The following is a 1,018,208-nucleotide window of genomic DNA, read 5'->3' as shown; positions in this document are numbered from 1 at the left end:
GGTCAGGGATCTCTCTCTCTCCCTCTCAGGTCAGGGATCTCTCTCTCTCCTCTCAGGTCAGGGATCTCTCTCTCTCCCTCTCAGGTCAGGGATCTCTCTCTCTCCCTCTCAGGTCAGGGATCTCTCTCTCTCTCTCTCTCTCTCTCTCTCTCAGGTCAGGGATCTCTCTCTCTCTCTCAGGTCAGGGATCTCTCTCTCCTCTCTCTCTCTCAGGTCAGGGATCTCTCCTCTCAGGTCAGGGATCTCTCTCTCTCTCCTCCTCTCAGGTCAGGATCTCTCTCTCTCTCTCTCTCTCAGGTCAGGGATCTCTCCTCTCTCTCTCTCTCTCTCAGGTCAGGGATCTCTCTCTCTCAGGTCAGGGATCTCTCTCTCTCTCTCCTCCTCTCAGGTCAGGGATCTCTCTCTCTCTCTCTCTCTTCTCTCTCTCTAGGTCAGGGATCTCTCTCTCTCTCTCAGGTCAGGGATCTCCTCTCTCTCTCTTCTCTTCCCAGGTCAGGGATCTCTCTCTCTCTCTCTCTCTCAGGTCAGGGATCTCTCTCTCTCTCTCTCTCTCTCTCAGGTCAGGGATCTCTCTCTCTCTTCTCTCCAGGTCAGGGATCTCTCGCTCTCTCTCTCTCTCTCTCAGGTCAGGATCTCTCTCTCTCTCAGGTCAGGGATCTCTCTCTCTCTCTCCTCTCTCCTCTCAGGTCAGGGATCTCTCTCTCTCTCTCTCTCAGGTCAGGGATCTCTCTCTCTCTCTCTCTCTCTCTCAGGTCAGGGATCTCTCTCTCTCTCTCTCTCAGGTCAGGGATCTCTCTCTCTCTCTCAGGTCAGGGATCTCTCTCTCTCTCTCTCTCTCTCTCTCTCTCTCTCTCTCAGGTCAGGGATTCCCTCTCTCTCTCTCTCTCTCAGGTCAGGGATCTCTCTCTCTCTCTCTCTCTCAGGTCAGGGATCTCTCTCTCTCTCTCTCTCTAGGTCAGGGATCTCTCTCTCTCTCTCAGGTCAGGGATCTCTCTCTCTCTCTCTCTCTCTCGGTCAGGGATCTCTCTCTCTCTCAGGTCAGGGATCTCTCTCTCTCTCTCTCAGGTCAGGGATCTCTCTCTCTCTCTCTCTCTCTCTCAGGTCAGGGATCTCTCTCTCTCTCTCTCAAGTCAGGGATCTCTCTCTCTCTCTCTCTCTCTCAGGTCAGGGATCTCTCTCTCTCTCTCTCAGGTCAGGGATCTCTCTCTCTCAGGTCAGGGATCTCTCTCTCTCAGGTCAGGGATCTCTCTATCTATCTCTCTCTCTCTCTCGGGTCAGGGATCTCTCTCTCTCTCTCTCTCTCTCTCTCTCTCTCTCTCTCAGGTCAGGGATCTCTCTCTCTCTCTCTCAGGTCAGGGATCTCTCTCTCTCTCTCCCCCTGAATTAATTACAAGGCTGTAGAGAACAGTGCGCCATTGCAAACTTGTATTCTGAGGTTTTATTTACATTATTTTAATATAGTCAGTCATGAACTAAAGTGGGCCAGTAAGGCATGAAACTCCAGGGCTGAAAATGAGTCCCACTCCGGCCCTGGTTCAGGGTGATGAGCTGTGTTGCTTTTACGCCAAATATAATGTTTTGCATTGTTGCCAAAAAGTTCGATTTTGGTTTCATCTGCCCAGAGCACCTTCATCCACATGGTTGGCGTGTCTCCCAGGTGGCTTGTGGCAAACTTTAAACGACACTTTTTATGGATATCTTTAAGAAATGACTTTCTTCTTGCCACTCTTCCATAAAGGCCAGATTTGTGCAGTATACGACTGATTGTTGTCCTATGGACAGAGTCTCCCACCTCAGCTGTAGATCTCTGCAGTTCATCCAGAGTGATCATGGGCCTCTTGGCTGCATCTCTGATCAGTCTTCTCCTTGTATGAGCTGAAAGTTTAGAGGGACAGCCAGGTCTTCGTAGATTTGCAGTGGTCTGATGCTCCTTCCATTTCAATATTATCGCTTGCACAGTGCTCCTTGGGATGTTTAAAGCTTGGGAAATCTTTTTGTATCCAAATCCGGCTTTAAACTTCTCCACAACAGTATCTCGGACCTGCCTGGTGTGTTCCTTGTTCTTCATGATGCTCTCTGCGCTTTAAAACTGACCTCTGAGACTATCACAGTGCAGGTGCATTTATACGGAGACTTGATTACACACAGGTGGATTCTATTTATCATCATTAGTCATTTCGGTCAACATTGGATCATTCAGAGATCCTCACTGAACTTCTGGAGAGAGTTTGCTGCACTGAAAGTAAAGGGGCTGAATAATTTTGCATGCCCAATTTTTCAGTTTTTTATTTGTTAACAAAGTTTGAAATATCCAATAAATTTGTTCCACTTCATGATTATGTCCCACTTGTTGTTGTTTCTTCACAAAAAATTACAGTTTTATATCTTTATGTTTGAAGCCTGAAATGTGGCAAAAGGTCGCAAAGTTCAAGGGGTCCGAATACTTTCGCAAGGCACTGTAGTTTGATGTTTTCCAGTGAGGGATTTGGTTGGACCTCTGTTAGAGAGGGCCCAGCAATGGGGGAGGTACAGGGCATGTCAAATATTGGGCCAAGGGGTGGGAATAAAGGAGGGGACCTTCCCTTATTGGTAATCTAAGTAGCTTTGGCATGACATTGGGTTAATTTATTCTGGATCTGGGGGGTATTGGTGTGACTTGGGCTTGGAACATTTATTCTGGATCTGGGCAGGGGTGGGGTAAATTGAATTTGGTCCATTTATTCTAGATCTGGGCAGGGAAGGTGTGATGTGAGATTGGGTCTATTTATTCTGAAATTGGCTGATATTGGTGTTGTGTGGGATTGAGTCCATTTAGGCCTCATACACACTGCTGCTGCTAAACTCACGTTTTTGTGGGTTTTGGCATTTTTTTTTTTTTTGCCCCTGAACTTCCCTCTATGTTATTGATAGAAAAAAAAAAGAGAGAAAGGAGAAAATGGAACTTTAAAGGTAGCCACCTATTACCCCGTGGAGACAAAAAACTCAAGTGTTTGATAAAAGGTCTTTACATTTTATTGAAACATCATTAAAAAATGAATTACATAAAATCAATACATAGAGCATATATATCTTCCCATTGTAAGGCAAACTCTCTTCTAGATAGTAAGAGAGATATCTGGAGAAATACCCGTAGTATAAACGTATGGCATATATAAATATCAAAATGACTGGATTTTACGGGTATCTCCGAGGAGCACAGTATCGCTACGTGTTTCGCTTGTAGCTTCTTCAGGGAATCCTGTCAATACTACCAGCTTCCAAGGGGAAGAAGGAGAGTATGGAGCATCTGGAGCCATACGATGGAGTAACAAAATAAGGGGGGGACCCGTACACACCTGTCCTGACCAAAAGGAGGGCCGAGAACCCACACCCCACAGATGTCACTCTGGTATCTCTAAAATTCAGGGGTCTCCGTCACGAGCCAATAACACCTATTTCGCAGGTGCTGATCACTCATGCAGCCCTCCTCCAAAGAGAAGGGTCCAAGTGATGTCCAAACCTTTTTTTTTTTCCTATCAATTACATATGGGGATGTGGAGCCACAATTTATTGAATCTTGTCTTACACAATTTTTTTCCCCCCCTCTATGTTATACTATGTGTACATGGACAAATAGATGTTTACAGCACTTTAGTAGCAGGCAAATTTAGAGAAAATTTTCTGAACTGCCTAAAATCACATTTAGGAGAGGGAATTGTGACTAGGCATGCGACGGTATCAGATTTTCATGCTGCGATTAATTGATTAGGGTTTTGCCACGGTATACGGTATTATCACGATATTCAATTATTAAACTTAAATTATTAAATTTCTACCTCACTTCAATTTCATTGCTGAATTTAGGGACTTTGGTTCACTTTTGCACATTATTATATAGTCAGTCAGTACAGACTCTGTGAACCAGGTCTAAAATAAGCCATCAAGCAGTGTCTGGCCTACCTGGTGATGACTGGTCCTGGCGCTCGGCTCCGATCCGATGGCCTGGTCATTAGGGGCTAAATCCTTTCTCTCTCTCTCTCTCTCTCTCTCTCTCTCTCTCTCTCTCTCTCTCTCGTCAGGCAGACTTGACAGAGAAACACGGTATTTTAAAAATGCCACAACAACAATGCCGTGGGTATGCAATACCGCAATATATCGAATTACCGAAAACCGGCATATATCTAATTGTGACTACCATAATAACATGTAAATGCCTAAGCCCTAGGAAAGTTTAGCACTGTAACGGATCAACCGGCACCCTGACTGGGTACCTCCATTAACGGATGCTACTAGTGCTTCCCGAGGGCTCCAAGCACTCCACAAGACACGGTAACCACTTCAGACCCCACAAACCGCCGCAGCTTGGTTAGGGTCTCGCCGTCTCCTACCCACCCTGGACCTACGAGAAGGCTCCAGGTTCCCGTGGGTGACCCTCTCTTTCCCCAGAGAGTGAAGCAGGAACAATCTCTTACACAATCTCTTACAAGAGCTTAGTGATTATCCAAGGGAGTATGGAGGACATAGCAATCCCTTGTAGCCGATTCCCCCAATGAGAGACAGGACTCTAGATTGAGGGTGAACTAACTCAAACTTTATTGGTACAGCTGCTCTTTTATACAGTTTTCCCCAACAAGGTTACCGCCCAGGTGGGCCTTGTTGTGGAGAGGCCCTGACATTCACAATCCAATGAAAACCGTTTTACACTCCCATACAGTATACGCAAAAAGATATACAATGTGGGACAATCCCCCCTCCCCTAAGCAGCCAGTCCATATACACATATACATCCCATAATACGTTTCTCTTAAGGCAGACAGAACAATGTGAGGTCATTAACATTTAACAATGAGACAGGGGCAATCCTCATTCCGTCCCAATACACAAACAATAGGGAAGTCTGCGAATGACAGTCTGTGTGTCTCTCTCACAGACAAGCATGGAATACACTGTGTAAGGTGGTATTAAATCTTCATATCTATATGAAGATATTGCTAACAAATATTGAAGCAATATAAACCATTAAATTATCTGTCTTTCACTCATAGTGACGGTTAGTACCGTCACAAGCACTTCAAGGTTTATTCATTTCAATAGCCAGAATAAATAAAATTCCGGCTAATTAAATAAATAAACACCGAAATGCCGCTAAACTCTGCTGAACTCGCCTAATTTGGTTTGGAAAAACACAGCCTAAGGCTGGCCATACATTATAAAATGTTCTTATCTAATTTTCCTTTATATTTACCAAAACCATATAATAGGAGGGCAAACCTAAACACTTTCAATGTGTTTGCCATCAGGCATTCCCTTGCACTACATAGTTGAAGATAAATCTAAAGAAAGTTGAATAAGAAAATTGTATAGTTTATTGCCAGCTTAAGTGAGTTTTTTTTTTAAGCTGATTTTCTCATTTCAAGAGAAACAGCGTTTACAATAAACCAGTGTGCATGAGGCCTTATTCTAGATCTGGGCAGATGTGGTATGACTTGAAATTGGGTTCATGAATTTTGGATATAATATAATATAAGATAATATAATATAATAAAATATAAATCTGGGCAAGAGATAAGTGATATGGGATCGGGGTGACGAGGGATTGAGTCCATGAATTTTGGATGTGCACAGGAGTGGTTTGATCTGGAATGTGCCCATTTATTGTGAATCTGGGCAGACATGGTGTGACATGAGATTGGGCCTATTTATTCTGAATCTGGCGGACAAAGGATTGGGTCGGGTTGATGTGACGTGGAATTGGGTCTTTTAAGGGTCCAAGTACACGGGACGTTAGAAAAAACGTCCTGCAAAGCTATTTCTGACGCCGGGAAAAAGCAGCTGTTAAACGTGCTTTCAGTAGCTTTTTACATTTGCGTTATTGCACGTTTGGCCACGTTGCTTTTAGCAGCGTTTTTCTGCCTCCATTCAAAATCAATGGTTCCCTATGGGAGCCTATTGATTTGAATGGAAGTCTTTGATTGCATGTATTATTTACTTGTTAACCTAAAAAAAAATTAAGTGTCACTTACTACCGCTCACAACAAAACTTAACCTCATCCCAACCCATAAACTTCAACAAAACTCATTACACTAGTCTTTGACCCGAGGTAAAATTTATACTTACACAACCATAAATACCACCACAGTAATATTTGTGGTGAAAAAACTAACACAGTAATATTTTATTACAATAAAAGCTTTGACTTCTATGTATGTTGCATTAAACTACGGTTATCAAAACACCAACATGCCAAAGTGAAACATTCAGCATAGATGGTGTTGCCATATGGGTTTAGGCGTAATCTCTTACCGTGTTGTGAGGATGAGGGGTTTATGTATAAAACTCCATCAGTAATTGTAAATATATATTAATAAAAGTAAATGTACCCATTTTTGATTACAAACTCATACTTGGGAATCTAGTGGAGATAGATTTGCGTAAGCCAGACGGACTGGTTTTAGGAATCCAAGGTAACACATTCCTTTGAAAGGCCAGCTGGCTGTTGACGTGTAAACACATAAAGTGAATACCTTGTTATCTAGTCTGTGTGAATTTGATTTTTCGTATTGCCGGGAGGGAGCCAGTGAATGAACCTTATGGTGGCACCCTGCAATCTCATCTCTGGGTGTTAGACATCCTGATGCCAATAGACGAGGATGAATAGACTGACATCCCCGCCCTGAGTGGTATCCCTCCATATCAAAAGACTCTCATTAAGATATGCAATGAGGATAAGCCATCTGGGGAGGGGTAGACCACATGTCTCTAGAATAAAGATTGCATATCTTAAGTAGCAATTTCAGAGCCACTCCGCAGTTATGAATAATGGCCCCCACCAACATAGAGGAGTGGTTAGAAAGAGGCGTAACTATGGGAGGGGGAAATGGTCCAATCTGGGAAGAGATACGCCCACAGGAAGTGACAAGCAAGATAGCTGAACCAATGAGAATGGCCCTATACAAGGCTATGGGATATGGGTCTATATTAGGTTCGGTGAGACAGGGTGACTTCCTGTTTGGCATGGGAGAGCTAGAGCCATCACTAGAGGTAATTATGGATTAAGGAGTAAGGGTACATTGTATATTTTATTTGTGTCGGTCATAGGGTGTGTATATGAGTCTATACTCTATATATTGTATTTGTTCAGTTAAACTAGGGATATTTTACATTGTGTAGTATGTACAATAGTGATTATTGTTGTAAATTACGTAGGCTGTGCAAACCTTATACGAATAAATAATTGTTGTGTTAAAGTTTTCACACAGTCATAGAACTCTCATTATTAACCCAAATATTGTCTGAGATAAATTAACTCTCATAGATTTTTGGTAACATAATTGGCAACCATGAAGCATTGATCAGTCTGAAAATATTTGATACAGCAAATACTAAGATTTGTGTAAGGTTATAGAGCTGGGTTTAAACTGAGACAGTTTCCCGATAGTCCAAGATTTGTGTAAGGTTATAGAGCTGGGTTTAAACTGAGGCAGTTTCCCAGTAGTCTGAAAGCCACAACAATTAATCTAGGAAAAACAATGAAAAATTGTTTTAGTGGGTATTAGAAAAGGATACACCACAGAGTTTTTTTTAAGGAAAAAATTCCCATGAGTGTGTTTATATATATCAGATGAACTTTTTACATACCGGTCAATGTAATTGGGAGGATATATCTTTAACGGGAAAATTTTGTTTTTATTGTTTGTTTTGTTCTGTGTAAGCTTACCAAGCATTTCTTGCGGTGGCTACATGAATTAAGTTGTTATTTGAAAACCACCGAAAGGGTGTCGTTTTTATTGTTGAGTTTTGAAAAATCTCACAATTTCTGGTTTTTATTTTTAAAGACACAAAGGTAGCTTGTTGCAGGCTTCCTCTGTGGTCTTTTGTTGGAAAAAGGTTCAACAAATCGGTTGTTTTTAAAAGTTTTTTCTGCAATTTTTAATATTTTGGTTTTTATTTTTAAAGACACAAAGGTAGCTTGTTGCAGGCTTCCTCTGTGGTCTTTTGTTGGAAAAAGGTTCAACAAATCGGTTGTTTTTAAAAGTTTTTTCTGCAATTTTTAATATTTTGGTTTTTGTTTTTAAAGACACAAAGGTAGCTTGTTGCAGGCTTCCTCTGGTGTGCTGTTGTTGAGGAAAAAGTTCAACAAATTGGTGTTCTTGGTTTTAATAGTTTTTATTCAATTTTTTTAAATATTTTGGTCTTTTGTTATTTGTCTTTGAACTATTTTGGTTTTTGTTTTCAAGACACAAAGGACTAGCTTGATCCAGGCGTTCTCTTGTGTTCTTTGTTGACAAGTTTCAACAAGTCTTAGTCGGTTTTAATCTTTTATTATTTTTTTTTTAATCTTTGTATCATTATTTTTTTTTTTGTTGTTTGTGTTTTTAATAACAAACAAACTTGATAAGCTGGTCTTGTCTTGTGTTTGGGTAAGTTGATGAAAAAGTTCAACAAGTTTTGGTAGGCTTTGTTCATCACGGTGGTCTGTTTACCTTTCTATTGTCTACCTAGAGGCTGGTTTCTGGGGAACTCCCTACTGGCTACGTGCTCTATTGTATGTGACCTATTGTGTTCCGGGTGGAGACTCAGACAAGAGGCTATAGATTATTGTGCTAATTATCTGTATGTCTCCAAGATTCTAGAAGTTACATTTTAAATTTTCAAACCTGTTTTTCTCGGTTTGGGTTTCTATCTATTTATTTTTGTTTTTCTCTCTTCTTAAGAATATTATTTTCCTGCTCCCTTTCTTTCTTCTTCTTTCTCCTACTTGCCTTTACTCTAAGTGACTGTATAGTACAGGGGAAAGGTGACTTTATTTTTAGCATACCAATTGTGCATACTTTCTAGGGAATATGGCGGCCATGCCCAGTTTAGAAAGTTTTGTAGCAACTTATACTCTTAAACGTAAGAGTAATGATTTTGTCGGTGATGCTAAAATTAAAGAATCTCCTTGGGCCTATGTCCAGGAGTTATGTGAAGAACAAGTAAACACCACCAAAAATAATATAAAGCCCAAAAGTCTAGCCATAGCAGGCATGTATGCTGCTTGCATGGCTATGAATGCTAAAATATCTCAATCATTAGACAGAAACTTGTGCTATGCTGAGCAACTCAGGGGTGTATAGAGAGGTGTATATATATATATATACCTAAAAACATACACACCAAACAAAGGTAATGGATCCTAGGCTAGGTACTAGGAGTTCATGGTATTATTCTTTTTTATGTTTCTCTTTATTTCAAAAAGGGTAAAAATTTGACAAAACAGACTTGCTGTGTCTGTTTTCGTTTAGGCCATAGTTAAATTACATGTAAGTTTTTTTCCATGTCTTATTTCCGAATGTATGGTTCTTTTCTCTACCCCCTATCCATAACGTATTGCATTCAATCTCAATGAATGGGTGTGTCTGTGTGATGTAATGGATAGGTATGAACTGTCTATGAGTAAACCAACATTTTTTTTCCAGGGGTCTGAACAGACCATGGGTCAATGACCATCAATAAGAATTGTGATCACAATAACGCGCATGCTTTCGTTTTTAATTTCTTTTGTAATGAGCTCAGTACTGGTACCAAAGAGTTTCTAAAATTTTCAAAAAAAAAAAACTGTGCACAGATAGGCGATCTCAATCATTAGAACATGCAGAAACTGTAGGAATTTTTTTTGTTGTTGTCTCTCTTTTGTCGTTTCCGGGGGATTGGAGTGAAGGGTCATTCACTCTGATACTCAGAAACTACATAACACATTATTTGGTACCTTATGGCATCTTATATTTTGTGTTTTGTAGAGTATATGTGGGGGTGTCTATACCTGTTTTTTTTTTTTTCTTTGATGTACCGTTATTAAGAACCTCTCATAGAGGTTGAGTAAGGTGTTATTAATCATCTCTTAGTCTTGTATTTTAGGAACAATACACAAACCAACATCGGTGGACAAGGCAGACATGTCCCAGACATGACAATATTGTTTAGTAATAAAAATAACACAGAGGACCGTATAGCATGTTTTTTTTATGCGTGCTTTAAGGAGAAGCCTCTGAATTGGAGTAATTACATTCAAAAACATATATACATATATTTTTTTTTTTTTGGAGTCTATTTCATAAACCAGAGTTTCTCTCTGTACGTTTTTTTTTTTGTTTCTCAAAGCCTGAATTACACAGGGGCTGTTTTGTTTTTTCAAAGTCTGACTTACACAGTCATGTTAAAAGAATGCTAATTGATATGGTAATTCCCTACAATACAGGGAGTGTCTTTTTCAATAACTGCAAAGGGTACAAGCATTTTGTTTTTTTGTTTTTTGAACAAACATACCACTTCATTTCTCTGTAAAAAGAGAACGGTGTAAGGCAATGGTAATGTTGAGCCAGCACCAAATCTGTACGGTTTTAATTTTAATTTTTTTTTATCTTTATTTTTTTTAAATTTTTTTTTTTATCTTTAATTTTTATATAGTTGTTTATTATTGATTTTATTTTTAATTTTTTTATTCTAATTTTTTTTGGTAACTATTTCTCTTTCTTTCCTTTATCCCCTTAATTTGTAGGGTGATTCCATATTTTTGGATTTTGCTAAAAAAAAAAAAAAAAGAGGGGAGTATGGGGAACATTATAGTGAGAACAGTGAAATATTGGTATAGCATATCAAAGCTTCCATAGAGCATTGTGTTTATGGGCCAGTTCACAACAGTTTTGTATCCCTTCCACCATGGAATAATTGTGTTGTATACATTTATTGAAGCTCCCTCTTGTCATTTAGCTATTACCAACTATGGCAATAGGAACGATAACACCAGGTTTTGGGCAACAGTCACTCAACAATTGTTTTTTTTTTGTACATGGTACACAAAGTCCGCTCTACAGCTCAAATATGTGGCAGTCATCACATGTAGTCAGTTTTTTTTGTTTCTCTTTCTCTCCAAATTAAAATCATTTGTCAATTTTCTTGGGTGCCATGATTAAGTTCAAAGAGCATCGCTTGCATATCATATAGATATACTAGGACTGGTGAGACTCATAGTGATTGGCAAATAGCTGACATGATATAGTACATTTGTACTTAAAAGTAATGTAATTTAGTTTAGTGATTCCCGAAGCCACGAGTAACTGGTGACATCACACTTATCTGCATTTTGACATTACGTTATTTTGTCTGCTTGGTTGACACTGCCTACTCTGTTCGGAGCCTGCTAAAGGAATGACCTCTGTCTCACAGCCTGCCAAAAGGCATGACTCCTACTGTAGCTACATACGCTAGCAAAGGACAAAACTACGGCCACAATTGTGTGGCACCAGCGAAGAGCCCATCGGGGTTTGGATAACTGAACACAGTTTCAGTAAACAGAGTCAGTGGTGAGTTGCCGGTAGCAACAGAACCCCCCTGGAGACTTGAAGGGTCACACACCACACAGTGGTAACCAGCAGAAGGCAGGGCAGAGTTATCTGCAGGCATATGACAATGGATGAATAAAGGGGGTGATGAAAATCTAGAAGCACCTGGCTGAAGGGGGTAACCATTCAAATTGATAAAAAAACATTTCAAGGAAAAAGGGTCTCACTATTAGGTCACAGTAAATCTATAGCAAGGCTAAACAAAGGTCCTTACTACTCATAATTACCAGATAAGCAGTCAGTTGAATGCATATGTCTGAAAAGTACACGTGTTTCTCTCCCTACCTGTGTCCACAATAATAAAGTATAATCACAGAAAGCCAGGAAAGCTGGTCCATAGCCTTATACGGAATATGCTTTCTCCATTTGGAATCTCCATGGAAGGCCGTCCCAGAAGCAAGAGCAACAGGACCAGATTTGCATTATGGACTTTCATACTATTATTATTGGACTATTGAGAACTCTTATCCTCATTTTGTTTTTTTGTGTGTGGTTTGGACTCTTAGTATTTTTTTTTTATTTTTTTTTTTTCTCCTTCCATCATTATGGAGGTATTGCATCCAGAACAAGTAATGAACTGCTGACACAGAGATCCAGGAATGTGGGGCTGTAGAGACGGAGAGTTTATAGTTTTTTTTCCAACTAGTTTTATTTCAGATAGAGTGACAAATGCTCAAAAGGAGATTACACCTAAACCATCATGTTATGTGGGGCCTTTGCTTTCTGCAGGCCCCAAGCGGGCATCTGTTGCCATATGGGTTTAGGCGTAATCTCTTACCGTGTTGTGAGGATGAGGGGTTTATGTATAAAACTCCATCAGTAATTGTAAATATATATTAATAAAAGTAAATGTACCCATTTTTGATTACAAACTCATACTTGGGAATCTAGTGGAGATAGATTTGCGTAAGCCAGACGGACTGGTTTTAGGAATCCAAGGTAACACATTCCTTTGAAAGGCCAGCTGGCTGTTGACGTGTAAACACATAAAGTGAATACCTTGTTATCTAGTCTGTGTGAATTTGATTTTTCGTATTGCCGGGAGGGAGCCAGTGAATGAACCTTATGGTGGCACCCTGCAATCTCATCTCTGGGTGTTAGACATCCTGATGCCAATAGACGAGGATGAATAGACTGACATCCCCGCCCTGAGTGGTATCCCTCCATATCAAAAGACTCTCATTAAGATATGCAATGAGGATAAGCCATCTGGGGAGGGGTAGACCACATGTCTCTAGAATAAAGATTGCATATCTTAAGTAGCAATTTCAGAGCCACTCCGCAGTTATGAATAATGGCCCCCACCAACATAGAGGAGTGGTTAGAAAGAGGCGTAACTATGGGAGGGGGAAATGGTCCAATCTGGGAAGAGATACGCCCACAGGAAGTGACAAGCAAGATAGCTGAACCAATGAGAATGGCCCTATACAAGGCTATGGGATATGGGTCTATATTAGGTTCGGTGAGACAGGGTGACTTCCTGTTTGGCATGGGAGAGCTAGAGCCATCACTAGAGGTAATTATGGATTAAGGAGTAAGGGTACATTGTATATTTTATTTGTGTCGGTCATAGGGTGTGTATATGAGTCTATACTCTATATATTGTATTTGTTCAGTTAAACTAGGGATATTTTACATTGTGTAGTATGTACAATAGTGATTATTGTTGTAAATTACGTAGGCTGTGCAAACCTTATACGAATAAATAATTGTTGTGTTAAAGTTTTCACACAGTCATAGAACTCTCATTATTAACCCAAATATTGTCTGAGATAAATTAACTCTCATAGATTTTTGGTAACAGATGGCCTGTAGTATTAACAGTGTACCATTCACCTCCCAACACATACTTTAACTTTCACTGCTCTGTCCCTTCCAGCTGTTACCTCACTGCAGCCATGAAATTGTCAGCACCAACCTCATGCTATACCACGCCACCCCCACCGAGATCTAGAAAAAATTGACCCAATTCAACATAACCCACCCTCTGCTCAGATGCAGAATAAATAGACCCAATTCAACCTAACCCATCTCCTGCTCAGATGCAGAATAATTAGACCCAATTCAACATAACCCATCTCCTGCTCAGATGCAGAATAAATGGACCCAATTCAACATAACCCACCCCCTGCTCAGATGCAGAATAAATGGACCCAATTCAACATAAGCCATCACCTGCTCAGATGCAGAAAAAAAAGGACCCAATTCAACATAACCCACCCCCTGCTCAGATGCAGAATAAGGCTCCATGTACACGGGACGCTGGGAATGGCCGTTTAGGAGCAGTTGGGCGTTTTTTTCAGAAGCCCCTGAACAAAGCTCCATGTTATCTTATCTGTCCATGTACACGTGGTCGTTTACAGTCATTTGCAGGCAGTTGCGTTCAGGGACTTTTTTTAGAACGCAATTATTTGCATTCGAACGTGTGTTTCCCGACGTTTCAAACGCAGAAACGCGGCCGAACGTGACTAAACGTGACTGAACGTGATGAACCTACGTTCAGCCACGTTATAAGTTTTTTTTCTTCCATTCAAAATCAATGGTTCGCTATGGGAGCCTATTGATTTGAATGGAAGTCGCACCGCAAGTCGGATCCGACTTGCGGCGCGACCTGCACTGTGAGAATCTTGAGGAGGAACTCCACGCCAAAAATGGGAAAAAAACTGCATGGGGTTCCCCCCCAGGTTCCAAACAGCCGACAGCCGACAGCAAAAGAGCAGAAGACCGGAGAGGAGAAGAAAAGAAGAGAGGACAGCAGAAGAGGGGACAGCAAAAGAGCAGAAGACCCCGGAGAGAAGAACACAAGAAGAGCGGACAGCAGAAGAGCAGAAGACCCCGGAGAGGAGAAGACAAGAAGAGCGGACAGCAAAAGAGCAGAAGACCCCGGAGAGGAGAAGACCCCGGAGAGGATGAAGATTTTTAATAAACTTTCCAAAACGTCTCCTGTCGTTATTTCCATACACTGCCTTTTATGTGGTGAATGAGTAGGGGTACAGTGTACCAAATACTTATTCACATAAGGAGGGGGTCCGGGATCTGGGGGGCCCCCTTGTTAAAGGGGGCTTCCAGATTCCGATAAGCCCCCTGCCCGCAGACCCCCACAACCACCGGCCAGGGTTGTGGGGATGAGGCCCTTGTCCTCATCAACATGGGGGCAAGGTGCTTTGAGGTGGGGGGTGCAGAGCTCCCCCTGCCCCAAAGCACCAACACCCCCCCATGTTGAGGGCATGTGGCCTGGTGTGGTCCAGGGGGGGTGGGGCCGCTCGCTCGTCCCCTCCCCTTTCCTGGCCTGCCGGGCTGCATGCTCGGATAAGGGTCTGGTATGGATTTTGGGGGGGACCCCACGCCGTTTTTTCGGCGTGGGGCTACCCTCAAATTCCATACCGGACCCGAAGGGCCTGGTTTGGAACCTGGGGGGGAACCCCACGCAGTTTTTTTCCCATTTTTGGCGTGGAGTTCCCCCTCAAGATTCTCACAGTGCAGGTCGCGCCGCAAGTCGGATCCTACTTGCGGTGCGACTTCCATTCAAATCAATAGGCTCCCATAGCGAACCATTGATTTTGAATGGAAGAAAAAAAACTTATAACGTGGCTGAACGTAGGTTCATCACGTTTAGTCACGTTCGGCCGCATTTCTGCGTTTGAAACGTCGGGAAACACACGTTCGAACGCAAATAATTGCGTTCTAAAAAAAGTCCCTGAACGCAACTGCCTGCAAATGACTGTAAACGACCACGTGTACATGGACAGATAAGATAACATGGAGCTTTGTTCAGGGGCTTCTGAAAAAAACGCCCAACTGCTCCTAAACGGCCATTCCCAGCGTCCCGTGTACATGGAGCCTTATTCTGCATCTGAGCAGGGGGTGGGTTATGTTGAATTGGGTCCTTTTTTTTCTGCATCTGAGCAGGTGATGGCTTATGTTGAATTGGGTCCATTTATTCTGCATCTGAGCAGGGGGTGGGTTATGTTGAATTGGGTCCATTTATTCTGCATCTGAGCAGGAGATGGGTTATGTTGAATTGGGTCTAATTATTCTGCATCTGAGCAGGAGATGGGTTAGGTTGAATTGGGTCTATTTATTCTGCATCTGAGCAGAGGGTGGGTTATGTTGAATTGGGTCAATTTTTTCTAGATCTCGGTGGGGGTGGCGTGGTATAGCATGAGGTTGGTGCTGACAATTTCATGGCTGCAGTGAGGTAACAGCTGGAAGGGACAGAGCAGTGAAAGTTAAAGGATGTGTTGGGAGGTGAATGGTACACTGTTAATACTACAGGCCATCTATGCTGAATGTTTCACTTTGGCATGTTGGTGTTTTGATAACCGTAGTTTAATGCATCATACATAGAAGTCAAAGCTTTTATTGTAATAAAATATTACTGTGTTAGTTTTTTCACCACTAATATTACTGTGGTGGTATTTATGGTTGTGTAAGTATAAATTTTACCTCGGGTCAAAGACTAGTGTAATGAGTTTTGTTGAAGTTTATGGGTTGGGATGAGGTTAAGTTTTGTTGTGAGCGGTAGTAAGTGACACTTAATTTTTTTTTAGGTTAACAAGTAAATAATACATGCAATCAAAGCTACAGTATTTGTTGAATTGTGTGGCCCTTTGCCAGAAACAATCAGACTAATTGTCATTCCTTAGGGTGGGGATTGGCAACAGGTCAACCATAGATGCTGTGTAGACTACAACCATAGTAACATAGTAGTTAAGGTTTATGAAAGACAATAATACATCCAGTTCAACCTGTGTAGGTGTGTGTGTCAGTGACTGTAATCATTTCCCAAATCCCTGTATATTGTGCTCTTTGAGATGCACGTCCAAGACCCGTTGATACCACCAATTGTGGAAGAGAGTTCCACATTCTTACCGGCCTGCCAGTGAAAAACCCCTTACGCAGCTTACGACTAAACCGTTTCTCCTCCAATCTTATTGTGTGGCCCCGTGTCCTCTTACACTCCCTGAGACTGAATAGTTTTTATCCTATGCTGGGATCACCATTAAGGTATTTGTAATTTCAATATCACGTTCCCTCTCATGCATCTGTTCTCCAGGGAAAATACATTTAGTGCTTATAGTCGCTCTTCTTCCTCCAATCCCCTAATTCGTTTTGTTGCCCTTCTTTGGACTCTCTCCAGCACATCCCTTCTGAGGATTGGTGACCAGAGCTGGACAGAATACTCCGGATGTGGCCAGGACCAGAGTCTTGTAAGGTGGCAGGATTATAATTTTATCTCTGGTGTATTTCCCCTTTTTTATGCATGCTAATATTCTGCTGGCTTTGGCAGCTGCAGCTTAACATTGCATGCTATTGCTCAGTCTGTCTTCTACTAGAACCTCCAGATCTTTCTTCATCCTTGATTCCCCCAGAGGTCCCCCCCCCTCCCAGTGAGTAGTTTGTGCTTGTTTTTAGCCCCCAACTGCATTACTTTAAATTTCTCCACATTTGCCATGTGGTTGCCCACTCCATTATTTTGTTCAGGTCTTTCTGTAAGATTTCTATATCCTCATGTGAAGTTATTGCTTATTTTTGTGTTGTCCGCAAAAACTGAGATTGAGCTATTTATCCCAGCCTCTATATCATTTATGAATAAATTAAACAGAATTGGTCCCAGGACAGAAACTTGGGGAACCCCACTTACCACTCCAGACCAGTCTGAGTACACGTTATTTATCACCACCCTTTGGACGCACCCCTGTAACCGGTTTTCTATCCAAGAACCCTGTTGTACTAGCCAACAGCTCCTGTCCCTGCCCAGCTTCTCGCAAACCCAAGATCAGAACAGCAATAGGCATTGAAGAGCTGAGGAAAGTCCTAGGCAACTCCTTCTCTCTGATGTGTCAAAAGACAGAGGCGAGGAGAGACCAGGGGAGATTTCCCGAACTCTGCTGCGTGAAATCAGTTGAGTGAATTTTACAGATAGACGAGGGGAATTTGTGCTATGGTTGATTCTAGTTCAGGGGTTAGATGTTTGTACTAGAAGGGGGTTTTGCTTGTGGGAGAGAGATTTGTTTTAAAGAGGAACTCCAGGCACCTATAAAAAAAAAAGGTCAGCAGCTACAAAAAGTGTAGCTGCTTACTTTTAAAAAAAGCCACTCACCTTTCCCACGATTCCGCGGTGAGCTCACCACAGCCGTCTTCTCCCTCCGTCCTCCCTCAGCGGCGCCGTCATCTTCACCATGGGCACCACTGCGTATGTGCGAGTCGCGGAGGCATCCTGTATTGATGGATGCAGTCTTCTCGGACCTGTCAGTGTCCCAGAAGACTGCAGGGGGGAGGGAGGAAGAACTTGGGAGGAAGTGGGAGCAGGTACCTGTCAAAATCTGCTACCTGCTCCACTCCCCGCTCCTCAAAAGTGCTAATTGTGCAAGAGGAGCAGGGAACGAGTCCTTAAAGAGGAACTTCCCTTTTTGGGTGGAGTTCTGCTTTAATTACCACTGACCCCTCTACTCTGCATTACATACTACTGACCTCTGAGTTAATGGCCACTGCTGAATCCTGTATTACATACTACTGACCTCTGCAGCCTGCCTTACCTATTACTGATCCCTGTTCTCTGCTTTACATACTACTGACCTCTGCACTCTGCATTTCTACTGACGCTTGCCAGTATGGAGGACATAGCAATCCCTTGTAGCCGATTCCCCCAATGAGAGACAGGACTCTAGATTGAGGGTGAACTAACTCAAACTTTATTGGTACAGCTGCTCTTTTATACAGTTTTCCCCAACAATGTTACCGCCCAGGTGGACCTTGTTGTGGAGAGGCCCTGACATTCACAATCCAATGAAAACCGTTTTACACTCCCATACAGTATACGCAAAAAGATATACAATGTGGGACAATCCCCCCTCCCCTAAGCAGCCAGTCCATATACACATATACATCCCATAATACGTTTCTCTTAAGGCAGACAGAACAATGTGAGGTCATTAACATTTAACAATGAGACAGGGGCAATCCTCATTCCGTCCCAATACACAAACAATAGGGAAGTCTGCGAATGACAGTCTGTGTGTCTCTCTCACAGACAAGCATGGAATACACTGTGTAAGGTGGTATTAAATCTTCATATTTCTATATGAAGATATTGCTAACAAATATTGAAGCAATATAAACCATTAAATTATCTGTCTTTCACTCATAGTGACGGTTAGTACCGTCACAAGCACTTCAAGGTTTATTCATTTCAATAGCCAGAATAAATAAAATTCCGGCTAATTAAATAAATAAACACCGAAATGCCGCTAAACTCTGCTGAACTCGCCTAATTTGGTTTGGAAAAACACAGCCTAAGGCTGGCCATACATTATAAAATGTTCTTATCTAATTTTCCTTTATATTTACCAAAACCATATAATAGGAGGGCAAACCTAAACACTTTCAATGTGTTTGCCATCAGGCATTCCCTTGCACTACATAGTTGAAGATAAATCTAAAGAAAGTTGAATAAGAAAATTGTATAGTTTATTGCCAGCTTAAGTGAGTTTTTTTTTTAAGCTGATTTTCTCATTTCAAGAGAAACAGCGTTTACAATAAACCAGTGTGCATGAGGCCTTATTCTAGATCTGGGCAGATGTGGTATGACTTGAAATTGGGTTCATGAATTTTGGATATAATATAATATAAGATAATATAATATAATAAAATATAAATCTGGGCAAGAGATAAGTGATATGGGATCGGGGTGACGAGGGATTGAGTCCATGAATTTTGGATGTGCACAGGAGTGGTTTGATCTGGAATGTGCCCATTTATTGTGAATCTGGGCAGACATGGTGTGACATGAGATTGGGCCTATTTATTCTGAATCTGGCGGACAAAGGATTGGGTCGGGTTGATGTGACGTGGAATTGGGTCTTTTAAGGGTCCAAGTACACGGGACGTTAGAAAAAACGTCCTGCAAAGCTATTTCTGACGCCGGGAAAAAGCAGCTGTTAAACGTGCTTTCAGTAGCTTTTTACATTTGCGTTATTGCACGTTTGGCCACGTTGCTTTTAGCAGCGTTTTTCTGCCTCCATTCAAAATCAATGGTTCCCTATGGGAGCCTATTGATTTGAATGGAAGTCTTTGATTGCATGTATTATTTACTTGTTAACCTAAAAAAAAATTAAGTGTCACCCATAAACTTCAACAAAACTCATTACACTAGTCTTTGACCCGAGGTAAAATTTATACTTACACAACCATAAATACCACCACAGTAATATTAGTGGTGAAAAAACTAACACAGTAATATTTTATTACAATAAAAGCTTTGACTTCTATGTATGTTGCATTAAACTACGGTTATCAAAACACCAACATGCCAAAGTGAAACATTCAGCATAGATGGCCTGTAGTATTAACAGTGTACCATTCACCTCCCAACACATCCTTTAACTTTCACTGCTCTGTCCCTTCCAGCTGTTACCTCACTGCAGCAATGAAATTGTCAGCACCAACCTCATGCTATACCACGCCACCCCCACCGAGATCTAGAAAAAATTGACCCAATTCAACATAACCCACCCTCTGCTCAGATGCAGAATAAATAGACCCAATTCAACCTAACCCATCTCCTGCTCAGATGCAGAATAATTAGACCCAATTCAACATAACCCATCTCCTGCTCAGATGCAGAATAATTAGACCCAATTCAACATAACCCATCTCCTGCTCAGATGCAGAATAAATGGACCCAATTCAACATAACCCACCCCCTGCTCAGATGCAGAATAAATGGACCCAATTCAACATAAGCCATCACCTGCTCAGATGCAGAAAAAAAAGGACCCAATTCAACATAACCCACCCCCTGCTCAGATGCAGAATAAGGCTCCATGTACACGGGACGCTGGGAATGGCCGTTTAGGAGCAGTTGGGCGTTTTTTTCAGAAGCCCCTGAACAAAGCTCCATGTTATCTTATCTGTCCATGTACACGTGGTCGTTTACAGTCATTTGCAGGCAGTTGCGTTCAGGGACTTTTTTTAGAACGCAATTATTTGCATTCGAACGTGTGTTTCCCGACGTTTCAAACGCAGAAACGCGGCCGAACGTGACTAAACGTGACTGAACGTGATGAACCTACGTTCAGCCACGTTATAAGTTTTTTTTCTTCCATTCAAAATCAATGGTTCGCTATGGGAGCCTATTGATTTGAATGGAAGTCGCACCGCAAGTCGGATCCGACTTGCGGCGCGACCTGCACTGTGAGAATCTTGAGGGGGAACTCCACGCCAAAAATGGGAAAAAAACTGCATGGGGTTCCCCCCCAGGTTCCAAACAGCCGACAGCCGACAGCAAAAGAGCAGAAGACCGGAGAGGAGAAGAAAAGAAGAGAGGACAGCAGAAGAGGGGACAGCAAAAGAGCAGAAGACCCCGGAGAGAAGAACACAAGAAGAGCGGACAGCAAAAGAGCAGAAGACCCCGGAGAGGAGAAGACAAGAAGAGCGGACAGCAAAAGAGCAGAAGACCCCGGAGAGGAGAAGACCCCGGAGAGGATGAAGATTTTTAATAAACTTTCCAAAACGTCTCCTGTCGTTATTTCCATACACTGCCTTTTATGTGGTGAATGAGTAGGGGTACAGTGTACCCAATACTTATTCACATAAGGAGGGGGTCCGGGATCTGGGGGGCCCCCTTGTTAAAGGGGGCTTCCAGATTCCGATAAGCCCCCTGCCCGCAGACCCCCACAACCACCGGCCAGGGTTGTGGGGATGAGGCCCTTGTCCTCATCAACATGGGGGCAAGGTGCTTTGAGGTGGGGGGTGCAGAGCTCCCCCTGCCCCAAAGCACCAACACCCTCTCATGTTGAGGGCATGTGGCCTGGTGTGGTCCAGGGGGGGTGGGGCCGCTCGCTCGTCCCCTCCCCTTTCCTGGCCTGCCGGGCTGCATGCTCGGATAAGGGTCTGGTATGGATTTTCGGCGTGGGGCTACCCTCAAATTCCATACCGGACCCGAAGGGCCTGGTTTGGAACCTGGGGGGGAACCCCACGCAGTTTTTTTCCCATTTTTGGCGTGGAGTTCCCCCTCAAGATTCTCACAGTGCAGGTCGCGCCGCAAGTCGGATCCTACTTGCGGTGCGACTTCCATTCAAATCAATAGGCTCCCATAGCGAACCATTGATTTTGAATGGAAGAAAAAAAACTTATAACGTGGCTGAACGTAGGTTCATCACGTTTAGTCACGTTCGGCCGCATTTCTGCGTTTGAAACGTCGGGAAACACACGTTCGAACGCAAATAATTGCGTTCTAAAAAAAGTCCCTGAACGCAACTGCCTGCAAATGACTGTAAACGACCACGTGTACATGGACAGATGAGATAACATGGAGCTTTGTTCAGGGGCTTCTGAAAAAAAACGCCCAACTGCTCCTAAACGGCCATTCCCAGCGTCCCGTGTACATGGAGCCTTATTCTGCATCTGAGCAGGGGGTGGGTTATGTTGAATTGGGTCCTTTTTTTTCTGCATCTGAGCAGGTGATGGCTTATGTTGAATTGGGTCCATTTATTCTGCATCTGAGCAGGGGGTGGGTTATGTTGAATTGGGTCCATTTATTCTGCATCTGAGCAGGAGATGGGTTATGTTGAATTGGGTCTAATTATTCTGCATCTGAGCAGGAGATGGGTTAGGTTGAATTGGGTCTATTTATTCTGCATCTGAGCAGAGGGTGGGTTATGTTGAATTGGGTCAATTTTTTCTAGATCTCGGTGGGGGTGGCGTGGTATAGCATGAGGTTGGTGCTGACAATTTCATGGCTGCAGTGAGGTAACAGCTGGAAGGGACAGAGCAGTGAAAGTTAAAGGATGTGTTGGGAGGTGAATGGTACACTGTTAATACTACAGGCCATCTATGCTGAATGTTTCACTTTGGCATGTTGGTGTTTTGATAACCGTAGTTTAATGCATCATACATAGAAGTCAAAGCTTTTATTGTAATAAAATATTACTGTGTTAGTTTTTTCACCACTAATATTACTGTGGTGGTATTTATGGTTGTGTAAGTATAAATTTTACCTCGGGTCAAAGACTAGTGTAATGAGTTTTGTTGAAGTTTATGGGTTGGGATGAGGTTAAGTTTTGTTGTGAGCGGTAGTAAGTGACACTTAATTTTTTTTTAGGTTAACAAGTAAATAATACATGCAATCAAAGCTACAGTATTTGTTGAATTGTGTGGCCCTTTGCCAGAAACAATCAGACTAATTGTCATTCCTTAGGGTGGGGATTGGCAACAGGTCAACCATAGATGCTGTGTAGACTACAACCATAGTAACATAGTAGTTAAGGTTTATGAAAGACAATAATACATCCAGTTCAACCTGTGTAGGTGTGTGTGTCAGTGACTGTAATCATTTCCCAAATCCCTGTATATTGTGCTCTTTGAGATGCACGTCCAAGACCCGTTGATACCACCAATTGTGGAAGAGAGTTCCACATTCTTACCGGCCTGCCAGTGAAAAACCCCTTACGCAGCTTACAACTAAACCGCTTCTCCTCCAATCTTATTGTGTGGCCCCTTGTCCTCTTACACTCCCTGAGACTGAATAGTTTTTATCCTATGCTGGGATCACCATTAAGGTATTTGTAATTTCAATATCACGTTCCCTCTCATGCATCTGTTCTCCAGGGAAAATACATTTAGTGCTTATAGTCGCTCTTCTTGCTCCAATCCCCTAATTCGTTTTGTTGCCCTTCTTTGGACTCTCTCCAGCACATCCCTTCTGAGGATTGGTGACCAGAGCTGGACAGAATACTCCGGATGTGGCCAGGACCAGAGTCTTGTAAGGTGGCAGGATTATAATTTTATCTCTGGTGTATATCCCCTTTTTTATGCATGCTAATATTCTGCTGGCTTTGGCAGCTGCAGCTTAACATTGCATGCTATTGCTCAGTCTGTCTTCTACTAGAACCTCCAGATCTTTCTTCATCCTTGATTCCCCCAGAGGTCCCCCCCCTCCCAGTGAGTAGTTTGTGCTTGTTTTTTGCCCCCAACTGCATTACTTTAAATTTCTCCACATTTGCCATGTGGTTGCCCACTCCATTATTTTGTTCAGGTCTTTCTGTAAGATTTCTATATCCTCATGTGAAGTTATTGCTTATTTTTGTGTTGTCCGCAAAAACTGAGATTGAGCTATTTATCCCAGCCTCTATATCATTTATGAATAAATTAAACAGAATTGGTCCCAGGACAGAAACTTGGGGAACCCCACTTACCACTCGAGACCAGTCTGAGTACACGTTATTTATCACCACCCTTTGGACGCACCCCTGTAACCGGTTTTCTATCCAAGAACCCTGTTGTACTAGCCAACAGCTCCTGTCCCTGCCCAGCTCCTCGCAAACCCAAGATCAGAACAGCAATAGGCATTGAAGAGCTGAGGAAAGTCCTAGGCAACTCCTTCTCTCTGATGTGTCAAAAGACAGAGGCGAGGAGAGACCAGGGGAGATTTCCCGAACTCTGCTGCGTGAAATCAGTTGAGTGAATTTTACAGATAGACGAGGGGAATTTGTGCTATGGTTGATTCTAGTTCAGGGGTTAGATGTTTGTACTAGAAGGGGGTTTTGCTTGTGGGAGAGAGATTTGTTTTAAAGAGGAACTCCAGGCACCTATAAAAAAAATAGGTCAGCAGCTACAAAAAGTGTAGCTGCTTACTTTTAAAAAAAGCCACTCACCTTTCCCACGATTCCGCGGTGAGCTCACCACAGCCGTCTTCTCCCTCCGTCCTCCCTCAGCGGCGCCGTCATCTTCACCATGGGCACCACTGCGTATGTGCGAGTCGCGGAGGCATCCTGTATTGATGGATGCAGTCTTCTCGGACCTGTCAGTGTCCCAGAAGACTGCAGGGGGGAGGGAGGAAGAACTTGGGAGGAAGTGGGAGCAGGTACCTGTCAAAATCTGCTACCTGCTCCACTCCCCGCTCCTCAAAAGTGCTAATTGTGCAAGAGGAGCAGGGAACGAGTCCTTAAAGAGGAACTTCCCTTTTTGGGTGGAGTTCTGCTTTAATTACCACTGACCTCTCTACTCTGCATTACATACTACTGACCTCTGAGTTAATGGCCACTGCTGAATCCTGTATTACATACTACTGACCTCTGCAGCCTGCCTTACCTATTACTGATCCCTGTTCTCTGCTTTACTACTGACCTCTGCACTCTGCATTTCTACTGACGCTTGCCCTTTGCTTTACTTAATACTGACCTCTGCACTGGGCATAACATACTATGGACCGCTGCACTCTGCATCACACACTACTGACCACTTCTGAATCCTGTGTTACATACTTCTGACCTTTGCACCCTGCCCAACATATTATTGACCCTCACTCTCTGTTTTACATACTACTGACCTTTTAAACTCGGTTTTACAAACTCCTGACCCCTGCCCACTGCATTACATGTGAATGACCCCTGCACTCTATATTACTTTTATACTGACCCCGAAACTTCAAACCTTCCTTACCTTTAAAGCAGGCATGTCCAACCTGCGGCCCGGGGGCCGCATGCGGCCCAGAACCACAGGCAATGCGGCCCATTGCCCCATGACAATTTATTTTTTTTTTGCTGGGGAGGAAGGAAGTTGAGTCAGGGGCACGGCCACAGAGGCTGCCATGGAGGGGATCATCCACTAGTTGTGGTAAATTAGTGCTGGGGGGACTTTAGCACGGGAAGGGCAAAGCGGCGTTTTATTACTTATATACCTTAACTAAAGTATATATTTTATATGCGGCCTGAGAAAATTTCTCTACACTCAATGTGGCCCAGAGAAGCCAAAAGGTTGGACACCCATGTTTTAAAGGAACCTTGCTAGGTCAACCTGGTAATCTTTGAGCTTTTCAAAGTTGTTCAGGTAGATCTCCGCCAATCCAGGGTTGCCTACCTAGGCCTTAGTGAGACGAGTCATGGTTGAGTGGCATCACGGCTGCACATTGGCAGTCTGCTATTGTCCCCTGGCCTACCAGCATCTGTTCCTGTGCCTTCTTTCTGGGTCTAGGCGTGTATGCGTCTGTCCATCTATGCAGATTTCATATATTAGCAAAGGAATTGCAAGCTCTGTGGGTGTGGGAATGTTGATTTTGGTGTAGGAGTACACAGTGCTGATTCAAGCAGGATGGCGGTATTGTCACATCTCTTTACGTCTTATCCTTGAAAACCATCCTAATCCCCGGGGGCTCTCTGGGACTCGGAGATAACTCTTCAAGAAAAAGGAATCTTTCCAGTTCAATATAATGTTTACTGTAGACTTTTTCCCTGTCTGTCCCTGAAGGAAGAAAACAGATTTGCCGGAAAGAAAAGTATATATATTTTTCTTTGAGTCGGCGGAGGATGCATATAAATGAGGTTCTGTAATGAGGCTTTTCAGCACTTGTATTATTGGTTGACTAGTCTATGGCTGACAGATTAATCCCTGCTACAAAAATGCAGGATATACCAGATATAATTATCAGAGATAAAATAGCTATAAAATCCTCAGGATTTCACACAGCTGCTTTTTCAGTACGTCTCGCTGGAATCAGAGAGCAAAACTCTGTTCTTTAAAAAAAAAAAAAAAAAAACCTTTGCTAATGGTAGAGATGGTTAGATATTTAAAAATAACATATTAGAAAATTGTCTGCATTTTATGAAGCCAGGGGAGGGCTGTTCATATGCAAATGAGCTATTTACCAAAACCAGCCTGCCAGCAACTAAGGACATCGTCTACCCTGCTTTGAAGGAGTCTTCCAGGCAGACTGCTAAATGCACAGTTGAAATACATATATGTTCACTTTGGAATCCTAGAAAGGATTTCTTACTCTGCTTGGCCAGTCTTGAGATTCACATGTTCCTGCTACACTGCATAGCTTCACCACTCCTGCCCAGATCCAGAAAAAAGGGATGAGACAAACCATTTAACACTGACAGTGATGCTTCCACTGAACAGCTTTTATTTATTTATGTAAAACCTTTATCCAAAATTTGAATAAAAAAAATGTTTGCTGGAACTGCTTAAAACTTAAGTGTTTCGCTGTAGTTTGGTTTGGTTAGTCCATCTAACACTCCCCTCCCCCAAACTGACAATGCCGCTGTCCAAAGGCCTTTCTGTTGCTTCTTTATCCTGAGTGGGGTCGCTCTAACACACTAGGTGTGTTTACTGGTCAGATCACAAGGTGAAAACAAGTAGGAAAACAGCCCATAAAAAATTAATGCAGCCACCACATCTAATAATTGGTAAGCTGAAATATATTTATTTTTATTTTTGGTTTACTACCGCTTTGAGCATATTCCACCCCTTTGTAAAAAAAAAAAATATATATACAGTGGGTACGGAAAGTTTTCAGACCCCCTTAAATTTTTCACTCTTTGTTATATTGCAGCCATTTGCTAAAATCATTTAAGTTCGTTCTTCTTCCTCGTGAATGTACACATAGCACCCCATACTGACAGAAAAACACAGAATTGTTGACATTGTTGCAGATTTATTAAAAAAGAAAAACTGAAATATCACATGGTCCTAAGTATTCAGACCCTTTGCTGTGACACTCATATATTTAACTCAGGTGCTTTCCATTTCTTCTGATCATCCTTGAGATGGTTCTACACCTTCATTTGAGTCCAGCTGTGTTTGATTAAACTGATTAAATTGATTAGGAAAGCCACACACCTGTCTATATAAGACCTTCCAGATCACAATGCATGTCAGAGCAAATGAGAATCATGAGGTCAAAGGAACTGCCTGAAGAGCTCAGAGACAGAATTGTGGCAAGGCACAGATCTGGCCAAGGTTACAAAAAGATTTCTGCTGCACTTAAGGTTCCTAAGAGCACAGTGGCCTCCATAATCCTCAAATGGAAGACGTTTGGGACGACCAGAACCCTTCCTAGAGCTGGCCGTTGTTGTGCAGCGTGGTATAAAATTTGACTATTTTTAATTTATTACTAAAAGGCGATGTCTTAACTATCAATAGAATTATGACGCAGTGCCTCCAGCCGATTACGGCAAATAATTTAATAACTAAGAAAAACCCAATCAATTTTGTTCAGACCTCCTATAATATACCACAACAATTTTCCTGAGCCCTTGGCGCTTACGGTGAATTCTTACCAATATATAAATATCTCCCAATTAAATCAATAAATATAATTTATTAAGATACGAGTATAATTATATATTTACATACAAAACTAAATTTACTGGTGATTAATATTCCACACACAATATCAAAATACGTTGCACAGATACAATGTGATTAGAATTACATTTTTTTTTTTAAACCAGACACAGAATTTAATATAACCCGATAAAAGTAAAATTAACTGTGAATTAAAATATTAAAAACAAAATGCCTGACCACTCTTAAGGCAGTTTCTTACTTTCCGCGGCCGTAGGAAAGAAAGGAACTTATCTTAAAGAGCCATACCCTATTATACCCAACACACTTAAATCCAGCCTTAACTCTAGACAAACACTTGAAATTCATAAAATCAATTGATTCAGTGAAAAAGAAAAATTAACATATAGAGTTGCTCTTCCCAATGTAAATGACCATATATGTATAATTTCAGACAATGTCATACAATTCCTATTATCTTGGGAGTAAATGGGTTAAATTATTAAGTCTATCTCTCACCACTCCTTCCATGGAAAATGTTCAAAGTAAAGTAGTTCGTCTCTCAGCAGGAGATCAGCCAATGGGCAGTGGTCAAAATGGCAGCAGTCTTTTCCTGTGTCCTTCCTTAGGCGTGTTTTTTTAGGATTTTTTTTTTTTCCGCGTTCTTGCTTTCCCAGGGGTCCTTATTTATATGATCAGAAACTATTGATTGAAATGACCACTCCCCAACCAATATTGACTGTCTTCTCAGTGGTAGTTTCCAGAAGTGGGCAGTGACTGGTCATTTGTCACCTGCCCATTGGTTAACAGTTAGTTGCATCATTGCAAATGGGATTGTCCTATAATGTGATGTGGAAGTTGCTATAAACCATATATGAATTATATTTTTGGGGATTTGGTGATTTCTGCTTTTTATAACATTTAAATATTTTGATCCAAGATTATGTTTTCTGCTGGTAGTGTCATTATTAATAGCTGTATTCATTTCCTGTAGGGATAATTCCATAATCCTTGTGTAATATTATTTTAAGTACAAGAGATTTATGCTAGTGTAGTTTATAGCATCATTGAACATTATTTGTGATTTGGTGGGTGAGCCATCTCTATTGATGAATTATTCTTGTGAAACACTATCCCCTACATATAACAACAAAGTTCAATATATGGTGATAACTGGATACACACACATGCACATACACACACAGATATATTAATACACGTGCGTGTACACACATACCCATACATGTACACACATATATCCACATACGCACATGTACATATGTACCATACACATATACATGCATATACCTACACACCCACACGCACATATATACATATATGTGTATATATACATATATATATATATATATATATATATATATATATATATATAAATATATATAAACATATCTACATACACAGATGCACACATCCTAGTCACCATTTTGTTGAAGAGGCTTATGTATTCAGCTGAGTCAATACTATTGCGTCTTAGGAAGAGTTAGTTTTCACCCTAGAACAATGGGGACCGTCTATTGCTTTGTTTCTTCTGTTGAATAAGTTTCTTCTTCAAACTTTGATTTTCAGGTTTTTATCACCTCTCTTTGTATAAAACCTTGAGAAATGGGGACGTTTTTGTATGGCCAATTGTCTCTGACTAATTACACAAACCTGTCTTAATTTGCACTGTTGAAGGTTTGGTCAATACTATTGTGTGTGTGTGGCCAGTTTTTTTTTTTTTTTTTTTTTTACAGAGGTTGATGTGTCAGGCTGAGGTCAGTGTAAGTGTCGCAAGTATATTTCATCATTTTAAATTTTCATATATCGATAACCTGACACCGTCCGGCCAAACTGAGCTATCGGGGGAGAAGAGCCTTGGTGAGAGAGGTAAAGAAGAACCCAAAGATCACTGTGGCTGAGCTCCAGAGATGCAGTCAGGAGATGGGAGAAAGTTGTAGAAAGTCAACCATCACTGCAGCCCTCCACCAGTCTGGGCTTTATGGCAGAGTGGCCCGACGGAAGCCTCTCCTCAGTGTAAGACACATGAAAGCCTGCATGGAGTTTGCTAAAAAAAATACCTGAAGGACTCCTAGATGGTGAGAAATAAGATTCTCTGGTCTGATGAGACCAAAATAGAACTTTTTGGCCTTAATTCTAAGCGGTATGTGTGGAGAAAACCAGGCACTGCTCATCACCTGTCCAATACAGTCCCAACAGTGAAGCATGGTGGTGGCAGCATCATGCTGTGGGGGTGTTTTTCAGCTGCAGGGACAGGACGACTGGTTGCAATCGAGGGAAAGATGAATGCGGCTAAGTACAGGGATATCCTGGACAAAAACTTTCTCCAGAGTGCTCTGGACCTCAGACTGGGCCGAAGGTTTACCTTCCAAAAAGACAATGACCCTAAGCACACAGCTAAAATAACGAAGGAGTGGCTTCACAACAACTCCGTGACTGTTCTTGAATGGCCCAGCCAGAGTCTGACTTAAACCCAATTGAGCATCTCTGGAGAGACCTAAAAATGGCTGTCCACCAACGTTTACCATCCAACCTGACAGAACTGGAGAGGATCTGCAAGGAGGAATGGCAGAGGATCCCCAAATCCAGGTGTGAAAGACTTGTTGCATCTTTCCCAAAAAGACTCCTGGCTGTATTAGATCAAAAGGGGGCTTCTACTAAATACCGAGCAAAGGGTCTGAATACTTAGGACCATATGATATTTCAGTTTTTCTTTTTTAATAAATTTGCAACAATGTCAACAATTCTGTGTTTTTTTGTCAGTATGGGGTGCTATGTGTACATTCATGAGGAAGAAGAATGAACTTAAATGATTTTAGCAAATGGCTGCAATATAACAAAGAGTGAAAAATTTAAGGGGGTCTGAATACTTTCCGTACCCACTGTATAAATAATAATTAACATATATATATATATATATATATATATACAGTTCTCAGCATAAATGAGTACACCCCTTTTGAAAAGTAAGATTTTAATCAATCTCAATGAACACAAGAATAATTTTCAAAAGGTTGACAAAACTGAGTTTTATAGAACATTTGTTTAGCTAATTACATAAAAGTAAAGTTAATAATATAACTTAAATTACAAAATCTTCAGTTTTACTCAAATTAGTTGCAAAAATGAGACATGGTGGTGGCAGTGTCCTTCTGTGGGGCTGCATGAGTGCTGCTGGTGTCGGGGAGCTGTATTTCATTAATGGTATCATGAATTCACATACAGTATCTCACAAAAGTGAGTACACCCCTTACACTTTTGTAAATATTTTAGTATACCTTTTTATGTGACAACACTGAAGGAATGACACTTTGCTACAATGTAAAGTAGTGAGTGTACAGCTCCTTTCACACGGTCCGCTGTCCGGTGCAGACCGTTCTCTGCTCAGCGGGGATCGATCTGCCGATCTCCGCTGAGCAGGCGGATGACAGCTCCGTCTCCGCACTGTGTGCGGAGAGGGAGGTATCAGAGCCCCGCTGCTCTCTATGGGGAATCAGATGAGAACGGACCGCCTGTCCGTTCTCATCCGATCCCCTGGACGGATGGAAATTCCATCTGTCCGGATTTCACGGACAGGATTGGATGCGAATGGCAGCAGGTGTCAGCGGACGTGTCACCGCTGACATCCGCTGCCCCATAGAGATGCATGGAGGATCCGTTCAGGTCCGCTTAAAAAACTGACAGGCGGATCTGATCGGATCGTTCGTGTGAAAGGACCCTACAGCTTGTACAACAGTGCACATTTGCTGTCCCCTCCAAAATAACTCCGCACACAGCCATTAATGTTTAAACTGCTGGCAACAAAAGTAAGTACACCCCTAAATGAAAATGTCCAATCTCAGCACAAAGTATCAATATTTTTTTTGTGGCCCCTATTATTTTCCAACACTGCCTTAACCCTCTTGGGCTCACCACCTTCCGTTTTGAGGATTCCCCACAGATGCTTAATAGGATTTAGGTCTGGAGACATGCTTGGTCAGTCCATCATCTTTACCCTCAGCTTCTTAAGCAAGTCAGTGGTCATCTTGGAGGTGTGTTTGGGGTCGTTATCATTTGGGAATCATGCTCTGCTTCAGTATGTCACAGTACATGTTGGCATTCATGGTTCCCTCAATGAACTGTAGCTCCCCAGTGCCGGCAGATCTCATGCAGCCCAAGACCATGAAACTCCCACCAACATGCTTGACTGTAGGCAAGACACAATTGTCTTTGTACTCCTCACCAAGTTGCCGCCATACACACTTGACACCATCTGAACAAAATAAGTTTATCTTGGTCTCATCAGACCACATGACATGGTTCCAGTAATCCATGTCCTTAGTCTGCTTGTCTTCAGCAAACTGTTTGCGGGCTTTCTTGTGCATCATCTTTAGAAGAGACTTCCTTCTGGGATGACAGCCATGCAGACCAATTTGATGCAGTGTGTGGCATATGGTCTGAGCACTGACAGGGCTGGAAGAGCTGCAGATCCCTCTGTCAGTCACTTACCATACACAAAACCTCCAATTATACATTGGAAGGAGGCACATAACACTCTTGAGTCCAGTACACACTCCATGCATAGGGTAGAATATCTTCCATCCGCTTATCAATAGATAGACTCCGGAATGGGGGACATTATTTTTCTTTTAGAATGTAGTAAAAGCTGTAGGCTGCAAAAAAGTTCCCTCCTGAGAAATTTGAGCATTCAGAGAAAAGCTGAACCAAAACTTGCTGCAAACTTCTCATTCAGTTAAGTTTTATTACTATTGCATTCAGATATTTGTATTAAAAGCAGACCTTACGGTAAAATTAAGTTCTGCTTAAAATGCCCAGGACGACAACTCCTTTTCAGATCACCCTGTTAGGTGGTGTACATTGTACCTGTAAAGTGTTTACAGATTCTGTAATATATATATTTCCCTTACCCCCATCTTACGCATTACTGGGTGTAATGCTACCATTCTTCCGGGAAGATTATTGGGGAATGCTGAGCAGGCAAAATCTCATAAGAAAACTCTCTAGTCTAGTCTTTTACCCAAGAGGAACTCTTAAAATAATTTCCAGGTCTCGGGGGAACTTCTTTTAAAAATAATTTTATTGACAAGAACACCCCTTACATTGGTGGCCAGTGGGAAAAATGCTCCCCTAACATTAATGGTCAGTGGGAAGAATGCCCCTTACATAGGTGGGCAGTGGGAAGAATGCCTCTTACATTGTGTGAAGAGGTGGTCAGGCTGCAACCCTTACAGACACCTAAAAAAATAATTTGGGGTATGCTGTTGGATCTGCAAAGTGGCATTGGCACAAAATTAGGCAAGCTTCATTAGGTTAGAGGTCAATCCGCTACAGCTCAAGGAACCCCAAGCAATGTCTGGAGGAACCCTAGGGCTCTATAGAACCCTGGTTCAAAATGGCTGCTACTGTCCATTGCAAGAACGTTTTCTTGTGGGATTTTAACTGCTCCGTATTCCCCAGGATCTTGATGGAAGGAATGTGATCTCAAACTTGTCTAGGCACCGCAAGTGGAAGATTGGAGTGAGGGAAGTATAAAACTAACTTTTTTTCTTCACAAGTGCAATTACTAATAGGTGATATGTGAATAGGGGGGAGGCCAGATCTTTTAGTTAGACCTTCCACTTTACTGCAAGGTCCATTTTAAGCCCCCATTCACACCAGAAGCGCAACAATGCTCAAGATAAAGAATGCCATTCTAATTGTGCCCGTTCACTCTGTCATGTGAAGCTCAAAAAAGTACACGAGCTTTAAAATTATAATATAAATACACATATTTACATTTATACACACATATTTTTATTTATATAATGTATAAAATGTTAATATAAATACTCTTATTTATATTTCATGTCTTCTGCCACTTGCCTTGACTCTGGTAATGGGCATCACTGGGGTTCTAGAGGTTTTTGTGGGTAAGGTTGATGCCCAGGAGTAAAAATATCCACATCCAGCATGGACACTGAGGTTGCTAGGAGGGGGAAGACCAGTGTTTAGTTGCAAAGATGTGCAAAAAATTCGCCAGAATATTTGTGTCATGTGTTTTCAGGCGTTTCCATTGAAGTCTATATGGCCAAAAATTCTGCCCGAAAAAAGCTCTTGTCATTTTTGCATAATAAGCTGCAACAGGACACTGATGTGTAAATAGATGCTATTGTATGTAAAGGGCATCATCATGTTGAGCGTTGTCCTGCTTCACCAAACAAATTGCTCGGAAGTGAACGGGTCATAGTGACTTAGTGACCCAGTCATAAGTTCTTATTTGAATACTTGTCCTGGCTCAGTGACTGAATACTAAGCGAACATGACGAGTATGCCATTAAAGGGATTTAGGGCTAGTTTGGTGCTCATTCTCTGAGGATCTACAACACCATGCATTTGTTACCGGTTGGTAACTTCACAAATCTGCATAAGTCAATCCCTGAAATGTAATGAGTTTTAGCAACACTATAATTTTTTTAGAAAAGCTCCACTTTTTATCATTAAAAAGCTGCCCTTGAACTCCAGTGGGTATTTTTGTCTAGGCTGAGATGATGTCATCAGTCTGCTGCAGACAGGAGGAAGCGTTTTGTCAGTCTCCTCTTCCCCAGTGAATTAACTGTAACATTGTAGGTTTGCAGCAAAGTGACAGGCGATCACAGCCAAGAACTTCACCGGCACCATGATTTTATACGATTGCGTCATCTCTCAGACGACATCTCCGTCCAAGAAGTAGATGTTGATCCTGGATGATGGCTGAAGAAAGATGGTGCTGTCCTTCTAGAGAGAGAAGCATATGAAGGCATTTAGGCCACTTAAGGTGCTCAGATCTAGAAACAAGTCAGGTGATTTATTACATATAGGTTGGAGGCATCCATGTATCCAGAAAGTTGTGTATACTCATGAAGACAAAAGGGCGCTGTACACCACTAGCTCTGCAGGTAATATGGAGAGTGAATGGCCTCAAGCTCCTCCTAAGCCACGCTCCTGACATGTTTCATCCTGCCCCTGATTAAGCTCTGGGGCGGGGCGAAACGTGCCAGTGTGTGGCTTATCGGGGGGAGGCTGAGGCCATCCACTCTCTCTTTATCACCTTAAGAGCTGGTGTGTGGCATCCTTTTACCTTCACCAGATGAAGGCATTGTCAGGGGAAGTACCGTCATTTCTGTGAGGGATAATAAATACCTGGAAGTGTTAAACCTGGAGCATGAACAAATAAATCTGATGCCGGTCCATATTTATCTGACTGTGTTAGTTGAATGGGTATGCGATTCTGTGTCTCAAGCATTTAGATTTTCAGCCTCCTGGGTATTATATTCATTAGAAGTGTGTGTGTGGAATAGATCTGATTTATGTAAATAATCTCATCAAAGGATATTCGTGTTTCATTTTCTTTCAAAGTATATTTCTCATTAATGTTGTGCATAGGGCGAGACATAATGGTTATATCACTGCAAGGGTTATCCTGATAACAATGGACCCTTCACAGTCTCTAATGATGTGAAACATCCCTACTGCTTCCATAGCCAGAGATGATACGATCTTTAGCCCAGCTGAGGAAGCTCAGAGCAGAATTTTTTTTTTTCTTTAATTCATACATGAAAAAAAGTAACATTTTCAAATACCGGTAATTATTTGTCTCCGGGAAATTTGAAAATGAAAAGCGGTTGAAATATAGAGGGCCCAAAATCATCAGCCAGCCACTTGTAAAAGTAAATAGTCCTTGTTGGTCTAGTTTTCTTCAGCAAACCTAAAGACAAACAATCCTTAGTCCTGGTATAATTAAGACCAAAAAAAATGTCTCACCGCCAGTATACTTGTCTCACATTTGGGTTTAGGGTTCCCATCTTTTTCGGGGGTACAAGACAAGCCGCAAGAGTTCAATAAACAAAGTCTTGAATGTCAGCCCACAGAATCACCTGTGGACTTCTCCACTCAATGTTACAGACAAGTTCTGCCTCCTTAATGCTACTCTCTCTTTCATTCATCGACTGACACAGCGCTCCATAAATCATAACTACTGGGTTATATTGCCTCCTCCAGGAGTAGGACTAGGCAGAACAAAAAACACCTGGCTACGCCCATGGGCCGTTCTCCGCTCTGTATATAACCCCCCCCCCCCCCTCTGCTCTAGGTAATCCATTTTAATCTGTCTAGTCAGGACTAAGGACCTAAGCTCCCAGCTGGGTTCTCTGGTCCTAGCAATTTTTTCTCTCCTTCCTTACATCTTTTTTGTTTTTTTTTCTCTTGGGAGATCTACAATCAACTACTGGGCATGGCGACGGGCTGGATAATCTAGATCCAGTGGTCCCCTCAGCAAAGCCATTAAACGTGTGCAGAGACTGCCGCTACGTGCTAGGTTGGCTGCGACACAGCCTCACAAACAGAGGCTGGCCCGCTAGTTAAACGTCTTGCAGGGTCGCATACGACCGGGTTTGGTCTGAGTCGCAGCAGTCTCTTGGCCGACAGCTCCCCTATTTAGGTGGCGAGGATTCTGACTGAAGCGTTTCCAACAACATGGAAGGGTAAGTACAGTCCTCCCTCTCCCCTTTTGGAAGTTTTTTTGGATGCAGGTTCCCTCTTCCCATCCTTAAATCTCTCAGTGAGCTGAGCTTCCCCCACTCCCTTTCCCCCCTGTCTAGACCTGGAGTCTGGTTGGGGTCCCAGGGCAGAGAAAGAGGCAGAGACCCCTGGGGTCTTCCCCGCCTTCCCCACTCTGTAGGGGCCTGGAATGGTGTGTGACCTGCCCTGGTAGTCTAGAGGAGTGCCAGTGTAGGAGACTCCTAGGTGCATTCCCTACTGTTTGCAGTGTGGGTGTAGCGTAGGAGGTCCCTGTGCAGAGACCGGTGCAGAGTGTGCAGCGGTGCAGCGCCTCCCCTAATGGGTGTCCTGCCTTCGGGGGGGTCCCCTTGCAGAGGTTGCAGAGGGTGCAAGGAAGATCCTGGCAGCATGCTTCAGCGTTTGTAGTTGATGGTGGCCATTTTCCCTTAGTCTGGCTAGGCTCCGGTTGGCGGCCATGTTTGTGTAGCCCAATGATGTCACGTCGTGGGAATGCTATAGCTCCTCCTCTTCCTCCTCAGTTTCCTCTTCCTGTGCCTGGGACATATGAACAGGGATGGCGTCCATGATGATGCTGGGTTCAAATTCTTGGCAATCCTGTGGTCGGTAGGGTGAGTCCTTGGGGGTCCCTGTTATCTATCTGCTGATAGGTACCCTGAGCCTTAAGGGGATCCTTTAGTGGTGCCAAGAGATCGTTTTGTATTGCAAGGTCTTCCTTTCCTTATGGAGCCTCAGGGTCACATCTCCCCCACTGACCCCCTCATAGAGGTGGCAGGTCCTTTCGAACCCCAGCTTCCCATGGTTGCACTGATGGCGGTCCTGCAGTCCTTAGTGTCACGGGTGAAAGTGGCGTGTGGGCAAAGGCCCAGGAGGAAGCGTCCCCTGCATTCCCCAGCTCAGTCTATCTTATCTGATTCTGAACCAAATTATTGGACAACTATGTGGCAAATGAAGCTTAATGTTGATAAATGTAAAGTTATGCACTTTGGGGCTAAGAATATGCATGCATCATACATACTAGGGGGAGTAGAACTGGGGGAATCTATAGCGGAGAAGGATCTGGGTGTTCTGGTAGAGCCTAAGCTTAATAATAGCATGCAATGCCAAGCTGTGGTTTCTAAAGCAAGCAAAGTCCTTTCTTGTATTAGGAGAGGCATGGACTCCAGAGAGAGTAATCTCATTTTGCCCCTGTACAAATCATTCGTAAGACCTCATCTGGAATATGCAGTTCAGTTTTGGTCATTAGTTCTCAAAAAGGATATTGGGGAACTGGAGAAAGTGCAGAGAAGGGCAACCAAACTGATAAGAGGCATGGAGGAGCTCAGGTATGAGGAAAGATTATTCTCTCTTGAGAAGAGGAGATTAAGGGGGGGGGGGGATATGATCAACATGTATAAATGCATAAAGGGTCCATATAGTGAACTTGGTGTTGAGTTATTCACTTTAAGGTCAACACAGAGGACAAGTGGGCACTCTTTATGTCTAGAGGAAAACAGATTTAGTCTCCGAATACGGAAAGGTTTCTTCACCGGAAGAGCTGTGAAAATGTGGAATAGACTTCCTCCAGAGGTGGTTCTGGCTAGCTCACTAGATTCCATAAAAAAGGCCGGAATTCTTTCCTAGGTGTACATAAAATAAATGAGTACGAATATTTATAGGTATAGTTGATCCAGGGAATATCCGATTGCCTCTCAGGGGATCAGAAAGGATTTTTTTTCCCTGCTGTAGCAAATTGGATCATGCTTTGCTGGGGTTTTTCGCTTTCCTCTGGATCAACTGCGGGTATAAGATTGTGTATATGGGATTCTATGGTTGGGTTTTCTTTACTGTTTTTTGTTTTTTATTGGTTGAGCTTGTGTGTCTTTTTTCAACCTGACTAACTATGAACCTGATGCCGCCATGGACGCGGCCTGTCCAGGGGGACTTAATATCACACCTCCAAAATCCATCCGATAGGATGATTCTTCTATGGTCGCAGCAGTGAATGAAAAAGTGCTGGTAGACGCACTTATCACTGCAGTGCATGAGACTTTAAAAATGGAGGATGGCTGATGCAGCCATGGACGGCTGCAGTATATTTGTGATGCAGTGTTAATATGGTTCCTGTGCTGTCCAAACTGTCTGTTTCAGGGGTGGCGATTAGGTGCGTGCTGTGGCTTAAGAATTGTTCCGCAGATCAAGCCTCTAAGAAAGCTCTCATTGATCTGCCCTTTCAAGGTGATTGCCTGTTTGGGGCTACCCAGGATGACATTAAGGGTATCACGGGGGGGGGGAAGAGTACCTTCCTGCTACAGTCAAGGAAAAGGAAGGAGCCTCGTCACAGACAGGGGCCCTCCTTCTCAGCCCATAGAAAATTATTTTGTGCCTCTGGGACAGAGAATAAGAGAAATGGATCTTTTAAATCTTCCCAGGGAGGTTCCAAGCAACCTTGGTCTGGTAAGCCTAGAGCTACCATAGCTTCTCCAGACCAGCAGACAAAACCCCTTCAGCATGAAGGTCTGCCCTCTCTCATTTTTGGAGTAGGGGGGACATCTTCGCTGGTTTCTGGCCCCGTGGACTTCTTTCGTAAGCGTTAAGGAGATCCGCAAAATGTTTCTTTTGGGGGTACCCAGAAAGGGGGGCAAAGTTTGTTCTTTTCAGCTTTTTTATGTCCTGAGTCTCCTTGTGGGGATTTAATTCCTTCAAAGGTTGAGTGATGTCCAAACTACCTAAGGTCCCCCCCCCCCCCCATCCCTGTCCAGGGAATTGATTTACCTAGGTCTGATTTTAATTCTGGTCTAATTCAATATCGCAAGTTTGCAAGGTGACCTTCACAAAATTCTATAAGGTAGATACTTTGGCATCTGCGGATGCTTCTTTTGGCTGCAGGGTTTTGCAGGCTGCTGTTTAAGAGGGGCTGTTCCCTCTTGAGGGGTGTTTTTCTTTAAACTTTTATTTTTTCAGATGGGGTTCCTGTGACCTGGTTAATGCTCCGGTGTCCTGGTTAAGAGCACTTCTCTTTTATGCTTGGGTTATTTTTCCCACCCCATTATTTTCCTTTTGCCACTGTCTGGAGTTCTTCCATGGACACCGCACCCACCCCTCTATGGAGTTTTGATACTTCTAATACTGCTTGCTACTAAACTGATTACCTAGAGAAGAGAGGGGGGTTATATACCAAGCTGAGGATGGCCCATGGGCATAGCCAGGTGTTTTTTGTTCTGCCTAGTCCTACTCATGGGGAATATAACACAGTAGATATGATTTATGGGGCACTGTGTCCGTCGATGAACTCAGAGAAATGGATTTTACAGTAAGTACAAAAATCCCATTTTTTAAGCTTCCCTTGTTAACCCCTTTGGAATTAAAAGTTCTGTAATCAGGGTTTGGACACTGTTTCCCACTCAGTCTCTCAGAGCCCCTGAATTCTGGGTCCCAAACATGGATTTATCAATCCAAAGAGTACTGAAATCATTCCTCTCCTGTTTGACCGGACTACCCCAGAACCCCTCACCCTATATGAAAGAGAACCCCTGAGTACGAAAAATGTCTCTCACACTCTTCCTTAAAGGACCACTGCCCTAATAGTGGGGAAATATATCCCCTGCCAAGGACCCATCTCTGGTGTAACGTACAGGTTAATAGCTAATTTTGTCTAGTACACAAGAGAAACCATTTTTCTTACGCTCCGGCTGTGGACTGACCCATAGCATTATCACATCCAGTGCTGGGCTATGGACCCTACTTTGGTCTTGATGTCAGGACCCAGACTGCTGAAGCTTAGAGAAGAAGCTGTTGGGAAGGGCAGAAAGCTGGGAACTTTTTTTTATTTTCTTCCCTTAGACCAAAACAGACAATTAACCCTTGCAGTGCATGCACATCCTCACTGCAAGAGATGATTTTTTGAGCTTCCCCTGTGCTTGGGTTTCAATCTGTCTCCTCTGCTCTCTTAACTTCTTTCTGCTGCGTTATAGCCGGACCTTAATTGCTGGGAGGGCGTCCATGTACATCCTCCCATGCATGAGCTGCCTGCGCGGTCCATTAGACTCGGCTGATCACAGATCAAAGTAAGGGGCCAGTCCTAGCCCCTTACCACATGGTCATCTGTCAGCCAATCACAGCTGATTACATGATGTAAACAGCAGCAGGCGATTAGCAGCGTGAGGAGAAAAAAAAGCAGATCGCCGGCTGCTGTCAGGACATTGGTCCCGAAGGGGGGAGGAACACCTGTGCCCACCAGTGCCAATCAGTGCTACCTATCAGTGTCACCTACCAGTGCCCATCAGTGCCATCTATCAGTGCCCACTATTAGTACCCTTCAGTGCTGCCAATCGGTGCCACCCACCAGTGCCGCCTTATCAGTGCCACCTATCAGTGCCCATGAGTGCCACCTATCAGTGCCATCTATTAGTGCCCTTCAGTGCCACCTTATCAGTGCCCTTTTAAGTGCAGCCTATCAGTGCCCTTCGGTGCAGCCTATCAGTGCCCATAAGGGCCCATCAGTGCCGCCTCATCAGTGCACATTAATGAAGGAGAAAAATTACCTGTTGGCAAAATTTTATAACAAACTTTAAAAATGTTTTTTGTTTTTTTTCGTTTTTAAAATTTTCAGTCTTTTTTTGTTCATTTAGCAAAAAATAAAAACCCCAGTAGTGATTAAATACCACTAAAAGAAAGCTCTATTTGTTTGAAAAAAAAATGATACATTTCATTTGGGTACAGCGTTGCATGGCTGCACAAGTGTCATTCAAAGTGCGACAGCGCTGAAAGCGGAGAATTGGCCTGGGCAGCAAGGGGGTTTAAGGGGCCATTAGGCAAGTGGTTAAAGTGTTTCTAAAGCCTTGAAGTGGTTGTTAAGCCACTATGTGATCTTTACATCATCCCCTCTGTTAAATTACAAACTTAGAGCCTGTCTCCTATCGGCGATCACGTGACTCCCGTCTCTCTTCTCTCCCTGTCTGATGTCTCCAGGGGGCGGGGCCAAGTACTTCCTCTGATGTCAGCTGGGGAGGAGGGGAGGAAAGAAGGAGAGAGCCCGGAGTCACGTGACTGTCAAGCAGCGCTGTGAAAATAGGTGGAAATCTGTTTTTTTTTTTTAAATAAAGCACAGGCACTAGGATACAGTTTGTAATCAGAGGGGGATGATGTAAAGATCACATAGTTTTGTAGCAGCTGGGAGGGGAGCAGAGCGGCACTAGTGAGCTGACAGGCAGGGAGGGGAGGGGGGAGGAGGACAGAGGGAGATGGAGGAGAGCTGCAGATAGCTGCGGATGGAGACACGTATGCTGACCACTGTTTCAGGGCTCAGCAGCCATGATACACCGTGGTCAGTTTACAGTGAGGAGGGTAGAAACTGGTAGGATCAGCCAGGTATTTTAGGTGATACGGGGGGGGGGGGGGGGCAATTTACACAGCATATTACACAGCACATGCTTTAACAGGATGTGTTTGTTTTTTGTTTTTTTGGTTAACAAATGCTTTAAGGTTTTTCACCCTAATGCCTTCTATGCATTTAGATGAAAAACCTTCTGTGCTGGAGCTTTCCCTCCTTTTTCTTACCGGAGCCTGATCTGATCCAGAGATGTGCATGAGTGCAGCGGCTCTCAGCACTGTCTCGCTCCTCATTGGGCAGATTTATGGGCTCCCGCTGCTGTCAATCAAATGTGACACGGGAGCAGGGGACAAAACCGAGTCCCGCTGTCTGTATCAATGGATGCAGCAGCAGGGCTCAAGAGTGAGCACAGAGCAGGTAAGTATAACATGTTTGTTTTCATTTTTTTTTTTTAAAAAGGTTTGGAACCACTTTAAAGTGGAGTTCCACCCAAGAGTGGAACTTCCGCTTTAGGTAGTCCTAACCCCCTGACATGCCACATTTGGCATGTCATTTTTTTGGGGGGGGAGCGGGTAACTAGTTTTGACAGGTACCCGCTCCCACTTCCACTCGGAGCAACGCGGCGCCCTGAAAGGAAGTTCCCCTCTCCCCCCTCCCTCCCTGCAATCTTCTGGGACATGTTAGAGGTCCCAGAAGATTGCCAGCCAATCAAGATGCGCAGCGCAACTCGCGCATGCGCAGTGCGTACCCGGCTGTGAAGCCGCAAACTGTCACAGCCGGGTGCCCACACCAGTGATGCCGAGACCAGAGGGAGAGGATCGAGGCTTTGGGCGGTCGCATCGCTGGACCGTGGGACAGGTGAGTGTGTGTTTATTAACCACTTAAGCCCCGGAAGATTTTACCCCTATTCCGACCAGGGGGTATTTTGCGATTCGGCACTGCGTGACTTTAACGGACAATTGCGCGGTCGTGCGACGCTGTACCTAAACGAATTTGGCGTCCTTTTTTTCCCACAAACACAGCTTTCTTTTGGTGGTATTTGATCACCTGTGCGATTTTTTGATCACGCGCTATAAACAAAAAAAGAGCGTCAATTTTGCAAAAATAACAATATTTTTCACATTTTTTTATATGAAATTCCCCCCAAAAAAAATGTAAAAATCAAAATTTTTTAACATTTTCGGCCAATTTGTTTTATGCCACCTATGTTTGGTAAAAAAAATCGCAAAAAGCGTATTTTGATTGGTTTGCGCAAAAGTTATCGCGTCTACTAACAAAGGGAAAGATTTTTGTCATTTTTGTTGTTTTTTTTTTTAACGCGTAATGGCGGCGATCTGCGATTTTTTTTGCGGTACTGCGACATTGCGGCGGACAGATCGGACCCTTGACTGACATTTTTGACACTTTTGGGGTTACCAGTGACATTTCTACAGTAATCAGTGCTATATATATGCACTGTTACTGTAAAAATACACTGGTAGTGAAGGGGTTAACTTTATTTGGGAGGGAGGGGCTGTGTGTGTCCCTAGGGGCGTGCTTTCTACTGTGATTGGCTGTGGCTTCAGCTCTAAGGACACTGATCAACGGATCTACATAGTAGATCCATGTGATCAGTGTCTTTGCAGCGAGGAGAATGACAGGCAGCTTGTTTACACAAGCTGCCTGACATTCTCCCTCTCCCCCGCCGATCGCCGAGTGGCCGGCGGACATCGGGTCCGCTGGTCACACGCGCGGGGGGGTCCGTGACCACGCGGGAGCGGGAGCGCGCCTCCGGGGGCGCGCGCTCGCTCCCTAGACCCTCACAAGCAAGCAACGTAGCCCTACGTTAGTTTGCCTGTGAGGGGCTGACCGCCGACGTAGATAGTCGTGCGGCGGTCGGCAAGTGGTTAAAAGTCAGCAGATACACTTTTTGTAGCTGCTGACTTTTAATAAAAACAGAAAAGGCTGGAACTCCGCTTTAAGTAATTCGGGAGTAATGTAGGTGAGAACATTCCTCTTTAGGTAGCCTTGCTGTACAAAGGGGGGGGAAATGGGAGATGTGGCATTAGAGAAACCAATCTGTAAGCCTAGTTTTTCTTCCATCGTGTGCATTTGCTGTTTAAAGCTTATGAGAAGATTTCCCCTATTACCTACCATCAGTGTGTGCAGCACGATATTCAACGGGATATACCACAGCCTAACATTTACATCACATGACTGTGCTTGTAAAATTTGCTCAGTGCTTTGCTTGCTTTGGGACCCCAAGGTACCTCTTCATTTCAATCAATGAAAAAAAAGTAATTGGGGAAGAGCTTGGTCACATGACCTGCCAGTCATGTGACTGGCCTCTTCTCCAATCACAGAGTGTTCTCTGTAGCATAATGCAGAGGGCACTATGTAAGGTACTACTGGCTCCACACCATAGCCTACATGATATGAGTTACTCATACCATGCAGGCCCAGCATGAAGTAAACACTAATTGGTCCAGAGCAGATGGCATTAATTACTTTCCATGATGACTGGGCCCCTAAATCACCCTAGAAAAGTCAAGAAATTGTTACAATTTTCTTAGACCTTGATTTGCAAATCCCATTTCCTGAGACTATAACATTTACCAAATTCACCTCTTCTCATACTTTATTTATGTCTAAATAGAAGAGTAAGAGCCTCGTCTGTCCTCTCACACACCTTCCTCTCTGCTTTGTAAAAGCTACCTTGCCAACCTGGAAGCTTCTTAAGCTGTTGTCCATGCAGCTGTCTCCATTAGAACTTCTCCCCTCCTGGCTAGGTGAAGCAATTCCTGCAAAATGTGATGTATGCTGCAGACATCCAATTTCTACCGCTGATAATCACAGATCAGAAAATGGCTTTGGGCACTGCAGGGACCAGAAGGGGAGGAAGATTTAACGAATGCTTGAATGAATGGAAATGCACAAAAATGCATGCAGGTGTGTATTGCAATTCATGGCAATTTGCAGTTTTCAGTGTTTTCTTAGATTTTTATGGAAACCCATAGGTGTGAATCCAGGCTGAGAGTGGCCATACAGGGAGTGCAGAATTATTAGGCAAATGAGTATTTTTGAGGATTCATTTTATTATTGAACAACAACCATGTTCTCAATGAACCCAAAAAACTCATTAATATCAAAGCTGACTATTTTTGGAAGTAGTTTTTAGTTTGTTTTTAGTTTTAGCTATTTTAGGGGGATATCTGCGTGAGCAGGTGACTATTACTGTGCATAATTATTAGGCAACTTAACAAAAATCAAATATACAGTAAACCCATTTCATTATTTATTTTTACCAGTGAAACCAATATAACATCTCAACATTCACAAATATACATTTCTGACATTCAAAAACAAAACAAAAACAAATCGGTGACCAATATAGCCACCTTTCTTTGCAAGGACACTCAAAAGCCTGCCATCCATGGATTCTGTCAGCGTTTTGATCTGTTCACCATCAACATTGCGTGCAGCAGCAACCACAGCCTCCCAGACACTGTTCAGAGAGGTGTACTGTTTTCCCTCCTTGTAAATCTCACATTTGATGATGGACCACAGGTTCTCAATGGGGTTCAGATCAGGTGAACAAGGAGGCCATGTCATTAGCTTTTCTTCTTTTATACCCTTTCTTGCCAGCCACGCTGTGGAGTACTTGGACGCGTGTGATGGAGCATTGTCCTGCATGAAAATCATGTTTTTCTTGAAGGATGCAGACTTCTTCCTGTACCACTGCTTGAAGAAGGTGTCTTCCAGAAACTCGCAGTAGGACTGGGAGTTGAGCTTGACTCCATCCTCAACCCGAAAAGGCCCCACAAGCTCATCTTTGATGATACCAGCCCAAACCAGTACTCCACCTCCACCTTGCTGGCGTCTGAGTCGGACTGGATCTCTCTGCCCTTTACCAATCCAGCCACGGGCCCATCCATCTGGCCCATCAAGACTCACTCTCATTTCATCAGTCCATAAAACCTTTGAAAAATCAGTCTTGAGATATTTCTTGGCCCAGTCTTGACGTTTCAGCTTGTGTGTCTTGTTCAGTGGTGGTCGTCTTTCAGCCTTTCTTACCTTGGCCATGTCTCTGAGTATTGCACACCTTGTGCTTTTGGGCACTCCAGTGATGTTGCAGCTCTGAAATATGGCCAAACTGGTGGCAAGTGGCATCTTGGCAGCTGCACGCTTGACTTTTCTCAGTTCATGGGCTGTTATTTTGCAATTTTAAAAATGCTGCATCCCTCTGCAAGATATCTCACTATTTTTGACTTGTCTGAGCCTGTCAAGTCCTTCTTTTGACCCATTTTGACCAAGGAAAGGAAGTTGCCTAATAATTATGCACACCTGATATAGGGTGTTGATGTCATTAGACCACACCCCTTCTCATTACAGAGATGCACATCACCTAATATGCTTAATTGGTAGTAGGCTTTCGAGCCTATACAGCTTGGAGTAAGACAACATGCATAAAGAGGATGATGTGGTCAAAATACTCATTTGCCTAATAATTCTGCACTCCCTGTAGATAGGTAGGGAGATGCTTTTTTTCTATGTAGTGTTTGATGGTATGATCCAGACTTTCTCAACATTTTTACTTCAGAAGAACCCTTGAAATAATTTTCGGGCCTCAGGGAACCCATGCTAAAAGTTATATCTACAGCTTATATTACATTAATGTGATCAATAAGTAAGTTGTAAATATAAACATAAAAGCAAAAAAAAAAAAATGAATAGAAAACAAACCAGTGAAATTCCTCCTTTACGTTGGTGATCAGTGGAAATGTACCAGATACATTGATGGTTAATGCAGAAGGGCTACCCTTTTGGTGGTCAGCAGAAAATGGCCTCTTACATTTATGGTCAGTGGAAAAAGGAACTATTCACCCTAGAAAAGTAAAGACATTTCTACAATTTTCTTAGATCTTGAATTGCAAATCTCAGTACCTGAGAATATGAAATTTACTGAATTCACCTCCTCTCATAGTGTATTTATGCCTAAATATAAGAGTAAGAGCCTCACCTTTTCCCTCACACACCTTCCTCTCCACTTTGTAAAAGCTACCTTGCCAACCTAGAAGCTTCTAAAGATGTTGTCCAAGGTCTCCATTAGAACTTCTCCCCTTCTAGCTAGGTGAAGCAATTCCTGCAAAATGTGATGTATGCTGCAGACATCCAACTTCTCCCGCTGATAATCACAGATCAGAAAATTACTTGGGGCACTACAGGGCTAGTTACCCAAACATTGATGGTTAATAAAGAAGGGATACCCTTTTGGTGGTCAGCAGAAAAGGGCCTCCTACATTTATGGTCAGTGGAAAAAAGAAACTGCTCCCCCAAGTGTCTACCAATATGAATAGTTTCTTTTTTCCACTGACCATAAATGTAGGAGGCCCTTTTCTGCTGACCACCAAAAGGGTATCCCTTCTTTATTAACCATCAATGTTTGGGTAACTAGCCCTGTAGTGCCCCAAGTAATTTTCTGATCTGTGATTATCAGCGGGAGAAGTTGGATGTCTGCAGCATACATCACATTTTGCAGGAATTGCTTCACCTAGCTAGAAGGGGAGAAGTTCTAATGGAGACCTTGGACAACATCTTAAGAAGCTTCTAGGCTGGCAAGGTAGCTTTTACAAAGCGGAGAGGAAGGTGTGTGAGGGAACAGGTGAGGCTCTTGCCTTATCCTAAGGTCTGTAAATGTAAGGGGACCTTCTCTGCTGATCAACAATGTAACCGAGGCCCTTCTCCACTGATCCTTGATGAAAAATGGCACCAACTTGAGGTATGGGAAGAGGTTCTACTAAATGTACCTAGTTACTTATGTTAAAGGGCATTCTTCCCCCAAGTGTCTACCAATATGAATAATGTCCTTTAAGATAAGTGACTAGGTACATTTAGTAGAACCTCTTCCCCTACCTCTAGTTGGTGCCATTTTGCATCAAGGATTAGCGGAGAAGGGCCTCGGTTACATTGTTGATCAGCAGAGAAGGTCCCCTTACATTTACAGACCTTAGGATAAGGGCCCCCCATATTGGATTACGTTTGGAGGAAGAATGTCCTTTACATTAGCGGTTAATTACATTAGTGAAAAAGCCCTTTCCCATTCAACATTGGAGGTCCGTGAAAAAGTGGTTCTAAAAACTGAGGGTCAGTGGAGAAGTGGCCAGTTGCTAGACCTGAGCACCAGAGGTGTCTTTGAGACTTTCAGATTAATCTCTGGGGGGGCCGCATGTGGATCTAAAAAGTGGACACGAGCTGACAGTTGGCTAATTGTACTGCAGGGAGTTATTTTGTGTTTAAATTACTGATGACTGGTGTACTTTAGAGCTGAACTCCAGGATAAGCAAACATGGTTTATGTACATTTGTTATGCGTATTCTTATTTGAATATCGGTGTGCTTTTGTGTATTTCTTCCAGATTTGTGCAGTATTCCAGTGTGAGACTTTTCCTATGCGCAGGAGCTTCCTGTAATAAAGACCACTCACTGCTGCTCTTTTTCCTTCTGCAGGGTGACTGGTTTTATCCCCAGCTCTTCTGTAGTATACTGCAGACAGCTTGTAATGGGTGGAGCCTGTTGAGCCCCTCCTACATCTCTGCACAGGATATGTACAGCACAGTGATGATATTACTGCTACTTTTCCAAGGTAACATCTTGTCTTGCAAGGACATTGGTACACACAAAGTGGATTTAAATCCCTTGTGGTTGAGATATACAGTAAAACCTTGGAATTTGAGTAACTTGGTTTGTGAGCGTTTTGCAAGACAAGCAAGTAAATTTTGACTTGATAAACAAGCAATGTCTTGATATACAAGTAGAGTCATGTCACAACTGAGTATAAAGGAGAAGAGAGGTGCCTTTAAGTGTAACAATATGGTTATATTTAATAGAGGTACAACATTTAGCAACTCACATGGTTGATAATTAAAACAGGCGCATCTAAGAATGCAGGCATCCGGGGTAAGGCTGTCCACAAAGACCGTCCTCCTCACCACCATCAACGTCATCCCTTCCAAGCTGCACTCAACAAGCGATTCAAGTTTTGCTTTCGGATCGCTCTACTGCAGGGTATTCTTCCCGCTCATGACTCCAGACTGACAGCAGTGAGAGCCAGTATTGAGGAGGATGGTCTATGTGGACAGTTTTACCCCAGTTGCCTGCATTTTTTGATGTGCCTCTTTTAATCATCAACCATGTGGATTGCCAAATGTTGAACCTTCATTAAATGTAACCATATTGCTACACTTAGAGGCGCCTCTCTTCTCTTTTATACTCTATAGCTCCTGCTGGATTTTGTTTCTAATCCCCTTGTGGAGGCGCCATTTGTGGATGGACATTTTATGGTTACACAACCTTTCACATTCCTATAATCTATTTAAATGGACTATAAACTGAAGGATTTATGAAAAAATGGTTGTGGAACAAATCATCTGCGTTTCCATTATTTCTTATGGGGAAATTTGCTTTTAATATGAGTGCTTTGTATTACAAGCATGTTTCCGTAACGTCTTTCTTATGACGAAACGTTGGCGATCCCAGACATAAACGTCCACACGCCCCCCAACGAAGCCGGCTGTTTATCCATATGCTGATCTGGAGACTTGCGGGACGCCGCGGTTAGATCCATGACCGGCACATACTACATGCCTGTTTTTGTCTTTTAAATTGTAAGTAGTTTTTTTAATAAATTTACCTATTGGTTTACGGGATTATGCTATGGGCCTCTGTTTCTTTCTACATATGGCTTTACGTTCAATGGAGTATATGAGAAGTTCCAAGTGTGCCACATATTAATGTGATCGGTTTAACAACACACCGGAAACGGCTTTCGGCTTTTGGAGTCTTTCGAAGCACCTGAGCTTGATATCGGTTGACCTACTGGTTTACTACTAGCTGGGAGAGGCTGTCTCATTAAATTGAGCAGCCACGGAATTTCGGTAAGCTGCTTGTTATACCTGAGCACAAGGGTGTCCCCTTCCTACACTTTTCCCTGGTGTCACTGGAAGAAAGTTATTTTGCACGTGGATTCACATCTCTGCACTTGATATTGGGACTATTCATTTGGACATTATCCCCTCTCCTTTTTTGTTTCTTTATATGAGCTTTTCAGCTATATAATTGTATACTGATTTCAGCGCTGCACTTTTTGGTTTTTATTGTATTTTTTGAATCACTGTTAGTTGATTTTGTGCCAGCTGCTCACTATTGTTCTTAATCATTTGGTTTTCTGTCACATCTAGCGCGGAAATTTCTCTTCTATTTATATTACATGTTTCCGTAACGAATTATGCTTGCAATCCAAGGTTTTACTGTATTTTGGTTTTGGTCCCGGAAGTTTGGCTTTAAGGTAGGATTAGAGGCAAAACTTTTTTTTTTTCCCAGTTTGTGTAACGTGAGGGTTATAATCCGTTTTAGTTTTGTTTTTTGCCATCTGTGTCCCATTGGGGGGATTATTTTTCAATTCCTGTCCCAAAGAAAAAACAGAAAGCGAAAAGAATTCCCTCCAAAACCAGGAAGTCCTCGGTTGACCAGAACTAGTTTCCCCATTGGAAGATTTCCCTCCTATTCCTGTTCTGGTGATAACGGTAAACAGGACAAATGGAGAGGAGGGTGAATCTCCCTAAAACAAAGACAGACAGTAATAAAAATCTCACACGTGTTCTGATCCCTCTTTACTTCCCAAAACTAAAAAAAGAAACGTGCCCTAAGTTTTACTTTAATGGTCTTCACTTACCTGGAAGTGCTCCAGTAAGGTGTCCTGCCCATCGGTATTTGTTAAAGCCAACTCAGAGACATTAGTCCTATTTACCTACAGTACATATACATGTGAGTAGCGTGATAAGGCTACAGTGTGAAAATCTGTCTGGAAGTGGTTAGGACTAGATTCAATGTTCTTGTTCTTCTTTGTACACAAAGGGCCAGTTTACTGTCTTTCAGACTTGGGGGGGTGCAGACTATGGCCAGTGGGAGTAGAAAAAGTCTTGGCGTCAGTGGGAGTAAAAATGTCTCAGGCTTGGCCGGTCAGTGAGAGTAAAAAAATTACGCAGTACTAAGCAGGAACACGGATCTCTGTCTTTCCCCAGTCAGAGCATCCCACACACAGTTAGCAAGCACTTCCAGGGAACACATTTAACCCTTTGATTGCCCATGATAACCCCTTCCCTGCCAATGTCATTAGTACAGCAACAGTGCATTTTTTTTTTTAGCCCTGATTACTGTAATAATGTCACTGGTCCCTAAAAAAAAAAAGTTTCAAAAGTGTCAGTGTTCTGATTTGTCCGTCGCAGTCCCGCTCTAAGTCGCTGATTGCCGCCATTACTAGTATAAAAAATAATAAATAAAAATTCCATCGTTTGTAGATGTTATATCTTTTCCGCAAAAAAAAACAATCAATATACGCTTATTAGGATATTTTTTTAACAAAATGATGTGGCAGAATACATATTTGCCTAAACTGATGAAGAAATTTGATTTTTTTTTACCTTTTTTTTTATTGGATATGCTTTATAGCAGAAAGTAAAAAAAAAAAAAATATATATATATATATATATATATATATATATATATATTTTTTTTTTTTTCAAAATAGTTTTTTTTTTGTTTATAGCGCAAAAAAAAAAAAACTGCAGAGGTGATCAAATACCACAAAAAGAAAACTAACTCTATTTGTGGGGAAAAAAAGGACATCAATTTTATTTGGGTTTCACGTCTGTGCAATTATATTTGGGTTTCACGTCTGTGCAATTGTCAGTTAAAGTAAAGCAGTGCCGTATTGCAAAGAATGGACTGGTCATTATCCCGGGCTGAAGTGATTAACATCTTATGTGCTTTTGGCCATTATAATTTTTACCCTATCAGGTAAGAGGCGCGATGATTATTTTTAGCCGGTGGTAAATCTCTTTACACCTGGGCTGAAAGAACACATGCTAATGGACATTTATATATGCACCAGTGGCGGCCGGTTCGTTAGGGGCGCAGGGGCGCCGCCCCCCCTATCCATGTGTCCGGCCCCCTAATCTGCATGCAGGGGCGCCGGACGCATGGAGTTCAATGGGGATTTTTTTTTTTTGCATCACCCGATTAGAGCCAGAGGCTCTAATCGGGCGATGCAAAGGGTGGACCCGGGGGGCAGAGCAGAGCGTCCCGAGCCCACCCATTGTGTGACAATAGCGAATGAAAATTCGCTATTGTCAAACCGATCCTTCTCCTGGCCAATCAGGAAGCTCGTCCGATACGCACTTCCTGATTGGCCGCAAGGCAAACCCCATGCCGTTGGCCGAGGAGGAGGCGGGAGCGGAAGGACTGGAGGAGATGTGCCGCCGGGACCGAGGAGAAGTTGCCATTCGGGGAACTGAGGAGAAGCCGATCGCTGCCGCTGCTGCTCCAGGTAAGTAAGGGGGCACGCACGCTGATCTCTGCATTGGGGGAATGTGCGCTGGCCACTACATTGGGGGCACACACGCTGATCTCTGCATTGGGGGCATGTATGCTGGTCACTGCATTGGGGGCATGTATGCTGGTCACTACATTGGGGGCATGTACGCTGGTCACTACATTGGTGGCACATTGGGGGCATGTACGCTGGTCACTGCATTGGGGGCATGTACGCTGGTCACTGCATTCGGGGCATGTACGCTGGTCACTGCATTCGGGGCATGTACGCTGGTCACTGCATTCGGGGCATGTACGCTGGTCACTGCATTGGGGGCATGCACGCTGATCTCTGCATTGAAGGGGGCATGTACGCTGGTCACTGCATTGAAGAGGGCATGTACGCTGGTCACTGCATTGAAGAGGGCATGTACGCTGGTCACTGCATTGAAGGGGGCATGTACACTGGTCACTGCATTGAAAGGGGGCATGCTGGTCACTGTGCATTGAAAGGGGGCACGCTGGTCACTGTGCATTGAAAAGGGGCACGCTGGTCTCTCTGCATTGAAAGGCGGCACGCTGGTCTCTCTGCACACTATACCTTAATTACTGAAGGCCCCTTTCACACTTTTGCGACCTCAAAGTCATGCAATTTTTTTACAGCGTTTTTTGCTGCAAAGCAATGCCTATTACATTTTTCTGTTTGCGCCCCCCCAAAAAATTTTGAGCACCAGCCGCCACTGATATGCACCGTGTCTGTTTGCGGATTAGTAGTTACTGTTATACACGGCTAAGTGTTGGATGTATATCCTCAATTTATTGAATGCGGTTTCATATTGCATTTTTTTGGCACTTCATTTGCTGTTTCACATTGGAATGAGCATTTTTAAATATTTGCTGTCTCATATTGCACTTTATAGTTTTCTGTTTCATATTGCACCCTTTGCACTTTATTTGCTGTCTTATATTTCAATTTTTTGTCACAATATTCGTTAGATCATAGCGCTGCTTTGACATATATATAATTGCATAACCAGCCTATGAGCTAAGAAATTACAATGGTTTTCTTTGTTCAGATACATGGTCCTTTGTCTGCAGGTGCTTCAGCATGGGTACTACAACCACTCTTGTCCATGCTGCGGGTTTAGTCACTGACATGCCTCCTTTAGTTACCTCCCTGCTTCCAGCCATCTGTTTTTTTTTAGTGGTTCAGGTGCTACACCAATCCCCACCTATTTTAGCATCCCCCACATGTCCCTAATGTTATGTATGCTGGAAGTTGTAATTTGAAAGCAGTCATGCAGTCTGTAGCAGAAGAGGGAAGGGAGCCTTCTGCCTGGGGGGCAAAAACAATCTAGTGTTGATTTTTTTTTTTATAGCAGGTACATATTCACATCATCCAGCACCAGCTTCCTTTGCTGCACCTAGCGTTGGGTCACCTGACTTGAGCTGCAAAGAAAGTCGTGTTGGAAGCCTTTTCTTCACCAGATGCTTCGATCTCAGGTCTGTATGGGAAGAGTGTAGCTATATAATACCCCCAATGTGTCACTGACTGGAAGTCCCCCTCTCAGGTTTGTATGGGTGCAGGTAGCTATAGACTACCACCCTATGTGTCACTAACTGTGGATCCTGCTCTGATCTCAGGTCTGAATAGCGAGTGGGTAGCTATATAGCACCTTCCATGTGTCACTGACCGCAGGTTCTGCTCAGATTATTATCTTAAGTGGTGAACTACCTACACTCAGAGCCACCAGCCCAACATGTTTTATTAGGATTGGCCTGGGATGCAATTGCCTCGGTCGGTAGGTAGGGCTGTGGCAGTTTGAGTTTGCACATCCCCTATTTCTGAAGTTTTTAAAAAACAGCCAATGCACAAAAGAACCATGGGAGACTATATTTAACCACTTTAATACCGGGCACTTTCACCCCCTTCCTGCCCAGGCCAATATTTAGCTTTCAGCGCTGTCGCACTTTGAATGACATTTGCACAGTTATGCAACACTGTACCCAAATGAATTTTTCTTTCTTTTAACCGCTTGCCGACTGCCGCACGACTATTTACTGCGGCGGTCAGCCCCTCACAGGCAAAGCGACGTAGTACTAGGTCGCTAGCCTGTGAGGGTCTAGGGAGCGAGCGAGCGCGCGCCGCCGGAGGCGCGCTCACGGACCCCCCCCGTGCGTGTGACTGGCGGACCCGATGTCCGCCAGTCACTCGCGATCGTCCGTTAGAGCAGGAGAAAGGCAGGCGGCAAATTGGCCGAAACAAATTGGCCGAAAATTTAAAAAAATTTGATTTTTTTAATTTTTTTGGGTAATTTCATATAAAAAAATGTGAAAAATATTGTTATTTTTGCAAAATTTACGCTCTTTTTTTGTTTATAGCGCATGATCAAAAAATCGCACAGGTGATCAAATACCACCAAAAGAAAGCTCTGTTTGTGGGGAAAAAAAGGGCATCAAATTCGTTTAGGTACAGCTTCGCACGACCGCGCAATTGTCCGTTAAAGTCACGCAGTGACGAATTGCAAAATAGGTCCTGGTCAGGAAAGGGAAAAATCGTCCGGGGCTTTAGTGGCTAACAGAGATTTCTTTTAGTGGTATTTAATCACCATGGGGTTTTTTAGTTTCTGGTATAAAGTTTTGCAAATAAGTAATTTTTCTTCTTCACAATGTACGCTGATGAGGCTGTACTGACGGGCACTGATAGTAGGGCTGCACTGATAATCAGGGCACTGATTATCCGTGTAAACAATCTACTGACAGGCTTGCCGCTCATTGGCAATCCTTTCCTCACACAGGGCTCAATTCACTAAAGAATATCTCATGAGATAATTTAATCACGTAACACATTTATTCCAATTATCTCATAAGATGCTAAAAATGTCAATCCACTATCCCCTTATGAGTTCTTTACCTCACAAACCAACATAACTCATAAAATGGTGGTAAAGTCAATTCACTAAAGGAAATAAATTAGTTAAATAAGTAGTGGTCCAGGCATGCAATTTGTTCTGCACTCCTATGACCCGTTTTTAGCAGAGAGAGGGCTGAAGTCTGCTCTCTGCGGACGTCACAGATGTCGGTCCAGGCACCCAACTTAGCCTCTCAGCGAGCCGCTGAGAGCCTGAGCTTTCCGCTTCCCGCCCCTCCACAGTTCGGCGCTTCAATGACCGAGGAGAGGGCAGAGCTGAGTACTGCTGACTCTGCTCAGGGAACTGTCAGAACCGAGCGATCGGCGGTGTTCAATCGCTCGGTTCTCAGTGCAGAGGCGCCAGGGGACCGATGCTGCATCCACCTAGGTAAGTATAAACAAGGAAAAAAGGAAACCCCTTACTTCTCTTTCAAGGAATGTAAAAATACAATTTGGAGTAGTCTCTACCTTTTTTGGATCCGTTTCTCAACAGTAATGCATAGAAACCTAAATATAGAAAAAAACAGAATCATGGGGGCTGATTTACTTGAAGAGGAGCTCTAGGCTTCTTTGTGCTGCAGTTCCGCTGACACAGAAGGTTTTTGCCTTCATGCATTCTATGTAAAGAAACCTTCAGCCTTTACAACCACTGAGTTTTATAGTATGGCTGGAGTCCAAATGTAACCACTTCCTGTGCAGTGTACGTGTATATACATCCAGGACAGGAAGTGATTATAACAGAATCATGGCTGAAGATTTTTCAACGGGTGATCAGCTTTCAGGTAAAAGTGATCCAAGCAGCTCCACAGGTGCTTAATCACTTTTACAGGGCTTAGAAAGGGGTGTTCACTTCCACCCAACACAGTTCCAAGGCTTTACCCCCTTCCACCAGGGAGCTCGGGACCTCTGCAAGTTCTTAGGTTGGCTGCCCACAGTGGAGAGGGAGGAACATACATTTCTCCCTCTCTTCTATGACAAATAAAGCCAGAAGCAACAAGGATTTTGTTACTACCAGTTTTGGTTCAATGTTTACCTGGCCATTACCAGCCAGGGAAGCAGCTGATAAAACCAATCTCCATTTCGTAGGATGAGGCGGAGGGCAGAGGAGGGATCAAGGGTCTAATAGAGACCCCTGATCTCTCAATAAGTACCTGTCACTGCCCAAGCTATCACAAGAAAAATTGGGTGCAGCTAGTGTATGGTAGCCAGCTTCTAACTTCAGCTTGTTCAATTAACCCCTTCCCCCCACTAAGGATAAAACAAATCTTAATGCCCCAAGCACAATTTTGCAACTTTGACGTGTTACTAAAACTGTACATATAATCACAACTGCTTTATGCATCCAGGTGGATTATACCTAGCTTTATTTTTAGGACAAATTGGGCCTTCATTTGGTGGTAAAAGGTAATAGATCGCTCCTTATTTTCATTGGTCTTTTTTATTATCAAAGAAAAACTGGCCCAAAACAGTAAAAAAATATATATTTAAAAAAAAAATGTATCTGTATATTTTTTGTTACTTTCATAACTACTTGGAATCTACACTTTTTAGTGATACTATTTTTACTTGATTGTACTTTCATAACCTACTATCAAAAAAACACAAAAAAACACAAAATAAATTCTCCTGCTCCTGACAATCACAATGATATGTGTATTTTATTTGTACCTGTAGTAGGGCCCAGAAACAATAGTGCATATTTTGCTTTTTGTTATATGCTAAAACATACGGAGATCGACCATAACCGACACTGATACTAATTTAAAATAAATAAATACATTTTAAAGTACTTACAAAAACATACTATGACCTTTGGCCCTAACCTTGACCCGAATACAACCTAAGCACTGATCTAGATCAAACCTTGATCTAGGTATTTTTTTTTTTGTTTGTTTTTTTACACACAGTTAGGCTCCTTTCACACGGAGCGGATTTCTGTCATCCGCTCCGTGTGCCCGCATATCATCCCATCCGTTTGCGGATGATCTGCGGACATAATGTAAGTATATGGCATTGCGGATGTCAGCGGATGACACCGCTGACATCTGATTTTCCTTCCTTTCCGTTTTTTACACGGAAGGAAAAATGGGGTTCTGTTCCATTCGTAAAAACGGAACAGAACTGAAAGGAGGAAAATCGGGTGTCAGCGGATGGTATTCCGCTGACACCCGCAGTGCCATTCACTTACATTATGTCCGCAAATCATCCGCAAACGGATGGGATGATTTGCGGACACACGGAGCGGCCGTGTGAAAGGACCCTAATTCATCTCTCTCTGCAAGGAGAGAGGGAAAGATACAATAATATCTTTCCTCTCCATTCATAAAAAGAGAAACACAGGGGCGGGCTTCACAGTGACCAATCAGAGGCTATCACAGTGATCAGGTAACCCACAATCAGGATTTCCGGTTTCAGATCATCAGTACGGGACCCTCGGCTCTCGACAAGACCCAGATCTCTAAGCTGGGAATGCGCTGTGCGGTGCGCTCTCCGCACAAAGACAGATATACATATTAGTGGCCCCATGCCAGTCCAGTAGGGCCTCATACGTACTGTTGGCGGGAAGGGGTTAATCTTTGATTTAGTTGCTATGCAGAGCTGCACCAGGTTTTGCATTCTCCAATTTTAGTAAATCATCCCCTATATACAGTGGGTATAGAAAAGAATCATCCCCCTTTAAAATAATCACATTTTCTTGCTTTGCAGGCTGAAATGAAGACACACAGTTTTTCTTTTATGCAGCTGTTTTTGCTAATGCAACTTATAACATCCAAGTAAAAGATAAAACACCAACATGTCAGAAAAAAAAAAAAAAAAATCACGGAGCTGGAAAAAGGATCACCCCCTTGTGTCTGTATTTTGTTGAACCACCTTTTGCTTTACCAAAGCTTTTAGTCTGTTGGAATATGTCTCTACTAGCTTTTCACAACTAGACTTTGCAATATTTGCACCCTCTTCTTTGCAGAACTGCTCAAGTTCAGTTAAATTTGATGGTGACCATTTGTGGACTGCAGTGTTTTTGTCATTTTACAGATTTTTAATGTGGTTTAAGTCTGGACTCTGACTAGGCCATGCAAGGACATTTACCTTTTTCTCCTTTAACCACATTGTGGTCACTTTGCTGTGTGCTTTAGGTCATTGTTATGTTGGAAGGTAAACCTTCTTGCCATTGACAACTTTCTGTCAGAGAGCAGATTTTCCTCAAGAATTTTATGGTATTTTGCCCCATTCATTTTTCCTTCTATCCTGACAAGTGCTCCAGTCCCTTCTGCAGGGAAACACCCCCATAACAGGATATTACCCCTTTCCATGCTTTACTGTAGGAATGATGTTAGTTGGATAGTGAGCTGTATTGGATTTCTGCCAGATATATTGTTTGGTGTTGAGGCCAAATTATTCAATTTTAGTCTAATCTGACCACCTTAAATGCACCTTGAAGATTCTGAGGCCACATGGAAAAAAGGTGTGCTGGTCAAATGAGGCTAACATTGAATTATTTGGCCTTAACACCAAATTATATGCCTGGTGGAAATCCAATACAGCTCATTATCCAAATAACACCATTCCTACAGTAAAGCATGGAGAGGGGTAATATCATGTTATGGGGTGTTTCCCTGCAGCAGGGACTGGAGCACTTGTCAGGATAGAAGGAAACATGGATGGCGCAAAATAATATAAAATTAGTGAGGAAAATCTGCTGCCCTCTGCCAGAAAGTTGTCAATGGCAAGAAGGTTTACCTTACAACATGACAATGACCCAAAGCACACAGCAAAAATGACCACACGGTGGTTAAAGGAGAAAAAGATAAATGTCCTTGCATGGCCTAGTCAGAGTTCAGGCTTAAACCCCATTCAAAATTTTTGAGAAAACTTAAAGACTGCAGTCCACAAATGGTCACCATCAAATTTAACTGAACTTGAGCAGTTCTTCAAAGAAGAGTGGGCAAATATTGCAAAGTCTAGATATGCAAAGTTTGTAGAGACATATCCCAACCGATTAAAGGCTGTAATTTAAAGCAAAAAGTGTTCCAACAAAATACTGACATAAGGGGGGTGATCCTTTTTCCAACTCAGTAATTCTGTTTTTGAATTTTTTTTTCTAACATGTTAGATCTTTCACTTGGATGTTATAAGTTGCACTAGTAAATACAGCTGGATAAAACAAAAACTGTGTCTGTCTTCACTTCAGACCACAAAGCTACAAAATGTGATTATTTTTAAAGGGGGGTGATTCTTTTCTATACCCGCTGTATCTGTGAAACTGTGAGATTAGCAGGGCTGGCCTTGGGAAGTCAATACTAAGAGATTAGACTGGACTATTAGGACTGGATCAGACAGCGCCAGTATCTAGAACAGCCTTTCCCAACCAAGGAACCGTGGAACTCCTAACACTGTCTGATCCGTCCTGACAGTCTAGTCCAGTCTAATCTCTCAGTATTAAAGCAGAACTTTACCCATAACAATGTGCTAAAAAATTCTTTAGCAAGGAAAATACATTCCACAATAATAATTATGCTACCTAAATTAGTGTGTGCTTATAAATTGCCACCAGCATTGGCTCCTGTTTCTTCTTGTCAGAGCCCAGGGCCCCAGCAGTAAATCATAAAGTGAAACTAAAACCATTGATTTAACTGTTTCAAATACCAGTTACATTTATGGAATGCCAGGATTGCTAACTGTCACACTTGTGTGTCCTCAACCAAACTGTCAAACCATCAAACGATTGGAGTCATAACTGATCACATGTGCAGCACCTTGGCAGTTGCAGATCAAACAGAAGCAGCTTCATTGGCTGTAAAGGAATAGGAGGGTTTAGTTCTGCTTTAAGGCTGTCAGCAGATTGGCCTCTACAAACTCCGCAGTGCCTAAAAATGGAGAGCAACTGAGCATGTGCAAAGCAGGGTGAAACAATGTATTACTGGATTTTAAACTGTATAGACTCTTATTTTTAATGTTTTACATAGCTATACCTGTAAAAGGGACTTAATTTTCTGACTTAAGTTTCACTTTAAGTTCCCATTACCAAGACCCAACCTCCAGAGGTTACTAGGGGTTCCTTAACCTTTTGCCGACTGCTCCACGTAGATATTCTGTGGCAGGGCGGCTTGGCTCATGTAGATCTATGTGATTATGCGCACGTGGTTTCCTGAGTTAGACACAGCGGGAGCCAGACCGTGGGAGGCGAGGGCTCGATCGCCACCAGCCTCCCGCTACCTTCAGGATACTGACAGGAGAACCGCCTGCTTATGTAAACAAAGCAGACAGGTTTTCTGTCAGAGAAGCAGGGAAAGATCGTGTGATTCAGCTAAGCTGAATTACCGATCTCTCCCTGCCTCTTTCCAACCCATCCCCCCACACAGTAAGCACATTTAACCCCTTGATCACCCCCAGTGTTAACCTCTTCCCTGCCAGTGTCATTTATACAGTAACAGTGCATATTATTTAGCACTGATTACTGTATTAATCTCACTGGTCCCCACAAAATGTCAAAAATGTCAGTTAGGGGTCCGATCTGTCTGCCGCAATGTCGCAATCCCAATAAAAATCGCTGATCGCCACCATTACTAAAAAAAATGTAAAAAAATAAATAAAAAGTCCATAAAACTATCCCATAGATATGTAAACGCGATAACTTTTGCACAAACCAATTAATATACGCTTTTTGGGATTTTTTTTAAACAAAAATATGTAGCAGAAAACAAATTGGCCTAAATTAATAAAAAAGTTTGATTATTTACATTTCTTTATTGGGAATGTTTTATAGCAGAAATTAAAAAATATTGTGTTTTTTTTCAAAATTGACGCTCTTTTTTTTATTTATAGCGCAAAACCTAAAAACCGCACAGGTGATCAAATACCACCAAAAGAAAACTCTATTTGTGGGGGGAAAAAATGACAATTTTATTTGGGTACAGCATCGCATGACTGCGCAATTGTTAGTTAAAGTAGCACAGTGCCGAATCACAAAAAATGGCCTCATCATTGGGGGGTAAAACCTTCCGGCGCTGAAGTGGTTAACCAAAAAGCAATATCTACCTCTCAGAAGTTCCCACTGACACCAGTGATTTTTTTTATTAGCTTTCTGTAAGAGGAGATTTTTTTCCAACTATCACAAACGAGTCTTCTTCCCAGTAACCATCACGCTAATAATGTACAGTGTGTTGTAGATATGATAATCTCTGTCAGGGATGCCCTGAGCCCTGGAGGGTTATTTTAAGGGTTCCTCCATGTTAAAATATTTGAGAATGGCAGATCCAGAATATGCCCATTCATCCGTCTGAATGTAATAATCAGAACAGGCTCAGATAGAGCTGCGAGCTTTGATTGGATACAATTATCTCTAGAGTATCCTCCAGGGCTGTGAGCTTTTTACAGTATACACAGTGTTCTGATTGGTTATTATCAGGGCAGGGTCATACAGCATTGGGACTTATAATAATGAATAGAGTCACCGGAATTTTGGCGGCGAAAACATATATATCATATTTTGCCAAGAAGAGAAAAAGGTGCCGAAAACGCATGTGATTGTGCCAAGATTTTACTGCGCTTATGGGGTGTTTTTCATAGATCATGTGACTCAAAAACCACATTAACCACTTAAGCCCCGGAAGATTTTACCCCCTTCCTGACCAGGGGGTTTTTTGCGATTTTTTACTGCGTGACTTTAACGGACAATTGCGCGGTCGTGCGACGCTGTACCTAAACGAATTTGACGTCCTTTTTTTCCCACAAACAGAGCTTTCTTTTGGTGGTATTTGATCACCTGTGCGATTTTTACTTTTTGCGCTATAAACAAAAAAAGAGCGTAAATTTTGCAAAAACAACAATATTTTTCACATTTTTTTTATATGAAATTCCCCCCCCAAAAAAATGTAAAAATCTAAATTTTTTAACATTTTTGGCCAATTTGTTTTCTGCTACATATGTTTGGTAAAAAAAAAAATCGCAAAAAGCGTGTTTTGATTGGTTTGCGCAAAAGTTATTGCGTTTACTAACTAAGGGAAAGATTTCTGTAATTTTTGGTGTATTTTTTTTTTAACGCGTAATGGCGGCGATCTGCAATTTTTTTTGCGGTACTGCGACATTTCGGCGGACAGATCGGACCCTTGACTGACATTTTTTACACTTTTGGGGTTACCAGTGACATTACTGCAGTAATCAGTGCTATACATATGCACTGTTACTGCAAAATGACACTGGTAGTGAAGGGGTTAACTTTATTTGAGAGGGAGGGGTGGTGTGTGTCCCTAGGGGCGTGATTCTTACTGTGATTGGCTGTGGCTTGAAGTGTAGGAACAGTGATCAACGGTCCTACATAGTAGAACCGTATGATCACTGTTTCTACACAGGGGAGAATGACAGGCGGCTTGTTTACATCAGCCGCTTGACTTTCTCCCTCTGCACCGACGATCGGCGAGTGACCGGTGGACATCGGGTCCGCCGGTCACACGCACGGACTTGCTGGGGAACGAGCCGGGGCGGGAGCGCGCCTCCGGGGGTGCGCGCTCGCCCACTATTGGCTCCAAAGCAAGTGACAGGCTAGTGACGTATATATATGTCACTTTGCCTGGCCGGGGCTGACTGCCGACGTATATCGTCGTGCGGCGGTCGGCAACCGGTTAAAAACGTAACATGGGTGCGTTATTGATGTGCTCATGCTGCATTTTCAATGCATTTCAACGGGAAGGTGTGTTTTTTTTTTTAAACTGACCAAAAATGCAGCATGCAAGGTTTTTAACACCACAACGGAAGCGCAACGGACCAGTGTGAAGACATACAAAGAATTTAAATCGGTCCGTGTTTCTTGAGCTTTTCTTATGCTATAAGTGCCAATAATGGCCAACAATAAGTTCTTATTCATTTAAATTCATGATATTAAAATGTCAAATACAATTATATATAAAAATCTATTAATATCATTTTTGGTTTTTCGGCCAAGTGCATCCTGCATTTTCAGTTTCCTTGCCAAAATTTCCATTCGGTGCACCTCTAATAATGGGTATTATTAGAATAGGATGACACATGCTGGTGTCTATTAGCTTTATAGATAAATGTGCATGCTGGTCTGGTATTTAGAAAAATAATGGAAAACTGTGCTACTTCTTTTACTGTTTAGTTTTATTTTTCAGATAAGATTAAAAAAAAAAGAAAAAAAAAAAGAAAAAAAGGAATTTGATAAAGAAAATTCTTTACACGTACACAGCAATGACATTACGATCCATTTAAAAAGTAAAACCGCACACACACAAGTCCCTTTTAGTGGTCTTTTCATACTCTTTCTTAGAATTGACATTAAAAAAAAAAAAAAAAAAAAATGTTAAAATAAAACAAACCTCCTTAGATTGGTGGGTGTTTGGCAAATGGCAGCTTTGTCTCTGAAATGCCATGGAGATAACAAACATCACTAATCGCCTCACTGATTTTGTTTTTGTAGTTTTTCAATGTGGCAAAAATAAAACGTTTTAAGCATTTCCAGAAATTCAGCAGACACCGCGAACGGGTCTGTCTCATGGTTCACACACTGGGGGCACGCAGTGTTTAACATTTTTGCACAAAACTGTATACGGTTACACTGTATCGGTTAATAATGCACTAAATGGTGGAATTGTGGTTTTCGCTTGGTGGATCTGCCTGCCATCTGTACAGTCTGAGGTATATCAGGGTCCTGCTGCTGAAGGGAAGCCATAACAAAAACTGATCAAGTCCACAATATTTCATTCAGTGTATTATTAAAATACAGTATAGTTTTTTAGTGACATAGTATTCAATAATTTGCCCCATTACCGTGACGTAACTTGCCTATACCTGATAAGGAACGCAGCAGAGGACCTTTTTCAAGATGCAAAAGATGAGATGATGTGCAGATTCTGATGGCTCTGGCAGAAAGATGTCTTCCCTCAGACTGTTCATTGTAATGTGTGCTAAAGTGTCTCTTTGCATATCCCCTTCTGATTCTCATCACCAGATTATCCATAAACACTTTAGTGTTCTCTTTAAAGCGTTTGAAAAGGCAATGCAAAAAAAAAAACCTAGCCTACCTGCTGTGTCCAATGATATTGCACTGAGCAGCCTCAATCCTCCACTTCAGGGGTTCCCTACCAGCGCTCCTGGCTCCTCCTCTTCTTGGTGTGCCACCATAGGAAGCCACTTTCTATGGCTGCACACCTGCAGGCTTGATTCCTAAACTGTGCTGCCCGCGTCTATAGATAGAGACAGCGTGACTTTGCCCTCCCCTGACTCCCTCGTCACAATATTTGACTGAGAGCCATCAACCACGCCTGTGAGAGCAGGGAGAAGAAGACAGAGCCTCTACAGATGGGAACTGAGTTAGATCGATAAAGGACTCAGGTTAGTATAAGGAGGGGGGTGAGGGGCGATACACACCCTGAAACATTTTTTACCTTAGGCCTCTTTCACATGGCCGTTCAGTTTTTTTGTTCGGCTCCGGTGATTTTTTTTTTTCACGGAGCGGATGACACTTGTGTCATCCGCTCCGTATGTCCGCATATCATCCCATCCGTTTGCGGATGATATACGGACATAATGTTTGTCTATGGGCATTGCGGATGTCAGCGGATGACACCGCTGACATCCGATTTTGCATCCGTTCCGTTTTTTAAACGGAACAAAAATAGGGTTCTGTTCCGTTCCAAAAAACGGAACAGAACTGAAAGGACGAAAATCGGATGTCAGCGGATGGTCATCCGCTGACATCCGCAATCCCATAGACATTCATTATGTCCGTATATCATCAGCAAAAAAATAGGATGATATGCGGAATGCCTGTGTGAAAGGGCCCTTACTGCACGGAATGCAATAAAGTGATTGTAAAGTCTCGTTTTTTGTTTTTTTAATAACAAACATTTTATACTTCTCTGCTCTGTGCAGTTGGTTTTGAACAGAGCAGCCTGGATCCTCCTCCTCTCGGGATCCTCTGCTGGCTCCTTCCTCCCTTTGAGTGCCCCCACAGCAAGCAGTTTGCTATGGGGGCACCCGAGCCGAATCACAGCTCTGTGTATCCATTCAGACACGGAGCTGCAGTTTGGCCCCGCCCCATCTCTCTCTCTCTCCTGATTGGCAGCAGTGGGAGCCAATGGCACTGCTGCTGTATCTTAGCCAATGAGGAGGGGAGTCCTGGATGGCTGAGACAGTCATGGACCTCACTGGATTGAGATGGGGCTCAGGTAAGCATGAAGGGGGGTGCTGCACACAAACATTTTTTTTTATCTTAATGCATAAAATGCATTAAGATAAAAAACCTTCTGACTTTACAACCCCTTTAATATAAAAAAAAAAATCTTTAAGGCTTTAAACCACTCAAAAGGAAGAAGAAAATGGAATTTGAAGCTGTTCCTTTATAGTGACCAGACCTTTTTAATTTTTGTGCTGACTTATAAGGTAAAAAAAAATGTAAAATAAAATTGTACTAATTGTACTGATTCTTAAGCTTGCCATACACTAGTAGAATTTTGTTCAATATTTTTTTTCTGAGCATTCGATTTTCTGTTTATTACTTGGGTTAAGTCGAAGATGGCTTTCAGACATAGTGAGAAAATTCGAAGGTGCAGAATGAAATTTTCTCTCTCGAGAAAATGCATTTCTAACAGTGAATATGGTTTTCATGTGTGAAATTCCATTTATTCGTAAATCAAATGGTAAAAGCAAATTACATTTTGAAGTACTTTTGAACATCATTCCTCAAGTCACTGATAGCATTTTCGAATGTACTGATGAGATTTTTTTGTATAAACATTAGTTTGAAAATCTACCTGTATATGGTGTGCTTTAAAAAGAGCTGTGCATTCCTGTGCTGTAACAGAGAGCTTCTAGACCCAGGCACCCAGAACACTTGTTCCCGGGTTTTCTAATAATGGCCCTGAGCCAGCTTTGCAGGAATCATTAACATTATCCAGGGCATAAAAAATTGAGATAAAATTGCCTTTTATCTGTTAACCCAGTGGGTTGCTAATCTTATTTTAATAAACTGGATGATTTTAATGCTACACTTGGTGGATGCCCCCTTTCTCCCTTTTTGTTTCATTACAGAGGCTTCTTTCTACTCTGGGGTGGCTTCCCTAAGTGAGCCTATGGATAGCATTACAGGACTAATTTTTCAAGTTGGACTTTAATAGACTTGGGCTGCTTGTCCTATTAGCACCATTATCTCTTTTTAATTATCCAGAATATGACAAACATATTTTATCTTCCCTGAACTTCTGAGATAATTTATATTTTGTGGATCAATTCTCACAACGCTGTTAGTAAAATTTTTCTATACACAACTTCTTGAGAAGACCTTGGGGAATATGGCAATTATACTTAGAATAAACTGAGTCTTTGTGTTTGCCAGTACGTCACAGTCAGCCACAGAGAAGAGTACAGATAGCATATTAGTACTCTGTGTATTAGGGTAACACAGCAGGATAGAGAAAAGAGAACAAAGAGATGAAAAACCGCGAAGAAAAGAGATGATTAGGTCAGAAAGCGGCTTCATTCACTTTTCACTATGTACAAGTGTCTCAGCATTTCAATGCAAGTGCTTAAGGTGCACCCTAGCAAAGCCCCGCGTATGGATTAGTAGAATTTTTATTTGCTGCTACTTATAAATTACTGGAGGGAAAGTTTGGGACAGAAACACAAAACATGGAGACTTACTGATAAATACTGAGGTTAGAAAGACCATAGATGGCAGATGTCTCACCAGAAAATACCAAACTATGGTCACCCTAACATTAAAAATTTTTTCAAAGGTACTATTGGAATACCAGCTGGAAAATCTTCTTAAAGAGGAAGTAAACCCTCCTCTGCAAGTTGTACCTATAGGTAAGCCTATGATAAGGCTTACCTATAGGTACTGTAAATATCTCCTAAACATGTACCGTTTAGGAGATATTTACTTTACATGCAGCCAGTGACGTCACTGGCGCATGCACTCTGAAGGAACGGCCGTTTGTGCCGTTCCTTCAGAGCCCCGTGCCGTGACCGTCAGCTCCCACGCGCGTGTGCGGGAGTGATGTCACCGCAGCTCCGGTCAATCAGATGGCCGGATGCCGTGATCCCGGAAGACGGGCGACTGGACATGTCCAGTCGCCCGTCATAGAGGTAAGCGGGCGGCATGGCGGGGGCTCGTTCTAAGGTATTTCATAATGAGCTAGTATGCGGTGCATACTAGCTCATTATGTCTTTCTCTTTCAGGGTGAAAAAATAAATAAAAACATTTTTTTCGGTTTACAACCTCTTTAAGGCCCCTTAGACATGGGGCAGGCTCGCTCCGCTGGAATCCACCTGGTCAACGGGCAATCTGCCTGCTGATCCCTGATGAGCAAGCAGATGGCTGGTCTGTGTGTCTCCCCCCTCCCCAATTATGCAGAGCGAACACGGACACAGCCCACTCTCCTCTGTAGGTGGTTGGATGTAAACAGACCGCCTGGCTGTTTACATCCGCATGCCATCCGATCCGCCAGATTTTTAGTGCAGTGGTTCTCAATTCCGGTCCTCGGGACCCACCAACAGGCCAGGTTTGCAAGATAACTAAATTACATCACAGGTGATCTCATTTGCTGCTCAGTGATTGCAGTATTCTAGTCTGCATCCCCCAAGGTAATACTTAAAATCTGGCCTGTTAGTGGGTCCCGAGGACCGGAATTGAGAACCACTGTTTTAGTGGACGGGATCAGATCGGGTGTTGATGGACATATTTCTGTTGACACCTGCTGCTTCATAGAGGGTCTGATTGGGTTCACCTGAAAAACTGACATGTGAAAGGGGCTTAAGGGTTCAGTTCCTAAGAAAGTTCTGAAAGGGCCAAGGGTAAGAACCATTGCATGTAAATATTGTCTATGGCCTCCAATTAGGTAGAGCTTAACTGCAGAGTAAAATGGGTAGGAATAAAACCAATACTGGTGGGATGGTCTGCAGAATGAGCCTCTGACCACATAGCTTAGGTCAACCCAACATTCGATCAAAGGAATTATTGGAGAACAAGTTTGGAAATCTGACTAAGAGATATAGAGCTGATTTGGCAGCCAGAGGTATTAATTTAGGAAATTCGGAAAGGGTACAAAGTCAGAACCATTACATGTAATTATGGTTTATGGCCTCCCTTATGAAGAGCTATTTTGCAGAGTAAAATGGGTAGGACTAAAGCTAATACAGGGATGGTCTGCAGAACGCCACCTTCCATAGCTATGGTCAACCCATTATTAGATCGTAGAAACTGTTGAGACCACAAGTTGGTAAATCTGACTGAGAGATATGGAACTCAATTGGCAATCAGATTTATTATTTTTTTAAGAGAGTTCAGAAAGGGTTCAAAATCAGGACTGTCACATATAATTATTGTCTATGGCCTCCCTTAGGTGGAGCTAATTTGCAGAGTAAAATTGGTAGGACTAAAACCAACACTGGAATGGTCTGCAGAATGGGCTACTGGCTATTCAGCCGTGAAGAGGTCTAATATTATCATGTGAAAGAAAACTACTAATCAGACCAAATAAAAAATATAGATTCATATTTACATCTTTTTATAGCCCCAATAACTATAGGGATGTTTTATAAAAGCCCCAGAAATACTGGTGCTGGAAGCATTTTCCAGGTTGGGTTAAATGTGCTGGTTTAAAAATGGAAGCAAAAGTGTTCCCACAGCAGCCCCACCTGTCCTCTCCTGTAATTTTCCTGAAATGTTGGAATAAATGTACCTGAATGTGATTAATGAAATCCTTCAATCATGGTCTTTTCAGAGGAAGAATTGATAGAATGTAGGTGCTGATGCTGTAGCTGTTGTTTGTTATGTTATGTAATGTAATCGGCAATGAGGAGGACTTTCATTATCGCCCCTTTTTCATAATACAGAGCTAGGTGCACAAGATGTGCCTGCTTATTCCTGGCGGTATGTGCCCTCACGCTTCATATCTTAAGGAGTCCAGATTAACACTCTTTAAATTATCACAGAGCCTGAGATGGTGTCACTTCTTCACCCTATTGCAGTTATGTGTGAAGGCTTATAACTTCCTTGAGATCACACTCTATATCTTCTACTAAGGCAGAAGGTTCTGCAGTTGCATTAAGTCAATAAATATCCAGACAGCTCTTTTATCAGAGAGGAGAAGACATCTTTCTGGACTGTTGCACATAAACATGACAGCTAGGCTACATACATAGCACCAGCCAGTGTACAATCAATATAGCTCACTTGGAGAGCCCCTGAATTGCAGCGTTCCTTACACATGTACAGGCCAAAGACGTTACAGGAATGTAAATCACAGCAGAAAAGCAAAAATACACATTTTTAAATAGAAATACTCTTTCGTTTTTATTTTATATATCTGGTACGATTAGCCCCTTTACCTCCTTGACAAGTTCTTTTGATATTGTGTATTCCTTCCCAGTAGACTGGCAGGACAACTGGAGACCACAAATGGTCAGAGGTGCCCCCTGTGACTGGTCAGCTCTTGTGCTTACAAAGAGGACACTGACCTTCTACATAGAATTTCACCTCTATTGTATTTCTGGTCAGTGGACTGTGAAATTATTTAAAGTGACACCGATCTTGCACTGTCCCCACAGAGAGCTGGAAATGACAGTGTCCTAAGAGCGGACCAGTTCACTGACACCAGGGACCGTTCTGAGCTTCTCTGAACCTCCCACCACCCACACTGGCAGGAGGTAAAAGGGTTAGTACGTTACCTTGTCATTAACCCCTTCAGGAGTGGACAGGGTTAAAGTCATTGCTTTGTGGCGTTCAAGGTGCGGTCACTTTTATATTTTGGTACAAAAGGCACAATTTGTCTTGTGAGCTATTTAGCAGCCATGTTGCCATTTTACGGCTCGACTGAGGAACCAAAAGCAGCCACGCATGGGTTGTGTGGCTTCTAGAAGAAATCTGGAGGTTTGCCTCCTGCGAGATGAAGCCAATCATCTTCAGAAGGTTTATACATATTCATTTTTAAAGTGCATTCTGCATTTAAGAGAAAACAAAGCTATTTGTTGGATGCCGTTCCCCGTATGTGCAGTCTGCACACTCTCCATCCATGGAGCGTCATACATTCTATAGACGTTATGCATAAATACAAGGTTTATTCACAATGGAAGCGTTTTCAGCCTCATCCATGAGTACAGTAATCTAAAGAGGCCTGATAGACATGTATCTCTCCAGACTAGTTTTCCACTATAATTATGATATTGCAAAGAGGCCAGGCACCGATCACCAACAGGTCTTGGTTTCTCACCCACCTCTTCTCAAAGGAACACTGACTTTATTTTTACATATTCACCAATTATCTTTGCGCTCGCTCCCACTCCCCACTAAAGATAAGATGACTGGGAAAAGAGCGCTAATTATAACAGACCTTTTACCTGTATCACAGCTGATGCTGAGGGGGTTAATGACAACATTTTTCCATTAAAACACAATTCTCTTTTTACCAATAAACAAATACCAGTCATTTTGATAAATATCTCTGCATATTTATATATGTATATATATATAGATTCTACTCGTAATAAAATTCATTTTATTTTCTTTGTTAAATTCATCTGCGAAAGCATCTTCATCTGTCTGGAGTCCTGGAATAAAGGCAGAGTGGGCAGGGTCCAAATTCACATCACATTCTACATTGAACGTTACTGTATGGAAAAAGAACATGGTTACTCCCTCCTCCACACATTTTGGCTTTGCAAACCTTTCTCTCATAAGTTGTTTGTCCAAGCTCATAAATTATTTTCTCTTCCACCAGTTCTGAAATGTTTTGTTCTCATTATTTTGTGAGCAGTTTTTAATTTTTTATTTTTTGCATGCATCGCAGGAAGTCACAAAACCAGAACGCAAAAGAAAGTCTCTGACATTCTTCCCTTTTTTGGAAGTTTTTTGAAAAATCTTTTAATGCTCAAATTTTTCTTTTCTCCCTTTTCCGGCTCCTTTCCGGATGTTGTTTGGCTGTAACTAGACAGGACAGCGGCGTCCCTTTCACATTGGCATGTTTAGCCTTGTGAGAGTTTTATATGACTAAAGACACAGGCCAGATCTCACAACAGACCCAACCCTTGCCAATCCTCCTTTCTGACAAGTTTTTTTTTTTTCAATTCAATGTGTTTTAGATAAACATACTGAAAACGATATGTTCTATAGACACCACAACCTGATATGAAGAGAGAACACGCTGTGATTTCTCTATATGGCAACAATCTTCATCCACAGACATTCGACACACAGGCACACGCGCACACGGCTGCTGTTGTACATGAAGTTTACAGTTCCTTGGCTGTACATGGCTGTGTTTTGGCCATGTGGTGTTTTGTTTTTTTTTTTTTGTTTTTTATAAATAAAGATGGGAGGACTTTGAAAAAATAAATTACAAGAAAAAAAAAATAAATGAAGCTCCCAGAAACATAAAAATGAAATAAATAACATACAAGTCTTTTTTTTTTTTTTTGTTCTTTTTTTTTTTTCACTTTAGTATTTTAAGGCTCTCTCAGAGTGTTGGTAGGATAGATCACAGGGGCTCTGAGCTGGGTCCACACAGATCGAGAAGAGAGCCCTAGAACTGATAGCTGGAGGTCACTAGACTTTCTTGTTCGTTGGTTTGTGTACATGTTTTTCATGTTTTATTTTGCCATTGCTGGCAAACAGAAAAAGTTAAGTGTGCTTTATATTACAGTTGAGGAGAAAGTTAGCATTGTCCAGCTTAGGGTAGAATGATAGCAGCTCTCTGTCATATGCTGATGCTTCTGCTCCAGCTTTCACTCTTGACGTTTGCTGCTTCTACCCTTTACATAATTATATTTCTACACATCAATGGCAATGTACATTTTGCCTTTGCTGATTTTGTTTTGTCAGTTCACATCTGTATTTGCTTTGATTACATAGATATGAATACTCGGTGTTATTTTACACATAATACTCCTTGTCCTTATTTTTCTGCTTCTTGTGGCCGCTCTTCGAGCTATGTTGTTTCTCCTTCACAAGGGCCCCATTGCTCTGAGCGGAGTTGCTGATGTAATTCCTTGTCTCGTCCACCTGGTAGGACCCCTCGTCCCTGTTTCTGTACTTGTACATGGCATACAGGAGAATCAGGATGCAGAGAGCAGCGGCTGCCACAATGCCGACGACCATTCCCGTCGTGCTGCTGGACTCCCGGACCACCTCAGAAGCCCCCGGGACCCGTCTGCTTCCCGGCATCGTAGGGTTTGCTGTGGGCACATTACGGAACATGGGGGATGTTATTAGCGGACTCCTGAGCTTTGTGCTGTCTAGCTCGTAGGCAGTGGGCAACGGTAGCAAGACTATATCGGGCTGGGGTTTGAGCTCATGGTTATTCATTTTGCCGGCTGGCACCATGGGCACCATCCCAGATGAAGACGTGGAGTGTATCAGCTCAGGGGGCAAACTTGTGGTAGAAGTCCTACCAGGTTCGGAGGCTTTGTTAGGTCTAAAGTCCTTTGATCCCCATTTGGGCGCCTGTGATTTGAAGCCACCATCGAAGAATGATGTGGAAAGGCTCTTATCTGTTACCAAGGAGAGGGTGGTGTAAAAATCTTCGTCATCGGTAGGGGGCAGGTTAGAGTCAAAGGTTTCCCCTGAGCCATACCCCGATATCACCAAGCCATCATCATCATCACAACCATCGCTGCCTTGGTCCGACAAGCAAGGTAACCCCGCCTCAGGGGTCACAGACAGGGAATCTTTGGTGGTCTCAAATATGGTGAGGAGTGGTCGGAAGGTAGGGGGGAGAGTGATGGAAGGTGTATGTGTAGCTATTGAAGGGATATCTAAGGGATCCTCTACTAAGACAGGTATAACTAATTCACCTCCTAGAAAGAAAAACACAACAAAAGGGAAGGAGAGATAGAAAAAACATAATTAGTAAGTATCATCACAAGTGTTTTTAAGCATGCATAGATGATTAATGGTCTGATGCCTTATCCCACCTATGTTCATAAGACCGTCTTTGCCTAGCAGTTCCTTTACTCAAATAACCCTAGCCATTTTTTTATTGTTTCAAGTTTCTTACTAGTCTACCATTGCCTGATCTTAACCTAAACACGTTTTATTTATGAAGAGCTTTGGTTTTCATCCTGCAGGTCCTTTTCTGAAGTTCTACAATGACCCAACTAAGACAATGTATGTCAAATCAAGTGTACAGCATGGCAGAGATTGTACTACATGCTTGTATTACCTGCCTAATTCTAAACTGTAAAAATACACCAATCAGCTACGAACATTGTCTTCACTCATTCTCCAGGGTAGCGATACAACAATCCCCTGCCTACATTGTGACCCCCTCCTTGGTGCACTGTCCTTCTTTGCCTTGTCCTTAGCTGTAATATTATATGAATCAGATACCTACATTGTACCCCATCCTTGTAATCTCTGCCTTGTCCTGCCTTAGTAATACATTGATCATCTAACTAAATTGTGCCCTAGCCTTGTGTTCTCTTCCACATCCCCAATACATCATTCAGCCACCTACATATTGCCCCATACTTAGATTATCTGCCTAGTCTCTGCTGTAGTAATACATTGATAAGCTACCTACATTGTGCCTGTGTTGTGTCCTGTCCTTGTGATCTTTGCCTCATCTAAATTATCACCTACATAACATCTGTACTAATTCTTGGCTAATTTTATGGTTTTATTTATTTATTTTCTTAAAAACATGGACATTTTACAATCATGATAAAATGAGAAAAAAAAAATGACACAATGTAGAAAAATCCCCCCCCCCCCCGAAAATGAAAATATTAACAGAAAATAAAGAAATCTCTGAAATAAAAGCACAGCAAATGCAAATAAATCACATATTTGAATAAAAGAATACCACAAAGAAATAATAATACAAAAGCTCAGAAACAAAACTGTAACTTAAGAAACAAAGTAGAAACTGAAAAGAAGGAAAATTAAAGATCCCCAACCAAAGAGTGTAAAAATGAGAACCAAAAATACCACGGGACAAAAAAAAAAAAAAATAAAAAAATGGAAGATCAGAAGTAAAAAAAAAAAAATACATTACTGTTCAGTTGACTTACATCCACATATTGCCCGCATGTTTTTTGGCATGTAAAAAAAAAGTTTACAGAACAAAGTTGTATAAGAATGTCAAATCGATACATTCTTCTCATTTGTTTTCCTAATACTTTAACCAAAAATGAAATCAGATGATTTTTTTTTTTTTTTTTTTTAATATAATCTGGAGTCATCATTTAGCTATACTTGTTTTTTGTTTTAAAGACAAATGACACAAGTAAGGTGACAAACACAGGACTCACAGCACAAAAACACAAAGAGAAACTCCTGCACCGTAACTTGATCACACACGACTCTTTTCTCTGTGGCTCGAATTCTCTGTGTAACAATTTATTTAAATTTTTTTAATAATTTGATCTTGTTAGTATTTATTTAATCTTAATGGAAAAATAAATAAATAGAGCAAAGTGAACTAAATCTCGTTGTTACTTTTTGTTGGACAGAAGGTTGAATGCTGGAATAACGCTCCCAACTGGGAGATTTTTGTGCCTAGTCATACTAGATTTGTAATTTTTTTTAACTGAATATAAAATTGTCATATCTATAAGGAGTTGATTGTTTTGGGGGAAAATATAAACATCTAATGGATGGAATAAAGAGGGTGAGAGGAGGGGGAGGGGTGAAAAGTAAGGGTACTGGGAGAGGTCAAATCTATGAGGACACTAGACATTGGATGAGAATGAGTAGGCCGAGGGTGTGAGTCAGTTGCCATGTCCATGATAAGGCGTTACGTAGTGATCTAGCAGCTTTTGAGCTTCTGGCTGTAAGGAAGGGACAGGCAATATACAGAACAAAAAAAAAATTAAAAGAAAAAAAAAAAACAAAATGAACATTTGCATGCCCATCTAGAAAAAGAAAAAGCAGTCTAAACACTGACAGATATTACAAACCCTAAACTGCAACTTGTTCGTCATGCAAATCTCCTTCACCTTTTTTTAATCACCCACCCAAAATGAGCAAGATCCACATCAAACAAAAGCAAGAAAAATATTAGACAGCATTATCTTAAAAAATAAAAAAAAAAAAACAACCCAAAAAGTTTTTTTTTTCTTCTACTAAAAAAATTATAGAAGTGAAAAATATGAGAGCGAGGTTAACATGAATAGCAGAGCGAAACCAGTTCACAGCAGACGGGGCTTTAGGTTCAAGATGTTGGCTCATCCTTGGAACAATTTTAGCTGCGGGTCAGAGAGAAAGGTGTGTGAAGCAATGGAGGACTCTTATTGGATTGACACCTGGCACACCCACTATGGTCCTAACACAGCACGGATCACTGAGTCGAGGCAGCTAAAGTTGTTCCTAGATAGAATGTGTTAGAATTTAAAAAAAAAAAAAAATGACAGCATATTTTTCGCAGCTCAATTTAAAAGCAGGGAAGGGCAGAATTTTTGAAACAGACCAAGCATCAAATAAAGGACATTATATTGGAGAAGAGTTACACCGACAGATTAAAACCACAAGGGGAGGTAGGAAAACATTCTCATCTCACAAGGGAGAAAGTCCTTTGATGCCAGAACATAAGGAATGCTAACACAGTTTTCCAAATGATGCACACACAGACTGCGTTGGTGCGGAGCTTGTCCACCTGGATTTCTTGGTGTTGCTTTTTATGGGCATGTTGCGTTCAGTGCAACCTAACTCTTGGAAGTGCCCTTGTGTGTCCATCTATTGGCTTATTTAATTAGGATGTGCAATTTGCAGTTACCTATAGCAGCCAGACTTAATCCTTCATTGATATGAAACCTGATTGCTATGGGTTACTGCTCTCGCTGTTTAATTTGCACTGCTTTATTGAATTGACCTGTATATCCTGCAATATCGTTTAGCTGTACACCAACCAGTGGCTTTTCTGACCAATCAAAGTTAATGATCAGATGTATGAATGTAGTTTTAAGCTGCACCTTTTAATGCGTAATTTCTGGAATCCAAACCAATGGGGGAGGGGAGGGAGGGGGGGTGAGGATTAAACTATGGATCACACAGAAGTGCTGTCTGTTTGTGCATGACAAATAAACAGGAGAAGAAAAAAATGAAAATATATTGGTTTATATCGACAGTGGGTCAGTTTTTGGCTGCAGGATGTCGATGCATGCTTAAAGTTGCATTTAGGGAAAGTATACAAAAAATAAAGAATAAAACTCCAGCAAGCTTGGGGAGGGAGGCAGCGAGGAAAGAGAAAAGGAGGTAGGTGAATGAAAGCAGCACCAAGCACCACATCGCTGGATGTTTTCCGACAGTTTGCGCTTTGCTTAATAAGCTTAAGATGTGTTTAGTCACCCACGGCAAGCAATTGGTCATCATCTTGAAACATTTTGTGCCGTGGCTAGCTGCACATCGTTGATCTGTGCACTTATTAAGGAAGCCCTTTTGTCTTGCTATTCATCAGCTGCAAAGTAGCTGTTTTTAATTGAGCCTCTTTCTCCGTCATAGCTTCTAGTAGCCCACGTACTGCCTGCCACCGGGTTCTGGGTGGGAAGGATTTTATCGTACGGTTTTTGTAGCTGCTACCTCTGCAGAGAATGTCTGATATACACTGTGGTGCTGACAGCTCATCTAATGCTCTGTAATCCTATAATCCTGCTGCTTGATGGTCTGTTACGGAGCTGAGCTCATCAGACAAGCGGCATGGCTCTACAGTGCTGAGAAACTCTCTTCTGTTCTAAGATATCACCTGCGATTTTCAGGGATCCCATGCACTACAATTTTGATAGTTCCAGCAACATGGTCCATTGTCTTGTAGGGGAGCTGAAAGATCCCCCAAATCCTGCAATCGAAAGGGTGTACTGAACTAGCAATCTGCAAACTCCTTTTGGAGAAGTTTGTAAAGAATAACTGTCCCTGCATCATCAGTCGAGATATGATGCTGCTTGTGTGTATAGGCCTGGCACAGTATAGCTGGAAAGCAGCTTTATAATAAAACTGGCAAGCCAGCCAATAACCAAAGGCCTAATTCAATAAATCCACAATGTCAGCGTGGCAACCTGTGGCAGTTCACCCATTCATAGCTTACTATAATCAGACAAGTAAAAATAATAAATCTGATTACCATTGGTTACTACATTTGTATGTCAGCACTGCACATAACAGTATTATTTTGGGTTTGGAGCTTTTTATAAAAACTACTTTTTCAGATAGGGGCAGCAAAAGGATTGTGTAGTGTAAGATACGAATGCTGAGAAAATAGCCTCAGTTCTTCCTTGCACCTCACTGAAAACACAGCAAAACTGCAGCTGTCAGCCAACAGAGTGCTGAAGCAATCATAAATATTCTTTCTGGGGGCGCACATAGATGTAAATAGGCCCTAAAAAGTAGAAAATGATGCAGAAAGTAGTTAACAAGAGGCAGTAAATTGGCTGGTTTAATTTTGTATAAATGCTGCTTTCATTCACAGGACAGAGGGGTCAGCCATGGACACAGGAGCCTTTAATCAAATGTACCCACCAGCTGCCATTACAGAGCACCAGAGACATACTGAGATATTCCCCATCTCTATTAAAGCTTTGCATCATTAACACATTCTTGGTAAAGTGCCAGCTCCTTTGTCACCAGGGGCCCCTGTCTTGAGATTCCACAAATGGTGAACAGAGGACTCACAGCCATAATCTGCAGACGTTTCCCTCCTCCACACAATGTCAGTGAGCGCATTACCTGGGGCTTCTTCATCCAGAGATGTCCCCTCAGGGCTCCCTCGTGCAATCTGGGTCAGTGGCTAATTTTAAACAATTGGATGCCACACACTGCACATTCCACAAATATTAAAACGTCACAACCCTCATTCTGCCTGTTAACCATTTACACGGCACGTATAGCCCAGATCCCAACAATGGCATATAGCACGGGCAGCCCAGATCCCAACAAAGGCACATGGGCTACATATGTTGAGATCTATGCTGAATGTGCCAAGATCCCAACAATGGCACACACAGCTCAGATCCCAACAATGACATGTGGCACGTGCAGCCCGGATCCCAACAATGGCAAATGGCACATACAGCCCAGATCTCAACAAAGGCACATGGCACATTCAGCCCAGATCTCAACAAAGGCACACGGTATATACATCCCAGATCCCAACAATGGCACACAGCACACACAACCGAGATCCCAACAATTGCATGTGGCACATACAACCCTGATCCCAACAATGGCACATGAAGCCCAGATCTCAACAAAAGCACACGACATGTACAGCCCAGATCCCAACAATGGCACACGGCACATCCAGCCCAGATCTCAACAGTGGCCTAGAATTCCCTATACCGCATAATTCAATAAACACCAGACCTCCTGGAGGAGAGAAGTTCTCTATAGTTTATGGCAACTAATGAAATGTTTCCTTTACCACCTCCTATTAAAAAAATGATGTCTGGTTGCTATGGTCAGCATAGAGAATTTAACTCTGTTTGTAATTATAAGATTCTGACTTATATAGGATTTAGAGTTGAGGCTGCTAATAACTCTGAAAACTCATAATTCAACAATGCTGACTGTAACAAAAGTCCATGGGCTCCCTATGCTATCCTGTCATTAGCTCTTTCTCACTGCATTCCCCAAGTGGATCCATGAAGAAGATGTATAGAACATTGTGCCTATGCAATATTTGCATTGCATAATGAATTCCCATTGAGTCTAAGCAAGGCCACTCCAAACTTCTCTTAGTGGACCTATAGTTTTTACCAAAATTGGTGCGTGCTGAAAATTACCGTTACAGGAAGTGTATCGAATTTAGATCCCTATGCAAGTCTTTTTAAAGGGTCTTTTAATACAAATAATCAATCAGTTTACTTGTTGCCATGGGAAAACTGGGCACAACTGTCAAACATTATCTGCTGTAATGCATTTCATGCTAAATGTAGAGTTACACAGAATGTTATGAAAATAGTTATCCCATATTACCAATATAGTTAATCCAGGTTGAATGCCACAAAATGTAACCAAATTTAAATATAAATACAGTTACCACTTTTTAAATACCTAAGTGGAATGCCACAAATAAACTTGAAGCCCAGCTGTGCCTGTACTGCAAGGGTTAATTGCACATTTAAGATGTCGCAGTTGGGCATTAACCAGTAACTTCAATTTCAAGGTCATGAATATATTGATGGAATTCCAATTGGGGTAGCTATATTTATGGCATTTAAATTGGAGTAACTAATCATGACTTCAAATTGGGGTAACTATATTTGTGACATTCTAAAAGGAATAACTAATTTCACGGAATTCAAACCTCTGGGTAACTATAGTACTGTGCAGAAAAGCTGTAAAGTAAGACATGCTTTCAAAAATATATATTTTAATTGTTTAGCAATTTACAAAATGCAAAGTGAGTGAACAGAAGAAAAATCTAAATCAAATCAATATTTGGTGTGACTACCACTTGACTTCAAACCAGCATCAATTCTTCTAGGTACACTTGTACACAGTTTTTGAAGGAACTCTGCAGCTAAGTTGTTCCAAACGTTTTAGAGAACTAACCATAAATCATCTGTGGATGTCAACTGCCCCAGATCCTTCTGATTCTTCATGTAATCCCAGACAGAGTCCCATGATGTTGAGATCAGTGCTCTGTGGGGGCCAAACTATCACTTCCGGGACATGTTCTTTACACTGAAGATGGTTCTTGATGACATTTGCTGTATGTTTGAAATTGTTATCCTAATACAGAAAAAACATTGATTGGGCAACGTTAAGGACTGTAGACACAGTGGCTGGCCAAGGAAACTTAATTCAGCAGATGAAAGACATATCATGCTCACTTCTCTTCCACATCCGAAGATGTCCAGCAGTGCCATCAGCACAGAACTGGAGGAAACCAGTGGAATAGAGAAGTCTGGCCAGAAGTGGTTTTCATGGATGATTTGCAGACAAAAATCCATACCTCTGATGTGGAAACAAGGCTAAGGACTATACTATGCACGGAAACATAGGAACTGGGGAGCAGAAAAATGGCAGCAGGTGCTCTGGACTGATGAGTTAAAATCTGAAATATTTGGCTGTAGCAGGAGGCAGTTTGTTCGCCGAAGGGCTGAAGAGCAGCACGATAATGAGCATTTGTAGGCAACAGTGAAGCATGGTGGAGGTTCCCTACAAGTTTGGGGGCTGCAGTTTTGCAAATGGAGTTTGGTCAGGATCAATGGTCAGGATTTGGTCAGGATCGATGGTGTCTTCAATGCTGAGAAATACAGGCAGATACAGTCAGGTCCATAAATAGTCAGGTCCATAAATATTGGGACATCGACACAATTCTAATCTTTTTGGCTCTATACCTCACCACAATGGATTTGAAATGAAACCAACACAATGTGCTTTAACTGCAGACTTTCAGCTTTAATTTGAGGGTATTTACATCCAAATCAGGAATTACAACAGTTTGTATATGTGCCTCACACTTTTTTTAAGGGACCAAAAGTAATGGGACAATTGGCTGCTCAGCTGTTTCATGGCCAGGTGTGTGTTATTCCCTCATTATCCCATTTACAAGGAGCAGATAAAAGGTCCAGAGTTAATTTCAAGTGTGCTATTTGCATTTGGAATCTGTTGCTGTAAACTCTCAATATGAGATCTAAAGAGCTGTCACTAGCAGTGAAGCAAGTCATCATTAGGCAGAAAAAACAAAACAAACCCATCAGAGAGATAGCAAAAACATTAGGTGTAGCCAAATCAACTGTTTAGAACATCCTTAAAAAGAAAGAACGCACCGGTGAGCTCAGCAACACCAAAAGACCCGGAAGACCACGGAAAACACTGTGGTGGATGACCGAAGAATTCTTTCCCTGGTGAAGAAAACACCCTTCACAGCAGTTGGACAGATCAACAACACTCTCCAGGAGGTAGGTGTATGTGTGTCAAAGTCAACAATCAAGAGAAGACTTCACCAGAGTGAATATAGAGGGTTCACCACAAGATGTAAACCATTGGTGAGCCTAAAAAACAGGAAGGCCAGATTAGAGTTTGCCAAACAACATCTAAAAAAGCCTTCACAGTTTTGGAACAACATCCTATGGACAGATGAGACCAAGATCAACTTGTAACAGAGTGATGGGAAGAGAAGAGTATGGAGAAGGAAAGGAACTGCTCATGATCCAAAGCATACCACCTCATCAGTGAAGCATGGTGGTGGTAGTGTCATGGCGTGGGCATGTATGGCTGCCAATGGAACTGGCTCTTTTGCATTTATTGATGATGTGACTGCTGACAAAAGCAGCAGGATGAATTCTGAAGTGTTTTGGGCAATATTATCTGCTCATATTCAGCCAAATGCTTCAGAACTCATTGGACGGCGCTTCACAGTGCAGATGGACAATGACCCGAAGCATACTGCGAAAGCAACCAAAGAGTTTTTTAAAGGGAAAGAAGTGGAATGTTATGCAATGGCCAAGTCAATCACCTGACCTGAATCTGATTGAGCATGCATTTCACTTGGTGAAGACAAAACTGAAGGGAAAATGCCCCAAGAACAAGCAGGAACTGAAGACAGTTGCAGTAGAGGCCTGGCAGAGCATCACCAGGGATGAAACCCAGCATCTGGTGATGTCTATGTGTTCCAGACTTCAGGCTGTTATTGACTGCAAAGGATTTGCATCCAAGTATTAAAAAGTGAAAGTTGGATTTATGATTGTTAATCTGTCCCATTACTTTTGGTCCCTTAAAAAGTGGGAGGCACAGATACAAACTGTTGTAATGCCTACACCTTTCACCTGATTTGGATGTAAATATACTCAAATTAAAGCTGAAAGTCTGCAGTTAAAGCACATCTTGTTTAATTTCAAATCCATTGTGGTGGTGTATAGAGCCAAAAAGATTAGAATGGTGTCGAGGTCCCAATATTTATGGACCTGACTGTATTTCTCCATTATGCCATACTACTACCAGAGAGCTGTGTGATTGGCTCCAAATGTATTCTGCAGCACAAAAAAAGGACCCCAAACATACAGCCAATGTCTTTAAGAACGATGTAAAGAAAAACAAGGAGTCCTGGAAGTGATAGTTTGTCTCCCCCCCCCCCCCCCCATCCACAGAGCCTTGAACCCAACATCATGGCTTCTCCAAGATGTTTAGAACAACCTACCTGCAGAGTTCTTTCAAAAACTGTGTGTAAGTGTACTTAGAAAAAGGCAAAGGGGGGTCACTCCAAATATTGATTTGGATTTCTATTCTTTTCATTTACTTTCCATTTTGTTAATTGATGAAAATAAACTATTAACACTTGTATTTTGAAAGCATTCTTATTTGACAGCATTTATTCACACCTACCTAAATCTTTTGCACACCGAATATTTGTGGAAGTCAAATTGGGGGTAATAATATTTAAATTGGGGTATAAATACCCCAATGTGAACAGTCCTAATTCAAAGTGGGCAGTACCGCCATATATCTGTACAGGCCTAAATTAACTAAAATATGTAACAAAATGCTGCCCTTCCTTACAAGTTGCATTCCTCTGCAGTATTGGTGTGTTAGTTCTAAATAGACATTGAAGGTTTCTCTGTAGATTAATGCACCTTGCAAAAGGGCTGCGGTAAATTCCTTGCCGCAGCTGACTGCGTCCAAGGCATACAGGCCTAAGATTTCATGCTACAAAAAAAATGTTTCTTTGTAAAAGGGAATTTTAGGTGAACATCAAGAATACACTGAGAGCTTTTATAACATTTTTCTTGGCCATTTCTTTTTTTTTTTTTGCTAAAAAGGAGCTTTGAATTGATTAATTACCCAGATTCCTAATGAGAAAAATCTATAAGTGCTTTGATTTAGTTGTTGTCAGTAAAGAATGCATATTTAATAGCCGTACCGACCCACTCAGGACACACAAAAACCGAGACTTTAGAAAGAAGAAAGGACCCAGCGACAGTGGGTTTAGTGGAAGGCTTGAAAAGCCTAATTAACTTTCCGCCATCGCCTGAAATCTGGGCCATAACAAATGAAAGGATTTCTACGGTTTGAAGTCAACGTGAACTTTCTTCATGAGTAGCTTCTTGCCTCCTCCCCACCCGCCAGTTTCATTAAAAAAAAATAACATCTCAATTAGCAGAACGGTCTTCCAAGCTGCTGTATGAAAATCTCTGCTCTTTATTTTTAGTGGTGCAGGCACGGGAACCACTTGCATTTCCATTTAACACTTGGGGCTGCTTTAATCTTCAAACAGCTGCCTGTTTAAGCCAGATGTGCTGCAGGCTCCGATTCTTCACAGTGTGTTTTACAAGCTGCTGAAGTCAAATGGAAGCAATTTCCCAACGCTAAGTCCTGTCTTCCTTTCTAAATTAACTCGCTGAACCGGGTGTAAATTTCTTGTCACATGAAATACAGACTTTTCTCTGTGTTTGATGGGTCAGGCTCCTGTGGATTTTCGGGTTTGTTTTTAATGTTAGCTCTGTTTTCTTCTGGTCAGTGCTGATGCTTGGCTGTAGGGAAAAATCTATCGTAGAGTGTGGTTTCTTAGGGTGGCCACTGAGGTTGGACCTATAACTGGCATACACTATGTTAACAAAAGTATGTAGACCCCCTCAAATGATTGAGTTAAAGTATAGCTATAGGCAGCATTTTTTTTTTTTCATTTTGGATAGAGTAGAGATAGATTAGAAAACCTGTCAGTTTTTATTGCGGTCTGTGCCCCTATTCGGGAAATTCACTCAATTTGTCCTGTTTACCATTATCAATAAAAGTGAAAGTAAAAGAAAATTACAAATTTCGGGTTGTCCACGAAAAAGTAATAGAGGGGAAATCTTCCAATGAGGACACTAATTCTGGTGACCTGGGGGTCCCCAAGGAATTCCCTTAATATGCAATGATTCCTTTCACTTCCTGTTTGGATATGGGACACAAAATCATACAGGGGTTATAATCCTCACTTACTCTGTCCAAATTGGAAAAAGAAAAAAAGTTTTGCCTCAAGTTCTACTTTAACTACTTCAGCCCCAGGGGGTTTCACCCCCCCCACCCCAATGACTAGGCCATTTTTGGAGATATGGCACTGCCTTATTTTAACCGACACTGTACCCAATCCAAGTTGATGTCCTTTTTTCCCCCACAAATAGAGCTTGCTTTTGGGGGTATTTGTTCATCTCTGTAGTTTTATTTTTTTGTGCTATAAGCAAAAAAAGTGACAATTTGAAAATCTATATTTTTTTAATTTCTGCTATAAAACATATCCAATAAAAACATTTAAAAAATCTAATTACTTCATAAATTTAGGCCAATATGTATTCTGCTACATATTTTTGGCAAAAAAAATCCCAATAAGCGTATATTGATTTGTTTGCGCAAACTATGAATATTTGTATGGATTTTTTTTTTTTACATTTTTTATTTTTACTAGTAATGGCGGGGATCAGCGACTTAAAGTGGGATTGCGGCGGACAAATTGGAAACCTGACACTTCTGACACTTTTTTGGGGACCATTGACATTATTACAGCGATCATGCTAAAAAATATGCACTGTTACTGTACTTATGACACTGGCAGGGAAGGGGTTAACATCAGGGGTGATCAAAGGATTAAATGTGTTCCCTGGGAGTGCTTTCTAACTGTATGGGTGTTGCTTTGACTGGGGGAAGACCGATATCGGTGTTCCTGCTTAGCAGGAACACAAGATCTCTGTCTTCCTCCCTTTCAGAATGGTGATCTGCCTTGTTTAAATAGGCAGACCGCCGTTCTGTGTCTCTCAGGAATGATCGCAGGTGGCCAGCGGACAATGGATTGGTTCCCCCTGTAGCCAATCAGCGCACGACCGCGCCTCCGGCAGTGCGTGTGTGTTCCCTGGAGCCCCTGCACGAAAAGATGTACAGGTACATGATTTTGTGCAGGGGAGCCGACTTTTTCTATACCACCAGACAATGTAAATTATCCTTTTACCTATTCTAGAAAACCGGTTTACCTTTAACCTTGTATAGAGCCATGGTTGTTGTAAACCCATCACACCCTTAAGTTGATGCCTCTGCTACATCTTCTTTTCAAGGGATACCAAACTGCCTAGCACACAGATCAGAACTCTTATACAGGGTATGGCCAGATCCTGGAATTTTTTCATTACAACATATAGAGTGACCGTTTTCTCGTCAAGGTCTATAGAGAGACAAAAAATTTGAGCCTTTAGTTCAGGGTTTCTCAACCAGGGTTCCGCCAAAGGTTGCTAGGGGTTCCTTGAACAATGACCAAGGAGCATTCTGCCCGCTGACCATCAAATTAATGTACCATGAGCTGTGGATGTAGTCATTTTTTTTGCAGAGGCCGGAAAGTTATTTCAAGGGTTCCTCTAGGTTGAAAAAGCCTGTTCCAGTTTGTAGGTTTCTCCAGGTATTTTGCAACCCCTCCAAATATGACTACAACTAATCATTACTTTCTATTGCATACTTTTTGAAGTACTACACCACTGGAGACTTCCCTGTTTTTCTTCCTCCATACCTCCTCTTTTGCTCTCCAAATCTAAATGTAGCCAACCAGAGTATCTCTGGTTGTTCTTCCTCCATGCCTCCTCTCGTTCATTCATTACATCTTAGAAAAACCCATATTAATGGTGCTCTGTATGTGGTTGAGGCATTAGAAAATTGGCCCCTACCAGATCTTTCATTCATTTCTAGAGCCTGCATCAGGCAGTGTTTTGTTTACTGCATCACCAGTAAAATGATTGTTCAGTTTTCTATCGGAGGAATTGCAACACTAAGCAATTTTCCAGCAGGCAGTGCAGTTTTATCATATCCAAGAGCTCATCAATTAACCGTTAACCATGCCATAATCTGACTAGAAATGTTCCATAGCGGCCACATTGAATTCCTTTTAACATTTTATCCTTGTAGCTACCCAGCGCCAAAGCCTGACTGTTTCCCTTTCTGTTGTGTGAAGCCAAAACCTCATTGCTGTGTACACCTGCAGGCTGTATTGTTAGCGCAGGCTTCCTTCTTCCACAGCACCTGACCGAACCACAGAAGCCAAACGAGGACACAGCTGACACAGGGCGACATCTTAAAACGATGACAAATAGGGGGATTTGCAATGGTTCAGTAAATCCCACCAAGCTCCATGTTTCTGCCTCCAGGCTGTTTTAATGTATTTTCTGATGAGGTGTTGCTCTATTTGGATGCTGACAGTCTAAATAATGCAAAAAATGATTGCGTACGAAATTTCACTTTTTCTTCTGTTTATTAATGTGGGCAGAGGGTCATACACTGCATGTTGTGATCCACAGATATGGAACTGGTTCTGTCTTGACAAGTATGTCTTTATTGGGCTGTCTGCAAATTGGAGAGCCTAGGTGTGCAAAGAGGAAAACGCTAACAGCAGAATGCAAAAAGTCCAGATTTAGGTTTATTTAGACACTTACATCATAAAAAGGGCAACAAATAGCACAAAAGGCTGATCAGTAAACAGCAGGGTTTCTCAATTAGGGTTCCTCGAGAAGTTGCTAGGGGTTCCTTAAGCAGTGAGCAATTTCTGCCTCTCACAAAAGTTTCCACTAACACCACTGAACCTTTTTTTTTTTTTGCGATCTGTAAGGTGGTAATTCTTCCAATGACCATCACACTAATGTATAATGTAACTTTTAGCCGGATTTCCCTAACACCAGGAAGTTATTTTAAGAGTTTCTCTTTGGGAAAAAAACTGGATTTTTGACTTACCGTAAAATCCTTTTCTCTGAAGTTCATTGACAGACGCAGCTCCATATTCTTCTTGACCATTGGGTTATGCTGCCCCCTACAGGATAAGGACATTCGGCAGCAAAAACTTTACCACACCCATGGGGCAGTCCCTGCAGGCATACACCCACACACTCTGCTATAGCCTTCAGTTTTGTTGCAAGCAGTGTTTAGAAGAAAAAACCATCCCACTCATAATTAGAGGGGTGGGTGCTGTGTCTGTCAATGAACTTCAGAGAAAAGGATTTTAAGGTAAGTCAAAAATCCAGTTTTCTTTTATCGTTCATTGACAGACGCAGCTCCATATTCTTCTTGACCATTGGGACGTCCCAAAGCAGTATTTGCATGGAGGGGTGGGAAAAACAACGCAGAGAAAGAACGTAATTCCCCAAAGGCTAAACTTCGCCAACCAGGTAACATGGAGCTTAACCAAGAACAACTGTAGCTCACCTAGAAAAAACATACACCCTTAAAGAGAATATTTTCTCTTTCAAACAGCAGCCTGCAAAACCTTGCGGCCAAAGAAGCATCCGAGGATGCCAACATGTCTACTTTATGCACACAAAGTAGTTCACAAAAGTCTACAGACGATCAAGTTGCTGCCTTGCAAACTTGCATTACTGACGCCTGATGGCGAAAAGCCCAAGAAGCACTCAGCGCCCTATTAGAATGCGCCTTCACAGGGAAAGGTGGAACCTGACCCTTCAGTGAATAAGCCTGTACCACCGTCTGCCTGATCCATCTGGATATGGTCGCAGCAGATGCAGCCAATCCCTTTCAAGGTGGTTCGGTGAGGACAAAGGGAGAGTCTGATTTTCTGAACGATTCAGTACCCAACAGGTAAACTCTAATTGCCTGAACCACATCTAAAGAATGCAAAGCAATTTCTTTGGGATGCTTGGGCTTAGGACAGAGTGAAGGCAGCACAACATATTCATTAAGATGAAAATCAGAAACCACCTTAGGAAGAAACGACTGATTTGGTCGAAGTACCACTTGTATAAAGTGTGAATCAAGGCATGCGCAGCTAAAGGACATTGGAAAAACACAGCCAAAGCTGACACTTGGGCTTTGATTGTGCCCAAAGCCAACCGCTGCTTAACCCCTTTTTGAGGAAAGGTCAAAATCCTAGCCACCAAAAAAAAAAAAAAAAAGGCGAGGATGTACCTTCAGCGACTCACATCATGAGATGTACGATTTCCACGTACGATGATAGATCTTCCTGAAAGTAGACTTCCTGGCCTTCAACAGTGTAGGAATCACGGAGTCAGAAAGACCCCTATCCTTCAATACCTGCCTCTCAACAGCCACGCCATTAAAGCCAGCGACTGTAAAGCAGGATGGAAGATCAGCCATTGAGACAGCAGATCTTCCCTGAGAGGAATTCTCCAAGGAGCATCGGCGACCAACCTTACCAGATCTGCGTACCAAGACTGACGAGGCCAGTCTGGGGCCACTAGAATGACCGGAATCCCTTCCACCTCTATTCTGCGCAGAATCCTCGGCAGAAGTTTCAGATGAAGGAACGCATAGATCAGCTGATACTGACCCCAAGGAGCCACAAGGGCATCTGTGGCGTCAGCCAGAGGATCCAGCGACCTGGCTACAAACCTCTGAACCTTCTTGTGTAGTCGAGAAGCAAACAGGTCGACATCAGATGTCCCCCACCAGACACACAGGGGGTGAAACACCTTCGGGTGCAGGGACCACTCCTCTTGAGCCAACACTTGACGACTCAGGTAATCCGCTGTCAGTTTTCCACACCTGGGATATGCACTGCAGAAAGGGCCAGAACAAACTTCCGACCATTCCAGGATCTCGACCACCTCCCGGGCCGCCAATCTTGGTGCCCCCTTGATGACTGATGTAAGCCACGGCTGTGGCATTGTCCGACTGAATCCGGACTGGACAACCCTGTACATGATTTGTCCAGTGACCCAGGCAAATCTTTATCGATCTGAGTTCCAGAATATTGACCGGAAGTCTGGATTCTTCCACTGTCCAGAACCCCTGGACACACAGCTTCCCTATCACTCCTCCCCAGCCGGCCAGGCTGACCACTCAATCATATTGGCCAAGGACTTTGGATCTTTGTTCCATTTGACAAGAATTTCCCTTTGTAAGGGTCTCGTGTGGAACTGAGCAAACGGAACCGCCTCAAAGGTTGACACCATCAGACCCAAGGCCCACATGCAAATCCACGAGAGGACACATTGTTGGATAATAGCAAACAAATCGCTCCCTGCAACTTTTGCAGCTTGTCATGGGGAATAAAAACCCTCGCCAAAGCAGAGTCTGGAGTCAGGCCCAGATGATCCAGTTTTAAGGATGGTAGCAGGACAGATTTTTTTAAATTGATGTTCCAACCAAACTTTTGCAGAGTCCAGGTAACCCAGTACCATAATCCCCCCGTTGTCGCAGCAATGCCAATACCGGAGCCAACACTTCGGTGAAGACCCTGGGGGCGGATGCGAGACCAAAGGGTAACGCCACAAATTCAAAATTCTCCTCTCCTACAGCGAAGCGAAGAAAACGCTGGTGTCCAGCGTAACTAGGGATGTGTAGATACGCGTCCTTGATATATATATATATATGGAGGCCAAAAAGTCTCCTTGGTGTAGAGACGCCACTACCATACGAATGGACTCCATTCAAAACTTCTGTACCTGTACAAAGTGGTTCAGAGCCTTGAGGTCCAGTATTGGGCGTACTTTGCCTTCTTTCCTGGGCACAGTGAACAGGTTGGAAAAGAACCCCCCCTAAAAGCGTTCCCGAGAAGGAACCGGCACAATCACCCCTACTGCCTCTTGTAGATCCCTTAACTGGTCTGGAGATAGGTGTAGATTGGACGGGGAAGAACCTGTCCGGCGTTCGAGGCTGGAATTCGATCTTGTAACCCGATCTAATCAGTTCGTGGACCCATTTGTCCTGAATCAAGAAAGTCCATGGTTCCGGAAAGAAGCGAAGACGTCCCTCCACCCCAGAAATGGGTGAGGGCGGCCCTTCGTGTAGACGAGGATTTGTCCACAGATTTAGATTGGCCTGTTCTCGGCTTACCCGACCATGTCTTCTTGGGACCCCCCAGAAGACATGAATGGCTTAGATCCTTTATCTTGCGACCCGGAGGTATGACAGGGCCGCCTATGAGCAGTAAGTTAAGGCCCCTGTCTATTACGTGGTGCCTTGCCCTTGGATTGGGGAAGAAGAGTACTCTTCCCACCCGTAAGGCCTTTGATCAACTCATCCAGGGAGGATCCAAACAACCTGTCCCCCGTAAAGGGAAGGTCAGAAAGAGCCTTTTTGGAGGCCTGGTCTGCAGACCAGCTTTTTAGCCACACCATACGCCTAATGGCAATCCCCACCACAGACACTCTGACTACCAGTGGAGCCGCATCCAGCAACGCATCACATATATACAGAAGGGCCTGGACCATTTGGTCCATTAGTTCTATCAGGCCCGGTGAGAGCTGCTCCATTTTCAAGTCACCTTTTAGCAACTTTGCCCATTCTGTGATGGTCTGTGACACCAGAGTGATCACAAAGACCGGTTTTAGTATTGAGCCCCCTAACACATGCAAATGGCGGGACAGAGACTCAATCCGTCTATCCACGGGGTCTGGTAATACCAGGGACTCCTCCTCCACCGGGACCACAGTAGACTTGTTTAGTCTGGAAACCGGATGATCCAGCTTTGGTGGCACGGTCCACCTAGTGGAAACCGCGTCCGCGAAGGGGTAGCGCCTTTTAAAACGTTTAGGTACCATTAACATTTGTTTGATGCACCCCCACTGTTCATTGACAATGTTGTCAAAAAGTTCCGGACAGGAAAAAAACAGACAGGGAAAAACCTTGCCCGCCTTCTGGGACACCTGCGTCCCTGACGCTGTAGAATCATCTGCCGTTTTTAAGGTTTCCCGCACTGACACACTAAGTACCTCCACCAGCGCGCTTTCCTGCGCTCCTGCCGACGAGGATATATCCTCATCGGCATCAGACTAGGATGGCAACTACATCAGCCATCCTAGAGTCCAGTAACCCCCGGCAGGACCACTCATCACCATAGAACCAGGCTTCTTGTTTGGCTTTTGTCCGGTAAGAGTCTAGGGAGCACGAGTGTGTCAGAGTGCCTTCTGTATTTCTGGGAACTTTTCTACCTGGCTGCATGACCTTTGGAGCGGTCATATTCATATATGCCCTTAACGTTTAACTTCTGGTAAGAGGTCAAGCTGGTGGTGGGACTTTGCACCTTCCAATCACAGTTCACCTTTCCCCAAGCTGGAAGTTTTTGTCACCATTTTTTGCACTTTATTTATGGACTTATAATATGGACGTTTATTGCACATTGGTGTATCACTAGTCACCTTCTGGACATTTTTTGTTTTACACGATTTGCATACGTTTTCATTTTTTTGCATTATTATTGCATTTTTGGTTTATTTGTTTATAACGGCAACCATAGTTTATGTAGAAACAAGGCTTAATAAATAGGTCTATGTTGGGACGATCAGGTTTGAACATACTTTATAGCCAGCTACATTTGTAAAGCCTATACTATCTCATTAAGTAAGCCCAGTTTGAGTAGGTTGGTGTTTGTGCTCATTAATGTTTGTACTCATTGATCTCTGTAGGATGATCTACAAACTGCTTCTGGAAGATATAAAGTGGGAACACTGAAAAAGAGAAACACAGTAGCAGACACATCAGTGTATCTGCCCATATACCAGTATACAATACACTCAAAAGACACTTTATAAACAGGATTCCTCAACATTCATCTTCCCTATAAAGCCATTCATAACAAAACCTGGATGTCCATCTCACCACACACCATCAATACATGAAAGATCTTGAGTAAAGAGAATGGGTGATCAAATCTTGAAATCCAATATTTGCTCCCTCTTCAGAGGAGCACTAGTGTCAAATCCATCACTACTGCCCCTGTGGATGCTGGGAAGCCCAGTAGGTCCAGAAATACAACCAGGACAATTGCTATCGCACTTGGCAAAGTGACAGCTTACATAGGTGTAGACACTGGGGCTGTTGTATAAAAACTGGGGACAACAAAAAAGGTTTGGAACTCAAAACAACCAATAAGATTCTTCTTTTCAGTCTAACATTCCCTAAAAATAAGAGTGCTTGAATCTGACCGGTTGATGGGGTAACATAGCTAGTTTGGTCTCCATTTTTATACATCAGACCCAGTGGCGGATTATGGCAGTAAAGGGCCGCTCCTTTGTGGAATCTCTGCTGGGACTAGGGTGATGGAGAGAAAGGTAGATGGATGAAACTTCTGAACAGAGAGGGAAATACAAGGCACACCTTCTATAAAGCTTTTCTGCTCAGCGTAGCAGTTTACTGAGATGACCAGACACGAAAACACAGAGACATAGAGACACCATGCGGCACGTGACACAGCATGCAATGCTGATAACCTGCAGTGAGCCTGCAGCACTGACACTGACCTTGTGCTGCAGGCCTCACTGACATAAGAAGGGTTATTTCCAGCTCACAACTGACACATGAACAGCATGCTCCAAACTGGGATGATCACTGGTCAGATAATGGACACACGAGTGGCAATAAAATTTGCTGTAATGCCATCTGCATTGTTTACTTTGAGGTGGGCAGGGCAGGCTGGAGTCTGGCATTCCTAAATGAACCCAGCATGCCAACATACCTAAGCTGTTACTCCAGAGAGAGCTAGTTACTGGCCAATGCCTGCTTTATGGCAGCAAGCCTTTCTTTTTGCGATAATGGGAGGGGGGGGGGGACTTGATCCTAACTGAATAATATAGCAAAGTATAAGTGCAATCAGTCTTGAAAGCATGGTTCTCCACAAATGGGCAGCTGTCTCTATGCATTCTTTTTGGTTGACCAATCCAAGTGCCAGCTTTACTTCAAGGGGAGACATGTTCAAAGAGAAGTCCCCTGCTGCGATCACTCTTCCTTCTTGGTCAAAAAGTGAAAGCAGTGCAAGTATTGTAAACACCTTCCTTCATGGAAGAAGGATCAAGGTGACTGCTTGTACCAATATGTTTGACAGGTTAAAAAAAAAAAATTCTTCCTTGATAGCAGACTTGTCAGTTAACAGCAATAAGTACTGTCCCATAGGAAAGAACTTTGCAGTCGATTTCTTATTTGATCTCTGCAAGTAATGCCTGAATCAGAAGCATCGCCTGCAATGATTTGCCTGCATATCTCCTAGCTAAGCCACAGAGACCCAAACTGTGCCGCAGACAGCCACTGCCTAGAAGGCCTCAGGTCTACTCTGAATGACAACTATATGGGAGTTGTCCCTGTGCTATGAATTGTGAATTCTAGTATTCCAAGATAAGAGTTCACTTTGAGCATAATTTTACCTTTCATACATCTGACATTGCTCAGCAGGATGCTGAGATAAAAGATTTTGTACGGGATGTACATTACCAGATGTTTCTGCTATTCATGTACAAGGTTTTGTGCTTAGTCTATTGTGGCGCCTACCTTACAATTTAGGACTTCTATGAAAAAAAGTATTAAAGTATGCAAGCTGTATGTGTCTCCTCTGCTGGTAAATTGAACTATTGAAAGAGTAAATAGGTATAATGGTCTCTATTGTGGTATTCGTATATATCTAGGCCATTGTGCAGCTAGTAGTAGTTAATCACATGTAACTGGACTTTGTTTTGTAATGCTATAGACAGAACAGGCTCAGTTGAATGTCACTAACTTCTACTAAATGTAATCTGTTGTCACCTGCATGCCAGTGAAATCACCTGCATGTTTGAATTGAGTGTGGTGGGTTCAGCAATGTTGTGTCCTTTTTAGTATATCTTTTAATCAATGGTTTGCTGTGTACAAAAATGTGAATTATCTATCCCACGCTACTTCTGATATAAAAAGATGCATTTACAAGTGGCTGCAAACAGTAAAATTACATTCGCACAACCTGCATATAAAGATAATAATCAATGATACACTGCTGCGCCTAGCTAATTGACAACTAATATCAAAATAAAACAAAACACCAATAAGTGAACATAATGTTACTAATCACCCAATATGTCAGGGGTCTCCAACCTTTCCAAGCAAAGGACCAGTTTATTGTCCTTTAAACTTTAGGGGGGACAAACTGTGGCCAGTGGAATTAGAAAAATGTCTCGGTGTCAGTGGGAGTAAACTATGCCCCAGACATGGTGGTCAGTGGAAGCAGGAATAGTGCCCCAATATTGGTGTCGGTGGAAGGAATAGTGCCCCATCATTGGTGTGCATGGAAGGAATAGTGTCTTGTATTAGTGGAGAAATAGTTCCCTATCATTGGTGTCAGTGGGGGTAAGCATCCCAGGGGCCGGATAAATGCAACCAAAGGGCTGCATCTGGCCCGTGGGCCACAGTTTGGGGACCACTGCAATATGTGATCCCAACTCTTATCAGGAGTAGTAAATAAAAGACCTTTTATATATGATCAGTATACAAAAAAAACAATCAAAAAATATATATTACATGTATACCATAAACGGCACTGGTGTAAGTGGTAATTATTTTGCACATATGTATGTAATACGTTTTTTGTATACTGATCATATTTATAAGTTCTTTTATTTACTACTCATGATAAGAGTTGACATCACATATTGGATGATTAGTAGTATAATCTTTACTTATTGGTGTTTATTTTTTATTTGGATATTAGCTGCAAATTAGGTAGGCGCAGCAGTGTCACATTGATTATTACCTTTATACAATGGTTGGCTATGTGTGGTGGTTTCTTCAAATTGGGTATAATTAGGGCATTGAATCCGATTGGCTACGGTGTGACTTTTTTTGTTTTATTCGATCAAATGTGTACAATTGCAGTGTGTATGTATACCCTTTTAATGTTGCTATCATTTTATATGTATGCTGAAATTTCTACCGTGGTGTACGATGGTTGTTCTTCCCAACAAGAAAACCTGCGTCTTAAACACTAAAATCTGACCCCATGAGATAAAGGCAGGCAACACCAGTTGTGTTCTATTTGTGCATTCATCTTCCATTGTAAAGGTACTTCGCATCCATCGATCGATGCAATGTACAGAACCTCCCTAAATGACAGAGTAACTTGTAGGGGGGGAATTCTATATCTTGATTTGTGGTTCTCGTAACAAAGAAATGAGTAACCATGCACAAACTTTGAGTGCTTGTGGAAAATATATCTGTCTTCACACAGTGATTCGCAATGCTCAAGGGAGCCCAGTCCTAGGTCCATCAGGGGTACATCGAGATGGCTAGATAAACTTGGTACAGATAGATTAACCCCAAAGGTTTCTACTGTTGCATATGTCCCATGGGTGGATTTATTACTCAGCTGAAGGAAACATACTTATTCAAAAGTATTTGCTTCATAGAGGAGATATTTTCTTAGACATCAATTAGTTTCTTTGTAAAGGGATATTTATTTAGAAAACAATCTGTGACAATAGAAGCCTTTGGGCTTTTTCCATCTGTACGGAGTTTTAAGGGTAAGGATTTGAAGCTCTAATTTTGAAGAAAAAACATTTGCTAAGAGGACATTTCGGTCTGGGAGCTCCCTGGGCACTCCGGAAGATGATTGCAGCTTCTCCCACATGCCTCGGTATTGGCTTTTGTCTTCTGAGGTCAGTTTTTAGTCTGGCTTCACACACGTGCATTGTGGAATTTTTTAAGAGGGCAACGCAATGCATATGCAGAATAACTGCCGATGCATTTGCAGTAGTGCACCACACTGGACATAGTATGTGTTGCTGCATTGCTGAAAACGCTGTACGCGATTCTTTTCATGCGCTAAGGTGCACTGCTATTCCATTAAAAGTCACTGTGCTACCATACGACAGTGTACCCTAAAGTAAAGAACAAAAAAAAAAATGCACAAGTGTTTTGGGGGGACTGCCAGGTTTTTAATGCTATTTGGGGTTTAGTTTAAGAGAGTTATCCTCACTCAATATCCCGGTGGCAAAGTTTTGATAGAACATACACTTTGGGGTAGAGATTGCATAGTTGTACCTCCATCGAAACAGCATGTAAACTCATTACGAGAGAATGGGGCAAAAGCTAAAAGTCTAATGTTCTCAGGCTATGTGTATATATATATATATATATATATATATACATACATACGAATGTTATTGAAAACACATTATTATATGCCTAAATATATTTTGGTCATGACTGATCTTGATTATACGTTTTAAAGACTCTGCCTGTACTATCTTTAGATAAAGGGAACAGACAGAGATGACAGGCTCCAGCCACTTGGGGGCCCTAAAATCCTTAACTGGGTGGAGTGGGAAGAAAGCAACGGACAGAAGCAAGAGTAGTTGGGGGGGGGGGCAGAGCGCTATATATACACACACGTCTATCTTATAAGGGATTTCTAGGGCCTGTTCATTGTTCTTTTCTAGCTGCATTTGGTGTGATGGCAAGACAAAATTTTGTTGCCTCTGTTCAGAAAAAGACTCAATATAGATTGTTTTTGATTACGGCTGACTTGGTAAAGCAATCAAAATGAAAATCAAGCGATGGGTTGTAAGGAAAACAAACTTTTAAGATGTGAACAGTTTCTGACATCCACAGACATGGATAATAATAAAAACTGGAATGGAAAAAAAAAAATCACCAAAAAAAGCATGCGGTACAATGTGAAGTGGATCAACATGAAAATGTTGTGTAAATATATACAGAGCTTGTATATATTTATTCCATACAGGTAAATATTTACCTATGTACAGGTACAGTTACTTTAGATTTTTGGTGGTATTGGCAGGGGTGGACAGACAGAGAGGTTAGCACTGACTCAACCTGCCCATTCGCAGCATGCCCTATATTCCTGCTAGTCCCCGATCCCCTGTGGACTGTGCCTGGACCGCCAAATGCTGGAGGCCACTCTGACCCGACTCTCCCTCATTGTCAAGGGTTATTTCCTATAACAATTCCTGGTATGTGTAGAAACTGAGGAGGCCCTGGAAGCACACAGATCTCTGTTGACTGCAGTTCTTCAAATAAAATTCCCTTCAAACCAAAAAATATATACTTCTAAAAATGTATGTCACTGTAATAGCTACATTTTCCTGCAATTTTGTCCTACCTGATCCTATCTCTTAAATTCATCCAACTTTCCCACAATGGAGGGGAATTTTCCCAGACTACTTTATTTCAGTTTCTCCCGTACCAGTGACATTGCCCCACAAAAGTTTGTGTGGCCACGTCTTCCACAATGGTGAGATTCCGCTGTGGAAGTCTCTGCCCCTCCTACAATGGTGGCATTTCCCTGCAATTCTCTGTCTCCACCTTTCCCGCATTGGTGAAATTTCCCCAGGGCAGTTTGTGTCCCCCACCTTTCCTGCAATAGTGAGATTTCCAAACGGTAGTTTGAGCCTCCACTGTAATGGGGAGATCAGCTCGTAGTATTTCGTGTTTCTGCCCCCCCCCCAGTTTGTGTCTCCATCCCTGCAGTGGTAAAATTCCTCTGCATGCAATTGTCTGCGTCTCCACCTCATTTGCAATAGTGAAATTTCCCTGCCATAGTTTGTGTCCCCCTCACCCCTTAAGCAATGGCAAAATTCCCCCACAATTGTCTGTATGTTCACCTCTTCTGCAATGGCGAAATTTCCTAGTGCCTGTTTGTGTCTCCATCCCTTCTGTAATGGCGAGATTTACCAATGGTAATTTGTGTCTCTGCCCCCTAACACAATTATGAAATATCCCTGCAATAGTTTGTGCCTCCACCTCTCTTGCAATGGTGAAATCGTCCCAGGGCAGTTTGTGTCTCCACTTCTCCTGTAATGGTGAGATTCCCTCATTGTAGTTGTGTGTGCCCCTCCTGCAATGGTTAGATTGCCCCTCCTGCGTTAATGCAATTTCCCTGCCATATTTTGTGTCCCCACTCCTCCCACCATAGTCTGTGTTTCCAACTCTCCCGCAATGGTGAAATTTCCCTGCGATAGTTTGTGTCTCCATCTCTCTTGCAATGTTGAAGTTTCCCAAGGCCATTTGTCTCCACCCCTCCTGTAATTAGCTTTTTCTGCAGTAGTGCCTTTCTGCGCCTTTACTCAATGGTAAGCTTTCCTCGCAATTGGAAATCTGTAAAATAATGTTGTGGGTGGATAAACTCAATGATGACTATTCAAATCTGAAAGCCTTTGGTGGTGTTTATCTTTATCTTTAAATGTTGACCCTTAAAAAAATCTTGTCTTTCCTGAAAGAAGGTACAGAACGTGTGGTGAATCAGATGTGATTATGTTGTACTGATTAGTTCTTCCTGCCATGAATAGACGCATACTGAATCTGTGCGCATTTCCCGGGGTTTACATCTCAGAGTGGCCGCCAACACTTGCCGGTCGGTGCAGGAACAGCAGTGCTGAACTCCCTATACAATGCTATCGCAGGCTGTCCAGCTAAATTTTTTTTTTATTTTTTTTTTTAGAAGAAGAAAAAAAAGTGTTCAAACCCTCTCCTCGTATACACGTTCCAGCATTTATGGCGTTTTAATGTCTGTGGCCCGTTCATACAGACATTACGACACATATCTATTTAGCACATACACAGATCTGTATGGCCGAAACCCCCAGAACAGAGATGAGTTTCAGTAAGGAAAGCAGAGAATAAAATGTGTTCACAGCAGCTCCAAAAAAAAAAAAAAAAAATGTACATCTAACTGTTCCCACAATCCCCCGGAGAGGAAAGAGCCGCGTCCTGCTATTCCCACATAGGTGATTGTTATTACTCCGCTCCACGGGACAAGCGCACCTTGTCAGATATTCCCTACTCTTATCATAGACTTCTCTATAATATAAAGGCAACTGCATGCACCTTAGGAAAAAACAAAACTCTATTATTGTAATAAAAATGATCAAGCAGAAAGTACACTGACCTGACGTACCTGTGCCAGTATCACATTCTGCTGCATCTTCGTCATCACTACCAATAGAACATTCTGCCGATGACACGATATCATCTGTTGGCTGTGGGGACAAAACAATGCTTAAAGTAGATGTAAACTCCAAACAGGGGACATTTAGATTTCTGTGTCATAAGCAATTGCTATTTTTTTTTTTTTTAAAGTTGACATCATTGTCTTCCATACTTGCACTTTTTTTTTATTGACCAGTACCTGCTCCCACTTCGTCAATTCTCGCCTGGTGTTCTTGGCCCGTCCCCTGCAGCCTCCGGAGATACATCCCAGGGGGGCTGTAGGACCAATCTCACAGCAAAGCCATGCACGTGCATACTTGTGGAGTCAGCTCTAAGACATCAGGAAGTCACCATTGACTCACAAATTTAAGATGTTGGCTCCGGAGAGTGTAAAACCCCATGAACTATTGGCTGCGGGAAAGACAGCACTGGACTCTTATCGACTATTAACACAGTATTGAAACCAAAAATAAAGATTTATTATATTGCAGCTTAAAAATTGTGGCTGCAATAGTTTTTATTTTTCATGCTTTTTTTTTTTATTGTGTTACTAGTCGGATTATCATGTGAAAATAAAAACTCTAATGCAGCCTCCACATGTAAGAATTGGTAAAATGCATCATATTCCACTGATCTACTACTGCAGCTCCTTGCAGTCTACATGCACCCAGCAATGGCTGTGTGGAATTTTTCAGGCTGGGTCTCCTGTCGGTGGCGGCAGTTGATCATGTCTGTGTAATGTGTGTTGCAACAGCCCCTTGTAGTCTCCATCTGAAGCCCAGGTGACAATACAGGTGCACAACTGGGAGAAAAGGACAGAGTGTGGTCACCCGAGTGTGGTCACCCTAAAACAGAAAGTGCCTCAGCTAGGACCTTATTATTTTTAAAGCATTTTTTCAGGCACTTTTTAAAACCTTACAAGTCAACAGGTACAAGTACTGTAGCTGTTGACTTTTAATAAGACACTTACCTGTCCAGGGATCCAGCGCTGTACTCACACGGGCTGGTCCTTCTTTGGTCTTCAGGTCCCTGAGCCGCCAAGGCTTCACAGTCTGCTCCCTACTGCACATGCACGAGCCACTCTCCGCTGTGTAAATGGTCCTGGGTACATGTCAAATTTAAATACCCACTACCAAAGAGAGAGGGGGGGGGGGGAGGAAGAATGGAACTTAAGTTTTTTAGTGAAGTTCTGTTTTATTAAAAGCAGCAGGATTTAAAAATATATAAAATGACAATGTTAAAAGCTTATATAAAAATTGGATTTAGGTATAATTTATTCCTATTGAAAAGGTTAAACATCTGATCTGCCCCCCCCCCCCAAAAGTTTCTTACTATTTCCTCCAGGGAATAGCCTAGCATTATTGTATCCTGGCACGCTGAATTACTTTTATCATACCCATTTAGATAGACCATCCTGATTATTCCAGCCCCTTTTTTCACCCCTTAAACCCCCCTTCCTCCTCAACTGATTATTTTTCTTACAATCAGACAGCCGGGTGATTTATGGCGGTTGCCGATTTGGCTGGTGGTGTAGAAAAGCGCTCTGTTGTGACCCGCCTCCTCCCAGGCTAAAGTATGTTCTTGTAGGACAAGCATTTACCCTGAAGGTAATCGCTTTATATAAATGTGCATTAACGAGGCCTGCTGCAATTACCACTTTAGTGGCTTCTTGTAATATAAGAAGAAAAACATCTCTTTTACTATTCACATTATGGCATTAAACGCTCCTCCGGCTTCGGCGTTATTAGTCTGCATTCACTGTTAATTCCCTAGAAGAATATCACAGCGATACCCTGGCCGCTTTTTATCTGAGCACATAGCCAACTGCAAGCTGTGTTAATCAGTCACCCACTGCAAGAATGGCCGTGCAGAGTACTAATCAGTCAGCCTCTGCAAAAATATGAACTAAGTGTACCCTGCAATAACCAAGCAGATGCAAAATTAACCAGCCACACTCAACAATAACCAGGCACACCTTAGAACAACCAACTGCAATCTGCGACGAATCAACAACCGTTTAGAACCAACCACACTTCGAAAAATCTAAAATTTGCAACCCTGTGATTAACCAATCACACTCCACAATACAGCAACTCACTACCCTATAGAACAATCAACTGCACCCTGTGATAACCCCCCACCTTCTGCAACAGCCATTCATACTTTGTGATAACTGCACCCTAACCACTTCTACAACAACTGACCACTGACCGCACGCTGCAAAACCAGCCACCTTCTACGACGACTAACTGCACTCTCCAAAACCAGTCACCACCTACAACCAACCATACTCTCCAAAACCAGTCACCTTCTACAACCAACCATACTCTCCAAAACCAGTCACCTTCTACAACTGCCCACCCTCTAGAACAGAAGTGTCCAACCTGTGGTCGAAGACGGTTTGTGAATGTGGTCCAACACAAATTGTAAACCTACTGAAAAATGTAGATTTTTGGGAATTGTTTGTAAAAATGTGTTTACACTTCGCGTACATATGAGGCCGAAGAAATCTTTGACAGTGTATCTTTACTGGACTTTTATCTTCCCAAGAAAAACATCCCACTCTTCACAATCAGGCCTTATTCATGTCATAGGTTTTCATCAGCACCTATATTTGTGAGCAACTATTTTCAAGAATGAAGCACATGAAGTGCAAAATTACAACCAAAATATGAGCACCTTGAGAATTGCTACTATACCCATCCAACCAGATAATGTTGCGTTCATCAAAAACTGTCAATTATCACATTAGTTGTATGTTGCCCTCTTTTACTATATATATATATATATTATAAAAATATTACAAAAAAATGAAGTTTTTTTTTACTGCCCAACTTTTTCTGGTCAGCTATCCTTATTGTTTATGTGTGGCCCAAGATAATTTCTCTTCTTCAAATGTGGCCCAGAAAGGTAAAAAGGTTGGACACTCCTGATCTAGAATGTCCATTCTTTTTCTTTTTATAAATTATTAATCGTTCAGGGAATTCAATTTAATATAGAACAGAAGGAAAGGAAAGAACATACAACAGCTCCATATGATCAAATAAGACAATATAAAACACAACTAATAATGCAGAGTATACACAAATAAAAGGGCAGGTGACAGAGCCCGTATAAAAGCGCACTAGTAATGACTAGGAGCTGGGAACCTTCAGCAATAAAACTTGAATTTCTGAGGTTTGGATTTTATAATTCTGTAGGTAAATCATACAGCAGGTAAATCACAGAAAAGACTCACCCCAAGGTGAGGGGGGGGGGGGGGTTATAGAAAGGGAAAACAAAAAAAAAGAGGGCGGAGGAATGAAGAGGGGACAAATCAAATTAAAGAAATGAAATGTTCTCGCTCTCAGAAAATGCCATGTACCGGGTTAAAGAATCCAGACATTTGCCACAAGAGCAAGTTGTGGTTAAGAAGCAAGAAAGGTTTGATCTCTGTAAAAGAAATAGGAATTCCACACTTTCCAGTAGTTGTCCTTTTTCCTTCATAATTATAGTGAGGTTTTCCATTTCCTGAATCTCCTCAACCCTTGCCTTCCAATGGGCTATGGTCAGGAGGCTTGAGCTTTTCCACAATGCTGGAAAAATGAGATATCTGACTTGCTGTAAAACCCATTTCTCTGATGTTCATTGACGGACACAGCTTCTGATCTTCTTACCCCATTTGGTTATACTGCCCCCTACAGGAGTAGGATACTAGGCAGAAAAAAAAAAGTCTGGCTACACGATGGGCAGTCTCAGGGGGTTTACTCCCTCTCTATGCTATTGGTACACAGTTTTGTTACAAGCAGTGTCAGAAGAATTACAACTCCACAGAGGGGTAGGTACTGTGTCGATGAACATCAGAGAAATGTATTTTACGGTAAGTCAAAAATCCCATTTTCTCTTTCGTTCACTAATGGACACAGTTCCTGATCTTAACCAATTTGGACTTCCCAAAATAGTGTTAAACATAAGGGGTGGAAAAAAGCAAAAAAGAATTCCCAAGGCTAAACTATAGCCAACCAGGTAAACACAAGCTCAACCAAAACACTGGAGCCCACCTAAAAAAAAAAAAAACAATATATCCTTAAAGAGGACCAGGTCCTCTAAACAGCAGCCTGTAAAACCTTGCTGCAAAAAATAAAAGCACCCGCAGATGCCAACACATCCACTTTATAGAACTTTGTTTAAGTGTGCACCGGCGACCAGGTGGCCGCCTTGCAAACCTGCATCACTGAAGCCAGGTGATGAAAGGCCCAGGAGGCACCAAGCGCCTGAGTAGAGTGCGCCTTGACAGGGAAAGGAGGAACCTGACCCTTGATGGAATAGGCTCGAATCACCGTCTGGTCTGATCCATCTGGAAATGGTCGCAGAGGAAGTGGACAATCCTTTCCGAGGCCCATCTGTGAGCACAAATAGTGAGTCTGACCTTCTAAAAGACTCCGTATCTGCCAGGTATAGCCTAATTGCCCGGACCACATCCAAGGCATGCAAAGCAATTTCCTTCTGATGTTTTAGCCTGGGGCACAGGGAAGGCAACACAATGTCTTTATTCAAATGAAAATCTGAAACAACCTGAGAAAGGAACGACGGACAGGGGCGAAGAACCACCTTATCTCTGTGAACCACCAAGGTGAACGACCGGATAACACCGTCAATTCAGACACCTTGCCCGCAGAAGTGATAGCCACCAAAAAGGTCACCTTCTTAAACAGCGAAAGCAGGGGAATCTACCGAAGATTCTCAAAAGGAGGCTTCTGGAGGATTGAGAGCACTAAAATGAGGTCCCAAGGCGGCAACGGAGAACGGACTAAGTGCCAAACTCCCTGAAGAATAGTACACACCAGGGAGTGTGTGGCCAATGGTTGTTGAAAGAAGACCGCCAAGGCCGACACCTGACCCTTGACAATACTCAAGCCCAGTTTCTGCTCAACCCCATATCCCCCCCCCCCCCCCCCCCGTTGAAGGAAGGCCAAGATCAGAGCCACCAAAAAAGAGCAAGGATGAACCCCAAGAGACTCACACCACACGATGTACGTCCTCCACGTACAATGGTAGATCTTCCTAGGAGTAGATTTTCTAGCTTTGAACAGCGTTGGAATCACTGACTCTTACAAGCCTCTATCCTTTAGCACCTGGCGTTTACAGCCACGCTATCAAAGCCAACAACTGTGAAGCAGGATGGAAGATTGGCCCTTGGGACAGCAGATCCTCCCTGAGAGGAAGCTTCCAAGGAACATTGGCGACCAGCTACACCAGATCGGAGTACCAAGCCCAGCGAGGTCAGTCCAGGGCCACTAAGATGACCAGAATCCCTTCTGCCTTGATCCGGGGTAGAAGTCTTGGCAGAAGCTTGAGAGGAGGGAAAGGGTAAATCAGATGATACTGACCCCATGGGGCCACAAGCATGTCTGTGGCATCCGCCAGAGGATTCTGGGACCGTGCCACAAACCTCTGCACCTTTCTGTTGAGCCAAGACGCTAACACATCCACCTTAGGGATGCCCCACTGGAGACACCACTGATGAAACACCTCCGGATGAAGGGACCACTCCCCTTGGTCCAACCTCTTCTGACTGAGGTAATCTGCCTGCCAGTTTTCTCCCCTCCAGAATGTGCACGGCGGAGAGGACTGGAACAAAATGTTCTGCCCACCTTAGAATGCCGGCTACCTCCAGAGCCACCAGGACACTTCTTGTTTCCCCCTAGTGATAGACATAAGCCATGGCCCTGGCATTGTCTGATTGAATGTGCACTGGACATCCCTGAAGATTATCTGTCCAATATTCCAGGCACAGTCTGATCGCTAGGAATTACAGGGCATTGATCTGTAGTTTGGACTCTTCCAGTGTCCATGTCCAGACCCCCTGAGCAGGATTTTTGCAGAGGACGCCACCCCACCAGACTGGCATCCGAGATGATCACTGTCCAATACAAGCAGAGGAAGAAGGATTTGCTCAGCTGAATCGCTGGAGAATGAAGCCAGGGGCCGGACCAATCCTACCAGGAAATTTACCGGTAGGCCAGCACAGCCGCCTGCCCTGGGGCTGCTTTGAGGGCAGCAGCGCTCATAAATATATGGCTGTGGCCAGGCTAACATGTCAACTGACCATGCGCCGCCGCAACTAGGGAAAGCCCCATACATGCTCGGCCGTTCTTGGGCAGGCGGGCGCATGCGCAGTGACATAATGGCACTGGGCAGCGCCATTTTTAAATGTAAGGCAGCAGTGGTGTTCTGTCCGCACCTCATCACAGCCTAGTATGATCCCTCTGCCTCCTCCTGTACCATGTCGGCAGCCCCTGCATCTCCTGTACTATGTTGGCAGCCCCTGCCTCCTCCTGTACCATGTTGGCAGCCCCTGCATCTCCTGTACCATGTCGGCAGCCCCTGCATCTCCTGTACCATGTCGGCAGCCCTTGCATCTCCTGTACCAAGTCCACAGCTCCTGCATCTCCTGTACCATGCCTGCAGCCCCTGCATCCCCTGTACCATGTCCACAGCGTCTCACCATCTCCTCCTGTACTGTGTCTGCAGCCTCTAACCATCACCTCCTGTACCGTGTCTGCAGCCTCTGAAAAGCTCCTCCTGTACCGTGTCTGCAGCCTCTGAACATCTCCTCCTGTACCGTGTCTGCAGCCTCTGAACATCTCCTCCTGTACCGTGTCTGCAGCCTCTGAACATCTCCTCCTGTACCGTGTCTGCAGCCTCTGACCATGTCCTCCTGTACCATGCCTGCAGCCTCTGACATGTCCTCCTGTACGCCTGCACTTTTACCACTTTTAACCAGCATTTGCTCTTGTAAAGCCCTATATGCTTTCATATATGTCTTATCTAGATATAATACATTCTTCAAATGTGGTTTAAAATGCATGGTTTTCCCTTTTATGAACAAGAAAATAATTACGTTATGCTGTTGGGCTGGTTTTTTATTCCCAGTCCAGCCCTGAATGAAGCCACCATATCAGGGACTCCCTTTTTCCCCGACTCAGCCGGATCTGATTGTCCAGAGACTGTGGATTCTTGTCCCATTTGCCCAGAATCTCCCTTTGCACCTCTTATGGAACTTTGCAAACAGAACCGCCTCGAAGGTAGACCCCATCGGGCCCAGCACCTGCATGCAAGTCTGGAGGGATGACCATCTGCTGGGAGCAAGAGACAAATTGCAGCCTGCAGTTTCTGAAGTTTGTCCAGAAGAAATAGCACTCTGGCTAAGGCCGAGTCCAGAGTCAGACCCAGATAGTCTAGCTCTGTGGACGGAACCAGAGCAGAGTTCATATGGTGATCTCCAGGTTTCCACCAGAGCAGTAGGAGACTCTGCTTGCAGAAGGAGGTCATCCAAGTAGCCCAGTACCACAATACTTTGCGGACGTAACAATAATAATCCTCTCCCACAGCAAAGCGGAGGAAGTGCTGGTGACTGGCGCATATTGGAATGTGAAGGTAAGCGTCCTTGATGTCGATAGAGGCAAGAAAATCCCCCTGATGCAGGGATGCCACCACCTTGCGAATGTACTCCAGTCTGAACTTCTGCACCCCTACAAACCAGTTCAGCTCCTTGAGATCCAGAATTGGACGCACCTTGCTTTCCTTTCTAGGAATTGTAAACAGGATGGAGTAAAACCCCTGAAAACCTTCCGATGTCAGAACCGGGACAATCACCCCTTGAAGTAACAGGTCTTGCACCGCCCCAAAAAGACCCTGTAAGCAGTCAAGCGACAGGCGCAAGTTGGAAGGAAAGAATATTTCCGGAGGGTAGGAACGAAACACGATCTTGTAGCCAGACAGTATTATTTCATGGACCCACTTGTCTTGTACCAGGGAAGTCCCTGGGTTCAGAAACCAGCAAAGACGTCCCCCCACCCGAGATACGGGTGAGGGCGCACCTTCATGCTGAAGGAGCCCTGTCCGCGGGTCTGGAGAAGCCCACTCTCGACTTGCCAGACCAATTTTGCTTGGATCCACCAGAGGAGGCCCTGAAAGGCTTCAATCCCTTATCAGTCACCCCTGAGGGATGAAACAACTTCTTATGAGCCAAGAAAGATGACCCACATCTACGACAAGGGTCCCTTCCCTTACTAGCCTCCAGAAGAAAGGTACTCTTCCCCCCCTGCGAGACCCCTAATGATGTCATCCAGGGAAGCTCCAAACAGGCAATCTCCTTGAAAAAGAAGATCAGTCAAGGCCTTTTTAGAAGTTTGACTCACAGACCAGCATTTGAGCCAAAAAATACATCAAAGGACCATTGCGGAAACAGAGAGCCTAGCAACTAGGGGAGCCGCATCCAAAGAGGCATCACAGATAAACTGCAGCCCCTGGATCAACTGGTTCGCCAGCTCAGAAACGGCAGGTGGGGGGAGCTGCTCCCCCTCCAGGTCATGGCGTAAAAGCTTACCCCTCTCGGTCAGAGTTTGCAACACCAGGGCAATGGTGAATACCGAACTCTGTGCCGAACCAGCCACGGTGTACATATTGCGAGCCACAGCCTCTGCCTTCCTGTCAGCTGGGTCCTTAACCACTTACCACCCAGCCACCATACTTATACTGCGGCAGGTCAGCTCTGTCCCACAAAACGACTTACATGTACGTCTTTTACCTGGGCAGCTAGTGGGGGCGCGAGCACAGATTGCCCACAAGGGGAGCCAATCAGCAGGTTCAGTGGTCGCGATGTCTGCCGAGAACCCGCGATCGCTCCCTGTGGAGTCAGTGATGAACACAGGGATCCTGTGTTTCTCCTACTTAGGAACACAGGTCTCTGTGTTCATCCAGCAAGCCCATCCACCACACAGTTAGAAAGCACCTCCTAGGGACACATTTAACCCTTTGATCGCCCCTGGTGTTAACCCCTTCCCTTCCAGTGTTATTAGTACAGTAACAGTGCATATTTTTAGCACTGATTACTGTAGTAATATCACTGCTCCCCCCAAAATTGTCAAAAATGTCAGATAAGTGTCTGATCTGTCTGCCGCAATGTCGCAGTCCCGCTTAAAAATCACTGATCACCATCATCACTAGTTAAAAAAAGAACAATTACAAATCTTTCCCTGTAGACGCGATAATTTTGCACAAACCAATCAATATACACGTATTGGGATTTTTTTAAACCAAAAATATGTAGCAGAATACATATTGGTCTAAAATGGTGAAAAAAATCTATTTAAAAAAAAAAATTTATTGGGAATGTTTTATAGTAGAAAGTAATATATATATATATATATATATATATATATATATATATATATATATATATATATATATATATTTTCAGAATTGTCGCACTTTTTTGTTTATAGCGCAGAAAAGAAAAAAAAAAGCAGAGGTGCTCAAATGCCACCAATAGAACGCTCTATTTGTGGAAAAAAAAGGACATGAATTTTATTTGGGTACAGCGCAATTGTCAGTTAAAATAATGCAGTGCTGCATCTCAAAAAATGGCCTGGTCATTAAGAGGGTAAAACCTTCTGTTCCAGAAGTGGTTAAAGGCCAGAGACTCTTCAGCTGCAATTATGGTTGCCTTGCTCAAGCTAGAAACCGGAGGGTCCACCTCCAGTGGAACAGTCCACTTTTTATGAAGGGACTCCTCAGAGGTACTGCATAGCAAATCGCTTAGGGACCACAAGGGGACGTTTTGGTTGTTTCCACTCTTTAGCGACAATTCTGTCAAAATAGGAGGGGAAAGGAAACGCCTTTGCCGCTTTGGATGGCTTGTGAGTGCCAAAGGGAGCCTGCACCCCTGTCACTGCGGCAGCTGTGTCCTCCAACTTTAAGGCTCAAGCACAGATAATCAGTGTGTCTTCCAGCACCTTTTCATGCGTGGTTGCAGAAAAAAATTAAACTCACTATCTGAGGATTCAGGGCGCCTGGTCGCAGACCGAGCAGGGTGACCTATGTCCGTGATGGCCGAATCAGATTCAGGATCTGAAGAGACAGATGAGGCAGGGGCAGGCAGGGGGTGCTTTTTGCTAGGACTAGGACTGCCATCAGTGCATCAATGGATAGTTGAGACCCAGGGGGCCCCACAGCCTCTGAGAGGGGATCATGTGGGGAAATGTGCTCCAATGACTCCATGAGTCAATAGGGGGACCCCACAAAAAGTGTAAAAACTCTGCTAAGGTACACCCTCTACGGCAGCACCATCCGGTCGCCAGTAACAGAGCACCAATCGATCCTCAGCAGAGTGGGAGAGGACCACACCAGACTCACCACCCAACAGAAACAGGCACCTGCAGGTACCAGGATAATCTGCACTCCACGTGCGGTGATCAGGAAATGAAATGAACAAGGAGTCAGCACAGGGGGTAAGGAGGGGCTCCCACCACTGAAATCGCCACCCAGAGGACTCCATTGTCATGGCCACCGCTATTTTCAATAGCAAACCACTGCAAAATGGCCACTGGACTACACCAACAAGGCCGCTGTGCAATAAGCACACAGGCTACAAGAAAATGATGCCACCACAGGGCTCCCAGGGACCTAGGAGGGATCCCTAGGCCTCAGAAAATGGCACAGGCAGGAAGGGGGGAGGGTCCTGGCAGGAGCCCCCACCAGGTAAACCCCTCCCCCTCCAAGTCAATCGCCCCATCGTGGGGGGGGGGGCGGCACTCCCCCTGCCCCTATCACAGCACCCTGCCCCCACCCCAGGAGGTGGACAGCCACAGCATAAATGAAGGATGGGGGGGGCGAGATTGCTCACAGGGACCACCAAACCGATAAGGGGGGTGCCTAACTGGAAGGAGGGGAACCTGGGGGGTTCGACTGTCCCATGGAGGGGCCCACGTCCACCCCAAACACTCCAGGGGGAGAGGGGGGGGACAGTTACTTACATACCAGGAACCAGGCGGGCACCACTCCAGACAGAACCACCTCTCCATCGAAATAGGGAGCTGTTGACCAGGAGGAACGCTGCGACTCGGGCCAAGACCCGGTCGTATGTGCCCTCGTAAGGTGTTTAACTCGCAGGCCGGGGGGCCATGTCATGGCCGACCTAGCGTGGATCTGAATTCTGGGCGCGCTCTCTGGCCAGACTGGGGTGACCACTGGATCTAGATTATTCAGCCCATTGCCCAGTCCAGGCAGTTGATTTTAGATCTCACAGGAAAAAAATCTATCTAAAATGAAAAAATTGCCAGGACCAGAGATCCCAGCTAGGAACTAGGTCCTTACTTCTGACTAGGCAGAAAAAAAATGAGTACCTATAGCAGAGAGAGGGAGTATACCCCCTGGGACTGCCCATGAGCGTAGCCAGACATTTTTTTTCTGCCTCGTGTCCTACTTCTGTAGGGGGCAGTATAACACAATGATTAAGATGATCAGGACCTGTGTCCTTCAATGAACGAAAGAGAAATAGGACCACCATCTGTCTGCTTTTGGTGGACAGGATAGGATGCTGTTGTTAGCAGAAGTTTAAGTAGAGAATTTTTACATTTCTTATAAAATAAAGAAGTATCATTCAAGAGGTAAGCAACTGGGTTTTTGTTACAGGTCACTCCTGTTAGAGCCTTGATTATGTTTTCTACCTCATCCCAGAAGTCATTACATTTCGGACAGTTCCAGAAGATATGGCGGAGTGTCCCCTCAGACTTCCAATCACATTCTGATATAACTGCACTCTACAATATCCCGTCACCTAGAATGATCATCCACACTCCATGATAACACAGAAAACTCAATAACGCATTAAGCTTTGCCAAAAACAAACATATTCATAACAGCACTTAAGATAACCTGCTATACTCATGAATGAGACCTGTACTTTGGCACACTCTGGGGTACCCACCACACTCGGCAATTGAGAAATGTCAGATAAATGTATAGAGTGGTAAACCTACTCCATGAGAATACAATGCACAAAGTGAGTTTTTGCTGCTAGTAAGAGGCAAACAGCCTCAGGAAACGAGGTGACCTCCAGGCCCCCAGCCCTTCATTCTGCTCTGGCAGTTATTACACACAATCTAAATGACACGTATGATGTATAGCCTGCAATAGAGTTGGATAATATACTTATGATGAGAGTAGAGACATCCCAGAGGTCTGTCACTGCTGTAAATAAACAAGAATCCAGATTAACCCTGGATGTCCAGAGTCTAAAGCAAAGCATACCCAAACTCTGTGGTGACCTGAGCATGTTGTAATCACTGCGCCAGCACTCCAGTGCTATGTACTTACTGGAACAGATTTTATATCTTCCTCGGTGACCCGAAGGACACAACATTCATATTTGCAGCTGAATCTTTTCTGTGCAGACCTGCCATATGCCGCTCTAATGCCCAGACCAGATTCTATCCCTCTGCTTCACAACAAAACAATCCTGCGTACCCGTTTATGTCTACAAATATTTACCAAGCACCACCTGCTGTGCATTTAATTATTTTTTTTCATTTTTATCACCTGTTCCCAAAGTAGATTTCCAAGCAGTCACTTACTGAAGTAAACCAGCATGTTTTAGTAAATATGGAACCTAAGCAAAAAATTATTTGAGGTTTTAGTCCCTTGTGCCTCTCAGAAGTATGTCCGAGGATGGATTACTGCTCTGTACGTACATCTGCAGAAATGGGAAGGCATCTGGTACTCCCTGCAGTCATAATTTCCCTCCCTGACCCAGCTAGGGGAACACATTGTCTCCTTTATTCTTAAAGTGATGTTAAAGCCTTTTTTTTTTTTTAAATAACAAACATGTTATACTTACCTGCTTTGTGCAATGGTTTTGCACAGAGCAGCCCAGATCCTCCTCTTCTCAGGTACCATGCTGATGCTCCTGGCTCCTCCATCTTGCTGGGTGTCCCCACAGCAAGCAGCTTGTTCTCAGGCACCCAAGCAGGCGTGCTCCCGACCCACGGCTCTGTGTGTCCATTCACACACGGAGCCTTGGCTCCGGCTGTCCCCTCTGTCTCCTGATTGGCTCACAGGCTGTGATTGACCACAGCGGGAGTCAATGGCTCTCATTGACATCACTGGATCAAGAGGGGGCTCAGATAAGCATCATGGGGGCTGGGAGGCTGCTGCAAACAGGTTTTTTACCTTCATTCATAGAATTTAAGGTAAAGGGCAGACCAGATGAGTTGCTTGGCTTTAGTCTTTTCATGTGTTTAGGTTCACATGCTCAAATGGTAGCCCCCATACTTTAACTCTTCAGTGTCCCCACAGATATGTTAAATGGCCCATCAATATTTCCAACCATCCTGATCCTAATAGATTTCCTCTATCTGCAGGTAGTCTGACCTCCCCATCTTTTACTAATATTATTTATCACTTTAGGGCAAGGTCTCCCTACTGAGGAGCTTTGCTTCATTAGGAAATACACTGGTATTTAAAAATGTATGTATATTAAGTATATTAAGGTTTCAGTAATGGCCCCTCTTTTATGTCATTTCTGCCTACTGAATACACCCAAGTTAACACATAAAACTCCACAAGCCTGCCATGCACCGTTACAACAACTTTCGCACCTTCTTTGGACGAAGTCCAATCAATCAATAGATTATCTTCAGAAAATCTTTGTTGTTGAGCCTTCCAAAACTGGAACAATATTCTAAGAGAAATTTGACTAAAGTTTTACACAGATGACCCACTTTCTGGTATTTACTCTGTCATCCAGAATTCTGTCTTATTACATGAATTCATCTGAAAGTTGTCAGAAAAGGTAAAGCCAGGACTCCTGAAGTGCTAGAGGACTCTCACTGAAACACAGGGGTTGATTTACTAAAGGCAAATAGATTTTTGAAAGTGAAGCTGCTCAAGAGCTTAGTAAATGAGGTAAAGCTTCACTTTACACAAAAAAACCCAATCACATGCAAGGTAAATAAAATAAAACAATAACATTTTTGCTTGCATATGATTGAATGATGGAAGACGGCAGAGTTCTCCCTCATTTACTAAATGCTGGTGTAACTGCGCTTGCAAAGTGCAAAGTCTATTTGCCTTTAGTAAATCAACCCCGCAGTTTCCAGCAGGGTAAAATTGCATCCATGTTACACATTCTGTCTAGGATTACTGGCTCTTTTATATAGGGCCACGATTGGCATTTTCCCCAGGGTCTCTGCAGGCCTACCAACAGATTTGCTAGTGCTAAAGTTTGGATTGCAAGGCAGCATTGTCTCACTACTGGTGATGTAGGGAGTTTAATTGTTCTGCATTATAGAATTCCCAACATGTCCCTTAACCTGATCAACCTCTTACTATTCTTTAACTTTTATGACTGGTAAAATTTACAGTGTATGTCTAAGAGATGCAAAAAATCTTCTATAAATTCTAAACCAACGGACACTACAGTATCTCATAAAAAGGAGTACTCCCCTCACATTTTTGTAAATATTTTATTATATATTTCATGTGACAACACTGAAGAAATTACACTTTGCTACAATGTAAAGTAGTGAGTGTACAGCTTGTATAACAGTGTAAATTTGCTGTCCCCTCAAAATGACTCAACACACAGCCATTAATGTCTAAACTGCTGGCAACAAAAGTGAGTACACCCCTAAGTGACAATGTCCAATTAGGCCCAAAGTGTCAGTATTTTGTGTGGCCATCATTATTTTCCAGGACTGCCTTAACCCTCTTGGGCATGGAGTTCACCAGAGCTAACACAGGTTGCCACTGGAGTCCTCTTCCACTCTTCCATGACGACATCACAGAGCTGGTGGATGTTAGAGACCTTGCGCTCCTCCACCTTCCGTTTGAGGATGCCCCACAGATGCTTAGTAGGGTTTAGGTCTGGAGACATGCTTGGCCACCTTTACCCTCAGCTTCTTTAGCAAGGCAGTGCTCGTCTTGGAGGTGTGTTTGGGGGTCATTATGTTGGAATACTGCCCTGCGGCCCAGTCTCCGAAGGGAGGGGATCATGCTCTGCTTCAGTATGTCACAGTACATGTTGGCATTCATGGTTCCCTCAAAGAACTGTAGCTCCCCAGTGGCGGCAGCACTCATGCAGCCCCAGACCATGACACTCCCACCACGATGCTTGACTGTAGGCAGGACACACTTGTCTTTGTACTCCTTGCGGTCTTTCTTGTGCATCATCTTTAGAAGAGACTTCCTTCTGGGATGACAGCTATGCAGACCAATTTAATGCAGTGTGCAGTGTATGGTCTGAGCGCTGACAGGCTGAATCCCCACCCCTTCAACCTCTGCAGCAATGCTGACAGCACTCATACGTCTATTTCCCAAAGACAACCTCTGGATAGGACGCTGAGCACATGCACTCAACTTCTTTGGTTGACCATGGCGAGGCCTGTTCTGAGTGGAACCTGTCTTGTTAAACCGCTGTATGGTCTTGGCCACCGTGCTGCAGATCAGTTTCAAGGTCTTAGCAATTTTCTTACAGCCTAGGCAATCTTTATGTAGAGCAACAATTCTTTTTTTTCAAATCCTCAAACAGTTCTTTGCCATGAGGTGCCATGTTGAACTTCCAGTAACCAGTATGAGAGAGTGAGAGAGATAAAATCCAATTTAACACACCTGCTACCCATTGATACCCTCAGACCTTGTAACACTAATGAGTCGCATGACACCGGGGAGGTGGGTGTACTCGTTTTCTTGCCAGCTGTTTAGACATTAATGGCTGTGTGTTGAGTTATTTTGAGGGGATAGCAAATTTACACTGTTATACAAGCTGCACACTCACTACTTTACATTGTAGCAAAGTGTAATTTCTCCAGTGTTGTCACATGAAAAGATATAATAAAATATTTTCAAAAATGTGAGGGGTGTACTCACTTTCGTGAGATACTGTGTGTGTGTGTGTTAGTGTGTGTATATATATATATTATATATATATATATATATATATATATATATATATAAATACACACACACACATACATACACATACATACATACACATACACACACACACATACACACACACACACACACACACACCAGTTAATATTGGCTAAACTTGCATGTTTTTACTATAGAGAGGGAGTGTTGCAGACACCACTTATCTGGTGTTTTTAATAGTGTGATCCAGGAGGAGGATTGGGCAAAGGTATAAACAACATCTTTGGGTCCGACGGAAAATGGCTAATTGGGTCAACATTCACTTATTTGTAGGCATCTTACAGAGTGAGGGACCCAGTACCCATTTAACTGCACCAAATTGTGTCTAAGCAACTCTTGCTCTGTATCTTTCTTAAGATGTACCTTATATGAGCAAATTTATAAAGGGTTGAATTTCAGATTCACTTCCTAATTTGTGTCAAAGTAAAAAAACAAGCATTCACCCCACAGCAAGGAGACCACAAAATATCTAGATTTTACCATTCCACATGCAACATTCACCTTACTTTTTAAAAACCAATGTTTGTTGATTTTACTTGTAGAATCAAAGTTTTTCCTAATGATCCCCCCACAGGGACTCATACTACCAGACCGCATTTGCCATACAGTTGTCCAAATCTTCTTTTAGCATCTGCCCTCTGAAACATTTGTGGGTGTGTTTTAGGGCGTATTCACAACTTTCTTGAATAGCGGTGGGAAGTGCAGCTCATTTACCACTTGCCGACCGCCGCACGACTACGTCGGTGGTCAGCCCCTCACAGGCAGAGTAAGGTAGGGCTACGTCGCTAGCCTGTGAGGGTCTAGGGAGGGAGGGAGTGCGCGCTCCCGCGTGGTCACGGACCCCCCGCGCGTGTGACCGGCGGACCCGATGTCCACCGGTCACTCGCGATAGTCGGGTGGAGAGGGAGAAAGGCAGGCGGCTGATGTAAACAAGCCGCCTGTCATTCTCCCGTGTAGGAATGGTGATCATACGGTTCTACTATGTGGAACCGTTGATCACTGTTCCTACACCTCAAGCCACAGCCAATCACAGTTAGAATCACGCCCCTAGGGACACACATAACCCCTCCCTCTCAAAAAAAGGTAACCCCTTCACTGCCAGTGTAATTTTACAGTAACAGTGCATATGTATAGCACTAATTACTGTAGAAATGTCACTGGTAACCCCAAAAGTGTCAAAAATGTCAGTCAAGGGTCCGATCTGTCCGCCGAAATGTCGCAGTCCCGCAAAAAAAAAAAAAAAAAATTGCAGATCGCCGCCATTACGCATTAAAAAAAAAAAAAAAAAAACAACAACAAAAATGACAAAAATCTTTCCATTTGTTAGTAAACGCAATAACTTTTGCGCAAACCAATCAAAATATGCTTTTTGTGATTTTTTTACCAAACCTATGGTAAAAAAAAAAAAAATTGGCCCAAAATGTTAAAAAAATTTGATTTTTACTTTTTTTTTTGGGGGGGGGGAAATTTCATATAAAAAAATGTGAAAAATATTGTTATTTTTGCAAAATTGACGTTTTTTTTGTTTATAGCGCAAAAAGTAAAAATCGCACAGGTGATCAAATACCACCAAAAGAAAGCTCTGTTTGTGGGAAAAAAAGGACGTCAAATTAGTTTGGGTACAGCGTTGCACGACCGCGCAATTGTCCGTTAAATTCACGCAGTGCCGAATCGCAAAATAGGCCCTGATCAGGAAGGGGGTAAAATCTTCCAGGGCTTAAGTGGTTAAAAGGTCAAAATAAATGGGATGCTTTACTGCAAAATCGAATAATATTCCACCTAATGGATGCTATTGTTTGTATGGCAACAATCCACAAAGGTCTGGATCTGCTGTGATTCTCCATTTTTTTTACAATGAGACCTCTAAATATGGTGCTTCACATGATATTTCCTGAACTGATTATTGGCTCAATTTACCTCCAGACATGTTAAGCCTTCTCCATGCAGTTGCTTTGTTTGCAGTATTGATAGGGATATACAAAATGTTTATCATGTTGCGGGTTAAAGTTAAGCATCTGGGATCGGCAAGGAATTAGCTGCATTATGAGAGGCTCATAATGTGTCCTGGGCTCTGGCAGAAGCAGCCATCTCTCATTTTAATGCAGCATGCGAGCCGCCAGAAGTTATCAGCAGCCCTCCTGAAAGCGGCAGATAAATCTGAACCTCCCAAGCCTGGTGTCAGGGGCTGATTTGTGTTCTGCCAGCGGTGACTTATGTCTTCTTTAATTCACTCTCTCGCCATTCACTCCTTCGTTAAGTTTTATCCTCCTCGCTTTTTTATAGAGAATACACAAAGGAGGCTCGATTAGCCGTAACTCACACGGGGTGCGGGGAAAAGCGCTCATTATATTCTAGGTGGAACAGCACAGGCATTGAATGGATGAGACATTCCGCCTGTTACACTAGTCTACATTACAGCATTTTATCCTCATTATTTGGATGTGTCAGCCCATAATACATACGTTGCACCTTTGTTATTCAGAGCAACTCAGAATCCTGCTAGCTTTTACCTGAAATTAATTTTGGGTATTCAATACAGTTTTCCATTCACCAAAGGGACAAGAATGGAGCGCCATACCAAAACTGGGATTCTAAAGCTAGCCATAAATCAGTAGAATTTTTTGCAAAAATTTTCGCTTTTCGGAACTTTGTTTTTCTAATAGTTAGTGGGGTCAAATCAGCATTCATTTTCCACAGTAGTGTTTAACATAATTTGAAGGCACAGGATGGAAATGTTTACTTGAATGAATAAAATTCTAATTGTGAATGTAATTTACATTCAGGAAAAAATCATACATATTGTAATAAAAGTGGTTTCGATAAAATTTTATTTAAAAGTTTGTAAACATACCTGGCAATGAGCAGAATTTCAATCAAGGAAAGTATTTGTACTGGTTGACATATTCTACAATAGTAATCTCTAAAAAGATACTCCATGTCTGTATTCTAGGTTTACGTTACTCTCCAGTAAAGAACCCCCTGTATTTATTTAACCCTTTTGCTGCCACGACCTGCCCCACTTTTAAATCTAGGTTGCCAGGACATTTTTGTAATTCTTCAATGTTTTTTTTTTTATTTTTTTCCTTACAGCTTTTAATGTCTATGAAAAGCCATACATTTTCTGAAAGCACAGGACCAATAGAATAAAAGGAAGGAGGTACTGCTACATGATATTTGCGCAAATCTAGACAATATTTTTACTAAAAATGCACGAAAATCATTGTTAGTGGCTACATACATGGCAAAAATGTACTAAATTCCTATTAAATATAAAAGTTAAAACTGTATTGAATTAATAAATTACATTTTTAAATTTAATTTGTGCCTTTTTTTGAAATGGTGAAAACTGAAGGTGCACAAAATTTTAAATAAAAAACAATTTACTCTCAAAATCTGGAGGGTTAACATTTTTCCCTTACAGCTTTCAGAATTTGTAAAAGACTCCCCAAACCATACATTTTCTTAAGGCACATGCATGACCTGCAGAATAAGAAAAAAAAGTGCTACTGGTTTTTATGCCCTGCAATAGTTGTGCAAATGTTAATCCAATTGCTATTTTTTCCAAAAAATACACTAAAATCATTATTCGTGCACACAAACACAACATAACTTTCAAAATTCCTGCTAAATTGCTACTAAGGCCTTATTCACACGGGGCATACTAAAGTGTATGCCCATGGAGAGCCCTATTTACCCGCATGGGGATGCATGGGTATTCTGTGCATCCCAGTGCAGGCAGTCCTATTCATGTCAGTTGGGATGCAGCAGCTGCACAAGCGCAGCTGCTGCTTCGAATCTGACATCCGTGTGGGTGTGGTTGCACAACCCTGAGCACAGACTGTTTGAGCTCAGGTACATGCACATTGACCCACATGGTAGTTAAAGGCATATTTCTCCTGTGGATGACAGGAGTGCAGTTCATTCTGCACTCCTGTGACCCGTTTTCAGCAGCCCACTGTCAGCTGACATCACAGAGCTGGTCCAGGCTCGGGCAAGATTCCGACCATATGGTTAAGATCCGCCCACATGCCTGGACTGGCAGCCTGAGCCAGCCACTCCTGTCTCCTCCACAGCCCAGTAAGTGCAGGGGGTGGGGGGCAGAGCAGAGAGCGGTGACTGACAGCCACCAGCTCTCTGCTCAGGGAGCTTTGAGAACTGAGCAATCAGCGGTGTTTGATCGCTCGGCTCTCAATGTTAGAGCCCAATTTCCATACTTCTCTTTTAAATTAGGAGCAGCAGCTGTGTTTGAGCAGTTGCTTCATCTCAAATGACATCAATGAGACAGCACAGGGATGCATGGGACACCTGTGCAGGTAAACACGGCCTTTCAGGTGCATACACTGTAGTATATTGACATGTTTTTTTCTAAGGTTGCAGCTTTACTAATTAGTTTCCAGCGCACTTCTTTTATATATCACATTTATACACTGTAGTATACCCTATGTGACAAGTCCTTACAATATTTATTTTTTATGTTCTTTTAATTTTTGTACAAGTTTATTTTTTAATATTTAGTCATTTTTATTTTACTTTTTATTTTGGGGGGCTTCAGTGAGATATATCAGGTCTCTTTTTTGAGACAGATAAAGGAACTGTGCACATCACATGGCCTCTGTCTTTTCAGCCTCCGCATCATTATGGGGGTGGGGACTGCCCTAAAGCCGGTGGGAAGGTGATGGCTGCAGGGTAACCACAGGGACTGGGGTTGGGGGGGGGGGTGTGAATCGCAGTGCAGAGGGGTACATCCTAAGAGAAAAAGGCAAAGAAAAGCAGTGGGAGGTGGAAAGGCTGGGAGATCCAGGGAAGCAGGCATTTTAGGCAAATAGTAGTTACCATGAGCATATAGCAGGAATGCAGGTCCGTACGGACCTTGCAGCAAAAGGATTAATTGTACCAACATAGGCGATAACATTTGAGAAAAGTAAGGAAAGAGAAAGAACGGACTCCGAAGAAAGATAGATATTATAAGTAGGACATGAGAAGGGAATCTGCCAGAGAGTGAGCTTTGGTCTCTCTCTGGATCAACAGTATATATACTGAGTAGTTTGATGGGTCACATAGATGGTCATTGATCAAAGTCCCTAAGGTAGGTTCAGTCCAGGAGTTACAAACTTGCTAACTTTTACGTAGTTTGTTGTTAAAGAGGTTGTAAACTCTTTTTTTTTTTTTTTTTTTCCCCCACCCTGCAAGAGAAAGACATAATGAGCTAGTATGCATCGCATACTAGCTCATTATGCAATACTTACCTTAGAACGAGCCCCCGCCGTGCCGCTCACTCACCTCTATGACGGGCGACATGTCCAGTCGCCCGTCTTCCGGGATCGCGGCATCCGGCCATCTGATTGGCCGGAGCCGCGGTGACGTCGCTCCCGCCCACACGCGCGGGAGCCGACAGTCACGGCACGGGGCTCTGAAGGAACGGCACGATCGGCCGTTCCTTCAGAGTGCATGCGCCAGTGACGTCACTGGCTGCATGTAAGGTAAATATCTCCTAAACGGTACATGTTTAGGAGATATTTACAGTACCTTTAGGTAAGCCTTATCATAGGCTTACCTATAGGTACAACTTGTAGTGGAGGGTTTACTTCCTCTTTAAGGATTGCAGACATAATACCTGTTTATTACATCTGGGGTTCCATTCGAAAAGAAGGTCTGGACAAATCATTTCTGAAGTTTACTACCACTTTAAAATAAAACATGTTTATTCCAATAAAACAGTTCATTATGTCCTGCACATAGAGCCAACGCATTTAGGGAGGAATGAGGGCTCCCCTTTCCATCAGGGTTTAAAACCTATTGATGAAGGTGGACTTGTGGTGGAGAAAATAATTAGAGTGAGTAGGCATGCCCCCCACAGCAGCTGGTTACAGATAATTTTCCTTTCACGCCCCAAGAGGTGCAGCCTTCCAGGCTGTCATTCTCCTGAATATATTTAATGATGCCCATGCATCACCCGTCTTCTTGCAAGTCACGGTGGAAGATTGAGTGTCCCTTGCAGTAAGGAGGGTAGTTAAAGAAATCCTTATAGTGTCAGATCGGTGCTATGACATATACAAATAAATGTGAACGTGCATCAACTCATAATTACAAAAAATCAGCGTAAAGCAAGATATTAGTTATATGAACAAGTCGGATAAAGTGCATCAAAACAAAATCAATAACAAAGTGAATAAAAATCCCACGTCTATAAATGATGAAAAAAAAAAAAAAGGAATCATATACTGTGCCTTGCGAAAGTATTCGGCCCCCTTGAACTTTGCGACCTTTTGCCACATTTCAGGCTTCAAACAAAGATATAAAACTGTAATTTTTTGTGAAGAATCAACAACAAGTGGGATACAATCATGAAGTGGAACGAAATGTATTGGATATTTCAAACTTTAACAAATAAAAAACTGAAAAATTGGGTGTGCAAAATTTTTCAGCCCCTTTACTTTCAGTGCAGCAAACTCTCTCCAGAAGTTCAGTGAGGATCTCTGAATGATCCAATGTTGACCTAAATGACTAATGATGATAAATAGAATCCACCTGTGTGTAATCAAGCCTCTGTATAAATGCACCTGCACTGTGATAGTCTCAGAGGTCCGTTTAAAGCGCAGAGAGCATCATGAAGAACAAGGAACACACCAGGCAGGTCCGAGATACTGTTGTGGAGAAGTTTAAAGCTGGATTTGGATACAAAAAGATTTCCCAAGCTTTAAACATCCCAAGGAGTACTGTGCAAGTGATAATATTGAAATGGAAGGAGTATCAGACCACTGCAAATCTAGGAAGACCTGGCCGTCCCGTTAAACTTTCAGCTCATACAAGGAGAAGACTGATCAGAGATGCAGCCAAGAGGCCCATGATCACTCTGGATGAACTTCAGAGATCTACAGCTGAGGTGGGAGACTCTGTCCATAGGACAACAATCCGTCGTATACTGCACAAATCTGGCCTTTATGAAGAGTGGCAAGAAGAAAGCCATTTCTTAAAGATATCCATAAAAAGTGTAGTTTAAAGTTTGCCACAAGCCACCTGGGAGACACACCAAACATGTGGAAGAAGGTGCTCTGGTCAGATGAAACCAAAATCTAACTTTTTGGCAACAATGCAAAACGTTATGTTTGGCGTAAAAGCAACACCGCTCATCACCCTGAACACACCAACCCCACTGTCAAACATGGTGGTGGCAGCATCATGGTTTGGGCCTGCTTTTCTTCAGCAAGGACAGGGAAGATGGTTAAAATTGATGGGAAGATGGATGGAGCCAAATACAGGACCATTCTGGAAGAAAACCTGATGGAGTCTGCAAAAGACCTGAGACTGGGACGGAGATTTGTCTTCCAACAAGACAATGATGCAAAACAAAGCAAAATCTACAATGGAATGGTTCACAAATAAACATATCCAGGTGTTAGAATGGCCAAGTCAAAGTCCAGAACTGAATCCAATCGAGAATCTGTGGAAAGAACTGAAAACTGCTGTTCACAAACGCTCTCCATCCAACCTCACTGAGCTTGAGCTGTTTTGCAAGGAGGAATGGGCAAAAATTTCAGTCTCTCCATGTGCAAAACTGATAGAGACATACCCCAAGCGACTTACAGCTGTAATCGCAGCAAAAGTTGGCGCTACAAAGTATTAACTTAAGGGGGCTGAATAATTTTGCACGCCCAATTTTTCAGTTTTTTATTTGTTAAAAAAGTTTGAAATATCCAATAAATTTCGTTCCACTTCATGATTGTGTCCCACTTGTTGTTGATTCTTTACAAAAAATTACAGTTTTATATCTTTATGTTTGAAGCCTGAAATGTAGCAAAAGGTCGAAAAGTTCAAGGGGGCCGAATACTTTTGCAAAGCACTGCAAGTGCAAACACAGCAAAACAAATTTTGAGAAGATGTGTTCAAAAGTCAATATAATGTAAATAAACTTATGAAAAATTTTGAAAAAATATATTTTTAGAAGTCCATATTCATCGGGAGTAAAGTTATCCAGTGATAAAGGGGTCACCAGTGTGGAGTGCCAGCAACCACTATCCACCACCAAGTGCAATGGCTGCTCGCCTTAAACATAGGATGGCTGCTTGTTCAAATGAGGCAATCTTATTGAAATGATTCACTCTGTGGCATGTAGTAATCCGCTCATGTAAAACAAATATAGCATCTCCATGGTGTAGTATGTAAAGACTAGTTTAATAAAAATAGTAGTAACTTACACAGTAGCACAGATATGCAGGTACAATTTCCAAGCAGGACCGAGGGGACCCCGGATACACAGCGTAGTATTTCCAAGAAAGTCACGTGTTTGTGATGCAAAGCTTCGGGAGGAGCCGGGCGACGTCACTTTTGGTCTACGGCCGAGACCGGAAGTTCATAAGTACTACGGTCCCCCTCGGTCCTGCTTGGAAATTGTACCTGCATATCTGTGCTACTGTGTAAGTTACTACTATTTTTATTAAACTAATATTTACATACTACACTATGAAGATGCCTTATTTGTTTTACATGAGTGGATTACTACATGCCACGGAGTGAATCCTTTCAATAAGATTGCCTCATCATGTTTGAGGTGAGCAGCCATTGTACTTGTTGTTTGATAGTGGTTGCTGGGACTCCGCACTGGTGACACCTTTATCACTGGATAACTTTACTCACGATGCATATGGACTTCTGAATATATATTTTTTTTCATAAGTTTATTCACATTATATTATGGATTTTTGAACACATCTTCCCAAAAATTGTTTTGCTGTGTTTGCTCTTATTTGATCCTTATTTTTCTTTATTTGTACACGTGGGATTTTTATTTTGATGCACTTTATCCGACTTGTTCATATACCTAATATCTTGCTTCACACTGATTTTATATAATTATTATGAGTTGATGTACTTTCACATTTATTTGTATATGCTTTCAGGATAGTATATGTCATAGCCCCGATCTGACACTATTTATTCTAGTACTCCTATTGTATGTGGTGACACTACAGGGATTGGCTGCAATTGTCTTTTCACTTCTTTATTTAGTTAATGTGCGATCCTTTTTTTTTTTTTTACCTGCCACTATTAGGTAGCGCATTGGTTTTATTTCCATTTCTGTAAAGGAATCCTTTTATATGCTGGAAGGCTTCTACCAATTCGGTGCACAAGAAATGTGGATAATTCATAGGCACTCTGGCAAGAACAGGACAAGTTTATCTTTTCTCTGCACCTGTACACTGGAAAAGAGAAAAGACAACTGCTGGAGCTCAACAATTGTCCAGAAAATGGGACATGACTGGAAAATATTCTGATCAATGCCCATGGAAGATCATGAAGGAATTCAGATTTTACTGGACAAAGGGGACATAACCTGTGTCTTGTCACTGGCCAAGGAATGTATAGTACATAACAATGGCTCATCTGCCTGTAGGTGTTCAGTAAAATCATATACAGGGATGTCCACTTCTATAAATATCATGTAATAAATATACATGGAGCTGTCAAACGGCTCAATATTTTCAGATCAAAGAATGTAGAATGATGAGGAAATATGATTAAGAATCTTGTTGATTAGCTCAGTTAAGCAGAGGCCTCTGTTAGATGTGATGCTAATTATGTTTTACTCTAATACCAGGGGATTGTCTTCTCCATTACTAAAATGTGGCTGCTGCAAGATTAGATACATTGCAGCATTATTTGGGCTGTGGAGTTTGTTCTGTAATAGCCAAAGAATTATCCAAGTAAGCAGGACTTTGACGTACCGGAATGCTTGGGGAAACGGAAGACATGACAATACACACAGGGAATGCGCAACAAAATGCTAATAATGTGATTCAATGACACAAACAAGTCTGTTGATTCAAGTGTAGTATGAATGGTATTAGGGATCCTTAAAAATGACTTTTGTTCTATGACATGTAGCACAATTCCCAGCATAGGTGCTGGCTGTGGGTCCCCCTGGGTCACCGGGTGCAACAAAAGTACCTTTGAACAGGTTTCTTCAAGTGTGAGCACTGAGACAATGACCAGTTCAGTATCTTTAGGGTTTTTAGGTTTATTTAGGAACTTGGATGGGAGAAGGGATGAGTGGGATAATCCAACAACTGATTTATGCACAATTAGGCAGGGACTCTAGAAAATACTGCTTGACGCTGGTTAACGCTGGCTGAATGCCTGTTAACGCTGACTTGACACTGTGACTTTGCCTTTGACTATCAAAGTTCTTTTTAGCTCCCTGAGGTACTCCTTCCTGAGGTAGCTGACTGTACACTTTGACTGCACTGCTGAACGCTTCAGGGCCCACACAGGCGCCCCCTTTCACTTCCCTATCTTCAGGGCTTTAAGACTTGGCACCCCCTTTCACTGCCACAACTACTGGGTAACTGGCTCCTGGATCCCCTTGACCATCTAGAGTGGTCCCCTTTCCTAGGCAGACCCCTGGGCAGATCTTAAGTACTCATGATACGGTTTTTCCTGAAGACTTCTGCCCAGCAGCTCCACTCGGTCAGCAACACTTTGGATCCCTCTCTGCAGCACAGCTCAACCTCTGGTCCCCTTAGGCCGACTGCCTGGACCACCTTCACTCTCTGACAGGAGAGTCACCTCCTCCTGGGACTGATGCTCCCGCCAAAAGACGCTCTGTCACATGCTCCCCACAGATTTATATACAATCCCAGAGTGCAATGCGGTAAACCCTGCCCACTGAGAGTCATAAACCCTGGTGTGCTATTGGCTAGGTTTCCTCCACTGACCAACACGATCCCTCATTGGACACAGTGGGGAGACTCCCCAGACTCAACAGACACACCAGGAAACATGTGATAGCTAGCTAACAATTCAGGCCCCCTGATAAGCAGACAGGGCCACATATACAGAGTGTTACATCTTCTCTACAGTGTTTGGAACTTTTCCTACTTACCAAAGAGGACCAAACATCATTTGTGTTTCGGTTCTGTTTGCTGATCTGTTAAACCCTTTTGCTGCCACCACCATAAGGCTTACAGCACAGCCCCTTAACCACTTGAAGACCAGGCAATTTTCTGGCACGTTTTGTCTTCATATGAAAATATGGGGGGGGGGTTTTTGCTAGAAAATTAGTGAGAACCCCCAACATCATTTATATTTTTGAAAGCAGAGGCTCTTGAGAATAAATTTGTGGGTTTTGCCTTTTTGTTTTACATCACACGTCAAGGGGAAATAAAAACCCTCCCTTGCAGTGGGGCTATCCCCTGCACGGGTTAAAGTGTTACTAAACTCAGGCCCTGCATTCACTATATCTGGTCTCCCACAGTACACAGAACAAAGGAATACAAATATTTTAGTAAATATAAACTGCTAAATACATTTCTCATCAGCAGCATAGAGCAGTCTTGTGACTTCTATCAGTTTCTGGTTAAAACTTGTAGGAGGAGTTTTCATTCTGCACTAACTGTCCTATCAGGATGCAGGATCCCCGACCCTCTGTCTGGACAGCACTGATCACATGCACTATCCAAGAGAAGAAGAAAAAAACCCTCTAGCAATACACACCAAACTGAGCATGTGCAGCGTTTCCCTTGGCTCTGTATTATCAGGAAATATATTGGGGACAGTGGAAGGAGGAGGAGAGGACCAGAGGAAAGAATCAAACAGCCTTTTTACACAATGCAGGGGATTAATCCCTTAGGTTCCACAGTGAGTATAACCAGCATGCTTTAATGCATATGCAGACTGATTTTACTGATTTGTGGGTTTAGTAACACTTTAAATGCTCCTTTTGACCTAGGTTACCAAAAAAGGCAGTTTTACTTACCTAATCCCTTCTACCCTGGTGCTCTCCTGTTCTCTCCTACACTCCAATAGTGGACAGTCCTCTGACGTCCTCAAGTCCAATGCAGTGCTATAGACCATGCACCTTACTTGATGACATCAGAGGCACCTTGTAATTTTTTTTACTCCCACTAATTACTAACCCTTAGGATCCTTTCACACTATCCACTGTCCAGCGCGGTCCGTCCTCTGCTCAGCGGGGATCAATCCCCGCTGAGCAGGCAGGTGACAGCTCCATCTCCGCTCTGTGTGCAGAGACAGAGCAGTCAAATCCCCGCTGTCCTCTATGGGGGAATCGGATGAGACGGGACCGCCTGTCTGTTCTCATCCGATCCGATCCACTGGACGGATGGAAAATAGGGTTTCCTTCCAACCCGGATTTCACAGACAGGATCGGAATCGGATAGCAGCGGGTGTCAGCTGAGATGTCTCCGCTGACATCCGCTGCCCGCCCCATAGGGTTGCATGGAGGATCCGATTCGGTCCACCTAAAAAACTGACAGGCGGATCTGATCGGATCGTTCCTGTGAAAGGACCCTTAGACATTATCTACTCCCACTGATGCTAGGGCATTTTCTAATCCCACTAGCAACAGTGTGGCCCTCCTAAGGACAGTAAACAGGTCCTTTGTTTAGAAAGTCTGAAGATCCCCGAAATTGATACTAAACATCTGCAACAGCGTTTCTCAACTAGGGTTCCTCCAGAGATTGCTAGGGCTTCCTTGATCATTGAGCAGTTTCTGCCTCACAGGAGGGTAACAAATTGCAAGAGTGACCTTTTTAGCCATCTGTAAAGGGGGATTATTCCTAATGACCGCCAATGTAAAGGTTTGTTTTTTTCCCAGTGACCATCGCACTAATACACTGTGAGCTGTAGATATAGTCATCATAAACAGGGGCTCCCGGAGACCAAAAAGTTATTTCATTGGTTGCTCCATATTAAAAAATGTAGAAGCTGATCTGGAAATTGCTTAAAAAGTCTGACAAAAGCTAATTAGAATGTGCAGTCGGCCATGTGCAAGAAGGCTAAAACTGTGACATGCTGCAGTATTGAGTATTATATGTATAAAAGTGAGATAACACTGCAGCAGCCTAGGCAGAGATATATACAGCAGTGATGTATTACAGGAGGAGGTGGCACACTGCGTACAGTGAGATGATGGGCCCGGTGACAAGTGCACCGTGTTCTATCTCCCTGTCCATCTCCCAGTTCTCAGAGAACCTCCGACAGATAAGGAGTGTTATTACAATGCCAGAAATTGCACCGTTATTAATCCCCTGACACGCTGCTGCTTCTAGCACTCGGCCAGTCCGGTCCCCTGAGAATTCCACATCCACCGATAACGGCAAAATCAACAAACTCCCAGAGAGATGGTAATGGCCTGCAGTACACGCTCAGACACAGCACAATTGTCACTGCAATCGTGATTTTTGTACAAATGTCTCTTCTCTCAGCATTGCCGCAAAGGTGGCTTATCCGCTTTCAATTTAGTTTTTTTTTTTTTATTTTAAACAATGTAATTTAAAATTGGTTTCCCCCAAAAAAATTGAATTAAAAAATTATATTTAAGGTTTGTTCACACCTTAGCATATCCCTAATGCGTGGGATTCTGCATGTTTCAACACAGCGTGCTAGGTGCATTGCCTTTCTCAATGCCCCCCCTTCCCCCCCATTGCACCTGCCCAGCATAACGTGTGGTAATGCAATGATCTGTGCACCTCCAAAAAAAAGTGCATGTGGTACCTTTATGTTAGCATACATTATTGCAAAGGGCCATATAGATTTAGCACAATTCTATGGGTGTGAAAGGACCCTTACAGTTTTCAACAAAATATTCCCATTGCATATTGACAGCAATTGTCCATATATGCTGCAATGTAATTGACCCAAACTGTCCAGCTCCAACCTTCTGGGAGTGTTTGGGAATAGCTCAGCTGTATTAAAAACAGGCAAGAAAAAAGTGGTTTCTGGATTACTGACAAAAGGGAGTGCAGTGTACTGGAGCACAATAGTAACGTCTGGATTAAATGCTGAAGAATGAGTATCTAGACCAAGGGTCAGCAGCCTCTTTCAGATTAAGTGTCAATTTTAAAGCTTCAGACAACCAGCATGACAATGAAGAATAGTGTGGTAGATCTCCGAATGGTCCCGATTTCTGTTCCTTAAGACCTCAGATCAGCACCAGTTCCTGCACATTCAGACCCTCCTGTCACCCTCCATTCCTACATATTCACACCTCAGATCACCTCAATTCCTGCACCATCACACCTAAGATCAGCCCCAATTCCTATTCCTTCAGACCTTAGATCAACCCCAATTCCTGTAACTGCACAGCCCCAAGTCTTGCACCACCTTTCTTGTTAAATGAAGAAATATATTGTAAAACCCTTGCATTTCTGATGGATGGTGCAGGACCATTGTGTTTCTGGTGGGCCCACACTTGTATTTGAGGAGAGATGGCACCTGAACGTCAGTGATGTCAGATAAGTCTCTCTGAAATATCAATGAGGTGGGTGGGCAACAGGCACAGAGGGGGCAGGCTAGGCTTTTTAACAGACAGCCTAGAAAGCCGTTGATTACAGCCTGTGGCAGTGGTGCTGTATTTGTAGGGCAGGGACCAGTTCGAGCCTGTGCACATTCTACATAATTATCTTCTGGGTGCAACTAGAAATGATGCTGTGCTACCCTGGCACATGTATTAGGTTGCCTATCCCTAAGCCAGACTGTGCTTCCTATATACAAAAGATGCCGAGGCTTCTTTTCAGCTCTTTTTGGATTGTTCTTTTAATTTAAATGGATAATGTTATGATGTGAAAATGTGTTGGTATCATTATGGGATACCTAAAAGTTTTCTATTGCTCATAAAACAGAGTATCAATCATTTTTTTTTCCTGATTGCCTATCTCTGTTTTGTAGATTGCACCCGTCCATTTACTGTACAATGCAATAAAGACGTATTCAGAACTCCCAGAATCTAAAGTGTATGTAAAGCCATAACTTTTTTTTTTTTTAGCTTTGGATTGAGTAGAGATGTTTTAAAGGAGAATTATGGCCAAAACTTTTCGTTTTGCACTGCTGTGACCCCTTTTCAGCTGACAACAAGCTAAAGTCACTCAGTCACTGACGTCGGCAAGTCCGGATGCCTGGCCTCTCAGCTGTGCTTCTGGGACACAGACAGCTGCTCCCTTCCCAGCCCCATGCTCCAGTGAGCGCTGGAGGGGCAGAGCCAGTGATTGACAGTCACCACTCTCTGTTTAGAGCGGAGGGGAGAAATGAGGGATCAGCAGGGTTTAATCGCACAGTTCAAAGTGCAGATGCAGCAGGGGATCAATGCTACATCCACCTAGGGGAGTATAAGGATTTTTTTTTTTGTTAACCCTATACTTATCTTTTAAAACCCCTGCTAGTTTTTTTAACGTTGTGTCTCATTGGAGAGATTTCCCTTTTTGTCCTGGAGATGCAGCAAGAAGTCAAAGGAAATCTTTCTTTCTGTAAAAAGTTCTCTACAGCCTGAGTTAGTGAGTCTTATTTACAGAGAGCCATGTCTTCCCAACAGCAGATCAAATCACAACCTTCATTTTCTCCTCCAGACTGGCTGTGGGGCACAGCTATAACACCAATCCATATCAGTGTGGGCTCTTCCTGCACCAACTCCACCGCTAGCCTCACTCTCTGCAGCATCCATCACCTGTGGCCAGGCGGGAGCTGATAACATTATCTGTAGGATTTACCCAGCTGTGTAAAGCAAGGTCACCTTTGCAACTATGGGTAGTGCTGAGGCCTGGAAACTGGCACAGTAGCCTACATTTGTCCTAACTGGTATCTGATATACGAGGTGTCAATTTAATTCCCAGAATGGACTATGAAAAAAAATGTTTGTGCAGGAGCACTGTTGTGGTGGAGAATCCACTTGTCAGGCCAGAGTACAGGTCATTTCCTCTGAACGAACAGATTCCCATAACCTTTTCAGAATTTCCAAGTACTGTCAACCAAGTAATGTTGGTTGACCGTTGTACCACGTTCTTTGAATTCGTAGTGATAAAAAAAAAAAACAGCATGAGCATACAAGGGTTCTCACTCTGTCCACATTTGTCTCTGTCCCATGCTTTTTTGGCTGCCCATTTCTTGCGTCACCGGGGAGAGCTTCCTGCCTCTCCTTAATCCCTTTCAAAAACACTTGATTTCTTTGTGAATTTTCACCAAGTCTGTTGTAACAGAGCCTGCACTCACTCACTTGCACTTTTGACAATTTTCACACAAAATTTGATATTCATTTTCTGCTCCATATTCAGTTCACTCATTTTCTGCCAACAGCGCAACGCACACGTGATATTTCTACTACTACTATGTAAAGATGTAAAGAGTCAACTATTCTTTGACTCAAGCGAGTGCCTATAATATGTCAGAACACGCTCAAGTGCGAATGGCTCTGTGACTCACCACCATAGTGCTATGCTGCGGTTATTCAGGGAATTAAATTGTTACACCCCGCAACAAGCAATGTGCAACATGACCTATGGAAGAGCACAGATTCCATATGCACAGTTCTCTAAACTGCAACTAATCCCAAACCACTGCCCATCCTCCAAAGTCTTATAAAGGGAAATATTCTGTGCTGAACTGTAACAGTCAAATCCTAGGAGTGGGTCCAGGTCTAGGAAAATCTGAACTTTCGTGAACCTACCAGGCTCTCCTACAAACATGTCACCCAATAAGCACAACGTTTCGAAAATATTGAGTACTTCACCCATGTTAAGTTTACACCAACACCCAGTACCTGCCTCAAATGACTGTGATAAGGCTTGATTATATGACATATCTATATGAAAGCAGTTGCGTCTGAAATTAAAATCAAGGAAGGCATCACAGAAAACAGCTTAACAGTACTTCTACTGAGAATGTAGTCAGGCTGGCGAGGAAAGACGTAGGTGATTCTGGATATCCTCAGTCAGGAAATGAGGCAGGCTCTATATTATTATTTGATTTCAGGTTCTTATATAGCGCTGTCAATTTACGCAGCGCTTTACAAATACATTGCACATTCACATCAGTCCCTGCCCTCAAGGAGCTTACAATCCAAGGTCCCTAACTCACATTCATAGTAGCAGCTTCTAATGCACAGTGTGAGAAGCTCACAGTCTGCAGTGAAACCTGATTTTGCAATTTCAAGGGGAGCCTTTTCAACTGTGCAGGACTGGGCTAGATGTCAGATTTAAATAAGCCGCAACCCAAGCCATTGCTTCGTTCCTCTAATGTCGCCTGCCTCATACCACATCTGGACCACTACAAGATAAACCCAGTACAACAACTTTGTCTTCACTGCAACATTCTACCAAACTAGGTGTGGACAAAAGTAATTTCTAAACTATTACTGAAAAATCAGGATCTACGCCATACTATGCTTTTTCCTGTACATAAGATTTTTATAGGTCATAAGATGTGATTATGGGCTCCTTTCCAGACATTTATAGACTGTCACCTTGTGAAATCTGCCTGTTTACGGTATGCAGATAATGGGATTTTTGACTTGCCGTAAAATCCATTTCTCTGATGTTCATTGACAGATACAGCTCTTCATCTTCATGACCGTAGGGTTATACTGCCCTCTACAGAAATAGGACACTAGGCAGAGAAAAAAAAGCTTGAGCAAGGGATTGCTATGGTCCTCCATACTCCCTTAGAGAATCACTGAGCTCTTTTAAGAGCTTGTGTAGAGCTTGTTCTGCTGCACTCTCTGGGGAAAGAGAGGTTCACCCACAGGAACCTGGAGCCTTGTCGTAGGTCCAGGGTGGGTAGGAGATTGCGAGACCCTAACCAAGCTGCGGCGGTTCGTGGAATCTGAAGTGGTTACAGTGTCTGGTGGAGTGCTTGGAGTCCTCGGAAAGCACTAGGAGCATCTTTCAACGGAGGCACCCGGTCCGGGGTGCCCTGTTCCGTTACACCGGACACCCCTGGAGACGACGTGTCCAATGATTCAGACAAAGCCTGATCGCTCGGAGCTCCAGTACATTGATCGGTAGCCTGGACTCTTCCAGAGTCCAAACCCCCTGAGCAAGGTCTGTGCCGAGGATGCCTCCCCACCCGGATAGGCTGGAATCCGTGGTAACAACTGTCCAGTACAGGGGAAGAAATTATTTTCCCTGAAGAAGTGCCGAAGAACGAAGCCACAAACCAGGGACCCCTTCTTGCTACGGCTCAGCAGGATCAGATTGTCTAGAGAGGATCCTTGTTCCATTTCACCAGAATCTCCTTTTGCAGAGATCTCCTGTGAAAGTGTGCAAACAGAACCGCCTCAATTGTAGACACCATCAGGCCCAACACCCAAGCCCACAGAGATGACCGTCTGCTGGACTGCAGAAACAAATTGCCTCCTGCAACTTATGAAGTTTTTCCAGAGGAAGAAACACTCTGGCCGAGGCCGAGTCAGACCCAGATAGTGCAGACTCGTGGACTTAACAAGAGCAACTCAAAAATCCAACTGAGTAATCTCCAAGTTGGCCAACAGAGCAGTCAAAGACTCTGGTCGCAAAAGCTGATCGTTCATATACTCCAGTATCGCGATACCCGCTGACGCAGTAATGCTAGAACCGGGACCAACACTTTTGTGAAGACCCGAGGAGCGGAAGCGAGATGAAAGAGTAACGCCAAGAATTGGTAATCCTCCTCGCCCATGGCAAAGCGGAGGACGTGCTGATAAGCAACCCCAATGGGGATGTGAAGGTAGGTCCTTGCTGTCGATGGAGGTGAGAATCTCCTTGATGTAGGGACACCACCACTGTGCGAATGGATTCCATTTGGAACTTCTGTAGCCGCACAAAGCAGTTTAGCGCCTTGAGGTCCAGAACCTTACCCCCCTTCCTGGAAACCGTAAACAGGGTTTCGTAAAAACCTTGCAAACGTTTGGACTTCGGTACCTGCAACAATCACCCCTTGAAGTAGCAAGTCTTGCACTGCCCCATAGAGATCCTTTAAGCGATCTGGGGATAAGTGCAGGTTGTAAGGGAAGAACCTTTCCGGAGGATAAGACCGAAACTCGATCTTGTAGCCGAAGCGAATAACATTTAGATCCCTTGTCTGGAGACCCTGAGGAATGAAAAGACCACTTGTGAGCAGAAAAGGAGGGTCCTCCTCTGCGATAGGACTCCTTACCCTTGGAAGCCTGAGGGAGAAGAGTATTTTTCCCTGTGAGGCCTTTGATGAGGTCATCAAAGGAAGCTCCAAACAGGGGATCCCCACGAATGGAAGATTGGACAAGGCCCTCACAGGGTGCATGGACGCCGACCCTGAAGGGCAGCCCGCATCAACGGCAGAGTCTGGATCTGATGAGACAGAGGAGACAGGTAAAGGCGGGGGACGCTTTTTGTTGGCCCGTTTGCCCAGGACCAAATCCACTTTGGACACCAGGGACTCCGGGATCGCCATCAGTGCAGTCACTTGTGGAGCCCGGGATGGCCTGACAGCCTCTGAGAGGGGATCAGGTAGTGAAACATGCTTCAGGGACCCCATGAATTGAGAGGGGAACCCACACAAAAAAAAGTGTAAAAACATTGCAAGGGACACCCCGCCGCGCTGTCGGCACAACAAGACTCAGCACAGCACTACCGCTGCAATAGCAGAAAGAGGGAGTGAAAACCCCACAAAGCACTCACAACCACTATTCAGGTACTCACAGCCCGGACTATCTGCACACTATTCGGCGATCAGGAAGAGGAATATCTCTGTATCAGCACTAGAGGTTAAGGAAGGCTTCCCACCGCTTAATCACTGCCCATCTGATTCCAAAAACCTAGCCGCCGCTAATTGCAATGGGAAACCATAGGAAAATTGCTGCAGAGGCTACACAAACATGGCCGCCGATCTGTAGCACACAAGGCTACAAGAAAATAGCGGCACCACGCGGCTCCCAGGGCCGGGAAAAAAACTTTCCCACTGGGCCCATTTCCCACCCGAGGAGCGATCGCTTGGTCGCCGCGGCGTACCCCCCCCCCCCCCCCCCCCCGCAGCACCCTATTCAACCTGTATTCAATCAATTCAAGGCACACAGATCTTTAGAGCAATGATCCATTGTTAACTGGATACATACTTCTACAGTTACCTCAATGCATTAAGGCCTCGTGCGCACAGCTATTTCGCTCTTGTGCATGATGCTCCGGCATTAAGCTGCGGCTGAAGGGCACAGGTGCAGTGTTCAGCCCTGCTGCTGGCAGCTTTTCAAACTGAGTGTCTGGCAGCTACCATGCCTGCATGGTGCACTAAGTGAAGGTGCACGGAATGCAAATTTTGGTGCCGAAGACGAAAATGCAGGATACACTTGGCCGAAAATTGAAAATGAAAGTTTTTAAAAAAATATTTATTTATAGAATTGTATTATATTCAACTTTTTTATATCATGAATTTAAATAAATATGAATTTGTCGGCGGCCATTATTGGCACTTTTAGCGCAAGAAAATCTCAAGAAAAATGAATCCCTTTAAATGTAGTTCTTCACACTGGTCCGTCGCAGTTAAAAAAAAAAAACACACCTCCCCATTGAAATTAATTCAAAACGCAGCAAGAACACATTAATAACGCACCTGTGTTACATTTTTGATGTGGTTTTTGAGTCACATGACCTATAAAGATTAAAAAAACCAAGTGTGTGGTAAAATTGCCGGCAAAATCGTGTGCTTTTCCGGTGTCATTATCGGTATCTTTTTCTCTTATCGGAAAAATACTGGTGACACCATTTTCACCGGATATGTTTCGGTGGCCGAAATTTTGGTGCATCTCTAGCACTTACTGGTAAGTACATGTACAGAAGTGCCCAGAATGCACCTCAGACAAAACCAAAGAAGATTCCCAGCTCAATTTACCAAACAGTCTGCAACCAACCAAACTATCCTGTCTAACATTATGCGTTAAAAACAGGGGTTTAGTTTGCACATATTTTCAAATCCATGTGTAAGCTGCAGAGCCACTTCATGGCACCCCAGTATTATCTGCAGTCCTAACTCTAAATTTTGAGAGCCTCCACAGTGGAAGCACATGTATTATAATAGATAGGCAGAGGACAGGTGAACCGGGAGGGCGCCCACTACTTAAAAGGCACAGGGGCATACTGGACACCCAGCATATAGCACAATGGCAGGGAAGGTGTCCAGTGTATCCCCTCACCAGTATTCCAACATTACAAACAAATGGCCACTTCACCCCACTTATAACTGGCCCTTACAGCAAGGACATATGGAAATGCGACACATGTCAAACAAAACCAAAGAAAATTTCCAGCTCAACTTATTGACCAGCCTGCAACCAACCAAAATATCCTAACAGTATGCGTTAAAAACAGGGGTTTAGCTTGCACACATTTGCAGTCTGCGTTCTGGGCATTTGTCTCTGGGCGCATACGGCCACAGCTAAACGCCAAGTGTGCATGAGCTCTAAACTGTATGTAAAGCCAATATCTATATATATTTTTTTGTATTTTCAGTGTCAAACCTCACTGTAAACCATTTTCTTGAGCAAATGGTTTCTGATCAAATGGGTGCAAAGTTTCTTACCTGAAGGTTGTGCCAGTAAAAGCACTCCACCGCCTCTCAATTAACTACAAGGTTGTCAGCCTGTTTTGCACACTCCTTCAGTTTGCTGTTGGGCTACCTATCAGGGCTAACTAGTCATTCTGATGGCCAAGGTAACGATCTTGCACATCAGGATAACAATTCTGCTGCTAATTGCGCAATGGTGGCTTTGTGTTGTCAGTCTGCAACAGAAAGCAATGTTACTGATCGGTATGTATGTATGCATGTATATCACATTCAGTCATATTCGACTCTCAGCAAAACTACATGCCACCTCACTGGGCATCACGTCTGATACACTTGAATGCTTTTTTAAATCAAATTTTCTTGGCAAATTTTTAAGGTAGGATGCCAGGTCTTTTCTTATCCCTTTACAATCGCTCAACTTGAGACTGACACGCAGTATGTGACAAACACGTGCATATCCAATTTGTACACACATACTGGCGCCAATTTAGACAGGAGATAATTAACCTACCAGCAAGACTTTAGAGGGTGGAAGGAACCTGGAATAAATGGAGAAATCCCATGCAAGCACAGACAATGCAAACTCCAAGCAGATGATCTCCTGGCCGAGACCCACACCAAGTACACAAATTGTTAGCATCTAACCATTAAGCCACTGTACAACCCTGTTGCTGACAGGATCTCCAGATTAAAGTGGACTTTAATACTAGTGTTCGCGTAATAGTGCCCTGTCCCCACTCTTTCTAGGCAAGAATGACGCTTGCCTCCTCCGCCCACCCTGTGGAACATCTGCACAAGCATAGGTTTCCACAAAGCTCTGCGCATGCTTGGGTCTCTCCTTGGTCCATTATGGAAATCCTGAACCATTGCGCTCGTGTGGAAAATCTCCTGCTCAAGCAGAGATATGTTGAAGGCCGAGCAAAGCCCCTTCAACACATCTGTGTTCACAACATAATCATGGCACCAGAGGGGGCGGAGCCAGTATAGAGAGGACTATAGTTCCTTTTTAAAAACTCTGCAACAAATTTACAAAAAAATGTACCTATTCTTTTACATCTCATTGTATACAATGCCAAGCATACTTAAAAAAAACAAACAAAAAAAATGATTTGGGGTTTACATACACTTTAAGTCTCCATTCACACTAGTACGACTTGTCAGGCGACTTGGTCAGCCTGACAAGTCACGCACTGTCGCGGTCCATTGACTGCTACAGGAACCGTTCTAATAGGAGCGACACAAGTCGCTCCGGCCTAGAAAAAGGGTCCTGTACTACTTCGGGGCGACCTGGAGCGACTTGCATAGACATTCATTTTATGAAGTCTGTGCAAGTTGTGTCGAAGTCGCGGTGCACGCGACTTCACAGGTCGCCCCCGAAGTCGTGCCGCTTCAGTGTGAACCGTCACTTACAAGTGCAATGTAAAAAAGTAACCAAAAACTGTACTGGTAAGATGATTTCTGATTGGATTTTAGGGGCTGGAGCACAATATGGCTCTTACCACTCAGTTACATATTACGTGTCTTACATTTTGTATTTTCAGAGACACGCAAGTGGCACCATAGTTCATATCCTACAGTCTGACACACTGTTCCTGGTATAAACATTAATGGACCTGCGTATACATACTTTTAAATATCCACTTAAATTTAGGGTTAGCCTGAGCAACAACATCTGCCAACCAAGCATTGTTTAATACAAATGTTGATTCTCTGCAACATACATTAATTATCCTTTGTGTGACGTGTAAGGCAACTGTGAGGAGTCTGGTTATAAAACCCCACCACAAGAGACGGTATGAGACTACACCTTGGCGCACTTATCCACTGTCCGCGGCTCCTGAATGAAGACGCTGCCTATTATCTGCTCTTCAGCAGGGGGACGAACTCAGGAATTATGACTTTAATATCTCTGAAGATGAGGCTGTTTGTTTTGTGCAGACACAGGGCACAGCGAGCAAAACCTCTCTACGAGCAGTCCTTAAATACTTTATTAAATCAACCGACACACAGGGAAAAGTCCCTGTCCACATATGGGGCCAGGAGAATCATTCCAGAACCTAGAAAAGATGGGTTCCCTCTCTGTCCACATACAGAGGCTGGCACAGGTCTTGCATAGCTAGGGCAGTGAGGCCCTTAGGTCCTAAAGGAGAGACATTTGAAGCCCTTGAGGTGATAGAACATAGTCTATTCTCTGTATATTCAGAGACCAGGTTAGGCTTTCTGTAACTTGCAGAAATTAGGAGCTTAGGCTGTACAGAGCCCGAGAGAGGAATTCTGAGCCCATGGAAGAGAGATATCACTCTTGTTCCCTCTCTGTAAGATGAGGCCAGCAGACGATAGGAGCATAGGCTCTACAGCAAAAGGCAGATAGGAACTTATTCCATTTTTTTATACACAGAGAGCAGGTGAGGTGATTGTAGAGCCTAAACTCCTGAGTTTAGGCTTTACAGAGGCTGGTAGAGACTTTCAAAGTCCTGCAGGAAATAGGAACTCTTCCTTTTCTGCATATAGAGAAACCAGTAGAGGCATAGCTTGCACACACACAAAAAAAAAAAAGTCGAGGCCAGGGTAAGCATTCTAAATCCTGCGGGATATAGGAACCCAGTACTTTTTTTGCAATTAAGTGACCTGAAGGAAATCAAAGCTTAAAATGTTACTAAACCCACAACAGTAAAATCAGTCTGTATATGCAGTAAGGAAGCATGCTTGATATACTCATTGTGAAACCTAAGGGGTTATTCCTCTGCATCGTGTATAAAGGCTGTTTAATCTTGTATGAACAGATCCTCTTTTTCTTCCACTGACTCCAGAACAGGTCCGGATAAGACAGTTACTAGAGTCAGGCTGCACATGCTCAGTTTGGTGTGTATTGCTAGAGAGAGGTATCTTTTTTTTTTCCTTGGGAGAGTGCATGTGATCAGCAAAGGGCCAAACAACACTGTCCAGACAGAGGGTCAGTGGTTCTAAATCCTGACAGTACAGCTCAGTGCAGTATGAAAACTCCTCCTACAAACTTTAACCAGGAACTGATAGAAGTCACAAGACTGCTATTTACTGCTGATGAGAAAAGGTATTTAGCAGTTTATATTTACCTAAATAATTGCATTTACGTGTTCTGTGTACTGTGGGAGACCAGATATAGTGAATGCATGGTCCTGGATTTAGTAACACTAAGCACTACAGAGGGAATCTGAGCCTTAAAGAAAATAGAAACTCAGTCCCTTCTCCATACATACACAAAGACCAGAAGAGACATTCCATAATCTGCAGAAGATAGAAGCTTAACTGGCAAGTTCACCTTCGGGAACATATTACATGTTCCACCCATTTTTAGGGTGGAACATGTAACATGTTCCCATTGCTGCATGTGTATAAATGAACTACAAGCCCTGACATCCTTTATGGCTGTCAGCTTGTAGTTCTCAATGAACTACCATGGCGCTGTTGAGTCCCTCTTTGCCATAAAAATGAACATGTCCACCGCATTTGTGAAGAAGACTTCAGGGCGCTCAAGAAAGTCCAGCAAGCGCCAGGACCGTCTCCTACAGTTGATTCAGCTATGGCATCGGGGCACCACCAGTGTAGAGCTTGCTCATGAATGGCAACAGGCAGATGCGAGTACATCTGCATGCACAGTGAGGCAAAGACCTTTAGAGAATAGCCTGGTGTCAAGAAGAGAAAAGAAGCCAATTCTCTCTAGGGAAAACATCAGGGACAGACTGATAATCAGCAAATGGTACAGGTATTTCGGGAGCCGATCATGACAGTTCATACGAAATTACAAGGGACATACCTGAAAATCTCGTACGATAACAGAACAAACTATTTTTGTTTAATCATTACAGTATTCTTCCGTAAAAAATTGCGTGACGAAGACCGCACAAGCTTGGAAACTAAAGAATACAATACATTACATCATTGTGGGAAGTTGTATTCTGTCTTATGAGAATTTTCATAACTCTAGTAACCTAATAATTTGATACAAGCATGTTGGCCCTGCGCTACTGTCAGGATACTTGGGCCATGGAGGGGGAGCCCACAACTGCAGGAATGCCTGACCACCTCTACGGGAACAGGTACAAAGAGGACAGTCGGGTCTGACTCTCGTCCATGTGTGTGTTCACCGGACCCAACCGCCCAACTTGGAAGCTGTCATTAGCCTGGCACTGCTGTACCAATAAATATCGCCTTATCGATAATTCATTTGCATTGTTATTCTCGTGGGTGATTGTGTAGGCAGGGCCCCAGTGCACTGCATTGCCTGGGGCCCTTTAATGCTCTTAAGATGGCACTGGCTATAAGTATAGCACCCACACTCATACTACAGACTGGCCTCATGTATAGACTGGTCTGACTTGCATCTCTGACTTATGTAAAATCTTTTAAAAAAAAAATGTATTAAAAAAAACAAAAAAAAAAACAAAATGGATGTGTTGCAAGTAGAAATCCACTTCCACCAATCAATTTCCCAAGGAGCCTTGCACATGATGTGTGCATGGGGCAGTGAGTGGAGAGTGTCACTTCCTCTTCCTGCAGATGGAGGAATGACACTCCCAACTGTCACTAGCCTTGACTTATGAAAGACATTTAAAGATGTTGAAGTGTTATTGGCAGCACATATTCTGTTGAGCCAATTGATTTAGTAATTCTACAAATTGATTATATGATCTGTGGGAACAGATTTCGTTGAGAGAATCATCTGCTTTTGGCAACCACAAGTATGTAAATATCTTCTGACATTGTAGCACTGGATCTGATGTCTCATCCTGTATGGAGCAGTTTGGGGTCACTTATAATTATTGGGTATGGTACACAGTAGTTGTATAATATGGATAATTAGCATTTTGGAATCTCTCAAATCATTTGCATTGTTAGAGCATCATCAATCTGCCATGCTGTGGATATAGCCATTTCTCTACAAGTGTGCACATGGTAGAACTACTGCATGGCCATCAGCCACTAGTGATATCGGGGAATGTATGATGTTTGGCACACAGACAGGTCACAGATTTGTATGGAGTGTCATGTGAACTGCAGTTTCATTAAAATGGCCATATGCAAGAAATGTCACATGACCAGCCGTATCTGACACACCACAATCGAAATTGAGTGTTGTATATTTATATAATTCTGCATTACTCCTCTAGAACAGTCAAGAGCTGCTGCACCGATGCCATGCTGTAAGCATATATAGATCCTACATCCTATCAATATGAATGACTGCTCACAAGTACACCTCAGTCTTTCCTGGGGAGCCTAGCCAATGATACATGTGGAGCTCTTTTGAAAAGTACACCTCTAACTAGGCTTCATTAATTATCAGAATAATGTCAGTACAGCACACCCCTACCCTGATGCAGAGCACAGCCAACACAGGAGTCAGGCACTCCAGATCACCCCCTATAGTGAGCTCAGGACACTTCTACATTTTCACATTACCACTGATACAGGGGAGATCCCCCTCTTATCTTCCTAACCTGTGGCTCAAACACAGCAGGGTCCAAGACTAATGAAATCAAACATATCATTAGCACACATATGGACATCATGCTGGGTTTGAAAGGTACGGTAGTTACAGACAGAACATAACGAGTCCCTCATCAATAACCCCGGAGGAAGAGGCTCTCCTGACATAGATGTGTTTTATTTAATCTTGCTCTCTGAAAGACTTGCAGTAGAAGTCAATTACAGGCTCGCCTAGCCGGTTTTATTGAACACCGAGAGTGACTGGCGGAGCGCGTTCTGCTGGAGCGCAGAGTATAAATCTAACTTTTAATTGAATAAGAGTAATTATAGCAGAGTGGGGATACAGAGCATTTGCAGGTGGTGTGCGATGCAGTATGAATGCAAGTCGGTTCTAGATTTAATGTGCAATGCTAAGCCCAATTTAGGCAACCTTCATTCTGCAATTAATCCTTCCTGTTCCCAATGTTGTGCACGACCCCATTTGGTTCCAACATTCTGCTCAGCCTCAAATCCAACCCCATCTGGCTCCGAACAATTTTTAAATGCACAAGACCCCTGTTTCACTGATATCACTCTTCACAGCCATCCCACTCAATACATTCTGCACACCCCCAGCAAACCCTATTCAACTCCAACACAGTATGGCTTCCCTGACCCCCTTTGGCTCCCAACCCTTTCTCTGGCCCCTCTGATTCTCATCTTTGTCAATGCTCTGCCTGGCCCCCATTTGGCTCCCAATGTTCTACAAGGCCTCACCGATCCCCAATGCTCTGCCAGGCACCTCCAATCTCCATCCTGTTCCCAATCATCTGCATGGCCAAACCTAACCCCATCCAGCTTATAGAGCTTGACCCCCATTAGCCCTGATGACCCCCATTCTGCTTTCAATATCCTGCATGGCCCCCATCCCCCTCTGCACAGCCCCTCAAACCCATATCTAACTTCTTATGCTCTGCCTGGCTCCTCCAATCCTCAGCCCGTTCCAAATTATCTAAATGGTCCCACCTAACCCCACCCTGCTTTTAAAGCCCTACCCAGCTGCACCACCCCACAGCCCTGCTGATCTCCATCCATCTGCCAACACTTTGGCTGGCCCCAACAAACACAATCTGGCTCCCAACACTCTGCTATAACTCACTGACCCCCCCAGCCAACCCTGCACAGCTTTGCTGACCCCATCCAGCTTCCATAGCTCTGCCCAGCCCCACAAAACCCCTGTCTGGCTTCCACTGATTTACCTGGCCCCACTGATCCCTACCAAGCTCCAACAATATACCTAGCCCCACTGACCCTCATGTGTCTCCTAAAGCTCTGCTTGGTCCAAAGATTCCCCCTCATCCAGATTCTAATACTCGGTATGACCTCACCAATTACTATACTGCTCTGAATGTTTCGACCAGGCTGCAGCACAATGTTCTGCACAGTCTTGCCGTGTATTACCCCAGTCCAACACAGAGCAAGAGTAACAGTTGGTAGAATATGACAGAAAAAAAAAATGTTTTGCGCAGTGCAGCAATGGTATTGTTGCAAAGGTTATCACTATTATTTACAGACAAGACACGGATTACTTGGTACAGTTTTCATGAACTGACTGCTAGCTTTTGTGTGACTTCTATAGCGCTGCACAGAAATGTGACACTGATTTAATGCCAATATTTACAGAGCTGCATCACAGACACTCTGTGTTGAAGTCGTCTTTAATGTACATCATGACAAAATATGTCTGCTCTTTAATATCTGAGCATCTAAAACAGATTTCCTCTGAATTGCTCAAAATAGAATGAATATTCACTTGCTAATACCCCATGGGCCTTCCAAGCCTGAAGCCTCTCAATGAATATAGATATTCCATACTACAAAGTGAAACGCCACGACTGGAGCGTCATACAGAGCCTACCAGACCGTGCACATCTGGCTTACTGATTAATTTACATTTCACTTTAGAAATTACAAATCTCTACAGAATACACGTCTGAACGAGAAAAAGATGGACTTGCACTTCATAGCCTAATTGAACACTGCTTTTCATGTTTACAGTACAGATTAAAAAATGAACACAAGAATCTAATTGGTTAATGGCAAAAACACAGATAACCTACAATTCCAAACACGGGGCTCACTCACATGTTCCCATCACCGCTCCCAGGTGCCTCGCCCCTCTCCAGCCAGGAGTGCTGGCAACAATGTGGGTTCTACCACCTCCACTCGTGACATGCATATAAAACGCAATGCGTACAATGCTTACCATGCAGACAAACATATTTATTCAAGCAGCTGAGATATTCCACTCATGTCCTCTAGGAGAAATTTCAGGGGTTTAATTGTATAGCGCAGGGGTCTCCAAACTTTCAAAACTAAGGGCCAGTTTTCAGCCCTCCAAACTTTTAGCAGGGCCAGACTGTGGCTAGTGGGAGTAGAAAATGCCATGCATCAGTTGGAGTGAACAAGGCCATAGGCTTGGTGGTCAGTGGGAGTAAAAAAATGACATCATTGGTGTCAGTGAGGAATAGCGCCCTATCATTGGTGTCAGTGGGAAAAACGTTTCCTCATCTTTGGTGTCAGTGGGAGAAATAGTACCCCATTGTTGGTGTCAGTTGGAGGAATATTACACCACTGCTGGTATCAGTGGGAGAAATAGTGCTCCGTCTTTGGTGTCAGTGGGAGGAATAATGTTCCGTATCTGGTGTCAATGAAAGAAATAAAGCCTTGTATCAGTGGAAGGAATAGTGCCCCAAAGGCCAGATAAACGCAAGGAAAGGGCCACATCTGGCCCGTGGGCTGCAGTTCAGAGACCCCTGGTATAGGGGGTGAAAAGTATCACACTGAGTACGTGGGGTGGAGTGGCTCTGTTGCTGCTTGAACGGTAAAGCTTCCCTTAGTGCATGGGAAGCAGTGTGCAGCTCAACGTTTTTTGTGCATGCATGCATACCCAGATGAGGTGAAGTATGTAATCTTCCTGATTGCACCATTATTATCACTAGTATTACTAGCTGTTGGCACCCATAGCAGGCCTGTGCAGCTCTGAATTCTGTCATTTTCACACCTCAGGAGCTTCCTATGTGACTACTATCCCATGATTTGTCAGTTACCTACTGGAAGCAATGTAATGTGAGGAGAACACATGGGAAATCTGAGTCCTGTGGCGAGAGGCTGCTACATAATGCCGCTCAACATTTTATCCCAATAAGAATTACTTCCAACCAAATACGTTGCTTATGAGACTGATGCCAGGACCTTCGTGTGGAACTACTGATAACAGGAAGAAACCAACATTTTCCCAAGGACCTATTTATCCAGGTCAGGACTAGCTAGTAGTAGTCAGCCACATGTAACTAGATTCTCCAATGTTAAAGACATTTTGTAGTGTCAGGAACATACCCCAGCAAGCATATGCATAAGACACCTTAAAGCATGGGTGTCCAGAAATTTTCTCGGGCCGCATATAAAATATAGTTAAGGTATATAAGTGATAAAACGCCCCCCCCCCCCCAAGCACTAATTTAACACAACTAGAGGATGATCCTTTCCAAGGCAGTCTCTGCCTACAGTTAGTTGGAAGCCGCTGTGGCCGTTTACCCGACCCGACTTCCTTCTTCCCCATCAAAAAAAAAATAAAAAATTGTCAGGGGGCAGTGGGCCGCATTGCCTGGGGCTCTGGGCCGCAGGTTGGACATGCCTGCCTTAAAGGATAAGTTCACCTTTAAAAAAAATGATAAATACACATCTTTCTGCTGGTAAAAAAAAAAATGAATTTTTTTTTTAAATTAGGAGCCTGTAAAGCATTGCACCCACAATCAGAAGATCCTGGGTGCAACCTCAGGCTTCTGCAGAATGGCAGTGTAGCTGTCTGTCTGATGAATGAATGAGGCGGCCAGCTGGGTGGAGCCTCGTTCGGCCGTGGGTTTTTTTTTTTTTCTTAACTGTGACAGTGGGTGAGGGGAGAAGATTCCCAGCCTGCTGTCACAGTGGGGACTCGGGGGGTAGCTCAGTTAAGCCTCGTACACACTAGTAGTTTTTTTTTCCTTCACCCCAGCAGGGCTGAATGAAAAAAAATCAGATCCAATGTTAGTACAGGGATCTCCCCTGCTGTGCTATTGTGTTCTGACATGGTGACTGGTGACAGGCTCCACCCCACCAGAACACTCTGGTCAGCACTCTCAGCCACTAACTCCAGTACACACAGGCTGAATGTCAGCCGGTCTCTACTGAACCGGCCAGTGCCGCCTGACATTCGGCCCGCGTGTACTAGGCTTAAGTGACATGTTACACCCTAAATATGGGTGTAACATGTTACTAAAGGTGAACTTATCTTTTAATCCAATCACCATGAAATGTTTCAAGGCAGATATTGATTGTCCACACCTTCAGCTGTGTGAATTGAATAATTAACACATATGCACACTTATTGACATCAAGAATAGGATTGCATAACCAGAACAGGTTAGTTCCACAACTTTCACACCACCCATCCTGTTCTTTGACAATCAACATTTGCCTTGACACATTCAATGGTAATTGGTTTAGGTGGTCTATGTTACCTGTGTTGACTAATGCTGGAACACATTCCCTAAACCGATGAGACACTTATTAGAACTAAAGTGAACAGGGAAAAAAAAAAAAAAAGTCCAGTATTATAAAACAAGTTGAATGTACCCACTGCTAGCTATGCCTGCTAATGGCATTCATAGAGACCATTGTCTGGAAAAATATTTATGCAAGTGCTTTATTGGCTGCAGACGGCTCAGCTAAAAATCCTCTTTAATTACAACTCTTTTAAGAAACAAGCCTTGGCCTTTCCGTGGTCATTTAGCAAATGTTCTACAATTCACAGAGAGTGAGGCAGATCTGGCATTTACCATGGATCCTGGAGACGACCGGTTCCTTCTCGTCGTGGTAGTTGCCAACGTTGTTGTGGTCTCCATGATAGTAGTGGAAAGTTCCGGAGGCATAGAAGTGGTTGGTGTCGTCCCGATAGATGGAACCTCTCCCACCAGCCTCACACTGCCGCTGATGTTGATGTGGGGATTGTGCTCGGCAGCCATGTTTAGAACCTTAAGGCCGTTGTAATAGATGCCTGAAAGCTGCCCTTGGAACGGCCTTCCCCTGTCCTTTCCGCCAATCGATATCGTTGCTTGAGTGTTGAAGATTGTCAGTGGGCGTCCTAAAGAAACAGTGCAAGGAAGAAATATTAGGTGACTCACGTTTGTTCTGCCAACATAGAGAAAGACTAGATATTCCACCTTTAATTGGGCAAACCGCTATTAGGTTGTGTCTTAGAAAACCAACATCTGCCAAGCACACAATAATCTACTTTACATAATCCCATCGCTGATGGTTTTCCGGTGAGCCAGACCTTTGCTGATAGAGAAACTAAACACAAGCTGCAATTTAATAAAAAAGTCAAACTATTGTTTCAAATATAGAAGGCACAGAACTAAATTAGCCTGAACTCTGGACAAACAGTTAACACAGATAAAATCCATATATAGGAGCGGTTTTACCTGCCAAAGGATTGGTATTTCTCTTCATCCAATGCAGTGAAAGAGCAGCAGGATACTAATTAGGTCATCACTCTACTCACTCCAATCTCTCCCCCCTGCCAGCATTTTTCTTCTCAAAATATTTGCATGCAACACACCTGATTGGCTCCTATTCCTGCCCAACCCTTTCCCAGAGTGATGCTGTATAAAGGATTTCAAGAAGATCATACCAGGTAAAATTCAGATGCTTACACTTGTTGCTTTGACAAAAACTTGTAAGCATTTATTTTTAGATTTGAATAAAGGAGGAAGAATTAGAAGCCCTGCCAAGTTTTTATTGTTTTCTATGTACCTGCTGTGTAGATTCATGCTCTCTTTTTGCCTGAGATAGAAAGTATTGGGATATCCCAAATTTAAGGCTGGGTTCAAACTGTGTGTGGAGCGGCTGGCAGCAGGTGGTCCGGTGTATTTTTGGCTGAATTCAGACCTGAAGCAGACCAGAAGACGCACAGGACCCTTCTGCAAACCACACCGCATCTGTCCTGGAGCTGTGTGAACCGGCTCCGTTGAGAGCCGGTCACAGTCTCCTGACATGCGAATTGGATGCAGGGGTGAACTCAGCCTAATGGTTTTCTCTCACTTGTCTCTCTAGGAGAGAAGTGAATGAAAATCTCTACAACAGGATGCAGACAGCAAAAATAAACCTGCAAAAAGGTCTAATGAGTGAGCAAGAGCAAAGATCAAAATATTTTAATAATAGTAATAAGCAATAATAAGTAAACCTCCAACCCATTTTGGATGCTCAAAGACTTCCATTTTCTACAGGGATACACGACATACAGAAATGGTTGCAAAAATATACATTCCTAGGTTAGTCAATTTTTAATATTAACTATGGAGACCCATATGTTTCTATTTTTCCAACTGGACAGAGTACAAGCGGTCCCCGGGTTACAAACATCTGACTTACAAACGACTCCTACTTACAATAGGAGGTAGACACTAGGAAGTGAGGAGAAATCTCCCCCTAGGAAGGGAAATTCTCTCCTGTAAGAGCTCTCATGGGAAAAAGGCGTATCCGCTGAAGCTTTATCACCAATCCTTCTTTCCACAACAACCCAAAATTTTCAAAATCCAGTTGTCATAGGGACAAATCATAGGTGAAATCTTCTGAACAGGGGCACAGACAGCAAAACAAATGGTACAGGGGTGTTAACCCTTCCCTATGTATCCAAAAAAACGTAAAAATTATTCTTTTGGCTGAAACTACACTTAAAAAAATTACCTGTTCTGACTTACAAACAAATTCGACTTAACTAACCTACAGACCCTATCTTGTTTGTAACCTGGGGACCGCCTGTATAATAGTTTAGTCTGAAAGAAGTGGATCACATTGAAATTAGTTATATATATGAAATAGTGTATGTATGTGTGTATATATATATATATATATAATGTATGAAATTTAATATACACTGATCAGCCATAACATTATGACCACCCACCATAACCTGTTTATCCATGGATTCCATTATGTATGCTGTGGTGTTTGGCACCAAACCATCAGTAGACAGATCCTTTACGTCCTGTAAATCAGGAGGTGCAGCCTCCATGGATTGGACTTGTTTTTTCAGCACATCCCACAAATGCTCGATTGGATAGAGATTTGGAGAATTTGAAGCCCAAGTAAACACCTCAAACTCCTAGTTGTGTTCCTCAAACCTACTCTTGAATTCATCAGGCCAAGCCACCTTCTTCCATTGCTCCATGGCCCTGCTTACAGCAACAGTTTCAGCTACAGTAGCTCTTCTATTGGATCGAGCTACATGGGTCAGCCTTTCAATTTCAGCTACAGTAGCTCTTCCATTGGATCAGACTACACGGGCCAGCCTTTGCTCCCCACATCAATGAGCCTTGGCTTTCCATGACCCTGTCCATGGTTTGCCGGTTTTCTTTCCTTGGCCCACTTTTGGTAGGTCTTGACCTTTGCAGACCGGGAACATCCCACAGGAGTTGCAGTTCTGGAGTTGCTCTGACCCATCCATTCCTTTAGCAATTCCAATTTGCCCTTGTCAGAGTTGCTCAAATTCTTATGCTTGCCCAATTTTTCTGTTTTCAACAAGTCAACTTCAGGGACAACATTTTCACTTGTTGCCCAATATATCCCACCCACTTTCAGATGCCATTGTCATGAGATAATCAATGTGGTCAGTGGTCATAATGTTATGGCTGATCGGTGTATAGAAATTTATATTTTTACAACCATTTTTTATCTGTTTTGTAGCTCTGAAGTAGGGGAGAAGAATTAAAAAGAAGAATTTCAGGCATGGTATATGTTTATAGTTACATTGATCCAGCTTGGACAGTGGCTAAGTGGTTAGCACTTCCAACTGGAAGCACTTGGGTCGTTGATTGGAATCCCAACCACGGCACTACCTGCCTTGAGTTTGCATGATTTCCCTGTGCCTGCGTGGGTTTCCTCCTACACTCCAAACACATGCTAATAAGTCAATTGGCCCTAGTATGTGTATTAATATGAGTTAGGGACCTTAGATTGTAAGCTCCTTGAGGGCGGGGACTGATGTGAATGAGCAATATAGATGCAAAGCACTGTGTAAATTGTTGGTGCATATAAATACTTGTAATAAATATAGTTATCCATATACCACACCTGATAAATGTCCCTGGAAGCTGAGAATACCATTACCTCAGTGATCTCCACTAGCTTCCAGGTACTGAGCTGAGTGGCTGGACTACTGCATTGCGAATAAGTTCCCATTCACACCGGTGCAGCTTTGAAATCGCGACACTTCAACGCGATTTCAAAGCTGCACATCAGTGCGATTTCCATTGCCGATGTCATTGCGGCTTGCGACTTCATACAACAGAAGTTTATGCAAGTCGTAATGAAAGTGGCAAAAAGTAGTGCAGGAACCTTATTTAAAGTTGCTACGACATGAGTCGCAGCTATTTGAACGGTTCCATTGCCAACAATGGGGTGCGAATTGTCATGCGATCTGGAACTGTCGAATCTCATGACAAATCGCACCGGTGTGAACAAAGGCTAAAGGTGGTCGACTGCTTGGCACGGATGTCATTCAGAGAATGCTTTGCATTTTCTGAATGAATGCAAAGCATTCTCTGACTGGACAAGATAAAGTGGCGGGGCGGTGATGGGACCGGAAAGCTAAAGGAGAGCCTTGAAGTTGCGGTGTCTACTTCAGAGCTTTCCAGCAACTACCCATGATAGATGCAGTACATAGATACATTAATCCAAGCTACCAATGTAACTATATAAAATACACCATGCCTGGAACTTCCTTGTTAAAAAAAAAAAGGATAAAAAATGTTGGACCCTTTGATCTTTGGTCTGGTGCTCCTATTAGACTTTTTACAAGTGGATCCTAAAGTGTTACTAAACCCACAACAGTAAAATCGGTGTGTATATGCAGTAAAGCATGCTTGTTATACTCACTGTAGAATCTAAGGGCCCAGGGTTATTCCTCTGAATTGTGTAAAAAGGCTGTTTGATCCTGTCTCCTCTGATCCTCCCCCTCTTTTACTGCCCCCAATCTGTTGATAGAACAGAGTCTTGGGGGCACTCTGCACATGCTCAGTTTGGTGCGTATTGCTAGAGAGTTTTTTTTTTCTTCTTGGGAGTTTGCATGTGATCAGCACAGGGCCAATCAGCACTGTCCAGACAGAGGGTCAGGGAACAATGAAAACTCCTCCGACAAGCTTTAACCAGTGCTCGGCTGGACACTGATAGAAGTCACAGGACTGCTATAAACAGCCGATGAGAAAAGGTATCAGTTTATATTACTAAAATAATTGCATTTCCACGTTCTGTGTACTGTGGGAGACCAGATATAGTGAATGCAGGCTCCTGGGTTTAGTAACACTTTAGACTTTGGGTCCCCTAGTTCAGTAGTAAGCTATTCTTGTTCAGGGCAACTTCACCCGAAAACCTGCTCCCTGTGATTTTCATTAACAATGATCCACTGTTAAATCAAATCCTGCACCATATTTATAAAATGTACTGGACTATAGAAAAAATACATTGACAGGGGTTTTAACCCTTACCTACTCCATCCGAGAAAAAAAAAAAAAAAAAAAAAAAAAAAGCATTCCCTATATACTGTATATGCTGTATATAAGCTTTTATGCCTGGAGTTTAGCTTTAAATATAATTGCCTCTTGTTCATCCTTTCCTCACAACAGATCAATGAGCAACGTCACAACCGTACCCCATTACAAGCTCTCTCGCTGGTTCAGACCTTCTTCACTCTATGACCACACACAGGAGCCAAACAAAAAATAGCCTCCCAACATTTTTCTGAAATAATGGGGATATCCCACATGGTTATTTTAGATAGAGAGGTGCTTAGTTCTTTATTTCTTATTTTTTTTGTAGTTTGGATACAAACGGTCCAACTTTGTCATACCTCCATACAATGTTGTCCCCACAAGATATCACACAAATAGGACTAATTCAAACATGAGAACATGGCGATTACATTACATATTAAAATTGAATTTGGGTTTTGCAGGTAATGTGTCATTAAAGCCAGTAGATGCCATTAATCTTGGTAATCTCATTAGGCCACTTTCTACCACGAACACAGCGAGCCATTAAACATGTCGCTGCAGTCACTTTGCTGTGCTCCTCAGAGGTATTGACCCCTAAATCATGTCGCTGACATTAGTACACCTCGCTCCTAGGAAACATCTAGAAGTCATTTACTCCGCGCCGCTGTCTGTAAACTTGATAACACTTCGGCCAAGATTCATTAACAGATCATGCATCACACAGACTCTGATCAATAGCTTGCATTGACCTTAGAGTGCCCAGCACCCACGCAGCCAAATACATTTTATGTTATCGCTCCTTTCTGCTGATTTAACCTGGAGACATTTGGCACTTTGAAAAAAAAAATGGCAGGAAGTAGGAAGGAAAGAAGTGATTTTCAGAAAATAATAAAAAACATTGGAGCTAATAATCAAGATTGGAAACACAAAAACAGTAATAGAACCTTTCACAAAGATGGTGTGCTCAGCACTGCTATTCAATGGCCCAGGCTGAGGGTCTGCTACCATGGTGCCATCCTGTAGAAGAAGTACATACTTAAAAGGCACAAATCTTCTATTAATAATATCCAGTGCTTTAAAATACTGGTCTCATTGATCAAGTGGACTTGCTTAGGTGAGGTTGTTGCACCCGTCTCAAGGGGAAGGGTTACTGAGACAAGTCCAACTATACAAGAAGAGGTAGAAGCACCACACTAATGGTCAGTCCAGAGTCCAGAGTGATGTTTTATTAGATACTCAGCAGAAAAAAAGGGCGAACATGTTTCAGGGTTTAGATACTTCCCATCAGGGTTACAAAATAGGAATAAAGATATGCTTTCTTGTGTTGTAGCCCTGATGAAGAGACAGCATCAAAACCACCCTGAAACGTGTTGTAATTTTTAGATGGATTAGCTCATAAATCATAATTTTGGTCGATTTGACCGTTCTTTTGGCCTTCTTACTGCTTCTCGTACAGTTTATCCTGTAGAAGACTCTGGTAAAGTTGGCTGTGGAGTTCAGGCATAGAGACAATTGAGCTGTTATTTTTAATGCCGTCGGTAAACTAGAGTTCTAAATCCTTATCTAACTGTGCATCATCACCCAACAAAAATGTGGGCTGGACGCCAAACAGGAGACTGCTAACACTTAAGAGTTATATAGGGCTGAAACAACTAATCAATTAATCGACAACTAATTGATTATGAAAATAGTTGTCAACTATTTTCATAATCGATTAGTGGGTCTGCACACAGAATGCATTATTTGTTTACAAATCCTTAATTACAGAGCAGCACACATACAGCTCAATACACCGTCCATGTCAGTAAGTGCCTAAGAACTTGGTAATGTATGAGGAGCAATGCCTCATGGGACATGTAGTCCTGGGCAGGAAGTGAGTGGTTCTATAGGGAAAAAGTTATTTTTTTACCTTGCTGCAGGGGCACTCTAGAATATGCTTTGCAGCTTACTATTGGGGCACTCTGAAGGCAGGAGGAGCCAGAAGTGTTGGTGGGGGACCCCAGAAGAGGGCTGCTCTGTACAAAACCATTACACAGAACAGGTAAGAATAACATGTTTGTTGTTTAAAAAAAAAATAATAATTTTAAAGACTGTGTGCAGGGAAGATCAGCATCTTCACCCAGAGAAGGTGGAGGCTGATAGACTAGAGGTAATACAAGCATACCCCCAACTGTCCCTAATTTTGAGGGATTGTCCCCGATTCAGAACAAAGTCCCTCTTTCCTCCTCATTTGTCCCTCATTTTTGTTTGATCTATATAGTTGTATATAAAATGCACTATTTCTTTTTCAAAAAGTGTTTCCCAGTGCTAAACCTTTCAGCCGATTTCTAAATTGCTGTACTTTTAAGTTTCAAAAGCCAATATAAAGGAATAGTCGTTTTAAAAAAGAAGCACTTATGGGTTTAAGTAATCCTTTTTTTGAATTCCCCTTTAAGGTGTGTGGCAGGGTGTGTGTCCTATACCTGCATACTTTTGCTAATAGGTGTCCCTCGTTCTCATCTCAAAAAGTTGTGAGGTATGTATAAGGCATTACAATTACATTTAAAGTAAACTTTTACCAGTATTGTTCATATATTTATATTCTACCTAAATATAAAAGATTAATATCTCCCTTCTACCCTTTATATAGCATCATGTCTGACTCCTAGTTAAAATGCCCATATATCCTACTTCTGGGTGTATCTATTATTATATATAAGTAATATTTATTATTACTTTCACTATTTCACAGTCTAAATGAACCCCATATAGTAGCAATTATCTGCTCTTTTTGTACTATAAAGGGCTAATTTAAATTTTTTTAACCCCATTATGACAGGTGATGCAAAAAGAAAAAGCATGTTACTGCTACTAAACATCTTAGGCCTGGTTCACACCTATGCGTTTTTTGGTGCTTTTTGCAGAAACACACTACAGTTCATTTAACATGGTTTCCTATGGGACACGTTCACATCTATGCTTTTTTCAGCCGCTGCATATTTGGAAAGGGTCAAGGAATTTTTCAACACAAAACAGTGCTTTTTTTGGTTCAATAGACTTCAATGGAGAAGCTGCAGAAAAGCATGTAGAGCGTTTTTGAGGCGATTTGCATTTTTTTTTTTATCTACCCAACAACAAATTGGCTAAAAACAAAAGCTTAAAAAAATGCAAAATGCAAATCGCAGCAAAATCGTGTGTGCAAAAATGCACTGCAGGAACAGCTCAAAAGCAAACTGCATATGTGTGAACCGAGCCTTATGCTGGCCATAAACGTATCGATTTTCGGATGAGAATATGCATACAAAAAAATCTTTGTACATTCGCTGAATGAAAGTAGTTTGAAAATTTCACTTGCTTTTAACATTCAGTTTTAAAATGAATGTGTACCGTAATTTTTGAACGAAAACCACATACACTGTCTGAAATTTCCTTTGACCAAGAGCTTTTCTATTCTGCTCCTTCTAATTTTCCCATCACTGTGGTACAAAACAAACGGTGATTTGACCCCACTAACGATTAGAAAATGTTCTTAAAATGAAATGTTTTTGGAAGGAAGACATTGTTTTTGTATGGCCAGCGTAAGTGACGGCAGGCGCAGGGAGCTTTTATCAAGCCACCGGCCTATGACAAGGGAGTCTGTCATACATAATATATTACACTTCTGTCGGAAAAACGGCAACACAGTCTTTCATTTTTTTTTTTTTTTTTTCTTTAAATATTGATATTTACCAGATTCAACCTCTAATAGTATATACAGTACATCTCTTCCGTCTGTTATTCTCAGAGTGGATTAGAGATTTTTCTCCCTAACCATACAGAGTTGGTTATTTATATTTACCACTGCATATAGATATTGAAAAATAAACTGCCTTTTTTTTTTAAACTTTCCATATTAACTAAATTATACACCACACTTCTTTAAGGTTATTATCAGATTAATCAAAACAATAAATCGGCCAACTAATCAATTATGAAAATAATCATTAGTTGCAGCCCTAGAGTTATAGCCAGTGTGTTTCACCCAGCTTCTGCATATTCTTTAAAAAGTGTTACTAAACCCACATCAGTAGAATCTGTAGTATGCACTTAAGCATGCTTGTTATATTCACTGTGGAACCTAAGGTGTTAAAAGGCTGTTTGATCCTGTCTTTTCTGATCTTCCTCTTCTTTCACAGCCTGCAAAGTCTAACAGAACAAAGCCTTGGGACCAAGCTGCACATGCTCAGTTTGGTGTGTATTGCTAAAGATGTTTTCCTTTTCCTTGGGAGGGTGCATGTGATCAGCACAGGGCCAATCAGCACTGTCTAGACAGAGGGTCAGGAATCCTGCAGCCTCATAGGACAATCGGGGGGGATGAAAATTCCACCTACAAGCTTTAACCTGTGCTCTGCTGGACACTGATAGAAGTCACAAGACTGCTATATACTGCTAATGAGAAAAGGTATTTAGCAATTTATCTTTACTGAAACAATTGCATTTCCATGTTATGTGTACTGTGTGAGACCAGATATAGTGAATGCAGGCTTCTGGGATAAGTAACACTTTAACTTTAGTTTGGAGTAAGGGATTAGAACGCCTGTTAGGTGTTTATTGCTACCTTTGCCCCCCATTAGGGAGATTCTCCCTATTTTTCCAGTTTAGTGTTATCAAAAGTGAAAGGTTAAAAAGAATCCCAAATTTTGGGTTCTACCCATAGGAGGAAAATAGAGGGGAAAGCTTCCAATGGGGACACTAGTTCTGGTGACCTGGCGGGGGGAGATCTCCTCTCACCTCCTGCGTTGGCTATGGGACAGGAAGTGAAGGAAAATCTCCCCAATTGGGCACAGATGGAAAAAAAAGGCAACCAACAGGGGGGTTATATCTCACCCTTACTCTGTCCAAAATGGAAAAAAAAAAACTGGATTTTTGACTTACCGTAAAATCCTTTTCTCTTAAACCTCATTGATGGATGCAGTCTGATGCATATCAGTAGGGTTATGCTGCCCCTACAGGAGTAGGATACTAGGCAGAAAAAAAATCTGGCTACGCCTATGGGCAGTCCCAGGGGGTATACCCTCTCTCTTCTTGTATAGGATGTCAGTTTTGTGTCAAAGCAGTGTCAGAGAAATAATACCAACCCAACTCAAAATAGAGGGGCGGGTACTGCGTCCATCAATGAACTTCAGAGAAAAGGATTTTACGGTAAGTCAAAAATTCAGTTTTCTCGATCGTTCATTGACGGATGCAGTCTCTGATGCATATCAGTAGGGACGTCCCAAAGCAGTGCCATAAAATGAGGGGTGGGAACAGCAGAAAATTAAGTCCACTATGCTAAACATAGCCAACCATGCAACATAGGACTCGTCAGAACAAAAGAGGAGGTTCACCTGAAAAAAACATTAAACACCCTCAAGGAAGGCTAAAAAGCCTCAAACAGCAGCCTGCAAAACTTTGCGGCCAAAAGAGGCATCTGCAGATGCCAGCACATCCACTCTATTAAATGTTGTGAAGGTATGACCAGACGACCAGGAAGCCGCCTTGAAAACCTGAAGCACAGATGCCTGATGGCGAAAAGCCCAGGAAGCACTAAGCACCCGAGTAGAATGCGCAATAACAGCGAAAGGAGGAACCTGACCCCTAATTGAATAAGCCTGCACCACTGTCTGTCTGATCCATCTGGAAATAGTCGCAGCAGACGCAGGCAGCCCTTTCTTTGTGCAAATTCCTTAGGATGTTTTGGCTTAGGACACAAAGAGGGTAACACGATGTCCTCATTTAAGTGAAAACTGGAAACCACCTTGGAAGGAAGGACGGATCCGGACCAAGTACCACTTTATCCCTGTGGACCACCAGATAGGGAGAACGACAAGAGAATGTCACCTGTTCTGACACCCTGCGTTCAGAAGTAATAGCCACCAAGAAGGCCACCTTCTGGGAGAAGTTAAGCAGGGGAATCTCTTGAATACTTTCAAAAGGAGGTTTCTGAAGAACCGACTGCATCAAATTAAGGTCCCAAGGTGGTAATGGAGGTCGCACCAGAGGTGCCAAATGTCGCACCCCCTGGATGAAGTTACGCACCAGGGAATGGGTAGCTAATGGCCTTTGGAAGAAAATTGCCAAGGCCAAAACCTGACCCTTGATAGTACTCAAGGCAAATTTTTGATCAACTCCCCTTGAAGGAAGGCCAAAATCCGAGCCATTGAGTAAGCACGAGGGGGGAGCCCCAAGAGACTCACACCTCGCAATATACGACTTCCACGTACGATGATAAATCTTCCTAGAATTCGCTTTAAGTAAAGTGGGAATCATTGAAACAATGAGACAATTCTCTGTCCTTCAGCAGCTGGCTTTCAACAGCCAAGCCGTCAAAGCCAGTGACCATAAAGCAGGATGGAAGATTGGCCCCTGAGACAGTAAATCCTCCCTGAGAGGAAGCCTCCAAGGTGAGTCTGCAACTAGCCTGACCAGGTCGGCGTACCAAGCTCAGCGAGGCCAGTCCGGAGCCACAAGAATGACCGGAATCCCTTCCACTTCGATCCCGCGAAGAAGTCTTGGCAGCAACTTGGGAAAGGCATACATCAGCTGATACTGACCCCACGGGGCCACCAGTGCCTCTGCGGCGTCTGCCAGAGGGTCCCGGGAGCTGGCCACAAACCTCTACACTTTTCTGTTGATCTGAGACACCAACAGATCCACATCTGGAGTACCCCAAAGAAGGCACAACTGCCGGAACACTTCCAGGTGGAGAGACCATTCCCCTGCATCCAAGGCCTGTCGGCTGAGATAATCTGCCTGCCAATTTTCCACTCCTGGAATGTGAACAGTGGAGAGAGCTGGGCCAAAGCGTTCGGCCCACCGAAGGATGCCTGCCAGCCACTTCCAAAGCCGCAAGGACACTTTTGGTGCCCCCTTGGTGATTGACATCAGTCACGGCCGTGGTATTGTCCGATTGAATGCGCACTGGACAACCCTGCTTGGTCCAGGGAACTAGGCAAAGCCTGATCGCTCTCAGCTCCAGAACATTGATCGGTAACCTGGAGTCTTCAAGGGACCATACTCCCTGAGCAGACAACCTGCCGAGAACCCCTCCCTACCCGACAGACTGGTATCCGTGGTGACAATCATCCAAAACACAGGGAGGAAGGATTTTCCTAGCTTGAGCATCGGGGACCAAATACACCATACCAGGGACTCCCTGGTCACCTGGATCTGGCTGTCCAGGGAACTTGGATTCTTGTTCCGTATGAGAAGGATTTTCTTCTGGAGAATCCTCGTGTGGAACTGAGCAAAGGAGATCGCCTTGAAGGACGACACCGTCACTCCCAGAACTCTCATACAGGGCTGAAGGGACGACCATTTTCTGAACAGCAACAGCGGTCTGGAATTTTTTACGTTTTTCCGGAGGAAGAAACACCCTGGCTTGTATGCAACCTGGCGAGACGTTTAACTTGCGGGGCCAGTCCCCGTCCGGTGGGACTATGCCGCGGCCAACCCAGCGTGGAGCTAAGGTCTGCACGTGCTCGTTGGCTGGCTGGGGTAACCACTGGATCTATACTGTACATCCAGCCCATCGCCCAGATCCAGCATAGTTGCCTGTAGATCTCACAGGAAAAAAATCCAGAGAAAAAGCTAACTAAAAAAAATTATCTAGAAAAAACTTTGCCAGGACCAGAGATCCCAGCAAGGAACTAGGTCCTTACTCCTGGCTAGGCAGATTAAACTGACATCCTATGCAGGAAGAGAGAGGGTATACCCCCCTGGGACTGCCCATAGGTGTAGCCAGAACTTTTTTCTGCCTAGTGTCCTACTCCTGTAGGGGGCAGCATAACCCTACTGATATGCATCAGAGACTGCGTCCGTCAATGAACGATAGAGAAAAAAATTGCCTACAGTTCTACCTTAAACACCGGCTTTACACGGTTATCCATGCTGCAGGTAATACATTGTAACACTAACCCGAAAAGAAAGAAGAAGGCTGCAGACAAACTGCAATCTATGGGTGGACAGGAATCAATTGGATTTAAAGTAGTTTCATCCTGATGTAAGATCAGACAGTATGCACCCTGTTCAATCTGAGCTGGTTTCTCTTTTAGAATATTTCAGGGAGCGGTAATACACTGTATACTTTATTACAACCAGTGAAAAAACTATTTCCACTTTCTGTCAGGGCTACTAAATTTTTAATTACCACTCCTGACAATATATTGATATTTACTGTTGAACAAAATCCCACATTAAAATTCAGTATACGGCTTGCACAACCTTGTAAACAAACTGCTCACCTGAGAATGGTTTTCAGAAACAGTTTAGTATATTAGCTGAATGAGCAAGAGACATGTAGAAAGCGTCTGTGTTGCCCATGCTTACCAGTCAGGTGCCTCTGGCTCTACTCATCCTGCAGTAGAAAATAGGAGCTGGAATCCGATTATTGTGAAAAACTCAGAGGTTTTCTCACAGCTTCGTTAACCTGATTCTTTCTACCTAAGCCTGTTCGCCACAGATAAGTTGTGATAAGGGTGATCATTCTGTGCTACGGATAACCAATAATTTTCCTGGTCTACACTCAGCATTCAGACACATCAGTAACATCTAGAGCAGCTTTTCTCAACCATCAAGATGGAGGAATCCTTGAAATAATTTTCAGGCCTCAGGGAACTCCTGCCTATGATTACTAGATCCACAGCTCCTGGTACATTAGGGAGATAGAAGAATAAATGAAAGAACAAGGAATGGGGTGTATGTAGTGTATTTGACCTCCAGGCTTGACCTCCACGCCCACTACCCAAAAGTGCAGGATCATGTGTATATATATATATATATATATACACATACACACACACATATACATACATACACACACACACACACACACACACACGGTATCTCACAAAAGTGAGTACATCCCTCACATTTTTGTAAATATTTTATCTTTTCATGTCACTACACTGAAGAAATGACACTTTGCTACAATGTAAAGTAGTGAGTGTACAGCTTGTATAACAATGTAAATTTGCTGTCCCCTCAAAATAACTCCACACACAGCCATTAATGTCTAAACCACTGGCAACAAAAGTGAGTACAGCCGAGTCACAATGTCCAAACTAGGCTCAAAGTGTCAAATTTTTGTGTGGCCACCATTATTTTCTAGCACTTCCTTAACCCTCTTGGGCATGGAGTTCACCAGAGCTTCACAGGTTGCCACTGGAGTCCTCTTCCATTCCTCCATGATGACATCACAGAGCTGGTGGATGTTAGAGACCTTGCGCTCCTCCACCTTCCGTTTGAGGATGCCCCACTGATGCTCAATAGGGTTTAGGTCTGGAGACATGCTTGGCCAGTCCATCACCTTTACCCTCAGCTTCTTTAGCAAGGCAGTGGTCATCTTGGAGGTGTGTTGGGGGTCGTTATGTTGGAATACTGCCCTGCAGCCCAGTCTCCGAAGGGAGGGGATCATGTTCTGCTTCAAAATGTCACACATGTTGGCATTCATGGTTCCCTCAATGAATTGTAGCTCCCCAGTGCTGGCAGCACTCATGCAGCCCCAGACACTCCCACCACCATGCTTGACTGTAGGCAACACACACTTGTCCTTGTACTCTCCACCTGGTTGCCGCCACACACGATTGACACCATCTGAACTAAATAAGTTTATCTTGGTCTCATCAGACCACAGAACATGGTTCCAGTAATCCATGTCCTTAGTCTGCTTGTCTTCAGCAAACTGTTTGCAGGCTTTTTTGTGCGCCATCTTTAGAAGATGCTTCTTTCTGGGACGACAGCCATGTAGACCAATTTGATGCAGTGTGTGGTGTATGGTCTGCGCACTGACAGGCTGATCCCCCCCCACCCCATCAACCTCTGCAGCAATGCTGGCAGCACTCATGTGTCTATTTCGCAAAGACAACCTCTGGATAGGACGCTGAGCACATGCACTCAACTTCTTTGGTCGACCATGGTGAGGCCTGTCCTAAGTGGAACCTGTCCTGTTAAACCACTGTATGGTCTTGGCAACCATGCTGCAGCTCAATTTCAGGGTCTTGGCAATCTTTTTCTAGCCTAGACCATCTTTATGTAGAGCAACAATTCTTTTTTTCAGATCCAGAGAGAGTTCTTTGCCATGAGGTGCCATGTTGAACTTCCAGTGACCAATATGAGAGAGTGAGAGTGATAACACCAAATTTAACAAACCCGCTCCCCATTCACACCTGAGACCTTGTAACACTAACGAGTCACATGACAGCGGGGAGGGAAAATGGCTAAATGGGCCCAATTTGAACATTTTGTTAGGGGTGTACTCCCTTTTATTGCCAGCGGTTTAGACATTAATGGCTGTGTGTTGAGTTATTTTGAGGGAACAGCAATTTTATTCTGTTACACAAGCTGTACACTCACTACTTTATATTATAGCAAAGTGTTATATCTTCAGTGTTGTCACATGAAAAGATATAAAAATATTTACAAAAATGTGAGGGGTGTACTCATTTTTGTGAGATACTGTACATGAACCTGCGCACAGCAGCTGCCCTGTAGCAGTATATCTGCTATAGATCGGTCGGCAACTGATTAAGGAACCCATAGCAACCTCTAGAGTAGCAACACAGAGGAACCCTTAAAATAACTTTCCAGTCTCAGGGAACCCCTGCTAAAAATGACTGTAGCCGCATCTCATGATACATTAGCGTGGTGGTCTTTACACTTGTGATTAGCTAGATATATAGAGCAAAGGAGTTAGTAAAAATGTATCTGAGATGCATACATTTCTCATTGCTCAAGGAAACCTTAGCAACCTCTGGGGGAACCCTGATTGAGAAAGGCTGATCTAGCGGTACTCAAAATATATTGTACATACACACAATATTCTCTCTGCAGTTCCTGTGCTGTCACCCTGTGTGTGTTGGATGCTCAGTGACAGTAGTACATGGAAACCGTATCTTTTTTTATTCCAATGGTCATAACACAGACTGTATATTCAGGAAGCCTGAAAGGACAACCACACCAGACTAGGTCTGAAAAGATCTACTGTGAGGACAGGGTTCAGGACTGCATCTAGGTACATGAGTCATCTGGTCTACATGACCAAGAAAGAGGATGCAGTTACTGAGCGACCACCAATCAAGCAGCTGCCTACAGCACAGACAATCTTCAGACATTCAAAACAGATCTCTTAAAGCAGCAACCCCCAACTTTCCACCCTGAGAATAAATCACGTTCTTGGTACCTTTTGCCACGCCAGTTCCCACTCTCTTGAACTCAGGATTCAGAAGTCTTGTGCCATCTTCCATTCCTGAGATACTGAGCCCTGAAAGACAGGGACCCCCGGTATGGATAAAAAACATCTGCCGCCAAATTTCTGGAGGAAATCTAAGCCATCCTCCTACCACGGGCGATGTTTGGAAAAATGCAGAGGCTCAGTCAGCAAACATTGCTTGCAAATGAGAAATGCAGTGTAGATGGGATTGCTGCTTTAAATGAGTAATGGGATCCTATCCACCAGCGGTGATTGGCAGGCAGGGATCCACAGCACAGTGAGGGCTTGGTACCACTGTACAGGGATCTTTTGGCTTGAGGCAATGTAAATAACATACGTGGTAAAAATAACTCCACCACGAATATCACTTGCACAGCAGGATGTTGGATCAGTAATGTACAGCACCGACACTTTACTGGGATCATGCTTGCAGGCAACGTGCAAAGAAATGAGACTTCTGGGTCATTTAATAAGGTTAAAGTTATTTTTCTGCAAAGATTCACATATTAAGAATATCTAAGGAAAAAGTGTCCGTGTTCCGTGGCAACCAGATGCTTCCTTGCGGTGACAGGGACACTTTACATCAATCAGAATGTATGGATTTCATGAATAAAGTGACCAATGCTGTATATTGATCCTGGCTCATTCTTCTGTTGAGCCTGCCCATTGCCTCTTTTTGCCACAGGTATAAAATTGAAGGAGTTGTAAATATACATAACCAGAATGCGGTCTTCCTCTGCCAGCCATTTCTGCCCATAGCAAAGCATTGTGGGAGGAGGACAGTGCCTGTATGCACACGTATGACGGCGGGGTGCTTCTTTTTCCTGTTATAGGAAGGTCACATGACGTTCAGGCAATGAGCTACCATCGGGGGGATGGTGAAATGAGAGCAGAACAGAACCAGCTCTGAACTTTACTGCATCCACTCAATTCCTCAATCATTACAATTTGGTCCTACAAACCTCCTGATGAAAACACACAGGGGATGCCTCTATGGAAGTGACTCAAAGTGGCCACACTGAGACAAATACACTTTACCAAGTAAATTCAGAGCTGGCCTGTCCTCTGCAGACTCATGCAAACTAGTTTGGAAAGACAGAAAAAAAGGCGTTTAAAGAGGCCGCGATTGGTCCTGGCGACCAGACCTAAGGAACAACTAAATATACAAGAGATGCTGGACCCTCAATTTACATGACCCTGTGGTCCCCAGAAAGCCAAATCTAACAAACTCTGACCCGGAAACCACTAATTTTCATGTCCTGAACAATAAAATGCAACTTAGAGCTCCAACTGTGAGAATGTTGAGAGTCAATTGTCGAAGTAAGGATTTGTTGCTATATTTAGATTCCCCCAGCAGGAGGAATAGGAACATTGGGGGCCTGAGGAGCGAACTCAACCTACTTCCCCTTTCATTTAGTAGGGACAAATTCTTGTAGCCTAAAGAAAATGTACCATGCAAAGTGTGCTCGTGCCTAGTTAATTGTGACACACCTTTCCCCTTCTAAAATCAGCTTCCATATGGGGTCTTGGCATTCAGTCACAAAATCTCAGAACCGTAAAGAAGTTGGTGCTAGAACCTGGGTCCCAGGTATGAAAGAGGGAGCGGATAGCTATATAATTCCCAGGATGTATCACTAACCTGCTCTGATCAGTGTCTGATGAAGCATCTCCGCTCCAGGCCACCAGCCCAACGTATCCTAATAGTACTGACCCAAGGGGGAAAATGCCCCCTTACTTCCCAGGCAAGTCAACCCCAATTTCCCACCACTATTGCCTTACATCCAACTAGCTCAGTGTAGACAATCTTTTCTAGACCTAGCTAGAGACAGACGGACACAAACGATACACAGAGGTTTCTCTAGATCAGATCTGCAGAAGTATTTAAACAACTTGATCGTGACATTTCCCAACGCCTCTTGCAGCTGTCTTTTCAGAGACACTAATAATAAACCCGTTAATAATTCAGCACAAGATGGATGATCAGATGCCGCATCTGCACAGCCTCTCTGTGAAGGAATCTTAGGTATCATGCATCAACCACCATTAAACAAAGGCAGATCAATGGAAGACAAGTCCATGCTACAACATTAAACATCCGCGCCGCAACACAATTCAGTGTTAAAGGGACGTAACCACCAGGCCGGGTTGTGATTGGCTGAGAGTTTAAAGTTATGTGCCTTTTTCTGACTAGTCTGTGCATTTGCTGCTTATGAGCAAGCTCGGTGCTGGAAATTAATTATCTCATGGTTAACACAGTAACTGACATTTATTCCTCCATAATGAAATTGCGGGTTATGAGCCTGTTTTGTAGATTTATGGAGAAGTTCTGGTGATTCATTTAAACGATGCTCCTCGATGACTATCCAATAAATGTTACTTTAATCAGCATTTAAACTCCCTGTTAAATATGGCAACCGCATTACCTTCTGGAAAGTATTAAGGTTTATTATCGATGACGGATTTTAAAAGGCCACTTATATAGTCCCTTTAACTGTTATTTTAAAAATGATGCCTGCGGATGGCAATTGGGTATCATTCCATGATGGGCATGCAGCAGGGGGGACATGCATGAAACACAGCCAGTTACAGAGTTACCTTTATCCTGCTGACCGTCATCCGGATTCCGGGGCAATTTATAGGACAGTTTCGGTTTTTGGTGGAGTTCGGTGTTCCCTTGAGGTTTAAAAGACAGTGTTAATAAGAATTATAATTGGATTTGACCTCACAACAATTATTTGTTTTATGTAGATGCCTTATTTTATCTCATGTTCGATTTAAAGCAGTTTTACAATTTTACTTAACACTAAGTTATGGTCAGGCAGTTTGCAGTGTTTATTGTGTATTTATCAACATGTTTATTTCTTCTTTTTTTTCACTTGTGCAAAAACTCCCTTAAAAAACGAATTAAAATGCATTAGTTCATCAACAATTTAAGTATCAGCTGCATAGTTTACATAAAACGGAGGACAAATCCAAGTGAGGGTACCATAATGTGCGGCACATTTGCACTGTGGTCTGTTACCATTCCCCCAGAGTGGCACCCCAACACAAATATACAGAGTAAATCTAAGCACCTGTTCAGCACTGCACAGCGCACAGATACTGTGTGTTACACACTGCCCAAAGGAAGGATTCTACAGACTGGGGGCTATACAGATTATGCATAGCCTTAAAGCAGGGATATCCTGACTTTCTAAACAAAGGATCAGTTTACTGTTCTTTAGACTTTAGTAAGGCTGGATTGTGGCCAGTGGAGGTAGAAAATGCCTTAGACTTGGTGGTCAACGGGGGTAAAAAAAAAACAAAAAAAATGACATAACACCTGTGGGTGTTGGAGGAGAAATAGTGCCCCATTATTGGTGTCAGTTGAAGAAATAGTGCCTCATCACTGGTGTCGGTGGGAGGAATGGTGCCCCCTCATTGGTGTCAGTGGGAGGAATACGGTCCCCATCATTGGTGTCTTTGGGGGGAATACGGTCCCCATCATTGGTGTCTTTGGGGGGAATAGGGACCCCATCATTGGTGTCTGTGGGGGGGAATAGGGTCCCCATCATTGGTGTCTGTGGGGGGGAATAGGGCCCCCATCATTGGTGTCTGTGGGGGGGAATAGGGCCCCCATCATTGGTGTCTGTGGGGGGGGAATAGGGCCCCCATCATTGGTGTCTGTGGGGGGGAATAGGGTCCCCCATCATTGGTGTCAGTGGGAGGAATGGTGCCCCATCATTGGTGTCAGTTGGAGGAATGGTGCCCCATCACTGGTGTCAGTGGGAGGAATGGTGCCCCCTCATTGGTGTCAGTCGGAGGAATAGTGTCCCCGTCACTGGTGTGAGTGGGAGAAATGGTGCCCCTTCACTGGTGTCTGTGGGAGGAATAGGGTCCCCATCATTGGTGTCTGTTGGAGGAATGGGGTTCCCATCATTGGTGTCTGTTGGAGGAATGGGGGTCACCATCATCGGTGTCTGTGGGGGGAATGGGGGTGCCCATCATGGGTGTCTGTGGGGGGAATGGGGGTCCCCATCATTGGTGTCTGTGGGGGGAATGGGGGTCCCCATCATTGGTGTCTGTGGGGGGAATAGTGCCCCATCCTTGGTGTCAGTGGGAGGAATAGTGCCCCATCCTTGGTGTCAGTTTGAGGAATAATGCCCCATCCTTGGTGTCAGTTCGAGGAATAATCCCTCATCATTGGTGTCAGTGGGAGGAATAACGCTCCTCTATTGGTATTAGTTGTAGGAATCGTGTCCCCATCACTAGTATTAGTTGGAGGAATAGTGCCCCATTGTTGGTGTCAGGTTGTCATTTTTATCAAACTGACTGATGCCTCAAAAGGAAAAAAAATATTTTTAAAGGGAGCTTCTGTGGTTCTGGTCTCCACTCCTAATTTACCTGATCATCTCCAAATGCACGCTTAATTCCCAGGGCTCTCCCTGGTCACCTTACTTGACTAGCAGGAGAGAAGGGCAATTGTTTGTGAGCTGCGTGACTACAGAGTGACAGAGGCCGGACCGCTGCCTTTATCCCCCAGGAATTTTTAGAAAACGATGCTGTGACAGACGCGTGCAAGTCACTGTCAAAGTCACTTAGAAAGAAAGCAGCTAGAAGCCGACCATACTGCAGGGAGCAGACAATGACTGACAGCCAGGAGAATGACTTGAAGCACCACATACTGATCCTACCGAGGACAATTCCTCCTCTTGTCTGGGAGCAGCAAACTTCAAACGGACACTGGAATTCTATATGAAAACTGCAGCTAAATTGTGCCAGAAGGAATAGTCATATCTGAAAATCTTTAGCCTCACCTGTACTACAGAGGTTTGTGGAACCAGGACTATGGAAGGTCGATCAGACAAAATATAAAAGGTCACGGTCAAGAAGTACTTCACTCTGTTGTGATGGAGCTACCATTGAAACATTTTTATAAATGTGCTCATCTTAGAACATGAAGCCCTGTCCTGTTTCACACTAAAATCTCCCCAACTACCACAGCAACAAATGTAAAATATTCCTCATCCCACTATCCTGTACATGAGCCAAGCAAAAGTCCCTGGCAACAGGAGTGCCAGCTGAAACCTTGGATTCAAACTATGACATTCAGTCAGAAGATTGGGGATTGGATACAAATTTATACTGCAAGTCATTCCAAATATACATTTTTTTTCTCCTACAGTGATGTGTAATCTGTCCTGTATGGTCTGCCACCTAAAAATGTTTTTTTCATTTTAAGTGGCAAACAAAGATACTGGACATATTAAAAACACAGATAAGGCTTGATTCACAAAGCTTTAAAATGTAATTCCAGGTAGAAATAAAAAAAGCAGTCTAAGGCCGGCCATACACAAAATGGAATTTCTTTCCTGCAAAATTTGCTAGATTTCCCCATCAACACCAACAGTGTTGATGTGGGAATACCTCCTGCCAGGCAATTGTCTTCTAATGGCATGAGAGGGTGGGGGCAGCCATCCCTGCTGGAAAAGGCAGTGATTATTGAATGAGTGACTGCTAAATAGCATGTTCTGAGGACTCGTTGGGGTATGCATTGGCGGAGCTAGACTTTTAAAACGGGCGTGGCAAAGGGGTGGCAAGGTATTATTTTGGGGGTCAATATACAAAGTGTTCAATTACACTAAAAATAAGTTATTTTCCACAAAATGTATATAGATTAAATTAAAGTATGTTTATTAGACCAGGGTGAGGTGAGGTCCTGTCCCCCATTTAGACCTCCCCCCGTACAGTAGGCAAGGGTAAGGTAAGGTCCCGTCCCCCATATAGATCACTATAGATCCCCCTTGCAGCTTGCCAGGGTGAGGTGAGGTCCCGTCTTCCATATAGATCCCCTCATCTATATGGGGGAGAGGACCTCACCTCACCCTGGTCTACTGTAAGGGGGGGATCTATATGGGGGACCTCACCTCACCCTGGCCTGCTGTAAGGGGGGAGATCTATATGGGGGACGGAACCTCACCTCACCCTGGGCCTGCTGTAAGGGGGGATCTATATGGGACCTCACCTCACCCTGGCCTGCTGTAAGAGGGATCTATATGGGGGTCCTCCCCTCACCCTGGCCTGCTAAGGGGATGTATATGGGGGACCTCACCTCACCCTGGCCTGCTGTAAGGGGGGATCTATATGGGGGACCGGGTCCTTCTTTGCTGAGCCTGAATAATTGATGGTGATTGGACTCCTGTCGTCCGACTCCTCCTCCGCTCCTTGCCGTGCTGGCTTCTTCGATTGCTCACTGCCTGGTTCTCTCCCGTGCTGCGCTGGGCGGTCGCTGCACAGGCTAGTCCCTCCCCCAGACAGTCCCTCTCAGTCTCCGCACCGCACAACTCCCCCACCAGTCTACAGTGGGCGGCGCCAACAGGATTGGGTTCGGGAGCTGAGCGGCAAGGGGCAGAGAGCAGCAGACGCGGTGGCCATGGCAGGATGTTTTCAGAGGGGTGGCAACAGGGGTGGCAAGGACTTTGGGGTGGCAATTTCCACCCCAGCTAGCCCTCTGGCTCCACCACTGGGGGTATGGTAAGATCAGCTCCCTCCTCACTTTACCAGATATTTGAAGATCATTTCCGAGTGTATGGACTTGACATCATTCATGATACATAGGCTGTACCTGCTACATGCAAGTCTTTTCTCCCCTTCTCCGTTTATACTGCAGCAGTACATCAGCCCTATGGGCGGCAAGCAAAGAACAGTGTAATTTATCCATTTTGCACCTCTATACTGGCCTATTGTTCTCTTTAATTCTCAGAAATGTACTGGCTTTACTAATCAACATCTGCCCACAGTGATAGAACGCATAGCCATACATAGGACTCTTGTTCAATCTGCTGCACGAATCAAGGGCTATTAGCTCTATCAACCCAAGTATTGCTCAAACATGTGATCTATGTTGGGCAGTAGGAGATGCTAAGCGGAGCCCGGGGCCTTTGTCAACTACACACTTCGGCATTTAATTTATTTCATAGACGCAATGCGGGGTACAGCACCAATTTGTGTACTACACATAGATATTATTTTCCAGACGTTAATATAGTGATGTTGATTTTAATTGTTTTGGTAATGGGACGTAAATTGTGATATACTGTGTTGTTTACATTCGTTATTATACATTTAATTGATATTCTTTTGATACATGCTTTCAAACCCACTCCCTGCAGCAGCTTTACTCCCATAAGTAAATTAATTGTATTGGTTAGCAGGCAAAACACCCAATAGTTTTATAGGCATTTGAAATGTGGTAAAAAAAAAAAAAATACTATTTATACCCCTTGTTCTCTGTTTTTGTAGCAATTATTTCCAGCGGCTATAGCAGTCGCTAGCGATAATAGCAGATAAAACCCTGCAAGCTCATGAACCCAAGTTGGTTGATCTTGGTTGAACTTGGTACATTCAGCCTACCCATACACGGTTCCTAAGTAGCTGAATCTGGTTTGGTATCAGCCCCTTTAGTCCCTTGCAGGGTCAGGTGTACAGAGATGGGCTTTCAGCATTGAAATCTCACTACCACTCACTAAGAAATGGAAGAAAAGTGCAGCAACCCATAGTAACCAGACTTCAGCTCACAGCCGTAAGATGAGTGATGACTGAATAGCTGCTATGGGTTACTGCACTTATTGCCCCTTGTCTTGTCCAATAACCCACAGCAGCTCCATTTTACCTATTACTGAATGACAGAGTGCTGGCCGGTGATTTCTTATTGGCTTCTGTGGGTTACTATAGATGAACACAGAGAAGAACAGGGGTACCCCCCTGTACAACAGATTGTTTTGTCTGCAGGAGCCTGAATACACCCAGACTATGATGTCACTAACACAAAGCTATGAAGTGTTATTTCCCAGAACCACTGTGCGCTGTGCCGCAGCCTGCTGAGATCCGTCTGCTGCTTTTGTTTGGAGCTCAGATTGATTCACAGCTAATTATGACAATTATCACCAACTCCGCTGTGTTCTCAAAGTGAAGCACAGGTGGCCCCATCACTCCCGCTGCCCTTGTAGCTTCAAGTCTGAAATGATCCACTCAGATCTTGCCGGAAATCCATGCCTTCATTCACACCAATTCTTCCACGTAATCCAATTGCCCTTTCATGTAAAATAGTTCTTCCAGGAGCTGTACATGGTCTCTCCCTTCCATCAACACACAGACACATACACACTGACCTCTCAAAATACATTGACACCAGGACTAGGGTTGCCACCTCATCCCTTTAAACTAGGACACATATTATTTGCACAGGTTCTGAGGCTAATATAATGCACATAAGGTACTAAGTGAATTTAATTATCATCTTAATCAGCCACAGAACCTGTGTAATTATGGTGTGTCCTGGTTTAAAGGGATGAGGTGGCAACCCTAACCAGGACACTCCCACCTCTTGTCAAATAAACCCATACTAGCTCATCATGACCCCAACAAATACACTGACACCATGGCTTGCAGACCACTCGGAATACACCAACACAAGGACACAATGACCCCTCTTAATACACTGTTACCAGGACACACTAACCCCTCCAAATACACTTACACCCTTCCCTCAACCTAATACAACGTCAACACACACACGACCTTTCCAAATATACTGACTCCAGGACACACTAACCTCTTGATACATCGACACCAGGACTCACTGACCCCTCTGAATACCCCAACACCAGGATATACTGACCTCTCCCCTTCTCTGTATACAACACCAGGACACACAGACACCTACCTAATACTCTGACATTAGGACATACAGACCCTCAGAATACACTGACACAGGACACACTGAACCCTCCTAGTACACTGATATTAGGTCATTCTCCCTTGTAAAGGGAATGGCCATTTCAGTCGCCCTTATTTCCCTGTACACTTTGCAACACATCCCAGCAGAATAGCTGCTCCCAGAGATCTGCACTTGTTATGTACCTAGCAGTGGTCGGTGTGATCTCTCATGGTGGCCACGTTTAATCTCAGGATTAGTCAGTAGTTCACAGTCTGCCTTGAACAGATCATTGGCTTCCGAGAAGCTTTTAAAGTGAAGAGCAAAGAGGTTCTTTGATAGCGGTAATAGTATTCAGCTTGTCAGATCACAGGCAGAAGAACAATGTACGAGCAGAGGAGGAGAGTGTGGCAGTAATAAGCCGGCTGTGCCTACTGTTGTATGCAGTGCCAGGATGTTACCGTCATCCTACTCTGCTCATTAAGAAATTGAAACCTGAATGGGGAGCAGAGCAAATCTCCTGCTCTTGTAAATGTATACCTTCTGGCAAGAGAGACACCGGAAGGCCAGGCATGTATCTGTTTGGGAACAGCATTATCTTGTTTCAGTATGTGTGCTCAGGATCCTTAAGCAGTAATAGAAGGATCAAATTTTGGATGGTTCAGCAGGGACCGGCCAAGACTCGATCCATGTATGGGCAGGCTGGTTGTACTGAAGTCGATCCATCAATTGACCTCAGTAAAACCAGCCTGTCATATTAATGGCATGCAACTACTGCCAGAAGGAGCTATAGCAGTAATCATTGTGTTCTCCCGTCCGGGACGGCTCCCCTCCCCATCCCCTGGCAGAACACAATAGCGATGCGGGAGGGATTACCCCATCAACACTGATTGTGTTGATGTGGGAATCAAGTAATTTTCTTTGGTTGCAGGAAAGAAAATTGAATCATCTATGGCATGCCTTAAATTGTCCATTGTGGCCAGAATAACAGGTGCTTATTTTGAGGGTTAAGGCAGGCTCTTCAGTACAAGAAGTGTGATCAGGAGGTGCTGGATTAGGTTCTACTGTGCAGCGAAGTCTTATAATGTAGTGTACTATATCGAGGGGGTTCTTAAACACAAACGGGCCTTGCAGACTTGGGTAAAGTCAAGGATATGTAGTAAACTAGGAGCACCACATCAATGGTTTTGGAGTCTGAAAATATTTTATCACTAAAAAAAAAAAAGGGGGATATAATACGCCAATACCTCTCGGTCGCTGTAAGTGTCGCCTTCATCAGGGTTAAAATTTTGTTTATGATGAAATGGGGAACTTGAATGGCTTAGGGAACCTTGGCCTAAGATAGACTTTTACTAGTGGTTGGTATTACCAGCTGCTGAAGCCTGACCACAATATTACTTAAGAGCTCTACAATTTATTTGAATCCACCATTTCATCAAAGACAAATCTTTAGGCCTTGGTGAAGGAGGCCACCTAATTCCAATACCATTAATGTGGTGCTCCTGTTTTCCTACACCTCATGGTTATGCTGTGTCTTGGCGAGTATTATATAGATATAAAAATAGCTAGGACAAGCAATAAACATTATTTGCAAAACTTACGATTTTTATTGCTCATGCCTTATAGCATCAGGAAAATAGAATTACACTTTACATAGCACCAACCTATCTGCAGAGGTTTCCTTCAATAAACCTGATTAGCACAGAATATTTAGGGACAGGTGATCTAACAGGTATATTTATTTCTCAGTCTGAGGGACAGAATGGAGCTTGTCCTTTTAGCATCCCCTACATAAAAAGCAAGAAGTAACAGACATCTTTGTGCAAAGACAGAAGATCTTGTTTAGTCAGTACTCCATTGCCAGCCGCCGAACTTAAGGAAAAAGTCAGGCTCATACACTGCATAAGGCACATTTGGTTGGAGGAAATCAGCCCCACATAGCTGTATGTTGGATGGAAGAAAAAGTTAGTACATTGTTAGATGATTATTGCTGTTGTATGCCTGCTGACTGCTCAGAATCTACGCTCACCAAGGACAGGACAACATTTGTGGGCCACTATTAAAAAAAAAAAAAGGGAAAGAATGAGCTGTAAAAGATTAATAACCATTTGCACCAACCAGAAAACAAACATTCTGCAGCGTTTAGACTACTGAAAACATTTACAATTCAACATCTTACTGGTTGATATAGGTTACTGGTCACCATTGGATTTTGGACCGATTCATTAAGTAATCCTAGGTATACACTATATGGTCAAGAGGTATGAGGACCCCTCCAAATGGGATATATGAGGACCCCTCCAAATGGGATAAACTGGAACACCTTTTGTAATCCAGATCTTCTCATCCAACATCATTACCTGACACTTCACAAATTCTACACAGACATATTTCAAAATCTTGTGGAAAGGCTTCCTAGAAGAGTGGAGGCTGGTAAGGGCAACTCCTAATAGCCATGGTTTTGAAATTGAATGTCCAACAAGGTCATATTGGTTTGATGGTCAGGTGTCCCTAGAGCTTTGGTCTTATAATGTATATTTTGTGTCACTTTGTCACTTGTCAGCCATTGTCACTTGTTTCCAGCCCTCACTGCTCTGTGAGTGCTCCTATTGCTTAGCTACCCAGGGCATACTGCTTTCTTCTAGAAACGCGTGTCAGAATCTGAGCCTGTACCATCCAAAGTGCTTCCATGAGAATTCCATTCACATAAACCAAAAATTACTAATTTCTGCCTGGAGGATGCAATTACACATGGTACAGAGAGGCGCTTAGTATAAGAGCAGTATGTAGCTCCTTGTCTGTATGAAGCCCTTATTCCAATGTGGAACTAACAAATCCAGAATTCCCACACAGTGACAGCTGGAGAGTTCCAAAATGCCATGCTTCACTGCTACAGAAGAGTCATCTCGTTTTCCAGTGAAGGCAGCCGTGTAATGAGAATAAGATTATTCCCTGGGAGGGGATTTCCTGGATTTGAAGCCCATTCTTCCAATGCTCAGCATTCGCTGCCCGTTACATTCTGTGAATAAAGTTCAGTCAGCAAATTCTAGAACCACTGATCTCCTTCCAAGTGTGAACTTTACTGCTTTCCGGAACGAGTGCCAGCACCATCACCCGGGAGCAGTTACCGGACCTGATTTCCGGACCTTTACATCTTCAAGTATGAAATCAATAGTGTCTGATTTACTTTAGGTTATAAGTCCTTCAATGTGGTGTGCCTGCTACCTCATGGTGCTGCTGTCTCATTCTATGTGTCCCATCCCCATGGAAACCCCAGAATGATGTACAGATCACCCCATTAGGTTCCTACAAGCTGTTTTATTCAAAACACTACACTGGTGTTGTCTGGTTACCTCCACCCCCATGGGAACCCCAGTATGGTGTACAGCTGACCCTATTAGGTTCCTACAAGCTGCATACTCTAATACGCAACACTGGTTTTGTGCGGTTACCTCCAGGGTAGTACTCGTTCACAGGCCAGTTATCCACTTGTAGGGTTGCGTTGCCTCCATTCCGGGTGTATTTTACCACGTGATATTTACCATCATTCACCGGGGTACTCTCTTCCCGGATAGAGATGTCCATCAAACCGATGTTAAAGGTCACACCAACTTTGCCTTGTTCCTGTGGAGAGAGAGAGAGAGAGGGAGAGGGATTAGTAACATGAATGGGAGGAATTAGAATACGTATTTAAGGATTTATGCAGGCATGATCCAAATTTACCTTCAAACCTCCCCTCTATGTATCGTGCACCAGCATTATCTTTTTGCTTTTCCTATTTCCTGTAGCAAGGAACAGAATTTACTGCTCCCTGTGACAGTAACACCTAGTCTTGTAAAATTCTTGCAGGGGCAGCTGTTGGGTGATCACTAGCTATTAATGCAGCCATGTCCCCAAAAATACATCCCCCAAAGCCCTATCTGTACACCTAGTATGTGTGGAGAGGCTGTTGGGAGTCAAGACAGCAGCATTGCTTTGTTGAGGGGAAAAAGAAAAGGGCTGTATGTGAAGAGGGACAGAAGGGGCACAGTATGGCGAGACTCTGTAGTCAAGCAGAGAGAACTGGGTAAGGACTGCCAACATTCCTTGAGATCTCAATGCAGCAGGGGTAGTGTTGTCAACTCACTACAGGAAGTTAAGGACTCCCTGGATTTCTGGCAGATGAAGTATTTTTTTCTGTACTTTTAGAGACAAAACAAGGTAAGTGTTCACATATTGCAGAGATATATTGTATTTTTTTATGGCCACACACACTGTATGTCACACTGAACACAATATGTAAAGTAGTACTGGTATCTGAGTGTTACAATTGCTGACCTGAAAAACAATGTCCACCTCTACTATATCCTGCTACAATCTGGCATAGCATACAGACATCTACTCTCTCAGCTTATTGGTGCTCCGGGCCTTTGCGGCCTTCTGTTACTTTAGTCAGAAGATACTATCTCTGTGTGCTCATTGAACTGGGCTTTCCTTGACCTCCAGACATGCATATTCACAGCCGGAGAGGAGGAAGGACCCTCCCCTTTGAAGATTGTCCCCCTTATGACATGTACTTTTGTCTTCATGTTCTTCTGATTACTTTGTAGCCCCCTTCCCCATAGATTGAGCCAGGAAATATTCTTCAGAAATATTCTGCTTGTTCGATTTTGTTGTACAAAGTGGATGGAAAGCCAATGTAGTGGCAACTGAGCTTATTCATTGGAACAATTGTGAGGTGACTCTTAGGAGTTGAAGCTGGTCATCTACAAAAGTCTCAGATGAAAGCAAATTGTTCTACTATAAAAGAACAATTGGCTAAAGTTACAGGAATTGAGTGCAGTCTTTATGGTATTCAATGGAATGACATTATCCGTATCAGTTGAGCACCCGGCCTGAGATGGCTACAGTCCTGAAAAAACCTTTACATATCAAAAACATCCTAAGAATCTTGGCTGAATTTAAAAACAAGGCCAGGTTCGGACCTTTACAGCGCATTACTGCAGGCACGTTAGCTTGCATTGTGCCCTGTTAATACGCGTTTTGGAAAAACAGCTAAGTATGGGCTTTTAACTTATCACAACGAACCTTTTATCACACCTGCTTTTTTTTTTTTTTAATTAAGCGCACTGCGCTTAATTATGTACATTATGCGTACAATGTACAGACAGTTCACAGGTTTACATTCTGGTGTACTAATAATGCACATCTGTTATGGTGCCTTTAAAAATAAATGGCAGAGCACTACAGTCCACAATGTACGCATTACCATAATGCAAAGGTTTAAGTTTAGCCCTAAACTATTGATTTTAGGACTGTACTGGCGGTCAGTGTATTTGGTGGATGGCAATAGGTCCGTTTTGGTTATATTTTAATGTATTTAATCTGTTTGCTGCCCATATTTTGTCCTGTTTGGCACAATGAGATGTACAAAGTTCATTCACCCATAACAGATTAATTCAGATTACCCTATTCAAGTTAGGTGATGTTGCTTAATAAAAACATGTCAGAAGAGGGTCACTTTCTGAAGATGCCAGCTGTCTGGCCATCTCTGCTGGAAATGTTCTATATCCATGACCTTGATCAAGCATGTAGCAAGTGAGGTCAGAAGCAGGTAGCCATAGGATGAGAATGGAGCTGCTGATCTGAATACTTGTTTCAGGTCAGCGACTCAAAGTTGTGAAGTTACTAAATTAGTATTACATCCAGTCAACTAGCATAAGGAGGGGTCCCGCAGTTGGAGCCCCTGTATTTTACCCAAAATTGCTAACTCTTTCAACAGCCCTGCTAAAATACATGGAGCTATTGCAAAAAAGCAAAGGCCTTGCTCGGGGACTTTGCTGCCACAGAAGAGTTAAGAATAAGAAGTCCCCGAGCCGACAGCCAATCTCGCATAGTAAAAATCTGAATATATTTAATTCCAATTGAGTATAAATGTTACAGTTTCTTCCTCTGCCTCTGCTCCTGTTACTGCTGCCAGGGGACCAATCCAGCGCCACTTGCCTATGTGATTCAGGAGACATCTGGGATGCGGCACAGACAACGCTGTGGATCACAGAAATGCAAATATGTTCAGACCTCGAAGACTTTACTATCAAGCATGGAAGGATTGAAGGTGCTTCCTTAAGGAGAGCCAAATCTGTGCTAAGAACAGCGTATCGTTCTATTATCACAATCCTATGTCCGTCCCCCCCAACTGAAGATCATCCATAATATCTCTCCACACTCCATCTTAGCTATGGCTACTCACACTACAAGTGCTACAACACCAGTGCTTGCATCGTGTATGGCAAATTTGCTTTTATAACACTTTCCAAGGTATGTAACCAATCCAGTTTTATTAGTCTTCCAACTCTAAGCTGGTGATTAGTCACTTCAAACCATTACCTTAAATCATGGTAAATAAGCTTATCATTGACAATGTAAGACAGGTCCTCTTCAATGTCATCAGCTGCCTGATGGTTTGACAAATGTATCTCCCTGAATCAGATCTTATTCACTTTGACCTGAGAGCTAGGCTCATATTAAGTCTTGGCCTTAGGCCAGAGGGGCGAAAACACTGGAGCAGTTAGCAGGGTGGTAAGAGGTACAATTCACCACAGAGACCTGTAACCCTGTCACTCCTCATGAAAGTAATTCTGCATGTAAGAGCAGAGACGTATTCCCCAGGCATTAGAGGAAGATTAGATATGATTACATGAAATTTGTCAGCCTTGTGATCTGCACCCATCAAGCCACCCACACATCGAACATCACTGCAAAAGGCTCTAAGTGCTCTTCTCAGCCATCAGTCGAAAAGTGACAGAGACAGAGAGGGGCACAACCAATAGTTCCACACAGAGCACTAAGGGGCACAATAGTCCTATGCAGGACACAAAGTGGCATTGTCAGTCCCATGCCGCACACAGAGTAGCACCAACAGTCCCATACAGAACAACGAGTGCTACCGGAATCTGACACCGAGCACCGACAGTTCCACACACAGTGACACCATCAGTCCCACACAGAACACCGAGCGGCTCCAACAGTCCCACACAAAACACAGAGCCTCACCTGAGAGTTCCTCACAGCATTAATGGTCACCTGAGAGTCCCACATGGGACACAGAGCAGCACAGACAGTCACAAAACAGGCAGAAAAATGCGGCACTTGACCATCCCACACTGGGCAGAGAAAGGTGACACCTCAGAGCCACACACTGAGCAGAGCAAGGTGGCACCTGGGAGTCACACGCCAAACAGAGAAAGGCAGCATATACAGCTAACTAGTGCAATGCTCTATCAAATTCTTTCTAAAATGCAAATTAACCTAAATGTTAAGCACAAACCCAGCAATCGTATATCAGAATACTTTAAACCTCTAAATATGAAAACAGTATATACCAGAGCTTCCAAACCAATGCTGATCAGTGCTAATAGGCAATCTTTAGTGCAAAAACTTCAAACCACACTGATTAATTATAGTGACTTAATATAATAAACATTGTCCTGGGTAAACAGATGTGGCACCTGGGAGTCACAGACTGGGCAGAGAAAGCCAGCACCTGAGAGTCACAGACCATGTAGAGAGAGGCAGCGCCTGAGAGTCGCATACCATGTAGAGAGAGGCAGCGCCTGAGAGTCACATACCATGTAAAGAGAGGCGGCCCCTGAGAGTCACATACCATGTAGAGAGAGGCGGCTCCTTGGAGTCACATACCATGTAGAGAGAGGCAGCGCCTCAGAGTCACATACCATGTAGAGAGAGGCAGCGCCTGAGAGTCACATACCATGTAGAGAGAGGCAGCGCCTGAGAGTCACATACCATGTAGAGAGAGGCAGCGCCTGAGAGTCACATACCATGTAGAGAGAGGCGGCTCCTGGGAGTCACATACCATGTAGAGAGGCGGCACCTGAGAGTCACATACCATGTAGAGAGGCGGCACCTGAGAGTCACATACCATGTAGAGAGGCGGCACCTGAGAGTCACATACCATGTAGAGAGGCGGCACCTGAGAGTCACATACCATGAAGAGAGGCGGCACCTGAGAGTCACATACCATGTAGAGAGGCGGCACCTGAGAGTCACATACCATGTAGAGAGAGGAGGCACCTGAGAGTCACATAACATGTAGAGAGAGGCGGTACCGGAGAGTCACATACCATGTGGAGAGAGCAGGCACCTGAAAACCACATATAAGCCATAGAATGGCAGTGCTTCGTAACAGCAAGTCAGAGATGAGCAGGACCTCAGAATTCCAGTAGAACAGGCGGGACAGGTAATGGCAGCCATTCCAAAAGAAGTCAACAAAAGCATGTGTGCCTGTACCCAGGGGCGTAACTACAGGGGTTGCAGGGGTTGCGATTGCTACCGGGCCCCATGCTCCAGGGGGCCCAGTAGCAAACCAGTGGGTGAACTTCCAGGATTGCAAAAGTCACACTTGCGACCGGGCCCTGGCATTGCACCACTGTGGGGAGGCCCCAAGATTGCAGGAAGGGAGCCCACTGCAGAACTTGTGAAAAGATCCTGCTGCGGGACCGTAATAAAAGGCCATGCAACGAGAGTAAAGAGCCCCAGGATTAGTGGGAAGAGCCCTGGGCTTGAAGGGAAGGGCCCCGGCCAGGGATCTGGGGGGGCCCTTCATGTTTTCTTGCATCGGGGCCCTGAAGGCTCTAGTTACGCCTCTGCCTGTACCCATTAGTGGATCTGCCATTTCCAAGCTGTCAGGGCAATTAACAGCAAGGTATGTGCTCAGTGGGTAGGTGAAGCTGTGTCATAACACAAACCTCCATTATATATCATCAGTTAATCACAAATATAATGTTTTGAGCATCCTGCTACCCCATTCAGTCCGTGCAAAATAATTATTCTACGTTAGGAAATTCTGAGCAAAAAACAATATATTTAAAATATAAGGTAAAATTGAATGTATTCTTTTATCCAGCACGTTCTCTTCCACAGAGGAAACTGCTCTCTGCTAATTCCTTATCTTCAGTCCAGGTGTCACCAACCAGAACATGATCAACTGCTTACAACATATAACTTCACTGTCATTACCCAGTACAAAGCCCCCTTTTAGGAAGGGTTCCACTTGCAGTGTTGAACCTTGCTCTCCATCATGGTTATTCTGCAGTTTTGCTGCCATCTTCATGCACGTGTAAAGAACTTTGGGCCCCTCATCACATCTCTGTCGGTTTTCAGCCCTTGTACAGAGCCTGGCCGCAATCCAATTCTCATTAAGCCTATAAGCTCAGGCAGGACCCGGGTGCATCCCGCGGTTTATCACTGACAGCTCAGTCATTAAAGAGAGCTTGTCACAGCATCATGATGAATCTGCTTGTAATTAGGCACTTTTAGGCTAATCAATTTCAATTTCTACTCTCACTGCAACACAGAGAATCCATCAAAGGCTCTGCTCTCATGATAGACACATGAGTACCATAAGAAAAAGACAAACATGACGGGGTCAGCATATATGAATGGGAAGAAGGAAAGTGGGCAAACACATGGCAGTCAGTTCATATGGATGGGGGGGGGGGAACGAGGGTAAGCACACACATGATGGTCAGTGTATACGGACGAAAAAAGGAGGGTGGGCAGACACATGGTAGTCAGTATATATAGATGGGGAGAAAGAATGAGCAGACACATATGGCAGTCACAGTATATGGATGGGGAGAAGGAGTGTGGACAAACACATGGAAGCCAGTGGACATGGATGGGGAGAAGGAGAGTGGGCAAAGACATGGAGGTCTGATTATGGCAAGGAGGGAAAAGGGTAGGCAGAAACATGTCAGAAGATCACAAAGGATAGTTGGTAAATCCTTGATGAAAACTAGGCTGGGTGAGGATGCAATGCAGGTAATATTGTATCCAGAGCTGGACTGGGAACACAGTTTTATACACGGCGAGTGCAGGGATTGTCCTCAGAGCCTCTTCCTACAGATGGGTCACAAATCAATAGCAGCGGCCGAGTGATAAATTATCTGCTGCCTCTGGAGCAACTTGATAAATAGCAGTGTGTAGTATTGACAGGTTATGAGTGGATGAACTCTGGAAGCTGAAGGCATCCATACACTGATCATTTCTCATTTTTATCATCACTGCCAACAGAAATATTACAGACCCTTCAAGAGATGCCCAAGCTATAAAACTGGAAGCAAGGCTTTTAAACATAGTTCTCATCTCCAGCTTCTGCTCTCTTCTAGCACACAAAATGTAATACCCCTTCCCCTCTTTCATCGGGCACACTGACATAGTGCCCCCCCCCTTTCTTTTCGTGTCTCCTGGCATGCGTAGTCTTCCAATCTCCCCTGGCAACTATACTTGCGCCCCCCCCCCCCCCTTTGCTCTCTTCTGGCACACACACATAGTACCCCCTCGCTCTCCTGGTACACACAATGTCCCCTTTCCATTCCCACCCTCCTCTTTCATTCTCCCCGGCCCACAATTTTTCTTTACCTCTTCTGCTCTCTGCTTGCACTCACATAGTCCTTCTCCAACTTTGTAGCTCTCTAACAGCCCTCCTGTCCCCCTCTCACTCTCTTCTGGCATACACAAACATAGTCCTCTCTCTCCAACTCTCCCCTGGCACACTCACTAGGGATCGACCGATTATCGGCAAGGCTGATATATTGAGGGTCGATGTGCACTTTCCCTGCTATATCGGTATCGGCACCGGAACTGGCCAATATTGCCGATATTTTTGTGACGTCATTCTGCCTTCTTAGGCTGCCTCCCTTGCCTTGGACAGCCTTGACTGGAGTTGGGACAAGTCTCGCAGGAGTGTATCAACGCCATACACCCACCCACAGCAGCCCGGTGCCAGCCAGCCAGCCACCCACAGGCCCTGTACCAGCCAGCCACAGGCACTGACTGTACCAACCAGCCACCCACAAGCCCTGTACCAGCCAGCCACCCACATCCCCTGTGCCAGCCACCCACCCACCACAGGGTGCCAGCCACGTACCACAGGGTGCCAAACAGCCAGCCACCCCCCCACCACAGGGTGCCAGACAGCCAGCCACCCACAGGCCCTGTACCAGACAGCCAGCCCCCCACAGACCCTATACCAGCCAGCCGCCCACAGGCCCTGTACCAGCCAGCCACACACCACAGGGTGCCAGCCAGCCACCCACCACAGGGTGCCAGCCAGGACCTGGTACCTAGTTTTGACAAGTACCCATTCTCACGTTACCTAGGCAATCTGAGTGGAAGTTCTCCTCTCCCCCTCCCTCCCTGCAGTCTTCTGGGACATGTTTCAAGTTCAAGAAGCCGCAAGCTGTCACACCCGGGTGCTCACAGTTGGGATGCTGGCACCAGGAAGAGAAGGGATGGCTTGGGTGAGCACATCACTGGATCTTTGGACAGGTGAGTGAGTTTTTATTAAAAGTCAGCAGCTACAGTTTTTGTAGCTGCTGACTTTTAATAAACACAAAACCACTAGAGCTCCTCTTAACTCATGTAGGATAGGAAAGGGATATCCAGAGTGCCACCCACCTCTTTCTAGACTTATATACTGAAGGAGCACTGAGGCAAGAAATTATCCATTTTCTCCCCCACACTCAACTCTTAGACAACCATAGTTGTCCAGAGAGTGATGCTTCAGATTGCCCCTCACATAGTCTGCCATGAAATGAGAGCCATGCCAAATCCTGAAACTTTAAATTATTTTTCTCCAGATTAATCAAAGGCAGGCCCTCCCTCATAACAGGGCCTGGGCAAATCCTTCAAGGCGTGGCTCGCTAAAGACAGATTCAACAATCATCCTCTCCAAGGACCTTCTAGGAAGAGACTTAATTATCTCCACCATCACTCACCACTGCCAAAGCATTTTCAGGCACACATCAATGCAAGCTGGGGGCTTACCATGTCAGACCCTCAGTCTTTTCATTGGCCCACCATTTTCCCAGTGTCGCAGAAAAGGACTAAACCAGGACTGAAAATAACAACCCACCCAGCATGTTACCAAAATAAAGGAGTTGTAAAGTCAGAAGGTTTTTTTATCTTAATGCATTCTATGCATTAAGATAAAAAGCCTTCTGTGTGCAACAGCTTCCCCAGCACCCCCTAATACTTACCTGAGCGAGCCCCATCTTTGTCCAGCGATGTCCACAGGTCCCTCAGCCGCCCAGGACTCTCTCCTGATTGCTTAAGACATAGCCAAGGCGCCATTGGCTCCCGCAGCTGTCAAAGTCAGTTAGCCATTTAGGAGAGAGAGGGGGCGGGGCTGAACGGCAGCACCGTGTCTGAATGGACACACAGAGCTGCAGCTCGGCTGCCCCATAGCAAGCTGCTTCTTGTGGGGGCACTCGACAGGGAGGGAGGATCCAGGAGCAGCAATGAGGGACCCAAGAAAAGGAGGATCCAGGCTGCTCTGTACAAAACCAACTGCACAGAGAAGATAATAAGTATAATGTGTTTAAAAAAAAAAAGTGACTTTACCATCATTTTAATTTCAGAAACATCAGAGAAAGGAATACAACTTGGTTGACCATACCTATGCCACCTATTCTTTTAACGAGGTTCAGTCTGTTTCTCCATAACAGTTGAAACAAACAGCTGTAGATCTTCGCAAAGCTGACATACAGAAATAACAGAATCAGGAATGTATTAATCAGGTCAATCCTTTCCCATAACATTAGCATCTTGTAGCCTGCTTACCCAATTTGCATGGCCAAAATCACTGGGACCAAATTGGATGCCTAAAACCTAATTTCCTATCAGGACGCTGGCAAGGTGTCGGGAAGCTTGAAGCCTTCACCCTCCTCTCCCATCTAAAAATCCTCACTCTTATCCTGATTGATCTTTGAGCCAGATGCTTCAGCATACTGCATCATCACCGAGAACACTTTATCTGCCTCCTCCGTTCCAGAAAAGGAAACAGAAATCATCAGCATAGGCCACAACCCACAGAGGAGGTCATCAGCAATGTCCAAAGGCACTTCACACAATGGCCTGCTCTCTAACCTCCTGATAAAGGGATCAACTTCAAACGCATAGAGAAGAGGCCTCAAAGAACACCTCTGATGCTCACTCGAGCAAACTATTCACAGACACGAAGCTTTCAGCGTAATCCAAAAAGTGCTCTCCTACGCTCAAGTGGTATGTTTTAAGGCCAATTTGTATTGACTCCTCATCTGCACCAATTACCCCTGAGTACACTGGGTATCCTTATATGTTCTGCAAACATGTTCTTGTTGTTTTGAAGCTTTCAGACCCTTTCTACAAGGTCTTCAGCCATTTGGAGACATGGAGTGTAAGCTTATCTGGTGTAGACTGATTTGTCAGAAAATCTTTACTTTCCTTTCAGAATCAACATTTTCTATGGGACACTATACTACAAAATACACCCACAAATGCGGGTCATTGATTGTAACCAATATTTGGTAATTTGCACACACAAAAAAGTATTTTTCCTAACAAATGCATTAAAGACCATGTTGCAAAAATGAATACAACCCAATGAAAGTCAACTACAGGTGAGTTTAATTATTCATTAAACAGGTGTACAGAAGACAGTTGATTATAAAAGGAAGTTACTTCACAAAGAAAGCCCCTTCCCATTTAATGCTGTTGGCAATGGCACCACATGGAAGAGAAATGTCACAAGGCCTGAAAAAGAAAATAATTTCTTTACAGAAAAGGCCTCTTTCACACGGCTGTTCAGTTTTTTTGTTCCGCTCCGGTGTTTTTTTTTCGTTTTTTTTTCACGGAGCGGATGACACTTGATATTCCGTATGTCCGCATATCATCCCATCCATTTGCGGATGATATACGCACATAATGTATGTCTATGGGCATTGCGGATGTCAGCGGATGACACCGCTGACATCCGATTTTGCATCCGTTCCGTTTTTTAAACGGAACAAAAGGTTTTGGCTACTCAAAAGACCAGGCCCTATTTTGCGATTTGCCACTGCGTTAGTTTAACGGACTATTGTGCGGTCATGCGACGCTGTGCCCAAACGAAATTGACGTCCTTTTTTTCTCACAAATAGAGCTTTCTTTTGGTGGTATTTGATCACCTGTGCAATTTTTATTTTTTGTGCTATAAACAAAAAAAGAGCGACAATTTTGAAGAAATTACAATATTTTTCACATTCTTTGATATATGAAATTCTCAAAAAAAAAAAATGTAAAAATCAAAATTTAACATTTTAGGGCAATTTGTTTTCTGCTACATATTTTTGGTAAAAAAAAAAAAAAAAATCGCAATAAGCCTATTTTGATTGGTTTGCACAAAAGTTATTGCGTTTACTAACTACAGGAAAGATTTATGTCATTTTTATATTTTTTTTTTTTACCAAATGGCGGTGATCTGCCATTTTTTTTTTTGCGGGACTGCGACAATGCGGCGGACAGATCGGACCCCTGACATTTATGACACTTTTGGGGGTACCAGTGACATTACTACAGTAATCAGTGCTAAAAATATGCACTGTTACTGTAAAAATGACACTGGCAGGGAAGGGGTTAACATTACTGGTGATCAGTGGGTTAAATGTGTCCCTTGGGGCATGATTCTGTCAGGGGGCGTGGCTTGTGAAGTAATCACAGAGACATGCAATCCTTTATAGCAGGATCACATAGCCTCTGTGATTACTTCAGGGAGAATGACAGACGGCTGTGTTTACATTGGCCATCTGTCCTCTCTCTGCTACGGGAGATTGCGAGTGGCCGGTGGCTGGCTCCCCAGCTAACGGCGCGCGCTTGCCCCCTAGAGTCTCCTGAGCAAGCAACGTAACATAACGTCGCTTTGCCCAGGAGCGGCTGCCTGCCGCAGTAAAAATGCGGCAGGCGGTCGTTATGCGGTTAACAAAGATGGAACTGCAACCATCTCACAGAGACGTCTAGGCCATCCACGGATGTTAACACCTCGACAGGAGCATCTTCAGATGAGAGGGGTTGAAGAAAATCACTATGCAAGTTCACTGCAGTTAGCTAAAGTAGTAGAAGGCCAAACTGGGGTGATTTTCTCCCTTGACACAATACGGCGTATACTGCAGAGGAATGGCATGCATTGGTGTAGTCCATGAAGGAAGCCTCTCTTCTCTCATGCACAAAAAAGCCCACCTAGTATTTGCCAGGGCCCATGCTGAAAAAGAATAAGACTATTGGGACTCTGTAGTCTGCAGTGATGAGACCAAGATACAGTATCTCACAAAAGTGAGTACACCCCTCACATTTTTGTAAATATTTTATTATCTTTACTCTATACATCTTTTCATGTGACAAAACTGAAGAAATGACACTTTGCTACAATGTAAAGTAGTGAGTGTACAGCTTGTATATCAGTGTAAATTTGCTGTCCCCTCAAAATAAATCAACACACAGCCATTTATGTCTAAACCACTGGCAACAAGATTGAGTACACGCCTAAGTGAATATGTTCAAATTGGGCCCAAAGTGTCAATATTGTGATGACCACCATTATTTTCCAGCACTGCCTTAATCCTCTTGGGCATGGAGTTCACCAGAGCTTTACAGGTTGCCACTGGAATACTCTTTCACTCCTCCGTGACATCACAGAGCTAGTGGATGTTAGAGACCTTGCACTCCTCCACCTTCCATTTGAGGAAGCCGCACAGATGCTTAATAGGTTTTAGGTTTGAAGACACCCATGGCCAGTCGATCACCTTTACCCTCAGCTTCTTTAGCAAGGCAGTGGGTCGTCTTGGAGATGTGTTTGCAGTCGTTATACTGCCCTGTAGCTCAGTCTCCAAACGGAGGGGTTCATGCTCTGCTTCAGTATGTCACAGTACATGTTTGCATTCATGGTTCCCTCACTGAACTGTAGCTCCCCAGTGCCGGCAGCACTCATGCAGCCCCAGACCATGACACTCTCTCCACCATGCTTGACTGTAGGCTAGACATACTTGTCTTTGTGCTCATCATCTGGTTGCTACCACACATGCTTGACACCATCTGAACCAAGCACGTTTATCTTGGTCTCATCAGACGACAGGACATAGTTCCAGCAATCCATGTCCTTAGTCTGCTGGTCTTCAGCAAACTGTTTGCAGGCTTTCTTGTGCATCATATTTAGAAGAGGCTTTCTTCTGGGACGACAGCCATGCAGACCAATTTGATGCAGTGTGCGGCATATGGTCTGAGCACTGACAGGCTGACCCCTTCAACCTCTGCAGCAATGCTGGCAGGACTCATATGTCTATTTCCCAAAGACAACCTCGGGATATGACGCTGAGCACGTGCACTTAACTTCTTTGGTCGACCATGGCGAGGTCTGTTCTGAGTGGAACCCATCCTGTTAAACCACTGTATGGCCTTGGCCACTGTGCTGCAGCTCACTTTCAGGGTCTTGACAATCTTATATCCTGGGCCATCTTTATGTAGAGCAACAATTCTTTTTTCAGATTCTTAGAGAGTTCTTTGTCATGAGGTACCATGTTAAATTTCCACTGACCAATATGAGAGAGTGATACACCAAATTGAACCCACATGCTTCCCATTCACACCTGAGACCTTGTAAAACTACCGAGTCACATGAGACTGGGGAGGGAAAATGGCTAATTGGGCCCAATTTGGGCATTTTCACATAGGGGTGTACTCACTTTTGTTGCCAGCAGTTTAGACATTTATGGCTGTGCTTTATGATATTTTGAGGGGGCAGCAAATTTACACTGTTATACAAGCTGTACACTCACTACTTTATATATTGTAGCAAAGTGTCATTTCTTCAGTGTTGTCACATGAAAAGATATAATAAAATATTTACAAAAATGTGAGGGGTGTACTCACTTTTGTGAGCTACTGTAAATGTTTTTGGAACTGATGGCTTCAAAACTATATGGAGTTGCACAGGTGAGCAGTACAAAGAAAATGCATGGTGCCTGCAGTAAAACATGGAGGTGGCAGTGTCCTCCTGTGGGGCTGCATGAGTGCTGCTGGTGTCGGGAGCTGTATTGCATTGATGATATTGTGAATGCACAGATGTACTGCTCTAAATTGAAAAAAGATACTATCATCACTCCGTGCCCTTGATTGTCGTGCACTTTTCCAACATGACATTGATCCAAAACACACATCTAAGGCCACTGTTGCATTTCTGAAGAAGAACAGGGTTAAAGTGATTCAGTGTCCCTGGCTAGCTCCAGTGGACACTCCTTTTTTCTACGGAGGCCTGTCTCACTGTTTTCTTCTAATATTCGTTATGGTGTAGATGTCTTAGTATTTAGTTCCCTTGGGTCTCCGTTGTGTCTGGCCGGCTAGCCGATTCCCCTGTGGGGGTTCTGCCGAATAGCTGTGACGGACATAATGTCTTGAGGTTTTTTTCTTCGTTTGGCCAAAATGGCACACTCCCCACATAGACAGAAATGACCCTCTCATGGATATTTATGTTTATCGTTTTACATCCAGGTTGTAATGTAAGCCGATTGTGCCTCCTTTCTGTTTCTACTATCTGGAACTTTGTTTGGTTTCTACCTTTGCTCTGTGTGTATTTGTACGGTTATAAATTTGTTAAATAAAGATTATTTAAAAAAAAAAAAAAAGTGATTCAGTGATTATGTACATCAGTGTGTGTTCCAGGCTGCCATCTGAGGCCAGGAGCGTGATTTGCTTGGCGGTGTATGGCACAATAGACCAACGAGATTAAAATAAAAACTACATAACGATCCCTCAGAGTATACTATACAGTGCTGGGACTAAATATGGGAAGCCCTTGCTGCTTATTTTCTACTGTATATTTCTAAAAGATGTGCATACAGCAATTGATTTACTAGGAACATGGCTCTATAAGAAAGTACTCCTTATTTTTCTCCCTGTAACGGAACCGTGACCCACTCTGTTTGTGGGCTTCCGTCCAAATACTGCTTCCTCCAGTCTGAACATAGATATCAAATATTCTAGCTGCCCCCATACAAAACTAGATGGAACTTAGCTTGTATAGAACTGGAACCTACTACTTTATTGAACAGTCTCACACACAATATATACAGCACAGGGAAACATCCCACTCCTGATCAAATTACCACACCAGGTCAGGTGCCTGATTACATTATCATATGCAGATGAAATTGTGTACAGAAATGTAATTACATATGTAAAGAACAACCAACACAAACAGTATTCTACTTTTCCACCAGTAACTAATAGATGACAGTAATTCAATCAACCGGAGCCACTTAACTAGCCATCCTCGAGCTCCTGAAATACAATACGCATTATCATAAGTGTAAACACAGAACCCACAGTAGATAACAGTTGAGTAAATCAGCATATTCAACAATGTATGGAAGACAGGTGGTTGAGCTGATATTAGCATCTGCTATGAGTCTGACTGTGTGAAGCAGTCTCTTATTGGCACTAGGCAGCTAGGCCTGTAACATGGAACAGAGGCCAGTGTGATTAGCTCTTTCAATAAACCTGTTCAGAATCAAACAGACCAGGAATAGTCTTCATATATTTCTTGAGATATATGGTTAGTAAATATTACCGTCCCATTTGAAGTAATCCAAACCATAGTCTCAGTGGCCATTAAGTAGTTGTCCATTTTCCCGGTCACCCTGTGTCCCTAATAGACACCGGGTGACTTACACATAAGAGGGGCCTAGGGGGCTTGGAGAGGGACTTCCCCAACCTCTCTAAGGTAAGCTGTGTTCCACAGGCCCCCCAACCAAAGTAACTCCCGTCATACTCCCCGTCCTAATTATGGGAGAAGCCTTTGGCTCCATGTTGTGGGAGGGTCAGCAATTAGGCTAAAAGTATGTGTATATATAGGCTGAATTATCAGTTATTATCTGGCTCTGATGAAGAAGGGTTACCTTCAAAACATGTCAGCCAGCAGGGACCCTGGTAAGGTCCTCCTTGAGCTAGAGGTTTTGGCAAAGTTGGGTGTTTGCAGCCACTTGCAGTGTCTTGAACTTACTACCTACACTTGTGAGTAGTTTTTTTTTTTTTTTTTTAATCATCTTTAATATATGTTGGGTAATGCACTAGGCCAGTGCACCCTCTGTTTTCATTTTTCACTATATAAATGTATAAAAGACAAAAAATGGTGAGCCATGAAATAATATTGCACACATACAAAGTTTTGTATGTCTCTTATTATATAGACTATACATAGAGAGCAGATTCTGTCCAGTGCCAGTTAGCAGGTACTGCAGAATAAATCTATAAATAAATGATTCCTGTCACTATCCATAGCCTGGGATTATCTGTTATGTGCAGGGAATGACATTGTAGCAGTATTATTACACATCTGTGTCTGGGATATTTCCTCCCTATCAGAGAATCGATGTGTGTGAAGTGTGTGACATTCCTGCTCATGTCGCAGCATTAAAAATTCACTGTGTGCGTTTCCAGGTCTCCCCACGCTGGAGCCGGCTGCAGCCGCACATCCCTCCGGCCTGGAGATCTATTTTAGATCTGTCTGTCAGCCGACCTTGTGCTACAGTATCAGCCCAAACATGGCATCTGCAGAGCCGGATATCACAAATCTCTCAGGGGAAGCAAGCGAGCCCATCCGACATCAAACCGTGACCGCCGCACTGACTCATCCTTCTGTCAGCGCTCGCTATTGCTGCGGGCTGCACCCAAGGACAATACAGAACTATTAATGGTGGTTCTACGAGAACACGACTGGTCAGAAATAAACCACTGATGTTGTCCAGAGCAATCACAGAAGTTTAATCTTCCACTGTCAACTATGTCCAGGAATGAGACACAATGTTATGTGACTGCACAGTACTCGGAGAGGGACAATAAACTCAGTGAGGGGACCCTATACTGACAATCTCTCCACAACACCTTCAACTGCCTTTGTCCTGGATGCAATCCGATTGTGCAAAGTGCAAATACCAACCATAATGTGAGAGGTGCAGCAAGTTTAGAACAACCAATCAGAAAAATATGCAGTTCTGAAAATGAATGAACATACTTCGGACGCTGCAGGTCACGTTCTACATCATCGATCAGCGCTGAATTCACCAATGAGAAGAAACTTATCTGAGCTGCAGTTGCACACAATTGTTATTATAGATTTCTGTATCTCGGGCATATTCCATAGCACAGTACAAATCTTTTTCTGCATTAGAGCTTACACTCCAATGTCCCCACTACTCTGGCATATACACTGATCAGCCTTACATTATGACCACTGATAGGTAAAGGGAATATCTCGTTACAATGACATCTGAAAATTGGTGGGATATATTGGGCAGCAAGTGAACACGTTGTTCATGAAGTTGATGTGGTGAAAGCAGAAAAAAATAGACATAGCAGTTTGTTGTGTATGGGGTTGTGAAGCCCATGGTGACCCATGTCCACAGCCAAAAGCTGCTATAATGTTTACATGAACATCAGAACTAGACTATGGAGCAATGGAAGAAGGTGGCCTGGTCTGATGAATCCCGTTTTCTTTTACATCATTGGAATGTTGGAATTATGTTTTATGTAAATGTTATATAGTCATGCTTAATTGAATGATTGGAGTTATGCTTTAAACTTTTTAATTTTACTGAAAATCTCTCACTTTGTAACAGACATTTTTGTTGCCGAGGATGTCAATTTTCTCCCATTGTTTCTGAGTTCTGAGAATATATTTTGGTTGCACAATATTTTGCTTTTCTGAAATATTTATTTACGGAGTTTGCTTTCCTGTTATGTATACATCGGTCTCCTACTATATATATATATATATATATATATATATATATATATATATATTTATTATGTCCATTGTGCTTAAATATATGTATATTCTGGGAAACTAATGTTACATCCCCTTTATGAACTGTATATAAACTGTCCTTACCAGAATTTCGTTGAATACAGACTGAAAGACCATACCTGTCTGGATGTCTTTTTCCGAGTGCTCGTAAATTCTTTACAGATTGAAGGGAGGCTGGCCAGCAGAAATGTACCTACTACCAAGGGGTATTACCTTTCAGATTTAGTCCCCCCAGTCAGAATACAATAGTGCAGTGGGAGAGATCCACACATCAACATTACTAGTGTTTAACCGTAGGTCTGTCTGGTTTTTTTTCCATTCAACCCGCAGGTTGCATGAAAAGAGAAAAGAAAAAACCTGTGTGCATACACAGCTTAACACTATGATGCCAGCTTGGGGGACGCCAGGTCAGCAACTAGCATGTTTTCACTTGAAAGGCTTAAAGGAATACATAACAAAACACAGGAAGAACACAGCCTTGGTGGCAGTGCCATCTTAAGAGCATTAAAGGGCCCCAGGCAATGCAATGCACGGGGCCCCCGCCTAAACACTCTCCCAGGAGAATAAAAATGCAAATTAATCGATAAGGCGATATTTATTAGTACAGCAGTGCCAGGCTAATGGCAGCTTCCAAGTTCGGCGGCAGGGTCCGGTGAGTGCACACACACACACACACAGAGATGAGTCAGACTCGACTGTCCTGTGTGTGCCTGTTCCCATGGAGGCGGACAGGCATTCCTGCAGTTGTTGGCTCCCCCTCAATGGCCCAAGTGGCCTGACAGAAGCACAGGGCCGACAGGCACTTGCCACCTGCTAAGTTCGGCGGCAGGATGCACACGGGAATCGGGACTAATACTTGGCTGGGGCTGGCGTGCCCATTCGGTAAGATGGCCCTGCTTGGTGGGTATTGTATCCAGACCCCCAGTGAAGGTCCTCAGCCTGCCTGCATACATAACTTCATGGTTGGATAATTAAAGGAAGAATGGGTCTTGTAGCTTCTAACAACCTGTGAGATTTTTCCCTTTCACCGCAAACCAAAAGGACAAAGCTGATTGGCTGTTATCTGGGCCACAGACAGTGAACCCTAGATCACACAGAAAGAGTTTATCACTTACCACCCGTCCTTCACAATAAGCGTACAGGGGCGGCTCCATCTCTATGGGCCTCACACATGACACAAGGCGCCCACCAGCCTCTGCATACAGATCCCACAGCTGCAATTCCACCTTGTTAATTAAGCTAATAAAATGTTATCACATCCCCAGCACATTTCTTTTGTCGCTGTCATCATTTACATAATATATATTATACACAATCATCCTCACTTCTCTGCACCTTATTAGAACAGTAATTCACTATTCAGGGACTAATACCAAGTTTAAGCCTATAAGCAGTATTTAATCCAACTCAAACATAAATTATCTCCATTATATGTATTGTTCGATTTCAGTCCTAATACAACTAATGCAAGTCAGCGCTCTGTGCTATACCAGCTTAAGGTGGAAGAGTCAGTGCTCCATGGGCTCCCAGTCTTTATACTATACAAAGTGAGACAAGCTCAGCTTTCAGCAAGTTTGCACCAGATGGCCTTAAATCCTAACATCCCATAAAGTGGCACAGGTCAGATCTTGGTTCCTAAATCCCATAAGGCAACCCAGATCAGCTCTCCGTGCTTCTACCACATAAGGCAGCACAGGCTGGCTCTCAGTCCATAAAACCACATAAGGGAGCACAGGTAATGTAGGCTTTCCGATCTTATACCATGTAAGGCTGCACAGGATGGCTTTTAGTCCATACACCCCATAAGTTGGCACAGGTCAGATCTTGGTCCTTAAATCCCATAAGATGACATAGATCAGCTCTCAGTGCTTGCATCTCATAAGGCAGAACAGGTCGGCTCTTGGTTCTTACACCACAAAAGGTGACAAATGTCAGTTCTGTCTTTAAACCACATAAGGCAGCACAGGTTGGCTCTCGGTCCTTATTTAAGGCAAACATGCACAGGATTTTAGCCCTTACACCACACATGTAGAAATTGTGTCCTTATACCACACATGACAACACAGGTCAGCTCTCAGTCCGTATACCAAGCACAGTATGGCTTTTATTCCTTACACCTCGTAAGGCAGCAAGGGTCAGATCTTGGTCCTTAAACCCCCTAAGGCAATAGAGCTCAGTGCTTTTTTCACATAGGGCAGCACAGGTTGGCTCTCAGTCCCTATACCAGTCAAGGTTGCACAAGATGCCTTTTAGTCCTTGCACTCTATCAGACAGCATAGGTCAGATCTTGGTTCTTAAACCCCATAAGGTGACACGGTTCAGCTCTCAGTGCTTGCACCACATAAGGTGGCGCAGATCAGCTCTCGGTTCCTACACCACAAAAGGCGGCACAGGTCAGTTCTGCCCTGAATCCACATATGACAGCACAGATTGGCTCTTGGTCCTTAAATAAGGCATATATGCATAGGATGTCAAATATGCACAGAATGGCTTTTAGCCCTTGCACCACACATTTCCGAATTTAGTCCTTTTACCACAGGCCCTCTCTCTATCCTTATACTACAAAATGTCAATACAGCTTAGCTCTCAGTTCTTATACCAGTTGGTGGCACAATCAAGCTCTCAGCCCTTAAATTACATATGTCAGCACAGGTCATCTCTGTCCTTATGTCACACAAGGCGCCACAGCTTGTCTCTCAATCCTTATACCACATAAGAGGACACAGGCTGGCTCTCGGGTCCTTAAACTACATAAGGAGGGACAGTTTGGCTCTCAGTCTTTATACTGTGTAAGGTTGTAAAGGCCAACTTAGTCTAGTGTTTCTCAACCTTCAAGGAACCCCCTGGCAAAAAGTTTGAGATCTCGAGGAACCCCTGAAATAATGTTCACATCTACAGCTCACAGAACATTGGTATGATCAACATGCTTTTAAAAGTAACAATTATTTTTTAGAAATAGCATAAAAAAAAAAAAAAAAAAATATTAAACCTAGTTAATGTGAAACGTGTGCTTTCTTTTTCTACAGAGATGCTCCATTCTGGGTCCAACTTAAGATAAACAGTGTGTGTGCGTGTGTGTGAGGGAGGGATGGAGTGAGGGAGGGATGGAGTGAGGGAGGGATGGAGGGAGGGACAGCGGGGCAGAGTACAGGGATTCAGGAGGGCACACTAAATGAGGGGGAAGCAGAGCACATTATATGTGGGAACGGGGCATATTAAGTGAGGCAGGTTACATTACGCGGGGAGGCTTTCTTCTTCTTTTACTCGCTTCTTAGGTGGCTTTCATAAGTCCTCTAGTGGCACGCTGTTCTTCGCTGTCCAATCCTGTCCATCCCAGGTGATGTCACATACAAGCACCTGGGGTGGGGAGGAGGGGCCGGCGGGGAACAGCTCGCTAAAGCCAATAGTATGTCAGTCGCTTCCCTGCCTATTTCTCCATGTATCCATGCAATCTACCTGTCCGCTGCCTGCAACTCACAAGTAGATCACCATGGAACCCAAACCCCAGTTGAGAAATACTGTCTTAGTTCTTACACCATATATAGGTCAGGTTTCAACCTTACCCCACACAGGGTAGCGCAGCTTAGGCCATTCTGGGCAGCACAGTGGTGTAGTGGTTAGCACATTCACCTAGCAGCAAGAGGGCCGGTGGTTCGAATCCCAACCACGACACTACCTGCCTGGAGTTTGCATGTTCTCCCTGTGCCTGCGTGGGTTTCCTCCAGGTACTCCGGTTTCCTCCCACACTCCAAAGACATGCTGGTAGGTTAATTGGATCCTGTATAAAAAAAAATTGGCCCTACTATGTATGTATGAATGTGAGTTAGGGACCTTAGATTGTACGCTCCTTGAGGGTAGGGACTGATGTGAATGTGTAATGTATATGTAAAGCGCTGCGTAAATTGACAGCGCTATATAAGAACCTGAAATAAATAAAATAAAAAATTGTCTACAACATAGGTTAAAGAAAAAAAAAAAACAGAAAGAGAGGCGCCTCGGAGTGTAGACTCTAAGATAATTTTATGTTGAATAAAATAATCTAACTCACATGGGTATATGTAATACAAGCTTTTCAGGTGAAGTATCACCTAAGAGACGTTCTGAAGTGTAGGGGCTGTATGTGCCCGTGCTGGAGCCGTGTCTGGCACTGATCATGCTGAATCTAGCCAGCCATGTCTGTGAAGAGGGAAACAGCCAGGACCAAGGGATGGATCGCACGCTGGAAGGCAGCATTCACCTCTGACATCACTAGTCCGCGACGCGTTTTGGAGCATGCGCACTAGGGGGGGACACTACAATGTGCGCTCTTTTTTTAGTACAGACATAGGGTGTCTGGCAGTCCTTATACCATGTAGAATGGTTCAGGCTGGCTCTCAATCCTTATACTATACAAGGTTCCACTGGTTGGCTGTCTGTCCTTAAAGCAGCACAGAGCAGATCTTTGGTCATATACAATGCATGATGGCACAGGTCAACTCTCAGTCCTTCTACCACACAAGGTGGTACAGAACAATTCCCCATCTCCATGTAAGTCAGCACAATTAAACTCTTAATCATTTTTTCTGTGTAAACAGCTTTGACCAAAGGGTAGCGGAAGTCACCTCCACATATCTGTACAACAGACATTTGCAGCCTGTTCCCAAGAACAGCACAGGTCACAGCTACATTCCATTTATAGTCTTAGCTGGCACAAGTGAGCAGTGAGATTTTTTGCAGGCAGAGCGAATAGCAGCTTCATGTGACACAAACAGCAGCTGTATATACCCCGCTCTCCTCGTCTGTAAAGTAATGCAAGCAGCAGGAAGACCCCCAGGAGAGCCTGCCTCCTCCAGCTTCTGTGAAAATCAATTCCTGTCTCTTAGAAAGTGCGTTTGAGACTTTGAAGTTGATAGATGCATGCCGGCCACGTCTGAGAGCCAGGCTGGAGCCGCTGTCTAGATGCCAATTATCCTAGAGGGCCAAGGAGTCAGAGTGACACTCCGGGGTCATCCAGGCACACACTCCAATTCAAAGCCCTGCTCTCTGTTTAATGGAAACACCTTTCCAAGGGGCTCAGACATATGAACTGCTTCAATTCAATTACCATCACAGGGCAGGAAGGAGGGGGAGCCGTGGATGGAACCGGTGGATGTTGTCGGATGGAGCAGACATGAAGGGAAAAAAAAAAAAGAGTGAGGGGGATTCTGGAATAAGATGGAATGGGGAGCGACCAAGATGCAGCATTATGCCAACTGACTGCTAACCAGTCCATTGCCCATAACATAAGACCCCCGAAACACGTTGACTGAATTTTTTACAAATTTTAGAAGTAAAAGATTTATTCTTAAAGATAAGCTTCAGTCTGGAGCTACAAATACTGTAACTGCTGACTTTTAAAAAAAGACATCTGTCCAGTGATCCAGCTTTTCCCTCACCCAGGCCGGGCTCTTTGCCAGTCTTCTGGTCCATGGCATGTTTACCGTAAGAAGCTGGCTATGATTCTATGTGGCTTCACTACTGGCTCCCCCACTGCGCATGTATGAGCCACACTGCTAACTAAATGGTCCTGCAGCCTCCTGGGACCTTTGACATGTCTCAAGAGGTTGCGGGTGGGGGAGAGAAATTCTGCTCCAATCACCTAGGCGGACGCAGCAGAAGTTTGTATCTGAGTGTATCTTTCAAAACCAGGCACCCCTTCTTGGTGAACCTCCACTTTAACTATCCCATTCTTTGACTCTTTGTTTAAAGCATTCCTTACCTGCAACAAGAGACAATTCACAAAACTTCATCATAATGCCATCATGGCCAATAGGGACAACAGAGCAGTTGGAGGTCAAGATGGCAGATTAAAAATGACAAAGTTATTGGGGATTCTTTTTTCCATATTGCCTTGTCTTAAAGAGGAAGTAAAGTCAAAAAAAAAATCCGAGAAAAAAAAAGCCCTGTAAAGAGAAAGGCATAATGAGCTAGTATGCATCGCATACTAGCTCATTATGTAGTACTTACCTTAAAACGAAGCCCCCGCCGTGCCGCCACCTCAGCGACAGGACGGCGACATTTCCTGCCGTCCCGCTTCCGGGTTCGCGTCCTCCGGCCATCTGATTGGCCGGAGGTGCGATTACATCACTCCCGCGCATGCGCGCGGGAGCCACCGTTCACGGCACTGAGCTCTGAAGGAACGGCACGGGTGGCCGTTCCCTCAGAGCGCCTGCGCCGATGACGTCATCGGCAGTTTGCGCTGTAAATATCTCCTAAACGGTGCAAGTTTGGGAGATATTTATAGCACCTATAGGTAAGCCTTAATATAGGCTTACCTATAGGTAAAAGCTATACAAGAGGGTTTACAACCTCTTTAAAGTGGTTGTGAACCTTAGACATGAAATATGAACAAAGCATATCTTACTATAGTGTTTACTTGTCTCAATTAGGAGTACAAAGTGTCATTTCCATCTACTGCTTCCTTCCTCTGCTATCAGCATAAGTCACTTTTGACAAGTTTTCCTGACACTAGAACTGCACGATTCTGGATAAAATGAGAATCACGATTGTTTTGCTTAGAATAATTCGAATTTTTGAAAGACCGCTGTGCAAATACAGTGTGACATAAGATGTGCAATGACATCCATTTTATTCTCTAGAATCTCTTCTAAAAAAAAAAAAATTTTCTCTAGCGCTCATTGACAGACGTAGTCCTCGGTGATACACCACCTTCGGGTTATGTTGCCTCCACAGGAGCAGGACTAGACAGGAAATTAAAAAGCTCTGGCCACACCCTAGGGGCAGTCCCAGAGGGTATATCCTCTCTCTCTCTGCCTCAGCAAATCAGTTATTTTCTGTCTAGTTAGGAGTAAGGACCTAGATACCTTGCTGGGATCTTAGGTCCTGGCAAGAATTTTTTCTTAAAGGATTTTTTAGACAGCTTTTTTTCTCCAGTGTTCCTGTGAGATCTTCAAGCAAGAAGCTGAACTGGGCGACGGGCTGGATGTTGAGATCCGGTGGTCACCCCAGTTCAGCCTACGAGCGCGTGCAGGCCATAGCTCCGCGCTGGGTCGGCCGCGACAAAGTCCCATTAAAGGACTGTCCACGCGAGTTAAACGTCTCGCTGAAACGCCAAAGACCATGAGTCACGGCGTCCGTATCGGTCGACAGCCCTCCCGCCCCGGTGGAGAGGGGTACTGTCAGGAGTTGGTGCCCGCCTGGTTCCGGTATGGTGAGTAGTATGTTCCCCCTTTTCCCCTGACGGGTCTTGTGGTGAACGCGGGCCCCTCTCTGTATGGTAAGATAGAGTCCCTCTCTATCCTATAACATGACACAGATCCTCCTACTTTGAGTGTGATTTTATGTGCAAAAAGCCAGGAGGCTTGGTTTGGGAGCTAACAATCTAATTGTATACATGTTAAAAAGATGTAATCTGTGGCATTCTGGGAATCTTACGGTGTTAAGAATAAGCTACCTACCAGTCAGAAGCCACGGACATGTAGACTGCCTTCCTAATCAGATCTCCAGCTATTAGCAGGCCTCCCGAATGGCCATGCGGTCCGCCAGGGCCGGTACCGCCAACCACGCCATATCCCCATGCAGAGAGAGTGTTGTGTGCCCTGCAGCACACCGCTATTCAGTACAGGCCGCCGCCATTTTTTTTGCTGGATCGCACGAGCCGCCATTTTGGCGTAGCCTCGTGTCTCCAGCATGGGGGCGGCCATGTTTGAGGTGATCCAAACACCTCGTGGAGCTTGGGGGAGGCGCCGGAAGGCGTGCAGAGGGGCGGAGCCGCCTCCTTTCTTCCTGGGCAGCCAGCCAAAAGACTTCCTGTTTGTCAAGACAGCGCTGTAACCTGTTGCAGTTAAACTCTGAGCATCAAGTGGTGAGCCTGGGGGTCTATCTCTCTCTCTCTCGATCGATAGGGATCCCTAGCAGGTAACACTAAGGGGCTTTTGTGGCGCTGGGGGTCTGAAAAAAAAAAAAAAAAAAAGAAAAAGTTTTTTATTTTTGAATCATATTTTCCAGGAAGTGACTGGAATTATCATGGACCCTGCCACACAGATTCCCCCACCTGTTTCCCTCGAGGGGGCCACGGGACCCGCCGGTGCACAGAGTATAGAGTCATTTACAGCAATTTTGGAGTCTATGGTGGCTCGGGTGGAGGCGGCCTGTCAGGGACGGGGGTCAAGGAAGCGACCCCCGCCTACCCCTATACTATCTGACACCTCTGACTCTGATTCAGAGATGGTCACTGCAGTTGCAGGTTCCTCTGCAAGGGCTGTTATCCCAGGTAAAGCCCCCTCGACAGTGAGGAGGACGCTTCTTCTCCTGCTATAATTCAGGAAGAAGCATTGGTGGACGCACTAGTTGTTGGCAGTGCAGGAAACCTTAAAACTTGAGGCTTTACCGGCAGAGGCAACTGAAACAGAGATTCCTTTTGGTACTAATAAGCCCATCAAAACGGTGAAGGTTTTTCCTGTACCTAAGTGTTTCGGTAATCAGATTAAAGGAGAATGGGAGCATTCTAAACGTACCTTTACTATTTCCAAGCGTATTGCTAGACGCTATCCGTTTGAGGAATCCATCATTAAGAAATGGACGGTACCACCAGTGGTGGATCCACCTATTTCCAGGCTGAATAAAGCCACGGTTATTCCAGTGGAGGACACTTCGTCCTTTAAGGATCCGGTGGATCGAAAGATGGAAGCAGAGTCCCGCACCATCTTCTCTCTGATAGGGTCAGCATTTAGACCAGTAATTGTTATTGGTCTAGTTTCCCAGACACTTACGGAATGGGCGAAAATGGTACGCCAAGATCTTAGGGGAAAAGATATTCCCCAGGAGACATCTGATTTGATGGAACAGATTATACAAGGGCTACAGTTTATCTGTGACGCAGCCTTGGACACTACTCCCTTATTAGGGCATGCATCTAAGTCAGCGGTGATCCTCAGACGTGTGCTGTGGTTAAAATGCTGGTCAGCTGACCTAGGTTCCAAAAAGACCTTGACAAATCTCCCCTTTCAGGGGAATCGTCTATTTGGGGCCAACCTAGATGAAATCATTAAGGATGCCACTGGGGGCAAGAGCACTTTTTTGCCACAGGCTGCTAAAGCTAAGGGACCTCGCAACAAGCGAGGACCTTTCTTTACCGCCCATAAAGGGCGCCCGGCTGGTACTAGCGGGAAAGGCAAGACTCCTCCAGGAGGGTTCAAGAAGGGCTGGTCGGACAAGCAAAGGACCAACCCAGCCAAACCCGAAGCAAAGGAGTACACAGCCTGAAGGTGCGCCCCCACCCGGTTTCAGGGTGGGGGGACGTTTTCACCGGTATTCAGGACATTAGATCGAGCATCTACCACTACTACCGGTGCGATTCTTCCCTTCCAACATTTAAGTACTACAGGAAGCGGTAGTTACCGTTCCCTGAATAGATCTTTTCCTTTACCTTTTCCTAAGATTAGTCCCGATACCTCACAGGAATCGGATCTGGTTGACCAGATAGGCCAAGTAGCCTCTAGTCGGGTGACTTCGGTCCCTGAGGTTCAACCAGAAAAGATCACCTTTCCTGATAACTATCAGGTATCTGATAAATGTGTGGGAACAGAAAACGACCAGACTTTCTTTGATGGTCGGGGCCAGATACCTCTAGGGACGCCTGGTTCAGATTCTATCAGCGCCAGTGGTCCTAGAAATTCTAGACTGGCCTCCTCAAGCCGGCCTGGCCGACTTGGACATGTTAGTCGTAGACGTTCCGTGGGAACTTCGTCTCAGGGAGTGTCTGTGGTCTCAAGGACCAATTTACCATCATGCTTTACAGTCGCTGGGTTTAATGGCCTGGCCATTGAGACCCAAGTACTGAAGGACAGAGGTTTGTCTACTTCAGTCATTCCTACCCTTATTAAAGCAAGGAAAGCGACTTCCAGCAAAGTCTATTATCACACATGGAAGACTTATATTGCGTGGTGCGAATCTTTAGGATTTCCTCCACGTACCTATTCGGTGACTCGAATATTGGCCTTTTTGCAACAAGGGGTTGAGCAGAAGCTAGCCTTGAGCACCATCAAGGGTCAAGTTTCAGCATTAGCAATCTTCTTTCAGAAGCCTTTAGCTACCAAATCCTTGGTGCGGAATTTCATCCAGGGGGTGCGGCACCTGGCTCCTCCAGTCCGCGCGCCCTTACCGCCCTGGGATCTTAATTTGGTTTTGTCGGTTCTACAGAAACCTCCCTTTGAAAACATCAGGGAGATTCCCTTGCTTACTTTATCCCAGAAGGTGGCCTTCTTGGTGGCTATTACTTCTGCTCGCAGGGTGTCAGAACTGGCTGCATTATCATGCCAGTCCCCATACCTAGTGATTCATAGGGATAAGGTAGTACTTCATCCTAAGCCATCCTTTCTTCCTAAGGTGGTTTCAGATTTTCATCTGAATGAAGATATTGTACTACCTTCCTTGTGTCCTCAGCCCAAGCATCATCGGGAACATGCGTTGCATTCCTTGGATGTGGTTCGGGCAATCAGGGTATACCTGAAAGCTACGGAATCTTTCCGTAAGACGGATTCACTTTTTGTGATCACGGATGGCCCCAGAAAGGGTTTGCCTGCATCTGCCGCGACCATTGCCAAATGGATTAGACAAACGGTGGTACAGGCTTATTCTATTAAGGGTCAGAGTCCTCCGTTCCCTGTTAGGGCGCACTCCACTCGAGCGCTCAGTACTTCCTGGGCCTTTCGCCATCAGGCGTCAGTGGTCCAGGTATGTAAGGCGGCCACCTGGTCGTCGGTACATACCTTTACAAAATTCTATAAAATTGATGTGACGGCATCGGCGGATGCCTCATTTGGCCGCAAGGTTTTGCAGGCCGCAATTTGAGGAGACCGGTGGTCTACCTCGAGGGTTTTTTTTTCTGTTTGAAAAAAAAAAAAAAAAAAAAAATTTTTCTCTTTTTTGTTGAGTTTCATCATTAAGGATGAGCATTGTAAACTTCTAGTTGGCACCGGTTGGGCCTTCTAGATTGGTATTTGATTTCATTTTCCCACCCCTCAGTTGTGATACTGCTCTGGGACGTCCCGAAGGTGGTGTATCACCGAGGACTACGTCTGTCAATGAGCGCTAGAGAAAAATGGATTTTTGTAAAATCTTACCGTAAAATCCTTTTCTCTTAGCTCATTGACAGACGTAGTCCCCGCCCCTCTGTTTTTTGAGTTGGGTTAAAATCTCTAAAGACTGCTTTTTCACATAACTGATTTGCTGAGGCAGAGAGAGAGAGGATATACCCTCTGGGACTGCCCCTAGGGTGTGGCCAGAGCTTTTTAATTTCCTGTCTAGTCCTGCTCAGGCAACATAACCCGAAGGTGGTGTATCACCGAGGACTACGTCTGTCAATGAGCTAAGAGAAAAGGATTTTACGGTAAGATTTTACAAAAATCCATTTATATTATATTATATATTTATATATATTTTTTTTTTCACACACACACACATATATATTCACACACACACATACATATGTTTGGGGGGGTTCTATATAATTTTCTAGCAAAAAATACTGATTTTAAATTGTAAGCAATAAGTGTCAGAAAAAGGCTTATGCTGGCCGTAAATGATAAATGTAGAGATTTTCATTTAGAAATTTTCATTTTCAGAAAATTTTTTGATTTTCTAATCGTTAGTGGTGTCCACTTGATGTCCGTTTTTGACTGCAGTGATGGGAAAATTTGATGGTGCAGAAACAAAAACTTTTCTCGATAAATACATTTTCAGGCAATGTACGCTCAGAAATTACATTTATTTTAAAACTGAATGTTAAAAGCAAAAGACAATTTTCAAATGACATTTGTCCATTTATTGTATGTTTTTCATACAAATGTTCTACGAACATTCTCGTCCAAAAATCTATACGGGTATGGCCATCATTAGTCAAGTGGTCAAACTGATCTCATTTGCAGACCGAAGTTCATCCCTTTGATCTAAAAGAACCAAATGATACAAGGTTTCTTTTTATTTCAACACTGAGCAATGTTGTAATAAACTTGCCTGCCTTTTTTTTCAAAAGCTCTGAGCAGAGAAGGGCTCTGCACTTGTTTAACATGAATCGTGGAAATGCCGGATTAAGATCGTGAGACGGTTTGAACTGGGATCATGATTTTTTTAACGCTTAATCATGCAGCTCTACCTGACACCAAGAGAAAAAGGTGACAGGGGAGGGATCTCCAGCTGATTGACAGCCTCAGCTCTTTTCCTGTGTGAGGGAAAGGGGGGGGGGGCTTCAGCTCTTAGAGTGCAACTTCAGCTCTCTGCCCCCTTTTGTCCCGGTTCACACTTATGCGATGCGGGAAACCTGTGAATCTACTGCGGGTTCCTGCATCGCATTCCCAGCGCAGGCAGTTCACAATGCCATATGCAAATCACTGGGGGTGTCAATTCAAAGTTAACGACACCCCCAAATCAGTTCACAAATCGCAGTGCTTCAGCACTTCAGTTCCCTTTGTTGTCCTATTTTAATTTGCTTTTATGTTTCTTCTATCCTTTATTCCTGAATTCATATACTCACCCGCCCAGCCAAACCAATGTTTTCCTGGTGTGACCTGCCCAAAATTGGGGTCTCGCACTGCTATCTTGCTCAGTGACATTATCGGGAGCTGAACTTCTGAGTTCAGGCAGTCAGCCCCCTAGTGACATGCGCCTGCCATGCAGTATGGATGCCAATGGCTCCTGGGATTTACTGTGTGACATGCAGGAGGAAGAAGGCGGCAGGCTGGATCGAAAAAAAAAAGAAATGGGGTAGCCATTTACCCTGTGGAGGGTGGAGAAATGCAGTAGGGGAAGACTATTTATTTTAATGTACAGGTCTGCTATAAATTAGAGCTTTCCAGTGGCCTAATGAACACTGGGTGTTATAAAAAACGCAAGTAGCTTTAGCTGTAGAAAGCTGCGGTAAAAAAAAAAAAAAAAAAACACCTTTTTTTTTAGCCCTTTTTAGTGTTTTTGCATTGGCGTTAAGCGTTTTTTAGCTTTTTTTTTTTAGCAAAACTATACTCCCACGTATGGCTCAAAAATACCAAAAAGCCTAGTTTTTGAGCTTTTTTCAGCGTTTTACATGAAATCCCAAAACTAGTGGGTTTGAAAAGGAGTTTTACAGCTGGAAAAGCTCATCAAACCCACTAGTTCTGGGTTTTTTCCAAAAAACTCCCCTGCCCATAAGTGCTGATAAAAGCCTGTGTGTGCATGGACACATAGGATAACATGCTGGGGAGTTTATTGGCTGCAGAAAAAAATTCCTGAAGCCAAATACAGTAGCTGTAAAAATGTCCAGTGTGCATTTGGCCTAAAGCTCAACTCCAGGCAAACAGATACATACACAGAACAAAATACATAAAGAAAGGAGTTGTTTTAGCTGCTACGAGATTTTTATTGCTGTCCATACATTCCTGAGTTTTACACAGCTCTGTCAACTAGCACAGCTAGATGACACCGCTTACAGTAAAGCTGGGTACACACTATACATTTGTTTTTTTTTTGTTCAATCTAGCTGGCTGAAGGAATACAAAAAAAAAAAGTACTAACACAAGAGATGTTAGTGCAGCGATCTCCCTCACTGAAAGCTTGCCAGATGATGGTTTTCCAGCATGCCTGCCCATCAGAAACTGGTCGTAAGACCAGCTTCTGTAGAACAGGCAGCTGTACACACGGGCTGGAAGTCGGGCAGTTCCTGCTAAATTGACTGTTTTCGGACAATTTTCAACCTGCGTGTATCAAGCTTAAAATAAATTTGGTGGTGTCATCTCTCCATTCCCAGCCTGGTGACTGGAAAGTAAAGGCAAAGAAGAGTGTAGGCGCTACAACCTTCCCAAATAAAAGCTCCGCCCAGTGCTCAGACCTTGATGCTGCCAACACCTCCACCGTACCAGAGTAAAGCCTCGTACACACGATCAGATTATTAGACGATTATTCGCCCGTTCTTTGTTGCAGCTAGTCTCATATGGAAAGTGAAGAGGTTACTTTCATACGAACATTTTCTTACGACAGAATTCAACTTCAGAAGTGATGTCATGTGTTGAATTGTTTTGTATGTATTCTTTCGTTTCCGAGCATGCGTAGTCTTGCTCTTACGATTTTTTTTTGGATGAAAACTGTACTAATTAAACCAAAATTGGACGTTGTGTTCACATAAGATAAAAATTTTATAGCCGGCACATCCAGTTTTTGTTGTACGAAAATTCATAATCAGCTGTCAAAAGCACCATACTAACGATGCGAAAATCATCAGATCGTTCGGATGAAATTTTACTTCCAATTTTCTTATGTGTAAGGGCCTTATGAAAAAGGGATGGTCAGCCCTCAGGATGACATCCAAAAAAATGTTATTTCTTTATTCAATGTACAATGCTGTAAAACAGCCTACGCTTTTTGGACATTAGTCCTTTGTCATGGCTGATAAAAAACAAAATAACTAGTGGAAGTAGGTTAAAGGAGCGCCCGACGTCAAAAATAAGAATCCATCTTGGATCAAAAGATCACTAGGGGCGTACCTCAAGGTAGCAGCCCAGACCCTCTAAAAGGGTCCATTGCTACATTTCCATTCAGTTCGGGCCAAATTGATTGGGAGCAAATTTCCCCAAGCGGCCCTCTTATCTACCACTCAGAGACCCTCTACTGAGTAGGCCAGTCCAGCACAGTCATCAAGTTTTTAAAAAACAAAGTAAGTAACACTTAAATAGTATATAAAAAAGGTCACATGATTAACCAACACAGGCAAACTAAAAATGCAAAAGGGAGAAAATGAAGGGAAGATCTAGGTATATGAAAAACCAGGCATATAAAAAGTGAGACCACAATAGCATGCATAGATTATATTATGTCAAGCACAGATCATCATTATGTCAGTGGGTGCTTCATAAAGATTATACTGGCTGGACATTAAATTAATAAGAATCATTAAAAAAAAACACATCCAAAAAAAAATGTTGAAAAATTAGGCATATGAAAAGCGACCCACAGTAGCATGTGTGATTTACAATCTCAACAGGACGTGCAAAAAAACATTGCAGAAAATGTAGACATATGAAAAGCCAGGATTATAAAAAAAGTGAACCACAATAACATGCATAGTATATTGTTCAAAACAGAAAATAGTTACATTAGTGAGCGCTTCATAAAGAGGATACTGCCGACACTAAATTAATAAAGATCTGTGATCAGTCCCTGTGGGGTACTATGAGGTACTATTCCTCCCACTGACACCAATAATGGGGCACTATTCCTCCCACTGACACCAATGATGGGGAACTATTCCTCCCACTGACACCAATAATGGGGCACTATTCCTCCCACTGACACCAATAATGGGGCACTATTCCTCCCACTGACACCAATGATGGGGAACTATTCCTCCCACTGACACCAATGATGGGGAACTATTCCTCCCACTGACACCAATGATGGTGAACTATTCCTCCCACTGACACCAATGATGGGGAACTATTCCTCCCACTGACACCAATGATGGGGAACTATTCCTCCCACTGACACCAATAATGGGGCACTTTTCCTCCCACTGACACTAACGATGGGGCACTATTCCTCCCACTGACACCAACAATGGGGCACTATTCCTCCCACTGACCCCAACAATGGGGCACTATTCCTCCCACTGACACCAATAATGGGAAACTATTCCTCCCACTGACACCAATAATGGGACACTATTCCTCCCACTGACACCAACAATGGGGCACTATTCCTCCTACTGACACCAATGATGGGGCACTATTCCTCCCGCTGACACCAATGATGGGGCACTATTCATCCTACTGACACCAATGATGGGGCACTATTCATCCTACTGACACCAACGATGGGGCACTATTCCTCCCACTAATAGGGGCACTACTTCTCTTCCTATTGACCACCAACCCTGAGGACATATTTATTCTCACTGATGCCAGGCCCGTGACATTTTCTGCCCCTGCTGGCCACAAACTGACCCTCCTTGAAAGAGGAAGTAAAGTCTTAAAAACATTTTTTCTTTTTTTTAACCTGCAAAGTAAATACATAATGTGCTAGTATGCAACTTTTTTTTTGCCACAGAAGAAACACATAAAACTGCACAGTATATTAATTGTGGTTGGGATCGGTATTTCTAGTCCCATGTGATAAATGTGAAGTACAATACGTGGGCTGTACCATACGGTCCTTACACACACACATCTCAGAACATTACTGTGACAGTTTGAATACCAATGCCAGAAATATCTCCAATGTGTGGAAACACTTCAGAGATGTACATGGGGGAGATTTGTCCTCTTTTTCATTTTGTGGTATAGAGCGGATTTTACCTGCAGACATCACAGAGAGTTATTTACTGGATACACAGGCTGCAGACCCGCACCCCACAGGGACTTATCACAGATGGGTTGTAGATCTTTATTCATTCAGTGTCAGGCAGTGTCATCTTTATGAAGCACCCATTAATTTATTTTTATTATTTTATTTCAGGTTCTTATATAGCGCTGTCAATTTAGGCAGCGCTTTACATATACATTGCACATTCACATCAGTCTCTGCCCTCAAGGAGCTTACAATCTAAGGTCCCTAACTCACATTCATACACAGTAGGGCCAATTTTATACAGGATCCAATTAACCTACCAGCATGTCTTTGGAGTGTGAGAGGAAACCGGAGTACCCGGAGGAAACCCACGCAGGCACAGGGAGAACATGCAAACTCCAGGCAGGTAGTGTCATGGTTGGGATTCGAACCAGCCACCCTCTTGCTGCTAGGTGAAAGTGCTAACCACTACACCACTGTGCCACCCATAATGTAATGATTTTATGTTTTGAAACATTATAAACTATGTGCGATATTGTGGGTTGCTTTTTATATGCCTGGCTTTTCATAGGTCTACATTTTCTGTGATGTGTTTTCTTGCACGTCATGTTGGGATTATAAACCACACATGCTACTGTGGGTCCCTTTTCATATGCCTAGTTTTTCATATACTTATTTTTTTTTTACATGACACTTTATTTAATGTCCAGGCAGTATCATCTTTATGAAGCACCCACTGATGTAATGATGTTCTGTTTTGAGAGAATATAAACTATGCATGCTACTGTGGATCGCTTTTTATATGCCTTGCGTTTCATATGCTTACAAATTATTTATATTCTTTATGTGTTTCTTAATCCATTCTTATTAATTTAGTGTCTAGGCAGTACTATCATCTTTATGAAGCAGCCACTATTTTTATGATGTTCTATTTCGGAATAATATAATCCATGCATGCTATTGTGGGTCACTTTTTATGCCTTTATCTTCTGTGAATGTATTGAGTCATGTCAGGTTTTTCCTCTTGCATTTTTAATTTACCGGTGTTGGTTAATCATGTGAACTTCTTATATACGATTTAAGTGTTACTTATTTTGTTTTTTAACAGCCATGACTAAAGGACCAACGTTCGAAACCCGTAGGCAGTTTTACAGCATTGTACATTTAATAAAGAAATACTATTTTTTTATGTCATCCTGAGTGCCGACCATCCCTTTTCTCTACTCTGGAAAGTGAAGGACGTTATCTCCCTGCTCTCTCTCCCATCAGCATGTTCCTTGTCAGAACATTTGCATGCAGCACACTTGACTGGCTCCCAGTTCTGCCTTCTTCCCACCACAGTCTGAGCTCTGCTGTACAGGGATTACAAGAGGCGGATACCAGGTCAGATTCAGGTGCTTACACTGCTTGCATTTCAAAAAGACATGTAAAGATGTATTAAGGAATACAAAGGCTGCACTGACGCCTGGAGTTCAGCTTAACCACTTGCCGACCGCTTACCGCATATATACTGCGGCAGTGTGGCTCTCCCAGGCAAACCGACGTAGGTATACGTCAGTCGCCTGGTGGCAGCTAGGGGGCGCGCTCCAGCTCCTGATCATCAGCGGGGAAGCCGATGCAGCAGGCAGGCAGCTCTGATTGCCGCCTGACACCCGCAATCGTTCCGCGCTGAGAGAGGACGGTCGGCTGTTGTAAACACAGCTGACCGTTCTTCTCCCTGCAATGATCATAGAGCCCCTGTGATCCTGCTATATAGGATCACGTCTCTATGGTCATTTCAGAAGCCACCCCCCCCCCCCCAGTTAGAATCACTCCCCTAGGCTCACATTTAACCCCTTGATCACCCACAGAGTTAACCCCTTCCCTGCCAATTTGTCCGCCGAAATGTCAGAGTCAAAAAAAAAAAAAAAACAACACACACAACATAAATCTTTCCCGTAGTTAGTAAACGTGATAACTTTTGCGCAAAACAATCAAAATAAGCTTATTGCAATTTGTTTTACCAAAAATATGTAGCAGAAAACAAATTGGCCTAAAATTTAAAAAAAAATATATATTTTTAATTTTTTTTGGTGAATGTCATAGCAGAATGTGAAAAATATTGTTTTTTTTTTTTGCAAAATTGTCGCTTTTTTTTATTTGTAGCGCAAAAAATAAAAATTGCAGAGGTGATCAAATACCACCAAAAGAAAGCTCTATTTGTAGGAAAATAAAGGGACGTAAATTTTGTCTGGGTACAGTGTCGCACGACCGCGCAATTGACCGTTAAAGTAACGCAGTGCCGAATCGAAAAATAGGGCCTGGTCAGGAAGGGGGCAAATCCTTCCAGTCTTAAAGTGATTAAGACACACAGGCTGCCATTAATAGCCTCCTGAAAATACTAGTTGCATGGCTGTCATTTTAAACCTTAACCTTTAATACTTTGACGCCGCAGACCCTGCAAGTATACAAGTGAAGTCAAGCCCAGCAATTCCATCAAAGGCTTTTGAATTATCCAAAGAAATGTATGTACAGCCACTATAGTCCTGGTGACCACTACATAAGGCGGCTGTGAAAGGGCCATATTTCCGGGCTGAGGAGCAGCGCTCTGTACAGACCCTGACCGTCATAAGCTCTTGTTGCTGTCTTGTTAAACAATCTCGCACTGATTGCCTGGCACAAACAGCCCGGCCGGTGCTGGTCTGCGTCTCGCTGTTTAAGGACTGGCATGTTCTGCTCAAACAAATTACACCCTTTCAGCCGCTCGGCAGGGGGAGCGGGGGAGTGATTGGAGATTACCGGCAGCGGCTCCACATCCCAGACTATCCGAACAAATTTAACGAATTCGATGCCATACACCAGCCAGACACGGCTAATACTATACCCTAAGCTTAATGACTGGTCAACTGGCTTCTCAAGTAAGTATGCTATTCCACCGGCACAATGCCAGGGGCAAAGGAAAAGGACTTGGCATGGCTTAATATAAGAGTCTGCCAACCTTCTGTGCCCACATTGGTGGAGAGACTGCGGCATGATGCCAACCTTTCCGGCATACTCATACAATATTCTGCCTGTATGTGGAGGAGGTCTTACACAGCACGAGTGCAGTACCAAATAAACATATTCCCACCTAACCAACTGTCCCCTGGATCCTGTTCACTCGCAACTACTACGGTCATCCTCTTTTCTATCCTATACACCCTCACTCACATCTTCAATATATCCCTCTCTACAGGCTATTTCCCCACCCCTATAAAGCATGCATAGATCACTCCCATACTCAAAAAGCCCTCACTGGACCCCACCAACCTAAACAACTTAAGACCCATCTCATTGCTCCCATTCACCTCTAAACTTTTAGAATGCTTAGTCCACAACCATCTTCGCTCCTACCTCACTTACCCCTTACAGTCTGACTTTCACACACAGCCCTACTAAAACTCACTAAAGATTCACACACAGCCCTACTAAAACTCACTAAAGATTTACTAACTGCTAAAACCAATGGCCACTACTCTATACTTCATTACTACTAGACCTCTCTGCGGCCTTGGATACTGTTGACCACCTGCTCCTTCACAATAAACTCCAACTTCCTTGGCCTCCAAGATTCTGCTCTATCCTGGTTCTCTTACCTATCACAGCGCTCCTTCATTATTACCTTCAACTCTGTCTCCTCCTCTACATTTCCCCTTTCTGTAGGGGCTCTGTTCCTGGGCCGATTCTCTTCTCTATCCATACCTTCTCCCTTGGTCACTTGATAACCTCCCACAGCTTCCAATACCATTTCTACACCGATGAGACCCAAATCTATCACTCTACTCCTCACCTCACTCCTTCAGTCTCGTCTCGCATTACTAACTTACTGACATATCAGCATGGATGTTGCACCACTTCCATAAACTAAATCTCTGTAAAACCGAGTTGATGATAATCTCCCACCTGTGCCCCCCTCCATGACTTTTCCATTAAAAACAATTAAAAACAATAATGCAACCATCAATCGCTCCTCTCACACCAGAGTACTAGGTGTAATCCTAGACTCTGAGCTGTCCTTTCGGCCCCAAATCCAACAGTTGGAAAAAAAAAAAAAATAGCCCCTTTCTAACGAATGAAACCAGCAAGCTCCTCATTCACTCCCTTGTTATCTTTCATCTTGACTATTGCAACTCTCTTCTCATAGGCCTACCTCTCCATAGGCTATCCCCTCCTCAGGCTATCATGAATGCTGCTGCCAGACTCCGCTACCTTATCAACCGCTCAGTGTCTGCTACCCCTCTCCGCCAATCCCTACACTGGCTTCCAACTGCCCAGCAAAAGAAATTCAAAATACTAACTACAACATATGAAGCCATTCACAACTCTACCCCTGAGCTACATCACCAATGTTGTCGCCAAATATCACCCAAACCATCCTCTCAGCTCCTCTCAAGACCTCCTGCTTTCTAGCTCTCTTGTCTCCACCTGCCATGCTCATATCCAGAACTTCTCCAAAGCCTCTCCCATCTTCTGGAACTATCTATCTTAATCTGTGCTGCTATCTCTCAATCTCTTCAGGGAGACCTATCATGCTTCCAACTAATCTTTTATCACTTCCATCAGCTCACCGCCCACAGTTATAACCTTTTGTACCACTTGCTCCAACCTCTTAGATCATTAGCTTCCATGAGCAGAGCCCTCTTAACACTCTTGTATTTTTATTGTATTGTAACCATACTGTCTCTCTTTCATATTGTAAAGCGCTGCGTAAACTGTTGGCGCTATGTAAATCTTGTGTAATATTAATATTAATTTTCCCAGCAGAGGTTTATGCGGTTCTCCATTATTCTTAGCCAGCAATGGTGATGAGATAGCACCAAGCTTCTCTGCCAATGGGGAACTAACAAAACATTTGCTGATCATATCTTTGGTGGGCTGGATCCCTCAAGATTCAAATGCCCACATACATGGCACACATTAAGAGATCCAAAAACAGAAAAATATAGGAGTACTCAATAATGACGTGTTTTTATTTTTCTGAGTATAGAATGCAAGCATGAGTACATCTCAGCGATGGTGGTTCCTATACTTCTATCCTGACAGGAGATGGAGGGAGTCACCTTTGCCTAGAACCTTTTGTGCAGTGGCTCCCTAACCTCAATCATCAGGTACTACAACCAGGTCATATTTTAAGGATTTCTTTCACCTTGCAGAGGTCCTTTAAATCAATGTCAATGGTTTGGCATTTAGGACAGCTATTTTATGTAAGCAAAATTCCCAAAACATGACACGTTGGAGGTACGGAGGACAGAGTTTGGGAACCAAGCCTTCGAGGGTCAGTCCACTTGTATCTGACATACAGATCATCAGGGTAGTTGGTGAAGTTGGAACAAATAATCAGAGGTTCAAATCAGGAAGCTGCTTATCTATCTTCCTAGGGGATGACATGTCATGAGACAGGTCAACGTTCTGAGCCGCAGAGCAGGATTTCAGCACTCTTGAAGACCCCTGGCTTTCATCGCTGCGATACGCGCCAGTTTCCAGAGACTCTGAGCCAGGCACGCGGATGCTGGAAACGCTGTGTAAAGCTACGTGGGTGTCTGTGGACACTTTAATACAAATATTTGTTCAATCGGCAGTTCCTGAATAGAGCGAGATATTAATCAAGCTGGGAGCCGCTGCAGGGCAGGTTTTAAAAAAACCCATTACCACTATGAAAAAAAGTATTAATTTCCTCAGCCCGCAGCAATGCAAAGTGACAGAGAAAACCTACAGAGTGCCTACAGAGAGATTACAGCGGGGAGGGATCACAGTGCCGTGAGGGGGAGGGGGGGGGGGCGACTTCACAAAACATCAGAGTAATCTGCTGTCAGGACCTCCAAAGGGTTAAACTGGCCAGAGGACACAGAACAGGTTAACTGTGGCAAAGCCAGATCAGGATTGTTACCGCACATAAAAAACAAAAATATATAACTGCAATCTATAAATACTGAAGAGTATTAATTATTAATCAACCAACTGCTGAATCCTCATTTAAATCCCTCACCATGGAATAAGAGGAAGTGCAGAAGTAGACGAGTATGTACAATGATTACCCCACACTGGGGCCGAAGTGACGAACGTAAACCGACAGACACGTCTAGAGAGCCGGACAAAATGTCATCCAAGAGACAGAAGACTATACAGCTGGAATGGGGCCCAGCAGCCCGGGGGGGGGGGGGGGGGGTCACACTTCTATATGAGATAATGGATCAAAACATCATCTGCTCCCCCAAAGGACTTGTTCACACCATGTCCATTGATTTGCCTTTTTCTGCACACCACTGCATATGTATGATGTGAATAAGGCACATTGGGAGGAAGATGCTTTTCCACTTTTCTGCCATTACTCCCTTTTGTTAATGAATTGCGCCAAATTTCAGGATAAATTCCCTTGCCTCGCCCCCTCCCGCAGCCCCTTGGGACAAATCACATGTCCCAGGAGGCTGTAGGACCATTCACTCACGCATGCATAGTGGGGAGCTGGTTGCGGGAAGACCTCACTGGATTCCAGGCATCCAATTTTTAAAAGTACAGTAAAACCTTGGATTGCGAGCAGAATTCGTTCCGGAAACATGCTTATAATCCAAAGCACTCGTATATCAAAGCAAATTTCCCCAGAAGAAATAATGGAAACTCAGATGATTTTTTCCACAACCATTTATTCATAAGTCCTTCAGTTAATAGTCCATATAAAAATATTATAGCAATGTGATAGGTTGTGTAACCATAAAATGTCCATCCACAAATGGCGCCTCCACAAGGGGATTAGAAGCAAAATCCAGCAGGAGCTACAGAGTATAAAAGAGAAGAGAGGCGCCTCTCAGTGTAGCAATATGGTTACATTTAATGAAGGTTCAACATAAACCATCCTCCTCACCGCCGGCTCTCACCGCTGTCAGTCTGCAGTCATTACTGGGAAGACTACCCTGCAGTAGAGCGATCTGAAAGGGAGGCTTGAATCGCTCATGAAGGGCACCGTGGAATGGATGACATCGATGGCGGTGTAGAGGACGGTCTATGTGGACAGCTTTACCCCGGATCTCTGCATACTTAGATGTGCCTGTTTTAATCATCAACCATGCGAGTTGCTAAATGTTGTACCTTCATTAAAATGTACCCATATTGCTACACTGAGGCTCCATTCACATATAGGCATCTCAGATCGCGGGCAGAACTGCCGCGATTCTGCCCATGATCCCAAACCATTGCGAGATGCCCGTGCGATTCCCGTGACTTGCAAAGGCACCCCAAAACGCAGCTCAATTTTGCCACGATTGTCGCCCAAAGAATCGTGGTAAAATCATGCAAACAGAATCGTGGAACGCCTGTCAACCAAAAAAAGTACCAGGAACTTATTTTGGGCGACAGGCGTCTCGCGATTCTGTTTGCGCAATTGGTTGGGCAACAATCACAGCAAAATCGCGTTGTGTTTGGTGTGCCATTGCATGTCATGGGAATTGCACGGGTGTCCCGCGACTTGCAGTGGTTCAGGATCGCGGGCAGAGATCCAAGACGCTTATATGTGAATGGAGACTTAGAGGCGCCTCTCTTCTCTTTTATACTCAGTTGTGATGTTATTTATAAAAAAAATTTGCTGGTCTTGCAAAACTCTCTCAAACCAAGTTACTCTAAAACCAACGTTTTACTGGATTGCAGTGGCGGCCTGTCGATTGGGGGAGCAGGGGCACCGCCCCCCCCCCCTATCCATGCATCCGGCCCCCTAATCTACATGCAGGAAACCAGACGCAGCATGGATTCTAATGGGTTTTTTTTTTTTTTTTTTGAAGCATGTGATTAGAGCCAGGGGAAGCGGTATGGTGTGCGAGCTGGTGTGGTCTGGGGAGGAGGGAGTTGGTATGGGGTGCGAGCTGGTGTGGTCTGGGGAGGAGGGAGTTGGTATGGGGTGCGAACTGGTGTGGTCCGGGGAGATGGTGGTATGGTGTGCGAGCTGGTGTGGTCCGAGGGGGGAGGGGTGTTATGGTTTGCGAGCTGGTGCGGTCTGGGGAGATGGTGGTATGGTGTGTGATCTGGTGTGGTCCGGGGAGGTGGGGGGTGGTATGGTGTGCGATATGAAGCACATAACACACTGAAGCCTCTGTCCCTCCTTCCCATTGTAATTAGAAAAGAAAAGGGGGGGGGGGGTGTGACAAACAGTTGGTAAATAGTAAATAAATAGCAATGCATAAAAACACATTTGATAACACATGTAAATGCACACGTGGAATCATAAAACAGTACAGTGAAAAAGCTAGTAATGTTGAGAGCAAATTTTTATTTAAAAAAAAAAAAAAAAAAAAAGAATTCATTAACCGAAAGTAAAAAAACAAAGAAGATTTCAGAATTACAATTCACATGTGGTGAAACATGTTCGTCAATGACACAGTAAGATCATAACACATTATAGCGTATGGATATTGAATTAGGAGTGGATTGTATTAGTGGATCTCAATAAACTATACAATATTGGTTCATAATTAGCAAAAATGACATATAAAATCAGACATGTAAATGCATAAATTATAGTAAAAGAATTGCATCCTAACAGGCTTGACGCGTTTAAAAATCAGCAGCTACAGTAAACTGAGGTTACTCTTTCAATTTTAAGGATACTGTATAAAGATTGCAGGAAATGGAAGAGCCAACAATATAATCACTGCTATATCCATAATATATTTAAATGAATATGCAGTCGTTCTGCCTTAAATGAGTATTAAACCCTCAGCATTTTTTGCATTGAATACAATAAAAACATTTACCAGTAAATTATTTAAAATGGTTACCCTAGTACTTGCACTAAAATCTTTCAATGCTGCTGGCTCTTGCTCTCAGTGCTCCTTCCCTGAACTTCTGTTCTTCACAGAAAAGTGTCAACAGTGGACAGTGTAGTCTCCAGCCAGCCTTTTAGCTTGTATGAGGAGTAGGGGGGGGGGGGGGTGCTTTGCCCTGCTAGGTTATGGTTCTGTGTGTTTGTATTGACGCACACAGTGCAGAAAGACAACTCTAGTCCTTGCATAGAAGAGCGGCTCCTTAGAAAGTTAAAAGAGAAAGGAGTCACTCTGAAACAGGAAACTTGGGGCAGTGGTCATGGCACCAACTTAAACTGGAACACAGGCAAGGATTAAAAGATGAAGAAGCTGCATATTCCATAAATGATTAAATAAGTTGCCGAAAGTGCTTAAAACATTGAAGTTTTAATATCACTTTAACCTCAAAACTGACTGGAACTTTTATTTAAAGATGATCAAATAGATGGTTAAGAAGTTAAGAGTTTTACCCGTCGTTTTTTTTATTCCTGAGTAAGGAAAGGGGGTAGATTGGGTAATATGATGTAAGAATAGAAAGATATAAGAGAAGGGAAATTTTCAAAGGGAGATCAGCTACTTGCGCCTGAGGAAGTTTATTATAGAAGAAACATGTAGGTGGTTATGGTGGTTTTCCTACACTGACCTAATCATTTATTTATTTTTTTTACTGTTTTATGAGCTTTAAAATTACTTCAAAAATAAGACTTATACAATTTTTAATAAGATCTCCACTGTACACACATCTCCCTCTCCTTAAGGAGAAGTACAGCCAAAGCTTGTTTGGCACAGCAGTGACTGAAAGTCACCAGCTCTCAAGCTCTGCGAACCGAGCGATCAGCAGTCTTTGATTGCTCTGTTCTCAGCCCAAGAGCCATGGGGGCAGATGCAGCATAGGACTGATGCTGCATCCACCTAGGTATATATGATTTTTGAAAAAAAAAAAAAGCCCAACTTCTCTTTTAACACTCCATGTCCACAGGTACACTCAACACTTCCCTCATTCAACCTTGCTACTGGGGTTGCACTGTGCCAATACTAAGCATTTACACAAGTATATGTACTCATGCAAATGCTCCAGTACTAAAACTGATACCTTCCGGTCCGGTTTGCAGTGCGATTCCAATGCAAATTATAGTGTACGAGATTAAAATGCACTTGAACTGGACTGAAGTCGCACAGATTTTTTTTTTCAAATCACACTGCAAACAAGGTGTAAAAACTCACTGAAACGCACATGAAAACTGATGTCTCTGCAAGTGAAATCTGTGCAGTTTTCCTATCAGTTTTCATGCATGTATGGTGTTATTAAACCCTAAAAAACGACATTACAAAAAAGGTATGGGTAATTGGTTTCGGGGAGTATCAGTACTCGGTCTTCAAAAACTGGTATCTCTGCATCCCTACCTGCTACTATAGAGAAGGTTTGCTAAACTTGTTTCTAACACCTACCTAACCAAAAAAAGATGATGCAGAACTGAGTGTACCATTGAGTCTGCCCTATTGTTTTTTGTTTTAGTATAGATCTACATTTGTCCCAAGCATGTCTGAAGCCATTTACGGTTGACTGGCTCACTAACTCTGCTGGAAGTTTATTCTAAGCATTATCTACCTTTTAGCAAAATAATACTTTCTAAGATTAGTTTTGAACTTTCCTCCAGTTAGTTTGAGGTCATGTCCCTGTGTTCTTGATTTTGATTTCATATTGAAAAAAACTGCCCTCCTGAACCTTATTCACCACCTTGATGTATTTAAAGGTTTCAGTTATGTCTCCCTTTTCCCTTCTTTCCCCCAGACTGTACATATTAAGTTCCTGAAGTCTCTCCTGATGTGTTGGCTGGTACAGCTGGTGGGTACAGATGGTGGGTACTGTTGGTGGGTATTGGTGGCTGGCATTGCTAACTGGTACTGCTGGTGGGTACTGTTGGCTGGTACTGCTGGTGAGCACTGCTGGTACAGCTTGTGGGTATTGCTGGTGGGTACTGTTGGCTGGAATTGCTGATGGGTATTGCTGGCTGGTTCCTGACCCACCATTCCTAGAGCATCAGTGTGACAGGAGCCGGTGCTAGAGGAAGCATGCAGCTGCAGTAGAGAGCAGAGCCGATGCTTCCTGTATTGCTCCTGTCACAGGAGTACATTTGGCATCACTTCGCCAGTGACAAGAGCTGGCACTATACAGGAAGCATCGGCTCTGCTTCCTCTAGTGCTGGCTCCATTCTTCACAGTGATGCTCGGGGATGGTGGGTCGGGAGCCGACCCCGCCATCCCAGAGCAGGAGGTGGTGCTGAGATCCTGTTGGGGGGGCACAGTATGATGTTGGGGGGACATGGCCCCCTCTTGTGCCCCCTAGTGACACCACTTCTCACTAAAGATCTATATAGGGGGATCAGAACCTGCTTCCTCCTGCTCGTGATCCCTCTGGTGATGCATCCTAGAATTCTATTGGCTTTCCCAACTGCCTGGTCACACGGTTTGCTCATTTTCCAACCTTTTGTCCCCTGGACCCTTTTCCCTCTCAAATACTGTACTGCGGTCACCCTCTTGCTCTATTCTACACTTTCTAACTCACATCTTCAATCTCTCCCTCTCTTCTGGCATCTTCCCCAGCTCTCTAAAAGATGCAAAAGACACTCCCATACTTAAAAAGCCTTCTTTTGACCCCCTCCAATCTTAAACTATGCCCCATCTCCTTGCTCCCGTTTTCCTCTAAACTCTTTGAACGCCCGGTCTACAACCGACTAAGTGACCACCTCTTTAAGAATAACCTTCTTGATCCCCTTTAGTTTGGATTTCGCCCTCAACACTCCACAGAAACTGCTCTCCTAAACTCACAAATGATTTACTAAACCCAATGGTCCTACTCTTGGACCTTTTGGCTGCCTTTGATACCGTTGACCACCCCCTCCTCCTCAAAAAACGTTACTCCTTTGGTCTCCATGTCTGTACTCTTAGTTGGTTCTCATCCTATCTATCCCATCACACCTTCAGTGTCAATTACAATTCTACTTCCTCCTCTCCCTTTTTTTCGTTGGGGTCCCCCAAGTTTCTGCACTTGGACCTCACCTACTCTCGATCTTCACCTCCTCCCTGGGTCCACTGATAGCCCTCCATTGCTTTCAATATCATTTGTACACTGACGGCACCCAAATCTATCTCTCTACCCCTCAACTCACTCCATCAGTCTCCTCACACATCACTAATTTACTGACTGTCATATCAGTCTAGTTGTCACTCCACAACCATCAACACGTCCCCCCATGCACACGTCCCCCCATGCCAGGGTGATAGGTATACTTCTGGACTCTGAATTCTCCTTTTGACCCCATATCCTATCACTGTTCAAAGCTTTTAGCCCCAAAACCTCTAAATACGCCCCTTCCTAACCAATGACACCACAAAGCTTCTAACTCACTCACTGATTATCTCTCGCCTTGACTACTGCAACCTCCTCCTCCTCATTTGATTACCTTTAAATAGGCTATCCCACCCCCATTTTAAGTCCATCATAATTGCTGTTGCCAGACACATCCACCTTACCAGCCGTTTAGTGTCTGCTACCCCTCTCTGCCAAACCCTTCATTGGCTGCCACTGACCCAAAAAATCAAATTCAAAATAATAGCAATAACTTACACTGCCATCCGCAACTTGGCTCTCTGCTTCATCACTAACCTAGTCTCAAAATACCAAGCTAAGTGTTCTCTTCGTTCCTCCCAAGACCTCCTGTTATCTAGCTTCTTTGTCACCTCCTCCCATGATTACCTTCAGGACTTTTCCTGAGCCTCTCCCCATCCTATGGAACTTCCTACTTCACCTGTATTAAGTTACCAGCTCACCAATGTCCAACAAGTGATAAGATACCCTGATAAGATAAGATACCCTGAATATACACTGTGACACAAGTATGAATTAGACCAATTTATGGGGCTTGGAGGCCTTGTAATGGGGACAGCCCAATGACCCCATATATACCACTATAAATGCCCTCCCTTTTTGGACAGGGGCACAGGAAATGTGTGAGATATTCTAGTTTGAAGGGAAAGATAATAATGGATGCAGCAAGGTTTTTTAATGAAAAGTGAAATTTTCATCTCATGAAAGTTGTTGCACAAGTTATGCTGAATAAAGTACATCTGTGGCTAGGGTGGATGATGGATGATAAAGTGGCACTTCCAAGCTCTCCGACGTGTGCAAAGTCGATTGCTAAAGATTCTAGACACCACAAAGGGCCAAACCACTCCACTATGAGAAAAGCAACCATTCATGGTCACACTCATACTCCTATTGGTCAAAAAGTGTGATTAGTCCCTTGTTGGTCAACAGGGAGAAAAGGAGGGCTTTCACAGGGTCACTTGCAATGGTTTCTCCAAAACTGTAGTAGTCGTTTTTTCCAGTGCTAATGTATATTCTTCAACCTCCACCATAAATCTACAAAGCTTTCTCACTATAAAATTCTACCACAAATCTCCCACTGGTTTTCCACCTCTGAATTCTTAATCTACTTTTAATCCTCCAGTCTGTCGCTTCAAGCTACATCTTCCACAACCCTGGGTGTCTGACAACACAATCCCCTCCCGTCAGAGACACATTTGAAGGGACACCAGAAATGTCCCCTGAAGCACAGTGAGCTAGGCGGGAAAAGGTTACAATGTCCCATCAGGCTCCAAACAGATGCTTTTTGTGTATAAATCACACACAGCACAGAAGGCTCATAATTAGAAAATGCATAATGATACATAAATTACTACAGCAGCATAAGCAAATACAGCGAGACAAAAGCATTCCCTATAGACCAACATGGTTAAAAAAGAAACAAATATAGAGAACATATATACATAGAGCACTACACCCCCAACATGACTGACCACTCAACATGATCATAATACAATTCTATTACACCTCTTCAGTCTTCAAGTCACTCCACAGATTTTCAATGGGGTTTAAGTCTGGGCTCTGACCAGGTCATGCAAGGACATTTTCCTTTTTTATCCTTTAACCACTGTGTGGTCATTTTTGCTGTGTGCTATGGGTCATTGTCAAGTTGGAAGGTAAACCTTCTTCCCATTGACAACTTTCTGGCAGAAGGCAGCAGATTTTCCTCAATAATTTGACGGCATTTTACCCCATCTATTTTTCCTGACAAGTGCTCCAGTCCCTGCTGCAGAGAAACACCCCCATAAACAGGATTTTACTACCTCTATGCTTTACTGTAGGAATGGTGTTTTTTGGATAGTGAGCTTTATTGGATTTCCGCCAGACATATCATTTGGTGCTGAGGCCAAATCATTAAATTTTAGTCTCATCCGACCATAACACATTTTTTTCAATGTGGTCTCAGAGTATTCAAGGTGCGTTTTGGCAAAGCTCAGTCATGACTGCATGTGGCCTTTCTTGAGGAGTGGCTTTTTTTGCAAACCCTCCCATGGAAGCCACATTTGTGAAGAATTTGTGATATTGTTGTCACATGCACACAATGACCACTCTTTGTAATAAATTCCTGAAACTACTTCAGAGTTGCTGTAGACCTCTTGGTAGCCTCTCTGACTAGTTTCCTCCTGGCTCATTCATCCAGTTTGGAGCAATGTCCTCATCCAGGGAGGGATTATGTTGTACTAAATACCTTCCACTTCTTAATAGACTTCACTGTTCTTTTAGGCATTAAAAAAGCCTTTGTATCCATCTCCTGACTTGTTCCTGCCCACAACTTTATCCTGGACATCCCAGTGACAGTGCCTTGCCAACCATAGTTATTTGTTTGCTTCAGTTGCACTGAAATGCTCCAAGAATGCTCTTTTCATGCTGAGCTAATCAAAATGACCACAGCTGATCACAGCTGAAAGTCAAATGGCTGTGTGTGCCATTAAGAAGGTAATTAGCTACACCTGATTGAGTTTAGAAGTCATTTTAGGAGGGGGTGATACTTTTTTCCAATACAGTGATTGTTTTTGAATTTTTTTCAGACATGTTGGTGTTGTATCTTTCACTTGGATGTTCTAAGGCTACATTTACACCTGAGCGTAGCGTTTTCGCGCATTTTTTTACTGCGATTTACAGGCGTTTTTACAGGCGTTTTTAGATTGAATAGAGACCAATGGAAAATGCCTGTAATCTGCCCAAAAAGAAGCTCATGTACTTTTTTGAGCGTTGGGCGTTTTGCTTACAGCGTCAAAACACTCAGATGTGAACAGGGGCCATTGAAATGAATAGGATTTGTCTTGTTGGGCGTTTTGAGAGCTGATCCTAGAGCAGAAAAACTCCCCAAAAACGCCCCAAAACGCCTACATGTGAACGGAGCCTTAGTTGCACTGAGTAAAAACAACTGGATAAAACAAAAACTGTGCCTTTCTTAATTTTAAACTGCAAAGCAACACAATTTAATTATTTTAAAGGGGGGGGGGGTATTATTTTCTATACCCACTGTAAATTAATAGGAAGAAGTCTGATTCTTGTACTGTAGAGGAGATTACAGAAGTGACAGGTGATGAGATGGTGAAGAATTACCAGGACAGGAAGTAACATAGTAGAAGACGATATTGTGAATTGTTGGAAGGGTTACCTTTTTTAAACACAGCAAGCTGAAGAAATGTTTTTTTAGGGCTGGTGTGAGTCACCAGTTGGGGTTGTTATACTTAAACGCTTAGACTGGAAACCTATTACATATTATTGTCCTCACAATACGCTGTTGATTTTCAAGATGTGTGACAAATTCTGGACGTTTGTACTAATTTTATAGAGAAGTTGGTAGAAGCAATTTACCTTCAAATTATTTTATTTTTCAATTGTTTTTCTACATAGGTCATCTGCTATCCCTTCCCAAGACCCTTTACACACTATCCCAAGAAAGATTGCATTGGTGAACCTTTGTGTGAGATATGGACTCACAGAGCCAGAGAGCTCTCAGGATCAGTACAAATCAGGGCAGCTCTTCTCTTTGCTCACTATACCTGCCAGACAGATTCCCAGTCTATAAACAGCCATTTACAGTGCCTTGAAAAAAGTATTCATACCCCTTGACATTTTCCACATTTTGTCACGTTACAGCCAAAAACGCAAATGTATTTTATTGGGATTTTTTGTGATAGACCGACACAAAGTCGCACATAATTGTAAATGAAAGGTGTTGAATGATAAATGGTTTTCAATTTTTTTTACAAATAAAGATCTGAAAAATGTGTGGCGTGCATTTGTATTCAGCCCCCGAGTCAATACTTTCTAGAACCACCTTTTGCTGCAATTACACCTGCGAGTCTTTTTGGGTATGTCTCTACCAGCTTTACACATCTACAAAAGTTTTGGGAAGGACACAAATTCATTTTCACAAAGTCTGCTGCTTTTTTATATCTTTTTTTAGATGTTACTATGGGATACTGAAGTATAATTACATGCATTTCATACAGTAAGTGTCAAAGGTATTTATTGACAATTACATTAAGTTTATGCAAAGAGTCAATACTTGCAGTGTTGACCCTTCTTTTTCAAGTCCTCTGCAATTCTCCCTGGCATGCTGTTAATCCACTTTTGGGGCCACGTTCTGACTGTCAGCCCATTCTTTCATAATCAATGCTTGGAGTTTGTCAGAATTTGTGGGGTTCTCTTTTTTTTTGTTCATCCGCCTCTTGAGAATTGACCACAAGTTCTCATCGGGATGAAGGTCTGGGGAGTTTCCTGGTCATGGACCCAAAATTTTGATGTTTTGTTCCCCAAGCCACTTAGTTATCACTTTTGTCTAATGGCAAGGTTCTCCATCATGCTGGAAAAGGCATTGATCCTCACCAAACTGTTCTTGGACGGTTGGGAGAAGTTGCTTGGGAGGATGTTTTTGTACCATTCTTTATTCATGGCTGGGGTCTTAGGCAAAACTGTGAGTGAGCCCACTCCCTTGGCTAAGAAGCAACCCCAAACATGAATGGTGTCAGGATGCTTTCCTGTTGGCATGACACAGGACTGATGGTAGCACTCACCTTTTCTTCTCTGGACAAGGTTTTTTCCTGGATGCCCTAACCGATCGGAAAGGGGATTCATCAGAGAAAATTACTTTCCTCCAGTTCTCAGCAGTCCATCCTGAGAGACCGACCTCCATTGTTCACAATGCAGCAGGGCAGCCACTCGGCATGGGACCCAGAACAGAAGAAGGTGGAGATCACTGGAGTAGCTTTGTCTATACCAGCGATTTCCAACTTCCTGGGACATCAGCCAGCTATAGTATATACAGTTATGTTGATCCAAGCTGGACTAATGCAACTATGTATAAAAAAAGAAAAAAAATCTATACCTGGAATTCTTCTTTAACCACTTCCAGACAGCCTGACGCATATATACTGCTGCAGGGTGGCCCCGCTGTGTAAAATCACGTACACGTACGTCATTTTATGCACGAGATCTGGGGTACCTGAGCACCGCCGGAGCCCCACTCCCACTGTGATTGGACACAGCAGGAGCCAATCAGTGTATCTGGCGGCCGCAATGGCCACTGGGACCTGCCTATCGTTCCAAGGAGAGGCAGAACGACCGTCTGCCTATGTAAACAGGACAGACCGCTGTTCTGTCACAGGAAAATGGAGATCTTGTGTTTTTGCTAAGCACAAACACGGGTCTCTGTCTTTCTACAGTGCAACCATCCCCCACCTAGTTAGAAAGCACTCCCTAGAAGCACACTTAGCCCTTTGATCCCCCCAGATGTTAACCCCTTCCCTGCCAGTGTCATTTATACAGTGACCATGCATTTTTTTTTTAGCACCGTTCACTGTATTGGCGTCACTGGTCCCCAAAAAATTGCTGATCGCCGCCATTATTAGTAAAAAAAAAAAAAGTCCAAAAATCTATCCCATAACTTTTGTGCAAACTAAGCAAACTAATCAATATTCGCTTATTGGGATTTTTTTTACCAAAAACATGTAGCGGAATACATATTGGCCTAAATTGATGAAGAAATTTGATTTTTTTTACTGGATGAGTTTTATAGCAGAAAGTAAAAATATATTTTTTTTTTCAAAATTGTTGGCCTTTTTTGGTTTATAGTGCAAAAAATAAAAACCGCAGAGGTGATCAAAGACCACCAAAAGAAAGCGCCATTTGTGGGGAAATAAAGGACAATTTTATTTGGGTACAGCGTCACACGACTGCGCAACTGTCAGTTCAAGCAATGCAGTACCGTATCGCATGGTCTGGTCATAAAGGGAGTAAAACCTTCCAGGGCTGAAGTGGTTAAAGCACAATGTCAGTCTCTCAATCAACCATGACTATTTGCAATCCTTATGCTGCCATCATTAGTAAATAGATAAAAAGCATATCATATTCACTTATTTTAAACTTTTTCTTCCTGAAACAGCTACTTCCTGATTTCCAGACCTAGACAAATGACATCCCAGGAGTCTTCAAGGGGGGTTGTCTCAACCAAGCACACCTTCCTGCTTGCATGCCTGAGATAAGGGCAGATAGATCCCAGGCCCCTTTCTCACGAGCGTCATTTGTTCAGTTCAGTCTGGGTAGAAAGGCCCCCGCTGACATATGAGGATTTGAGGACTGTTAAAGCTGAACTTCACTATTGCAATCAACAAAGACTATTTTTAATTCTTATGCTGCTAGCATTAATACATAGATAGTAAGGTTTATTTATTTACTTGTTTTAAGCTTTTTCTTTTACATTTCTTTGGTTACTGCCTGGTTTCTGGCCTAGGCAAATTACGTCATTCATCCCAGGAGCCTTCATTGGAGGAGGGGCTTTCTCAGCTTAGCACACCCTCTATCCTGTATGCTTGAGCTAAGGGCAGATGGAATCTAGGAAGTAAATGCTACATTAATTATCTGCCCTTACTAAAGATGGCCACTGCTAGGGGGGTGTTTTTTTTAATTGATTTCTTAACAAAAAAAAAAAAGCATGGAGACATGAATAGACAGGGGAGAGTTTGCTTTGAATATTAAAAATGAATTAAATTGTGTTTTTGACTTGTGATGCAGTGCAGTTCTGCTTTAGGGAAATAGAAAATGAATTACACACACCAACGGAACCCAATGAACTTCAGGGTGGAACAAAAAATACCCCCCCTCCCCCTGCACTGCAAGGGTTAAATGCTGGTTATGTCTAGGGGTGCCAGAATAAGGACATATACTTATACTGGAAAGTGCAGTGCAGCCTCCTCTTTAAGTCACTCACTTCTGAGTCGCAGACTACCCCCTCCTTCCCCTCTTCCCACATGCAACGCAGGGACCACCTACGGGCCAACGTTTTTTTGTAGAGGAGGACAGATCTGAAGCCTGTTGGAACAGGGAAAAGGGTAAGTAATAGAGCCTCTGCCCCTATGAGTCACCCCAATACAAGGGTGTATTTGTGTTCCAGCCCTGAGTCCAGCTTCAATATTTTCTGCACCATTTGGACTCACCCCTTCAATCTCACAGCATAATAATCTATGAAATTCCCAGACAACCTCCATAAATCGATTTACTACTGGTATGTGAGAAATAGCATAAGCAGAAGGGTGGCTCAGCTCTTTGGAAGCGTTCTAAACATGAAAGGGCCAATGATGTGCCTGAGCTGTCCACCCACCATCATGCAGAGGAAAAACAGAATTACATGTTCAAAAGGTCGAGTAATTGGAGTAATACCATACAAACCTTCATTTCCGATTCTTATTGCTTTTATTTTTATTTTTTTGATGAAGTTAATGAGGGCATTGGAAAAGTCTACAGGTGAATCAGAAGCCCCCTTTAATTCAGAAGCTGTACCAGGATGATGTGACTCGGTACTGCTGATATAATAATGCGTCTCTAGAGGAGCGGAGTGCCTGTTCGGAGCTGTCACTGGCCTCATCTCACGCATGAAGAACTAATGTCATGGATGAGGCGAACAGAAAATGCCGACAAGCAGCCATTAATCTTACTCAGGGGGAGCCAGCCACTCACTGGCAGGTAGGAACACAATACAACATCTGTTCTGCTGGCAGGCCTGTCACATGTGTCCCCGTACATGCCCTCCACGTGAGCCCTGCCAGTTACACGCAACGCGTCAGGCCGGCTCCCGCCTGACAGGCTCATCAATTAACACTTACACAGGCCAGACTTTCTGTGTGCGGACATGTAGAACACAACACCTATCTCGTATAGCTGTATTCCTTGCCATGCCCATACCAGCCAATTCCTCCTTCCACATGCATTAGAAAGTGCTGGTTCCAGCAGATACTGCCCACTCAGAAAGGAACCAGCTTCCTATTCCTACAAGTACCCATCTAAGGGCTTGCTCCCACTATAGCACATGTGGTTATGAATGCTGTAAATGCGTATGCACATTGTGATTTGTTCTTGAAGGGTTAGTCCACCATTTTACAAGAAATGAAAAGGTTAGGCAACTCACAACACCCTCCTTACCCCTCTGGTCCTCGATGAACGTACCTTAGGTGATTCCCATCTTCAGAAAACCTCTCCAACTTTAACAGTCCAGAAATTTAAAAACACCACTACACATCGTTGGGGGGTGGGTGTTTATCAGCATGACGCAAGCAATGGTGAGCACCCATTGGTCAGCGCTGGTTATGTAACCCCCACACTGAATAATGAGGATATCCAGCATCCTGGAAGAAAGGAGCCTCAAAAGTATTCTCATCGGTTAGTATGCTCACGTGGCCAGCACTGACCAATGAACGATCACAGTTACTTGCCTTACAGTATGCTTTGACACATCCTCCAGAGCCGTTTAGTGACAAATGACTCCCCATTCACACTTCGAGATTTGGAATCGCCTTGATTCCAGCAAGACATGCAACACACGTTCGAGTGCCATTTTGACTGAATGCAAAACGGAATTGCTCAGCAATCAGGGCAAAACGCGCCTTTAAAAATCACTTGAAGCTTGTCGCTCATAAAAAAGGAGGGCTTTTTTTTGGGTAACAAACAATTATAGGGCAGCCCATTCAAATGAACATGGACAAAAAACAGAATCATGTGTAGCACTTCCCCCTTGAGGACTGCCAGATTTCACTTTTTCATGTCCCCCTGAGTTACCATTAACAACCTTGATATGCACAGTCTCTCGCTCCTTCTTGGCTTGCTCCAGTAACCAGTCCGGGGTATGTTTTTGTGTTTTATTATAAATTAGGGATGGGAGAAGGGAATAATGAGATACTCCAAATTAACTATTCACAATGTTGGAGGACCTCTATCTTTAGATACAGCCAGGCTGTTGATTCACCCTGCCACCAAGGTGAACTTAGTTTTGAGTCTCTTTCTTAAGATGACTTGATGTGTTATCTTCAGGAAACTCTCCTCAGTATCCTCTCTCTCTTGACTGCCAACGCCCGTCCACTGACTATCCTACTCCTGGGTTGGCCCCCTCAGGTCAGGCCCCTTTACACGAGCCCCTGTACTCACGATACTGTTTTTCCAGGGTCTCCAGTGTCTCCCATCCAGTCAGCTCTCCTGGACCTTTGGGTTCAGCTCCGTTCCTCTGGCCCTCAGGACGACCTCCTGCGACCACATGCCGCTGCTACAGAGGAGGAGACAGACGCCCCCTTCCCTCCAGGACTCTGCTCTCCAACCAAAGACCCCTTAGCACATGTGCTCCTGGCTTTTATACAGTAACCCAGAATGCACTTGCCACTGCCAATCACCAGGACTGTATCAAAGCCTATGCATTCAAAAACTATACTTTCTCACTAGCACCTACCTAGGAGGGTGCCACACTTGTAAGAATTGCGCTTTAAAAATTGTGAGTGGGAACGCTTGTTCCCGCTATGCACAATGTAGATGGGGCCCCAAAGTGCTGATTATACTGGCTGGAGAGGAAGGAAGGGGGACACATCATGTACATGCAGTTCTAGTAACCATTGTTTAAAGCTATTTTTTCCATTCTACATTGTATTCTGCTCATCATATCTGGGTTGTACAAGGCTAGATACATTTGTTCAGTTTTTTTTTTGTATTGCAAACCTGTATTGTCTGAAAATACTTAATAAAAGATTAAACAAAAATGTACATGCAGTGGAGACCGGAGGAGTGGGGAGAGTGCAATCAGTTTGTTCACCTTTTAATGTTTTTGTAAAAAGATGAACTAACCCTTTAAAAGGACACGCACAATGAAATGATGTTATCACTATGTTGATGGCAGTCACCTACTGAAATACTTGCACAAGAGCTGGAAGCAGCCAGGATTCTTTTCTGCGCTGTGTGGTGTTGGGCATGGACCCACAGTGAAGAACTCAATTGGGGCTGAATGTAATTATTTTAGTAGATGGTTGCAACGGAGGGGCTGAGGGGAAACATAAAAAAACATCTTCACTAACCCACTGTGTGGCAGACTTGGCCGAGCTGGAGGATGAGTACTGGGAGGACGTGCTGGAATCCTGCAAATTAAATCTAACTTCCATTCGTCTATCTAGATACTGGCCCCATCATAGCACTTTGTGCCCCAGATGTGGTGAGACCTGCGGCAATTTTTTTACCATTTGATATGGTCATGCCCTATCATCCAAGGCTACAGGTCACAGGTGGTCGGGTTTCTACATAATTGAATGGGCTTCCTGTTAAATCTTTGCCCTATATAATGTCTTCTGGGCCTCCAACCCAATGCGAAGAGCGACAAACATCTCCATATTTTCTTGCAACAAACACTTTCCATGGCTAGAATGTTAATTGCTCAGGTTTGGCTCAGGGCATCGCCACCAACAGTCCAAGATTTGGTGGCTTCCTTTAATCTTACACTGCCATATAAGAAAATCATTTACATTCATAGAGGGTGCCCAGCTAAATAACATATGATTTGGGATAGATGGTTAGATCAAGCCTCTATATGTACAGATGAGGAGTCTGTAGATACGCGAGTGTCAACTTCCTGCTGCCTATATTTAATCTAAGGTATTACGAGACATGGGCTATGTATAAATTGGTACTATCGCTGACTGTTTCACTGCCAATGCGCTACTGTAATATATGGATCTCGGTGTTATGTGCCAAGTCTTCTTTTATTTGACTGCATTGCTGGAGTACGTTACTGCTATTTTATACAATTCCCTGTTTCTGTATGGGAATCATCCTTTTTGAAGTAATCTGTAATGGTGTTTATTGTACTGATTTTTTTTTATGCTTCACTCCTAATTAAGAGTTTGTTTTTAATAAAAAAAAAAAAAAAAACCCACACAACATCTTTACTAAGGGCCTATTTACACCATTTGCACTGAGCAGCCTCACCCAACGCATTCTCCATGCATGGACAAGGCAATCTGCCCTGAATTCAGTTTGCATCACTGTGCTGCAATGGTGTGCAGTAAAAGTTGGAGATGCTGCATTTTTATGCAACCAATCGTGTTGTGACACACGACGCCCCATTGCACTGTGGTGCATAAAGATAAATAAATCGTATTTTTGACATTTTAAGGGGGAAAAAAGTAAACCTTGTGATGCATGGTTACAATGCATCAGCACCACTTTCTTCACAGCGCACACCGGCTGCTGTGTTATAATGTGGCCACAGGTGTGAATGAACCCTAAAAGAAAATTTGTTCTTCCATTTTACCACAGTGCACAGATACGAATGTGGTCCTTCTGACCCAATTTTCCTTATTGCGTAGTTACGTAGTTAATCTAGTTGAAAAAAGTCCATCCAGTTCAACCAACATAGAAAAAAAAAAAAACACACACACACACAAATATAAAACCTCCATAAGTCCTTGTTCAATCCTATACCCACAGTTGATCCAGAGGAAGGCAAAAACACCCCAATAAAGCATGATCCACTTTGCTGCAGCGGGGGAAAAATACACCTTCCAGATTCCCCAAGAGTAGGTCAGGTATTCCCTGGATCAACTTTCCTATAAATGTTAGTACCCAGTTATATTATGTACATTTAGGAAAATATCCAGAACTTTTTTCAAACAATCCACTGTGCTAGCCAGAACCAGCTAGGAGGGAGTCTATTCCACATTTTCCCAGCTCTTACTGTGAAGAAACCTTTCTATATTTGGAGATGAAATCTCTTTTCCTACAAACATAAAGAGTACCCCTTTGTCCTCTGATGACCTTAAAGCGGAGTTCCACACAAAAGTTGAACTTCCGCTCATTTGCTTCATTCCCCCCCCCCTGTTTTTGACAGGTACCCTTCCCTACTTCCCGAAGACGGCGCCGCAACGCTGTTCCTCAGAAGCTTGGCCCCCTCCTCTTTCCAACGCTGCCGAGCCAATCCGAATGCGGAGCGTGCTTCGCGCATGCGCAGTAGGGACCCGCCCATGAAGCCGCAAGGCTTCACTGCCAGGGTTTCCTTACTGGCAATGGCGGCGGCAGCACCTGACAGCCGATGGAAACATTGGCTGCGGTGCCGACATCGCTGGACTCCAGGACAGATAAGTGTCCTAATATTAAAAGTCAGCAGTTACAGTATGTGTAGCTGCTGACTTTTAATTTTTGGAGGGGGAGACTGGAACACCACTTTAAGGTTGAGTTCACTATATGGACTTGTCAAGAGAGAATACATTCAGTTCCTCTAATCCTCATAGCTGAGCTCCTCCATGCCTCTGATCAGTGTAGTTGCCCTTCTCTGCACTTTCTCCAGTTCCCCCGATATCCCTTTGTATATTACAGATGAGGTCTTACTAATGCTTTATACAGGTGCAAAATGATACCTCTCTCTCTGGAGTCCATACCTCTCTTAATATAAGAACGGATTTTGATCGCTTTGGAAACCGCAGCTTGGCATAGCATGCGAATATTAAGCTTATGGTCTACCAGAACACCCAGATCCTTCTCCATTGATTTCCCCAGTTGTACTTCCCACGAAAACGTGTGCAATTATAAATATCCATAGTTTGAATGAGCCTCAAGTTTCAGTTGCAACATTTGTAGTATTTTCCAACATTACACTTCCATTAAAAATCTGCTAGTTCGTTGTCTATTATCGAAACACCTCCCGTTAACACCCTGTTTAAGTCTGGGGTTTTTCTTTAGGGCCAATTCACACTCACCCTCAGCCAAATTGCAAAGCAGCTGCAGCAATTCAGGACTCAAGCCGCTCTGAGCTGCCAGCAGTGTGGTGCACGATTCAGTGAGCTGCACTGTCCCCCTTCATTTGTACAGTCTTTATTTGAAGTGCACAAAAAGTTCACTTCATTCACTGCAATGTTTTGCGGCACTTTGCGCTGCCCTACATTGCAGTGCGAATTGGGCAAGTGCACTCCGCTAAAATGCAGCATGTCAGCATTACATCACAGCACGCTGCAGCGCTAGGCTGTGTTGTAGTGTAAACGGGACATCTTAGATTGTAAGCTCTAATGAGCAGGGCCCTCTTATTCTAAATTGTATTGTAACTGTAATGTCTGCCTTCATTTTGTAAAGTGCTGAGCAAACTGCTGGCACTATATAAATCCTGTATAATAATAATAATAACTATAAGACGCAATTGTTTCCTGTGTGTCCCTGCGATGGCAGACGGTTTACTATGTGTAGAATGTCAGTCACTGCATATAGCGTGAATTGGCCCTGAAACTTCTAACAGCAGGTAGTGGAGAGAATGTGGACCAAAATAAGGATGGTCCCAGGACTGTGAACTTCTTACATTGATTATAGAGAATTGAAAAGACCTTAAGATGAAGTACAGGAGATGGATCTAAAACAGGCAATAATAAATGGCAGACCGTGGTCCAGGCCTGGACTGAGTGACGGTGCAATTTGGACCACTGTGGCTGTGCTACTTTTCAGCTTAGGAGTGTCTCTCTGTTTTTCACAGACACCCTGTAATCTCCAGATTCCAACCCCAAAGAACGCACGGCAGTGCTAGCAAGCAATCACCAGCTTGTTAACATGAAAATTTAGGTGGCGCCTTCGCCCCTTCTAGAGCTGCGATACCTCCTGAACTAAGGAAAAGGAAGCTGTGATGGGAAGGGGGCACTGCATTGTAAAGGGAGGGGGGGCTGTGGTAAGAATGTGAAAAAAGGGGGGGGGGGATGTGACATGGAAGAGGATATGTATGCCACCTGTGCTTTTAAGACGGTGGGAGCTGTGATGTGAAGGGGGGACTAAGGACACTGATATAAGGGAGGGACCGTGATGTGAAGGGGAGGGCAGAGGACACGGACATAAAGGGGAGACTATGATGTAAAAGTAGGTGGGGAAGGGAGGGGCCGTGATGTGAAAGATCTGAGTCATAGAATAGCATAGGAGAGGGTCAAAACCCCTGTCTGCTTGTTTTTTTGTTTGCCATCTGTGGCCCATTGGGAGGGAATTACCTTTATTTCCTTTCCAAAAGTCATAACAGGAAGTGAGTATAACTCCTCCCTTACACAACTGTCACTGGAACTGGTGTCCCCATTGGAAGATGTACCTGCATTTATTCAGTAACAATTCCAACATTTTAGGATTTTCCCTCACCTGACAAATTGATGTCAGTGGATGTATTTTAGCTTCATACATTTTTCATCTTAATGTATGTAAGAAAGATCCACTTACTATGTGAAGCTGTAGGAAATCCATTAGCCCGGTCGCGCTGTCAATGCGCACAAGGATTCCGTCTTTCACCGTAGTGCTGAATCCCACCGCGAGTCGGTCAGTGCGTGTGCTGGGCCTGTCGTTATGAGGCCAGGTGTACAGGATAAGCCCTCCGCTCTTCCCAAATATGTACGTCGCCCCAGCTGTAAGGAAACAAAAGGGTAGATTGTCAGATGACCCCCGAGGGTCCGGTATCCACACCCAGAAGGATGCTAAACATATACACATATTTTATATATATATATATATATATATATATATATATATATATATATACATATATATATATATATACATATATATATATATACATATATATATATATATATATATATATATATATATATATATATATATATATATATATATATATATATATATATATATATATATATATATATATATATATAATAATGTTTGTAGATCACTAGCCAAGTGCAGCTTGGAGTTTAGCTTGTAGCTTTCCATTTGTTAGATTAGGCTTTTTATTCTAATAAACCCCCAACATTCTGCAATGGGAAAAGTGACACCTTTTTTGGGAAGGACACCCCTTCTGGTCCACGCAGACCAAGATTAATCCGTAAAGGGCGCATTTTTTTTTTTATTTCAGATGCCTTTGGAGATTTTATTTTCTGTAGCATCACTAAAAGAACAGGTTGAATTTTTTAAACACTATTTTTAATGACGCATCTTATAGTCTAATCACTTGCCACGGATCTGGCCTTACTTTACAGTATAACTAAAAGGAAAACATTTTTTTTTTTTTTTTGTGTTTGACTGATGTTCTAATCCTTTATTGCTGTCTGTCCCCCATTAAGAATATTTACCCTCTCTATTTTTCCTGTGTACCATTATTGAAAGTTACACTAAATCCCAAAAATTTGGGTTGTCCCCAGAAAAGTAATAGAGGGGAAATCTTCTAATGGAGACACTAGTTCTGGTGACCTCGGGGGTCCCCAAGGAATTACATTAATTTGCAGAGATTTCCACTCACTTCCTGTTTGGCTATGGGACAGGAAGTGAAGGTAAATCCCCTGAAATGGGACACAGATGGTGAAAAAAAAAAATCTGAACAGCAGATAATTTATAACTCTCCCTTGCTCTATCAAAAATGAAAAAAAAAGTTTTGCCTATAGTTCTACCTTAAAGGTAACTCACTTTCGTGGGGGAAAAAAATAGCAAAGAAAAATGAATATAGCATATACAATTGCGACACAAGTCACATTGTAATTGAATGTTATTAAAAATTACCTTTCCTTTTCAATCTGCAGCCGCTGTAATTTTCTAAAAATGCAATGCAATATGGCTACCTGGAGGTGTTCTATACACAGAATGTATACTGACCACACCCCCAGAAACATCATTGGCTCACTGGTTTTCCCAGAAGTCTGCCTAAGATACAAGTCAGATTTCTGGCATCCCCTGCAACACAAATGTCATTTTTGGTGAGATACTCCCAATAGGAACACGTCTAAACGGATGCAGGCCCAGTAGATTTCCTCATTAGTGTCCTGCAGCTGCACAGCTGACAGATAATTATGAAACCACTCCCATTAGACCCACTTAGCGCAGGGTCACAGAGGAACACACAGGGATTTCTTAAGAATAACAAAAAGGTAGGAATTTGCAACAAAGGTTGTTATAATCCTTGCAATGTACAGAGATCACCCAGAGGGGAATTTTTTTTTCTCAACAACAGTGGAGTTACGCTTTAACATAAAAATATAGTCTATTTCTATTGATTAACATCAAAAGGAGAGTCAGGTTGCACTCACACTATAGAAGCACATGAATGCACGCAAAGCTGCACTATTTTCTGTGTGTTCACAATATGCACAAAATCGTGTGTTGTGCTTGTGGTGTTAAAGGCACCCCAAACGCGGCAAGCAACATGAACTTGCTGGTAAGTGTGTGAAGCATGGCGCTAGAAAAGGTGCATGAGCTGCTTTGCTGTACTTCTCATGCCTAGGATAGCCCATTAAAATGAATGGTTTGCCCCATGTGTTTAACAGGACAATGCACAAATAAAGTACATGTGAGCTTTTAATTTCAATGCCCTACTCCTGTCAAAGTAGCTTACATACCATTTTGAGCTCAGCATTTTTTTTTTTAACTGCGTCTTTTTTGCTGCACTGGGGTCCCATTAATAATAAAAGGCACCACAAGCACGACAAGCTGACTTTGCGTGTTTTAGTAACATGCTCGATTTTCTGCACGTTCCCAAAACGCTATAGTGTGACTGCAGCCTGATAGTTATGGGTGAACACTGACCAAAGTGGTAAAATATTTGGATTTGTGCAATTTCCAGTTCACGATAATTTACGTATATACTATGTAACATTTATTAGATATCTGTCAGACCTGAAAAGGGGCCAGCGACGATCGTCTAATAATTGCATACAAGCAGCTATTCGTTTTGCTCCGGATATCCTATTGGATTGGTAATTTCTCTATAAGGACTACCCAACTGTGTTCCATATAATATATTTTGCATTTGTGTATCTTTGGATATAAAAACACATTTAGCTCAAGTTTCCTGTCTCAGCGGTGTATTAAAGTCAGATCCTCGGCAGTGTACTCAGCGATAAACCTTCTATTTATTCCCTAATCCTGCTCATCGCCAAGGATAATGATCCGCGTGTCAACATATTCACACCTGGGGAGGGAAGATGAGCGACTGCAGGTGACGGACAAGATTAAAGGTGACAAGTATTAACCCCGAGACTGCCAGACTAATCTGGGGGAGGCAAGCAGCTCAGTACTATCACCTGTGAATTACGGGAAGATTTATATTCATATTGCGGTGGAATTGGAGGCAGGCAGGGATCCAATGCTAATCCTTCCACAAGTGGATTATCCAGGCTGCCTGCCGAGCAAAAATGTACTGACTTCCCGTAACCGTCTCCCCTCTACCTGATAAAGCCGGAGAGGAAACCTCAGCCGTGTAGCGGATCAGACGGGGAAGCTGTCACATTGTTCGCTCCCTGCCAGGTCAAGAAACAGTTTTATTATCTGAAAAGAATCCAACATTAGCCATGAAGATTGGGGGTTTGCAGCCGAAAGAAAATGGACGGCACCAGCCATTTTATTTCGCATTTTTCAAAAAATGGGCGGTCATTAAATACATGAGGGGCACGTTAAATATGTATCAAGCTGTAGTTACAAATCTGAAGAAGCATCGCTTTAGGCCCCTTTCACACGGGCGATCCAATCCGATCCACCTGTCAGTTTTTCAGGCGGACCTAAACGGATGCTTCATGCATCCCTATGGGGCAGCGGGTGTCAGCGGAGACATCTGACACCCGCTGCTATCTGATCCAATCCTGTCCGTGAAATCCGGACACATGGAAACCCTATTTTCCATCCGTCTGGCGGATCGGATGAGGACAGACAGGCAGTCCATTCTCATCCAATCTCCCCATAGAGGGCAGCGAGGATCTGACAGCTCCATCTCTGCACACAGAGCGGAGACAGAGCTGTCATCCGCCTGCTCAGTGGGGATCGGCAGATCCCCACTGAGCAGAACTGACTCCATCGGGCGGTGCGCCCGTGTGAAAGGGGCCTTAAGGTATTTGTAGTAGTATGATGCTGTTTGATGGGGGTCAATAGACTGCAGCTTGGCTTATAAATGAGTAAAGGGGAACTCCACTTAGCACCATCTGAATCTAAACTGACAATGTTTAACAGAACCTCAACACAATTTCACAACAGCCCTTTCTATGGAAACAATAAAACACCTCCTGGTAAAAGGGTCCCAATCTCCTCGGAAAATGCTTAAAGACAAAAAACATACATGTTCCAACATGGCACAGCTGTTCGCGTTGGGGGTCAGGAACAGACTACTCTCCCGTTAACGGTCGTACAGCAGAGGGTCTACTTCAGGTCAACTAATTAGCATATTCACATTCTTTCCATGATTAGACCCCAGGGCACGATGAGTAAAGGCAACTCAGAAAATTAAAGGCTGCCATTACCAATCTCCTACTCCATCTGAAAATACGTATTTTCAAACTCTTGCTGCTCCTGTGGCTTCAATACTTTGAATCATAGAGCAGGAACGAGTATGCTGGGGACTTTAACTCGTTTCCAACTTTCCGAATGTGCACACTACTTCTGGGTTACTAACTCAGAGTTCTGAAGGTAAAGGGTCGGTATAACACCCAGGAAACTGGCATTTTCAGGAGGTGATTGGGAATCGCCATATTTTTTTCATACCAGGTTTTATTTCAAGAGCTCTAGACATCCTAGGAATTAGAAACTAAAGTTTTCATTTAAAGGTAGGTCTATGGCATTGTTTACATTCCTCTTTTGGCTTCTTTATCGAACATCTGCATCATTCGGTCCTATGAGCTTCTATGGAGTTTGTAGATGGATGGGCTCTTATTCAGCCCCCCAGAGGTCTACAGGACTGGAGCTTGTAGATGAATGGGCTCCTATCCCACCCCATAGAAATATATAGTGCAGAAGCTTATAGATAGATGGGCTCCTATACAGCCCTATAGAACTCTACAGGACTGGTGCTTGCAGATCGATCAGCTCCTATCCAGCCACAAACATCTAAAAGGGGTGGAGCTTGTAGATGAATCGGCTCCTATCCAGCCCCATGGACATCTTCAGGGATGCAGATTGTAGATGGGTCGGCTCCTATTTAGCTCCCTAGAAGTCTAACAAGCTATAGTTGTAGATGGATCAGCTCCTAGCCAGCCCCACAGAAGTCTACAGGGCTGAATTATATATAGGCAAAGGGTTTAACAAGCTGCCAAAGGGATATGAACAATGTGACAGGCCTCCAAGCAAGATTTAGCCAAGTATAGCAATTTGAGTGAGGGGAAGGGAGGGTGAATAGACTTACTTGGGGGGGGGGGGGGGGGGTGGGGGCAAAAAGGTAAGGAATATTTGTGGAAAACTGTTTTCCATTTGGAATTTTGGTCTTTTAACCGGTTCTCTTACACTTCTTTGCTGTACTGCCTATCCGTCAGGGTGTCCCTGGCCCTGGGAGTTGGAGGAATTTGCCCCAGTACTTAGGCAGGTCATTCAATTGAATGTCAATGGGCTGCCATTGCATGGCAATGGGCCAAAAAATGCACATGACCTTTCTATTCAATTCACACCACAATTTATGGTAGGTGGATTCTGGTGCATTTCCTTCTACTCCTCTGTGGGCATTGGGTGTCATTCAAACACATAAGTATAAATGGTAGACATTGCGAAGAAGCCTTGATGTGGCAGTGCAGCTTCAGGTATACATACAATGTATGCAACACTTTTTTTTTTTTTAACCTAAAACAGAATTTTGGCGCAGGTTAGTTGGGGGATTTTGTATTGTTCAGAAGAAGTTTTTCCATCAAACAATTTTTTTTTTTAACCTTTACATGTTATTACCAAAGGCATTACCTGCTTATAGCCAAGAGCTCATCTATAGAACACTCCCATATTAATCCTGCATTGTTGGTATCACCTGGAGCTGGATCTATGACGCACATTTCATGTAACGAGACCAATTTGCTGATAAATCAGCTGCAATGTATACGTGTTATTTGTCGCAGACCAATCAGAACTCTGTACCGTTTTCACGTTTCTATAATGGGCTTGGGAATGGCGCTTCACCATCACTGCCGGGGTAATGGGTTAAATGAAACGATTTCACGTTTGCAAAAGCTCGCTCGCTGACAGGAAAAGCTTTTTCTAGGAACTTGTAAAATAATTATTGTAAACTGCCGCATAATCTACGGTATCATCTCAGCGACTCCCACAGCTCCCCGACAATATCCGATGCTGTCAGCCAAACTCCAACATTTTATCAGCTCGCTGCCTCAAAGGCTTCCCGTGTTTGAAGTTAATTAATCAGTAATTCTGATGTGCTAACTGAAGAGATGGGAAGAGAGAGGGAAAGACAAAAGACGAAGGGAGAGAGATAACAGGATCACTACACAGAGGGGTGCAAGGGCCCCTCCAAAAGAAGCTGCACTGTAAGATATTCGGGATACAAGTCTAGGAGGAGGGGGTGGTTGGGTAAAATCACAGGATAAGAGTCTAGGAGGTGGGGGGGCTGAGATAGATCACAGGATACGAGTCTAGGAGGAGGGCCAGAACAGATCACACACACACGAAGATGTTTGAGCAAATATATTCAAAGAAACAAAAAAAAAAGTTCAGAACTGAAGGAGATTAGAAGCTCACATTGCTGCCATTCACGTGTGGCTCCAGGGTCACTGCTTGAGAAAATCCACCATACAATTACAGAATAGCCAATCAATGTCTGATGTATCTCCTGCAAGTTGTCCAATTCTGATCATTTGAGCACTGATCAGCCGAATTCACGGAGAGTCACACGGTGCCTTCTTCCCCACTGTTGGGTGCTGTGACTTCCACCATAACCTGCTATCTGCAAATTTAGGAAAAGGGACATACAGTATCTGGAATGAAAAATGGACTGCTAATCACAAACTAGTTTGCTCATATGTATTCTTAAACGGAATACTGAAGGAATGCTTTGCCTAGGCTGAAAGTATGTCATCAGTTTGCTGCAGGAAGGACTGCAGCATTGCACAAGTCACAAGGTAGGTGATAGGCTGTAGCAGGGGCATTTGTGAACACAGGCAGGAACTGCACAGGCACCAGGATTAGCAGGATTGTGTTATTTTCGAGTTGACATCTCAGTCCAAAAACGTGAACCAGGATGCTAGCTGAACAAAAATAATGCCGTCCTTCTTAAAGAGAAAAGAGGATGAAGGCATCTTGAGCCTCAAAAGCAGACAAATCCAGCCTCAAAAGCAGGCAGCATCTTCTGTGTTGCCTTTTTGGCTATTTCTCTCCCCCCCCCCTTTTCTAATTTTTTTCCTCTTTTTTTTTTTAGAGAATCTTTATTTCTTATTTAATTTATATATTTTTTTTTGCATTTTTATCATACTATTGAGGGGTTATTCCCTATTTTGACCACTAGATGTCATTATATTGGTCTTATGATCATTACGCATGGTCAGTCTCGAATTATCAATATCTGTGAATATATGTCTGTTATTTATATCGGATTTTCCCTTCTATATCCGGTGGTCGGACTGTAGAGCTTCCTGTGTTTCTGGTTGCTTCCTACCGGAAGTGAAGTTACGATTATTCAGCATATGAAAGGCATGTTGGTGTCTCGTAGCCACACCTCAGATGACGGCTGATTGGCCGAAACGCGTCAGTTGGGCACGCTGACACGCACATGCTGAATAACCGGGACCTTTGAATGTACACTGCCTGTATTTTATCTACATTTTGTAAGTACATTTGCAAATACATTTTTAATGGTGTTTGAACCTACTGCACTATGAGATTTCCTTTGTCCCTCTCGGTTGACCTCTGAGTGGAAGCTGGTGACTTATCTCAGAGTTTAAATATTCCTTTGGAGTGGTCTAAGCTGCATCTGGGACTGATTTACCATTTTGGCTGATTCCCTGCCTTCACTTGCTACATGCTTCCTTGTATCTTCACTCTGATAAGGAGATTGGGAGATCACATTGTGGTGGTGTGTGCTATCAGATGCATTGAAGGTGGTGGATGTCTTCTATCAAGCGCTGCTTATGAACTTTTTTGTATTATTTTTATGTTTTTGTCTATGTATTTCAGCCAGCTGCTTGAACCCCCTTGTTGTGTACTTTTTTGGTTTCTATAGGGGTTTTTATTTGTTTTTAGCGTGGATATATTTATATTTTAGTTATTTATTTTTGGCTATTCCACAGTGCTCTGGGAATCCCTTGCTGCGCCATATTTAGGCATGTATGGATCTATAAAAATGACATGGAAACAGAGAAGTTTAATGATGGATAAGTGATACAAAGAAAAAGGTTAAAATAGACTAACACCCGGCTGCGGTACCCTCGAGCCTTGATCATGCCCCGTTAGTGCTGGCCGACCCGTCCCTGGCAGCCCTTCCCCGGCCCGGCCCTTAGGCCCCTTTCCGTAGGGTGTCTTTGACTTTCAGATGGACAGGAGGACCCCATGGGAGCGCGGCGCTGGCGGTGCTCCAGATTCCGGCAGGTACGACCTTCTTCCCCCCTTCTTTTTTCTCCTTCCCTAGGCCTTTTCTCTACCCCCTCATTCTCCCTCTCTTCTCCTTTTTGTCTTCCTCTTCTTGGTATCCCCTATCTCTTTGACTCTTCTATTTGTTCTCCCTCCCCACATACAGCCCACTCTACCTCAAGTGGGCGACTGTGAATGTGTTGGGCGGACTGCCGGAGTTAGCCATGTTGTGTCTCCCTCTTCCCAGGCCCCTCCGACCATAGAGCTGGCCTGGGGGTTGTGCTGCTCTTCCGTGGGGTCCTGCTTTGTTGCTATGTACCCCCCCTCTGTCCGATTAAGGTGGTTGAGGGTGCCGGGCGCGGCGTCGGGTGGGGGCGCCGCACTGGGGGTGGTCTGATGGAGGCTGTTGCCCCCCTCCCCCTGTGGTGTGCCTCAGCCTGGAGCTCCCCCGGGCTGTGTCTCACATCTCCTGGGACTCAAGGATGATCAAGGTTGACTGTGGCGCGTGGCACTCGGCAGGCCGCCCTCTATTTTCTGCTGAATGCTGGTTCTTGCACTGTATTATGTTGATAATTGCTGCTCCTTTTTCACTGTGTTATGTACCACATTGCACTTTTCTACCCCCTGGGTTGTGGCACTGTTTGGCTAACACCCCTCCCTCGCACTTTTGTCGTAGTTGTCTCATTATTTATCTGTTCCCTTGTTAAAACTAAATAAAGATTCATTAAAAAAAAAATATATATATATATATATATATATATACACACACACTATAACCAGCTTTATAGAGTGTGACCTAGGTAAAACTTGGGGCGATGTGCAAAGCTGAAGAGGAATCTCTTACTTAGATCCGCAAGGGGTGCTGTATCACTGTACTTATCCAGAATGTAATGCACACATAAATCGAAAGAACTCCGCTTTCCCCGCTTAGTCCCTCAGTGGGCGGGGTGAAACACCTCAGGGGGTGCGGTTTGACAGATATGTAGGATGAGGCCGCTCCTTACTCTCGGGTTACACTGGCTGGTCGGAAGAGCGGTGTCCCTTCTATTTAAGCTGGATTTATATTCCAAAGTTAAAAATATCTGGAAAATGTTCAAATTAGCAACTAATCACAAGTTGGTTAGTTCATTTGCACTATAACAGGTTGCTGCAGGAAGTCTCCACAGGCCTTGAGAAAGTAAAGAACATTAAAGTGGACCTTTTAACTACACAGTCTGAGGTTTCAGACTGGACATATTGAGCGTCAAACTAGGCAGTGACTGCTGTGCTGTCTTTTTTGGGTATCCCACAGTGATCCTTTGGAATCCTTGGTCATGTCCCACAGTGATCCTGTTAACTTCAGGCACATCGTGATCTATAAAAAACACTGAAACATTCTACCATTTAGTGCTCTGGAAATCCACTGTCATGTGGTGCTCAACTTTGTATTAACCTATAAAATGACATGGAAATATTACAGTTTTAGCGCTCCAAGAATCCTTTGTCATGTGGTGTTCAGCCTCATCCTGACCTATAAAATAGCATTATAAATCATTCCTGACGAAAAAGCAGTACAAAAGTAAAAGGTGTCCAAAAACAGGTTAAAAAAGGCTTTAATTTCAAAACAAAAAAACAATTGAGGCAACAAAAAGCTGTACTAATAAGATAATATCGGTGTATTTGTCTCCAGCAAGACAAAAAGGTTACTCTACCGAGAAAAGGTTGTCACAAAAATGTGGCATTCTGGCCTCATCTAATCCAGCCGGTGAAATAAAGCAGTGTTGGTCTGATTTCAGTAATATTATAGAGGTCATATTCCAGTTGTTTCATACATAAATCCCACAGCAGTAGTGTGTGTATATTACATATGAAATAAAACACACACACATACTCTTATATATGGGGATAATGGGGAAAAATGAAAACCACCTATTACATTTTGTGACTTGGACCCAGCTGCTTCCAGTCATCGTTCTTCTTTCGACATTGGTACCTCGGATTGTATCTTCTCACTCATTAAAGCTGTAACGTTGTCCTCCAGGAATCTGCCGCCTCTTTCCACAGTCCTGAAATCTGCGTCCCCCTCCCGAACAACCTCTCCCCCCACCTTCAGATGTCCACAGAAAAACCTTGACACTTATTTCCCCCTGGTATCTTCTGGCAGTGTCACCATGACGACGACGGACCACCTGAGAAGATAAATAAGCCTTAAACTTTCCTTTCAAAGCAGCTTCCAGCTGTTCCAAACTTTGCCATTTATCTCTTCAGAGTCTCAATTAGAGCAATTTCTTTTTTTGGCCTGATTTTTTTTTCTCTCCTCCCACCAAAAGACGCTCTCTGGGTCCACCTGACGAAAAGGAGTTCTTGCTTCATTAGACGCCGACAGATCCAGCGCACAGCAAATTACCTCTAATCATTACCTTCTTCACACATCAAGCCCTCAGTCTGTCAAACTCATCTGCGGCTCTCCCAGCTACCTGCTTTGGCCAAGTGTCAAGACACAAAACAAGTGACATCACCCGGCAGATGATCTCTGGATACTGAAATGCAAAATTTGACAGGTCCCTCCTAAGGAGTGCTCGTCTTCATAGGCCTTTGTGCTCAGAGCTGCTCAGAGATCAGAGCTCTGGATAACACAATGTATCAGCACCTTGGACAGTTCCCTGTTCTCAGCACAGTCTCTCCACTGAGGACACCTTATATGGTTCCAATGACCTCGGGTCAGTCCCTAAACAGAAGGCACCCAATACCATTCACCTGTGCTCAGCACATGCCTTCTACAGAGAGCACCTTATACAGTTCATGTCTTCAGCACAGTCTCTTAACAGAGGGCTCCTTAAATAAATCCATTGTACTCATCGCAGTCCCTCAACAAAGGCATCCTATACCATGCACCTATCCTTCGTAAAGTCTCTCTGCAGAGAGCACCTTGGACAGTTCCTATGTCCTCAGCGCAGTCCCTCCACTAAGAGCACCTCGGACAGTTCCCAAGTCCTTAGCATAGACCCTTCCTAGAGGGCACCTTAGACAGCTTCAGTGTCCTCAACACAGTTCCTCATCAAAGAGCACCTTGGACAGTCCATGTTTCTACAACAAAGTTCCTCAAGGGGGCACCTTGGGCAGTTGATAGGTCTTCAGAACAGTTCCTTCTAAGAGCATCTTGGACAGTTCCTGCCTCCTCAGAACAGCCTCTCCACAGGGAGCACCTTGGATAGTTCTTGTGTCCACAGTACATTCCCTCCACAGAAAGACCCTTGGACATTTTACATGCACTCAGCAGAGTCTCTCCAAGAGAGCATGCCTCGGACATTTCCTGTGTCTGGCACAGTCTCTCTACAGAAAGTTCCTTGGACAGTTCCCATGTCCACAGCACAGTCCTTCCAAAGAGGACCTTGGACAGTTCCGGTGGTACCTTAGATCAGCCTTTTTCAACCAGGGTGCCCAGGCACTCTGGTGTGCCTTGAGGTTTCCTCAGGGGTGCCTCAGCAAAATGCCCCAAAAATTTCCCAAAATTTGTATACAAGGCATCGGATGAAGCCTGCCTTTTACGTTACACAAAGTCACAGGTTTTCATTGTGCATCGTTACGACCCTCTAGCTGCCGACCTGCTAATGACCAATGACATCATCAGTTGATAAGGAGAACATCAGTCGCCTGTGTAGCATGTTTGTTTGACCCTCTCCTGCTTCTCTCCATACGTTTTGGGGTCATATTGAGTGATGGAGAAAAACGGAGGAAAAACGAGAAACATTGGAATACTAGTTTAACCACTTGCCGACTGCCTAACGCCGATCTACGTCGGCAGTCAGCCCCTCACAGGCAAAGTGACTTAGGGCTACGTCACTAGCCTGTGAGGGTCTAGGGAGCGAGCGCGCGCCCCCGGAGGCGCGCTCCCGCTCCCGCGTGGTCACGGACCCCCCCGCGCGTGTGACCGGCGGACCCGATGTCCGCCGGTCACTCGGCGATCGGCGGGGGAGAGGGAGAATGTCAGGCAGCTTGTGTAAACAAGCCACCTGTCATTCTCCTTGCTGTTAGGATACTGATCACTCGGATCTAGTATGTAGATCCGTTGATCAGTGTCCATACAGCTCAAGCCCCAGCCAATCACAGTAGAAAGCACGCCCCTAGGGATACACACAGCCCCTCCCTCCCAAATAAAGTTAACCCCTTCACTACCAGTGTATTTTTACAGTAACAGTGCATATATATAGCACTGATTACTGTAGAAATGTCACTGGTAACCCCAAAAGTGTCAAAAATGTCAGTCAAGGGTCCGATCTGTCCGCCCCAATGTCGCAGTACCGCAAAAAAAAAAAATCGCAGATCGCCGCCATTACACGTTAAAAAAAAAAAAACAACAAAAATGACAGAAATCTTTCCCTTTGTTAGTAAACGCGATAACTTTTGCGCAAACCAATCAAAATACGCTTTTTGCGATTTTTTTTACCAAACATAGGTAGCATAAAACAAAATTGGCCGAAAAAGTAAAAAAATTTTGATTTTTAAATTTTTTTTGGGGGGAATTTCATATAAAAAAAAATGTGAAAAATATTGCTATTTTTGCAAAATTGACGCTCTTTTTTTGTTTATAGCGCGTGATCAAAAAATCGCACAGGTGATCAAATACCACCAAAAGAAAGCTCTGTTTGTGGGAAAAAAAGGACACCAAATTCGTTTAGGTACATCGTCGCACGACCGCGCAATTGTCCGTTAAAGTCACGCAGTGCCGAATCGCAAAATACCCCCTGGTCGGAATGGGGGTAAAATCTTCCGGGGCTTAAGTGGTTAATACCAACTTGGCACTTTTCCACTGCAAGTAACGGCTCGGCTCTACTCGGCCCTGCTTGGCCTGGTTTGCTTTTCCACTGCTGGTACCGCATGGTACGGTGTTGGAACGGTTTGGTACGGTACGGTATGGTTTGCTTTTCCACTAAAGTAGTACTAAAGTTAAGTGGGTGGGATAACAACGGGGTGGGTGGGATTCTCTGACCAATCAGTGGCTAGTAGTGACTGCATGCAAAGGATTGTGGGATATGGTACCAGTTTGGTACCTGTTGGAACCACAATCGAGTAGGTACTGTTTTTTCAGAGCCGTACCGTACCGTTCGGTTCCATGGAGTGGAAAAGCGCCGCCGTACCGTACCGAACCGTTCCTACACTATACCATGCGGTACCAGCAGTGGAAAAGAACAAAAGCGTGCCGAACCGTTCGGTTCCATGCAGTGGAAAAGCGCCATAACGTTGGGCATCCTGCGTGTGTATGCTGCTGCATTATGTAAAACTATTAGAATAGTTTTTTACATTTTAGGATGGGATGCCTTAAGATTGTCCTTAATTTTAAAGGGTGCCTCGAGACTGTCCATAATTTCTGGGGTGTGCCTCGACTGAAAAAAGGTTGAGAAAACACTGCCTTAGACTGTATTCATGTGCTTAGCTCAGCCCCTCAGGAAACCGTACTCTGGACAGTTCTCATGGCCTTAGCACAGTCACTTCAGAAAGGGCACCTTGGACAGTTACTGTGTCCTCAGCACAGTACCCGTCCCCCCACAAAGAGAAGTTTCTCTATGTTCCATGCCCTTAGCATGGTCTTCCCTCAGAGGGTGCCTTGGACAGTTTCAGTGTCCTTAGCAAAGTCTCTTTACAGACAGCACATTAGACAGTTCCTATGTTCTTATTGCAGTAGCTCCACACAGAGCGAGCTAGAAAGCTCATGGATAGAAAACGGAAATTTGTCACAAACCTGCACAGCTCAAAACAGAGGATGTTAAAAAATAAAAATAAAAAATAGGGGATGAGTAAGAGCAAACGTCATTCAAAACGCAAAATACGTACACATGCAAATAAAGGACTCTTGAGAAACGTAGAATTCAAAGCGGATTACTCGTCTATGAAAAATCATGACTGACATTGACAGAGAAACTGATCAGTGAAGCTAGAATATTTAATCTGTTTTCACCCTCTGAAGATAATTCAACCATATAAACACAAATATCCATGCACATCTCTGGTACCTGGGAGCGCTTTTTTAAAATCTGGCACCAGTTCACACTTATTTCTGGAACACACAAGGTTCTTTTGCAGAGAATGTGTTTTTTTGGTAACAGTCTATGCAGAATCTGCACATCACGAACTGACCACATGCAAGCGCATCGCTAACTTGCAGCAATGGATAGCCTTATAAAGACTCAAGTCCATGATCAGCAAATCAAGAGCATCATGCACAGCAATGTACACAATGTACAGACTATTGCCAGCAGCTCAGAAGCAAAGTCCTTGCACCATCCTTGTTACATTTTACGCACCTTTTTTTCTGTCTACAACACAGAATACAATATGCACATAAAGAAGGGAATGTGAGTGAACTGTGCGTCTCCAGCACGGCTGCAACGACTCATCAACAGTATCCGTTCACCACCTTTCTATGACACCTGGCGTTTTACTTTAGAGGCAGGAGTTGTACTTAAGAGGCAGAAAGATAACCCGTGTGCTTCATCCAGGCAGCTGCTAAAAAGGAACATCGGCGCTTCTATCGGCAGGGGTTCTTTACAGTAAAAGCGTTTGGATTCTCCTCTGCATGAGGTGGTAATATTCCACAGCACGTCTATATATTTCAAGTGGTTGGACGCTTCAATGCCGGTAACAGCATCTCCACCGTCAGTTGTTAGATCAAAAGAAATGACAAAAGCAGCAGTTTACTGATGGAATCCAAGCGTTTCCTAATCCAGCCTTTGAGGGTGAATTAAAAACTGCTTCACAAATGTTATCTACTTTATTTTATCTAATTGTATCCAGCAAAATGTAATACAATAAAAATGGACTATGTATGTGAGAACCTGGCAGACTAAAAGATGAATTTTGCGCCATTGACGCCATTACATTTTATAGGATATTGAAGTACATAGCGAGGCTGCATGTGTCCTTAATTAGGTCACATTGAACTTTCCACATATAACTAATTTTTGTGATGAAATCAAATCTTACCTCAGTAAGAATTCAAAATTCCCACATACCGGTGCATCGGCTGTGGGATCCCAATACCGGTGCCTCGGCTGCCCCACCCCAATACCGGTGCCTCGGCTGCCCCACCCCAATACCGGTGCCTCGGCTGCCCCAACCCAATACCGGTGCCTCGGCTGCCCCAACCCAATACCGGTGCCTCGGCTGCCCCAACCCAATACCGGTGCCTCGGCTGCCCCACCCCAATACCGGTGCCTCGGCTGCCCCACCCCAATACCGGTGCCTCGGCTGCCCCACCCCAATACCGGTGCCTCGGCTGCCCCAACCCAATACCGGTGCCTCGGCTGCCCCAACCCAATACCGGTGCCTCGGCTGCCCCAACCCAATACCTATGCCTCGGCTGCCCCAACCCAATATCGGTGCCTTGGCTGCCCCACCCCAACACGGGTGCCTCGGCTGCCCCACCCCAACACGGGTGCCTCGGCTGCGCCACCACAATACCGGAGCTTCGGCTGCCCCACCCCAATACCGGTGCCTCGGCTGCCCCACCCCAATACAGGTGCCTGCCTGCCCCATCCCAATACTGGTGCCTCGGCTGCCCCATCCCAATACTGATGCATGAAGTTTTGCAGAGTTAGAACATGATTTGCGATAAGTGTGCTAGCTGTTGCACCTCCCATAGGGAACTATACTTTCTATGGATTATGCTTGCTGCACTCATTCAAAAAAGGAGCATTTTTATTTGGACTATTGTAACTGAGCGGCAGCTCCAGGCTGGACAACGTACCTGTATGTTGCAGCCTCTCTTTCGGGTTTGGGGCACGCATGTACCCACCCCCTGCCTACCGGTGCTGTAATCAGACACAGCATAAGTTTGGCAGCGGATTTCAAAATTGTTACGAAAAATACAAAACTTCGTAAACTGAACAGCAATCTGGAAAAACCAGATAGTTAGTAAAGTAAAAACCAGACAGAGAGAAAAGTAAAAGCAACACACATTACACATAGTTAGGCACACAGTTAACCCTTTGAGTCCTCAGATATGTTAACCCCTTGACAACCAATGTCAGTACATTAGTACAGGGAAAGTGTCCAGTATTAACACGGATCACTGTATTAGTGTAACTATTGATGTCAGTGTACCTCCCCGCCAGCATCAGCTAGTGCCAGAATGGCTGCCACACTATCACAGTCCCATTATAAGTCGCTGATCACTGCCATTACCAGTATAGTGTCATAGCAGCATAAATTCCAGTATATATACACACACACACCATAGTTTGTAGACGCTATGACTTTCGCACAAACCAATTAATATACACTTATTGAGTTTTGTTTTTTTTTTACTAAAGACATGTAGCAGAATACATTTTGGCCTAAATTTTTGAAGAAATTCATTTTGATTTTTTTTATTTATTGGATGGATTTTATAACAGAAAGTAGAAAATATTTTTTGTTCTTTTTTTTCCAAAATATTTGGTCTTTTTTTCCATTTATATTGCAAAAAATAAAAAAAAACAAAAAGAAAAAAACCCAGTGGGGATCAAATAACAAAAAAAGAAGGCTCTATTTGTGTAAAAAAAAATAAATATACAAATTTAATTTCAATACAGTGTTGATGGATCACGCAACTGCCAGTTAAAGTTGCGCAGTGCTGAAAAGTAAAAAATCGGTCTGGTCAAGAAAGGGGGTAAAATCTTGGAGCTCAAGTGGTTAAAACTGACAACTGGGTGTGTCACATACAAAATACACTCATCCATTTGCAGCTATATGAACCAACGGTTGCGGCCTAGGCGTGTCCTACATTTTGGTTGACATATGGCTTGGTAGGTGAAAACTAACTACAATTTAGGTCACGCCTGCAATGTCAGGGCTCCCTGCTGTGGGCTGACTGAAAACAGCACAATGCAAATTATGACAATGCAGCAATTAGTATAAAGGGGAAGCTTCACTGTCACCCTATTAAAAGAGGTGGACCTGTAAGCCCTCAGCTGCCAGGATTCCAGGTACATTACTGACAATGCTTGCCATGTTTAGAGAAATGAGCAAAGACGTATTTAACAACTGACAAGGCTTTATTGCATAATATATTTTTAGTTTTTCACCATAGTTCAATTTTAAGCTGCTCGTACCTGTGCCAATTTGATAGAACGATTAAACGTTCTGGTCCACTTTTTGTTGAAATTGCAAAGCAGCTGCAGGCAAAGTGGAAGTTTAGATTTACATGCAAGGACATGGTATGGAAATTGCCCCGATCACGCGAAGCATACAAACTACTGCTTTCAATTAAATCACCATTGTTTTTTTTCCTCACCAAAGTTCCTCCTCAGGGTTTTGGACAGTGCCTGTGTCCACAGCACAGTCTCTATGGAGGGCACCTTGGATATTTCCCATGTCCAAAGCACAGTTCCTCTACAGAGGGCACTGTGGACATTTCCTGTGCCCTCAACACAGTCCCTGTATAGAGAATGCCTTGGACAGTCCTTGTTATCCCAACACTCCCTCCATAGAGAGCTCTTTGGACAGTTCTTGTTATCTCTCAACACAGTCCCTCCACAAAGTGCACCTTGGAAAGATACTGTGTCTTTAGCACATTCCCTCTCCAGGAGGCACAGAGGAAAAATGACCAGGTGTATGGCCAGCTTTAGTGATGAAGGTAAATCTCACGAGTATTTAAATTTCTCCTTACTGTTCAATCATATCACTGTTGTAAAGATGTCTATGAAGCTCTGAAGATACTTCAGGGCCTTTACAGATATGGGGTTGAGAAGGATTTCGAGCCTATGGTCTATGTGACTGTTCGGCAGATTAGCCCCGTACTTCCTGTCCAAATGACCATGCAGGAAGTGAGGGAAACCTCTTCAATGTGAACATAAAACATTTTGAATTCCACTTCAGTAGTTCTTGAAATAGCCCTGCTATATATCTACAGCTACCTATCTTTAGCCCTGTCCATTTCACAGTAGGCAGTACGATGGCCTTCCAACACTGAGGTCCATGGTCCTATTCTAGTTGGGAAACCATCACTATATTGTGCATTTGATCTCCTCTGAAGGCTTCAGTTTCCACCCACAACTTAAAAAACGTACTCTGGTATCCGACACCTGTGCTTTTAAAGCCACAGTAAGGGCCCTAGAGTGTGAGCTCCTCTGGATCGCAGGAAGATGGTTTCTGGAGGTGTCAGTGTAAAATCTAAGATTGCTATAAATAGGAACATAAACATCACTTATTCTCCATCTCAGCACTAGAAGTCCACGCTCCTCCCTCGTTGATATCGACAGCTGCCCCCAATTTATGGCTCTAATTTTTCCCTCTTCAGCCATTCACATCCCGGCACACCTTGTACACAGTGGCAGATTCACAAGGCTTCTCAGCGGAAAAACCCATACAAACTATACATAATTTTAATGTAAGCAACTATAATAAAAGGTTATTGTAAACAAGGAGCATACAAGATAAAGACATCACTAAGGTGTTTTTTTTTTTTAACAAGTCCAAGATATGAACAAACAAAACCCTGACCACAAACTACAGAAATAGCATGAACAAAGCACAGCTCTATGTATACCTCGCACATACCATATATCTAGTAATAGGTAACTGCCTGCCCAGTACACCACCCAAAAACAAAAAAGCTGTATATTCTGCAGTATCTATTGAAGACTTCTGCTCCTTTTCAAATAACAGATCAACTGCCATTCAAAGTTGCAACGTGGAAAATTGTTTAAAAAAGTGCATGTAGTCTGTAAACATGGTACACCACTAAATACCATGGACGGACCACCCAAAGGTCCCTGCATACGATGCCACTTACTTTGCAGAGGTTAGGCACTCTGTATGGAAGGGCTCTCTACTATGTAAATACAAATTTCATGGCCTCCACTCCGCCTCACCTTCAGTACATCACCAGGCAAAAATCAGAGAGTTTACACTGAAACATTCTTTACAATGTATTTTCTTTTTGACTCATTATGAGATAATTTTACATATTCGTAAATCTCCCTCTAGTGGTCATGTTGTATGTCAGACAGTGCAGTAACTACCCTGCTGAACAGCCTGAGTGTAACTGGTGTAGGGAAGGAGTGCTGGTGTCAGGAAGGGAACACCAGCAGACTAAATGGCTCTTCTGGACGGTGTCCTGTGCATAAGCATAGGCTAATTCATGTTCCTTTACATGCACGTAGGAAATGTGCACATGTACATGCTCGTGCACATCTGTTGCTTGCATTGGCGCCAGGCAGACAATTTAAACTGAGCCTGTGCTATGTTTTAGTGTGGTCTTGTCTACAGCGTTCCCTTCCATACCTACAACCTGTTACTCTGCATCTGGCTACTGTTACCGACCCAGCTTGTCTTTACTCCTTACATCCACCTTGCACTGACCCGGGCCTGCCTTTGACATTGATTCTGCCTGTGCCCCTTGCTGCTGTTTTACTGATCTGTTACCGACTTGACCTGTATTCTGACTTTGCTCTTGCTTTGCTTCTCCCATTTGGATGTAAATACCCTCAAATTAAACCTGAGAGTGTGCACTTTCAGTCCATATCTGTTAAATAACTATAGCTTGAATACGTTTTAATACCTGAAAAAACTAATTCTGCATGTGTCCAAATATGTATGGGGGCCTAACTGTATGTACTGTACATATATATATATACGGTTTTCATTTACAAATACATATACCTGGGCTCAAAACTTTTACCATTGGTTTGGGGCTCTGTCCTTTACACATTAAATATAAACTGAATATCCACCTGGAGACTGCAATGTTTTTGGATAGATCAATAAAACAGCCACTGAGGAGGGCTTGCAAGCGGGAAACACAGGCTATGTGATGGACAAGTATGGTGGCCGTGCTTTGCCAGTCTTTGCAGTAAAGCCAAGGAAAGAACACAGCAGTATATTAAGGTGCCTTTACTAAACCAGAATGCTGCGTATACAAACTATTTACAGTTACAGGAATACAAGGCATACAGTGTTACAAATATGAATATAGACACCATCTATCCTTTGCAATATTATGTACACTAAAAGTCTGTTATTGCTGGTCCATGATTTCCGTAGCAAACAGGATTCCAGGCAGTTTAGGAGATCACAGTAAAACAGGTTCCCGAATTCTCAGCAGTCGCTCTCTCTTTCATAATGTAGCTTCTAGTGCTATCCCTTGTCCCCCTTTCAGCTTGGGCTGTGGCCCTTAATCTTGGAAAGTGCTATTCCCACATGGGTGTAGCCATTTCCAATTGGGTTCCTACAATATTGTCTACGAGGGTCACATTTCTGTCTTCAAACTCTAGATGGCAGAACAATTCCAAAAATGCTATATGTCAAATAAGCCAAAAGGGTCAGGCTATTGTCAATCCTATTGACAGAACCACAGTGAAGCTTAGGTTCAGTGACAGGGCTCCTCTAAAACAGCTACAAAATTTGCACTCTCAGCCAACAGTTTTTACTGCCCCCATTTTTACCCAAAAAGTATCTATTTTCTCCTTGTATTAAAGAACAGAAAAACTAGTTTTGTGCAAAAACTGCTTGATTTAACAATGGTTGGACCGATGTTTCTGAAAATTAAAACACATTTTCATATATTTTCTCTCTCTCTGAATACATACACACACACACACACACACACACACACACACACACACACACAGCCATGGCCAAACGTTTTGAGATTGACACATTATGTTTCACAAAATCTGCTGCTTTAGTGTTTTTAGATCTTTTTGTCAGATGTTACTATGGTATACTGAAGTATAATTACAATCATTTCATAAATGTCAAAGGCTTTTATTGACAACTACTTTAAGTTTATGCAAAGAGTCAATATTTGCAGTGTTGATCCTACTTTTTTCAAGACCTCTGCAATTCGCCCTGGCATGCTGTCAATCAACTTCAGGGCCACATCCTGACCGATGGCAGCCCATTCTTGCATAATCAATGCTTGAAGTTGGTCAGAATTTGTGGGGGGGGTTTTTTGTTCACCCGTATCTTGAGGATTGACTGCAAATTCTCAATGGGATTAAGGTCTGGGGGAATTTCCTGGCCATGGACCCAAAGTTTAGATGTTGTGTTCCTCAAACCACTTAGTTATCACTTTTGCCTTATGGCAAGGTGCTCCATCATGCTGGAAAAGGCATTGTTTCTCACCAAACTGTTCTTTGATGGTTGGGAGAAGTTTCTCTCGGAGGATGTTTTTGTACCTTTCTTTATTCATGGCGGTGTTCTTAGGCATTATTGTGAGTCCACTCCCTTGGCTGAGAAGCAACCCCACCCCACACACAAATTGTCTCAGGACGCTTTACTGTTGGCATGACACAGGACTGATGGTAGCGATCACATTTTTTTCTCTGGACAAGGTTTTTTTTCCAGATGCCCCAAACAATCAGAAAAAGGGATTCATCAGAGAAAATTATTTTACCCCGTCCTCAGCAGTCCAATCCCTGTTCCTTTTGCAGAATATCAGTCTGTCCCTGATTTTGTTTCTGGAGAGAAGTGGCTTCTTTGCTGCCCCTCTTGACACCAGGCCATCCTCCAACAGTCTTCTCACTGGGTGTGCAGATGCACTCATACCTGCCTGCTGCCATTCCTAAGCAAGCTCTGCACTGGTGGTGCCCCGAACCCACAGCTGAATCATCTGTAGGAGACGGTCCTGGCGCTTGCTGGACTTTCTTGGGCGCCCTGAAGCCTTCTTCACAAATGCAGTGGATTTTTTATGGGATGAAGTTCATTTTCTTGGCAAAGAGGGACTTTGCAATGAATTTCAATTCATCTGATCACTTTTCATGACATTCTGGAGTATATGCGAATTGCCATAATAAATCCTTAGGCAGCAGACTTTGTGAAAATTAATAAGTGTGTCATTCTCAAAACCTTTGGCCACAGCCACACACACACACACACACACACACTACAATGCAAGTGTTTTAGGCAGGTGGGAAAAAATGCTCTAATGAAAGAATGCTTTTAAAAGTATATTTATATATTTTTTAATTGTTTATTTTTTATCAATTTACAAAAGTCAGGTGTATGATCAACCAATTATACCAAGCAAGTACTTATGATCATCAATTTTATATATATATATATATATACACACATACACACATACACACATACACATACACACACATTTTTCATTTTATTTTATGCAAGACATGCCGCTTTGTGGGGACTATGACCACAGGCTATACAGGTGTTTTTCTTTTTTGTTGCTAAAAATATTCACATTAAAACTGATGGAATTCATACACATCTGAAAAAGTTAAAATCTCTAAACCCCCCCCCCCCCCCCCCCCGGAAAGAAGCCATTGAACATTACCGTCCTGCAGCTTGTAGCATTTAATACGTTGTAACTGCTGCGGTTACAGAACGGCGTGTGGCTCGGGCTGGAGGAAGATTTGAAGAGATAGGTGCCCAGGCACCCGCATACGCTGGTATTTGAAGATGCCAACTCCATTTAAGAAGATGGTCGGAGATGAGGGCACCTGCCGCGATGGAGAGATACTAGTGTACGATGGACATGTAGCTCCTGGCAAAGCAGCGCAATCTCCCGGCTACCTCCACCAGCCCCATTTGTAATGCAGAATTAGCTAAATCCAGCATGAAAACAAATAAGCCCGACTAATCCCCTTATCTGCCGGCAGACAATGCGCGGAGCGGCACAGCCACCTCTCCCGCCGCTGTAGGTTTGAGGGACGTTCCTTCCCACACATGTGGCCCGAAATCTCTTCCGCTGAGCTTTGTCCACTGTCTAATTACTTTATTGTATTATTTTCTTCAATTAAAACTGTTTGTTTAGCATAATCGTCTTCCGCTATTCACTGATCTTTGTAAATGGGATGAAGAGACTTTTTCCACAAAGAAGCCGGCTGCTTTTGGCGGGCTGAGTGCGTGTAAACGGAGGCGTCGTGTGACGCAGAGCCCTAATGCGAGTTAAAAGCTGTGCGCAGAACTTTGTTTCTGATAAACAGGCAAGCACCGTGTGCGGCTAACCTCAGGAGTAACCGTGAACAATGCAACATGGATTACGGCAACATTGTAACAGGTGCTGAATGAACTCCTTTGCGGCAACAACTGTGATTCTGCTGAGTCTGTGGAACAAGGAATAAGAGAAACCCAAACAGGAATTTCCAGTGGAGAGCGAGGTGATTGGTCGAATTCTGATCTGTGTGTACCACAGAAGGTGATCGGTCCTGCAAGAAAACCAGCGTTCCATTAGCCGCCACTGCGCATTGCTGCAGCTTTGATCAATGTATTCCAATGGGGGGGGGGTGTCTGAACAGTGGGAGCATAGTGGGAGAGAGCTCTACATCCACATCACTTGTATGGATGCAGGAATTACATTTGTTTTTCCCCCATTCAAACTAGCGGTTTGAACGGAAAAAAAAAAAAAAAAAAGCTCTCTATGCTTCTCTATTTAATGCAGGAAGATCTGCTAGAAGAGGCTTGCAGAGTGCTGTGCATAGCTTCTTGAAAACATCAAAAACCTCACAGCACCCTGCCTCAGTATTCCTCTTAAGAGTCTTAAAGGAGCTGTAAAGTCAGAAGGTTTTTTATCTTAAAGCATTCTATGCATTAAGACAAAAAGCCTTCTGTGTGAAGCTGCCCCTCCAGCCCCCACTAATACTTACCTGAGCCCCATATCTGTTCAGCGATGTCCAGGAGTCCCTCTCAAGTGGCTGAAATACAGCAGCGGCGCCATTGGCTCCCACGGCTGTCAAATACAGTTAGCCAACCAGGAGAGAGAGAAAAATAGGGTTCTGTTCCGTTCCAAAAAACGGAACAGAACTGAAAGGACACAAATCGGATGTCAGCGGATGGTCATCCGCTGACATCCGTAATCCCATTGACATGCATTATGTCCGTATATCACCCGCAAACGGATGGGGTGATATACGGACATACGGAGCGGCCGTGTGAAAGAGCCCTTAAGGAGTTATAAGTCAGAAGAGGAGATGCTCAGAGTTGTATAAAGTACTCGAAACCCATACTTGAGTAAAAGTACAAGTGCTCGATCAAAAAGTGACTTGAGTAGAAGTAGAAGTACTCGGTCAAAAAGTGACTTGAGTAGAAGTGCTAAAGTATTCAACATTTTTTGTACTTAAGTATTGCAAGTAGTTTTTTTTTTTAATTTTGCTACTCAAGTACTGAAAGTAAAAGTACAAGTACTGTGTTACGTAGTTATTAAAGAAAGAAGTTAAAAGTTTGAACATCATATTGTTTTTTATTATTTCAAATGCAGCTTTTATTTATACATACAGTAGCATTTATTTTCGTATGCGCTGATAATACACATGTTTTGAGCTTCATGAAACCTGCCATCTACTGTTCTGGCAGTGGTAATTTTTATAATTGTAACGAGTAACTATGCAGCACAAAAAAAAAATATCGGAGTAGAAGTATTGAAATCATTGAAAAAATGTAGTGAAGTAAAAGTGGAAGTAGGAGAAAAAAATTCTACTTCAGGAAAGTACAGATACCGCCTTTCGGTACTTAAGTACAGTAGTGAAGTAGTTCTACTTAGTTACTATACATCTCTGGAGATGCTGATATCTAAACATTTTTAACCTTAATGCAAGGTATGCTGTAAAAGAAGAACATGTTTAGGCTTTAGAACCACTTTAACCACTTTCAGACCGGAGGATTTGGCTGCTCAATGACCAGGCCCTATTTTGCGATTCGCCCTGCGTGACTTTAACGGACAATTGCGCAGTCGTGCGACGCTGTACCCAAACTAAATTGACGTCTCCTTTTTTTCCCACAAATAGAGCTTTCTTTTGGTGGTATTTCATCACCTGTGCGATTTTATTTTTTGGGCTATAAACAAAATAAAGAGCGACAATTTTGAAAAAATAATATATTTTTCACATTTTTTTATATGAAATTTAAAAAAAAAAATGCAAAAATCAAAATGATTCAACATTTTAGGCCAATTTGTTTTCTGCTACATATTTTTGGGAAAAAAAAAACCGCAATAAGCGTATTTTGATTGGTTTGCGCAAAAGTTATTGCGTTTACTAACTACGGGGAAGATTTATGTCACTTTCATAGTTTTTTTTTTTTTTTTTAACTAGTAATGGCGGCGATCTGCGATTTTTTTTGCAGGACTGCGACATTGTGGCGGGCAGATCGGACCCCTGACATTTTTGACACTTTTGGGGGGACCAGTGACATTACTACAGTAATCAGTGCTAAAAATATGCACTGTTACTGAAATGACGACACTGGCAGGGAAGGGGTTAACTGTACTGGTGATTAAGGGGTTAAATGTGTCCCTAGGGGCGTGATTCTAACTGTCAGGGGGCGTGGCTTGTGAAGTAATCACAGAGACATGCGATCCTATATAGCAGGATCACATAGCCTCTGTGATCACTACAGGGAGAATGACAGACGGCTGTGTTTACATCAGCCATCTGTCTTTCTCCCTCAGCTGCGGGAGATCGCGAATGGCCGGCGGCCATCGGAGCCGCCGGTCACACGCACTCGCCACCTAGAGTCTCCTGAGAGAGCGACGTAGTACTACGTTGCTTTGCCCAGGAGCGGCTGCCTGCTGCAGTTAAACTGCGGCGGGCGGTCATTAAGTGGTTAAGGGCTCATGTACACAGGGCAGCTGAAAACCTTTTCTGAATGCTGAAAACCGATGGTGAAAAAAATCCATTTTACAGCTTTTACATACTGAGTTTATCAGCAGTGATGAGCATTTGAGGTTAAAAGAATTTTTTAAAGATAACCACAGGAGACCCTCCCAAACGCCCACATTGCATGAAAAACAAGTACATTATTAAATTGATTGCAAAGTCTGTTGCAAATAACAAACATGTCATACCTACCTCCTCTATGCAGTTGGTTTTGCACAGAGCAGTCCTGATCCTCCTCTTCTCGGGTCCCTCGCTGCCACTCCTGGCCCCTCCCTCCTGTTGATTGCCCCCACAGCAAGCAGCTTGCTATGGGGGCACCCGAACCGAGCCACAGTTCCCTGTGTCCATTCAGACACAGATCCGTGACCCAGCCCGACTTTCTGTCCTCATTAGCCGACTGACTTTGATTGACAGCAGCTGGAGCCAATGAGAAGGGAAGTCCCGGGCAGCCCAGACACTTCTGCAACATTGCTGGATCTAGAGGGACCTCAGGTAAATATTAGGGGGGCTGCAGCTCACTGGAGGCATTTTCATCTTAATGCATAAAATACATTAAGATAAAAAACCTTCTGACTTTACAATCCCTTTAACCATTTCAGCCATTCTGTGAGAGAAGAGAGAGCAGTGTGCTTGTACGTAGATAGCTATCGTATTTTATGTGTTTTCACTATAGATCCCATCATGAGCATGTGTGAGGAAATGCTCCTGATGTTGCCGAGGCTCCCAAGATGTAGAAAATTGTGTGAGAGTTTGTCACAGGCAACAGCATGTGGTAAAATTTGAGTTTTGTCAACATTTTCATATGTTAAAAAATTATCAGAAATATTTTCCCCCTTTAAAAATGCTTATAAAAGCAAATGCGCATAAAAACGCGGTTTACCACTGTTACAAGCATTTGGCGTTTGAAATGCCAGTAAACTACAGTCCTGAACGTGATTTTTCCGCTTTAAAAAAACAAAATGCCTGTGACCTCAACTGCCTCTAAAGTAACTACTATAAATGAGTGTACATACAAACATAAGATACCATAGAGGAAAGTTCAGGGGCTGCTGAGAAAAACTTCAGTTTAGCAGCGGTAGTGTAAGCCCTGAAGCAAAGAGTGGGAGATGTTATGCAATATCAAAAATGCCCTTGATGGCCAAATGTCTGTCTGGAGGAGTGGGCGATCCTTGGCAGCCACATTTGCATTCAGACCACCACAGACAACACCTACTGCTGAGCCTCCATGACTGGAAGAACTGACATCCAAAGAGTGAAGGGGACGGGCCAGGAACAGTCAAGGTGAGGAGGAAAAGGGTTACATGGTGCTTGATGTGCTCCAGCCAGGAAATGAGGTGGGCAAGGGACAGTCAAGGTGAGGAGGAAAAGGGTTACATGGTGCTTGATGTGCTCCAGCCAGGAAATGAGGTGGGCAAGGGACAGTCAAGGTGAGGAGGAAAGGGTTGCATGGTGCTGGATGTGCTCCAGCCAGGAAATGAGGTGGGCAAGGGACAGTCAAGGTGAGGAGGAAAGGGTTGCATGGTGCTGGATGTGCTCCAGCCAGGAAATGAGGTGGGCAAGGGACAGTCAAGGTGAGGAGGAAAGGGTTGCATGGTGCTGGATGTGCTCCAGCCAGGAAATGAGGTGTGCCAGGAACAGTCAAGGTGAGGAGAAAAAGGGTTACATGGTGCTTGATGTGCTCCAGCCAGGAAATTAGGTGGGCCAGGGACAGTCAAGGTGAGGAGGAAAAGGTTGCATGGTGCTTGATGTGCTCCAGCCAGGAAATGAGGTGGGCAAGGGACAGTCAAGCTGAGGAGGAAAGGGTTGCATTGTGCTTGATGTGCTCCAGCCAGGAGATGAGGTGTGCCAGGAACAGTCAAGGTGAGGAGAAAAAGGGCTACATGGTGCTTGATTTGCTCCAGCCAGGAAATGAGGTGGGCCAGGGACAGTCAAGGTGAGGAGGAAAAGGGTTGCATGGTGCTGGATGTGCTCCAGCCAAGAAATGAGGTGGGTGGGCCAGGGACAGTCAAGGTGAGGAGGAAAAGGTTGCATGGTGCTTGATGTGCTCCAGCCAGGAAATTAGGTGGGCTCTGTCTGATTGCTGGAGCTTTCAATGTACACTGTGAAAAGCCAACAGTATGCAGTTACATAGGTTGTCTAGTTGAAAAAAACACAAGTCCATCTAGTACAACCAATTAAAGAAAAAAAAGATTCAATTACATCTATGTAGCACTGCCCCCGTAAGGACTGCCAGAATCACACTTTCCGGGTCCCCCTGGGCTACCGGCATACAGTTATTTTGTTCTCCTTCCTCCGGCTCGTTTCAATAATCAGTCCAGGGGTATTTGGTTGTTTTGTGTTTTAATATAAATTAGGGATAGGAGAAGGGAATAGTGGGATACTCTGAATTAACTATGCACAATGTTGGAGGACTTCTATCTTCATGTAAAGCCAGGCTGTTGATTCACCCTGCCACTAAAGGTGAATTAGAATGAAGTCTCTTTCCTACGACTTGGTGAACCTTTGATTGTCTCCAGGACACTCTCCTCAGCATCCTCTCTCTCGTTACTGCCTGACTATCCTGCACGTGGGGTGGCCCCCCTCACGTCAGGCCCCTTGACACGAGTCCCTGTACTCACAATACTGTTTTTTCCAGGGTCTCCCCCTCAGTCAGCTCTCCTGCACCTATGGGTTCAGCTCCTCTGGCCCTCAGGACAACCTCCTGCGACCGCATGCCACTACTACAGAGTAGGAGGCAGCCGCCCCCTCCCTCCGGGACTCTCCACCTGTCCAGCCTAAAACCTCGCAGCACAGGTGCTCCTGGCTTTTATACAGTATTCCAGAATGCACTGAGGCAACTTGCCACTGCCAATCACCAGGACTGTAGCAAAGCCTATGCATTCATTTGTCAGGTTTCCTCTCACTGTCCAACATGCCTCCCTATTGGACCAGTGTGAAACACTCTCTAAACACAATGAATCACATACTGAGCAGACCTTACAAACAGATCCTGCTCTTTCGTAAGCAAATTTAGATTTGTCTGCAGCCCCTCTAATAAGCAGACAGAGCCAAGAACTATACTCTCTCACTAGCACCTACCTAGGAGGCTGCTACATATATACAGTACATTATTATTATTATTATTATTATACAGGATTTATATAGTGCCAACAGTTTGCACAGCGCTTTACAATGTGAGGGAAGACAATACAGTTACAATACAATTCAAAAACAGGAGGAACTAGAGGGCCCTGCTCGTTAGAGCTTACAATCTAGAATAATAAATGCCATTTGATCCAGATGTGAAAATAAATTAAATTTATTTTAATTTTTTTTTTATAAACAAGATTTGCACTTGAATTTGTCTTCATATCAGTCTCCTGCAATCTCCCGTACAGCACTGGGGAGCCAATCATGGCTCTTCAGCTTTGTACATTGCTATCATTCTAACACTATACCTACAGGAGGGCAGATTGTACATAGTAAAGTTGAGTAAAGACACCAATCCATTCAATTTAGCTGATCCTGTCCACTCCTTCACTGTCCAATCACAGGCTGGCCAGTATAAAAGTCTACTGTGAGGTCCAGGACCAGTGCTGTGTCTGGCAGGGGTGATAGGATCAGAGAACTGGATGAACAGAATTAAAAATCCTTGCCATGTATGTATTTCACTTGTGTGTTTAACGGTTTACCTCAAATTCCTCTTTAAATGGACTCAGGGGAGACGCAGCACTTTGAGGAGTCCGGTGACTTGTGCTGGTAGATTGCCCGCACAGATTTCAGTCCTGACATCATCAGATTTACAGCTTCAATCTCATACAGACTGGTGCACCGATTCCCTGATGCTGGGAAAGAGACGGAGGAAAATGTCTCTACATTAAGAATTGATATCTCAGCCAGAGGAAGATGCTATAAAACCGATGACCGTTATACGCCGCAATGGCCTATTGTAACGCCCCAAGAGCTTAAACCATTCTCGGTTTTGCTTTAAGACAGCTAGATACACACTGCACTGATTTTCACAGATCTTTACCTGCTTCTGTTCTACCGATACCAAAAAAGTCCATTAGGGACACACTGAATACCTAATGGAAGCTCCTGACTTCTCTAGAATCACAATAGTAAACATATTAAAAAAACAAACCCACTCAAAATCTTTTGCCTTTCCTGTACAATTCTCCAAGATGAAAAACCCAGTGCAGCAAAGGCACCGCAGGGAATGCCATGTTCTTTATGGCTTGTTGCCGGTGATTGGCCCTCAAGCTCTGCATGAGGCAGGTGGGTAAGAATACTTGTAAATTCTACTCACACACTAAACAAGGTTACCATAGTTTTAAGAAGTAGAAGGTGGATTATTTAAAGTAGCAGGTGATTCTGGGAGTACTTGTCTGGGTGGGCAGCAGCTGGCCCTGGGAGTCTCAATTTGGGGAGGGAAAAGATGGGAGGTCAGCTGACAGCCTGTGAGTCCCAGTCCTGGGGAGGGAAAAGATGGGAGGGCAACTGGCAGGCTTGGGACTCCCATTGTTGTTGAAACAACAGTAGGTGGCCCTTGGCATTTCAATCTGGGGGTTAAATAAAGGGGGAGAGGCAGCAGGTGGCCCTAGGAGTCCCAGTTCAGGGGATGGAAAGGCAGGCAGCCCTAGAAAACTAGTCTAGCATGGGAAGCTGGTGGCCTGGGAGTCCCAGTCCTGGGGAGGGAAAAGGTGGGAGGGAAACTGACCGCCTTAGGTTTCCCAGTCTGGGTGGAACAGTAGGTGGTCCATGGTATTCCAATCTTGAGGTAAAAGGATGGAGAGGCAGCAGGTGGCCCTAGGGGTCCAGTTTAGGAATTAGAAGATCGAAGGGCAGCTAGCGGCCCTGGGGGTCCCAGTCTGAGTGAACAGCAGATGGTCTCGGGTAACGAATTTGGTGGTGGTAGGCAAGTCTGGGGGAAGTAGCGGTAGGCAAAAGCAACCCCAAGAATCCGAATCGGGGCGGGGGACAGACAGCGGCTAGTTCTGGGAGTTCTAGTCCAGGACAAGGGGATGGGGGAAAAGGGCAGCCCCAGGAGTACCAACCTAGGGAAGGAGGGCAACCCCAAAACCAACCAGCTGATTAGCACTGAGCTCTCACAATTTCCCAGTACAGAAGTCAGAATCATTTGGGTACATTGTCTCCAGGGATCCATCCAGCCCATACACACACACCATTCAGCCTGGACAAGAGCAGACAATGAACTCAACAACCTTCTGCAGCTTTATCTTTCCAGAATCCTTCAGTGCTTTCCAAAAACATTTCACTTCATGTGAAAGGAGCCAAACATCATTGCTGCCTGGGATATAACAAAGACTGTGCTGCAGCGTCCATCATCCAATTGCAGGGCAGCACGCCACAGACATACCGACTAGATCCAGCACAGAATCACAGAAATTTAGGAGGGACATGGTGATACATTTCATACAATGCCAATTGCAGTGTTGGGGTAGTTACTCAAAAAATGTAACTAGTTACTTCTTTAAATTGTAACGAGATTACTTTACTAGTTACTGCATTTGAAAAGTAACTTCACTACTTATTACTTTACTTTCCTCTTTCTTAATTGACCGTGTAGAAGAAGATACATGACACTCTTTCTGCATAGAGTTTATTGTATAAACACAGGCTTTGGGAAACATGAGAACAAAAGTTGGAAAAACAGAATAAAACATAAAGTGCAACAAAAATTCATAAACTTCATCCCTCTCTATTCCTCGAAATAACGATTGTATCGCACGGCTTGGGTAACGCAGGAAAGCGCGTTCCTATAGCCTAGTAAAGTAGTGTAGTTACCTCCTATAGCCTAGTAAAGTAGTGTAGTTACCTCCTATAGCCTAGTAAAGTAGTGTAGTTACCTCCTATAGCCTAGTAAAGTAGTGTAGTTACCAATATTAGTATTGTAACTAGTTACATTACTTAGTTACCAAAAAAAGTAATGTAGTTACTGTAATCAGTTACTTTGTAACTAGTTACCCCCAACACTGGCCAATTGGTACAAATACAATTCTTGATGGAGACGACCTTCCATTGTCAGCCAGTTGAAGAATTAATTTCCAGACAGCCCTTTAATGCATACCAGGGAAGGGCTTTTATGATCTCCCTGCTGTGTTACATAAGAAGGATACACAGACTCAGTGCCATTAACCTACCCCCTTCGCTCTAAGGACCACATACTGTAAAGCGAATGGCAGCACATTTTAAACCTGAACCTTTCCTGGCCCATGGGTTCATAGATTAGCCACTATTGCAAGCCTGATTTCAACTTTCAGCTGGCCAGTGGTTCAGTGTAAATGCAGATTTGGGTCATATCGGTTGAGCCAAAAATAACTTTCAAGACTTCTAAATGCAGACACGGGAGGACAGAGAGGAATGCTGTCCTCATACCACGTATGGACCCCACTTTTAGCTTCTTCCTATAGCAAACAAACATAAGGAGTGTGTCCGGCAGAAATGCCCAGAACTGGCTACACAAAATGTGGCGGCCCCTTACCAGGTGTCACCCAGCAGAGCAAACTCCATCAATAATGTCTTTACCCTAATAAGAGCCATGGTTTGATTTCTGGCTGTTCATAGCGCTCACCTATCAATAAATGACACATTAACACAGAGCTCCATCCAAGGACAAAGAGATAAAACATGAATAGACCATTAAATCATAAAAATAACAAAATCAGCATTTGCTGCAATATTCAACTTCAATCCAGAGGTTTCCTCCACAGTACTTTGTTCTGCCACTAGATGTCTTCAGTTTGATGTCCAGTATCATTCAAACCTGTTTCCACTGAGCTCAAGTTGTGTTGGATTTTTCCCAGCTCAGGATTGGACAGTGAAAGGAGAAGAAGCACAGTGATGAGATTTTCTCTCTTTCTCTGTCTTCTCTCCTCAAATCAGCATGCTTCTTATTAGCACATGAACCATTTGGCTCCTTGTGCTGCTTTCTTCCTCGGACAATGAAGCCCTGTTGTACAGGGACTGTAGAAGACAGATTTCAGATGTCATATTTATATTGAAATAAAGAAATAAAATTAATGATTACAAAGCTGCATTCATTTGTGTCTTTTATATCTGCCTGAAGTTCATCTTTAATAATGCATGCTGAGAGGTGGTTACGGCCTGTCTATTCGGCGCTCTCGGGATGTTTCGCACTACGAGCCGCACAAAAGGAGATTGAAGGAAGAAGTAAATAAAAATAATCGGCTCATCGGCGTGTAATTATGAATGCAAGATTGCTGCATGTATCACAGAGGAGCCCCGGGTCTAATTACTGCCGAGGAGCGCTCATCGCGCCAGAGGCGATCTCGCCATCCAAGCCTCAGCATCCCCCCCCCCCCACCCCTGGTCAATCCTGAGACCTCTCCAGACATGTGACATCCATTAACCCTTCGCTCAGACATGACACGGGACGCTGCCAGCAAGTGGCTATTAACGGCGAAAAGAGAGGTTGGTGCATCGGGAAAAATATTAGCCTGACAAAATGTTAAATTATCCAGAAAATCTCCTCACTCTCCAATCCTGAGCAGTCCCTAATGATGTTGTTACTTTATCAAAGGAGATAAATAGCGGTTTGGAAGAGAAAAAAAAAAGGGGGGGCGACTGGCAGCAGGGGGCGCCACTGTCCGCTGCTTATATTAACCCCTTTGCCATCTCAGCACAGAACACATGGGTTTCTATTCAATGGCCTAAATGGACAAACCGATCGTGGGGAGCTAATTAACGACTTCTACAGAAGCTGCAATTACCCGATAATTATTCACACACGCTGACAAAGTGATAGACAGCCGTGTGTACAACAACCCGCCGGGGGAGGGCGGCTTAGACTATGTGAAGGCTGGAGCACCCCCAGGGGACCGGCCCTCAAATTCTAAGTTCTTGGTGCCGGAACGATCTCCAGACAAAACACAGCGCTACGTCAGCCTGTCATTATCAGCTCCGAAGTTCAATGACAAGTGGAGTGTGCACACCAGTGATAGTGGGACAGTCATGTACACTGGTGATGGGGACACCAGTGATAGAGGGATAGTCATGTACACTGGTGATGGGTACACCAGTGATAGTGGGGCAGTCATGTACACTGGTGATGGGCACACCAGTGATAGTGGGACAGTCATGTACACTGGTGATGGGCACACCAGTGATAGAGAGACAGTCATGTACACTGGCGATGGGCACACCAGTGATAGAGGGACAGTCATGTACGCTGGTGATCGGCACACCAGTGATAGTGGGGCAGTCATGTACACTGGTGATGGGTACACCAGTGATAGTGGGACAGTCATGTACACCGGTGATGGGTACACCAGTGATAGAGGGACAGTCATGTACACCGGTGATGGGCATACCAGTGATAGAGGGACAGTCATATACACTGGTGATGGGCACACCAGTGATAGTGGGACAGTCATGTACACTGGTGATGGGCACACCAGTGATAGATGGACAGTCATGTACACTGGTGATGGGCACACCAGTGATAGAGAGACAGTCATGTACACTGGTGATGGGCACACCAGTGATAGAGGGACAGTCATGTACACCGGTGATGGGCACACCAGTGATAGAGGGACAGTCATGTACACCGGTGATGGGTACACCAGTGATAGAGGGACAGTCATGTACACCGGTGATGGGTACACCAGTGATAGAGGGACAGTCATGTACACCGGTGATGGGCACACCAGTGATAGAGGGACAGTCATGTACACCGGTGATGGGCATACCAGTGATAGAGGGACAGTCATATACACTGGTGATGGGCACACCAGTGATAGTGGGACAGTCATGTACACTGGTGATGGGCACACCAGTGACAGTGGGACAGTCATGTACACTGGTGATGGGCACACCAGTGATAGTGGGACAGTCATGTACACTGGTGATGGGTGCACCAGTGACAGAAGGGCAAATAGAGTATGCACAGCAACAGAGGAACATCGGGGACAGGGAGCCAGGCAGTGTGCGCACAAGCAACAGAGGGACAATTGGACTGTTAGCACCACAAAACACAGTGACAGCCTTGTACACGGGTAACAAGGGGGTAGGCGGCATGCGCACAAGCAACAGAGGGACATCTAAAGCGTGCACACAAGCGATACAGGGACAGTGGTAACTGACCTGCAGACTGGTGACAAGGGGGTAGGCAGAGTGAGCACTGGCAACAAAGTGGACATCAGAGCTGAAGTGTGCACACCGTTGACACAGGGACAGCAGTGACAGCCCTGTAGACCGGTGACAAAGGGGTAGGAGGCATGCGCACTGATGACAGAAGGACAATTTTTGTGTGCTCACCAGTAAGGGGAGTAATGTGAAGGTGTAGGCAGAGTGCACATAGGCAACATAGTTGAAGTGTGCGCACCGGTGACAGAGGGACAGGTGGCAAATGTAGCAAGATCTGTGAAACATAACAGATCTGTGAAATGGTGAGGGGGTAGTTGGCGTGCACAGTGGCAACAGAAAGACAATTGGGGTGTGAACAACCATGATAAGGGGACAGCCCTGTAAACCAGTGACAATGGGGTAGGTAGAGTTCGCACTGACAACAGAGTGGACACTAGAGTTAGAGAGTGTGCACACCAGCAACAGAGGGACAGCGGTGAAAGCCCTGTTGACTTGACCAGTGGCAAGGGGGCAGGCAGCATGTACACTGGCGACAAAGACCACTGGAGTGTGTGCCAGAAACATAGTGACAGCCCTGTAGACTAGTAACAAGGGGGTAGATGGCATTCACTCTGGCAACAGAGGGACAGCTGAAGCCCTGCAGACCAGTGACAAGGGGGTAGGCAGATTATGCACTGGCAACAGAGTGGACATCAGAGCTGGGGTGTGCACACTGGTGACAGCCCTGTGGACCAGTGACAAGGGGGCAGGAGGCATGTGCACTAGCGACAGAAGGACAGTTTGAGTGGGTTCACTAATAAGGGGAGTAATGTGATGGATAACTGCATATCCATCAGGATTTCAGAACTTCCCTACACATACTGTAATATATATATATATATATATATATATATATATACATACACACACACCTCTCTATGTCCGAATATTAAGTGTACTCCAACATTACCAGGTACACAGGCAGCCAGCATGGTGCCGAAACCCGGGAAAAGAAAACGATCTCCAGACAAATCACAGCACAATTTCAGCCTGTCATTATCGGCTCTGGCTTTCATTGACATTCATAGACTGCGGGGATAACAACGTATCACCAACGTACATGATATCAAACGTGAGACCACGAGGAGGACAATCTGCCAGCCGGTGACATTACACTCTATACATCACCAAACCTCCACCTGCTGGGCTTCTCCTCCATAATTACATGCAGATTACAGTGGAGCCACCGCTCACAATCCACAGGGGAAGAATCCTAATTACAGGAAAAACTCTGTGAAAACACTTTACAATGGGACTGGGTGTCCATTCCTGCGGCATCGATACAAAAAGATTGCGTTTTCTAATGGAACATGGTCCGTTCTACACCCATACCTTACTCCCCTCCTTTCACCATAGATTTAGATGGTCAGCCCTTTTTCTCCTGCACCCCATAGCCTTCAGATTGTCAGATCTTCACCTCCTGTCCCCCCTAAGCCTTTAGAATGTTAGCTCTTCACCTCCTGTCTCTATAACCTATAGCTTGTCAGCTCTACTCCTCCTGTCCCAAAAAGCCTTTAGATTGTTAGTACTTCACCTCCCATCCCTATATAGCCTTTCGATTGGCAACTTTTCACCTCCTACCCTCCAATAGCCTTTAGATTCTAAGGTCTTCTCCTTTCGTTTTCCACTGCCTTTAAATTGTGGGCTCCCCACCTTGCCTCCTGATTCCAAGTTCATTTATCCTCCTGACCTCCATAGGTTTTTAGATTGTAAGCTCATCCTCATCCCCCCACAGCCTTTATATTGTAAGCCTCCCCAGGCAGGGGGCTCCTTTCTTTAATTTGTGACACAATTTCCAGACTGCCAAGCCTGTAGCTCAAGTAGACCTTTTTTAAGATTGTTTAAAAGGATTGTGCACCAAAAGCGGTGTTTTAGTTTTGTGTGGATTCTGGTGGACAGCATGGCACTCTGATATTTTATAATACAATAATGAGATCTCTCTGCTATAGCTTCAGGAGCTGCTCCTCTCCACCTTAGACTTATTTATTACAGGTACTTATATAGCGCTGTCAATTTATGCAATTTACATTCATATCATACATTCACATCAGTTCCTGCCCTCAAGGAGCTTACGATCTAAAGTCCCTAACTCACATTCATACATACAGCTGTGGGCAAAATTTTTGAGAAAGACACAAATATTAATTTTCACAAGGTCTGCTGCTTCAGTGTGTTAAGATCTTTTTGTCAGATGTCACTATGGTATACTAAAGTATAATTACAAGCATTACATAAGTATTAAAGGCTTTAATTGACAATTACATAAAGTTTATGCAAAGAGTCAATATTTGCAGTGTTGACCGTTATTTTTCAAGACCTCTGCAATTCGTCCTGGCATGTTGTCAATCACCTTCTGGGCCACATCTTGACTGATGATTCGCCCTGGCATGCTGTCAATCACCTTCTGGGCCACATCTTGACTGATGGCAGCCCTTTTTTGCATAATCAATGCTTTGAGTTGGTCAGAATTTGTGTTTTCTTCTTCTTTTTGTTCACCCGCCTCTTGAGGATTGACCACAATTCTCAATGGGATTAAGGTCTTGGGAGTTTCCTTGCCATGGACCCAAAATTTTGATGTTTTGTTCCCCAAGCCACTTGGTTATCACTTTTGCCTTATGGCAAGGTGCTCCATCATGCTGGAAAAGGCATTGTTCCTCACCAAACTTTTTTTGGATGGTTGGGACAAGTTGCTCTCAGAGGATGTTTTGTACCATTCTTTATTCATGGCTGTGTTAGACAAAATTTTTATAACATTTTGGTATATGCAAATTGCCATAATAAAAACTGAGGCAGCAGACTTTAAAAAAAAATTAATATTTGTGTCATTCTCAAAACTTCTGGCCATGGCTGTACACATACTAGGGCCAACTTAGACAGGACTTTCAGGTTTTCCTGCTCAGGGACTCAAGTGCATCTGATCACCAGAGTCCACAAGAGATACAGGAAGCCATTAGGACAGTTTGACTTTCTGGTATCCACAAAATTTAAAAATTTTGGTTCTGGGTGGAGCGACCTGTTAAAGGCACTGTAAAAACGCAAGACGCAGTTCGGGACGAGGTGATTGGCTGGCATTGGTTGCTCTGGATAACTTCAATTTACACAATAATTTTATAAAGCAAATTTAGCATTGAAATCAGCCCCACCACGATTTAAAAGAATAAATGGCAGATCCGTAGACTGCCTCACTCTTCCACCATTCTCAAAATGATGACAACATGTCATCTCTATCCAGCTGCCTCATTATACGTATAGAATGTTTCAGTTTACACACCACATTATACTTCGCAGCGACGCCTCATGCAGGAGACATTCCCAGACCCATACATAGTTCAGCTCCTCCGCGCTATACTCATTACCCAAATAGAGCTAATTATTTCAGAGAGGAATACTGCAGAATACTGATTCTCTCCTGGTGCTCCCAGCAATCCCAGATGTGACTCCCATCTACCCCACAACAGGGGGCGCAGACGAACCGAAACATGAGGAGAGGGGTTACAGATGAATAGGGGGTAGAGAGAGGAGGAGAGGGGGGTAATAGAGTAAGAATGCAAAGAAAGGATAAAGAAACTGGGTAACAGAGGAAGAGACAGTAGAGAGAGGAGAAGCAAGGGCAGCAGAAAGAGGAGAATGAGACAGAGACCAGAGGAAGAGACAACAAAGAGGGAAAAAAAAAAGAGAGGGTAACAGATGAGGGGGCAGAGAAAGGACAGGGAGAAAGGAGTGTAACAGAGAAAGAGGGTGGAGGTGGAAAGGGGGCAACATATAAAAATTGGGTAAAGAGAGGAGAGAGGGTAACAGAGGAAGAGAAAGCAGAGACAGGAGAAGAGAGGTAAAAGGGGAAGAGAACACAGAGAGAGGAGGAAGAGAGTAGGAAAGGTGTAACTGAGTAAAAGATTCCTAAGAAAGGAGAGGGGGTAAGGGGGTGCAAAGAGAGAGGAGAAGGGGTAACAGGAAGAGAAAGCACACAGAGAGAGGAGGAAGGGAGTGCATAGTGACAGACGGAGGGGTAAGAGGAAGAGTAAGGGCACAGAAGAAGGAGGAGAGGGGGGGGGGGTAACAGAGAAACAATGTGCACAGAGAGAGAAGGAGGAGTGGGGGGTAACTGGAGGGAGAGAGAGCAGGCAGAGGGGGGGGGAGGAGGAGAGAGCACACGAAGAGAGAGGAGGAGAAGGGGTAACAGACGAGGAGAGAGCGCACAGAGAGAGGAAGAGAAGGGGTAACAGAGGAAGAGAGAGCACACAGAGAGAGGAGGAGAAGGGGTAACAGAGGAAGAGAGAGCGCACAGAGAGGAGGAGGAGAAGGGGTAACAGAGGAAGAGAGAGCGCACAGAGAGGAGGAGGAGAAGGGGTAACAGAGGAAGAGAGAGCGCACAGAGAGAGGAGGAGAAGGGGTAACAGAGGAAGAGAGAGCGCACATAGAGAGGAGGAGAAGGGGTAACAGAAGAAGAGAGAGCACACAGAGAGAGGAGGAGAAGGGGTAAAAGAGGAAGAGGGTGCACAGAGAGGAGGAGAAGGGGTAACAGAGGAGGAGAGAGCGCACAGAGGGGAGGAGAAGGGGTAACGGGAGAAGAGAGCGCACAGAGGGGAGGAGAAGGGGTAACGGGAGAAGAGAGCGCGCAGAGAGAGGAAAAGAAGGGGTAAAAAAAAGAGTAGGAGAGAGCGCGCAGAGGGGAGGGGGAGGAGGAGAAGAAGGGGTAAAATAGGAGGAGAGAGCGCACAGAGAGAAAAGGAGAAGGGGTAACAGAGGAGGAGATAGCGTGCAGAGACAGGAGGAGATGGGGTAAAAGAGGAGGAAAGAGTGTGCAGAGAGTGGAGGAGAAGGGCTAAGAGAGGAGGAGAGATTGCGCAGAGAGAGGAGGAGAAGGGGTAAAAGAGGAGGAAAGATCATGCAGAGGAGAAGGGGTAAAAGTGGAGGAGAGATTGCGCAGAGAGCAGAGGAGAAGGGATAAAAATTGAGGAGAGATTGCGCAGAGAGCAGAGGAGAAGGGATAGAAATGGAGGAGAGATTGCGAAGAGGGGAGGAAAAGGGGTAACAGAGGAGGAGAGAGCGTGCAGAGAGGAAGAGGAGTTAGGGTAACAAAGGAAGAGAGAGCGGAGAGAGGCAGAAGAAACTGGGTAATAGAGGAAGAGAGAGCACACAGATAGAGGAGGAGGAGAAGAGAGGGTAGTAGGGAAAGAGCACTGATAGAAGAAGAAAGCAGCTCATGCGAGAGAAAAGTTAGCAGAAACAGATGAGAAAGAGTCACCATATGGAGTGGGGAGGAGGAGGAACAAAAGTGTAAATGACAAAAATATCAGAGGGAGCAGAAAATGGAAAGAACATGGAGTAAAAATAGCTGAATATCGTATTGTTGCTCAAAATCAATAATCTAAAAATAAAGTGTGCCAGGAAGCAAAAGAGCCAAAAAAGTGACCCATCTTCTTCCATGCCAACTTCCACCCCATCAAAACAAAGCTGAATATTTTAAAGAAAATGCCTGACCCAATCGTGGGGGAGAGTAAAAGTAAGCATCAGACATCCGATACCCACACTGCCATCCTCAGCACCCCTCCCACATTTACACACATAACTACCCCCCTTTGTGATGTGCGCAACACTCTGATTGGTCAAGAGCGCCTGCGCTCTCACAGGTGGTACTTGATGCATTTTGGGAGGGGGGCAGAATATCAGACAGGGCAGCTGCAGATGCAAGTGACAAGGTGGAATAAGAAAAAACGTATTTGAATAAATAAAAAAAAAAAAAAAAAAAAAATAAACACCTGCCCCGATGGGTTTCTAAATCTTACAGTTAAAAACAGCAAAAAAAAAAAAAACGATTAAAAAAAAAATATATATAACTGGTATACTTTCAATGAAGGGTTTTTGGCAAATAAATGAAAACATATATAAAATGTACATTTATAAACTATATATTTAAAAACTATAATTTTCTATATATGTATTTAAATTTTACTAGCGCCTCCTAAATCATCATCCATAAATATTATTACCCATCTACCGGAGACACTAGATGGGTTGCTGCTCTCATCGGCTCCGTCATCTTTTTAATTATGCATCGGATCCATAATAATTGCATAAACACATCATTATTCATTAGATCCACGCTGTAATGAGCGCTGTTCTATTGAGGGGGGATAGGATGCAGCCTATCACTGGTCTATCAGACGTTTCACATCTCCCGAATTCTGCTACAGTTTTGACGGCTAAGACGTTAATGAAGACCAAATGAAATGAGTAAAACTGATGTATTCTGTTTCTGTCCAGTGAAAGAATTGAGAGATACAATATATTGCACCATCCAGTAACACAGGGCTCGAGTATCTCCACGAATGGAGTCACAATGATATTTCACAAAGTTATTAATTATTAAGTAAAAGAGGATTTTTATTAAAGTGAGATGTATTTAAAGGAAGCGAGCCGTTTAGATCTCCTATCTGTATACAATGAAGGAGATTAATTCAAACCAAACAAGAACACTGTGAATTCCAACTACTAATCCAATACAAAGACAAACAGTGATCCCGCATAACTGTCACACTGCAGACGGCGGATATCCAGAGATCACACTGCTACCGATATCAGCCCACCGCATAGAACTCACTGTATAGAAATACAACATATATTGTCCTTCACTCTATTGGGATACAGAGTATAGATACAGCCCTTCCCCATCTAGGAATACAGAATTGAGATACAGAGTATACAGCAATTCCCCATATAGGGCTACAGAATCGAGATACAGAGTATACAGCAATTCCCCATATAGGGCTACAGAATCGAGATACAGAGTATACAGCAATTCTCCATATAGGGATACAGAGTATACAGCAATTCCCCATATAGGGATACAGAGTATACTGCCCTTCCCCATATAGGGATAGAGTATACTGCCCTACCCCATATAGGGATAGAGTATACTGCCCTACCCCATATAGGGATAGAGTATACTGCCCTACCCCATATAGGGATAGAGTATACTGCCCTACCCCATATAGGGATAGAGTATACTGCCCTACCCCATATAGGGATAGAGTATACTGCCCTACCCCATATAGGGATAGAGTATACTGCCCTACCCCATATAGGTATAAACATATACTGCCCTTCCCCATAAAGGGATAGAGTATACTGCCCTACCCCATATAGGTATAAACATATACTGCCCTTCCCCATATAGGGATAGAGTATACTGCCCTATTCCATATAGGTATAAACATATACTGCCCTTCCCCATATAGGGATAGAGTATACTGCCATTCCCCATATAGGGATAGAGTATACTGCCCTTCCCCATATAGGTATAAACATATACTGCCCTTCCCCATACAGGGATACAGAGTATACTGCCCTTCCCCATATAGGGATACAGGGTATACAGCCCTTCCCCCATATAGGGATACAGGGTATACAGCCCTTCCCCATATAGGGATACAGGGTATACAGCCCTTCCCCATATAGAGATACAGGGTATACTGCTTTCACTGTATAGAAATACAACATGTATTGCCCTTCACTCTAATATGATACATAGTATACTGCCCTTCTCCATATATGAATACAGAGAACACTGTCCTTCCCCATATAGGGGAATTTACTGCCCTACCCTGAATAGGTATACAGATATCCTTCCACTTTTAGACAGAGTATACTGCCCTTTCCCCTTTAGGGATATAACGCATACTGCCCTTCCTTGTATAGGGATACAGAGTATACTGCCCTTTCCCCTTTAGGGATACAAAGTATACTGCCCTTCCTTGTATAGGGATACAGAGTATACTGTCCTTCCCTCTATAGATATACAGAGTATACTGTCCTTCCCTCTATAGGGATACAGAGTATACTGTCCTTCCCATTATAGGATACAACGTATACTGCCCTTCACCATATAGAGATACAAAATATACTGCCCTTCACTGAATAGAGATACAAATTATAGTACGCTGTTCTTCAGTGTATAGGTAGTCACGGTATTTTAAATAATGATATGAAGTATTCTGCCCAGAATATAGTAAAGTTCAGTGTAGAGGGATAAAGAATATTCTACCCTTTACTGTATACTGTCCTTCATTACATAGGAATATCTAGCATACGATCCTCTAATATATAGGGTCACAGAATATACTGCCCCTCGCTGTAAAGGGATGCAAATTATATTGCTTTTCACTGTAAAACACACATAAGGCTACACACAGAACAGGGGATGGTTGGACAGTCATTTGCAGAAGATATAAGAAGGGTTAAGAAAATAAATCCGGCTTCTGTCCTACTCTCCACCACTTATCATTAATGTCACCTACTTCCTCCAATGTATAGATTAGATACAGTCCAATCCTCACCTATACATCCTCTACCTGTAGGTCTATTTCCTCCTCATATTCTACCTCCTGGGTCCTCATATAAAGAGCCCATAACAGCACAGAGACCCTGATCACACCTTCCTCTGTACTGTACCCCAATACCCATAATCCAGACCTGCACCGTCTGTCATCAATTCATCTGTAACTATACATTCCTGATCACATATAATATTTACCCCCCCCCCCCCAAAATCACCTATACATACAGCTAGGAAGAATACAGTTACAGCCGTTTCAGACCCAACCTGTCCACTGCCATCCATACATGTCCCCCCCTGCCCCCCCATACCTGTATATTCCGTCCCCTCTACCCTGTCACACTCCCTGAATTCTTCATCAGTCCATCTTATCTCCTGGATTTCCTTTATGCCTTTCCAGCTACCAATACCGCACAGGTAACCCCAGCTTTTCCTCTGACACCCCCCCCCCCTTCCACCTTAATCAAGCTATCCTTCTTGTCCCATTTGACACCCCCTGACTATCATTACCTGATTCACATTCCCTGACTCCTCTAATACCCCTCTCACCTGTCTCCCTGATACCCCCTAGCCTCCCCAGACCTATCCCTCTGACACCCCTTTGCCTGTCCCTCTAATACCTCCTCATCTATCCCTTCAATACCCCCCTGTCTACTCTTACCTGTCCATCTTACCACCCCCCCCCACAATCTATCCCTCACCTGCCCCTCTCACCTGTCTCTTTATTACCCCCTATCCCTTCTCTCCTCACCTGTCCCTCAAACACCTCCTGTCTCCTCTAATACCCTGTCTCCCCTCAACTGTTACTCTTCTCATACTCCCTGCCCCCCATCTCCCCCACTTGTCCCTCTCTGACACACCATCCCTTATATCCTTCTCTGACAGCCCCTCAAAAACCCTTTGTCTCCCCTCACCTGTTCCTCTGACAACCCCCCATCCCCAATTCCTCTTCTTAAACCCCCTAACACCCCCCACCCCATCTCCCTGCACCTGCCCTACTCTGGCTCTCACCTGTCCCTCTAACTCCCCCTCTGACAACCCCCTCTCCTGTCCCCCCTCTCACAACCCCCTCTCTCTTTACCTGTCCCTCTGACAACCCCCCCCCCCCCAACATCTCCTCTCACCTGCCCCCTTCTGACACCCAACTATAACCCTATAACCTCATAAATGTCCCTCTGACATCCCCCTGTCTCCCTCCTCACCTGTCTCCCTCTGACACCCCCTCTCCCGCCTCACCTGTCCCCCTCATGACACCTCTGTCTGCCCTCACCTGTCCCTCTGACACCCAACTAAAACCCCATGAATGTCCATCTAACACCCCCCTCTCTCTCTCCTTACCTGTTTCCCATTAACATCCCCCACACACCTGTCTCTCTGATACCCCCTTTATCCCTCCTCACCTGTCTTCCTCTGACACCCAACTATAACCTCATAAATGTCTCTCTAGCATCCCCCTCATCTGTTCCTCTGACACCCCCCTGTCCCCCTTCTCACACCCCTGCCTTCCCCTTACCTGTTCCCCTCTGACACCCCTGTCTCCCCCCTCACCTGTCCCCCTCTGACACCCCTGTCCCCCTCTGACACCTCTGTCTCCCCCTCACCTGTCCCCCTTCTCACCTGTCCATTGCCATACTCACCGTGTCCCCCTCGCAGGGCTCCCGGTGTTCGGTAGATGGAGACAGGTTGGTGGCAGAAGGTCCCGGCCAGAGCGCTGCAGCCCCACAGCACGATCCAGAGGCGGCAGCAGCCGGAGCCCTCAGCGGGGCTCATGGTGAGAATCAGCCGCTCATCCTCCCGGAGAGCCGCACTCCGCTCTGCGCTGATCGCTGCTGCCCGCGGGGCGGGGACATGCAGAACAGGGACAGAGCGCAGCCAATCACAGAGCACACAACCACGCCTTCTCCCATTAACCATTTCTCTGCCCGCCTGTCAGCTAGGTGAACGACCAGCAAGGAATATAGAATGCTGGGGAGGAGAGGGTTAACTCCTACCCAACATTAACCCTGTGCGGAGGGAGTACTCTACAGCAGAGGGCCGGGCTTGAGAGTTAGGCGAAGATGAGGGGGCGTGTCTCAGGTGCAGTGACAGGTATGCAGGTGTCCGCGCAGGTGGTGTGTTCCGACTTAGGAGGTTCCAGGTGCAGAATGCAGCCCGGGATCAGTGCAGGGGGTCAGCCCGCGGAGCCCGGGATCAGTGCAGGAGGAAGGGCCCGTGGAGCCCGGCCCGGGATCAGTGCAGGTAGATGGGTCCGAGGAGCCTGGGATCAGTGCAAGAGGAAGCGCCCATGGAGCCCGGGATCAGTGCAGGTAGATGGGTCCGAGGAGCCCGGGATCAGTGCAAGAGGAAGCGCCCATGGAGCCCGGGATCAGTGCAGGTAGATGGGTCCGAGGAGCCCGGGATCAGTGAAAGAGGAAGCGCCCATGGAGCCCGGGATCAGTGCAGGTAGATGGGTCCGAGGAGCCCGGGATCAGTGCAAGAGGAAGCGCCCACGGAGCCCAGGATCAGTGCAGGTAGATGGGTCCGAGGAGCCCGGGATCAGTGCAGAGGGACATGCCCAAGGAGCCCGGGATCAGTGCAGGGGGATGGGCTCGCAGAGCCCACGATCAGTGCAGGGGAGTCGGCCCGCGGAGCCAGCGATCAGTGCATGGGAGTGGGCCCGCGGAGCCAGCGATCAGTGCCGGGGGGTGGGCCTGCAGGGCCCACGATCAGTGCAGGGGGGGTGGGCCTGCAGAGCCCGGGATCAGTGCAAGGGGGTGGGCCCGCGGAGCCCACGATCAGTGCAGGGGGGTGGGCCTTCGGAGCCCAGGATCAGTGCAAGGGGGTGGGCCCGAGGAGCCCACGATCAGTGCAGGGGGGTGGTCCCGCGGAGCCCGGGATCACTGCAGGGGGATGAAGATGTCAGCAAAGAACATAGAAGTGTTCTGTGGGGTCGGCAGATCAGATCACAGGTCTGGAAATTTAGTGTGGGCAGCAGGTGTACGGGGGCTCAGACAGTGCAGGTAGGCGGAGTGTGGAGGGCTTCCGACAGTGCAGGTAGGCGGAGTGTGGAGGGCTTCCGACAGTGCAGGTAGGCGGAGTGTGGAGGGCTCAGACAGTGTAGGTGGGTGGAGTGTGGAGGGCTTAGGCAGTGTAGGTGGGTGGAGTGTGAAGGGCTCAGGCAGTGTAGGTGGGTGGAGTGTGAAGGGCTCAGGCAGTGCAGGAGTGTGAAGGGTTAAGGCAGTGCAGGTCGGCAGTGTGGAGGGCTCAGGCAGTGCAGGTTAGGGGAGTGTGAAGGGCTCAGGCAGTGCAGGTCAGCGTAATGTGGAGGGCTTAGGTAGTGCAGGTGGGCAGAGTGTGGAGGGCTCAGACAGTGCAGGTGGATGGAGTGTGGAGGGCTCAGGCAGTGCAGGGGGATGGAGTGTGGAGGACTCAGGCAGTGCAGTTGCCCAGGGCTTGGAGGGCTCAGGCAGTACAGTTGGGCAGAGTGTGGAGGGCTCAGGCAGTGCAGGTGGGCAGAGTGTGGAGGGCTCAGGCAGTTAAGCTGGGCAGAGGGCTCAGGCAGTGCAGGTGGGCAGAGTGTGGAGGGCTCATGCAGTACAGGTGGGCAGAGTGTGGAGGGCTCAGGCAGTGCAGGTGGGCGGAGTGGAGGGCTCATGCAGTACAGGTGGGCAGAGTGTGGAGGTTTTAGGCAGTACAGGTGGACGGAGTGTGGAGGGCTTAGGCAGTGCAAGTGGGCAGCGTGTGGAGGGCTCAGGCAGTACAGGTGGGCAGAGTGTGGAGGGCTCAGGCAGTACAGGTGGGCAGAGTGTGGAGGGCTCAGGCAGTGCAGGTGGGCAGAGTGTGGACTTCTCAGGCAGTACAGGTGGGCAGAGTGTGGAGGGCTCAGGCAGTACAGGTGGGCAGAGTGTGGAGGGCTCAGGCAGTGCAGGTGGGCAGAGTATGGACTTCTCGGGCAGTACAGGTGGGCGGAGTGTGGAGGGCTCAGGCAGTAAAGGTGGGCAGAGTCTGGAGAGCTCAGGCAGTGCAGGTGGGCAGAGTGTGGAGGGCTCAGGCAGTGCAGTTGCGCGGAGTGTGAACGGCTCAGGCAATACAGGTGGGCAGAGGGTGGAGGGCTCAGGCAGTGCAGGTGGGCGGAGGGTGGAGGGCTCAGGCAGTGCAGTTGCGCAGAGTGGGGAGGGCTCAGGCAGTACAGGTGGGTGGAGTGTGGAGGGCTCAGGCAGTGCAGGTGTGCCGAGTGTGGAGGGCTCAGGCAGTACAGGTGGGTGGAGTGTGGAGGGCTCAGGCAGTGCTGGTGGGCAAAGTGTGGAGGGCTCAGGCAGGGCAGGTGGGCAGAGTGTGGAGGGCTCAGGCATTGTATAAAAAGAATTGAATGAAGAGCTGACATCAGACATCCCATAAACTGAAAAGCAAAACATATTTTTTGGAAACCTTTTCAGGAGCCCCAAAATCCAGCACGACCTATGACCTGAGCTGTGGGAGTGAGGTGCCTTAACAAGCCTAAAGGAAGGTGTATTGTGTGATAGGGGGGCTGTCCTGGCTGGTGGGGAGAGAGATACTTGGTGTTTAGGTTTAGAAAAGGGGAGACACCCCCTGCCCAGGCTGAGGAGAAAGGTAGGCATCTCTTTAGCAGGAAGGTGGGGGGAGGTTGTAGATGTTGGAAGAGGGATTCTCTATTGTGTACAGGTTGAGAGGCCCTGTCCAGGTCAACAGATAATGTGACAGACCTAGCCAGGGCAGAGGCTTTTGGAAAGAACTGGGAGCAAGCCTCTTGCCTACTAACTATGGGCCCTGGCATTAAAGGCAACACTACTCTCTGGAAGGTGTATGCCTGGGGAATCCGCGGGACTGAGAGCAAAGGAGATCGTTTTCCCATCCTGACTGGGAGCTGACAGGAGGGGGGGAGATGGGGAGATGCACAGAGGAAAGCTGCAGTGACGGAGACACGTATCCTGACTACTTTCTGATAGCACAGCAGCCATGATAAATGTGGTCTGCTCTTGGGGGGGGGGGGGGAGAGTCAGGAACAGGCAATATCAACCAGGTAATGTGGGAAATACAAAGGGGTAATTGAAAAACAAAAGCACTATGCTACAGCTTGCACAATAATGGGACAGGAGCATCATTTTCTTAGGGGGGGGGGGGTAACAACTACTTTAAGGATCCTCTATGATGGGATTAGCCATGAGTCAGCTGTACCTCAGCTGTACCTCATTATCGAAAACAATTTTGTGAGGTTTTGAGTAAATATGTGGGTTCAAGTGTATAAACAGCCTGTATTCTTATTCAATAAAAAGTTCCAGTTTTTCACCTAAACTAGTCCCGTCTACTTCTTGGTTGCAATATGCGGCTCGCATATCTGATATCTATGTTCAGACTGGAGGAGGTGGCATACTGACGGAAGCAGTCAAGCATGGGATGGTTCTGTCATAGAGGGGTGCTGCCCTATGTCCAGGTGGTGGGTACCCTCTGTCCAGGTTGGGGGTTGGGATTCTCTGCTATGTCCGGGTTTGGGGAAGGGGTGCTCTGTAAGGTCCAGGTTGGGGGTGGGGATTCTTTGTTATGTCCGGGTTGAGGGGGAGGGGGGGGGTTGCTCTGTTGGATCCAGGTTTGGGTTTGGAAAGCCCTGTCCAGGTTTGGGAAGGTATGCTTCTCTATGTCCGAATTGGGGGTGCTCTTTGCCAAGGTTAGGGGAGGAAGGCTGTGTTACATTCAGGTCGGGGAAGGGATATTCTGTTATGTTCAGATTGGCGGCTGGGATGCTCTGTTATGTCTAGGTTGGGGACCCTGTACAGGTTGGGGGTTGGGATGCTCTATTATGTCCAGGCCGGGTGGGGGGCTCTGTTTTGTCCAGGTAGGGAAAGGATATTCCGTTATGTTACGATAAGGAGAGGGATGCTCTGTTATTTCCAGGTTGGGGAGGCCCTATCCAGGTTGGTGGTTGGGACGCTCTGTTATGTCCTGGTTGGGATGCTCTGTTAAGTCCAGGTTGAGGGGTGTCCCCTGCCCAGGTTGGAATCTGCAGAACCTCCAGGATGGGCAGGAGAATCTCTGCTTATGACTGTAGCCGGATGCAGCCCAGCTATGAGTCTCTTTGGTGTCATATCAGTTTTACATTATTATGACAGGTTCACTTTGACATGAAATTAGATGGTTGTGGTCTCTCTGCTTGCCCCACCGCCGGCTTCTGCAGATCAGGACACACAATTCCCAAAAAATGCTCGTTCCACATGAACACAGTGACTTTCCCCTGAGCTGCCATCTTTCCTCTGCTGGCACCTCTTCTGGGCGCCCATCCCGAGTGTTTATCCCCTTCAATGCTGCGGCACACTTTGGACTCCTTCCCTCCAATATTTCAGTTCCTCTCATTTTCCCGAGACATAAATATTTCTATGAAGGAATTTAGATGAAGAGGAAGGAAGGCAAGTGCCAAAATGTTCTGGTGGGACGGCAGCCAAAATCTTGCACGCCTCACAAACATCAGCGCTAATTATAACCAGTAAATTCCAATCCTGCACCGCTATTAGCACCTCCACGGCTCGCCGGCGAATCTCCCATAAAACAAGATGGCTCATCTATACTACAACCTCATCATTTCATTAGAGGAAAGGAGAGTAAAATATACGGTGCCCCCGTTTACTCTGAAGTACCAAGAGCCAACCTGTCCACCCAGCCCCACTGGAGCGCTTCGCAGGAAGATTAACCGGACATTTGTCCGCTCCTGCCGCAGTTTATACTCGGCCTGTTGGCCTCTCATGCCGTTGGCCGTGCCAGGTGACTGCGGACAATGCTTTGCCGTTTAATGGCTGCACAAAATAAAATAAAAAAAAGCAGAACGACAGGCAGGCTCCATTTTGGCATCCAGGTCAAGAAGTGTCCGTCTGTCACATTGGACGCTGTGCCGAGCGAGCCTGTCTCGACTGATGGGGTCTATTTATAAGAACAGTGCAGTGGTGATGAGGTCAAATAAGCCCTGCGCCTCATAACTTAGAGTGTGGCGAGGCCAGCTCCAATATACAAACTTGCATTTTATTTTTGCCTTGTCTGTTCAGCTCTGAATACCTGTGGGTATATTCAGCACTAGAACTGAAGGGAAAGCCGGGCCTGCTGAGGGGAGTCACAAGACTCTCTTTAGGGGGGAATTACAATGTTACCATTGCTGTCCTAATCACAGAGAAAGATCTCAATCTGTCACAGATGCAATGGGCCATCTCATGTGAATTGTTAGCTTTTCTGCCAATTAAGAATCTACCAACCAAATTCAGTGAAGGCGCTCCTTATTCAAATAATCTGAATTTCTGTATTATTTTTGGCTACTGACCTCTATATTCTTCGCCAATCCTTACGCCCTGTCTTCCTGACCTGTACGCTCTGCTCCCATCCTTAAGCCCTGTTATGCCATGTACTCTCTGCTCCCATCCTTATGCCCTGTCCTTCTGGCCTGTACGCTCTACCCCTATCCTTAAACCCTGTCCTTCTGTCCTGTATGCTCTGCTCCCATCCTTACACCTCATCCTCCTGTCCTGTATGCTCTGCTCCCATCCTTATACCTCGTCCTTCTGTCCTGTATGCTCTGTTCCCATCTTTACACCTAGTCCTCCTTACCTGTATGCTCCCATCCTTACACCTCATCCTCCTGACCTGTATGCTCTGCTCCCATCCTTCTTCCCCATCTCCTTTCTGCTATATTTGCTCCTAGGCTCACATCCCGTCCTCCTGTCCTGAACATTCTGCTCCTACCCTCACATCCTGTCCTGAACACTCTGCTCCTACCCTCACATCCTGTCCTGAACACTCTGCTCCTACCCTCACATCCTGTCCTGAACACTCTGCTCCTACCCTCACATCCTGTCCTGAACACTCTGCACCTAGCCTCATATCCCGTCCTCCTGTCCAAAATACTCTGCTCCTACCCTCACAAAATGTCCTCCTGTCCTAAACACTCTGCTCCTAGCCTCACATCCTGTCCTCCTGTCCTAAACACTCTGTTCCTACCATCACATCCCATCCTCCTTTCCTAAACACTCTGCCCCTAGCCTCACATCCTCCTGTCCTAAACACTCTGCTCCTAGCCTCACATCCTCCTGTCCTAAACACTCTGCTCCTAGCCTCACATCCTTTTCTCCTGTACTGAACACTTTGCTCTAGCCTCACATCCCGTCCTCCTGTCCTAAACACTCTGCTCCTAGCCTCACATCCCATCCTCCTGTCCTGGACACTCTGCTCCTTGCCTCACATCCCGTCCTCCTGTCCTGCACACTCTTCTCCTAGCCTCACATCCTGTCCTCCTGTCTGCTCTGCTCCCATCCTCATACTTCTTCCTTCTGTCCGCTCTGCCCCTAAGCTTATGCCCTGTATGTGAATATGCTCTGCTCCCATCCTCACACTCCTTCCTCCTGTCCGCTCTGCCCCTATCTTTATGGCCTGTCCTCCTGTCCTGCACCCTCTGCTCCTATCCTCACACCTCTTCCTTCTGTTCACTTTGCCCTTATCCTGACGCCCTGTCCTGCACAGACATCGCACCCACTCTGCAGCAGTAAGAATATTTATTCTGAATTGTTTATTTATACACACTGCGACTCCTGACGCCTGAAAGCTGAGATTTCAGGTTTATAAATACATTTCTCAGCTTCCTGCATATTCCCACTTCTTTTCACGGACATGTGAAGAAATCTGTGCAAGGTACGGATCTCCCCTGATGAGCCAACTGCGCCGTACCAACTGAGGGAACTAATGGAGCGCCCAGGATCTGCAGATGGTGGACAGACATCAGGAATGGCTCCACCTGGCTGTATCCTACAGACCTTACTCATCTATGGATTGGGTGCATTTTTAAGAAAAGCTCCACCTTTCATTTTTAGAAAGCCGCCATCGGGCTTGAGTCAGTGCTAAACTGGCCCACTTTGGACTCTGCGTGTGAATAAGCCCCTCCAGTTGATTTGCCCTGCATGTGAATAAGTCCCCCTTTTTTACTTTTTTTTTTTAATTTGCCCCTTTGATTGGCTTGCTCTGGATCCTGTATATAAATACGCACTTCTGAATTACTTAACCCTGTATATCGAAGGAAGGGGGGCATCTCTGATTGCCTCACCCCGGATGTGGCATGTGCTATAAATATGCCCCTCTGACTGTTTTTTCACTGGACCCAGCAAGTGAATAAGCCCCTTCCCTTCATTGCTTCATCCTGAACCCCACATATGAATTTGCCCCTCTGATTTGTTTGCCTGAACCCTACATGAAAATATGCCCTTTTGATTGGCATACCCTGGACCCTGCATGTGAACAGGCTCCTCTGATTGGCTCACCCTGGAGCTGGCATAGGAATACACGCCTTTGATTAGGTTGACCTGTACCCTGCGTGTGAATATGACCATTTGATGGGCTCACCATTGAACCTAATGTAAATATACCCCTCTGATGAAGTCACCTGGGACACTGCATATGAAGCCCCCTCCTCCCTTATCAGCCTGCTATGGACCCCACATGTGGCTATGCCTATCTGAATGGTTTGTCTTGGACCAAGCATGTAAATAACCCCCCCCCCCCCAACCAACCCCATTGCCTCTTTGTTACCCCATATATGGATACACTCCTTTGATCGGATTGCCTGAACCCTGAATACAATGATGCCCCCCATGATTAGCTCACCCTGAACCCCGCCTGTTAATACATCTTTTCAATTGACTTGACCTGAACCTCTTCCATGTGAAAACCCATCCTCTGACTGGCTCACCCTGGACACTGCATATGCATTGACCCATCTGACTGGCTCATTCTGGACCTCACATGTGAATAAGTCCCTTTTGATTGGCTCGCCCTGGTCCTTTGATGTGACTGATTTGTCTGCATATGCATAAGCAACCCCATAATGACTTATGCTGAACCCTAAAATATGAATATGCCTTACTGCTTGACTTGCCATGGACCTAGCATAACAAATACAACCCTCTAACTAGCTCGCCCTGGATCTTGCATGTGATTATGCCCCTTTGATGGGCTCATCCTGGACCTTTAATATTAATATGTCCTTCAGACTAGCTAACCTTGGACCCTACATGTGAATGCACCCCTCTGAATGACCCATCCTGGTCCCCACATATGAAAAAGCCCCTTTTATTTGGACCTTCATTGTGACTAGTTTGCCTGCATGTGAATAAGAAACCTTTTAATGCCTATGCTGGACCTCACATGTATATACGCCCCTCCACCTGTCTTACCCTGGACCCAGCATAAAAACATGGCCTTCTGACTGGCTCAACCTGGACCCTGCATGTGAATATGCCACTCTGACTAGCTCACCCTGGACTCTGCATCTGAATACGTCCCTCTGATTGGCCTGCCTTGGACCCTACATGTAAATATGCCTTTCTGGCTCGCCCTAGACCCTAAATGTGAACACACCCCTCTTACTGGCTCGCCCTGGACCCTGCATGTGAATATGCCTCTCTGATTGGCTCACCCTATAATTAAAAGCAAAGTAAAATCCATTTTGTTTAACAAAAGCGGCACAGTGTCTGACCCAGCGTGTAATAATCCCGGGAAGTGAATGTGATCTATTGATCTGTATGCATCTCCCAGGAGATGATATCCACACAGAGGATATTAACCCCTTCTGCGTCCTACCTTCCCTGGACTCCCCTGACCCTGCGCCTTCTCTGGATTAAATGACTTTCTATATCAGCCTTTCTCAACCTTTTCAACACAGAGGAACACTTGAAATACATTTCTGGTCTCGGGGAAGCCCTGCTAAAAATTAAAAATCTACAACTCATGACACATTAGTGTGACAGTCAGTGGGAAGAATGCTCCTTACTCTTGTCGTCATTGGGAAGAATTACCCCCTTACAGAGAGATAAAAAGAACAATGGTGTCATTGGGAACTTATCTGAGAGGCAGAAATTGCCCATTGCTCAAGGAACCCCTAGCAACCTCAGGAGGAACTCTAGGGTTCCACGGAAACCTGGTTGGGAAACCCTGTTCTATATGAACGCTGAAAAAAAAAAGCAACGGCATCAGGTGCTGGAAATAATATAAAAATTCCCACAGAAATTCCCAGCAATGCTGCCTGAAAATACAACCCCCAACATCCTCTAGGAGCACGCAGATTGCCACTACATGGCGTCCCATGCATGGACTGTACATTTGTGTAACATGCGTCACACAGCATATGTCAGGCAGGGTTGACACACAACCTAAGGAAGTCATTAGTAAACATTTTCCAGCATGCCGGACAAAGCTCCAAGGAGCCCCACTGGTATCTACAATAGTCGCATAACAAAACCGCAGAAGAGCTGTGACCCCTGCCTTCATTAGAAACAAAAGACTTTGTACTGTGCCACTGAGGGCCCATTCACATCATTGCTATAGAAAACATGCACTTTCCTGTGCACAATGCATTGCATTAAAAGGACACAATGCATTGCATTAAAACGCAACGCAGAATGCATTTTACATGTGCTTTCTTCCTTCGGGGACATAGGAAATATGTGGAATGTGTCACGCAGAGAAACGCACTCTCCCAGGGAGGCCCCCACAACATAACGTTCATAGCACTGCGATTGAAGTGATAACATTTCATTGGTTAAAACCATGCTTGAATGTGAAAACACCCCTTGCCCAGGACCCTCAATATAAATAAGCCCCTTATATTAGCTTGCCCTGGATGTGAATATGCCCCACCGATTGGCACAGACTGGACTTCACATGAAAATAACCCCCTACCCCCCTGTATCTGGTCCTCTTGGACTCTACATGTAAATACATGCCTCTGATTAGCTCACCCTGGACCCCACATGTGAATAAGCCCCTCTGGCTCACCCTTGACCCCCCACATGTGAATAAGACCCCTCCTTCATACCTAATGGCATGACATAGACTATGCATGTGAACACATCCCTCTGAATTTTTGCCCTGGACCTTAGTATTAACACGGCACTCTGATAGGGTCGCTCTGGATCCTGCATTTGAATAAGCCCTCTTTATTGACTTTTCCTTGACCCTCAGTGTAAATAAGACCCTATACTGGCTCTTCCTGGATCTTCAATGTGAATATGCTCCTTTAATCAGCATGCCCTGGACCCTCAATGTAAATATGCCCCTCTGACTGGCTTGTCCTGGACCCTGCATGTGAATAAGAATCACCCCCCACTACCAGCAATGGTTCCGCCTGGACCTTCATTGTGAATACGCCCCTCTGATTGGATAACTCTGGAAAGTAGTAAAATAAAGTCACTTATTTTATTACTTTTTTTTATTATTCGTCCTGACTTCGCTTTGTTTAGTCCATACGCTACTAGGCTGGTATCTGTGGATGCTGCTTACTTAGAGTGTGGTGTAGTCTAGTAAGGCAGCACAGTGCCACCCCCCCCTTCCCAGCCACTCAGTGGGTCAGCTGCCATCTGTATGGTTATACCATGCCCCGCTGTGGCACCCGAGGCTGCAGCGAGCAGCTGGCAGATGTTGCGGCACCCCCTCCCTTAATCGTTAATTACCCCCAACGAGTGGAGATTCAAAGATTTCTGTCACCGCGACCTTGAAAGCAGCTCAGTTTAACACTCATATAACGGGCTTACTCCAGGTGACACCCTGTCCATCTGTAATGCCTCTTCTGTACCCAGGGTGCACACAGCAGCAGTGAAAATGTATTACAAAGGCTAAGTATTAGTGTGAGAAGCCTCAGGTAGAAGCAGGAATACTGGACAGTATGGATTCCATTGCAGTAATGATATTTTCACAGTTTCACTGCCCAGAAATTGGCAGCATCAATCTGAAGGTTCTCAGATGGGTCTTTTGCTTTGCAAAAGATCCCTTTAACCACTTAGCTTCCTGTACTGGTGAAAGCCAAAAGTGACCCAACTTCAGCCACCCTCCAGAACAAATTGTGCTTTATATATGAGATCCGTTCTCACCTCTAAAGCAGTCCTACGATGGATGTCAAATGTGGCCGCACATAGGTCAACATGTTGATATTTACGCCATACAGAGGAAATGGCTGTTTAATGTCCGGACCCCATCCAATGCTCCCAGTAGGGGGTAATGTAGGGATACCCTAAGAAGCAATATGGCGCCGGGCCAAGGGGTAGGCAGAAGAGGCAGCCTCCTTGGGCACTTCAGCAGAAGGGCAGGATCTGCAACCTATGCTGCTGAAGTAGTTCATAACTCATGGGCCGGGGGTGCTCTTTGGCCCCCCAAAGGATCTTGTACACACACTGATATAACAGAGACCCAGCAGGGCAAATGTCTACCACCTGTCATTCTCAGAATAATAGACAATCCCACATATAGTACACAATAGGCTAAATGCGGAGGATCTTTGCAGCACTGTGATCACGGATTCCCTTACTATCAGAACTGTTTCTGGATCATGGGTTCCCTTAGTGCCAGGACTCTGTCTGGATCATGGGTTCTCTTACTACCAGGACTATATTTGGATAATGGATTCCCTTACTACCAGGAGTGTATCTGTATCCCGGGTTCCTTTACTACCAGGACTACATTTGGATCATGGGTTCCCTTATTACCAGGACTATATTTGGATCATGGGTTCCCTTACTACCAGAACTATATTTAGATTATGGATTCCCTGACTACCAGGACTATATTTGGATCATGGGTTCCCTTACTACCAGGGCTGTATCTGGATCACAGGTTCCCTTACTACCAGGATTATATTTTGATCACGGGTTCCCTTACTACCTTGACTATATTTGGATCATGGGTTCCCTTATTACCAGGACTATATTGGGATCATGGGTTCCCTGACTACCAGGACTATATTTGGGTCATGGGTACTACCAGGAATTTTTTTTGGCTTCAGTTTTTCACTGCAATTTAAATACATACTAGTGGAGTACCCATCATCCAATCTCAATGGCCTTGAGCATGTGTTCATGCTGACACTTATACATCGGGAAACAGTGAACTTCCTCAGGGACGGATGTGAATGGCTTAATGAAATCTGCCGCACTACATAAATGAATGAAATTTTACAGATCTATACTACGCTCACCCAAGAAACCATCCGCCAACTGCCATCCCCCGTCCAGGAGAACTCCACCCGAGAGAAGACCTCACTATTGACCCAGCACAGCAGCTGTGCTGAAGGACACCGGCTACGGAAACGGCCGATTCCAGAGAGCAGAAATGAATCACCGGCTCGGAATTAGAAGGGAGAATTCCGCTGGGGCTTCGAGTGGTTTTCACAAACCGCAGGGCCAGGACATGTGTGAAGGGCAAGCGCTCTGGGTCAACGCCCAGCCGCCAGCCTCACCCGTTAACTCTTCTAACGGAGGGCGACTTAGGACATCATCCGGCAGCTTTCAGCCAGGCACCGTCTGGGGTGGCTCGTCTCAGCAGATAAACGCTCGACATTGTAGGAAAGTGTTAAGAACAATGTTCCACAACAAACAGAGGATGAATAATTGATTGAGATAAAATATTTATATTCCACCAGGTAACCTAAAACCAAAATGTGGATTCAGCGTCCCATCATGCTTTGCGGCTTTCCCCGTTAAATCCATTCTTACCTCCTCCTTCATCCTCTCTGGTGTGTGTGGAGGTAGCTCCGCCCTCAACGCTGCGCAGCCAGAGAACTGTTTGCCGGGTTGCTCCAACTTCCATGCAATGCATCTGACATGGGGAGATCCATTGCCGCCAGCTCCTCGTTCAATAAATTATAAGCTGATTATATCTCAGACTGTTCACACCTCCAGTGTCAATACTTCCCTGTGTCTAACGTGTAAGCGAGGCAAAGAACTGTCTAAGTGACAGATTGATAATCTCCATCAGTGACCAGCGATGTGGCCTGCACTCTCGGACAATGACAGAATCGTCACTCTGTATCAGAAGTCTTCCCATCACCTTCAGCTGGAAATATCGGGAAATTTTGAGAGAAACATAGAAGGACCAGCACAGTCAATAAAAAAAAAAAAATTACTGTTCCAGTCCCCAGAAGCTTACAGTCTACTGTAAATGGAGAAAAAGAGACCTGAGGAGGAAGCACTGGTGTGCTACAAAAGGCCAGCCACACCTGAGTATAAAACGTATCAGAACCCAGGAACAAAACATTTTCTGCAGCTTACCCGTCCATAAAGTGGAGCTCCACCCAAAAGGGGAAGCTCTGCTTGTTTGCTTCCTCCTCCCCCCCCCCCCCCCCGCTGCCACATTTGGCAAAATCAGGGAACCGCTCCCACTTCCGGGTAAGATTGCCGCAATCATTGTGTGGCGATCTACGCAATATCTGGCCCCTCCTTCTTCCCCATGCTGCCTTCTGGGAGGCACACAGGTTCCAGAAGACAGCGGGGGCTATTCACAAAGCGCAGCGTGAATCGCACATGTGCAGTAGGAAACAAGCTGTGAAGCCACAAGGCTTCACTTCCTGTTTCCCTTAGTGAAGATGCTGGTGCCTGCACCCATAGCCGATGGGCGGGTTGGCTTTGGGTGCCGACATCTCTGGATCCCTGCACAGGTAATGGTCCTTATATTAAAAGTCAGTCGCTACAGGATTTGTAACTGCTGACTAATTTATTTCCCCCCAGGCTGTAACTCCTCTTTAGGCGGGCCATATACTAGTTTCTTTCAAAAACATTCAGTTGGTTCTTTTAATCATTAGTGGGGTAAAATCGATGTTCCTTTTCGATCACAGTGATGAGAAAATTTGAAGGAGCAGGATGGAAATTTTTTTCTCAAATTTCTAACAGTGGTGAGATTTTTGTTTGGGACACAAAAATTTGAAGTACTTTCAAACAATATTCGTCCAGTAAATAAATGTACAAACGTTTGTTTGAAAATCCACTAGTGCAGGGGTCTCCAAACTAGGGCCCTTTGCTTGCCTCTATCTGGCCCTTCCACTGATATGAGACACTATTCTGCCAACTGACATCAACAATGGGGCACCATATCTCCCACTGACACTAATGATGGGGCATGGTTTCTCCTAATGATACCAATAATGGGGCACTATTCCTCCCACTGATACCAACTATGGTGCACAATTCCTCCCACTGACACCAATGATGGGGCACTATTCCTCCCACTGAAACCAACGATGGGGCATCGTTCCTCCCAAAGATACCAATGACGGGCACTATTTTTCCCACTGATACCAACGATGAGGCATCATTCCTCCCAAGGGAACCAATGACAGGGCACTAATCTTCCCACTGACACCAATGATGGGGCACTATTCCTCCCATTAAAACCAATGATGGGGCACTATTCTTCCCACTGATACCAACGATGGGGCACTATTCCTCCCACTTTTTCCAATTATGGGTCACTATTCCTCCCAATGATACTAATGATGGGGCACTATTCCTCCCACTGACACCAATGATGGGGCACTATTCCTCCTACTGAAACCAATGATGGGGCACTATTTTTTCCACTGATACCAACGATGGGGCACTACTCCTTCCACTGATACCAATGATGAGTCACTAATCCTCCCACTGACACCAATTATGGGGCATTATTCCTTCCACTGAAACCAATGATAGGGCACTATTCCTCCCAATGATACCAACAATAGAGCACTATTCCTCCCACTGTCACCAACGATGGGGCACTATTCCTCCCACTGAAACCAACGATAGGGCACTATTCATCCCAAGGATACTAATGATGGGGCACTATTCCTCCCACTGACACCAATGATGGGGCACTATTCCTCCTACTGAAACCAATGATGGGGCACTATTCTTCCCACTGATACCAACGATGGGGCACTACTCCTCCCACTGATACCAATGATGGGTCACTAATTCTCCCACTGACACCAATTATGGGGCATTATTCCTTCCACTGAAACCAACGATAGGGCACTATTCCTCCCAATGATACCAACAATAGAGCGCTATTCTTCTTCCCACTGTCACCAACGATGGAGCACTATTCCTCCCACTGAAACCAACGATAGGGCACTATTCCTCCCACTGACACCAATAATGGGGCACTATTCCTCCCAATGATACCAATGATGGGGCACTATTCCTCCCAATGATGCCAATGATGGGGCACTATTCCTCCCACTGAAACCAATGATAGGGCACTATTCCTCCCAATGATAGCAATGATGGGGCACTATTGCTCCCGCTAATACCAAATTTCCACCCCCACTGACTACAGTTCAGGCCCCCCTAAAATCTAAAGGACAGAAAACTGACCCTTTGCTTAGAAAGTTTGAAGACCCCTGTACTAGTGTATAGTCAGCTTTAGATGTGGTTGCTGCATTTGATTTTTTTTTTTTTTTTTTTTTTTTTACCTTTCTTTTCACCTGGTGATCCTGCCAGTCACTTCCTGTCCTAGGGCGACAACGCTCACTCACCACACTGTATCTAAGGAGATACAGTTTAATAGTAGGGTGCTTTGGAATTATGCCATCATCCCTATTATTACTCCAAATCAAACACCCTTCCTTATATTGTATCTAAGGAGGAGCAGCGTTACCACTAAATAGCACTTTCCCCTATTCTTTCTCAATAACATAGAGGGGAGCTGTTTTGTAGTTCACAAAGATAACTGGGTTGGCTGATAATTTTGTTTGAGATTTTAGTTTAGTGCACAAAAAGTTAAAATCATACTGGTTTTCCAGCAGGATCAACAGGTATTTTCTTTACCCCCCTCGCTATGCATTCTGGGCTCTGCTTTCCCATCTGCAGGCATAGCGGGTGCCACTGGATAGAGGGTAGGGAGGAGAGTGGAAACACATGTGCTCTCTTACCCTTCTTGTTGTCGCACGTCACCTCCGGGTCCCCATTGACAGTATCTCCGGCCATCAAGGCCGGGAAAGAATGTAATGCAGTGCGTGCGATGTGCGTGTCATTACATTCAGCGGAGTACAGGGGAAACATTGGGGGTTTTTTAGACCCTGATGTCTCATTAAAAAGAACCTGTTACCAAATAAAAACCTTCACACAGGAATCTTTTTGTCAGCTATGTGATGGGAAAAAAAAAGTTAGGTAAAAAAAAGCACATAAAATCCCCTCCCCCCAAAAAGTGGAGGCCCCCAAACCAGGGGAGGACTGGGCCAGGGGGCAGGGGGGAAAATGCCCCCTGGGCCACTCTGATGTCCTGTAAAAAGGCTGCACCACTTCTGCCACAGATATGCCTAGAGGATTCCTGGTGAAGAGAAGTAAAAAGTCTCTGCCACTGACCTACTGAGTGTGGATAAAGAAGTGCGGGATGGTGTAAACTGTGTCTGAGCAGAACCAGTTCTATGCCCCACTTGAGACTCTCCTCCCCTGGCCAGCCCAAACCAAGCTGTCAAAGGTCCCCCCAACCGCCTCCTGCTGGCCAGGTTTGGAACCCAGATTCAGCCGGTGATTAGAGAGTACCTGGAGCAGGGCTTCAGCCTGGAATGGGGGTCAGGAGGAGGACGGGAAGAGGGAGAGTAGGAGGGGGGCCAAGTCGCTGCACAATGGGCCTCTGGTTTGTACTTGCCCCCTGGTCTGAAGGTTGCCAGTCTGCCCCTGCCCCAAACGTGGCAGGGAGCCTATGCCTGAAAACGTAGATTGCGATGCACACGTTACACATCACCGCGCACGCCGGAATGAGAGCAATAGTTCTAGCACCAGGCCTCCTTCATAACAATAAAGTGATGACCTATAGGGGGTTTTAAAGCATCGCCTATGGACAATATAGGGTACTTTAGTTTGTTGCCATTTCACGGGCGCACAAAAATTTAAGGTTTGACATGTTAAGTATCTATTTATTTGATGCAACCTCATCTGCACTTATAAAATGTGGGTGCACCCCAAAAATTGGGTATGGCATATTGTCACGTTTTCGTGCCCCCAAAAATTAACTTTTGATGTGTTTTTTTACTAAAATTTTGTATTTCCTACACCTTTGCGGTAATATTGTCATAACATAAAAAATTGCAACTACCACTATTTAATTCTCTAGGGTGTCTGCTTTCAGAAATTATATAATGTTTGGGAGTTTTATGTAATCTTCAGGCCAAAAATGATTTTTTAAACGTGTGCAAAAAAACGCAAAAATGGCTCTGGCTGTAAAAGGGATAAAGGATAAGTTTAGCTTCAGGAACATTTTATATGTTCCACTCGTAAGATTTGTTAGTTAAAAAAAAAAAAAACTGGCTCCCAATTTTTTTAGCTGGCTCCTGGATTCAAAGCAAATATGTCAATCCCTGACTTACAGAATATGTACTCAGTTCAGAAAAAAAAAAGAAAAATGGCATATCTAAAGCCTGGGAAGCTACAATATATGACATTTTTGTTTTTGAGTTTAGATAGGCTTTAAAGCTGAAGTTTATTCTGCCTATTTTTTATCCTTGAGTTCAGCTTGAACCATCACAACAACCAAATACCTGTATATGGGCAGATCTTACACTACGGTGGAATTTTAGGACGCAGTTGGTCGCAGTCTAGTCTTCCTTCCACCAATATAGAAATATGAGCCCTATTTTGTTATTTTTTTGTCTTGTGTTTTTTTGACTTTAATAAATTTCAAGTCAAAAAAGATTTAAAGAACTAGAGTAAATTTTTACATTTTTAGATAGAGTTAATGAGGATTTTACCCCTGTTTTTTTGTCATCCGTGTCCAATTGGTTAAATATTTCTTCTCTTCCTGTCCCATAGCTAAAACAGGAAGTGAGAGAAAATCCATTCAGAATAGGAGAATCCCTGGTTGTCACCAGAACTAGTGTCACTATTGGAAGATTTCCCCTCTATTCCTGTTCTGGCGACAACCCACGATTTGGGATTTTCGTTCACATTCGCTCAGTAAACAGGAATCTCTCTAATAGGAGCACAGACATCAATACAAACTTGACAGGAATTCCAATCTCTCTCCACTCCATATCCAAATACAAAAAAATACTTTTGCCCTTAGATATACTTTAATTATATACAGTGCATCCGGAAAGTTTTAACAGCGCTTCACTTTTTCCACATTTTGTTACAGCCTTATTCCAAAATGCAATAAATTCATTATTTTCCTTAAAATTCTACAAACAATACCCCATAATGACAACGTGAAAGAAGTTTTTTTGAAATATTTGCAAATTTATTAAAAATAAAAGAAATCCCATGTAATCACAGTCTTTGCCATGGCATTCAAAATTTAGCTCAGGTGCATCCTGTTTCCACTGATCATCCTTGAGATATTTCTACAACTTTATTGGAGTCCACCTCAGGTCAATTCAGTTGACTGGACATGATTTGGAAAGGAACACACTTGTCCCAAAGCTAACAGTGCAGGTCAGAGCACAAACCAAACCATGAAGTTAAAGGAATTGTCTGTAGACCTCCGAGACAGGATTGTATCAAGGCACAGATCTAGGGAAGGATACAGAAAGATTTCTGCAGCATTGAAGGTCCCAATGAGCACAGTGGCCTCCATCATCTGTAAATGGAAGCAGTTTGGAACCACCAGGACTCTTCCTAGAATGGGCCGCCCGGCCAAACTGAGCAATCGGGGGAGAAGGGCATTAGTCAGGGAGGTTACCAAGAACCCGATGGTCACTCTGACAGAGCTCCAGCGTTTTTCTGTGAAGAGAGGAGAACCTTCCAGAAGAACAACCATCTCTGCTAGACTCCACCAATCAGGCCTGTATGGTAGAATGGCCAGACGGAAGCCACTCCTCAGTGAAACGTACATGACAGCCCCCCAGGAATTTGCCAAAAGGCGCCTGGAGGACTCTCAGACCATGAGAAATAGAATTTGCTGTTCTGATTAAACTGGGATTCAACTCTTTGGCCTGAATGCCAAGCGTCATGTCTGGAGGAAACCAGGCACTGCTCATCACCTGGCCAATACCATCCCTATAGTGAAGCATGGTGGTGGCAGCATCATGTTGTAGGGATGTTTTTCAGTGGCAAGAACTGGGAGACTAGTCAGAGAAAATTGAGGGAAAGGTGAATGCAGCAATGTGCAGAGACATCCTTGATAAAAACCTGCTCCAGATCGCTCTGGACCTCAGACTAGGGCAAAGGCTCATCTTCTAACAGGAAAAAGACGCTAAGCACACAGCCAAGATAACAACAGAGTGGCTACAGGACAACTCTGTGAATGTTCTTGAGTGGCCCAGCCAGAGCCCAGACTTGAACCCGATTGCACATCTCTGGAGAGATCTGAAAATGGCTGTATACCGACGCACCCCATCCAACCTGGAGCTTGAGAGGTCCTGCAATAAAGAATGGGAGAAACTGCCCAAAAATAGGTGTGCCAAGCATGTAGCATCATACTCAAAAAGACTTGAGGCTGTAAATGTTGCCAAAGGCTATGAATATCAATGTACATTTAATTGTTTTTGTTTTTTATTTTTAATAAATCTTTTTTCACATTGTCATTATGAGGTAGTGTTTGTAGAATTTTGAGGAAAAAAAAGAATTTAATCCATTTTGGAATAAAGCTGTAACATAACAAAATGTGGAAAAAGTGAAGCATTGTTAATACTTTCTGTATCCACTGTACGTAATCAATTTAATTAAATGCAATTTCATATCTAATATTTTTCATTAATACATTTTTGTATTTTTTTTAAATAATTACATTTTAATAATAAATGTAATTAAATCAATTTAATAAAAATCAGCTGGAACAGTTCAGACTGTCAGAAAAAACACTGAGCACGTATCAAGCACAATATCCAAAGCATATTAATCATGAACTAATCCCGTCTTACTCCAGCCTGCCAAGACACAGCGACCACAGCACTCCGATTAATCCAAATGCTGGATGCCGAGAGCCGCTGGCGGCCCGCAGATACCGGACTGTGCCAATGTAGCCCCCAGGCCAGGAATGACAGCACTGCAAGGGATTTAATAGGTAACATGAAGGGTTAATGAAAGTGTCATGATTAAAACAAGTGTGAAACCCAACTAATTACATGTTGTCCCTGTAGTGTCACAGTTACTGATCTGTGATAATGGATCATTCACACAATAGCGACATGTCAACACAATATTATCCGCTGCTTATGCAGAAGTCAATTTTCACTTTGTTGTGCCTTAAAACCACACACAGCATGTGTAAGAATTCATAGGGGATCTGAAGAGAGGAGCATAGGTGGCACATAGTTAGCGGAAGATGACACAATGTCACCTCCAGAGGATGTATGTGGAGTTCCTCATTCAATACACCAGGCAATGGCTGCCAGCTAATGGCCTAAGAGATTGTTGCAGGAGGGTAAGCCAGGCAGAAAGGAGGTGAGAAGTGCCAGGCAGAGGTTCCTTGGGAAAGGGGGTGAAAGGTGCAAGGCAGGAGGTCCTTTGGAAAAGGGGTAGGAAGTGGCAAGCATGAGGTCCTTCAAAGAGAAAGTGAGAGGTGCCAGGCAGGAGGTCCTTGGGAAAAGGGGTGGGAGGTACGAAGCAAGAGGTCTTTGGGAAAAGGGGTTAGAGATGCCATACTGGAGTGCCTTAAAAAAAGAAGGTTAGAGGTGCCAAGCAGGAGGTGCTTCAAAGAGGGGGAGAGAGATGCCAGGTCTTTGGAAAGGGGGTTGAGAGGTGCCAAGCATAAGGCCCACAGGAAAAGGGTGAGAAGTGCTAGGCAGAAGAGCATTGAGGGGGGAGGTAAGAGGTGCTGTGCAAGAGGTTTTTGAGTAAAGGGGTTCACAGGTGCCAAGCAGGAATTCCTTGGGAAAGGAGTGAAAAGTGACAGGCAGGAGGTCCTTGGGAAGAGGGATAAGAGGATTTAGGCAGGAGGTCCTTGGGGGAAGCGGTTGAGAGGTGCAAGGTAGGATGTCCTTGGTAAAAGGGCTGAAAGGTGCCAGGCATGAGGTCCTTGAGAAACGGGGTTAGAAGTGCCAGGCTGGGGGTATGTGGGAAAGGGAGTGAGAGGTGCCAAGAAAGAGGTCTGTGGGAAAGGGGTGAGAGGTGCCAAGCAGGAATTCTTTGGGAAAGGAGTGAAAAGTAACAGGCAGAAGGTCCTTGGGAAGAGGGATAAGAGGATTTAGGCAGAAGGTCCTTGGGGAAGCGGTTGAGAGGTGCAAGGCAGGAGGTCCTTGGTAAAAGGGCTGAAAGGTGCCAGGCAGGAGGTCCTTGAGGGTTTAAAGTGCCAGGCTGGGGGTATGTGGGAAAGGTAGTGAGAGGTGCCAAGAAAGAGGTCTGTGGGAAAGGAGTGAGAGGTGCCAGGTGTAATTGGGCACCATTATCACTCACAATCCGTTTAGGCAACCCATGAGATGCAAAAATGCTCTCCAACCCCTCAATTACAGTTGATGATGTAGCTTTAGTGAGAACTACCACCTCTTGCCACCTTGAATAATAGTCCACAACAACTAAAAGATGGTGTCCAGATGGAATGTCGCACAGATCAATGGCTAAATCTTCCCATGGTCCCTCAGGTAGAACAGTGTGAGTTACTGGTTCTGGTTTAGGTTTGCTGCCCACCAACTGACATGCTCGACATGAAGAAACCAAACGTTCCACATCCTTGTCAATTCCTGGCCACCAGACTTTCTCCCGTAATCTTTGTTTGGTGCGTACAATGCCTTGATGGCCCTCATGGGCTAAATGTAATGTACGTTTCCGTAAGTCTTTAGGCATCACAATACGATTGCCACGTAGAACTAGTTGTCCTGCAATACTCAGCTCTTGTTTGATTCTGTGATAGCTTGGGTCACAATCCACCCAAACCCCTTGATGACAATTCTTCAACCTCCCGCGGTGTCAATGCCTGAGGCATGGCGTTAGTAGCCACAAAACGAATGTACTCTTCTGCCAGGTTATGAACAGGTGCAGAAGACCGAGGCAATCTGGAAAGTGCATCTGCCGCATTAGTCGGTCCAGGTCTGTACCGCACTGTAAAGCGATATGGTAACAATCTGAGAACCCATCTCTCAATTCTGGCGGATGGTTTTGAGCGTGGCGAATATATCACTTCCAGAGGCTTGTGGTCTGTGATGATTTCAAAATCAAGGCCGTAGAGATAGGTGTGAAACCTTTCACATCCCCAAACAACAGCCAAAGCTTCTTTCTCGGTCTGAGAATAATGTCTCTCTACATCAGTGAGGGATCTGCTTGCATACTGAATAGGCCTGTAATCGCCTGTGCATTGTCTCTGAACCAAGATGGCGCCTAACCCCACAGGGCTAGCATCGACAATAACCTGGGTGTGTGCAGTAGGATTGAAATAAGCCAAAGTTGTGGCGCAAGTCAGCCGTCTCTTAAGTTCATCAAATGCACCTTGTTCCAAAAAGCCCCACTTCCAAGGGACTGCTTTGCGAGTCAACACTCTCAAAGGTTCACTGACAGTCGCCATATCTGGAATAAACTTGGCACAGTAATTCACTAGCCCAAGAAAACTGCGTACTTCTGCAGGGTTTTCAGGATTTCTGGCATCAGACACAGCTTTAATTTTACAGTCCTCCGGACCAATGCCCCTGTCAGACAGCACATGGCCCATAAAAGTCATTTTATTCATTTGAAATGTGCATTTCTTCTCATTTAATGTCAACCCTTTCTCCTTCAAGCGATTTAGCACTGCACGGAGACGTTCATCGTGCTCCTGTGTGTTTGTTCCCCACACAATTATATCATCAGAAATGTTATGCGTGCCTTCACAACCATGTAGCACTTGCTGAATCACATGTTGATAGGCCTCCGGTGCGGACGATACGCCAAACATCAACCTCTTGTATCTAAAAAGACCTTTATGGCTTGCAAATGTAGTGATGACTTTAGATGCTGGGGTCAATTCAATCTGATGATAACCCCATTTCAAATTCAGTTTACTGAAGACACTTGACCCATTCATTGCATGTAGAACATCTTCAATAGTGGGAATTGGATGTCTCTCTCTCTGCACAGCTTGGTTAGCACATCTCATGTCCACACAAATCCGAATATCTGTGCCCTTTGGTACAACAACTAACGGCGATACCCACGGAGTGGGCCCTTCCACAGGTTCAATAATGTCAAGGTCTAGCAGCTCTGCCAGTTTGTGCTCAACAGGTGATCTCAGGCTATAAGGAAGTCTGCGTACTGGCTGTGCAATAGGCTTTACATGTGGATCAATGTGAAGCAATCTTTAAATTCCTCTTTCAATGCAGAAATAGCAGGAGACACCATATTCACTCTTGCGCTGCCTACATCACGGCCAATCTGTAACACCCCTAGTGCCATTGCGGTTTGACGACCAAGCAGAGGCGACCCTGTGCCATCTACAACATAGAATTCGGTCTGCAATGGAGGACCAGTCTCATGTGTTTGAACAGAGGTATAAAATTTGCCTTTAAGTTGTAGTGGTGTACTGGAGCCATAAGTATAAATCTGTTTAGTGGTGTTACACAATTTAAGGTGATTTTCTCTGCCATTAAGACTGTGCCAAGAAGCCAAGTCCATAACATTGCATGTAGCTCCAGAGTCAATCAACACTGACACATCTGTATTTCCAATCTTAATGGTTAATGTCCCGGCTTGCAGAGAACACAGGGAGAATATAAATTCACAGTCAGGAGCACTCACTTTATCCTCAGCTATAACATTTACTTGTGCAGATTGTCCTTTGGTTTTGTTATCTCTGGTTGTACTTCTACACACAGCTGCAAAATGACCTGTCTTTCCACAAGCATAGCACATTTTATTCTGTACCACAGTGAAGTCCTGACTTGTGTGCCCCGCCCTGCCACATTTATTGCAGGTGATATGTAAAGTCCTCTGTGGAAAACTCTCTTTTCTACTCCAGATATTCCTATTATTATAGGTAGGTTTGGAGACTGTATTGACAGATGCAGTGTTCTTGGTTTCAATATGCAGAGCCTGGAGCTCAGACAGTTCAATGGCTCTTGCAATCTCCTGCAGACTAGTAAGTGTGAGACTAGGTTCTCTCAATAATCTCCTCCTGAGGTGCACAGATGTGCATTTCTCTATGACCTGATCTCTGATTATCTCCTCAGTTACAGTCCCAAAATCACAAGACTTTGCCAGATATTTCAGCCTAGTCACATAACTGTCTGTGGTTTCTCCCAGTTCTTGCACAGCCTGTCTAAACTTATATCTTTCATAGGGAATATTTTTCTTTGGCTCAAAGTACTCACTCAGTCTATTCATGGCTGTCTCATAGTCTGAATCTTCCCCTGTTGCTCCCAGGGTTTCAAAAATGTCCTGAACTTGAGGTCCAGCTAGATGCAGCAGCATGGCTCTCTTCTGAGCAGGTGCAGTCACTCCTGTGGCTATAACATAGAGCTGAAATCCCTTCTTCCACTTGTCCCAGCGCTGTGAGAGACTAGTGTGGTCTCCAGACACATCAAACGGTCCGATAGCCGGTAAATCCAGAAAGCTAGCCATCCTCGTCGCCAAAATGTAGTGTATTAACACATACAGGCTTGTACAGGTTGCTTCTTTATTCACTGCACATCAGCATGCAACTAAACTTCAGCCACACCCAGCTCCCAGACATATACATAATTGTAACATTTTGCAGACAGCAACTTAACCCATTGCTTACCATACTACACCAGGCAGCAGAGCCTTGAGAGAGGAGGTGAGCAGTGCCAGGCAGGAGGTCCTTGGGAAAGAGGTGGAAGACAGGAGGTCCTTAAGAAAAGGGATGAGAGGTGCCAAGCAGGAGGTCCTTGGGAAAGAGATTAAGAGGTGTCATGCAAGATGTCCTTCCTTGGAAAAGTGCTTAGAAGTGCACGGCAGGAGGGCCTCGAGAGAGCTGCCAGGCATGAAGTCCTTGGGAAAGGGGGTAAAAGGTGCCTGGTAGAAGGTCCTTCAAAAAGTGTGTGAGAGGTGCCAGGCAGGAGGTCCTTGGGAAAGCAGTTAAGAGGTGTAAGGCAGGATGTCCTTGGAGAATGGGTTAGAAGTGCCAGGCAGGAAGTCCTTGGGAAAGAAGGTGAAATGCTAGACAGGAGGCCCTTCAAAAAGTAGGTGAGAGGTAACAGGCAGGTCCTTGGGAAAAGGGCTACGATTTGATTGCAAACACATTTTATGGATGTGGTGTGCTTACATTATTACATTTTTATTATTGTATTAGCAGGTTGTTACACTGTGTAGGGGTTAAGCACCTAAAAATGTTTTATTGTTGCCTAAAAATTGGGCTGCTAATAGTGGTGTGTAGACCTTTATTGCTAACTAAATGGTCCAAAGACAGGCCACATAATTGCCTCTTGTTTTCTTGTTCCACTGGTTAGTTATATTCTTTTATAAAAAAAAAAAAAAATTAAAAAAACAATCTAAAGGAATGACCTCCTCTGAGTACCAGCACTGGAAATCAATATGGCGGCTTTACAGCAGAAAAATTATCAGCAGAATTTGGGCAAAAAATGTTTTCTTGATAACTTTGTTGGATCTTCCCTTGGCTTTCCAGACCCACCACCTCTCACCCTAAGCCTCCACACTGTTACCACCTGGCACCAGAAGGCAGCTCCTTCCCAGGGGCTTCCCATGCTGAGCTGCTGCTCCAGCACCGTGCTCCATCCTCAGCACCCTCCATCACAGGGCAACAGCTGGCTGGGTGTCAGTCATCCTGAAATATATTCCAGCCTCCGGACACGGGTGATGTGAGCGCACGCAGCATCTGAGCCACGCGAACAGCTGAAGGACAAAGGACGCAGCCAGTTAGATATTTCTCTGTGCTTAGCCCTTTATGCGCCCCTTCCCTCATCCACATCCCCAGGCCCTGACCCAGATTTGCAGGGCAGTCCATCGCTCTCTGCCAGTGTGTCTGCTCAAGGAGCAGCAGAGAATTGTGGGAGATCATGTGAGAAAATGGAATCTTATATAATAACTGTCTTGTGTCCGCCTGGGGGGATTACAGCTCACTTGTATTAATAAATATTAATTTGTAATACATCCCGCAGATCCAGCGAGCAGCTGTTCTGACTGTAGTGCTGCGAACAGGAGTCCTGCAGCGTCTGTGGACATGGGCGATGATGAAGAGGGGGGAATCATTTGCGTACGTGGAATGATCAATTTGGCTAACTTTTTTATACATTTTTATTACTCGCAGTCTGGTCATCCAGATATCTGTTATCAGTACAAATGGATTATTAAAAATTACAACCCACCAATACTTTGTGGATAGGGCTGCCACCTTTTGATCCATGGAAAACCAACTGATTTAAATGCAAGCAGTGTAAGTATCTAAATCTAACTTGATTTAAGCCTCTTGCAGTCCCCCGTACAGCAAAGCTCAGACTGAGGCAGGGAAAAGCAGTACAAGGAGCCAATCAAAAAATGAACATGCTCATAGGAAGAGAGAGCAGAGTGACAGAAAGGTGAACTCATCAGTGTGCTGTTTCTTTATTCAATGTCCAATCACATGGTGGGGGAGCGACCGCGGGTGCCCGGCGGCCTCGATGCCGGACCTGCAGATCAGCTTCCCCGGTGGAGAATGTGTGCGCGCGCCCCCACTCGCGGTCCGGCGAAGCGACATACAGGTATGTCATTTCACGGGAATGATCTGACCTGCCGCTGTATATGAACGGCGGCTGGTCAGCAAGTGGTTAATGTCTAATGGGGTGCAGCAGCTGCACAGACACAGCCGCTGCTCCCAAATTGACATCCATGTGGGTTGCAGGTGCATGTTCTCGTACTCACTCTGTGTTCTTAGACATGCACTCACACCTTCATGAATCATGCCTATTTAGAAAAAGGGACTGTGTCTGTGCAGCTGCTGCTTCCCAATGGACATGAATAGGAGTACTTGTGCATCCCGTACAGACAGACATAGCCCTTGACCCAGTTGCAGTACAAATAAGCTGCTGCATCCAATAAACATGAAGGGGGCTGCCTGCACATGGATGCATGGAACACCTGTGCATTCCATGCAGGAAAGTAGGGCTCTTCACATGGATTGCATGCACGGGGATGCACAGAACACCTGTGCATATCTTTTAGCTAAACAGGGTCATTTGCACGGATGTATGCTTAGATATGCCAATGTGAACAAGGTCTTACTGCCCCCGACTGCCCAGATAAACCCAGAAATGCAGCCACCATACGTTGCGAAAAAAATTAAATGGCATGGCGTACTTGGCAGGCGGTACCACTGCCAAACTTGTCCCATGCAGGTGTATAGGGCCGCATTTTGAAGGTTAAAACAGGTAGTGAAAAGGCACCCTCTGAAAAGCGTTTCAACTCAGACTGTTTTTAGGAGGGGGTGGCAATAATGGCTGCACATGTAAACGAGTCGTTACTGAGGATGGTGAGATCGGTATGGACACCCCGGCCTCACTGCCGCTCCTTACTGAGTGCCACCCGAGGCCGTCACCAGTGCCATCTTAAGAGCATTAAAGGGCCCCGGGCAATGCAGTGCACTGGGGCCCTGCCTACACAACCACCCACTAGAATAAAAATGCAAATTATCGATAAGGCGATATTTATTGGTACAGCAGTGCCAGGCTAATGACAGCTTTCAAGTGGGGCGGCTGGGTCTGGTGAACACACACATGGACAGGAGTCAGACTCGACTGTCCTGTGTGTGCCTGTTCCCTTGGAGGCGGACAGGCATTCCTGCAGTTGTGGGCTCCCCCTCCACGCCCAAGTGGCCTGACAGCAGCGCAGGGCCGACAGGCGCTTGCCACCTGCTAAGTTCAGCGGCAGAATGCACACGGGAATGGGGACTAATGCTTGGCTGGGGCTGGGTCACTGGCAGGTGGGGCCGCCCGGGCAAGTGGGGCTCCCGGGCAACTGTCCAGCGTGCCCATTCGGTAAGATGGCCCTGGCCGTCACCTCATGTTGCCTCATAGGAAGCAAGCCCCTCACCCAACACCCACCAGGATAGAACTTCACCTCATATACTCTTCATTAAGAAACATCAATGCCAATTGGCAGGAAGGAGTTTATAAATCAAAAATTGCCAGATCCCTTGAAGGGCGAATGCAACCCTCCCCCCATGTGAACTTTAGAGTTCTCTGACAATTGCCTCTGATCTACAGAAAGGAGTTTGCTAATGAAACCTCCTCCATTAACCGTCAGACCACCCTGAGTCATGATATAACCATTGTACGAGGTCTGTGGGCGAGATTTTGAAATTAATGAATGACGGTAAATGGCGCCAGCTTGATTCGAGTGTCATTTAGAGGAGATGAATATTAAAGAGGAAAGAAGAGGCGATAAGGCCCCCCGATGGCTCCTATCTCACGGCCTCTCATGAATACAGGTGTTACACGGAAAACACATTTGCATAGCGGTTTCTTTCGCTCCACTGGTTAGAAAAAGACCCTCCGACGGCTGAGTGCTCGGCCTGAAATCAAATCGGCAAATCTTTTTATTTGTGCATTTAAGAATGAAGAGAAAATGGCATGTAGGACTCTGTTCGCTCCTTTAGAGAGAGAAAAAAATATGATTTCAAATTTCAATTAAAATGAAATGAGCAAAAGAGATTATCACTCTACAGCAGGCTTGGGCTGCAGCAATAGGCCTCTTTCATAGTCATGGCAACCGGCGCTCATTGTCATGGCGACCGCGCTGTTACATGTAATTCTCTGTGTGTGAGGGAAACTGATAAAGGCCACAATCGATAGCCAATAACCAGACAACATCGCTTTCCCTGCGCGGGCAGAAAACATGGACGCAGCTTGGCCGCCAGATGAAATAGGTCTATTCTGTCCTCTGATAGAAGACCGGACAGATAAGTGGATGGAAGCCGTGCTCAGAAAACAGCGAGGAGACCCGACATACAAAAAATAACTTTTACTAACAAGACGAGAGGCCATGGATTGAAAGTTTATCTCTTAAAATGGTTTAGATGCAATGCAAATGCAAACTGCCAATGTTCTCGGTTTCTGTTCTTATTCTGTATGTATGGACTCTGCTCAGTACTACTTCTCTTTTCCTGTATGCTGGGTGTAATTCTCAGTATTTGTTCTTTTTCTATATGTATGGACTCTTCACAGTACCACTTCTCTTGTCCTGTATGCTGGGCGTATTCTCAGTATCTGTTCTTATTCTGTATGTATGGACTCTGCACAGTATCACTTCTCTTGTTTTATATGCTGGGTGTAATTCTCGGTATCTGTTCTTTTTCTGTATGTATGGACTCTGCATAGTACTACTTCTCTTGTTCTGTATGTTGGGTGTGATTTTCGGTATCTGCTCTTATTCTATATGTATGGACTCTGCATAGTACTACTAGTTCTCTTGTCCTGTATGCTGGATGTAATTCTCAGTATCTGTTCTTTTTCTGTATGTATGGACTCTGCACAGTACTACTTCTCTTGTTTTGTATGTTGGGTGTAATTTTCGGTATCTGTTTTTATTCTGTATGTATGGACTCTGCATAGTACCACTTCTCTGTCCAAGCTTTTCCTGTATTGAACATGTATGCTGTCTATGCTCCTTATGTGCTGATTGAGTGATATGGGCACAGGTATCTTACCAGCCTGGGGTCCTCGTGACACACACTAATGGTGGGCTTTCTTAGTTGTAATATACAATCCTCTGCAACATCTTGTCAACCTAGGCACCTGTTAATCAGTAGAACTTCACGATCAGCTAGTTTCTGTGTGGACATTGGAGGATAAGCATGCATACCAACCCCTCACGGGCATATATATGTATGTGAATTGGAATACAGCCTATGAAGAAGGACGTGACTGCTAATTAGTCCGAAACATGTCAGGCTATTTGTATTTTCCATCACTATTGTTCAACATGTAATCTATGCTCTAACTATTTATATACATGTTTATGGTCTCCTTACATGTGACATAATCTGTATTGTGTACTTGCATCAAGTTTTTATTAATTTGAATAAAATTTCACTTTTTATATATGGTATTTGTCAATTCAGTCCATGAGGGGGCAACAAGGCCTATGGCCTTTCTCTTTTTTTCTATGACTTGTCCTGTATGCTGGGTGTAATTTTTCATCCTATATGCCGGGTCCTTATTCTGTATGTATGGACTCTGCACAGTATTACTTCTCTTGTCCTGTATGCTGGTTGTATTTCTCAGGATCTGTTCTGATTCTGTATTTATGGACTCTGCACAGTATTACTTCTCTTATCCTGTATGCTGATTGTAATTCTCAATATCCGTCCTTATTCTCTATGTATGGACTCTGCACAGTATTACTTCTCGTATCCTGTATGCTGATTGTAATTCTCAATATCTATCCTTATTCTCTATGTATGGACTCTGCACAGTATTACTTCACTTGTTTAAACAATATGAAATAAAACTGGATTGCGGAGCGACTTGCAGCAGGAGGTCTGGTGCGTCCCGTTAACTCTTTCAGGTCAGAATTCGGACCTGAAACGAACCAGAAGACGCACATGCATTTCCTGCAAACCGCTCTGCAGCTTTTCCCCGGAACTGTGTAAATTGGCTCCATTGAGAGCCGGTTACAGGCTCCTGACATGTGGGGAAACCCTCATCCAATTCGCACCAGTGTGAACCCAGCGTAAGACAATTAAAAAACTGAAAAAGAAAAAAAGTCTGAGACAGTTAAAAAAGAAGGGTACTGCAATGTTAAAAGCACAGCACAAGGTATAAACTCATTTAGTGCAGCATTTGCATGATAAACAGATGCAGATTTTTTTTTTTTTTTTTTTTTTAATGATAAAATGGAGATGAGCATTGTCTATGAACAGCACTGCTCCAGATCAGAATACTCAATGCAGATGTGTAGGGAGCCAGTTTATAGCCAGTTTAGTGAATTCGTTTTTTTTTTTGTTTTTTTTTGTGCAACCAGCAGGTTAAAGGAAAGAAAAAAACTGACTTGATTCCTCCCTCCGAACATTCAAGGCGGTTAGGGGAATCCTCCCCACTGAGCTATTTTATTCTCACACTGGCAAAAATCTGACAGGGCGGTTGTACATAAGAAAAACCTATACATGGAACAAAATTCGGCCAGTCCATGCTGAACCAGCCAAATCTCCATCCATGAATGGTTGGCTTTAGTTCTGCCTCTCCACCACCCCACAACATGTCCGGTCTTCAAAACCTTGGAGCACTAATGGTAATTCCTACTGGTTCAGTCTCTTGGATATGTATTACATTATGTGAGGACAAATGTACGGCTTTTTGGGTATTTACCCTTTTATTCTATGAATACTTAATGTTTTGTTTGTTTTGTTGTATGCAAAAAGACAAAACCTTTAGGGTCCTTTCACACCTGTCCGTTCCGCTGACGTACTCCGTTCTGCTCAGCGTGGGATCGATCCACCGATCCCCGCTGAGCAGGCGGATGACAGCTCCGTCTCCGCTCTGTGTGTTGAGACAGAGCTGTCAGATCCCGCTGTCCTCTATGGGGGAATCGGATGAGAACGGACCACCTGTCCTCTCTCATCCGATCTGCCAGACGGATAGAAAATAGGGTTTCCATCCGTCCAGTTTTGACAGACAAGATAGGATCGGATGTCCACTGATCTACTGAGTGACACCGTCCACTGATCTACTGAGTGACACCGTCCACTGATCTACTGAGTGACACCGTCCACAGATCTACTGAGTGACACTGTCCACAGATTTACTGAGTGACACCGCTCACTGATCTACTGAGTGATACTGTCCACTGATCTACTGAGTGATACTGTCCACTGATCTACTGAGTGACACCGTCCACTGATTTACTGAGTGACACTGTCCACTGATCTACTGAGTGAAACTGTCCATTGATCTACTGAGTGACACTGCCCACTGATCTACTGAGTGACACTGTCCACTGATTTACTGAGTGACACTGTCCACTGATCTACTGAGTGACAACTTCCACTGATCTACTGAGTGACACTGTCCACTGATCTACTGAGTGACACTGTCCACTGATCTACTGAGTGACAACTTCCACTGATCTACTGAGTGACACTGTCCACTGATCTACTGAGTGACACTGTCCACTGATCTACTGAGTGACAACTTCCACTGATCTACTGAGTGACACTGTCCACTGATCTACTGAGTGACACTGTCCACTGATCTACTGAGTGACACTGTCCACTGATCTACTGAGTGATACTGTTCACTGATCTACTGAGTGACACTGTCCACTGATCTAATGAGTGACACTGTCCACTGATCTACTGAGTGACACTGTCCACTGATCTACTGAGTGACACTGTTCACTGATCTACTGAGTGATACTGTCCACTGATCTACTGAGTGACACTGTTCACTGATCTACTAAGTGACACTGTCCACTGATCTACTGAGTGACACTGTCCACTGATCTACTGAGTGAAACTGTCCACTGATCTACTGAGTGACACTGTTCACTGATCTACTGAGTGAAACTCATAGGTGTGCGCAGCCTATTGCATTAGGGTGTGCACCCTAAAGTTTAAATACACATGCATGTGTTTGCCTACATGTACATGGCCCCGATACATTACTCTCCCTGCTGGCAAAGTGAAATAGAAGTGTGTGGCACTTCTCTTATGGCAGAGCAGGTCCGAGGGAGATCTTTCCCATCTCCTCACTGGCAAACAGAGAGATAATGCTAATGTGCCCTAGGTGATTAGGGTGTGCCCAGGCACACCCGGCACACCCTGTGTGCACGCCTATGGTGACACTGTTCACTGATCTACTGAGTGATACTGTCCACTGATCTACTGAGTGACACTGTCCACTAATCTACTGAGTAAGGCTCGGTTCACACTGATGCGATGCGGGAAGGCTGCGAATTCGCAGCCTGTTCCCGCATCGCACACGCACCCCCGGCAGTTCACACTGCCATATGCGATCCGCTGGGGGTGTCAATGTAATCTTAACGACACCCCCAGTTTGATCGCATATCGCAGTGCGATCGTGCAGTTCGCACAGGATCGGATCGCACAAGTGTGAACCGCTGTGCGATCCGATCCTGATGCGGCAGCAAAAATGCCTCCTGTGCGTGTTTGCTGCGGGTGCGATGCGAATTTAGCCATACAAACTGTATGGCTAAACTCGCACCGCACAGCTGATCGCATGTCATGTCGGAGCAGTGCGCTCCGACATGACATGCGAACCCCGCACACGCAGTAGTGTGAACCGGGGCTTATACTGTCCACTGATCTACTGAGTGACACTGTCCACTGATCTACAGAGTGATACTGTCCACTGATCTACAGAGTGATACTGTGCACTGATCTACTGTGTGATACTGTCCACTGATCTACTGAGTGATACTGTCCACTGATCTACTGAGTGATACTGTCCACTGATCTACTGAGTGATACTGTCCACTGATCTAGTGAGTGACACTGCCCACTGATCTACTGAGTGACACTGCCCACTGATCTACTGAGTGACACTGTTCACTGATCTACTGAGTGATACTGTCCACTGATCTACTGAGTGACAACTTCCACAGATCTACTGAGTGACACCATCCACTGATCTACAGAGTGACACTGTTCACTGATCTACTGAGTGACACCGCCCACTGATCTACTGAGTGACACTGTTCATTGATCTATTGAGTGACACTTTCGACTGATCTACTGAGTGACACTGTCCACTGATCTACTGAGTGACACTGTCCACTGATCTACTGAGTGACACCATCCACTGATCTACTGATAAAAAGTGGCAACCCTAGCCATCATGCCAGAAGAAAGGAGCGGCACTTTATGTGGAGATTTCAAGCCTCACCCCCACAGTGGATTTGGAGGGGCGCTGCCAGGAAGGAAGAAGAGCACACAGAAGCAAGCCTTCATAAAGATCAGCTTTCTGCCTCACTTCTGCCTTGCTTGCAGCGTCTGTCCTAATCCACTACAGAAGGCATGAAATCACTATTATCAAAACTTTTATTTTTACCATCCTATGGCTTCTCTATGTATTTTTTACGATTCCCTCTCTGGGCAAAGGGCTTGGAGTGTATAGTAGATGGAAAACTTCTCTCTGGGGAGGGGGGCACCGAACTGAGTCTTTGCCCCGGGTGAAAAAATGTCTAATTTTGCCACTGGATGGGACTGTAACCTACCTTGTGTGATGGGACCATTCCCTGTCTTGTGAGATGGGACCGTTTTCTGTCTTGTCTGATGAGACCTTTCTCTGTGTTGTGTGATGGGACCCTTCTCTGTGTTGTGTGATGGGACCCTTCTCTGTGTTGTGTGATGGGACCCTTCTCTGTGTTGTGTGATGGGACCTTTCTCTGTGTTGTGTGATGGGACCCTTCTCTGTGTTGTGTGATGGGACCTTTCTCAGTGTTGTGTGTTGGGACCCTTCCCTGTGTTGTGTAATGGGACCGTTCTCTGTGTTGTGTGATGGGACCGTTCTCTGTGTTGTGTGATGGGACCGTTATCTGTGTTGTGTGATGGGACCCTTCTCTGTGTTGTGTGATGGGACCCTTCTCTGTGTTGTGTGATGGGACCGTTCTCTGTGTTGTGTGATGGGACCGTTCTCTATGTTGTGTAAACAGACTGTTCTCTATCTTGTGTGATGGGACCATTTTATGTCTTGACTGATGGGACTGTTCCCTATGTTGTGTGATGGGACTGTTCTCTATCTTGTGTGATGGGACCCTTCTCTGTGTTGTGTGATGGGACCCTTCTCTTTGTTGTGTGATGGGACCGTTCTCTGTGTTGTGTGATGGGACCTTTCTCTGTGTTGTGGGATGGGACCGTTCTCTGTGTTGTGTGATGGGACCGTTCTCTGTGTTGTGTGATGGGACCCTTCTCTGTGTTGTGTGATGGGACCCTTCTCTGTGTTGTGTGATGGGACACTTCTCTGTGTTGTGTGATGGGACCCTTCTCTGTGTTGTGTGATGGGACCCTTCTCTGTGTTGTGTGATGGGACCCTTCTCTGTGTTGTGTGATGGGACCCTTCTCTGTGTTGTGTGATGGGACCGTTCTCAGTGTTGTGTGATGGAACCGTTCTCTGTGTTGTGTGATGGGACCCTTCTCTGTGTTGTGTGATGGGACCCTTCTCTGTGTTGTGTGATGGGACATTTCTCTATGTTGTGTAATGGGACCGTTCTCTGTGTTGTGTAATGGGACCGTTCTGTGTGTTGTGTAATGGGACCGTTCTGTGTGTTGTGTAATGGGACTGTTCGCTATCTTTTGTGATAGGATTGTTTCCTATCTTGTGTGTTGAGTTTATTTTCTATCTTTTGTAATGGAATGGTCCTCAGTATTTTTGTAAAGGGATCATCCTTTATCTTGTGTGATGGGACTGTCCTCTATCTTTTGTAATGGGACCATTCTGCATCTTGTGTGTTGGGTCTGTTCTGTATTGTGTGTGAGGAGGCTGCTCTCTATCTTGTGTAATGGGGTTGTTATATATCAGGCTCTCTATCAGCCTCTGATCTTCTCATTTATTTCGTTTTTTTGAACAAACATCCCCCTCGCCTACTCTGCTGCACTGTAAATATTGTAACTGAATTATGCTTGTTTGTTCAGCTCATTACCACAAGCCATGATAAGCTTTTTAATTACAAAATTAGCTTCACCAAATCAATCGTACTCAGTTAATGAAGTGAGGTGGTTTGGGGAGAACAGTAAAACTTCTATAGATTAACATTTAACTCTTCCACTCCTGGATGAAGAGATGGAGCCATATTGTGAAAAACACATCTGCGGTACTACAGGGCGTGCAGGAACAACACATCAAAAACAAAATTCAAAACATGGTTTTTATGAGAATATTAGTGGCCACACTTTTATCGATAGGATTATTTCATTGATTATTTGATGCAAATAATTTTTCAAATAAAACCTGCAGTTACACACAGTCACTGTGGGTGCCCCGGGACTTGCATCGACCCTACTGTGAGAACGATGAACCTGTTGTGGCTCATCCCAGGGCACCCACAGTGACTCCAGACATTATCCAACATGATAATGTTTAATAAACCCCCCTTTGGATTTACTGCTACACTTAGTTCGGCGCACCTTGCGTTTTTTTTTGCTTTCTCTACTAGAGAGTTTTTTCACTGTAAAGCCCCTTTCACGTGGCTCTGTTCCGTCGACGGAGTCCGTTCTGCTCAGCGGGGATCGAGCCGCCGATCCCCGCTGAGCAGGCGGATGACAGCTCTGTCTCTGCAAACAGAGCTGTCAGATCCCCGCTGTCCTCTATAGGGGAATCGGATGAGAACGGACAGGCAGACAGATGGAAAATAGGGTTGTCATCCGTCCGGATTTGACGGACAGGATCGGATCGGATGGCAGCGGTGACATCTCTGCTGACACCCGCTGACATCCAATCCGATCCTGTCCTTCAAATCCGGATGGATGGAAACCCTATTTTCCATCCGTCTGGCGGATCGGATGAGAACGGACAGGCGGTCCGTTCTCATTCGATTCCCCCATAGAGGACAGCGGGGATCTGATAGCTCCATCTCCGCACACAGATTGGAGACACAGTTGCCATTTGCCTGCTCATCGGGGATTGGCGGATCGATGCCCCGCTAAGCAGAACGGACTCTGTCGACAGAACGGAGCCGCGTGAAAGGGGCCTAAGGGAAGCTGCCACAAGTGTTGCAATATTATTTAATGGACTGTATGGACTCTTATACATAATGTATCACATAAGGACTTCCTTTTTTGATTGTTTTAATCATTGCTGCTTTATGATCCTGGTGTGGTTTTGACCCTTTCCTCTGGCATTTCTTTTCTCTGATTGGCCCTGTGCTGATCACATGCACCCTCCACTAAAAACAAAAACCCTCTCCAGCAATAGACATCAAACTGAGCATGTGCACAGTGCCACCAAGGCTCTTTTCTATCAGGAGATGGTTTGAGGACTGTGGAAGAAGCGAAGGATCAGAGAAGACAGGATCAAACAGACTTTTTTTTTTTACACAATGCAGAGGATTAACCCCTTAGCTTCCACAGTGAGTATAACCAGCATGCTTTACTGTATATACACACTAATTTTACTGTTGTGGGTTTAGTAACACTTTAAGGTTTACTTATTTCATAATTTTTGTATTATCTCAGACTTTGTTAGTCTAAGTCATGTTACCCGTCTTCATTGGTAGATCACTATGTATGGCGCTCTGTTAATGCCATCGTAGCCCTGATGAAGTAGAAAGACTCGTGAAAATGTACAAACTTTCTGGATTGCTCTCTTTTAAAGCAGTGTTAATCCCAAAAGCAAACTTTCTTTTATTGCAGCTTACCGTTTCTCACCTGTGATGGCTGCATTTGTTTTCATTTTTAGGCTTTTTTTCTTCTATTTTCATCTGGTGAACCAGCCAGTAAGAGCCGGTTCACACTGCCATGACTTGTCAGATGACTTGGTCGTCTGACAAGTAGCGCTCCATTCTGTGCAATGGAATCGTTCTAATCAGAGCGACTCAAGTCGCTCCGACTTAGAAAAAGGTTCCTGCACTACTTGGGGACGAAGTCGGAGCGGCTTGCATTGACTTCTATTAGAGAAGTCGTTTGCAAGCCGCGATGAAGTCGTGCTGCGTGGGCAGCTTCAAAGTCGGGGCGACTTTGAGTCGCCCCGGTGTGAACCGGCTCTCTTTTCAAAAGATCAAGCTCTCTAGCAGAATGTATCAGTTTACAGAGATGAGATTAACCATTTACTGCTGACAGGGGTGCTTACAGCAATCAGCTTTTATTTATGTAAAATTTAGGCTTCAATTTGTTAGTGTATCTAAATCACACTGACAATGTTGCTGGCCAATTGTACCCCTTGTGCAGCTTCATCCAGAGTGGGGGGTACTCGAATATAGGAGGTGTGTTACTGGCCAAATCACCAGGTGAAAAAAAAAAAAGCAGAACAATTATAGCTGTTGTACCAAATAGGATAATCTTTTATGTCAATGGATTTTAATTATTTATGATGTATTGTATTTACAGATTTTTTAAAATGTATTCTTTTGGATTAATAAAAGTATATTTTGTATATAAAAGATAAAGAAAAAAAAGTGCAAAGCTTAGATATATAAAACACTAAACATTTTTCATAAAGTGATTTAAAAAAAAAAAAAAAAAAAAAGTTCATATACAAGTGTCAGTCTTGACTAGTGATAGATTGCCAAGGCTGACATTTATATATGAACCTGTTTTTATTATTTATTTACATCATTTTATTATATCATTTTTGGTGTAATGTATCTATAATTATCTAACCTTTTACTTCTACACTCTTTTTTCTTTATTTGTTTTCTAAGGTTCGGCCATACTTTACCTTTAGGATTCATTCACATATAGGCGTCTTGGATCGCGGGCAGAATTGCCGCGATTCTGCCCATGATCCCTAACAATTGCAAGTTGCGGGATGCCCGTGCGATTCCCGTGACTTGCAATGGCATCCCAAAGGCAGTAACATTTTGCCACGATTGTCACCCGACAAATCATGGTAAAATCTCACAAACAGAGTCACGGGATGCCTGTTGCCCAAAAAAAGTACAAGAACTTTTGGGTGACAGCCATCCCGCGATTCTGTTTGCACGATTTTACCGCAATTCGTCGAGCGGCAATCGCAGCGAACTCGTGCTGCGTTTGGGGTGCCATTGCAAGTCACGAGAATCGCACGGGCTTCCCACAACTTGCAATGGTTCGGGATCGCAGGCAGAATTGCGGCAATTCTGACCGCAATCAAAGACGCCTATATGTGAATGGAGCCTTAGTGCTAGTAGCTGTTTTTTTTCCACAAAGCGCTGCACGTTGTTTATAGAAGATGGTTTTTTGGTATGCCTTTTGTGATGCGTGCGATGCAAGATATACTGGGAGGTCAACACCACCACTTCACCAAGTATAGTTCCATCCTAACTTGTCTTGTTATCAAAGGTCGGCAGTCTAGAGCAATCTTTTTCAACCAGGGTGCCTTAAAATTTCTTCAAGGGTGCCTTAGCAAAATGCCTAAAAATTGATCAAAAATTGTATACAAGTCAGCAGGTTGATTAAGCCTGCCTTTTAGTTACACAAAGCCATGAATTTTTATTATGCACCATTACGACTTTGTAGACACTGGCATCTTTACAACTAATGACATTTATCAGTTAATAAGGAGGATGTCTGTTGCCTCCACAGCATCCTTGTTTAACCTTCCTCTGCCTCTCTCCCTTAGCACTGGGGTAACATTAGCTGACTGATGGAGAGAAATTGAGGGAGACGAGAAACATTGGAATACTAGTCAGAACCAGTTTGCAAAAGTGTATTTGCTTTGGAAGAATAAATCACCTGTAAGATTAGGTGTCCTACGTGTGGATGTTGCTGCATTATGTTACGATATTAGAATAGTTTTTACATTTGAAAATGGGGGGCCTAAAGTCTGTCCATAATTTTAAAGGGTGCCTTGAGATTGTTTATAATTTTAAAGGGTGCCTCAACAGAAAAAAGGTTGAGAATTTACTGGTCTAGAGTCGAAGAGTTGACATGACATGTACCCGCTTATACTGTGCACTCCTGTACTTCCACCTGTAAGACTTTGATATTACATTTTTAGCACTTCAAGAGGGAAATGGGGCCCGATTTGAATAAATTAGAAAAATATCGCCTTATAGTGGAATCAACAGTCGCCTTTACAGCCAAACAAGGGAGCGGCACGCGGCGACGTTCTCCACCAGCTGTTCAGTATTGAGGAGATTCTCACGTGAGGGAGCCAAGTGCCCTCAGCTCATGATAAAAGAAGGAATAATGGCTGGCAGGCCTCCTTTATGCTAGCCGTGTCCTCCTCTCCCTAGAGATGGATCCGGCTTTTCTCTTTCGCTCACAGATGAATGACCCTGAGCATCTGTTAATGGCTCCATTTCACACTCTGGGAGATCTGTGCAGAGCTCTATCAAACCCTTCAGTCATCCATGAACGTTCTGCTATTTACTGCTACTGTATAATGCAGCCCGCGATCTGCTTCTGTCTGTCCATCCTACAAGCCACTTGTGTGCTGGGTGTCGGTGAACATCAGGAGCTTGGTCCTTAGTGCACTGAGGTGGTGAAGCAGGATCCAGGGTTCCATGCCCAGTCCCATCCCCAGTGATTTGATGGGGCTAAGGAGCAACTCCTGCGGAGCAGAAATTAGAATTGCATTGCGCTTCGGTGTCAGCATATGGAATGCTATTTCGGGGCAATGAAACCAACATCAGGAGCTTCCGGCAATACTGAAGCAGCAGAGGGAGAGGAGAGGAGCAGATCAGTCATTATAACCTATTTCAAATACTTGAAGCATTCCTGAATACTTTGCCATGAAAAAACCAAGGGCTGTTAGCGAGGGCCAGGTGGAGAATATGAAGACTATCATGTAGTAACACAACCCCAACATGTCCCAGTTTTGGACTCCAAATCTCTCTCTATTCCTTTTCTGAATGCCAAATTTCTCTCTCTCCTGGGGACCAAACCCCTGTTTTACTCTTTTAGTCCCCAATTTTTTTTCAGTCCCTGTTTTAATCTCAGCCCCTCTTTTAGACCAAAACCCTTCTTTTATCTCCTCTAGACCCCAACCCTCTGTATCCTTCTGAATCCTAACTCCTCTATCCTTTTTCTGAACACCAAGTCCTATTTGTCCCTCTTCTTGATTCTGAACTTCACATTCCTCTATGGGACCCAAATTGGAATCTTCCCTGCCCTGCTAATGTATTCTAACAGACGGCACCTGCAGGAGGTTCAGCAGGCCATCTATGCTGGGTATAATATTTGCTACGATTCCTTTGACTTGGCCAAACTTTGCGTTGTGGGTGACTCTGTCAACACCAAACAAACTTCAATTAGGAAATTGATGGAGCCGAGTGGAAAAAAGTTGGCTGAACAGTGACTGATTGGGTTTGATTTACTAAGATTGGAGTATGCAAAATCTGGTGCACCTTTGCATAGAAACCAATCAGCTTCCAGGTTTTACTGTCAACGCTTAATTGAACAACCTGTAGTTAGAAGCTGATTGGCTACTATGCACAGCTGCATCAGACTTTTCACTCTCTAGGTTTAGTAAATCAACCCCTTTGAGTATTCTGACAGCTGCAGGTAATAGCTGTCAGCGGGAGATTCGTCCATCCATGCTGTTTAGCATGGATGGGGAAATCTATGGATTTCTCTCGTTCAGCCCGCTGAACTGAACAAAAGAAGTCTCTACATGAATTGCCAAATTAACTGTTCTTCTTTAAGGTCCAAATTAAAGATTTATATAAATAAACAAACTAGTCAGCCCCCCCCAAAAGCATTTACATTAGACCTATATTTACATACAATTCCATAAGATTGCACATTCTATTTTTACTCTTTTAAATGAAAACTAGTGATAGAATTTGGTTACTATGTAATGCGGTGTAGACTAGATGGCATGTCATCGGTGTTTGTGTACTCTCTCTGATGGTATAGAATGGTTGGCGTTCCACGGTGTTTGTGTACTCTCTCTGATGGTATAGAATGGATGGCGTGCCACGGTGTTTGTGTGCTCTCTCTGATGGTATAGAATGGATGGATTGCCGCAGTGTTTGTGTACTCTCTCTGATGGTATAGAATGGTTGGCGTGCCACTGTGTTTTTGTACTCTCTCTGATGGTATAGAATGGTTGGCGTGCTGCGGTGTTTGTGTACTCTCTCTGATGGTATAGAATGGATGGATTGCCGCGGTGTTTGTGTACTCTCTCTGATGGTATAGAATGGTTGGCGTTCCCCGGTGTTTGTGTGCTCTCTCTGATGGTATAGAATGGATGGATTGCCGCTGTGTTTGTGTACTCTTTCTGATGGTATAGAATGGATGGATTGCCGCGGTGTTTGTGTACTCTCTCTGATGGTATAGAATGGATGGCGTTCCGCGGTGTTTGTGTACTCTCTCTGGTGGTATAGAATGGATGGCGTGCTGCGGTGTTTGTGTACTCTCTCTAAAGGTATAGAATGGATGGCGTGCTGCAGTGTTTGTGTACTCTTTCTGATGGTATAGAATGGATGGCGTGCTGCGGTGTTTGTGTACTCTCTCTAAAGGTATAGAATGGATGGATTGCCGCGGTGTTTGTGTACTCTCTCTGGTGGTATAGAATGGATGGCGTGCTGCAGTGTTTGTGTACTCTCTCTGATGATATAGAATGTATGGCGTGCCGCGGTGTTTGTGTACTCTCTCTGGTGGTATAGAATGGATGGTGTGCTGCGGTGTTTGTGTACTCTCTCTGGTGGTATAGAATGGATGGCGTGCTGCGGTGTTTGTGTACTCTCTCTGGTGGTATAGAATGGATGGCGTGCTGCGGTGTTTGTGTACTCCCTCTGATGGTATAGAATGTATGGCATGCTGCGGTGTTTGTGTACTCTCTCTAAAGGTATAGAATGGATGGCGTGCCGCGGTGTTTGTGTACTCTTTCTGATGGTGTAGAATAGATGGCATGTCGACGGTGTTTGTGTACTTGTTCATCATTCAGTGAGCTGAGTAAATTATCAGCTGCTGCTGAGGGGTCACCACGCTCCTGACACCACATCTCACGCCTCGTTTACCGGACAAATGAAGTATCTTTCATGAAGACACTAGCACAAGATATAGAGTTGCAGCTCGGCAATCACCGTCTTCTCTCAGGAAAATGCTCAGTCCCATAAGAAGAGAAATCAACTGACAGGGTGACCACAAACAGGCAAATTTGAAGGTTTGAGAGATCTGCACATCCTTGCTTGAATCCCACCTCACAACCTTTTCCATCTAAGTAGATGCAGAGTATGTACAATGTTACCTCAACAAAGTGAAGAACTGGCCTCTGCAGGATACCCTGCACACCAGAAATTTTCTGCAAGGAAAAAAGAGCATTTCCTACTCCAGAAAGCTTCCACTATTATTATTATTAGTATGTAGTAGTAGTATAATTAACGATCAGTTTAGGATAAGCTGGTTCGGAGGGCCCTGCTCATTAGATCTTTTAAACTAAAAGGGAAGGGCAAGTGATACAAAGTGATAATAACTGTTGATAGAAGAGCTGATGGAGAAAGTAGAAGCACAGCTTGCAGTGGTCTCCTGGTAATGTTTGACCCAGTTTATCTACGGCTTGAACCCGCTGGCAAACTGTTTTGTACCCTCACACCAGTCCTAAGTGGCCTACACAAAGCCTTGACCCCAAATCTACCTAACACCTTTGAGATGAATTGGAACACTGGTTGTGAGCCAGGTCTTCTCATCCAATGTCAGTACCTGACCTCGGAGATTAGCAAAAACTCCCTCAGACACTTTTCGAAATCTTGTGGAAAGCTTTCCCGGAAGATTGGAGGCTGGTATAGCTGCAAAGGGGGGGAAATAATAATGCCCATGATTTTGGAATTGAATGTCCAACAAGCTCCCATAGGTAAGATAATCAGGTGTCCACAGGACAGCAGTAAACATGTATATCCAGAAGCCCTCCAAATGGATTTAGGACCTTAGGAAGGAGGCTGCTTAGTGAGAGTATGGTGCCACCACAAACTCAGACATCAATTTATGTTCACCAGCACTCCCAGAAACTTGCAAACAAAGTTTAATGCTTCCTAATAGAAAAATCAACACGTTGGAGCCTCCTTGATGAATGTTGCCTGATAAAAGATTCCGAAACTTTGTTTTTTCTACACATGAATATTAAAGACGCTCTTTGACAAGTTCTGGGGTATGCTGGTGAACATATTTGTGATATCTGACACAAGACAATGGTGGCACAGAAGGTCTAGATTGGCCAGGTACAGTGTGTCATAGGTGCCCAAGGTAGACTACAATCTGCTGGCACCCCAGCGATAGAGCATGCGCACATCTTGCGCAACAATGGCCATCAGAGGGCCAGGCAATCTGATGCATTGCTAAAAAGCCATCCTTAGTCTATGTCCACCATGCATCACAGCATCAGCCACCACTGAAAAGCGATAACAGAAAACAGCAAGACAGGATGTGAACTCTACATCGCCTTGTATCCTGATGTTTATCCTCCTGCCGGAGAGAAGAATCTGTATCATCAACTCCCAGCTGCTCAAACATCCCGTGTCACACAAGGAATCCTGCCAGGGCGGGAGCCAGGCCCTATAATTACTCTTAGGGGTCCTCTCCTCCCTCGGCCCAGGTCTGCTGAGGTGAAAACTGCTGGAGGGACAGCCACCAGCCGCTAATGACTTCCTGCGGGCAGCAAATACCATCACACAAAGATGCTAATGAACAAAGGCAATCTACATATAATCACAAAGTGCGCTTTCCCAGCATGAGATCCGCTCTGCTCTTCTACTCCTTGCAACGCTTCCAGATGGCAATCAGAGAAACTGTACAAAGAATGTACAACACGGCAATTGCGGACATGCCCTACAATGGTGGCCAATCACGGAAAACATCTGTTGCTTCATCTTTTTTTTTCCTCCGTTAAACCATACTATGATCCCGGTTGTAGAAGGAAAGCTGGTTGATTACCATTTAATGTTGTACATTGTAGACATGAAAAAAATGTGCACACTATGTAAGTGGACCTGTCATGTTTTATAAGAGTCATTAGTAAACAGAGCATCAATTTCCTAGGAACAACCCTCATTATAAAGCCCTGAGGTGTCTTTCTGACAAGCCGAATGGAGGTTTTGCTTTCAAAATGTTCTCTTGCAGTATATGCTGAGGACAGACGATCCTAATGCCTCGTACACACACAACGATTATCGGCCGACCGATCGGCCGACTTTTGTCCAGTGTTGTTGTGTTGGTTGAAATGTGCTCTAGACTGCACACAAATTTTCTCGGCCAACAAAAATCTACTTCAGAATTGATGTCATGTGATGGTTTACTTTCCGTGTGTTTTTTCATCTCTGAGCATGCCCAGTCTTGCTCATCAGATTTTTGTCTGCAGAAATCTGTACTGACTGACGGAAAATCGGCCATTGTGGTGACGGCCAACAAACATTTTATAGCCTGCACACCAGATTTTTTTCGGCCGAAAAGTCGGAGTCGGTTGTCGGAAGCATCATACCAACAAGCCGAAAATCGGCCGATCGGACGTTGGCCGAAAATCGACGCGTGTGTACGGGGCATTATTTATTTAATAAAGGAGAATTTTCTGCAAGCAGGTATGTACACATAGAGGCATTACCTATCAACCCAACCAACAGAAACCAATGTATTCCAAAGGATGGACACACAACAAATCAAGAACTCTTCCTTTAAATTCAATACATGCACATTTGATGAATCGAACAGGTACAAATGCCTTAGCCTAAAAATGAATCATCCTGGACATTTCAGGTTAACCATAGAAGCCCCGAAGGACTAGGCATCCCAAACCTTCTATGCCATCAGGAGACAGCAGTACCACCTACAGCGGAACCACTTACAAAGCAGCATCCCTAACTCATACCACCAAAAACCCTACTGACCAACAAGGACCAGTTCAAACCATGTGGTCTGCAACAACCATTCTTTAGCACTTATACCATCCAAAGCTTTCAACAATGTGGTATGACAAAACTGTAAATAAAGGACATAATAAACAATCCCAAAGAAAAATATGTCAGGGAATGGAGAAATGAAATTAAAAAAAACTCCAATAAACAAATTGCTCACTATAGTCTCACTACAGACAGACTACTCAGTGGCTCCATACCTGGAGATGCAATGAGATCCCAAAGACAGACAGCTCCTAAGGCTGTACAGATTGCCCACAGCATGGAAATAGAATCCCGATGGCACAGACAGACCTACAAGCACAAGGAGAATAGACTGCACCGGTTCTGTGACTAGGAACCCTAGAGGATAAGACCCCCTTTCTGCTACCGGGCCCCAAGTTTCCAATGAGGGAGATTAATTTCCAGAGACTTTTCCCTCTCATCCAGGATTTTACTTCTATAGAAGTGAAAAGGAAACTCCACATTCTAAAGAAAGAAGAGGAGGCAACTGTGAAAACTGCACTTTATGTTACAGCATGTCAATGACTGAGAGGCTCATGAGGAATTATAAACTTATAAATACATTATGTGGATCCCCCCTCCACTCCATCCTACTTTATATTATACATTAACCTGTAACATACCTGGAACCACCACCTATATAATTATTAATAAAATATTATCCCTTACCCTGATAAGGTCTTTGAACTTGTACCCTGTCTACCCCTACCAATTCAACCGATAATAACTCCTTTATAGCTTCAATAATGCTAAAATAAATTTGGCCTTGCCAATAAAGCTTATCTGAACTGAAATGGTGAGAGAGAGAGAGACTGAGATCCAAAGGGAAAGGTCCTACAAGGAGACAGATAGATCCTACAAGGAGACAGAAAGATCCCACAGGGAAACAGGGATATCCTATAAGGAGAGAGGTATCCTAGAGTGAGAGAGGAGAGATCCTACAGTGAAAGAGGAGAAATCTTACAAGGGAAGAAGAAAGATCCTACAAGTAGCGAGGAGAAATCCTACAAAGTAGAGAAAGAGATAATACAAGGAAATCCTACAGGGAGAGAGAGAGAGAGAGAGAGAGAGAGAGAGAGAGAACCTATATGGAAGGGAGAGTGAAAGCCTATGAGAATGGAAGATAGGGATTCTAGAGGGAGATAGAGAGATCTTGCAAGTAAAAAGAAAGATCCTACAAGGAAACAGAAAAATCCTGCAGAGCAGAGACATAGGGAAATTCTATAGGGGGAGAGAGAGATCCTACAGGGAGAGAGGGGGAGATATTACAGGGAAAGTGAGAGATCCTTCAAAGAGAAAGCAAGAGATCCTACGAGTAGAGAAAGAGATAATTACAGGGACACAGGGGAATCTTACAGGAAGAGAGATCCTACAGGGAGAGGGAAAGATCTTACAAGGAGAGAGAGATCCTACAAGGAGACAGAAAGATCCTACAGGGGGAGAAAAGGTGAGAGAGAGAGAGATCCTACAAGGACACAAGGAAATGCTACAGGGAGAAAGAGATCTTACAAGGAGACAAAAAGATCCTGTAGGGACATAGGGAAATCCTATACAAAGAGAGAGATACTACAGGGAGACAGAGATTCTACAGCGAGTGAGATATTACAAGGAGCGAGAGATCCTACAAGGAGACAAAGATCCTACAGGGGCATAGGGAGATCCCACAGGTAGACTGAGAGGTCTTACAGCGAGGAAGGAGGAGAGAGAGAGAAAAAAGGGCAATGATACAAAGAGAGAAAGAGAAACCCAAAAAGGAAGGCAGAGTGAGATCCTTTAGGGAGAGATCCTACAAGAAAAGAAGCATGAGACACTACAAAGAGACAGAGAGATCTTATAAGGATAGATAGATCCCACAGGATAGACCAGGCAGGCTGTGGATTGTGTTCTGTGTTGACAACAGGTTGATTATCATACAAGCTTTATGAAGAAAAGGTGTGTGGTAAAATGTACAGTTATCTGAGGGCACCCAAACTTCCCTGTAGCCAGGTCTTGTGTTTATTTTAGATGTACTTGAAGTCCTTTTAGATATGACCCCAGCACCAACACAAGTATCTCCATTGATAAACAAGAAGACATACAGTATTTTTCTGCAGGAGAAGCAAATGACACTTTAGTGCCAACACATAGAAAGTAATAACAACATAGTGTGAGTTTACAAAGTCCCAAGTAAAGCCAAATTATAGCATTCCATAAAATATGGCAGAGATGGGGTTAAAACCGTCCAGATGTTTTTTCTTTGCAATCAGATTATTTGCTTTATGATTGATAATGCAGAGAGATTTCTCCTTTAATGGCAGTAACCTCTGGGTCAATCACAAATGATATTAAAGCTTCTGGCTGGCGGGCAGCCATGGTGGGTCAAGGCGGGGGTGGCCTCCTCCTGCACAGATATTACAAAAGTGGCAGGAGGTGGTATGTACAGCCTGCGTTTGTGACAAGAAGTGACATTATGACAGATTGCCTGCCCAGTTCCATGTCAGCCATCACCCTGATCACCTCTGTAATGTAATCTCCCAAAAGCAGGACATCGCCACAAACCAGGGCCGAGCAATCCCCATCAAAGGAGCAGACAGCCCGTCTCTGTGTCAACTACGACTATGGGAATCCTCCAAAATCCATCGAAGCGGCTGATGGGATTGTTCTCATCAGACCAAACTAAACTAGAGTGCAGCACTGTTCACAGTAATCAATTAGTCCCAAAACTGGACTGAAAGTGCTCAAAACAATCTATTGTAGATCCTAAAAGCTGTAGTGTTCTATGTATGAAGTGTAATAGAATTGTACTATGACCATGTCCAGTGGTCAGTCATGTTAGGGAGTGTAGTGTTCTATGTATAGAGTGTAATAAAATTGTATTATGATCATGTTAAGTGGTCGGTCATGTTGGAGGAGTGGTGTTCTATGTATAGAGTGTAATAGAATTGTATTATGATCATGTTTAGTGGTCGGTCATGTTGGAGGTGTGGTGTTCTATGTATAGAGTGTAATAGAATTTTATTATGACCATGTCCAGTGATCAGTCATGTTGGGGGGTGTAGTGTTCTATGCATGAAGTGTAATTGAATTGTATTATGATCATGTTTAGTGGTCGGTCATGTTGGAGGAGTGGTGTTCTATGTATAGAGTGTAATAGAATTGCATTATGATCATGTTTAGTGGTCGGTCATGTTGGAGGAGTGGTGTTCTATGTACATAGTGTAATAGAATTGTATTATGACCATGTCCAGTGGTCAGTCATGTTGGTGGTTAGGCCTCATGCACACAGGACATTTTTTTTTAACTCTCCTAGAAGCCTTTCTCCTGGCAGCAGCATTTTTTGCAAAAAAAAAATGCCTGCGCTTGTAAAGATGTCCAACACTTTTTTCAAGTGTTTAGGCACATTTACATGTGTTGAGTGCCTGGGTGTTATTTCATTTCATTTGCCAGAATAATCATTTATTCTGGCCATCTAAATGGATTACTGTTTAATCACTAAATGCGCTTAGCAATAACACTTGTTTAGACGCGTTTGTAAGCGTCAAGCATTTTTTCTGCCCAAACTCTGCTGCTGCTCCTGGATGCACTGGCAGTGGGGTTTTTTTTCTGCTACTAACTGCTGCTAAAAGCCTAAGGCCCCTTTCACACTTGCGGACCATTCAGATCCGCCTGTCAGTTTTTCAGGCGGATCTGAACGGATGCCCCATGCATCTCTATGGGGCATCGGATGTCAGCGGAGACATGTCCGCGGACATCCGATCCTTTCTGTCAAATCTTGATGGATGGAAACCCTATTTTTCATCCGTCTATCGGATCGGATGAGAACGGACAGGCGGTCTGTTGTTATCCGATTCCCCCATAGAGAAGAGCGCGGAGACAAAGCTGCCATCCGCCTGCTCAGCGGGGGATCGGCGGATCGATCCCCCACTGAGAAAAACAGAGTCCGCCAACAGATCGGCGAGTGTGAAAGGGGCCTTAGTGTACAGTGCATGGACACATAGGCTAATATACAGGGGAGGTTAGAGGAATGGAAAAACTGCCAGACGCCCCCAGGAGCAGCTGTAAAAACGCCCAGTGTGCATGAGACCTTAGTGTTCTATGTATAGAGTGTAATAGACATGTATTATGATCATGTCCAGAGGTGAGCCATGTTGGAGGTGTAGTGTCCTATGTATAGAGTCATGTCATGTGGTAGGCCATGTTGGAGGTGTAGTGTCCTATGTACAGAGCCATATCCAGAGGTCAGTTGTGTTGGAGGTGTAGTGTCCTTTGTATAGAGTCATGTCCAGTGGTGGGCCATGTTGGAGGTGTAGTGTCCTATGTACAGTCATATTCAGAGGTCAGTCGTGTTGGAGGTTTAGTGTCCTTTAAATAAAGTCATGTCCATTGGTGGGTCATGTTGGAGGTAAAGTGTCCTTTGTATAGAGTTATGTCCAGTGGTGGGCCATGCTGAAGGTGTAGTGTCCTGCTGTAAATATAAAATCATGTCCAGTGGTGGGCTATGCTGGAGATGTAGTGTTCTATTCTATGTACAGAGTAATATCCAGTGATGGGTCATGTTGGAGGTGTATTGTCCCATGTATAGAGTCATGTCCAGTGGTGGGCCATGTTGGAGGTGTAGTGTCCTATCTATAGAGTCATGTCCATTGGTGGGTCATGTTGGAGGTGTAGTGTCCTATGTATAGAGTGGTGTCCAGTGGTGGGTCATGTTGGAGGTGTAGTGTCCTATGTATAGCGTCATGTCCAGAGGTTGGTTATGTTGGAGGTGTAGTGTCCTATGTATAGCAGTATGTCCAGAGGTTGGTAATCTTGGAGGTGTAGTGTCCTATGTATAAAGTCATGTTGGAGCTGTAGTGTCCTTTGTACAGAGTCAAATAGTATTGGGGGTGTAGTGTCCTATGTACAGTCATATTCAGAGGTCAGTTGTGTTGAAGGTTTAGTGTCCTTTGTATAAAGTAATGTCCATTGGTGGATCATGTTGGAGGTATAGTGTCCTATGTATAGAGTTATGTCAAGTGATGGGCCATGGTGGGGGTGTAATATGCTTTGTATAGAGTTATGTCCAGTGGTGGGCCATGCCGAAGGTGTAGTGTCCTGCTGTATGTATATAATCATGTCAAGTGGTGGGCCATGTTGGAGATGTAGTGTTCTATGTACAGAGTAATATCCAGTGATGGGTCATGTTGGAGGTGTATTGTCCCATGTATAGAGTCATGTCCAGTGGTGGGCCATGTTGGAGTTGGAGTGTCCTACTACTGTATGTATAGAGTCAAGTCCAGTGGTTGACCATGTTGGAGGTGTAGTGTCCTATGTATAGAGTGGTGTCCAGTGGTGGGTCATGTTGGAGGTGTAGTGTCCTATGTATAGCATCATGTCCAGAGTTTGGTTATGTTGGAGGTGTAGTGTCCTATGTATAGAGTGGTGTCCAGTGGTGGGTCATGTTGGAGGTGTAGTGTCCTATGTATAGCGGTATGTCCAGAGGTCATTAATGTTCGAGGTGTAGTGTCCTATGTATAGTCATGTTGGAGTTGTAGTGTCCTTTGTACAGAGCCAAATAGTGGGTCGTGTTGGGGGTGTAGTATTCCATGTATAGAGTGTAAAAGAATTGTATTATAATCATGCCCGTGGTGGGTCATGTTGAGAGGATCACTTACGAGTACTCATGTAGGAGAAGCAGTATCTTTGACCTGGTGTACAGTATTAGAGGTCATAGAATTGGAGTTGTACAGACGGTGTGAGCTCTGGATGAGGCTGTGTTTGTTACACATACCGCGGAGTGGTTAATTTGTACATTTACGATACTCGACGCGCAGCGGGTCTTGCCTGGATCTTATTCCCAGGACTGTAATGTAAATGAAATGTTTTGTCAGCGTTCCTTCACGTAAAGCAGAATACCTTCAAACATTTACCCTAACAGATGGTCCTCCTCCGTCCCATAAACTCCCTTATTAGCTCATTTCCCTGCCGCTGTCAGCACATTTGTCATACAGGGAATAGGCAGCGCTCAGAGGAGAGTGCAGGAGAGACCGCTGCCCGCATTGCTCTGCCAGGGAGAATTCCTGCACCGCTCACTCTGCCCAGATCTCTGGAATATTCAATGAGCGTTCACAGTGAGAAGCCAGGGCAAGAAGGCAAAGCCTCAACTATCCTCTTCTCTCTATTAGACACAATGCTTCTCTGCAGAAGATTGCATCCACCCTCAACATTACAGCACCCAGTCCTCTGAGGTTTAAAGAGATATTTTCTTATTAGAGCACAGTGACCTCTCTGCAGAGCATTGCACACACTCTCCCTATCACAGTAGTTTCCTTCTTGCACACCATTGCACCCACTCTCTGTAATGGAGTACAGTGGTCTCCCTGAAAGTACTGCATCCCCTCTGTTTTTTTTTTCAGAAGTCTCCTCTCTGCAGAACATTGCTCCCACCCTGCTTATTACAGCAAAGTCCTCTCTTTGCAGAGAATGGCACCCACACTTTCTAGTACAGTACAACATCCTCCCTAAAGATCACTGCACCCACTCAACCACAGAACAGTGTCCTTCTTGAAGAGCATTGCACCTGCTCTGTGAAATATAGTACAATGTCCTTTCTGCAGAGCATCTCTTCCACTCTGTGTATTATATTAACATGTCCATTCTGTGGATCATTCCACCCACTCTGTATTATAGTACAATGTCCCTTCTCCAGAGCATTGCACCTGCTCTGCTTATTACAGCACAGGTGCCTCTTTGCAGTGCACTGCACCCACTCTATCACAGCACAGTCCACTCTCTGAAGAGCATTGCACCCACTCTGCGTATTATAGTAACACATCCCTTCTGCAAAGCATTGCACCTACTCTTCTTATGGTACAGTTTCCTCTCTGTAGAGCTTTGCACCCATTCTGTGTTTTAGAGTATACTGTCCTCTCTGCAGAGAATTGCACCTACTCTTCTTACGACTGTACAGTTTGCTCTCTGTAGAGCTTTGCACCCATTCTGTGTTTTAGAGTATACTGTCCTCTCTGCAGAGCATTGATCCACCTCAGTTTATTAAAGTACCATGTATGCAGAACATTGCCTGTGACAATAGAGTTTCCTCTCTCGCTTTGCAGACATCTTCTACCCTTTCTGCACCCACTCACCCATCACAGTGCCCCCCCCCCCCCCCTGCTGAAGATCATTGCACCCGCTTTCTGTATAAAAGCCCAGTGTTACACTTGAAGGTGCTCTGAAAGAGCTGTGAAGGTTTAATTGCTCTCCAACATCTGGGTGCAGAGGGAAGTTTATGGCACAGATGTGATGCTCAAACAGCAGGAGGGAAACTAGCTGAGGAGACATAAATCATCTACATCCCCAAGGTCACCAACGTCTGCACATAACGGGATTTCAGAGCCAAACATGGCTGCCGCACCGGAGCTGCCGGTGACCTGGGAAATTCTGTATTAACGGTTATCCTGCTAAGGATGTCTGATCTAGGACATGTTATATACTGTACATCTCCCATGGGAGTTCTATGTCACGTTCTGAATAATCCTAGAGTGTGTCGTTTTCCAAACTTTGCTGCTCTCCAAGCGCTTCCATTGATGTCAATGTAAATGCGCTGCAAATGTAGTGCAAACGCCTCTATGACATTCGCAGCATGTTTGAGAAGCGTTTTTGGAAGCGTTACTAGCTGGGATGATAATACAACAATCTATACAATAAAAACAGTAGGAGCGTGGGTCAAGCATTTTTTAACGCGATGCAAAGTCAAAAACGCACTTTCGGGCTTCATGTAAACTAACCTTCCCTGGACACCGGCCGCAGAAAAACGCTAAACCCTGCAAAAACAACTGTAAACTGGTACCGTGCTTTACACTACATGTGGGTACCAATGACATAGGCAGAGGAAGATGGAGAGTCCTAAACGATTTCAGGGACTTAGGTGCTAATTTGAGGAGTAGGACCTCCAAGGTAGTATTTTCAGAAATACTACCTGTACCTCGAGCCACACCAGAGAGGCAGATTAGGGAAGTTAACAAGTGGCTGAGGAGCTGGTGTAGTAAGGAGGGTTTTGGGTTCCTGGAGAACTGGGCTGACTTCTCAGTCGGCCACCGGCTCTTTGGTAGGAAAGGATTGCACCTAAATGGGGAGGGTGCAGCCGTACTGGGTGAGAGGATGGCCATAAAGTTAGAAGGGCTTTTAAACTAGGTGATAAGGGGGAGGGTACAGATGTAGAATTGGCCAGCGGGGAGCAAGATTCAGAGGGCACAAATGGGGACATTAGTGGTAGGGTGTTTAAAGTACCTAAATCCAAGGTGGGTATGGGGAAAAATCACAAGAGCAGCCTAAAAACAACATCAAACGAGGATATATGCAACCGGTCAAAATTATGAGGTTTGTATACCAATGCCAGAAGCCTGGCTAACAAGATGGGAGAGCTGGAGCTGCTGATGTTTGAGGAGGACTTTGATTTTGTGGGGATAACAGAGACTTGGTTCGACAACTCTCATGACTGGATGGCGACCATTCAGGGGTACCCCCTTTATCGCAGAGATAGAGAAGGTAAAAAAGGAGGAGGGGTATGTCTGTATATTAAGAACAGTGTACAGGTAAATGTGAGGGATGATAGTAATAATGGAGCTATGGATGAGGCAGAATCCCTATGGGTAGAACTTAAAGGGGAAGGCACTATAGGGAGGGTAATATTGGGCGTATTATACATATAAGTCGCGCTAAATATTAGATGGAGATGTGAAGTCCATAAAAGTCCAAAACAATATTATTGATAAATTCCAGGACCAAACTCCCTTAAGGGTATGTGCTTACCAGATGAAGGTAAGAAAAAGGCAGTCTCGCTGCGTGGAAACTTGTCACCTTGACAGTAGATCCAAGCTTCTATGATCGATCAACTCAGTGGACATGGGATCATGAAAAGCAAAAAAAGTACCGCAATAGCGTAAAACCCAACAAACAAATTATGACTATCACCAAAGGTGTGGGTAAATGAAAATTGTGATGTGATATGACCTCCACCACAATAAATGAAATAAATAAATCATGCAAAAATATAGGGAACTTAGGGTGAATAACCCCTACCAGAGAGGTTAAGGGTTGATGCCTTGAGTGATTAATGTGTATCGGTTGGAGTAGCCTCTTACCAAACAGAAAAAATAATGACACAGTGAAGAAAACGTTGAAAAAAAGGTAATCGTGCTGAACCACCACCAGCTGAATTCGCCTCTTACCCTGGATAGATATAGATTAGCCAAAGTGCACTAAACAAATCCAGTGTACCACTCAGGAGCCAGCAATTTCACACCTGTGAGAGTTGCCTCTTACCACATATGAAGTTGTATCAAGCCTGTAGGGTAAATCAAGTGGCCAAAGACCGACCCCAAATTGAATCCAAGCCTGTGTGTATACGAATAACCAGGGGATCCGACCAGAGGTGTAGGTAACTGGGTCTCAGAAGTTTCAGCAATATAGGATATCACCACCTTGATGCCAGTTAACTCCTTCCATACTGACAGGAATAACGGGGACAATGAGGATACAATCAGTACGCTGGTAAACCTCCTCTTGATGACACCCTGCTGTCATCAAGAGGAGGTTTACCAGCGTACTGATTGTATCCTCATTGTCCCCGTTATTCCTGTCAGTATGGAAGGAGTTAACTGGCATCAAGGTGGTGATATCCTATATTGCTGAAACTTCTGAGACCCAGTTACCTACACCTCTGGTCGGATCCCCTGGTTATTCGTATACACACAGGCTTGGATTCAATTTGGGGTCGGTCTTTGGCCACTTGATTTACCCTACAGGCTTGATACAACTTCATATGTGGTAAGAGGCAACTCTCACAGGTGTGAAATTGCTGGCTCCTGAGTGGTACACTGGATTTGTTTAGTGCACTTTGGCTAATCTATATCTATCCAGGGTAAGAGGCGAATTCAGCTGGTGGTGGTTCAGCACGATTACCTTTTTTTCAACGTTTTCTTCACTGTGTCATTATTTTTTCTGTTTGGTAAGAGGCTACTCCAACCGATACACATTAATCACTCAAGGCATCAACCCTTAACCTCTCTGGTAGGGGTTATTCACCCTAAGTTCCCTATATTTTTGCATGATTTATTTATTTCATTTATTGTGGTGGAGGTCATATCACATCACAATTTTCATTTACCCACACCTTTGGTGATAGTCATAATTTGTTTGTTGGGTTTTACGCTATTGCGGTACTTTTTTTGCTTTTCATGATCCCATGTCCACTGAGTTGATCGATCATAGAAGCTTGGATCTACTGTCAAGGTGACAAGTTTCCACGCAGCGAGACTGCCTTTTTCTTACCTTCATCTGGTAAGCACATACCCTTAAGGGAGTTTGGTCCTGGAATTTATCAATAATATTGTTTTGGACTTTTATGGACTTCACATCTCCATCTAATATTTAGCGCGACTTATATGTATAATATTTATTAGGGTGTGGTCACACTTGAAGTTGCTGCTGTTCTAATTTATCTGTTCCTTTAGCGCGGTTATTATTCCCTTATTCCACAATATTGGGCGTATGTTATAGGCCCCCCAACCAGAGGGAGGAGGGGGTGGCGGACCTCCTTTTACAGATAGGATTGGCAGCAAGGATGGGAAATGTCATTATAATGGGGGACTTTAATTATCCAGATATAGACTGGGCAGAAGGAACCGTGCATTCAGCCAAGGCTCAGCAGTTCCTAAATGTTTTGCAGGACAATTTCATGGGTCAGATGGTGAACGCACTGACGAGAATCAATGCGGTACTTGACCTACTGATTACCAACAATACAGACCTGCTTAGGGATATAGAAATACGGGGCAACTTAGGAAACAGTGACCATAGGTCAATAAGTTTCAGTATTAATTATAGTAATAGGAAACACAAGGGTAATATAAGGACACTGAATTTCAAAAGAGCCAATTTCCCAAAACTGCGCTCTCTGCTAGAAAATATCATATGGGATAGAACCCTGGGAACAAAGAACATGGAGGAAAAATAGGAGTGCTTCAAGAGCATACTAAACAAAGGGATTGGCCAGTGCATTCCAAAGGGAAATACATTTAAAAGAGCAAAACTAAACCCTGGGTGGCCAAACTCCAACATAAAAATGCATATTAATACTAAAGAAAAGGCCTTCAAAAAAATACAAGGCTGAGGGGTCATTTGCAGCATTCAAGCATTACAAAGAGTGTAATAAGAAATGTAAAGGCGAAATCAGGGCGGCAAAAATATAACACGAGAGACATATAGCGGACGAGAGTAAAAAGAACCCCAAAAAATTCTTTAAGTATATAAACAGTAAGAAACCGAGGCCAGAACACATTGGCCCCATAAAAGACGACGAAGGAAATTTGGCCACAGAGGACAGGGAAAAGGCGAAAGGGTTAAATCATTTCTTCTCTTCAGTCTTCACAAAAGAATCGGGGGGCTACACTAACCCAGCTTGCAATGCTAAACTAAATAATACACCTCAGGAAGTACCCCATGGCTAACAGAAGATAGACTTAGAACTAAATTAGAGAAACTTAACATAAATAAATCACGGGATCGGGAGGCTTGCACCCGAGGGTTCTTAAAGAGCTCAGCCAGGTGATTGCCAGACCATTATTCTTGATCTTTAGGGATAGTCTACTGATGGGTATGGTGTCAGCTGATTGGAAAAAAGCCAACTCGGTACCAATATTTAAAAAAGGGCCGAGATATATCCCAGGTAACTATAGGCCAGTCAGCCTAACATCAGTAGTCTGCAAGATTTTGGAGGGGATGTTAAGAGACTATATACAAGACTTTAGTAATGAAAATGGTATTATTAGTAGTAATTAGCATGGATTCATGAAAAATCATTCTTGCCAAACCAATCTATTAACCTCCTACGATGAAGTGAGCTGCCACCTAGATAAAGGTAAGCCTGTGGATGTGGTGTATCTGGACATTGCAAAGGCCTTTGACACCGTTCCCCACAAACGCTTACTGTACAAACTAAGGAATGTAGGTATGGACCATAGGGTGAGTACCTGGATAGAGAACTGGCTCCAGGGGAGATTCCAGAGGGTGGTGATTAATGGAAAGTGGGGTCCCCCAAGGTTCTGTCCTGGGACCAATCCTGTTTAATTTATTCATAAATGATCTAGAGTAAGGGATATCTAGTACAATCTCTGTATTTGCAGATGATTCTAAATTAAGCATGCCAATATCTTCTATATAGGATGTGGAAACCTTACAAGCGGACCTGAACAAAATAATGGGGTGGGCAACTACATGGCAGATGAGGTTTAATGTTGAGAAATGTAAAGTAATGCACTTGGGCGTCAGAAACACGAAAGGGGATTCACTCCAGAAATAAAGAAATTATTCTACCACTCTACAAAACTCTGGTCTGGCCACATCTGGAGTATGCTGTCCAGTTCTGGGCACCGGTCCTCAGGAAGGAGGAATTAGGGAAATGGAGGGCATCGGCTATGAGGAAAGACTACAAGCACTGAACTTATTCTCTCTGGAGAAGAGACGACCGAGGGGGGATATGATATCCATGTACAAATACTGTACTGGCGACCCTAGCATAAGGAACAAACTTTCTAGAGAAAGGGAATACAATAAGACATGTGGCCACTCACTAAAACTAGAGGAAAAACGGTTTAACCTTAAAATACGTAAGGGGTTCTTCACTGTCAGAGCAGTAAGGATGTGGAATTCTCTTCCACAAGCAGTGGTATCAGCAGGGAGCATCGATAGTTTAAAAAACTATTAGATGGGCACCTTAAAGACCACAACATACAGGGGTATACAATGCACGGTTAACAGCAAACACACACACACATCATAGGTTGAACTGGATGGACTGATATCTTTTTTCAACCTCACAAACTATGTAACTATGTATGTAACTCATTTTTGCTGTGGTCAGCAGTCTTTTGCCAAAATATTCCTCTCCTGAGCTAGATTCTTCCGGGTTCAGGAGAGGGAGGTTACCCTCCTCTAAACGCGGCTGCTCCTAAACTCTGCTATGCAAGTGCAATTGCTCCATATCTTAGTAAACAAGCAAAAATTCTGTTTTTTCTTTCATTTTCCTTGCACGTGATTGGGTATTCTTTGCAAAGTGAATGTTTACCTCATTTACTAATGTAGCACCCTACTAGATAGGTGCTAGAGAGAGCGAAAGTATAGTTTTTGGTTCTGTCTGCCTATCAGCAGGAAAATCTATATTGCTTTCTGCTTAACAGAGAGCAGGATATGTCAGTTAGGTCTGCTTATGGTGCTCAGTGTGTGATTCATTTGGTCTGGGGAGTGTTCCCCACTGGTCCAATGGGGAGGCACATTGGACAGTGGAAGAAACCTGACCAATGGGTACACAGGCTTTGATACAGCCCCAGTGATTGGCGCAGACTGCTGTCTCGGTGCGTTGTGCGGTGTGGTATAAAAGCCAGGAGCACATGTGCTCTGGGTCTTTGGCTGGTGAGCAGAGTCCCAGAAGGAGGGTGACGGCTGTCTCCGCCTCTGCATTGGTGGCACGTGGTCACAGGCAGTCGGCCTGGTGAACCAGAAGGAAGGAGCTGAACCCAGAGGTCCAGGAGAGCTGACTAGAGGGGTTGAGAAACTGGAGAACCTGGAAAAACAGTATCGTGAGTACAGGGGGTCGTGTCTAGGGGCCTGACCTGTGAGGGGGCACCCCGGAGTAGAGTCGTCATAGGACGGGTGTCAGCTGGTGGAATGAAAGGGGGTGCTAGACGAGTACCCTGATAATAGTTGCTCAATCAAGTCCTAACTTCAGAGACTTTACCTTAAATTCATCTAGTAGCAAAGGTAAATCTGCAGCTTGGCTGCATCCACAGATAGGAGTCCTCATCAACTGTGAATAGTTCAATTCTGGAGTATCCCACTCTTTCTCTTCTCCCATCCCTATTTAAAATAAAACAGCAAAAAAACAACTACAAGCCCTAGTGGTAAGTGCTGCATGCAGTTGCTAACGGTAACCCAGAGGGATCCTAAAAGGTGAAGAATTCAGCAGTCCTCAAGGGGGCAGTGCTACGCTAAGCTCTGGAGAAACGGCACTTTGCAAAGTGCACAGTCTATTTGCCTTTATTAAATCAACCCCATAGCCTTTTATTAAGTTGCCTTTAGGGGCTTTGGCAATAAAACTCCAAAAAAGCTCCTAAACGGCAGCCAGTGTACATGAAGCCTTAATGCGTCTTAAAGCGCTAGGTGCATTACCAGGCGCTCAAATTTCTTTTACACGTCTAAATGAACCCTAAAAGGTACAAAAGGGAACATCATCACTTTTCCTTTATAACATTACAGCTATTCTAGAGAAAATCTGATGGACAGAAGAGTGACGGAGAGGGAACTATACATCTCCATCAGACCTAGAGAGGCGAAGGGCTGCAGTATGCAACTCTTAGGGTTTCGTAAATGCCTGCTGGTCTGTCCACAGCTATTCAGTGGATGACACTGTAGCACATTGCTTTCTTCACATAATGACCTCCTCTGATGGATTCCCAGCAGTCCAGGAATATATTTTATTGACTCCATTAAGAATTCTCTTTTTTCTTCTATGCTTTGCTCACAAGGACAGACTGGCGACATCTGCCATACTAGCCATAAAGAGGCCAGCAGCGGCGGCCCCCCCCTCGTAGCCACATTATCCTCTCCGACACCAAAGCGGCAGTTTGCTTTTTATCACTCGAAGAGTCGTCCTGGCAGGAGATAGAACTTTCTAAGTGTCTGCACTGCAGAACTTTGCAGGGCCCCGGCAGATGAAGAACCCCCCCCCACATAACTGCCGCTGCCAAAGACATCTCACTCATTCCCCATACATGAGGACACTGGTGATATATCCCCAGGTATCTCATAGATAGATAGATAGATAGATAGATAGATAGATAGATAGATAGATAGATAGATAGATAGATAGATAGATAGATAGATAGATAGATAGATAGATAGATAGATAGATAGATAGATAGATAGATAGATAGATAGATAGATAGATAGATAGATGCCTGTGTAAAAGGGCCTACAAAAAAAACAGATGTTGACTGATGTAAACTGAACTGAATTAAACTGAAGTACAAACCGATGTAAAGTGAACTGAAGACGTGCAAAATGAAGATGAGCAAACTGATGTAAAATGTGACTATTTGGATGATGCCCATGTGAAAGGGGCCTAACTTGCTGGAATCTATTGGCCCTTAGCCCAGGCATAGGAGGATGTGCTTAGCTGAGAAAACCTCTCTTCCCCTCCTGAAGACTCCTGGCATGTATGACATCATATGCCCAGACCTGGAAATCATGAAGTAACTGAAAAAATGTATATAAGAATAGTTTATGATATACTTTTGAAATCTATTTATTATTGCATTCTAGCATTAATTAAGGATTAAAAATAGTCAGTGTTGATTGAGAGAGTGAAGTCCACCTATTAGCGAGTCGATATATTCCTCGCCCACCTCCTGTATTTACGCCAACAATTGGGGCCACGGTCGCCATTTGACGAATACTTACATCACATCTAATTACAAACGGTCCGACCAGCTCCCTTCCTTTACCCACCCACAGCTTGTCAATTATTATCCCTGATCTTAATATTAATACCTGGTCCCTTAATGGTATCTCGGATGTAGAGGACCTGATAGTAGGTCCTGCAGTTAAGTCGTTCCGCTCCCTACAGCTTGAATTGAACCTCCCAGCTCAGGACCATTACAAATATATGCAGATCCACCATTTCCTCCAAAAGACATCCAACACCACTCTAACCCTCCCATGGAATATTGCTCCATTCTTCACAGCACGGGTCCCTAAAATGAAATTTATTTTACAACGCCTTCCAGGATAAAACCACTTTTGTTAAAACCACTCCATACCTGCAATGGGAAAGAGACTTTGGTGCACAATTCCATGCCTTGGAATGGCAAAGAGCACTGACCACGACATACGCGGCCACCAAATGTGCAGGTTTGTGGGAACTGACCCACAAGCTTAACTTGCGGTGGTATCTTACTCCCCAATGTATAGCAAAGTTTTCGCCACGTTCATCTCCACTATGCTGGAGGGGATGAGATGAACCTGGCTCCCTCTTCCATATGTCCCCGATTGTCGAAATACTGGAGGGATGTCTCAAACTTCATGACTCATTCCGATTGACCCCCTCCACTGGCACTTTGCTCCCTAGGCATAGAAAAGATACCCAGACACCTCAAAACAGTGTTCACCCACATTTTGCTAGCATCACGTTTAGTTCTCCTTAGACATTGGAAACGATCTGACCCCCCTGGAATTGCTGAGACCATCCAAACTATCCAAACCCACGCTAGGTACGAACTAATGTTTGCTTCATCTGTTAATAAATATCAGACTGCCTCCCTAATTTGGAAACCCTGGACCACTAAATACCCTTCTGGTACTGCCTGTTACAATCCATGACAGACGAGTGACATTTACACCCTTTCCCTCCCCGTTACTTGTTTCCGACAGTTTAGGGGCGGTATTTCTCAGGTCATCTCTTGGTTTGTAAGACAGACACGCTTGCTTGCCGTGAATCTATCCAAGCTTTTTCCGGCGGGTGCCTCCCTGACCATAGGTGAGAGATCGGGGAGGACGTTGGACGGGCTCTTTGGTACTATTTCACTATGTGTTTTTATTAAGTATGATGTCACTTTCTAATTCTGTGTAGTAATGCTGGTGTCTGAGTTTTCAATCGCTGTATTTATGCGACTTGACATTTCCCTAATGTTTGGTTCATCTGTTATTTCTGATTTCAAAACCCAATAAACATGAATGAAACGAGAGAGTGAAGTCCCCCTTTATGATAAAGATAATATACTGTATATTGAAATATATATTGAGATTGACAAATAATTAATATATATTGAAATAGATAGATAGATAGATAGATAGATAGATAGATAGATAGATAGATAGATAGATAGATAGATAGATAGATAGATAGATAGATAGATATGGTGACATACAGTTGGACAGATAAACATATATATATATATATATATATATATATATATATTGAGATACATACTATAGATATTAGATAGATAAGTAGATAGATAAATATAAATATATATATATATATATATATATATATATATATATATATATATATTAAATTACATGTTACTTGGGATGGATAGATATTGAGATCTATGATATATAGATGATAAATAGATAGATAACGATTAGCAGCGCTTTCTCTGGAAATAACGGCTCTTTTAGTGGGTAAGGGGTTAATGCGATGGGTTTAACCTCTGCCTTCGGAAAGAGTTTAATAGTTTGCGATTTCTCCGCTATGGTTCAATTATCAGACGTCTTTTCAGCAATAACACTGGGGGACTCTCCCTTCTCTGCGGGTCAAATCCATTAAGAGGATGAAAGCGGCTGGAAGAGACAGCGCCATCTGACCCTGCGCTCCGCCAGAGCTTGTTAGGAAGGAGATTAATTATCCCGCTCGGAAAGATCAGCTCTGACAAGATGAGTGTGGAGATCCCGAGCAGAAATTCCGCGAAAACGCCGCGCTTCACCCTTTACTGGAGCCGCACTCATCTCCCGCTCACACTGCCCCAAACCGAAACCAGGTGAAGCCTGGTGGGTGCACCGTATGTTGGGTCCACAACAATGTCACCCCAACCAACTACAGGTGGACAGTCCTGACACCTGCTAACAATACCCAAGTTCTTTGGTAGAGGGCAACTTTATCTGAGGGAGAAATACTTCCAAGAATTGAACATTCTAACATCAAAATGTTTTCGAAAAAGGTTCAACATTTTGCCATGTAAACAACGTACGCCAATTTTGCTTGGAAAAGAAAATTAAGACTTTGTTTACTAGCAGAGCGCTGACATTGAGATCACATGACTGTTGTCTAACATTACTGACATTGTTACTGCATTAATTTGTTTTCTATTATTTCCGCTTATTAAAGTTATAACAGAAGAAGCAATACACATAAAGTGCAAATACGGAAAACATTCCAGTAAACAATTGTACAAAAATTCCACCCTTCATAAAAGGCATTAGAGACAACAGCAAAATAATAAGGTATGACTTAGATACTGAAATAGCTGAGGACCCTTTCGTAATGAGTAGAGTATAATCCTGTTATGTAAAGACGTTTCAACAGTAACTAAAACTTCAACGGAGCAATCGGAACAATGGCATAGCCGTGCTAAAAAAAAAAAAAAAAAATGGGAATGAATAGCCACAGCCTAAGTTAGGGAGAAGAGCTCATCCAGAGCTTTAATAATCCAAAAAGATGGTAGAAACAAAAGAAATAAAAGAATAAAGTCCAAGAACAGAAGAAATGAGACAGAAGATAAGGGGATAGAGCAGGGATCCTCAAACTACAGCCTTCCAGGTGTTGCGGAACTACATATCCCATGAGGCATTGTAAAACTCTGACATTCACAGACATAACTAGGCATGATGGGAATTGTAGTTCCTGAACAACTGGAGGGCCATAGTTTGAAGACCCCTGGGATAGAGAATAACTATTGTTCTAGGAAGCAGGAAGTCATTTGAGGTGGAGGGAAGTGGGAATTTGTCATGCGTATCATTAGGAATCGCTGTCGGCTTTTCATTAATGAGCGTGCTAGGGACCTGATTTTTGACCTCCTTAAAACTGAGGAGAGGGGTTTTCCAGGACTGCGCGAGGGTTTGCTTTTTTGGCCATAAAAATCTGAGTGATAATGGTTCATTCCCAACAAGTAGCATCTACGATTGGTTTATGTAAGAGTTCTTCCCAGGGATCCTTTCCGTAAATTGACATGGAGGATCGTATTTACCAGCATGTATACCTTTATCCCTAGCCTCTGTACCTTGGGACAAGTCCACCACATGTGTTTCATATCACCCAAATCTAGGCAACCCTAAAAAACAGACGGGTGCGAAGGTAGACATTTTGCAATCCTTGCTGGTGTAAATTACCAACGGGACATAACTTTGAAGGAGTTTCAGGGCAAGTACATTTCAGGAAGATTTAAACAAGGCCGCTCACATTTTACGCCAGTCCTCAGGGGGCAAAGCAAAACCAAAGTCCTGTTTCTGCTTAGAGCAGTAAAAGAGGGTTTGCATTGCGGTGTTACTTAGCATAGAAGAATATAGCATGGAGACTTGGCCCCAGGTTGTAGGACAGGTGTGACATCTGGTCTCAAAAGGTGGTAGATAATTGTGGGTGCTCATGTTGTTTAGTCAGAGATTCCATGAAGTGACAGATTTGAAGCCAACGAAAGCTCCGACTTGGGAGGAATTGGATACGGAGGAATTGGAATGAACAGATTCCCTAAACAGTTAGCAAAGAACAGACCATTGTAAGGCCCTTTAGGGTCCACCAGTAAAAGCTCTGAGGGCTCTCCATCTAGGGAGGGAAGAGGGGACAATTAGGAAGTGGCAAAGCTGGAGGTGTGGGGATGTTAAACATGCAGAATATTTAATAGAATCCCTTACCCTAAGGATGTGGGTCAGAACCAGGTTTAAAGATTTGGGACAGTTTGCAGGTGGGGTCCCAGGTATAGAGGAAAAAGGAATTAGATTGGTATCCAGATTAGAGTCCATAATGGTGCTGGCTTGCCTGTGTGTACCTGGACTTTAGGAGCAATCTGAGTCGCCTTGTAATAATAGGCGAAATCAGAAACTTCCAAACCTCCCATAGGTGTATATGTAGCACCCTCCTAGGTAGGTGCTAGTGAGAAAGTATAGTTTTGAGCTCTGTCTGTTTACCAGAGGGGCTGCAGGTAAATCTATATTGTTCTCTGCCTACCAGAGAGCAGGATTGGTTAGTAGGGTCTGCTCAATGTGCTCAGTATGCAATTTATTATGTCTAGAGAGTGTCTCACACTGGTCCAATAGGATGGCATGTTGGACAGTGGGAGGAAGCCTGACGAATGGATGCATAGGCTTTGATACAGTCCTGGTGATTGCCTCAGTGCATTCTGGGATACTGTATAAAAGCCGGGAGCACATGTGCTGCAAGGTCTTTGGCTGGAGAGCAGATTCCTGGAGGGAAGGGGGCGGCTGCCTCCTCCTCTGTAGCAGTGGCATAGGGTCGCAGGAGGTCATCCTGAAGGCCAGAGGAATGGATGAGAGAAGCTAAATCCGGAGGTCTAGGAGAGCTGACTGAGGGAGAGACACTGGAGACCCTTGGACCACAGTATCGTGAGTACAGGGATTCCTGTCAAGGGGCCTGACCTGCGGGGGGCCACCCCATGTGTAGCATAGTCAGTGGACGGGTGTCAGCAGTGAAGAAAAAGAGGATTTTAGTGAGAGTGTCCTGAAGATAATTGCTAGTCCACCAAGTCGTCTTAGAAAAAGAGACTAAATTCCCAATTTCACCCATAGTGGCAGGGTGAATCAATCAATAGCCTGGCTGTACCTAAAGATAGGAGTACTCAACCGTTTGTGCATAGTTAATTTGGAGTATCCCACTATTCCCTTCTCCTATCCCTAATTTATAATAAAAACAAAACAACCAAAAAAAACCCTGGACTGATTAATGGAACGAGCAAAGGAAAGAAACAGAAAGAACCTAGAAACTGACAATATGGTGTGCTGGTAACTTGGGGCACCCGTAAAGTAGAAATTGGCAGTCCTTACAGGGGCAGTGCTACATATATAAAAGAGATCAGTTCAGCCGTGGTCTAGTGCTATACCATATCATTTTTAAATAAGCCGCTGTAAAATATAAAGGACATGAGAAGGAACAGAGACAGTAAGGACAGCTGACAATGCTAATCACATGAATGTCATCTAATGGATTTCTGATATGTTATGGCATTAACTTGTTTTCTAATGGAGTGCCGACATCAGAATACCCGTCACATGACTGTATTATAACAAAATATTGACATGGTGATCACATGACTTTGTTTACTAGCACAGCACTGACATGGCAATCACATGACTTTGTTTACTAGCACAGGACTGACATGGCAATCACATGACTTTGTTTACTAGCACAGCACTGACATGGCAATCACATGGCTTTGTTTACTAGCACAGGACTGACATGGCAATCACATGACTTTGTTTACTAGCACAGCACTGACATGGCAATCACATGACTTTGTTTACTAGCACAGCACTGACATGGCAATCACATGACTTTGTTTACTAGCACAGCACTGACATGGCATTCATATGACTTTGTTTACTAGCACAGGACTGACATGGCAATCACATGACTTTGTTTACTAGCACAGCACTGACATGGCAATCACATGACTGTACTTTGACAGTGTGCTAATATGGAGATCACATGACTGTATTCTAATACAGCGTCAACACTGTGATCACATGACTTTATATTCTGAGTGTGGACATGGCAATCACATGACTTTATTTACTAACAGTGTACCGACACTGTGATCACATGAATTTGCCTTCTTAAAGATCGGTGATATGGTAGTTGCGTGACTTTCTATTCGAACAGAGTGCTGACACGGCCATCACATGACTATGTTTTCCAACAGATCATGACACGGCAATCGCACAACAGAGTGTAGACAGATTCATCACATGGCTGATCACACGTTGATAAACAAAGCCACGCCTTGAAAACTGCCACTGTGATTCTTGCTAGGTGTACTCTAATTTTTTTCTCCATTTATATGAAAGCCTAGTATTAGGTGTAGGGTTATTGTTTATGTACAGAATGTTGTCAATATACTGTATATGTTTACAGGATTACATCTCCAGAACATCCTCAGAAATGTAATTTCATGCTTGTGTGATCGGTTCACTGATTTTCCCAGATATCTGCACTGCCATAAAAATCAAGTTTATGGCATCCCCTGCAATTGGCATTTCAGTTTTGATGACATATTCCCCAAGGGTTAAATACTTCTACAGGGATGTAAACAGGACATAACACTGAGAGTGCACAAGGTGATAATGAACCAGACCGTCCCATTCAGAATCATTCTGCACAAGACGGCTATTTATTCAGAGCAGAAAAAGGTAGGAATCGGATATGAAGTTTGTTATAATCCCTGCTTCTTTTTTTTATTCTTAACAAAAGTGGAGTTACAATTTAAGCCTCTGTGATGAATGCGAATGTGAGACATCAGAAAATGGAGGCAGAGACCAAAAGCTTGCATGGGGAAGATGAACAGTTTGCTTAGAGGCTGAAGGTTGCAGAAAGGGAAGTTGAAAGGCTGTTTGAAAAGGCTGTCCAGCAGCCAGGGAGGCAGAGAGGTTCAGCCGACAGGAATCTCATTGAGTGGAGCGCAGTGCCGGAACTTGGTCCATCCCCAGGACATATTCACTGGATGAATGGATGGGACTGGAAGTATGTTGTGTGATCACAGCAATACCAAATGGCAACCCTATCCGGGGACAAAACTGGGGACAGACTTGGTTCAGGAAAAAGTCTCCTCAGTCCAGTGACTGTCCCCGAAAACAGGGGATGTCTGGTCACCCTAATTTAATGGGGCTGTTATGGGGACACTGATTTAAGGGGGACTCTGATGAGGACTTTGATGGGGACCCTGATATAAGGGGGAATTCTGACTGATGGAGACTGTCATGTAAGGGGGCTCTGATGAGGACCCTGATGTAAAGGGGGGACTCTGATGGGGACCTTAATATAAGGGGGGGAATCTGATGGAGACCCTCATATAAGGGGGACTTTGATAGGGATGCAGATATCAGGGGACCCTGATGTAAGCGAGGACTTTGATGGGGACCATCATATAAGGGGGACTTTGATGGAGACTCTGATACAAGAGGGCTCTGATGAGGACCATAATGTAAGGGTAACTCTGATGGGGACTTTCATGTAAGGGGGGCTCTACTGAGGACTTTGATGAGGACCTTGTTGTAAGTGGGACTTTGATGTGGACTCCAATATTTGGGGCCTCCAATTGGGACCCTGATGTAAGGGGGGAATCTAATGGGAACACTGATGTAAGAGGGGACTCTGATGTGGACCATAATTTAAGGGGGACTTTCATGGGGACTCAGATATAAGGGGACACTGATGTAAATGGGGACTCTGCTGGCGACCCTAATGTTAGGGTGGACTCTGATGTAAGCGGGGACACTGATGGGGACCCTCATGTAGATGGGGGACTGTGATGTAAGGGGGGACTCTGGTTGGGATCATCATGTAAGGGAACTCTGATGTAAGCGGGGACACTGATGGGGACCCTCATATAAGGGTGACTTCAATAGGGATGCAGATATAAGGGAACACTGATGTAAGGGGGGGACTCTGATGGGGACCCTCATGTAGACGGGGGACTGTGATGTAAGGGGGGACTCTGTTGGGGATTATCATGTAAGGAGAACTCTGATGGGGACCCTGATGTAAGGAGAAATTCTGTATGATGGAGACTCTCATGTAAGGGGACTTTGACATGGACTCTAAAAATAGGAGGCTCTGATTGGGACCCTGATGTAAGGGGGGAATCTGATGGGGACACTGATGTAAGATGGGACCTTAATTTAAGTGGGGCTTTCATGGGGATTCTGATAGAAGGGGACACTGATGTCAAGGGGGATTCTGATGGTCCCCTTCATGTAAGGGGGAGTTCTGGTGGGGATCCCCATGCAAGGGGAGACTGCGATGTAAGGGGGGGGGACTCTGGTGGGAACCATCAAGTACATTTTATTTCTATAGAGATCCCCCCCCCCATACAGAAAAGTTTGACTTTTAAACTTCTATAACCCTCCCCCCCATCTAATAAGCACCCAGAAACATTAGCTAGTGATCAGCCTTCCGCCATTGAACATTCTTAATCGAAAACTGCGCCTTCCAATAAGAGGCGTGTCAGTGCGTTGGATGGGATGGAATGTGACGGATGCGGAATATTTGGCCACATTGGAAGATTTTTCTTGTCCTCATACGGTGAGGATTCCTATAAAACGAGACACAATATATAAATGAACAATAAGTTCGTATTCCACCGCATCCAACAACCAACAAAACATCTCCAAGTGAGTGGCGGGCACAACGCGTTCAATGCACTGTCAGGGCAGAGGAAGGTTAACAGCACGAGCGCCTGAATTTCATGTACGGTTCTGCCAGGCGTGAATAATGTGCCGCAGACGTCACTCGCCTTTCCATATGTACAGAAATTCACTAGTAAAACTGCCGCCAGTCATCAGCCGCTGAGCACGCAGGGTGCCAGGAGTGAGGGGACGCTGGGTACACTCTCTGCCGTTTCACTGCCAGAGAGAGAGAGAGAGAGCGATGGGATCTGCCATGGGTGGCATTGCCCCCTCCTAAATATTAGTGAGAGGAAGGGGGAGACGAGGGAGCAGCTAACATTCCCTGCTAATAAACATCCAGCACTGTCAGGGTTAATAAAAAGTAAGTGCGCCTCGCTCTGCCGGCCCAGCTGTCCTGACCAATGACGGAAATCCGAGCTGAAGGCAATGCGGGAGGAACGGCCACAGCCAGGAGGAGAGCAGTCATCACCAATCTGAGATCAGATGGAAAAGAGCCTGGCACTGCACCAGAGGGCACAGGGATTAACCCCTTAACTGCCTGGCTCTGCACCAGATGGCACCGGAATTAACCCCTTCACTGCCTGGAACCACACCGGAGGGCACCAGGATTAACTCCTTCACTGCCTGGCACTGCACCAGAGGGCACAGGGATTAACCCCTTCACTGCCTGGCCACTGCATCAGAGGGCACAGGGAATAACCCCTTCACTGCACAAGATGGCACAGGGATTAACCCCTTCACTGCCTGGCACTGCACCAGAGGGCACAGGGATTAACCCCTTCACTGCCTGGCCACTGCACCAGAAGGCACAGGGAATAACCCCTTCACTGCACAAGATGGCACAGGGATTAACCCCTTCACTGAAAAAGATGGCACAGGGATTAACCCCTTCACTGCCTAGCATCGCACCAGAGGGCACAGGGATTAACCCCTTCACTGCCTGGCACAGAACCAGAGGGCACCGGGATTAACCCCTTCATTGCCTGGCACTGCACCAGAGGGCACCGGGATTAACCCCTTCCCTGCCTGCCACTGCACCAGAGGACACTGAGATTAACCCCTTCACTGCCTGGCACCACACCAGAGGGCACAGGGATTAAGCTCTTCACTTCCTGGCACCACACCAGAGAGCTCAGGGATTGACCCCTTTACTGCCTGGCAACACACAGGAGGGCACATTATCTCCTTTACTGTCTGGCACAACACCAGAGGGCTCAGGGATTAACCCCATGTACTGCCTGGCACAACACCAGAGGGTTCAGGGATTAACCCCTTCACTGCCTGGCACAACACCAGAGGGCTCAAGAATTAACCCGTTCACTGCCTGGCACAACACCAGGGGGCTCAGGGATTAACCCCTTCACCGCCTAGCACCACACAGGAAGGCACTGGGATTAACCTCTTCACTGCCTTGCAGAACACAGGAAGGCACATTAACAGCTTCATTGCCTGGCACTGCACCAGAGGGCACAGGGAATAACCCCTTCACTGCCTGGAACCATACCAGAGAACTCATACCAGAGGGTTTAGGGAATAAAACCCATCACTGCCTAGCACCACACAGAGGGCACATTAACCCCTTCACTGCCTGGCACCACACCGAGGTCACAGGGATGAACCCTTTCATTGCCTGGCACTGAACCAGAGGGCACAGGAATGAATCCCTTCACTGACTGGCACCACACCAGAAGGCACATGGATTCATCTCTTCACTGCCTGGCACCACACAGGGGGGCACAGGGATTAACCCCTTCAATGCTTGGCAAATACCAGAGACCAGAGGGATTAACCTCATTACTGCCTGACACCACACTGGAGGGCACAGGGATTAACCCCTTCACTGCCTGGCACCACACCAGAGGGCACAGGGATTAACCTCTTCACTGCCTGGCACCACACCAGAGAGCTCAGGGATTGACCCCTTCACTGCCTGGCAACACACAGGAGGGCACATTATCTCCTTTACTGCCTGGCACAACACCAGAGGGCTCAGGGATTAACCCCATTTACTGCCTGGCACAACACCAGAGGGTTCATCAATTAACCCCTTCACTGCCTGGCACAACACCAGAGGGCTCAATAATTAACCCCTTCACTGCCTAGCACCACACAGGAGGGCACTGGGATTAACCCATTCACTGCCTGGCAGTGCACCAGAGGGCACAGGAAATAACCCCTTCACTACCTGGCAGTGCACCAGAGGGCACAGGTATTAACCCCTTCACTATGTGTCAGTACAACAGAGGGCAAAAAATAACCACTTTACTGCCTTGCACTGCAAAAATGAGCACACACATAACCCCTTTACTGCACACATATTAACCTCTTCACTGCCTGGCACCACACCAGAGGGCACACAGATTAACCCCTTCACTACCTGCAACTGCATCAGAGGGCACACAGACAGACCCCTTTACTGCTTGGTAGCAAATAGAAGGCACATATTAATCCCTGTCTGGCTTCTGAACGGACGGAGTAACCCCTTAACTGCCTGAAACTAAACACCAAAGAGTACAGAAATGGGGAGAGACAATATCAGAGCTGACATAGTAGAGGAAAGAACCCAGCCATACTTTCTGTCACTAAACACTGTATGAAGTTCAGACAAATGGGGTACATGAGGAAGGAAAATTCACTGGGACTTCTCATGACTATAAAGGGCAGAAAAGTGCTACAACTCACAGCAGCCAATCAGAATTCAGATCACCTCTGTTTACAGTAGAAAAAACGGAAAGCTGTGTTCTGGTTGGTTGCTAAGATTTATTGCACTTTCTGATTCTGCAGCTTCTATTATTTCACTGTGATGAGGGCGGTCATGCAGTTTTTTTTAACTAAAATTAGGATCAAAGTCCACCATATAATCCAATAATGTTCATTATAATTTCTACTGCAACTGAGTCTACTGTGTGCGATAAGAGAAAATCCCGCAGCCCCCCCCATCAACAGAATAAATGTCTGAATAAAACATTACATAGCTATGCGTGTGTGCTGCAAACAATTTTCTTCTCTTGCACCTTTATCTTACAAAATTTCTACATGTTGCTGATAATGCTCTTTATTCCTCCCACCTGCTAAAGATTGTCAGCAATGATCTCTGCGCTCAGTGATAGGAATGGTGTCACTCTCAGACAGGACAACGCACAAAGGATGCATATACCAGGGACACACCGCCATCATGTGGTGACATGACGTTACTGCCTGATCACAGATCCTGCAATATTGCCATGATAGCAGAATCTAAAGCAGGGGTCTGCAAACTTTCTAAAGAAAGGGCCAGTTTACTGTCCTTCAGGCTTTAGAGGGCCGGAGTGTGGGTAGTGGGAGTAAAAAAATGTGCCCCATCATTGGTTCAGATTGCCTCTCGGGGGATCAGGAAGGAATTTTTTTCCCCTGCTGTAGCAAATTGGATCATGCTTTGCTGGGGGTTTTCTCCTTCCTCTGGATCAACTGCAGGTATAGGATTGTGTATATGGGATTGTATGGTTGGGTTTTCATTACTGGTTTTTTTTTTTCATTGGTTGAGCCAGATGGACTTTTTTCCAACCTGACTAACTATGTAACTATATGTGTAAGTGGGAGGAATAGTGCCCCATCATTGGTGTCAGTGGGAGGAATGGAGTACCATCATTGGTGTCAGTGGAAGGAATAGTGCCCCATCATTGGTGTCAGTGGGAGGAATAGTGTCCCATTATTGATGTCAGTGGGAGGAATAGTGCCCCATCATTGGTGTCAATGGGAGGAATAGTACCCCATTATTGATGTCAGTGGGAGGAATAGTGATCCATCATTGAGAGGTATAGTGCTCCATCATTGGTGTCATTGGGAGGAATAACGCCCCACTATTGGTATCATTGGGAGGAATAATGCCCCACTATTGGTGTCAGTGGGAGGAATAGTGCTCCATCATTGGTGTCATTGGGAGGAATAATGCCCCACTATTGGTGTCAGTGGGAGGAATAGTGCCTCATCATTGAGAAGTATAGTGCTCCATTATTGGTGTCAGTGGGATCTTGCTTTGTGCACTGGTGAGCAGTCGTGTTGGAACAAGAAAGGGCCACCCCCAAACTGTTCATAAAAAATAGGAGCACAAAATGGTCCAAAATGTCTTGGTATGCTGACACCTTAAGAGTTCCCTTCACTGGAACTAAGGGGAAAGTCCAACCTCTGAAAAAAACAACCCCACACCATAATCCCCCCTCCACCAAATGATTTGGACCAGTGCAAAAAGCAAGGTCCATAAAGACATGGATGAGCGAGTTTGGGATGGAGAAACTTGACTGGCCTGCACAGAGTCCTGACCTTAACCCGATAGAGCACCTTTGGGAGGAATAGGAGTGGAGACTGCAAGCGAGATCAGTGCCTGACCTTACTTATGCGCTTCTGGAAGAATGGTCAAACATTTCCATAGACACACTCCTAAACCTTGTGGACAACCTTCTCAGAAGAGTTGAAGCTGTTATAGCTGCAAAGGGCTGGCCAACTCAATATTGAACCCTACGGACTAAGACTGGGATGTCATTAAAGATCATGTGTGTGTAAAGGCAGGTGTCCCAATACTTTTGGTAATATAGTGTATTTTACCTGACACAATCCCACAACCAGACTGGAGACTGACACCCTCCAGCTGGCCGGAGTCACATGACCGGTCGCACAGCGGCGGGCAGTCCATTGGAGCGCGGTGCCGGCTGGCACTGGGAGAGAACAAGGCTGCAGGGAACTTGTTTTCTGCAGTGGTTTAATTAAATATTATAAATAATTAAACTCCCTCCAACTAGCGAACAATTCAGACCGCAAACGACCTCTTGAGTTCTCCTGACCTTCTCTGCTGCATCCGCCATGATTTAACCCCCGAAGAGATGGTACGGCAATTCTTACAGCAGGAATCCTTCTATGGACAGGAATGTTACATTGTGACAGTGCTGAGACCTGCATTCTGGGGTCAGACCAAAAACAGTGATTTATATATGGGACATGAAGATTTGTAAAAGTAACACACAGATTCACCACCCCCCCCCCCCACCCCTCCTGCTTGTACTATAAGGAGGATGACAACACTACTGCATAGAGCCTGAAGTCAAATATCTGGCATTCCCCGTATCGGTGGCGGAAAAAGATCCTCTAGCACCCAAGAAGAAAAGAACACCCCCCCCCATGAGCTACTTCTTTAGCAGCACTGGTTGCAGGTCCTGCCCTTTTGCACTCCCAATTGCTGAATGGCCCAAGGCAGCCACCTTATATGCCTAGCCCTTGGTCCGGTCCTGTCCTTGGATTCCCTACCAATGGATTTCTTTTCACCCCAAACCAACACCCCCGTCAGTATTTTTTTCACTCGATAAGTGCTGATCTGTGTATTCTGACAGCAGGCGAGTCACAAAGACACAACGGGGAGGATTCCCCTATCTAGACTGAATGTGTAGATGGCAGAATCAGGTCAGTGTTGAATTAACAAACTGAACCATGTACAGCCAGCTTTAGTTAACAGCAGCAGATTAAAATCAGGTCTCCTACACTGCCAGGGCTGTACTGTGTGTGTCAGAGCTGTTTAAATTCCGTAACTGGATGGACAGAGATGCAAATTCTTCTGCATTTTTTCTGTGTGGTCAGCGATTTATCTGGACTTCAGACTTTAACCAACATGAACCAGAAGGAAGAATACATAATAAGGACCTGAGAGCCTCAAGCCTTCCCTGACAAAGATAGGCAGTACTTTTGAAACGCATCAGTCATGATGTAACGGCTTTTGCTTGAGTGGTGTCACAATGAATAGAATGTGAAATCCCTGGTGTTCCTGCCAGTTCCTCTACTTTCCTATTATTAACTGACCACACTAAGCAGAAGAGCACACCGTGGTCAATATTCTAGCTGTGCTGGGAACTCAGCCTGCTCTCTTCCAATGATCAGACTTGTCCTGACACGCCTCCACTCCACAGCTATTCATTGGGAAGCTTGGTGTGCTGCTGCTTCTCACCCCAGCTCTTATGCAGCTGAGAACAAAGGGGATGTGATTACTTATAAAAAAAGAAAAAAGTATTTATGTTTTTTTTTATTTATTTTTTTTATCTATACAAAAATGTTTTGCCTTTCATTTCTTTTTTAAACTGAATGAGTTGTTTACAAGCTGATCATTTACAATCACTTTAACCAGGGCTTTTTTTCAGCTGGAACTTGGTTGAACTCAGTTTGGCTCAGGCCCTCTGCTCCCAGCTCACCAATATTACTTGTGTAGCGCCCTCCTAGGTAGGTGCTAGGAAAAAGGATCCATTTGCTCCTTCTGCTTATCAGGGGAGCCTGATCTGTTAGGTTGCCTGTTGCGTGTCTCCAGGTGTGATTCACTGGGTCTGCATCCAATAAGAGAGCTTGTTGGATAGTGGAGGAAACCTAGCCAGTGACACGTCATGTTTTTTGGCAGTCCCACTTGGATGGCATTCCTGCAGTGCATCCTGGGATTTACCATAAATACGGAGGGGACATGTGACAGGGCGTCTTTGGCAGGAAGCAGAGTACCAGGAGGAGGTGGATGGCTGTCTCTCCTCCTGCAGTGTGTGCGGAAAGTGGTCTTAGGCGGTCAGCCTAGTTAACCAGGTGTGGAGCTGAGCTGCAGAGGATCCACAGTAGCTGACAGTGGAGCTGCTGGCAGAGTCTCTTGGGAAAAACAGTGTCCATGAGTACCAGGAGGTTTGCCTAAGGGTCTGCCCAGGAAGGGGGACCACTCCAGAGAAGTCCAGGGGATCAAGGAGCTAGCTCACACAGGAAGTGTTACAGTAAAGGGGGTGCCGTGTTGTTGACCCTGAAGTATAGGAACAAAGGGGGTGCCAGGAAGGGCCCTGAAGATTGTTCTGCAGTGCAGTACAGTTTACCTCAGACAGTTAATTTCTTACTACTTCACTGCTACTGACAAGGTGAAGCAGTGGCCTAGCCGCACTCAGCATTATTTAGTTGTCCCAGCTAATTGTGCATAGTAATACAAGTTGGAGTATCCCACTCATTCCCTTCTCTCATCCTAGTTCTCAATAAAAACACAAAAACCAAAACCCCTGGACTGTTTCCTGACTGAGCCAAAATCACTTGGAAAATGTTGAACTGTCATGCTGTTGCTAATGGTAACCCATGGGAACCCGTAACCAGCAGCTCCCAAGGGAGTAGTGCTGCACTTGTAAACACAGAAGTCTGGCTTCTGTGTTTACAAGTGACAGTTTGTCTCCCAGCGGCTCCCACAGATCTGATCTCCTGAGTGGCATCCACTGAGTGAAGGATGGGGACAATGGAGATGCAGGTGCCGCACTAACTACAGTGTGTGGGGAGGTTCTAGAGCCAACTGGGTGCTTCAGCTTAATACAACAACAAAAGTAAGACATGTGGAAGAAAGTGGCGCCTTTGAGGAGGTGGGGAGCAAATGGGGCAGGGAAGGGGTTGCATGCAGAGGTCCAAGCTGAATAGGTTTGAAAGTGAGATGTGGATTGGGGGGGGTGGGGGGGTTGCAGAGGTAAGCAATCGTGGAAAAGGCTAAACTCAGCACTCTGTAAGTCTCTATGCAGCGCATCACTGAACTCTGTACTTTGTATGTAGCGCACCCCTGAACTCTGCACTCTGTGTGTAACCCCCCCTTTAATGCCCTCCCACTGTTCGTGAAATTTGACCACACCCACTATTTGATGCTGCTCGGAGTTGATAAAGTTTAGGGGGCCGTGGTTGAGTTCCTGTACCTATTTTCTGAGAAAAAAGGCTCTGACTTTAACAAACAATCATTGATGCGACAATCTCAACTGCTGAGTGGAAGCACGGACCGATGCATTGTGTATATACATTCTATGACTGGATAAGTGGAGGGCCGATCTGTATCAGTGCCGCTGGGGCACAGTATACATTGATCAGCCATAACAATATGACCACTGACAGGTAAAGTGAATAACATTGATTATCTCATTACAATGGCATCTGAAAGTGGGCAGGATATATTAGGCAGCAATTAAACATGTTGTCCCTGAAGTTGATGTGTTAAAAGCAGAAAAAAAAGGGCATCGCAGTTTGTTGTGTATGGGGCTGTGTAGCCGCAGACCAGTCGGGGTGCCCATGCTGACCTGTGTCCACAGCCAAAAGAGCCTACAATGGGCACATGACCATCAGAACTGGACCACAGAGAAATGGAAGAAGGTGGCCTGGTCTGATGAATCACATTTTCTTTCACGTCATGTGGATGGCCGAGTGTGTGTGTCACTTACCTGGGAAAGAGCGACAAGGAGTATGGGAAGAAGTCAAGTCGGCAGAGGCAGTGTGATGCCTTGGCCAATGTTCTGCTGGGAAGTCTTGGGTTCTGCCATACATGTGGATTTTACTTGACACGTACCACCTACCTAAACGAGTCTGGTCTAGATCTTCATCCATCGAGTATCTGTGGGATGTGCTGGAAAAAGCAGTCCGATCCATGGAGACCACCACCACCAACTTACAGGACTTAAAGGATGGGCTATTGATGTATTGATGCCAGATACCACAGCATACCCTCCAGAGGTCTAGTGGAGTCCATGCCACGACAGGTCAAGGATGTTATGGAGGCAAAATTGGGACTTACTCAATTTTAGGTGGGTGGTCATAAAGTTATGGCTGATCAGTATATTTCATAGTAATTCAAAAACAAGGATAATATCTGCGCTTGGTGACTAAAATAATGTATCAAGACCAATAAATAAAAGGCTGCTAGCACCAATAGGTATGATTGTAACCCATAGAAACACTATAAAATAAAGAGAGGTGCAGCGCCAAAATATAAAAAACTCAGTCCAATCAAGGAAAAGTTAAAATAGGAGAAACAGAGATAATCCCCACACCAGATGCCATGAGTTCTCCAATGTGTAAGTTCTCAACCGCATCGAGATTGGATGATCAGGCTATAATATGTATAGGCCACTTCTCAATGCCAGGCAGATAAACCCAAATGAGTGAACAGGCCAACCTCAGGAGTAAAGGAACTTAGATAGTGTAGTAGATCCCGAAACAGTTTACTGAATAAAAAACCTCGAAACACTCACGTGTAAACAGATCAATTCATGAATATAGACTGGTGTACAATGATGGCCGCGGTGTGGCGTACTTGCATTGTGTCTTGGCGTATTACACGTTTCGTCATCAATTAGACATCGTCGGAGGTGATGATGTCTATTTGATGACGAAATGCGTGAGTGTATTAAGGTTTTTTATTCAATAAACTGTTTTGGAACTACTACACTATATGAGTTCCTTTACTCCTGAGGTTGGCCTATTCACTCATTTGGGTTTGTCTGCCTGGCATTGGAGAAGTGGCCTATACATATTAGCCTGACCATCCAATCTCGATGCGGTTGAGAACTTACACAGTGGAGAACTCATGAGCTACATATCTATTTGACCACTCTATAATTTGAGGGTCAATTACCTCTGGTAAGCAGGTTTTTCCTCTAGACACAGTGGTGAAATGTGCCTTCAGCAGTCACGGCATCTGGTGTGGGGATTATCTGTGTTTCTCCTATATGAACCTTCCTTGATTGGACTGAGTTTTTTATATTTTGGTGCTGCACCCCTCTTTGTTTTATAGTGTTTCATAGTAATTGCTTCTCCTAGGAAAGGTGCCTAGTACTTTTCCCATTGTGATATATTTCTGCTCTTCTGTAATGTGAACATACAGTCAGGGCTGCTGTTAGAGATCACGGGGCCCGATACAGCCTACCAGGCACCCCCCCCCCCCGAATATATCAAGACAATATTTTCACTAAAAATACACTAAAATCATTATTAACGGACACAAACATAACAGAGAAGACGTGTAAATTAGCCCTTTTAATTGTTTTTTACATTTAAAAAAAAATGATAATTTTTTTTTAAAAAGGTTTACAATTATTTTATTTTTAATTTACCATTTTTTTAAATGTTTTATTACAATGTTTAATTATTATTATTTTTTATTTACAATTTGCTATTTTTTTTACAATTTGCTGTGGGAGGAGAAGCAATTACAGGAACGATGCCCTGTGTCTGTGTCTCTCTCCGCAGCAGCTGAAAGCTGTAAGGAGGGGAAGGAACTGTCTTTCAGCTGCTGCAGAGAGCCACACAGGTCTTCCTTCTGTAATTGCCCCTCTGCCCGACTGCACCGATTCCCCATGCTTTGGCAATGGTGGTCCCCCCCCCCCCCTATAAGCGGCCCTGCATACAGTATATACATACAGTCATTACATGAATGACGCTGTGACATCATATGGCTCATAGCATTACATGTGTACAACAAAGAGAAGGAGTAGCAGGTAGGTACATGACATTCAGCAAAATACCAGTAATGATCACTTACCTGCACAAAGCCAGTCCTGTAGGGGTGTAATCACTTACCTTGCCAATGAAAGACACCCCTCCCCCCTCTCCCAGATTGCCAGCTTCTCAGGGTCCCCCTTCCCCCTCATTGGATACCTCAATGTACTCGATACAATGTCATAATACAGGTTGACACTTTTCCAGAGTCCCCTCCCCGTATTACTCTATAACTCTGTACATCAACATACTCAATTGTGTGTTATATTACAGACTGCCACCTTTCCATGGTGCCATGGATACCTTTGCACATCCTTGTACCTGATACCATTTCATATATCAGCTGAACTTAGCAAGTTAGAAGTCCTCATTTAGAGCAGATATGTATTTCTAAAGAATAATGAAATTCACATCTCCAAATAAGCTTGTACAAGTACCCGAATCTGCCTTCATATTAGCTTCATTCGATCCCCTGTTCTGCAGGACTCTGTCATAGGGATAGTCAGCCAACCAGGGTCCACTGCTTTGCCTACTGCTTTCAATGTAACACTGACAGAAGGGGAGAGCTCAGGGATTGCCTTATCAGTGTGTCACTTTTTTTGTACAAATTGGGAGGCTTGGGTGGACCCTGAACTAGAATGTATGAAAAATTGCAGGTAAAAGCACAGAAAAATCAAGTATTTTAAATGCTTACTTGCCACATTTTTCATCTCCATAAATATATATATATATTTTTGCAATTTCATCATTTGCAATGTGCCTCTAAACTTGCTAAGGAATTGACACTCCAGGAAAAGCCCATTCCCTAGCACAACCCCCTCCTTATGCATCAAAGCCATCTCTTCATCTAGGAGTGTCTAATTACTGTCAGTGCTGTCCCAGCTCCTCTGCACCTCCCCTCATCTGTAACATCTGGGGAGTAGCAAAGGGATATACTAAAGTGTCATTTGAGTAACAGCTTTGAGTCTGCTGATATTGCATTCAAGATGGCAGGACCCAGGAGCAGGTTTAGGGCAATTGGATATCTGTACAAGGGGGAATGTACTAATTCTACATATAGTCTTATAGGAAGATTGTTGATGAAATAAATGTATTGGCAACAGGGTTTCTTTAACTACAGTGTAGCCTCCAGGGTAGTCCAGAGCCTGGCTGTACTGTTTGGTAGGTGCACTGTCTGGATCACTAGATTAGCTGAACAAACTGAAAATATATTGGTAGATAAAAACTAGGGAGATTCCCCTTCTTCCCTACTGGCGAGATTCACACTCTCTTCCTGTCTGTGTCCCCAATGGGGAGAGTCACCATCTCTTCCTGTGTCCCCACTGGGGAGAGTCACCATCTCTTCCTGTCTGTGTCCCCTTTTGGATGAGTCACCCCTCTTATCCTGTCTGTGTCCCCACTAGGGAGATTCACCCTCTTTGTGACCCTGCTGGGGAGATTCACCCTATCCTTCTGTCACTGTCCCCAATAGTGAGATTAACCCTCAGTTCCTGTCTGTGTCTGCTCTTTATTGAGTCACCCTCTCCTTCTGTCACTGTCCCCACTAGGGAGATTTACCCTCTCTTCCCTTCTGTGTCCCAGCTGGGGAGATTCACCCTTTCTTTCTGTCACTGTCCCCAGTAGGGAGATTCACCTGATTCACCCTCAGTTCCTGTTTGTGTCCCCTCTGGGGTGAGTCACCCTCTCTTCATGTCTGTGACCCCACTGGGGAGATTCAAGCTCCCCTTCTGTCATTGTCCCCACTAGGGAGATTAACCTTTTCTTCCTGTCTGTGTCCCCACTGGAGAGATTCATCATCTCTTCCTGTCTGTGCCCCTAATGGGGGGAGTCGCCCTCTCTTCCTGTCTGTGTCCCCAATGGGGAGAGTCACCATCTCTTCCTGTGTCCCCACAGGGGAGAGTTACCATCTCTTCCTGTGTCCCCACTGAGGAGAGTTACCATGTCTTCCTGCCTGTGTCCCCACTGGGGAGAGTCACCCTCTCTTCCTGTCTGTGTCCCCAATGGGGAGAGTCACCCTCTCTTCCTGTCTGTGTCCCCAATGGGGAGAGTCACCCTCTCTTCCTGTCTGTGTCACCAATGGGGAGAGTCACCATCTCTTCCTGTGTCCCCACTGGGGAGAGTCACCATCTCTTCCTGTGTCCCCACTGGGGAGAGTTACCATCTCTTCCTGTCTGTGTCCCAGCTGAGGAGAATCACCCCCTTCTTCTGTCATTGACCCCACTAGGTAGATTTATCCTTTGTTCCTGTCTGTGTCCCCTCTGGGGCGAGTCACCATATCTTCCTGTCTGTGTTCCCTCTGGGGACAATCATCCTCTCTTCCTGTCTGTGTTCCCACTAGGGAGATTCACCCTCTCTCCCTGTCAGTGTCCTCACTGGGGGAATTCACTCTTTCTTCCTGTCTTGAACACAGACCGTAAATAGAAAACTTCCCAAATGGGACATCCCCAGAAATTGAACCCTGACAGGGGGTTCTAATCCTTACCAGGTTTATCTGGTTCTCCACAATAAACTGACATTTTATAATTTTGTGGTGGTACTTACGGTCGTTGCACTGGGGACCTGAGTAGGACGTCATGGAACAATCACAAGTGAATCCCTCCCACTGCTGCATGCAGACGCCTTGGTTGGCACAGGAGTCCTCATGACAGGTGGTGGTGGGACCTGAGAAGAAGCAGGGAAGAGCAGGATTAACATCACAGAAGAAACATCCTTCTCCATCTACCAAACAGTCCCAATCTCCAATTCACGGCATGCAACACAGACATGTGCCGATCATGCAGGGGGGCCAAGGAGTCAGACATGCACAGAACAGACCCTCCCTTAGACCCAGACCTCGGGGGCGGGGTCTGTGTACCAAACCTCTGCGGGACTCCACGACAGCGGCAGCTAGAAAATAACAGCGTGTTATAGACAAAACCACACAGAGCACTCCAGGAGCACCCCTCCCCGCCCACCTGGTGTCAGATCCACACAGCGCAGGAGCCGACACCCTCCCAAATTCACATGTGCCCATCTTTATGTTTCTGAAGACTTAAATACAGCATAAAACAAATACAACATAAACCATTCCCAGAATTGTAACACTTTTTTCCAGCATTAATTGAAGTTGCAGATGCAGATAAATTGCTATTAAAAAACAGAGAAAACATTTTCATATATACCCGCGGATTTTCAGGCGCCAATTTGACAGATATAAACATTCCAAAATATTTTTTTTAAAAATCACATAAAAAAGCTTGTAAATGCTCCTCCTGTGTGGTGTGGGGTATTGTGGCCCATTTGACTACGGCTCCCATTATGGCTACCTTAACCTCCGGAATATTTACCCCTCTTCATGACCAGGCAATTTTTTGCGATATGGCACTGCGGTACTTTAACTGACAATTGCGCGGTCGTACAACACTGTTTCCCTCACAAATAGAGCTTTCTTTTGATGGTATTCGATCTCCTTTTTTATTTTTGCCGCTATAAACAAAAAAAGTCCAATATTTTTTACGTTCTGCTATAAAACTTATCCAATACAAAAAGGCAGAAAATCGAATTTCTTCATCAAATTAGGCCAATCTGTAATCTGCTTCATGATTTGGTAAAAAAATCCCAATAAGCATATATTGATTGGTTTGCGCAAAAATTATAGAGTCTACAAACTATGGGATATATTTATATATTTTTTTTATTTTATTTTTACTAGTAATGGCACCAATCAGCGAATTATAGTGGGACTGCGATATTGTGGCAGACAAATTGGACACTAACTGACACTTTATGGGAACCAGTCACACTAATACAGTGATCAGTGCTAAAAATATGCACTGTTACTGTACTAATGACACTGTCTGGGAAGGGGTTAACATCAGGGGCGCTCAAAGGATTAACTGTGTTTTCTCACTGTGTGGGAGGTGCTTTTACTAGGGGAAGGCATTGATCCATATCTCTGCTTTGCAGGAACACAGGATCCATTCCTTCCCTACTGACAGAAGGGCAATCTGCCTTGTGTACGTAGGCAAATCGCCATTCTGGCTCTCTGCTTAACGACTGGCAGGTGCTGGCCGACACTGAATCCATGGTACCTGCAGATCAGTTCTTGCTGTGTCTAATTACAGTGGGAACTAGTCACTGGCGGCACACATGTGCTTCCCAGATTCAGAAGTGCAGGATCACGTACTAGGTTCATGATTCTGCGCAGGAGAGCCATCTTGCCACCGTATATATACAGTATACGGTCGCCAAGAGGTTAAAGACTACATCATATACAGTGAGGGAAAAAATTATTTGATCCCCTGCTGATTTTGTATGTTTGCCAACTGCCAAAGAAATGATCAGTCTATAATTTTAATGTAAGGTTTATTTTACCAGTGAGAGACAGAATAACAACAAAAATATCCAGAAAAACACATATCAAAAAAGTTATACATTGATTTGCATTTTAATGAGTGAAATAAGTATTTGACCCCTTTGCAAAACATGCGAAGTGGCAAAATCTTTGTTGGTAATCACAGAGGTCAGATGTTTCTTGTAGTTGGTCTCCAGGTTTGCACACAGCTCAGGGGGGATTTTGTCCCACTCCTCTTTGCATATCCTCTCCAAGTCATTAAAGCGGATGTTCCACCCAAAAGTGGACAAATTTGGCACCTTTCAGAGGGGAGGGGGGAACGGGTACCTGATCTTGACAGGTACCCTTCCCCACTTCCAGGAGACGGTGCCGCTGTGCTGTCCCTCAGATGTTTGGCCCCCTCCTCCTTCCCCCACCGCCGTGCCAATCCGAATGCGCAGTGGGCTTTGCGCATGTGCATTTAGGACCCGCCCATAAAGCCGCAAGGCTTCACTGCCGGGTTCCCTCACCGGCAATGCCGGTGGTAGCACCCAACAGCCGATGGCAACATTGGCTGCGGTGCCGACATTGCTAGACTCCAGGACAGGTAATTGTCCTAGTATTAAAAGTTAGCAGCTACAGTATGTGTAGCTGCTGGCTTTTAATTTTTGGAGGGGGAGAGGGGAGGCTGGAACACCGCTTTAAGGTTTCAGGGCTGACAATTGGTATCTCGAATCTTCAGCTCCCTCTACATATTTTCTATAGGATTAAGGTCCGGAGATTGGCTAGGCCACTCCAGGACCTTAATGTGCTTCTTCTTGAGCTACTCCTTTGTTGCTTTGGCCGTGTGTTTTGGGTCATTGTCATGCTGGAATACCCATCCACGACCCATTTTTAATGCCCTGGCTGAGGGAAGGAGGTCCTCACCCAAGATTTGATGGTGCATGGCCCCGTCCATCGTCTCTTTGATTCGGGGAAGTTGTCCTTTCCCTTTAGCAGAAAAACACCCCTAAAGCATAATGTTTCCACCTCCACGTTTGACAGTGGGGATGGTGTTCTTGGGGTCGTAGGCAGCATTCCTCCTCCTCCAAACATGGCGAATTGTGTTGATGCCAAAGAGCTTGATTTTGGTCTCATCTGACCACAACACTTTCACCCAGTTCTTCTCTGAATCATTCAGATTTTCATTAGCATATTTCGGATGGGCCTGTACATGTGCTTTCTTGAGCAGGGGGACCTTCACGACGTAGTGTGTTCCCAATTGTTTTCTTGGTGACTATGCTCTCAGCTGCCTTGAGATCATTGACAAGATTCTCCTGTGTAGTTCTGGGCTGATTCCTCACCATTCTCATGATCATTGAAGCTCCACAAGGTGAGATCTTGGATGGAGGCCCAGACCAAGGGAGATTGACAGTTATTTTGTGTTTCTTCCATTTGCGAATAATCGCACCAACTGTTGTCACCCTCTCACCAAGCTGCTTGACGATGGCCTTGTAGCCCATTCCAGCCTTGTGTAAGTAACAATCTTGTCCTTGATATCCTCGGACAGATCTTTGGTCTTGGCCATGGTGGAGAGACTGAAATCTTATTGATTGATTGCTTCTATGGACAGGTGTATTTTATACAGGTAACAAGCTGAGATTAGGAGCACTCCCCTTAAGAGAGTGCTCCTAATCTCAGCTTGTTACCAGTATAGAAGACACCTGGGACCCAAAAATCTTGCTGATTGATAGGGGATTAAATACATAATTCATTCATTATAATGCAAATCAATTTATATCTTTTGTGAAATGTGTTTTTCTGGATATTTTTGTTGTTATTCTGTCTCTCACTGTTAAAATAAACCAACCATTAAAACTATAGACTGATAATTTCTTTGTCAGTGGGCAAACGTACAAAATCAGCAGGGGATCAAATACTTTTTTCCCTCACTATATACTCCAATAAGCTTTAAAGTGTATGTCCACTTTTGCAGCCAAATTAGGATAATACCTATTTTATATTTGTTACATGTTTCCATGTACATAACGTGAAAAAATATTTTTAAAATGCTTACCTTTTTACTTGCTAAAACGTTTTTTTTTTTCTAGCTTTCTCTTGCTATGCAGGGGTTAAAGCGGACCTTCACCCCCCCCCCCCCCCCTCATCTCAACCATCCTCTCCCAGATTTTTTATATTGCTGTTTTTAAGTAACCCTCCACTACATTCCAGGAGTCTTTGGGTCACACAGCTTTATCAAGAGGCTGCCTGCTAGAATCAGAAAAAGACAGCTGTCCCTTGATAATGCGCCTCGGCACACACACACGTCATCAGGGGCTGACTGCAAGAACCTGGAAGATACAGCTGGCTCCCGTGAGATGTGATATGAGAAGATGAAGGTGGCATGGGACGGGGACAAATCACCTTTTCAAATGAGTTTTATTTACAAAGTTTTTATTTTTTTTTCCTTTATATATTTACAATTAATTGTAGTTATTTAATACTACCAAAATAAATCTTTTTCTGTCCAAAAATAAATAAATACATTTTATATATATATATATATATATATATATATATATATATATATATACACACATACACAAATCTCATTCATGTACAATGTTGCATGACCAAGTAATTGTCAATCAAACTATCCAAGCCCTGAAAACTGACCTGTGGTTAAAATATGAGAACTTCTTTTTCCTATACATATAGTTATATATTAGTTGGGTCAGGGTGGGATAAGGTCTCTCCCTTTGAATGGCAGTATGGCTTTGGTCTATTATATGGTTGGATATTTGTTCTATAGATATACTCCTTCCATTTCTCCTGATGAAGTAGATCTGTAACTGGGGAAATTCCATAGATTTTCTATTGGATTCAAGTCAGATGATTGGCTGGGCCATTCTAGCAGCTTTATTTTCTCTTTATTTGAAATCAATTGAGGGTTTCCTTGGCTTTGTGTTTGGGATGATTGTCTTGCTGAAATGTCCACCCTCGTTTCATCTTCATCATCCTAGTAGATGACAACAGATTTTTTTGAAGAATGGCTTGGTACATTTTTCTATTGCTTCTTCCTTCAATGACCTGACGTTTGCCAGTACCGTATGCTGAAAGTCCCACACCATGATGTTCCCACGTCCAAACCTCACTGTTGGTATTGGGGTGTTTTTGGGGTGATGTGCCATTTGACATCCAAACATGGTGTGTATTATGGCATCCAAAGAGTTCAATTTTGGTCTTATCTGACCAGACTATATTCTCCCCGTATTTCACAGGCTTGTCTAAATGTTGTACAGCAAACTTTTTTTATGTTAGAGTAGGGCCAATTTTTTTTTTTAATACAGGATCCAATTAACCTACCAGCATGTCTTTGGAGTGTGGGAGGAAACCAGAGTATCCGGAGGAAACCCACGCAGGCACAGGGAGAACATGCAAACTCCAGGCAGGTAGTGTCATGGTTGGGATTCGAACCAGTGACCCTCTTGCTGCTAGGTGAAAGTGCTAACCACTACACCACTGTGCCGCCCATTGTACAGCAAACTTTAAACAAGCTTTTAGATGCTTTTTCTTCAGCAATGGAGTCTTGCGTGGTGAGCGTGCGTACAGGCCATGATGGTTCAGTGCATTACTTATTGTTTTCTTGAAAAAAATTGCACCTGCCAATTCCAGGTCTTTCTGAAGCTCTCCACAAGTGATCCTTGGCTCTTGGATAACTCTTCTGATAATTCTTTTCACTTCTCTGTCAGAAATCTTGCAAGGAGCACCTGGTCGTGGCCGGTTTATGGTGAAATGATGTTCTTTCCACTTCCGGATTATGACCCCAACAGTGCTAACTGGAACATTCAGAAGTTTAGAAATCCTTCTGTAAACAATGCCATCAGTATCTTTTGCAACGATAAGGTGGCAAAGGTCTTGAGAGAGCTCTTTGCTTTTACCTATCATGAGATGTTTCTTGTGTGACACCTTGGTAATGAGACAACTTTTCATAGGCCATCAGTTGAGACTGAACCGGCTCATATTAATTTGCACTGACAAGGAGCAGGATTGCTTTCTAATTACTAATAGATTTAAGCTGGTGTCTTGGCTTTCATTTACTTTTTGCACCTCCCTTTTTTCATGTATTCAATATTTTTTTTTCCCTGTGTCATTCCATTTTATTACACCTAACTTAATTTCTAATGGTATTTGTTTTGGTTCTTTGTATGTATGGATTGCATGGGTTGTTACTGACATCTGTGGTAAAAAGTTCATGTAAATAGCAACTTTAAAAATATATTTACCTAGAAAAATGGTGACGTGTTCAATACTTATTTTACCTGCTGTATTTTAGGGCCTCGTGCACACAGGCCACAGGTGTTTCCCTGTAAACGTTTATGTCCTTTATAAGAGCAGTTGCACTAATTTTTCCCAGAGCTTAGTAAATATGCTAAAGCTCTTCTGATTTTCATCATCCAATCATGTGCTAGCAAAAAGTGCTGTTTTATTTTCTTTGCACCTGATTGGGTATTCTTTACAAAGTGAAGCTTCACCACATTTACTAAGAACAATGAGTGCAACTACGCTTGCAAAGCGCAAGCGTAGAGCTGAAAGCACCACATTAGGATTCCCCGGAGGCAACGAAGCCCGCACTAAAGAAACCAAATGTCAGACACTGACGAAAAGGTTCACACCAGTGAGTGTGTGGCCGAAAGGTCATTGGAAAAAGACCGCCAAAACCCAATACCTGTCCCTTGATAGTACTCAAGGCCAATTTTTGTTCAACCCCCCGTTGAAGGAAGGTTAAGATCCGATCCACCGAGAAAGAGCGAGGATGAACCCCAAGAGACTCACACCACGCAAAAGTATGTCTTCCACGTACGATGGTAGATCTTCCCAGAGGCAGATTTCCTAGCTTTTAACAGCACAGGAATCACAGATTCAACAAACCTCCACCCTTCAGCACCTGGCGTTCAAAATCCAAGCCGTTAAAGCCAGTGACTGTAAAACAGGATGGAAGATTGGTCCTTAGGACGCAGATCCTCCCTGAGAGGAAGTCCCCAAGGAGCAACGGTGACCAACCGTACCAGATCGGCATACCAAGACCGGCGAGGCCAGTCTAGAGACACTAGAATGACTGGAATCCCTTCTGCCTGAATCCTGCACAGGAGTCGTGGCAGAGGTTTGAGAAAGCTGGAATTAGTCAGCCCACCTTAGAATGCCAGCTACTTACCGAGCCGCCAGGACACTTCATGTGCCCCCTTGGTGATTGACATAGACCACGGCCATGGCATCGTCCGAATAAATTCATACCGGACACCCCTGAAGACGATTATCCAATGAGCCAGACAAAGTCTGATCGCTCGGAGTTCCAGTGCACTAATCGGCAGTCTGGGCTCTGAAAGAGTCCAGACCCCCTGAGCAAGTCTGTGCTGAGGACACCTCCCACCCGGACAGGCTGGTATCTGCGGAGACAAACGTCCAGGACAGGAGGAGAAGGATTTGCCCTTTTGAAGTGCAAAGAGTGAAGCAACTTCTAGAGACTGTGGATCCTTGACCAATTTCACCAGAATCTCTTTAGCATTGATCTTGTGTGGAAATGTGAAAACAGACCACCGCGAGGGTGGACACCATCAGGCCCAAAACACGCATGCAAGCCCGGAGGGATGACCGCCTGCTAAACAACAGAAGCTGAATTGCCAAGTCCAGAGACAGACCCAGATAGGCCATTTTTTTTAACAGAACCAAAGCAGACTCCTGAATGTTCAGGATCCCATCGAACTCCCTCAGAGTTCGCAGAGCAATCTCCAGCAGTCCATTAGAACAGTCGGAGACTCCGCTTGCAGAAGAAGATTGTCCAGGTACCCCCTAGTACCGTGATCCCCCGCTAACTCAAACAATGCCAGCACCGGGGGTGCGGAGGAGAGACCAAAGGTCAGCACCACAAACTGATATTGCTCCTCATCCACGGCAAAACGGAGGAAGCGCTAGCGACCAGCACATGTTAGAATGTGCAGGTAGGCATCCTTGATGACGATAGATGCGAGAAGAAATCCACCTGATGTAGGGATGCCACTACCATGTGAATGGACTCCATGCAGAGCTTCTGTACTCGCATGAAGCAGCTTAGCGCCTTTAAGTCCAGAATTGGATGTATCTTGCCTTCCTTCCTGAGGACTGTAAAGAGGTTTGAGTAAAAAAACCCTTGAAAACGTTCCAAAGTCGAAACCGGAACAATCACCATTTGAAATAAAAAGTCTTGCACTGCCCCAAAGAGACCCTGTAAGTGATCTGGGGACAAGTGCAGGTTGGAAGGAAAAAAACCTTTCCGGAGGACAAGACCGAACTCGATCTTGTAGCCTGACTAAATAACTTTGTGGACCCACTTGTCCTGTACCAGGGAGGTCCATGGATCTGGAAACCAGCGAAGACGCCCCCCCACCCCAGATATGCATGAGGGCACCCATTAATGCAGAGGCAGCTTTGTACACAGGTCTGGAAGAACCTGCTCGGGGCTTGCCAGACCAGGTCCTCTTGGAACCTCTGGTGGAGGCCCCGACTCTTAATCTCTTGTCTTGAGAACCTGAGAGATGAAGAGGCAACTTAGGAGCCGAGGAGAATGGCCCAGGTTTGACAGGGCTCCTTGCCCTTGGTAGCCTGCGGAAGAAGATTACTCTCCCCCCCCCCCCCCCCCGCGAAACCCTTAACAATGTTATCCAAGGAGGCTCCAAGCAGGCGATCCCCTACATGAGGAAGATCAGATAAGGCCAACTTAGAAGTCTAGTGCGCAGACCAGCATTTCAGCCAGACAGTACGCCAAAGGACCACTGCTGATACAGACAACTTAGAAATCAAAGGAGCCACATCAAAATAAGCATTTCAGCCCTCAGGGTGCGTGGATGCAGACCCATTAGTGTCGCTATATACTGAGCTCACCCCGAAAATATAACAATAAGGGGAGGCTGCCGACTGCAATCCCGCAAAGGGGACGCTGGCCACGGGTCACAAATGGACCACCTATTGGACTCCGCAAAAAACAAGGGGATCGCCCTCCGAGCGTTCCATAGAGGACATAATAGGACATAGTCCCCTTAAAAGAGGCCACCCGCCATGACGCAGACGCGCAGGCAGGGTACCCTTGGTAAAATAAGGCAAAGGAAGAGCAGGGGCTTCAGCTACATGCTCTGGGACTCCCCCCCCCCCCCCAACGGACCTAGTAGTCCGCAGACCATGGCCTAGGGAGGCAGTGGCTTCAGGCATCCTCACAGGGGCCACCTCCCATTCCGATGAGTAGGCTGCTTACATTTTTGGCCGGAGGCACGTACCCGCGGATGGTAAAAACATCTGCTCCTCCAGCCCAACAACTGCCGCAGGGAGCCCAGAGGACATCCCTGCCCTAGTCACCAACCCCCAGGTGGCAGGGAACTCTGCTCAACCCCCCCGCTGCGCACCCGGGAAAAAACGGCCAGCAGCAACTACAACCAACCCATGTAGCAATGTCAGCTCATCACCTCACCCAGGGGGGTGCAGGGTTGAAAGACCCAAAGTGAGCGAAAGTTTAGAGGGGCTGGGGGGAAGGAATGGGAACCCGGGGGTCCGACCATCTCAGGGACCCTCCAGGGGTAGTGGGGAGACAGCTACTTACTACACCAGTAACAAGGTGGGCACTGCTCCGGACAGAACACCGATACACCTGTAACAAGGTGGGCACTGCTCCAGACAGGACAACGCTCCATCGTAATGTGGGTGCCTGGAGAAAACGCTGCACCTCAGGCCGAAGCCAGTTCGTATGCGTCCTCGCGAGCCGTTTAACTCGCAGGTCAGCCCCTGTCCAGTGGGGCTATGTCGCGGCCGACCTAGTGCGGAGCTGCAGTCAGCACGTGCTTGCTGGCCAGACTGGGGAGACCCTAAGGATCTAAATTATCCAGTTTGTCGCCCAGTCCGGTACATGACTGCAGTTTTCACAGGAGCAAAATAATAAAAAGAGGAAAAAAATTCCATTTAACTTGAAAATATTGCCAGGACCAGCGAAGAACTAGGTCCTTACTCCTAACTAGGCAGGAAAAAAACTGAGTGTCTATAGCTGAGAGTGGGTGTATACCCCCTAGGACTGCACATATGTGTGGTCATTCTTTTTCATGCCTAGTGTTCTACTCCTGTAGGGGGCAGTATAACCCAATGGTTAACCACTTTACGTCTGCCTGCAGTAATATTACTGCGGCAGAGTGGCTCGTTATCGTCTGACGACGTAGTACTACGTCGTCAGACACTCCCCTTTCTCGGCGGCGCACGCTCTTCCCCGATCGCCGGGGATCTAGTGTGGAGATCCGCCTGCTTGTGTAAACACAAGCGGGCGGATCTCTTAAGTGACAGGCAGGGTCAGATTGCAGAGTTCAGCATAGCTGAACCCTGGATCTGTCCTTGTGTCACTCAGTCACCTCCCCCCACACACGTCAGTAGGCACCAGGCATACATTAACCCCTCCCTCTCCAATAAAATTAACCCCTTCCCTGCCAGTGTCATTTTTACAGTAACAGTGCATATATATAGCACTGATTACTGCAGTAATGTCACTGGTACCCCCAAAAGTGTCAAAAATGTCAGTCAAGGGTCCGATCTGTCCGCCGCAATGTTGCAGTCCCGCAAAAAAATCGCAGATCGCCGCCATTACGCGTTAAAAAAAAAAACCACCAAAAATGACAGAAATCTTTCCCTTTGTTAGTAAACGCAATAACTTTTGCGCAAACCAATCAAAATACGCTTATTGTGAATTTTTTTACCAAACATAGGTAGCAGAAAACAAATTGGCCAAAAATTTAAAAAAATTATGATTTTTACATTTTTTTGGGGGGAATTTCATATAAAAATGTGAAAAATATTGTTGTTTTTTCAAAATTTGCGCTCTTTTTTTGCTTATAGCGCAAAAAGTAAAAATCGCACAGGTGATCAAATACCACCAAAAGAAAGCTCTGTTTGTGGGAAAAAAAGGATGTAAATTTCGTTTGGGTATGGCGTCGCACGACTGCGCAATTGTCAGTTAAAGTCGCACAGCGCCGAATCGCAAAAAGTGGCCCAGACGTAAGACAGCAAAATCCTCCGGTGGTAAAGTGGTTAAGAAGAATCAGGAGCTGTGTCTGTCAATGAACGAAAGAGAAATGCTGTTTTTTTCTCCTTGCATTTGACTGGGTATTCATTGTAAATTGAACCTTTAGCTCATTTACTAAGCTCTTGAGTAACTGTAGTTGCAAAGTGTACAGTCTATTTGCCTTTAGTAAACCCACCCCTATGTGTCCATTCAGTATAGGTGTTTAGAGGAGAAAAAAAAACATCAACAGCACATTAAGCGCCGGTTCACACTGCAGCGACGCTACTTCGCACCGCGACCTCCGAGGTCGCGGTGCGAGCAGCGCGCCGCGACCTCGGAGCGGCCGCCACGGACTTCATAACATTGAAGTCTATGGCGGTCGCCTCCGGGTCGCCCCAAAGAAGCTCCGGACCCTTTTTCTAGGTCGGAGCGACTTGTGTCGCTCCTATTAGAACGGGTCCGCAGCTTCCCTATGGGAGGCGACCTGCGGCGACCTGTGAGGTGACCAGGTCACCTCACAGGTCGCCCTAGTGTGAACCGGCACTAAGGAGGGGAGTTTTTGGGTAGAAAAAACAGTTGACACTCCTAAATGTGTAAACATGTCTAAACGCACCCAAACGCTAGATGCTAGACATGGTTAACACGTGAGTATTCCTTCCAATGGCCAAAATAAACGTTCCTAAAGGTGCGTGCAATACGAGGCTTTAGGAGCGTTTTTCAAGCTGCTTTTTCCTGCCAGAAGTAAAAGGCAAAAAAGGAAAACTTCAAACGCCCCAAGTGCATGCAAAAGTATTGTGAAGATAAAGATATTATACAGTATATTGACATAGATATTGAGATAGAAAGATGGAACTGCTCCTTCACTAGCTGAGCCAATGAGATGTGGATCCTGGAGTTAGAGACTGAGATTCTGCGGCATTCCCTCTGGGGCCTCTTTTTACTTCAGTCTCATGGTGGAGGAGATTGGACACGTCTACGTACATAATGGATCCTGTCCGCACCGTTATTTGGTAGGGTGATACCAATTACTCAGCATTTCGCAGCCATTGGACCTTTTCCAGAGCCAGGTACAATATGTATTACTCAGGGAAGCTATTAAAATCTAAATGAAAAAGGTTTGTCGCTGTGTCATCATATATGCCTTCCTCGGGGGAGGGGTTGAATGGTCTCCGCCTGTGAGGGACCAACATAAGTCACATGTGCCATATTATGGTTTCCATTGTGTAAAGAAAAGAGCAAGGTGATCTGAGTGAGAAGCTTTAGATGGAAGCACAGCAGGCTAGCGCACCAGTTTTGAGGGAAGGGATGCCATTCGTAGGGAAGGTGACTGCCCCGGAAGTAGCAGGCTGGCTTAAACCTGAAGCTTCACACACAGACACTCTACTTCGGACACATTCTATAACAACCGGATAAGGAATCAGACTCTATATTGCATAGAAGAATCACAAATTCGGCATTCTGGCAACCTCCTGTCATCATATGTCTCCTCCTCAGCCATGTCATACATTCATTATATAAAAACATTTTTATCCCACTGTAAGATACAAACACCCTCATTGGCTGGCCGGTGCCCCTGGATCCCTCCCCTGGCCCCCTAATCCCTCCCCAGCTCCCCACAAATCAGCCATTGTGCATCATGCTGTAATAGATGAGACAAGGTGCCAGGCACACGATGTACACAGGAAGGCATGCAGAGGGACATTGTTGGGTGATGGTCAGTACTGCCTTGTGTCCCCAATCCCAGGGACCCATTGCACCAATTATCACTATTTACACCTTCAGGAATCCAAGATCCCAAAACTAAAAAGGGGCACTCCGCCCATAACTGACAATGAAGTTTGGTGTAGATGCTGCTGCATAAATAACCTCTTGCAGACCTGGCAGCATCTTCTCCTCTCCATTCACCTGCAAAAGATTTTTGTGAAGGTTTTCAGTGAATGCAGCAAGAGGGCTAAAACTACCCAACTTGCATTCACAATGGTGGGGGCGGAGTCTAAACTTCCAGATTGTAGGTGGAATTCTTGCGAGGATCCTGCTTTATTATGCCATTGTTAGGACATTGCAGGCCCCCAATGAAAGCCATTCATTAAGCCATTATCTTTTATTGCTGAAAATATTCACTTAATGCATAGAGCTTTTTTATAATTTTGCTTTTTGTTTTTTTTTTTACATTTTTACTTAATATGTAGAATTTTAAAGGTATTTAAATTAATTAAAAATTGAAATTTTATATACATCTTTTACATTTTAATTGTATTGCTGAAAACAAAGATCACCACAGCTTAGTGAATATAGCCTTTCCTAATCATTTTGTTTTTCTTTAAATAAACATTTTTCATTTGAGATAAACTGTAACATTTAATTTTTTTAAATTTAATTGCTGAGATTTTAAATATATTTTAAAAAAAGAAGTAAAAAGTGTGTGTGTATATATACATAGATTCTATCTATCTATCTATCTATCTATCTATCTATCTATCTATCTATCTATCTATCTATCTATCTATCTATCTATCTATCTATCTATCTATCTATCTATCGTTTTTTTTCTCAGAAAAAAGGTGCTGGAACTCAACCACAACCCCCCCTAAACCCCCTCCCCCCCCCAAACTGGTCAAAATTTCACTAACAGTGAGAGGGTTTTAAAGGGGCATCAAATACCAGGAGTACATTATGTACAGAGTGCAGAGTTCAGTGGGGTTACATGATTATATTTAAAATCTCAGCAATTAAATTAAAAAAATTAAATGTTACAATTTATTTCAAACGAAAAAACGGAATTTTTGTAAAATCTTACCTGTAAAATTCCTTTCTCTGAGTCCTCCGACAGTCGCCGCCTCTTCATATTCGTCACATATGGGGTATTAGACTTTGCTCCGAAGGAGTAGCTAGGCAACAGAATATGTTAACAATAAAGCTTTAACATATCCCACCCTCAAGGGGTGGTCCCCTCAGTCAATACCCTCCTACTTCCTGCAACCATATCTCAGTTTTAGTGGAATAGCAGTAGAGTATACATTCAAACCCCAAAAGAGGGGCGGGGGCGGCGACTGTCGGAGGACTCAGAGAAAGGAATTTTACAGGTAAGATTTTACAAAAATTCCGTTTTCTCTTACGTCCTCCGACAGTCGCCGCCTCTTCATATTCGTCACATATGGGGACGTCCCAAAGCAGTGCAAACATGAGGGGTGGGAAACGCATCCGCGCCGAAAGGCAACGCAGTCTCCACATCAAAGAAAGGAACCTTACCAAAGGAAGGAAACCAGCTGGGCAACAGCAAAAATAAGTGCTCAACAGGAGCAACAACCCAGGAAAAGACAAAAAACCAGGGGATACAAAACTTATCCCAACAGCCAGGAGTCCCCAACAAGGGACCCTAGGGAACAGCCGCACTAAGAACCTTGCGGCCAAAGGAAGCATCCGCCGATGCCTGAACATCTACTTTGTAGAATTTTGTGAAAGTGTGCACGGTCGACCAAGTCGCCGCCTTACACACCTGGGCTACAGAAGCCCCATGACGACAGGCCCAAGACGTACTCAGAGATCTAGTAGAGTGCGCCTTCACAGGCACAGGGGGAACCTTCCCCTGCAAGGCATAAGCCTGTTCAATGGTCTGCCTGATCCATTTGGCAATGGTAGAGGCGGAAGCCGCCATGCCCTTCCGAGGACCCTCTGGAAGAACAAACAAGGAGTCCGTCTTTCGAAAAGACTCAGTCGATTTAAGGTAAACCCTAATCGCTCGAACAACATCCAGAGAATGCAATCTCACCTCCTTAGGATGTTTAGGCTTCGTGCACAACGAAGGCAAAACAATATCCTCGTTAAGATGGAATTCCGAAACTCGTTTCGGCAGAAAAGAAGGATTAGGTCGCAAGACCACCTTATCCAAATGAACAACCAGGTACGGAGACTTGCAGGACAAAGCCGCCAGTTCCGACACTCTGCGAGCCGAAGTGATCGCCACCAAAAAGGCGACCTTTTTGGACAACATAGACAACGAGATCTCCCTGATCTGTTCAAAAGGAGCACGTTGTAACACAGACAGGACTAGATTCAAGTCCCAAGGGGGCAAGGGATCCCTCCTAGGAGGAACCAGATGCCGCACACCCTGAATAAAAGTGCCAACCAAGGAGTTGGAAGCTACGGGACGTTGAAACAGAACGGCCAGCGCAGACACCTGACCCTTTATCGTAGCCAGCGCCAAACGCTGATCGACACCCGTCTGAAGGAAAGACAGCACACGGGAAACCGAGTACGTGCGGGGTGAAAACCCCCTGGACTCACACCAGGCAAAATAGGCCTTCCAAGTACGGTAATAAACCTTTCCCGAGGAAGACTTCCTCGCGTTGATCAAGGTATGAACAACCTCTGGAGAGAGACCCTTCTCCTTCAGGACCTCGGTCTCAACAGCCAGGCCGTCAAAGCCAGCGACTGTAAAGCAGGATGGTAAATCGGTCCTTGAGACAGTAGATCGTCCCGAAGAGGCAGACGCCAGGGGGCGTCGACCGCCAGATTCACGAGGTCTGCGTACCAGGACCGGCGAGGCCAGTCCGGTGCCACAAGAATCACCGTGCTGCGTTCCGAGTGTAACCTGCGAAGGAACCGGGACAGCAACTGAATCGGTGGAAACGCGTACATCAGCCTGTACTGATGCCACGGGGCCACTAACGCGTCCGACGCGTCCGCCCGAGGGTCGCGCGTCCTTGCCACGAACCTCTTCACCTTGTAGTTGAGGCGAGACGCGAACAGGTCCACATCTGGAAGACCCCACTTCGCGCACAACATCTGGAAGACAGCCGGGTGGAGAGACCATTCCCCCTGATCCAGGGTCTGGCGACTCAGATAGTCCGCCTGCCAGTTCTCCACTCCCGGAATGTGAACCGCCGTTATCGCCGGGACATGAGTCTCGGCCCAAGACAGAATGTCGGCCACCTCTCGAGCCGCTCGGGCACTCCTGGTGCCCCCTTGGTGGTTGATGTAGGCCACCGCCGTGGCATTGTCCGTCTGCACCCGAACCGGGCAGCCCTGCAGCCGGTCCGTCCAGCGATGAAGACAGAGCCTTATCGCACGCAATTCCAGAATGTTGATCGGGAGGGAAGACTCCCCCTCCGACCAGGTCCCCTGGGCGGACAGAACGCCCAGAACACCACCCCAGCCCGACAGGCTGGCATCCGTGGTGATTATCGTCCACGAGATCGGACGAAACGACTTGCCCCCGGACACCAACGGGGACTGGAGCCACCACAGGAGGTTTTCCCTGGTGCGATGACTCAACGAGATCTGAAGATCCAGGGATTGAGGTCGCCCGTCCCACTTGGACAAGATCTCCGCTTGGAGACCCCGCGTGTGAAACTGCGCGAAAGGAATCGCCTCGAAAGCCGAGACCATCAATCCCAGACATCTCATACACGTCCGCAGAGACGAGTTCGGAACGTCCCTGAGGGACCTGACTTCCTCCTGAAGAGTCCTGAGTTTGTCTTCCGGCAGGAAGACCTTCGCCTGCACCGAGTCCAGTATCATTCCCAGATAGGGAAGACGAACCGACGGACTCAGAGTCGACTTTGGAACATTTATCGTCCAACCGAACTCCTGCAGAGTTTGCATCGTGACAGACAGGTCCTTCTCCAGACCCTGACTGGTCGCAGACCGAATCAGAATGTCGTCCAGATACCCCAGGACAGAAATGCCCTGGGCTCTCAATAATGCCAGAACCGGTGCAAGCACCTTGGTGAAGACCCGCGGAGCCGAGGCGAGCCCAAAGGGCAACGCCACGAACTGGTAGTGATCCTCCGCAATGGCAAATCGAAGGTATCTCTGATGACCCTCGAATATGGGGATGTGAAGATACGCATCCTTCAAATCGATGGAGGCCATGAATTCCCCCGGAACCAGGGCAGCCACCACCGAGCGCAGGGATTCCATGCGGAACTTGCGAACCCGCACAGAGCGGTTCAGAGCTTTCAAGTCCAGAATTGGACGAACCTTGCCCTCCTTTCTGGGCACAGTGAACAGATTGGAATAAAACCCCCGAAATCTGTCCCGATGAGGCACCGGAACCACCACTCCCTGAGCCCTCAGGTCCCGCACCGCCAGGTGCAGATCCCGCAGGCGCTCTGGAGACAGTTGTAGATTTGAGGGAAAAAATCTGCTCTCTGGCCGAGAGAGAAACTCGATCTTGTAACCAGATCGAACGATTTCCAGAACCCATCTGTCCCGCACACGGGCCAACCAGGGCTGAAGAAAACCGAGCAAGCGTCCCCCCACCCCAAAACTGGGTGAGGGCGCCCCTTCAGGCCGAACTGTTATGGGCCGCAGGTCCGGATTGGCCGGACTTCTGTTTTCCAGACCAGGGCTTCTTCTGAGAGCCCTGGCCCTTGAACGGTTTGCCCTTGTAGTGCGGCCGAAAGGCACGAAAGGACCCCTGAGGGGGCCGAAAATTAGCATGCTTCTTCCCAGAAGCCCCCTTAGCCTTGGGGAAATTGGGCAAGAGAGTGCTCTTACCCCCAGTAATCCCCTTAATCAACACATCCAGGGACTCCCCAAAAAGGCGAGACCCATCATAAGGCAGATTGGCTAAGGTTTTACGTGAAGATTGGTCCACCGACCAACATTTCAACCAAACCAGGCGGCGAGACAACACCGCCACGCTGTGCACACGCGCGGCCAACGGAATCAGGTCCAGGTCCGCATCACACAGATACATGACACCCTGGTGGATCTGATCCACCATATCCAGGGTCGCCGCTGAGGCCGAATCGGCCACTAGGACGCGCCTAAGCATCTGCGTCCAACTTGCGATCGCCTGGGCCGCCATGAGAGAAGCAAACAGAGCCTTAAGCATAGAACCCGTAACAGAATAAGTATGACGGGCAAGAGACTCCAGTCTCCTATCCGTGGCATCACGGAAAATAGGGGATCCCTCTGCAGGGATCGCAGTGGCTTTGTTCAAAACCGCAATAGCATGATCTACTGGCGGAGGCACACACCACCGTTCATCAGTGGCAGGCGAGAAAGGATAACGCAGCTTAAATTTACTTGGTACCGCAAAAGGCTTGCGCAAATCGCGCCATTGGTCCTTAACAGCGCGCTGAAAATCAGCATTGCAGGGAAAGACCTGCGGCGTCCTGCGTTTTCTCTGCGTCCCATAAGCCGCCAAGGCAGCTGGGGGACACACCTCGTCCTGCAAACGTAGCGTCTGCTTAATGGAAGCAATCAACTCATCCATGATTGCAAGCTCTTCAGGCGAGCCAGGGGGAGAATTATCAACCCCCTCAACTTCAGCCTCTACCTCAGACCCCACTAGATCCAGAGAGGAGCGGGACCCCGATAGGGGGGTCCCCGCCAGAACAGCCCCATCACCTTCACCCTCAGAATCAGAGGACAGAGCAACTCTGGGCCGTTTAGTAGATTGAGCAGCCACCAGCATTTGCACCTGTGCAGCAAGGCCAGCCACAATAGTGGCCAAATCCCCCCCTGGGGGGGAAACAGCGGTCCCCTGGCTTTCCACCAAGACTGTGGGAAATTTGCCCTCCTGAGAATCCATTGCCCCTGTATGCCAGACAACCAAGGGTTAACTGCCCCCTTACAGCAAGCGCGGCAAGCGCAGCCCACCGCACCACACTCAGGCACAATGAGACCCCCACAGGGAATATACAGACTGAATACAGGCAATGGAACACAGGAATAGAAGGATAAAACCTGAGGAGACTCCGCTGCTGCTGCTGCCTCGATCGGTGCTTCCAGGAGAGAGGAAGTGATGCTGCCAGGGCGCTCTATGTAAGCCTATGGAGGCTACAAGAAAATGGCCGCCGTGCATGTAAACCATGCGGCCGGAGCGGGCGCCGGTAAAATGGCGCCGTTTGGCGCCGAAATCGCCGCTCCACAGTGCATAAAATCACACACAATATCATCCCATAATATGGATACATGTTAGATCGCCGCAGCGATCGCTGTATATGCCCCAACATGCCATTAAAAACATGCCCCACAGCACACAGCTCCTCACACTGCCCAGCCTGACATACTCAGTGTCATACAGCTCCCCCCCCCCCCTTGCAGCCCACAGCATGCAGCCGAGAGATAGGGAGACAAGCAGTGTGATTAAAGGCAGGTTACACAGTCCCAGACTGAGACCCCCCCAGACAGACAGGTCCCCACATAGATACACTTACCTCACATGGCGTGGGGAACCCGCACAGGCGAACAAGCCGCTGCACATGAGGCAGGGAGAGTCGCTACTCAAGACGCACACAATGGCGGTTCAGAAACCGCACAGCGTCCGGTGAGGTAGCCACCTCACCAATCATCCCTGCACCGAACAGGGATGGGTCGTTCACCGTGCCAGGAGCGTTACCTGGCTGAACGCTCGATGGCAGACTGGGAAGCCACTGACCCACGACCTGCGACCAGGGGGATCAGCCCGAGACCCAGTCCGCATGATCCTCTTCGTCCGAAGAACTAACTAATGCTGACAAAAATAACAGCTAAGTAAAGGTAGAGAGAAAACTCAAACAAAATATCAAAAAGAAGAAAGAGTCTGGGACAAAAAGTCCCAGCACAGAGAGAGCCAGCCACTCCTGACAAGCTAGACATTAAAACTGAGATATGGTTGCAGGAAGTAGGAGGGTATTGACTGAGGGGACCACCCCTTGAGGGTGGGATATGTTAAAGCTTTATTGTTAACATATTCTGTTGCCTAGCTACTCCTTCGGAGCAAAGTCTAATACCCCATATGTGACGAATATGAAGAGGCGGCGACTGTCGGAGGACGTAAGAGAAATGTTTATTTTACATTTACAAAAATGTTTTAAATTAATTTTAAAAAATTGTAAAATGATCAATGTGACCTTTTAAATATATTTTACATTTTAATTTAAAAATACCAATCATCATAGCTTAATGAATAGAGCCTTTTACCAATTTGCTATTTTTTACATAAACATTTTCCACTTAAAATATAGTTTAAGTATTAATTTAATTGCCAAAAAATGTAAATATATGTGTGTTAAATTCATTAAAAAAATATTTTAAAAGATCAATATGAAAATGTATTTATGTTACATTTCTTTTCTGAAAATAAATTATATTTTAAATATTTATTTCATAGCTGAAATGTTAAATAAGTTCATAAAAATATTTTAAAATATCCACATTAAATTTTAGGTAGGTTACATTTCTTCGCTAAAAGATGACAGCTTTGTGAGGAGAGCCTTTTAACATTATTTTACTTTTCTATACACTAACATTTTTCTTTTAAAATATATTTCAAATTTTAATATCATAGCTGTAATTGTAAATATATTTACATTTACAAAAATGTAAATATATTTTAAATATATCAGTTTTAAATGTTAGTTTTGTTTTAAATTTAAACAAACTTGCTGAAAAAATTGATTATCACAGTTTAGTGAATAGAGCATTTTAGCACCATTTTGTTTTTACATATTAATTTTTCACTTAAAACATAATTTTAATTCTATTGTATTGCTGAAATTTGAAATATATTTCAAATAATTAAAAAATATATTTTAAATATGTTTTTTTTTTAATTTTGAATATATTTTAAATTGAATTGCTGAAAATAATGATCATCGCAAGCAATTAAGCATTTTATCAGTTTGCTTTTTTTTTTACATAAAAATGTTTCCCCTAATACGTTTTTTAAATTCAAATTGCTGACATTTTAAATATATTGTAAATTAATTTTAAATAATGGTAAAATATTGATATGAAATTTTAAATATATTTAACATTTATTTTTATTTTTTTCTTTATTAAAAATTTAAAGGAGACATAAAGTAACAAAAGCAAGTAATTGCATTATCAACAATATATAGACAAAGAATATTTAGTAAGCATACAGGATAAAGTGGTTCAGGTTTGTACATAGGCACAATGTAAATTTTAATTTTAGTGTTGAAAGTAACAGTCGTCACAGATTAGTGAACAGAGCCTTTAACTATTTTGCTCTTCTTTACATAAACAATTTTCACTTAAAATATATTTTAAATAATCATTTAATTGCTAAAATGTTAAATATATTTGATAAACATATTTTAAAATATCAGCATGAAATTTTAGGTATTTTAACAACATTTTGCTTTTCTTTACATAAAATAATTTCACATAAAATACATTTTTAAATACATTGCAATTAATGTTTTTATGTGAAGTCTGCATCAGAAATTAAAAAAAAATCCCATTTTGCAAAAAAATTTTGCATAAATGTCACGATTTGTGTGCCATTTAATTTAAATTATTGTATATATTTTATGTGCACAGAATAAGTGCTTTAGTGCGCCAAACAGTAACACGGCGCAGGACTGGTAATTAATCTGGATTATCTTCGGATTTGCATTTATTACAATCTAAGATGTAATTTTGTACTTTGCTTCTCACTGATTTGGCATCTATGTCCCTTTATTATAATACAATTTTGCCTGTAATGATCCTGCACCCCTTCTTCCTGCAGTACTGACCATTCCCCACATACACAGCAGCCAAACAAACAGCCAGAGCAGCCCACAGTCCCATTCCAGTGACAATGGCACCCCCTGGCTGCTGTGTGACTGTATTACAAAGGATGAAGCAGGTTAGAAGATGGCAGACTACCTTGTAGATTAGCTTTGGTCAAAGCATCTTTGTTAGCCAAGGAACAAAAACAAAGCAGATGTTAGTACAGCAGTGATTTACGAGGTACCCATACTCCTCATGCCCCACACACCCCTCAACAACCACCAGCAGATGGTAGAGCAGCCAGCGAGTCCTGCGCACAAGCAAAGCTCACAGTGCAACAAGCGAGCTGCCCTTTCAGAGGAGGAATGTTGGCACCCCGAAACCTAGAACTGTCACCTCGTCGCCTGGATCATAGGAGCCCCGGGGAGTATAGAAACACAAATACATTTTATAGTTTTCATTGCTACATCTGCTTCCCAAGCTAGAACATCGTACAACCAGAGAAGAACCTTCCACCCCTTCCAGGGTGTCACTGAAGAAAGGGTACCCGGAGTACCTTACTGCCAGTTACCTGAACCCTCTAGTCATTCTGCATGCAGCGCTTTCAAGGCTGCCAACACTTTCATCCATGGCTCTTCTTGGCTTTGTGTATCTAAACTTAGTGGTAGAGTAACTACACTCACCGGCCACTTTATTAGGTACATCTATTCAATTGCTTGGTAACACAAGTAGCTAATCAGCCAATCACATGGCAGCAACTCAATGCATTTAGGCATCTAGACACAGTGAAGACTTGCTAGAGTTCAAATCGAGCATCAGAATTGGGAAGAAAGGGAATTTAAGTGACTTTGAACTAGGGATCGACCGATTATCGGCACGGCCGATATATCGAGGGCCGATATGCACTTTCCCCGATATATCGGAATCAGGTTACTGATATCGCCAATATTTCGGGAAAGTGCTTGTACCGGAGTGATGCCTGCAGCTAGAGGCATCAAACGGGTACCGGAGTCCATAGCCGACGGTCGGCTGTCTTGTAATGACAACCGATGCGGCTGAGAAGCCGCTCGACTGTCATTACAAGGAGCGGGAGGGGACGTCCCCCCCCCCTCCCGCCGTCTTCTGCGGCTCACCCGGGTCTCCCGTCCCACCGGGCCTGCAGGGCCGCCGAAGACCTGATCAAAGCTGCATTTGGCTCTGATCGGGTCTCCATGCAAAAACCAGGAAGTGATGTCATGACATCACTTCCAGGTACTCGGCGCTAGATTAAAAAAAATGACAGCATTCAAAACAGCCAAACTTGAAGTTTTGAATGCTTTTAGGTGCAGAGGAGGGGTTTGGGGTCTTTGAGACCCCCAGATCGAGTACCTGTCAAGAAAAAAAAATAAAACAAAAATATTTTTTTAAATGTACAAAAATATCGGTGGATATCGGCCGATAACGATATGCATTGGCCAAAATATCGGTATTGGCAAGGAAAAACCAATATCGGTCGATCACTACTTTGAACATGGCATGGTTGTTGGTACCAGGTGGGCTGGTCTGAGTATTTCAAAAACTGCTGATCTACTGGGATTTTCACACACAACCATCTCTCGGGTTTACAGAGAATGATCCGAAAATGAGAAAATATCCAGTGAGCGGCAGTTGTGTGGAGGAAAATGCCTTGTTAATGTCAGAGGTCAGAGGAGAATGTACAAACTGGTTCCAGATGATAGAAAGGCAACAGTAAGTCAAATAACCACTCGTTAAACTCAAGGCATGCAGAATACCATCTCTAAATGCACAACGCATTAAACCTAGAAGCAGATGGCCTACAGCAGCAGAAGACCACACTGGGTGCCACTCCTGTCAGCTAAGAACAGGAAACTGAGGCTACAATTTGCACAGGATCACCAAAATTGGACAATAGAAGATTGGAGAAACGTTGCCTGGTCTGATGAGTCTCGATTTCAGCTGCAACATTCAGATGGTAGGGCCAGAATTTGTCGTAAACAACATCAAAGCATGGATCCATCCTGCCTTGTATCGATGGTTCAGGCTGGTGGTGGTGGTGTAATGATGTGGGGGATATTTTCTTGGCACACTTTCGGCCCCTTAGTACCAATTGTGCATCTTTTAAACACTACATCCTTCCTGGGTATTGTTGCTGACCATGTCCATCCCTTTATGACTACAGTGTCCCCATCTTCTGATGGCTCCTTCCAGCAGGATAATGCACCATGTCACAAAGCTCCAATCATCTCACCACTGGTTTCTTCACCATGACAATGAGGTCACTGTACTCCAATGGCCTCCACACTCACCACATCTCATCCAATAGAGCACCTTTGGGATGTGGTGGAATGGAAGATTGGCATCGTGAATGTGCAGCCGACAAATCTGCAGCAACTGCGTGATGCTATGATGTCACTATGGAGCAAAATCTCTGAGGAAAGTTTCCAACACCTTGTTGAATCTATGCCACAAAGAATGAAGGCAGTTCTGAAGACAAAAGTGGGTCCAACCCGGTACTAGCAAAGTGTACCTAATAATGTGGCCGATGAGTGAATATACCCAATGTTGATGTGCTAGAATTATTTAGAACCTTGTCCATTGTGAACACTACTAATTTATGAAAATCAAATGAAAGTTGAACCTTTTTTTTCAGATTTGGACGGAGTGCAAAATGGCGTAAACATCTCCCCAACTTTAGTTTTTCTCTATGTCCCCATTAGGGAGATTTTCCCACTTCCTGTCCTGGTGATTAACAGAAAGACATATCATCCTAACAGAAATTGAGGGGAAATCTTTCAGTAGGGACACCTGATCATAGGTAGGATTTCCTCACTTTCGGTTGTATTTGTGTGACAAGAAAAAAGTAGAAATCTTCCTAACGGGGACAACAATAAAAACTTGACAGAGGTTGTAACCTCATCACCACAACATTTAAAAAAGGAAAAACAATTTTCTGAATGTCCATTTTAATAAAATAAACTTGACATGCAGAAAAGGGAAGACGCTGATAGTCGGTGGTGGACACAAATAACATTTTCGGGGATGTTTCCTAAAAAGTTTGCCACGGTCTCGTAAGCCTAACCGTGGGATTCTAGAAGATGTCTACCCTTCACTCTGCCTGGATTCTGTATACATTCAAGGCCATCTCCATTATAATAACCTGCCCACATTGTACAACTTTCCTGCAACTAACTATGTCTACGAATATTTCTTCAGTCCACTGTGTGGTCACCTGGGTAGTCAGACTTTTATGTGGAGACCCAATAGAGCCCACGAAGAGTAAAGTGTCTGAGAACCAAAAAAAGGTAAAATTCTACAAGGCAGTATAGGGAAAAGACTGATTGGGTACAAAATAACCAGTCAATTATAACCTGGATAAACAAATTGACAACCACATCCTATCGTAGCCATATAACCCCAGACAGAGGACCTCAGATATTCTGGAAGCTGAGAAAACCAGTCAAAGGAACCCAAAAATAGTGAAATGAGGTAGATTGATGAGAATGAGACATTTTGGGAAGAAGTGAGATGTCAGTGAGTGAGGACTGCTGATCCATCACTGGTTTACCACTGCAGTACTCAGCACCACCCAATACCCCTTATTACATTTTAGGCGAGCACCAATGATTTGAATCTCTCATCAGCATCTTAAATCTCTCAGTGACTCCAGTGTTAAGATTTTCCTGTGATAGTTTCTGTCTTTGATCCTCCCACAATGATGGGATTTCCCCACAATAATTTGTGTCTCTGCCCCTCTCACATAAGCGAGATTTCTCAAAATAGTGTGTGCCTTCATCCCTTCCAAAACATTTTAATTTCCCATCATAAGTTTGTATCTCTGCTCCTCCTATTGTCAGGACCGGGATCTGAACTCACAACCTCTGCTGCATCCAACAATGGCTCTTCCTGCTGAGGGACCAGAGATGCTGGACAGCATCATATTTGATCCCTTGGATAATCTTGCCTTGTACCTTGTTTTAGTGAATCTTGAAATACTTGGTCCTCCCTTAAACTTCCTATGTAAGCCATGCCTTTACTACTCCTGTTTGCCAGATTATTGTGCTCTCTCCAGCTGATATCTTGCTCCTTGCGTACCTGCAGCTGTCTTTTTTAGCTTGTTCCTTGACTACGCTTCCGCTTGATCCCAACCTGCAACCATTCATCAATGAACTTTGGCTTGTTCCTCAACTACACTTCCCACTTGTTACCAACCTTTGGTTTTGTTTACTGACTACACTTCTGCTCACCTCCTGGTGGGGCGATCCTGAGGATTGTGACCCTCTACTATCAAGCAGCAAAACCCATCTCCATCATCAGGAGCTCTCGTGAATACCTCCAGGGTACCCCTCCAGCTGGTCAGTGGGAGCCTCTCTACTGCTATAGTTACGGGTCTCCGACCACTGATAGGGACACCCATGTTAGATTTTCCTGTATTTGTCTGTGTCTCTGCCCCTCCTATAATGGTGAGTATTTACCTGCAGTAGTTAGCATCTCTGCCCCTCCCACAATGGTGAGATGTCTCTGCAGTAGTTTGCATCTCTGCCCCTCCCTCAGTGGTGGGACTTCCCCACAATAGTTTGTGTCTCTGCCCCTCTCATGTTAGATTTTCCTGTAGATATCTGTGTCTCTGCCCCTCCCACAGTTGTGAGATTTCCTCATGTAGTTTGTGTCTCTGCCCCTCCTATGTTAGATTTTCCTGTAGATGTCTGGGTCTCTGCCCTGCCTACAATGGTGGGATTTTTCTGCAGTAGTTTGTGTCTCTGCCCCTCCCACAATGGTGAGATTTCCTTGCAGTAGTTTGTGTTTCTGCCCCTCCCACAATGGTGAGATTTCTCTTCAGTAGTTTGTGTCTCTGCCCCACCCATGTTAGATTTTCCTGTAGTTGTCTGTGTTTCTGCCCTCCCACAGTTGTGAGATTTTCCTGCAGTCGTTTGTGTTTTCACCCCTCCCACAATAGTGAGATTTCTATGCCGTAGTTTGTGTTTCTGTCCCTCCCACAATGGTGAGATTTCCATGCAGTAGTTTGTGTCTCTGCCCCTCCCACAATAGTGAGATTCTCCTGCGTAGCTGGATTCCCTAATTTCTTTTTATCCTACAATATGAAGAATCTATGGGGGAGAGGACACCACTATTTGGCTGTGCAAAGGTTTCAGCAGTTGGGTAGAAGTGAAATTTCCAGTGACAGGTCTCGTCATTGGAGTAAACATGGGATATAAGAAGCTGACATGGGATTCCGCTTCTCCAGCAAAGCGTCAGTCTTGGGTGCTGTCAACCTTATAATTAACTAAAATAATAAAATAACAAATGCAAAATAAAGAAAATTATTGTAAAAGTGCACAGATTACAAATTATATCGGAAAGTTGGAAAAAAAAACAAACAAAAAACAAAAATATGAAGGAGTCAGCGGGGCAAAAAAATTATTCAAAAGATCAGCATTTATTGCACTGGCAGTGATGGTGGTACAGGGTAGCCAGGTATAAGTCACATGTTGCCGGAAACATTAACATTGTGCAAATTATCCAACTGAAAATATTTCACAGTATTTGCCACAAAGTCTTCACATTCTTATCTGGCTCACTTTGGGCACCATAAAGAAAATTGGCATGTCGTGCAAACGTTATATAAAATGTGGACATGGGCACACCTCTCATATCTGATTTGGCCTCTTCTACAGGCAACGTGTGCCAAACAACCCAAAATTTTCACAGTAAAATAAAATGAAAATGGCTCTGATCATTTCTAATTCAAGAATTTGCAGGATTTTATTTCCAAAGCTGGCTGGCAACTTTAGCATTAAAAAAAACATATATATAGAAAAATAAAGATACTCCAGAATTCTGTTCTAAATGAGGATGTTGTCAGGAAAACAGGAGGGTCAGTGGCTGTCAGGGTGTCTCCGATTGGTCAGGACGTCTCCGATTGGTCAGGACTTAGAGGATAGTGGAGCAGTTCACCGTGATGGAGGAAGATAAGGGTGAAAAGGGCCGTGGTGAGGATCAGAGTGAAGAAATATGATGGGGTAGAGGTGCAGGACAGGGATGCGGATGGGAATGTGATGGAGGCGTCAAGGGATGAATTGAGGGGTTCCAAGTAACTAGCGTTGCTCTCGATGTAGATGGGAGGGTAATGTGGCTTTGTACCTTCACATCCACGTTCGATCTGCCCACTGCTGTGCAAAGCATCATTGATCAAGTCTGGGAGGCGTCCATTGAGGTCCACAGAGGCCAAGCAGCCTTGGAAGCCTTCCCGAGAGGCCACCAGTTTTGGCAAGTTGCTGTTCATGCTCTGCGGCAAACCAGCAATGTATAGGTCACCTAGCAAGAACAAAGACAATAAAAGAAAACTTGTCAGGAAAAACTCATCTGGAAAATAGTTACAACATTGTGCTATGCACCTTTGGTATTTTTTTTTATACCAACAACGAAGTTTAAAGCTCATTTTCCAGCAGCTCAACAGATCTGCAGCAGGGGAAGACGTGGGCACCGAATATAACGCTTCTATCATATCAGGAAAACTACAAATAATATAAAGCAAAGCAACAGACAGATTTACTGTGGGTGTAGGGTAGTGCAGAATCAGATGTACTAATTGGAGTACCCAAGCTTGTGACTCCAATCTTCCCATCAGTGTCAATGATGTACAGTAGCTTCCAAACCCAGGTTACCACAGAAAAACTAAAGAAGCCAGATCTGACCGGTATAAATATATATATATATATATATATATATATATATATATATATATATATATATATATATATATGAGAAACTCAAACGTAGAAGACAGAAGAAACTTCTGATTTCTAAAAGTCTGTTAATTGTTTAGGAGGAAACCAATTTCCAACACCTTTTGGGGGCTGCTTCTTTTATCAGGGCTGATTGCAGAGTATATCTTGTATGAGAATTGTATCTCATCTCATTAGATCATGTAGTGAGTATGCTGTGAATATTTTGAACAGACTGCAGACTTGCTGGAAAGAGAAAACGAATAGAAAAGAAAAAACAAGGTACATTTATAGGTAACGTTGTTCCAGGTAATATCCGATTGCCTCTCGGGGGATTAGAAATACATTTTTTCCCCTGCTGTAGCAAATTGGATCATGTTTTCTTGGGGTGTTTTTGCCTTCCTCAGGGTCAACTGTGGGTAAAGGATTGTGTATATAGGACTGTAACTAACTGGAATTTTGAATTACCGTAAAATCCTTTTCTCTTAAGTTCATTGACGGACACAGTCTCTGATGCATATCAGCAAGGTTATACTGCCCCCTACAGTTAAAAACACTACTGATATGCATCAGAGACTGTGTCCGTCAATGAACTTAAGAGAAAAGGATTTTACGGTAAGTCAAAATTCCAGTTATTTCCAATCCTATATACACAATCCTATCCCTGCAGTTGATCCAGAGGAAGGTAAAAGCACCCCAGCAAAGCATGATCCAATTTGCTCCAGCAGGGGAAAAAATTTATTTCTGATCCCCCGAGAGGCAGTCCGTCAATGAATGATAGAGAAAACTGGATTTTTGACTTACCGTAGAATCCTTTTCTCTTAAGTTCATTGACGGATGCAGTCTCTGATGCATATCAGTAGGATTTTAATCTGTAGAGGGCAGTATAATCCTACTGATATGCATCAGAGACTGCGTCCGTCAATGAACAATAGAGAAATATTTTTAGTTCCCTCTTTTTTCAAACAGGCTAACTAACTATATAACTATGTAAGGTACTAGATATGAATTTATGATAAAGCACTCAGATCATAACATGGCACAGTGACTCCAGGGAGGTTGTTATTTTGTTTAATTAAATTTTTTAATAATATATCGATTTCAAAAGAATAATACTTATTGATTTTGCGTTGGTAATTCTGTATCTTTGGTGTTTTTTGCAGATTTTTTCCTCAATATTTAATAATATTTTTTGACTCTGTTATTTCATCTGTATTTTTAGCAGTTTTTTTTTAGTCCCAATATATAATATAAACATCATGTTTACTATTTTTCAAGAAAAGATTTCATGATCAGGTTTAAATAAGTTTTATCAAATGCCATCTGTATAAAATAAATGTTATGGATTTTTAGGTTGATACTGTGATATTGATTGGACCAATAAATGATTTATATTCTATTTATAATCTTTGCTTATGTAGCCATGTTTTCATTAGGTTTTTTTGGTGCCCTAAAATATGCTGGCTTTTTTACATTATTCTGTTGTGATCTTATATCGTTTGTAAAAGATTTTGGACTACTGGACTTTTAGTCCCGGTTCACATTGATGTGGCTGCGCCGATCGCATGTAATATCGGAGCGCACTGCTCCTTCATTACATGCGATCGGCTGTGCGGTGCGAGTTTAGCCATACACTTTGTATGGCTAAATTCGCACCGCACCCGCAGCAAACACGCACAGGACCCTTTTTTGCAGCAGCATCAGGATCGGATCGCACAGCGGTTCACACTTGTGCGATCCGATTGTGTGCGAACTGCAAGATTGCACTGCGATATGCGATCAAACTGGGGGTGTCGTTAAGATTACATTGACACCCCCAGCATATCGCATATGGCAGTGTGAACTGCCGAGGGTGCGTATGCGATGCGGGAACAGGCTGCGAATTTGCAGCCTTCCCGCATCGCATAAGTGTGAACCGAGCCTTATAAATGACACGTTTATTATTTTCAAGAAAGTATTTTATGATTAGCATGATTTTAATATTTTTTTTTAAATTGTAGTCCATTTATAATGATTTTTGTTATTATTTTTATATGTGAGTTGATACTTTCTAATACTGATTGGATCAATATAGGATTTTATATATTCAATATTTATGTACCTATATTTTTATGTTCGTTTTGTAGCCCTGAGGAAGGGGGAGTTTGTTTGAACCCTAAAATACGCTGGAAATGTTAGAATTTTATATTGGTAACATATCATTATTAGAAGTTTTTGGATTCTCTGACCTTATGTTTGAAACTCTCCTTAGACAGTTTTTACACAAGAATTAAAATTAGGCTCACAATGTAAGGATCACAAGGAGAATCAAGGAGCAAGTTAAGGCCAGCCATAGACTCTACTTCAGCAGGAACTGGCCGAGATTCGAACCGTGTATGGGCAGGCTGAATGTACCAAGTTATCTATCAATCAACTTGAATGAAGAAATGTTATCAGCATACCAAAGATTTATTCGGAAGGGTCCAAAGCTTTATTCACATGGTCACAGGGTACACATAGGCGACGTTTCGAGCCACGCATTTCCCCTTTGTCAGGAAAGTGACAAAGTGCAACACACACCACCAAGTATTTATTACACAATCCAATCTTTAGAGCCTTGCATACCATTTCAGATGACAATGTGTACATTATAAGATGCTTCACGGCTAATGTAACAAAATGAGAGCAAGACCTGTGACATTACCCATAATCCTTAATTACTTGTACTACAAACTTCAGTTGTCTCTTACCTTTCAGATCAAGGTTTCTAGCTCCATTTATGATCTGTGTGACGGACTTGGCATCCACCTTCAGTGTGTGCGTATTACTGTTGTCTCGGGTAACGACCACATGATGCCACTGATTGTCATTCAGGGGCCTGTCACTGTTCCCCTTGATGACATTTGGGCCATTTCCAAGATCAAACACATAGTGGATGTACCTGAGGAGAGATGACACATGAGTTCTCATTTGTGCTGGATCCCAAACCCTACGGAGTTCCCATCTCGGCCAGACCCCCAACCCTACAGAGTTCCCATCTCTGCCAGACCCTCATCCTACAACCTCTGCTGGGCCCCTAACCCTACAAAGTTCCCACCTCTGTGAGCCCCCAACCCTAAAGAGTTCCTATTTCTCCCAGACCTCCAACCCTACAGAATTATTATCTATGTTGGACCCCTACTCCTTTAGAGTTTCCACCTCTGCTGGACCCTGAACCCTAGAGAGTTCCCACTTCTGCCAGGCCCCTAGCTCTACACCTCTTCAGAAAGTTGCCTCCACCAAACTGCCAAAATGCTGGTGATAGAAGAACCAAATACACTGTCTACATTACCCACTGAGACCAAAAGGCTGTCTGGTTTAACAATAAGACATTGTTTTTAAAGAAACCTGCCAACCAAATCATCTTGTGTTTGCGTTACCCAGTTTCTGCCATGTTCCCCGGGAAGTTATAAAATAAAAATCTGGAGGTTGGTGAAATCAACATCAAGTAAAGTGGCTTCTGAGATTATGAACTTAAGTTCAAAATTTTGACCAAAAAAATGACTGAACCTACACAAAGGAAGAGAGAGCACTACAAGTCAATTAATGTGCCACTTTTACAGCTCTACACTAATCTTGGGAATCCTTTTTTCTCAAGTTACAAATTTGGAAAGCTATATACCGTATTTTTCGCCGTATAAGATGCACTTTTTCTTCCACAAAACTGGGGGGGGAAAAGTTGGTGCGTCTTATACGACAAATACACATTTTGCCTGCATTAAAACTGCCCCTAAATTTGTGTGGTGCTTGCTCGCATGTACTGCGGGCTTTGGAGACTTCTTTGACCCTCCCTGCACGGCCAGGCTGTGTGTGTTCGGGCTTCCCTCTCTCTCCTATAGCGTGCCTTGCCCCCCCCTCCCGAAAGTCTAACCACGTGCTGCCCGGCACCATGTCAACGCTCTGCTGAGCTTACCGGTACCTTTCCCTCCATCAGCCTCCTAATGTCTCCCCGGGCAGTCTCAATCCTTGCTGGGCAGTGTGGGCACAATCGCGCCGCTTCTGTGCATATCTCCCGGGCACTGTATCAATCTATGCTGCCCTGAAATGTCCGCACGTCTGCCCCTCCGGCTCCATACGTTCCGCCTCCTCGGCCAATGTTTACTGTGTGCTGTCCGTGCTCTGCTCCGCCCCGCTCCTACTTGATTTGATGCCCGTGTTACTTTCACTGTTTACTGACTTTATGGTTGACATAAAATTGTTCTTAAACTGCTGTTAACTTTATACAGTTGATATAAAATATTTTACTACAGTATTTGGTTCAGAGTCTTTTTTTTCTAGATTTTCCTGCTTTAAAATTGGGTGTGTCTTATATTCCGGAGCGTCTTATACGGCGAAAAATATGGTATGTAAGAAATGTGACTAAAATATATGAAAACAGCTAAATTTGAAGGATTATTAACATCAGGTCAGAAAACTTAAATTTGTTTCCTAAACTAGCTTTTAAAAAAAGATCAAATTGTGAAGATAAAATAAATATGGAGAAAACAATTAGGCAAAGCGTCCTGAACCTTTATAAACTGGCCCAGGGTGGATTATACCATTTAGCAGCAATGTTTATGGTCAGTGTTTTTTCACTGTGACTGCGCTGCCTGTTGAAGTCCTGCTGGCAGGTTGTTATTTCTGGATTCTGGTCTACAGTTAGGACCTTTAACATACAGTCAGGATTCTTCTGAGTATGCATATTCCGCTGCCTCTGTGTTGGGTTATCGGAGGCAATTTGGATATTGTGCATCACATCTGCCTTCAAACTTATGAGGTGATACTGAAAGACTCAAAAAGGAACTCTGAGTTTTCAAAATCTTCTGAGCGGTTTCCTTTAGCAGTATACGGTTACAGTGCATCCGGAAAGTATTCACAGCGCTTCACTTTTTCCACATTTTGTTATGTTACAGCCTTATTCCAAAATGGATAAAATTCATTATTTTCCTCAAAATTCTACAAACAATACCCATAATGACAATGTGAAAGAAGTTTGTTTGAAATCTTTGCAAATGTATTAAAAATAAAAAATGAAAGAAATCACACAAGTATTCACAGCCTTTGCCATGGCATTCAAAATTGAGCTCAGGTACACCCGGTTTCCACTGATCATACTTGAGATATTTCTACAACTTGATTGGAGTCCACCTGTGTTAAACTCAGTTGATTGGACATGATTTGGAAAGGCACACACCTGCCTGTATAAGGTCCCATAGTTAACAGTGCATGTTGGAGCACAAACCAGGCTATGAAGTCCAAGGAATTGTCTGTAGAACTCAGAGACAGGATTGTATGGAGACACAGATCTGGGGAAGTGTACTGAAACATTTATGCAGCATTGAAGGTCCAAATGAGCACAGTGGCCTCCATCATTCGTAAATAAAGGGAGTTTGGAACCACCTGGACTCTTCCTAGAGCAGGCCACGGGGCCAAACTGAGCAATCGGGGGGGAGAAGTGCCTTAGCCAGGGAGGTGACCAAGAACCCGATGGTCACTCCGACAGAGCTTCAGCATTTCTCTGTAAAGAGAGGAGAACATTCCAGAAGAACAACCATCTCTGCAGCGCTCCACCAATCAGGCCTGTATCGTAGAGTGGCCAGACAGAAGCCACTCCACAGTAAAAGGCACATGACAGCCCACCTGGAGTTTGTCAAAAAGAACCTGAAGATTCTCTGGTCTGATGAAACAAAGATTGAACTCTTTGGCCTCATGTCATGTCTGGAGGAAACCAGGCACCATTCATCACCTGGCAAATATCATCCCTACAGTGAAGCATGGCAGTGGCAGGAACATGCTGTGGGGATGTTTTTCAGTGGCAGGAACTGGGAGACTAGTCAGAATCAAGGAAAATGAATGCAGCAATATACAGAGACTCCCTTGATGAAAACCTGCTCCAGAGCGCTCTGGACCTCAGACTGGGGCGAAATTTTATCTTGCAACAGGACAACGACCCTAAGCACACAGCCAAGATAACAAAGGAGTAGCTATGGAACAACTCTGAATGTCCTTGAATGGCCCAGCCAGAGCCCATAATTGAACCCGATTGAACGTCTCTGGAGAGATCTGAAAATGCCTGTGAACATACGATGCCCATCCAACCTGATGGGGTTTGAGAAGTCCTGCAAAGAAGAATGGGAGAAACTGCCCAAAAATAGGTGTGCCAAGCTTGTAGCATCATACTCAAAAAGACTTGAGGCTGTAATTGGTGCCAAAGGTGCTTCAACAAAGTATTGAGCAAAGGCTGTGAATACTTATGTACATGGGATTTTTTTTCATTTTTTATTGTTATAATTGTTAAATTGGCAAAGATTTCAAGCAAACTTCTTTCACGCTGTCATTATGGGGTATTTTGAGGAAAATAATGAATTGAATCCATTTTGGAATAAGGCTGTGAATACTTTCCGGATGCACTGTATCTTCACCTGACCATCATATCTTCACACAGATACAGTAACCCATCTGTCCAATCATACACATTATATGAACAACAACAAAGGGAAAGCAGTTATTACAATTTTGAAATATGTGATAATTCACTTTCTTCCAAAATTGTAAGTGAAAGTTATAATTTTAAGGTTTTTACTTAATTTATCGTTAAAGTGTATCTATAAACAAAAGTCTAATTAGTTTAACTCATTTTGGATAAAGTAGGGAATGGATAAAAACCCTATTTTTTAATTTTTTTTATTTTGCCATGTCCACTTTTTTTCTTTTTCAATTTTTTTATTTAAAGAATACAATACAGACAACAAGCAAATATGCAGATTCATGAAACAACAGGTTTGTCATCACAACACAAAAGTGCGGGGAACCAAAAGCGGACAGTATGAGTAAATATAAAAAGGTGGGCCGCTACTTTAAATTACATTTATGAAGAGAAAACGCTATTCCCAGGGCCTCCGTGTAAGGGAGGCAAACTTACCCTGGGAAGGACGTCTTCAAAGTCAAACCAGCAAACCAACTAGTGAAGGAGAACAGGGGAACCGTCCTCCAAGTGGGCAGACGCCTGAGCCTGAGTGCATCCTGAGATTTTGTATCATTTTATGGTAACCAGAGTGAAAAAAGGAAAGATGCTATAGGAAAGATAGAAAGAAGGATTGAAAGGAGGGAAAGGCAAGGGGGGAGGAGGGAAAAAAAAAGGGTGCTAAATCCCCCCATCCCCCACGCCAACCAGGACGGGATGAGAGGAATTCTCGAAGGGATCGGACTGGTCAGGCCATGTCCACTTTTGAAGATTTTCCTTCTGGTCCCACAGACACTGCAGGAAGTAAGTGAGAATACACTTAAACTGGTCATACACTAGCCGAAAAATCGTTCAAACTCATTTTCGAAAAACGAAAAATCGTCCGTGAAAGCAGACGATCGTGCCATCATGTACTGACCGAATTTTGAAAGATAAATCGTTCAATGGACGTTTTTCATTCAGTTTGTCACAGTTGGGCCGAGAAGCACATTAACCTTTCAATTTATCGTTCATTCGGCAGAATTTTCCAAACTGTTAATTAGATTTTTCGGATCTGAAAAGTTAAAAACGATTTTCCATTTGTGCCCATTAACTGGACAAAAAACGAACGATCGGACCAAATGACAGATTTTCAAATGATTTTTCGGCTAGTGTATGGCCAGCATTAGATGGTAGCAGATGTCCCTGTTTAAAGATTTTCCCTCTATTTCTGTGGAAAACTTAGAATTTTCCATCACTTTCTATTCCATTGACAATGGTGACCAGGACAAATAGAGGGATAAATCTTCCGCGTGGGACAAAGACACCCGACGGGGGTCTAAACTTTATTCACTCTATTCAAATGCTATTAAAAAAAAAAAAAAAATTGTCCTGTGATATATTTTAAATTCATATTTTACCCTTGATTCAAAAGTCTATAATTGTCTCCTACTGTCTCCCCAAAAATGTCCCCTTATATATTTATGAGCCTACCTGACCCCTTCTCAACCTCACATTTGACCCCCATAGTCACTTCCTGATGATTCTTATATCCCAAAACTGCCAACATAAAATTTCTTTCACTCCTTAACTGCCCTAATGACTTCCTGAAGCCTAAAATCAGCCCAATGACCTTTTCACCTGATGCACTAGCGCACCCATTAGTTCTCCTTGTACCCCACAGCCCCCCACAAGACCTCTGCTCCTACCCCTTCACCAGCTCCACTGCGATGAAATCATTGCCGTCCCCGCTGTTGAACAAGATGAAGCCGTCGGCCGAGATGGTCTTGAATTGGAAGAAGAGGTGCATGGAGGTGTAAGCCTGAAGGGTGGAAAGGGTCAGGTAGCTGGGCTTGGTCTTGAAGGTGACAGGGTCAGCAATGATGGGGCGCAGGCCAAACCGTGCTTTCAGTTCGCAGTAGTCGATATCACCATTCTTGCACAGGTCGATGTACAGCAAGCCATTAAACATTAAGCTTTGGAGATGCCCGATAAACTTGGAGGGCACGGCCGAAGCAAATCTCTTTTCCGTCATGGAGCCGGTCTCAATGTTGTGGAATTCCAAGCGGGTGTGGTCACCCGCCATAGTACCTGGGTAACAGGACCAAAACCAACAGTGTCAGGTGATAATACTGGTGACTGTGCCTGCATATAACGGAGAAAGCATTCTAGTGGATTTGATACATTTTGATGCAATAATTGTAAGTGTCATTACAAACACAGTGGCTTTCAATGTCAACACAGATTATGCTCTAAACTGTAATACAGGCCTGCCCTCTGCTGGTGGAAATTAAGAATGCATTCCAGCAAAACAACACAATGTAACAATTTTTATTAGTTTCCCTATTGAAACTGTTCTAGATCCCACACTGGAAGCAACAAACCTATTTTTTAAACAGCAACATAATACGAATATGCATAGAACAATCAAATAGCTAATTCCACCCTCCCAGAGACCCACCCTCATCATCTTCCCTCACCTTCCAACAGATCTGCCCTCACCATCTTCCCACATACCCCCCTCAGCATCTTCCCACATACCCCTCTCATCGTCTTCCCTCACCTTTCCACAGACCTGCCCTCACCATCTTCCTACAGACCCCCCTCAGCATCTTCCCACATACCCCTCTCATATTCTTCCCTCACCTTTCCACAGACCTGCCCTCACCATCTTCCCACAGACCCACCCGCATAATCTTCCCTCACCTTCCCACAGACCTGCCCTCACCATCATCCTACAGACCCCCCTCAGCATCTTCCCACATACCCCTCTCATCATCTTCCCTCACCTTTCCACAGACCTGCCCTCACCATCTTCCTACAGACCCCCCTCAGCATCTTCCCACATACCCCTCTCATATTCTTCCCTCACCTTTCCACAGACCTGCCCTCACCATCTTCCCACAGACCCACCAACATCATCTTCCCTCGCCTTCCCACAGACCTGCCCTCACCATCTTCCCACAGACCCACCCACATCATCTTCCCTCACTTTCCCACAGACCTGCCCTCCCCATCATCCTACAGACCCCCCTCAGCATCTTCCCACATACCCCTCTCATCATCTTCCCTCACCTTCCCACAGACCCACCCTCATCTTCCCTCACCTTCACACAGACCCGCCCTCACCATCTTTCCACAGACCCACCCTCATCGTCTTCCTATAGACCCACTCTTATCATCTTCCCTCATTTTCCCACAGACCCACCCTGATCATTTTCCCAATGAGCCCCCTTCATCATCTTCTACCATTTTCCTACATACCTACCATCATCATCTTCCCACGGACCTACCATCATCATCTTTCCACAGACCCACCCTCATCATCTTCCCACAAACCCCCTTCTCTTCTATACTTTGACCTACCCTCACCTTCTTCCCAAAGACCCATCGTCAACATCTTCCCTCACTGTCATCGTACAAACCCCCAACAGCATCTTCCCATATACTCCTCTCAAAATCTTCCCTCGCCTTCCTACAGACATGCCCTCACCACCTTCCCACAGACCCACCCTCATCTTCTTCCTATAGACCCACTCTCATCATCTTCCCAATGAGCCACCCTCATAATCTTCCCTCATTTTACCACAGTCCCACCCTCATAATTTTCCCTCATGGACCCACCCTCATCATCTTTCTATAGACCCACCCTCATCTTCCTTCATTAGCCCATAGACCCACTCTCATCATCTTCCCATAGACCTGCTCTCATTATTCCCCCCCCCCAACTTCCCATAGACCTGCTCCTATCATCTTCTTTCATCTTCCCACAGACCCATCCTTACCATCTTTCCTCACCTTCCCAAAGACCCACCCTCATCATCTTCCCATAGACCCATCCTTACCATCTTTCCTCACCTTCCCAAAGACCCACCCTCATCATCTTCCCACAGACCCATCCTTACCATCTTTACTCACCTTCCCAAAGACCCACCCTCATCATCTTCCCACAGACCCATCCTTACCATCTTTCCTCACCTTCCCAAAGACCCACCCTCATCATCTTCCCACAGACCCATCCTTACCATCTTTACTCACCTTCCCAAAGACCCACCCTCATCATCTTCCCATAGACCCATCCTTACCATCTTCCCTCACCTTCCCAAAGACCCACCCTCATCATCTTCCCATAGACCCACCCTTACCATCTTCCCTCACCTTCCCAAAGACCCACCCTCATCATCTTCCCATAGACCCACCCTTACCATCTTTCCTCACCTTCCCAAAGACCCACCCTCATCATCTTCCCACAGACCCATTCTTACCATCTTTCCTCACCTTCCCAAAGACCCACCCTCATCATCTTCCCATAGACCCACCCTTACCATCTTCCCACACCTTCCCAAAGACCCACCCTCATCATCTTCCCATAGACCCACCCTTACCATCTTTCCTCACCTTCCTAAAGACCCACCCTCATCATCTTCCCACAGACCCATCCTTACCATCTTCCCTCACCTTCCCAAAGACCCACCCTCATCATCTTCCCATAGACCCACCCTTACCATCTTCCCTCACCTTCCCAAAGACCCACCCTCATCATCTTCCCACAGACCCAACCTTACCATCTTTCCTCACCTTCCCAAAGACCCACCCTCATCATCTTCCCATAGACCCACCCTTACCATCTTTCCTCACCTTCCCAAAGACCCACCCACATCATCTTCCCATAGACCCACCCTTACCATCTTCCCTCACCTTCCCAAAGACCCACACACATCATCTTCCCATAGACCCACCCTTACCATCTTCCCTCACCTTCCCAAAGACCCACACAGCTCACCTTCTGCTACATCATCATCCACGGTCAGTTTTAGGGTCTTCCCTCGCCGGACCACTCTCACTGTGTGCCACTCATTATCATTCAGCTTCTGCCCCGCATACAGAGTCTCTGGCCCCTTACCTAACATATGGTGGGAGAGACATGTTACCATCAGAAGACACAACATACATGAGCTACAAAATGTCAGGACAGCTCACACCAGTGCAGATCACCCCTGAACGTTATCACCAGGCAGTGCTAGGATCTTTAGTGAGCTCCTGACTGTACACTATCAGAAGTGTGCAAGTTGCTGCGATCTACAATGTGCACAGATCAGTGACTAAATATTATAAGTGCTGGGATCTACGTGGAGGGATCTGACTGAATAATATGATGACAGAATTTATAATGTAGAGGGATCTAATCAGATATTGTAAAGCTGTTTACAATGCACAGAGATCTGTTATGATCTTATAATCAGGACAGGATCATACAGCGCTGGATTCTTTATCTGCTGAAACAATTGAACACACACGTATAACATAAGTCAAAGTTTTACATTTCTCAGTGATAAACATTTGATACTTTTACCATTGTTACAGTTTCCAAAATTCAGAGCCACCGCCTGCAGAACAATGTAGAGATGTACCATGCAACACAGGAGATTCTCACATCTTCACCCCAGGCAGAAGGGCTGTATACAGAGCATGTAAATATACTGTACCTGCAATCCACACAGGTGTCACCTCCTATAGATCTAAGGCCCTCAAGACTCTCAAGACCCTAAAAATGATTTTTTCCTTCTATTTATGAAAATATTTGCAGGGCAGAAACTGCATCTACATTCGTTTAGTGCGAAAAATAAGCAAAATTGAATGTTACTAGGCTGTCTTTTTTCAACCAGACTAACTATGTAAGGAAAATACCACATTATGACCACTAGATGGAGCTGACAATCACAGTAAATAAGTATATATTTCCCATGATCATCTGCTCCATCTAGTGGCCATAATGTGGTATTTTCCTAATTCATGCAATTATTTATTAGAAACATTTGATTTTGCAGGCATTCATACAAAATGGAAGTACGTGCAGTTTCACAGGCCGAACAGCTCTGTATTTTTTTCATAAATACACCTCAAAGTGTTTCTGTCACAAATAATGTACTTATAAGTACACTCAATCATTTTGCTTGATAGAACTGTGCCACAGCATCATACATGGCTGTTGTTAGATATGTCAAAACTTATATGAAGCAAGTCAGAGGATAAGCGTGACAGCCTGCTGGTATTTTCAGCAGGGGGTCAGCAATGGCATATGTATGTAATGAATTGTTTTCTCATAGTTCAAGATGTTTAAAGGATTGTTTTCTTGTTCAATTTAAAATAGAAAAGAGGATAATAGGATGTACTAAGATGGAGATGTCACCAAGGTGGATTTGCTAAAAGCAAATGAACTATGCACTTTGGAAGTGCAGTTGGTCCAGAGCTTAGTGAATGAGTGGGAGATTTCCTGACTTCTATCATCCGAATACGCCCATGCAAAAATGCTGTTTTTTTTAATTTTCCTTGCACGTGATTGGGTATTCTTTGCACAGTGAAGCATCACCTCATTTACTAAGCTCTGGAGCAACTTGCAAAGTGCACCATCTATTTGCCTTTAGTAAATCCACTACCTAATGTAAGCATCCTTCTCCATTTACCCAGAAGAGAGCTCTTTTTTTTAGCCTTGAGAGTTCATCTGCCCATTGACTGGTCTTTGCAGAAGGTCTTTCCGTCAAGGAGCTTTAAGATCAACTGACAGACAATGCAGACCGAGTGCACAGAGAATGCATCAAGTTTGATCTGATTGCATGGCCTGTGACATGACCACAACATTAGTCTGAGTGCTGAGGAGGTTACACATCTTTATGAATATGATGCTCAGCCACAAGCGTCATCGAGTCTTCTATTATGAACTGGGCCAAGTGTCAACTGCTAAAAACATATTTCCATACCTACCCAGAATTATGGTATGATCCAACACAGCGTCTCTCAACTTTTACCAGGGAAGGAACCTGTGAAATAACGCTTGGGTCTCAGAGAACCCCTACCAATAGTTATAGTATTTAAAGCTCATGGTTCACTGGCATGATGGTCACTGGGAAGACTTCTCTTTACATTTGTGCTCATTGGTAGGAATGCCCTATATACAGATAGCTATAAAGATCATTGGTGCCTACAATTACTTATCTGAGAAGGCAGAAATTGCTCAAAGAACCCCTTGCAACCTCTGGAGGACTCTGGCTGATCTAATATTCCATAGGTAAAACTTTACTAGCACTATTAAAGCTTGTAAATGTTGTGTTAGGCAAGGACAAGCTAGGTTGGAATCAAATTGCAAAGAATGCTGAGGCATACATACTTTATATGGTTGATTTAATAAAACTGGAGAGTGCAAAATCTGGTGCAGCTGTGCTTGGCAGCCAATCAGCTTCTAACTTCAGCATGTTGAATTAAGCTTTGAAAATAGAACCTGGAGGCTGATTGGTTTCTGTGCAGAGCTGCACCAGATTTTTCACTCTCCAGCTTGAGTAAATCAACAGTTATTTGTCATACTGAGGGTAGGAGAAAGTATTTACAAAAATTTCACATGAATGAGGAGCTCATAGAAGATGACTTTCCTGAAAATAGGACGCTCTGTCCAAGGGCTATGTCAAAGAAAACAATGATAAATAATACAGAGATTTTTTACATCATCAATGGGCTTTGTGATGACAACTTGCCACTTCTTCAGGAAAGGTGTGGAACGCCAAGTGCAGTAATGTAACAAATATTGTAACAGAAGTCTAGCAATACACAACAGACCAGGTGGAAAGGCAACCTGTCCGTAAGCATTCACAAGTTGTAACAGCAAGCGACAGCAGAATGGTGGCACAAAAGGTGCAGACAGCATCTGTCTCGATGAGCGGAATATGGCCTGGACAGCCCGTACTTAACCAGGGAGGCTTCCGGGAAGGATGGTGTGTTCCTGCACTTTCTCTACTCCTCCAGACCCTTTCTCTGATGCTAAGCACTGTCCCTGACAGACGGGTGACCTGTCCCTGCTCGAGCCACTCACAAAATGAGCACCAACCAGGGAGCCAGGGTCTTAAAGTGGAGTTCCACCCTAAATTTATACTTACCTCCATCTTCTCGCTCCGGGTCACCTGAAAAACAAATGGATAATCGCAATTTTTTTTTTTTTTTTACTTACCTCGTATAGAAGAAAATATACTCACCTTACTTCCTTCTTCCTCCCCTCGGCGGCCACGGCGATTCGTCACTTCCTGGCTTTGCAATGATTCCTGGGAGTTGAACGTCATCGCTCCCAGGAATCAATGCGCCTGCACCGGCCCCGACGTCAGTTCCAGTGTGCGCGCGTCATTCCCTTCTAAACAGCTTCTGGGCATGCCCAGAAGCTGTGGAGGGATGACGCGCGCGCACCGGAAGTGACGGCGGGGCCGGTGCAGTGCATCGTGGGACCAAAGAAGACGGAAGAGGACGCAGAAGAGGATGCGCTGGCTTCAAGCTGCCCACACCTGAGATGGCAGCGCTGGACAATACCTTTTCAAGGTAAGTATTTCTCCTAAAAGGTAAGTGCAACCCGGGACAGATCAGAGGCTAGCCATTGTGGAATGTACTAGCCCTGACTGTCCCGGGGGTATTTTTATTTAAAAAAAGTATTCCCAGGGTGGAACGCCACTTTAAGTTAGACTCTGCCTCTCCAGGATGGCCACCAAAGACACTTGGGTGGCAGCATCCAATCAGATAGCTTCCTCCCTGTGACCGAGGAAACCATAGAAGAGCTATGTTCCCCTCGACTACTCCCCCATCTGTGTTGCTGCTGTGGACATTGCCACCTGCAGTGGAGAATATAGACATAACTTGCCTACACACTCTAGAAGTGCAGTTGCTCAAGAATTAATAAATGAGAATAAGCTCTGCTGACTTACAATATCCAATCATGTGTTAGCAATAATGCTGGTTTTTTTTTCTTGCATATGATTGTGTATTTGTAAAGTGAAGCTTCACTTCATTTACTGAGCTCTGGAGCAACTGCACTTGCAGAGTGCAAATGTACTTGCCTTTAGTAAATCAACCCCATTGGATTACAAAGACTGATCTGTACCATCATGAAGACAGTGAGAGAATACTGTACAATGTAATAGATATTGGGAGGATCTATAGAAATTATGAACTGTTATGTTATTCTGGAAATTGCAACTAAACAATGACACTGTTTCCAGTTTTGGTTTTATCATGGAAAGTTTGATGGTCTCACACTTAAGAGCCTATGATGAAGATCATGGCTGGAGATGATAGATCTCATCTATGAAGGGGTATTACAACATCCACTAGACCAGTGATGGCGAAGCTTGGCACCCCAGATGTTTTGGAACTACATTTCCCATGATGCTCAACCACACTGCAGAGGGCATAGGGTGCCAAGGTTCGCCATCATTGCACTAGACCATTGGAAAGGTGTTCAGGAATATCTCCAGGTGCACTTAATGAATATGTGATCCTATTAATATTTTTCGAAGGAAGGCAGAGGCGGACTGGCCCGGGGGGAAAGGAGGCATTCTCCCCCCAGGCCGCTGTAATTCCCATTAAAAAGGCCGCTCTGTCGCCAGCTGGAACTGCGCATGTGCAGTTCCGGAGCTGGCCGAGTCTACTGTTCGGCCGGTGTCAGAGAGGAGCAGCCAGGAACGCTCGTGCTGCGAGTTTCTTTGTGTCCTGTGACAGGGAGTCACAGGGCTGAGTCTGTGTTCCATACACTGCACACACAGCACAGCCCCCTCCAGAAAAGCTCTGCCTCCTCCCGCCCCTCTCTCAATGTGCCCGCCCACACTCGGGGAAGTCTGTGTGTCCGAGGTCTGTGAAGAGGATTGTGTGGGCGGGAAGTTTGAACTGACAGCCACATCGTAAGCCTGAAGCCGTGCATTGCATTCAAGTAAGTGAGCTGTGACCGATCTCTCCCCCCCCCCCCCCCCTCCTGCTCTCTCCCAAATCCCTCTCCCTTCTCCTATTTCCTTATCTGCAGCTAAGGAGTTCTATTTCACCAGCCTGTGCAGTATCTGCTCCTGTGTAGTGTGATTTGGCTGCAGTGCTGCTGGTGTCCCCACAGTCTTCCTCCATGTTTCCCCCAGTCTCATAGACTTCTATTAGGCTGTACATTTAACTGCTTGCTTACCAGCCACTGCAGTTTTTCTCTATTACACGAAACGACATACCTGTATGTTGTTTAGTGTAATAGACAGCAGGGGCATGTGCCGATTGGCCAGAGAGGAAGCCAATCAGCAGGTACGGCGGACGCAATGTCCGCCGGCAACCTGCGATTGCCCCCCCCCCCCCCATGCAGACAGAACTGCGGGCTGCCTATGTAAACAAGGCAGTATGCCATTCTGTCAGTAATGAACACTGGGATCTTGTGTTCCTGCTATTTAGGAACACAGGTCTCTGTGTTCATCTAGTGAGTCCATCCCCCACACAGGTAGAAAGCACACCCTAGGGACACGCTTAACCCTTTGATTGCCCCTGGTGTTACCCCTTCCCTGCCAGTGTCTTTATTACAGTAACAGTGCATATTTATAGCACTGATTACTGCAGTAATGTCACTGGTCCCCCCAAAAATGTCAGTCAGGGGTCCGATCTGTCCACTGCAATGTCGCAGTCCCGCAAAAAAAAATCACAGATTGCCGCCATTACTAGTAAAAAAAACTAAAAGAAATACAAATTACAAATCTATCCCCTTGTAGATGCGATAACTTTTTGCGCAAACCAATCAAAAACATATAGCAGAATACATATTGGCCTAAAATGATGAAAAAATTTAGATTTTTTTAATTTTTTTTATTGGGAATGTTTTACAGCAGAAAGTAAAAAATATTGTTGTTTTTTTGCAGAATGGTCGCTCTTTTTTGTGTGTTTATAGCGCAAAAAAAAAAAAAACCTGCACAGGTGATCAAATACCACCAAAAGAAAGCTTTGTTTTGTGGGGGGAAGGACATAAATTTTATTTGGGGACTGCACAATTGTCAGGTAAAGTAGCACAGTGCCATATCGCAAAAAAATGGCCTGGTCCTTAAGGGGGTAAAACTGTCTTTAAGTGGTTAAAATGAACAAAAAGAGCTGCAACTTTGATGCACTTTCTAAAAAGAACAGCAGGAAAAACGCACAACCTAAAATAAATCTATGGGACTGCAGCTAAGGAAAACTGAGTACACCAGCACTGCAGCCAAACTACAGCGCACCGTGCCCAAAGGATTGTATGCATTTGCAGCAGGCACTGCCACTCCACTGAAGAGAACCATGCTCGGGTCACTTTTCAGAGGCATTTGGCAGTCAGTGAGGAGGGGATATCACATTTCCTCACTGCCTGTTTTAACCTCCTAAATGTTAATCTCCCCAGGCAATGACGTAGTTCACTTCCAACTCACACCTTATTGCCATCATTTTCTGTAGGTATTAGATGTGCTCTTGCCCTATTTTGTGCACATATAATACATAAAGAGAGTTCTGGATATAAGGTGGAGTTCAAAGTGACATTTTACACCTAATTGGAGCACATAACAGAAGATTTGGGGATTTTCTTAAAGGGGTTGTAAAGGTTCCAATTGTTAATAAAAACCTACTGGCTCCTTCATCGGGTGCCACCATAGAGAGACGTGGGGGTACACCTTGCCGGCGCGTTCCCAAGTCCCACTGCTGCATCCATTGACACAGACTCGGCCCCGCCCCCCGCTCCCATGTCACTGGTTTTGATTGACAGCTGCGGGAGCCAATGGTTTCAGTCAATGGCTATCAATCTATCCAATGAGGACAGAAACAGCCGCTGGAGCCGCTGGGCTTGTGCACATCACTGGATTGGCTCAGAAAAAGGAGAGGCTCTGGGGGCAACTGCAGCAAACAAGGGTTTCACCTTATTGCATAGAATGTGTAAGGCAGCTGGTCCGACAGAAGCTGGCTTTTTGGCCGGCCTCTGTCAGACGAGCATACTGCAAAACCAGCAGCCAACAAGCTCCCGATCAGCGGGCGCTCTCCTCCAATGGGTGAGAGCGCTGACCGGAGTGATCTGGCGGGGGGTGGGCTGTCCTCCTGTCGGAACACAAATGAACATCAGGGGTGATCACTGTACTAACAATGGATAGTTAGTACAGCGGCTGTGGCTCTGATAGGAGCTGACAAATTATTTTAGTTCAACTTGCTGGGTTGAATGAAAAAAACGATGTAGCTCCGCAGGAGGGAAGAGACCCAGAGGTCGAAGCTGCAGCAGGCTAATTGCCACCTAATCAGTGAGGTAAGGTCCTCACTATTATTTGTTTGCTTTATAATGTCTGGGATGGGAGCCGAGTCGCTGCACAATGGGCCTCTGGGTTGTATTTGCCCCCTGGGCCAAAAGTTGCCAGTCCTCCCCTGAAGGAAGGCATCTGTTAGGGGATACAAGCGTGTATGGCAGTTGATGGCCAGGGAACAGAAAAAAACGAGGCCCAATTCCCAGTTTCCAGGCCCAAAGCTTACTCCAACTCTTCTCTTAGACCAGCCTTTTTCAACCAGGGTGCCTTGGTAAAATGGCTAAAAATTGCTCAAAAATTGTATCCAAGCCAGTGAGTGGACCAAGCCTGCCCATTAGTTACACAAAGCCACAGGTTTTCATTGTGCATCATTACAACCTTCTAGCCGCCAGCGTCCTAACAACCAATTATGTCATTGGTTGATAAGGACGACATTGGTCTCCTGCACAGTATCCTTGTTTGTCCCTCCCCTGCCCCTCTCCATGAGCACTGGGGTCACATTAGCTGACTGAGGAAGAGAAACATTGGAATACTAGTCAGTACGGGTGTGCAAAGGCGTGTATTTGATTTGGAAGAATAAATCACCTCTAACAATGGATGTCCTACATGTGTGGATGTTGCTGCATTAAAACTAATAGTTTTTGCTTTTTTACATTGTAGAATGGGGTGTCTCCAGATTGTGCAGAATTTTAAAGGGTGCCTTGACTGAATAAAAGGTTGAGAAATACTTTTTTAGACACCCGAGAATACTGGGCCTACACCAGTAGTAATTAGCGCTCTTCTTGCTTACTGAGCTGTAAACTAAGCACTTGAATTAAAGCTGATATCAGATTAAAGACTGTTATCCTATACCTCAAAGCAATTTAGCCTTCTCTTTTTTCCAGACATGAACAAAATAATGCTCTTATTATATTGCATCCTTTATCAACCTTTTTAACATGGAGGAGCCCTTGAAATAACTTTCTTGGATCAGGGAACCCCTACTAATAATTACTACATCTAAAGTTCATGATACAGTAGCGTGATGATCAGTGGGAAGAATGCTCCTTACACAAAGCTAAAAAGAGCATTTGTGTCAGTGGGACCATATCTGAGAGGCAGAAGTTGCTCGTTGCTCATAGCTCTAGAAATCTCTGGAGGAACCCTGGTTGAAAAAGGCTGTTATTTAGAAATGTCAATCTATTACCCAACAGATACCTCAAAGCCAACAGACTATCATGACTGTCAAAATAAAGTCTAATTGTACAGAACTGGGCTGTGCATGTCTGATTAGGTCTGAAGATGCCCACAGACACCCCAAGGGCAACCTGCTGTCAAAATGTGGATGTTCCCACTTTTAGAATCTGAAAAGAAAATGATTAAAGTGGTTGTAAACCCTTACATATACCCAGTGAAGTGAACAACCTCAGATGATAAACCGACATTAAAGAAATCCTCCTACATAGGTTTTACTTGTTTATCTGCAGACCTCTATTCCCTACACCCCTTCAAAGAGGCAGAAAAGTGCTCAAATCCTTCTTCATCTGTTAGTATCACAGAGGAGGGGCCGGAGAGACTGCGGTTACACTGTGTGAGAGCTGATTGGAGGAAAGGCACACACCCCCCTCCTCAGAGCAGAAGAACTGTGTTGTAAATAGACAAGCTGCGTGCTGAGCTCTATTCCCCCCCCCCCCCCACACACACACACAAATTTTATCCCATGTGTTAGGAAAACTTCTCAGAAGTGACTTATGCTGATAACAGAGGATGGAAACAGCAGAGAGAAACGACACTTAGAGCTTTGGAGAGAGAAGTAAACACTACAGATATATGTGCTTTGCTCAGATTCCATGATTGAGGTTTACAACCACTTTAGATATCAGTACAGTGGACAATCCCTGCACTAAGAATTAAAGTTGAACCCCAAGTCTAAACTTTTATTAGTTCTGGACAGAGCAGGAGAGGTTAGAACCTATGTCAGGTGTTACTGTTGCTTGTGCTTGCATTGGGAAGACTTTCATTTTGATTATCACTTGGACAGGAAGTAAAGAGATATTTCTGCAAAGATGGTAATAGAAAAAAGGCACGCTGGTCCTTGCAGTAATAATTTCAGTAGTGCCACATATCCTCAGCAGCTACTGGCACTGCTTTAATGAAAAAAATGATGACACAGCAGGCAGAGTTATGGAATAGAGGCTTTTTCATACTCTAGAGTAAGGTTTTGGCTGGAGTTCCACTTACATAATAACAGTCTACATAGTGCCTTGTGTGCCTTTATCTGCAGGTAGGACAGTCCAATTCATGTCTACAGGGACACAGCGGCTGTGCAGGTAGTCCCCGAACTCACAGGGTCTTCATTTAGGGACACGCACCCACATGGATGACTAATTGGGAGCAGCACCTGTGCCTGTGCAGCTGATGTGTCCCAATACACATGAATGGGGCTGCCGACACATGGATGCATGGAACACCTGGGCATCCTGTGCGTGCAAACATGGCCATTTGCAAGAATGTACCACTTAAAGCAGAACTTTACCAATCATAACTAAATATATAATAATGTTTAGCAAGGAACATACATTACACATTCATAATTACGCTACCAAAGTTCAACATGTCTTACTTACCTGCTCTATGCAGTTGGTTTTGCACAGAGTAGCTCAGATCCGCCTCTTCTTGGATACCTCGCCGGAGCTCCTGGCCCTTGCTTGCTATGGGGGCACCCGAGCCGAGCTACAGCTTTGTGTGTCCATTCAGACACGGAGCTGCGGTTCGGCCTCGCTCCTCTCTCTCCTGATTAGCTAACTGACTTTGATTGACAGCCATAGGAGCCAATGGCGCCATGGCTGTGTTCTAGCCAATCAGGAGGGAGAGTCTCAGACAGCCGACATCTTTGGATAGTGATGGGGCTCAGGTAAGTAAGGAGCCCCACACTCCTAAACCTTGTGGACAGCCTTCCCAGAAGAGTTGAAGCTGTTAAAACTGCAAAGGGTGGACCAACTCAATATTGAACCCTACGGACTAAGACTGGGATGCCATTAAAGTTCATGTGGGTGTAAAGGCAGGCGTCCCAATACTTTTGGTAAATAGATCACCCAGAGGGGGAGTGTTTTTTTCTCAACAAAAGTGGAGTGAACTCTTTAACCACTTGCAGACTGCCCCCACACAGATTTACTGCGGCAGGGCGTCTCGGCTGCGCATAATGACATAGATCTACGTGATTATGTACACGCGGTCTCAGCGGCAAACAACTGGGTGGGCTCAGGGTGCAGTGCTCTGCGCCCTGAGCCCATCCTTTTTTTGAATCAGGTGCTTCAAAAAAAAAAAAAACCCCTATTGGCATCCATGCGTCCGGCGCCCTGCATGTAGATTAGGGGGCTGGACGCATGGATAAAGGGGGCAGCGCCTCTGCGCCCCCAATGGACTGCGGTGGCCGATAAAGCCGCTGGCAATATTCATCACTGTTTTCCACCAGTGGGGGGTCTAACCGAGAAGACAGTGGCTCAGCAGGAGGGATTCCCCTATCAGCACTGTCTGTATTGATGGGGGAATCAAGCCAATTTCTTTCCTGCAACCCGTAGTTGCAAGAAAGAAATTTGCACTGTGTATGGCCGGCCTTAGTAAGTCAGGATAGCCGTGTCATGATGTGAAAAGAGCAGTGGGGGAGGGGTGGGGCAAGGCCTTAGCCATGACAGCTACATTGCCAACCCCATCTGCAGATATCACCCAAATCATCCTCTCCACTACTCTCAAGACATCTTGCTCTCTAGCTCACTTGTTGCCTCCTCCCATGCTCGCCTTCAGGGCTTTTCCAGAATCTCTCCCATCCTCTGGAACTCCCTACCCCAGTATGTCCTATCTTTCCCTACCCAGTCCGCCTATAGGCGGACTGAAAACTCATTTATTCAGGGAAGCCTCCCCCACCTCCACCTTCACCTAAAAATCTGTACTTGAGGCACCTCCATTAGATCATCTCCTGCAGCCAACTCCACCTTCCTTTAGATCAGGGGTGGGGAACCTTTTTTCTGCCAAGGGCCATTTGTGTATTTATAAAATCATTCGGGGGTCGTACAAAATTATCAACTTAAAAATTAGCCCATTATATTTGGTCAAACATTTAATTAACTCACCCCTAATGTGATGGCTGGAACTGCTTCTCTTTGGTGAGGTGTGTGATGTTAGCTGGTATTGATGATGTTGCTACTGGCAACTGGTTTTCCAGGTTTGCCTTGGTCAGTCTGGAGCGCAGTCGACTTTTTGTGGTGGTAAGTTTTGAAAAGAACTGCTGGTGGGTACAGCTGGCTGGTACTGCTGGCTCAGGCTGGTACTGCTGGCTTGTACTGTGCTGTGGGTACTGCTGGCTCAGACTGGTACTGCTGTGGGTACTGCTGGCTGGTACTGCTATGGGTACTGCTGGCTCAGGCTGGTACTGCTGTGGGTACTGCTGGCTCAGGCTGGTACTGTGCTGTGGGTACTGCTGGCTGGTACTGCTGGCTCAGGCGGGTACTGCTGTGGGTACTGCTGTCTCAGGCTGGGACTGCTGGCTGGTATTGCTGTGGGTACTGCTGGCTGGTACTGTTGTGGGTACTGCTGACTCTGCCAGGTACTGCTGTGGGCACTGCTGGCTCTGGCTGGTACTGCTGTGGGTACTGCTGGTTCTGCTGTGGGTACTGCTGGCTCTGGCTGGTACTGCTGTGGGTACTGCTGGTTATGCTGTGGGTATTGCTGGCTCTGGCTGGTACTGCTGTGGGTACTGCTGGTTCTGGCTGGTACTGCTGTGGGTACTGCTGGCTCTGGCTGGTACTGTTGTGAGTACTGCTGGCTATGGCTGGTACCACTGTGGGTACTGCTGGCTCTGGGTGATACTGCTGGCTAGTACTGTGCTGTAGGTACTGCTGGCTGGTACTGTTGTGGGTACTGCTGACTCTGGCTGGTACTGCTGGCTCTGGCTGGTACTGCTGTGGGTACTGCTGGTTCTGCTGTGGGTACTGCTGGCTCTGGCTGGTACTGCTGTGGGTACTGCTGGTTCTGCTGTGGGTATTGCTGTGGGTACTGCTGGCTCTGGCTGGTACTGCTGGCTCTGGCTGGTACTGTTGTCAGTACTGCTGGCTCTGGCTGGTATCGCTGTGGGTACTGCATACGGCCCCCAAACCATAGGTTCCCCACCCCTGCTTTAGATTGTAAGCTCTATGAGCAGGGCCCTCATTTTCTTTCTGTATTGAAGTGTGTTGTAACTGTACTGTGCCCCTTTATATTGTAAAGCCCTGTGCAAACAGTTGGCACTATATAATGACAGTATGTAAGGGGCATGACATGAAGATGCCAAGACTGTGAGTTCTACCTAGACTTCCACCAAGATTAGTGGTAAGAGTTTGTGTGCCACTGTGAGACGTTGTGTAAAATTCTTGGAATTCTTTCCGCCATTTTTGTCTGAGTTTAATGTTGTTTCAGTTTAATATTTTGGCAATACAGACGAAACGTCATTTGGATAATATTTTTGTTGCTGGTATGTGACTCGTACCTTGAAGTTGTGGGAACAGAGAGATAATCTGAATGTACATATGAATATCTCTATGATTAAAAGTCCAGAGCACCCTACGCCCCCTTACACGAGATGTCAAGAGCCCCCCACCATCAGAAGTCATAAATCACCCACCCTTCCTTACATCACAATGCACCCCCTTACCTTGTGCTGCTGCCAGGAAGAAGATGCAGGTGGATCTGGGAAGAAGAAAGTACAGGGTCTGGAAGAGGACCAGAGGTGGCCTGGAGTCAGCTTTCAGAGTCTTCTCAATGCTGAGACTAGGGGAGACAGAGACAAGGTGGTCTTGCGGCTGCACAGAGAGGTGCAGGATCTGAAGGAGGAGTTCTGCCCTCCTCTATGCTGCGGACTACTGAGAAGGGGGGGTGTGCAACAACGAGCCTTTCTGCAGCTGCACATAGAAGCGCTGGATCTGGCAAAGGAGTTCTGTCCTCTCTGCTACCAACTACTGAGTTTTGTCCTCTCTGCTGCCAACTACAGAGACAAGGGGGTGCTGCAGCTACAGGAGAGGTCAGAGGGCCACATGAAATGGCCTGGGGGGCCGCATTCGGCCTGCGGGCCTTGTGTTTGACACCTGTGGATTAAAACCTTCAATTTAGTCTTGCACAGTTGTACCGGCTCCTCTCCTGGACTGAAATAGCTTCCTCTGATTTCACTGCACACTGTGAGCTTCTCACAACATGCATTAGAAGCTGCAGCAAGTCAGATATTCCTGGCAGGTGGAAATTATCTTGCTCTTTCCTCCCCAGCCTGACTGTCCCTGGTCCACACTTTCATTGAGCCCCCAATCACACCGCTGTGACTTGTCATGTGATTTTACAGGTCCAAATCGCATGACAAGTTGCACCCTATGGTAGGCAATGGAACTGTTAAAATCTGTTCAAAATTAGACACCTTGTCTATTTTACTCACTGAGGTGTGACAATAAAGAATTGGAAGATTTAGAGCCGCCGCAGTCCTTTTGCTTGGAACTGTTCAAATCGGTGCGACACCAACTTTGCAGTGCCACACCAATTTGAAAAAGTATTTCCTGCACTACTTTTGGCGATTTCAGGTCGCATTTGCAGAGAAATCTGTGCATAAATTCGCACATATGTCAGTCAAGTCGCACTGACATACGGCTTTCAAACTGTGCAATTTCAAGTGAATTCTCACGATCTCAGCATCACATGTGGGTGTTACCTAGGGGGGTCTGCGTGCAAAGGCCAGTCTGCCTAGGACCGCCAAATTCTCCAATAGGACACCCACCTATCAAGGCATTTTAATATTTGCATAACTCCTGCTTCTTCCACCGGGACAGAAGGCTCTTGAGAGGAGTACTGAGGCAGGGGGCTGTGATGTTTTCAGGAAGCTATGTACAGCACTCTGCTGGCCTCCCCTTTCAGTCACAAGCTCCCTGCAATGCATTGAGAAGCACAAAGACCCAGTGATGGCTTTCTTCGAAAAAACATTGGTTTGTTCTGATAAAAAGTACTGACTGACTGTGATATGCTGGGTGCTATTTATTAGAACGAGAAAAGGTGCTGCATGCAGCAATACCTATGCAGTAAAAGAAACACAAAAAGGGACTAGAGCTGGCTGTACATGGGTCAGTATTCTTCTGCTGGCTGAATGGAAAAAACTGACCCATTTCCCCTTCCATATATGTTTCACTGTGTCTTCGTATTGTGACATCGAGACTCTCAGAATATACCAATGAACACTGCAGCTGATTGGTTGCATGAGCTGATTGAATGCTGGTTTTCCAGCTGGACTGTTCAATAGAAGCCGGTCTAATGACTGGCTTCTGTTGAACAGACCAGGCTATGCACAGATTGAAGTTCAGCTGGTTCAGTAGTCCCATCCACACACTCGATGTAGATGGGGGAATCCTCCTGCTGAGCTATTCTGACAGCGAGGAGACTCCACGCAGTTAGAATACACTGATCAGTGCTGTCGGCTATAGCTGGTGGGGAAAATCCAAGAGGAAGACTGTTTATTGGTAGATCAACTCCTGTACAACCACCTTGCCCAGACATGGATTGAAATTTGGCTGGTCCCTGCTGAACTGGCAGAAATTTGATCCATGTATGTTCAGCTTTACTCAGTCACAACCATAACAATCTGACTTTTCACTTTTGCCATTGTGACCATGATACAAGGCAGACCCCCTGGGATCCCTATTCCTCTACCCGTATTCCTTTCCCTGACATCTTCTTCTGTTCTCCATATTTCTTAACTATGTTTCAATTAGAATACCATCCTTTTATTCACCTATAGCCATTAGGAATCCATCATAATCAACCTTAAGCCCGTGTGTAGTTGACGTTAAAGTACGCTAAATAATGGATATTTATTCGGCATATTCCTCTGCTTAACCTCTTTATTAACCCTTCATTTTTTTTCAGGCGGACCTGATCGGGCAACCCATTCTACTCCATGGGGAGACGGATGACATGTCCGCTGACACCCACCAGGTATTCGATCCGACAAGATCCGCTGAAAACAGACATGCTGTCTGTTTTAATCCAATCTCCCCATAGAGGAGAGCGGGACTCTGAAGGGTCAGGGATGAAGTTGTGGAAAAGTTTAAAGCAGGGTTAGGTTATAAAACAATATTCCAAGTGTTAAAAATCTCACAGAGCACTGTTCAATCCATGATCCAAAAATATAAAATGTATGGCACAACTGCAAACCTACCAAGACATGGCCGCCCACCTAAACTGACAGGCCAGGCAAGGAGAGTATGAGGCTGGGTTCACACTATTACGAATTGGATGCGGGTTTCCCCGCATCCAATTCGTATGTCAGGAGATTGTTACCGGCTCTCTATGGAGCCGATTCACATATCTCCCGAGCAGCTCAGGAGCAAATTGTACGGGAGTCCTGTGGGTCTTCTGGTCCGTTTCAGGTCTGAATTCAGCCAAAAAAAATCGAACTGAAATTGGACCTGAAACAGTGAGCAGGGATGCACCGACCCCTGCTGTGAGCCGCCTCATGTGCCAATGTGAACCCAGCCTTAATTGGAGAAGCAGCCAAGAGGCCCATGGTAACTCTGGAGGAGCTGCAGAGATCCACAGCTCAGGTGGGAAAATCTGTCCACAGGACAACTATTATTTGTGCACTTTACAAATCTGAACTTTATGAAAGAGTGGCAAGAAGAAAGCCATTGTTAAAAGAAAGCCATAAGAAATCCCATTTGCAGTTTGGGAGAAGCCATGTGGGGGAAACATATGGAAGAAGGTGCTCTAGTCAGATGAGACCAAAATTGAACTTTTTGGCCTAAAAGCTAAATGCTATGTGTGGTGGAAAACTAACACTGCACATCACCCTGAACACGCCATCCCAACTGTGAAACATGGTGGTGGCAGCTTTATGTTGTGGGGATGCTTTTCTTCAGCAGGGATAGGGAAGCTGGTCAGAGCTAATTGGAAGATAGATGGAGCCAATTACAGGATAATCTTAGAAGAAAACCTGTTAGACTCTGCAAAAGACTTGAAACTGGGGCAGAGGTTCACCTTCCAGCTGGACAACGACCCTAAGCATACAGCCAGAGCTACAATGGAATGGTTTAGATCAAAGCATATTCATGTGTTAGAATGGCCCAGCCAAAGTCCAGACCTAAATCCAATTGAGAATCTGTGGCAAGAATTGAAAATTGCTGTTCACAGACGCTCTCCATCCAATCTGACAGAGCTTGAGCTATTTTGCAAAGAAGAATGGGCAAAAATGCAACTCTCTAGATGTGCAAAGCTGGTAAAACCAAGTACCCGCTCCCCCCAAAAACGTGCCAAATGTAGCAGCGGAGGGGACGGGGACGGGGGGACAGACAAACAGAGCTTGTAAAAATGTGCTATGGTCCATAAGGAGTGAACAAGTATGAGTGGCTAAAAGACCCACCATGCATTATGTTTAGACCCACCTAGCTGTTAAGGCCCGTTCAAGCGGGGCGATTACTTGAGTGCCCTATACAGGGCTGTGTTTTGCCGTCACGGGGATGTACAGGTGTTGTATGCATCCCCGTACTGGTGTCCCAATATGACATCTGGGAAGGTGCAGGTCCCTGAACTTCCCCTGTGCACCCCCATGTCATATTGGGACACAGTGGCTCTGTCTGAGCAGTTGCATGGACAATGGAACATTGGTACGGGGAAAGCATGCAACATCTGTGATGGCAAAACACAGCCCTGTATAGGGAACGCAAGTAATCGCCCTGCTTGAACGAGGCCTAAATGTGATTTCATGTTTATACCTTTCCAATTGCAAGTCTCAGGCCTTCCTCTACTATAGTATATAAACCCCTGTATGTGATGTGTGTATTTCAGCTGTATTTGTACATTGAAATTGATTATTATTATTATAAAAGCCTGCTGGTGACTGTCAGGATTTGCAGTGATGACGACTCGAATTACCTTTAAATGTCTGGAAGACAAATGATATAAAAAGGATTTAGAACTGTCACAATACGTCGTCGTTCTAATACCAAAACGCAGAATCCTGATGAAGGGAAAATAACTCCTCCTGAGATGAACGCCGCTTGTTTTTGAAATACTGAAGACTGGATTTTGTGTAATACTAAATAGAATGATAACTGAATCCTAAAATTATACTAAAAAAGTATAAATTCCAGACAGGTAAAAAACAAAAAAAAAAAAACACCCCAATCCATGCAGGTGTATTCATGAACCACTTGCCGACCGAATAACTTGCATATATGGCGGCAATGTTGCACTGCTGCGCCAGATGACGTATCTAGTATGTGATCTGACACTTTCAGTTAGTGGGCGCACTATACAAAGCGGGAGCTGATTGGTGGGTACCTTGGACTCCTTCGGTACAGCGGGAGAACGGTGGTCTGCCTATGTAAACAAGGCAGATGGCCGTTCTGTCAGTAGGGAAGACATGGATCTTGTGTTCCTGCAAAGCAGTGACATGGATCAATGACTTCCCCTAGCAAAAGCAGCACACAAAGTACACTAAAACACCAGCTAGGAACAGATTTAACCCTTTGATTACACCTGATGTTAACCCCTTCCCTGCCAGTGTCATTAGTACAGTGATAGTGCATATTTATTTAGCACTGATCACTGTATTAGTGTCACTGGTCCCCAAAAAAGTGTCAGAAGTCCGACTGTCCGCTGCAATATTGCAGTCCCACTATAAGTCGCTGATTGCCGCCATTACTAGTAAAAAAATAAAATAAACTACATAAAAATATCCCATAGTTTGTAGACGCTATAACTTTTGCGCAAACCAAGCAATATACGCTTATTGGGATTTTTTTACCACAATTATGTAGCAGAATACATATTCACCTAAATTGATGAAGACATTTGATTTTTTAAAATTTTTTATTGGATGTTTTATAGCAGCAACTAAAAAATATATATTTTTTTAAAATTGTCAGGTTTTTTTTGTAAATAGAGTAAAAAATAAAGACCACAGAGGTGATCGAATACTACCAAAAGAAAGCTCTATTTGCGGGGGAAAAAGGACATCAATTTTATTTGGGAACAGTGTTGCACGACCACGCAATTATCAGTTAAAGTAACACAGTGTCGTATTGCAAAAAATGGCCTGGTCATGAAGAGGGGTAAAACTTCCGCAGTGGTTAAAGCTTCGATTTTGACTTCCCTGGATGCTAATGACATTTTTAAATAAAACCCAAAATTACATTTTTATTACATTCCTTATTTTAGACCCAGTGGTGTCATCAGCGCTTCTCTATAAAATGCAGGCAGATCATGGCTGGTGGGAGGAGCCTTCAGCCCCGATAACAAGCAGTGGGCGGGCTCTTGGAAGGCGTTATGCAAAATATCTTGATGGGTGGATGACAGGAGGAGGGGGTGTTCCTAGGCAGGTTGTATTTTAATGCAGACCACCCCACATCCTCTATGAGCCTCAATGATTGGAAAAACTGAAATCCAGTGAATAAAAGGGTGGGCCAGGGACGGCCAGCCTGGGGGGGAAAGCCCTAGATGATGCTGGACGTCTTTCAATAAGGAAATGAGGCGGACTCTGATTTGCTGCAGCTTCTAATGCACAATGTGAGAAACAGCAGCTCCAGGACAGTGCCTTGAAAAAGTATTCATACCACATTTTGTCATGTTACAACCAAAAACGTAAATGTATTTTATTGGGGATTTTATTTGACAGACCAACACAGAGTGGCACATAATTGTGAAGTGGAAGGAAAATGTTAAATGGTTTTCAAAATTTTTTACAAATAAATATCTGAAAAGTGTGACGTGCATTTGTATTCAGCCCCTTTTACTTTGATACCCCTAACTAAAATCTAGTGGAACCAATTGCCTTCAGAAGTAACTTTAGTAAATAGAGTCCACCTGTGTGTAATTTAATCTCAGTATAAATACAGCTGTTCTGTGAAGCCCTCAGAGGTTTGTTAGAGAGCCTTAGTGAACAAACAGCATCATGAAGGCCAAGGAACACACCAGACAGGTCAGGGATAAAGTTGTGGAGAAGTTTAAAGCAGGGTTAGGTTATAAAAAAATATCCCAATCTTTGAACATCTCAAGAAGCATCATTCAATCCATCATCCGAAAATGGAAAGAGTATGGCACAACTGCAAACCTACCAAGACATGGCTGTCCACCTAAACTGACAGGCCGAGCAAGGAAAGCATTAATCAGAGAAGCAGCTAAAGCTGGATACACACTATCCAACTTTTGTGGTTAGATTTCCTTCAGATTTACCTTTTCTATGTAGCGCAAGGGCCTGCCTGATTGCATACAAATTGAAAGTGTTTAGGTCTGACCTCATATTATATGGTTTTGGTAAGTCTAAAGGAAAAAGTCTTCAGAAAATCTTATAGTGTGTATGGCCCATAAGAGGGAACTCTGGAGGAGCTGCAGAGATCCACAGCTCAGGAGGGAGAATCTGTCCACAGGACAACTATAAGGCCCCTTTCACGTCGGTGGACTCAGTTTTTCTCAGCGGGTGATTGATCCGCCAATCCCCCGCTGAGCAGGCGGATGGCTGCTCTGTCTCTGAGCTGTGTGCGGAGACAGAGCTGTCAGGTCCCCGCTATTCTCTATGGGGGAATTGGATGGGAACGGACCATCTGTCTGTTCTCATCCGATCCCATCCGATCAGATCTGCTGGACGGATGGAAAATAGGGTTTCCATCCGTCAAAATTTTACGGATCGGATCAGATGGCAGCGGACATGTCTTCGCTGACATCCGATGCCCCATAGAGATGCATGGGGAATCAGTTCAGATCCGCCAAAAAAATGGAAAGACAGATCTAAATGGTCAGCCTGTGTAAAAGGGGCCTTAGTCGTGCACTCCACAAATCTGCCCTTTATGGAAGAGTGGCAAGAAGAAAGTCATTGTTGAAAGAAAGCCATAAGAAGTTTCATTTGCAGTTTGCTACAAGCCATGTGGGGGACACAGAAAACATATGGAAGAAGGTGCTCTGGTCAAATAGGACAGAAACAAACACTGCACATCACCCTGAACACACCATCCCCACCGTGAAACATGGTGGTGGCAGCATCTTGTTGTGGGGATGCTTTTCTTCAGCAGGGACAGCGAAGCTGGTCAGAGCTGATGGGAAGATGAATGAGCCAACTACATGGCAATCTTAGAAGAAAACCTGTTAGGCCCCTTTCACACAGGCTTTCCGCTGCCCGTCACTTTTTCAGGCGGACCTGATCGGATGCTCCATGCAGCCCTATGGAGCAGCGGAGGACAGCAGTAACATGTCCGCTGACACCCGCTACTATTCGACCGGATCCTGTCTGTGAAATCCAGACGGATGGAAACCCTTTTTCCATCCGTCTGGAGGATCGGATCAGATGAAAACAGACCACCTGTCCGTTTTCACCCGATCCTATCCTCCAGACGGATGGAAAATAGGGACAGGATCGGATAGCAGTGGGTGTCAGCAGAGAGGTCACCGCTGACATCCGCTGCTCCATAAGGGTGCATGGAGCATCCGATCAGGTCCACCTGAAAAACTGACAGATGGACCTGATTGGAAAGCCTGTGTGAAAGGGGCCTTGGAGTTTGCAAAAGATTTGAGACTGGGGCGGAGGTTCACTTTCAAGCAGGACAACAACCCCTAAACATACAGCCAGAGCTACAATGGAATGGGTTAAAGCAAAGCATATTCATGTGTTAGAATGGCCCAGTCAAAGTACAGACCTAAATCCAATTGAGAATCTGTGGTAAGACTTGAAAATTGCTGTTCAAACGCTCTCCATCCAATCTGACAGAGCTTGAGCAATTTTTCAAAGAAGAATGGGCAAAAATGTCTAGATGTGCAAAGCTGGTAGAGACATCCCCAAAAAGACTTGCAGCTGTAATTGCAGGGAAAGGTGGTGCACTCATAGTAAATGAGTATACAGGCATATCTACAACCTCTCCAGCATATACAGGTGGGCAGTGGTGTGGCAGCTTGCTATGGGGGCACCCGAGCTGAGCCGCTGCTCTGTGTCCATTCAGACACGAAGACATGGCTCAACGCAGCTTCCTCTCTCTCCTCATTGGCTCACTGGACTTTGATTGACAGCAGCGTAAGCTAATGGTGACTGCTGCTGTCTCAGCAAATTAGGAGGGAGGTTGCTGAACCAATGAGGCTCTGGTGTGACATCCCTGGATCGAGATGTGGCTCAGGTAAGTATCAGGGGTGCTAATGCACACTGAAGTTTTTTTTTAACCTAAAGCGGTTGTAAACCACTGGATGATTTTTTTTTTTTTAACCTGAAAGATAATGTCATGATGTGCTAGTATGTATCGCATACTAGCACATTATGTGAAACTTACCTGAAAACATCACATTGCTGGAGACCGCTTCCATCTTCACCTGTCTTGCTTCCCGGGTTCGCGGGCTCCGGCTCTTTGACTGTCCGGAGCCACGATGACATCACTCCCGCGCATGTGTGTGTGGCAGCCTCCGTTTATGGCACAAGTCTCTGAAGGAACGGCACAGGTTTTGCATAGAGCAGCTCCCATCCTCTTCTTTTCGGGCCCCTGCCAGCGCTCCTGGCTCCTCTCCTTCGAGCAGTGCCCCCTCAGAGAAAGCTGTTTGCCCTGAGGGCACCGCTGCAAGCTTGCTTCTGAGCCACTGCTCTATGCGTCCATAAGACACAGAACTGCGGCTTGGCCCTGCTCTCTCCTCATTGGCTCATTGGCTCACTGGCTGTGGGTCCTGAGGCAGACAAGGCTATCGTGAACATTGCTTGATCAATGGAGGAGGCGCTGCACACATAGAATGCATTAAGATAACAAGTCTTTAGAACCATTAACATTTTTTTATTTATTTTATTTTTATTTGTACACTGTTTCCTAAATTTTATATATAATTTTTTAAATCACTTTTATTGCTGTCACAATGAATGTAAATTGCCCTTGTGAGAGCAATAGGCAGTGATAGGTACTCTTTCTATTAGACCCCAGATGTCTCCTTTGCCCTTACAAGCATCTGATCACACCAAGATCAGTGTGTTCAGTGCTTTACCAATTTAAAAATACCAAAAGTGAGGAAACTGCTCGCCACTTCCAGTTTCCTACACCAAAAAGATTATCAGGGACCTTCCCCTACTCCACGATCTCTGTGGTAAGCCGGCAAAACTTCCGGGCTTTCATTCTGGGCTTGTCGCTGGAACGGGAAAGCTCTGGAGAGAAGCTCCAGCGGGATGGCTGACCCCTTTGCCACCTGTAAAAGCCATCCAGCGGTTAATTAGCCACTAGCATGGCTTTTACATAACTGCCTCCCACCGGCAAAAAAAAAAAAAAAAAAAAACGATAACGGGATGAAGCCTGTGGCTGCAGGAATTATCCCGGTACAACCACCTAAACGTACATGGGCATGATTTGGCATACATGGGCATGATTTGGCATTAAGTGGATAGTCATGTTTACACGTGTATACATGCATAATTGCAATACAGGCAGTTACTTGTGTTTAGATATTTTTAATCCCTTTAGTACCACGCTATAGCGAAAAGACTACAGCGAGGTCCATAGATGTTCTCCCAGAACCCTGCTACCTGCATGCCCCCTGGGCCATGATTTGGGCATGCTTTGTGACTGCTGTGTCCTTCGGACACAGCTGATCACAGATTGGGGTAAAGGGCCAATCAAAGCAGCCCTTCACCATGTGATCAGCTGTGTCCAATCACAGCTGATCACATGTAAACAGACTTGCCGGTTATTGGCAGATCTTTCCTCACGAGCTGTGTCTGTTTGTGGAAAGGAGTGCCACACATTGTTTACACTGATAATCAGGCAGTGATCATGAGCACAGCCCCATTAGTGCAACCTCATCAGTGCACATCAGTAAAGAAGAAAAATTACCTATTTGCTAAATTTTATTCCAGGAACTAAGAAAACTTTTTTTTTTTTTTTTCAAAATTCTCAGTCTTTTTTCATTTGTTTAGCAAAAAATGAAAAACCCATGGTGATTAAATACCACCAGAAGAAAGCTCTATTTGGCTCAAAATAAATGATAAAAATGTTATTTCCGTATAGTGTTGCATGACCACGAAATTGTCATTCAAAGTGTGGCAGCGTTAAAGGTGAAAATTGGCCTGGGCAGGAAGAGGTTGAAAGCCGAGTACTGAAGTGGTAGACACAGAAAGATGTGTATGCATTTATAATCCCACCCCCCCCCCCCCCCCAACCCCACTTGACCCTCCCTTCTAGATTGTAAGCTCCAACAAGTAAGGCCCTCTAGTTCCTCCTGTATTGTATTGAATTGTATTGTATCTGTATTGTCTTCCCTCAGATTGTAAAGCGCTGCACAAACTGTTGGCGCTATATAAATCCTGTATAATAATAATAATAATAATAATAAAGTAAGGATTGTCCTAATGAACACATATATGTAAGATTTGGATATTTCCTTTTTTTTTAAAGTAAAAGTACCTTTTTTATTTCAATTTCCGTGCTGCTTCTGGTTACAGCAGCCTAGGCAAATTACATATTCATGAGATCCCTAAAGACTCATGGGGATATTGGTGTCATAGATCCCAGGAGTCTTCGGGCGTCCTAAGCTTCCATCATTGCAGTATTACTGCTCAGGCGTAAGACCAGTAGGTGCATGCTGGGTAGGCAGCTGCAAAAAAGCCCATGGCCGGGACCAGAACTTCTGCAGGAGAGATTATTAAGAATCACAAGGATGTTTTTATTAAAATTTGGGTTTGGGGGGACTGTAGCCCCTCGTTAATTTATGCACTTACAAGCATGCATAACACACATGTTTATACGCATAAGCCATGGAGCGCATGTTCTTAGACACAGATTTTTGGATTCTGTGTTAATGATCTGAAAATAATGCAGGTGCCATCACATCCAGAATTAAAAAACCCTTGTATATGCGTTTTTTTTTTACGACGGTGTGAATGAGGCCTTAGGCCAGTTATATGTATATGTATGAATTTACTGATGTTTATACTCAGAAGAAAAAAATTCCTAAGTAAAATGTTCTGTGAAGGCCCCTCTGTTGAAACGGACCGGTTTCTTTTTTCAAACAGTTAACTATGTAACTTTGTGTCAATGTATGCAAGTGTATACAAGTGTAAAATTCTTTTTCGTTGCCTGTATTGCACTAAATGCATATATACGCACATAAACATGCATACAGGCGTGTAAACGCACAAATTACTGCACTCGGATTTCAGAAAGGGGAAGCCACCAGTGACCCCAATCTCTATCCGAGGAGTGGATGTGGAAGTAGTAGAGGGTTACAAGAATCTGGGGGTGCATGGGCGTCCGTAAGTGGGGGCAATTGCCCCCCCCGGAAATTTCCTGGCTTCCTCTAAGAGGGTAATCTATGGGGACCCTGCTCTAAAGGGGGATCTATGGGGATCATGGCCTCCTCTAAAGGAGGGTCATATTGGCTATATATATATATATATATATTTTTTTTTTTTGGCAGAGACCCTAGAGATTAAAAAGGCGGTCATTGCAATATTTTATGTCACACTGTATTTGCGCAGAGGTCTTTCAAATGCAATATTTTGGGAAAAAATACACTTCAATTAATTTAAAAAAAACTAAACAATAAAGTTAGCCTAATATATGTATATATATATATATATATACAGTGCCTTGCGAAAGTATTCGGCCCCCTTGAACTTTGCGACCTTTTGCCACATTTCAGGCTTCAAACATAAAGATATAAAACTGTAATTTTTTTGTGAAGAATCAACAACAAGTGAGACACAATCATGAAGTGGAACCAAATTTATTGGATATTTCAAACTTTGTTAACAAATAAAAAACTGAAAAATTGGGTGTGCAAAATTATTCAGACTCCTTAAGTTAATACTTTGTAGCGCCACCTTTTGCTGCGATTACAGCTGTAAGTCGCTTGGGGTATGTCTCTATCAGTTTTGCACATCGAGAGACTGAAATTTTTGCCCATTCCTCCTTGCAAAACAGCTCGAGCTCAGTGAGGTTGGATGGAGAGCGTTTGTGAACAGCAGTTTTCAGTTCTTTCCACAGATTCTCGATTGGATCCAGGTCTGGACTTTGACTTGGCCATTCTAACACCTGGATATGTTTATTTGTGAACCATTCCATTGTAGATTTTGCTTTCTGTTTTGGATCGTTGTCTTGTTGGAAGACAAATCTCTGTCCCAGTCTCAGGTCTTTTGCAGACTCCATCAGGTTTTCTTCCAGAATGGTCCTGTATTTGGCTCCATCCCAGGGGCGGACATACAGGGGTCGCCATGGCGACCGGGCCCCATGCTGCAGGTGGCCCGAGAGGGCCCCCTGTATGTATAGAAAGGATGAGCGGCAAGCGCAGCTGAGACCGGAGCTCCCCGATCCTCAGCGAGTTACACTCAACAGCTACTGCCAGCTTGTCTCTCTCCCCAGCTGCGGCTGCCTGCGTGGTGAGTGCAGAGAGCAGAGACGAGCAAGAGACGAGCACTGAACCCGCCCCTCCCTGTGTGTTTCCTGTACAGCACACAGAGGAGAGGAGGCAGGACCAGCTCTCTCCACTCTGCAGAGTCTGCAACAGCGCCGATCTGAGGTCTGTGATATGTATAACTAATATAATACTAACTTGCTAGGGGGTGAAGATGGAGGGGGGGGGGGGTGTGTATGGAGATGGAGGGGTGTATGTAAAACTCCTACCACCCCACCCCACCCCCTGTCATCTTCATCCCCACTGTCCTCTTCCTACCATCCCATCATCCCTGTCATCTTCATCCCCACTGTCCTCTTCCTACCATCCCACACCTGTCATCTTCATCCCCACTGTACTCTTCCTACCATCCCACCCCTGTCATCTTCATCCCCACTGTCCTCTTCCTACCATCCCACCCCTGTCATCTTCATCCCCACTGTCCTTTTCCTACCATCCCACCCCTGTCATCTTCATCCCCACTGTACTCTTCCTACCATCCCACCCCCTGTCATCTTCATCCCCACTGTCCTCTTCCTACCATCCCATCCCTGTCATCTTCATCCCCACTGTCCTCTTCCTACCATCCCACCCCCTGTCATCTTCATCCCCACTGTCCTCTTCCTACCATCCCATCCCTGTCATCTTCATCCCCACTGTCCTCTTCCTACCATCCCACCCCTGTCATCTTCATCCCCACTGTCCTCTTCCTACCATCCCATCCCTGTCATCTTCGTCCCCACTGTCCTCTTCCTACCATCCCATCCCTGTCATCTTCGTCCCCACTGTCCTCTTCCTACCATCCCACCCCCTGTCATCTTCATCCCCACTGTCCTCTTCCTACCATCCCATCCCTGTCATCTTCATCCCCAATGTCCTCTTCCTACCATCCCACCCCTGTCATCTTCATCCCCACTGTCCTCTTCCTACCATCCCATCCCTGTCATCTTCATCCCCAATGTCCTCTTCCTACCATCCCACCCGTCAACTTCATCCCCCTGTCATCTTCCCACCATCCCACCCGTCATCTTCATCCCCAATGTCCTCTTCCTACCATCCCATCCCTGTCATCTTCATCCCCACTGTCCTCTTCCTACAATCCCACCCCTGTCATCTTCATCCCCACTGTCCTCTTCCTACCATCCCATCCCTGTCACCTTCATCCCCACTGTCCTCTTCCTACCATCCCTGTCATCTTCATGCCCACTGTCCTCTTCCTACCATCCCACCCCTGTCATCTTCATCCCCAATGTCCTCTTCCTACCATCCCATCCCTGTCATCTTCATCCCCACTGTCCTCTTCCTACCATCCATATTGTAAAAAAAAAAAAAAAAATTAATAGAGCAAATGCTAGAAAAATTTAATTAAAAAAAAAAAAAAAACTACTGACACCAATGGCAGAACTACCACACAAACATTGCACTTGCGACCGGCCCTGGCGTTTCGCCACCAGGCTGGGAGGGAAGGGCCTCGTCTGGGGGGCCCTTTATGGTTTCTTGCATCGGGGCCCTGGAGGTTCTAGTTACGCCACTGCTCCATCCATCTTCCCATCAATTTTAACCATCTTCCCTGTCCCCGCTGAAGAAAGGCAGGCCCAAACCATGATGCTGCCACCACCATGTTTGACAGTGGGGATGGTGTGATCAGGGTGATGAGCTCTGTTGCTTTTACACCTCAACATAACGTTTTGCATTGTTGCCAAAAAGTTAGATTTTGGTTTCATCTGACCAGAGCACCTTCTTCCACATGTTTGGTGTGTCTCCCAGGTGGCTTGTGGCAAACTTTAAACGACACTTTTTATGGATATCTTTAAGAAATGGCTTTCTTCTTGCCACTCTTCCATAAAGGCCAGATTTGTGCAGTATACGACTGATTGTTGTCCTATGGACAGAGTCTCCCACCTCAGCTGTAGATCTCTGCAGTTCATCCAGAGTGATCATGGGCCTTTCGGCTGCATCTCTGATCAGTCTTCTCCTTGAATGAGCTGAAAGTTTAGAGGGACGGCCAGGTCTTCATAGATTTGCGTGGTCTGATACTCCTTCCATTTCAATATTATCGCTTGCACAGTGCTCCTTGGGATGTTTAAAGCTTGGGAAGTCTTTTTGTATCCAAATCCGGCTTTAAACTTCTCCACAACAGTATCTCGGACCTGCCTGGTGTGTTCCTTGTTCTTCATGATGCTCTTTGCGATTTAAACGGACCTCTGAGACTATCACAGTGCAGTGCATTTATACGGAGACTTGATTACACACAGGTGGATTCTATTTATCACCATTTAGGTCAACATTGGATCATTCAGAGATCCTCACTGAACTTCTGGAGAGAGTTTGCTGCACTGAAAGTAAAGGGCCTGAATAATTTTGCACGCCCAATTTTTCAGTTTTTTATTTGTTAACAAAGTTTGAAATATCCAATAAATGTTGTTGTTTATGGTGAAGATAAATCCCACATAACCACTGAGGCATGTATGGTCAAATCTTAAGTGAGTAAGGGCATAGTACACCAGGTGACAAGTCCTTCATCAAAAGCCCTGGAGTTTACACTTCCTCCTCCCCAGCTCTGCTTCCCATCTCTGCACTAGTGGGAATGGAAGGCTCTGCAAGAAAAGTGGAGATTAAACTTCTGCCAGATGAAGTGTTAACAGACTGGAGATTGCACTGTGTGTAGGAAGGCAAGCCAAAACACCTGTGAGGCAGCCACACAAAGTAACAAAAAGTCAGCTCCACCTGCAAACCCAGTAGCACAAAAATGGTCACAACACATCACACTCAAGATGCAAAGTATAACATTAAACCTTACGCCTAAAAGACAGACTTGTGTTAAGGCTGTACATTTTCCATGAGACAGACCTCTCTCTGAGGCTTTTATACTCAGATCCCAATTGAGTCAGGACAAAGTATACCAGATGACCAGTCCTCCATCCAGAGCTTAGGAGTTTACACTTCACCTTCTCCGCTGTGCTCTAGTGGGAATTGTAAGCTCTGAGACAGGTGGAGCAAAAATGATTACTACTCAGACCCCTGTGTAGTATAACATAAAACCTTAGGATCAAAAAGGCAGACTTGTGCTAAGGTGGTAAATTTACCATGAGACCAACCCCTCCACTGGAGGTTTGTATAGTCAGATCCCAAGTGAGTGAAGACAAAGAATACTAGGTAACCAGTCCTCCATCAAGATTTTAGGAACTTACACTTCATCCTTCCCAACTCTCTAGTGAGAATGAAAGGTTTCTGTGAGACAGGTGGAGATTAAACTTCTAAAAAACAACAACAAGAGAGGGGCGCACCGACCTAGTACATTACCACTAAAATCCTCCAGGAGGGCTCAGATCTACTCTGGATTCTGATGAATATCATTCTGCCTACACTGACCCCCTATAATCAAGGGGTCGGTGCTTTCTGGTAAGCCTTTTCACACATTGGGTGTCCATGTGGTGAAGGGATTGAAGATCTGTTTATGTGTGGAAGAATCCTTTAGAGACTGCACTGAAGCCTGTTGGTGCATGGGACTTTATATGCGATTTTTTTCACTCATTGCTGTTGCACTTTATATTTATTCACTTATCGTTAAGACCCCGTTCACACTGGGGCGACGCTACTTGCCGGGGCGACCTCACAGGTCGCGGTGCGCAGCTCGCACCGCGACCTCGGAGCGGCCGGCACGGACTTCATATCATTGAAGTCAATGCAGGTCGCTCCAGGTCGCCCCAAAGAAGCTCCAGACCCTTTTTCTAAGTCGGAGCGACTTGTGTCGCTCCTATTAGAACGGGTCCACAGCTACTCTATGGCAGGCGACCTGTCAGGCGACCAGGTCGCCTGACAGGTCGCCCCAGTGTGAACGGAGTCTTATGCACTTTATATTTATATTTATCAATTGCTGTAGCACTTTTTTATAATTCATATATTTATTAATATCTGTCAATGGTTCACAATATTTGATAAATTATATTACACTTAGTGCACTTTAGATGAGCGCGGCTCTGTACAACTTAATAGGTGTATTTATACCATAAGTATGGGGGAGCTGCTGAACACAGAAGCGGAGGCGGGACTAACTGCTTAGCTGGGAGGAGGCGGGACGGAGGTCGAGCATAATTGTAATAATGCAGAGCTAGCTGATTAAATTTTTTCTCTACCTCCGTCCCATCTCCTCCCACCTAAGCAATCCGTCCCGCCTCCTCTCAGACCCGAGGATGTTTTCTCTTCGTCCCGCCTCCTCTCAGCTAAGCAACCAGTCCTGAATTCTCCCGATTGGCCAATCCGGGCCTGGGTGTCACCCTCCCCCCGGTGGACACCCTGGTGCGGTCCTCCCCCTCTGCACCCCCCTTGTGACGCCCCTGCACAGAAGGATTTTTATCTTAATGCATACAATGCATTAAGATAAATAAAACCTTCTGACTTTACAACTCCTTTAAAGACGAAGTCTTTTCCTGACACTTGTTGCTTACAAGTTAAAATCAGTATTTTTTGCTAGAAAATTACTTAGAACCCCCAAACATTATATATATATATATTTTTTGGCAGAGACCCTAGAGATTAAAATGGCGGTTATTGCAATATTTTATGTCACACTGTATTTGCGCAGAGGTCTTTCAAATGCAATATTTTGGGAAAAAATACACTTCAATTAATTTAAAAAAACTTAACAATAAAGTTAGCCTAATTTTTTGTATAATATGAAAGATAATGTTACGCCTGAGAATCGAGATCTTTATTCTAAGCAAAAAAAATTGTGATTCTCATTTTATCCAGAATCATGCAGCTCTAGTTGGAGAAGAGAATGTTGTTCAAGTTACGTTCAATCTTGAACAACTCCTCCCACCTACTCCACAATACGCTGGACGGTCTGCGGAGTATCAGTGACAGATTGTTACAATTATGATGCACCACAGAGTGACATAGAAAATCATTTTTGCCTGTGCCGATTCAGTTATATAATTCTTCTCTGTGAGGGCTGGAGGTGAAGATTTTATTCCATGATCAGGATTTTGTGCTGTTTTGTTATAGTATGTTAGTATTGTGTTGGTTATTATTTGGGGTGTTGTTAGATAAAGTGGTGTAATTTTGCATTCGGTAGTTTGATTGTCTGTTAATTTAATCTGTTGTATTTATTCTATGTTGTATTTTAATTATATGGATATTTTACTTGTAGTGTAGTTGTAATTTGTTTTATTTGGTGCTAATGGCTGCTTGTGCTAATTTTGTTGTGTTTTTGTATTTTGTTCAGTTTATTGTTGTGTTCTTGTGTTGTATTTGTTAACCACTTGCCGACCGCCACCCGACTATATACTGCGGCGGTCAGCCCCTCCCAGGCAAAGTGACGTACCGGTATGTCACTAGCCTGGGAGCCAATAGGGGGTGGGAGCTCGTTCCCTAAGAAGCCCGCGCGTGTGATCGGCGGACCTGATGTCCGCCGGTCACTCGCGATCGTCGGGTGGAGAGGGAGAAAGGCAGGCGGCTAATGTAAACAGCCGCCTGTCATTCTCCCCTGTGTAAAAGCAAAGATCATATGGTCCTGCTATGTAGGACCGTTGATCTCTGCTGTTACACACACAGCCACATCCAATCACAGTTAGAAGCACGACCCTAGGGACACAAGTTAACCCCTTCCCTCCCAGTGTCATTTTTACAGTAACAGTGCATATGTATAGCACTGATTACTGTAGTAATGTCACTGGTAACCCCAAAAGTGTCAAAAATGTCAGTCAAGGGTCCGATCTGTCTGCCGCAATGTCGCAGTCCTGCAAAAAAAAATCGCAGATCGCTGCCATTACTCATTAAAAAAAAAAAAACAATAAAAATTACAAAAATCTTTCCCTTAGTTAGTAAACGCAATAACGTTTGCACAAACCAATCAAAATACGCTTTTTGCAATTTTTTTTACCAAACATATGTAGCAGAAAACAAATTGGCTTAAAATGTTAAAAAATTTTGATTTTTAAATTTTTTTGGAGGGGAATTTCATATAAAAAAAATGTGAAAAATATTGTTATTTTTGCAAAATTGACGCTCTTTTTTTGTTTATAGCGCATGATCAAAAAATCGCACAGTTGATCAAATACCACCAAAAGAAAGCTCTGTTTGTGGGAAAAAAAGGACGTCAATTTCATTTGGGTACAGCGTCGCACGACCGAGCAATTGTCCGTTAAAGTCACGCAGTGCCGAATCGCAAAATAGGCCCTGGTCAGGAAGGGGGTAAAATCTTCCGGGGCTTAAGTGGTTAAGTGTATCTGTGTCACAACAATTTCCCAATTTCTCTTTGGGATTATTAAAATATTCTGTATTAAAACATACAATTTTCTTTTTTTATTCAACGGCTCTGTACTCGTCTCTCTATTACTCATCCTTACACCGCTGTGTGTGTGGTTCCATAGACAACAATGCACCTGTATCCAGATCAGTGAAAAATGTTGCAGTTTGACATGACTTCAGGAAAATGAAATCTGTGGTTGCTACACACCAACCTCCCACACCCAAGAAAAAAAAAAATCTAATTTTGCAGTTTATCAATCCTTATACACTGAACAAAATTATAAAAGCAACACTTTTGTTTTTGCCCCCATTATTCATGAGCAGAACTCAAAGATCTAAGACTTTTTCTGAGTACACAAAAGGCCTATTTCTCCCAAATATTATTCACAAATCTCTCTAAATCTGTGTTAGTGAGCACTTCTCCTTTGCCAAGATAATCCATCCACCTCACAGGTGTGACATATCAAGATGATGATTAGACTGCATGATTATTGCACAGGTGTGCCTTAGGCTGGCAACAAAAAAAAGGCCACTCTAAGGCTACATTCACACCTGAACGTAGCGTTTTTGCGCATTTTTTACAGCGATTTTTACTGCAATTTACAGACGTTTTTACAGGCGTTTTTAAATTGAATAGAGACCAATGGAAAACGCCTGTAATCTGCCCAAAAAGAAGCTCATGTACTTTTTTGAGCGTTGGGCGTTTTGCTCACAGCGTCAAAACGCTCAGATGTGAACAGGGGCCATTAAAATGAATAGGATTTTTCTTGTTGGGCGTTTTGAGAGCTGATCCTAGAGCAGAAAAACTCCCCAAAAACCGCCCCAAAACGCCTACATGTGAACGGAGCTTAAATTGTGCAATTTTACTGCATTGGGCCGGGGGGGTCCGAGAACCAGTCAGTATCTGGTGTGACCACCATTTGCCTCATGCAGTGGAACACATCTCCTTGGCATAGAGTTGATCAGGTTGGTGATTGTGGCCCTGTGAAATGTTGGTCCACTCCTCTTCAATGGCTGTGCGAAGTTGCTGGATATTGGCAGGACCTGGAACATGCTGTCGTATACGCCGATCCAGAGCATCTCTAACAAGCTCATTGGGTGACATGTCCGGTGAGTATGCTGGCCATGCAAGAACTGGGATGTTTTCAGCTTCCCGGAATTGTGTACAGATCCTTGCAACATGGGGCCGTGCATTATCATGTTGCAACATGAGGCGATGGTCATGGATGAATGGCACAACGATGGGCCTCGGGATCTTGTCACGGTATCTCTGTGCAATCAAAATGCCATCAATAAAATGCACCTGTGTTTGTTGTCCATAACATACGCCTGCCCATACCATAACCCCACCGCCATGGGCCACTCCATCCACAGCGTTGACATCAACAAACCGCTCTCCCACACAACGCCATACACGCTGTCTGCCATCTGCCCTGTACAGGAAAAAACGGATTCATGCATGAAGAGAACACCTATCCAAAGTGCCAGACTCCATCCAATGTGAGCATTTGCCCACTCCAGTCGGTTATAACGACAAACTGCAGTCAGGTGGAGACCCCGATGAGGACATCGAGCATGCAGATGAGTTTCCCTGAGACGGTTTCTGACACTTTGTGCAGAAATTCTTTGGTTATGTAAACCGATTGTTGCAGCAGCTGTCCGGGTGGCTGGTCTCAGACAATCTTGGAGGTGAAGATGCTGGATGTTGAGGTCCTGGGCTGGTGTGGTTACACGTGGTCTGCGGTTGTGGGGACGGTTGGATGTACTGTCAAATTCTCTGAAATGCCTTTGGAGACGGCTTATGATAGAGAAATTAACATTTAATTCACGGGCAACAGCTCTGGTGGACATTCCTGCAGTCAGCATGCCAATTGCACGCTCCCTCAAAACTTGCGATATCTGTGGCATTGTGCTGTGTGATAAAACTGCACATTTTAGAGTGGCCTTTTATTGTGGCCAGCCTAAGGCACACCTGTGCAATAATCATGCTGTCTAATCAGCATCTTGATATGCCACACCAGTGAGGTGGATGGATTACCTCAGCAAAGGAGAAGTGATCACTAACACAGATTTAGACAGATTTGTGCACAATATTTGTGTACATAGAAAAAGTCTTAGATCTTTGAGTTCAGCACATGAAAAATGGGGGCAAAAACAAAAGTGTTGCGTTTATAATTTTGTTCAGTGTATATGGTGTACCCTTGCATTTTACCTGGTGATCCTGCTGGTGACACACTTCCTGCCCTAGGGTGACAACACTTACTGTACTGCATCCTATGGAGGAGCAGTGTTGTCACCATAAGGCTCGGTTCACACCTATGCTGTTTGCTTTTGATCTGTTTCTGCAGTGCTTTTTGCTGTGTGTTTTGGGTTTTTGCACATGCAATTTTACAGGTATTTTGCCGCTATTTGCTTTTTTGCATTTTTAGCCTTTTTTTCTTGGCTAGGTAGATTAAAAAACCCAAATAGCGGCAAAATCATGGCATAAATGCATTACATACTTTTCTGCAGCTTCTACATTGAAGTCTAGTGATGTCGCGAACCTAAAATTCGCCGTTCGCGAACGGCGAACGCGAACATCGGCAAATGTTCGCGAACCGGCGAACCGGGCGAACCGCCATAGACTTCAATAGGCAGGCGAATTTTAAAACACACAGGGACTCTTTCTGGCCACAATAGTGATGGAAAAGTTGTTTCAAGGGGACTAACACCTGGACTGTGGCATGCCGGAGAGGGATCACGCAAAAAAAAGTTCTTAAAAATTATAATTTTTTGATAGAGAGCCAATTATTGGAAAAATTAAAAAAAAATAAAAATAAAAAATTTCTTTGGATTTAGCATCTGGGGGGTCTAAAAAGTGTACCTGTGAAGTTTCAGCTCTGTAGCATGTCCAGAACCCCTAAAAAACAGCATTTTTCTTATATTTTCAGGAATATGGCTTCTCTGCGGCTGGCTTTTTCTCTTGCAGGCATTTATCGGGCATTTTTTTAGGCAGGCATGTCATTTTTTGTATTTAGTGTCTGGGGGGTCTAAAAAGTGTACCTGTCAATTTTCAGCTCTGTAGCATGTCCAGAACCCCTAAAAAACAGCATTTTTCTTATATTTTCAGGAATATGGCTTCTCTGCGGCTGGCTTTTTCTCTTGCAGGCATTTATCGGGCATTTTTTTAGGCAGGCATGTCATTTTTTGTATTTAGTGTCTGGGGGGTCTAAAAAGTGTACCTGTCAATTTTCAGCTCTGTAGCATGTCCAGAACCCCTAAAAAACAGCATTTTTCTTATATTTTCAGGAATACGGCTTCTCTGCGGCTGGCTTTTTCTCTTGCAGGCATTTAGCGGGCATTTTTTTAGGCAGGCATGTCATTTTTTGTATTTAGTGTCTGGGGGGTCTAAAAAGTGTACCTGTCAGTTTCAGCTCTGTAGCATGTCCAGAACCCCTAAAAAACAGCATTTTTCTTATATTTTCAGTAATACGGCTTCTCTGCGGCTGTCTTTTTCTCTTGCAGGCATTTATCGGGCATTTTTTTAGGCAGGCATGTCATTTTTTGTATTTAGTGTCTGGGGGGTCTAAAAAGTGTACCTGTCAAGTTTCAGCTCTGTAGCATGTCCAGAACCCCTAAAAAACAGCATTTTTCTTATATTTTCAGGAATACGGCTTCTCTGCGGCTGTCTTTTTCTCTTGCAGGCATTTATCGGGCATTTTTTTAGGCAGGCATGTCATTTTTTGTATTTAGTGTCTGGGGGGTCTAAAAAGTGTACCTGTCAAGTTTCAGCTCTGTAGCATGTCCAGAACCCCTAAAAAACAGCATTTTTCTTATATTTTCAGGAATACGGCTTCTCTGCGGCTGTCTTTTTCTCTTGCAGGCATTTATCGGGCATTTTTTTAGGCAGGCATGTCATTTTTTGTATTTAGTGTCTGGGGGGTCTAAAAAGTGTACCTGTCAAGTTTCAGCTCTGTAGCATGTCCAGAACCCCTAAAAAACAGCATTTTTCTTATATTTTCAGGAATACGGCTTCTCTGCGGCTGTCTTTTTCTCTTGCAGGCATTTATCGGGCATTTTTTTAGGCAGGCATGTCATTTTTTGTATTTAGTGTCTGGGGGGTCTAAAAAGTGTACCTGTCAAGTTTCAGCTCTGTAGCATGTCCAGAACCCCTAAAAAAAAGCATTTTTCTTATATTTTCAGGAATACGGCTTCTCTGCGGCTGGCTTTTTCTCTTGCAGGCATATATATCAGTGGTGGGTGGGCAGTGGCACAGTACACTCTCTGTGGACCTGGCAGCAGTCACTGGCACCCAGGCAACTGCAATTTAAAAAATATATATATATTTTTTTTACTTTGCAAGCTGCTGTGCCACTTTATATATCAGTGGTGGGTGGGCAGTGGCACAGTACACTCTCTGTGGACCTGACAGCAGTCACTGGCACCCAGGCAACTGCAATTTAAAAAAATATATATTTTTTTTTTACTTTGCAAGCTGCTGTGCCACCTTATATATCAGTGGTGGGTGGGCAGTGGCACAGTACACTCTCTGTGGACCTGACAGCAGTCACTGGCACCCAGGCAACTGCAATTTTAAAAAAATATATTTTATTTTACTTTGCAAGCTGCTGTGCCACCTTATATATCAGTGGTGGGTGGGCACACAGTGGCACTGCAGTGGGCACAGTACACTCTGTGGACCTGACAGTCACTGGCAGCCCAGGCAACTGCAATAATAAAAAATATTTTTTTTTTCAATTTATTGCAACAAGATGCTGTGCCAACGTATATATATCAGTGGTGGGCAGTGCACTGCAGTGGGTACAGTGCACTCTGTGGACCTGACACAGCACTCACTGCAATTATGACAGAGGAAAAAAAAATATTTTTTAAAATGCCAGGTACTGTGCCTGTGCCACCCGAAATGAGTGTGGTGTGCACACAGTACAGTCTGTGGTAGGTCTGTGGCCTCTCACACACAGCGGGCAGGCAACTGCAGTGTACAATAGATATATATATATATATATATATAAAGAAAAAAATCTATTACCTTACCAGCCCTTAAAAGGGCTTTTGGGGACACTATATATATATATATATATGTATATATATATAAATAAAAAAATCCTCAATTACCAGCCCTTAAAAGGGCTTTTGGGGACACTAGATAGATATAGATATATATATATATGAAGAAACAACTCAATTACCAGCCCTTAAAAGGGCTTTTGGGGACGCTAGGTATATATATATATATATATATATATATAAAAAAAAAAAAAAAACACAAATACCAGCCCTTAGAAGGGCTTTTTGGGGTGCTGATATTACAGCAGTAGTGGACCAAGAACACTGCAAGACCAGGAACACTGACTAACTGTCCCTAGCTTAACAGCAGCAGCAGCAGCAGCTCTCCCTACTCTCACTACACACACTGCTTCAGAATGATCTAAGATGGATGCTGCCCTTGCTTATTTATAGGAGGTGGGAGGGTGTGGGAGGGAGGTACGCTGATTGGCTGGAAATGTGTCTGCTGACTGTAAAGTTCAGGGTCAAAGTTTGCCTCAATGATGTCTTATGGGGGGCGGACCGAACATCGCATATGTTCGCCGGCAGCGGCGAACGCGAACATGCTAAGTTCGCCGGCGAACAGTTCTATACATCTCTATTGAAGTCTATTAAATCAAAAAAGCACCATTTTGCTTTTAAAAAAGTCCTTGAACCTTAAAAGAAAGCAGCGACTGAAAAAAGCATAGATGTGAACGTGTCCCATAGGAAACCATGGTAAATAAACTGTAGTGTGTTTCAGAAAAAAGCACCAAAAAAAAACGCATAGGTGTGAACCAAGCCTTTGTGCTCATTTATACTTGCTTTGCTGTTTGAAGCATGATTACCATGCGTTCAGATTGCTTTTCAGACAGCATTGTATCACCTCCTCATTGCCTGTTTTAACCCCTTAAATACTGAACTGCTCTGCAACCATGCGCGTTGTGCACAGTTGTGGGGCGGCTGCAGTGCGGCCCCATTCACTTGAATGGTACAACATGCCAAGCACAACATGGGGTATAAATCCTACTTGGGCCACAAAGCAAAGCAGGGAGGATGTGGCATGAAAACTCCTCTGGCTGCTGCCCTAGTAGAAAAAATTGGTGTGATTGAGGGGCAGGGACAAACTAGTGCAGGGACATTTCATCTATTGTAGGAGGGGCAGATACACAAACTACTGTGGGAAATCTCATCATTGTGGGAGGGGCAGAGACACAAACTACTGCAGGAAATCTCATCATTGTGGGAGGGGCAGAGACACAAACTTCTGGAGGAAATCTAACCATTGTGGGAGGGGCAGAGACACAAACTACTGCAGGAAATCTCCTCATTGTGGGAGGGGCAGAGAAAAAAAACTACTGCAGGAAATCCCTCCATTGTGGGAGAGGCAGACACACAAACTACTATGGAAATCTCAGCATTAAGGGAGAGGCAGAGACACAAACTACTGTGGGAAATGTCACCATTGTAAGAGGGGAAGAGACACAAACTACTATGGAAAAAATCTCATTATTGTGGGAGGGGCAGAGACACAAATTACTGGAGGAAATCTTACCATTGTGGGAGGGGCAGAGACACAAACTACTGAAGGAAATCTCACTATTGTGGCAGGGGCAGAGACACAAACTACTGGAGGAAATCTCACGATTGTGGGAGGTGCAGAGACACAAACTACTGGAGGAAATCGTATCATTGTTGGAGGGGCAGAGAAACAAACTATTGCGGGAAATCCCACCATTGTGGGAGGGGCAGAGACATAAACTACTGTGGGAAAGGTCACCTTTGAGGGAGGGGCAAAGACACAAACTACTGGAGGAAATCTCACCACTGGAGTCAAAGAGAGAAAAGAGGATTTGGGCAGTGTGGAATCCTGCAGAAGGGAACCAGCAATGGATTAGCAATCCTTATTTCAGTGGTGATGTCAGGTCACCTGCGAAACCAAGTAACGGGGAGTGCACCATGTAGCTGACTGCTGAGGGTCGATGGCTCAGAGAAGCAGCTACACAGGGTCGCAACAATGGTCCTGGACAGGGAGCTAGAGCATACGATTCCCCAGGGCGTGGAGTCTAGGAGCCAGCAGGTTTTCACCAGGATCTCTGATGGTGAGGATGGACTTGGCTGCAGCTGACTCCAGGTCGCAGCCCCCAGGGTCTCCCAGCTCACGCTCACAGCTGGCTCTGGTGGATGGGGAGGAAGAAGCAGTCCAGGGCAACAAGGGATAGTCAGGAGAACAAGCCAAAGGTTGGGGCAACAAGCAGACAGGGACAGTCAGAAGAACAAGCCAGAGGTCAGGGCAACAAGCAGACAGGGATGGTCAGACAAACAAGCTAAAGTCGGTACACAGGGATCAGATGTAGAGCACACGGCAAGAATCAGTCACGGAAGCTTTCACACATTTGTTGCAGTGCGTGGGTTAAAATAGTGTTGGGGTGGGGTGAGCCATGCTGAGAGAAGATTACTTAACCACTTGCCGACCGCCGCACGACTATTTACTGCAGCGGTCAGCCCCTACTGGGCAAAGCAACGTAGTACTACGTCGCTCGCCAACGAGCCTCTAGGGGGCGAGCACGCCCCACCGGAGGCGCGTTCTGGGCCCCCGCTCGGTCACTAACATCCCCGCGCGAGTGACCGGCGGTTCCGATGTCCGGCCACTCGCGATCCCCCGCTGGAGAGGGAGAAAGGCAGGCGGCTAATGTAAACAAAGCCGTCTGTCATTCTCCCTGGTCTAACTGCAGAGACTACACGATCCTGCTATGTAGGATCGTATGTCTCTGTGGTTACACCACAAGCCATGCCCCTTGACAGTTAGAATCACCCCCCTAGGGACACATTTAACCCACTGATCACCAATAAAGTTAACCCCTTCCCTGCCAGTGTCATTTTTACAGTAACAGTGTCACTGGTACCCCCAAGTGTCAAAAATGTCAGTCAAGGGTCCGATCTGTCCGCTGCAATGTCGCAGTCCCGCAAAAAAAATTGCAGATCACCGCCATTACTAGTTATAAAAAAACAATAAAAATGACATAAATCTTTGCCGTAGTTAGTAAACGCAATAACTTTTGCGCAAACCAATCAAAATACGCTTATTGCAATTTTTTTCACCAAAAATATGTAGCAGAAAACAAATTGGCCTAAAATGTTAAAAAATTTTGATTTTTACATTTTTTTGGGGAATTTCATATAAAAAATTTTGAAAAATATTGTTATTTTTTCAAAATTGTCGCTCTTTATTTGTTTATAGCGCAAAAAGTAAAAATCGCACCGGTGATCAAATACCACCAAAAGAAAGCTCTGTTTGTGGGAAAAAAAGGACGTCAATTTAGTTTGGATACATCATCGCACGACCGCGCAATTGTCCGTTAAAGTCACGGAGTGCCGAATCGCAAAATAGGCCCTGGTCTTTGAGCAGCCAAATCCTCCGGGGCTTACGTGGTTAAACACACAGGTGTGAGAGCACGGTCCCTAAAGCCTATACACAGACCAGAGAGATAAGCAGACAGGGCATGAAAAATTACTGCAGATTCATGACAGTACCCCCCCCTCCTCTTACGAGGCCTTCCCCTCCCCCGCTTGGACCTATGCTTAGAGGGGAACCTCAAATGAAACCTCCTCAAAAGATGAGGCACAAAGACATCAGATGTAGAGATCCAAGACCTCTCCTCAGGACCAAAAGCTTTCCAATGCACGAGGTACTGAAGAATGCCTGTACAGAGATGGGAATTTGACTAACTTTGTACTCCTGATTATCCTCAGAGACCAGAACCGAGGTAGGGAAGGGAAACATGAAAGGTGTTTGAGATCTTGAGGCTTTTAGATCTGAAGTTTAAAACAAACCAGATTTAACTTAGAAATAATAGTAAACGGGTCAGTGAATCTTGGGGCACATTTCAGAGAAGGAATTTGGAGCTTGATGTTCCTGGTGGAAAGCCAGACTTTATCTCCTGGCTTTAAAGAAGGCGGCTTACGCCTGCGACAGTCAGCAAAACCTTTGAATTTGTCGGAAGCTGCCTGGAGGGAATCATGAACGTCACCCCAAGTAGAATTGAATGATTCTTGAACCATAGCCAAAGCTGGAATGTCCGAAGAACAATTCATAAGAAGAGGGAGCTGAGACTGTCTTCCATAAACTGTGAGAAAGGGTGTCTTCTGAGAAGTGATGTTTCCAGGGATTATTGTGAGAGAATTCTGCCCACGGGAGTAGAGAGGACCAATCATGATGATGAGCAGAGACTAAAGTGCAGGGAAAGACCTCTAACTCCTGATTCACCCTCTCAGTCTGTGCATTGGATTGAGGGTGGTAAGAAGAGGAAAAATCCAAGATAATATTGAGGGATTTGCAAAAGGTTCTCTAAAAGAGAGATGTGAATTAAAAACCCCTGTCAAAAACAATGTGGGAAGAAACCCCATGGAGGTGGAAGATTTTTCGAACAAAAATGGGAAACAGAGCAGGAGCAGAAGGAAGACCATGAATAAGAACAAAACCAGGGCTCCTAAGGAATGGGCAAGGGCATGAGAAGACCAGCAGGAGCTTGCGTGGAGGATTTAGACTGGGCACAGACATGACAAGCCTTAACGTAGTCTTTGACATCTGAACAGAGGTAATTTGAGTACCTGTCATTAGAGTACCCGAGTACCTGTCATCAGAGTACCCGAGTACCTGTCATCTGAGTACCGGAGTAACTGTCATCTGAGTACCCGAGTACCTGTTATCAGAGTACCTGTCATCAGAGTACCTGAGTACCTGTCACCAGCCCATCAGAGTACCCGAGTACCTCTCTGTATCCCATCAGAGTACCCAAGTACCTGTCTCCAGCCCAGAGTACCTCTCTGCAGCCCATCAGAGTACCTGAGAACATGTCATCAGCGTACCCAAGTACCTGTCACCAGCCCATCAGAGTACCCGTGTACCTGTCATCAGAGTACCCGAGTTCCTGTCTCCAGCCCTTCAGAGTACCTATCTGCAGCCCATCAGAATACGTGAGTACCTGTCTTCAGCCCATCAGGGTATCTGAGTACCTATCTGCAGCCCAATAGAGTACCTGAGTACCTGTCTTCTGCCCATCAAAGTATCCAAGTACCTGTCTCCAGCCCATCAGAGTACCCGAATACCTCTCTACAGCCCATCATAGTACTCGAGTACCTCTCTGTAGCCCATCAGAGTACCAGAGTACCTGTCTCCAGCCCAGAGTAGCCAAGTACCTGTCTCCAGCCCAGAGTACACGAGTACCTGTCTCCAGCCCAGAGTACACGAGTACCTGTCTCCAGCCCAGAGTACCTATCTGCAGCCCATCAGATTACCCGAGTACTTGTCTCTAGCCCATCAGAATACCCAAGTACTGTACCTCTCTGAAGCTCATCAGAGTACCCGAGTACCTTTCTAAAGCCGATCAGTGTACCTGAGTACCTGTCTGCAGCGCATCAGAGTACCTGAGTACCTGACTGCAGCCCATGCCTCCTAGATTATGTGTTGGGGTGTTTGCTTTCCAAAATGGGGGGTTTCCATTATCCTGGTGTTCCAGGGCTTTCAAAAGTGTGATTGGTTGTAATGCAATTATATGTGTAATTTATGCTCCTAGAACACCTGACAGTGCTCCTTGCATGTTGGGCCTCTGTATGTGGCTATGCTGTGACAAAGTCTCACATATGTGTTATCACCATCACCATACTCAGAAGGAGTCGCAGAATGTATTTTGGGGTGTCATTTTTGCTATGTACATGCTATGTGTTGGAAATATCTTATAAATTGACAACTCTGTGTAAAAAAAAAAAAATGCGTTTTCATTTTCTTTCCACATTTTCCAAAAACTTGTGGAAAAAAATGACATGTTCAAAAGACTCATCATGCCTCATAGAATATACTTTGGGGTGTTTGCTTTCCAAAATGGGGTCATTATGTGGGGGTGTCCATTGTCCTGGTGCTCCAGGGTCTTCAAAAGTGTGATAGGTCGTTAGGAAATTATATATGTAATTTATGCTCCTAGAACACCTGACAGTGCTCCTTGAATGTTGGGCCTCTGTATGTGGCCAGGCTGTGTAAAAGTCTCACACATGTAGTATTGCCATACTCAGGAGGAGTAGCAGAATGTATTTTGGGGTGTAATTGCAAGTATGCATATACTGTGTGTGAGAAATAACTTGTTATGACAATTTTGTGTATAAAGAAAAAAAAATGTATTTCTTAATTTTCCCAAGAATTGTGGGGAAAAAATTACAACTTCAAAAAACTCACCATGCCTCTTACTAAATACCCTGGAATGTCTACTTTCTAAAAAGGGGTCATTTGGGAGGTATTTGTACTGTCCTGACATTTCAGGGCCTCAAGAAATGAGATAGGCCGTCGGTACATCAGGTGTGATTAGGTGTGATCAATTTTCAATGATTGGCACCATAGCTTGTAGACTCTATAACTTTTACACAGACTAAATAATAACCATTAATTTGGGTTATTTTTACCAAAGATATGTAGTAGTATCAATTTTGGCCCAAATTTATGAAAAAAAAAATTACTTATTTGCAAAACTTTATAATAAAAATTAAAACAAAATGTTTTTTTTTTCAAAATTTTCACTCTTTTTTCACTTATATCGCAAAAATTAAAAAACCCAGTGGTGATTAAATACTACCAAAAGAAATCTATATTTGTGTGAAAAAAGTGATAAAAAATTTGATTGGGTACAGCGTTGCATGACTGAGTAATTATCATTCAAATTGTGAGAGCGCTGAAAGCTGAAAATTGGTCTGGGCAGGAATGGGGTGTAACTGCTCTGTATGGAAGTGGTTAAAGTAACATCTTTCTTGGCAACAAAAGAACCCTGCTCTCGCAGGCGAAGAGGATTTCCGGATGAATCCTTTTCTAGATTTTCAGCAACATATTCAGACATGGCCTGGGTCTCTGGGAAGGACAAGGGGGTATGTACAAAAAAGGACCTGTGAGGAGGAAGCACCTCAGCTGATTTTTTGCAGAACACATCCCGAAAATTGCTATAGCAGGAAGAGCAGAAGATACTGATGTAGTGGCAACAGGAAGTCTCTCCTTTGGGGCAACCTTGAGTAGGCAGGACAAGAAACAAGAGGAACCCCAAGCCAGGATCTGCCCAGAAGTCCAGTCACCGCGTGGAGAATAGAGCTGTAACCAAGGAAGGCCCAATACAATAGGGGTTGAGGCCTTACGTGGGATAAAGAAGTATATTCACTCCTGGTGGAGTACCCCTATCGACATCTTAACAGGGAAGGTCTGGAAGCGGATAGGGCCCCCTGGAAGAACAGAGCCATCAATTGCCGAGACCACCAGCGGAGTGGTGAGAGGCGAAAGGGAAAGTTCCATAGAAGATGCAGTTACCCAGTCCATAAAATTGCCAGCGGCTCCGAAATCCAGATATGCCAAGACCAAATAAGAAGAAGCCCCAACATGGAGGAACACAGAAAGAAGGAGGCGAGAAGGTGAAGGTGATATTTCTGGATCCAATATTCCACCTTCCAGATGTATTAGACCCGAGCGTTTCCCGGACGAAGTGAGCAGGTGTCAGGAAAATTACCTTTGCCCCACAATAGAAAGACAGGCCCAGAGTTCTGAGCCTAGCATGTTCCTTGAAAGATAGTCTGGTCCGGCCCAGCTGCATATATTTCTAAGCTGGCAGGGATGCTCCACGGGTCAAAGAGAGGGGAGCTCAGGCTGACTAAGGACCAAGGAGTGCTGACATCTTTTTTTCTAGGGTCCTCTCCTGAAAGCGAATATGGATCTTATTACACAAGGAGATGACATCGTCCAGATCAGCGGGGATGGTTCTTCATCCTTCACTCTGTCAGAGAGGCCATGTAAAAACGTTGCAATTAAGGCCTCATTGATTCAGCCCATCTCAGCATTTAGTATACGAAAATGAAGAGCATATTGTCCCACTGAAGTAGACTCTTGGCGGAGAGGTAAAAGGGCGCTGGCGGCTGAAGAGACACGACCTGGTTCCTCGAAGATATTCCAAAAAAGTTTCAAGAAGTTACACAGGCTAGAAACCACTGGATCATTCTTCTCCCACAGAGGGGCAGCCCAGGCTAAAGCCTCACCGGACAGGAGGGAAAAAATATAGGCCACCTTTGCCCAATCAGACGCAAAGATTTGGTGCTGGAGTTAAAAATGTATGGTGTACTGGCAAAGGAACCCCCTGCAGGCCCCATAGTTCCACTCCTACTGTCTGGGTTCCATGAGATGACAGATGCATAATTAGAATTCTGATTGGTTGCTATAGGGCAGTGCACTCTGCATGTACGGGGCCCATTCACATCTTACTAATGTGGTGCATTGTGGGTACATTACAGCAACACGTTATGCTTGTTAGCATGTCTTCAGTGGCACAAAAGATTAACCAATAGCACTATAAATTGCAGAGCACAACACGTGGTAACACATTACTGTGCGTCATGATGCACTCTGTTTAAAAAAAAAACACACAATGCATTTACGATTTTTTGTCTACTCTAATGCTTTTGGCAGCTCAAACTGCTTGCTATGGGGCAGTCATGCAAGTGCGCTCCAGAACCACATTCTATGTGTTTATTGACGCACATGGTTCGGAACCACCCGCTCTCCTTACTGGCTATGATTGACAGTGGCAGGGGCCAATAGCTTCTGCTGGTGCCTCTGAGCCAGTGAGGAGAGAGAGGGAGAGAAGTGATGCTGCTCTCTTGCACATCACTGGATCGAGATAAGGTTTCGGTAAATATTAGGGGGGCTGGTGGGGGGGAGCTGCACTCAGAAGGTGTTTTAACCTTAGAATGCTTAGAATGCATTAGGGTAAAAAAACCTTATGCCTTTAGAACCATTTTAAATCAGCACACTTTAAAGAGTAACATAACACACATTAACATGTGTTGTGTTAATGCAATGCACTGGAACAGATGTCTGTGAATAGGCCCATAGGATTCCCCTTACATATGGGTATGGCAGGCTGACAAGTGTAAGCACCGACCAGGAGAAACCTGCACCTGCTGTAAGATGGAACTGGCAAAGAAATCTGATTAAGGGTCCATGCACACTACTGCGCTGTATCAAGCTTCACATTAATGTGCTTTGCCTAAATGCATTTTGATGGGCTGCCTAACATGCCAAAAAAAGGTGCATGTGGCATTTTTGACAGGGCACCGCACGCTGTCAGCAAGATGGGGTCATTTTAGAATTAATTTGTTTTGGTGTATTAGGCAGAATGAATGGTTCTGCGCACACAATACCGTGAACTGACCCTCACAGTTTCGCAATCTATTGCAATGCGTTAACGTGTACTACTTGGTGAGAGTTGACATGCGTTAGCCCATTCATACATGCTGAGTTAGTAGATTGTCCCAGAGGTGGAGGACAGCAGGAATAGCTAGATTTCAGATAACTGGGTTCCTCCTGACCTCACAGCAGCATTACAACACTGTACAGAATGGCCCTCATGGCATCCATGACACCAGCCCCTCACAGCTAGGTTGTTAAAGTAGATGCCTCCCTATGAGTCTCCTTCTCCTTGACACCTGGCAGTAATATATTTTCATTTTCACCACCTTCTGTGTCTATTATCCAGCTTCTAGGAAGCGGGCAGAGATATCACCAATGAGAATATCATGCTGGAGAAAATCTCTCACAAATAAATACAATTCCAAAACTGAAAGTTTTGATGTTATGAAAGTTATCAAAAGTAGACAACTTGAGGGGGTGGAGAAAAAAAAAACCCACAAAAAGCTTAAAAAGGGACATTAAAGAAAGCAAAATCTAACCAATTCCACCACCTCGAGAGGAGCGTTTTCTCCACCTGATTTTCACCACGTTCAGTACAATATCTGTCCAATATTCTATACAAAGTCTTTATAAAGTTTAAGGGTTTCTGCAGAACAGATTTTGCTGGATTATTTTGGTGACAAAGCATAATAGTCACTAATAGATTAAGTGGCAAGTTCCTTTGTCACCATTGGGGGTACCTTAATGGCTGACTATCCCTCCGCTGCGCCATTAAAACTCTCTACAAGATGCTCAGTGACTGTACCTTCTAAACATCTCACACTCACACAGAACTGTGCAGTATGGGAAAAGTGCTGTTCAGAGCTACTACACAAAATCGAATGAGTGCTCTAATGCACCTCACATGCAAAAAAAATGGACGCTGTGGTGCAATATAGTACAGCTGAATTATTAATGTACCTCGAGGGGCTAATTAAAACTACATTACCAAAAAACTTTATTGTGAATGGGACAGAATTACAACCTGAGAGTCAAGAATGGAGCACCACACCCTAGAGTAGGACAAAGGGCTTGGAATAATGATAGAGGTGGAGGTTGAACCTAAGGTGTGCAGAGAAGAACAAATAATATAGTGTGAATAGGAATACTCTGCAAGAGCATATTATGTCAGCCTAGGCAGTAAGCACCATTTAAATGTGTCAAAGTGTGAGAGTCACTTATCAAAGTACATAAGCACTTTTGATCCAAGTACGCTACCACTGAGCCTGCTAGCCACAGGCCAGGACCTGAGCTTCGATACCCATACTGTCATGAAGATGTAGAAACATGGACACCTATTTGGATGTAGCTAGGTCACATTTTTGGAAAGAGTGTGGAAACCTATCTGGATGTAGTGTGGAAACCTATTTGGAAGTAGCGTAGACATCTATTTGGATGTACCTTAGACATCTATCTGAATGTAACATAGACCTCTGACTGGATGTGAAAATGGACTTGGAAATTGAGTGGATATCATTTATGTATTGTGGACATCTATTTGGATGTAGGGTGGACATCTTTTTGGAAGTAGGGTGGACATCTATTTGGATGTAGGGAGGACTTCTATTTGGATGTAGGGTTGACTTCTATTTGGATGTAGGGTGGACTTCTATTTGAATGTATTGTGGACATCTATTTGGATGTAGGGTGGACATCTGTCTGGTTGTATTGTGGAATTTTATTTGGATGTAGTGTGGACATCTTTTTGGAAGTAGGGTGGACATCTATTTGGATGTAGGGTGGACATCTATTTGGATGTAGGGAGGACATCTATTTGGATGTAGGGGGATATCTATTTGGATGTAGGGGGATATCTATTTGGATGTAGGGGGACATCTATTTGGATGTAGGGAGGACATCTATTTGGATGTAGGGTGGACATCTATTTGGAAGTAGGGTGGACATCTATTTGGATGTAAGGAGGGCATCTATTTGGATGCAGGGAGGACACCTTTTTAGATGTAGGGTGGACATCTGTCTGGATTCATTGTGGACATCTATTTGGATGTAGTGTGGACACCTTTTTGGATTTAGGGTGGACATCCATTTGGAAGTAGTGTGGACATCAATTTGGATGAAGCGTTGGCATCTATTTGGATGCAGGTGAACATCTGTCTGGATTTAATGTGGATATCTATTTGGATGTAGCGTGGACATCCATTTGGATATAGGGTGGACATCTATTTTTATGTAGCATGGATACCTATTCGGATGTATTGTGCACATCTATTTGGAAGTATTGTGAACACTTATTCGATGTAGCATGGACATTTATTTGGATGTAGTGTGAACACCAATTTACATGAAGCGTTTACATCTATTTGGATGTAGGATGGATATCTATTTGGATGTATTGTAGACGTCTATTTGGATATAGTGTGGAGATCTAATTTTTATGAAGAGTGGACATCTGTAACGGAGCTCCAATACCCAGCCTAGGTATCTCCGCTGTATAATCTTTGAAGCTAAGGAAGTACTAAAATATCCAAGGCAAAATCCTCCCCAGTAACTGGACGACACACAGTTCTGGGAGTCAACTAGAATGAACTGTTTATTGAAAACACAAACACAAGAGAGATCTACACTCTGGGAAAACCCCTCCCTCTTCGAGCCATTCCACACACAAACATACACATCCCATAATAAGCTTATTTAAGGCAGACAGGAACAATAGGACAATGGAATGCAGTTATTCAACAATAACAAACCCCACCCCACTAGCAAGGGTCTATGAAACATTTCAGCCATATTCTAGCAATCTGCAATACATCCCCACACATCTCCTGAGGGACATTGCTCAGAAATATTATGGTCCCAAGTGAAAGAGTCCCTCACTCTTTCAACACAAACCACACTCTCAGTGTCCATTCCGCTACAACATCTAGTTCAATGTATTATGGACATCAATTTGGATGTAGGATGGACATCTATTTGGGTATAGCACGACACCTATTTGGATATATTGTGCACATCTATTTGGATGCATTGTGCACATCAATTTGGATGAAGCGTGGACATCTATTTGGATGTCGGATGGACATCAATTTGGATATAGTATGGACATCAATTTGGATATAGCATGGACATCTATTTGGATATAGCATGGATATTTATTTGGATGTAGGGTGGACATCTATCAGGATGTAGGGTAGACATCTATTTGGGTGTAGCGTGGATATTTATTTGGATATAGGGTGGACATCTATTTTCTGCAGCATGTACACCTATTTCGATGTACTGTGCACAATCTAAAAACCCAGGTCCCAAAAAGTTGTGGTGCTGTGTAAAATCTACATAAAAACAGAATGCAATGAAGGATATATCCAGGTTTTGAAAAAGCATATGCTCTCATCCAGACGATGACTTTTTTAGGGAAGGCCTTGCATATTGCAGCAGAACAATGCTAAACCGCATACTGCTTCTATGACAACAGTATGGCTTCATAGTAGAAGATTCTGGCTGTCTAACTGGACTACCTGCAGTCTTTATCTTTAACCAATTGAAAATATTTGGTGCCTCTTGAAATGAAAACTATTACAAAGAAGACATAGGACTGTTGAGCAGTAAGAAGCCTATATCAGGCAAGAATAGGACAACATTCCTCTCCAGAAACTCCAGCAACTGGTCTCCTTAGTCCCCAGATGTTTACAAAGTGTTTTTCAAAGAGGGGAGGCTACACTGTGGTAAGCATGGCCCTGACTCAAGCTTTTTGAGATGTGTTGCTTCCATCAATTTCAAAAATACCTTATTTTTTTGTTCTAATGGTACATTTTCTCAGTTTAAACATTTGATATGTCTTCTATTTTCTATTGTGAATAAAACATGGGTTTGTGAGATTCGAAAATCATTGCATTCTATTTTTATGTAGATTTTACACATCATTCCAACTTTTTTGGAATTGGTGTTGTATTTCAAACTGACCACGCTAGGCTACGTAATTTTGAAATTGATGGCATCAACATGTCTCAAAAACATGTTTAGCACAGTGTAGCATACCCTCTTCTTTTACCAAAACTTTGTAAACATTTGGGAACTGAGGAGACCAGGTTCTAGATTTTTGGGAGAAGAATGTTGTCCCATTGTTGTCTGAGCATAGGCTGCTCCAAAACCTAGATATATATTTCAGCATTCATGGTGTCTTTCCAGATGTCCAAGCTGCAAACAGGTACATGAATGTGGGGCAAGCATGAGTGTGGACCTCTACGTATACAGACACTCCACCCTGCTACTGTGCTTCTCCCCAGCAGCTGCACCTGTCAGGCAGCACAGTGGTGGGGACTTTTGTTTCCTGGAGGTGGAGCCTGATGGGGATTTACCGACACTAGTTCCCCATCGAGTCTGCTCCCCTTGTGATTCACAGCAGACAGTGGGCAGATCCTTAGCAAACAGACAGCCTGCTATTGGCTATAGAATCCACCCACTGCCTGCTGTCAATTACAAGAGCAGACCTGGTGAGGAACTAGTGTCTCAGCTTCACCATCAGGCTGGACCCACTGCAGCTCCACTAGTTGCTAGGAGGCTGAGAGGGTAGGCTAAGAGAGGGTAGTGGCGTCATATATGTCACTCTGCTACACTTTGTACAGAGACAGGCACTCTGAACTTTGCCTGTCTTTGTATGGCGACTTTGAGTTAGTCTTACTTATCTCTAGGTTCATTATCTACAAACTGGAATCTAAATATGCCATATGTGTTGGTTAGGTTACCGAAACGGGTGGAAGGGATTTTAGAATCTGGTACAGGCAATTTTAAAGGACCGTAGCACCAGAAAATGGTCTGTGATGCTTTAATGAGATCCCTCCTCTATGTTTTAATGGGATAAATACTGTATAATATTTGGTGCTCCATCCAGTCCAAGGACTGACACAAAAAAAAAAGAAGAAAAGTATTTAAAGCTTCAGCAGACAACTCGCTATTACCACCACAAGAAATCTCTAAAAATCAGCCAAATTGGGAAGCTGATAGATTTTTTTCTCTTTTTCCTATTGCAGTGGTTTTTGTTTCGTCTTCAGAAATAGAGATTTGAACCCAATTGGAGTCTCAAACCTTTCTATTTTATTATAATTTTGTATCCCGTATTGTATAGTTTGAGGCTGTTTTTGCTTGGAAATTACTTAAAATGCCTACTTCCTTTTACTGAAAAAGCTGCTTCCTGCCCCCCACCCCTCCAGTGCTCTGTGCTTGCAAAGCTAAGTAGCAGCCACTCCCCTTATTTAAAACATCCTTATATAGACTTGTATTGTAGAGGAAGAAAAAGGTGTGTAACATACCAGAGAAGAGGTATGTCTGACCAGACAGAGAATGTCTCTGGCCAGTTTTGTAACCTAGTGCTGATTACTCAGTCCACTTGGTTTAACTCAGATGCTTATTAAACAGCACAGTCTTAATAAAGCTGAATTCTGTGCACAAAAGCGGTCATTGAAATATATTTTTTAGTAGCCACACCTTTGCAAACTCAGATATTACCATATAAAAGTAGCAGTGAAATCACTGTGCTATACATAGCTTCTGCAGAGAGAAGCTGTGGGAGGGGCCCAGCAGGCTCCACCCACTACAGGCTGCCTGCAGAAAACTACAGGAGAGGGTGGGGACAAGATCAGTCACTCTGCACAAGGAAAGTAAGCAGCAGTGACCAGTCTTTATTACAGGAAGCTCCTGCACAGAGGGAACGTTTCACACTGCAAATGTCTGAATGTCCTAGTATATAATATTGCTAGATACATATATAAAGTACCTTGAGCACCCTCACTGTGCATGAGAAGTGCTGTACAGTATTAAAAAAAAAATCGACATGGGACGGGTGGCTATTTGCCTTTGTCTTCGGTCTATTTTTCTCTTGGACTCTTTTCTTTCTGGCTTTTTCCTTCTTTTTTCTGTTTTCCTGATTTTCTGCATGGTTAATTCTCTTTCTACCCATAGAGATGTGGGCTGTTCTTCTCTTCCTTTTCCTTTTGCTCTTCTGCTTTTCCGTTTCTTTATTCTCTTGGGGGTCTGGCTGCTGGAAGGGTGTGTTCTTGGCTCAGGCTCCGGAACCCTGGTTTGGGTTTTCTGCTAGGGGCCAAGGATGCTTTCTACTATTTGGCCGTTGGTGGGAGCCGGTTAGTTTCCCCTTCTGGGAAGGGAGGCTGGGGGGGGCTTCGCCCTTTCGTGGACACAGTTTGTGCCCATTGGGGGTGTCTGGGGGGGGGGGGAGCCCTCTGCTGGCTGATATCTTATTGGAGTTTGGTGAGTCTTCTGGACTCTTGATGTGTCTCCTGTGGAGGGGACTACGGCTGTTGCGATTTCATGTATTTTGCTGTTTATTTTTATCACTGTCTGCCTGGTTGCTAATACTGTCTGGAGCCATATTTTGTTATGTATTGTCCGGGTATGGAGTGCCTTTTCGCAGGCCAACCCCTTTTCTCTTGCCTATGTTTTCTACATTTTCTATTTATGCTGTATTACTGCAATATGTTGTTTAAAAAACTATTGAATACTAAAAAAAAAAAAATCAAAACTTATGACTTTCTGATATCTTACTACCTGGCAGTACAATACTTTCATCCTATAATAAAATCCGGCAATACGATAGTTCCATCCTATTAAACAATCTGCTACTACAATACTTCCATCCTATCACCCAATTTGGTGGTAAAATATTTCTATCCTATGACCCAATCCGGCAGTACAATACTTTAACCTTATCTCCCAGTCCAGAAATTAAATAATTGCTTCCTTTCAGGCAATCTGGCTGTATAATACTTCCATCCTATCACCCAATCCCCATTCCGACGGTACATTATTTCAATCTTATCACCCAATCTGGTGGTAAAATACTTCCATCCTATCACCCAATCTGTTGGTAAAATACTTCCATCCTATCGCCTAATCTGGTGGTACAATACTTCCATCCTATCACCCAATCTGTTGGTAAAATACTTCCATCCTATCACCCAATCTGTTGGTAAAATACTTTCATCCTTTCACCTAATCTGGTGGGACAATACTTCTATCCTGCCACCTAATCCAGTGGTACAATACATCTATCCTATCACCCAATCCGGTGGTACAATTCTTTCATTCTATCACCCAATCCAGCAGTACAATACTTCCATCCTGACACCCAATCTAACAGTACAATACTTCCAGCCTGTCACCCAATCTAACAGTACAATAGTTCCATTCTATCACCCAATCAAGTGGTACATGTAGTATCCCATCACCTAGTACCTAGGTGCTGGTGGCCATCGTCCCTGTTGTATAGATGTATACACTAATCACGTTTGATATATGTTTTTGCGACCTTTATATACGAACTTACATACTATAATTTTGAACCTACATAGGTAAATCCACATGGTCTAAGTGTTTGACCCCCGAAGAAGGGTTATCACCCGAAACGCGTCGGATATTCCAGTCATATATACCTCTGATTTCCATCTTATATTTTCTTTCTAGGACCATGTTTTATGAGCCGTGATTCATATGTATTCTTTTTTATATATGCTTGTTGATTGTAAAATATATATTTTTTAAACTGTATACAATAAAGGTTATATTTTTTGATAAATTGTATTTGCTTTTTGGGTGTACGGTCACTATAAAGTCCAAACTCCACTGGGGGATTTTTCTCTTTATCTAATCAAGTGGTACAATACTTCCATTCTATTGCCCAATCCAGCGGTACAATTATTCCATCCTATCACCTAATCCGATACAATACCTCCATCCTATCATACAATCCAGAAGGCTGGCCAGTTCATGCAGAATCATGCAATGACGATATGCTGAATCATCAGACATTAGCGGTAGCCCAGTGTAAAGTGAACCCATGATCTCCAAGTCTCAGTTTCCTTTAGATTGTGAGCTACTGTGGCTGGGTCCCTCTTAGCTTCTTTTATGGTTTGATACAGGCATGTCCAACTTGCGGCCCGGAACCCCAGGCAATGCGGGCCACTGCCCCCTGACAATTTTAAATTAAATTTCTAATGTCCTGCTACAACCATAGCATGATTACAATGGCACATCCAAACTTTGGCATGCAGCAGATTGGATGCATAACCTGCAGGGTACGGTGATATCCGTTCTCTTTGAAAATAAAGATACAAAAGACAACTTCCAATGTCTCTCTCACTTTGGTGAAAGCTAAAATCTCCTGGATTGTGACTGAGGGAAATGAAGCAAGCATTTTAAATTATAACAAACCATTTGGGACCCTGGGGCTCAATACCAACAAGCAGTGTTAACCCATTTATTAATGGAAATCCAGATGGATGCTGGATAAGGGGGGCTCTGAAATATTTCCATTTTTCATATTTTACCCTTCCTTTCCTTGACTTTTGTCTGACCTGTCATGATACATTCCTGATTATTTTATCCTGATCTGTACTTAACAGTTTTAATGAAGATTACTAGAGGGCCTCAAGATATTGACTACATCAATCGATATAACTTGGTCGCCAAGATCTGAACGAACCTGTAAGGACTCATTCACAAGAGTGGCCAGGGGGTGGTAAAAGCAGATGTTTGAGCCATGGTTTTACTGCCCTCCAACCGACCACCCACATAAATGCTGCAGCTCAGGGCTGTATACATACCATAGCAAAAATGAAATGGCATGTTGCATTTGGTAAGCGGTAAAGCTGCTGAACACGACCCATTAAAGAGGGTCCTGTGGCAAATGTCAGGCAACTGTGTACAATGCAACTCAGGGGGTATTTTAAGAACAGAGGCAATATATTATCCCCTCACCACCTCTCAAATACCCTTTGAAAAGTAATCCACTGTTGTTCGTTTTTCATAGGGGAGGCAATGTGAATGAGCCCTAGCTCTATTCCAAGACATGTTTTTTTATGACATTTATGCTTATGTTGCCTAAAATATGTCTCTATACTGTGTCTTTAAATTTTTAACAATAATAAAAATAAAAAAAAAAGATACAAAAGACATCTGTGCAATCGCAGAAATCAGCGCACACTGCCAGTTCTAGACTTGGCTTCTCTCACCCGAAAGGGAGGACAGCGATGGTCTCAGTATGCAGAGTTTTTATATCTGACATTTCTCCCGCTTCTGTTTCCTGGACAGAAAAGGTATGAGATACAAACCCAGCTCGGTCCATGACTATTTCACACCATTCCTGTCAGTATTTGGCCACTGTCTCCATTTTTATTTCTGATCTGAAATGGGCAAAGAGCAGTGTTCTCAATCAGGGTGCCAAAGAATTCTAGGGTGCCATCTGGGTTCCCCCAGGGAGCCGCAAGCATGGAGCCCAGTTTGCCCTTGATCAGTGTTTTGAGTTGCCATGGTGCAGGCGGGCGGCTTGCCTTCACCATGGCAACGTGTGACTCTGCTCTAATCAAAGGCATTCAGGAGAACACAGAAGTCTGCCACCTACATACCTCCTGGCATATGCAGCACTGCTGAAGCCAAAGAGTAGGGCTTGGTTGTGAAGAGGAGTCTGTTTGATTGGGGAAATCTGTGATGGGATGACCCTGATGTGATGGGGGGACTCATATATAGGGGAGCCTCTCATGTTATGGGGAGGACTCATGTATAGGGAGCCCCTGAAGTGATGGGGGGGCTCATGTATAAGGGAGCCTCACAAGGGATAAGGGCATCTGATGTGATGGGGACTCATGTTTAGGGGGGGCCCTGGTGTGATGGGGGCCTCTGGTGTAATTGGGGGACTCATATAAAGGGGGGATTCTGATGTGATGGGGCCTCTGATGTGATGGGGAGACTCATTTATAGGGGAGCCTCACATGTGAGAAGGGCCTCTGATGTGATGGGGAACTCATGTACAGGGGAGCCTCTCATGTGATGGGGGATTCATGTATAGGAGTGCCCCTGATGTGATGGGGGCCTCTGGTGTGATGGGGGAACTCATGTAAAGGGGGATTCTGATGTGATGGGGGCCTCTGATGTGAAACAGGGGCTATCGATGTGATGGGAGGAATCAATGTTCCAGGCTTGGACTTTCCATTGATAAGTAACATTTCGGTTTTTTACATTATACTTTGGAGTGCCTTGAGATTTTGCATAATTTAAAATGGGGCCATGATTCAAAAAGGTTGAGTAACGCTGACAGGAGAGATGAGACTAAAGGTGACCACACACAGAACAACTTTAACCATCAGCTGAATCGAGGATGACTAAAGATTATAAGGTCCTGCTAGTCTAGGTTCGCATATGTACAAATGCATCTGCGTGCGTGTAGCGGATACAGCAGATCATTCATTTGAATGTGCTGCCGCACCCGCAAGAAACGCAGGGAAAGAAGTCCCCAACCTTTCTTTTTTTTTAAATGTGCCAGAGGGAACTGGAATTAATAGCATCCCCATGCATCTGCTAAAGAGCAGCGCATTTCTGTGATGGTTGGGGACGTCATGATTATGCACGTGTTCCCGACACATAAATGTGAACCTAATGTAGCACCCTCCTAGGTAGGTGCTAGAAAGAAAGTATATTTTTGAGCTCAGTCTGCTTACCAGAAGCGCTGCAGGTAAATCTATATTGTTCTTTGCCTACCAGAGAGCAGGATCTGTTAGTGAGGTCTGCTCATTGTGCTCAGGTGATACTCGTTCTGTCTGCAGAGTGTTTCACACTGGTCCAATAGGGAGGCACATTGGACAGTGGGAGAAAAGCTGACAAATGAGTGCACAGGCGTTTGATCCAGCCTTGGTGATTTGGCAGAGGAAAAGTGCCTCAGTGCATGGTGGGATACTGTATAAAAGCCAGGAGCACATGTGATTGGGGTCTTTTGGCTGGATAGCGGAGTCCTGGAGGGAGGGGTGGCTGCTTCCTCCTCTGTAGAGGGGTCGTGAGGCCTCAGGTAGTCGACCTGAGGGCCTAGAGAGGAACTGAACCCGGAGGTCCTGTGCTGGCTGAAAGGGGAGACACTGGAGGATCTGATTCTGCAGTACAGTGAGTACAGTTCTGTGTTAAGTTGCCTGACCTGAGGGGGGCTACCCCTGCAGCTAGAAGAGTCAGTGGATGGGGGTGTCAGTAAAGGGGGTGCTAGTGAGTGTCCCGAAGACAATATAGGTTCACTAAGTCTATTGCTGGAGAAAAAAGAGCAAGGAGACTTAAGCCTTTCCATACATGTGGCAGTATGGATTAAGCAATGCAGCTGCTTCCACAAGCAAACTGGTGAGGCCAAGTGAGAGTTGTCCTTATCCATTGTGAATAGTTACAGTTGGAGTATCCCACTATTCCCTTCTCCCATCCAAGTTCCAAAATAAACACTAAAAACCAATACCCTTGGACTGTTTATTGTGTGACGAGCCATCGGGAGTACGGAGGGACATGTGAACTGTTCCCTAAGTGACTGTGTGCTGGTAAACAAAGGAGGCCAGAAAAGTCATCTTACAGTAGGACCTAAGGGGACAGTGCTACACTAGACTAGGGCTTGGTTTACATGTGCTTTGTTTCCATGGATGTCCATTAACACACCTATCACATTAAGATGCGTTATTGATGCATCGTGTTAAATAACCCTTTTCAGAAGCCTCCTGTGTGTTGCGTTTCAATTTTTTGGATTCTTGTACTCTTTATCATAGCTAGTAAAACTTTTTAAATGCCACAGGGACATTTGTGAGGCATTTGTAGTGCAATGACATTGACTTAAATGGAGGCCTTTGTGTAGCGGTAAAGGCAACGGGCACATTTTGGCGTGACGGAATGCAAAGCAGCACAAATGTGACCACATGAGCAACACTGTCCTCTGCAATGCATGCAATTGACACAAAGCATTAAGGTGTTTGAGTCTTCAAAAGCGCAGAAGAAACGCCTGCTTTTGATGTTAATGTAAAGCCTTAGGGTTAAGAAATGAATGAGAGTGATCAGGTGAGTACCAATGTCGCATTGGTCATGAATTTTCCTGATGCGTAGCCAGTATAGGAGATAGCAATATTTTGATGTCACCTCAGCAGTCCAGCGTGACTATTTAGGTTCAGGCAGCACTTGAGCCATTAATACAAAGCCTGCAGGCTTTGGTGTCACAGATCACAGGATGATACAATCATATCATTCCTCAGCTTGCTCCAGCCAGTCACCTCTGGCACTATCTCCTCCATTTTACTCTCTGCACAGGTTCCTCATACAAAATGGCTGAACATTCCATTAGTTGTCACCATGGCAACTGAGCCACAGACTCCTTGCCGGTTGCAGTGTCACGGTAAGAGCTTCTTTTTGCAGGTGACATTACACTGGGCCAACAAGCGGCAAATGACACGTAGAAGAAACAACGCTGCGTAGCCGACATTGCATCTTCTTTTAATATTCCAGCAAAGGATTTATCTTTTTCAACAGTCTTTTGGCTGCTAGATTGGTGATACTTCATCTGATGCAGAATGTAATCTTCACCAATTCCACCCCTCCCCTTCCAAACCAGCATTAGGGACAGCAAAGTGGCCCCTGTATAAAGTTGCCACCTCTTCTATGACAAAATGAAGGCTAATGGTTTATTTCCTATCAATCACAATGCCAAGGCCCAGGCATAGCTGCCACCAAGCCACTAAAAATTACAATTGTTGGTTTTTATAGTAAAAATTTTATGAGGTGAGTATTTTTTTCCAAACTAGGTTGCCATGGGTCTATACATCATTACTACCCATTCCTGAGCCCTGTCACACCATCCTCTGATTGGTGGTGTACAGGCTGTACTCTGGTGAATGGCTCACCAGGCCCTCCAGAGACTCATGCCTTGCCATTCATGTCCAGCCTGTGGACTGATTGGTCATTCAGGATCTGGGTGTTCCACTGTGGGTGATGGCTATCAAACATTTAATAGAAATTTATCAGAGGCTTATGTGAGTTCCATTGATTACATTTATTGGCTGAATGTTTGATGAGATGAAACACGGCATATAATTCACCGCCTACAAGCTGTCCACAGAAGACCTGGCTCGCAATGAGAGGGAGCGATCTTCCGCCACATTCTCTGAACAATTATATACAATGCGTACGAAGCAAACCAGTAAATAAGCTAAAGTATATCATACACCATATGGCCAAAGGTTTGCTCACCCCTGGTCATCACACCTACAGTTTATGAATATGATGAAAAACCTATTCTGAAACCTGCCCCCCCCCCCTTTTTAAATATAACAGCCTCCACTCTTTTGGAAAGACTTTACATAAGATTTTAGAATGTTTCTGTGGAAGTTTGTGCCCATTTGTGAGGTCAGGTACTGATGATGAAATAAGAAGACCCGGCTCGCAATTGGTGTTAAAATTCTTCTCAAAGGTGTTCAGTAGGGTTGAGGTCAGGGCTCTGTGCAGGACATTCAAGTTCCTTCACACCAATCTGGTCACACTGTGTCAATGTAGCTGCTCCAAACTGGTCAAACCATGTCTTTATGGCGCGGTCCTAACTGGTCAAACCATGTCAAAATAATATTGAAACAGAAAAAGGTCTTCCTCAACTTGTTACCATAAGGTTGGAAGTGCACAGTTGTCTAAATTGTCTTTGTATAACTATGATATTAACACTACCAGGCCTGGACTGGGACAAAAAATAGGCCTGGGCATTTTAGACTGAGCAGCCCATTTTCTTTTTGTTTTAAACCAAATTACAAATAATGACAACTACCGGTTTCTAGATGTCTTTTAGTTATATTTAGCCTGCTTCAGTCACTGTGGGCAGGGAAGATAATTCTCACAAACTTTCTATGAAAGGTGGACCAAGGCCCCTGCAGGCTTATTGGAAGGCAGCATACCAGCACAGCAATAGAGAAGAAGAATAAAGACAGTAACTGGCTACGCCCATAGTGTATCCTAAGAGCATTGCGTATCCTACATGAAGTGCGTAGCCTGACACATCTTTATTCATCTTCTGATGGGTTGCTTTGGCTACCAGTCTACTGTCCCTCCCTGAACGCCAGCATCCTCTACTGTGCGCTGGGATCTCTATGAGCACCACAAGAGGTTACACACTGCAGAGGGAGGATTCCTTGAGCAGAGTAAGTTCCTGCCTGTGTCAAAGTACCTCCCTGGAGGCTTGCACCAGACCCGATATGGTATTGCTTATAGGAAACTACCACTGTGCCACAGCATCATGTTCCGAAGTGAGGCAGAAAGGAGGACCAGTCCGGAAAGACTCAGTCTTGTTCGTTCAGTGTCACTCCCCAGGAGCCCATATAGCTTGCGGCAGACCAACGGGTGAGAGCCAGGTGCATGATATATGCGATATAATGGCATATCTTATGTCGCGGTTCTCACCCTCTGGAGCTCTCTGTCACATTAACCAGCTTCTGTTAGGACATGCGGCCCTAGTCCACCGGGCAAATGTCCCATGGTGCTCTATGGCCAGTCCAGGCCTGAACACAACCCTTCAATGGAAATACCTGAGCTGAACATTGGGAGGGGAGTTCACATATATTTGGTCATATCCTGCTCTTTTTGTACACAGTAATTGTACTGTACATCTTCATAGTTGAAAGCGGTAACTTTAGACAACCACACAGTTTTGGGGGTTTCCAGTATCTGGGGAGCAAACAAGCGAGAAGATCGACAAAGCCTGAAAACTAAAATCCTTTCCATTGTGCACAGGAAATACTTTCTGTAGAGTGCTTTATAAATCTGCTCTGCCAACCTCACGTGCAGAGAGGAGGGACGGTGCAGGATGAGGCTGGTGCCAAGCAAATATACTGCTTGGGCAGGTTTCTAACTTACGTAATTAACTCTTACCTTGGGCACTGGGCATCCATCTTCCATATTTTCATTGAACATAGACAGAATGGACACTGATGGAGAGATATTTTGCAAAACCCAGCTGACTTTCTGTCAGATAGTCACTAAAAGAATACTGAAAACTCATTCGTTGCTACTAAAAACTACTGCTTCTCCTTGTATGTATTATTGGGCATTTTACCTTGTATGTATTATTTAGTAGTAAGTCCAAGATAGAGACGTAACTAAAACCAAGGGTCCCCAGTGGTGGAAATGCGATCTTTGCGACTCTGGTAGTTCTGCTATTGGTGTGAGTAGTTGTTTATTTTTGCTGGGTTTTTTTCTTCTTTTTTTCGTTTACCATTTTATTTATTCTTTTTTTTACAAAAAGGACCCCCTTTGGGGGATTTTTGTGAAACATAAGGGGTCTAAACAGTCCCCTGATGTCTCAGGGAAAGGGACTGAAGACAGATACATCAGTTGCTTTCTGTACAGCTTTACAGAATGAATGGACAGGAATAGCTCGGTACAGAGCTTCCCGTTCATTCATAAACAGAGGCATAGTAAACACAGTATAAAGTAAAAAAAAAAAAAGTCAGTCAGTGATCGGTACAGATCACTGACTATTTATTAAGATAAGGAAGTGGCTGGTAAATTACACATTTACCAGCCCCTTCCCCACTCTCAAATCTGACAGATCCCCAGCAGCAGCCCGTAGGTGGTGGGAGGGGGAAACCCAGCAGCGCTGTGGGGGAAGGGCCAGGGAAGCACACAGGGGCCCGGGGAAGTAGGACAGGGATAGGGAGGCGGCGGGAGCAGCATGTAGAGGAACCGATGCCCTCCATTTGTCTCCTGCACCCACTGAATGTTTGAGGGTGGGAGGGGAGGAGAAGCTGGCATTCAGCGATTACATGGAGGGATTGGTTCCTCTACATGCCACCACTGCCCTCCTATCCAGACATACAAGGTGCCTGTATGTACGCCCCTGGTCCAAGACAATAGCCATGGACATTCAAGCAGCTTTGAACTTTCAAGTGAAGAATTTATTACCTCCTTTGAATGCCGGCCGGGAGGGGTGCGTTTTGATACTCTCTGGTGGTGCATATCCACCAGCACCTTGAGACTCGTGTCCCCTACCATTTGTACAGCTCTTGGCTTTTTGATACAACTAGACATGATTATCATCATTTTGCCACTTTCTGAGGCATAGGCAGGGGTTTTGCTGTCTCGTGGGGAGCTCCAAATGTGACCCCCTGCAAGCCAGTTCATTTCTCTCACTCGCCCAGGGTTGTGCGAGGACCCCTTTGGGATGACTCTGAATTTATGGAAGTGTTTTGGTCAACAGATATCTATCAAATATAGGACATCACATACCCCTTGAGGAAGATCGTATAGGTCGAAACATGTCGGGGTACCACCTCGTTGATTATGATTGTTCATTGATTTTTGTCTATGTTTTTATCAGTTGTGCCATCAACCATGATGGATTCACATTTGTAACCAGAGCTCATATTTTACTACATGCACAATTTTATGATTAATATTTTAAATTATTCTATAATAAAGATGAATTAATTTTTAATAACAGCTGCAGTTGACTAATTTTGCTGCCTGAAAACCCCTGGGGCATTTTCTCTCTTTTCTTTGCATACAAGTTGGGGTGTTGTTTTTTTCTCCCCTTTTTAGGAAGTGAAGGGAAATCTCCACAATGGGACACAGATGGCAAAACAAAATCTGACAGGGGTTATAACCCTCCCTTGCTCTATCCAAAAAGGAAAAAAACGGAATTTTTGTAAAATCTTACCTGTAAAATTCCTTTCTCTGAGTCCTCCGACAGTCGCCGCCCCTTCATATTCGTCACCAATGGGTTATTGACCTTTGCTCCGTAGGAGTGGCTAGACAACAGAATATGTTAATATCAAAGCTTTTAGCATTCCCCACCCCCAGGGGGTGGTCCCCTCAGTCAATACCCTCCTGCTTCCTGCATTCCAACCTCAGTTTCAGTAGCATAGCAGTAGAGTACATAAACAAAACCCCAAAAGAGGGGCGGGGGCGGCGACTGTCGGAGGACTCAGAGAAAGGAATTTTACAGGTAAGATTTTACAAAAATTCAGTTTTCTCTTACGTCCTCCAACAGTCGCCGCCCCTTCATATTCGTCACCAATGGGACGTCCCAAAGCAGTGTAGACATGAGGGGTGGGAAAAAAAGCAGCCGTGCCTAAGGCAACGCAATACCCACATCAGAGAAAGGAACCTTACCAAAGGAAGGAAACCAACTGGGCAACATGAAAAAAACTTGCTCAACAGGAGCAACAACCCAGGAAAGAACAAGTAACCCAGAGGTAAAAATACCCCAACAGCCAAGGACCCAAACCAGGGACCCTAAGGCACTGCCGCACTAAGAACTTTGCGGCCAAAGGAAGCATCCGCCGATGCCTGAACATCCACCTTGTAGAATTTTGAAAAGGTGTGAACGGACAACCAAGTCGCCGCCTTACACACCTTGGCCACAGAAGCCGATGATGACAGGCCCAAGACGTACTCAGAGATCTTGTAGAGTGCGCCTTCACAGGCATGGGGGAACTTTCCCCTTCAAAGCATAGGCCTGCTCAATGGTCTGTCTGATCCATTTGGCGATGGTAGAAGCCGATGCCGCCATGCCCTTCCGAGGTCCCTCTGGAAGGACAAATAGAGAATCCGTCTTGCGAAAGGATTCAGTCGATAACAGGTAAACCCTGATCGCCCGAACAACATCCAAGGAATGCAAAGCCACTTCCTTTGGATGTTTAGGCTTTGCGCAAAGCGAAGGCAGAACAATGTCCTCATTGAGGTGAAATTCCCGAGATCCTCTTCGGAAGGAAAGACGGGTTAGGACGCAAGACCACCTTATCCAAATGAACCACCAAATACGGAGATCTGCAGGACAAGGCAGCCAGCTCCGACACCCTACGAGCCAAGGTGATTGCCACCAAAAAGGCGACCTTCTTGGACAACATAGACAACGAGATCTCCCTGATTTTTTCAAAGGGAGCATGTTGCAACACGGACAGAACAAGATTCAAGTCCCATGGAGGCAAAGGCTCCCTCCTAGGAGGGACCAGATGCCGCACCCCTTGAACAAAAGTGCCAACTAAAGAATTAGACGCCACAGGGCGCTGAAAGAGAACAGCCAGAGCAGAAATCTGACCCTTAATCGTGGCCAACGCCAAACGCTGGTCCACGCCCGTTTGAAGAAAAGCCAACACCCTTGATACCGAGTATGAACGAGGGGAAAACCCCCTGGACTCACACCAGGCAAAATAGGCCTTCCAAGTACGGTAGTAAACCTTCCCCGAAGAGGACTTTCTAGCCTTAATCAAGGTGTGAATGACCTCAGGGGATAGACCCCTATCCTTCAGGATCTGGGTTTCAACAGCCAGGCCGTCAAAGCCAGCGACTGTAAAGCAGGATGGAATATCGGTCCTTGAGACAGGAGATCGTCTCGAAGAGGCAGACGCCACGGAGCGTCGACCGCCAGATTCACGAGGTCTGCGTACCAAGACCGGCAAGGCCAGTCCGGTGCCACCAGAATCACCGTTTTCGGTTCCAAGGCCAACCTCCAAAGGAACCTGGACAGCAGCTGAATCGGTGGAAAGGCATACATCAGACGATACTGATGCCAGGGCTCCACCAACGCGTCTGAGGTGTCTGCCCGAGGATCGCGCGTTCTTGCCACGAACCTTTCCACCTTGTTGTTCAGACGAGACGCGAACAGGTCCACATCTGGGGACCCCCACTTCTCGCACAACATCCGAAAGACATCCGGGTGAAGGGACCATTCTCCCTGGTCCAGGGTCTGGCGGCTCAGAAATTCTGCCTGCCAGTTTTCCACCCCCGGAATGTGAACAGCAGATATCGCCGGGACGTGCGTCTCGGCCCAAAACAGAATGTCGGCTACTTCCCGAGCCGCTCGGGCACTCCTGGTGCCCCCTTGGTGGTTAATGTAGGCCACCGCTGTGGCATTGTCCGTCTGCACCCGAACTGGACGGCCCTGCAGCCTGTCCGACCAACGCCGAAGGCAGAGATTTATTGCTCGCAATTCCAGAATGTTGATCGGAAGGGAGGACTCCTCCTCCGACCAAGTTCCCTGGGCAGACAGAACGCCCAGAACACCACCTCAGCCCGACAGGCTGGCATCCGTGGTGATCACAGTCCACGAGCAAGGGCGAAAGGACTTGCCCCCCGACACCGCCGGGGACTGGAGCCACCACAGAAGGTCCCTTCTGGTGCGATGACTCAACGAAATCTGGAGAACTAGAGATTGCGGTCGTCCGTCCCACCTGGCCAGAATCTTGCTTTGCAGACCCCGTGTGTGAAACTGGGCAAAGGGTATCGCCTCGAAAGCCGAGACCATCAGTCCCAGACACCTCATGCACGTCCGGAGGGACGAGCACTGAACGTCCCTGAGGAACCCGACTTCTTCTTGAAGCTTCCGGAGCTTGTCCTCCGGCAGGAAGACCTTCACCTGAACAGAGTCCAGGATCATTCCCAGGTAAGACGAACCGACGGACACAGCGTCGACAATTTATCGTCCAACCGAACTCTTGCAGAGTCCGCATCGTGACGGACAGGTCGTCCACCAGGCCCTGACTGGTCGCAGACCGAACCAGAATGTCGTCCAGATACCCCAGGATCGAGATGCCCTGGGCTCTCAACAAAGCCAGAACCGGCGCAAGCACCTTGGTGAAAACCCGCGGAGCCGAGGCGAGACCAAAGGGCAACGCCACGAATTGGTAGTGATCCTCCGCAATGGCGAATCGAAGGTACTGCTGGTGACCCTCGAAAATGGGAATGTGAAGGTACGCATCCTTCAAGTCGATGGAGGCCATGAATTCCCCCGGAACCAGGGCAGCCACCACCGAGCGCAGGGATTCCATGCGGAACTTGCGAACCCGCACAAAGCGGTTCAGAGCTTTCAAGTCCAGGATCGGACGTACCTTGCCCTCCTTTCTGGGCACAGTGAACAGATTTGAATAGAACCCCCGAAATCTGTCCCGTTGAGGCACCGGAATCACCACTCCCTGAGCCCGCAGGTCCCGCACCGCCAGGTGCAGATCCCGTAAGTGCTCCGGAGACAGCTGAAGATTTGAGGGAAAAAATCTGCCTGTCAGCCGAGAGAGAAACTCGATCTTGTATCCAGATCGAACGATTTCCTGAACCCACCTGTCCCGAACGCAGGCCAGCCAGGGTTGAAGAAAACCGAGCAAACGTCCCCCCACCCCAGAACTGGGTGAGGGCGCCCCTTCAGGCTGCATTGTTATGGGCAGCGGACCCGGACTGGCCGGACTTCTGCTTACCTGCCCACGGCTTCTTCTGGGAGCCTTGTCCCTTGAAGGGCTTACCCTTATAGTGCGACCGAAAGGCACGAAAGGACCCCTGAGAGGGCCTAAACGAAGCATTCTTCTTACCGCGAACAAACTTAGACTTGTGAGACTGGGGCAAAAGAGTACTCTTACCCCCAGAAACACCCTTGATCAGAGTATCCAAGGATTCGCCAAAAAGGCGAGAGCCCGCGTAAGGCAAATTAGCCAAAGTCTTGCGAGAAGATCAACAGACCAATATTTCAGCCAGATCAGGCGGCGGTTCAACACCGCCACACTCTGCAGACGCGCAGCCAAAGGGACCATATCTAGGTCCGCATCACACAAATACATGACACCCTGATGAATCTGATCCACCATAGCCAACGTCGACGGCGAAGCAGAGTCAGCCACCAGAGCGCGCCTGAGCACCTGCGTCCAATCGGCAATAGCCTGGGCTGCCATAATAGAAGCAAAAATAGGCTTCAGCATAGAGCCCGCAACCATATAAGAGTGACGGGCCAGAGACTCCAATCTCCTGTCCGTGGGGTCCCGGGAAACCGGGGTATCCTCAGCAGGAATCGCAGTGGATTTATTCAAAATCGCCACCGCGTGATCCACCTGAGGTGGCACACACCAACGCTCATCAGCAGCCAGTGTAAAAGGATAATGCAGCTTGAACCTACTCGGCACAGCAAAAGGTTTCTTTATGTTGCGCCATTGCTCCTCAACAGCGCGCTGAAATTCCGTAGAGCAAGGAAAAACCTGCAACATTTTGCGTCTTCTCTGTGTCCCATAAGAGGACATCAAAGCAGGAGGACATGGTTCATCCTGCAAATGCAGCGTTTGTTTGATAGAAGCAACCAACTCATCTATGATTGCAAGCTCTTCGGACGAGCCAGGGGGAGAATTATCAACCCCTTCCACCTCAGCCTCCCCTTCAGACCCCGCCAGGTCTAAAGAAGAACGAGACCCTGAGAAGGGCACACCAGCCATAGCATCCCCATCGCCCTCTGAATCAGAGGAAATGGACACCCTGGGCCTTTTCGTGGAACGATCAGCCACCAGCATCTGCACCTGAGCAGCAAGGTTAGCCACAATAGCAGCCAGATCAGCCCCCTCAGGGGAAGCAGCAGCAGCCCCCTGGCCCCCAACCAAGGAGGGAGGAAACTTGCTTTCCTGAGAATCCATGCCCCAGTAACTTAGGAAAAAAAGAAGTACTGCCCCTTTAAGGCCGCGGCGATCGCCCACCGCACTCACAGAAACACACTGACCCACCGGGCTATGAATACAAAGGCAAGGAATACAGGAATGGAAGGTAAAACCTGGAGAGGTCACACAGGCTGCTGCTTCATCGATCGCTGTCCTCAGAGCAAAAGGAAGTGATGCGAGACTGACCGCCCACATAAAGCCTATGTAAGGCTACACAAACATGGCCGCCGGCCGAGGCTATAGAGGTAGAAAACACTGACATGTGGCCCTCGCGATTGCCACCAAAATGGCGGCGTTTGGCGCCAAAACGGCGCTCTAACCACACAGGGTCGGTCACCACAAAAATGTCACAAAAAAATGGCGGACCGCAGTAGCGGTCGCTGCACAGTATGCCCACAACATGTCTTACACAAGCATGTCCTTCACAGCACACAGCATGTCACACAGCCTGTTACACAGAGCAGAGCAGGAGAGCCCCCCCCCCCCCTTGCAGCCCACAGAGAGCAGCTATACTGCAGGGAGCTCAGCATTATGCACAGACATGCAGGGTCCCACAGTCCCAGACTGACACCCAAGACAGACAGGTCCCCACACAGAAATACACTTACCATCCGGATGGCGTGGGGAGCCTGCACAATCGATCAAACCGCTGCACCAAGGACAGGGAGAGTCGCAGCCAGGACGCAGTGGAATTGCGGTGCGAAACCGCATGGCGTCCAGTGAGGTAGCCACCTCACCGCAGCATCCCTGCAGCGGACAGGGATGGGTCGTTCATACTTGCCAGGGAAACCTAGCTGAACGCTCGATGGCAGGCTGGGAAGCCACTGGCCCTGAACCCCGGATAACCAGGGAGGCCAGCCCGAGACCCAGCACCGCACGATCATCTTCATCAGAAGACCTGACTAGAGCTGAAAATAAACAGCTAAGTAAAGAAAGAGATTAAAAATTCCAAATAAAATCAAAAAGAGAAAAGAAGCTGAGACTAAAAAGCCCCAGCACAGGAAACGTCTAACCTACTCCTGAGCTAGACAAATGAAACTGAGGTTGGAATGCAGGAAGCAGGAGGGTATTGACTGAGGGGACCACCCCCTGGGGGTGGGGAATGCTAAAAGCTTTGATATTAACATATTCTGTTGTCTAGCCAATCCTACGGAGCAAAGGTCAATAACCCATTGGTGACGAATATGAAGGGGCGGCGACTGTCGGAGGACGTAAGAGAAAAAATGTTTTGCCTATAGTTCTACTTTAGAGCGTCTTTAAATCCAGACAGCATGGATTAAGGAAAGACAGAAGTTGTCAAACAAATCTGATTTATTTTTATGAGGAGGTAAGTAAAACCTTGGACAGAGGGGTAGCTGTGGATGTAGTATACTTGGATTTTGCAAAAGCATTTGGCACAGTTCCCCACACAAGGCTAATGTGTAAGGTAAAGTCCACAGGCAATGGATAGAAAACTGTCTGAAAGATCAAATTCAGAGAGTAGTGGTTAATGATTCTTACTGGAATGGTCTAAGGCAGGGGTGTCAAGCTCAATTTCATTGCATGCAGCATCAGCATCAGCATCATGGTGGTCATTAAAGGACCAGATGTATCTGTAATATCAGATGTCCAGAACACCCCACCCCCTTAAATCAGATGTCAAAAGCCACCCCACTATCAGAAGTTAAGAGTACCCCAACCTCCTTAAAGTGCACTCCCTTACCTTGTGCTGCTTCCATTCAAGGGGATGCCACAGCTGCAGAAGAGGTGCGAGGATCACATAAAATGGCCTGGTGGGCCAGATTCAGCCCCCAGGTCTTGTGTTTGACACATGTGGTCTAGGGTTATCAGTGGGGTACCCCAAGGTTCAGTCTGGTGAACCAGAGTGTGGGGCTGAATCCAGAGGTCCAGGAAAGCTGACTGGTGGAGTTGGAGGCAACAGTGACTCTGGAAAAACAGTGTCCGTGAGTACAGAGGAACTTGCCCGGGGGTCTGCCCAGGAAGGGGACCACTTCAGAGGATAGAGTCAGTGGATGGGTGTCAGCACACACAGTGAGAGAGAAAGGGTGTGCCAAGTTTAGAACCCTAAAGAGAATTGCAAGCAGGAACACCTAAAATATCTTCACTTCAGTGGCAGAGTGAAGCAGCGGCCTTGCCGCATCCTAAAGCCAGTTGTCCTCAACACTGTGAATAGTTATTAGATGGAGTATCCCACTCATCCCTTCTCCTATCCAAGTTCTGAGGTTCTGAATAAAACTACAAAACAACATCCCCTGGACTGATTATTGACTGAGCCCAGGACTTAAAGTGATACGTTTCTGCAACCAGTTGCTACGGGTAACCCAGGGAATCCAGAAAGTGTTAAATCCAGCAGTCCTCTAGGGGGCAGTGCTACATTTTAAAATTATATAGTATCTGGGATTAAAAGTACCATTTTAGTCTTGGCAGATGACACCAAGCTATGAAGTGGAATAACTTCCTTACAGGATGTCTCCAGCTTACAAGCCGATCTCAATGCACGGTTTCATTGGGCAGCTGTGTGGCAAATGAGGATTAATGTTGATAAATTTAAAGTTATGCACTTGGGGGCTAAGAATATGCATGCATCATACATACTAGGGAGAGTAGAATGGCGGAGAAGGATCTGGGAGTTTTGGTATATCCTAAGCTGAATAATATCATGCAATGCCAAGCTGCGGTTTCCAAAGCGAGCAAAATCTTTTCTTGTATTGTGAGAGGTATGGACTCCAGAGAGAGAGATATCATTTTGCCCCTGTACTAATCATTAGTAAGACCTCATCTGGAATATGCAATTCAGTTTTGGGCTCCAGTTCACACAAAGGATTTTTTTATCCTGCTGGAGCAAATTTATAATGCTTTATTGGGTTTTTTTTGTTGCCTTCCTCTGTATCAACTGTGGGTATAAGATTGTATATATATATATATATACGAGTGTGTGTGTGTGTGTGTGTGTGTGTATTTATTTGTTTTTTTCCTCTTCTATTGGTTGAACTAGATAGACTAACTATGTAACTATGAAAAATCCCTCATTACATGCTTTAAAGTGTGCTCACAAAGCCACTAAAGTATTCATTTTTATGTAAAGTGAAATATACCTGGTTGATCCTGCCTTCAGCTGTCCCACCCATCTTATGTGTCCCCACTACGGGCTTAGATTGTATAGACCAGTTGGTGTCCTCTATGGAACATGTTTCAGTTCCCTTCTAAGCTCTACATTTCCTCCTTTTTCTTATCTGTGCAGCCCACATAGCTATAGAGTCACACACGTGGGCGTGTACACACTGGTAAATTACACTAACCCCCCCCATCCCTCCTCCATGTCCTCCTATTGCTAAATACTATGGGGGTGTGATGGGTAGTGTGTTGATTGATTACATACACTAAGAGATTCACAAAAACTCTAGTTTTAATATAAATCAGTACTAAATATATCAAATATAATTGCTAATACCTGTAAAGTAAAAAAAGAGCCTTGGATGCAGATGCAGTCTGAACAAAATAAAAACTAGTGTCAGTCAAAATGTGATTTTTGACTTACCATAAAATCCATTTCCCTACCTTCCTACCTATGTTCCTTCTAACTGGCAGCTTCCTATGAATATGTCTGCTTAGAGGAAACGTGTTAGAAACGTCATTAATGCCATCAGTTTCTGTATTCCATGCCTATGTCCATTGGATGCTTGTAAGTGTATCTTTGGCTTTTTATTAATAAAAGCTTTTAGCAGTTTTACACTATGTTGGTTTTGTCTGTCTTTTTCCATGCATGACTGTGAGAGATTCACGGCTTCCATTTGGGACGCTCTGGCCACCTTCCTGAACATCCGGTGTTCCAGCCAATTTTTGGGGGAATTTACAGTAATACCAGCTTGTATGGCCCATATACTATAGGGTATTTTGGGTCCATACCCTCCGGTGAGCGCATTTATTGATCTTTGGTGGGGGGGATTCCTGTCACGGTTCACCGTCACCTATGAATTTGGATGCACATGCTTTCTTTTTTCACTTGGGACTTATCATATGAACTTTCTATTTATTGCATTTATTGTGGCAACACATTTGATTACTATAAGTAATCCCTGATTTAATGGGCCTGAACCACTGTCTTTCTGATCTATTTGGAAATGGTCGCAGAGGAAGCGGACAACCCTTTTTTAGGTCCATCCATAAGCACAAATAGAGAGTCTGACTTTCGTAGCTGCCAAGTACACCCTAATTGCCCAGACCACATCCATGGCATGCAAGGCAATTTCTTTCGCATGTTTAGGCCTGGAACACAGGGAAGGCAACACAATGTCTTCATTCAAATGAAAGTCAGAGACAACCTTAGGAAAGGACGGACGGGGCAAACAACCACCTTATCCCTGTTAATCACCAGATAAAGTGAACAACAGGATAACGCCGCCAGTTCCGACACCCTGTACACAGAAATAATAGCCACTAAAAAGGCCACCTTCTGGGACAACGTAAGCAGGGGAATCTCCCAAATATTTTCAAAAGGAGGCTATTGCAGAGCTGAAAGCACCAAATTAAGATCCCAAGGCGGCAACGGAGCCCACCATGGAGGAACCAAATGTCAGACACCCTGAAGAAAGGTACGCACCAGGAAGTGTGTGGCCAAAGGTTGTTGGAAGAAGACTGCCAAGGCAGACACCTGACCCTTGATGGTACTCAAGGCCAATTTCTGTTCAACCCACTTGGAAGGAAGATTAAAATCTGAGCCACCGAGAAGGAGCGAGGAGAAACCCCAAGAGACTCACACCACGCAATGTAAGTATTCCACGTACGAAGGTAGATCTTCCAAGAAGTAGATTTCCTGGCTTTCAACAGGGTAGGAATCACTGATTTAGATAAACCACTATCCTTCGGCACCTGGAGTTTAACAGCCAAGCCGTCAAAGCCAGCGACTGTAAAGCAGGAAGAAGACTGGCCCTTGGGACAGAAGATCCTCCCTGAGAGGAAGCGTACCAAGCCTGGCTAGGCCAGTCCAGAGCCACTAAGATGACCGGAATCCCTTCTGCCTCAATCCTGCACAGAAGTCTGGGCAGCAGCTTGAGAGGAGGGAAGGCGTAAATCAGCTGATACTGACCCCATGGGACCACCAGCACGTCTGTGGCGTGTGCCAGAAGATCCCTTGACCGAGCTACAAACCTCTGCTCCTTTCTGTTGAGCCGAGGCGTCAACAGATCAATCCTCGGGGGTGCCCCACCGAAAACACAGCTGATAAAATATCTCCGGATAAAGGGACCACTCCCCATGGTTCAACGCCTGCCGACTGAAATAATCCACCTGCCAATTTTCTACCCCAGGAATATGTACGGTGGAGAGGGCTGGAACGAACCATTCTGCCCACCTTAGAATGCTGGATACCTCCAGAGCTGCCAGGACACTTCTTGTGTCCCTTGATGATTGACATAAGCCACGACTGTGGCATTGTCCGATTGAATGCGCACTGGACAACCCTGAAGACAATCCGTCCAATGATCCAGACACAGTCTGATTGCTCCAAGGCATTGATCAGTAGTCTGGACTCTTCCAGCGTCCAGTTTCCCTGAGCAGAATGCTTGCTGAGGACATTTCCCTAGCCGGACAGGCTGGCATCCGTAGTGACCACTGTCCAATACAAGGGGAGGAAGGATTTTCCCAGCCGATGTGCCGGAGAACGAAGCCACCGTATCAAGGACTTCCTCCCTCCCTTATTCCCTGACTCAGCCGGGTCTGATTTTCCAGAGACTAGGGAGTCTTGTCCCATTTGGTCAGAATCTCCCTTTGCAGGGACCTCATTTGGAACTGTGCAAACGGAACCGCCTTGAAGGTAGACAACATCAGGCCCAGTATCCGCATGCAAGTCCAGAGGAACGACCATCTGTTGGATAGCAGGAGACGAATTGCAGCCTGAAATTTTTGGAGTTTGTCCAGAGGAAAGAGCACTCTGGCTAAGACCGAGTCAGGCCCAGATAGTCCAGCTTTATTTACGGAACCAGAGCAGACTTCTGAAAGTTCAGAATTTAGCCGAACTCCCGCAGAGTTAGTATTGTGATCTCCAGGTTGTCCACCAGAGAGCGAGACTCCTCTCATAGAAGGAGATCATCCAAGTAGCCCAGTTCTGGAGCAAACACTTTTGTGAAGACCCGAGGAGCAGAGGTGAGACCAAAGGGTAAAACCACAAACTGATAATGCTACTCTCCAACAGCAAAGGAGAGAAAATGCTGGTGACTGGCACATAATGGAATGAGAAGGTAGGCATCCTTGATATCGATAGAGGCGAGGAAATTCCCCCTGATGCAGGGATACCACCATAGTTCGAATGGACTCCATTCTGAACGTCTGTATCGGCACAGAGCAGTTTAACCCCTTCCGATCCAGGATTGGATGCGCTTTGACTTCCTTCCTGGGGACTGTGAACAGGTTTGAGTAAAAACCCTGAAAACGTTCCGAAGTTGGAACCGGGACAATTACCCCTTGAAGGAACAGGTCTTCTACCACCCCAAACAGGCCCTATAAGCGGTCTGGGGACAGATGCAAATTGGAAGAAAAAACCTTGCTGGGGGACAAGAGCAAAATTGGATCTTGTAGCTGGACCGAATTTCTTTGTGGACCCACTTGTCTTGCACTAGGGAAGTCCACGGGTCCGGAAACCAGCGAAGTTGTCCCCCCACCCCGACATGGGTGAGAGCCCATGCTGAAGGAGCCCTGTCCACGGGTCTGGAGAAGCCCGATAGTTTGGATCCTCCTGAAGAGGCCCTGAAAGGCTTCAAGCCCTTGTCAGTCGACCCTGAGGGACGAAAAAACTTTTTATGAGCTAAGAAGGAGGGCCACGTCTACGATGAGGTTCCTTGCCCTTAGTAGCCTTCATAAAAAAAGTACTCTTCCCCCCCTGTGAGACATCCAGGATAGCTCCAAACAGGCGATCTCCTTGGAAAGGAAGATCAGTCAAGGCCATTTTTGAAGTCTGATCCGCAGACCAGCACTTAAGTCAAAGACACGCCCAAGGACCACTGACAAAACAGAGAGGCGAGCTATCAGGGGGGCCACATCCAAAGGAGGCATCACAGATAAACTGCAACCCCTGGACCAGCTGATCCCCCAGCTCGGCAAAGGCAGGGGGGGAGCTGTTCCCCCTCCAGGTCACAGCGTAAGAGCTTAGCCCACTCGGTCAGAGTTTGCGACACTAGGGAAATGGTGAATACTGGCCTCATTGCCGAACCAGCCAGAGTGTACATATGGCAGGCCACAGCCTCTGCCTTCCGGTCAGCCAGATTCTTAAAGGCCAGGGACTCTTCAACGAGAATCATGGTTGCCTTGTTTAATCTGGAAACCAGAGGGTCCACCACCGATGGCACTGTCCACTTCTTAAGGGGCTCCTCATAGGCGTAATGCCCAGTAAAGCGCTTAGGGACCCCAAAGGGACGCTTTGGTGGCCCCCCACTTTTTAGCAACAATTCTGTCAAAATAGGCAGAGAAAGGAATCGCTTTTACCGCTCTGGGTGCCTTGTGACTGCCAAAGGGTACCTGCGCCTCCGTCGCAGCTGCAGCTGTGTCCTCCATCTTCAGGGTCTCACACACAGATCCAATCAGTGCATCCCCCAGCGCCTTTTCGTGCGCGGTCGCAGACGTGGAGGAATCATCCTATCAGATGATTCCAGGCGCGTGGTTGCAGTCCCAGCAGGGTGACCCACGTCCATGGCGGCCGAATCAGATTCCGGATCTGATGAGGCAGATGAGGCAGGGGAAGGTGGAGGGCGCTTTCTGCTAGCCCATCGCCCACAAGCCACCTCTACCTGGGACACAAGGGACTCCAGGACCGCCGTCAGTGCATTGATAGATGGGTGGGGCCTGGAGGGCCCCGCAGCCTCAGAGAGGGGATCAGGTGGGGAAATATGCTCCAAAGACACTGCTAAGGGACAACCCCCACCGCGCTGGCAGCACCACCCGTTCGCCAGGCACAAAGCACCAGCTATCCTCAGCAGAGAGGGAGAGGACCCCACCAAACTCACCACTCGCAGAGACAAGCACCTGCAGTCACCAGGATAATTTTCAGTACACATGTGGCGATCAGGAAGTAAAATGCACCAGGGGATGAGGAGGGGCTCCCACCGCCAAAATCGCCGCCCACAACGCTCCACTGTCATGGCCGCCGCTATTTGCAAACCACAGCAAAATGGTCGCCGGACTACACAAACATGGCCGCCGTGTAAAGAACACACAGGCTACAACAAAATGAAGGCCAGAGGCATACATACAGGGACCGAGGATTGGGAGACCAGGCCTCAAGGACAGATCCAGGCAGGCCGGGAAGCCCTGGCAGGAGCCCCCGTCAGGTACAACCCCCCCCCCCCGATTGTCCGGTTGCCGGCGGCGCATCCCCCCGGCCCCCATCGCCAATTAGCGCCTTGGCCCCACCCCAGGAAAGTGGCCAGACCACGCAAACAACCCCCTCCTTGCCTGCGGGAAGCAGTGGAACCCGGGGTTTTGACCGTCCCAAGGAGGGGCCCACGTCCACCCCAAAACCCTCCAAGGGAAGAGGGGGGAAAAGCTACTCACCATAACACGAACCAGGTGGGCATCGCTCAAGACAGAACCCCTCTCCATCGAAATGGGGGGGGAGGGGGTGTTGGCTAGGAGGAACGCTGCAACTTGGGCCAAGTCCCGATCGTATGCGACCTCGTGAGGCGTTTAACTCGCATGCCAGCCAGACTGGGGTGACCACTGGATCTAGTTATCCAGCCCGTCGCCCAGTCTGGCAGGTGATTGTAGGTCTCACAGGAAAAATCCAACAGAAAAAAATTCCTATCTAAAAAATTTGCCAGGACCAGAGATCCCAGCAAGGAATCAGGTCCATACTCCTGACTAGGCAGAAAAAAAAACTTAGTGGCTATAGCAGAGAGAGGGTGTATACCCCCTGGGACTGTCTATGAGTGTAGCGAGAATTTTTTTCTGCCTAGTGTCCTACTCCTTTAGGGGGGCAGTATAATCCAGTGGTTATGAATACCAGGAGCTGTGTCCGTCAATGAACGAAAGAGAAATATACATTTGCCTTTCAATGAAGATTTAGAGGGAGCTATAAAACAGTTTTTTTATTTTGTCATCTGAATTGCTCTTTTGAAACTTTTTTTTTTTTTTTAGTCTTGTGACTGGCATTGCACCAATCAGGGCTGGCCAGACTCAGATTCACACTGTAGGGAGCATACATCACCAGAATAATAGAAGCCCTTCTCAGGGATATTTTCCTGCAAATGCCAAAGAACAGGGAGAGATCATGTGACCACACAACAGCGATGGAGGAATAAGGGACTTAAAGCGGAGTTCCGGGCACAGATGTCATTTTTTAATAAACATACCCCCGGGACAGTCAGGGCTAGCACATTCCACAATGGCTAGCCTCTGATCTGTCCCGGTTCGCACTTACCTTTTAGAAGAAATACTTACTTATAAAATTTCTTCCACAGCGTTTCCATCTCTCTTGTGGGCAGCTGAAGCCGGCGCGGTCCTCTTCTGTGTCTTCTTCCGCGTCTTCTTGTCCCAGAATGCGCCGCACCGGCCCCTCTCGTCACTTCCGGCGCGGCGCCGCATTCCTCCACAGCTTCTGGGCATGCCCAGAAGCTGTTTAGCAGGCGAATGCGGCGTCGCCCGGAAATGACGAGCGGGGCCGGTGCCATCGCATTGATTCCTGGGAGCTGTGACGTTCAGCTCCCAGGAATCATAGCGAGGCAGGAAGTGACGGGGTGAGCCGCGGCTCCGAGGGAGGAAGTACTCTGAGGTGAGTATCTTCGATCTTCAATTGCAAGGTAAGTAAACAAAAAAAAAAAAAATAACTATCCAATTCCTTTTCAGGTGAGGCATACCTAGCGGAGGGGCACAAAAAAAAATATTGTTTTTGTGCCCGGAACTCCGCTTTAAGAGGATAAAAGACAAAAACAAATACAGTGGCATGATATATATGATTTTTGTGAATGAACTATGACAAGTAACACTTCTCTGTTTAGTATCACTTTAAGTCATCATTAAATGTTGTATTATTGAATATAAAGTTGTGTTAATTGGTGCCTTCTATATCTTCCTAGAATTTAGCTTTAAAGTTGTTAATTGCCTTCCCTTATCGGAGAAACCTCTCTCATTCTTCCGTTAAATTTCCTTAAAAGGTAGCTCCAAGAAATGAGCCTTCAGGTTTGATGGGTCATGGAAAAATAAATTACATCCTGGATTCCTCTATCCCTTATAGACTCCAAGGGTAGGCGATAGCTCCCCAGCTCCACCTAACTCTGTCAGGACAAATAATCGGAGGGTCTGGCAGTGATCCCCTTAATCTGACCATGAATGAGTCTTCTCCCAGCAGGGACGCCTTCCCTGCCAGGAGATTACAATGGGGTTGAGTTACAAAAGGCAAATAGACTGTGCACTTTGCAAAGTGCACTTGCTCTCTGCAAGTTCAATTGCTCCAGAGCTTAGTAAATGAGGTAAAGCTTCACTTTGCAAAGAGCACCCAATCACGTGCAAGGAAAACAAAAATAACAGCATTTTTGCTTGCACGATTCTGAATTACTAAGCTCTGGAGCAACTGCACTTGTAGAGTTCAACTGCACTTTATAAAGTGCACAGTCTATTTGCCTTTAGTAAATCAACCCCATAGTCTTGGCAGGAGGGATTTCTGCTGTCAGCACTTTGTGTGTTGATCAGGGAATTGTGTGAATTTATTTTCTGCAATCCGTGCTTGAATGAAAGAAATTTGCACTGTCCATGGTCTGCATAAGGACCTAAAGACCATACAATATGCAAGCTCCAAAATACACTGTACACAGGGCATGCACACCAATCCTACACCAGGCAACGCCATTAGTAACTTAGAAAAAATACATTGGAAAAAAGTCACTACTTCCAAATAATGTGAACACATTAAAGGGTCCACTTAAATCTGAAACAGATCAGAAAGAAATCCCCAACCATACTTCTTGTGTTCTTGCATACTGGAATATTGTTGATCTGTGGTGGCAATCTGAATTTGTATGGAATACTTACAGAAAGATAACAAGCAGGGCCAGCCTTTGGGGTGTGCGAGCTGTGTGGCCACACAGGGTGCCATGGGCAACAGGGGCGCCGTGCGGCCATCACAGCTCGCAAATGATCAAGCCGCACAGCGGGAGGTAAGCAGCAACCACGGCTTGGACAGGGTCACAGACCGCCGCTGTGCTGCTGTCTCCTACTGCTGCAGGGCTGAGCTGTGTATCACACACAGCTCAGCCTCAGAGCCGCCGCCGCCGCCGTCAGATCCCCCTCCTCCTCTCTGCAGGGACGCCAGAGGAGAAAGATTGTCAGCTCCTCCTCCTCCCACCCCTTCTCCTCCTGGGTCTGCCCAGCCCACACTCCCTGGGAATGTGTGGGCGGAAAGTTTAAACAGAAGAAAAAAAGAAAAGCTGCAGACAGCCTGAGCCTCGTTCCTGGGGTAAGTATGCTCTCTCTCCTGCCTTAGTTTATAAAACAAATGTAAGGGGGGCTCTGTGTGTGTGGGGGGTCTCTGATGTAAGGAGGGCTCTGTGTGGGGGGTCTCTGATGTAAGGGGGGCTCTGTGGGGGTCTCTGATGTAAGAAGCGGCTCTGTGGCGGTCTCTGTTGTAAGCGGGGGCTCTGTGAGGGGTCTCTGAATTAAGGGGAGGTTCTGTGGGGGGGGGGTCTCTGATGTATGAGGATGGGCTCTGTGGGGTGTCTCTGATGTAAGGGGGGCTCTGTAGGGGTCTCTGATGTAAGGGAGGACTCTGTGGGGATCTCTAATGTAAGGGGGGTCTCTGATGTAAGGGGGGCTCTGTGAAGGTATCTGATGTAAGGGGGGGCTCTGATGTAAAGGGGGCTCTGATGTAAGGGGGCCTCTGTGAGGGTCTCTGATGTAAGGGGTCTCTGATGTAAAGGGGGCTCTGTGGGGGGGTCTTTGATGTAAGGGGGGCTCCGTGGGGGGGTCTCTAATGTAAGGGGGGCTAAATTATTAGTGATCATAAAAAAGAAAAGTCCAATTAAGTGCAAATAAGGTGCAAGAAAATGTGCAAAAAAAGTGCAAATAAATATTTATGGTGACAAATCTTCAATGCAAGGTTTGCGCCAAAAAAGCACCCTATGTGCTGCTTCCCCAATCACCCCAAACTGACTCACCAGACTTAAATAAAAGCCTATGTATTTTATGGAATCACACTATGTTGATTCATTTTTTGCACATTGTAGAGGTTATGAATATTTAAATTGTTATTTATTTAGTAGTGGTATATGACATGTAAACTGTAGTAGCCATGCAGATTTAATTATTAATTTTGCACTGTGCACTTTTTACAACAGAAACAGATTTGGGTGATATATTTATATATCATTTTAGGGTAAATACGTATTTTTACGCTGATTTATTCCCTGTTTTTATCTTGCTGCTGCACCCACTTGCAGTCAATTAGCAGCAATTATACTCTTAAATAGTTTTTACATAGATACAGCCATGTTTAGGGGGGCAAGGGGTGAGGATGTGGGTGGGGGGCGCCACAGGATTAGCTCGCATAGGGCGCCTGAACACCTTAGGGTCCTTTCACACAAACGATCCGATCAGATCCGCCTGTCAGTTTTTTAGTTGGATCTGATCGGATCCTCCATGCATCCCTATGGGGCAGCGGATGTCAGCGGAGACATATCCGCTGACAACCGCTGCTATCCGATTACGATCCTGTCCGTGAAATCCGGACGGATGGAAACCCTATTTTCCATCCGTCCAGTGGATGGGATTGGATGAGAACCGACAGGCGGTCTGTGCTCATCCGATTCCCCCATAGAGAACAGCGGGGACCTGACAGCTCCCTCTCTGCACACAGAATGGAGACGGAGCTGTCATCTGCCTGCTCAACGGGGATCGGCGGATCAATCCCCCGCTGAGCAGCACGGAGTCCACCGACGGAGGCAGACCATGTGAAAGGAGCCTAAGGCCGGCCCTGATAACAAGCACCTGTTACCTTGATATGTTTTGAAATAACTGCAATCATTCAGGAAAGAGTAGAAAATTTCCACCACACTGCATCATAGACTGGGTTTGTGAGGACATCTGTGTTGGCAGATCTACCTTCCTGTCACTATAAGTGACAGAGCGATCCAAGGCCAAAATAAACCAAAGTACACAGGTAAACCTAAGTATTTTTCAGCCAGGAGGACGGGAACTACCACAGATTATGCGAGCGCGCGCCGCCGGAGGCACGCTCCCGCGCGGTCACGGACCCCCCCGCGCGTGTGACCAGCGGACCCGATGTCTGCCGGTCACTCGGCGATCGTCTGTGGAGAGGGAGAAAGGCAGGCGGCTAGTGTAAACAAGCCGCCTGTCATTCTCCCCTGTGTAGAAACAGTGATCATACGATTCTACTATGTAGGACCGTTGATCACTGTTCCTACAGCTCAAGCCACAGCCAATCACAGTTAGAATCACGCCCCTAGGGACACACACCACCCCTCCCTCTCCAAAAAAGTTAACCCCTTCACTACCAGTGTCCTTTTACAGTAACAGTGCATATGTATAGAACTGATTACTGTAGAAATGTCACTGGTAACCCCAAAAGTGTAAAAAATGTCAGTCAAGGGTCCGATCTGTCCGCCCCAATGTCGCAGTCCCGCAAAAAAAATCGCAGATTGCACCATTACGCGTTAAAAAAAAAAAAAAAAAATGACAAAAATCTTTCCCTTTGTTAGTAAACGCGATAACTTTTGTGCAAATCAATCAAAATACGCTTTTTGCGATTTTTTTTACCAAACATATGTAGCATAAAACAAATTGGCCGAAAATGTTAAAAAAATTAGATTTTTTTAACATTATTTTTGCAAAATTGTCACTCTTTTTTTGTTTTTAGCGCATGATCAAAAAATCGCACACAAATACCACCAAAAGAAAGCTCTGTTTGTGGGAAAAAAAGGGCGTCAAATTCGTTTAGGTACATCATCGCACGACCGCGCAATTGTCCGTTAAATTCACGCAGTGCCGAATCGCAAAATACCCCCTGGTCAGGAAGGGGGTAAAATCTTCCGGGGCTTAAGTGGTTAAATGTGTCAATCTGCAATCATTCCCTGGCAGTATGATGTTCCCCACCTCGACTTGAAGTTTGGGTGCAATATTTGTGTTCCCTTGGAAGGACAGATGTGCAGGGGAGGAACCCTTATATTCATCTGCCCCATGTACAAAAGAGCTGTCCTACAGAGAGAACCAGCATTGCCTAGCAAGTACTGATCTGTCCTCGCAGATCAAGGGTGGGCAAGAGGGGCAGCAGCCAAGGGTGCAGTGGTAGTGGTGGGGGGGGTGGGCCAACCCTCACCACACATAAGCTCCAGATCAGTGGCTAGCAACCATCAGGCTGGTCTGATAGCTACTATTGTCACACCATGCTGCAGTGTGACCCGAGCAAGGGGGTAGAATTAGTGCAGAGTGGTACACCCCATTCTATCACATGCATTAGGAGTGGGAGAAGGGGCGCAGTTCCTCATCCTTGCCCTGGGTGGTGAACCAGCCAGTCCCTGTAGTGTTGCAGATCATGTGGCAAAGTTTCGGTCTGTGTGCTCAGCTCTTCATTGGTCATCGGCCATCAAATACGGGGCGTCCCTTGTTCCTGGGCTGCATGAGCTTCTGGTCTCAGAAGCAAATATTGAAACAATGAATAACCCAATTACCTATGAATCCCAATTGGGTTGTAAAGAAAGCCAATGCTTGCTAAATGATTCTCTCTGCTCAAAGAAAGTCCTGCAAATGGCTCCAAGTCCTCACATAATGTTAATAATCAATGGACTTACAGCTCCATAGAAAGAGTCTTGCTGAGATGTCTATGAAGGTTCTCAGGTTATGGTAGCAGTTGGTCACGTTCAACTGGACTTCAACATGTAATGTTGAAGATGTTTTGTAACTTCTCCAAGTCACTTCTTCAGTTCCAGTGAGTGTCAGGATAAATGTTAGTGTGTCTTCCTTGCATGAAATAAAACTGAAGAAAAAGCTTGAAGAAGCTATAAAACATCTTCAACACTACAGAACAAGTCCAGTTGAATGTGACCAATTACTGGTACAGTCATGCCAAGGTTCAACCAGAATGATGCCACTTGTAGCTATGATTAGGCCAGTTCTGGTTGTAACGGATTATCGGGACTGTTTTTACAGAGCTGTATGTCCATGTATTAATAAAATTTCATGAAGACTTGGACCTGTATGCAGGACATTGGTCAAAATTTTGCTTCTGGAATTCACCTCTGCACTGTGCCGACAGGGAGGCTTGGAGACAGGGCTGCTCTGAGGTGTCCTCCAGCCTCCAATAGCTTCACATTGCCCGCCATATACATTAAAAAGGGTTACACACTTATTGTTGTCAACAGTTCAACTAATTATATTCATTCCCTAGAGAGGCTCAGTATAAGGAGCCATCACTGCTTGTGATATCACAGCAAATCACAGGGCAATGGTGATGTCACAGGATGCTTCCAGTGTTGCTGGTGATGTCACTGGAAATGACGGTGTTGGCTCTGGTAATGATGGTCATTGTAATGGTGATGTCATAGATGGCATAGTTGGAACGATGGGTGAAAGTGGCAGAGAACAAAGACAAATTGGGCACCATTTACTAGAGATGGTTGTGATGGTATTTCATTCACCAGTAACAAGTTCCCCTGCACCTCCTGGATCTACAACTTTATGAAATGGCTGCTGTGTGTTGCTTGCCATCCATAACATGGTGTGAACTTCTTACTTGTTGTTCTCAGTCCTGGCCTGCAGGCATTGTGCTTTCTACACTATACAGTGCAGACCGGCTGAATGTAAACAGAATAAAGTATAAACTGATCAGGGTCTGTGAGGGCAGCTGTCATAGCTCAGGGGAAAAAAAGTTCAAAATAAGCATCTAGATGACTGATGCCTCTGGATGTATTAAAAAAGAAAATGTGTTTTAAGACTACCATGGTTTAAGTCTTTATATCATGACCTCAAGCCTACTAACTGAACCTACTTATTTTCCTGTAAGCTGTAACTTTTTATAGGTCATACACTCCGCCTTCACCCCAGGGAAAGACGGGGGCGTCCAGCATGCGACTTCACCGCGAAGCCAACTGAATGACGTCTAACTGGGGAAATTACAGTATATTACAGTTTGAAAGGGTCACATATGCAAAATCACAATTTAGATAAATGGCCTCAGAAGGAACATTTGCTCGCCATCATGCACACGTCGCTTGGACAGCCTGGACACAAAGGATTTTGTGGCACTTAAAGTGGTGTCCCACTGGCTCCTGTACAGCCCCTAATAATTGCTAAAAGCAGATACATCACAAAGTATGTTCATCAAAATTCTAACGGGGTAGAAGGTACCACATTCATTGCGTTCCTATACTCATCCTCTCTAATTACCTCCATCTACCTGCTACTCTCCTTATCTTCCCTTAGTACCTTCATTTACCTCCCATCCTTATTCTCCTTTATTACCTCCATCCACCTACTATCCTCATCCTCCCTTATTACCTTCATTCACCTCCCATCCTGATTCTCCTTTATTACCTCCGTCTACCTACTATCCTCATCCTCCTTATTACCTTCATTCACCTCCCATCCTCATTCTCCTTTATTACCTCCATCCACCTACTACCCTCATCCTCCCTGATAACCTTCATTCACCTCCCATCTTCATGCTCTCTCATTACCTCCATCTACCTACTATCCTCATCCTCCCTCATTACCTTCATCCACCTCCCATCTTCAGTCTCCAATATTACCTCCATTCACCTACTATCCTCATCCTCCCTTAATAACTCCATCCCCTTTACATCTTTGTCCTCTCTCATTACCTCCATCCACCTACTATCCTCATCCTCTCTCATTACCTTTATCCCCTTTCCATTTTCATCTTCTATCATTACCTCCATCCACCTCTCGTCTTCATCCTCCCTCATTACCCCCATCCCCTTTCCATCTTCGTCATCCCTGATTACCTCCATCCACCTCCAATCTTCATCCTCCATCATTACCTACATCCAGCACCTATCTTCTTCCTCCCTCAATACCTTATTCCCTTATCCCCCAGCCATCCCCTTCCCATCTTCATCCTTGATCATAACCTTCATTACCTTTCTATACTCATCCTCATCATTACTTTATTAATCATCCTTATTACCTCCATTTACCCCTCAACCTCCTCCATCCTCCCTCATTACCTCCATCCACCTCGCATCTACATCTATTGTTACTACCTTCCCCTTCCCAACTTCTTCCTCCATCATTAAAGCGGATCTTTACCCATATTAATGTGATAAAAAATAATGTTCTTTAGCAAGGAACATACATTCCACATTATTAATTATGCTACCAAAATTAGTGTGTGCTGTAAATTGCCTCCAGCATTCCTGCCATTTTGCTGAAGCCCAGAGCCCCTGAACAGCAGTAAATCATAAAGCGGAACTAAACCAAGTTACGTTCCTGGAATGCCCGGAGATTGCTAACTGTCACATTTTCTTGTTTCTTAACATTCTATTAATGGATTTTAAACAGTATAGGCACTTACTGTATTTAATGGTTTATGTAGCTATACCTGCGAAAGGGGCCAGCCTGAAGTGATCTAGCAGGACTTAATTTTCTGACTAAAGTTCCACTTTAACTCTATCCACCTCCCTTCCTTGCCCTCCCTCATTACCTCCATCCACTTCCCAACCTTATCCTCCATCATTAACTCCATCCACCTCCTATCCTCATCCCCCTGTTCATTTCCTCCATGTCTCTGATACCCTAAGGACCCATTCTTACTTCTCTGTACCATGCGTTGCATTAACAACTTGCCGACCGCAATACGTATATATACTGTATACGCTGCGGTTTGCAAGTGGTTTACCGGAATTATGGCTGAAGATATCAGCCATAACCCTGGTACCGTTTTTTTCAGCCGACGGCTGGCCTTCTCCTAAAACTGGCCCGAGGGGCGCAAGAGCTGATGGGACAGTTTCCGAAGCAGCTGGAGGGGACATGACCCCCCGCTGCTCGCTGGTGTTTCTAGGGCTTATCATTTCCTTTTATCCTGAGAAACAATCCGGTGAGGCCACCTGCAAAGAGTTAATACTCTTTGATTAACTATGACCTTTGAGGACTGGAGTGACGTAATGACCACTTTTAGTCCAGGCTGGAAGAAAATTATTATTATTATTTTTTAAAGCGAAAGATAAAAAACATTTTTTCTTTGATCTTTTTCTTTTAAAGGTAAAGAATAGATTTGGGGTCTTTTTGACCCCCCCGGTCTCTCCATTAAGAGGACCTGTCATACTTATGTCTTTTACAATGGATGTTTACATTCCTTGTGTTGGAAGGCAATATGGTTTAATATCATATATTTCTGGAGTTTTACTGCCTGGTTGATGCCATTTGGCCTATGTTGGAAATTGCTGTTTTGGAATACCAGTTCAGAAAGTTTACCCAGCAGGGTGTTTGTGATAAGGAGTCATAAATGGAGATTCATATCCTAACAGGATGTAACCGCAAAGGGCGCCTGATGTGATGTCTGGGGGATAAGACCTGCTGGGGAGGTGCGAATTAAAATGACAGATTTTCTGAGTTACACCAAAATCAAAGGCCAGATGTTAATGGAAGATGACCCTGGTCAAAAGCAGTGATTCATGGACTAATGCTGCCCCTAGTGGAGACTACAGCATGCTTCCTGGAAGATGAACAGGAGAAGAATATACTTTCTGGTGATTAGTAAGGGCGGCCGCTTATGGATTTTCATTGGACAGAGAACAGAGGCAGGCGGGCAGAGGGTGTTTGTGTGGGTGGTGTCTGAGTATGATTTATAATGTAATGGCCAGCTAGAGTTCTTCCTCTTTCTCCTGGAGCCCAGCTCATCTACAGAACACAGAGGACGACCATACATAAAGTATCATCTATATTTCTTTGTTTTATATGCTCTGTAGTATTATTTTTGTGTTTTATTTTAGCATCTCTGCTTTCTTTGGAAATAAATGCTCATTTAGAGCCCATTCACATTGAGGCGACACGACTTCGGGTGGCGACCTGTGAAGTCACGTGCACCGATGTGCACCGCGACTTCGGCGTGACTTGCAGAGACTTCACATAATGGAAGTCTATGCAGGTCGCCCCAAAGTAGTACAGGACCCTTTTTCTAAGTCGGAGTGACTTGTGTCGCTCCTATTAGAACGGGTCCTGTACTACTCAATGGACCGCGACATACCGCGACTTGTCAGGCTGACAAGTCGCATGACAAGTCGCGTAATGTGAATGGGCTCTTAAGCAGTGCGTTTATTTCTTTAGCTTACATTGTTTTTATATCATCACCCCTAATATTATTAGAGCTTTGATAGACTAGCTAACTATAGGAATAGACCAGATAATACATATTTATAGAAAATATAGGAGATCCAAAAGCACCCAACATTTATTTCATTTGGCACCCCAGAAGTGATAAAAAAAAAATGAAAAAGGGACAGTGTCAAAATAAAAAGTAAAATAAATAATTTTTTTTTAAGTGCCCCCATCCCCCCATGCTTGCACGCAGAAGCAAATAAATACGCAAGTTGCGCACACATATGTAAACGGTATTCAAACCACACATGTGAGGCATCGCCACAAATGCTAGAGCGAGAGCAATAATTCTAGTCCTAGACCTTCTATGTAACTCAAAATAGGTAGCCTGTAAAAGCATTTAAAGCGTTGCCTATGGAGATGTTTAAGTATCGTGCTTTGTCGCCATTCAACAAGCATGCACAATTTTTAAGGGTGACATGTTAGATATCTATTCACTCGGCGTAAAATCTTTTACATTATACAAAAAATAGTTTTTGGGTTTTTTTTTTAATTCTTTAAAGTGTATTTTTTTGAAAGAAAAATACATACACAAAACCACAACGCAAATACCGTGTGACATAAAAAAATTGCAACAATCGCCATTTTAAATGTATAATGTTTGGGAGTTGTAAGTCATTTTCTAGCAAAAATACTGATTTAAACTTGTAAACAAAAAGTGCCAGAAAAAGCCTGGTCAGCAAGTGGTTAATGCACATACAGTACAGTGGTGATCAAAAGTTTGGGCACCCCAGGTAAAAATTTGTATTAATGTGCATAAAGAAGCCAAGGAAAGATGGAAAAATCTCCGAAAGGCATCAAATTACAGATTAGACATTCTTATAATATGTCAACAAAAGTTAAGGCCCGTACACACGTACCGATCGTCATCATACAAACGTCGGCGGACGAAAGATCTGCCGATTGTACGCGTGTTAGTATGGTGCCTCCGACAGCTGTCTGCGCACAATCCGCGGACAAAAGTCTTTCTTGCAAACATGAAAATTTTTGTCTGCGGACACCAGAACGGACGATTGTTCGCCTGTCAGTACAGAATTCGGCCGACAGACCGCAGATTTGCAAGACTGGGCATGCTCAGAAAATAAAAAACACAGGGAAAGTTAACCATTACATGACATCACTTCTGCAGTCAGCTGAAGTCTGCAGACAAAATTCTTGTGCTGTCCTTGTGCTGTCTTTGCACTTTTCAACAGACACCGACATCCCGGGGAGAAAAGACGAACATTTGTATGACGACGATCTGCGTGTGTGTACGGGGCTTTAGATTTTATTTCCATCTTACAGAGAACAAAAAAATGGCGTCTGCAAAAGTTTGGGCACCCTGCAGAGTTAATATCTTGTACTGCCCCCTTTGGCAAGTATCACAGCTAGTAAACGCTTTTTGTAGCCAGCCAAGAGTCTTCCAATTCTTGTTTGAGGTATCTTTGCCCATTCTTCCTTACAAAAGTCTTCCAGCTCTTTGAGATTTCTGGGCTGTCTGTCACGCACTGCTCTTTTAAGGTCTATCCATAGATTTGTTGAGGTCAGGAGATTGTGAAGGCCATGGCAAAACCTTCAGTTTATGCCTCTTGATGTAATCCCCCGTGGATTTCGAGGTGTGTTTAGGATCCTTATCTATTTGTAGAAGCCATCCTCTCTTTAACTTCAGCTTTTTCACAGGTGGCATCAAGTTACCATCCAAGATTTGCTGAAATTTTATTGAATCCATTTTTCCTTCTACTCGTGAGATGTTCCCTGTGCAACTGCCTGCAATACAACCCCAAAGCATGATTGATCCACCCCCATGCTTAACAGTTGGACAGAGGTTCTTTTCATTAAATTCCGTGCCCCTTCTTCTCCAAGCGTACCTTTGCTCATTCCGGCCAAAAAGTTCAATTTTAACCTCATCGGTCCACAGAACTTGTTTCCAAAATGCATCAGGCTTGTCTATATCTTCCTTTGCAAAGTTCAAATGCTGATTTTTGTGGTGAGGACGTAGAAGAGGTTTTCTTCTGATGACTCTTCCATGAAGACCATATTTGTACAAGTATCTCTTTATAGTGGAATAGTGTATCACAACTCCAGTGTCTGCCAGATCTTTCTGGAGGGATCGTGCAGTCAAACGTGGGTTTTGAATTGTTTTTCTCACAATCCTGCGAGCTGTTCTGTCTGATATTTTTCTTGGTCTTCCAGATCTTGCCTTAACTTCCAGTGTTCCTGATGACTGCCATTTCTTAATTACATTCCGAACAGAGGATATTGACATCTGAAAACGCTTTGCTATCTTCTTATAGCCTTCTACAGCTTTGTGAGCGTCAACTATTTTCAGTTTCAGTTTTCTAGGCAACTGCTTAGAAGATCCCTTGGTGCTGATTGTTGGGGCAAGGTCAGATGAGTCTGGGCATTTAAAACCTTTGAGATTGACATCACCTGGTCTTCCCAGACGATGATTGAGAACAATCCATGACACTGGCAGGTCTCAGCCTTGCAAAGGGGGCAGTGCATGCTATAAATTCTGCAGGGTGCCCAAACTTTTGCAGACGTTTTCTGTAATTTTGAAAGTGTCAATGATGGAAAAAAAATCTAACTTTTGTTGACATATTATAAGGATGTCTAATCTGTAATTTGTAATTTGGCTTCTTTATGCACATTAATACAAATTTTTACCTGGGGTGCCCAAACTTTCGATCACCACTGTATGTTAGCTTGTTGTATTCTCAATGAATGTACTCTGCCAATGAATAGGAATGGGCCAAAAAACAGACATGCCTCAAAAAACGAAAAGCAGAAGTGCCTTACCGTGTGTTGCAATAGAACCCATGAGAGTCAGAGCTGCCTTTCCTTAGGGCAGGGGTGTCAAACTCAATTTAATCGCGGGCCGCAACAGCATTATGATTGCCTTCAAAAGGGCCGGTTGCATCTGTAAGACTAGATGTCCAGAGCATCCCCTATTCCTACATAAGACGTCAAGAGCCTCTCCACCATCAGAAATTGAGTCCCCCACCCTCCCTTACATCACAGTGTACCCCCCTTATCTTGTGCTGCTGCTGGGAAGAAGCTGTAGGCATTGCTGGAAAGCAAAAAGTACAGGGTCTGGAGGAGGACCAGATGAGGGCTGGAGCTCTCCTGCAGCTGTAGGATGCAGGAGAGGTGCAAGGGCCACGTGAAATGGTCTAGCGGGCCCGGATGCAGCCCGCGGGCCATGTGTCAAGTTGCAATGGTTTGACATAATTGTTTGGAAAATGAGGACATTACATTTTTTCTTTCACAAATTACTATCACCATTGCAGTACAGCATTATCATATGACTGGTGTGGTGGTGATCACTTAAACATTTGTTTTATTTTATTTTGTAACTTTTTTTTGTTTTTTACATGCTATTATTAGAGTAGTCCAGTGGCACCATAGACCTAGTCTGGGAAGAGGGGGAGGGGTGGGGGGAGGTTGTTCGTTTACTCGTATCTACTGGGGGGGGTGTAGAGTCCCTCTACTATATGACAACAGGGTGATCAAGATTTTTTTTTTTTACACTGTTATTGCTTATATACATTGATGATCACAATTATAAGCAATATTTTTAACTGTCATGTATGACTTTTTTTCATGACAGTTTGCTTATTATTGTGATGCTGTGATTGGCTACAGCTGTGGGCCAATCACAGCATCACAAAAGTAAGCACACCATGGAAGCCATTCATGGCTGTTTTGCTTACATGTAATCATGCGATCACTATAAATGTTCATACCGACCACATGATACCACAACCGAGTACTGAGCACTGTGATCAGCTGTATCCACTGGACACAGCATCCATAGGATCGTGCCGCTGCGCACCGCGAGGGTGTCAGTAAGTTGCTTAGCCTGCAGCTGTTACTCTGCCACAGTAAATGTACTGTGGGCGGGCGACAATTAGTTAAAGTGGAATTAAACTCCCATCTATTGTTTGTACCTATAGGTAAGCCTATATAAGAGCCCAGGCCGAGGTTGTCACTTCACCATCGGACACCAGCATGGATGTGTAGTTACTACCGCTTTAATAAACAAGCTAAAATTGGCTCCAGTTTTAGTAAAATCTTCCCCAATGTGTGTAAAAGGGATTGTAAAGTCTCAAGATTTTTCACCCTAATGCATTATAATCCATTAGGTGAAAAACCTTCTTTGTTGCAGCTGCCCCCCCAGAGCCCCCCCTTTTTCTTACCTGAGCCCACCTGTTCTAGCGATGTGCTTGAATCCAGCAGCTCCAGCCGCTGTCTCTGTCCTTATTGGATAGATTGACAGCAGCAGGAGCCATTGGCTCCCACTGCTGTTCATCAAATCCAATGACACAGGAGCGGGGGTGGGGCTGAGTCCTGCCTTCTGTGTCAATAGATGCAGCAGCAGGACTCGGGAGCACGCTCGCACAGGTGCACCCATAGAAAGAGGCTCTCTGTGGGGGCACCTGATGAAGGAGAAAAGCCAGGAGCACGGCCGGGCAGCTAAGAAGAGGAGGTTCGGGGCTGCTCTGTGCAAAACCCTTGCACAGAGCAGGCAAGTATAAAATGTTCGCTATTTTTATTTTAAAAAATCTGAACCTTTACAACTCCTTTAATGTGCCAAGAAGAAGCAGACTGGCTTATCTACTCCCCTAGTCTCTGCCCAATATTCCTCAGTAGTGTCAGAGTTTCCATCTCCCCAACAGAGCGTGCAAACATCACTAAGCCTTTGATATATTTGCAGGGTCGCAGATGGGGGGGGGGGACCACTGGTCCTCTTGTAGGGGGCCCCGAGCACACAGGGGGGCCCACACAGGGTTGGGGGATTAGTGACAGACAACAATTGTGTCTCTCTTCCTCTAGCAGATGAAAGCTGCTCTCTCCCCCCTGGCCCTGCTGCCAGCTTTCAGCTGCTAGAGGAAGAGAGACACAATTTTCCTCTGTAAATAACCCCCCTCCCTGACCATAAAAACTGAGGGCACATGTGACAGGGCGTCTTTGGTGGGAAGCAGAGTCCCAGGAGGAGGGTGACGGCTGTCTTTTCTTCTGCAGTCTGAGGAAAGTGGTCACAGGCAGTTGGCTTAGTGAGCCAGGTGTGGAGCTTGAGCCTTGAAGGTCCTGGAGAAGCTGACAGTGGAGCTGCAGGCAGAGCCACCTGGCAAAAACAGTGTCCATGAGTACCAGGGGGCTTTATCAAGGGGTCTGCCCAGGAAGGGGGACCACTCTAGTGAGGTCAGTGGACAGAAGGTCAGCTCACACAGTTAGTGAGTAAAGGGGGTGCCAAGTAGAACCCTGAAGAGTAATCTACCAAGTAGTTCACCTTTCAAATACTTCACTTCAGTGGCAAGGTGAAGCAGCGGCCTTGCTGCATTCAGCATAGCTAGAAGTCCTAAAGTTTGGCATAGTTTACCGAGTTGAGTATCCCACTCATCCCTTCTCCCATCCCATCATAAAATAAAAACAACAAAAACCAAATCCCCTGGACTGTTTACTGACTGAGCCAAGAATTCATAAGTTGTTGCTATGGGTAACCCAGGGGAATCCACTTTAAGCAGTGTAGTTCTACACAAGGAAAAGAGGATCACGTTTTGGCTCCAAACTTTTCTGGCACAAGACTGAGATTGGCTGCAATCCTCTTTATCTCTTCAGTCAGCCAGAAAAGGACAATGAAGACCTAACAAAGGACGCGTGGTGTTTACTCACACCTGCAGATCTATGAGTCAGACAACGCTGGAAGGACGCAGAGAACTCCGCATAGAAGAGCTTTCACGAGTCATGATTTCAGTGAGTCAGCTCCTTCATTACACTGCAACATAAGCAGAACTCTTATCCTACACTGATGGCTTCACACAAGGGTGAAACAATCTGCCTCAGAAGAGCTTTTTCTGCAGCTTGGAGATACATTCCCATTGTTTTAAAACTTGTTGATCCTGCCAGTAGATCCTTTTATTTGTTTCATTTCCTGTAATGGAGTGACAACTTTGTTCAATCTGCGGTGAAATCACACGGCAACATTACCACGTGATGGAATTTAAGTAATAGACAAATTAAACCCCAACGCCAGCTAACACTTTTTAAGCAGTTACAGCACCACGTTTAGGGTCCATTTGTATTTTTTCTGCACATTACAATGGTATTAAACTCAAAAGAAAACAAAAATAATATGATATTGCAGCTTAAAAATTCTTAGGTGTGATGGCTGCATTAGTTTCCTTTTTTTAGGCTTTCTTTTACGTTCACCCAGTGATCCACCCAGTAAGTTTGTTGTTTTTCAACAGAACATGCTCTCCTGCAGAAGTTATCAGTTCAGGGATGAGAAACTATTTACCGCCGGCAGGGGTGCTTTACAATGGTCAGCTTTCATTTATGTAAAATCTTTATCTGAAATGGGAAAAAAACAGTTTGCTGTAAATTCTTGTGTATCTGCAGTGTTAACCGGGATTTGCCTTCAATTTATTATTGTATTTCAATCTGCTAGTCCATCTTAGTTTGGGTTCACACTTGATTCGCATGCGGCTCACAGCAGGGGTTCGGTGCATCTCTGTTTCAGGGATGAATCAGGCCCAAATATTTGCCTGAATTCTGACCTGAAACAGAGCCAAAGTCGCACAGCACCCTTGTGCAATCCACTCCACAGCCGCCACGGAGATGTGTAAACCAGCTCCATTGAGAGCCGGTCACAGTCTCTGGTCATGCGAATTGGATGTTGGGAAATCCGCATCCAATTTGCATAAATGTGAACCCAGCCAAACACTCTCCTCCCTCCAGACTGACAATGCTGATATCCAAATGTGCCTCCTGTGCTAATTTATCCAGAGTGGGGTGGCACTAAAATGCAGGAGGTGTGTTACTGGCAAGACTTGGTAAGCTGCAATATATTACATTTTTGGTTTTGGATTTAATACCGTTTTAAGGCTACAGCAGAGCTTGCCACCCCTCTAAAAAATTATCTAAGGGGGCTTCGCTTTTCAGAGATGTTTGACATTGTTTTAACTTTGTACATGCTACACCACCGCATTACACATAGCTGCATGGCTATTGCGGTGTGACCCCATTCACTTGAACGGGTCGTGTGGTGGGCAGCGGTATTGCCCAGTCAGCCTGACATGGAGTATAACTGTGGCCTTGATACTGTAAATGTACAACCCTATCTGCCTTTGCAAGGGGTGGGGGAATGAAAATGCGTCTCAACTGCCTGTTTTTACAGCCCCTTAACAGAGCCTCAGAACGTGGTAATTATGCTCAGTGTTAGGGCAGCCTAAGCGCAAGAAATGGACTGCAAATGCAATTCACCACACTATGATGATTGGCAGCATGTTGCAGCATGTTTCTATGCATGCTTTAGTGCTTTGGGGTGTCATTCCCTAACCCTCAGGACCCATTTATATGTTTGCATTGAGGTAACTACCGCATGCTTTTGCGGTGCATGCATTTTTATCCTCGCTTCTTAATGGATCTACTGCACCGCAGAGAAGCACAATTGTGCTGGCCTACCGATTGGCCTATGTGATGATGCACGTTACTCTGTGCTGACACACATTAACCTTGCACTGGGTCAACCTGAGAAAAAGAATGTCCCACTCTACTGGTATTTTTACCAGTGCAACACACCAGTGTGAACCACTCCCATTCACATACCTTGGTTTTCACGGGTCCTTATGTTGGCATGTATTGAGAAAAATGTGCCAACACAAGATATGAATGGACTGTGTAGTGCCCAAGGTGCAGCCAGCACTGGGCACAGTTTTCTGGTCTGAGCTATGTTTAGTAGATACGTCACTCTATAATGTCACCCTGGATTAAATGATAAGAGTGGCAATTAATCTCAAACAGTCAAACACCCTACTAATAAGTATGTAGTAACGAACAATCACAGAGAACACTGTGCCATGATTGGCTTCACTATAACAGTGTGAAGATTATACTCTAGAGCAGCGGTCTTCAAACTGCAGCCCCCGGGCCGAGTGTGGTCCTTTTCTAGCCTTTAACGAGCCCTTGAGGCACTATTCCTGCGACAGACACTAACAGTGGGGTGCAATTACTGCCACAGACTCCAATGATGGAGCATTATTCCTCCCACTGACTCCAATCATGGAGCACTATTCCTCTCACTGACTCCAATGATGGAGCACTATTCCTCTCACTGACTCCAATGATGGAGCACTATTCCTCTCACTGACTCCAATGATGGAGCACTATTCCTCTCACTGACTCCAATGATGGGGCACTATTCCTCTCACTGACTCCAATGATGGGGCACTATTCCTCTCACTGACTCCAATTATGGAGCACTATTCCTTCCATTGACTCCAATGATGGGGTCTAGTTATTTCCACTGATATCAATGATGGGGCACAATTCCTCCCACTGACACCAACAACGAGGCACTATTCCTCCCACTGAAAACAAACAATGGGGCACTATTCCTCCCACTGACACCAACGATGGGGCACTATTCCTCCCACTGACACCAATGATGGGGCACTATTCCTCCTACTGACACCAATGATGGGGCACTATTTCTCCCACTGACATTAACAATGAGGCACTATTCCTCCCACTGAAAAAACAATGGGGCACTATTCTTCCCACTGACACCAACGATGGGGCACTATTCCTCCTACTGACATCAATGATGGGGCACTATTCCTCCTACTGACACCAACGATGGGGTAGAGTTATTTCCACTGACACCAACAATGGGGCACTACTCCTCCCACTGACACCAACGTTGGGGCACTATTCCTCCCACTGACTCCAATGGTGGGGAAGAGTTATTTCCACTGACACCAATGGTGGGGCATTACTCCCCTTTCTACTGACCACAGGTGCAATGTAACTTGTATTTATTCCCCCTGACCACCATGCCTGAGACACCTTCTACCCCCACTGGCAACAGACCATGCCCCACCCAAAGTCTGAAGAACAGTAGACTGGCCCCCTGTTCAGAAAGTTTGGAGAACTCTGTCCAAGAGAGTCATCCCTTCCATGTGTATTGTTACTCTCAGAAATCAATTGCAGTTCATTTAATAGAATCCTTAATGAGATGCTAAAAAAATTGCCTTGGTTGTAGACTGGTTAATTTGAAGGAGATTTTATCAAAGATTTAGCGACATGTAGAATGTAGAAGCAAATTTACCATTAGTGTCATGCACTGTGCATTTGTCTGATCTTAGGAAGATAGTCATTGCATCCCATGATTTGTACATTGGACAGTAGCAGATAACATTCCTTTATTCGAGTGTCTGCAGAAAAAGGTTTTCAACAACCTGGAAATAATTTTGGCTTGTTAAAACTGTCATCAGTTCATCGGATTTTTATCAAATCTTTTTTTTTTTTTTAAAAACTGCCAGCTTTAATAAGCACCGACAGCTGCATCTGTTGTAGAACCTAAAGGGTGGATGTGCCAGGCTCGGCAGCCTCTAAAGGCAGAGTTGCCAAGAGAGCCCCAGCACTAAGCTAGGTGCAGTCTAGATATTGGCCAGCAGGTGGAGACAGAGTACACATGTTCTGCTGTATACATTACTCATATACTGTAAGTAAGGTGATTATTCCCGGTTACCTGCAAGACTGTGCAAGAATATCAGCCAACCCTATATTGTATCCAACTGCAATCCATAATATCAATATGCCATCAGATTATGACATCACATATTATCCTGGCACTATACCTCAAAGTATATTCTGTTGGGTCTAATCCTGAAATTCTTCACATAACTCAAGTTTAGGGATGTCAATCTAGAACTTAATTTTTCGACTCCTTGATCTAACAATTACGAACACTGGAAATGTATTATTCAGCCAAAATTATTACCGGGTGACAAATGGGAGGATGACAGACGAATCTGATAGGATGATGAGAGACGAATAAAGAAAAGGTTTTATTATACTTTGACATTTCACATTTCAAATCTTCCACTAATATTCACTACAGTAAGGACAAAACAATTGAGATGCAATAAAGGAAGGTCTGAAAAGTAGTAAATGACGCCACTACATGGCACTAGAGGTCATAGCAGGTCTGGTGTGGCGCACAAGTGTTCAAGATAGCTCTGGTCTGGTACACAGGAGTCACAGCGGCTCTGGTCCGGCACACAGAGATCTTTGGTATACCAGCAGATTGCTCCACCCTTGCCTGACAGATTTTTTATGCAGATCCAAAAGTAAGAATAAATGCCAGAACTTTCGTCCTCTATAGACGTCAAACAAAATTTCCACCCACAGCATCGGCTGATTCATCAAAGTCGTATTTCAGCAGAATGCAAATAATTACACTCATCTTTGTGTTCAAAATTTTCCACTTCACACTGGTGGGAAAGGAAAAGGTCACAGATGGACCACAATCTACATAATGTGCCCAATCTTCCCATTGATGAAAGAGAAATAGGAGTGACAAGAGATATGATAAGGATTTGGGATACTGGGACCATCTCCACATCTAACATAGCTTTCCTGAGACCTACATTTAACACGGCTCCCACAGGACCAACGCCACATCTAACATAGCATTCCCTGAGACCTACATACAGCACTCCTTCCATAGGACCAACTCCAAATCTAATATGGCTCCCACAGTACCAATTCCACATCTAACACAGTTCCTCTGGGACCAACTCTACATCTAACACGGTTCCCCTGGGACCAACTGCACATCTAACACGGTTTCCCCCCTGGGACCAACTCCATGTTCTAACACAGTTCCCCGCAGGACCAACTTCACATCTTACACAGTTCCCCCTCGCCACCAACTGCACATCTAACAGTTTCCCAAGGGACCAACTCCACATCCAACAGGGTTCCCCTAGGAGCAAACTCCACGTTTAACACAGTTCAACCTAGGAGCCAACTCCACGTTTAACACGGTTTCCCAGGTACCAACACCACATTAACTTGGCTACCATAGGACCAACTCTACACCTAACATGGCTCCCATAGTACCAACTAACACCACTCCCATGGGACCAACTCAACATCTTATACAGTTCCCACAGAACCAATACCACATCTGACACAGCTTCTATAGCAACAACTCCATGTCGAGCATGGCCATGGGAAAAACTCCTATCAAGACTCCCCCTGGACAAACTGCACATCTTAACATAGCACTCTTGGGACCAATTCTACACATAACATGGTTTCCAAGGGACAAACTCCACATCTAATGCCCACCCCTGGGACCAAGTCCACATCTAATATGGGTTCCCCCTGAAATACAGCTCCCTCGGTACCAGGGCATCTAACTCTACATATACTCCTGGCATCATCTGGCAACTCTACATCTAACGCAACTACTTCTGCACCACATCCAAGTCTAACATGGCTACTCTGGGAACGACTCCACATTTAACACGACTGCTTCGGGACAATTTCCTCATCTAACATCAATCTCCCGGGACCAACTACACATCTAACATGACTTCTACAGGACCAACTCCACATCTAACAAGTCTCCCCCGTAACCCACTCTACATTTACCTTGACTCCTTTGTGACAATTTCCTCATCTAACACAACTCTCCTGGGAACAACTCCACACCTACCGTGGCCTTAACAGGATCAATTCCACATCTAACAAGATTTCCTCATTATCAAGTTCACATTTAACATGACTGCCCCTGGGATAAACTCGACATCTAACACAGCTGCTCTGGGAACGACTCCACATCTAACACGGCAACCTTGGGAATGACTCCAAATCTAACGTATTCCCTGGGACCAAGTCTATATTCAACATGTCTTCCACTGGACCAGCTCTCTTTCAACAAGGCTACTCTAGGAACAACTACACATCAAACATGTCTTCCCTTGAACGGACTACACATCAAAAACATCTTCTCTGGGACTGACTCTTCTGAGGAAATAAAATATTTTAGAGGTTCTTAAGAAGAAATCTGACAGGAGATGGTGCAGATTTAAAGTATAACTAAAGGAAAAACTTTTTTTTGCTTTGGATAGGTTGAGGATGGATTAGAATACCTATCATTGCTGTCTGTGTCCCCGTTAGGGAGATTCATCCTCTCTACTTTTCTTGTTTACCATTATCATTGAAAGTGAAAGTAAAAGAAAATCCTAACTTTTGGGTTGTCACCAGAAAAGTAACAGAGGGGAAATATTCCAATGGGGACACTAGTTCTGATGACCTGGGGGTCCTCAAAGAATTCCCTTAATTTGCAGGGATTTTCCTCTAACTTCCTGTTTGGCTATGGGACAGGAAGTGAAGGAAAATCTCCGCAATGGCACATAGATGGCGAGAAAAAATCTCACAGGGATTACAACCCTATCTTACCCTATACAAAATGAATAAAGTTTTGCCTATAATTCTACTTTAGGTTCAGGCTTAGAATAAAACAGATTAGTACTGCACATTGGTTTATGCATGAAGATTAATACTAGCTGGATTATTATCCTTGTGATCACACAACCAGGAAGAAAAAACATTCCTCTGCAAGAGAATCCATCACTACCTCATAATCCCCCCATTCAGGTGGGCCTGGGGTAAATTATCTGTTTTGTTTCTTTAGTGAAACATGCCCTAGTCCTCCAAGAATTGATCGTGGCTGCTTGTGGCCTACTGAAGACACAGGGGGGACCATGGCTCATTCTTTCACCACTCCACCATCTTATCCCCAGGCAGACAAAAGCATCAGTAAAGACGCCACTCAGAAACCAGCTTTAAGTGTTTCTCACCCAAACAAAGTCTGAGATCTTCCATGGTACCTGAAATTTTATTCTGTGTGTGTTTACCACTCTGATGGTCCAAGATGGCTTCCTGCTATGTCTCCAGATTCTCCAAAGTTGCAGATCACCTCACTAACTGTAACCCATTAATTCACAAATTAATATAAATTCCAGCAGCCCTGCCCATTTATAATGCCAATCAATGCAAACTGGTGAAAAAACACTCTCCACCTTAATAAATAAGAGAAGCAAGGACTGTGGTTGGTGTGCTGTTGTCCTCTTTGCTCAGTAAATAACTCCAATTTATTGCGTCAGATTGCTAGGATGGTTTCTTTTGAAGTGCTACAGACAAAAGAATGTGATGAAAGGGTCTGAAAAATGGGGGCAAGGCCTGATGAACGAGCGGATTCCGGGTGCCCGAGTGGAGGGTGTGAAATTGATCCCTGCACAGTGTGTGATTGGTCACTCGGCCATTACCAGACGCCTGCTGCACGAGCGGCAATTAGAGGCGTTTTCCCTCCATGCAGAGATAATGGTGCTTTGATCTCTCATAAAAGCTACCATTTGAATTCCTCAGCTGGCAGAAAGAAGCAACGATTTGTGTCGCCATCACAGCTGAGCACAGGACCGCCATTATCCTCATCATTAGTACAAGTGCAGCGTCTGTGCTGATGTAGCAATCACCAGGGGTATCACTCTCCCACTATTACTCTCTAACGTCATAGTTTTATCAATGCTGAGGAATGCTCCGCCGTGCTGAAAAAACGGCAATCATCCCACTAATCATCGACCAGATACCTACATATTCTAATATGTGAGCACTGGTGAGACCAGCCAGAGAGTAAAATAACAGAATCACTGCCTTAAAATAAAAAAAGACTTTAACAGGGGCTGATGTGGCTGACCTCCTCCTGAAAATGCTAAACGCCTGGCCGTCTGTGATTTTAGTACTTCATGAAACAGTGAACAAGGTCGATCATTCAGAACAGTATAGTCAGATCTGTAAACCTTTTTTGGATGAGTGGCTGCAAAATTGCTGAAACCAGTGGATCAGCCAGGAAAATGGTAAATAACAAATGAGGAAAGTGGAAAGATAGCACTGGACCTGTAGGTTTATAGCTGCCAAACAAGCTGCTGATTAGGCCTGTGCTTTTAAATCACACTGGAATAAATACAATTGTAGGTCCAGTTCACTTCTGGTTTGTTTAGTCAAGCCCTGATGAAGGGGGCACTTAGACCCCCAAAATGCGTTTGCCATTTCTTGAATTTTACCCCCGGCCTTTAATGGAATAAAGTTGTATCTGGACCTCCTAGCAGTGGTGTGGCGCTAAAATTTCAACCATTCTTACATTACACTACAAGCCAAGGAAATGGTGTTTTGAGATTCCATGCTTCCTCTGTACAGACTTCAAGATTTACCAATACAGGTAAATCTGAGGTTGATGTCAGTTTGCAACTGCTAGAAATGTGATGCATCAATATGCCCTTGGGGTATATGAGATTTTAGAGCAATAAGGTGCAGCTAAAAGAGTTACAGATAGTGCCAGAACTGCAGTTTTTATGGTGTTTTGAAATGAGTAGGATAGGATTGCTATCTGTTTCCCCATGAGGTAGATTTCCCCACAGCTCCTGTCAAGGTGACATCCTGCCACCCAAGAACAACACAAACACCCCAAGGACTGGTAGATATTCTGCACTACTCCCTCTGAGTCCAACTAGTGTGTTAATATAGACAGTCTTAAATATAATCACAGCATATGCCAGATAGACATGGTCAGACATTTTGCAAGCCCAGCACTACCTGCTCACATTTTACTGCCCCTGTCTAACTCAGGGGTCTCCAAACTATGGCCCTCCAGTTGTTCAGGAACTACAATTCCCATCAATTCCTAGTCATGGCTGTGAATGTCAGAGTTTTACAAAGCCTCATGGGACGTGTAGTTCTGCAACAGCTGGAGGGCTGTAGTTTGGGGATCCCTGGACTCTAACTGAACACCCATACAGATCTGCATGAGCTGGCAGATAGGGGAATGTTCCTCCTCTGAATCATTCAGCTGTTTGTGTTATAATTAAAACTGCATATTTAGATCCGTCTTGGTGAAAGGCTGGTGTTTAGCTTCAAGTATGCAACCTGCTGGCTGCAATGCTAAATCTTCTTAGGTGATGTTTCACATTGCGGACCTTTGTCACCAATATTGTCATTGCTACACAGTCTTTAGTGGCAAAACAGCATCTGTCATACTAGAGCAGGGGGTCTTAACCTCGGGTCCATGTACCCTTTTGTGGTCCATCAATAGGTTTCTAGGGGCCCGTGAGGATTAGGTAAAAAATAACATTTACATTCAATATACAGCCCTCCCCCTCAATGGTTTCCCATCAAAAGAAATTTAAAAAAAACGTATAGAGCCTACTACTAAGCGTGTCTTGACTCATTGTTGGCCCATGTTTACCATTTGAATTTTAATCCTTGAATGAATGAATATATCAACACAGTGATAAATAACAATCTTAAATATGGTGATATTCCAAGTGAGTAAATAAAATAAATCAAATGTCCAAAAGAAATCAAAAGTGACAAGTGATGAAACGTTGTGATCCTTGACTTATTAAATACAAAAACTCATATAGTGATGTGAATTCAAAAGTCCACAAAAACTCTTCACCAAAATGTTGAAAAGGTAAAGTAAGTTGCCAGTGCTCTGTGATTGAAGATCCCGCCACCACCACACTATCCTTCTTACCAGATGAATGAATTAGGAAGGCAGAGAAAACTCTGATGATAGTGTTGGGGAGAAGAAAATAATCAATTAATCCACCCTGTGATATGGTGCAGGATTAGCCTCTTACCAAATGGCAGATGGAATCAGCACAGAGAATATGGAGCAGACAATGCCTCTTCACTGTATCTGTAACTGGCAGCTGTGTTTCACTTTCACTAAGAATCCGTCCTCCTATTAGCTCTCCAAGATGAGCATTATGGTGATAGAAAATAAACGGACCATAGTGTAATATCCCCGAGGTAAATTTATTCAAAATAAAGTGTTGCACTTACATTAGGGATGGAAACATTTGCGGCAGTACAGAAACGATACACCTGACTCGGCTGCAGACCGAGCGGTGTTGGACGTTCGTGGCGGCGCGACACGCCTCCTCTCTAACGACGTTTCTTCCAAACAGGCTTCTGCTGAGATAGGAGGGACGTGCGCGCCGCCACCTCCGTCCTCTTGAAGCTCAGGAGTATGACCACTTCCGGTGTCCGCAGTGCATGTGCGGAAGTGCTCACTCATAACGAAAATGAGCTGATTATCCATTGAAACCCAATCATTTCTTTCCTTCGGTACTCGATACTTATTGGAACGATAATCAAGGTGTATATCTATATGTGGGCTTTTAATATGCGCATGCAGTATAAAAGGGACACCGGAAATGTACAATCCTCCCACTTCCTGTGCCACCATAAAACCTATGCATGAAACAAAATCGGAAGTGTGGGGAATGTGAATATTGGACCAATCACGGTCCATATAAATGCAAAATAAATGATGTATGTCTAAAAACATAATATTACATAATACAGTTTAAAAACTATTTAACATAATTAAAATTAATATTAAATATATATGACTAACATTTATTTGCTGATAATAAAATATTAAAATTTTTTTTAAAATTTTAAATGTACAATATTTGAATTATTAAAATCATAATAAAATGTGTAAAATATTAAAATGTCTTAAATCAGTGTATTGAGACTGAACAAGGAGTTAATTGTTATTAATATCTGCATTGATGTCCCATTCCACGTTGTGTCCCCAAGGTCTAAAGCACTTCATTTCGTAGATCCAGAAGGTTTCCCTTCTTGAAATGGATCTCTTCAGGTTACTCCCTCTCCAATGGGGTACATATTTTTCAATCACTATAATTCGTAAATTCTTGGGATTTTTATGGTGACATTTTGAAAAGTGTACAGATACACTGTGTCCAGTGAACCCTTTTCTTATGTTGGAGAGGTGTTCCCCTATTCGAATGCTGGCAGTGCGTATAGTTCTCCCAATGTATTGTTGCCCGCAACTACATTGGAGGAGATAAATCACCCCCTTCGTATGGCAGGTGATGAACTCCTTAATCTTATACTCTTTTCCAGTGGCGGTAGATGAGAACTTGTTAGTACGTATAGTCTTTGCTCCTTTGCAGATTTGGCAATTTTTGCATGGAAAATAGCCTTTCATATCTGGAAAGAATTTTGGTACTAACGGTTTTTCAATAGGATTATTTGCAATGAGGTTTTTCAAATTCCTCGCTTTTCTATAGATGATATCTGGTTTCTCAGGGAGAGAAGGCCCTAATACTTTGTCTCCTTGTAAAATACTCCAGTGTTTTTTGAAGACATGATTGAGCCATCTGTAGTTTTGGGAAAATTGTGTGACAAAGGCATATTCGAATTTAGGCTGGGAAGTTTGATCAGTCGTTTTGGTCAAGACGAGATCTTCTTGTGTTTGTTGACCTATCAACTCAATTTCTTGGTCAAGTATCTGTGGCATGTAACCTTTTTCTAAAAATCTTTGTTTTAAAACGTTGGCTTGTTCTTTAAAATCCGACTCATTTGTGCAGTTGCGTCTAATTCGCTTGAATTGTCCCTTAGGGACCGATCTGAGCCACTTCGGGTGGTGGCAACTGTCCATGGTGATAAAACCGTTTTTGTCGGTCGGTTTAAAATATGTTTTTGTAATAAAACCTGCGCCATGTCTTAAAATTACTAGATCTAAAAAGTTAACCGCTGTGGGGCTGGATTCGTAAGAAAATCTGATTCCCCAGCTATTGCAGTTTAGCTGGTCCATAAAAACTTTCAATGATTGGTTACTCCCTTTCCAGATAAAAATTGCATCATCAATGTAGCGTCTCCAAAACACTAGTTCCTTGGCTCTGTGGGAAAAGATATTTCGATCCTCCCACAGAGCCATAAAGAGATTCGCCACACTGGGGGCAAATTTGGCCCCCATCGCAACTCCGGTACGTTGGAGATAAAACCTTTGATCGTAATAAAAGTAGTTATGTTCCATGCCAAAGGTTAAAAGGTTTAAAATAAACTCTTTATGTGCCACTGATATATCTTGATTGGTGTCCAAGAAAGTGCTTACCGCCTCATATCCCATCTCGTGTGGGATGATTGTGTATAAAGACGCCACGTCAGCAGTCACGAGTAGTACATCTCCTTCAATATTTAATTGTCTTATTTCTTGGATGCACTGCGTGGTGTCTTTTAGGTAAGCTGGGGTTTCTTGGACCAAGGGTTGCAAGAAGTGGTCTATATATTTCCCGATCCTGGAAGTGACAGAATCTATCCCACTCACAATGGGTCTTCCAGGAGGTTTCGTCAAGTTTTTGTGAACTTTCGGGAGATAGTAAATAATGGGCAATTTTGGGGAAAGTGGTATTAAAAATTCCTTTTCTTTCTTATTTAAAATCCCATCTTCGAAACCTTGTTTGATAATCCTTTCCAATTTCTTCTTATATGAATAAGTGGGGTCTTTCTTTAAAATAGCATACGTATTAGTATCCGCTAGGAGATTATTCATTTCTTCTAGATAATCTTCTTTTTTTAGCAGTACTATTCCTCCCCCTTTATCGGCTGGCCGAATGACGAGATCTTTGTTATCACACAAAGTCTTGATCCCCTTTTTCAAATCTATTTGGGGTTTATGTTGTATCACCTTTTTCTCAAGTTCGTTCAGCACAGTATCTCTAAACACTGTGATGTTGTTGCTCTGTGCCCCAGGCGGGTTAAACAGAGAAGCATTTCTCAGGTTAGTAGAGTGTGTAGAACTGGTTTGATACGAAACATAATTCCTTTCACTGGCCTTGGATAGGAAATGTCTTTTGACATTCAATTTTCTTACAAATTTTTGGATGTCTATGAAGGTTTCGAATTTATTGAGCGATTGTTTAGGGGCATATTTAAGACCTTTGCCTAGCGTGTGTTTTTCACTTTCTGTGAGTTCTACCCCACTCAAATTGAATATACCCATCTCATCTTGATTCTTCTTCTTTTTAGTTTTACCACCTCTGCAACCTCTTGTTATCTTTTTCTTTTGTTTTTCTTTGGGCCCTGTCCTAAAAAACTCCGCTTTTTTGAATTAATAGGAGTTCTGGACGAAGGCTCATCTCTCGAGTCTTCTCTATTTTCATATCCTTCGTACCTCAATGGTTCAAACCTCGTATTGGTGTTATACTGGTGAGACCTGGGAGTATGAGGTGTATCAGGATAGTTGCCCATGTAATCCAATCTGACCCTTCTGGGAGATCTCGATCTTGAACGTTCCCGTTTTCTTTCCCAAGGTTTCGAAGATGGGATTTTAAATAAGAAAGAAAAGGAATTTTCAATACCACTTTCCCCAAAATTGCCCATTATTTACTATCTCCCGAAAGTTCACAAAAACTTGACGAAACCTCCTGGAAGACCCATTGTGAGTGGGATAGATTCTGTCACTTCCAGGATCGGGAAATATATAGACCACTTCTTGCAACCCTTGGTCCAAGAAACCCCAGCTTACCTAAAAGACACCACGCAGTGCATCCAAGAAATAAGACAATTAAATATTGAAGGAGATGTACTACTCGTGACTGCTGACGTGGCGTCTTTATACACAATCATCCCACACGAGATGGGATATGAGGCGGTAAGCACTTTCTTGGACACCAATCAAGATATATCAGTGGCACATAAAGAGTTTATTTTAAACCTTTTAACCTTTGGCATGGAACATAACTACTTTTATTACGATCAAAGGTTTTATCTCCAACGTACCGGAGTTGCGATGGGGGCCAAATTTGCCCCCAGTGTGGCGAATCTCTTTATGGCTCTGTGGGAGGATCGAAATATCTTTTCCCACAGAGCCAAGGAACTAGTGTTTTGGAGACGCTACATTGATGATGCAATTTTTATCTGGAAAGGGAGTAACCAATCATTGAAAGTTTTTATGGACCAGCTAAACTGCAATAGCTGGGGAATCAGATTTTCTTACGAATCCAGCCCCACAGCGGTTAACTTTTTAGATCTAGTAATTTTAAGACATGGCGCAGGTTTTATTACAAAAACATATTTTAAACCGACCGACAAAAACGGTTTTATCACCATGGACAGTTGCCACCACCCGAAGTGGCTCAGATCGGTCCCTAAGGGACAATTCAAGCGAATTAGACGCAACTGCACAAATGAGTCGGATTTTAAAGAACAAGCCAACGTTTTAAAACAAAGATTTTTAGAAAAAGGTTACATGCCACAGATACTTGACCAAGAAATTGAGTTGATAGGTCAACAAACACAAGAAGATCTCGTCTTGACCAAAACGACTGATCAAACTTCCCAGCCTAAATTCGAATATGCCTTTGTCACACAATTTTCCCAAAACTACAGATGGCTCAATCATGTCTTCAAAAAACACTGGAGTATTTTACAAGGAGACAAAGTATTAGGGCCTTCTCTCCCTGAGAAACCAGATATCATCTATAGAAAAGCGAGGAATTTGAAAAACCTCATTGCAAATAATCCTATTGAAAAACCGTTAGTACCAAAATTCTTTCCAGATATGAAAGGCTATTTTCCATGCAAAAATTGCCAAATCTGCAAAGGAGCAAAGACTATACGTACTAACAAGTTCTCATCTACCGCCACTGGAAAAGAGTATAAGATTAAGGAGTTCATCACCTGCCATACGAAGGGGGTGATTTATCTCCTCCAATGTAGTTGCGGGCAACAATACATTGGGAGAACTATACGCACTGCCAGCATTCGAATAGGGGAACACCTCTCCAACATAAGAAAAGGGTTCACTGGACACAGTGTATCTGTACACTTTTCAAAATGTCACCATAAAAATCCCAAGAATTTACGAATTATAGTGATTGAAAAATATGTACCCCATTGGAGAGGGAGTAACCTGAAGAGATCCATTTCAAGAAGGGAAACCTTCTGGATCTACGAAATGAAGTGCTTTAGACCTTGGGGACACAACGTGGAATGGGACATCAATGCCCATATTAATAACAATTAACTCCTTGTTCAGTCTCAATACACTGATTTAAGACATTTTAATATTTTACACATTTTATTATGATTTTAATAATTCAAATATTGTACATTTAAAATTTTAAAAAAAAAATTTAATATTTTATTATCAGCAAATAAATGTTAGTCATATATATTTAATATTAATTTTAATTATGTTAAATAGTTTTTAAACTGTATTATGTAATATTATGTTTTTAGACATACATCATTTATTTTGCATTTATATGGACCGTGATTGGTCCAATATTCACATTCCCCACACTTCCGATTTTGTTTCATGCATAGGTTTTATGGTGGCACAGGAAGTGGGAGGATTGTACATTTCCGGTGTCCCTTTTATACTGCATGCGCATATTAAAAGCCCACATATAGATATACACCTTGATTATCGTTCCAATAAGTATCGAGTACCGAAGGAAAGAAATGATTGGGTTTCAATGGATAATCAGCTCATTTTCGTTATGAGTGAGCACTTCCGCACATGCACTGCGGACACCGGAAGTGGTCATACTCCTGAGCTTCAAGAGGACGGAGGTGGCGGCGCGCACGTCCCTCCTATCTCAGCAGAAGCCTGTTTGGAAGAAACGTCGTTAGAGAGGAGGCGTGTCGCGCCGCCACGAACGTCCAACACCGCTCGGTCTGCAGCCGAGTCAGGTGTATCGTTTCTGTACTGCCGCAAATGTTTCCATCCCTAATGTAAGTGCAACACTTTATTTTGAATAAATTTACCTCGGGGATATTACACTATGGTCCGTTTATTTTCTATCACCATAATGCTCATCTTGGAGAGCTAATAGGAGGACGGATTCTTAGTGAAAGTGAAACACAGCTGCCAGTTACAGATACAGTGAAGAGGCATTGTCTGCTCCATATTCTCTGTGCTGATTCCATCTGCCATTTGGTAAGAGGCTAATCCTGCACCATATCACAGGGTGGATTAATTGATTATTTTCTTCTCCCCAACACTATCATCAGAGTTTTCTCTGCCTTCCTAATTCATTCATCTGGTAAGAAGGATAGTGTGGTGGTGGCGGGATCTTCAATCACAGAGCACTGGCAACTTACTTTACCTTTTCAACATTTTGGTGAAGAGTTTTTGTGGACTTTTGAATTCACATCACTATATGAGTTTTTGTATTTAATAAGTCAAGGATCACAACGTTTCATCACTTGTCACTTTTGATTTCTTTTGGACATTTGATTTATTTTATTTACTCACTTGGAATATCACCATATTTAAGATTGTTATTTATCACTGTGTTGATATATTCATTCATTCATTCATTGTTAGCGCACCTATTTTACACACAATTTTCACTAAGGCACAGTTCAGGTTGCAGCTATCATTTATATCAGCGCACCCCTATTTTACACCAATTTTAATCCTTGTTCTCTGCACCGCTGTCATCATGTACCACTCCACAATAGCAAGTGAGAATTATCATTTTCTAGTAGTAGTAGTAGATTTGAGCATAACAAAAAAGTTTTTTTTAATTTGCATAAGATTATTATTTTTCATTTTTGTAATGAGAGGCCATTACTTTTTGCATGAAAAGGGGTGAGTTTTTTGTTAAAGCAGAACTTTACCCATAACAACTTTTAACTCTTTAACAAGGAACATACATTCCACATTAATAATTATGCTACCAAAATTAGTGTGTGCTGTAAATTGCCTCCTGTGTTGTTCCTGTTTCTTCTTGCCGGAGGCTGCCATCTTGCTGAAGCTCTGAACAGCAGTAAATCTTTAGGCTGTCAGCAGAGCGGCCTCTAGTGGCTCTGATTTTTAGCACAGTTCCAAAAAATGCCCAAAATGAGCATGTGCAGAACAGAGTGAAGCAAGGTATTACTGCATTTTAAACAGTATAGGCACTAACAGTATTTTTAATGTTTTACATAGCTATACCTGAAAAAGGTAGCCAGCCTGAAGTAATCTAGCAGGACTCAATTTTCTGGCTAAAGTTCCACCTTAGGAGGGACAAATGAATCCAAGTTAAGTATCTGCATAGGGTGTATTACACCCCTATGAGGCTTCATATGATGTGCTCAACCCAAGATCCACAGTGTCCTCGATATTGCACTCATCTGGGTTCCTACCTACACGTTTTGGGACTGTCCGGGTATTGCAAAATTCTGGTCAGATGTTTTTAAATTGACTAATTTTAGTAAAACTTATCAAGTGTGTTAACTGAAGAACAGGTCACAGCCCTACAAATATGGGAAACAGATGGCTGATGCTGAAAAGCCCATTAAGCACTAACCAATATAGTGCTTTGGCGGGAAAATAAAGAGAATCCCTGTCCTTGACCAAAGGCTTTAATAAGTTGCTGAATTCACCTGGAGATAGTGGAATGTGAAGTGCCGCCTGGTGGGAGCTTCAGGAATGACAACCTGTTAGACAGACCAATAGGGCTATAGCTGAGAGACAGACTCTCAAACAGCTGGCTCTCTTTAACATAGATTTGGAAACCCTGGTTGTTTGTCCTTTATTGTTTTTATTACCTGGTGGCAATTGTAGGCTGCATTCTGTGTCAACCATGTAAAAATGTCCCCTTATTCCTGTCTTTGTGCAAATCATTTATAAATAAAGAATATATTTAAAAAAAAAAAAACAGTTTGTTCTTCACCCAACCAACAGAGGTAAAATCACCTTAGGATGTTTTAGAGCAGGACAGAATATGACAGAACAAGGAGGAAACCAACTTGGGAAGAGAATAGGTCTTGGACCTCAGGACAACCTTGTCTCTGTGCAGCAGAATAAGGGGTTCTTTTTAGGACAAGGCCACAAAGAAGTTATGGCACAGAGGTAAGCAAACTTACAAGTAAGGGTAGACAGAGGTATATACCAGGTGGAAAGGAAGGTTTCTGAAGGACAAAAGAAACCAGGTGAGATCCCACAGTGTCATTAGGGGATGTACATGGGAAATACATGAGTGATAACTGGTATAAAGGTCTTCACTAAGGAAAAGAAACAAAAAGGGACACAATTTGACCCTTGATAACACCTGTGTCCAGACATTGATTCAGACAAGACTAGGGAGAGACAGAGCTTGCCCAAAAGAGTACTTCCTGGAATGGAATGTCCTTGTTTTGCACCTTAAAAAATAGGCATTTCAGGTGTGATAGTACACTTTGTATGAACCAATTTCCTAGGTTTAGCATAGGCCCTTATTTTTCAGGACCTCAAAAAGTTAGATCGTTAAGGCCAGCGACTAAAAAACAGGGTACTAAATTTGTTTTTGGAACAGAAAATCTGGACAATTAGGGGAGCCCATAGAGTGTCTGCCAAGGGTTGGACAAAGTCTGTGTACTACATCTGCCTGAGCCAGTTCAGTTTAATTAGAATCACCGGAATACCCTCCTTCTCGATCCTGCAGGTATAAAAAAAAGTTTCAGAGAATGAAAGATCAGGATCAACTTATCCCACAGCATCCACTGCAAAGGCTAGAGAATCTCTAGGCCTAGAGACAAGCCTGCTCAGTTTTTTGTTAAACCTGGAAGCAAGTAGGTCCATGTCTGGCATCTTAACCCCCTGCCCCCACCCATAGCAGAGGTCTGGAAACACCTCAGGGTGAAGAGACTATTCTCTGGGGGTCCAGATGATGACAACTGAAGAAGTAAATCCGTTAATCTTCTATGCTTGGGAGGAGCACAGTGGACAGGACTGGACTGTGAAGTTCCACCTAAGCAAGAATCTTGTCTTACAGAACCCTGGTTGGATGACCCTACAGTTGAGAGGTCAAACGATCAAAGCATAACTGAATCGCTCTGAGCTCCAGAACATTTATCGAGCATGATCTTTCTCCTGAGACCAAGACCCTAGCACCAAGTTAGTATCAAGAACTCCTCCCAACAGGCTGGCAAAGATCATGAGAGCCTTCCAAACTCTTGGAAGGAATGATACTCCGACTCCAGTCCTAAACTCTAGATCCCCCAGGTCCGGGCAAGTCTGATTTTGTGGGTCAGGCGTATGCAATGGGCAGAGACTGAGCCTGCTTGTCCCTTACTGTCAGTGTGTTAGTATGTTAAGCTACAAATTAGCATTTGAAACTGCTTTGGAAATGATCCAAAATTCTCATGCAAAAAAGTGGAGGGTTGGTTGGCTCCTGGAGTGCAGAGTCTGGAGATTGACCAGGAGAAGGAAAAAAAACTTGGACAGGGACATATCCAGCATCAGGCCCAGATACTCCAAGTGTTGAAACAGTTCCAGTCTGTGCTGAGAGTTCTCTCAGAAGTTGGTTCTCCAGATATCGAACTATGAGGATGCCCTGAGAGGGAAGCAGAGCAAGAACAGGGATTAGTACCATGGTGAAGACCTGAGCTGCAGGGGACAGACCAAAAATTGAAAATGCTGTGTGTTCACAGCAAACTGCAGGTAGCATTGATGCACCAGGAGGATGGGGACATGCAAGTGGCCATCCTTGATGTTCACAAAGGCACAAGATCACCCAGATGAAAGGAAGCAATGTCTGACTTAGTAGATTCCATGCAGGAGTTGGTACCCAATAGAAAGTGTGGAGAACCTTTAGATCCAGTATTGTGATAACGCTACCAGGGAATTGTGAACAGGTTTGATTAGAAAACCTGAAGATGTTCTCCTCTGGAACAATAGCTATGACCCCTTAAGAGGTGAACGGTGCCAGAGAGTGGTGGTCCGCCAAACATGTCAGAAATGTAATGTTGACAACATGAAGCAGGGCGGGGTAGGGTTTAAAATTTTAGTGTAATGCCCCCAGATACCATATTCTGGACCAAGAGCAAAAAGTGTCCTGGGTCCAAGCAGCCTTAAAGGCCAACAGCCTACCCCTTCACTCTGAAAATGGGGGCGCCACCTCAATGTAAGGAGGACTCAATTGCAGGTTTGGAGTATTTGAGAGTGCAACATTTGCGCTGGAACCAAGCTCCAGGCTTGGCTCTGGTACCTACCGAGGTAGAAATGAAAGGTACTTTTCCCAGCCTCAGAGGTAGGGGGTTGCTAAGGTTTGGCAAACTTGCTGTGGCAAAAGGGTGCTCTTGTCAATAGAGTTGCCCTTGGTAAAGTTGTCTAGGGATACGCCAAGAGGCATTCTCCACAGAAGTGTTATGCAGTCCAACATTCGAGCCAAAGCATGTGTACAGATAGGAGACCTCAACTGGATGTTGGGCTTATATCATCCACAAGCCGAGCAACATAGGAGTGATGGAGGAATGAAGAATCAGATAGGACAGATTCAGAATCCCTAGATTTATCCTTGGATCAGATGCCCAGGATTTGGCAGCCTTGAAAGGCTGCAGGGCATGGAAGAAGGAGTCTTTAAAACTGGGACAAATGTCAAAGGCACAGTCAGACAGACGGCTAAAACCACTATGGGAAGGGCCCTCTTCGCAAGCAAAGGAGGAGGGAGAGGAGTAAACAACAGAGCACAGAATGGTAAATTTGGTGATGCAGACAGAGATTGCTCCAGGACAAGACAAGTGCAATCTGTGTCAATAAGAGCCAAAATGTTACCTTTAAGCCAAAATGTTACCTTTAAGCGTAGGTGTTCTGTCCACATACTGAACCCCCCCCCCCCCCCATGTACTCACTAATCCAGAAGAATAACATCTACTTACCATCCTTTGCTGAGTGAGCAGATGCAACTGTAGGAAAATCAGAGACAGATCTGGAGGAAAGGGTGAAGTGGTATGCTTTTGAGTTTTCCAATAATTCTGCAAAACTGCAGATAAATCCTCCATGCAGAAGAGGGGACCAGGCCTGAGAAAGCTAAGATGATTTCTAGGACTGCATGGACTGCAGCAGGCATCAGTGAGTTGTGTTATCAGAGTCATAACCCTTATTAACAACGCAAACCAACCAAAACAGAGGATCATAAACTGGAAAGGCCCACAGGGCTGCTACCGTTGCACTCATGATCCACCATACTAACAGTAAAGAAGTGAGATAGTACCAGCAAGGGTTACTCACGAACCAGATGCAGAATAGGAGGGATTAATGGTTGACTGTAGCAAGGAAACTGAAGGCCGCTCCAAGGCCACCATACAGACAATATGTGCAAGTAAGATAGTACCAGCAAAGGTTATTCATGGGCCAACTGCAGAGCAGGAGAGGTAAATGGCCAAGGCACTGTAGACATCAGTAAGGAGCAAAGGGCCAAAGCCTTGTGAGAAGCCATCAGATGTTCACGACAGGAGTGGGCGAGGAAGGGGTGTGCACCCTGTAGATGCCATAAGGAGGTTTGCGACCAATTATAAAAGTGTTGTAGCCCAGCCTTTAGGGTATGTCAATTTTTTGTGTTGCCACCATTTTAGATTTGTGCACAACAGATAAAAAAGTGTCACTGCCCTTTAGAAGAGGTGTCCGCAACATATGAATGTTTCCCTGCTCACCATGTTCCTGCCAACCCTGTAGGGAAAGTCACTGGCTCTATAGTCTGGTAACCAAGGTCCCTAGAACCCTTCTGCCGTGGTGGTCTGGATGACCAACAATACAGTATTAGACAGCACCAATGCAAGACTAGGATGCACAATCAGACAATCTTTGCTGATCCGATGAGTATACCCCCTAAGGAGTCTTCAGAAATAGGGTTCAGCCAGATGGCCCTAGACCTGTAAAGTGCTCTGCGGCTGACTCAAACGCTACACACCATGGCGGAAAATTCTTGCTAGAAGAACCTTGATAAAAATAAAAAAGTAAAGAAAAGGTTTTTCTTCTCTCAGGGGAGGGAACACGTCCACTCCCCTAGGACACTAGCAAAAAACTAAAGCATGCTGAGAGTGGGAGGAGTAGTGTTAATTGTGACATCAAATTTCAATTTAGTTTTAGTTATAGTCTTTTGACTAAAATGCCATTTTAGTTTTAGTTGTATTTTAGTCTTTTGACTAAAATGCCATTTTAGTTTTAGTCAAGTTTTAGTCAACGGAGTTGTTTTAATTTTGGTCGTATTTTAGTCGACTAAAATGTAATGTGTTTAGCTACATTTTAATGCATTATTTCTTTAGAACTGCCAAACATTATATACGCCTGGAGTAAAAATCGAATAAAATGTTTATTATTTATGGTATTAGGGTTTGAACATGCACTACAGACACAGATTTAGCCGTTGTGATATAAATTCAATTTAGTTTCAGTCATAATCTTTTAACTAAAATGCCATTTTAGTTTTAGTTGTATTTTAGTCTTTTGACTAAAATGTCATTTTAGTTTTAGTCGTATTTTAGTCATCTGAATTGTTTTAGTTTTAGTTGTATTTTAGTCTAGTAAAATAGTATTAATTTAGTAGACAAAAATATTTTACAATTAACACTGGGGAGTGGCTATGCTAGGCTGTCTTAGCAGCTTTGTTTACCAGTGTCCAATCTCTTTGAAGGTAGCAACATAACCTAATGCAGCGGAAATACTTCATCCGGAGTCCCTTAATGTACGATTGAGAAAATTATTTCTTTTTTGTAATTATTTTTTATGTGAAATATAGCGCCTGAAAAGTCCCAAAACTTCTTCACAAATGGTCTTTTTAGATTTTAGAAGGGATGTGGTGTCTTGACAATTTGCCAGTCATATATATCTAAGAGTATATACTAAGAATCTGACAGCATCCCACATCCATGGTGAGAGTGCAGTTTCAGGTCAACATCTAAACAGCAACCCACCATGACCAATTAGAACTCATTGGTCAGTATTTTGTCTGCCCTGAGGTGACATCTGATAGTCTGTTACAAGGTATTCAACTTTCACTGTTCTTTGCACTTTTCAGCTCTTTTCAAATTTACACAGCGTCCAAGATCCTACAGGCTTTTTAAATGTCACTGGCGTCAGCTAGCGGAATGTGTTAGTATGTACCTAAACATAAACAAAATCTGTTGTAGCACGTGTTCCTATAATGTCAAATCCCCTTTCAAATTTGCTGCTATCGAATAAATCATGACATCATCACGTATGCCGCTGGTCGGGCGGTGTTGCAGGTATTGTGTTGGATGTAATACGCTTAATACAAGTCCTGTGAGTCTCTAAATAAACCCTTCGCTACTGGGCCATGGGGTTTTTATTCTTTCAATATGGCACCTATTGAATTGTGGAACTATTGGAGCCCTTTGAGAATGTGTTGGGAACCATTTAATGGTGTCATTTGCCAGATGTTAGACCGTTGGTTTATTCAGTTCAGGCTATATTGACCTCCTATAACAGGGATTCTCAACCAGGGTTATGTGGAACCCTAGGGTTCCTCCAGAGGTGGTAAGGGGGTTCCTTGAGCTGTGGTTGATTGACCTCCCATGCCACAGTGCCTCCATGGTTCTAGGTTCAGCGCCACATGCCAGAACAAGTGGTATGACACGATAAACATTTAGCTGTCTATGGAGTTTTGATCACCACTGTAAGGATTTAATTCTTTCTACCAACCACCAATGTAAGGGGCATGCTTCCCACTCATCCCAGATCAATCCAATTTTGCAGGGGTACCCTGAGACCTGAAAATATTGCAAGGGTTCCTCTAGGGCAGTGGCGGCTGGTGCTCCATGGGCCAGGGGGGGGCTCTAGATGGACCACACCATACCCCCCCCCCCCGGACCACACCAGCCCACACACCCGTTGCCGGCTTACTCCCCCCTCACCCCGGACATGTGGAAAGGTGGAAGCAGCAGCGGCGGCGGCTTCCCTCTCAGTCTTCTGCGTCTCCTCCCTTCTCCTCCTTGGCCAATGGCATGGCTTCTCCTTTCGGCCAATCGGGTCTCAGGACCCGCTTCCTGATTGGCCAGGAGGAGGATTCGTGTGAGAATAGCAAATATTAATTCGCTATTGTCACACAACTGGGTGGGCTCAGGGCACAGTGCTCTGCGCCCTGAGCCCACCCTTTTCTTGAAGCCTATTAGAGCCTCTGGCTTTAATCACGTGCTTAAAAACAAAATAAAAACCCATTGGAATCCACGCGCCTGGCGCCCTGCATGTAGATTAGGGGGCCAGGACGCATGGATAGGGGGGGCAGCGCCCCTGCACCCCCAATGCACCAGCCACCACTGCTCTAGGGTAAAAAGGTTGAGAAAGACGGTCCTATAACTAGAGGTCTGCTACTCTCTGGTAAGGAGTTTGCACATTTGAAGGCGGTGGAGCACTTAGCAAGGCACTAAACAAAGTAAAATAAATGTCACAGCACCAGCTTTGGATGTTTTGTGGACTATGATTTTTTGGTGACTTTTAATTGCATATTTATTCAGGCACATGAGCATTTTATTCACTTTATATGGTATATGTTATTTATTATCTATTTATTTTCACATGGTTTTAAAGCTTATGCATTTGTATTTATTTTAAAGTGGTTCTAAATACAGTTTTTTTTTTTACCTTCATGCATTTTAGGCATGAAGGTAAAAAACCTTCTGAGTGCAGCATCCCCCCCCCCCCCCCCAGTTCAATCAATTCCCTGGAAAGGAATAGGCGGGACCTTAGGTAGTTTGGACATCAACTGAACCCTTGCAGGAATTAAATCCGCACAGAGTTGTATAAAGTACTCGAGACCCATACTTGAGTAAAAGTACAAGTGCTCGATCAAAAAGTGACTTGAGTAGAAGTGGAAGTGCTCGATCAAAAAGTGACTTGAGTAGAAGTGGAAGTGCTCTATCAAAAAGTGACTTGAGTAGAAGTACTAAAGAATTCAACATTTTTTGTACTTAAAGCGGAGTTCCAGCCATTTACTCACCTGTCCAACGGTCCAGCGATGCGGCCACCGGAAGCCTCGATCCTCTCCCTCGGCGCCGGCATCACTGCTGTGGGCACCCGGCTGTTACAGTTTGCGGCTTCACAGCCGGGTACCCACTGCGCATGCGCGAGTCGCGCTGCGCGCCGTGATTGGCCGGCAATCTTCTGGGACCTCTGACGTGTCCCAGAAGATTGCAGGGAGGGAGGGGGAGAGGAGAACTTCCGCTCAGGGCGCCGCGGCGCTCCGAGCGGAAGTGGGAGCGGGTACCTGTCAAAACTAGGTACCCGCTCCCCCCCCCCAAAAAATGACATGCCAAATGTGGCATGTCGGGGGGTCAGGACTCCCTAAAGCGGAAGTTCCACTTTTGGGTGGAACTCCGCTTTAAGTATTGCAAGTAGTTTTTTTAAAAAATGTTGCTACTCAAGTACTGAAAGTAAAAGTACCAGTAGTTTTGAAAAAAAAATTGCTACTCAAGTACTGAAAGTAAAGGTACATGTACTGTGTTATGTAGTTATTAAAGAAAGAAGTCAAAAGTTTGAACATCATATTGCTTTTTATTATTTCAAATGCAGCTTTTATTTATACATACAGTAGCATTTATTTTCGTATGCGCTGATAATACACATGTTTTGAGCTTCATGAAACCTGCCATCTACTGTTCTGGCAGTGGTAATTTTTATAATTGTAACGAGTAACTATGCAGCACAAAAAAAAAAAATATCGGAGTAGAAGTATTGAAATCATCGAAAAAATGTAGTGAAGTAAAAGTGGAAGTAGGAGAAAAAAATTCTACTCTAGGAAAGTACAGATACCGCCTTTCGATACTTAAGTACAGTACTGAAGTAGTTCTACTTAGTTACTATACATCTCTGAATCCGCACAAGGAGACTCAGGATCTAAAAAACCTGAAAAGAACAAACTTTGCCCCCCTTTCTGGGTACCCCCAAAATAAACATTTTGTGGATCTCCTTGACGCTCACAAAAGAAGTCCACGGGGCCAGAAACCAGTGAAGATGTCCCCCCACCCCAATAATGTGAGGGCAGACCTTCATGCTGAAGGGGTCTTGTCTGCTGGTCCTAGCTCTAGGCTTACCAGGCCAAAGTTGTTTGGAACCTCCAAAGGAAGATTTAAATTATCTATTTCCCTTATTCCCAGAAGCACAAAATAATTTTCTATGGGCTGAGAAGGACAAGGCCCCTTCCCTTTCCTTGACTGTGGCAGGAAGGTACTCCCCCCCCCCCCCCCCCCCCCCCATGATACCCTAATGATGCCATCTAGGGAAGCCTCAAACAGGCAATCGCCTTGAAAGCAAACAACAAAGAGAAGGGCGCACCGACCTAGTGTATTACCACTAAAAGTGTTTATTAAAATTATAAGAAGAATATATATTATACTCACAAAACAGGTGTGGGTATCAGACACATTAACATAATCAACATGAGATCTCCAAGGTAGCCATGGCACTGCGTGGTGCTGGATAGCATGCAGTGAACCGCATAAGTCTGCTAGGGCTAGGCTGATGCATTTCGAGGGCGAGCCCTCTTCCTCAGAGCCAAGAAGTGCTGCTACTTTGATTTGCCTTTAAAGGGCAGATCAATGAGAGCTTTCTTAGAGGCTTGTTCTGCGGACAAGGAATCAATGCGACGGCACCGGCCCCGCTCGTCACTTCCGGGCGACGCCGCATTCCCCTGCTAAACAGCTTCTGGGCATGCCCAGAAGCTGTTTAGGAATGCGGCACCGCACCGGAAGGCGCATTCTGGGACAAGAAGACGCGGAAGAAGACACAGAAGAGGACCGCGCCGGCTTCAGCTGCCCACAAGAGAGATGGAAACGCTGTGGAAGAAATTTTATAAGTAAGTATTTCTTCTAAAAGGTAAGTGCGAACCGGGACAGATCAGAGGCTAGCCATTGTGGAATGTGCTGGCCCTGACTGTCCCGGGGGTATGTTTGTTAAAAAATGACTTCTGTGCCCGGAACTCCGCTTTAAGCCACAGCAAGTGCCTAATCACCACCGCTGAAACAGAAAATTTGGACAGCACAGAAGCTGTATCCAAAGCTGCATCACAAATAAACTGCAGCACATGTACCAACTTGTCCGCTAAATCAACATAAGCAGCGGGGACCTGCTCACTCCCCAGGCCCTGGCGCAAAAGCTTGGCCCATTCAGTTAGGGACTAGGACAACAGGGCTGAGGCAAACACTGGTCGCAATGCCGAACCAGCCACAGTAAACATGCTGCGTGCCACAGCCTCCGCTTTCCTGTCAGCCGGGTCCTTAAAGGATGGGGATTCCTCTACTGGGATAATGGTTGCTTTATTCAACCTGAAAACAGCAGGGTCCATCACTGGTGAACTAGTCCACTTTTTTTAAAGAGACTACTGAAAAGGGTAACTTACAGCAAAATGTTTGGGGACCACAAAGGGTCATTTTGGTTGTTCCCATTCCTTACAGGAAAACCTGTCAAAATAAGGCACATAAGGAAACACCTTTGGAGTACGAAGTGACTTATGCGTACCAAAGGACACAGACAGGAGGAAGAGGAGGAGCTTCAGCATCCCCACGAGGCCTCGTCGTCTCCAGTGTCTCCTAGACTAAGGGAAAATGGCCCCGTGACATCATTGAGCTGCACAAACATGGCCGTCAACCCGGAGACCAGCCAAACTCCAGACTAAGGGAAAATGGCCCGTCATATCATCGGGCTACACAAACATGGCCGCCAACCGAAAAACCAGCCAGAGTAAGGGAAAATGGCCACCATCAGCTGCAAACGCTGAGGCATGCTGCCAGGATCTTCCCTACGCCCTCTGCAATGCTGCACCTTCTGCAAAGGTACCCCCCCGAAGGTAGGACACACGTTAGGGGGGACTCCGCTGTGCACTCTGCACCGGTCTCTGCACTGGGACCCCCTTCACTATACTTACACTGCAAACGGTAGGGCATGCACCTTGGGGGTCTCCCACACTGGGATCCCTCCAGACTACCAGGGCAGGACACACACTATCCCAGGACCCTTACAGAGTGAGGATAGCGGCGGAGACCCCGGTGGTCTCCACTGCATTCTCTGCCCTGGGACCCCCACCAGACTCCAGGTCCAGACAGGGGGAAAAGGGAGTGGGGGAAGCCCAGCTCACTGAGGGATTTAAGGATGGGAGGAGGGAACCTGCAGGCAGGTCCGACCGTCCCTGGAGGTTACCCACATCCACCCCAAAAAAATACCAAAAGGGAAAGGGGGACCATACTTACCCTTTTATGTTACGGGTAACACTCCAGACAGAATCCTCACCACCGAAATAGGGGAGCTTTCGGCCAAAGGGACCGCTGCGACTCAGACCCAAGCCAGGTCGTATGCGACCCTGCGAGGCGTTTAACTCGTGGGCTAGCCTCTGTGCGTGAGGCTATGTCGTGGCTGACCTAGAGAGTAGCTGCGGTTTGCACGTACTTGCTGGCTGGCTGGGGGGGCCACTGGATCTAGATTATCCAGCCTGTCGCTCAGCCCGGCAGTTGATTGTAGATCTCCAGAGAGAAAAATCAAAAAAGACGTAAGGAAGGGGAAAAAATTGCTAGGACCAGATATCCCAGCTGGGAGCCTAGGTCCTTACTCCTGACTAGACAGATTAAAACTGATTACCTAGAGCAGAGGGGGGTTATATACCAGCTGGGGACGGCCCATGGGCGTAGCCAGGTATTTTTGTTCTGACTAGTCCTACTCCTGGAGGAGACAATATAACCCAGTAGTTATGATTTATGGAGCGCTGTGTCCGTCAATGAATGAAAGAGAAATACCTTTTCTCATCAGCAGTATATAGCAGTCTAGTGAATTCCATCAGTGTCCAGCAGAGCACTGGTTAAAGCTTGCAGGAGTTTTCATTTTCCCCTGATTGTCCAATGCGGCTGCAGGACCGCTGACCCTCTGTCTGGTAAGTGCTGATTGGCCCTGTGCTGATCACATGCACCCTCCCAGACAGGATCAAACAGCCTTTTTACACAATGCAAAGGAATAACCCTTTGGGTTCTACAGTGAGTATAACAAGCATGCTTTACTGTATATACAAACTGATTTTACTGTTGTGGGTTTAGTAACACTATCTGTTATGTTATCATTAAATTTTTTAGTCAATTGTCACATATATTTTTGTATCAATTTTTATTTATTAGCTATTTAAAGTTATTACCTTATGTTTGCATGATTTAAAGAGACGTTCATTTTTATACATTCAATTAAATCCCACCTGGTGATCATACCAGTAAGGTATTCTTTTCATAGGGTGACAACACTTACTGAATTCAGCTGCAGTGTTGTCACCCTTTTACTGCACACTTCCTAGCTGGCCAACAATGCAGTACACATTTTAAAACAGTGATGTTTATGCATTAGTGGAGTGCACACATCCGCAAGAAGCCCATACAAAGAGCCTACAGGATGTGCGCAGCACAGAGAGAGAATACAAGGACAAAGTAACAAAGAATACAATCCTGTTTTACGTAAAGAAAGCATTCTTTTGTTAAAGTTTAGTTCTGCTTTAAAGCTGTACTTTAGGCACATATAAAATAATCTCCCTGGTATCAGCCTCTTGTAGTAAACAAACAGCAGAGCTCAGACTGTGGGAGGGAGAAACAGCACAAGAAGCCAATCAACTGAGCTGCAGTGCCCATCTGCCAGCAAGGAACATGCTGATAAAAAGAGAAGAGTGACAGAGAGATTAGCTCCTTATCTGCTGTTTTTTTCCTTCACTGTCCAATCACATGCTGGGGAGGGGAGGAGACAAGAGTTGTAAGTGTTATTATAACAATTGCATTTTTGTTATAATTTGGTTATTGGCAGGGCCATCTTACCGAATGGGCACGCTGGACAGTTGGCCGGGGGGGCCCCACTTGCCCAGCGACCCAGCCAAGCGTTAGTCCCAATTCCCGTGTGCATCCCGCCACCAAACTTAGCAGGTGGCAAGTGCCTATCGGCCCTGCGCTGCTGTCAGGCCACTTGGGCCATGGAGGGGGAGTCCACAACTGCAGGAATGCCTGTCCACCTCCACGGGAACAGGCACTCACTGGACAGTTGAGTTTGACTCCCGTCTGTGTGTGTTCACCGGACCCAGCCGCCGAACTTGGAAGCTGTCATTAGCCTGGCACTGCTGTACCAATAGATATCGCCTTATCAATAATTTGCATTTTTATTCTCGTGGGTGATTGTGTAGGCAGCGCCCCAGTGCACTGCATTGCCGGAGGCCTATAATGCTCTTAAGATGGCACTGGTTATTGGTGTACTATATATCTACATTTTTTGCACGCGGCTGTTTAAATTTCATTGAAAAAGCACTGACATTTACTATTTTTATTTTGCAAGTGTTATTAAGTGTTATTAAGAAAAAAAATCAAATCTTCTCTCTTGCCAGACTGGACTGTGCTGTGTGACAGAGCTGTGTAAATCTCAGGACTGTACGAACAGAATCTTTTGGCAGGTAAAGTAGCTCCATTATCTGTGTTTCAAGTGTGTATTTATCAGTTTGCCCCAGGTTCAGCTTTACTGACTGTTGCTAAGAAAGACGGGATGCTACAGTGGTGCAATGCATTCTATTGGATGCAGTGGGAGGAACATAATTAGGGGAACAGGTGAGTGACACCATATAGGATTTTGTAATGTTTTTTAATGGATCAGAAGGGCCAAGTAAAGTGGAATACAAAGTGTGATAATCTCAGATGACGATCATAAACAGAAGAATTCATATAATCCCTTGAAAACGTCAGGACAAGAAAAAAAAAAAGGCCTGTAAAAAAAGGCCCAGATAGACAAAATGTAATCAAAAAAGAATTTCAAACACGCTGCACATTTATGCAGTGGCGACCTCTCCTTTCGTTGCCATTCAGAAACAGGTTTATTACTGGCTAGTATGGCTGATTGCTGAGGAATGTTGTATTGTTTACTTAAGGATATTTTTACAAAACTTTTACAGAGCCATTCATCCTGTGAAACGGCATGTACATTCATTCTGTGGGACTGCAGGCAAAATCAAATGTTATTGGATCATTTTATCTCAAAGTTGAATGTACAAACCAGGAGAATTCCAAATTATGGCCACTAGATGGAGCTGGTGATCATAGGAAATATATTCTTATCTACTATGATCTCCAGCTCCATATAGTGGCCAAAGTTCAGTGTTTTCCTGATTTCATGCACTTTCAAATGGCAAATAACTCAAATAAATACACTCTTTACTGAATTGCCCCTCCTTGGGGCACCTGCCTATTGGGCTGTCATTTTCTCTTACGTAGTTGCCTTGATGATGCATTAAAACTATAGGAGGTGCACTCATGTATGCAATTTAGACATCTGCTTTTATTGCCATTCAGAAACAGGTTTAATACATTGGGGTTCATTTACTAAAACTGCACTGTGCAAACTCTGGTGTCGCTCTGCAAAGAAACCAATCAGCTTCCAGGTTTTATTGTCAAAGCTTAATTGAACAAGCTGAAAGTAGAAGCTAATTTGTTTCTATGCACAGCTGCACCAGATTCTGAGTGCTCCAGTTTTAGTAAATCTCCACATTATATATGCTGGCTATTATGGCTGATCACTGGGGAATTTTGTTTTGTTCACTGAATTGCACCTCCCTGGGTTACTTTCCTCTTGCACTTTATCCTACTGTAGTTGCAATAATGGTGCAATAAAACTATAGGAGGTGTACACGTGTATCCAGCTGAGACCTCTGTTTTTATCACCATTCAGAAACAGGTTTAATTTATTCTCTATGCCAGGGGTCTTCAAACTATGGCCCTCCAGTTGTTCAGGAACTACAATTCCCATCATGCCTAGTCATGTCTGGGAATCTCAGAGTTTTAAAATGCCTCATGGGATGTGTAGTTCCACAACAGCTGGAGGGCCGTGCTTTGAGGATCCCTGCTCTATGCTGACTAATACAGCTGATTTCTGGGGCATTTTGTATCACTCACTTAGTGAATTGCCCCTCGTCTGTTGGACTATCGATTTATCTTACAGTAGTTGCACTGATGGTGCAATAAACCTGTAGGTCTGTGTGTATCCACTTAGCTTTACCCATTTATAGCTTGCAGGATTGATACACAAACAGGAGCTCTGACACTCTTATAAGAAGATAAACACTTACCTGCATTGTTCTGCAGTTACCAGTGAGGACTATCACTTACCTGCAGATCAGAAGTTATACAAGCTCGCTCTCCCTAAAGCCCCCCCCCTTTCCCAATTTAATTAAAAAAACAAAAAAAAACAAGGGGATCTAAGCCCCTCAAATTTCAGATCAGGAAAATTAATTTTATCATCACACAAGTCATGCAACACTGACCGGGAGTTTGATTCTGCTGCAAACACACAAATCCCCGCAGTTAGCAGTTTGGACACTAGGTGGCAGTCTGACTACACAGATACATCTAAGCAGAACCAAAGCCCCCTCCACGCAGTGCTGAATAGTAATTCTTCCTTCCACCCAAAACTGAACCCAGAGAAATTGAACAGCAATATGCAAATTAAAGAAGCCCAGATCCAATCAAACAACAAGAGAGCGAGATAGAACAAAATGAGAGTTGAGGGTATAAAACTTACTGGAGTTACAGTTTATCCTGATACAGTCTAGATGGGGAAAAAAATAAAATGAAAGATGAATTTGTATCCTTCAAGGTTACAGCTGCAGTCATCCAAAAACAGTGAGGTCCACCCTTCCGGGGACAGACACACGCAACAACAGTGGCCATTTTATATCTCTACCTGTTCTGAGAGGAGGGGAGCGCAGTGGGAGGGGCAAGTGTGTGTGTGTGTGGGTCAGAAGACACACGGTCCCAACGGCACCATGAATAGGATGGTGTTTGCTTTACAGAGTAATAAAATGTTTAGGAAAGGTGCGCCATAAAATGTTATCTATGGGGGACCACAGTGACGGGTACAGCTGCTATGGCTGCCATGTACCTGGTACCTCGCCGTACAGAAATATGAGAGATCTGCAATCTATAAAATGGCCACGTACAAACAGCAAACCGCACGAACACATTGCTCCAGAACCCCCAGTCACCTTCAGGGGGGGACTTTTCAAGGTTATGGAGGGATTAGGGTCTCCTGCTGCACTGCGTTTGGTCCTACAAGGCTCGGCTGTGTCCCTTCCTGACAGTCTGCTACCTCCTAATGGGAGCTCTCCGGAGGGAACATCTGAATCGTGGATGTTATGTCGCTCCCTCCACCTGTCTGAGATAATTCTCCTCACTTGGGAATAATTACAACCAAATCGTTTCATGCTGATCAGAATTCAATTTAACCATTTACATCTGAAGGGAGCCAGAGGAAAGCGGCATTGAGGGTACCTCCAGTGTAATGTGACACATGTAGGATTTCTGCACCTTCGAGAGCTCCTTCAATACAAAGCTCCTTCCTTTAGGATATCCCTATACCTTCCTATAGGATATCCCTACAGTATACCTTCCCTAGAGAACCAACAAAGACTATTTCTATCTCCAACAGTGGGCTGCCAAAGGTTTGGGGAACACGGCTATTCCTGATGGAATATTGTGGCTCTGAGCTGTTTCGTGCGATTTGGTTTGCTATGTGTCGTCAACCGCAACAGAAAAGTGGGAGCAAACAGCCTCAGAGAACCGGTGAGACCAGCAAATAGCAGGGACATGGGACTTAAAGGGCATTAAACACAAAAAGGTGGGGCAATGGGGCCTGAAACCAAAAAAAAAAAAAAGGAGCATCCATGAGATGCAAGGTCAGAATCTCTGACTTTAGGGTTGATAAGGTTAGGGTTGGGATATGGAAAGAAAGAAATGAGAGAGGTAAAAAAAAAAAGGGGAAAGGATGGGGAAAGAAGAAGGAGACAAAAATTAAAGGAACGTAGGAACAAAATAAAGAAAAAATGATGGCTCTCCAACAAAAATGTCTGTGGCTGGTTCTTCCTATAGACAACAGCATTGTGGCAGAGTGAAAAGCGACCTTGCAGCAGTCTATAGGAGACCGTTGGGTGCACACAGTTGGGTGGACAGAGAAAGTGGAGAGGTTCTGACTATCCATCCTAGGTGCAAGCTCCATATGAAGACTTGTGTTGGGTGCTGGATGGTGGCAGGACTTTTTGTACACCCCTAAAAGCTGCTCAACACGCTCTGTTCTCAAGGCTGTTTGCTGTACGGGCCGCAGGCTTCAGGCCTTTGAAGGGTAGTGAGTGCCATCTTTTGAAATAACATGACGGATGGAACAAGATTAATCAACTTAAAAAAAAAAAAAAAACACAGAGGGACAGAAGTACGGCCAGCACAAACATTGACACGACACGAAAAGCACTTGAGGCGAAAAAGACAGAGGCGACCCAACACTGTCTCCAATTTATTTCCAGCATCACCATGTCTAATAATCAAAAGGACCCAATTTTGTAAGGGCCACTATTGAGCGACCTTATGACAATTGTCCATAATGCTCTTTTAGAGAGACTACAGAGACCCTGCAGACTGTGTTGGGTGGGGAAAAGGACAAGGGTGGCAATGAAGTGAAAAACATGATAAATGGGAAGAAATTGTATTAGAAGAAGTAAGGAGATGAAGGAGTGATAAAATCAGGAATTCTCCCAACACCATTTTCTTAACGACCCCGCTCCCAAAATTCTAAACAGACAAGGCAGCAATTTTCAGCCACTGCCAAAGATTTGACAATGGCTTTAAATGTCCACCATTGTACGACTTTATCAGAAGGAGCCATTGGGTGAAATGGGGTACAGTATAGGGAGGACATCGTTTCAATTCCATTTTAGCCCTGGCAGCATTGGAAACGCTGCCAGAGCATTGTTGGATGTATGGCAGAGTGGTGGAGAAAAATGAGACAACTTCCCAGAAACCTCAGCAGTTTGTGGGTGAAGAGGAACATGCAGCAATAAAACAACAGACATTAGTGCGGCCAAAGGGAGCAAACAGAAAGACATGGATGCCCTGCCCGCCCACAGAGAGGAAGGATCATACGATACCTAAGTTAACCGTTAGCTTAACTTTCCCTCCATCCAGCTCCAGCCGCAGCGTGTCAGCTGACTCCCGAGATGTTGTGGCCACCAGTAGCCCGTAGGCTCGCTGAGACTTGAAACGGAAGGAAACATCTTCAGCTTCTGTGTGCATCACCACTGGCATGACAATCTTCATGTACATGCTGCCATCATAACTGAGGACGGAGGCCTCTGGAGAAGAAAAAAGAGACAAAGGAGATGTAAAGTTCATACTAGATCTGGATCCTTCAACAACCCAACATTTCTCTTCTGCTCCACCAACATACCAGGGATGAACAGTTACTGAACACAGCTGGACCATCTATATCAGTTGTCTCCAAACTGTGGCCAATTGCTTGCCTTTATACGGCCCTTGGGACACTATTCTTCCCACTGATACAAGGCACTATTGCTCCCTCTGACACTAACCATTGGGTATCATTCCTCCCACTGACACATATGATGGAACATAAATTCTTCCTCTGACACCATTGATAGGCCACTATTCGTTTTAGTAACATGATGGGGCACTATTCCTCCCACTGACACCAATGATGGGGCACTATTCCTCCCACTGACACCAATGATGGGACACTATTCCTCCCACTGACACCAATGATGGGACACTATTCCTCCCACTGACACCAATGATGGGATACTATTTCTCCTACTGGCACCAATGATGGGACACTATTTCTCCTACTGACACCAATGATGGGACACTATTTCTCCCACTGACACCAATGATGGGACACTATTCCTCCCACTGACACCAATGATGGGACACTATTTCTTCTACTGACACCAACAATGGGGCACTATTTCTCCCATTGACACCAACAATGGGGCACTATTCCTCCCTCTAGTACCAATGATGGGGCACTATTCCTACCACTGACACCAACGCTGGGGCACTATTTCTCCCACTTACACCAATGATCAGACACTATTAGCCCATAGGCTCGCTGAGACTTGAACATCTCCTACACAGGTTGAACTGGATGGACTGTTGTCTTTATTCAACCTCACCTACTATGTAACTATTCCTCTCACTGACACCAACAATGGGGCACTATATCTCCCACTGTCACCAATAATGGGGCACTATTACTCCCATTAATATCAATGCTGTGGCACTATTTCTCCCCCTCATAACCACATGGGTGCTGTGTAATGTTTTTATTTTCACTGACCACCAAGCCTAAAGCATTATCTACTCCCACTGGTCACAATCCGGCCCTGCTAAAGTCTGGAGGATGGTAAACTGGCCCTTTGTTTAGAAAGTTTGGAGATCCCTGATCTACAAGAACACAACATAATCAATTGATCAGACTTAACCACTTGAGGTACATCTGAGGGGTCTTGGTGTACTTCTGCTGAATATCTGAAAGCCTTACTGGCTGTAATACTATCCACCTCTCCAGTGCCCAACCAGTCCCATGTAATAATTCAATTCAAACACCAGATGTCCTCAATCTTCTGGGTTATACGATGCTGAGCTGAAGACTGAGGACATCCTGTGAGTGCAGACTGTCATGAATACTATAACAGAACGTTCTAAGCCCAACCAAGTTTACACTCTATATTCATGTGCTGGAAAAGATAGAGCACATCTTTCTCCAAGATATAACATAGCATTCATATACCACTGTATTGAACTCCAGTATAAGGTAAATAAAAGACAGGCTTCAACTCAAATCCCCGCCCATTGGTCATGCCCCTCTGACATGTTTCACCCATACTGGGCTTAATCGTAGAGGTTGAGCTTAAACCTGGCTTTCATTTACCTCACCCTGGAGATGAATACAGTGTGTGGCAGATTGTCATGGACACGCCCCCTTAGGGGGCATTACCATGGTGTCCTGATCTCACAGCGAACCAAAACAAAAAGCAGTGCTGATGGTTAAAAATACCATGATGGAGGAGGAGCATTGGGCGACAGGAGAGAGTTATGCTGAAAGGTAAAAAACACATGTTGCTATTGTTAATCTCGTTGTGAAAATACTAGATTCCAGGCTGTCTCTGGATTATGCACATTCTAATAATCATGCGTCGGGGGGGGGGGGGGGGGGGGGAGGGGTCAGAACACTGGTTGCAAGACTGAGCAGCTGCTGAATGATACCAAGGAGCTTTTCCATATTCAAGCTCAGCACAGTTATGCTGGTACAGAAAAAGGGTCCTTCGGAAACTGTTACCCCAAGCCTGGAAGACAATTGTCTAAAATGGCTTTGTATGAAGTCATATGAAAAGTACCGCTCACTGGTGTAACTCCCTTGTCCTAAAAAAGGGTTACAATCTCAATTAGGTTTTTGGCTGGGCTGTAGTTAGCTCAGACTGCTTCAGGGGCAGACTGGCAACTTTCGGCCCAGGGGGTAAGTACAAACCAGAGGCCCATGGTGCAGCCATACAGATTGTATGGCTGAATTTACATCTTATTCGGACACAACTCACACAGGACCCTTTTTTGGGTCCGCACCAGAATCGGATCGCATGGGTGTTCACACCTATGCGATCCGATTCATGTCTGAACTGACAGTTCACACTGCGATATGCGAACTGATCTGGGGGTGTCGTTAACTTTGTATTAACACCCCCAGCGATTCGCATATGGCAGTGGGAACTGCCTGCGAGCTGAATGCAATGTGGGAACCCGCAGTGGATTCGCAGGGTCCTCGCATCACATATATGTGAACTAGCACTTAGTATATGAGGCAAAGCACATGCAAACTTGTGTGTGTAAATGGATTTCCACTACCCTAATATCCAATCAATATAAAATAAACAAAGACATTTCAAACTTTGAAAAAACACTTTTGCGCTACTTACAAATATTAATTTCTAGGAAAGGGAACACTACCAAACTGATGTATCATATGGAGTTTAAATATAAATCAGTGTCACACAGCAGCCCCTGGTGGTCAGACATGGTAATACACACAGAGAGCTCTATCCTTTAGATTAGCCATGAAGGTCATTGCATGGGAGGAAGAGCGATCCTTTAATATGATGATGTCATTCTCCTGACACCTCTCTGCCTATTACCAACATCGCTCTCCTCGTGTCATCCTGCCAGTCAGCCTCCTCTGACGGAGAGAGAAATCCAGTACACGCTTTATCTGATAGAGTCAGATTATCTGTAAACTCAAATATTAGGTTACATCAACCTGGAGTATGTCTGCCACCTCTTGCGGGCTCCGCATTCTCTCTACCTGCGACCAATGGAGCCGGTAGGAACCAATCACAAACCTCTGTCTGATTTCCCACCTTCGCTATGGTCCAGATGGAGCACACATGGTTGGCTGCCATTCAAGGCACCCCATAGCAATTGTTGGGGATTGTCACACAGACTTTAGATGAAGCCCATGGTGGGAATTGTGACCAGCAAGAATATCTTTTAGGCCCTTGTCATGTAGCAGCTCACACACATTAGAGTGTACTTTGTGCGTTGTGTTAGGGCAGATGCAATGGAGTGCCGTGTGTTACGCTAATCCATGGTAAAATTCCGTACACACCTACCTTTACCAAGTACTAGACCCACATGGTACTACAGTGAGGGAAAAAAGTATTTGATCCCCTGCTGATTTTGTACGTTTGCCCACTGACAAAGAAATGATCCGTCTATAATTTTAATGGTAGGTTTATTTTACCAGTGAGACACAGAATAACAAAAACTTTTTAGAAAAAACGCATTTCAAAAAAGTTATAAATTGATTTGCATTTTAATGAGTGAAATAAGTATTTGATCCCTTATCAATCAGCAGAATTTATTGCTCCCTGGTGTCTTCTATACAGGTAACAAGCTGAGATAAGGAGCACTCTCCTAAGTGTCGGTTCACACTAATCCGACTTGTCAGGCGATAGCTTCCAATGCTGTGCAATGGAACAGTTCTAATCAGAGCGACTCAAGTCACTTCGACTTAGAAAAAAGGTTCCTGCACTATTTTTTGGCAAAGTCGGAGCGACTTGCATTGACTTCTATTATGAGAAGTCGTTTGCAAGCTGTGCTGAAGTCGCGCTGCATGGGCGATTTCAAAGTCGCCCGAAGTCGGGTCGACTTTGAGTCGGATTAGTGTGAACCGACTCTTAAGGGGAGTGCTCCTAATCTCAGCTTGTTAAATGTATAAAAGAAACCTGTCCACAGAAGAAATCAATCAATCAGATTCCAATCTCTCCACCATGGCCAAGACCAAAGATCTGTCCAAGGATGTCAGGGACAAGATTGTAGACTTACACAAGGCTGGAATGGGCTACAAAACCATCGCCAAGCAGCTTGGTGAGAGGGTGACAATAGTTGGTGCGATTATTCGCAAATGGAAGAAACACAAAATAACTGTCATTCTCTCTCAGTATGCAACATCTCACCTTGTGGAGTTTCAAGGTTCATGAGAATGGTGAGGATCCAGCCCAGATCTTGTCAATGATCTCAAGGCAGCCGGGACCATAGTCACCAAGCAAACAATTGGTAACACACTACGCTGTGAAGGACTGAAATCCTGCATCACCCTCAAAGTCCCCCTGCTTAAGAAAGCACATGTGTAGGCCCGTCTGAAGTTTGCTAATGAACATCTGAATGATTCAGAGGAGAATTGGGTGAAAGTGTTGTGGTCAGATGAGACCAAAATCGAGCTCTTTGGCATTAAGTCGACTCACCTTGTTTGGGTGAATGCTGCCTATGTCTCCAAGAACACCATCCCCACCACAAACATGGAGGTGGAAACATTATGCTTTGCGGGTGTTTGATGTGGTGAAGTTGTCCTGTCCCCTTAGCAGAAAAAGAGATGATGGACGGGGCCACGTACCGTCAAATCTTGGGTGGGAACCTCCTTCCCTCAGCCAGGACATTGAAAATGGGTTCGTGGATGGGTATTTAAGCATGACAATGACCCAAAACACACAGCTAAGGCAAAAAATGAACAGCTCAAGAAGAAGCACATTAAGGTCCTGGATTGGCCTAGCCAGTCTCTAGACCTTAATTCCATAGAAAATATGTGGAGGGAGCTGAAGGTTTGACTTATCGAACACCAGCCCTGAAACCTTAATGACTTGGAGAGGATCTGCATAGATGAGTGGGACAAAATCCCTCCTGACCTCTGATTGCCAACAAGGGTTTGGCCACCAAGTACTAAGTCATGTTTTGCAAAGGGGTCAAAAACGTATTTCATTTATTAGAATGCAAATTCATTTATAACTTTTTAAGTGCGTTTTTCTGGATATTTTTGTTGTTCTTCTGTCTCTCACTGTTAAAATAAACCGACCATTAAAATTATAGACTGATCATTTCTTCGTCAGTGGCCAAACATACAAAATCAGCAGGGATCAAATACTTTTTTCCCTCACTGTACACAAAGCCCTGCAAACACTATACACACACACACACACAGCACTATACCCCTTTCTAAAACAAAAAAAGACCAAAAACATTGAAAAAAAAACCCAAAAAAACATTTTCTTAGTTTTAGTTAGAAATTTTTGCAAAAAAAGTAATTTTTCTTCTTCACTGATGTGAAGGGCACTGATAGGCATCATGGATGGGCACTGATGGGTGGCACTGATAAGCTGCACTGATGAAGAGGCACTGATTATTAGTGTAAATGTGCTTTTCAGAATTGCTGGTTAATGGCTCTCCTTTCCTCACGTTGTGACAGCCCGTGCAGAAAGTACTGTCATTAAACAGCAAGTCTGTTTACAATGTGATCAGCTGTGAATGGCCACAGCTGATCACATGGTAAAGGGCTACTGTGATTAGCCCTTTACCTCAAATTGTGATCAGCAGTTCTTGAAGGACACCGAGATCACAGAGTGTGCCCGATGCTCTCCCCGAGGGTGGAGTTTAGGGAGGACATCAATAGGTGCCCTCCCAGAACTAGGCGACGGCACGGCCGGCAACCAGCTGTCCGGCACCTGGAACTGCATGTCCGGGGCATCGGAAAATATAAATTTTCTATGCCTGAGAATAGGCTGCCAAAAGCCAAGGTGCTAGGATGCAATTTCTAGTCCAGGGCTTGACAAACCCCAGGTGCCAGGACGCCATGGTGACTAGAAATTGCGTCCTGGTGCCTGGGCTTGTCCCCATTGGCGGGGGGGGGTTCTGATAGGACATCAATAGACACCCTCTCAGAACTAGCCCACCGCACGGCCGGCAACTAGCTGTCCGGCACCTGGAACTGCATGTCTGGGACATCTGCAATAGAAATTTTCTACGCCTGAGAAAGGGCTGCAAAAAGCCAAGGTGCTAGAATGCAAATTTCTAGTCCAGGGCTCGAAAGACTCCAGGCGCCAGGTCGCCACGGCGACTAGAAATTGCGTCCTGGCGCCTGGGCTTGTCCTCATGGGTAAGGTTCTGGGAGGACATCAATAGACACCCTCTCAGAACTAGCCAACCGCACGGCCGGCAACCAGCTGTCCGGTGTTCCGTGAGAATTACCTACCCGTGAGAAAAACCTACCCCTCGTCACTTCCGGTACTCCGCACTGTATGTAATGCAGCGGGTACATTAAAACAGCTGTGCTGAAATACGAGTGATCTCCGCTCCTGTCCCGGTCACTTCCCTGCTCTTGGATAGTAAATATAAAAGCGGCGGCGGCTGTATGAAAACATAAATCACTGAGCCGAAAGCCGCTTTTATATTTACTTGCCGAGAGCAGGGAAGTGACCGGGACAGGAGCGGGGATGACTCGTATGTCAGCACAGCTGTTTTAGGTAAGTGCCGCGCCGGTAGGTTTTTTTCACGGTACACCGTGATCGTTTTATACTAGTGCGCATGCGCACTAGTAAGCTCCTCTGTTCTGCCATTAGGTATCCGGCGCTCTGAGCATGCGCACTGCTGCGCTGCTCAGATGCTTCTGGCCGGAAGTGACGAGGGGTAGGTAATTCTCACAGGGTAGGTAATTCTCACGGAACACCGGCACCTGAAACTGCATGTCCGGGGTATCGGGCAATATAAATTTTCTATGCCTTGAGAATAGGCTGCCAAAAGCCAAGGTGTCGGGATGCAGTTTCTAGTCCAGGGCTCGAAAAACTTCAGGTGCCAGGTCGCCATGGTGACTAGAAATTGCGTACTGGCGCCTGGGCTTTTCAGCCCATTCACTGCCGGGGTTGCAGGCTGTAGCGTTCTGAGAGTGTCTCTCTTATGCAGCCTAGAGCGTGCGCTGATAGCTCCCCCCCTCCCCCTCCCCTCCACACAGACGGTAGAGGAGACAGAGCTGGTCAGCTTCTCCTTCTACCCCCCCCCCTCCTGGTCAGCTCCTCCTCCTGTGTTGTGATCCCAGGTGCACATGGAGCCACCAGGGCAGGGGAGGACTGGGCCAGGGGGCAGGGAGGCAATTGCCCCCTGGGCCGCTCTGATGACCCGTAAAAAGGCTGCACTGCTTCTGCCACAGACATGCCTAAAGGATTCCTGGTGAAGAGAAGTAAAAAGTCCCTCTTACTGACCTACTGGGTGCGGGTTGAAGACAAGGACAGAACGCAGGTCTCCCCCCCCCCCCCCCCCCAGCATGGATGGTGTAAACTGTTTCTGAGCAGAGGCCGGTTCCATGCCCAACTGGAGACTCTTCACCCCCGGCCAGCTCTGACCAAGCTGTTCCAGCTCCCCCTAAACACCCCCTGCTGGCCAGGTCGGGAACCCAGATTCACCCGGTAAGTAGAGAGTATCCGGAGCAGGGCTTCAGCTTGGAATGGGGGTCAGGTAGAGGACAGGAAGAGGGAGAGTGGGAGGGGGGCCGAGTTGCTGCACCATGGGCCTCTGGTTTGTACTTGCCCCCTGGGCCGAAAGTTGCCAGTCTGCCCCTGCACCAGGGCCAGTCAGATTGTGGCTTCAGCAGAGAGCAGAGGCAGAAATACAGTAGCTACATATATCCTGGAGGGGGTGAGAGTAAGATACTGATCCTTACAATCTGTCTCTCCTTGCAAACCTCATGCCTCTTATCTGTGCTACAGTTTTGTTTCTCCTATACCTCTGTTATCTGCAACAGACTCTCTTGCAGTTAACCCTCTCCTTGGATGCTAGGGGAGGACTGTGCACATCTACTCTGCTTCATTTAGGTGCTGCTTACCTAAATTATTAACTTTTTACAGCTTAACATCTGCAGCCTTTTGCTTCTGGTATGAATGGCATTTGTGCCTGCTTGTATATCTGGATAACCCTTCATAGATACCTGGGACTATATGGCTAATGCTGCCTTCTGACATATGAAGAAAAGTGTCATTTCTGATTATAGATCAGTCTGGATTTTATTGTCCATCCTGCTGACTACATTTAAGACTGACTGATATTTTTTTTGTTTTTTTTCTTTTTTGTGTGTGTGTGTGTGTTTCCCCCCCCCCTCCAATACTCCACCCACCGATGCACACACACACACACACATACACCTTCTGTGTGTATGTGAAGGTGTGCAGGACAGGTGACAAATTATAGTACATGCACACTAAAGGCTGGGAAATTGGTGAATTTACACACTACCTCTCCCCTTGACAATTGCACTAATGTCCCCTCTGCTGCTCTGAGTCTCTGAAAAAGACTGCCACTCCTCTGAAAAGCAATCCACACACAGATTTATTTTCAGACACAATTGACAGTCAGTGAGGAGGCGATTTGTCACCAATAATGCTGAAGTACGGATCCTTTTATTTGAATGGGTTGTGTTCAGTAGTAGTGGGTTTAATTCTTGAGAGTAGGTGCATAAATGATGACAAGCTTATAGGGGATTCAGTGCATTACTTTGCCCAGGGGGTCCCATGATGCCACTAAGATGGCCCTGGGTGTGTGGGCCGGAAGTTTAATGCCCAACAGCCAGAAAAGGAAAAAAAAAAAAAAAAAAAAAACCTGGCTCCTAGATTCAAAGCAAATTTGTCAAGCCCAGTTCTAGTCGCAATGGCGACCTGGTGCCTGGGATTTGTCGAGCCCTGCACACACACAATACTATGCACACACACACACAGTGCTACACACACACATACACACAGTACTATATACACAATACTATACATACACACAGTACTATATACACAATACTATACATACATACAGTACCATACACACATACGCACACACATAATACTATGCACACACACACACAATACTATGCACACACACACACAGTACTACACATAGACACATACACACAGTACTATATACACAATACTATACATACATACACACAGTACCATACACACATACGCACACACACAATACTATACCAAAATATTTACTATACACAAACACAGTACTATATAGGCACTATACTATATACATACAGAAATAGTACTATACACACAAAACTACACACATATAGTAATACACACACTCTACACAGCACTATACACACATGCACAGTACTATACACACACACACACATTGCCACACACACACATACTCATATTACCACACACACACACACACATTGCTACACACACACAGTACTACACAGACACACACACACATTGCTATAGACACACACACACACATTACTATATATACACACACACACACACACACACACACACACACATTTCTACACACACACACACACACACACATTTCTACACACACACATTTCTACACACACAGTACTGCACACACAAACATTACTACACACACACACACACACAGTACTGCACGCACGCACACACATTACTATACACACACACACACACACACACAGTACTGCACGCACACACACACATTACTATACACACACACATACACACATTACTACACACACAAACACACATTACTAGACACACACACACACACACACACATTACTATACACACACACACACACACACACACAAACAAACACATTACTACACACACAAACACACACACACACATTACTACACACACACAGTACTACACATACACACACCAATATAGTAATATACCATACACAAAATTATTCACACAGTACTATACACACAGCTCACACTGGAGACGCACACTTCATGGGGGTGTTTGTAGAAGAAGATACAGTAAATGTTAGCTGTAGCCCAGGGATATGAGTCGGTGCGGGGGAAGGAGGAGAGGGGGGCGGCAGTGGGGGTTCCTGTCTCCGGCCCACTGAAAATGTCACCAGAACATTTACACACAGCGATAACACCAGCATCCATGAAAGCTACACAAACCCAGATCACAATCTATGCCGCACAAATTTTAAATTCCCCCTCACCGGGTGTGCATTTCACAGTAAAGGTAATGACCCCTATTCACTGTGTACCAGATTAGCGTAGAACCAGGTGTATCGGTTATATATTATGACCCCTACAACCGAGAAAGAGAAACTACATTTATACCAAAATATCCAATTACAAATGGGTGTACTTGTATGCTGCTATGTTGTGCTATTGAGTGCTTTAAGACTACAGAACTTACAAAGCGGATCGCTCGCACCTATACACACTCTCCAAATGTGTATCAATGTGCAATATTGTATTCAAAAATAGTGCCGCACTCCCCAATGCTAATGTGCTAGTATCCCTTTATATCTGTTTGCGTAGCAACTTTCAGAATTAGAATATCATATCAAACCATATATAACATTAACAAAACAAAACAAAACATATATTGTTAAAAAAAACTTCATAAATAAATAAAATAAAAAAACGCATTTTGAAAAGACCGATATGTATTCTGCTACATATTTTTGGTGAAAAAAAAAAATCCTAATAAGCGCATATTGATTGGTTTGCGCAAAAGTTATACAGTCTACAAACGATGGGATATATACTGGAATTTGTACTTATTTATTTTTATATTTGTAACGGCGGCGATCAGCGACTTATAGCAGGACTGCCATATTGTGGCAGATAATTGGACACTAACTGACACTTTTGATACTTTGTGGGAACCAGTGACAATAATACAACGATCAATGCTAAAAATCTGCATTGTCACTGTACGAATAACACTGGCTGAAGGGGGTTAAACATCTAGGGTGCTCAAAGGGTTAAATGTGTGCCTAACCAGTGTTTTTGTGTAAACTGTGTGCTGCTTTTACTAAGCTGAAAGATGGATTTTATTCCCTGCTTCGCAGAAACACAAAATCCATCACTTTCCCAGTCAGAATGGAGCTCAGCCTTGTTTACAAAGCTCCGTTCTGTATTGGCAGACATCCATTGCCTGGCATCTGCTGTGAATAATCATAGCAGAAGAAACCTGCCAGGGCACGTGCCTGCCCCCTAGGCAGAAGTGCAGAATCACATTATATATATATATATATATATATATATATATATATATATATATATACGTGATTGTGGACAGAATGGCCGGCCTGTAGCTGTATATTTGCTATAAGGCGGTCCTTAAGTGGATAAAGTAACATTGTTTCTTTGTATCTCTCTCTGAACAATGTTTATAAACAATGTTACTTCATGGCTCTCTATCTCCTGTCTGATTATCTGATATCGGTAATGGAATTTTTTGCACTCGAACATGTCCTTGCATCTAAGAGAGGGGGGAATATTGACCCCCAACTCCTTAGATTAGAGACTAAATGGATAGTCACCTAAGAAGCCACGAGATCCCCGGGTTTGAACAAATGCATTAGCTATAAAACCTTCCTGTAATAATTTCATTTATATAAAAATGAGATGATTTTTGTCTGTAGTCACCTCTATGGAATCCACTGATGCCAGGATCTGCTGTCCTGACGTCCTTGGATTCAGAAAGATGAAAGAGATAAGAATAGCCATAGTCTTTCTGTATCTGGCCTCTATCTTTTTGTTTTGTTTTGTTTGTCGTTTTCTGTTTTCTATTTGATGCTTGTAAACACTGGTGCAAGTTTTTTTTGCATTTAATTGCAGGGTTATGCCTCTTACACAAGATCAGATAATCGGGCGACTTATCGTTCGCTTTTTGTTGCATGATACTAGTATCGAATTCAACACTGTGTACTAAATGTATGATTTTTTTCGTAGGATTTTGGAAAAGCTTGCTGGTTGCATAGCTACGTATCAGATATTGCAAAACAAAAACAATGGCAGCCAGGCTTTTTCCGGGTTATTTTCGTGTTTCTGATCATGCGTGGTCTTTGTCTATCAATTTTTAGCGAAAGCATACTGTACTGATTAAACGATTGTCATTCGCTAGGCTATCGTACGACAAAGGTTTTCGTGTTTGTCCGTTTGGATTTTGTTGGACGAAATGTCGTGATCGGCTGTCGACAGCTGTGTACTACCGTTCAGATTATCGTGCGATCAATACGAAAGCAATTTTTTTTGTATGATTATCTGATCGTGTGCAGGACGCATTGCAATCCTGTATGGATTATATTATAGTTGATTGGTGCAACCCTCCCATTGGGGGCAGAGGGCACCCAGTGATTCAGCAGGGGGTTCTAGGAGGGGGGTTTCCATGCAGCTGTGGTTCTGTAAAGAGAACGCTAAGCCTATTGCATCAGCATGCACTACAGGAGCTTACACTCTAATGTCCCCACCAAAGTCACATACTATTATTATACATTTCTATAGCTCTGACATATTCTGCAGCGCTGTACAGAAAACACTGAACCAATCACTTCAGTCTCTGGACCAGAGGAGCGTACACTCAAATGTCCTCACCACAGTCACATACTATTGTTATACATTTATATAGCTGTGACATATACCGAAGCGCTGTGCAGAGAACGCTAAGCCTATTGCATCAGCCTGCACTAGAGGAGTTTACACTCAGTCTCTACCACAGTCACATACTATTATTATATATTTATATAGCGCTGACATATTCTGCAGTGCTGTACAGAGAACACTGAGCCTGTTGTATCAGCCTGCACTACAGGAGCTTACACTCTAATGTCCCCACCAAAGTCACACACTATTATTATACATCTATATAGCTCTGACATATACTGCAGTGCTGTACAGAAAATACTGAACCAATCACTTCAGTCTCTGCACCAGAGGAGCTTATGCTCTAATATCCCACCACAGTCACATACTATTATTATACATTTATATAGCTCTGACATATTCTGCAGTGCTGTACAGAGAACACTGAGCCTGTTGCATCAGCCTGCACTACAGGAGCTTACGCTCTAAAATCCCCACCAAAGTCACATACTATTATTATACATCTATTTAGCTCTGACATATACCGCAGTGCTGTACACTGCAGCGCTGTACAGCAAATACAGAACTGATCACTTCAGTTTCTGCACCAGAGGAGCTAACGCTCTAATACCCCACCACAGTCACATATTATTATTATTATTATTATACATTTACATAGCTCTCAAACATATACTGTAGTGCAGTGTAGTACAGAGAACACTGAGCCTGTTGCATCAGCCCGCACCAAAGGAGCGTGCATTCTAATGTCTATACCCCAGTCAGACACAATTATTGTACATTTATATAGCTCTGACATATACTGTAGTGCTGTACAGAGAACACTGAGCCTATTGCATCAGACCGCACCAAAGGAGCTTGCACTCTAATGTCTCCACCCCAATCACATGCACACTTTAGACAACACGTCAGGATTATTCATTTAGCACAGTAAAGCTGCCTCCCCCATTACAACCAATCAGGCTCCACTTTCCGGAACTCTGCTGGATATCAGATTTATGATTGGTTGTTTTGGGTTTTGCACTTTGCTTGCTTCCTTACTCGGTGGTAGGACCAGAGTTGGGTATGGCAGAGCCCTCCGGCTCTCTCATAGATGTGGGAACAATATTTATTGGGGCATGAAATGACGGTCAGGAAGGTGCAGTGTGTACTGACATAGCCATAATGGCGGTGCGGTGAGGATAATGCAGACGGTGGCTCCGGGACGCTCAGGCGATGTGTGGAGACGGATTAGAAAAGGTTTCTCATTCTCTGGATAAACTCCTCTGAGATTATTACAAGCGCACGGGGTTATGCTCTTAAATCTCTAATCTTTCAATTGCTTTGTGCACAGAGAGCCCCACGACTCTGATTAACTCTCGCACTGTAGAGCCGCTGCCGCCTGGATTAAGGCTGGTTGCAGGCTCTGCTCCCTGCTGGCAGATAAAGGGTTAAACGTGCAATAAATCATGCTTTTCCAGAGCACAGGATTACAGGAAATCCCCAATTCAAGAGGTTTTCTAATTACAAAAGGTTTTATATGTAAATTAGAGGAGGAGAGCGCCCTCCGCTGGCAGAGAGATAAATACACAGAGTGGAACCAACCAGAGTGGAAGAAAATAGGGCCCTTTGCATAGAACTTCATGAAGTCAAGTGGGAGATGACTGAAGCAACAAAGATCAACATCACACCAGACTAATGAATGGAAGATTTTTGGGGATCCCAGATTCAGGGGTGGTAGATTGAGTGGACCCTAAATGGGATGAAAGATCTTGCGTTCCACATTCAGGGGTAGAAGATAAGATATACAGTACCTCAATTTCAGGACTAGAAGGTCCAACAGACCCCAGGCCAGGGTTAAAAGATTGGAGTTGGGGGGGGGGCAGACTAAGGGATAGCAGATCTAGAGGTCCCCAAGTTCAGGATTGGAAGATACAGGGGACAGCATATTCATCAGGAAAGGTCTAGAGACCTCAAGATTCAGAAGAAGTTTCAGGGGACCCCAGACTCAGCGATTGGTGGGGGGGGGGGGGGTAACTTGGGGACCCTAGATTTAAGAGTAGAAGATCTGATAGGTCCCAGATTTAGAAGTTAAAGATTCAAAGGGGCCCTGGAAATCCAAGGGGCCTCATATTCAGGAGGAGAAGATCCAAGGAAATCTAGATTCAGAAATAGAAAAATCAGACGAGTCCCAGATTCAGGGGGTGGGAGATCACATTAACCCATGATTCAAGGTTTGAAGATCTGGAGGACTTTGAAACTAAGGAAAGAAACCATATGCAATTCAATATTTATGGGCAAGAAGATCTGGGCCGCCTCAGATTCAAAGCAGAAGCTTCAGGGGCCCCAGACTCAGTGGTGAGAGACTTTTGGATTCAAGGGCGGAAGATCGGATAGGTCCCAGATTTAGAAGAGGGAGAACCAAGGGGCTGCTGATTCAAAAGTGGAGGATCCATTAGACTTCAGTTTGATGAGTGTAAAATCCTAGGGGCCTTATATTTCAGGAATAGAAGGTCTGAAAACCCCCAGATTTAGGGGTGGAAGTTTCAAGGCACTACAGATTCAGTGGTGGGAGAACTGGGGGGACCCTAGATTCAAGTGTGGAGGAGCTGATCCAAGAGGCCCCTGCATTTAACATAACAGATGTGATGTTGTGGTTGCTCCCCCAAGGGAAAATGGCCATTGCCTATAAGGCCCAGACTCGCTAGGTAAACTGGCCTGCACATGGGATATTAGAGGCTGTTGTGGTTGCTCTCCAAAAGGAAAATGGCAACCGTTTTTTTATTTATTTATTTATTTAAACTGACAACACTTTGATTGTTAAACTTGAGAGGTGCCCCCATCCTCACCTTGAAAAAGTATGTCACGTTGACTACTCTTAGCCACATTATAGGCCTTGTAGGCGGTGGCCATTTTCCCTTGGGAGAGCAACCACAACATCACATCTGTTATGCTAAATGCTCAGTCCTCTAATATCCCATAATGCGGGCCAGTTTATCCAGCGAGTCTACCTGGTGCATATGAGCAGCTTGATTTTTGTGCTTTTCTAGTGCCTATGAGGGTTTCCCAAAGGCCAGTTGGGGGCTCATTATTTGCCCCTTACTTTCTAACTGGACTTATGTCGCAGAGCTGATGGAAGAACAAAAGTTTTTATCAGAAAACTTTATAAGACTTCAGAGGTCCTGGAGTAGTGGTTTGTTTTGCGTAGACCTGTATTGTGCTTGCAATTTAGCCTCATCTACTACTTTGGTTGTAATGATGTCTTACAGTCCCATTGCTACTGTTATTATTTCTGGTTTTTGTTTGCAATGAATCACAACAGGATAAATATAGATCTGATAGGTAGGTGTGTAGTTGAATCAAAGATAAAACTGGATAATTAGTATGCAGAGGTGGGGGTGGGGGGGGGGGGTTAAGTTTTCTCCTTCACTGATGTGTGCTGACGAGGCTACACTGATGGGCACTGATAAGCTGCACTGATGAGGTGGCACTGATGAGAAGGCACTAATATGTAGCACTGATAGGCGGTACTGATGGACAGCCTTTTTGGGCACTGAAGGGCAGCCTTTTTGGGAACTTATGGGCAGGAATGATGGGCAGTACTGATGGGTGGCACTGACGAGGAGGCACTGACAGGCATCACTGATGGGCACTGAAAGGCAGCACTGATTGGCATCACTGGTGAACACTGATTGGCATCAATCGTGGGCACTGGCAGGAATCGCAAATAGGACTGCACTGATAATCAATGCACTGATCACAATGATGACAATCCTGTCAGCACCATAACCGGCACTTGGTAGTAGTAGTAGTTGAGGTTGAATAAAGACAATAGTCCATCCAGTTCAACCTGTGTCAGTGTGAATCATTTCCCATACCACTAAATGTTTTTATCCTTGAGATGTATGTCCAAGAGTCTTTTAACCACATCCCGCCCGCCCTATAGCAGATTGACGGCGGGATTGTGGTTGTATTATCCTGACCGGACGTCATATGACGGCGGCAGGATCGGTGATGCGAGGTGTCAGTCTGACTCCCTGCATCTCTGATCTCGGTAAAGAGCCTCCAATCACGGCTGGTCACATAGTAAACAGGAAGAGCCGTTGATCGGCTTTCCTCAGTACGTGCCTGACAGGCACGAGTAAAGGAGCGCCGATCGGCGGCTCCCCTGACAGGGGGGGGGGGTCGGCACTGGTAATCAGATCATTGGGTACCACTAGAACCATCAGGGATGCCCACCCATGACCCCAGGGATGCCCACCCATGACCCCAGGGATGCCCACTATGGCCACCAGGGATGGCAATCAGGGCTCAGGGAGCCCCCCATTGCCCTCACCATCAGTGCTGCCTGCCAGTGCCCTCCCTATCAGTGCTGCCCACCAGTGCCCATCATTGCCATCTATCAGTGTCGCCCACCAGTGCCCATTATTGCCCACCAGTGCCGCCTATCAGTGGCCATTAGTGCCCATCAGTGCCGCCCGTCAGTGCCGATCAGTGCCGCCTATCAGTGCCCATCAGTGCCGCCTATCAGTGCCCATTAGTGCCCATCAGTGCCACCTATCAGTGCCCATCAATGCCGCCTATCAGTGCCCAGCAGTGCCGCCTATCAGTGCCCACCAATGCTGCATATCAGTGCTACCTATCAGTGCCACATATCAGTGCCTAACAGTGCCGCCTATCAGTGCCGCCTATCAGTGCCACCTCATCAGTGCCTGTCAGTGCAGTCTCATCAGTGCTCATCAGTGCAGGAAAAAACGTATTTATTTACAAAATTGTATAACATAAACAAAAAATCTTTTTTTTTTTTTTTTTCAAACTTTTCGGTCTTTTTTTATTTGTTTAGCAAAAAGGAAAAAATCCAGAGGTGATCAAATACCACCAAAAGAAAGCTCTATTTGTGGGGGGAAAATGACATAAATTTGGTGTAGGTACAGTGTTGCATGACCTCGCAATTGTCATTCAAAATGCAACAGAGCTAAAAGGGGAAAATTGGCCTGGGCAGGAAGGGGGTGAAAGTGTCCTGTATTGAAGTGGTTAAAAGTAGCCATACTTCCTGCAGTTACTACCGTGTGTGGCAGAGAATTCCACAGTCTTGTAGCCCTTACTGTAAAGAATCCCCTGCGTAGCCTGCGAGGTTAAAATGCTTCTTCCTATTTACACTGTGATAAGATGTGATTGGACACAGCCGATCACATGGTAAAGAGCCTACATCATAGGCTCTTTACCATGATCAGAGATGCTGGTGTGTCTAAGCAACACACACTGCACCAGTGATCGCCACCCTGAGTGCCCCTGGGGGTGCGCACGAGTGGCTTGTTCTGAAGGACATCACATGATGTCCATCCAAACGCCCGCCCTGCCATCATTTTGCTATAGGAAAGCTGTCTTTGAACTCCAATCTGTGACTTTGCCAAGGCTGAGATGATGTCATCAGTTTACTGCAGGTAGCAGGAAGAATATCCTCAGTCTTTTCTCCCCCAATGATCCGACTACAACATTGTAACTCTGCAGCAAATTAGAAGGTGGGAAGCCACAGCAGTTTACAAAGTTGGTTATTTTGCTGGCCTGCCATAATAAGCGCAGTGAGTTCTTCAATCTTTGATTTACAATTCCAGACACCTGGGTTTTATTCCTACCAGGATGCTATCAGCATGGAGTTTGTGTGCTGTTCATGAAGGGTTCCTCCCACAGACCAAAAGCTTTGTAGATAATACAAATTTAGGCTTTCATCTGCTTTGCCGAAAACTGAGAAAGCGGGATGGTGAGAGAGCACCTTGGTAAAGAAAACCTCAACAAAGGCTACAGAAACAGCAGAAATACCCCTGGGTGTGTCCAGGAGCCCCAAAAAAGGACAAAAATACTGAACTTCCCAAATGTATTCAAAAACTGCTTGGAAAATCCCGAACCTGGTTTGGAGGCCATCAAAGTAGTAAAAGGTGTTCACAGAATGGATGATACATGAGTCAGCCTACCCCTCAACCTGTGCAGATAACATTATGGTGTGGGGGGGGTCCATAATCTGTATTGAGAGACAAGCGTTCCTAATGCTGCTCCTTCATCACTATTCACATGGTGTCGGCCCCCGAAAGATTCTCCGGAGTGATTGCATCCAACAGACATTATTCCCCTCTCTAGTCGCTCATCCAGACATAAATCTTGGCTGGTGCGTTGGGCCCGTGAACTGGGGGGGGGGGTTAAACTCTCTGCAGCATGGCTCCGCCGATATCCAGATGAGATCATGCTGCGGTCTTCGCTCCGGCCTCCATGTGCATCTTATCAGCTTATCATTCACGTTCCCTCCGGGGGCCACTGGATTAGAATGGAGTGAAGAGACGCGGCTGGCTGCTTTGTGAAATTAATTGGAAAATTGCCGCCTAGGGACTTGGTACCGGGCTGGCAACATCCCGTGGCAATGTGTCCGTAGTGACCGGGGGCCTGTCCTGCACAGCATCCTGGGAGTTGGGGTGCACCAGGGGGGGGGGGGGAGACGGCCTGGAGAAGCCGCATTGGCACCATTTTTATATTCATTCTCGGTATCAGATTGGAGATATAAGTCTCAGGAACTACTGGGAACTTGTCCATGCATGTTTTACACCATTATTGGTCAATCCCCAGACCTCCTCTATCAACTATAAACGACAACAAACACAAGGGCGCACCGGCCTAGTGCATTATCTCTTAGACAGGTTTATTAAAATAATAGATTAAAAATACTCACAAACGAGTTTCTTGATAAAAAGCACATCAAATAGATATAAAATCCTCAGCAACAAGATCGGGATTGAATCGTCCCCTGAAGCTGTGCAGGCTTACGCGTTTCGAGGCAGCGCCTCTTCTTCAGAGCTCTGTCTGTTGCTGAGGATTTTATATCTATTTGATGTGCTTTTTATCAAGAAACTCGTTTGTGAGTATTTTTAATCTATTATTTTAATAAACCTGTCTAAGAGATAATGCACTAGGCCGGTGCGCCCTTGGGTTTGTTGTCGTTTATAGTGTTTTCCGGACCACCCTGGTCCAGCGAGGGGCTGCAAGGCTGAAGTATTATCAAGTTGCCGTGTCATCTGTTCTCATCTACAAGCCTACAGTCAGGTTGGATAAGAGGATTGCACCACTCAGAGCGCAGGGAATAGGTGCTGCATCAACAGTACATTTGCTTGTTTTTCTCCTCTATCAACTGCCCACCCGCGGTAGTTTAAAGGCATATGAAAGCAAAGATGAACAGCTGAGCACACAAGGTGGCTTTACCTGCCAAAGGAGTTGTATCCTGTCCATCCAGTCCTGTAATTTACACAGCTCTGTCAGACTGCAGAGACAAGTTGGTGACTTAATATTTCTCTTTTGCAGATATGAAATACAATGCTTCCCCACCCACAGCCTGTGAGTGGACATTGAAGAAACAGAGGCAGACTGTTGGGCTCATCCCTCTGCTCTCTCTACCCATCAGTGCACAGGCATACAGCACACCTAAGACTGACCATAGATGGTTCGAATATCGGCCGGTAGATTTGAATGATGTATGGGCAGGCTGAATGTACAGAATTGATGAATCAACTAGGGTACAACCAGCCTGCTAGATTTTACATGCGATTATTGCTTGGAGATGTTATTGCCAGAAGCAATAATCACTGTCTTCACCCAGAGGGTATGGCTTCCCCCGCTGGGAGAATATAATGGCTCGGCAGGAGGGATTACCTCATCAACAGTGTATTTGCATGAAAGAAATGTCCATATGTGGCCTGCATAACTGGCTCATAGTTTTGCTCTTCCCTCTCCCAGTCTTCCCTCTGCCAGTTTGTTCCATCTCAGTGCTTCTGATCTCATGCAGCCTCTTTACAGCCACTTCCTGTCTACATGCACTCCAGCGATGACTGCATGGCAATTCTCAGGATATACATTATATTGTCAAAAGTATTGGGACGCCTGCCTTTACACACACATCAACTTTAATGGCATCCCAGTCTTAGTCCGTAGGGTTCAATATTGAGTTGGCCCACCCTTTGCAGCTATAAAAGCTTCAACTCTTCTGGGAAGGCTGTCCACAAGGTTTAGGAGTGTGTCTATGGGAATGTTTGACCATTCTTCCAGAAGCGCATTTGTGAGGTCAAGCACTAATGTTGGATGAGAAGGCCTGGCTCGCAGTCTCCGCTCTAATTTATCCCAAAGGTGTTCTATCAGGTTGAGGTCAGGACTCTGTGCAGGCCAGTCAAGTTCCTCCACCCCAAACTCGCTCATCCATGTCTTTATGGATCTTGCTTTGTGCACTGGTGCGCAGTCATGTTGGAACAGGAAGGGGCCATCCCCAAACTGTTCTCACAAAGTTGGGAGCATGAAAATGTCCAAAATGTCTGGAGATACACCATGATGTAATGTTTTTCATCCACTCTGTGGACGTGGAGTGACGTGTAGGTGTGCAGCCTCAGGTCCCCGGCTGTGTCGGTGGTTTCCCGCACTTCCAGAATCTCCAGCGCTTTCGTCTCACTAGATGTGCGGGCTCCTTCATCAGGAATAGCTAGGGGCTGTCGTTCTGCCTCTCTCCACAATCATCAGCCGGTGCCGTTGAACATTGAGTCCACTGGGAGTCCGCTGGGCTCCTGCTGTGGGTGATCACAGAGGGAGCAAGCCGCCAGCGCCACATGTGCACACCCTACTCAGAGTGGGATCACGTATATACACTGCTCAGAAGAATTGAAGAAACATTTTTAAATCTGAGTAGAGCATCAAGTCAGTTTAACTTCTGGGATATTGATCTGGTCAGATAAGTGGCAGAGGGGGTTGTTAATCAGTTTTAGCGGCTTTGGTGTTAATTAAATTAAAAACAGCTGCACTAGATGGGCAACAATTAGAAGGCCTCCAAAACAGGAATGGTTTTACAGGTGGCGGCCACTGACATTTTCTTTTCCCTACTCATCTTTTCTAATGGTTTTTCACTAGTTCTGCATTTGGCTAGGGTCAGTGTCACTACTGGTATCATGAGGCGATACCTGGACCCTATAGAGGTTGCACAGGCAGTCCAACTCCTCCAGGATGGCGCATCAATACGTGCCATTGTCAGAAGGTTTGCTGTGTCTCCAAGCACAATCTTAAGAGCATGGAGGAGATTCCAGGAGACAGGCAGTTACTCTAGGAGAGCTGGACAGGGCTGTAGAAGGTCCTTAACCATCAGCAGGACCGGTGTCTGCTCCTTTGTGCAAGGAGGAACAGGAGGAGCACTGCCAGAGCCCTACAATATGACCTCCAGCAGGTCACTAGTGTGAATGTCTCTGACCAAACAATCTGAAACAGACTTCATGAGGGTATCCTGAGGGCCCAATGTCCTCTAGTGGGCCCTGTGCCTACTGCCTGGCACTGTGGAGCTTGATAGGCATTTGCCATTGAACACCAGAATTGGCAGGTCTACCACCGGCACCCTGTGCTTTTCACAGATGAGAGCAGATTCACCCTGAGCTAATGTGACAGATGTGAAAGGGTCTGGAGAACCCGTGGAGAATGTTATGCTGCCTGTAAAATCATTCAGCATGACCAGTTTGGTGGTGGGTTAGTGATGGTCTGGGGAGGCATATCCATGGAGGGACACACAGACCTCTACTGGTTAGACAATGGCATCCTAACTGCCATTAGGTATCAGGATGAAATCTTTGGACCCATTGCCAGACCCCACGCTGGTGCAGGGGGTCCTGGGTTCTTCCTGGTGCATGACAATGCCCGGCCTCATGTGGCGAGACTATGCAGCCAGTTCCTAGAGAATGAAGGAATTGATACCATTGAATGGCCCCCATGCTCGCCTGACCTAAATCTTACAGAACACCTCTGGGATGTTCTGTTTCGGTCCATCCGACGCCACCAGGTTGAACCTCAGTCTGCTCAGTGATGCCCTGGTCCAGATCAGGAAGGAAAAACCCCAGGACACCATCTGTTGTCTCATTAGGAGCATGCCCCGACGTTGTCAGGCATGCATACAAGCACGTGGGGGCCATACAACTACTGAGGACCATTTTGATTTGCTGCAATGAAATTTCAGCAAAATGGACTAGCCTGCTGCATAATTTTTTCCCTTTGATTTTCCAGGTGTCTTTGAATTCAGCCCTCTGTAGAGTGATAATTTAATTTCCATCAGAAAATGTGGCACCCTTTTTGTTCCTAACACAGTACCCAGTCCATATCAGTATGGATATGCAGCATGATATTTTTCCCCATTGAGATCTGATGTGTTTTCAAAGTGTTCCTTTCATTTTTTTGAGCAGTGTATATGTTTTCTAGTGCACAGGTGCCACACTGTAGCAGAAAAAACTGTTATGGGTGGACCTGAACTGGTTAAATAAGGCATTTCGATAATTTTTACATTAAATAAATACAGTGGCATAATCTTTACATATAAATAGAAGCAATAATGGCAATAAAACATTGTATGTTTAATATCACTTTAATGCCAGATGGTATATTATGAAGTCACCAGCTGAAGTATATGCCAGGATACCAGTGATAGTATCCACACAGACAGCAGTATAGTGTCAATAGCACCTAACCCCCCGCCCCTTCTCTGAAATTTTTCATACAATGATTTGTGACATATGGCAGACAATTCTCTACACCTTCTCTGGATGGGAAATGAATTAGGGATGGTCATGTTCCTGGCTGTGGCAGGCAAAGTGTTAATTCTGTAAAATGAAGGGACCCCAGCTGGTGAAGGAGCCCTGATAATCAGAAGACTGGTGAGGACACTTCCTGAGTGTCAGCAGATAGAGATTGCATTCCGCACACAACGTCTCTCCTATTATCCCCGATTATTAACCGAAGAGACTCGGCGGGGGTCACACATGGAATATGGCAATGAGCTCACCAGATGTGTTCAGTACTGCATTCCACCACCAGGGGGCTGAACTACAATATATCCATATAGTATATAAGAAAAATAATTTTGGAATAAAAAAACATGCTGAAATGAGCAACATAATTCCGTTTTTGCTTTCACCCCCTCCCTGTGTACTGTAATGAGCAGCCAGACTATGCAACATTGCCCCTTTTCCCATAAGATCATGCTGTTTGATAAAGGACATATGCAGGAACAGAGCAGGGAAGCTGCCACTTCACCATGGGAGCTGATACTTTCCCTTTACCTGGTTCAGACCTGTGCATATTTCACATGCCAATCTGTAGGAGTGAACACAAGTGTAACAAACGTTTAAAGACCTGCACATGTTTCTATCAGTTATATGGGGACATTAGAGAGGGTTAGGGGTTCTGTTTGTTAAATAATAATTTTCATCACGTTTACTGTAAAACAAGAATGGAGCTCTGTAACTTACAACACGGAGTTCTCCAATTCAGAAAAGCAAGACAGAGTGTCAACATTAAGTCAAAAGACTGAAAGGACTTTATTGGTAATTCTGCACCCTCCAGCTACCTTTACTAAACTCATTGTCCTGTTTGCCCGCATTCTCCACCAAATTGTTTCTGTTGTACAGGACAAAGTTCTATTCCGCTGGACCCCATTCCACCCCGCGAGACGCTCTGCTTATATTCCAGGACAACAGAGGTAACCTGAGCTGATGGAGCACTGAAAGGCATAGATTAAAAGCACAGGAGGAAGCTCAGAAGTAAAAAAAAAATTGAATAGTGAAAGTTCCAGGAGAGTGCACAATAATGTACATTCTAGATTTACATCAACCAGTCAGGCCATTCTAGGAGCCAATAAGGCCAGTGCTGGAGACAGGCCAATCCAGGGGACAGTCCAGCAATCCAGGAGCCAGTCAGGCTAACCTAGGAGACAGTCAAGCCAATCTAGAAGACTGGTTAATCTAAGAGAACAAGAGAACGTCAGTCCAAGCTAAGAACCAGTCAGGTTTACCTAGGAGCCAGTGAGTCCAATCTAAGAGCAAGTTTGGCCAATTTAGGAGACAGGCTAATACTGGAACCAATTTGGCCAAACCCTGGGACCCAGTGAGACCAATCTATGAGACAGGTTAATTTAAGAGCCTGTCAGGCTAATCAAGGAGACTTTCAGGACAATGTAAGAACCAGTCAGGCCAATCTAGGAGACAGTCTGGCAAATGTAACATTTGCCTGACAGTCTCCTATATTTAACTGTCACCCTGAGAAAAGAGGTCCTCTGTGGCCCCTAAAATGTTGGTGGTATTTGTCATTTACTGCTTTTTTTTGTATGACTTTTGCAATTTGACCTTATTAAAATGATGGGGTGTACCTGTTGAGGGCTCGCGACGTTATTGAAGAGCAAATGTAACAGGCAGTCAGGCCAATCTAGGAGAAAGTCAGGCCAATCAAGGAGCCAGTCAGGCCAAGGTAGGAGACATTCAGGCCAAGGTGGGAGACAGTCAGGCCAATCCAGGAGACAGTCGGGCAAAGGTTCTGTCGGGCAAAGGTAGGAGACAGTCAGGCCAAGGTGGGAGACAGTCAGGCCAAGGTGGGAGACAGTCAGGCCAAGGTGGGAGACAGTCGGGCCAAGGTAGGAGACAGTCAGGCCAAGGTGGGAGACAGTCAGGCCAAGGTGGGAGACAGTCAGGCCAATCCAGGAGCCAGTCAGGCCAAGATAGGAGACAGTCGAGCCAAGGTAGGAGACAGTCAGGCCAAGGTAGGAGACAGTCAGGCCAAGGTAGGGACAGTCAGGCCAAGGTAGGACACAGTCAGGCCAAGGTAGGACACAGTCAGGCCAAGGTGGGAGACAGACCAATCCAGGAGCGAGTCAGGCCAAGATAGGAGCCAGTCAGGCCGACCTAGGAGCCAGTCAGGCCAAAAGAGGAGCTAGTCAGGCCAACATAGGAGCCAACAGGTAAAGCGTTGTTCCACCAACAATATTATAACAAGCTGAACTTTACAGACAGAAGCATCAACCAGGAAAATAAAAAATCAGAGCAACAAATAACCATGGGCTAATTCAGTTGTTCACACAAGAAATCTTCTCAGACTACGCAAACATCCGAAGACATTGAGCGTTCCCTCACATATAGCACGTGAACGTACCAAAAGAAAGATCAAAAATTTAGGACCAAAAAAATAAATACATAATAAATAAACAAACAAAAATGAAGTAATTTTAAAATGTAAATGAATAAAAAAATGCTGTAATAATTTGTGTTGTTTATATTTTCCTGTAGTTCAGCTCTGATAAGTCCTAAAGCTGGTCATAGGTGGTTCGAATGTCGGCTGGTTCACCATGTATAGGCAGGCTGAATGTACCCAAGTTGATCAATCGATCTATCAACTTGGGTACAACCAGCCTGTCAGATTTTACATGTGATTGTTGCTAGCGGCTATAGCCACTAGCAGTAATCACTGTGTTCTCTAGGCAGGAATGGCTACCCCAGCCGCCCCCCTCCCCACCAAAAGAACACAATAATAGCTCAGCAGGAGAGATTCCCCCAACAACACTGATTGTGTTGATGGGGGAATCAAGCAGTTTTCCTTCCTGCAACCCATGGTTGCAGGAAAGAAAATCGCATAATCTATGGCTGGCTTAAAGAACTCTCTGGGACCAAACTCTTTCACTTTTTATAAAATTACAATGGGCTAAATTCACAAAGCTAACACAACAGGATAAGCATTCTTATTTTCAAAAGTGACAGTCATTTTCAGTTGAGTCGGATGAGATTTCAAAGTTTCTGTTACATGGCTACAATTGGGGTCTTTACCCATGTGTTAAAGCTTTGTAAATTGAGCCCAATGTATTTTTCTCTTTTTAGAGTAAGAAAACATCAGGATCAGTTGAACACAATGCTTGTCCCTTGCCAGCAAGAAGTGTGTATGTCAATATAAAGTGCCTTGAAAAAGTATTCATACTCCTTGAAATTTTCCTTATTTTGTCAGGCTACAACCAAAAATGTAAATGTATTTTATTGGGATTTTATGTGATAGACCAACACAAAGTGGCACATAATTGTGAAGTGGAAGGAAAATAATAAATGTTTTTTCTAAATGTTTTACAAATAAATACCTGAAAAGTGTGACATGCATTTGTATTCAGCCTCCTTTACTCTGATTTCCCTCACTAAAATCTAGTGGAACCAATTGCCTTCAGAAGTCACCTAATTAGTAAATAGACAATCTTAGCGTACAAACAGCATCAAGAAGGCCAAGGAACACACCAGACAGGTCAGGGATAAAGTTGTGGAGAAATTTAAAGCATGGTTAGGTTATAAAAAAATATGACACAACTGCAAACCTACAAAGACATGGCTGTCCACCTAAACTGACAGGCTGGGCAAGGAGAGCATTCATCAGAGAAGCAGCCAAGAGGCTCATGGGAACTCTGGAGGAGCTGCAGAGATCCACAGCTCAGGTGGGAGAATCTGTCCACAGGACAACTATTAGTCGTGTTCTCCACAAATCTGTCCTTTATGGAAGAGTGGTAAGAAGAAAGCCATTGGTAAAAGGAAGCCATTCCAAGTCCTGTTTGTAGTTTGTGAGAAGCTAGGTGGGGACACAGCAAACATGTGGAAGAAGGAGCTCTGGTCAGATGAGACAAAAATTTAACTTTTTGGCCTAAAAGCAAAACTGCTATATGTGGCGGAATACTAACACTGCACATTACCCTGAACACACTGTAAAGCATGCTGGTGGCAGCGTCATGTTGTGGAGATGCTTTTCTTTAGCAGGGACAGGGAAGCTGGTCAGAGTTGATGGGAAGATGGATGGAGCCAAATACAGGGCAATCTTTGAAGAAAACCTGTTAGAGTCTGCAAAAGACTTGAGACTGGGGCAGAGGTTCACCTTCCAGCAGGACAACAACCCTAAAGATACAGCCAGAGCTACAATGGAATGGTTTAGAGCAGGCATGTCCAAACTGCGGCCCGGGGGCCACATGAGGGCCAGAACCACAGACAATGCGGCCCACTGCCCCCTGACAATTTTTTTTGTTGCTGGGGAGGAAGGAAGTTGGGTCGGGGGCACGGCCACAGCAGCTTCCAACTAACGGTAGGCAAAGGTTGCCTCAGAGGTTGGAAGGCGAGCATGTGCAGTGTTTCTGACTCCTACCACCATTACCACTTCAAATCATTGAAGTGGTCATGGTGGTTAGAGTGTTCCTTTATTATCTCTCAGAAGAAGTAAACCTCTGTATACTGATTCCATTTCATTTGATCCTCCTCTAGTTGTGCTAAATTAGTGTGGGGGGTGCAGCGGCACGGGAAGGGCGCGGCGGCATTTTATTACTTGTATACCTTAACTGTAGTATATATTTTATATGCGGCCCGAGAAAATTTCTCTACACTCAATGTGGCCCAGAGAAGCCAAAAGCTTGGACACCCATGGTTTAGAACATATTTATGTGTTAGAATGGCAGAGTCGAAGTCCAGTCCTAAATCCAATTGAGAATCTGTGGCAAGACCTGAAAACTTGCTGTTCACAGACGTTCTCCATCCAATCTGACAGAGCTTGAGCAATTATGCAAAGAAGAATGGGCAAAAATGTCCCTCTCTAGATGTGAAAAGCTGGTAGAGACATCCCAAAAAGACTTGCAGGTGTAATTGCAACGAAAGGAGGTTCTACAAAGTATTGAATCAGGGGGGTGAATACAAATGCAGCCACACTTTTCACATATTTATTTCTAATACCTTTTGAAAACCATTTATCATTTTCCTTCCACTTCACAATTCTGCGCCACTTTGTGTTGGTCTATCACATAAAATTCCAATAAAATACATTTAAGTTTTTGGTTGAAAGATGACAAAATGTGGAGAATTTTAGGGGGTATGAATACTTTTTCAAGGCATTGTACAGCCCAAATATCTTCCACAATAGGGACAATTCAGTTTTGGGTGGATCTCAGCAGGTTGAGTAACCGGCCAGCTTCTAATATCTTTCCAATCTTCCCAGTTTTGCCACCGGTCGTGGTCACAGTAAAGCCCAACAAGGAGTCTCATATTCTGTAAGAATGAAGAAATCTAAAATCTTGTAGTGGGGGTGGCAGGGGACAAAGTTAGGGACATTTAATCCATGTAATATTAATAAATGCTCACCCCTCTCACAGGTGCGGCCCCAGTGCCCGGTGCCAGTGCAGTCACACACAAAGCGGTTCCAGCCATCCCGGCAGGCGGCGTTGTTTTTACACGGGTAACTATCACACTGCTTGCCGCTTACACGGTTACAGAAGGATTTCACACCGGCGGCATTCTGCGCCTCCGCCAGCTGACGAATGTTCTTGCTGCGACCGTCAATGAATAGGTCGCGGATGCAGCCCACGTAACCGTAGTTCAACATGGCTGTCCACAACTCGGTGGGTAGAATGAGTCCGGCACGGTTCTCGGGGAGGCCCCCCAGGTACATGTCCCCTTCCAGGTCCAGAATCTCGCTCTCCCCGCTGGCGGTGAATACAGCGCGATTACTGTTCACGGAGATGGTGCCTGTAAAGAGAGAAACCAGTAAGACATTTAAAGCCAATGGAAGAGGCTTATCCATACAAAGCAGTGACGGGTGGAGAATATAGAATCCTCCTAATATATATACTTCAAAAACCAGGAACTCTCTAGAATACCATCAGTGATTAGTAGATGGGGGGGGGGGGGACTGCTTCAGGGACCAAACCACAAAAACAAATCTGATATTGTGAGGAATCTAAAGCAGAAACCCACAACAGTTATATATGAGGGGTGTCCGATATGATTAATTACATAGGGGATCTTCTCTAGATTCTCTCTAGAACCCCCACTATATGATCTGCTGCGGGGGACTGTTCTAGAGCTCTCCACTATATGATCTGATGGGGGGGGCTGATCTAGAACACCCCTCATTAATCTGCTGGTAAGGATTGCTCTAATACACCCGCGATATTAATTGCAGAGGGGGACTGCTCTAGAACCCTCACTATATGATTTGCTGAGGAGTATGCTCCAGAACCCTCACTATATGATTTGCTGAGGAGTATGCTCTATAACCCTCAATATATGATTTGCTGAGGGGGCCACTCTAGAACCCTCACTATATGATTTGCTGAGGGGTAAGCTCTAGAACCCTCACTATATGATTTACTGAGGGATATGCTCTAAAACCCTCCTTATATGATTTGCTGAGGGGTATGATCTTGAACCCTCATTATATGATTTGCTGAGGGGGATGCTCTAGAACCCTCACTATATGATTTGCTGAGGGGTATGCTCTAGAACCTTCACTATATGATTTGCTTAGGGGTATGCTCTAGAACCCCCACTATATGATTTGCTGTGGGGACTGCTATAGAACCCCCAAATGATTTGCTGAGGGGGCTGCTTTAGAACTTTTTCCATATGATTTGGTAAGGAAGGGGCTGCTGTAGAACCCCCACTATATGGCCTACTGAGGGGGATGGTAGTAGAACCCTCCACTTTAGAATTTGCTGGGGGGAGGGGGGATGCTCTAGAACCCCACTACATGATTTGATTAGGGGACTGCTCTAGAAACCCCCACTATATGATTTACCGAGGGAGGCTGCTCTACTTTTCCTTGTAGTGGCATTGAGTCAACCATCACACAGAGGTACATGCCTTCCTTTAGCAAATAACATCCATGGTCAGATACAGTTTAGGGGTTTCCACCTTCATCTAATTTATGTAACGAATGCCCTCATTGGGGTATTTACTTTCCTTGCTCTGCGGATAATTCAATCAATCTTAATGATGGAGTGCGAGCAATCTCCGCACAACGCAAATGTCAAGAGCGTTTTCATTAGAAAGGTTAATACAACAGGGACGCAGGAGGATTGAAGAGCGCGGCTTTTCGCAGCTTCAGCCAACTGCAATGGGCGGACAGGCCAGCAGACACCATGTGCTGCACAGGACTATGCCCAGCTCCGCCATTAATGGCAATTACTTACACCTCCAGATATAGAATATCCAGATATATTTCTGGAATGAGCAGCATACAATATGAAATTGAAAGTTGGATAGGTGGCAAAACGACAGATGACTGGATAGATAGACAGACAGGCAGATGACTGGACAGACAGATAGATAGACAGATAGACGGACAGGCAGATGACTGGACAGACAGACAGACAGACAGATGACTGGACAGACAGACAGACAGATGACTAGACAGACAGGCAGATTACTGGACAGGCAGACAGATAGATAGACAGATCGATTGATAGATTGATGTATAGATTAGAAAGCTTAGATGGACAGATAGATAGACAGATTGATTGATAGATTGATGTATAGATTAGAAAGCTTAGATGGACAGATAGATAGATAGATAGATAGATAGATAGATAGATAGATAGATAGATAGATAGATAGATAGATAGATAGATAGATAGATAGATAGATAGATAGATAGATAGATAGATAGATAGATAGATAGACAGACAGACAGATGACTGGACAGACAGACAGACGACTGGACAGACAAACACACAGATAGACAGACAGATCATTATATAAAGAGACTGATAGATTGATGTATGGATTAGAAAGATTAGATGGACAGATAGACAGACAGACGACTGGACAGACAGACAGACAGACGACTAGACAGACAGACAGACGACTAGACAGACAGATAGACAGGCAAACAGATAGATAGACAGATAGTTTGATGTATAGATTAGAAAGCTTAGATGGATAGATAGATAGATAGATAGATAGATAGATAGATAGATAGATAGATAGATAGATAGATAGATAGATAGATAGATAGATAGATAGATAGATAGATAGATAGATAGATAGATAGATAGATAGATAGATAGATAGATAGATAGATAGATAGACAGATGACTGGACAGACAGACAGACAGATGACTGGACAGACAAACACACAGATAGACAGACAGATCATTATATAAAGAGACTGATAGATTGATGTATGGATTAGAAAGATTAGATGGACAGACAGACAGACAGACAGACAGACAGACAGACAGACAGACAGACAGACAGACAGATAGATAGATAGATAGATAGATAGATAGATAGATAGATAGATAGATAGATAGATAGATAGATAGATAGATAGATAGATAGATAGATAGATAGATAGATGTATAGATTAGAAAGATTAGATGGATGGATAGATGGATTTTAGGTGTAACTCTGTAAGTTCTACACACTCCGCCTTCTCCAGGAAAGTCATAATAAAACAGCCTTCAGCTTTCCTGCAGATATAGAAGTAGTGAAGAATTGATACAAAGTTGATGTAAACAATTGGTAGAGAAGTCACAATGTTCTTCGATTGCCTACAATCCCTCTATGTGTATAAAATCAGCGTTAGAGGAAAGTGTGCTCCTCCACCCTCGGAATCATTGTTTGGACAATACGGCACCGTAGGATATTCTACAGTTCTGTGATAATGGTGAGAAAAAGGCAATAAACAAAGGAAGACGGACAGTTAGAACCCGGTGGAGGTCTTTCCAGTAAAGAAAGCCGCGGTGTCAGTGGGTCCAGGGACATCACACTGCTGTAGGAAGCGGTACTCGCTGACAGCTTGGCTTTCATTGTAATTTCACAGCAATTAGGAAACTGAAGAGAACGGGTCGGGCAGACCAGAGACAGAAGACAATCAGAAGAGACAAAAGGGTCACCGTGACTGAATTCAGTACTTATATCTGCTGGTGGATACTTTCTTAACTCAAAACTGTTAGGGCTCTTTCATGATACAGGTGGCCAGGAAGCAAAAAAACACAGGTGGCTGAGCTGCAGTATTACCGCCCCCTGACTGCCCACCTAAATTTTATCATTACATATGATGCTGTCACAATACATTGCTTTCTGTCTGTGGCAATTTTAACAAAGCAAGCAGAGTTTGACAAGCGCCACTACATGTCAATCATTACCATTAAAGCCAAATGGAGTGCACCGCAACAGTGAGCCAAATGCTTGGCTCACAGTTGCGGTGCGTCTTTTTTTTTTTAACACAAAATTCCCCTTAGCCTGGAGACAGAAAGCAATCAGATAATAAGTGAGTCAACAAGTCTATATTCAATGGTTAAATCTGCTGGTACCATGTTTCCCCCGAAAATAAGACCTATCCCGAAAATAAGACCTTTTTCAATTTTCTATGATTGCTGCAATATAAGCCCTACACAAAAAATAAGCTTTAGTTGAAACCCTTGTAAAATCATGTAATCTGTGCTGTAAAAGTATTATATAATGTCCCGTGTGTGTCTGTATGTAACATGATTGTAGAAAATACCTTACAGCACTGATGGGCGCTCATGTGACCCGCCGGAGCTCTCCTCCTCCTCCCAGCTGACGTCAATGGCCCCTCCCCCTGCAGTGCTCGGAGCAGGGCTGAAAGAAAAGCTCAGACGGGTCGTGTGAGCGCCCAGCAACGCTGTAAATAAGGTATTTTCTATAACATTACATAAAGAGACACACTGGACATTATATAATACAAAAAAAATAAAATAAAATAAACGCAAAACATAAATTGCTGCAAAATTAATGTGTGCAAAAAACGCAAAATGCAAAGCAGAATTCACTGTGTAACACACCAATCGCAAACTGTATAAATGTGAATCGAGCCTTATGGCACCTTCAAATGGGCAGCCAAGGGGGCAATAAAAACAGGGGGTTGAGACGTAGTCCTCACCCTGACCACTAACCTAAACTCTGCTATTACTGTCAGATGGGGGCTGTGCATGTACCGCGGCCGTGATACTTTGTGGCCATGGCAATTTTACCTCCGCAGAGTTTGACAGGCAAAATGCGCACATTTAAGTCAATGGGAGCACCCCATGACAGCGAGCGAAATGATTGGCTCCTTGCTGCAGTGCAGTTTCTTAAAAGGGCAGTTCATCTTTTGTAACATATTACACTCATATTCAGGGCGTAACATGTTATAAATGCACTGTACCCTGCACAACCCCCCCACCCCCCATTGTGATCTGCCCGCCCAGCCGTGTCATTTATTAACAGTGTTCTGGGAATGTGAAAACTACAAATACTGACAGCCTTTGTGGCTGACGGCTTGTAGTTCTCAAGCACTGTGGTAGTTCATTGATGCTTCCTGGTAATGTGAAACTGCCTGCCAGTATGGTGTACAGACAGACAGCCTACATTTACAGTCCTGACAGTTCTGATGATCGCAGGTGCAATGCTTTCCAGGTGCCTACAAAAAACAAAAAAATTATAAATGCATATTTTTTTTTTTTAGCTGCAAAAAAAGTGCAATTATTTTTTTTATATCCTTCATCCTATTTATCCTTTTAGTGCCGGTTCACATTTGTGCGATGCGGGAACGCTGCGAATATACAGCGTGTTCCCGCATCGCATCCGCACCCCTGGCAGTTCACACTGCCATATGCGATACGCTGGGGGTGTCAATTATAAGTTAACGACACCCCCAGATCAGATCTCAGATCGCAGTGCGATCTGAAAGTTCGTACAGAATCAGATCGCACTAGTGTGAACCACCATGCGATCCGATTCTTCTGCGGACCAAAAAAAGGGTCCTGTGCGTCTTTAAGTGTGACTGCGGTGTGAATTCAGCCATACAAACTGTATGGCTGAATTTGCACCGCACAGACATCGCATGTAATTTTAGGAGCAGTGCGCTCCGAATTACATGCGATCTCTGTGATCGCACAAATGTGAACTGGCATTTAGGGTCCATTCACACTTGTATGGCTTCAAAATTGCACCCACCTTGGAGTGCAACATTGAGGCAACTTTGAAAGGGTGCAACTTGGATACGACTTTGGCTTTGACCAGTGATAATGGACAACTGTTGCATGTAAAACATTCAGGTATGACTTTCATGCACCTTTTGAGGGTTAAAATTGAAGTCTATGGCCCTCAAGTTGTATGAAGGCCGGACCAAAGTAGTGCATGAAGTACTTTGAAGTCGCAGCAACTGATTGTTGTTTAAAAAAAAACTGAGACTTTACAAACATGTTATACTTCCCTGCTCTGTGAAGTGGTTTTGCACCCCAAATCCTCATCTTTTCAGGTCCCTCTTTTAAGCTCCTGGCCCCTCCCTCCTGTTGAGTGCCCCCACAGTAAGCAGCTTGCTATGTGGACACCCAACCTGAGCTGCAGCTCTATCTGTCCATTCAAACACGGCGCTGTCATTTGGCCCCATCCCCTCTCTCTCTCCCGACTGGCTGACTGACTTTAATTGACAGCTGCGGGAGCCAATGGCACCGCTTCTTTGTTTCAGCAAATCAGGAGGGAGAGTCCTGGACATCCGAGGGACTCGTGGACATCGCTGGACAGAGATTGGGTTTAGGTCAGTATTAGGGGGCTGAGAGGGGCTGCTACACCCAGAAGGTTTTTTATCTGAATGCATAGAATGCATTCAGATAAAATACCTTCTGACTTTACAACTCATTCAAGTTGCACAGATATGAATGGTTATCATTGGAAAACATGGGGAATGACTTGTCATGTGACTTTGATGTCCAAAGTTTCATGACAACTCATGATAAGTGTGAACGGAGCCTAATACACATTCTCCTTGGGATAAAAAACAAAACAAAAAACAGACGTTCAGGGGGTGGCAGGATTGCCTTCTGAACACCTGACAGCCGCTGCCATACCGCCCTCTGAAAAGTGATCCAATGCAAATCGGCCCAATTGGAAGAAAAAAGCAGCGTTAGCAGGCCAAATGAAGATATGCAAACTCATTCCATCCTTCAATGAAGAGCAGAAGGTCCTTTTTCTAAAATCCAACATCAGGACACCAATATGTGTATGAGTGGACATTTTTTGTATCAATCCCATCTTATCTATGTGGGATGACGTACAGCGGTGCTTTATAAGACACCGAAAACATAAATCACAAAGGAAAAGGCATCCGTTCTGGCAGCCGTTGCTGCATTTTCCAATGTTATGGGCGCAGTTACATTTTTCAGATCTTCATCTCCATCCCTGCGTTCTCCCATGATGCACTGGTTGTCTATTGTCTGCAGTTCTATAAACTTGCACACAAAACATAACATATAATTCCAGCACTACGTGTACGTGATCTGTCTGGCTCAGTTTGGTAGCAACGATCACAGAACGCAGCAGAGAAATTGTATGGATGTGTCATTAATGACACCTGAGGTTCTTGCATGCACATGGCTGGAGGACAAAACCACAGCTGGTGAAGGACCAAACCACACGTCTGATGACAGGGTCCTGAGGCTGCGTGGCTCCAAAACGTTGCTATCTGCTGTAACTATGTGATCGCCGATTAAGGCCCCTTTCACACTATGAGTCCGTCGGACGGACTCCGTTTTTCTCAGCGGGGGATCGATCCGCCGATCCCCCCGCTGAGCAGGAGAATGACAGCTGTTCTCCGCGCTGTGTGCAGAGACACAGCTGTCAGAGCCCCATACATCTCTATGGGGGAATCGGATGGGAACGGACCCTTCGGTCCATTCTCATCCGATCCCATCTGATCCGATCCGCTGGACGGATGGAAAAAAGGGTTTCCATCCTTCTAGATTTGACGGATCGGATGTCAGCGGACATGTCTCCGCTGACATCCGTTGCCCCATAGGGATGCATGGGGGGACCGTTCAGATCCGCCAAAAAAAAACGGACAGGCGGATCTGAACGGTCCACCTTTGTGAAAGAGCCCTATAGCTCTGGACCCACTCTGGAGATCCTTGGTGTGCTGGTGACATTTTTTGCTCAAACCACACCTGGACACATAATAGAGATTAGATCATCCCTCTAAATGTTTTAGAGTTTTGTTTTTCTACTAAATTGGGGTCCCTCCACCCCCCTCAGCTCCTCCTTACCTGATCTGCCATCACGCTGGATGTCCACGTGGCACCACTCGCCGTCGTTCGCCTTCTTGTTGGTGGCTTTCACCTTGATGGTGCCGGAACCCATATCCAGCAGGAGGTAGAGGTGACCATCCAACAGCTCCACTGCAAAGAAGTCCACTTTGGTGTTTTTCTGGCTGCGGACATCCTTGCGGTCCTGTGGCTTGCCGTGGGTAAAGAGAATGAGGCCGTTGGGCTCGGTGGTGCGGAAGTCGAAGGAGATGGATCCCATGCGTTTGGTGTTCCATTTAGGCAGGCTGATGTAGGCCTCGGGGCTCTCGAAGCTGATCGGGTCCAGCGTGGCCACGTTCTCACACTTGAAGACCACGTCACCATTGAGCTTCATTTTGGTGTCTCCTATTCGGGCCAGGCGGGACAGCTCAAGGCGGATGTCGTTATTCTTATAAACAACCTACCACACGGGAAGAAAGGTCAAAGGTTAGGAATAACACCAAGAGAACAGAAGACAGTAACAAAAATTGAGTCTGGGTTCAGTTTTATGTTACTTTCCTTTTCAGGTTCATACATGCTCAGACTATCTTTTTTTTACTATAAAGATACAATTGTTTTGGTACAAGTAACACAGTGGCTAAGTGGTTAGCATTTCACCTAGCAGCACTCGGGTTGCCGGTTCGAATCTCAACCACAGCACTACCTGTCTGGAGTTTGCATATTCTCCCTGTACCTGTGTGGGTTTCCTTCCCACACTCCAAAGACATGCTGGTAGGTTATTTGGCCCTAGTTTTAATGTGAGTTAGGGACCCGTAATTTATAAGCTCCTTGAGGGCAGGGATGTGACTGAACAGTACAATGTAAAGCGCTTTGTAAATTGACAGTGCTATATATGTACCTGTAATAAATAAATGTTTTAATACATTAAACAGGATTCCCAGATCGCTATGGCTGAGCTAATGAGATGGCACAGCAGATGCTTATAGCTTTGAGCCTCTGTTTGTCGGATTAGAATTCCAACAGGAAAAATCAGCACGCGCATATCCTCAGCAGACACAGCTTTGCTTTTGGCGGTCTACAACGTTCACTTTAATCTTCTGCACCTGGTTGACCAGCTATGCAATGGTTAGTATCTGCAATCTGAGGCTGTGTAAAATGCATTCAATGTGTTCACTGGCCCCAGCTCTGCCCTCTCTCTCTCTCTCTCTCTCTGCCCACTGGTGCTCTTCTCACATATACACTGTAACAAAAAGAGGGATGTACACCACAGAATCACGTGACAAGAGCCTTCAGTCCTACCAGCACTGTGGAAAACCTGCTGAATTTGGCTGCAAGGGATTCTCTAATGTTCAGACTATGGGCGCTGCCTTTGCTGGTCATGAGTTCACTGGCTGGGTCATGTTTGAAGGTCGGGGATCCACCAAGTGGTGACATGATATCAGGAAGACAACCCTGGAGCCTACAATGGTTGCTCCCACATTTCTGTCCTAAAAGGTTCCCTTCAATATATTCTGAGTGGGCAGTCCTTAGCATAGTCGTAATGGAAAAATCCCGGCAGAACCCTAATTGGTTGTATGGTTGCCTAGAAAGGCCCTTTACGTGGTTCATCAGAATTACAGACACTCAAGAAACAAATGCTATCTCCATAAAGTAAAGCCTCATACACACGGTCAGATTATCAGATGAAGATTCGTCCGTTTTTTGTTGCATGCTAGTCTCATATGGAAAGTGAAGAGATTACTTTCATACCAAAATTCCCTTATAACAGAATTCTACTTCAGAAGTGATGTCATGTGTTGAATTATTTTGTATGTATTCTTTCGTTTCCCAGCATGTGTAGTCTTGCTCTTACGATTTTTTTCGGACTAAAACTGTACTAATTAAACGAAAATCGGACGTTGTGTTCACGTACGATAAAAATTTTGCACATCCCGTTTTTGTCATCCAAAAATTTGTAATCGGCTGTCGAAAGCACTATACTAACAATCCAAAAATTGGCAGATCGTTCGTCGGACGAAATTTACTTCCGGTTTTCTTATCGTGTGTACGGGCCTTAAGAGTACGGAGTCCAATGTCTCCAATGTGTGAAGCCTTCTGCAGCTTTAGTGTTATCACATGGTACACACTGATAACTCCATGTAATTGTGTTGTAGGGTAAAACATAATTTTGGCCACACACACTGCAATCTTCTTGTACAATCTCTTCTAGATCTTCAAATTGCTGAGTAATAAGCAGGCCACCTGACCAGGGCCGTCTTTAAGGTGGGGCAAAATGGGCAGCTTCCTAGGGCCCAGTCATTGCTGGGGGGCCCAAAGCAGCTGCACTTTGAGCCCGTACCATAGGTGCAACTATCAGACGGACATTTAGAGGGTCACCCCCCCCCCCCATGGAGGGTGCCAAGCCGCGTGCAGCACAATTCTGGAATAGAGTGTGGAGGAGAAGGCAGGCACCACAGCACACTGTATCCCTCCGTCTGCCCTTTTAGCCATGCCCACCCATGCCATCACCGCCTACACTGGTTGCTCCCACTGTATCATTCCCTCTACTCTTCTAACCACGCCCACCCGTGCCATCGCCGCCTACACTGGCCGCTCCCACTGTATCACTCCCACTACTCTTCTAACCACGCCCACCCATGCCGCCACTGCCTACACTGGCCGCTCCAACTGTATCCCTCCCACTACTCTTCTAACCACGCCCACCCATGCCATCACTGCCTACACTGGCCGCTCCCACTGTATCACTCCCACTACTCTTCTAACCACGCCCACCCATGCCGCCACTGCCTACGCTGGCCAAGAAAATGTTTGCCCAGGGTCCAATTAATATTAAAGATGGTCCTGCACCTGACTGCATATAAACTGAATGGACTTGGTTTCCGAAACTGGATCAGATTCTACTGTGTGGCCAGCTGCGATGTTGATTATATATTTTTTTTATTGCATTAAAAAATGTTACAATAACCCTTTCACCACCAAGGTCAAAACAAACCTTAGGCTCCTTTCACACAGCCGCTCCGTGTGAAAGGTCTGCTGCGGGACTTTTTTTTTTTTTTTTCCACGGAGCGGATGACATTTCTGTCATCCGCTCCGTGTGCCCGCATATCATCCCATCCGTTTGCGGACGATATGCGTACATAATGTAAGTATATGGCACTGCGGATGTCAGCGGATGACACCGCTGACATCCGATTTTCCTTCCTTTCCGTTTTTTACACGGAAGGAAAAATGGGGTTCTGTTCCATTCGTAAAAACGGAACAGAACTGACAGGAGGAAAATCGGGTGTCAGCGGATGGTATTCCGCGGATACCCGCAGTGCCATTCACTTACATTATGTCCGCAAATCATCCGCAAACGGATTGGATGATTTGCGGACACACAGAGCGGCCGTGTGAAAGGAGCCTTAGTAAAACTGTACATATCTACTTAGTGTATCCAGGTGATTTATTTTGTTTTTTTATCGGGCAGATTAGGCTTTCACTTGGTGCTAAATAGTAATGTTATGAGATGTCCTGACTTTTTTTTTTATTACCAAATGAAAACTGGCCCAAAATAGTAAAAAAAAATGTTTTTTATAATTTAACAGTATATTTTTATACAATTACCATCATCTATCATCAAATAAATCTGCAAAATAAATTCTACTAATCCTGACGATAATGGTGATACCACATATGAACGACGTATCTGTTCTTTGTACCCATAGTAGAGCCAAGAAACAATAGTGTGCATTTTGTTTTGTTTTCTGTCCTTAGGCCTGGTTCACATCTATGCTTTTTTTACTGCTTTTTTTTTTTTTTTGCAGAAATACACTCCAGTCCATATAACATGGTTTTCCTATGGGACACGTTTACATCTATGCTTTTTTCAGCTGCTGCGTTTTTGGAAAGGGTCAGGGACATTTTTTAAATTGCAAAACGGTGCATTTTTGGTTCAATAGACTTCAATGAGGAAGAAGCAGAATAGAATGTAGTGTGTTTTTTGCCACAATTTTATCGTGATTTGCGATTTTTAGTCTGCCCAACAACAAATTGGCCAAAAAAACCCAAAAGCATAAAAAATGCAAAACACGAGAAAACACATGTGGAAAATTTAGTGCAAACACTAAATATAAAATATTTTTTCCTACCTTAAACACACTGACCTTAACACTACCACTGACTGGCACTTAACTGAAAATAAGTGCCGGTTCACACTCGTGCACTGCGAATTCGCAGTGAATTCTGTGCAGATATCGCACCCTGTTCATGCGAACCGCTGCAGGTGTGTATATTAAGTTAATCCCCCCCAAAATCGGTTCACAAAATGAATGCAGTGCGATTTGCAGAATCGGAACACATGGGTGTGAACACCCATGCTATCCGATTCTGGTGTGTCCTGCACAGCTTTGGTGCGATTTGAGGCTATACAGAATATGGCTCAAATCACACTACTGAAGAATAATGTTCACAATCGCATGCGGTTCCTGCACTGCATAGTGTCAACCGGCACTAACTGACACTAGGGCCCCTTTCACACCAGAGGACCTGATTAGGTCCGCCTGTCTGTTCTTCAGCCAGGCCCAATCGGTCCACACATTGTTCACTATGAAGCAGCAGATATCAGCGGATAGGTGTCCGCTGTCACCCACCAGCATCCTATCCGAACCAATAAAAACAGGCGGATGGGGATACGTTCGCCATTCCGTTCGGCGGATCAGATCAGATGACAATCGGATGGGAATGGACATGCAGTCAGTTTCCATCCAACCGCCCATAGAGAGCAGCAGAGCGGACATGGACCTGTCATCCGCCTGCTCAGCGGGGATCAGCGGAGAGATCCCCTGCAGGTGCATCTGCTTGGACGGATTCCCCCCCATGTAAAAAGGGGCCTAAAGCTGGATACACACTATACAACTTTTGTTGTTAGATTTCCTTTAGATTTACCTTCAACTATGTAGTGCAAGTGCCTGCCTGATTGCATACAAATTGAAAGTGTTTAGGTTTGACCTCATAATATATGGTTTTGGTACATCTAAAGTAAAAAATCTAAAGAAAATTGCATAGTGTGTATCCAGCTTAAGGGCTCTTTCACACGGGCGGTCCGATCAGATCCGCCTGTCAGTTTTTTAGGCGGATCTGATCGGATCCTCCATGCAGCTCTATGGGGCAGCGGGTGTCAGCGGAGACACCTCCCCTGACACCCGCTGCCATCCGCATCCGATCCTGTGCGTGAAATCTGGACGGATGGAAACCCTATTTTTCCATCCGTTCAGTAATCGGAGCGGATCTGATGAGAGCGGACAAGCGGTCCGCTCTCATCCGATCCCCCATAGAGGGCAGCGGGTGCTGAGACACCTCCCTCTCCGCTCTGCAAGCGGAGACGGAGCTGTCATCCGCCTGGCTCAGCGGGGATCGCGGATCGATCCCCGCTGAGCAACACGGATCCGCCTACGGAGCGGACCGTGTGAAAGAGCCCAAACACTTACCTTCACTAAGCTAGATTAAGCCCTGATCTAATTAGGGCTCATGCACACCGGCGGATACATTTCTTAACGCCTTTAACTCCTGGCAGCTTAGAAAATTAGCCTAAAGCCCTGTATTGCATATGCATTTAGGGGTGTCAAGATATTTTTTTCTGCCGAAAAAGCTCCTCTCCTGAATGCGCTGCTGAATTTTTTTTCCAGCCTGCAATTGCTCCTTTTCTAATAAACCTCTAAAGCAGGGGTCTCCAAACTAAACAAAAGTCCAGTTTATTGTCCTTCAGACTTTAGGAGGACCGGATTTTGGCCAGTGGGGGCAGAAAATGTTCCCGACCCAGCATCAGTGAGAATAAATATGGCCTCAGGGTTGGTGGTCAGTAGGAGGAGGAGTAGTGCCCCTATTAGTAGGAGGAATAGTATCCCATCATTGGTGTCAGTGGAGGAAATAATGTCCCCTTGTTGGTGTCAGTGGGAGGAATAATGCATCATACCAGATGGAGAGATAGTGCCCTGAGGGTCAGATAAAGGCAAGCAAGGGGCCACATCTGGCCCTCGGGCCACAGCTTGGAGACCCCTGCTCTAAAGGCTTATGTGTGCACACACAGGCATTCACAGGTATATTAGAAGAGGAGTGTTTATAGGCTGAAAAAAACCCCAGGAAAAGCTTTTGGGCAGAAAAAATGCAAAGCGAGCATAAACACTAGACATATTTGCATGCCTATGAGTTAATGCATTCTACCTTAGACAAACTAGGCATTCAACGCACATTTTGAACACCTGAAAAACTGCAGCTGGATGACCATCTACTATAACCTGAGCTGCAGTGTACCTGCATGTCCCCAGAGACGAAGGCAGTGATTGGCTGTAAGAGGAAATGTAGCCCCCAGTCCCCTCCTCCACTCTTCCTATATAAGGACCACTGTATCATGTTTGATTCTGAAACAAGAACTGTCTATGTTCTACCCAGCACCCAGATTTTTAATTCGATTCATATTGCAGTGCAGATGAGAATGTGATTGGCTGTGGGAGGCAGCACAGACAATTCTAAATACCAACAGCATGATTTTCAGCCATGCTAACAGCCACAGTAGAGAGACCATTCTTAAATCACAATTGCAAACAGAAGGAGCAGTGCTACTACCCATGCAGCTCACCAATAAACGAGCTCCTGGGTGCCCCATCCACAGCCGTTTAACTGAGAACATATGAACAAAGATGATCTGCGCACTGGTAGTTGCTCTTAAAAAAATCTTCATCTTTATTCAGGAACTACAGAACACAACTGCCAATTAGATCGGTTGATGCGTTTCAGCCTATAAGGCCTTAGTCATTACTAAGGCCTTATAGGCTGAAACACGTCAACTGATCTTATCATGATCTTGTCATGACTAAGGCCTTATAGGCTGAAACATGTCAACTGATCTTATCCTGATCTTGTCATGACTAAGGCCTTATAGGCTGAAACGCATCAACTGATCTTATCATAAGCTTGTCATGACTAAGGCCTTACAGGCTGAAACGCGTCAACTGATCTTATGATCTTGTCATGACTAAGGCCTTACAGGTTGAAACGCGTCAACTGATCTTATCATGATCTTGTCATGACTAAGGCCTTATAGGCTGAAACGTGTCAACTGATCTTATCATGATCTTTCATGACTAAGGCCTTATAGGCTGAAACGCGTCAACTGATCTTATCATGATCTTGTCATGACTAAGGCCTTATAGGCTGCAACGCGTCAAATGATCTTATCATGATCTTGTCATGACTAAGGCCTTATAGGCTGAAACATGTCAACAGATCTTATCATGATTTTGTCACGACTAAGGCCTTATAGGCTGAAACGTGTCAACTGATCTTATCATGATCTTGTCATGACTAAGGCCTTATAGGCTGAAACGTGTCAACTGATCTTATCATGATCTTGTCATGACTAAGGCCTTATAGGCTGAAACGCGTCAACTTATCTTATCATGATCTTGTCATGACTAAGGCCTTATAGGCTGAAACGTGTCAACTGATCTTATCATGATCTTGTCATGACTAAGGCCTTATAGGCTGAAACGCGTCAACTGATCTTATCATGATCTTGTCATGAATAAGGCCTTACAGGCTGAAACGCGTCAACTGATCCTATCAGCAGCTGTGTTCTGTGGTTCCTGAATAAAGATGAAGATTTTTTTTAAGAGCAACTACTGGTGTGCGGATCATCTTGCTACATTTTTAGATCACACATTCCTGGAACAGACCATCCTGCAACGGTGTTAAAGAAAAATGTTACATTTTGGGTCAATGTTGACTGTTCTTTTTGATATTTTTAGGTTATTAAACTTATATTTTATATATAGTCTCTTCTTTTTCACTCGCTGAATATATGCATACAATCTTTGTTCATAACTAAACATTTGCTACATGAAGGACTCCCAGAGCACTGCAGGTTAGCTAATTACAAACCCACAGATGCATCCTTTAGGCTGGCATTGTCTGATTGAAATATCTGATAAGGGTGAAGTCACTGCTCTGACTTTTTTTGTTTGTATCTGTTATAAGTATTGAGATACTTCAGATAAGTATTCTAATAATTTTTAAACAACAGACTTTTTAAATCAGGGAGCAAAAAGGGCCTAAACATAGGCAAAAAGCCTAAATATAATAAATATACAATATTTCATATTTACTGAACAAAAAAAATGAAAGAATGGCCTTGTTTAGTTCCTTACGAGACCAAAGAAAGAACACATAAAAACAATCAAAAATATACTCCAGTATTTTATCCAAACATCGCTTCATTACTCCACCTTGTACTGAAAATCCCCTTAATTGTGGAATTCTAACATTTTAAGAACACTAACCGCTGAGTCTTGTGAATGTGCAGCTTAGGCACTCCCAACTGTGCCCATTGTAAGAAACATTATTGTATCAGGAGATATAAATTTATATTAATGATAGAGTGTGCAAATCAAGCTAGATGATCTTCTCCTATGAACTAAGATATAAGGATTGATTTACTAAAGGCAAATAGACTGTGCACTCTGCAAGGGCAGTTGCTCTAGAGCTTAGTAAATGAGGTAAAGCTTCACTTTGCAAAGAATACCCAGTCATGTGCAACGGAAAGTAAAAGAATGCATTTTGCTTGCATATGATTGGATGATGGAGGCCAGCAGAGCTTTTGCAAAGTGCACAGTTTATTTGCCTTTAATAAATCAACCCCATAGAGTAATTGCGCTGCCTCACCAACCGCCAAAAAACGCTTCCCAGTTCAGCCCTCTCTAAACTGACCTGACATTAAAACTGCACTTTCCATTCTTGCCAGCAGGTGTCAGTCCGCACCACTTTGTACTCAGAATGGCTGTAGATCCATTGTACACATGTAGAGCTGCTCTGGATCTATTGTACACACATAGATCTGCTATGGATCTATTGTACACACATAGACCTGCGCTGGATCAATTGTACACACATAGACCTGCGCTGGATCAATTGTACACACATAGACCTGCTATGGATTTATTGTACACACATAGACCTGCTCTTGATCTATTGTACACACATAGACCTGCTCTTGATCTATTGTACACACATAGACCTGCTCTGGATCTATTGTACACACATAAAGCTGCTCTGGATCTATTGCACACACATAGACCTGCTCTAGATCCATTGTACATACATAGAACCGCCCTGGATATATTGTATACACATAGAACGGGTCTGGATCTATTGTATACACATAGAACTGTTGTTTTTTTATATACACATAGAAGTTCTCTGGATCTATTGTACAAACATAGACCTGCTCTAGATCTACTGTACACACATATAACTGCTCTGGATTCATTGTACACACATAAAGCTAATCTGGATCAATTTTACAAACATAAAAACTGCTCTGGATTCATTGTACGCACATAGAGCTGCTCTGGATCTACTGTACACACATATATCTGCTCTGGATCCATTGTACACACATAGAGCTAATCTGGATCAATTTTACAGACATAAAAACTGCCCTGGATTCACTGTACACACAAAGAGCTGCTCTGGCTCTGCTGTACACACATAGAGCTGCTCTGGATCTATTGTATACACATATAACTGCTCTGGATCTATTGTACACACATGTAACTTCTCTGGATCTATTGTATACACATATAACTGCTCTGGATCCATTGTATACACATAGAACTGCTCTGGATCCATTGTACACACATAGAGATTCTCTGGATCTATTGTACACATATAGAACTGTTCTGGATCCATTGTATACACATAGAACTGCTCTGTATCTATTGTATACACATAGAGCTGCTCTGGCTCTGCTGTACACACATAGAGCTTCTTTGGATCTATTGTATACACATAGAGCTGCTCTGGATTTATTGTATACACATGTAACTGCTCTGGATCTATTGTACACACATATAACTTCTCTGGATCTATTGTATACACATATAACTGCTCTGGATCTATTGTATACACATAGAGCTTCTCTGGATCTATTGTATACACATATAACTGCTCTGGATCCATTGTGTACACATACAACTTCTCTGTATCTATTGTATACACATATAACTGCTCTGGTTCCATTGTAGACACATAGAGCTTCTTTGGATCTATTGTATACACATAGAACTGCTCTGGATCCATTGTAGACACACAGAGCTTCTTTGGATCTATTGTATACACATATAACTGCTCTGGATCTATTGTATACACATAGAACTGCTCTGGATCTATTGTATACACATAGAACTGCTCTGGAACAAGGTGTATAGGAGCCCAACGATCCCCGATCAAAACCCCCTTAGCTGTAGGCAGCTTGATAGCTGGGTCAATGAGCTGAGATCATGCTCCCCGCACAGAAATCTCATGGACACATATAAAGGGCATGTGGGAATTAAAGCCCACATATACATCGCATAGGCTGTAAGAGGTTAAGGGCAGGGATCGATGTGAATGTACAGACGCATGTAAAGCGCTGTGTAAATTGTCGGCGCTTTAATAAGTAAACCAAACAAAAAATGTGACTTCATTCCCTTCAGGCAGCTTCCATCTTCATAGAAAGCCCCAGGTGTGGTCTGGGCAACTAAAGAAGAAAATCTATGAAATATTATCGTTCCCCTGTGTGCATCCTGGTCACCCGTCACGTCCTGCACACCGGAAAAACGTTCCTAGAAAAGGGTATAATTAAGGGGCAGCTCTCCCTGTCCTCGTCCTGTGATTCAGACACCTTTTAAAGGTCACTGCGCTCTCTGCGCGGCACTTAAAGTGCTGCAATCAGCAAATATTTTTATCTACTTTTACATCCTAAGGCGGAAAAGTCAAAAGGACCTTGGAATACATCCATTACTGTATCAACCCCCAACATCCGAGCTTCACAATGAAAGAGTGCGTCACCGAACCAAGCGTTCGGGAGGAGACTGCATACTCCTCCAGAACCAGAACCAGGGATAACTCCCAGCATGGACAGAGACCTTCCCGTGCTCTGCTCCTGCATGAGCTGCACTGTGCAAAGTGCAAACACAAATATATCTTAAGAGACCACATAACCACAAGACTTAAAAAAAAAAAATCACTAACCAGTTTACCTGCAAGTGAGTACACCCCTCACATTTTTGTAAATATTTTATTATAACTTTTCATGTGACAACACTGAAGAAATGACACTTTGCTGCAATGTAAAGTAGTGAGTGTACAGCTTGTATAACAGTGTAAATTTGCTGTCCCCCCAAAATAACTCCACACACAGCCATTAATGTCTAAACGAAAGTGAGTACACCCCTAAGTGAAAATATCTAAATTGGGCCAAAGTGTCAATATTTTGTGTGGCCACCATTATTTTCCAGCACTGACCTAACCCTCTTTTGTGCATGGAGTTCACCAGAGCTTCACAGGTTGCCACTGGAGTCCTCTTCCACTCCTTCATGATGACATCACAGAGCTGGTGGATGTTAGAGATCTTGCGCTCCTGCACCTTCCGTTTGAGGATGCCCAACAGATGCTCAATAGGGTTTAGGTCTGGAGTCATGCTTGGCCAGTCCATCACCTTTACCCTCAGCTTCTTTAGCAAGGCAGTGGTCGTCTTGGAGGTGTGTTTGGGGTCATTATGTTGGAATACTGCCCTGCGGTCCAGTCTCCGAAGGGAGGGGATCATGCTCTGCTTCAGTATGTCACAGTACATGTTGGCATTCATGGTTCCCTCAATGAACTGTATCTCCCCAGTGCCGGCAGCACTCATGCAGCCCCAGACCATGACACTCCCACCACCATGCTTGACTGTAGGCAAGACACACTTGTCTTTGTACTGCTCACCTGGTTGCTGCCACACACGCCTAACACCATCTGAGCCAAATAAGTTTCTCTTGGTCTCATCAGACCACAGGACATGGTTCCAGCAATCCATGTCCTTAGTCTGCTGGTCTTCAGAAAACTGTTTGCGGGCTTTCTTGTGCATCATCTTTAGAAGAGGCTTCCTTCTGGGATTACAGCCATGCAGACTAATTTGATGCAGTGTGCGGCGTATGGTCTGAGCACTGACAGGCTGACCCCCCACCCCTTCAACCTCTGCAGCAATGCTGGCAGCACTCATACGTCTATTTCCCAAAGACAACCTCTGGATATGATTCTGAGCATGTGCACTCAACTTCTTTGGTCGACCATGGCAAGGCCTGTTCTGAGTGGAACCTGTCCTGGTAAACAGCTGTATGGTCTTGACCACTATGCTGCAGCTCAGTTTCAGAGTCTTGGCAATCTTCTTATAGCCTAGGCCAGGGATTCCCAAACTACAGCCCTGCAGCTGTTGCAGAACTACACATCCTATTAGGCATTGTAAAACTCTGACATTCACATACATGACTAGGCATGATGGGAATTGTAGTTCCTGAACAACTGCAGGGCCGTAGTTTGGGAATCCCTGGCCTAGGCCATCTTTATATAGAGCACCAATTCTTTTTTCAGATCCTCGGGGAGTTCTTTGCCATGTTGAACGTCCAGTGACCAGTATGAGAGAGATAACACCATATTTAACACACCTGCTCCCCATTCACACTTGAAACCGTGTAACACTAACAAGTCCCATGACACCGGGGAGGGAAAATGACTAATTAAGGCCCAATTTGGACATTTTCACTTAGGGGTGGACTCACTTTTCTTGCCAGCCGTTTAGACATTAATGGCTGTGTGTTGAGTTATTTTTAGGGGACAGTAATTTACACTGTTAGGGCTCTTTCACACACTGTGTCCGTCAAACTGACTCCGCTTTTCTCAGCGGGAGATCGATCCGCTGATCCCCCGCTGAGTAGAAGGATGACAGCTGTGTCTCCGCGCTGTGTGCGGAGACACAGCTGTCAGTTCCCCATGCATCTCTATGGGGGAAATGGGATGGGAGCGGACTGTCGGTTCCGTTCTCATCCGATCCCATCCGCTGGACGAATGGAAAATAGGGTTTCTATTCGTCCAGATTTGACGGATCGGATTGGGTCGGATATCAGCGGACATGTCTCCGCTGACATCCGATGCCCCATAGGAATGCATGGGGGGACCGTTCAGTTCCGCCAAAAAAACGAACAGGCGGATCTGAATGGTCCGCCTGTGTGAAAGGGGCCTTATACAAGCTGTACACTCACTACTTTACATTGTAGCAAAGTATAATTTCTTCAGTGTTGTCACATGAAAACTTATAATAAAATATTTACAAAAACGTGATGGGGTGTACTTACTTTTGTGAGATACTGTAGATAGATAGATAGATAGATAGATAGATAGATAGATAGATAGATAGATAGATAGATAGATAGATAGATAGATAGATAGATAGATAGATAGATAGATAGATAGATAGATAGATAGATAGATTGATTGATTGATTTCTGGCCTTTTAACGAGGCAGGACAACGTTTTTTTTTTTTTTAACAATCGCAAGGGAGGACAAATTAATCGGCGTAGCAGACATTTCCCAGAGATATCCCTTTAAGCTGATTGGATCATCTGAATCGGAGACAAAAATCTTATTTTCAGATCACCTTCCGCCAGACCTTCAAGAAGTATACTCACTTTTGTGAGATACTGCATATCTTAAGAGACCACATAGCCGCAAGACTTAAAAACGAAATAACTAATCAGTTTACCTATAAAATTAAATTAAAAAGAAACAACTGCGCTAATCCTAACAAATAATATATAAGCAGCAACTTCAAGTGTGACTAGCACCCCAAAGATCAAATAATATTAAAAAGTCGCGCTATTTAATCAGTTTACCTGTATTTGGTATAACATCTTTACTCTATGTCTGCCACAGCCATAACATTATCCACATGGTAATCTCGGCTTGTGTTCCACACCTCACAAAAAGCAAGAAAAAAAAAAGCCAGAAAGCGAGGCGTGGAACACAAGCCGGGATTACTATGTGGATTTATGTTCCCTCAAGGCTTTCTTTTGTTTTCTGAGTACCTGGGTCCTGGGGAAAGGACACATATCTGAGTAAATTGGTCTACCAGAGGAGAAGGTTATCGGTGATGGTCGTTTTCTAAGAGACCTTTAACCTATTGCTTGCATGACTCTGTACCAAAGGCATAAAGAGTCCACATGTTCCGGTAAGCGCTCCTGAGTCTATTGTGGTGGCAGCTACACTGGTGGAGATTTACCTGCTCTTTTACTTGGAATTACACTTGGTGTATTTGGTGGACTTGGTGGACATACACTAGGAGATCAACATTCCCACTCTTTGGACACTTTCTTTACTAATTGGACTTTACAATTGCACTTTAATATACGTTTTTAATTTGTTTTGGAATATTACATTTATACTGTTTTTGTGCGAGCTGTCTCCAAATTGTGGAGGTGGTCACTACTCATTGAGATGTACAGTGACCCTCCACATTGGATAGGACATTGATACTCAGCTCCTTGATGACTTTGCATATTAACATTTTTTTGCACAGTATGCACTAAGCACTTTTCTATTTATTAACTTATCATCTTTAAATGTAAAAGGGTGACTTCAGATTCAGGAATAGTATTCCTGGTTCGGAAGTGCAATGGGAGATCTATATTTCCTATTATGCGATGATACATATCACATTCGTTTTGATGTTTACACTATATGCATTCAGCACTTTTTCAAGTGGTTACACTTTAATTGTTATATAAGTGGTAGGAATCTGACTTTATAAATTTTGAGCGCGGCACATATAAGGATTATATAAGTTAGTAACAATATTGTTGTATTGGAGTGCCTGCCGCCTCTTTTCTTCTTCCTTAGTAAGCCCAGAAATCCATTCTGAACCTCTTACACAGCAGCCTGAAAAAACTTGCGGCCAAGGGAAGCATCCGCAGATGCCAACACATCCACTTGGTAAAAGATTGTAAAAATGTGCCCCGACGACCAGGTGTCCGCCTTGCAAAACTTCATCACTGACGCCTAATGGCGGAAGGCCCAGGAGGCACTAAGCGCCCTAGTAGAGTGCGCCTGGACAGGGAAAGGAGGAACCTGACCCCTGATGGAAGGGGCCTGAACCACCGTCTCTCTGAGCCATCTAAAAATGGTCGCAGAAGACCCTTTGTGAGGTCCATCCGTGAGCACAAATACAGTCTGACTTCCTAAAAGCTTTGGTAGGTGCCAGGTACACCCTAATTGCCCGGACCACATCCAAGGCATGCAAGGCAATTTCCTTTGGATGTTTAGGCCTGGGACAAAGGGAAGGCAACACAATGTCTTCATTCAAATGCAAATCAGAGACCACCTTAGGAAGGAATGACAGACAGGAGCGAAGCCCCATCTTATCCCTGTGAATTACCAGATAAGGTGAACCACAGGATAACGCCGCCAGATCCGACACCCTGCGTGCAGAGGTGATAGCCACCAAAAAGTCCCCTGTCTGTGACAGCAAAGAAAGGGAAAGCTCCCAAAGATTCTCAAAAGAAGACTTCTGGAGAACCAAAAGTACCAAATTGAGGTCCCAAGGCGGCAAAGGAGATCACGCTGGAGGGACCAAGTGCTGAACACACTAAAGAGAGGTACGCACCAGAGATGTAGCCAAGGGTCATTGGAAGAAAAAAAAAATGCCAGGGCCGACCCCTGGCCCTTGATAGTACTCAAGGCCAACTGCTGTTCAACCCCCGTTGAAGGAAGGTCAAGATCCGAGCCAACGAAAAAGAGCGAGGAGGAACCCCAAGGGGAAAAAACCACGCAATATACGATGGTAGATCTTCAAAGAAGTAGATATGCTGGCTTTTAACAGCATAGGAATCACTGATTCAGACAATCCCCTATCCTTCAGCACCTGGCTTTCAACAGCCAAGCCGTCAAAGCCAGCCAATTTAAAGAAGGCTGGAAGATTGGCCTTTGGGACAGCAGATCCTCCCTGAGAGGAAGCCTCCAAGGAAACTCCGGCAACCAGCGCACCACGGCAGTGTACCAGGCCCGGCGGCACCAGTCCAGGCCATCAAAATGACCGGAATACCTTCTGCCTGGAGCCTGTAGAGGTCTTGGCAGAAGCTTGAGAGGAGCGAAGGCGTAAATCAGACGATACTGACCCTACTGGCCACCAGCGAATCTGAGGCGTCCGCCGGAGGATCCCGTGCCACGAACCTCTGCACATTTCTGTTGAGCCCAGACGCCAACAGATCCACTGCGGGGATATTCCACCAGAGACACAACTGAGGAAACACTTCTGGATGAAGAGACCATTCCCCCTGGTCAAACGCCCGCTGACTGAGGTAATCTTCCTGCCAATGTTCAACTCCAGGAAAGTGAATGACAGGGAGGGCTGTAATGAAGTGTTCTGCACACCTAAGAATGCTCTCTACCTCCAGAGCCGTCAGAACACATTGTCTGATTGAATGCCCACTGGACAGCCTTGTAGGCGATCCATCCAATGTTCCAGGCACAGCCTGATCACACGTAACTCAGGACATTGAACAGTAGTCTGGATTCTTCCAGGGTCCAGACCCCCTGAACAGAACTTCTGCCGAGGACGCCTCCCCACCCAGACAGGCTGGCATCCGTGGTGACCACTGTCCAATACAAGGATTTTGCTGTTGTAGACGTGGAGGAATAATCCTCACTATCTGAGCGAGTGGTTGCAGACCCATCAGGGTGACCCACATCCGCGCCGGCCGAATCAGATTCAGGATCCGATGAGACAGGGGAAGGCGGGGGGTGCTTTTTGCTAGCCCATCGCCTAATAGCCACCTCCACCCAAAACACAAGGGACTCCAGGACCACCGTCAGTGCATGGATGGATGATTTGGACCCAGAGGGCCCTGCAGCCTCAGAGAGGATATCACTGCTCCAGACAGATCCTCCTCCCCATTGAAATGGGGGGCTGTCAGCCAGGAGGAACGCTGCGACACAGGCAGAGGCCAGGTCGTATGCGACCTCGTGAGACCTTTAACTCGCAGGACCTGCCCCTGTCCAGTGTGGCTATGTCGCGGCCGACCTAGCGTGGAGCTGAGGCCTGCGCACGCTCCCTGGCAAGACTGGGGTGACCACTGGATCTAGATTATCCAGACCATTACCTAATCCAGCAGTTGATTGCAGCTCTCACAGAAAAAATCCAGGAGGAAAATATTTTCCATCTAAAAAATTTTTTGCCAGGACCAAAGATCCCAGCAAGGAACTAGGTCCTTACTCCTGACTAGGCAAAAAAATGAGTGGCTATAGCTGGGAGAGGAAGTATACCCCCTGGGGACTGCCCATGGGTGTAGCCAGAATTTTTTTCTACCTAGTGTCCTACTCCTGTAGGGGGCAGTATAACTTCAATGGTTAAGAATAGCAGAAGTTGTGTCCGTCAATGAACGAAAGAGAAATATTATTTCTTTAAATTCCACCAAAAGTATAATCATAAATCTTCATGGTCATGCTACATATACACTCACCGGACATTTTATTAGGTACACCTTGCTAGTACTGGGTCGGACCCCCTTTTGCCTTCAGAACTGCCTTCATTCTTGGTGGAATAGATCCAACAAGGTGTTGGAAACATTCCTCAGAGATTTTGGTCCACAGTGACATAACATCACGCAGTTTCTGCAGATTTGTCGGCTGCACATCCATGATGCCAATCTCCCATTCCACCACATCCCAAAGGTGCTCTATTGGATGAGATGTGGTGAGTGTGGAGGCCATTGGAGTACAGTGACCTCATTGTCATGGTGAAGAAACCAGTGGTGAGATGATTGGAGCTTTGTGACATGGTGCATTATCCTGCTGGAAGGAGCCATCAGAAGATGGGGACACTGTAGTCATAAAGGGATGGACATGGTCAGCAACAATACTCAGGTAGGCCGTGGTGTTTAAATCATATTCAATTGGTACTAAGGGGCCCAAAGTGTGCCAAGAAAATATCCCCCACAGCCCACACCATTACACCACCACCACCAACCTGAACCGGTGATACAAGGCAGGATGGATCCATGTTTTCATGTTGTTTCCGCCAAATTCTGACCCTACCATCGGAATGTCACAGCTAAAATCAAGATTTATCAGACCAGCTAATGTTTTTTCTAATCTTCTATTGTCCAATTTTGGTGAGCCTATGCAAATTGTAGCCTCAGTTTTCTGTTCTTAGCTGACAGAAGTGTCACCTGGTGTGGTCTTCTGCTGCTGTAGCCCATCTTCTTTAAGGTTCCATATGTTGTGCATTCAGAGATGGTTTTCTGCATACCTTGGATGTAACAAGTGGTTATTTGAGTTATTGTTGCCTTTCTATCATCTGGAACCAGTCTGCCCGTTATCCTTTGACCTCTGACATCAACAAGACATTTTCCTCCACACAACTCACGGGATATTTTCTCTTTATCAGACCATTCTCTGTAAAGCCGAGAGATTATTGTGTGTGTGAAAATCCCAGCAGATCGTGAGTTTTTAAAATACTCAGACCAGTCCATCTGCCACCAACAACCATGCCACGTTCAAAGTCACTTAAATCCCCTTTCTTCCCCATTCTGATGCTCGGTTTGAACTTAAACAAGTCGTCATCACCACATCTAGATGCATAAATGCATTGAGTTGCTGCCATGTGATTGGCTGATTAGCAATTTGCGTTACCAAGCACTTGAATAGGTGTACCTAATAAAGTGGCCGGTGAGTGTATGTGCAGATATTTTGTACAAAATAAAGGCTGTTAATCTGCTGAGATCTGCCAATGTCTTCAGTATGGGAATAAGTTCCCACAGTAAACCCAGGTCAGGGCTACTGCCTGTCTTTTAGCAGAAGCAGTTCAATTATGGCATCACCAGCATCCTTATTGCCTAATCTTGGCAGGCCATAACTATGCTTTATTTACAGCCCCATCTAATGGCCAAAAGGGGAAAGCACACAAGGAATTATCAAGGTGCAGGTAGGGATACAGCTGAGCTATAACATAATCATACACGTGACTGTGCTGCGGAGGTGTACGATTATACTAAAAAGTCCATAGGTCCAAAAATATCAATGGCAGCTTCTCAATGAGACCTAAGTGATCTCTGCAATATATAAAGGAAACAGCAGAGGGTGCCAACTAAGTGGAGTATATAGGAAAAGCATTTATTAAGAGTAACAATTGGCAGCTTTTCAGGTGCATAAGGATAAGAGCATATCATCCACCCAGTGCGGTTCACTGTTGAGCCTCAGTGTGTCTTCAGAAGCCAGGAAGCAGATACAGCTGTCAGGAGCTGTGTAGCACACCAGAAACAAAACTGTAAATCCTGGAGCCACCATGGAGCGCAAGCCAAGCGTAACTGCTTACTGCCCGCCCACCGTCAAATGACGGCGGAGTGGTGCAGCTATTGTTCTGGGACCAGAACGGCCTCTCTTGCGCGTCCGCGGGGGCACGCAGTGCGGCGATCGTGGCGTGAACCCAATCTTGGTAAAGAGCCAATGACATTGCTCTTTACCCATGTGATCGGCTGTGTCCAATCACAGGCGGTCACATGTAAATGAGGAAGTGCCGTTTATCTGCTCTCCTCGCCTCACACTGTCCTCACAGGGGAGACCAGGACAGGTAATCAGGGCACTGATCATCAGTGCCCTGATTACAAAAAAGTGAAAAACAGTGCCAATCAGTGTCCACCATCAATGTCCACAGTGCCCATCATCAGTGCCCACAATCAGTGCCCATAGTGCTGACAGTCAGTGCCTGCTCATCTAAGCACTGATGGGCACTGACTGGCAGCACTATGGGAACTGATGGTGCTGCCCATCAGTGTCCATCAGTCCTGCCCGTCAGTGATCATCAGTGCCGCCCATCAGTGCCACCTCTCAGTGCCCATCAGTGCCTCCTATCAGTGCTGCCTATCAGTGCTCATCAGTGCCGCCTATCAGTGCCCATCAGTGCGGCATATTAGTATCTCCTCATCAGTGCCACCTCATCAGTGCTCATAGCAGAATACATATTGGATATTGGCCTGAAGAAATTAGATTTTTTACATTTTTTTATTGGCTGTAATTTATAACAAAGTAAAAAATATTGTTCTTTTTTTTTTCAAAATTGTCAGCCTTTTATTGTTTACTGTGCAAAAAATAAAAATTGCAGAGCTGATAAAACACTAGCAAAAGAAAGCTCTATTTGTGGGGAAAAAAGGACATCAATTTTATTTGGGTACAGCGTCGCACGACCGCGCAATTGTCAGTTAAAGCAATGCAGTGGTGAATCACAAAAAATGGCCTGGTCAGAAAAGGGGAAAAAAACCCTCCAGGGCTGAAGTGATTAATTCGTTGTATTTGGTGATTTAAAAAGCTTCTAGGGAGGCACAGATATGTCGGCCGCCCAAAATTATCATCTGAAAAGTACACACGATTTTGCAAAGATTTTACACAGGTGTGTTTTTTTTATGTGCTTTTGCTACATTTTCAATGCATTTCAATGGGGAGGTGCGTTACACTGCAACAGAAGCGCAACAGACCAGTGTGAAGACATTGATAGAATTTAAAGGGATACGTTTTTCTTGAGCTTTTCTAGGACTTTTTTCAATGCTAAATCGCTTCAATAATTAAAAGAGGAAGTAAACTCTCCCTTTTTTTCCGTTTTTTTCTTCCCTGGAAAGTAAAGGCATAATGTGCTAGAATGCATCGCATACTAGCACATTATGTGACACCTACTTTCAAACTAAGCCCTCGTCATCCCCGCTGGCGGTCGCATCCATCTTCAGCCATCTTCCTTCCTGGTCTGCGGACTCCGGCTATGCTACTGGCCGGGAGCCGCGTGAGGTCACTCCCGCGTATGCGCGCGGGAGCTGCCGTTTTACGGCACAGGGCTCTGAAGAAACGGCACGGGTGGCCGTTTCTTCAGAGTGCATGCGCCGATGACATCATCGGCTGCATGAAACGTAAATATCTCTTAAACGGTGCAAGTTTAGGACATATTTACAGTACCTATAGGTAAGCCTTATTAACCACTACTGGACCGAAAGGATTTGCCCCCTTAATGACCAGGCCATATTTTGCGATTCGGCACTGCGTTACTTTAACGGACAATTGCGCGGTCCTGCGACACTGTACCTTAATAAAATTGATGTCCTTTTTTCCCACAAATAGAGCTTTCTTTTGGTGGTATTTGATCACCCGTGAGATTTTTATTTTTTACTCTATAAACAAAAAAAGAGCGACAATTGTGAAAAAAAAAAAAAAAAACAATATTTTTCACTTTCTGCTATATAACATTGCCCAAAAATTTTTAAAAATCAAAGTTTTTTTTTTTAACATTTTAGGCCAATTTGTTTTCTGCTACATATTTTTATTAAAAAAAAAAAAAATCGCAATAAGCATATTTTGATTGGTTTGCGTAAAAGTTATCGTGTCTACAAACTACGGGAAAGATTTATGTCATTCTTATTGTTTTTTTGTTTTTTTTAACTAGTAATGGCGGTGATTTTTAGCGGGACTGCGACATTGCGGCGGACAGATCGGACCCCTGAATGACATTTTTTACACTTTTGGGGGGACCAGTGACATTACTACAGTAATCAGTGCTAAAAATATGCACTGTTACTGTACTAATGACACTGGCGGGGAAGGGGTTAACACTGTGGGTGATCAAGGGGTTAAATGTGAGCCTAGGGGGGTGATTCTAACTGTATGGGGGCAGGGCTTGTGAAATGACCATAGAGACCTGTGATCCTATATAGAAGGATCACAGGTGCTCTGTGATCATTTCAGAGAGAAGAACGGTCAGCTGTGTTTACAACAGCTGACCGTTCTTCACTCTCAGCGGGGAGCGATCGTGGGTGCAAGGCGGCAATCAGAGTCGCATGCCCTGTGTATCGGATTCCCTGCTGCCGAGTGGGGGCAGGGACCGCGGTGGCGCACGCTCGCCCCCTAGCTGCAGGCGCGCGACTGACGTACCACTTTAAAAAGTCAAAAATAATACAGTTATATATTAAAAATATATATATTTAAAAAACAAAAAACGGTCCATTTCAGTTTCCAGCCAAGAGCATCCTGAATTTTCGGTTTTGGTCCAGAATTTTCATTGAAGTACGCCACTGACAGCTTCTCCAGGAAAAAACATCTTCATTGTATCCGTCTACCAGTCCGGAGTTATTCTTCAATCCCCTGAGATAAGCAGCCGTGCGGGAGCATCGACAAGTTTCGGAAACTTTAATTATATTTAATTGTAATTGATTTTACATTTCACAGCTAGAAATATTTAACAAGTTCTCCTTTAACGGAATGTGCGTGTGGGGGGGGGATGGGTAAACAGAGATGGAACAAAAAGGACATAAAATAGACATTATTCCGCAGCCCGCAGGTGCCAGCAATCCAAATAAATGTATAGCAATTAGCGGGATTAAAACAGATTGAAATAGCAGCTGAAGGCAGACGCGGTGTCGGGGTTATTAGAACGTTATGGCGATGGAGGCAATTAATCATATGCTCGCGGCGGTCATGTGTTGCATCGCCGATATGGCGGGTATGGTGCCGGATTAACCCTGCCAGGACCGGAGAATCACAAAGAACCGTGAGCGGAGTACCCCCCACATACTGGCAGTCTACTATCACAGCTCTGGGAAGAGGATCAATCTCTACACGTCCATACAAAGGGAGATGAGGATAAAGAGTCACAAAAAAATGGTTATCCTTAATAAAAAATAAAATGGTGATATTTCCACTTGCTGACCAGGCCTTTTCTGGAACTTTTTGTTTCAAAGTTTAAATCAGTATTTTTGCTAGAAAATTACTTAGAACCCCCCAAATATTTTATATATATATATATATATATATATATATATACACACACACACACATATATATATATATATATATATATATACATACACATATCTATATATATAGATATATATATATATATATATATATATATATACATACACATATATATACTGTATATATATATATTTTTTTAAACAGAGAATAAAATGGCGATCGTTGCAATATTTTACTTCACACAGTATTTGAGCAGTGCTCTTTCAAACGCAATTTTTTGAAAATAATACACTTTAATGACTTTAATAAAAAAAAGACAATATTTACCCCCATTTTATTTATATAATGTGAAAGAAGATGTTACACCGAGTAAATAGATACCGAACCTGCCTTGTTCTAAAATTAGGCACACTCACACTCTTGCCCAAGATTCTTTATCTGATACAGGCTCTGCCTATTCTCTTGCCTACCTCCTTCTTCAAACGCATAAATGCCCTTTTTCAGGCATTTAAATGGTCCCACCAGAGACCGCACCTACAACTTTGGCTACTTCATCTCCCTAAAATTCAGGGAGGGGTAGGCTTACCAGATGTGCGGGCTTATTACAGAGCTGCTCATCTCACTAGAATAGTCGACTGGCACTGTCACTCTGAGGCTAAACACTGGGTGGCCATGGAAATGGAGGATTCAGGGGGCACAGCAAGAAGCTGGCCGTGGATTACCAACCGTTGCCTAAAATTGGGCATGCTCATGGAATAACGTCAAAATATGGTACTTAAAAATCTCCATAGGCGACACTTACAAAATGTTTACAGGTTACCTGTTTAGAGTTACAGAGGAGCTAGAATTATTGCTCTCGCTCTAACGTTCGCAGTGATGCCTCACATGTGGTTTGAACACTGTGTACGTATGTTTGCGCGGCTTACATATGCATTTGTTTCTGCACACGAGCACGGAGGGGTGGGACACTTTATATTTTTTAATTTTTTGTTTATTTTACTTTTTGATTTTTACACTGTCCCTTTATTTTTTTGATCACTTTTATTCCTATTACAAGAAATGTAAACATCCCTTGTAATATAAATAAGAATGACAGGTCCTCTTTATTGAGAGATCTGAGGTCAAAAAGACCCCAAATCTCTTCCTTACCTTTAAAAGCCCAGTTCTAGGTCAAAAAAACTGTCCTAAGGCAGGGTGGTCGAAAGTGCCTGTATGGTGACTATTTTCCCTCTGACTAGAAGTTTTGACTATTCCAAGAAACTCACCCCTGCTCAATTCTGATTGTCCTCAGTTTGCTGTGCAGATGGATGGTGCTTGCAGTCAGCTCTTGATTGCTGTATAACAGGGTTTAAATTTCATAGAGCGGCACACATCCTTGAAATGTGGAAACACTTTATTTTCCACAATTAAAAGTCACATGTACATTCTAACGCTAAGCACTATACCAGGAGCAATCGGTGGTTAGTCTGGCCTTCCTCTTCATAGGAGGTCAAGGCTCCGGTGAGTTCTTTCTGATAGTTTAGTCCGCTGTACATTCCAGGATTCAAGATCCTTTTGCTAGAATGGAAAACTTCAAGAACAAATGGAAGGGTGTGCAAGGGCACCTTTCTGAAGGACAAACAGCCATGGTCCTTTTCAATCCCTTCATCATCCGCTACAGGAGTCTGGTTGATGGGAGCCGCCCCCCCCCCCCCCTCCAGGCTAGTGTGGGGACTCGGGTGGCCAAATGTGTGCACAAATGGTAATGTCTATTATTTGAGATCCAGGGGTGCCAGCTACAGTAAAACAGTTACTTTTGGTGCTTTAGACATCACTCTCCAGAATATTTCTTCATCCTGACCAGAATAGCACATTCCCCTCAGAAGGTGGATGTCCTCTCTGATTACATCAATGTTATATGACTGCAATGGGGAATTATTCTAAGTCCTCCCTCAGAGAGATTTAAAGGCTTTTATTCTCCTCCGTGTCCCATACAAAGAAGACCGGTGTTGAATTTAAAGAAACGGAGTCTCGTGTGAGATGTACATTTCCAGTTCGTTGGTCCTACTTTAAGAGCTATCCACCTCACCGATGACCATTATAAAGGTTCTAATCTCTGTGTAGCCCCTCTGAGGAAACAGGGGTGCTTCAGTTCCACCATTACTTAGATGATATTCTACTGTTGACTCAGAGTCCAGATGACCTATTAGTTCAAAAGGGGATCCTTCTGGCCAGCCTTAGAAGTTTTGGCTGGATGGGAGGTGTCAAGACAGTTGGAGCAGACCTGACTAGTCATTGATATGGAGCCCCAGTTCAATGATCAGGCGAGCAATTTTTCTCATCCTTTTTGAGTGGGCCAAGCAGTTGTCCGCTTCCCAATGCAGGGGTCACTTGGAAAAGATGTCTTGCACCCCTATGCTAACCTGGGCACACTGGATTCTCTGGACGTGCAATGAATTTTCTTTTTGCAATACAAAAGGCAGCTGATTCAAAGTGCTTTTTCCCAGATGAGTTGGAGCCTCTGGTGATGGCTATGTCAGGGGACCCTCACTTGATCCCTTCCAGTAGGCTCATTATCTGGGACCATTGTCACCACTGATGCCAGCACTTGGTTCCCAAAGAATGAGTCTTTATTCGGAAGATCTTGTCCATATCACTCAGGTATGGGGCAACACTCAGCTGTCTGTTTGCATCACCATCTATTCACAAGGTGCCTCTCTTCCTACCCTCACCCGTTGGTGGAGGACGTGGATGCCCTCACTCACCCAGGAAATAGTCACCTAACAGGTGCCTTTCCTCTACTGCCTTTGGTCATGAAATTCCAGGGGAGACTGTTGTCCGAGGGTCTCACTATGATAGCAAGCATGCAGATTGGCCCACAGGCCTTGGGTTTACCCTAGCCATGGAATCTAGGTAAGACCAGGCACTTCAGCTACCCGTGTTTCCACAACACCTGTCCCATAATGGCCTGTAAATGGGGGGGGGGGGGGATTGGAGGACTTGGGCCTTCTTCTAGATGTGGTTAAATCCTGGCAAGGTTCCAGAAAAGACATTAACAAATCTGTTTACTCCAAAGTCTGGAACAGATTCACAGCCTGAGCAGAATTTTGATCCTTGCAACCCGGAGGTTGCTATCAATTGAATTGTTGCTCAGCTTAATCCTGTAAGGGCTCATTTCAGCTTTCACCAGGGAAAATGAGCATGTGAGCTGCCAGGGGAATGCTTCATGAGGTCAGTCCTGAGAATTTGCCCTGAGGAGGAATAACGTTCCCCAGTAGGTTTTTATTCTGGTCCTGGCTTTCTTGCCAGGACTCTGTCTAAATAATCAGGCAGTGTCCCTCGATAACTTTAGGTGATAACTTCAAGGGGCAGAATATTGGCTCTGCAAACACTTGGAGCTACAGAGTCCTACATTTTATTCCTTCCGGCTAAATTGGGGCCTATTCTCCTCAAGCACTTCTGTTCCCAAGGTGGCTTCTGTTTTCATCTTACAAACAAAGTGGCGGTTCTATCCTTTCCGGCAGAGACAGTACCTAACCTACACTGGATGTACCAGTGTGTCTAAAATGCCTACCTTCAAGCAACTTCCTAGGTAAAATCCTCCAGAAGGCTGATTGTGTTTCCATCAGGCAAGTTCAGAGAAGGAACCTACAGCAAAACCTTCTCATTTTGAATAGTCAAGGTCATCCAGAAAACTTACAGTGCGGCCAGGCAAGAGCCTCCAGAAATGCTATTTGCTCATTCAGCTAGGTGAATTTCTACATCTTTAAATGTGGGTATTTGCCTATAGAGCCCTCTGCAGAACAGCAGGCTGGTCCGGGAGGGGGGGGGGGGGGTCACTTGCCTACGGTGCTACAGGGAAGATCCAGGGGCTTGTACATCAATGCACTTCATTGGAATGACGGTCTAGGCTTCCGTGTCCATTGTAGTAAAGTTTGATTATACCCCACCCTGTTTAGCTTGCTATTTATCATATGTATGCTGCCATGTTGGCGACATGAAAAACTGGATTTTTGTAAGAATTTACCGTAAAATCCTTTTCTCTGAAGTCCATTGACAGATGTAGCTCTTATGCTTCTTAACCATTGCAACTGATTAGTTCAGGGTACAAGATCGAATTTCGGTCTCGTCCAGCAGACAGACCGACCGAATGGATTCCATCCGAAACTTCTGCACCCGCACAAAACGGTTCAGAGACTTGAGGTCCATTAATGGATGCACCTTGCCCTCTTTTCTGGGCACAGTGAACAGGTTTGAATAGCTCGTAATCATTCCTGCGGTGGAACCGGTACAATCACTCCTTGTGCTAAGAGGTCCTGCACTGCCTCCTGGAGATCCCGCAAGCGATCTGGAGACAGATGAAGATTTGAGGGAAAGAATATGTCTGCTGGACGAGACCGAAATTCGATCTTGTACCCTGAACGAATCAGTTCCAATGGTTAAGAAGCATAAGAGCTGCATCTGTCAATGGACAATAGAGAAATGGAAAATTGTATCAAATACGTACTGTAATTTTCCTTTCCTGGCGCCAATACATGGCAGCATACAGCATATCACTGCTGAGCACTTACAATCTCACAGATAAAAAGAAGCGTGTATACACATTCCAAAAAGGCTGCGGCTGTTAGCGTTATCCCAGGCAGTCGGGACGTTGTGACGTAAGCACGCTAACAGCCGCGGCCTTCTTGGAATGTGTATACACGCTTCTTTTTATCTGTGACATTGTAAGTGCGCCACTTTAAATAAACCATCAGCTTGTTTAGATATACTGCACCATTGTAGTTATTTTGTATTCTGAGGGAATCTTGGATCCTGGGACTCGAGAGGTTTTTCGGTGTTTCACATTTCATTTCCATGGATCGGGACAGATACTTTGAGGTTTTTCCTGGATCATTCCCCATTTCTTTATATTCATGCTGGTGTTGACTTTTCTAGAACTTGAGAGTCCGCACTATCTGGTAAGCAGATTACTTGTATGCACGTGGTGTTTGGTGACACAATTTCATCCATATTGTCACTCACTGGTGTGTGGAGGATTCTCTCATTTATTCTTCATATGGACTTTTTATGAACTTGTACTGTTGAATATTCAGTTTATTGGCGCTGCATTTTTGTTTACAATATTTTATAGTGTGTTATCAACTTATTGTGCTGGCTGCCTATTTTGCCCCCCTTTTTTTCTAAGCTCAGATATCTTTGAAATTTTTTAAAGCTAAAATAAAGTTGGAAATGATAAAACAAGTAAAATAAAATAGGAATATCAATGCATAATAAATAAAATAGTAAATAAAGCTAAAATAAAGTTGGAAATGTTATAACAAGTAAAATAAAATAACAAATTAAATAGGAATATTAATGCATAATAAATAAAATAGTAAATAAAGCTAAAATAAAGTAAGAAATGTTATAAAAAGTAAAATAAAATAGCAAATAAAATATGAATATTAATGCATAATACATAAAATAGTAAATAAAGCTAAAATAAAGTAAGAAATGTTATAAAAAGTAAAATAAAATAGCAAATAAAATAGGAATATTAATGCATAATACATAAAATAGTAAATAAAGCTAAAATAAAGTAAGAAATGTTATAAAAAGTAAAATAAAATAGCAAATAAAATATGAATATTAATGCATAATAAATAAAATAGTAAATAAATCTAAATTAAAGTTGGAAATGTTATAACATACAAAATAAAAAACAAATAAAATAGGAATATTAATGCATAATTAAAAAAATAGTAAATAAAGCTAAAATAAAGTTGGAACTGTTAGAACAAGTAAAATAAAATAGCAAATAAAATAGGAATAATAATACATAAGTAAAAGTCTGCTCCTGGGGAGAGCAGATATAGTGAATGCAGGCTCCAGGGGAGACCAGATATAGTGAATGCAGGCTCCTGGGGAGACCAGATACAGAGAATGCAGTCTCCTGTGGAGACCAGATATAGTGAATGCAGGATCCTGGGTTTAGTAACACTTTAAAAGAAAAAATATGATGTTGTTTTATAAGGTGAGTTACCACTGAGAAAAAAAAAAAATCATTGAGGGTCACTTACCTCTTTTAGGCAGCCCATGAAGTTGTTGCTGACAGGGGATCCCGGTAAGTCAGCCGTGCTCGGACTCCCCCCAACATAGAAGAAATCGTCGGAGCCCAGCATGGTGTAATCTTCCTGGGTGTAGCCGGTTGTGGTCAGGATCCCATCCACCGATATGGTCACCTTACAAGGAAAGAAGGGGACATGGCGTCATTCTCCTCATTACTGCACATGGCGAGCTCCAGACTGCAAATCTCTAATTACCACAATGAGGCCTGAGGTCTAGATATCCAATCACATCATCGGAAGCGGCTCGGGAATCGCAGGTGTCACATCTACAGACCAAACATGGTTACCCGGAGCCCTTCCAGACCCAGCGCCTCAGCATTTCATGTTCTGAAGGTCAATGTGGCCCTCTGGAGAGAGATTGTGGCCCCTGGGAGGGACACACTGTGCAAGAGATACCAAAGCCTAGACACCCACAGCATATACGATTTGCATAGCTGATGACCCCCCACCCAGCCCTAAAAACTCACCCCACATCCCTGGAAGTGTAAATCCTCATTAGTACCGACATTTGTTGTGTAATGCTTCGGAGGCCATAGGCAGAACATGAAATGCTGCCATGCGTGTGAACAGCCTGCTGAGCACAGCACCTACAGCCTCGATCATGTACGGTGTTGGCGAGATGCTTCCACTCCGCCAAGTAACAATGTCTCCAGCTATACCATACGGGCTCATTACAATCCTTGTGATAAACACGACATTGAATAATTTCACCTGCTAACAGTGTCAATCCACAAGAAGTAGAAGGACAAAGGAAGGGGCATCCCTATCAGCGTAAATAAGTGTGAACCTAACTTGATATCAGCCTCTTGCAATTCCAGTACAGCAGGGTGACATGTGCACTTATCTTCTAAGAAAATGAGTTTTTTTGGATAAACCCCACGTGTATGAGACCGAACAGGGAACACATAGCGTACAAGGATTGCTCAGATATGCCCTTTCCTGGCTGGAGGGCTTCAAACCAGATTTTGTCTCCTAATTTAGCATGGAAGGATGTTTATGAATAATAATAAAAGATGGGAATAGAATTCCAAAGCGTTTCGGTGGCTCGAACTCCCCCCTTCATCAGGGCTGTGAAACATACAGTGTTTAAAAAGGATGTAAATACAGTAAAAACATAAGTCAAGCATACAGTGTTTAAGAGGATGTAAAAAGAGCTGTGCAGATATGTCAGTAGGTCACATATTTGCAGTTATTTTTACACCAAGAAAGAAACAAGGTGAACACCTAGTCATGAAAAACAACTTCTTATTTATATTATTATATATTATCTCGTTTCTCAGCCCAGATGAAGGGGAAGTTAGAGACCCCAAAACGAGTTGAGCCACCAAAATTAATTGGCCTTACTTACGATTAATAAAATTTTACTGGACTTGTTACTAACTTGTGGTGCTCTCATCCTTTACACTGTGAGCTATGTCAGGGAACCCTAGAGACATCCCATATGACTGGGAGGCGACTCCTAGAGGTAGAAATCACCCATAAAAATTACTTATCTTTGGGTCCGGCGCTCCAACAGCACACCTTTTGTAAATCGAGAGTCTCTGTGGAACTGACTCTCCAATTGTCCTGGGGCGGACACTGTGGCACTGAAAAGGACACCTCCGAGAGGAGTCACCAAGAGGCCTCCACATACCATGTCCACCTCTCTTCCCCTGGCGGTGTAAGGTGCTGTGTTCAGTTGCTGACACGTAGTTCTCTTTGCTGAAAGCCTGGATGGGACTCATTCTTAGATACAAGCTTATACATCCTACAAACAGCCATAACTTTTATAACAGATCCTCCACCATTGGTACCACCACCACCTGCCCCAAACTAACCAATAAGAAAAGCAGAGACACATCTGGTCTTTATTGCCAGACCCAGCTGAGCCTGACTGCAATAAAAGGGAGAAAAAGGTTCTCAAACCCAAACCGCTACCAGAAAGTGAGAGAAAACCAAAAACACGCATGCCTGGAGGGCCGACCCCCACCCCTTCTACACCTCCCAGTCTGGAGACCTGAACCAGCCAACCAGGTGACTGACGATGACACATGGAGTGAGGAGTTACTGGGTTAGTTGGTTAGAGGTGATGGGTGAGAGGGAAGGCTGGAGGGCTGACTGGTGGGGGATCACAAACCTTTCCAACAGTGCCGCTAATAGGTGATGTTTTCCAGACTACCAAGTAGCAGCACAGAGAAGTTAGAGATCTTGTAATTATAATATAGGGTACCTTTACTGCAATGTTCAGGATTCATGAATTCATAATAAAATTGCCTAAAAAAATTGTATTAAGAGAAATTCATCATCTCTTCAATGTCCAGCCAAGGGCAAGGATTGGCCACATGGTCTTGTACCCTCGAAGAAGTCAATTCAACTCAAACATACATTGTTACCAATCTTTAAGCCCTGATAAAGGGGGTAAGTTTGGATCTTGAAATTTATTGACTTTCTCTTTTGATCCTCTACCTGACACTACACTGGAATAAAATTGTATCAGGACTATTAATTAGTGGTGTGGCACAGATAACCTGTACAAACACCATAAACATACTAGTGGATAGTAATACCAGTAGGACAATACTAGGGTCCAGAGCTTCCTACATACTTTCCCAAGTGCCCAGATCCTCTGACAAGAGCCATCAAAGAACAAAGGAAGGGAAATACTCCTGTCTCTGGGAAAACAATCCATATTTTGTCATTCCATCGTTCCCATTTTGGGATGTCAGTTAAACTGAGTATCCCAGCAAAGGATAATCCAACATTCTAAGCAAACTTTAAGAGTACTCATTAAGAGTGCTCATTAGTTATTTGGTACTTAGTATATGCTGCTTGCTAACGTCTAATGTTGTTTGTTCTAGATCACTCGGTATCTCCCCCCCCCCCCACTCCTTCCCCATTCCCTTTACTTGCCTAGGTTGTTCTCTTATGGGATTTCTACCATAGTCTTCCATTACTTTACCATGGGGCTTACTCCCCTGCCCCTATCCCCTCACCACCGAGAGGGGTGCTGTGTTATTTTCTTCTATCTTGTCGATGGGTTCGCCAGGCGCACCCGCAAGACTATCTCATCCCCCCCCCCCCCCCCCGATGTTCCCTTTGAATCCTGTGAGACGCCTTAAAGGTGCTACTTATGGTTTTGGATATTTGCGTATGTGTATTCTGATTTCCCTGTAAGTACGCCTATTTTGTTTGACATGTTATATGCTTTGTTTTGAAAAACAATAAAAATTTTTTTTTTTTTTTTTTTTTAAAGAAGAGTGCTCATTATTTGGAGAAAATATCCTGATCATTCAAACAATACTGGACTTATTAAGTTTTAAGTAGAAACTTAGAAAATTTACTTTTCTGGTTGGGTACTAAGATGTTTGTGGTCAGCTTGGGCATTGTTGGCCATGATAGATACATAAGACCAGCTCACAGGCACAGCATCCCTGGAAGTCATCACCCGTTATTGGTCTTGGAGGAAAAGCATAAGACATGGCTGCTAGCTCGTCTGAACCAAGAGGACACCAGCTCTACTGTAAAATGCTTAACTGCTGTATAATCTGACAAAAGGGGGAAGTCCACTTGGCCTATCATTGAGCCAAAGTCCTCAATATTAGCCTAAATGGACGCTCACATTGCAATATTTCCATGATGTAGTTTAATGAAGCGTAAGCTGGGAGCTCCCACATACATTGGTTCCAGTTTCGCCTTTCAACACTAAGCACGTGGCACTGTGAACTTCCCTTGAGAAGTTTCAGAATGCATGAAAGCTTGGAAATAATATCAGACCTTCCGAGGACCTCCATCAAGTGTAGAACAATCTGGGAACTAAGACTCATACGCTCCAAATCAGAAAGGTAAGCAGTCTATACCCCTATAATGGGGCATTTTGGAGGGTCTGTGTTATATGCTCAGCACTGCTCATATGAGCAGCACTGATAGCAGGGTGAATATCCCTGTCCTAAAGGGATGTTAGATAAAAATGCAGAAAACATGTCCTATTCATGAACTCTGGGAGCAGTGCTAGGAACATTGAGAAAACTGTGCTTTGTAAATTTATGAGCAGCTATACAGTCTACCACGGTCCCAACTAAAAACGAGATCCGCAGTGAAATCACAGTGAACCATAAGATGAGGATTTTGGCAGCTGAGAAAGTCCACTGCTGTCCACCACTACTACACCACTTGGGGTTCTGTCTACATTTGGCATTGTAGTGTAGATTGTTCTAATGGAAACACCTGTCAACTCAGAAAGGAATTCCTCACACTTCCTGTTGTATTTCTGGGGCAGGATATAAAGCACACTTTTAGACCCCATTCACACTGGGGCAACGCTACTTCCCGGGGCGACCTGTGAAGTCGCGGCGCGCTGCTCGCACCGCGACCTCGGAGCGGCCGGCACGGACTTCATATCAAAGAAGCTCCGGACCCTTTTTCTAAGTCGGAGCGACTTGTGTCGCTCCTATTAGAACGGGTCCACAGCTTCTCTATGGAAGGCGACCTACGGCGACCTGTCAGGCGACCAGGTCGCCTGACAGGTCGCCCCAGTGTGAACGGGCTCTTAATCTCAATCTTTTTACCCATTAAGAGCCTATGAAATAACTTTCACGTCTTGGGGAATACCAGCTAAAACAAACTGAAAAATACCACTTACAGTGGTGGTCTAAATGCCCCAATTCCAGGCAGCTAAAAAGATTATTGGTGTCATGCTGATAGCTCAGTAATCTGCAAACTGAGGCCCGCGGACAGATGTTGCCTTTTGCATGCCTTTATCTGGCCCTTGGGGCACCATTCCATCCACTGACACCAATGATGGGGCACCATTGCTCCCACTGATACAAGTGGTGGGGCACCATTCCTCCCATAGACACCAAAGATGGGGCACCATTACTCCCACTGACATCAATAATAGGGCACCATTGCTCCCACTGACACCAATGATGGGGCACCATTGCTCCCACTGATACCAGCTATGGGGCACCATTCCTCCCATAGACACCAAAGATGGGGCACCATTACTCCCACTGACATTAATGATGGGGCACCATTACTCCCACTGACACCAATGATGGGGCACCATTCCTCCCGCTAACACCAATAATGAGGCACTATTCCTCCTACTGACATCAGTGATGGGGCATCATTATTCCCACTGACACCAATGATGGGGCACCATTCCCCCCACTGATACCTATGATGGGGCACTATTCCCCCTACTGATATCAATGATAAAGCACCATTCCTCCCACTGACACCAATGATGGAGAGCTATTCCTCCCACTGACACCAATGATGGGGCATCATTACTCTCACTGACACCAATGATGGGGCATCATTACTCCCACTGACACCAATGATGGTGCAGTATTCCTCTCACCGATAACAATGATGGGGCACTATTCCTTTCTTGAACACCAACAATGGGACATTATTCCCCTCACTAGAACAAATGATGTAGCATTGTTTACTCCCACTGACGCTGGGGTATTTTCTACTCCCACTAGCTACAGTCTGGCCCCCCTAAAGCCTGAAGGACTGTAAACTGGCCCTTTGTTTAGAAAGCTTTACAAAGTGTTGTTGGTCCTGGAACTATGAAGGCACTATCAGATTAGAGGTCAATCAACCACAGCTCAAGGAACCCCTAGCAATCTCTTGAGTAACCCTATGCAGGAAGATCTCTGCTGGCTTATTACATCACACTAACAGCAGCTACACTGGTTTTCTCTAAGTTGATAATAAAAAAAATCACAAAATCGGTTGATAACTGGCAGCCCCATGATGGTAAGATGAAGAATGGGGTTGAGGGATGGCCAGGGGTAACCTCAGTAACGGTGTAACGTGTGACTCCCCCGGCAGCCACCAGAACTCCAGCCTTCCTGATAACATGGAGACACAACAGCATGCAGAGAGTGAAATGAAAAGTGTTGGGGTGGCTTGAGTGGCTTTTAAGACAGGGTGCCATCACCCCCACCCCCGAGAGACAGAAAGACCAGGAACCGCCAGACATGAGCGCAAATAAATAAATCTAGAACAATCGTACAAATGTGATGGGGTGGTGATGATATGATTGGGGCACAGGCTGCTGGTGACTGTCAATGAATACACGGAACTCCAAGGGTGGGGGGGGGGGGGGAGGAATATGATCTATACGTGTCCTGTGCCTATATAGATCACAAGCCGGCCGAGTGTGGCTCTCTAGCTGCAAGGGAACTATAAGTCCCAGCTGTCGGCTACAAACTGCCTGGCCAGAGATGGACAACACTGGGGAGTCATTTATTTATTTCTGTCGTGGCGGAGGAGGGAGAGGGATCAGAGGAGGGAACAACACGCTGTGAAGAGAGAAAGAGAGAGAGAAAAGAAAAAAAAAAGGAAACACACCGCAAATCCAGAAAATTAATTTGACAAATAAGAATGATATCTACCAGACAATGTAGTTTGTTTACCATAGCGTGTCCAATGCCTGAGCGCTTTGCGGAAAAGTGGGGAAAAAAGCAAATTGAATAAACTGTGAACAGAAGGGTCGTCAAAATCCAAAAAACGCAACAAAAAATCAGAACATAAAAAACAGATAAAACAAAGATGGTCTGTTAGAGGGTGTTAGTACAGTCTGGAAAGGAGCTGGTTAGTAGCAATGACACAATACATGAATGATTCAGGGTTACCCCTCCATACTCCGCACAGACCTCACAATCCTCCCCTGTCTACCGCACACTCTCCGTCACGCTCTGTGACTCATCCACGCGTGCTCATGACTTTCCCCCTCCCGCATGTCATACTTACGTTCTCCGCTTGGGAAGCGGTGTAATCCCAGAATGAGTCACCGCAACACAAAGAGATTAAACATTATAAGCAAGAAAGTGACACGAGAACTGTCCTCTGTGACGTCACTGTCGTCGTTCCGTGTGTCCAATATCAAATTCTTCTTATAAATTAATAAAAAAAAAAGCTTGAGATGCTGGCGCTTGAGACATCGGCTCTACCGGCTTATTCATTACAAACGTTGCCGGATATTTTACAGTGTAAACTGGATGGCCCTACCAGCGTATTCATTACAAACGTGCCCAGTAATGTTGGAATGAATAGTGAATGGCCTTGCCGACCTATTCGTGTTCAGTACTTTTGGAATGTAAATTGGATGGCCCTACAGGCCTACTCATTACAAACGTGGCTGGTAATTTTGCATTGTAAACTGGATGGCCCTAAATGCTCATTCATTACAAACGTGGCCAGTAATTTTGGAATGTAAATTGGATAGCCCTACAGACTTATTCATTACAAACGTGGCCGGTAATGTTGGAATGTATATTGGATGGCCCTATAGGCCTACTCATTACAAACGTGGCCGGTAATTTTAGAGTGTAAGATGGATGACCTATAGGCTTATTTATTACAAATGTGGCTGGCATTTTTGGGATTTAAATTGGATGGCCCTATAGGCTTATTTAATACAAATGTGGCCAGTAATGTTGGAAGGTATATTGGATAGCCTTACTAACTTATCCATTACAAATGTGGTCAGTACTCTTGGAATGTACTGTATATTGGCTGGCCCTATAGGCTTTTTCATTACAAACGTGGCTGGTAACTTTGGAATGTAAATTGGATGGCTCTACCAACTTATTCATTACAAACGTGGCCTGTAATTTTGGAATGTGAACTGGATAGTTCTATAGGCTCACTCATTACAAACATGGCCAGTCATTTTGTAATGTAAATTGGATGACCCTACAGGCTTATTCATTACAAATGTGGTTGGGAAATTTGCAGTGCAAACTGGATGGCCCTACCGACTTATTCATTACAAACATGGCCGGTAATTTTGGAATGGGAATTGAAGGGACTATAAGCATATTCCTTACAAATATGGCCGGTGATTTTTGAGTGTCAAATGGATATCCCTATAGCCTTATTACAAACGTGGCCAGCAACTTTGAAATGCAAGTTGGATGAGCATACTGCCCTGTTCATTGCTAACGTGGCCGATAATTTTAGAGTGTAAATAGGATAGTCCTACCACCTTATTCATTACAAACGTGGACAGTAACTTTAGAGTGTAAATAGGATAGTCCTACCGCCCTGTTCATTACTAACGTGGCCGGTAATTTTAGAGTGTAAATAGGATAGTCCTACCGCCTTATTCATTACAAACGTGGACAGTAATTTTAGAGTGTAAATTGGATTACCCTATAGGCTTATTCATTACAAATGTGGCCAGTAATTTTGGAATATGCATTGGATAGTCCTATAGGCTCACTCATTACAAACGTGGCTAGAAATCCTGGAATGTAAATTGGATCGCCCGATAGGCTTATTCATTACAAATGTGCCGGTAATTTTGGAATGTGCATTGGATAGTCCTATAGGTTCACTCATTACAAAGGTGGCTAGAAATTCTGGAATGTGAATTGGATTGCGCAACCAGCTTATTTATTACAACCGTGGCTGGTAATTTTACAGTGTAAAAAAGATGGTATATGTATTACAAATGTGGCCAGCAAATTTAGAGCATAATTTGTACTGCCCTACTGGCTTATTCATTATATACTTGATTTGTTCAGTCATTTTAGAATGTAAATGAAATAGTCCTATTGACTGTTTCAGTACAAACGTGGCCGGTAATTTTTGAGTGAAATTTGTATGGCCCTATTGGCTTATTGGTCACAAACGTAGCCGGTAATTTTGGAATGTAAGTTGTGTTACTTTACCAGCTTATTCATTACAAATGTGGCCAGTAACTTTGGACTGTAAATTGTATCTAAACTACTAATTTGCTAGATTTTATTCCATATTTCATGACCAAGGTTCCCAGGATCAGGGACAGGTTTCAGATCTGCTCTTATCGCATTTATACAGGAAATATTATAAAAGAATGCGATGGTATCAGATTGCAAAGGGCCGCGCAGTGTGCGAATCTCTCCGCTCTCTAGAAGCCAAGATCTTGTGATAACCGCAATCTCTGAAGCCCCTGCGTGTGTGTATATTATCCGCTCCATCTCCTGGGATGTGTGAATAAACCGCGTACGGATTCTATGACACGTATAAAGCTGAGATGTGTATGACTTTCCTCCATCACTATGTGTTTATATGAATTTGCAGAGCTTCGAATTCTACATCGAATAAAACTTTTGATGGGATATTGTTCCCCTACAAATTTTTGCTGTATATTAATATATGGATCTGTATGGGTCTATATGGGATCTTAAAGGGACAATACCTAAATGGAAGAACCAGTGTCTATTTCTGACTACAGCGCCCCAGTCACATGACCACGGATGTCTGAAGTTGCACGCTTGTTGTATGACATAGTACGATAATAGGCTGTTTTTTAACCTCTCGTCCCTTTTCCCGATTTTTCCTTGCCATCCCTCACCTTACTTAGCAGAATGCCCCTCCAGGGGAGACGAGAGATCCCTCTTACCTGGCGTAGGTTCCGAGTCACCTTGACCTCATGCCACTCATTGTCATTAAACTTTTCGTTGGCTGGCTCTACGATGGCCTCGAAAGCGCCGGAGCCCAGGTTGATGACCAGGGACACGGCTCCACCCTTTAGCGCCAGGTTGACGTAGTCGGCCGACTTGCCCGTGTGCAGGATGAGCCCGTTCCTCTGGCGGGTTTTGAAGGACAGGGTGATCTCGTCGCTGCTGCTCTGGATGGGGTTCTGCGACAGGTCGTAGCACAGGTACTCCGAGCCGCGGAAGGTGGCCACGTTCTCTTCTCGGGCTGCGGGAGAAGAAGAAATACAAAGTGTTTATAGGGGGGAAAATCAGCAACAGAAATCTGGATCCGCTCTGTCGTCTGATCAAGAACAAGATGAAGAATTCTATATATACAAAGGGATACGAATACTGGCCTGAAATTGAAGCTGAAAAATGCTCCTCAGAAGTTTAAACTCATACTGACAGCTCAGCGATTTATAGTCTGCAGCTCATTTACTTCCACAGGACAACTAAGGGCTCTACAGGGTCTGATGCAGCTAATTTACTTCCACAGGACAGCTAGGGACTCTGCAGGGTCTGATGCAGCTCATTCACTTCAACAGGATCGGATGCAGCTCATTCCCTTTTACACAACAGCTGAGGGCTCTGCAGGGTCTGATGCAGCTTATTCAATTCTACAGGACGGCTAAGGGCTCTGTAGGGTCTGATGCAGCCCACTCACTTACACGGTACAGTTATGGGCTCTGCAGAGTCTGATGCAGCTCATTTACTTCTACAGGACAGCTAGGGGCTTGGCAGGGTCAGATGCAATTTGATCACCTCTGCAGGAGAGCTCAAGGCTCTGCAGGGTCTGATGCAGCTCATTCACTTCTATAGGACACCTAAGGGCTCTGTGGGGTCTGATGCAGCTCATTCACTTTTACAGGACAGATAAGGGTTCTGCATGGTCTGATGCAGCTCATTCACATCTACAGGACAGCTAAGGGCTCTGTATGGTCTGACACAGCTCATTCACATCTACAGGACAGCTAAGGGCTCTGCATGGTCTAATGCAGCTCATTTACTTCTATAGGACAGCTGAGAGCTCTGCAGAGTCTGATGCAGCTCATTCACTTTTATACAACAGCTGAGGGCTCTGTAGGGTCTGATGCAGCTCATTCACTTATATAGGAGCGCTAAAGGCTTTGCAGCGTCTGATGCAGCATATTCACTTCTACAGGACAACAGAGAGTTCTGCAGGGTCTGATGCAGCCTATTCACTTACACAGAAAAACTAGGGGCTCTTACAGGACAACTAAGGGCTCTGCATGGTCTGACATAGCTCCTTTACTTCTACAAGACAGCTGAGGGCTCTGCAGGGTCTGATGCAGCTCATTCACCTTTACACGACAGCTGTGGGCTCTGCAGGGTCTAATGCAGCTCATTCACTTCTACAGGACAGCAAAAGGCTCTGCAGGGTCTGATCCAGCATATTCACTTCTACAGGACAACAGAGGGCTCTGCAGGGTCTGATGCAGCCCATTAACTTACACAGGACAACCATGGGCTCTGAAGAGTCTGACGCAGCTCATTTACTTCAATAGGACAGCGAGGGACTCTGCAGGGTCTGATGCAGCTCATTCGCTTATACAGGAGAGCTAAGGGCTCTGCAGTGTCTGATGCAGCCCATTCATTTCTACAGGAGAGCTAAGGGCTCTGCAGGGTCTGATGCAGCCCATTTATTTCTACAGGAGAGCTAAGGGCTCTGCAGGATCTGATGCAGCCCATTCGCTTATACAGGAGAGCTAAGGGCTCTGCAGGGTCTGATGCAGCCCATTTCCTTCTACAGGAGAACTAAGGGCTCTGCAGGGTCTGAGCTCCGATCTGATATCAGCTGTAGTGGTATGAACCTGAGCTGCCACAGATATCTTTTCAGTATGGCGGCACCTCTTTATAAACCTCTGACTAGTCCCACGATGTAAATAGAAAGCATTTAAATGCTCAGTCTTTCATCAAACTGATATTTCACCACCCAGGTTTAACCAGCCAATAGCTTCTTATGTCTCACAAGAAGGAGGATTTTTTTTCACCTGCCATGACCAGTGAAAGGGGCTGGTATTTTTATTCTGCATTACAGAAAAGGAGGCAAGAGGAGTGAGACTTCTTTAATGTATTCAAAATAACTATGGCAAATGGCCTGCTATGGCATGGCAATGTCGACGCAGTTATCACACTGCTACAGTCCTCATGAGTAAAAGTATCCAGGAGGTGCTACACCACCACAATTATGAGACCAATAGGGGGGGTCTCACTTTATGTTCTTCATTCCTGTGCTTACTAAATGCTGAAATATATGTTCCCTTTAATGTGTACTTGAAATACACAGTGAAGTGAGCCGCCTGGTAGAGAATATCACTCTGAAGTATTATCACCCCCTGCCAATTCACACCTCGTGCCATGTGTTATGCACAGTACACAGTCCCCCAGCCAGCTATAGCGCCCCTCCCAGTCAGGAAAGCATTCAGGACTGCACACAGTTGTTGCTAGATCCATCCTGAGGATTTCAGACATCGCAACCACTGCGAGACGCACAGGGATGGCGGGAGGCATCTGGAACAGAGAAGACAATCTAACAAAATGTCGCACACATTCGTGCAGGTTTGACTGTTTCCCCGTACTTTCTGTAATAAAGTAATTCCTAAGATCCTCAGCTTCATCTAGTGGTCAAAATTCGGTATATTTTGTCATTGAGGTATTTCAGAAAACTACACTGCATTTTGGCCACTAGATGGAGCTGACGACCATAAGAATAAATCTATTACAGAAAATACGGGGAAACGCAGTCCAGCCTGCATGAATGTGTGCGACATTCATCCAGCGAATGTTTTATAAACAGACCCCCATGGTTTCAGGAGGCGGTCAGCACAATTTAGAAATCAGCAAACAAGAATCATCTGCCTCTGGATTAATGAGAACGAGTCCCCAATCCTGGAACAGTGGGACATGCAACATGGGGGATAAAATGGGGTCCAAACTATTTTTTTTACTAATTGTGGACACAGAGCGTGCTACACACACCTAAAAACACATAATAAAAAGTACAAATAGTCCTTGTGTCCTGCTATCACTTGCACCTCCACCTGCCAGCATTTCCAGGCTGTAAAAATTACAGCCAGGAATCGCTGCATAAATACAGTCGCTGCAGGAGCTGTTGCAGTAAAAACAGACTGACACCATGTTTATAAACATTGCTCAGAGGGAGATAGTACAATCACATGGCTCCCTCCTCTGTTTTTCGTGAACAGCACACAGAGAGGGAGCCATGTGACTGTACTAACAGCACACAGAGGAGGGAGCCATGTGACTGTACTAACAGCACACAGAGGAGGGAGCCATGTGACTGTACTGACATCACACAGAGAGGGAGCTATGTGACTGTACTGACATCACACAGAGAGGGAGCTATGTGACTGTACTGACATCACACAGAGAGGGAGCCATGTGACTGTACTGACATCACACAGAGAGGGAGCCATGTGACTGTACTGACATCACACAGAGAGGGAGCCATGTGACTGTACTAACAGCACACAGAGGAGGGAGCCATGTGACTGTACTGACATCACACAGAGAGGGAGCCATGTGACTGTACTGACATCACACAGAGAGGGAGCTATGTGACTGTACTGACATCACACAGAGAGGGAGATATGTGACTGTACTAACAGCACACAGAGGAGGGAGCCATGTGACTGTACTAACAGCACACAGAGGAGGGAGCCATGTGACTGTACCAACAGCACACAGAGAGGGAGCCATGTGACTGTACTGACAGCTCACAAAGAGGGAGCCATGTGACTGTACTGACAGCTTACAGAGAGGGAGCCATGTTACTGTACTGACAACCCAGAAAGGAGGGAGCCATGTGACTGTCCTGACAGCACACAGAGAGGGAGCCATGTGACTGTACTGACATCACACAGAGAGGGAGCTATGTGACTGTACTGACATCACACAGAGAGGGAGATATGTGACTGTACTAACAGCATACAGAGGAGGGAGCCATGTGACTGTACTAACAGCACACAGAGGGAGCCATGTGACTGTACCAACAGCACACAGAGAGGGAGCCATGTGACTGTACTGACAGCTCACAAAGAGGGAGCCATGTGACTGTACTGACAGCTTACAGAGTGGGAGCCATGTTACTGTACTGACAGCCCAGAGAGGAGGGAGCCATGTGACTGTCCTGACAGCACACAGAGGAGGGAGCCATGTGACTGTACTGACAGTGCACAGAGAGAGAGCAGTGTGACTGTACAGGCAAAACACATGAGAGGGAGCCATGTGACTGTACTAACAGCACACAGAGGAGGGAGACTGTACTGACAGCATACAGAGGGGGGAGCCATGTGACTGTACAGGCAGAACACATGAGAGGGAGCCATGTGACTTTACGGGCAGAACACAGCTCAAGCTTAGGTATGTCAGACATTCGAAGGGTGAAATTGCAGTGACTTCGATAATGATCTATTACAGAGGATGCCAATGGTGACCACTTCCTGAAAATGTCAGTTGACTGGCTGTTTTGCTGTACTGCGAAGCACAAACATTTTACCATCTTTTAATTTGCCTATAGCTAGCCATATAGTAGTCAACTTTTGAAAAAACATTCATATGAACATTCATTTGAAAATTCTCAGTACATTCGATAACTTGACGAATGTCGTTCAAAAGTCCTTCGAAATTTATTTTGCATTCAATAATCAATTTTGGAGTGAATTGATTTTCCCGAAAAAAAAAAAAAAATAACACATTTTCTAAGTTTGTGTTCGGCCACAGTAACGAGAAAAAATTCAAATGTGCAAGATAGAAATTTTTCTTGACTGAACACAAGGAAGAGCGTATTCATTCCAAAATCGAATGTTAAACCCAGGAGCCTGCATTCACTATATCTGGCCTCCCCAGGGTCCTGCATTCACTATATCTGGCCTCCCCAGGGTCCTGCAGTCACTATATCTGGCCTCCCCAGGGTCCTGCATTCACTTTATCTGGTCTCCCCAGGACCCTGCATTCACTATATCTGGTCTCCCCAGGAGCCTGCATTCACTATATCTGGTCTCCCCAGGGTCCTGCATTCACTATATCTGGCCTCCCCAGGAGCCTGCAGTCACTATATCTGGTCTCCCCAGGGTCCTGCATTCACTATATCTGGCCTCCCCAGGAGCCTGCATTCACTATATCTTGTCTCCCTAGGAAACTGCATTCACTATATCTGGTCTCCCCAGGAGCCTGCATTCACTATATCTGGTCTCCCCAGGACCCTGCATTCACTATATCTGGTCTCCCCAGGAGCCTGCATTCACTATATCTGGCCTCCCCAGGGTCCTGCATTCACTATATCTGGCCTCCCCAGGGTCCTGCATTCACTATATCTGGTCTCCCCAGGAGCCTGCATTCACTATATCTGGTCTCCCCAGGGTCCTGCATTCACTATATCTGGCCTCCCCAGGAGCCTGCAGTCACTATATCTGGTCTCCCCAGGGTCCTGCATTCACTATATCTGGCCTCCCCAGGAGCCTGCATTCACTATATCTTGTCTCCCTAGGAGACTGCATTCACTATATCTGGTCTCCCCACGAGCCTGCATTCACTATATCTGGTCTCCCCAGGACCCTGCATTCACTATATCTGGTCTCCCCAGGAGCCTGCATTCACTATATCTGGCCTCCCCAGGGTCCTGCATTCACTATATCTGGTCTCCCCAGGAGCCTGCATTCACTATATCTGGTCTCCCCAGGACCCTTCATTCACTATATCTGGCCTCCCCAGGTTCCTGCATTCACTATATCTGGTTTTCCCAGGAGCTTACATTCACTATATCTGACCTCCCTAAGAACCTGTATTCACTGTATCTGGTCTCCCCAGGAGCCTGCATTCACTATAGCTGGTCTCCCCAGAAGCCTGCATTCACTATAGCTGGTCTCCCCAGGAGCATGCATTCACTATATTTGGTCTCCCCAGGAGCCTGCATTCACTATATCTGGTCTCCCCAGGAGTCTGCACTCACTATATCTGGTCTCCCACAGAACATGGAAATGCAATTATTTTAGTAAATATAAACTGCTAAATACCTTTTCTCAACAGCAGCATATAGCAGCCTTGTGACTTCTATTAGTGTCTGGTTAAAGCTTGTAGGAGGAGTTTTAATTCTACTCTAATTATCCTATGAGGCTGCATGACACCTGACCTTATCTTGACAGTGCTGAATGGTCCTGTGCTGATCACATGCACTTTCCCAAAGAAAAAAAAAAAAAAAAAAAACTCTCCAGCAAATACACACCAAACTGAGCATGTGCAGAGTGCCCCCAAGGCTCTGTACTATCAGCAGATAGATTAGGGACAGTGAAAGAAGGGGAGGATCAGAGAAGACAGGATCAAACTGCCTTTTTACACAATGCAGAGGATTAACTCCTTAGGTTCCACAGTGAGTATAACAGGCATGCTTTACTGCATATACAGACTGGTTTTACTGTTGTGGGTTTAGTAACACTTTAAAAGCAATCAACATTTTGATGATCTTTTGAATGACATTGGTGGAGTCATTGAATGTACAGAGAATTTGCATATGAACGTTTATGCAAAAATTTCAAACGATCTATTAGCATATAGGCAAGGACGTCCAACTGAGAGTTCAGCAATGGTTGCCTCTCTGTTCGTCTATCTTTTAAGAATTCCTTAAACAGCCAAGGTGCTGCGGTGCCTCCAAGCCAGCGATCTATGAAGGTACATCTGACATCTCTCCGATCGTGTAACCTGCGTTGTAGACAGCGAGCCGACACAATCCCAGGAGCCGCGGCTGAGTCTATGCCAGTTAAAGTGTGAGATTACATCGAGTGTCCCGGGGGAGCGCTCTCAGGAAATCTGACACTTTATACAATTGGCCTCTCCGCACAGAAACATGCAGCCAACCGGCCCTGTGGGAGCCGGACGAGGAGAAGGGGGGGCGTACAGCGCTATCGAGTCTCCCCTCAGGCACAGTGGAAATAAATAGACTGAACGGGGACATGAAATGCCGCGCCGCCCTTCCCCTCCGCACATGATTACACCAGTAATACTAGGGTGAGCTCGCTGCACGGAGATCATAAATATTTATGGAGGACAATCGCCACCAACTTCAATAAATACGAGCCCTCAGCCCGCAAAGGTCGCTTCTCGTCATTCAACGGGTCAATCGTTCTACAGGATGTTATAGACCCACTTCACACATACACTTTATTGTCAAAAGTATTGGGACACCTGCCTTTACATGCACATGACTTTTAATGGCCTCCTAGTCTTAGTGCGTAGGGTTCAATATTGAGTTGGCCCACCCTTTGCAGCTATAACAACTTCAACTCTTCTGAGAAGGCTGTCCACAAGGTTTAGGAGTGTGTCTATGGGAATGTTTGACCATTCTTCCAGAAGCACATTTGTGAGGTCAGACACTACTGTAATGTTGGAAGAGAAGGCCTAGCTTGCAGTCTGCGCCCTAATTCATCCCAAAGGTGTTCTATCGAGTTGAGGTCAGGACTCTGTGCAAGCCAGTTCAAGTTCCTCCACCACAAACTCCCTCATTCATGTCTTTATGGACCTTGATTTGTACACTGGTCCAAATTATTTGGTTGGGGGGGGGGGGGGGGATTATAGTAGAGGTGCATATCTTCACTGGACTCACATTTAGATTCGAATATAATTATCCTGTCAACGATTCGATTAGATTCCGCGATGCATCATGAAAAAAATTCAAGCAATCAGACCAACTCCATTTTTTTATTTTATCTGCTCTAAAAAAATAAAAATAATAAAAAAAGGACACTCCCTGCATGTAGCAAAGTCTGAACACAACAGACAACAACAGTATTTATTTAGAACAGTAAATAATAAATGGCACAGCCCCCTTTACATTCCAAAGCCCCCCTGCACATTAAACAGCCCCTTTACCTTCCACAGCCCCCCATTTAGTTTACACAGCCCCTCCATTTACATTACAAAGTCCATTTACATTACACTGCCCCCATTTACATTACACAGCCCCCCATCTAAAATACACAGCCCCCCATTTACATGATACATCCCATTTACGTAACACAGCCCCCCATTTACATTACACAGCCCCCACCATTTACATTAGAAAGCCCCCATCTACATTACACAGCCCCCTCCATTTACATGATACAGCCCATTTACATTACACCACCCATTTACATTAAACAACCCCCATTTACATGATACAGTCCATTTACATTACACCACCCATTTACATTACACAACCCCCCCCCCCATTTACATTACACAGCCCCCCATTTACTTTACATATCCCCCCCCATTTACATGATACAGCCTATTTACATTACACATTTGACACATACATTACACAGTCCCCCCATTTTCATTACACAGCTCCCCCCCCCCCATGAAGAATGGTCAAACATTCCCATAGACACACTCCTAAACCTTGTGGACATCCTTCCCAGAAGAGTTGAAGCTGTAATAGCTGCAAAGGGTGAACCTCACTGAGTAAGACTGGGATGCCATTAAAGTTCATGGATGCCATTAAAGTTCATGTGCATGTAAAGGCAGGTGTCCCAATACTTGTGACAATATAGATTTATTTATGGAATGTACTGTAAAACACGGCACTCTTGTGGGGTGGCCTAATTTACAATGGTGCCCCAATGCACAGCACACCAGGTGCCAATGAACCCACACGGCACACATACGGTACTTCCTGCATTCAGACAGATTTTGCGAAAGTGTTTTGCATGTATACAATGTGCGCCAAATTCATGTACCCATCTGGCGCGCGATGTGCCACTTTCAGAACGCATGCGACACCCTTTCGCAAAATCCGTCTCTGTACACCAAAAGAATGTTGGCCTTAGTTAGCTCCACCTTCATAAGATATAAACTGTTGGTATTTTATTTCGGATCTGGCAAAAGGTGTTGTGCCGCAATATAGAAGTGCAGTCAATTAGAGCTACCTGAGCTTTACACAGGAGTCGCTGTCAGAACCAAAATTGTCGGCAATGTTTTTTGAATTAGGCACAACACATTCACTAGAAAAGTGATGCAGCAGCTTTATTAAAGCAGAGCTACACCCAAAAAGGGGAAGTTCTGCTTTAAGGACTCCTCCTCCTGCTCCTGTTTTGTGCAATGGAGCTTTTGGGGAGGAGGAAGGGAGCGGGTACCTGATTTTGACAGGTATCCGCTCTCATTTATGCTCCGACCGCCTAGGCAATCGGAAGCAGCAAATTACGTAGCTGTTCACTTTTAAATTTTACACAGGAGACTGGAGCTCCTCTTTAAATTCCCCCCACAGTGCATTGTGGTGCGCTACATAAGACAAAAAAATGTACATTAACACCTATGGATTTTGGCGCATTTTTTTTTTCTTTTGTTTTTTTTCTAGCATGGTCACATACCAGAGTTGTATAAAGTACTCAAAACCCATACTTGAGTAAAAGTACAAGTGCTCGATCAAAAAGTGACTTGAGTAGAAGTACTAAAGTATTCAACATTTTTTGTACTTAAGTATTGCAAGTAGTTTTTTTTTTAATTTTGCTACTCAAGTACTGAAAGTAAAAGTACAAGTACTGTGTTATGTAGTTATTAAAGAAAGAAGTCAAAAGTTTGAACATCATATTGTTTTTATTATTTCAAATGCAGCTTTTATTTATACATACAGTAGCATTTATTTTCGTATGCGCTGATAATACACATGTTTTGAGCTTCATGAAACCTGCCATCTACTGTTCTGGCAGCGGTAATTTTTATAATTGTAACGAGTAACTATGCAGCACAAAAAAAAAAAAATATCGGAGTAGAAGTATTGAAATCATTGAAAAAATGTAGTGAAGTAAAAGTGGAAGTAGGAGAAAAAAATTCTACTCCAGGAAAGTAAAGATACCACCTTTCGGTACTTAAGTACAGTAGTGAAGTAGTTCTACTTAGTTACTATACATCTCTGTCACATACTCTACACACACTACACTACAAATGCCAGAACATTCGTATGGAAATTCTCAGCAGTACATTCAATGACAACAAATGCTCAAAAGTGCTTCAAAATGTTTGCTTTTAGCACTCAATTTTTTCAAATTTCTTGAATAAAAAACACTAGAGATGCACCAAAATTTCGGCAGCCAAAACATAGCGGTCGAAAATGTTGTTTTCAGCATTTTGCCAATAGAGAAAAGGGTGCCGATAAAAGGCGCAGAAAACAAACACAATTTTGCCGTGATTTTGCTACTATTTTACTGTGCTTATGGTGTGTTTTTCTAAGGTCATGTGACTCAAAAACTATCAAAAAACGGAACACGGATGCGTTATTGATGTGTTCTTGCTGCATTTTTAATGCATTTCAACGGGGAGGTGCGTTTTTGAAGCATTTTTTTTTTAACACACCAAAAATACAGCAAGCAAGATTTTTTAACACCACAATGAAAGTCCTACCCACCAGTGTGAAGACATAGATTTAGGTGTGCTTCTGTCGTGGTCAGAGGTCAGGCTCAGAGGTGCAGATGCAGGGTGCGTGCGTTTTATAATGTGGGGCTATTAGAGTGTGACAATGGCAGTGATTCTAAAAAGGCAAATCCTCCCCAGGATAAAACAGCATAATAATCCCCTTCTTGTGTTCACTTTATCTATGGAGGAGCGGTGTTGTCCCTAGCCTAGAACATGACGTGTGAACACAGTCCCTTCTCCTAATCTCCAGAACATAGGTGTTCTGTAGTTCACAATGATGGCTGGGAACAATGTATAAGAGAGCAGCACAGGAAGTAAACGGACTGTTGAAATTCTGGCAGGATCTACAGAAATATTTCTTTGCTCCAATAGAACAGGGTTTTTTTTTAACACCACAATGGAAGTGCAATGGACCAGGGTGAAGAAATACGTAGAATTTAAAGGGATACATTTTTCTTGAGCTTTTCTTGCGCTGAAGGTACCAATAATCCCCAACAATAAATTCATATTAATTTAAATTCATGAAATTAAATAAAAAGTCGAATACAATACAATCATATATAATTTTATATTTTTTTTAAATTGTAGTTTTTAGTTTGGGTTTCCGCCAAGTACATCCTGCATTTTTGGCTTCGGTACAAAATTTTCCTTTCGGTGCACCTCTACAAATCACATCCACCGTTAGAAATTATATAACTGGACTGTTCAATTTTTCATTTTAAATAATAATTAAAATGCTTCAAGTAAATAAAAACAAAAATAATAAATAATATTTGGAAAAATAACCCACAGCGTCTGGACTTATATTATAAGCATTCCCTGCAAATGTGAGGTTTGTCTTTGGCAATACTCATAGACTCTCCTATACATAATGGATGCTGAGATTGCAGTCTTCCTCATTATAAAACAGACTGGTCATGTGATTAGAGTGATGACTACCGGTAGGATGCCCTAGGTTGCTATAAGTTTCCCGCATTTTCTACAATGTATGTATATTTTTTTAAATACTCTGTTTTATAAAGACATTAATCTATTGTTTTTAACATAAAATTTATTATACATTTGCTCCGCCCTCTTCCCCCATTAATTTTTCCTGAAGGGCAGCCAGAGAAAGAAACTTCCCCGGCGGATGTGATTGATCCTTCCTGACCCCCGATGTCCCCATTTGACTATTACCATTATATTTTGAACTTTCGCAAACTGGAGATAAAATAATTCAACAATCTTCATAAATGTGTGCTGGCAGTCCAATCTGTCATCGCCTACACAAACCATAAGGCTGCCTTTAGCGGGAGGAAGGGGGCTTGACTCCCGAAACGCGTTAGCGGTCCTGACTTCAAGGACATGTTCCTGTATATGCATGGTGGATTCTTGTAACACGCTTTTATTATCTTCATGTTTGTGAGTATGCATTTGGCATTTTTATTAAAATTTTTAAGTGTACCACGGGTAATGCACTAGGTGTTTGCGCCTCCTTTCTCTCTCTTTTTTATGTGCCTTTAGCGGGAACTCGCGTTCCTGCTCGCATTTATTCTGCGCATTTTTCACGTGTTAACATGCATCGCGCATAAGTCAGCCCATTCAACTTGACGTGCGACAAATGCCCCAAAGACGCTCCTGTACTTTTTTTTTTTGAGCAGAGCATGGCGCTTTTTTGCTCGCTTTTTGGTGCATTTGCAACACATTTGTCATGCGACAAAACATGCAGAAAACGCTCACCCGCTACCTGCGCTTGGGGTGCCATACACAGTTAATGGCAACTCAAGCGTTTGAAGTGCGTTTCCTAAGCGCACGTTCTCTGTGCGGTTCACTAGGTGATTGGAAATGTGGAGATGTGAATGGGCCACATTATAAATTATAAAGGCCAGATTGGTGTGGGGTTGCTGATCAGCGCTCTGGCGGATGTAGGTGCTATAAAGTCAACTCAGTTCTGACTCAGCAATGGCCTCCCGCTTAGACTCATCTGGTCACAATGTCATTATCACAAGGTGCTACAATTCACTCATTGATGAATATTCTTGGACTGAAAGGCGATACCCAGAAACAAATGGATCCTTCATCAAATCAAGCCCAACCTTTGCAATGGTGTAACAATGGCTAGAGCAGTCCATGAGTCTGCTATGGGACCTTGGGTTGGGAGGGGGCCCCATTAGGAAGGCTGCAGTGTAGAAGAGCTGACCTTAGATGTACGGGATCCTCAGCATTGTTGCTACTCACAGATCCCTTTTGTTATATCTGTTTTTTGTTTTTCATATTTTAGCTCAGTTCACACCTATGCAGGTTGTGATGGTGTTCACACGTTTCTGCGCTTGTTGGGTGCATCTCGTTTAGGGCAGCCCATTCATGTCAATGAGCTACCCTGCGTGGCTCCAAAACCTTGCACTTTTCCTGATGTGATCCTTTGCAACCAGTCCCCCATAGCCTGCTCCATAGGCGGCACCCCCCTCAGCATACAATACATGGTAACTGTACATGTCACTGTATTGCACATGATGGCACCGAGGCTCTGCCCACACACTGGAGTTTTGGGAAGGAGAGGACAGCACCGTAGCTGGCCTGAGTGGTGGTATATGGTAAGTACTACAGAGTTTTGGACTTACAGAATACATTATGTTAGGATCATGTGACAGTGTTGTCACAGTTGACATTGCCAGGTGCCACAGGGAAAAGTGGCGGGCGAAGCCCCATCAGAATTTTGATCCATTATTTGAAGTTAGGTCACTTAGCCTTTCACTAGAAGCCCAGATGACAAGGCTGAAGAAAGCTTAATTGGGATATAACATTAGAAGAACCAATTCCTTATAAAAAGGCAACTATGTTTGGAGAAGATGAAGAGAAAAGAAGAAGACAATCGGTTACAATCACATAAATAATGAACATTTGGCTGTGAGAATGTAAGGCCAAACAGAAGCGAGATTCTCCTGGAGAAACACCATAAATGTGGTCACCGGGAGCTGACATCGACTTGAAGGCACTTAATAATAACAATAGGTGATACTGGGAGAGACAATTATCTGGCGGCTGGAAAAAGCTCCAGCGGAATCCGGAGACAATCTAGAAGACGCTTTACTACACAATGATGACTTGGTGCTGCGTTAATGGCTAATCGAACATGGCGGAGTGTAAAGCCGAAAACACACTGGGGAATTGAGGATAGAAACAATGTTTCAGCTGGGAGGAAGTAAAGGGACACCACCAGAAATGGAAAAGGAAATTCTGAGTATTTCACACACAATGGGCATTCAGAGATGAAGAGAAGATGGCAATCATGGGTGGTCCCACATTCAAGGCCACAGTTCTCCAACTACTCTGTTTATTAAAGAACCTGGTAGGAGGAGCTTTAACCCACAATGGCCAACCAGGTTTTAGCTTACAGCATTCTCAACAGTGAAGAATGGGATCTGATTGGCTAATATCAGTGCACATTGTGAGAAGTGGGTTTGAAGGCCATATGGTAACACTCTCAAAAAAAACCTGCGTGTGTTTTGGTGAGGTCAAGAGACAGCCACATAGGACCCCCTCATAGATCTGAGGCTGTTGTTAGTAAAGGAACTGATATTAAAATATAAAGTCAGCATTTTTCTCCAGAAATGGTGTCATGGTCCTAATATAAGGTAGTTGATGTCCTACTGGGTACACGGATGTCCAAAGTTCCAGGAGTTGCCGCTTTTTCCGACGTCCATCTCTCTTACAACAAAGAGCAAAGAGTCGGGACCGGCAGCACCAAATGATCTCCTCCATCATATAATATTTATTTTTAGGGGAAAGTGGAGGTGATCATAAAATACAATATAGAACATCAGGAACCAATGAAGACAAAATATAGCAGATTCAACTTTAGCTTTAAATATTACATTAAAAAAAGAGCTGCTCGGGGTGATTTCACTCTGGCACAGAGATCTGTCGCATTGTCAGCGGGTGTCAGGGCTTTTATCACACGCTATCTTCAATGTGATAGTATTTTCACCTCGCTGTGATCATTTACCACTATGATGGCTTAAATTGTGCCTGAGGTTTAAAGTTTGCCTTGAGTTCAAACTAAGGGTTATCATTAAGGGTCAGGTCCAGGTTAAAGGTTAGGGGGCTATACTGAGGGTAAGCTGGAATTGTCATCAGATGTTTTTGTATTAAGTGCAACATGCTGAGTAATGTATCAGAGTTACACTTCCAAAAATTGTAATACCTCTCACAGACAATGCTTTCATTTGCTTTTCTCGCCAGAAGTATGGCACCATCTTTTTTCAGGCATCGTTCTAGTTCACCATCTACTTCCTGGACAGAGATTCTGGCTCAGAAATGGTGCTTGCACAGTTCATGCTCACAAATGTCTGACACAGATCAGTCTCAGCTGCAAGCTCACACATTGCTACAAAGTTACAATGTTGCAGCTTGACCACTGGAGGATGGGGGAAGATAGACTGAGTAAATGCTTCTTCTTGCCCGCAGCAAACTGATGACATTATCTCAGGCCTAGGCAAAGTCACTGATTGGAGCTTAAGGTCTCTTGGTAGCCAGGATTATTAGGCCCTACAGTAGCCAGTAACAATAGATCCCCTTCAGCAACAATAGATCCCTCTAGCAACAACAGATCCCCCAGCAACAATAGGAGCCCTGCAACAAATTACCTCCCCAGCAACAATATATCTACGCCAGAAACAGTAGACCCCTGCCAGCAACAAAAGGTCTCCCAGAGCAGCCATCATAAATAGATCCTTCAGTAGCCAGCAACAATATATCTCCTTCAGCAACAATAGATCCCCCTGCAACAATAGGACCCCCTATAACAATAGGACCCCTGCTAAAAAAAATACCCTCAGCAACAATAGATCCACCCTAGGAACAATAGACCCCTGCCAGCAGCAACAGACCTCCCAAAATAGCCATCGTTAATAGACCATCCAGTAGCCAGCAACAATAGATCCCCCAGCAACAATCAGGCCCCTGCAACAAAATACACCCCCTCCCCATAAACAATAGACCATGCCAGCAATAAAAGATCTGCCAGCAACCAGAATTATTAGACCCTCCAGTAGCCAGCAACAATAGACCTCTCCAGCAACAATAGGACTCCTGCAACAATATACCACAACCATCAAATATAGATCGACCCCAGGAACAATAGACTCTGCCAGCAACAAAAGATCTCCCAGCAGCCAGCATTAATTGACTGTCCTGTAGCCATCAAAAATAGAACCCTCTCTCAACAGTAGATCCCGCCAGCACCATAAGACCACCCCAGCAACCATAGACCCTTCCTTCAACAATAGATCCTACCCTAGTGACAATAGATCTCCCACCAACCACCATTGATGGACCCTCCCGCACATCCCTGCACCCCTTGCTATTACATATATTCAGTTCTGGAGATGCTGGAACTGCGTTACCCCAGGTTCCCATTGAATAGAAGCTCTAGTGATGACTGTTTATGTATCACCTTTGACCCAGGTTACAGTGGGGCTCTATGTCGGCCCCCCTGGATAGATGATTTATTTGAGCTGATCTATGGACTGATAGTTTGGGATATGGGTTATGTTTATTTTTTCAAGGATAATAATTATTGAATTTTGTGTAAAGTATACAATAAACATGTATTACAGGATAACAAAATTCCCTCTAATCCATTTTACAGCAAGGAGTGGAATATAAGATGAATATAGCGTGTACGGTATATAGTACTTCTAATAATACATACATAATGGGGTATTACAGAGGGAGTGATGTATGGAGAACCTCCACTGCTGATAGTCCAATCAGGAAGTTTGAGTTAAATGAATCCAGGGGGCCATAATATTTCAAAGCGTTGAGGTTTATTCAATTTTTTCATTGATCAGTTTGTATAGTATAATGAAAGGCAGGAGTGTTCCTAGGTAATTATTGGCCATTTTTTCCATCCTATTTTTATGATGCCCCCACCTCCTTATGCAAGATAGCTGGCACAGCCACCAATGGAACTGTGGCCTAGCCACCAGCACCCTAGCAACTAATGACAAGGTGCAAGCAATGTGCAGGTGGCTAAGGCCATACAAATGCCATTGGATGTTATGGTGCAGGTGGGTGCCACTCCACACTTTGAGACTGTCACCAATATACACACCCCCTTTATGGATTGCCACTAAATTTTTGCAGCTCCACCTTTGGTTGCTAAGATTCCAGCAAAGCAACCAATGATGCTGTGGACTGCCTGCCAGCATCCTAGCAACCAATGACACTGTGGCCCAACTGCCAGTGCCAATGATGCTATGCATCTGTGCATTATTGACTGTTAGGGAGCAGGCAGCTGGGATTTGCAATGTCATAGGTTATGGTGCAGGTCCGTTTTTGCCACCCCCCCCCCCTTTTTGTTGCTAGGATGCCATCACAATAAAAAGTGATGCTGTGGCCTGCCTGCTAGCATCCTAGCCACCAATGACACCATGGCCCGATTGCCAGTGCCCTAGCCCTTCCTTCCCTTCCTTTTGGGTTCTAGGAAGCTGGCACAGCAACCAATGATGTCGTGGCCCAACCACGAGCGCCCGAGCAACAAATCACAATGTGCAAGCAATGTGCAAGTGGCTAGGCCCAACAATCGCGATTGGTTGCTATGTTGCCCGGGGCGCCTGTTTTTGCTGCCCCACACTTTTTAGACTGTCACCATCAAACACATCCCCTTTATGGATGGCACTTCATTTTTGCAGTTCCCCCCTTTAGTTGCTAAGATGCCAGCAAAGCAACCAATGATGCTGTGGGCTGCTGTCACCATCGTAGCAACCAAGATACCATGGCCCGACTACCAGTGCCAATGATGCTGTGCATCTGCGCATCATTGGCTGTTGGGGAGCAAGCAGCTAGGCTGTGCAATGTCATTTGTTATGTTGCAGGTCCATTTTTGACACCGGACTGTCAGTGCCCTAGTCCCCCCCCCCCCCTCCCTTTGGGTGCAAAGGAAACTGGCACAGCAACTAATGATGCTGTGGCCCAACCACCAGCACCCTAATGTGCAGGTGTCTAGACCAAACAAATGTGATTGGTTGTTATTTTGCCTGGGGGACCTGTTTCTGCCACCCCACGCTTCCAGGCTGCCACCATACCTAAACACCCTGTTTTTAGCTGCCACTCTATTTTTGCAGCCCCACTTTGCTTCTTTGGATGGTGGTACAACAGCCAATGATGCTGTGGCCCAGCCACCAGCTTCCTAGAAACCAATGAGAGCCTCTGTGCGTCATTGGCTGTTAGGATGCAGGTGGCTGGGCTATACAATGTCATTCGTTTTTGACCCCCCGCCCCCCTTTTTGTTTAAGGATCTTTTTTTTTTTGCACTATAGGTTGTGTGTTGTGTTATCATACAGTGTGGGAATGGGGATTCCTTGGACCTTTTTAACCCTTTGGAGGTGCAATACACATGAAGATCCCACCACCCTCACTGTACGATGACCAGGACAAAGTTTTTCCTTATTTATAAGACTTTAGTGAGGAATATAAACCAAATGCCATCAACATTAAATGCGGAACGTGGCCTACGCACCCACTAAAATCTGCAAAAATAAAAACATGTGAAAAATGTGATTAGGGGGCTCAGAGCTGCAATCTCGCCCCGGGCTGATAACCGATAACCAGAAAAAAAATTGCGGAACAAAACATTTCCCCAATCTGCATCTCATTCCTGCTGACGCCACATAAGAGACATTTCTACACGGTCAGGTGACACGGTGGTGAAAAACCACAAATCACACAGCGCAGCCAGAAAAATAATGATCTGCCGTCTGTGAATGGAAGAAGTAATTCCTGGAGGATGGAATCAGATTGGAACCGTGCCGACTTGTGGGAGCCAAGACAGCGGCAATGTCACCGGCTTCGCAAAGGAAAGGTCCAGACTGCTTGTGTCCTTGAGGAGGACATGTGCAGTACCCGGACGTGGCCAGCAGAGGTCCCCCTGCGGTGAGATTTGTCGAAGCCCAGCTGTCAGCTAGCACAAAAGCGAAGGATCCAAAATAATTCTAAAAATAAGTCAAGCATGACTACTATGAGCAGCCGCAGCTCATCTGGGCGGCTCTGAGCGCGGCTTAAAGGAACATGAAGCAATTTTTGTAGATTCTGTAGAAGAATATGAATGTCTGGGGAGAAGGGGGGGGGGGGGGGTAAGTGAAAATGTCTTCAAATTATCACTGGATGAATTTATTGTTCAGAAGCAGCTGCGGCGATGTCTTCGCCAAGAAATTCCCGTTTACATTTAGAATATTTCTGGTACATCGTTCAGGGTCTGTACATTAACCTCCAAATTACTGACACAAGCAGTGATAGTACATACCGTCTGGAATCCACTCCTAAGTATAAACCCTGCAGTCTCAGGTTCCCTAGCAGACAGTAAGCTCTTGGGATCAGAACGTCTACACTCAGGTAGGTATGTTCTGTGGATTGCTGTACCACTCTTTCCACAGCGTGCTCAATGTCATGGCGCTTATCAGAAATAAAAGCACACAATGTCTTTCCTGCCCTGCTGAGAATTTTACCTGCTTGCCTTTGCCTGGTCTGAACACTGCCGGGGCCTAGAGACAACACTGAGCCTGCCATATACTTGAGGATATCCATATACTGGGGCCTGCCCATAAACCTGAGGATATCCATATACTGGGGCCTGCCAATACACCTGAGGATATCCATATATTGGGGCCTGCCCATACACCTGAGGATATCCATATACTGGGGCCTGCCAATACACCTGAGAATATCCATATATTGGGGCCTGCCAATACACCTGAGGATACCCACATACTGGGGCCTGCCCATACACCTGAGGATATCCATATACTGGGGCCTGCCAATACACCTGAGGATATCCATATACTGGGGCCTGCTCATATACCTGAGGATATCCATATACTGGGGCCTGCTCATATACCTGAGGATATCCACATACTGGGGCCTGCTCATACACCTGAGGACATCCATATACTGGGGCCTGCCAATACACCTGAGGATATCCATATACTGGGGCCTGCTCATACACCTGAGGACATCCATATACTGGGGCCTGCCCATACACCTGAGGATATCCATATACTGGGGCCTGCCAATACACCTGAGGATATCCATATACTGGGGCCTGCCAATACACCTGAGGATATCCATATACTGGGGCCTGCCAATACACCTGAGGATATTCATATACTGGGGCCTGCCCATACACCTGAGGATATTCATATACTGGGGCCTGCCCATACACCTGAGGACAGCAGTATACTGGAGCCTGCCCACACACCTGAGGATATCATTATACTGTGGCCTGCCCATACACCTGAGGATATCCATATATTGGGGCCTGCCAATACACCTGAGGATACCCACATACTGGGAACTGCCCATACACCTAAGGATATTCATATACTGGGGCCTGCCCATAGACCTGAGGATACCAATATAGTGGAGCCTGCCCAAACACCTGAGGATACCCACATACTGGAGCCTGCCCATGCACCTGAGCATAGCTGTATACTGGAGCCTGCCCATACACCTGAAGATAGCAGTATGCTGGAGCCTGCCCATACACCGGAGGATAGCAGTATACTGGAGCCTGTCCATACACCTGAGAATAGCAGTATACTGGAGCCTGCCCATACACCAGAGGATAGCAGTATACTGGAGCCTGCCCATACACTTTAGGATAGCTGTATACTGGAGCCTGCCCATTCACCTGAGGATAGCTGTATACCGGAGCCTGCCCACACATTTGAGGCTACCCGCAAGCTGAAGCCTGCACCAACACACAAGGATACATGTACACCTGAGGATATGCATATATCAGAGGCATCCCTCACACCTGAGGATATCCATATACCAGAGCCTGCCGATACACCTGAGAATACCTGTATACTTGAGTCTACCCACACACCTGAAGATACCAATATAATGGAGCATGCCCATACACCAGAGGATACCCACATACTGGGGCCTGTCCAAACATTTGAGGATGTCCATATAGTGAAGCCTACACATACACCTGGGGATACCTGTTCAATGAAGGCTGCTCACACATTTCAGGATGTCCAGATACTACAGCCTGTCCATACTCCCGACAATGCCGGTATACTGGAGCACACCCATACATCTGTTCGCATACTGAGGCCTGCTGATACCTGTGGATCTTCTAAAAGCATGGATTAGACAATGCTGGGGCCAGGAGACAACACTGAGCCTAACCATACACCTAAAGACATCCATAAACTGAAACATGCCAATACACCTGAGGATACCAATATATTGGAACTTGCCTATACACCTGAGAATACCGACATGCTGGAATGTGCCCATACACCTGAGGATATCCACATACTGGGGCCTTACTATACACCTGAGCATACCTACACATTGAAGCCCACCCACACACCTGAAGGTAACCATATACTGAGAATAGCCACATACTGGAGCTTTCCCAATAACCCAAAGAAACCCATAAACCAGAGCATGCCCATACACATGAAGATACAGCAGCTCATCTGTACACTGGAGGCTGACCATGCACCTGCGGTTGCCCATACACCAAAGGCTTAACATGCACATGAGCCTTCCTGTACACTGGGGGCTGTCCATGCATATGAGCCTGCGCATATTTTGGAGAATGACCATGCGTCTGGAACATCAGATGCTGTTTTGGAAACTATCCATTTTTCAAACAAAAGACAATCGCTGGGATGAGAGCAATCTGCAGCCATCAGCCATCCACAGACTCATTTGTTTCTCAGCTTTAAATGACCAAACAATTGGAATCGTGGAGGAAATTGATCAAACCCTCTACAATGCCAGCTCAAGTAATTACGGATTGATTTCCACCCCTAATTTTTGCTAACAACCAGAAAATTATCAAAAACAGCAGGGACCAATTGCTATGAGGGATACATCTCCATACAGTTATATTTCCAGTCAAAAAACTACATTCTTACGCAGTCAGGTTGAGAAAGCCAAATGTACGTTGAATTCAACCAAAAGGCAAATATACAAACGAAATAAAAGAAACCTGCATCATGAGAAGCCCAAATCTGCAGGTGATCAAGAGGAAGGTCGAAAACCCTTATAAAGGATGAAGCAATTTGCTTTGACCAGAAATTTTATGTAGCTATTCCTGATCCCCAATAGGCAATCAGATATTCCCTGGATCAATGATCTACAGTGTTACTTCCTATAAACATTAGAAGGAATTGTATTTTGTGCATTAGGAAAAGCACTCCACATCGCTTGAAGCAGTCTACCTAGAACCAGCTCCTGAGGAAGACTATTCAATATTTTTAAACTGTTACTGTAAAGAACCCTTTCCATTAGCAGAGGTTAAACCTCTTTCCCTCCAGGTGCTGAGAGTGCCCCCATTTGTCTTTTGTGAACAACTTTTCACTGATCTTACATTTAGGCCCCTTTCACACAGGCGGACTGTTCAGATCTGTTTTTTGGCGGATCTGAACGGTCCCCCCATGCATCTCTATGGGGGATCGGATGTCAGCGGAGACATGTCCGCTGACATCCAATCTGATCCATCAAATCTGGACGGATGGAAACCCTATTTTCCATCCTTCCAGTGGATCGGATCGGATGAGAACGGACCGACGGTCCGCTCCCATCCGATTTCCCCCATAGAGATGAATGGGGAACTGACAGCTGTGTCTCCGAACACAGCGCGGAGACACAGCTGTCATCCTCCTGCTCAGCAGGGGATCAGCGGCTCGATCCTCCGCTGAGAAAAACGGAATCTGTCTGACGGACGGATAGTGTGAAAGGGGCCTTACACTATACAGCTCATAGTATGTGGACCCTCCCCTAAATTATGAGGTTCAGGTGGTTTTATTACTAGACTAATATTAATACTAGAGCATACAAACATTTAGATTTGTAGTAATTGTTCGGAGAAGACCTTTCCTATTCCATCATGACTGTGCCTGTGCCCGCAGCAAGCTCCATAAAGTCATGGTTTAACCAGTCTGGAACATCTCCATAAAGTCATGGTTTGATCAGTTTGGACCAGCACCATAAAGACATGGTTTGATCAGTCTGGACCAGTTTCATAAAGCTATGGCTTGACCAGTTGGGACCAGCTTCATAAAGAAATTGTTTGCCCAGTTTTATAAAGACTTGGTTTTACCAGCTTGGACCAGCTCCAAAATGACACGATCTGACCAGTCTGGATCAGCTTCATAAAGACATAGTTTGACCAGCTTGGACCATCCCAAAAAAGACATGGTTTGGTGAGGATGGTGTGGAGGAACTCAACTGGCCTTCACAGAAACCTTACCTTATCTCTACTGAACACTGTTAGAATGAATTGGAAAGTTGATTGCGAGCCAAGTCTTCTCCAGTATCAGTACCTGACCACACAAATGATCACAAATTCCCACAAACACACCAAAAAATGTTGTTGTAAAGCCTCCAGAAGAGTGGAAGGAGGGTAACTCCATATTACAAGTCATTCTGTGGAATGGAAAGTCCAACAAACTAACATACAGAAGGTATGATGGTCAGTAGTATACAGAGTGTACACCAATATGTCAAAACATGAACATCACTAGTAGGGAAAGTGAATAGCATTGATTATCTCCTTACAATGGCATCCAAAAGTCGGTGGAATAGATTAGGCAGCAAGTAAACATGTTGTTCATGAAGTTGATCTGTTAAAAACATACAAAACGTTTATTGCAAGCGCCTACAATGGAGAAGTAAGCATCAAAACTGGACCTCGGAGCAATGGAAAAAGGTGGCTTAGTCTGATGAATCATGTTTTCTTTTACATGTGGATGTGCGTCACTTACCTGGGGACTAGATGGCACCATAATGAAGTATGGGAAGAAGGTAAGTCAGCGGAGGCAATGTGATGCTTCGGGCAATGTTCTGCTGGGAAACCTTGGCTCCTGCCATTCATGCGGATGTTACTTGACACTACCCCCTTCCTAAATATTGTTGGTGACCAAGTACACCCCTTCGTAGAAACAGTATTTCCTGATGGCAGTGTCCTCTTTCAGCAGGATTATGCGCCCTGCCACACTGCAAAAATGGTTCAAGAATTGGTTTGAGGAACACAACAACGAGTTTAAGGTATTAACTTGGCCTCCAAATTCTCCAGATCTCAATCTAATAGAGTATCTGTGGGATGTGCTGGAAAAACAAGTCCGATCCATGGAGGCCCCACCTCACAACTTACAGGACTTAGAGGATCTGCTACTGACGGCTTGGTGGTAGATAGCACAGCATACCTTCAGAGATCTATTGGAGTCCATCCCTTGACGAGTTTGCAACTCCCTGCAACAATCTTCTGTGCAACTATCAATCTCTTCGGGTCTCTACAATTTCTTTAAGGCTTTGATATTGTTATAGGTTACAGATTTGTTATTACGGTGTGTTCCTCTTTATTTCCAAGTAGTGGGAGGTTCAGCTGGCCTCAATAATCTACTTACTAAGTTTTATACTTTATCCCGTAGGTCTGTTGGCTTTCTAGAGTAAAAAATAATCTATACTGGTAGAGATACATATCCTTAGAATATGTAAGCATTGTATACTTTCTCGATACACAGACTAGCAGAAAGTATTTGGTACTTTTGCTTTATCATAGCAATTTTTTTCGCAACCCTTATAGCAATATGTATTCCGACATCTTGACACATGAGCCCCTTGTGGTTCCCGGGGGGGGGGGGGGGGTCTCCATCTAGCCACAGGAATAGCGCTGAAGTTATTGAGTCAACTATGCAAGTAAGATTCTGGAGTGTGGAAAGCAGTGTATATGTACATGTACTCCTTTGCTTTTATGTATCCTAAAAAATGTATGTTTTCATTTGAAATAGATTTACTTAAGCTCCTGAAGAATCGATAATATGTTGAGAAACATGGAAATACATTAAGGACACGTGGTACCCCAGTATCTTGAGGATTGACATATGCCGATGTATTATACAACTGCATCAAATACTATATATATTACATATGATATTCTATCCTCTGAGGAATCCACAATCTGTCCAAGAGTAATTTTTAAGATTCTTTCTTTTATTACGATTGTACCTTTTATACAACATTTTTAATGTAGACCAAAAAATTGTATACATTTTATATATTTACGTGACTATAAAGTCCATTATTTTCTCTTGAGTTTCAAAATGCATTATCTCTAGGATGTGGCACGGTTAAAATGTAGGTGCTGACCAGCCACCAAGGGCGCCGAACTCACCCATACTATTCAAATTTGGTGGCAGATAGCACAGCATACCTTCCGAGATCCGTGTCCATGCCTAGACAAATATGGACTGGTTTGGCAGCAAAAGAGGGACCTACTCAATATTAATAATTGTGTCTTCATAATGTTGTGGCTGACCAATTTATATCTTTATACATGGTGATGATATCTCCCTTAACTGCCTCTTCTTAAGAATCAATAAATTCAGTTCAGTTAATCTTTCCCTATAGCGGAGCTTCTCCATTTTTTGTGAAGTGGTGCCCAAAATCGAACGATATATTTCACGTAAAGTCTTACTGATTCTTTTTATAGGAAAAGAGTATATATCTCTCTCTGGACTATATGCGTCTTTGAATACAAAAACGTACTGTGTCTGTAGTGTAGAGTGTTAGCTCCTCTGGTGCAGAAGCTGCTGTGACTGGCCAAGTGTGCAACACTATAGTATATGTCAGAGCTATATAAATATATAATAATGATAGTATGACTGTGGTGGGAACATTCGAATGTAAGCTCCTCTGGTGCAGACATTAATGTGACTGTCTTTGTACAGCACTGGAGAATATGTTGGAGCTATACAAGTATGTACTAGTGATGTGTGACTGGGATGGTGTAAGCTCCTTTGGTGCACAGACTGATGTCACTGGCTCAGTGTTTCTTTGTACAGCACTGCGGAATATGTTAGAGCTATATGTATGTACAGTATTTCACAAAACTGAGTACACCCCCCACATTTTTGTAAATATTTTATTATATCTTTTAATGTGACAACACTGAAGAAAATGACACATTGCTACAATGTAAAGTAGTGAGTGTACAGCTTGTATAAGGCTCTTGTACTTTTTTGGAGCGTATTGCGTCCCGCGATTTTGTTTGCGCGATGTTGCCGCGATTCGGCGGGCGTAAATCGCGGCAACATCGCTCTGCGTTTGGGGGGCTATTGCAAATCAACGGGCAACGCTAGGCGTCCCGCGATTTGCAATAAATCTCCGAATCGCGGGCGGAACCGCGGCGGTTCTGCCCGCGATTATACGCTGACATGTGAATGCAGCCTAACAGTGTAAATTTCCTGTCCCCTCAAAATAACTCAACACACAACCATTAATGTCTAAACCATTGCAACAAAAGTGAGTACACCCCTAACTAAAAATGTCCAAATTGGGCCCAAGGTGTCAATATTTTGTGTGGCCACCATTATTTACAGCACTGCCTTAACCCTCTTGGGCATGGAGTTCACCAGAGCTTCACAGGTTGCCACTGGAGTCCTCTTCTACTCCTTCATGACGACATCACTGAGCTGGTGGATGTTAGAGACCTTGCGCTCCTCCACCTTCCGTTTGAGGATGCCCCACAGATGCTCAATAGGGTTTAGGTCTGGAGACATGCTTGGCCCGTCCATACCTCAGCTTTTTTAGCAAGGCAGTGGTCATCTTGGAGGTGTGTTTGGGGTTGTTATGTTGTAATACTGTCCTGCTGCCCAGTCTCCGAAGGAAGGGGATTATGCTCTGCTTCAGTATGTCACAGTAAATGTTGGCATTCATGGTTCCCTCAATGAACTGTAGCTCCCCAGTGCTGGCAGCACTCATGCAACCCCAGACCATGACATACCCACCACCATGCTTGACTGTAGGCAAGACACACCTGTCTTTGTACTCCTAACCAGGTTGCCACCACACATGCTTGACACCATCTGAACAAAATACGTTTATCTTGGTCTCATCAGACCACAGGACATGGTTCCAGTAATCCATGTCCTTTAGTCTGCTTGTCTTCAGCAAACTATTAGCGGGCTTCCTCGTGCATCATCTTTTGAAGAGGCTTCCTTCTGGGACGGCAGCCATGCAGACCAATTTGATGCAGTGTGCAGCGTATGGTCTCAGCCCTGCCAGGCTGACCCCCCAGCCCTTCAACCTCTGCAGCAATGCTGGCAGCACTCATACGTCTATTTCCCAAAGACAACCTCTGGATATGATGCTGAGCAGGTGCACTAAACTTCTTTGGTCGACCATGGCGAGGCCTGTTCTGAGTGGAACCTGTCCTGTTAAACCACTGTATGGTCTTGGCCACCATGCTGCAGCTCAGTTTCAGAGTCTTGGCAATCTTCTTATAGCCTAGGCCATCTTTATGTAGAGCAACAATTATTTTTTTCAGATTCTCAGAGAGTTCTTTGCCATGAGGTGCCATGTTGAACTTCCAGTGACCAGTATGAGAGATTGAGGGCAATAACACCAAATTTAATACACATGGGACCTTGTAACACTAACTAGTCACATGACACCGGAGAGGAAAAAATGGCTAAATGGGCCCAATTTTGACATTTTCACTCAGGATTGTACTCACTTTTGTTGCCAGTGGTTTTGAGGGGACAGCAAATTTACACTGTTATACAAGCTGTACACTCACTACTTTACATTGTAGCAAAGTGTAATTTCTTCAGTATTGTCACATGAAAAGATAGAATAAAATATTTACAAAAATGTGAGGGGTGTACTCACTTTTGTTAGACATTGTATAGAAATGGGGGCCAGTTCACACTGGAATGCGCTGTGTTCCGTGTGTGTTTCCCACACTGTGTTCAAAATGCACTGCAGTTGCAATCTGCAGCGGGTGTCAGTGTTAACTTAAGAACACCCCAAATGCAGGTCGCAAACATGGTGCGTTTGCCTTCACCGGATCGCATGGTACAGTAACACCATGAAATCCAGTTGCTGTGCGTTTCTGTCAGAGCTTAATAATAATACTGAGTTGTATTTGTGGTGGGGACATTAGAGGGTAAGCTCCTCTGCTGCAGAGATTGATGTGGCTGGCTCAGTGTTTTGACCCATCCAATCCTCCTGCAGCACAGCCGATAAGAGGCAGACATGTAATAGGTACAATAATGATCTTTCTAAAGTCTAATAACGCATCATTGCCGCATCAGTAATTAAACAAAGAGAAGAATGGGCTGGAGAGAGAATATGGATTTCCTGTGATCAGCCTAAAGTCTCTGCTGTATTTCACGGGTCAGTGGCTGTCCCTCTGGAATACTTATCCTGTGATGTCTCTGAGGGGTCATCTGCCCCCCTTCTTACTCCATTGTGTTAAGGCAGAGCTCCAGGCGAAGCAGCAAACGCATGAAGATATGCAGACTTGAACAAACCTTTACCGCTGTCTCCATTTTGTTTCTGACTGCATTGGTTAACCAAAGAATATTATCCAGGTTGCATATTTTAAATAAAACTCACAATTACCTGGTTTTGTAGATTTATGTGTTTTTTTGCCACTGATACTTGCCAATACACACAATGCTGTCTGAAGTCACAATGAATCCTCTCTCATCTACTTGGAGGAGCTATAGAAGAGATTTACCAAATGCTCATAACTTGACATTATATCCATATCCCAATAAGGGATTGTCAGATCCATTTCCAGGGACACCCTGCTGCTGAACCAAATGTATCAAAGGCCACAAAAAAATGGTAAAAGGGACAAAACAATACATTGAGGTTTTGGGGCTGGTTCACTTGTTGGAAATATGTGAAAAGGTTTAAATAAAATAAATGTTGCATCAATGTGAGATCCCGATTTTGTCATACTGAATATCTATTTCCCATAAATCTGAAGGCACCTCTTCCTGCCCTCCACAACAGACAGCTCACATTTCCAGAAGTGAAAGTTCTGCTGTTACGATAAAGGATGGTATGTTAAATATAAAATAGCTGAAATATCACTGAAATAACGCGTGGGAAAAAAATTGGTGCAATAAACATTTTCATGAAATAAAAAAAATGATTCTTTTGTGATTGAACCCTACTGTCTCCAAAGGGAGCAATAAGAGTCTTCCAGAATTTCTCCTTCCATCTAAATGATCACTAACATGATAAAACCAACATGTAGAAAGTCAGGAACATGTTAGGTCCCCAGATCTGTACACCAGACCCATTTCCAGGAACAAAACATGAGATAGGATTAGCGCCTGCAACCCCAGGTAAGGTGAGTGATGTTGTCCTCCAACTCAAGTTCCAGACTTCTTGCTTCTCTGGAAGGTGTAGATGCTAGGACACAACTGAAAGGACTATTCTCTCCTTTCTGCATGTATACGGTAAATACCGGGCTCACTTTATATTGTCAACAAGACAAAATACCTCCTGGGCATGAGTGTGGTGGTACCACCCTTGAAACACATAAGTCAGTTGGATCTAGAAAATTTCCCTTCCAAGCTGAGTAAAAACACGGAGCGGTCAAGACAACTTTGTTATCTTGATGAGCTTTGTCTGTTTTATTGTCTTGTAAGTAGATACCGTATATGCTTATTTTTACAACAAATGGTTATGGGGTAATGCGTAGGCTGGTGCACCCTCTTTTTCTTGTGTTGTTTCGCTATATATTGTGAATGATTCAACCTAAACAGAGGGGACTGTGGAGCAGATATAGATCCCCAGAGGCCACGCAATGACATCATCAACCCATCTTCTGATGACATCTGCTCAATATGCGATGACTTCACCTGATCATCAGAAGACATGATCTTACCATCTGATTACATCATCTGCCCATCATTCAGCTATCATCTGACAGCATCACCCATACATCATCTGATAATATTTGCCCAATATCAGATGACATCATCTGCATATCATAGCTATCATCAATGACATGATCCACCCATCACCTAATCACATCTTCCGCCCAATATCTGATGACATCATCTGCCCACCATTCACCCATCATCTGATGACAGCATCTGTCCATCATCTGATGACACCACTAGCCCATCATCTGATGGCACCATCTGCCATTATATGATTACAACGTCAACCTATTATCTGAGGACATCGTCAACCCATCATCTGAGGACACCGTCAACCCATCATCTGAGGACACCGTCAACCTATCATCTGAGGACACCATCAACCCATCATCTGATGACATCATCAACCCATCATCTGAGGACACCGTCAACCTATCATCTGAGGACACCATCAACCCATCATCTGATGATGACACCGTCAACCCATCATCTGAGGACACGCTAACCCATCATCTGAGGACACCTTCAACCCATCATCTGATGACACCATCAACCCATCATCTGATGACACCATCAACCCATCATCTGATGACACCATCAACCCATCATCTGATGATATCATCAACCCATCATCTGATGACATCATCCACCCATCATTTGAAGATATAATTTGCCCATTATCCAAAAACACTCAGTATAAGCAAACATGAATTTAAATTCTGTTTGGAAGTTATGAATGGATTTACCAAAAAGCAATGCCATCAATTACATCATTTGCTAATCATCATCCACCTATGTTCTGATGGCATCATTTGCCCATCTGATGATATAATCTGCCTGTTATCAAATTACATTGGACCGGCACAAGCAAAATCCTGTAAATTCTGTTAGGAAGTTCTTGAAAAATCAGCCAAAAATCAATGGGATAAAACAAGTAAAATGTTACTTGCTGTTGTTTCTGTTAATCGGAGGGACAATCAATATCTGGTGATGAGCATTCATATTTACAGCTGTTTACTGACACGCGATGTCTTCAGATCAATACCAACAAGAAAACCTGAAACCACAAAGGAAAAAACAAAACCCAGAACAACCAAATCCTATCAGTGAGTAAGCGTAACATGAAAACAATGGGATGAATTTCTGTTAGCCAATATCCCAACTCCCCTATGAAAACCAGGAGAAAATATGTCACTGTACATGCTGGGAAATGACCCCGGAAAAGTAACATGACGATTGATGGAATCACACAACTTCCCTTCTGAATCCTTGTGTACAAAGTGATAAATATTTGTTATGTTGCAAAACTTTAGGCTTTTTATCTCCTTTACAAGCTTTTCTTTCATATGTTATCTTACTTGTTACTTTCACTGAAAGCTACATATAAAGAAAATTAAGTAACAGTGTATACTTTTTCCTGACCACCTCATGCTGTGGTCAGCTGTGGACAGCTAAGTAGTTGGTAACCTCCGATGTAAGGATCGTGATTCCACCCGTAATTGCTACAACATTAGAAATGATTGTACTTCTATGGGGCTAGCCTGCTAATTACATTAAACAAGAAGGCACACTTACCCTGTAGGCCAAAATCAGAGATGGGTCTAAGGGCTCTTTCACACGGGCGATCCGATCAGTTTTTAGGCGGATCTGATCGGATCCTCCATGCAGCTCTATGGGGCAGCGGATGTCAGCGGAGACACCTCCGCTGGCACCCGCTGCCATCCGCATCCGATCCTGTGCGTGAAATCTGGACGGATGGAAACCCTATTTTTCTATCCGTTCAGTAATCGGATCGGATCGGATCTGATGAGAGCGGACATGTAAAAGGTGTGGAAACCTTGCCCCTTATATTTCAAGCCATCACAGCAGGGTGTTGGGAACAATTTTCAAGTTTTCAGTATTTTTAACTCAGCGGTCCCCCAAGTTATTTAGATACTGGTCTACTATTGGGAATACCATTTTCCATATGAACTCCAGAACCTAAACTATGTCTGTTGGGATTGTTAGCGAATGAGGGACTGCCCCTGAGATTCAACCCCTTTTCTTCCAGTGCTGTTCCTAGCATAAAAATTGATAGTTTAGAGATGAATTGCCTAATCACCCAGTCCTATAAAAGAAGAGGGTGTCCACCCAAATTACAAAAAGTATGGGATGCTTGGCTTGGTACCCCAGGTCTGGCACCAGTAACTCTAATCCAAGATAGACAGTGTTGCATGACCACGCAATTTCCAGTTAAAGTAACAAAGTGCCGAATAGCAAAAAATGGACTAGTCGTGAAGGGGGGTAAATCTTCTGGAGCTGGCAACCAGCAACCATAAGGATCTGTGTTCAACATTTTTCTTATTATACAGGATTTATACAGTGCCAACAGTTTGCGCAGCGCTTTACATTACAAAGTGGAGATGAATAGTACTTTAAAAGCTTTAATAAAGCTTGCTGAAAGCTCTGCAAATGTTTTTTCAAAGTTTCCTGTTCACATTGCTCTTATTACAAGCTGAAACCTGTTTGAAAGAGGCCAACATGTCATTTGAAAGGCTTTGCCACTCCCCCAAATGCTTCCATTGACGTCAATGTAAACGCATTGCAAGCACACTGCAAACGTGTCATAAACGCCCCTAATGCGTATACAGCACATTTGAGATGTGTTTAAAATGCGTTACTAGCTGAGATGACAAAAGAAAAATCCATACGATAAAAAAACCGCCACAGAGGGTCCGTGTCTGGCAAGAATTTTTTTTAACGGGATGCAAACACATTAAAAGCATGTCAAAAACGCACCATCAACACGTCTTGATGGGGTGTGTTAATGGGCGCTCAATTTTCTTTGCACGTCTAAATGAGGCCGTCGATGTTAACATGCTGCAAATGCGCCACAATCGCCCCTATGGCATTTACAGTGTGTTTTAGATGCGTTTATAAAGCCTTACTAGCCAAGATGATAGCACAAGAATCGCCTCAATAGAAAACCAACACAGAGGAGGTAACTGGAAAGTAGGGTTGTACTGATACCGGAATATTATCGGCCAGTACGGGTACCGATACCTTTGCAGTGCGCTTTGAGCCTATACAAAATGAATGGGCTCAAATCGCACTGCAAAGCGTTACTTGCGATTTGAACAGGAATGCAGTATGAATCCTGTTCAAATCATATGCGGTTTCCCAACTGCTCCTGTGTGAACCCAGGCTGAAATCACTATGACAAGCTTGGGTTCACACAGGAGAGGTCCAGGAAACCGTATGTGATTCGGACAGGAATCACACCGCATTCCTGCAATTTTTTGCAGTGTAATTTGAGCTCAGTCATTTTGTATGGGCTCAAATCGCACCGCACAGTATCAGTTTCAGCTATTGGAGCATTTTCACGAGCACTTGTGAAAATACTCGGTATCAGTGCAACTCTACTGGAAAGCATTATTAAGCATGACGTAGAGCGTATGATAATCATATGATAATTAATCGTATGATAATCGCAATCTTGATTCACTTCCCCATTTGATCTCAATCCCGAATTTTGATGATCCTCAGTGTTATATGTGTCTGGGTAAGACACATAGCCAGACATTCCAAGTCTCTGGCATGTGAGTTGCAGCTGTCTGACACCCGGGCGATATCCCGGCTGTCTGTGTCAGAACTTAGTTGACAGAACGGAGCCGATGCTTCCCGTGTAGTTCCGACTCCGTTTTGTCATAGGCGGAGTGATATCAAAAGCACTCCGCCTGTCAGAGGAGACTGAGGAGAGCTGAGCTACAGGAAGCATCGGCTCTGCGCCACTCCTCACACTTCGCCAGCAGTACCCACCAGCTAGCAGTACCCACCAGCTAGCAGTACCCACCAGCCAGCAGTAACCACAGCAGTACCAACCAGCCAGCAGTACCCACCAGCCAGCAGTACCCACAGCAGTACCAACCAGCCAGCAGTACCTACCAGCCAGCAGTACCCACAGCAGTGCCAACCAGCAGTACCCACAGCAGTACCCACCAGCCAGCAGTACCCACCAGCCAGCAGGACCCACAGCAGTACCAACCAGCCAACCAGCAGTACCAACAGCAGTACCCACCAGCCAGCAGTACCTACTAGCCAGCAGTACCCACATCAGTACCAGCCAGCAGTACCCACCAGTTGTGGAGTACCCAGGGGTAATCCATGACAGAGGAGGGGGGTAATAATAGTCACAGCTTTATTTCAAATGGTTAATAAAAAAAAAAAAATATATATATATATATATATATATATCTTTAAAATAAAAAGGATTTTGAGAATCGTGAGAGAATCGTGATCTTCATTCTAAGCAAACAAAAAGTGATTCTCATTTTTGCCAGAATCGTGCAGCTCTAGCATGACGCAAATGCACCAAAAACGCATCAATAACACATCCTAACGCAACAGGCACGTTAATGGGCATCAATGGTATCTAAAATTTCAAAGCATGTGTAAACAACCTCAAAGGCATCCCATGAAAATGAGTGAGCTGCCAACGCATCAAAACGTTCCAGAAATCGGACGTGACCAAAATTGTTTTTCAACACATCGCGCCGCAACATCGTTGCCTTATAGGAAACAAATGGCACCACACCCAGCAATTCACATAACGTGTGTTACTGCGCACCGCGCTAATGTTCGCCATGACGCACGAATGTAAATGGGCCTTTGATCTTAAACATGATGCATAACCACCTGCAGCAGATTTGCATTACAGTGGCTCGAGAAACATCGGAGCGCAGAAATCCAGCGTATTTATTGACCCACAAAGCGGAGTATTGGTAGGCTTTGAGTATTGGAAGAAGCCGCCGCCTGTCCTTCGGTGCCGCACAACTTCTGGAAAAAATAAAAAAAGGTGTTTAAAGATGGTGAGGCGCATCTTCCGCAGGCGCAAAGGGTTAACGCTGATGAGAACGCAGTGTCACCATAATAAGCGAGGATCAATCTGCATTTAAACATTTCCTTTCAGACTTCCAGCTGCAGTATGAAAGGTGCGGGCTGGGGGGAGGGCGCGGCGCTCAGTCCTCCGCTTCCTGCTGCGAGGAGACTCTTTATTCTACTTTGTATAGAGGCACGGCGAAGCGTCAGCACTTCCAGCAGCTGTGAGAGCGATTTGGTGCAGTTAGCGACAATTTGTTACAATTATGTATATTAATCATAGCTGTTCCTGAAGAAAAAAAAAATAGAAAAGGAGGGGGGGAGGGGAGCGGGCGAGGGGGAGGAGAGCAGGCGAGGGAGGGTGGCCTGGCAGGGAGGGAGATGCAGTGGCGAGGAAAGAGCGAAGCACAAACACAAAGAGCCCGGGAATGATTCTCTTGTTTCGGATGTCATTTATCTTCGCCGTACTGTGCTGACATCACCAATGACGCAGCGCCGTGTACGGACACACAACACCGTGAGCTCGCCGGCAAAGGAAAGGTGGGATTTGTGCAAGGAGCCGAAACGAGGACACGATTTCCATCAGAAGCACCGCGGGGCTGATGAGGGTGGAGGCGGCTGAGTGCACCGAGAAGACGTAACGCCTATGGAGAAGACACGTAACAGTCCTTATAGGACCAACAATCATACGACAGTCAGTCAAGGGCCAAATCTAATATACCTGGCGGTTTCTTATGTCCTGGAGACCAAAACGCACCCACCACATCTCCAACCTCTGCTGCCACCCATCTCAGAGGTTCCCCAATCCAATTCTTACATTCTTTATAATATAAAACAAAAAATAAAAAACACAGCAAGAATGGAGGGAACCCTCATAACGGGTACATCGGGTGTGCAGGGATGGTGCGAACCACTTATAATGGGCCCATCAGATGGACAGACTCGGGGACTCAGCATAGAATGGTGGGAGCCCCTCATAATGTACACAGCAGGTGTACAGATCTGTGGTCTCATTCAATGATGACAGAAGTTGTGATGGGTGCAGCAGATGTGCAGACCTGGGAACTCAGCACAGGGATGGTGGAAACCTCTCATACTAGGCACAGTAGGAGCCCCTCATAATGTGCACAGTAGGAGTAGTGCAAGGATGGTAGATCCAACTTATAATGGGTACATCAGATGTACAAACCTACGAGCTCAGACCAGGGATGGTGAGAACCGCTCATAATGGGCACAGCAGGTGTACATAGCTGGGAACTCAGTGCAAGGATGATGGAAATCCCTCATAAGGGGCACATCAGAAGTAAAGACACAGTAACTCAGCACAGGAATGGTGAGAACCTCATTATTGGCACAGCAGGTGTACACACCAAGGATCCCTACGCAGGGATGGTGGGAAGCCCTCATAATGGGCACATCTGGTGTACAGATCTGGGATCTCATTCAATGATGATTGGAGCCCATTATAAAGGGTGCAGCAGGTGTGCAGTACTGAGAACTCAGAACAGGAATGGTGGAAACCCCTCAAAATGGGCACGTTGGGTGTGCAGACCCAGGAACTCAGTGTAGTGATGGTGGGAACCCCTCATAATGGACAGAATAGGTGTGCAGACCTTGGAACAAAGCACAGGGATGGTGGGAACACCTCATAGAGGGAGCATTGGGTGTGCAGACCTGGAAACCCAGTCAAGAGATGGTGGGAATCCCTCATAATGGATACAGTAGTTGTGCAGACCTGGGAACTCAGCTTGGGGATGGTTGGAACTAGTGATCGACTGATATGGTTTTTCGTTGCCGATACTGATACCGATATTTTGGCTATAGCATATCGGTACAGGCCAATATTGGTCGATGTTTTTGTACATTTAAAATTTTGCAAAATAAACATAACTTTTGACACAAATCTGTTACTGAACATGTCAATGTTTCTTTATTAACATTTTTAACATTAAGGGCTCGTTCTTCACACCTTAACTGCATGAAAACTGATAGGAAAAATTCAATTGCAGGGACGTTTCACATCATCTGATTGTGCATTAATGCATAATAAACTTTTAAATCACTACTGCAGTGCAGTCAGTGCAAAACTGCTAGAAAAAAAGCTAGGCAACAGCTAGACAGTGGTTTGGATTGGAGTCAGTGGACTACCGCTGCAGCAGGGCACTCACTGGAACTACTGCAGTCAGTACACACTGCTAGAAAAAAAGTGAGGCAACAGCTACACAGTGGATTGGACTGGAGTCAGTGGACTACCGCTGCAGTAGGGCACTCACTGCAATAATTTTAAACCACTACTGCACTTCTGCAGTGACTGCAGTAGTGATTTAAAATTATTGCAGCAGTGAGTGGCGCACTACTGCAGCGGTAGTCCACTGACTAGCTTTTTTCTAGTAGTTTTGCACTGACTGCAGCGCAGCGCAGTCAGTGCAAAACTGCTAGAAAAAAAAGCTAGACAAAAGCTAGACAGTGGAATGGAGTGGACTGGACAGACACTACTACTACTACACTTCCAATACTCCCAGTTAAGTAGAACAATATCATAGTGCAGAAAGCATAACATTTCAGCATGTTCACCAAGTTAAACGGCTTCTTTTCTTTTCATAAATTGCTGCCATTTCACTAAAAACACGCTTACTTGGTACAGAGGAAGGAGGAGCAGAAAGGTATCTTCTAGCATGAGAAGCAAGTCTTTTGTATCGTGCCTCATTTTCTTTCCACCACTGAAGTGGATCACTTCTTCTGTCAATTACTGGTTCCTTCAAATAGAGATGAAGTTCATCATCCAGGCTCATTATTGCAGATTCTGAAAAATCCTCCGCATGAAGCCCCAATAAAACACTGAACATGGCATCTATTTGACCACAATTAATTTTATCTTCTGTCCATTGTCTTTTTGGACATATTTTTCCTGCATCCTGCTCTTCCACATCAGAAACCTTCTCTTCTTGACTTTTTTTTTTTCGTCAGGAAGTGGAACCTCCTGCACCTTCTGTTGAATATCTTCTGTCAGCCATTGTTTTGCCTTGGCCAATACATCATCAGTAGAGAAAGGATGGTTCTTGTATCGAGGATCCAAAAGACTTGCCAGCACAACATTTTTATTTTCTTCATGCTTCTCAAAACGTTTGGTGAGGCTGTCCCTCATGGCCTGCCTACATGCTTTATTGCCACGTGTGTTGGGTCCTTCATTCTGTTGAAGAAGCATCTTCAGCACTCTCACACATGGGATGACAGAGGACACAGATGAGTCGTAATGACTCACCTCTAGTGTCACTTCCTCAATGGGTAGGAGGGTCTCAATGATGTTGGCTACTATGTCCCACTGATCAGCAGTAGGACGAGAATGTCCTCCAAGTCCATATTCACCAGAATATATGGTGAGAGCTCCCTTCTGCTCCAGCATCCTTTGCAGCATGTGTAGCATTGATTTCCATCGTGTTGGAACATCCTGTATCAAGTTGTTTTTGGGTAGGCCAAGGTCTTCCTGAATGCACCTCAGTCGCTGTTTGGCAAGGATAGAATGGTGGAAATGGCCTACAAACTTCTTCAGCATGCTAATAATGTCAAGCAAAGCTTTCTGGTTTGACAGACCATCATTTATCTCAAGCAGCAGTAAGGGTGCCAGACCAATGGCCAGAGTACTAAATGAAATAAAATTACATACAAGGTGGCGAGCAACAGGCATAGGCAACTGATAATGTCCATAGGGTGGTCATATAGACCAGGGGTCTTCAAACTACGGCCCTCCAGTTGTTCAGGAACTACAATTCCCATCATGCCTCGTCATGTCTGTGAATATCAGAGTTTTACAATGCCTCATGGGATGATTAGTTCCGCAACAGCTGGAGGGCCGTAGTTTGAGGATCCCTGATATAGACTACCCTTAAATTCCTTTGGATGTATCCGCAAACAGTCTTTTGTTCAGGGCCAGCCTAGTGGGGAGCGGAAGACATCTCTAAACATGTAAAGGAACAGAGAAAAAACAGGTGCCTCTTGAGTAAAGACTGTAAAAGTTTATTGAACAAAGTTCTTTAAAAACTTACATGTACTGTAGGTAAATGAAAGCAGTTTTTGAGCCTCGGACCCTGCCTCCCACGTCACTTCCTGCCGGACAGGAACCAGAGACCAGCGAGCACAGCCGACCCACAGACAGTGGCCCCATGCCGTTTTAGGACACCGGTCCTTCCCAAAAACTGCTTTCATTTACCTACATGTAAGTTTTTAAAGAACTTTGCTCAATAAACTTTTACAGTCTTTACTCAAGAGGCACCTGTTTTCTCTCTGTTCCGTTAGAGTACTAAATGAGAATTTAATAAATAATCAGTAGAATAAGAAAGCTAACACGTTTCAGGGGCACATACCCCCTTCATCAGGGCTACAACACAAGTGAGAACATGTAAAGGTTCATATGAGATAATAACAGTCATGGTAAAACAAAATAACAGGTTTATATCTAACATGAGTATCATTTCATTATAACTTTTACAAGTTCTAACTTGTGCTGTAGCCCTGATGAAGGGGGATGTGCCACAGAAACCTGTTAGCTTTCCTATTCTACTGATTACTAAATAAAATACCATTTCCGACTCTGACCAATGGTGTGGAGCCCCTACTGCATGGGTCTCCAAAATTTTAAATAAAGGGCCAGTTTACTGTTGTCCATATATTAGGGGGGCCAAACTGTGGCCAGCGAAAGTAGAAAATGTCCTGGAGTCAGTGGGAGTAAACAATGCCTCATCATTGGTATTAGGGATGGAACAGTGTCCCACCATTGATGTCAGTGGGAAGAATAGTGTTCCATCATTGTTATCAGTGGGAGGAATAGTGCCCCATCATTGGTGCCAATGGGAGGAATAGTGCCCCATCATTGATGTCAGTGGGAGGAATAGTGCCCCATTATTGGTGTCAGTGGGGATAATAATGCTCCATCATTGATGTCAGTGGGAGGAATATTGTCACTGGTGTCAATAGGAAGAATAGTGTCCAACCATTGATGTCAGTGGGAAGAATAGTGTTCCATCATTGTTATCAGTGGGTGGAATAACTGCCCATCATTGGTGCCAGTGGAAGGAATGGTGCCCCTTCATTGATGTCAGTGGGAGGAATAGTGCTCCATCATTGATGTCAGTGGGAGGAATAGTGTCCCATCATCGGTGTTAATGGGAAAAATAGTGTCCCATCAATGGAGTCAATGGGAGGAATGGTGCCCCATTTTTGGTGTCATTGGGTGAGATAGTATGCCATCATTGGTGCCAGTAAGTGGAACAGTGTCACATCATTGGTATCATTGAGGTAAATAGTGCCCCATCTTTGGGGTCAGTGACAGGAGCTGTGCCCCACTGTTGCTGACAGTGGGAGGAATATTGCCCCACGGGCCGGATAAAAGCAAACAAAGGGCCACATCCGGACCCCAAGCCACAGTTTGGGGACCACTGCCCCACTGCTTCTTACATAATAGGACACATTTGGTACATCTGGTACAGGAAACTGCTGAATTCTAGAATAAAGAACGATTAGAAGAAGATAAAAAGAAAAGAAAAAAAGCTTAAAAACTTTCAATTACTATTAAAAAAACAAAAAACTTCAGCCTGCAAGAGTAAACAGGAAGTGAATTTGGAGAGATCTCGGAGATACAATATGTTACATTAATCATAAAGATTTCCTATTCAACACACACAATCAATTCTGTAGATTTAATCTGTAACTAGGTGACATTTAGTTTTCTCTGTGGACTGTGTATTATAAACAACTGTCATTTTTACTATAAAATATTTTTTTTCCCTTTTTTAACCCCTCCTTTGTTACATCTCAGGACTTCTACTCCCCTGCATCCTCTTTGCAGCCATTTCCTGTCTATATGGCTGCAGGGTGATTCTAAAGAGTGGGTTTCTTGGTGGTGTGTTGAAACACCGGAAACAGAATGCCTGCACAAGGACCTTCATGGCAGGATCATCAGGGATTTTGTTGACGAAAGCTGCAGATCTACAAGGATTGAACATATTAGGAATCAGTTTGGAAAACATCTGGATGGGTTTCTATATAATTGCACAAATGATATGGGTGAAATTTTCTCCCAAGTTGACAGTCCGTGCCACCATCACAAATCTCCAGAGTTGTATAAAGTACTCGAAACCCATACTTGAGTAAAAGTACAAGGGCTCGATCAAAAAGTGACTTGAGTAGAAGTACTAAAGTATTCAACATTTTTTGTACTTAAGTATTGCAAGTAGTTTTTTTTTAAATTTTGCTACTCAAGTACTGAAAGTAAAAGTACAAGTACTGTGTTATGTAGTTATTAAAGAAAGAAGTCAAAAGTTTGAACATCATATTGTTTTTTATTATTTCAAATGCAGCTTTTATTTATACATACAGTAGCTTTTATTTTCGTATACGCTGATAATACACATGTTTTGAGCTTCATGAAACCTGCCATCTACTGTTCTGGCAGTGGTAATTTTTACAATTGTAACGAGTAACTATGCAGCACAAAAAAAAAATATCGGAAGAAGTATTGAAATCATTGAAAAAATGTAGTGAAGTAAAAGTGGAAGTAGGAGAAAAAAAATTATACTCTAGGAAAGTACAGATACCGCCTTTCGGTACTTAAGTACAGTAGTGAAGTAGTTCTACTTAGTTACCATACATCTCTGCAAATCTCATTATACAAGTGACTCTAATGGGACCAATAATAATAGAATCCACACATCAAATTCTTCTAAAATACCCATCCATAGTTTTTAATGAAAAAATAATAAAAAATAAATAATATAAAAATTATTTGAAACAAACAATCATTAAATATTTGAAGAAACTTTTTTTCTTTTTAGCACCTCCTAGCTTCTACTGTGTGTTAGTTATGTTCATAGTTCTGGGGCCAACACCACTTCGCAAAGCCAGTGGCATGACACCAATGATTTTGTAAGCCGCCTGAATGGCATTCTAACCACTATGAGGGGGGTATTCTACCACTGACCACCAATGTAAGGAACATTCTTCCCACTGACAACTACTGTAGGAAGCATTCATCCACTGGCCACCAATGTAAAGGCCATTTTTCCCCTGACCACCAATGTAAGGAGAATTCTTCTTATGGACCACCAAACTAAGAAACATTCTTCCCACTGACCACCAATTATTTTTAGCAAAGACTCTGGAGAATAAAATAAATTTTTTTGTCACGCGGAATTTGCGCAGCGGTCTTTAAAACGCAATTTTTTTGGAAAAGTTATAAAAAATCACATTTCACTGCATTTAAAAAATACTAAATAGTAAAGTTAGCCCATTTTTTTTGTATATTGTAAAATATGATGTCACGCCAGTAAATAGATACCCAACATGTTACGGTTTAAAACTGCGCACACCCGTGGGATGGCGACAAACTACGGTCAATAGAAATCTCAATAGGCGACGCTTTCAATTTTTTAACGGTTACCAGTTTAGAGTTAGAGTGTACCTCTTTTTTTAAATTATTGCTCACTCTTTGACGATCGCGGCAATACCTCACATGTGTGGTTTGAACAGTGATTTCATTCGCGGCTCGACTTCCATATGCGTTTTCTTTCGTGCGTGAGCTAACGGCGACGGTGCGGCTAAAACATTTTTTTTCCTATTTATTTATTTATTTTTTTTAACTTTTTCATAGGTTTTAAAAAAAATAAAATAAAATCTGATCACTTTTATTGCTGTCACAAGCAATGTAAACATCCCTTGCGACAGTTAAATGCAGTGACAGGTACTCTTTGTGGAGGGATCGAAGGTCTAAAAGACACCAAACCCCTCTCGACTACACTTCCATGTACTCAAAACACCGCAAACGGCATTTTTGAATACACTGTTTTTTTTTAATTTGCCGCCTTTAGCAGCTGAGTAACCCGGACGTGACGTCATGGACGCCGCCTCCGGGTTACGTCATTGGAGACCCGATCGAAGCCGCTTCCGGCTTTGATCGGGACTCCATCCAGCTGGAGGACGTGCCGGCTGGGTGCTCGGGTCTCCCGGTGGGACAGGAGACCCGGGCAAAGGCGCAAAAGGCGGCGGGAGGGGGGGTACGTCCCCTCCCGCTCGCCGGGATAACGACCGAGCGGCTCCCGAGCCGCATCGGTCGTTACCGCCGGAAAGTTGACCGCCGGCTCTAAACAATGGTATCGGGGTGATGCCTCTAGCTAGAGGCATCACCCTGGTATAACAGCGCAAAATCTGCCGACGTACCCCTACGTCGCTTTACGGTAAGTGGTTAAGGGACATTCCTACCACTGACCACCAATATAAGAATTCTTTCCACTGACCACCAGTATAAGGAACATTCTAATACAACAACATACAACTAGTGTAAAGGGTATTATTCCCACTGACCACAATGTAAAAGGCATTCTTCCCGCTGACCACAAATGTAAGGAGAATTCTTCCCACTGACTGTAAAGGACGTTCTTTCCACCGACAAACAATGTAAGGAGAATTCTTCCACTGACCACCAATGTAAGTAACATTCTTCTTCCACCACCAATGTAAGGGACATTCTTCCACCATCACCATGATCATCACCAATGTAAGCGGCATTCGTCCCCTGGCCACCAATATAAAGGGTATTCTTCCCCAACCATCAATGTAAGGGGCATTCTTCCCACTGACCACCAATGTAATGGGCATTCTTCCCACTGACAAGTAATATAAAGGGCTTTCTTCCCACTGACTACCAATGTAAAGGACCTTCTTTCCACCAACAACCAATGTAAGGAAAAAATCTTTCCACTGATAACCAATTTAAGGGGAATTCTTCCCACTGACCAATATAGTTACATAGTTACATACGTAGTTTGTGAGGTTGAAAAAAGACATCAGTCCATCCAGTTTAACCTATGATGTGTGTGTGTGTGTGTTTGATGTTACCCATACATTGTATACCCATGTATGTTGTGGTCTTTAAGGTGCCCATCTAATAGTTTTTTGAAACTATTGATGCTCCCTGCTGATACTACTGCTTGTGGAAGAGAATTCCACATCCTTCCTGCTCTGACAGTAAAGAACCCTTTACGTATTTTAAGGTTAAACTGTTTTTACTCTAGTTTTAGTGAGTGGCCATGTGGATTATTGTTTTCCCTTTCTCTGAATAGTTTGTTCCCTATGCTAGGGTCATCACCAGTACAATATTTGTACATTGTTATCATATCCCCCCCTCAAGCGTCTCTTCTCCAGAGAGAATAAGTTCAATGCCTGTAGTCTTTCCTCATAGCTGATGTCCTCCATTACCCTAATTATTTTTGTTGCCCTTCTCTGGACTCTCTCCAGTACCACACATCCTTTCTGAGGACCGGTGCCCAAAACTGGACGGAATACTCCAGATGTGGCCGGACCAGAGTCTTGTAGAGAGGGAGAATAATCTCTTTATTTCTGGAGTGAATCCCCTTTTTATACATGCCAGTATTTTGTTGGCTTTGCTTGCAGCGGCTTGGCATTGCATGCCACTGCCAAGCTTGTTGTCCACTAGTACCCCCAGGTCCTTTTCCATCTTAGATACACCTAGAGGTCCCCCCTATTGAGTAGCTTGCTTTCGTGTTTCTGACACCCAAGTGCATTACTTTACATTTTTCAACAATAAACCTCATCTGCCATGTAGTTGCCCACCCCATTATTTTGTTCAGGTCTGCTTATAAGGTTTCCCCATCCTGCATAGAAGATATTGGCCTGCTTAGTTTAGTATCATCCACAAATACCGAGATTGTGCTGGATATCCCTTCCTCTAGGTTGTTTATGAATAAATTAAACAGGATTGGTTCCAGGACAGAACCTTGGGGGACCCCACTTTCCACACCTGCACAATCCGAGTACTCCCCATTAATCACCACCCTCTGGACTCTCCCCTGGAGCCAGTTCTCTATCCAGGTACTCACCCTATGGTCCATACCTACGTACCTTAGTTTGTACAGTAAGCGTTTGTGGGGAACTGTGTCAAATGCCTTTGCAAAGTCCAGATACACCACATCCACAGGCTTTCCTTTGTCTAGATGGCAACTCACCTCATCATAGAAGGTTAAAAGATTGGTCTGGCAAGAACGATTTTTCATGAATCTGTGCAGATTACTACTAATAATACCATTTTCATTACTAAAATCTTGTATGTAGTCTCTTAACATCCCCTCCAAAATCTTGCAGACTACAGATGTTAGGCTGAAAGGTCTATAGTTACCCGGGATATATCTCGGCACTTTTTTAAATATTGGTACCACATTGTCTTTTTTCCAATCAGCTGGCACCATACCCGTCTGTAAACTATCCTTAAAGATCAAGAATAATGGTCTGGCTATCACCTGGTTGAGCTCTTTAAGAATCCTCGGGTGCAAGCCATCCGGTCCCGGTGATTTATTTATGTTAAGTTTCTCTAGTTTAGTTCTAAGTCTATCTTCTGTTAGCCATGGCGGTATTTCCTGAGGTGTGTTGTTTAATTTAGCATTACAAGCTGGGTTAGTGTAGCGCCCCAATTTTTTTGTGAAGACTGAAGAGAAGAAATTATTTAACACTTTTGCCTTCCCTCTGTCCTCTGTGGCCAGATTCCCTTCCTCGTCTTCTATGGGGCCAATGTGTTCTGGTCGGTCTCGCTTTCTTACTATTTATATACCTAAATAATTTCTTGGGGTTTTTTTTACTCTCTTCCGCTATATGTCTCTCGTGTTCTATTTTAGCCACTTTGATTTTGCCTTTACATGTCTTATTACACTCTTTGTAATGCTTGAATGCTGCCAATTACCCCTCAACCTTGTATTTTTTGAAGGCCTTTTCTTTAGTATTAATATGCATTTTTATGTTGGAGTTTAGCCACCCAGGGTTTAGTTTTGCTGTTTTAAATTTATTTCCCTTTGGAATGCACTGGCCAATCCCTTTGTTTAGTATGCTCTTGAAGCACTCCCATTTTTCCTCCATGTTCTTTGTTCCCAGGGTTCTATCCCATTTGATATTTTCTAGCAAAGAGCGCAGTTTTGGGAAATTGGCTCTTTTGAAATTCAGTGGTAATATAAGTAGCATTCTTCCTCCATCACCAATGTAAGGGACATTCTTCCCAACGATCACCACCAATGTAAGCTGCATTTGTCCCCTGGCCACCAATATAAAGGGTATTCTTCCCCAACCATAAATGTTAAAAACATTCCTACCCTGACCACCAATGTAAGGGGCAATCTTCCCACTGACCACAAATGTAAGGAGAATTCTTCCCACTGACAACTAATGTAAAGGTCATTCTTCCCACTGACCACCAATGTAAAGGACGTTCTTTCCACCGACAACCAATATAAGGAGAAATCTTTCCACTGACAACCAATGTAAGGGACATTCTTCCCAACGATCAGCACCGATGTAAGCAGCATTTGTCCCCTGGCCATCAATATAAAGGGCATTCTTCCCCAACTATCAATGTAAGAGACATTCTTACCCTGTCCACCAATGTAAGGAGCAAACTTCCCAATGATCACCAATGTAAGGAACATTCTTCCCACTGACCACTAATGTAAGGAATATTCTTCCCAATGATCACCACCAATGTAAGCGGCATTTGTCCCCTGGCCACCAATATAAAGGGTATTCTTCCCCAGCCATCAATGTAAGGGGCATTCTTTCAACTGACCACCAATGTAAGGGGCATTCTTCCCACTGTGTTTATCAAAAAATAAACTGGCATCACAAAAAAAGGTCCAAAAAGTCAATAAATTCTCCAGTAACAATCGATCAGTCCCAAACAAACGAATATTGTTGCCACCTCTGTGTATGATAATCAAAAAAACAGGTGCTCAAAAGAATCCACCACTAGTATTCACTAGCAGCTCACCTTCAACTTTGACTCCTGTTTTACCAGGCAGTCAAAGTACGCTGTTCCCCTTTGGGGATAATCAAACTCAGTGTGGATGGATGTTCCCGGATCTACAAGGATCCCACTTTTTCTTTATTTAGGTGCTTGCATGATAATCGGCCATATAAACCAAAAGCAAAGTATCTAATGCTCTCTTTAAAAATTAATTTATTATACCACACAATAAATAGACTCACATTGATCAGCACTGTGAGCCGTGCCAGCTGTAAACAGCATGAAGTACAATCCTCCAGCTAGCAGCCGTCAGTGTAGTAATGGACGTGGGCAGAGGCGTAACTAGAACCTTCAGGGCCCCGGTGCAAGAAACCATGAAGGGCCCCCTGGACCCCTTGACAGGGCCCTTCCCATCAAGCCTGGGGCTTTTCCCACTGATCCTGGGGCCCTTTATTACAGTCCCACAGCAGGACCCTTTCACAAGTTCTGCAGTGGGCCCCTTCCTGCCATCCTGGGGCCTCCCCACGGTGGTGGAATGCCAGGGCCCGGTCGCAAGTGTGACCTTTGCGATCCTGGAAGTTCATCCACTGGTATAAGTAGTTTTTTATTTTTTGGTATTTTAATTGTATTATTTTTTATCATATTATTTTATTTTTTTACAATGTCACTGACTATGACTCTGTCTATTCGGTAAAGGAAGGAGATTCTTCCCCTGACCACCAAAGAAAGGGGCATTCTTCCCTGACCACCAAAGTAAGGGGCATTCTTCCCCTGACCACCAAAGTAAGGGGCATTCTTCCTGACCACCAATGTAAGGGGCATTCTTCCCCTGACAACAAATGTAAGGGGCAATCTTCTCACTGACCACCCATGTAAGGTGCAATATTCCCACTGACCACCAATGTAAGGTGCAATATTCCCAATGACCACCAATGTAAGGGGCAATCTTCTCACTGACCACCAATGTAAGGGGCAATCTTCTCACCTTGCTGAAGAAGTCGCAGCCCTTAGCGCCGACGTAACGCGTACAGGGGGCGGAGCCGTGCTGCGGACATTACTCCCTTTCCTCTCTCGCTTGGAGACTTGTTTGTTTGCCTTGCCTGACTCCATTGAGTGTATTGTTAGTACCCCTTTCTTCAAATAAAGGTTTGCTGATTGATTTATAGACAGAGAGCACTAGATTGTGTTTGTTTTCTGTCCTCATATTCATCCGGTTTTATGGGCTTCATGATCCTGGACTCGCCTGAGATATTGTTTTGCTGGCTTTATATCACCCCAGCAGGGGACTGCTGTTTCTGACCCTGGGTGGCTCCTGGGTCAGATACTGAGGTAAGAGGCTTGTATATCTGGTGAGGGACCCTTATAATCACGGAGGTGTCTTTTGGAATGAATTGATCACAGCACTATTTTTTGTTTTTACACGTGGACTTTATAATATTTAGCCTAAGGGGCGTATCTAGCACTATTATTACTTATTTGGAATTTATGGACTTTTTTCACATTTTTTTATTGTTGAACCATATTATCACATCTATGTATTTATGATTTAGCGCAACACATTTACCTTGGATTTGTAATCTTCTCACTGACCACTAATGTAAGGGGCATTCTTCTCACTGACCACCAATGTAAGATGAACTCTTCCCACTGACAACTACTGTAAGGAGCATTCTTCCCACTGACCACCAATGTAGAGAGCATTCTTCCCACTGACCACCAATGTAAGGACTATTCTTCCCACTGACCACCAATGTAAGGGGCATTCTTCCCAACGGACCACCAATGTAAGGGGCATTCTTCCCACTGACCATCAATGTAAGGGGCAATTTTCTCACTGACCACCAATGTAAGGGGCATTCTTCCCACTGACCACCAATGTAAGGGGCATTCTTCCCACTGACCACCAATGTAAGGGGGCAATCTTCTCAATGACCACCAATGTAAGGGGGCAATCTTCTCAATGACCACCAATGTAAGGTGTGATATTTGACTGACTACCAATTTAAGAGACATTGCTCCCACTGACCACCAACCTATTCGTTTTAGCAGGGGTTCCCCATGACCTAAATACTTTTTTAAGGGTTCCCCTGGAGAAAAAAGTTGATAAAGGTGATGTTAGAGAATAGGACCACCTGTGTAGGATAATAAATGACTTTAGGAGTTGATTTTCTCGCTAGGTCTACTACTCCTTCACCTAATATCCAGTCCCTGTGGGAGGCTCCTGGAGAAGAGAGCGGCACTCCGGAGGAAGGGCGGCTCAGCGCTGTGACTGACAGACTCCCAAATACAATCTGCAGTGAGAGCAGAGCGACATAATAGGATGTTATTGGCTATTATCACCGCTGTCACTGGCAGAGTCAATAAGAAATGAGAGGTGGAGGGGGAGGGCGCCCATTTTCCTGCTGTGTCCCCGGTTGCCGTGGCAACCCCTGGAGTGATTCTCCACATTCCTCAGCCCTATTCGCCTGCACGCTCCTCACCCCTAATCAAGTTGTTAATGTGCATATAACGAGGACTTAACTACTTGTGGCCAAGTGTGTGACAAGAGCAGAGGTGACGTCCCCCGGGCCAAGGGAGAGAGCTATTATATCCTAATATACATCGCACACAATGCCGCACTGAATGCCCCATGTAACCTACAGAGGTGGGGAAATCAGTCATATCTTATATCTGGAGAGCGGTGATGTCACTCCTGTATAATATATCTCATATCTGGAGAGCGGCGATGTCACTCCTGTATAATATAACTTATATCTGGAGAGCGGTGATGTCACTCCTGTATAATATATCTTATATCTGGAGAGCGGTGATGTCACTCCTGTATAATATATCTTATATCTGGAGAGCGGTGATGCCACTCCTGTATAATATAGCTTATATCTGGAGAGCGGTGATGTCATTCCTGTATAATATAGCTTATATCTGGAGAGCGCTGATGTCACTCCTGTATAATATATCTTATATCTGGAGAGCGGCGATGTCACTCCTCTATAATATAGCTTATATCTGGAGAGCGGTGATGTCACTCCTGTATAATATATCTTATATCTGGAGAGCGGTGATGTCACTCCTGTATAATATATCTTATATCTGGAGAGCGGTGATGTCACTCCTGTATAATATAGCTTATATCTGGAGAGCAGTGATGTCACTCCTGTATAATATATCTTATATCTGGAGAGCAGTGATGTCACACATGTATAATATATCTTAAATCTCCGAAGACCTTCTGCTCTCTAGCTCCCTTGTCACCTCATCCCATGCTCGCCTCCAGGACTTCTTTTGAGCTTCTCCCATCCTCTGGAGTGCTCTACCCCAATCTGCCCAACTATCTCCTACTTTGTCTACTTTCAGACGATCCCTGAAAACTCATCTCTTCATAGAAGAGGGTGACTTATATCTGGAGAGCGGTGATGTCACTCCTGTATAGTACAACTTATCTGGAGAGCAGAGAGACCAGCAAACAACGTGTCAATGTTGAAGTTGCAGCTGGATGGAGTGACTGGTATCTACAGCCCGTGGCCCCAGGGAACCTCCGTCACATAATAACAGAGTGACCCTCCAGCCAAGGGACAGCTAGGGCTCCCACACACATCTCAGGAATTATGGGAAATAAACAGTAGCCATGATAGCATCAGGCCAATGCATTTTGAGGACCCTGCGACCCCACTTCTTTATGGCTTTAAGCTGGTTATACAGTCAAATATCCATGGCAGTGCTAACCATTGGACTATGACTATACACATCTACTGCTTTTAACTACAATTTGAAAGCAATAATCCTCCAATACAATAAAAGCGGCTAATTGGTAACATCCATTGCAACAGTTCTTTATCGGCTAAATGGCAGGATACAGCAATAGCACGCTAATGCGTTTCGGCCAAAGCCTTACTCATAGCAATGATGCAAGGCTTTGACTGAAACGTGTTCGTGTGTTACTTCTGTACCCTGCCATGTAACCAATAAAGACAGTTGGCCAAAAGGAGGAGGATTACTGCTACAATTCAAAGGCATCTGGGCCAGAACACAGGTTTCCAATCTCCTGGGTATTGTGCAGTAAAGCAGGTTCCTGTTGTTGTTCTGTGAATCTGTAAGCTGATCCTTTCAGGACACACAATGGTCTTTGGTGGATTCCAAGCTTCGAACCCTGAAAAAGGTAAACCTCATAGTTCCAGGAAACATGTCGGCCTGTTTTATGATGTTTCAGTTATTAAAAGATCATTTCTGGACAAATCTCTACACCTGGGAAGGGTTTCAATGATCATTGCACTCATCAGAACTGAAGAAGTGGATTGGAGAAGCTACAAGATGTCTTCAACGCTACAGAACAAGTCCAGTTGAATGTGACCAACTATTACTAGATATTTTGGATTCTGGGTCCTTTGATGCTCCTATTCATCGACACACAGGTTCAAGTCATGAAGGACCTCTGTTTAGGATAATTTCCTCCCATGCGCAACTTGCATTCTGTGCAAATAACAATGGAAAGATACTATATCCTGATACAATGAATTGCATCCTAATCCAGGGTCACCATACCAGAAAGAAAAAAGAGTTTAGACTATCATATACTATACAATGACCAGAAGAGCACCCACCACCAGCCTGGATAATCTCTATTAATGCACAAAAATGTATTTATTAGACCCCAACGCAGTACTATCCAGTAGGGGTTCCCAACAAGTTTTACACTAGTGTACCCCTTAGCAGCCAATTTCTAAAAATGTACCTCTCGACGGGGGGTGAGACAGAGGGTGGAGTAGTGGGGCTAAGAGCAGCAAGCCAGGCAAAATGGTTGGTTTGGGCAAATTGTGCTTAGATTGGGGGGGACTTAACGTGGGAGGAAAAAATGGTGACGAGTTGATGTCACAGGGAAGAAAATATGCTGCCATGTCTGGGTCAATGGGAGGAAAAAAATGCTACTGTGTTATAGTCAATGGGATGAAGACTGGGGATCTGGGGTGGGGTGCTCTTTGGGGGTTTACCATATTGTGGTGGTGTGTCCTGTGTTATCTTGGCATGGCCTTTGACATTGGATTACATTGATCTGGGGCACATTTGGGGTTTTGAGGCCACTTTGCTTTGGAGAGCTAGATTTCCTCCATGATTGATGTCTGGACCACGAATGATGCAGATGGAGCAAGGGTGGAACTGCTCACCTCTATGCTGTAGTTTATGGAGGGCTTCATCATTGTTTTCATTGCTCAATCTGATGCTGCAGAGTGGAGTGAGTCTCATCCAATGGAGGCACCTTAGTGGCCAGTGCTGCCCTGAAGAGAGTTGGTCCGAGCCAATTCTGGTGTGGCAGAGTTGGGGTCAAGACTCCAAAGCAGGCTTTGGGTAACAGCCCCAATGTGGTCCTGCATACATGTCTCAGGCTCCCAATGAACAGATAACATATAGGGCCACCCACTCACTGCTGCCGCCTAGAGTGCCCATACCCAATTAGCCATTACCGCCACTACCTTTTCCATCATTATTCATTTTTTTCTAGTTACCCCTAAAAGTCCTGGTGCATATCCCTGGGGGTATTAGTAGACCAGGTTGTGAGCCGCCATTATAAAGTATAATAAATGGGTGAAATAAAAAACAAGTTCTAAAACATATTCCTTACTAGGATGAATGTTCCTGGCTGCTGTCTGGTGAGGATATTGCAATAAATTTTCAGAGTCTGGCCAGCCAAGTTCAGAGCAGCTACAAGATGAAATGGGGAAGATTAGGAGGGGCGCTGTGACAGATAAGTAGAACCGCTTTCTATGAGTTAGGGGGGGGGGGAGGCAGCGACAGGACGACACAGAAAAAGGCAAACTGCTTTTTCTTCCCAGCAGTGTTGGCGATTTCCTCCAGAAACAGCCCTGCTCCCCGCTGGCCTTAAGAAGCAGACTGAGGATGTCCTACGGGCAGCAATTATCTACAAAGGCAATTTCTATCAGCCGTGTCCCTGCGGGCTCCCTGCCTGGCCTGGCACTCCGATCTGCCCCCACCTTCCTCCTGCTGCAGCTCCACCATCTTCTTCACCTGAAACCGGCACAAAGTGTACATGCAAAGGGCGCAACAGAAATAGCGAGCGCGCGATTTAAAGCTGAACTTCAGGGAACTTTAAAAAAAAAAAAAAAAACTACTATTATAGTGGAGCTCTCCCTGCACTGCAAAGGTTAAATTCTCATATTGGCCTGGAATACACTGAAAATTGACTTTTACTTATCTCATCCCTCATTATCCCAGCAGCTGGCGCTCCATCTTCTCTTAGACGCTCGTGCTTGAGGGTAGCTCCTTGTTGTCCTTAGTTATGGTGCAGGAATGGTTCTGCATTGTACATGATGATGTCACAGCTGCGACCACTTAAAGTGTCACTAAGCCAACTTCATCATAAAAAAACTATCATTAAATGGTGTATTACATGCTGTTCATACTCAGTCACTATGAAATTTGTTTTCTGTAGTCTGCAAATAACTAGGTTGATCCTGCTGCTCTCTATCTCCCCCTTCTGTTCATGTCTGCAATTAAGCTAAGGATTTTTCAGCTGTGGTGGTAACTCTGCACATGCTCAGTTTTCAGTAAGTTTCTATGCTGAGCATTTCCTACCTATCACATCTGAGCAGCCCATGTGACTATAGAGTCACACATGTGGGCGTATACACAAGGGGTAAATTAAAGCCTCCTCCCTCCTCTTCCATGCCCACTAACCAGCTAAATACAATGGGGGCGGGATATTAGATGCAGATTGATGGAGGCTTCACCTCCCTCTTATTCTAAGACACAGGCTGGAGGGGTGCCACTGTCAGGGTGGCAGGAAACCAGACCACATGGGAATGCGGGTAATATATAACAGTTTTTTGGAGAAAACAACAATAAACGCACAGCAAGAGTGAGGAAGTGAGAGCAGGAGCAAGCCAGATTAAGTCCAGAAGCGGGTAGTCATTCAAGCCAGGGTTGAGTCCAGAAGCCGGTAGTCTGCCGATGCGGGGTCCTCTGCCGATGCGGGGTCGAGAGCAAGGGGAGCCGTAAGCAAAGCCAGGTCATACACAGAGAACAGAAGACTGCTAGCAGAGATGCAGCTTGGAGCACAAAGGCAAGGGCAAGGACTGCAACCCATCAAGCGATAGATATAATCAGGTGTGCAACATCTTTACTGTGCGACGCCCAGGCAGCAGGCAAGTGATGATGCAATCAGAATTTATAAGAGGCAGCAATCTGCACATGTCCAAGATGGCTGCCAAGGAGGGCAAGGTAAGACCTTGACAGTGACACAGCCTGTGACCCCAAATCTTCCCAATCTCATCCAGAATGTTGTGCACCCTCACCTCAACAGCAAGAAATTTTTTCTGAGTGAAAACCTGACACCGTTCATTCTACATGAAGCAACGGACTACTAATACCTAGTTTCCACTGAGCGGATCGGTTCGGTCTGTTTGGTACAGTACACTATTTTGAGTGTTTCCATTATGAAAAGTAGCCCATACAACCAAACTAAACCGCACCATTCCTGGTCCTCCTTCAGATCTAGGGCCATAGGAAATGGTACGGTACGGTTAGGGCGGAGCTACTGGTGTCACACGATAGATTCCACTGATTGGCGGACAGGAAAACGCCAATGCTCACGTCAAACGAAAGCGCAAAACAAACACCACGTTGCAGTTAAGTCCAGATAATAGGAGACTTTCAGTGGAAACGCTCACCTGAATAGGCCGGACCATTCTAACCCTTTCAAACTGTACCGACCCAAACCGTTCCGCTCAGTGGAAACGAGGCATAAGCTAACTAGAAAAGGTGTCTCAAAATCAAAATCCCGATGCATCTCAAATGACCCGTATGACCACTCCGCATGACTCAAGCGGGAAAGGAAAGGGATACCCAGAGCCCCACCCACCTGCTTATAGACTTCTATATTGAAGGGGCACTGAAGCAAGAAATGGTCCATCGACTCCTCCACACCGCCACACTCCACTCTTGGACAACCACAGTTCTCCGTAGAATGATGCTTTAAGTTGCCCTTCACATAGAGCCTGCCACTGAACGTGAGCCAGGCCAAATCCCGAAACTTTAAAGCAATTCTCTCCAGAAAAACCAAACGCAGACCCTCCCTCATAACAGGGCCTGGGCAATCCCTCAAAGTCAGTGGCTCGCTAAAGGCAAATTCAACAACCCTCCTCTCTAGGGCCTTCCTAGGAAGAGAATTAATTTCCTCCACCGTCACTCGCCACTGCCGAAGCATTTTCAGGCTTGGGGCAAGGTAAGCTGGGAGCTTACCATGTCGGACCCGCAGGCTTTTCACTGGCCCACCATTCTCCCAGCTTCGCAGAAAAGGCCTAAACCAGGACTGAAAAATCCCAACCCACCCAGGCGGTTCCTCTGTCAGCATGTTACCAAAATTATGTTTCAAAAACATCAGAGGAAAAAATACCACTGGGTTAACTATACCTAGGCCACCCATCCGCCTGGGAAGACATCCGCCTGGGAAATTAGATTGTAAGCTCCTCTGACAGAGAGAATTATGTTTGTTGGTCACTGTTCTCTGTACAGCGCTGTAGAATATGTCAGAGCTTTATAAATGTATAAGAATATTTGAGGGCGTGACTGTAGTGGGGCATTAGAGTGTAAGCTCCCCTGGTACGGAAATTGATATGACTGCCTCAATGTTCTCTGTACAGCACTATGGAATATGTCAAAGCTATACACTGTAAATGTATTATAATAATAATAATAATAATAATAGTGTGTGATTGTGGTGGGGACATTAGAATGTAAGCTTTGATGTGACTGGCTTAGTGTGTGCTCTGTGCACCACTATTGCATGTGTTGGAGCTATACTGTATAAAAGTATGATAATATTAGTGTGTGTCTGTGGTGGGGACATTAGAGTGTAAGCTCCTTTGGTGCAGAGACTGATGTGACTAAGGCCGAGTTTACATATGAGCGAATTGGACGTGGTTTTCCCTGCATCCAATTCGCATGACATGCGAGTGTGACCGGCTCTCAATGGAGCCGGTTCACACATGTCCGGGGCGGCCGCGGTGAAGATTCCAAAAGGGTCCTGTGCAATTTTTAGGTCCGGTTTCAGGCAAAAATTTAATTTCACCTGAATTAGTGAACAGAAACGAACCGGACATCAGGCTGAAAACTGCGGCCGCACAGATGTGAACCCGACCTCAGCGTTCTCTGTACACAACTATGGTATGTGTCAGAGCTATATAAATGTATAAAAATGGGTGTGTGGAAGGCTGGTGCACCACAACAGACATGTAGTCACCTGAATGAAAATATGCAAAATGGTGGCCCACCCCTGCAGATGCCTGTTTAGGTACAAGCTGCAATTATTTCAGTCAATCCTATTTCATGTGAAAGGGTGGTTGGTGTGTGCATATAGGTTGGGGTGGGGGATTTCTTCTCTGAATCTTTAACACTCAGGGAGGGGAGAGTGAGAGATGGTGTCATGATGTAGATTGTCAGCCTCGGTGAGCCTCTAATACCAGCAAATTTCATCGGATCCAGAGGGGAATGCTATGCCGCTCCATTGAATCAAATCACTGAGATTCCTATTATCTACACAGATCAGAAATGGAGGAATTCGCTGTCTTCTGGGTAATTTGTGAAAATATAATATTTACCTCCTTTGTTGGTTTCACCTGTTTAAAGGAAGAAGAGGGGAAGGAAGGAAGTTGACCTCCTATCAGCCAGGTCAGATAAGACCGAGGACTCTTCAACCGGTTTTACAATGGCTTTATTTTTGATCTGGAAACCAGGGAGTCCACTACAGGAGGTACCGTCCATTTTTTAAGGAGGGACTCCTCATAAGGGTACCTCATTGCAAAAAGGTTTAGGGATTACAAAAATGTGTTTTGGACACCCCCACTGTTTTGAGAAAGTATCTTCAAAGGAGGCGGGATAAGGGAACACTCTCGTCGCTTTGGAGGACCTGTGAGGATCCTCTAAAGCTGCGTTAGTCGCATCTTCCATATGTAAGGTTTCCCCCAACCGATACAATCAGTGCATCCACTAGCGCCTTTTCATGTGCGGCAAGAGGAACAGAGGAATCATCCTCACTATCCAAGCACGCAGGGCAGCTTGCTCTGAAGCGCAGCTTGCATTCACAGCGGCCGAATCTGACTCTGAATCTGATAAGACAGAGGAGACAGGTGAAGGCGGGGGACGCATTTTGCTGGCCCGTTTGCCCAGGACTAAATCTACTTTGGACACCAGGGACTCCAGGATCGCCGTCAGTGCATTCACTTGTGGAACCCTGGAGAGCCAGACCGCCTCTGAGAGAGGATCAGGTGGTGAAACATGCTTCAGGGTCTACATGAATGGAGAGGGGAACCCACACAAAAAAAGTATAAAAACACTGCAAGGGACACCCCACCTCGTTGTCGGCACAAAAAGGCCCAGCACAGCACTACCGCTGCAATAGCAGAAAGAGGGAGAGGAAACCCCACAAGGCACTCACCACCACCCTTCAGGTACTCACAGCCCAAACTATCTGCACACCATGCAACGATCAGTAATAGGCAGAGGAAGGCCTTCCCACCGCTGAATCACCGGCCATCTGACTCCAAAACCATGGCCGCCGCTATTTGCAATGGAAAACCATAGGAAAATGGCCACCGAGACTACACAAACATGACTGCGGATTTGTAGCACTTAAGGATACAAGAAAATGGCGGCACCACACGGCTCCCGGGGTTCTAGGGCTGGAAAAAACTATCCCAACAGGGAGAGGGGCCCAGACAGGAGCCCCTACCGAGCCCATTTCCCACCTGAGGAGTGATTGTTCGGTCGCCCACCCCCATCGCCAATGCAGCACCCCATTAGACCCAAAAAGGTATGTCCGCCCGGGGGGAGGTGGGGGTGTGTAGACAGATGGGGGGCACAGGCCGCAATAGACCATTGAGACGGGTGGGGCAACGCAAACTGGGAGGGGAGCCTGGGGGTCCGACCATCCCAGGGAGGGGCCCATGTCCATCCCTAAACCCTCCAGAGGTAGAGGGGGGGGGGCAGCTACTTACAGCACCAGGAACAAGGTGGACACCACTCGGACAGGACACTCCATTGTATGCGACTCTGGCTAAAGCCAGTTGGTATGCGTCCTCGCAAGACGTTTAACTCGCAGGCCAGCCCCTGTCCAGTGTGGCTATGTCGCGGCCGACCTAGCATGGAGCTACAGTCTGCACACACTCGCTGGCCAGACTGGGGGGACCTTAAGGATCTATATTATCCAGTTTGTCGTCCAGTCCGACACTTTATTGTAGATTCTCGCAGGAAGAAAATAATAAAAGGAGGTAAAAATTCCATTTAACAAGAAAAAAATTGCCAGGACCAGACAGGGATCCCAGCAAGGAACTAGGTCCTTACTCCTGACTAGGCAGTAAAAAACGGAATACTTATATCAGGAAGAGGAAGTATACCCCCAGAGACTGCCCCACAGGTGTGCTCAAGCTTTTTTCTCTGCCTAGTGTCCTGCTCCTGTAGGGGGCAGTATAACTACGGTCATGAGGATGAAGAGCTGTGTCCATCAATGAACAAAAGAGAAGTACAGGCAGATACTTATCCATCATGCCATACCGTCAGGGAGGTGTGTGATTGGTCCCAAATTTATTTTTAGCAGGAGGACCCCAAACATACAGCCAATGTCATTAAGAACTATCTTCAGTGCAAAGAAGAACAAACAGTCCTGGAAGTAACAGTTTGGCCCCCACAAAGCTCTGATCTCAACATCATGGAGTCTATCTGGGATTACAGGAAGAGACAGAAGTATCTGAGGAAGCCGACATCCACACAATCTACCTGATGAGTTCCTTCAGAAATTGTGTGCAAGTTTACCTAGAATAATTGATGCTGGTTTGAAGACAAAGGGTGATCACACCAAATATTGATTTGATTTGGATTTTTCTTCTGTTAGTTTATTTATTTTCTTACTCATTTTATTAATTGATAAAAAAACTTTTAACGCTTTAATTTCTTGAAGCATTTTTCATTTACAGACTTTAGCACAGCATTGTAGAGTATTCTACTTGTTCGCAAATAGTAATTTTACCCTCCTGACTTCTACAAGAACTATAACAACATTAAAACTGTAGCAGCAGACCATCTTCCCCCAACCTTAGCTCCTACAGGTTGGGGCCTAGCTGGATCCAGCCACGTGGTGTATACAAACTGGGCCATCTCACAGAGTGCATCATTACCTCCTATACAAAAAGGAGACTGCGTACAAATGCGCACAGCGGAAGATGCTGAAACGCTGCACAAACAGCTCATTATTCCGATTAGAGCGCCCAAAGCCTCGGCACAAATGTGTCCGCAATTACCGCCAGCACGCGCGTGTAACAGCTCGGCATCACAACACAACTGCAGGAAGACCGACACAAAACACGAGTAAATATACACAAACACACCAGCGCACACGCAGCGCAATTACGTCTTCCTCCGGCAGCTTGGCGCTCCCCTGTCAGACGGATAATAAGCAGACGTAGAGGGTAGCGGAGCCGTAATAAGTGCCTTTCACAAAGCAGATGTGGGTAGAAAGAAGAGCCTGACATCTCTGGAGTCCTGGGAGCGCCAGAGCGGCGCGAATCATCGCCATTGTTCTGGGTATCTGCTGCGATCAACTGACATGTTGTAACCATCTACACCACCCTTCCCCCCGACAAACGGCACCCTCTGTGCAAATAAATGCTTCGATTACTCACACTCGATGTACAAGTCACATGCACTGTCATCACATTGACATAACGGAGGCGGACGATCTAATGACTGGGCCTGGTGACATCCCTGAGAAACGCGCCATACCTCCTACCTCTACAATGTCACCAGTTCATGAATGTATGGGCTTCACACAGCCAAGCAGCAGTCTGACACAACTTATTTATTTCTTTAAAAAAAATTGTTCAAATTTGGGGTTAATAAATTATTGAAGGGTGCCGGCCCTTTAAAATGGAACCTAACCCATCGATTTAAATGTTTAAAAAAAAAAAAAAAAAAACTGTTACATTACCGGTCCATGCTGGGAATTGCTAACTGTCACATTGGTTGTGCTCTCAACCAGACTGTTAAACCATCACATGGCTGGTGTCATAACTGATTACAGAGGCAAAGATGGCAGCTACCTTGGCTGAAAAGGATAGGAGGGTTTAGTTCCGCTTTAAGTGGACTGTAATTGGTAGAAGGGGATCTTGTTCATTCCTTCACTGTGATTGGCTGCACAGTGATAATGACCTACTGGCTCCTAATCAGTATTGGTTGACCATGCGTCACAGTTCTGGAGGTGACAACTGACCATGCCCAGGAACAGCAAAGGAACGTGGGGACTTGGCTGTTACGGCCCACCCACCATGCTAATGCATATATCAGTATAATGCGGTCTTAAAGGTGTTATAGTATATCTAAACACATAAGTCTAAAAATGTTATACTTCAGATTATCAATACTTATATCCTCCATTAACACTTAGTAAGTTTGGGGGGTTTTGCACAAGTGTTTGCATGTAAATATTGCTAAGTGTTTTCAAAGCATTTGTGCATGTGTATGTGAGATGGAAGTATAAGAGGAGGAGAACAGTCATTTAAGTGCAAAAATTTGCTTGTGTCATGCATTTACGGGTGCTTCCATTAAAGTTTATCGGTCCAAAAAGGTGCACCACAGATGCAAAAAAAAATGAATGTACCTTGTTGAGCTTCAAGTGATTGAACATAGAGATGTGAATGGCCTGTATTGAAAAGAATGATTTCTATTGCTGAGCACTGTCACACATAGGCTTAAGACACAATAGGGCACCAGGGCCAGATCTAGCCTGTCTGACGTGGCAGTAAAAATAAATGTCAGGGGGCAGAGAGGATGGGAGGTCAGTAGAGCAGTATACAGGGGGTCAGCACGGAGGAGGATAGGGTTAGTAGTTTGTAAGGCAGTGTACAGGGGTCATCAGGACAGAGGACAGAGGGTCAGCAAGGCAGGTTACAGTGGGTCAGAAGGGCAATGTACAGTGGGTCATCAGGGAAAAGGATGGGGTCAGCAGGGGAGTGTAAGGGAATCGGTAAGGGGGTCAGTAGGGCAGAGGACAGGGCTTAGCAGGCGTAGGACAGGAGTCAGCAGGGCAAAGGACAGGGATTAGCAGGGAAGTGTACAAAGATAAGCAGAGCCAACTAGAGGGGTGCAACTGAAATCTGCAGGGGGGGTGCAGCCCACTTCAGCACTCCCCTGGATACGGCCATGCAACACGGGTGCGAATGGGGGCAAAGGTGGTGGTTGCATTCACTTTATTTTTCAAGCTAAGAATATTCCCAGCAAGTACAGAAAACACATGTCAATCCTGCCAGAAATCCTTTGTCCTTGTCACTTCCTGTGGGTCAAAATAAATCGCAAACTATGTCATCTTCCTTCTGTAAACAACTAATCCCCCCATCCCCATGTATTTGAGATCCACAAAAGGCAGACGCTTTTGAAGTCCAGCCTGTGTGACAACGCTTCTCCTCCACAGATCCAATACAGTGAGCATTGTCACCCTTGGACAGGAAGTGTGTTACTAGCAGGATCTCAAAATAAAAATTAATGTAAAAAAAAAGCCTGAAAAAGGAAACTAATGCAGCGACCACATCAAGGGTCTGGTAAACTGCAGTAGGTTACATTTTTTGAATATAGAGCCTGGCTATAAATATTTGATTTTCCCAAAAGATACCACCAATCTCCAACAGTGACTGTATTAATCAACCTGATCAATATCAATATATTGTTGTGACATTCAGGGCCATCATCCATATAGTATATATATAAAGAAACCAAGCAAAAATATTTCGGACTTTACAGGCCATATAAGCAGCAAAACAATTTATACTATAAAATCATACACTTTATTTGGTAACAAAGATAAAAAGAGTTCTTACAGGTAAGTATGTCTCAAAGTGCTGATAGGATTCACTGTATATTTTTTGTATACATCAAGGCTGAATGTTGATGTGATGGCTCTTATTGTGCCTACGCGTTTTGTCAAATTTGCTTCATCAGAGTTTATGAAAATCATACAGCACTCATCTCAGCAGAGAACAGAACCACAGTAGCTCCCTGGGCGCTGGAACATAAAGTGAAACCCTTATCCAAAATGTGGAGTCAATCATGATAGATCACTGGTGCAAGCCCGGGAATCAATTTACAATATGTTAGCCATCCACCTGACACAAGGGATTGAGAGTAAATTGGATTATAGTTGTAGAGTCAATAGATCAATGAGCTGGAAGGTAACCTCTAGATTTCATCAAATCTATAAGAACTAGACGTGGTCGGTCATTCAAATGTGTGCCCAAATAAGGAGAGGGTTACATCCACCATGGTGAGTTGGTCCTAGCACCTAGATAACCTGGTGGTCTGGGTATTAATCAACTGCAAAATCTCAGTCATACAGGGGCTACCTTTACTGTAGTCATCCAAACAGGTGTTGACAGCACCCCAACATCATTGTTGGGCTGGACCCATGTCTATATCCATCATCTGTCACAGACCAGTTCATTGCTACGGCACAGATAAATGCTTTTGCTGTCTTAGATAACTGGCAGTTGCCGAGTGGCGAGTTAAGCGCTGTGTTTGGCAGTGAAGGGGTTACCCGCTCTCAGTCACTGAGCAGAGCTGCGATATTATCAGTCCTGTTACAGGATCTGAGATTGACTCTAGGAGATGAATGAGTCGAGAACAACGCCAAAGACTGGCTGAAGCGTGACCGATCGGGCCCAGCAAGAGCAATACGTAATTCAGCTGTGTTCTCTGAGGCACAACACATGTATATAGCTGGGGAGAGGGACAGACAGACGTGCGGAAGGCCGATCATACGCTGTTTGTTAACTTGGTAAGTCAGAGAAATGACTACAAGCAGCTCATCGAGTAAAATAAAACGGTTTCTGTAAAAAAAAGTCCTGTGATGTGGCATGCTGGCCTTTGATGGTCAGGGTTGTTTATTAGATATGTGAAGATAATTAGAAGCCCATCAGCAGCATTGTACAGGATGTCATCCTCAATCTGAGAATTATAACTGAAAAGACTAAAAGGTTCCTGCAGACAGATAAGAGCTCAACACACTACGATCTGAGCTCCAGGCAGAACTAATCCAGTTATACGTTCATTAAAAATAATGAAATGTTCTACCTAGAAAAACCTTAATCTGCCCAATTGACTATATGACCAAAATTCTGTGTAGGCCTGACTATCACACAACTCTGTTGGACAATTCATTCCAGAACCATGGCCTTTAACATAGAGTGGCGTGGGTGGCCCAACACCATGACCATTAATATGGAGTAACAAAATTACATAGTTAATATAGCTGAAAGAAGATACAAGTCCACCCAGTTCAAACTGTTGTTGAAACAATGGAGTCGGCCTCATTTGAGGTTCCACCATCTTCCACTTTTCAGCTATGGCTTTCCACAAAATTCTGGAGTGCGTGGGGATTTGTGGCCATTTCTGAGGTCAGGTACTGATGTTGGATAAGAAGACCTGATTCACAATCAAAGTTCCAATTTAACTCAAAGGTGTTCAGTAGGGTTGAGGTCAGAGCACTGTGCAGGACATTTGAGTTTTCGCCACACAAATCCATATCTTCATGGAGCTTGTTCAAACTGGTCAATCCATACCTTTGTGGGGATGGTTCAAACTGGTCAAACTGTCTTTATGGTGCTGGTCCAAATAGTCAAACCAGGTCTTTATGGAGCTGGTCCCAACAGCTCAAACCATGCCTTTATGGAGCTGGTCCCAAGACGTCAAACCATGCCTTTATTGAGCTGGTCCCAACAGGTCAAACCATGCCTTTATTGAGCTGGTCCCAACAGCTCAAACCATGCCTTTATGGAGCTGGTCCCAAGACGTCAAACCATGCCTTTATTGAGCTGGTCCCAACAAGTCAAACCATGCCTTTATGGAGCTGATCCCAACAGGTCAAACCATGCCTTTATTGAGCTGGTCCCATCAGGTCAAACCATGCCTTTATGGAGCTGGTCCCAAGACGTCAAACCATGCCTTTATGGAGCTGATCCCAACAGGTCAAACCATGCCTTTATGGAGCTGATCCCAACAGGTCAAACCATGCCTTTATGGAGCTGATCCCAACAGGTCAAACCATGCCTTTATGGAGCTGGTCCCAAGATGTTAAACCATGCCTTTATTGAGCTGGTCCCAACAAGTCAAACCATGCCTTTATGGAGATGATCCCAACAGGTCAAACCATGCCTTTATTGAGCTGGTCCCATCAGGTCAAACCATGCCTTTATGGAGCTGGTCCCAAGACGTCAAACCATGCCTTTATGGAGCTGGTCCCAAGACGTCAAACCATGCCTTTATGGAGCTGATCCCAACAGGTCAAACCATGCCTTTATGGAGCTGATCCCAACAGGTCAAACCATGCCTTTATGGAGCTGGTCCCAACAGGTCAAACCATGCCTTTATGGAGCTGGTCCCAAGACGTCAAACCATGCCTTTATTGAGCTGGTCCCAACAAGTCAAACCATGCCTTTATGGAGATGATCCCAACAGGTCAAACCATGCCTTTATTGAGCTGGTCCCATCAGGTCAAACCATGCCTTTATGGAGCTGGTCCCAAGACGTCAAACCATGCCTTTATTGAGCTGGTCCCAACAAATCAAACCATGCCTTTATGGAGATGATCCCAACAGGTCAAACCATGCCTTTATTGAGCTGGTCCCATCAGGTCAAACCATGCCTTTATGGAGCTGGTCCCAAGACGTCAAACCATGCCTTTATGGAGCTGGTCCCAACAGGTCAAACCATGCCTTTATGGAGCTGATCCCAACAGGTCAAACCATGCCTTTATGGAGCTCATCCCAACAGGTCAAACCATGCCTTTATGGAGCTGGTCCCAAGACGTCAAACCATGCCTTTATTGAGCTGGTCCCATCAGGTCAAACCATGATTTTATGGAGCTTGTCCCAAGACGTCAAACCATGCCTTTATTGAGCTGGTCCCAACAGGTCAAACCATGCCTTTATGGAGCTGATCCCAACAGGTCAAACCATGCCTTTATGGAGCTTGTCCAAATTAGTAAAACCATGTCTTTGGGGAGCTGGCCCAAACATGTCTTTATAGAGATGGTCCAGACTGGTCGAGCCATGTCTTTATGGAGATGGTCCAAAATGGTCAAACCATGTTTTTAGAAAGCTGGCGTTCCAATTCATCCCAAAGGTGTTCAGAAGGACTGAGGTCAACTAAATAGAGCCAGTTGGATAACACCAGAGGAATAGAAATGTAAATAAATATATAAAAAAAAAATCAAACACAATGTATTAAAATATACGACTGATCGTACAGCATCAGGAATAGACAGGGTAGTAAAATACAAGATGCAGGCTAAAAAAAAATAATAATAATACTTTGCATCAAAAAAGAGAAATGTAAAAAGAAAAAGGTAAAAAACAAATGGAGTATCTTCCTTTTTACAATCCTTATTTTATAGTTCCCATTTTGATGTTTAAATAAATGAATGTTTAGGTTATTTGTATGTGTGTGCATGCTTGTATATTTAAAAAAATTCTTTTTATAGGTTATTTAAATGTCATTAATTGCATTTTAGTCTGCATCTTGCATTTTACTACCCTGTTATTTATATGTGATGACTTGAATTTTTAGGCTGTAGTTTGCATCTTGCATTTTACTACCCTGTCATATTGCTATACAAGCCATTGTATATTAAACACGGCGTTTCTGCTTATTTTTATAAATTTATATACATTTGTAATCCCAGAGTTTATCTGACAGTACGTATTTATCACATTGTGTATTTGGGCATCATATTTGTAACATTGTGTAATTCTACATTGTGCATTTTTTTGGTCTCTCATTGCAAAGATGCATCTCCATACATTCTCCTAAAATCAGTGTATCAGCTTAGTAAGAACAAGTATTTGTATTTATGTTAACAATGAATGGTTATTGCCCAGGTGTATATGTGACCGGAGGTGGTCCATAGGCTGATGAATAGGAATTCTCACCCCCAAAATGCATCCCTGTGACCCCCCCTGGGGTTCTGGAAAGGGGTGGAGCTTGGACTGTTGACACGTTGTTGGTCAAAATATTGACTTTTAATAATCTGGGTGCTGCTGACAAATCCACCCACTGAGCAAATTTGGACAGATTACTGTCAAATTTGATGCACATTCACCAAATTTACCCCTGGAGCTGCCCTAACCCCCATTCACACCCATGTGATTTGTTGTGCTTTGGCTGTCACATGACAATGCAAGAAGAGAGGAATCCAATTATCGTCTATGGGGCCTGTTTACATCTATGCAATGCACCTCTCTGCAACTTGGAAAGAGGTGCCGGCGCTTCTTTTAGTGCGTTTTGGCCTCATGGACTGAAAAATCCATTAAAAAAACACACGAAAAATGCAGACACACAATTGGGAATGCAGAACCGGCTGCATTGCTTATCCATCTTTAGAGAGAGTTCTTGTCCATGTAGAGGACTACCTCTGCTTTACATTTGATCATCTTTAGTCTTCGATTCATAGGTCTGTACATACATTGACTGCTTGCCGACCGCCTGCCACATATATAATACGTCAGGCTGGTTCGGCTGCGTGAATTGACGTATGGGTACAGTGCTGGGGGCATGCCAATCCACGAGGCTGGCGGCCTTGATTGCAGCTGGGCACCCGCGATCGCTCCCGTTGTAAACACAGCTGACTGTTATTCTCTCTGAAATGATCACAGAGCACCTGTGATCCTTCTATATAGGATCACTAGCCTCTATGATCATTTCACAAGCCCATCCCCCATACAGTTAGAAAACACCCCCCTAGGCTAACATTTAACTCCTTGATCACCACAGTGTTAACTCCTTCCCTGCCAGTGTCATTATTACAGTAACAGTGCATATTTTAGCACTGATTATTGTAGTAATGTCACTGGTCCCCCCAAAAGTGTCAAATATGTCAGTTAGGGGTCCCGATCTGTCCGCCGCAATGTCGCAGTCTCGCTAAAAATCACAGATCGCCGCCATTACTAGTAAAAGAAATTTAAAAAATATTGTTTTTTTTTCCAGAATTGACACTATTTTTTTGTTTATAGCGCAAAAAATAAAAATCGCACAGGTGATCAAATACCACCAAAAGAAAGCTCTATTTGTGGGGAAAAAAGGACATCAATTTTATTTGGGTACAGCGTTGCAAAACCGCGCAATTGTCGTTAAAGTAAAGCTGTGCTGAATCACAAAAAATGGCCTGGTCATTAAGGGGAGCTGAAGTTGGTAATTTGAACGTTTATCATGGGACACAATTAGGAACAGCCTGAAAGTGGGGACATCAGGTCACCCTAATATAGAGCTGCATTAATTTGTGTCTTTTACCCACCTGGTGTAGACTGTTATAAAATGTATTTAGCAAAAAGTGTAAGAACTCACATTTGAGCAGATAAAACAGGCACCTCATAGGCCAACATCCGTGGGTCAGCACTGGCGCTGCGTAAGTTGGTATGGGTGCTCAGCTGGGTCCAGAAGTCAGCTTCATGTGTGGAAGGATCCAGGAAGGAGGGCTGGAACGCTCGTGGATCGCAGCGCTATGACGTCACACGATATTCCGCAATGCCTTTCCAAGCATGAACACTGGCGATGACAGGTCAGGTACGCTCGTTCATCAAGCTCTACCTCAATCTGTCTGGCTATCTCCTACTCTTACCACCTTTAGGCAATTCCCGAAAACTCATTTCATCAGGAAAGCCTATCCCGTCTCCAACTAACAACTGAACATTTAATTCTTCCATCCGCTCATCCCCCACAGCTATTACAATTTACTTGCCCCAACCTTTTAGATTGTAAGCTCTTATGGGCAGGGCCCACCTAACCCTCTTGTATTTTTTTTATAAGTGTATTGTCTACCTTTATATTGTAAAGCACTGCACAAACGTTTGGTGCTAAATAAATGCTGTATAATAACAATAATGTCTCTTCTGCAATAAAAAGCTTGCCTACTCACAGTGAGGTACACTGGAACTTTCATTTATAAAAGGAATAAGTGGCTGCAGTGTACTAAGCCGAGACTCAAATCCCTACAGAGGTTGTAGCACTGTGTTATCAGTGTCTGTATGCTCGGTCTAACCTCCTTGCTAGTCTTATGCTATTGCAATGTACTGTATGTTTGCAGGTGACAGGCAGTGTAAAACATTTGCTACCCCCAACACAACATATTCCTGATATGTGACTGCTGTCTCATGTACTTGTATGAGAAAGTCTCCTGTTCTCTTTGTATTGCTACCTTTATGTGAAATTCCTGGTGTTCCTCTGCTTTACTATTAAGAACTGACCACACTAAGCAAGAGAACACATCAGTGTACTTTCCTCTAATGATCAGGTGCAGTCTCTCGCTGCACAGCCATGCACTAACAAGCTCAGTGTGCTGCTGCTTCTCCTCGCCCAGCTCTTATGCAGCTGAGAACTGAGGGAATGTGAAAAGTACCGTATTTTCCGGCGTATAAGACGACTGGACGTATAAGACGACCCCCCTGATTTTCGAATTAAAACATAGGTTTTGGGCTATACTCGCTGTATAAGACAAAGCAAGACAACACCATTGAAAAACATCAGATTTCTCATAGATCTCCAAGGTACCCCAAGTACTGTAATACATGTAATCTCTCATAATATCTCCAAGGTACCCTAAGTATTACCAGTAGATGTAATCTCAAGACGCTTGCTGCTTCCTGTTCCGGTATACCGTATGTACCGTAGCTTCGGCTACATACAGTATACCGAGCTGAGCCAATCACAGTGAGCCATGTATTCTATTATTGAATGCAAAGCCTGCTCGGATTGGCAGAGTCAGAGAGGCGGGCTGATGTTACTCCGCCAATCCGAGCAGGCTTTGCATTCAATAATAGAATACATCGCTCTCCCTGATTGGCTCAGCGCGGTACACTGTATGTGGCCAAAGCTACGGTACATACGGTATACCGGTACAGGATTCCCACACAGCCAGGGTCTTGAGACATCTACCGGTAATACTTATACTTAGGTTACCTTGGAGATATTATACTCGGCGTATAAGACGAACCCCCATTTTTGGGGAATTTTTTTGAAGTTCAAAAGTAGTCTTATACGCCAGAAAATACAGTATTTACAATGTTTTTTTTTAGTATCTACACAAAAAAGTTTTCCCTTTTATTTCGATTTTAAACTGAATGAGTTGTTTTACAAGGTCATCATTTACAATTAACTTAAGCATCAAAGTATAAAGTAGCAGATCTGTTAGACATACACTATATTACCAAAAGTATTGGGATGCCTGCCTTTACACACACATGAACATTAATGGCATCCCAGTCTTAGTCCGTAGGGTTCAGTATTGAGTTGGCCCACCCTATGCAGCTATAACAGCTTCAACTCTTCTTCACTCCTAAACCTTGTGGACAGCTTTCCCAGAAGAGTTAAAGCTGTTATAGCTGCAAAGGGTGGGCCAACTCAATATTGAACCCTACGGACTAAGACTGGGATGCCATTAAAGTTCATGTGCGTGTATAGGCAGGTGTCCCAATACTTTTGGTAATATGATGTATATCTGTGTATGTGTTTGATTGCCTAGCAGATCAGTCAGAGAACAAACAGCTAGGTGATAAGTTGTACAGTATGTGTGTTTAGGTGTGTGTGTGGGCAGTGGGAAAAGTGATTAGCGTAAGGATTCTATCTTGTAGGGTAGCTTGAGGAATCCCAGTAGTGTGTGTGCTATTTCCTAGACTGCTCCCCAACCCTTATAGTGCAACAGATTGCATGTAGGATTCGTATCAGATTGTGTGTGGCCAGCCAACTAGATCACCTCTAGCGGTTGCAAGATGTATTGCGGGCCATGACAAGTATGTTACTGCTGGATTTATACTGAACAAAATGATAAAAACAACACTTGTTTTTGCCCCCATTTTTCATGAGCTGAACTCAAAGATCTAAATAAACTGGGATTCATCCATGAAGAGAACACCTATCCAAAGTGCCAGATGCCATCGAATGTGAGCATTTGCCCACTCAAGTCAGTTACGACGATGAACTGCACCCAGGTAGAGACCCAGATGAGGACGACGAGCATGCTGATGAGCTTCCCTGAGATGGTTCCTGACAGTTTGTGCAGAAATTCTTTGGTTATGCAAACCGGTTGTTGCAGCAGCTGTCCGGGTGGCTGGTCTCAGACAATCTTGGAGGTGAAGATGCTGGCTGTGAAGATCCTGGGCTGGTGTGGTTACACGTGGTCTGCTGTTGTGAGGCCGGTTGGATGTACTGCCAAATTCTCTGAAACGCCTTTGGAGACGGCTTATGGTAGAGAAATGAACATTCAATTCACGGGCAACAGCTCTGGTGGACATTCCTGCAGTCAGCATGCCAATTGCACGCTCCCTCAAAACTTGGGGCATCTGTGGCATTGTGCTGTGTTATAAAACTGCACATTTTAGAGTGGCCTTTTATTGTGGGCAGCCTAAGGCACACCTGTGCAATAATCATGCTGTCTAATCAGCATCTTGATATGTAACACCTGTGAGGTGGGTGAATTATCTCAGCAAAGGAGAAGTGATCACTAAGGCCCCTTTCACACATGCTGTCCGTTTGTCCGTTTTTCATCCATCCGTTGACGGATGAAAAACGGACATCAATGCATCTCTATGTAAAAACGGATGACAACTGATGATCATCAGTTAACATCCGTTTTCATCCACTTCCGTCAATGTCCGTTTTTTTGAACGGATGAATGCCCTATTTTTCATCCGTCAAAAAAACGGATCGAACGAAAAACGGATGACAACGGATGAAAAACGGATGTCAACTGATGACAACGGATGAAAAACTGATGTCAACTGATGACAACGGATGAAAAACGGAAGACAACGGATGAAAAACGGATGAAAAACGGATAACAACTGATGAAAAACGGATGAAAAACGGATAACAACTGACGAAAAACGGATGAAAAACTGATGACAACTGACGAAAAACGGATGAAAAACTGATGAAAAACTGATGAAAAACTGATACATTTGACGTGACTGAACTGATGAACTGAACGGACCGTATGTGTGAAAGGGGCCTAATACAGATTTAGACAGATTTGTGAACAATATTTGAGAGAAATCTGCCTTTTGTGTACATAGAAAAAGTCTTAGATCTTTGAGTTCAGCTCATGAAAAATGGGGGCAAAAACCAAAGTGTTACGTTTATAATTTTGTTCAGTGTAGTTTCCTCTCACCGCTCCTCCCCTAAACAAGGTCCTTGCGTCAGTTATCTAGTCACCGCAGGCTTGCGTCCTTCACATATAACATAGCGATCTTGGTGAAGGTCGGACTCATGCTTGGCAGATATTTCAATTATCCATCGAGCTGCCAACAGGGAGGAACAAAGAGCCCTACAGATGGATTTTGGGGTGAACTCTGGTGAAACCAACACTTTGGGATTGGCAGTGACTAGTAGGACAAGATTTGGGGTTCCCGACACACAATAAAAGAAATAGGAAGACGGTATCCTGAAGATTTAGGTCCATTGGTCGCCATTGACCCCTGTACCATCTTATATCAACCCCACTGAAATAATGGCACGTCGGGGTACTATAGCGCCAGGATTTGTCTTTGCTATCCTGAGCCATCTCCGCAGTAATAAAGCAGTTAAACCTTCCCGCAGATCCAGGACGCATCCTAACCGAGCAGTAAGTCGGCCGTGGACGCAACAGGCCAATTACTGCGCTCTGTAAATAGACATGTTACCCTGGAAACGCCATAGTTTCCGAACCTGCAGAGAGTCAGCGCCAGACGATGAACCGCGCTGTGTATTCACTATAGAGGAGCACTGTGGAAGGACCTGGGGACACACTGTACACTAACATTTATATGACCACCATAATGGACCTCTACAAGACAGCCAGGGTTATAAAGTGTAGCTGAGCATAGACATGAGGATCCAGCCATGCACTACCAAACAATCAGACTTACCCCCCAACAAAAAAAAAGAAATTGCAGCACCCAATCATTAGTAACACTAAAGTCAATGTCCCCCCTAGTATGGTTCACGTGCCATATAGTTAGATCCTCTGCCACCATCATCTGAACTGTAAGGGGTATATTTATTAAAAAATTTGCATTGCTGTTTGTCCACTAAAACTGCATTTGTTTGTTTGTTTGAAGGGAAGAAAATTGAATGTTCTCAGGCTTAATTTTCTGCACATCAAATGTTATTCAGTGGAAAAAATGAAAAAAGTGTGCATGCGGAAAATACTGCATTATGGCCACTAGATGGCAGAGTATCATAAAATATAACCAAACTCCTTTGCTCCATCTAGTGGCAATAATGTGGTATTTTCCCTCCACTCACACTTTTTTTTTCAATCAATAGCATTTGACCTCCTGACAATTTGGCCTGAGAACATTTTATTGTGTGCATATTTGTACAAAATAAATCTACATGCAGTTAAGACAGACTGTATAATATATATTTTAAGTCCTATGACCATGTTCTCATTTTTGTGTATATATATATATACACACAAGCATATTTGGAAAAAAATTTACAGAAATAGATTGGAAATCTGTAATTATCATCCTCTCCCTTCCTGATGAGTCTTTGGGACTGGTTCTCCCCAGGTGATAGAGGTTTGAAAAATTTCCTTCATACAAAATGAAAATGAAAAAAAAAAGTTTGGACTTTAGATATACTTTCCATATAGTGTGTGGAACTAAAAGTCCACAGCAACCAATCAGAACTAATCTTTCACTGATGTAACTTTAGTAAATGTCATTTAATTGGTTGCTATAAGCTTCACTCTAGCATACCATAGCTGCCTTATACGTTACAGGACAAACCAACCAATAACTGCACAGCCGTGACATCACTACATTAACATCAATCTCTTCATAGCCATGATGTCACCCACTTTGTGTCACAGTGATATGACACTGGGGATACCTAACCCTTTAAAATGAACCCCCATCCTAATGGTATTATAAATCCCTAAACAGGTAACTTCATAACCCAATACTCTGGGAATGGAACTCCAGGCAAATATAAAATACACTCTTAGGGAATTATTGTATCATTAAATGCATTTCTTTTAAAGAGTAACTCCACTTTTGTTGAGAAAAACCCCTTCCCTCTGGGTGATCTCTGTACATTACAGGGATTATAACAACTTTTGTTGCAGATTTATACTTTTTGTTATTTTGAATTATTAGCTGTTTGTTGGTCTGTGTCCATGTGCACAGTGAGTTTGTATGGGAGTGATTTTATAATTATTAATCAGCTGCTCCACTTGCAGGGTTCTAATAGGGAAAGTGGCAGGGTCTGCACACCTTAAGTGTCTTCTCACAAGGGTCTTCCGCCCAGGTGACTCTGCTTTGCTTAGCGGGGGATCGATCTGCTGATCCCCGCTGAGCAGGAGGATAACAGCTCCGTCTCCGCCCCCTGTGCTGGAACAGACCTGTCAGAGCCCCACTCTGCTCTATGGTAAATCAGATGAAAACGGAAATGGAAAGTGAAGCCTTGCAGCTTCACAGTCTGTTTCCTACTGCACATATGTGAGTCACGCTGCACTCTCTAAATGGTCCTGCTTTCTTCTTGTGTGTCTCCCCCAGAAGGCAGTGTGGGGAAGTAGGAGGGGCCGAAAATTGCGTAGATGGCCGCACAACGATTGCGGCGATCTTACATGGAAGTGGGAGCGGGTACCTGGTTTTGACAGGTACCCCCCCCTTTTGGGTGAAGCCCCGCTTTAAATTGCACATGGATAAATGGTTATCATTGGAAAACATGGGGAAGGACTTGTCATGTATCTTTAATGTCCAAAGTTGCATGACAAGTCGCACAAGTGTGAATAGTCCTTAGACGTGACTTTCCTGTTGGGAATATCTCACCAAAATGACATTTGTGTTGCAGGGGATGCCAGAAATCGGACTTGTATCTTAGCGCAGACTTCTGGGAAAATCAACGAGACAATCACACAAACAGGGAATTACATTTCTGGGTGGCATTCTGTATACATCTGTGTACAGAACATCTCCAGGCTGCCATTGTGATATTGCAGTTTACAGAGAATTACAGAGTCGCAGGAAAGGTCATTTTTAATAAATTGTGTTGCAATCATATACGCTATGTTATTTTTTTGGCATGGCAAATCCAAACAGAATGAGTAGCTGAATTAAGCTGCTATCAACTTTTTGCAACCCCTGTACAGCAGGGCTCAGAATAGAAGAGGGAGTAAAAGCACAAGGAGTCAATCAGTTGTGCTGCAGTGGATAGGAGGAGAGAGCAGAGTGGCCAAGAAATCAGCTCCCCTGCCTGCTAATTCTCCTTGTACTGTCCAATCACACTGTGGGGGAGGGAACAAAATCTGAAAGGTTTATCCCTCTTTCACACAGGCTTTCCGATCAGATTCGCCTGTCAGTTTTTCAGGCAGACCTGATCGAACGCTCCATGCAGCCCTATGGAGCAGCGGATGTCAGTGGCGACATGTCCGCTGACATCCGCTGCTCTCCGATCCAATCCGGTCTGTGAAATCCAGACGGATGGTAACCCTATTTTCCATCCGTCTGGAGGATCGGATCGGATGAAAACGGACAGGCGGTTCGTTTTCATCCAATCTCCCATAGAGGAGAGCGCGGCTCTGACAGCTCTGTCTCTGCAAAGTAAGCAGAGACTGACCCGTCATCCGCCTGCTCAGCGGGGATCGGCAGATCGATCCCCGCTGAGCAAAACCGAGTTGGCCTGGCGGAAAGCCCGTGTGAAAGGACCCTTACTAAAATGCAGCAAAGAAATATCAGGTCTCCCGCCCTGCTAGGATGGGCTGTGCTATGTGACGGAGCTGTATGAATCTTAAGACCGGATGACCAGTAAAACAAATCCTTTGGCAGGTATAATACACTGCCTGGCCAACAAAAAAAAGTGGCTACCTGGAATTAACGAAGCAACTAACTAAACTAAGCATGCAGTAACTCTCCTATTGGAGTGCCCAAAGAATGAGGTCAGCTGACTACCTGAGGTTATTCCATCAATGGATTTTTTCTTCCCTGATGGCACGGGAATATTCCAAGATGACAATGCCAGGATTCATCGGGCTCAAATTGTGAAAGATTGGTTTAGGGAGGATGAGACGTAATTTTCACACATGGATTGGCCACCAGTGTCCAGAACCTAACCCCATTGAGAATCTTTGGGATGTGCGGGAGAAGGCTTTGCGCAGTGGTCAGACTCTCCCATCATCAATATAAGATCTTGGTGAAAAATGAACCACTTGCTGACTGCGATTAGACACTGCGGGAGCCAGACTGTGGGAGGAGCGGGAGCAATCGCCGCCGGCCTCCCGCAATCTTCAGGGAAACTGACAGGAGAGCTGCCCGCCAATGTAAACAAAGCAGTTGGCTCTTCTGTCAGATAGGCACAGTGAGATTGTGTGTCTCAGCTAAGCTGAAACCCCGATCTCTGTGTGCCTGTCACAGAGCCCCCCCCCCCACAGTTAGTAAGCACATTTAGGCATACATTTGACCCCTAATCACCGCCAGTATTAACCCCTTCCCTACAAGTGTCATGTATACAGTAACAGTGCATATTATTTAGCACTGATCACTGTATTAATGTGAATGGTCCCCAAAAAATGTCAATTAGTGTCAGATTTGTCAGCCGCAATGTCGCAGTCCCGCTAAAAAACGCTGATCGACGCCATTACTAATAAAAACAAAAAACAAATAAAAAGTCCAAAAATCTATCCCGAAGTTTGTAAACGCTAGAACTTTTGCTAAAACCAATTAATTTACGCTTTTTGGGAATTTTTTTTACCAAAAATATGTAGCAGAATACAAATTGACCTAAACTGATAAAAAAAAAAATAGATTTTTTACATTTTTTTTTTTTTTGGAATGATTTACTGCAAAAAGTAAAAATATTGTTTTTTCAAAATTGTCGCTCTTTTTTTGTTTATAGTGCAAAAATCAAAAAACCGCAGAGGGGATCAAATACCACCAAAAGAAAGCTCTATTTGTGGGAAGAAAGGACATCAATTTTATTTGGGTACAGCATTGCATGACCGCGCAATTGTTAGAGTAACGCAGTGCCGAATCGCAAAAAATTGGCCTGGTCATTGAGGGAGTAAAACCTTCCGGGGCTGAAGCGGTTAATGCAACACTGGACGGAAAAAAATCTTGTTACATTGCAGAAGCTTATTGAAACAATGCCACAGAGACTGCGTGCCGTAATCAAAGCCAACTAAATATTAGGAGTGTGTGACCTTTATTTTTCTGTGGCGACTTTTTTCTGGCCAGGCAGTGTAGGTCTAATATGGGTATTTCAGCTGTAAATTGAACATTTTGACTGGACTATAATGGAATCCTTAAACTAACCCTGCTAGGTAACCCTGACCCTGAACGGTCACGCTCAATACCCTGTGCACTTGGGATGCACCAATGCCGATACCAAGCATGTGTGAGTATCAGTACCTGCGAAAACGCTCCCGATACCAAAACTGATCGATGGCCACTGTTTACATCACGTGATCAACCGTCATTGGCTGACAGCTGATCACATGTTAAGGGGCCGGGATTGGCCCCTTACTCAGATCTTTGATCAGCCAAGTCTAATGGATTCACTGATCACAGAGCAAGCCGCGTGCGCTCCACAGGGAGCGTGCAGGCAGCTCATTCATAGGAGGATGGCGCTTCAGCCGTCTTTCGGCTATAGCGTGGACGGGAAGAGGTTTTAGGGCCGCCCTGCCACAGTAAATGTATGTGGGGCAGTGCTTAAGTGGTTAATAAACTGCCCACTAGATGGCACTTTTTCCTTTCTATACACGCACACACAGGAGCGGTGGTGGGAAATCGCATGTGATTCGGATGGGAAGCGCACCACATTCCTGTTCAAATCGCATTGTGATTCTTTGCAGTGCGATTTGCACCAATTTTCTTTGTATTGATGCAAATCACACCGCAAAGTATCGGTACTCGGTATCAGTGAGCACTTCACCGAAAGTATCGGTACTCATGCTCACCAATAAAAAAAAAAAATCCTACTTCTCACCGTCCTTCCACGCCGCAGACACAACAAACTCCATTACCATTTGCGATCTTTCACCAGATTGCAACTTCGAAGGGCAACAGAGCTGTATATTCATCATCAACAGAGTGAGAATAGAGGTTTCAACTGACTTAAAAAGCCAAATATTTTCCAATAAATGATAAAAGAATGTACAGCGCTGAAAATGGAACCGTCAGTGTATGCCGATTCTCACGGACAATGTTCAAAACGCAGGCGAGTGGCTGCAATCGAGCAGCAGGCGAGATGGATGATGTCATACTGGATACAATGTATACACAGGCAAAGCCAAGCCAGAAAATGGCATAGTGCGCCACCTGGTGACCATGTCAAAACACTACACCACTTATCCAAATCACTATCATTACTGCAGATTATATGCCAAACTCTGGGGATTTTAAAGCGATAAATGACAGGATTTTGATCCCAGAAGAGTGGGAGAGGGAGACTCGGGGATTTCCAGGGATTGAGGTAGAATAGCTAAACTTTCAGCTAACACAACTAACTCTGATTACACTCTAAGCAATGCCAGACAGAATCAAAAACTGATATTGTGAATGTCTGCAGCCAATGTTATCTGATTAAAACCTGACACCCACCCTACCAGAAACCCAACTCTGAACTACAGCTGAAGGGGGACTCTGAAGATGGGACCGATCAGCAACTTCCCAAATTTTTGTTCAACTTAGATTTCCCCACCCTGGTCTGTGTCTCTGCCCCTCCCACAATAGGGAGATTTACCTGAAGTAGTTTGGGTCTCTGCCCCTCCCACAAGGGTGAGATTTCCTCCAGTATTGTGTCTCTGCCCCTCCCACCATGATGAGATTTCATCCAGTATTGTGTCTCTGCCCCTCCCACAAGGGTGAGATTTCCCCTCCCACAAGGGTGAGATTTCCTCCAGTATTGTGTCTCTGCCCCTCCCACAATGCTGAGATTATATCCAGTATTGTGCCTCTGCCCCTCTCACAATGCTGAGATTTCCTCCAGTGCTGTGTCACTGCCCCTATCACAATGCTGAGATTCCATCCAGTATGGTGTCTCTGCCCCTCCCACAATGCTGAGATTTCCTCCAGTATTGTGTCTCTGCCCCTCCCACCATGATGAGATTTCACTCATTATTGTGTCTCTGCCCCTCCCACAATGATAAGATTTCCTCCAGTAGTCATCCCCCCCCCACACACACACACACACACACAATGATGAGATTTGCTGCAGTAGTTTGTTGTCTCTGACCCTCCCACAATGGGGAGATTTCCTGCAGTAGTTTGCCTCTGCCCCTCCCACAATGATGAGATTTCCTTAAGTAGTTTGTGTCTCTGCCCCTCCCACAGTGCAGAGATTTCATCCAGTATTCTGTCTCTGCCCCTCCCAAAATGCAGAGATTTCATCCAGTATTGTGTCTCTGCCCCTCCCACAATGATGAGATTTCTTCCAGTATTGTGTCTCTACCACTCCCACACCGATGAGATTTCATCCAGTATTGTGTCTCTGCCCCTCCCACAATGATGAGATTTCTTCCAGTATTGTGTCTCTACCACTCCCACACCGATGAGATTTCATCCAGTATTGTGTCTCTGCCCCTCCCACAATGATGAGATTTCCTCCAATATTGTGTCTCTGCCCCTCCCACAATTATGAGACTTCCTCCAGTATTATGTCTCTGCCCCACCCACAATGATGAGACTTCCTCCAATATTGTGTCTCTGCCCCTCCCACAATTATGAGACTTCCTCCAGTATTGTGTCTCTGCCCCTCCCACAATGCTGAGATTTCCTTCAGTTATGTGTCTCTGCCCTTCCCACAATCAAGAGATTTCCTCCAGTATTGTGTCTCTGCCACTCCCACAATTATGAGATTTCCTGCAGTAGTTTCTGTCTCTGCCCCTCCCACAATGGGGAGATTTCTTTCAGTAGTTTGTGTCTCTGCTCCTCCCACATTGATGAGATTTCCTCCAGTAGTTTGTGTCTCTGCTCCTCCCACAATGATGAGCTTTTCCTGCAGTAGTTTTAATCCAAATTACAGCCATCCTCTGTCTTGTTTCTGCCCTGGGAGTTAAATCTTTTCAATACCCCCAGAGCTCCGCACAGAAGTCACAGCCGCGGATACTGACCGCTCATGTGATTATAATGACCAATCACGGAGTCTTCCTACGGAATCTAGTTACCTCTCACTTAGCACTGATTCTAAATCTAAAAGGAAAAATAATGGAAAGGCCTATCTGAATATCTACATTACAGAAGCAGGTGAGAATCGGTAATCTATATCCCAGCAGTGAGTCAGCAGCTTGGAGAAAATTATTGTTCCAACATTACCAGAGATGCACCTAACATAAGTTTTGGTGGTTATTTTGCCCCTCCCATTCCCATACAGTGATTGGCCGGATTGTGTGATCCAACAGGACTGATCGCCGTTCTGATCGTCTTTGGTCAGACTTTGCATTCGCTGCACGCCAGGCCCATAGAAATGCTCCTCACTCATATTAATGTCTGGGCTCTCAGGGGTGACTTCATCCATGGAATCCCCGGGGCGCCCGCATTCCACCTGTCCTGCTCTGGGTCGCCCTGATGTGGGCGGGTCTGAAAGACCTTTCCCTCTCCCTGAAGTCTGGGCTCTGAGACGAAGGGCGCACCTCTCCTCCCCGAGGAAAGATGATTTCACCGCAATAAAACACGTTCACACCGCTAAAAGCCTGTCACCTTGTGCACGGCAATAAAGAGTGACATTAACATCCTCTGCTCCTATTAACTGCTGTCATCCACTGTAACCTCTTCACCGCCAGCTGCAGACAGCAACACCGCCGTCCACCGCCAGCACCGATGAGGCGCCACATAAACTCACACAGAAGAATATTAAACTGGGTGAGGCTGCAGATCACAGACTGGCACCAGTATGACTGCCACTGGGAGCGATGTACAAAATGGGTATAGTGCACACAGAATAGGAGGAATGTACAAAATAGGAATGGTGCACACAGAGTAGGAGGAATGTACAAAATAGGAATGGTGCACACAGGTAGGAGCGATGTACAAAACAGGAATGGTGCACACAGAGGAGGAATGTACAACATAGGAATGGTGCACACAGGTAGGAGCGATGTACAAAACAGGAATGGTGCACACAGAGGAGGAATGTACAACATAGGAATGGTGCACACAAAGGAGGAATGTACAACATAGGAATGGTGCACACAGAGTAGGAGGAATGTACAAAATAGGAATGGTGCACACAGAATAGGAGGAATGTACAAAATAGGAATGGTGCACACAGTACCGTGCCCCCTCCTCCTCCATGTACCTATCACAGTACCGTGTCCCCTCCTCCTCCTCCTCTGTGTACCTATCACAGTACCGTGTCCCCTCCTCCTCCTCCTCTGTGTACCTATCACAGTACCGTGTCCCCTCCTCCTCTGTGTACCTATCACAGTACCGTGTCCCCTCCTCCTCCTCCTCTGTGTACCTATCACAGTACCGTGTCCCCTCCTCCTCCTCCTCTGTGTACCTATCACAGTACCGTGTCCCCTCCTCCTCCTCCTCTGTGTACCTATCACAGTACCGTGCCCCCTCCTCCTCCTCCTCTGTGTACCTATCACAGTACAGTGCCCCCTCCTCCTCCATGTACCTATCACAGTACAGTGCCCCTCCTCCTCCTCTGTATACCTATCACAGTACAGTGCCCCCTCCTCCTCCTTCTCTGTGTACCTATCACAGTACAGTGCCCCCTCCTCCTCCTCTGTGTACCTATCACAGTACAGTGCCCCCTCCTCCTCTGTGTACCTATCACAGTACAGTGCCCCCTCCTCCTCCTCTGTGTACCTATCACAGTACAGTGCCCCCTCCTCCTCCTCCTCCTCTGTGTACCTATCACAGTACAGTGCCCCCTCCTCCTCCTCTGTGTACCTATCACAGTACAGTGCCCCCTCCTCCTCCTCTGTATACCTATCACAGTACAGTGCCCCCTCCTCCTCCTTCTCTGTGTACCTATCACAGTACAGTGCCCCCTCCTCCTCCTTCTCTGTGTACCTATCACAGTACAGTGCCCCCTCCTCCTCTGTGTACCTATCACAGTACAGTGCCCCCTCCTCCTCCTCTGTGTACCTATCACAGTACAGTGCCCCCTCCTCCTCCTCTGTGTACCTATCACAGTACAGTGCCCCCTCCTCCTCCTCTGTGTACCTATCACAGTACAGTGCTCCCTCCTCCTCCTCTGTGTACCTATCACAGTACAGTGCCCCCTCCTCCTCTGTGTACCTATCACAGTACAGTGCCCCCTCCTCCTCCTCTGTGTACCTATCACAGTACAGTGCCCCCTCCTCCTCCTCCTCTGTGTACCTATCACAGTACAGTGCCCCCTCCTCCTCTGTGTACCTATCACAGTACAGCGCTCCCTCCTCCTCTTCTGTGTACCTATCACAGTACAGGAGGAGGGGGCACTGTACTGTGATAGGTACACAGAGGAGAAGGGGGGACTGTACACGGAGGAGTACTACATGCCAATGCACTATTCACATAAAAAAGGGTGCCATACCCCAATACATACATAGAGAAGAGTTGCACTGTACCCCCATAGATACGTAAAGGGGGTTGGAGGAGTAACGATACCCGCATAGGTAAATAGATGAGAAGATAGGAGGTACTGTAGAAGAATAGGTATACAGAGGAGATGAGTGGGTATTGTAGGTACACTAATCAGGAGGGACACTGAACCCAATAGGCACACACAGAAGAGAGAGAATGAATCCCAGAGAGTGGACAGAACGAGGTGGTGTCTGCTGGGTCAGAGGTCATGTTAGGGACCCCCCTCCATACAGACTTCTGATGTGTAATTACTGCACACAGCTGATCTACGTAAGGCGATAATCCACAAATCTTATTACTCAGAAATCTGACCGGCCATGCCAGCTTGTCTCCTCCCTTTCCCATTACCCTCCCTACTCTTCTGTTGATGGGTCGTCCTGTCTACCCCCAATATACTGGTCATGTCCCATTCCATAGTGGTAGACTGTCTGCTGAATTCCTCTATAGACACTCCAAGACTCCCATTTATATTTCTTTGTTGTGGATTTTGTGCTGTAAATCTCCCCTGAACTAATACATAATGTCAGGGTTCCTCATCCTTTATACATCCCCTGTACTAATACACAATGTCAGGGTTCCTCATCCTTTATACATCCCCTGTACTAATACACAATGTCAGGGTTCCTCATCCTTTATACATCCCCTTTACTAATACACAATTTCAGGGTTCCTCATCATTTACATCCCCTGTACTAATACACAATGTTGGGGTTCCTCATCCTTTATACATCCCCTGTACTAATACACAATGTTGGGGTTCCTCATCCTATATACATCCCCTGTACTAATACACAATGTCAGGGTTCCTCATCCTTTATACATCCCCTGTACTAATAAACAATTTCAGGGTTCCTCATCCTTTACATCCCCTGTACTAATACACAATGTCGGGGTTCCTCATCCTTTACATCTCCCAGTACTAATACACAATGTTAGGGCTCCTCATCCTTTACATTTCCCTGTACTAATACATAATGTCAGGGTTCCTCATCCCTTTACATCCCTTGTACTAATACACAATGTTGGGGTTCCTCATCCTTTATACATCCCCTGTACTAATACACAATGTTGGGGTTCCTCATCCTTTATACATCCCCTGTACTAATACACAATGTAGGGGTTCCTCATCCTTTACATCTCCCTGTACTGATACACAATATCAGGTTTACTCATCCTTGACATCTTCCCCTGTACTAATTCACAATGTCGGGGTTCCTCATTCTTTATATCTCCTCCTCTACTTATACAGAATGCCGGGGGTTCCTGAATCCTTGACATCCCCCTCTGTACTAATACACATTGTTACAGTTGGGCAAAAAAGTATTTAGTCAGCCACCAATTGTGCAAGTTCTCCCACTTAAAAAGATGAGAGAGGCCTGTCATTTTCATCATAGGTATACTTCAACTATGAGAGACAAAATGAGAAAAAAAAAATCCAGAGAATCACATTGTCTGATTTTTAAAGAATTGTTTTGCAAATTATGGTGGAAAATAACAAAAGTTCATCTCAATACTTTGTTATATACCCTTTGTTGGCAATGACAAAGGTCAAAAGTTTTCTGTAAGTCTTCACAAGGTTTTTACACACTGTTGCTGGTATTTGGCCCATTCCTCCATGCAGCTCTCCTCTAGAGCAGTGATGTTTTGGGGCTGTCACTGGGCAACACGGACTTTCAACTCCCTCCAAAGGTTTTCTATGGGGTTGAAATCTGGAGACTGGCTAGGCCACTCCAGGACTTCTAAATGCTTCTTACGAAGCCACTCCTTCGTTGCCCGGGCGGTGTGTTTGGAATCATTGTCATGCTGAAAGACCCAGCCACCTTTCATCTTTAATGCCTTGGCTGATGGAAGGAGGTTTTCACTCAAAATCTCATAATACATGGCCCCATTAATTCTTTCCTTTGCACGGATCAGTCGTCCTGGTCCCTTTGCAGAAAAACAGCCCCAAAGCATGATTTTTCCACCCCCATGCTTCACAGTAGAAATGGTGTTCTTTGGATGCAACTCAGCATTTCTTTCTCCTCCAAACACGACGAGTTGAGATTTTACCAAAAAGTTCTACTTTGGTTTCATCTGACCATATGACCTTTTCTGGATCATCCAAATGCTCTCTAGAAAACTTCAGACGAGCCCGAACATGTACTGGCTTAAGCAGGGGGACACGTCTGGCACTGCAGGATTTGTAGTCCCTGGCGGCGTAGTGTGTTACTGATGGTAGCCTTTGTTACTTTGGTCCCAGCTCTCTGCAGGTCATTCACTAGGTCCCCCCGTGTGGTTCTGAGATTTTTGCTCACCGTTCTTGTGATCATTTTGACCCCATGGGGTGAGATCTTGCATGGAGCCCCAGATCGAGGGAAATTATCAGTAGTCTTGTATGTGTTCAATTTTCTAATAATTGCTCCCACAATTGATTTCTTCACACCAAGCTGCTTTGCCTATTGCAGATTCAGTCTTCCCAGCCTGGTGCAGGTCTACAATTTTGATTCTGGTGTCCTTCGACAGCTCTTTGATCTTGGCCATAGTGGAGTTTGCAGTGTGACTGTTTGAGGTTGTGGACAGGTGTCTTTTATACTGATAACAAGTTCAAACAGTGGAGGACAGAGGAGCCTCTTAAAGAAGAAGTTACAGGTCTGTGGGAGACAGAAATCTTGCTTGATGTAGGTGACCAAATAATTATTTTACTGAGGAATTTACCAATTAATTCATTAGAAATCCTACAATGTGATTTCCTGGATTCTTTCTCCCAATTCTGTCTCTCATAGTTGAAGTGTACCTATGATGAAAATTACAGGCCTCTCTCTCATCTTTTTAAGTTGGAGAACTTGCACAATTGGTTGCTGATTAAATACGTTTTTGCCCAACTGTATGTTCCTCGTCCTTTATATCTCCCCCTGTACTAATACACAACGGCGGGGTTCCTCAGTCTTGACACTTCGGGGCTCCTCATCCTTTACATAGGGGCCTACCGAGCCTGTTCCTCAAGTGTGCACAGAGCACCAACATAACACCAACCCCATGCAGAAGCACCAGAAGAGTAAATGCTTCCAGAATAACTGGTCATCAGGTGAAGATATGTCATTACACCACAAGCCATTTAATGGATAAGGCCCCTGATTGGCTGCACCTTTATCTGGGTTTACACAAGGCCCTGCGAGACAGACTCTTCTCCCCGCTATGTAGGATGCGTTCTGGCTCCCAGCAATGATGGAGTTAAGCTTGTGTAAAATGTAATAAGAGAGTAGTGGGGATAAGCCGGGACCAGATCGGATTGTCGGGGGGGAGGGGGGGAATTTAGACAGGATTACACGGGGTTTAATAGAGAAACATGGACACAGTAAGGGAGATGGCGGAGGAGAAAGAGAGGCAAGCTTGTGATGTCACCGAGCAGATATCACGCATGTCGCCCACTGATATGGGGTAGCGGCTGGTGAAAGATTAGAAGTGTGACATTGATCAGAAATGGCGGCAAACAGCCGGCTTTTGTGTGACACACAGTATATTGCCTGTTTGTGGAAATAATGATACCGGATAAACTTCGGGTGCAAAACATTAATTGGCGGGGATTAATATTTTTAGCTGCTCACTGTGCTTACAAACTGGATTTTGCATATATTAAATGGCCCATAGTATGTGAACCTCCCCTCCCGATGACAGTGTTCAGGCAAAGCTATACCCAAGCATACAAAACCATTTTGGATAATTGTGCTCCTCCAACAATGTGGTAACAGTTTGGTGAACATCCTTTCCTTTTCAACTATGACTGTGAAACTGTTTACAAAGCCAGCTCCACAAAGGCATGGTTTGACCAGTTTGTACAAGCTCCACAAAGACATGGTTTGACCAGTTTCGACCAGCTCCATAAAAGGCATGGTTTGACCAGTTTGGACAAGCTACACAACAGCATGGTTTGACCAGTTTGAATCAGCTCAACAAAAGGCATGGTTTGACCAGTTTGGACAAGCTCCATAAAGGCATTGTTTGACCAGTTTGGTCCATCTCCAATAAGGCATTGTTTGATGACTTTGGTCCATCTCCAATAAGGCATTGTTTAATGAGTTTGGTCCATCTCCAATAAGGCATTGTTTGACCAGTTTGGTCCATCTCCAATAAGGCATTGTTTGATGAGCTTGGTCCATCTCCAATAAGGCATTGTTTGATGAGCTTGGTCCATCTCCAATAAGGCATTGTTTGATGAGCTTGGTCCATCTCCATAAAGGCATTGTTTGATGAGCTTGGTCCATCTCCATAAAGGCATTGTTTAACCAGGTTGGACCATTTCCAAAAAAGCATGGTTTGACCAGTTTAGTCCATCTCCATAAAGGCATGGTTTGACTAGTTTGAACATGCTCCATGTAGATATGGTTTGGCCAGTTTGGTGTGAAGGAACTCAAGTGACCTGCACAGAGACCTATGGAACACCCTTGGAATGCAGATTGTGGACCATGTCTTCTCATCCAACATCAGTACCCGACTTCACAAATGGGCAGAGACACCACCCAAAATCTTTTCCCAGAAGGGTAGAGACTGGGAAATGGGGCAACTCTATATTAATGACCATGGTTCTAGAACTGGATGTACAAGCTCATACAGGTGTAATAATCATGGGTACACAGACTTTTTGGCCTGAAGGCCCTAGTGTATGTTTGTGTGACACTAAGGACCACAAACCAAAATTGAATTTTTAGGTGTGCTCCTGTCATGGTCAGAGGTCAGGCTCGGAGACCAGTAGCTATAGCAGTAGAGAAGCTCCCAGCAGGAGCCTGAGCAGCACAAAAAGTCTAGAAGCATGTCACCCTGGAGGATGACACAACATAACCCAAGGTGTGGGATCTAAATACTAACCAGTGTTCACCAGAGCTCCTGAAGGTGGAGACGGGTTTTGCTGCTTGTTAGTACCAGGTAACAGTCCTCAGGATCGCCCCACCAGGAGATGAGAAAGCCAGGGTCCAGTAGCAGATATAGCAGGAAGGGATCAAGCAGAAGCATAGTAGAGGAACAAGTCAAAGGTCGCTAATGAGTGGTGGCGAAAATTTGGATGGCAGCAGGAGTGACAAGAGCAAGATATTGGCTTTAGGAAGAACAATACAAGGTTTACCAGAAACAAGGTTCAAGGCAAGATTATCCAAGGAATTGTCCAGGAAGCTGTCCAGTATCTCAGGTGGATTAGCAAGAAGAGATACTGCCAGACAACACAGCAGAGGTTGCAGGCTCAAATCTGGGTCCTGACAGCTCCTCTAGCCCTAGGAAGAGCCTATTTCAGGCTTCAGGACATGGACATTCCACCAAGAACTCACAGATTTCCTGCAGACTTATTGGCCACACGTTGACATTGTGAACCTCCTGTGCCCTATGTCCCAAATTCTGATCCTCCATCTGGTCTTAGAATTAGGCTTTCTATGGCCCAGCTAATGTTTTTTTTCAATCCTCATTCTTCCAGTGTTTGTGATCCAAGACCACCTTTGTCTTCATTTTCACTACTGCTGCCTTCTAAGGTCTGTTTTATTTTTTTTTATTTTTTGAGGTCTGTTTTATGTTTAACTGTTGAAGGGCACTGTTTCCCTACTCTGCACTTGGAAAGTATTCACAGCGCTTTTCTTTTTCCACATTTTGTTATGTTACAGCCTTATTCCAAAAAGGATTTGATTCATTATTTTCCTCAACATTCTGCAAACAATGCCCGATAATGACAACATAAAAAAAGTTTGTTTGAAATCTTTGCAGATTTATTAAATATAAAAAATGAAAAAAAAATCACATGGAATAAGGCTGTAACATAATAAAATGTGGAAAAAGTGAAGCGCTGTGAATACTTTTCGGATGCACTGTATATATGACTTAGCGGTTTGCTGGCTCTGCAACGCCAACTGGCAGGTTAAGGCGGCACGCTGCCATAGTGCAGGGTGCATGTGTTTTAGAATGTGGGGCTATTAGAGTGCGACAATAGCAGCGATTCTAAGAAGGCAAAGTTTGCCAGTTCTCCCCAAAATAAGACATCATAAGAATACTCTTCCTGTCCAAGGGTGACAACGCTTACGCCACTTTATCTATGGGAGAGCAGTGTTGTCACCTTAGAACAGGACGTGTGAACATAGTCCCTTCTCCTAATCTACAGATTATAGGTGATCTGTAGTTCACAATGATGGCTGGGAATAATATATAAAAGAGTGAAGCACAGGAAGTGTTGAAATTCTGGCAGGATTTACAGGAATTTTTCTTTGCTCAAATTGAACAGATAACGAAAATGGTTAGAGATGTGTTGAAATTTCAGCGGCCAAAACGTATTGGGCGGATTGGTGTTTTCTGCATTTTTCCGATAGAGAAAAAGATGCCAATAATGTTGCCGAAAACGTACAAGATGTTACCCCGATCTTGCAATGTGTGCTGTGTGTTCTTCATAGGTCATGTGACCTAAAAACCGCATCAGAAACGTAACAGGGAGGTGCGGTTTTTGGTGCGTTTAGCAAGCAGATGTAGCACCCTCCTAGGTATGTGCTAGTGAGAGAGTATAGTTTTTGGCTCTGTCTGCCTATCAGAGGAGCTGCAGGCAAATCTATATTGCTTTCTGCCTACCAGAGAGAAGGATCTGTTAGTGAGGTCTGCTCAGTGTGCGATTCATTGAGTCTACAGGAGTGTTTCACACTGGTCCAATAGGGAGGCATGTTGGACAGTGGGAGGAAACCTGACCAATGGATACATAGGCATTGCCTGGTGATTGGTAGAGACAGGCTGTCTCTGTGCATTCTGGGACACTGTATAAAAGCCAGGAGCACATGTGCTGCGGGCTCTTTGTCTGGTGAGCACAGTTCCAGAGAGAGCGTGGCAGCTGCCTCCTCCTCTGTAGCAGTGGCACGTAGCATCAGGAGGTTGTCGTGAGGGCCAGAGGAACGGAACTGAACTCAGAGGTCCAGGAAAACCTGACTGAGGGGGAAACACTGGAGACCCTAGAAAAAAAGTATCATGAGTACAGGGGATCGTGTCAAGAGGCCTGACCTGCGGGGGGGGCACCCAGAAGTGAGATAGTCAGTGGATGGGTGTCAGTGGTCGAGAGAGGATACTAGGAAAGTGTCCTGAAGATAATCTAGTCCATCAATCTGAATTCACCTAGTGGCAGGGTGAAACAGCAGCCTGGCTGCATCATCAGAAATTGGAGTCCTCCGCACTGTGAAAAGTTAATTTGGAGTATCCCACTATTCTCTTCTCCCATCCCTAATTTAAATAAAAACACCAAAAACAACTACAAACCCCTGGATTGATCATTGACTGAACCAAGAAGTAAAGTGTTAAGTTGTGTGTTGCTAACGGTAACCCAGGGGGACCCAAGAGTGTAATATCCAGCAGCCCTCAAGGGGGCAGTGCTAGACAGAATTTTTAACACCACAACAGAAGCGCAACAGACCAGTGTGAAGACATACATAGAATTTAAAGAGGTGGAATTTTCTTGAGCTTTTCTTGCGCTAAAGGTGCCAATAATGGCGGACAATACAATCATATGCATTTAAATTCATGCTACTTTTTAAATTCATGATATTAATTAAAAATATAACACAATTCTATATAAAAATATATATTGTTTTAAAAACTGTCAATTTTCAGTTTCCGTTTCGGCCAAGTGCATCCTGAATTTTCGGTTTCGGCACCAAAATTTCCATTCTGCGCCCCTATAAAAATGGTATGTAAGAAATTGCACATAAGAGATGTTTCTTGTTGAATTCATAGGTTATCTATTGTGTGGACTGTCCTGGAAGTGAAAGTGTTGGGGGTTGCACGGTATTAGGGTACAGGTGGGCCAGGTGCCCTGTCTAGAGTGGCGTCCCATGCATCGTGACGATCAGATTATATCCTCAGTGCAGCATGGGTATTGCGTGCCAGGGTTCTATCCATCGTCTGGATGGTTGTACCAGCTGCTGTGGTCGCGGTAGGAGTTGACCCGCGGTTGCCGCTATGTGTGCCCTCACTCAGCGGGGTAATGTGTCGTTTCCTACACCACAGATGTACGCTGACACGCCAGATCCAACACCAGCACCCCAGGATGTGATTTTCAGAGTGACCAAGCCCCCCCCCCCCCAACCTCCTCTGTCACAGACCGCGGTACGAGGAGCGTCTGTGCCCTGCCTGGGGCATTGGGCTGCTTCTGTCACCGCCACATACTTAATACACTGCGACATGTCCATGATACACAGTGTGGGGCACCCTGCAGCCAGAAGCACCCAGCCATCCGCTTAACCCCACCGCTGCCAGCTGCGCAGATGCTCTGCGAGGGTACGGGGGCCCTGGCAGCATTCTATAAACACTTCTACAGTGACAGGAGGCGTTGGGCACCTCTATCATTTTGTAAATGGGCCATAACAAAGGGTGACGGGCGCCCACCATGCATTTTTTTTTTTTTTAATTTTAATTCATCAGTTGTGCCGGGAAGAGCAGACTATGGCCAAAGAGAACCTACCTAGAGGCCATCTTTCTATACCGCATCCCCCCAGCCCAACCTGCCAAACCATTTCCCAGAATCCACCCCCCCCCCAACTCTACATGCAAATTATATCATTAATATTATAAATAAGCTAGTGTTATACAAACTGGGGTAATGCAAATTAATGAGAGGTGGGGGGATTCCTTATCTGTGTGTGCAGAGATCTCCCTGGGACCTCTGAGCTGAAGGGGGGCCACAGCTCTGCACTGGGAGATAGTATTGTCTACGAAATCTCAGGTGAAAGGTCACCATGCGCATTAATGTCATCTGACCGCTGCTGAGCAGACAGTTCCCTGATCTCCATCTTCTGCCCCAGAGGGTATGGAGAATACCAGCGTGAGGCTGGGGGTATAGTCCTGCAGAGACTGTCAGTGCATACTCCGTCCTGTTCTGGCGGGGAGAGGGTTAACGTCGCAGTCTGTTTGGATTCTAATTGCCTGTAACACTCCCGGCCCATATCGCAGGCTGGACACCTTCTCCGGAGACATCAATCACCAGCAGCTGTCATCCAGGACCTTGTGCTGTCCTCCTCCCCGAAGACAGGAAAAAAGACAGGAGACTATGCAATGTCTGACACCAGGGGGCGCTGCTGAGTCTGCACACTGACCCCTGATAACGATCCCTAGGGGGCACTACCACAGCTGCATCCTACCCCAACACCAAGGGGCACTACCACAGCTGAATCCTACCCCAACAACAGAGGGCACTACCACAGCTATATCCTACCCCAACACCAGAGGGCACTACCACAGCTATATCCTACCCCATCACCAGAGGGCCCTACCACAGCTATATCCTACCCCATCACCAGAGGGCCCTACCACAGCTATATCCTATCCCATCACCAGAGGGCACTACCACAGCTATATCCTACCCCAACACCAAGGGGCACTACCAAACAGCTATATCCTACCCCAACACCAGGGGGCACTACCACAGCAATATCCTATCCCATCACCAGAGGGCACTACCACAGCTGAATCCTACCCCCACACCAAGGGGCACTACCACAGCTACATCCTACCCCAACACCAGAGGGCACTACCACAGCTATATCCTACCCCATCATCAGAGGGCCCTACCAAAGCTATATCCTACCCCAACATCAGAGGGCACTACCACAGCTATATTCTACTCCAACACCAGAGGGCACTACCACAGCTATATCCTACCCAAACACCAGAGTTCACTACCACAGCTATATCCTAACCCAACACTAGGGGGCACTACCAGAGAGCACTACCACAGCTATATCCTACCCCAACACCAGAGGGCACTATCACAGCTGCATCCTACCTCAACACCAGGGGACATTACCACAGTTATATCCTACCCCAACACCAGAGGGCACTGCCACAGCTATATCCTACCCCAACACCAGAGGGCACTACCAGAGAGCACTACAACCGCTATATCCTACCCCAACACCAGGGGGCACTACCAGAGAGCACTACCACATCTATATCCTACCCCAACACCAGGGGGCACTACCAGAGAGCACTACCACAGCTATATCCTACCCCAACACCAGAGGGCACTACCACAGCTATATCCTACCCTAACACCAGGGGGCATAACCACAGCTATAGCCTACCCCAACACCAGGGGGCACTACCACAGCTATATCCTACCCCAACAGCAAGGGGCACTACCACAGCTATATCCTACCCCAACACCAAGGGGCACTACCAGAGAGCACTACCACAGCTATATCCTACGCCAACACCAGAGGGAATTACCAGAGAGCACTACCACAGTTAAATCCTACCTCAACACCAGGGGGCACTACCAGAGAGCACTACCACAGCTATATCCTACGCCAACACCAAAGGGCACTACCAGAGAGACTACCACAGCTATATTCTACCCCAACACCAGGGGGCACTGCCACAGTTATATCCTACCCCAACACCAAGGGGCACTACCACAGCTATATCCTACCCCAACATCAGAGGGCACTACCAAAGATATATCCTACCCAGACACCAGAGGGCACTACCACAGCTATATCTTACCCCAACACCAGGGGGCACTGCCACAGCTATATCCTACCCCAACACCAGAGGGCACTACCACAGCTATATCCTACCCAAACACCAGAGGTCACTACCACAGCTATATCCTACCCCGACACCAGCAGGCACTACCACAGCTATATCCTACCCAAACACCAGAGGTCACTACCACAGCTATATCCTACCCCAACACCAGAGGTCACTACCACAGCTATATCCTACCCCAACACCAGCGGGCACTACCACAGCTATATCCTACCCAAACACCAGAGGTCACTACCACAGCTATATCCTACCCCAACAACATGGTCACTATCACAGCTGCATCCTGTCTCAACACCAGGGGACATTACCACAGCTATATCCTACCCCAACACGAGAGGGCACTGCCACAGCTATATCCTACCCCAACACCAGAGGGCACTACCAGAGAGCACTACCACAGCTATATCCTACCCCAACACCAGGGGGCACTGCCACAGCTATATCCTACCCAAACACCAGAGGTCACTACCACAGCTATATCCTACCCCGACACCAGCAGGCACTACCACAGCTATATCCTACCCAAACACCAGAGGTCACTACCACAGCTATATCCTACCCCAACACCAGAGGGCACTACCAGAGAGCACTACCACAGCTATATCCTACCCCAACACCAGGGGGCACTACCAGAGAGCACTACCACAGCTATATCCTACCCCAACACCAGAGGGCACTACCACAGAGCACTACCACATCTATATCCTACCCCAACACCAGGGGGCACTACCAGAGAGCACTACCACAGCTAGATCCTACGCCAACACCAGGGGGCACTACCAGAGAGCACTACCACATCTATATCCAACCCCAACACCAGGGGGCACTACCAGAGAGCACTACCACAGATATATCCTACCCGAACACCAGGGGGCACAACCACAGCTATATCCTACCCCAACACCAGGGGGCACTACCACAGCTATATCCAACACCAGAGGGCACCACTACCACAGCAATATCCTACCCCAACACCAAGGGGCACTACCACAGCTATATCTTACCCCAACACCAGGGGGCACTACCAGAGAGCACTACCACAGCTATATCCTACGCCAACACCAAAGGGCACTACCAGAGAGACTACCACAGCTATATTCTACCCCAACACCAGGGGGCACTGCCACAGTTATATCCTACCCCAACACCAAGGGGCACTACCACAGCTATATCCTACCCCAACATCAGAGGGCACTACCAAAGATATATCCTACCCAGACACCAGAGGGCACTACCACAGCTATATCTTACCCCAACACCAGGGGGCACTGCCACAGCTATATCCTACCCCAACACCAGAGGGCACTACCACAGCTATATCCTACCCAAACACCAGAGGTCACTATCACAGCTATATCCTACCCCGACACCAGCAGGCACTACCACAGCTATATCCTACCCAAACACCAGAGGTCACTACCACAGCTATATCCTACCCCAACACCAGAGGTCACTACCACAGCTATATCCTACCCCAACACCAGCGGGCACTACCACAGCTATATCCTACCCAAACACCAGAGGTCACTACCACAGCTATATCCTACCCCAACAACATGGTCACTATCACAGCTGCATCCTGTCTCAACACCAGGGGACATTACCACAGCTATATCCTACCCCAACACGAGAGGGCACTGCCACAGCTATATCCTACCCCAACACCAGAGGGCACTACCAGAGAGCACTACCACAGCTATATCCTACCCCAACACCAGGGGGCACTACCAGAGAGCACTACCACAGCTATATCCTACCCCAACACCAGAGGGCACTACCACAGAGCACTACCACATCTATATCCTACCCCAACACCAGGGGGCACTACCAGAGAGCACTACCACAGCTAGATCCTACGCCAACACCAGGGGGCACTACCAGAGAGCACTACCACATCTATATCCAACCCCAACACCAGGGGGCACTACCAGAGAGCACTACCACAGATATATCCTACCCGAACACCAGGGGGCACAACCACAGCTATATCCTACCCCAACACCAGGGGGCACTACCACAGCTATATCCAACACCAGAGGGCACCACTACCACAGCGATATCCTACCCCAACACCAAGGGGCACTACCACAGCTATATCCTACCCCAACACCAAGGGGCACTACCAGAGAGCACTACCACAGCTATATCCTACCCCAACACCAGGGGGCACTACCAGATAGCACTACCACAGCTATATCCTACCCCAACACCAGGGGGCACTGCCACAGTTATATCCTACCCCAACACCAAGGAGCACTACCACAGCAATATATCCTACCCCAACATCAGAGGGCACTACCAAAGCTATATCCTACCCTAACATCAGAGGGCACTACCAAAGATATATCCTACCCAGACACCAGAGGGCACTACCACAGCTATAACTTACCCCAACACCAGGGGGCACTGCCACAGCTATATCCTACCCCAACACCAGAGGGCACTACCACAGCTATATCCTACCCAAACACCAGAGGTCACTACCACAGCTATATCCAACCCCGACACCAGCAGGCACTACCACAGCTATATCCTACCCAAACACCAGAGGTCACTACCACAGCTATATCCTACCCCAACACCAGAGGTCACTACCACAGCTATATCCTACCCCAACACCAGCGGGCACTACCACAGCTATATCCTACCCAAACACCAGAGGTCACTACCACAGCTATATCCTACCCCAACAACATGGTCACTATCACAGCTGCATCCTGTCTCAACACCAGGGGATATTACCACAGCTATATCCTACCCCAACACGAGAGGGCAATGCCACAGCTATATCCTACCCCAACACCAGAGGGCACTACCAGAGAGCACTACCACAGCTATATCCTACCCCAACACCAGGGGGCACTACCAGAGAGCACTACCACAGCTATATCCTACCCCAACACCAGAGGGCACTACCACAGAGCACTACCACATCTATATCCTACCCCAACACCAGGGGGCACTACCAGAGAGCACTACCACAGCTAGATCCTACGCCAACACCAGGGGGCACTACCAGAGAGCACTACCACATCTATATCCAACCCCAACACCAGGGGGCACTACCAGAGAGCACTACCACAGATATATCCTACCCGAACACCAGGGGGCACAACCACAGCTATATCCTACCCCAACACCAGGGGGCACTACCACAGCTATATCCTACCCCAACACCAGAGGGCACCACTACCACAGCGATATCCTACCCCAACACCAAGGGGCACTACCACAGCTATATCCTACCCCAACACCAAGGGGCACTACCAGAGAGCACTACCACAGCTATATCCTACCCCAACACCAGGGGGCACTACCAGATAGCACTACCACAGCTATATCCTACACCAACACCAGAGGGCACCATCAGAGAGCACTACCACAGATATATCCTACCCTAACACCAGAGGGCCCTACCACAGCTATATCTTACCCCAACACCAGAGGGCACTACCACAGCTATATCCTACCCCAACACCAGGGGGCACTACCATATAGCACTACCACAGCTATATCCTACACCAACACCAGAGGGCACCATCAGAGAGCACTACCACAGATATATCCTACCCTAACACCAGAGGGCCCTACCACAGCTATATCTTACCCCAACACCAGAGGGCACTACCACAGTTATATCCTACCCAAACACCAAGGGGCACTACCAATAGGGATGCACCGAAATGAAATTCTTGGCCGAAGCCGAAGCCGAATAATAATGAAATGCTTGGCCGAAGGCCGAATACCGAACGCGGTGTTTCGCATTTTTTCCATTTATTTTGACAATTTTTAGGGGGCACGCTGATGGGCACATTTTATGTTAGGGGGCACGCTGATGGGCACATTTTATGTTAGGGGGCACTCTGATGGGCAAAACAAAACATTTAAATCAGCGTTGCTCTTAACATTAAATATGCCCATTAGCATGCCCCTTAACATAAAATATGCTCATCAGAGTGCCCCTTAACATAAAATATGCTCATCAGCATGTCCCTTAGCATAAAATAAGGGGCACGCTGATGGCCACATTTTATGTCAAGGGAGCACTCTGTTGGGCACATTTTTTTTCTTTTTTTTTTTAAGGGGCACTTTATAGGGCACTCTAATGTAATGAGCATGGCAAGTGGCAACAACATATGGCAGTCTGCACACTAATGCTTGTGCAGCTACCGTATTCTCCCCCAAATGTGCTCCACATACCTGAACTGCAGCCAGGTCGGAGCCAAAAGCCGCGAACAGGGGGGCGGGGCGTGCACATAGTGTCATGCTCGCTGGACCTAGTGTGAAGGAGCCGCAGTCAGGAGCAGGGGGCGGGACGCGCGCGTGACGTCACACCCCCTACTCGGACAGGACACCGGCGGCGTGTGAGCAGGGAGCCGCAATGAGGAAGGGGAGCGGTCGGGCGGAAGCATCGCGCGGGCCGCCATTTAGTGACCGCCGCTGACATTGTTCGGCACAAAATTATTCGGCCTTTTGACCTTTTTGGCCGAACACCGAAAGTGCTATTTTTTCTATTTTCGGCCGAATAATGTTCGGCCGCCGAACATTCGGTGCATCCCTAACTACCAATGCTACATTCTACCTCAACACAAGAGGGCTATACCACAGTTATATCCTACCCCAATACCAGGGGGAACTGCCACAGCTATATGCTACCCCAACACCAGGGAGCAATACCACAGCTGCATCCTACCCAAATGCCAGGGGAACTACCACAACAACATCCTACCCCAATACCAGGGGGCGTTACCACAGTTATATCCTAACCCAATACCAGAAGGCACTACCACAGCTGCATCCTACCCCAACACCAGGGGGTAATACCACAACATCCACCTACTCCAACACCAGAGGGCACTACCACAGTTAAATCCTAGGGGGGCTACAACACCTACATCCTACCCCAACACCAGGGGGCACTGCACAGCTACATTTCACCCCATCATTTTAGCTCAAAAACAAGGAGGGCTCTACAATTCCAACATCCTAATTCAACACCAGGGGTACTGCCATATCTACAACCTAACGCAACACTAGGGGGGACTACAACACATGTCCTACCCCAACCTCAGTGGACACTGCCACTGCTTCATTCTACCTCAACACCAAGGGGGTACTTTTACAGCTACATCTTACCCCAACACCAGGGGGTGCTACAAGACCTACATCCCACCCCACCCAACACCAGGGGGCATTACAAATCCTACCCACAAATAAGGGGGCACTTTAGCAGTTACACCTACCCCTAACACAAAACGTTACTACTCTAACATCCTCTGTATTCTTGTGATTGATGGAAACCCAAATTGGATAAAACTTAGGCTCCATGCACACTAGTGTTCAACTTCTAGCAGCTAAGAATGTTATCCTATGTGTCCATCTACACCATTTTCTGTTAAAAGTGTTTTTCAAGCTTAAGCGTTTAGGAACAGAAAAAAAAGCATTTTGTAGGGTTTTTGCAATGCGTTTTTCCCAGGAGAAAACAAAAAAAAAAAAAAAACGCAAAAATGTTATGGAGCTTTTGTGTATCTCAAAATTAGGCAGAGTTGCGCATTTTTGGCGCATTGTTTTTCCCATAGAGATTAATGGAAATGCGCCATTTGCACTTTTTTGTGAGCATTTGCGCATTTTGCCACGTGTTTTTCTGCGCAAATAAAAAAACAAAAGAAAAAAAAATAGTAATACTATATGAATACATAAATGTAAACTAAATACACAAATAACAAAATCTAAAAATCATCATAAATAATAAATATATAATAATGCATAGATAAATAATTAACATCTAACCTTAAGGCTACATTCACACCTGAGCGTAGCGTTTTTCGCGCATTTTTTACCGCGATTTTACCGCGATTTTTGCGGCGTTTTTTACCGCGATTTTACCGCGATTTTTACCGCGATTTTTGTGCAGGCGTTTTTAGATTGAATAGAGATCAATGGAAAACGCCTGTAATCTGCCCAAAAAGAAGCTCATGTACTTTTTTGAGCGTTGGGCGTTTTGTATACAGCGTCAAAACGCTCAGATGTGAACAGGGGCCATTGAAATGAATAGGATTTGTCTTGTTGGGCGTTTTGAGAGCTGATCCTAGAGCAGAAAAACGCCCCAAAAACGCCCCAAAACGCCTAGATGTGAACGGAGCCTAAAAAATATTAAATAAAATATTAATAATAATAATAATAATAAACCCCAAACCAAAAAATGAATTATTGTATTATTGTTGTTATTTATAATTATGCCAAATTTTATTTGTTTATTTTGGGCTCGGGTTAGGGTGTTTAGTTATTCATTAACTTTGTATTAATATTATTATTTTTAAGGTTTAAGTGTTACGCTCCGTTCACATGTAGGCGTTGGCGTTTTTCAGGCGTTTGTTTATCGTTTTTCAGGCGTTTTACAGGCGTTTTTATAGGCGTTTTTGCAAGCGTTTGCAAGCGTTTTACAGGCGTTTTTTTGGGCGTTTTTAACAGGTGTTTTTAGTGACCAATGGAAAAGCAGAGTGTTTTTTTTACAACATTTGCAAAGGAACCTCCCAGGGACCTCCTCCTCTGCATTGGACCTCCCAGGGACCTCCTCTTCTGCATGATCTTTTTTTTTTTTTATGGTTCTGGACATGCTACAGAGCTGAAACTTCACAGGTACACTTTTTAGACCCCCAGACACTAAAATTAAAACCAAATCCAAAGAAATCTTTTTTTTTCTTTTTTTTTTCTTTTTTTCAATAATTGGCTCTCTATCAAAAACGACAATTTTTAAGAACTTTTTTTTGCCTGATTCATAGTCCCTGGGGCATGATCCAGAACCCTAGGCACTTTTTAGGGGCATTTATTGGGTTTTAGGGCTCCAAAATTGTGTTTTTTGATTCCATATATATATCTACATTACGGTCACCTTGGCATGGAAGAGTTTGGTCAGCCTGGCACAGCAGAGTCAGTTCACCTAAACTACATTACGGTCACCCTGGTATGGCAGCAGGCTACGGTCACCTTGGTATGGCAGGGTCTGGTCACCTAAACTGCCTAACTGCTGTTCTCCATGTTTCAGGAAAATGTGCTCACAGCAGAGGCATGCCAAGGGGGTGGAGACCTGGGTGGAGAGCTGGGTGGAGAGTTGTGCTGTTTGAGCTGATCAGGAGCAACTAAACGCTTGTAAAACGCCTGTGAAACGCCAAATATCACTTTACATTGAGGTCTATGGGACGAAACGCCTGTGATCTGCCCAAAAAGAAGCTCAAGTACTTTTTTGATCGTTGGGCGTTTTCCTTAGGGCGTCAAAACGCTCAGATGTAAACAGGGGTCATTGCAATGAATGGGATTTGTCTTGTTGGGCGTTTTGAGAGCTGATTAGTGAGCAGAAAAACGCTCCAAAAACGCCCACATGTGAACGGAGCCTTAAGGCTAGGGGTTATTTAGTTATCTCATAGTATTATTTATTGTATTTATTTATGATTATTTTAGCTTATTGTGTATTTATTTTACATTTATTATTATTAGTAGTAGTAGTAGTAGTAGAAGTAGTAGTAGTAGTAATAGTAGTAATAGTAGTATTAACACCCTAACCCATAGTAGTAGTAGTAGTAGTAGTAGTAGTAGTAGTAGTAGTAATAGTAGTAGTAGTACAAAAATAAATAAATAATAAATAACCCCAAACCAACCCCTATTCCTAACCCTAACCTAACCTTAAGTCCCGGTTCACACTACCGCGACTTGTCAGGCGACTGGTCACCCTGACAAGTCGCAGTCCATTCAGTGCTATGGGAACCGTTCTAATAGGAGCGACTCAAGTCGCTCCGACTTAGAAAATAGTTCCTGTACTACTTCGGGGCGACATCGGAGCGACTTGCATTGACTTCCATTATGTGAAGTCCATGCAAGTCGCGCCGAAGTCGCGGTGCACGCAACTTCACAGGTCGCCCCCGAAGTCGGATCGCCATAGTTTGAACCGATACTTACTCTAACCCCTTACCCTAACAAAAAAATAAATAATAATAATTTGAAAATAAATAAAAGTTAATTGAAAAGCTAAAAAAAAAAACTAGCAACAAATGATGCAACAGTTGATAGTTTTCTCTGTTCGCTAATAAAAATAAATGACAAAGCTCAAAAGCCCTGTATAAAAATGCGCAAAAAAACCACCGGAAAAACGCTCAAAGATGCTATGCTCAGGTGTAAATGTAGCCAGCTTTTTTGAGTGTTATTTTTTTTTTCTCCATCTACTGTAAAAACACTAATAAAATGCCAACACTCCTAAATGCTCCTAAAAGCAACTAAAACGCTACTACATGCCGGCAAAAAACAAAAAAACGCTATTATCAGAATTTTTTATCCAGCATTTCTTTCCTAGTGTTTTTTGAGCTTTTAAAAAAAACGCTAGTTTGTGTGGAGCCTTAGTGTGCACTGTATATAATAAACACTTGTCATTTAAAAGAGCAACAAAATCCTGTTTTCGCCTCCTTTGTTACATCTCTGCCGCTGATCTCCTGCAGCCTCTTTGCAGCCACTTCCAATATGCAATTTAGTGATGGTTGTGCAGAATTTCTCAGGGCAGGTTTCCTGATGATGACAACAGTGGACCATACCTGCCCAATGTGTGTTGAAATGGTCACTTGGGGTTTCCATCGGAAGCCCAGGTGACAACACAGGAGCACAATTGGGGAACAGAGACAGAGCGTTGTCACCCTATAACAGGAAGTGCCCGAACAAGGACCCTCATGGCAGGATCACCAGGGATTATTTTTAATGAAACTGCAGATTTACAAATAGAATTCTACTATGCTGAGCCCAAATTCAAGATGTAATCCAAAGTGACAGAAATATTTCATCTGAATGCAGTCGGACTGGGTGTGTCCCCGGCAGCCTCTGCCTGTCCATCGCCGCACGTCAAGACGAGCAATCAATCGCTAAAACAATGGAGCACAAATGAGCCATTGAGAGGGGCGCTGAGGTGACACAAGAACTGAACAATGACATAAAATCCAATACCCCGAGCCCAGTGTCCTTCCCAAGGCGACGACCCGTCACTAATCCGCGGCACACGCCCGCGCGAGGGTAATCAGCCTGCCACAAAAGGGTTAAAAATCCATTAAATAAGCGTCAAACTGGAAGGCAGAGATAAGAGCAGAAATGGGAGATAAATGGAGGAGAAAGGAGGGAGGGCGGGCGCAGGGGAGAAAAGAAAATCCAGTGAAATAAATCAGGGCGATAACAGTCGAGAGGCATTTAATCGCAGATGTGACACAGACCGGGGAGAAAAAAAAAAAGTGTGGGGGGGGGGGTCCGCAATTCCAGCCGAGTCTGCCACCCTCTGAAGTGGGATCATCCTTCCGATCAGATCTGGATCCCTGTCTTCCGGGAAAATGGACATTTATTTACACAAAGGAAGGAAATTCCGGCAATACAGGTATTGCTGGAACCCCAGAATTGTCTTATCTGTGTTATTATCCAATGGTGTCGCAGTAGGGTTCAGATTGGGTTTTCATTACACCCCAAAAATGTTCCACAATTCCCTTTGCTGGTAATATATTTCTATGAATCTGCGATCGGAGGGCCAAGCCCGTGATACAATATACAAGTTTATTCCGATGTAAGATCAAACTGAAGGCTTTATAAAAACGAGTCAATGGGTTTCGGGGGCTGCAGATCATCCCCCTTCATCAGGGCTTGAGCATGGGCAACATTGTATACAAACCTGACTGAGTAAAGGATACAATGTATATGGTACATTCAACCGATGATTAACTGCTTGCCGACTGTATACTATACATATATGGCGGCAAGGCGGCTCTCCTGTGCAGGATCATGTACATGTACCAGGTCCTGCACTTTCAGGTCTGGGGCACACACGCGCGCGCCGCCGGCGACCTGCTCCCGCTTTGATTGGACACAGCGGGAGCAGATTAGCGGGTCCGGCAGACTCGATGTCCGCTGGGAACTGCCGATCGTTCGAAACAGAACGGCTGTCTGCCTTTACAAACAAGACAGACCGCTGTTCTGTCAGTAGGGAAGGCATGGATCCTGTGTTTCTGCAAAGCAGAAACATGAGTCAATACCTTCCCATAGTACAAACACCTCCCACGCAGTAAGCAGGCACATTTTAGGCACACATTTAACCGTTTTTTAGAACCGATTACTGTATTAGTGTCACTGGTACCCAGAAAGTGTCACTTGGTGTCCGATTTGACCGGTGCAATATCGCAGCTGGTTCGCATTGATCGCCGACATTACTAGTAAAAAATATATAAATAAATAAATAAAAATTCCATAAATCTATCCCATAGTTTGTAGATGGTATAACTTTTGCGCAAACCAATCAATATACCCTTATTGGGATTTTACCAAAATGATGACATAGTACTGTATACATATTGGCCCAAATTGATGAAGAAATTAGATTTTTTTTACTTGATATGTTTTCTAGCAGAAAGTAAAAAATATTTTTATTTTTTTTCAGAAGTGTCGGTCTTTTTTTGTTTATAGCACAAAAAAATAAAAACCGCAGATGTGATAAAATACCAGTATACCATGAATACCATAAAATATGTGATAAAATAGCACCAAAAGAAAGATCTATTTGTGGGGAAAAAAAGGACATCAATTTTACTTCTGTGCAATGTCACACAACTGCGCAATTGTCAGTTAAAGTAACACAGTGCCGTATTGCAAAAAATCCAGAAAGGGGGGTAAACCTTTCGGACCTGAAGTGGTAAAGTGATTGTAAACGATCACCTTGTAAAACAACCCATTCAGTTTAAAATCGAAATGAAAGGCAAAACATTTTTGTATAAATATTAACAAAAAAAAATTATAAATACCTTTTTCCATTTTTTATAAGTGATCACATTCCCTCTGTTCTCAGCTGCATAAGAGCTGGGGAGGAGAAGCAGCAGCACACTGAGCTTGCCAGTGAATGGCTGTGTAGCGGAGGCATGTCAGGACAAGTCTGATCATTGGAGGAGAGCAGACTGAGTTCCCAGCAAAGCTAAAAAGTTGACTTAGGCTTCTGTGCTGAGAGCGGACTCACTGCACACTTCCAGTCCAATGACTGAGCTGCGATGATCAGGAGCCAGTGGGACCAGCAGGACCGGCTCCCAACCATGCAAGCACTGTGACAACCAATCCCAGTGTTGGGCAGTCCTGCCCTGCCCCGAGCCCAATAACCCAGTTGAAGGGATGCCGGAGCTCAGTAGGAATGAGTGCATTGTTCGTCATCCTAAACCAGCAGCTCATGAACGATACTTTCCTATCTATTTACTGATGTGAGCAGCAAAAACATTAAAAATAGGTAATGTTGACTGAGAGAGTGAAGTTCCTCTTTAAGAATCCGTCACAATGACTGCAACAAATTCCAAAAAAAAAGAAATCTCACCAGTTCTCAGATTGGGAAACTGGTGGTATATAAGACCAGCTCTGAGTTGGCGTGCAGAGGGGCATGCAGAGTGGGGCACATCATGTCATGAATGCACCAGTTTACGGCTCAGGGCTCATGGATTGCTAGGACGATTGGCAGCCGCTGGTGTCCTAGCGACCAGTGACTCATCATTGGCCCTACTTAGCTACTGGACGGGAGATTCCCTACCTGTCCACTGAATGCAAACAAAGGGGTACGATGTTGGCTTACATCATTATCCAAATATGGCAACGACCATACATGGTCGGGAATCTCCAAGCCGGCAGCTGGATAGGGACCGGGATGCAATATTGGTAGCTAGAACAGTGTCTTAGCAACCAATAACTCCTGCCGGCCCCATTCATCTGCCACCCGGGAGATTCCCCAGTCGACAGCTGAATGTAAAAGGGAAGCTGGCTGAGATCACCCAAATAAGCCAGATTTGGTCAATGACGGGAATCTCCCAGCCGGCAACTGAATGGAGCCAGAGATGTGTCTTCGGTTGCTAGGATGCTGTCAGCTACACAGTCAACAGCATCCTAGAAACCAATGACACGTCTCTGGCTCCATCCAGCTATCAACCAGGAGCCGATAGCCGAATGTAAAAAAAAGGGGCCAGAACGTTGGCCAACATCATTCATTACCCAAATAGGCCAGATTTGGCCAATGAGGGGCAGCTGGACGGAGCCATAGTCATGTCACTTGTTGCTAGGATACTGTCAGCTAGCTGAGCAGCCGACAGCATCCTAGCAACTGAGGACACATCTCTGGCTCCATTGAGCTGTCTGGCTAACATCATTTATTACCCAAATAGACCAGATTTGGTCAATGACAGGCAGCTGGCAGCACAATGGAGTCAGAGATGTGTCACTGGTTGCTAGGATACTGTCAGCTGTGCAGCCGACAGCATCCTAGAAACTGAAGACACATCTCTGGCTCCATTATGCTGGCTGGCTAACATCATTTATTACCCAAATAGACCAGATTTGGTCAATGACAGGCAGCTGGCAGCAGAATGGAGTCAGAGTTGTGTCATTGGTTGCTAGAATGCTGTCAGCTGCACAGTCGGCAGTGTCTTAGCAACCAATGATGCTGTGCAGCTGACAGCATCATAGCAACCAAGAACGCTGTCCACTTTCACCGAGAATGAAGTGTCCAGGATGGACATTCTGGCCTTAGTACCACACCCAACCTTGTTTCCTTGTGAACATTTATGTACGGGTTTCCAAAGATTTCATGTATTTTTCACTTGTTGGGTAGAGTACAACACAACTCTGAAGAGGGTCTACAACACTATGAATTCCAGGGATTGCCTTTTAATATTCAATTAATCAAAGTACCATAGACATTTCATTTGTTACTTAGTCCACTAGGTATATATTGTTTCCAATCCTTAAGCCCTGGTAAAGGAGGCGATGTCCAGCCCCGAAATGCGTTGGGTCATTTATAAAAATGTCTTACTTGACCTTGCATTGGAGTAATGTATATGGACTACTAACTCATGGTTTGACGCTCCAACATCAGATTCAGGCAATACAATTATGGCACAGACAGTCCCCAATTGTCCCCGACTTCTAGGGACTGTCCTGGGCTCTGTAAATTTGTCCCTGGAAATCCATATTCCTAAATTGTTCTTTTTTAGATGCTTTGTTAGAAAAAAGAATCACAAACAACAGAAATTGATACAAAATGTTGCAAACAGTTTCAAATTTGTCTTTAGCCCTCATTCGCACCAATGCGATTTGACAGTTCAAAATCGCATGACAATCGTGCTGAAGTAGCGAGATTTTAAAGGCGCACTGGTGTGATTCAAGACGTACTCCTGCAAATTTACCTGAACAAAATGGCAGAGAAAACCCCAGAATTCTGCTCTTACCGTCTATACAGGAGTGGCTTGGCCCACCATTAAAAACCTGTGTGAGGAGCCTCAGACCAAAGCTGCCGTTCTCCTTCATTCAGGCTACAATCTCCGGAAACCTGTAGCCACCATAAGAGCAACAGCTTCCATTTGAGGCTTCTCCACAGATCCTCTTTCGTTGCATATTTAAAAAAAAAAAAAAAAAGGATTATTTAAATTTTAAATAAAAAAAAATTATAATCCCGTTTAGTAAATCTGCCGTGATGGGATTGTTTTGCTGAGACAGTATTTTAATTAGCTTACAAATGGCAACAAAGTATCACCACAAATGAGTTTTGATATGATGGCAACTATGCATGTGGGGAACTTATATTGTCCATTCACAGCCAGATCTTGGTAGATGTCCGTGTAAGATGAGAGCAGCCCATGCTGTGGCAGGGTACAACCCTCATGCAGCTGTTTCTTATCATCTATGCTCTAATTTTTTTTAGATTTATTTGAAAATGTAGGGCTGCTCAACAAAATGGACAAAGGAACGGCTGCACAATGAAAATATCGCATAATGATTGGGCTGCGCAATGAAAGGGTCTCACAAAAAGAAGGGCTGCTCAATGAAAAGAGTCACACGATGATAGGGCTGCACAATGAAAGGATGGCACAGCGACAGGGTTGCACAATGAAAGGGTCGCACAGCGACAGGGCTGCACAATGAAAGGGTCGGTCGCACAGCGACAGGGTTGCACAATGAAAGGGTGGGTTGCACAATGAAAGGGTCAGTCGCACAGTGACAGGGTTGCACAATGAAAGGGTCGCACAGTGACAGGGCTGCACAATGAAAGGGTCGCACGGTGACAGGGTTGCACAATGAAAGGGTCGCACAGTGACAGGGCTGCACAATGAAAGGGTCGCACAGTGACAGGGATGCACAATGAAAGGGTCGCACAGTGACAGGGCTGCACAATGAAAGGGTCGCACAGTGACAGGGCTGCACAATGAAAGGGTCGCACGGTGACAGGGTTGCACAATGAAAGGGTCGCACAGTGACAGGGTTGCACAATGAAAGGGTCGCACAGTGACAGGGTTGCACAATTAAAGGGTCACACAGTGACAGGGTTGCACAATGAAAGGGTCGCACAATGACAGGGTTGCACAATGAAAGGATTGCGCAGTGACAGGGTTGCACAATGAAAGGGTCGCACAGTGACAGGGTTGCACAATGAAAGGGTTGCACAATGAAAGGGTCGCACAGTGACAGGGTTGCACAATTAAAGGACTGCACAGAGAAAAGGTTGTATGATGAAAGGGGTCACACAATGAAAGTGAGTTCCCTAAGGGCTGGACAATTTAAGGGTTTGCACAATTAAGGAGTCACACAATGAAAGAGTGTTCACAATGAAAGGGCTAAACAAGGAGAGGGTCGCACAATGATAGGGTTGCACAATGATGGGGTTGCACAATGATAAGGGGTGCACAGTTAAAGGATTGCACAATAAAAGGGCTGGACAGAGAAAAGATTGCACAAAGGAAAGGACTGCACAGAAAAAGGGTTACACAACGAAGGGGGTCGCACAATGAAAGGGAGTTCACTAAGGGCTGGACAATGAAAGGGTCGCACATTGAAGGGGTCACACAATGAAAGGGAGTTCACAATGAAAGAGCTAAACAATGAGAGGGTCGCACAATGATGGGGTTGCACAGTGATAGGGGTGCACAGTGACAGGGGTGCACAATGAAAATGTTGCACAATGAAAGGAAGGAAGGGGTCACACATTAAAGAGGGTTGCACAGTGAAAGGGTTGCACAATGAAGGGGTCACGCCATGAAAGGGAGTTCACAATGAAAGGGCTAAACAATGAGAGGGTTGCACAGTGATAGGGTTGCACAATGAGAGGGTTGCACATTGATAGGGTTGCACAGTGATAGGGTCGCACAGTGATAGGGTCGCACAGTGATAGGGTCGCACAGTGATAGGGCTGAACAGAGAAAAGGGTCACACAATGAAGGGGTCACACAATGAAAGGGAGTTCATAATAAAGAGGGTTGCACAATGAAAGAGTCGCACAATGAAGGTATCACGCAATGAAAGGGAGTTCACAATGAAAGGGCTAAACAATGAGAGGGTCGCACAGTGATAGGGTTGCACATTGATAGGGTTGCACAGTGATAGGGTCGCACAGTGATAGGGTCGCACAGTGATAGGGTCGCACAGTGATAGGGTCGCACATTGATAGGGTCGCACAGTGATAGGGTCGCACAGTGATAGGGTCGCACAGTGATAGGGCTGAACAGAGAAAAGGGTCACACAACAAAGGGGTCACACAATGAAAAGGAGTTCATGATAAAGAGGGTTGCACAATAAAATGCTTGCACAGTGAAAGGGTTGCACAATGCACAATGAAAGGACTGCACAGAGAAAAGTGCACACAATAAAGGAGTCGCACAATAAAAGATAGTTCACAATGAAATGGCTGAACAATGAGAGGGTAGCAAAATGAGAGGGTAGCACAATGATAGGGTGGCACAATGATAGGGTGGCACAATGAGAGGCTAGCACAATGAGAGGATGGCACACTGATAGGGTGGCACAATGAGAGGGTGGCACAATGATAGAGTAGCACAATGAGAGGGTCCAACAATGAGAGAGTTGCACTGTGAGAGGGTCGCACAGGGAGAAGGTCGCACAATAAAAGGGAGTTCACATTGAGAGGGTTGCACAATGTAAGGGTCGCACATTGAAAGGTTTGCGCAATGAAAGGAAGTTCACAATAACAGGGTTGCACAATGAAGGGGCCACACCCCCTTTTTTCACACCAGTGGAAAAATAAATTGCATAGAACCCCCAGCATGCTGGACTCTGCCACCCATAGCTGCACCCCCCTCCCCTCAAGCAGTGTACATATCAATTGTTTCTTGTACGCCTGCCTCCACCACCTCGGATCAGTCACTGAGTGCGGAAATCATACAAAAAAAAAAAAGTCAGCAAAACTGAATGACTGACGAGGCGATCACAGCTTGCTACATGTGACAATCTGAGTGCTGCAGGCAAACGCAGAGAACCGGATCCACCAATAGAGCCCAAAATAAAAAATACGCAAAAACCGAGCATCGCCCGGGTAAGCGCGTGTCAGCAATCACACTAAACAAACATTTCACGCTGAGAAACATCTGTGACGTCAGTGTCGGCGTTCTTCTGCGGTGCTGGAAATTACAGTGATATTCATATTCAGGACCAACAAAAGGACTGAACAGATCTGACATCAAACAAGAGAAAGGGAAGAACGAGCAAAAACTTCTGCTGGCCACAACAAGGGGAGTGAGGACCGAGTTCATCATCTATCTGGACGTGGTGGAGATGTAAAGACAATAAAGAAACACAGAAGAGTGCCGTCAGAAAAAGACGAGTGGTCCATCGAGTCTGCCAAACTTTTTCAGATTTTTTTTGTATAGATATAGGTTTGTTCCAATCAGGGTAAAGTCACTTAAAGATGACCGTCCCCTACTGGAAGTCTTTTCCTAAGGATCAACTACTCTTTTGGCAAAATAATTCCTTCTAAGGTTAGAAACTTTCCTCCAGCCAGTATGAGGTCATGTCCCCGTGTTCTTGATCTTCATACTAAAAAACTTGACCTCAACCCCTTCATGTTTTGATAGGATTCAGTGATGTCCCCTTTAGCCCCGTACACACGTAGCGATTGTCGGCCGAACGATCGGCCGTCTTTTGTCCGGTGCTGTCCTGCACACTAAAGACTGCACACGAATTTTGTCGGCCAACAAGAGCCGACTGCAGAAGTGATGTCATGTGCTGGTTTACTTTCCCTGTGTTTTTTCTTCTCTGAGCATGCCCAGTCTTGCTAATCTGCTGTTTGTCGGCCGAAATCTGTACTGACTGAGGAACAATCAGCCGTTCTGGTGTTGGCCAACAAAAATTTTAAAGCCTGCACACCAGATTCTGTTCGGCCGAAAAGTCGCAGTCGGTTGTCGGAAGCATCATACTAACAAGCCGACAATCGGCCGATCGGACGTTGGCCGAATATTTACGGCCGACAATCGCTAAGTGTGTATGGGCCTTTACTCTTTCATCTTCCAGACTGAGCATATTAAAGCGGAGTTCCACCCAAAAATGGAACTTTCGCTCATCTGCTTCCTCCCCCCTTCAGGTGCCACATTTGGCACCTTTCAGAGGGGGGTGCAACGGGTACCTGTTTTTGACAGGTACATAGGCGTGCGCACAGGGTGTGCCGGGTGTGCCTGGGCACACCCTAATCACCTAGGGCACATTAGCATTATCTCTCTGTTTGCCAGTGAGGAGATGGGAAAGATCTCCCTCGAACCTGCTCTGCCATAAGAGAAGTGCCACACACTTCTATTTCACTTTGCCAGCAGGGAGAGTAATGTACCGGGTAATATACATGTAGGCAAACACATGCATGTGTATTTAAACTTTGGGGTGCACACCCTAATGCAATAGGCTGCGCACACCTATGGACAGGTACCCTTCCCCAATTCTGGGAGACAGCGCTGCAGCACCATCCCCCGGAAGTTCGGCCCCCCTCCTCCTTCCCCCGCCGCTGACCCAATTAGAATGCGCAGCGTGCCTCGCGCATGCGCAGTAGGGAATCAGCTGTGAAGCCAAAAGGCTTCACTGCCGGTTTCCCTTAGAACGAATGGCGGCAGCAGCACCCGATCCGAAAATTGGCTAGGGTGTTGACATTGTGGGCTCCCTGGACAGGTAAGTGTCTATATATTCAAAGTCAGGAGCTACAGTATTTGTAACTGCTGATTTTTATTTATTTTTTTTCCCCAGCTGGAACACCGTTTTAAGTTCTGAAGTCTCTCCTGATAGGTTTTATCCATCAGAACTTTCACCATTTTTGTTACCCGTCTCTAGACTGGTTCTATCTTATCAATATCTTTATGTAATTGAGGTCTCCAGCACCGGACAAAGTATTCCAAATGAGGTCTCGCTAAAGATCTATAGAGGAATCAGGACCTCCTTCCTCCTGGTGATGATCCATCTAGTAATATAAAGATCTATATAGAGGAATCAGGACCGTCTTTCCTCTGCTAGTAAACCCTCTAATGCTAACTAAAGATCTATAGAGGAATCAGGACCTCCTTCCTCCTACTGGTGATCCCTCTAGTGATATAAAGATCTATATAGAGGAATCAGGACCTCCTTCCTCCTGGTGGTGATCCCTCTAGTGATATAAAGATCTATATAGAGGAATCAGGACCCCCTTCCTCCTGCCGGTGACCCCTCTAGTGATATAAAGATCTATATAGAGGAATCAGGACCTCCTTCCTCCTGGTGGTGATCCCTCTAGTGATATGAAGATCTATATAGAGGAATCAGGACCCCCCTTCCTCCTGGTGATGATCCATCTAGTAATATAAAGATCTATATAGAGGAATCAGGACCGTCTTTCCTCTGCTAGTAAACCCTCTAATGCTAACTAAAGATCTATAGAGGAATCAGGACCTCCTTCCTCCTACTGGTGATCCCTCTAGTGATATAAAGATCTATATAGGGGAATCAGGACCTCCTTCCTCCTGGCGGTGACCCCTCTAGAGATAACTAAAAATCTATATAGAGGAATTAGGACCTCCTTCCTACTGGTGGTGACCCTTTAGTGATGCACCCCGTAATTCTGTTTGCTTTGCCCACTGTCATGCTGAATGGTTTGCACCCACCAAACCTTACCCTACCCACTAGGACATACCTTGCCCACCAAACCTTACCTTACCCACTAGGACATACCTTGCCCACCAAAACTTACCTACCCCACTAGGACATACCTTGCCCACCAAACCTTATCTTACCCACTAGGACATACCTTGCCCACCAAACCTTACCTTACCCACTAGGACATACCTTGCCCACCAAACCTTCCCCTACTCACTTGGACATACCATATCCACCAAACCCTTCCTTACCCAATAGGACATAGCTTGCCCACCAAACCTTACCTTACTCACTTGGACATACCATATCCACCAAACCCTTCCTTACCCACTAGGACATACCTTGCCCACCAAACCTTAACTTGCCGGCTAGGACATACCTTGCCCACCAAACCTTACCTTACGCACTAGGACATACCTTGCCCACCAAACCTTACCTTACCCACTAGGATATACCTTGCCCACCAAACCTTACCTTACGCACTAGGACATGCCTTGCCCACCAAACCTTACCTACCCCACTAGGACATACCTTGCCCACCAAACCTTACCTTGCCCACCAAACCCTTCCTTACCCACTAGGACATACCTTGCCCACCAAACCTTACCTTACTCACTTGGATATACCATACCCACCAAACCTTACCTTACCCACTAAGTCATACCTTACCCACCAAACTTTCAGTTATATCACCTACTGCTTTAGGTTATATGGGCCCTTTTACCTGGAACATAGAAAGTTTTTTAAAGGTGAACACTTTGATTAGAAGAATCCCTAGTACAGAGCCTTTTTTATACAACTATTGACTGATTTTGTTTCTGACTGAACCCCATTTCCAACCAAACTATTGTTAAGCCACTTGCATATCTGCTGAACCACCAAGGGTCTGTACAACTTATGTATGAAATATTTTACATTGGAGGTCTGACCTCCAGTATATATTGGGGTTGATTTACTAAAAGCAAATAGAGTGTGCACTTTGCAAAGTGCAGTTGCTCCAGAGCTTAATGTATTAGGGGAAGCTCTGCTGACTTCCATCACCGAATCATGTGCAAGCAAAAATGCTGTTTTTTTTTTATTCTCCTTGCATTTGTTTGGGTATTCTTTGCAAAGTGAAGTTCGCCTAATTTACTAAGCTCTGGAGCAACTGCCCTTGCAGAGTTCACAGTCTAGTTGCCTTAAGTAAATCAACCCCATTGCATTCTAATCTTCATCTCTACCTGTACACATTGATAGGAAACAAACAATTTGCAGTTCATGAATTTTATCATTTATCTAACAAATTCTTCATTTTGTTGTCATTTTTTGTTGCAAGGGATGCCCAAAATCTGACTTGTATCTTAGTGCAGACTCCTGGGAAAGTCAGTGAGCCAATCACACAAGCAGCAAATGACATTTCTGGGGGGTTGTTCTGTGTACCATCTGTGTACAGAACACCTCCAAGTTGCCATATTGAATTTTACAGAAAATTAAAGAGCTGCAGATTGAAAAGGAAAGGTCATTTTTAATAACATTCAATTACAATATGATTCGTGTTCTAGTCTTAAATGCTATATTCATTTTTGTATTTGCTTTTTTTCCCCACGAAAGCAGAGTTAACCTTTAACATTGCAATGCCATGTAAAAAAATGCAAAACCTGTCAGTAAAATGTTATAATAAATACATTATTATTATTATTACTATTGTTATTAATAGACACATAAAACAACAATAGGAATATTAATTGATAAATACAAAAGCAATATTAATATTGAATAAATAGTAACGATAAAAGAAGAAAAAATAAATGTTATAACTATTGTTATTAATAGATACGTAAAACAACAATAGGAATAATAATTGATGAATATAATAGCAACAATATTGAATAAATAAAAAAAAATAGTAAGGATAGAAGAAAAAATTCTTTTAACAAATAATAATAATAACAATTGCCATATCTAATACAATAATTATATAATCCATAATTATGGATATTATTATTATTCATAATAATAATAATAATAGATTAATAGAATAGCAATAATAATAATATTGAATAAATAAAAAAATAGTAACAATAAAAAGAAGAAGAAATACATATTAACAAATAAAATAACAATTGTTATACAATAATTATATTATCCATAATTATAGGTATTATTATTATCCATAGTAATAATAATGATAATAATGCATTGTATCATTGATATCAATTATTATTTTTAGTTAATATTTATATCTTTTTTTTTATTGTGACTATTTTTTTATTCAATATTCTTATATTCTATTTTTTTTAATTACTATTAAATTATTATAAATACTAAATAAGTCCCCTGTCTTATCACAGGATTTAGCCAAGATTATGTGATATCAATGTATTTAATACAATTTATAATTAATAAATCACCTAGTCCTTTTTGGCTATTATATATTTACATTTCCAATCATTTAATAAATCACATATATCTAGTCTGAAGGACATACAAGAACTTTGCATCTCACGCCCCGCATTTCCTTTAGATTGCAAGTTTCTGTGTCGAGGACCCTTTTGGCTTTACATAACAAGTTAATTCTCCTAATTATGTGATTTTTCCAGACTGTACAACGCTGTGGAATATGTTGGTGGTATAAATACAAGGAACGACAATGATGATATAAATAAACAGAATGTAATTTTATTTATTTTTTTTAAATATTTTTCATCACGAAGACAAATTGCACTCGATGTGGCGTACACCAGCCTCCGTCTATAAAGAATGGCTCTCCTCTCCCGCCAGCATTGTTCTGACTGCTTAGCATCATTATTGGTGTCAAATGAAACGACCTCTGTCACAGGCGCGCCTGGCGCACCGTACCAGGGGAGGCTGCGAGAAAAATGGCACCAATCTGCGTCTTTAAAATAAAAAAAAAGAGTCAGGAGTAAATTACCCGGCCTGAAAGAGAGCAATAATTAGCCTTGAGTAGCTTATTAAAAGGAGGTCACAGGGCAAGCAGCCATCTGGGATGTGCGTTCACCATGATTGTTTTTACACGGGGTGCGCACACACACACACGGGCAGGACGGGATTTCATGTCTGTGCACCTGCCCAGCTCACTTGGGAGCTCTTAACTCCTTCACCGCTGAGAGGCATCCATTGTCGCTGTGTAACGCTATGCGTTTTGTTTTTTTCACGCAGAGAGCCCATCGCTCGCTCTGAAATATATTCCCAGGAAGCAGCAGGAAAAAGTGCGGGATGGCGTTGGACGCGCACAAAGTATTATCAAAACTTTTTGGGTCAGGAAGACACCACTACTGTACTACCCTTTTTTCGCCCTGTAAGCCCCCATTTAGGCTTCATTCACACCTGAGCGTTTAGTAAATCTGCTCAAAATTGCGCGCTTTTGCATGCGTTAATGAAACACGCACAAAACGCTTGATGCATTTGGGTGGCCATTCATCGCTAACGGCACCCCAAATGCAGCAAGTGGACGTGTTTGGAAAAACATGCAACAAACGCATCAAAATGTGCTGTAAAAAACGCGCAAAACGCCCCTTGTCTACTAACCCTCACGATTTGCTGTAGTTAGAGTTATTGGTCATGCTCTGTTACCGAGCTTTGTTTACATTACCTTGCATTATTCTGTATGTCAAACGTTGTTCCTTACTTGCACTATTCAATAAAATACTTGAAACAGAAAAAACGCGCAAAATCAAATACATCTAAAATGAGCAACTTTGCTGAGTTTGTTGCACGTAGGGCAGTCCAATAAAATGAATGCGCAAAAACTGCACACATATGCAGAAAAACTTGGAACAAAAGGCATCAAAATGTGCGGCAAAAAACATGCAAAAATCGGATATGGCAAAAAAGCTACATGAGCAACTTTGGCGCGTTTGTCGCACGTAAGGCTGCCCATTGAAATGAATGGGCTCCCCCTTGCATGTAGTGTAGGAATGCGCAAAACAAACTCACACAAATACAGAACGATTTTGCGCACATTCTTAATACGCCTAGGTGTAATTGAAATGAATGGGCTTCCGCTTGTGCGTAGCATGAGAATGCGCAAAAAATGCACACAAATTAAGAAAAACTTGCAATAAACACTTGAAACCAGGTAGATAAAAAAAGGTGCAAAATCGAAAACAGCAAATAAAGTTACATTAACAACTTTGCCACAAATGCGCAAAGAAAGCACACAAATGCAGCATGATCTTGCGCACATTTTATATATGGCTAGGTGTGAATGGAGCCTTAGAGCTGAGCCGAGCATTTTTCGGCTTTATTCAATGCACATTTCTGCATGCGTTGCTAATGGCAACCCAGGTGCAAGAAGCCTACACGTTTCTCTGCACAGAAAATTTTGAAACAAACGTGTCAAAATGTGCGGTAAGAAAAAAACACGAAAAATCAAATACAGCAAAAAAAGCTTCATGAGCAACTTTACCGCGTTTGTCGCACGTAGGGCAGCCCATTGAAATGAATGGGCTCCCCCTTGCAAGTAGCGTAAGAATGCGCAAAACAAACGCTCACAAATACAGCACGATTTTGCGCACATTCTCTATACGCCTAGGTGTAAATGGAGCCTTAGAGCTGAGATGAGCGTTTTTCAACCTTTTTTAATGCACATTTCTGCATACATTGCTAATGGCACCCTGAGTGGAAGAAGAGTACATGTTTTTCTGCACAGAAAAACTTGCAAACGCATCTAAATGTGCCGGAAAAATAAAACGAGCGGAAAATCGAATACAGCCAAAAAAGCTACAGTGCATCCGGAAAGTATTCACAGCGCTTCACTTTTTCCAAATTTTGTTATGTTACAGCCTTAATGAATTAAATTCATTATTGTCCTCTGAACTCTACAAACAATACCCCATAATGGAAACGTGAAAGAAATTTGTTTGAAATCTTTGCAAATTTATAAAAAAAAAAAAAAAACTAAAAAAAAAAATCCCATGTATGTAGATAAGTATCTCAGCCTTTGCTCAATACTTTGTTGAAGCACCTTTGGCACCAATTACAGCCTTAAGTCTTGTTGAGTATAATGCTACAAGCTTGGCACACCTATTTTTGGGCAGTTTCTCTGATTCTTCTTTGCAGGACCTCTCAAGCTCCATTAGATTGGATGGGGAGCGTCGGTGCACAGCCATTTTTAGATCTCTTCAGAGATGTTCAATTGGGTTCAAGCCTGGGCTCTGGCTGGGCTATTCAAGGACATTCACAGAGTTATCCCGTAGCCACTCCTTTGTTATCTTGGCTGTGTGCTTGGGGTCGTTGTCCTGTTGGAAGATGAACCTTCGCTGCAGTCGGAGGTCCAGAGCGCTCTAGAGCAAATTTTCACCAAGGCTATCTCTGTACATTGCTGCATACATCTTTCCTTCGACCCTGACTAGTCTCCCAGTTCCTGCCGCTGAAAAACATCCCCACAGCATGAACCTGCAACCACCATGCTTCACTGTATACAAACACATCACTCTCCTGCACTTGAAGGTGGGCCCACAGAGGTATCATTCTAGGCTCTTAGGCCCTCTCCCCACCTGAGTGTTTTCAGCTCATAAAACGCTCATCTCTGAGGTCTCAAAACGCCGAACAAGCAAAATCCTATTTATTTCAATGGCCCCTGTTCACATATAAGCGTTTTGTCGCCTGAAGGAAAACGCCTGAAGCTCGAAAAGGTACATGAACTTCTTTTTTTGGCAGATTACAAGCGTTTTTGTTAGATGTCAATGCCTGCCTCCAAACACCTGCAAAAAATGCGCAAAAAAAACACCCGAAAACGACATGCTTAGGTGTGAATGGAGCCTAAAGCCCCGTACACACGTACCGATCATCGGCCGACCGATCGGCCGTCTTTTGTCCCCGGGCTGTCCTGTCCGCTGAAAAGTGCAAAAGACTGCACACGAATTTTGTCCGCCGACTGCAGAAGTGATGTCATGTGATGGTTAACTTTCCCTGTGTTTTTTCTTTTCTGAGCATGCCCAGTCTTGCAAATCTGCTGTCTGTCGGCCGAAATCTGTACTGACTGGCGAACAATCGGCGGGTTCTGGTGTCGGCATACAAAAATTTTAATGTTTGCACGACAGATTCTGTTCGGCCGAAAGTGCGCTGTCGGCTGTCGGAAGCATCATACTAACAAGCCGAAAATCGGCCGACCGTCTTTTGTCCAGTGTTGTTTGTTGGTTGAAATGTGCTCTAGACTTGCACTGGACTTTTGTTGGCCAACAAAAACCAACTTCAGAAGTAATGTCATGTTCTGGTTGACTTTCCGTGTGTTTTTTCTTCTCTGAGCATGCCCAGTCTTGCTCATCTGATTTTTGTCTGCCGAAATCTGTACTGACTGAGGAACAATCGGCCGTTCTGTTGTTGGCCAACAAAAATTTTATAGCATGCACACCAGATTTTTTTCGGCCGAAAAGTCGCAGTGGGTTGTCGGAAGCATCATACTAACAAGCCTACAATCGGCCGATCGGACATTGGCCGTCAATTTACGGCCAACAATCTGTGCGTGTGTACGGGGCTTTAGTCCTGGCAAATCCAGATAAATGCCACCCTTGCTGCCCTCACAAGGCTGGGGGTGTCTGGATAAACTGAAATTAGGAAATGAACAGAGGGCGCTCCAGCCTAGTGCATTATCCTCAATAAAAGAAGCTTTATGGAATAAAAAATACTCACAAACATATGCTTGACCTTGACATATCAACTCTATGTAGCTTTAACATCCAAAGTATTGCATTACAGATGTAACGTCCACAGTATAACTGGCTGACACGTTTCGAGGCCTCGCCTCTTCTTCAGAGCCCCTTGCCATACCTTGTTTGTTTTAGCTACATAGAGTTGATATGCCTTTGTCAAGCATATGTTTGTGAGTATTATTTTTTATTAATTAAAGCTTCTTTTATAGAGGATAATGCACTAGGCTGGTGCGCCCTCTGTTTATTTCCCAATTTCAATGCTTTATTGTAGGGATGATATTGGCCAGGTGATGAGCAGTGCATGGTTTCCTCCAGACATGATGCTTGCCATTCAGGCCAAAGAGTTCAGTCTTTGTTTCATCAGACCAGAGGATTTTGTTTCTCCGGTGCCTTTTGACAAACTCCAGGTGGGCGGTCATCAGGGGTGGCCCGGCCATTGGGGGCACAGGGGCCACCCCTGATGATGCGTCTGGCCCCCTAATCTACATGCAGGGAGCCGGACACATGGATTCCAATAGGTTTTTTTTTTTTTTTTTTTTTAAGCACGTGATTAGAGCCAGAGGCTCTAATAGGCTTCAAAAAAGGGTGGGCTCGGGGCGCAGAGCACTACGCCCTGAGCCCACCCAGTTGTGTGACAATAGCGAATGAACATTCGCTATTGTCACATGGATTCTTCTCCTGGGCAATCAGGAAGCAGGTCCTGAGACCCGTTTCCCGATTGGCCGAAAGGAGAAGCCATGCCATTGGCCGAGGAGGGAGGAGACGCAGGAGACCAATGGGGAAGCCGCCGCTGCTGTTGACTGCCGACTGCCCTCCACATGTCACGGGTGAGAGGGTGAGTGAGCCGGCGATGAATGGTGTATGGTGTGAGGGCTGGTGTAGTCCGGGCGGGGGGTATGGTGTGATCCGTGTGCCGCCCCCCCCAGGCCCATGGAGCACCAGCCGCAACTGGCAGTCATGTGCCCTTTATGGAGGACTGGCTTCTGTATGGCCACTCTACCATACGGGCCTGACTAGTGGAGTGCTGCAGAGATAGTTGTTCTTCTGGAAGGCTGTAACACAGGGTTTCTAAACCAGGGTTCTGTGTAACCCTAGGGTTCCTCCTGAGGTTGCTAGGTGTTCCTCCTGAGGTTGCTAGGGGTTCCTTGAGCAATGGGCAATTTCTGCTTCTCAGATAAGTTTCCAATGACACCATTGTTCCTTTTAGCTATCTGTAAGGGGGTAATTCTTCCCAATGATGACCAGAGTAAGGAGCATTCTTCCCACTGACTGTCACACTAATGTGTCATGAGTTGTAGATTTTTTAACAGGGGTTCCCCGAGACCAGAAATGTATTTCAATGCTTCCTCTGTGTTGAAAAGGTTGAGAAAGGCTGGTGTAACATAACAAAATGTGGAAAAAGTAAAGCGATGGGATTACTTTCCGAATGCACTGTACATGAGCAACTTTGCAGTGTTTGTCGCATGTAGGGCAGCCTACTGAAATTAACGTGCAAAAAACGCAGCACAATTTTGCGCACATTCTCAATACAGGTGTGAATGGAGCCTTTGAGCGAAACGTTTTTCATCTTTTTTTTATGCACATTGTGCATGCATAGACATGCGCTTGTAAAGTGTTTTGCTAGCATTTTTGCACATGTATGGAAGCTCATGGGAGGGAGGAGAACGGCTGATGTAGCGTGAAAATGCTTGTGTCCCACATTTACAGGCACTTCCATTAAAGTCTATAGGGCCAAATATGTGCATCAGATTAAAGTTCAGGTACCTTTTCCAGATTCAAGCAGCTGAGTGTAGAGATGTGAACAGCCACAAGAAGGCTCAGTTCACATGAGAAGGAAAGGATTTCTTGTCTATAATTTAGCCACATACATTGTCTGGTCTCCTCCATCCCTAATTAATTAACAGCAAGAATAAAAACAAGAATGAGGGACTTTAAGTGAGGAGACTGGACATAAAGAGTTTATTGAATAAATGAACACATATCAATATGGATAACGTGAATACATTACAGAGATATCGTATACAATGAGTTATACAATACATAAGTCAACAAAGCTGCACATACATCTTTTCTAGGATCAACCAGGATCTCTCAAGAAAAAATGGATACAATAAAACATCATAATCCCAGTGTATTCACGAATTGAAGTATATCACTTAGCAATAATATATTTGAGTATTTTGTCGGCTCTACGCGTTTCGTGGACCTCCGTCCACTCATCAGGAGCTTGAGGATAAATTTGTATGTCTAAAAAATGAATGAAATTATACGTCATAAAAATGAACTAAGTCGTATCAAAAATATAATAGAGGAAAATCTGGAAAGAACACTACCTGAAGTAGTGTCGCAAATCCATGAGCACTCCAGTAGAGGAGAGGGAAATCGGAGCAACTCCGGGGGACGCCTTACCCGGGACTGAGACGTGGATGGTCTCCAGCGCATCGGGGTTGCATTGCAATAAGGGCCATAGACAAAATGGAGTGCAGCTAAAATGGCTTCAGATTGATAATGGAAAGGAATGAAGCAAAGAAGGCACACTGGAACCACAATAGAATCTGAAAATATATGTACATATATGTAAATAAATGGATGGAAATCTCCATCTCAAATTGTTTATAGAAATCAATAAAAATATATACTCAAAAACGTGTGGACTCAGAGAAGGTGCCAAAACAAAACAAAGAAAAGAGAAGGAAAAAAATAGGGTGATATTAATTGGACAAGACCAGTAGTGGTGTGATAAAGTGCCTATAAGAATAATAAATAGAGGACCCTGGGGGTAACCAAGGGAGGTGGGGAGGGGGAAAAAAGGGGGAGGGAAGGGGGAAGTGTCACCGCAAATGAAAGGGAGTGCATGTGAGGATAGGAAATGAGGTACAAGAGTGAATGGCAGCGACTAGGCTTGTGCCTAGAGAAGCGATGCCGAGGTACAAATCAACCGTGAACAAGGGGTGTAGGTGGGAGAGAAATAGGTGATGATAGTAACCCAAGTGTAAGATATGAAAGTGACTAGTCCGGTCCGAACTGCTGGTCCCGCGATGCGCGAGTGAGTCCACGCCAGCGCCATGCTGACGTCAATATATGTGCCATAGTACCTCCCACATCCGGTCGACCGGACCGGAAGTGGGTGGGGATAGGCCGCCCTTGGCGTCCGATGGAAAGGTGTCAAAGGCTCAGTTCACATCTCTGTGTTTTTTAATGTGTTTTGCAGAAACGCACTACGATCCATTTAACAATTTCCTATGAGGCACATTCACATCCATGCATTTTTCAGCTGCTGCGTTTTTTAGAAAGGGTCAGGGACTCTTTTTAAACGCAATATGGTGCGTTTTTGGTTCAATACACTTCAATGGACACGCTGCGGAAACACATATAGAGCGTTTCTGATGTCTTTTGCTTTTGTAATCTGCCCAACAACAAAAACATCTCCTCTTTAAAAAAAAAATAGTGATACAATGCATAAAAAAAACACAAAACGCATCAGAAAAGCGTAAAAATGCATAAAAAACACAAAAACGCATAAAAAAAGCGTAAAAATGCATAAAAAAACTCAAAATGCACCGCAATGAGCACTGCAGAAACTGAATCAAAAGCAAACTGCATAGGTGTGAACCAGATTTAAAAAAGAATGGGATTGTTTTTGTTGAGCGCTGTGGCGTGTAGGAGAAGGCACGGAAATGTGCGAAAAAGCAAATGTGAATGGGGGATACATGGATTTATGGAGCAAAATTCCACAAAACCGATCTATTCCCCCCAAGAAGGGCCTGCCGGGACATCTCTATTTAAAAAACCAAGTAGCATTCAAGGGACAGTCCACCCAAAAGTGCCAAAGCGGTTAAAGCTAGAATCCGATGGGCTGAGTCACTCCACTGGCTTTTTTGCAGACCGTGTCAAAGTGACCTGGCATCAGCCTCTCGCAGTCCCTAAAAAGCAGAGCTCAGACTGCGAGAAGAAAAAGCCGCTCAGGGAGCCAATTGTCTGTGCTGCGGTGCTCATATTAAGGAGAATGGAGAGAGCAGAACGAAAGAGAGATGGGCTCATCAGTCTGCTGCTTCTCCTTTCACTGTCCAATCACAGGCTGGGAAAGGGACAAAACCGGTGCTACTGAGCTGCAGCAGAGAAAAATAAAAATGTTGAAATATTTTTTCCAAAGCGCAGGAAGGGTTTTCCTGCAACAGGTATAGTTCTCAGTCCTATTCATGCAATCATTAATCAGCAGCGGTATGTGTCGTGTCATAAATGCAATCATTTCTTAGCGGCGGTAAGTGTCGTAATTCTGTTAATGGCGAAGAAACTTATCAGTTTAAATTGCAACAATCTGCTCCCTTATAGTGCCGATACTCCGGAGATACCGGTCACCCCCTGTATAAGCGTCCCCAGTGCGAATGAAGCAGCTTGTTGCAGACTGGGGACAGAACTTCTTGTGATTTTTCGGTTCCAGAATGCTGGCAGAGGCGCGGTGACCATTCTGCGTTTTTTTTTTAAAGGATAATGTGACTGGTGAAAGGAAAGTGTTAACTCCGCCACGCACGCCTGTGATGTTTCATATCAAACACACAAATAAAGCGCAGCGCACTGAAATCCTAATTATTATCCAAACGTCTTATTTATCAGATTAATCGCGTGGGGGAGGGGGAGAAAAAGCGCATTCTGTAATTTCCATTTAGTAGGATTAGCGGCTATAGAGATTGGGCGATGAGCCCCCTCTCTCCCCTCCCCTAGACAGGGTTGGAACAGTTATTGTACTGCGGCCTGATCGACGCCTTTTATCCGAACGCCGCACACACAACCGACGCAGCAGGCGGCAAGGTTACAAGACGAAAACTGAGGCCCTTTCGTTCACAAAGGACGGAGATGATAGTGTCAGGATTAATCGCCGGTCAGCCATTCACCCAGCGTACTCTGTCATTTTAAAGCCGCCATATTTGCTTATTTCACAACAAAGGTTGACCATAAGAATCTTAATATTTGCTTCCATGAGACACAACCAGACCAGTGATATTTAGCAGTAATTTGGTATTATAGGGGGACATACTGCTTTCAATGGCGAGTGTTGGATGTAAAGATTTTCCAGCACAATGGATGTTACCTGCAATCGAGCTCTGAAATGTTCATAGGAGACTACTAAAAAGTTTGATATGGCAGGTGGAAGAGGGTTATGATATGGGCGTCTGTTAGGAGTCATACAGATTCTACCATCTCCACCAAGATTTAACTGCCAGTGGCTACAAAGAGCTTTCTGCCTCACATTGGCTGACTATAGGCGGCAGGGCCGAGGCTGAGGGGTAGGCAGAAGGCAGAAGGGAACTTCAGCAGGAGGGCATGCACAAAGGGCACAAACGGCAACCTATGCTGTTTCAGTAGTTTGCAGTTCATAGGGGGGGGGGGGGGACAAGATTGAAAAACCTTGGATGCTAATGGACCTTGACCTGGCACTAATTGGCCAAAGATGTCAGGACTGGACCTAGACTCAGTACTGATTGGCCACAAAAGTCCTGATTGGACCTTGGCCTGGCAGGCATTGGCAAGCGATGCCACATCTGGACCTTGACCTAGCATGGATTGAACAGAGATTTCATAAATGGACCATGAGCCAACACTAATGGGCCAGAGATGTCATTATTGCTACAGTGAAAATATCGGTGCAAACAATTGGCTGTGTACAATCAAATTAAAATGCTGAAATATGCTGCTATACCAACTAAGTTTACCACTACAAAGCAATTCCAATTAACCAAAAAACGGTACAGCTCTAATAAAGTGCAATCAGAGATTATATGTAAACAATAAAGGTACATATATCTGTGCAATATAAAGTGCTACAGTAGGTATACATTAGTACACATAGTATACGTACTGTAGCACTTTATATTGCACAGATATATGTACCTTTATTGTTTACATATAATCACTGATTGCACTTTATTAGCGCTGTACCGTTTTGTTTTGGATAATTAGAGATGTCATTATTGGACCTTGACCCGGCATGGATTGGCTAGATATGTCATGATTGGAGCCTGACCTGGAACGGATTGGCCAGAGATGTCACGATTGGACCTTGACCCAGCACAGATTAGCCAAAGATGTCACGATTGGACCTTGACCCAGCAAAGATTGGCCAGAGAGGTCATGATTGGGCCTTGACCTAGCAAAGATTGGCCAGAGAGGTCATGATTGGACCTTGACCCAGCATGAATTAGACAGAGATGTCATGATTGGATCTTGATTCGGCATGAATTGACCAGCATGACTGATATCCCAATGAGATGCGTTCATGTTACTCTGAAGTCCCAGAAAAAATGCAGATAGACAAAACTGCAGAACGATGGGACAATAGAACATCAGCTGATGTTTTCCAACCTCACTGACAATGTTTCAATTTTGGTGAGTTCTGAGTAGGTCTATGGCAGTTGTCTGTTCTCCATATGCAGACCTCACTAAATCACAGTTATCCAGATATGAGAGCTGGGGGACAGAAAATTGTATGGAACTTTGTTTCCAAGAGAAAAGACTATAGGAACTACAAATAATTTCCAGCAAGCAGATAAATCTCCTGCAACAACATTCCCCCCAAGGATCTTTCAATCTCCTGCAACAACATTCCCCCCCCCCCCCCCAAGGATCTTTCAATCTCCTGCAACATCCCCCCCCCCCTCCAAGGATCTTTCAGTTTCCTTTCAGGAGCTTGCAGCAATGCCTGAAACGATCGGGTCCCTCCTCACTCCACTGTCATTTATCTGATGGATTACTGGCTCCTTCGCAACCCCCACCACTATGCTATTGCTGCCCGCCCGGCAACCCACATCTTTGCATATGAAATACCTATACTTTGCAGCAAAATGTCCTTTATTCTTAAAGTGGTTGTAAACCCCCCTCTGTAAGTTGTACCTATAGGTAAGCCTATAATAAGGCTTACCTACAGGTACTGCAAGTATCTCCTAAACTTGCACCGTTTCTGAGATATTTACTGAATAGTGCATGCGCTCTGATGGAAAGGCCGCCCGTGCCGCATGCGCGGGAGTGAAGTCATGGGGCTCCCAGCCAGTAGCATTGCTGGAATCCACAGACCCGGAAGGAAGATGGCTGAAGATGGATGCGGTCTCCAGCGGGGACGACGAGGGCTTAGTTTGGAGTTGTGTCACAAAATGTGCTAGTATGCAATGCATACTAGCAACAGTATGCTTTCACTTTTCAGGGGGAAAAAAAAAAAACACAAAAAACCACACTGGGTTTTTACTTCCTCTTTAATCACAGCCAATATCCAATCCCCTGATGAAGGTGGATTTCTGACTCCAAAACGTGATGGCTTTTTTTCTGACTTCTTGTCACATGCAATAAAGACTTACTTACTTTAACCAGACAAGTGGCACTCCATTCCCTAGAGGTCACCGCCATCATTAGCCTCCTTCTGAAAATGGTGCTTGCCTGGCTATCTGTGGCTCCACAATTTTCTAGTTCAGAACAAACCGGTAGCTCAAGTAGTCGGGGGGGAAATCAGATTTCCCAATCTCCATACTTTCAGTTAAAAGGCTCGCAACCTGCTGCTGGACCAGTATGACTGCCAGGGTACTGGTATCTTCAGAAGAAGAGGTCAGCAATGGCAGCCTCTGTATTCTCTGTTTCATATTCCGGGCACCCCAAGCCTTCCCCCCATCCTCAGGAGATGTCAGTTTGTTCTTTGCCTTTAAAGGCCACGCTAGGTATATTCCGGGCACCCAAGGCGTTTTCCCCCCATCCTCAGGAGATGTCAGTTCGTTCTTTGCCTGTAAAGGGCACGCTAGGTATATTCCGGGCACCCCAAGCGTTTTCCCCCCATCCTCAGGAGATGTCAGTTCGTTCTTTGCCTTTAAAGGGCACCCTAGGTATATTCCGGGCACCCCAAGCCTCCCCCCCCCCCATCCTCAGGAGATGTCAGTTCGTTCTTTGCCTGTAAAGGGCACGCTAGGTATATTCCGGGCACCCCAAGCCTTCCCCCCATCCTCAGGAGATGTCAGTTCGGCTATTAGTCGCCGTGTCAGGTTTAATAAAGCCGCTCGGGTCATTGGCGAGAAGTGACAAAGCTGAGTTAGTGTGACAGATTCTGGTGACAGGAGAGGGACAGTGACGGACGGGGATCTTCATTGCCTGAGACGCGGCGGAGACAATGACTCATCATGAAGAACGCGTCTCGCTAAATGAAAAGTTTACCCAACAAGATGGGACGCCTGACATATATCACACGATAAAAACTCTCCTCCGAAGGATACACAAAGTCCAGATGATCACCAGTACAGACCAATAATTGCCATTACCACCATATTGGTGTACCCGACACCCTCACACACTATTGACTTAGGTCCATCGGATGTGTGCTGACCTGCCGAGCAATCAATCCGTCCACATTCAGCAATTACACTCATATCCCTGCATTGGGGACAGTCAATTAGGTTAGGGACCTTAGATTGTAAGCTCCTTGAGGGCAGGGACTGATGTGAATGTACAATGTATATGTAAAGCGCTGCGTAAAATTGACATCGCTATAAAAGTACCTGAAATAAATAAATACTATCAGACAATGCAAGTTGGCATGTGCCATACCTGGGGCACCACCAAGGAAGAGGAGAGTCGCACGCTGTCTTCTGGGTCCAATGCCAAGCAGCTGCCCTGCTGTATCACAGCCAAATGGGGTCGTTTACTTGGCACAGGCGCCAATCACAGAGCACCCTGCGTTTTTCTCAAAACAATGCAAACCTTCCTCTGATTGGATGAGGTGGCAATCATGACATCACAGCCCTGCTTCTCCCCCTAGTCCAATCAGAGAAGGTTTACATTCATCGAGGATAGATGCAAGGTGTTCTGTAAATTTGGCTATGCATTAAAATCTATACAACAAATATATATATTTTTTTTTGCTCCAAGCAGTGAAAGTTACTGACTCTTTATAAGCCTCTTGCAGTCCCTGTACAGCATAGCTCAGACTAAGGGAGGGAGCAGCAGCACAGGGCGCCAATTAATTGTGCTTCAATGCACAGAGAATGCTAATAGGAGAAGAGAGCAGAGTGATAGAAAGATGAGCTCATCAGTCTGCTACTTCTCCTATCACTGTCCAATTACAGGCTGGGGGAGGGACAAGACCTGTGTTAATAAACTGCAACAGAAAAATAAAATCAGGTGCCCTGCTAGACAGGACAGAAATACAAATCCTTTTGCAGGCAAAATAGCCCCCGTCTAAAACGATCAGATATAACATTATGAGCATCATAACTTTATGACCACCCACCTAATATTCAATAGGTCCCCCCCTTTGCTGCCAAAACAGCCCTGACCCGTTGATCCATGGACACCACTAGACCTCAGAAGGTATGCAGTGGTATCTGCCGCCAAGCCATCAATAGCAGATCCTTTAACCACTTACCCACTGGGCACTTATACCCCCTTCTCAACCAGGCAAATTTTCAGCTTTCAGCTCTCTTACATTTTGAATGACAATTACTCATGCAACACTGTACCCATATAACATTTTTGTCCTTTTTTCCACACAAATAGAGCTTTCTTTCGGTGGTATTTAATCATCATTGGGTTTTTTATTTTTTTGCGTTATAAATGAAAAAAGGCCAAAAAGTTTATCAAATAATGCATTTTTCTTAGTTTTGGTTATAACATTTTGCAAATTAGTAATTTTTCTTCATGAAAATGTTGGCCAAATGTTATACTGCTACATATCTTTAGAAAAAATAACCCAAATGAGAAATATTATTTTGTCTTTGTGAAGGTTATAGAGTCTACACGCTATGGTGCCAATTATTGAAAATTGATCACACCTGATCACACCCGACTGCATTTCTTGAGACACGAACAAGCCAGGACAGTACAAATACACCCCCCCCCCCCCAAACTACCTCTTTTTGGAAAGGAGACAGTCCGAGGTATTTAGTAAGAGGCATAGTGAGTTTTTTGAAGTTGTAATTTTTCCCACAATTCTTTGCAAAATAAAGATTTTTGTTTTTGTTTGTTTTCACAAATATGTCATATTACCAAGTAATTTCTCACACATTGTATAGGCATACTTGCAACTACACCCCAAAATACATTCTGCTACTCCTCCTGAGTATGGCGACATCACATGTGTGAGACTTTTACACAGCCTGGCCACATACAGAGGCCCCCCATGAAAGTAGCAACTCCAGGTGTTCTAGGAGCATAAAATACACATATAATTTCCTGACAACCTATCGCACTTTTGAAGGCCCTGGAGCACCAGGACAATGGAAACGCCCACAAAATGACCCCATTTTGGAAAGCAAACACCCAAACACATATTCTAGGAGGCATAATGAGTCTTTTGAACATGTCATTTTTTTCCACAAGTTTGTGGAAATTGTAGAAAGAAAATGAAAACGCATTTTGTTTTACACAAAGTTGTCCATTTATGCAATATTTTTAACACATAGCATGTACACAGCAAAAATTACACCCCAAAATACATTCTGCTACTCCTCCTGAGTATGGCGATACCACATGTGTGAGACTTTTACACAGCCTGGCCACATACAGAGGCCCAACATTCAGGGAGCACCGTCAGGTGTTCTAGGGACATAAAGTTACAAATCTAATTTCCTGACTACCCATTTCAATTTTGTGAGGCACTGTAGGGCACTGATAAGCACTGTAGTGGCTCTGATGTGACATGGATGAAGCATGGATGTGGCATGGATGAGACCTGATGTGGCACGGATGAGCACTGATGTGACACAAATGAGCACTGATTTGGCATTGATGTGCACTGATGTGGCATGGATGAGCACTGATGTGGCATGCATTTGGCATGGATGAGCACTGATGTGGCATGGATGAGGCACGGATGAGCACTGATGTGGCATGGATGAGCACTGATGTGGCACGGATGAGCACTGATGTGGCACGGATGAGCACTGATGTGGCACGGATGTGGCAACGATGTGGCATGGATAAGCACTAATGTGGAATGGATAAGGCACCGATGAGCACTGATGTAGCACCGAAGAGGACTGATGTGACATGGATGTAGCACCGATGAGCACTGATATGGCATGGATGCGGTACAGATGAGCACTGATGTAGCACCGATGAGCACTGATGTGACATAGATGTAGCACCGATTAGCACTGATGTGACATGGATGTAGCACCGATGAGCACTGATATGGCATGGATGTGGCACAGATGAGCACTGATGTGGCACAGATGAGCAGTGATGTGGCATGGATGTGGCATGAATGAGGCACAGATGAGCATGAATGAGGCACAGAGGGGCATGAATAAGGCACAGGTGAGCACTGCTACAGTCTCCCTCCTCTCCTCGCATGCTGTACCGATCGGTGTGTACAGCTTGCGAGGAGAGAGCTGAACCGGACTTGCACCAGTTTGTTGACAACTGATCACTCCAACATTGGCCCTTTACCACGATCCGTGATGCGCCGGTACCGGTAAACCTGGCGAGCATGGACACTTCGATGTGCGCGCCCCAGGGGGTGCGCAATTCTGGGAGGACGTCATTGTACACCCTCCCAGAATAAGCCGACCGCACTGTAGCGGTCATTCGGCTATGGCCCAGTCGGCAAGTGTTTACGGCCGGGTTCACAAATGTGCGACTGCGGTTTGCAGTCCGGGGTCCTGTGCATTTCTGTTCACAGGTTCAGGTGCGATATAGGTGCAAATTTTTCCCTGAATTTGCACCTGAACCGGGCCCAAAAATGTACAGGACCCAGACCCGGAAACCACACCACAGACATCCTGGACATGTGTGAACCGACTACATTGAAAGCCGGACACACTCACATGGTATGTGAATTGGATACGGTTAAAAACGCATCCAATTCCCATATATGTGAACCCAGCCTAAGTCCAGTAAGTTGTGAGGTGGGGCCTCCATAGATTGGACTTGTTTTTCCAGCATATTCGACAGATGCTCGATTAGATTGAGAACTGGAGAATCTGGAGGCCAAGTCAACACCTCAAACTGGCTGTGTTCCTCAAACTATTCTTGAACCATTTTTGCAGTGTAGCAAGGCGCATTATCCTACTGAAAGAGGTAACTGCAACCAGGGAATACCGTTTCCATGAAGGGGGGTATTTAGTCACTAACAATGTTTAGTTAAGTGGTACAAGTAACACCCACATGAATGGCAGGACTCAAGGTTTCCCAGCAGAACATTGCCCAAAGCATCACACTGCCTCTGCCGGCTTGGCTTTTTTCCATACTGCATCCTGGTGGCATCTCTCCCCCAGGTGACACACACACCCGGCCATCCACATGATGTAAAATAAAATGCGCTTCATCAGACCAGGCAACCTTCTTCCATTGTTTCCTGGTCCAGTTCTGATGCTCACGTGTCCATTGTAGACGTTTCTGGCTGTGGACACAGGTCAGTATGGGCACCCTGACCGGTCTCAGTATGGGCACCCTGACCGGTCTCAGTATGGGCACCCTGACCGGTCTGCGGTTACAGAGCCCCATACACAACAAACTGCGATCAACATTGTGCTTTCAACACATCAACTTCAGGGACAACATGCTGCCTAATATATCCCACCCACTTTCAGATTCAACCTGTCAGTGGTCATAATTTTATGGACTATGTATGTACTTCAATTGTGTGTTTAGCTGTTTGCCTGGTGTCCAGCTATACAGTGAAGCAAAAGACAAAATACCTGGAGCAGAAAAGTGAAAGATCTAAATTTAAGCAACAGTTCTGCCCACAGCACCCAATCACATTTCAGGTTTTACCCAGCACAGTTCTGCAAGAACAGCAAGAAGGGATCATTCCACAGTTCAGATGTTGTCCCTATTCTCTGGGTGTCGGTGGCTCTCACATCATCTCCTGACATTTTCTATCATTTTACAATACTGGTGGAACATATTGGTATATGAAGTATGGTGAAAAAATGACCCACCAACAGGAAAGTTTCTTCTTCTCTATATAAAATAATGCACTGACCCCACAGATGTTGGAGGTGCAAATACCCTCTGTACATTTTTTTTTTTTAGCAATTAATTAAAATTATGGCCTATTAGAATCTAGTGGATGCCCTGCACATCCACTTTTTCTTGGACCTTTTACCTGTCTGTCGGTTTCCCAAGTGAGAAGAAAGAATCTGGCCATTTACTAGTAGGATTTCAGAAAGAACGTTCGTACAAACATTCATTTGAAAGTTCTGAACCGTACATTCTATGACTTAAAGCGCTTGTTACCCCAACACTTCATATTCCTGATATGTGCCTGCTCTACCATGTACTTATATGATAAAGTCTCCTGTTCTCTTTGTATTACTTCCTACAACGCCCGTATTGCCCCCTGTGGGATCTTTTTTTTCCTTAATTTAAGTAAAATGGATGGAACAGATGCCACTTTGACATTCCACTAGTTATATATTCCTATTCACATTCTGATCTTCTAATATGTAGTGAGCCATAGATCAAACCAGGTATAACAACTCTTCTATTACAAAGTATTCCACTGGCTCTTGTTTTTAATTACCGACCGCCGCACGACTATTTACGTCGGCAGTCAGCCCCTCACAGGCAGAGTGACGGAGATCTACGTCGCTATCCTGTGAGGGTCTAGGGAGCGAGCCCACGCCGCCGGAGGCGCGCTCCCGCTCCTGCGTGGTCACGGACCCCCCCCGCGCCTGTGACCGGCGGACCCGATGTCCGCCGGTCACTCGGTGATCGTCGGTGGAGAGGGAGAAAGGCAGGCGGCTGATGTAAACAAGCCGCCTGTCATTCTCCCCTGTGTAGAAACAGTGATCATACGGTTCTACTATGTAGGACCGTTGATCACTGTTCCTACAGCTCAAGCCACAGCCAATCAGTTAGAATCACGCCCCTAGGGATACACATAACCCCTCCCTCTCAAAAAAAAAAGTTAACCCCTTCACTGCCAGTGTAATTTTACAGTAACAGTGCATATGTATAGCACTGATTACTGTAGAAATGTCACTGGTAACCCCAAAAGTGTCAAAAATGTCAGTCAAGGGTCCGATCTGTCCGCCGCAATGTCGCAGGCCCGCAAAAAAAAAAAAAAAAAAAAAAAAAAACGCAGATCGCCGCCATTACGCGTTAAAAAAAAACAACAAAAATGACAAAAATCTCTCCCTTTGTTAGTAAACGCAATAACTTTTGCGCAAACCAATCAAAATACGCTTTTTGCGATTTTTTTTACCAAACATATGGTAAAAAAAAAAAATTGGCCCAAAATGTTAAAAAATTTTGATTTTTACTTTTTTTTGGGGGGGGAATTTCATATAAAAAAAATGTGGAAAATATTGTTATTTTTGCAAAATTGACGCTGTTTTTTTGTTTATAGCGCAAAAAATAAAAATCGCACAGGTGATCAAATACCACCAAAAGAAAGCTCTGTTTGTGGGAAAAAAAGGACGTCAAATTCGTTTAGGTACAGTGTTGCACGACTGCGCAATTGTCCGTTAAAGTCACGCAGTGCCGAATCGCAAAATAGGCCCTGGTCAGGAAGGGGGTAAAATCTTCCGGGGCTTAAGTGGTTAATCCTAATTGCATGTTTAAATGTTGAACCTGACATATTCTCCATGGGACTCTACAGAATCCCAACCTTCCATCAGCCAAGATGCTACCAGGTATGTGTCCATTTTGATGAAGGTCTATGATCTTTATGTGCACAAATTTGGTTTGTTTTTTTTTTTCTCTACTGAAAGATGGAGGGTGCAGGTTTGACGGGGCCTTTCCTGATTTTGGGGGGAAGATCTGAGGCAATATGGTCTTTGCTCAGGAGAATCCCCGACCAAGTACTTGGAGGAGCAGCTTCGGCAGATCCATAAGGAGCAAGGTCCACCTAGCTTCAACCTAGGCAGACCACAGTACCTTGCCCCTGTCAAGAGCCTCGCATCCTGGAGGATTGAGGCATTAAGGCCCTTCCTCTTCAGAGGTCGGTCCTATTCTGTACCCTTTTGAACTTTTTGTGTGCTGTGATTTCACTGTTCAATTTCTTTCTTCGTCATTGGAATGTGGCAAGTACTGCACCGCACAGCTCCAAAAAAGAAAAAAATCTGAATTTTGTACTGCAACTACATTCCAATTGATTACTTTTACTGTATTTGTGATTATACTGGTACTTTCCTGTAAGCTTTTATCTGCTGTTAAAAAAAGCTCTAATAAAATCTAAAATAATAAAAAATAAAATCATTCAATGAGCCTGGGTTGGGGTGGAGTAAAAATCATTGATTTTTTTTTAGCAAATACAGTAAGCCTGTGAAATACTCCCAAATAGCAAACATTTTTTTTTTTTTTGCCAAAGAACAAAGAATTGTCCAAAGTAGCTTCACAAACTGACAAAGATGTTGGGATTTGTAATTTCCAACATCAGCTTCATTAGTCCTCAAAATGTGCTAAGAAGTGAAGCTTCACTGAGATGTACGTGGTCCCCTCTGGCATGGTGGGGGTTAAGGTGGAGCAGTAGGGGGGGTCTCCAGTCTCCCCGCACAGTCTGTCTATAGTCGCCCTGGCCTCATTTGCAAACAAATTGCCACAGTCACATCCTTATGTAAATAGGTCTCCTGGTAATTTTGAGATGATGAACATAAGTGTTTTGCCGCCTGAGGGCGCGTGTCTGGGAGGGACGTGGAGCGCGCTCACAGTAAACACCTGCTTCAGGAGCGATGCATTCTTCCATACATTGCTCAGCCGCAGCGGTCACCTTGATGAAGAAAAGTTTGTGGATTTGTGCAATTTAGAATGTTCCTAATGTCACCGGTTAGATTCTTCATATCTACAGTAAGCCTGGATTGGGAATCTACTGAGACGATTCTCAACTGTCATATGTTAAACATATCAGTGTGAACAAGCCTATACGAAGACTCCATGTTTGTACGAATGGTGGTGTTGGACTTTCCTACCCAACAGTTAACCCCTGGCAATGCCAAGGGTGAAGGAACAATACCTATTGATGATTACCTATTTAAGCCAATATGTGGCTTTTCTCTTATTTTGTCCTCCACATAAAGCTATGGTAAGGGTTCTAATCAGATGGATGCGAGTCTGGTCATGAGTATGTTTGGTAGGACCTTCTACACAACTGGACAAACTGCGTCCTGAATTTGAAGCTGTTCTAATCATCCAAAACCTACCCAAACCATTAGAGACATAATACTATTATTTGTCTGTCAATAAGGAATTCAATTAAAAATGGTGTTCCTTTTTCTCTAGAACAATGTAGGATGATTGCAGATCACAGTAATGAGTATAGAAAATCAAACATTAAAACATTTCATGTAGCAAATACACAAAAGCATTACAACCTGATTTTAGTGCCACAATTACACCAATAATTTTATATAAATGTAAATTCTCCATAACGAATTCAGTACATCTCAGAGCATTCCAGAACAATTCCCTACCAATACTCCATCGTACACTACCCCATACTCATCCTAATGTCTTGCCCAGCTGCTTCTAACTACTACCCCACCCTCCTACACACCCATTCTCAAAATGCAAAATCCACACCAAGCTCTTCTCATCTGCTCATTATCACCTTAACATCACTAAATTAAATTCCAGCATCCTATACTCTCATGCTTTACACCACACCATCACCACCTCCAATTCAAACACACTGCTCTTTTACACCCCAACATCACCACATTCCAGTCCAATATCCAGTGTTCTGTTCTGCTACTCTACTCCCCAACATCATCACCACTCATTCCAACACCTAACACATTTATACTCTATAACCAAACATCACCACCTTCCATGGCAACATCCAAAACTCCACTGCTGTCAGCCCCAAATCACCTCCTCCCATTCCAACACTGTTCTTATACACCCCAACATCACCACCTTCCATTCCAGCATCCAACACTATGATCTTTACACCCAATCAAAACCACCTCCCACTCCAACACACCACGCTATCCTCCTCTACACCTAATTTCAACATCCAAAACTCCACATCTCTACACCCAAACATTACCACTGCCCATTCCAACATCCAGCAATCTTCACATCCACGCCTCAACATTACCTCTCACCAATCCAACTTTCAACAACTGGATCGACTGAATCTCAACATCACCACCTTCCACTGCAACACCCAAAACTCTGCTTCTCTATGCCCCAACATCCCCTCCTCCCATTACAACATTACAACACTTTGCTCTTTTAGACCCCAATATCAACCTCTCCCTTCCGACACCTAACACTCCATACCCAAACACCATCACCTTCCATGCAGCATCCAAAAATCTGTTCCTCTATACCCCAACACCACCTCCCCCAATTCCAACACCCAACACTCTGCTATTTTAGACACCAAAATCACCACTTCCCTTCCAACATCTAACACTCTGCTTGTCTATACCCAAACATCACCAACTTCTATTCCAACATTCAACACTCTGCTCCTCTACACCCCAACATTACCAATGTCATTCCAACATACAGACTCTGCTCCTCTACACCCCAACCTTACCACTGTCCATTCCAACATTTAACACTCTGCTCCTCTACACCCCAATATTACCACAGCCCAATCCAACATATAACACTGTGCTCCTCTATACCCCACCATTACCACTGCCCATTCCAACATTCACCACTCTGCTCTTTTACACAAACATTACCACTGCCCATTCCAACACCCAGTAGTCTGCTCCTCCATGCACCAACCTCTAAAAATCTCATCAATTGTACCTCAAATTCACCACCATTCCTACATTCAACACTGTGCTACTCTACACCCCAACATTATTATGCAACACTTTGCTCCTCCTCACTTTAACATTACCATACCCTATTCCAACACCCAACACTCTACTCCCCCACACCCCCAACATTACCACCTCTCATGCCAACATCCTGCTTCTCCACACTTCAACATCACCACTTCCTATTTCAACACTCTGCTCCTACACCTCAACATTGCCACTTCTCATTCCAACACTCTGCTCCTCTACACCTCAACATTGCCACTTCTCATTCCAACACTCTGCTCCTACACCCCAACATTGCCACTTCTCATTACAACACTCTGCTCCTACACCTCAACATTGCCACTTCTCATTCCAACACTCTGCTCCTACACCTCAACATTGCCACTTCTCATTCCAACACTCTGCTCCTACACCTCAACATTGCCACTTCTCATTACAACACTCTGCTCCTACACCTCAACATTGCCACTTCTCATTACAACACTCTGCTCCTACACCTCAACATTGCCACTTCTCACTCCAACACTCTGCTCCTACACCTCAACATTGCCACTTCTCACTCCAACACTCTGCTCCTCTACACCTCAACATTGCCACTTCTCATTCCAACACTCTGCTCCTCTACACCTCAACATTGCCACTTCTCATTCCAACACTCTGCTCCTACACCCCAACATTGCCACTTCTCACTCCAACACTCTGCTCCTCTACACCTCAACATTGCCACTTCTCATTACAACACTCTGCTCCTACACCTCAACATTGCCACTTCTCATTCCAACACTCTGCTCCTCTACACCTCAACATTGCCACTTCTCATTACAACACTCTGCTCCTACACCTCAACATTGCCACTTCTCATTCCAACACTCTGCTCCTCTACACCTCAACATTGCCACTTCTCATTCCAACACTCTGCTCCTACACCCCAACATTGCCACTTCTCACTCCAACACTCTGCTCCTCTACACCTCAACATTGCCACTTCTCATTACAACACTCTGCTCCTACACCTCAACATTGCCACTTCTCATTACAACACTCTGCTCCTCTACACCTCAACATTGCCACTTCTCATTCCAACACTCTGCTCCTACACCCCAACATTGCCACTTCTCACTCCAACACTCTGCTCCTACACCCCAACATTGCCACTTCTCACTCCAACACTCTGCTCCTCTACACCTCAACATTGCCACTTCTCATTACAACACTCTGCTCCTACACCTCAACATTGCCACTTCTCATTACAACACTCTGCTCCTACACCTCAACATTGCCACTTCTCATTACAACACTCTGCTCCTCTATACCCCAACATAACCACCTTGCATTCCAACATTCAATACACTCTCACTCTACACCCCAACATCCCTACCTCCCATTCTAAAACTCTCCTCCTTTACACCCCAACATCACTACCGTTACACCACACTTCCACCATCCCGTCATCCACCACCTTGCTCCTCCATTGTTCAATCTTATTTACTACACTAAGATACTTTACATCCCAGCTTTAGCTTCCTGTACATCTCATCTTAGCATTCAGTGCCCTTACTATAATTCTACTCCATGCTATAAAACAAAGTTACACTAACTTATAAACTACCCAAACAAGAAATATTAGGCAAATACAAATATATTATATATCATTATGACATGTCATGGCACAATGGATAACTGAGATCATCAGAAGAAAATGCATTTTTAATAAATGATAATCACAGAACAAACATTTTTTTTAATGAGCATGACAAATCCACAGTTATTAAATGAAGCATGGTGCACAATGAACATATAGAATGGGTAAAAATAAAATTGTTCTCTACCTTTGCCTCTAGCTACAGCCAGCAGGGGGAGTCCAAGAGCGCAGAAAGAATTTTCATATAGAGAAACAGCAAGTCAGGCACACTGTACTTTTTATTTTTTTTTTTTGCAACATGCTACCAAAAAAAACACTTAAGATTTGTAATAAATAAACACTGCAAACAGAAGTCAGGACACAGCAAAATGGCAACAGTGGGGTCTGATGCAGGAACTCAGACAATGGTTCAGCTTGGGAATTTATTCTTTATCGTTTAACTGGAACTCCTGAGTTACATTTCTGCTGTCAGGTCACCAGGAACCCATAAACACGAGACAAAATAGATGAAACTAATAATCCAATCAACTGGCATCCCATGGTTGTTTAAATGCCCCATTCCCCAAGTTAATCATTGTCTCCTGCAGACCGTATGAACTGTTGCCAACAGGGACATATGACAAGACAAGGGGTCTACAGGCCACCAAGGTGAGCCTATCTACTCCGGACATCTTCAAACAGCAGCACACCAAACAACTCAAAGAAAACATCTAAAAGAATGGAGGTCCAAGGAAACATAGGATACACAGAAAGGTAAGGGAAAGTGATGGGACCAGATGGGTATGGTGGGGGATGCGTACCTTGGTCTTCCATCATGATATGGGCCAGCCCTTTAAAAGAAGAGAAAGAAGAGAGGAGCAGAGAGATAAGACACACCATTACACAGCAGAGTACAATGCCCTCAGTGGGGATTGTAGAGACACATACTTTAACACAAGTATGGCACCCCCAGCATCATCACACCCTCTATCTCAGCTTTCTAGACCATGCAGGAAAGCTGCTTCTTAAGTATAATAGAAACAGAGGTAATAAGGGCCCAGCAGAAGCAAAGAGGCTGCCAACTGACCTGCGCCTCAAATGGACTCAGGAGAGAACCTGTGAATGGACTACAAACATGTAAGGTGGAAATTTCTGAATGCCCCCCCAGAAGGCCCTAACAGAAGCAGAGAGGCCCCCAACTGACCTACATCTCAAACCCAGGATTGACTGGGGAGGGAACCCTTAATTGGACTAAAGACATGTAAGGTGGGAACTTCTGAACGCACAGAAGGCCCTAACAGAAGCAAAGAGGCCCCCAATTGACTTGCACCTCAAACCCAGGACTGGTTGAGGGGAGAACCTCTAATTGGGTTACAGACATGTAAGGTTAGAACTTCTGAACGCACAGAAGGCCTAGCAGAAACAAAGAGGCCCCCAACTGACCTGCACTTCAAACCCAGGATGGACTAATAAGAGAACCTCGAATTGGGCTACAGTCATGTAAGGTGGGAACTTCTGAACGCCTAGAAGGCCTCCAAGTCTTCAGACACTTCCCTGCTCTACTAGGTCTCGTTCAACCAGGCATACTTATGCCTCGTACACACGCAACGATTATCGGCCGACCGATCGGCCGTCTTTTGTCCAGTGTTGTTGTGTTGGTTGAAATGTGCTCTAGACTGCACACGAATTTTCTCGGCCAACAACAACCAACTTCAGAAGTGATGTCATGTGCTGGTTTACTTTCCATGTGTTTTTTCTTCTCTGAGCATGCCCAGTCTTGCTCATCTGATTTTTGTCTGCCGAAATCTGTACTGAATGATGGAAAATCAGGCGTTGTGTTGACGGCCAACAAAAATTTTATAGCATGCACACCAGATTTTGTTCGGCCTAAAAGTCGCAGTCGGTTGTCGGAATCATCATACTAACAAGCCGAAAATCGGCCGATTGGACGTTGACCGAAAATTCACGGCCAACAATCGTTGCATGTGTACGAGGCATTAGGCGTATGTGTGGCAGCCGTGTTTGCCTTCACATGTTTGCCTGCAGGTGTTCCATGCATCCCTGTGCAGGTAGTCCTATTCGTGTCAATTGGGACACAACAGCTGCACAGACACAGCCACTGCTCTCAATTTGAAAGACATGTCGCTGAACGCCCAGTGCAACTTCATGTGAGCAAACACGGCCTTCACAAGGGCATACGGTCACGTACGCCTGTGTGGATGAGGCCTTGAAGGTTCCTCTGACCTACATCACCTATTTATCTCTGAGTTATGTAGCTTCTAGAAACAGGTGCAATTGATACCTAAAACAGACAATGACTAACAGTTGAGCAGAAGACTTATGACAATGACACCGTGCTGTCGGTGCTCAGAGGAAACTTACACCAGTGTCAGGTGCAACGCTAAGAAGATGCAATCATTGCTTTTCCAGACAAATGATGAAAAAAAGAAGACAATGTAGGTACTCTGTAATAATTTTAAATCAGTCTCTATCAATCAACTTTTAATCCCTTTTCCCATCTGCATTTTCATTTTACCTTAGATCCATCTTTCTAGATTTTTATTTTAACTAAGACATGGAGAGGAAAAGATGGAATAAAAAATGGAATCACAATTACAGCATGCTGCAGTTTGAAAGGATAGCTGTACAATCATCTTATAAATGTACTTTCTCCCCTCCAGCATGCTTTCAGGTCTGAGATCTATGGCTGGGAGCTGCACAGCCTCTTCTCCCTATTTTACCCATGTGTGTCATGGTCTCCACTAATTCCTATGGAAATGCCGTCTGATATTCATTCCAACAGTTGACAGCTGTTCCATTGAAGTGAAAGGAGATTGCCGGAAGGAGCATGAACAGGAGACTTTAGCCCCGTACACACGTACCGAATGTCGGCCGAACGATCAGCCATCTTTTGTCCGGTGCTGTCCTGTCGGTTGAAAAGTGCTAAAGACTGCACACGAATTTTGTCTGCCAACAACAGTCGACTGCAGAAGTGATGTCATGTGATGGTTAACTTTCCGTGTGTTTTTTCTTCTCTGAGCATGCCCAGTCTTGCTCATCTGCTGTTTGTCGGCCGAATTCTGTACTGACTGGCGAACAATCGGCCGTTCTGGTGTTGGCCAACAAAAATTTTAATGCCTGCACACCAGATTCTGTTCGGCCGAAAAGTTGCAGTCGGTTGTCGGAAGCATCATACTAACAAGCCGACAATCGGCCGATCGGTCGGTGGCCGAATATTTACGGCCGACAATCGCTACGTGTGTACAGGCCTTTTTGGAGAAGAGGCCACACAGCTAAGGTCTCAGAGTTGTGAGGATAGGCAAATATAAGACTTTGGGAGGGGTGATTTGATAATTGTATTTAAAAACATGGGATTTTTGACTTACCATAAAATCCATTTCCCTGATGTTCATTGACGGACACAGCTCAATCTTCTTAACCAATGGGTTTTACTGCCCCCCACAGGAGTAAGACACTAGCCAGAAAAAAAGTCTCACTACACCTATGGGCAGTCCCAGGGGGTATACTCCCCCTCTCTGCTATAGGTACTCAGTTTTGTTACAAGCAGTGTCATAAGAAAATACTATTCCACAGAGGGGTGGGTGCTGTGTCAGTCAATGATCAGAGAAATTTATTTTACGGTAAGTCAAACATCTCATTTTCTCTTTCGTTCATTGACGGACACAGCTTCTGATCTTCTTAACCATTGGGACGTCCCAAAGCAGTGTTAAACATGAGGGGTGGGAACAGCAAAAAATTCCCAAGGCTAGACAGTAGCCAACCAGGCAACAGGAGCCCACCTGACCAAAACAATACACCCTCAAAGAGGATCAGGTCCTCTAAACAGAAGCCTGCAAAACCTTGCGGCCAAAAGAAGCATCCCCAGATGCCAACACACTTTTTAGAACTTTGTAAAAGTGTGCACTGATGACCAGGTGGCCGTCTTGCAAACCTGCATCACCCACACCTGATGACGGAAGGCCCAGGAGGCACTGAGCACTCAGAGTAGAGTCCGCCTTGACAGGGAAAGGAGGAACCTGGCCCTTGATGGAATCGGCCTGAATCACCGTCTGTCTGATCCATCTGGAAATTGTCGCAAAGGAAGTGGACAACCCTTTCCAAGGCCCATCCATAAGCACAAATTGTGAGTCTGACTTCCTAAAAGACTCTGTAGCTGCCAGGTACACCCTAATTGCCCGAACCACATGCAAGGCAATTTCCTTAGGATGTTTTTGCCTGGGACACAGGGAAGGCAACACAATGTATTAATTTAAATAAAAAAAATCAGAGACATGGAAGGAACGACGGACAGAGGCAAAGAAGCACCTTATCTCTGTGAACCACCAGGTAAGGTGAACGACAGGATAACGCCGCCATTTCCGACATCCTACACGCAGAGGTGATAGCCACCAAAAAAGCCACCTTCTGAGACAGCCTAAGCAAGGGAATCTCCCAAAGATTCTCAAAGGGAGGCTTCTGGAGGACGGAAAGCACCAAATTGAAGTCCCAAGGAGGCAACAGAGACCGCACCGGAAGAACCAAATGTCGAACACCCTGAAGAAAGGTACGCACCAGGGAATGTGTGGCCAAGGGTCGTTGGAAGAAGACCGCCAAAGCCAACACCTGGCCCTTGATGGTACTCAAGGCCAATTTCTGTTCAATCCCCCATTGAAGGAAGGTCAAGATCCGAGCCACAGAGAAGGAGTGAGGATGAACCCCAAGAGACTCCGCACGATGTACGTCTTCCACCTATGATGATAGATCTTCCTAAAAGTAGATTTCCTAGCTTTTAACAGCGTTGGAATAACAGATTCAGACAAACCCCTATCCTTCAGCACCTGGCTTTCAACATACAAGCTTGTCAAAGCCAGTGACTGTAAAGCAGGATGGAAGATTGGCCCTTGGGGTGGCAGATCCTCCCTGAGAGGAAGCTTCCAAGGAACGTTGGCGACCAGCCGCACCAATTTGGCGTACCAGGCCTGGCGAGGCCAGTCCAGGGCCACTAAGAGGACTGGAATCCCTTCTGCCTCGATTCTTTGTAGAAGTCTTGGCAGAAGCTTGAGAGGAGGGAATTTGTAAACCAGATGATACTGACCCCACAGGGCCACCAGCGTGTCTGTGGTGTCCGCTAGAGGATCCTGTAATTGCGCCACGAATCTCTGCACCTTTCTGTTGAGCTGAGACGCCAACAGATCCACCTTGGGGGTGCCCCACCAGAGACACAACTGATGAAACACCTCTGGATGAAGAGACCATTGCCTCTGGTCCAACGCCTGCCGACTGAGGTAATCCGCCTGCCAGTTTTCCACTCCGGGAATGTGTACAGCGTTAAGGGCTGGAGCGAAACGTTCTGCCCACCTGAGAATGCCGGTTACCTCCAGAGCCACCAGGACACTTCTTGTGCCCCTTGGTCATTGACATAAGCCACGGCTGTGGCATTGTCTGATTGAATGTGCACTGGACATCCTTGGAGACTAACCGTCCAATGTTCCAGGCACAGTCTGTTCACTTGGAGCTCCAGGACATTGATCGGTATTCATGGACTCTTCCTGGATCCAGACCCCCTGAGCAGAATTTCTGTTGAGAATGCCTCCCCACCCAGACAGGCTGGCATCCATGGTGACCACTGTCCAATACAAGGGGAGGAAGGAATTGCCCTGCCAAAGCGCCGGGGAACAAAGCCACCAGATCAGGGACCCATTTTCACCCCAGCCCGGCTGGATTTGGTTGTCCAGAGACTGCAAATTATTGTCCTATTTGATCAGAATCTCCCTTTGCAGGGACCTCGTATGGAACTGTGCAAACGGGACCGCCTCGAAGGTCGACACCATCAGGCCCAGCACCCGCATGTAAGTCCGGAGGGATAACCATCTGCTGGACAGCAGGAGAAGAATTTTTCCAGAGGAAGAAGCACTCTGGCTAAGGCCAAGTTGAGAGTCAGACCCAGATAGCCTAGCTTCGTGGAAGGAACCAAGGCAGACTTCTGAAGATTCAGAATCCAGCTGTACTCCTTCAGGGTTCATATGGTGATCTCCAGATATTCTATCAACCCAGTAGGAGACTTTGCTCGCAGAAGGTTGTCCAAGTAGCCCAGGACCGCAATCCCCCACTGATGTAACAATGCTAACACCGGAGCCAACATGTGAAGACCCGAGGAGCGGAGGCAAGATCAAAGGGTAACGCCACAAACTCATAATGCTCCGCTCCCATGGCAAAGCGGAGGAAGCGCTTGTGACCGACACAATGAAATGTGAAGGTAAGCTTCCTTGATGTCGATGGAGGTAAGAAAATCCCACTGATGCAGGGAAGCCACCACCATGCGAATAGACTCCATTCTGAACTTCTGCACCCGCACAAAGCAGTTCAGCGCCTTGAGGTCCAGGAATGGGCGCACCTTGCCTTCCTTCCTAGGGACTGTACACAGTTTTAGGTAAAACCCCTGAAAAATTTTCGAAGTCGGAACTGGAATAATCACCCCTTGAAGTAAAAGGTTGTGCACCGCCCCAAAGACAGCCTGTAAGCAGACCGGGGACAGTCGCACGTTGGAAGGAAATAACCTTTCCGAAGGGTAAGAACGAAACTCGATCTTGTAGCCGGATCGTATGACTTTGTGGATCCACTTATCTTGTACCAGGGAAGTCCACGGGTCCAGAAATCAGCAAAGACGTCCCCACACCCCAGATAGTTGAAGTGAGGGTGCACCTTCATGCTGAAAGGGCCTTGTTCGCAGGTCTGGAGAAGCCCGCTCTTGACTTGCCAGATCAAGTTTCCTTGGATCCTCCAGAGGAGGCCCTGAAAGGCTTTGATCCCTTGTCAGTCGACCCTGATGCTTTTTGCCAGCCCGTTGCCCAAAAGCCACCTCCACCGGGGGACACAAAGGACTCTGTGCATCGATGGATGGTTGGGACCCGGAGGGCCCTGCAGCCTAAGAGAGGGAATCAGGTGGGAAAATGTGCTCCAAAGACTCCATGAGTCATTAGGGGTACCCCACAAAAAAGTGTAAAACACTGTTAAGGGACAGCCCCCACTGCTCTGGCAGCACCACCGGTTGCCAGTCTCAGAGCACCAATCGATCCTCAGCAGAGAGGGAGAGGATCCCACCAGACTCACCATCCCACAGAAACCAGGGCAGGCAGTGACCAGGAGAATCTGCACTGCACGAGCGGTGATCAGGAAATGAAAGGATACAGGAATCAGCACCAGGGGATGAGGAGGGGCTCCCACTGCTGAAAAGGTCACCCAGAAGGCTCCACAGTCATGGCCGCCACTGTTTTCAATGGAAAACCACCGCAAAATGGCCCCTGGACTACACAAACAAGGCTGCTGTGCATTGCAACACAAGACTACAACAAAATGGTGGCCCCGTGCGGCACCATGAGGCTCCCAGGGACCCAGAAGAGATATCTAGGCCTCAAGGACAGGCTCAGGCCCAGGCAGGTTGGGAGGCCCTGGCAGGAGCCCGTACCACGTACAGCCCCCCCACACAGCCAATCGTCCGGTCACTGGCGGCGCACCTCCCTGCCTCCATCACCAGGAGGTGGACCAGACCACCCACACAGCACCAGTATAAGTAGGGGGGGGGTAGGAGGGGGGACAGATGAAGGGGGAGTGACTGAAGGAAAGGAGGGGAACCCGGGGGGGTTCGACCATCCAACGGAGGGGCCAAGTCCACCCCAAAACCCTGCAGGGGCAGAGGGGGGGACAGCTACTCACCAACCAGAAACCAGACGGGCACCGCTCCAGACAGAACCACTTTGTCATTGAAATGGGGGGGGGCTGTCGGCCAGGGGGAACGCTGCGACTCGGCCTGAGACCCAGTCGTTTGCGACCTTGCAAAGCATTTACCTCGCAGGCCAGCCCTCGTTTGGTGGGGCTATGTCGTGGCCGACCTGTGTGCTGAGGTCTGTGTGATTGTAGATCTCACATTAAAAAAACCAGGAGAAAAAATATAACTAGAAAGAAAAAATTTGCCAGGACCAGAGATCCCAGCAAGGGACTAGGTCCTTACTCCTGACTAGGCAGAAAAAAACTGAGTGCCTATAGCAGAGAGGGGGAGTATAATTACCCCCTGGGACTGCCCAGACTTTTTTTCTGCCTAGTGTCCTACTTCTGTAGGGGGCAGAACAACCCTTTGGTTAAGAAGATCAGGAGCTTTGTCCGTCAATGAACGAAAAAGAAAAGGTTATTCTTTAAGGCCTCAAAAACTCCTGTTTTACTTTTTTTTTTTATGCCTCTAAATGCCCCTCCATGCTAGTGTATGTGGTCAGGGTAGGAGACTGTCATTCGGAGAATGCTCTGTATTTTCTCAATGCATGCAAAGTGTTCTTAGTTTGAACATGGCTGCCCGCATTCTACACCTCTTCCAGAGAACTCTTTGCATATATTGAGCAAATTGATCTCTGAATTGCACCCATGCCAAACGGGGACCACCTGTGCTCATAACACCTCAGGGCAGTTAATCGGCACAGGATCTGGAAGCTGGTGCAAATTACTGGGATAGCTGTGTCTACTACAGCGATTTCCAACATCTTGGGGAGCCATTCTCAACCAGTGTTCTTCGAAACCATAGGGTTTCTCCAGAGGTTGCGAAGGGTTCCTTGAGCCTTGATAGACCTCCCATCTCATGATGTCTGCATAATTCAAGGGCCAATGCTACCTGGCAAAGCAAGTGGAATGAACCAATTATCTTTTAAGCTATCTGTAAGAGTTGCATTCTTCCTATTGACTTTGAACAAGAGACCCTTTCCCCACTGACACCTGATAAAATAGTTTTAGTAAGGGTTCCCCCGAGACCTGAAATTTTTTTTTTAGGAGTTCCCTTGGAGTAATAAGATTTAGAAAGGCTGATGTAGAGGAATCCCACAAGTATGGTATATGCATAGTTATGTTGGTCCAAGCTAGATCAATGCAACTATGTACAGATAGAAATACTTGGAATTCTAAAGCAGGAAAACCAATGAAAATAACAAGTCTCCATGTGGGCAAGCAGGTAAAAAGATGACGGATGGCTCTGCCAATTCCTTCCTGACTCTACACCAGAAAAAGGATTGAAGGTGAATGAAAACGAGTATGCCTGCCCCTGTGCACGCCCCTCCCTGAAATCTCTGCTGGTAAAGTCTACAATCTCAACTGGATGAGCTGGGGACTCACCTGGCAGGTCATTGGCATCTAAGTTGGCATGAGCAGAGAGGAAGGAAAGAGAAAAAAGAAAAAGAGAGTCAAACTCTGAGCACACGTGACCAACATTGCATGGAGTGGGCTACACATGCAATCACAAATGGGCGTTCCACGGCCCCTCACCATGCCCCTCATGCAAGTGACAGGCACTGTGCATGGCTAGGGGAGTCAATCCGAAGCATCTGTCCGCTGGGGAGCAGATCGTCACACACCTGGAATAATATTTGTTAGAAAATATTCATGATATTTAAGAACAAACAACACACTAGAAGGATTCCTTGGACTTTCCTCCCCGTCCATGGCCTAAATAAACCCTTCCAACCCCCCTTGACACCTTGATATCACCAGACAGTGCCTGTAAGAAGAAACACCTGCTGAGCACTCTTTAGTCAGTTGCCTGGCTATGAGGTAAACCCTCTTGCTTCAATACTCAAAGGTGTTCTAAGTTTTAGCAATTGAAGAAAGAGGGAATTTGGAGGCCTCTATTGGAAATGCTAGTCATTTGGCTGACATGCTGATTCAAAGACATTAAAGTGTTATTAAACCCAGAAGCCTGCAGTCACTATATCTGGTCTCCCCAGGAGCCTGCATTCACTATATCTGGTCTCCCCAGGAGCCTGCATTCCCTATATCTGGTCTCCCCAGGAGCCTGCATTCACTATATCTGGTCTCCCCAGGAGCCTGCATTCCCTATATCTGGTCTCCCCAGGAGCCTGCAGTCACTATATCTGGTCTCCCCAGGAGTCTGCATTCACTATATCTGGTCTCCCCAGGAGCCTGCATTCACTATATCTGGTCTCCCCAGGAGCCTGCATTCACTATATCTGCTCTCCCCAGGAGCCTGCAGTCACTATATCTGGTCTCACACAGTTCACAGAAGATGGAAATGTAAATATTTTAGTAAATATAAAACTGCTAAATACCTTCTCATCAGCAGTATATAGCAGTCTTGTGACTTCAATCAGAGTCTGGTTAAAGCTTGTAGGAGGAGTTTTCATTCTAATCTGATTTCTGATTGTCCTATGAGGCTGCAGGACTCCTGACCCTCTGTCTGGACAGTGCCGATTGGCCCTGTGCTGATCTCATGCACCTTCCCAAGAAAAAAAAAAATCCTCCCCATCAATACACACCAAACTGAGCATGTGCAGAGTGCCTCCAAGGCTCTGTTTTATCAGGAGATGGATTGGGGACTGTGGACGAAGGGGAGGATCAGAGAAGACAGGGTCAAATAGCCTTTTTTTAAAAATGCGGAGGATTAACCCATTAGGTTCCACAGTGAGTATAACAAGCATGCTTTACTGCATTTACAGACTGATTTTTCTGTTGTGGGTTTAGTAAGACTTTACATCCATTGGATCAGCATATCAGCCAAACAATTGGCATTCCCTTAAGAAGTCAGTGATATCGGCCTCCACATTCCTCCCTCTATAGGTTCATGGTTCTGACGGCTTGAGCAGTGCAGTAACTGGTAACAGGCAGGATTGGACACTGTACCGCTTTGTGCATTTCCATTCATAATATTCCTTCCATACAGCAAACTTCACAATACAACCAATCATGATACAGAGGATCAACACACCCCCTGCCTCTGGTTCTAGATACACACACACATACATATATATATATATATATATATATACCCCACAATAATCAATTCCACTGGATCAGAACCAGAAATCCCACCCAGAACCCTCACCTGGGTCTGTGCACCTGGCAGTGCAGGGGTTAATATGCTGTGTCCTATTCTTCCTTCCCATTGGATGGAGTCAATGAAACCCCCAACAGATCCTGCCTATTAACCCCTTCTTTCCCAGGCCTGCCATCCCTTTAACCTCCTGTGGGGTGGGAAGGCCTGCTTGATCATGGGACCACAGTCATTGACTGTCACAGTGGTCACATGATCAGGAGCCGGTCCTGACAGCTCCTGATCATTACTTGAGTCCGGGATCGGTCTTTGACAGCTTGGTCAGTGAGCTGAGAGCGTGCAGTGGGCACGGAAACCCCTGCTGCCTTTGAACACATACAGTGGGTACGGAAAGTATTCAGACCCCCTTAAATTTTTCACTCTTTGTTATATTGCAGCCATTTGCTAAAATCATTTAAGTTCATTCTTCTTCCTCATGAATGTACACATAGCACCCCATACTGACAGAAAAACACAGAATTGTTGACATTGTTGCAGATTTATTAAAAAAGAAAAACTGAAATATCACATGGTCCTAAGTATTCAGACCCTTTGCTCAGTATTTAGTAGAAGCCCCCTTTTGATCTAATACAGCCAGGAGTCTTTTTGGGAAAGATGCAACAAGTCTTTCACACCTGGATTTGGGGATCCTCTGCCATTCCTCCTTGCAGATCCTCTCCAGTTCTGTCAGGTTGGATGGTAAACGTTGGTGGACAGCCATTTTTAGGTCTCTCCAGAGATGCTCAATTGGGTTTAAGTCAGGGCTCTGGCTGGGCCATTCAAGAACAGTCACAGAGTTGTTGTGAAGCCACTCCTTCGTTATTTTAGCTGTGTGCTTAGGGTCATTGTCTTGTTGGAAGGTAAACCTTCGGCCCAGTCTGAGGTCCAGAGCACTCTGGAGAAGGTTTTTGTCCAGGATATCCCTGTACTTGGCCGCATTCATCTTTCCCTCGATTGCAACCAGTCGTCCTGTCAATGCAGCTGAAAAACACCCCCACAGCATGATGCTGCCACCACCATGCTTCACTGTTGGGACTGTATTGGACAGGTGATGAGCAGTGCCTGGTTTTCTCCACACATACCGCTTAGAATTAAGGCCAAAAAGTTCTATTTTGGTCTCATCAGACCAGAGAATCTTATTTCTCACCATCTTGGAGTCCTTCAGGTGTTTATTAGCAAACTCCATGCGGGCTTTCATGTGTCTTACACTGAGGAGAGGCTTCCGTCGGGCCACTCTGCCATAAAGCCCCGACTGGTGGAGGGCTGCAGTGATGGTTGACTTTCTACAACTTTCTCCCATCTCCTGACTGCATCTCCGGAGCTCAGCCACATTAATCTTTGGGTTCTTCTTTACCTCTCTCACCAAGGCTCTTCTCCCCCGATAGCTCAGTTTGGCCGGACGGCCAGCTCTAGGAAGGGTTCTGGTCGTCCCAAACGTCTTCCATTTGAGGATTATGGAGGCCACTGTGCTCTTAGGAACCTTAAGTGCAGCAGAAATCTTTTTGTAACCTTGGCCAGATCTGTGCCTTGCCACAATTCTGTCTCTGAGCTCTTCAGGCAATTCCTTTGACCTCATGATTCTCATTTGCTCTGACATGCATTGTGATCTGGAAGGTCTTATATAGACAGGTGTGTGGCTTTCCTAATCAAGTCCAATCAGTATAATCAAACACAGCTGGACTCAAATGAAGGTGTAGAACCATCTCAAGGATGATCAGAAGAAATGGAAAGCACCTGAGTTAAATATATGAGTGTCACAGCAAAGGGTCTGAATACCTAGGACCATGTGATATTTCAGTTTTTCTTTTTTAATAAATCTGCAACAATGTCAACAATTCTGTCTTTTTCTGTCAGTATGGGGTGCTATGTGTACATTCATGAGGAAGAAGAATGAACTTAAATGATTTTAGCAAATGGCTGCAATATAACAAAGAGTGAAAAATTTAAGGGGGTCTGAATACTTTCCGTACCCACTGTATGTGCAGCATGTGGGCGGTAAAGCTCACCCTATCTGAAACTGCACATATTACATGGGTGACAATTAGTGATTCACCCAAATTTCGGCTGCCGAAAATTATTGCCCAAAAACAAAAAAAACAAAAAGTGCAGATAATGGCTGCCGAAAACGCAATGCGATTTTGCCCTGATTTTATCTTGCTTATGGTCAGGGCTGTCTTTAATGCTGGACAAAAGGGTCAGCTGCCCCTGGCCCAGTCATTGTTATGGGGCCCTAAGCAGCTGCCCCTTGAGCCTGCACTGCCCACAAATAGTTGATAGGTGGATTCGGGAGGGCCCAAGAAAATGTTTGCCCAGGGTCCAATTGATAATAAAGATGGGCCTGCTTATGGTGTGTTTTCATAGGTCATGGGACTCAAAAAATGCATCAAAAACGCAACACGGATGCATTGTTGATGTGTTCTTGCTGCGTTTTCAATGCATTTAAATGAGGAGGTGCGGTTTGCCAAATATGCACCAAAAAATGCAGGATTTTTAACACCGCTTCAAAACGTGCCGATAAGGGCCGACAATAAATTCATATTCATTTAAATTCATGAGATTAATTAAAAAGTTGAATATAATACAAGTTTTCATAAAAAAATATATTAAAAAAAAACAAAAACAAAAAAAACTTCAATTTCAGTTTCAACCAAGTGCATCCTGAATTTTCAGTACCAAAATTTTCATTTCGGTGCACCAGTAGTGACAACAGATTAAAATGGGTTCACTGGCACAACGCTGATGTGCGCTCTGTTGTAATTGTGAATACTAAATATAAAGAATTACTGCGACAATAACATCTAAACAAGCTGCAGACACTGCAACACAACAATGTTGTATAGAATAAAAAATAGAAAAAAGTGCTGTGCTAAATTAAACTACGGTAAATGTTGAGAATGTCCGCTAAAGGGTTACACTGAACATACAATATATAATCTAAAAACATAGGAAGTAACTGTCAGTGTAATAAAAAAGGATGCGCAATGTAGCAAATGTGCAAGCAAACAAAGATACAACCATATAATATGCAACAAAAACAAAATGGTTAAAGTGCAGAAACATTTGTGCAAAAATATGCATGTGCAAACAGGCAATGATGAACACACTTCATAAATAAATTATAAAAAAATCTATGATCCAATGGCGTCCAGCCCGCCCCACAATGCACTGCGAACAGTAAGCGGAATGTTGCCAGGGGCCTGTGCAGTTTGCGCATGCATATTTTTGCACAAATGTTTTTGCACTTTAACCGTTTTGTTTTCTTGCACATTATGGTTGAATCTCTGTTGATTATTTGCACATTTGCTACATTGCACTTCTGTATTTATTACACTAAGAGCCGGTTCAAACTGGGGCGACTTGTCAGGCGACTTGGTCGCCTGACAAGTCGCCGTGGGTCGCCTGCCATAGATTAGCACAGGACCCGTTCTAATAGGAGCGACACAAGTCGTTCCGACTTAGAAAAAGGGTCCTGTACTACTTTGGGGGCGACCTGCATTGACTTCAATGATATGAAGTCCGTGCATGTTGCTCCGAGGTCACGGTGCGCGCTGTGCACCGCAACTTCACAGGTCGCCCCGGCAAGTCGGATCGCCTCAGTGTGAATCGGCTCTGACAGTTACTTCTTATGTTTGTATATTGTATATTGTATGTTCAGTGTAACCCTTTAGTGGGCATTTTCAACATCAAGGCTCCTTTCACACATGCAGAAGACTGTTCATTTCATCAGTTCAGTCACGTCAAAATGGATGAAGTATTCGTCAGTTTTTCATCCATTTTTCATTCATTTTTAAATCCATTTTTTTTACATCCACTACCAATGCAAAAATGGATGAAAAACTGACCATTTGTCCGTTTACATCCGATTTTTGTCCAATCCGTTTTTTTAACAGAAGAAAAATAGAGCTTAAGGCCCCTTTCACACATGCTGTCCGTTTTGACCGTTTTTCATCCATCCGTTGACGGATGAAAAAGGGACATCAATGCATCTCTATGTAAAAACGGATGACAACTGATGATCATCCGTTAACATCTGCTTCCGTCAATGTCCATTTTTTGGAACGAATGAATGCCCGATTTTTCATCTGTCAAAAAAACGGATCGGACGAAAAACGGATGTAAATGGACAAACGGTCCGTTTTTCATCCGTTTTTGCATTGGTAGTGGATGTAAAAAAAACGGATGAAAAATGGATGAAAAACGAATGGAAAACTGATACATTTTGACGTGACTGAACTGATGAACTGAACGGACCGTATGTGTGAAAGGGGCCTTAATCAGTTTTAAAAAACAGATGAGGACAGATGCGGTTGTAAACGGATGATGATCCATTTACATCCGTTTTTCCATAGAGATGCATTGATGTCCCTTTTTCATCCGTCAACGGATAGATGAAAAACGGACAAAGGGACAGCATGTGTGAAAGGGGCCTTAGTTTGTATTTGTGAATGTCGCACCTGATTTTTGAAAGCCGCTGCTAAAAAGGCTCAGAGGATGGAACGTCGGCTATACTGACACTTTTGCATGGCGAGAATCAGGGCCATCTTACTGAATGGGCACGCTGGGCAGTTGCCCGGGGGGGCCCACCTTCCTGGGGGGCCCCACCTGCCCAGTGACCCAGCCCCAGCCAAGCATTAGTCCTGATTCATGTGTGCATCCCACCGCTGAACTTAGCAGGTGGCAAGTGCCTGTCGGCCCAGCACTGCTGTCAGGCCACTTGGGCCGTGGAGGGGGAGCCCACAACTGAAGGAAAGCCTGTCCGCCTCCACAGGAACAGGCACACACAGGACAGTAGAGTCTGACTCCCGTCTTTGTGTGTTCACCGGACCCAGCCGCCGAACTTGGAAGCCGTCATTAGCCTGGCCATGCTGTACCAATAAATATCGCCTTATCAATAATTAGCATTTTTATTCTCATGGGTGATTGTGTAGGCGGGGCCCCAGTGCACTGCATTGCCCGGGACCCTTTAATGCTCTTAAGATGGCACTGGCAAGAATGTGCACAAAATTGTGTATTTTGCCAACGCGCTGCCCTCTAGCAGACAACCAGCGGTGATAATAATTCTAAATTAAATCTGAACAGAATTAACGCATGCCCAAAACACTTGCTTTGGTTCAGCACAATTCTGCAAAAAAAATGTAGGGTTTTCTTCTGCGTGTAAGGCAGCCCATTGAAATGAATAGGATGAGCAGGACGTGCGCATGCCCATTCGGCCGTCACACCTGCATGGCGTGAACAGAACCCTAAATTAGTATTACACACAAAACCAAAAAATATAATATCTTGCAGCTTACCAATAATTCGATATGGTGGCTGCATTTGTTTTCTTTTTTCCCCTCTGTTTTCACTTGGTGATCTGCCCAGTAGCACACCTGCTGTGTTAGTCCCAGTTCACATATGTGCGATTAACAGACATTGCATATAATTCAGAGTGCACTGCTCTGAAAATCACATGCAATGCAAATTCAGCCATACAGATTGTATACAGATTTTATGGCTGAATTTCCATCACATTCGGGGACACAACATGCCCAGAACCCTTTTTTGGGTCTGCACCAGAATCGGATCACATGGTAGTTCACACCTATGAGATCTGATTCATGTCCGAACTGACAGTTCGCACTGCGATATGCGAACTGATCTGGGGGTGTCATTAACTTTGCATTGACATCCCCAGCGATTTGCATATGGCAGTGTGAACTGCCTGCGAGTTGAATGCGATGCAGGACCCCGCAGTGGATTCGTAAGGTGAACCGGGACTTAAGAGTGCCTCCACTCTGGATGAAGAACAGGGGCCACCTTTGAACAGCAGCATTGTCAGTCTGGGGGGAGGGGAGTGTTTGATGTACTAGCAGATTTAGATACACTAACAAATTGAAGCCACACTCCAGCTAAATAATCAGTTACAGCAAACATTTTTCCTTTTGGGATAAAGGTTTTACATAAAAAAAATGCTGATCACTGTAAGCACCCCTGCCAGTGGGAAATGGGTTGTCTCATCTCTGTAACTGATACATCTGAAAGTGAGCTTGTTCTTGTGAAAAACACTGACTTGCTGGCTGGATCACCAGATGAAAATAGAAGAGAGAAAACCTAAAAAAGAAAACCAATGCAGCCATCACATCTAAGAATTGGTAAACTGCAAAATTATAAATGTTTGCTTTTGGATTTAAGCCCCCTTTCACACTGAATCATGTGATTTCAGCTAACATTTCAAAGCTGCATCTCAGCGTGACTTTGGGAGCGACTCTGAAGATATCTGTGCGGCTTCATGCACAAATGTGTATTGAAGTCGCACCAGAAATTGCCAAAAGTAGTTCAGGTAATATTTTTTCAAATCGGTGCGGCACCGCAAAGTCAGCGTCGCATCAATTTGGACACTGCTATTGCCGGCAATAGAATGGGACTGGTCATGCGATTCGCTCCAAAGTGAACGGGAGCTTAAACTGCTTTAAAGAAACATTTGAAACATTGTTACAGGGGGATCGAATGGGGACTCGTCTATTTATTACATTTTAAATCCACAACTCTCAGAATATCAACTAATAACTGACATGAGTATTGGGATTAGGTTATGTAATTCACGGACGGAAGGACGAACGAACTGAAGCCCCCCCATCTGGAATTGGTGAGGGTCCCCTCCTCGCTCTCCCGACGAAGGGAAGATGGAGAAAGTGTCATGTGACCTGTAAGCGCCGTGCACCTTGGCGGTCAGGTTATTGTTGGGATCATTTGCGCTTAGGATGACAGACAACACAGGGAGGGCAGAGAGAGTAAATATTTAATCTGTGCGCCTTTCATTGCTTTATCCTCGCTGTTTCCTGCGACATCTGATCCCAGCCCAGCGCACGCAGACCCACCAGTGCAAACACTGCAAGGAAACACGAGACCACGTGGATGGGGTAACCTCTTCTTCGCTGATAGGAAGGGGGGGGGGGGGGTGCTGGCTATTCGGATTTACTGAACCATAGCCAACCGTACAGGTCACACATGTCTTTCCATTATAGTTGGTAGATCTACAGGAGAATCAGATTGTATAGTGTATAGAGTTTTATATATATATATATATATATATATATATATATATATTAAGAAGAGAAGAAGGAAAAAGAGAGAGAAAAAAGAAAGAAAGAGAAAAAAAAAGAAGGAAGAAAGAACCAAAGAAGGAGAGAGAAAGAAAAAAGAAAGAAAGAGAAAAGAATGAAAGAAAGACAGGAAAAAAAAAGAATGAAAGAACCAAAGAAAAAATAAAGAAAGTGGAGATGAAAAGACAAACAGAAAGGGAAAAAGAATGAGAGAGGGAAAGACAAAAAGAGAAAGAGAGAAAGAAAGAGAGAGAGAGACGGGGGGAAGAAAGAGAGAGAGAGAGAGAGACGGGGGGAAGAAAGAGAGAGAGAGAGAGAGAGAGACGGGGGGAAGAAAGAGAGAGAGAGAGAGACGGGGGGAAGAAAGAGAGAGAGAGAGAGACGGGGGGAAGAAAGAGAGAGAGAGAGGGGGGGGAGAAAGAGAGAGAGAGAGGGGGGGGGGAGAAAGAGAGAGAGAGAGGGGGGGGAGAAAGAGAGAGAGAGAGGGGGGAGAAAAAGAGAGAGAGAGAGAGAGAGAGAGAGAGAGAGAGAAAGAGAGAGAGAGAGAAAGAGAAAGAAAGAGGGAGAGAAGAAGGAGAAAGGAGGAGAAAGTAAGAAATAGAAAGGAAGAGAGTGAGAGAGAGAGAGAGAGAGAGAAAGAGAGAGAGAAAGAGAAAGAAAAGGAGGAGGAGAAGGAGAAAGAGAAAGAAATAAAGGAAGAGAGAGAGAAGGGATGAGAAAGGGAGATGAGAGAGAAGGCAAAGGAGAAAGAAAGGAAGAGAGAGAAAGGAGGAGAAAAAAAGGAAGAGAAAGGAAGAGAGAGAAAAAAGGGAGGAGAAATAGAGAAAGAAAGAGAAAGGAATAGAAGGGAGAGAGAGAAAGAGAGAGAGAGAAAAAAAAAAGAAAGAATGGGAGAAAAAAAAAAGAACGGAAGAGAGAGAGCTAAAGAAAGACGGGGGGGGGGGGGGGTCGGGGTGGGAAAGAGAAAGAAGAAGCGAGAGAAGGAGAAAGAAAGATCAGAATACAAATCAGATTGTAAGCCTTACACCCCTCTGTGGTTATGAGAAAATGAAGTACTTTGGAGACAGTCCAATGTTTCTGCTTTATATTACTCTAGCGAGGACTACTGTCTTTGTTTGTGTTTCTCCTGCATAATGGTGGGCAGGCAGCTTGGGCTTAGGATATATAAATTGTGTGGTGAGCTTAACCAACCACATATTTAAATCATCCAATAAAACCCAATAGTAGAAATAAGGGGTGTCTTGGTACCATCAGGGGACAGCAAACAATGAAATGCTGTATATGAATTATATATACAGTACCTCACAAAAATAAGTACACCCCTCACATTTTTGTAAATATATTATATGTTTTCATGTGACAACACTGAAGAAATGACACTTTGCTACAATGTAAAGTAGTGAGTGTACAGCTTGTATAACAGTGTAAATTTGCTGTCCCCTCAAAATAACTCAACACACAGCCATTAATGTCTAAATAACTGGCAACAAAGGTGAGTACACCCCTAAGTGAAAAATGTCCAAATGGGGCCCATTAAGCCATTTTCCCTCCCCGGTGTCATGTGACTCGTTAGTGTTACAAGGTCTCAGGTGTGAATGGGGAGCAGGTGTGTTAAATTTGGTGTTATCGTTCTCGCTCTCTCATACTGGTCACTGGAAGTTCAACATAGCACCTCATGGCAAAGAACTCTCTGAGGATATAAAAAAGAATTGCTGCTCTACATAAAGATGGCCTAGGCTATAAGAAGATTGCCAAGACCCTGAAACTGAGCTGCAGCACGGTGGCCAAGACCATACAGCGGTATAACAGGACAGGTTCCACTCAGAACAGGCCTCACCATGGTCGACCAAAGAAGTTTAGTGCACGTGCTCAGCGTCATATCCAGAGGTCATCTTTGGGAAATAGATGTATGAGTGCTGCCAGCATTGCTGCAGAGGTTGAAAGGGTGGGGGTTCAGCCTGTCAGTGCTCAGACCATACGCCGCACACTGCATTAAATTGGTCTGCATGGCTGTCATCCCAGAAGGAAGCCTCTTCTAAAGATGATGCACAAGAAAGGCCGCAAACAGTCTGCTGAAGACAAGCAGACTAAGGACATGGATTACTGGAACCATGCCCTGTGGTCTGATGAGACCAAGATAAACATATTTGGTTCAGATGGTGTCAGGCGTGTGTGGCGGCAACCAGAGGAGGAGTACAAAGACAAGTGTGTCTTGCCTACAGTCAAGCATGGTGGTGGGAGTGTCATGGTCTGGGGCTGCATGAGTGCTGCTGGCACTGGGGAGCTACAGTTCATTGAGGGAACCATGAATGCCAACGTGTACTGTGACATACTGAAGCAGAGCATGAGCCCCTCCCTTCGGAGACTGGGCTGCAGGTCAGTATTTCAACATGATAATGACCCCAAACACACCTCCAAGACGACCACTGCCTTGCTAAAGAGGCTCAGAGTAAAGGTGATGGACTGGCCAAGCATTTCTCCAGACCTAAACCCTATTGAGCATCTGTGGGGCATCATCAAACGGAAGGTGGAGGAGCGCAAGGTCTCTAACATCCACCAGCTCTGTGATGCCACCATGGAGGAGTGGAAGAGAAATCCAGTGACAACCTGTGAAGCTCTGGTAAACTCCAAGCCCAAAAGGGTTAAGGCAGTGCTGGAAAATAATGGTGGTCACACAAAATATTGACACTTTGGGCCCAATTTGGACATTTTCACTTAGGGGTGTACTCACTTTTGTTGCCAGCGGCTTAGACATTAATGGCTGTGTGTTGAGTTATTTTGAGGGGACAGCAAATTTACACTGTTATACAAGCTGTACACTCACTACTTTACATTGTAGCAATGTGTCATTTCTTCAGTGTTGTCACATGAAAAGTTATAATAAAATATTTACAAAAATGTGAGGGGTGTACTCACTTTTGTGAGATACTGTGTATACAGATATATATATATATATATGAATGTAAACATTTTTCTTGGCTGTCACTGAGCTCAGATCAGTTACATTATATCTGTTCCGCTTTTTTATTTTATTTACACAAGTTCAGTTTTTTTTAATTTATATTTGGTCTTCACTGTTCCCCCCCTGGGCCCCTAGTAGAGAGCGGTGTGGCCCCCCTGGAGCAGTGTGCGGAGCTCTTCCCGGTGTCAGGGTGTATCATGTAACACGGCTGGAAACCTGAATAAAAGGCCAGAGCGTCACCTGTGTATTAAATATTTACCTCCCCGTGTTATTAGGAGCCGAGCAAATTAACCGCCGGCCTCTCCGGATTTACCCGCCAGTCTGATCTTTTATCAAATGTAACCACTTCTAATGCGAATTCCCACAGCGCCGCCCGGCTACGAAAAGGCCACGATTAACCCCGGCCTGCCCGGCACGCTGAGCGTCTCCTGAATACAGAGGGGCCCTTCCGCAATCAGATTTCTGCGGAAAAATTACATTATCCAAGCACAATCGTTCTCATTATCTGGGGATCGTGGATATAAAATGTACCCTTACTAACCACTTGCCGATATACTGTGGCAGGCTGGATCGGCAGCGCGAACCGCCGTATCTGTAAGGCGGTTAGCGGAAGCGCTCCTGGGGGCACGCGCCTACCCCCCATTAGGCAGCGGAGAAGTCATTTCACGGGCCCGGCGGCCGCGATTGCCACTGGGCACCCACGATCGCTCCCCATGAAGAGAGAACGGCGGTCAGCTGTTGTAAACACAGCAGACCGTTTTCTCTGGAATGATTACAGAGCTCCTGTGTTCCTCCTATATAGGATCACAGCTCTCTATGTTGATTTCACAAGTCCCTCCCCCATACAGTTAGAAAACACCCCCTAGGCTCACACTTTGATCGCCCCTGGGTTAACCCCTTCCCTGCCAGTGTCATTATTACAGTAAAAGTGCATATTTTTAGCACTGATTACTGCAGTAATGTCACTGGTCTCCCCAAAAGTGTCAAAAAATGTCAGTTAGGGGTCCGATCTGTCCACCGCAATGTCGCAGTCTCGCTAAAAAACGCTGATCGCCGCCATTACTAGTGAATAAATAAATGAAAACGACATAAATCTTTCCCCTAGTATGTAGACACGATCACATTTGTACAAACCAATCAAAACACGCTTATTGGGTTTTTTTTATCAAAAATATGTAGCAGAAAACAAATTGGCATAAATGGATGAAAAAATTAGATTTTTACATTTATTTTATTGGGAATGTTTTATAGCAGAAAGCGAAAAAACTGAATTTTTGTAAAATCTTACCTGTAAAATTCCTTTCTCTGAGTCCTCCGACAGTCGCCGCCTCTTCATATTCGTCACATATGGGGTATTAGACTTTGCTCCGAAGGAGTAGCTAGGCAACAGAATATGTTAACAATAAAGCTTTTAACATATCCCACCCTCAAGGGGTGGTCCCCTCAGTCAATACCCTCCTACTTCCTGCAACCATATCTCAGTTTTAGTGGAATAGCAGTAGAGTATACAATCAAACCCCAAAAGAGGGGCGGGGGCGGCGACTGTCGGAGGACTCAGAGAAAGGAATTTTACAGGTAAGATTTTACAAAAATTCCGTTTTCTCTTACGTCCTCCGACAGTCGCCGCCTCTTCATATTCGTCACATATGGGGACGTCCCAAAGCAGTGCAAACATGAGGGGTGGGAAACGCATCCGCGCCTAAAGGCAACGCAGTTTCCGCATCAAGGAAAGGAACCTTACCAAAGGAAGGAAACCAGCTGGGCAACAGCAAAAAACAAGTGCTCAACAGGAGCAACAACCCAGGAAAAGACAAAAAACCAGGGGATATAAAACTTATCCCAACAGCCAGGAGTCCCCAACAAGGGACCCTAGGGAACAGCCGCACTAAGAACCTTGCGGCCAAAGGAAGCATCCGCCGACGCCTGAACATCTACTTTGTAGAATTTTGTGAAAGTGTGCACGGTCGACCAGGTCGCCGCCTTACACACCTGGGCTACAGAAGCCCCATGACGACAGGCCCAAGACGTACTCAGAGATCTAGTAGAGTGCGCCTTCACAGGCACAGGGGGAACCTTCCCCTGCAAAGCATAGGCCTGTTCAATGGTCTGCCTGATCCATTTGGCGATGGTAGAGGCCGAAGCCGCCATGCCCTTCCGAGGACCCTCTGGAAGAACAAACAAGGAGTCCGTCTTTCGAAAAGACTCAGTCGATTTAAGGTAAACCCTTATCGCCCGAACAACATCCAGAGAGTGCAATCTCACCTCCTTTGGATGTTTAGGCTTCGTGCACAACGAAGGCAAGACAATATCCTCATTAAGATGGAATTCCGAAACTCGTTTCGGAAGAAAAGAAGGATTAGGTCGCAAGACCACCTTATCCAAATGAATAACCAGGTACGGAGACTTGCAGGACAAAGCCGCCAGCTCCGACACTCTGCGAGCCGAAGTGATCGCCACCAAAAAGGCGACCTTTTTGGACAACATAGACAACGAGATCTCCCTGATCTGTTCAAAAGGAGCACGTTGTAACACAGATAGAACGAGATTCAAGTCCCAAGGGGGCAGAGGATCCCGCCTAGGGGGAACCAAATGCCGCACACCCTGAACAAAGGTGCCAACCAATGGGTTGGAAGCCACGGGACGTTGAAACAGAACGGCCAGAGCAGACACCTGACCCTTTATCGTAGCCAGCGCCAAACGCTGATCAACACCCGTTTGAAGGAAAGACAGCACACGGGACACCGAGTACGTGCGGGGTGAAAACCCCCTGGACTCACACCAGGCAAAATAGGCCTTCCAAGTACGGTAATAAACCTTCCCTGAGGAAGACTTCCTCGCGTTGATTAAAGTATGAACGACCTCCGGAGAGAGACCCCTCTCCTTCAGGACCTCGGTCTCAACAGCCAGGCCGTCAAAGCCAGCGACTGTAAAGCAGGATGGTATATCGGTCCTTGAGACAGTAGATCGTCTCGAAGAGGTAGACGCCACGGGGCGTCGACCGCCAGATTCACGAGGTCTGCGTACCAGGACCGGTGAGGCCAGTCCGGTGCCACAAGAATCACCGTGTTGCGTTCCGAGTGTAACCTGCGAAGGAACCTGGACAGCAACTGAATCGGTGGAAACGCGTACATCAGCCTGTACTGATGCCACGGGGCCACTAACGCGTCCGACGCGTCTGCCCGAGGGTCGCGCGTCCTTGCCACGAACCTCTTCACCTTGTTGTTGAGACGAGACGCGAACAGGTCCACATCTGGAAGACCCCACTTCGCGCACAACATCTGGAAGACAGCCGGGTGGAGAGACCATTCCCCCTGATCCAGGGTCTGGCGACTCAGATAGTCCGCCTGCCAGTTCTCCACTCCCGGAATGTGAACCGCCGTTATCGCCGGGACATGAGTCTCGGCCCAAGACAGAATGTCGGCCACTTCTCGAGCCGCTCGGGCACTCCTGGTGCCCCCTTGGTGGTTGATGTAGGCCACCGCCGTGGCATTGTCCGTCTGCACCCGAACCGGGCAACCCTGCAGCCGGTCCGTCCAGCGATGAAGACAGAGACTTATCGCACGCAATTCCAGAATGTTGATCGGAAGGGAAGACTCCCCCTCCGACCAAGTCCCCTGGGCGGACAGAACGCCCAGAACTCCACCCCAGCCCGACAGGCTGGCATCCGTGGTGATTACCGTCCACGAGATCGGACGAAACGACTTGCCCCCGGACACCAACGGGGACTGGAGCCACCACAGAAGGTTTCCTCTGGTGCGATGACTCAACGAGATTTGAAGATCCAGAGATTGAGGTCGCCCGTCCCACCTGGACAGGATCTCCGCTTGGAGACCCCGCGTGTGAAACTGGGCGAAAGGAATCGCCTCGAAGGCCGAGACCATCAATCCCAGACATCTCATACACGTCCGCAGAGACGAGTTCGGAACGTCCCTGAGGGACCTGACTTCCTCCTGGAGAGTCCTGAGTTTGTCTTCCGGCAGGAAGACCTTCGCCTGCACCGAGTCCAGAATCATTCCCAGATAGGGGAGACGAACCGACGGACTCAGTGTCGACTTTGGAAAATTTATCGTCCAACCAAACTCCTGCAGAGTTTGCATCGTGACAGACAGGTCCTTCTCCAGACCCTGGCTGGTCGCAGACCGAACCAGAATGTCGTCCAGATACCCCAGGACAGAAACGCCCTGGGCCCTCAATAATGCCAGAACCGGTGCAAGCACCTTGGTGAAGACCCGCGGAGCCGAGACCAAAGGGCAACGCCACGAACTGGTAGTGATCCTCCGCAATGGCAAATCGAAGGTATCTCTGATGACCCTCGAATATGGGGATGTGAAGGTACGCATCCTTCAAATCGATGGAGGCCATGAATTCCCCCGGAACCAGGGCAGCCACCACCGACCGCAGGGATTCCATGCGGAACTTGCGAACCCGCACAGAGCGGTTCAGAGCCTTCAAGTCCAGAATCGGACGAACCTTGCCCTCCTTTCTGGGCACGGTGAACAGATTGGAATAAAACCCCCGAAACCTGTCCCGATGAGGCACCGGAACCACCACTCCCTGAGCCCTCAGGTCCCGCACCGCCAGGTGCAGGTCCCGCAAGCGCTCTGGAGACAGTTGAAGATTTGAGGGAAAAAATCTGCTCTCCGGCCGAGAGAGAAACTCGATCTTGTAACCAGATCGAACGATTTCCTGAACCCATCTGTCCCGCACACGGGCCAACCAGGGCTGAAGAAAACCGAGCAAGCGTCCCCCCACCCCAAAACTGGGTGAGGGCGCCCCTTCAGGCCGAACTGTTATGGGCTGCAGGTCCGGATTGGCCGGACTTCTGTTTACCAGACCAGGGCTTCTTCTGAGAGCCTTGACCTTTGAACGGTTTGCCCTTGTAGTGCGGCCGAAAGGCACGAAAGGACCCCTGAGGGGGCCGAAAATTAGCATGCTTCTTCCCAGAAGCCCCCTTAGCCTTGGGGAAATGGGGCAAGAGAGTGCTCTTACCCCCGGTGATCCCCTTAATCAACACATCCAGGGACTCCCCAAAAAGGCGAGACCCATCATAAGGCAGATTGGCTAAGGTCTTACGTGAAGATTGGTCCACCGACCAACATTTTAACCAAACCAGGCGGCGAGACAACACCGCCACGCTGTGCACACGTGCAGCCAACGGAATCAGGTCCAGGTCCGCATCACACAGATACATGACACCCTGGTGGATTTGATCCACCATATCCAGGGTCGCCGGCGAGGCCGAGTCGGCCACTAGGACGCGCCTAAGCATCTGCGTCCAACTTGCGATCGCCTGGGCCGCCATGAGAGAAGCAAACAGAGCCTTAAGCATAGAACCCGTAACAGAATAAGTATGACGGGCAAGAGACTCCAGTCTCCTATCTGTGGCATCACGGAAAACAGGGGAATCCTCTGCAGGAATCGCAGTGGCTTTGTTCAAAACCGCAATTGCATGATCCACTGGTGGAGGCACACACCACCTTTCATCAGTGGAAGGCGAAAAAGGATAACGCAGCTTGAATCTACTGCAAAAGGTTTGCGCAGATTGCGCCATTGATCCTTAACAGCGCGCTGAAAATCATCATTGCAGGGAAAAACCTGCGGCGTCCTGCGTTTCCTCTGCGTCCCATAAGCCGCCAAGGCAGCGGGGGGACACACTTCGTCCTGCAAACGCAGCGTTTGCTTAATGGAAGCAATCAACTCATCCATGATTGCAAGCTCTTCAGGCGAGCCAGGGGGAGAATTATCAACCCCCTCAACTTCAGCCTCCACCTCAGACCCCACTAGATCAAGAGAGGAGCGGGACCCCGATAAGGAGGCCCCTGCCATAACAGCCCCATCACCTTCACCCTCAGAATCAGAGGAAAGAGCAACTCTGGGCCTTTTAGTAGATTGAGCAGCCACCAGCATTTGCACCTGAGCAGCAAGGCCAGCCACAATAGTGGCTAAATCCCCCCCTGGGGGGGAAACAGCGGTCCCCTGGCTTTCCACCAATACTGTAGGAAATTTGCCCTCCTGAGAATCCATTGCCCCTGTAATGCCAGACAACCAAGGGTTAACTGCCCCTTTTAAGCAAGCGCGGCAAGCGCAGCCCACCGCACCACACTCAAGCACAATGAGACCCCCACAGGGAATATGCAAACTGAACACAGGCAATGGATAGCAAGAACAGAAGGATAAAACCTGAGGAGACCCTCGCCGCTGCTGCTGCCTCGATCGGTGTTCCTGGAAAGAGGAAGTGATGCTGCCAGGGCGCTCTATGTAAGCCTATGGAGGCTACAAGAAAATGGCCGCCATGCATGTAAACCATGCGGCCGGAGCGAGTGTAGGCAAAATGGCGTCGTTTGGCGCCGAAACCGCCGCTCCACAGTGCATTAAAACACACATTACATTCCAATATCAGAATACATGTCGCTGTATATGCCCAAACATGCCAAAAAAACATGCCCCACAGCACACAGCTTCTCACACTGACCAGTCTGACACACACAGTGTCATACAGCTCCCCCCCCCCCCTTGCAGCCCACAGCATGCAGCCGAGAGATAGGGAGACAAGCAGTGTGAATAGAGGCAGGTTACACAGTCCCAGACTGACACCCCCCCAGACAGACAGGTCCCCACATAAATACACTTACCTCACATGGAGTGGGGGACCCGCACAGGCGAACAAGCCGCTGCACATGAGGCAGGGAGAGTCGCATTCAAAACGCACACAAGGGGGGTTAAGAAACCGCACAGCGTCCAGTGAGGTAGCCACCTCACCAATCATCCCTGCACCGAACAGGGATGGGTCGTTCACTGTGCCAGGAGCGTTACCTGGCTGAACGCTCGATGGCAGACTGGGAAGCCACTGACCCACGACCTGCGACCAGGGGGATCAGCCCGAGACCCAGTCCGCATGATCCTCTTCATCCGAAGAACTAACTAACGCTGACAAAATAACAGCTAAGTAAAGGTAGAGAGAAAAACTCAAACAAAATTTTAAAAAGAAGAAAGAGTCTGGGACAGAAAGTCCCAGCACAGAGAGAGCCAGCCACTCCTGACAAGCTAGACATTAAAACTGAGATATGGTTGCAGGAAGTAGGAGGGTATTGACTGAGGGGACCACCCCTTGAGGGTGGGATATGTTAAAAGCTTTATTGTTAACATATTCTGTTGCCTAGCTACTCCTTCGGAGCAAAGTCTAATACCCCATATGTGACGAATATGAAGAGGCGGCGACTGTCGGAGGACGTAAGAGAAATATTGTTTTTTGTTAGTTTTTTTTAGAATTGTTGCTCTTTTTTTGTTTATAGCGCAAAAAAAAAAAAAAAAAAAAAAAAAAAAAATCGCAGAGCTGATCAAATACCACAAAAAGAAATCTCTACTTGTGGGGAAAAAAAGGACATCAATTTTATTAGGGTACAGCGTCGCAAAACCACGCAATTGTCAGTTAAAGTAACGCAGTGCCGAATTGCAAAAAATGGCCTGGTCATTAAGGGGGCAAATCCCACCGGTCCTTAAGTGGTTAAAGAGCAGCTTGTGTCAGGTATAGGACGGTGTTCAACAACTTGTGTGTCATGCATGCTAAAAAGCATGCGTTGACGCACATTGTCAGAATGCAGAGCAATGCACCGTTCTAAGTGTGGTACATTGTGGTGCCGTTCAGTGTGAATGACCCCCTAATTCATTGTACAGGAGAGGCCCATGAAAAACGCACTGCGCTGCAGCGCACCACATATCTGTGGCATTGTCCGCTTTTATAAAAGGGGTAATTCGTGTTTTTCAATCTGTTGGCAGCCCATCCATAATGCACATGCTGCCATAACACAATGCACATAAATGCGTTCCATAACGCACATTGAACACAGGGCGATGGCGCACTTGTACATGGGCCCCGAAGAATAATGAATAAAAACGTAGAAAATAACAAAACATACAAATATCTTAGGCTTCATTCACACTCATGTTGCCATTTTGTGTGGGAGGGTTTTGCGTGATTCTGCGCATCACATATTCATGTCAATGGGCTGCCCTATGCGCATTTGTCACCTGAAAGAAGCTCCTGCACCTTTTTGGGCAACAAGCTTCATGCCATTTTTAAAGTTGCATTTTGCACCATTCTGACGCATGCCAATCGGCGAGAAATCAAGGTACTGTTTAGAACAAATGTTACCGAAACGCATGTTTTTCACCGATTGCTATGCAATTTGGAATTGCGGTGATTCTGTCTGCAATTCCAAATCGCCAAGTGTGCATGTGGCCTCATGGTTCGCTGGTGGTGTTATGGGTCCAGAAGACAAACACATGAGGAGATGGGCATAAGGCAACTGCCATCCAATGTGGTGGCCAGACCCCGATTGTTATGTCTGTGTAGGACAGGGGACCCTGCTGTGTATATACTCTGATCTGTGCTTCTCCACCAACTGTATACTGCTAGTATCTACCTAATCAGTCCATATAACCTGTTGCTGGCATGTAGCCCATATGTGCGGTGGTAAAAGGGTGGCCGCATGCCACACATATGTGTAACTGGGTGGCTGCTGTTTCCTTCCCAGCTTAGAGCCCGAGCTGTCAAAGACAGTTCTAGACCCAGACCAATCATCGGTAACCAGCACTTTTTCAAATCAGTGTGGCAGCGCAAAGTCAGCATCCAACTGATATAAACAGTTCCATTGCCAACAATAGGGTTTGACGTGATCTGTCAAATCGCATGATAAGTTGCACTAGTGTAAACGCGGGCTTAGGCCCCATTCATTTACACTCATTCTGAGTGTTGTGTCACTTGTAGCTCAATTAAGTACCCGAGCTTCATATGGATAATTCACCTTTACCATAAAACTGTCTATGCAGGTAAGGGGAGTCTGGAGATGAAAACAAACTGTGCAACTCTGACTAAAGATGAATAAGGCTTTTGCGATAGGTGTAGGTCATTCACAAACCTTATGATTTCTGACTTGAATATTCCCAGGACGTTGCCAAGTACTCCCAGGACGTTGCCAAGTACTCCCAGGACGTTGCCAAGTACTCCCAGGACATTGCCAAGTACTCCCAGGACATTGCCAAGTACTCCCAGGACATTGCCAAGTACTCCCAGGACGTTGCCAAGTACTCCCAGGACGTTGCCAAGTACTCCCAGGACGTTGCCAAGTACTCCCAGGACGTTGCCAAGTACTCCCAGGACGTTGCCACGTACACCTAGGACGTTGCTAAGTACTCCTAGGACGTTGCTAAGTACTCCCAGGCAGTGCTGTATTTTGGCCTAGGCCAACAATGCCCAGGCCTAGGGTGGCACTTTGCAGGGGGGCAGCAAAAAAGCCGCCCCTCCCTTCACCTGAGATTCTATTGGACACTGGTTGCTAGAGCCACCTCTCTCACCCCCCCTCTCTCTCTCTCACTCATCTCCTCTCACCCACCCCCTCTCTCTCCCTCCTCCCTCTCTCTCTCTCTCTCTCTCTCTCACCTCTCTCTTTCTCTCTCACCCCCCTTTCTCATATTCTCTCTCTCTCTATCCCCCCTCCCCATCTCTTTTCTATATCTCACCCCCCCTCTCTCTCATCCTCCCTCTCTCTCTCACTCTCTTTGATCCCCCCCTCTCTCTCTCTCACTCCCCCACCCCCCCTCTCTCTCTCACCCCCCCCCCTCTCTTTCACCCCCCCCTTCTCTCTCTCATTCCTCTCTCTCTCTCTCTCTCTCTCTCTCTCTCTCTCTTATCCCCCCCTCTCTCTATCACCCCCTCTCTCTCTCTCCCTCCCTCACCCCCTCTCCCCTCTCGAGAGATGTCAGGGGTTCATGCTGGGACTTGTAGTCCTTCAATTTTGGAGGGAGTCACATCTGTTAAAACAGGAGTGGGGCAAAGTTACATAGGAGGGGGGGGGCACCCAATTTTAGTCTTGCCTAGGGCAGCACAAAACCAAAAAATACACCACTGCTCCCAGGACATTCCCAAGTACTCCCAGGATGTTCCTAAGTACTCCCAGGACATTACTAAGTACTCCCAGGACGTTCCCAAGTACTCCCAGGACGTTCCCAAGTACTCCCAGGACGTTCCTAAGTACTCCCAGGACATTCCTAAGTACTCCCAGGACATTCCTAAGTACTCCCAGGACATTCCTAAGTACTCCCAGGACATTCCCAAGTACTCCCAGGACGTTCCCAAGTACTCCCAGGACATTCCCAAGTACTCCCAGGACGTTCCCAAGTACTCCCAGGACATTCCTAAGTACTCCCAGGACATTCCTAAGTACTCCCAGGACATTCCTAAGTACTCCCAGGACGTTCCCAAGTACTCCCAGGACGTTCCCTAGTACTCCCAGGACGTTCCCTAGTACTCCCAGGACGTTCCCTAGTACTCCCAGGACGTTCCCAAGTACTCCCAGGACGTTCCCTAGTACTCCCAGAACGTTCCCTAGTACTCCCAGGACGTTCCCTAGTACTCCCAGGACGTTGCCAAGTACTCCCCGGACGTTGCCAAGTACTCCCAGGACATTCCCAAGTACTCCCAGGACCTTGCCAAGTACTCCCAGGACGTTGCCAAGTACTCCCAGGACATTCCCAAGTACTCCCCAGACGTTGCCAAGTACTCCCCGGACGTTGCCAAGTACTCCCAGGACGTTGCCAAGTAATCCCAGGACGTTGCCAAGTAATCCCAGGACGTTGCTAAGTGAGGCCTAGTCATCACTGCTTACCTCCACCATCACAGCTCAGAGCTACTGCATCAGGGGAGAGAAAGAGCATGTGAGGGGGTTTGAATCAGAGAAAGAGCTCACTCCTGTGATGGTGGGAAGGAGCAGTGATGACTAGGCCTCACTTAGCAATGTCCTAGGAGTATTCCAGTCAGGCTTCATAAGATATGTGACTTGCCTATACCTATAGCAAAGGCCTTATTCAACTTTAGTCAGAGTTGCATAGTTTGTTTTTATCTACAGACACCCCCTTATCTGCATAGGCAGATAAGACCAGACCATTCTGTTTACCCTAGCTTTCCATTGAATAAAAATAATTAAAACAAGAAATGTTCAAAAACACTCAAAAATGGCTGTACAAAAAAAACAAAAAAAAAACAAACTTAAAAACTACCAAAGACGCTTAAGTGTGAAGGCAGCCTCGGGCTCTGTCCACACCTATGCTGGTGCGATGGTGAGTGCGTGCTTTTGTGCAATGTTGTGCGTCATGTTTAGGGCAGCCCATTTATTTCACTAGGCTGCCCTACACGTGAAAAATCGCACACAAAAAAATGAATGACCTTTTTTTAAAATCACGACACACATCAAAACGCATGGTACTCATGGCGAGGTTACCAATAATGGTGCACCAAAATGAAAATTTTGGTGCTAAAACCGAAAATTCAGGATGCACTTGTCCAAAACCGAAATTGACAGTTTTTGGCAAACCACACCTCCCCATTGAAATGCATTGTAAATGCAGCAAAAACGCGCACCCGTGTTGTGTTAATAAAAATTAATTAATAATTTCTCTGAGTGTCACCAATGGAGGCGATTTTGCATGCATTCCCAACATGCAAAAGAATGAATGTAGCCTTATTGTGCGTTGTTGCAGGTTTGCAATGCAATTTGTAATGAATGTCAGCACACATACTAATGGGAATCATGATGTGCTTATGTGCATCCTAACGCGTACCTTGAGATGTGTTTTAATGCGTTTTTATGGATTTGTAATGGAAAACAGAATTCGACTTTCAGCGGTTGGCCTGCATTTCCACCATCACGGAAATCCTTTCAATGTAATGAGTGCAAAGTGCAGGGACCCCCATAAATCACACTGCTCTGCTGAAAAAACCCATCAAAAACTGTTTTCGTTGCGTTTTCTGGGTGCTTTCCCAGCATGCAACTTGGACATGTGACTCAAAAAAAAAAAAAAAAAAAAGCATCAAAAACGCAATGCAGGTGCATTTTTGAACCGTTTTCAATAGGTTTTTGATGCATTTCCAGCACGTTACCATTTCTGGGTGCCTATTTCCCAGCATGCACTTTGGCATATGACTCCAAAAAAAAAAAAGAAACCAAAAACACAATGCAGGTGCATTTTTTTTTATTGTTTTCGATATGTTTTTGATACATTTCCAGCGCGTTTCGGTTGCGTTTTTTAGGTGTCTATTTCCTACCATGCAACTTTGACATATGAATAAAAAATAAAAAAAATAAATAAAAACGCACCAAAAACGCAATGCAGGTGCATTTTTGAACCGTTTTCAATAGGTTTTTGATGCATTTCCTGCACGTTACCATTGCGATTTCTGGGTGCCTAATTCCCAGCATGCACTTTGGCATATGACTCCAAAAAAAAAAAAAAACACACCAAAAACACAATGCAGGTGCATTTTTTTATTGTTTTCGATACGTTTTTGATACATTTTCAGCGTGTTTCTGTTGCGTTTTCTAGGTGTCTATTTCCCAACATGCAACTTTGACATATGAATAAAAAAAATAAATACTTACACACCAAAAATGTAATGCAGGTGCATTTTTGAATCATTTCCTATGTTTTTGATGCATTTCCAGTGCGTTACCATTGAGTTTTCTGGATGCCTATTTCCCAGCATGCAACTTTGACATATGACTCTAAAAAATGCACCAAAAACGTAATGCAGGAGGTGCATTTTTGAATAATTTTCAATAGGTTTTTGGCACAGTGGTGTGAACAGTCCCAAAGGATTTAAAGGGAAATATTTTTCTTGCTTTTTTTTTTTTTTTTTACGCGGTAAAAATGCAGCAAAAACGAATTGCTGTAAAAGAGCCCTAAACCAGACATCCCAGTCAGACCAGTGCACAACGGATTTGACTGGTCGGTGATATTTGATTGGCTGTCAAGTTTTGAAGTTTTGCTGGCAGTGCTCCTCACAGTGTCTGTGGCAGGAATACCGGCTGATTATTGTCTAATAGGATTCTATTTATTGAACTTTAATATGGCGCTAGCGACGTCACAGCTATGCATTGCGTTTACACATGCATTTTCTTTTGAGCATAATTCATGCGTTTTCGTATAATGTGCATAAGACAGCCCTTTCGCCTGACAAATGTGGGAAAGAAGCTCCTGCCCCTTTAGGGCCTCGTACATTTTGTCACCCTTGTCACACATTTTGCTGCACGCAAGAACGTGCGTCCGCTATCTGCGTTTGAGGTGCCATTAAAAAAATGAATGACACTGCAAGCACGGCTCGTTTTTTTCTGGTCTTTTTTGCAGGTTCTCGGAGCGCGTGTGTGAAAGCACGTATATACGTATATGGTATATACCGCAAAGTCACTAAATTGCTCAATTTGACGCCCCTCTTGAATCTTGGCGTCATATCCTTCCAATGCCAGGTACAGGAATGATAAAGTGGAAACAAAATGATTTAATGAAGGAGAAGGATGATGGCCCCTAAACAGAGCGCTACGCTGTCACTGTCATGTCACCCGGGGGGGGGAGGGGGTGACCTCATTACAGCGTGAAAACAGATCATTGCTTAATCCTTATTATCTGCCGCCTTCCAATAATAATAAATTGGACCCCCTTCATCTCTGCCCCCCTGACCCCTGCACCTACCCCTCTCCTAACAGCCCCCCCACCCCAGCACCCAGAACTATGAAGAAGCAAGCCCAGCACCCCCCCTGCCCAGGCAGAGAGCGGGGAGATTACTTCTGTGGAGTGATCATTTGGGGCAATCTGCCGTCCAGACGGGACCCTCCCAGGCCGGAGCGAGGAGGAGAGCTCACTGGAGTGTGTAAAACAGATTAGAAAACGGGGAGAGGATTATTGACTGTAATGGAGGTCAATAGACACGGGATGATGTTAACCCCCGCACTGCCAGGCCCCACAGACACCCCCCACCCTTATCCACCCTGCGGATATACACCAGATGGGGCTCTCTAGGAAATGAAAAGGGGACATTTTATTACAGAAAACCAACAGACAGAGAAGCCTCCGGTGTGACAAGGCAATAGATGTAAGCATCCAAAACCTGAGAACACGCATCGGGGTCACAAATCAGAGTACACACACACACCGGGGTCACAGATCAGAGTACACACACACCGGGGTCACAAATCAGAGAACACACACACACCGGGGTCACAGATCAGAGTACACACACCTCGGGAGCACAGATCAGAGTACACACATACACCGGGGTCACAGATCAGAGTACACACACCTCGGGGTCACAGATCAGAGTACACACACAGTGGGGTCACAAATCAGAGTACACACACACACCGGGTTCACAAATCCGAGTACACACACACATCGGGGTCACAAATCAGAGTACACACACACACCGGGGTCACAAATCAGAGTACACACACACACCTCGGGGTCACAAATCAGAGTACACACACACACCGGGGTCACAAATCAGAGTACACACACACCGGGGTCGCCGATCAGAGTACACACACACCGGGGTCGCAGATCAGAGTACACACACACACCGGGGTCACAGATCAGAGTACACACACACACCGGGGTCGCAGATCAGAGTACACACACACACCGGGGTCACAAATCAGAGTACACACACACACCGGGGTCACAAATCAGAGTACACACACACAACCGGGTCACAAATCAGAGTACACACACACACCGGGGTCACAAATCAGAGTACACACACACACACACCGGGGTCACAGATCAGAGTACACACACACCAGGGTCACAGATCAGAGTACACACACCTCGGGGTCACAGATCAGAGTACACACACACACAGAGGTCACAGATCAGAGTACACACACACCGGGTCACAGATCAGAGCACACACACACACCGGGGTCACAAATCAGAGTACACACACACACCTCGGGGTCACAAATCAGAGTACACACACACACCGGGGTCACAAATCAGAGTACACACACACCGGGGTCGCCGATCAGAGTACACACACACCGGGGTCGCAGATCAGAGTACACACACACACCGGGGTCACAGATCAGAGTACACACACACACCGGGGTCGCAGATCAGAGTACACACACACACCGGGGTCACAAATCAGAGTACACACACACACCGGGGTCACAAATCAGAGTACACACACACAACCGGGTCACAAATCAGAGTACACACACACACCGGGGTCACAAATCAGAGTACACACACACACACCGGGGTCACAGATCAGAGTACACACACACCAGGGTCACAGATCAGAGTACACACACCTCGGGGTCACAGATCAGAGTACACACACACACACAGAGGTCACAGATCAGAGTACACACACACCGGGTCACAGATCAGAGTACACACACACACACAGGGGTCACAGATCAGAGTACACACACACACCGGGGTCGCAGATCAGAGTACACACACACACCGGGGTCACAAATCAGAGTACACACACACACCGGGGTCACAAATCAGAGTACACACACACAACCGGGTCACAAATCAGAGTACACACACACACCGGGGTCACAAATCAGAGTACACACACACACACCGGGGTCACAGATCAGAGTACACACACACCAGGGTCACAGATCAGAGTACACACACCAGGGTCACAGATCAGAGTACACACACCTCGGGGTCACAGATCAGAGTACACACACACACAGAGGTCACAGATCAGAGTACACACACACCGGGTCACAGATCAGAGTACACACACACACCGGGGTCACAAATCAGAGTACACACACACACCTCGGGGTCACAAATCAGAGTACACACACACACCGGGGTCACAAATCAGAGTACACACACACCGGGGTCGCCGATCAGAGTACACACACACCGGGGTCGCCGATCAGAGTACACACACACCGGGGTCGCAGATCAGAGTACACACACACACCGGGGTCACAGATCAGAGTACACACACACACCGGGGTCGTAGATCAGAGTACACACACACACCGGGGTCACAAATCAGAGTACACACACACACACAGGGGTCACAGATCAGAGTACACACACACCGGGGTCGCACACACACTGGGGGGGGGGGGGGGGTCACACTTTCTGAACACACAGCTTGAAATGAACATTGTATCTGGTAGAATACAACTTCCATTCAATGTTCCTAAAAGGGGAAATGATAATAATTAGACATCGGCATACAATCCCCTCCTAATACACATATAACTGATGAAGAGCACGTGGCGGGATCAGAGATCAGCCAATCAGGTGTCACCATATTCTGGAACACACGCGGTATTCTTCAATCCATCCGGCTCTGCTCAGAGGAATCATTTGTTGCAGAATTTGGGTAACAGATTTCAGACCTATGGATGGGAACTATGGGTAGAAAATACACATTTCTTCTATTCCATCTACATAATGTTATCTCATCTTGATAACTACGGCTCTGCTACCGTCAAGGACTACAAGTTCCAGCAGTTCTGCATGACAACACACCCACTGCACAATACTGACAATGACATTGAAAAGCCAGCTCCACCAGGTATTGAAATCTTTAGTTACAGGTGGATGCCATCAGACCGCATAACCTACCGGCTGCTTCTTCCTCTGAGATCCCAGCTCCACCCACCCACAGCAAGCATCACAAGGAGGGGATGTCTTAGTCACACTGAAGTTCTCTCTTTAATTTTACTTTGAAAGAATGCAACAGCATGAGTGAGACTCCATTCCTTGTGTTCAAAGCCTGAGCCTGGGGGATTTCACTGCCGGAGTCGGAATACAAGCAGCCAGGGCTGATCCACCACACTGACCAAATGTCAACCTTTAACGTGATATTCAACAAAGGACTGGAAATATTTACCCCTATTTATTTACCCACAAGCCCCAGTCATACCTTCAGAGCAGAACTTGCCCACATATCCGGTCGCCGTGCAGTCGCAGGTGGGCTCTCCTTCCAACAGGAGACAAGCGCCTCCGTTCTCACAAGGGTTCTCCGTGCACAGACCCTCCTGATCCAGGCGGACACCGTGACTTCCCAGCAGCTTCGGCTCCGAGTTGCCGTATTTAAGATCAAGTAAAAATCCAGAGAAGGTGGGAACGTCTCGAATGGAGCTGTAGGTCAGAGCGTCGGAGCGGATATCCCAGGGAACACCGCCCAAGAAAAGGTCGCTGACAATATTCATGTGCTGCCGCTGTGGCCGGACCTCCCCGGATTTGGCATCCTTATCCAGAACCAGTGTGGTCCTCAATTTACTGCGACTCACCCTCACTGAGTGCCAACCGCCATCGTTGACCGCCTTGTCGCTCAGCACCGTGGTTTCGGCACAGTCGATGCTAAACTGCAGCTGGACTCTGCCGTCCGCCAGGGACAGGCAGAGAAAGTCGCAGATACCTCCATCGTCGAAATAAAGAAGAAGGCCGGTGGAGACATTGGTCCTGAGCTGGAAGCTGAGGTCACTGCGGGTGCTGGCGTCCCAACGCAAGTAGCGGGCCCACTGGTTGGGCAGGCCCATGAATTCAAGTCCCAGGCTGAGGCCTAAGATGGAGCCCAGGAGAAAACTTAAACTAAAAGTGAAAGTGAGTGAGTGAAGGCCGGAGGAGGACATGGTGGTTTGCAGGAGAGAGGAGGAAACTGGAGGAGGAACTGCAGGGAAGAGAGAAGGAAGAAGAAGAGGAAAATCCAGGATCTCAGAGAAGAGAACAGGAAAACGCTCTTGTTCGGCCGCCCAGACCACACTTCATAAGAACAGTGTTCTCTCACAGTCACTCTAGATGTGCAGAAACCGTTCTGGGTCCTCTGAGGGTCTCTCTTACCGACTCACTTCTGGAAAAAGAAGAAAACAAAGACAAAGAGCAAGCATTAGTCCAACATTGGTCCACCGGGAAACCTTCACATTAATGAGGGGTGCAACCTGCGGGATGCTATCAATGTAGGTCTACCACATGCTTTGCTGACCTCAGAGTTTGGGTTTCCTACATAACCTGATACGTGCTTCCAACATTTCTATCCAAAATAGGTGGAAGAAAATCTGTGGGTTTAATTGTTGTGTCTTTCTGCCATTATCAATTTTAAATCAACAAATAAAAAGCAGCCAGTGCTTCAGGTCGACCCACTATGCATCAGCCCCTCCACTATGCATCTGCCCCTCCACTATGCAATCAGGTGGCGGCCTGATCCGTAATCTTTTAAAGTCCAAAAGTGAGGAAAAAGAAGGTTGACTGGACTCCAATGGCCAGGGAAATCCAAAACGAGATGACAGGAAAACAGCAGTTAACGCGTTTCACGCAGGATGCACTTCATCATAACAAGATTGTAAAGTGATTATAAAGGCTGAAGGTTTTTTTACCTTAAAGCAGTGTTCCAGCCTCCCCCTCCAAAATTTAAAACTTTTAATATTAGGACACTTACCTGTCCTGGAGTCCAGCGATGTCGGCACTGCAGCCCATGTTTCCATCGGCTGTCGGATTCTGCCCGCCGCCATTGCTGGTAAGGGAACCCGGCAGTGAAGCCTTACGGCTTCACGGGCGGGTCCCTACCGCGCATGCGCGAAGCGCGCTGTGCATTCAGATTGGCTCGGCGGCGGGGGAAGGAGGAGTGGGCCAAACTTCCGAGGGACGGCACCGCGGTCAAAAACAGGTACTCGTTCCCCCCTCCCCCCTGAACGGTGCCAAATGTTGCACCAGAGGGACGGAGAAAGCAAATGAGCGGAAGTTACACTTTTAGGTGGAACTCTGCTTTAAAGAGGTCCCTCATATATTTGAAAATTCAAGTCAGCAGCTGATTTTTAATAAATAGACACTCACCTGTCCCAGGATCCAGCGCTGTCTTCACCAGGCTGGGTTCTTCACCAGGCTTTGGTCCCCAGCGCCAGCATAGTAACTGTGGGCAACCAGCTGTGACTGCTTGCGGCTTCACAGCCAGTTACTCACTGCGCATGGGTGAGCCGTGCTGTGCTATCTGATCGCCCCCACAGCTCCCTGGGACCTGTGACAGAAGGCTGAGGAAGGAGGACGGCCAAATGTCTGCTCAGGTCGCAGTGGCTGATCAAAAACAGGTACCTGCTAAGTGAAGGAGGAGAAGGGGGAGGACAAGCGGAACTTTCCCTTTTGGGTGAAGTTCCACTTTAATGCATTCCATGTTTTAAGGTAAAAGACCTTTGGGAGCAGCCCCCCATTATACTTACCTGAGCCCCATCTCGGTTCTGCAATAGGCTTGGGAGAAGAGGCTCTCCAGGGTCTCTCTCCTCTTTGGCACACACAGCAGCGGAAGCCATTGGCTCCTGCTGTCAATTACAGCCTGTGAGCCAATGAGGTGAGAGCATGGGGCGAGGTCAAGCCACGCTCTGTGTGTGAATGGACAATGTCCATTCACAGGAGCCGACCTCGGGAGCAAGCCTGTTTGAGTGCCCCCATTGCAAGAGGCTTGCTATTGGGGGCACTCGGTAGGGGGAGGAGCCAGGACCCCCAGCGGGGGACCCATAAAGAAGAGGATCAGGGCTGCTCTGTGCAAAACCACTGCATGTTTTTTTACAATTTTTTTATGACAAACTTTAGAATCACTTTAAGCACATCCTGCATGAAACGCGTTAACTTCTGTTTCCTGTCATCTTGTTACTTGGAACTGTGATGTTTTTGTGACATGGAATATGTGCAATACACTTTGGATTTCTCTGGCCATTGGAGTGCGGTCAACCTTCCTTTTCCTGAACTTTGGACTTTGCCATATTTTAGCATCTTTTTAAAACCCATCAGTAAAACCTTTAACATGTATTTTAAAAGTAATTTCTAATATCTGCAGCTTTCAATAAAATATTCCTTATGATCCTGCCATTGAGGTCCTTGTGCAGGAGCTTCTGGTCTGACCCGATGTTGGGATCCCAACAGTGTCTGTAGTGTCCTCTTCTCCCCCCCCCCCTCTCTGGCTGGATTTGGTGTGACCTGATGGTGTGACCCCAGCAGTGTCCATAGCATCCTCTCCCCCCTCTCTGGATTTGGTATGGCCTGATAGTGGGACCCCAGCAGTGTCCGTAGCGTCCTCTCCCCTTCTCTGGATTTTCTCTGACCCATGGGTGGGACCCCAGCAGTGTCCATAGCATCCCCTCGCCCCTCTCTGGATTTGGTATGGCCTGATGGTGGGACCCCAGCAGTGTCTGTAGCGTCCTCTCCCCCTCTCTGGATTTGCTCTGACCCATGGGTGGGACCCCAGCAGTGTCCATAGCATCCTCTCCCCCTCTCTAGATTTGCGCTGACACATGGGTGGGACCCCAGCAATGTCTATAGCATCCTCTCCCCCCCCCCCCTCTCTGGATTTGCTCTGACCCGATGGTGGGACCCCAGCAGTGTCTATAGTGTTCTCTCTCCCCCTCTCTAGATTTGGTCTGAAACCGAAAGTTGGACCACAGCAGTATCCTTAGCGTCCTCTCAACCCTCTCTGGATTTGGTCTGACCTGATGGTGGGACCCCAGCAGTGTCTGTAGTGTCCCCCCCCCCTTTCTCCGGCATTAGTCTGACCCAATGGTGGGACCACAGCAGTGTCTGTAGCGTCCTCTCTCCCCCCCTCTCTGGATTTGATCATACCCAATGATGGGACCCCAGCAGTGTAAACAGAGCAAACTATGTCATCCACTTAGGGGTTACATCTACTTTAAGGTAACTCATTTTTAAGTATAAAGCATCCAGTAGGTTGCGCCCAACTTTTTATTTCCTCATACAAAATAAAACAATGGAACCATTACATATTTAACACTAAATGTTGTGGGGAAAAACTTGCTATCAGCACGTTACAGCTATTAATACACATGACTGCTGAAGGCCTTGGAACACCCAAATGGCTCTGTGTCCCCTCATACAATCCAGCACAGGAGGACAAGATGAGGGGCTCAGAAACAGGGACTCTTGCAGGACATGTAACCCCAAAAGAACACATCAACATGCACATACAGACAGAGCAGTCCCGCAGCACTAGGAGTACACTGTAGGACAAATGTTCTCAGCCAGGGTTCCTCCAGCGGTTTCTTGAGAAATGACCAATTTCTGTATTTGTAACCACTGGCATCAATCATTTTTAGGATGTCTAAAAGGCAGGTGCTCTTCCCATATATCAACTATGTAAGGGGTCCTTTTCCCACAAACCTAACAGACCATTAACATTGACCACCAATGTAAGGGGGCATTTCTCCACTGACCACCAATGTAAGGGGCATTCCTCCCAATGACGACCAATGGAAGGAGAATTCTTCCCACTGACCTTCAATATAAGGAGCATTCGTCCCACTGATCACCAATGTGAGGGGGATTCCTCCCACTGATCAGTAATGTAAGGGACATTCCTCCCACTGACCACCAATGTAAGGGGCATTTCTCCACTGGCCACCAATGTAAGGGTGCATTTCTCCACTGACCACCAATGTAAGGGGCATTTTTTCCACTGACCACCAATGTAAGGGGGCATTTCTCCATTCACCATCAATGTAAGGGGGCATTTCTCCACTGACCACCAATGTAAGGGGCATTCCTCCCAATGACGACCGATGGAAGGAGCATTCTTCCCACTGACCTTCAATATAAGGAGCATTCCTCCCACTGATCACCAATGTGAGGGACATTCCTCCCACTGATCACCAATGTAAGGGGCATTCCTCCCTTTGACTACCAATGTAAGGGGCATTCCTCCCACTGATCACCAATGTAAGGGACATTCCTCCCACTGATCACCAATGTAAGGGGCATTTCTCCACTGGCCACCAATGTGAGGGGGCCTTTCTCCACTGACCACCAATTTAAGGGTGCATTTCTCCCACTGACCACCAATGTAAAGGGGCATTTTTCCCACTAACCACTAATGTAAGGGGGCATTTCTCCACTGACCACCAATGTAAGGGGGCATTTTTTCCACTGACCACCAATGTAAGGGGGCATTTCTCCATTGACCATCAATGTAAGGGGGCATTTCTCCACTGACCACCAATGTAAGGGGGCATTTTTTCCACTGACCACCAATGTAAGGGGGCATTTCTCCATTGACCACCAATGTAAGGGGGCATTTCTCCATTGACCATCAATGTAAGGGGGCATTTCTCCACTGACCACCAATGTAAGGGGGCATTTCTCCATTGACCATCAATGTAAGGGGGCATTTCTCCACTGACCACTGTGACAACTTGGAGGTTGTTTAACTCAATGGTAGTGCATAACAATGAGTCCAGTCCACTTCAGATGTGCTTTTTAGGGCTTTTTCTGCCAACTGTTATTTAAAACAGAAAGAGTTCACAAACTAATAGCTTCCCACACAAGGGGGTTTCCACCAGTGATTATCGGACAAAAATAGGGTTATTCAGCATTGTGCTGAAAGCAAAAAAAATGCCGATAATGGCTGCCAAAACTACCCATGATTTTGCTTTATACTGTTCTCATGAAGTGTTTTTCATAGGTCATGTGACTCAAAAAATGCATCAAAAAACACAACATGGGTGCATTTTTGATGCGTTCTTGCTGCATTTTCAATTCATTTCAATGGGGAGGTGCTGACCTGTCAGCTCTGCATTTTTCTTTACAGCTCCCTTCTGCTCTGTCTCCCACTCATCCTCGGGCCTCTGTCTGTCCTGTCCTGGACAGCACATTGCAGACATGCACCTTTCTTCTACCTTGCACCACACTGACTCCTAGGAAGGTGGAGCAGTGAACTCTGATTCTGCTTCTCTTATAAAGCCAACACACCTGTGCCATTAGGGGAGATGTACACCCAAAGCTCCTATGGATCACAAGAGTGCAATTCATTTTGCACTCCTGTGTCCCGTTTTTAGCAGAGAGGGGGGCTGAAGTCCACTCTCTGCTGACGTCACAGATGTCGGTCCAGGAACCGCGTCATCACAACGATGGAAGTCGAGATCCCCCAAGTGCCTTCACCGATACCCGGCTCAGCCTCTCAGCGAGCCGCTGAGAGGCTGAGCCGGCCGCTCCCCTCCACAGGCCAGAACTCCAATGAGCGAGGAGAGGGCAGGGCAGAGAGTGGTGACTGGCCGGAGTCCCAATCAAAGCCGTATTGGGGTTCGATCGGGTCTCTGATGTAAAACCCGGAAGCGACGTTTGCGAACGGCGCCAATTTAAAAAAATTCAAACTCAAACGCCGCTCTTGGCATTTTGAATACTTTGAAGTGCAGAGGAGAGGTTTGGGATCCTTTAGACCACTTACTGTTATCTCACATATATATTCTTATTATAGCCAAAATTACCACCCTAACTCCTCCCACAGTTTTTACACTACATAGACAGTAATATACCGAAACATGCAGATTGTTCCGATTGGTGTGCTATTACTTTGTGGAACGTTTTGCCTAATGGTTCATGAAATATCTGCGTTTTTTGTGGCGAAATTGGTCCCATAGGAATGAATGGCGGAATGTTCAAAACTAGAATGGGAGCTGAAAATTCAGGACATGATTTCTAAACTGCCACCACTCCCTCATTTTCATCCAACCTACACAAATCTTATATCAAAACGTTCAGCTATCCCTGGAACCACTAAAAATGTCCACGGCTAAGCCATAGCCCTGATAGTTTTCACAATTTCTTAACTGCTGCCACTCCCACACACACACCACACCCACACACACGGCAAGAACACTTCACACAATTTCCCCGGAAATTGTACATTTTCTAGTTTTGATTGTGCTCAACATGTTTCGCGGGACATTCACCGCTTCTTCAGGAGCCTACTATAACATCATATAGAGCAGAGCTCAGCATCTAGTGCTCATGCGGGGCCCCACCCAGAGAGTGCAGGGAAAACACCTCCCCCGGCGGATGTGGGAATCCCATCCCTAATTGGGAGGATCGAAAAAGAATGCGAGGAGTTTCGTTATCGGATTCGTGCAGGCTGACTAGTTACGCCGTGTTCTTCAAGGTAAGATATCAATGAAATAAGGTATTAAGGCGACTTCCAAGACCCTTACTGGCTTGTAGGTTGATTGTAAAGGGGAATATTTTCGGGAAGAAAAAGATATTTTATCCAAAATGGAGCACCGGACTCCACAGTCAAATTCCCATGATCTGAAAAAGATTATGTGTATAGAGGGAGATGAAAAAAGTAATCCCTGAGGTCTCTTTAGACTGGCCCATTTAAGCCATATAAAGCATCCTCTAAAGGCAGGCAGTATCCCATCATGAGGATGAAAGACAAGTGTCCTACGGTATTCACGGTCCAATTTTTCATACAATCGCTTCTATATCAGGATTTTTCGGATGAATTTTCAATCGTGTGTATTAAGCATTTGTGCGCTTAATAAATGTAAAATATTTACAATTTATAAATGTAAAATAAATACAGAAATAACAAAAATCATCATACATAATGAATAAATCAAATAAATCAATATGTAATAATACATAAATAATAATTAACCACTAACCTTAAAAAATATTATTAAAAAATATAAATATTAATATTATTATTGTTATTATTAGTAAAAAAATAATAATATATAAACACCCAGCCCCAAAAAAAAAAAAAAAAAAAATCACCTACTATTACTATAACAAATTATTTATTTATTGTGTTAGGATGTTTTGCTATTTATTATTTTATTTTATTTTAGGGTTAGAGGTTTAAGTTAGGCGTTATTATTTATAACTTCGTACTCATTTATTGAATGTATTTAATATTATTTATCATTATTTTTATTTGTTGAATGTATTTAATATTATTTATCATTATTTTTATTTGTGTATTTATTTTACATTTATTCATTTATTTTATTTTTTTTAAGGGTTAGAGGTTTAAGTTAGGCGTTATATTATTTAATATTACTTCGTACTCATTTATTGAATGTATTTAATATTATTTATCATTATTTTTATTTGTTGAATGTATTTAATATTATTTATCATTATTTTTATTTGTGTTTTTATTTTTCATTTTTTATTATTATTATTATTATTATTAGTAGTAGTATTAACTAGGGATCGACCAATTATTGGCAAAGCCGATATATCGAGGGCCGATATGCACTTTTCCCGATATATCAGAATCGGCCCCGGAGGTTACCGATATTGCCGATATTTCGGGAATGGGCTTGTACCGGAGTGATGCCTGCAGCTAGAGGTATCACCCCGGTACCGGCGTCCATAGCCGACGGTCGGCTGTCTTGTAATGACAAACTATGCGGCTGAGAAGCCGCTTGGCTGTCATTACAAGGAGCAGGAGGGGACATTCCCCCCCCCCCCCGCCGCATTCCGCGGCTCGCCCGGGTCTCCCATCCCACCGGGAGATCCAGGCAACCAGCCTGCATGGCCGCCGAAGACCCGATCAAACCCCCATTCGGCTCTGATCGGGTCTCCATGCAAAAACTCGGAGGTGATGTCATGAGTGACATCACTTCCGCGTACTGTCTGGCGCCAGATTTAAAAAAAAAAAAAAACGACAGCATTTAAAACAGCCAAACTTGCCGTTTTGAATGCTTTTAAGTGCAGAGGAGGGGTTTGGGGTCTTTTAGACCCCCCCAGATCCCTCCACAAAAGTACCTGTCAAAAAATAAATAAATAAAAATGTTTTTTTTAAATGTACAAAAATATCGGCCAATATCAGCCGATACCGATATGCATTAGCCAAAATATCGGTATCGGCAACAAAAAACCGATATTGGTCGAACACTAGTATTAACACCCTAACAAAAAAATAAATAAATATTATATAATCCTAACCCCAACTCCTAATCCTAACACTAACCTAACCTAACTCCTTACTCTAACGAAAATTATAAAATAATAAATGAATAATAAAAAAAAATAAAAGCTAATGGAAAAGCTAAAAAAGCTGAAATGCCTAACAACAAATGATACAACAGATAATAGTTTTCTCTATTGGCTAATAAAAAAAACATCAAAGCTCAAAAACGCGTATAAACATGTGAAAAAAAAAACACTGAAAAGACGCTGCGCTCAGGGGTGAATGAATGTAAGCTCCTCTGATGTAAAGGACTGATGTATGGGACTGATGTTCTCTGTACAGCACGGAAGATGTAATTACTATATAAATAAATAAACAGCAAACAAAGTACTACAAGCGCATTATGGAATTAAATTGTGCATATCAGAGTATGAAAACATATGTAAATGCAGCCGGTTACACGGCCTCCATACACTGTAACAGCTGGACAATAAATAAATCATACCTTGCACCTTTGTCCCGGCATAAGGTATCAAATGACACTCAATCTGCATATAGGAACCAAAACCAACAGAGGAGCCGCGGCTACTGTCTGCTCAGCACCAGTTAGGATGTGCACAACCCTGAAGTAATAATAAACCCAAAAGCAAAAATGTATTACATTGCATCTTACCAATTCTAAGTTTCCTTTCACACATGTGAGAAGACAATGAGGTGCGACTTGGACTGCGACTTTACAGTGGGACTTTGATCTGACTTTACATTCTCTGGACCAAAGTTACATTAAAAGTCCGACCCGAGTAGTGCAGGAATCTTTTCTGAAATCGCAGCGACTTCTATAGTCTCAGTAGGAATGGCTTTCACAGTGAATTTTAAATCTTGCGATTTGTGGTCTCACAAGTCGCATCCCAAGTAACACAAGTGTGACAGGAGCCTTAGATGTGATGGCGGCTGAATTTGTTTTCTTTTTTAGGCTTTCTCTCTTCTATGTTCCCTGGGTGATCCACCCAGTAAGTCAGTTGTATAACAGAACAAGCTCTCCTACAAATGTATCCGTTAACCAGTTCTGGGCCGGTAGGATTTTCCCCCTTACTGTAATGACCACGCCACTTTTTGCGATTTGGCACTACGTTATTTTAAGAGAAAATTGCGCGGTCGTGCGACGCTGCACCCAAATAAAATTGATGTTCTTTTTTTAACCACAAATAGAGCTTTCTTTTGGTGGTATTTGATCCCCTGTGCAATTTTTATTTTTTGCGCTATAAACAAAAAAAAAGAGCGACAATTCTGAAAAAAAAAAATATATATATATATATTTTTTTTTCCAATAAAATTTTATTTTATTTAAAGTAAGCAACATACAGCGTTGATCAACATACATCGAATTCAAACGTAACGCACTTCCTGGCACATCAACATTTGAAGTCATTAACAATGGTTTACAAAACTTAATAGAAATGTTGGTGGTGGGGGGTGGGAGAAAAAACAATATGTTTTACTTTCAGGTATATAACATTACCAATTAAAAAAGAAAAAATTAAAAATCAATTTTTTTCATAATTTTAGGCCAATTTGTATTCTGCTACATATTTTAAGTAAAAAAGAATCCCAATAAGTGAATATTGATTGGTTTGTACAAAAGTTATTGCATCTACAAACTAGGGGAAACATTTATGTCATTTTTATTTATTTATTTACTAGTAATGGCAGCGATCTGCAATTTTTAATGGGACTGCGACATTGCGGCAGACAAGATCGGACACCTAACTGACATTTTTTACACTTTTGGGGGGACCAGTGACATTACTACAGTAATCAGTGCTAAAAATATTCACTGTTACTGTAATAATGCCATTGGCAGGGAAGGGGTTACCACCAGGGGCGATCAAAGGGTTAAATGTGTCCCTAGGGGGTGCTTTCTAACTGTGTGGGGGGATGGGCTTGCTGGATGAACAAAGAGACCTGTGCTCCTAAATAGGAGGAACACAGGATCCCTGTGTTCATAACTAAGAACAGCAGTTCTGTCTCCACGGGGAGCGATCACAGTTGCCCAGCGAACATTGCTTCCCCCACATTGCATCCACCGGACCCGCTGATTGGCTCCCCTTGTGGCCAATTGGCGCGTGCGCCCCCACTAGCTGTCTCACGAAGTGACGTACAGGTACGTCGTTTCACGGGACAGAGCCGACCTCCAGCAGTATAAGTATGGCGGCAGATTGGCAAGTGGTTAACCGTAAGCTGCAATATATTCCATTTTTGGTTTTGGGTTTAATACCACTAATAATATTAATGCTACAACAAAGAACCGGAGCAGCCAGTATAGAGAAGACACAGTGAAGGGATCAGCCCAAGGAGGGTCCTTTGCTGGTTCTTCTATGGAGATGTTCCTTCTATGTCACCTGGCCATTTAAACCAGCATTTCACACATTACACTAAGCTGGGGAAACTATAAGGCCCCTTTCACACTTGTGCGACCTAAAAGTCGTACGATTTTACCACGATTTTGCAGCAATTTTGACTGGACTTGAAGCAATGCCTATGGCTTTGGACCTCAAAATGCCTTCAAATCGGCTCGAAGGAGTGGCTCTGAGGAAGAGGCGTAGGCCTCGAAACGCGTTAGCCGTCATCCTAATATAACAATGGACTTTCGTATGGACTACTTCTGACACTCAAAGTTTCTGAGTCCGATATGATTGATTTCATCTGCGTTATTGAGGATAATGCGCTAGGTCGGTGCGCCCTTTTTGTGTTTTTTGTTTGCGGCTCGAAGTAGTGCAGGGACTACTTTGAAGTTGTTGCGACTTGAAGTCGTACAGATATGAATTGGAAATCATGAAGTACGGCTTGTCATGTGACTCTACAGTCCCAAATCGCAGGACAAGTCGCACAAGTGTGAAAGGGGCCTCACAGTCACGGCTGTTCTGCATGAGCACAATACCTCCAGACCAGCAAACAGGAGGATAAAAGGTCCAGAATTACCCCGTCTCCAATATCATCATTATTTCCCTTCATAATTAAAGTGCAACTTCACTCTCCCAATCAACATTGACTGTTTTTAATCCTTATGCTGCCAGCATTATATCATATTTACTTGTTTCAAACTTTTTTTTTTACATTTGTTTTAGTTACTTCCTTGTTTCTTGCCTAGTCAAATGAGGTCATACATCCCAGGAGTCTTCAGGAGGGTAGGAGGGGTTTTCTCAGCTAAGCACACCCTCCTACCTGCATGCTTGAGCTATGGGCAGATGGATTCCCAGGAAGTAAATGCTACATGAATCGTCTGCCCTTACTCAAAATGGCCATAGCCGGAAATGCTAGGGGGTGTTTTTCAAAATAATTTCTCAGCAGAATAATGCGTAGAGACATGGATGGATAGGAGAGTTTGCTTTTAATATTAAAAATGAACTAAGTAGCTCTTTCAGGATGTGGTGCTCAGACACAGTGTAGTTCCACTTTAAAGTGGTTGTAAAGGCGAAAGTTTTTCACCTTTATGCATTCTATGCATGAAGATAAAAAAACCTTCTGTGTGCAGAAGCCCCATCCCCCCCCAATACTCACCTGAGCCCCCTCTCGATCCAGTCATGTCCACAAGAGCAGGGCCGGGACAAGGTGTGGGCAGAAGGAACGGCTGCCCTGCGCGCAATGTTTTTTTTTGCAGGGATGGGGGCACCCTGACCTTAACCCTAAAGGAAGGGTGGGAGCGCAGTTTGGCATCTTTGCCCTGGGCGCTAGATGACCTTGTCCCGGCACTGCAGGAGAGCCTTGCCTCTCCGGGGACTCTCACTCCTGATTGGCTTTTGGCCAATTACTCCCACTGCTGTCGAATACAGCCAAAGAGCCAATCAGGAGATGAAGGGGGTGGGGCATAACCATGGCTCCATGTGTGAATGGGCACCCAGAGCCACGGCTCAGGAGAGCGCCTGCTTGAGTGCCCCCAGAGCAAGTGGCTTGCTGTGGGGGCACCCAGTAGGATGGAGGAGCCAGAAAGGCTGGCGTGGGACCCGAGAAGAGGAGGATCTGGGCTGCTCTGTGCAAAACCATTACACAGAGCAGGTAAATATAACATGTTTGTTATTTATATTTCTCTAATTCTATGCAGTCACCCTAGAGGAGAGTTCCACATACAAGCTGACACGTGAAATATGGCCCATATGAATGTAGCACCCACCTATGTAGGTGCTAGAGAGATAGTTTTGAGATCTGTCTGCCTATCAGAGGAGCAGCAGGTAAATCTATATTGTTCTCTGCCTATCAGAGAACAGGATCTGTTAGCGAGGTCTGCTCATTGTGCTCAGTATGCGATTCATTCTGTCTAGAGAGTGTTTCACGCTGGTCCAATAGGGAGTCATGTTGGACAATGGGGGGGAAACCTGAAAAATGGGTGCATAGGCTTTTGATACAGTCCTGATGATTGGCAGAGGGCAGGTCGCCTCGGCGCATGCTGGGATACTGTATAAAAGCCAGGGGCACATGTGCTCAGGGTTTTTCGTTGGAGAGTGGAGTTCTGGAGGACAGGGCTCCTCCTCTGTAGAGGTGCCTTGTGGTCACAGGAGGACGTCCGGAGGGCCAGAGGAGCGTTTGAGAGGAGCTGAACCCAGAGGTCCAGGGAAGCTGACTGAGAGGGGAGACACTGGAGACCCTGTTTCTGCAGTATTGTGACTACAGGAATTTGTGTCAAGGGGCCTGACTTGAGGGGGGCCATCCCCGCTCCTAGGATAGTAAGTGCACGGTTGTCAGCTAAAAGGGGATGCTAGTGAGAGTGTCCTGAAGATAAGATAAGGTCCACTAAGTCGGCTTGTTAGAGAGCAATAGACTTAACTCTATCCACACTTGTGGCAGTGTGGATTAACAGCCTGGCTGTTTCTGATCACTAAAGAAGTTCTGAAGATAGAAGTCCTCATCTATGTGAATAGTTCAATTGGAGTATCCCACAATTCCCTTCTCCTACATCAATTACCAATAAACAACAAAAAACCAACACCCCTAGGCTGGTTATTTCTGGGAAGAGCCAACAGGAGCAAAGAGGGACCCAGGATCTGTATCTGCTTATAACCGTGTGTTGGTAACTAGGGGAGCCCGCAGAGTTAATATCCAGCAGTCCCTGCGGGGGCAATGCTACATTGACGTAATGGAAAAACATACCTTAGCAGCACTATCCTAGATGGTCAGACAATGTGGACCAGTTCAGGTATATACAGTGAAGGGTACTGGCAATACATGTGGGCTCTTCCAACCTTGTGGTAACAGTTTGGAGAAGGAAAATAATACTATAATACGCAATGCAGAAAACAGCGCACAACACCAGTGCACATACCCTTTCTCCAATGGGTCATGAATAATAACCAACATGTCCACTCATGGAATAAATAATTACAATGACGACAAAAATATAATATTAAATTGATATGAAAGCTGGCATGGGCAACCAAAAAACTAAACCACAACTATCTACAGAGATGCAGCCTTGTAAACCAGAGGGACCATACTAGGGATCGACCGACCGATAATCGGCAAAGCCGATATTTTGAGGGCCAATATGCACTTTCCCCAGTATATCGGAATCGGCCCCAGAGGTTACCGATATTGCCGATATTTCGGGAAAGTGCTTTTACCAGAGTGATACCTGCAGCTAGAGGCATCACCCCCCGGTAGCAGCGTCCATAGTCGATGGTCGGCTGTCTTGTAATGACAACCGATGCAGCTGAGAAGCCGCTCGGCTGTCATTACAAGGAGCAGGAGGGGACGCCCCCCCCCCCCCCTCCCACGGCTCGCCCGGGTCTCCCACCAGCCTGCACGGCGGCCAAAGACCCGATCAAAGCCGCATTCAGCTCTGATCGGGTCTCCATGCAAAAACCCGGAAGTGATGTCATGGTACTGGCGCCAGATTTAAAAAAATGACAGCATTCAAAACATTGGCGTTTTGAATGTTTTTAAGTGCAGAGGAGGGGTTTGAAGTCTTTTAGGCCCCCAGATCCCTCCACAAGAGTACCTGTCAAGTGATAAAAAAAAAAAAAATTAAATGTACAAAAATATCGGCCAATATCGGCCGATACCGGTATTCAATGGCCAAAATAGCAGTATTGGTATCGGCAACAAAAAAACGATATCGGTCGATCACTACTCCATACACAAAAACCTGTAAGAATAAAGCAACAAGACGCAAACCTAAGATGAAGCATTAGAATTAGCTGAACTTTTTTCTAAATAAAAATTGCACTCGCAAACGTGACATGGACAGGGCGTTTCAACACAGGTCCGAGATGTGGCAGAGCGATTTCCACAAGCCCAAGTCCATGAGTTCCATGAACCTGGATGTGAGGCCATCTGACATCACAGTTTGGTACCAGTATTAATTATGACATCAAATTTCGATTTAGTTTCAGTCATAGTCTCTTTTTAAATTCCCTCTTTATAGTCATAGTCTTGATTAAAATGCATTTTTAGTTTTAGTCGTATTTTAATCATCTGAATTGTGTTCATTTTAGTCATATTTTAGTCTACTAAAATAGTGTTCATTTCATCAACAAAATTAACACTGTTTGGGACAGGCACAATACAGGAATGCATTTCAAAGCCGTCACGCTTCTTTGTGGCTGATAGTGAATTGTGACAGCTTTAAAACGCATTTATGTATTGCGCATGTGCCAAAGTGACATCAGGGGGGCCTCACTTCTGGGTTCGAGTATCGGCTCTAGCGTTCCCCACAGACCTGTGATAAAAGCTCCCCACCCACACAGCACAATCCCATCCTCATGCCAGTGGCCAAGGCTGGGGCTTGTGGACATTGCTCTGCCACCTCTCAGATCTGTGTTGATATGTCCTATCCATGTCACATTTGTGAGTGCAATTTTTATTCAAATACATTTTCCACTAGTTTTTATGCTACACCATGGGTTTGCACCTTGTTCCATTATTCTTTTACAGTTTGGGGAAGGCCATTTTCTTTTCCAACATGACCTGTGTACAAAGCCAGCGCCATAAAGACATGGTTTGACCAGTTCAGGCCACCACCATAAAGACATGGTTTGACCAGTTCAAGCCACCACCATAAAGACATGGTTTGACCAGTTCAAGCCACCACCATAAAGACATGGTTTGACTAGTTCAGGCCACCACCATAAAGACATGGTTTGACTAGTTCAGGCCACCACCATAAAGACATGGTTTGACTAGTTCAGGCCACCACCATAAAGACATGGTTTGACCAGTTCAGGCCACCACCATAAAGACATGGTTTGACCAGTTCAGGCCAGCACCATAAAGACATGGTTTGACCAGTTCAGGCCAGCACCAAAAAGACATGGTTTGACCAGTTCAGGCCAGCACCAAAAAGACATGTTTTGACCAGTTCAGGCCAGCACCATAAAGACATGGTTTGACCAGTTCAGGCCACCGCCATAAAGACATAGTTTGACCAGTTCAGGCCACCGCCATAAAGACATGGTTTAATCAGCTAAGGCCAGCGCCATAAAGACATAGTTTGGCCCAGCCCCATAAAGACATGGTTTGAACAGTTCAGACCAGTAACATAAAGACATGGTTTAATCAGTTTGGGGTGGAGGAACAAAGACCTCAACCCTACTGAACACCTTTGGGATGAACTGGAATACCAATTGTGAGCTTGATCTTCCTATACATCAGTACCTGACACAAGACATTCCTGGTACAAGACACTCCAAAATCTTGTGAAACCCTCCCAGAAGAGTGGAGGCTGTAATAACTACAAAGGGGGTCCAACTCTATATTAATGGATTTGGTTTTGGAATGGGATTTCCAACAAGTTCATATAGGTTTGATGGCATGGTGTCCACAAATGTTTGGCCATACAGTATATTTTGAAACCCTGACATGTCTGCGTTTTGTATTTATATCTATGGTTTTCTGATGCTTCTTTGGGGAAACGGTTTCAGAAAAAGGTCCTCTTCTGTTGTAAAATTTAGAATAGAAGACAGACTTTTATGTTCTGGAATCAGGGGATCGGCTCCTGTACTGACCTGGCAGTGATCACACCATAACACAACTGGTATAACCCATATTCATTCCACACAAAAAAACTAATATGGAGGCTGTGCATACACAAAATATAGGTGCTGATCTGGACACCCCAAGACCCGTTTGCAGATCCTCAGATGGACTTGTGAATACCAATTTCCAAGCTAGATGCCAGCTCTCCCCATAGGCTCCGCTGTGCTGTGAGACCCTCGTAAGTGGCAGTCAATTAAAGTTGGAAAAAAAAATCAATATGAATAGCAGCATACAAGCCGAGGTCCCCAGACAGACATCATAACACGGAGCGCCGAGCTTCACAAGTCGAACAATCAACGTCAGCCGGAAAACAATTAACCCCCCCCCCCCCCCCCCAGACTGCCAGCCTGACAGGAGAATTCCAAGGGAAAGTTATTCATCTCCGTATCCAGAACTGTTACTTCCAATGGCTTCCGACAGCTGATCATCATCCACACAACTGCATGCAAAGCACAGTCACCCAAACCACCAACACGGTCCTACAAGATCTGTACAAGAAACCATAGATCTAACATTTCTCTGCACAGATAAATAGGGAAAGCCAGACTGTGTGTACGGGCCATCGCATTCCCTCGTTATTTAAAAGTGATCACCAAAAGTAAATGTAAAAATTTCATAGAAGCTTGAATACAATACTTGTTAAACATTATTCCAGTTTTTAAAAATTCTACAGCTTTCATTAAAATCATCCCTGATAGTTCTGCCATAATGCTTGCTCAGGTACTTCCTGTTATAAGGTGACAACACTCAGTCCCGGTCTACCAACTGTGCTCCCGTGTTGTCACTATAGGCGTGCCCATAAGGTGTGCCTGGGCACATCCTAATCATCCTGTGTGAAAATGATTCCCCCTGCTTCCCATCTCCCCTTTGCAGTGCTGCCAACTTCCCTCCTCTCCTCTCAGGAGTGGGGAAGGGGCTGGTAAATGTTTCATTATCCATTTCATTATTCATTGTCCGTTCTTTTCTAAAACACAGTAAGTGATCTGTACTGATCACTCCTCTCTTCATTTTTAACTGAAGCATAGTAAACTATTTTTACTGCAGGCTGTATAGAAAGGAAATGGGGAATCTCTGTCCCCCGTTTGTTTCTTTGTCTCAAAAGTGAGACATCAGGGGACTGTTTAGACCCCTGATATTTTACCAAAAAATTAGAAAAAAAAACTAATAAAAAATAATATTGTAAACAATAAGAAAAACTACTGACACCAATCTTTGCCCTACTGACACCATCCCCTGCTCTGCTGATATACACAAATGTGTGCTTGTGCTCTGGGGTGCAGCACCCTAATGCAATAGGCTGTGCACACCAATGGTTGTCATTCTGCCATTTGTTCACCAGATGGACACTACAAACAACCAGAAACACATAGCAAAGGTATGTTCCACCGTCACTATCCAGAAGCTGGTCCAGATTAATAATGTGCAACCAACACTGGTGCGAGTGCATGGAGACATGAAATTGCTGCAAAGAGGCTGCAATGAGATCAGGAACTATGACATAGGATGAAAAAAAAAAAAGGGTGAAAATATGGATTTTATTTTTAAGAAATAGGTGTATCAGTGAACATACAGTGGATATAAAAAATCTACACACCCCTGTTAAAATGTCAGGTTTCTGTGATGTAAAAAAATGAGACAAAGATAAATCATTTCAGAACTTTTTCCACCTTTAATGTGACCTATAAACTTCACAACTTTGAAAAACAAACTGAAATCTTTTAACGGTGGTGGGGCGGGGGGGTGGTAAAAATAAAAATCTAAATAATGTGGTTGAATAAATGTGCACACCCTCTTATAACTGGGGATGTAGCTGTGTTCAGAATTAGGCAATCACATTCAAACATAATCTTCCGTATTCTTCATATATCTGTGCTATGGGGTAGAGTGGCAAGACAGAAGCCTTTTCTCACAAAGAAAAACATCGAAGCCCGGCTAAATTTTTGCAAAAACACATCTGAAGTCTTCTAAAAGCATGTGGGAAAATGTGTTCTGGTCTGATGAAACCAAGGTTGAACTTTATGGCCATAATCTCAAAAGATATGTTTGGCTCAAAAACCACACTGCACATCACCAAAAGAACACCATACCCACCGTGAAGCATGGTGGTGGCAGTATCATGCTTTGGGGCTGTTTTTCTTCAACTGTAACATGGGGCCTTAGTCAAGGTAGAGGGAATTATGAACAGTTCCATATACCAGTCAATATTGGCACAAAACCTTCAGGGTTAGAAGAAACAAAAGAAAAGAAAAGAGGGGGAAAAGGAGGACACTCCACTGCATGTTACCATCCACAACAATCAGAATGTGCCTATTTCAACCTTCTAGGAGCCTATTCATTACCAATTGCGGAGGAGCCAGAGTTGGGTCATCCAGCCAGGGTTGCCAACGTGAGAAAAACTTCTTGTGAGCCTTCCTGTGCTGATGTATTAATTTTTCTCTAATTAAGGAAGCATTGACCTGTGTAATCCATTGTCTTACGCTTGGCACTCGGGGGGAGATCCAGTATCTAGCAATAAGCTTACGTGCAATATACAGCAACCCAAGTATTGATACATGGGCGTTAGAAGTCAAGGATTCCACCTCCAGGGCACCAAGCAAACAGACTACAGGATCCCGTAACAACTGAAAGTTATATACTCTTGATATTGTGGCTATGATGATCGACCAGTATCTGAACAATTTTGGGCACCTCCACAGCATATGTATCAGTGTACCTTGTTCTCTCTCACATTTCGGACAGAGGGGGTTGGGTCTACGGCCCCAGCGGTACAGTTGAACAGGTGTTCTATACGCTCTATGAAACAGAAAGAGATGCGAAACCTTCTGTGAGGCCGGGACCGAGACTAAGGGAATTGAGGAAAGACAGCTCCCATGTCTCTCCATCAATGGAACCAAGATCACCCTCCCAGCCCGTTCTGGCTGGCAGGGCAGCCGGGTCTTGTATTGAACTCAATAAGGTGGCATAGACATCAGAGATCATACCCTTCTTATCTGAGGCCAGTTATCTGTGGGGGGTGAGTCGTAGTGGAGAGATCCTGGCCTGGGCTGAGATGGCATGTCTTAACTGCAAGTACCTAAAGAAATGCTGTCTGGGAACATCAAATTCCCTTTGTAGTTCCTGGAACGATTTCAAAACCTGAGCTCTGAAGAGTTGCGTCATGAAACATACCCCTGCCAATATCCATACATCTGCACCTTCCAGACAATATAATTCTCTGTAGTTCTGGTTTTGTCAGATTGGGGTGCCTGGAAGGAAACCCCTCACCTGCAGCATCCCCTTGACACAGCGCCACACCATCCGAGACGATCCGAGAAATCGTCGGCAGTTTTTATTTTTACTTCCCTCCACCTAAAAGATTTCAGTTTTTTGTTCAACTGTGTTATACAGTTTATAGGCCACATTAAGGGTCCATTCACACTAGCGCGACTTGTCAGGCGACCAAGTCGCCTGACAAGTCGCGGTCGGTTGCTCGCCATAAAGTAGTATAGGACCCGTTCTAATAGGAGCGACACAAGTCGCTCCGACTTAGAAAAAGGGTCCTGTACTACTTTGGGGCGACCTGGAGGCGACTTGCATTGACTTCAATTATATGAAGTCCGTGCAAGTCGCGCCGAAGTCACGGTGCATGCTGTGCACCGGGACTTTACAGGTCGCCCCACAAAATTGTGTCGCGCCAGGCTGATTGGGCTGTAAAAGGTGGAAAAAATTCTGAAATTATCTTTGTCTCATTTTTTTTTACATAACCGAAAGCTGACATTTTACAAGGGGTGTGTAGACTTTTATATCCACTGTAGTCGTACCCACACACAACATCATTACAAATATTTATTATTAATAATTTATTATTTATACATTTTTAAATCTATATTATTAATGGATTTACACTAACAATTCAATATTTTTTAAATAACGACAAGGCATTGAATCAAATGGATTGTATAATTCTGTTTGTTTTGACAAACAATTGCTTATGAGATATTTTTATTTCAGTATCATTTGCATCAATTTAGACTCAAAAAGGAAATTGTCTCACATCTATTCATCTATATAAACAAACAAGAATCAGTGTAAATGATCACTCTCAACATCTAACAGATAATTGGCTTTATACTGTATGGTTGATTGGATAACAAAATGCATAGTTGTAGGGCCAGCATAGGACTGCCTACACTGGTATGAAGAATATAAGACAGGCTGGTATGTTCTGGAATGGGGATGGGAGCCAATACTACGGGCACTAATCACATCTACATAATAGCAGGATGGGGAATGAAATTAATTTATCGCAGTTTGGTGAAGTAGAAGAAAGAGCTATTATAAGAGTCCACCAACAAGTCAAGATAAAAAACCTTGCACAGAGAGCTAGTGTGGATTTTGAGGGGAACCCCCCCCCCCCCCCCCCCACACACACACCAAAATGTAAAAAAAATAAAATGGCACGAGGTCCCCCCCAAAAATCCATACCAGACCCTTATCCGAGCATGCAGCCTAGCAGGCCAGGAAATGGGGGGGTGCATTGTACGCCTACTCATTCACCAAAAAAAGTGCCAAAAATAAATAAAAGCACAGGCACAGTTTAAAAAAAAATGTCCCCCCGCTATAGATCCCTCTTTAATCACAATGGCCGCAACCTGCTGGGTCAGCCCCTTGTGACGGTGACCAGCATGCACCAGTCGTGACATTACAGGGGGAGGTGCCACCAGATGACATCGGCTATTTAAAGCGTAACTTCACTTTTGTTGAGAAAAAACATTCCCCTCTGGGTGATCTCTGTACATTACAAGGATTTTAACAAACTTTGTTGCAGATTCCTACCCTTTTGTTATTCTGAAAAAAAAAAAATCACTGTTTGTTTTTCTGTGCCTCTGTGCTGAGTGGGTCTAATAGGAGTGGTTCCCTAATTATCAGTCAGCTGTGGCAGCTGCAGAGCACTAATGAGGAAATCTGCTGGGCCTGCAGCCCTTTAGACGTGTTCCTATTGGGATTATCTCACCAAAAATTACATTTTTGTTGCAGGGGATGTCAGAAATCTGACTTATATCTTAGTGCAGACTTCTGGGAAAATTGGTGAACCAATCACACAAGCAGGAAATGATGTTTCTGGGTGTGGTCAGTATACATTCTGTGTATAGAACACCTCAAGGTAGCCATATTGCATTGCATTTTCAGAGATTTACAACAGCTGCAGATTGAAAAGGAAAGGTAATGTTGAAGAACATTCAATTACAATATGATTTGTGTCACAATTGTAGAGGCTATATTGTTTTTTCTTTGTTTGCTATTTTTTTCCCCCACAAAAGTGGAGTTACCCTTTAAGAACTGTTACATGGCAGAGTAGGAAGATAGTGGGAGCTTTTGGCGAGAGCGTAGCTTTTTTTTTTTTTTTTTAATTTTTCGGGTTGCTGGTGGCGGCGGGTGTCGTTATGGACGCTGGATCTACATCGGAGGACCTTGTATTTTTTATAAAGGAACTGTCAAAAACTGTATCTGTGTTAGGGATGCACCGAAATGAAATTCTTGGCCGAAGCCGAAGCCGAATAATAATGAAATGTTTGGCCGAAGGCCGAATACCGAACGCGGTGTTTCGCATTTTTTCCATTTATTTTGCCAATTTTTTGTCCTCTCTCTTGTCCTCTCATGTCTCTCTTGTCCTCTCATGTCTCTCTCTCTTGTCCTCTCATGTCTCTCTCCCTAAATGTTACTGTAGGGAATGGGATTCAGTGCACACTGCAGCCTTGTACCATAGGGTTAATGTTAGTGACACTGTAGGGATTGGGAAGGATGCTGGGAATGGAAATCAGGAAGCATGCAGGCAGCCTTGTAAATTTTAATTGCAGATACAGGGCACTGGGCAGGTCAGGGTTAATGTGGTAACATCAATTACTCAGTGACAGTCAGTCAGTGTCAGTGTGGACTCGATCAGGTTATACCGTGACAGACAGTCTCTCATAGTGGTGGTAGTAGGAGGCTGGAGGTGGACTAGTAGGAGCCTGGAAAGGAGCACAGCCGCATACATACATTACTCACTCCTGCACTGCAGCCCGCCCCACACATTCAGCGAGTCTTACTCTCCTCCCTAGTTTTTTCAATGGCACATTCAGGAAGCCAATCACGCCGTGAGTAGCGGCACAGCGGAACCAATCAGGTGTGCAGGCACGCGTGATTGGTTCGCTGTGCAGCTAATCACGGCGTGATTGGCTTCCTGAATGTGCCATTGAAAAAACTAGGGAGGAGAGTAAGACTCGCTGAATGTGTGGGGCGGGCTGCAGTGCACGAGTGAGTAATGTATGTATGCTCACCGCTGAAGTGTCCCGGCTTCCCCTGCCTAACACGGAAGTCTGTGAGTCCTCCTGTCCTCCTCCGAGTCCCTTCCCCCTGTAAATATCGTGACCTCGGCGATATGAATATCGCCTACGGCCACAGAACGATAGTCGATATCATATCGACTATCGTTCAGCCCTAGTGTTCGGCACAAAATTATTCGGCCTTTTGACTTATTCGGCTGAACACCGAAAGTGCTATTTTTTCTATTTTCGGCCGAATAATGTTCGGCCGCCGAATATTCGGTGCATCCCTAATCTGTGTTATTATTTCTTTTTGACACTTTTTGGGTGAATAAGTGTACAATGTACCCCATACTCATTCACATAGGGGGGGCCGGGATCGGGGGGATTCCAGACCCCATAAGCCCCCTGACCCCCACAACCAGCAGCCAGGGTTGTGGAGAAGAGGCCCTTGTCCCCATCAACATGGGGACACAGTGCTTTGGGGTGGGGGAGACACCCCCCTCCGCCCTAAAGCACTCCCCCATGTTGAGAACATGTGGCCTGGTTTGTTTTGAGTGAGCAGCCCCCCCCTTCCTGCATGCTCGGATAAAGGACTGGAATGGATTTAGTGGGGGGGGGGGGGTGCGCAATTTTTTTTTAAAATCTGGGGTGGGGTTTCCCTTAAAATCCATACCAGACCCGAAAGGGCCTGGTATGAATTGGGGGGCCCACGCTGTTTTTTTATTTTTTCAGATCGAATTCATGTTCAAAACTGATCCAATGTGTGATTCAGAAGATTTCCTATAGAATAGGGATAGATCAATATGTTTTTTTCAGGGCCGATACCAATATATTGGTTACAACGTATCGGAATCGGCCGATATAGGAGGATATTTTGTACATCCCATGTCAGTGTCCGAGACTAGTAAATACATATTCGCTAGCACACCAAGGATCTTGCAAAAGCAGTCCAAAAAACTTTATTCAAGATACGATCACATCAAAAAATGGTGCAACGTTTCGGAGCCGCACAGGACCCCTTCGTCAGGCATGTCCGAGACTAGTCTCCTCCTCCTCCAACCATTAGGTGGTAATGCTCATGTAAGGATAAAGTGATGTCACATAGCATAATTCCGTTCAGAAATGTTATTGAATATGAAACTTCCATATGTACAAAAGATATAAGCGATTCACGCCATGACCACGTGACCTCCGAGATTGTATGCCGAACAGAGCGGTATCACCCGGGTGTCACTTCCGGCAAGTGGGTGAGGGACGGAGGAGTATCGGGTGGGTGGGAGATGGAGCGGGTGAGGGACAGTGCGGTATCAGGTGGGTGGGAGATGGAGCGGGTGAGGGACGGAGCGTAATCGGGTGGGTGGGAGATGGAGCGGGTGAGGAAATGAGTGGTATTGAGTGGATGCCGAACGGAGCGGTATCACCCGGGTATCACTTACGGTGAGTGGGTGAGAGATGCAGATCTGCTAATGTGGAATTGCTTAAATCTTTTGTACATGTGAGTGGCATATTCAATAACATTTCTAAACCGAATTATGCTATGTGACATAATTTTACCCTTACATGAGCAATATTTGGAATATCGGTAATATCGACCATTCCGGGGCCGAAACCAATATATCGGCAAAAGTGAATATCGGCCCTCCAATAATCGGCTTTGCCAATAATCGGTCGATCCCTACTGTAGAAGGCTATAAGCTTGGAATTTGCATCTGAACAGCACCGCGGTGCTTTAAAAATCGCAAAGGACTCTTTAAATTCACTGCGAATTTGCAGTGCCGCTGCACCGCACATATGTGAACCGGCTCCATAGAAAACCAGTTTAATTCACGTCATGTGAATCAGATGCAGTTCAAATCGCATCCAATTGGCATATACGTGGACGGAGCCTTAGAGGTAAAAGTCACATTTCTGGCATCCCCTGCAACAGCAGTTTTTGAAGTTATATATATTTTCTTCTAAAGAGATGCACACACTACAACTTTTTCTCAACACTGAGACTGCTCAGGTAGGCATAATGAAAGCTGACTAACCCTGCCATTTGGAATTAATTCTGTGAAAGCACATAGAGAAACAAACAGAATTTTCTTCAGAACATGAAAAGGTACGAGTCTGAATTTTTTCGTGGATCAATAGACGGGGTGTGATTTCCCTCCATAACACTGGCTGTAGACTGATCAGACACTCCCATAGCTCTGCGGCATGCAGCCGGCAATTCCTGAGCGCTTCCTGAGTGTTTCCTCAGCAATCAGAGATCTTTTTGAGAGTTCGCTCAGCCAACAAATTAGAATTTACTACAAGTACCCTTCAGGGCAGCCGGAGAAGTTGGTCTTTTGTCTATGTAGGTTATCGCTCACAGGAAGAGCCAAGGGAAAAATACATACATTTAATAAACCTTCCCAAAGCCTCACGAGGATGCCAGATATCTGCTCAACAGTGTGAACACACAGATGATGGTTCTGGATTCATGTACACTGCATATAATGAGAGGATACCCAATCACTTCCACAAGACACTGGTGTGTGCCTCTCAGCAGAGTGGACAACTGAAGTCCCTCAACATCACCGAGACCTGGAGTCCCTAACCAACATCGAGACCAAGCCCCTTCACCAGCATTGAGCTGCGTTGTTCCCAACTAAAATTGATACCTGACATCCCTTACCAGCACTGAGTTAATCTTCATGAACATTGGGACAATGAGTTTGTTGCCAGCACTAAGATGTTCCTCATCAACTCTCAGCAGAATGGACATCTGATGCTCCTCAAAAATCGCTGAGACCCTTACAAGCACTGAAACCCGGCATCCCTCACCAGCACTGAGACCCGGCATCCCTCACCTACAATAGGACCCAACATTTCTCACCAACATTAAGATCCAGTATTCCCCACTAACATTGAGACCTGGTGTCCCATACCAGCATTAAGTTCTTCATCAACTCAAGACCAGGAGTCCCTTACCAGCACTGAGATGTTCCTCACCAGCAATAAGGTCAAACACCCTCACCAGCATTGAGACACAGTGTCCATCACTAACACTGAGACCTGACATCCCTTACAAGCACTGAGACAATCCTAATTACCATTGGGACCACGAGTCCCTTGCCAGCACTGAGATGTTCCTCACCAACTCTGAGCAGAATTGACATTTGTTGTCTCTCAACAACGCTGAGACCTGGAGTCCCTCAACAACACTGAGATCCAGCATCTCTCACCTACAATAAGACCTAACATCTCTCACCAACATTGAGATCCAGTATTCCCCACTAGCACTGAGACCTGGTGTCCTAAAACAGCACTAGTCCCTCTACAGCACAGAGACCTGCAGTCCCTCTACAGCACAGAGACCTGCAGTCCCTCTACAGCACAGAGACCAGCAGTCCCTCTACAGCACAGAGACCAGCAGTCCCTCTACAGCACAGAGACCAGCAGTCCCTCTACAGCACAGAGACCCGCAGTCCCTCTACAGCACCGAGACCTGCAGTCCCTCTACAGCACCGAGACCTGGAGTCCCTCTACAGCACCGAGACCTGGAGTCCCTCTACAGCACCGAGACCTGGAGTCCCTCTACAGCACCGAGACCTGGAGTCCCTCTACAGCACCGAGACCTGGAGTCCCTCTACAGCACCGAGACCTGGAGTCCCTCTACAGCACCGAGACCTGGAGTCCCTCTACAGCACTGAGACATGCAGTCCCTCGACAGCACCGAGCCCCACAGTCCCTCATCCGCACCGAGACTTGGAGTCCCTCAACAGCACCGAGACCTGGAATCCCTCAACAGCACTGAAACCATGCAACACTCGCCAGCTCCGAGAACGGATAGCCTTCACCACAACGACAACCAGGAACTTTTAGAAACAATGAGAATCAGCATCCTTAACCAACCCTGAGAACCGGTGTCTCGCAGCTTTACTGAAACCCTCACCAGTACTGAGACCTAGTTGCCCTCACAGACACTGAGACCAGGCATCCCGTACCAGGACTGAGAATCGGCATCCTTCATCAAAGCTAAGAACTAGCATCCTTCACAAGAACTGACAACCAACATCCTGCACCAGTGCTAAGAATTAATGTCCTTCCAATAAAAACTGGCATCCTTTACAAGCACTGAGAATTGGCACCCTTCAACAGAACTCCATTAACAGAATTGACAACCAGCAAATTTCACCATGACTGAAAAATAACATCCTTTACCAGCATTCAAAGGCGATATCCCAAAGAGAAACGAGGTCCTTCACCAAAAGGGGCAATCGGTGATCTTCTTGCTCAGCTATGCTGTGCACAGAACCCCTGACAATAATACCCATATGAACCGCGGGTGTACACTGAAGAGCGGCCATCTTTCTGGGTGTACTTTAACCACTTAAGCCCCGGAAGATTTTACCCCCTTCCTGACCAGGGGGTTTTTTGCAATTTTTTACTGCGTGACTTTAACGGACAATTGCGCGGTAGTGCGACGCTGTACCTAAACGAATTTGACGACCTTTTTTTCCCACAAACAGAGCTTTCTTTTGGTTGTATTTGATCACCTGTTCGATTTTAGATCATGCGCTATAAACAAAAAAAGAGCGTAAATTTTGCAAAAATAACAATATTTTTCACATTTTTTTATATATTTTTTATAAAAAGTAAAAATCAAAATTTTTTAACATTTTCGGCCAATTTGTTTTATGCTACATATGTTTGGTAAAAAAAAAAAAAAAAAAAATCGCAAAAAGCGTATTTTGATTGGTTTGCACAAAAGTTATCGCGTTTACTAACAAAGGGAAAGATTTTTGTCATTTTTGGTGGGTTTTTTTTTAACTAGTAATGGCGGCGATCTGCGATTTTTTTTTGCGGGACTGCGACATTGCGGCGGACAGATCGGACCCTTGACTGACATTTTTGACACTTTTGGGGTTACCAGTGACATTACTGCAGTAATCAGTGCTATACATATGCACTGTTACTGCAAAAATGACACTGGCAGGGAAGGGGTTAACTGTATTGGAGAGGGAGGGGTTAAGTGTGTCCTAGGGGCGTGCTTCTAACTGTGATTGGACATGGCTACTAGTGTAAAAACAGAGATCAACGGTCCTACATAGTAGAACCGTCTGATCTCCATTTTTACACAGGGGAGAATGACAGGGGGCTTGTTTACATTAGCCGCCTGCCTTTCTCCCTTCCCGGCGAATGATCGCGAGTGACTGGCGGACATCGGGTCCGCCGGTCACACGCACTGACTTGCTAGGGAATGAGCCGGGGCGGGCGCTCACCCGCTATTGGCTCACAAGCCAGTGACAGGCTAGTGACGTACTGGTACGTCACTTTGCCTGGCCGGGGCTGACCGCTGCAGTATATGTACTTGCGGCGGTCGGCAACCGATTAAGCACAATTGTCTTCTATTGCGTTGGTCACTTGTACTCTCAAATGGAACATTCTGCATTCCATTGTGTGGCGTGCACACAGGAGGCCACAAAGAGAAATAAGTGGCTGAGCCATATAAATAAAAGCTAAGAAAGCATTCATATGTGTCTCTTGTCATTTATTTGCCCTGATTTCCGCTTTACAAAACCAAATAATTTGTCCATTTTTAAATAAATTGATGTTAAATAACAATGTGACCTCCATGGCAGTAGTGACCAGTTAACAGTGGTGGACACTAGAATCAATATTGCTTCAACCAGTTCCAAAGAAAGAAGAGATTATATTTAGTTGTATAGATTGACATGAGAGGGAGATTTACTAAAACTGGTGCACACAGAATCTGGTGCAGCTCCGCATAGTAGCCAATCAGCTTCATACTTCCGGTCGTTCAATTAAGCCTGATTATTATGCATAGCTGCACCGTATTCTAGGTGCACCAGTTTTAAGAAATCCCCCCCCAAGTTGTCCTACATTCTACAAGAATATACATATAAGATAATGGATTGGACTTGTTTTTTTCCAGCACATTCACAGATACTTGATTGGGTTGAGATCTGGTGAACCTGGTGGCCAAGCCAAGACTTCAAACTCGTGTTCCTCAAACCATTCTTGAACTATTTTTGCAGTGTGGAAGGGCACATTATCCTGTTGAAAGAGGTCACTGCCATCAGGGAATTCTGTTTCCATGAAGGGGTGGTCAGCAACAATGTTTATGTAGGTGGTACGTGTCATGTAACATCCACATGAATGGCAGGATCCAAGGCTTCCCAGCAGAACATTGGCCAAGGCATCACACAGCCTCTGCCGACTTGTCTTCCTCCCATACTGCATCCTGATGCCATGTCTTTCCCAGGTAAGTGACGCACATGCACCTGGCCATCCACGTGATGATGATGATGTTAAAAAAATGGGATTAATCAGACCAGGCCACCTTCTTCCATTTCCCTGTGCTCCAGTTCTGATGCTCACATGCCCATTGCAGGCACTTCTGGCTGTGGACACGGGTCAGCATGGGCACCCATACACAACAAACTGTGATGACCATTTTTTCCGCTTTCAACACATCAGCTTCAGGGACAACATTCTCACTTGCTGCCTAATATATCCCACCCACTTTCAGATGTCATTGTAGTGAGATCAGGGCCAGGACAAGGGATGGGCAGGAGGGATGGTTGCAATGGTTTATGGCAGGGATGGGGGGTACCTTGACCCTAACCCTAAGGAAAGGGGGGGGGGCGCAGTTTGGTATCCTTGCCCTGGGCGCTGGATGACCTTGTCCCGGCACTGAATGAGATAATTAATGTTATTCCCTTTACCTGTCAGTGGTCATACAGTATGTTATGGCTGATCGGTGTACTTTTCTTGACTTATCTGGCTTCCTGTATAGTATTCACAATGAAGAATTCAGCCAAAGGACCCTGTGAGCCTCCTACAGCCTAAAATGGCAGCTTACACACAGCAATACTCTGCACAGATGTGTACACCTCTGGGAATGTCTGGAATATCCATGAATGTTGTACCATTACATAGCAGATTATGTTATATGTGTACCCAACATCCAGGTGGCTACAAACGCGGTGTGTAATCGGAGCTGCACAGGCAGCTATTGTGTAGTTGAGGATAGAACCTCACAGGGTAACCTGACACGACCAGTCCAGTGTACAGATCGAGTGTCTCACTACACCAAACCATCTATAATACCCAGAAATCCCCATTCTACCTGACTGGTCATCATGCTAACCTCTAGTTGGATAGATGACGTCTGATATGTATGACAATCTTATTGGATGTGTGATGTCTGATTGACGTGACAATGTTATTGGATGGGTGATGTCCAATAGATATGACAATGTTATTGGATGGGGATGTTTGATAAATAAGACAAGGTTATTGGATGGGTGACATCTGATGGATATGACAATGTTATTGGATGGGGGTGTCTGATTAATATGACAATCTTATTTAATGGGGATGTCTGATTAATATGACAAAATTATTGGATAGGTGACATCTGATGAATATGACAATCTTATTGGATGGGTGATGTCTGATGGACGTGACAATATTATTGGATGGGTGATGTCTGATGGATAGGACAATGTTATTGGATAGGGAACATCTGATGGATATAACAATGTTATTGGATGGGGATGTCTGATAAATAACTCAATGTTATTGGCTGGGTGATGTCGGATGGACATGACAATGTTATTGGCTGGGTGATGTCGGATGGACATGACAATGTTATTGGATGGGTGATGTCGGATGAATAAGACAATGTCATATTCATCAGATATCATCCATCCAATAGCATTGTCCTATCCATCAGGTGTCACCCATTCAATAACATTGTCTTATTCATCAGACATCACCCATCCAATAAGATTGTCACGTCCATCAGACATCACCCATCCAATAAAATTGTCACGTCCATCAGATATCACCCATCCAATAACAGTGTTATTGAATGGGGATGTTTGATGAATAAGACAATGTTATTGGATGGGTGATGTCTGATGGACGTGACAATTTTATTGGATGGGTGATGTCTGACGGATGTGACAATCTTAATGGATGGGTGATGTCTGACGGACGTGACAATCTTATTGAATGGGTGATGTCTGACGGACGTGACAATCTTATTGAATGGATGACGTCTAATGGATATGACAATGTTATTGAATGGGTGACATCTGAACACGGAGGAAAAATGGGAGTGCTTCAAGAGCATACTAAACAGGGGGATTGGCCAGTGCATTCCAAAGGGAAATAAATTTAAAAGAGCAAAAATAAACCCTGGATGGCTAAACTCCAACATAAAAATGTATATTAGTGCTAAAGAAAAGGCCTTCAAAAAATACAAGACTGAGGGGTCATTGGCAGCATTTAAGCATTACAAAGAGTGTAATAAGAAATGTAAAGACGAAATCAGGGCGGCTAAAATAGAACACGAGAGACATATAGCGGAGGAGAGTAAAAAGAACCCTAAGAAGTTCTTTAAGTATATAAACAGTAAGAAAGCGAGGCCAGAACACATTGGCCCCGTAAAAGATGATAAGGGAAATATGGCCACTGAGGACAGAGAAAAGGCGGAAGTGTTAAATAATTTCTTCTCTTCAGTCTTCACAAAAGAATCGGGGGGCTACACGAACCCAGCTTGTAAGGCCAATAATACACCTCAGAAAGTGCCGCCATGGTTAACAGAAGATAGACTTAGAGCTAAACTAGAGAAACTTAACATAAATAAATCCCCGGGACCGGATGGCTTGCACCCGAGGGTTCTTAATGAGCTCAGCCAGGTGATTGCCAGACCATTATTCTTGATCTTTAAGGATAGTTTACAGACGGGTATGGTGCCAGCTGATTGGAAAAAAGCCAACGTGGTACCAATATTTAAGAAGGGGCCGAGATATATCCCGGGTAACTATAGGCCGGTCAGCCTAACATCTGTAGTCTGCAAAATTTTGGAGGGGATGTTAAGGGACCACATACAAGACTTTAGTAATGAAACTGGTATTATAAGTAGTAATCAGCATGGATTCATGAAAAATCGTTCTTGCCAAACCAATCTATTAACCTTCTACGATGAAGTGAGCAGCCACCTAGATAAAGGTAAGCCTGTGGATGTGGTGTATCTGGACTTTGCAAAGGCCTTTGACACTGTTCCCCACAAACGATTACTGTACAAACTAAGGAAGGTAGGTATGGACCATAAGGTGAGTACCTGGATAGAGAACTGGCTCCAGGGGAGAGTACAGAGGGTGGTGATTAATGGGGAGTACTCGGATTGGGCGGGTATGGAAAGTGGGGTCCCCCAGGGTTCTGTCCTGGGACCAATCCTGTTTAATTTATTCATAAATGATCTAGAGGAGGGGATATTTAGTACAATCTCAGTATTTGCAGATGATACTAAATTAGGCATGCCAATATCTTCTATGCAGGATGTGGAAACCTTGCAAGCAGACCTGAACAAAATAACGGGGTGGGCAACTACATGGCAGATGAGGTTTAATGTTGATAAATGTAAAGTAATGCACCTGGGTGCCAGAAACCAGAAAGCAAGCTACTCACTAGGGGGGGAACCTCTGGGTGAGTCTAGGATGGAAAAGGACTTGGGGGTACTGGTAGACAACAGGCTTGGCAGTGGCATGCAATGCCAAGCCGCCGCAAGCAAAGCCAACAGAATACTGGGATGTATAAAAAAGGGGATTCACTCCAGAAATAAAGAGATTATTCTCCCACTCTACAAGACTCTGGTCCGGCCACATCTGGAGTATGCTGTCCAGTTCTGGGCACCGGTCCTCAGGAAGGATGTGCTGGAACTGGAGAAAGTCCAGAGAAGGGCAACAAAAATAATTAGGGGAATGGAGGACATCAGCTATGAGGAAAGACTACAAGCACTGAACCTTTTCTCTCTGGAGAAAAGACGATTGAGGGGGGATATGATATCAATGTACAAATACTGTACTGGTGACCCGAGCATAAGGAACAAACTATTCAGAGAAAGGAGGTACAATAAGACACGTGGCCACTCACTAAAACTAGAGGAAAGGCGGTTTAACCTTAAAGTGCGTAAGGGGTTCTTCACTGTAAGAGCAGTAAGGATGTGGAATTCTCTTCCACAAGCAGTCGTATCAGCAGGGAGCATCGATAGTTTCAAAAAACTAGTAGATGGACACCTTAAAGACCACAACATACAGGGGTATACAATGTACGATTAAAAGCAAACACACACACGCATTCATAGGTTGAACTGGATGCATAGGTTGAACTGGATGGACTGATGTCTTTTTTCAACCTTACTAACTATGTAACTATGTAACTATGTAACTATGATGGATACGACAATGCTATTGGATGGGTGATGTCTGATGAATAAGACAATGCTATTGGATGGGTGATGTCTGATGAATAAGACAATGTTATTGGATGGGTGATGTCTGATGAATAAGACAATGTCATTGGATGGGTGATGTCTGATGGACGTGACAATCTTTTTGGATGTGTAATGTCTAATGGACGTAACAATATTATTGGATGGGCGATGTCTGATGGACATGAAAATGTTATTAAATGGGTGACGTCTAATGGATATGACAATGTTATTGGATGGGGGACATCTGATGGATTTGACAATGCTATTGGATGGGTGATGTCTGATGAATATGACAATCTTATTGGATAGGTGATGTCTAATGGACATGACATTGTTATTGGATGGGTGATGTCTGATGAATATGACAATCTTATTGGATAGGTGATGTCTAATGGACATGACATTGTTATTGGATGGGTGACACCTGATGGATAGGACAATGTTATTGGATGGGTGATGTCTGATGAATATGACAATCTTATTGGATAGGTGATGTCTAATGGACATGACATTGTTATTGGATGGGTGACACCTGATGGATAGGACAATGTTATTGGATGGGTGATGTCTGATGGATATGACAATGTTATTGGACGGGTGACAACTAATAGATGTGGCAAATAGGGGATTATTTACTAAAACCGGAGAGTTCAAAATCTGGTGCAGCTTCCAATCAGCTTCCAGTTTTTTGCTAAAGCTTAGATGAACAAGCTGAAGTTAGAAGCTGATTGGCTACCATGCACAGTTGCACCAGATTCACAGTACACCAGTTTTAGTAAATCTCACCCATATTGGCAACAGTTAAACAGCAAGATTTTAACACACATTTCCTCCCCCAAGTATGCACAATTCTGTGAACGATCGCTTGTTGTTGGTAATCACCTTCACCGTCTAATGAGCAAACAATATACTAAGGCTCTATGGCTCATTAGCATATACAAGTCAATGCAGATTTTAAACTGAAGCATCAGGTTGGGGATCCGGGGTCCTAGGAGAACTCCCAACACTGCACTCTAATCACAGCAACAAAACCTGCTGCACGCCATAGATGGAGAACACAGCATAGCGCCCACCGAAGGCGCACACTGCCCCATTCCCCACCCAGCCTGGAGATGATTGTGCCTGGCACACAACCAATGGCACACAGAAAGGCTGCAAAGAGAACCCAGTGCTGGACGTTCAGTGACTGTACAGGGTGGGCCGCAAGCGCAGTGCTGGGTGTTCAGTGACTATACAGGAAGGGCAGAGGGCGCAGTGCTGGGTGTTCAGTGACTATACAGGAAGGGCAGAGGGTGCAGTGCTGGGCATTCAGTGACTATTAAGGAAGAGCAGAGGGCGCAGTGCTGGGAATTCAGTGACTATACAGGAAGAGCAGAGGGCGCAGTGCTGGGAGTTCAGTGACTATACAGGAAGGGCAGAAGGTGCAGTGCTGGGAATTCAGTAACTATACAGGAAGGGCAGAAGGTGCAGTGCTGGGAATTCAGTGACTATACAGGAAGAGCAGAGGGCGCGGTGCTGGGCATTCAGTGACTATACAGGAAGGGCAGAAGGTGCAGTGCTGGGCATTCAGTGACTATACAGGAAGAGCAGAGGGCACAGTGCTGGGAATTCAGTGACTATACAGGAAGAGCAGAGGGCGCAGTGCTGGGAGTTCAGTGACTATACAGGAAGAGCAGAGGGCGCAGTGCTGGGCATTCAGTGACTATACAGGAAGAGCAGAGGGCGCAGTGCTGGGCATTCAGTGACTATACAGGAAGGGCAGAAGGTGCAGTGCTGGGAATTCAGTGACTATACAGGAAGGGCAGAAGGTGCAGTGCTGGGCATTCAGTGACTATACAGGAAGAGCAGAGGGCGCAGTGCTGGGCATTCAGTGACTATACAGGAAGGGCAGAAGGCGCAGTGCTGGGCGTTCAGTGACTATATGGGAAGGGCAGAGGGAGCAGTGCTGAGCATTCAGTGACTCTATGGGAGTTATTTACTAAAATTCCAGAGTGCAAAATCTGGTGCAGCTGGGCATAGAAACCAATCAGCTTCCATGTTTTATTGTCAAAGCTTAATTGAACCAATTGAATTTAGAAGCTGATTGGCTACCATGCACAGCTGCAGTTTTAGTAAATCCAACTGTATGGGAGGCACAAAGAGTACAATGCTGGGTGTTCAGCAATTGTACTGGAAGATCAGAGGGCACAGTGCTGTGTGTTCAATGACTATATAGGATGGGCAGAGGGCACAGTGCTGGGCGTTCAATGACTATATGGGATGGGCAGAGGGCACAGTGCTGGGCATTCAGTGAGTCTGCATGAACGGCAGAGGGTGCAGTGTTGGGTGTTCAGTGACTATATGGGAAGGGCAGAGGGCACAGTGCTGGCCGTTCAGTGAATGTACAGGAAGGGCAGAGGGCACATTGCTGGGCATTCAGTGAATGTACAGGAAGGGCAGAGGGCGCAGTGCTGGGCATTCAGTGAATGTACAGGAAGGGCAGAGGGCACAGTGCTGGCCATTCAGTGAATGTACAGGAAGGGCAGAGGGCGCAGTGCTGGGCGTTCAGTGAATGTACAGGAAGGGCAGAGGGCGCAGTGCTGGGCATTTAGTGAATGTACAGGAAGGGCAGAGGGCACAGTGCAGGGCATTCAGTGACAGAATAGGAAGAGTTCAGTGGGCAAAGCACAGGGTAGGTACAGGGATACTGTAGAGGTTGCAGAGCTGGGCAGACATGTTGCTGGGTGATGCCAGGATAATGGAAGCTGCAGGACATCATTGAGGTAAGTTTGCCATCATGCATTGCTCAGACACAGAGGAACTGTCACTTCCTATTGCCGTTAGCCCTCATCATGGAGCCTGGAATAGATGTCTCTGAGCCCCCGGCTACTGACCACCTCTTCACCGCACTGCATTAACCCTTACCTTCCTGGGCACACTATTCGACTGTAAGCTCATTAGCCCAGTCCTGGGCCTGTATGTAGGAGTAAGGACAGCATGCTGTATTTTGGTCAGTAATAGCACTGGCGTCTCAGGGGTTAACACACTGGTAATGACTGGGTTAACCCTTGAAATGCCCAGAGTCTCTGTGAATTGTGGCACATTGTGTCCGCCTTGGAAATTATGCCGTTCGGCATCCCCTCTTTAATCACAGCCAGGTGATAGTGCAGCCCCCGGGGGAGAGGCTGACACATTGATTACACATCCACTGCAATTACCTGCACTTCCAACAAGTCTATAACTGCACCGCAACTGGCTGGACCGACCCCAGGCCGCCAGCCGCGTCACTGGAAGAGGCCGAGGGGGCCACATGTCAGGGGGTCCAAACTGAGATCACTGAATTCTGGACTCTGTTAGACTGAAGAGATGGGGAGGAGCTGGTAAACCCAATGTCATCTATGCCTGGCTTCATGGAGAAGGCAAGTGTAATAGTGGGGGGGCGAGCCCTGTGGGTGCCACTGGAAAATTGGGGATGACACCAGGGAAAGGGGGGTGAGTTTGACACTGCAGAGGGGGGGTTGGGGTGAATGTGACACTGACAGTGGCCATGGAAGGGGGGGGGGTGCGAGCGTGAAACTGGAGAGTAAAGGGGGTTCAGTATCATAATAGGGTAGGGGTGGTTGTGACACTAGAGAAGGGGGGGATGAAAGTGATACTAGACAGTATGAGGAAGGGGCTTGAGTGTGACAACCCAGGGGGGAATATGACACTATGGGGAGGGGGAGGGGGGGTGAGTTGAGTGTGACAGGGGAGAATGGTGGGGGGGTGAGTGTGACACCTGGAGAAGAAGGTGCAGTTAGTGTGACACTAGACAATGTGTTTAGGGGATCGGGGTGTGAGTGTGCAACTGGAGAGTAAAGGGGGGTTGAGTGTCATACTGCAAAGGGGGGGGTTGACACTGGAGAAAGAGAGGGTAAAAGTGAGTAAGGTGGGGTGAGTGTGACATTATGAGGGGTGAGTGTGACACAGGAGGGGAGGGGGGGTGAGTGTGACATTATGAGGGGTGAGTGTGACACAGGAGGGGGGTGAGTGTGACATTATGAGGGGTGAGTGGGGCATTGGGGGCGTGTGAGTGTGACATTTCAAGTGGTGAGTGTGACACGGGGGGGGGGGGGTTGAGTGTGATATTACAAAGGGTGAGTGTGACACGGGGGGGAGGGGGGGATGAGTGTGACATTTCTAAGGGGTTAGTGTGACACTGATGGGCGGGGGGGGCTGAATGTGACATTACGAGGGGTGAGTGTGACACAGGAGGGGAGGGGGTGAGTGTGACATTATGAGGGATGAGTGTGACATTGGAGGGGTTGAGTGTGATATTACAAAGGGTGAGTGTGACACTGGGGGGGGGGGGGTTGAGTGTGATATTACAAAGGGTGAGTGTGACAGTGGGGGTGAGGGGTGAGTGTGACATTTCAAGGGGTGAGTGTGACACGGGGGGGGGGGTGAGTATAACACTGGTGGGGGGTGAGTGTGACACAAGAAAGTGAGAAGGTGGGCATATCACAGTGATGGAGGTGGGAGTGAGGAGTAGGGATGAGTGTGACAGAGTAAGGAGCACAGGGATGGGAGGAGGTATCCTGATATTCTGGGCCGCAGCAATTCTACAAACTCCTTAAATCCTCACTGTCTGGCTGTCACATGAAGCAAAATCAGGGTGGTGTCCCTTACCGACCCCCCCATGTGCCTCTGCCCAGCCCCTCCTAGAAAACCCCCAACCAAAGACATACAAGAGCGACATCCATATTACTACCACCCGATACCTGGAAGAGACGACTCCCCACAGCCCCCCCAACACAGCCAGTGCAAATCACAAAAAATTCATCACCTTATATGAAACATCGAATGTCTACATACCGGCCTCCCATCCAGTGTGTGCCTATATCTGTATATATACACACAGACACACAACCTGGATACATACTGTATACATGTACTGTATATCAAACACGCAAGCATGTAGGAGAAATATATAATTGGCGTGGAAGCATTTTATTACATATATAATAAGTAAAGACATCCTGACTATGATAGGACTGAATACAGCACAAGATATACAAGACAAATAAAGTGAAGGGCAACAAATCACACTATATTATATATATATATATAATTTAAAGGACCACTCCCTGACCCCTCTTCTGAAAGTTATTTCACATATAGAATGTATCTATTTTCCTAGAGATATCTTATATTAATAATATGATAATCTTACTATATATATATATGTGTGTGAATATATATATATATATATATATATATATATATATATATATATATATATATATATATATATATATATATATATATATATATATATATATATGTATATGTGTTATTTATACACACACACACATATATATATATATATATATATATATATATATATATATATATATATATATACTCATATATGCATACACACGATAAATACAGTGTATTCTTTAGGACCATCCTGTGTTGTATCTACCCCATGTACTGTACTGTATATATTCCATTGATAACTCCCATCCCTGTAGTCTATATATTGATAACTCCCATCCCTGTAGTCTATATAGGACCACTCCCTTGTTTCCCACTCCATATGAATTCCATATAACCATCGTACGTATCACAGTATCCTTCCCATTCCTCGGTCTACATTATATGTGTTATATATATATATATATATATATATATATATATATATATATATATATATATATATATATATATACACATACATACATACACCCCAGTAGGGATGGGATTGGCTACATATATACATATATCGATACATACACTGGGTGTGTTCCTATAGAGTGTATACAGATGATATACAGCAATACAGGGGATCACAATGGATATCAGAATGAATTTGACGAATGAGCGATCTCCGTCAGACTCTGACCACAATAATTGACAGGCAAAGCGCTCAGAACTGACAGAAAAATCAGAATTTCAAATAGACAGAAATTTCTCTGCACAAATCACCCATAATTCCGCTAATCAGGACATGATCACCACCTCACCGAACGGCACACACCTATCCAACCCCCCCCCTGCCCCCGCCCAGGATTCTGCCTTCTGCACAAGACCTTGACACGGGCGAACGTGTCCTATACGTGTCACCAGCACCAAGGGCACAGCGCCCACCCTGAATCCCCGATCGGCCCCAGACACCTCGCCGCAAAACTCACTCTGCATATGACAAGTGATGTAAGGAGACAGCAATTCCCCCCCCCCCCCCTTAAAAAACTAACGGCACCGACATTTGCCAAACCCAACACCCTCATCTACAAAACTGCCTAAAATGGAGACTCTTGGAATGTGCAGAGGGCGACAACTACAAACCTATGGAAAAACCAAATAAACAAACAAAAATTAAATAACGTATTTTGGTCTCTCTGGGCGGGTGGAGACGTCTTAAAGCAGAAACGCGAGTCGGCGCGCGATCCCGCAATGATTTGACAATCCCGCGGCACTGAAGAGGTTAACGGCAGAACGTTTCACTCGATTTGTAGGGGTGGGGGGGGGAAGAAAAAAAGCGAAGCGATGAGGTAAGGGGGAGGCACCCGAACACGCGTTGAGTATGACAATTCTATGCGCTACTGCGCAAGGTTTTAATGTATTCAAATGCATAGACTTTTCAAAGCAACCCCCCCAAAAGGTAAATATGAGCCCCCCCAAAAAAAAGTCTAATATCGCACCGCCACCACCTGGCTCGCCGGTTATTTAGGGTTCCGTGGAAGGAGGTGTTGGGGAAAGGGTTAGGGAGCGAGGGGGGGATTTATAGAAGGGTGGGCATACAGACATATAACAGCCTCCCCCCCCCCATCTTCACATCCCCCATCCTCATGCTTCTCCAAGAAGTCAGTAGCCAACATTTCATGGATGGTTACCCATAATGATTATCACTCCACATCACTGCTAGCCCCCAGCCTTTTCTACCCTTCCAGCCGCGTCGGCCATCGTGCCCCCCCCCCCCCCCCACCGATATTTTCTTCCACTGTAAATGCGACAGAGAATCACAAGATAGGAAAAAAAAAAAAGGACTTAGAACAGTATGGCGGTGGGTACCAATGTTATCCCCACCTTCTCCTCCCTACCGCCCCCCCACCACCGTACGGACCCTCCTCCCCCAACCACAGCACTCCCCACCGTTACATGATCCACTTTGGCAAAGCATAGCGCGCTCGCTGCACATTGCACCACGAGCAGGGCGAAGGGTGGGGGGGTACAGCTCACGAGGGTGCAAAACGTGACGCTTTGTGTATCTCTGCAACATACACAAACTCGGAAAACGTAGAGGTAGACGTTTCGGGGGGGTTGAAGGGTGGTCTCGGAAATCGGGGGGAGGCGCGCGTTCGGTCTTAAACATGAAAATAAATTGCATAAAATTGATCAAACGGCAAAAAAATAAAATAAAAAAAATTGTAAAAAGGGAAATAAAATGGCTTTTCTAATCCCCCCCCCCCCCCCAGTAAATAAGAGAGCGTAATTGTAGCGGGGACCGTATCTCAGATTTGCAGCTGTGGGTCTAATCACAGTGCTATTAAAGCCCCTCTCCTCCTCCTCCTGCTCTACGCTCTCTCCGTCCACTTTCACATTGATGTTGGGGGGGTGGGGGGGGAATAATGTGTCTTATGGATAATCAACCTAAATAGGCAGCCCGTCCTGGCAATCAGCACAATAATTGCACCTTTTTACAATCCAACTCGCTTTGACTTCCCCCAAAGCAATCGAAAAAAAATGGAAAAAGCAGAGATAAACAAGGCAAAGCTTTTTAAACCGGCAAAAAATATATATATAAAAAAGAAAAAAAGATACAAATAAAAACAAAATATTGATACAACTTTAACCTGGATCCAGGTGTCTTCCAAAAACAAAGAACGGGATCTGAATTTAAAAACAGTGTATCAAAAATCTGTTGACAAATAAAAAGAAAAGAAAGAAGGAATTTCCTCTACGATAAAAAAAAGGAAAAAAAAAAAAGGATGAACTTTCCGAACGTCTCCCACACAATTAGTCCTTTGTTGGACCCACGCAGGACTAAAAACACCCAACGCACACACATAATAGGTAAAATAATCAAAGCCCGACACAATACACCCTTCCGTCAAGCCTGCAACGTCGTCCCAGAAAAACAAAAGGGGGAAAAAAAAAAAGATTGAGTCGGAAAGTGGCAAAAAACAAAAAACATTAAAAAAAATGTATTATATATATATATATATATATATATATATATATATATATATATATATATATATATATATATATATATAAATATAAAATGTTGGAACCAAACAGATTTTTTACAGCGAGAAGAGAAAAAGATGGAGGCAGCTTTAATTTCACGCTAGGCTCCCTCGAAAAAACCAGACCAGCCCCGATTCCTCCCCTTCGTCTCCCTGTTTACCAAGCTGAGTATTTTTCTAGGGGTGCATGGATGGGAAACGGCAACGAATTCCAAAGGAATTTAAAAAAAAAAGCAATAAAAAAATACAACAAAATTAAAATGATTTACTTTAACATACAAAAAAATAAAAATTGACCAATTTGCCCAGATTTTCTTGTCTGTAGGGGGAGGAGAATTTTCTATTTTATTTAAATGTAACACAATTTTTTTTAAATAAAAATAAAACAAATAAAAATAAAATTTAAAACAAAAATTGAAATAATTAAATAAAATAAATTTGCCCAATTTTCAGAGAATTTTTCTGCCTGTGGGGGGAAGGGAAGTGGGGATTATTTTTTTTTTCTTTTATTAAAAATGTAACAATTTCTGCCCCCCCCCCCCAAAAAAAAAAAGAAATAGAAAAAAAAAAAAAAGAAACGAAAATTCCCGGGAGGGGAAATGGAGAACGCGGTTTGTTTCGGCGCCGTCACCTTGTGGAACGTCTCCGGGAGATCGGAGGGCAGCCTATGTGGGTCAGTAGAAGGAGGAGGACGATGGAGGGGTGCGGATGAAAGGGGGGGGGGGTGAGGAAGGTGGAAGGGGGAGGGGGAGAATTCGGGATTTGGGATTTTTCGTGGCCTCCAGGAGTAAAGAGGAGGAGGTGGGACGCTATCAGTCACCTACACAAACGCATCAAAGTCACTACGCTTTACTTCCAAATGACATCACTGGCTGGAAGAAGACGGGAGACGGGCGGCCCAGGCCACACACAACCCATTAGATCCCCGCCATGTGGAAAGGCACCCTTCCACGCTCACCGTCTGGCTGCCTGGGGGTCATCGCTGACACGTCTACGTATAGGGGACAGGACGGCGCGTTTGTACGCCCGTGTACGCGCGTAGGAGCGCAACCTACGCTTTGGGCAGCCGGTCATTCAGGTGATTCCCCCCCCCAGGTGAGACAACACCTGCCCCCGCCCCTTCTTCAGGTGGGATATACCTGGAATGTACACAGCGCCCCCTCCCCGCAGGGGCCGGACCTCGCTCTGCCCTCTCAGGTGCGCTCAGGTGATTCTCTATCACTTCCCCTCCGGCAGGTGCGCTCAGTCCGGGGAGGAGAGTTACAGAGTTCCTGTGTGGCCCCTTGTGGAGGGTCCTATATGGGGGGGGGGGGGGGGCTCTCCTCCCTTCCCCCTCCCTCTGACCTGTACGGTGATGTCCGGCGGGCTCCTCGCGCTCTCCCGTGTCTCCTCCGCTCGGGATCAGCTCCAGCCTCAACTCTGCACAGCGGCTCCGGCATCCGCACACTCCGCCAGAGCCCCGCCCAGGACCGCCCACACACCGCCCACAACACCGCCCTTTAAAGGCAAACAGCGGTGCGCGATACTCACCTGGACCGATGTACGGCGATTACCGCACGATGGGGGGTGTCTGGAATCATCATCAGCGCTATATATACAATCATTATTATATAATATTACAGGTGAAAGGTGTATATAGAATTATTATTATATAATATTACAGGTGAGATATATATAAATATATATATATATATAACTATTATTATATAATATTACAGGTGAGATATATATACACAATTATTATTATATAATATTACAGGTGAGATATATATAAATATATATATATATATATATATATATATATATATATATATATATATATATATATTATTATATAATATTAAAGGTGAGGGGTGTATATATAATTATTATAATATAATATTACAGGTGATATATATTATATATATATATATATATATGTGTGTATATATATATATATATAATTTTTATAATATAATATTACAGGTGATATATATATATCATTTTTATAATATAATATTGTAATAACTCTATATAGACCCTTTATCTGTAACGTTACATTGTTACATTGTATACACCCCCTCACCTGTAATGTTCCATTATAATAATTTTATACACACCCCTCACCTGTAAAATACCATTATAATAATACAATTCCCTCACCTGTAATATTACACTATAATAATTCTATATACACCCCTCACCTGTAAGCTGAGGAGCGTATATAAAGAAGTTATTTTAATGTAATATTACAGGTTAGGGGTCTATATAGAATTATTGAAATGGAATATAACAGGTAAAGGGTGTATATGGAATTATTATGGTGTATTATTACAGAGGAGGGGTGTTTAAAGAATTAATGTATTGTAATTATTACCGGTAAGGGCTGTAAATAGAACTATTATAATATATTACAGGTGAGGGGTGTATATATATATTTATATTATAGTGTAATATTACAGGTGAGGGATGTATATAGAATCATTGAAATGTAATATTACAGGTAAAAGGTGTATATAGAATTATTTTAATGGTTTATTACATGTGAGGGATGTATATAGAGAAGTATTATAGTGTAATATTACGGGCGAGGGGTGTATATAGAACTATTATAGTGTAATATTACAGGCGAGGGGTGTATATAAAACTAATATAGTGTAATATTACAGGCGAGGGGTGTATATACAGTGCCTTTGCGAAAGTATTCGGCCCCCTTGAACTTTGCGACCTTTTGCCACATATCAGGCTTCAAACATAAAGATATAAAACTGTAATTTTTTGTGAAGAATCAACAACAAGTGGGACACAATCATGAAGTGGAACGAAATTTATTGGAGATTTCAAACTTTTTTAACAAATAAAAAACTGAAAAATTGGGCGTGCAAAATTTTTCAGCCCCCTTAAGTTAATACTTTGTAGCACCACCTTTTGCTGCAATTACAGCTGTAAGTCGCTTGGGGTATGTCTCTATCAGTTTTTCACATCGAGAGACTGAAATTTTTGCCCATTCCTCCTCGCAAAACAGCTCGAGCTCGAGTGAGGTTGGATGGAGAGCGTTTGTGAACAGCAGTTTTCAGTTCTCTTCACAGATTCTCGATTGGATTCAGGTCTGGACTTTGACTTGGCCATTCTAACACCTGGATATGTTTATTTGTGAACCATTCCATTGTAGATTTTGCTTTATGTTTTGGATCATTGTCTTGTTGGAAGACAAATCTCCGTCCCAGTCTCAGGTCTTTTGCAGACTCCATCAGGTTTTCTTCCAGAATGGTCCTGTATTTGGCTCCATCCATCTTCCCATCAATTTTTACCATCTTCCCTGTCCCTGCTGAAGAAAAGCAGGCCCAAACCATGATGCTGCCACCACCATGTTTGACAGTGGGGATGGTGTGTTCAGGGTGATGAGCTGTGTTGCTTTTACGCCAAACATAACAATTGCATTGTTGCCAAAAAGTTTGAATTTGGTTTCATCTGACCAGAGCAACTTCTTCCACATGTTTGGTGTCTCCCAGGTGGCTTGTGGCAAACTTTAAACAACGCTTTTTATGGATATCTTTAAGAAATGTCTTTCTTCTTGCCACTCTTCCATAAAGGCCAGATTTGTGCAGTATACGACTGATTGTTGTCCTATGGACAGAGTCTCCCACCTCAGCTGTAGATCTCTGCAGTTCATCCAGAGTGATCATGGGCCTCTTGGCTGCATCTCTGATCAGTCTTCTCCTTGTATGAGCTGAAAGTTTAGAGGGACAGCCAGGTCTTCGTAGATTTGCAGTGGTCTGATACTCCTTCCATTTCAATATTATCGCTTGCACAGTGCTCCTTGGGATGATAAAAGCTTGGGAAATCTTTTTGTATCCAAATCCGGCTTTAAACTTCTCCCCAACAGTATCGGACCTGCCTGGTGTGTTCCTTGTTCTTCATGATGCTCTCTGCGCTTTAAACGGACCTCTGAGACTATCACAGTGCGGGTGCATTTATACGGAGACTTGATTACACACAGGTGGATTCTATTTATCATCATTAGTCATTTAGGTCAACATTGGATCATTCAGAGATCCTCACTGAAATTCTGGAGAGAGTTTGCTGCACTAAAAGTAAAGGGGCTGAATAATTTTGCACGCCCAATTTTTCAGCTTTTTATTTGTTAACAAAGTTTGAAATATCCAATAAATTTTGTTCCACTTCATAATTGTGTCACACTTGTTGTTGATTCTTCACAAAAAATTACAGTTTTATATCTTTATGTTTGAAGCCTGAAATGTGGCAAAAGGTCGCAAAGTTCAAGGGGGCCGAATACTTTCGCAAGGCACTGTAGAATTATTATAGTGTAATATTACAGGCGAGGGGTGTATATAGAATTATTATAGTGTAATATTACAGGCGAGGGGTGTATCACTCCAGCTCACACTTTATAACCCATTACAACAAACAATTGTTTTTTCCTTTTGGGTTTTCATAAAATAATTAAAAGCGGATTATTGTAAGCACCCCTGTCACTGGCAATGGTTTGTCTCAACCCTATAACTGCTATATATGCAGGACAGCATGTTCTGTTGAAAAATAACAGACTTACTAGCAGGATCAACAGGTGAAAATAAAAAAAAAGAAGGCCTAAAAAAAAGAAAATAATGCAGCCATCATTTCTAAAAATTGTTAAGCTACAATATAATAAATGTTTGGGTTTTATACTGCTTTAAAGTGTTACTAAACCCACAACAGTAAAATCTGTCTGTATATGCAGTAAAGCATGCTTGTTATATTCACTGTGGAACCTAAGGGGTAATCGTGTGTACAAAGGCTTCTTGAGCTTGTCTTCCCTGATCCTCCCCTTCTTCCACTGTCCCCAATCCATCGACTGATAGTACAGAACATTTAAAGGCAGTCTGCACATGCAGTGGCGTAGCGTGGGGGGTGCAGGGGGGGCCGGCCGCACCGGGCGCAACATCTGGGGGGGCGCATCCGCAGTGTCACTCTGTCTGTCTGACTCTGACATTCACAGTTCACACACTGTCTGCGGCTGCCTCCATCTTTAGACTGGGAGATGTCCATTGCGGCCGCCCTATGGCTGAAAATGGCGGGTCGGGGCGGGGCTGGACTGTGCCTCACCTGTCCATTGGTGTAGGGTGGGGTGGCGTTGCAAGCCAATCCCCGCCTATGCCGCCTCTCCTCACTGCTCAGTCAGTTTAGCAGCGGGTGAGTCAGCAGCCTGGCGCTGTCACAGAGTGGGTTTTTTTTTTAATCACCTGATCGGAGCCAGAGGCTCTAAAAGGCTTCAGAAAACGGTGGACCCGGGGCGCAGAGCAGTGCGCCCCCCGAGCCCACCCACTGTGTGACAATAGCGAATGAAAATTCGCTATTTTCACACGGATCCTCCTCCTGGCCAATCAGGGAGCAGGTCCGAGACCCGCTTCCTGATTGGCCGAAAGGCGAACTCATGCCATTGGCCGAGGGGGAGGCGGGAGGACTCGAGGAGACGCAGGGGACTGAGGAGAAGCCACCGCTGCAGGTAAGTCTCTCTGCATTGAAGGGGGCATGCTGGTCTGTCTGCATTGAAAGGGGGCACGATGATCTCTCTGCATTGAAAGGGGGCACGCTGGTCATTCTGCATTGAAAGGGGGGACGCTGGTCATTCTGCATTGAAGAGGGGCACACTTTGGTCACTCTGCATTGAAAGGGGGAACGCTGGTCATTCTGCATTGAATGGGGGCACGCTGGTCATTCTGCATTGAATGGGGGCACGCTGGTCATTCTGCATTGAAAGGTGGCACGCTGGTCATTCTGCATTGAAAGGGGGCATGCTGGTCATTTTGCATTGAATGGGAGCACGCTGGTCTCTCTGCAATGAAAGGGGGCACACTGGTCTCTCTGCATTGAATGGGGGCACGCTGGTCATTCTGCATTGAAAGGGGGCACGCTGGTCATTCTGCATTGAAAGGGGGCACACTGGTATCTCTGCATTGAAAGGGGGCACGCTGGTCTCTCTGCATTGAAAGGGGGCATGCTGGTCATTCTGCATTGAAAGGGGGCACGCTGGTCATTCTGCATTGAAAGGGGGCATGCTGGTCATTCTGCATTGAAAGGGGGCACGCTGGTCTCTGCATTAAAAGGGGGCACGCTGGTCTCTCTGCATTGAAAGGGGGCACGCTGGTCTCTCTGCATTGAATGGGGGCACGCTGGTCACTGTGCATTGAATGGGGGCATGCTGGTCAATCTGCATTGAAAGTAGGCACGCTGGTCTCTCTGCATTGAAAGGGGGCATGCTGGTCTCTCTGCATTGAATGGGGGCACGCTGGTCTCTCTGCATTGAATGGGGGCATACTGGTCTCTCTGCATTGAAAGGGGCACGCTGGTCATTCTGCATTGAAAAGGGGCACGCTGGTCTCTCTGCATTGAGAGGGGGCACACTGGTCATTCGGCATTGAAAGGGGGCAGGCTGGTCTCTCTGCATTGAATGGGGGAACGCTGGTCTCTCTGCAATGAATGGGGGCACGCTGGTCATTCTGCATTGAAAGGGGGCATGCTGGTCTCTCTGCATTGAAAGGGGGCACGCTGGTCATTCTGCATTGAAAGGAGGAACGCTGGTCTCTCTGCATTGAATGGGGGCATGCTGGTCATTCTGCATTGAAAGGGGGCACGCTGGTCATTCTGCATTGAAAGGGGGCACACTGGTCTCTCTGCATTAAATGGGGGCACACTGGTCTCTCTGCATTGAATGGGGGCACACTGGTCTCTCTGCATTGAAAGGGGGCACACTGGTCTCTCTGCAATGAAAGGGGGCACGCTGGTCTCTCTGCAATGAAAGGGGGCATACTAGTCATTCTGCGTTGAAAGGGGGCACGCTGGTCTCTCTGCAATGAAAGGGGGCTGGTCATTCTGCACTGAAAGGGGGCATGCTGGTTATTCTGCACTGAAAGGGGGCACGCTGGTCATTCTGCATTGAAAGGGGGCATGCTGGTCACTATGCATTGAAAGGGGGCATGCTGGTCATTCTGCATTGAAAGGGGGCACACTGGTCTCTCTGTATTGAAAGGGGGCACGCTGGTCATTCAAACTTGTATTTAGATGCATTTTACTTTAATTACATCAGTATTTTCATAACAAACAATACATGTGCTTAGGGGGTAAGGGTTTCTTTAACTAACCTAGTGCAAGAGACTCGAGTGCTAAAATTTCGCGGGTTAGGGGGCGCAAATGACTTGCCTTGCCCCGGGTGTGACAACCCACGCTACGCCACTGTGCACATGCTCAGTTTGGTGTGTATTGCTAAAGAGCAGTTATTTTCTTGGGAGGGTGCATGTGATCAGCACAGGGCCAATAAGCACTGTCCAGACAGAGGGTCAGGGGTCCCGCAGTCTCATAGGACAATCAGGCAAGAATGAAAACTCCCCCTACAAGCTTTAACCAGACACTGATAAAAGTTACAAGACTGCTATATATTGCTGATGAGAAAAGGTATTTAGCCGTTTATATTTACTAAGATAATTGCATTTCCATGTTCTGTGTACTGTGGGAGAGCAGATATAGTGAATGCAGGATCCTGGGGAGAGCAGATATAGTGAATGCAGGATCCCGGGGAGACCAGATATAGTGTAGGCTCCTGGGGAAATCAGATATAGTGAATGCAGGCTCCTGGGGAGACCAGATATAGTGAATGCAGGCTCCTGGGGAGGCCAGATATAGTGAATGCAGGCTCCTGGGGAGACCAGATATAGCGAATGCGGGCTCCTGGGGAGACCAGATATAGTGAATGCAGGCTCCTGGGGAGGCCAGATATAGTGAATGCGGTCTCCTGGGGAAACCAGATATAGTGAATGCAGGCTCCTGGGGAGGCCAGATATAGTGAATGCAGGCTCCTGGGGAGACCAGATATAGTGAATGCGGGCTCCTGGGGAGGCCAGATATAGTGAATGCAGGCTCCTGGGGAGACCAGATATAGTGAAGGCGGGCTCCTGGGGAGACCAGATATAGTGAATGCAGGCTCCTGGGGAGACCAGATATAGTGAATGTAGGCTCCTGGGGAGACCAGATATAGTGAATGCAGGCTCTTGGGGAGACCAGATATAGTGAATGCAGGGTCCTGGGGAGGCCAGATATAGTGAATGCAGGCTCCTGGGGAGACCAGATATAGTGAAGGCGGGCTCCTGGGGAGACCAGATATAGTGAATGCAGGCTCCTGGGGAGACCAGATATAGTGAATGTAGGCTCCTGGGGAGACCAGATATAGTGAATGCAGGCTCTTGGGGAGACCAGATATAGTGAATGCAGGCTCCTGGGGGGGACCAGATATAGTGAATGTAGGCTCCTGGGGAGACCAGATATAGTGAATGCAGGCTCTTGGGGAGACCAGATATAGTGAATGCAGCCTCCTGGGGGGACCAGATATAGTGAATGCAGAGTCCTGGGGGGACCAGATATAGTGAATGCAGGCTCCTGGGGAGACCAGATATAGTGAATGCAGGCTCCTGGGGAGACCAGATATAGTGAATGCAGGCTCCTGGGGAGACCAGATATAGTGAATACAGGCTCCTAGGTTTAGGAACACTTTAAAGTGGTATTCCACCCCCCCCTCCAAAAATGTAAAGTCAGCAGCTACACATACTGTAGCTGCTGACTTTTAATATTAGGACACTTACCTGTCCTGGAGTCCATCGATGTCGTCACTGCAACCGATGTTTCATTGGCTGTCGGATGCTGCTGCCGCCGCCATTGCCTGTAAGGGGACCCGGCAGTGAAGCCTTGCGGCTGCGCTCCCTTACTGGCCTAGAAGCAGAGGAAGGAGGAGGGGGCTGAATTTCTGATGTACCGAAGGAAGTGGGGACAGGATACCTGTCAAAAACAAGTAGCCAATCAGATTGGGCATTCTGATAGGAGGAGAGAGCAGAGTGACAAAGAGTTGAGCTTACCAGTCTGCTGCTTCTCTTTTTACTGTCCACTCACAGGCTTGGGGAGGGGAAAGACCTGTATTTGTTATTTAACCACTCAAAAGTGGAACTTCCACTTATCTGTCTCTCCCCCCCCCCCCCCCTCCGATGCCACTTTTGGCACCTTTCATGGAGGGGGGGGGGGAGAGACAGATAAGTGGAAGTTCCACTTTTGAGTGGTTAAATAACAAATACAGGTCTTTCCCCTCCCCAAGCCTGTGAGTGGACAGTAAAAAGAGAAGCAGCAGACTGGTAAGCTCAACTCTTTGTCACTCTGCTTTCTCCTCCTATCAGAATGCCCAATCTGATTGGCTCCTTGCGCTGCTTCTCCACCCACCCAGTCTGAGTTCTGCTGTACAGGGACTGCAAGAGGCTGATACCAGGTCACATTCAGGTACTGTTACATGACTTTTATTTAAAATAAGACAATACCATTAATGATGTATTAATGATTACAGAGCTGCATTCATTTATTTATTTTACAGTTCGGCTTTGGATCCCCATTTCCTATGACACACGATGAGGTTGAGAAAGGCTGAGGAGCCTCAGAGTTCAGGCGCGGTTCAGACCGACCAGAGAAATCTATTAAAACTTCACAAAAGGGGAGTCTCAGCTGACATGTCATTGACAAGACCAATGGGAACACGGACTGGCAGCGTAGAAAAAAGAAGAGATTTTATAGCTCGGCCTTCACAACTTTTCTTTTTTTTTATACTCTTGAAGTGTTGCTGTCAGTTTTTTCTGCCATTTCTGTCAGTGCAGCCTCACGCCGCACATCTGTCAGTACAGACAGGAGAGGCAGAGAACAGTGTGTGCGGCAGGCGGTGGGAGGATTCCAGCACTGATAGGGTTACTCCGCTTCGTGACTCCACTTTGTGGGGGGGGGGGGGGGCGTCCATCCTGCTGGGGGTTGATGCTGGAAATCAACTCAATCCAAACAGAAAGATTCAAACAATTCCCCAACACACAGGAATAATGAATGCAAGAACCCCACAAACTCTCCAAAGTCAGAAATATATCAGTACATACTGTATCTGTCAGGGATGGAGCAATGTTCTGCAGATCTCTAGAGGGGTCAGAGATGGAATAATCTGAAGAATATATCAATATGTATCTGTCAGAGATGGAGCAATGTTCTGCAGATTTCTAGAGGGGTCCAAGATGGAATCATCTGCAAAATATATCTATATGTATTTATAGGGGGACGGTGGGATGGAGCAATGTTCTGCAGATCTAAAAAAAAAGTTAGTCATTGTACAATTGGCAGATTGTACAATCGGCAATGTTCTGCCGGTCTCTAGTGTGGTGGGCGATGGAATAATCTGCAGAATATATCAATATGCATCTATCAGGGGGCGAAAAGGAAAAGGCAAAGTTCTACAGATCTCTAGAGATGTCCGAGATGGAATTATCTGCAGAACATATCAATATGTATCTGTCAGGGATGGAGCAATGTTCTGCAGATCTCTAGAGGGGTCTGAGATGGAATCATCTGCAGAAAATATTATTATGTATCTATCAGGGATGGAGCAATGTTCTGCAGATCTCTAGAGGGGTCCAAGATGGAATCATCTGAAGAATGTATCAATATGTATCTGTCAGGGATGGAGCAATGTTCTGCAGATCTCTAGAGGGGTCTGAGATGGAATCATCTGCAGAATATATTATTATGTATCTGTCAGGGATGGGGCAATGTTCTGCAGATATCTAGAGGAGTCAGAGATGGAATCATCTGCAGAATATATTATTATGTATCTGTCAGGGATGGGGCAATGTTCTGCAGATCTCTAGAGGGGTCTGAGATGGAATCATCTGCAGAATATATTATTATGTATCTGTCAGGGATGGGGCAATGTTCTGCAGATATCTAGAGGAGTCAGAGATGGAATCATCTGCAGAATATATTATTATGTATCTGTCAGGGATGGGGCAATGTTCTGCAGATCTCTAGAGGGGTCTGAGATGGAATCATCTGCAGAATATATTATTATGTATCTGTCAGGGATGGAGCAATGTTCTGCAGATCTCTAGAGGGGTCAGAGATGGAACAATCTGCAGAATATATTATTATGTATCTGTCAGGGATGGGGCAATGTTCTGCAGATCTCTAGAGGGGTCAGAGATGGAACAATCTGCAGAATATATCTATATGTATTTTTCCGGGGGAAGGTGGGATGATGATCTGCAGATCTATAAAAAGTTAGTCAAGGGACAATCTGCAGAATATATCAATATGCATCTGTCAATATGGAGATGGTACAGAGCAATGCACTGCAGGTCTCTAGTGTGGTGGGCGATGGAATAATCTGCAAAAATATATCAATATGTATTTGTCAGGGATGGAGCAATGCTCTGCAGGTTTCTGGAGGGGTCAGTTAAGGAATAGTCTGCAGAATGTATCAATATGTATCTGTTAGGGATAGAGAAATGTTCTGCAGATTCTAGGGGGTCAGAAATGGAATAATCTGAAGAATATACCAATTTCTAATCTACCTGTCAGTGCAATGTTCTGCAGATCTCTGGGGGTGGGGTGGGGGGCAGTGATGGAATAAACTGAAGAGTGTATCAATATGCATCAAGGGGTCAGGAATAGGATAATCTGTAGAATATATCAATTAGTATCTGGCAGGGATGGAGAATAATCTAAAGAATATATATATATATATATATATATATATATATATATACACAGTATTTTACAAAAGTAAGTACACCCCTCACATTTTTTTACATATTTTATTATATCTTTTCATGTGACAACACTGAAGAAATGACACTTTGCTACAATGTAATGTAGTGAGTGTACAGCTTGTATAACTGCCGGTTCACAATGATCCGACTTGTCAGGCGACTTGGTTGCCTGACAAGTAGCTTCCAAAGCTGTGCAATGGAAGAGTTCTAATCAGAGCGACTCAAGTCGCTCCGACTTAGAAAAAGGTTCCTGCACTATTTTTTTGCAAAGTCGGAGCGACTTGCATTGACTTCTATTATGAGAAGTCGTTGCAAGCCGCGCTGAAGTCGCTCTGCACGGGCGACTTCATTAGTCGCCCGGAGTCGGGGCGACTTCGAGTCGGATTAGTGTGAACCAACTCTAACAGTGTAAATTTGCTGTCCCCTCAAAATAACTCAACACACAGCCATTAATGTCTAAACCGCTGGCAACAAAAGTGAGTACACCCCTAAGTGCAAATGTCCACGTTGGGCCCAATTAGCCATTTTCCCTCCCCGGTGACATGTGACTCGTTAGTGTTACAAGGTCTCAGGTGTGAAAGCGTTGCAGGTGTGTTAAATTTGGTGTTATCGCTCTCACTCTCTCATACTGGTCACTGGAAGTTCAACATAGCACCTCATGGCAAAGAACTCTCTGAAGATCTGAATAAAAGAATTGTTGCTCTATATAAAGATGGTCTAGGCTACAAGAAGATTGCCAAGTCCCTGAAACTGAGCTGCAGCACGGTGGCCAAGACCATACAGCAGTTTAACAGGACAGGTTCCACTCAGAACAGGCCTCGCCATGGTCGACCAAGAAGTTGAGTGCACGAGCTCAGCGTCATATCCAGAGGTTGTCTGTGGGAAATAGACGTATGAGTGCTGCCAGCATTGCTGCAGAGGTTGATGGGGTGGGGGGTCAGCCTGTCAGTGCTCAGACTATACGCCGCACACTGCATCAAATTGGTCTGCATGGCTGTCGTCCCAGAAGGAAGCCTCTTCTAAAGATGATGCACAAGAAAGTAATAGGCCAGGAGCTGAGGCATAGCCTAGGCAGAGGGCCTGCATGACTGGGGTTTGGACATACAGACTATAGAGCTAAGGGTTAAGTAGGTGAAGGTTTAAGCAAATAGAGGACTTACCTTAGTGGTGGAGGGCAGGGTGTGGTCTCAGGGGGGTCTTCTGGGGGAGGTATTGCCTGGGGCTTCATTCCAGCAAGGGACAGCGCAGGGTTAGAATCTCCCTCCCTCCTGCCCTATGGGGTTGTTTTTTTGTTGGGTTGGGGTTTGTTCCTCAGTACTACTTTCTGGGTGCAGGTATTGTCAGGGCAGCAGGCAGAGGTCGCTGGGTTTTTGAAGGCAGGGGATGGTTACGCTCTTTGGAGAGCGAGGGTCTTGGCCCATCTTTGGTATGGGTGGTGGTTTTAATATTCAAGTGTTGGAAGCTGGCTGTATCGGTTGGAGGAGTTATAAACGTTTGTCCCCGAGTCGGTGTAATTGCGTCTGGGGGCCTATGGTGACACTAATGTGGTGCCAGATACAGCCGGTTGGTCATTTAAGGGTGCCTTCAAAAATCTTAAGACCTATTGGAAGAGCAGGTAGTTTTACCAAGCTGGTTATGTATGTTATATATTTAAAATGGTGTAATGAAAATGTGGTTATTTATGTTTTGTTAATAAAGAGGCTGCTTTGGCCATTTTAAACCATAATAAAGAGGTGGTGTGTAGTCATTTATTGGGGTAAAGGGAAGGTATGTGGTGTTGGTTGGTTTAGGCTTTGGCAGCCTAAATATTGGGCAATACCCCCAGTCAAGCCCGCAATCAGTTTGCTGAAGACAAGCAAACTAAGGACATGGATTACTGGAACCATGTCCTGTGGTCTGATGAGACCAAGATAAACTTATTTGGTTCAGATGGTGTCAAGCGTGTGTGGCTGCAACCAGAGGAGGAGTACAAAGACAAGTGTGTCTTGCCTACAGCCATGCATGGTGGAAGGAGTGTCATGGTCTGGGGCTGCATGAGTGCTGCCGGTGTTCCGTGAGAATTACCTACCCGTGAGAAAAACCTACCCCTCGTCACTTCCGGTGCTCGGCACTGTATGTAATGCAGCGGTTACATTAAAACAGCTGTGCTGAAATACGAGTCATCTCCGCTCCTGTGCCTGTCACTTCCCTGATCTCGGCTAGTAAATATAAAAGCGGCGGCGGGTGTATGAAAACATAAATCACGGAGCCCACAGCCGCTTTTATATTTACTTGCCGAGAGCAGGGAAGTGACCGGGACAGGAGCGGAGATGACTCTGCAGTATTTCTGCACAGCTGTTTTATGTAACCGCCGCGTCGGTAGGTTTTTTTCACGGTACCCCGTGATCGTTTCATACTAGTGCGCATGCGCACTAGTAAGCTCCTCAGTTCTTCCATTAGGTATCCGGGGCTCTGAGCATGCGCACTGCTGCGCTGCTCAGCTGTTTCTGGCCGGAAGTGACGAGGGTAGGTTTTTCTCACGGGGTAGGTAATTCTCACTTTACACCAGCACTGGGGAGCTACAGTTCATTGAGGGAACCATGAATGCCAACATGTAATGTGACATACTGAAGCAGAGCTGTATTCCAACATGATAACGACCCCAAACACACCTCCAAGATGACCACTGCTTTGCTAAAGAAGCTGAGGGTAAAGGTGGTGGACTGGCCAAGCATGTCTCCAGACCTAAACCCTATTGAGCATCTGTGGGGCATCCTCAAATGGAAGGTGGAGGAGCGCAAGGTCTCTAACATCCACCAGCTCTGTGATGTCATCATGGAGGAATGGAAGAGGACTCCAGTGGCAACCTGTGAAACTCTGGTGAACTCCATGTCCAACAGGGTTAAGGCAGTGCTGAAAAATAATAATGGCCACACAAAATATTGACACTTTGGGCCCAATTTGGACATTTTGACTTAGGGGTGTACTCACTTTTGTTGCCAGCGGTTTAGACATTAATGGCTGTGTGTTGAGTTATTTTGAAGGGACAGCAAATTTACACTGTTATACAAGCTGTACACTCACTACTTTACATTGTAGCAAAGTGTAATTTCTTCAGCGTTGTCCCATGAAAAGATGTTTTGCAGATCTCTAGGGGGGTCTGAGATTGAATCATCTGCAGAATATATCAATATGTATTTTCAGGCATGGAGCAATGTTCTGCAGATTTCTAGAGGGGGGCAGTGATAGAATAATCTGAAGAATATATCAATATGTATATGTCAGGGATGGAGCAATGTTAAGCAGATCTTTAGGTCAGTCAGAGATGGAATAATCTGCAGAACATATGAATATGTACCTGTTAGGGGTGGTGCAATGTTCTGCAGATCTCTAAGGGGAGTCAGTGATGGAATAATCTGACAAATGTATCAATATGTATCTACATTGGATGGAGGAATGTTCTGATCGGATGCAGTGATTGGCTCTGTTGGAAGGGGGAAGGGATTATGAGGATCCTCAGGAGCGGATCAGGGCAGACAGGACTGCGGAGAAGGAAGTATATACTGTTTGTAGTGCCGTCTATCGGAGGAATCTCCCTGATCAGGAACAGGCTCAGTTAAGGACTTATTACAAGACATAATGACCTGTATTCTATTGTGAAGAACCGTCTTTATGCACAGGTGCTCTGTGCAGGCAGCCTGCGGAATCAATGACAGGCAGCCTGCAGAAATCAATGACAGGCAGCCTGTGGAATCAAATGACAGGCAGCCTGCGGAATCAATGACAGGCAGCATGCGGAAATCAATGACAGGCAGCCTGTGGTAATCAATGACAGGCAGCATGCGTAAATCAATGACAGGCAGCCTGTGGTAATCAATGACAGGCAGCCTGCGGAATCAATGACAGGCAGCCTGTGGTAATCAATCACAGGCAGCCTGCGGTAATCAATGACAGGCAGCCTGTGGAATCAATGACAGGCAGCCTGCGGAAATCAATGACAGGCAGCCTGCGGAAATCAATGACAGGCAGCCTGCGGTAATCAATGACAGGCAGCCTGCGGTAATCAATGACAGGCAGCCTGCGGAAATCAATGACAGGCAGCCTGCAGTAATCAATGACAGGCAGCCTGCGGAAATCAATGACAGGCAGCCTGCGGAATCAATGACAGGCAGCCTGCGGAAATCAATGACAGGCAGCCTGCGGAAATCAATGACAGGTGGCAGCCTGCGGTAATCAATGACAGGCAGCCAGCTGCATTGACCTCCACATGCATCAATGCGGGTCCAATGACCAGATCAGGACGCAGACAAAGTGCATCATTTAGGCTTTTTTTTCATTCTAAATGGAATGGTGAGGGGCTGGACCCCCTGTCAGTTTTTATTGCCATCTGTGCCCACACCAGGGAGATCGTGATGCCACGGAGACGGAAAGTGATAGGAAACCCAAAATTCTAAGTTGTCCCCAGAGCAAGAATGGAGGAGAACACTAGTTCTGGTGACAACAAAGAGAGGATTTATCTTTGGAGAGATTTCCTATCACTTCCTGTTGTGCAGGAAGTGGAAGAACATCCCCCATTTGAGACAGAGACGGTAAAAAAAACACCTGATGAGGTTTTAACCATTCTTTCCCCCACCCGGAAATACAAATGGCTGTAGATACACTAAGTGAATATAAACGAGAGCTGAGCATGAGCAGACATGGTGCGCACTTGCTGAAAAAGGGAAAAAAAACTCTCATTGAAATCTATTTCTCAATAACCACAATGGATATAAATCAGCTTTGTCTGCACTAAAGCCCAGATATTACATTGTAAACTAGTAGTGACATCATCACTGTGCTGTGCAAATCCTGCGCAGAGAGCAGAGCTGTGGGAGGGGCCCAGAAGGCTCCACCAACTACAGAAAATTACAGGAGGGGGCGGAGACGAGACCAGTCACCCATCCCAAGGAGAGAGAGAAGCAGTGAGCGGTCTTTAGCCACTTGCCAATGGCAATACGTATGTACATAGCTCCCAACTGTCCCTGATTTGGAACAAAGTTCCTCTCTCCCTCTTTCCTCCTCATTCGTCCTTTATTTTGTTCTGATCTATATAATTGTATATAAAATGCACTCCTTTTCTATCAATAAGTGTTTCCCAGTGCTAAACCTTTCATCCAATTTCTAAATTGTTGCATTTGTAAATTTCAAAAGCCAATATAAAGAAATAGTAGTGGTAAAAAAGCACTTGTGGGTTTAGTCCCGGTTCACACTTCTGCGATGCGGGAATGCTGCGAATATGCAGCGTGTTCCCGCATCGCATCCGCACCCCTGGCAGTTCACACTGCCATGTGCGATACGCAGGGGGTGTCAATGAAAAGTTAACGACACCCCCAGTTGAGATCGCATATCGCAAGTTCGCACAAAATCGGATTGCACTAGTATGAACCACCATGCGATCCGATTCTGCTACAGATAAAAAAAAGGGTCATGTGCGTGTTTAGTGCGATTGCGGTGCGAATTCAGCCATACAAACTGTATGGCTGAAATTTGCACCGCACATGAGATCGCATGTCATTTAGGAGCAGTGCGCTCCGAATTACATGCGATCTCTGTGATCGCGCTAATGTGAACCCGGAACTTAAACAATTATTTTTTTTTATATGTAGCACTACTCCCTTGGGAGCTGCTGGTTACGGGTACCCCTGGGTTACCATTAGCAACAGAACAATCTGGCATTTCTCCAAGTGTTTTACCTCAGTTGGGAAGCAGTCCAGTGTCTTTGGTTTTTATGTTTTATTTGGAACTTGAGTAGGAGAAGGGATGAGTGGGATACTGCGACTTAAGGCTTCATTCACATGTCAGCGTAGCGATCGCGGGCAGAATCACCGCGATTCTGCCCGTGATCCGGAAATCATTGCAAATCGCGGGACGCATGTGCGTTGGCCGTGATTTGCAATAGCACCCCAAACACTGTTCAATGTTGCCGCGATTTGCGCCTGCCGAATCAGGGTAACATCGCGCAAAAAAAAAACGCGGGACACATGACGCCCCAAAGAAGCTCTTGTACCTTTTTTGGGCGTCATGCTTCCCGCGATTTTTTTTTGCGCGATGTTACCGCGATTCGGCAGGTGCAAATCGCGGCAACATCGCACAGCATTTGGGGTGCTATTGCAAATCACGGGCAACGCACAAATGCGTCCCGCGATTTGCAATGATTTCCGGATCGCGGGCAGAATCGCGGTGATTCTGCCCGCGATCGCTACGCTGACATGTGAATGAAGCCTAATAGAACTATGCACAATAGGCTGGGACATCTTGAGTTGAGCTAGACATGGCTAGGACGCTGCTTTGCTTGGCCCTTGGCTGTGAAGGTACCTGAGGTACACTGTACTCTGAGGTACACTGTTCTCTGAAGTACACTGTACTCTGAGGTACACTGTTCTCTGAAGTACACTGTTCTCTGAGGTACACTGTTCTCTGAGGTACACTGTACTCTAAAGTGAACTGTACTCTGAGGGCCGGTTCGCACTTGTGCGATGCGGGAACGCTGCGAATACGCAGCGTGTTCCCGCATCGCATCCACACAAGAGGCAGTTCACACTGCCATATGCGATACGCAGGGGGTGTCAATTAAATGTTAACGACACCCCCCAGTTTGATCGCATATCGCAGTGCGATCTGACAGTTCGCACAGGATCAGATCGCACAAGTGTGAACCACTGTGTGATCCGATCCTGATGCGGCTAAAAAAATGCCTCCTGTGCGTCTTTGGTGAGGGTGCAGTGCGAATTTCAGCCATACAAAGTGTATGGCTGAATTCGCATCCGCGCAGGAGATCGCATGTAATGAAGGAGCAGTGCGCTCCGAATTACATGCGATCTCCGCAGCCGCACATATGTGAACCGGTACTGAGGTGAACTGTTCTCTGAGGTACACTGTTCTCTGAGGTGAACTGTACTCTGAGGTACATTGTACTGTGAGGTACACTGTTCTCTGAGGTACACTGTTCTCTGAGGTACACTGTACTCTGAGGGGAACTGTACTCTGAGGTACATTGTACTGTGAGGTGAACTGTACTCTGAGGTACACTGTTCTCTGAGGTACACTGTACTCTGAGGTGAACTGTACTCTGAGGTAAACTGTACTCTGAGGTGAACTGTTCTCTGAGGTGAACTGTACTCTGAGGTACACTGTTCTCTGAGGTACACTGTTCTCTGAGGTACACTGTACTCTGAGGTGAACTGTACTCTGAGGTACACTGTTCTCTGAGGTGAACTGTACTCTGAGGTACATTGTACTGTGAGGTACACTGTTCTCTGAGGTACACTGTTCTCTGAGGTACACTGTACTCTGAGGGGAACTGTACTCTGAGGTACATTGTACTGTGAGGTGAACTGTACTCTGAGGTACACTGTACTCTGAGGTACATTGTACTCTGAGGTGAACTGTACTCTGAGGTACACTGTTCTCTGAGGTACACTGTACTCTGAGGTGAACTGTACTCTGAGGTACACTGTACTCTGAGGTAAACTGTACTCTGAGGTGAACTGTTCTCTGAGGTGAACTGTACTCTGAGGTACACTGTTCTCTGAGGTACACTGTTCTCTGAGGTACACTGTACTCTGAGGTGAACTGTACTCTGAGGTACACTGTTCTCTGAGGTGAACTGTACTCTGAGGTGAACTGTACTCTGAGGTACACTGTACTCTGAGGTACACTGTACTCTGAGGTAAACTGTACTCTGAGGTGAACTGTTCTCTGAGGTGAACTGTACTCTGAGGTACACTGTACTCTGAGGTACACTGTTCTCTGAGGTGAACTGTACTCTGAGGTACACTGTTCTCTGAGGTACACTGTTCTCTGAGGTACACTGTTCTCTGAGGTACATTGTACTCTGAGGTGAACTGTACTCTGAGGTACACTGTTCTCTGAGGTGAACTGTACTCTGAGGTACACTGTTCTCTGAGGTACACTGTTCTCTGAGGTACACTGTACTCTGAGGTACACTGTACTCTGAGGTGAACTGTACTCTGAGGTACACTGTTCTCTGAGGTACACTGTTCTCTGAGGTACACTGTTCTCTGAGGTACACTGTACTCTGAGGTGAACTGTACTCTGAGGTACACTGTTCTCTGAGGTGAACTGTACTCTGAGGTACACTGTTCTCTGAGGTACACTGTACTCTGAGGTACATTGTACTCTGAGGGGAACTGTACTCTGAGGTACACTGTTCTCTGAGGTACACTGTTCTCTGAGGTACACTGTACTCTGAGGTGAACTGTACTCTGAGGTACACTGTTCTCTGAGGTACACTGTACTCTGAGGTACACTGTTCTCTGAGGTACACTGTACTCTGAGGGGAACTGTACTCTGAGGTACATTGTACTCTGAGGTGAACTGTACTTTGAGGTACACTGTTCTCTGAGGTACACTGTACTCTGAGGTGAACTGTACTCTGAGGTACACTGTACTCTGAGGGGAACTGTACTCTGAGGTACATTGTACTGTGAGGTGAACTGTACTCTGAGGTACACTGTACTCTGAGGGGAACTGTACTCTGAGGTACACTGTTCTCTGAGGTGAACTGTACTCTGAGGTACACTGTTCTCTGAGGGGAACTGTACTCTGAGGTGAACTGTACTCTGAGGTACACTGTTCTCTGAGGGGAACTGTTCTCTGAGGTACACTGTACTCTGAGGGGAACTGTACTCTGAGGTACACTGTTCTCTGAGGTGAACTGTACTCTGAGGTACACTGTTCTCTGAGGTACACTGTACTCTGAGGTGAACTGTACTCTGAGGTACACTGTACTCTGAGGTGAACTGTACTCTGAGGTACACTGTTCTCTGAGGTGAACTGTACTCTGAGGTACACTGTACTCTGAGGTGAACTGTACTCTGAGGTACACTGTTCTCTGAGGTGAACTGTACTCTGAGGTACACTGTTCTCTGAGGTACACTGTTCTCTGAGGTACACTGTACTCTGAGGTGAACTGTACTCTGAGGTACACTATTCTCTGAGGTACACTGTTCTCTGAGGTACACTGTTCTCTGAGGTACACTGTACTCTGAGGTACACTGTTCTCTGAAGTACACTGTACTCTGAGGGGAACTGTACTCTGAGGTACATTGTACTCTGAGGTGAACTGTACTCTGAGGTGAACTGTACTCTGAGGTACATTGTACTCTGAGGTGAACTGTACTCTGAGGTACACTGTTCTCTGAGGTACATTGTACTCTGAGGTGAACTGTACTCTGAGGTACACTGTTCTCTGAGGTGAACTATACTCTGAGGTACACTATTCTCTGAGGTACACTGTTCTCTGAGGTACACTGTTCTCTGAGGTACACTGTACTCTGAGGTACATTGTACTGTGAGGTGAACTGTACTCTGAGGTGAACTGTACTCTGAGGTACACTGTTCTCTGAGGTACACTGTACTCTGAGGTGAACTGTACTCTGAGGTACAATGTTCTCTGAGGTACACTGTTCTCTGAGGTACACTGTTCTCTGAGGTACACTGTACTCTGAGGTGAACTGTACTCTTAGGTGAACTGTACTGTGAGGTGAACTGTACTCTGAGGTACACTGTTCTCTGAGGTACACTGTACTCTGAGGTGAACTGTACTCTGAGGTACATTGTACTCTGAGGTGAACTGTACTCTGAGGTACACTGTTCTCTGAGGTACATTGTACTCTGAGGTACACTGTACTCTGAGGTGAACTGTACTCTGAGGTACATTGTACTCTGAGGTGAACTGTACTGTACTCTGAGCTGTACACTGAGGTGAACTGTACTGCTAAACAATCTTCAGGCCCCTTCCTGGCACCCCCTTTATCCCTAATCTTCAGGGTTAACTACCCAGCACCCCCTTTACTGATACACTCCTGTCAGCTGGCTCCTTGATCCCCTGACTTCTCTGGAGTGGTCCCCTCTCTCAGGCAGACCCCTCGATACTCACAATACTGGTTTTCCCAAAGTCTCTACCAGCAGCTCCACTGGTCAGCTCTGTGGATCCTCTGCAGCTCAGCTCCACACCTGGTTCACTAGGCCTGGACCACCTTCCTCACACCTGCAGGAGGAGAGACCGCCGTCCACCTCCTCCTGGGACTCTGCTTCCTGCCAAAAGACACCCTGTCACATGTCCCCTCAGTATTTATTACCCATCCCAGCATGCATTGCAGCAATGGGACAGCCATAAACCCTGGTGTGCTATTGGTTAGGTTTCCTCCACTGTCCAATGAGCTTCCTCATTGGATACAGTGGGGAGACTCCCTTAGACCCAATGAGTCACACCTGGAAACATGTGACAGGCTAAACTAACAGATCAGGCTCTCCTGAGAAGCAGAACAGAGCAACCAAATCTGTTTTCCTAGCACCTACCTAGGAGGGCGTTACATATACAATTCTCCTTTAAGGAGGGCGTGGCAGGGGGTGTGTCCTATGTCTAAATCATTTTGCTAATAGGTGTTCCCTCATTCCCATCTCAGTAAGTTTGGAGATATGTAAATATACATTGCACGTGGTTTACCCCGATCACGGCTTACGGCTCTGTTCACATCTAGGCGTTTTTGGGGCGATTTTCTGCTCTAAGCCTCAGCTTTGAAAACGCCCATCAAGACAAATCCCATTCATTTCAATGTCCCCGTTCACATTCAGAGCGTTCCGTCGCCTTAGGCAAAAAGCCCTTTGCTCAAAAAAGTTAATGAGCTTCTTTTTTTGGCAGATTACAGGCGATTTTTTTTTTTTTTTCATTGGTCACTTGTCAACCTAAAAATGCCTGCACAAAAACGCTGCAAAAATGCCTGTAAAATTACAGAAAATATGCCTGTAAAACGCCTGCGCTAAAAAGGCTGCAAAAATGCCTGTAAAACGCCAAAAAAAATGGCAGTAAAACGCCTGCGCTAAAAAGGCTGCAAAAATGCCTGTAAAACGCCAGAAAAAATGCCTGCAGAAATATGCTGCAAAAACGCCTGTAAAATGGAAGAAAAAAATGCTTGAAAAACACCTGCACAAAAACGCTGCAAAAACGCCTGTAAAACGCCAGAAAAAATGCCTGCACAAAAAAGGCTGCAAAAAAAGTCAGAAAAAAACACCTGTAAGGCTCCATTCACACCTGAGCATATTGTTTTCAGGCATTTTTATGGGCTTTGTTCAGGCTTTTTTTGGGCTTTTTTCAGGCGTTTTTATGGGCTTTTTTCAGGCGTTTTATGGGCTTTTTTCCGGCTTTTTTTGGGCTTTTTTCAGGCGTTTTTATGGGCTTTTTTCAGGCTTTTTTGGCCTTTTTTCAGGCGTTTTTTGCAGGCGTTTAGAAGCAGGCATTGACATCTAATAAAAACACCTGTAATTAGCCAAAAACAAAGCTAATGTACTTTTTTGTGCTTCAGGCTTTTTGCTTCAGGCGACAAAAACGCTCAGATGTGAACAGGAGCCATTGAAATGAATGGGAATTTGCTTGTTGGGTGTTTTGAGGCTTTAGAGATGAGCGTTTTACGAGCTGAAAAATGCCCAGGTGTGAACAGGGTCTTAAAGTCCTGCATAAAAACGCTGCAAATACACCTGTAAAACACCAGAAAAAAATGCCTGCACAAAAAAAGGCTGCAAAAACGCATGTAAAACGCCAGAAAAAACACCTGTAAAACGTCTGCACAAAAAAGGCTGCAAAAACGCCTGTGAAACGACAGAAAAACAACTGCACACAAACGCTGCAAAAATGCCTGTAAAACGCTGTCTTTAACACAGGGCAAAAGGGGCAGCTGCCCTGAGCCTAGTCATTGTTGTGGGGCCCAAAGCAGCTGCCTCTCGACCCCCCACTGCCTGCAAACAGTTGATAAATGAATTTGAGTGGGCCCAAGAAAATGTTTGCCCAGGATCCCATCAATATTTAAGACAGCCCTGAAAACGCCAGAAAAAAATGCCTGTAAAACGTCTGTAAGGCTCCATTCACACCTGAGCGTATCATTTTCAGGCGTTTTTTTGGGCGTTTTTCAGGCGTGTTTTGCAGATGTTTGGAGGCAGGCTTTGGCAACTAACAAAAACGCCTGTAATCTGCCAAAAAAGAAGCTCATGTATTTTTTTGAGCTTCAGGCGTTTTGCTTCAGGCGACAAAACGCTCAGATGTGAAGAGGGGCCATTGAAATGAATGGATTTTGCTTGTTGGGCGTTTTGAGACTTCTGAGATGAGCATTTTACGAGATGAAATATGCTCAGGTGTGAACAGGGCCTTAAAATAGAAACGCCTGGATGTGAACGTAGCCATAACCCCGTTACCACTTTTAGCAGCTAATATTTATATATTCCTGATGTATTCCACAGACCTATACAGAGAACACTAAATAATTTACATCAGTGTCTGTTGCAAAGGAGCTTACAGTCTAATGTCTACACCACTATTATTATTATTATTATACATTTATATACAGTATCTCACAAATGTAAGTACACCCCTCACATTTTTGTAAATATTTTATTACAGTGTATATCTTTTCATGTGACAACACTGAAGAAATGACACTTTGCTACAATGTAAAGTAGTGAGTGTACAGCTTGTATTAGCGCCGGTTCACACTACCGCGACGCTACTTCCCGGGGCGACCTCCGAGATCGCGGTGCGAGCAGCGCGCCGCGACCTCAGAGCAGCCGCCACAGACTTCATAACATTGAAGTCTATGGCGGTCGCCTCCTGGTCGCCCCAAAGAAGCTCCGGACCCTTTTTCTAGGTCGGAGCGACTTGTGTCGCTCCTATTAGAACGGGTCCGCAGCTTCCCTATGGGAGGCGACCTACGGCGACCTGTGAGGCGACCAGGTCGCCTCACAGGTCGCCTTAGTGTGAACCGGGACTAACAGTGTAAATTTGCTGTCACCTCAAAATAACTCAACACACAGCCATTAATGTCTAAACCACTGGCAACAAAAGTGAGTACACCCCTAAGTGAAAATGTCCAAATTGGGCCCAAAGTGTACCCTCTTGGGCATGGAGTTCACCAGAGCTTCACAGGTTGCCACTGGTGTCCTCTTCCACTCCTCCATGACGACATCACAGAGCTGGGGACATATATGGCAGCAGGCTGGCGCGGCTGCTCAAAGCGCCATACCTGTACAGCGGTTGGCAGAAGCGCTCCTGGGGGGGGGGGCATGTGCACGCCGCCAGAGGCGCACGCCCACCCCATTAGGAAGCAGGGAAGCCGATCCACGGAAACCGGCGGCAGTGATTGCTCCCCGCTGAGAGAGAACGATGGTCTGCTGAACACAGCAGACCGTTGTTCTTTCTGGAATGAACACAGCACACCTGTGAATATCCTATTTAGGATCACAAGTCTCTGTGTTCATTTCACCAGTCCCTCCCCTATACAGTTAGAAAACACCCCCTAGGCTCACATTTAACCCTTTGATCACCCCTGGATTAACCCCTTCCCTGCCAGTGTCAGTACAGTAACAGTGCATATTTTTAGCACTGATTACTGTATTAATGTCACTGGTCCCCCCAAAAGTGTCAAAAATGTCACTTAGGGGTCCGATCTGTCCGCCGCAATGTCGCAGTCCCGCTAAAATTCGCTGATCACCCCCATTACTAGTAAAAAAAATAAAAATTACATAAATCGTTCCCCTAGTTTGTAGACACGATAACTTTTGCGCAAACCAATCCAAATACGCTTATTGGGTTTTTTATTTTTACCAAAAATATGTAGCAGAATACAAACTGGCCTAAAAGGATGAAAAAATTTGATTGATACATTTTTTTTTGGGGAATGTTATATAGCAGAAAGGGAAAAATGTGGTTTTTTTTTTTGGTTTTTTTTTTAGATTTGTCACTCTTTTTTTTGTTTATAGCACAAAAAAAAAAAATCGCACATGTGATCAAATACCACCAAGATGGGATAACTTTTGCGCAAACCAATCAAGATACGCTTATTGGGATTTTTTTTTACCAAAAATATGTAGCAGAAAACAAATTGGCCTAAAATTATTAAAAAATTTGATTTTTTTATTGGTAATGTTATATAGCAGAATGTGAAAAAAATTGTTTTTTTTTTTTTTTTTTAGATTTCTCGCTCTTTTTTTGTTTATAGCGCAGAAAAATTGCACAGGTGATCAAATACCACCAAAAGAAAGCTCTATTTGGACATCAATTTTTATTTGGTACAGCGTCGCACAACCACGCATTTGTCAGTTAAAAAAACGCAGTGTCGAATCGCAAAAAAGGGCCTGGTCGTTAAGGGGGCAAATACTTCCGGTCCAGAACTGGTTAAAAACACGACCCAACCGCCTATTTTTAACGCCTGTGTGAATGAGCCCTTTCCCGTTTTAGTCTTGTAAAACAAAGACAACACACGGGGCTTTCAATAAGTGTTTCCTGACACAACATGAACACCTGTACAACACATCCTAAATGCTCAGTAACTCTATAGGTGCGCTTTTAGGCCACCCTAAAATTTAACGTAATGTGTAAAAGAGCCATTATTTGATCGGAAGGGAATTTATGGCGATTTGATTGTTTGCTGGTTAAATCGTTTTGACCACCAATATTCGAATCCCATGTCGATTGGATAAAGAAAAAAATATCGAAATGTTTATGGTCACCATTAGGCTCCATTCACACTACTGTAGAGTGAGGACCTGTCATAGGGGTGCGCAGCATATTACATTAGGGTGCGCACCCCAAAGCTCAAACACACGTCTTTCTCTGCAACCTCAGCTGCACTGGACAGTGAATGAATAAGAGGTGCTCTGTGCTGAGCGACTTCCTGTTCATTCACAAACTGAAGCATAGGAAAGACAGTTTACTATGCTTCAGTTATGAATGCACGTGTGTTCACTGTGTTCATTTAGAAAAGGAAGGCACTGGTAAATGACATATTCACTACCCCCTTCCCCCACTCTCCACCCTGAAACATCCCACGTAGCAACCGGGGGGAGAAGAGGAGGGAAGCCAACAGCACTGCAGGGTGGGGGGGGGGGGGCAACGAGGGGGGAAGGCTGGGCAGTAGGGGGAATCAGCACTGCACATAGGGATTAGGGTGTGCCCAGGCACACCTGGCACACCCCCTGCGCATGCCTATGGGATCTGTACATAAAAGGCGTACATGAGATGTGAAGAAAGACTTGCTGTGTTTACCATGCCATTCGTTAGTAATGGCACTCCAAGTGCATCAAACTCAAAGCGCAATCTGGCGCATGCAAAAAGCAATAAAGCACTAAAAGCACAGCGCATATTCTTCTATTACGTGTTTGTTCCACGCAGAGCAACTTATTGAATATGGTCTAAAGACATCACTGACCTAATATGCCCACATGGTCATATTTGGCCAATAATATGGACTGATTTTAGCCACGTAGTAATGTTAGATCAATACCATTGACCGAATATGGCCATGTGGTCATGTTAAAGTGGAGCTCCACCCAAAATGGGAAGCTCCGCTTGTTCGCACCCTCCCCCCTCCACTGCCACATTTGGCCCTTTTTTTTGGGGGGGGGGGGATCCTGGTAAGATCGCTGCATGGTAATCTACATTATGTCCAGCTCCTCCTTGCCTTCTGGGTCCAGTGTGTCCCCCAGAAGACGGCGGGACCTTTCAGAAAGCGCAGCGCGACTCGCGCAACTGCTGGTTTCCCTTACTTGGAATGCCGGCGCCTGCACCTGAAGCCGATGGACCAATCGGCTAGGGGTGCAGACATCGCAGGACACCTGGACAGGTAAGTGTCCTTAAATTAAAAGCTAGCAGCAAGTATTTGTAGCTGCTGACTTTTAGGTTTTCTCCCCCAGACTGGAACTCTTCTTTAAGTTTATGACATGGTGTCAGGGAGTTCCTGTAAAAGGTCTGGTGCATAGATATGAGCATGCACATAGTATTTTCCAAAGAATTGCTAACAGGCATGCGCATGCGTGTGGAAATTGGCTATTGCGAACGCGCACAGGCACAATCCCTGTTTTGGCGCCATGCAGGCTATTTAACGGGAGCCTTTTTCCATTTCCTTTGCTGACTGATCTTAAGCTGTGCCCGGTGTGCTGATTGATCCTGCATGTTCTCCCTGTTACTGACCTAGCCTGTTCTTGACCTGATACTGGATTCTGATTCTATCTTGTTGTTCACCCTTGACCCAGCTTCGTTCCTGACTTTGGCTCTGCTCATGACTTGGTACCTCGCTGCCTGCCTGTTGACGACCCCGGGTATTCCTGAGACCCTGCTTTTGCCTCTGATCCTGGCTCCCAGTGCTACTCAAGTGCTTGCTTGACTGACTGCTGCACCAGCTCTGTACACCGTGTTTTCCAGTCTCCAGAGTCCTGAAAAGCTGCCTATCCAGAACCATTAACGTAAGCGGAGTGCCCCTGATAGTCTGGACCAGTCCACCAAACACCACTGCTGTTCCTGTTCCTCTGGTTCCACAGTCTCCTTGGACTCGCATTCCCTGCTGCAGGTTCTGCAATCAACAACCACAGGCACTAGTGTCCCTCCTGTCCCTCGGCATCCTCTGTCTCATCCTCAGTGGGGCCAGGGCGGGAGATAAAAGAGAGGTGGAGCTCATCAACTCAGTCTCCTATCAGGTACGTGACACATTGACCTTATGTGGCCACGTGGTTATATTGGGTCAATGACATTGACCTAATATGGCAATGTGGCTATATTAGGTCAGTTACTTTGACTCAATATATGCCCATTTAAGGTAAATGACATTGATATAATTTGGCCATGTGCTCCTGTTGGGTCATTGACATTGATGTAATACGGCCACGCGCTCATATTAGGTCAATAACATTGACCTATTATGGTCATTAACAGTGGCGTCCCGTTCATTAGGGGAGCAGGGGCGCCGCCCTCCCTAATCTATGTGCCCGACCCCTGATCTACAAGCAGGGTGCTGGACGCATGGATTCCGATGTTTTTTTTTTTTTAAAAAGCACATGATTAGAGCCAGAGGCTCTAATTGGCTTCAAAAGGGGCGGGGCTCAGGGCGCAGAGCACTGCGCCCAAAGCCCACCCAGTTGTGTGACATTAGCGAGTAAATATTTGCTAATGTCTTCCTGTTTCTCCTCACAGCCAATCAGGTAGCGGGCTCTAAATCCCAATTGGGTGGGAGTCCTAAAACCTGATTGGCTGCGAGTCCTAACTCCTGATTGGCCGGGAGGAGAAGCGACCGCCAGAGGTTGGGAGGAGACGCTGGTGGAAAAGCCGCCACCTGCATGGGGTAAGTGCAGGGGCTAGCGGGGGGCCTGACAGGCAATCGACCGAGCGATGGGGGGGGGGGTGGGTTATGTGGTTTGGCTGGCTGGGAGGCCCCAAGAAAATTGAGCACCAGCCGCCACTGGTCATTAATATTATTTATGCAGCACTTTACAATGTAGAGGGGGGACAGTACAGTTATAGTACAGTTGAGTATAGAAAGAATAGGAGGGCCCTGCTCATGGAGCTTACAATCTAAATATGACCATATTAGATAAATGTTATCATGAGAATCCCCGCCCCTTTGTGCACATGCTGTGGCGGGGTTGGGGCGGGAAATCCCCCGCCGGGGTTGGGGCGGGAAATTCCCCGCCCACAGTTCACTCGCTCTGTACTGACAACTGTCTTCCAGGTTTGACCGAAATCAAGAGCCTAAACCCAAGCTCATCCCTATAAAAGAAAGGAAAACTCAAGTGCAATATCCATACAACCAACTAAAAGGGCTTTCAAGAATTAAGGCCACCTGGTAGATATAACTTATACATCTTATCATTATTCTGAGCACAAATATTTACAGTAGAGGGAGTCAGGGAGGGGAGATATCATGTAGGATTAGCCCATAGCCAAAAGGTAAAAAAATGATGTAAGTAGGACATCGTAGTGAGTGCTGAAGCCTCTCATATCCCTACCCAGGGGCAGACTGGCAACGTTCAGCCCAGGGGGCAAGTACAAACCAGAGGCCCATGGTGCAGCGGCTCGGCCCCGCTCCCACTCTCCCTCTTCCTGTCCTCCTCCTGACCAGTGGCATCTTAAGAGAATTATAGGCCCCTGGGCATTGCAGTGCACTGGGACCCCGCCTACACAATCACCCACGAGAGTAAAAATGCAAATTATCGATAAGGCGATATTTATTGGTACAGCAGTGCCAGGCTAATGACAGCTTCCAAGTTCGGCGGCTGGGTCTGGGAACACACACACGGAAAGGAGTCCGACTCAACTGTCCTGTGTTTGCCTGTTCCCGTGGAGACAGACAGGCATTGCTGCAGTTGTGGGCTCCCCCTCCATGGCCCAAGTGGCCTGACAGTAACACAGGGCCGACAGGCGCTTGCCACCTGCTAAGTTCGGCGGCGGGATGCACATGGGAATCGGGACTAATGCTTGGCTGGGTCACTGGGCAGGTGGGGCCCCCCGGACAACTACCCAGCGTGCCCATTCAGTAAGATGGCCCTGCTCCTGACCCCCATTCCAAATTAAGCCGTGCTCCAGATACTCTCTGCTCACTGGCTGAATCCGGGTTCCCAACCGCAGGGGACGGTTGAGGGGAGCTGGGACAGCTCAGTTGGGGCTGCCCAGGGGAGGAGAGTCTCCAGTGGGGCCTGGAACCGGCCTCTGCTCAGACAAAGTTTACATCATCCATGCTGGGGGGGGGGGGGGACCTGCGCTCTGTCCTTGTCTTCATCCTGCACTCACTAGGTCAGTGGCAGAGACTTTTTACTTCCCTTCACCAGGGATCCTTTAGGGGTATCTGTAGCAGAAGCAGTGTAGCCTTTTTACAGGACATCAGGGCAGCCCAGGGGGCAATTGCCCCCCTGCCCCCTGGCCCAGTCCTCCCTTGTCCCTACCACTGTAGAGGGATTCTTCTATACGCTCCTCTAATATTCACAGGTAATACAAAAATATTCCTTCACACCTGGACACAACACAACCCCATCCATGAAAAGATTTTTGAGAGAAAAAGCATTCTCGTTGGAGTGGATGGAGCCCAACCTGAACGAGGAGCAGGATTGAGAAATGTGTGAATAGTGCAACCATAATGATCTGTTCTCCCCAGAGCTATTTCTAGCCAGAAAAAAAAATCTGCTGTTATGTCATTTTATATCTGCGGCTAGACGGCTCATTCCTGTTTCTGGAAAACCAGTATTACTCCACCTCTAACATTGTGTGTAGACACCATAATGATGTCATGAGAATGGAGGAGCTTCATGCTGATGATTACAAGAGCAGAGAGGCGTTTGCCAGTCAATGATACTTATGGAGGAACTTCTCTCTCACATTGCCTTCCAACCTGAGATGAAATCTCTTTATACGATTAGATTTGTTCTTTTGACCTCTTTGTCTTTGCATGATGAGACCTGCTCTCATCTGGTTCCAGTTCCCTTCTTCCCTGACCTGTCCTTACCCCTCCTTTCTCTTCTCCATCTTGATCTTGTTTTCCCCAACACTTTCTCTTTCTTTGCCCTTTTAATATGAAGGAAGCCTTTAAATTACAGGAACTCCTGTCAATAATTACTGTATCCACAGCTCATGGTATGTACATTAGTGCAAAGAGAAGGTCAGTACACCAGCAGTCAGTTAAATCTTCTATTTCATAAATGGTCAGTGGAGACAGACACACTTTAATTGGTAGACAGTGGGAGAAGGACCCCTTTACATTGGGATCAGAGGAAAGACCCCTTACAAATGTTGTCAGAGGAAAGATTACTCTGCACATTGGTGGTCCATGGAAAGGATGCCCTTTACACTGGTGGTCAGTGGAAAGAATGCTCCTTACATTGGTGGTTAGTGGGAAGAATGATCCTTACATTAGTGTTTAGTGGAAAGAATGATCCTTACATTGGAGGGCAATGGGAAGAATGCTCCTTACATTGGTGTTCAGTGAAAAGAATGCTCCTTACATTGGTGGTGGTCATTGGGAGGAATGTTCCTTACATTGGAGGGCAATGGGAAGAATGCTCCTTACATTGGTGTTCAGTGAAAAGAATGATCCTTACATTGGTGGTCATTGGGAGGAATGTTCCTTACATTGGAGGGCAATGGGAAGAATGCTCCTTACATTGGTGTTCAGTGAAAATAATGCTCCTTACATTGGTGGTCAGTAGGAAGAATACCTCTTACAATGGTGGTTAGTGGGAAGAATGTTCCTTACATTGGAGGTCAGTGAGAAGAACCCCCCTTTTACATTGGTGGTCAGTAGGAAAAATGCCCCTTACATTGGTGGTCAATGGGAAAGATGTTCCTTACATTGGTGGTCAATGAGAAGAATGTTCCTTATATTGGTGACCAACCATGAACAAAATTCCCCTTGGGGTGGGACTTTGAAGGCACTAAGTACTAAATAATGTGAATAAAAATCAGTTTCACAGTTTTAAGTAACCATAAAAACACCAATGGTATATGGACATGGTTGTACATGGAATACATATACATATTACACCAATGTTAATAAGCAAAAAAGGATTGACGTCCTTCACCCGAGGCGTTTCGGGGATTTCACAGCTCCTTCTTCAGGGGTGGGGTTGGCATCAACCTTATAGATTCCATTGGTGTATACAGCATTGCCATGTCAGCATTTAAAAACAAGATCTCAGGAGAGCTGCCACGTTGCCTAAGGATATGATTAGCACCCAATGAAGATGTCAACATCTTCAAACCTCAAAAGAGAAAGGCCACATTTGATGCTCACTGATACTGGAACCTGTCTATCAGGCCTCAGTAGCCAAGAATCACACTGGTCGGGCTAAGTATTGCATACTAACCATATCTACCTCACAGCCAGTGGTGGGATTCAGCTGGTTCGCACCGGTTCCATAGAACCGGTTACTAAATTTCTGCAAGTTCGCAGAGCCGGCACCTTGTGAGTTTGAACATCTGTCCTCCTGATCCGCTGACCACTGTTGCTCTCTGTCGGCACTGTCTCTCTGCAGGGAGACGGCCGGAGCCCACACACAGTCACTGGTTGCTAGGCTAGAGCCGCTTAGCGTCGAGCAACCAGTGACGTCACCCCTTCTCCTTCAGGCCGCCGCCTCCCAGACAGGCCAATGCCATTGGCCGAGGAGGAGGCGGGACGCGGGAGAGGACTCGAGGAGACGCGGGGACTGAAGAGAAGAAGCCTCTAGTAAGGTAAGTCAAGTGCACTGGTCTGGGAGGCTTGGCAAGTTGGCACGCTGTTCACTCTGCATTGAAAGGGGCACGATGATTTCTGCATTGAAGGGGGCACGCAGCACGCTGGTCTCTGCAGACTGCATTGAAAGGGGGCACGAATGATGAACTCTGCATTGAAGGGGGGGGCACGAATCCAATGATTTCTGCATTGAAGGGGGCACGCAGCACGATGGTCTCTGCAGACTGCATTGAAAGGGGGCACGAATGATGAACTCTGCATTGAAGGGGGCACGATGATTTCTGCATTGAAGGGGGCACGCAGCACGCTGGTCTCTGCAGACTGCATTGAAAGGGGGCACGAATGATGAACTCTGCATTGAAGGGGGCACGATGATTTCTGCATTGAAGGGGGCACGAATGATGATCTCTGCATTGAAGGGGGCACGCTGGTCTCTACATTGAAAGGGGGCACGGCACAAGCACGATGATCTGTGCATTGAAAGGGGGCACGCTGGTCACTGTGCATTGAAAGGGGGCACGCTGGTCACTGTGCATTGAAAGGGGGCACGCTGGTCTCTCTGCATTGAAAGGGGGGCACGCTGGTCACTGTGCATTGAAAGGGGGGCACGCTGGTCACTGTGCATTGAAAGGAGGCACGCTGGTCACTGTGCATTGAAAGGGGGCACGCTGGTCATTCTGCATTGAAAGGGGGCATGCTGGTCATTCTGCATTGAAAGGGGGCACGCTGGTCACTGTGCATTGAAAGGGGGCACGCTGGTCACTGTGCATTGATAGGGGGCACGCTGGTCTTTGCATTGAAAGGGGACACGCTGGTCACTGTGCATTGAAAGGGGGCACGCTGGTCTCTGCAATGAAGGGGGCACGCTGGTCACTGTGCATTGAAAGGAGGCACGCTGGTCACTGTGCATTGAAAGGGGGCACGCTGGTCATTCTGCATTGGAAGGGGGCACGCTGGTCACTGTGCATTGAAGGGGGCATGCTGGTCACTGCGCATTGAAGGGGGCACGCTGGTCACTGTTTTGAAGGGGGCACGCTGGTCACTGTGCATTGAAAGCTGGCACGCTTGTCACTGTGCATTGAAAGGGGGCATGCTGGTCATTCTGCATTGAAAGGGGGCATGCTGGTCACTGTGCATTGAAAGTCGGAACTGGTTACTAAAATTTTTGAATCCCACCATTGCTCACAGCCTTGTATATACATTGAGTGCTAATCATATCCTTAGGCGAAGCATTTGCAGGGGAAGCTTGATCGTCTTCTCTTGTATGGAGGAGATCCAGGGGAGATCTGTTGAGGTGAAACTTCTTCTTAGGAAGTGTCAATAAGACTGGCCTCCTTGGTTCTGGAGAGAGATTATGAGAAATATCACTTGCCTAATCCTTACCAGAACTTTAAGCAAGGCATAGCAGTTAAAGAGGAAGTAAATGCACATAAAAAAAGAAAAAAGAGAAAAAAAAAATCTGTAAAGACAAAGGCATAATAAGCTAGTATGCATCACATACTAGCTCATTATGAAATACCTACCTAAAAACGAAGCCCCCGAAGTGTTGCCCGCTGAGCAACAGGGCGGCCGACATGTCCGGCCGCCCTGCTACCTTGTTCGCGTCCTCTGGCCATCTGAATGGCCGGAGACAGGATTACATCACTCCCGCGCATGCGCGTGGGAGCCGCCGTTCACGGCATAGGGTTCTGAAGGAACGGCATGGGTGGCCGTTCCTTCAGAGCGCATGCGCTGACGACGTCATTGGCTGCATGCATTGTAAATATCTCCTAAACGGTGCATGTTTAGGAGATATTTATAGCATCTATAGGTAAGCCTTAATATAGGCTTACCTATAGGTAAATGTAAAAAAAAGTGGGTTTACAACCTCTTTAAAGCAGGGTTCCACCCTAAAATAAATTTTTTAACTAAAAATACCACTAGGACAGTCAGGGCTAGTGCATTTAAGCAATGATAGCCTTTGAGCTGTCCCCTGTTTAGCTTACCTGTAAGAAGAAAAACTTACCTTGATAATTTCTTCTCCAGCGCTGCCATCTGCGTTGTGGGCAGCTGAAGCCGTAGCGTCCCTCTTCGTGTCCTCTTCTGTGATGTCGGATTCCCAGAATGCCCTGCTCGTCACTTCTGGGGCAAGCGCGTCATCCCGCAGCTGGTTCTGCGCATGCCCAGAAGCTGTTCTAATTGATTCTGCAGGGAATGACGCGCATTAACTCCTGGGATTGATGACGCTCATCTCCCAGGAGTCAATGCAAAGGAGGAAGTGACGTCAGGGGCCGTGGCCGCAGAGGGAGGAAGTGGAAGGAAGGTAAGTTAATTTTCAGAACAAATAAGGTAAGTGAAACAAAAAAAAAATAACTATCCAATTATTTTCAGGTTGTTTTAAGCTAACGGAAACTGCAAAGTTGTAAAATAGTCAGGGGCGTAACTATAGGGGTTGCAGGGGTTGCAATTGCAACTGGGCCCCATACTCCAGGGGGCCTGTGATTCTCCCCTGTACACCTGGATAGGAGGTGCGGCGGGGGCAGTATGTAGAAAAATCACTGTCCTCCTTTCTCCTCCTGTAGCTGCAGGGGGAAAATGGAGGAGATTGGTTCCTCTGTATGCTGCCCCCGCCACTCCTCCTATCCAGTTCACTTGTTTTCTGCTTTCTCTGGGCCCCTGCGTGCTCCCTTGGCTAGATGCAGAAAGTTCCACCTTTAGAGACTGGTTTAATTAATAACCGAATACATATAAAACATGGAGTACCCAGGCAGTAGAGATCAGGAACAGGCTAAGAGCTTTTCAAATAAATGGAGAAAATGGGCAGACTTCAAAAAGACTAACAAATATATAGGAGTATGGGCAGGGCTTCTGTTAGAAATCGCGGGGCCACATACAGACTACCTGGCAGCCCCCCCCCCCCCAAGAAAATATAAAGTTATATTTAGCTAAAATTACAACAAAATCACTATTAGCAGACACAAATATAACATAACTCACATAATTCCTGCATCTAAATCTAAAATAAAAACTATGTTAAATAAAAATGAAGATGAGATGAAAAAAATATACAGACTGAGCAGTTGGAGCTCAGTGATCAGAGAGGCAGAGAGAGAGAAACAAAGTTACAAATAAACTCCTGAGCAGAGATAACATTAGAGCCAGTGCTGGGAGGGGGGCCCACACAGGGAGGGGGATTAGTGAGGGATGACTGTCTCTTTCTAAGCAGATAAAAGCTGATAGCAGGGAGTGGGACAGATCAGATTCAGGTGCTGGAGGAAGATTTCTGAATTTGTTGTCCATCACTAATTCCCCTCTCTGTGTGGGCCCCCCTGTGTGCTCGGGCCCCCTACAAGAGGGCTGGTGGTCCCCCCTATCAGCGGCCCTGAGTATGGGTAGACTAGGGGGATGATTGAAGAGCTAGGTAAAAGGAGAGGTAGGAGAAGTGGCACAATAAAGGATATGTGGGGTAGAAGAAAAGGGAGAGGGAGGGTTGATAGGCTTAAGGATATTGGGGAGAAAGATATTTTTTGTCAACTATGAAGTATGTTGATTATTTTAAACTTGCTTTGTATACACTGAATTGAAAAATAATGACATTTATATAAAAAAAAAAAAAAAAATCATCAGCAATGCTCGGTCCAAGGTAGAAGTATACAGTATTTTCAGCAGTTTTAGCTGTCCGGGAGGCTTTGGAGCGATGCAGGGCTGCTGGATAGGGGAAGTACTTGCTGGCATTGGATCAGCGAAGGATTTTTTTGATCGAGTCAATCATGAGTACCTGTATTTGCTACTTGGTAGATACAGCCTGCAGGAGAGGTTTATAGATTGACAGAAAACATTATATAAAGGGGCTGAGAGCTTCCCACTTGTTAATGGTTGGGTTGGACGGCCTTTTGAGGTTGGCTCTGGTGTGCGCCAGGGGTGTCCTTTGAGCCCCCAGCTATATGCGTTCGCAATTGACCCCTTCATAAGAAGGTTAGAGGGTGGGTCATTGTGCGGGGTGCCCTTGGGCATTGCTGATTTGCCACATTTTACATTTAAAGGTCGTGGCCTATGCCGATGATGTGTCTGTTATTATCTCTGGGATGGAGGAGGCGCAGGAGGTGGTCTCTGTGGTAGAGCAGTACACGGTTGCTTCTGGCTCTAGAGCCAACTATGAGAAGCGTGAAGTTTTCTGGATGGGCGAGGAGGGTGAAGGCTTCGAACTTCCAGATGCTCCCAGAGCCCCAGCAGGAAATTAAAGTGGAGTTCCATCCTAAAATACAACTTTTCGCCATCTTCTTCCTCTCTGTCACATGTAAAACAATTGGATAATCAAACATTTTTTTTCTTTACTTACCTAGTTTTAGAAGAAAATATACTCACCTTACTTCCTGTTCCTCTCTCTTCGGCCGTGGCCCACGCCGTCACTTCCTGCTTGCATTGATTCCTGGGAGCTGAGCGTCATCGCTCCCAGGAATCAATGCGCCTGAAGCGGCCCCGTTCGTCAGTTCCGGTGCAGGCAAGTCATTCACTGCTAAACAGCTTCTGGGCATGCCGAGAAGTTGTGCAGGGAAGATGTGCCTGCACCGGACATGACGAGCGGGGCCGGTGCAGGGCATTCTGGGACGAAGAGGACACAGAAGAGGACGCCGAAGAGGACGCGCTGGACAAGACATTTTCAAGGTAAGTATTTCTTCTTAAAGGTAAGTGCGACCTGATACAGTTCAGAAGCTATCCATTGTGGAATGCACTAGCCCTGACTGTCCCGGCGGTATTTTTATAAAAAAAAAACTTTCCGAGGGTGGAACTCCGCTTTAAAGTCTTGGGCATCAAATTTGGTCCTGGTGACTATGGTCATCGAAATTGGGAAAGCACAGGGCCATCTTACTGAATGGGCATGCTGGGAAGTTGCCCAGGGGCCCCACTTGCCTGGGGGGCCCCACCTGCCCAGCGACCCAGCTCCAGCCAAGCATTAGTCCCAATTCCCGTGTGCATCCCGCTGCCAAACTTAGCAGGTGGCAATCGCCTGTTGTCCCTGCGCTGCTGTCAGGCCACTTGGGCCGTGGAGGAGGAGCCCTCAACTGCAGGAATGCCTGTCCGCCTCCACGGGAACAGGCAAACACTCTCCAGTTGAGTCTAACGTGTGTTCATCGGACCCAGCCGCCAAAATTGGAAGCTGTCATTAGCCTGGCACTGCTGTATTAATAAATATAGCCTTATCGATAATTTGTATTTTTATTCTTGTGGGTGATTGTGTAGGCAGGGCCACAGTGCACTGCATTGCCCGGGGCTCTTTAATGCTCTTAAGATGGCACTGGGAAAGCAGGTTGGTGGATGCCAATGCCAAAATAGCAAGCTGGAAGAAATGTAAACTTTCCTACCCTTTCTGACCCTACCATTAACCCTAACCCTAGGCCTTAACCCTATACATGCGAATTTGGACACATAAAGGTTCCTGCAATCCTTTAATGCAATTTTGATGCTACTTGAGTGCGAGAGAGTGTAAAGTAGCATCAAAGTCACAATGCACAAACAGAACTTTCATACTTTCCTATTAGCCAAGAATTAAAAAGACAAAATGCATCGAAAACATGTAAAAAATGCATTAAAAAATCTGTGTTCAAAAACACAAAACACACCAGAAAAATGCATTAACCGCAACTTGCATAGATGTGAACCTGGCCTTAAGGATCGCATGGGAACATGCATGTTCCTGTATGATTCCTGCACATTCTCGTGTGGTGCATTTTGACAGTCCAATCATATGAATGGACTGCAAAATGCAATGGACCGTAAAAAGTACTAGTACTTGCGCTACTTTAAAAAAAAAACGAACTGAGGAAGCATTTCCCCAGTCTCCTCTCCCCCCATTGATAAGACTGTAACAATGTAACTTTCAAGCAAGTCACAAGGTGAGAGGCCACAGCAGGGGCTGGTCTGTGTCAGACATTTGTGAACACAGCCATCTGTGTCATCTCTGAGCAGCCACCTTAGTCTAGGAAGTAGAACTTGAACAAAGTTGGCTCCTTCCTCCTTTAGAGAAAAGTAGAAGAAGAAATTGTTAGAAGGAGTACTGTAATCTCTGTGAGAGATAATAAATATCTGGAGGCGTTACAATGACACATCACTGAGCATGCTGCACTTAAAATAGACATAAACTGAATGACATTCAGTTTACTCTGTCTCATAAACAATTTCCATATTTGAATTTGAATCCTTGTTTTTACCTTGTTCACCCTTGTTACATCTCAGTGCTGCTAATCTCCTGTGGCCTCTTTGCAGCCATGTCTCAGGGTTGCTTTCCTGATGGTGACCACAGTGGACCATGCCTGTGTAATGTTTATTCAAACACTTTCCAACAAGTGTTGCCAATCAGTGCCCACCAGTGCCTTCTCATCAGTGTCACCCATCAGTGTTGCCTACCAGTGCCCATAAGTGCCGCCTATCAGTGCCTATCAGTGCTGCCTACCAGTGCCTATCGGTTCTGCCTATCAGTGTCCATCAGTGCTGCCTACCAGTGCCATAAGTGCCACCTATTAGTGCCCAAAACATTGCGGCAGACAACTCGGAAACCTAAGTTACACCTTTTTGGGACCAGTGACACTAATACAGTGATCAGTGCTAATAAAATATGCACTCTCACTGTACTAATGACACTGGCAGGGAAAGGGTTCATATCAGGGGCGATCAAAGGGTTAAATGTGTTCCTAGGGAGTGCCTACTAACTGTGGGGGAGGTGCTTTGACTGGGGGAACACGGGATCAGCACATTCCCCTCTCACAGAACGGCGCTCTGCCTTGTTTACATAGGCAGACCACCATTCTCTCTTTTTCCTGAAGATAAGCCGGTCCCGGTCCTGCTGTGTACAATCACAGCGGGAGCGGGTCACCAGTGTCGGGCGTGCTCACCCCAGACCTGGAAGTGTCAGATCACGTACTAGGTACGTGATCTGGTGCAGAGCGGCCACCCTGCCGCAGTATACAGTGGGCGGTCGCTAAGTGGTTAAAGACTACCAAAAGAAAGCTCTATGTGTGTGAAAAATTATAAAAATGTCATATGGGTACAGTGCTGCATGACCATGCAATTGTCATTCAAAGTGTGACAGCACTGAAAGCTAGCCAAGTGTAGCCTTGATTGGAAGCCCATGTGACAAGGTGACAACACAGGAGCACATTTGGTAGATCAGGATGGATCGTTGTCACCTAATAACAGGAAATGCCTGAAGAAGGATCTTCATGGTGGGATCATCAAGGACTATTTTAATGAAATCTGTCTTCTATGGGATTTTGGTGATTGGTTTTACAAAATGCTTCTCTTCCCCCCTTGGATTCCTCATTCCTTGTCTGTATTGCAGTGTATGGGTGCGCTCTCCAGGGTGCTGAAGCTCAAGGCTCGTTATCTAGCCTCACAATATGTTTTCCGGTATTATTAGTACTTCTAGCAGTCTAAGCTATAATATAGGTATTATTTATTGATAGATACTAGCGATCATATTCTATAGTGCTTTGCAGCATGTCAAACAATGATTGTACATCCGCAGCAATACAAACACAGCTGGAGTCTAATGATACAAGTCCCTGATCACTAGAGCTTACAGTGTAATATCATAAAAGAGCTACAAAGACATTTTCTTTTTGATTTTTTTTATTTGTTCCCAGACTTGTTGATTTTCCATGTTCACTGTCTCTATAGAGCAACTCCAAACATTTTCTTGAGGATTGGATAGGTTGGGGATGGGTTAGAATCACTATCTGAATTTAAGTACTGTTTGTGTCACCCTTAGGGAGAGTTCCCAAAAATTGCAGAGAAAGTGGTGGAGGAACAGAGCAGTTTTGGAGACAGGTTCTTTCGTATAAGGGTGATGGAAGATGGTGGAGGGAGAGAGTAACTCTTATGGTGGGTCCGTCTTATTGGGGTGATGAAAGATGCTGTAAGGATAGAGTGGCTATGTGGAAAAGTCTCTCTTATTGGGGTGATGGAAGATGGTGGAGGGATAGAGCAGATCTGGTAACATTTCCCTGTTATTGGGGTGATGATAGATGGTAGAAGGATAAAGTGGTTTAATTTATTGGAGTGATGGAAGATGGAGGAAAATGGAGTTGCTCTGACGACAGGTTTCTCTTATCTTTTTGGGGTGATGGAAGATGGTGGGGAGAGAAAGGGGCTCTTGTCGTGGATCCTTCTCATTGGGGTGATGGAAGATGCTGCAGCGACAGAGTAGCTATGGCCAGAGGTTCCTCTTATTGAAGTGATGGAAGATGGTGCAGGGATAGAGTAGATCTGGTAACAGCTAACTCTTGTTGGGGTGATGCTAGAGGGATAAAGTGGCCTGATGAGGGGTTCCTCTTACTGGGGTGATATAATATGGTAGAAGGATAAAGTGGATTGATGACATGGTTCCTCTTATTGGAGCAATGGAAGATGGTGGAAGATGGAGTTGCTCTGACGACAGGTTCCTCTTATCTTTTTGGGGTGATGGAAGATGGTGGGGAGAGAAACGGGCTCTTGTCGTGGATCCTTCTCATTTGGGTGATGGAAGATGCTGCAGCGACAGAGTAGCTATGGCCAGAGGTTCCTCTTATTGAAGTGATGGAAGATAGTGCAGGGATAGAGTAGATCTGGTAACAGCTACCTCTTGTTGGGGTGATGGTAGAGGGATATAGTGGCCTGATGAGGGGTTCCTCTTACTGGGGTGATATAATATGGTAGAAGGATAAAGTGGCTTGATGACATGGTTCCTCTTATTGAGACAGAGTAGCTATGGCCAGAGGTTCCTCTTATTGAAGTGATGGAAGATGGTACAGGGATAGAGTAGAGTAGACATGTGTCTGAGTTTGGGGACTTACTCTTTTGGTAATTTGTCATTCCTTGTCCTTTTTTGGCTTTGCCTCTGTGGCACTTACTTCTTGGTGATATTTCCGATTTAGGTCCTCCCTGTGTTGCACCACTCCTCTTTCTTTTTCCCTTCCCTGCATTTTCACACATCTGTAGTCTATGCTCTCATCACAAGGGCTCTTACATACTCCTTTTGGTTTTGGCCAGATATCCTTTTACTTTGTTTCATACCACATTCATTTTCATCTATTCATCCTATTTGACCCTTCCACTTTTCATTTACTTTACGCAAGCAGCATCATGTGATCTCCAATGACATACACATTATTTTATGACCCTTCTCACTGACTCGTTTTAGATACCACTATGTCGCTACTACTCATACTCTCCTTGAAACCACCCACACTCATCCCATGTGTGGCATCTCTCCTTGCCTGCCTTCCCTGTATTCCCTCAGTTCCCGTGGGAGACAGCTGGGGTCATGTCTTTTCCTCCTGTGCTGGTGCTGCTAGAGCTGCCATGTAAGTTTGGGACTTCGGGGGCTTTGTCTCCCTTCCCCTCCCCCCTCCAGCCCCCATTCACCATCAATGTTGCAATTTCCTTATTCCTATCCAACTTTTACAGATACACATCACACATCTACTCCTGATGAAGTGGCGATTAAGCCCACGAAACGCGTTGAGTCCATTGATGTCATGATTCGTATCATATTACTCTCTATATTTTTCTGGAATTTTTTGCCTTGTTGGATGATATGTACCTGGATTCGGGAATTATTTTCCAGCTCTTTTACTATTTTGTGTATTTTTACATTGTACATGTTATGTTTGCACATCTGTATGTATCAATAAATGTGTTCATTTGTGTCCAACCAGCCTTGCAACGTCTCTCATTCAAAGTCCCAACTCCTCCTTTATTTCTCTTATTGAAGTGATGGAAGATGGTGCAGGGATAGAGTAGATCTGGTAACAGCTCCCTCTTGTTGGGGTGATGGTAGAGGAATAAAGTGGCCTGATGGAAGTGGGGTGATGGAATATGGTAGAAGGATAAAGTGGCTTGATGACAGGTTCCTCTTACTGGGGTGATGGAAGATGGTGGAAGACCGAGTTGCTCTGATGACGGTTTCCTTCTAATAAGCTGATGGAAGATGGAAGAGGGAGAGAGTGGCTCTGGTGGTGGGTTCCTCCTATTGGGGTGAAGGAAGATGGTGGAGGACAGAATAGTTCTGATGACAGCTTCCTTTCGTTTCAGTGATTTATGATTTATGATGGTGGAGGACAAAGTGACTCAAGTTATGAGTTTATCTTAGTAACTGAAAAGCTCTAGTATACAGTATGTATATCAAAGATTCAGCATTCAATCTATAAGTAGTTCATGCTTGTGGAGAGTCAGTCAATTACACATAGGGTGCAGTAGTTCTGTTGAGGCTGCTTGCAACAAAAACAGAGTTCCCCTTTATCTAGGGGACCCAAAATGTTAAAATCCATGTGTAAAAGTCGAGACCAAAGATCTTTAAGTCCAGTATCCTTTTAATATTAGTTTTTGCTGAGGAAACATAGAACAGCCAACGCTTTTCAGGGGTATGGACACTAGCTCTTCATCAGGGCTACAGTAGAAAAAAGAAAACAATTGAAATAGTTGGAACAACCAAAAAATATCTCAGACTATATATATATACTGTATACAGTGTTTCATAACAAAATATAACCCAAAAAGAAATCATACAGCCAGAACTGTTAAAACCAGGTCACGAGGAAATACAAAATATACCATGCTAAAATGATCAAGCAAAGATAAGTAAAATTAGTTCAGATTTACTGTACACACACATTTGGAAAAGTAATCGTGATTGTTATTATAGATGAATCATAATTCATATAGCTGATGTCACATGCCTAGAAAAACAAAAGATTTGCCGGCACAATAATGAATGCTTAAAATCTGCCATTATAATAACAAGATAATAGTACTGGCTGTTCAACACAAAGAAATGTATTCTAATAAAAGATCAAAAATAAAGAAGTCTTATTCTTTTTCTATGACCGTTTTTCCTATTTCCTATCCTTTTCTTTTTTTGATCTTTGATTAGTTTACATTTCTGTGCGTTGAACCGACAATAGTGTCATCTTTTGTTTTTCTATTTGGGTGATAAAAGATGGTGGAGGGACAGAGTACCTTTGATGACAGTTCCTCTTATTGGGGTGTTAGAAGATGGTGGGAGGACAGAGAAGTTCTGGTGAAAGTTCCTCTTATTGGGTTGATAGAAGATGGTAGATGGACAGAGTAGTTCTGGTAACAGTTACTCTTATTGGGTGATAAAAGGTGGTGTAGGGACAGAGTAGTTCTGATGAAAGTTCCTCTTATTGGGGTGATAGAAGATGGTGGAGGGACAAAGTAGTTCTGGTGATAGTTCCTCTTATTGGGGTGCTAGAAGATGGTGGGGGAACAGAGTAGTTCTGGTGACTGGTCCTTCCTATTAGGGTAATAAAAGATGGTGGAGGGACAGAGTAGATATTGTGACAGTTCTTCTTATTGGGGTGTTAGAAGATGGTGGAGGGACAGAGTAGTTCTGGTGACAGTTACTCATATTGGGGTGTGAAAAGATGGTGGAGGGACAGAGTACTTCTGGTGACAGTTCCTCTTATTAGGGTGTTAGAAGATGGTGGATGGACAGAGAAGTTCTGGTTACAGTTCCTCTTATTGGGTTGATAGAAGATGGTGGATGGACAGAGTAGATCTGGTAACAGTTCTTCTTATTGTGGTGTTAGAAGATGGTGGGGGGACAGAGCAGTTCTGGTGACAGTTCCTCTTATTGGGGTGATAGAGGATAGTGGAGGGACAGAGTAGTTCTGGTGACAGTTACTCTTATTGGGTGATAAAAGGTGGTGTAGGGACAGAGTAGTTCTGGTGAAAGTTCCTCTTATTGGGGTGATAGAAGATGGTGAAGGGACAAAGTAGTTCTGGTGACAGTTCCTCTTATTGGGGTGCTAGAAGATGGTGGGGGAACAGAGTAGTTCTGGTGACAGGTCCTTCCTATTAGGGTAATAAAAGATGGTGGAGGGACAGAGTAGGTATTGTGACAGTTCTTCTTATTGGGGTGTTAGAAGATGGTGGAGGGACAGAGTAGTTCTGGTGACAGTTCCTCATATTGGGGTGTGAAAAGATGGTGGAGGGACAGAGTACTTCTGGTGACAGTTCCTCTTATTAGGGTGTTAGAAGATGGTGGATGGACAGAGAAGTTCTGGTTACAGTTCCTCTTATTGGCTTAATAGAAGATGGTGGATGGACAGAGTAGATCTGGTAACAGTTCTTCTTATTGGGGTGTTTGAAGATGGTGGGGGGACAGAGTAGTTCTGGTGACAGTTCCTCTTATTGGGGTGATAGAGGATAGTGGAGGGACAGAGTAGTTCTGGTGACAGTTACTCTTATTGGGTGATAAAAGGTGGTGTAGGGACAGAGTAGTTCTGGTGAAAGTACGTCTTATTGGGGTGATAGAAGATGGTGGACAGACAAAGTAGTTTTGGTGACAGTTCCTGTTATTGGGGTGATAGAAGGGGGGGGGGGGCGAAGGGACAGTAAATCTGGTGACAGTTCCTTCTTATTGGGGTGCTAGAAAATATTGGAGGGACAGAGCAGCTCTGGTGGCAAGATTTTAGTAGGGTGGTGAAAGATGGTGATGGGACAGAGTAGCTTTGGTTATAGTCCATTTTACCGGGGTGATGGCATACTGGTGGCAGGTTCTCCTTATTCTGGTGACAGGTTGCTCTTTTTGGGGCGAGGGAAGATTGTGTAGGGAGAAACACAAAAGCTCATGTGACAGGTTCTCCTTTTTGGGAAATTATGGAAAGTTGTGGATGAATAGAGTAGTTCTTGTGACAAGTTTCCTTTTATTGGGGTGATGGAAGGGGGTGGAGGGACAGGGCAATACATATAATTTACTTACAGTGGGAAGGGGAGAGAAAGAACGGCTCTGATGATGGGTTCCTTTTCTTAAGGTGATGGAAGAGAAGAGAGAGTGGCTTTGGTGATGGCTTTCTATTATTGGGGTGATGGAACATAGGGGAGGAGAGAGTGAACCTGATGTTGGGTTCCACTTATTGGGGGTTGAAGGAAGATGGTAGAGGAGAGAGTGGCTGTGGTGAAAGATTCCTGGAAGATGGTAGAGGAGAGAGCGGCTTTGGTGAAGGATTCCTCTTATTGGTGTGATGGAAGATGGTGGAGGAGAGAGTGGCTTTGGTGATGGGTCTCTATTATTGGGGTGATGGAAGATGATGGAGGAGAAAGTGGCTCTGGTGATTGTTCCACTTATTGGGGTGAATACAGATGTTGGAGCAGAGAGTGACTTTGGTGATGGGCCCCACTTACTGGAGTATGGAAGATGGTGTAGAAGAGAATGACTTGGGTGATGGGTCCCTTTTATTGGGGTTGTGGAAGGTGGTAAAGGGACAGGGTGGCTCTGAGTAAGAGTCCCTCTTTTTGGTGTGATGGAAGATGGTGGATAAGAAAGCAGCTCTGGTTATGGGTCCCCCTTATTGGGGTGATGGAAAGTGACGGAAAGACAGAGTAGCAATTGATATTGACATACGTTTCCATTGGAGGTGGGGGAGTTGTTCTGCATTGCTGATTTCCAGATGGTCCTCTTCCTCCCCCAGTCATAGGTACTGGCCATTGTGTATATATACAGTAGAAGGTCATCAGATAATACACAACTGCAGACAATTCCTGGGAGATCTTCCTTATCTGATATCACTGCTATCTGCCAGGCCAGGAGGCACCTCAGGAGTTTTATTCTCTTGCACATCTGACATCCAATCTCTGACAGCACCGACTGTCACTTTCTATAATATCTCAAGTCCTGGCAACCAGGAGAGACTCCTGCTGAAACCTGAGTGGTATCGACGAGCATACTGACGGACACTGATTGTGATGGGTGGGTGACTTCATAGAGCTGGAACACATAGAAACAAAGCGTTTCCAATCACACAACACGAACCCCATTGATTGTGATGTTTTAGCTATAGATGATGAAGCGGGGGAGAGGTGTGTGTAAAAAATATATTGTATATTTAATTTTTAAGTGAAGCCTGTGGGAAAAAGAGAAGTACTGCTGGCTTCTTATGTACTGTATATCTCCATGCATCAACGTGCCATACACTCCTCTCTGATGCCACGCTTATTCATACCTTCCAACTTTATGAGATGGAAACACCTATTAGAAAAGTATGTAAGTATAGGACACACATCCTTCCACGCCCCCTTGAAGGAGAATTAAAAAAATATATATTTCTTCATACTGGCTTTTGAAATTTACAAATGCAGCAATTTGGATGAAAGGTTTAGAACTGTGAAACACTATTTGAAAGATAAATAGTGCATTTTATATACTTATATAACTTTATAAATCAGACCAAAATCAGGGACAATGAGGAGGAAAGAGGGACAGAATGATTTTGTTTCTAATTGGGGACAGTGTCTCGAAATCAGGGACAGTAGGGAGCTATGTTCATTGTGGTGTCCAGCAGGGATGGTGGAATGCCTTCATGATGAATACAGCAGGTGTATAGACCCGGGATCTCAGAGCCAAGATGGTGGGAGCCTCTAATAATGGGCACAGCAGGGGTACAGACCCGGAGACTCAGTGCTGGGATGGTGAAAACCCCTTATAATGGGAACCGCAGACGTGCAGACTAGTGCAGGGATGGTGGGAACCCCTCAGAATGAGCAAAACAAGCGTGTAGACACAGGAACTCGGCCCAGGGATGGCAGAAACCCATTATAATGGGTACGACAGCTGTAAAGAATAAGGATGGTGGGAGACCCTCATAATGAGCACAGCAAGCGTGTAGACCCAGGAATTCAGCCCAGGGGTGGCAGGAACCCATCATAATGGGTACGGCAGCTGTACAGACCAGGGATGGTAGGAGACTCTCAGAATGAGCACAGCAAGCGTGTAGACCCAGGAACTCAGCCAAGGGAGGGCAGGAACCCATCATAATGGTTACGGCAGGTGTACAGACCAGGGATGGTGGAAGACCCCCATAATTGGCACAGCAGATATTCAGAATTATTTGATTTTGTGATTTTATTTTTGTGATAAAATATAATTTAATTTCCTATGATAAAATGGCATTTATTGATAATGAGCACATATGTTATGCAGATTTAGAAACAGCACATGGATGGCGGGAACCCCTCATTGGGGGAACAGGAAGTGTACAGACCTGAAAGCTCAGCACAGGGATGGTAGGAACCCCTCATAATGGGTACAACAGGTGCACAGGCCGGGGATGGTAGGAGACCTTGATAATTGGCACAGCAGGTGTATAGACCTAGGAACTTAGTGTAGGGATGATGCAAACCATTTATAATGGGCACAGTGGGTGTGAAGACCTGGAACCTCAGTTCAGGGATGGTGGGAGAGTTTTTATAATAAGCAGAACTGGTGTGTAGACCTGGAAAGTCAGCGTAGGTATGGTGGGTGAGGGGAAGCCTTCACAATGGGCATAACAGGTTTTCAAACCTGGGTCAGCACATCAATGGTGGGAGCTCTTCATAAATGACACAGCAGATGTACAAACCTGCAGGAATGATGGGAACCCATCATAAAGGGCACATCAGATGTGCAGACCTAGGAACGCAGTGCAGGGATGGTGAATTCCCCTCATATTGGTCCCAGATCTGGGAACAAAGCGTAGGGATCTCAGCAAAAGAATTACTTAGAAATAGAAGATTCTCTCAGAGTGTTACATTCTCCAGCCTCCACTGAAATATGAGTTCTAGGCGGAGTGACCTTTTAATTCGCCTGACTTGTAGCTTCTCCCTTGAGACTTTCACTGAATGCATGGCTCTTGTATTGTATTTTTCTCTCTGTTCTTATCAGTAGTTTTCTCTTCCCAGGGAAAGCCATATCATTCAATTACTGTGCAGTACAATTCCCCCATCAGAGGTGGAGGATTCTGTAGTGATTATTGAGGAGGGTTTATCATATCCCAGGAAAACAGAAATAAACTAATCTAAAGGATGGAAATAAAAGTCAGACTGATTTGGTAGATGCATTGTGAAGCGCAAACACGTAAATAACAATTATTGGTTGGAAGGCAATACTGGTTTGTGTACCCTTACATGCACTGTGACCCAGCACAGATTACAGCCTGCTGGAAGCCCACCAACATTTCTCTTCCTCCCCAAAATCCCTTAACATGCCAACTTTTACCTAGAACCTTCATAATCTCTCCTGTCTTTCCTGGTGCCCCCAAAATATTCCCTTCTCCCAACAGCCCCCAACATACCATCCTCCATGGAGCCTATATCCTTCCTGCTTGAAGCCCCCAGCATTCTTCCTCTTTTCCCGAGCCCCCAATATCAACCCTCCTTCCTTGAGCTCGCCAACATTTCCCTTTCTTCGTAGAGTTTGCTAGCGTAATTTTTCCTTCCTGGAACCTCTCAGCGACTTATTCCTTTCTCACAGTCCCCCAACATCTCACCTTTTTCCATGTAGCTACAGAACATCTATTCTTTCTCCCCAGAGTCCCCCAACTTCTCTACTTTCTCCACTGAGCTACAGAACATCTATTCTTTCTCCCCAGAGTCCCCCAACTTCTCTCCTTTCTCCACTGAGCTACAGAACATCTCTTCTTTCTCCCCAGAGTCCCCCAACTTCTCTCCTTTCTCCATTAAGCTCCAGAATATCTCTTCTTTCTCCCCAGAGTCAACTTATATCTCTCCTTTCTCCATGGAGTTGCACAACGTCTGTTCTTCCTCCGAGGATTCCCCCAAACATCTCTCCTTTGTCCATGAAGCTCCAGAACATCTCCCCCCCCCCCCCCCCAGAATCCCCAAACATATCTCCTTTCTCCATTAAGCTACAGAACATCTATTCTTCCTCCATGGATTTCCCCAACATCCTTTCTTCCTCCATGGTGCTCCAGAACAACTCCCCTTCCTCGCAAGGGTCTCCCAGCATCTCTTCTTTCTCCCTGAGGTTCCCCAACATCTGTCATTCCTTCTTGGAGCTTTGGAACACCTGTGCTTTCTACCTGCAGTCCTCCATGATTCCTCTATGAAGCTCCAGAACATCTCTTATGCTTTTCTATAGCTCCAAAACATCTCTCCTTCTTCCCAAATCCCCCAACATTTCTTATTCCTTCCTGGAGCTCCAGAACATCGTTCCTTCCTCTCTGGTGTCCTTCAACATCTTTTCTTATTTCCTGGAGCTCCAGAACATCTTTCCTTCCTCCCCCGAGTCCTCAAACATCTCTCCTTCCTCCCCTGAGTCACCCAACTTCACATACTTCCTAGTAATGTCACTGGTCCCCCCAAAAGTGTGAAAAATGTCAGTTAGGTGTCTGATCTGTCCTCCGCAATGTTACAGTCCCACTAAAAATCTCTGATCGCCGTCATTACTAGTAAAAAAAATAATAATAAAAATATATATATATTATATAAAAATATCAAATTGTTTGTAGACGCGATAACTTTTGTGTAAACCAATCAATATACGCTTATTAGCATTTTTTTTTTACCAAAATGATGTAGCAGAATTTGATTTTTTACATTTTTTTTGGATGCATTTTATAGCAGAACGTAAAATGTTTTTAATTTTTTTTTTCAAATTTGTCGCTCTTTTATGGTTTCTAGCGCAAAAACCACAGAGGTGATCAAATACCACCAAAACAAAGCTCTATTTGTGGGGAAAAAGGGAATCAATTTTATTTTTGGGTGTAACGTCGCTCGACCGCACAATTGTCCGTTAAACTAACGTAGTGCCAAATTGCAAAACATGGCCTGGTCATAAAGGGGGGGGTAAGCCTTCCTGAGCTAGAGTGGTTAAAGAGGAAATAAACTCTTATCTTTTTTTTTTTGTTTTTTTCTTCCCTGCAAAGTAAATGCATAATGTGCTAGTATGCAACGCATACTAGCACATTATGTGACACTTACCTCCAAATCAAGCCTGCGTCGTCCCCACTGGAGGCCGCATCTATCTTCTGCCATCTTCCTTCCTGGTCTGTAGACTCTGGCTATGTTACTGGCCGGGAGCTGTGTGATGTCACTCCCGTGCATGCGCGCGGGAGCCGCCGGTCATGGCACAGGGCTCTAAAACAATGGCACAGGCGGCCGCTTCTTCAGGGCGCATGCGCCTGTAACGTCATCGGCTGTATGAAATGTAAATATCTCCTAAACAGTGCAAGTTTAGGAGATATTATCAGTACCTATAGGTAAGCTTTATTAACTCCTTTACGAACCGCCCACCGCAGATGTACTGTGGCAGGCAGCCGCTCCTGGAAGAATCGCAGTACATGTACGGCGCTCGCTCTCGGGAGTCTCAGGAGCGAGTGCGCCGCTGACGGCGCGTTCTGCCTCCGCTCGTCTGCGGGGAAGTCGATGCGTGTATCAGGCGGCTCCGATTGCCGCCTGACACCCGCGATCGCTCCCCGCTGAGAGAGAGGGACGGTCGGCTGTTGTAAACACAGCTGACCGTTCTTCTACCTGGGATGATCACAGAGCTTCTGTGATCCTTCAATATAGGATCACATGTCTCTATGGTCATCTCAGAAGCCACGCCCCCCCAAAGTTAGAGTCACTCCCCTAGGGTCACATTTAACCCCTTGATTACCCACGGGGTTAACCACTTCCCTGCCAATGGCATCATTACAGTAACAGTGCATATTTTTAGCACTGATTACTGTAGTAATGTCACTGGTACCCCCAAAAGTGTAAAAAATGTCAGTTAGGGGGTCCGATCTGTCCGCCGCAATGTCGCAGTCCCGCAAAAAATCGCAGATTGCCGCCATTACTAGTTAAAAAATAAAAAATAAAATAAAAATGACATAAATCTTTCCCGTAGTTAGTAGACGCGATAACTTTTGCGCAAACCAATCAAAATACGCTTATTGGGATTTTTTTTACCAAAAATATGTAGCATTAAGCAAATTGGCCTAAAATGTTAAAAAAAATTTGATTTTTACATTTTTTTTTTGAGAATGTCATATAACAGAATGGGAGAAATATTTTTTTTTTTCAAAATTGTCGCTATTTTTGGGTTTATAACGCAAAAAATAAAAATCGCACAGGTGATCAAATACCACCAAAAGAAAGCTCTATTTGTGGGAAAAAAGGGCGTAAATTTCGTTTGGGTACAGCAGGACACAACCACGCAATTGTCCTTTAAAGTAACGCAGTACCGAATCGCAAAATAGGGCCTGGTCAGGAAGGAGGTAAAATCTTCCGGGGCTGAAGTGGTTAAAGGCTTTCCTATAGGTACAAGTTACAGAGGGGGGTTTACAACAACTTTAAATTAATCCACCCCTAGGGATAATTACACCCAGGGCCGGTGCTACCACTAGGCAAACTAGGCGGCTGCCTAGGGCGCACTGCCACCCCGAGGGCGCAGCCATGGTCAGTGCCACATTCCTCTCCGGTCACCTCCTCATCCCCAGGGGAGGTCAAGCCCTAGAGAGGGGGGGACTTTGTATATGAAGGGGTGTGTAGGGTTAAAGGGGGGCAGTGTGTATAGGAAGGGGGGGTGTAGGGTTAAAGGGGGGCAGTGTGTATAGGAAGGGGGTGTAGGGTTAGAGGGGGGCAGTGTGTATAGGAAGGGGGGTGTAGGGTTAAAGAGGGGCAGTGTGTATAGGAAAGGGGGTGTAGGGTTAAAGGGGGGCAGTGTGTATAGGAAGGGGGGTGTAGGGTTAGAGGGGGGCAGTGTGCATACGAAGGGGGGTGTAGGGTTAAAGGGGGGCAGTGTGAGAAGGCAGTGGGTGTAGCATTAAAGAAGGGCAGTGTATACAGGAAGGGGAGAGTGGGGTTAAAAGGGGGAAAGGGGGGGCATTATGTACAGGAAGAGGGGCAACATGTACAGTTTTTTTTTGGGGGGGGGGGGTTGTAAGGAGCTGGTCTTGCCTAGGGTGCAAAATAGTCTAGCACCGGCTCTAATTACACCCCTGATAGAATGAAGTTAGAGACGCCCAGGGATGTATTTATAGTCTGGGTGTGATCCAGATCAAATATTCATAAGTGAATTACCAAATACTGCATTATGGCCACTGGATGAAGCAGTAAATCATAGAAAAGTATTTATTTCCTATGATCATCAGCCCCATCTTGTGGCCATAATGTGGCATTTTCACTATAATCTGTCTGAATGCATAACAATCGACCTGGAGAGAAAATGGCCCAAAAACGTTCGACCTTCTGTTCACACAGAATAAGTGTACAGGTAATTTCACAGGATGAATAGACCTTTAATCTTTTTTATTTATAATTACATGCCCTTGGTAGATATTATATTTTCTCTTATTATCAGTGACAGCCTCCAGCACAGGAAATGTTAATGTACTGCTCAGAAATACTTTGATGTATTATAATGTCGTCAGCTCTATTTATAGAACAAAGTGCTAAGTACATACTGATAGACGTGACCTCATCGCTACACATTGTATATACCTGCAGCCGATGTGTTCTGTAGACGGAGATCTCTGCGTCACTGACGCGTCTCTGCGGTGGCGTGGAAGGCCTGCATTGTTATATCAGGAAATAATAATTATTCTTTCTGTGCAGTGGCAGACTCGGAGCCCCGGGGCCCCTCTCCTCCCCCCCTCTAATCTCAGCTTCCCCCGGAGGGTGACTCCATTCAGTGACCCTCGGATTTGGGTCAGACTCTCCAGGAACACGTGCTGAGTGCCCTGAGATCTCTGCCCCCGGGAAATAGGCCAACGCTAGACTGTCCAATCACAAACCACCTGGGCCTCTCTTCTATCAGAGGGCCACACACATCATCGCCTAATGTGATAATACATAGGAGGATGATCTTCCCTTTATGTCGCCGCCACGGGCAGAGCGCAGTACAGAGAGCCAGGAATGGGGATCACAGAACACAAATCGTATAAATGCCAATCTAACTCTGTATAGTAAATGTAGTCTCTAACCACTTCTGGACCGGAAGGTTTTACCCGCTTAATGACCAGGCCATTTTTTGCGATTCAGCACTGCGTTACTTTAATGGACAATTGCACGGTCGTGCAACGCTGTACCCAAATAAAATTGATATTTTTTCCCCCACAAATAGAGCTTTCTTTTGGTGGTATTTGATCACCTCTGCGATTTTTATTTTTTGCGCTATAAAAAAGAGCAACAATTCTGGAAAAAAAAAAAACAGTATTTGTCACTTTCTGTTATATAACATTCCCAAAAAAAAAAAAAAAACTTCTTTCATCCTTTTGGACCAATATGTATTCTGCTACATATTTTTGGTAAAAAAAAATCCCAATAAGCGTATTTTGATTGGTTTGCAAAAAAGTTATCGCGTCTACAAACTACGGGAAAGTATTATGTCATTTTTATTTTTTTTTACTAGTAATGGCGGCGGTCTGCAATATTTAGTGGGAATGCGACATTGTGGCAGACAAATCGGACCCCTAACTGAAATTTCTTTACACTTTTGGGGGGACCAGTGACATTACTACAGAAATCAGTGCTGAAAATATGCACTGTTACTGTAATAATGACACTGGCAAGGAAGGGGTTAACCCATGGGCAATCAAAGGGTTAAGTGTGAGCCTAGGGGGTGTTTTCTAACTGTGTGGGTGATTGGCTTATTGGATCAACACAGGGACCTGTGTTCCTAAATAGGAGGATCACATGAGCTCTGTGATGATAATTGACAGAACAACAGTCTGCCGTGTTTACAACGGCAGACCACCGTTCTGTTTTCCTGGGGAGTGATCGCGGCTGCCCGGCGGCAATCGCAGCCGCTGGCCCTACAGATCAGCTTTTCCACTTGTGATTCGCGCAGCCAAGGCAGCAGGCACACATTTTTATTATCTGGAGAGCAGTGATGTCACTCCTGTATAATATAACTTGTATCTGGAGAGCGGTGATGTCACTCCTGTATAATATATCTTATATCTGGAGAGCAGTGATGTCACTCCTGTATAATATATCTTATATCTGGAGACTGACGACGTCACTCCTGTATAATATATCTCATATCTGGAGAGTGGTGATGTCACTCCTGTATAATATATCTTATATCTGGAGAGCAGTGATATCACTCCTGTATAATATATCTTATATCTGGAGAGTGGTGATGTCACTCCTGTATATTATATCTGGGGAGCAGTGATGTCACTCCTGTATAATATATCTTATATCTGGAGAGCGGTGATGTCACTCCTGTATAATATATCTTATATCTGGAGAGCGGTGATGTCACTCCCATATAATATATCTTATATCTGGAGAGAGGTGATGTCACTCCCGTATAATATATCTTATATCTGAATAGCGTTGAAGTAATTCTTGTATAATATCTTATATCTGGAGAGCGGTGATGTCACTCTTGTATAATATCTTATTTCTTGAGTGCGGTGATGTCACTCCCGTATAATATACTTATATCTGGAGCGCGGTGCATATTTGTGTCTTGCTGGTCACTCAGGAATCTCGCACACAGAAAATAATAACAGAACTCAGGATATCTTTGATGACACATTATAAGTTTATTACACTCCTGGCATTCTTTGAGGTAGTATATGATATACATTATCATTTTTATTCTATGGCCGAATATTATTATAACACTTATAAAGAGTTCTAAGTATTACAATCCAATCTGTGTTCTGCATGCCACATTGTATAACAGGTGGTGGGAAGGTGCTTTGTCGCCTCTGCACTGCCTATTTTAACTCCCCCCAAAAGCCCACACCACCACACTATCATGCAGCAACCTAAAAGACTTGGTCGGACACACCCCTTTTATAGTCAGACACGCCTCCTCTCTGGTCAGACATACTCCCTCTCTGGTCAGAACACCTCTCTTCTGGTCAGACACACCTCTCTTGTCACACACACACCCTATCTTGCTCTGCAATACAAGTCTGTATTAGGACACTGCAGATGAAGGGTGTGGCCACTACTCAGCTCTGCTGGTACAACACACTAGAGGGGGGAGGCAGGAAGCAGTATTTTTACTAAAATGCATTTTAACACATTCCAATGTGAAAATCAGGCAGACAAATTACAATGTGGGAGCAGAGGACTGAAGAGATATAAAGGAGGAGGGTTTTAGAGAGACCCTGTCTTTTCTATAACATCACATAGTCAAATACATCATGGGAAATACATTTCTAATAGTTACTGCTAGAAATCATCATCATCCTCACCACTGACTGTGCTGGAATCCAGCCCTTCCCCCCAATACAAAATTCCCAGCACACTTTCCAGTTAAGCTGGTCACACACTAGTAGATTTTTAACCGAAAATTCGTATGAAAATTCTCAGGACATTTAATGACTCGACGAAAGACATTCCAAAATACTTCAAAATTCAGTTTGCATTTTGGAACAGACTTTCCTAAATAAAATAAAAAAAAACACATTCACTGCTAGAAAATTGTTTGTTGGGAAAATGTTTCCATCCTTCCGCCTTCACGTTTTCTCATCACTGCTGTCAAGAACGAAGGTCCATTTGACCCCACCAACCATTAGAAAAGTGAACAAACTTCTACTAGTGTATGGCCAGCTTTGGAACACAAAGCCAAATTGAACCTTTTCAACCTTTTGGGGTAACTTGGAGGTTTGTGAATTCATGTGAGGACTGAGTATCAGGGCCCCACTGCAAAGATCTGCAGGGGCAGGCCAATGACTAGGGGGAGGGGCAGCATTCCGACACACACCGGGAGGTGTCAGATACTGCGATTCCAGCCGTACGTATTATACTTGTATCTTCTAATGCTGTACTGGATGACATTTTTCAACATTGTTTTCTTGAGAAAGCTTCCATTAGTTACAGGCCTGTGGATTTTCACAGACCCGCAACCTGCTAACCCAATGGCAGTTTCCCATGCTGCCCTCAATACAATGGCTGTTGGCCTTGGGGGTGGGGTTTAAGGCTGGTCCAAGATTCATCGCTGGCTGCCAATGGCACGATCGCAGCGGGCTGATGCCCCCAGCAAAAGCAGGATATCTGATCATGTCCTTAAACACTTTAACTTTTTTGGCAGGACTGTGACATCATCATCATCGGGAGGATTGGCACTTGGGTTCCCCCTGCACACCTTCTTTCTGGTCAGCCATACCTTCACTCTTTACAGCCACACCTCCACTCTGATCAGCCATGCCTCCCCTCTGGTCAGACACACCCCTACTCTGGTCAGCATTACTTCCCCTCTGGTCACACACACCTCCCTTCTGGTCAGACATACCCCTTCTTTAGTAAGCCATACCCCCGCTCTGATAAGCCATGCCCCCCCCCCCTTCTGGTCCGACACACGTCCTCTCTGGTCAGAGCTGCTCTCCAAGACTTAAACTGGGAGGGAATATTGGCATCGATTAACACAGAACAGAAATGGGAATTCTTAAAAAAAACTGTATGCAAACTCACTGAAAAGTATATTCCAATGGGCAATAAGTTTAAAAAGCTAAAAATAAAACCTACGTGGCTCACAGCCAAGGTTTATAAATAATAAGTAAGAGCTTTTAAAAAATATAAAAATGAAGGAACACTATCATCGTTTAATTGTTACAAAGAATATAACAGAATGGAAATCAAGGAGGCAAAAATTTGAAATGAAGAACAGATTGCAAAAGATAGGACAAACCCCCAAAAATTCTTCCAATATATTAATAGTAAAAAGGTCAGGTCTGAGCATGTAGGCCCTTTACAAAATAATCAGGAGTGGGTGACTGGGAACAAAGAGAAGACACATTTATTAAATACTTTCTTCAGCTCTGTGTATACAAAGGAGCATGGGGGAGCTCATTACCATAATCAGGATGGTAGTGACACAGCCCCAAATGTTCCACAATGGCTCAAAAGTGATATGGTCCAGAAATATTTAGACAGAATAAAGGTGGGTAAAGCACCAGATTGCATCCACCCACAGATTCTAAAAGAACTGAGCGCTGTCATTTTAAAGCCTTTGTTTCTAATTTTTAGGGACTCGTTAAGGACTGGAATCGTACCACTGGATTGGCTTGGGGCCAATGTGGTGCCTATATTTAAAAAGGGATCAAAGTCTTTGCCAAGTAACTATAGACCTGTTAGTTTTAACTTCTATAGTCAGGAAGATACTGGAGAGTTTAATAAAAGACCGCATAGATAAGTTCTTGCTGGAGAAAAATATTTTAAGCAACAGACAGAATGGATTCATGAAGACAGAAGTTGTCAAACAAACCTGATTTTTTTTTATGAGGAGGGAAGTAAAACCTTGGACAGAGGGGTGGCTGTGGACTTAGTATACTTGGATTTTGCAAAAGCGTTTGACACAGTTCCCCACACACGGTTAATGTGTAAGGTAAAGTCTACAGGCTTGGAAAGATCAGTTTGTAAATGGATAGAAAATTGGCTAAAAGATAGAATTCAGAGAGTAGTGGTTAATTATTCTTACTCTGAATGGTCTAAGGCAGTGATACTGAACCTTGGCACCCCAGGTGTTTTGGAACTACATTTCCCATGATGCTCCACTACACTGCAGAGTGCATGAGCATCAATTAAGATAAATGTAATGTTCCAAAACATCTGGAGTGCCGAGGTTCACCATCACTGGTCTAAGGTTATCAGTGGTGTACCCCAAGATTCAGTGTTGGGACCCTTACTTTTTAATAACTTTATAAATAATATAGGGTCTGGGATTAAAATTACCATTTTAGTCTTTGCAGATGACACCAAGCTTTGCAGTGGAATAACTTCCTTACAGGATGTCTCCAACCTACAAGCTGACCTCAATGCACTGTTTCATTGGGCAACTATGTGGCAAAGGAGGTTTAATGTTGATAAATGTAAAGTTATGCACTTGGGGACTAAGAATATGCATGCAGCATACATGCTAGGGGGAGTAGAACTGGGGGAATCCATAGAGGAGAAGGATCTGGGTGTTCGGGTAGATCCTAAACTTAAAAATAGCATGCAATGCCAAGCTGTGGTTTCCAAAGCAAGCAAAGTCCTTTCTTGTATTAACAGAGGCATGGATTTGAGAGAGAGAGATATAATTTTTCTCCTGTACAAATCATTAGTAAGGACTCATCTGGAATATGCAGTTCAGTTTTGGGCTCCAGTTCTCAAAAAGGATATCAGGGAACTGGATAAAGTGCAGAGAAGGGCAACCAAACTGATAAGAGGCATGGAGGAGCTCAGCTATGAGAGAAAAGATTAGAGGAACTGAATTTATTCTCTCTTGAGAAGAGGAGATTAACCACTTAAGCCCCGGAAGATTTTACCCCCTTCCTGACCAGGGGGTATTTTGCGATTCGGCACTGCGTGACTTTAACGGACAATTGCGCGGTCGTGCGACGCTGTACCTAAACGAATTTGGCGTCCTTTTTTTCCCACAAACAGAGCTTTCTTTTGGCGGTATTTGATCACCTGTGCGATTTTTTGATCACGCGCTATAAACAAAAAAAGAGCGTCAATTTTGCAAAAATAGCAATATTTTTCCCTTTTTTTTATATGAAATTCCCCCAAAAATAAATGTAAAAATCAAAATTTTTTAATATTTTCGGCCAATTTGTTTTATGCTACCTATGTTTGGTAAAAAAAATCGCAAAAAGCGTATTTTGATTGGTTTGCGCAAAAGTTATTGCGTTTACTAACAAAGGGAAAGATTTTTGTCATTTTTGTTGTTTTTTTTTTTAACGCGTAATGGCGGCGATCTGCGATTTTTTTTGCGGTACTGCGACAATGCGGCGGACAGATCGGACCCTTGACTGACATTTTTGACACTTTTGGGGTTACCAGTGACATTTCTACAGTAATCAGTGCTATATATATGCACTGTTACTGTAAAAATACACTGGTAGTGAAGGGGTTAACTTTATTTGAGAGGGAGGGGCTGTGTGTGTCCCTAGGGGCGTGATTCTAACTGTGATTGGCTGGGGCTTCAACTGTATGCAGAGTGATCAATGGATCTACATAGTAGATCCATGTGATCATCTCTCATACAGAGAGGAGAATGACAGGCAGCTTGTTTACACAAGCTGCCTGACTTTCTCCCTCTCCCCCGCCGATCGCAGAGTGGCCGGCGGCGATCGGGTCCGCCGGTCACACGCGCGGGGGGGTCTGTGACCACGCGGGAGCGCGCCTCCGGCGGCGCGCGCTCGCTCCCTAAACCCTCACAGGCGAGCGACGTAGCCCTACGTCACTTTGCCTGTGAGGGGCTGACCGCCCACGTAGATAGTCGTGCGGCGGTCGGCAAGTGGTTAAGATGGGATTATGATCAACATGTATAAATACATAAGGGGTCCATATAGTGAACTTGGTGTTGAGTTATTCACTTTAAGGTCATCACAGAGGACAAGGGCGCACTCTTTACATCTAGAGGAAAAGAGATTTCATCTCCAAATACGGAAAGGTTTCTTCACAGTAAGAGCTGTGAAAATGTGGTATAGAGACTCCCTTCAGAGGTGGTTCTGGCCAGCTCAGTAGATTGCTTTAAAAAAGGCCTGGATTCATTCCTGGGTGTCCATAATATAACTGGGTACTAATATTTATAGGTAAAGTTGATCCAGGGAATATCCGATTGTCTCTCGGGGGGATCAGGAAGGAATTTTTTCCCGTGCTGTAGTAAATTGGATCATGCTTTGCTGCGATTTTTCACCTTCCTCTGGATCAACTGCGGGTATAGGATTGTGTATATGGGATTGTATGGTTGGGTTTTCATTACTGTTTTTTGTTTTTTAGTGGTTGGGCCAGATGGACTTGTGTCTTTTTTCAACCTGACTAACTATGTAACTATATGTAGCGAAGGCACCTTTTTCAAAGGCGCTGTGACTTTAGATCGTGGTGATTTGAACGGGTGATTGTTGAAAAGAATGGTGTGCGATTTGTCATGCGACTTTGATGTTCAAGTGTGAAAAGAGCCTGTGCAACATTGTTTCTACAATAAATGTGCTGGTGACTTCACCTCTCCTAAGCTGCCTGCCTACCATTATGCAGGAGGAACTCAAAGGCAATGATCCTTTTCAGAGTAACATAACATGCTTGGGCCAGGCTCCATCCTGGGCAACAGTAGGAGGATACGGGACTGAATGCTTTTTTCTCGTCAGTATTTACACAGGAAAAGGAGGGGTACACTAACCATGACTGTATGGTTGGTAGCAATACACAGGACTTGCCACAGAGTCTGTGAGTCAGAGGGTGAAATCAGGGAAAGGCTGGATAAAATTAACACAAACAAATCACCAGGCCCGGATGGCGTACATCCGAGAGTACTCAAGGAACTCAGTAAGGTTATATGCAGACCACTGTTCCTGATCTTTGCTGACAGTATTAGGACAGGAGATGTACCAGGGGAGTGGAGGAAAGCAAACGTGATTCCGATATTCAAAAAGGGTCAGAGGCATATACCGGGAAATTAAAGGCCTGTCAGTCTGACATCAGTAGTATGTAAACTTCTGGAGGGGATGATAAGGGACTTTATCGTAGAGTTTGCTAAAGACAATTGCATCATCAGCAGTAACCAGCACGGGTTTACAAATGGGCGTTCTTGTCACCCAATCTCTTAACATTCTACGAGGAGGTGAGCTGTGAGCTAGATAGGGGCAGACCAGTGGATGTGGTGTACTTGGTTTTCGCTAAGGCGTTTGATACAGTTCCCCATAAGCGCTTAATTTATAAAATAAGGTCTGCAGGTATCGACCGCAAGGTCTGCTCTGGGATATGGAACTGGCTAAAAGGGCGTGTCCAAAGGGTGGTAATAAACAGCGCATACTCAGACTGGTCTGAGGTAATAAGCGGGGTCCCCCAAGGCTCAGTCCTGGGACCAACCTTGTTCAATTTATTCATAAACAGCATTGAGGTTGGGATCAGTAGTTCGTTATCAGTTTTTACAGATGACACAAAATTGGGCAGGGCAATAACTGCACAGCTTGAAGCAGGATGACCTGGACAAAATAACGGAGTGGGCAACGACTTGGCAAATGAGGTTTAACGTGGAGAAGTGTAAGGTTTTGCACTTGGGGACCAAAAACATAAAAGCACAATACACGTTAGGAGGGGAACCCCTGGGGGAATCAAAAATGGAGAAGGATCTGGGAGTCTTGGTTGATGATAGACTAGGCAACAGCATGCAATGTCAAGCGGCAGCTGCCAAGGCTAGCAGAATATTAGCATGCATAAAGAAAGGGATGTATTCCAGAGATAAGACTATAATCCTTCCACTTTATAAAACTCTGGTCCGACCACATCTGGAGTATTCTGTCCAGTTCTGGTCGCCAGTCCTCAGGAGGGATGTGTTGGAGCTGGAGAGAATCCAGAGAAGGGCAACTAAACGAATTAGGGAATTGGAGGACCTTGATTATGAAGAGCGTCTGCAAACGCTTGATTTATTCTCCCTGGAGAAGAGACGCTTGAGGGGGGACATGATAGCAATTTTTAAATATCTCAATGGGGATCTCAGCTTAGAAAAAAAGCTGTTCAGTCGAAGGGATTGCATGAGGACTCGGGGGCATACAATGCGATTAGAGGAGAAGCGTTTTAATCTCAGGCAGCGTGGGGGGTTCTTTACTGTTAGGGCTACAAGATTGTGGAATTCTCTACCACAAGAGGTGGTTTCTGTGGGAAGTATGGTGGCTTTCAAAAGACTATTAGACTTACATCTCAAGGATCAGAACATTCAGGGGTATGTGAGATGATTACAGCCACACACACCTACACAGGTTGAACTGGATGGACTATTGTCTTTATTCAACCTCACCTACTATGTAACTATGATCAAGTCCTTATATTCATATACTGTATATAACAGGTATTTATTTTTTTTTCCTTTAGGGTGAACAGGCCATTTCTTTTTGCGTACGCTTTAGCTTTTTGGCGGGATTATGATTTCATGATATCATGGGTGAGGATTGGAACTCAGATATACTGGGCTATATATACTCACTGGCCACTTTGTTAGGTACACCTTACTAGTACCGGGTTGGACCCCCTTTTACCGTCATTCTTCGTGGCATAGATACAACAAGGTGTTGGAAACCTTTCTCAGAGATTTTGCTCCATAGTGACATGAGAGAATCACGCAGTTGCTGCAGATTTGTCAGCTGCAGATCCATGATGCGAAACTCCCGTTCCACCACATCCCAAAGGTACTCTATTGGATCAGATGTGGTGAGTGTGGAAGCCATTGGAGTACAGTGACCTCATTGTCATGGTGAAGAAACCAGTGGTGAGATGATTGGAGCTTTGTGACATGGTGCATTATCCTGCTGGAAGGAGCCATCAGAAGATGGACACACTGTAGTCATAAAGGGATCGACATGGTCAGCAACAATACTCAGGTAGGCCGTGGTGTTTAAACGATGCTCAATTGGTACAAAGGGGCCCAAAGTGTGCCAAGAAAATATGCCCCACACCATAACACAACCACCACCAGCCTGAACCGGTGATACAAGGCAGGATGGATCCATGCTTTCAGGTTATTTACACCAAATTCTGACCCTACCATCTGAATGTTGCAGCTGTAATCGAGACTCCTCAGACCAGGCAACGTTTTTCCATTCTTCTAGTGTCAAATTTTGGTGATCCTGTGAAAATTGTAGCCTCAGTTTCCAGTTCTTAGCTGACAGGAGTGGCACCCGGTGTGGTCTTCTGCTGCTGTAGCCCATCTCCTTCAAGGTTCAATGCGTTGTGCATTCAGAGATGGTATACTGCATACCTTGGATGTAACGAGTGGTTATTTGAGTTACTGTTGCCTTTCTATCATCTGGAACCAGTCTGTCCATTCTCCTCTGACATCAACAAGGCATTTTCCTCCACACAACTGCCGCTCACTGGATATTTTCTCTTTTTCCCACCATTCTCTGTAAACCTGAGAGATGGTTGTGTGTGAAAATCCCAGTAGATCAGCAGTTTTTTAAATACTCAGACCAGCCCACCTGGTACCAACAACCATGCCATGTTCAAAGTCATGTAAATCCCCTTTCTTCCCCATTCCGATGCTCGGTTTGAACTTCAGCAATTCGCCTTCACCACATCTAGAGACCTAAATGCAGAGTTGCTGCCATGTGATTGGCCAGTTAGCAATTTGTGTTACCAAGCAATTTAACAGGTGAACCTAATAAAGTGGGCGGTGAGTGTGTGTGTTATTCATACATATGGCTACTATGTTGCCATGAGGAGGCCATGAAATTTTGGCTACTTCTGATCATGCAACATTGTTTCTACAGTAAGTGTGCTGGTGACTTCAGATCTACTAAGCACAAGCTGCCTGCCCACCATTATGTAAATAAAAAACAAAGAAAGGGGCGCACCAGCCTAGCGCACTGCATTTTGCAATCTGTTTCGGGGTATCGTTCATGGAACATGAAGCCCTGTTGACCCTGTGCAAGTTTGGAATGCGATTTGTCATGTTGAATCGCATGTCAAATCGGAGCCTATCCAGGTGAACACGCACGATTTCAAACTCGCAAGTCAGTGCGACTTGGCAGGGGATTTGACAGACATCTGTACGGTTCATGCACAGATGTCTATTGAAATCGCACTGAAGTCACCAAAAGTAGTGTAGAACTACTTTTGGGAATCGGTGCGGCACTGCAAAGTCAGGGTCACACCAATTTGTGACAGTGAAGTTGCTGGCAATAGGCTCTGATTTGGCATGCGATTTGACTTGTCATATCTGCCCGATGTGAATGGGGGCTTAAAGCGTAACTCCACTTTTGTTGAGAAAAAAAAACATTCCCCTCTGGGTAATCTCTGTACATTACAAGGATTGTAACAAACTTTGTTGCAGATTCCTTCCTTTTGTTATATAGAAGAAATCATTGTTTGTTCCTCTGTGCTGAGTGGGTCTAATGGGAGTGGTTTCAAATTATCTATCAGCTGTGGCAAATGCAGGGCCCGAATGAGGGAATCTGCTGGGCCTGCATCCCTTTAGACGTGTTACTATTGGGAGTATCTCACCAAAAATTACAGTTTTGTTGCAGGGGATGCCAGAAATCTGACTTGTATCTTAGTACAGACTTCTGGGAAAATTGGTGAGCCAATCACACAAGCAGGAAATGATGTTTCTGGGGGTGTGGTCAGTATACATTCTGTGTACAGAACAGCTCCAGGTGGCCATATTGTATTGCATTTTCAGAAAATTACAACAGCTGCAGATGGAAAAGGAAAGGTCATTTTTAATAACATTCAATTACAATAGGATTTGTGTCACAATTGTATACGCTATATTATTTTTTCTTTATTTGCTATTTTTTTCCCCCATGAAAGTGGAGTTACCCTTTAATGTTCCATGAACAACACAGCAAAATAGATTGCAAAATGCAGTGAGCTTGCCAGAATTGCATCACATGGGGTGGATGCGATTTTGATGCAGGGAAAAAAGGGTCCACATTTGCACCAAAATGTTGTACGACCCTTTTTTCCCCGCACCTAAATCTTATCGCATGGGTGTGAACACCTACGCGATGCAATTCTGGCAAGCACTGTCTAGCAAGCATTGCAATGTGGGAAAGTGGGAGTTACTAAAGTAGCAGAGAGGTGATTTTTAGCTAAAACTAGTGATCGACCGATATCGGTTTTTCGTTGCCGATACCAATATTTTGGCCATTGCATATCGGTATCAGCTGATATGGGCCGATATTTTCGTACATTTAAAAACATTTTTTTTTTTTTTTATTGTTCTCACATGACAGCTACTCTTGTGGAGGAATCTGGGGGTCTAAAAGACCCCAAACCCCTCCTCTGCACTTAAAAGCATTCAAAATGCCAAGTTTGACTGTTTTGAATGCTGTAATTTTTTGAAATCTGGTGCCGAACACCCGGGAGTGATGTCATGACATCACTTCATTGCTTATATCTTTAATTTGTACATATGTGAGTGGCATATTCAATAACATTTGTAAACAGAATTATGCTATGTGACATCATTTTACCCTCAAATGAGCAATATTTGGAATATCGGCAATATCGGCCAGTTCCAGGGCCGATACAGATATATCGGCAAAAGTCAATATCGGTCCTCGGTATACAGTCCTTGCCAATAATCGGTCGATCCCCAGCTAAAACACCAAAAAAAAAAACCTCTAAAAAAACGCCAATGCAAAAAAGCTGAAAACTGCTGAAAAACTCACTACAAAGCTACTGGCATTTTTATAAGGTCCAGTGTGCATGAGGCCTTAGAGCAGTGATGGCGAACCTTTTTGAGCCCGAGTGCCCAAACTGCGACACAAAACCAACTTATTTTTTCCAATGGCCGCAAGGGCCTCTCACCAATTCCAGGGACGCAGAAACACTTCCTCTGAACAGATGTCCACTCACTCTCGGTGGCCCGTGGCAAGGCCTGCAACTGGCACTGCAAGGGGGGGTATCCTCACAGCCTCTCTCTCTCTCCTGGCTCACAATGTGCTGCTTCAGTCTCTCTCATGATCTCTCTCTCTCCCCATAGTCTTCCGGGACTAAATGTCCCATGGTGCACTTGTCAACCTCCTCATTGGTGCTTGGCTGCAGCCAATGGGAAGGCAGGAGGAATCAGAAAGGGCGGCGATCTCTGCAAGTGTCGCCCTGTCCCTGTCCAGCGCTGCTTGACAGAAGGGGGGCGAACGGGGAAATACACTGACAGTCCACACTCACTTCCCCCCTTGTCACAGCGCCGCTGCCGTGTGGGGGGGATGGAGGATTAGAGAGCTCAGGCATCAGCGGCGGCAGCTTCCCAGTATAGCTTGCGTGCCCACAGAGAGGGCCCTGTGTGCCAGCTGTGGCACGCATGCCATAGGTTCGCCATCACTGCCTTAGAGTAACATAAAGAAGAAATACTGGAAACTCTCCAAAGTGCTTCATTATCTTATAACCACAGAGAAGTGTAAAGCTTATCACACAAGTTACAATCTGATTGTTCAGTCTCTATTAGATGTAGTGCCAGGGCCGGCTTGATTGGATACAAATTGATTCGGATAGTTCAGGTAGGAACTCACAGTTTTGGCAAATTGAAAGTTGATCGTGCAAACATTACATGGTCAGATTGTAACATGTATGGATTGGCACAAGTGGCTACTTCACCAGCGCTCCCCCTCAACATGGCGCCGGGGGCACGTACCCCCTCGCCCCCCATTGTCCAGTCCCTGAAGATGACCCTGGTAGGAATTGGATAAGCCATAATGTAAAAGGTTGCTTTTATTTCACCCAGATTATTCATCAATTGCACAGTCCAGGGGTGATCATGAAAGATGAGGTGAGCAGAAACCTATTTATATATTTTTTTTGGTGACACAAATTCACAATGGAAAAAAAACACATTTTCCAAAGACAGCAGAAAGCGAAGTCAGTACAGGACCGCCGATAGCAGAAAATATTGGCAAAGTCGAAGACACCAGGGAGCCACATAATAAATTATAATTTCAATGGCTGTTTTCACCTCTGCCCTCCCAACATTACAGTATTGACGAGGTGATGACATAACATGCAGGAATCATAACATTAGAGTGTTAGCTCTAGTGGACAAGGCCTCCTCAACCTTGTCAGCTCACATTATAAAAACATAAAATAAAATGGTTGTTCCTTGTATGCTCCCTTAACATTTACAGTGATTATAAAACAATAAATCCTCCCTCTTAGATTGTAAGCTCTAACGAGCAGGGCCCTCTGATTCCTACTGTATTAAAGTGTATTGTATTTTTACTGTCTGCCCTCAAGTTGTAAAGCGCTGTGTAAACTGTCGGCACTATATAAATCCTATATAATAATAATAAATACATTAAAATAAATAATAATTCATACAGCATCAAACACAGCTACGTAAATGAGGGCTAACAGAAGTCTCTGGAGGATTCTGGGCACAAGTGCTGACAATCAGGTTATGTGCGGAGCAGGGAAGAAATTGCGCAGTGGTTGGGCGTCACTCCTGCTGGATGTCATTACAGCGTGCAGCGAGGATTACACAATAATAACATCAGAGGATGACAATGAGGAGTTGTAGCCATGGCGCCACCTTGTGTTACAATAGGGAAACTGCTGAAAGGCTCGATGTGATCACCAACGATTGGTCTCTGTATGAAAAAAAACATCTGACAGATTACACAAAAAAGGAAATGGCGCTTTACAGCCACCTGGGCGCAGTTCCAGACCGCACCCAGAGAACTCCATAAATAAAGAAAATGATACAAAATGCAAGGAGGGTGATGTCATTCTAGCGGTGACCTGCTCAGGCACAGCCCTGTACTGCTACCTCCATGTATGCGAAAATAGAGATACATCTTATGAATATCCCCCAACAACCAACACACAATTAGACAGGATGATATCTGCTGGTATTTAGGCCATCAAAGTTCATGTTGTAAAGGGAGGCGTCCCAATACTTTTGGTAATACAGTGTATGCCCTCTTGGTGTCGGACTGGCACAGACCTCGGCAGAGGTTCTGGGTGGACTGAACTTCTCTGGTCTACGTAATTGTCTGCAGTGACCGTGGAGGTGATCTCATTGCAACATTTGGAGGACTGAGACCATTTCCAGTAGGGATCGACCGATTATCGGCAAAACCGATATATCGAGGGCCGATACACACTTTCCCAGAATCGGCCCCGGAGGTTACCAATATTGCCGATATTTAGGGAAAGTGTTTGTACCGGAGTGATGCCTGCAGCTAGAGGCATCACCCCGGTACCGGTGTCCATAGCTGATGGTCGGCTGTCTTGTAATGGCTGAGAAGCCGCTCGGCTGTCATTACAAGGAGCGGGAGGGGACGTCCCCCCCCCCTTCTTGCCGCCTTCCGCGGCTCGCCCGGGTCTCCCGTCCCACCTGGAGACCCGGGCAACCAGCCTGCACAGCCGCGAAGAGAAAACCCGATCAAAGCCGCATTCGGCTCTGATCGGGTCTCCATGTAAAAACCCGGAAGTGATGTCTGATATCACTTCCGGGTACTCAGCGCCAGATTAAAAAAAATTACAGCATTCAAAACAGCCAAACTTGGCATTTTGAATGCTTTTAAGTGCAGAGGAGGGGTTTGGGGTTTTTTAGACCCCCAGATCCCTCCACAAGAGTACCTGTAAAAAAAAAAAAAAACAAAATAAAAAAACATTATGCGATGACTAAAATATCGGTATCGCTAATAAAAAACCATATCAGTTGATCACTAATTTCCAGTCCTTTGCCTGGTGGACTGGTCAGACGTGACCAGTTTTGTCTAGGGAAGGGATCCTCAAACTACCACCTTCCAGCTGTTGCAGAACTACACATCCCATGAGGCATTGTAAAACTCTGAAATTCTCAGCCATGACTAGGCATGATGGGATTTGTAGTTCCTGAACAACTGGAGGGCCATAGTTTGAAGACCCCTGGTCTAGGGGAAAGGGTCACGTCTGGCCAGTCCACCAGGCAAAGGACTGGATATGGTCTCAATGACATCACCTCCACGGTCACTGCAGACAATTACGTAGACCGGAGGAGTTCAGTCCCCCCAGAACCTCTGCCGAGGTCTGTGCAAGTCCGACACCAAGAGGGCATACACTGTATTACCAAAAGTATTGGGACGCCTCTCTTTACAACATGAACTTTAATGGCATCCCAGTCTTAGTCTGTAGGGTTCAATATTGAGTTGGCCCAGTAACAAAAAAATGGCTCCTTCCCCCATCTACAACTGGCCTTCACAGCAAGAAGCACATGGACAGGTAAATGCATTAAAGACAAAAACAGAGGAAATTCCCAGCTCAACTCACCAACCAGTCTGCTTACCAACCGAATTATCCTGTCTAACAGTATGCGTTAAAAACAGGGGTTTAGTTAGCACACATTTGCAAACTCATGCATAAGCTGCAAGGCCCCTTCACCTTCAGGCCTACCTGGGATCGATCCCCCGCTGAGCAGAACGGCTCCGTCGGCGGATGCGGACCGTGTGAAAGGACCCCTTTCGCTTTTGGTTTTTTTGCACGTTTATTTATAGTAATTTCAGACCTGAAGATTACATAAAACCCCCAAGCAGTATATATTTTTTGAAAGCAGATACCCAGAGAATAAAATAGGGGTAGTTCCAATTTTTTATGTCACACAATATTACCAGAAAGGTCTAGGAAACACAACATTTTAGTAAGAAAAAAAAAAAAAAACATTAAAAAGTAAGTTTTAGGGGGCACAAAAATGCAATAAATTACACAATTTTTTGGTAAAATATAAAAGATGAGGTTGCACAGAGTAAATACTTTAGATACCCAATATGTCAAGCCTTAAACATGCCAGTACCCTATATTTTAACTGCTTCAGGACACTTTTTTCTTAGTTTAGTTTTTGTCAGTAAACTTTGTAAATAAAGTAATTTTTCTCCTTAACTGATATGCGCTGATGAGGCTGCACTGATAAGGCGGCGCTGATTAGGTGGCACTGATGAGGAGGCACTTATATGCCGCACTGATGGGCACTGATAGGTGGCACTTATGGGCAATGATAGGCGGCACTAATATGCTGCACTGATATGTGGCACTGATGAGCACTGATAGGTGGCACTTAATGGCAATGATAGGTGGCACTGATTAGGTGGCACTAATATGCCGCACTAATGGGCACTAAAATGTGGCACTGATGAGCAATGATAGGCGGCACTGAAAGGCAGCACTGACTGGCATCACTGATTGGGCTGCACTGATAATTAAGGCATCTAAATTACCTATACATGCAGCTGATCAGCTCTCCTCTTCTCACACTCTGTCAGTGTGAGGCAAGGAGAGCTGATAAACAGTACTTCTGTGTTTACATGTGATCGGCTGTGATTGGACACAGCGGATCACATGGATAAAGAGCCGCGTCATTGGCTCTTTACCAAGATTGGGGTTGCACCGTGTTCTAGGGTGCACGAGAGGGGAGGTGGTTAAATAGGCGATGCTTTAAAAGACCCCTATAGGTCATCAGTTTAGCGTTACAAAGGAGGTCTGGTGTTAGAATTATTGCTCTCATTCTAGAGAGCGCGGCGTTATGTACCGTGTATCGCAATTGCATTTTTCAGACGTAGGCTCCCCGCCGCACGCTTTTTTGTTTGTACATGGGAATGAATTTTTTACAATTACATTTTTTTCTGTTTCAATTGTTTTTATTAATAATAACTTTTTTTTCCCATCACATAGGAGACACAAAGTCCCCAATGTGATGATTTTTTTTTGGTGACAGGTTCTCTTTAATGAGACATCCAGGCTCTAAAAGACCCCCATGTCTCCCCTGTGCTTCACTGAATGTAATGCAATGCACATCGCACTGCATTAAAATTTTTCCCAGCCTTGCAGGCGCAATTTTAAAGTGATCTGTTAGGTATTTACTCGGCGTAACATCATCTTTCACATTTTACACAAAAATTGGGGTATATATTATGTTTTGCTTTATTTTTTATTCATTAAAGTATATTTTTTCCAAAAAAAAATGTGTTTGAAAAACCGCTGTGCAAATACCGTGTGACATAAAAACTGCATTGATCGCCATTTTATTTCCTAGGGTCTCTGCTAAAAAAAAAAAAATATATATATATATATATAGTTAGTTTGGGGGTTATAAGTAGTTTTCTAGCAAAAAATATTGATTTAAACTTGTAAACAAAAAGTGCCAGAAAAGGCCAGGTCTTCAAGTCATATCAATGAGCCCATTTGTATATACTGTAGGTATCTGAACAATGCGACATCAAAATTAAATTCCCACCTCTGTATACAGACTATGAGGAAGATCAGACCCTTTTACCTCTCCCCACTCTTTCTTATTTTTCCAGGAATTAAAACATCACTGACAGTTTATATTGCTGCATCTGACAGACTACATAGAGATCCAGGTCCTGAAGGCTTTGCAGCCTGTGATATACATACAGGACTAGACTCAGTAGAGTTTGTGCAGCTTCTACGCCTCAACGCCTCATTTCTCTGATGAATTTGATGCAGCAGAACAGAAACGCCACGTTGCCCCCCACTGGACCCATCACCATTGCAGCTGCCTGCTGTGCAGCTCCTGCACTTCACAGTTCAAAGCAGACATCACTGCTCCTCCCTATACAGTATGTACTGGGATATCCAGTTTAGGAGACGGGAAAGCAACTGCCCAACAGAGGTAGACTGAGCATGGAGGAAAATCTCGTAGAGCTGAAGTTGAGCCAGACACACAGATTCATGGATGAAGATATGAGCGTAGGACCACAGAGACGAGGCTGAGGCCTTCCGATGTCTGCAGATGAGAGAGAAAATACAACAAGTTAAATGAACAAGGAGAGGAAGGGACCAACAAAGAGGAGAAAAGACTTAAAGTATGTGCCTGGCTCAGTGAGCTCTGTACAGCAATACGATATATGTCAGAGCTACATTAATGTATAATAATACTGTGTGACTATGGCAGGACATTAGAGTGTAAGCCCCTCTGGTTCAGGGACTGATGTGACTAGCTCAGTGTTGTCTGTACAGCACCATGGTATACGTCAGAGCTATATACTGTGAATGTATAAACATAATAGTGTGAGGGTCGTGCGGATATTAAAATGTAAATTTTTGTTTATTAAAAATATTATATCATACAACATAATGAAAACATATTTACATATATACAAAATAAATACAATTATATATAAACAAACAAAAATAGCTTACTTCAGCATAGAAAACAAACTGGCTTTTTTCCCAGTAAAAAAAAAAAAAAAACAGAACTATTTATACAAACAAAGACTTATGTTATTATTATTATTACTATTATTATTATTATTATTACTATTATAACAATAACATGATGAAGTCAAGTGGTGTGACGTAACGCGTAGGGCTTTGGCTTACCAGAAGAGATGTGTGGACGAGCTTGGCGCTCGTGGATGTAGTGTACAAAAGATTGACTCACCTTCTCATTGTTCAGGAGTCCCGAATTTAGCTTCCAGGTACCCCTCCCCCTAGGTGGTGTATCGGGGCTATTCAGAGTCACAGACAGAATACAGTGATCGGAAAACTCCACCGCCTGACACACTGGTGCCGAGAAGGCAGAGTTCCCCTTTAAAAAAAAAAAAAAACCTATCTATTTTTTTCTGACTATTACCTTGCTGAAAAGTGAATCCAGTGTCGTCTGGGCAGCAATGAATGTGCACATCAACCAGACCTGCCTCTCTAGCTATTTTGTTTTAAAAAAAGCAATCACAGTCCAGCCTGGCACCGGTACCTTTCCTGTCCTTAGTCCTAGTTGTGGTGTTGAAATCACCACCGAAAACAACTTGCTGGGCTGTAAAAAGAAAAGGCTTGAGCTTTCTTGTCCCATTTCGTCTGGGGCCCATAGATGTTAATCAGGCGCAGGTCCTGCTCCCCCATGGAGATGTCCAAGACCATGCATCTCCCCATTTTTACCTCAATAATCCGCCGACAGGTTACCATGTTTGAAAAAAGTACCGCAACTCCAGTGTAAGGCTCGGCCGCAAGAGTCCAGAAGGAGGGCATGCGCCTCCTCTCCCTCTGCGCCTGATGAATATCGGCCAAACTATACAACCTGGTCTTTTGCAAAAAGAAAATATCTGCATCAAACCTGCCAAGCAAAAATAAGACCATGTTACGAGCACTTACTGATTTTATGCTGGCGACAATAATGGTTGCCACCTTTAAAAGGAGTGGTAAAATGCCATCAGGATTATTGAGGTACACGTTTCTTAGCCTGCTTCCCCCCCTCTCCCTACTCAGAGACCCTACACGCTTTAATGCTCCTTGTGATTCCTCTTCCATGGAAATCACTGACTCTTCACCTGAAGAACCCTCATCCTCCACCTCAGAAAACATTTCAAACTTATTGGAAACCTCCACCCTCCCAGGTTCAGGTTAGGGATGCACCGATCCGATTTTAGGATCGGATATCGGCGCAGATACTGCCGAAATAGCTGGATCGGGGATCCGTAAAATTAACCGCTCTACGGGCCGATGCAGTTTTGCTGTGTCCCTTACTTGGTGTAGTAGTAGTAGTATGGGATGGGAGCCGCTACTTCCTGTATAGGTCCGGCTCACAGGCGGAGTGATATCAGATGCACTCCGGCTGTGAATGCAGGAGCCATACACATGAAGCAGTGGCTTTGCTCTGTACTGCAGCCGCATGCATATTGTGTATGTGTGTAGTTCCGGATTGGTATTGGTATCGATATCGGCAGATACACAATGCCAGGTATCGGTATCGGGACTAGAAAAGTTGGATCGGTGCACCCCTAGTTCAGGTACAGGCACATCCTTCTTCTTCCTCTTCCCAGACTTTCTTTTTGCCTTCAACCACTACATATCATCATGAGACAATCCTGACTGTAAAGCCCCCTCCCCCTCCCATCCCACTCACTACATTAGTACCCCCACCCTTCACCCCAACCATCATTCACTCCATCCACCGATGCCTTGCGCCCTCCAGTCCTCAGATGCCGAGGAGTGGGGGGTCACTGCAGTCATACACATTGGTCCAGCTCCTTCCACAGCCCTCACTAGCTCTGGGGAGACTGAAACAGGAGGATCAGACACAACATCCACGGACACTGACTCAGGGGGTACGGCACAAGGGGATGACACAACATTGGATGGACCATCAGACACTGGTTCCACAGAGACGACAGAGACACAGAAAACACTTTATCTCTGTACATGAGGAGGTGAAATGACCCAGAGAACTGTACTTATTATAGAGCTTGGGCTGGCCAGGGTAAAACACAACAATCCTATCCTTCCCAATGAAGGCTGAGAAGGGAAGATACTGGACCACATTCTCACACACATGCAACCTCATCTGCACCGACCACCCACCTGTCCATATGCCCCTCTCATCCACAATCTTCTTCAATGGGGTCAGAATCTCCCCAAATCTCCTCAGCCAGACAGACAGGTCAGCAGAAGGAATGGATTCATTCCTCACCAGGATGGTGACATTCTTCACAAGAAGTTGGCGTGAGACAAGTTTTGGTACTTTGAGTCCTTTCCACTCCGGCAGACCCCTCTACACACGCTCATACTTCTCCCAAAAAATATTAAGAGACTCGGGGTGAACAAAGGAGAGATCATACTCATAGGAGCCTACTGGACTCATCAAAGCAAAGATGTCATCTGCCTTGAAAACAATCGCCAAAATCTTGTCCACATCCAACCTCCTTATGGGGGGGGGGCACCCCCACCCTCAAACCTGAGCAGCACTACTTTCCTCCCCCATTAAAGACAGGGGTGCAGATCACAGACCTCCCCCTGAGATGCCTGCCTGATGTGACCCCCCCTCATCCGAGCCAGAGCCCCAGAAAAAGTTTTACTTGCAGGATTAGAAGCTCCAGACCTCAAAGCTGCGCTATTGGTTGCAGGAGCCTCAGAAGCCCCGCTCTGCAAATTACCACCAGAAGCAGCAGCAGCAGGTGTCACTCCATCCACCAACACACATACATTCCCCTTTCCAGCATTACAAGCAGCTTTATCGTTCACATTAATTTTCACATCTGTGGCACTACTGCTCCCAGCAGACCCACTCACACCAGATGCTGCTGTGTTCACCTCCTCCTCCCCCAACATACTCCTCTTAGGCAAAAGTCTTCCACTCCTTGTCACTATTCCTGGGATTTCAGTAACACCTTTCACAGTGCAGCTGCCATTTCCTTTCCCACCATTATCTGCTATACCTGCAGCAACCATTGGGGATTGTTCAGAAATAATAGCAGATCCCTTCCCCTTCACCCCAGCAGAGTTCACAGTCACAATTTTCTTACGATCATTGTTCAGAAACATAGAATTTATAGTATCAGAGTCCAGTCCTGCAGGCACAGCAGCCATCTTCTCTGCAGAGTCCTGTGCAGACACTGGAGGTTTTCCCTCCAAAGCACTGCTCTGCATGATGGAGTCCATACTGACAGTTTTTACAAAGCATGGCTTCTCACCTTTAACTTCACAATACCAGGTACAGAGTCCTCACCATCATCCTCCTCCGCAGAAAAGCAAAAGGTTCTTCCACTTAAGAGAGACTTCATTTCCTGAATAAAGTTCAGCAGGCCTCTCGCCATTTTCCCCTACCTCCTGTGCTGTTCCCCCAGCTTGCTGGGGAGGGAGAGAGGCAGAGGCTGCCATTTCCCCCGATAAAGCAGATTCTGAGCTGGATGTGATTTCAGGGGCAGCATCCAGGACCCCCTCCTCCCTCTCCACCCATACTGCCACCGCCGATGCTTTTCCGTGACTGGCGTCATCACTCATTCTCCGGAACCTTTCCTCATACTGGAACTTCTCTTTAAAAGCTCCGCTCTTTTCTTTCAACGCTTTGACCAGTTTCTGCTGGCGCTTTATGGGCATCCTCCAAAACTTTAACCTCCGGTTTCAGACTCTGTCTCTTCTTGCTCCACACTTTATCATGCACAGCTTTTTTTTCCTTTAGTCAGCTTTCAGGCTCACCAGCTTTTCCTTCTCCTTCTTAATTTTCTTTAAATGTTCAGCAACAGGCTGTCTGAAAGTGGAGGTAGATTCCCCCTTTTTTAGGGCTATAGCCGAGGTCTTCAGGTGAAGATGTGGTTTGGGATTGCAGGTCAGATCCCTTAGGGGAACCATTGCCCAGGTCATCCCAAGACTCTCTCACCCTCACTAAGGCCAAATAACTCACCTGACCCCCTGGTGTCTGGAGAGGGAGCTGCAGCACACACAACCACTCTGGTGCAGAGACTGATGTGACTGGCTCAGTGTCCTCTGTACCGCACTGTGGAATATGTCAGAGCTATAGAAATGTATATTAATAAAAACAATAGTTTTTCTAAGAGGAAGGTTGTTATTTTGTTGCCAAAATGTGTTGCTTTCATAGGGTTTTTTTTTGCTTTGATAACAGAGGAGAATATATGTTCTTTCCATATGTGGCTGCACTTAGTGTTTAGGCGTGATTCAGGCCTAAGATGATGCCTAGATATGTGTACTGCTTATCTGAAGACTGAGGATGATGATGATGATGCCATGGAAGTTAGTATAAGACCTCCCTATGTTCTTTAAGGCTGGACACAGACAGACAGATGTCTCCCCAGAAGTGGCAATACAAAGTGCTCCTACCCATCCACTGCCCCCCTATGAGGAGGATGATCAGTGTACAACGTAGGGTGGAGGGATGAGAAAGTGGAGTAGCGTCAGTGAGACCGAACACTGTGATTGGCTGATAGTAAGGATGACTTACCTGGAAAGAGCTCGAACGCAGCAGCGGGACATGCTAAGGAAAGAGCTGGAACTCGCCCGCGTGTGCAGGGCCGTCTCAATCCCACGCAGCAGATCATTGGTTTTCAGGAGGAGAAGCATCTGACGTGGGACACTGGCAAGAAGCTGGCTGATCTGAGGTAAGTAGGAAGCAGCATTACTTCGAATCTCATGAGCCTGGAGAGAGAGGGTGACACCATGATATACAAAACCTATAATACCAAGAGACAGAGACACACTGCACACCAAGGAAAAGAGCAAAACAAAGAGTATAAAAATAAAAGCAGAGCGGTGATGTGCCTCCTGTATAAAATATCTTATATCTGGAGAGCGGTGATGTCACTCCCATATAATATAACTTAAATTTGAAGAGCAGTGATGTCACTTCTGTATAACATATCTTATATCAGGAGAGTGGTGATGTCACTCCTGTATAATATATCTTATATCTGGAGAGTTGTGATGTCACCCCTGTGTAAGTTATCTTATATCTGGAGCGCGGTGATGTCACTCGTGTATAATATATCTTAGTGGTGATGTCACTCCTTTATAATATAACATATCTGAAGAGCAGTGATGTCACTCCTGTATAATATATCTTATATCTGGAGAGCGGTGATGGCACTCCTGTATAATATAACTTATATCTGGAGAGTGTTGATGTCACTCCTGTATACTATATCTTATATCTGGAGAGTGGTGATGTCACTCCTGAGTAATTTATCTTATATCTGGAGAGCGGTGATGTCACTCGTGTGTAATATATCTTAGTGGTAATGTCACTCCTTTATAATATAACATATCTGAAGAGCAGAGATGCCACTCCTGTATAATATATCTTATATCTGGAAAGTGGTGATGTCACTCCTGTATAATAGAACTTTTATCTGAAGAGCGGTGATGTCACTCCCGTATAATATATCTTATATCTGGAGAGCGGTGATGTCACTCCTGTAAAATATAAGTTATATCTGGAGAGCGGTGATGTCACTCCCATATAATAGATCTTATATCTGGGGAGCAGTGATGTCACTCCTCTATAATAAAACTTATATCTGGAGAGCTGTAATGTCACTCCTGTATAATATGTCATTATATCTGGAGAGTGGCGATGTCACTCCTGTATAATATAACTTATATCTGGAAAGTGGTGATGTCACTCCTATATAATATAACATATCTGTAGAGCTGTAATGTCACTCCTGTATAATATGTCATTATATCTGGAGAGCGGTGATGTCACTTCTGTATAATATATCTTATATCTGGAGAGCGGTGATGTCACTCCTGTATAATATAACTTATATCTGGAAAGCAGTGATGTAATCCCTTTAATATAACTTATATCTGGAGAGCGGTGATGTCACTCCTGTGTAATATAACTTATATCTGCAGAGCGGTGATGTCACTCCTGTATAATATATCTTATATCTGGAGAGCGGTGATGTCACTCCTGTATAATAGATCTTATATCTGGAGAGCGGTGATGTCACTCCTGTATAATATATCTTATATCTGGAGAGCAGTGATGTCACTCCTGTATAATATATCTTATATCTGGAGAGCAGTGATGTCACTCCTGTATAATATATCTTATATCTGAGGAGCGGTGATGTCACTCCTGTATAATATAACTTTGGAGTCACAGATGTCACCTGATCAGGGGTTGTTAGATAAGGTGTATTGCTGAATATACAGAATATATAATATAAGAAAAGAAGTTCCCAGATCCCTGCAGGCTTTCATGGCAGTTACAGAAGAAGACAAAGTCAAAGCACTTGTGTCATTTATGGTGAGAAGTACACAACCCCCATTTATATATGAAACTGGCATGTAATCAGCCATGATAAATATGTCACCTGACAAACGGACACATAAATGTAGAAATGAAACGGTTACATTTCTTGAAGGCACTGGTTAAACACGCACGTCCCGCACTGAACAAGGCACTAATTACAGACACAACTAATTACATGTTATCACAGGCAGAATACTCTGAAGCCAGCTGCAGACGAGAGACGTTGTGTGACAGCAAAACGCACAAAAGACTAAGAGGAGAAAGAAAGAGACAGACCCAGAGAGAATGGGGGATGGGAGAGGGGGAGAGAGAGAGAGAGAGAGAGAGAAGGAGAGAGACTGACTGAGAGCAAGGAAGATGGGGAGAGAGAGAAAGAGAGAATAATTGACTGAGAGCAGAAAGAAAGAGAGAGAGAGAGAATGGCTTGAAAAAATGAGGTATAAGAGGAAAGAACAGGAGTTGGGATGGAGAAAGATAAAGAGGAGAGGCAGATAGAGAGTGAGGGGGGGAGAAGCAGACAGATAGAGGGGAGAGATGAGGAGAGATGAGGGGGATGGAAGGAAAGATATGGAGGGTGGAGAAGGCTAAAGATGGAGGGGAGAGGAGGAGAGAAATGGAGAGGAGAGGAAAGAGATGGAGGGGAGGAAAGGAGGAGAGAAATGGAGGGGAAAGGAGATAGATGGAGAAGTGAGAAGGAGAGAGATGGAGGGGAGTGAAGGAGAGAGATGGAGGGGAGTGAAGGAGAGAGATGGAGGGGAGTGAAGGAGAGAGATGGAGGGGAGAGAAGAGAAATGGAGGGAAAAGAAGAGAGATGGAGGGGTGAAAAGGAGAGAGATGGAGGGGAGAGGAGAGAAATGGAGGGGTGAGCAGGAGAGAGAAATGGAGGGAAGAGGAGAGAAATGGAGGGAAGAGGAGAGAAATGGAGGGAAGAGGAGAGAAATGGAGGAAAAAGGAGAGAGATGTAGAGGCGAGAAAGATAGAGATGAAAGGTAGAGGAGGGGACAGGAGACAAATGGAGGGAAGAGAAGGAAAGTGATGAAGGGTAGAGGAGTAAAATGGAGGGGAGAGGAGAGAATTGAGAATTTGAGGGGCGAAAAGGAATGTGTTGAAGGGGAGAGGAGAGAAATGGAGAGAGAAGGAGAAAGATGGAGGGGTGAGAAGGAGAGAGATGAATAGAAGAGGACAGAAATGGAATGGAGAGGAGAGGAGACATGGAGGGGAGAGAAGAGACATGGAGGGAAGAGGAGAGAGATGGAGGGGGGAAAGGAGAGAGGTGGGGGGGGGGGGGGGGGAGAGGAGAGAGATGGGGGGGAGGAGAGGAGAGAGGTGGGGGGGGGGAGAGGAAAAAGATGGAGGGGAGAGGAGAGAGATGGAGGGGAGAGGAAAGATATGGAAGGGCGAGAAGGAAAGCGATGGAGAGGAGAGAAATGGAGGGGCAAGAAGGAGAGAGTTGGAAGGGCAAGAAGGGGAGAGATGGAGGGGAGAGGAGAAGAGAGATGGACAGGGAAAATATTAAAGATGGAGGGGGAGAGGGATACAGGGGAGAGAAATAAAGGGACAGAGGGGAATAATGAGAGAGATGAAGGAAAAAGAAGGAAAGAGATGATGATAGGATGGAGAAGGATAGAGATGGAGAGAACAGAAGGAGAGAGATGAAGGGGAGTGAAGGAAAGAGATGGGGGGGGGGGGGGATTCGGGGGAAGAGCAGGAGAGAGATGGAGAAGAAGGAGAGCTGTGAAGGGGAAAAGAGGAGAGAGCTGGATGGGGAAGAGGATAAAGATGGAGGGGAGAGGGATAGAGGGGAAAGAAAGATGAAAGGGAATATGGAGAGAGATGAAGGAAAGAGTAGAAAATGGAGGGGAGAGGTGGGGGGATAGAGGGGAGCGAAGAAGTGAAATGGAGGGGGAAACGGAAAAAAATGAAGCAAAGAGAAGTAAAAAGATGGGGGGGGGGGAGGAAAGAGATGTGGGGGGGGGGCATGCAGTGGAATAAGGAGAGAGATGGAGGATGGGATGATGGAGGAGGGAGAAGGAGAGATATGAGAATAGAGGGGTCATTGTTTCCAGGCTCCCCCTAACTGTTCTGATGAATAAAGTCTCTTGTTTACAGTGGTAAATAGCGCAAGCTGAAATTTCCACATGGAGCCAAGTGACCTCACCCCTCCCTGCTCTGTTCAGACAGCTCCGCCAACAGTTCAAATCACACAGATAGCCATAAAGAGAGAAGGTTATGCTCCTTTCTCCCTTTAGAATACGTTTACCTCTCTGTGAATTCTTTGTCTTTGGTGCAATGCTGAATTATCTGTACAAGTAGCAAAAGCATATAAAACATTACAAAATTAAAAAAGTAAAAAATAAACTGATCCAAAACCCATATAGTTTTCCTACACCCATCTGGGACACGCCCTTGTTAAATAACTAACACACGTATAGATATATGGAGGAATGGTGCATACTGTCTACTGTTCACAAATCTCTCAAGAGATCTTGAACACTCACCTCTTCCTTACTAGCCGGCCCACGATCAATACCCCGATTCACAGCCTTCCAGGAGCGGGCAGTCAGCATGCAGGCAAAGAGGGGGTATAAATCTCCAGCTCCCATTCGCTGGCTGTACTTGCGGATCCCCTCCATGTCCACTGCAATTAATGCTTGCCAAAGGCGACAGTAGTCCAGGCGGAAGGTGTCAGTTAGTTTCTGTGGGAGAAATGCAGTTCAGCCATCACAGTCTGGAAGTGGGGATATATATGGATACATTGACCTCAATCCCCCCCCCCCCCATTTCTTCACCTGGTACAGTCCATGATCCAGCAGGATGATCTCTGGTCCTCCAAGTTCTGCGCTCTGTCGGACCAAAACATTACCCGGGTGGGGGTCGCAGTGCACGAATCCATGGACAAATATCATTTCACTGTACAGTTTACCCAGAGCACGAGACACCTGGTAAGACAGGAGATGTTCAGCACAGTTTGTACCTGTGACATATTAGCTGCGCATTCTTCATTTTCTACATTATAATTATTTTCCCAGGATTCTTAACCTTGCGTGTCCCAGCGCTGTCCAAATTTCTTAATTCTGCCTGTTGCTGCCAGCCATGCAAAATGCAGCTCACAGCAGCCTCAGGAGAGAAGCAGAGTGTGCACAGAATAGTTTTTTTTTCCGGAAACTCCACCATATAGCTCCAAATTTAAAACATGATAATGGTGTAAAGATATTCAAATGACAAATGAAATAACTATAAAATAATGTATGTATCTAAATAAAATGTACATAGAAGGCTGCTGTGACTTTTTGATGTCTAAAGTGAAAGCAAAATTATTATTAGAGACCAGTGACATCACTGAGAATGCAGCCTATCCATTCACTAGAGACCGGTGACATCACTGAGAATGCAGCCTATCCATTCACTAGAGAGTGGTGACATAACTGAGAATGCAGCCTATCCATTCACTAGAGAACGGTGACATCACTGAGAATGCAGCCTATCCATTCACTAGAGAGCGGTGACATCACTGAGAATGCAGCCTATCCAATCACAAGAGACCGGTGACATCACTGAGAATGCAGGCTATCCAATCACAAAAGGCCGGTGACATCACAGAGAATGCAGCCTATCCAATCACTAGAGACCGGTGACATCACAGAGAATGCAGCCTATCCATTCACTAGAGAGTTACATAGTTACATAGTAGGTGAGGTTGAATAAAGACAATAGTCCATCTAGTTCAACCTGTGTAGGTATGTGTGGCTGTAATCATCTCCCATACCCCTGAATGTTCTGATCCTTGAGATGTAAGTCTAAGAGTCTTTTGAAAGCCACCATACTACCCGCAGAAACCACCTCTTGTGGTAGAGAATTCCACAATCTTGTTGCCCTAACAGTAAAGAACCCCCCGCGTTGCCTGAGGTTAAAACGCTTCTCCTCTAATCGCATTGTATGCCCTCGAGTCCTCATGCAATCCCTTCGAATGAACAGCTTTTTTTCTAAGCTGGGATCCCCATTAAGATATTTATAAATTGCTATCATGTCCCCCCTCAGACGTCTCTTCTCCAGGGAGAATAAATCGAGCGATTGTAGACGCTCTTCATAGTCAAGGTCCTCCAATCCCCTAATTAGTTAGAGTGGTGACATCACTGAGAATGCAGCCTATCCATTCACTAGAGACCGGTGACATCACTGAGAATGCAGCCTATCCATTCACTAGAGACCGGTGACATTACTGAGAATGCAGCCTATCCATTCACTAGAGACCGGTGACATCACTGAGAATGCAGCCTATCCATTCACTAGAGACCGGTGACATCACTGAGAATGCAGCCTATCCATTCACTAGAGACCGGTGACATCACTGAGAATGCAGCCTATCCAATCACAAAAGACCGATGACATCACTGAGAATGCAGCCTATCCAATCACAAAAGACCGGTGACATCACAGAGAATGCAGCCTATCCAATCACTAGAGACCGGTGACATCACAGAGAATGCAGCCTATCCAATCACTAGAGACCGGTGACATCACAGAGAATGCAGCCTATCCATTCACTAGAGAGTGGTGACATCACTGAGAATGCAGCCTATCCATTTACTAGAGACCGGTGACATCACTGAGAATGCAACCTAGAGCTGCACGATTAATCGTATGAAAATCGCGATCTCGATTCACCCCCCCTGACGATCTAAACCTGACATATTCTTGATTCTTTGCATAGCTGAGGGAGCAGAGAAAACAGCTGTGGAAAACTCCCAGTAACTATAAACAAAATGATTACATTGTATCTTTCCTCCCCATTAAGTCTCCCAGTAACTATAAACAAAATGATTACATTGTACCTTTTCCTTCCCTCTGCCAGGGAGAAAGGAAGTTTAACCTCTTAAAGACTAGACCTTTCTCTGACACTTGTTGCTTGCAAGTTAAAATCAGTTTTTTTTGCTAGAAAAGTACTTAAAATCCCCAAACATTTTATATATTTTTTTAGCAGAGACCCTACAGAATAAAATGGCGATTGTTGTAATATTTTATGTCACACTGTATTTGCGCAGCAGTCTTTCAAACGCAATTAATAAACTTTAATGAATAAAAAAAAAAACGTAACAGTGAAGTTATCCCAATTTTTTTTTGTTACACAGAGAATCGTGAGAGAATCGTGATCTTTATTCCAAGCTAAAAAATCGTGATTCTCATTTTGGCCAGAATCGTGCAGCTCTAATGCAACCTATCCATTCACTAGAGACCGGTGACATTACTGAGAATGCAGCCTATCCATTCACTAGAGACCAGTGACATCACTGAGAATGCAGCCTATCAATTCACTAGAGACCGGTGACATCACTGAGAAGGCAGCCTATCCATTCACTAGAGACACGTGACATCACTGAGAATGCAGCCTATCCAGTCACTAGAGACCGGTGACATCACTGAGAATGCAGCCTATGTGTACATTACAGATAAGTGACATCAGAAGGAATGTAAGCTGCCCTGTTATGGGTGATTGATGCTACGTATGCAGAGATGACACCCAGCAATAGTCAGGAATGGAGCTGCAGCATCTCAGCCGGCAGTGTGTGGGTTAAATCCATCGGCAGAGATGAAGGAACAGGGAATCCTCCCTCTCTGAGGGTTGCCGTTCTTGCAGAGGGTGCAGAGTATTGTTCGAGTCTTCTTCAACCCATGTATTAAGGATATCGCAGCCATAATTACAGCTCTGGAGACACAGACCCTGCGGGGGGGAGTCCTGCTGACACGAGGAAGGCTCCCCCCTTTTTCATACACAACACAAGACTCTCCTTAACCCTTCCCTACGACAAAGGATAAATCCACCTCACCTGATTAACGTCAATCTTATTCCGCTCCATGTACTCCCTGTCGTTCACCTGTCCACCTTCCACGTATTCCATCACCAGGAGACGCTTGGTGCTCAGCTCCCAGTGGATTTTGGGAATCTGATGGCAGAACAGAGATCACACATGGAAAGAGTTTTATTTTATAGGCAGCAGTTCTCTGAAAATGGTAAATATTGTACAGGATTGTGTGTATAATATTGTCCCAACCCACCCAAGCTGTCCGAAATAATATCAGAAGACACCATTGCCTCTAATAAAACCATGTTCAGTGGATTCTGGGAATCTGATGGCAGAACAGAGATCACACATGGGAAGAGTTTTATTTTATAGGCAGCAGTTCTCTGAAAATGGTAAATATTGTACAGGATTGTGTGTATAATATTGTCCCAACCCGCCCAAGCTGTCCGCCTGTCCGCAATAATATCAGAAGACACCATCCCCTCTAATAAAACCATGTTCACTCACCTTGAGGAAGGGAAACCTGGACACCATGTCCGCTAGTTTTTCTGCATTCCGCCCCTCGTTAACAAAGTCAAGTTCCATCGGAAGGTTCTTCTTCGCCTCCTCTATGAGCCACATGAACTCAAACTGCGGGAAGATCTTCTTCACAATGTGGAGGAGAACCTGGAGAAGACAGGCCGAGGAGTTATAGAGCACCAGAATCCTAACCGTACATGGGACGCCCACCATAGGCCGAGAGTCACCAAGATCCCGGTAACAACCGAACGCGGTGATCATATTATACAAGGACACAGCAATTATAACAGAAATAAACTCCAACTGGATGGCGTTTTAAATTGTTCTGTGTATTTTACGTTTTTACTTTTATGTGTTATTTTATTATATTTATTAATAACACTATTTTGTATTATTATTTTAGTTATTAACAAAAAATTGTTTATTTTACTTATTATTTTTATTGTGTATTTAATTGTTTATTATATTTATTAATAACATTATTATTATTAATGTAATTATTAACCAAAAATATTTTTTATTTTTTTTTTGTGTATTTTACATTTTTATTTATGTATTTGTTTGTTCATTATTTTATTATACGTATTAAAGAGGTTGTAAACTCAAAAAAAACAAAAAAAAAAAAACTCTGTAAGACAAAGGCATAATGAGCTAGTATGCATCGCATACTAGCTCACTATGAAATACTTACCTTAGAACGAAGCCCCTGCAGTGCTGCCCGCTCGGAAGTGACACAGCCGACATGTTCGGTCGTCCTGCTTCCTGGTTCCCATCTTCCGGCCATCTTATGGGCCAGAGGCGTGATGACATCACGCGCGTTGGAGCCGCCGTTCACGGCACAGGGCTCTGAAGGAACAGAACGGGTGGCCTTTCCTTCAGTGCGCATGCGCCGATGACGTCATCGGCTGCATTAAAAGTAAATATCTCCTGTTCGGCCGCCCGGCTTCCTGGTTCGCATCCTCTGGCCATTTGATTGGCCAGAGACGCGATGACCTGCAGTGCCGCCCGCTCAGATGTGACACGGCCGACATGTTCGGTCGTCCGGCTTCCTGGTTCGCATCTTCCGAGCATCTGTTTGGCCGGAGGCGTGATGGGATCACGCACATGGGAGCCGCCGTTCACGACACAGGGCTCTGAAGGAACGGCACGGGTGGCCGTTCCTTTAGAGCGCATGCTCCAATGACATCATCGGCTGCATGAAAAGTAAATATCTCCTAAATGGTGCAAGAAGATATTTACAGTACCTATAGGTAAGCCTTATTATAGGCTTACCTATAGGTACAAGTTATAACAGTGGGTTTACAACCTCTTTAATAACAATTTTATCTATTATTATTATTTTAATTATTAACAAAAATATTTTTTATTTTGTTTATTACCTTATGGTGTTATTTGAAGTTTTTTTAAAATTGATTAATTATGTTATTATATGTATTCATTACAATATTATCTATTATTATTTGAATTATTAATGATCATACTTATTTTGTTTATTATTTTTATTGTGTATTTGACATTTTTATTTATGTATTTATTAATTTATTATAAGTATTAAGAACAATATGAATTATTATTATTTATTATTATTTTAATTATTAACAAAAATATGCTTTTTTAAAAATTGTTTTTATTGTGCATTTGACACTTTTATTTATTTATTTATTATATGTAGAAATGACTAAATTATTTTGTGTTATTATTTTAATTTTTAACAATAATATCTTTTATATTACTTATTATTTTTATTGTCTATTTGATATTTTTATTATATTATTATATTTATTAATATAATAATAATCATCATTTTAATTAGTATTAACAAAAATAAAGATTTTTTTATTGTGTTTTGGACATTTTTACTGTGTGACTTGCTGCAGCCTCTAATGCACACTGTGAGAAGGTCACAGTGTGCGGTGAAATCAGAGCAGCCTGTACAGCTGTGTAAGGTAGAGTGGAAGGTTGGATTCATAACTGACCTCCATGAGAAGTATATCGAGGGAACTCTGATTCTGCACTTTGGGATGCTGAACCTTCACAGCGACTGTGCGGCCGTCCTTCAGAACTGCGCGGTGCACCTGAGCCAATGACGCTGCACCCAGCGGCGCCTCCTCAAACCGCTCAAAGACTTCATTGGCCTAAAGGAAAGAGAAGGATGATGGTGACATCGGGCAGCATTAATCACCTGAGGCTCCACCATCTACAGCCCACCAAGACGCCCAGCACCTATAAACACCCGACAGCCACCCACCCCCTCCCCCGCTGCGCTCAGATTTTCCTTCACTTTGTGTGTTTTGTTTTTTTTTCATTGGTGAATAATTGAGCTAATCTCTCCCCTCTCCAGACTGCAAAAACTGCCGCAATAAATCTCAGTTTGATATCGTTTTATTAGGCACGAGGAGAGCGATTTATGAATACATTGTGACCCCGTCCTGATGGCCCTATCAGATGTGAGGATGGCTGATTAATTACAGCTCATAATAAGCCAATGCTCGGCATACAAACAGCCATCCATCAGTGCCCGTCCCTGCACCCGCCACGCCACACCGCCACGCCGATGATAAAAGACACAATAAACAGAATTATATTAATCTGGCCCAACATGGGAGGGTTAACCCTCTACCACCCAGACATCACTGGGTTACCCCTCCTTCCACCCAGACACCACAGGGTTACCGCCTTCCACCCAGACACCACGGGGTAACCCCCTTTGACCCAGACACCACAGGGTTACCGCCTGCCACCCAGACACCACAGGGTTACCCCCTTCCACCCAGACACTACAGGGTTACCGCCTTCCACCCTTCCACCCAGACACCACGGGGTAACCCCCTTTGACCCAGACACCACAGGGTTACCGCCTGCCACCCAGACACCACAGGGTTACTCCCTTCCACCCAGACACCACGGGGTTACCCCCTTCCACCCAGACATTACAGGGTAACCCCCTGCCACCCAGACACCACAGGGTTACTCCCTTCCACCCAGACACCACGGGGTTACCCCCTTCCACCCAGACATTACAGGGTAACCCCCTGCCACCCAGACACCACAGGGTTACTCCCTTCCACCCAGACACCACGGGGTTACCCCCTTCCACCCAGACATCACAGGGTAACCCCCTTCCACCCAGACACCACGGGCTAACCCCCTTCCACCCAGACACCACAGGGTTACCCCCTTCCACCCAGACACCACGGGCTAACCCCCTTCCACCCAGACACCACAAGGTTACCCCCTTCCACCCAGACACCACAGGGTTACCGCCTTCCACCCAGACATCACGGGGTAACCCCCTTTGACCCAGACACCACAGGGTTACCGCCTGCCACCCAGACACCACAGGGTTACTCCCTTCCACCCAGACACCACGGGGGTTACCCCCTTCCACCCAGACATTACAGGGTAACCCCCTGCCACCCAGACACCACAGGGTTACTCCCTTCCACCCAGACACCACGGGGTTACCTCCTTCCACCCAGACATCACAGGGTAACCCCCTTCCACCCAGACACCACGGGCTAACCCCCTTCCATCCAGACACCACAGGGTTACCCCCTTCCACCCAGACACCACGGGCTAACCCCCTTCCACCCAGACACCACAGGGTTACCCCCTTCCACCCAGACACCACGGGGTAACCTCCTTCCACCCAGACACCACAGGGTTACCGCCTTCCACCCAGACACCACGGGGTACCCCCTTCCACCCAGACACCATGGGGTACCCCCTTCCACCCAGACACCATGGGGTTACCCCCTTCCACCCAGACACCATGGGGTACCCCCTTCCACCCAGACACCACGGAGTAGCCCCCTGCCACCCAGACACCACAGGGTTACCCCCTTCCACCAAGACACCACAGGGCAACCCCCTTCCACCCAGACACCACAGGACTACTACTGCCTTCCACCCAGACACCACGGGGTAACCCCCTTTGACCCAGACACCACAGGGTTACCGCCTTCCACCCAGACACCACGGAGTAACCCCCTTCCACCCAGAGACCACGGGGTAACCCCCTTCCATCCAAACACCACGGGGTAACCCCCTTCCACCAAGACACCACGGGGTTACTTCCTACCACCCAGATACCACAGGGTTAACCCCTTCCACCCAGACACAACGGGGTAACCCCCTTCCACCCAGACACCACAGGGTTATCCCCTTCCACCCAGTCACCATGGGGTAACCCCCTTCCACCCACTCACCATGGGGTAACCCCCTTCCACCCAGACACCACGGGGTTACCCCCTTCCACCCAGACATCACAGGGTAACCCCCTACCACCCAGACACCACAGGGTTAGCCCCTTCCACCCAGACACCACAGGGTTACCCCCTTCCACCCAGACACCACAGGGTTACCCCCTTCCACCCAGACACCACAGGGTTGCCCCCTTCCACCCAGACACCACAGGGTAACCCCCTGCCACCCAGACACCACAGGGCTACTGCCTTCCACCCAGACACCACGGAGTAACCCCCTTCCACCCAGACACCACAGGGTTACCCCCTTCCACCCAGACACCACAGGGTTACCCCCTTCCACCCAGACACCACAGGGTTACCCCCTTCCACCCAGACATCACAGGGTAACCCCCTGCCACCCAGACACCACAGGGTCACCCCCTTCCACCCAGACACCACGGGGTAACCTCCTTCCACCCAGACACCACAGGGTTACTGCCTTCCACCCAGACACCACTGGGCAACCCCCTTCCACCCAGACACCACAGGGCAACCCCCTGCAAACCAGACACCACAGGGTTACCCTCTGCCACCCAAACACCATAGGGCAACCCCCTTCCACCCAGACACCACGGGGTAACCCCTTGCCACCCAGACACCACAGGGCAACCCCCTTCCACCCAGACACCACGGAGTAACCCCCTTCCACCCAGAGACCACGGGGTAACCCCCTTCCATCCAAACACCACGGGGTAACCCCCTTCCACCAAGACACCACGGGGTTACTTCCTACCACCCAGATACCACAGGGTTAACCCCTTCCACCCAGACACAACGGGGTAACCCCCTTCCACCCAGACACCACAGGGTTATCCCCTTCCACCCAGTCACCATGGGGTAACCCCCTTCCACCCACTCACCATGGGGTAACCCCCTTCCACCCAGACACCACGGGGTTACCCCCTTCCACCCAGACATCACAGGGTAACCCCCTACCACCCAGACACCACAGGGTTAGCCCCTTCCACCCAGACACCACAGGGTTACCCCCTTCCACCCAGACACCACAGGGTTACCCCCTTCCACCCAGACACCACAGGGTTGCCCCCTTCCACCCAGACACCACAGGGTAACCCCCTGCCACCCAGACACCACAGGGTTACTGCCTTCCACCCAGACACCACGGAGTAACCCCCTTCCACCCAGACACCACAGGGTTACCCCCTTCCACCCAGACACCACAGGGTTACCCCCTTCCACCCAGACATCACAGGGTAACCCCCTGCCACCCAGACACCACAGGGTCACCCCCTTCCACCCAGACACCACGGGGTAACCTCCTTCCACCCAGACACCACAGGGTTACTGCCTTCCACCCAGACACCACTGGGCAACCCCCTTCCACCCAGACACCACAGGGCAACCCCCTGCAAACCAGACACCACAGGGTTACCCTCTGCCACCCAAACACCATAGGGCAACCCCCTTCCACCCAGACACCACGGGGTAACCCCCTGCCACCCAGACACCACAGGGCAACCCCCTTCCACCCAGACACCACGGGGTAACCCCCTGCCACCCAGACACCACGGGGTAACCCCCTTCCACCCAGACACCACGGGGTAACCCCCTTCCACCCAGACAACACAGGGTTACCCCCTTCCACCCAGACACCACAGGGTTACCCCCTTCCACCCAGACACCACAGGGTAACCCCCTGCCACCCAGACACCACAGGGTTACCGCCTTCCACCCAGACACCATGGGGTACCCCCTTCCACCCAGACACCACGGAGTAGCCCCCTGCCACCCAGACACCACAGGGTTACCCCCTTCCACCAAGACACCACAGGGCAACCCCCTTCCACCCAGACACCACAGGACTACTACTGCCTTCCACCCAGACACCACGGGGTAACCCCCTTTGACCCAGACACCACAGGGTTACCGCCTTCCACCCAGACACCACGGAGTAACCCCCTTCCACCCAGAGACCACGGGGTAACCCCCTTCCATCCAAACACCACGGGGTAACCCCCTTCCACCAAGACACCACGGGGTTACTTCCTACCACCCAGATACCACAGGGTTAACCCCTTCCACCCAGACACAACGGGGTAACCCCCTTCCACCCAGACACCACAGGGTTATCCCCTTCCACCCAGTCACCATGGGGTAACCCCCTTCCACCCACTCACCATGGGGTAACCCCCTTCCACCCAGACACCACGGGGTTACCCCCTTCCACCCAGACATCACAGGGTAACCCCCTACCACCCAGACACCACAGGGTTAGCCCCTTCCACCCAGACACCACAGGGTTACCCCCTTCCACCCAGACACCACAGGGTTACCCCCTTCCACCCAGACACCACAGGGTTGCCCCCTTCCACCCAGACACCACAGGGTTACCCCCTTCCACCCAGACACCACAGGGTTACCCCCTTCCACCCAGACACCACAGGGTTACCCCCTTCCACCCAGACATCACAGGGTAACCCCCTGCCACCCAGACACCACAGGGTCACCCCCTTCCACCCAGACACCACGGGGTAACCTCCTTCCACCCAGACACCACAGGGTTACTGCCTTCCACCCAGACACCACTGGGCAACCCCCTTCCACCCAGACACCACAGGGCAACCCCCTGCAAACCAGACACCACAGGGTTACCCTCTGCCACCCAAACACCATAGGGCAACCCCCTTCCACCCAGACACCACGGGGTAACCCCTTGCCACCCAGACACCACAGGGCAACCCCCTTCCACCCAGACACCACGGGGTAACCCCCTGCCACCCAGACACCACGGGGTAACCCCCTTCCACCCAGATACCACGGGGTAACCCCCTTCCACCCAGACAACACAGGGTTACCCCCTTCCACCCAGACACCACAGGGTTACCCCCTTCCACCCAGACACCACAGGGTAACCCCCTGCCACCCAGACACCACAGGGTTACCGCCTTCCACCCAGACACCACGGAGTAACCCCCTTCCACCCAGACCCCACAGGGTTACCCCCTTCCACCCAGACATCACAGGGTAACCCCCTGCCACCCAGACACCACAGGGTCACCCCCTGCCACCCAGACACCACAGGGTAACCTCCTTCCACCCAGACACCACAGGGTTACTACCGCCTTCCACCCAGACACCACGGGGTAACCCCCTTTGACCCAGACACCACAGGGTTACCGCCTTCCACCCAGACACCACGGAGTAACCCCCTTCCACCCAGAGACCACGGGGTAACCCCCTTCCATCCAGACACCACGGGGTTACTTCCTACCACCCAGACACCACGGGGTAACCCCCTTCCACCAAGACACCACGGGGTTACTTCCTACCACCCAGATACCACAGGGTTACCCCCTTCCACCCAGACACCACGGAGTAACCCCCTTCCACCCAGACACCACAGAGTTACCCCCTTCCACCCAGACACCACGGGGCAACCCCCTTCCACCCAGACACCACAGGGTTATCCTCTTCCACCCAGTCACCATGGGGTAACCCCCTTCCACCCAGTCACCATGGGGTAACCCCCTTCCACCCAGTCACCATGGGGTAACCCCCTTCCACCCAGACACCACAGGGTTATCCCCTTCCACCCAGTCACCACGGGGTAACCCCCTTCCACCCACTCACCATGGGGTAACCCCCTTCCACCCAGACACCACAGGATTACCCCCTTCCACCCAGACATCACAGGGTAACCCCCTGCCACCCAGACACCACAGGGTTACCCCCTTCCACCCAGACACCACAGGGTAACCCTCTTCCACCCAGACACCACAGGGTTACCCCCTTCCACCCAGACACCACAGGGTTGCCCCCTTCCACCCAGACACCACAGGGTAACCCCCTTCCACCCAGACACCACAGGGTTACCCCCTTCCACCCCGACATCACAGGGTAACCCCCTGCCACCCAGACACCACAGGGTCACCCCCTTCCACCCAGACACCACGGGGCAACCCCCTTCCACCCAGACACCACAGGGCAACCCCCTGCAAACCAGACACCACCGCTTGACCCCCTACCAACCAGAAACCAAAGGATAACCCCCTTCTAACCAGACACCACAGGGTTACCCCTGCCACCCAGACACCACAGGGCAACCCCCTGCCACCCAGACACCACAGGGTACCCCCCCCCACCACCCAGACACCAAAGGGTTGACCCCCTGCCAACCAGACACTACAGGGCAACCCCTTGCCACCCAGAAACCACAGGGTTACCCCCTTCTACCCAGACCCCACAGGACAACCTCCTTCCACCCAGACACCAAAAGCTTACTCCATTGCCACCCAGAAATGATAGGGTTACCCCCCCCCCCCCCGGTCACCCAGACCCAAACACCATTATTTAACCCAGACTAGTGCAGGGGCATCACCTCTTTGCCCAGTTCTTCTCGGATAACGTGCAGCACATCGGGCAGCGGAGTGGGTGGGGCCTGGCTGTGCAGAACACTGAGGGTGCGGGTATATTCTGGTGGTAGCAGGTACTCCAGGGCGCCAAGGTGCTGCCCCACCTTGATGAAGGTGCCCCGGTTGGCACAGCAAAGGTCCAGTAGTTGGTGGGCAGAGCGGCTGTGTATCTGTGGGAAAACAGTGTTTTGGCGTCAGAACATACAGATATAGTTCACCAGATTTAAAGAGGAACTCTACTTTCATGGAAAAAAAATAGTAAATAAAAAAATAATAATAGAACATACACGATTGCCACACAAGTTATATAGTAATTGAATGTTATTAAAAATGACCCTTCCTGTAATCTTCTGTAAAAAGCAATATGGCAACCTGGAGGTGTTCTGTACACAGATGGTATAGAGACCTCTGCCCAGGAATCTCATTTCCTGCTTGTGTGATTGGCTCACCATATTTCCCAGAAGTCTGCATTAAGATACAAGTCAGATTTTCAGCATCCCCTGCAACAAAAATGTCATTTTTGGTGAGATACTCCCAACAAGAAATAACGTCTAAAGGGATGCAGACCCTGCCACTTTCCTTTTTAGAGCCCTGCAAGTGCAGCAGCTGATTGATAATTATAAAATCACTCCCATACAGACCCACTCCGCACAATGACACAGACAGACAAACAGCTATTTCTTCAGAACAGCAAAAGGTAGGAATCTGCAACAAAGTTTGTTTCAATCCCTGCAGTGTACAGAGATCACCCAGAGGGGAATATTTTCTTCTCAACAAAAGTGGAGTTACTCTTTAAACTCAGCACACATAACAATCTGACTGCAGGGCTCGTCCCCTTGTCCCGGCCCTGCCCTTACAGCCTCAATCTGCTGAAAGAAATGATCGAAAATTGTAACTATGTAACCTCTTGCTGCCCACGTAATGCACATCTGCGGTGACAAAGAGAGTGGGCTATAATGGCACACGTGGCACACATGCATCAATGGGCAGCAGAACTTTCTGTGCTGAGAGCGTGCACTGTGGGCTAGCTTCCAATCATGTGACCACTGTAACAGCCAATCACAGTGCTCACATGGTGGAGACAGCTTCCCCCCCGCTCCGCCCCTTCCCTCGGCAGGAGGGATTCCCCTGTCAGCACTGTCTGTGTTGATGGAGGAATCGTGTGAATTTAAGTCCTGCAAGCCGTGGTTACAACTTGAGAGGGGTTATGGCCAGGTTAAGGGGGGTTATAGCCAGCTTAAGGGGGATATAGCCAGCTCAAGGGGGGTTATGGCCAGCTTAGGGGGGTTATGGCCAGCTCAAGGAGGGGTTATGGCCAGTTTAAGGGGGTTTATGGTCAGCTTAAGGGGGTTATGGCCAGTTTAAGGGGGGTTATGGCCAGTTTAAGGGGGTTAAGAGGGGTTATGGCCAGCTCAAGGAGGGCTTATGGCCAGCTTAAGGGGGTTTATGGCCAGTTTAAGAGGGTTTATGGCCAGCTTAAGGGGGTTATGGCCAGTTTAAGGGGAGATATGGCCAGCTTAAGAGGGTTAAGGGGTGTTATGGCCAGTTTAAGGGGGTTAAGAGGGGTTATGGCCAGCTTAAGGGTGAAAGGACGGTTATGGCCAGCTTAAGGGGGTTAAGTGGGGTTTTGGCTAGCTTGAGGAAGTTAAGGGGGTTTATGGCCAGTTTAAGGGGGTTAGGGGGGATTATGGCCAGCTTATGGGGGGTTATGGCCAGCTGAAGGGGGTTAAGGGGGGTTATGGCCAGCTTAAGGGGGGTTATGGCCAGCTGAAGTGGGTTAAGGGGGGTTATGGCCAGTTTAGGGGGTTAAGGGGGGTTATGGCCAGCTTATGGGGGGTTATGGCCAGCATTAGGGGGTTAAGGGGGGTTATGGTCAGCTTAAGGGTGGTTATGGCAAGTTTAGGGGGTTAAGGGGGGGGTTATGGCCAGCTTAAGGGGGTTAAGGGAGGTTATGGCCAGCTTATTGGGGGTTAAGGGGGGTTGTGGCCAGCTTATTGGGGGTTATGGCCAGCTTAAGGGGGTTAAGTGGGGTTTTGGCTAGCTTGAGGAAGTTAGGGGGGGTTATGGCCAGTTTAAGGGGGTTAGGGGGGGTTATGGCCAGCTTATGGCCAGCTGAAGGGGGTTAAGGGGGGTTATGGCCAGCTTAAGGGGATTAAGGGGGGTTATGGCCAGCTTAAGGGGGGTTATGGCCAGCTGAAGTGGGTCAAGGGGGGTTATGGCCAGTTTAGGGGGTTAAGGGGGGTTATGGCCAGCTTATGGGGGGTTATGGCCAGCATTAAGGGGTTAAGGGGGGTTATGGTCAGATTAAGGGTGGTTATGGCAAGTTTAGGGGGTTAAGGGGGGTTGTGGCCAGCTTATTGGGGGTTATGGCCAGCTTAAGGGGGTTAAGTGGGGTTTTGGCTAGCTTGAGGAAGTTAGGGGGGGTTATGGCCAGTTTAAGGGGGTTAGGGGGGGTTATGGCCAGCTTATGGCCAGCTGAAGGGGGTTAAGGGGGGTTATGGCCAGCTTAAGGGGATTAAGGGGGGTTATGGCCAGCTTAAGGGGGGTTATGGCCAGCTGAAGTGGGTCAAGGGGGGTTATGGCCAGTTTAGGGGGTTAAGGGGGGTTATGGCCAGCTTATGGGGGGTTATGGCCAGCATTAAGGGGTTAAGGGGGGTTATGGTCAGATTAAGGGTGGTTATGGCAAGTTTAGGGGGTTAAGGGGGGGTTATGGCCAGCTTAAGGGGGTTAAGGGAGGTTATGGCCAGCTTATTCGGGGTTAAGGGGGGTTGTGGCCAGCTTATTGGGGGTTATGGCCAGCTTCAGGGGGTTAAGGGGGGGCCAGGTTATGGCCAGCTTCAGGGGGTTAAGGTGCATCTTTATGATGTGAACAATCAGAGTACAATACTGTCATCACACATATAGTTTCCCCGAAGGTGGGAAAAGTTTGGGTGGTGCCCCATTGTTCTCTGTCTGTGGTCCTCCAGTACACTATTGCTATGCCTGACAAGTCCTATGTAGGAGTCCTGAACATCCTTCTGCAGCAGTCAGGATCCCGTGTGTGAGGTCAGAGGTCAGGCATTCCAAACATGGGGGGAAAATAATGTTCATTACATGGCAGTCATGTGACCTTTCTATGGCGGTATGGGAGGAGAGTCTAGTATAAGCAGTCATACTACAGTACCTGGTGATTCATTTTCAGTCTTTATTGATTAGGAAAGCAATGTATGGCCAACGCATTTCGGGGGATGCAGACTTTTTCAGAGCTTAGGTGAGGTCTTGTGGTTAGGTTTATACTGCACATACTGTATACTGGTGTGAAAATATGGGGACCTGGATACTGGAATGATGTGAAAAATCATTTGGACCTGGGTACAGCCGCTTGTAGTCCCTGTACAGGGAGAAGCAGCACCAATCAGTTGTTTTGCAATGCAGGGATCATGTTGACAGGAGGAGAGAGCAGAGTGACAAGGAGATGAATGTTTCAGGGCAAGGCCTGTGACAGAATGGGTTCTCAGGGAGGTGGTTGAATAATGCTGGCCGTCAGTAAATCTGGAATACTGAGGACATCTACTGGAGGAATAGAAACACTGCAGGGGACAGCTCTGGGCTGAAGATGAGGATTGCTGCAAAAGCAGTTCTTAGCTTTTAACTGGAATGTGAATGTATTGCTTAAACTGCAAAAGCAGCCATAACCTTTAGATATATAAAATAAAATGTGTTCAAATACTAAAAAAAAAAAAAAAAAAAAGGTGAGAAAAGACACACAATATTCTGCTCAGTATCGTATAATAACTTTCAGGCAAAGCTCTGTAATTGAATGTGTCACCTCTAGTAGGATTTCCCAGTAAAGCGAACCAATGGCATGCAGTAACTTACAGTACAGAAACCACTCAGATTACCACTGCCTGCAGTAAGCTCAGTGAGAGATGAATTCTGATTGGCTGATATTTTCATTGCTCAGGTCTCACTATATTCGAATTCCCAGTCCAGCTTGTTTGTTACTGGTTACCAGACAGTGGGGCTGAATTACTAAAACTGGAGAGTGAAAAAATCTGCTTCAGCTGTACATGGTAGCCAATCAGCTCCTAACTTTAGCTTATTTAAACCACTTGAAGACCAGGCCTTCTCAGGAACTTTTAAACAAAATGTTTAAATTAGTATTTTTTGCTGGAAAATTACATATAACCCCCAAAATTATATATTTTTTGTAGCAGAGACCCTAGAGAATAAAATGGCGATTGTTAATTTTTAATGTAAAATAATGTTTTATTTCACACGGTATTTGCGCTGCGGTCTTTTATACGCAATTTTTGGGGAAAAAATACACTTTAATGAATAAAAAAAAAAAAAAAAACACAATATTTACCCCAATTTTTTTGTATAATGTAAAAGATGATGTAATGCAGAGTAAATAGACACCTAACATGTCATGCTTTAAAATTGCGCACGCTCATGGAATGGCGACAAACATTGGTACTTTAAAATCTCCATAGGCGACGTTTTAAAAATGTTTACAGATTACCAGTTTAAAGTTAAAGAAGATGTCTAGAGCTAGAATTATTGCTCTCACTCTAACGTTCGCGGTGATACCTCACATGTGTGGTTTGAACGCTGTTTACATTAATGCGTGAGTGACTTATATACGCGTTCACTTCCGTGCTCAAGCTCGGAGGGATAAGGCGCTTTAAATTTTTTTTTTTTTTTCTTATTTATTTTACTTTTTATTTTTTATTCTTACATTGTCCCTTTATTTATTTATTTATTTTTATTCTTACACTGTCTCTTTATTTAATTTATTGTTTCTTATTTATTTTACTTTTTATTTTTTATTCTTATGCTGCAATACACTATATGAAAAATCTTTTAAACTCATTTTCGAAAAACGAACACTCGGCCGTGAGAGCAAACGATAGTGCCATCATGTAATGACCGATAAATCATTCAATGAACATACATTAATCAATTTTTTTGTTTGTTTTTTCACATATACCTAGTGCAAACAGTTTGGACTAGAAAAACATAAACCTTTCAATTTATTGTTCGTTCGGCAGAAAATTTCCAAACTTGTCCTTCGTTTTTTTTGGCTCAAAAACGTCACAACTGATTACCGATTTGTGCCCTTTAACTGGCCGAAAAACTAACCCACTGTCCAAATGACCGAATTTCAGTCAATTTTTCGTATAGTGTATGGCCACCATTACACTGTCCATTTATTTATTTATTTTTATTCTTACACTGTCCCTTTATTTATTTATATTTCTTATTTATTTTACTTTTATTTTTTATTCTTACACTGTCCATTTATTTATTTTTATTTCTACACTGTCCCTTTATTTGTTTATTTTATCACTTTTATTCCTAATACAAGGAATGTAAATATCCCTTGTAATACAAATAAGGATGACAGGTCCTCTTTATGGAGAGATCTGGGGTCAAAAAGACCCCCAAATCTACCACGTACCTTTAAAAACAAAAGAAAAAAGTTTTCTTGAACTTTAGCTTTACAAAAGAAAAAAAATGATTTAATATGGCCTGGGAACAGGAAGTGACATCAGATGTCACTCCGGTCCTCCAGGGGCATAGAGACCAGTGGCGGCCATCTTGGCCTCACTCTGCTCCTTACCCAGTTAGCGATTGCATCGGATCATTCCCAGGCTTTCTTATTTATTTTACTTTTTATTCTTACACTGTGCCTTTATTTATTTATTTTTATTCGTACGCTATCCCTTTATTTATTTATTTCTCTTTTTTTTTTTACATTCTTACACTGTCCCTTTATTTATTTTTTATTCTTACACTGTTCCTATTTTTATTTATTTATTTTTCCTATTTATTTTACTTTTTGTTCTTACACTGTCCCTTTATTTAATAATTTTTTTTCATACACTATCCCTTTATTTTTTCGCCCTGTGTGCATGAGGCCTTTTAGTAAATCCCGCAGTGTGTGGGGTAATTGCTGGTGGTGCTCCATACCTGGGACTTGATGACATCATATTCCTGCGTCCCTGGAGAAACGTTGCGGAGGTTAATGAGGTAATCACAGGTAATGGCCGCCGTCTGTAGGAAGAGGAAACACATTTCTCATAATAAAAGCAGAAAAACAAGACCCTTCCCCCGTTCATCCACTTGCTGGTGACATTTTATAATAAAACCTTTCCATTTCCATGATAGAAGCTATTTTCCATCCTGTGATGTCATCACCGGGTCTCTGATTTCCCATCCTGTGATGTCATCACTGGGTTTCTGATTTCCCATCCTGTGATGTCATCACTGGGTCTCTGATTTCCCATCCTGTGATGTCATCACCGGGTCTCTGATTTCCCATCCTGTGATGTCATCACTGGGTCTCTGCGCTTCTCTATGCAATGCAGGCAGATCATGGCTCGGGGGAGGGTGCTGTACATAGCCTGCCTCGGTTCTCTGCTCAGGGGACCTCAGCCTTGATGCAAGCAGTAGGCTGGCTCTTGGGAAGAGGAGGAGTTCCCCGGCAGACTGTATTTGCATGCAGACCACGTGTGATGCTGGGCCTCCAAAAAAGGAAGAACTGAAAGCCAATGAGTGAAAAGGGAGGGCCAGGGACAGTCAGGCTGGGGAGGAAAGTGTTAGATGATGCTGGAAGGCCTCCATACAGGAAATTAAGTGGGAATAATAGTGCCCCATCATTGGTGTCAGTGGGAGGAATAGTGCCCCATCATTGGTATCAGTGGGAGGAATAGTATCCCATCATTAGTGTCAGTGGGAGGAATAATGCCCCATCATTGGTGTCAGTGGGAGGAATATTGCCCCATCATTGGTGTCAGTGGGAGGAATAGTGTCCTATCATTGGTGTCAGTGAGAGGAATAGTGCCCCATCACTGGTGTCAGTGGGAGGAATATTGCCCCATCATTGGTGTCAGTGGGAGGAATATTGCCCCATCATTGGTGTCAGTGGGAGGAATAGTGTCCTATCATTGGTGTCAGTGAGAGGAATAGTGCCCCATCACTGGTGTCAGTGGGAGGAATAGTGCCCATCATTGGTGTCTGTGGGAGGAATAGTGTCCCATCATTGGTGTCAGTGGGATGAATAGTGCCCCATCATTGGTGTCAGTGGGAGGAATAGTATCCCATCATTGGTGTCAGTGGGAGGAATAGTGCCCCATCATTGGTATCAGTGGGAGGAATAGTATCCCATCATTGGTATCAGTGGGAGGAATAGTATCCCATCATTGGTGTCAGTGGGGGGGAATAGTGTCCCATCATTGGTGTCAGTGGGAGGAATAGTGTCCCATCATTGGTGTCAGTGGGAGGAATAGTGTCCCATCATTGGTGTCAGTGGGAGGAATAGTGTACTCTGCTACATATACTTGGTAAAGAAAATCCCAATAAGCGTATATTGATTGGTTAGCCCAAAAGTTATCACTTCAACAAATTATGGGATATATACTGGAATTTTTATCTTTTAAATTTTTTTATACTAGTAATGGCTGCGATCAGTGACTTAAAGCGGGGCAGCAATATTGCGGCGGTCATTCTGACACGAACTGACACTTTGCGGGAACCGGTGACAACCGGAAACCAGTGACACTAATACAGTGATCAGTGCTAAAAATACACACTGTCACTGTGCTAATGACACTGGCTGGGAAGGAGTTAAACATCTAGGGCGATCAAAGGGTTAAATGTGTGCCTAGCCAGTGTTTTTGTGTACAGTGTGCTGCTTTTACTAAGGGATACGCTGGATTTTATTCTCTGCTTTGCAGGGAAACAAAATCCAGCACATTCCTGCTGACAGGATGGATCTCTGCATTGCTTATAGACATATATTGGCGGGCACCCGCTGATCGGCTTCTGCTGTACTTACCACAATCCAGAGCACTAAGTGTCATTTCTTTCAGCTTCCTCTGCTATCAGCATGAGTCAATTCTGACAAGTTTTCCTGACACCAAGAGAAAAATGGTGACACAGAAGGGATCTCCAACTGACTGACAGCCTTATCTTTGTTCCTGTGTGCTGTGCGAAGGAGGTGTGTCCCTTCCCTCCAATCAGCTCTCAGAGCTCTCCACACTGAGCTCTGCAGAGTGTAATTTAAGCTCCCTTTTTTTTTCTCACAGCTAAGACCAGCTTTATAAATGTATCGCTTTGAAGGAATGTAAAGAATGGAAGACTGCAGATCACTGCACTGAGTATATGTAAGGGTTTACAACCACTTTAACCAGTTGCCGACCGCCCCACGCAGATTTACTGTGGCAGGGCGGCTCGTCTGCGCATAATCACGTAGATCTACGTGAATATGTGCACGCGGTCTCGGCGGCGTGCGCACGCGCTCTCAGAGCCGCTCTCCTGCTGTGATTAGACACAGCGGGACCCAGACCGAGGCAAAAGCGGGCTTGATCGATGCCGGCCTCCCGCGGTCTTCAGAGAAACTAACAGGAGAGCCGCCTGCCTATGTAAACAAAGCAGGCGGCTCTCCTGTCAGACAGGCACAGTGAGATCCTGTGTCTCAGCTAAGCTGAAACCCCAATCTCTATGTGCCTGTCACAGAGTCCCCCCCCCCCCTACAGTCAGTAAGCACATTTAGGCTCACACTTAACCCCTTGCTTACCCCCAGTATTAACCCCTTCCCTGCCAGTGTCACTTATACAGTAACAGTGCATATTATTTAGCACTGATCACTGTATTGGTGTCACTGGTCCCTAAACAGTGTCAAAAATGTCAGTTAAGGGTCTGATCTGTCTGCCGCAATGTCACAGTCCCACTAAAAATCGCTGATCGCCGCCATTGCTGATAAAAACAAAAGAAAAAGTCCAAAAATCTATTCCATGGTTTGTAAACGCGATAACTTTTGCCCAAACCAATTAAAATACGCTTTTTGGTATTTTTTTTTTACCGAAAATATGTAGCAGAATACAAATTGGCCTAAACTGATAAAAAAATTTGATTTTTTTAATTTTTTTTATTGGGAATGTTTTATAGCAGAAAGTAAAAAAATATAGTTTTTTTTTTCAAAATTGACGCTCTTTTTATGTTTATAGCGCGAAATCTAAAAACCGCAGAGGTGATCAAATACCACCAAAAGAAAGCTCTATTTGTGGGGAAAAAAGGACAACAATTGTATTTGGGTACAGCGTCGCACGACCGCCCAATTTTCTGTTAAAGTAACGCAGTGCTGAATTGCAAGAAATGGCCTGGTCATTAAGGGGGTAAAACCTTTCCGGAGCTAAAGTGGATGATTCCTACAGGTGCGACTGAGCGTGCATGTTTCTGCGTGTCACGTGTAGGGCAGCCCATTCATTTCATGCCCTACATGGGAGAACCGCAGAGAACAAGTCCCTGACCCTTTTCCAGAAATATGCCACACCAAACCTCAGGAAGCCATGCGGCTTGGCGCTCGTGAAAACGCGCATTTTCAAATTAGGTGTCATTAACAAATTAGTGCGCATTGGGAAGGTGTGTGATTTTTGGCGCGGTTCCAATAACACAAAAGGTGTGACTCTAGCCATAATGGCACCCGCACGTCTCTGCTAACCATGCATTTTGGCTTTATTCTGGTGTGGCACAATTATGCCAAAGGGTCAGTGACTTCTTTTGCCTGCTTTCTATGCGTAGGGCCGCCTATTGTAATCGATCAGCCACCCTGAGCGCACGGGAACACATGCATGCTTTGTGGCTTCTGCATGGTGTGAAAGGAGCCTAAGGGCTCTTTTACATTGATGGTCGGGGGCGGTAAAAGCAGGCAGATAAGCAATGATTTTACCCCCCTTCCCCAAGTAAGAAATGCAGCCGCTCAGGACTGTACCCACACCCCAGTGGCAGTGCTTTGCTTCACAGCCAAAATTCAATGGCATGTCGAATTTGGCAGCTGAACGTAAGTGAATTCTTCTGTGCCGCAACCGCATGCAAAGCATGCGATTGCGGCACAGTTGGTCGACATTTTTGAGGGTTAAAGCAAGTGACATTATGCCTTTCAAATTCTCTCCGAAAAGCTATCCACCACAGATCACTTTTCAGAGGAGAAGCGGTATAGCCGCACATATGAACAGAGTAGCCTGTCATCCTGATCCTCTTACTTCATTTTAGGGAACTAGAATGCAGATCAGCCATCCAGTCTCCACTAGGACCTCGCTGGCTGTGTGCCCGCTCTAGGTCAGGAGGCAGGCATGACAGCCAGGGAGGTAGCATTTTCAGGCGTCAGCACATGGCAATCTTCTAATGACAGGCTCTGTTAATTATTAGCCAGTGAGGGCAGCCATAGGGGCACTGCCATTGTGGAGTGGATTTGGAAGGTAGAGGTGCTGGAGCCATCTTCTTCGTCCATGCTTCACATCACAGGGGGCCCCTGCTCTGGGGGACTTCTCTCTTCTCCAGCTGAACCCAGTTTAGGGACCGCTTACATATTGGCTGTAGGAATTGAACCACTGGCCGGTGAGCCTGTGTGCAATAGCCTAGTGCAGTGGTCTCCAAACTGCAGCCCTGGGCCTGGATGCACCCCCTTTGCTTGCCTTTATCCGGCTCTTGAGGCATTATTCTTGACACTGACACCCAAGATGTAGTTCTATTCCTTCCACTGACACCAATGCCAAGGAACTATTCTTCCCACTGACACCAATGCCAAGGAACTATTCCTTCCACTGACACCAATGCCAAGGAACTATTCTTCCCACTGACACCAATGCCAAGGAACTATTCCTCCCACTGACACCAATGCCAAGGAACTATTCCTCCCACTGACACCCATGCCAAGGAACTATTCCTCCCACTGACACCAATGCCAATGAACTATTCCTCCCACTGACACCAATGCCAAGGAACTATTCCTCCCACTGACACCAATGCCAAGGAACTATTCCTCCCACTGACACCAATGCCAAGGAACTATTCCTCCCACTGACACCAATGCCAAGGAACTATTCCTCCTACTGACACCAATGCCAAGGAACTATTACTCCCACTGACACCAAAGATGGGACATTATTCTTTTCACTGACACCATCGATGGGGCACTATTTATTTCACTGATATCATTTTCTACTCCCACTGGCCACAGTCTGACTCCCCTTCAGTCTAAAGGGCAGTAAACTGGCCCTTTGTTTAGAAGGTTTGGAGACTCCTGGCCTAGAGAATGCTTAACGGTACCCTTAGATCAGCCAACCAATGAGGTGTGAGTTGCAGGATGCCTCCACAGCTCTTCAACTTCCTATGTGAATCAGTGACCACAAGCAGAGACAACAGGGGACAGTTTCTGTCTGTGGATCCCATCCATCATATGATCAGTTTGTGGAGGCTCCAACACTGGCAGTGGCGTCGCTATACATAGGGTGAAGATCTGCACAATGGCAGAGATTGGGAAATATCGGGATGTGTACAGGGCCAAGACAAGGGGTGGGCAGGAGGGATGGCTGCCCTGGGCGCAATGGTTTACTGTAGGGATAGGGCGCCTTCTTTCTGTTGCAAGGCTGACAGGAGTAGTGAATTTTGACAAGTGAGTGACTGCTGGGCGTTGGATCCCCTAAGCTTGCACATCATGGGTTAGGGGGGGGGGGGGCACAGTTTGGCATCTTTGCCCTGGGCGCTGGATGACCTTGTCCTGGCACTGGATGTGTATATATTTCAGCAGCCTATGAAAATGAGCAGTATGTAGTGGGGATGTTATAGAGCCGATGACACCCAGAAAAGGTCGTAGAGGAATCTCTCCTCTTAGCATGCCATCAGAATGAGACCAAAGCAGCAGAAAACATAAAGAAATAATTTGATGAAATCATCGTCTCTGGAATATTACAGAATAATAATAATAATAATAATAACACAGAACCGTCTGTAAATCAGCTCATCTACCTCTATCCCCCCAGAGAAAAAACAGCTGCACAGGCAAGGTGACCGGGCCTCTTTACTGCTGGATTCACATCCATGCGGAACACACGCTGCTCTGCAGAGACCTGCGGAGGTGCCGTTCATTCTTAATGGCACCCCTACGCATTTCATTCTGCAGTGTATCTGTGGGTATGGGAACTGCAGGCAAATTACGATCTGCCTGCGGTCATCGTTTTTGCAGATGTGCAAGCACCTTTTTTTTTTTTAAGAGACCGCAGGCACGGAAGCCCATTCAAATAAATAGGCTGCCATGCCCACGCAAACGTGGGCTGCAAAAACTCGAGCATGTGAAGCTGGTGTTAAGCCAGGGAGGTAGTGGAGAGTTTTTTTACCAGGACTCTAGGTCTCTGCGCGCCACGTTTGCACAAGCACGGCAGTCTATTCATTTCAATGGGCTTCTGTGCCTGCGTTTCCCACAGAGAAAGGTGCACGTACCTTTCTCAAAACACGGCCCTCAGGAAATCACACGGTCATTTTGAGCATATGATTTTTCTGTGACTCTGGCACACATACTGTGATTTTACAGAATAATTGGCAGCCTCATGCGTTTTCTCACAGCAGCGCCTTTTCACTGCCGGTGGTTGCAGGTGTGGGAATTGCTGCGACCCACAGCCACATGCAGAGGCAATGTTTGCCTAAATAGCAAACATGTCACACTTACCTGCACTGTGCAATAGAGCAGAACCGAACCTACTCTTCAAGGGAACCCCGCTGCCGGTGCCTGCTTCTTATCTTCTGTGTCTGCCCCCATAGAAAGCTGCTTGCTAAGGGGGACAGACGAGCAGGCCGATTCCCTCTCCTACTCTGTCTCCCATTGCTACCCCTATCCGCTGCTGCCCCTCCCTCTCCCTGTACTGCTCCTCCCTCTTCCAACACTGCCCCTCCCAGTACAGTCCCCCCCCCCCCCTCCCACTGAAGCCTCTCCCCCTCCCAGTGCAACCCTTCCCTCTCCCTGACACTCCCTCTCCCACTGCTGCCTCTCTTTCTCCCTGTACTGCTCCTCCCTCTTCCATCACTTCCACTCCCAGTACAGCCCCTCCCTCTCCCTGTTTTGCCCCTCCCTCTCATACTGAAACTTCTCCCCCTTCCCAGTGCAACCCCCTCCCTCTCCCTGACACTCCCTCTCCCACTGCTGCCTCTCTTTCTCCTTGTACTGCTCCTCCCTCTTCCAACACTGCCCCTCCCAGTACAGCCCCCCCCCTCCCACTGAAGCCTCTCCCCTTCCCAGTGCAACCCTTCAATCTCCCTGACACTCCCTCTCCCACTGCTGCCTCTCTTTCTCCCTGTACTGCTCCTCCCTCTTCCATCACTGCCACTCCCAGTACATCCCCTCCCTCTCCCTGTTCTGCCCCTCCCTCTCATACTGTAACTTCTCCCCCTTCCCAGTGCAACCCCCTCCCTCTCCCTGTTCTGCCACTCTCTATCCCACTGCTGCTCTCCCCCTCCCCCTCCCTGTACTGCTCCTCCCTCTTCCAACACTGCCCCTCCTTCTCCCTGTTCTGCCCCTCTCTATCCCACTGCTGCCTCTCCCCCTCCCTGTACTGCTACTCCCTCTTCCAACACTGCCCCTCCCTCTCCTAGTACAGCCCCTCCCTCTCCCTGTTCTGCCTCTCTCTATCTCACTGCTGCCTCTCCCCCTCCCTGTACTGCTCCTCCCTCTTCCAACACTGCCCCTCCCTCTCCTAGTACAGCCCCTCCCTCTCCCTGTTCTGCCTCTCTCTATCCCACTGCTGCCTCTCCCCCTCCCTGTACTGCTCCTACCTCTTCCAACACTGCCCCTCCCTCTCCCTGTTCTGCCCCTCCCTCTCCCACTGAAGCCTCGCCCCTTCCCAGTGCAACCCCTCCCTCTTGCTGTTCTGCCACTCTCTCTCCCACTGCCCCTCCCTCTTCCATCACTGCCACTCCCAGTACAGCCCCTCCCTCTCCCTGTTCTGCCCCTCTCTCTCCCTGTACTGCTCCTCCCTCTTCCATCACTGCCACTCCCAGTATAGCCCCTCCCTTTCCCTGTTCTGCCCCTCCATCTCCCACTAAAGCCTCTCCCCTTCCCAGTGATACCCCTATCTCTTCCTGTTCTGCCCCTCCCACTCCTTGTTCTGCCCCTCCCTCTCCCACTAAAGCCTCTTTCCTTCCCAGTGCAACCCCTCCCTCTCGCTGTTCTGTCCTTCTCTCTCCCACCGCTGCCCCTCTCTCTCCCTGTACTGCTCCTCCCTCTTCCATCATTGCCCCTCCCTCTCCCTGTTCTGCCCCTCCCTTCCCCTCCCCCAGTACTCCTGTGCCTGGTGAACCTTGTTCAGCTTGATTATTTCCATGTATAATGCTACTCTACCTTCTAACCCTCCTTTCCAGCCAGTCACTCACCGTCAGTGCAGCTCTTCCAATTCGAACAACCCCAAAATCATTGGGGTCCCAGTAGTGTGCCCCATACACACAGAGACCGGATGTGGCCAGACCGGCCGAGACCAGCGAAACGAGCCGGAGAGGAGCCCTCACCATCCTGGGGAGCCTGGAAAGAGGAGATCTGTGTTAATGGTGTGCGGTGCAGGCGAGACAACGCCTAACCAAAGAAGGGGATTAAATGAGGTGTAGGGGTCCTCTCACACCTAGAATTTAATTCCCACCAATCAAAGATGTTGTGAGGCTGAGTCTGATTAGTTTCTAGGAGCCCAGGGCCTTGGGTTTGCCAGCATGCTCGCAACCAATGATGTTGTGAGGCTGTATTTTAATAGGATTTTATGTGATAGACAAACACAAAGTAGGACATAATTGTGAAGTGGAAAGAAAATGATAAATGGTTTTCCAATTTTTTTTACAAATAAATATGTGAAATGTGTGGCTGCATTTGTATTCACCCCCCCCCCCCCCCGGAGCCAATACTTTGTAGAACCGCCTTTCCCTGCAATTACAGCTGCAAGTCTTTTTGGGGATGTCTCTACCAGCTTTGCACATCTAGAGAGGGACATTTTTGCCCATTCTTCTTTGCAAAATAGCTCAAGCTCTGTCAGATTGGATGGAGAGCGTCTGTGAACAGCAATTTTCTAGTCTTGCCACAGATTCTCAATGTTATTTAGGTCTGGACTTTGGCTGGGCCGTTCTAACACATGAATATGCTTTGATGTAAACCATTCCATTGTAGCTCTGGCTGTATGTTTGGGGTCGTTGTCCTGCTGGAAGGTGAACCTCCGCCCCAGTCTCAAGTCGTTTGCAGACTCTAACAGGCTTTCTTCTAAGATCTCCTCTTATTTAGCTCCATCCATCTTCCCATCAACTCTGACCACCTTCCCTGTCCCTGCTGAAGAAAAGCATCCCCACAACATGATGCTGCCACCACCATGTTTCACAGTGGGGATGGTGTGTTCAGGGTGATGTGCAGTGTTAGTTTTCTGCCACACATAGAGTTTTGCTTTTAGGCCAAAAAGTTAAATCTTGGTCTCATCTGACCAGAGCACCTTCTTCCACATGTTTGCTGTGTCCTCCACATGGCTTCTCGCAAACTGGACTTCTTATGGCTTTCTTTCACCAATGGCTTTCTTCTTGCCACTCTTCCACAAAGGTCAGATTTGTGGAGTGCCGACTAATAGTTGTCCTGTGGACAGATTCTCCCACCTGAGCTGTGGATCTCTGCAGCTCCTCCAGAGTTCCCATGGGCCTCTTGGCTGATTCTCTGATGAATGCTCTCCTTGCCCGGCCTGTCAGTTTAGGTGGACGGACATGTCTTGGTAGGTTTGCAGTTGTGCCATACTCTTTCCGTGTTCAGATGATGGATTGAACAGCGCTCTGTGCGATGTTCAAAGCTTGGATTTTTTTTTTTTTTTTTTTTTTTTTTTTTTTAACCTAACCCTCCCTACAACTTCACAACTTTATCCCTGACCTGTCTGGTGTGTTGCTTGGCCTTCATGATGTTGTTTGTTTACTAAGGTTCTCTAACCAACCTCTGAGGGCTTCACAGAACAGCTGTATTTATACTGAGAGTAAATTACACACTGGTGGACTCTATTTACTAATTAAGTGACTTCTTGAGGCAATTGGTTTCGCTAGATTATAGTTAGGGATATCAGAATAAAGGGGGGTGAGTACAAATGCACGTCACACTTTTCACATATTTATTTGCAAAAAATGTTGAAAACCATTTATCATTTTCCTTCCCCTTCACAATTATGTGCCACTTATTGTCGGTCTATCACATAAAATCCCAGTAAAATACATTTACGTTTTTGATTGTAACATGACAAAATGTGGGAAATGTCAAGGGGTATGAATACTTTTGCAAGGCACTGTATGTCATTATTCTTCATAATATGGCTATAAGAAGAATATTTGTATTTGGCTAGGTTCAGATCACACAATTCCGACACGCAGGAAAACACACTTTACTATAGCAGACATGCAGCAGTGCCAGGGCACCACTACATACCTGCAAATGTGTGCGCCAACTGCGTCATGCCCCAGCATTGTGCGATTTGCCGTGCGCTGCGTTTTGGGAAAAGGGCCGGGGACATCTTTTCTACGTTTCTCTGGCATAGGGTAGACCATTAATTTCATCACATGGGAACGCGCCCCTTGCTTGGTTGTGTGAAACAAGCCTTGCCAGTCAGCCTAGATGAAGGGAGACATATAACCCTGAAACGCGTTGGGCCTGGATTATTTTAAGATTTTTAGCGACAAAGAATAAATGATATGTGAACTGATCCCTACAGCTTGTCCCTGTCATCTTTCCACTCCATATAAAGAGAACCTGTCACTGATGGAAAGGCGGAATCTCCATCCTCGAACGACCCTCCGCCCTGTATAATGATAATATTACTAATTTATTATGTTATTGCTAATAAATATTATTGATCATAATATATTATACTAATTATGAGAGTCCCTTCCTTTGAAAATAACATTGAGAGTCCCAGCCAGATAATAAAACCAATCATACACCAACACAAGACATATACCAACATGAAGAGGTCACAATGTCCTCCTGCCTGAACTCAGAACTGTCAGTGTTTCTCCCCCAGGGTCAGACTCTGATTGGTTCCCGTGGGGCAGCACAGACAGTCCAGCGATATCACCTACCTGCTGTCCAGCTTCTGACCGGCTCATCCCCCCTTTACCCGGGGGTTGGTAGGTTCCAACGGGCGCGGTGATCTCTGGGAAATGTAGTTCGTGGCTCCGCACTGATCTCTGGGCTGGGAGAATTACAAGCATACAGGGGGCAGGGCTAGAACATACCACCTTACACACACGAGGGGGGAGCTTCGCTACCAGTTACATAAGCTGCATACCGGTGTCTATGTCGCCATTTTTCCTGAGCCCTTTCCATTCACTCTCTCTCGATAGCGGCCTTCGGGAAAATGGCGGAGTAGCAAAAGTACAACGTCCAATAAAAAATTGAGCTTGGGCCAACGTGACCGTCTGCGGGAAGCTGGGCGGGGCGAACGTTGGTGCGACGCAGCTCCTCTTCCGGCGCGTCGCGGATCCACATCCGGCGGGGAGAAGTACGGGAAGATGTCGCTGTCCAGGTGAGCGGGGCCGGGGGGTTTCTAAGAGGGGTTGTTAGAGCTTCTCCGGAGGGGAGAGAGAGACGGGGGTTACTCTTTATAAACAATACCCGGTAGTATTCGGTCACATCCAACCGGAACTGCTGTGGTGTGATCGCTGGAGACGGTTCCCTGAGATCTGGTCAGGGCCTGGACCCCCCCCCTCCCCTCCTCCCCCCACTATGTCTGCCCCAGTATACCTCATTTCCATTAACCACTTCTGGACTGGAAGGTTTTGCCCCCTTAATGACCAGGCCATTTTTTTTTTTTTTTTGCGATACGGCACTGCGTTACTTTAACTGCTTTACGACCGCCCGCCGCAGATGTACTGCAGTAGGCAGCCGCCGTAACTGTATGTCGCTCGCGAGCAGGGGGCTAGAAGGCGAGCACGCACCATCGCGATCGCTCCCCGCCGAGAGAGAAGAACAGTCGGATGTTGTAAATGTTGTAAACACAGCTGACCGTTCTTCTCCCTGGAATGATCACAGAGAGCCTGTGATCCTTCTATATAGGAACACAGGTCTCTATGGTCATTTCACAAGCCACGCCCCCCCCCCACAGTTAGAATCACTCCCCTAGGTACACATTTAACCCCTTGATCACCCACAGTGTTAACCCCTTCCCTGCCAGTGTCATTATTACAGTAACAGTGCATATATATATATAGCACTGATTACTGCAGTAATGTCACTGGTAACCCCAAAAAGTGTCAAAAATGTCAGTTAGGGGTCCGATCTGTCTGCCGCAATGTCGCAGTCCCGCAAAAAATCGCAGGTCGCCGCCATTACTAAAAAAAAAAAAAAAAAAAAAACAAAACCATAAAAATGACATAAATCTTTCCCGTAGTTAGACACGATAACTTTTGTGCAAACCAATCCATAAAAAGCTTATGAACACAGGAGCCCTGTTTCAGTCAGTGACAGATGAGGGCTGTGCCGTGTTTACAACTGCACACCGCCGGGTTCCCAGGGCCTATCGGACCCGTTGCTTAGTTGCAGGGTTAGTGAGCGGGCGTGAGCCTCCGTACGGGTACGCCGGTTTGCACACGAGAGCCAGCTTGCCACAGTAAATTTGCGGCGGTTGGTCGGGGAAGCTGTTAACTGCCCTCTTTATTAGGTACACCTTGCTAGTATCGGTTTGGACCCCCTTTTGCCTTCAGAACTGCCTTATTTCTTCATGGCATAGATTCTACAATGTGTTGGAAACATTCCTCAGAGATTTTGCTCCATAGTGACATGATGGCATCACGCAGTTGCTGCAGATTGGTCCATGATGCCAATCTCCTGTTCCACCACATCCCATAGGTGCTCTATTGGATGAGATGTGGGGAGTGTGGAGGCCATTGGAGGACAGTGACCTCATTGTCATGGTGAAGAAACCAGTGGTGAGATGATTGGAGCTTTGTGACATGGTGCATTATCCTGCTGGAAGGAGCCATCAGAAGATGGGGACACTGTAGTCATAAAGGGATGGACATGGTCAGCAACAATACTCAGGTAGGCCGGGGGGTTTAAACGATGCTCAATTGGTACTAAGGGGCCCAAAGTGTGCCAAGAAAATATCCCCCACACCATTACACCACCACCAGCCTGAACCGTTGAGAAAAGGCAGGATGGATCCATGCTTTCATGATGTTTACGCCAAATTCTGATAATGTAACGAGAGGTTATTTGAGTTACTGTTGCCTTTCTATCATCTGGAACCGGTCTGCCCGTTATCCTCTGACATCAGGCATTTTCCTCCACACAACTGCCGCTAAGTAATAGCCGATCTCCAGCTGCGGTTTTGCATGGTGATGTCACTGGGTGATCTGACTGTCTCTCCCCTCTAGTCACAGTCCCATGCAATGTCACTGGCTGAACTAACCGTCTCTTCTCTCCAGATGCGGTCCCATGCAATGTCACTGGGTGAACTGACCAAGGCTTCTCTCCAGCTGCGGTCACGTGTGGTGTCTCTGGGTGAACTGACTGTCTGTCTTGTCTCTTCTCTCCCCAGTTTCCTGCCCGCTCCCATTCAGCTCTCCCAGGACCAGCTGGAGGCTGAGGAGAAGATCAGAGCCCAGAAGTCTCTGCAGACAGCTTTGGTAGCATCACGAAGGGAACCGCCCCCTTATGGGCATCGAAAAGGCTGGGTGCCCCGAACTGTGGAGGTGAGTGTTATCATCTGGGGGCACATTGAGAAATCTACATTGTTTAGATCAGCCAGTATGAGGGCTCCTCATGGGTGGGACTAAATATGGTGGGTTAGGATGCAGATTTGACAGGTTATTACACAAATGCTGGTGAATTCTGCAATACGTTTATATTTTGTTTCATAGGTTTCAAAGTTGCCTCCATTTGGGGGCCCGAGGGTGGAAGTGGGTAATGTTTAATTTTGTAGGTTGTAAAACCTAATAAAAATGTATCTGAGAAAAAAAAAAACCATAATAGAGAACAATCAAAATCTTGCTAAGTTGAAGTGATATTGAAGTCAAAGGGTTAAGTGTGCTCCTAGGGAATGCTTTCTAACTGTGGGGGCAGTGGATGCACTAGAGGAAAAGATAGATCTGTCACAAGATCTTTCCTTTACTCCCTGACAGAACAGCCGTCTACCTTGTTTACATAGGCAGACCGCCGTTCTGCCTTTCCTCCATTGCAGCCGCCGGACCCACTGATTGGCTCCCGCTAGGTCCAACCACAGCAGGAATGGCGCGCGCGCTCCCCAGATTGTGTGCACAAAATCACGTACATGTACCGGACTTTGCGCAGCCGGGCCACCCTGCCGCAATATATATGCGGTGGGTGGTCCAGAAGCGGTTAAAACTAGAGCTGCACGATTCTTAATAAAATGAGAATCACAATTTTTTTGCTTATAATAAATATCAAGATTCTCAGTGTAACATCTTTTACATTATACAAAAAAAATTGGTCTAACTTTGCTGTTTAGTTTTTTTAAAATTAAAGTGTATTTTGTCCCAAAAAACTGCGTTTGAAAGACTTCTGCGCAAATAGTGTGACATAAAAGATTGCAACGATCGCCATTTTATTCTCTAGGTTTGGGGGTTCTAAGTCATTTTCTAGCAAAAACAGCTAGTAAATTTGAAGACAGCTGTGAGTGAGCAGAGAACAGCTCTGTAAGAATCGAGGACATGCCGTCTCAAGATCGTGAGGGGGGGGGGGGGGGTGAATCGAGCTTTTTTTTTTTTTTTTTTTTTTTTAATAACCGTGCAGCTCTAGTTAAAATAATTCAAAACCCTGAGATTTGTGTCTGGTGGCTCGTGTCTTCCGGTGGGATGAGAGCCTGCTGCTTGTAATAGCAATTGAGCAGTTAGTTGGCCGCTCTGATTGCTATTAAAAAAAATGTATGCCACTGCAGGCATCATCCCGGCATAGCCACCAAAATCCAGAGACCTATGGGTACGTCACTGGTTGCTAAAGCGGAGTTTCACTTGTTTTTAAGTTTTACAAGTCAGCAGCTACAAAAAGTGTAGCGGCTGTTTTTTAATAAACACACACCCGCCTGTCCCCCGATCCAGCGATGTGGCCGCTCGAAGCCTCACTCCTCAGGTGTGGGCACCCGGCTGTGACAGCTTATGGCTTCAGCGGAAGTGTAATCTGGGTACCTGTCAAAACTAGTACCCGCTTCCCGCTCAAAAAAATGAAATGCCAAATGTGGCATGTAAGGTCTTGAAGAGTGCTTAAAGCAGAAGTTCCACTTAAGTGGTTATTCAGCATTCACTTCCTCGTTAAAAAAAAAAAAAAAGCACCGATATTTGCGATTTTTAATATTTTTTTTATTTTGTTACATTTTGTCTGTGGATTGTATTAAAAAAAAATATATGTAAATTTTGCAAGATACCTAAAAATTGGATTTTTGACTTACCGTAAAATCCATTTCGCTGGTGTTCATTGACGGACACAGCTCATGATCTTCATGACCATTGGGTTATACTGCCCCCTACAGGAATAGGACACTAGGCAGAAAAAGAATCTGGCTACACCCATGGGCAGTCTCAGGGGGTATACTCCCCCCTCTCTGCTATAGGTACTTAGTTTTGTTACAAGCAGTGTCTGAAGAATTACAACTCCATAGAAGGGTGGGTGCTGTGTCAGTCAATGGACATCAGAGAAATGGATTTTACGGTAAGTCAAAAAACCTACTTTCTCTTTCATTTGACTGACACAGCTCCTGATCTTCATAACCATTGGAACATCCCAAAGCAGTGTAAAACATGAGGGGTGGGAACAGCAAAAAATTCCCAAGGCTAAACAGTAGCCAACCAGGCAACATGAGCTCAACCAAAACAACTGGAGCTCACCTGAAAAAAACAATACACCCTCAGAGGATCAGCTCCTCTTAAACAGCAGCCTATAAAGTGGATGGGTTGGCATCTGCTGATGCTTCTTTTGGCCGCAAGGTTTTGCATCAGACACAGTCTGATCGCTCGGAGTTCCAACAAATTGATGGGTAGTCTGGACTCTTCCAGTGTCCAGATCCCCTGAGCAGAATTTTTGCTGAAGACGCTTCCCCAGCCGGAAAGGCTGGCATCCATGGTGACCACTGTCCAATACAAGTGGAGGAAGCATTTGCCCAGATGAAGCGCTAGACAACGAAGCCACCATATCAGGGACTCCTTAGTTCCCCGGCTCAGCCAGATCTGATTGTCCAGAGACTGTGAAGTCTTGTCCCATTTGGCCAGAATCTACCTTTTCCTGGGATCTTGTATGGAACTGTGCAAACAACCGCCTCGAAGGTAGACCCCATCAGGCCCAACGCTCACATGGAAGTCCAGCGATATGACCATCTGCTGGACAGCAGGAGACGAATTGCAGCCTGCAATTCCTGGAGTTTGTCCAGAGGAAGGAGCACTCTGGCTAAGGCCGAGTCCAGAGTCAGACCCAGATAGTCCAGCCTTGTGGACAGAACCCGAGCAGACTTCTAAAAATTCCGAATCCAGCTGAACTCCTGCAGAGTTCGTATAGGGATTTCCAGGTCTTCCACCAGAGCAGTAGGAGACTCCGCTTGCAGAAGGAGGTCGTCCAAGTAGTCCAGTACCGCGATCCCCCGTTGTCGTAACACTGGGGGTAACACTTTTATGAAGACCCAAAGAGCAGAGGCGAGACCGAAGGGTAATGCCACAAACTGATAATGCTCCTCTCCCACGGCAAAGCGTAAGAAGGACTGGTGACCGCCACATATTGGAATGTGAAGGTAAGCATCCTTGATGTCGATAGAGGCAAGAAAATCCCCCTGATGCAGAGATGCCGCCACCACCACCATGTGGATGGACTCCATCCTGAAGCAGTGTTCAACGCCTTGAGGTCCAGGATTGGACGCACCTTGCCTTCCTTTCTGGGAACTGTAAACCGGTTTGAGTGAAAATGTTCCGAAGTTGGAATCGGGACAATCGCCTCTTGAAGAAACGGGTCTTGTACCACCCCAAACAGACCCTGTAACTGGTCCAACTTGCGCCTAAGTTGGAAGTAAAAATCCTTGCCGGGGGACAAAAGCGAAACTCGATCTTGTAGCCGGACCGAATGACTTAGTGTACCCCCTTGTCTTGTACCAGTGAAGTCCACGGGTCCGGAAACCAACGAAGTGTCCCCCACCCCCGATACAGACGGAGCCTTGTCCGCGGGTCTGGAGAAACCCGCTCTTGGCTTGCCAGACCAGGTTTGTTTGGGTCCTCCAGAGGAGGCCCTGAAAGACTTCAAGCCCTTGTCAGTCGACCCTGAGACCTTTTTAGAAGTCTGGTCCGCAGACCAGCATTTGAGCCAAAAGACACGCCAAAGAACCACTGCCGAAGCAAAGAGCTGAGCCACTATGGGAGCCACATCCAAAGAGGCATCACAGAAAAAACTGCAGCCCCTGGACCAGCTGTTCCACCAGTTCAGCAAAGGCAGAGGGGAGCTGTTCTCCCTCCAGGTCACGGCATAAAAGCTTAGCCCCCTCGGTCAGAATTTGCGACACCAGGGCAATGGTGAATACCGGCCTCAGTGCCGAACCAGCCAGAGTGTACATGTTGTGGGCAACAGCCTCCGCCTTCCTGTGAGCTGGATCCTTAAAGGCCAGGAACTCTTCAACTGGAATCATGGTTGCTTTGCTCAATCTAAAAAACTGAGGGCCCACCACCGGTGGAACAGTCTACTTCTTAAGGGACTCCTCATAGGGATAACGTCTAGTAAATCGCTTAGGGACCCCAAGGGGACGCTTTGGACGTCCCCACTCTTTAGCGACAATTCTGTCAAAATAGGCAAAGAAAGGAAACCCCTTTGTCACTCCTGGTGGCTTGTGAGTGCCAAAGGGAACCTGCGCCTCCACTGCAGCTACGTCCTCCATCTTCAAGGTCTCACGCACAGATACAATCAGTGCTTCCACCAGCGCCTTTTCATGCGCGGTTGCAGATCACCAGGGGGACTCCACAAAAAATGTAAAACACTGCATATGGACAACCCCCCCCACCGCGCTGACAGCACCACCCAGTCGCCAGGCACAAAGCACCAATCGATCCTCAGCAGAGAGGGAGAGAACCCTCCCAGACTCCCCACCCAGCAGAAATGGGCACCTGCAGCCACCAGGATAATCTGCACTCCACATGCGGCGATCAGGAAGTGAAAAGATCCAAGAGTCCCCACCACCGAAATCGCCACGCCCACAGGGCTGCAGTTTTATGACCGCTGCTATTTTCAATGGCAGACCACTGCAAAATGGCCACCGGTCCACATGAACATAGCCGCCTTGCATAGAAAACACACAGGCTATAGCAAAATGGCGTCCTCCACTCTCAGGGACCCAGGAGGGATCCCTAGGCCTCAAGGACAGGCCCTGGCAGGAGCCCCCACCAGGTACAATTCCCCCCCCCCCCCCCCCTGCACAGCCGATTGTCCGGTTGCGGGCGGCACACCCCCCTGGCCCCCCCCATCACCATCATGGCGCCCTGCCCCCACCCCAGGAGTTGGACCAGACCATCCACACAGCCCCAGCATAAGTGGAGGGGGGGTTAGAGTGGGGGGACAGATGAAGGGGGGGTGCTTGACGGGAAGGAGGGGAACCCGGGGGTCCGACTGTCCCAAGGAGGGGCCCACGTGAACCCCAAAACCCTCCAGGGGGAGAGGGGGGAGACCACTACTCCCCATACCAGGAACTAGGCGGGCACCACTCCAGACAGAACCCCTCGCCATCCAAATGGGGAGCTGTCGGCCAGGAGGAACGCTGTGACTCGGGACGAGACCCGGTTGTATGCGATCTTGCGAGGCGTTTAACTTGCAGGCCAGCCCTCGTCTGGTGGGGGCTATGTCGCGGCCCACCAAGCGCGGAGCTTAGGTCTGTGCCCGCTCGCTGGCCAGACTGGGGTGACCACTGGATCCAGCAGCCCAGTCTGGCAGATGATTTGTAGATCTCTCAGGTAAAAACCAGGAGAAAAAAAATTCTATCCAAAAAGAAAAAAATTGCCAGGACCAGAGATCCCAGCAAGGAACTAGGTCCTTACTCCTGACTAGGCAGAAAAAAAACTAGTGCCTATAGCAGAGATAGGGAATATACCCCCTGGGACTGCCCATAGGCATAGCCAGATTCTTTTTCTGCCTAGTGTTCTACTCCTGTAGGGGGCAGTAAAACCCAATTGTTATGAAGATCAGAAGCTGTCCATCAATGAACAAAAGAGAAATAAAGTTTTGTCTCTTTTGATCAGTGTTGGGCTTGTGCTGCAGGGACTGGGGCTCCTCTGAAAAGCAATCCATGCACTGGGGAGGCGTTGCATGCAGTAGCGGTGCTGCATTGGCCGCAGAAAGCAACAGTGTGTTTAGGCTTTGCCACCCAGCCCAGCATCACGGCCGCAGCATGTGTACAGTTGTGTGTTCGTGTTCAGGCGAATTTTTGGGATAAGTTAATCCAGGCAGTCACTGCACAGCTCATGTAAACACTCGGCTCCTGCAAACGCCTCAAACTTTTGGTCTGATTTTTTTTTTTTTTTTTTTTCAGGGAACATTCAATTCAAGTAACCTCTGTGTAAGGGCCGTGTCTGTGTTGGGAAGTTAAATTCATTTATTAATTACACTATTGCTTTCTCTGCAGGATTTTGGCGATGGAGGGGCGTTCCCAGAGATCCATGTGGCGCAGTACCCCCTGGACATGGGCAGAAAGAAGCGGATGTCCAATGCCCTGGCTGTACAAGTGGATGCAGAGGGAAAGATCAAATATGATGCCATTGCACGGCAGGGCCAGGGTAAAGAAAAGGTGAGAGTCTGCGGGATGTTGAGGTGGGGGGGTGTGAATTCGGGATCAAAGTCTCTGGCAGCTGTTGGCCATTCCTGCTACCTGTTTGTTCCTCTGCTCATGTCAGTCGTCTCTTTGGAATTTGAATGATCTACTTTTTTGTCTGTAGGTTATATACAGTAAATACACAGACCTGGTACCTAAGGAAGTGATGGATGAAGATGACCCAGACCTGCAGAGACCCGACGAAGAGGCAGTCCGAGAGGTAACAATTTTTTTTTTATTTTGTTGTCGTGGACTAATGTTATATACACGACTGTATTGTTCCTGGGTGCGCTCCATCAGCGTCCTCAGAACTTTATCTAAGCTCTCCCCAGCAGTTCAAAGTCAGCTACCGACAATCAGGTGCTGGTAGGGCAGGCTTCCAATGTCAGCACTATGCAGCCAGTCACAGTGCTGCATCATCGGGGGTCCCTCCTACCAAGCTTTGGGTGTCACAGCTCACTGAAAAAGCATCGGTCATTGGTAAAGGGTTAGGATTTTGCTAATAACCTTGTTTTTTAAGTTGACAGACAAGACCCGCCAGGCCCTGGATAAAGCTGTGTCCCAGAAGATAGCCGCAGCCATGCCAGTTCGAGCAGCAGACAAGCTGGCACCAGCACAGTACATCAGGTGAGGTGCTTAGATTTGGGAGGGCAGATTGTGTAGTATGTTCTTCATTACATGTGGAGAATGGATTGTGCTAGGAGGGCCCCCTTTACATTGAGGAGGGTGGGCTGTGACAAGAGTGTTTTCATTACACAGGGGAGGGTAGACTGGGCCAGGGGGTTCTCATTACATTGGGGAGGATGGATTGTACCAGGGGGTCCTCATTACATGGGGGAGGGTAGAATGTGTTAGGAGGGTCCTCATTACATGGGGGGTGGTGGGCTGTTGCAGCAGGAGTGTTCTCATTACACGGAAGATGGTAGACTGGGCCAGGGGGTCCTCATTACATTGAGGAGGATAGATTGTACCAGGGGTGTACACATTACACGGAGGAGGGTGGACTGTGCTAGAAGGATCCTCATTTACAAGGGGGAGGATGGACCTTAAAGCGGAATTAAAGGAAATCTGTTTAATAAAGCCCCCCCCCATCGCTGCGGGTTCAGCATTCCATCTGGTCCCGGGCACTTCCATCTTCACCTGGTCTTCCTTCTGGGTGCACTCAGCTACTTGAATGGCCAAGTTGCGATGATGTCACTCCTACGCATGCGCACGGAAATAACTTGATGAGCTAAGCTCTGAAGCATTTATAACAGAAGAAACCACTAGAGTTAATTTCCGCTTTAATAGGAGGGTCTTTATTACATTGGGGTGGGCAGACAGTGCCTGGAAGGTCCCCCATAACATTAGGAAGAGTGGACTGTGCTAGTCGTGCCTCATTACATGGAGTAGGACAGACCATGCGGATATCGTTCTTACTACAAGGGTAGCTCCGTTCCAGGAAGATCCTAGTACATAGGAAAGGGTTTACAATGGGGAGGATGGACTGTGCCAGGGAGACCCTCATTACATGGAGGAGGGTGAACTGTCCCAAGAGGGTCCTCCTTACATTTCCTTGTCTCTTTCCAGGTACACACCATCCCAGCAAGGTGTGGCATTCAACTCAGGAGCCAAGCAGAGGGTCATTCGTATGGTGGAGATGCAGAAAGACCCCATGGAGCCACCACGGTTCAAGTGAGTGCTGATCGGTATAGTAGTGTACAGACTGGTCTGGGTATTTGTAGTATGATGGGAAGCAGAATGGAAGTTCATCAGTTCATCTTTTTTTTTTCCCTCCCAGAATAAACAAGAAGATCCCACGTGGCCCACCGTCTCCTCCTGCTCCTGTGATGCACTCCCCCAGCAGGAAGGTAAGAACACTGGGTGTTCTAGGGAAAATTGGAGTGATGTATTTTTGTCTTGCTCTTCTCTTCTGTGTTGGATAGTAGGGGGGGATGTAATGTATTTCTGGTAATTCTGATATTAGTGCAGTGAGGTGGAACTCTCTAGACACATCCAGCCTACCTTGCACCACTTGATGGGGAATGTCATCTGCATTGTTTGTATGTAATAACATTTCCTGTCTAATGTCATTTTTAGATGACCGTCAAGGAGCAGCAAGAATGGAGAATCCCCCCTTGCATTTCTAACTGGAAGAACGCCAAGGTAACCTAAACTGATTTGTTGGTCATCCCTGGTCCACATCAGCAGCATATAATATGGCCAATGCCCTCCTGTCTGTATCTTATTAATGTTATTGTTATACAGGATTTATATAGCGCCGACAGTTTACGCAGTGCTTTAGAACTTGAGGGTAGACAGTACAAATACAATACGCTAGGAATCAGAGGGCCCTGCTCATTAGAGCTATGCTTTTTTCTGATGGGGGAGCCGCCTCAACATGGCATGAGGCACCTGATAAAAGTAGGTTTCTTTAGATTAGCATTGGAATACTCCAGGCATGGGGGACCCAAATAAAGCAGAAAATATGTGCAGGGACCCCTAAAATATACTGAAGGCACACGGACATTCTAGTACATGGCACATCTGTGCAGTATGCACTAGGGCAGGGATCTCCAAACTACGGCCCTCCAGTTGTTGCAGAACTACACGTTCCATGAGGCATTGAAAAACTCACATTCAGACATGACTAGGCATGATGGGAATCGTAGTTTTGCAACAACTGGAGGGCCATAGTTTGCAGACCCCTGCACTATGATGCTGCTTATGATGCAGGGCCCAGGAACCTTCTGAGATATTCAGTTCCAGAATAATGTAAGAAAGAGCAGGGAGTCCAGGGCCTCAATCATCAACGGATACATTATGTATGGCAAAATGAGCTGTCGTAACAATTAAATCTCCCATGAAACACTTCTATAGCAAATGTTATTTGTAAATATGGATCATGGATGTAAAGAAAGGCGAAGGGGTTTCGTCCATGGATTATACTTCTGTTCATGGACATTGCACAGCAGAAACGTGGCTCAGAGATTATCATTTGCTCCCCCCAGCACTGGCTCATTGCCCTCCATATTTAACACCGCCCCCCCAGGAGTCAAAATTGTGATAACGGTGGTGGCTAATCTGGCCTCTATTCCTTTCTTTAGGGTTACACCATCCCACTGGACAAGCGTTTGGCTGCTGATGGCAGGGGCCTCCAGACTGTCCACATTAATGAGAACTTTGCTAAATTGGCTGAAGCTTTGTACATCGCTGACAGAAAGGTGAGTGTGTGTCTGCAGATGTTTACATCACTGAAGGAAGAGAGTGTATGTATGAGGATGTGTACATCACTGATGGGAAGTCGAGTGTGCATTTGAGGTTGCACACATCATTTATACTAAGGAAAGTGCGCATCCAGGAATGTGTACTTTACTGACGGTAAGGGGGCCTGCGTCTGAGGTTGTGTACATCACTGACAGGAAGGTGATTGTGTATCTGATATGTAGGATGCTAATGGAATGAGGATGTGTACACAGCTGACACAAAGGTGAGTGTATTTCTGAGGATCTGTACAATGCTGACGCAAGGTGAGTGTGTGTGTCCTGAGGATGTGCACAGTGCTGACAGGAGGTGAGTGTGTGTGTCCTTGGGATATGCACAGTGCTGACGAAAGGTGAGTGTGTGTGTGTCCTTGGGATATGCACAGTGCTGACGAAAGGTGAGTGTGTGTGTCCTGAGGATGTGTACAGTGCTGACGGAAGGTGCGTGTCTGAAGATGTGTACAGTGCTGACGGAAGGTGCGTGTCTGAGGATGTGTACAGTGCTGATGGAAGGTGCGTGTCTGAGGATGTGTACAGTGCTGACGGAAGGTGTGTGTCTGAGGATGTGTACAGTGCTGACGGAAGGTGTCTGAGGATGTGTACAGTGCTGACGGAAGGTGTCTGAGGATGTGTACAGTGCTGACGGTAGGTGTCTGAGGATGTGTACAGCACTGTCACAAAGGTGAGCGCTTGTCTGAGGATGTGTACAGTGCTGACAGAAGGTGTCTGAGGATGTGTACAGTGCTGACGGAAGGTGTGTGTCTGAGGATGTGTACAGTGCTGACGGAAGGTGTGTCTGAGGATGTGTACAGTGCTGACGGAAGGTGTGTGTCTGAGGATGTGTACAGTGCTGACGGAAGGTGTGTGTCTGAGGATGTGTACAGTGCTGACGGAAGGTGCGTGTCTGAAGATGTGTACAGTGCTGACGGAAGGTGTCTGAGGATGTGTACAGTGCTGACGGAAGGTGCGTGTCTGAGGATGTGTACAGTGCTGACGGAAGGTGCGTGTCTGAGGATGTGTACAGTGCTGACGGAAGGTGTGTGTCTGAGGATGTGTACAGTGCTGACGGAAGATGCGTGTCTGAGGATGTGTACAGTGCTGACGGTAGGTGTCTGAGGATGTGTACAGCACTGTCACAAAGGTAAGCGCTTGTCTGAGGATGTGTACAGTGCTGACAGAAGGTGTGTGTCTGAGGATGTGTACAGTGCTGACGGAAGGTGCGTGTCTGAAGATGTGTACAGTGCTGACAGAAGGTGTCTGAGGATGTGTACAGTGCTGACGGAAGGTGTGTGTCTGAGGATGTGTACAGTGCTGACGGAAGGTGCGTGTCTGAAGATGTGTACAGTGCTGACGGAAGGTGCGTGTCTGAGGATGTGTACAGTGCTGACGGAAGGTGCGTGTCTGAAGATGTGTACAGTGCTGACAGAAGGTGTCTGAGGATGTGTACAGTGCTGACGGAAGGTGCGTGTCTGAAGATGTGTACAGTGCTGACGGAAGGTGCGTGTCTGAGGATGTGTACAGTGCTGATGGAAGGTGCGTGTCTGAGGATGTGTACAGTGCTGATGGAAGGTGCGTGTCTGAGGATTTGTACAGTGCTGATGGAAGGTGCGTGTCTGAGGATGTGTACAGTGCTGACGGAAGGTGCGTGTCTGAGGATGCGCACAGTGCTGACGGAAGGTGAGTGTGTGTGTGTCCTTGGGATGTGCACAGTGCTGACGGAAGGTGAGTGTGTGTGTCCTGAGGATGTGTACAGTGCTGACGGAAGGTGAGTGTGTGTCCTGAGGATGTGTACAGTGCTGACGTAAGGTGTCTGAGGATGCGCACAGTGCTGACGGAAGGTGAGTGTGTGTGTCCTTGGGATGTGCACAGTGCTGACGGAAGGTGAGTGTGTGTGTCCTTGGGATGTGCACAGTGCTGACGGAAGGTGAGTGTGTGTGTCCTGAGGATGTGTACAGTGCTGACGGAAGGTGAGTGTGTGTCCTGAGGATGTGTACAGTGCTGACGTAAGGTGTCTGAGGATGCGCACAGTGCTGACGGAAGGTGAGTGTGTGTGTCCTTGGGATGTGCACAGTGCTGACGGAAGGTGAGTGTGTGTGTCCTTGGGATGTGCACAGTGCTGACGGAAGGTGAGTGTGTGTCCTGAGGAAGTGTACAGTGCTGACGGAAGGTGAGTGTGTGTCCCGAGGATGTGTACAGCGCTGACACAAAGGTGAGCGCTTGTCTGAGGATGTGTACAGTGCTGACAGAAGGTGTCTGAGGATGTGTACAGCGCTGACCCAAAGGTGAGCGCGTGTCCTGGAGATGTGTACAGTGCTGACGGAAGGTATCTGAGGATGTGTACAGTGCCGAGACAAAGGAGAGCGTGTGTCTGAGGATTTGTTCATTGCTGATGGGATGGGTAGTGTGTCTGGTGATTTGTAGACAGTAGCCATGTTCCTCCCCATTGACACCTGACTGTCTCGGCAGGCTCGGGAAGCCGTAGAGATGAGAGCCCAAGTGGAAAGGAAGATGGCACAGAAGGAGAAGGAGAAAAAGGAGGAAAAGTTGAGAGAACTGGCTCAGATTGCCAGAGAACGCCGAGCTGGAATAAAGTCTCATGCAGAGAAAGGTGAGATCCACAGTGTACAGGTATATTGTAGGGAGGGTTTCTGATGATATCTCATTACTTATACATTGACATGTTGATGTGTTTCCTCCAGAGGATGGAGAAGCAAGAGAGAGGGATGAAATCCGAGATAACAGGCGAAAGGAGCGCCAACATGAGCGCAACCTGTCAAGAGCAGCCCCGGACAAGAGGTAAAATGGAGTCTTCAGGGGTTGTAATTGCATATCTAAGGGAAGATTATGGCATTTCAATGAACCAAAGAGCATAGGCGTAGGTCCACACTGTGAAAGAACAGCCAACCCCCTTTGATGGTAATAAAGCTGCAGTAAAACACAGAGGAAGATCACTGTAAGATTATGTACATGACATTTTATCTTCCAGATCAAAGCTGCAGAGGAATGAGGATAGAGACATCAGTGAACAGATTGCTCTTGGAATACCCAACCAGCGACCAACAGCGGACCTCCAGTACGACCAGCGGCTCTTCAACCAAACTAAGGTAATTCTAGTTCCTACTACTGCCCTCTAGGCCAGTGTTGGGCGAACTGGGCACCCTAGATGTTTTGGAACTACATTTCCCATGATGCTCAACTACACTGCAGAGTGCATGAGCATCATGGGAAATGTAGTTCCAAAACATCTGGGATGCCAAGGTTCACCATCACTGCTCTAGGCATACAGACATGTAAAGGAAGGTACAATGTTTACATCGCTTTGAAGATGGCAAGAGGCGCACCCATGAAAATTTAGAAGTAATTTCTGCCCCACCAGATTCCACAAAAAAATAAAATGGCCCTCAGAGGATGCAATGCAGACTGCACCAAAATCATGAGTGGATCGTAAACTGGTACCGCAGAACTGTTTCATTTGTGTCTTCAATTCGACATGTTTCCTTATATTACAGGTGGCAGTGTAGCTCAGGGTACAAGGCCAGGCCTTGAATGCCAGTGAACCCACTGCTGGTAGCAGGAGGGGGTTCAGGCACCCAAAGGTAACCGGTTTACTAGAGGCAGGCAGCCGATGTGAACAGAGGATAATCCACATGTTACTTGCAGTCAGGAGCAGCAGCAGGAAAGAGCACAAAGCAGTGTATACACCACATTCCACCCAACTGATGACATCAATGCTCAGTCCGTTAGCCTAACCTCTTCTGTGGTAAAGCCTATGGCAGTGGGAATTTAATTGTGCCCGATGATTCTAGTAACAGAGTAGCACCCATTTCTTGGCCTACTCCCAAAGGACACAGCCATGGTTTATAGCAAGAGAGTGCTATGTGGCTAACACAGTACACTCAGGTTTTGAAACTCCACAATGCAGAGCCCAGTGACTGAAAGTCACATTCCATGTCCAATACAGCAGGGTCTAGTATGACCTAAGCTGAGAAAATGCAGATAACAGATATCTGCATAGAGGCCAGTTTGGTAGTGGGGACTTCACTGAAGAAAAAACAAAAAAAAACCTCTTGGTAGAAGAAAAAAAAAAAAAAGATTAGTCCTTTTCTCAGCAGAGCAGAGAAAATATGTTGATCATTCTTAACCACTTGCCGACTGCCGCACAACTTTTTACGTCTACAGGCAGAGCGACGTAGGGGTATGTCGCTAGCCTGTAAGGGTTTTGGGAGCGAGCGCGCGCCGCCGGATGCGTGCTCCCGCTCGGTCACGGCTTCACTGCCAGTGTCATTTTTACAGTAACAGTGCATATGTATAGCACTGATTACTGTAGTAATGTCACTGGTAACCCCAAAAATGTCAGTCAAGGGTCCGATCTGTCCGCCGCAATGTCGCAGTCCCGCAAAAAAAAAAAAACGCAGATCAGCGCCATTACGCGTTTAAAAAAAAACAACAACAAAAATGACAAATCTTTCCCTTTTGTTAGTAAGCGCAATAACTTTTGCGCAAACCAATCAAAATATGCTTTTTGTTTTTTTTTTTGTTTTTAACCAAACATGGTAAAAAAAAAAAAATTTACCTAAAATGTTAAATTTAGATTTTAACATTTTATTTTTGGGAATCTCATATAAAAAAATGTGAAAAATATTGTTATTTTTGCAAAATTGACGCTCTTTTTTTGTTTATAGCGCATGATTAAAAAAAATAAAAAAATCGCACAGGTGATCAAATACCACCAAAAGAAAGCTCTGTTTGTGGGAAAAGAAGGACGCCAAATTCGTTTAGGTACAGCGTCGCACGACCGCGCAATTGTCCGTTAGTCACGCAGTGCCGAATCGCAAAATAGGCCCTGGTCAGGAAGGGGGTAAAATCTTCCGGGGCTTAAGTGGTTAATAAAACAAAGACTGAGGCATGCTGGTAGGAGAAGAGGTTACCTGGGCCAGTCAGGTTTTTTTTTTTCTTTTCTTTCTCTCTCCTGTCTCTGGCAGGGTCTACATCAGGGATCCTCAACCTGGCCCTCCAGCTGTTGCAGAAATACACATCCCATGAGGCATTGTAAAACTCGGACATTCACAGACCTGACCAGGCATGATAGGAATTGTAGTTCCTGAACAACTGGAGGGCTATATTTGTGAAGACCCTTGGTCTACATCATGGGTAGGCAATCTTAGAGAGGTGATGAGCTACCTGAACAACATGGAAGAAGTCAAAGATCACTGGACAGTTATCGCCTAATTTGCCTCCTCGCGCTTGATTTTAAACTACCATGCTGCAATCACATGTATAGAATAGCAGTTGTAGGTTTAAATCAGCCAGTAAGGAAGTAACATATCACCTGTGAAACACACATGGGTTGCGTTTCAGAGGAGCAGCAGTGCCTGCCGCACATGTAAATAAGCCCTTAACTGCTTTTGGCGGTGGCACCCTTAGGACTTGTTCACATGTGAGGTTGGTAGCTGGTTCCCCCCCCCCCCCCCCCCAGTCCTTACACTCTTCAGTTAGAGGCAGCAGCCGAGGGTGTACACATGCCACGGCAGGAATCCTACCATCACATTTGGTGGGTGATAGAATGTCTCCTTACTGCTTCACTGTCTGCTTTAACCCATTGCTTACTGTACTAAGGTTTCATAGGGGCCCCCTTCACTTGAATGGGTCACACTTGGTTGGCCCTAACCCCCGCCAAACATGACAGGGTGTATAATTCTGCTGTGGCTGAGACTTGTGTACATACTTGGCCACTATAGTTGAAGGTGGTGCTGTTTGAGGGGTGGTACCCCTCTCCCCACAGGGAACGCCCAGAATCTCCTAATACATCACTTCCTAACCATTGGTCTCAATTTGCAGGGTATGGACAGCGGCTTTGCTGGTGGGGAGGATGAGGCTTACAACGTATATGATAAGCCTTGGCAAGGCAACAAGGAAACGGCACAAACCATCTACCGACCCACCAGGAACCAAGAGGTGGATTTCAGCCAAGATTTAGAAATGCTGATGAAGAACAACAGGTGAGGACAATGAATATGCACACAGGTCACTGATTAAATGATTCCGCACAAATTTTCCTGACCACTATTCTCCTTCTCAGATTTGTTCCTGATAAGGAGTTCACCGGCTCAGACCGCAAGCAGCGCCGCGATGGACCAGTGCAGTTTGAGGAGGATCCTTTCGGTTTGGACAAGTTCTTGGAAGAAGCCAAACAGCACGGAGGATCCAAACGCCCCTCAGACAGTGGCCGTGCCAAGGAGCATGACCATGAGGGCAAAAAGCGCAGGAAGGAGTAAGGGGTGACCCGGGCCAGTCCTGGGACTGTTTTGGGGGGCACTATTGTCAGCAGAATCCAAGAACTGTCTTGTGGCAACCCCACTATTGTCACCGGGCTAAAAATCTGCCCATATCAATTTTGTATATATGTATCAAAGTGCTAACCAAACACCTTTGAGTAATGTGTAAGAAGAATCACTGAAGTCTGCAGAGCATTGCGCCAGCTGCAGCAAGTACAATGTTCTGTGTGTGTCTGTAGAGTGGGAAGCTTCAATCCTAATTTCCATATGAGATTTCTGGACTAAACATTCTGGATGGTTCTCACAATAGACAAAAGAAATCTTCCTCTGCTGCAATACACAATGTCAGCTGTCGTTTTTTTTTCTGGAATTTTGTTTTGCATATCCGATATTTAGAGAAATGACAGTAGAATGTGATACTTTCTGTTTATTTAAATGTTTTAAACAATAAAAAAAAAAAATAAGTTATATATCGGCATCTTCCTCAGAGCTTCTTGGTCCTTTTCGTTTTTGTCGGTCATGGAGCTGGACATTGATCTGAAAATGGGATAAAAAAAATACATTTTATTTCCTGTCTCTGTGCGTTCGGTAAAGGTTTTCACAACTATCACCTGGGATTCATACATTGTTCCAACAAATTTCCCTACTGATAGCTGAGTCATTCGTTAAGGATGTGTGGCCGGCTTCCCGGCCCGCTCCCTAACAACCAGCTACACAGTTTAATAAAGAGAGAGGGGAAAAAAACAAATTGGGTTTGAACCTAGCCTTAAAAATGGGAACTCCCCCTTCCTAACACCCATGCTGACTAACCTGTTAACTTTTTTTTTTTTTAAAAAAATTTATATTTTAACATTCTTTTCCACATTTGTTTTTGAAATTAGCGTGGGGATTTTATTGTGATAGTTAAAATAAAAAAAGTTCCTGGTAAACATATTATACACGCCTGCACCTATCCTCCCCATCCCCCTTCCTTCTTCCTCCTATTCTTCTTGCCTGCCTTGTCTTTCTAGCGCTTCTTCTCTCTATTCATTCACACTCTCTTCTTAAAATAAGAAGGGGGATGAAGCGAATTCTGCTCTTCCAGAAGCAACTGCACTTTCTAGCTTGTTGTCTCTCTATGCTTTAGAGCTCCATATCTCTGTTTTTACATATTGTTCTACGGTTATATGTTCACCATGCTGTGATCTAGGATATACAGAATTACAGTCACGCTTCTGTTTGTTACTACTTTTTGTAGTTATTTGCTCCGGTTCATCAGTCTTTGAATAAAAGAAAAAAAAAAGGATATACTTCTTTTCAGCTTGCTTTACTCCAGTCATGTGATCTGGCTCTCATGTATCAGCTGGAGGGGAGCACAGACAACAGAAATGTCACCGCTCCTGGAATTCCCAGCAACTGTCTAGCACTCTTTCCTGCTGACACGGGATCACGTGACCGGGAATGGAGCGGCCTGAAAGTAGATAAGCATATACAGGTCCCTCTCAAAAAATTAGCATATTGTGATAAAGTTCTTTATTTTCTGTAATGTACTGATAAACATTAGACTTTCATATATTTTAGATTCATTACACACAACTGAAGTAGTGCAAGACTTTTATTGTTTTAATATTGATGATTTTGGCATACAGCTCATGAAAACCCAAAATTCCTATCTCAAAAAATTAGCATATCATAAAAAGGTTCTCTAAACGAGCTATTAACCTAATCAACTAACTCTAAACACCTGCAAAAGATTCCTGAGGCTTTTAAAAACTCCCAGCCTGGTTCATTACTCAAAACCGCAATCATGGGTAAGACTGCCGACCTGACTGCTGTCCAGAAGGCCATCATTGACACCCTCAAGCAAGAGGGTAAGACACAGAAAGAAATTTCTGAACGAATAGGTTGTTACCAGAGTGCTGTATCAAGGCACCTCAGTGGGAAGTCTGTGGGAAGGAAAAAGTGTGGCAGAAAAGTCTGCACAACGAGAAGAGGTGACCGGACCCTGAGGAAAACTGGGGAGAGGGAAATGCCAAAATGCCTGAAGTCCAGTGTCAAGTACCCACAGTCAGTGATGGTCTGGGGTGCCATGTCAGCTGCTGGTGTTGGTCCATTGTGTTTTATCAAGGGCAGGGTCAATGAAGCTAGCTATCAGGAGATTTTGGAGCACTTCATGCTTCCATCTGCTGAAAAGCTTTATGGAGATGAAGATTTCATTTTTCAGCACGACCTGGCACCTGCTCACAGTGCCAAAACCACTGGTAAATGGTTTACTGACCATGGTATTACTGTGCTCAATTGGCCTGCCAACTCTCCTGACCTGAACCCCATAGAGAATCTGTGGGATGTTGTGAAGAGAAAGTTGAGAGACGCAAGACCCAACACTCTGGATGAGCTCAAGGCCGCTATCGAAGCATTCTGGGCCTCCATAACACCTCAGCAGTGCCACAGGCTGATCGCCTCCATGCCACACCGCATTGAAGCAGTCATTTCTGCAAAAGGATTCCCGACCAAGTATTGAGTGCATAACTGAACATAATTATTTGAAGGTTGACTTTTTTTGTATTAAAAACACTTTTCTTTTATTGGTCGGATGAAATATGCTAATTTTTTGAGATAGGAATTTTGGGTTTTCATGAGCTGTATGCCAAAATCATCAATATTAAACCAATAAAAGGCTTGCACTACTTCAGTTGTGTGTAATGAATCTAAAATATATGAAAGTCTAATGTTTATCAGTACATTACAGAAAATAATGAACTTTATCACAATATGCTAATTTTTTGAGAGGGACCTGTACATCTTTCCAAAACAGGTTGGTCTACATAGGTGGTATGAGGGGAGAGGTGACATCTTTAAAATTTAGGTTTAGCTGGAATTCTTTTTATAAGAGAATATATATTATAGTGTATATAATTGCAACGCAAGTCATACAGATTCCTCCTGTATTGTAACTGTACTGTCTGCCCCCGTGTTGTAAAGTGCTGCGCAAACTGTTGGGCTATGCTATAACAATCCTCTATAATATTATAATTGAATGTTATTAAAAATGACCTTTTTCAATCTGCAGCCGCTGTAATGTTCTGTAAAATGCAATATGGCTACCTGGAGGTGTTCTGTGCACAGTATACAGAAGGTCCCCTAGATATGTCATTTCCTGCTTGTGTGATTGGCTCAGTGATTTTCCCAGGTCTTCCACCCCTCAAAGGAGACCCGGGCGGCTGGCTGGAGTCCTGAACGAAGCCGCAATCGGGTCTCCGATGTAGTAACTTAGAAGTGACGTCACTTCCGATTTACTTGGCTGCCAATGGCGCCGATTTGGGCATTTTAACTACCTTGAAGTGCAGAGAAGGGGTTTGGGGCCTTTTAGACCCCAGATCCCTCCGTTAGGAGTACCTGTCACTGCCTACAGGTTTAAATTCTTTGTGACAACAATAAAAGTGATGATTTTTTTTTAAAGGGCCAGTTGAAAAAAATTTCTTTAAAAGCGCCCCCATCTCCCTGCGTGCCAAAGAAAATGCATACATAAGTCGCGCCTGCAAATGTAAACTGCCGGCAGCGGGGAAAACGATCGGGTCCAGGATCCTCACAGACAGGATGTCGAGTGAGGGCAAGCTTGCCCTCACTCGACTATTGTCTTGGAGGACCGGAGCGACGGCAAACGTCGTTGCCGAGCAACTGGCTTAAAGGTCCCTTTCTTTTTTTTTTCCTTTCCAACTTTAGTGTACTTGTGAGATCTGAGGACTTTTTGACCCCAGATCTCACAAAAAAGAGGTCCTGTCGTGCCTATTTCTAATACAAGGAATGTTTACATTCCTTGTATTAGAAATAAAAATGATCAATTTTTTTTTTTTTTTAAAAACGGTGTAAAAATAATAAATAAAATAAATAGTAAAAAAAAAAAAAAAAATTAAAGCGTCCTGTCCCCGTTAGCTCGCGCGCAGAAGCGGACGCACACGGAAACCCGCCCACATATGTAAACGGTATTCAAACCACACATGTGAGGTATCGCAGCGATCGTTAGAGCGAGAGCAATAATTTGAGCCCTAGACCTCCTCTGTAACTCTAAGATGGCAACCTGTAGAAATTTTTAAAGTGTCGCCTATGGGGATTTTTAAGTACCAAAGTTCGTCGCCATTCCGTGAGCGTGCGCAATTTTGAAGCATGACATGTTAGGTATCTATTTACTCGGCGTAACATTATCTTTCACATTATGGAAAAAAATTGGGCTAACTTTACTGGATTCTTATTTTTTAATTCAAAAAAGTGATTTTTTTTTCCAAAAAAAATGCGTTTGGAAGACCGCTGCGCAAATACGGTGTGATAAAAAATATTACAATAATCTCCATTTTATTCTCTAGGGTCTCTGCTAAAAAAAAATATATAATGTTTGGGGGTTCTAAGTAGTTTTCTAGCAAAAACAACTGATTTTAGCTTATAAACACCAAATGTCAAAAATAGGCTTAGTAGGCAAGTGGTTAAAAAAAGATATTTTACAGTAAAGCCCCGTACACACGCACCGATTGTTGGCCCACCGATCGGCCGTCTTTTGTCCAGTGTTGTTGTGTTGGTTGAAATGTGCTCTAGACTGCACACAAATTTTGTCGGCCAACAACAACCAACTGCAGAAGTGATGTCATGTTCTGGTCTACTTTTCGTGTGTTTTTTCTTCACTGAGCATTCCCAGTCTTGATCATCACATTTTTGTCGGCCGAAATCTGTACTGACTGACGAACAATCGGCCGTTCTGTTGTTGGCCAACAAAAATTTTATAGCCTGCACACCAGAGAAAAGTCGCAGTCGGTTGTCGGAAGCATCATACTAACAAGCCGATAATCGGGCGGCGGCCAAAAATTCACTGCCAACAATCGGTACGTGTATACAGGCCTTTAGGCCCATATATTTGGACACGGACAGAATTTTAGATTTTTTTCAGATCTATACCAAAACATATTCAAGCTATAGTTCTATAATGGATATGGGCTGAAAGTGCACACTCACAGGTTTAAAAAGGGACCAAAAGTAATTGGACAATTGAATCAAAAGATGCTTCATGGCCAGGTGTGGGCTACTCCATTATTTCTTCATCAATTAAGCAGGTAAAAGGTGTGGAGTTAAATCTAAGTGTGGTATTTGCAAATCTATTGCTGTGAACCTAGATCATGGCTTCAAAGGAGCTGTCCATACAAGTGAAACAGCCCATTGTAAGGCTTTAAAAACGAAACCGAGATAGCAGCAACATTAGGAGGAATGACCAAATAAACAGTTAGGTACAATCCTGAGGAAAGAAGAATGCACTGGTGAGCTCAGCAACATAAAAAGGCCTGAACGTCCACGGAACACAACAGTGATGGATGATCGTAGGATCCTCTCTATGGAGAAGAAAAACCCATTCACAACATCCAGACAAGTGAAGGACACTCCAGGAGGAGGGTGTATCATTGTCAAAGTCTACAATCAAGAGAAGAGCTCACAAGAGCAAATCGGAGGGTTCACCACAAGGTGCAAACTATTTATAAGTAGCCTGAAGACTAGAAAAGCCAGATTAGACTTTGCCAAAAAAGCCAGACCAGTTCTGGAAAAGCATTCTTTGAAGGGGTGAAACTAATGCCCCGTACACACGCGTCGATAGTTGGCCGTGAATTTTCGGCCAATGTCCGATCGGCCGTTTTTCGGCTTGTTAGTATGATGCTTCCGACAACCGACTCCGACTTTTCGGCCAAACAAAATCTGGTGTGCAGGCTATAAAATTTTTGTTGGCCGTCACCACAACGGCTGATTTTCAGTCAGTACAGATTTCGGCAGACAAAAATCTGATGAGCAAGACTGGGCATGCTCAGAGAAGAAAAAACACACGGAAAGTAAACCAGCACATGACATCACTTGTGAAGTAGATTTTTGTTGGCCGAGAAAATTTGTGTGCAGTCTAGAACACATTTCAACCAACACTGGACAAAAGTCGGCCGATAATCGTTGCGTGTGTACGAGGCATTCGATTAATCTGTATCAGAATGACAGGAAGAAAAAAGTGTGGGGAAGGCTTGGAACAGCTCATGATCCAAAGCACACAACGTCATCTGTAAAACATGGTGGAGGCAGTGTGATGGCATGCATGGCTTCCAGTGCCGCTGAGTGTAGCATAAAAGTTTAATACATGAAATGATGTAGCAACTCACATGGGAATTAGCTTGTGTCCATATTCCTAACTCGCTTCCTGTATAGGTATGTCCGCATGCCGACTGACCCGCAGCCAGGAGATAATGATGCAGGAAGGACTGCGAGGGAGCTGGATGGGGTAGAGGCTGCGGTGAACCGCAAGCCTACCAGAAGTGACGTAACGCGTTTCAGAGCATGCGCACTGGGCTCCTTCCTCAGACGGGTCAGTGGGAATGCGGACATACCTATACAGGAAGCCAGTTAGGAATATGGACACAAGCTAATTCCCATGTGAGTTGCTACATCATTTCATGTATTAAACTTTTATGCTACACTCAGCGGCGCCTGTTTTTCTTCCTTGTTTGCCAGCGGGATTTCCGTCTTTTGCCTGCCAGAGCTGCCCTGAATCACATCAGCACCTGTAGAGCTTAGTCTCCAGCAGTCCCTGATCGTCTCAACTTATCATCTGTTGCTGCACTGGGGTCCTTTCCCCTTGGCACAAGCGCCCAACATTGCATGGCTTCCAGTGGCACTGAGTCATTGATGTTTATTGATGATGTGACCGAAGCAGCCGGATGAAATCTGCAGTGTTTAGAGATATACTGTCAGCCCAGATTCAGCAAAGTTGATTGGATGGCGCTTCACAGTACAGATGGACAATGATCCAAAAACACACTACAAATGCTACCCAGGAGCTTTTAAAGGAAAATAAGTGGAATAATCTTCAATGGCCGAGTCAATCACCTGATCTCAACCCAATTGAACATGCATTTCACTTACTAAAAGGCAGAAAGACCCGCACACAAAGAACTGAAGACAACTGCAGTAAGAGCCTGGCAAAGCATCAGAAAGTCTTTGGTAATGTCCATGGGTTCCAGACTTCAGGCAGTCATTGCCAGTAAAGAATTCTCAACAAAATATTAAACATGAACGTTTTCATTTTATATATGATTATATTAATTTGTCCAATTACATTTGAGCCCCTGAAAATGGGGGGGGGGGTATATAAATTTGTACTTGACATTGTTGATGTTCAACCCCTTGAATTAAATTTGAAAGTCTGCACTTCAAATTAATTTTGGATTGTTTGGTTTTAAATTTTATTCTGGTAGCATACAGAGCCAAAAGTATGAAAATTGTGCCTGTATCCAAGTGTATATATATATATATATATATATATATATGGACCTAACTATATAATGTTTGGGGGTTCTAAGTAATTTTCTAGCAACAAAATCCTGTTTTTAACTTGTAAGCAACAAATGTCAGAAATAGGCTTGGTCTTTAGGTGGTTATAGGTAGAGGAGAGATTTGGGGTCCAGGGGTATTGACCCCAGATCTCTCCATAAAGAGGACCTGCCATCCTTATTTCTATTACAGGGGATGTTTACATTCCTTGTATTAGGAATAAAAGTGATTAAAAAAAGAGAAATTTAATGCATCCCCCTCCCTCCGTGTGCAGAATCGAACACATACGCAACTCACATGTGTGAACAGTGTTCGCACCACACGTGAGGTATCGCTGCAAACGTTAGAGCAATAATTTGAGATCTCCTCTATAACTCTAAACGGGTAACCTGTAAAAAAATTTTTTAAAGAGCCGCCTATGGAGATTTTTAAGTACTGTAGTTTGTCACCATTCCACGGAGTGTGCGCGATTTTAAAGCATGACATGCTATGTATTTATTTACTTGGCATAACATCTTCCACATTTTATAAAAAAAAAAAAAAAATTAGGTATATGTTTTGTTTTTTAAGTTCATTAAAGTGTGTATTTTTTCCCCAAAATTGTGTTTAAAAAAAAAAAATGCTACGCAAATAACGTACAACATAAAACATTGCAATAATCACCATTTAATTCCCTAGGCTATCTGGTAAAATAAAAAAATGTATAATGTTTGGGGGGCTATAAGTAATTTTCTAGCAAAAAAAATACTGATTTAAACTTGTAAACAAAAAGTGCCAAAGTCTGATCTTCAAATTTTCAACAAATGTTTTTGTGCCCAGAGTTCAGCCTTAATATAGGAATTAAGGACACCTATTTCATCTGGCTTTGTGACTTGTCAGAGTGAAGTTGGTGCCAATACTGGAGAACACAGGTTGAGTTACTAAAACTGGAGAGTGCAAAATCTGCTGCTGCTCTGCATGGCAGCCAATCAGCTTCCAACTTCATCTTGTTCAATTAAGCTTTGACAATAGAACCTGGAGGCTGATTGGTTTCTATGCAGAGCTGCACCACATTTTGTACTCTCTAGTTTTGGTAAATCACCCCTCACAGCTCCATCCTGCACCAGGATAAGACAGATGCGAGTAGGACATTGAGGATCAGAAATGCCACGATTACTCAGAACTGAGAGAAAAGAGAACCCGTCATGGTAGAATCGTACAGCTTCTCTTACTGGCTTGGTTTTTAACCACTTCCATACCAGGCAAATTCTGGCATTCCATCATTTTTTTTGCTAGAAAATAACTCAGAACCCCCAAACATATATATTTTTAGCAGAGACCCTAGGGAATCAAATAGCGGTCGTTGCAATTTTAATGTCACATGGTATTTGCGCAGCAATTTCTCAAACGGGACTAAAAAAAAAAAAAAAAAAAGCAAAACACAATATTTACCCCAATTTTTTAAAATAATGTGAAAGATGATACCCAACATGTCACGCTTTAAAATTGCGCACACTCATGGAATGGTGCCAAACTTCAGTACATAAAACATTTTTTTTACAGGTTACCTGTTTTGAGTTAGGCCCCTTAAACACGGGCGATCCGATCAGATCCGCCTGTCAGTTTTTCAGGCGGATCTGATCGGCTGCTCTCACTTTCGAGCCTGTCCGTGAAATACGGACGGATGGAAACCCTATTTTCCATCCATCTGGAGGATCGGATGAGAACGGACAGGCGGTCCATTGTTATCCGATCTCCCCCTAGAGCAGTGGTTCTCAACTCCGGTCCTCGGGACCCACCAACAGGCCAGGTTTGCAAGATAACTAAATTACATCACAGGTGATCTCATTTGCTGCTCAGTGATTGCAGTATTCTAGTCTGCATCCCCCAAGGTAATACTTAAAATCTGGCCTGTTAGTGGGTCCCGAGGACCGGAATTGAGAACCACTGCCCTAGAGGACAGCAGGGAATCTGACAGCTCTGTCTCTGCACACAGAGCGGAGACGGAGCTGTCATCCACCTGCTCAGCGGGGATGGGTGGATCAAATCCCCGCTGAGCAGAACGGAGTCCGTCCCGTGTGAAAGGACCCTTACAGAGGAAATCTAGGAAGCTAGAAATATTGCTCTCACTCCGATGTTTGCAGCGATACCTCACAGGTGTGGTCTGATTTACATATGCGGGCGCGACCTACGTCTGCATTCGCTTCTGTGTGTGAGCACGAGGTGATGGGGGCACTTTAAAAAAAAATATATATTATTTTTTCACTTTCCCTTTTTATTTTTTGATCACTTTTTTTCCTATTACAAGGAATGTAAGCATCCCTTGTAATAGGAGTAGGGCATGACAGGGTCCTCTTTACAGAGAGATCTCTCCTCTATGCTGAAAAGCCTAAAATAAATAAAAAAAGTGGCAGTTTTTACATCTGCCGGCACCAGAAGTGACGTCATGACCTCAGAGGGTCATGGAGATGGCCTGGGACCATCTGGTCCATAGCCATCCCTCTATGGTAAACCGCGGCCACGGGTAGATTCATTCTCCAGCTCCCCGATCACACGGGCAAGTCGAGAGAAGCACTGGAGGGCAGCGGGGGATGTCCCCTCTCGCCTTTAAAGCGGTAGTATACCGCTTTGTGCGAGTTTTAACTACAGGTAAGCCTATAATAAGGCTTACCTGTAGGTACAATTAAGATCTCCTAAACCGGCACGGTTTAGAAGATATTTGCACTGCATGCAGCCGCTCACGCGAGCGGCGCATGCGCTCTGAAGGTCCGGCGGACCTTCAGCGTTCCTTGCCGGGAGTGACGCCATCGCGGCTCCGGCCAATCACGGCGCCGGAGCCGCCGAACCCGGAAGAGACCCAAGGGATCATGTCAGCTCCCACAGCGGTGTCCGGGGGTCCGTGTCAGGGCTTCGTTCTAAGGTAAGTAATTCATAATGAGCTAGTATGCGATGCATACTAGCTCATTATGCCTTTGTCTTGCATGTTTTTTTTTTTTTTTTACGTATACAACCGCTTTAAAAACAATCAAGCAGCTAAACAGCTTCTATGATTACTTTTGCTTTGCAGGGAATCGCTGGCTGAAAAAGAAGATATATCTGACTGATGCCTGCAACTGCACCCATCATCCAGATATCTCCATTGAAAGTCCAGGACATCATATGAAATCCTACAGGCAGGAAGTGATTAAAAGGTGCAAACCACAAGCATGCAGCCAGTGAAATCTGGTTTGCATTACATTCCAGGTCAGCAATTTGCTGGGCAGTGAATATGGGGTCCCTGTGACACGTCATGGAAATGAACTCGGCTCCCACGTTTTTGTGCTCAGGGGTAGAGTTGATGGGGTGTCTGGCATGAAAGTAGGACTGTCAGTGCTACCCCTAACAATCAATCAGCTTGTCCCTTTCATGTTCTATGGCTGAATTTCAGACAAGCACCTGTGTGAGAAGGCGCTAAAGGAAGCAGCCACGGTATTACCTCTGTGGCCATGAATTCATTTAGGTGGAGCTTCCATAAAAGTCCATATAATAAAAGGTACGGCGGTGTGCCCGGGGTATGAAGTGTTTTTACTGCCCCAGAGACAGGGGTGTCAACATCATTCCCACCCCCATAGATTGTATACCTTGTACCCGTCCACAATGTGATCTTCCTGGTTCAGAACACTCCTGACGGAGTCCTCTCTGGCGAATCCCACCCAGCCGTAACCTGTGGGGAAGCCGGTCTTCTTGTTCTGTGTGGGGGGGAGAGAGAGGCCGGGTCATAGAACATCCATCACACATTGGAGGGGAGGTAAAATTCTGTTCAATCTCCCAATGGTGTCTCAGAGTGCAACAAATATCATCAGAGAGTAATACAGAGCCCTCTGCACCCCCTACCACAGGGAAACGCCTTTATCTGGAGTTTGGCTTTAAAGCAGATTCATCTTTAAAAGTGATTTATATTAAAGCTTCATTATTGTTTGTTTTTTTTTTTAAAATAATATGTTATACTTACCTGCTCTGTGCAGTGGTTTTACAGAGAAGTCCTGATCCTCTGTACAGGTCACCTACCGACGCTCCTGACTCCTCCCCCTCGAGCAGTGCCCCCCCCCCCCAAAAAAAGTTTCTTGCTCTGAGGGCAAATGGTGTGTGCTCGCTCCCAGACCCTTCAAAACTACAGAATCCCTACTTGCTTAACTTGGCAATCCCCCACCCCCAAACAACACAGGTTCCACCCCTAAACTACCTCCATTACCTGAACTACACAAGCCCCATCCCCCCAAACTGCCTCCATTCCCTAAACTACACAAGCCCCACCCCCCAAACTACCTCCATTCCCTAAACTACACAAGCCCCACCCCCAAACTACCTCCATTCCCTAAACTACACAAGCCCAACCCCCCAAACTGCCTCCATTCCCTAAACTACACAAGCCCAACCCCCCAAACTACCTCCATTCCCTAAACTACACAAGCCCAACCCCCCAAACTGCCTCCATTCCCTAAACTACACAAGCCCCACCCCCCAAACTACCTCCATTCCCTAAACTACACAAGCCCCACCCCCCAAACTGCCTCCATTCCCTAAACTACATAAGCCCAACCCCCCAAACTGCCTCCATTCCCTAAACTACACAAGCCCAACCCCCCAAACTGCCTCCATTCCCTAAACTACACAAGCCCCACCCCCCAAACTGCCTCCATTCCCTAAACTACATAAGCCCAACCCCCCAAACTGCCTCCATTCCCTAAACTACACAAGCCCAACCCCCCAAACTGCCTCCATTCCCTAAACTACACAAGCCCAACCCCCCAAACTACCTCCATTCCCTAAACTACACAAGCCCAACCCCCAAACTGCCTCCATTCCCTAAACTACACAAGCCCAACCCCCCAAACTGCCTCCATTCCCTAAACTACACAAGCCCCACCCCCCAAACTACCTCCATTCCCTAAACTACACAAGCCCCACCCCCCAAACTGCCTCCATTCCCTAAACTACACAAGCCCAACCCCCCAAACTGCCTCCATTCCCTAAACTACACAAGCCCCACCCCCCAAACTACCTCCATTCCCTAAACTACACAAGCCCCACCCCCCAAACTGCCTCCATTCCCTAAACTACATAAGCCCAACCCCCCAAACTGCCTCCATTCCCTAAACTACACAAGCCCAACCCCCCAAACTGCCTCCATTCCCTAAACTACACAAGCCCAACCCCCCAAACTGCCTCCATTCCCTAAACTACACAAGCCCAACCCCCAAACTGCCTCCATTCCCTAAACTACACAAGCCCAACCCCCCAAACTGCCTCCATTCCCTAAACTACACAAGCCCCACCCCCCAAACTACCTCCATTCCCTAAACTACACAAGCCCCACCCCCCAAACTGCCTCCATTCACTAAACTACATAAGCCCAACCCCCCAAACTGCCTCCATTCCCTAAACTACACAAGCCCAACCCCCCAAACTGCCTCCATTCCCTAAACTACACAAGCCCAACCCCCCAAACTGCCTCCATTCCCTAAACTACACAAGCCCAACCCCCCAAACTACCTCCATTCCCTAAACTACACAAGCCCAACCCCCCAAACTGCCTCCATTCCCTAAACTACACAAGCCCCACCCCCCAAACTACCTCCATTCCCTAAACTACACAAGCCCCACCCCCCAAACTGCCTCCATTCCCTAAACTACACAAACCCCACCCCCCAAACTACCTCCATTCCCTAAACTACACAAGCCCCACCCCCCAAACTACCTCCATTCCCTAAACTACACAAGCCCCACCCCCCAAACTGCCTCCATTCCCTAAACTACACAAGCCCCACCCCCCAAACTACCTCCATTCCCTAAACTACACAAGCCCCACCGCCCAAACTGCCTCCATTCTATAGACTACACAATCCCCACCCCACTAAACTGCCCCAGCCCTCCAAACTACCTCCATTACCTGAACTACACAAGCCATGCCCCCTAACTACACAAGCCCCATCCCACTAAACTACACAAGCCTCCCCAAACTGCCTCCATGCCCTAAACCAGTGTTTCTCAACTCCGGTCCTCAGGGCACACTAACAGGCCAGATTTTAGGTATTACCTTGGGCAGATGTAGACTAGAATACTGCAATTACTGAGCAGCAAATGATATCACCTGTGATGTATTTCAGTTTTCTTGCAAACCTGGCCTGTTAGTGTGCCCTGAGGACCGGAGTTGAAAAACACTGCCCTAAACTACACAAGCCCCATCCTACTAAGCTTTACAAGCCCCACCCCAAATCTACTTCCATTCCCTAAACTAGACAAGCCCCATCCCCAAACTACCTTCATTACCTGAATCACACAAGCCCCACCCCTAATCTACTTCCATTACTTAAACTACACAAGCCCCACCCCTAATCTACTTCCATTCCTTAAACTACAGATACCCCATCCTACTAAGCTACACATACCCCATCCTACTAAGCTACACAAGCCCCTCCCCCAATCTACCTCTATTACCTGAATCACACAAGCCCCTCCCACTAAGCTCCACATGCTCCACCCCTAATCTACTTCCATTTCATAAACTAGACAAGCCCCTCCCACTAAGCTACACATACCCTATCCTACACATGTCCCTCCCCCAATCTACCTCCATTCCCTGAACTACACAAGCCCCGCCTCCTAATCTACCTCCATTACCTGAACTACACAAGCCCCATTCCTAAACTACACAGGCCACGCCCCCTAAACGACTTTTATGCCAGACATCGCATGTGATTCGCACCGCATTGCTGTGCACATCACAGTGAATTTAGCCATATGGTTTGTATGGCTGGAAATGCTGAGCTCACACTGGTGCGATGTTAGACACTACATGCGATTCACACCACATTGCTGTGCAGATCTCATGCGATGTCCGTGCGATGCGATCTCAGCCATACAAGCATTCGCACCAAAATAGTGCAGGACCCTTTTTTTGGTTTGCAATGGAATCGGATCGCATGGGTGTTCACACACCTATGTGATCCGATTCCTGGACCATTTGTACAGTTTGCACTGCGATCTGTCAACTGGAGGTGTCATTAACTTTACATTGACACCCCCAACAATTCGCAGATCTCAGTGTGAACTAATGTGCGATTCTGGTGCGATGGGGGAACCTGCACTGAATTGCAGGATTTCCTGCATCGCACCAGTGTGATCCGGAACGTAATGTCTGTGTGATACAAATTCTGCCGAACTGTATGGCTGAATATGGTGCAGGACCCTTTTTTGGTCCGCAGGGGAATCGCATCAGAGCCCCCGCCCCCTAATCTACCTCCATTCTCTGAACTGCACGAGCCCCGCCCCTATGAACACAAAGCCCCGCCCCCTAATATACCTCCATTCTCTGAACTGCACGAGCCCCGCCCCTATGAACACAAAGCACCGCCCCCTAATCTACCTCCATTCTCTGAACTGCACGAGCCCCGCCCCTATGAACACAAAGCCCCGCCTCCTAATCTACCTCCATTCTCTGAACTGCACGAGCCCCGCCCCTATTAACAACGAGCCCCGCCCCCTAACCTACCTCCATTCTCTGAACTGCACGAGCCCCACCCCTATTAACAACGAGCCCCGCCCCCTAATCTACCTCCATTCTCTGAACTGCACGAGCCCCGCCTCCTAAACTACCTGGAGGTTACCTGCAGATTTACACTCAGGTGACCCCAGTCTGTGAATGTCTCATACAAGTCTATAGGGGTGACTGTAGAAGAAAGAGGATGGGTCATTCATTGTAAACCCCAACTGGAAGACATGTACAGGATGACATATTGGGGAAGGGGGGGGGGCACAGACCACGTGACTCCGCACTCACCAATTGGATGTTACATTTCACCACCGGGCCGAACTGAGCGAAATACTCCCGGAGCTCTCCTAGGGGGAACACAAACACACCGATCAGACCCAACACTGATACACACACCGACACCCGCTATGATAACACTCACTGCTCCCGGCTGTGAACGGGATCCGCGACATGAAGATCTCGTGAATGACCCTCCTGGCTGCCGCCATCTTGGTGATCTCTAAGCTCCGCCTCGCCCAGTGACGTCAGAGGTGAAGATGTCGGCGGCCGTGCTGGAGGGGGAGGAGGCTTTCCGGAAGATTTTCCGCCTCTACCGGAGGAGTCCCGATGCCGGGGGGGCCGTCACCTTCCGGCCCGGAGAGAAGGGGGTGAGAGATTATAAAGGGGGGGTCTGACTGCAGCATGACCTCAACTATAGAGAAACTTTCACTGCATTGTATGCATACATGTCCTCTTCGCTGTACCCCCCCCCCCCAACCACTCCGCAATCACAGGACCCCCCCCCCCCCCGACCACCCCACAATCACAGGACCCCCCCCCCCCCGACCACCCGCAATCACAGGACCCCCCCCCCCCGACCACCCCGCAATCACAGGACCCCCCCCCCCCGACCACCCGCAATCACAGGACCCCCCCCCCTACCCGACCACCCCACAATCACAGGACCCCCCCAACCACCCCGCAATCACAGGACCCCCCCCCCCGACCACCCCGCAATCACAGGACCCCCCCCCCGACCACCCCGCAATCACAGGACCCCCGCCCCCCGACCACCCCACAATCACAGGACCCCCCCCCCCGACCACCCCACAATCACAGGACCCCCCCCCCGACCACCCGCAATCACAGGACCACCCCGCAATCACAGGACCCCCCCCCCCCGACCACCCGCAATCACAGGACCCCCCCCCCCCGACCACCCCACAATCACAGGACCCCCTCCAACCACCCCGCAATCACAGGACCCCCCCCCGACCACCCCGCAATCACAGGACCCCCCCCCCCGACCACCCCGCAATCACAGGACCCCCCCCCGACCACCCCGCAATCACAGGACCCCCCCAACCACCCCGCAATCACAGGACACCCCCCCCCCAACCACCCCGCAATCACAGGACACCCCCCCCCAACCACCCCGCAATCACAGGACCCCCCCCCGACCACCCCGCAATCACAGGACACCCCCCTTCAACCACCCCGCAATCACAGGACCCCCCCCGACCACCCCGCAATCACAGGACACCCCCCTTCAACCACCCCGCAATCACAGGACCCCCCCCGACCACCCCGCAATCACAGGACACCCCCCTTCAACCACCCCGCAATCACATGACCCCCCCAACCACCCCGCAATCACAGGACCCCCCCCCGACCACCCCACAATCACAGGACCCCCCCAACCACCGGACCCCCGACTACCCCGCAATCACAGGACCCCCCCCGACCAACCCACAATTACAGGACCCCCCCAACCACCCCGCAATCACAGGACACCCCCCTCCAACCACCCCGCAATCACAGGACACCCCCCTCCAACCACCCCGCAATCACAGGACCCCCCCCGCAATCACAGGACACCCCCTCCAACCACCCTGCAATCACAGGACCCCCCCCGACCACCCCGCAATCACAGGACCCCCCCCCCCCCCGACCACCCCGCAATCACAGGACCCCCCCAACCACCCCGCAATCACAGGACCCCCCCCTCCAACCACCCCGCAATCACAGGACACCCCCCTCCAACCACCCCGCAATCACAGGACCCCCCCCCCGACCACCCGCAATCACAGGACCCCGACCACCCCACAATCACAGGACACCCCCCTCCAACCACCCCGCAATCACAGGACACCCCCCCGACCACCCCGCAATCACAGGACCCCCCCCCCCGACCACCCCGCAATCACAGGACCCCCCCAACCACCCCGCAATCACAGGACCCCCCCCCCCAACCACCCCGCAATCACAGGACACCCCCCTCCAACCACCCCGCAATCACAGGACCCCCCCCCCCGACCACCCCGCAATCACAGGACCCCCCCCCCCCCCCGACCACCCCACAATCACAGGACCCCCAACCACCGGACCCCCGACTACCCCGCAATCACAGGACCCCCCCCGACCACCCCGCAATCACAGGACCCCCCCCCAACCACCCCGCAATCACAGGACCCCCCCCTCCAACCACCCCGCAATCACAGGACACCCCCCTCCAACCACCCCGCAATCACAGGACCCCCCCCAACCACCCCGCAATCACAGGACCCCCCCCCCCAACCACCCCGCAATCACAGGACCCCCCCCCAACCACCCCGCAATCACAGGACCCCCCCCCCAACCACCCCGCAATCACAGGACACCCCCCTACAACCACCCCGCAATCACAGGACACCCCCCCTCCAACCACCCCGCAATCACAGGACACCCCCCCCCTCCAACCACCCCGCAATCACAGGACCCCCCCAACCACCCCGCAATCACAGGACCCCCCCCCCAACCACCCCGCAATCACAGGACCCCCCCCCCCAACCACCCCGCAATCACAGGACCCCCCCCCAACCACCCCGCAATCACAGGACACCCCTCTCCAACCACCCCGCAATCACAGGACACCCCTCTCCAACCACCCCGCAATCACAGGACACCCCCCCCCCAACCACCCCGCAATCACAGGACCCCCCCCCCAACCACCCCGCAATCACAGGACCCCCCCCCCCCAACCACCCCGCAATCACAGGACACCCCCCCCAACCACCCCGCAATCACAGGACACCCCCCTCCAACCACCCCGCAATCACAGGACACCCCCCCCTCCAACCACCCCGCAATCACAGGACACCCCCCCCCCCTCCAACCACCCCGCAATCACAGGACCCCCCCAACCACCCCGCAATCACAGGACCCCCCCAACCACCCCGCAATCACAGGACACCCCCCTCCAACCACCCCGTAATCATAGGACCCCCCCAACTACCCCGCAATCACAGGACACCCCCCCCCCCAACCATCCCGCAATCACAGGACACCCCCCTCCAACCACCCCGCAATCACAGGACACCCCCCTCCAACCACCCCGCAATCACAGGACCCCCGACCACCCCGCAATCACAGGACCCCCCCCCCCAACCACCCCGCAATCACAAGACACCCCCCTCCAACCACCCCGCAATCACAGGACCCCCCCCCCCCGACCACCCCACAATCACAGGACACCCCCCTCCAACCACCCCGCAATCACAGGACCCCCCCCCCCGACCACCCGCAATCACAGGACCGCCCCCCCCCAACCATCCCGCAATCACAGGACACCCCCCTCCAACCACCCCGCAATCACAGGACACCCCCTCCAACCACCCTGCAATCACAGGACCCCCGACCACCCCGCAATCACAGGACCCCCCCCCGACCACCCCGCAATCACAGGACCCACCCCGCAATCACAGGACACCCCCCTCCAACCACCCCGCAATCACAGGACCCCCCCCCCGACCACCCCGCAATCACAGGACACCCCCCTCCAACCACCCCGCAATCACAGGACCCCCCCAACCACCCCGCAATCACAGGACCCCCCCCCCCCCCCGACCACCCCACAATCACAGGACCCCCCCCCAACCACCGGACCCCCGACTACCCCGCAATCACAGGACCCCCCCCCAACCACCCCACAATCACAGGACCCCCCCCCAACCACCCCGCAATCACAGGACACCCCCCTCCAACCACCCCGCAATCACAGGACACCCCCCTCCAACCACCCCGCAATCACAGGACCCCCCCAACCACCCCGCAATCACAGGACCCCCCCAACCACCCCGCAATCACAGGACACCCCCCTCCAACCACCCCGCAATCACAGGACACCCCTCCTCCAACCACCCCGTAATCACAGGACACCACCCTCCAACCACCCCGCAATCACAGGACACCCCCCCCCCTCCAACCACCCCGCAATCACAGGACACCCCCCCCCAACCACCCCGCAATCACAGGACCCCCCCCAACCACCCCGCAATCACAGGACACCCCCCTCCAACCACCCCGCAATCACAGGACACCCCCCTCCAACCACCCCGCAATCACAGGACACCCCCCTCCAACCACCCCGCAATCACAGGACCCCCCAACCACCCCGCAATCACAGGACCCCCCCCCAACCACCCCGCAATCACAGGACCCCCCCCCAACCACCCCGCAATCACAGGACACCCCCCCCCCCAACCACCCCGCAATCACAGGACACCCCCCTCCAACCACCCTGCAATCACAGGACACCCCCCCTCCAACCACCCCGCAATCACAGGACACCCCCCTCCAACCACCCCGCAATCACAGGACCCCCCCAACCACCCCGCAATCACAGGACCCCCCCCAACCACCCCGCAATCACAGGACACCCCCCTCCAACCACCCCGTAATCATAGGACCCCCCCCCCAACTACCCCGCAATCACAGGACACCCCCCCCCCCAACCATCCCGCAATCACAGGACACCCCCCCCCCAACCACCCCGCAATCACAGGACACCCCCCTCCAACCACCCCGCAATCACAGGACCCCCGACCACCCCGCAATCACAGGACCCCCCCCCCAACCACCCCGCAATCACAGGACACCCCCCTCCAACCACCCCGCAATCACAGGACCCCCCCCCAACCACCCCGCAATCACAGGACCCCCCCCCCCCCCGACCACCCCACAATCACAGGACCCCCCCCCCCCCGACCACCCCACAATCACAGGACCCCCCCCAACCACCCCGCAATCACAGGACCCCCCCCCCCAACCACCCCGCAATCACAGGACCCCCCCCCCAACCACCCCGCAATCACAGGACACCCCCCTCCAACCACCCCGCAATCACAGGACACCCCCCTCCAACCACCCCGCAATCACAGGACACCCCCCCCCAACCACCCCGCAATCACAGGACCCCCCATCCCCCGACCACCCCGCAATCACAGGACCCCCCCAACCACCCCGCAATCACTGGACACCCCGCAATCACAGGACCCCCCCAACCACCTTGCAATCACAGGACACCCCCCCCCCAACCACCCCGCAATCACAGGACACCCCCCTCCAACCACCCCGCAATCACAGGACACCCCCCTCCAACCACCCCGCAATCACAGGACCCCCCCCAACCACCCCGCAATCACAGGACCCCCCCCCCCCAACCACCCCGCAATCACAGGACACCCCCCCCCCAACCACCCCGCAATCACAGGACCCTCCTCCCCCCTAATCGCCCCGCAATCACAGGACCCCCCCAACCACCCCGCAATCACAGGACACCCCCCCCCCCAACCACCCCGCAATCACAGGACACCCCCCCCCCAACCACCCCGCAATCACAGGACCCCCCCCCGACCACCCCGCAATCACAGGACACCCCCCTTCAACCACCCCGCAATCACAGGACCCCCCCCGACCACCCCGCAATCACAGGACACCCCCCTTCAACCACCCCGCAATCACATGACCCCCCCAACCACCCCGCAATCACAGGACCCCCCCCCGACCACCCCACAATCACAGGACCCCCCCAACCACCGGACCCCCGACTACCCCGCAATCACAGGACCCCCCCCGACCAACCCACAATTACAGGACCCCCCCAACCACCCCGCAATCACAGGACACCCCCCTCCAACCACCCCGCAATCACAGGACACCCCCCTCCAACCACCCCGCAATCACAGGACCCCCCCCGCAATCACAGGACACCCCCTCCAACCACCCTGCAATCACAGGACCCCCCCCGACCACCCCGCAATCACAGGACCCCCCCCCCCCCGACCACCCCGCAATCACAGGACCCCCCCAACCACCCCGCAATCACAGGACCCCCCCCTCCAACCACCCCGCAATCACAGGACACCCCCCTCCAACCACCCCGCAATCACAGGACCCCCCCCCCGACCACCCGCAATCACAGGACCCCGACCACCCCACAATCACAGGACACCCCCCTCCAACCACCCCGCAATCACAGGACACCCCCCCGACCACCCCGCAATCACAGGACCCCCCCCCCCCCGACCACCCCGCAATCACAGGACCCCCCCAACCACCCCGCAATCACAGGACCCCCCCCCCCAACCACCCCGCAATCACAGGACACCCCCCTCCAACCACCCCGCAATCACAGGACCCCCCCCCCGACCACCCCGCAATCACAGGACCCCCCCCCCCCCGACCACCCCACAATCACAGGACCCCCAACCACCGGACCCCCGACTACCCCGCAATCACAGGACCCCCCCCGACCACCCCGCAATCACAGGACCCCCCCCCAACCACCCCGCAATCACAGGACCCCCCCCTCCAACCACCCCGCAATCACAGGACACCCCCCTCCAACCACCCCGCAATCACAGGACCCCCCCCAACCACCCCGCAATCACAGGACCCCCCCCCCAACCACCCCGCAATCACAGGACCCCCCCCCCAACCACCCCGCAATCACAGGACCCCCCCCCCAACCACCCCGCAATCACAGGACACCCCCCTACAACCACCCCGCAATCACAGGACACCCCCCCTCCAACCACCCCGCAATCACAGGACACCCCCCCCCTCCAACCACCCCGCAATCACAGGACCCCCCCAACCACCCCGCAATCACAGGACCCCCCCCCCAACCACCCCGCAATCACAGGACCCCCCCCCCCAACCACCCCGCAATCACAGGACACCCCTCTCCAACCACCCCGCAATCACAGGACACCCCTCTCCAACCACCCCGCAATCACAGGACACCCCTCTCCAACCACCCCGCAATCACAGGACACCCCCCCCCCAACCACCCCGCAATCACAGGACCCCCCCCCCAACCACCCCGCAATCACAGGACCCCCCCCCCCCCCCCAACCACCCCGCAATCACAGGACACCCCCCCCAACCACCCCGCAATCACAGGACACCCCCCTCCAACCACCCCGCAATCACAGGACACCCCCCCCTCCAACCACCCCGCAATCACAGGACACCCCCCCCCTCCAACCACCCCGCAATCACAGGACCCCCCCAACCACCCCGCAATCACAGGACCCCCCCAACCACCCCGCAATCACAGGACACCCCCCTCCAACCACCCCGTAATCATAGGACCCCCCCAACTACCCCGCAATCACAGGACACCCCCCCCCCAACCATCCCGCAATCACAGGACACCCCCCTCCAACCACCCCGCAATCACAGGACACCCCCCTCCAACCACCCCGCAATCACAGGACCCCCGACCACCCCGCAATCACAGGACCCCCCCCCCCAACCACCCCGCAATCACAAGACACCCCCCTCCAACCACCCCGCAATCACAGGACCCCCCCCCCCCCCGACCACCCCACAATCACAGGACACCCCCCTCCAACCACCCCGCAATCACAGGACCCCCCCCCCCGACCACCCGCAATCACAGGACCGCCCCCCCCCAACCATCCCGCAATCACAGGACACCCCCCTCCAACCACCCCGCAATCACAGGACACCCCCTCCAACCACCCTGCAATCACAGGACCCCCGACCACCCCGCAATCACAGGACCCCCCCCCGACCACCCCGCAATCACAGGACCCACCCCGCAATCACAGGACACCCCCCTCCAACCACCCCGCAATCACAGGACCCCCCCCCGACCACCCCGCAATCACAGGACACCCCCCTCCAACCACCCCGCAATCACAGGACCCCCCCAACCACCCCGCAATCACAGGACCCCCCCCCCCCCCGACCACCCCACAATCACAGGACCCCCCCCCCAACCACCGGACCCCCGACTACCCCGCAATCACAGGACCCCCCCCCAACCACCCCACAATCACAGGACCCCCCCCCAACCACCCCGCAATCACAGGACACCCCCCTCCAACCACCCCGCAATCACAGGACACCCCCCTCCAACCACCCCGCAATCACAGGACCCCCCCAACCACCCCGCAATCACAGGACCCCCCCAACCACCCCGCAATCACAGGACACCCCCCTCCAACCACCCCGCAATCACAGGACACCCCTCCTCCAACCACCCCGTAATCACAGGACACCACCCTCCAACCACCCCGCAATCACAGGACACCCCCCCCCCTCCAACCACCCCGCAATCACAGGACACCCCCCCCCAACCACCCCGCAATCACAGGACCCCCCCCAACCACCCCGCAATCACAGGACACCCCCCTCCAACCACCCCGCAATCACAGGACACCCCCCTCCAACCACCCCGCAATCACAGGACACCCCCCTCCAACCACCCCGCAATCACAGGACCCCCCAACCACCCCGCAATCACAGGACCCCCCCCCAACCACCCCGCAATCACAGGACCCCCCCCCAACCACCCCGCAATCACAGGACACCCCCCCCCCCCAACCACCCCGCAATCACAGGACACCCCCCTCCAACCACCCTGCAATCACAGGACACCCCCCCTCCAACCACCCCGCAATCACAGGACACCCCCAACCACCCCGCAATCACAGGACCCCCCCCAACCACCCCGCAATCACAGGACACCCCCCTCCAACCACCCCGTAATCATAGGACCCCCCCCCCAACTACCCCGCAATCACAGGACACCCCCCCCCCAACCATCCCGCAATCACAGGACACCCCCCCCCCCAACCACCCCGCAATCACAGGACACCCCCCTCCAACCACCCCGCAATCACAGGACCCCCGACCACCCCGCAATCACAGGACCCCCCCCCCCAACCACCCCGCAATCACAGGACACCCCCCTCCAACCACCCCGCAATCACAGGACCCCCCCCCAACCACCCCGCAATCACAGGACCCCCCCCCCCCCGACCACCCCACAATCACAGGACCCCCCCCCCCCCCCGACCACCCCACAATCACAGGACCCCCCCCAACCACCCCGCAATCACAGGACCCCCCCCCCCCAACCACCCCGCAATCACAGGACCCCCCCCCCAACCACCCCGCAATCACAGGACACCCCCCTCCAACCACCCCGCAATCACAGGACACCCCCCTCCAACCACCCCGCAATCACAGGACACCCCCCCCCAACCACCCCGCAATCACAGGACCCCCCATCCCCCGACCACCCCGCAATCACAGGACCCCCCCAACCACCCCGCAATCACTGGACACCCCGCAATCACAGGACCCCCCCCAACCACCTTGCAATCACAGGACACCCCCCCCCCAACCACCCCGCAATCACAGGACACCCCCCTCCAACCACCCCGCAATCACAGGACACCCCCCTCCAACCACCCCGCAATCACAGGACCCCCCCCAAGCACCCCGCAATCACAGGACCCCCCCCCCCCAACCACCCCGCAATCACAGGACACCCCCCCCCAACCACCCCGCAATCACAGGACCCTCCTCCCCCCTAATCGCCCCGCAATCACAGGACCCTCCTCCCCCCTAATCACCCCGCAATCACAGGACCCTCCTCCCCCCTACCACTGCGCAATCACAGGACCCCCCCCCTACCACCGCGCAATCACAGGACCCCCCCCCCCAACCACCCCGCAATCACTGGACACCCCGCAATCACAGGACCCCCCCCCAACCACCTTGCAATCACAGGACACCCCCCCCCCAACCACCCCGCAATCACAGGACACCCCCCTCCAACCACCCCGCAATCACAGGACACCCCCCTCCAACCACCCCGCAATCACAGGACCCCCCCCCCAACCACCCCGCAATCACAGGACCCCCCCCCCAACCACCCCGCAATCACAGGACCCCCCCCCCCAACCACCCCGCAATCACAGGACACCCCGCAATCACAGGACCCCCCCCCCAACCACCCTGCAATCACAGGACCAACCACCCCGCAATCACAGGACCCTCCCCCCCCCCTACCACCGCGCAATCACAGGACCCCCTACCCACCCCGCAATCACAGGACACTCCCCTGACCCCTACTATTTCCTAGGCTCCCCAGACCCCAGCCCTCCCCCATTACTTACCACTGACTGCACTCCTGTGAACCGCCCCAATCCCAAAGTTCCACCACCATTACACTCCCCCCTGACCCCCTCCACACTTAGATTACACTGATAAAGAGGGAAATTTCCTATTCCAGCTATAACGTTTATATTGAATTAAAATTCAGGGAGGTCCGGTCACTAAAATTTTCTTTCAGCTGAGCTCTGAATCTCAAGTCTGTGCTTTGACTCAGAAAGATTGTAGTCATTCTATGTCTATCATTACATGAGAAATGTACAATTTTCACAGCATTTCAACTGTATTTATCCCCCTTCAGAGTGGCCCTTTACATCATGTGTTCCCATCAGAGTGCCCCTTCACACCAGTAGATTACCACCAATATCAATAGTGTCCCCATCGGAGTGCCCCCATAGAGCAGGTGTCCCCATCGGAGTGCTCCCATAGAGCAGGTGGTCCCTTTCAGAGTGCCCCAATATAGCAAGTATCCCCATCAGTGTGCCCCCATAGACCAGGTGTCCCCATCAGTGTGCCCCCATCAGTGTGCCCCCATAGACCAGGTGTCCCCGTCAGAGTGCCCCCATAGAGCAGGGGGTCCCATCAGAGTGCCCCAATATAGCAAGTATCCCCATCAGTGTGCCCCCATAGACCAGGTGTCCCCATCAGAGTGCCCCCATCAGAGTGCCCCCATCAGAGTGCCCCCATAGAGCAGGGGGTCCTGTCAGAGCGCCCCAATATAGCAAGTGTCCCCATCAGTGTGCCCCCATAGACCAGGTGTCCCCATCAGAGTGCTCCCATAGAGCAGGTGGTCCCTTTCAGAGTGCCCCCATAGAGCAGGGGGTCCCATCAGAGTGCCCCAATATAGCAAGTATCCCCATCAGTGTGCCCCCATAGACCAGGTGTCCCCATCAGAGTGCCCCCATCAGAGTGCCCCCATAGAGCAGGGGGTCCTGTCAGAGCGCCCCAATATAGCAAGTGTCCCCATCAGTGTGCCCCCATAGACCAGGTGTCCCCATCAGAATGCTCCCATAGAGCAGGTGGTCCCTTTCAGAGTGCCCCCATAGAGCAGGGGGTCCCATCAGAGTGCCCCAATATAGCAAGTGTCCCCATCAGTGTGCCCCCATAGACCAGGTGTCCCCATCAGAGTGCCCCCATAGAGCAGGGGGTCCCATCAGAGTGCCCCAATATAGCAAGTATCCCCATCAGTGTGCCCCCATAGAGCAGGTGTCCCCATCAGAGTGCCCCCATAGAGCAGGTGTCCCCATCAGAGTGCCCCCATAGAGCAGGTGGTCCCATAGAGCAAGTGTCCCCATCTAAGTAAACAGTGTACCTGATGGATAAGTCCCTGTAGGCAGGAGTGGGAGATTTAGGACTAAGCATGCTGCAAGGGGCAGGACCTGGGTAGAGAAACCTGCTGAAGAGGGCAGGGTGCACAAGTGACGTCATTGGTTGCTATCACGCTGGTGGTCTTAGAATGATTGTAGTGCAGCAGAGATCTAGCGCTGCAGGCTGAAGGTTCGGACAGGAGCGTCACTTGGTCGGGGTTTGGACCATGGTCCACCCTTTCATTAAGGCTGAGCAATAATAATAATATTCCCCAGTAATACAGAGAACCCCCCCCCCCCCCGAGACACAACTCCAGCCTCCCATTGGTGAATCTGATTGGCTGAATCCCACTAAATCCCACTAATTAATATCTCCTTCTCCCCTGCAGGTGAAGTGCGCACAGCTGGCTGTTGGTGCTCTTAGTAATCAGGATGCTGGGAGAGTTGGCCTGCAACCGCTGGAGCTCTGGAAGGCCTATCGCCTGGAGGGGTACCCAGGTATGGCTCACCCATACATTTTGCTCTGAATCTTCTCCATGTGGAAATACTAGTGATTGAACTGGGGACCTGCCACAGTGTGCGCACTGAGGGATGAAGAGCCCTTGAACTAGCATGTCCCCACCCCCCAGGAGCCAGCTGTGTATACCTTGGGTATCTCCCACATACCATACTGCAGCACACAGACCCTTAATCGTTGTCTGAGGCCGCCATGTTGTAGTTTGGATGTAAAGGGGGGGGGGGGGGTGGGATGCCCCAGCTCCGAAAGAGAATATTTGCCTATAGTTTGCTTTCTGGGGCCATGAGGGGGGTGGAGGAGATATCTTGATTAAGCAGTGGTAGGTGAGTGGAGGAGAAGGCTTAGATTGGGAAGTGGTAGGTGGGTGGAGCAGGGGGTTAGAATCGGCAGTGGTAGGTGGGTGGAGGAAGGACTTAGATTAGGCAGTGGTAGGTAGGTGAAGGATGGTCTGAGATGAGCAGGTGGGTAAAGGAGAGACTTGGAATGGGCATTGGTGGGTGAAGGAGGAGCTTAGATTGGACAGTGGTAGGTGGGTAGAGGATGGTCTTAGATGGTCAGAGGTAGGTAGGTGATTGGGGGAGGGGCTTATATTGGGCAGCAATAGATGAGTGGAAGAGTTACTTAGATTGGGCAGTGATAGCTGGGTGGAGGATGGTCTTAGATGGGTGGAGGAGGGGCTTAGAATGAGCAGTGGTGGGTGAAAGAGTTACTTAGATTGGACAGTGGTAGGTGGTTGGAGTTTTGTCCTAGATGGGCAGATGTGGGTAGGTGATTGAAGGAGGGGCTTAGTTTGGGGAGTGGTAGGTGGAGTTGGGGCTAGGAGTGGGCCATTTTAGGTAGGTGGAGGAGGGGTTTGAATTGGGCAGTGGTAGGTGAAGGGGGCATAGACTGGGCAGTGGTAGGGGGGGTGGCTGGAAGAGGGGCTTAGATTGGGCAATGAGGCGTGGAGTTGGGGCTAGGAGTGGGCCATTTTAGGTAGGTGGAGGAGGGGTTTGAATTGGGAAGTGGTAGGTGAAGGGTGCATAGACTGTACAGTGGTAGGAGGATGGCTGGAAGAGGGGCTTAGATAGGGCAGTGGTTGGTGGAGAAGGGGCTAGGAGTGGGCCATTTAGGTAGGTGGAGGAGGAATTTGAATTGGACAGTGGTAGGTGAAGAGAGCAAAAAATGGGCAGTGGTAGGGGGATGGCTGGAAGAGGGGCTTAGATAGGGCAGTGGGGGTGGAGTAGGGGCCAGGAGTGGGCCATATAGGTAGGTGGAGGAGGAGTTTGAATTGGATATTGGTAGGTGAAGAGTGCATAAATTGGACAGTGGTATTTGAAGGGGGCATAGACTGGGCAGTGGTGAGTAGGTGGCTGGAAGAGGGGCTTAGATTGAGCAGTGGAGGGTGGAGGAGGGGCTAGGAGTTGGCCATTATATGTAGTTGGAGGAGGGGTTTGAAATGGGCAGTGGTAGGTGAAGGGGGCATAGATTGGGCAGTGGTATATGGATGACTGGAAGAGGGGCTTAGATTGGGCAGTGGGTGGTGGAGGAGGGGCTAGGAGTTGGTCATTATATGTAGTTGGAGAAGGGGTTTGAAATGGGCAGTGGTAGAGAAAGGGGGCGTAGATTGCGCAGTGGTATATGGATGACTGGAAGAGGGGCTTAGATTGGGCAGTGGGTGGTGGTTGAAAGGACTTGGATTGAGCAGTGGCAGTTGGGTGGGTGGAAGAGATACTTAGATTAGGCCATGGTAGGGCGGTAAGTGGAGGATGGAGTTAAATTGGACAGTGGTTGGTGGAAGGGCTTAGATTGGGTTTTGGTGGGTGGAGGAGGAGCTTAGAGTGGACCGTGGTAGGTGAATGGGTGGAGGAGAGGCTTAAGCAGGCCATAGACGATTCGAATTTCGTACGATTTATCGTTCGATAAACGAAAGCGGCACTCATGCACATCATCGAGTGTACCATCAATGTGAGCTGAAAATCGTACGACAAAACACTATTTCTCTTACGTCCTCCGACAGTCGCCGCCTCTTCATATTCGTCACATATGGGGTATTAGACTTTGCTCCGAAGGAGTAGCTAGGCAACAGAATATGTTAACAATAAAGCTTTTAACATATCCCACCCTCAAGGGGTGGTCCCCTCAGTCAATACCCTCCTACTTCCTGCAGCCATATCTCAGTTTTTATGTCTAGCTTGTCAGGAGTGGCTGGCTCTCTCTGTGCTGGGACTTTCTGTCCCAGACTCTTTCTTCTTTTTAAAATTTTGTTTGAGTTTTCTCTCTACCTTTACTTAGCTGTTATTTTGTCAGCGTTAGTTAGTTCTTCGGATGAAGAGGATCATGCGGACTGGGTCTCGGGCTGATCCCCCTGGTCGCAGGTCGTGGGTCAGTGGCTTCCCAGTCTGCCATCGAGCGTTCAGCCAGGTAACGCTCCTGGCATAGTGAACGACCCATCCCTGTTCGGTGCAGGGATGATTGGTGAGGTGGCTACCTCACTGGACGCTGTGCGGTTTCTTAACCCCCATTTTGTGCGTCTTGAATTGCGACTCTCCCTGCCTCATGTGCAGCGGCTTGTTCGCCTGTGCGGGTCCCCCACGCCATGTGAGGTAAGTGTATTTATGTGGGGACCTGTCTGTCTGGGGGGGTGTCAGTCTGGGACTGTGTAACCTGCCTCTATTCACACTGCTTGTCTCCCTATCTCTCGGCTGCATGCTGTGGGCTGCAAGGGGGGGGGGGGAGCTGTATGACACTGTGTGTGTCAGACTGGTCAGTGTGAGAAGCTGTGTGCTGTGGGGCATGTTTTTTTGGCATGTTTGGGCATATACAGCGATCGCTGCGGCGATCTGACATGTATTCTGATATTGGAATGTAATGTGTGTTTTAATGCACTGTGGAGCGGCGGTTTCGGCGCCAAACGACGCCATTTTGCCTACACCCGCTCCGGCCGCATGGTTTACATGCATGGCGGCCATTTTCTTGTAGCCTCCATAGGCTTACATAGAGCGCCCTGGCAGCATCACTTCCTCTTTCCAGGAACACCGATCGAGGCAGCGGCGAGGGTCTCCTCAGGTTTTATCCTTCTGTTCTTGCTATCCATTGCCTGTGTTCAGTTTGCATATTTCCTGTGGGGGGCTCATTGTGCTTGAGTGTGGTGCGGTGGGCTGCGCTTGCCGCGCTTGCTTAAAAGGGGCAGTTAACCCTTGGTTGTCTGGCATTACAGGGGCAATGGATTCTCAGGAGGGCAAATTTCCTACAGTATTGGTGGAAAGCCAGGGGACCGCAGTTTCCCCCCCAGGGGGGGATTTAGCCACTATTGTGGCTGGCCTTGCTGCTCAGGTGCAAATGCTGGTGGCTGCTCAATCTACTAAAAGGCCCAGAGTTGCTCTTTCCTCTGATTCTGAGGGTGAAGGTGATGGGGCTGTTATGGCAGGGGCCTCCTTATCGGGGTCCCGCTCCTCTCTTGATCTAGTGGGGTCTGAGGTGGAGGCTGAAGTTGAGGGGGTTGATAATTCTCCCCCTGGCTCGCCTGAAGAGCTTGCAATCATGGATGAGTTGATTGCTTCCATTAAGCAAACGCTGCGTTTGCAGGACGAAGTGTGTCCCCCCGCTGCCTTGGCGGCTTATGGGACGCAGAGGAAACGCAGGACGCCGCAGGTTTTTCCCTGCAATGATGATTTTCAGCGCGCTGTTAAGGATCAATGGCGCAATCTGCGCAAACCTTTTGCGGTACCAAGTAGATTCAAGCTGCGTTATCCTTTTTCGCCTTCCACTGATGAAAGGTGGTGTGTGCCTCCACCAGTGGATCATGCAATTGCGGTTTTGAACAAAGCCACTGCGATTCCTGCAGAGGATTCCCCTGTTTTCCGTGATGCCACGGATAGGAGACTGGAGTCTCTTGCCCGTCATACTTATTCTGTTACGGGTTCTATGCTTAAGGCTCTGTTTGCTTCTCTCATGGCGGCCCAGGCGATCGCAAGTTGGACGCAGATGCTTAGGCGCGTCCTAGTGGCCGACTCGGCCTCGCCGGCGACCCTGGATATGGTGGATCAAATCCACCAGGGTGTCATGTATCTGTGTGATGCGGACCTGGACCTGATTCCGTTGGCTGCACGTGTGCACAGCGTGGCGGTGTTGTCTCGCCGCCTGGTTTGGTTAAAATGTTGGTCGGTGGACCAATCTTCACGTAAGACCTTAGCCAATCTGCCTTATGATGGGTCTCGCCTTTTTGGGGAGTCCCTGGATGTGTTGATTAAGGGTATCACCGGGGGTAAGAGCACTCTCTTGCCCCATTTCCCCAAGGCTAAGGGGGCTTCTGGGAAGAAGCATGCTAATTTTCGGCCCCCTCAGGGGTCCTTTCGTGCCTTTCGGCCGCACTACAAGGGCAAACCGTTCAAAGGTCAAGGCTCTCAGAAGAAGCCCTGGTCTGGTAAACAGAAGTCCGGCCAATCCGGACCTGCAGCCCATAACAGTTCGGCCTGAAGGGGCGCCCTCACCCAGTTTTGGGGTGGGGGGACGCTTGCTCGGTTTTCTTCAGCCCTGGTTGGCCCGTGTGCGGGACAGATGGGTTCAGGAAATCGTTCGATCTGGTTACAAGATCGAGTTTCTCTCTCGGCCGGAGAGCAGATTTTTTCCCTCAAATCTTCAACTGTCTCCAGAGCGCTTGCGGGACCTGCACCTGGCGGTGCGGGACCTGAGGGCTCAGGGAGTGGTGGTTCCGGTGCCTCATCGGGACAGGTTTCGGGGGTTTTATTCCAATCTGTTCACCGTGCCCAGAAAGGAGGGCAAGGTTCGTCCGATTCTGGACTTGAAGGCTCTGAACCGCTCTGTGCGGGTTCGCAAGTTCCGCATGGAATCCCTGCGGTCGGTGGTGGCTGCCCTGGTTCCGGGGGAATTCATGGCCTCCATCGATTTGAAGGATGCGTACCTTCACATCCCCATATTCGAGGGTCATCAGAGGTACCTTCGATTTGCCATTGCGGAGGATCACTACCAGTTCGTGGCGTTGCCCTTTGGTCTCGCCTCGGCTCCGCGGGTCTTCACCAAGGTGCTTGCACCGGTTCTGGCATTATTGAGGGCCCAGGGCGTTTCTGTCCTGGGCTATCTGGACGACATTCTGGTTCGGTCTGCGACCAGCCAGGGTCTGGAGAAGGACCTGTCTGTCACGATGCAAACTCTGCAGGAGTTTGGTTGGACGATAAATTTTCCAAAGTCGACACTGAGTCCGTCTGTTCGTCTTCCCTATCTGGGAATGATTCTGGACTCGGTGGAGGCGAAGGTCTTCCTGCCGGAAGACAAGCTCAGGACTCTCCAGGAGGAAGTCAGGTCCCTCAGGGACGTTCCGCACTCGTCTCTGCGGACGTGTATGAGATGTCTGGGATTGATGGTCTCGGCCTTCGAGGCGATTCCATTCGCCCAGTTTCACACGCGGGGTCTCCAAGCGGAGATCCTGTCCAGGTGAGACGGGCGACCTCGATCTCTGGATCTTCAAATCTCGTTGAGTCATCGCACCAGAGGAAACCTTCTGTGGTGGCTCCAGTCCCCGTTGGTGTCCGGGGGCAAGTCGTTTCGTCCGATCTCGTGGACGGTAATCACCACGGATGCCAGCCTGTCGGGCTGGGGTGGAGTTCTGGGCGTTCTGTCCGCCCAGGGGACTTGGTCGGAGGGGGAGTCTTCCCTTCCGATCAACATTCTGGAATTGCGTGCGATAAGTCTCTGTCTTCATCGCTGGACGGACCGGCTGCAGGGCTGCCCGGTTCGGGTGCAGACGGACAATGCCACGGCGGTGGCCTACATCAACCACCAAGGGGGCACCAGGAGTGCCCGAGCGGCTCGAGAAGTGGCCGACATTCTGTCTTGGGCCGAGACTCATGTCCCGGCGATAACGGCGGTTCACATTCCGGGGGTGGAGAACTGGCAGGCGGACTATCTGAGTCGCCAGACCCTGGATCAGGGGGAATGGTCTCTCCACCCGGCTGTCTTCCAGATGTTGTGCGCGAAGTGGGGTCTTCCAGATGTGGACCTGTTCGCGTCTCGTCTCAACAACAAGGTGAAGAGGTTCGTGGCAAGGACGCGCGACCCTCGGGCAGACGCGTCGGACGCGTTAGTGGCCCCGTGGCATCAGTACAGGCTGATGTACGCGTTTCCACCGATTCAGTTGCTGTCCAGGTTCCTTCGCAGGTTACACTCGGAACGCAGCACGGTGATTCTTGTGGCACCGGACTGGCCTCGCCGGTCCTGGTACGCAGACCTCGTGAATCTGGCGGTCGACGCCCCGTGGCGTCTGCCTCTTCGAGACGATCTACTGTCTCAAGGACCGATATACCATCCTGCTTTACAGTCGCTGGCTTTGACGGCCTGGCTGTTGAGACCGAGGTCCTGAAGGAGAGGGGTCTCTCTCCAGAGGTCGTTCATACTTTAATCAACGCGAGGAAGTCTTCCTCCGGGAAGGTTTATTACCGTACTTGGAAGGCCTATTTTGCCTGGTGTGAGTCCAGGGGGTTTTCACCCCGCACGTACTCGGTTTCCCGTGTGCTGTCTTTCCTTCAAACGGGTGTTGATCAGCGTTTGGCGCTGGCTACGATAAAGGGTCAGGTGTCTGCGCTGGCCGTTCTGTTTCAACGTCCCGTGGCTTCCAACTCCTTGGTTGGCACCTTTGTTCAGGGTGTGCGGCATCTGGTCCCCCCTAGGCGGGATCCTCTGCCCCCTTGGGACTTGAATCTCGTTCTATCTGTGTTACAACGTGCTCCTTTTGAACAGATCAGGGAGATCTCGTTGTCTATGTTGTCCAAAAAGGTCGCCTTTTTGGTGGCGATCACTTCGGCTCGCAGAGTGTCGGAGCTAGCGGCTTTGTCCTGCAAGTCTCCGTACCTGGTTATTCATTTGGATAAGGTGGTCTTGCGACCTAATCCTTTGTTTCTTCCGAAACGAGTTTCGGAATTCCATCTTAATGAGGATATTGTCTTGCCTTCGTTGTGCGCGAAGCCTAAACATCCAAAGGAGGTGAGATTGCATTCTCTGGATGTTGTTCGGGTGATAAGGGTTTACCCTTATCGAGTCTTTTCGAAAGACGGACTCCTTGTTTGTTCTTCCAGAGGGTCCTCGGAAGGGCATGGCGGCTTCGGCCTCTACCATCGCCAAATGGATCAGGCAGACCATTGAACAGGCCTATGCTTTGCAGGGGAAGGTTCCCCCTGTGCCTGTGAAGGCGCACTCTACTAGATCTTTGAGTACGTCTTGGGCCTGTCGTCATGGGGCTTCTGTAGCCCAGGTGTGTAAGGCGGCGACCTGGTCGACCGTACACACGTTCACAAAATTCTACAGAGTAGATGTTCAGGCATCGGCGGATGCTTCCTTTGGCCGCAAGGTTCTTAGTGCGGCTGTTCCCTAGGGTCCCTTGTTGGGGACTCCTGGCTGTTGGGATAAGTTTTGTATCCCCTGGTTTTTTGTCTTTTCCTGGGTTGTTGCTCCTGTTGAGCACTTGTTTTTCCTGTTGCCCAGCTGGTTTCCTTCCTTTGGTAAGGTTCCTTTCTTTGATGCGGAGACTGCGTTGCCTTTTCGGCGCGGATGCGTTTCCCACCCCTCATGTTTGCACTGCTTTGGGACGTCCCCATATGTGACGAATATGAAGAGGCGGCGACTGTCGGAGGACGTAAGAGAAAACGGAATTTTTGTAAAATCTTACCTGTAAAATTCCTTTCTCTGAGTCCTCCGACAGTCGCCGCCCCCGCCCCTCTTTTGGGGTTTGGTTGTATACTCTACTGTTATTCCACTAAAACTGAGATATGGTTGCAGGAAGTAGGAGGGTATTGACTGAGGGGACCACCCCTTGAGGGTGGGATATGTTAAAAGCTTTATTGTTAACATATTCTGTTGCCTAGCTACTCCTTCGGAGCAAAGTCTAATACCCCATATGTGACGAATATGAAGAGGCGGCGACTGTCGGAGGACTCGGAGAAAGGAATTTTACAGGTAAGATTTTACAAAAATTCCGTTTTTTTGTGCCTTTTAACCACATCTCTACCGGACACACTCCCTACTGTTCTGTGTTTTGTTAGGCGAAATCATACAACTCCCCCACTAATGATACGAAATTCGGCCGATTTTCGCAAAAAAACCCAACATGTTGGATATGTGAATTTTTGCTGTCGTACGAAAATCGAACGTTTTACATACCACACTAACGATACGAAAATCGTTCGATAACACTGCCATTTACGATTTTCGAACGAAATTCGAATCGTCTATGGCCTGCTTTAGATTGGGAAGTGACATGTGGCAGAACTCCACTCTGCCTTACCCCTCCCCCTTCTGGTCCTGGCTCATTCTGTATGTTCCACTGTTCTGATCTCTGTGTACAATTCAGGCCCTGGTCATAGCTCCTCCCTCTACTCTTCTTTCTCCTCCCCTCCAGGCTTCCTCTTCATTACTAACCCGTTTCTGCCCGGTTGGCAGCATCGATGGGTTCGCCAGTGTCTTAAGTCCTATCCCCGAAAACCTAATGTATGTAACCTGGACCTGCACGTGTCTTCGGAGAAGACAGCTGACCTGTGGAGCATCAGTGAGAAGCATCTCAGGTGAGGTGAGGACACACACCCCCCTGGGCCTACACTTATTGGCCAGAGCCTGGTCTCATGACGTGTTCTCTGTCTTAACAGGAATAAAATGATGCAGAAACGCCGGGAGAAAACACTGCTGGAGAAGCTGCGATGGGTGACACTCGGCTTCCATTACAACTGGGACACCAAGGTAAAAAAGAGTCCCTCTGCTCACTTGGCCGCAGTGGGCAGAGTCAGGAACACCTGGCCTAAACTTTCTCATTGCTTAAGGCCCGTACACACGTAGCAATTGTCGGCCGTAAATATTCGGCCGCCGTCCGATCGTCGGCTTGTTAGTATGATGCTTCCGACAACTGACAGCGAATTTTCGGCCGAACAGAATCTGGCGTGCAGACTTTAAAATTTTTGTTGGCCGTCACCAGAACGGCCGATTGTTCGCCAGTCAGTACAGAATTCGGCCGACAAACAGCAGATTAGCAAGACTGGGCATGCTCAGAAAAGAAAAAACACAAGGAAAGTTAACCATCACATGATATCACTTCTGCAGTCGGCTGTTGTTAACCGATAAAATTTGTGTGCAGTCTTTTGCAGTTTTCAGCCGACAGGACAGCACCCGACAAAAGACGGCCGATCGTTCGGCCGACAATCAGTACGTGTGTACGGGGCTTTTGTCATTGGTGTTCCCAGAACAGCAAGTTTGAATCTCTTTGTTGTTCTTGTACTCTGTCTTATCTCATAGCGGTCATGTTGGGTGGGGTCAGTTTATGGTGGAAACAGGATATCCAACAAGCTCTCTCACTTGTCTCCTGGTGCAGAAATACTACAAAGAGAAGTTCACCCCATTTCCAGCGGACCTAGGGGAGCTCTCCCGCTGTGTGGCGCTCGCTTGTGGTTTCTCCAACTTCAAAGCCGAAGCCGGAATCCTCAACTATTATCACATGGACTCGTCACTGGGGATCCACGTAGATGAGGCAGAGCTGGACCACCAGAGCCCCCTACTGTCCTTCAGGTGAGTGCTCCAGCCTCTGTGCCTCTACACTTACGCTCTGTTCACATCTATGTAGGTGAAAGGGTGTGCATGTGTTGTCGATTTTATCAAGTTTAGGGAACCCTATAATTTTAAATGGATGCCCTACAGGCGAAAATCACACCATGTACTCAAGCCTATTCGAAAGCTAAGTGCCTTTTGGTGTCATTAAGAATTAATGGCGCTGCTGCAGGCTTGCAAAAGGGGTGGCATTTTTGTGCATTGTGGGAACTTCTATGAACAATCACAGGGTACAGAGGCCCTTGGATGTTCTCTGTACCCAGTGCCTGTGAACTGAGCCGTGTGGGTGTCAAGATCCAGATCTCAACCTAGGACCTCTGTTGCTTCTGTGCTGTAGCTCTTCTGAGTGTGCCACTTAAAATGCTGGACAGCTCCCTGCTCGATCCCCTAGACCAGTGGTCCTCAACTCCGGTCCTCGGGGCCCACTAACAGGCCAGGTTTGCAAGATAACTAAATTACATCACAGGTGATCTCATTTGCTGCTCAGCGATTGCAGTATTCTAGTCTGCATCTCCCCAAGGTAATACTTAAAATCTGGCCTGTTAGTGGGCCCCAAGGACCGGAGTTGAGGACCACTGCCCTAGACAACTTTATTTTATATCTCATCTCTGGCGAACTTTGAACTCCTTGCTCCACCCATGAACTTTCTATTTAACCACTTCAATACCTGGCACTTTTACCCCCTTGCTGTCGCACTTTGAATTTTTTTTTTACTCACTGTGACCAAAGCAACACAGTGCTACCATAGTAACATTGTACTATTCTGGGGGGTTGATGAGAATTTATATATATATATATGTATATATATATATATATATATATATATATATATATATATATATATATATATATATATATATATATATATATATATATATGTATATATATATATACTAGAATTGCTTATAGCAGTGCATTTTACTGCTATAAGCACATATTTTTACTCAATGACAGTGTGTAGAGTGACACTCTATTGTTGTGATTAGCTGTGATTGGCCACAGCTAATCACATGGTACAAATGGGCTGTGATTGGCCCTGTCTGTACCATGTGATCACTGTGACCAATCACAGCAACACAATTGTATACAATGAATGGCATGAAAAGAAGCCATTCATCGTTTGCAACTGTCATGTGGACTGCTGTGATTGGTCACAGCGATCATGTTACCGGCAGCAGGCCAGTACACTGATCAGTCATCAGCGCGGCCCATTCATATGACATCCTCCCAGAACATTAGGGTTCCCACCCATCCGTCATTTTACAATGACGCTGGCAGAAAGCAGTTAAAGGATAAGTTCACCTTTTTATAACTTTAGGGATTTTATTCAGTTTTCCAAATAAAGAATATACAAATAATGAATTTCATTAACTATTACAGCAAGGGTATAATAACCAATAAGTCAATATAAGTATTTTTTAACCACTTCCCTCCCGGCGTATTATCAAATGACACCGGCAGGAAGTCTTTCTCGATCCGGGCAGACGTCATATGACGTCCGCCCAGTCTCGCCCCAGCCGCGGCGATCGGGGACGAAGCTCGTCCCTCGGACAGAGCCCATTCCCGATCTAGGTAAAGAGCCAATTAAATTGGCTTTTTACCACGTGACCGGCTGTGTCCAATCACAGCCGGTCACAAATGGCAAACCAATCAATATACGCTTATTGGGATTTTCTTTACGAAAAATATGTAGCAGAATATATATTGGCTTAACCTCTTGCCGACCGCCGCACGACTATTTACGGTGGCGGTAAGCCCCTCCTGGGCAAAGTGACGTGTATATATACGTCACTCGCCCGCGAGCCAATAGAGGTCGAGCGCGTGCCGCCGGAGGCGCGCCCCCGCTCTTTCACGGACATTCCAGCACGAGTGACCGGCGGCTCGGATGTCCGCCGGCCACCCGCGATCGTCCGCTGCAGAGGGAGAAAGGCAGGCGGCTGATGTAAACAAAGCCGCCTGTCATTCTCCCTGGTGTAACAGCAGACATCATACGATCCTGCTATTTAGGATCGTGTGTCTCTGTGGTTACATGAAAAGCCATGCCCCTTTACAGTAAGAAGCACGTCCCTAGGGACACATTTAACCCCTGCCTCTCCAAAAAAGTTAACCCCTTCCCTGCCAGTGTCATTTTTACAGTAACAGTGCATATGTATAGCACTGATTACCGTAGTAATGTCACTGGTACCCCCAAAAGTGTCAAAAATGTCAGTCAAGGGTCCGATCTGTCCGCCGCAATGTCGCAGTCCCGCAAAATCGCCACCATTACTCGTTAAAAAAAAAAAACACCAAAAATGACAGAAATCTTTCCCTTAGTTAGTAAACGCAATAACTTTTGCGCAAACCAATCAAAATACGCTTATTGCAATTTTTTTTACCATACATATGTAGCAGAAAACAAATTGGCCTAAAATGTTAAAAAAAATTGATTTTTACATTTTTTGGGGGGGAATTTTATATAAAAAAATGTGAAAAATATTGTTATTTTTTCAAAATTGACGCTTTTTTTTGTTTATAGTTGTTTATAGCGCAATAAGTAAAAATCGCACAGGTGATCAAATACCACCAAAGGAAAGCTCTGTTTGTGGGGAAAAAAGGACGTCATTTTCGTTTGGGTACGGCGTTGTACGACCGCGCAATTGTCCGTTAAAGTCACGCAGTGCCGAATCGCAAAATAGGCCCTTGTCAGGAAGGGGGTAAAATCTTCCGGGGCTTAAATGGTTAAATCGATTAAGAAATTACATTTATTTTTCATTTGTTTTATTGGATATGTTTTATAGCAGAAAATAAAATATATATAATTTTCTTTTTTTTTTCAAAATTCTCGCTGTTTTTTTGTTTATAGCGCAAAAAATAAAAACCGCAGAGGTTATCAAATACCACCAAAAGAAAGCTCTATTTGTGGGGGAAAAAAGGACTTAAAATGTATTTGTGTACAGTTTTGCATGACCGTGCAATTGTCAGTTAAAGTAACGCAGTGCCCTTTTGCAAAAAAAGGCTTGGTCGGGAAGGGGGGTAAATCTTCCAGAGGGCAAATGGATAAACATGAATGTATTTTTTCAGATTCAGACCAGTTCACATGCACATTTTCATGTTTGACCGGTGTACCCCTTTATGTCTTGCAGCTTTGGCCAGTCCAGTATATTCTTGTTGGGGGGGCAGACCCGGGAAGTGGCTCCTACAGCGATGATGATGAACAGTGGTGACATTATGGTCATGTCTGGAGCCAGCCGCTTGCTGTACCACGCTGTTCCACGGATTCTGCGCCACCCTGCAGGCGGACTCTTCCCCCCCGAACTGTCTGATCCTCCATGTGCAGAAGAATCTGACATTAATTCCCTGACTGAGCCGTGTTCCCCCCAGGACTGGGAGGTGTGTGCAGCCTACCTCCACGACTCCCGTATCAATATGACTGTGCGCCAAGTTCTGCAGGAAGGGGGGTCATTCCCGAAGGACACGGACACTAAGACTGATCATATGACCACTGGAGGGTCCTATCACAGCGATGAGGTAACTGAGATAGAACTGCAGATAAAACGGGCCAAGACAACATCAAAGACACCCCAGGAGGATGACTGAACATTATTTTATTAAATAAAAGAATATTTCTATTTTTAATAAAACCTTTCCTCTGTTTTGTGGAGTGAGATCCCGGAGTGTGAGTTCAATCTCCTATCTTCTGTACAGAGAACACTGAGCCATTCACATCAGTCTCTGAGAAACAGGAGCTTACACTCTAATGTCCCACCACATTCACGTACTAATATTATACATTTATATAGCTCTGACATATACTGTAGTGCTGTACAGTGAACACTGAACTAGTCACATCAGTCCCTGCACCAGAGGAGCTTACACTCTAATGTCCCGCCATAGTCCTACACTATTGTTATTAACCACTTTAAGACTGGGCCTATTTTTTGACACTTGGTGTTTACAAGCTAAAATCATTTTTTTTGCTCAAAAACTACTTAGAACCCCCAAACATTATATATATATTTTTAGCAGAGAGCCTAGAGAATAAAATGGACATGGTTGCAATATTTTTTATCACACCGTATTTGCGCAGCGGTCTTCCAAACGCAATTTTTTTTTTTTGGAAGAAATTCACTTTTTGGAATTAAAAAATAAGAAATCCCCATAGGCGACATTTTAAAAATTTCTACAGGTTACCAGCTTAGCGTTACAGAGGAGGTCTAGGGCTCAAATTATTGCTCTTGCTCTAACGATAGTGGCGATACCTTACACGGTTTGAACACCTTTTACATATGTGGGCGGTGGGCATAACTTGCATATGCGCTCGCTTCTGCGCGCGAGCTAACAGGGACAGGGCGCATTAATTTATTTTTTTTTTTCCTATTTATTTTTTATTTTTACATAGTTTTTAAAAAAAAATAATTTTGATCATTTTTATTCCTATTACAAGGAATGTAAACATCCCTTGTAAATAGAAATAGGCATGACAGGACCTCTTTATTGTGAGATCTGGGGTCAAAAAGACCTCATAACTACACTAAAAATGAAAAAAAAATTGTTGAAAAAAATCGGCCCTTTAAACTTGTTGCTAAGCAACGACGTTTGACGTCGCTCTGATCCTCCAAAACCATAGAGTCGAGTGAGGGCCATCTTGTCCTGTCTCTGAGGATCCGGAACTGGATAGTTTTTCCCCCTGCTGGCGGTCTGGTAGGCGGGGAAGACAGCCAGGAGGGCTCGTCCGCCGCACCGTAAGGGTGATTCCCGCGGCGAATCCGCCGCTGGGACCACCCTTATATGAAAGCCGACTGCCCGCTATTTAAAAAAATACCGGGATTATGGCAGATATCTGCTGCCATAACCCCGTTATTTAGCGTTAAACGACCGACGTAAATAGTGGCTGGGCGGTTGGTATTGCAGTGCTGTACAGAGAACACTGAGCCAGTCACATCAGTCTCTCCACCAGGTGGTGCTGTTCTGCAAGGTGCTGCTGGCTCACGCTGCTTTGATCTCAGCTGGAGGAAACATCAAGCCTGGGATCTTTCCTACAGGCTTCTTCCCCATCACAATGCAGCGGGTGGGAGAGGACAAAGGTAGAGGCTCTGAGGTCTACACAATGTGCTCAAGCTGCAATGGATCCTGGGCTTGTCCTTTATGAAAGGGGAATCCTTACCAGCCTTCCAGGATAGAGTGGTGAATAGACTTTGCCGTATTACTAAGGAGGAACAGAAGCTTGCTGTCCTGAAAGCAGATTTCTGGAAAAATAGATCTCTGCATAGTAAAACAGAGCAGTAAGAGGGAAGACCCCAAGATGAAATCTCTGGAGGAGGCATCAGAAAAGCAGAAGTTGGTCGCCTTTCAGAAGGAGAGCAGCAGTGTGTTTGTTTAAGGAGAAGTATGAAAATGAGGAAAGATTCCAACAGATGGAGAAGGCCAGTGTGACTAACAGCCAGAGGGTGGATGCCAAAGAATGTCGACAGTACAGATGGGGAGGGGGGGGTAAGGAAGTGGCTTCACATGGTGGTCCCAGTACTACCCCTGTCTCAGGATCTGTCGTGTCGGAGTTGATATCTGCCCCCCTCTCTTCCCAGAAGCCTGGGTCATCCCAGGAAGAGGTTGAGGAAAATGGCGGATTGCTGCAAGCCATTGCGGAAATAGAATCTCCCTTGAGTGGCCGGAAGTTTCAGTTTTCCACCAACTCATCAGATGAAGATGAGGAGGAGGGTGTCGTCCCTCAGCCTGTAAGGAAGAAAGTTGTGGAAAATACTTTAATTTCAAGTCTAATCAAAATGCCATTAATGCAACAGCGTCTGCAAATGGTGGACATGCTGGAACTGTGTCAGTTCAGGAAAATGCTGGTAAAGGAGTACCTATGGAGAATCTGTCTGAATGTGTGGGGGACTTTCCTGTGATTACTGCCACAGACAAGATTGCATCTGTCAATGGATCCTTGCGAATGGCAAGGAATGCAGGAGGAGATGACGAAAAGCCAAAGAAGTTCCTGTTGTCTGTGAGAACAAGGAGCAGGTGTCCTACATGGACATTAAGCCCCGGTTCACACTTGTGCGTGTGCAGGGTTCGCATGTAATGTCGGAGCGCACTGCTCTGACATTACATGCGATCGGCTGTGCGGTGCGAGTTTAGCCATACAGTTTGTATGGCTAAATTCGCACCGCAGCCGCACCAAACACGCACAGGGACCCTTTTTTCTAGCCGCATCAGGATCGGATCGCACAGCGGTTCGCACTTGTGCGATCCGATCCTGTGCGAACTGCACGATCGCACTGCGATATGCGATCAAACTGGGGGTGTTGTTAAGATTACATTGACACCCCCAGCGTATCGCATATGGCAGTGTGAACTGCCAGGGGTGCGTGTGCGATGCGGGAACAGGCTGCGGATTCGCAGCCTTCCCGCATCGCATAAATGTGAACCGAGGCTAAGACTGCAGAGCAGGAGAGCCATATGGACACTAAAACCACTGAGCAGGAATGCCACATGGACGCTAGCACTGCGGAGCAGGAGTGCCATATAACACCATATAGTGCCACTAAAACAGCTTGTGTTTTTCCTAAACAGAAAATGTTACCTTATAACAGGACTGGTGGTAATTATGGTACCTCTGGGACTATGGTAAGAGGGACTGCTGTGCTGGAGGAGAGGAGGGAGGATCAGTCGTTGGGTAATTTACCGAACCTGACTGCAGAGGTTCCTAGGCAGCCACTAAATGTGTCTAAAACCTTTAATTCTGTGCCATCTATCCCGGGTAAGAGCTATGCTAAGGCTGTGTCAGGACAAGGTCATGCTGCTGCTGCTGGAAGGGAGCCAGTTGTTGGACTTTCACCTAACACACCTTCTTCCTTTAAACGCAGGAATGTGGTACAGCTCAGATGGGAAGGAGAAGGTATTCCACCTGTCAGGAGGATGGTTGTGGATAGGATCCTAGCCATGGGATTTAAGGCAGAGGATATTTATGCTCTCATCAGTTTGGCAGGTTCCAATGAATATAATTTATCATTTGTTCGTCCAGAATCACTGGATCTGTTTTAGGAGCGGTATGAGCATGTATGTAACGGCCAGCCAGACTGGAAAGGGCTTGTCCCCAAAGTTATCTCACGACAGCCTTTGATAAAGAGTGTCACTATCTTGACAAGGAATGAGTCTATACCACCCCCCCCCCCCCACCCCGAGGATTTATGGGTCCGGTTGAGGTTTGGTAAAACATTGCGTCCCCTAAAAAAGAGGAATCTGGATGGGTGAGTGGTCAGTGTCAATGAGGTTGAGAATGTGGTCCAGCATTTGCCCTCCTCTGCCTATATTGGTAGAGATAGGCATACCATCTTCTACCCTGGTCAACCTAAGCTGTGCCATAAATGTGGTGCCAAGGGACATTTCTCATCTTCCTGTCCAGCACAGAAGTGCTCTTTGTGTCAGGAACTGGGGCACCGCAAGGGACTGTAAGATCATTAAGTGGTAACCTATGTGATAAGGTTGGTCACCCTTCTAGCCAGTGCCCTGCGCCCTGAGGCTTTGCCTAATCAGCCTGAGTTAGTGGAGGAATTCTTCTGTCTGGATAGGGAAGAGTCTGGGTTGGCTGTGGTTGTGCCAGGGGATCCTAGTGCCTCTGTCCCGTCAGAATCTGTGTCTGTGAGGCTGGCTGTGGTGTCAGTGTCCCCCAAGTCAGTGTCAGAAAGTGTGGTTGTCAAGTCTGTGCCTGCACCTGTTGTTTTTCCTAGAGTAGTGAAGGCAATGGAGGGTGCTGGACCAGCGTGTATGGTTGTGCAAACCCATCCTCCTCAGCATGGCAGAAGTACTGCTGGTCAGCAGACACCGAGGGGTGGAGTGGGTGAAGGACTGGATGATAGTGGGCGAGGAGGTGGGAATGGGAAGGGAATGAGAGTGGCTGGTGCAGAATGCAAGGTAAATGATGTGGGGAGAGGAGTTAATGCGGGAGTTTTGGCTGGGGATGTCCCGGGGGGCAAGGGGGTTCTGCCGTCAGGATTGTCGAATGAGGATACAGAATGGTTGGAGGTTAAAAGGAGAAAGGGTAGGGGTGGAGAAGGAGGAAGGATGTCAGTGCTTCTGAACCTGGAAGGGTGAAGATCTCAAACGCTTCTGAGGTGAAGGGTGGAAGATCTTCTGGTGATGAGTGGGTGATTTAAATGGAAGAGGAATCACAAGGAGCATTAAAGCGTGTAGGGTTTCCAAGTAGGGAGAGGGGTAAGCAGGCTAAGAAACGTGTACCTCAATCTTTCTGATGGTGGTTTCCACTCCACTGAAGGTGGCAACCATTATTGTTGCAAGCATAAAATCAGTAAGTAATATGGCCTTATTTTTGCTCAGCAGGTATGATGCTGATATTTTATTTTTGCAATAGACCCGGGGGTCTAGTTTGGCTGATATTCATTTGGCGAAGAAGAAGTGGAGGCGCGGGCCTTCCTTCTGGTCTCTTGCGGCCGAGCCTCACACTAGGGTTGCGGTACTTTTTTCCGGTATTGTGACCTGTCTGCAGATTATTGAGGTAGAAATGGGGAGATGCATGGTCTTAGAGATCTCCATGGGGAGGCAGGACTTGCGCCTGATTAACATCTATGGGCCCCAGACAAAGTGGAACCGGAAATGCCTCTTCATGAAGATCAAGCCTTTTCTTTTTACAGCCCAGCAAGTTGTCTTCGGTGGTGATTTCAACACCGTCACTAGGACTAAGGACAGGAAATGTACCGGAGGCAGGCTGGACTGTGACAGCTTTTTTTAAAAAACAAATGGCTAGAGAGGCAGGTCTGGCTGATATGCACATTCACTCCTGCCCAGAAGACACGGGATTCACTTTTCAGTGGGGTACCAGTTAAGTTAGTTGTAGGCCTGGCTGACAGTACGGGTTCAAATTGGGGGTTCCTGGAAACCGCCAGGTCATATTATGCTGACCTCCTGGGCAGGAGGGACCTTGAGCCGGCAGGCATGTCAGGTTTTCTGGATTCTATTCCAGGACTGGGAAATGGCAGTTCTTTGGTGAGTTTGACAGAGGACATCACTGCAGATGTGGTGGTTAGGCGATTGATAAGCTTGCCATTAAGAAGTCGCCCGGGCCAGATGGACTGACAGCCAAGTTTTATAAGCAAGAATTAGGGGAATAAACAATCCGGTGCCCAGGACTTCAGAGGTTAAGTTAAAACCAATAAGGGAGCAAAAAAATGCTGCTAATCCACTGCAGGTGTACTACATATGGGTATGGGAAAATAATGATTATAATCATCAATAAAGATTCTTGTGATTCTCAGTATTCCAAAACACAAACAGGCTGCTGTCTGTTTATCTCCACCACTTGAACACAGTGACTAATTGAGGAAATATAAACTAATATGCTCTCAAAAAAAAAGTGCAAGTACAAGATGACCCAATACAGTTGTCATAAAAATATAAATGTGATTATAATCAACAATTGCAAAGCCAAAAAATATATATAGTGCAATCAAAGAACTTCCGCCATCAAATTGTGTATATATACATCTATAAATAAATAAATGAATAAGATAAGTGAATAAATATATATAAACTAATAAATAAATCGTATCAAAAAAATTGTCCATATAAAAGAGTCCCAAGTGCAAAAAGGTGCAAAAAAGTGCCAATAGTGCCAGGATCCAATATAAAAGTGTTCTTAGTGTTCATACGTGTAGGGATCACACCATCTGTGTACCACCGTTTCTGCTAAATCAAACTCACCAGATATCGAGCTGGTCAAAAACCAGCAATCACACTCATCCAGCATGATGATCCAATCTCTCATAGTGATTTCCCAGGGTTGTAGGATGCAGATAATGTATGGAGGGGAAGGAGAAAAAATGCCCAAATAGTGTAATTCTGTTTTACATCACTTTTTATTTAAAAGAAATGGTTACACTCACATGATTGTAACGCTCCGGCGTTTGTTTAGTGAACTGGATATGCAGCTGCAGAATTTCCACTCAGTAGTCGTGCAGAGATGTGTTGAATCACCATATCCAACTCTCCAGACTCATCATTGTGGCCCAGCCTACCTCAGCATGCAAATATACAGGCACTCAGTTAAGATGTTCCTGGAGTGATAGGTTGTATACGATAGTATAGAGGTGATGTGCTGAAAGGACAGGCGTGAGTAGTGATAGCAATGATAGGCACTCAATAGTAATGTTCAGGAGTGTTAGCAGATGGTGATAGATAGTATGCAGATAGGTTAGCAATCATGTACAATTAACAGGTGGTAGGGGACGGCAGATGAAGTGTACAGGAATTGCTAACTCAGTGCAAGGATATAGATGGTAGTAGACTCAAGAGCTAGCAATCCATGTAACAGTGCAGATGATAGAAATAGTAATGCATAGATAGCAACAGTCTTTAGTATACAAGAGTAGATAGTGCAAGTTGATAGGAAGGAATCCCCTGCGGGGTACTTATCACTAGTTGGTTTTAGAGAGATGAGGGGTCCGGTTATGAGGAGAAGGATCGGTAGCGAGATACAGGATCCGTAGCGAGATACAGGAAATAGCTGGAGGTTTCGGCAGCGTCAGACAAGGCTGTGTAACAAGCGGTTTGTACGAACACCTTGTGAGTGAAAACCGGCGATTGAAATAGCCGCTCAGAGCGGCGCTTAGTGATGACGTCACGAGATTTAAAGGGACAGGTAGCTATATGTGGAAGAATTGGGCTGGAAGGGTACCGAAGGTACCAGAATCTTACAATGATACAGTGTCAACCAGACACTAGGATATTCTGCTATTTAAAATCAGCTCTGCTCTGGCTGCCTGAATCAAAGCCGTGAGCGCGTGTGTGGTCTGTGCGGTGTCTTCCTTCAGCGTCCTTAGCCCCGCCCTACTAGTTTAGTCATTCGACGTCTTCCCGGAGCTTATATAAGCACTTTAAGGTTACTCTGGCCCCGTATTTGGTGGAGGTTTATCATGGCTGTCTGAGAGAGGGTTCGCTGTCTTCCTCCATGCGACAATCTGCAATGATTCTTCTGTGAAAGGGTAAAGATTCTTTGAGAATTGGTGGCCGATTAGCCTTCTCAATGTTGATAGGTACTGGCAAAAATAATTTTCTGGCTTTTATCGTCTATAGCGGGCAATCTACTATCTCACCACCAGCACTGTTCGATTCAGGATAGAAACACTTTTTCAGCAGTGTTAGCTGTCCGGGAGGCCTTGGAACTGTGCAACTGTGGAACTGTGCAGGGCTGTAGGCTGGAGAAAGTACCTGCTGGCATTGGATCAGTCTAAAGCTTTTGATCGGGTCAATCATGAGTACCTATGGCTGCTTCAAGGCAAGCATGGCCTGAAGGGGGGGCTTTATCTATTGGCTGAAGACTTTGTAATAAGGGTCTGAAAGCTTCCTGCTTGTGAATGGTTGGATCGGACAGCCCTTTGAGGTTGGCTCGTGTGTGCGTCAGGGGTGTCCTTTAAGTCCTCTGCTATATGCATTCGCTATCGATCCCTTCATCAGGAGGTTAGAGAGCAGACCATTGTGCAGGGTGCCTTTGGGCATTCCTGGTGAGCCCCATTTGAGGGTCATGGCGTATGCTGATGATGTGTCTTTTTTCATCTCTGAGACAGAGGAGGTGGAGGAGATGGTCTCAGAGATGGAGCAGTATGCTGAGGCGTCTGGCTCAAAGATCAATCAGGATAAGCGTGAAGTTTTTTGGATGGGAGAGGAAGGTGGTGGCTTTGAGCTTCCGGACACCTTCCCAGAGCCCTGGCAGGCAATTAAAGTTTTAGGCATCAAATTTGGTCCCAGCGATTATGGCCTTGCAAATTGGGAAAACCAGCTACAAGATGCCAATGTCAAGGTTGCCAGCTGGAAGGAATGGAAACTCTCTTACAGGGAAAGGAATGACCTGATTAAAACTTACCTGATCCCAGTACTTCTTTATGTCAGCTTTGTCTGTGTTTTGCCAGTGTCTCTCTATGCGGGGATCTACAGCTGTTTCTTCCAGCAGTTATGGGGGAACAAAATGACCCCCATTAGGAGGTCTGTAACTTACCTTTCCCAGGCAGATGGTTGGCCTAGGTATGGTCAACCCGGTGGTATTCTTTTCTCTGATGTTTTTGAAACATCATTTTGGTAACATGCTGGAAGAGGAACCGCCTGGGTGGGTTGGTATTTTTCAGTCCTGGTTTATGCCTTTTCTGCGAATATAATAATATAATATAATAATTATAATAACAACATATATCTTGGTTTGCATATTTGGTTCTATTTATGTTTTCTGGCAAAAAAGCTAGTTTGTTTTTTTATGCTGAAGTAAGCTGCTTTTTGTTTGTTTATATATCATTTATTTATTCTGTATATACTGTATGTAAATATGTTTTCATTATGTTGTATGTTTGTAAGATTTTTAATAAACAAAAATGTACACTCTGATGTCCCGCCACAGTCACACACACACTATTATACATTTATAAACTGTAGCTCTGACATATTCTGCATTTTTTTTACAGAAAACACTAAGAAATTCACATCAGTCTCTGAGAAATAGGAGCTTACACTCTTAATTTTTAGTCACATACTATTATTGTTATAATACGTCTTTATAGCTCTGACATATACCACAGTGCTGTACAGAGAACACTGAGTGAGCCACATCAGTCTCTGCATGCACCAGAGGGAAAAAAAATGTAATATAATATTACTAGCAGCGCAATACCTCAGTGTGATATAGGAAGATTACCACCCCTAACACCTCTCCAGGTGCTGGGGCAGGGATATAATACGTAATATGCTATGTGCATGACACATGTGTGTATGATGCTGAAATGCTTCCGAAGACGTCATACTTGATGACGAAACGCTTCAAGCTGGAACGCACGTAGCCTCATTTTGGTACCCGCATTGAAGCGCAAGCCGCTCACATCCAAGGAAGCTCTGTGCAAGGGCGGGCTGTGTTAGGCTGTGAGACCCGGCTTCCCATTACTCCCTGGCTGTGTGTTCTATTGTGTTCTCCTTTGCGTTTTTTCCACTCTACCACCAATGTTTTTATTATGCAATGATTTTAATAAACTTTGGAAACTTTTAAATTTGCTACACCATGAGGAGTCCGATTTTTGTGTCCCCACATATCGATCCTTAGGACCATCCAGGACCACCTGGGCACGGACGGATGACACAAAGATCTGTACCATTGTCCTAAGCCTTTCTTGACCTCCTTTGCCGTATGGTAGTGGGGGTCAACATCTTCTGGTGAGTGTGCATTTCTATTATACCCCACGAGCACGGAGGGTGTCACCGCCATTGTTCTGAATCGCACTTCATAGTGACTGGAGTTCTGAATCAAACTTTATAGTGACTGGAAGACGGATAACGATCAGTTCACTATATATGCACCTTATATGGGCACTGAATGCACTTACTGTTTATTGCACTGCATAAGGATATCGTTTGCACTTAGTTTTGCACACATTACCGTTACTTTGATGCACTTTATATGGGCATGTGCAATATTGATTCACGATGCATTTTATATGAATATTATTCCCATTCATTTATTATTGATACACTTTAAGACGATATTTATTGATGCACTTTAAGTTGATAATTATTCAGTATTGATGCACTTACAGTTGATGTCTTACACATCTTTACTTGCATGTATTCCAGCATCATACACATGTGTGTCACGCACATAGTATAAAATACATTATATCCCTGCCCCACCACCTGGAGAGGTGTTAGGGGTGGTAATCTTCCTATATCACACTGAGGTATTGCGCTGCTAGCAATATTAAATAAAAATTTTTCACTATACACCACTGTGCGTTGTAGCAGCAGCAGTCCAACTATTCACTTCTTTTTCTGTTAATTTATCATTTATACACTTCCTTTGGCGCAAGTTTTTTTTTTCATATTATCTGCACCAGAGGAGCTTACATTCTAATGTCCCATCATAGACACACACTATTATTATATTTATATAGCTCTGACATATACTGCAGTGTTGTCCAGAGAACACTGAGCCAGTCACATCAGTTTCTGTACCAGCGGAGCTTACACTCTAATGTCCCACCAAAGACATACACTATTAGTTTTATACATTTATATAGCTCTCACATACACCGCAGTGTTGTACAGTGAACACTAAGCTCCAGTCACATCAATCGCTTCAGCAGAGGAGCTTACACTCTAATATCCCACCATAGTCACACACTATTATTATTATTATACATTTACATAGTTCTGACATATACTGTAGCGCTGTACAGAGAACACTGAACCAGTCATATCAGTTTCTGTACCAGAGGAGCTTACATTCTAATGTCCCACCATAGACACACACTATTATTATATATTTATATAGCTCTGACATATACTGCAGTGTTGTACAGAGAACACTGAACCAGTCATATCAGTTTTTGTGCCAGAGGAGCTTACATTCTAATGTCCCACCATAGACACACACTATTATTATATATTTATATAGCTCTGACATATACTGCAGTGTTGTACAGAGAACACTGAGCCAGTCACATCCGTCTCTGCAGCAGAGGAGCTTACACTCTAATATCCCACCACAGTCACATGCTATAATTATACATGAATATAGCTCTGACATATACCGCAGTGCTGTGCAGAAAACACTGAGCCAGTGACATCAGTCTCTGTACCAGAGGAGCTTACACTCTATCCCCCCCCCAGTATCACAATATTAATATTATTATTAGACATTTATAGCTCTGACATATTTCTGTAATAAACATTATGGGTGTTTTATAAGGTATGACACAATAGCGATCAGTCCGGTTTTTCCAGCTGGTGGTTAGATATACGTAACGTACAATGAAGCGATGCATCTCTTCTGTATCCACAACACAGGTGGCCATCTTACCTGGTTAATGTTGCGGACAATGCTTTCTGTGTGTCATGCTGATTGGCCGCTTTCAGAACCCATGCAGTTTCCAGAGGGACAATACACCGCGTACACAGGTCACCCGAGTGATGAAGTTACTTACTAAGAAAAAGACATTGAAGGCCTTCCTATACAATCCAATCAATGTATGTATAGCATGCTGCTTGTCAATCCAAGGCTTACTATACAATTGGATTGTACAATCTCCTTAAAGTGTAACTCCACTTTTGTTGAAAAAAAAAAAAACATTCCCCTCTGGGTGATCTTTGTACATTGCAAGGATTTTACATAGTTACATAGTTAGGTTAAAAAAGACACAAGTACAATAAAAAAAACACAGTAATGAAAACCCAACCATACAATCCCATATACACAATCCTATACCCGTAGTTGATCCAACAAACTTTGTTGCAGATTCCTACCTTTTTGTTATTCTGAAGAAATCATTGTTTGTTCCTCTGTGCTGAGTGCATCTAATGGGAGTGGTTTCATAATTAACCATCAGCTGTGGCAGCTGCAGGGCACTAATGAGGAAATCTGCTGGGCCTGCCTCCCTTTAGATGTGTTCCTATTGGGAGTATCTCAACAAAAATGACATTTTTGTTGCAGGGGATGTCAGAAATCTGACTTGTATCTTAGGCAGACTTCTGGGAAAATTGGTGAGCCAACCACACAAGCAGGAAATGATGTTTCTGGGGGTGTGGTCAGTATACATTCTGTGTACAGAACAGCTCCAGGCGGCCATATTGCATTGCATTTTCAGAAAATTACAACAGCTGCAGATTGAAAAGGAAAGGTAATTTTTAATGACATTCAATTACAATATGATTTGTGTCGCAATTGTATGCGCTATATTGTTTTTTCTTTATTTGCTGATTTTTTTCCCCACAAAAGTGGAGTTACCCTTTAAGGCTGGGTTCACACCGGTGCAATGACAGACATCGCATGTGATTTGCATTGCTGTGCACATCACATACGATGTTTGTGCGAAGCAAATTCAGCCAGTTTGTATGGCAGAAATCGCATCACATTCACACAAAAATGGTGCAAGACCCTTTTTTTTGGTCCGCACTGGAATCGAATCGCATGGTTGTTCACACCCATGCAATCCGATTCCCCAGTTCGCATTGCGTTCTGCGAAGCGATTTAGGAGTTAACTTTGTATTGACACCCACAACAGTTTGCTGAGAGCAGTGTGAACTGCCTGCGATTCAGATGCGATGTGGGAACCCGCATAGGAATCGCTGTGGTTCCCGCATCACACCAGTGTGAATCTAGACTAAGGGCCAGTTCACACCATAGAAACGCAGTCCGGATGCTTTTCTGCATGCGCATTTTTCATGCAGTTCAGTGCATTTTTTCCCCCTCTTTTTTTTTTCTTAACCTTCAGGCTCTGTTCACACCTGGGCGATTTGAAAGGCGGGCGGAATCACCACATTTCTGCCTGCGATTTCAAATTGTGGGGCACGGGTGTGATTCCATTACTTCCTATTGACACCCCAATTGTGCTGCAATTTTGCCGCGATTGTCACGTGATAAATCCCAACACTTATCGCTCAAAAAGAAGCAGGGGCTTATTTTAACCACTTACCGCATACTAACGTAGGGCTACGTCAGTAAACTTTGCGGTAGTGTACCGGGATGATGATCATCCCGGTACCGTGGTTTGAAGCCGACGGTCAGCTTTCCGTCGGTACCGACCGATGCGGCTCAGGAGCCGCTCGATCGGTACGCGGGGGGGCGGGAGGGGACGTCCCCCCCCCTCCCGCCGCCTTCCGTGGCTTTGCTCGGGGCTCCCGTCCCACCGGGAGCCCCGAGCACCCAGCCGGCACGTCCGCCGGCTGGATGGAGTCCCGATGAATGCCGGAAACGGCTTCGATCGGGTCTCCGATGACGTAACCCGGAGGCGGCGTCCATGACGTCACGTCCGGGTTACTGTGCTGCAAAAGGCAGCAAATTTGAAAAACGGCTGTATGCAAAAATGCCGTTTTCGGCGTTTTGCATACAGGGAAGTGTAGTGGAGGGGTCTAGGGTCTTTTAGACCCTCGATCCCTCCATAAAGTGTACATGTCACTACATATTGGTGTCACAAGGGATGTTTACATTGCTTGTGACAGCAATAAAAGTGATCAGATTTTTTATTTTTTTTTAAAACTTTAATAAAGTTAAAAAAATAAATAAAATAAATGGGAAAAAAATAAAAATTTAGCCGCCCCCGTCACCGTTAGCTCGCGCACAAAAAAAAACGTATGCGGAAGTCGAGCCGCAAATGAAATCGCTGTTCAAACCACACATGTGAGGTATCGCCGCGATCGCCAGAGCGTGAGCAATAATTTAAAGTAAAGAGCTACACTCTAACTCCAAACTGGTAACCGTTAAATAAATTTAAAGCATCACAGATTGAGATCTCTATTGACCGTAGTTTGTCGCGATCCCACGGGGGGGCGCAATTTTAAACCGTAACATGTTGGGTATCTATTTACTCGGCGTGACATGTTCTTTCACAATATACAAATGGGCTAACTTTACTGTTTAGTATTTTTTAAAATTAGTGAAATGTGATTTTTCAAAATTTTTCCAAAAAAATGGCGCTTTAAAGACCGCGTGATAAAAAATATTGCAATGACCGACATTTTATTCTCCAGAGTCTTTGCTAAAAAAATATATATAATGTTTGGGGGTTCTAAGTAGTTTTCTAGGAAAAAAATACTGGTTTTAACGCGTGAACAAAAAGTGTCCGAAATAGGGCTGGGGCTTAAGTGGTTAAGTGACAGCATCACATGTTGCGATTTGCCGCGATTTATCATTCCAAAATCGTGGAGCGACTGAGGTGCCATTAAGAAGTAATGGCATCGCACACACGTCCTGCGATTTGGAATCGCAGGCAGAAATTGAGCAATTACCCACGATTCAAATTACCCAGATGTGAATGGAGCATATATAAGGACGTGTGTTCCAGTGCGCTTTTGGTGAGCTCCAGTGAATTTTTGATGCGTTTCCAGTACAGTCCAGTGCAGAAAAATGCAGCGTGTTCTACTTTTGTTTTTCTGGAACTGACCACACTGGTGTGAACTCTGCCATTAAAAACCATGCAACCTACTATCCATGCCAGTGGCGGCTGGTGCTCAAAAATTTTTGGGGGGCGCAAACAGAAAAATGTAATAGGCATTGCTTTGTGGCAAAAAACTCTGTAAAAAATTGCGTGACTTTGAGGTCCCAAAAGTGTGAAAGGGGCCTTCAGTAATTAAGGTATAGTGTGCCCACTTTCAAAGCAGAGAGACCAGCGTGCCCCTTTTCAATGCACAGTGACCAGCGTGCCCCCTTTCAATGCACAGTGACCAGCGTGCCCCCTTTCAATGCACAGTGACCAGCGTACATGCCCCCTTCAATACAGTGACCAGCATACATGCCCCCTTGAATGCAGTGACCAGCGTACATGCCCCCTTCAATACAGTGACCAGCATACATGCCCCCTTGAATGCAGTGACCAGCGTACATGCCCCCTTCAATGCAGTGACCAGCGTACATGCCCCCTTCAATGCAGTGACCAGCGTACATGCCCCCTTCAATGCAGAGACCAGCGTACATGCCCCCTTCAATGCAGTGACCAGCATACATGCCCCCTTCAATGCAGAGGCCAGCGTACATGCCCCCTTCAATGCAGTGACCAGCGTACATGCCCCCTTTCAATGCAGTGACCAGCGTACATGCCCCCTTTCAATGCAGAGACCAGCGTACATGCCCCCTTCAATGCAGAGGCCAGCGTACATGCCCCCTTCAATGCAGTGACCAGCGTACATGCCCCATTTCAATGCAGAGACCAGCGTACATGCCCCCTTTCAATGCAGAGACCAGCGTACATGCCCCTTCAATGCAGTGACCAGCGTGCGTGCCCCCTTCAATGCAGTGACCAGCGTACATGCCCCCTTCAATGCAGTGACCAGCGTACATGCCCCCTTCAATGCAGTGACCAGCGTACATGCCCCCTTCAATGCAGAGACCAGCGTACATGCCCCCTTCAATGCAGTGACCAGCGTACATGCCCCCTTCAATGCAGTGACCAGCGTACATGCCCCCTTCAATGCAGTGACCAGCGTACATGCCCCCTTTAAATGCAGTGACCAGCGTACATGCCCCCTTTCAATGCAGAGACCAGCGTACATGCCCCCTTCAATGCAGAGGCCAGCGTACATGCCCCCTTCAATGCAGTGACCAGCGTACATGCCCCATTTCAATGCAGAGACCAGCGTACATGCCCCCTTTCAATGCAGAGACCAGCGTACATGCCCCTTCAATGCAGTGACCAGCGTGCGTGCCCCCTTCAATGCAGAGACCAGCGTACATGCCTTCAATGCAGTGACCAGCGTACATGCCCCCTTCAATGCAGTGACCAGCGTGCGGGCCCCCTTCAATGCAGTGACCAGCGTACGTGCCCCCTTCAATGCAGTGACCAGCGTACATGCCCCCTTCAATGCAGTGACCAGCGTACATGCCCCCTTCAATGCAGTGACCAGCGTACATGCCCCCTTTCAATGCAGTGACCAGCGTACATGCCCCCTTTCAATGCAGAGACCAGCGTACATGCCCCCTTCAATGCAGAGGCCAGCGTACATGCCCCCTTCAATGCAGTGACCAGCGTACATGCCCCATTTCAATGCAGAGACCAGCGTACATGCCCCCTTTCAATGCAGAGACCAGCGTACATGCCCCTTCAATGCAGTGGCCAGCGTGCGTGCCCCCTTCAATGCAGAGACCAGCGTACATGCCTTCAATGCAGTGACCAGCGTACATGCCCCCTTCAATGCAGTGACCAGCATGCGTGCCCCCTTCAATGCAGTGACCAGCGTACGTGCCCCCTTCAATGCAGTGACCAGCGTACATGCCCCCTTCAATGCAGTGACCAGCGTACATGCCCCCTTCAATGCAGTGACCAGTGTACGTACCCCCTTCAATGCAGTGACCAGCGTGCGTGCCCCCTTCAGTGCAGTGACCAGCGTGCGTGCCCCCTTCAATGCAGTGACCAGCGTATATGCCTCCTTCAATGCAGAGACCAACGTGCGTGCCCCCTTCAATCCAGTGCACTTACCTGGATCATCAGCAGCAGCGGCGGCGCGGCTTCTCCTCAGTCCCCCGGCGCGTCTCCTCGGGTCCTCCCGCTCCCGCCTCCTCCTCGGCCAATGGGATGGGGTTTGCCTTGCGGCCAATCAGGAATCAGGTATGAGACCCGCTCCCTGATTGGCCGGGAGGAGGATCCGTGTGACAATAGTGAATTTTCATTCGCTATTGTCACACAATGGGTGGAGTCCATCCTTTGCATAGCCCTATTAGAGCCTCTGGCTCTAATCAGGTGATGCAAAAAAAAAAAAAAAAAGCCCCATTGAACTCCATGCGTCCGGCGCCACTGCATGCAGATTAGGGGGCCGGACGCATGGATAGGGGGGGCGGCGCCTCTGAGCCCCCAACACACCGGCTGCCACTGATCCATGCGTTTTTGATGCAAAAAAAAAAAACTGCACTGGTCTGCATATGGTGTAAACTGCCCCTAAGATCTCCCATCAGCTGTGTAAAACATGGGCCTGCCTGATTTGATACAAAGTGAATCGATTTTTAGGTAGTTCTTATTACATGAGCAGAAACCCCGCCCTGCCTCCCGGCATCTGAAACCCCGTAAAGTAGGGATCGACCGATTATAGGCAAAATCGATATATATCAAGGGCCGATCTGCACTTTCCCCGATATATCAGAATCGGCCCCTGAGGTTACCGATATTGCCGATATTTTGGGAATGTGCTGTACCGGAGTGATGCCTGCGGCTAGAGGCATCACTCCGGTACCGGTGTCCATAGCCGACGGGCGGCTGTCTTGTAATGACAACCGATGTGGCTGAGAAGCTGCTCAGCTATCATTACAAGGAGCGGGAGGGAACGTCCCCCCCTCCCACCGCCTTCCGCGGCTCCCCCGGGTCTCCCGTCTCCTGTCCCACCGGTAGACCCGGGCAACCAGCCTGCACGGCCTCCGAAGACCCGATCAAAGCCGCATTCGGCTCTGATCCGGTCTCCATGTAAAAAACCTTGGCGCCAGATTCAAAAAAATTACAGCATTCAAAACAGCCAAACTTGGCGTTTTGAATGCTTTTAAGTGCAGAGGAGGGGTTTGGGGTCTTTTAGACCCCCAGATCCCTCCACAAGAGTGCCTGTAAAGTAAAAAAAATAAATAAAAAAATATATATTTTTTTAAATGTACAAAAATATCGGCAATGACCAAAATATCGGGATCGGCAATGAAAAAACAATATCTGTCGATCCCTACCGTAAAGGGCTGGGAGGCACTGGTGCCAAGCGGTTAAAGAGTAAGGGCTCTTTCACACGGGCGTTCAGTTTTTTATGCCCGATCAGTTCCTTTTTTTTTTTTTTAAACGGACACTTGTGTCATCCGGTCCGTATGTCCGTTTTTCATCCCATCCGTTTGCGGATGAAAAACGGACATAATGTATCTCTATGTAAATACGGATGTCAGCGGATGACACCACTGACATCCGTTTTTGCGTCCGTTCCGTTTTTTGAACGGAAGAAAAAATAGGGTTCTGATGAAAAACGGATGAACTGATGAAAAACGGATGTCATCCGTAAAGACATCCGTATTTACATAGAGATATATTATGTCCGTTTTTCATCCGCAAATGGATGGGATGAAAAACGGACATACGGAACGCCCGTGTGAAAGAGCCCTAACTCTTCCTTTGTTGAGAAAAAAAACATTACCCTCTGGGTGATCTCTGTACATTGCAGGATTTTTAACAAGCTATGTTGCAGATTCCTACCTTTTGTTATTCTGCAGAAACACCTGTTTGTTTCTCTGTGTCCATGGCTGTTTGTTTCTCTGTGTCCATGTTCAGAGTGAGTCTGTATGGGAGTGGTTTTATCATTTTCAATCAGCTTCTGCACCTGCAGGGCTCTAATGAGGAAACAGGGTCTGCATCCCTTTGGACGTGATTTCCCTTTGAGGGTATGTCACCAAAAATGACATTTTTGTTGCAGGAGATGCCGAAAATCTGACTTGTATCTTAGTGCAGATATCTGTAAAAGTCAGTGAGCCAACTATACAAGCAGGAAATGACATGTCTGGTGTGGGGGGGGGGGGGGGGGGTTCAGGCTTTGACCTCGGTCCTCTTGACCATGTAACAGTGCCCCTGTTTGGTACACAATCTGTACCCCTGCTGACACTCTCCTTTTACAGCTTCCTTGCTGCTCCAGCCCACAGGTTTGGGCTCTCCGCCTGCTCTGTTAGACTGCTCTGTGCAGACACTTCTGGATTTTATCAACCACAGGGTAAACTGAAAACACAGTTTCCTCCAAGTTAAACAGTTCTCCTGGAGCCTCTCAACCTGCATTTTTGAGAATCCTGGGCGACATACCCCCTCACAGCTGACTGCACTGTTACTATATATATATATATATATATATATATATATCCTTAATAATGTGTAGAAAAGGTGATCAAATAAGTGTCTGCTAGCAATGAGGTCAATCCTCAGTTACTGTATGTGACGGAGTTCACAGTTACTGGGAGTGAGGGAGAGATATTTGGAGGATGCTGAGAGAATGGTTTGGATGGCTTCAGATGGGAGAGTGATATTTGTCAAGAAATGATTTGATCCCACTTTGCACTGTGAAACCTGTTGCTTGTTGCCATGGAGTCTGTGACACCTAGATGTGTATTCCATGTGTTTCAATATAGTAGATGGACAGAATGTCATTGGCAGTCTTGTCCTATTGTCTATCTATTGAGCTGGGGTGTGTATCGTGTGAAGTCTGCCTGTCCCATTGTTAAATGTTAATGACCTCACATTGTTCTGTCCAGATGGCCAGATAATTAGTTCAGTTTAATTCTGTTTCTGTATACAATTTCATCTGCATAGGATAATGTAATCAGGCAACCCCTGACCTGTGTGTAGTAATTTGATCAGGAGGGGGATGTGCTCATGTGTGTATAAATTGAGTGTGAAACTGTTCAGTAAAGGAGAAGGTTCCAAAACGTGTACGAGCTAAGTTGTTGGCTAGCTTTGTATGAGGGCGGCTGGGAAAATCTGGGAAATATGTTCATGACTGCAAGGAAGCCGTATACTGACGGAAGACCACAAGTACAGTGTGGATGAGCGGTTCCGTTACACTGTATATAACAAAACTTAGTCCAAAAAAATTATAAAATAAAGGTATAATGCAGATATAGTCCAACACCTTCCAGAGATGATAAAGTGTTCAAGGTGTGCTCAGAGGTCCATCCCCACATCCCAGTGAACACTCACCAGAGATAATCGCTGTAATTACAGCAAATTAACCGCATGTATTTTTAGATCCATTAAATAAGACAACCACTGGAAATAACACCCAATATCCAAATCCAGAGGCACTCCTCAGTAACGTTAACTAAGGTAAATAAAGCTCACCAGGAGCTGACAAAGTGCTCTGATAGTGTACAGCTGTGGCCAAAAGTTTTGAGAATGACATAAATAATAATTTTCACAAAGTGTTCTGCCTCCATTTTTATTATGGCAATTTGCACATACTCCACAATGTTATTGTATCAGTTGTGGATATTTTTAACTGATTCATGACAAATGTTCCCATACATGTGTAATAATATCTCTCACCCACAGGTGGTTTAGTGAGCTTTTGATGTCATATATTTAACCTCCCTGGCGGTATTCCCGAGTGTGGCTCGGGGTTAACTTTCAGTACCAAAAGCGGTAACCCCGAGCCACACTCGGGATCATCCCAGAATGTCACTCACCTTCCCTGCGATCCCCCGCCGTCCTCCTCGCCGTCCTCCCGACCGTCCTCACACACTCTCCCCGCTCTGTGCACGGCCAATGCCGGCACTTGCCTTCCGGTTCCATTCTCTGCGAGCGTTGCGACGCAGGGGGCTGGAAGCGGCGGCAAATTCAAAAATGTATATACACAAATGACATCCTAACGGATTACACTGTATCATGCCATTTCACCACAGGATTGCACCTGGTGACTTTTCCAGTGCCCTGCCTGTGCTTTTCCAGTGCTTTGTGCCTGGAAAATTTTGAACGACCATGGCATCCAAAAAGCATTCTTTTTCCACAAAAGCGCTTTTAGAAAAACTGGAAAACAGTGACAGCGAAACGTAGTTACTTGAAGAACTGAGCGATAGCGATTAGTGGGAAAATTTGTCATTAGGTAAGTGACAACAGCGACAATTCTGATGTCTCTTTCTGGCACATAGATGTGGAATTTGGGAAGAATATCAAATGATTCTTCAGAATTTCCAACGGAGTGATGTGCCAGAAAGAGACATCAGAATCGTCGCTGTCGTCACTTTCTGTACCTGATGACGAATTTTCCCACGAATCGCTATCGCTCAGTTCTTCAAGTAACTCCGTTTCGCTGTCGCTGTTTTCCAGTTCGTCTAAAAGCGCTTTTGTGCAAAAAGAACGCTTTTTGGACGCCATGGTCGTTCTCAATTTTCCAGGCGCAAAGAACTGGAAAAGCACAGGCAGGGCACTGGAAAAGTCACCAGGTGAAATCCTGTGGTGAAATGGGATGATACAGTGTAATCCATTAGGATCACAGCTTTGTATCATTTAGTGTATTTACATTTTTGAAATTGCCGCCGGTTCCACCCCCCTGCGTCACAACGCTCGCAGGGAAGGGAATCGGAAGACAGGTGCCGGCATCAGCCGAGCACACAGCGGAAGGACGGCAGGGGATCGCAGGGGAAGGTGAGTTTTAAAATGTAAAACAACAGATTTCCATGCAAAACAATGTACCTCTTTTAGCACAGAAATCCTGACATCATCAGACCGCCAGGGAGGTGAAAGATGGCTGCCACATATCCATGTGGTTGTGGGGGGAAGTGCAACCATGTGTTGATGACCTCACTCACAAAATGACCTGTGAGTGGTCAAGCGGAATGATTTCATCCGGTGGGTGGTCTCTGGTATACAGGACTATAAAAATAGTCCATAGCATGAGGAATAGTCTGTTTTTTGGAGCTGTGGAAAGACCAAGCATACAGCCAGGATTTCTTATTGTCCTGTTCCTCCAGCTATCCAATGTTAGCTGTTGACATTCAACTACCAGAGCTAAGTATTATTTGATATAATGGGAATAGGAGTGTATGTTTAAGTCGTGGTATTTTGTGTAATGTTTATGGTAATTTTCATGTGCAAGAAGCTTTATGTATTTTGATGTCCAGTAAAGTTTTGTTTTATGCTTTTTATTAAAACTGCTCTTGGTGGGTCTGTTCATTTTAAATATTCACTAGATATTTCAGTGATTGTCCTGTATACCTTCATTATAGGTATTGTTGTTCCCACATTTGTTACAGTTATGAAGAGTGATCAGATGAATTGTAATTAATTGCTAAGTCCCTCTTTGCCATGAAAATTAACTTAATCCCATAAAAAACATTTCCACTGCATTTCTGAAGAAGGCTTCAGGGCGCCCAAGAAAGTCCAGCAAGCGCTAGGACTGTTGCCTACAGATGATTCAGCTGTGGGATCGGGGCACCACCAGTGCAGAGTTTGCTCAGGAATGGCAGCAGGCAGGTGTGAGTACATCTACACACAGTGAGAAGATTTTTGGAGGATGGCCTTGTGTCAAGAAGGGCAGCAAAGAAGCCACTTCTCTGCAGAAAAAAACATCAGGGAAAGGCTTATATTCTGCAAAAGGTTCAGGAATTGGACTGCTGAGGACTGGGGTAAAGTCATTTTCTGTGATGACTCTCATTTCCGATTGTTTGGGGCATCCAGAAAGAACCTTGTCGGGAGAAGAAATGGTGAGCGCTACCATCAGTCCTGTGTCATGCCAACAGTAAAGCTTCCTGAGACCATTCATGTGTGGGGTTACTTCTCAGCCAAGGGGGTGAGCTCACTCACAATTCTGCCTAAGAACACAGCCATGAATAAAGAATGGTACAAAAACATCCTCCGAGAGAAACTTCTCCCAACCATCCAAGAACAGTTTGGTGAGGAACAATGCCTTTTCCAGCATGATGGAGCACCTTTCCATTAGGTGAAAATGATAACTAATGGCGCTTTTCCACTGCATGGAACCGAACGGTTCGGCTCGCATTTGTGCTTTTCCACTGCTGGTACCGCATGGTACGGTGTAGGAACAGTTCGGTACGGCAGTGCTTTTCCACTGCATGGAACCGAACGGTACGGCTCTCAAAAACAGTACCACCTCGATTGTGGTTCCAAGAGGTACCATACCGGTACCATATCCCACAATCCTTTGCATGCAGTCACTACTAGCCACTGATTGGTCAGAGAATCGTTGTTATCCCACCCACTTAACTTTAGTACTACTTTAGTGGAAAAGCAAACCATACCGTACCGTACCGAACCGTTCCAACACCATACCATGCGGTACCAGCAGTGGAAAAGAAAACCGGGCCAAGCAGGGCCGAGCCGGTACTTGCAGTGGAAAAGTGCCATAAGTGACTTGGGGAACAAAACATTGCAATTTTGGGTCCATGGCCAGGAAACTGCCCAGACCTTAATCCCATTGAGAACTTGAGAACTTGTGGTCAATCCTTAAGAAGCGGTAAACACAGAAAAAAAAAACACAAATTCTGACAAACTCCAAGCATTGTTTATGCAAGAATGGGTTGTCATCAGTCTGGATGTGACCCAGAAGTTGAATGACAGCAACCTAATAGATCAGGCTATCCTGATAAGCAGAAGTAGCATTAGATGCGTTTACCTAGCACCTACCTATCTAGGAGGGTGCTACATATATATATATATATATATATATATGTAGCACCCTCCTAGGTAGGTAGGTGCTAGGTAAACGCATCTAATGCTACTTCTGCTTATCAGGATAGCCTGATCTATTAGGTTGCTGTCATTCAACTTCTGGGTCACATCCAGACTGATGACACCCCATTCTTGCATAAACAATGCTTGGAGTTTGTCAGAATTTGTGTTTTTTTTTTTTATATATATATATATATGTAGCACCCTCCTAGGTAGGTAGGTGCTAGGTAAATGCATCTAATGCTACTTCTGCTTATCAGGATAGCCTGATCTATTAGGTTGCCTGTTACATGTCTCCAGGTGTGATTCACTGGGTCTGAGGGAGTGTCCCCACTGTATCCAATGAGGGAGCTTGTTGGACAGCGGAGGAAACCCAGCCAGTGACACATTAGCTTTTGTGGGAGTCCCAGTGGGAGGGCATTCTTGCAATGCATCCTGGGATTGCCCATAAAAGCTGGGGGGACATGTGACAGGGCATCTTTGGCGGGAAGCAGAGTCCCAGGAGGAGGCTGACGGCTGTCTCTCCTGCTGTGTGTGAGGAAGGTGGTCTTAGGCGGTCGGCCTAGTGAACCAGGTGTGGAGCTGAGCTGCAGAAGACCCAGTGGAGCTGATGGTGGAGTTGCTGGCAGAGTCTCTCAGGAAAAATAGTGTCCGTGAGTACCGGGAGATTTGCCTAAGGGTCTGCCCAGGAAGGGGGACCACTCCAGCGAAATCAGGGGATCAGGGAGCCAGCTTACACAGAGAGTACAGTAAAAGGGGTGCCGTGTAGAGAACCCTGAAGAGTAGGGACAAAGGGGGTACCCGGAAGGGCCCTGAAGCGTGTTCTGCATTACAGTACAGTTCATCTAAATACTTCTTCACTGCTTAGTAAAGGTGAAGCAGCGGCCTTGCTGCACTCAGTTATTTAGCAGTCCCAGCTAATTGTGCATAGTTATTCAAGTTGGAGTATCCCACTCATCCCTTCTCCTATCCAAGTTCTCAATAAAACCACAAAAAAACAAAACCCCTTGACAATTTCTTGACTGAGCCAAGTACTTTGAAAATGCTAAACTGTGGTGTTATTGCTATGGGTAACCCAGGGGAATCCATAACCAGCAGCTCCCAAGGGAGTAGTGCTACATATATATATTTAATTTGTAATTATTGACGCTACACACTTTATTTGCACTTTATCCAAGTCCAGTATACTGCTTGTTTGTGAAAGCTGCCATCCATTTTTCAGGCATTATAACACAGCGCAGAGACTCCTTTTTTTTTATTATTCTTGTCCTGGCAGAATATGAATGTTCAGGTTGGCTTGGTCAGATGCAAGCAATTGTTCCCTGAAAACAGGCTGTGACTGGCTTGCTTCTTGGAAACCTTAATGTTTACTAAGATTAGAATCCACGTGACATTATTGACAGATCATGCTGGGACTTGTAGTTCCTCACCACTTGGACAGCTGCCAGTATTTGGTTTCCAGTACACACAGCAACACTATGAAATGTGATCTGTGTGCTATTGTATAAAGTACACCTTGGGGAAGGAGATAACCTACCTGCCTGGTTGCTAGGTGTGTGTGTGCACCATGTAGATCGCTCCACGTATTGTGTGTGCGGCAGTGTCAGAGCCGCTTCCATTACACAGTTTGGGGTGTGACAGTGTCAGATACCTTATCTGTCTCCAGCAGCCTTCTGTGCGCCCTCATCTGCAGAGCACAGCGCACATCTGGCCTGGCACAGGAGATCTGGAGTCATTGATGAGAACGGAGATCTGTGTTGCTGGTTCTTAATTCAGTTTAAAAAAGTTGGATGTGAAAAACTGCAAAAAAAAGAAATTGACAACATGGTAAGAAAAACAATAAAAATAATCAGTGCACAAAAAAGTGCATCAAACAATAAGGACATCATTGAGTGAGGCACTGGAACTCATGATGTGTCATCACATAACATTTCTGATGGAATTGAACCCCCTCCTTGGTCCTGAATGGATGATATAAAAGGAAATGAGCACTTCCTGTTTCCTGTTGGCCACACTGTACACACTCTGCTTTACACCCTCTACGTTGTCACTCCCCCTCCCCTTATACCCTAACCATTCTTATCTGGGCTATTGGTACATGTCCCCACTGTAGACACAGTTCTAGGACAGGTCCTCTGTGATGTCTGCTGAGTTTAACTGATAATTTATAGCTGCACCCGAATCTTGGTAACATTAGTCCTCGCCCCCTAAGCTTCACGGAGGCAAGTATAATCTGTTCCTGTCCATATCAAGAGGGAACAGCATTCCATATGTCATGTCTTGTATCCCCTCTCCCTTTCATTGTCTGATCCCACTATTTCCTCTCTCCTTCCTATGATCCACTTCCACTGCCCCCCTCCCCCCCCCCCCCTTTTCATGATCTGCTCCCACTGTCTACTATCTCCCCTCTATGATCTGCTCCCACTGTCTGCTATCTCCCCTCCATGATCTGCTCCCACTGTCTGCTATCTCCCCTCTATGATCTGCTCCCACTGTCTGCTATCTCCCCTCCATGATCTGCTCCCACTGTCTTTATCCCCTCCATGATCAGCTCCCACTGTCTACTATCTCCCCTCTATGATCTGCTCCCACTGTCTGCTATCTCCCCTCTATGATCTGCTCCCACTGTCTGCCATCTCCCCTCCATGATCTGCTCCCACTGTCTGCTATCTCCCTTCCATGATCTGCTCCCACTGTCTGCTATCTCCCTTCCATGATCTGCTCCCACTGTCTACTATCTCCCCTCCATTATCTGCTCCCACTGTCTGCCATCTCCCCTCCATGATCTGCTCCCACTGTCTGCTATCTCCCCTCCGTGATCTGCTCCCACTGTCTACTATCTCCCCTCTATGATCTGCTCCCACTGTCTGCTATCTCCCCTCCATGATCTGCTCTCACTGTCTGCTATCTCCCCTCTATGATCTGCTCCCACTGTCTGCTATCTCCCCTCCATGATCTGCTCCCACTGTCTACTATCTCCCCTCTATGATCTGCTCCCACTGTCTGCTATCTCCCCTCTATGATCTGCTCCCACTGTCTGCCATCTCCCCTCCATGATCTGCTCCCACTGTCTGCTATCTCCCTTCCATGATCTGCTCCCACTGTCTGCTATCTCCCTTCCATGATCTGCTCCCACTGTCTACTATCTCCCCTCCATTATCTGCTCCCACTGTCTGCCATCTCCCCTCCATGATCTGCTCCCACTGTCTGCTATCTCCCCTCCGTGATCTGCTCCCACTGTCTGCTATCTCCCCTCCATGATCTTCTCCCACTGTCTACTATCTCCCCTCCATGATCTTCTCCCACTGTCTATTATCTCCCCTCCATGATCTTCTCCCACTGTCTACTATCTCCCCTCCATGATCTTCTCCCACTGTCTACTATCTCCCCTCCATGATCTGCTCCCACTGTCTGCCATCCCCCCTCCATTATCTGCTCCCACTGTCTACTATCTCCCTTCCATGATCTGCTCCCACTGTCTGCCATCTCCCCTCCATGATCTGCTCCCACTGTCTATTATCTCCCCTCCATGATCTGCTCCCACTGTCTACTATCTCCCCTCCATGAACAGCTCCCACTGTCTGCCATCTCCCCTCCATGATCTGCTCCCACTGTCTGCCATCTCCCCTCCATGATCTGCTCCCACTGTCTACTATCTCCCCTTCATGATCTGCTCCCACTGTCTACTATCTCCCCTCCATGATCTGCTCCCACTGTCTGCTATCTCCCCTCCATGATCCGCTCCCACTGTCTGCTATCTCCCCTCCATGATCTGCTCCCACTGTCTGCTATCTCCCCTCCATGATCTGCTCCCACTGTCTACTATCTCCCCTCCATGATCCGCTCCCACTGTCTGCTATCTCCCCTCCATGATCTGCTCCCACTGTCTATATCCCCTCCATGATCTGCTCCCACTGTCTGTATCATCTCCATGATCCGCTCCCACTGTCTGCTATCTCCCCTCCATGATCTGCTCCCACTGTCTATATCCCCTCCATGATCTGCTCCCACTGTCTATATCCTCTCCATGATCTGCTCCCTCCCACTGTCTGCTACCTCCCCTCCATGATCTGCTCCCACTGTCTACTATCTCCCTTCCATGATCTGCTACCACTGTCTACTATCTCCCTTCCATGATCTGCTCCCACTGTCTACTATCTCCCTTCCATGATCTGCTCCCACTTTCTACTATCTCCCCTCCATGATCTGCTCCCACTGTCTACTATCTCCCCTCCATGATCTGCTCCCACCATCTATTATCTCCCCTCCATGATCTGCTCCCCCTGTCTACTATTCCCCTTCCATGATCTGCTCCCACTGTCTGCTATCTCCCCTCCATGATCTGCTCCCACTGTCTACTATTTCCCTTCCATGATCTGCTCCCACTGTCTACTATCTCCCTTCCATGATCTGCTCCCACTGTCTACTATCTCCCCTCCATGATCTGCTCCCACTGTCTGCTATCTCCCTTTCATGATCTGCTCCCACTGTCTACTATCTCCCCTCCATGATCTGCTCCCACTGTCTGCTATCTCCCTTTCATGATCTGCTCCCACTGTCTGCCATCTATCCTCCATGATCTGCTCCCACTGTCTACTATTTCCCTTCCATGATCTGCTCCCACTATCTGCTATCCCTCTTCCATGATCTGCTCCCACTGTCTACTATCTCCCCTCCATGATCTGCTCCCACTGTCTGCTATCTTCCTTTCATGATCTGCTCCCACTGTCTACTATCTCCCCTCCATGATCTGCTCCCACTGTCTACTATCTCCCCTCCATGATCTGCTCCCACTGTCTACTATCTCCCTTCCATGATCTGCTCCCACTGTCTGCTATCTCCCTTCCATGATCTACTTCCACTGTCTGCTATCTCCCTTTCATGATCTGCTCCAACTGTCTACTATTTCCCTTCCATGATCTGCTCCCACTATCTGCTATCCCTCTTCCATGATCTGCTCCCACTGTCTAGTATCTCCCTTCCACAATCTGCTCCCACTGTCTACTATCTCCCTTCCATGATCTGCTCCCAGTGTCTGCTATCTCCCTTCCATGATCTGCTCCCACTGTCTGCTATCTCCCTTCCATGATTTGCTTCCACTGTTTCCTCTCCTTTCCATGATCTACTTCCACTGACCCCTCTCTTTCTCCTATGATCTGCTCTCCCTGTCTCCTGTTTGTCTCCAATGATCTACTCCTGTTGTTTACCCTATTCCTCTCATGATCTGCTGCCACTTTCTCCTTATCTTCATAGTCTGTTCCCACTGTCTTATCTCACCCTCCTATGATCTCCCCCATGTCTCCTCTCTCCTCGCCATGATCTGCTCCCACTGTCTTCTCTCTCGCTTCCATTATCTGTTATCACTGTCTCTTCTCCCCCTCCAATGATCTGCTCCCACTGTCTCCTATCTCCCTTCCATCCTCTGCTTCCACTGTTTCCTCTCTCCCTTCCATGATCTGTTACCACTGACCCCTCACTTTCTCCTATGATCTGCTCCCCCCGTCTCCTCCCTCCCTTCCATGATCTGTTTTTTCCTCCTCCGATTCATAATCTGTTTTCACTGTCTCCTCTCTACGACCCCTATGATTTCCCACTGTCTACTCTCTCTCCACCATGATCTGCTCCCACTTTCTTCTTTCACATGTCTACAATCTGCTCCTGCTGTCTCCTCATTCTCTTACTATGAACTGCTCCAACTGTCTCCTTTCCCCTGCCCAGTATCTGCTCCCACTGTCTCCTCTCCTTTTGCCATGATCTGCTTTCACTGTCTCCTCTCTTTCTACCATGGTTTCCTACCACTGTCTCCTCTATCCCTCCCATGATCTGCTACCACAGTCCTTTCTCCAACTCCCATGATCTGCTCCCGCTGTCTCCACTCTTCCTTCCATGATCTGCAACTCTCACTGTCTCAGCTCTCCCTTCTATCATCTGCTTCAACTGTCTCCTATCCCCACACCATGATCTCCTCCACTTTCTCCTCTTTCCCCTCCAATGTTTCCTACCATTGTCTCCCTCCCATGATCTGCTCCCACAGTCTCTACTCTCCCTTCCATGATCTGCTTCCACAGTCTCCACTCTCCCTTCCATGATCTGCTCCCACAGTCTCCACTCTCCTTTCCATGATCTGCTCCCACAGTCTCCACTCTCCTTTCCATGATCTGCTCCCACAGTCTCCACTCTCCTTTCCATGATCTGCTCTCACAGTCTCCACTCTCCCTTCCATGATCTACTCCCACAGTCTCCACTCTCCTTTCCATGATCTGCTCCCACAGTCTCCACTCTCCCTTCCATGATCTTCTCCCACAGTCTCCACTCTCCTTTCCATGATCTGCTCCCACAGTCTGCACTCTCCCTTCAAGGATCTTCTCCCACAGTCTCCACTCTCCTTTCCATGATCTGCTCCCACAGTCTCCACTCTCCCTTCCATGATCTGCTCTCACAGTCTCCACTCTCCCTTCCATGATCTGCTCCCACAGTCTCTACTCTCCCTTCCATGATCTGCTCCCACAGTCTCTACTCTCCCTTCCATGATCTGCTCCCACAGTCTCCACTCTCCCTTCCATGATCTGCTCCCACAGTCTCCACTCTCCCTTCCATGATCTGATCTCACAGTCTCCACTCTCCTTTCCATGATCTGCTCCCAGTCTCAACTCTCCCTTCCATGATCTGCTCCCACAGTCTCTACTCTCCCTTCCATGATCTGCTCTCACAGTCTCCACTCTCCTTTCCATGATCTGCTCCCACAGTCTCCACTCTCCCTTCCATGATCTGCTCTCACAGTTTCCACTCTCCCTTTCATGATCTGCTCCCACAGTCTCCACTCTCCCTTCCATGATCTGCTCCCACAGTCTCCACTCTCCCTTCCATGCCACTGTCTCCTATTCCCTTGCCATGATCTGCTCCCACTTTCTCCTCTCTATCCTTCATGGTTTCCTATCACTTTCTCCTTTCTCTCTCCAATGATCTTCTCCTATCATATTCTCTCTCCCTTCTTCCATGATCTGCTCCCACAGTCTCCTCTCCACCTCCTATTATGTGTTCTCACAGTCTCCACTTCCCATTATGTGTTCTCACAGTCTCCCCTACCCTTCCCATTATGTTTTCTCCCTGTCTCCTCTCTCCATCCCATAATCTGCTCCCGCAGTCTCCTCTCTAGCTCACATGGTGTTGCCCCATATGCTGCACTCTTGTCCCCGCTCTTCTCCCTGCCTCCGCCCTGTGGACAGTCTCCATTGCAGAGACTTTTCTGCTCCATTCTTCATCTCATCTGTCCTGCTCTTCCCCTCTGCTGTCTATAACACAAGCCTGCCAACCCTCTGATCTTGGGGCCCTGGGGATGCACCTTTCAGTCCCGAGGCCTCCATTAACATCCCTGCTGTGATATAGAGAAGCCTGGACCCCTCCCAGAATCCCCTATTCAAGCGTGCATATTATCTACCAGTATGTAATAAAGTGCTGTGGAGCAATCAGTGATAACGCTTTGTGAGTGTTGACACTGGCTTGTACAGATTCTAGCTGACGACCAAAACTGTGACCTCTGCCCACACCAGGTGTGTACAGTAACCATCTCCACCAATCAATATGGAATCAGATATGGCTGAATTTCCAGGTCTACCCCACCCCTTGCGTGGAGTTCTCATCTAGAATTGTCTACCTATGGGAAGATCCCACGTACAGCCAGCAGAACCCCTTACCTGCACTGACGTCATCATATGTGTCAATATTCGGTGATGTCAGTCTGTGATTGCACACCTACAGTGATAATGGAAGGGAAAGTCTGCAATGAACTACTGCTTTATCTCTGCCGCTATGAACTGTCCTGGTAATCATGGCAATGCCCTCTGAGTCACTGACCCAGAACAAGGAATACAGATCAGGGCTGACTTTCCTAATCTGCTTGCTTGCACCAGGTCAGCCACTCAAAGTACTTAAGCCAGGAGATCAATATGGCAGCCAGGCAACTAGAAATTTCAGGAGGTCTGCACAGGTTCAGATTTCGGTCATAGCTGTGACTGTAATATCTTATTGGAAATTTCCACCATCACCTCGCCTTCACTCTGGGACTGCACAGTGACACTTCCCACCAGTGTATTCCTGGCTGATGGTCTACGGAGTCCAGGAGGGTCACCAACACTGAGCCCAACCTGAGGGGGACACTGGACCACCTATCATCAAATGAAGTCACATGATACCCAACCCTCAGGTAAAGGTTCTATGAGGTCACACGACACCTGCCCCACATCTAATGGGTTTGTAAGGTCACATGACACCTGGCCATCAAATATCCATTCTACAGGGTCACATGACACCTGGCCCTCAAATAGGGGTTCTATGAGGTCACATGACACCCAACTCTCAGATAAGGGATTCTATGAGGTCACATGACACCCAACTCTCAGATAGGGGATTCTATGAGGTAGACATGTGCAGAACGAAACAAATCATTTAGTTTTGATTTTTTATTTATATAAATTTGTTTAGTTCAATAATTTAATTTGTTTTCGGAAATTCGTTTAATTTATTCTAATTCAAATCTATTAGAATTTTCCAAATTCAGTCAAATTGAACTTGAATTGCATTAAAATTCCATTCAAAACTTAGTTTATTCTATTTAAATATTGGAAGATGGTTATATTCTTTCTATTCCATTCTATTCTATTGATTTTTCTATTCTATTCTTTTATTTTTGTTTCTATTTTTTCTATTCCATTTGAACTTAAGAAAACGGTTATTTTATGATATTCTATTGTTTATTCTGTTCTTTTCTATTATTTTATTTTCTATTCTATTTGAATGTATTCTATTGGAAATAGGAATTTTGTAAGATGGTTATATTCTTTCTATTCTTTTGTTTTTTCTATTCTATTCCAGTCAATTCTATTCTTTTATTTTCCATTGTAATATATTCTATTCAAATGTATTCTATTTGAATTTTGGGGAATGGTTATATTTTTTCTATTCTTTTGTTTTTAAAATTCTATTCTATTTGAATTTATTCTACTCGAAATAAAAATTTTGTTAGAAGGTTATATTCTTTCTATTTTATTCTATTCAAATTGATTCTATTTGAAATTCAAATTTCAGAAGATGGTTATATTCTTTCTATTTTATTCTATTATAGTCCTTTATTTTCTATTCTGTTTTATTCTGTCCTTTTCTATTCTATTTTGTTCTGTTTTACTCCATTCTTCTATTTTCTATTCTATTTCTTTATTTTCTACTCTATTTTTGTATTTTCTATTCTGTTTTGTTTCACTCTGTTATATTCTACTTTTTTCTATGCTATTATATTATTTTCTATACTATTCCTTTTTATTTTCTATTCTATTTTATTCTCTTTGGAAATTTGATTCGAAAACTATTTGAATCTGAATTTCGTCCAAAATTTTGTTTTGCTATTTCGTTTTTGTTACTATTGTAATTCGGATACATCCTAATGACAAAAAAATTGTCTGAATTTCAATTTGGAACAAAATGAACCGCACATGTCTACTATGAGGTCACTTGGCCCTCAGATAGGGTTTCTATGAGGTCATGTGACACCTAACTTTCAGATAGGGATTCTTTGAGGTCAAATGATGCCCACTTTTCAGATACTGGTGCTCTGAGGTCATATGACTTCCTACTCTCAGATAGTGGTTCTATGAGGTCCTATGACACCTGGCCCTCGGGTAACAGTTCTTCGAGGTCACGACACCCGCCTTTTAAGTAACAGATGGATGAGCTCTCATGATGCCGTGAGATAGCGTGTCTATTTGGTCACGTGACACCCATCCCTCAGGCAACTAAATATTCAGGTCACATGACCCCTGGCCCTCTTGTAATGGGTCTATAAGGTCACATGACCATCAAATATCGATTCTATGAGGTCACATGACACATGCCCCTCGGATAAGGGTTCTGTGAGGTCATATGACACCCACACCTCAGGAAACTGAATAATGAGGTCACATAACTACTGGCCCTCAAGTAACAGTTCTGTGAGGTCAAATGATAGCCGTCCTTTAAGTAACGGATGATATCACATGACCCCTGAGCCTTAGACTGCGGTTCTATGAGGTCACATGCCCCTTAAAAAACAGATGGATGGCATCACGTGACACCTGACCCTGTGATAGGGGTTCTATGAGCTACATCAACGGCATAATGAATGAGGTCACATTAAACGTGGTCTTCCACTCATCGCCCTCCTTGATCCTTACAAGGTTATACGCGGCCCTTAGGTCAAGCTTGGTAAAGGCCACTGCTCCCTGAAGGCGGTCCAACAATTCAGTAATCAACGGAATCAGCGTATGCATTTTTGACCGTGATGCGATTGAGGCCCCCATAATCAATGCAAGGTCTCAACTCACCCCCCTTCTTCTTTGCAAAGAAATATCCGGGCACCCGCTGGAGAAGTAGACTTGCGAATGTGCTCCTGGGCAAGCGCATCTGCCACGTACTCCTCCATGGCCTTATTCTCCATAACCAAGAGAGGATAACCCCTGCCATGAGGGGGAATGGCACCAGGTTGCAAGTCTATGGCACAATCGTACAGACGATGAGGGGGAAGAGTACAAGTGCGCACCTTGTCAAATACATCTTGATACTCATGATATTCAGTAGGCAACACTGAATCCGAGGAGGTACAAAGTACCTTAACAGGCCCATGGATACAAACAGTGCCACACTGTGGAGCCCAAGTGAGGATTTCGACCGACTGCCAATCAAAGGTTGGATTGTGTTTCTGAAGCCAAGGGTACCCCAAAACAACAGAGTACTGTGGGGATGATATAACCTGAACTCAGGTTGACTAATTGTGAACAGCCCCTATCGCCATGTCAACCTGAACAGTCTCGTGGGTAACCTGTGACGGTTGCAGGGATCTGCCATCAATCGCCTTGATGACTAGTGGAGAAACACAGGACTGCAAGGGTATGGAATTCGCAGCAGCAAACATACTGTCAATAAAGTAACCGCCAGCACCGGAGTCTACCCCCCCTCCACGGAACAAAAAATGATCTACGGCCCTGCACTACAGTTCATCCCGGGTTTGTCAGCAGAAGTGC

General features: G+C 45.2%; 5 protein-coding genes across 7 annotated transcripts; 2 read left to right on the top strand and 3 right to left on the bottom strand.

Moving 5' to 3' along the window:
- Window positions 1-68,324: 68,324 nt before the first annotated feature.
- Window positions 68,325-817,164, bottom strand: NRXN3 (neurexin 3). Of its 3 annotated transcripts, XM_082275286.1 has the most exons (23): window positions 817,085-817,164; window positions 774,171-775,100; window positions 745,675-745,692; window positions 737,346-737,375; window positions 736,733-736,744; window positions 600,668-600,969; window positions 591,238-591,399; window positions 562,609-563,047; window positions 554,924-555,307; window positions 526,402-526,605; window positions 524,007-524,033; window positions 399,355-399,474; window positions 396,281-396,662; window positions 390,862-391,052; window positions 387,549-387,722; window positions 360,139-360,258; window positions 233,246-233,427; window positions 173,541-173,712; window positions 163,989-164,066; window positions 161,364-161,444; window positions 145,475-145,779; window positions 98,071-98,152; window positions 68,325-71,734 (listed from the first exon to the last, which is right to left on the bottom strand). In XM_082275286.1, the coding sequence occupies exons 2-23, from the start codon at window positions 774,880-774,882 to the stop codon at window positions 71,433-71,435; spliced, it is 4,479 nt and encodes a 1,492-aa protein (XP_082131412.1). In that variant the 5' UTR covers window positions 774,883-775,100; window positions 817,085-817,164; the 3' UTR covers window positions 68,325-71,432. The 3 variants fall into 3 exon arrangements, with proteins under 3 accessions (XP_082131412.1, XP_082131411.1, XP_082131413.1); XM_082275285.1 differs by lacking the exons at window positions 360,139-360,258; window positions 387,549-387,722; window positions 390,862-391,052; ... (11 more) ...; window positions 774,171-775,100; window positions 817,085-817,164 and adding an exon at window positions 277,981-278,174 and having other exon boundaries at window positions 98,062-98,152; XM_082275287.1 differs by lacking the exons at window positions 161,364-161,444; window positions 360,139-360,258; window positions 387,549-387,722; ... (12 more) ...; window positions 774,171-775,100; window positions 817,085-817,164 and adding an exon at window positions 277,981-278,174 and having other exon boundaries at window positions 68,325-72,355.
- A 69,698-nt stretch (window positions 817,165-886,862) lies between these two features.
- On the bottom strand, window positions 886,863-925,907 carry ADCK1 (aarF domain containing kinase 1). Its single transcript, XM_082242868.1, has 11 exons — window positions 925,837-925,907; window positions 923,134-923,278; window positions 914,902-914,985; window positions 908,913-909,116; window positions 902,303-902,461; window positions 900,315-900,473; window positions 899,832-899,948; window positions 896,796-896,945; window positions 896,505-896,702; window positions 892,192-892,385; window positions 886,863-887,247 (listed from the first exon to the last, which is right to left on the bottom strand). Exons 2-11 carry the CDS (start codon window positions 923,266-923,268, stop codon window positions 887,061-887,063), a joined length of 1,587 nt encoding a protein of 528 aa, XP_082098994.1. The 5' UTR covers window positions 923,269-923,278; window positions 925,837-925,907; the 3' UTR covers window positions 886,863-887,060.
- A 305-nt stretch (window positions 925,908-926,212) lies between these two features.
- SNW1 (SNW domain containing 1) lies at window positions 926,213-944,268 on the top strand. The gene is made up of 14 exons (XM_082275934.1): window positions 926,213-926,282; window positions 928,296-928,449; window positions 934,353-934,514; window positions 934,663-934,758; window positions 935,059-935,165; window positions 936,108-936,212; window positions 936,319-936,388; window positions 936,618-936,683; window positions 937,625-937,741; window positions 940,247-940,388; window positions 940,480-940,576; window positions 940,767-940,884; window positions 943,619-943,779; window positions 943,860-944,268. Exons 1-14 carry the CDS (start codon window positions 926,269-926,271, stop codon window positions 944,053-944,055), a joined length of 1,605 nt encoding a protein of 534 aa, XP_082132060.1. The 5' UTR covers window positions 926,213-926,268; the 3' UTR covers window positions 944,056-944,268.
- A 199-nt stretch (window positions 944,269-944,467) lies between these two features.
- SLIRP (SRA stem-loop interacting RNA binding protein) lies at window positions 944,468-959,381 on the bottom strand. Its single transcript, XM_082275296.1, has 4 exons — window positions 959,310-959,381; window positions 959,177-959,235; window positions 954,978-955,085; window positions 944,468-944,592 (listed from the first exon to the last, which is right to left on the bottom strand). The coding sequence occupies exons 1-4, from the start codon at window positions 959,374-959,376 to the stop codon at window positions 944,521-944,523; spliced, it is 306 nt and encodes a 101-aa protein (XP_082131422.1). The 5' UTR covers window positions 959,377-959,381; the 3' UTR covers window positions 944,468-944,520.
- Window positions 959,382-959,403: 22 nt separating this feature from the next.
- ALKBH1 (alkB homolog 1, histone H2A dioxygenase) lies at window positions 959,404-984,147 on the top strand. The gene is made up of 6 exons (XM_082275290.1): window positions 959,404-959,535; window positions 970,818-970,926; window positions 979,335-979,497; window positions 979,579-979,669; window positions 980,295-980,488; window positions 983,650-984,147. The coding sequence occupies exons 1-6, from the start codon at window positions 959,425-959,427 to the stop codon at window positions 984,101-984,103; spliced, it is 1,122 nt and encodes a 373-aa protein (XP_082131416.1). The 5' UTR covers window positions 959,404-959,424; the 3' UTR covers window positions 984,104-984,147.
- Window positions 984,148-1,018,208: the final 34,061 nt, after the last annotated feature.

Source organism: Pelophylax lessonae (assembly GCF_965119305.1).
Source record: "Pelophylax lessonae genome assembly, chromosome: 13".
In the NCBI taxonomy this organism is placed as follows: domain Eukaryota; kingdom Metazoa; phylum Chordata; class Amphibia; order Anura; family Ranidae; genus Pelophylax; species Pelophylax lessonae.
This window is presented reverse-complemented; position numbering and strand designations above follow the sequence as displayed.

Bases quoted from the DNA above. Each gene is read 5' to 3' on its own strand.
- NRXN3 (XM_082275286.1), bottom strand. From the start codon at position 774,882: ATGTCCTCCTCCGGCCTTCACTCACTCACTTTCACTTTTAGTTTAAGT. The intron at 396,663-399,354 runs GTGAGCTGTGTG...CCTGTTACCCAG, and splicing joins GGATGATGATGTAGCAGAAG to GTACTATGGCGGGTGACCAC. The intron at 98,153-145,474 runs GTAAATGCCAGA...TTGTCCCCACAG, and splicing joins GGTCGTCTCCAGGATCCATG to CCAACAGATGATATCGTGTC.
- ADCK1 (XM_082242868.1), bottom strand. From the start codon at position 923,268: ATGGTGAGGGCTCCTCTCCGGCTCGTTTCGCTGGTCTCGGCCGGTCTG. The intron at 899,949-900,314 runs GTGAGTGAACAT...TTCTGCCATCAG, and splicing joins CCAGGTTTCCCTTCCTCAAG to ATTCCCAAAATCCACTGGGA. The intron at 896,703-896,795 runs GTGAAGAAATGG...TTTCTCCCACAG, and splicing joins TGGATCATGGACTGTACCAG to AAACTAACTGACACCTTCCG.
- SNW1 (XM_082275934.1), top strand. The intron at 935,166-936,107 runs GTGAGGTGCTTA...GTCTCTTTCCAG, and splicing joins GCACCAGCACAGTACATCAG to GTACACACCATCCCAGCAAG. The intron at 936,213-936,318 runs GTGAGTGCTGAT...TTTCCCTCCCAG, and splicing joins ATGGAGCCACCACGGTTCAA to AATAAACAAGAAGATCCCAC.
- SLIRP (XM_082275296.1), bottom strand. From the start codon at position 959,376: ATGGCGGCAGCCAGGAGGGTCATTCACGAGATCTTCATGTCGCGGATC. The intron at 959,236-959,309 runs GTGAGTGTTATC...TGTTCCCCCTAG, and splicing joins CCCGTTCACAGCCGGGAGCA to GAGAGCTCCGGGAGTATTTC. The intron at 944,593-954,977 runs GTATACAATCTA...TCCCATTTTCAG, and splicing joins ACATTGTGGACGGGTACAAG to ATCAATGTCCAGCTCCATGA.
- ALKBH1 (XM_082275290.1), top strand. From the start codon at position 959,425: ATGTCGGCGGCCGTGCTGGAGGGGGAGGAGGCTTTCCGGAAGATTTTC. The intron at 979,670-980,294 runs GTAAAAAAGAGT...CTCCTGGTGCAG, and splicing joins ATTACAACTGGGACACCAAG to AAATACTACAAAGAGAAGTT. The intron at 980,489-983,649 runs GTGAGTGCTCCA...TATGTCTTGCAG, and splicing joins AGCCCCCTACTGTCCTTCAG to CTTTGGCCAGTCCAGTATAT.